Here is a 1,153,433-nt window from a genome sequence, read left to right as displayed (position 1 = left end):
CTAATCCTTCACCACTTTGCAATGGATATTGGTGAACAAGCTATAATTATTCCCATGATGGTCTGTTGTCTTATGTTCAGTATATATATATACTACACATGTCAGAACCAGGCATCCCATAAAGTAATATTTTTTGCTGCCTTTAGTTTCAGGATGAAATCAATTCCATAAAAGTCCAATTTTGATATGTCATTGTATCATGGAGGGGACTCTACATTAACAATGATTATATGTATTTTCCCTGTGGACCAGCCTAGTAAAGTAAGAGTTTCATTTTCAGAAGATCAATACCAGAAAGATGAAATTGGGGAACATAAAAATCCCATAAAATGCAGAGAAGTTCAATGTGGCCTTCAGTTATGTATATCCTTTCTCCATGATCATAGCAAGGATGGAAGTTCAGCAAAGACAACTGAGAATGCTAAGTCAAACAATTCTTAGACTATATACAATTTTTTGTCTCAATTTGTTGATTTTCTTTGGCTTACTTCAGGAACTTAACCATATCCATGCTAACATCCTCACCCTAAATAAAACTAGAAGAAATCAAAGAAAAGCTAAAAGAAAAGATAGCTTATGTGTCATTTTTGTAGACAAATAAAATAGATGATAATTGGATCATGCAAATTTATTTAAAAACTACAATGGTATAGCATTGCTAAGCAGAACAATTGGTTTGGGGAGGGAAAGAAAAGGATAGAGAGGGAACAATTTATTATTCATTCTAGAATTAAATTTAAATGATTTTAGAATTGTATTGGCTTTGAATTATTTATATTGTGGTTTTCTTCTGATTGTATACATAAGTTGGAATCCTAATGCCTAATACCATGGAATGTCAATAAATCAATTGATGAATAAGTGATTATTAAACTTTTAATATGGACTAGGTACTATGCCAAAAGAAGGAAACGGAAACATAAGAAAAAAAAAATCACCCATTCCCTGAAAAAGCTTAATTCTGATAGAAAAAAATATATATATATCATGTCATATTATACTATACTATTATATTATATTATACACACACATATATGTGTATGTGTATAGATATAGATATAGATATATTGATATATTCATTTTATTCATTTGTTTCAATTGTGCCTTTCTTTTTGTGATCTCTTTGAGGATTTTCTTGACAAAGATGGTATGCCACTTCCTTTTCCAGTTCATTTTAAATATGAATAAACTGAGACAAACAGGATTAAATTATTTTCCCAGGGTCACACAACTAATAAGTTTTTGAGGTCAAATTTGAATTCCTGAAGATGAGTCCATCTTCCTAACTCCAGGCCTGGCATTCTAACCACTGTGCCATGTAGCTTTTACATACTCACACATCAGTATCTACAAGATATTGACATAGACATAGATATACACATATCTATATGTGTGTATATGTGTTAAATACTACTATATTTACAAAATAGGCAGAGAAGATAAAAGATATCCTTACTGGAAATAGCACAAGCAGTTAGTGAGGGAATATAGTGATATAGGAGGACAACTGGATGAGATGGCCTTAAAATAAATCAAGGATTCTAAAAGTTGGAGATTGGGAAGGGACCTTAGAGATTATCTAACTCTAGCTCTCTCATTTACAAAACAAGGAAGCTGAGATCTAGAGAAGGGAAATCATTTTTCTTTTAAATATATGAAATCTACAGTGCAAATCATCCAAAGGTTAAGATGACTGTTAGGAATAATATAGAAATTGACTTCTGGGGGCAGAGTCAAGAAGACGACCGAGAAGAAAAACACTAAGTTTTTCCCTCAACATTCCCTTCCAAAACACTTTAAAATAATGTCTCAAATAAAATTCTGAAATAGCAATAAAAAAAACAAATGTTTCAGAGTGAAACATTCTTGTAGCCCAAGAAAACATAGGTCAGAAAGACATATCTTTGACTATGAGGAAGGAGGCTAAACTAGAGGCCACATGAATGAAATATCAGTGATAAGATTAAATGGTCATTACAGAAGCAGCAGCAGCTTCAGGAGCTCTCAATCTGAAGATAATGAAAGGACCTGGAAACTAGTTAGAAAGAGATTACAGGGTGCCTCTGTGCTAACACTGGATACAGAGCCAAATGCTTCTTGATAACTACATTGTCTATACCTAGTTATTAGTAATAGTTCAAGGGCAAAGAAGAGCACTTTCAGTCAAGATGCAGTGGAAGTCCTGAGGAATCATTAACACTGGTGGGGATTAGGGAGAGTAATCACTCACTTTTGTCCTAATCAATTCCTTAAAAATTAGAATTGTGGGGGGGGCAACTAAGTGGTGCAGTGGATAGAGCACCAGTTCTGAAATCAGGAGTACCTAAGTTGAAATCTGATCTCAGACATTTAACACTTCCTAGCTGTGTGACCCTGAACAAGTCACTTAATCTCATTGCCTCACCAAAAACAAAAACAAAACAAAATTAGAATTGGGAAGTGGAAGCTAATGAGTCCATGAAACATTTTTTTAAAATGAAAAAAGTGAAATATATTATTGGAAAAACAACTGACTGAAAAAAAATAGATTGAAGAGAGATAATTTAAGAACTGTTGTGTTATCATGTTCAAAGAAAGAGCATAGATAACATATTTCAAGAAATTATCAAGGAAAATGGCATTGATATCCTAACGCAAGAAGGTAAAGTAGAAATTGTAAGAATTCACCAATCACCATCTGAAAGAAATCCCAAAATGAAAATCTCCAAGAATACTAGAGACAAAGTCTTAAAAAACCAGGTCAAAGAGGAAGTGGTTCAGATAGCAAAAAAAAAAAAAAAAAAAAAAAAAAAAAAATCAAATACCATGAAGCCACAGTCAGCATCACACAAGATTTAAGAGCTACTTTTACATAGTAGCTCAGAATATAATATTTGGGGAAGCAAAAAAAAAAAAGAAAAAAAACTGAGATTACAATCAAGAGCAGTCATCAGAACCCAGTATAATCCTTCAAGAAGAAAAGTGGTTATTTAATGAAATGGAGAACTTTCATGCATTCTTGACAAAAAGATCATTGTTGAATAGAAAATTTGACTTTCAAGTACAAGATTCAATAGAATCATAAAAAGATAACCATGCAGAGAAATCACTGGGGATTCAATAAGTTTAAACTGGGTACTTTTTAATATGGGAAGATAGTACCTGTATCTTCTAAGAACTTAATTATGCTTAGGGCAATTAGAAGGATTTTATGTAGAAAGAGTAAAGGGTGAGTCAATTAAGTTAAGATGATGCCAAAAAAGAGGGATATTCTGGAAAAAGAGGAAAGGAAAGGAAGAATAGGGATAGAAATATCTCTTATAAAATAAGCATGGGAAAAGAGCTTTTAACTGGAGAAGAAAGTGGGGGGTACAAACAATATTTGAACCTCTCACTTCCAAATTAGTTAAAAAAGAGGGAGGGAAAGGGAAGAGAACTAAGGGAATGAGAGTTAATAAAAGGGCAGGCAGATAAAAAAGGCAGTGGTCAGAAGGAAAAGGATTTCAGAAGAAGTACAGAACAAAAAAGAGAAATAAGGATAAACTGAAAGAAATTGGATGGATGGGAATATAAAATTAGCAGTCATAAATATAAATAGGAACGGGGTGAACTCACCCATAAAATGAAAGCAGATACCAGGATAGATTAGAAATAAAAATCTAATAATTTGTTGTTTACAAGAAGCATACTTGAAACAGAAAAATTAAATTAACAGCAAAATTAAAATAAGGTTCTGGAGCAGAATCTGTTATGCTTCAGCTGAAATAAAAAAGGCAGGACTAGCATCATGATCTGAAACACACAAAAGCAAAATTATTGTTAAAAAAATTTATAGGTAATTGAAATATACTTAACAATCATTAATAAAATTAAACAATTAAAATGATTTTTAAGGGAAAAGGACCTGTATGTGCAAAAATGTTTATAGTGGCTCTTTTTGTGGTGGCAGCACTGGAAATTGATACTATCAGTTAGGGAATGCATGAGAAGTTATGATTTTTAATGTATTGGAATTTTATTGATAGAGGGCTGATTTAAGAACAACCTGAGATGTACTACATGAATTGATGCTGAGTGAAGTGAGCAGAACCAGGAGAACATTGAACATAATAGCAAGATTATGTGATGATCAACTAACTGTGAAGGATTTAGTTCTTTTCAACAATGTGATAATTCAAGGTAATTTCAATTGACTTGTGATGAAAAAAATGCCAATAACATCCACAGGAAAAAATGTGAAGACTGAATATGGATCAAAGCATTATATTTCACCTTTTTGTTTGTTTGTTTCTTTCTTGTGGTTCTTTTTTCCTTCTAGTCTGATTTTTCTTGCACACATAACAAATATGGAAATATGTTTAAAAGAATTACACATATTTAAATTATAACAGATTACTGCTGTATTAGGGAGAAGGGGAGGTAACAGAAGGAGGGAGAAAATTTAGACCACAGTTTTGCAAAATTGAATGTTGAAAACTATTATTACATGTATTTGAACAAATAAAATAGTATTAAAAGAAAAGAAATTTTAAAAGATAACATTGAATTCACAAGTAAAAAAAGTATATAATTCCTCAAAGGTTTTTTCTGGACTCCATTAAAATAATATTATGACAGAGATCACTCATTTAAAGAAGGGAGAGTAGAAGATAAATCCCTTTTAAAAAATGAACTCCCTTTTCAAAAAATAAAAGGACTGTATATGTTGCACTCTAGTAGAGTTATTCTACACAGGATGTTTTGATAAATGAAAAATTTCAGAAAATGAACACTGGGTTTCAGTTATCTAGGGGAAAGAACATGAATCCACACTACCCAGCTGCTGTCACTGAAAGGGAGATCCCACTGGTTGGAATGGAACCAGGGCAAGTCAAAGAATAAAGTGTTTGGGGAAGCAGTGTCACAGAAGGACAGAAGCAGCACATCACACATCAGGCAGGTCCAAACATAAATGATATAAACAAAAGATATGCCAGCAGTTTGGTGCATTCATAATCATACCCAGAATGTATGGAGCTTTTTATGGGCTTTTGGGAAGGGCTTTTACATCATTTTTTTCATCTCCTTTATAAACTAGTAAAGAATCAGGTGTCTCCTTCATTGTATAAATGAGAATATAAAAGCTTAAGAGTACTGTGCCCTGAGAGTTAGGGGCCAGATTCACAGGATTATTGGAAGAGACTTTAGAGATCATTTATTCTACAAGTTCTTAACCTAAACTCTGTGAACTCGTTTAAAGACATATATGTGTGTGGTTATACACAGATGTGTGTGTGTGTTTGTGTGTGTGTGTGTCCAGTTATCCACTCCACAATGCAATTTTCCCCTTTATAGTTTTGACATCAGGGTCAACATAAGAAATTGAATGGGAATTTTTGGAGAGTTTTTTGGAAACCACAAATGCTACACAAAGGCCAGAATACAAGACACAAAAAGTTTAGAAACTCAGAAATATAAGATTGTCATTAAAAAGTCATTCCAGTAGTCTCAGTATCATAGGAGAAAAGGCTGAGTCCTTATATTATTTCCTTAAGGAAAATGAAGGTGAAGGTTCTAATCCTATAGATTTTACACAGATTTTCCAGATCATCAAAGGTCTCACACCCTTAACCTCCTCCCCCTTAACTAAGTGAAAGGAATAAGTATAGATGAGTGTGTGTGTGTGTGTGTACAGCTAGATGGCACAATGCATAGGACTTTGGGCCTGTAGTCTAGAAGACCTAGATTTAAGTATGGCCTCATGATTCTGGTCAAGTCACTTAATCCTGATTTTCATAGTTTTCTCATTTGTAAAATGAACTAGAGAAGGAAATAACAAACCATTCTAGGATTTTTGACAAGAAAGCCTTAAATGCGGGTCATAAATAGACATGATTAAATAACAAAATATATGTGTGTATATATATGTATGTATATATAATATTGTGATTTTTATTGTATGCAATTAAGTAAAACATTCTTTGGAGGAGTCCAGAAGCTTATTCATATTTCTGTGATCCATACAAAATAATAATGAACTCTTGTTCTAATCCAACTCCCCTTTTTTTAACATTGAAGCTCAGAAAGATTGCGACTTACCCAAGATCATACATGTCAGTAGCATAATAAGAATTACTTTCATGTTTTCGGTTTTCATATGAGTGTCCTTTCTACCATATCTCATAGTTTCTTAATGTCATAAAATTGCTCTATTTCCCAGAGTCAGGTAGACAGTGCCGTAAGCAACCTTTCAATCCATTCTTATTTGACAAATGAGAAACTGAACCCCACATAGGAAATAAAAAACTTCCCTAAAGTAACTCGAGATATAAGCAGGAAACCCATATTTATAATCCAAGTCTTTTAATTTCAATAATGTAGAGCCTGTTTCATCACTTATCACAGTAACTTGAGGAGAGGGTCAGGAAAACTACAAGAACAATGTATTTTCTGGTTGAATCTTTCCTAAACATGTTTTGGTAGGATTGGGATAGATATCAAGACATGACATCTACCAAGACAAGCTTCTTCACTTTTCAGACAAGCATCAGAGCATGATTCCCTCCAAGGACTATCTAGAAGTAGGCAAAAGCCTAATTCTCTCTTGTTATTTTTTTAAGCCAAGAGAAGAAAGTTGTGCTTTATTGAGAAGTTACATCAGAATCCAAGTTTTTAATCCATCCGAACAAGAGCAACTCAGATTGACTATCCTGCATACATATGTAGTTTAAGAGATCTGTTGGTGAAGAAACACAGTTGCCTATTCTCTATAGTCATGAAAAATAACAAAAATATCAACAGCAATTAATATTTATATTGTCCTTTAATATTCACAAAATGCTGTATCACAATCATCATTCTGTACTCTCAACAATATTGGGAAGTAATATTATTATCCACAATTTACATATGAGGAAACTGAGGCATTTATTAACTGTATTAATCAATTGCAGATCTGAGAAGGACATTTGGGGCAGTCAAATTCTCTATCATCTTATGACCTGGCTAATTATATATCATACCACAAACTTTATTATGGTACATAACTTGTCCATGAGTGGGAGATTAGGGGGTTGCTTGATAGTGAGGTAATGACACATTCAGTATGTAATCTTCTCTTCAAAGACCCATTTGCTCTCTGTTATGGAGTTGAACAGAAGAGACTATAACAGCTCTTTTGTAGGTGACAAAGGATTGGAAATTGAGAGGACGGCCATCAATTTGGGAATAATTGAACAAACTTTGTTATGAAATTGGGATGGGCAATCCCAGGATTTCCAGAAAAAAATCCCAAAAGACTTACAGGGACTGATACAAAGTGAAGTGTATAGAACTAGGAGAGCACTGTACATAGCAACAGCAATACTGAAAAATGATCAACTGTGAATTACATAACGATTCTCAGCAACACAATGATCAAAAACAATTCTGAAGACCTCATGATGAAAAGTGCCATTCATCTCCAGAGAAATAATTCAGAGAAAGAATTAATGGAGTCTAAATGCAGACTGAATTAATTTTTTTCACTTTATTTATATATATGTTTTTAATAGTATGATTCATATGGAAATATGGGACTTGCATGATTGTGCATATATACATATATAGATATATAACATATTCAATTTCTTACCATCTCAAGGAGAGGGATTGAGGAAGAAAATGTGGAACTCAATTTAAAAAATTAATATTAAGCATTGTTTTCCCATGTACTTGGGGAAAGTGAAATTATATTATATTTTATTTTTAATTAAAGCTTTTTATTTTTCAAAACATATGTATGGACAATTCTTCAACATTAGCCCTCGCAAAACCCTGTGTTCCAATTTTCCATTCCTTCCTCTATGCCCTGCCCTAGATGGCAAGTAGTCCGATATATGTCAAACATGGTAGAAACATACATTAAATCCAATATATGTATACATATTTATACAAGTATCATGCTGCAGAAGAAAAAAAAAGAGAAGCAAAATAAAATGCAAGCAAATAACAACAAAAAGAGTGAAAATGCTATGTTGTGAACCACACTCAGTTGCAATAGTCCTCTCTCTGGGTGTAGATGGCTCTTTTCATCATTGAACAATTGAAACTGGTTTGAATCATCTCATTGTTGAAGAGAGCCATGTCCATCAGAATTGAACATCATATAAATGTGTTGCTGCAATTTATAAAGATCTCCCACCTCTGCTCATCTCATTCACCATCAGTTCATGTAAGTCTCCCAAGGCCTCTCTGAAATCATCCTGTTGGTCATTTCTTACAGAACAATAATATTCAACAACATTCATATACAATAATGTATTCAGCCATTCTCCAATTAATGGGCATCCATATAGTTTCCAGTTTCTTGCTACCACAAAAAGGGCTGCAACAAACATTTTTGTACATGAAGTTTCCTTTCCTTCCTTTCAGATCTTGTGGGATATAAGCCCAATAGAAACACTGCTGGATCAAAGGGTATGCAGAGTTTGATAACTTTTTGAGCATGGTTCCAAATTCTCTCCATAATAGTTGGATCCATTCACAGTTCCACCAACAATGTATCAATGTCCCAGTTTTCCCACATCCCCTCCAACATTCGTCATTATCTTTTACTGTCATTTTAGCCATACACTTCTGAAAGGGGTGTAGAGGTATCTCAGAGTTGACTTAATTTGCTTTATCTGATCAATAGTGGTTTAGAATACCTTTTCATATGACTAGAAAGAGTTTTAATTTCTTCATCTGAAAATCATCTGTTCATATCTTTTGACAATTTATCAATTTGAGAATAGCTTGAATTCTTATAAATTTGAGTCAATTCTCTATATATTTTAGAAATGAGGCCTTTATCAGAACCTTTGAATGTAAAAGTATTTTCCCAGTTTATTGCTTCCCATCTAATCTTGTCTGCATTAATTTTGTTTGTACAAAAACTTTTTAACTTAATATAATCAAAATTATCTATTTTGTAATCAATATTGGTTTCCAGTTCTTCTTTGATCACAAATTCCTTCCTCCTTCACAGATCTGAGAGGTAAACTATCCTATATTCTTCTAATTTGTTTATAACATCATTCTTTATGTCTAAATTATGAACACATTTTAATCTTATCTTGGTGTATAGTGTTAGGTGTGGGTCAGTGCCTAGCTTTTGCCACACTAGTTTCCCATTTTCCCAGCAGTTTTTGTCAAATAGTGAATTCTTATCCCCAAATCTGGGGTATTTGGGTTTGTTATAATTATTGACTATTTTGTCCTGTGAACCTAACCTATTCCACTGATTGACTATTGTATTTCTTAGTCAGTACCAAATGCTTTTGATGACTGCTGCTTCATAGCATAATTTTAAAAATGGTACAGGTAAAACACCTTCATTTGTATTTTTTTCATAAATTCCATTGAGATTATTGACCTTTTGTTCTTCCATATGAATTTTATTATTTTTTCTAGGTCAGTAAAATAGTTTACTGGGAGTTTGATATTGTATTAAATAAATAGATTAGTTTAAGTAGTATTGTCATCTTTATTATATTCACTTTACCTATCCAAGAGCACTTGATATTTTTCCAATTTTTTATATATGACTTTATTTGTGTGGAAAGTGTTTTGTAGTTTTGATTATATAGTTCCTGACTTTCCCTTGGAGATAGATTCCCAAATATTTTATACTATCAAGAGTTATGTTAAATGGAATTTCTCTTTGTATCTCTTGATGTTAGGTTTTGTTAGTGTATAAAAATGCTGATGATTTATGTGTATTTTTTGTATCCTGCAACTTTGCTAAAGTTATGGATTGTTTCTAATAGTGTTTTAGTAGATTCTCTGGGGTTCTCTAAGTATACTATCATATCATCTGCAAAGAGTGATAATGTGTATTCCTCATTACCTACTCTAATTCCTTTAATCTCTTTTTCATCTCTTATTGCCAAAACTAGCATTTCTAATACAATATTGAATAGTAATGGTGATAGTGGGCAACCTTGTTTCACTCCTGATCTTATTGGGAATGATTCCAGTTTATCCCCATCACATATGATGCTTACTGATGGTGTTATATAGATGCTACTGACAATTTTAAGGAAAATTCCATTTATTCCTATATTCTGTAGTGTTTTTAATAAAAATTGGTGTTGGATTTTATCAAATGCTTTTTCTTCATCTATTGACATGATCATATAATTTTTGTTAATTTGGATATTGATATAGTGAAATATGCTAATAGCTTTCCTAATATTGAAACAGCACTACATTCCTGGTATATATCGTACTTGTTCATGGTGTATTATTCTGGGGATGATTTTCTGTTATCTCTTTTATTTTATTTAGATTTTTTAATCAATATTCATTAGGGAGAATGGACTATAATTTTGCTTCTCTGTTTTCATCCTACCTGGTTTAGGTATCAGTACCATGTCTGTGTCATAAAAGGAATTTGGTAGGAGTCCTTCATTCCCTATTTTTTTCAGATAGTTTACATAGTATTGAAGTTAATTTTTCTACATGTTTGATACAAATCACATGTAAATTCATCTGGTCCTGGGGATTTTTTTCTTGGGGGTTGATTAATAGCTGGTTGTTTCTTTTTCTAAAATGGGACTATTTAAATAATTTAATCTAGGCAAGCTATATTTTGTAGGTATTCTTCCATTTCCCTTAGCTTATCAAATTTATTGTTATAAAGTTGGACAAAGTAACACCTATTTATTGCTCTAATTTCCTCTTCACTGGTGAAAAGTTCTCCCTTTTCATTTTTAAGATTAACCATTTGATTTTCCTCTTTCCTTTTTCTAATTAAATTAACTAAAGTTTTATCTTTTTTGTTGTTTTTTCATAAAACTAACTCAGTTTTAATTATTAATTCAATAGATTTTTACTTTCAATTTTATTATTTTCTTTTATTTTTAGAATTTCAAGTTTGGTATTTGATTGGGGGTTTTTAATTTGTTCTTTTTCTAGCTTTTTTAGTTGTAAGTCCAATTCACTGATCTTCTTTTTCTCTACTTTGTGCAAATAAGTATCTAGAGATATAAAATTTCCCCTTATTACTGCTTTGGCTGCATTCCACAAATTTTGGTATGTTGTCTCATTATTGTCATTCTCTTGGATGAAATTATTAATTGTTCTTATGATTTGCTGTTTTACCCATTCATTCTTTAGAATGAGATTATTTAATTTCAAATTACTTTTTGTTCTATTTTCCTTGGCTTTTTATTGAATGTAATTTTGTTGCATTGTAATCTGAAAAAAATGCCTAATTCTAATTCTGCCTTTCTGCATTTGATTTTGAGAACTTTATGTCCTAATACATGGTCAATTTTTATATAGGTTTCATGATATGTTGAGAAGAAAGTGTACTCCTTTCTATCTCCATTCAATTTTCTCCAAGATCTATCATACCTAACTTTTCTAGTTTCTATTTACATCTTTAACTTCTTTCTTACTTATTTTCTGGTTCAATTTATCTAGTTCTGAGAGAGCAAGTTTGAGAACTTCCATTATTATAGCTTTGCTGTCTATTTCTTCTTGCAGCTCTCTTAACTTCTCCTTTAGGAATTTGCATGTTATACCACTTGGTGCATATATATTTAGTATTGATATCACTTCATTATTTATGGTTCCCAGAAATATAGTTTCCTTCCTTATCTCTTTTAATTAGATCAATTTTGGATTTTGCTTGATCTGAGATCAGGATGGCTACCCCTGTTTTTTTGTTTTTTTTTTTTTTTTTTTTTTTTTTTTTTAACTTCACCTGATGTGGTGCTGTACAATCTGAAGCATAATAGATTCTGCTCCAGTCTTTTACTTTTACTCTATATGTATCACTCTGCTTTAAATGTGCTTCTTGTAAATAACATATTGTAGGATTTTGGCTTTTAACCCAGTCTGCTATAAAGCTTCAGCTGTATAGGAGAGTTCACCCCATTCACATTTACAATTAAAACTACTAATACTGTATTTCCTGCCATATTATTATCCCTAAATTATACTTTTCTCTTTCCTTTTCCCCTTTCCCCCCTCCCCAATAGTAAACTTATGAGCACCATAAGTGCCTCAAGCAGCCCTTTCCCTTTAGAGTCCCTCCCCCTTTCTTATGCCTTTCCCCTACTAATTCTGTTTTGCCTTCTATTTAGCCTACCTGTTCCCTTTTTGCCTTTCTCTTCCCACTTTTCAAAAATGTGAGAGAAGTTTCTGTGTAAACCAAATATGCCTAATATTTCCTCTTGAGCCAAATATGATGAGATTAAGATTCACATGATATCATCCCCCTCCCTTCTTTTCCTTAAATATAATGTTTCCTTTGCCTCTTAATGAGATATATTTTCCCTCACTTTACCTCCACTTTTCCCTTTTTCTGGTACAATCCCCTTTCTACCTCTAGTGATTTTTTTTTATATTGTAACAGTAAAATTAAATTATACATGCACTCTCTATGTATACCCATAATAGAAATACAGTTCTCAAGAGTTCCTTTTATCTTTTTTGCTTCTCCTGAGTCCTATAATTGGAGGTCAAATTTTTTTGTTTAGCTCTGTTTTTTTTTTTCATCAGAAATAAATGGAATTCACCTGTTTCATTGAATGCCCACCTTCTTCCCTGGGAGAAAATGCCCACTTTAGTGGGGGGAGAGGGGGTAGTTTATTATTGGCTGCATTCCAAGTTCCTTTGCCTTTCAAAATATCAGATTCCAGGTCCTTTGATCCTTTAAGGTGGAAGCTGCTAGATCCTGAGTGATCCTTATTGCGGTTCCTCAGTATTTCAATTGTTTTTTTTTTTTTTTTTTTTCTGACTGTGTGTAATATTTTTTTCCCTTGATCCAATAGTTCTGAAATTTAGCCACAACATTCCTTGGAGTTTTGATTTTGGGGTCTCTTCCAGGAGGTGTTCAGTGAATTTTTTCAATGACTATTTTATTTTCTGATTCTATAACAATAGAGCAATTCTCTTTGATGATTTCCTGAAAAATAGTGTCTAGGATCTTTTTTTCATCAAGATTTTCAGGAAGTCAAATAATCCTTTCATTGTCTGTCCTGGATCTATTTTCCAGGCCAGTTGTTTTCCCAAGTAGGTATTTTACATTTTTCTATTTTTTTTTTTTTGGTTTTGCTTGATTGATTCTTAATGTCTCATTGAGTTATTCATTTCCATTTGTTCAGTTCTGATTTTTAGTGAACTATTTTCTTCATTTACTTTTTTTACTTCTTTTTGTATTTTTCCAATTGAGTTTTTAAATGAGCTGTTTTGTTTTATAGGATTTTTTCCATTTCACAAATTATGTTTTTTAAGGAGTTATTTTCTATTTCCATTTCACAAATTCTGTTCCACAAATTCTATTTTTTTCTGGGAGTTCCTCAAGGTTTTAAATGTGTTCTTTTCTTTCACCAAAAAAGCTATGTGTGGTCAGAGTTCTCTTTGCCTTTTTATTCATTAAAAAAAAAAAAAAAAATTGGGATCTGTTTTTAGGATAAGGAAGATCTTCCAACATTCCTCAACAAATGGCAGCGGCTGTGCTGAGTTCATGTTGACTCACTGCCGGTGCTGAGTGGGCGTGGCCAGGTCCTGTGGGTCTCTAGCACTTTGAAGTTCACTATTTATCTTTTGGGTTTGTGTCTGCTGATCTACTGGCTTGCAACCAGGGCAGAGTAGCCAATACTGCTGTAGAATCCTCCCCTTTTATTGTCACATGAAGTCTGCACCTCCCTGTAGAGTCCACACCCCGCCCCGGGTCTGCACAACAAGTGCTAGCATGTGTGCTTGGTTGGCTTGCACCTGACTGCCTTCCTCTGTGCCTGATGGAAACAGACTTTTTCTGGCAACTTTTGAAATTTTCTTCTGCTGGTAATTTGTTGTACTCCCAATATTCATGGATTTTGCCAGTCCATAACTAATTCAGAGGCTGGATTTGCTAATTAGCTGAGGTTCCTGGGAGAAGATCAGAAAGAAACATGTGTTTTCTCTGTCATCTTGGCTCTGTCCCCCAATTTTTCCTAATATTGAACCAGCTCTGCATTCCTGGTATAAATCCTACTTGGTCATGGTGTATTATTCTGGAGATGACTTTCTGTAATTTCTGCTAATATTTTATTTAAGTTTTTGCATCAATATTCATTAGGGAAATTGTTCTATAATTTTCTTTCTCTGTTTTCATCCTACCTGGTTTAAGTATCAATAGAATGTTTGTGTCATAAAAGGAATTTGGTAGAAGACCTTCTTTTTCTATTTTTTTCAAATAGTCTATATAGTATTGGAATTAATAAGCCTAATTCTATTGATCAGTTGGCATTGCTTTTATAGCAGGCTAAGAGAGTTGTGAGCTTATCTAGGGATATCATAACTACCTCTTTAATATGGCTAGATTATACAATAGAGAGAATACAGTTAGGAATACCTGGCTTAGAATCCTACCTCATTCACTGAAATGCTCTATATGATCTTGGGAAAATCACTTTATTTTAGTTTCTTTATCTATATTAGAAGGTAGTTATATTCAGTATTTTCTAAGATCCCAGTCAGCTCTAAATTTACAACTTTGCTTTCAAGAAATGTAAGTATTATTTTCAAATAAATACAGTAATACAAGCCAGTGAAAAAAGATCAGTCTTTTTTTGGCTGAGGTTTTTGCATCATTCCTAGAAGGACTGCAATACTGGGTCAATGTATGGAGTGGACAGAGCAAGTACCTATTCCATCTCACAGGGTCAAAAATCCATTTAATATGTTATCCTCAGATAGAGGAAATTATCATATATTAAACTGATAAAAACAGAAACTACACTTGATCTTAGTGAGAAGGCTGAGAAGCAATAAGCAAAAAGCAATAATATATTCTTCACTTCAGTTCCCTATAATGAGGGCACAGGTCATTTCGGTCATTTCTAGACATAAGACGAGATCCAACATGTGAAAGATGCTCAGGGACGTGCTTTCAGAAGAATGGAAAACTGGATGATAGGTGGACATGTGACCTAACACATGGCTGGGAGTAACCTTTGTCCACTGAATGTGGAAACAGAACTGTGGGATTCTTTCAAATGAACAGGCTCAGAGACAGTGGTTCTTACATTCCCACCTAAGCAAATGAAAGATTGATTCACTTAGTTCACATGGTAAGGAAGAAAGAATCTATGAGATGCCTCCTTCTCCACTACTTCCCTCTTCCCTACTCTTCTAGATGTCTATGTTCCATCATAAGTATTGAAGGCTTTCCAGCAGTAAAGTCCTAAGCATAAAAGTTTCCAGTAGCTCAATAGGACTCCCCTCAGGGTAGTTCGAACTAATGTTTTGTAGTAGCTGAGTTGAGTTATGAGCCTAAACCCTCTTTCCTTGGAAGGAAAGAAGGAAATAAAAATTTTATGTACTTATGATGTGCCAGGTAACTGCTAAGTGCTTTTTTAAATAACTTTTGTCTTATTTGCTTTTTACCCTAGGTGATAGATGCTATATTATTTCCATTTCATGGGTGAGGAAACTGAGGCACACGAAGGTGAATTGTCCAGTCCCAAATCTAGTAAATTCCTAAGGCCACATTCTAACTCATCTTTCTTGTCAAACCTGACACGCTACTCCCTGTGCCACCTCACTCCCCCATTCAGAGACTAGATATTAGGGGTAATTTGGGAGGGACTGATTGTGCCCTCAAGGTATTAGGGGCAATGTTTGTGTATTTGTTCTTACTCTCCTGAAATATTCTTAACTAAAAGTCAATCCAATGTTAAATAATTAACTGGAACTGGAGCTAATCACAGGATCTCTAACATGGGAAAAACACAATAAGACAAGGTCTTCATCTGATGGAAGAGAAAGAAAAATTCTCCCTCCTTTATTTAAGATATGATAGAAATCTCAAGGGAAGGAATGCAGCAGAGCTAGCCCTAAGAACTAAAGCCAGAGTGATGTTAAATATATTACACTAGGATAACCCCATATCCCTACCAACATCATTTACCCCCTATTTTGTCCTCCTTGCCTATTCACCACACAGACAGAATACTTGCCTTCTCACCAGTTCATGCACTAATAAGCAGCAACCAACCCTGGGCACTTAAACCAGATTAAACTGACTGCAAGGAGCTAGAAGCTAAGCTCGCCTTCAGCAGCAACCAATTCTATTTCACTCAATCTAATTCTAAAATTAAATAAGATTGATATTGAAAAGTAAAGAGAACAGATCAATATTGGTCTGGTTTGTTTGCTACATTCCTGGGCATGCTGGGACTGCTGAACACCATTGGGAAAAGGCCCCACAGTCATACATATAACAAGTACAGTAAAACCTCATGAATTTAGACAAACTCAGGGGAAGCCTTGTCTGACTTAGTGAAAAGTCTGGGTTATTAATATTATTTGAAACATGCAGCCTTGATAATTCCATATTGTCCATATGATAGCACAAGCCAAAGAACCTGTAGCCAAAGTAGGAATATTGGCTTGCTTATTGGATTACTAGATGTAATAGTTGTATTCCCAAAGCCACTCCGGTCCAGCTTTGTTCTGCCCAACCCATAGTGTTCCCTAGATGTTCCAGGTAGAATTTTGGGCCAAAGCTTCAGTGGCAGTCATACTTGCCATGATGTCATTTTAGGAAAAGTAGTCAACTATACCCCAACCAGACAATGAGTATTTATTAAGTATTACTTGTATGTCAGACATTATACTAAGCTCCAGACATAAAAAGATGGACAATAAAATCTGCTCTCATGGCATTTACAGTATAATGAGGGGAACAATATGCAAATTACAGATAAAATAAAATGGAAAGAAGGGAAAGAAGGCACTAGAATAAAGAGGAAAGGGAAAGGTTTCCTGTGAAAAGTATGATTTTACCTGGGACATGAAGTAAGGCAGGAAGCAGAGATGAGGTGGGAGAATATTCCAGGTATAGAGGAATAGCCAGTGAAAATACCCAGAGTAAGAAGATGATACCTTTGTCTAAGGAACAGCAAAGAGGCCAGTGTCATTGAATTGCAATGTGTATGGGGCTAGAATGGAGAAGATTAAGTGCAAGAAGACAGAAAAGTAGGGGCAACAAGTTATAATGGATTTTGAATAACAAATAAAGGATTTTGTATTTGATCCTGAAAAGAACAGGGAACCACTGTAATTTACTGAGTATTGGAGGAAAAGGAATTTACATGATCAGACAATCACTTTGTCATCTGAGTGGAAATTTGACTGGAGTAGGGAGAAATTTGTAGCAAGGAGATCAACCCAAAGGCTATTAAATAGTTGGGTATGAGGTGATGAGGGTATCAAGGTGGCAAAAAGGAGAAGGGCATTTGTAAGATATATAATGAGGATAAAATTGACAGGACTTAGAAAGAGATTGCTTGTGGGGGGAGGGAGTCAGAGAGTGAGAAACTGAAGATGACACCTAGATTGTGAACTCAGAAGACTGGGAGGATATTGATGTTCTCAACAGTAATAGAGAAGTTAGAAAAGGGATAAGATTGGGGCTCATTGTACTTAGTAAGATGCTGTTCTCTGTAGACTGAAAGACCTGGAGTCAGGAAGATTTGGGATCAAATTACAACTCTAATGCTATCTAAGCAATACTCTAAGCCTCATCCAATTTAGGTTCATAGCTGGAAGAAAGCTTAGTTGTCATCTAGTCTAATTCCCTCATCTTAAAGATGAGGATACTGAAGCCTAAAGATGTTGACAACTTAACCAGTGCCATAAAGATAGAATATTAAGAAAACTAGGATTTCAATCCAGCTCCCCTAATTGCCAGATGAGTTAATCTTTCCAGTGTAGCATCATTCCCTTATTTGGAAAATAGAAATAATATCCATCCCAACCAATCCCAGAGTTGAGTGTGAGTATCAGAGAGTATATAGAGAGTGTTTTGTAAAAGTTAAAGTGCTAAACAAATGTCATTTATCATTTACATTGGGAAATTTTGTGTCTATTTCTAATTTGTTTTAAGAATAGTTTTAGGCTATTTTCAGATGAAGAAATCAAAGCTGTCTACAATTATATGAAAAAAATGTTCTAAATCACTATATCAATTAGAGAAATGCAAATTAAAACAGATTGACTAATAAGACAGAAAAACAAAATTATAAATGCTGTAAATTATATGAAAAAAATTGAGATCCTGATCCATTTTTGATGGAGTTGTGACCCGAAGAACCATTTTAGAGAGCTATTTGGAAATATGTCCCAAAGAACCATAAAACCACATATCCTTTGATCCTACATCCATTTCTCAAAGAGACAAAAAGGGGTAAAGAGAAGAAGGAGGTTTTTGTAGAAAAAAGATATTTATAGCAGCTCTTTTTGTGGTGGAAAACAATTGGGAATTTAGGGGTTGACTATTCATTGGGGAATGGCTGAATAAGTTGTGCTATGTGATTATAATGGAATATCACTGTGCTATAAGAAATGATAAGCAGGCAGATTTCAGAAAAACCTGGAAAGACTTATATGAAAAATGAAGTAAGTAGAGCAGGAGAACACAGTAATAATAATATTGTATGATGATCAACTGTGAATGAATGAGCTTTTCTCAGCAATAAAATGATGCAAGATAATTCCAAAGGACTTATTATTAAAAATGCTATGGAGTGCCAGAAAAAGAAATGATGGAGTACATATATAGACCAAAGCATATTATTTTCATTTTTCTTATTTTTTTCATAGTTTCTGCCCTTTGGGCCTGTGTCTTCTTTCACAACATGGCTAACATGTTTATATATTTTGCATACTTGAACATAGTTAAACTGTAACAAAATGCTTACTATCACAAGTAGAGGAAAGGTGAGAAAAAGAGACACAGAGAGACAGAATTTGAAATTCAAACATTTTCAAAGTGAATGTTAAAATTTGTCTTTACATATAACTGCAGAAAAATAAAATATTTTTAAAAGAACAGTTTTGTTGTTTTTTTCTAGTAAACATAGACTGTCACTCCAAAATATGTTCTACTCTTTTAGTTTCCTTGGTAAATTGTTTCTTCCTAAGTAATCAATAGATAGATAGATAGATACTTTTGCTTACTTTATTTACAAATTTTACTATACTCTAAATAGTCATTGTGAGTATCTCTGTATGTGTGAGTATATATATGCCTATGTTAAGCGTTAGTTTATTGGCTATCTCAAATGACACTAGAGATGCTATAGTGGAAATAGTTACTAACTCAAATCCTACTTTCCTCTATCTTACAGAAAAGCAGTCACACCACTAATTTATCAATTATCCAGCAAGGGTATATAATATGTAATCTGTACATTAGGTGGTGATCTACTCCAACCACTGAGCAATCCCACCTCACTTACCTTCAAAATCTTTCCAAGACTTCTCAAATTCTAAACAACCTTGGTACAACTTAATGACATTACTCTCTAACCCCAAAGCACCAGAAGGGCTCCTTCAAACTCTTATTCAGCTGACTAGCACTAATAAAATTGGAGTATGTCACTATGATTAGCACAGGTCCACTGCCCCAAGCCATGGGAGACAGTAGACCTTGTAAGTCTCAGTAAGAATTTTAATAAAGGAAGAAAATAAATCCCCCAGTCCTGCTTCTGTCCTCCCTCAGGCAGCCATATCAGAGATGATTTGAAACTCCCACATGACTTTGTGGGGGTTTGCAGATTCACAGTCTCTTGTCGATTCATCCAACCTTGCATGTTTATTATATGTTCAAGCCACAGCTCAAGTGTGGCTTCCTATTGTGTAAGCTTCTGGGCCCCAATTCATCTTCCTTTGGATAGTTTGAGATGGCTCTACCCAGTTTCTAATGAACTGGCAAAGCCAATTAAACATTGCATAGACTATCCATAGTTGGCTGAAAATCTCTTCTATCAGTGTAACCCAGAGATGCATTAATATTGTCTGCTGTGTAGGAAGATGATGTTAGTGACTCATAGATTGAAAGATTATATATTTAGGGCTAGAACAGACCCTAGAAATCATTTAAACCAAGAAATCTTAACCTGGGGTTTGTGAACTTTTTAATTCTAATAATCATTTGAATATAATTGGTTTTCTTTGTAATCTTATTTATTTTATTTTATACATTCAAAAAGTTTATTCAGAGAAAGAGTTCGTAAGCTTCATCAGACTACCAAAAAGGTCTGGGATACACAAAAAAATTTAAAAGTTCCCCAGATCTAATTCAACCCTTTCATTTTATGAATGGGAAAACTAAAACTCAGAAAGAGGTAAAATGATTTTTCTAAAGGTTACATAGCAACACTGGCATTCAAACCAAGACCTGACTCTAAATTCTTGATTTTTTTCTACTCTTCTATGCAGGATCACAGATAATACAGCAAATATATTTGGAGTCAATGAGTCTGGGTCCCAGATTGGATTTCCATTTATCTGGCTTGTTAAAATGGGCAAAGTAACCAAGTAGCATCCATGGGACTTAACTTCCTTTCTATTCAGGTAGAACAGTTTCAGGGTGGATACCTTTAAGTGATCTCCAACAAGGACTGTACTCAGAGGCAGAAGAGAGAGAAAATCTATCTCAAATAATGAGTATTAGATCCTTAAATCCATCACATAGAACCTCATTCTTAGAATAGTAAAATCATTTATTGTGTTAAGAGGGGCTTCGTGTTATTTTCCAGTGTTGAGATGGGCTTTACACAAAACAATCTCTTTTCTGGGTTCTCAGAATCAATGGCTTTGAACAATGATTGGCTGAATGTGGAATATGTTCTGGTTCCATTGATTGGTTTCTCTCTCTGCTGGGCTATAAGACAACTCTTCCTTTAATCTCATTACCTTGACGCTATAACTTCATGAGTTAATAGAGCTAAATTTATGCTGCTTGCAATGTACTTCCTAATCCTAAAAGGTTGAGGAGATTGTTATAGATGAAGATGACAATTTCCTTTATGTGTAAAAGGGAAAAGATTTTTATATAATAAAATTAAGCAAAAGCTTTACAGATTTTGCTATTAGAACCTTTTTTAAATTGGGAGAAGCTCTCAGGGCAAAGCCTAAAGAGAAAAAATTAGCAAAATTTCTATTTATACAGACCAAGTAGAGAGATAAGTTCTCATTCAAGTCAAAAGAGAGTTAAATGGCTTTTTCTCTTCCATGAAATATCTAAACTTTTTTTTTCATTTTGCACTCAACTGATATAGATCTCTAAGAATTGTTCAGGAGGTTTTTTTTTTCTTACAATAGGAATACATCTGGGATGTGAGAGATTAAGGAAATCCCCTCCAAGTAGTTAATCTCTCTTGGGGATCCCAGAAGATCTTTCATGGCATGTCTGACCATAAAAAATACTAAGCTTGCTAGTCTATTTTTGTTAACATAGGATAAATTAGAACTTCTTTTACTGAGTTCTCCATTTTTATCATCCCATGTACTTTAGAAGCCCAATGAGAAATTTTTCTCTAGGAATTTCCTTTTGAATTGATTTTGGTACTATAGAAATCCACTAAAAAAAAAAATATGATCCAAGATGATTTTATTTCCTTAACTCATATATTAAAGTCCCAAATACCTATAGGAATAGTAATTCAGGCATCTGCCTCAAAGAAGGGGACATTTTTTTAACAGCATAATTTTCTGAAACAGAAGAGATCAACAAGGAAAGATTGCTCTGCAGCTAAAAGAGTAAAGGCAGGCCATGAGATGAAGGTGATAAAGCAAGAATCTGGACTTTGTCAATCCCACTATTTTCATGACTTATTCAAACTATACAGGCATATGGGAATGGCAGTAATTGTCTCCAGCAGCCAAGCAAAATGTGTCTGCCTTCTAGGGAGTTTCTAATACATTATTTGGGTGTTTTATGTACCCAAATGTCTATGGACTCTTGTGAATCCTTTATATCTCATACATTTTCAATGTGAGTGAAACAAAGGTTATCCTACGCCTAATGTGCATATTGTATATTGTGTATCTGTATAAGAATTAGAGAACTTGTTACCTCATATTTAGAGATACCTAGACATGTCCCATACTATAAGCATATTCAAAAATTTCCCTTGAATCCTTTAGGTGAAGACAACAAAACAAAGAAAGAAACTAGTGTCCTTGGGGTGAGAGCCCCCCAGGATTGAATACAGTCAATATAAACCCAGAGATTTTGGAAGATGGGAGGAGTGTGTAATCTTGGTCTTGAGTTTTACCGACCCAGCTTTTATTTTCAATTAAATTGCACAAATATTTACTGAGAAATTACTATGAATGCTTGCCCAAGGAGCTGTGGGAAATGCCTGCAAGGTATGCCTCCACAAGGGCAAGGACTAGTTATTTTCACTCAGTTGATATGAGATAATTTATTTGTGGTGTTATTCAGAACTACCCATACCTAGACGATTACAATTGTCTCTTTAAAGAAAATGTTCATAATATATATGTGCGAGTCTTCTAAGTAGATTGCATGCCTTTAGGTTTTTGTCATTTCTTATTCCTGAACCATAATTTTCAACATGCCTTTTGCTGATCTTTGTCCTGAACATTTTGCATTGAAGACAAGAATTGTATCTATGTAGATGCATGTGTTGTGGAAAGGATATACACATATGTACATATACATATGAGGTATAAAAAGTCTTCAGGGAGAACTAGCCCTGTATGCTAGTTCTTTTCAGGGCTGCTCACCCATTTTTGGTATCCACTTTACATCAAATTTTCACAGATGGTTCCTAAAAGGTGTAGCATGTGTTGCAGCCACACCCTGGAAACACCCTAGGCAGATGGGTTAAATGACTTTGTAGGTAACCAACAGGCCTTAAACTAATCAGTGAGTTAGGTGGATATTTAGCCCACATATATGAAGACTTTCTATGGTAGAATGAGTAAATGAGAAGTATATATTTCAATGGCCTTGAAGGCAGCTGAAAGAGGTGCTATGGAAAACTTGGAGTTGGCCAGACATGGAAGATGCCAAGGTCATCCCTTGCATCCTGGGCCATTGCTATCCAAAGTCACTTTTGTCTTTGAAAACTCTGGAAGAAAAAGTGAGGCCGATAACTTTGTGTAACTCTGCTTCCCCTAAGTCCAGTTCATAGACAAATCAAGACATAGCCTCATGAGGTCACTGGTCCTCCTCAAAGCAAAGGACAAACAATAGCATGTACATACATATTATATACGTATACATGTACACATGTATACATATTAAGTTTTACATAGCTATAGATAGATGTGTTTCTAAGAATATTGTACTACTTTATAGAATTCTACTTTTTCTATACAAAACATTTGTACTTAATTAAAATTATAGTAATAATAGTATTTTATTTATATCTTATCATAGGCACTGCAAGATAATGATCAGTTGTCCAATGATAAGAAGTTTTCTGTTGCTTTGAGGAACATGATAAAAACCAATTTTGTTAAGTCCTTTATTTGTTTCACCAAGGAGATCCTATAAGTATCCTTCTCTTAAGCCTCAACCTCTAATATGGTCCAATTTCATTTGTAGTGAGAATATTAATACTGATAGATATTTTGTGCATAATTTTTCTCATATATAAATGAGAAATATAGATTTAATGACCTCTAACTTATTTTCTAATGGTAAATATTTACACACATTTTATGTATGGGTATATTATGTCTGTATATGTATGTATGTATATATCCCTGGAATCTTATGGTATTAATTACTTACTCCAGTATATCCTTCTGTAATTCAAATCCCCCAAATTTATTGGTATTGGACTCTTTTTATTGGTAAAGATTAATGCCTTTTATGAGTTGTGGGAAGGAGTTGGCAAGACCAGAAAAATGGAGAACAGTAGGGTATTTGGGAATCTTGAATCTCTTTGTATCTTTGGAAGATTCTGACTTACAGTTTTGAAAGAGAAGATAGAAGTTGCCAATCCCACTTTGGGTTGCTAAAGAAAAATGTTTTTTTGTGAAAAAACCAGCATGAGAGTTTATAGTCTCCATCATATCCATATCCCCAGTTTGTTAAAAACTTGCAAATACTACCCCTTGGATGAGATCTAGGGCTCTTAATTATGCTGAATTACCTCTCTCAAACTGAGAGAGCTCCTTCACTAAATACTATATGATATACATTCTCTTAAGTATATTTCATTTGATTTCTGCTGTGCTATAGATTTAGATAATTGGTTTCTTTGCCACTTACTATGAATATTCATTGTGGAAGTGGTATTTGCAAAGAAGGGAATTAAGTTTTGTGTATAAAGTTTGGGGACTTGTTTCTCCCAATAATAAACAGTAACCAGAAGTTTAGCTTGAAACTGAACATCACATTCTCTAGACTAACTATATTTAAAGGAGCAGCCAGATATGTTTCTAACTTGGTATCCTCCATCACAATCTGAAGAGAGGAGACTGGCCAAGGTTCTGGCTCCATTTTTCTGCTTCTCTTCCTGGCAGAAATTAAAGTTTTCCTAGGAAAATTGGGAGAAGGAGAGAAGAGAAGGAGAAGGAGAAAAGAAAAGATCTGCCTTCCTTTAAGCCATGCAATGAGAAGTCCATCACACAAATGCAGAGATAGCCTTTGCTATACTTCAGTGTATCAACTCGTTGGTTATTGTATTATTTATAGTTTTATAGAAATGCTTCAGGAATTGAAAGCATAAGTAACATTTTTGAAGTCACACAGGTAGCAGGTATCAGAGGAAGAACATGAACTCAAATTCCAACAGTGGTCTAACCATTATACCCCATAATTTATTAGTTGGTTGTTCATTCTCTGAGAGGGCCATGGCATGAGAAAGGTGATGTCATGATTTGCAAATTAATTGGATTTAATTGAAGAAGGGCTGTACAAGTTCACAAGTCTCACCTTATTCTCACCTTATATCTCTAGAGCCATTTGAGTCCAGTGGCAAGCTATAGATCAGGACAATGGAGATGGCCTTGCTGCAGTGGGAAACCTTTTTAAGACCAATAGTCTCCAATGCCCAGTCAATGATTAAGACTGGGTAAGAAATGAGGCAAAGTACAGTCTCTTTTACCTAGTAAAAAATCAATCTGAGAGGATACCTTCAGAGTTTATGACCATAACAGAAACAACTGCTATTTACACTCATTCTGAATCAAACTGGGGTTTGGCTGCATCTACAGTGGCCAATCAATGAGATCCAGAGAGATTTGGGTTTAAGAAATGAATGAATAGCCAGGAGATGTGGGTTCCACTCTCAAAGCACTTAAATAGTGGCATCAAACTGAAATAAAAACAGAACCCTATGAGATGCATATTAATGAAACTATGGACTCACTGCCTAATATCTATATATTATTATTTTCCCCTACGTCTGCTCCTCTTTCTGACTTCACTTTTTCTTCCAGTGACAAAACCATTCACCTTGTCCTCCCAGTCAGTCTCCCAGTTATCTTTGACACACCTTTCTCCATAATCTCTATATCTAGTTACCTAACAAGTTTTGTCATTTCTATAACCAAAACATCTAATGCACCCTTCTCTGTATCTTGTTTGTGTCTACTGCCTCAGTCCTAGTAGACCAAATCACCATCTACCTAAACTACTATATGTCTTTCCATATCTAATTTATACCCTATCCCCATACATATGATAAAAATAATCTCATACATACATCTTCTATTCAAAACTCACTCTTTTCAAATGTTTCCAGAAGTTCCTAATTGCCTACTAAGTCTAGCTCAAATGCAACTGCTTTGGTTATTTTATATAAACTTGTATAATACATCACTAAATTATTGAATCACTTAATTTTGAAATTGAAAAGAACCTTGGATCATGTAGCACAGTCCTAACCTAGACACTTATACATTATAGACCATACTCAACTGGTCTTTTTAAAGATGTTTTTGGTGATGGAATGCCAAGTACTTCAGGAAGCAATAGGGGCAAGTGGAAAGTGCCACAACTAGATTCAGACATTTGTTCTAGACCAGATTCTGATGTGATCTGCAAAAAATCATTTAATATTCCTAAGAATCATCTGTACAATGAGAGGTTTGAAAGACTTATCCTTTTATATCACTTTCAGTCTCAGATCTATGGCCTCAAGGTGGGCCATTCTACTTTAGGATAAGGCTACTTGTTATGAAATTTTTCTAACTCTCAAGCCTAAGATTCCTTTTCTGTTTTTTTTTTTTTGCTTCAATTTCCTCCTATTTTCCTTAGTAATACCCTCTAAGATTGAGCACAAAAATATGAAAGATCTTAAAACATAAAGAAAGTTTAAAAAATGGAGTCCCTATCTTCAACATTTTCCCATTCTAATGAAATAGCCAAGTGAAACTGCTAAAAAAAAAAAAAAAAAAAAAAAAAAAAAACTTTCCTGATCCCTCTTTATCCCAGCAAAGGTTGATAGTACCTTTTTCTCTGAGTATATTTCCTATTTATATTTCATATATCTTGTTTGTACTAAATTGTATGTTGTTTCCCTCACTAGAATGTAATCTTTTTGAGAGCAGGAACTGAATTTTTGTCTTTCTTTTATGCTCAGTGCTTAGCACATTGCTTAACACATAGTAAGCACATAATTAATGGTTTTTCTAACTGCTTAATGGATTCAAGACAAGTTATTTGGCAGTAGATAAGGTAATACAAGTTTAGATGTTTTCACATAAGCAATCGAGTGACCATGAGTAAAAACAAGAAGACCAGATAGAAGTCATATTTGTAGCATCATACAATAAGTATCAGATAGATGGTATTCAGACAAGTAAGAACCAAGAGGACAAAAACACCAGAGGAGAGAACATGAATGTTACAAAGCATAGACAGAAAGCAGAAGATCCACAGTAACTGAAAATTTAGGGGAAAACATTATTGTTATTGAAAAGATGCAAAGAAGAGCTTAGATAATAGGAATAGAAAGTCATCTGTAATACCCATTAAGGATGTAGCCAATGCTAATTAAAGACCTACAAATAAGTAAAAATCAAATGGAAATACTGGGCTATGAGGGGTAAACGAAGCAAAAAGAAGGGTAATAACCGACAGGCATTTCCTGATACAATCCTTTTTAACAAATTTAAATACTATTTTATTTCCCCAATGTCAAGCTATATACAAATTCTTCACTATGTCACTGCTTTAGTAAAAATAAAAGAGAATATCTTTTCTCTGATTTTTTTTTCACAGTCAAGTGACTTGGGGTCATCTTTTTGACTTGGGAGGTGACTGATTTTTTGTGCTCAGGACAAGGATTCATAAGAAGAATCTCACAAACTTACATAAGGAAAAATGCAATCCTGAGACTCCCAGTTCTCCTATTCTCTACTTTAGAGGGAGCAAATTCCTTGATGAATATTCTCCTGTCTAGTGAAATAAAAGAAGCTAGGATCTTTCTTCAGCCTAGACCATAAAACATAATTGGACAAATCTCCACAGACAGCATAAAATATTGTATCCTGTCCTACACAGATGGGAATATTTAGCCTTCACACAACCTTCAAATAACACATTGTACTACTTTTAATCAATCCATATATCAAATAGGATGTGCTTTAGTCTCCTGAGGCTTTCATTATGACAATAGATGTTAGCAGGCAATGGGGAGATATGTTTTATTACAAAAGTCAAAGTTGGTTTGGGCCATAATTTTACAAATCTCATTAATAATTATAGTTTCTTATTTCCAGGTAGGATAAAATAGCATTCTAACTTTGTACACCTATATCTGCAAGGAGGAGGAATCTCAGGCTGTTTCTACTTATTGTAGGTGACAAAGGAATGCCTCCTGGGAAGAGTCTGTGTCAGTGATGATAAGGCTACCCACTTAGAATCACTGACCCCTGGACACAAATAGCAGCTTAACAGCAGGTGAGAGGGCAAAAGGAGCCTTGCTTCTTAGTTCCTATTGATATATAAATAGGATTTACAGGAATGCCAGAAGCAAGCTCTTTCACATTTTATTCTTGTTCATAAAATTCCTTGGCTTAACTGAATTCCTTATGCAAAGAGAAAGTATACTGTATACTAGGTAAAGAGCCAGTCTCAGAATCAAGAAAATGTAGGTTCAGGTTTTACCTCTAATATATTCAGGTAGAATAAGTCTGAGAAAATCACATTTGGTATCAGTGATTCCTGGTAATTATCTATAATCAAAGGTTCTTTAGCCCTTTTTTCTGCCCTGGATTCCTTATCAGAATGAACTTTTAAAAATATATAAAGTAAAATATATAGGATTACAAAAGAAGCCAATCATATTGAAATATGATTATCAAAAAATTTTTAAGTTTCATGAATTCTCTGAAATCTATCAAAAGACCACTTGGAAGGTAGAGAGAAGAGGATATCAGGTTAAACATCCCTATTTTAAGGGACCAGACCCTCTTTTGGGGTTTTGGTTTTGCCATTTTCTTCTCCTTCTCATTACATATGAGGAGCTGAGACAAAGGATTAAGTGACTTGTCCAAGGTCACACAGCTAGTCAGTGTCTGAGATCATATTTGAACCCAGATCCTACTGACTCCAGGGTCAGTGCTCTAACCATTGTACATCCTAGCTGCCTGACATCTGTATTATTCCTATTCTGGGTTGACTCCGGGAAATGCTAAATAGTGTTCTTAAATCACTGGACCTTGACTGAAGATGATTGACCACTAAGCCAGAATAGATGAACACTTATTGAAGCAAACTAATTCTTCTGTGATCTATAAGGGTAATTTATAGAAATAATTCAGTTATGTTTGGAATGTTTTCAGAACCTTGTATCCTTTGAACTTCCATCAAGAAGAGAGGAAGATGGGATTTCTCTGCCCTCCCCACCAAAAAAAAAAGCAATGAAGCTATATAGCATAAATATATGACATTAGAATTAAGAGATATACTTGATCAAATGAGTCTGAGATTGTAGTTTCTTTGTCCAGCTATTTCTAGATGCTTTTTTTTCTGTTTTTATTTTCTTATCTAACTATACGGCAATGACTGTTAATCCTGAAAAATAGATGTCTTCAGCTTTGGGGATTGTATCATATAAGATCCTGAGTGTGAGTTCTTGAGTAGAGAGTCAGAGAAGGAGAGTATTTCATAAGCATTGTTTTTCAAAGGAGGAGAGGATTACTACAGCTGTCAGACTAAAATTACATGATAAAGGAGCAGAAGATCCAGACCTTGGCAAACCTCCATGGTTACTGCTGTGAGTTTTTCAGACAGTACAGGTCTGAAGAAGAGAGGAAATATCAGTTTTGCAACTCCACAAAGAGTTTTGATATTGTAAGAATAGAATGGAGAGAGTTGAGTATGTTCTGTTTTTTACATTTGTTCATGCTCACCTGAATCTTTTCCATGATGATGTTCTGTCCCCTATCTCTGTTCCTTGAACTGACTGTTTTCTATTCCTGGATTCTACATGATTCATCCTTGGATAACGCCTTTTTTTCTTCAAAACTGTATTCAAGACAAATTCCTCATTAAATTTTCCTAATCCCTCATCTGCTAGTACTTTCCTCTTCAATAGTTATTTTGTGTATATGTGTGTATATATGTTTACATAGATGTATGTATATATAAATATATACATTTATACACATATATAGAATATAAATGAATAGAATGGTTAGTGATGAACTGACCTCCATTTTTTTTCATTTAAGAAAATGTTTTATTCAAAAGCTTCATAGCACTATTTAGTCATCTTAAAGAATGCACCCCATCCCCCTACTCACTAACCCTTCCAGATGGAGAAGTTTCAAATGACACCATTTGGTTAGAGATTTCCCCTATTTTTTTTTAATTCAAGTCATACAATTTTGGTCACTGTCTCATCTCAACTTCCTGAGCCCAAACTTGGATAGGATTCATTCCATCCATCAAGGATTTGAGTTCAAGATCTACCTCTTGGCCTGCATATATTAGCTATGTAAATGATAACTTCTCAATGACCCAAGCAACTCAGCAGGACTACAAATCACAGAGAACATGATATTCCACACTGGTAAAAAGAATCTCTCACTGGGGGCTTTTTATATAAAAGAATTCAAAAGAAAGGAAAGGAAAGGAAAGGAAAAGAAAGAGTAGGAAGAAAGAAAAAAGGGAAAGGAGGAGTGGAAAGTAGGAAGGAAGGAAAAGAGAAGGAAAGGGGGGAGAAGAGGAGGGAGAGAAGAAGAGAGAAAAGAAGGTAGAAAGGGAGGGAATGGGAAGAAAGAGAGGAGGAAGAGGAGGAGAAGGAGGAAGAAGAGGAGGAAAGGGAGGAGGAGGAGGAGAAGGAGAAGAAAGGGAGTGAGGAAAAGAAGAAGGGAGGAGAAAAAAATCACAGAATTACTTTAAAAAGCTGTGTGAATGATGGGTTAAAGAAGGAAGAAACAAGTCAGGGAGACCAATGGAGAAACTCTTACAATACTTCTGAGAAGAGGTGATTAGAGCCTAAATTAGGGTGATATCTATGTGAGGGTAGCTAGGTGACACACTGGGGTAGTATGCCAGGCCTGGAATCAGGAAGACTCATCTCTCCAAGTTCAAATCCAACCTCAGACATTTATTAGCTGTGTGACCCTGAGCAAGTCATTTAAACTTGTTTGCTTTGGTTTCCTGATCTATAAAATGAGTGGGAGAAGAAAATGGTAAAAACACTCCAGAATCTTTGCCAAGAAAACCCCAAATGGGATTGTAGAGAGTTGGACACAACTATACAACATTTATGTGAGGAAAGGTGAAGATGTAAGAAAGGTGAGAGAAGCAGAAATGATAAAGTTCAGCAATTGATGAGCTTTTTGGTTAGAGAGGGAGACAAAAATAACGCCAAGATTGTGAACATAGGTCCTCAAAAGAATACAACTTTCCTAATTTACTATATCACTTTGAATAATGTTGCTACCCATGATTTTAATTTGTTTAAGAAGTGTGTGGTAGGAGGGAAGTGAAACTTCTATTATTAACTAACATGTTCCAGGAATGGAATGGTCCTATTTTCAACACCTCAGCAACCAAGAAAAGTAGCTTTTGTCCCTAACCTCAGAAAAATTATCATTCACCTAGACTGAAAATATATGATATGTAATAGATAATTATACTTACAAATCCAATGTCCCTTTTGAAGATGGGAGAAACAAGACATTATCACTTAGCAAAAGCCATGCTCCTATTCACCACAAAGATGGATCTCTAGTCTTTTTTAGACGCATCGTTGTTGTTTAATTGTTTTTCAATCATGCCCAACTCTTCATAACCCTACCTGGATTTTTCTTGGCAACTATAATGGAGTGGTTTGCATTTTCTTGCATTTGTAAAATGAGGAAACTGAAGCAGACAGGGTTAGGTCATTTGCCCAGGGTCACAGAGCTAACAATTATCTAAGGTTATATTTGAGCTCATGAACATGAATCTTCCTGATCCCAAGCCTCATGCTGTATCCACTGTACCACCTAGCAGCCTATAAGTGTATCTCCTGGTTCTGTGCTATATACACATTTTCTTAGGAGAGAATACAATTGACAGAGTAAATCCAGAGATAACTGAAGTATAAAAATACAAAACATTAAAAATTAACTAAATGACAAAAATTAATTAAACAAAATTTAATTTAAAAAAATTCTATCTTTTAAAAAATCAGTAGAGAGGGAATATGAGGACATCAAAATTAGCCTTAGTTAGCAGGCTGCTTATTAGTATAAAATGCTTAATTCTCATTCATTTGCCTAAAATGCCTATCTCTATACTTTGTAAATCATTTGGTATGACCAAATTTTCTCCACACTCTCAAAACTAGTTCGATATGTATTAACTGCTTTCAAATAGCACCAATATTTGGGGATGGAATTTTAAGTTTACACCCCAAGACCAGATTTAGTATTTGTTTTCTTTGCATTTAAACTAAGTAGGATCATGTGCCAGTCTGTCTAAATTACAAAGCAAGGGAGCATGAAAAAAGGCAAAAAAAAAAAAAAAAAACCAAACAAACAAACTACTCCCTTTTGTGGGTTTCAATCTCTAAGTGTACAGTGGAGGAATAGGTATGTTGATTATGCATTCCCAAATGCTGTGCAATTAACTATACCTAGGGATTCCTTACTTGGAAAATTGGCTATAATTAACATAGAGCAAAGCTCTTCTAGAAAATTAAGACTGCATTATTACCTAGAAAAACAATGCATGTACATGTGTGACAGAAATGTTCGTTTAAATACAGTGTATTATCATAGTCATTTGGAAATGTAGGCAATATACAGTGTGTTGCAAAATGTTTCATGCTATTTGAAGCCAGAAAAGCTTTAAAAAACAAAAACAAAAAACACTACAAAGACTTTTAGGACATCCTGCACAAGATACTTTTCAAATGTCTTCCAAGGTCTAGTGTGTACTCTCCCTTAAGAGAGCCTCAGTTCTGCATTAAAGCATAGTGAGTTTAGTCATAGAGGAACCTGACTTCTGAAAGTGGGATAAAGTTTCATGCTTTCTAGTTTGTTGGCCCCCATTCTCCAAAAATTCTGGGGAAAACATATTGACTAAAGTTTTATAATAGTTCAGTCATTTTTAAGTCATGTCCAACTATTTGTGACCCTATTTTGATTTTTCTTGGTAAAGGTACTGGAGTGGCTTGCAATTTCCTTCTCCAGTTCATTTTACAGATGAGAAAATGGAGGTAAACAGGGTTAAGTGATTATTCTACGATCACATAAGTAATACATGTGTCTAAGGCCAGATTTGAACTCAGGAAAGTGTTTCTTCCTGACCCTAGGTTTGGAACACTATTCACTGAGCCATCTTAGATGTGACTAATGTCATTCCTGGTTCTGCTCATTTCACTTAGCATCAGTTCATGTAAGTCTCTCCAACCCTCTCTGTATTCATGCTCTAGTCATTTCTTAGAGAACAGTAATATTGCATAATATTCATTTAGCATTCATTAGATATTTGTTAATCTATACTTCTGAGACTTTTGTCTTTCAGGCATTTTTTTTTCTGGTAGAATAAAAAAACAGCCTCCCTAAGCCAAATACTGATATCAATTTGAGACCTTAGACATTAGTCGCATTAGTATTATTGTTGAAATGTATATGAGGATCAATTCTGATAGAAGTGGCTATCTTCAGCAATGAGAGGCTCCAATTCAGTTCCAATTGATCAGTGATGAATAAAACACAAGTGAAAGAATACTGGGAAATGAGTGTGAACCACAAGATAGCATGTGCACTCTTTCTGTTATCTGTTTGCATTTTTGTTTCTCTTCCCAGGTTATTTTTACCTTTCTAAATCCAATTTTTCTTGTGCAACAAGAGAATTGTATAAATATGTACACATATATTGTATTTAACATATACTTTAACATGTTTAAAATGTATGGGACTGCCTGCTCTCTAGGGGATAGGGTGGAGGGAAGGAGGGGAAAAGTTGGAACAGGAGTGTTTGCAAGGATCATTGTTGAAAAATTACCCATGAATATGTTTTGTCATTAAAAAGCTATAATAAAAAAAATTAAAAACAAATACCTAAAACAGAGCATAAATACCCTTCACTCCCATTTTATTCACTTTACAAGTAAAAATAATTTTGCATGAAGTATCAATAGATATTTCACATTCTCCTTGGATCTGCATTTTCTGAATAACTCACATGAACTAGATCTGCTAGCAAATGAAGACATGCATAACTATGGCCTTCTTTGTCCTTTCAACTTCAGCATCCACCTAGCTGTCGGTATCTTCTCTGCCCAAAAATTGTTGCAGAAGTCACCCCATCACCTACTCTCTTGGGCAACAATTATTTTATTCAAAGATCACCTGGCCATCTCATACTTCTAGCTATAAGGGATAGAAACATCCATCTCAGAATTGTTATCTAATTATCTGTGCTCAGGGAAAGAAACATAAGAGGAAATGCAAGTAGAAATTTTAGACTATGTTTGTACAGGCGAGCATGTGTTCTCCCTACCAAGTACATGCAATCATTATTGCATAGAAGGAAAGTAGGAAAAGAATAAGGAAAAAGGAAAGAGTGGTGAGAGAAAAATTCTTATCCCCCTCATTGTACATCCAAGAAGAGATATCTTTGGATCTTTTCCAAAGAAAAGGACACTTTGAAAGAGATTAAATATTATCTCTCCTCATGCCTACAGAGTAGGTAGTTCTTCCTGGCTCAGTTACCAATCTTGTCTGGCACAGGTACCAATTACAGTCACATGGGAGCATCAACCTGAAACTTCTGGTCAGGCATATCATTTAGCAAAGGGCAAAAATGTGAAACATCCCCATAAGGTCAAAGCACTCATACCCAGCTCTATGGGAAGTATCTCACTCCAGCTCATTAGAAGACTCCCTGAAACACCACTATTATACAACCACAGTGGAATTACATGCTCTCTGATTGCTTTAGGGATGGGGATAGAGTGTCTTGGAATATATAGGTCTCTCAAATTATACCCTAAATACCAAGTTCTCTGCTGCTTCTTCAGGTAGAACCAGCCCAACTGAGTGGTTCTGGGAATTTTTTTTTCACTCTGGCTATTCCTATACATAGTACTTCCCTGACTCCACAAAACTACTTAGTTGAGATAGAGCATATAGTGACAAGGAACATTGTCTAAATTCTTATAAACAAAGTAGCTCTTTCATATCAATTACAAAAACAAAAGTAAATCTTTTGAAGGGCAGATATATCAATAAGTCTTCTGCTAACAAACACATGCCCAAACACACTCACACACACACACACACACACACACACACACACACACATACACATACACACACATAAGAACTTCTTGAAAGCATTAAAAAGATAAACCAAAATATAGATTTGACTTCTGAAAGCACTTACTGTACTGCATAACCTTTCTCCTCTCTCCTAACTACCTGAGTTTCTGCTCAATCATAAGATCATAAATGAAAAGAACCTCTAGTCTAGTTCTAGCCCTTCATTTTACAGATAAAAAAAAATGAGGTCCAGTAAGTTTGAATGACTTATCCAAGATAATGTAGGCATCTGTGTGAGATTTGAACCCAGATCTTTCCAGTCCTATGCCAAAGAAGATTAAACTCCAGAGAGAGGGCTTATACCACTTGGCCATGTTATCCTGCTCAATCTGTCTTTGCAGGATCCAACTGTAGATGTTATTCAGGCACTTTGGCAAACCAGGAAGTGTTGTATATGTAATAAATAAACTCTGGATTTAGAGCTAGAAGATGTGAATTTGAATCTTGCTTCTGTTATTTATTATATTAATTTGGACAAGATACTTTACCTCTTAGGTCTCAGTTTTCTGAATAGTAAAAGAGAAAATGATGTTTGATGATCTTCCCTTTCACATTTAAATTCTTTGATTCTCAATCATCTTGTCCAAAAGGAAGAGGGAGAAGAGACATGAGAAAAGGAGAAAAAAGGGAAAGACTTTTGGGAATGATTGAATATATGATGTTGTTATCATTCAATTGTTTTTAGTCATACCTGATTCTTCATGGCCTTGTTTTGGGAAGACAGGGTTAAATGACTTACCCAGAGTCAGATAGTTACAGGCCAGATATGAACATAGGAAGATGAGTCTTCCTGACTTCAAGCTCACACTCTAACCTTATAGTCACATGCAAAATTAGACTTTTCTCAAGTATATTCAACTCATTCAAATCTCAATCACTAGATAATGCAATGAGGTAATACTGGTAAGTTGTGGTTGTTTTTTAAATGCATTTTATCAATGCTAGGAGAAGGAATTTCATTAAACTGCATGTTGATGGTGAGAACAATTTAACAGTACTTTTGCCACTTTTTGCAATGGGCTGTGTTAATTTGTATGAGTTTCAGTAATAACCCTAAGAGTTAGAAGCCAGAGGACATTGAAGAAGAAAAAAAAAAGAGATGCATAATTCATGGTCATCTTTAGTATGTCTATATGTGTATCTGTCTAAATGTGTGTGAAAAAGAAAGCAGGAGAGAAAAATCTTGAGAGGATATCTAATTTTTCTCTCTTATTTTCCTGGTTTGGAATTTTCAGTGATAGGTATAACCTTGAGTGAACATCTATTATCCCCAAAGTCCCATTCTAGCCCCGTGGTTCAAAACATAAATTTTTGAGTGGCCTATATATCTTCCATTCAGAGGAGCAAGATTATATTCTCCTAAAACTTTGAAAAGAACAGGCCCAAGATCTACCAAAAAAAAATTGCCTCACAAGGCTGACTCACATCTTTGCAACTGTAACTCTTCTGTTTAGTGTCAAGAATATTGTAAAACTCAGGATCTGTATCTAGATCTTCATTCTTTGCAAGTCAAAAATGGTGGATTGAGTAGGCTATTGCTCCAGTAATTAGAAAGAGCTATTAAAAGGGAACAAATCAATCCTTATTCAAAAAAATTCCAGCAGCAATATTTCCCAGGTTCCAGATTTAAAATATCACTCAACATGCTTGCCTTGAGACTCAGCCTGAACTTTTTCCTTATCTCCAGATCCAGGCATAGCACAAAACAAAATCTGAACCTTAGGGGAAAAATTAATACTCTAAATAAAGAGCAAAAGAATATTGGTAATGATGGATATAAATAGTATATAAAGAGAACAACAAAAAGCAGAATAAAGCAACGTATGAAGGATGTTGTCTATGAGATAGGTGTCCTTAGGTTCTAGTCCAAGATCTGTGGCTAAACAAAAAACAAATAAATAAACAGCAATTTTTTTTTAGTACTTACCAGGGACAATGCTAAGCACTTTATAATTATTATCTCATTTGATCCTCATAACAATCATGTGAGCTAGATGCTATTATTATCTCCTTTTTACATAGAAGGAAATGGAGGCAAAAAGAGATGAAATGACAGTGAGGAACTGTCTGAGGTATTCCATAAACCAGACCTGATGCTCTACTCACTGCATCACCTGGCTGCCCCATTTTTATGGGCTTGGGCAAGTCACTGAACTACTCTTTACTCCTTTTCTTCATTTGATTCCTTTTGTGTAAAATGCAAGAGCTAGACTAGCCAACCCAGGAATTCCTAATCAGCACTTGGGAATTCATTTAAAAAAATATTTAGATTACCTTATCATAATATAACTTAGTTTTCCTTGGTAATCGTATGTAGTTTATTTTCTGTATTTACAAAGTTTATTCTGAGAAGACATCCAAAAGTTTCACTACACGGCCAAAGAGGATCATGATACAGAAACGATTTAAAGCTAAGAATGGTATTTTTGACTCTTCCAGCTTTAATAATTTATGATTGCAGATGATTCAAAAAAAGAGGTGTTAGCTTTAAAATTTGGGGACCTGAGTTCAGAATCTCAACAATGATTTGAATATAATAATGTAAAGGCAGCTCAGGGACAACAGCAAATTAAATGTTGGACCTGGAGTCAAAAAGACTTGGTTAAACTAGGTGACCTCTTCCAGACTTAGATTTATGGTCTTAAGATTCCTGAAGAAGGCTCTAAACCTTGAAAGGGCCTCTCTTTTCTAGTCAATGAAATAAGCAGGCTTAAAAAAAAATTGGTCTCTAAGGAAACTTTCTATTCCTTATGAGACTAGAACACAATTACCAAGAATATACCAAATATGGACTAAAATCTCCAAGCATGGATAGAGGTAAACAGAAATCAATCTAGTGACTCTTGTTTTAAAAAAAATTGCAGGAAATTGCCTTCTCTACCTTCATAATGATTTGTTTGGGGGAGGAGGGAATATTAATATCACGTTATTTAGTCCATTTTTAAAGAACCAAAAAGTGATGCCTTAAAAAAATCTCCAAATACAAACTACAGAGTGATTTTCCCCCTAGCCTTTTAAATTTTGAGTGAGCTGTTAAATTTAGTTTTACATTTTGATTATTTTTAGCAGGATTAATTTAATACGGCAACATTTTATCTATAAGATGTCAGGGCTTTTTTTTTAAACTCTCAAGTGCTTTGTATATTATATCTTTTGCCCTAAACACTACTCAGTGTGTAATAATTCCTTTTCTATAAAATATAGGATCTCAGGGAGGGAGGGAGTGGCAAGAGGAAGAAGAAATTGGAAATTCAAATCTCATACGGTGTGAGCAACAGGGGAATCAGGCCCTCTATGTTTTAGGCCTGAGTCTTTTCATCTTTTCTGATGCCTCTCTGGTTCTTAGCAAAGGTCTGTACTCAGGGTATTTTATTTATCATCAATCATTTTCATCTCCCTACAGGATGAGAATTTTGTTAGAATGGCTCCAATGACTTTTTATTGAACTTATTTGCATACATTTTCTTTTTTGGAGGGGGGGATGGGTTATTTTTGTTTATTTTATTTTTATTATTTTAGAGACTGAATCTCTCAATCTAACCCAGGTTAGAAGTTTAGTAGCCTATTATAGATCAGATTCCATGCTTGGGAGTTTTGACCTGTATTTTGTTTCTTTCTGATTTTGTCTGGTTTTCACTTAATTAGGCAACCTGGTATCCTCTTCCCCTCGTCCCTTCCCCTTCCACTTACCATATTAATACTGGACTTAGTGATCAGCTTTGGGCTATTATAGGTCAGGATTCTTCAACTCAAGGAACTCATCACCCTCAGCTTCTACTAGGAAAAGTGAAAACTATCAAGTGATCCCATTCCCAGTTGTTTTAATTTCATAGCTATCAAGCAAAGTTAATTAAATCATACTAATTACTTTCTTCTTTCAGGGAAAAATAGATTCGTTCTTGTCCATATCCCTGTTTTTCACAGGACAAAGATCAAAATTTTTATAGCAATGGTTCTCACTGGATGGTTTTAAATTTCCTAAAATAAAAGTGAAGATTCCAAGCTCCTACAGATAGAGGTGTTTAAATTCTATGACACTTTCATTCTCTTCCTTTTCCTCCCTCTCATTCTCATTTATTTTTTCACCCTCTTTTCCTATTCTAGCTTCCTTCATCCCTTTCACCATTTCTCTCATCAATAGCAATCCAATTATATTTCCTAAAATCAAAGATTTGGAACTCGAAGGAGATTTGAAAGTAATTTAGTCCAAGTTCCTCATTTTTTCTTTTTTTTTTAAATTTTTTTTCTTTCTACTTAATAGTTGTTCGATTTTGGTTGGTTGTTTGTGTTTGTTTTACAATTATATATAAAGATAGTTTTCAACATTCACTTTTATGAGACTTTGGGTTCCACATTTTTTCTCACCCTTCTTCCCTCTTTCCCCACTCCTTTCCCAAGAAGGCAAGCAATCGAATATAGGATACACATGCACAATCATATTAAACATATTTCTACATAAGAATAGAAGAGGAGCAGACTCCATAGTCTTTCTCAGATGAGATACATTTTCCACCTTAATATCTTTGGAATTGTCCTAGATCATTGTATTACTGAAAAGAGCAAAGTCTATCAAAGCTGATCATTATACAATGCTGCTGTTACACCTTTCAACATTCTCCTGGTTCTGCTCATTTCATTCAGCATCAGTTCATGTAAGTGTTGCTAGGTTTTTCTGAAATCTGCTTGACTATCATTTTATTTTTTCACTCTCATATTTTTATTTATTTTTCATAATAGCTTTTTATTTTCAAAATACATGCAAGGATAATTTTCAACCTTGTGTTCCAGATTTTTCTCCCTCCCTTCCCCACACCCTCTTCACCTAGACAGCAAATAATCCAATATAGGTAACACGTGCAATTTTTCTAAACATATTTCTACATTTGTCATGCTGCACAAGGAAAATGAAATCAAAAAGGGAAAAATAAGAAAAAAGCAAGCAAATAAAAACAAAAAAATGAAAATATGATGTTGTGATCATAATATTCATTCAGTTCCTTTAGAGAGCCACAGATAGTGGGGGAACTCTCAATGAGGTATAAGACCCTTCAGCCCAGAGGGAACCTGCTGACAATGAGTGGTTTGCCTCTTATCTCCCATTTGGGCATCTCAGCCTTCCTGAGAAGTTGGGGGGTGGAGAGAGTGTGGCAATCTGTATTCTACTGGAGATACTTACAGTAAAAGATGCATTTGCATAATAAGGTGCTTAAGTTAACATGTGCAGTGTGCTGCAGTGATGTAAACATACTACAGATAGCACATGCCCAGTACGCTGAAGTAATAGTTGGCACATACTTAGTGTGTTGCAGTGATATAACTGTACTAAGGTATTTAGGACTAAGAGAGCTTTAAATAAACAAACTTCATGTTTGACTATCCACATGGATCCCTGCCTCATCACCCCTCCTCTAAGACAAAGGACTCAGGCTGTCCCAGGATCCTCTAGAGAGCTAGTCTGGAAAGTATATTTTGGCATCCCTGTGTGGGGGCTCTAGAAAGCACTCTACAAGTTCCTATAGTCCTCTTTCTGGATACAGATATCTCTTTCCATCACAAGTTTATTGGAATTGGCCTGAATCACCTCATTGTTGAAAAGAGTCGAATCCATCTGTAGAGGGCTGAAACTCTTGAGTCGATGCATTGAGGTCAGGACAGCCCAGCACTTGAGGCTAACTACTGATTGGACAATATTCTATGGGCATATGCTTGGGAAATGGCCTTTCCCACTATCCTGTGCTGGCTCAATGATTAGTGTATGCAGAGGATTGTAGGAGGGACTAGAGATGGAGTAAGATGAGCCAGAGTCACTTTTTGCAGTGGATGAGGAAGAAGGAGGTTGTGGAAGATCCCCTTCACTTCTAACCCTAAAGACCAAGAATAAAAACTAAAGACTTTTGCTTATCCTGACTCCGGCTGATTCTAAGGTATCCTGGATGATAGTGCGGTCATCACATCTATCAGCATTGATCATGACATAATCTTGTTGTTGCTGTGTATAATGTTCTCTTTATTCTAGTCACTTCACTTAGTATTGGTTCATGTGTCTTCAGCTCTCAGAAATCACCCTGCCAACTTTTTCTTCTACAACAAAAATATTATATTACTTTCCTATGCCATAACTTATTCAGTCATTCCCCAATTGATAGGCATTAACTCAGTTTCTAGTGCCTTGTCACTACAAAAAGGGCTGCTATGAACATTTTTGAACATGATCCTTATTTTTTATAGAACAATAGTATTCCATCACATTCATATACCATAATTTGTATAGCCATTCCCCAATTGATGGGCATCTCCTCAATTTTCAATTCTTTGCCAGCACACACAAAAAAAGCTGCTATCAACCATTTTTGGGGTGTGACTCCTCTTCCATTTTAAAAAAAATGGGGGGGGCATACACACCTAGTATTGGTATTGCTGGATCAAAAAGTATGCACAATTTTAAGACCCTTTAGGCATGGTTCCAAATTGCCCTTCAGAATTGTTAGATCAGTTCACAACTCCAACAATGCATTAGTATTTCAATTTCCTCACATTTCCTCTAACATTTATCATTTTTCTTTTCTTTCATATTATCCAAACTGATAGGTGTGAAGTTGTACCTCAGTTGTTTTAATTTGTGCTTTTCTAAATAATAATGCTTTAGAACATTTTTTCATATGAGTATAGATAGTTTTAATATCTTCATCTGAAAATTTCCTGTTCATATCTTTTGACCACTTAACAACTGAAGAGTGACTTATATTCTTATAAATTTGACTCAGTTCTCTATATATATGAGAAATGAAGCCATTATCAGAAACACTGGCTAAAAACAAAATGTTTCTTACCTTTTTGTTTCCCCTTTAATCTTTGCTGAATTGGCTTTGTTTATACAAAACCTTTTTAATTTAACATAATCAAAGTAATACATTTTGTATTTCAAAATGTTCTCTATCTCCTGTTAGTAATAACTTCTTCTCTTCTCCATAGATATGACAGATAAATTGTTCCTTGCTTTCCTAATTTGCTTATGGTATTACCTTTTATGTCTAAATCATATACCCATTTTTACCTTATCTTGATATACATTGTGAGTTGTTGGATTGTGCCTAGTTTCTGCCATACTATTTTCCATTTTCAATTTCCTCATTTATCAAGGAGGAAATGGAGGGCTACAGAAATTAAGTGACTTGTCCAAGATTAAGCAGAAATTAAATGACAAGGTAAAGATTTGATTCTCTCTTTCAACTCTAAATTCAATAATCTTCCTCTCAAAACTTAGTTCTAAGTCTGTGTGTCTGGATATGGGAAATCATTCCCATGAACCTGTTCTGGTGACTTGGAAGCAACTTCTCACTAGTCATCAAATCACTATTTTAAAAAAAAAAAAAAATTTAAGTAGATTAATTCCTTTTTACTGATTGTTTATTATTATGTTAGGGCTTTCTTCTTAGTCTACTTGAGATAGAGTACCTAAAGTAGGGAGAACAGAAACACCCTCATCTGATATTTATCTTTTTTGCTTTCTTCCTGATTAAATATGACATTTTTGTTCACATTTTGAGTTAAGAGCCACTTGATCATCTTCTACCTCAGGAATCATGGGATCAATGAGAAAAAGTGATTCAACTATGACATGTATAATGGAATTTTAAAAATATGTATTTAACCATTTGCTATGATTCCACTTTGGCTAACTTAACTTCCACACTTTGGGCAGCTGGTTAAGCTAGGAAGTGGGCATCTCACTTTGGATTCATAAAATATGATAAGAAACTGATTCATTTCAAGTTGTGAAGGATCTTGGTTTTTATCACACATCTATTCTCCTCAACTGGAATGCTAAATCTTTTTAATTGCAGTTTAAAAACCTGAAGCAAAGATTTAAATGTCATTCTTATTTAAATTCTCCCCCCCAAAAAAAAGCCAAAACAACAATAACAACAAAATTTTGTTCTCTGTTTTGATAATTATGCAAATCAATGAGAATGGGAATGAAGTTTCTTTTTTTTTTCATCCCAAGCTTCCAACTGATATTTATGTCCCTACTGAGGGCACTTGGTAGACAGAACATTCTAAGGAGTATTTTGTTGATAGAAAATGTGATCTCTACTTAGACCCTTGTGTACAAGTCACTTAAACTGTCCAAGTCTGAATTTCCAATTTGGTTAAAACTTAAATGAGGGATTATGCAAAGAGCTATATTTTAGGGAAAATATTAGAGTTGGAAGAAGATAACCAGGATGAAGAAAGATCTTGAGTTCATGTCATATAAGGATCAATTGAAGGAACTGGAAATTGTTGCTTGAAGACAAGACTCAGAGGTCCCCATAACTTTGTTCAATTATTTGAAAGATTGCCACATGGAAAGGTAATATATTTATTAAGTTTGATTTTAGAGTGCATATACAAAAGAACAATGGGTAGAAAGTGACCAGGATCCTGTTAATGCCCCTAGGTACTCACTTCTCTGTTGATGAATTTACTCACAAATTGTACCCTTCTCTAGCAGATGAATCTGTCATATTATTTTTCTTCAACTTTTATTCACTCCAAAGTCTGGCAGTTCTGACTTTGACTTGACAGTCAAGTAATATTAATTAATATAATTATACTTAAAAATCTATGATTTCTTCAGCATGGTCCCTCCTCTCACTAGTATAGACTGCAATCCCTCTATTATATAGTAGGCTGATTGTGTCAAACTTATAAGGAAACTGGAGTTACTAATCCAAACATAAGGCTGCAACCAGATATTATCTTAGAAATCCACACATTAACATTATCCGAGTTTTATTGTATTTATATTTAATAATAATCTTCAACTACATTTTAATCTACTTTGAATCACACTTAGGCATATTGTGCATTACAAGTTGCCTATGCACCATGTATTTGATACCTTAGTAAACTATCCTTAAAATACACCATCTTGTGGCCAATAAAAGAATGAGTCTTTTCAAATAAAGTGGTTTTCATAAAACAAATATATCACTACAACTGGACCTTCAGGGAAACAAGCTAATTTTTTTGTTCTTCCCTAATTAATTTTCCCTCTCACTGCCCAAAAAAGCTTTTCCCAACCTCCTCTTCACTCCTCAAGGTTGTCACACCTGCACTAAATTAAGACAGACTAAACTTATTTTACTGAAAAAAATTGAGACTATTTAAAGTGCACACACACTTCTTCCCTTCTCTTCAGCCTAAAATCTTTTCATAGCATCCCCTATTTAATCCTTCTTCCTCCTTTTCTATGACAAATAAAAGGTCTTTCTCATTATCAAGTTCAGCCTTCCTTTAAAAATATACTTCTTCAGCAGACTAAAACCTAAATCATCACCCCTGTCTTTTGAATCTTCAACTTCTCAATCTACAAGTTCTTTTTCTCACTGCCTTCAAACATGTTTTCCTTTTTCCCTATTATTGAATAATGTTCCCTAGACATTATAAACCACCCCCCCATTATTGCCCTTATATCTATCTCCTTCCTTTCTCAGCCAAACTCCTTGGTATAGCAACATATACTCACTACTTCTACTTCCTCTCCTCTCATTCATTTCTTTTTTTTATTAAAACATTTTATTTACAAAACATATGGAGGGGTAATTTTTCAACGTTGAGCCTTGTAAAACTTTCTGTTCCAAATTTTTCCCTCCTTCCCCTCTCACCTCCTCCCCTAGATGGCAGGTAATCCAATACATGTTAATGCAAGCAAACATCAACATAAAGAATGAAAATGCGTTCTTGTGGTACACACTCAGTTTTCGTAGGCCTCTCTCTGGTTATATATGGCTTTCTTCATCACATTTCTTTCATCATCATCATCTTCATCACTAGTTTGAATCATCTCGTTGTTGGAGAGAGCCATGTCCATCAGAATTGATCATCATATAGTATTGTTTTTTCCTTGTATAATGATCTCCTGGTTCTGCTCTTTTCACTTAGCATAAGTTCATGTAAGTCTCTCCAGGCCTTTCTGAAATCATCCTGTTGGTTGTTTCTTATAGAACAATAATATTCCACAACATTCATATGCCATAATTTATTGAGCCATTCTCCAATTGATGGGCATTCATTCGGTTTCCAGTTTCTACCCACTACAAAAAGGGCTGCCACAAACATTTTTGTACATGTGGGTCCCTTTCTCTTCTTTAAGATCTCTTTGGGGTATAAGCCAAGTAGAAATACTGCTGGGTCAAAAGGTAAGCACAGTTTGATAACTTTTTGAGCATAGTTCCAAATTGCTCTCCAGAATGGCTGGATCCATTCACAGTTCCACCAACAATGTATCACTGTCCTAGTTTTCCCACATCCCCTCCAACATTTGTCATCTTTTCCTGTCATCTTAGCCAATCTGACAGGTGTGTAGTGGTATCTCAGAGTTGTCTTAATTTGCATTTCTCTGATTTGGAGCACCATTGCACATGACCACTTCATCTGAAAATCCTCTGTTCATATCCTTTGACCATTTATCAATTGGTGAATGGCTTGAGTTGTTATAAATTTGAGTTAATTTTCTATATATTTTAGAAATGAGATCTTTATCAGAAGCTTTGAATATAAAAGTGTTTTCCCAGTTTATTGCTTCCCTCCTAATCTTGTCTGCATTAGTTTTGTTTGTACAAAAACTTTTTCAACTTAATATAATCAAAATTATCTATTTTGTGACCAATAATGACCTCTAATTCTTCTTGGGTCACAAATTACTTCCTCCTCCACAGATCTAAGAGGTAAACTATACTATCTTCTTCTAATATATCTATAACATCATTCTTTATATCTAGATCATGAACCCATTTCTACCTTATCTTGGTATATGGTGTTAGGTGGGGGTCAATATTTAGTTTCTGCCATACTAGTTTCCAATTTTCCCAGCAGTTTTTGTCAAATAGTAAGTTCTTATCCCAAAACTTAGGGTCTTTGGGTTTGTCAAGCACTAGATTACTATAGTCATTGATTATTTTGTCCCATGAACCTAACCTACTGATCAATTACTCTGTTTCTCAGCCAGTACCAAATGGTTTTGATGACCACTGCTTTATGATATAGTTTTAGTTCTGGTATGGCTAGGCCATCTTCATTTGCTTTGTTTTTCACTTGAAATTCCTGACTTTTGTTCTTTCAGATGAATATTATTATTTTTTCTAGGTCAATAAAATAGTTTCTTGGGAGTTGGATGGGTGTAGCACTAAATAAATAGATTAGTTTAGGTAGTATTGCCATCTTTATTATAGTTGTTCAATCTGTCCAAGAGCACTTAATATTTTTCCTATTGTTTAGATCTGACTTTGTGTGGAAAGTGTTTTGTAGTTTTGCTCATATAGTTCTTGCTTCCCTTGACAGATTCCCAAATATTTTATACTATCAACAGTTATTTTAAATGGAATTTCTCTTTGTATCTCTTGCTACTGGATTTTGTTAGTGAAGTATAAAAATGCTGATTATTTATGTGGATTTATTTTGTATCCTGCAACTTTGCTAAAGTTGTAGATTGTTTCTAATAGTTTTTTATTTGATTCTCTAGGATTCTCTAAGCATACCATCATATCATCTGCAAAGAGTTATAATTTGGTTTCCTCATTACTCACTCTAATTCCTAATCTATTTTTTCTTTTATTGCCAAAGCTAACATTTATCATACAATATTGAATATTCATGGTGATAGTGGGCAACCTTGTTTCACCCATGATCTTATTTTGGGAATGGTTCCAATTTATCACCATTACATATGATGCTTGCTGATTCTTTTAAATAGATGCTACTAACTGTTTCAAGGAAAAGTCCATTTATTCCCATACTCTAGTATTTTTAATAGGAATGGATGATGGATTTTATCAACTGCTTTTTCTGCATCTATTGAGATGATCATAAGATTTTTTTTTAATTTGATTGTTATCTTCAATTATGCTAATAGCTGTCTTAATATTGAGCCAGCCCTACATTCCTGGTATAAATTCTACTTGATCATTTGTATTATCCTGGGGATAATTTTCTGTAATCTCTTTGCTAATATTTTATTTAAGATGGTTGCGTTGGTCTATGATTTTTTTTCTTTATTTTTGTCCTATCTAGTTTAGGTATCAGTCCATTGTCTGTGTCATAAAAGGAATTCGGTAGGAGTCCTTCATTCCCTATTTTTTCAAATAGTTTATATAATATTGGAATTAATTGTTCTTTTCAGGTTTGCTAGAATTCACACGTAAATCTATCTGGTCCTGAGGATTTTTTCTTAGGACTTGATTAATAGCTTGTTGTATTTCTTTTTTTTTTTTTAAATAGGACTATTTAAATAATTTATTTCCTTTTCTGTTCATCTGGGCAATCTATATTTTTGCAGGTATTCCTCCATTTCACTTAGGTTATCAAATTTATTGGCATAAAATTGGGCAAAGTAACTCCTAACGATTGCTCGAATTTCCTCTTCATTGATGGAAAGTTCTCTCTTTTCATTTTCGAGATTAACAATTTGATTTTCCTCTTTCCTTTTTCTAATCACATTAACTAAAAGTTTATCTATTTTATGGATTTTTATAATACCAAATTAATTATTAATTTAATATTTTTTGGCTTTCAATTTTATTAATCTCTCCTTTTATTTTTAGAATTTCAAGTTTGGTATTTGATTGGGGGGGTTTAATTTGTTCTTTTCTAGCTTTTTTTTTTGTTGCAAGCCCAATTCATTGATCTTCTCTTTCTCTGTTGTATGCAAGTAAGCATCCAGAGATATAAAATTTCCTCTTAATACCATTTTGGCTGTATCACACAAATGTTATGTTGTCTCCTTATGGTAATTCTCTTGGATGAAAATATTAATTGTGTCTATAATTTGCTGTTCCATTCATTCTTTAAAATGAGATTATTTAGTTTCCAACTACTTTTTGTACTATTTTTTCCCAGCCTTATATTGCATGTGATTTTTATGGCATCATGATCTGAAAAAAATGCACTTACTATTTTTGCCTTTAAGCATTTGATTTTGAGGTCTCTATGACTTAATATATGATCAATTTTGTATAGATTCCATGAATTGTTGAGAAAAAAGTGTACCCTTTTCTACATTCAATTTTCTCCAAAGATCTGTCATATCTAACTTTCTAGTATTCTACTTACTTCCTTAACTTCTTTCTTATTTATTTTGTAGTTTGATTTATCTAGTTCTGAGAAAGCAAAGTTGAGATCCCCCAATATTATAGTTTTGCTATTTATTTCATCTTGCAGCTCTTTTAACTTCTGCTTTAGGAATTTAGATGCTATACCAGTTGGTGCATATATGTTTAGTATTGATAATTCATCATTATCTATGGTAGCCTTTAGCAAGATAGAGTTTCCTTCCTTATATCTTTTAATAAGATCTATTATTTTCTTTTGCTTGATCTGAGATCATGATGGCTATCCCTGCTTTTTTATCTACTTCACCTGAAGCATAATAGATTATCCTCCAGTCTTTTGCCTTTACTCTGTATGTATCTGCTTTAAATGTTTTTCTTGTAAAGCACATATTGTAAAGTTCCGGCTTTTAATCCAGTCTGCTATCTGGGGGATAACATTTTATGGGGGAGTCCATCACATTCACATTCACAGTTAAAATAACTAACTGTATATTTCCTGCCACCTTATTTACCCTAAGTTATGCTGTTCCCTTCCCCCCTCCCCAGTATTTTGCTTTTGATGACCATCTCCCTCAAACAGTCCTCCCACTTTAGAGTCTCTCCCCCTTTTTACACCTTTCCCCTAATTCTTCTCTTTTCCCTTCTATATGTCTTTCCTTTTCTTTTCCCCCCTTTTCCTCCTACTTTCCTATAAGGTGAGACAAGTTTCTTTATGTTACCAAATATGTCTGATATTCTTTTGTAGATCCAAATATGATGACAGTAAAATTCACACAATGCTCATCCCCCTCCCTTCTTTCCCTCAATTATAATATGTTTTCTTTGCCTCTTTGTGGGATGTAATTTTCATTATTTCACTTCCTGTTTCCTCTCTTTTCAGTATGAACCCCTTTCCACCTCTAGTTTCTTTGCCATATTATTATAATAAAATCAAATTATACCTTCATTCTCTAAGTATACCCATAACAGAAAAATAGTTCTCAAGAGTACTTTCTTTTTTACCTTTTTATGCTTCTCTTGAGTGTTGTGTTTGGAGATCAAATTTTTTGTTCAGTTCTGGTCTTTTCATTAGAAATAGGTGAAATTCACCTATCTCATTGAATGTTCATCTTCTTTCCTAAAAGATAATAATTAAATAATTAAAGATGAATTAAAGTTGATAATACTTAATTATTTTAATTCTTGGCTGTAATCCAAGTTCCTTTGCTTTTCAGAGTATCAGATTCCAGGCCCTTCAATTCTTTAAGGTGGAAGCTGATAGGTCCTGGGTAAACCTCATTGTGGCTCCTTGGTATTTAAATTGTTTCTTTCTGGATGCTTGTCTGAGGGATGTAGAAGACCCTTCCCCAAAATGACTACTCAGAGATCATTCAGTAAAAAACAGAAAAAGTTGTTTATTGGATAACCTCTGGAGGATGAGTCGGCCTATCATGAGATAAGAAAGAGAAAGCTCATGGTAGGAGGGCTAAAGAAGTAATAAAGACACATAGCTTTTATACAAGAGTTTACATCACAAGTAAGAGAGCATTGAGAAGGGGAAGAGGAGGCATCTAATTGGTTGTTGCTATTTGGAGAGATTGGAATGGAAGGTTTCTGTTACAAAGGATTACATCATAAGTTGGGGAGCATTGAGAAATAGGTGCCCTCTCCCTAATTGAATGTTAAACATTGGTACCGAAGGCAGATTAGAACAGAATGCTTTGTTTCCCTGATTCTGAGAGGAATCATCAATCAGACCTTCAAACTTCAGATTACTGAGTTGACATCATTTAAACTAATAGTCTAAATATTGATAACAGTGAACAAGGATAAATGTCATCATTTCTGGTCAAGTAAATATATCTAAAATTTTAAGTAAATATTGGCTTGCACACACTGTACTTATGTAAGTCACAGAGACATAGAAATAATAAAATAAAATACAGAAAAAGAAGTTAAACATTCCTGTAACTTCTTCATCTTATCTCTCAATTCCCCACACTTGTAATATGTTTTCCTTTGTACCATAGTTCTGAAGTTTAGCCACAATATTCCTTGGGGATTTAATTTTGGGGTCTCTTTCAGAAGATCTATTCTTCTCTCTCTCCAAGAAAGCTATCTACAATGAGAGTTCTTTTTTGTTTTTGATTCATTTTTTTAAGCTTGAGGTTTGCTCAATGCAAAGGAGAGACAGCAGCTTTAACTTGCCCTGGGCAGTTCTGCTGATTGATTTCCAGTGCTGGATAATGGTGTCTAGGTGCATTGTTCTTCTGAGGCTCATTGCTTTTCAAGTTGTCTTTTACAAAAGGCAAATCTTTAAACCACCTGTTTGCAACCAGGACAGAGTGTCCTAAGAGGCTCACAGAAGGAGTTGTGAACGAATCCAACCATTTTGGAGAGTAGTTTGGAACTATGCTCAAAAAGTTATCAAACTGTGCATACCCTTTGATCCAGCAGTGTTACTACTGGGATTATATCCCAAAGAGATTATAAAGAAGGGAAAGGGACCTGTATGTGCACGAATGTTTGTGGCAGCCCTTTTTGTAGTGGCTAAAAACTGGAAACTGAATGGATGTCCATCAGTTGGAGAATGGCTGAATAAATTGTGGTATATGAATATTATGGAATATTACTGTTCTGTAAGAAATGACCAACAGGATAATTTCAGAAAGGCCTGGAGAGACTTACACGAACTGATGCTGAGTGAAATGAGCAGGACCAGGAGATCATTATATACTTCAACAACAATACTATATGATGACCAGTTCTGATGGACCAGGCCATCTTCAGCAACGAGATCAACCAAATCATTTAATGGAGCAGTAATGAACTGAACTAGCTTATGCCCAGAAAAAGAACTCTGGGAGATGACTAAAAACCATTACATTGAATTCCCAATCCCTATATTTATGCACACCTGCATTTTTGATTTCCTTCACAAGCTAATTGTACAATATTTCAGAGTCTGATTCTTTTTGTACAGCAAAATAACGTTTTGGTCATGTATACTTATTGTGTATCTAATTTATATTTTAATATATTTAACATCTACTGGTCATCCTGCCATCTAGGGGAGGGGGTAGGGGGGTAAGAGGTGAAAAATTGGAACAAGAGGTTTGGCAATTGTTAATGCTGTAAAGTTACCCATGCATATATCCTGTAAATAAAAGTCTATTAAATAAAAAAAAGAGGCTCACAGAAGATTCCCAGGGGTGGGGGAGCTGCAATGCTCTGGCTTTCTGTTCCACCTTCTTGCCCTGGTCTCCCTATGCTGTGGTCTGGGTTAGACAGGCTGTCCCCCTGCCGGATTGAAACAGACCTATTCTGAAGTTCTTCCAAGGTATCTTCTTCTAGAAATGTGTTGTACTCCAAATATTTTTGGATTCTTTGACTTTAAAATCAGTTTAGAAGCTTAATCTGTTGTTCGTTTGAGAGAAGGTTAGACGAGATTACAGAGAGTTGTGTCTGCTCTCTACCATCTTGGTTCTGCCCCCATCTCTCATTCATTTTTTAATCTTTCACAAATGGATTTCTGATTTTATCTCTTGACTAAAATGTTGCTTGTTATTCAATACTTTCAGTAGTGTCCAACTCTTCATGATTCCATTTGGAGTTTTTCTTAGTAAAGATACTGGGGAGGTTTGGCTTTTCCCTTTCCTGCTCATTTTACACATGAAAACACAAGCATATAGAATTGAAATGACTTGCCCAGGGTCATGCAGTAGTAAGTATCTGAGGCTAGATTTAAATTCAAGTCTTTCTGACTCTGTATTAGTACTGTATTCTCTGTGTAACCTACCTGCCCTTCTTAAATGAAATTTTTTTCTCTAAAGATACCAACTTTTAAGGATCTTTTTTTCAGTTCTCATCCTTTTTCAATATATTGACTGTTTGACACTGTTGAACAGCTTCTCTTTGGTATTCTTTCCTCTCTGAGTTTTTATGATAGAACTCTCTCCTGGCTTTATTCCTACCTTTCTCACAATGCATTTTCAGTTTCCTTTACTGACACAACAACCAGATCATGCCCTTTAAGAGAATATACTTGGAGGGTGGAGCCAAGATGGCAGAGAAGGCACACATGACTTTCTAAGCTCCTCTCATACCCTCATTACTAATTATTAAAGTCAGCCTCAAAAATAGTGCGTGACTGGTAAAATTCATGAAGATTGGAAGTACAAAAACTTACCACCTCATTAAAAAGTGGGAGAGGAAAAGGGAAAAGTAAAAGCGTAATAAGGAAAAGGTAGAAGAAAGGGGAAGCAATTCAAAGGGGGTGGGAGGGATTCTAAAGCGGGAGAGCTGTGTGACACAAGGGGTGCCCATAAGTTTAATACTGGGAAAGGGAGTAAGGGAGGACAAGAAAAAGAAAAGCATAATCTGTGGATAATAAGATGGCACAAAGATGGCACAAGATCTGGAAGATCACCAGAAAAGGTTTGTCCTGAGTGGTGGGAGCAGACCAGTTCAATGAGAGAGATAGGAGAGGCTAGCAAACGGAGCATAGAAGGGCAGGGGCGGTCTCTAAGGCTGGACAATTTACAGGAAGGATTCTACCACAAGTTGGCTGCTCTGCTTTCATTGCAAAGCAGTAGATCAGCGGAGAAATTAAAGCCAAAGGTAAAGGGTACTCTAAAAAATGTCATAACCTAATAAGATCTGGCTAGAAGTGAGTGACTCAGCACAGACTACAACACAGCTGTGTAAATGCCTTTTGCAGCATGGGACTTTTGCTGGGGCAGTCACAAATCTGCACAGCAAGGGGGCACAGCCCAGGGCAGCCTCTAATCTGCACATTGGAGGGGCTCAGCCTGGGGCAATAGAACTTCCACACCACAACTGTACTCCCCAGGGCAGAGACACTTCCAGTGCTGTGCAGAGCAGAGTAACTTCTAATACCCAAAGCAGGCTTTTGCTTGGGGCAGGGACACTTTTGCTACTCAGCTTCTAGCCCCTGGGCAGTTTCTAATCTGCATAGCAGAGCTCTTTGCAGGGCACTTCCTCAGCTCAGTCTGTCCTACCCAGGCCTGAGTCACTTTCAATTTGGAGCTTTTCCCAGGGCACTTCCGCAGCTTGGTCACTCTTTGCAGCCCATTGGCAGGATAGCTACCGTCCATATATCTATCCCTGCTCTGCAGAGGAAGCTAGTAACGTCCTTTCCCTTAAGGCAGACCCTAAAAGCTTTTTTAAAAATGAGTAAAAAAGCTAAAAGGATAATCGATAGCTTCTATACATAAAGAGATCAGGTTTTCAACCCCAAAGAGACTAATAGCAGACAGTCTCCAGACAAAACTGCAAAGGGGGGTGTAATCTGATCCCCATAACACAAGGCTCTCCTAGAAGAAACTATAAAAAAATCTTAAAAGAGAGCTAGAAAAAAATTGGGGAAAGGAAAGCGAAGCTATGCAAGAGAGTAACAACTTCCTGAAATGTGAATTGTAAAAGGTAAACAACTCCCAGAAAGTGCAGGGAAACAGAATTTGTGAATTGAAAAGGGTAAAGAACTCCCAGGAAAGTAGGATTTGTGAATTAGAAAAGATAAAGAACTCCCAAGAAACTAGGATTTGTGAATTGGAAAAAAAAAATAACTCAGTAAAATATATATATATATATATAGTGAAATGGAAAAAAATTCCAAGAAGCAAAACAACTCATTTAAAAACTCAGTTGGACATATAAAAAAATAATTGAATTATGTGAATTCACAATGAATTATAATATTAATTTTCATTAAAAAAGTAAAAAAATCTAATGAAGAAAATAATTCATTAAAAATCAGAACTGAACAGATAAAAAGAATCATTCATTGAGACATCAGGAATCAGTCAAGCAAAACCAAAAAAAGAAGAAGAAGAAGAAGAAGAAGAAGAAGAAGAAGAAGAAGAAGAAGAAGAAGAAGAAGAAGAAGAAGGAGAAGGAGAAGGAGAAGAAGGAGAAGAAGAAGAAGAAGAAGAAGAAGAAGAAGAAGAAGAAGAAGAAGAAGAAGAAGAAGAAGAAGAAGAAGAAGAAGAAGAAGAAGAAGAAGAAAAAGAAGAAGAAAGAAAGAGAGAAAGAAAGAAAGAAAAGAAAAAAATAGGAAAAAATGTTAAATATCGACTTGGAAAAACAGCAGTTCTGGAAAATAGATCTCAGAGAGATAATATGAGGGTTATTGAACTTCCTGAAAATTATGATGAAAAAAGAGCCTAGACACTATTTTACAGGAAATCATCAAAGAGACTGCCCAGATGTAATAGAATCAGAAGGTAAAATAAGCATTGAAAGAATTCATCGAACATCTTCTGAAAAAGGCCCTAAAATAAAAACTCCAAGGAATAGTGTGGCTAAATTTCAGAACTATCAGACTAAGGAAAAAATATTACAGACATCCAGAAAAAAACAAACCAAATGCTGAGGAGCCACAATAAGGATCACTCAAGATCTAACTCTTCCACATTAAAAGATTGAAGGGCCTGGAATCTGATATTCTGAAAGGTAAAAAAACTTGAAATGCAGCCAAGAATAAACTGCCCAGCTAAGCTGAGCATTTGTGTCCACGGAAGAAGATGGACATTCAATGAAACAAATGAATTCCATTTGTTTCTAAGGAAAAAACCAGAACCAAACAAAAAATTTGATCTCTAACCATAGGACTCAAGAGAAGCAGAAAAAAATAAAAAGAACTCTTGAGAACTGTATTTCTGTTATGGGTATACAAAAAGAGCACATATATAATTTGATTTTATTGATATAACATAAAAAGGGAAAGTAGAAATGGAAAGCAAATAGTATCAGAAAAAGGGCAAAGGGGAGATAAAAAGAGGGAAACTACATGCCACAAAGAGGCAAAGGAAACCTATCATATCTGAGGGAATTTAGAGAGGGGGAGGAACATTGTGTGAATCTTACTTTCATCAGAGTTGGCTCAAAATTAAAATAATTCTCTCACCTCATTAAAAAGTGGGAGAGGAAAAGGGAAAAGTAAAAGAGTAATAAGGAAAAGGTAGAAGAAAGGGGAAGTGATTCAAAGGGGGTGGGAGGGATTCTAAAGCAAGAGAGCTGTGTGACGCAAGGGGTGCCCATAAGTTTAATAATGGGAAAGGGAGTAAGGGAGGACAAGAAAAAGAAAAGCATAATCTGTGGATAATAAGATGGCACAAAATACGGAATTAGTAATTTTAACCATAAATGTGAATGGCATGAACTCTCCCATAAAATAGAGGCAGATAGCAGACTGGATCAAAAGTCAGAACCCTACAATATGTTGTTTACAGGAAACACATTTAAAGCAGGGAGACACATACAGAGTAAAAGTAAAAGGCTGGAGCAGAATATATTATCCTTCAGGTGAAGTCAAAAAAGCAGGGGTAGTCATCTTTATCTCAGATCAAGCAAAAGAAAAAATTGATCTAATTAAAACAGATGAGGAAAGAAATTATACCTTGCCAAAGGGTAGCATAGACAATGAAGCAATATCAATACTAAGCATATATACACCAAGTGGTATAGCATCTAACTTCCTAAAGGAGAAATTAAGAGAACTGCCACAAGAAATAGAAAAACTATAATAGTGGGATCTCACTCTCAGAATTAGATAAATCAAACCACAAAACAAATAAGAAAGAAATTAAAGAGATAAATAGAATATTAGAAGAATTAGGTATGGTAGATCTTCGGAGAAAACTGTCACCATTTAGGTGACAGAAAGGAGTATACTTTCTTCTCAGAAGTTCATTAAACCTATATAAAAACTGACCATATATTAGGACTTCAAGACCTCAAAATTAAATGCAGGAAGGCAGAATAGTAAATACTTTCTTTTCAGATCCCAATGCAATAAAAACTGCATTCAACAAAAAGGGGTAAATAGACCAAAAAGTAATTGGAAACTAATCTCATCTTAAAGAATGACTGGGAGAAACAACAAATTATAGACACAATTAATAATTTCACTCAAGATAATACAATGATGAGATATCATACCAAAATTTGTGGGATGCATCCAAAGCGGTAATAAGGGGAAATTATATATCTTTAGAGGCTTACTTGAATAAAATAGAGAAATAGAAGATCAATGAATTGGGCTTGCAACTTAAAAGGCTGGAAAGAAACCAAATTTAAAAACCCCAATCAAATACTAAATTTGGAATTCTAAAATTAAAAGGAGAAATTAATAATATTGAAAGTAAAAAAATATTGAATTAATACATAAAACTAAGAGTTGGTTTTATGAAAAAAAAAAACAATAAAATAAATAAACCTTTGGTAAATCTGATAAGAAAAAGGAAAGGAGAAAATCAACTTGTTAGTCTTAAAAATGAAAAGGGAGGACGTTCCACCAATGAAGAGGAAATTAGAGCAATAATAAGGAGCTCCTTTGCCCAAATTTATGCCAATAAATTTGATAACCTAAGTGATATGGATGACTACCTCCAAAAATATAGGCTTCCCAGATTAACAGAGGAGAAAGTAAATTGCTTAAATAGTCCCATTTCAGAAAAAGAAATAGAAGAAGCTATTAATCAACTCCCTAAGAAAAAATGCTCAGGACCAAATGGATTTACTTATGAATTCTATCAATCATTTAAAGAACATTTAGCCGCAATGCTATATAAACTATTTGAAAAAATAGGGAAGGAAGGAGTCATACCAAATTCCTTTTATGACACAGACATGGTACTGATACCTAAACCAGGTAGGTTGAAAACAGAGAAAGAAAATTATAGACCAATCTCCCTAATAAATATTGATGTTAAAATTTTAAATAAGATATTAGCAAAAAGACTACAGAAAATCATCCCTAGGATAATACACCATGATCAAGTAGGATTTATATCAGGAATGCAGGGCTGGTTCAATATTAGGAAAACTTTTAGTATAATAGACCATATCAATAATCAAATTAACAAAAACTACATAATCATCTCAATAGATGCAGAAAAAAATTTGATAAAATCCAACATCCATTCCTATTAAAAATACTTAAGAGTATAGAAATAAATGGACTTTTCCTTAAAATAATCCATAGCATCTATTTAAAACCATCAGTAAGCATCATATGTAATGGGGATAAACTGGAACTATTTCCAATAAAATCAGGAGTGAAACAAGGTTGCCCACTATCATCATTACTATTCAATATTGTATTAGAAATTCTCGCTTTGGCAATAAGAGTTGAGAAAGAGATTAAAGGAATTAGAGTAGGTAATGAGGAAACTAAACTATCACCCTTTGCTGATGACATAATGGTATACTTAGAGAACCACAGAGATTCTACTAAAAGGTTATTAGAAATAATCCACACCTTTAGCAAAGGTGCAAGATACAAAATAAACCCACACAGGTCATAGCATTCTTGTATATCACTAACAAAATCCAACAGAGTTACAAAGAGAAATTCCATTTAAAGTAACTACCAAAGGTATAAAATATTTGGAAATCTATCTGCCAAGGGAAAATCAGAAACTATATGAGCAAAACTACAAAACACTTTCCACACAAATAAAATCAGATCTAACCAATTGGAAAAATGTTAAATGCTCTTGGATAGGGCAAGCAAATATAATAAAAATGACAATGCTACCTAAACTAATCTATTTATTTAGCGCTATACTAATCAGACTCCCCAAAAGCTATTTTAATGACCTAGAAATAATAACAACAAATTCATATAGAAAAACAAACGGTCAAGAATTTCAAGGGAACTAATGAAAAAAAAAAATCAAATGAAGGTGGCCTAGCTGTACCAGATCTAAAATTATATTATAAAGCAGCAGTTACCAAAACCTTTTGATACTGACTAAGAAATAGACTAGTTGATCAGTGGAATAGGTTAGTTGCAAAGGACAAAATAGTCAATAACTTTAATAATCTAGTATTTGACAAACCCAAAGACCCCAGCTTTTGGGATAAGAAGTCATTGTTTGACAAAAATTTCTGGGAAAATTGGAAATTAGTATGGCAGAAACTAGGCATTGACCCACACTTAACACTGTACACCAAGATAAGGTTAAAATGGGTTCATGACCTAGGCATAAAGAATGAGATTATAAAGAGAATAGGATAGTTTACCTCTCAGACATGTGGAAGAGGAAGGAATTTATGATGAAAGAAGAACTAGAGATCATTATTGATCACAAAATAGACAATTTTGATTATATCAAATTGAAAAGATTTTGTACAAACAAAACTAATGCAGACAAGATTAGAAGGGATGCAATAAACTGGGAAAACATTTTCACAGTCAAAGGTTCTGATAAAGGCCTCATTTCCAAACTATATAGAGAATTGATTCTAATTTATGAGATATCAAGCCATTCTCCAATTGACAAATGATCAAAGGAAATGAACAGACAATTCTTAAATGAAGAAATTGAAACTATTTCTAGCCATATGAAAAGATGCTCCAAGTTATTATTAATCAGAGAAATGCAAATTAAGACAACTCTGAGATACCACTACACATCTGTCAGATTGCCTAGAATGACAGGGAAAGATAATGCAGAATGTTGGAGAGGATGTGGGAAATCCAGGACACTGATACATTGTTGGTGGAATTGTGAATACATCCAACCATTCTGGAGAGCGATTTGGAACTATGCTCAAAAAGTTATCAAACTGTATATACCCTTTTATCCAGCAGTGTTACTACTGGGCTTATATCCCAAAGAGATTTTAAAGAAGGGGAAGGGACCTGTATGTGCAAGAATGTTTGTGGCAGTCCTCTTTTTACTGGCCAGAAAATTGAAACTGAGTGGATGCCCATCAATTGGAGACTGGCTGAATAAATTGTGGCATATGAATATTATGGAATATTATTGTTCTATAAGAAATAACAAGCAGAATGATTTCAGAAAGGCATGGAGAGACTTACATGAACTGATGCTGAGTGAAATGAGCAGGACCAGGAGATCATTATATACTTCAACAACAATACTATATGATGATCAATTCTTATGGATGTAGCCCTCTTCAACAATGAGATGAACCAAATCAGTTCCAATAGAGCAGTAATGAACTGAACCAGCTAACCCAGCGAATGGACTCTGGGAAATAAGTAAGAACCACTACATGGAATTCCCAATCACTCTATTTTTGTCCACCTGGATTTTTGATTTCCTTCACAGGTTAATTGTACACTATTTCAAAGTCCGATTCTTTTTGTACAGCAAAATAACTGCATGGGCATGTATACATATATAGTATTTAACTTATACTTTACATATTTAACATGTATTGGTCAACCTGCCATCTGGGAGAGGGAGTGAGGAGAAGGAGGGGAAAAATTTGAATAAAAGGTTTTGGAATTGTCAATGCTGAAAAATTACCCATGCATATATCTTGTAAATAAAAAGCTATAATAAAAAAAGAGAGAATATACTCCAAGATGCTCTCCTAGGGCTCCCATTCTCTTCCCTTCACACTCTTATTAGCTTCCAAGGGCCTTAATTATTATCTCTATGTCAACTCTCAAATCTTTGTATTCAGCCCCAGTCTCTGCTCTAAATTTCAATCCTGCATCACCAGTTGCATGTTAGATATTTCAAATATTTTTTTCTATTCTATTTTGTATTTTTATTATCCTATTCTATTATTTTATTTTAAAATAAAGTGAATAAATTAGTTTTTTACAAAACACCCTCGTCAAAACATCTCCTTTCTGATGAAAGCTCCATTCTCCTAGGAATCTCATATTCTTAAGTTCAGCATTATACTGTACTCCTTACTCTCCCTATGCCACACATCTATTCACTCTCCATTTCTTGATATTTTACCTCCACAAGATCTCTTGTATTTGAACCTTTTTCTCTATTCCTACAGCTCCAACCTTTTAGACCTTCATTATTTCTCATCTAGATTATTGCAATGCCCTCCTTATTGGTCTCTGCCTCACACCTCTTTCAACATCTGTCCATTCCCACAATGCTTCCAAAGTGACATTTCTCTAGTGAAGATCAAATCATATCAATTCCCTGATCATTAAGTACCAGTAATTTCCTAATGCCTCATAGATAAAATGTTAAAAAGAAAACTTCTTTTCAGTTTTGAAAGTCCATTACAACTTGACTTCAACCTTTCTTTCCATCCTTAAGGTATATTATTTTTGTCTCTCTCAGTATTATGACCAGGTTAGACTTCTCTCTGCTCCTCACAAGTAACACTTCATCCCCTATTTACATACTTTTACATTTTCTGTCCCTTGTATCTAGAATGCACTTGCTCCTCATCTCCTTCTCATACAATCCTGCTCTTTCTTCAAGTTGCCCCTCAAGTACTACTCTCTACACAAAGCCTTTACTGATCCGTCCAACTGAATTATGAAGCTGAGGAAAGCATGAAGCCTCAGTAACTATCTAAAAATTGCTAGCAACCTTCTCTTTAAATCACCTTGAATTTAAATAAATAATTTAACACTGTTATTCCATGTTCTGGGGGGCTTTTTTTTTTTTTTTTGCAAGTCACCTTCCCTTAAGAACTTGATCTCAGTCAGTATTTATCAGTTCAGTCTAATAATCTGAGCATAACTTGGAGTCATCCCCTCAATCTGTCAATCATAATCCTAAATTCTATGTGATCCCAACATGGTAAATTTGCAGGAAAGAACTGAGATCCTTTCCCTGTCATATTATTTCAGAGAAAAGCTTGTAAAATAATTTTTAATAAAACTATCCCAAATAATGTTATAAAGATTAGTATGTTTGTCTTTAACAGCTCATTTTGATTACAGATCACTGTGGCCAAATAAAATAAAGCTGGAATTAGTCAAATATACATGGTGTTCCAGCATATAAACTATATGGAATCTTAGGCAGTAACCCGTGTTATAGAAATCTCTTCTCTTCTCTCAATAAAAATTTACCTGTCCTGTGTTTGTTCCCACAATATTAATTGGCTAATCTAAAAAATTAAGTGATGTTAAGATATTGGCTAACAACTCATATTCTCCCCTTTCCTCAGAGGTAGAATGCAGGAGTTCAGAAGTTCATGGGTGATGAGAATGGGGGTAGGGCTCATGATTAGGGACTAGGCAGTATTTTTAGTGATCTTCAAAATATAATAATAAATGACTTCTTACTCTGCCATTAGGCAGGAATACCCTTACTTCTGATGCCAAAGACATGTAAAGCCATGATGTTAAGTTAAAAGGAATACAGATAGCCTTGGAGTCAAGACAGCTGGATTTGAAACTGGGTTCTGGTACTTACTAGCTGTATAGGTCACTTCAGTTAATTGGGACTCTGGTCCCCTTCCCTGTAAAGTATAAATAATACCTTACATAATACCTTCCTTACATGGTGATTGTTAAAATTGTAAGTATAAATTTGAATTATTATTATCGGAAGATAGTGTATTGAATTGAGAAAGTTGGTATGTCTTAAGAGTTGAACAGCCTGTTCACTGAAAAGGCCTAAGGATAATTTGGTTTGAAGCATTAAATAAGGAAACTCCCCATCTCACTAAGAAACCAGGGGGTTTTGTCACTGTAATTCCTTTCTGCACAGTTGGATTTTTCCCCTATCCAATATAACCATTTATACAAGCATCAGAACAATCTTAAAATAGTGTCTTGCCAAATTAGGAGGTCATTAAAGACGTAGATGGTATTGCACCTGATCAATAGCTCTACTTTAGGCTCAGATAGTCAGAAAGAACAGCTTAGTTTCCAGGTGATGGAAGCACTCAGAACTCCATCTATATCTGCTCAATTGATTGCAAGCTTTTCTGAACAATTACAGCATGCCTAGGGCAGAGGCTTCAGCATTATAGTGGGGGTGGCTGAGTGCATTTTCCAAGTGGCATGCTGGGACTAAGCTGGGAGACTTCTGGTGGCATTAACAAATGTGAGTCTCTTTGACCTATAAGTTTTCTAGTTCTCCATCAAGCACAAATTTTACTTTAATCAGAGTCATTTCAGAATGATATGTATGTATGTATGTATATAAAGGGTGGCATTTTAGTTTTCTGGGTAGTCTTCCTTCAAGAGCCTGTAGATCTCATAGATAAATACTATGACCCAAAGAAAAAAAAAGACAGGCTAATGCACTTACAGTAGTTGGATGAACTACTATATTTTGCTTCCTAATTGACTTTGGAGGGATGAACTACTACATTTTGCTTCTTAATTGACTTTGGAGAAGGGAAGCCAATTACTCCAAAAATGTATTTGGAGTAAGAGACTATGTTATTTCTCTAGCTTAATTCTTTTGTAGAACAATAAAAAAATTAAACCAATATGTAAGTGATCCTATAGTATTGATATGTATTATCTGGATTGGGCTGTTCTAAGTCACTACTAAAGAAATAGTTTTTATGACAATCATAAGGAAACTGAAAGAGGGAGGCATGGTAATTTGTGGATATCCAGTAAGTCATATGTCCTCTTTTCCAAAAGACATTAGTTCAAGTCTTTAAGTTAGATCTACATAAAAGATAAGCTACTTTGGGAATATTATGTTATATATTAGGAACTTTGGTGGAGGAGCACAATAAATCCTCATGTTGGTATTGATAATCTAACCCCACCTTAACAAAATGGAACCTCTCTTGCTTTGCATTATACTATTCACTCTCATACATTTTATGTTACATCTCTTCCCTTTTCAAAATTTACATATGTAACATTCCCAATATTTTGTATAATACTTTACCTGAATTTGTCCTTTGTATATTCTCTCCCTGTGTTGAATTGTACTTATCAGTATATGTTAGTCAGTCAATCAACAAGTATTTCTTAAGTGCTTACTATATGTTAGGCATTGTGCTAAACACTAAAGATACAAATAAAGGCAAAATTAAAATAAAACAAAAAATCCTTGCTCTTAAAGAGACCCTGGTTGAATGGGGAAACAATATTCATATATGGTTTGAAGAAATCTTCATGTTTTCCAGAACTGTGAGATGCTTAATCCTATGTGATAAGTGCACACATTAATCCATGATGTTATTATTCTTCTGCCTAGAACAATAAGAGATTAAATGATATATCAAGAATCAGACATCCAGTGTATGCTAAAGGTGGTACTTGAATACAGATCTTCTTGACTCAAGGGTCAACTCTATTCATTATGTCTCAATTAATTTAGCCATTTGATAACTGTTTGAATTAACTTATATTATTACCTGTCCTATTCATATCTGGAATTCACTCATTATGGCTTAGTCTGCCCATTTAACCTCTGACCTTCTTTTAAGGCTCAGCTCATGTAATACCTTCTCCTAGAAGTCCTTTTAATCACTTTAGTTAGGAATCATTTATTCCTCCTTGAATAGCACAGTGCTTTCTCTAGATGATCCCTGTGCTCTTAACTGAAGTAAAAATTAAATTGTAATGTTTGTGTGCAATGTCTTATCTCTCCAATTAGTTTAAAAACTACTCAGAGATAAGTAATATTGTCTGATTTTGTCACACTATCCAATGTTCTAGGTCACAATGTTCAAGTTTTCACCTCCACTATATGTAGCACTCTTTATTCAAAAGAAAACTAGTAGGAAGCTCATATAGAAATAAGAGCTGGATCTATGATTTCACTGGTGTAGAGAACTCACAAATGAGGAAACTCCCTGTAGAAGCTCTCTGAAACTGATAACTTTAGAGATTCAAAGCATTGATAATTGAAGCGGATGACTTAGCTGGTAGGAATTGGATCCATGACTTGCAATTGAGCTTTCCTCGCTATCTATATTATATGCTGCTTCATTCAGAAGCCCATGATTTAAAAAAAAGAGGTGTTCCAAATCATTATTGATTAGATAAATGCAAATTAAGACAACTCTGAGATACCACTGTACACCTGTCAGATTGGATAAGATGACAGTAAAAGATAATAATGAATATTGGAGGGGATGGGGGAAAACTGGGACATTGATGCATTGTTGGTGGAGTTGTGAATGAACCCAACCATTCTGGAGAGCAATTTGGGAGTATGTTCAAAAAGTTATCAACCTGTGCATACCCTTTGATCCAGCAGTGTTACTACTGGGTTTATATCCCAAATTGATATTAAAGAAGGGAAAGGGACCTATATGTGCAAACATGTTTGTGGCAGCCCTTTTTGTAGTGGCTAGAAACTGGAAATTGAGTGGATGCCCATCAATTGGAGAATGGCTGAGTAAATTATGTTTTATGAATTTTGTGGAATAGTATTGTTCTGTAAGAAATGACCAACAGGCTGAATACAGAGGGACTTGGAGAGACTTACATGAACTGATGCTAAGTGAAATGAACAGAATCAGGAGATCATTATACACTTCAACAATACTATATGAGGATCAATTCTGGTGGAAGTGGCTATCTTCGGCAATGAGAGGATCCAGTTTGGTTCCAGTTGATCAGTAATGAACAGAACCAGCTACACAAGCCAAAGACCACTGAGAAATGAGTGTGGGCTGCTTGGATTTTTTGTTTTTCTTCCAAGGTTACTTTTATCTTTCTAAACTTGATTTTTCTTGTGTAACAAGAGAATTGTATAAATATGTACACATATATTGTAAAAAATAATAACAATAATAATTAATAAATAAGTAAATAAATGGAATTCACCGGTTTCATTGAATGTCCATCTTTTTCCCTGGAAGAAAATGCTCAGCTTACCTGGGTAGTTTATTTTTTGCTGCATTCCAAGTTCCTTTCCCTCTTGGAATATCAGATTCCAAGTCCTTTGATCCTTTAATGTGGAAGTTGCTAGATCCTGAGTGATCGTTATTGTGGCTCCTCGGTATTTGAATTATTTTTTTCTGTCTGCTTGTAATATTTTTCCTTACTCTGCTAGTTCTAAAATTTAGCCACAATATTGTTTGGAGTTTTAATTTTGGGGGTCTCTTTCAGGAGGTATTAAATTAATTCTTTCAATGGCTATTTTACCTACTGATTCTTTGTCATCTGGGCAGTTCTCTTTGATGATTTCCTGAAAAATGTTGCCTAGGCTCTTTTTTTTCATCATGATTTTCAGGAATTCCAATAATCCTTAGATTATCTCTCCTAAATCTATTTTTCAGGTCTGTTGTTTTTCCAAGTAGATATTTACCTTTTTTTTTTTTTTTGGTTTTGCTTGACTGATTTTTGATGTCTCATCCAATAATTCATTTCCATTTCTTCAGTTCTAATTTTTAATGAGTTATTTTCTTTATTTATTTTTTTTATTTCTTTTTGTAAATTAGAATATATTGAGTTTTTGAGTCCAATTGAGTTTTTAAATGAGTTGTTTTGTTCTATGGATTTTATTCCATTTTGCAAATTTTTAAGGAGTTATTTTCTTTTTCTAATTCACAAATTCTGCTTTCCTGGGAGTTCTTTGCCTTTTCCATTTTACATTTCAGGGAGTTGTCTTCTTTTTCAAATCTTTCTTTTTAATGAGTTATATGCCTTTTCCATACTCTCTTGCAGAACTTTCCTTTCCTCATTTTTCTTCTAGCTCTCTTTTAAGATCCTTTTTAATTTCTCCTAGGAGAGCCTTGTGTGGTGGGGACCAAGTTATATCCCCCTTTGAGGCTTCATCTAGAGACTGTGTGCTATTAATCTCCTCAGGGTTGGAAATATGTTCTCTTTCAGTACAGAAGCTATCTATAGTTAGAGCCGGCTTTGCTTTTTTACTCATTTTTTAAAAGTTGGGTTCTGTCTTTAGGGCAAGAACGTTCCAAGCTTCCTCTACAGAATGGGTTTGGACAATAGCTGTGCTGAGAAGAGCAGCTGCACTGAGAAGAGTGACTGTGCTGTGAACAGGCTGCAAAGAGCAGCTGCACTGTGAATAGGCCTCTAAGAGCAGCTGTGCTGCAAAGAGTGGCTGCCCTGCAATTGTGCTGAGTCCTTCCTGATGCTGGGTGGGTATGGCCAGGTCCCATGAAACTCTGGTATTTGGGGGTACATTCTACCTTTTGCATTTGTATAACTTCTCTGCTGATCTACTGCTTTGCAGCCAAAGCAGAGCAGCCAACACTGTGGTAGAGCCTGCCCACCAATTCTCCACTCCACGGAGACTGCACCCTATCCAGAATCCACTCAGCACGTGCTGGCCTCCATGTTCTGCCTCCCTGCCTGCACTGGCTTCCTCCTATGCTCGATCAAGACAAACTTTTTCTGGTGATCTGCTGGTAATTTGTTGTACTCCCAATATTAATGGATTTTACCAGTCAAGCACTATTTTAGAGGCTGAATTTTGTAATCAGTAGTGAGGTTAGTAGGGAAGCTTAGAATGAAGCATGTGTCCTCTCTGCCATCTTGGTTCTCTACCCCCCTCCCTGCAATTTCTTTCAATTTCTATTTTACTCTCTGGTTCTAGAATATCTGAGCAATTTTTCTGTATAATTTCTTGGAAAACGTTGTCTAGGCTATTTTTAAATTGTGACTTTCAGATAGTACAATAATTTTTTAATTGTCTCTTCTGGATCTATTTTCCAGGTCAGTTATTTTTTTTCATGAGATATTTCACATTGAAACAAGGTTGCCCACTATCACCGTTACTATTTAATATTGTATTAAAAATGCCAGATTTAGCAATAAGAGCTGAGAAAGAAATTAAAGGAATAAGAATAGGCAATGAGGAAACCAAATTATCACTCTTTGCTGATGACATGATGGTATACTTAGAGAACCCCAGAGATTCTACTAAAAAGTTATTAGAAATAATCCACAACTTTAGCAAAGTTGCTGGTTATAAAATAAACACACATAAGTCATCAAATTTTAATATTCTAAAAAAATCCAACAGTCAGAGTTACAAAGAGAAATTCCATTTAAAGTAACTACTGATAATATAAAATATTTAGGAATCTATCTGCCAAGGGAAAATCAGAAACTTTATGAGCAAAATTACAGGCCACTTTTCACACAAATTAAGTCTGATCTAACCAATTGGAAAAATATTAAATGCTCTTGGATAGGGCGAGTAAATATAATAAAGATGAAATATTACCTAAACTAATCTATTTATTTGCCTATACCAATCAGACTCCCAAAAAATATTTTAATGACCTAGAAAAAATAACAACAAAGTTCATATGGAAAAACAAAAGGTCAAGAATTTCAAGGGAATTAATGAAAAAATATTAAAATGAAGGTGACTTAGCTGTACCAGATCTAAAATTATATTATAGAGCAGCAGTTACCAAAACTATTTGGAATTGGCTAAGGAATAGATTAGTTGATCAGTGGAATAGATTGGGTTCAAGTGATAAAACAGTCAACAAATATAGCAACCTAGTCTTTGACAAACCCAAAGATCCCAGCTTTTGGGATAAGAACTTACTGTTTGATAAAATTGTGGGAAAATTGGAAACTATAGGAAAACTAGGCATTGATCCATACTAACACCGACACCAAGATAAGGTCAAATGGGATCATGACCTAGGCATAAAGAATGAAATTATTAAAAATTAGAGGAACACAGGATAGTTTACCTCTCAGACCTATGGAAGGGAAGGTCTTATGACCAAAGAAGAACTAGACATCATTACTGAATCACAAAATAGAAAATTTCGATTATACCAACTGAAAAGTTTTGTACAAACAAAACTAATGCAGACAAGATTAGAAGGGAAGCAAAACTGGGAAAATATTTTACAGTCAAAGGTTCTGATAAAGGCCTCATCTCAAAATATATAGAAAATTAACTCTAATTTATAAAAATCAAGCCATTCTCCAATTGAAAAATGGTCAAAGGATATGAACAGACAACTCAGATGGAAATTGAAACTATTTCTAGTCATATGAAAGATGCCCAAATCATTATTAATCAGAGAAATAAAATTAAGACAACTCTAAGATACCATATCACCTGCGATTGGCTAAGATGACAGGAAATAATGATGATTGTTGGAGGGGATGGGAAAACTGGGACATTGATGCATTGTTGGTGGAGTTGTGAACGAATCCAACCATTTTGAGAGTAGTTTGGAACTATGCTCAAAAGTTATCAAACTGTGATACCCTTTGATCCACAGTGTTACTTACTGGATTATATCCCAAGAGATTATAAAGAAGGGAAAGGGACCTTGTATGTGCAAGAATGTTTTGTGGCAGCCCTTTTGTAGTGGCTAAAAACTGGAAACTGAATGGATGTCCATCAGTTGGAGAATGGATGAATAAATTGTCGTATATGAATATTATGGAATATTACTGTTCTGTAAGAAATGACCAACAGGATGATTTCAGAAAGACCTGGAGAGACTTACACGAACTGATGCTGAGTGAAATGAGCAGGAGCAGGAGATCATTATATACTTCAGCAACAATACTATATGATGACCAGTTCTGATGGACCAGGCCATCCTCAGCAACGAGATCAACCAAATCATTTCCAATGGAGCAGTAATGAACTGAACCAGCTATGCCCAGAAAAAGAACTCTGGGAGATGACTAAAAACCATTACATTGAATTCTAATCCCTATATTTATGCACACCTGCATTTTGATTTCCTTCAAGCTTAATTGTAAATATTTCAGAGTCTGATTCTTTTTCTACAGCAAAATAACGTTTTGGTCATGTATACTTATTGTGTATCTAATTTATATTTTAATATATTTAACATCTACTGGTCATCCTGCCATCTAGAGGAGAGGGGGGGGGTAAGAGGTGAAAAATTGGAACAAGAGGTTTGGCAATTGTTAATGCTGTAAAGTTACCCATGCATATATCCTGTAAATAATAGGCTATTAAAAAAAAAGAGAGAGATTTCACATTGTCAGCTATTTTTTTTTCATTCTTTTGGTTTTGTTTTATTGTTTCTTGATCTCTCATAAAGTCATTAGCTTCCATTTGTTCAATTCTAATTTTTAAGGAATTATTTTCTTCAATGACTTTTGTATTACCTTTTCTATTTGTTCAATTATTCTTTTAAAGGAGTTTTTTTTTTTTCCTCAGTGAATTTTTATGCTTTTTTTTTCATTTGGCCTGTTCTCATTTTTTAAGGCATTCTTTTTCTCACTGATTTTTTTGCACTTCATTTACCATATGGCCTAATATTGTTTTTAAGGTGTGATTTTTTTCAGCATTGTGTGTGGGGGGAGGGGGAGGTTGTGTGTGTGTGTGTGTGTGTGTGTGTGTGTGTGTGTGTGTTATCAAGCTGTTTAGTTGTTTTTCATAATTTTCTTTCATCACTCTCATTTTTCCCCAATTTTTCCTCTACCCCTTTTAATTGATTTTTAAAATCTTTTTTGAACTCTTCAATGACCTGAAATCAATGCTTATTTTTCTTGGAGACATTTGATATAGGAGCTTTGATTTTTTGTTATCTTCTGAGTGTGTGTTTTGATCTTCTTTGTCACATTGTAACTTTCTATGGCCATAATCTTTTGCTGTTGTTTGCTTATTTTCTTAGCCTATTACTTGACTTTTAGATCTTTGTTAAAGTAAGACCCTGCTTCCAGAATGGAGAGTGTATTGTCCCAAGTTTCATAGATGTCATGCAGCTGTTTTCAGAGATACTTTTAGGGATCTGTAACTTTTCAATTCTTCCAGAGTGATATGATTTAGGAGAGATGTTTACTACTAAGGAGACATGTCTAAGTTCTGTCTGGTGAGTGATCAGAAGCACTCTTTTTTGCCCTGGAACTGTGAAGAGGATCCCTGCTTTACTGTGGTTACAAGCTCTGGTGTGCTAATGCTTCTTCTCACCCTGGGACTCTTGCCAAGAACTGCAATCCAGATTCAAGTATGGACACAGCAATAGAGTTCTGCCCTGGCCTAGCAAATAGACCACTGTAATCTCCTTTTGATCAACTGTTCCACCCTCTTCCTGTCTGTGATCTGAGAGCTTTGGAAGTCACTGCTTCTGCTGGTGCACTGAATTCACTGGTTCCTAAATCCTGTTATTGGTTTATTGGGGCCAGGTTTATACTAGCTTGGTCTATGAAAGACTATAGTCCCCTCTCACCCTGGTGCAACAGACCTTTTCTGCTGCTCTGGAAAGTTGCCCTGGGCTGGAAAATTAACTGTCTTTTTGTGAGTTCTCTTGCTCTAGATTTTCTTTATAGTCATTTTTAAAGGATTTGGAGGGTTTGGGGACAGAGCTCAGGCAAGTCACTGCCTTTACTGCACTAACTTGACTCACTTTCTGATCTACATATTCTTTAGAATTAATTTAGTCTCTAGCACTTTTTTTCTGTTGTTCTATTATCTCTTGTATCATGAAATTAATGACTTCTATTTGCTCCATTCTAATTTTCTAGAGTCTCTGAGACGGGTAAAGTTTGCCATCATCTCTTATAAATTAATTATTATACTTCTTCTTTCCTTCAGAGCTGTATTTGAATCCTTTCTTTCTGAATGTTAACAATATTTTCTCCTCAACCTGAGAGCTCTGTAATTTTGCTATAATATTCCTAGGAGTTTTCCTTTGGGGATTTCTGTCAGGAGATTATTGGTGATTTCTTTACATTTATAGTTTACCCTCTAGTTTTACAATATCAGAACAGTTTTCCTTGATAATTTCTTAAAAGAGGATGTCTAGGTTCTTTTTGATCATGGTTTTCAGGTAGACTAATAATTTTAAAATTATTTTTCCTGGCTCTATTTTCCAAGCCAGTTGTTTTTCCATTAAGATATTTCATATTGTTTTTTATTGTTTCATTCTTTTGGTTTTGCTTTATTACATTTAAATAAAAATCTTTAGCTTCCATTTGCTCAATTGTAATTTCCAAGGAATTATTTTCCTCAATGAGTTTTTGCACATCCTTTCCCATTTGGCCAATTTTGCTTTGTAAGGCATTCGTCTTATTATTAGCATTTTGTATTTCCTTTTGCACTCTTCTCAATTCTCTTCCCAATTTGCCTCCTATCTTTCTTACTTGAGGTTCAAAATATCTTTTGAGCTCTTTCTTGCCTAGAATCAATTCTTGATTTTGGAAGTTTTGTGGGAGCTTTGACTTTTTTTCTTTTTCTGACTGTGTGTTTTGATCTTCCTTCTCACCATAGTAACTTTCTATGTTCAGAATTGTTTTCTGTTGTTTGCTCATTTTCCTAGCCTATTATTCAGCTTTTAATTCTTTGTTAAAGTGGAGCACCATTTTTATGTTAGAGAGTGGACTCTCCCAAGCTGTATACAGAGATATATCTAGGGACCTGATCAGAAGCATGCTTTTCTGTCCAAGAACTGTGCGGAGTATGCTAAAGCAATAGATTCCTTTTTCAGTACTAGGAAAGTGACTTCCTGGGAGTTGAGTCCTCCAGGTGCTATTACTGCCAGCACCACCCATGCCCATTTCTGGTTTGCTGATTTCCCAAGCCACTCACACCCTCCTGACAGACCTTTCCTGCTGAATTTCCAAGTTGTCTTTGATATAATCTGGTATGAGAGGTCTGGAAACCACCAATAATGCAACTTATTAAGAGGCTTGTTCCCACTTTGCTGGTGCTGGGGCCAAGGTTAGAATGGGGCCAGGGCAGCCTAAACCCAAACTGTGTGCTGGACTACCATCCTGGTGCCATAGATGTTTTCTGCTGACTAAGTTTCCTTCAACTGTTAAATGTTCCACTTTGTCTTTTTGTGTGTCCTGATGTTCTAAAATTTGTTTTGAGTCATTATTTAAAGAATTTAGAATCACCCGAGGGAAAGTACAGTGAGTTCTGGGCTTTACTCCATCATCTTGACTCCCCCTTCAGAAAACTTAATTAAAAAAAAAAAAAACACCAACTCATGATTTCACTTTTTAACCTTTATTTTATGTGTTCTAGGCACTCTTTGTATCTTTGTGACTATATCATTCTTTTATATTTTAGGCTCTGTTTATAATTATTATAAATCTATTATCTACATGTAGTTTGCTTTCTGAGTTTGACTTATAGTATTTTTTTGATATTCTTATATCTGCAACCTTAGTACTTGGTGAGAACTTTACATCAGAGCTTTACTATATCTATCTTGAATGGTGCTGTCTGGCTTTATTTGATTCTGTTATAAACTTCCTGGGATCCTGATTCTGACTTCCATCTTTCCTCATGTATCTGAAAACCTGTTTCAGATCCCGTATCATCTCCTGCAAGAACAATGTGAACCTCTGACTACTTCCTATATCACCCCCCCCAAATTTGTATGAGTGCACAGATGACTTCCCAACAACTAACTAGCATTTATAAAACATCTATTATGTGCCTGACACCACAATAAGTGCTTTACAAATATTATCTCATCTAATCCTCTCAGCAACCCTGCTTGTTGTAAGTAGATGAAATTATTAATCTTATTTTACAATTCAAAAAACTGAGACAAACAGAGAGAAGGTGACTTGCTCAGGATAACATATTTAGGAAGTGTTTAAGCCCATATTTGAACTCAAGTCTTCTTGACTCCACATTCAGAACTCAATCTGAAGTTCTTCCCACCCATACAATGTTTCAAATAACTCTTTGAGGGCCTCCAGGAAGGTTTCTACTGGATTCTGACACTCCTAGAGTTGCCCAGCATATCTCATAAGAATGTGTTCCCTAGATCCTAGAAGGAACTTTATTCCTATTTGCATGGATTTCTGACTATCGTTTTTTGATAATCTGGGCAAGATAAAGGCACTTAGTTATGTCTCCACTTGGATTTCTTGATCTTTCTTAGATCTAGTGGCATTTTTAAATCTTTACTGGACCATATCTGAGGAAAACAGGATTTTTCTTTGACCTTTCTTATCACTACCTGAACTGAAAATCCTCTAGAAATGGATTTTTACTGTAGCCTTTTGGAAATGATGGAAATTAAAAAAAAAAAAAAAAAAAAAAACACTCACCAAGAAGTCATTAGTTTGCCTGGAGAAGAGGAAAGAGACTAAGTTTTAATCCTGCTCTCTCTCCACAGAAAACTTGACAACACTATCATTAAGGGACAGTTCTAGAGATAAAATTATCAGCAGACCTGAAAATAAGGAAGATGTGGAATGTCGAAGGGAAACAATGGTTGTAGAATCAGCTAGCATTCATTTTTGCTATTCACTGTGTTAACTATGCAGCCAACAATTAGGAAAAATAAGAGCTATAGGCTACAGGGATGGAGGGGAAGAAAGTGGAATATATAAACAAAATATAGTGACTTCTATGTATATGTATTTTTTCACATGATGTTGAGAACAGACAGCTATAATAGTTCATAGTGGTTTTTCAGTCTTGTCTCAGATTTATAGCAGGAATTAATTCACACATCATGGTACAGGGCATTATATAGTCTATCCCTATCATTTTAAATAATAAATTAATTTCAATGACATTTAGCTCTGACTTGAAAAGCAAAGGTATAAAGTGGTTGATGTACTCAATTCCTTGATATCTTTCCATGAGATTAAAATTATAAAATGGAACAAGTAGCCCCACCTTCAAACTAAAACTAGTAGTTGCAGCCAACTACTAGGACTGCAAAGTAGTTCTAGAAAATTATTAACCATGCATGGCTCTTTTTATTCTATTAAAAACTACCTATTTTCCAAACTCACTTAACAAAGAAGGAAAAGGAGATAAGGTAGAATGATGCAGAGTAAAGAACTGTGGATCTGGTATCAAAGGACTTATGTTCACACACTGATTCTGCTACTTACTTGCTTTTAGCCCTATCCAAATCCCCTTACCTCATTAACCCTAAGCTTTCTCATCTATAAAGCAAGTAGTTGTACTACATGGCATCTAAAATGCCATCAAGCTCTAAATCTTTGATTCTGTAATCTATAATACTATGTTTTCTGGAAGAACTTTACAGGAGATGTAATAAGTCAAGGGATATTTTTTAATCCTAGGAAAAAGAGTAAAACAAAATGGAAGGAAGGAAAGAAGAAAGGGAGGGAAGGAGGGAGGAAAAAGGAAGAAAGGAGAGAATAAGAAAGAAAGAAGGAAGGAACTAAGGAAGAAAGGCAGGAAGGAAGACAGGCAGGCAGGCAGGAAGGAAGGAAGGAAAGAAGAAAGGAAGGAAGGAAGGAAGGAAGGAAGGGAGGGAGGAAGAAATAAGCATTGATTAAGCATCTACTATGTGCCAGACACTTTACTAAGCAATTTATAAGCATTATCTTATTTAATTATCATAATAACCCTGAGATATAGTTGTTATCATTATCCCATTTTACAGTTAAGGAAACTGCAGTAATGTGAATGTATAGCGTACCCAGGTGAGCTTAGTTATATCACTATTTTAATTTGTAAGTAGGAGAAAAATGAGGTAACAGGTGGTGGAGTTGGGAGGGGGTAGGAAATGGAAAGAGATAGGATTAAGGGTACACATTGAAGGATTTGCATTGGGAAGGAAAAGAGCTGGCTTTTTATCAAGGCATGAGTTAAAAATGAGATAGTTAGTTGGAGATTAAATCAAAGATGTGAAATGAGAAGGGTCTCAATTCTGTTGTCATTATTGTTATTGTTAGGTATGAGGCAAATTTATTTCCATCCAGATCCACTCTTTTACATTGGATTCCATAGTGCCTCCAAAAAGTATCATTATTAGGAAATTAATCACCCCTGGGAAAATGCATCTGTCTTTTATTTAGAGCTCATCAGTACCTCAGTATCCTCTTCCCAGATCATTGAAGGTCTGAAGCACAGAGCAAAAACACTTCCCAATATCTACATTTAAAAGGAGCTCCCAGGGCAGCTCTCTTTTTATTTCCCACTAGCTACATTCATTTGGACTAAACTTCCCTAGAATGCATGTGTATGTGATTATATGTATGTATGTGTATGTGAATATATATACACACATATCAGTGTGTGTGTGTGTGTGTGCATGAATATATTTTCCCAGCTATCTTCCATATCCTCTCCCTTAACATCTTCCTTTTCTGTGTTAACTTCACTGAATTGAGCTTTAAACCCCATGAGGTTAGTACTATCTTTCTTTCTCATATTTATATCCCTGGAGTTTAGCATAGAACTTGACACATAGTAGGTGAATAAAAAATGTTTATTGACTGATTGCTGTAAAAATCCTGAAGATAGAAGACCTGGAAAAGCTGTTATAGTGAAAGTGATGGAGAATTGATTAGGAAAGAATAACAGCATTGCTTTAATGCAGTGAGGGCTCAGTTGAGATCAGAAAATATAAATTGATAATGAGTTTTCAGCATGGTTTTATGATTTCCACAAGCTCCATTCAGTAAATATTTTTTTTAAAAATTGTGGATGGTTAATGTTGGAATAGCTATGGGAAGACAGGTACACTGGGAGCTAATATTTCCAATATTTCTGGATATCAAATTAAAAATATGCAAGAAAAAAATTGATGTCCTTTCCATATTCTTTGGCCCAGAAATCCTACCACTGAAGATATAATCCAAAGAAGTCAAAGAAAGAAAAATGTGAAACCATCCAAGAGTGGCAAATTTTATTGGCCACAGCTCCAAATTTTATACACAAGTCCACATTAAAGATAACCCAGCTTTTGGCAATGGATTTTTGAAGAAAAGATTTCTAAGATTCCTCTTAAAAGACCAACTATCTTTACAGATGCATCCAAATATGACATTTGTTCTGTATATTCTCATGCAAAGATCCTTAAACTTTTTAAATAAGGGGGTCAGTTCACTGTCCCTCAGACTGTTGGAGGGCCGGACTATAGTAAAAACAAAAACTTTGTTTTGTGGGCCTTTAAATAAAGAAACTTCACAGCCCTGGGTGAGGGAGATAAACGTCATCAGTTGCCGCATCTGGCCTGCAGGCCATAGTTTGAGGACCCCTGTTACGTGGCTTAACTACAAAAAGAGTAGTCAGAACTCCTTTTCAGTCCACTTAGCAGAATTAATTGTATGCAATCATTGTAGCTCTTCCTTATTATCCAGGAGATGTAAATATAATTTCTGATTTGGCCTATTGAGTAGGTGTGGTACAAAGAATTATCACAGTCCAAATAAAATTTGTAGCTTCTAATATATATCAGCTCTTTCAGGAACTTCAAGAGCAATTGAGAAAGCATCAAGGTAAGATTTATATCTTGTATGTCCACTCTCATAGTGGACTTCCAGGTCCTATTTTTCATGGAAATTCAAAGGTCTACCGCCTTTTAACCATGTTAACCAATACTCCTTTATTTCAGGAAGCCCAAGAATCTCAATCTAAATATCATCAGGCTACTTGAGCTTTACATTTACAATTTGGAGTAACAAAAGAGGAAGCAAGGAGCATAGTAAAAGGCTGTACAGCTTGCCTTCCTTTTCACGTTTTTACGCTCTCTCCAGGGAAGAACCCTCATGATTTGAGACCCAATGAAATTTGGAAAATTGATGTGACCCATTATAAGTCCTTTGGTCATCTGTCTTTTATCCATGTTGTAGTAGACACCTTTTCAGGATTTACTTTTGCAATACCAGCAGCAAAAGAGACAGCCTGAAGGGTCACTGAATTCCTTATACAAGGTTTTGCAATTATGGGTATGCCACAAGCAATAAAAACATATAATTGACCTGCATATACTGCTAAACATGTTTGCACACTTTTGTGCACAGTATCAGATTTTACACACCACTGGCTTACCTTTTAATCCTCAAGGACAGGCAATACTAGAGAGAAGAAACAGAGACATCAAGACACTCCTCCAAAAACAAAAGAATGGGGGAGCCACAGGTAACCCTAGAGAACTTCTAAATTTAGTTCTCTATACCATTATTTTTTTTAATTTTTCGATAAAGATTCATTGGCTCCAGCAGATAGGTCTTTATAACCCACTGGAAGGGAAGTGTCCAGTGCAAGCAGCTCCACTATCTTTAGATAATCTCCAGGTGATGTGGAGAGATCCAGAAAGTGGTGAATGGAAGGAACCAGATAGGTTAACTGCTTGTTTGTAACTCTACAGATAAAGAAGGAATCAAATGAGTGCCAACAAGCCGTATTTGCTTTGTCCATTAGAGAGAGACAGAAAAGGAGAAAAACCTCGAAACAAAGGAGAAAACTCAAGAAAACATCAGGTAGTTCCATCTCTGTGTGTGCCACTGAAAAAGCATGACTATTAACCCAATGTGTATGGCAATTAACTCATGAACATCAAAATTTGTTGATAAAACTGTTACAGAACTTCAAAACCCTCAGTAATCATTGGATTTCTTGAGATGAAAAATTATTGCTAAGACTGTTGCAGAACTTCAAAACCAGTAGGAATCATTGGATTCCCTAACACATGATGTGACTACTGTAGAACTTCAAAACTTGCAGGAATCATTGGATTCCCTGACACATGAAGCAATGGACAATAGATTGGTTTTGGACTATCTCTAGGACTTGTGGACATGTATAATTCCTCATGTTGATTCATGGTTTTGTTACATCCCTACTAGCTCGTGTTAGATTACTATGTGCTTGTGTAACACCTCCCATGCTAATGGATTTATGTATACCTGTTTCAAGTGAGACTCTTCAGAACCTCGCTAACAAAATCTGGGTTGACTCAACATTTCCTTTTGGTGTTTTCATTTCCCTTCCTGAGATGTCAGCTAGGGCATGATCACCTACTTTTTGGTGTTTTCACCCCTCTTTCTGAGAAGTCAGGGAGAGTGTGATAACCTCATTTTGAGGGTTCTCACCTCCCTGAGAAGTCAGAGAGAGCATGACCATCTATATTCTAAAACAAAAGAAAATGGGAGATGGAATGGGCTAGAACCCTAGAGAAATGTATTTGAAACAAGGATTCTTACAACAAGGTGTTAACTCAGTGTTATTGATAATACAATGGTATTCTAGTTTAACATGTGAGTTCTCTAGTTCAGTATGATTGATTTAATCCTACAACAAGGTGTTAACTTAGTGGAATTGATAAGACAATGATTATCTAGTTTACGTATACTTAGTACTTAGCATAGTGATTTTAATAGTTCTACAATTGATGTAATTGTAACAGAGTATTTAAACTGAGGACAAAGTCAGCCACAAGGATTTCATCTTTGATCAGCCTCATGATGGCTCTCCTGCCTCCTGCACTTTGGGAAATACTGGTTCAGACTGGGAGACTGAAGGAGACAATAAAAACTTTAGACTTTATCCCTGTCTATTCTCATGGTGATTATTCTGCTGAAATCAAGGCTAGTCTGAAGGCCCCCCAGAAAGCCCACCAGAACATTACAAAGTCCAATAAATGTGTCAAATCATTCATGACAGTACTCATTATGGTCAAAAATAACTGAAAATAAATGGTAGTTCATTAACTGGGAGGATTTTATGGACCAGAACTCTGAACTTGAAACAAAGGATTCTTACAAGGTACTAATCAGTGGAATTGATACAGAAAATAGTTATCTAATTTAGCATGGTTCAGTATGATTGATTTAATCCTACAAGAAGATGTTATGGGCCAGAACTTGAAATAAGGTACTAAATGGAATTGAGGAAACAATGGTTAAATCTAGTTTAGCATTGATTTAATCCTACAACAAATAATGGTTTCCTAGTGGTATAATGATTGGTTTGTGCTCAGTGTCTAGCATATAAGCTAGAAGCCTCAGCCAGGGAAATTCAGAGATTCAGAAACAAGTGGACAGAAGGTTAGAGGCTGAAAGCTGGAACACAAGCACAAGCCCTTGGACTCAGACAGTTTCATCCCATCTCACACCACTTTGGTGACAGGCTCTCCTGCTTTGCTTCTCTGCTGAAACCAAGACTCTGGAAGGCCTCCAGAAAACTAACCTAGCCCCAAGTGAAGGAGATAGGACTTTGAAAGAGACAATAAAGGATTTGGACTTTAACACCTGGCTATGCTTGTGGTGATTAATGAACTGAAATGAAGGCTGCTCCCAGATACCCCAAGAAAACCCAAGAAGAGAACATTACATTTTAGAAAGAACATTACATTTTTGGCGTCTGAACGTGGGATTAAGAACCTTCATCCGTGACCCAGAAATTAGGGTAAGCACAAGAAGGAAACTTTGTAATGGACTAAACTAGTGCTTCAAATGAAATGGAATAGATGTTTGGAAAACAGCCTTTTTTTTCCGATTCAAGGAAAATATGTAGAGAGCATTGTCAGACTTGTGAAAAGCCAAGGTTTGATTGTAACTTGAGAGCAAATCATTGAACTTTTAGAAACAGTACAGTACACATCTCCTTGGTTCTCTAAGGAAAAAGAATTGAATCCTGATGAGTGGAAATTAGTAGGAGAGCAACTATGTCAGTATTACAATGATAATGGCCCTGACTCAATTTCCAAAAACACTTTATACATATAATTTAATACAACTGGCTTTAGGAAATTATATAAGTTATAGAATAAAGAAAAAGAAGAAAGAGAGGAGGGAGTAGATCTAGATATAAGTGAAAAGGATGAAGAATTAGACAAGAATGGAATTAGGTATAATTCTGAGTGTAGTACTTCACAGCAGGAGCATTTCCCATCTCCTGACCTACCTCCCTCAAGATACCCATGAAGGGGTAGAGGGAGAATCAGGAGGGGGAGAGGCAGTAACACAATCAACACCACCTATGAAGCAGTCTATGACAAGATTACAAAAGGCACTGGTTAAGACTAAACAAGAAGGACAAGATATATCTGATATAATAAATGCATACCTTGTGATTGAAGAGCTTGACTCTTCAGGTCAACAAAGGACAAGATACACTCCTTTTGATCTGGAAAAAAATTAAGGATTTGAAAAAGGATTATATTCTTTATAGGGCTACATCATCTTATGGTAAGATATTCCTAGAGAATTTGGCTTATGAAATCCTAACCCCTAGTGATTGGAAATTCATAGCAAGGACATGTTTAGAACCTGGACAAAACCTTTTGTGGATTTTGGATTATAGTGAATTATGTAGGATTCAAGCCCAATGCAATAAGCAAACTGGAGATAACATACAAATCACCTTTGACCAACCAGCAGGTGAAGGTCAGTATACAGACAATTCAGCACAAATTAATTACCCCATATTAGCATATGAGCAAATTGCTTCCGCTGCTATAAAAGTAAAGGGTTCCCTCCCAAGAAAAGATTGAGGGGAAGCCTTCACAAAAATAGAGCAAAGTCCCAATGAACCCTTTGCTTATTTTGTGGACATCTGCAGATATGATAAGAACCATTGAAGAAAATGCAGCTATAAGAATAATGATAAGACAAGTGGCTAAGGAAAATGCTAATGAGGTTTGCAGAAGAATTATATGGGGACTACACAAAGATACTCCTTTAGAGGAGATCATAAGACACTGTGCCACAGTGGGCACAAATTCTTATTATACCCAGACTATGATGAACATAGAAAGACAGGGTCCCTCTTGCCAAGGAACTTCTAGAGAGGCTCGTCGATGTTTTCAGTGTGAAAAAATTGAACATCTGAGACCACAATGTAGGCAAAGAGATATAGTGAGAGAACAGGGAGAAAGAAGACCTAAAACCCCATGTCCAAAATACAACCGAGGCTTCCACTGGACCTCAGAATGTAGACTGATGCAGGGAAATGAGAGGTGGGGCTCAGTTCCAAGATATCAAACAAAAGCCAGGTGGGGCATGATGGCAGCCAAGATTACACCTTTAGAAGTTCAGGACTCTGATATGATCAATCAGCAAAAAAAGCAATTAGATGGGAGAAAAGGATTACAATTGGGCAAAATACAGGCTTTTTTTAACCCAACAAAAGGGCAGTGTCCAGTGTAAGCAGTTTCAATATAATTGCCAGATGAGGAGGAGAGATTTAGAAAGTGGTAAATAGAAGGGACTAGATAGGTTAATTGCTTGGGAGAAAGGGTTTCCTTGTAACTCTACAGATGGAGAAAGAATCAGACAGGTGCCAACGAGCACCTGGTTCAGAGAGACAGAAAAAGAAAAAACTTCAAAACAAAGAAGAACTAAAAAAACATCTGACACTGAAAGAGCATGGCTGATAATGAGACTGTTAAATAACTTTAAAACCAGCAGCAATCATTGGATTCCCTGAGATGAATAATTGTTGATGAGACTATTGCAGGACTTCAAAACTTGGAATCATTTTTGGACTATTTCTGGGACTTATGGACATGTGTAATTCCTCATGTTGATTTATGTAATTTGTTACATCACTACTAGCCTGTGTTACTATGTGCTTATGTAATTATGTGTAATACCTCCTATGTTGATAGTTTTATGTATATCTGTTTTAAGAGTGAGACCCTTCAGAAACCCTCTAATCTGATTTGATTTCCCATTTCCTTTGGTGTTTTCATCGCTCCTTCCTGAGACATCAGAGAGGATGTGATCACCTCATTTTATGGTGTTTTCACCCCTCTTTTGAGCAGTCAAGGAAGACATGATCACCTCCTTTTTGGGGGTTCTCACCTCCTTGAGATGTCAGGGAGGTAATGACCACCTATGTTCTAAAACAAAAGAAAGTAAGAGATGTTATGGGCCAGAACTCTGAACTTGAAACAAAGGATTCTTACAAGGTACTAAGTCAGTGGTATTGATACAGAAAATAGTTATCTAATTTAGCATGGTTCAGTGTAATTGATTTAATCCTACAAGATGATGTTATGGGCCAGAATTTGAAATAAGATACTAAGTGGAATTGAGGAAACAATGGTTAAATCTAGTTTAGCATTGATTTAATCCTACAACAAATAATGGTTTCCTAGTGATATAATGATTATTTTGTATTCAGTGTCTAGCATATAAGCTAGAAGCCTCAGCCAGGGAGATTCAGAGATTCAGAGACAAGTGGACAGAAAGTTAGAGGCTGAAGGCTGGAGCACAAGTCCAAGCCTTTGAACTCAGACAGATTCATCCCATCTCACACCACCTTGGTGGCAGGCTCTCCTCCTTTGTTTCTCTGCTGAAACCACAACCCTGGAAGGCCTCCAGAAAACTAGCCTAGCCCCACGTGAAGGAGATAGGACTTTGAAAGAGACAGTAAAGGATTTGGACTTTAACACCTGGCTGTACTTGTGGTGATTAATGAACTGAAATGAAGGCTGCTCCCAGAGACCCCAAAAAAACCCAGCAAGAGAACATTACATTTTAGAAAGAACATTATAGGAGGACACTGATTGAAGACACTGCTAATGAAATTAATGGTATATTATTGTGCTATAAGAAAAGACAAAAATATAAGACAGTTATGTGGTGTAGTGAATAAAGCAGAGTCCTGAAGTCAGGAGAATATAGTTCAAATATGGCCTCAGATACTTAATACTTTCTGGATGTATGACCCTGGGCAAGTCACTTAACCCCAATTGCTTCAGAAAAAAAAAGACAAATATAAGAATTCGGAAAAATATGGGAAGATTTTAATGAATTAATAATGGATAAAATAAACAGAACCAAAAGAACAATATGTATAATGACTATAACAATGCAATTTATTTTCAAATCACTGAACAGAGGTTCAAATCAACCTCTAAAAAGTTAGCAATGTCCCAAGTAACAAATAATGACATAAACACCCTCCTCATGGAAAACAAGTAAGACATAAGATTTTATTAATCATCAAATGTGGTCACTATTTGTTTTATAAAGGGTTCAATCAGGAAGGGGGAGAGGATTCCCCTTTCCCAAATGACTATGATATAAATATAAAATGAATTATTGAAATGTTAAAGAATAAAATAAATCCATAGCAAACATCAGGCAAATATAGTGAGTAGTAGCTATTTAATCCTGTATACATATATATGTTTTCCTATTTTTTAACTTCATACTCTGGATGCTAAGTGTGGGGGTGGGTAATCTAATAGTCCATTTAAGTAATCAAATATAGAACAGAAAATAGCCAGAAAGCCATGATTTTTAAAACAAGTTTATTGTATTTGAATGTCCAAACTATAGTACAGCATTTACATAACAGTAATCAGATCTATTTAAAGAAATGTTTTGGGTAGCTAAATGATATACTGAATAGAGTATCAGCCCTAGAGTCAGAAGGACCTGAATTTAAAACTGGCTTCAGATATTTAACCCTTCCTAGCTGTGTATCTCTGGGCTAGTCACTTAATTCTAATTGCCTCACAAAAAGAAAAACAACAAAAACAAATATTTGGGGGGGGGGGGGGGGAGAGTTAAGATAGGAGAGAATAGACCAGACTTTGCCTGAGTTCTTCCTGGTTTCCCTCAGAATCAATACTAAATCAAGCCTCTAAACCAATTTTGGAGTGATAGAACCCATGAATATTTGGAATGTAACAATTTTCCAGCAAAAGATTTCTTGGAAGGATTTGAGGATAGGTCTGTATCAATTGGGCAGGGGAGAATGTAGTTCAGCACAGACATAGCATGGAGAAGCCCAGGGTGGAGAAACCTTATGGTAAATCTAATAGGAGGCATTTAAGTTAAAATACTTACACATAAAATCGGCTACTCTATCCTGGTTGAAAAGGATCAAAATAATAGATGTGATACCTCCAGTGCAATTAGGGAAGATAAATAATGAGCTCCTGTATCTTATAGGATAACAAGCAGGACATGGTCAGGTCTAACCAACAAAGTAGAAAGCCTGCAGCACCTCTGGCCTAAGGGTAGTCAGTGAAAAGGCCCTGTTGCCCTGCAGAGGAAACTCAGGACAATTTCCTTTGTGTCATAGGAGCAGACCTCAGCCTTTAGAAATGAGGGGTAAAAAACAAATGCTGACTATAGATAACTATTATGGATACAGGTAAGAATAAAACACAAACCCAGAAGAGGGCACAAAAGGCAAAACACCACCAGATAAAGTAAAGGGAGTAATTGAATTGTTCCCCAATTCAAAAGGCTCTCTTGAAATAGTTCTAAAAGGATCTTAAAAGAGAGTTAGAAGAAAAATGGGGAAATTTTTTTTTAAGCTTTGCAGGAGTTTGGAAAAGGAAACACAAAAAAATGACTAAAGAATATAACTCCTAAAAATACTTTTGGCGAAATGGAAAAAATATACTGGAGAAAACAATTTCTTAAAAAATTGGAATTGGTGAAATGGAAAAAAAAAAAAGAACAACTCCTTAACAAAAGAATTGGTGAAATAGAAAGAAAAAAAAAATGAACAAAACAACTCCTTTAAAAGTACATTTGGCCATATGCAAAAAAAAAAAAAAAAAAAAAAAAAAAAAAAAAAAAAAAAAAGAAAAAAAAAAATAAAAAAAAAAAAAAACTGATCTGGAAATAGATCTGGGAGAGATAATTTAACAATTATTTGACTACCTGAAAACTACAATAGAAAAAATAAAACAGATCCTGGACAACATCTTTCAAGAAATGAAAATTGCCCAAGTATAATAGAACTAAGGGATAAAAGAGTCCTTGAAAGAATCTGCCAATCATATCCTGAAGGAAATCCCAAAATGTAAACTCCAAGGAATATGTTGGCTAAATTCCAGAATTATCAGATCAAGGAGAAAGAAGGAGCTAGAAAGAAATAATTCAATCATCTTGGAGTAACAATCAGTATTACCCAGGAGGTAGAAGATTCTACTTTAAAGGATTAAAGGATCTGGAATATAATATTCTGAAAGGCAAAGAAGTTTGATCCATAACTAAGAATCTACAACTACCCATCAAAAGTAAGTGCTATCTTTTAGAGGGAAAGATGAGTTCGAGGGGTTTGTTTTGTTATTATTTTTTATTATAACTTTTTATTTACAAGATATATGCATAGGTAATATTTAAGCATTGATAGTTGCAAATTCTTTTGTTCCAACTTTTTCCCTTCTCCTCCTTCCCCCAGAGGGCAGGCTGACCAATATATGTTAAATATGTTAAAGTATAAGTTAAATACAATATATTTATACATGTCCAAACAGCTATTTTGCTGTTCAAAAAAAGTCGGGCTTTGAAATAGTGTACAATTAGCCTGTGAAGGAAATCAAAAATGCAGGTGGACAAAAATAGAGGGATTGGGAATTATATATAGTGGTTCATAGTCATCTCCCAGAGTTATTTCCCTGGGTGTGTCTGGTTCAGTTCATTACTGCTCTATTGGAACTGATTTGGTTCATCTCATTGTTGAAGAGGGCCATATCCATCAGAATTGATCATCATATAGTATTATTGTTGAAGTATATAATGATCTTCTAGTCCTGCTCATTTCACTCAGCATCAGTTCATGTAAGTCTCTCCAGACCTTTCTGAAATCATCCTGTTGGTCATTTCTTACAGAACAATAATATTCCATAATATTCATATACCACAATTTATTCAACTATTCTCCAATTGATGAGCATCCACTCAGTTTCCAGTTTCTGGCCACTACAAAGAGGGCTGCCGCAAACATTCTTGCACATACAAGTCCCTTCCCCTTCTTTAAAATCTCTTTGGGATATAAGCCCAGTAGTAACACTGCTGGGTCAAAGGATCTGCACAGTTTGATAGCTTTTTGAGCATAGTTCCAAATTGCTCTCCAGAATGGCTGGATGTATTTACAATTTCACCAACAACGTATCAGTGTCCCAGTTTTCCCACATCCCCTCCAACATTCCACACTATCTTTCCCTGTCATTCCAGCCAATCTGTCAGGTGTGTAGTGGTATCTCAGAGTTGTCTTAATTTGCATTTCCCTGATTAATAATGACTTGGAGCATCTTTTCATATGGCTAGAAATAGTTTCAATTTCTTCATCTGAGAATTGTCTGTTCATATCCTTTGACCATTTTTCAATTGGAGAATGGCTTGATTTCTTATAAATTAGAGTCAATTCTCTATATATTTTGGAAATGAGACCTTTATCAGAACTTTTGACTGTAAAAATGTTTTCCCAGTTTATTGCTTCCCTTCTAATCTTGTCTGCATTAGTTTTGCTTGCACAAAAACTTTTCAATTTGATATAATCAAATTTTTTCTATTTTGTGGTCAATAATGATCTCTAGTTCTTCTTTGGTCATAAATTCCTTCCTCTTCCACAAGTATGAGAGGTAAACTATCTTATGCTCTTCCAATTTATTTATAATCTCGGTCATAAACCCATTTTGACCTTATCTTGGTGTACAGTGTTAAGTGTGGGTCAATGCCTAGTTTCTGCCGTACTAATTTCCAATTTTCCCAGAAATTTTTGTCAAACAATGACTTCTTATCCCAAAAGCTGGGGTCTTTGGGTTTGTCAAACACTAGATTATTAAAGTTATTGGCTGTTTTGTCCTTTGAACCTAACCTATTCCACTGATCAACTAGTCTATTTCTTAAGCCAATACCAAATGGTTTTGGTAACCACTACTTTATAATATATTTTAGATCTGGTACAGCTAGGCCACCTTCATTTGATTTTTTTTTTCATTAATTCCATTGAGATTCTTGACCTTTTGTTTTTCCATATGAACTTTGCTTTTTCTAGGTCATTAAAATAGTTTTTTGGGAATCTGATTGGTATGAATTTATGAAATTCATAAATGAAAAAATGAATTGCAGAAAGAAATAGACAGCAAAACTATACTAGTGAGGGAGCTTAACCTCCCTCTATCAGAACTAGATAAGTCTAATCACAAAAAAGGAAGAAATTAAGGAGATAAATAGAATTTTAGAAAAGTTTGATATAATAAACCAAAGAAGTAGAAAACATTATGAAATACACAATGGATAATCTTGATTATATCAAATTAAAAAGGTTTTGTACAAACAAAGCCAATGCAACCTAGATTAGAAGGGAAGCTGGCAACTAGGGGAAACATTTTACGTCCAATGTTTTTGATAGCTACATCATTTCTAAAATATATGAGGAATTGACTCAAATTTATAGGAATATAAGCCATTTTTCAATTGATAAGTGGTCAAAGGATATGAATAATTTTGAAAGGAAGAAATTAAAACCATTTCTAGTCATATGAAAAAATGTACTAAATCACTGTGGATTAGATAAATGCATATTAAGACAACTCTGAGGTACCATTTCACATCTTTCAGATTGACTAAAATCTCAGGAAAAATTAATAATGAATGTTGGAAGGGATGTGGGAAAACTAGGACACTAATAACTTGTTGGTGGAGTTGTGAACTGATTCAAACATTCTGGAGAACAATTTGAAACTATGTCCAAAGGGCTATCAAATTATGCATACTCTTTGATTCAGCAATGTCTCTACTGGACCTATATACCAAAGAGATCATAAAAAAAGGAAAAGGACCCACAAGTGCAAAAATATTTGTAGCAACCAATTTTTTTTTTAGTGGCAAGAAACTGAAAACTAATTGAATGCCCATCATTTGGAGAATGACTGAATAAGTTATGACATGTGAATGTAATGAAATATTTTTATTCTATACAAAATATTTGGCAGATTTCAAGTTTCTTCAAATTCCAAGTCTTTTTAAACTATATGGCGGAAATATCATGACATGCAAGTAAATTGGATTTAAACATGGGAGGGCTATGCAAAGTCATCAGCCTCACTTTCTTCTCAGGAGTCAGGTCCACTGGCAAGACATAGATCAGATAAATTGGAGATGGTCCTGGATACAGTAAGAGACTAAGGTCTCCCATTTTAAGATGAGGTCTTTTACAGGACTCAGCTTAACTGAGGAAATGACCAATTCAGCTTTGAAATGGAATATGAAAGATGGCAATCCCACTTCAAGGACAAGATGCTGGAAAGAAATGAGAGATTTCAGTCTCTTTAATGTCCTTATCTCAACTTTTTACATTACAGATTATGAGGAATTTCACCTTGAGTGCGATCTAAAACTCTCTTATTGCTATCTCTGTCTCTGTCTCTGTCTCCCTTCCTCTCTTCTTTTTCCCTCCCTCCCTCTCTTCTTTCTTTCTCTCCTCTCCCTCTCTGTGTGTGTCTCTCTCACCCTCTCTTTTTCCTTGCTTAAGCTTAATTCTCATGTTACCAAAGGGAGAATTACTTCACTATGTGTTGTTTGATATATTTTTTCTATGTATATCTTCTCTTATTTCTGTTATACTACCAATTTGGATAAATGAATTTTTTTTATTTGCTAAGTGTGTTCATTATGGAATTGAGATTTGGTAGTAATGGGCTCAAAGCTTTGGATATAAAATTTAAAGATTGTCCTTTCTCCTCAAAATGACAAAGTGATCAGAAATTAGATTGAAACTAATAGCATTCTTAGACAGGAAAGATTTAAGGAAAAAGATAGATATAATTCAAACTCAGTACCCCTTTCTCTAAAGAGAGCAGACCAGTCTCTGGCTCCAACTTCTTCCTTCTTTCCTAGAAGACAGTAAAGTCTACTTGGAGAATATGCTAGAGACATTAAGTATGACTCCCTTTTAACTACACAGTGAAATCCCATATTTTAGATGGTAAGAATGTCCCTTGCACACATGGGGCCCTCCCTTACATGTCAGTTATCCCCATATAATGTAAATCATCTTAATAAGATAACACTCTAAAAGTTAGCTCAAATTTCCTAAAAGAAGCAATGGGAAATTATAATAGTATGAGGAAGGAGGGTCAACTTGACTGTTAAAGAGGAAGAAGGATTTTAGAAGATAGAGCATTGCAGGTTGGGGCAGCATTAAACTGAGTGCCTCAGAGGGTCCTCTTGAGGGATGTGTGAAAACACAAAATATCTGAATAGAAGAATCAGTAATATTTATTAATCACCCTCTCTTGATAGGGGAATACAAGAAGAGATAGATGAAGAAAAGAAGTGGAAGGAAGGCAAACTTCTTTTGGAAGGAAGGCAAACTTCTTTTTTTCAAAATTGTCTAGGATTTTGGGAATTGAAGTTACCAGATAAAAATAGCTACCATTGATTTGGACATATGATGTTCATCCTGAGTTATCATTTGTGTCTTAATCAAAAGCTTAACTCATAGAATGTATGGAATGGTGCTATAAGAATTCACTGAATCACTTGTGAGAACCAGGATAGCTAGACCAGTTATTAATAAGACTAGATTAAGCTATCGAGACAAAGCATTATTGAACCATTGCAAGGAAATCACTGCTAAGTAGGAGAGATGAGAATAAATATATTTTTCCTCCTCATAGGATATGAAAAACCTCCAGAAAAGAGTTGTACTAGCATTCCTTTTTTTTCATTCTCTCTTGCCTGCTTAAGTCCTGTTTCTTTTCCTACATGTGTATATTTGTTTAGACATTCTTTGTCAGATTTTGGGTGGAGTACTTACTACTGACCATCACTAATCAATCATTGTTTAAAAGCCAAAAAATCATTTTTCCCCTTCTCCCATCTTCTCTCTCTCCTTTTTTTCTCTCTCTCTTTCCCCCTCTTAGATTTTTTTCTCCCTTATCCCTCTTCTCTTTTAACCCCTTTATTTTTCCCCTTTTTTGCAGGAAAGAGGAAAGTACATGGAAAGGGGGATGAATAGGAGTTAGAATTGGAAAAATATCCATCCTATGCCCCATAGTACAAACTGTAACCATGCTTACTCATGCCAGTCGAGTTTGTAAAGCTATAATGAAGATTCAGGATTCAAATTAAAACTTGGGGAGAAACAATTTCAGAAAGAGACCAGGCTTCAAGCAGCCTTCAGGCTAAAATGAATCCTGAATGTACCACTCATAAATACACAAGCCATCCAACCTCCTTACTGATTCAACCCAAATTAAATACACTTATTTTTAAAAGGCTAGTGATTCTAGCTTTTGCTGAATTGCTCATTCCCCTGCACTTTGTTTTAATATTATCCTGACAAATGACCCCCACTTGGATGATTTATTTCCCCTTAGATATAACTTACCATATAATAATAGCTAAGAAGTCATAATACTTCATGGGGAGATTACTGGTAACGGGAAGAGTGTGCAGTTGATTCTGTCCACAGGTTGGAGAGGAGGCAATCAGCCCCTAGGGCAGGCCTGAGCCCAAATGCAGTCCAGCATTTCTGGTCCTGATGGCACTCCTGCTAATCAGCCTTCTGCCTCACAGCACAATGAGGTTATGTATATGCTACATGACAGGGTAATCACATAGCTGGGTGCTGCCCACGCAGAGCGTGTTCGGCAGCTACCCATTGAGACCTCCAATTCAATAAAAGCAAAAGCTGGAAAGGAAGAATATGCCTTTCCATTCAACCCTTTGCTTTCCCAAATCTTGTCAAGACAAACACTAGGAAAGTAACTAAAGAAAAGACAAAGCTTCCTCATTGGCATACAGGCTTCCTGGCTTCCTGGGAAGAATAATCTGCTTTATTTTAGTGTCCACTTCTGGACTCTTCCGACAGTGATATTTCCATGGGGTTTTCCTGGCAGCAATTGGCACTGTTTGATTTAATTAAGGAGCGTCCCAATACTTGAGCCATATGCATGTGGAAGATACAATGGGGGAAAAACAAGGTATGAAAATCCTGTGTAAAAGCAGACAGGAGTTATAACTTATCATCCCAGGCAAACTGAGTGAGACTAAGACAGCTGAACAATATCCATCCACCCATTTAGGCAAGATATGTTGATAGGCTACTATGCATAAACTATCATTTAGGCTCTTAGGGAATACAAAAATGTATCAAACATATCCTTTAACCTCAAAAAATGTAAGCTAGTAAAGTAAACCTATGACATATACAATTTTTAAGCTGGATCTCCTCAGAGTACCCAAATAACTATGATAAAAAGCAGTCTATATGCAAAGTGTTAAATTAACATTGAGACTAGCATTTAGTGTGTATTTAGAGTTGAAAAATAAAATACATGCCATTTTAGAAAAATACTATGTAACTATAATGACAACCTTTTTTTTTTTTTTTTTTTTTCTTCCTGAGAGGGGCTTTCCACACACAGTAGCAGCCTGGTTGAGCAAGCAGATTACCAGCAAACTGTTAAGTCTTCCATTACTAGAAGAACAGTACTTAGGTCCCTTTGTATGATAGAACAATCCATCATTGGCTCAGTTAAATGATACTAAACATTGATAACTGACTTCATACTATAAGAATAACTGGAAAACTAAGAAACCATATCAGTACAATGGAAAGGTTGGGATGGAGACAGAAAGGAGGACACAAGTAATTTCCCTTAGTGCAATAATATATTTCTTTTGCTTTCAGTTTGATTTCTAACTTTATTTGACCTTCAACCTTGTAGACTTACCAGTGGCTGGTAAATTCTCCAACATTATCAAGGATTCTTAACATGGGTCTGGAAACTGAAGGTAACAATTTCAATATCATTAGTTACTTTTACAATCCTATATATGTTGTTTTATTAATTTTAGAATATCATTCTGTGAAAGGGTCCATAGACTTAGCCAAACTGTCAAAGAGGTCCAAAACATACACACACACACACACACACACATACACACACACACACATACACACATGAATAATCCCTAAACTGCAGTGGAAAAAATTCTGAATCTAAGCTCTTTCTTTGCTTCACCATACTAGGAGAGCTCAAGAACTAGGGAAGTGGATGGAGTCTATGATCTTGTGATTTTGGAAGGTCCAAAGTTTTCTTAGAATTGTATCATTCAGAAGTCTGGGTGTACAGAATAGATGTCCCAAGAATAAAGAGCATGGAGCCTTCCTCCACATCCAAATGTTCAAAAAATGTCTCACAGTCAATGTACCATTAATGACTTGAGGAGCAAGGGGTAATGTGTGAGGGTGAACTTCAGGAACCAAATCTAATGGTAGCTGAGACATAGAACTGACCATCCAACAATTTTGTTGCACCTGGAGATGAACTAGGTAATACATGTTATGTAGAAACTGAGATAAATTTTAAGCTTAATTACCTCTCCACCAGGTATTTGTAAGTTTGTTTTTGCTATATCTTGGAAATGATATTGTAATGGCAGAGAAACTGAGGCAAGATAGAGATTAGAAAGTTTTAATATTTTATTTATTGGAGAGCTTAATTGATTGACTGGACAGGATTCTCATCTCAAAGTATCCAGCGGTGAATATCCCTCCCATTTTTTTTTTTGGGGGGGAGTTGTTTTTTTTTTTTTTTTTAATAGGACTCTAGTAAGAAGAGAAACAGAGACAGAAGGCAAAAAGCAGGAATTTTCAGGGATGGACCATAAATTTGCTTCTAGCAGGATAGGGGTGAAAACTATAACTTCTTACTACCTGCAAAGCCAGAATCAGGGTGTCTGAACAAACAGAAGTTCTTATGCCACAGTTCTCTTTTACTGTCCTGACTCAGTTTCCCTAATTATCCTGACCCAGTCCTGACTCAGTTTCTCTAATTGCTCTGCTTCAGTTTATAATTATCAGCTCAAAGCTCAGTCCTGCAAAATCTTCCCTCCCTCTTTCTCAGAATATTTGATAAGGATAAAAGATCTTATGTTTTAGAATATCAGAATGCCTCTCCCCATCCCAAGCTATCAGAATGTCAGATACCATCTTATCAAGATGCCTCTCCCCATGTCTGGGGTGCCTCCCCCTATTATGTCATCCCTCTCCAGAGGCTCACCCCACCCTGTCAGAGTTCTGTTCCCACTCTCAGTACCTTGATTCCACCCAGTCTCAGTCTACTCCCTGAGTCTGAGTCATGTATATATAAGTCAGTGAGAACTCACATTGTTTCCTGGGATTTTTGGAGACAATAGTCTCATTCAGCCCTGGGACCAAACCATGAACCCATTGATCCTGGGAAATCTCTCCCTTTAAATAAATTATTAAATACTCTCTAATCTCTATCTTGCCTCAGTTTCCCCAGCATTACAAAGTAAAAATGTCAATTAGGTATCTGAGATAGTCTTATCTTTTGAAATATTTAGAGTAGGTTATACAGCCCTAATGGACAGGAAAAAAGGTAAGGGTTGTATACTAACTCAGGGCAATGGAGATATAATTCAGGGAAACTAATGCAGGGAAACTGAGGTAGAACAGTTCAAGGAGACTGTGGCATACAATATCATTTTGTAAAAGCCATACAGTCTTTAAATTCACATATTTAAATGAAATGAATACCCAATGGAAGACCTTGGCCCTTTCAAACTAAGGTCTTCAACAAGTCTCAGTTTGACTGAGGGTGCACCCATTCAGTGATTAAGACTAGTAATTAAGGCAAATAATTGCTTTCACCTACTCCAAAAAAATCTAAATAAATGAATGAATGAATCTGAGAGAGGAAGACCCTTAGGGTTTCTGTTCAAAGCAGAAATGATTGCCATTTACAGTCAATATGAGTCAATGGGGACCCAAACAATGAGGAAAGACCTATTGTTGGCCAATGAGAATCAGATGGGTTTTGGTTACTATCTAGTCTTGCTACAGTAAGAGAAAGAAATACATATAGGTAAATAATTTATATAGCATATTTTTATGTGTTCTAAGGGCTAGGCAAACAAATTTAAACAAGAAAGATAGACTATCATCAAGTAGCCTATATTGTAATGAGAGAAAAAATGCAATGGAGGAGAATTATAAATAGAGGAGGGTCATGGCATGGTTCATAGCCAGTAGACAGAAACTGAGGTGGAAATTTGATTGTGGAAAATGTTAGGTGAAAGCTTATGCAAGGTGGTTACAAGAGTTGAGTCCAAGTTTCCTGTAAGGGGGAGGTAGATATGATAACTAGGGTAGAACTGGAGTAGATAAAAACTCATCAGTGTGAGTAAAGAGATAGGAGAAATTTCTTGAATAGAGTATGGTGTGAGCAGGAAACTGGTTATATTAAAAAAAGAAAGAATAGTCCAATTTGGCTAGTTTATAATATGGCAAATGAATGTGGAATGCCTTGAAGAAAAAGAAGAAACTGTAATTTAATTGGGTTAAACAATTTGGGGGTACTGAGATTTGTTGTTGTTGTTAGCAAAAAAAAAAAAAAATGACTAAGTCTATGCATAAGAAAAGTTACCTAGCAAGTGATTATGTGATAGATTGAAAGAGAAAGAAAATATAGAACAAAAAAGAGCCTGAGCATGTTATTCATAGAATCACAAAATGTAAAACTGCAAAGGACCTTGGAGATCCAACTCTTACCCTTTTAATTTTGACTGCATTGGTTTTGTTTATGCAAAACCTTTTTAATTCAATGTGATTAGAATTATCTATTTTGCATTTCATTCATTCTCCAGAGACTTGACAGGCAAACTATCCCTTGCTCTCCTAAATTGCTTGTAGTATCACCTTTTATGTCTAAATCATGAACCCATTGAGATGTTGGCCTACATTAGGTTTCTGCCATACTATTTTCCAGTGTTCCCATCAATTTTTGTCAAATAGTGACTTCTTATCCCAGAAGCAGGAATCTTTGGGTTTATTAAAGGGAAAATTACTATAATCATTGACTTATATACCTAACCTATTCCACTGATCCACCAATCTATTTCTTAGCCAGTGCCAAATAGTTTTCATGGTTTCTACTTTATAATATAATTTTAAGTCTGGTATAACTGGCCACCTTTCTTTGCATTTTTTCATAAGATTCCTTAATATTCTTGTGTGAAGATCGCATATTTTAAAATCAGCCGCAGTCAGGAATTCAGGTTAGGGGAAAATCGTCAGTCTTTATTCTCAGTGAAGAAAGATCAGAGGTGGAAGGGAATTGGCGATAGCAATGTGTGCAGCTGAGTCAAGAAGCTAGCTAGACCAGCAGCCACAAGACCAGAAGCTAGGAGTATGGAACCCAAGCCCAATCTCTCCCAGCTTCTCTTCCTGTCTCTCTCTGCCTCCACCCACCAAAATCGTCATTTCCTATACAACACATCAGGACTTGCATCCAATCATGTATATTAATAAGAGTATAGCCCAATTACTATTTAGCCTCAAGTACTTGGGACCTCAGTGCATCAACTCAAACCTCAGCCCATTACATTCTTGATTTTTTATGCCTCCAGATAAATTTTTTTTTATTATTTTTCTAGCTTTGCAAAATGTTTTGGCAGTTTGGCATGACACCGAATAACTAGATTTAGGAGGAATTTTCATTCTTATTATATAAGAATATATATCAACCTACTCATGAGCAATTGATATTTTTCCAGTTGTTTAAATTTAACTTCATTTTTTATTAAAAGTATTTTGTAATTGTGTTCCTATGGTTACTGGCAGGTAGACTCTCATATATCTTACATTATTTACAATTATTTTAAATGGAATTTCTCTTTTTACCTCTTGCTGCCGGACTTTGTTGATAATACATAAAAATGTCAATGATTTATGTAGGTTTATTTTATGTCTTGCAACTTTGCTAAAATTTCTAATTTTTTCAAGTAGTTTTTTAGTTGAGTCTTCAGGATTATCTAAATATACTATCATATCACATGCAAGGAGTGATAGTGTTATTTCCTTATTGCCTACTCTAATTCCTTGAATTTTTTTCTTCTTTTATTACTAAAGCTAACATTTCTAATACAATATTGAATAATTCTAACTTATCCTCAATACATAAAATGTTTGCTGATAGTTTTAGATGGATGCTATTTATCATTTTCAGGAAAACTCCATTTATTCCTGTGTTTTCTAGTGCTATTGATATGGATGAATGTTATATTTTGTCAAATTTTTTTTCTGTCTTTATTGAAATAATGATATGATTTCTGTTAGTTTTGTTACTGATATGGACAATTAAGCTGAGAGTTTTCTTGACATTGAACCAATCCTGCATTCCTACTATAAATTCTATTTGATCATAGTGTATTATCCTAATGATAAGTTGCTTATAATCTTTTTACTAATATTTTAAGATTTTTTTCATCAATGTTATTAGGTTTATGATTTTCTTTCTGTATTTTGGCTCTTCCAGGTTTAGGTATCACTACCATATTTGTATTGTAAAAGGAATTTGATAGAACACCTATTTTTTTCAAATACTTTCTAGAGTATTGAAATAAATTTTTCTTTAAATATTGGTTAGAATTCACTTGTAAATCCATCTGACCCTGGATATTGTTTTCTTAGGGAATTCATTGATGACTTGTTCAATTTGTTTTTCTAAATGGAGCTATTTAAGTATTTTATTTCCTGTTCTATTTATCTGGACAATTCATATTTATGAAAAAATCCATGCATTTCAATTAAACTGTCAGATTTGTTGTCATATAGCTGGAAAACATAATTCCCAATTATTGCTCTAATATTCTCTTCATTGAAAATAAATTCACCATTTTCCTTTTTATACATCATCTTTCCTTTTTCTAATCAAAGTAATCAAATATTTCTCTGTTGTGTTAGAGGGAGGTTTTGTTTTTCACAAAACAAATTCTTAGTTTTATTTATTAGTTTAATAGTTTTCTTGCTTTTGATTTTATTAATCTCTCCTTTGATTTTCCAAATTTCTAATTTGGTATTTAATTGGGGGTAATTTGTTATATTTCTAGATTTTTAGTTGCATGTCTAATTAATTTATTGATTTCCTTTTTCTTTAGTTTATTCATGTAAGCATTTAGAAATATAAAATGTCCCCTAAGAACTGCTATGGTTCTATCCCATAGTTTTGGTATATTGTATCACTATTGTCTTGCTTCTGGATGAAATTATTGACTATTTATATCATTTGTTGTTTGACCCACACATTCTTAATGATTAGATTATTTAGTTTCCAATTAAAATTTGGTCTAATTTTCCATAGCCCTTTATTACATATAATTTTAATATTGTCCTGATTTGAATAGGATTCATTTAGTATTTCTGCCTGTCTGCATTTGCTTATGATGTTTTTGTTTCTTACTATATGGTCATTTTTTGCATAGGTTTCATATATCACTAAGAAAAAAGTATATTTCTTTTTATCCCCAATCATTTTTTTCTATAGTCAATCATACTTATGATAAGCATTAGATTTAGGGAACCAAAATGAGATTAGAGTTTCTTTTGGTCAGGGAGTTTAATGGTAAGGTCTAGTGGCAGGCTCGGGGTTCAGAGAGGTTTGGCTCCCCTGCAACCCCTTGGGATTGGGTGCAAGGGTAGGGAGTTTGGGGGACTCCCTTCTGGCAGTGCAGAGGTTCTCTGTAAAAGAATTTACAGACCTGAAAACCTAGATTGATAAAAGGGTTTATTATGGGGATTGGAAGTAAGGTTAGAAATCCTGACAGAGAGGCATCAAGTCTGGTTAGGGAAATAGGTGAGGATAAAGAGAGGATAACACTGGAAAAGAATATTATTCAGTGGAGAGGGGTTTCCTTGGCATAGCATGGCATAGCATGGCATGTTTGGAACCTCTGCAAAGAGAGAGGTTTAGTTTGGCTCTTTTATAATAGGAGTCTTAACTGAAGGCTAGAGTCCCAAGTTGGCTCATGGCTGGGTTTCAGCTTAAGCTGGAATTTGAATTGAATTCAATGAGTTTCAGGACCAAGGCAACCCCATCTAGATAACAAGGATGAAACTGTTTGTCCCTTGGGATGGGGTCCTTCACTGAGGAAGAATTGAAGGAGATTTTCTCCTTTAAGGATTTTTTAGAGTTTTGGGGTCCCTTCTTCACCTAACTTTTCTAAAATTCTATATACCTCCTTAACTTATTGTTTATTTTATAGTTAGATTTATCTACTTCTAAGAGAGGGAGGTTCGGATTCCTGACTAGTATAGTTTTGCCATCTATTTCTTCCTGCTATTCATTTAATTTCTCCTCTAAGAATTTGGATGCAGAGGTGGAGGCAAGATGGTGAAGAAACGGCAAGAACTTTCCCAATCTTTTCCCAAAACTGCTCCAAATTCTTTTAAATAATGATACTAAATTAATTTTAGAACATCAGAACACCCCAAAAGATGGAATAGAACTATTTTGATCCAAAGGCTACTTAAAAGCTTAACAGAAAAAGTAGAAGTCCAGCATGAAGCCCCATACCCAGCCCTATCCTTGGCCTGGTCTGACCTCTAAATCAGCATCAGTATTAGTGGTTTCTAAAACTCTCAGCTCAGAGACACCAAACAGGAGCTGGAGGGTCAACAGAAAAGATCTGTAGAAACAGAGTGGGAATCGAGCATGCAATCACAGTACAGGCCTTGATACTAGCCCTAGTTCGGGCACACACCCCAGCGTCACTGAGGCAAGACCTCTGAATCAGCAGCAGTGATAGAGGTTTCTGAACCTCTCAGACTGGAGACACCAGGGAGGACTCAGAAGGTCAGTGGAGAGGATCTGTGGCTGTAACATATTGGGAGTCTGGCTGCAGTCCCAATGCAACCCTAGTCAGCTGTTATTGAAGATCCAGCCCTGCCCAACACATTAGATCTTACAGCTACAGTGAGGCAGGCACACACCTGATAGCTCCAGAGTAGAAAACAGTACTTGTGGGCAGATTTCTAGAATTTCTGAAAACAGCTGCATAAAACCCCTGAAGCTTAGAACAATGAACCCTTCACCATGGAAACAGAGACCTACTTTAACAGTTTAAAACCAAGTAATAGAGTGGGAAAATGAACAGAAAGCAACAAAAAATGTTTCTGACCATAAAAAGTTATTGTGATGACAAGGAAGATCAAAATACACACTCAGAAGATGATAACAAAGTCAAAGTTCCTACATCCAAAGCTTCTAAGAAAAATAAGAATTTGGTTGAAGCCATTGAAAAGCTCAATAGAGACTGAAAATTAAGTGCGAGAGAGAGGGGAAAAATTAGGGAAAGAACTGAGAGAGGTGCAAAAGAAAATACAAGAAATTAATAAGGAGAAAAATGCCTTAACAAGCAAAATTGGCCAATTGAGAAAGGAGGTACAAAAGCTCACTGAAACAAATAATTCCTTAAAAATAGAATTGAGCAAATGGAAGCTAATGACTTTATGACAAATCAAGATATATTAAAGCAAAATCAAAAAAATGAAAAGAGAAAAAAAAAGTGAAACATCTCATTAGAATAACAACTAACCTGGAAAATAGATCCAAGAAAGATAATTTTAAAATTATTGATCTACTTGAAAGTCATGATAAAAAAAAAGTGCCTGGACATCATCTTTCTTTTATTTTAATTAAAGCTTTTTTTTTTATTTTGAAAACATATGCACAGATAATTTTCAGAATTTACCTTTGCAAAACCTTGTGTTCCAATTTTTTTTCTGTTTTTCCCCCACCAACTCCCCTAGTAGTCAAATAATTCAATATATGTTAAGCATGTGCAATTTTTCTACATATATTTCCACCATTATCATGCTGCTTAAGAAAAATCAGATCAACAAGGGGAAAAAATGAGAAAAAAAAATGCAAGCAAACAACAAAAAAAGTGGAAACACTATGTTGTGATCCACATTCAGTTCCCACAATGCTCTTTCTGGGTGCATGTGACTCTCTTCGTCACAAGATCATTGGAATTGGCCTGGATAATCTCATCTGTTGAGAAGTCACATCCAAGAGAATTGATCATCATATAATTTTGTTGTTGCCATGTACAATGATCTTCTGGTTTTTTTACTTGGCATCACTTCATGTAAGTCTCTCCAAGCCTCTCTGAAGTCATCCTACTGATCATTTTTTGTAGAACAATAATATTTCATAACATTCATGTACTATAACTTATTCAACCATTCTCCAACTGATGGGCATCCACTCAGTTTCCAGTTTCTTGACAGTACAAAAAGGGCTGCCACAAACATTTTTACACATGTGGGTCCCTTTCCCTCCTTTCAGATCCCTTTCACATATAAACCCAGTAGAAATACTGCTGGATTACAGGGTATGCACATTTTGATAATCCTTTGGGCATAGATGATCATCATCTTTCAAGAAATTATCAAGGAAAATTGTCCTGATATTCTAGAAACAGAGGGGAAAATAAAAATGGGAAGAATCTACCCATTAATTCTTGAAAGAGATCTCCAAATAAAAACTTCCAGGAATAGTATAACCAAATTCCATAATTCCTAGGTCAAGGAGAAAATATTATAAGCCACAATCAGAATAACACAAAATCTAGTAGTTTCTACATTAAAGCACCAGAGTGCTTGAAATATGATATTCCAGAGAGTAATGGAGTTAGGATTGCAACCAAGAATCACGTCCCCAGCAAAACCGAGCAATCTTTAAGAGGAAAAAGTGGTCATTTAAAGAAATAAAGGCTTTTCAAGCATTGATGTTGTAAAGACCAGAACTATTGATCAATCAGTGTGTCCACTGGGCTTATTTCCCAAGGAGATCTTAAAGGAGGGAAAGGGATCCACATATGCAAAAATGTTTGTGGAACCCCTTTTTGCACTGGCAAGAAACTGGAAACTAAGTAGAGATCCCATCAATTGGAGAATATCTTAATAAGTTGCGGTATATGAATATAATTATGGAATAATATTGTTCTATAAAAAATGATCAGCAGGATGATTTCAAAGAGACCTGGAAGACTTACAAGAACTGATGCTAAGTGAAATGAGCAGAACCAGGAGATCATTCTACATGGCAACATCAAGATTATATGATGATCAGTTCTGATGGACATGGTTCTTCTCAACAATGCAATAATTCAGGCTAATTCCAATGATCTTGTGATGATGAAAGTCATCTACACCCAGATAGAGGAATGTGGGAACTGAGTATGAATCAAAACATAGCATTTTCACTTCTTTTATTGTTGTTTGCTTGAATTTTATTTTCTTTCTCATTTTTTCCCTTTTTGATCTGATTTTTCTTGTGCAATAAAAGTGTAAATATGTATGCCTATGTTGGATTAATATATGTTTTACCATGTTTAAAATATATTGGATTACTTGTCATCTAAGGAAAGGTGTGGGAAGAAGGGGGGAATTGCAGCACAGGGTTTTGCAAGGGTCAATATTGAAAATTTATTTTGCATATGTTTTGAAAATAAAAAGCTTCAATTAAAAAAGATAAAAGAAAAGACCAGAATGGAATGGAAATTTTGATTTTCAAAACAGGACTCTGGAGAAGCACAAGGAGATAATCAGAAAAATTATATCATGAGGAACTTAATAAGGTTTATCTGTGTACATTCCTACATAGGAGGATGACACCTGTAACTCATTAGAACATTCTCATTATTATGACAGTTAGAAGGAGTATATCTGGACAGAGGGCATGGGTATGAGTTGAGTATGAAGGGATAATATCTGTTTTTACAAATGATGAAATTAAGAGGTGAGAGAAGAATGTACCTTGAGAAAGGGAAAGGGAGAAGTAGAATGGTGCAAATTATGTGCCATTAAAAAAAAAGAGGCAAAAAAAAATTTATAGTAGAGAGGAAGAGGAGGAGAAGAGAGTGAGTGAGTAAACCTTACTCTCATCAGAATTGGCTCAAATTAAGTAATAACATACACTCTCAATAGAGATAAAAATCTATCTTACCCTGCAGGAAAATTGGAGGGAAATGGAATATGGGAAGGGGGTAGGTAATAAAAGAGAGGGCATATTGTGAGAGGGAGTGGTCAGTAGCAAAATACTTTTAAGGAGAGACAAGATGAAAGGAAAGAGACTAACTGGAGGGAAATACAATCAGCAATAGTAATATAAAAAAAATTGAAGCAACTTTCTCTGACAGAATATAATTAATTGTTTTCTGGGAAATGATAAGCAGGAGGCTCTCAGAAAAAAAAAAAAAAAAAAAAAAACCTGGAAAGTCCTCTATGAACAGAGTGAAATATGCTTTATACAAAGTAATAGCAATGTTTTGGCATGACCATAATAAATTACTTTGTTGTTCTCGATAGGATAATCATCCACAGCTACTCTGAAGTATTTATGATGAAAAATCCTATTCATACTCAGAGAAGGACCTGATGTAGTCTAAATATACATTGAAGCATTCAGTAGAAAAGAAAAAAGACAAGAATTTGGATGCTATATCACTTGGTGCATTTATGTTTAGCTTTGAGATTACTTCATTATATATGGTGTTCTTTAGTAAAATGTAATTTCCTTTCATAAAAAATTCTTTTCATTAGTTCTCATTTTACTTTTATTTTGTTTGAGATCAGGATCACTATCCCTGTGTTTTTTTTTTTTACTTCAGCTGAAACAATATATTTTGCTCCAGCCTTTTATTTTAATTCTCTGTGTATTTCTGTATTTCAAACCTGTGTCTTATGAACAATATATTGTAGGATTCCAACTTTTAATTCACTCTGCTATCTGTTCTGTTTTATGGTGGAGTTCATCCCATTCCCATACATATTTAACATTAGTTTTATTTTCTGCCATTGTATTATTTGCTTTTTATAAATTTCTCTCTCCTTTTTCTCCACACCATTGTTTTGCTTCAGATTCTCTCTTCACTCAATCTATTCTCCCTTCTATCAGTTGCCCCCCTTTTCTTATCCTTTTGACCTTCTACTTCTGTTTTCCCTTCTATTAGGCTTCTCTATTTCCATTTCTTTCTCTTTTCTCTTCCCATTTCCTGATAGAGTAATATAAATTTTATACCCAACTTGATGTGGATATTATTCCCTCTTTGAGACAAATCTGATGATATTATATTTCAAACAATCCTCATCCTCTTCCCTTCTTTTCCTGTCCTGTAATATATCTTTTGTTATTCTTCATATGGTACATTTTACCTCATTTTACCTCCTTTTTCCTCTTTTCCTAATACATTCTTTTTTCTAATACTAGACTTGTTTTTATATCAATACATCAAAGTTAACTTATACCTACTTCCTCTGTCTTTAAAACAAAGATAGTTTTCAACAATTACGAGAATCATCTTCTCATGTAGGAATGTAAAAAAGTTTCACCCTTAAATAACATCGTTTTCCTTCCTATTTACCTTTTTATGCTTCTCTGGAGTCTTGCATTTGAAGATCAAATTTTCTGTTCAGCTCTAGTCTTTTCATAAAAAAATGATTGAAAATCCTCTTTCTTTGAATGTCCATCTTCTCTCTGAAAAATAATGTTGGCAATTTACTTAATCTCCTTTACTTAACTAATTATACCAATCACTTTCCTTATCTTTAGAATGAAAAGAAGGGACAAGATGATCTCTAAAATTTATTCTAGATCTACTATCCCATGCTTTTTTCCATTCTACATATGATATGTATATATATATATATATATATATATATATATATTTTTTTTTTTTTCTAGGCCCTCCAATTCTTTAATATAGAAGTTACTATGTCTTGGATAATCCTGATTGTGACTCCCCTATATTTGAATTGTTTCTTTCTGACTGCTGACAGTATTTTTTTCTTATTTGACCTGATAATTCTGGAATTAAACTACAATATTCCTTAGAGTTTTCATTTTTGTGTCTCTTTCAGGAAGTGATCTGTGGATTCTTTCAATGACTGGCTAAAAAAATTAAATTTAGCAGAATATTTGATATTTCAGGACACAGAACATTCAGAAACCTTTTCCTGTTGCCAGATTTTTCACTACCCCCTACATTCAGTTATGCAACTTTACATGGGGTCACAAACCATAGTTTAAGAAACTTTCAACTATACTATGGTTTTCTCTCATTGTTGCTAGCACACCTACTCATCGGGCTTTCTGAAAACAAAATGGAGGGAAATGTGAATTTCTACAATGAATTTGGGAGTCTGAAGAAACTTACTGCTTAGCTCCAGAAATGACCATATGCTCAACAGCTATTTTTAGATCAGGATTAAATGGTCAAAAGATTCCATAGACAGCTCAGTATTATAATTTTCTACATTTCATAGCAAAGAGTAGGTATTTGGCTTAGATCCTCCCATTAAATAAACAAGCAGTGTGTCAGCATATTGCTAAAAATCTCTTCTGGTTTCTTTTAAACCCAAATAATGTAATTTTGCATAGTTCCTCTACTCACTGAAATGGCTTCTATTATATTAGGGGCAAAGTAAAAAAAAAAAAAAAAAAAAAACTGCTGATTCAGAGGTAAGGAATAAATACCCATGAAAAAATTAAGTTTGTTTTCTGATTTCATTCTGTCTAGTAAAGTTGTATTATACTTCAAATTTTCTGGGAATTAAAATGTGTTAGTATGAACAAAGATTGTATTTTGGAATGGCAAGTTATTTACATATGCACAAACCAGTTAAAAATGATGAGATGTTTTCTGCACCAAGGAAAAATAGAATATATTCTTAACGTCTCAATACAATTATAAAAATTCATTGATTAGAAGACTCAGAGTTCAAATCCCAGCTTTTCTTTTTATTAGTTGTGTGAAACCTTAAGAGAACCAAATAGGCTCTTTGGCTCTCAATTTCCTCAGTTGTCACCTAAGGAGATAGGATTTGAGGATCTTTAAGGTTACATTCAATTCTTAATACATAATATTCTCTAGGAATTCCATGTGAAATTCAAATGGAATCATTAATCAAAGACTAAAGAAGTCTTTAGGGAATTTCTGCCATCAGGAGATGCCAGGATCATTTCATGCGTCACCTTCACACTATCCATGTCAAGAATGAATTTATTTTTTAAATTGGCTTTAATGGAAAAAATATTAACTTCCTTATAATTAGAGTTATCTAAAAGAGGAATGGGCTTTCTAGATATGTAACTGGCAGTGGGCTTCCTTTAAGCCCCAGCTCAATATCCAGTGATACAAGGCAAAGGGAACTCTTAGACGAAATGGCCTGTAATGCCCATTTCAACTTTGAGTGTCTGTGATTCCTCTGAGGGTAAGTAACACATAGTCAATTGTATCTTACATCCCTCCTATGTGTAAAACTTTTTATTAAGATTCTGAAGACATATGATCTATAATTCAAAAATCCCATTGTGAGTATATGGCACCTGGCACCTATACAAAAAGAGATATAGTCTTTTTTTTTGTGACAAAGAATAGTAACCACTGAAGAAGAATTAATTGATAACAGGACTAGTGATGGAGGGACTCACAGAGGAAAACTGTAATTAAGATGAGCTTTCAATGATGGGAAGTCTTCAGACCAAGACAATCTTGATTAGATAAATATGATGAGCAAAGGTATGGGGGTAGGAGAGTATAAAGAGCACAGAAAGAAGACACATTGAGGCCCTGAGTAAATCATCTCTCTTTGAAACTCAGTTTCTTCCTCTATAAATTAAGGAGATTAGACTTAACCACTGTGTTCCCTTCCCCTTATAAAATGCTATGAAACTAAGTATTGATTCATACAAACATAATATTTAAAACTTTAAAAAAAAAAAACTTCAGAGTTCATCTAGCCCAGTAATGTCCAACTTGTATAGGAACTGGAGCCACCAACCAACAACTAAATATCCTTAGAGACTGTATGTTGACTTAGAAAACCATATATTATCTATATTCTATTACATTTTTATTTATTTTGTCAAATATTTAAGTTACATTTTAATCTAATTCAGGCTCCAAAAGCTATAATGAGCCATGTATTGGTCACCTCTAATCTAACACAAACTCTTCATTATACAGAGGGGGAAACTAAAGAAAAGAAGGAAGGAACAAGCATTTACTAATCACGTATTTGGTGCCAGCAACCATGAAATCCCAGTACAAATATAAACAAAAAGAAAGGTAGGGCCTTAGTTCAAGGAGCTTACATTCTACAATACACAAAAGGAGTCAAAAGCAAGGGAAGGGAATTGGGACTAATGAAAGTCAGGAATAGCATTTGAAGGGGATTGAAGACAGGTCATTTAGACTTTTTCACAAAATGGAAATTACAGGAGGAATTCACCAAAATCATGAATGGAAGTGACTTCTCTAAGCTCAAAGCAAGTAATGAATAAAAGAAACAATGTGAATTGTTTTATTTATAATCCAGTGTCACTGTTCTTCTGTTCTATTCTTAACGACATATTTATAGAGCATTCTCTTAGTCAATTGGAAGGATGCAAAACTGGGATGAGACATGATTCCTGCCTGACCTCAAGGAGCATATAACCCTATTGTTGAATCAAGTTTTATGCATATAAACATCATAGAACATACATGACACAAGAGAACAAGGTTCTGAAATTAAAATTTTCTATTATCAACTAACTAGATTTATATACACAGCATTGGAAATTTAGAATTTGAAGGGATCTTAATGGTTTTTGAGCCTCATCTACCTTTTTTCATAGATGAGGAATCAGATCAAGATATATTAAATGACTTATTCAAAATAACAAAGTGACAGGATCAGGATTGAGACCCATGTCTTCTACTGCCAAAACCATCATTCATTCTACTATAATCACACTGTCACTCACCTAATGATTATTAGAATCAGGGCAGCATTTCTTTACCAATAAATTCTTCTTTTCCAAAGCAAGATATATGTTCTAGTATTTCCTGGTGAAATGGGAAGTTCTTTTCCTCAATGTCTCAGTTCAGGCTTTCATTCCCATAATGTGACAATGTGTTCACATGTTACCAGATTAGAAAAGAGGTGGTTAATCAAAGATTCCCATGCTTATCTGAGTGGGGATTGGAGACAGGAAAGTATTTAAATTACATTTTAATCTAATTCAGGCTCCAAAAGCTATAATGAGCCATGTATTGGTCACCTCTAATCTAACAGAAACTCTTCATTATACAGAGGGGGAAACTAAAGAAAAGAAGGAAGGAACATTATTATATTAATGAAGGGAAACTTGCCCTCCTATGCTATTATTTCTCCTTAATTAAACAAAGTAAAGTAACTTTCATTTCAACTGCTTTGGATGTCTGAAGTCTCTGTCCACCTATATAATCATTGATTCCCTGATGACTTTTAAAGAATGAAAAATGTTACCCTTTGTAGTGCTTTTGAGGGCTCCAGCCCTCTTTGCACAACAGAAGCCCATATTTTAATGACAACTTCCTTTGGGTAACAAGGTAGTGTCTTTAGACACTGAATAACTAAAAATAGCTAAAGAACTACAGTGGCAGCTGGGTGGCATAGTGGACAGAGTTTGGGTCTTAGAGTCAGAAAGACTTCAAGTTCAAATTTCACCTGAAACATATACTAGATGTGATTTAAGTAATAGGATTGACTCATTGTTAAGATCGTGTATTTTAAGATCAGCACGAGACAGGAATTCAGGTTAGGGGAAAATCGTCAGTCTTTATTCTCAGTGAAGAAGGATCGGAGGTGGAAGAGAATCGGTGATAGCAATGTGTGCAGCTGAGTCAAGAAGCTAGCTCGACCAGCAGCCACACAACCAGCAGCTCAGAGTCTCGAACCCAGCCCAATCTCCCCCCACTTGTCTTCCTCGCTCTCTCTCTGCCTCCACCCACCAAAATAGTCATTTCCTATACAACACATCAGGACTTGCATGGAGAGTGGGCAGGGACCATTCTTTATCCAATCATGTATATTAATAGAGTATAACCCAATTACTATCTAGCCTCATGTACTTGGGACCTCAGTGCATCAGCTCAAACCTCAGCCCATTACATTTCCCGCTTTCTTTTATTTTAGAACACCGGTGGTCATGCCATCCCTGACTCCTCAGGGAGGTCAGAGCTCAAGGGAGGTGATCACAGCCTCCTAACTCAGGGAAGGAGGTGAAAGCACCGAAAGAGGTGATCACAGCCTCCCTGACTTCTCAGAAGGCGGTGAAAGCACTAAAAAGGAGATGATCACGCCCTACCTGACATCTCAGGAAGGAGATGAAAAGCACCAAAGGGAAATGGGGTTGCTAGCGGTTTCTGGGCTGAAGGGTCATATGCACAAACCCATCAGCATGGGAGGTATTACACAAGCACATACAATAACGCAGAGGCTGTTAGGGATGACCCTCCCTCAGTCAGTGCAGGCTCGATGTGGTGTAACAAACATGAATTGTACACACAGTAGCGGAATAGCAAACAATATAAATCAACATGGTGTTGGAAAAGATCACCAGAAGTCCTAGAAGGTGGGTATGTAAACAACACTCACACATACACCTTCTTCAGCAGCCAAGAGATAGTCCAAAACCAATCTATTGTCCATTGTTTCACATGTCAGGGAATCAATGATCCCCTGAGTTTTTGAAGTCCTGAAAAAGTCTTTTTATGTGTTAGGGAATCCAATGATTCCAGCGATTTTGAAGTGTTGAACAGTCTTATTATTCTCAGAGAATCCAATGATTCCTGAGAGTTTTCAAGATCCTATGTCTCAGAGAATCCAATGATTCCTGAGGGTTTTCAAATCCTATGTCTCAGAGAATCCAATGATTCTGAGAGTTTTCAAATCCTATGGCTCAGAGAATCCAATGATTCCTGAGGGTTTTCGGTCCCTATGGCTCAGAGAATCCAATGATTCCTGAGGGTTTTGAAGTCCGACAATCTTTGATGTCCATGAGTCAAACGCTCATACTGCCACGCTCTTTCAATGGTGAGCACAATCAGCAACAGCACCACCCGATATTTCTTGAGTCTTCTCCTTTGTTTCAAAGGTCTGCTCCGTCTCTCTGCGATGGACAAGGCAAATATGGCTCGTTGGCAACCATCTGATTCCTTCTCCACCTGTAGAGATACAAGCAAACCCTCTCCCCAAAGCAGTTAGCCTATCTGGTCCTTTCCATTTCACCACTTTCTGGGTCTCTCACATCACCTGGCGTTATCTAAAGATAGTGGAGCTGCTCGCACTGGACACTGACCTTCCGTGGGTTATAAAACCTGTCAGCTGGAGCCAGTGCATCTTTGTCAAAATCAAGAAGTTAATAGTATAAAGAGCTAGATTTAGAAGTTCTCTAGGGTTACCTGTGCTCCCCTTTCTTTTGTTTTGGAATAGTGTCTTAATATCTCTGTTTCTCCTCTCACTATTGCCTGTCCTTGAGGATTAAAAGGTATGCCCGTGGTGTGTAAATCTTATACTGTGCACAAAAGTGTGCAAAATGTTTCGAAGTATAAGCAGGACCATTGTCTGTTTTATTGTTGTGGCACACCATAATGGCAAATGCTTGTATGAGGAATTCAGTGACCACTTGGGCTGTCTCTTTTGCTGCTGGCATTGCAAAAGTGAATCCTGAAAAGGTGTCTACCACAACATGGATGAAAGACAGACGACCAAAAGATTTATAATGGGTCACATCCATTTGCCAGATTTCATTGGGTCTCAAACCACGAGGGTTCTTCCCTGGAGGCAGTGTGGGAGCGTGGAAAGGAAGGCAAGCCGTACAGGCTTTTACTATGCTCCTAGCTTCCTCTCTTGTTATTCCAAATTGTAAATGTAAAGCTCGAGCAGCCTGATGATATTTAGAATGAGATGCCTGAGCTTCTTGGAACAAAGGGGTATTGACCAACATAGTTAGAAGGCTATCTGCCTTTGAATTGCCATCAAATATGGGACCTGGAAGTCCACTATGAAAATGGACATGTAATATATAGATCTTACCTGGATGCTTTCTCACTTGCTCTTGAAGTTTCTTAAAGAGCTGATATATATTAGAGGCTGCAAATTTTATTTGGGCTGTGGCAATTCTTTGTACCACACCTACTGAATAGGCCGAATTAGATATTATATTTATGTCTCCTGGATAATAAATAAGAGCTAGAATGATCGCGTACAATTCATTCTGCTGAGTGGACTGAAAAGAAGTTCTGACTACTCTCTTTATAGTTAGATCATGAGAGTACACAGCACAAATATTATGTTTGGATGCATCCATGAAGATTGTTGGTCCTGAAGAGGAACTTTAGAAACTTTTCTTCAAGAGTCCATCGCCAATTATGTAATAGTCTAGTTATCTTTAATGGAGACCCATCTAAAAATTTGGAGCCATGGCTAATAAAATTTGCCACTCTGGGATGGTCTCACAATACATTAATTTGTGTATTGTATAAAAGGTGTATATCTTATCAGGTCTTGTCCCAGATAATTGTACTGTTCGCTTAGTGGCCTTTAATAAAATTCTAGCCACAAGCACTGGTAGGGTGTAAGGCTTTGTTCTAGTTGTGCCGGGAGGTTCACCCACTCTATCACACTGTCTCCTTGATGAAGGACTGCTGTGGGTGCCTCTTGTGTGGCAAAACTGAGTATCTCCAAGGGTTTTAGTGACTCTTTCAACCACATTGGATAAAGCCAGTTCAACTTCTCTCAAAGTCTCTTGAGCTTCTTTTGTAAGCTGGCGTGGTGAATTTAAAGCACTGTCTCCCTTAAAATGTCATATAACGGTTGTAACTGATAGGTAGTCAAGCCTAACACTGGTGCATCCATTGGATATCTCCTATCAATTTCTGAAAATCATTCAATGTGTTTAGCTTTTCTGTTCTTAAGGAGAGTTTTGAACTGTAAGCACCTTAGGGTATACTTCATATCCTAAATATTGAAAAGGAGCATGTCTTTGAATTTTTCTGGTGCTATGTATAATTTGTAATTCCTTAGTGTTTCTATGGTCTTTTGTAGACATGCCTCTAACATTTGTTCCTCAGGTGCACATCCCAAAATGTCATCCATGTAATGTAATAGCATAACTTTTGGGAATGCTTTCTTACTGGAGCAAGAGCAGCAGCAACATACATTTGACACATAGTAGGGCTGTTTTTCATTCCCTGTGGCAAAACTGTCCATTCATATCTTTTATAAGGCTCAGCTAAGTTAACGCTGGGCACTGAAAAGGCAAATCTTTTCATATCCTCTTTATCCAGAGGGATAGAATAGAAACAATCCTTAATATCTATGACCCAAAGAGGCCATTCTCTAGGCAACTGAGTAGGAGAGGGAAGTCCATGCTGAAGAGTTCCCATAGTTTCCATCTGTTCATTCACTTTTCTTAAATCCGTTAACATCCTCCATTTTCCAGATTTCTTTTCACAACAAACACTGGGAATTCAAGGACTTAGAGAAGGTTTTAAGTGTCCTTGGTCAGCTGTTCCTGTACTATATCTAATAAGGCCTGAATTTTATCTTTACTTAAGGGCCACTGCTCTATCCACACTGGTGTATCAGTTTTCCATTGGATAGGAACAGGTGAAAGTGTTGGCAGGCCTTCAACAGCAGCCCTGCTTAAAAAATCGAAGTACTCATTTTTAACCCTAATTGCTGTAAAACGTCTCTTCCCTACAGATTGATGGGGATTTTTTCAACTATAAAAGGAGTAAAAACTCCTGTTTTGCCTTCAAAAGTCCATCTCATAGGGGCAGCACTAACTTCAGCTGCTATTGATCCTCCTACGCCAGACATGTAAGTGTCTGCTCCACCCAGCCTGGAACGGGCATTGAAGACGTGCTGTCAGTCCTTATTTCTGGAGGAGCCACAGGTAACCCTAGAGAACTTCTAAATCTAGCTCTTTATACTATTAACTTCTTGATTTTTGACAAAGATGCACTGGCTCCGGCTGACAGGTTTTATAACCCACCGGAAGGTCAGTGTCCAGTGCGAGCAGCTCCACTATCTTTAGATAATCGCTGAGACCCAATGGAAGCCTCTGTTGCATTTTGGACATGGGATACTGGGTCTTGTTCTCCCACCCTGCTTTCTCACTCTGCCTCTATACCAACATTGAGCTTTCAGATGCCCTACTTTACCACACTGAAAGCATTGACGTGTCTCTCTAGAAGTCCCTTGCTGGAAGGGACCCTGTCTACCCATGTTGGGATCTTGGGAAGTCTGCATCATAGTCTGGCTACAAAAGGCATTTGTGCCCACTGTGGCACAGCGTCTTATGAACTCCTCTAAAGGAGCATCCTTGGGCAGTCCTAGTATAATCCTTCTGCACACCTCATTAGCATTTTCCTTAGCAAGTTGCCTTATTAAAACATCTGTTGTTGGATTTTCCCCATTAGTTCTTGTGATAGCAGTCTGCAAACGTCCCACAAAGTCAGCAAAGGGCTCATCTGGCCCTTGCATTATTTTTGTGAAGGCCTCACCTTTATCATTTTTATTGTGAATCGAATCCCACGCTTTGATAGCATTAGCAGCAATTTGCTCATATGCTGCTACTGAATAATTAACCTGTGCTGTGACATCTGCATATGGACCTATACCTTGTAGTAGGTCATAGGTGATCGAAGCATGAACAGCATTTTGACTATTTTGTTGGGCTTGTATCCTACAGAGCTCACTATATTCAGAAAGCCACATGTAATTTTGTCCAGGTTCTAGGCATACCCTTGCTATAGATTTCCAGTCATCAGGAGTCAAGACTTCGAAAGCCAAATTCTGTAACAGCATCTTAACATAAGCTGATGTAGCCCCATAATTAGTGCAGGCCTTTTTAAGATCTTTAATGATTTCTACGTTAAAAGGAGCATATCTTCGACTTTGTTGACCTGAGGCATTAGACTGGGAAATTACAGGAAACATAAGTGGTTGAAGCTCCTGATGTCCACAACCTTTTCTTTGGCCTTCATTAAGCCCTCTTGAAGCCTGCTCAAGGTTGGTCCCCTCACTGCCCCCCCCACTGCCCCTCCTCCCTCCATCCCCGAGGGTGGAGTTGGTGGAGGAGAGTCAATCACTTGCTCCTGGGGTGGGGCTGAAGCCGCCTCCCTGAGGGAAAGGTCACCACACCCTTGCTCACTTAAGTCTCCATGCCCTGTGGGGATATGGTCATTAATCTCTTCATTGTCTTCCTCCTTAATATCATGGCTAATTTGAGGAGGAGTGGAAGGAGCCAAGGGTTTTTTCTTTCTTCTAGGGATTCTTAGTGCTAACTGAAATACATTGTATAAATAAAATGCCTCCATGGAAATTGAATGAGGACCATATTCTCTGAAATGTATGAACATCTCTTGTCCAACCCGGGACCAGTTATCTCGAGAGATCTGCTCCTCCTCTACGATCCAAGGGGAGATGCAGTTTAATATACCCACAAATCTCGCTATCTGTTCCCAAGTTATAAGTAACCCATGTATTTCTATCAGCTTAATCATGCTTTCCATAGCACCACTCTTGGGTGGGGTTGGGGGCGGGGATGAAGAGTCTTTAGCTAGCATTTGTCCCATTTTAGCCAAAAAAAAAAAGATTACTGGTTTAGTTTTTAAGAAAATAAGTTCCTTATTTGTCTATTAACAATACTCACCCAAGTTCCTGGTCACCGGAGACTTCTTCAGTCCTTGGTTCCCACCATTGGGCGCCAAATGTTAAGATCGTGTATTTTAAGATCAGCACGAGACAGGAATTCAGGTTAGGGGAAAATCGTCAGTCTTTATTCTCAGTGAAGAAGGATCGGAGGTGGAAGAGAATTGGCAATAGCAATGTGTGCAGCTGAGTCAAGAAGCTAGCTCGACCAGCAGCCACACAACCAGCAGCTCAGAGTTTCGAACCCAGCCCAATCTCCCCCCACTTGTCTTCCTCGCTCTCTCTCTGCCTCCACCCACCAAAATCGTCATTTCCTATACAACACATCAGGACTTGCATGGAGAGTGGGCAGGGACCATTCTTTATCCAATCATGTATATTAATAGAGTATAACCCAATTACTATCTAGCCTCATGTACTTGGGACCTCAGTGCATCAGCTCAAACCTCAGCCCATTACAACTCATCTCTTCACTTTACAATTTTCTATAAAGATTAATTGCTATCTAGGTCATGAAATCTAGGGACTTTTGGAAAGACAACACTGTCCTTTGCTGATAGAATGACAGAAATGCCATGGAGGTTTAAAAATGCATTTTTAAAGGGCTCTCATTATGATAGATTTCTCCTCGTGTGGCAACTGAGGATTAGTGTTTAAGTACCTACCTTTTTGGTAGAAATTTTTTCCAAAAAAGAAGAATGCAACATTAGTCCATATTCCTGGAAAGTATCTAATGGTTTGGCAACGTAGCAGTTTTAGAGAATACAGGATAGTTCCACTATGGATATAGACAGTTCCATAATTTACTTATGTTACCCAATGATATAAAGCAACTAGATGACACTATGAAAAGGATACTACATTTGAAATCAAGAAAACCTGAACAAATTCAATCTTAGATATTTACTAACCATGTGATTTGGGGCAAGTCATTTAACGTTCATTTTTAACTAGAAAGAAACCTTACTAGAATCCTTTAACTAGAACTTAGTCCAATGCACTCCTTTTATGACTAAAGAAACTACGTTTTAGAGAAATTAAATGACTTGTTCAATGTGACACAAAGTAGTTGAGTGATGACTATGATTTTATCCCAGGTTTTCTGAATCTAAATTCAGCCTAAATACTACTCTGCATACAACAAAAATGAATTAGGAAAAATCCATTCATTCATTGAGCTAACAAGCAAGCAAATAGTGAGCACCATCATGGGGAAAATATTAAGGACCTAGCCCAGTACACAGGTAGGATTACTAAAATGGACATAAAGGGAATGTAGTATCTTGATTTTTATAAACTTAATATTTTCACTCATAAGGAAAAAATAAAATAAGTTGAAAAACATAAACAAATCAGTTCTTTCTCAGTAAGAAGGGTAAGAGGAAGAATTCCTGTTCTCACAGGAATTATTTGGTTCTAAATAATCCTATAACTATGCCTCCTTGTTCCTTTGTAAAGCTCAACATCTTTTAGAGAAAGTAATAAACTACCTCCTCAGTAAAGGAGTAATTGACCAGAAAACTGAGGTCACTGGTTATAGGTAATTTTATAATCAGTAAAATTTTTTTTTAATCTAGTAAGATTTATTTATATGTTTTAGCTATTATCACTAAAGGTGAATTATTAAATTAATGAAGGGAAACTTGTCCTCCTATACTATTATTTCACCTTAACTAAACAAAGTAAAGCAACTTTCATTTCAACTGCTTTGGATGTCTGAAGTCTCTGTCTGCCTATATAATCATTGATTCCCTGATGACTTTTAAAGAATTAAAAATGTTACACTTTGTAGTGCTTTGGGGGGCTCTAACCCTCTTTGCACAACAGAAGCCCATATTTTAATGACAACCTCCTTTGGGTAACGAGGTAGTATCTTTAGACACTGAATAACTAAAAATAGCTAAAGAACTACAGTGGCAGCTGTGTGGCATAGTGGACAGAGTTTGGGGCTTAGAGTCAGAAAGACTTCAAGTTCAAATTTCACCTGAAACATATACTAGATGTGTAAACCTGTGCATGTCACCTAACTTCTGTTAGCTTTAAATGAGGATAATAAGTTATCTCTCAGGATTGTTGTGAGGATAAAGAGATAATATTTGCAAAAGAGCTTAGCATAGTGCTTTGCTATACTAAATGCTCCACCACCACCTCCTCATAGTTCACAGTCACCCATGGGATATCAGTAAGGCCTAAGGTGAACATAAACAAACTATAACACATTACCAGAAACAACTTGATCAAGAGAAATGAACCAATCTCACACTGAGAGTTTGGAACATGCAATGAACAGCTCCCTCGAAAGCTCCATTCATATCTGTGCAAGTTTGGATAGATAGACTACGGAGATTTTAGTAGAGAACACTGACAACAGTCACAAAAGAATAAATCGCAAGAAGAGGTTCTGATCTACAAGATATCTGATTCAACTTAGGAAACTTGCTTAGCTTCCTGAACTTCATTTTTCTAATCAATAAAATTGGATATGATGGCCCCAGAGGATGCTTCTAGCCCTAAATTTATGCTCCTTTCAGTATCAATGTATTCCATTAATAAATCGTCTAAAAAGATAACATCATTCAAGTGGAAAGTATACTGACTCTGAAATTAGAGGTCTTAAGTTCAAATTCAGGCCCCGAAACTATGACCTGTGACTTTGAGCAAGTCATACTCCTTATATCTCATTTTCTTCACTTTCAAATGAAGGGATTAGACTAAATCAGGAATTCATCATGTGTGATTTTATAAACTTGTTTTTTTTAATGTTTTCATAACTATCTTTCAATAAAATTTATTCCTCTTGCAACATGTTGTATTTTATTTTACTCATTTATAAACATTTGGACAATGGGTCTATAGGCTTTGCCAGTCTGCCAGAAATACCCATCACACATAAAAAATGTTAAGAGTACCTTGGACTAAATGATCTCTGAAATTCCTTCTACCATTAAATCTGTGATTATAGAATCAATATAGTATGACAAATAAATAATTATTTATATAGCAAAAATATTTACAAAGCACTTTTCACACATGACACATAAAATAGGTGCTGTCAAAATATTTTTAAGTTATGTCTGTTTCTTCATGATTCCTTCTGAGGTTTTCTTGGCAAAGATGCCTAGAATGGTTTGACATTTTCTTCTCTAGTCTATTTTACAAACAAGGAAACTGAGACAAAGAGAGTTAAATAACTTGCCCAGGTTCACAAAATTAATAAGTATCTGAGGCAAAATTTGAATTGATAAAAGATGAGTCTAATTCCAAGCCTAGTCCCCTCTACACTGTGCCACCTAGCTGTCAATATAATTATTCCTCTTTTATGGGTAGAGAAAATGAGAGCTTTCTACAGAAACCTGAAAAAGTTTTAAATGACTTATCTATAGTCTTATAATTAGTAAATAAAGTTATACATCCAAGTCCAGAACATATTTTGCTCAACTATTCTTGTTCAATGTTTTCAGTCATGTCTGATTCTTCATAACTCCATTAGAGGTTTTCATGACAAAGACACTGGAATGCTTTGCCATTTCTTTCTCCAGTTCATTTTACAGTTGAGGAAACTGAGGCAAAGAGGATTCAGTAATTTTCCTGAAGTCACACAGCTAGTAAGTGTCTAAAGGACTTTGAATTCAAGTCTTCCTGACTCTTAAGTCTAATGCTTTATCTAATAAACCACCTATCTGCCAATGGGCAGATCTGCCCTCCCATTACCTCACCCCCATCAAAAATAACATTTGATGAAGATTTTCAAGTAGCTTTTTATAATTTTGGTAGCTTATGCCTTCAGATAAATTTTGGACAGAATGATCTCTGAGATTCCTTATATAATTCCACAAAATTTCTACGAAAACTGAACCTAAGTAAAGTTTTACATGTCATATTTGCAGCTTCTGGAAATCCCTGTAAATCCATACAATGCATATTTAAGCTGGAGATTTCACTCATGACTATCTCCTATACTTTTAATACAATTTAGAAGATGTACTTCTGGGGGGCGGAGCCAAGATGGCAGAGAAGACTCATGCGACTTTCTAAGCTCTTCTCTTACCCTCTTTATCAATATTATATCGAGCCTCAAAAATAGTCTTGACTGCTACAATTCGTAAAGATAAGAAGTAGAACAACTCACCTGCCGAAGAAAATCTGCAGTCTCGCCAAAAAAGGTTGGTTCCAGGGCCAGGGGGGAGATCCGCACAGACTGGGAAAGAAATTAGGTTCCGAGGAGAGTCTCAAACCGAGGGTGAAGGCACAGATCTCAGCACAAGCCCGCAGCTCCAACCCGCAGTACGGCTTTTCCTTGGGGCAGTTGTGATCCTGCACAGCAGGAGGACGCAGCCCGGGTTAGCCTCCAATCTGTGCAGGGGGGATCTGGGCTTGGGGCCATAGAGCTTTTCCAGGGCCGATTTGCATGAGGCAGAGACACTGGGCAGAGTTTGTGGCGGTCTGCAGTCTGCAGTCAGCTGCTAATACTCACAGTCCCACAAGAGGCTCTGGCCTGGGGCGGTGACACTTTCACCACTTAGTCTCTAGCCCAGGGCAATCGATAATCCACTCAGCCCTACTAAGCAGTTTGATAGCTCGGCCAGTGCTGAATCCACTCCCTGTTGGGGGAAGGGAAAACTCTCACCCAGAGCACTCCCATACCTCGGAGCCGGAAATCCGTTTCCATCTCTCCCTGCTCTGCAGAGGAAGCTGGTAACCCCCTTGCCTAGGAGACCTACCCTAAAGGCTTTAAAATATGAATAAAAAGATGAAAAGAACAATCGACAGCTTCTATGCAGAAAAAGAGCAGGTCAGCAAACCTGAAGAGACCTCAAACAGCAAAATGCATCAGATTGTCCTCTACATAATGCTCCATAGAAGAGACCATTAAAAGTCTCAAAAGAGAGTTAGAAGATAAATGGGGAAAGGAAAGAGAAGCCTTACAAGAGAGCAACAACTTCCTGAAATACGAATTGGAAAAAATAAAGAATTCACTACAAAGTAGGATTTGTGAATTGGAAAAGACAAAGAACTCGCAAGAAAGTAGTATCCGTGAATTGGAAAAGACAAAGAACACGCAAGAAAGTAGGATCTGTGAATTGGAAAAAGAAAATAATTCACTAAAAAAAAAAATTAGTGAAATGGAAAAAAATTCCACAGACCAAAACAATACGTTCAAAAACTCAATTGGACATATTCAGAAAGAAGTAAAAAAAGCTATTGAAGAAAATAATTCTTTAAAAATTAGAACTGAACAAATTGAAACTAATGATTCATTGAGACAGCAAAATCCAAAAAAAAAAAAAAATGACAAACTGGAAAAAACACGAATTATCTCTTGCAAAAACGACAATTGGAAAATAGATCTGGAGAAATAATTGGGATTTTGGACTTTTGAAAACTATGATGAAAAAAAGAGCCTGATCTTTTTACAAAAATCATCAAAAGAGAACTCCCAGATGTAATTTGGAAAGAAGGTAAAATAGGCATTGAAAAGAATTCATCGAACACCTTTCGAAAGAAACCAAAATAAAACCCCAAAGGAATTTGGGCCAAATTTGAACTATGATTAAAAGGAAAAAAATTTTCAACGCCAAAAAAAAAAACCATTTAAATACCGAGGTACAATAAGGATCCAAGATCTGGCTGCCCTACATTAAAGGAAAGAAGGGCCGGGTTGATATTCCGAAGGCACAAGAACTTGAGATGCAGCCAAGAATAAACTACCCATAAGCGACACTTCCAGGGAAGAAATGGACATTTAATGGGAAAAAATGAATTCCATTTGTTTCTGAAAAAACCAGAATTAAACAAAAAAATTTGATCTCCAAGAATAGAACTCAAGAGATGCAGAAAAGGTAAAAATAATCGGTTGTTTTCTGTTGTGGATATACAAAAAGAATACGTTATAATTTGTTGTACTGATATAAATAAAAAGGAAGAGATATGGAAAGGGATGATGGCAGAATAAGGTGGGAAGGATAAAAAAGAGGGAAACCACATCCCACAAAAAGAGGCTAAGGAAACGATCATTCTGGGGAATTTAGAGGGGGGGAAACATTGTGGAATCTTCCCATCAGAGTTGGCAAAAAAATAAGCATTTGTTTTAGAGAAAATTCCTCCCTATTTAAAAAGGGGGAAAAGGGGAAAAAAAAAAGGGGAAGGGGAAAACCAAAGGGGGAGGGAGGGATTAAAGGGATAAGTATCGGATAAAAGATACAAAGTTAAAAGGGAAAGGGGGTTGGGGAGGCAAGAATGTAAAGCACAATCTGGGGTTATTAGGATGGGGAAATACAGATTTATAATTCTAACCGTAAATGAAATGGGATGAACTCCCCAAAAGAGGAGGCAGATAGCAGACTGGATCAAAGTCAGAACCCTACAATATGTTGTTTACAAAACACATTTAAAGCAGGGGGATGCTAAGAAAGTAAAAGGCTGGAGCAAAACTATTATGCTTCAGGTGAAGTCAAAAAGGGGGTAGCCATCCTTATCTCAGATCAAGCAAAAAGTAAAATTGTCAATTAAAAGAAAGGAAGGTAATTAATCCTGCTAAAGGGTACATAAAAACAACAAACCCAATATTAAACATATATGCCAAGTGGTATGGCACTCAACTTCCTAAAGGAAAGTTAAGAGGTTGCAAGAAGAAATGACAACAAAACTGTAAAGTAGGAGTCCCAACCTTGCATAAATTGCAAATCAAACCACAAAACAAATAAGAAAGAAATTAAAGGTAAATAGAATATTAGAAAAATTAGGTATGTTGGACCTTTGGAAAATTGAATGGAGATAGAAGGGAATATACTTTCTTTCAGCAGTTCATGGAAACCTATTCAAAAATTAATATTTAACATGACCCTCAAATTAAATAAAAGCGAAATAGTAAATGTTTCTTTTAATCATGATGCAATAAAAACCATTCAACAAAAATTGGGAAATAGACCAAAAGTAATTGGAAACTAAACAATCTCATCTTAAAAAATGATTGGGTGAAGCAGCAAATTATAGATACAATTAATAATTTCACTCAAGATAATGACAATGATGAGACATCATACCAAAATTTGTGGATCGAAAAGCGGTAATAAGAAATTTATATCCTTAAGACTTACGAATAAAACAGAAAAAGAAAAAGATTAAGAACTTCAATAAAAAACTAAAAGACCAAATTAAAACCCAATAAATACTAAATTAAATTTAAAATTAAAAGGAGAAATTAAAAATATTGAAAGTAAAAACATTGAACTAATTAATAAAACTAAGGTTGGTTCTATGAAAAACCAATAAAATAGATAAGCCTTTGGTAAAATCGTTAGAAAAAGGAGGGAGGAAAATGAAATTAGTAGTCTTAAAAGAAAAAAGGGAGAACTTTCCACCAATGAAGAGGATAGAAAATAATGAGTTATTTTTGCTCAACTTTTGCCAAAAATTTGATAACCTAAGTGAAATGGATGACTACCTCCAAAATACAGACTTCCCAGACTAACAGAGGAAAAGTGTTGTTGAATAGTCCCATTTCAAAAAAAGAACAGGCAAAAACAACTCCCTAAGAAAAATCCCCAGGACCAGTGGATTTACATGGAATTTTCCAAACATTTAAAGAACAATTGGCCCTTTCTATATAAATTATTTGATAAAATAGGGAATGAAGGAGTCCTACCAAATTCCTTCTATGACACAGACATGGTACTGATACCTAAACCGGTGGCTGAAAAAGAAAGAAAATTATGACCAATCTCCCCTTAATATTGATGCTAAAATTTAAAAAGGATATTACAAAAGACCGAAAATCATCTCCAAGATAATACACTATGAACAAGTAGGATTTATACCAGAATCAGGGCTGGTTCAATATTAGGAAAATATAATATAATTGGCCAAATAAAAATTAACAAAACCATAAATATCTCAATAGATGCGAAAAAGCATTTGATAAAATCCAACATCCATTCCATTAAAAACACTTGAGGTATAGGAATAAATGGACTTTTCCCTTAAATCTATTTAAAACCATCAGTAAGCATCATATGTAATGGAGACAAACGCAAATTCCCAATAAGATCTGGAGTGAAACAAGGTTCCCCACTATACCGTTACATTTAATATTTTATTAGAAACGCTAGCTATGAATAAATGAGAAAAAAGGAATGAATAGGCAATAGGAAGAAATTATCACCTTTGCCGATGACATGTGGTATCTTAGAGAACCCCAGAATTCTGCTAAAAAGTTATTAGAAATAATCCACAACTTTGAAAGTTGCTGGTTATAAAATAAACCCACATAAGTCATCCATTCTTATATCCTAACAAAATAACGTCAGAGTTCAAAAAAATTCCATTTAAAAGTAACTACTGATAATATAAAAAATTTTAGGAATTATCTGCAAGGGAAAATCAAAACTTTATGAGCAAAATTACAGACCATTTTCACACTTAAGTCTGATCTAACCAATTGGAAAAATATTAAATGTTTTGGATAGGGCGAGCAAATATAATAAAGATGACAAATTACCTAAACTAATCTATTTATTTAGCACTATACCAATAGACCCCAAAAACTATTTTAATGACCTAGAAAAAATAACAACAAAGTTCATATGGAAAAACAAAAGGTCAAAATTTCAAAGGGAATTAATGAAAAAAAAAATCAAATGATGGTGGCTTGCTTTAAGATCTAAAAATTTTTATGAGCAGCAGCCAAAACTATTTGGATTGGCAAGGAATAGATTAGTTGATCAGTGGAAAGTTAGGTTCAAGGGATAAAATAGTCAACAAATATAAACCTAGTCTTTGAAAACCCAAAGATCCCACTTTTGGGATAAGAACTTACTGTTTCATAAAATTGCTGGGAAAATTGGAAACTAAATGGGAAACTAGGCATTGATCCAACTTAACGCCGACACCAAAGATAATAAAATGGGTTCATGACCTAGGCATAAAGAATGAAATTATTAATAAATTAGAGGAACATAGGAAAGTTTACCTCCTCAGACCTGTGGAAGGGGAAGGTCTTTATGACCAAAGCAGAACTAGAGATCTTCTTCACAAAATAGAAAATTTCGATTATACCAAACTGAAAAGTTTTGACAAACAAAACTAATGCAGACAAGATTGGGAAGCAATAAACTGGGAAAATATTTTTTAAGTCAAAGGTTCTGATAAAGGCCTCATTTCCAAAATATATAAGAATTCTCTAATTTATAAAAATCAAGCCATTTAAAAAATGGTCAAAGGATATGAACAGACAATTCTCAGATGAAGAAATTGAAACTTTTCTATCATATGAAAAGATGCCCAAGTATTAATCAGAGAAATGCAAATTAAGACAACCTGAATTACTACACACCTGTCAGATTGGCTAAGATGACAGGAAAAATAATGATGATTGTTGGAGGGGATTGGGAAAACGGGGACATTGATTCATTGTTGGTGGAGTTGGAACGAATCCAACCATTTTGGAATGTTTGGAACTATGCTCAAAAAAAAGTTATCAAACTGTGCATCCCTTTGATCCACAGGTTACCGGGGATTAATCCCAAAGAGATTATAAAAAGGGAAAAGGGACCTGTATGTGCCGAATGTTTGTGGCAGCCCTTTTTGTGGCTAGAAACTGGAAACGAATGGATGTCCATCAGTTGGAGAATGGCTAATAAATTGTGGAAATGAAAATTTGGAATATTATGTTCTGTAAGAAATGACCAACAGGATGATTTCAGAAAGGCCTGGAGGACTTACACGAACTGATGCTGATGAAATGAGCAGGACCAGGAGATCTTATGTTCAACAACAATACTATATGATGAGCAGCTCTGATGGAAGGATCCTCCAACGAGATCAACCAAATCATTTCTAATGGACATAATGAACTGAACTACTATACCCAGAAAAGAACTCTGGGAGATGACAAAAACCATTACATTGTCCAATCCCATATTTTGCCACCGCATTTTGATTTCCTTCCAAAGCAATTGTACAATAATTCAAGTTGATTCTTTTTGTACAGCAAAATAATTTTTTGATAATGTTGCTTATTTGTATCTAAGTTATATTTTAATATATTTAACATCTACTGGTCTCCCCATTTAGGGGAGGGTGGGGGAAAAGGTGAAAAAAATTGGAACAAGAGGTTTGGCAATTGTTAATGCTGTAAAGTTACCCATGTATATATCCTGTAAATAAAAGGCTATTAAATAAAAAAAAAAAAAAAAAAGAAGATGTACTTCTTTTGCTGTAAACCTGAAAATATTCATGAAAAGTCATTCTCTATTATGCAATCTCCCACTGAGTCACACTTATTTGTCTATCCCTAAACATGAATGGGTTTCAAGGTAGAGTAATCTGTCAGAAAAACAATGACATAATTGTCTCATCACTCTTAAGTAGTGATTGACTCTAATGTTGAAAATTTCTGGTATATATCAGCCAAGTACAAGCGAGGTGGTATAATTCTCAATACCCTGAAGATTATAGCATATAAACAGGTTTTCATTTCACTTCTATTTAAATTTGGTTCTATTTTCCATTTTCATGTCTGTGTTTCAGTTCTGAATGTACCACAGAAATGTGGAGAAATCATCTGTGAAATGATGGAGGTTGGACTCTATGTTTTCTAAAGTTCCTTTCTGAAACTTGACAACTCTGTGATTATCATACCTCCTTGTTGCCTAAAATACTAACTGACATAATTGGTTCATGACCATAGCACCAACTGTTTCTTTTAGAAGATTTGCTTTGAAGAATAAGGATTTTTACTAAAGTGGATTCTACAATAAGTTCTGAGACCTTTCATTGGGATTATGGATCTGGAATTTCCAAAACTGAACAAGAAGGATGCCATAACAACTGGTTAGTTTTGCTTGTCCCATCTTTTAATTATTCTCCAAGCTTATATTTACTGTAGTTGCTTATTTATAAAGGGACTTGCTCCTGTGATTAAGGACTTAAAGCAGATAATTATCCTGTGATTTGCAAGCAGTGCAGGGTCTGGTATTTCTAGGAACAATATTGCCATATAAATATTACCTGTGTGCTGTGTCAGCTTATTGAGCACCTGAGAGCAATCTCACTGTTAGTTTTATGGCACATTAAGTCTCTTTTTTAGAATAAATTGGGTTTGCACTAGTGGGATTGGTTACATCAGAATAAAAGAGTAAACAACTGTGATCACTGAAAAGATGAAAAGCAGAAGCACAAGGGAAAGAGACAAGTAGATAGGAGGAGACAGGGAGATAAGGGGAATATTTAAAACCTTAACTTAATCCAAGAGAAGTAGAAGGCTGTGAGATTCTGTATGTACTGTGAACAGTGTGACTGCAACAAAAACAGTCAAGTGAGAAAGGAAGATAATACTTAGCATGAAAAGAAAGGAATTATCTGGGAAGGCAGAATGTGGGAAGGGAGTTAAAAATGTAACTTCAGTCAACTGGTTTTGATGCATCAAGAATTGATGATGAGATGACAGATCTTAAACTAGAATGTACCTTGGTGGGAATGGGGAGCATTATGGATAAGGAAATTGAGATTCATAATGTTCATATGATTTGCTGAAGGTTATACATTAACCCAGCATTTTAACTTGATCTTATGATTTCAAGGAGCAGATAGATGGCACAATATAATATTGGGTCTGAAGTCCAGAAGACTCATCTTTCTGATTTCAAATTCATCCTTGGATGGGTGAGTGGCTCTGAAAAAATCACTTAACCTCCCCTGCCTCAATTTCTTCATCTGTAAAATTAACTGGAATAGGAAATGATGAACCACTCCAGCATATTTGCCAAGAAAACCTCAAATAGTGCTACAAAGAATCTGAAACAAATGAACAATAGGAATACATGACTCCAAATTCAGCACTTTTTTCACAATTTTGACTACTAACCTGCTGTGACAGCCAACAGATATCAGTATAATGTAGAAGTGACCAAAATGCTATATTTTAAATGGTATTGAACTTAGAGACAAAAGATCTGTGTGGGAATCCTTTCTCTTATGTATTAAACCTGTAGGGCCAGGGACAAAAACATTTCTAGACTAGTTCATGAGATTCAATTACTACATCTGAGGAACAAAAATGGCAGAGGAGAAAATGAGCCAGATAACTTCAAAAGTTCTTTCTAGTTGATATGTCAAAATTCCAGAAATGGCTAGATTACTGACAGTGAGACATGAGTTCTGTCCTTTGCAAAAGAAAAAGATGGGTCCTAGATGCTATAGTAGAATTAACAAAGGAGAAGTGAAACTATAAGGTAAAGGGGAAGTTCAAAGTAAAGCATAGTGAATGGTTGTAACTATGCCAAAGGGCAGAAAAGGAGAAGCTGGAAATCTAGTACAGATTGTAGCACTGGATCCTACAACCTTGACACTTCACTTGTCTGAAACAAAAATCTGCTTCTGAGAAGAGCATCAATTCCCTTAAACCTGTTTTCATAGTTCACTTTTCTGGAACATGGTCTGCCCTGAGCTCTAAGAGAAGAGATTACTGTTGTCTGAAATAGTTCCAAAATAGCACTTGATCATTTGAATGTGACAAGATGTAGAATACTGAAGTATCCAGTTAAGGGAGAAGTGACTGAATGATTTGTACATGAAGAATTTCTTTTAAATGGAGAATTTTTAACTTAATGATTGGAGAAATATGGATATCTAAACTATTCTATGACTATAGAACAAATTAATAGATAGATGGTATTTTTGTGACTAGCTATAAACTAAGATGATATTATGCCAAAAAGAAGCAGAAGAAAAGAGCTAGATCCAAAACCCAGAAAAATAAGAGAAATGAAAGCACAAGTCAAGAAGTAGCAATGAAGAAGCAGGGACCAAGGAATATTCTGATTCCTGTATCATTATCTATGAATACATTCTCAAAATGTCTCTTTAAAATTTTAGAATTGATAGTATAACATAGGAGACACTGGCACAGGATCACTCAGCATGTGTGCCCTTATCAAAGAAGGTGTTGTACTCTATGAGCAAAACAAAATTGAATTAGATCAGAAAAAATGTGAGATGTTTAAAGTTAGAGAAACCACCCCAAATGTTCATAGGGACTATTTGTATCCAAACTGTACCAGAGCATTCTGAACTTGTATTAATCTGGTCAGCCACAGTCAGACACACTGTAATTCAACTTTAGCATAGTGGTGTCTTTTTGGTTCTCTTCAAGAACAGACAACAATCCAACAGAACTCATTCCAGGGCCCCTGACATCTTCTCATAATGTTATTAAATGCCTCTTCACTGAACACAGCATCTCAGGGGGCTTGGCATGTGACTTGCTTTTTTATAACTGTACTTTCTACATCCTTAGTATATAGACAAGATATAGTCCTTTGCTAGGAAACTCCCAGGCTCATAAGAACCAGATGCTACTCCCCTGCAGTTTCACCAGCATTGCAGCTCCAGGTATCAAGCTCTTCTTCCAACTACCCAATATAGGCAGTTCTTCCTCTCCTCCTCCATTTTAAATTCTCAAAAGATTAAAGGCAAATATGTTGTCTTCATCATTCCTCAATCAGCTTCCTAATCTTTACATAGACAAATGAGCCACTCAAAGTTTCAAGCCCTTATTCAAATGAAATAGTTAAAATACTAAGCCAACAATAAAATCAATTTGTTCTTGGGCCAAATTCTGATTTTAGTTTTGTCTCTCTAAACTCAGAATTTATATTTTTGATATCTTGCCTGGCACATTAGGCAGACTGGAAATAATTTGACCTAGGTGATATTTGGCCAATAATTCAGAAGACAGACATTCTAGAATTAAAGATTCTTGGGATGAGAATAGACTTAACAATCATCTAATCCAACTTTCAACCAATACAGGAATCCTTTCTACAACATCCCTAGGAGATGGTCATCCATCATCTACATGAATATCTTAAATAAGAGGGAGCTTACAATGCCAAAACACAGCCTGTCCTAACAACAGAAGGCTCTGTTAGAAAGTTCATGTTGATGGTGCAGCTGTGAACATTTTGACGGAGAAAAATTGTGAACCTTATGCTATAACACACAAGAGAGTTAGCTGTCAAAACAAGCCTCCATGAGCACAGGGAAAGCCCTGCCTCTCATGCAAGATGCATAGCAGTTGGTTGTCAAATGCCAAGTCAGGAGGAAAGCCTAAGTGTGCATGCACAGCTGGAGGGAATAGAAGCAGCAGGGACCAAATGGCTGAAAAAGAATCCTAAACACATGGTGACTCCCTCTGCCATGAGCCAGTAGCCTACACAAGAGACACAACATGGTAGAGTAAATAGAATACAAGATTTAAGTCAGAAAGACTTTGGTCTAACACGTGCCTCAAAAGCTTTTTAATTGTATTGTTATGGATAAGTCATTTAGGTTTTCTGGGCCTAAATTTCTTATTTATAAAATGGGTACAAAAATGACAGATCTGTCCCATTTCTGACATTCTCTTTCTCCTCTCACTCTCCCACTTGTAGCCTCTAGCTCCTTTAAAGGCTCAGTTTAAGCGAAATTGCCAATCCAAATATCTTTCTTGATTATCCCAGTTGTTAGGATCTCTTCCACATTGCTATGTATTTAGTATATATACATTGCCTTGTATGTATATACATATGAACATATGGGGCAGCTAGGTGATATAGTAGATAAAACACTCTAAGAATCTCTAATTCTAGGATGTTTGGCTTCTGAATTATTAGCCAAGTATCAAGTGAGTCTGGAGTCAGAAAGACTTCGCTTCAAATTCAACCTCAGATACTTACTAGGCTGTGATCCTGAGCAAGCCATTAATCCTATTTGCTTCAGTTTCCTCATCTATAAAATGAGTTGGACAAGGAAATAGCAAACCTTTCCAATATCTTTGCCAAGAAAACTCCAAATGGATCCCAGAAAGTCAGATGGGACTGAAATGACTCAACAAGAAGAAGTATGTGTGTGTGTGTGTGTGTGTGTGTGTGTGTGTAAAATTCACACACACACACACATATATGTGTGTGTGTATATATATATATATATATATATATATATACAAACAAAAACACACATATGTGTACATGTATTTGCATGTATATACTGATCCTGTGGTTTCTTTGCCATATAGAACTCCCTTGTCAATTCAGCTTAGCACATGTTTGGAAACTTAAAGTCTTAGAAAGTTGACGTTGATGCAGAGAGAATAAATGACTTGCCTAGAATTATACTGATAGTAAATGTCAGTCTCAAAGCCCAGTTTTCCTGACTCTGAGAACAGTTCTACATCAATTACATTGGGTTTGATATAATTTTGCACATATTCTATATTATTTTCTAATTTTGTGCCGTATCTTTCTTTTTTTTAATTATAATAACTTTTTATTGACAGAACCCATGCCAGGATAATTTTTTACAACATTATCCCTTGCACCCACTTCTATTGCGATTTTTTTCCCTCTCTCCCTCCACCCTCTCCCCTAGATGGCAAGCAGTCCTATATATGTTGAATAGGTCCCAGTATATCCTAGATACAATATATGTGTGCAGAAGCAAACAGTTCTCTTGTTGCCCAGGAAGAATTGGATTCAGAAGGTAAAAATAACCTGGGAAGAAAAACAAAAATGCAAACAGTTTACATTTATTTCCCAGGGTTCTTTCTTTGGGTGTAGCTGCTTCTGTCCATCATTGATCAGTTGAAACTGAATTAGGTCTCTTTGTCAAAGAAATCCACTTCCATCAGAATATATCTTCATACAGTATCGTTGTTGAAGTATATAATGATCTCCTGGTTCTGCTCATTTCACTTAGCATCAGTTCATGTAAGTCTCTCCAAGTCTTTCTGTATTCATCCTGCTGGTCATTTTTTATAGAACAATAATATTCCATAACATTCATATACCACAATTTACCCAACCATTCTCCAATTGAAGGGCATCCATTCATTTTCCAGTTTCAAGCCACTACCAACAGGACTGCCACAAACATTTTGGCACATACAGGTCCCTTTCCCTTCTTTAATATCTCCTTGGGGCATAAGCCCAGTAGTAGCACTGCTGGGTCAAAGGGTATGCACAGTTTGATAATTTTTTGGGCATAATTCCAGATTGCTCTCCAGAATGGTTGGATTCATTCACAACTCTACCAACAATGCATCAGTGTCCCAGTTTTCCCGCATCCCCTCCAACATTCGTTGTTATTTTTTCCTGTCATCTTAGCCAATCTGACAGGTGTGTAGTGGTATCTCAGAGTTGTCTTAATTTGCATTTCTCTGATTAATAGTGATTTGGAACACTCTTTCATATGAGTGGTAATAGTTTCAATTTCATCATCTGAAAATTGTCTGTTCATATCCTTTGACCATTTATCAATTGGAGAATGGCTTGGTTTCTTATAAATTAGAGTCAATTCTCTATATATTTTGGAAATGAGGCCTTTATCAGAACCTTTAACTGTGAAGATGTTTTCCCAGTTTGTTGCTTCCCTTCTAATCTTGTTTGCATTAGTTTTGTTTGTACAAAAGCTTTTTAATTTGATGTAATCAAAATTTTCTATTTTGTGATCAATAATGGTCTCTAGTTCATCTTTGGTCACAAATTTCTTCCTCCTCCACAGGTCTGAGAGATAAACTATCCTATGTTCCTCTAATTTATTTATAATCTCATTCTTTATGCCTAAATTATGGACCCATTTTGATCTTATCTTGGTATACAGTGTTAAGTGTGGGTCCATGCCTAATTTCTGCCATACTAGTTTCCAGTTATCCCAGCAGTTTTTGTCAAATAATGAATTCTTATCCCAAAAGTTAGGATCTTTGGGTTTGTCAAACACTAGATTGCTATAGTTGACTATTCTGTCTTGTGAACCTAACCTGTTCCACTGATCAACTAATCTATTTCTTAGCCAATACCAAATGGTTTTGGTGACTGCTGCTTTATAATATAGTTTTAGATCAGGTACAGCTAGGCCACCTTCATTTGATTTTTTTTTTCATTAATTCCCTTGAGATTCTCGACCTTTTATTATTCCATATGAATTTTGTTGTTATTTTTTCTAGATCACTAAAATATTTTCTTGGAAGTCTGATTGGTATTGCACTAAATAAATAGATTAGTTTAGGGAGTATTGTCATCTTTATTATATTTGCTTGGCCTATCTAAGAGCACTTAATATTTTTCCAATTATTTAAGTCTGACTTTATTTGTGTGTAAAGTTTTTTGTAATTTTGCTCATATAATTCCTGACTTTCCTTTGGTAGATAGATTCCCAAATATTTTATGCAGTTGACAGTTATTTTGAATGGAATTTCTCTTTCTATCTCTTGCTGTTGGATTTTCTTAGTGATGCTGAGGAATTATGTGGATTTATTTTGTATCCTGAAACTTTGCTAAAGTTGTGGATTTTTTCTAATAGCTTTTTAGTAGAATCTCTGGGGTTCTCTAAGTATACCATCTATTCTGCAAAAGTGATGTTTAGTTTCTCATTGCCTACTTTAATTCCTTTTCCTTTCTTGACTCTTATTGCTGGTAGTGTTTCCTAATACAATATTGAATAATTGTGATAGTGAACAATTGCTTCCTCAGATCTTACTGGGAAGGTTCCAATTTTCCCCTTCATATGATGCTTTGACGGTTTTAAATATATGTTCCTGTTTTTTAAAAAAGTTCATTTATTCCTATACTCTCAAGTGTTTTTATTAGGAATGGATGTTGGATTTTTTATCAAATGCTTTTTTCTCATCTATTGAGATGATCACATGGTTTTGTTGTTTGCTTTTGTTAGTCAATTTGCTAATAGTTTTTCTAATATTGAACCAGCCCTGCACTCCTGGTATAAATCCTCGGTTAGTGTATTTGGGATGATTTTCTGTAATCTTTTGCTAATATTTTATTTAAGATTTTAGCATCAATATTCATTAGGGAGATTGGTCAAATTTTTTCTTTTCTGTTTTGCTCTGTTTAGGTATCATACCATGTCTGTGTCATAAGAGGGTTTGGTAGGACTCCTTCAATCTCTATTTTTCAAATAGTTTATATAGTTGGGTTTTTTCTTTAAATGTTTGGTAAATTCCATATAAATCCATTGGTCCTGATTTTTTCTTAGGGGTTGGTTAATATTTCTTTTTTTTCAGATGGGACTTTTGGAAAATTTACTTCTTCCTCTTTTTAAATATTTTTTTGAGTATTTTCCTTTATTTTGGGTTTCAAATTATTGCTAAAGTTGGGAAAGTTTCTAATTTTGTCTAAATTTTCTTCGTTATGGCAGGTTCCCCTTTTTCATTTTAAGCTAAAATTTGATTTTTTCTCTTTCTTTTTAATCAGTTTACTAAAGGGTTTGCTTTTTTTGGTTTTTCATGAACCAACTCTTAGTTTTAATTAATTCAATAGTTTTTTTTTTTTACTTTCAAGTTTATTGATCTCTCCTTTTATTTTTAGAATTTCAAGCTTAGTGTTTGACTGGGGATTTTTAATTTGTTCTTTTTCTAGCATTTTTAATTGCAAGCCCAATTCGTTGACCTTCTCTTTCTCTATTTTATGCAAGTAGGCCTCTAGAGATATGAAATTTCCCCTTATTACCCTTTGGCTGCATCCACAATTTGGTATGATGTCTCATTATTGTCGTTTTCTTTGGGTGAAGTTATTAATTATGTCTGTGATTTGCTGTTTACCCAATCATTCTTTGTATATAAATTATTTAGTTTCAAATTATTTTTTTGGTCTACTTTCCCTGGCTTTTTGTTGAATGTAATTTTTTTCATTGTGGTCTGAAAAGGAAGCATTTACTATTTCTGCCTTACTGCATTTGAGTTTTTTTATGTCCCTAATATGGTCTATTTTTGTATAGGTTCCATGAACTGCTGAAAAGGTTCTCCTTTTCTGTCTCCATTTCATTTTCTCCAGAGATCTATCATATCTAACTTTTCTAGTATTCTTTTACCTCTTTGACTTCTTTCTTTTTATTTTTGGGTTTGGTTTCTAATTCGAAATCAAGGTTGAAATCTCCCACTATTAAAGTTTACTGTCTATTTCTTCTTGCAGCTCTCTTAATTTCTCTTTTAAGAATTTAGATGCTGCACCACTTGGGATATATATTAATATTGATTGCTTTTATCTATGCTCCTTTAAAAGGCTTAGTGCCTTTCCTTATCTCTTTTAATTAGATCAATTTTGTTTTTTCATCTGTATCAGGATGGCTCCCTGCTTTTTACTTCCCTAGCAAGTAGATTTTGCTCCAACCTTTCCTTTACTCTGCATGTTCCCTGCTTCAGGTGTGTTTCCTTAAACAAATATTGTAGGATTCTGGCTTTTTAATCCATTCTTACCTTCCTCTTTATGGGAGTTTACCCCTTCACATTTATGGTTAAAATTACCAATTCTGTATTACTTGCCCCTTTTTGTTAATTTTTTTTTCCTCCTTTCTTTCCCTCTTCCCCCTTCCCAGTTTAAACTTGTGGCACCACTTGCTTCTCACAGCCTTCCCTTTTTGTTCCCTCCCTGCATCCGGAGTTCCTCCCTATCTTATCCTTTCCCTCCGGTTTCCATATTCCCTTCTGCTTGGTTATTCCCCTTTTCCTTTTCCTTCTCCTTTTCAATAGATGGGAGGTTTCACCAATATTAAAATGTCCTTTTTCTCCTATGGCAGTAAGTTTTCTTCTTATGGCAGTAAAATACCCACTATATTCATCCCTCTCCATTCTTTCTCTCAGATATTAGGTTCCGCCTCTTTGTGGAATTAGTACCCCCCTTTCCTTTTCTTAAATGTTCTTTTCCACCTCGTTTCTAGAACAAGGTATAACATATTCTTTATAATCTTTACAGCAGAAATATAGTTCCCAAATTTTTTTCCTTTTTTGGTTTCTCTTGAGTTCTATATTTGTAGATCAACTTTTATTTAAGTTCTGTTTTTTTTCATCAAAAAATAGGTGAAATTTTTTTATTGAATGCCATCTTCTTCCCTAAAAAAACGATGCTCATTCTGGCTGGGTAAGTTTTTTTTGGTTGATACCGAGTTCCTTGCCTTTCAGAATATTATTCAGGCCCTTTGATCTCTTAATTGGATGTTGGGTCCTTGGGTCCCTTTTTGGTTCCTCTATATTTAATTGGGTTTTCATGTTTTGGGTATTTTTTTCCTTCATTTGAGGGTTCTGGCATTTGGCCACTATTTTCTTGGTGTTTTATTTTAGGATCCCTTTCAGTAGGTGATCGTGAATCCTTTCAATGTCTTTTTCCCCTCTGTTTCATGACCTGGGGTTCTCTTTGAAATTTCCGGAAAATAATTCAGGCTCTTTTTTTATTTTTTCGAATTTAATAAATTCTCAGATTGTCTCTCCTGGCCTTTTTAGGTCTGTTGTTTAAGAAGGCATTTCATTTTTTTCTCCATTGTTTATTCTTTTGTTTTGTGACTATTCTTCTTTCTCGGTCATTCAATTCCATTTGTTCTATTCTGATTTTTAATGCAGTGTTTTCTTCACTCACTTTTTTTTTATATCTTTTTCTAATTATCCAATTGTGTTGTTTTGTTCTATGGAATTTTTTTCCATTTCACCAATCTTATTTTTTAGAGAGCTATTTTCTGTTTCCAGTTCACCAATCCTATTTTTCAAGGATTTGATTTCTTTATCCATTCTGTCTTTAAGTAGTGGGATGACTTCTCCAGACTCTCTTGCCAAGCCTCCCTCTCCTTTTCTCATTTTTCTTCTACCTCTCTTGTGAGAGCCTTTTTAATTTCTTCTATGAGATTCATCTGTGCTGAGGCACAGATGATCTCCTCCTGTGGGGATTCACCTGGAGACAGTCTGTTTTTAGTCCCCTCAGGGTTTAGAGTCTGTTCTCTGTCTGTATAAAAGCTATCAATCATTAAGGTCCTTTTCATTTTTTTGCTCATTTTGTCAGAGAAGAATCAGAGACAAACTAGCAAAGAAAAAAAGAAAAAAAAAAATGGAATCTGCTTTTTTGGGGGAGGGGCTGAGTGGTGTTACCGAGCTTCCTCTACAGACTGCAGGGATAGCAGTGAGGCACTAGCAGGACTGTGCTGTGCCTGCGCTCTGAGACTCTTAGAGTGTGCTGAGATGCTGTGGGGGAGGGGTGGCCAGAAGAAACTCCAGCTGTTTGGGGTTGTATTCTTCACCCCCGGTGTTTTTAGCTTCTCTGCTGGACTACTGACTTGCTGCCAGGGCAAAGTATCCAAGTCTGTGGCAAAGCTCTCCCCACAGAGACAGCTGAGATCACACCCCAACCCCCTCCAGTCTGCTGGGCTGTGAGCTGCCTGCCAAGCTCCTGCTGCCGCTGCCCTCAGCCTGTGCCCGATCTAAAACCATCCCTGCCCTTGAGCAAAAACAGACCTTTCCTGTTGAATCTCAAGGATGTCTTCTCTTGGTAATAATTTGTGGGGGTTTTTTTCAGTCAAGCATTAATTCAGAGGCTTGTAATGAGATGGATTCTGAGAGTAATCACAGAGCTTACACAGCTGTTTGCCTCCTTGCCACCATCTTGGCCAGAAGTCCCATATCTTTCTAGTAGAATGTAACTTTACAGTAGGGACTGCCTTTATTTTTATATTTTTAACTCCAAGTGATTACCCAACAATGAACTAGAATTTTTGAATTGCCTGTTATATGCAAGACCCTGTACCAGAAGATGGGTATACAAAAAACAAAGTAAAACAGACCCTACTATTGAAATGTCTTCAATCTTGTAAACAAAGAAAATATGGAATTACTGGTATATAAAAATTGATAAGATGATCACTTGATAAAAATTGATAAGATATCATTGTTATGGGCCAGAACTCTGAACTTGAAACAAAGGATACTTACAAGGTACTTCATCAGTGGAATTGATAGAGACAATAATTATCTAAACATGGTTCAGTATGATTGATTTAATCCTACAACAAATAATGGTTTCCTAGTGAAATAATGATTGGTTTGTACTCAGTGTGGGGCACATAATCGAGAAACTCTCAGGGCCAGAAGAGACAAGCACACTAGAAGCTCTTGGAGACTGAGACAGATTCATTCCATCTTCCATCCTTGCTGTGGCTGGAGGCTGAAGCATAAAACGCTTAGATTTGGAGAGAAACTGGCAGAGGCAGAGGACTGCCGGCAGGAGTTCAAGCTTAAGGAACTAAGGAAAGAGGTAGGCCTATAAGAAAACTAGCCCAGCCCCAGGTGAAGGAGATAAGACTTTGAAAGAGACAATAAAGGATTTGGACTTTAATCCCTGGCTACTCTTGTGGTAATTACTGAACTGAAATGAAATGAAGGCTGCTCCCAGAGATCACAAGAAAACCTAAACAGAGAACATTACATTTTAAAAAGAATATTACATACCATTATGTGGAATGATCAAGAAATATTTTGTGTGGAAAATAATGCTCATATTGTGCTTTAGATGAATGTAGAGACTCTAAAAGGTGGAAATGAGAAGAGCATATTAGACAAACAATAGGGGACAAACAATGTAAAGACACTGATATAAGAAGTGGAATGTTGTGAGAGAGGAACAATAAGAAACCTTTTTGGTTTAATGATAGTATGTATAAGGGCAACAGATGGTACACTGGAAAGAGTGCTGGGCCTGGAGTCAGGAAGATCTGAGTTCAAATCCTCAGACTCTTGCTAGCTGTGTGACCATGGGCAAGTCACTTAATTCCTATTTGCTTCAGTTCTTCATCTGTAAAATGGAAAGACACTACTCCAGTACCTTTGTCAAGAAATCCCCCAAAACAAGGGGCAGCTAGGTGGTGCAGTGGACAGGGCTGGTGCCCTATGAAAGTAGTCCATGGGATCACAAAGAGTTGGACACAACAGAATGAGTGAATAACAGAATAGTATTATGAAGGGGAGTAAACTTTTTCTTAAGGATGGAAAGCCAGAATGACTCCAGATTGTGAAGTGCTTTAAATACCACACAGGAAGGGTACAGCCAAGATGGTGGAGTAAAGTTAGAATTCTAAACAAAATTCTCCTACATTCCCCTCTAAGCAATTTTAATCAGGTCAAATTGAACTCTAAAGCAGCATAGCCAGCAAATGGTCAAAGTGAGACATTTTTCTATCCCAAAACAACTTAGGAAAACAGAGCAATCAATCTTTAGAACTGGGGTAGATTTGGTTAGTAACACAATTGGATGGCAGCATCAGCTGTGTTCATTGGAAGTGGCAGCAGCAGCAGTGGGAGTAGTACTAGGATTTCTCACTATGTAAAGATAGTAAAGTGATTGAGTACCTGGTCAGATATTCTTAGAATAGAAGTTCCAGGTCACAATTCCAGGGTAGAGAGGGGCACTTGTCATCAAAAGGCAGCAGAAATACTACCTGGTATTAGTTTACAGTTTCAGGAAAGAAAGAAGGCATGAGTGCAAGAGAGAAGTGATCTTATTTGGGTAAGGATTAGAGTGCAGATCAAGAGAACAGTGACCACAATTCTCCCTAGATCACACAATCTTGGAAGCACCAAAAATACACAGGCTTCCAGAGCTAACAACAAAAACAAACAAAAAAACCCTTAAAACCCCCATCATCATAGCAGAAGTGATCATCATATTCTACTATAAATACTAATATCAAAAAATATAATGAAAAAGAGAAAAACAACAAAAAAGTAGAACCTGACCATAAAAATCTGTTATGGTAATAGGAAAATTCAAGACATAAATTCAAAAGAAGACAACATGAAAAGATCTATAAGCATAGCCCCAAAAGAAAATGTACTGATCCAACAAGAATTCCTAGGAGAGCTTTTATTTATTTATTTATTTGTTTGTTTAATATTTTTCCCAGTTACATTCAAAACATTTTTTACATTTGTTTCTAAAATTTTTGAGTTCTAAGTTCTTTCCCTTTCCCCTACCCATAATTTAAAAACCACATTTGAAGTTCTGCAAAACATTTCGATAGAAGTCAAGTTGTAAAAGAAAACATAGATTTCCCACACTAACAAAAACAAAAACCCTCTAGAAAAATTAAGTTAAAAAAGAAAAAGAGAGATAAAGAGAGAAATAAAAAATGCTTCAATCTGTATTCAGACACAATTAGTTCTTTCTCTGGGTATGGATAGGATTTTTCATGGACACTTTAGAGTAGTCATGGATAATTGTATTATTGAGAATAGCAAAATCATTTACATTTGAGGATCCTGGAACATTGCTATTACTTTTTTTTTTCCTTAAACCTTTTTATTTTCAAATCATATACATAGATAATTTTTCCACATTAACCTTTGCAAAACCTTGTATTCCAATTTCTGCCCTTTCCATCACCCTCTCCCCTGAATGGCAAGTAATACAATATATGTTAAATGTTAAATCCAATATGTTCATACGTATTTATACAATGATCTTACTGCACAAGAAAAATCAAATCAAAAAGGAAAAAAATAAAATTCAAGCAAATAACAACAAAAAGAGTGAAAATGCTATACTGAGATCCACAGTCCTCTCTCTGGGTATAGAAAACTCTCTTCATCACAAGATCATTGAAACCACCTGGATCATCTCATTGTTGAAAAGTCATATCCATCAAAATTGATCATCATATAATTTTGTTGTTGCCATGTACAATGATCTCCTGGTTCTGCTCATTTCATTTTGCATCAGTTCATTTAAGTCTCTCCAGGCCTCTTTGAAATCATCCTACTGATAATTTTTTATAAAACAATTATATTCCATAATATTCATATACCATAACTTGTTAAGCCATTCTCCAACAGATGAATATTAACACATTTTCAAGTTTCTTGCCACAACAAAAAGGGCTACCACAAATATTCTTGCACATGTGGGTCCCTTTCCCTCTTTCAGAACTCTTTGGGATATAGGTCCAATAAAAACATTGCTGGATCAAAGGGTATGCACATTTTGACAGCCTTTTAAGTATAGTCCCAAATTGCTCTCCAGAATGGTTGAATCAGTTCACAACTCCACCAACAATGTATTAGTATTCCAGGTTTCCCATATCCCTTCCAACATTTTTCATTATCTTTTCCTGTCATCTTCTCCAATCTAAGAGATATGAAGTGGTATCTCAGACTTATCTGAATTTATATTTCTCTGATTTTTGACTTAGAACACCTTTTCACATGACAATTATCTTGCTGCACAAGAAAAATAAGATTGAGAAGGAAACACCTGAGAAGGAAAACAAAATGGAAGCAAACATCAACAGAAAGCATGAAAATGCTATGTTGTGATCCACACTCAGTTCCCACAGGCCTCTCTCTGGATGTATATGGATTTCTTCATCACTGAACAATTGGAAGTGGTTTAAATCATCTCATTGTTGAAGAAAGCCATATTCATCAGAATTGATCATTGTATAGTCTTGTTGCTATGTATAATGATCTCCTTGTTATGCTCATTTCATTTAACATCATGTTCATGTAAGTCTCTCCGGGCCTCTCTGAAATCATCCTGTTGGTCATTTGTTATAGAACAATAATATTCTATAATATTCATATTCCATAATTTATACAGCCATTCTCCAATTGATGGTTATCCATTCAGTTTCCAGTTTCTAGCCATCACAAAAAGGGCTGCCACAAACATTTTTGCACATGTGGGTCCCGTTCTTTCCTTTAAGAGCTCTTTGTGATATAAGCCCAATAGAAACACTGCTGGATCAAAGGGTATGCACAGTTTTATAACTTTTTGAGCACAGTTCCAAATTGGTCTCCAGAATGGTTAGATCCATTCATAGTTCTACCAACAATCTATCAGTGTCCCAGTTTTCCTATATCCCCTGAAACATTCATCATTATATTTTCCTGTCATCTTAGCCAATCTGACAGGTGTGTAATGGTATCTCAGAATTGTCTTAATTTGCATTTCTCTAATCAATAGTGATTTGGAGCATCTTCATATATGACTACAGATAGTTTCTTTGATGATTTTTCAATTGAAGAATAGCTTGAATTCTCATAAATTTCAGTCAATTCTCTATATATTTTAGAAATAAGTCTTTCATCACAACCTTTGAATATAAAACTGTTTTCCCCATTTATTGTTTCCCTTCTAATCTTGTCTGAATTAGTTTTCTTTGTACCAAACCTTTTTAATTTAATGTAATCAAAACTATCTCTTTTTTGTTCAATAATTAACTCCAGTTCTTTGGCCACAAATTCCTTTCTTCTTCACAAATCTGAAAGTTAAACTATTCTTTGTTCTTCTAATTTGCTTATAATATCATTCTTTATGTCTAAATTATGAACCCATTTCAACCTAATCTCAGTATATGGTGTTTAGGTGTGGGTCAATTTCCAATTTTCTCAGCAGTTTTTGTCAAATGGTGAGTTTTTATCCCAAAAGCTGGGGTCTTTGGGTTTGTCAAACACTAGATTACTATAATCATTGGCTATTTTAACCTATTCTACTGATCAGCTACTCTATTTCTTAGCTAGTACCAAATGGTTTTGATTACCACTGCTTTGTAATGTAGTTTTAGGTCTGGCACAGCTAAGCCACTTTCATTGGCATTTTTTTCACTGATTCTCTTGAAATTCTTGACCTTTTCTTCTTCCAGAGGAACTTTGTTATTATTATTTCTAAATATGTAAAATATTTTCTTGTGAGTTTGACTGTTATGGCACTAAATAAGTAGATTGATGTTGGAATCTTTACAAAGTGTTAAGCCATTAGAGTTGATAGAGACAATAATTATCTAATTTAGCATGGTTCAATATGATTGATTTGATCTTAGAAGGAGATATTTTGGGCCAGAACTTGAAACAAGGTACTAAGTACAACTGATGGAAACTATACTTGTGTTCACACCTTTAGAGAGCTCATAGAAGCAAGAAGTATTTAAGTACTCAATGGAGTTCACACGTTTGGGAGATTTCAGGCTTAATATAAGATATCTGAATTCACACCTCCCTTAGGGCCAGAGAGCACTCTGGGAGATGATAATCCAGAATCCCTCTCTCTCCAGAAGGAGGAGTTAACCTTTGGGAGATCATATTTATACAGGAAGTTCTTAGAGCTGGAGGGAGTTTACTTGGGAACATTCCCAGGGGTCGGAGAGTCAGAGAAAAGCACTCTGGAAGAAAGCCTACAAGCCCTATCTTCGAGGCAAGAAAGATTCATTGTATCTTCTACCTTGGTGCTGGCTGGAGTCGGAAGGACAAACCTTTAGATTTGGAACCAAGCAGAGAGATAGGCCTCTGAGCTAACTGGGCTATATTGAAGGACACAATAAAAGATCTGAACTCTTTTATCACCTGGCTGTGTTTTGGAAAAAGAACATCACAGATTGATTTAGGTAGTATTGTCACTTTTATTATATTCGCTTGTCCTACCAATGAGCACTTTATTTTTTTTCCAATTGATTAGATCTGACTTTATTTTTGTGTAAAATGTTTTGTGTTCATATATGTCCTGACTTTGCTTTGGCAGGTAGACTTCCAAATATTTTATATTTTTCACTGATATTTTAAATGATATTTCTCTTTTTATCTCTTGGTAATATATAAAAATGCTGATGATTTATGTGGATTTATTTTGCATCCTGAAATTTTATTAAAGTTGTGAACCATTTCTAATAGTTTTTAGGTTATTCTCTAGGGTTCTCTGAGTATATCATCATATCATCTGTAAAGAGTGATAATTTGGTTTCCTCGTTACCTACTCTAATTCCTTTCATCTCCTTTCCTTCTTTTGTTGTCAAAGCTAACATTTCTGATACAATATTGAATAGTAATGGTATTAGTGGGCAATCTGATTTCACTCCTAATTTTATTGGGAACAGTTATAGTTTATTCCCACTACATATGGTGCTTGCTTATGGTTTTAAATAGATACTACTGATCATTTTAAGGAAAATTCCATTTATTTCTGTACTCAAATGTTTTTAATAGGAATGTATGTTGGATTTTATAAAAAATTTTTTTCGGCCTCTATTGAGATAATCCTATGGTTTTTGTTAGTCTGATTATTGATAGAGTCAATTATGCTAATAGTTTTCCTAATATTGAACCATCCCTGCATTCCTAGTATAAATCCTATTAGAAATAATGTTGATCCTGGGCATGACTTTTTGTAATCTCTTTGCTAATATTTTATTTAAGATTTTTGCACCAATGTTCATTAGGGCAATTGGCCTATAATTTTCTTTCTCTATTTTCACCCTGCCTGGTTTAGGTATCAGAACCATAGTTGTATCATAAAAGGAATACTTCTTCCCTAATTATTAAAATATTTTGCATAGTTTTGGAATTTATTTTTCTAATGTATTTAACATCTACTGGTCATCCTGCCATCTGGGGGAGGGGGGGGGTAAGAGGTGAAAAATTGGAACAAGAGGTTTGGCAATTGTTAATGCTGTAAAGTTACCCATGCATATAACCTGTAAATAAAAGGCTATTAAATAAAATAAATAAATAAATAAATGTTTTGTAGAATTCACATGTAAATCCATCTGGCCCTGGAGATTTTTTCTTAGGGAGTTGATTAATAGCTTGTCTATTGCTTTTTCTAAAATGGGACTATTTAATTTATTTCCTCTTCTGTTGAGCAATCTACATTTTTGTAGTCACTCCTCCAATTCACTTAGATTATCAAATTTTTTGACATATAGTTGAACAAAATTACTCCTAATTATTGCTCTAATTTCCTCTTCATTGATGAAAAGTTCTCCCTTTTCATTTTTGAGACTAACAATTTGAGTTTCTTATTTCCTTTTTCTAATGAAATTGACTAAAGATTTATCTATTTTGTTGATTTTTTATTAAACCAGCTGTTAGTTTTAATTCAATAGTTTTCTTACTTTTAATTTTATTAATCTCCCCTTTTAGTTTAAGAATTTAAAATTTGTTATTTAATTGGGGTTTTAATTTTTTTCTTTTTCTGGCTTTTTTAGTTGCAAGCCCAATTCATTGATCTTCTCTTTCTCTACTTCTTTATTTCTCTAGATGCAAGTAAGCATCTAGATATAAATTTTCCCCTAATAACCTATTTGTGGAATACCATTCCACAAAATTTGGTATGTTGTCTCATTATTGTCATTCTCTTGGGTGAAATTATTGATTGTGTCTATGATTTGTTCTTTTAGCCACTCATTCTTTAGAATTAGATTATTTAGTTTCCAATTATTTTTGTCTCTTTTCCCTTGGCCTTTTATTGCAAGTAATTTTTGTTGTGTCATGATCTGAGAAAAATGCATTTTCTGTTTCTGCCTTTCTGCATTTGATTTTGAGGTTTTTATGCCCTAAAACATGATCAATTTTTGTATAGGTTCCATGTACTCCTGAAGGAAAAAAAAAGGATATTCCTTTCTGTCTCCATTCGATGTTCTCCAAAGGTCTATCATCCCTAACTTTTCTAGGATGCTGTTTACCTCCTTAACTTCTTTCTTATTTATTTTGTAATTCAATTTATCTAGTTCTAAGACAACAAAGTTGAAATTCCCCCACCAATATAGTTTAGTTGTCTAATTCTTCTTGCAGCTCTCTTAACTTCTCCTCTGGGAATTTGGATGGTATACCATTTGGTCTATATATGTTTAGCATTGATATTACTCATTATCTATGGTACCTTTAAGTAGAATGTAGTTTCCTCCCTTATCTCTTTTAATTAGATCTATTTTTGCTTTTGTTTGATATGAGATCAGGATTGCTATACCTGCCTTTTTTCCCCCCTCAGCTGAATCATACTATATTCTGCTCCAGTCTTTTACCTTTACTCTAAATGCATCACTCTGCTTCAAACGAGTTTCTTGTAAACAACAAATTGGAGGATTCTGGCTTTGAATCCATTCTGCTATTTACTTCTATTTTATGGGAGAGTTCATCCCATTCACATTTGCGGATAAAATTACTAACTCTGTATTTCCTGCCATCTTGTTTTTTTCTTTCCTTTCCCCCTTTCCCTTCCTCCCCAGAATTTTGACACTGGTCATCCCTTCCGTCAAACAGTCCTTCCCTTTTGCTGTCCCTACCCCTTTCTTATACCTTTCCTTTTATACTTTTGTTCTCCCTTCTATTAGCCTTCCTCTTTCCTTTCCCCCTTTCCCTCCTACTTCCCTATAAGGTGAAACAGGCTTTTCTGTGAAGCTAAACATGTCTGATATTTTCTCTTTTAACCAAATCTGATGAGAGTAAGATTTGAAAAATTCTCTTTCCTTTCCCCTCTTTCCCTCAGTTACAATAAGTTTTTTTTTGCCTCCTCATGAGATATCATTTATCCCATTTTAACTCCATTTTCCTCTTCTTCTAGTATAATCACTTTTCCTCCTCTATAATCACCACAATAAAATCAAATTATATCTGCACCTTTTAAGTATACCCATAATAGAGATACAGATCTCAAGAATTAAACATATCATCTTTCCATATAGGTATATAAACTTTTGACCTTTTAAAAGAAAGTTATTTTTTCTTTCATTTTTACATTTTTATGCTTCTCTTGAGTTCTGTATTTGAAGATCAAACTTTCTATTCAGCTCTAGCCTTTTCATCAAAAATAGATGAAATAATACCTCTTTCATTGAATTTCCATCTTTTTTCTCTGAAAGATGATCCTCAGTTTTTCTGAATACTGGATTCTTGGCTGCAATCCAAGTTCCTTTGAATTTCATAGTATCAGATTTCATCTCCTTTGATCTTCCAAAGTGAAGCTGCTAGGTCCTGGGTAATGCTGATTGTGGTTCCTCAATATATGAATTGTTTCCTTCTGGTTGCTTGCAACATTTTTCTCCTTAATTTGATAATTCTAACATTTAGCAACAATGTTCCTTAGAGTTTATATTTGTGGTTCTCTTTCAGAAGGTGATCAGTGAATTCTTTCAATGGCTATTTTATCTTCTAGTTCTAGGACATCTGGGTAGTTTTCCTTATTGATTTCCTGAAAGGTGGTGTTTAGGCTCTTTTTTTCCATCATGCTTTTCAGGAAGTTCAATAATTCTTAGGTTTTCTCCCCCAGATCTATTTTCCAGGTCAATTGTTTTTCCAATGAGGTATTTTACATTCTCTTCTATTTTTTTCATTTTTTTGTTTTGTTTGTTTCTTTAAGTCTCATTGAGTCATTCATTTCAATTTTTTCAATTCTAACTTTTAATGAATTATTTTCTTCAATTACCTTTTTATCTTTTTTTGCATTTGGCCAATTGTAGTGTTTTGTTCATTGCATTTTTTCCCATTTCACAAGTTCTTTTTTTTTTAGTGAGTTGGTTTCTTTTTCATATTTATTTTGTAAGGAGTTATATGCTTTTTTCATTTCATCAAATCTATTTTTAAGTTTTCTTCAGCTAATTTCTGTTTTTTTTTCCTTTTCCATACCCTTTTGAAAGGATCTTATTTTTCCCCCATCTTTTAAGATTATTTTTGAATTCTTCCAAGAGAGCCTTGTGAAATAGGGACCAACTCATGTCACCCATCAGGGCTTCTTCTGGAGTTGATTTAGCTTTATAATCCTCAGGGTGTGAGGTCTATTCTTCTCTTTCTTCATAAAAGCTATTTATGATCAGAGTTTTTTTTTAAGTTTTTGCTCATTTTTTTAAAGGTTGAGGTCTGAACAGCACTTAAATCAAAGAGATGACAGCTGCTTTAGTTTGCCCTGGAACTGGTGTTGTTGACTGACTTCCAGTGCTGAGTAGGCATAGCCAGATCCCATGTTCTGGGGTGCAGGGGCTCACAATTTGCCTTTTGGATTTTCTTTGTGGGTATTACAACTAATTTGCTGATCCACTGGCTTGTAACCATGACAACGTAGTCTAAGAGCCTCTCACTAGATTTTCCAATGCTTATAAGCAGCAAAACCCTGGCTCCCCACCCCAGCTTCTTGCCCCAGACTCCCTGCACTGCCATCTGGCCTTATCAGACTCTCCCCCTGTCCAATTGAAACAGACCCTTTCTGAAGTTATTCCAAAGTATCAACTTCTGGAAATTTGTTGTACTCCAAGTATTTGTGGGTTCTGTCACTCTAAAACCAGTTCAGAGGCTTAATCTGTTGAGAGAAGCTCAAAGAACATCAGATAGATATATGTCTATTTCTACCATCTTGGCTCCATCTCCCCTCCCCCATTACTATTACTTTGTATTACAGTATATTTCACTTTATTCATGGAGGACTTTCAGAGTTTGGCTTTTTTTCCCTTGAGGGCATTCTGCACACCATTTCTGAGAGAATGATAATAATCCATTACACACACATATGACAGTTTATTGAGCCATTTCCCAATTGATGGGCAAAACCTCAATTTCTATTTTTTTTTTTTTTTGGTCCTTAGAAGAAAGTTGATATGGGTATTTTTGTACTTATGGTTCATTTTCCTTTTTTGCTTCTTTTTAATGAATCTCTTATGGTATTCATGAATAGAAGAAGTAGTGCTGTTAGGTCAAAGGATATGCATGAATTTGCAGTCCTTTGGGCACAGATCATCTCTTCTGATCATTTATGACTTGAGGAATGGCTCTTTTTTTTTTTAATAATTTGACATTCCCTCTATGTTTGAGACATGAAGTCTTATCAGAGAAACTTGCTTCATTTTTTTTACAATTACTATTGCTAATTGTATTTTTCCCCATTTATTTTCTCTCCTTTCATCCTGTCCCTAGGATAGCTTTTAAAAAGAGAGAAGAAAAAGGAGTAAAAAATTATTTCAAAAATCAAATAAGAGCAACAGACAAAAAGGTTAAAAAAAATAAATGAGAAGGATGACAGAAAGTTATGGAAAGAAAATCAACATCTTGGAAAAATAAAAAATAACTTCTTTGTGGACAGCTAAATGGTGTAGATAGATAGAACATCAGCCCTACAGTCAGGAGCCTGAGTTTAAATCTAGCTTCAAATACTTAATACTTATTTGCTGTATGATTATGGGCAAGTCACCATCCTAATTGCCTTGTGATGATGATGATGATGATGATGATGATGATGATGATGAAATACTTCATTAAAATAAAAATTTGACCAATTGAAAAAAATTCAGAAGTTTACTGAAGAAAGCAATGTCATAATACTTAAAATTGAGCAAGTGGAAGCTATTTACTCCATGAAACATCAAGAAACAATAAAACAAAATCAAAAGGATGAAAAAAAAAAAGAAAATGTGATATGGTTCATAAGAAAAGTGACTAAGCTGGAAAAATAGAAGAGATTTATTGTACTATCCGAAAGACATTCATGATTTTTAAAAAGAACCTAGACATAATGATTCATAAATCATAAAAGAAAATTACCTTGGTAACAGAACCAGAAGGCAAAATAGAAATTGAGAAATTACTTAAATCACCTACTAAAAGATATTCTAAAAAGAAAAGTCCCAGGAATATTACATACAGATTCGACAGCTCCAAGTAAAGGAAAAATATTGAAAGTAGATAGAAAGAAATAATGCAAATAGCATACATTCACAGTACAGGCTACAACTGTAAAGAAACAGATGGCTTAGATATATGACAGACTATGTCAGTGTTTGTAATGGATTATTATCATTCTCTCAGAATGATAATGTGTGCAGGATGCCCTCAAAGTCCTCCATGAACAAAGTGAAATAGACTGTAATACAAAGTAATAGTAATGAGGGGTGGAGCCAAGATGATAGAAAGTAGACATATCTATCTGATGTTCTCTGAGCTTCTCTTAAGCCTCTAAACTGGTTTTAGAGTGACAGAACCCACAAATACTTGGAGTACAACAAATTTCCAGAAGCTAATACTTCAGAATAACTTCAGAAAAGGTCTGTTTCAATTAAACAGGGGGAGAGGCTGACAAGGCCAGATGGCAGTGCAGGGAGTCTGGGGCAAGTTTTCACAGCAGGAAAACTCTCATAGACCAAACTCATGCACAGACAAACCACTTAACTTTGCAAGCAGTTACCCTAAATAACTGAATTGAAAGCAGTATAATAAATAAGAACCCTTAATTGTACAATATTTGACATATAAACACAAAACACAAAACCTAATTCTTGACATTCAAAAACAATATTCAAGAGAGGTATTAAAAGCTAAAAATGATCATAAGAAACTTAATAAAGTTAAACTGTTTACATTTATATTCACATTCCCAAATGTATTATGGGCATATGTGGATGGACTGGCCTTTAAAATATGAAGGGCCTACCTCTTCATCAGTGCCTGGAATAAAAGAGAAAATGGTTAATAATAGGAAGAATATTGTGAGATAAAGAAAAAGGAGAAGAGGGAGATCATTGTATTGTGACTTAGTAGTACAATGAATAAAATGTTGGCCTTGTAGTCAGAAAGTGATGAAATCTAAATCCTGCTTCACTTACTAGCTAAATGACTAAATAATAAGGCAAGTCACCTAAACTCACTCAATCTCAACTTCCTCATTTGCAAAATGGGGATAATAATACCACTTCTCTCATAGGGTTATTATGAAGATCAAAGAAAATAATTTGTATAAAACACTTTGTAAGCATTGTCATTCTTGTTATCATAACACCTAAATTATTAAATGTGTTTTGTTTTCTCAGTAGAGAAAGTGAGATCCTCACCTATTAAGATTGGGAGGGGGAAGTTGAATAGAAGACTTGAAGAAAAAGGAGAGTGTGAGAGAAACTCAGTTAGGGATGAATCTGAAGTTAAGTAACTGGTCATCTGGTCCAGCAACTTATGCCCATTCCTATAAATCAAGTTATTGATAAGAGACATGGTAGGTTCCTCAAGGCAAATAATTGCAGAACACACACAGTATTGAAAATGCTTGCATCTTTGCATGAATCAGTTTTTCCCCCTCAGTTCTCGGTCACAGGAACATTAAGTCACTGTTTAACCAGGGAATTACACTTCTTATATAAAAACTGTGAAAACTGAATTTTTCCCCGTTCTATATCTACATTTATATAGAGACTTATGTCAATAACTCTACCTCAAAAGCAATACCTTATTCTATTTTACCATAGGATTAGATACTATGGATTAAGACTATGTTTTCTGTATGTATCTGATGAGGGGGATAGAATTTGTCAGCCTAAAAAAAGTCCCTAAATTAATCTAGTTTACACTTTTTCTCAAAAAAATAGCTATAGAATGTTATCTCCACTACTAAATATTCTCACAGATTTAGCTTCCTGAAATTTCTACATATCAGCATTAGTTTTGTCATATTTTATATATCCATTAAAATATACAAGAATAAAGAGTGATTTTAAAGTGTTGTCATGAATTAGATTTGCATTATCATTTCTCTTTCCAAAATTTTTGTTGACATTTATACCTAATGCCTTGCTCAGAGGTATTGCTATAGGAAACTATTGCTTGAAACTGAAATGAAATGTAAAATACTGTTTGATTGAAATATAATTGAGTTATAGAATGCAAATGACAATTAGTAAATGAAATCTTATTTTAATCATGCTAGTCATTTTTTCACAGCAGGAAAACTCTCTTAGGCCAAACTCTTATGCACAGACAAACTGCTTAACTTTGCAAGCAGTTACCCTAAATAACTGAATTGCAAGCAGTATAATTAACAAGAATCTTTAATGTTCTTTCCTAATTCTGTCACTGACCCATACAAATACAAATACTAAAATGCTTACACAGATACATATACCTAGACACAAATACACAAGCATACACTTTTTAGTCATAATTTACAGATAATAGTATATTATATTTGTGAATTTCTAAGAGCAGAAAAAAGAGCCATAACTCCCAATTTGTCATAATATAGCAGATAAAGTGATGAAAGTTACTTGCCAAAAAAAAAAAAAAATGATAAAATGGTATATGTGTTTCCACTAGTCTTAAGATATGGTCTGATTCTAGTTTTATGAAATTAAGCTGAATAGATATAACTACAATCCAAGAAACCAAATCTTTCTGGGATTATAGATCAATTCAAAGTAGACCAAAGGAGAGTAGAATCAGTTTAGTTTTATCTAGAGGGAAACAAAGAAAACAAACTGCCAGCAACTTTTAATACAACAATCATAAATAGATTAAAAAAGGACAAGCATTGGAATTGGTAGAACCTTTTTGGTGTCAAAGGTTATAACCATATCCCTTTCTTCTGAGAGGAGGTCTCTGGTCTAGTTAGCAGCAAAATTGAAAAATTCTAGTTGACTAGCCCTCATCACTCACCTAACTTCTCTCTAACCTTAGTGGTATGTACTTAAAAAAGAAAGAAAGAAAGCAAATGCTCTAAAGGTAACATTGCATATCTACCTATATATATAAAAGGATGAAATATAGAAATGATAAAGACAGAGATAGAAATAGAGATATTGCTATAAAGAATAGAGATGCAAATGTAGACAGCTGTTATAGTGGCAGTTGGTTATAGTGGATAGAATGTTAGATACAGAGTCAGTAAGGCATACCACAGACATTTACTAGCTGTGTAGCCCTCAGCAAATCACTAAATTTTAGTTAATTTTAGTTTCCTAGAGTTGGGTCAGCTAAATGCTACAGTGTTCAAATAACTGACCTGGAATCAGGAAAAATCATGTTCCTAAGTTCACATCTAGCCTCTATCATTTAATAACTGTGTGACTCTGGACAAGTCACTTAAATCTGTTTGATTCAGTTTCCTCATATGTAAAATGAGTTGGGCAAGGAAGTAGAAAATCTCTTTGTCAAGAAAACCTCAAAAAGGGATCACAAAGAATCAAACAAAATGAAAAAACAACTAAACAACAACAAAACAAATCTAGGTTATTGCGAGGAAGAAAAGGGATAATATTTATAAATCTCTTTGTAAATCTCCAATTACTATTCAAATGCTAAATATTATTTTCATAATTGAAAATCACCTAGTTTAAAAACTCATTATATGTGTATCTATGTATATGCATATATATAAGTAGTTAGGACAGTTTTAAGCCATTAAAGCTTCAAGGTAATAAAATTAATATTGTACTAAAAATTTTGGAATAATCTGCATACTGATATAAACATGTATTTGCATACATACTTGTACATAAATTAACATATATTTTATATATTACATATATGTTTGTATATAAAATAACATTGAACTTTATAGAATTAGATTAATGATGTTCCTATATACTTCCTCCTTGAATGGATGGCTAATGTTCTACTTACAGTAGGAAATCTATGCCTATTTTTAGATACCCCTGGAAAATCTTTTGTAGAGTTATAACTTTGTTATTAGGAGTTATTACTCCTTTCAAGGACTCCCCAGAAAAGTTCATTCCATTTGTGTTATCCTCCAGAACAGAAAGTATTAATTCCAAGATAAAAGGAAGAGACTGATGTAGATTCTTCTTACCTTTTCTAGGATTTTGATATTCAAGTAAGTATCTACTGTTATTACTCTACAAGGATCCCTTAAAGTTAGGGGCATAAAGATACTTCTTTGATACCTCAAAAGTTTTATAATTTCTTCAGTGTGAATATTCCAACCAATAGCACACATTTCATCCAGTCCATACCTTATTTTGAAATATACTAAAATAGTCATCTTAATTCATTTTTTTCAGTCATGTCTGACTCTTTGTGACCTTATTTAGGGTTTTCTTGGCAGCAATAATGGAATGGTTTGCTATTTGCTTTTCTAGTTCATTTTACATATGAGGAAACTGAGGCAAACACGCATATGTGACTTGCCTGGGATCACATAACTAGTAAGAGTCTGAGACCAGATTTGAATTCAGAAAGATGAGTCTGACACGAGACCTGGAACTCTGTCCACTTCACTATTAATATGCCTATTTTCATAAATATATATCATTTCATATATGTATGTGCATGATTTTTTTTCTTATAACATAGAGTTGTATAAGGAGTTGGCTAGAGGACTAGGAAGTTAAATGACTTGCCCAAGACCATACATCTCTCTTTCACAGCTAAGGAATTATCCACAGATTTTTAAGGACAGAAATATGTTCATCATAAACTCATCAACCCCATGAATAAATGTTCTTTACAACTTGGCATCAAGATAAGGAAAGGTAAAGTTACAGTAGCATATGTTACTACACTTGACTGAAAATATAACAGTAACTCATGGTTATACAGTATTTTATAATTTTTGAAGTGCTTTAGAAAGATTATCTTACTTGTTTCTCTCAACTGCCCTATAAATTTTATAGCTGAGAAAACTGAGCAATTTGTCCAAAGCCAATAGCAAAACATGGAATAAGATCAGATCTTCTGATAGGGTCATCAAAAATGCACAGGATATTGGACAGAATTTCAAACAATTGAATTCAACTTCAACTCAACTGCTTGCTACCTTTGTGATTTTTCAATAAGTTATTTCCTTTCTCTGGGTTGGTTTCTTCATCTATAAAATATGGGCAGCAGACTAAATGATTTTTAGGACTCCCTCTAACCTAAGTCTATGATGATCAGAATCCAAATGCAATATTTTGATTAGTATTGCTAACTAGAAAGAAGGAAAATAATCTTTCAAGTCAATTCTCATTTATTTGGACATTTTTAATGTCATTTCTGTGCTACATGATTTGTTCATTTATCATTAGCAAGAAAAGTTAAATAATGTATAATGGAAATTTATAATAATCCTTGAAATTTATTTTTCTTTATTCATGTTTAAAGCATCTTGCTGTTTAGTTATTTTCAGTCATTTCTGACTTTTCATGAACCCAACATCTGAACCAAAGTTAGATGCTGGAGTAGTTTGCCATTTCCTTCTGCAGTTCATTTTACAAGATAAGGAAAGCAAGGCAAACATTGTTAAAAACTTAGATAGGGTAGCCCAGTAAATACCTGAGGTCACATTTGAACTCAGATCTTCCTAACAATAATAAGCCCATCACTGTATCCTCTGTATTAACTACTTGCTCTGCTCAAATACTCATGGAATTTCAAAGTTGAAAGGCAACTTAGTAGCCATTTAATCCAAGCCCTACTCCCAAAAGATTCCAACTATTACATACTTGCTTTGTTTGTAGAATTCCACTAAAAAGACATACACCACTTACCATTCAATTTTTGAAAAAATGATAATTCCTAAGTTTTTCCTTATGTAAAAGTTAAATTTGCGTCTTTTTCACTTCTATTACTAGTTCTCAACTTTTTTTTTTCAAACAGAGGTGAATAGACCAATTCTGGTTCCAATTCCAAATGAAAATACTTATGTTTCACTTGGACTTTGTCTGTTTTCAACATCCTAAGTCCTTCCCACCCAATTTCATTTGACCTGATTTGAATGCCTTTCACCAAACTACTTCCCTCCCTGAGAGTTTGTAACTAATCGATGCCTTTCCTAAATTGTGGTACCCAAAATTGAATACAATATTTCAAAAATTGATTGATCAGAAAATCTTCCTTTACAAAAATTAGTAAAATTAAATTTGCTTTTTATTCTTTTTTTTTCTTTGGATAAGTCTAATTAATGGGTGCCTATTTCTATTCATTCCCCAATATCTATTGATGCTATACTTCTCTTTTTTTCTGCTTTTTTCTCTGTTTACATTCATGAGTTCTATTTCCTAGGTTCTTTACATAAACAAACCAGGACATTGTTTCAGATTCTTGGCAAGAAGAAAACATATTTGAAATGTTAACAATGTTTCAATATACTCTCATTACACAAGCAAGGTTTTTTGAATTTTTTTAACACAAGTTTTAGTTTACTAACCCAAATATTTCAGCTCTTCTGCTGTCAATCAATGAAGCTGTAATATGGGATTCAATCACCATGCTTTCTTTTTCCCACTGAACAAACATTTACTGACTTTTTAGATTAATCTTTTGACCTGAGAGGCTTGTAACAGTGTCAAACACAGTTCTGTGTAATCACCAGTGCCAACTACTTTCTAACACTGGAGGAAGTGGTGCTTCAGACTCTTTCTTTTCTACTACATCTACTTTGCCAGTTGAGCCTGACAAAAAGAGAACATTTGTGAGCCTGAAAACAGCATTTTAATTTGTTGACTATGTTGATGATATATGACTATGAAATGTATGCTGAAAAAAAGTCTTTTTTGTTATAGATCCCTAAATAGTGTGCTAAGTTGGAACTTTTTTTTAGGATTAGGTCCACAGCCTTTTATTTCGGCTGATTAAAAACTTCAGTCAAGCATAGCCACTGTTGGTGGTATAATAAAGATTCTCACAGTTATGAGAACTAGACTATCAGAGCCCAAATTTTCTATTACAGTACAATATTTCCTTACTTATCTGCTCCTCTGAGGTCCAGAGATGATTTATATGATTTTTCTGAAGTATTGCACACCAGCTCTGAGCATAGTGCTTAGCCCATACTCAGCATTTAATAATTTTATATTGATAAATCTTTGACAATTCTATCAATAAATGGAAGTGGAGCTGCCTTTGGGAATTGGGTTGTTAATTTTTTTTGTCATTTATGTCTGACTCTTTGTGATTCCTCTTGGGATTGTCTTGACAAAGCTACTGGAGTGATTTGTCATTTCCTTTTCCAGCTCTTTTTACAGATAAGGAAACAGAGGCAAACAGTGTTAAGTGATTGCCCAGGGTCACACAGCTAATAAGCAACTGAAGCCATATTTTAGCTCAGGCCTTCTTGCCTTCAGGCATAGCACTCTTTACTTTGTACCACCTAGCTGTCCCCTAACCTTGAGATTCAATGTTTAAATCATATAGTTCTTGAGAACTCATGAAAATCTCACTACCATGGGTTGATGTTGATATATGGGAACCACCTGCCAGGGGCTGCTGGAAGTCTAACTCAGACCTATAGAATGAATCTCTTTATGTGAAAGGATGATAATGATACAAGGAGACTGAGAGATAGCTGTGTTGTCTAAACTCTCTCCTCTTCCCTCTTCCCTCCAATTTATTTCATTTCCAATCCACAAGGAACATCTGCTTTAGTAAAGGCTGCTTTGCAACTCCTTCAAGTGTTATGATTCACAGCTGTGGAGACTCTCAGAGAATTGACCTGCCCCTTCCTTTAGGGATGGTCCTTAACAGTTGGAGAGGGATGAGATTAATAAGAGAATGGGGTGGTTAATCCTTCCTTTTTTTAAAGCAAATTTTAATCAGAATCAATCTTTCCTCTAATGAATCCACAGGAACTACAGCACTATTTGCTTTTCTGTTATTAGACATGTTACTAGATGCAAGATGTTCTCCCCAAAGGCAGAGACCTGTTTTCATTACCGATATTCTATGCCAGAAAATATTTTTTCTAAAAGCTTATAGAAACATACAGATAGTTTGGTTAGTAATAGGATGTAAATCAAATGGGGATTCATGAGTAAATACAAACTACAATTTCTTAGGATTTCCCTTAAGAGCTGAGGAGAAGAATAATCATTTGCTTCTCTGGGGACATAAATTGAAATTATGATTCCTGAGAAGGATCCTAGAGAGGATACTTAGATCTAAGCTTCATATCTTTCTCAAGCCCAAAGAGAACAGAGTAGGCATTTGCAAGTATGTGTTTAATGAATTAATGAATGAGAGAAGAATTTCTATAGGAACTTTTTTTTTGTTTATTTGTTTTAATAGCTTTTTCTTTTCTTTTCTTTTAAGTTAAAGCTTTTTATTCACAAAGCATATGCATGGGTAATTTTTCCAGCATTGCCCCTGCAAAACCTCTTGCTACAAGTTTTCCCCTTCTTTCCCCCATTCCTTCCCCAACCCAGCAGTCAGTCCAATACATGCCAAATATGCCAAAATACATCCCAAATCCAATATGTGTATACATATTCACACAGACATCTGGGTGAGCAAGAAAAATCAGATCAAGAAGGAAGAAAAAGAAAAACTAAGAAAAAAGAAACAAAATACAAGCAAATAATAACAGATAGAGTGAGAATGCTATGCTATGTTCCACCCTCTGTTCCTATGGTTCTTTCTCAGAATGTAAATGGTTCTCTTCATCAGTGCAAAACTGGAACTGGTCCAAATCATTTCAATGTTGAAGAGAGTCACGTCCATCAGAATTGATCATCATATAGTCTTGTTGTTGTGTATAATGATCTCCTGGTTCTGCTCATTTCATTTTGCATCAGTTCATGTAGGTCTCTCCAAGCCTCTCTGAAATCATCCTGCTGGTGAAAACCAGAACAATAGTGTTGCATAGCATTCATATATCATAACTTATTCAGCCATTCTCAAATTGTTGGGAATCCAGTTTCTTGTCACTATGAAAAGGGCTGCCACAAACATTTTTGCACATGTGGGTCTCTTTCCCTCTTTTAAGATCTCTTTGGGATATAATACCAATAGAAACATTGCTAGATCAAAGGGTATGCACAGTTTGATAATTTTTTGAGCAGTTCCAAACTGATTTTTACAATGGTTGGATACATTCACAGTTCCATCAACAATGTATCAGTGTCCCAGTTTTCCCATACCCATCCAATATTCGTCACTATCTTTTCCTGTCATCTTAGCCAACCTGACAGGTATGTAGTGATATCTCACAGTTGTCTTGATTTGCATTTCTCTAATCAATAGTGATTTGGAGCACCTTTTCATGTGACTACAAATAGTTTCAATTTCATCTGAAAATTGTTTGTTCATATCATTTAACCATTTCTCAATTGGAGAATGGCTTGAATTATTACAAATTTGAATCAATTCTCTATATATTTTAGAAATGAGACTTTATCATATCCTTTGGATGTAAAAATGTTTTCCTAGTTTATTGCTTCCCTTCTAATCTTGTCTGCATTAGTTTTGTTTGTACAAAAAATTTTAACTTAATAAAATCAAAATTATCTATTTTATGATAAATAATGATCTCTAGTTCTTCTTTGGTCACAAATTCCTTCCTTCTTCGCAAATCGGAGAGGTAAACTATCCTATGTTCTTCTAATTTGCTTATAGTATCATTCTTTATATCTAGATCATGAATCCATTTCAACCTTATCTTGGTATACAGTGTTAGATGTGGGTCTATCCTACTTTCTTCCATACTAGTTTCCAATTTTCCCAGCAGTTTTTGTCAAATAGTGAATTCTAATCCCAAAGGTGGGACTTTTTGGTTTGTCAAATATTAGATTATTATAGTCATTGGCTATTTTGTTTTGTTGTTTTAATTTTATTTATTAATTCAATAGTTTTTATTTTAATTTTATTGATCTCTCCTTTTATTTTTAAAATTTCAAGTTTGGTATTTGGAGTTTTTTTAATTTGTTCTTTTTTTTAACCTTTTTTTAGTTGCAAACCCAATTTATTGATCTTTTCTTTCTCTATTTTATGCAAATAAGCTTCTAGAGATATAAAATTTCCCCTCATTACCACTTTGGCTGCATTCCACAAATATTGGTATGTTGTCTCATTATTGTCATTCTCTTGGATGAAATTATCGATGGTGTCTATGATTTGCTGTTTCACCCATTCATTCTTTGGGATGAGATTATTTAGTTTCCAATTTATTTTTGGTCTATTTTTCCCTGACCCTTCATTGAATGTAATTTTTATTGCATTGTGATTTGAAAAAATGCATTACTATTTCTGTCTTTCTGAATTTGATTTTGAGGTCTTTATGTCCTAATAAATATTCAATTTTTGTATATGTTCCATGAACTCCTGAGAAGAAAGTGTACTCTTTTCTGGCTCCATTCAATTTTTTCCAAAGATCTATCATATCTAGTTTTTCTAGTATTCTACTTACCTTTTTAACTTCTTTCTTATTTATTTTGTGGTTTGATTTATCTAGTTCTGAAAGAGCAAGGTTGAAATCTCCCACTATTATAGTTTTGCTGTCTAATTCTTCTTGTAACTCTCTTAACTTCTCCTTTAGGAATTTAGATGCTACCCCACTTGATGCATATATATTTAATATTGATATTGCTTCATTATCTATGTTACCCTTTAGCAAGATATAGTGCCCTTCCTTATCTCTTTTAATAAGATCAATTTTGGCTTTTGTTTGATCAAAGATGAGAATGGCTCATCATAGCTTTTTTTACTCACCTGAAGCAGAATAGATTCTACTCAAGCCTTTTACCTTTAGTCTGTATGTATCACTCTACTTTAAATGTTTTCTTGTAAACAACATATTGTAGGATTCTGGCTTTTAATCTAGTCTGCTGTCTGCTTACATTTTATGAAGAGTTCACCCCATTCACATTTACAACTAAAACTACTATTTCTGTATTTCCTGCCATCTTATTAACCCCAAATTATACTTTTCTTTTTCCTTTTCCCTCCTCCCCATTATTTTACTTATGAGCACTACTTGCCTCAAACAGTCCTCCCCCTTTAGAGACCTACCCCTTTCTTATACCTTTCTCCTACTATTTCTCTTTTCCCTTCTATTTAACCTACCTCTTCTCTTTTCCCCTTTCCCCTCCCACTTTTCTGTAAGATGAGAGATGTTTCTTGGCTAAACCAAATATATCTAATATTCTTTCTTTGGGCGAAATCTGATGAGAGTAAGATTCAAACAATATTCATCATTCCCCTTTCTTTCCCTCATTTATAATATGTTTTCTTTGCCTCTCCCTGAGATGTAATTTCCCTCATTTTACTTCCACTTTCCCCCTTTTTTTTTTTCTGTTACTATCCCCTTTCCATCTCTAGTTTCTTTTTATATCATAACAGTAAAATGAGATTATAGATGTAGTCTCATACCCATAACAGAAATACAGTTCTAAAGAGTATTTTTTTACCTTTTTGTGCTTCTCTTGAGTTATATATTTGGAGGACAAATTTTTTGTTTAGCTTTTGTTAAAGCTTTTTATTTTCAAAACACATATAAAGATAGCTTTCAACATTCACTTTTGCAAAACCTTGTGGTTCCAAATTTTTCTCCCTCCATTCCCCCTACCTCTGTCCCCTAAGGAACAAATAATCCAATATACATTAAGCATGTGCAATTATTTCATATACACATATATATATATATATGTATATTTCCACATTTATCATTACACACAAAAAATGTATAGCATTTCCTCGAATAAACAATATAAGTTTCTGACTGCTACCACCATCATTCCTTCTCCTTCTAGCATCTTCAACAGTTGAAGCCGGTGCTGGAACTGGATGAACAGTCTACCCTCCTCTAGCAGGCAACCAGGCCCACGCAGGGGCATCCGTGGATCTAGCTATTTTTCTCACTCCACCTGGCAGGAATTTCATCCATCTTAGGTGCTATTAATTTTATCACAGCAATCATCAACATAAAAACCCCCTGCTATGTCTCAATATCAAACACCACTGTTTGTTTGATCTGTGATAATCACAGCAGTTCTGCTCCTACTATCACTACCAGTACTGGCGGCAGGTATCACAATACTATTAACAGACCGTAACCTTAACACAACATTCTTAGACCCTGCTGGAGGAGGAGACCCTATTTTGTACCAACACCTATTCTGATTCTTTGGCCACCCTGAAATATATATTCTAATTTTACCAGGGTTTGGAATAATTTCCCATATCGTCACATACTACGCAGGTAAAAAAGAACCTTTTGGCTACATAGGGATAGTCTGAGCAATAATATCCATTGGCTTCCTAGGCTTCATTGTATGAGCTCACCACATATTTACTGTTGGGCTAGATGTTGACACACGAGCATACTTCACATCAGCTACAATAATTATCACGATTCCTACAGGCGTAAAAGTATTTAGCTGACTGGCTACATTATATGGGGTAACATTAAATGATCTCCAGCAATATTGTGAGCCCTAGGTTTCATCTTCCTTTTTACAATTGGAGGCTTAACAGGTATCGTATTAGCCAATTCATCCTTAGATATTGTTCTTCATGACACATGCTATGTAGTAGCCCACTTCCATTACGTCCTATTCATGGGCGCCGTTTTTGCAATTATAGGAGGCTTCGTCCACTGATTCCCGCTATTCACAGGCTACATACTAAATGATATATGAGCAAAAATTCATTTTTCTATTATATTCGTAGGCGTCAATATAACCTTTTTCCCACAGCACTTCCTAGGGCTTTCAGATATACCTCAATGATACTCAGATTATCCAGATGCTTATACAGCATGAAATGTATTATCTTCAATTGGCTCCTTCATTTCTCTTACAGCTGTTATCCTAATAGTGTTCATTATCTGAGAGGCATTCGCATCTAAACGAGAAGTCTCTTCCGTAGAACTAACTACTACTAATATCGAATGACTCTACGGTTGCCCTCCACTATACCATACATTTGAACAACCAGTTTTCATCAAAGCTTAAACAGACAAGAAAGGAAGGAATCGAACCCCCAAAAAGTTGATTTCAAGTCAACCCCATAACCATTATGACTTTCTCCAAAAGATATTAGTAATAACAATTACATAACTTTGCCATAGTTAAATTATAGGTTTAACCCCTGTATATCTTATCATGCCATATCCTATACAGTTGGGCTTTCAAGATGCTACCTCTCCCATCATAAAAGAACTCATATATTTCCATGACCACACGCTCATAATGTGTATGTGTGTGTGCGTGTATATGTGTGTGTGTATGTGTGTGTGCATGTGTGTGTATGTGTGTATGCGTGTGTCTTTAAAACAATAATAAAGACAAACAATATCTATAACAGTTTCTTACCACTAAACCCCCCTACCCCCCTTACTAAATTTTATCTCTTCTGTCAAACCCCAAAACCAGATGATAGGCCTTTAGTATGGTAATTAAATACCTCGGAGAAATAGCTTCTAAAACACATGTAAGCAGCAACTAGGCCTAACTAAGACCCATACACCACTACTCACTATTAAACTTCTACTGCCACAGAACATTACAACAAACACCCTAATATTCTACAATTCAAGCATACAACCACTTTCCAACCCAATCTTAAAATTTTTATGGAAAAAAACCAAAAAAATTAAAATTAATCTAATACTGACATAGTATACAAACTTAAATTTATCAAAATTTTTGATAAATTTTGAAATTTCTAATAGATTGTGTAGCTTAACGCAAAGCAAAGCACTGAAAATGCTTAGATGGACTTTAATCAGTTCCACAAGCACAAAGGTTTGGTCCTGGCCTTACTGTTAATTTTTATTAGACCTACACACGCAAGTTTCCGCAACCCAGTGAGTATGCCCTTTTAACTTCCCTAGAGTATAAAGGAGCTGGTATCAGGCACACTTACACAAGCAGCCCATGACACCTTGTTTAACCACACCCCCACGAGTTATAGCAGTGAGTAACATTGAGCTATAAACGAAAGTTTGACTAAATCATAATAAATAAGGGTTGGTAAATCTTGTACCAGCCACCGCGGTCATATGATTAACCCAAATTAACAGAAAAACGGCATAAAGGGTGTTTAAGCATAAAACCTAACAAATAAAGTTAAAACTCAACTATGCTGTGTATCAAAAGGGGAAAAAATGAGAAACAAAAAAAAAAAATAAGAAAATAGCAACAAAAAGGCAAAAATACTTTGTTGTGATCCACATTCAATCCCTATAGTTCTCTTTATGGATGCAGATGGCTTTCTCCATCACAAATTTATTGGGATTGACCTCAATCACCTCACTGTTGAAAAGAGCCATGAGAATCAGAGTTGATCACCATATAACCTTGTCATTTCTGTCTACAATATTCTCTTGGTTCTACTCACTTCAATAAGCATCACTTCATGTGAGTCTCTCCAGGTCTTTCTGAAATCATCCTGATCATCATTTTTTATAGAACAATAATATTCCATAACATACATATACCATAACTAATTCAGCCATTCTCCAACTGATGGGCAATCACTCAGTTTCCAGTTCCTTGATGCTACAAAAAAGGCTGCTACAAATATTTCTGCATACGTAGGTCCTTTTCCTTTTTTATAATCACTTTGGAATACAGATCCAGGAAAGATAATGGAGAATCAAAGTGTATACACAGTTTGATAGCCCTTTGGATATAGATATAGGAATTTTTAAAAGTGATCTTTTTCTTTCATGCTTTCCATATTTCCTGTCCAGCATCTTTTTTATCACTCATTTTCTCACCTGTAATAACAGGTATCTAATACTTATAGGTTATGCCCTTGTGACTTAGGATCCCTAGCATCTCATAACACTGGATCCTGACTTTTTTGGTTCTTCTCACTGAAAAACAGCATAGTATGATGAAAAAAGCTTTGGATTTAGAATTTTAAAATCTGGGTTCTAGTTTGTGTCCCTTGCTTTGTGTCCCATATCACTTCATTTCCAAGAACTTTTAACTTTCTAATCTGCAAAATGGGAAGGAGCTAATAGCAATATAATAATACAGTAATAATACTTGTTATCACCTACCTCACAGGAGTACTATAAGAATACAAAGAGAAGACAAATATGAATACATAATAAATAGATGTGATTGTCACATATTCTACATCTCATACTCTCAAAATCATTCACTGTCATCTAAATAATCCTGTTAACAAACCCAGTCATCATCATCTTGATGCCTTAAAGTAGACAGCATCCATGGTTCTGTACTTTGCCTTCAGATTTTCTTTCTTCTCTCTGTATCATTCCTTAACAATCCATTTCACTGCCATGCCTTTAACCACTATCTATATTTGTATCATTCCCAAATAAATACATAGGACTTTCTCCTTAACCCTCTTTTTCAAGCATCAGAACCATTTCTTGAATTGCATAAAATATATATTCACATAGATATCTCATCAGCATTCAGTCTCAATATGTATAAAACAAAATCTAGAATTCAAGATTTTGCATAAGCCATTGTCATGCTCTCTTTCAATGCTAAATCATATAGATATTTTATGAATTATACTCTCCAACAAAGATAGATGGTTCAATGTCCCTTACACCAATCCTGCACTTTTCCTTTACATGAAATGCCTTTTTTCTTCACTTAATTGTAATCTCAAAAAGTCATCATGATATAATAAATAGAGATGGTCCCCAATTCAGGAAAATCTAAGTCTAAGTCTTACCTCAACACACTCCAATAAAGTGACTCTGAACAAGCCAGATAACTTTTCAGTTTTCTATGCAGCACTAAAATTATAAGTTGCAGAGTTGTCAACCTGCATATTTTATTGTGTTTATTTACTAAATAAATGAATATAAATAAAATAACAAATTTAAATAAGTAATGTTTACTATAATTAATAATATAATAGTACATGAAAATAATAACTATCATTTATATAGCACTTTAAGGTATGCAAGTGCTTTATATATGTTAACCCATTTTAATCTCAAAACAATCCTGTGTAATAGGTACTATTATTACTTTCATTTTATAGATAAAGAAACTGATGCCCAAAGAAGTTATTATTTGTGCCCAGGGTCACACAGCAGAAAAAAATGTTCCACTTAAATAATTCATGCTCTATCACTGTGCCACCTTGCTACCTATTAGTAGTTTCTTCTTCCAAGCATTCCTTCTCTTAATGGAGTATCAGGTCCTGGTTCTTTTTCTTTCCCATTTAAAAATCTGACTCAGATATGCATATTTTATATGGTGTTTTATAGCATTTATGTTCATATTACCAATGAATTAAAAGGCCATGAGTGCAGAGACTATCTTATCTACCATAATAGATATGCATATTGTTATCCATATTTTCCAGATAAGTGAATAAAGATTTAAAGTGGGAAAGTGTCTTGTTGCCTGCATGACTGCAATCCCAGTGTTCATCCTCTAATGCCATATAGTAATTCCAAGGTAACATGGAATTATGACTAAAAATTCATGTGATTGATTATTTTAACTAGCTATCAAAACTTCTTAATTTAATTGAGTGCTTCATCATTTAATGTAGTTCCCTTCAGAGTCTATATACTTAAGAAAAATAGGTTTATGATTCCTCCCCAGAATTGTTTTTAATGTCTACGACACTTTCTGTTCTCAACCTGCCAAATCTTCCACCATTAAAATTGAGTTGTGATTTGAGGAAACAGTCAAATGTCATTTGGAAGCAGATCTAGTATAAAAAAGTGGGTGGCATTAAAGTTAAGTTGTAACTGAGAAATTTGTGTATTCTTAATGGGTTCCAAAAGTTGTTTTGGTTGTTCTTATTGTTATTTTTTTTTTCTTTAACAATAGTGGGCATGATTGGAATAAGCATTCAACGTCCTAGGGATCTTTCAATCCTTAAACAGATTTAGAGCTAGAAAGGAGCTTAGAAATTATCCATTTCAAGAATGCACTATTTGACAAAAACTGCTGGAAAAATTGGAAACTAGTTTAGCAGAAACTAGGTATTGATCTACATCTTTACACCAAGATTAGGTCAAAATAGGTTCATGATCTAGGCATAAAGAATGAGATTATAAATAAATTAGAAGAACATAATATAGTTTACCTTTCAGACCTGTGGAAGAGGAAGAAATTTGTGACCAAAGAAGAATGAGATCATTACTGATCACCAAATAGAAAATTTTGATTATGCTAAGTTAAAAAGTTTTTGTACAAACAAAACTAATGCAGACAAGATTAAAAGAGAAGCAATAAATTGGGAAAACATTTTTACAGTCAAAGATTCTGAAAAAACCTTCATTTGTAAAACATAGAGAATTGACTCAATTTTATAAGAATTAAAGCCTTTCTCCAATTGATAAATGGTCAAAGTATATGAACAGACGATTTTCAGATGAAGAAATTGAAACTATTTTTAGTCATATGAAAAGGTGTTCAAAATCATTATTGTTCAGAGAAATGCAAATTAAGACAACTCTGAGATACCACTACATACTTCTCAGATTGACTAAGATGACAGGAAAAAATAATGACGAATGTTGGAGGGAATGTGGGAAAACTGGGACATTGATACACGGTTAATGGAAATGTGAACAGATCCAACCATCCTGGAGAGCAATTTGGAACTACACTCAAAAAGTTATCAAACTGTACATACCCTTTGATCCAGCAGTGTTACTACTGGGATTATATCCCAAAGAGATCTTAAAGAAGGGAAAGAAATCCATATGTGCAGAAATGTTTGTGGCAGCCCTTTTTGTAGTGGCTAGAAACTGGAAATTGAATGGATGCCCATCAGTTGGAGAATGGCTGAATAAATTTTGGCATATGAATGTTATGGAATATTATTGTTCTGTAAGAAATGACCAGCAGGATGATTTCAGAGAGGCCTGGAGAGACTTACATGAACTGATGCTAATTGAAATGAGCAGAATCAGGAGATCATTATACACTTTAACAACAATACAAAATGGACGTGACTCTCTTCAACAATGAGATGATTCAAACCAGTTCCAGTTGTTCAACAAGGAAGAGAATCAGCTACACCCAGAGAGAGAGAGAGAAAAAAAACTATGGGAAATGAATGTGGACGATAATAGCATTTCCACTCTGTTATTGTTTGCTTGCATTTTTTTTTCCTTCATTGGGTTTTCTACCTTCTTTCTAGATTTGATTTTCTTGTGCAAGATAACTGTATAAATATGTATACATATATTTTATTTAGCATATATTTTAACATATTTAACATGTATTGGACTACCTGCCATCTAGGGGAGGGGGTGGGGAAAGGAGGGGGAAAATTGAAACAGAAGGTTTTGCAAGGGTCATTATTGAAAAATTATCCCTGCATGTTTTCTAAATAAAAAGCTATAATAATAATAAAAAAAGGAAGAAAAGAAATTATCCATTTCAAGGTCTTTATTTAATAGATAACAAAATTAAGGCCAAAGAAGGCTAAAGGATTGCCCAAGGTAATGTAAGTAATAACTGGTAGAGCTTGAATTTGAACTCTCATCCTTTGAACTCCAAATACAACACTTTCCAAATGACCTCAAAAGAATGCTTCTGTAAAGGAAGAGGTCATTTGGAAATGAAGATTATCAGTAGCAAAGTGAATATTCACTTGTCATTAGCATTATTTACCTTTAAGAAATATACATATATATGCATATGTATATGTATGCATATTATATACTTGCACACATATATAATATACATTCATATTCACATATTGACACATATGTGTATGTACCCAAGTATTACTTCATATTCTAATTATTGGTCTGAATACATAGAGCTGAAAGTTTCTAAAAGAAATGAGTGTCAATATTTTGATCATGTTTCTGTGGGGGAAAATATATTTTGAGGTGGATTTAAAATCACTTTTATTTTTTGACTCTCCCTGAAATAATATTTGAATTTTAATTTAGTTGGTGGTGTGTTATTTTTAATCAGTCACATAAGTTGATGGCCATTCTGCCATTTGACTATGTAACAAATGACTTAGACTATACCTTATGCACCCTAAAATGGTGGAATCTCAGTGATTTTGGTAGCATATGAGATTTTGATAGAATATAAGGCTTTTAAGGCCAAGGATTTTTTTTTTTGCCTTTGACTTTCCATCTCCAAGAACAAATACAATGTATTAAGTGTAGCAGTCATTCAATAGAAGTTAGAGGAAGGGAATGAAATTGAGTTTTATCCTCTTCAAAAAAACCCATGGAGGTAGCCACTCACTTTGCCAATGTACAAGACTGGTCTTATTTGGCACTTGCTATAAATGTTGCATAATATTTTTGCTTCCTTTATTCAAAATTTTTCTTATGGGCTCTGGAAAGTGATGATGGATTTTTCATATATTTATAAATTGTCACACATGCATTACTTTGTTTTCTGTAATCTATTCATATTCTACGGTTTGATGTTAAGCTTGGGCTGCTAACACATTTTTATTCTTGACTTAATTGAATTTTTATTACTCATGATAAAGTTAGTGTTTTGCATTTTGCACAATATTTCCTAGTCCTGTGTTTTCATAAAGTACAACCACACTGGGGACAAAGCCTAAGGGCAATTAATTATTAATGACAAGAATAAAGAGATGGGTTTATCTGTAATAAATGAGTCTACATTTGCTTTTTACCATAGGTACAATGAGCTATTCTTTTCCTGACTTGATTAGTAGATTCTCATTTCAAGGCCACAACAGAAATGTCTTCTTTTAAAAGCAGACCTACAAAGATAGGGTCTTGATTTGGTTCTTCCTCTTTGATAAGATAAGGATGCATAGACTATTCCAGTTATACCAATTCTGATAAGTTAAAACAATAAAACCACATCTATATATAAATCAGTTGAGGTTTAGAGGAAACATATAAAATGTGCAAACCTTAAAACACTACATAAATGTTGATAAATATTTATAGGAAAGGCAATTGAACTCGATTATATTAACTTTAGCCTTAGACAAGTCACAATTAAATTGGGAGGTCATCTGGTCCAATCTTCTCATTTTATAGATGAGGTAACTAGGGTCAAGAAAGACTAAACAGCTATCTGAAAATGAAACAGATAATAAGTAGTAGACTCAGAATTTGAATGTCCTCTCATTCAAAATCCAAAACCCAGAGGTTTTGCTACATTAATACAGTGCTTAAAGGGTCAAATGATATAATGCATGTTAAAAAAAAAAACAGTATAACTTAAAGTTGTATGTAAATTATAGTCATTTTTATTATGAGAAATATTTCTTATATTTTGAATGACATTCTCCTAGAGTGGCTGGCTACATCATTTCTTGAAGTTCTAGGGTTACTTCCAGGAAGTGTGTGAGTGACTTTTTCTAATTTTTTTTTGTTCTTGCTCCAAAATCCAAATTGTAAATACATCAACTATTCACATTGTGCAGTTTTATAAGAGCTAAGGATGAACAGTACCCATTACATATTGTTTATTGGAATTCAAATAGAAAGGATTTGGAAGAAATCACTATTCTGCTGTTTTTTTTATATTTAATGTTCTACAAATTACTTCACTAGTTAAGAATAGAACATATTCTTTTGTAGTTAATTAAAAGTATCTTCAGAATCCAATTCTCCAGAATTTTAGAGTTTATGGGACTGATTTCTTCTATTAAGTCTCTAAACTTTAAAAATTTTTGCTCTATCATATTCCAAAGATATTTTAAAGAAGGGAAAGGGATCTGTATGTGCAAGAATGTTTGTGACAGCCCTCTTTGTAGTGGCCAGAAACTGGAAACTGATGGATGCCTATGAATTGGAGAATGGCTGAATAAATTATGGTATATGAATATTATGGAATATTATTGTTCTATAAGAAATTACCATCAGGATGATTTCAGAAAGGTCTGGAGAGACTTACATGAACTGATGCTGAGTGAAATGAGCAGGACCAAGAGATCATTATATACTTCAACAACCCTATATGATGATCAATTCTGATGGACATGACCTTCTTCAACAATGAGATGAACCAAATCAATTCCAACTGGATTTGACGAAAGAAGAACTAGAGATCATTATTGATCACAAAATAGAAAATTTTGATTATATCAAGTTAAAAAGCTTTTGTAGAAGCAAAACTAACACAGGATACCAGTGGTACCACCACCCTACTACCCACCCTTGTCATCAGGCCATGTATTCAAAACTCAAACTATATAGAGCAAAAAAAAATTTATTATAACTTTTTATTATGCCTAGTTTCAGCTGTACTAATTTCCAATTTCCCCAGCAGTTTTTGTCAAATGGTGCATTCTATCCCACAAGTTGGGGACTTTGGGTTTGTCAAACACTAGATTGCTATAGTTATTGACTATTTTGTTCTGTGAACCTAATCTATTCCACTCATCAACTAGTCTATTTCTTAGCCAATATCAAATGGTTTTGGTGACCACTGCTTTATAATATATTTTTAGATCAGGTACAGCTAGGCCACATTAATTTGATTTATTTTTCATTAGTTCCCGCAAAATTCTTAACCTTTTATTCTTCCAGATGAATTTTGTTGTTTTTTTTTTTCTAGGTCATTAAAATAGTTTCTTGGGAGTCTGATTGGCATAGCACTTAATAAATGGATAAGTTTTGGGAGTACTGTCATCTTTATTATATTTGCTTGACCAATCCAAGAGCACTTAATATTTTTCCAATTGTTTAGATCTAACTTTATTTATGTGGTAAGTGTTTTGTAGTTTTGCTCATATAGTTCCTGAATTTTCCTTGGCAGATAGAATCCCAAATATTTTATACTATCGACAATTATTTTAAATGGAATTTCACTTTGTATCTCCTGCTGTTGGATTTTGTTAGTGATATATAAGAATGCTAATGATTTATGTGGATTTATTTTATATCCTGCAACTTTGCTAAAGTTATGGATTATTTCTAATAGCTTTTTAGTAGAATCTCTAGGTTTTTTTTTAAATATACCATCATATCATCTGCAAAGAGTGATAATTTGGTTTCCTCATTACCTATTCTAATTCTTTTAATTTCTTATTCATCTCTTATTATCAAAGCTAGCATTTCTAATACAATATTGAATAGTAATGGTAATAGTGAACAACCTTGTTTCACTCCTGATTTTATTGGGAATGGTTCCAGTTTGTTCCCATTACAGGTAATGTTTACTGATGATTTTAAATAGATGCTACTGACTATTTTAAGGAAAAGTCCATTTATTCCTATGTTCTCTAGTGTTTTTAATAGGAATGGGTGTTGGATTTTATCAAATGCTTTTTCTGCATCTATTGAGATGATCATATGGTTTTTGTTACTTTGGTTATTGATATAGTCAATTATGTTAATAGTTTTCCTAATATTGAATCAGCCCTGCATTCCTGCAAGTATAAATCCTATTGGTCATGGTGTATTATCCTGGGGATAATTTTCTGTAATCTTTTTGCTAATATTTTATTTAATATATTTGCATCTATGTTCATTAGGGAGATTGGTCTATAATTTTCTTTTTCTGTTTTCGTCCTATCTAGTTTAGATATCAGTACCATGTCTGTGTCATAAAAGGAATTTGGTAGGACTCCTTCAATCCCTATTTTTTCAAATAGTTTATATAGCATTGGAGTTAATTGTTCTTTAAATGTTTGGTAAAATTAACATGTAAATCCATCTGGTCCTGGGGATTTCTTCTTAGGCAGTTGATTAATAGTTTGTTCTAAGAGGTTTGGCAATTGTCAATGCTGTAAAGTTATCCATACATATAACCTGTAAATAAAAGGCTATTAAATAAAATTTTAAAAATAGTTTGTTTTATTTCTTTTTCTAAAATGGGACTTTTTAGCCAATTTACTTCTTCCTTTGTTAATCTGGGCAAGCTATATGTTTGAAGGCATTCATCCATTTCATATACCAAATTTATTGGCATAAAGTTGGGCAAAGTAACTGCTAATTATTGCTCTAATTTCCTCTTCATTAGTAGAAAGTTCTTCCTTTTCATTTTTTAAGATTAACAATTTGATTTTCCTCTTTTCTTTTTCTAATCAAATTAACCAAGGATTTATCTATTTTCTTAGTTTTTTCATAGAACTAACTCTTAGTTTTATTTATTAATTCGATATTTTTTTGCTTTCAATTTTATTAATTTCTTTTTTTATTTTTAGAATTTCAAGTTTAGTTTTTGACTGGGGGTTTTAATTTGCTCTTTCTTTAGTTTTTTGTTTGTTTGTTTGTTATTGTTGCAAGCCTAATTCATTGATTTTCTCTTTCTCAACTTTATGCAAGTAGGCCTCTAAAGATATTAAAATTTTCCCTTTTTACTGCTCTAGCTTACCATTAGTATTCTGAAATTATTCAATTAGGAGTTTAGTCAGAAATTATCTTGGTCTAAGTTTTTATCCTATTATTATTAATTCCTCCATACTGAATTTTCTGCATTTTATCACAACTGTCCTTTACATTATTGCGTTGGTTATGTGTTTAATATTGGAAAAAAGTATTCCATATGGACAATAGATGAACAATAGATACTCTATGTTCTCACTATATTTGGGTATGTTTGTAATATATGCAATATATGAATAAATTCTAAATGTGGAAATCAAAGAGAATCAAAAGCTTGTGATAATTAAGAAAAGTAGTGCAAATATTTCTGTACTTTCTGGTAACTTTTTCAATAATTCACAAATCAATTAGGTGCCATACCATAGGACTTTTCCAACACTACTTTTGCCCCTCAACCAGGATATTTTATGTTTATAAATTGAGTAGTATATAAGAAACACAACTGTTCCATATCTGAAAGGGTTACTCATACTGTTTTTCAGTTGTTTAAGCTGTTTCCAATTATTTGTAACCTTCTTTGAAATTTTCCTGGCAGAGATACTGGTTGGCCATTTTCTCATCCAACTCATTTTACAAATGAGGAAATTGAAACAAACAATGTTAAATGATTTACACAGGGTCAAATGACTTACATAGGGTCAAATGGCTATCAGTGTTTGAGGTATAAACTCAAGAAAATGAATATTCCTGACTTCAGGTCTAGCACTCTAACCACCTAGCTCATCCATAAATAAGTGATACCTCCATATTAAGAAAGATGGAATCAGAATTTATTACAAGAAAAACAATGCATTTTGTGAATATCTAGCCAAACCTAGAGCATGTTGCAAAACACCTGTAGAAAAAGTGCTGACACAATGTGCCATTGCTTCATGAGTGGAGGGATTGGTAGGGAGAAGTTGCTGCAAGAACTTTGGCTTAGACACTTTGATCAAGCAGTCCCACTACTGAATCTGTATCCCAAAGAAATCATACAAGAGGGAAAAGGACCCACATGTGCAAAAATGTTTGTAGGACCTCTTTTTGTAATGACAAAGAACTGGAAAATGAATAGATGCCCATCCATTAAAGAATGGCTAAACTGGATTGCTTACCTCTCAGGGAGGAAGGGTGAGAGAAAGAAATTTTGGAAGAAAAAATAAAAATTCAGTCATTTTTATTTTTTAATTTTTAAAAGCTTTTTATTTTCAGAATATATGCATACATAATTTTCAACATTCACTTTGTGCAAAATTTAAAAATAAAAATGGCTGAATAAGTTATGGTATATGAAAGTAGTAGAAATTTATTTTTCTATAAAAATGATCAAGAATTTTGATAAAGGCCTCATTTCTAAAATATAGAGAGAATTGACTCAAATTTGTAAGAATTCAAGCCATTCTCCAATTAATAAATGATCAATGAATATGAACAGACACTTTTCAGGTGAATAAATAGAAAAAATATTAATTATATTAAAAGATGCTCTAAATCACTATTGGTCAGCAAATTAAGACAATTCTGAGCTACCACTACACACCTCTCCTGGCTAAGATGACAGGAAAAGACAATGACAAATGTTAGAGGGGACGTGGGAAAACTAGGACATTAATGGTGGAATTGTGAACTGATCCAACCATTCTGGAGAGCAATTTGGAACTATGCCCAAAGGTCTATCAAACTGTGCACACCCTTTGATCCAACGGTGTTTCTACTGAGCCTGTATTCCAAAGAAACCATAAAAGAGGGGAAAGGGACCCACATGTGCAAAAATGTTTGTGGAATTCCTTTTTATACTGGCAAGAAACCAGAAACTGAATGGATGCCCATCAACTTGAGAATGGCTGAATAAGTTATGGTATATGAATGTTCTGGAAGATTATTTTTCTATAAAAATAAAAAAAAAACAATCAGCAGGATGATTTCAAAGAAGCCTAGAGAAACTTACATGAACTGATGCTAAGTGAATTGAGGAGAACCAGGCAATAGCAAGACTTATATGATCAATTCTGATGGACATGTCTCTTTTCAACAATGAGATGATTCAGGCCAGTTCCAATGGTCTGATGATGAAGTGAACCATCTGCACCCAGAGAAAAGACTGTGGGGACTAAGGGTGGATCACAACATAGTATTTTCACTCTTTTTGTTGTTGTTTTCTTGAATTTTGTTTTCTTTCTCATTTTTTTTTCCTTTTTGATCTGATTTTTCCTGTGCAGCAAGATAATTGTGGAAATATTTTGTATATTGCACATGTTTAACATATATTGGATTACTAGACGTTTTGGGGAGGGGATGGGGGGAAAGGAGGAGAAAAATTTGGAACACAAGGTTTTTCAAGGGTGAATGTTGAAAACTATCTGTGTATATGCTTTGAAAGCAAAAAGCTTTAATAATAAAAAAAAGATGAACAAACTGATTTTAGAATGACTTGGAAAGATTTACATGAACTAATGCTAGGTAAAACAAATAGAACAAGAACAATATTGCATACAGCAATAAGGTTATGTGATGACCAACTATGACAGACTTGGATCAGTTTAGTGATCCAAGCCAATCCCAATAAAATTTGGATGGAAAACAACATCATCATGAGAGAGAAAAATATGAAGACTGAATGTCAATCAACACATGCTATGTTCACTTTTTTTTTTCCTCTGTTTTTTTTCCTTGTGGTTTTTCACTGATTTTTTTTCTCCCATCATGATTCAGAAAGACATATTTTTTAAGTACATGTATAACTCCCCCCAAGAATGTTGGGTTTACATGTAAATGGGAAAAATTAAAAAAAATTAAAACAGCTTTGGGTAGGAGACATTCTTCTAATTGTTTGAAGTTGGTCTTGGAGAGTTTCTGGAATTATACATGCTCTCTCTCTCAACTCAAAATAAGATCCTGTTCAACATTCTTAAACCAATCCTCCACCTCAGGCTCTATATCCCTTGTATTAGAGTCCCTCCACCAATTAGAAGAATATCATACAAAATGCTTCAGACATGGCTAAAATTCAGATCACCTTTGCCACTATGAAGTATTTAAAAAGAAAAGCATAGATCATTATATAATATTATTATATACATTATATTAATATTGTACAAGCTTTCTGTTTCTCTTTAAATCCACTTTGAATTTTCATTGTGCAACATATATGTAACATTATAGATGACCCAATAATTTTCATTTCCTCCTTCTTCAGGGTTATTTATATTCTCTAACTTCTTTGTTTCTTCAACTTCTTTTATGATCTGTTTTATTGGTGTTGCATTGTTCATTTTGTTCTCTGTGTAACTCAGACTTTGTATTGCATTAAAAATTTGATTTTAGCTTTTAAAAATCAGTGATCCAAACAGAAGTATTGCTGGTATTTAAGTTAACCTGTATAGTCAGTCAACTAGAATTTATTAAGTATTTACTATGTGCAAGGTACTGAGTCAAACTCTATAATACAGAAGAAATCAAAAGACAATTCTTGCTCTCAAGGAGCTCAAATTCTAATGAGAAAAACAGAATGAAAATAAGATATATTTTAATACAGAAATAATATATAGCCAAATTAAATACAGAAGCAAGATATATACAAGAAATAAGATCTATGCAGCAATACAAGAGAGATAATCAACAAAGGGAAGGCACTAACATTAAAGAGGAACAGGAAGTTCACCTCCACAACTATCTTTTGTTTTCAAATCCCTTCTTCTTTACTATCGGTCTCTTCACCAATTATACTTTTTCCAAATCCCTACTCTAGGTTATAACCACTATCCATTTTTTTCAATCCTACTTATAACAATTTGTAAGCAGTGTTTCTACTGAGTTTATATCCCAAAGAGGCCTTAAAGGAGGGAAAAGGACCTACATGGACAAAAATGTTTGTGGCAACCTTTTTTGCAGTGGTAAGAAACTGGAAACTGGGTGGATGCCTATAAATTGGAGAATGGCTGAATAAGTTATGATACATGAGTGCTATGAAATAGTATTGTTTTATAGGAAATGATCAGCAGGATGATTTCAGACAGAACCACATAGACTAACATGGGCTGTTGCTAAGTGAAATGAGCAGAAACAAGAAATCATTGTACACATCAATGCAAAATTATACAATGATCAATTCTGATGGACATGGCTCTTCTCAGCAATGAGATGATTCAGACCAGCTCCCATGATCTTGTGATGAAGAGAGCCATCTACACCCAGAGAGGACTGTGAGAACTGAGTCTGGATCACAACATAGCATTTTCACTTCTTTTGTTGTTGTTTGCTTAAATTTTTTTTCTTTCTCCATTTCTTTTTTCCCTTTTTTATCTGAATTTTCTTGTGCAGTAATATAATTGTATAAATATGTATGTCTACATTGTATTTACATATTTTTTTATCATTTTAACATATGTTGGGTTATTTGCTATATAGGGAAGAGGAAGGGAGGAAATTGGGACACAAGGTTTTGCAAGGGTCAACGTTGAAAAATTATCCTTGCATATGTTTTGAAAATAAAAAGCTTCAATTAAAAAAAAAAATAACATACTGTGAAATGAAGCTCCAAGGTCATACACTGTATTGGTGGAATCACTACAAATTTTCTTGCTAAATAACTGATTTAGTAATTGATAGAGATGATCACAACAATTCACTAGAGTTCCTTTTGCTCTCATTGTCTTTATTTCATAACCTTCTGACATTATCTTCCATTCTCCCCTTCTTTTTCATGAGTTTTTAATGAGGAGTTGTACTATTATCTTAAAAGACTGACCCTTTTCACCTATACTTGATCCCATTGCTTCCCATCTCCATTAGCAGATCATTTCCTTAAAAAGAACAGCTTCCTTTGATCTTTAATATTTCTCTTTTCTATTTTTAAATTTAATATCTTATTTTCTTCATTTTAGTACAATTTTAATACAATTTAATACAATTTTACATTTGTTTTTAAAAACTTTGAATCCCACATTCTCTCCTTTATCCCCACCCTCATCTCCAATTAAGAAAGCAATATAAAGTGATGTAAAAACATTTCCATCACAAAATCATGTCATATAAAAATAGATCTCCCCCAAAATAATCTCTCAAGAAAAGTAAAGGGGGGAGAGAGAGAGAGAGAGAGAGAGAGAGAGAGAGAGAGAGAGGTTTCAATCTATATGCAGACACTGGTTCCACACTCCTTTTCTGCTGACCTTCCAAGTCCTTTTGGTGTCTCTGGGTTGAGCATTCTGGAAGTCTCCAGCACAACCACTGATACAGAGATTGGGCTGGGCGCTGGGACTGGGGCTGGGGCTGGGGCTGGTTACTTCATTGGTGCAGCCTGCATCAAGACTGTATGCTGGACTCCTTCTCTGGTGTCACAGACCTTTTATGCTGACCCTCTAACTTGCCTTTAGTTGGACAACATTACTGCATCTTTTTGGGCTCTCTGATGCTCTAAAATGTGTTTGTAGTCATTATTTAAAGGAATTTGGAGTAGTTTGGAGGAGAACACTGTGATTTCCTGCCTTTACTTTGTCATCTTCCCCTCCTTCACTCTTTAAAGCAAAAGTCATACCTCTATTTCTATGTAATTTCTGGGAGAAGTTATTTTTATTCGTTGCCACTACTTTCTCCCCTGTTATTTATTCTGAAAGTCTTTGTGATTTGGTTTCTGTTCTCATCACTCAATTGAGACTCATCTTTCTCAAAAGTTACTAATGATTTCTTGATTATCAAAACTGATGACTTGTTACACTAGAGACTGAAATCTCTTTGTAGCATTTAAAATTACAGAACAATATCTCTTCCTACATAGTGGATTTTGATGACGCAAATTATCTCCTGTATGTATGATTTCCTTTACTGGTTTGACATCCATATAGTATATCCTAATTCTGAATTCCAACCAAGGGTCTATTTTAAGTTTTCTGTCCTATCTTAACATTCCCTCTTGATAGCCTCATCGATTCAGATGGATTTACTTGTCTTCTCTACACTGCAGACTCCAAAATCAATATATTGAGCACTAGTATCTCTCTTGAGCTTCATAGTCACATCATAAAATACTTATTTGACATTTCTGACTGTATATTCCACAGGCATCTAAATTTACCATATTTTAAAAATGTTCCCCTTCAAACTGAAAAATGATGTCATACTTCATACCAAAATAAGATCAATATGGGCAAGAGATTTGAGCATAAAGTATGATACCAAACAGATGAGAAGAATAAGGGTTAATTTACCTATCAGATTTTGGAGAGGGGAGAAATTTATGACCAGAGAAGAACTAGAAAATATTATGAAAAGCAAAATGGACAACTTTGATTACATTAAATTAAAGAGTTTTACACAAGCAAAACCAACAAAAACAAGTTTAAAAAGAAAGAACAAAACTGGAAAAAAATTATAGCCAGTGTTTCTGATAAAATTCTCTTTTCAAAATATATAAAGAACTGTATCAAATTTATAAGAATACAAGCCATTCCCCAATGGATAAATGATCAAAGGATATGAACAAACAATTTTCAGATGATGAAATTAAAGCCATCTATAATCATATGGAAAAATGCTCTAAATCACTCTTTATTAGAGAAATGCAAATTAAGACATGTCTGAGGTAGCACCTCACACTTTTCAGATTGCTAAGGTGACAGGAAAAAATAATGATAAATGTTGGAGGGGATGTGGGAAAACTAGGACTCTAAATGCATTGTTGGTGGAGTTGTGAAATAATCCAACCATTCTGGAGAACAATCTGGAACTATGGCCAAAGGACTAGCAAACTGTTCATAGGGCACAACAGTGTCTTTGACCCTTTGACCCAGAAGTGCCACTACTGGGTCTGCATCTCAAGGAAATCATAAAGGAGGGGAAAGTATCTACATGTCCTAAAATAATTGTAGCAGCTCTTTTTGTGTTGACAAATAATTGGAAAATGAGTAGATGCCCATCAATTGGGGAATAGCTGAATAAATTGTGTTATATGAAGATAATAGGATATTATTGTTCTATAAAAATGATGAACAAGCTGATTTTAGAAAGGCTTGGAAAGATTTGCACACACTGATGCTGAACAAAACAAACAGAACCAGGTATAAATTATACATAATTACAGCAAGAATGCACAATGATCAACTATGAAAGACTTGGTTCTTCTCAATGGTTCAATGATCCAAAGCAATCCCAATAGATTTTGGACAGAAACTGTCATCTGCATCCAGAAAGAGAACTAAGGACACTGAATGTAAATCAACACATGCTATGTTCACTTCTTTTTTCTGTTTTTTTCCTCTCCCATGGTTTTTCACTTTTGCTCTGATTTTTTTCAGATGATAAAATCATGATTCAAAAAGAAATGTATATTAAAACTAAACAAATTTTTAATATGTTTCCCTTCAAAATCTTTTTTTTCTTCCAAACTTCTCAATCTCTTTTGAGAGCACAATAATTCTTCTGGACATAAAGTTTGAAACCTCAGTATAGTGCTTGATATCTTGCTCTTCTTCACCCCACATTTTCAATCAGTTGCTAGTTCTTCATTTTCTTTTCCTCTATAATGTCTCCTACATAGATCCAGATGGTTGCTGGCAACAGTTTTGTCTTTGAGAATATTTTGGTTCCAATATATTGAATTCTCATATATGTTTTGAAGCTTTGTAATATGAAGATTTCTAATGTATTACATTTTGAAAGATAGTGATTTGTGTTGTATAATTCTCACCATCAAGTCTTAATCTTGCTAGATAGTAAGTATTGTATAGTGCACAGAGATTTCTTTTACAATTTTTAATGTTTCCATGAATAATTTGCCTTGATTATTGAATACAGGATCCTTAAAAATGTTGTCTTTCTAATATCTCATGGCAATTAGTTGATCCTGCTTTGCCATCATAAATATTTCCATTTCCATAAACAAATCATTGTGATGCAGCCCTCCACCATATCATTGCTGATATATTATTAGTTGAATTTATGTCATGAATTGTTGTCCATCAAGGACATTTAAATTTCATTCCTGTACCTTAACATTTGTCTAGGTTTCATCTATAATTGAACAATTTTCATTTGCAGTCAGTATAACCAATGGTATATTTCTGTTGTCAGTCATTACTACTGTTTGATGAGCTTTTGTCTGCTTGGTTCAAAAGTAATTTTGTAGGTATCTGATATCATTTGCTATAAAATGAACTACCAATATTCTTCCTTCTTTTTGGTGAGGAAGTCTTCATTTTTTAGCTTGTATGGCTAAAAGTTATAAGCCTCATGTGTTGTTTGTATAGCAGCACCTTTAGTTTGAGGGCTTGCTGAACTCTTTTCTGGGCTATTCATCCACCTTTGGTGCCCAGTCACCCATCTATCACCTGGGGTTCCAAGAAAGGCCAACATGCACAGCCATACCCTGGTAAAATTGTCTTGTCAGCCATGCTTCAGCTTGATGGTAGTTGAAAGATCTCACATTCATTGTTAAATTGTTTATCCCAACTTTGTGAAGACTTCTCTTGGTGGAACGGATAGATTTGTTCTAATGGCTATGAAAGCTGCTGAAACAAGTGCTATAGAGCACTAGAGCTTGCTCAAATATTGAAAATGCCAAGATCATCCATTGCAGCCCTGGTTATCATCAGTTATTCTGACTTTTGTCCTATTACAGGACTTCAACAAGGCAGACAACTTTGCACAACTCTGCCTTATGTAAGTTGAATTCACCCACAAGTCATTGTAGTGTCATTGATTCTACTGGAAAGTAAAGTATGAACAAAAGGAATCTGATCTTTCTGATCTGTTTTCATTAATTTAACAGTCTTCATAGCTTAGATGGTTGCATGTATATATGTATGTATGTATATATGTATATATATATATAATATATGTTCATTATTTTAAATAAGTTCCTTCTAAAGGTAAAACCTTTGACATCAGCATGTCAATAAATTTCTTTACATATTCAACCAGGTTTTTCTTGATATCTTTATGCTTCATGTTTCCCCCCCCCAAGGAAGCAAAGGTATTTGCAGACATTACCTTTATCCACTGATTTAATTTGCCCTTTAGGTTCAGGCTCAAATATTTTATCTATTACTTCTATTGACATATAAATTTCATTCTCATTGACTCCAAATGAGATTTTGATATCACTTGAGAAAGATTACATGAGATGAAGAAATTGTTTAATTTGTTGGAGTTCTTGGCAGATTCGTGAAGTTTGATGTCAATTGTGCACATCAAGCCATTTTTAAGATCTTTTTGTTTGACTCTTTAGTTTGGAAGCTATTCTTAATTCTATTTAAGAGAAATGATGATAGCTTTAAGGATTAATAAAACTATAATGAGCTCAAATTGTCCTCTGAATAATGCTATATTTTATATCAATCATTCTTATGCTGCTGGAATGTTTTCAGTAGAGAACAATTTTCCACATAGATATAAAATACTCTAGTATTATTTTGATGCTTTGATTCTAATTTTATATTTTTAGCACATGAACAAGTGATGAGTATGAAAATAAGTCAAAGACTTTATAATTGGTAAAAATGGAAGTTTCTGGTAGCTTGCTGAAATATTAGAGTGATGTTTCATTGTATTTTATATTCCTGATACTTTTTCAATTATTTTTTATTCCTTTATCAGCATGTTATTTTCTTGTGGTCATAATATATTTTTAGTGCAACAAGCTATGACTGCTTTATATAAAGTGTATAAACATTCAACTTATCTATAGTTGGAGGGTCAGTGACCTCCTCTTTTTTAATAAAGTCACTGTTTTTATTGATGATGATAATTATAGTAATAAGATGCAATGTGTCATGGTAGAAAGTCAGCTTATGGAGTAGGAAAGACCTGGATTCAAATTTCTTATCTCCAAATACTGGTTATATAATCATGGACAAATCATTTGATCTCCTAACAACTGTCTAAGATAATAAGTAGCAGAATAATAATTGAAGATATGTTTTAGTAGAAAACATTTATTCACTGGGAAATTCTCTACATTGATGAAATCAGATATATATATATATATATGTGTGTGTGTGTGTGTGTGTGTGTGTGTGTATGTGTGTATATATATATATATGTGTGTGTGTATATATATATGCATACATATATACATACAAAATTATTGTTTTTATAAATGAAAATATGCATATGTGCACAATTATATACATAAAGATATATATGTATAGATACACATATACATGGATGTAGTATGTATCTATATATATATATCTATATATATATATATATACACACAATCTCACTTGATCAAAAAAAAAATGCTGTGAGGTATACAAGGATTAAGATTATTAGCTACACATTACAGATGGAGAAACTCATAGTCAAAGACAACAAGTCACAAAACCACAACTGAGTGAGTGAGACTGGAACCACATGGTCTTCATATTACAAATTCAATATTCCTTTTCACTGTACCAGTAAAGAGGTTAGTCTAGTTGCTCTCTAAAATCCCTTATAACTATAAATTCTATGATTATACATAAAGATCTGCTTAAAATAAAAGGTAATGATAAATTTTAATTTTCTTTCATTATTCTTGCCCATATTCAGCTCTTTTCCCTCCAATAAAACACAATGCTTTGGTAATCACCTAGGAAGACCGACAGCATAATTTGGCAGCATGCTACATAACCCTTTATATAGTGGCAAGGAACAGGAAATTGAATGGATGCCTCTCAGTTGCGGAATGACTAAATAATGAGCAGGCTGATTTCAGAAAAGCCTGGAAAGACTTACATGAACTGATGCTGGGTAAAGTGAGCAGAACAAAGAGTAACAACAAGATTATATGATGATCAACTCTGATGAATTTAGCTCTTTTCAACAATGCAGTGATTCAAAGCAATTCCAATAGCCTTGGGATAGTAAATGCTATCCATATTCAGAAAGAGCACTACTATGGACACTGGATGTGGATCACAGCATAATTTTATCTTTTTTATGTTGTCATTATCTGCTTGTTTTTTTTTCTTTCTCATAACTTTTTTTTCCTTTTTGAACTGATTTTTTCCTTGTACAACATGACAAATAAGGAAATATGCTTAAAAGAACTACACATATTTAACCTATATCATATTGCTTACTGTCTTAGGGAGGAAGGAGATAAGGGATGGAGAGAAAAAAACTTGGAATACAAAGTTTTACAAAAATGAAAGTTGAAAAGTATTTTTACATACATTTAGAAAAATGAAAACCTATTTTAAAATAAAGTGACCACAAAATAGCATTCTCACTCTTTCTGCTGTTGTTTGCCTAAATTTTGTTTTCTTTCTCAGTTTTTTCTTCCTTCTTGATCCAGTTTTTCTTGTGCAGCAAGATAACTGTATAAATATGTATACATATATTGGATTTAACATATATTTTAACATATTTAATATGTATTGGATTACCTGCCATCTAGAGGAGGGGGTGGAGCAAAGGAGGGGATAATTTGGAACAGAAGGCTTTGCAAAGGTCAATGTCGAAAAATTACCCATGCATATGTTTTGTAAATAAAAAGCTTTTATATATATAAGAAAGTGCATGCTACAATGAAAAGAATACTGTACTCAAATTTATGATATAATTTTGGGTTCTAAATTGTCTACCCCCTACCTAGCTATAAGATCATAGACAAAATGCTTGATCTTATTTCTCTAGGTTTCAGGATCTTCATCTGTAAAACCAAGGGGCTCACATTACTATTTTCTAAGCTTTTTTTCTAACTTTAACTAATTGTTAATGACTTTGATCCAGAGCAAGGCATCTTTCATAGGTAAACTATAGAAGGTTGAATTTGATGATATCAGAGGCCACTTATAATTCTAACTCTAGTCTGGCACAGAACTGAATAATAACAAGCTTAATCTCTACCTATTGATGCCATCCTACAACTGCCAAAATAATTTTCCTAAAGCAGAGATCTTATTATATCACATTAATGACTTCATATTACTTCTAGGGTCAAATATAAAATCTTCTCTCAGATAAAGCACTTCAAATCTGATCCCTTCTTATCTTTCCAATCTTTTCAGGTTTTATTCTCCACTACATATTCCATGATCTGAAAACAAAGCTTAGATGTTATTAAGGGACGGACACCAATTAGGTGGTTATTATAAAATAGTCCGAATGAGATATGGTGAGGGAAAGGCCAAGCCTGATATCAGTCTGGCTAAATATTGTAACCAGACTAATTCTAGAAGTGTTCTGGAAACATTTATTTGAAACAATAATTTCTAAGTTTGGGGGATTTGCAATAACTTGACAAACTGCCTAATATAGTACCCTGTATAAAATATATATCAATAGCTTTTTGTAGAATTAGTTTGAATTAAATATAGCTTTCAAAAATACTGTAATCTGTTAATATCTATTGGAAAGATTGCTTAAAGTACTACTAATAATAGAAATACAAAATAAAACAACTCTAAGGTTCACCTAACAATAAGAGTATTGGCAAAATGTGAAAATAGGCAGTGTTGTAGGAGATATAAGAAAATAGGAACATAGATACATTGTTGATGGAGATGAAAACTGGCCTTAACATTTTAGAAAGCAATATAAAATTACATTTTTTAAAAAGTGAATTTAGGGAAATAAGTACCATTCTTCAGTTGATAAAAGGTCAAACGATAAGGACAGGAAATTTTAAGAAAAAGTAATCAAAGCTATCTATAGTCATATAAAATATGCTCTAAAGTACTATTGATCAGGAAAATGTGAATTAAAATAACTCTGAGCTGCCATCACACACATATCAGATTAGATAATATGACAGAAAATGAAAATGACAAATGGAGGTATTGTGGGAAAATAAAATACTAATGCACTGTTGGTAGAGTTGAATTACTATTTGACCATTCTAGAGAGAAATTTGAAATTTTGCCCAAATGGCTATAATACCATGCGACTACTAGATAAAGAACAAAAGGAAAAGAACCTTTATAAACAAAAAATATTTATATCTATGAATTGGGAAATGACTGAACAAGTTGTTGTATTTAATTGTAGAATGCATTTGATTGTGCCATAAGAAGTGACAAACTAGATGCTCTCAGAAATGTCTGGAAGGACTTAACATGGATTGCTGCATAGTAAACTGAGCAGAAAAACAATAAAAGCAATATTGTATGATGATTTATATAAAAATCAAAGCTATCCTCAATAATACATGAAACTTCTAAATGACTTATGATGAAAGATGCTGTCCATATCCAGAAAGAGGGCTGGTGCACCCTGAATGTGGATTGAAGACACTTCTTCTTTTCTTTCTTTCTTTTTCTCGATATTAGTTGTCCATATTTTCTTTCACAACATGGCTTACATGGAAATGTGTTTTGCATGACTACCCATGTATCTCTAGGTTGAATTGCTTGCCTTCTCAATAGAAGGAGGGGAAGGAGAAAGAGAATGTTGGGCAAAAAGTTTGAAAAAAGAATGTTCAAATTGTTATAAAATTATAATTACAAAAAATAAAATGTTAAATTAAAAGAAAATAGAAAATATTACTTAACAAATTGATAAGCTTGGGAACTTGAAAAAACAAGTTAAAATTTAAAAGTGACAGTAATCATAAATGTGAAAAAATTTGCGACAAATTTCTCTGATAAAGGCCTCATGTCTCAAATATATAGCAAACTGAGTCAAATTTATAAGAATGCAAATCATTCCCCAATTGATAAATGGTCCTTGAATATGAACAGACAGCTTTCTGATGAAAAAAAATCAGTTATCTATAGCCATGAAAAAACGCTCTAAATCACTATTAATTAAAGAAATGCAAATCAAAACAACAACTCTGACATACCACATCATGCCTATCAGATTAGCTTATAGGACAGAAAAGGAAAATAATAAATGTGGGAAAATTGGGGCACTACTTTTTTTTTGGTGTATCCAATCATTCTGGAGAGCAATTTGCAACTATGTCCAAAGGGCCAAAAAACTGTGACTATCCTCTGATCCAGCAATACCACTATTAGATTTATATCACAAAGAGATCAAAGAAAAAGGAAAAGGATCTACCTACATGTACAAAACTATTTTTAGGAGTTCTTTTTGTGGTGGCAAAGAATTGGAATGGAGAGAATTCCATCAATTGGGAAATGTCTGAATAAGTCATGGTATATGATTTCATGGAATACTATTATGCTAAAAGAAATGATGAGTAGGATGCTTTCTGAAAAACTGGGAAAAACTTAGATGAATTATTACAAATGAATTAAGCAGAACCAGGACAACACTATACATAGTAACATCAATATTATACTGGGTTCAACTATGATTGATTTAGCTATTCTCAAAAATACAATTATACAAGAAAATTTCAAAGAATTTATGATGAAAAATGCTATCCAACTCCAAAGAAAGAATGGATGAAGTTTGAATGCAAATCAAAGCATACTTTTTGCTTTATATTATTTTTTCTCTTTTTTTGTTTTCTCTCTTTTACAACACGAATAATATGGAAATATATTTTGTATGACTACATATATGTAATATGTGTCAGGTTACTTGCTTTCTCAAAGAGGGGAAGAGTAAAGAAGGAAGTAAGAAAATTTGAATTTCAATTTTTTTTAAATTAATGACTGTTAAAAATTTTTAAATGACTAAATTATCAATATCCTTTAATCTAGACATCCCACAGCTGGGCATATAGCCCATCAAATTATTTTTTTAGAAGAAAAGAAAAAAAAGAAAATATTAAAAAATCCCTTTTGTGATGACAAAGACTAAGGGAAAAGTGGATTCCCATCAATGCAAATGACTGAATAAACCATGGCAAAGAAATATTAAAAACTATTATTGTGCCATAAGAAGTAATGAATAAATAGACTATCTGGAAACTTGGGAAAAGAAATGAATTGCTATAGAATGATATCAGCAGAACCAGGAAAACCTTGTTCACAATAGCTGCAACAGTGCAAATTGATAACAAAATAATAATTGGAGTGTTTGACAATTATAATGGCCAATTTGATCTCAGAGAAGAGATGGTAAAATGCATTTTGCTCCTTTCCTTTATAAAGTAGAAGACTAAAGATAGGAAGTGTTGCATAGGCTGTTAGCTACTATCAATATGATAGATCATTCTACCGATCTATTTTTTTAAATCTCTATTATAAGAGAATACTAACTTGATAGAAGAGAGGAAAGAGACATTCAGAAATTAATGTGATATAAAATCTATTAAACTTTTTAAAAATATATAATTCTGTACCTTTTGAGGTTATGATGGTGAAAAAGCTTTACAAACCATAAACATTATATACATAAAGATTATTATCACTTAACTTAATAATAATAAAATAATTCAATTGGATTATGAGATTTTCTCATGTTTTCATCTTTCTTTTCCCTCAAATATCGATGTAGGATGCTGTTGTTTTGCTTTAATTAATTTAAATATCACTTGAGATAAATCTCTACATGCTAAGAAATTATAAAATAATCTGAGTCTAAACCATAGCCACTCCTTTTAGCCACTTAGGAACCACTACAACACTAACTAAAGCAGCAGTTGGGAAAATTCTATCCGGGTTCCCAAAGTATTAATGTAGCTTCTGCAAAGATCCCATTTATTCCTGAGATTCACTTAACAAAAGAAAAGAGTCTCCCTCACTCAGAAGAGTTTCTGTGAATCGAAAACCTAAGGAAAAGAAGAGAAGGATTTTAGTCCTATAGACAACAAGAGCGAAGATTCTGGCAAGAGGAAATTCAATTTTCTTTCACAAACATGAAGGAAGATGACAAAGTTTCTATCATTGTTGAAATCTAGTAATTAAAAAAATGTATAAGTCATTTTGGAACTCTATAAAATGCTGATTAAGCATTTTGCCAGGTCAGAGGAGAGGTTTGTTTGTTTGTGTGTATGTGTTTAAGGAGGAATAGATAAATTATAGAAAGAAAGAAAAACTAGTACATATCTATATATGTAGGCAGGTAGGTATGCCTATATGTTTATACGTATACATAGTTATATACATGTATGTATAAATATACATACACATCTATGCATGTACACATATACCCTTCAATAGACTGACAAAAAGCAAATGTAAGTGCACTTGTGCATGCACACACACACACACACACACACACACACATATACACCTCCCATCCCCCCACAGAAATTTTAATTTTTATTAATCTCATCTGCTAAGAGACATAAAACATTCATTAAAAAAATGTATTTAGAACTTAGACTAAGTGCCACTCATCTTCAGTTATAGATTCAAATGACATTTAATGCTAAATATTTTGTGTCACTTGACAATGATGTGTTTATGTTTTCCTTAGGAAAACTGCAGTTAAAACCTCCTGGTCTTGCTTCTCATCAACCCTATATTACAGAATTAGGTCTTTTCATATTACTCTTTTTCCAAATAGCAAGAGAACTAAAAATTTATAGGATCATAAATTTAGAAATTGAAGGGTCTTAGAGACCATCAAGTTCAACGCTTTGATTTTACATATGAGAAAACTAATGTACAGAGAGATGCTAAAAAATTTGTCCAGAATCATCTAGATAGTAAATGGGTGAGGAAATATTTGAACTCTTGCCTTTCTCATTTTGAATCCACAGACCTATAATATCACACTATTGCTCAATTTAGTTCAATCTGATACAGCAGACTTATATTAAGTACCTACAGTATGTAAGACACAGTGCTAAGTGCCAGACATATAAAGAAAAAATATTGAGAATACTTTTTACCCTCAAGGTTTATATGCTATCCTTGGGGAAAAAAATAAAAAAAAAAAAACAGAAATTATCTCCCCAACAAAAAGTATATAGGAAGCACAAAATAATTTAGTGGGGAGGAAGGAAGATCAGGAAAGGTCTCTTGTGAGGAAATGGCCTGGGAGTTCTTCACTGGATGTGGCAGTAGATAAAACACTAGACTTAGAGTCTGGAATTCCCTGACTCAAATTCTTTCTAAGAAACTTATTTACTGTGCAATCCTAGGGAAGTCACTTAAATTCTGTATTGCAATTTTCTCATTTGTAAAAACAGTGATAATAATAGCACCTATCTTTGGTATTGTTTATAAGGATCAAATTGTTTATTTAACACATGCCTTGGGCTTTTCACTTCTGAAAGTACTATATAAATGATGATGGCTAGCATTTATTATTATTATTGAAGGGGTAGTAGTAGTAGTAGTAGTAGCAGTAGTAATAGTAGTAGTAGTAGCAGCAGCAGCAGAAGTAGCAGGAAATTCCAAGTGACAGAGATAAGGAGAAAAAGCATTCTAGGCATGGGGGGTGGGGCATCCTCTGCTAAGGTGAGTGATAATTATGTCTCTGAAAGTACAAGTAAGACAATTTGGCTAGAATATAGTTTGCATGATAATATAAAATAATGTAGAATCTAGAAAGCTAGATTCTTGCACTAAAGCTAGGTGGTTGACATATTTTAAAAGGTTGTAGATGGCAAAGAACTTAGTTCTTTATTGTAGAGGCAATATGGGATGTATTTAACTATCACCAGAGTGCAGGTCAAGGTCTCCAGGATTACAGTTCCTATAAATCTAAGATCTTACTTTAATTATCACGGTGGTTGCACAATGGTGATGTAATGATGTAGCTCTATCCACTGGGAAGAGCATTAGATTTCAAGTCAGCCACTATGGATTTTATTCCTGACTTTGCCATTTTCTTATGTGTAATTCTGGATAGACTATTTCCTTTACAGGAAATCACCTTCATCCTCCATATAAGGATAAAGTAAGATTACAAGGATAAAGCATCCTCCTTTAAAAAGCTTGGGAAAACATAGTTCTATTTAGGCATCTCTGGTTGCCTAATTTTTCACTTTTTGAATTTTTAAATGATTGTAGTTTACTTCACTTTTCAATGCTTTGAATGAAAGGAATGCTATTTCACACTGTCATTTGATGTCTTAATACTATTTATTGGGCTCTCTGTCATGAAAGAATAAATTGAACTGATGAATTAAGCCTTTATAATAATTTTCAGACTAGCTAACAGAGTAAAATAGCTATACTGAATGACAACTCAAAAGTAAGCTGATAAATTTCCTACGTTTTTCATTATTTGAAATAATAGTGTTCAAACTTGTGAATGAATCACATTATAGTGATGTTTGCCAAAACATGCCAAGTTTTCTACAATCCTTACACAGATACCCTACAAATGTCTTGGAAGAATCATTTTATCTCCAAAGATGCTTTGCTAAAAACTCCAATCACTTGTCTCAGTGAAGGTACATGTCACTTGTATTTAAGACATTCTTTGAAAACTTAACATTAATAGTAACATAAATATGAGAAAGTAGGGCACTGGGAATTAAATATGCAGATAAAGAAATAATAGATAGAAATGCTACTACAAATTTCTTTGAAGGAGAATAAAGGTGACTAGCAATATATTTATGACGGAAAGAAATTGGTAGGGGTGGTTTATGCCTCTTTTATCAATTTTTTTTTAACTCTCATAACTCTCATTGCTTTTCCAATCTTTCCCTCAATCACTCTTATTTGATTTTTAAAATTTGTTCTTTTTTAATTTCTTTAACTTTTCTAGACATTCTTGTTGATCTTATATCCAATCTATATTTTTCTTTGAGACTTCCTTATAGATGTTTTCAAATCACTATTTTGTTCCACGTTTGTTTCTTGAGCTTTCCTGTCATCATAATAGCTCATTATGAATAAGTTTTTCTTTTATTTATTCATTTTCTAATCTACCCCTTTACTTTGAACTTTATCTTAGTGCTAGACTCTACTCATTTCTGAGTTAGGGATGGAAAATGTCTATCCTAAGTTCTTTTGTCTTTATGCTGCTTTCATACTTCAGACTGTAAGCCTGAAAATTTTTAATACTTTCAAAGTTTCAATCCAATGCTGTTGGACTCACTCACAGAAAACCCACTGGGAGGCTCTGTAGGGTCAAAGCAACTATTCTTTTTTTTTGTCTTTGTCTCTTGTCCTGATTAATCTACTGTAATCTTATATGCAGTGTCAAAGGTTAGAATTTAGTTCGTATACTGCACCTGGGCTCAGAAATGCACAGTAAAGTTTCTGAAACTCATTCTTTGCTCTATACAGTTAAGGAAATGTTCATTCTCTTCATCACTTCTCACTCTACTCTTTATTAGAACTATGATGTGGAACAGAGTAATAGACACAGAGCTGCTAGATGGCACCAATATGCTCCCAGAGCTAGTTGGAGGATAACTTTCTATCTATGCTTCCTGCTCTGATGGTCTGTTTAGTTCTCTTTCAGTCCCTGAGTTCTCAAATGCTCCTATGCTCACTATCCTGCCCTGTGTTCCTGGCCAGCCCCTCTCTTGGTGTCTGCAAATCTGTCTATCTTTCAAAGTTTCTTTGGACTAGAAAAATGTGTAGTTTTCCCTTTCTTTCTCAATGAGAATTCAGGCTGATGCTTTTTCTAGGTTGTTGTAGAAGTATGCTTGGTTACTTAGGGGAAAATGCTTCTTCTTACTCTATTACTGCTTAGATGAATATTAGTAAATATACTAGCATGGCCATGTGCAGCTAAGGAAACAAAATCAATCAATAACATTTTACTATAATATGATTCAGTAGTGTTTGACATCTCATTTTTGAAAACCTCTTGAAAAATTAATTTATATCATGAATTACTTAAATAATCCATGTATTAACTAGGGTCGCTATTCTCTTTGCTCCACAGACCCGAGTTCATCCTGTGGGGGCCTTTCTCCAGACTTATTTGACCTACCCTTCCCTTCTTACCCCAGGGGCATCAAGCTTTGACACATCTTTTGAAAAAAGAGCCTTCAGCTCTTCTGTAAATACTGAGGTTAACAAGACATTACATATTAGGTGAACCTCCTTTTATTACTTGTTAAATGATTTAATGATGTTTTATTTCATTCTAATCTCTAACCTGAACTTCCATATCAGCTTGAATCATGATGATACTTCTCTGTCCTTGTGATGGGTTCAATCTCTCATAATTAGATTATAAAATTTTTTTACTTATAGTGTCATCCTAGAATTGAGCTACTCACTCCCCTAACAGAATAAAGAACTTTGGGTTACTAGAGATTCAAAAACCCTTCATCTCTGCTGATCCTCACATTTCTAAAGAATCAAAGCAACTGCACTAAACTAAAATGTATTCTGAAGCTGAGTTATTCTTCAATCATTCAGTCATGTCCAACTTTTTTGCCAGTTCATTATGGAGTTTTCTTAGCAAATGTACTGGAGTGGTTTGCTATTTCCTTTTGCAGCTCATTTTAGAGATGAGGAAATTGAAGTGAATAAAGTTAAGTGACTTCTCCAGGCTAGTAAGTGTTTGTGGCCAAATGTGAATTCAGGGAAATATGTCTTCATGACTCCAAACCCAGCACTATATCCACTTTACCACATAGCTGCCCTTCTTGTTTAATTCATGGAAAAAAAAATTTGTATTTCTAAGATGGTAAAAAAAAATTCTTTCTGTTAATGATTCCTACCTTCCTTTAAAATTCATTTAATCCAAATAGTTTATTTGTTGTTATTGAGTCATTTCAGTTACATCCAACTCTTTATGATCTCATCTGAGGTTTTCTTGCAAAGATATTGAAGAGGTTTGTACTTTCCTTCTCTAGTTCATTTTACAAATGAAACTGAACAGTGTTATGTGCTTATTCAGCGTCACATAGCTATTAAGTATCTGAGACCAAACAAATTCAGGTCCTCTTGATTCCAGGTCCAGCATACAGTTCCCTGTGCCCCCACTCTATCATATGACTCATAGCACCAGGTAAAAGATACATACTATCTATTCCACATCAACATGACTCTGTTGCCAATGAAACATTGTGCAGTAGAAAGAACAGCTAAATTCAAAGTAAGAGGACTTGGGTTAAAACTTTTGTTCTGCTACTAACTACCTTTACAAACTTCATTATCACTTAACATCTCCAGGTACAAATCTCCTCTTTTAAAAATAATGAAATGAAAATAGATGATCTTAAAGATGGAAGGTAGGTGGAACAAAAAATAGAGTGTTGGACTTGGAGTTAGAAAAAACTTGGGTTCATATTCCCAAAGAGTTCTCAAACTGTGCATACCCAGTGTTTCTACTGGGCTTATATCCCAAAAAGATCTTAAAAGAGGAAAAGAGACCCACATGTGCAAAAATGTTTGTGGTACCCCTTTTTATTGTGGCAAGAAACTGGATACTGAATGGATGCCCATCAGTTGGAGAATGGCTGAATAAGTTATGGTATATGAGTGTTATAGAATATTATTGTTCTATAAAAAATAATAAGCAGGATAATTTCAGAGAGGCCTGGAGAGACTTACATGAACTGATGCTAGATGAAATAAGCAGAACCAGATCATTGTACATACAACAATATTATATGATGATCAATTCTGACAAAGATGGCTCTCTTCAACAATGAGATGATTCAGACCAGTTCCAATGGTCTTGTGATGAAGAGTATTATCTACACCCAGAGAGAGGACCATGGGAACTAAATGTGGTTCACAACATAGCATTTTTACTTTTTTCTTGTTGTTTGCTTATATTTTATTTTCTTTTTCATTGTTTCTGGTTTTATTTTGATTTTTCTTGTGCAGCAAGATAATTGTATAAATATGTATGCATACATTGGATTTAACATATATTTCTACCGTGTTTAACATATATTGGACTTTTTGCCATTCAGGGGAGGTGATAGGTGAAGGGGGAAAATTGGAACACAAGGTTTTGCAAGGTTGAATGTTGAATATATAATATATATTGGATTGCTTACCATGTGGGGGATGGGGGGAAGGAGAGGAAAATTTGGAACACAAGGCTATGCAAGGATCAATGTTGAAACATTATCTGTGCATATATTTTGAAAATAAAAACCTTTAATAAAAAAGAAAGTGTCTTAACCATAAATAATAATAATAATTAATCTAATGATAAAAAGCATTTAGGTTTAAAATCAGTTTCAGATACTTCCCATGATCTTAGATTCATTCATTTAACTTTTCACATGCTCAGTTTTTTCTCTGAAAAATAAGACTACTAATAATGGTGATGATAATTGTGATGATGATGATTTTGTGAAGATCAAATCAGTTATCATATTAAATGCTTTGCAAACTTTAAAGTACATTGCTGCTGCTGCTGTATCCAAACATCTAGCAGAGATATGAAGTTCTTAAGAAGCAGTAGGAGCTAAAATCAAGACATCAGGAGGATTCTACCTCCCATGTTGATAAATTTCTAAGGCAAAACAAAATTTGTGATGTCTGACAAATAGTACCAGTCATAAACTTGAAAGCAATTTTGTGCTAAGGTGATAAGGAGTCAGAATTTTGTCAAAAAGGTGCATCTCTTTTGCTAGCAGGCACACTGAGATAATGGTGCTGGTCAATTCCACTATTAATAAAAGGCTTTACATAGTGAGACTCATAGGATATAACTGTAGTCCAGCAAGGAAATCCTGAATGGAGGAGAATTGGATGGTGCCTCAAGTGCTAAATGAAAAGCTCAACTTCATTCCTGTGGTTGTAATGCTACTCCATTGCGGGAAAAAAAGTAGAAATGCTGGTAAATGATGTGAAAACCGTCTGTGCTAGCCTCTAATTCCTAAATTATACAAGCTGAGGTGGGAGCAGACTGTTGTCCTAATTAGAGCCCTGTTCTAAAATGGAGAAACATTGTAAAACTGAAATCCTTGCTGATAATATATAACTGCTACCTTAGGGTATTCCAGGTGGCTGAAGTAACAGCAGGAGAGGGTTCCTGTTGGAATACAACCATATTGGAAAATAGTCTCAATTTTAAAATAACCATTCTGCTCTTTCCTATGGTAAATCCCCACCCCCAAGCAAGCTGGGAAAAACCCCATAATTTCAGGGAGGCAGAATTTTTCTTATACTTTCTTGTTAAAGGAAGATGAGGAAGAGGGTTTATTGGCCAACTAGATGAATTTATAGTGTAGTAAGCCTTCTGAGGAACTTGTGTCTTTAGCTCATTAATTGAGAATGAATTGTTTGGTTTGAACTGTTGTGCATCAAAATCATCACTTTGTGATGGCCTATAAAAGTGAGATATGTAACAGAAAAATCCATTTGTGGCCCTTCTCTGGGGAGACATGAAGAATTACAGAATAAGACTGAGTCTCAGAACTGAGGTTCTACAGTGCTCAAGGAACTGCTAATGAATGGCTTGGAAACAGAGGTCCCTGAGAGTTTTCTGAACATTTATCTAGGAAAATAAAAATTCTTGAACCCCAAATTTCAGCATATTTTCTCTCTCTCAGGAAGATAGGGAGGAAGAGAGGAAGGGAGGGAAAAAGGGAGGGAGGAAGGGAAGAAGGAAAGGAGGGAGGGAGGGAGGGAGGGAACACACTTTAGTCACTCACCCTCTGGATACTAATCAAAGTAAGTGACATATTAAACACTGTAGACTTCATGATTCCTTACCACCACCCCTCCTGAGATCACTGATCCTAGAATTGCAAAAGATCTTAGAAGTCAATGAGTCCCATTTCTAAAATATAGATAGAATTGACTCAAATTTATAAGAATACAAGCCATTCTCCAATTGATAAATGGTCAAAGGATATGAACAGACAATTTTCAGGTGCCATTTTTAGTCATATGAAAAAAAAAGGTCTAAATCACTATTGATCAGAGAAATGCAAATTAAGACAATTCTTACACACCTCTCAAATTGGCTAAGCAGAAAAAGACAATGATAAATGTTGGAGAGGATGTTGTAAAACTGGGACACTAATACTTTGTTGGTGGAGTTGTGAATTGATTCAACCATGTTGAAGAGCAATATGTAACTCTGTTCAAAGGGATATCACACTGTGCATATCCTTTGATCCAACAGTTTCTCCAATGGACCTGTATCCTAAAGAGATAATAAAAAAGGGGAAAGAACCCACATATGCAAAAATGTTTGTAGCAGCCTCTTATTTTGTAATGGCTAAAAACTGGAAATTGAGTGCATGCTCATCAGGTGGAGAATAGCTGAATAAGTAATGATTCTGCATGTTATGGAATATTAATTTTCCATAAGAAATGATCAGCAGAATGATTTCATAAAGCACTAAGGAGCCTTACATGAACTGATGCTAAGTGAAGTGAATAAAACCAAGAAAACGTTGTACACAGCAAAAACAAGATTAGATGATCGATTCCAATGGACATGGCTCTTTTTATCAGTGAGGTGATTGAAGCCAGTTCCAATGGTCTGAGATGAAGAGAGCCATCTGCACATAGAGAGGGGACTATGGGAACTGAGGGTGGATCATAGCATAGTATTTTCTTTTTTGTTGTTGTTTGCTTGCATTTTGTTTTCTTAATTTTTCTCCCTATTGACCTGATTTTTCTTTTGTGGCATAATTGTGGAAATATGTAGAAGAATTGCACACGTTTAACATATATTGGATTACTTGCCATCTAGGGGAGGAAGTTGGGAGGAGGGAGGGAGAAAAAAAGTTAGAACACAAGGTTTTTTAAGAGTGATGTTGAAAACTATGTATGCATGTGTTTTAAAAATAAAAATTTTTATAAAAAAGAAGTCAATGAATACAATCCTCTCATTTTACTGTTGAAGAAACTCTGGTTTAGAAGGATTAAGAGATTTGCCTGGGATTCTATAGCTAGTAAGTAGCATCCGAGGGATCTAAGACCAGGTCTGCTAATTACAAATCCATTTTTCCCCATTGTAACCGTCTTAACTCTTATAACATCTTTACCTCCACTACAATCCTATCTTACAAAAACCATAAAATAGATTCCAATATCTCAAGGCATTGCTCCATGTTCCAGATCTCTAGCTTAATTCTCCTTTCTAAGACATTCAGTTCAACAGAAATGTATGAAACTCCTAGGCAATGAGCTAAGTCATAATGAAACAGACACAAATAACTTACTGCTTTTTAAATTGTTTGTATTTTACTGTCATATATTTTACAAAGATATGTAAATACAAGTTAGCTTGAGGAGGAAGAGAGCACAAAAAGTATATGCTGATGAATAAAGGCTTCTATTGGAGGGGTCATTCCAGTTGAGACTTGAAAGAAGTTATGGATTATAAAAAATGAAGTTGAGGAAGAATAGACTCCAAGTAAAGGAAAAAGCCTATATAAAAACAAGAAAATGGAAGCTAAAGAAGCTAGTAGGGGAGTTTGTCTGGAACATAGATAGAATGAATAAAGAGAAGTTATCAAAGATCTAAGTTTGAATCCCAGGGCCTGCTGTGTACACCAAGTCAAATTATGTAATTTCTTTCAGGTTCCATTTCCTTGTTTGTAAAAAAAAAAAAAAATGAGAATTTTCATTAGTTAACATGTGAAATGCTTAATAACAGTAATAACATTAATTAACAAATGCTCATTGAATTAAAATACTTTGCAAACCCTAAAGCATTGCATAAATACTATTGTTATTATTATATTAAATAAATCTGGAAATAGGCTGGCTATTGTGAAAAGCTTTAAATGAAATTGGAAGAATTTATATTGTCACAAGGAAATGGGGAACTACGGAAGATCCTTGAACAGGAGAGTGACATGGTCTAATTTAAGCTTTAGGGAAAAAATTATTTGGGGAGCTATATGGAGGATGATTTAGAAAACAAAGAGACTGGAAGCAGAGACCACTTGGGAAGTGATTTAAATAATAAGGGTAGAGGTAATCAGAGGTTGACCATGGTGGTAAACAACAGAGTGCTGAGAAGATACATGTTATGGAGACAAATAAATATAACTTGGCGAATTGTTTGATATAGAAGATGATAAAAAGTAAAAAGTATATAATGGGTCTAGAGCTGAGCGACTAGAAGGATTCCAGTATCTTCACAGAAAATACAGAAGTTGGATATATTGTATTTGATGTGATTATAGGACCTGTGGCACTAGGGCTTGATGAGGTATCTGTAAATACAAATAGCAAATATATCCACATTAAGCTTCCTTTATGAAGCTCTTTCTGGCAAAGATATAAATTTAAAATGAAAATGAGCCTAAGAGGTCTAGTACAATGCTCTCATTTTAGAGAAAAGGAATCTGTTGCTCACCAAAATGAAGTTGTAACTAATTAGTATCTAGTTTGTGCCCAGGAATATGTTAAGCTAAACATTGTACACAGCAAAAACAAGATTAGATGATCTTTTCCAATGGACATGACTCTTTTCAGCAGTGAGGTGATTGAGGCCAGTTCCAGTGGTCTGGGATGAAGAGAGCCATCTGCTATGTTAAGCACTGGGAAATCAAAAAAAGACAAAAACATGGTCCCTACTTTTAAGGAGCTTACATTCTAATGAGGTAGACAATGTATAAATAGCTATGTATATAGAGATGGGATAAATGAGATGTTATGTCAAGGAGGTATGACTTATCCAGACCAGGAATTCAACCCTATAGTCCAAATCCTTGATTCATTTCATTGACCTATGGAATGATATCTCAGACTACTATACCTCATTACAAAAGTCCTTATTTCCTGGGACATCAAATCTGCCATTCTGATAGTATACTTTACATCACTATGTAATTTTTTTATTTGTCTTATATTCTTCTTATTTCTCCAACTCTAATAATTGTATGCTTATACTCATACATGAGTTTATTTGACTATCACTATATGAACTAGGTAGTTTTAAAATATTGTTACCATTTTGCAGAGGAAGAAACTGATTTAGAAATGTTTAATTAATTTGCCCAAAGTCATAGAACAGAAATGGTTTTGTTCAGTTATTTTGCTGTTAAGTCCATCCCTTTGTGATCCCATTAGGGGTTTTCTTGGCAAAAATTTGGAGTGATTTACCATTTACTTCTCCAGTTCTTTTTATAGGTGAGGAAACTGAGACAATTTGCCCAAGGTCACAAAGCTAATAAGTGTCAGAGATGGGATTTGAACTCAGGAAGATCAGTTTTTTGACTCCTGGTCCAGCACACTATCAACTGTGCCACCTAGTTGCCAAAGTCTTTTGACTCTAAGGGCAATTCTTTTCCCTTTAATATGCCTACTTGTCTGTGAAACTAAATAAGATGATGTTTGTAAAACACCTTGCAAAATATTTCAAAGCACTCTGTAAATTGTCTTTTTTGTAGCAGTTTTAAGATTAAAGACCTTTGGTTGTAAAGGTTTTGTTGATTGCAACATATTAGTACTTGGCTGATGATAGGGTAATATAATTTAAAGAAGAAAGGAACATTAATGATCATCTAATTCAGTACCTTCAGTTTATATGTGGGGGAAAAAAATTAGGCTCAGACAATTGAATTTGCCCAAAGTTATACAAATAGTGGCAGGGACATCAGAGTGGAGCTGTGATTTCACTGACACAGGGAAGTCCCTGGTGAGGAAATTCTCCTTAGCATTGCAGATTAGTATTCTATTTGCCCCTTATAGTCAAATCCTAAAATGATGACCCAGGGTAGCATGGCCAGTAGGTGTCAAAGGTGAGACTAAAACTCAGATACATCTTGACATTGAGGCTGGCTCTCTATCCATCATCCACAAGAGCCAGAACAAACATAAGCATAGTTTAAATAAACCAGTATAGTGCCTGAAAATAGCAAGCACTTAATAAATGCTTATGAATTGATTCTGGTGTAAAAGTGATGAACTTTGCAAATATCATCTCATATGATCTTCACAACAATTCTGTTCAGTAAAGGCTTCAAGCCTTTGTTATTCCCATTTTACAGATGAGAAATTTGAGATTTGGTGAATTGAGGCAAAGAGAAATCAAGTGACTTGATACTAATCACATACCAATTCCAAAGATATATGTAATTCAAAGACAGGCCTTCCTTGATCTCCCAGGCCAGAGCTTTTTCTATCACATCATACTGTCTCTCAGAATTAGCTGAGTTATATTGGGAAATAAGCTCTCCTTCCTGCATTACAAATGAAACCATATTCCTATTCTTTCTATAGTCTAGCTTTACCTCATGCACAAGAAATGCCTAAATAAATACCTTAAAATGTTTAGACTACAAACATTTAGGGGACAGTCATACTCATTCAGTGTGTACAGTCAATAAATGTTTTCCAGAAAGATAGTTTCTGGTCCTTACTGGACATTTTAGAATGACCCATATAATGTTTAATTATCTGAAATGGGCAAGAAAGGAGTGATAATGAAAAAATGAAGCAGTCTGTCTTATAAGGAGATACTTAAGCCCACAGATGAGCATATATCTCTGAGAGGTTAAATTTTATTGTTATCTGCTTGCAGTTCCTTTGCTTGACTGTTCAGAAATATTGTCTTCAGTTTGCTTCCATGGTACACAAAAAGAGAAAGAACCACATCCTATGGTTTATTTTGAAAACCCTACTCCTCTGTCTCAGTTATCTCCTCAGTGTACTTCTGTCTCATCTTTTTCTCAGAGACTGCTGAGGAACTCTACATAAAGACCCTGAATTTATTTTATACATTCCAAGAACCCCACCCACTTCTAATAGCTTCTGAAACCCGAGGATTGTCAACCTAATTATACTACCATTTACAAGCACCAGACTGGGACTGGAGCGGGGAGGAGGATGAGGGATACGGGAAGGATGATGAGAGGGGAAGGAGTGGGAACTGAACCAGAGGTTCTTTGCTACTCCCCTGGAGACAACAGCTGAATTAGCAAAACTCCAGAGTTTCCACATTTTTCTCCAGCAATCCCCTCTTCCCTACCCCTTTCTTCCCCCCCACCATCAGTTCCGGGGTTTACTGTTCTGCCCTTCTCAGTTCAAGTACAGTACTACCCAGCACTCTTTCCGACTCCTCCAACCCCAAACTATACAAACTAAGAAATTGGGGATATCTAGGAAAAGCACGTTAATGTCTCCCTGAGCACCTAAACGGAAACTCCCTCCATCAGCATATATTCTGAAATTATGTGGACGGTATCGTTCAAAAGTCCCTTGAATATCAGAATTGGGAAAGTGCAAAAAAAAATTTTTTTTAAATCCATATGAGGTGTGCGTGAGAGCGCTTGTGAGTGTGTGTGTGTGTGTATTTGTCCACGCTCGTGCGAAATAGTCTAACGTCACGTTCTGCAACGCGGACAAGCAAGCTGAGAATTTGGGGACCGTGCAAAACCTTGCTCCCACCCAATCCCTTTTTTCCTTCATCATCCCTCCCCCAAAGGAAGTAGGTCTCGGTCTCTGTCACGCAGCCACCACGGTCACAACGGCAGCTGCAGCTAGAGAGATATCTGCAGGAATCCTCTACTGGGATTCTTCACTCCCCACCTTCCTACTATTTAAGCCTGTTCGCCCTACTCCCCTCCCCTGCAACATTTTTTTTCCCTCCACACTGTCACCCCCCTCTCATTCAAACTGTTCCCCGATTGCCCATTGTGGGGATTTCTTCCAAGTGTTCCCCGGCCAACTCTCTGACTTAGGGCGAATTACCCTTCCTGCCTCCCCATTTACAGACCCTCTTAACATTCTCTCTCTCTGTCTCTCTCTCTCTCTCTCTCTCTCTCTCTCTCTCTCACACACACACACACACACACACACACACACACACACACACAGAGCCCCTTTTCGCAATGATGAAAGGCTCCCTGGAACCTCTTTCCTTGCCCCGGTGCAAGCTCCCGTTTCCACCTTCCCCAAGGGACCCGGGAGAATCGCTCTCTAGTTGTGTTCGTGTGTGTGTGTGTGTGTGTGTGTGTTTGTGTGTGCGCGTGTGTATGTGTGTGCGCGCACGCGCGCGCGCGTATTTAGTGTGGAAATCTCCTTCAGTGGAAGCTGCACTGCCAGCGGGGAGTATATCCTGAAGCCCGGCAAAGGAATAGAAAGCGCTAGAGCTAAAAGAAAGAAAAAGCGGAAAAAAAAAAAAAAAAAAAAAAAAGCCAGGCAAGGCGAGACGAGGCTAGGAGCGGAGGGCAGCCGCAGCTCCCCGACGCCCCTCCCTCTGGCCCGAGACTCCAGTCCCGGGCAGCCCCGGCGCGTAGCAGGTCTCGGTATCTGCTGGCTGCCTCTGTCCGCCGCGGTCACTCAGCCCTGGAAAAGCTTTGGTCAATTATTTTCCCCCTCGGGGGGAGGAGGAGAAGCAGAGGGAGGGGAGGGCGAGGGAGGAGATTGCAGAAGGGAGTTACACCTGGTTTACGAGCCGGAAAAAGGAGAACTTTGGGGGTAAGTCGCGCTCTATTGCTGAACTGCAAAGGGGGAGGGGGAAAGGGGGAGAGCTGGGAGAGAAGTAGGAGGGGGAGAGAGGACCGGGAATGAATTATGCAAAAATGACCAAAAAAAAGAAAGGAAGAGGAGAGAGAGATCCCAATATTTCTGGGGAACCATAGCCGAGGGAGAGAACCGCAATGCAACTCCTCGGCTAAGTCCCGTCCCGGGCTCTGGCGCCACACAGACCCGCGCGAAGTTATTTTTAATGAGACTGGAAACTAAAATGACAAAGCTTGCATCGGAACCCCTGGAGAGAGGGGGAACGGGGCAGGTAGCCGTGCCCAGAGCCCTCTGGTGAGATGCTATGCCCCTGGCGGGGGAGGAGACGAGAGCCCTAGGAAACTTCTCATTTTCATTCCAATTGTGATGATCCCTGATTCTAACCTTAAAGCATCCTTTTCTAACCCCTGTCTAACTCCATCCGGGTGTCCAGCTGCCTGGGACTCGGGCCTGGGGAGACAGACAGTAGAGGTCGGGGCAGGCGAGAGAGCTTACCTGGCCTAGTCCCCCCCTGCTTTTGCAGACCCTCCCCCCTTTCCTTCCATCTTCCCCCTCCCCCTACTCCCTGAAAGCAGCAAGCTATAGGCGAGGAAAGAACGACCCCTGCAGTTTCATTGCGGGAAAATCTCAGAGACTACTAGTGATGAAGGAGACAGGAAAGTGTAGGAGCAGGGGAACCGTGCAGAAATAAATGTATAAACGAATGAAAGCAAGGGAAACAATAGATAAATAAGGAGTACGTGGCTCGGACGCCACGGCCCATCTGCCCAAGTAAGGAGTTTAAGCCAAGGCCGTGCTCACTTTGCTCTCCCTAAGGATTCTTCGCCCAAGGTGCCGGGGGCTCCTTCTTTCCGGGTGGGCACCCTGGATCCTGGGGACAAGAGGCATAAAGAAGGAGAAAGAGAGCAAGAGAGGAAGAGGAAAAGAAAAAGCTTCTTCTGAAATAATCCTAAAGCGAGGCTGAGGTTGCAAACTGCCAGAGATTTATGACAAGTCACATTCAAATCTCTCTCTCTCTCTCTCTCTCTCTCTCTCTCTCTCCCCCCCCCCCAACTCCCTTTCTCCCTTTTCCTCCTTCTTTTCCTGTATGGTGTACCCACCCTCCACACTCGGGGCAGCAGGAGAGGAGCCCCGAAGAAAAGCTAACCATGCCCTGGTAAGGTGGGCGGACTTCGAGGGCAACTTGTAGCTGACCGCCTGGCACCCAGAGAGCTAGTGCAGGAGAAGAGAGTCGACCACGCGGCCCAGCGGGGGGCTGTCGTCTATGTCTTGTTGGGAGGCCTGGTGGATTGGGGTCTCGCATTCTAGAAAAAGAGTCCGGCGCCGGTGGCCTCAGGTGGCGGCCACTGCTGCTGCTGCTGCTGCTGCTGCTGCTGCTTCTGCCGCTGCTTTCAAGAGCCCGGGAAGGAGAGGAGAAAGACCGTCGGGGCAGCGAAACATTGGACATGTGTCAGCACATCTGGGGAATAGATCCTACGAGCTCGAGGGGAGATTTGCTGGAACTATTCAAACTGAGATATTGATCTTAGGGGTGGTAGTCACTGGCCGGCTTTGGGGTGGGAGTGCGTGTGCGCGCGCGTAAGCGAGTGTGTGTATGTGTGTGTGTGTGTGCGTGTGTGTGTGCGTGTGTGGTGGCGGGCTCCCCCTTTCCCCTTCCCCCCTTTTTTTTTCCGTCGAGTGATGCACTTGGAATGAGAATCGGAGAATGGAAATAGTCTGGGAGGTGCTTTTTCTCCTTCAAGCCAATTTCATCGTCTGCATATCAGGTATGGAACAAATCGGATTTGAAAGATTTTCTTATGTAGTGTAAAAATATATGGATTTTGTCTTAGGTAAATACCCGTGAAAGGGGAAGGGGAGGGCACCCGGCCGCTCGGGGGTAGGGAGCTATGCGGGCTTCCCCACCTGCAAAACTATGAGCGCCTCTTCCTTTCTGTTCCCAAGAGCGCTGGATGAGAGTACTAGGGGGGATTCAGTTATGTCGGAAGAATTGAGATCTAGGGAGGAGATTAGAACAGTTACGGAGAAAGGTGACTCATGATTCTCCGCTGATTATCGGCTAGAAAAATCTAGTGCCTAAATACTGCCTTCAGCACCCCCAACCCCGACCCTTACCCAATCCCAGTCTCCCGGGCTTCAAAGTTCCCAAACTCAGCGCCTTAAAGCTGGCAAAATGGACGCAGTGCCCTGCCCCTCTATGTAGTCACTTTGGAGAGACTGCGGAGAATGCGGGAATTAGATCATGCCGGCAGAAAACTGTTGGGAGGGGAATAAGGGTGCATGTGCGGGATGTGTGTGTGTGTGTGTGTGTGTGTGTGTTTCGGATAGCAGGCAGGAACTAGCATGTTCTTGTCTGAGGATCTTACCTAAACCTCCACCACCACCCCTTACCCACAAAGCAACCACTGTGGCATTCCAGGATTCCCAATAGCTATTGCCCTATAGTTCCACCTTCCTAGCCTTATCTCTTAAATCTCAAGCAAGTGGAGTTGTCCTGAACTGTGGTAACAGAAAGGAATAGGTAGTCAAAAAAAAAAAAAAAAAAAAAAAGTATGGGTATTCTGTGTGGAGAGATGGGAAGGCAGAGGATCATCCACCAGTGAACATTAATGAAATGTTGCTCAGGTGGCTAAGGGAGGAAGTGGCCTGTCCCTGAAATATTGTAGAACTTGATGGTACCCTTACCCAACCACTGCTTCTTCTCTCTACAAAATGCCCACTTAGTTGTGTGTTGGTAGATTTCATTTATAATCATGTCGTTGGTCCCTGTTTCCCCAAAATGGGAATACAGCCAACTTCCCCAATGACCTGAGGAGAAATAACCCATGGCTTCTTTAACCAGGCAGATCTGGAACAGAGGAAAGGGGTAGCTTGAATGATATTGCTCCTCCCATCTAATCTTATACTACTAGGGATCTTGAGCTCATATTAACCCTGGTGAAATAAAACACTAACTCTCAAACCGTGCTCTTCAGTCTCCACTTCCAGCTAATATGAAACAGGAAGGGGTTAGAAGCCCCCCATCCTCACCCTATAGTCTAACTCCTATTTTCCACTGACAATCTGACCAAAGAATTTGCTTTTGTTGTCGTAATGTATATGTGTAATGTCTTTTTTTAACCCATATTCATTTACTCTTGCTGCATCTGGTTGGATAGTAAGGGAATAAGAGCTTTACCTATAAGCCAGTCTCTCAGGAATGGTTATGTGTGTGTGTGTGTGTGTGTGTGTGTGTGTGTGTGTGTGTAAATGCTTATATATGTATATGTGTGTATATATAATTATTTAGGCAGTCTTTTTATATCTGTCCCCAAATTTTCCTTTTCAACTCTCTCCTTCCAGAAATATTTCACTAAAGTTGCCAAAAAAGTCTAAGACCACTACCAACATTCTTCCTTGCCTCCCCTCCAACTTCTTCTTCATAAGTATTTCTTTTAGTTTCTGATAAGTGGAAAGTCCAGTTCTTGCTAAGGCTTTTGATTAGTTAATATTCATTTAGCCCTTCCTTACTTCATCTTGTTAGCAACTCACCCCTTTGTATTTCTCCATACATATACTAACATAGTAACATTTATTTCTTAATGGCAATCATGCATAATGACCTGCTGGAAAAAAAGAATCTCTTTCTGTATATGTTCATATACATCATGTAAAAGAGTTTGGAAACAGTATATTGTATTAATCATGCAAGGTTAAAGCTATATTTTACTAGTTATACCAGCAGCTAAAGCACAGACATAGAAGGATAGGGAATGTTTTCAAGTAAGAAATGGAAGTATTGAGCACATGGCCTTTCACACACATTCACTAAATAATCATCATTGATGTATTATGAGGAAATAAAAGTGTAAGCAAAATTGCTAGCTATTAGCTTAATATGGAAAACTAGGTTATGGTTCCAAATGCCTAGTTAGGTCCTGAATTAATTTGCCCTTTATGAAGCTGTTTAGACAGAGATATAGCATTATGCCTTGCACATTTATGTATTATACACACCTACTTTAAAGACCCATTATTTTTAAATGGCTAAGGTTTTTGCCTCTCCTGCCTCTTTGCCTCAGCCTAGCTGCTTATCCAATTACATCCTTTTATGTCAGCATTCAGGAGGGCACTATAATTGTAATTCACAATTGCCACACTTTGGGGTGTTCTGTCTCCTCCCTTTCCTTCCCATGTGACAGGTTTGGGATATTGCTGGGGAGGTTGGGAAATGAGGGGGAGGGCAGAACTAGTACATGGGGACTAAGTCTGAAGAAATGTGACTCAGGGAGAGACTGGTGGGTCTTTCCCATCTCGGGTTTTCCATGATTTGCAGTTTTAATTTACTTAGCATAGATAGGGATTCACTGAAAGGAACACAGTATCACTGGGGGAGCCAAATAAATCTTTCTGATTTTTCCCTCTTCTTTCTCTCCTTTCCTTCTTTCCCTCAGTGTAGTGAGTCTCCAGGCAAGTGGTGAACCTAATGTGCTGTGCTGGTTTATTGGGTCACTGTGCATCAATAATTGATGCATTGGCATGGTTTGCTGTATTATCAAGAAATACCAGACCAGGGAGAGGAAACACAATTCTGCAGTGTAAACATGCTAAAAAATAAAATCTTAGTTGGAAAATTAGGCCAGGGTTGAAGGATCCTTGATTTAGTTACAGGGGAGTAATTTTCACTTTTGGTTAAGTCAACAAGCTTTTATTAAACACTTATTGTGTACCAAACACTGTGCTAAGTGAGGAGGATACAAAAAAAGGTAAAAACCTTTCCTTTGGCTATTTAGTTTGGGTTTTTGTTTTCTTGATCACAGGAAATAAGGTGTAGAATGATTTTTTTTCTATGTTACTACTCAAAACAGAGATCTTGGGCTTGTGTATTCCAGGGATGTGCAATAATCTGCTTGTGATTAAAAACAAAAAAAAAAGAAAACATCAGCTAAGGAGACCAAAAGCCCTGGATGGCTTTAGCTAGTAGCTTAGTAAGTAGGATTTGGGACTGTGATCCAGATGTCATCAGTTGCAGTCACTTAATGACTCCCCAGCAGAGCATGAAAAGGGAGGGCTATGGAGTGGAAGTGCTTCTGAATCCACAATGAAATAAAAGCATATTTGGCTGAAAACGTAGAATCTGTGAGGGGAAAGAAAGGAGCAGAGATTGTTTTCTTCTGTGCTGTTTGGAGTTTCAGTCTTTCTCCTAAAACAGCTGCTCAGATGGGTTCTCCAGCTGTGGGAAAAGATCTTCTAGCTGTAGAATAGTTACCACATTTGACTCAGACAAAACAACTTGTCCATTATATACCATACTCTCGCTATATAACATGAAAATTTAACCTTAATTGGAAGAGATTCCTTCAGTTTTTTTTATTTAATTTGTTTTATTTTTTCCAGTTACATGTAAAATAATTTTTATATTTGTTTTTAAAACTTTGAGTTCCAGATTCTCCCCTTCCTCCCCACCCCACTCCATTAAGAAGACATATGTGAAGTTATGCAAAACATTTTCATAAAAGTCATCAGAATTTTTTATTAGTAGTATTATGATTAGTGGGAAATAACACCAGCATTGTAGTCAGAATACCTCATTTCAAATTTCATTTCTGACCCTTACAACTTCTGTGACTTTAGGCAAATCATTTAGTCTCTCTGGGTCTTAGTGTCTGTTATTCTTTTTATTCAATCCTTTCCTACTCTTGATGACCCTAATTGGGATTATTATAAGTGACTTGCCCAGGATTACACAACTTTTAAGTGTCTGAGATCACATTTGAACCCAGGTCTTCCTGTGACATTATATCTACCATGCCAGCTAGTTGCCCTGGCATTAGTATTTTCATCCATAAAGTGGAGAATTACACTAGAAAGCTTTTGAAGACCCTTTAGCTCTACATTTATAATTCTATGATAATTATCATTAGTTTATACATACACAATTGTACAATGTTTCCAGTTTTACAAAGTGAGAATTTTTTTGCTATTATGAATTTGTGACCAGTAAATATGAATATTTACAGAAAGAGGAGGAAATGATGAAGTATATATAATACTCTGAATTTCTAGTAAAACAATTTTCTAAGGATACAATAAATTCAACAAAGTTCTAAAGTTGTTCTTCATGTCTCTGATCTTGAATACTTTTTAAAACCTTACATTGATACTTTTTTCTTTCATTTTTGGGTCTTATCACTATAATTAGCACCTCTTTAATTCATATTCCTCTAATAAAAAAAATACCCCAGTCTTCTTTGTAAATGATAAGAATAGTCAAACAAAACAAAATCATGAATTGACCATTTCTGGAAACTCTTGTTCTTCTGAGCCTTTAGTTCATGCCTTCTCAGTTAGTAGGTGAGTATCATGCCTTATTATCTGTCATTTGGAGTGATGATTGTTCATTAAACTGTTCAGAATCATTAAAACTTTCCAAATTCCTTTTCTTTAGAATGTTGTAGTCCTTGTATAAATTGTTCTCCTTCCTGTTTCTACTATCTTCTCTTCATCATTTCATACAAAACTTCCTAGTTTTCCTTTAAACTATGTCTGTCATATTTTTCAATTATACTTATATATCATACTTTAGAGAGTTATTTTCCTAATTAATGGGTACAACTTTTGTTTCCAGTTCTTTGCTACAATAAAAAGTACTACAATGAATATTTTTGTAATATGAATCCTTTTACTATTCTATTTCTCTGAGACATAGTAGTAGTAGTAGTAGTATTGAGCAGATCAAAAAAATAAGCATAGTTTAATGGCTTGTTTTGTATAATTCCAAATCCCTTCTTGGTATGGCCTAACCAATCTGTAGCTTAAACATTCATGTGTCTATCCTCCCACATCACCTACAAGAGTTCAACAGTTGTCTTTTTTCTGACATGTTTGACAATTTGATGGGCATCAGGTAAAATCAGAGAGTTGTTTTATATTAATAATTTGGATCATTTATTTTCATATGGTTATCAATGGCTGGATTTTCTTCTTATCACAACTATTTGTGTTCTTATAATTTATCTATAGGGATATAGCTCTTAGTCTTATATATTTGAATTAGTTCCCTTTATATCTTATATATCAGACAAGTAGCAGAAATTTATTCTTCCTGTCAGTCATTTCTAAATCTAACTGCATCTGTTTTGTTTATACCAAAAACTTTTCAAGTTCATATGATCACTTATCCATTTTATTTTCTGTGATAATCTCTACCCCTTATTTGATTGATTTTCTATTAATTGTGATATCCTTACTTATTTCTCTATTTATTTTATCTGAGCTGAGCTTTCCTATCTGTCATATGTCCATGTGGAGCTTATTTTAGTAAGCAGTATAAGATATTAATATGTCAGAAGAACCCTGATTTATGACCAACTGCTAGTTTTTCCAGTATTTTATTAATCAAATAGTAAATCATTACCATAGTATTAGGATCTTTGGATTTATTAAGCACTGTATTTTTTTATTTCTTGAACTTGTGTATAATACCTATTCTAGTAGTCAATTTTTCTATTTCATGAGGAATACCAAATGGCTTTGATGATTACCGATTTATGATATTATTTAATATCCAGTATTGCTAGGCTGTCCTCCAACTTTTTAAAATATTTCCCTTAAAATTTTGATTTGTTCCTTCGGAGGAATTTTTGTTGTACACTTTTTAAGCCCTACAAAATTGACCCTTTTGTAGTTTGAACTGTACTCATTGCAAAGTAAATTTTTAAATAATATTGATGTGATTATATTAGAATAGCCCAATCATGAGCATTCAATATATCTCCAATTATTTGTGTTTATTTCATAAAGAGTATCTTTAGTTATAGTCATATAAGTACTATATGCCTGTTTTAATAGATGAATTTGCAAATATTTTAGTTATTCTATAGCTAATTTGATTGCAATTTTGCTTTGTTTTCCTACCGAATTTTCTTGATAGCATACAGAAAAGCTGATGATTACTATAGATCTATTTTAAATCCTTCTATTTTGCTAAAGTCATTGAATAAATTGATTTCTTATTTATCATTTACAAAACTAATCATTTTGTTTTCTTGTTGTGTATGCTTTTGCCCCTCAATTTACTTTTCTTGTTGCTAGAGCTAACATTTTAAAAAGTATAATCAAATAATAGTGGTGATAATGTACATACTTGCTTTACCCTTGATTTTTTTGAAAAGATTTCTAGCATTTAACTATCACAGATCATGCCAGCTCTCTTTACCATATTAAAAGTTCATATATATATATATATATATATATATGTATATATGTATATATAAATTATATTTTGTTAGAAACTTTTTCTGCATGTATTGTTGTAGTCATATGATTTTTGTTATTTTTATTATTAATTTGTCATTCTGTATCGATAATATCCCTAATAATGAAAAAATCCTGCACGCTCAGCATAAATTCAACAGTTTTAAATTTTTAAAGATTGAACTTTTAAAAAAAATCCTGATTATACCCATGTATGCTAAAGAATATGTCTGATATTTCAGGGTGGTTGTTGTTGTTTTATATTTCTTTGAGGCTTTTACATTCTAATTTAGTTTTTATTGTTGGTTTTATGAACAACTCAGAAATCTGTATATTCATTTCTATTCTTATCACCAGACAGCTAATATATCTATTTTTTAATATTCTATTCAGGTTTTTACCTTTAAAAAAAAAAACTTTTTTGTTTGAGCATCATACAAAACCCATTTATTATCATTTTGCTAGTTATCACTCATAATTGAGTAAAATTTTTTAAAGTACTCAGATACTATGCTAATGGTGCAAATATATTAAGTGTTGATAGGGTGACTTTAAGTATAATGTACTTTCCTGGGTTATCTCTTTTAGTTCTCATTCTCTCTCTCTCTCTCTCTCTCTCTCTCTCTCTTTCTCTCTCTTTCTGTATATTATGTATGTGTTAACCATCATTATTCCTGAATTTGGAAGTGCAATAAATTATGCTTTGGTCAACCCCACCCCATGTGAATCTTTGTTTTAAGTATGTTCCTTTGTAAGCAACATATTCTTAGATGATTCTTTCTACTCCATTCTGCTACCCTCATCCATTTAATTGGTGAGGTCATCTAATTAACATTTATGGCTATGATTTATAGCTATAAATTTTATGTTTTTCTTTATCATATTTTTCCCTCTTCACTGGATTTTTACAAAAAGAAGATAGTCATAAAAGAGAGTCATGATCCATAGAAGTGATCTGTAGTTGAAGTAATCTTCCACTTTAATATACATGCTCTCTTCTCCTACACTCTGATTACTGCTTGTTACTTTTCCTTTGCCTTAGATTCTCACATTTATGAGCCACAAGCTGAAGCTGAAGTTTTTTTGGCTTGTTTCTTCTCTCATTCTATCTTCTTCCTTAAGCCTCTCTCCTCTCTCTGTTTTCCTTTCACCTTGTTGGGTTTAAAATATTTCTACAAATCCTTTGTTTATGTGTATGTGAGCATGTGTGTCTGTGTGTGTATTTGTCTGTATTCAATTCTCGGTGATCCTTTTCATAGAAGAATGAGCTTGTAATACCTGTTTTCCATTGTTTTTCTTCATTGTTCATCAACTCTTCTAGTTACTTAACTCACTTAGTAGAATTAGTAAGTTTTCACTCCCTTTTCCTTATAGTTTGCTATATACCATAAAAATAGAACAACAGAAATCTCTTCATTTGACATATTTAACTCCATCTGTGATTCTTAAAGATTCTAGGGTTTTGAAGGGAGAGATTGTTATTCCGTTATTAGAATGTAAATACTTTTTTAAAAAATCACTTAGCTCCTTTCCAACTGCTCAATTATATTTTCCTTTTTGTTTCTCTTGACTGTATCTGCATTTCAAAGTTTCTGCTTAACACTAATATTTTCATCAGGAATGCTTGGAAGTCCTTTATTCTAGTAAAAGCCCAAATGCTATCTCTGACACATACTGGTCATATGTCTGGGAAAATCACTTATGGTTTCAGTGATAGGTAACTTCCTATGAGAAGTTGCAGAAGATATGGTGACCTGCCTTGGTGCAGGAAATTTCCACACCATTAGCTTCCAACATATATTGTGGGAGTCATAGTCTTCAGGAAATTCAATAACATTGAATTATCTCTCCTGGACCTGTTTTCTAGGTCAGCATATAGATATAGATATAGATATAGATACAGATATACACACATGCATACACACAAAAAGATAATTTTTAACATTTATTTAAAATTTTTTTGAGTTAAAAATTTTCTCTGCCCTTATTTTCCCCTCCCTGAGACAGTAAGCTATTGATATAGGTTACCCATGTTCAATCATGTAAAATATTACCATATCAGTCATATTGTGAAAGAAGACAAACTCAAAGTGGAGGAAACATGAAAAAAATACAGAAAGTGAAAAATAGTATGTTTCAATTTGTATTCAGACTCCATTAATTCTTTCTTTAAAGATAGATAGCATTTTTCATTATGAGTCTTTTGGAATTGCCTTTGATTATTGTATTGTTGAGAATAGCTAAATTTTTCAATTGATTATTATTCAGTATTTTGTATATAACATTAGTATATTGCTATTGCTGTTTACAATGTTTTCCTGGTTCTGTTCACTTCACTTTGCACCAGTTCATAAATGTCTTGCTAAATTTTTCTAAAATCTGTCTGCTTATCATTTTTATAGCACAGTAATATCCCATTATAATCATATACCACAACTAGTTCAGCCATTCCCCAATTGATAGATGTTCCCTCAATTTCCAATTCTTTATCATTACAAAAAGAGCTGCCATAAATATTTTTGTACAAATAAGTCCTCTTCTCACCCATTTTGGAAAAATTTATTTGGGATACAGATTCAGAAATCAAAGAGTATACATAGTTTTATAGCCCTTTGGATATACTTCTAAATTGCTCTCTGTAATGTTGAAGCGGTTCACAAATCTAACAACAGTGCATTAATGTCCCAATTTTTCTATGTCCATATCCAGGATTTATTATTTTCTTTTTCTGTTTTATTAGCCAGTCTAATAGATTGTGAAATGATAGCTCAGAAGTGTTCATTTGCATTTCTTGATCAGTAGGGATTTAGAGGAGAGCTTTTTAAACTGTAGTTACAAACTTATATGAGGTCAGATAACTTAAAATGGGAGTTGTGAAAAATTAGACAACAGTAAAAGGTTTCTGAATTTAATGACAAAAATTAATTCAGCACCAAATGTGTAATAAATCTGAGGTGTTTATTGCATTGCTTACCTGTGTTGTATATTGTGACTTCAATGTTTTGCACATATAACATGTGCACTTTTACACTAAGCATACATGAATGCTTCCAGAATCACCTTGACTCATATTCAAAATGAGGCAACATAAAAATTTCTCCAGTGAAAAGGAGTCATGAGTAAAAATTTAATAATCCCCATTTTAAATGCATAGCTTTGATTTCTTCATCTGAAAACTGCCTCATGTTCCTCTTTTTTTTATTTTGTTCTAATTTCTTTTCATCTCCTACAGTCATTGAGTTCTATTCAGTTATTCTTGCGATAAAAATTTCTACTTTGTTTTCCAAATAATTTTTTCTCCTTCTATTCTTTCCCTCAGAACTCTTATTTCCCTTATCTAATTAAAAAAATCTACTTTGTATCTTTAAGGTATTGTTGTAGTCCTACAGTAAAATCTTGTTTTTTATCTCAAATCCTTTATTTTCAGTTTGGGTTCACCTCTTGGGCTTCTCTTGATCATTAATATTTTTTTGGAATGTTCTGTATTCTTTAGTGTATATTCTTTAGTGTACTTTTATCTTTGACCTTAGTTCAAAATCTGAAACTTTGGCTCCAGACAAGAGTTTGTCACTTTTCACATTCTTAGATTGGGTAGTAAACCCTGTTTGGTTTTGACCATAATTTCCTGGATTTTTGTCTCTAACTTTCACCTTCCCAAGTCTGTTTGTATTCACAATATTGGCACATTTATAACCATTAGGATTACTTTCAGTCAGATTATTCAATTCCTTCTGGAGTGTCTCAGATCAGAGCACTGTAATTTATAGCTCACCTGGATTGTCTCTGTTCTCAATGTTGCCATATTCAGAGACCTATGGAGATTTTCTGATCCTCTCTCTTCCCCTCCCCAAAGCATCTTGGACATAATTCTACTGGTTGCCAATGTTGAATTTGGCATCAAAGTGCTGTACCTAGTCTTTGGTCTCTGTGTATCTTGCCCTCTAAGGACAAAGTGAAGGAAGCCTCATATCACAGAAGCAAGGCTGCTTAAGGCATTTAAAGTATACCACTTTACTTCACTTTGCATCAGAATTCCTAGGATAGCCACTTTCTCAAATGACATCCATTGCAGATGTCTTTTCCTATAGTTCTGGGGTAGTTGAAGGAGTATGATAATGTTCTTTGGATTTCTTGATCATTATACTGTTTGGTGGCCTTTAGTAATCTTTGCTGGATAATATGATGGTGAACTGAAATCCTCTGTAACCCTTCAAGTTTCTCTATTTAGTTAGACATCCCCCAAAGTGATTTTGTAGAAGTGACCCTATGAGGGTGGCAGTGCAAATATTTTTATCTTTATTTTATAGACGAGGAAATTGGCATTTAGAGATGTTAAGGAAAATATCCAAGTTCATACAGCTAGTAAGTGTCAGAACTGAGATAGAGCCACTCTAGCAAGTTTTTTCCATTGAATACAAATAAAGTATGTTTATTTACATATCTTTGCTGTGTGGGAATGTGGATTAGAAGGTAGGAGGTATTTGTGGTTTTTATTCAGATGTAAGTTTTACTCAGCATTCAGAGCTTAATTAAATTGCAGTTTATACTAATAAAGTGCTTTCCTCACAACAATCTTACTACTATGATATTTCTGTTATTACTATTATCCCTTCCACATTACAATTTTTCCCAGTTAAGGTTTTGATATATTGCAAGTCAGCATAAGAAATTAAACAGAAATTCAGGAGGAGTTTTGTGCAAGCCTCAGATAACAAACCCAGACAGCAGCAAATGAGACACGAAAAATTTAGAAACTCAGAAATGTATAAAATATGTGTATAATATTATGTGATATAGCCTATGACCAAATACTTAATCCAGATTTTACAATAAGGTACGATTAACATTCCATTAAAAAAGGAAAAAAATCAAATTTCTTCTCTGGTATAAAGGAAGGTTCAAATAACTTTATATGGATTTTCCAGATTGCAGGGACACTGCACCTCTAATCCCTGTGAGGTAGAAGAGATAATTGTACTACTACTATTATTACTATTACTATTACTATTATTATTACTATTACTACTGCTGCTAATACTTTACATTTCAGAGTAACTTACAGACAATCACACAGCTAGGGAGTAGCAGAGCCAATATTAACTGCCGTATTTTATTATACTGAAATTAGTATTCCTTTGTATTATACTGCGTTGAATAATAAAGTCTCTCTTCATTTAGAAGTTATGCTGAAATAAAGTGGATATCATTGTTAGATTGTCTACAACTTTGCATCTGAAGTTTCTTGTGTTCCATAGAGGGAACTGAGTTTTTATCATACAAGGTGGTAGGAGTGGTGATTGTCATTGTTGTTCAGTCATTTCACTTATATCTAACTCTTCGTGACCCCCATTTGTGTTTTTTTTCTTGGCAAAGATACTGGAGTGCTTTGTCATTCCTTCTCTGGTTCATTTTACAGATGAGGAAATCAAGACAAACAAGGATAAGTGACTTGCCTCAAGGTCATGCTGCTAGTATATGTTTGAGGCCAAATTTGAACTTAGGAAAATGAGTCTTCCCAACTTCAGATCAGGCACTCTATCCATTGTACCATACAACCATGCCACAGAAGGAGGTTCTATTAAAAAGAGAAGGTTGGGAGACAGTATGGTGCAGTAGAGAGAGTGTTTAATTTAGGTTTAAAGGATGGAGTTAAAAACCTTGGGTCCTTTACCTATAATATATATGACTTTGGATAAGCCATATTATTTCCCCGAGCCTCACTTTGTTTACTTGTAAGTGAGGAGATTGGACTAGATGGCTTCTGAGGTCTCTTTCAACTCTAAATCTAAGATACTTTCATGATACCATAAGTTAATAAGCAGTAGTGGAATATTTTGCACTATTGAGCACAAATACTAATTAGCCCCCTCCAAGGCCTGAGTTAATCCACTTAGTCAAGCAATTCAGTTTTTCTCTTAATAGAACATATGGGTCTAGTAAGTGTTTGTGAGCATTACTAGTCAGTAGCCTTATTATTATGTCTGGGTGATTGATGCCAAACATCTGGATAGGAAATAGGAAATTCAGTCAATCATCTGAATATCATGGAGGAAAAAAATTAAGGTGATAAAATATATCTATCACTCATTTTATATATTATATTATTAGTACTCTAATAAAGTGCCCTAAATATGACAAAACTTAAGTAGAAACATATATGTGTCTCCAAAAGGGAACTCATGGGTCATCTGATTCAAGTGCACATTTTACAGGTAAGAAACTGAGGCAGGGAGATTCATTGATTTGCCCAAGGTAACACAGGGAGTGGCAGGAAAAAATTTGAACTTAGATCCTTAATTCCATTCAGTGATACTTCCCTTGTGTATATATATATATATATATAAAGTGAAGCTTAAAATTAGTGCTTTTGGGAACATTAATAAGAGATAGGCTTTCCCTTCAAGAATATCCATATGATTATCTTATAGTTATTAATTCTTATTATATGGGATAGGTGGCATAGTGAGTAGTCAATAAGCATTTATTAAGTCCATGCTGTGTATGACTAAGTTCTGGGAGAATAAAGAAAGGCAAAAACAAACAAACAAGCAAACAGTACTTACTCTGAAGGAGTTCAGAGTCAAATAGACTGATAATATGTAAACAATGGTCTATGGGCAAAATATGTAAAGATAAATTTGGGAGGAGGTGTGGATATTCCCAGAAATAAAGCACTAGTATTAAGAAGGATTAAGATAGAGCACTGGACTTGGAGTGAGAAAGATGTGAGTTTGAATCCTGCCTGAGACATTAACTGTCTGAGTGACCCTGAACAAGTCAAATGAACTTTCTCATCTTTAGTTTCTTCATTTGTAAAATGGTGATTTTTTTTTTAGAGTTCTTGGGAAAATCAAATGAGATAAAATGTAAAGCACTTGCAAATCTTAGAATGATATATAAATGCTAGCTGTTGGTGGTGGTGGTGGTGGTGTTATATATTGCAAGGTCTTTAACCGTTGAGTTGAGTTTTACCATTGTGGGTCTAATTTGACTTCAATGAAGCAATTGTTCTTTATTGATGCAAAATGTCAATGGAAAAAAAGAAGCAAAATCTTGATGTTAAGAAAAATTCCTAGGTTTGCATTGGTGCCACTATTTTGTGTAATTAATTTATCAAACAAGAATATATTCAATGCCTAATACTATATGGAGAATATAAAAGAAATGGGGGGAGGGACTCTGTTCTTGGAGACTTGTAGGGACTTGTTGGAGATGGAAATGGGATTCAAGGGACAAAATATATATGCATAAAATATTGAAGATCTAGACAGGACAGAATACATCATTTTATTGGACAGAGAGTTTTAACTGATTTATATCATGAACTCCTTTAGTAGTTTGGTGAAGCCTATGAATTTCTTTTTAGAATAATATTTTTTAAATTATCCATGCACATACTAAATTTTATTTAAGGTTAATGAAAATGAAAATGTGGTGGGGTTTTTGATTTTTGTTTTTGTTTTTCCAATCCAAGTCCACAGATCTTTTGTAATCTATCCATGGACCTTCTTAGTGATCCATTGATCCCAAGTTAAGAACACCTGAAATAGTTGAGAGAAAGGAGTGAAATAGAGCTGTCATTAGCTTACTAAAGAAAGTAGAATTTAATCTAATAATATTAGATATTTACATACTTTGTGTATATGTCCTAAGTGAATCTCTAAACACATTAAGTTTTAGAGAAAGAGTCTACCTGCATTAGTAAAGGGAATTTCCTACCCTGAGAATTTCTGATTCTAAAAATAACCACTGGTCTAGTTTCTCTCATATCATATTGTCAGAAGTGAGGAGAGAGAGAGAAGTGGAAGAAAGATAACCCAGAGCAATCTCTTCAGAGGCATAGAGGTGTGCATATGAAAATAGATAGATAGCTGTTGTGAATAGAGAAGAAAAGGAGAAAAGGTGCATGCAAAATGTGGAAACTGCCCTGTTGGTAATATAGTTCAAATCCAGAAATACTGAGATAGGTCAGCTTAGGGCAGAATAACATGGAAAGACATAGGGTGTATAATCTTTAAACATTTTTTAAATTGCATCTTTAAATGTATCTGGAGAAATTATAAATTCTGGCCAAAGATTTTAAAGCACCATTGATGGAATTTTAAGTTCATGTTGAGTATCCTTAGGGTTACATATATGTAGAAATTTAAGGGAGACACACAGGAAGAAATGCCTGATTTATTGCACTCTGTGTATGTGTGTGTGTGAGAGAGACAGACAGACAGACAGACGAGACAGAGAAGAGAGAGACACGGAGACACAGAGAAAGACACAAAGAAAAAGATAGAGGAGAGAGACATGAAAGGAAAAAAAAGGAAATTGTGATCCATATTTATAAACAAATTGATGATCACTTAATGGAGGATTTCTCTGAATTCTTTTTTATTATTAAAACAGTGAAGGTTCATCTGTCTTGCCCTCTCATTTTGGAAAGTTTGTTCTTGTTAATAGGAAGCATAGAGTAATAGAAGGAACACTTGCAGTCAAAAATAAGAGTTGATGTCTAAGCATTGTGTAAGCTAGCTGTAATCATGATTACTCTGATCAATCAACAAAAATGTACTATGTGTCTTCTTATGTGCCAAATGTCTGGAAAATAAAGGCAAAATTGAAAATAACTCCTGCCTTCAAGAGGCTTACTTTGCTTACCTGTAAAATGGCAAAAATAAAGTTTCACTCAAAAGACCATTCTGAGGAAAGTATTTTTTAATAGTAAATTGAAAATTATTTTAGGAATATGAGCTCTTAGACCATTGAAAGAAAAAAAATGATTAGATCCTTACAAATATTCTGAGCCCTAGTTTAAATAATGGTTTGGGTCATGTCAAGAATGGTTATCATTTACCATAATCTTTAAGATAGTCTTTTCATATGAAAGAAATACAAGTTCCTTCAGTTTTACATTTGAGATAATAATCTCCTGAACATTGCTTGAAGGCTGGGAGAAGTGAGTCATCCATATATGCTTTTATGACACAAAGATTAATTGTGTACCAAAGAAGAGATGCACTCTATGATATGAAACAGATGCTTGGAATATTACAAAATATTCTAAAGCATTGTTAATCACAGTGCAGTCTATGTGGTTTCCCTTTGCATTGGCTTAAATTTAAATTTAGGTAGGAAAAGCAAGAATGTGGTTAACTAATCTATGGGTTTATTTGGTCTCTTCTTTTAGTGTACCAGATTCTTAACTCAATCTTAGCAGATATTAAGATTAGAAATACATATGTAATTCATTTGTGGAAAAAATTACAACTTCAATTTTACTTTATTTTTCAATAATACATTTGATTCAGTAATGCATCATTTTTGCATGGCATTTCCTACATTTTTAGTAGAAGAGATCTCAAAGATTATCTGAGAGTCCAATCTATAACTGACCAAAAATCTCCTCTATAATATTCCTGACAAATGGTCATCTATCCTTGGCATGAAGATCTTCAGTGAAGAGCAACTTTCATCGGGCATTTTTGGGACTTTGGGACTGCTCTACTTATTAGAGGTTTTTTTTTTTCTTACATCAGTTTTTTAAATTTGACTCTTTTTTATTTTTTTTTTAAATTTGACTCTTTATAATACCCCCTGATCTATTACTCCTGCTTCTGCCTTTGAGAACAAGAAGAACAGCTATTGAACCTCCTATATGTGACAGTATTTCAAATACTTGTAGACAGATATTCAGCATTTATAATTGCTTACTATGTGCCAAGCACTTTGCTAAGTGCTTGAGGTACAATAATAAAAATGAAATAGCTCAAACTTCCATTAACTTACATTCTAATGGGGGAGAGCACACAGATAAACAGACACACACACAATACAAGGCAGTTTTGGATGGAAGAACATTAGCAATTGTGGGGAATCAGGAAAAGTTTCATGTGAATCATATGGATTTGCATATTGCAAGAAAACAGGAATTGTAAAGCAGAAGTGAGGAGGGTGTAAATGCTAAGTATAGGGAACAATGAGTAAAAAGATGTAGAAATGGAAGATGGAATGCTAGATGTGAGGAAGAGCAAGTTAGTATGAATGGATTACAGAGTCCATAAAAGTTAATTATGCAAGAATGTGTAAGAAAATAGAATGATAGTTAGAAATGGAAGTTTTAACTGACAAGTTAAGTTTTCTCTTTGTTCCTAGAAGTTATTGGTAGCTATTTAAGTTTGTTGTTGTTCATCCTTTGTTCTAAAAGAGGACCAAATGGGGTTACTTGATTTGAGTTTATTGAGTGATGGAGTCAAATGATCAAAACTGCACCATAGGAAAATCTCTGATGGATCTATGGAGGATGAATTGGAGTAAAGGGAGATTTGAGATCCAAAGAACAACAACAACAACAAAAAAAAAGCTATTGTATAGTCCAAGTGAAATGTAATAAGGATTTGAACTAGGGTGGTAATTGTATGAGTAGAGAATACATATCAAGAGAAAGTGCAGAGATAGAAGTGACAAGATAGAAAAGAAAACGGATAGGTTATGTGGAGTGAGCAGTCAAGGAAAGCACTAGGTTTAAGAAGCTGGTTAATTGGAAGAGTTGTATCACCCCCAACAATAACAGAAAACTTTGAAATAGGGAAGGGTTTGGGAGAAGGAAAATCATAGTTCTGTTTTGGACGTTATATTTGAAATGTCCATTGAATAGCCAGTTGCAAATTTCCAATAGGCAGTTTATAAATAAAGAAGTAGAACTCATGAGACCAGGGCTGGATAAATAGATTAGAGAAGTTTTAGTTTAGAGATAGCAATTGAATCCATGGGAACTTATTAAATTACTGAATGGGATAAGCGAAAGAGAAAAGTGCAGGAAACTCAAGGCAGAGTAGAGGAGTAAGGTATATTCACAGTTTGTAATAATAACAACAATAAAAACAACTAATATTTGCATAGCTCTTTAATTTTACAAAGCACTTTGTGTATATTAATACATTTGTTTAGATACCATAATTATGCATATCTCATAGATGAGGAAATTGAAGTTGAGAGAATTCCATTGAGTTTCTCAAAATCACATAGCTAGTAAGACTCTCACACAGATCCATTTATTCTCTCTATATATTACCTAATGACCAGACTTCAGCAAATATGTTTCTACTGATAATGACCCCCATTCCCTTTATCCTTTCCCCATTAGAACATTTCAAGTTATTCTTTCCTCTAGACCTCCCACTGATGTCAGTGACACTATGCAACACTAGGGTGGTTGCCAAGGCATCTGACTCCTGCCACTGTGCCTGTTGCTGCCTAGCTTTGGGGTGGCCAGAACAGGGTGCTCCTTTCTTATCTGTTCTACAGCCTGCCTTTGTGCCAGAAACATTCTCAGCTGGTAAATGTGCCACAATATCTATCCCCCTACATGGCAGAACTGGATCTTAGCCACAACAGCTTGACCAACCTTCAGGTACAATGGACTTCCGTGTTTGATTTATCCTCATTCCTTGTTCCTCAGCCATAAAAATTTACACTTCATCTCCTTGGACGTCTTTCCCAAACTGCACACTAGACTTTTCCTCCAGTCATTTGCAGATCCTAGATGTGTTTCTTCTTAGTAAACTTCAAGAGCTGGAATCATTGTTTTTATACAACAACCCAATTACGGAGATGAACCAAAGCACCTTTGATGACAAAATTCTACAGAAACTGTCTGAGGCAGAAGCAGATTGCTTGCTTTCCTAAAGAACTGTTAAAGGATAAGTCCAAACTAACCCAACTGACCCTCCTGAGTCTGTTTTCTAAAAAACTGAAGCTGTTACTCTTGTATAATCTAAAAGACCTTCCAGTCTATATGAAAAAATGAACTGTCCCTGCATAACAACTTCCTCACCTGTGACTACAAGATATGCAAGCTCTTCATATGCTGACAATATCATCAGCTGAGCTCAGTGATGATCTCTCTTTCAGGAAAATTTGTATTGCATACATTCCAAGAAGATATTCATTGTATTAAACATGAGCAGTATACTGAATTATAGTAAGTTCAAGAAGTTTATATTTGAAGCCCACCTGAATGAAACTTTGACCATTAGCTGTAACACCAAGCAGCAAGGAATGGTGAAGGAATGGATGACACCAAATAATTAAATCTATATGAGGTGAGCAATGGCACAGTGATGATTTTGAGAGATAGTAGCCTGCAATTCTGGCACATTCAGATTGACACCAGGGATTGTACATATATTATGTGATAGTGCAGCTGTTCAATGAAACATTGTCTGTGGAGGTGAAGATATATAACTTTGGCCAGCATAGAGCTCAAGACACTCTCAGTACAGCATATCCCACACTGATGGGCTATATTCTCAGTGTGGTCCTGATCTGTCTGTACCTCATCCCATACATTGCTGGTGCTATGCTGGGGAGAGCCTCCCAAGACATCAGGGATATAGCCTCATCTCTTCCATGACTGGCACTATATCAAACCTTAATCCAATGGCTGCTGGACTATTGGTTGGCCTTCCTGGAACCTACAGGAATTGAATAGGACCACAATGGTAAACTACAGCCTGGCAACACCTCCCTGTACCTGAGGAGACAAAGGCCAGAGGAAAATATCTGATTCAGAATTAAGGAGGATTTTAATTCAGATTTTCCTGATTCCAAGCCCAGTGCTCTGCTCACTGTACCACCTAGCTTTCTCTAGGCAGTTAGTTAGTGAGCTAGACTTAGATGATGAATCAGCAAACAAGACAGAGAAGCATTGGTCAAATCATGTACCCACTTCAGAATACATACCCCTAGTTCCTTCAATTGATTTTCTATTGGCTTCATCTCAAATCCTTCTACTATCTTGGTGTGTATCCATTCTTGACTCTGATTTACCAGTGTTTGTCCTAAATTGTATTGCCCAGAACTGAATTCACAGTTCTCCAGAGGCAATTTAACCTATACTGAGATGACATTTCAGCTAAAAGTTCAGGATGTCATGTCTCTCTTAATGAACTAAAGATTGATTTTTTTAACTGCTATATCACAATATTGACCTTCTAGGCCACTAAAACCCTTGGATTTTTTTTCAAATGAAATTTTATCCAGCTATGCTTACCATATTTTACTTCTAAGTTGATCCTTTGACTCCCAAGTAAATCTCTTCATCCTTATTAAATTTCATCTTGGCTTAGTGCTTCATATTTTCAATGTATTTTTGCATCCTGACTGTCATCAAATGTATTTATTATCCCTCACAAGTTAATGTATTTGGCACAAACCTTTCTTATATAATTTGATTTTAGCAAAAACACTGTAAGGAAGTATAATTAAATAATGATAATGTTATATATTTAGAGGATACTTTAAGCTTTACAAAGTAATTTCCTTTCAATGCCCTACAAAGTTATGTTTCCCCCATTTTTACAAATGAGAAAACTAAAATTTAAACAAGAACTTAAGGGACTTGCTCATCATCATACAGTGTGTTGGTAAAAGAGTTAGAACTAGATCTCAGAGCTCTTAAAGACTACTACCTTGTTAATTCCTTCTTCCAGTATGTATAGGACTCAATGATGTTCATTGGGGGATGATATATCACATGTCAACAAACACTAGATCATGAATGTGATTCAAGCTACTATCTTCAGGATAAATAGACTGAGTCTTCATTCTGTTTCTTTTATTGTTGTTGTTGTTTTTAATTATTAAATTTTGCTTTTAATTTATGGAATAAAATAAGTATTTCCATAACATAAGAAAAATGACGATTGCACATGAAACTGCTATTTATAACGATATACTATATGTTCCTTTTAAATATACAACAAAATTATCATGTAAATTTCTTTTTTCCCTTCCCTACCCTTCTGTCCTAGAGATTGCTACCTAATTAGCAATATGTATGTATACTATGTATATATATGTATATATAATATGTATATATATTCATTTATTCTATGCTGACTTCTATTTATCAGTTCTTTCTCTAGATGCAGATAGCATATTTCTTCATATATCCTTTAGAGTTAATTTGAGTATGAGTCAAAATAATATTTGCTCAAAGTCATCTTTAAAATAATACTGTTATTACTGTATACAATGTTCTCTTGTTTCTGCTCATTTTGTTCTTCATTATTTTGCACATCTTTCCATGTTTTTCTAAAATCATTGTGGTTTTCATTTCTTATAACACCGTAATATTCCATCATAATTATATATCAAAACTTGTTCAGCCATTCCTCAAATGATGGATAACTCTACAATTTCTGATTCTTTGACATCCTAAAGAGAGCTGCTATAAATATTTTAGTACATATAAGGTTTTTTTTCTTTTCCCCTACTTATCTTCAGAAATAGATCAAGTCATGATTTCTGGGTTAAATGGCATAGATAGTTTAATAACACTTTGGTTATAATTGCAGATTATATTCCAAAATGAATAGATCAGTTCACAATTTCACCAACAAAGAATTTAGTATCCCAGTTTTTCCACTTTACCTCCAATACTTGTCATTTTTTCTTTTCTATTATTTTAGTCTATCTTTTTCTAGATACAGTTTGAGCTGTGTCCAATTCAACTCACCTCATATCTTGTAATACCAAAGTTTCATCCAGGGGCTTTTGAGTTGACAGGAATAAATTTTTGTATACTTAGTTTTCCTTTATAATTCACTATAACTCCAGACTGAAACTGTAGTTTCCAAGTGGATAAAGTTAGATTTTTCTGATGGATCAATTATTTTCTCACTTTCCTGACCTGGGACCCCTATTTTAGCAAAAAACACTGAAGTTTTCATCTTTCCTACGTAATAACCTGTTACAAAAGTCTCTTTTTGGGGGCTTGAGTTACTCATTACCTTTGTTAAAGTAGAGAAATGTAGAGCATAACAATTTTAAATGTTGTTCTATTAGACACTCTGTTATGTCTGTTTTTGGAGAGACTAAAAAGAGTTAATGGAGACAGAAAAAGTAGAGAAGTAAGAAAGATGATAGAGAGACTTTTCTTGGTGGAACTAATTTAATCTTTCTCTCATGAAGAGTATGAAGAGAATTCTTCAGTATAGACTAGTCATTTTGAGGGTAGTGAATGGTAGAAGTTACTTCAGAAATAAGAAACCATTTGCTGTTGTAGTGATTGTTATATGTGATTGCAATCAAACAGCTCAAATGTTGCAAATAATTATTTACGTCTGTGTTACTATAGATTACTTTGTTAATAAATAGTATTAACCAGTTACTTTAACATTAATTCAGTACTATGAAATCAAAAGTTTTGATAAATGGAGAGATAAAAAGAACTTCTGAGAAAGAGACTTCCTCAATTTATTAATAACATTTGTGTAGCAGTTTAAATTGTGCAAAGTATTTTAGATGTCATCTCATTTGATAATAAATGAAAAAAAAAAACTGGAGTAGAGTCTCTAGCTTAATTGACTAATTGAAAAAGATGTTGATATTTAATAAATTTTGAGAAAAATTCTGAAAATGCCCCTTGTTCATTTTGGTATTCAGGATGAATATGGTAAAGTACCAAGCAGCATGCTAAGAGGAAGACCATCAAATGGGAGAGGTTAGTTCTTTGACACCTCTCCAACCCTCAATCCTGTAATATCAATAATTCTCTGGGTTTTTACAATGTAACCTTTAAGAGAGTACTTTAGGGACTTCTATCCGCTTATATAGCAACTAATGAAGGTTCTGTGTAAAGCCATTCAGGACTGATTTTGTAATAATAGCTAACATCTCTAGAATGCTTATTATGTGTTAACTGTCTTGGAATTATTATCTCATTTGATCCCATTATACAGATGGAAAGCTGGGTGATACAGTGCATGGAGCACCAGCCTTGGAGTTAGAACCACCTGAATTCAAACTTGGCCTCAGACACTTATTAGCTGTGTAATCTTGGACAAGTTGCTAAACCCTATTTGCCTTAGTTTCCTTACCTGTAAAATGAGCTGGAGAAAGACATGGTAAATGCTCCAGTATATGTGTCAAAAACAAACAAACAAAAAAATACAAAATCGATTCAAAAAGAATCAGACACAAATGAAAATGACTGAATAACAATTTTACAAATGAGGAAATTGAGGCAATAAATGATTTTCCAAGAGTGACATAGCTAATGTGAGAAGCCAGATTTGAACACAGGTGTTCTTTACTCTGATCATTTATCCAACTTGTTAATAGGATTATGTATTATGGGGTTTATACCTAGTTGTCATGATTCTGCAAGCAGAATTATGGGTTGGTAATGGAACATTCTGACCCAATGTTTATAATTTGTGGGTAATTGTATTTCCTTTATCTGACCATCCAGCTACATGGAAGCCACTGTCAAGACACAACTCCCAAATGCTATCTCCCTCTGACTTTGGAAAGTAATTCTCTTTGTCATGTTAAATGTAGGATTTATCTTTAGCTTTACCAAATATTTCTTGCCTGTGACTGAAAGGGTTGTTGGTATCAAAGGAAGTCAGTGACTTTCAGGTGAATGATTTAGAGCCAATTCTGGCTGTCTCCACAGCAGAATTGGCAGGGATGCCAGAGTTGGAGCAGATCCATTTGCTGAAGGATAAAAGTCAACATTCCTTTTCCCCCCCTCAACCCAAACTTGCATGCCAAACATTCTCTATTCCCAAGAAAACAGCTTTGTCAGATCCCTCACTGACAATGCAGAAACTTACATTAAATAATACAAGTAATACAGAGTGCCTTTCCTTTTTTCTTGAATGGGTGCCATAGTAAATAGACTCCAGAATGACTCTGGAGTCAGGAGAACCCGAGTTCAAATTCAGACTCAAATACTTAATTAGTTCATTGTGTGACCCTGGGCAAGTCATTTAACCCTATTTGCCTCAGTTTTCTCATCTATAAAATGAGCTAGAGAAGGAAATGGCAAATCACTCCAATATATTTGTCAAGGAAATTCCAAATGGGATCATGGAGAGTCAGATATGACTAAAAAACAGCTGAACAAAAATAACCACAAAAAAAGTAAATCTACCAGAAGGAGAATGGAGTTTTAATGACAAAAACAGAGCCATTGGTTCTGTGCTTAAGCTTTTTATTTGTTCTGATTGTTATAGGCATTGCACTATTATCCCTAGTATCTGGTACATAGTACATAATTTATAATACTTATAAATGGAGTATGTATTATGGTGTTTATGTTATAGTTCAGAGCCTGTATTAAAAGGAAGAAGGAACACTAGATCATAAGATTTAAATCTTTTTTACAGTGGTTTTCTCTTTTTATTGAAGCTTTATATTTTCAAAACATATGCAAGGATAATATTTCACCATTGACCCTTGCAAAACTTTGTGTTTTAATTTCCCTTCCCTTTCCCCTACCCCTTCCCTTAGATGAAAAGTAATTCAATATATATTAAACATGATAAAAAAATATGTAAATCCAATATAGGCATACATATTTATACAATTATTATGCTGCACAAAAAGAGAACAAAAAGGGAAAAAATGAGGGAAAAAAAAACAAAATTCAAGAAAAGAACAAAAAAAGAAGTGAAAATGCTATGTTGTGATCCACACTCAGTTCCCACAGTCCTTTCTCTGGATGTAGATTGTTCTCATCATCCCAAGATTATTGAAACTGGCCTGAATCATCTCATTGTTGAAAAGAGCCACATCCATCAGAATTGATCATCGTATAATGCTGTTGCCATGTACAGTATAATATCTTGGTTCTGCTCATTTCATTTAGCATCACTTCATGTAACTCTATAAAATTTAAATCTTATGGGGCCTTTGAGACAACACAGTCCATTCTCTTAATTTTTGAAATGAGGAAGTAGAAACCAAGACAAGAAAAAATGACTTTTTCATACAGTTAACAAGTCTAGGAACCAAGGGGAAGGTGCGAGAAAATCATGATCTTTCCCCAAAATGGGACTTTCTAGGATACATTTTGAATTCCCTTTTCAGACTCAAAGTTTTGTCTTGATTAGAAAAGATACTGATTTAAGCCTCTTTTTTTTTCTATGTCAAAAAGCCACATGTGCAGAGCTAAAGGCACAAGAGCTGAATTAAAGGTTTGGGGTTAAGGGGGAAAAAGCATTCAAACTTCTTTTATAATGCCTTCTGATTTCCTCTTAGGAGTGACATTTTCTTGTTATTCAGTTACTATTCAATTACATATGACTTTTTGTGACCCCTTTTGAGATTTTCTTGGAAAAGATCCTGGACTGGTTTGCCATTTCCTTTTCCAGCTCATTTTACAGATGAGGAAGCTGAGACAAACAGGATTAAGTAACGAGTCCAGGATCACACAGATAATAAGTGTTAAGGCCAGATTTGAACTCAGGAAGATGGTTCTTCCTAACTCCAGATATGGCACTTTATACTTTGTGTCACCTAATTTCCCTAGGAAAGAAATGTTCTTCTAACTGGTTAGGAATTTTCTTTAAGGGAGAGCATCCCTTCACAAAGTTAATTGCACTTCAGATCCAATTCAACTGAAATCCTAAGGGATAGGATTGACTGACATAGACAGACTCAGTATTGTCTTCATGATGAATAGTACATAAATTAATTTTGTTCTTTAACATTTCTTTTTCAACTGTATGTCAGAAAACACAATAGTCCCTCCTTCTTATTGTCCCAGGACTGGTTCCTAGTATCTTCTGGGGCTTAGTGGAAGGATAGAGGAGGGAGGAAAAGCTTTCCAAGGAATTTAAAGAACAGATTTAGAAAAAACATAAAGTCACAGAGTGACCCCTAGATTCAGAATCAAGAACACTTGACTTTAAACTCTGCATCTGTTGTTTGCTGTTTATTTGTATTAGTCACATCATCATCATCATCATAGCTAGCACTTATATCCTTTGAGATCTGCAAAGCACATTCCAAATATTATCTCATTTTATCCTTATAACAATCCTTGGAGGAAGGAGTTATTGTGATCTGGATTTTATGGGTAGAATAATTTAGGCAGGCAATTTAGGTGACTTGTCCAAGTTACACAGCTACTAAGTACTTGGGTCTAGATTTGAATTCTGGTCTTCCTGAGTTCAATGTTCTGTCCATTAGGAAACACAACTAAAAATGTGAAAGATGAGTTTTAAATTCAAATCCTCTGACTACAAATATAAGACTCTCAACACAGAGAATATCTAATTCCAAATTGCTTATCCTTTTTATATTCTAGATCCTTCTGGCAATCTAGTGAAACATGGGATTCCTTCTTAGAATAATGGTGTGTTGGTACATTCATAATTGAAGGAAATATAAAATTTCAGTTAGTTGAACATGTACATTTTTCCCTAATCCAAGTTTGCTGGAAGCTGAAATATATCCCAAAACTCCTTAAAGTGTTTAAGAACTCCCAATCTAATGGACAGAGCATTGAACTCAGGAAGACCAGAATTTATTGTTCGATTGTTTCTAACTCTTTGTGATGCCATTTGAGGTTTTTTGGACAAAGATACTGGAATAGTTTGCCATTTTATTTTCTCCAGCTCAATTTATAGAAGAGGAAATTGAGGCAGGGTAGAGTGACTTGCATAAAGTCACACAGCTAGTAAGTGTGTAAGGCTATGTTTAAACTCATAAAGATGAGTCTTTCTGAATGTAGTCCTAATACTCTATCCACTGGGTCATCTAACTGCCCCAGATATTAGTCACTGGGGCATAATTCAGCCAGAGGACATAGTTTGTTCAAAACAGAGGTATTTAATGAAAGAACATATTTAGAAAAGTAGCAACCAAGTATTTCTTTTATGAAACTATTGAAAATTCTCCCTCAAATATCCATAATCCCAATAGGAATAAGAGACATCTATCAAGAACCTATAAAAAATATATATGGGCCATGAGGAGTTAAGTGGACAAAGATAGGAATCATGAATAGTGAGAGCACAGACATAGAAAAGTACATATGTGAAGAGAGTAATTCAGACTTCTAACACTGCAGAACCACTGATATCCTTTTGTGATCTTGTCATGCTAGTCCCAGTAGGCCTGCTTTTGGGTTTTAGGGGGACCCCAGAATATTGGTATTCTAGATGGATGATGCAAGTATCTCAAAAGAATATGGAGGCTTAGATAGTCTCTAAGAGACAGAGTTTTATTATAATTGTAATGATAGGTAAATTTAGAGAGATCTAGGGGGAACAGCCCAAAGAATAGAGTAGGGTAAGCAATATCATGGGATTGGGGTTCACATGATTGGTGGGAAGTTTGGTGATGGGGGCTAAAAATGACCCCTCTCCTTTTCTTCTTTCAGGAGAATCAGAAATGCTCATTGTTTGAGTCTAGGTGTGAAATAGAAGCCCAGACTTTTGGATGACAAACTAGAAATCCTTGAAGGATAGTTTAGTGAAATAAATATATCAAGCCCACTCCCATTTCTTTCACACACTTTTTCCAAGGTTGTGCCACATCAGTCTCAATAGCTTCAGAAATTATATCATTCCCAAATCTAGATGGCCCGGGATTTCTTAAAAAGTATTGGGCTCTATACTGTTATTGAGGTTTCTATTACATCAAACTCACTTATACATCAAGACAAGTATGTTTGTTACAAGACATATAAAAACATGACCCAATCTAATAGTAAGGAATGAGCCCATAATAACAATAAGGAACTCTCAATACTCAGAGTGAACTGGGACCTGTAGTGCCATGGCTAATTAAAGTAGGCTGAACATCTCTCTCTTTTAGATGCTCTCTAGTCTGCCTCTCTAGCCTCTTTATTTGTCTCATTGATCTGCAGTGTCTTATTGCTGTTGATCTTTTTACCTTGGGTTCTATACTCCCAAGTCAGCAAAATAACATGGACATTTTTCTCCTTTTTTTTTCTATCTTTAATTTATATTTTCCTTCATCATTCTTCATTCCACTGAGTGGTCTTTTATATATATATATATTTACCTAGTCAGCCTAGTCCAGTGTTGATTTTGTCTTGAGGAAAGGTTAATTTGTTAGTTTTTGACTCTGTACTTTTGGTCCCCTGAATGCTATAAAAGTGTTTTGTCTTGTTTTGTTTTTTCCTACCAGTACTTTGAGGAAGTGTCACCTTCCTCTTCTTCCCATCACCTTCTGATTCCCCTAAAAAGTAAGAAGTGTATCTTGTAAAAAGGGGTGTATGTATGTGTGTGTGTGTTAAGGAGAAGGTAACAACTGTTCTCAGGATTGTATGATGTGTTCCCCACAACACTTTGTTCAATGACTGACACATGATAGGAGACCAACAAATATTTCTTGTTTATGAGCTTTACAAATCCAATATTACAAACATTTGTGAAATACTCATTCTGTGGGAGGCACTGTTCTGGACAATGGAAGAGACATAATAATATACCTTATTTCCTGTTCTTATCAGCCTTACAATCTAGTGGAGTGGGAAAGAGGCCAGTGAATTAAGATATAATTAAAATACAGATAAACATAGTTAAATAACAATAATAAAAACAATTCAACAATAATATAGTTAAATCCACTTAATAAAAATACAGTTAAAATTCAGATAAATAAAAATATAATTAAAATAGATCAGTAGAGAAAGATGGGAAGGACAACCAGAATGCTCTACAAAGGTCAAAGGAAGAAAGATTCAAGCTGCTATCAACTATATCGTAGCCATTCATAGCAATTGTTCCCTCACCAAAATAGCTCAGGGGCTCACAAGCAACATTGAAGGTTTACCAATCTTCTGATGTGTCTGGCTTCTGGAAACAGAGGTACATTCATTTAAAGAATCTGGAAATACATGGGATGGACTTTGTATTCTTCATATGCCTGTATTTTGTTTTCCCCCATTAGATTATAGATTCCTTGAGTTTATTTTGTTTTTGTCTTCATAATTCTAGTATCTAACATGGAATCTTGAATTTGACAGGAGTGTAACACACGTTTGTTGAGTTGGATTGAATTTTTAAAAATTTGTTCTGAATTTAAGAAAACCCCTAAAAGAGAGAAGTTTCTTATTTTCTTTAGCAGGATTCATATTGCTTAAAGACAAATAGGAGCCCTTATTTTGTGGCAGATTGGATTTATTAAGGAAAAAAAAATTGCCCCATTTCCTTTTTCTCATCAGAGGAACTCAAAACTCATAAGGCAGAAGTTGATCTGACACTTCCTGGGAATTAATTCCAGAAGGAAATTGCTTTTTATTTAGGGATGGTAGTATACTGGAGAAAGGACAGATTTTCTAGGAGCATTGTTACACTTAGAAAATAGACTCTTCTTCCTTATAGAAAAAAAAGTTTCATTATGGTCAGAAATATTTATTTCCCCAAGAGGATTAAGTAATTTCAAGAGAGACAGTGAGACAAATCAAACTTTTCTCTCTGATGCTAGAGATTCACCATACCCTGAGTCTGATCCAAAGTAAATTCTCTGTCCTTGGGTAAAGCACGTTCCTCTACAGTAAAATAACAAGAAAATCCTCAGGATCCCTGCAAGTTGATGATGTCAGATTATTTCCCTCTTTGGATAGATGGGGAAATTGAGGTGAAGAAGCAGCTTGCTCCCTGGCCATAGGAGTCAGTGTGAGAGGTTTTGTGAGAATGGAAGTGATTTTTATTCCCAAACCTTTGTTTCAATTCTGACACTGCCTTTTCACTTAGAACATTCAAGAAGCAAATTTCAATATGTCACCTTGACCTAGAGTTTCCTGGGACTCTAGGTATGGGGTAATTATAAGTAAAAGTTTCAACTTTTAAATGTTTCTTCCAGGGTGGTGGCTTGAAAGAGGAGAATACATAATAAAAAGAGCTCAAATGAGTTAGCTCTGAATATATATGCAAAATAAGGAATTATAAAAGGAATTTGTAGGTAATCACAATAAATTTTGCAGTTATAGCAAGTAAAAGTAGAAATAATAAGGATCTAAACAAAAAGGTCTTAAAATAAAGTTCTACTCATGAGAATTTGAATGTGATTATAAGGATTTTTTAAAAGCTTTATTTTCTTCAGTATTTTTTAAATGTTGTGTGTGAATCCATGGAAATGGTTACTTCCTCTACCATTGCATAACACAACTCTTCCAAGTCTTATGATCTTCTCTTTGTTTCCAATCTCCTCCCTCCCCCCCCCAAAAAAAAATCACCAATTATTAGCCAACCATTTTGGTGATGAACCTCTTTTAAATTAGATAAACTTACATTTTGTTATTACTGGCTTGGGCACAAGGGTTTCATTATCTAATGAAGAGAATGCTGGATTTGGAGTCAGGAATACCTGTGTTCAAACACTGTATCTGATACTTGTTAGCCATGTGACTTTGGCAAGGCACTTTCTGTCCTTCATTTTCCTCATATGTAAAACAGGGTAATAATATCTATAGTGTTTATATCTGGGATTGTTGTGAAGAAAAAAAAATTATGTGTGTAAAATTCCTTGTAAATTTTAATGTACTATATAAATTCCAGTTATTTTTTATTGTCTTTGATTCAGACCTACCATGACTTGAGTTCTGATACCATTCCAAGACCTCTTACTTAAATGAAGATGTAGTTATGAAATGCTTTGTCAAATAGTAGGCATGCTAAATTAGTTAATTGTCATTAATAATCATAGCAAACTTCACACAATTTAATCGTTATTATTGAAATGATTATTTCTCTTATGTTAATAACCATTTATTATTGTGGAGATCCAGGATGTTTTCCCTTTCTATTTCCTCCTTCTCTACATGATCAAAGCAGATCCTATAAAAATAGGACTGATAATGAGATTGGATTTAACATTCTTCTCAATCTTGTTCAGACCTCACCTAAGATATTTTAATCTTTGAAATCAGGCCCATTGTGTTCCAATTAGACAGATCTAAGTGAAGGTGTACCCCTTTTGTCCAGACTTCCGTAGGTGGGGATGGTCTGACTGATTCAAATCAAGGCTTCCAGCTCCTCATTAGAATGTGTCCACTTATCACTATAATTATGATATTCATTTCCCATTGATTATTAACTAATCATAATTGATTGCCATCCATCAGGAATAGCCACTTTTCCAAGGGTATATAAGTTTTAATAGGCCACCAAGAACCATTTTTTGGCTTATGAGAGGTCAAGTGACAGGACCTTATATTAATTATTCACTAGTCATAATTAATAAAATGATCAATTACCCAGAAACTATGGATCTTGAACTTTTCATACAACACATTAATATTATTGTATCTTATTATCATCACTATGACAACTCCCTAAGTTAATTGGTCTGTTTGGTTGGATAAAGTGATGATAAATGTTCATCTAATAGAAACCCAAAGCTGATCACTATCCCTATCACAACTGTTGCTAATTGATAGATGCTGGCTGTTTAGTTTTTGCCTTTCTCAAGATCATGTTGCTTAAGAACTCCAAAGTCCTATATGCAGTTCTCATGCAATCTTGCCATGATTTGCAAGGTTTGGTCTGTTTGTTGAAAATAATCAGACACAATTGAAATTTAGACAATATATAAGATATAGTTATGTATAGATTTCAGTTTACTATTTCAGTTTTGATATATTAATCTTTCCTGATTTTTCTTCTATCTCAATAACTGAACCCTTTAAAAGAATAGCAAAATAGTGTATACTTAAAACCTTCATAATCTGTTGCCAAGGCTTTAACTGGGTGATTAAGAACTCACACTGAATCATAACCCTATAATCGTTCATCTCCATCAAACATTTATTGACTACATACTATGTAGAAAGGCATTTAGGTAATAGAGTAGGTTAAATGCTGGGTCTGGAGTCAGAAGTACTCATCTTCCTGAATTCAAATATAGCCTCAAACACTTACTAGCTGTGTGATTCCAGGCAAGTCACCTAACCCTACTGGCCTCAGTTTCCTTGTCTGTAAAATGAGTTGAAGAAGAAAATGGCAACCTACTCCAATATCTATGCCAAAAAAGCCCCAAAGAGATCTTGTTTGCTTGCTCTTATGGATGAAATTTCTTTATGGTTCCAAGCATAATAGAAAAATGAAGTTTTCTTTGATTTTAGGAAGATATCAGGCCCTCTGTGCTATCCCACATCCACAATACATTCAGTATACCACTGCTTCTTCCATTTCTAGAATCACTGTTTTCTCTGTGGCCTCTCAGAAGCCTTCCTGACAGATGGTCTGTGCTATTCATTAAGCCAGAATCGACACCCCTCCAAGGACTAGAGACATAGGAGAGAGATCTGGTGTCTGTTTCTAATGCTGAATGGGCTGGGGCTCATGAACATAAAGATAAATATTCCATTTCATTGTGCATCTAGAAATTCAAGTTTTATTGTGCTGGGCATGTTCGTTCCCAGGGCTGTGACAAAATACATTTAAAAATGTCAAGTGGAGAATTCTTAGGCATAGTAAGCCCTCCATCCATTACTTTCTCTGGTATTACACAAACATGTTCTTTTTTCTTTTTTAAACTGCCTTTACAGAGTTATTTTATAGTAGCTTTTCTTAGTGTCCTAAATGAAAATAGCCTGGGGCCTTCACAAGTCTCCTGGGATAATCAGGTAGTACGCTTTGGTTTATAAAATCAAAGAATCTCAGACTTAATAAGATCTCAGAGGTCACGTAGGTCACCTGTAGGTCTTTTCCACCTGAATCTATATAAAAATCCTATCTACAGAAGCTCCAATAAATCATCATCTAATATCCACTCAAATATCCTCAGTTAGGACTCCCAAGGAAATCCATTTTATTTTAGAACTGATCTTTTAGGAAACTTATTTTGAGCTGAAATCTGCCTTTCTGCAAATTCCACCCATAGCATCTAGCTCTGATCTCAGGTACTAGACAAAACAAGCTGAATATTCTTTTAAAGAACAATCTTTAGGAATGTTTGATTGTTTCTCTTTAATTTAAACAGTGCATATTTCCCTGCCTTATCCATATTAAGATGGTTGAATTAGTTACAGTTCTCTCTCCTGCTCCAGAAGCAATGTGTCCATATAAATCCTATTCTTCTGTGTGTCTTCTGCTTCCCTTGTACCCCATGCCCTGTAACTGTGACCCAGGGACTTCTTAAGGAGGATAACTTCCTCATCCATACACATGACTATCAACCTAGTAACCCCTAAAGAATGGTTCCATGGGAAAACAGCCACTGGGGAATTTTTTTTTTAATAATAAAATGTTATTGCCCTTTGTATGAGTGCCTGGATGGAGAAGTAAGGAAGCCTTCCAACTTGTTCTAGTGTCTGATTCATTATTCACCTTAAGCCTTTAAAATCCACTGGCTACTTAGGTCCCTTCCAAATCTTATTCTTAGTCATTTAATAAATATGTATTGAATGAATATGTGATTCAAGATTAAATGGGTTGCCCAAGGTAGTTGGGTTTATTCTCTAAAAGGAAGGGATTTGCTAGAGTGATTAAGATTTTAATCAATTTCTTTATGGGTTAAGACATAAAAATGAATGGGAAAAAGATAATTTAGTGACATATGAGCATATAGCTAAGATTCAAGGCCCATTTCCACCTCTTCTCTACAAATAGTCTATCAGCTTCTCTTTCTCTGTCTAATTTGTGTCTGTGTATGTTTGTATGTATGGTGGCCAAGGTACTGATAAATAAAAAAGGAAAAGATAGTTTCCCTCTTTCAGTTACTCAGTCATTTATTTAACAAATATTGATTAAGTTTTTGCTATCTTGTAGAGTACATAGCTGAGCGGCTCAGGGGATAGAGCATTGGGCCTGCAGTCAAGAAGACTGGACTTCAAATTTGGTCGCAGATACTTACTAGTTGTGTGACCCTAGCCAAGTCCATTGATCTCTGTTTGTCTTAATTGGAGAAGAAATTGGCAAATTTCCAATGCCTTTGCCAAAAAAACCCTGTGGACAATCTGGTCCACAGGGTCACAACTGAACAATTAAGCAAAAAATGTGAGGACATACTGTGCCTGCCTCTAGGGAAGAAGATACAGAGTAAGAAATAGACTCTTGCCTCTTGGAACTTCCAGTCTGGTAGAAACATGAAATTCAAATACAGATAACTGCTATACAAATTTATAATATGGCAAATAACTCAATAAATTGCAACACAGAATGTCATGTAAGATCCAAGAGAGCAAGATATTTCTTATCTTCAATCAACTTATATTCTAATGGAGGAAGGCAACCTGTATTTGAATGATGGTAAGCAGGGGAGAGGGAATGATATCCACATGGTACCAGCATAATGATGGCCAGTAAAGAACTTGGGAACCCAGAAATATAAGCAAAAGCTGCCTATCACAACTGGGAGACACAGAGATGCAGTCTAAATTTCCAGTGGGAAGGAGAAGAAAATGTTAGAATTCAAGAAAAATATTCTAGCTACAGGGAAAAGCATGTTTTCCAGGGCCAAAGAGTACTCTGGGCTGACCAGAGTATAAAATGTGTACAGGAGAGAATAGTGAAAAGTCAGGACAGCACTGGACTCTAGAAGGCCTTGAATTCTGGACAAAAATATTTGAGCTTTATTCAGAAGAAAATGTGAAAATGCTAAAAGTATTTTGAGCAGGAGAATAAGGTGACAATGGGAAATTATTCTGGTAGTAATTGAAAGAATAATAGGAATGGGGATACCAAATAGAGGAAAGCCTGTTATATGCCTATGATCCTATATTAGAGTGGTAGCAATGGGAATAGAGTTGAGGTTAGATATAATAATTAGGGAAGTGAAATCTTTCTTGGATGTGGGACTTGGTGGCTGATTAATACCGACTATTCCAGTGAATAACACAAGGATCTGTGCTTGTCCTCTTGCTGTTTAACATTCTTTTTAAATCAATGACTTTAATAATGGTAAAAGAGGGCATGCTTAGCAAATAGGATGATGACATAAAGCCAAGAAGAATAGCTCATACACTGGATGACAGTGCCAGGATACAAAATGTTTTTGATAGCCTAGAACAGCAGTTATGGACTCAAATAGAAGAAACAGAGGCAACTAGTCTATGCATAAATATCCCTGAAGGCTGCATGTAGACTTAGTGTTACCTACATGTTATCTATTTTTTATTTTGATTCCTTACTTATTTTGTTAAATATTTTTCAATTACATTTTAGTCAGGTACAAGTCAGATACTTCCTGTGACCTGGGGTTTACACATTTCACAATTCTGGGCTTTTTCCTGACAATGTTTATTTTATCTCTACTTTATCTTTTACATTTTTTTTTCTGAAATGACCTATGCCTTATGAGCATGAGTTGAAAGAATGTGAGGTGTTTATCCTAGAGAAGTAAAGGATTAGAGAGGACTTTGATAGTTTTCAAGTTCTCACATGATTGTCAAGAGGGATTAGTTTTGCTATATTTGGCCTCAGAGGGTATAACTAGGATCAATAGCTAGATAGAAATATATTAGGCTTGGTATAAGGTAAAACTTGTGTACTATTAGAAGTGTCTGAAGGTGGAATAGGTTACTTTCCAAGGTTATGGATTTTTCATTATCAAAGGTCTTTAAAAACTTGAGTTAGATGATCCTTGTTGAGGATAACATAGAGAAGATTCTTGGTCAAGTATAGGAGTAAATGACCTCAAAAATACTTTCCATTTCAGGTTCCATGATTTCATGTTATCATGTATTTTTTTTTCTCTTTCTTCTTATCTTCTAGTCTTTCTCTTCTCTTCTCTTTTCTTTTCATTGTTTTTCAATTGTTCTCTTTATTTCACAGTTTATTAAATAGGGAAGAAAAATGCAAAATGATTCTTTGCCCCTTTTTTCTTGTCTAATATCTTTTATTTGTTGATGTTGTTCACTTCATTCAGTCATGCTCTTCATGACCCCATTTGGGATTTTCTTGGCAAAGATATTGGAATGATTTGCTATTTCCTTCTTCAACAGATGAGGAAACCGAGGTAAACATGGTTAAATGACTTGCCCTATGTCACACAACTCATAAGTGTCTAAACATTTTTTGAACTCAGGTCTTCTTGATTCCAAGGCTAACACTCTATTCAGTGCATCACCTAGCTACCTGCCTTTTATTTACTCATTTATTATATTGCTTAAAGCTTTCTTATGTATTTTCTTTGGCATTTTCTTCCTCTTCCTACCCACTAACACCCACGTGGCCCCCTCCTCCCACTGCTAACCATTTTAAAAAACAGACATTTCAAAGCCTTCTGCTGTGCAACTCCTGCTAAGTTATGGCTCTCATGCTGAGTGAATCGACACTTTCATTCCAAAGGAAGGAGGTCCCACTGTTGAAGCACAGGGAGCCCTGATCACGTTGGAGAAGATTGTACCTTGGGGCTTGTGGAGACTGATAATATTGCTTTCATTTAGAAAACTTCAACTTCAGTAGTTAATCAGCTGCCAAGTGACTTTCAGCAATGAGTATGGAAATGTAGATAGCTGTAGCCAGAATGGTTCCTATTCTAATAATATGTAGTTTTTGTTATTGTTGTTGTTCAGGGGTTTTCCCTTGTGTCTGATTCTTCATGATCCAATTTGACATTTTCTTGACAAAGATACTAGAGCAGCTTTCTATTTTCTTCTCCAGATCATTTTACATATAAGGAAACTGAGGCAAGCAAAGTTAAGTTACCTGCCCAGGGCACACAGCTAGTAAGTAAATAAGTAAAAAAACAGATTTAAACTTAGGAACACAAGTCTTCTCGACTCCAGAACTGACTCTTTATATACGATGGTGCCACCTAATATAGATAGGATAGAGGCAGTATACTGAAATAAGCACTACAAGTGAAAACTGAGACAGTTAGGTTGATTGGATCATATCTTCATTCCTGGAAAGGACTCAAAGGCTATGTGGTCCAATTCTTTTATTTTGTAAATAGGGAAATTGAGAACCAAAGAGGGTAAATTTCTTGACTGAATTTGGGTAAAAAGTAAAGACAGAATTTGAACTTGGGTTTTATGACTATCCATTCACTGCTCTTTCTACTCTATTGTGTTATTCAAGGTCACCTCTACTATTAACTCAGTGTGTGATCTTGGACAACTTACTGTCCCTTTGCAGATAAGTTATATTATTTCTTAAAGGTTCATTCCAGCTCCAACATGGTATAAATTCTACTAATTTTTAGAGTTTAGAAAGAAAAAAATATGTATGAAATTAGTATTTATCCAATTTTTTCCTTATCCTAAAGCCTTTACATTTCTAGCCTTTACACCTTTAGCAAGGTGATAAAGTAAAATCATTATAAATCTGAAATAAAATGGATTGACAGCATTCCCCGCCCCCAGGAATTTCCTGTGGCTGAAGGTCATCAGTAGCCTGAGAGAAATCATATCACATATATTCCTTCTTTCCTCCCCCAACTTTTCTATTCTAATGAAATCTAGTTAATTTAATAATGAAAGATACCTTTGCATGGGAAAAGAAGAGGCAACATCAGAAAAGGGTAACTTTATATAGTTTAGGGGATAGTGTAGTATAGAGAAAGTAGAGTACTGTGGCAGCTCAGTACTGATCATGGTCCCTCCCAAAACCTCTTCTCCCCTCCTGATAACTCACTCATGAGATTTATATGTTTAATTTAATTATTTGGACTTTAGAGTATTTTTAAATTATTTTAATTGATATATTTTGTTTTGACCCAACAATCTCTTTTCCAATAAAATCATGTCCAATAGCAATTTTCAATAACAGCAAAAACACTAGTAATTATTCTTTTAACAATTAAAAACAATAGCAAATCATTGTTTGCAAAATGTTTAGTAAAGAAATTGTAAGTGATGGTACTATAACTTTCTGTTTTTATAGATTGCATTTTTTATAAAAAGGAAGTATATTTTGACCTCAGGAATTCAGAATTAATATTGACCAATATATTTTTTCGAATTCTATTGACTTTTAGTATTGTTTTAATTAATATTCATGCAGTAATGTATATTTTTGGTTCTGTTTTCTTCATGCTGCATCTGTTTCTATAAGCCTTCTCATATTTCTTAAACTTCTTAATATCTGTCCTTTATCTCAGAATATCTTTTAGCACTATGTGATAGAAGTACTGCTTTCTCTCCAACCTACCAGTATCCTATCTAACCCAAAGGAATATAAATTTTGATTACTAAAACATCACAAGTTATGTATGGTTCATGGGCTAGATTTCTTTCATAAGGATTATGCCTTAAACACAAATCATTCTGGTCAACAATAGGTTCCACTCAAAGTCTATATATGTCATTGTTTGAACCCTAATGACTTAGAGACAGTTTCTTTTTAGGCCAGAAATCCCAAGGATCTCACTTCCCAGATAATTTTTTTTTTTTTTTTTTTTTTTTTTTTTTGCCTTTTCAGGCCATTCTTTGCCTCCTTATAACATAGCTTTGAATACCAAATGAGATTTATTTCAGTCAGACTGAGACCTGGTAAAGACCTAACTTAAAACAATCAACAACTTCCACTTTATTTAGGGTCATTTTCAGTCATTCTGATCTATAATTTGTTACTGGATTCAGATGGCTCCAGAGGAGAAGGTGAGGCTGACAACTTTATACAGTCCTTCCTCACTTCAATCCAATTCATTTGCAAGTCATGGCATCACCTCCCTGTTCCTCTTTGAAAAAAAAAAAAAAGAAAAACAACAACAATCTAAGTCTAAATCTATGGTCATATGAAGAAAAAGGATAAGTAATTAAATATTAAGCCTAAGGGTTTGGGGAGGGAGAGTGGGCAAATCCTTTCATTTTCAAAAGACTAGAGGGCTAGAGAAACAAAGGAGACAAGAACGCTGAGCTTATAGAAAAGTTGAACTAAAAGTTTTTTTTTTTTTTTCTGTTCTTTTTCATTTGTGTTCCAGAAGCAGCTTGGCAGAACAATTTATTAAGGATCATAGGATTTAGGTCCAGGAGGGAGAATAGAGACCATTTAGTGCAAACTCCTCATTTTACAAAGGGAAATAAATACCAAGGCTGGAAAAGATGAGATGTCCTTGCTTAAGAAGAGTTGGGATATTAAACCCAAGTCTTGTCTATTTGTGTGTATGTGTGTGTGTATGTATGTGTGTATATGTGTCTGTGTGAATAAGACAGCTACTTACAAAAGTGCCTCCTTTTTCAGCAGATTATTCATATGAAGTGTCAAAGTATCTGGTATTAACAAACCAAGTAAAAGATAAAACAAAGCAAGAAAAGATGAGTAACCTAGAATGAGCTTTGGTTGATATTTTTGCCCTGTCTAAAAGACCTTGTAATAGCAAATTAAGACTTTAAGATGAGTTTTGGTAACATTTTATTAATACTATAGGGGAGAGATATTGATGGAGGCAGTGTGTGAGTTATATATATATGCCCAGAAGGTCTGTAAAATATCAAGCACAAATAAGAGCTAAGAGATGGATAATCCTGTGTAGTTTTTCCTAATTAGTATGTAAATACTCAGTTTTGAATTTATATTTAGACTCAAAAAGTATCTTTTGGCTTTTAAAAATTGAACCAAGAATAAAGCACAGAGCTAAGTTCTTAACTTTTACTTTTTATATTCAGCCAATTATTTAAGGTACAAATATAGAGAGGACTATCATTCAGATATTGACCAATGTCATGAAGTTAATTCTCATTAGGTGGACAAAACAACAATACATAAACTAAGGTTCTATTACTATTAATAGCCTAGGGGTAGTATTTTATATCTTGTTTTCTAAGTGCTTTTGTATCAATTATTACCTTTGATGTTTACAATATCTTTGTGAAATATTTTTGAAGGGGGTCAAGGTAATTAAGGTTACATGACTTGCCCAGTGTTACACATCTAGTAAATGTAAAGTTTCTGAGGCTGGATTTGAACTTCATCCACTCCATCTCCTAGTTGCCCCAATATCTATTGGGCATTATAGAATTTTAAAACTAGGAGGGATCTCCATGAGTTTATAACCCAAAACTTAACTGAAAAAGAATCAAATAATCTGAGATAATTAGTGCCAAGAACTTTGCAAAACTTAAATATCTGCTTAAATGACAGTTGATGGGGGCGGTAGTGCTGGTACTAATAGTGTAGCAGTAGTAGTAGTAGTAGTAGTAGTAGTAAAAGTAAGTAGCAGTAGTAGTAGTCATGGTCTCCTGACTTTATTCCTGAGCCTTCTACTGCACCCCTGCTGAGTTTATGCAATGTTTATAGAGCAATATAAGGCTGACTAGTAAAGGTAAAATAGTCAGGCTCTCAAGAAAAAAAATTCATATAAAACCTCTCATTCTGTCTCTGTCTTTTTGTCTCTCTGTCTCTCTATATATGTATGTATTTTGTACATATATTTTATTAAATATTTCCTTATTGAATTTTATTTTATTTTATTTTGACCTTAACATATAAAACAAGCATTTCCATAACGTGGGAGAATAGGGAGGAAAGGATGATTGTACATGAAACTACAAATATATTGTGTACACCTTGTTATTCCTTTTAAATATATAGAAAAGTTATCATGTAACTTTTTTCTCTTTTTACTTCCCTTCCTTGTTCCCATCCTAGAGAAGATACTATTAAATACCAATATGTGTATATAGTATATGTATGTATATATACATGTGTGTACATTTATAGATATACATATATATCATTATATAAATATTTCTATTTATCAGTTCTTTCTCTGGATACAGATAGAATGTTACTTCATATTTCTTTGTATTTAATTTGGGTATTAATAATTGTCAAAATGACTTAGTCACTCAATGTTGTTCTTCAAACTATTATTAAATTCCTAAGACTTACAATTTTTAAAGAGTTTAAAATTCTTTTTTAAACATTTTGATTTCCAAATGATCTTTCCCTCCTACCTCTCTTCTACCCCTTGAGAAAGCAAAGAATATGATATCAATTATACATATCAAGTCATTCAAAGGATATTTCCACATTAACCATGTTCCCCCCCAAAAAAAAACCAGACACACACAAAACAAAGAAAATAAAGAAAGTGAAAAAAAAATATGTTTCAACTACACTAAGAGTTCCACAATTCTCTTTTTGGTGATAGATAGCATTCTTCATCATATTATACACACACACACACACACACATATATGTATATATATATATATATATACATATTATATAGACAATTTATAATTGTCTATAGCCATTGTATTTATCAGAGTAGCTGTGTTTCATAACTGATAATCATTATGATATTCTTGTTACCGTCATGTACACACATAATTTAAGTTTATCTAAACATTTTGGTGTTGTTCAATTGTTTCATTCATGTCTGACTTTTTGTGCTCTCATTTGGGGTTTTCTTGGCAATACTTAAGTGATTTACTATTTTCTTCTCCAGCTCATTTTACAAATGAAGAAAATGAGGTAAACGGAGTTAAATGACTTGCTTAGCACCACATAGCTAGTAAGTGTCTGAAGTCACATTTGAACTCAGATCTTCCTGATTCTAGCCTGATCCTCTATCTACTTATATTCCTGAAAAATTCCATTATATATCTAATAAATAGTCATCCAGTCTTTGCTTGAAAAATTCCGTTGTGGAAGAACTTCCTACCAAGGTAGCCCATTCCACTTTTGGATAGTTCTACTTGTCAGAAAGGTTCTCCCCAGCCAAATATCAAGCCTACATTTTACTCTTTGTACCGTCTACTTATTGCTCCTAGTTTTCATCTCTCAGGCTAAGCAAAAGAAATCTCATTTCTCTTCCATGAAGATGATGAAAAACTATGATCCAAGTCATACAGACTTCAAAAATTCATCCAAGATCATGTAAGTAATAGAAAGGGCCTAGATAGAACCTATATTCTCAACTCTATTTGTTACTCTTCCTACCCTTCTATTGTTGTGCCAAAACCATGGTAGACAAGAGACAGACTTGCAAGTAGCTGGAAACTAAGAGTAGATAACATTTATATTGCTTTAATATTTACAAAGTGTTTCACAAATGGAACTTCATTTTATCTTCACCACCTTGAGAGTTGCTGTTATTATCCCCATTTTACAAATGAAGAAACTGAGGGAGAAAGAAATTAAGTGATTTGTCCAGGGTCACTCAATTAATATGTGTCTGGGACCAGAATGAATTTAGGTCATCCTTGACTAAAAATTCAGTGCTTTATCAACTGTGACACTAGCTACCTCTTCTACCTCTACTTACCTAATATGAAATCAGTTCTGACGTGGAATGTTCTGAAACCGGCCATCAAGTCAACTAAGTCAACTAAGCCAATAAGTATGGAAACATTAAATGACATCTGGGATCAGGCAATAAACAGGTTTCAGAGATCATAGGAAGGCGGCCAAAATCTGGGAGCTAAGATTCAAGAACTACATAACTATTAGTAGTAAAAGTGAGATAGTGAATCAGAAACTTGAAGTCAGGACAAAAGAAATGAGACACCAAAGGACAAGGAGATTCTGAAATGAAGGTCATTTCTGCCGCAACAAAAGCCTCTTTTGCACTTCCTCTTATGGCAAGAATTAGTGTTCAGCTAAGTGTTCCTGTCAAGCAACATACTAAATGACTAAACTCTATTAGATTGGATCATATGAAGATAAAACTAAGTAAAAATAGAGGTGATGTTGAACCATATCAATGTTGTGAGTTTGGAAATGAACAATTTTTAAATTGTCATAATTCTATTGACCTGTTTGAGACAAGTTATATGTATTTGTGGTGAGAGTGATAGAGCCAAAATCTCTTATTTTTAAAGGACATATCCAGGAACCAGTAAAATAAAACCTTTTGTGATAAGAGAAGTTTTTGTCTTCTCAAGACATCAGAAATCAGAAACAGGAATGAGATGGCACTTTTGTATATCTATCTCCCTTTTTGGAGTGAGTCATGGACCTGGTGACCATGTTTTCCAACTAGCCTTTGGCCTGTGTGGTGTGGCCCAGTGCATCAGGGATAGTGCCATTTCCTTAGTGAAATATGCTTGACATCTTTACTCAATGCCCTATTACCCTTTGATCTGTCTATTAAGCAATGCATTTCTAAATGTTTGCCCAGAGATTCATTGTCCCCTAAATCCTGCCCCCCTCCATGTTCCCTTAGAAAGTCATTAGCTGTGGAAGAAAATCTATCATGTGGCTGAGACTGAAGCATTAACACCTGGAGACTTTCCAGTCATACTCTCTCCAGATGAAAACGTCATGGCATTGGAGCATAAGATTAATTTTTTATGTGCTAAAGAATGTCTTGGGAAAAACTGGCCTCTGTTCCAGGGTACTTTGTCTGGAAAACATCATATGTTCAGAAAAGTAGTTATTGGAGTTTCAGGAGGCTATGTCAGAAGCTAGCCTTCTCATTTGCTCCACTAAGATGAGTAAGTTGAGTAACTCAGCATATTTTTAAGCACCTGGCATAAACTTGACACTGCAGATCATTTCTTTGGCATTTGAATTGGAGGGTTCCCTTCCAGTTCCTCTTCAAACTGCTTTAATGCCATTTGGATAGTTCTGATCAGGCAATTATGTGCTTTGGTTGAGTCCGGGCTATAAAAAGAAAGTCTAAAGGAAATGTGTCTGCAGAGAAGTATTGTTGCTTGTTCTCTCCCCATCAGTGATGACATAATAAGGATGATTATATTTTATAAGATGTACAATCAAATGAGGGATGGAGAGAGGTTGGGGTCAGTAGCTTATAATGATAAGCTTCTTGCTTAAAAATTACTTTAGGCTGTTAGATGGAAAGACTGCTTAAAAAGTCCAGAGTAGCACAAGTATTGTTGCTTAGCATAACTGGTTTTCCTTTTGGAATACAAGTCATGCTGTGTGTTCTTGGTGGTGGGTTATTTTGATAGGTCTAATACCTTTTTAACAGTAATTGCAAGTTAATGTCCAGCATTTTGCCTTGACACTGGTTTTGTTGAGAGTGCTACCCATGGCCCCAGTTCTTTTGCTTTTATGTGATTGCTGAATAATTTCTTTTTCAAGCCTGCTCTGTTATAATAGCAACTCTTTTTTCCTTACTTCAATTGTCTTTTGGAATTGATTCACAAACCCCTTGGTCTTACACTTTGTAGAGTGCTTTGGTTGGATTTAGCTCTTTCATGCTGCCAAGATGCATATTTACTATGTACAATTTCATTCTTAAGACAGTCATTGCATTTAAAAGAAAGCAGACTGCCTAGGATTCTGGGTGATGATGGAAAAGCAGAAAAAAAAATCTCTAAAACTGGAATAAGGAGAATTAGAATTGAATACTGATCCTTCCATTTTCTTAATTTTTTAAAATAAAATTTCATTTGTATTTTTTGTTTTAATATCACCTTCATCACCTTCATTTCCCAATATATTCCTCCTAGAGGTATAAAAAAGAAGGGGAAAATGCATAACAAAATTGTCTTCCATATAGTGACAGAGTCTTGACATTAAATTATGCAGTGTGGAACACTTTTTTGTGGTTCACATTTGAAAAACAGGAATGTGACTTTGGATATAACTTTTGGTATAAGCTTGACCATTAAAGTATTATATCATTCAATTTTGATAGATTTGTTATTATTCTTTACATTTACATTTTTGTTATTTTGCAGATTGTTTTCTGTTATTCTTACTTCTTTTCATATTAGTTCACATTGTCTCATTTCTCTATGTTCATTACATTCATTATTTCCTACAATATAGGAAAGTTCTATTGTATTGGTATTACATAATTTGCTCAACCATTCTCTAAACAGTGTCTCTTTGCTTTTAGTTCATTTCTACCACTAAAAGAGCTGCAATAAATATTTTGATGTTGATGCTTCTTTTACCATTGGAGTGATTAGAGCTGAATAGTAGCATTTTGGGGGTGCAAAATTTAATCATGTTTTTGTCATAATTCCACATAGCTTTCAAGAATTATTAAACAATTCATAATTCTACCAGCTATTTACCACTGCTCCAAAATTAACTATTCCTAACTTCTATAATTTTTACCAATTTGATGACTTTGAAGTGAAAACTCAGAGCTATTTTGATTTGCATTTCTCTTATTATTGGGATTTAGAGCAATATTTCATGTGGTTATTAGTTAGAGTACTATTTTTTTCATATCCTTGACTCCAAATTTATTGGAGAATAGCTTTTATTCCTATGTGTTATTGGATATTAGAATCTTATTGATATCTGATGAGTAAGATTATTTTCTTAGTCAATTGCCTACTTACATTAATTTTGCTCATGTCAAGCTTCTCAGTTTTATGTAATCAAAATATTCTGTCTTCTCTTTTGTAACCTCCTCTATCCCTTGTTTGCTTAAGGATTCACTCCAAGTCTTAATTCTGAAAGGTTTCCATTCAAAAGATGCCAAGATCTTTTAGTTCTAATTTTTCCAGCTATTTATTTGTTCAGTTCCACATTTTCCTTTTTGTTTATCTTTCTCTTAGCTCAATTTATTTTTGAGAGAGGAATGCAGTTTCCTAATATTCTTTTACTATCTATATGTATTTGTAATATAATTAACTTTTCCATGATGAATTTAGATTTTATGTTCTTTGGTGCATTTATATTTAATACTGTGTGGTTTGTTTCTATGATTCCTTTTAACATAATGTAATTTCATTTTCACTTTTTGCATGATTGCAACTATTTTTTATGCATACTAAGTTTTGTTCCATTCATTTTTTTATGTCTTTACTTTTTAGATATATTTCTTGTATTTAGGCAATTGCTGGATTTTGCTTTCTTATGTAAATGTGCCACTCTTTCATTGTATTGCTTTCTTTAGCCCATTCACATTTATAATGGTGAGTGCTAGGACTTCTATTTTCTTTTCTTTTATCTTTATTTTTGTTCTGTTGAATAGTTCTTTATCCCTTTCTACTTTGAAGTCAGAATTTTGCCCTTGTGAGTAATTTTGTTTAAGCTGTTTTAACATGGAGTAGTTTATAGAGGTCTGGATTTAGAGTCAGAAAGAGTGTGTATGTGTGTGTGTGTGTGTGTGTGTGTGTGTGTGTGTGTGTGTGTGTTTCTTTTTGTCTTTCTGTCCCTCTGTCTCTCTTTGTCTCTGCCTCTATGCCTCTGTGTGTATCTATCTTCCTCTCATCACTGAAATGGAGAATCCTTGATTCTGCAGAATCCTTAGTCCATATTACATCTGAACAAGTAATCTTCCAGAGCATATTTGAAAAATGTTCACTTAGACTTTAATTAAAAGAGGAAGCCCACCATCTATTGTGACAGTCAATTCTACTGTGGGGCAGCCCTGATTGTTAGGAATTTTCTCCATATATTGACCTGAAATCTGCTTCTCTGAAACTGCCCCCATGGTCTCCTGGGCTTCTGCCTCCTGGAACCAAATAAAACAAATCTAACCTTTCTTTCACATGTCAGTCCTATAAATACTTGAAAAGAGAGATTATTTAGCCCTATAGTCTATTCCATCTTTCTGTATTATCAATGCTTATTCTTTCTACAAGGTATGCTGATATTTCCTCCTAACTTCCAGAAATTAAAGTGGCTGAACCATTTTTTGTAAGAAGATTTTCAGTGTACCTAATCTGAATCTGAAACACTAATAAAGTCTCTCAGGAGATCATTTTGATGTTTTAAACTGTAATTCTTTCAGTTTACAGTAACTCCAGGTATCCTAATTAATGTTTTTCCATGAGAAAATACTATTACTAGGAAAAGCAAAACAATTATTTTATCAGGGTTTTGTCAGATGTTTAGAAGCCTTGTTTTCATCTGTTCATAGACTATTTTGGGACCAAACAGAAGGTCTGGAATCCACAGACAGGCTTTTGATAGGCACATTCTTCTTTAAGGAAAAAGAGAAAAAGAGAAGCAGTGGCATTATTGGTACTGTGAACTCAGAAAGACATTTATTATCATTCACCACAGATTATGTCTGACAAGTTTCAACTGGAGGCATAGGAAAGACAGAGAGTTGAATGTAGTAGGAACATGACTATATAATGACACTCTTCTGGTGATAAAGAAGAGTCATTTGGGGATGGGATTTGGTCTTGGCCTGTGATTTCATTACTACATGGCACTCTTACTATGGAAACGTCCTTTGCCAATATTGATCAACACCTCATCTAATATTCACTAAGGCTATCTGATTGCAAGTTTAAGGCAAGAATAAATTATCAGAGAATGTGGAGAGTAAGGGTAAAGTTTTTCATGTAACTATTTAACTAATCCCTCTTTTTTTCTTTAAGGATACTGCCATGCCATTTTTGGGGGGAACATGAGAGGTGAACAAGCAATCACTGTCAGTTGTTTATAGTTTACTAGTGGCTGCTTGCTATGCCTCCCTCTGTGACTTCAGATGAACTGGAATAGATCCTGAGGTACTATGGTAGCTGAGGCAGAGATAAGAAGTGGAGATGGAAAACAAGGTAGTAGGCATGTAAGACTGACTAGCTAGCAAATACAGCAATGAAGTGAGGGTGAACTGAACTTGCACCTTAGGAAAATCTCAAAAGAGGTGACATAGAGTGTAGGATTATTTCCTCTTGGTACTTTTAATCCTTTAAAATTCTGTTATTCTATAGGACCCCAAGGTACAATCTTTTTCTTCAGTCCTTCTCTGAATTTCAGGTACTGAAGAGATCTGGAAATTTCATTAATCCCTAATTTATTTTCCTCATCCAGAAGAAGTTAGGATAGTTGGGAGAATTTGAAGGAGGGAGTTGGAGTAGCACCTAATAAACATCTCATTTATTTTTGATTGCCTTTACAATATATGCCTCCTCTTCCACATCCCAGAGATACATAACTATAACAGAATAAAAAATAGGGGAAAAACTAGTCCATGCATTCTAGCTAGAGCATTGAAAAAGTCAGATATACATAATATTCTATTTCATACTCTCCTACATCTTCAAAAACTAGGGGGAAGGGAATATATCTTTTCATATCTCTTTGGTATCAAGTTCATCCTTTATAATTTCATGGTATTTGGTTTCAATTTTTTTTCCTACTTTCATTGTTTTAATCAGTTTGTGTATTGTTTTTCTCATTTTGCTTACTTCACTTTGTATCAGTTCATTTTTCTTACCATACTTCTTCCTGTACATTGTTATTTATAGATCAGTAATATCTTATTATATTGATGTGTCACAATTTGTTTATTCTCTAACTGCTAAACTTCTTTCTTGAGCCCCCCACTTTTACTCTTTATCAACCTCAGCTAGGGTAAGAGTGCCTGTTTCAGTTCCTCCATAGTGTACTCTGCCCTGATTCCTCTTTAAACTCTTTGGCTTTCTTTCTTGTGGCTTGACAGAATTGACATCTGCTGATGTCTGAACTGACATCAGCTCTGGAGAACTGAAGTGGCTGGGTTTCAAAAGTGTTAGAATAGTAGACATGGAGTTAGGAAGACTTATTTTCCTGAGTTCAATTTATATTTCAGACATTTACTAGCTGTGTGATCCTAAGCAAGTCATTTTATTCTGTTTCCCTCAATTCCCTCCTTTGTCTAATTATCTGGAGAAAGAAATGGCAAACAATGCCACTACTTTTGCCAAGAAAACCTAAATAGAATTGTAAAGTGTTAAACACAATTGAAAATGAATGAACAACAACAAAAAAAAAAAAAAACAATTAGAGGATTGAAAAGTTCAAGTAGTTTGGAGAAAATTATTCATCTTTCATCTTGCTGATCACATGGTCCAGAAGTCAAATACATTATTAAGTAAAATGTGTGGCTACCATCTGGATTTCTTATGCAGTGATGGATTGTGAAGGTGATGAGTTATAAGGGGACATCCTAAAGTCTTGCTTGTGGGTAAAGATATTCTGTTTTAGTAATACTGAAACATAATTTCTCACCTTTTCAGCTTATGAGAGGCAATTCTTAAATTTTCAGTGTGAGCATTTACATATCAGAAACTGGCAAACATTATAAATTCAGGCTTGATTCATTGTTTTGTGGATATTTACTCTTAAAAAGTGATAGAGAAAATATTAATATTATAGGTTAAATTTAAAAGTGTGTTGTATACATTTTAAACACTTTGTTGATTTTTACTCCTGGCCAACATATTTTTCTTGTTTGTTTTTTTTTTAAACATGTCTCCCCTCATTAGCTCAGCTGATGTTAATTCAGTTTTGTACTCATTCTGTTATTCATTCAGATCAGGTGTAACCTGTTCTTTGTGACCAAAGTTAGGTTTTTTCTAGTAAAGATACTGGAGTGGTTTGCTATTTCTTTCTCCAGCTCATTTTATTGATAGGAAAAGTGCAGCAAACAGTGTTAAATGATTTGTCCAAGATCACATAGCTGGTAAGTGTCTTGTTAGATTTAAATTTGATTCCAGACCTGGTTCTCTATCTACTGGTACATCCAAGTTGTCCTTTTTTATTAGCCTTAGTCAATTATGAATTGAATGATTTTTTTTTCCTTTACTGGATTTTCGAATTCATTGATGTAAGAAATTCCCTAAAAGAAAATTCCCTGTATTGAATCTTAGAGAGTAAACTGGTATCATTGAGACTTTAAGTGACATGTCAGGGATCTCATAGTCAGTATAGATTCAATAGGACTTGAGCCTAACATCTTCCTAATTCAAAGGCTGACTTCCAATCCAATGGCAGATGCCACTCTGCTTATTTAGTGGAAAAAAATATGCTGAGAAAAGAAGAAATAACATGGAAATGTAAAGCTGACCAAAAATATCTGCTTTTAGAAATAATCTATACATTTCCATTCTTTGACATGGATAATTAAGAGTTGACTGCATTTCTCCTTTATTTTTTTTCTGCAATTTTATGATGCTAGATATGAATGAATAAGTTGTTTCTTCTCCTCTCAGCTTAATTGGCTGAGGTGTTTATCTTTTGGTAAAATAATACATGAGCTTTGCAATTTATCTACTTTGAGAGAAAAGAGAATAACAATCTTTCTGATTGAATTTCCTTTCTAATGGCTATACCAAGATGAGAATTCTCTGCACAAGAAGATGCAGATTTAATTTTCATACTATTTCTTGGCCCATAAAATATTGATAGAAGAACTGAGATGGTGCACCTAGCTAATCTGGTTCCTGGACATCTCTGCCAACTTTAGCAAGACAGTTGATAGTGTAGTAGATAGAATGCTAGGCCTGAGGATCTGAAAAAAAATGTCACACTTAGCTGTGTGATCCTGGGCAGTCACAACCTTTGTCTACCTCAGTTTTCTAAACTATAAAATGAAGATAATAAAAGCACCTGCGTTGCAGAATTGCTTGGAGAATCCAATGTAATAATATTGTAAAAAAGCACTAAGTACACTGTACCATAGTGGGCACTAATATAATTAGACATATGTAATATGTAAATGCTTATTCCTTTCTTTCCCCATCAAATGATTTCTGAGTTCTCATTTGTTTCCCTTGCTTGTAAGGGCTATTTGTTAGTCTCTGGCACATCACCAGTGTGAGAATGTCAATTTCTTTGTTGGTTTTTATTTTTAAAGTTTCCCTGGATCTAATGAGAACATCTCTGCCTGATTCTGATTTACCTAACTCAAAGAGGAAAAATAAGGAGGAAAGAAAGCTTTCTACTTAAGAGCATTCTCATTCTTAATTTTCAGTTCCCAGGTGGGAGCTTGAATCTGGAAGGTCTACTGCAGTTTAGAGGAGGATTATTTTCAGGTAATGATGGGATTGGAGTGGGGAAAGCTAGTTTGTGTATGGAGAAGGAAGGAAATTCTTTTAATATAATCTTGCTAATGAAAAATTCAAACTACTTCCCTCCTTTGGTGCCAACAGATTTGTCCTAATGGTGTTTCAGAGCATAGTGCTACTTGATATAATCTAATCTGAGTAGGTACTGAAACCTTCACATATTATTTATTCATGAAATGACTGGAGATGATAATCCAAGCATGACATCAGTATATTTGGAAGGCAAGGCTCCTGAACCTTCTATCTCTTTTAATCTGGGCCCCTGTGTTTAAAGTAAAAGAGGAAGCACCTTGGTTAAATGTGTATTTGTCATTTATATGCTTGAAAACATGTCACAGTGACTGGTGAAACATTAGTAATTCTTTTGCCTTTGAAGAATAATTAATTCATGCACTTACAAGTATAATCTGCATCACAATGAAATATTTGGATGTAAGTGTAGGTGTAATTAACACCAGAAAATCTCTGAAACAACAGAAGCATGGAAACTGGATGTTATATCTAGAGTTTGACACAGCCTTTGTATCAAGGTATTAAGCAATACAATGAAACACCATGTGGCCTTGAGAATTTTGAGGACCAATAGAATGAAGAAAGGAGAGTTTGTTTTACTAGTTATTGAACCTATGGATAAAGATTTGAGATCTTAGGATGGTTTTGCAAATCTTCCATATAGATCTACAAAACAGTTGGCTACATTTGCAAAGTTAGTTGAATTCTGAGAATTCTTTTGTGGGGAGAGGTATTGGCAGTTGGAAAGGATACATTTTCTCTACTTAGGTCAATTTATCTCTCTGCGTGTTGTGTAAACATTCTTTAAAGTCTAGATAAAATGCTACCTCCTGCAAGGAGATTTCCCTAGATTTCTAAGTAATGACCTTAATATTTAAAACCTCATAGGGGATCTTGTTATGCACTTCCCTGAAGCATCATATTATATTTATCTACATATGTATAAAATATGTAGAATGTTCCCTTTCTAGAATATAAGCTCCATTAGGACAGTGATCATATCTTATTTAAACTTTCTATTGTCTCTAGAGACTAGCACAGTGCTATGCAAAGAGCATATGATTAAGAATGGGTGGAGGTTTTTGTTTTTAGTGTTGTTAAAAAATTCAATAGGAAACATGAGATTAACCGTCTTAAGGGATACTATACACATCTGCAATAGACAAGTAATTATTTATGAAGTAATTAAAATTGTTAATAATATAAATATGGCCTCTACTGTTGACCATAAAGCCTTTGACTCATTTCTGCACTCATTACTTATTCACATATCACAAATATATAAAAATTATATCCAAGTGAGAGTGCTAGAGTATTTGATTTTCATTTGGAAAATTGTTTTCTATTGAAAATACACCACTAATAATTTTAATGATTTTAAGAACAATTCATGTAAAACATGGCATTTTTCAGGGCCAGTTTCAGTTTTATTATGTTCTCACAAGGCATTACATTAATTACCATATCTTTTAAATAATTTAAATGACTTCCAAATTTAAAAATATATGATTTTTATATGCCAATATAATATCATAACAAAATTGGAAACAGATACTTTTATAGTCAAGGGTGTCATGTTACTTTTTCTCATTGATATTTACAGCAACAACATATAAACAAAAGATTGCATGCTAATTCAATTCAACATTATAAGAAAGAACTTTGTCTTTAAGCTTAAATTAAATGAAATGAGGACATAACTGAAAAACTACTAAAATCTAGTGAAGAAAATGTTAAATAACCTAAAATCAATAAAAGTCTTTATTTACCTAGAACTCCAGAAATTTAACATAAATATAAAAACAGAAAGAAAATTGATTTTTCAGATTATTTTAAAGAGAAAAGGAGCTTATTTAAACAGGAATTAAAAAAAAAACTTTTTGAAGTTTAATAGCATGAACTTAATGATGAACCCAACTCTCCCAAAACAGAGCAATTCACCAAAATTGTGTTTAATTAAAAATATTAAGAATGAATACTTTCTCTCACAATATTTGACTTTAAAATCTCTTTGGGATATAAGCACAGTAGAAACACGGCTGGATCAGAGTATGCATAGTTTGATAACTTTTTGAGCATAGTTCCAAATTGTTTTCCAAAATGGTTAGATTCATTCACAATTACATCAACAATTATTAGAATCCCAGTTTTCCCACATTCCCCTCCAACATTCGTCATTATCTTTTCCTGTCATTTTGGCCAATCTCAGAGATGTGTAGTGGTATCTCAGAGATGACATAATTTGCATTTCTTTGATCAATAGTTATTTAGAACACCTCATATGATTAGAAATGGTTTTAATTTCTTCATCTAAAAATTATCTGTTTAGATCCTTAGACCATTTAGCAATTGGAGAATGGCTTGAATTTTTATAAATTTGAGTCAATTCTCTATATACTTTAGAAATGAGGCCTTTATCAGAACTCTTAAATGTAAAAATATTTTCCTAATTTGTGCTTCCCTTCTAATTTTGTTTGCATTAGTTTTGTTTGTACAAAAACATTTTAACTTGATATAATTAAAATTATCTACTTGGTGTTCAATTATGTATTCCAGTTCTCTTTTGGACACAAATTCCTTCCTTCTTCACAGATCTCAGAGATAAACTATCCTATGTTCTTCTAATTTGCTTATAATATCACTCTTTATGTCTAAATCTTGAACCCATTTTGACTTTCTCTTGGTATGTGGTGTTATGTGTGGGTCACTGCCTAGTTTCTGCCATACTAATTTCAAGTTTTTGTCAAATAGAAAGTTCTTATCCCAAAAGCAGGGGTTTTGGGGTTTATCAAACACGAGATTGCTATAGTTATTGACTATTTTGTCCTGTGAGACTAATCTATTCCACTGATCAACTAGTTTATTTCTTAACCAATACCAAATGGTTTTGATGACTGTTGCTTTATAATATCGTTTTAGGTCTGGCACAGCTAGGCCACATTTATTGGCTTTTTTTTTTTTCATTAATTACCTTGAAATTCTTGATCTTTTGTCTTTCAGATGAACTTTGTTATTATTTTTTCTAGGTTTGTAAAATAATTTCTTGGGAGTTTGATTGTCATGGCACTAAATAAGTAGATTAATTTAGGTAGTATTGTCATTTTTATTCTATTCACTTGGACTATCCATGAGCACTTGATATTTTTCCAACTGAATTAGATCTGGCATTATTTGTGTGGAAAGTGTTTTGTAGTTGTGTTCATACAGTTCCTGACTTTCCCCTGGCAGATAGACTCTCAAATATTTTATACTATCAACAATTATTTTGAATGGAATTTATTTTTGTATATGTTGCTGCTGGACTTTGTTGGCAATATATAAAAATGCTAATGATTTAATGTGGGTTTATTTTGTATCCTGCAACTTTGCTAAAGTTGTGAATTGTTTCTAGCAGTTTTTTAGTTCATTCTCTAGGGTTCTCTAAGTATACTATCATATCATCTGCAAAGAATGATAATTTGGTTTCCTCATGACCTACTCTAATTCATTTCATGTCTTTTTCTTCTCTTATTGCCAAAGATAACATTTGTAATACAATATTAAATAGTAATGGTGATAGTGGGCAATCTTGTTTCACTTTTGATCTTATGGGGAATGGTTATAGTATGTCTCCATTACATATGATGCTTGCTGATGGTCTTAAATAGCTGCTAGTGATCATTTTAAGGAAAAGTGCACATATTCCTTTACTCTCTAGTGTTTTTTAATAGGAATGGGTGTTGGGTTTTATCAAATGCTTTTTCTGCATCTATTGAGATAATCATATGATTTTTGTTAGTTTGGTTATTGATAATAGTTAATTATACTGTTTTCCTAATATTGAACCAGCCTGCATTCCTGATATAAATTTTACTTCGTCATAGTGTATTATTCTGGGGATGACTTTCTGTCATCTCTTTGCTAATTTTTTTTTTTTTTTTGCACCGATATTCATTAGGGAAATTGGTTTATAATTTTCTTTCTGTGTTTTCACCCTACCCGGTTTAGCTATCAGCACCATATCTGTGTCATAAAAGGAATTTGGTAAGATTCCTTCTTTCCCTATTTTTTCAAATAGTTTATATAGTATTGGAATCAATTTTTCTTTAAATGTTTGGTAGAATTAACATGTAAATCCATCTGGCCCTGGAGATTTTTTCTTAGAGAGTTGATTAATAGGTTGTTCTATTTCTATTTATAAATGGGACTATTTTAATTTATTTTCTCTTGTTAACCTGAACAATCTATATTAGATTGAGATTACCAAAATTTTTGGCATATAGTTTAACAAAATAACTCCTAATGATTGCTCTAGTTTCCTCTTCATTGGTGAAAAGTTCTCCCTTTTCATTTTTGAGACTAATAATTTGATTTTCTTCTTTCCTTTTTCTAATCAAATTGACTAAAGGTTTATCCATTTTTGTTGTTTTTTTCATAAAATTGACTCAGTTTTGTTTATTAATTCAATAATTTTTTATTTTCAATTTTATTAATCTCCCCTTTTATTTTCAGAATTTCAAATTTGGTATTTGAGTTTTTCATTTGTTCTTTTTCTAGCTTTTTTAGTTGTAAGCCCAATTCATTGGTCTTCTCTTTATTTTATGCAAATAAGCATCTAGAGATATAAAATTTCCCCCAATATCTGCCAACATTTTAATATGTTTTCTCATTGTTGTTATTCTTTTGGATGAAATTATTGATTGTGTCTATGATTTGTTGTTTTCAAACATTTTATTCTTTAGAATTAGATTAATTGCCAATTAACTTTTGATCTATTTTCTCCTGGCCTTATGTGATTTTTACTGCATCATGATCTGAAAAAAAATGCATTTACTATTTCTGCCTTTCTGCATTTGATTTTGAGATATTTATGCCCTAACAAATGGTCGATTTTTGTATAAGTTCTATGAACCACTGAGAAGAAAGTCAACTCCTTTCTGTCTCCATTCAATTTTCTTCAAAAATCCATCATACTTACCTTTTATAAAATTCTGTTTCCCTCCTTAACATCTTTCTTATTTATTTTGTGGTTTGATTTTTTAGTTCTGAGGGAGCAAGGTTGAGATCCCTCACTAGCAGAGTTTTGTTGTCTATTTCTTCTTTCATCTCTCCTAACTTGTCCTCTAGGGATTTCTATGTTATACCACTTGGTGCATATATGTTTAGTATTGATATTGCCTAATTATCTATGATACCTTAGTAAAAATGTAGTTTCCTTCCTTAATGCTTTAACTCTTTTAATTAGATCTGTCTTTGCTTTTAACTTGATCTGAGATCAGGATTGCTACCTCTGTTTTTTTGTTTGTTTGTTTGTTTGTTTGTTTTTTTGGCTTCACCTGAACCATAATAGATTATGCTTCAGCTTTTTACTTTTACTCTGTATGTATCAATCTACTTTAAATGAGTTTCTTGTAAATAATATATTGTAGGATTCTGGCTTTTAATCCAGTCTGCTATCCACCTCCATTTTATGGGAGAGTTCATCCCATTCACATTCACAGGTAAAATAACCAGTTCTGTATTTCCTGCCATTTTATTTACCCTGAGTTATGTTTTTCTCTTTCCTTTCCTCTTCCCTTCTCTTCAGTGTTTTGCTTTTGATGACCACTTCCCTCAAACAGCTCTCCGCATTTAGAACCCCTCTTCACTTTTTACACTTTTCCCCTAATACTTCTGTTTTCCCTTCTATTAATCTTTCCCTTTCTTTTCTCTTTTCCCCTCCCATTTCTCTATAAGGTGAGATAAGTTTCCCTGTGAAACCAAATATGTCTGGTATTCTCTCTTTGAACCAAATCTGATGAAGGTAAGACTCATACAATGTTCATTCCCCTCCCTTCTTTCCCTCAAATATAGTAGGTTTTCTTTGCCTTTCCATGAGATGTAATTTCTCTTATTTTACCTTAATTTTCCCCTTTTTCAACAATGATCCTTTTTCCACCTCTAGCTTCTTTTTCATATTATCATAATAAAATCAAATTATACCTGCACTAAGTATACCCATAACAGAAATATAGTTCTTTAGTTCTTTCCTTTTTACATTTTTTGTTTCTCTTGATTTCTGTGTTTGAGATCATTTTTTTGTTCAGTTCTGGTCTTTTCATTAGAATTAGGAGAAATTCACCTACATCATTGAATGTCCATATTCTGTCCTGAAAGATAATGCTCATTTTAATTAAATAGCTTATTCTTGGCTGTAATCCAAGTTCTTTTCCTTTTTGTAATATCAGGTTCTTCAATCTTTTAATGTTGAAGGTGCTAGGTCCTGGGTAATCCTAATTGTGGCTTCTCAGTATTTAAATTTTTTATTTCTGGCTGTTTGCAATATATTTTCTTTGGTGCAATAGTACTGAAATTTAGCCATGATATTCCTTGGGGTTTTAATTTTGGGATCTCTTTCAGAAGATTGATAGTTGAATTCCTTCAATGGCTATTTTACCTTCTGATTCTAAGACATCAGGGCAGTTTTCCTTTATGATTTCCTGTAAGATTATATCCAGGTTGTTTTTTTTTCAATCATAGCTTTCAGGAAGTCCAATAGTCCTTAAATTGTCTCTCCTAGATCTATTTTCCAGGTCAATTGTTTTTCCTAGGAGGTAGTTCATATTTTCTTCTTCTTTTTCTTTTTGACTAATTCTTGAAATCTTATTGAGTCATTTACTTCCATTTGTTCAATTCTAATTTTTAGTGTATTGTTTTCTTAAATTACCTTTTTTAGCTCCTTTTGTATTTGGCCAATTTAATTATTTTGTTCATTGCATTTTTTTTTCCATTTCACAAATTTTGTTTCTTAACAAATTCTTTTTCATATCTATTTTGTAGGAGTTATATGCTTTTTTCCATCTCTTCTCGCAAAGATCTCATTTCCTTTCTCAATTTTTCTTCTAACTCTCTTTTAAGATCCTTTATGCAATTTTCCAAGAAAGCCTTGTAAAATGGGAACCAGCTCATATCTCCCTTTGGGGGCTTCATCTGGAGTTGATTTGCCTTTAGGAACCTCAGGATTTGAGATCTGTTCTTCTCTCTCTCCATAAAAGCTCTCTATGGTGAGAGTTCTTTTTTTGGTTTTTTGCTCATTTTTTAAGGCTTGAGGAGTGCTCTTAACAAAAAGGAGCAACAGCTGCTTTTGTTTTTTCCTGGAACAGTCCTATTTATTGACTTCCAGCGCTGTGTAATTGAAGCTAAGGCCCCGTCCCCTCTTCCCTTTCCCCTCCTGCCCCCTACTCTTTCAGGGCTCAGTGGTTTACAATTTGCCTTTTGTAGCAAATCTGCCAAACCACCTGCTTGCAACCAGGACAGGAAGAAGCTCACAGAAGATTCCCAGATATATGGAAGCTGCAGTGCTCTGATTCTCCATCTCAACTTTTGCACAGGTCTCCCTGTGCTGTGGTGCAGATTGTTGCCCTGCCCATTTGAAACAGATCTATTCTGAAGTTCTTCCAACGTATCATCTTCTGGAAATGTGTTGTATTCTGAATATTTGTAGATTCTTTGACTCCAAAACCAAATTAGAGTCTGAATCTACTGTTGGTTTGAAAGATGGTCAGAAGAGGTCACAGAAGTTGTGTCTACTCTCTACCATCTTGGCTCTGTCCCCACAATTTCTTTTTCTTCTTTTTTATAATAGCTTTTTTAATTTTAAAAATACATGCAAAGATAGTTTTAAATATTCATCCTTGCAAAACCTTGTGTTCCCAGCTTTTCTCCCTCCCTCCCCACTTCCCTCCTCCCCTAGACAGAAAGCAATCCAATATAGGTTAAAATGTGCAATTTTTCTAAACATATTCCCACATTTATTATGCTGCACAAGAAAAATTATATCAAAAGGAGAAAAATTGAGAAAGAAAAAGAAAAAACAAATGAGCAAATAACAACAAAGTTGAAAATATATGTTGTGTTCTACATTCAGTCCTCATAGTCCTCTCTCTGGATGCAAATGGGTCTTTCCATCACAAATGTATGAAAATTGCTTTGAATCACCTTATTATTTAAAAGAACCAAATTAATCACAGTTGATCATCACATAATCTTGTTGTTGCTGTGCACAATGTTCTCTTGATTCTATTCATTTCACTTAGCATCAGTTCATGTAAGTCTCTCCAGGCTTTTCTGGAATCAGCCTGCTGATCATTTCTTACACAATAATAATATTCCATTATATTCATATACCATAACTTTTTAGTCATTTGCCAATTGATGGGTATCCACTCAGTTTCCAATTCCTTGCCACTACTAAAAGGGCTACCGCAAACATTTTTGCACATGTGGGTCCTTTTCCCTTTTTATGATCTTTTTGGGATACAGAACCAGTAGAGACACTACTGGATTAAAGGGTATGGATAGTTTGATCATCCTTTGGGCATTGTTCCAAATTGCTCTCCAGAATGGTTGGATCAGTTCACCACTCAACCAACAATATATGAACATCCCAGTTTTCCACATCACCTCCAATGTTTGTCATTCTCCTTTTGTGTCATCTTAACCAATCTGAGAGATGTAAAGTGATACTTCAGAGTTGTCTTAATTTGCATTTCTCTAGTCAATAGTGATTTAGAATATTTTTCATATTACTAGAAATGGCTTTATTTTCTTCATCTGCATATTGTTTATCCATATCCCTTGACCAATTATCAATTGGAAAATGGCATGGATTCATATAAATTTGAGTCAATTTTCTATATAATTTAAAAATAAGACCTCTATCAGAAACCTTGGATGTACAAATTTTCCCAGTTTTCTGCTTTCTTTCTAATTTTGACTTTGACTTTGAATTCTTTCTAATTTTGTTTGTACAAAATCTTTTCAATTTAATATAATCAAAATTATCTATTTTTGGATAATTTATGGTCAGGAACTATATAACAGAGCTGTAAGTTCACACCTCTTTCTATATGCTAGGAAGATTATCCTTAATTTTCCTGGATCTGGAATCTCCTTGTTATCCTAGTGCATAATGGTAAAGTCTCTTGGGACCTGGCCACACTTACTGGTGTGCAGGCACTGCTCTGCACCACACAAGGCTCTCATAGAAGAAATTAAAAATGCTCTTACAAGAGAGCTAGAAGAAAATGGGGAAAGGAAAGAGAAGCTTGGCAAGAGGGTCTGGATAAGTCATCCTACTCATTTAAATATAGAGTGAATAAAGAAATCAAGTCCCTGAAAAACAGAATTAGTGAATTGGAAAAACAAAATAGCTCTCTAAAAAATAAAATTGGCAAAATGGGAAAAAATTCCATAGAACAAAACAACTTATTTAAAAATTCAATTGGACCTTATATAAAAAGAAATAAAAAAGTAAATGAAGAAAATAATTCATTAAAAATCATAATTGAACAAATGGAAATGAATGACTCGAGGAGACACCAAGAATCAGTCCAGCAAAACCAAAAAAATGAAAAAATAGAAAAAAGTTTCATGCCCATTTGGGAAAACAACAGATTTGGAAAATAGATCTAGGAGAGATAATCTAAGGATCATTGGATTTCTTGAAAATTATGATGAAAAAAAGATCCTAGACACTATTTTTCAGGAAATTATCAAAGAGAACTGCCCAGATGTTGTAGAAACAGAGGGTAAAATAGACATTGAAAGAATCCATCGATCATCTACGGAAAAAGAGTCTAAAATCAAATTTCCAAGAAATATTGTGGCTAAATTCCAGAACTATCAGATCAAGATAAAAATACTACAAGCAGCTAGAAAAAAACAATTCAAATATGAAGAAGCCACAATAAGGATTACTCAGGATCTAGCAGCATCCACATTAAAGGATCAAAGGGCCTGGAATCTGATATTCCAAAAAGCTAAAGAACTTGGTATGCAGCCAAGAATAACTTACCCAGACAAAATGAGCATTTTCTTCCAGAGAAGAAGATGGAAATTCAATGAAATAGGTGAATTCCATCTATTTCTGATGAAAAAAATGAAACTAAACAAAAAGTTTGACCTCCAAATATAGGACTCAAGAGAAACATAAAAAGGTAAAAAGAAATCTTAGGAACTACATTTCTGTTATGAGAATACATAAAGAATATATGTATAATTGGTTTTACCATTATAATATAAAAAAGAAGCTAGAGGTGGAAAGGAAATAGTATCAGAAAAAGGGGAAAGTGGAGGTACTACATCTCACAAAGAGGCAAAGGAAATATTTATTATATCTGAGGAAAAGAAGGGAAGGGGATGAACGTAGTGTGTATCTTACTCTCATCAGAACTGGATTAAAGAGAAAAATATTAGACACATTCTATCTACAGAATATCTATCTCTATCTACAGAGAAACTTCTCCCACCTCATTGAAAAGTGGAAGGGGAAAAGTAAAAAGAGAAGGAGTAAGCTAAACAGAAGGCAATACAGAAATTGTAAGGAAAGGGTTTAAGAAAAAGGGAGTGAATTTAAGGTGGGGGAGGAATTCTAAAAAGGGAGAGCTGCATGAGGCAAATGGTACTCACAAGTTTAATACTTGTGAAAAGTATAATCTGCAGTTAACAAGATGGCAAGAAATACAGAATTAATAATTTTAACCATAAATGTGAATGGGGTAAATTCCCCCAAAAGCAGAGGCAGATAACAGACTAGATTAAAAGTCAGAATACTACAATATGTTGTTTACAGGAAGCACAGGAAGCACATTTGAAGAAGGGTGATACATACAGAGTAAATGTAAAAGGCTGGATCCAAATCTACTATGCTTCAGGTGAAGTTAAAAAAGCAGGGGTAGCCATCCTGATCTCAGATCAAGCAAAAAGCAAAAATTGATCTAACTAAAAGAAATAAGGAAGGACACTATATCTTGCTAAAGGCCAGCATGGATAATGAAGCAATATCAGTATTAAACATATATGCACCAAGTGGTGTAGCATCTAAATTCTTAAAGGAGAAGTTGAGAGCTACAAGAAGAAATGGATAGCAAAACTATAATAGTGGTAGATCTCAAACTTGCACTCTCAGAACTAAATAAATCAAACCAATAAATAAGAAAGAAGTTAAAGAGGTAAATAGAATACTAGAAAAGTTAGGTATGATAGAACTTTGGAAAAAATTAAATGGAGACAGAAGGGAGTACACTTTCTTTTCAGCAGTTCATGGAACCTTTGCAAAAACTGACCATATATTAGGACATAAAGACCTCAAATTCAAATGCAGAAAGGCAAAAATAGTAAATGCATCCCTTTCAGATCATGATGCAATAAAAATTACATTCAATAAAAAGCTAGAGGAAAATAGAACAAAAAATAATTGGAAACTAAATAATCTCATCCTAAAGAATGATTGGGTGAAACAGCAAATCATAGACACAATTAATATTTTCATCCAAGAGAATTACAATAATGAGACGTCATATCAAATGTGTGGGATGCAGCCAAAGTGGTAATAAGGGGAAATTTTATATCTCTAGAGGCCTACTTGCATAAAATAGAGAAAGAGAAGATCATTGAATTAGTCTTACAATCTAATAAGCTAGAAAAAGAGCAAATTAAAAACTCCCAGTCAAACACTAAACTTGAAATTTTAAAAATAAAAGGAGAGATTAATAAAATTGAAAGTAAAAAAATCTATTGAATTAATAAATAAAACTAAGAGTTGGTTCTATGAAAAAAACCAACAAAATAGATAAACCCTTGGTAAATTTGATTAGAAAAAGAAAAGAGGATAATCAAATTGTTAATCTTAAAAATGAAAAGGGAGAACTTGCCACTAATGAATAGGAAATTAGAGCAATAACTAGAAATTACTTTGCCAAACTTTATGCCAATAAATTCCACAACTTAAATGAAATGGAAGAATACCTTCAAAAATATAGCTTGCCCAGATTAACAGAGGAAGAAGTAAATTGGTAAAACAGTCCCATTTTAGAAAAAGAAATAGAACAAGCTACTAACCAACTCCCTAATAAAACATCCCCAGGACCAGATGGATTTACATGTGAATTCTACCAAACATTTAAAGAACAATTAACTCCAATGAAATATAAACTATTTGAAAAAATAGGGATTGAAGGTGTCCTACCAAATTCCTTTAATGACACAGACATGGTACTGATACCTAAACAAGGTAGGTTGAAAACAGAGAAAGAAAATTATAGACCAAATCCCCAATGAATATTGATGCAAAAATCTTAAACAAAATATTATCAAAAAGATTACAGAAAATCATCTCCAGGGTAATACACCATGACCAAGTAGGATTTATACTAGGAATGCAGGGCTGGTTCAATGTTAGGAAAACTATTAGCATAATTGACCATATCAATAACCAAATTAACAAAAATCATATGATCATCTCAATAGATGCAGAAAAAGCATTTGATGAAATCCAACATCCATTCCTATTAAAAACACTAGAGAATATAGGAATAAATGGATTTTTCCTTAAAATAGTCAGTAGCATCTATTTAAAACCATCAGTAAGCATCATATGTAATAGAGATAAACTGAAATCATTTCCAGTAAGATCAGGAGTGAAACAAGGTTGCCCACTATCACTATAATTATTCAATATTGTTTTAGAACTGCTAGCTTTGTAAATAATAGTTGAGAAAGAGATTAAAGGAATTAGAGTAGGTAATGAGGAAACCAAATTATCACTCTTTGAAGATGCTATGATGGTATACTTAGAGAACCCCAGAGATTCTACCAAAAAGCTATTAGAAATAATCTACAACTTTAGCAAACTTATGGGATACAAAATAAATCCACATAAATCCTCAGAATTTTTATACATCACCAACAAAATCCAACAATAAGAGATACAAAGAGAAATTCCATTTAAAATAACTGTTGATAGTATAAAATTTTTGGAAATCTATCTGCCAAAAGAAAGTCAGGAACTATATGAGCAAAACTACAAAACACTCTCCACACAAATAAAGTCAAATCTAAACAATTGGAAAAATATTAAATACTCTTGGATAGGCCAAGCAAATATAATAAAGATGACAATACTACCTAAACTAATCTATTTGTTTAGTGCTAAATCAGACTCCCAAGAAACTATTTTAATGACCTAGAAAAAAATAACAACGAAATTCATATGGAAGAACAAAAGGTCAAGAATTTCAAGGGAACTAATGAAAAACAGTCAAATGAAGGTGACCTAGCTGTACCTGACCTAAAACTGTATTATAAAGCAGCAGTCACCAAAACCATTTGGTACTGGCTAAGAAAGAGACTAGTTGATCAGTGGAATAGGTTAGGTTCACAGGACAAAATAGTCAATAACTGTAGTAATCTAGTATTTGACAAGCCCAAAGATCCCAACTTTTGGGTTAAGAATCATTATTTGACAAAAACTGCTGGAAAAATTAGAAATTGGTATGGCAGAAAACTACGCATAGACCCACACTTAACACCATACAACAAGATAAGATCAAAATGGGTTCATAATTTAGGCATAAAGAATAAGATTATAAATAAATTAGAACATAGGATAGTTTACCTCTCAGACTTGTGGGAGAGGAAGGAATTTGTGACCAAAGAACTAAAGATCATTATTGATCACAAAATAGAAAATTTTGATTATATCAAGTTAAAAAGCTTTTGTGCGAACAAAACTAATACAGACAAGAATAGAAGGGAAGCAATAAATTGGGAAAACATTTTTACAGTTAAACGGTCTGAAAAAGGCCTCATTTCCAAAATATATAGAGAAATGATTCTAATTTAAAGAAATCAAGCCATTCTCCAATTGATAAATGGTCAAAAGATATGAACAGACAATTTTCAGATGATGAAATTGAAACTATTTCTCCTCATATGAAAGTGTGTTCCAAATCACTGTTGATTAGAGAAATAAAAATTAAGACAACTCTGAGATACCACTACACACCTGTCAGATTGGCTAAGATGACAGGAAAAAATAATGATGAATGTTGGAGGGGATGTGGGAAAACTGGGACACTGATGCATTGTTGGTGAAGTTGTGAATGGATTCAACCATTCTGGAGAGCAATTTGGAACTATGCTCAAAAAGTTATCAAACTGTGCATACCCTTTGATCTAGGAGTGTTACTACTGGGCTTATATCCCAAAAAAGATATTAAAGAAGGGAAAGGGACCTGTATGTGCAAAAAATGTTTGTGGCATCCCTGTTCGTAGTGGCTAGAACCTGGAAATTGAATGGATGCCTATCAATTGGAGAATGGCTGAATAAATTGTGGTATATGAATGTTATGAAATATTATTTTCTATAAGAAATGACCAGCAGGATGAATGCAGAGAGGCTGGGAGAGATTTACAGGAACTGATGCTAAGTGAAGTGAGCAGAACCAAGAGATCATTATATACTTCAGCAACAATGCTCTATGAGGATCAATTCTGATGGAAGTGGATATCTTCGGCAATAAGAAGATCCAATTCAGTTCCAATTGATCAGTGATGAACAGAACTTGCTACACCCAGAAAAAGAACACTGAGAAATGAATGTAGACTGCTTGCATTTTTGTTTTCCTTCCCAATTTATTTTTTACCGTTCTAAATCCGATTTTTCTTGTGCAGCAAGAGAACTGTATACATATGTACACATATATTATTTAAGATATACTTTAATATGTTTAACATGTATGACACTGCCTGCCATCTAGGGGAGGGGATGGAAGGAAGGAAGGAAAAAGTTGGAACAGAAGTAATTGCAAGGGACAATGTTGAAAAATTACCCCATATGTTCTGTCAGGTATAATAAAAAAAATTGGTTGAGGTTCATGTCTATTTTTTCTTCCTTGTTATATTGTTTTCTTTTCCCCTTGATTATGCAGGTTTTTATGCATGAATCCATATTGTCCCCTGAAATTTTAAGGATAGGGAAGCAGATTAGATTTGTGTTTTCATTGGAATAGGAAATTCCTCTAGCAATGCAAGTTGGGGCTTTTTATATAATATATTTGTGTATAAGCATATTACTTAGCATTTTATTTTTACCCAGTTGCATGCCAAGAACATTTTAGCATTCATTTGTATGAGTTTGAGTCCCAGTTTTTTCTCTCACTATAACTCTCCCCTTCCAAAGAGGATAAGCAGTTTAATATAGTTTATACATGTGCTAGCATGTAAAACATATTTCCATATATGTCACAGTTGAGAAAGAAAAAAAATCAAAAGCAAAAAAACATGAAAAATAAAGTAAGTGAAAAAAAATGTGCTTCAATCTATATTAAGAGTCCTTCAGTTCTTTATGTGGTTATGAATAGCATTTTCCTTCATGAATCTTTTCTACTTTTCTTGGATCATTGTGTTTCTGATAAGAGCTGAGTCATTCATAACTGATCATCACACAATATTGCTGATCCTATGTACAATGTTTTCCTGGTTTTCCTCATTCACTTAGCTTCAGTGTATAGTCTTTCCAGATTTTTCTGAAATCTGCCTGTTTATCATTTTTATTGCACAATAATATTCCATTAAATTTTGTTATGGGCCAGAACTCTGTACTTGAAACAAGGATTTTTACAAGGTGCTAACTCAGTGGAATTGATAAGACAATGGTTATCTAGTTTAGCATGGTGATTAATAGTTCTCTAGATCATTACATATACTTAGTACTTAATATAGTTCTACAAGATTCACACCTATGATAATGTAATTATAATAGAGAATATAAGCTGAGACAAACTTAGCCAGATTCATTCATTCCATCTCACATCACTGTGGTGGCGGGCCTGTCCTCCTTCATTTCTCCACTGAGACCAAGGCCTGTCTGAACCAGAGACAGACTAGAAAAAGGCTCAGAGACAGACTCAGAGAAGACAGAAAACTGGAGATTGGAGCACAAGCTCTCAGACTGAGACAGACTTCAAGACAGAGACTGAGGTGGTAGTTTTCTTGCCTCCCCGACAGAAACCAAGACACATTCTGGAGGACCTCATGAAAGCTGGCCTGAGCCCCAGGCAAGGAAATTAGACTTTGAAGGAGATAATAAAGAATTTGGATTTTATCACCTGGCTATTCTCATGGTGATTACTCAGCTGAAATGAAGGCTGCTCCAGAGACCTCCAGAAAACCAACCAGAACACTACAACATTTGTTTACCACAGCTTGTTTACTCATTGCCTAATTGACAGGTATTCCATCAATTTATAATTCTTTCCCACCCCAAAAAGAGCTGTTGTGAAGATTTTTACACATGGAGGTCTTTTTTCCCTTTCTTATAATCTCATGGAGATAAAAGATATACCCTTTGGGCAAAGCTTGAAATTCCTATTCAGAATGATTGGATCTACTCACCATTTCACCAGCAATACGTTAGTATCCCAATTTTTCTACATGCTCTCCAATATTTATTACTTTCCTTTTATGTCATATTAGCCAAACTGATAGGCATGAGTTGGCATCTCAAACTTGCTTTAATTTGTATTTCTCTAATCAAAAGTGATTTAGAGCACTTCTTTATATGTTTATAGAAATAACTTTAATATGTTCATTTAATATGTTCATTCGAAAATTGTCCATATTCTTTGACTATCAGTTGGGGAATGGCTTGTGTTTTTTACCTTTTCTACAATTTATAATCTTAAAAAACTACTGAAGAAGTTACAGGTTTAATGATTGGTCCATACTTACCCAGCCAGACTCTATGAGAGATGGGACCAGAACTCTGGTCTTTCTAGTTTTACAGGCCAATTCTCTTATATCATACAGCAAAATGGCACAGTGGATAGCACACTGGATCTGGAGTCACAAAGCCCTGACTTAGGCCTCAGACATTTCCATGTGACCCTGAGCAAATCCCTTCACCTCTATGTGATACAGCTTCCTCATCTGTAAAATGAGAATAATAATAGTGTTTATCTTCCAAGCTTGTTGGGAAGGATCAAATGAAATATATTTATAAAGCATCTGGCACATAGTAGGCATTTAACAAATGCCTCACCGCCTTCCCCTTCCTTTTCTGTGTTACTTCATTGTGTTTAAGTTGAGTATAAATAAAAGCAGGCAATAGAGGTAGCATGACATGTTGGGAAGATCGCTTGTCTGAGAGTCAGGAAAAACTGAGGTACAATCTGTGATATACAGGTCCAACTAAGTCTCTAAAATCAGGAGGGACAGAGCATCTGTCAGGCTGCATTGATGGTGTGTGTTTGTTTGTTAGAGAGTTCCCTTACAGCAATGAATAAATTAAAAAAATATAAAAGAAACCAAGCAACACTGGGTGTCTTTAATATGGACCAGCAAAGTCAGGACCCTTGGAGTGACTTTCAACTGTGATTCTGATGTGCTGGGATGCATTTGAAAGTGATGAGCCATTCTACTGGCATATTTTGGCTCCAGGCTGATTGACAGGGTTTGTTTTTTGCTTTTCCTCATGGAAGAAGAGTATGGAGCATTCTCAGCTGAGATTGGATTCCTCTGGCTTCCTCAAAGCACCTCAGCTCTTTTCAAGCATCATATCCTGCTAATGCCTAGCTGAGCAGCTGTTGACTATTGAGTTAATGTCTCCTTTGAACTATGACTGTTCAACTGCCATGTACCAAGTCCTACAAAAACTGATGAAGGAAAAGAATTTCTGCTCAGGTCGGGGGTCTACTTTTCAGAGCAAAATAGCTCAGCTTTTTATCCCCTTCCCCTTCTTAAATACTCAGTATCAGCTGCTTACTCTCTGTTTGGATAGACCATAAAATTTTATTTTTTAAGTAATAAGACCTCATGGCAACTTTGATACTAGACACTGTTGACTTTTTTGATCCTCTTCCTCACCTTTTCCCCATCCCAATTTACATGATCAAATTTAAACTGCTCATGCTGAAATCTTTGATAACATCATTTCAGCTACAAAGTCATTTGGTTATTTCAGTGGTTGACAAAATAGTGCTCAGAAGTGAAGTTAGGGCTGGGAAGAACATTGCTTAGAAAAGATAGAACTGGAAACTAGTCATAGAAGTTAAATGAAATCGAATTCTCAAACTCACATGCCCCAACAGAAATTACCTAATCCAGCCCTCTCCTTGCAAATTTTTCTATTCCATGCATGACCATCTTCAAAGTCACCTAGGTTCACAACCTTAGTATTATTGTTGACTCTTCAGTCTTACTCACCTTACATCCAATCACTTGCTAAATTGTCATTTGTTCCTTTTTCTTCATTTACATTGCTGTTGTAAGCTCTCATCACTTTGCTTCTAGACTGTTACTTATTGTTGGTTTTCCTCCTTCAAGACTGTCTCCACTCTACCTACCCCAGCTTGGATCTAACCATGTCATCCTTCTATTTGATAATCTCTAGTATCTTCCTGTCACTTCCAGGATCAAATAAAAATTCTGGGTTTGGCATATAAAATTCTTCACAACCCAATCCTCCTTATCTTTCTGATTCTTTTTTTTTCTATATTTTACTCCCATCTATACAATCTGTGATCTGGCCACCCAAACCTTCTTGCCATTCCCCAAATATGTCTCTTTATCATCTGCTTGTGCACTTTTACATTCCCATACATGAGAAGCTCTTTCTCATCCTTGCCATCTCTGGCTCCTCTGTCTTCCTTCAGTGTTCAATTTCGTTCTTACCTTATGCAGGAAGCTTTTTCTGGTTTCTCCCACTACTTTAAGATGAAGATTATATCCTTTAAGTGCTTAGATGTTTGCATGCTATATTCCCCATTAGGATGTGAGCTACTTGTGTCACTTCTGGGTCTATATTCCAAAGAGATCATAAAAGAAAGAAAAGGACCTACGGATGCAAAAATCGTTTTGTGATGGCAAGGAACTGGAAATTGAGCGAATGATTGCATTTGGGGAATTTCTGGATAAGTTATGGTATATGAATATAATGAAATATTATTGTTCTATAAGAAATGATGAGAAGGCTGATTTCAGAAAAGCCTAAAAAGACTTACATGAACTGATGCTGAATGAAGTGAGTATAACAAAGAGAACATTGTACACAGTAACAAGATTATATAATGATCAATTATGATGGACTTTGCTCTTTTCAAAAATGTAGTGATTCAAGGTAATTCTAATAAATTTGGGATGGAAAATTCCCTTCACATCCACAGAGAAAACTATGAAGACTGAATGTGGATCAAAGTGTAGTATTTTCACCTTTTGTTGTTATTGTTTGTTTGCTTGCTTGCTTGTATTTTTTTTCCTTTTTCATGTTTTTTTCCTTTTGATCTGATTTTTTTTAGCTCAGCATGATAAATATGGATATATGTTTATAAGAATTGCACACATTTAAACTATATCAGATTCCTTGATATCTTAGGGAAAAGAGAAGGAGAAAAATCTGGAATACAATGGTTTGTGAAAATTAATGTTAAAAACTATCTTTGCATGTATTTAGAAAAATAAAATACCATTAAATATTTTTAAAACATATTAAAATTTTAAAAAATTAAAAGCCAAACCTAAAAAATAACAAAAGAATATGAGCTTCTTGAGGACAGGGACCATGCTTGACTGTCTTTGAATCTCTAATCCTCAGCAAGTGACTAGCACATTTTTGTTGTTACAATTCTTCATGACCCCATTCGGGGTTTTCTTGCCAGCGATATTAGAGTGGTTTGCTTTTTCCTTCTCCAACTCATTTTACAGATGAGGAAACTGAGGCAAAAATAAGTAATTTGCCCAGTTAGTGAATATCTGTGACCTGATTTGAATTCAGGAAGATCAATCTTCCTGACTGAAAACCATGCACTGCAACACCTATCTGCCCCAACTAACATAGTAAGTGCTTCATAAATCTGTGTTGATTGGCAGTTTAAACATGACTGGACATAGAAACAAAAGGCTAAAGTTTTTAAGAGTCTTTCTTTGAAAATCCTTTGGATTTTTGTTGTTGTTGTTGTTTGTTTGTTTGCTTAAGTTTGGAGTGATGAAGCATGATTAATGAGAAGAATTATAGGTTCAGATCTGGAAGGGACCTAAGAGGTCATCTAGTTGAACTCTCTTCTTTTATAGATGAGGAAACTGTTAAGCTACGTATCTAAAGTTCTCCATGAAATTAGTGACCAGCAGGATTTGAACCTTGGTTTCCTACCTTTACCACAGGCTGGCTTCCCTGTGATTATGAATTGTATTTTATTTTATAAATGCAAAGTGTTTTCATAAACATTTCACTGGGCCCTCTCATTATGTATTTATGATCTGAATTTCCTTCTCTCTTTAAGCCCATGTTGGCTAGAAAGCTCCCGAGGGTTTGCCGAAATGTGTTGTGGTCTTAGTAGAACCCGGTCAAAGACAAGTGTGCAGTCTCATCTCTCTCCAGGAGAGGGAGTAGATGTTAATGTAATGTCTTTCATGGCACCTGCTGCTTCTCTCCCAGTGCATGATTATGAATAAATAAATAAAACAAAGGATTGAGTTTGTTAAAATGCTGTAAAACAAATCCCCCAATCAATATCTCCTAAGCAGAGATAAAGAAAGCCATTTGTTTCACATGTAAAGTTATTTATAAGAGAGTAGCCAAAAATTTTAAAAAAATTTTAAAACAATTATTCATTACTTAAACCACAGAAATACAGGCAGGATTACCTCTGTGAAGAGTGATGGTGGAGATGAGGGAGCAATGTGGAAGAGAAGGAGAGACAATCACTATGTGAAGAAGGTTGGCTCTGTTTTGTTTATACCATTTGTGGAATTTTCATTTCTTTAAAAAAAAAAAACTCTTATAGTGAAATGGTATCATATAAAGTCAGATAAGAATGTGGTTTTTAATTCACTCTTCAGCTCTCCTTCTCCCTCCCTATTCAATTTGTAAAGGCTGTGAAATAAACAAATGTCTGGCAGAGGATTTCATCTCCCCTGTTTCTTCCTCAGGCATCATAAATCAGTTTGGCTTCCTCCTTTAACTAAATCATACCATATAACAACAATACAAATAATAGCAACATGAGAAATATCAATGGACTACATTTCAGTACTGATTTCCTCACAAAGGCCCATAAGAGGTAGGTAGAGAAAGAATCAACCCCATTTTATAGATGAAAAAATTGAGGATCAGAGAAATTGTGGCTCCACCAGGGTCATTTAGCCACAAAGTATCATTACTGAGATTCAGTTCTCACTCCAGGTACTCTGAATTTTTAATATGAAAGCACACAAACAGAGTTGAATATCGGCCTAAACATGACCAGAGTAAAATCCAGTATTTCAAACATTTATGATGCTACTGTTCTAGAACTCCCTGAGCTGGGTGTTAAGGACATTTCTATAGTTCAGGGACACCATGATTTTTGTCAGTGTGGAGGTGCTACACCATGTGGTGGCCCCTAAGCAGCAGGAAAAAAACTTGGTTTTTAAGGGAAGGAAAGACTTTAGGAAATTGTATCAAAACTCTCCTCGTGCTCCAGTAACACTGTTGAGAGAAACAATCATCTTGGTCTATGAGACTCTCTAGCATATTCTTGTAAACTCAAGAAAATTGTCTTTGTATTTATGACTGAGTTCTGCTTCCCAGAACGTAAGCTTCCTAAGGGAAGGGACTCTAACTTTTGGAGTTGCCCTTATAATGCCTGGAACAATTGTAGGTGGTTAATAAATGCTCATTAATTTATAGAATGACAGATTTTGCCCAATATTCATATGTATACGGTTAGTCCTTTGAAAACAGAGATGCTTATTTATCAAATATTCAAATTTCTTGTGTCTCTGGGGCGTGGTATAATGACTTTCAATTTCATTGTTCTTTGTCCTGGGCATCTGTCTGGCTTTTAAAATCACTGGAGGTACTAGAAAAAAGTTTGCTGTGCTCCCTGAGTACATAACTGGGACTGACTTCCTATTTTAGCATGGTCAAACCAAGTTGTTATTGGTGTTAATCTGGTCAAAACAAATTATTGTAGTTCACTTGTTTAGTCATGTCATTTTTTGTGACTCTATGGACAATTTCTTACCAATACTGTCTGTGGTGTTTTCTGGGCAAAGATATTGGAGTGGTTTGCTATTTCATTCTCTATTTCATCTTACAGATGAGGAAATTGAGGTAAATAGGGTTAAATTTATTTTCTTATGCAATGAAGAACTGTTTTTTGTTGCATTTCATTTTGGGAAACAAAAACCCTTCCTATTCCCTTGTATAGAAGGGAATTTAATATTTCTTATATAAGATATTCCATCTTCTACCTTAAGTGCTTCACATAGGAAGTATTCCCTGCCTGAAATGCCTTCTTTTACCTACAATTATTGGATCCTAGCTCTTTTCAAGAGTCAGCTATAGTGTAACCTCCTACAAGAAGTCTTTCCTGATTCCCCCATTTTTAATATTTCCTCCATATCCCATAGTTCTGCACCAAAACTACTTGGATTTATTTTATATATTTTTTGCATTTATTTGTCAATATATATATATATATATATATATATATATATAGACATTTACTAGATGTATGACCTCAGACAAGTCACTTAATCCTGTTTGCCTCAGTTTCCTCATCTGTACAATGAGATGAAGAAGGACATGGCAAACCACTTCGATATCTTTGCCAAGAAAACCACAAATGGAGTCATGAGGATTCAGACACAACTCAAATGACCAACAAGGATATGCTGTCCTTCCAGTAAAGTGTAATTTGAAGACAGGGATAGTTTTATATCATAGATAGATAGATAGATAGATAGCAAATAACACAATGGTTGGCATACAGCACTCAATGCTTGTTGAATCTAATTGAACTGAACCAAATACAATAGTAATTGTAGAAAGTGTAGACAAAATACTATAAACTGGAAAAATATAAACTCCCCAGTCACTCTCTTTCTACCAATGGAGATAAATAGTTCCTAGAATCTGGGAAAGAAGGATTTCTCAGTCGTTCTCTCTGATAGGTTTCTCAGTGCCATTTGGGAGTTTGTGCCCTGTTTCAGGAGAAAGAAGTCTAAAAAAAGGCTAGACCACAACCCATCTGCCACAGCTGATTTTCACTCTAGTGCTTCTTGTCATATGCATCCCATTTAGAGTCTTGGTTATTCTGAGACATCACTAACTCATTAGCCGTGTCTATAGATGAATTTGTTATAGTGTGTGTATCATTGTGTGGCAGATATCCCATTAGAAAGAAGCACATTTCATAGGAATGCTCTTTTGGTTCAGTAACATATTATTAGATTTCCTGTTACACTGAATTCTAGAGCAGTAAATGATAAGCTCTGCAGAGCTGTCCATCATTTATGATAGGAAAGTCTAATTGATTCCCAGGTGTTTCTCTAATTCTAAATTTAATATGAGATTCTTGAATCCCTTCCTTCATATTCTCTTACCTGTTCTCTCATACATGTCTTGTCTTATACATGAATGATCAATGAAAGTTTGTTGGGAAGAGGGAGAAGAAGAAATAGGGGTCTGATTAACCAACCCTATAATAATGAACACATAGAATTTAAAGTGATTTTCAGGAAGGAGAGATATCCATTGTATTTTATTCAATGTCCATTCTACAGTTGAATATTAATTATTAATATTAATGTCATATAAGCTTGCAGAGAAAGAGATTTTGAGATTTGTCACTAATCCCTGAATGCTTAGCATATGGGGTACAATTATTCATTGAAAATTCCTTTTTTCAGGAGCTAAACAAAATAAATATCTGAATTATTGAAAATGAGTTGCTACTCAAAAGATAGGTGGTTACTCATCAGTCCTCTTTTCCCCCTGGGTATGAAGTATATTAAATGCTTCATGATAAATGTTAAGTACAATTCATGTGACTTATTGTATTGGCCTAATTGTCAGCATGCACTACAGGAACAATTTGGTTTTGTTAGTCTTTGCAAGGCTCTATATATTAACTGAAAATTCACTAGCATATTCATTACTCTTTGTTCCACCTTATCTTCTTTGTCCCAGTTAGTCTCTAGTAAGATTCATTCATACCTATAAGGATAATCTTGGGATCAAATTCCAATGAAAAAGTAGAATTTTCACACAATTACTGTGTGATGTTTATGAATGTGATATATTTAGATGTCATGTTTAGGTCCACTTTAAATTTCCTTACAAACATGTATTTCTCATCCAACTGAGGCAATAGTATCAGGTGGAAAGAATACTATATTTGGAGTCAAAGAATCTGGCTCCAAATGAATTCTGCCAGTTACTAGATGAGTCATATCACTTCTCTTGGCCTCATTTCCCTCATCTCCAAAATATTGGAGCTGAACTCATGAATTTTAATGTCCTTTGCAACTTTAAGTCTGTGATCCTAATATGCATCTAGTACTAAGTACTTATCTATTGGATTTATTAATTATACTTCCCACTGAAAATTCCTTTGTACCCAGTGGGGCCCATGTCTTAGTTCCATCTCCAACATCCTCTTCCCTATTTCTTAGACAGGAAAGTGAACTTTCATCAAGAAAAATAGGCTAATTCTTCTGACTTCTGAGAGCAGAATTATCAAAAATACTATGTCATGTGTTTTTTTTTTCCTTACTGAACAAACCAGAGGTGATACTTTCAGTATTACCTCTATTTGCTACATTCCTCCATATGAAAAAAAGTTACTTTATGCCAGGAAAATTTGGTCTATGATTGAGGATAATGAAATAGTTCATCTTAACCCATTGAAATGAATGTTTTGTACAAATGACAGGATAACTCCCTTACGTAATAGGGTTTCTTGAGTCACCAAGCTAACATACTTATAGTTTACTACTCAGACTGTTACTTGACTCATTGCTTCTATTTAATCTAAACAGTTTAAGGGTTTAAACTGAGTTTAAGGGTACTCTAGCAGTGTTTTTGGATATTTGCTTATTATTAAAATTTGAATATCTCTCAATAAGCTAATCTCAGGGTCATCATCCCTTTTCATCAAATGAGTATTTAATAGATTGAAAAAATCTCCTTATTCATATCTTATTCATATTAAAACCTCTAATCTTTAAGGATAAAAAGTAACTGAATATACAATGTATTAACAATATAATCAGTAATGGAGACATTAATAATTATTTACAGTGGCTTAGCTGTAAAAAGATATTATAGTCAGAGTCACTTTAAACTATCATTATAATTATAGATGATCACTTCTGAAAGCACCGACTCATAGAATTTATTTTGTTTAAGGTAACAAACAAATAAAGTCTCTCACCAGAAATCCTCCTCATCCTTTTCAAAACAGAATGGTTATAATAGTTTTATGAAGAAAAAATATTTCTCTTTTTCTCTGCTTTTTTTAGTCAGTCTCATTTCAGGCCAGGAAAATAATCTCTTCTGTATTATTCAAGCCTTTATTTTTAAAAGTCTCCAAATTCTCATGTCAAAAATTCACTTCATAAAATATTTTTCTAAAATAGCATTTATATGTTTTCCCATTAAAAAAAAAATTTTCTCATTCTCTTTCTCTGTCTCCTCCACAAACTCCTCATACATCCTCAGAGATCAGACTTAAACTCATACTTTTCCTGACTCCACAGGGAATTCCCTAATGAATTATGGAATTCTAAAAATACTAACATTCTCCAAACTTCCCTAATTGTTAAAGTGATGATAGTAGTTTTCATATCCTCTATTGGAGAGGCCTTTGAAAATAAAAGAAGTAATACATATAATAAAAAAAAAATGTGTGTCCAAGTGCATCCATTAATTCATCTGTTCATTCATTTCTTTATTGAAGAGAAGTGGTCTATTCCCTGAAGAACATTCCTAATATTCTTTGGTACTCAAAATTTTCTTATTTAATAATTAGCCGAGGATGCAATAAATAATGATAGATTCCATTCCATCACTTCTTCTGCCTCAGGTAGAAAGAATGAAATATTTAGAATCTTCTATTTGAGCCCTCTTATGACTCAGGCTGCCGAACTGTCAGAATTCACCACCACACTGACCCTGAATGTACAGCATGAACAGGATTTCTGGAACTACAGGGTATTAACATAATAATGAAAGAGCATTTGCTTGTTTCCAATTCTAAATATGGTCCAGGAAAATCTGCCCAGGATGATGAAAGCATTTTATTGACTGAGCTCTTTATAATCCTTTAGGGTGTTTTCCTTTTCTCTAGCTTGGTGATTTGCTCAGGAAAAAAAAAAAAATAACAGAGTCCATGTTGTAGCTACCAAGAGTGGTATAACTTTGTCTGGGTTATAAAATCTATTTGCTTGTAAGGGATTATTTCTGTTTCTCTGTATTGTGTCTGTATATTTATATATGAAATTTTATAGTAAGAATGGAGTGTTCTCACTTTCTAACTCTTCTGCAAATTAGGAGATAATTTGAAACTTACAGGCATTCTTTTTTCTTTGCACCTTCTCCATATGATCCCATGAATTAACTTTTACATAAGGTTTTATGGTAAGTTAGAAATTTTCTTCTTAACATATCTTTCTTCTCTTTTCGTATTTATCTGTCTGTGACTTAACAATTAAGATAGACATAGAATCATAGATTCAGAATTGGAAAGAACCTTAAAGGTCATTGAGTCCAATGCTTTTATTTCAGAATCATTGAAGAACCCAAGAACAGGAGTTATTTGATGAGGTAATATAGCTAATAAATATCTGAGGCAGAATTCAAATTCAGATTTTTCTGGCACTATATCTGAGACTATATCATGCTATAAAACTGTAGATCTCTCTTACAGAGATTATAAATATAAAAAGGGTTACTGTCTCTTTGACAAGCAGGAAATATTGGAATATAACAATGCCCCCCTTCATATTGTGCTTTAGGAGACAATAGTTTTATTTTTTATTTGAAAAAAATTACATGTTATTAATATATTTCAATTTTTAAATTACCTTCATTCCCCCTTCTATTTTTCCTTCTTCTCTTAGTCATCTGTTATATATATGAAAAGAGAAAAATTCAGCAAAGTCAATCAACACCGTAAAAAGAAAATCCAATGTTATATAAAAAGAAACTTTAACTTCCTTTCCTGTCCAGTCTTCATTCTTTTTTCCTTAATGGTATCTGCTGAATATTTTTTCATCTATAATTGGCTTAAAAATCCTTATTTGATGATAGGAAACTGAATTTATTAAATGAAAATATATAGATTAATGGAGACTATTAGTGCTAGAGGGACTTTAAAAAGTGATCTCATATAAATTCTTTAATTTATTGAGAATGAAAATGAAACACACAATGTCTAAATGACTTAACCATGATTAGCAGTATAACTCAAAATTCTAGAGCCTGGGACAAATTCAAATGAGTGGGGAAGAAAAAGTTTAGAAGTATCTCAATTTGTTTCTATACATAGTCAAAGTAATTTGGAGATAGATGTAATAATAGTTAAGAAGTAGGTGAGACCTGTCAGATTGGCTAAGATGACAGGAAAAATTAATGATGATTGTTGGAGGGGATGCGGGAAAACTGGGACATTGATGCATTGTTTGGTGGAGTTGTGAACGAATCCAACCATTTTGGAGAGTAGTTTGGAACTATGCTCAAAAAGTTATCAAAGTGTGCATACCCTTTGATCTAGCAGTGTTACTACTGGGATTATATCCCAAAGAGATTATAAAGAAGGGAAAGGCACCTGTATGTGCACGAATGTTTGTGGCAGCCCTTTTTGTAGTGGCTAAAAACTGAAAACTGAATGGATGTCCATCAGTTGGAGAATGGCTGAATAAATTGTGGTATATGAATATTATGGAATATTACTGTTCTGTAAGAAATGACCAACAGGATGATTTCAGAAAGGCCTGGAGAGACTTACACGAACTGATGCTGAGTGAAATGAGCAGGACCAGGAGATCATTATATACTTCAACAACAATACTAGATGATGACCAGTTCTGATGGATCAGGCCATCCTCAGCAACGAGATCAACCAAATCATTTCTAATGGAGCAGTAATGAACTGAACTAGCTATGCCCAGAAAAAGAACTCTGGGAGATGACTAAAAACCATTACATTGAATTCCCAATCCCTATATTTATGCACACCTGCATTTTTGATTTCCTTCACAAGCTAATTGTACAATATTTCAGAGTCTGATTCTTTTTGTACAGCAAAATAACGTTTTGGTCATGTATACTTATTGTGTATCTAATTTATATTTTAATATATTTAACATCTACTGGTCATCCTGCCATCTAGGGGAGGGGGTGGGGGGGTAAGAGGTAAAAAATTGGAACAAGAGGTTTGGCAATTGTTAATGCTGTAAAGTTACCCATTCATATATCCTGTAAATAAAAGGCTATTAAATAAAAAAATTTAAAAAAAAAGAAGTAGGTGAGAAGCAAGGGGGCACACACACACAGATACATACATACATGCATGTGTTATGTATACATTTTATAGTGATAGAATACTGAGACCAAAGGGCTAAACTTGTTCAGAAGAAGTAAAAGTGACAAACATAAATAACAGTCACAAACATTTGAACAGTATGGGAAGAACTTTAAGTGAGGAGAGGTAATTGGTAGAGAAAGGATCTAGAAATGGCAGTGGGAGATAAGGGATGCCTAAACTCCTCCTCTTATCCCTGTTTGTCACGGGATATAAAGAAGTAGCAGTTAGTCTTGGAGAAGATTCTCAGAGATCTTCAAGAAAAGATTATTATATGTAGTGAGCACTGGAAAATAGAAGAGACATTGGAAGAAAAGCTTTGGAATAAACAATAGTCTGCTGACAATAAGGGAAGGTTTCAGAGGACAAAATGAAAAGAAAGACTAAAGAACAGGAACTGAGAACTTCTAGCATTTTGTAAATAAATGTGATTTTGAAAAGAGGGAGAATGGAAAAGGGATTTCTCACCTCGTCAAAATACTAGGAGTCACATAGATAAAAGGAGAAGGAGATAGGAATTTGTTTGCCATAGTGTGTAAGAGAGTCCAAGTATAAATAAATAAACTAGTTATAGGATTCTAGTTAATATATTTACAAGCTAATCTAGTATTTGATAATACAAAGATCCAATTTTTGGAACAAGAACTCACTATGACCAAAATTACTGAGAAAACCAGAAAGCAGTTTGGCAGAAACTAGATATAGACCAACATCTCATTCTATTCCAAGATAAGGTCAAAATGGGAAAATTATTTAGGCATAAAAGGTGATATAATAAGCAAATTAGGGGGAATATGGAATAGTTTACCTCTTACATCTATGGATAAAGTTACAATTTATGACCAAACAATGTAGCATTGTGGGATGTAAAATGGATAGTTTTTATTATACTCAATTTTAAAAAGTTTTGCACAAACAAAACCAATTCAACCAAAGGTAGAACGAGCAATAAAGTGAGTGAAATTTGGTCTTATTTTTTAAATATTTAGAGAACTGAGCTAAATTTGTAAGCATGTGAATTATTCCCCAAATGATAAATGGTCAAAGAGTATGAACAGGCAGTCTTTAGTTGAAGAAATTAAATCTACCTATAGTCATATGAAATAATTCTCTAAATCACTATTGATTAGAAAAATGGAAATTAAAACAACTCTGAGATATCACCTCAAACTATCACATTGACTAATATAAACAGAAAAGGAAAATGACATATTGGAGGAGATGTGGAAAAACTGAGACACTGACACTAATACATTGTTAGTGGGTTATGAGCTGCTTCAACATTTCTGGAGAGCAATTTGAAACTATGTCCAAAAGACTATAAAACTGCACACCCTTTTATCCAGCAATACTGGGCGTATTACAGCACAGTTGAGCTTTAACTTTATTTAGTGAATTGAATGCTTAAACACACTTTACGCTGTTCTTCTGTTAATTTGGGTTAATCGTATGACCGCAGTAGCTGGCACAAGATTTACCACTACTAGGTCTATGACACAAAGAAATCAAAGGAAAAGCATCTATGTACAAAAATATTTATAGCAGTTCTTTTTTTTTTTTGTAGTGAAAAAATAGAAATGGAGGAGACGATCATCAGTTAGGGAATGGCTGAAGAAGCTGTAGTTTATGATTGTGCTGTAATAAATGATAGGTTCAGAAAAAGCCTGATATATGAATTGATGCAAAGTGAAGTGATTGGAACTAGAGAAACATTGTACGTTGTAACAGCAATATTGCACGATGATCAACTGTGAATGACAGCTATTTTCAGCAATACAATGATCCAATATAATTCCAAAGGATTCATGATGAAAAATACTATCTACTTAGAGAACTGATGGAGTCCGAATGCAGACTGAAGCATGCATTTTTTGATTTATTATTTTTGGAGGGTTCTATGTTCTCTTTTGTAACATGGCTAATATGGAAATATGTTTTTCATGGATGCACATTTATACAGATCAAATTGCTTGTCTTTTCAAACATAAGGGTAGAGGAAGGAGCAAAGAAAAAAATTTGGAGCTCAGAATTTTTTTAAATTTTAAAAAACTTTTTATATTTAAATGATAATGAAAAATCATGGTCAAGTACCTCAGTGGATCTTTACTCCAAGCTGGAGCCTCTTTGTATAATTACAATTATAGATGAAAATAAGGGACATATTTATTTGTCAGGAAACCTACCAACTCTTATAATTCTTGACAAACATTTACTGGGCAATTGATTACTTATAGGGTACCAGGATAAGAACTAAAAAGGTCATGGGACAAAGACCTTGCTTTCAAATAGTTTACAGATGGGGTGGGCTTTGTGAATGTCATTGTATACTGACTTTGTCATTGTTCCCTGAATGAATTCTGTGTTGATACGGGAGATAACATGTGGTGAGGAATATCAATTCAGGTGGCATGATGGTAGATTCTCCTTTGTAAAAAGGCAGCCCCTAGAATGATTTCAGAACCTTATAAGGTGGCATGCAGTGAAACCATTTCAGGTGAGCCAATGCTCTGTTAGGAAATGGAAATATATTTCCCTCCTAAAAACAAATTGGGGACAAAGCTCTAGCTATTTTATGTTGGTTTTAGTAACTCAAGTGAGTTAGTGGCAGAGCTTGGACTTGAATCGCAGTTTCTTGATTTTCCAATATTTTAAAGGCTGATTCATAATGATATTTTATGGAAATTAGATGTCCTGGATAATTGGAAATTAACCTTTATTGTACCAACTTTTGTTATTGAAAATGTTTCTAACATTTATGTAACATGGTAAAATGGAAAGACTGCAGGAGGTAGATTTCAGTTTCTAGTGCTGGCTTTGCCACTAGCTTTTTATGTGATCTTAGACAAGTTATTACTATTTTCATTCCATTCTCTCTGTCTTTGTTTTTCTAGACCTTTCAATGATAAACGCATCTCCTAAGCTAGTAAGCTCTTATGATGCAAAAATCTGCCAGGAACAGGGGATTCTACATTGTCCAATTCGCTCTAAGCCTTTTCTGACAGCAAAGCATGACACATAGCAAAATATATATGATACCTATCTTTCCCCTATTTTTTTTCTCAAACCAGAAAGGGCAGTAGAGAATAACACAGACATCACTGAGAGGTTTCATTTCTCCTTTCTTAGGATGCATTTGTCACGATAGAGTAATATGAATCAGGGGTAAAAGAAAACATTAGCATTTCCCAATACTTAAAGATATCAAAAGTGGAATAAAATAGGGTGTAGCATATCCTTGGTGTAAAATAGGGTCCCTAACACTTAAGATGTTCAAATGAAAGTTAGGTGATGCCTTGTTGGGAATGTTGTAAAGAAAATTATTTTTCAGATACTGGTTGGACTTAATAATCTCTAATGAACTTTTCAAACCTTGGATTCTGTGGTGATTCTCTGAGAAATACCAATGCTAAAAGTACAAGTAGTTGAAATAGAGATCATTCACACAGGTCCTGCAATTAGCCAACCAGATCAAAGTAAATAAATACCTAATAAGGGATTCTGCCCAATTCAACAAGTATGTTTTGAAGATTTACAGAGGCGCATACTGAATGTTCTAAAAAAGCAGAGTGAATGTTCTGAAGGAATGTACTGGAGGAATGGAAGGATGGCTGTAGGGAAAGTCTAGGAAACTGGAGATGAGAAAAATCTGATGAATATTAAAAAAAAGAATAAAGTTCTACCTATTGTGGAATAACTTTAATTCATGCTTTAAAGTGGACTCTAAGCTAAATATAAGCTGATGGTTCCATGAAAGCCAGAAAAGCTAAAGTGCAGGCTTAATTGAGAAACATGGGAATTTTTAGTTCTGCTATATACTCATAGTAAGCATCTGGAATACTGTGTTCATTTCTGGTTACAATATTTTAGGAAGGGTATTGACAAGCTAGAACACATTCAGAAGAAATCAACATAGATGGTGAGACATTTGAGCTCATTGTTTATAAGGATCAATATGTCAGGGAACTACAAATTTTTAAATTAGAAATGATAATTCTCTTCCTCTATATATTATATTTTTGAATTGAGATTAATATTCATCTATAATTTTTCTTCCTTGTTTTAACCTTCCTTAATTTAGGTATTAGAACTATATTTGTTTCCTAATAGGCTTCTGGCTAGAATTATTTCTAAATTTTTGAAAATACTTCATGGAACATGTAACCTGTTGTGAAGGTTTTTTGGAGGCAGCCTTAGTCTCAATTGAAATAAATAATTACTCCAAAATCGCAACCAGCTGGTAAAAATGCAAACGTTTATTTTTCCTTCAAAATTAGCCCAATTAGTTGAGGCCTATCTCTCTGCCTGGCTCCAAGAGATCTTGCAGCTTTGTCCTTGGCTTCTGCCTCTGCTTTCTTCAGCCTCCAGCCAGCACCAAGTTAGAAGATACTATGAATCTCTCTTGCCTTGAAGATAGGGCTTGTAGGCTTTCTTCCAGAGTCTCTCTCTCCTAAGTCCCACAAGAAGAACTAAGCCCAAGCTTCAAAAGCTCTCTATATATGTGATCTCCCAAAGGTTAACTCCGCCTTCTGGAGGGAGAGGGATTCTGGGTTATTTCCCAGAGTGCTCTCTGGTCATAAGGGAGGTATGAATTCGGACTAAGCCCTACACATGTGAACTCCATTGAGTACTTAGATACTTATGAGCTCTCTCAAGGTGTGAACACAAGCATTGTTCAATCAGTTCCACTTAGTACCTTGTTTCAAGTTCTGGCCCAAAATAACTCTTTCTAAGATTAAATTAACTCCAATGGCTTAACAGTTTGTAAAAAATTCCAACAACCTGTCAGATTGACTAAGATGACAGGAAAAAATAATAATGAATATTGGAGGAGATGTGGTAAAACTGGGACATTGATTCATTGTTGGTGGAGTTGTGAATGAATTCAACCATTCTGGAGAGCAATATGGAATTATGCCCAAAAAATTATGCCCAAACTGTGCATATCCTTTGATCCAGCAGTGTTACTACTGGGCTTATATCCCAAAGAAATACTAAAGGAGGGAAAGAAATCCATATATGCAGAAATGTTTGTGGCAGCCCTTTTTGTAGTGGCTAGAAACTGGAAATTGAATGGAAGCTCATCAATTGGAGAATGGCTGAATAAATTGTAGTATATGAATGTTATGGAATATTACTGTTCTGTAAGAAATGACCAGCAGGATGAATATAGAGAGGCTTGGAGAGACTTACATGAACTGATGCTAAGTGAAATGAGCAGAATCAGGAGATCATTATATACTTCAACAACGATACTGTATGAGGATCAATTCTGATGGAAGTTGATATCTTCAACAAAGAAAAGATCTAATTCAGTTCCACTTGATCAATGGTGGACAGAAGCAGCTACACCCAAAGAAAGAACACTGGGAAATGAGTGTAAATTGTTTGCATTTTTGTTTTTCTTCCCAGGTTATTTTTACCTTCTGAATCCAATTCTTCCTGTGCAACAAGAGAACTGTTCAGTTCTGCACACACATATTTTATCTAGGATATGCTATAACATATTTAACATGTATAAGACTGCTTGCCATCTAGGGGAGGGGGTGGAGGGAGGGAAGGGAAAAGTTGGAACAGAAGTGAGTGCAAAGGATAATGTTATTAAAAAAATTTACCTAGGCATATGTTCTGTCAATAAAAAGTTACAATTAAAAAAAAAAAGAAAATACTTCGTGTAGTGTGGGTACTAATAATTTTTTTAAAATTCAATAGTATTTCCACAAATGCAGCAAGACTAGGAATCTACTTCCTCTTCCTCCACTATGATAACTATTTTAAAGCTAGTTCTATGTGATTTTCTAAGATTGGGTTATTTAATATCTGTATTTGGTCTTCTGTCAGTTTGAGTAATTTATCTTTTTGAAGGCATTTCTTTTTTATGTTCTTTTTCTTGGCTGTATAATGATTCTGATTATTCTTTTTATTTCTTCTGGCTTTGTTATGACTTCTCCTTGCTCATTTGCTATCTTGTTGATTTAATTTTCTGTTATATTCTTTTTAATCAGAGTAACTAAAGATTTGTCAACTGTATTAATCTCTGTCAAAGATCCTAATTTAGCTTTATTTTTCTATTTTGTAGAGTTTCAAATTTCCAATTTATCCATTTCTCTTCTATACTTTTAAGACTCCTGTGCTTATTTTAGGTTTGGTTATTTGTTGACTTTCTAACTTTTAAAATATATGATCAGATTTAATTTTTTTATATTTTTTAATGTACATTTATAGGAAAATTATTTTTCTCTTAATGACTGCTCTAACTGTATTCCAAAAATTATAACATATTGTTTCATTATTACAATTTTCACAAATTTATTTCTTGCTTCTAAGATTTGTACTCTAATGTATCATTATTTAGCATTTCATTGTTAAGTTTTCATTTGGGTTTTTTTGTTATTGTTTCAGAACTGATTACTGTTTTTGTTATGATTTATACAGGATGTACTTAAAGAATGTCATTTTTATATTTGTTTACAATATATATCTGCTCTACTACATGGTAATTTTTGTAAGAGTTTCATGTAGAGCTAAAAAACATGTATTTTCATTAGTCCCATTTAGAAAATATCTTTTATTTATTGTTTCTCCAGAATTTTTTTTCATTTCTATATTTTCCTTTTCTTTATATTTCTGTTATACTTCTCCAAAATTAAGAAAGGAAAGTTGAAATCTCCTGCCACTATTGCCTATGTCTTTTTGTGGCTGAGTTGAATTTCTTTTTTATTATTATTATTATCATAGCTTTTTATTTACAAGATACATGCATGGGTAATTTTTCAGCATTGACAATTGCAAGACCTTTTGTTCCAACTTTTCCCCTCTTTCCTCCCCACTCCCTCCCCCAGATAGCAGGTTGACTAATACATGTTAAATATGTTGAAGTATAAGTTAAATACAATATATGTATACATGTCCAACAATTATTTTGCTACACAAAAAGAATCAGACTTTGAAATAGTATACAATTAGCCTGTGAAGGAAATCAAAAGTGCAGGTGGACAAAAAAGGAGAGATTGGGAATTCTATGTAGTGGTTCATAGTCATCTCCCAGAGTTCTTTCGCTGTGTGTAGTTGGTTCAGTTCATTACTGTTCTATTGGAACTGGTTTGGTTTATCTGAGTTGAATTTCTTTAGTGAATTGAAACTGGTTTTGGATTATGGTTCTTTTCAATGTATTGTTGTTTGCTTTTTATATTTTGGATGTTTTTGTTTCATCCAATAACATGACTGAAATTTCAATTTATTTCTTTTTATGTTCACTTAATGCAGTCAATTTTTTTCTGGATCCTCATTTTTATTCTATATGTCTTTGTTTTTAAAATGTGTTTCATGTAAGTGACAGCATGTGGGGGGTGGTTTTCTTATTCAGTCTAGCACTTTTCATTTTATTCAGTTGTTTAATCCATTCTCATTTAAAGTTTTGAGAGTGAGGTTTATATATTCTTCTATCTGTCTCTAATTTTTTAAATTAAGATTTCCCACTCTTTTGTGATAATACCGTATAATGTATTTTCTATGATTTTAGCTGGCTATTTTAAGGTAATCCTATTTCTACCTTCAGTCCCTTTCCCTCCCTTATGTTATTTCTTTATAGAATTTTAACATTTTGCTTTCTCTTTTTCTTTTTTGCTTATATTTAGTTATTTAATCCCCCCTCTCTTTTTTGGTTTCAAGCAGTCAAGTATAATTCTCTTTCCTTTCCTCTCCTATATTTGTTTTGTTAATTCTTCTTTTTATTCTCTTATTAAAAGGATTTTTTCCATTGTTCTCTTCATTATTTATCTTCTCTTTCTGTCCTAGTTTATTTTTCTTTAATTCATGACCCTCATACTTATTAGTCATTTCTACTACTTTGTATTTTTCATGAACTTAAAATATTTAAGCTACCTAGTTTGAGTTCCCTCTTATAAAAAGTTTCTATCTGGCCCCACCCCCTTTTCTTTTTCTTCACTCTTAGAAATAGAAATTCCTGTGAAAGAGAAGTTATTTTCATATATTTCTGAATGAAAATTTCATTATAGACTTTTTGTTTTCTCTTAGTCATAATTTTTTCATTTGCCTATAAAATCTCTTCTCTTATTGCATATGTTTCATTCTTTTAGGTATCAGTTGCCCATTGGTCACTTACAGTTATTCCTGAATCTTTGAGTCCTCTTTTCCTGAGGAAAGATGAATGATTTCTCTAAGCACCAAACCTTTGCAAATAAGATCTCTTGTCTTCCATGAGAGTGTTCATTGATCACCACTAAAACCAAGTCTTCCCCTTTGTTTCTTTCCTTTTCCATCTCTACATTTGCTTCCTTACCCCTTTTCTTCTCTTTTTGCTTTTTTTCCCCCCGAGAACATCCTGCACATAATTTCTTAGAGAACAATAATATTCCATCAAAGAAGCTTTTCTTCTCTTCCTTCCCTCTTACCTCTTCCTCTCTTCCTAACTTCTCTTCATTGTTAGTTTCTGATTAGACTAGGGCATATCACATCTTTCCCTCTAGCTTCTTCTCCATCTTGTCCATATTATGTGCCCTCATATTTTGCAATTTACTAAGCACACATATACACACATTCACATACTCATTTATCTCTGGATGATGTGTTGTGAGGCTTAGACCATTATATTTTAGTTCTATTTCTCCTATTTCTGCTTTGACTTTTGTCTCCACATATATATCTAGAAAGAAATCTTTTAGGGCAGCTAGGTGGTGCAGTTGATAGAGCAACAACGCCTCAAGTCAAGAGGGCCTGAGTTCAAATTTGATCTCAGACACTTAACACTTCCTAGTTACGTGACCCTGGGCAAGTCACTTAACCTCAATTGCCTCAGCAAAAACAAAACAACAACAACAAAAAAGAAATCTCTTAATGCTCTACTTCTTGTGTTGGTGGTGGTATTGTCATTGCTGTAGTCTTTGGTTGCCATATTTCTTTACCCTTTTTGTATTTCTATTGTCTGCAATGTTAGAGAAACAAATAATTTCCGCTGCTCTGGTTTTCTTTCTTTCTTTTTCACACAATAGTATTTTATTTTCTCAAATTACATGTAAAGAAGGTCTTCAAAATTTATTTTATAAGATTTTAAGTTCCAAAGTTTTCTCCTTCTCTCCTTTACCTCTCCCCCTTCCCAAGATCACAAACTATTTAATAAAAGTTATATATGTGCAATCATTTTATTTCTTCAAAACAATTTTATTTGTTTTTAAGATTTTTGAGTTCTAGGTTCTCTTCTTTATCCCCATTCACAATGAGAAACCACATGTGAAGTCATATAGAATATTTCCATAAAAATCAAGTTGTGAGAGAAAAGATAGATCTTCCCCCTTTGTGAAAATAAAACTCTCAAGAAAAATTAAATTAAAAATAAAAAGAGAAATAGAGAATGCTTCAATCTGTATTTAGACTAAATCAGTTCCTTTTCTGAATATAGTTAAGAATTTTTTTATCATAAGTTTTTCAGAGTAGTTGTCGATGATTGTACTACTGAGAAAAATAGTCATTTACAGCTGCTCATTCTAGAACATTGCTACTACTTTGTATACAGCATATTTCACTTTATTCATGGAGGACTTTCTGGGTTGCTTTTTTCCCCCTGATAACATCCTACTCATAATTTCCTAGAGAACAATAATATTCCATCAGAGAAACTTGCTTCCAATTTTTTTTTTTACAATTACTATTGTTAACTGTATTTTCCCATTTGTTTTCTCTCTTCTTTTACCCTGTCCCTCTTCAAAAGTGTTTTGCTACTGATCACTCCCTCTCCCAATATGCTCTCTCTTTTATCATCTACCCCCTTCCCATATCTTATAACCCTCTTATTTTTCTGCAGGGTAAAATATATTTCTATACCTCTATTGAATATGTATGTTATTTCCCATTTGAGCCAATTCTGATTAGAGTAAGATTCACTTCCTCACTCTGTCTTCCCCCTTTTCTCCTCCACTTTAAAAGCTTTTTCTTGACTCTTTTTTTAAGGCAAATAATTTGAACCATTCCACTTCTCCATTTTCCCTTCTCCCAATACATTCCTGTCTCATCCCTTAATTTCATCATTTTTTTAAAAAAAATCTACTATCCATTCACATTCAATTCATACCTGTTATGGACCAGAACTCTGTACTTGAAACAAGAATTTTTACAAAGTGCTTAACTCAGTGTAATTGATAAGACAATGGTTATGTGGTTTAGCATGGTGATTAATATTTCTCTAGTTCAGTATGATTGATTTAATCTTACAACAAATAATGGTTCCCTAGTGATATAATGATTGGTTTTTACTCAGTATGCTGTAAATGATCTAATTATAATAGAGCATATAAACTGGGACAAACTCCGCCAGGGTCAAACTGGAGAAGACAGGACTGGAGGCAGGAGCTCAAACTCTTGGAGCCAAGGAGAGAGATTCATTCCATTTCACATCACCATGGTGGCTGGCCTATTCTCCTGCATTTCCTCCACTGAAACCAAGCTAGCCTGGGCCCCAGGCAAGGAGACAATAAAGAATTTGGACTTTAACATCTGGCTATTCTTGTGATGATTACTCTACTGAAATTAAGGCTGGTCTACAGACTTCCAGAAAACCAACCAGAACACTATAATACCCATTCCCTCTGTCTAGATATACTTCTTCTAACTGCCATAATAATGAGAACATTCAAATATGTTACAAGTATCATCTTCCCATTTAGGAATGTAAACAGGTAAACCCTATGATATCACTTTCTTGATTACCTCCTTATGCTTCTCCAGAGTCTTTTGAAAATCAAATTTTCAAATCAGTTCTGGTATTTTTATCATGAGTGCTTGAAAATCCTGTTTCATTGAATGAACACCTTTTCCTCTGCAGGATTGATTATACTCAGTTTTTCTGATTCTTGATTGCTCCTAGCTCCATTGCTCTCCAGAATATCATATTTCAAATTCCACCCAGTCCTTTAATGTAGAAGCTGCCAGATCATGTTTTATCCTGGCTGTGGTTCCAGTATACTTGAATTTTTCCTTTCTAGATGTTTATGATATTTTCTCCTTGACCTGGGAGTTCCAGAATTTGGCTACAATATTCCTGGAAGTTTTCATTTTGAAATCTCTTTCAGGAGGTGATTAGTGGATTCTTTAAATTTTTATTTTAAGGTTCTAGAATATTTAGGCAGTTAATCTTGACAATTTCTTGAAAGATAATATCCAGGCTCTTTTTTTTTTTTTTTTTGATTATGACTTTCAGACCAACAGTTTTTAAATTATCTCTCCTGAATCTATTTTCCAGGTCAGTTGTTTTTCCATTGGGATATTTCACATTTTTTTCTATTTTTTCATTTTTTGCTTGTTTTATTTCTCATAAAGTCATTAGCTTCCATTTGCTCAATTCTATTTTTAAAGGAATTATTTTCCTTAGTAAGCTTTTGTACCTCCTTTCCCAATTGGTCAATTTTGATTTTAAAGAAATTCTTCTCCTCATTAATTTTTTGTATTTTCTTTTAGATTTCTTTCAATTCTTTCCCTAATTTTTCCTTTATGTTTCTTATTTGATTTTCAAAGTCCCTTTTGAGCTCTTCCTTGGCCTAAGCTTAATTCTTATTTTTCTTGGAGGCTTTGGATGCAGGAGTATTGACTTTGTTATCATCTTCTGAGTGGGTAGTTTGATTCTCCTTATCACCATAATAACTTTCAATAGTAAGAAGCTTTTTTGTTGTTGTTGTTGTTTTCTGCTCATTTTCCAAGCCTATTATTCTGCTTTTAATGATTCCTTAAAATAAGTCTCTGTTTCCATGGTAAAGGTGCACTGTGCCCAACCTTCAGGGGTTTTATGCAGCTGTTTTCAGAAATCTTTCTAGGAATCTGACCGCAAGCACTCTTTTCTTCCCTGCAGCTGCTATGTGTGTCCCTGCCCCATTGTAGTTGTAAGATCTAGTGTGCTGGCATAGGCTGGGGCTCAGTTGGTCAGGGCTGGACTGAGACTGCACACCAGACTAAATCCAGTTGTCATAGTCTCCAATGACTTTCCAAATCCTCCTAATATCTCCAGTCTGAGAGATCTAGAAGCTTCCAGCCCTGCTGCTGATTCAGAAGTAACACCTTACTGATGCTGGGGTCCAAGCCAGAACTTGGGTCAGGGCTGGGTCTGTGGTGGGATTGGGCTGACTTCCCACTCTGGTTCCACAGATCTTTTCTGATGACTTTCCAGCTCCTGTTTGGTGTCTCTGGACTTAGAGGTCTGGAAGCCACCAGTAATTCACTCTAATGTCACTGATTTAAATAGAGGTCAGATGTGGGCCAGGTGTGGGGTTGGGGCTGAGGCTACACATTGGACTCCTAAGTTTTCTGCTGAGCTTCTAAGTTGTCTTGGCTGGAAAATGTTCTACTCCATCTTTTTGGGTATTCTGATGCTATAAAATATGTTTAGAGTTTGGGGCAATTTTGGGGGAGATGTTGGACAAGTTCTTGTCTTATCTCCATCTTGGCTCTGCCTGGCATTTAAACATAATTCCATATTAATCATGTTGTGAAAGAAAAATCAGAACAAAAGAGAAAAACCACAAAAGAAAACAAACAAAAAGTAAAAAATAGTATGCTTTGATCTTCATTCAGTCTCCATATTTCTTTCTCTGGATGTGGATGGCATTTGCCATTCCAAGTCTACAGAATTGTCTTGAATCGTTTTATTGCTAAGAAGAGCTAAGTGTATCATAGTTTATCATCACACAATCTTGCTGTTACAGTGTACAATGTTTTCTTGGTTCTGCTCACTTCAGTTAGCATTAGCTTATGTAAATCAGGTTTTTCTAAAATCTGTCTGCTCATCATTTCTTTTATCCATTACATTCATGTACCATAATGTATTTGGTCATCCCTCAGTTGATAGGCATCCATTCAATTTCCAGTTCCTAGCCAATACAGAAAGAGCCAAACTGTTTTGCACATATAGATTCTTTTTCCTCATAATCTCTTTGGGGAAACAGACTCAGAAGTGGCACTACTGGATCGAAGTATATGCACAATTTTATAGCTTTTTGGGAATAGTTCCAAAGTGCTCTCCAAAATGGCTGGATAAGTTCACAACTCCACCAACAATGCATTAATGTCCCAATTTTCTCACATCCTCGCTGACATTTATCAATATATTTTCCTGTCATCTTAGCCAATTCAAGCAGTGTGGGGTAGTATCTCAGAGTTGTTTTAATTTTTATTTCTATAATCAATAATGATTGAGATCATTTTTGATATGACAATATTTTTAATTTCTTCTGAAATTATCTGTTGATATTCTTTGACCCTTTATCAATTAGATTTATTTTTGGTTTTGCTTTGTTTGAGATTAGAATCGCTACTCCTTTTTTTTTTACTTTATCTAAAGCATAATATATTCAACTCCAGAATACATTACCTTTTATTTTTAAACTTTCTTCTGTTTGTATCTCTCTGCTTCATATGTATTTCTTGTAAACAACATATTGTAGGATTCTGGCTTCTAATCCACTTTGCTCTCTGCCTCTGTTTTATGGGAGAGTTAATTCCATTCATAGTAATGATTACTAACTGTGCATTTGCCTCCATCTTATATTTTCTTTTTTATACTTTGCTCTCTATTTCTCCCTTTTCCTCTTCACCAGTGTTTTGCTTTTGAGCTCCACCTCCACCTACCTCAATTTGCCCTTGGTTCTATCCACATTCCCTTTCCCTTTTTTTCCCCCGCTTTCCCTTCCTACTTTCCTATAGGACAAGAAAAATTTCTATATCCAACCAAATGTGTATGATATTCCCTCTTTGAGTCAAATCTGATGAGATTAATGTTCAAGCAAAGCTGATCCTCCTCCCTTCTTTCCCTCTACTGTAATAGGTCTTTTGTGCCTCTTCATGTGAAGTAATTTATCCCATTTTCTCTCTTCTCTCAGCAAATTCTTTTTTCTACCTGTTGGAATCTTTACAAACTGTTAGGCCATTAGAGTTGATAGAGACAATAATTATATGATTGATTTGATTTAGAAGGAGATATTTCGGGCCAGAACTTGAAACAAGTTACTAAGTACAACTGATAGAAATGATGCTTGTGTCCACCTTTAGAAAGCTCATAGAAGCAAAAAATATTTAAGTACTCATTGGAATTCACATGTTTGGGACATTTCAGGGTTTAGAAAAAGATATCTGAATTCACACCTCCCTTAATCCCTGCCTCCAGAAGATGGAGTCAGCCTTTTACACTCAGCATAAATACAGCTCCAGTGAGCCACTCAAGAGAGTTACTTGGGAACATTTACTGGGGTCAGAGAGGAGCACTCTGGGAGGAAGCCCACAAGCCCTCTCTCTGAGACAAGAGAGATTTATTTGCATCTTCCACCTTGATGCTGGCTGATGGCTGAAGAAAGCAGAGGCAAAGGACAAAGCTGCAAGAGCTCTTGGAACCAAGCAGAAAGATAGGCCTCTAAGAAAAACTAACGGGGCTATTTTGAAAGACACAATAAAAGATCTGAACTTTTATTACCTGACTGCAATTTTGGGTGATTATTTACTTGTAACTGAAACTAAAGCTGCCTCCAGAAAACCCCCTGGAGATCTGCTTTCTCCCAGAGAGAATCATCATATTATTATTATTTTAAAGAAGAAGATCACCACATCTACCCCTTAATTTCTTTTTTTTTTTTTTACATCATAACATCAAAGTTAGTTTAAATCCACACCCTGTTTCTGTATGACACTTTTAACTGCCCTAACAAAAATACAGTTCTCAAGAGTTACAAGTATCAACTTCAGGTGTAGAGATTTAAACAGTTTAACTTTGAAATGATATTTTTTTCTTTTTTGTTTATCTTTTTATGCTTCTCTTGAGTCTTGTATTTCAAGACCAAATTTTCTGTTTATTACTGATCTTTTCATCCAGACTGATTAATTGAAGATCCATCTCTTCTCCCTAAAGATTGTGGTCAATATTTCTGGGTAGATGATTCTTGATTGTAGTCCATATTGCTTTTGAGAATATCAGATTCCTGATCCTCTGATCCCTTTAATATGGAAACTACTGAGTCCTGGATAGTCGTGACTTATTACTCCTTGATATTTATATTCTTTCTTTCTAGCTGTTTGTAGTATTTTTTCCCTTAACCTCAAAATTTTGGAATTTAGCTACAATATTCCTTGGAGTTTTTATTTTGGTGTCTTTTTCAGGAGGTGATTGGAGGATTCTTCCAGTGACTATTTTACTTTCTGGTTCTAGTTCAGATATCAGGATTTCCTTGATGATTTCTTGAGACATGTTGTCCAGACTCTTTTTTATCATGGCTTAAAGATAGTCCAATAATTCTTAAATTCTCTCTCTTGGATCTTTTTTCTATGTTAGTTATTTTTCTAAGAGATATTTTATATTTTCCTCTGTTTTTTCATTTTTAAAATTTTGTTTGACTGATTCTTGATCTCTCATTGAATCATTTCCTTCCACTTATTCTATTATAATTTTTAATGAATTATTTTCTTCAGTTAGCTTTTGATCTCCTTTTCCATTTGCCCAATTTTACTTTTAAGAATCATTTTCTTCAGTGGAATTTTTTTTTCCATTTCAGCAATTCTATTTTTAAGGAGTTGTTTTTTTCCATCATTTTTTGTGTATCTTTTTCCAAAATGTTGACTTCTTTTTCTAGTGCTCCTGAGCATAACCTTATTCCCTTCCAATTTTTTGCTACTTCTCTTGATTTTTAAAAATCCTTTTTGACTCTTCCATGAGAACATATTGAGCTTGAGACCAATTCATATTCCCTTTTGAAGTTTCACTTACAGGCATTTTGTCATTGAGGTTCTCTTCTGGGTTGTGTTCTGATTTTCCCTATTGCTTTCTATGGTCAGGACTTTTTTTTGATCTTTTATTCATTTTTTAAAGTTGAGCTCTATGACAAAGGCACAGGGGACATTGTCACAAGCTTCCTTTTCAGGGGAATAGGGACTTCATCACTGTTTTGTTTGTTTGTTTGTTTGCTCTGGGGCTGGAATTGTTAACAGCTTTCCCATTGTGGTGGATTGGCCTGGTCTAATTAAGCCTATTGTGCCAGGCATAGGGGCACTTAATTTGTCTTCTGTACTAGGATTGGAGCTCTTACAACTGCCCTGATGAGCACTGGTCTGCTAAGTGAGGATCAAAGGGCATCTGCTGCTGATCCATGCTGTGATTAGAACTTCTGGCTAGATTTCCCATACCATGTCTCTGTTCTCCTTTTACCCAAATGAGTCAATCTTTTCATGAAGTCTTTCTAAATTATCTTAAGCTGGAAAACTCAGTGTTTTTACGTCTCTGATACTTCAGCATCTGGTTAGAGGGTTGACAGCATTGTTTTCAAGAAAAACTGGGGAAAGCTCAGACAACTTCCCATTTCTCTCTACCATCTTGATTCCACCCTGGTTTTTTTTTTTCCCTAGGAATGTTTTGGATACTCCTTTTTTATTAAATGTCCAATTTCTTTTTTCATTTATGGTTAGGCCCAGATTTGCACAGTATGTCACCTTGGCTTGCATGCTGAGTTTTTTTGCTTTGTGGAACATATACTACTCCCTCTTGTTCTTTATGGTAGGAACAGAATAATGTTGTATTATTTGAATTTCCTTCTATATGTATTTGAATCCTTTCTCTTGGTTGAGAAACTTGTAAAATTTGTTGCATATTAATAATTTATTAGATCTAACCAATATTTCTTTTAAAGTTTGGAGCATTGATTTCTGACTTTTTCCTTTTTTTTTTTTCTTTCTCAAGGTGGATCTGTGAATGCTTTTGATCAGCACTTTGTCTTCTCAGTTCTCTGTCTTCTCAGACAGTTTTTTTTTGGTATTATTTCTTGTATAGTGTTCAGGTTATGTGATGTGTCAAGTTCTTTAGTAGTCCTATAATCCTCCTATTGTCTCTATATTCTGTTTTCAAAATTATTATGATTTGATTGTATGGAGATCATGCTTTAAAAAAAAAAACATGCTATTGCATTATGCCTTTCTTCTTCCATATCATCCTTCATTTCCATGCATTTGCATTTCCAATCAAGTATCCTTTGTGTTGTTTCTTTGGTGATCCTTGCCATTGTGAATTCAAATATTTCTTTTATATCAATTATTTCTGTTAGGGAGGTCATAAATCCTGCTTCCACAATGTATATTTCTCTTTAGAGCCATTCAGCAACATCCTGCTGTGATTCCATGCTTTGTCTTGAAATACTTATTCATAGTTTCCTGAATCCTTTTCATTGATGTGGAGGCCATTTTCCTTTATGTTCATGATGTCTTCAGTGATGATTCATCTGCTTAACCTAAAAATCTTTCATTGAATTTTCTTCCTGCTGAGGTCTTTGATAATTTCAATCTGTTATTTTTTCTTGATTTTCTCCTGTTGTTCTCTTTCTGACTCCCTTTCTTTTGATGGCAATTTTGTTTGGGGGTTACATCTCATAGCCATCTTAGCCTCTTTCCATGCTGGGCAATTCATAGGTCATCAGCCTCTGTCTCTTCTTCTTGGGAAACAGAACTGGCCCCAAGTGAATACAGGCTTAGTGGAATGCCACACACCCACAGATATGAATGAGCTCCATATCCTTCCTTTTCTCAGATCTCTGGCCAACCGTCGTTGTAGCTCAGAGCTCTCTTGCTCCTTGCTTCTGAGTTCTCTCTCACTGTTCTCACAGCCTGAGAAAATTTGTGCTATTTGGATTACTACAGCAATGGAAGGGGTGAGAAAATAGAGTATAGCATTAAGTTAGGTTGTATAAGTACTTAGGTCAACCTAAGCAACCCTAACGTATGATAGGGAAGGAGGTGTGTAGAGTGAGTGAGTTAGGGGTTAGGCATGATCTTTCCATCCCATTAGTTTATTAAGTTTTTACTTTCTTTCCCCTTAGGGGAAATGTTTGGAATTGCATTATCTTTAGTATATAATTCATATTTTGGAAAGGTGAGAGAAATCATGAGGATCAGAGAAAATATGTAATAGTCCTTCATCTTGTTGGCCTGGTGATCTAGAAGTCTTTTTTTCCCAAGTATTCAAAGAACTTTCTGTGAAAGGAAAATTGTGATTGCTCTGTTTGGACTCCTTATGTGGAATAAGCAACAATGCAGGAAAGTTTCAGAAACATTTGGCCTTAATGTGAATTTAAAAAGCCTTTCTAACAAACAAACAAAAAAATGTAAAATTGACCAAATGATTAGAAATGTCCCAAATTGGAATGTGCTGTTATAGTACTGGCACATACCAACGAATTCCCCTTCACTGGACATTTTCAAGTAGAGTTGAATATGCTTGTATTATATTGCAGAAGAGATTTCTGTCCAAATATCAGTTGTCTAGGTTATCTCTAAATCCTATTCACACCCCCTCAACTCAGACATTCTGTGGTTCTGTTGTTACTTGGTACCTCAATTATTTTGTAAATGAATGAATGGCTTCTACATCTTTCTGTAAAGTATTCATTCAGGTGTAATGAGTTATATCTTTGTCTGATCATATCCATCCACAGTCCTATTACCTGTGTAATTGAAGTTTTTAAAATCATATTCTGGTTTTAATTATCCAAATCTCTGAGAAAAATGCTCTCTTCATGTTTGAATTATTTGTTTGGTACATTTAAACAACTCAAATTTTCTGCTTACTTCCTAGCTATCCCCATTTGTTTTGTGAAAAGAAAACAAGCAAAGACACATAGTAGGAAATCTCAATGGGCTTCTGGCATAAGAGAAAATTCATAAGTATGTATCTTCTGCCCTAGCCTTTTCATGAGAGACTGTGATGCTTTAGATATTTCTATCTTAACATTGCCTTATTTAACACGAATGGGTCTGTTTCACTGGAAATTTCTTTGAAACTCTGTTGGATGCTGGGACATTGAGCAGTCTGATTTTTTACAGGAAAGAGTAAATAGGTTTTCCCATATGTGGTCTGGTGAATCATAGGCTTCCTTCTACTGCTCTGTGTCTTTTTCAAGACACACTCAGTATGTATACTCTTCAGCCAGTCCACTTTGTAGTCAGCAAATGTCATGAATTATCCACTGGGGCTCCTTTTTCTTAACCTGTGCCAGGTAGGGTTGACCTTTTTTCTACTGAGGGCTGACTTAGCAGGGAGAGTTGAAGGAGCAAACATGTTTGAATCTTTCACCAAACACATCTTTAAAATCCCCATCAGATCCACGTGAAATTATGCCATGTCCCTAGTTATATTTCCAAGGAAATAGGGTCATAGTATTTATAATTGGAAGAAGACTTTAGATTGTAATTAGAAAAAGACTCATTTTATTGAGTTAGAAACTGAGATCAAGAGATATTAAGCTACTTATTAACTGTAAACTTGGCATTTCATATGCTAATGGATAACTGCCTATTCTCACTGACTATTTTACTGGTGCCTAATGGTGCCAGTGTCCATGATACTTCTCACACTGCTCTGCTGTCATTGTACACTGCTAGTGCCCATTGTTCTGAAGTCATCATTGCTTATCACTGTGTTATATTAGGCATCCTCATCATGACTTCCAATCCTTCTATCCCTTTGTACTTTCTGGGGCAATTATTCCTGCTTTGACTTAATTTCCCATCCTTTCCTATCTAGGATCTTTAGTTTATTCAATTCTTCTGTGCTGGAATCATCAACAAGTGATTGTTCCTGCTATCTCCTTTCCCATTCCTATTGACATGATGTTGGAAGAAGTCACATATGCTGCTGGATATGCTACACTTTTATATTTTTCAATTTTACCAAGGCCTATACTTCAGTAATATAATTCTTGTATTCCTTTTTAGCTGATTCCTTATCTCATTTCTCATAAATGTTCTTCCAAACCTTCTATTCTTTTCCCAAGCTCTCCAAAATTCATTACACTATCATTTCAGCTGAGAACTTTCCCTCCTTACTTTACTAAAAATATCAAGTTCATTTGCTCTGAGATCCCACTTAATCTCTTTTCTTTTCATCAAAACCTCCTTGACATTGTTTTTTTATTATTATTTTCTACTCCAGTCAAGGCCAGTTGCTTTACAGGTAAACTTAATCCCATCCCTGCCATCTTCTCAAGAAGACTTCCCACTCAGGCCATCCCTCTTTCTGCAATATTCAGCCTTGTCATATCTGCTTATTCCTTTCCTATTACTTTAAGACATGCCTTTGAAAGTGTAGATTTATTATGTATAACATTGTGAATGAACATCTTCTGTCCCTTCCTTGTTATGTCCCCAACATAGAGTATCCTGGTCATCAAAGTCCTTGATTGTATTGTTCTGGCTAGCTTTCTGGAGGTCCTCTGAATTGGCCTTGCTTTCAGCAGAATAATCACCACAAGAATAATAAGGAATAAAGTCTAAAGTCTTTATTATCTCCTTCATAGTCTGTCTCCTTTGCCTGGGGCCAAGCTAGCTTTCTGGGGGACCGTCAATGGGCCTTGGTCTCAGTGGAGAAATGAAGAAGGCAGGAGAGCCTCAGAATAGTGGGAGATGGAATGTCTGTCTTCTAGTCCTTGTTGACTCTTATATACCTTATTGTAATTACATATTACAGTATACTGATTATGTGTGAACTAAGAGAACCATTACATCACCATGCTAAGTACTAACTAGAAAACCATTGTTTCATCAATTCCTTTGAGTTAATACCTTGTTTCAAGTATACTTCTCCAAAGTTCTGGCTCTTTACATCTGCTTTCTTTTCTTTTTGAACATAGGTAGTCATGCCATCCCTGATTTCTCAGGGAAGTGAGAACCCCAAAAAGGAGTTCTCTCTAACTTCTCAGAAAGGGAGGTGAAAAACACCAAAAAGGAGATGATTACACCCTCCCTGATGTCTCAGGAAGGGAGATGAAAACATCAAAGGGAAATGGGGAGTCAAACCAGATTTTGTTAGCAGGTTTCTGAAGGGTCTCACTTGAAACAGGTATACCCAAATCCATCAGCTTGGGAGGTATTACACAAGCACATAGTAATATAACAAAGGTAGTAGTGATGTAACCAAAAACATGAAGAATTATACATGTCCGTAAGTCCTAGAAGGAAGGTATATAGATAACAATCACACATACACCTCCTTCAGCAGCCAAGAGATAGTCCAAAACCAATCTATTGTCCACCACTTCACATGTCAGGGAATCCAATGATTCCTGAAAGTTTTGAGGTCCTACAATAGTCTCATCATGTGTTAGGGAATCCAATGATTCCTGCACTTTTTCAAGTCCTGCAACAATTGTATCATGTCTCACAGAAACCAATGATTCTTGCGGGTTTGGATTCTGCTACAGTTTTATCAACAATTTTTGATGTTCATGAGTCAATTGCCATATACATTGGGTTAACAGTCATGCTTTTTCAGTGGCACATATAGTCAGAGATGGAACCACCTGATGTTTCTTGAGTTTTCTCCTTAATTTCAAGATTTTTCTCTTTTTCTCTCTCTCTCTGATGGACAAAGGAAATACAGCTTGTTGGCACCCATCTGATTTCTTCTCCATCTGTAGAGATGGAAGCAAACCCTCTCCCCCAAGCAGTTAACCTATCTGTTTCCTTCCATTCACCACTTTCTGGATTTCTCCTCATCACCTGGTGATTATGTTGGAGCTGTTCACACTGGACACAGCCCTTCCATCAGGTTATAAAACCTGTATTCTCCCCAATTGTAATCCCTTTCTCCCATCAGATTGCTTCTCTGCTGATTAATCATATCAGAGTCCTGAACTTCTAAAGACTCTCTGGGTGCAACATTGGCTGCCATAATGCCCCACCTGTTTTTTGCCTGGGGCCCTGGAGCTGGGCCCTGATCCCGTTTTCCTGAGTCAATCTACATTCTGATATCCACTGGGGCCCTAGAGCTGGACCTCACTTTCTGTTTCCCTTAGTCCATCTACATTCTGATGCCCAATGGAAGCCTGTGTTGCATTTTGGACACAGGGTTTTGGATCTTGTTCTCTCACCCTGTCTTCTTACTCTGTCTCTATGCTAATATTGAGCTTTCAGATGCTCTACTTTACCACATTGAAAGCATCAACAAGTCTCTCTGGAAGTCCCTTGCCAAGAGGGACCCTGTTTTCCCATGTTCTGTATCATAGCCTGGGTATAAAAGGCATTTGTACCCACTGTGGCACAGTGTCTTATGATCTCCTCTAAAGGAACATCCTTGTGTAGTCCTAGTATAATTCTTCTACAAACCTCATGAGCATTTTCTCTAGCAAGTTGCTTTATCATTATTCCTGTAGCTGCATTTTCACCAATAGTTCATATGACAGCTGTCTGCAGATGTCCCACAAAATCAGCAAAGGGTTCATTTGGACCTTGCTGTATTTTAATGAAGGCTTCCCCTCTATCTTGTTTTCGTGGGAGGGTGCCTCATGCTTTGATAGTAGCAGCAGCAATTTGTTCATATGCAATCAAAGAGTAATTAATCAGTACTAATGTGTCTACATAATGACATATACCTGATAGTTGATCAAAGGAGATTGTATATTAACTCCAGTTTGCCTATTTCATTAGTCTTGTATTCTACATAGTTCACTATATTCCGAAAACCACAACAAGTTTTGTCCAGGTTCTAAACATGTCTTTGCTATTGATCTGCAATCACTAGGGGTTAAAATTTCAAAAGCCAAATTCTCTAATACCATCTTAACCATACAGTGTAGCCGCATAGCGAGAGTAACCCTTTTTCATATCTTTGATAATTTCCAGATCAAAAGGTGTGTATCTTCTCCTAGCTTGACCTGAAGAATCAAAAACCTTTGATCACAGGGTATGCTCTTTATTCTTAAATCAGATATATCCTGTCTTTCTTTTTTAGCTTTAACTAGTGCCTTTTTTAATCTTGTCATGGCGGGGGGGAGGGGACAAAGCTGCTACATGGGTAGTGCTGATTGTGTCACTGCCCTTTCCCCTCTTTCTCCTCCCTCCACCCTCGAAGGAGAAATTGAGGAGGGAGAGTGATGAGATGGGGAATACCCTAATGGCTCCTTCTGTGAAGCACCACATTCCTTAATTTCATCAGCACTATACTTAACTCCTCTCTTGTCCAATTCTTCATGCTTTTCAGTTATTTTGTCAGTACCATCCTCCTGCTCTTTCTCCTTTTTCCTTATTCTAATACTTATGTAATTCCTTAAAGCCAATTGTATTATGTTGTATATATAGGATGTTTCTTCAGGAATTGAATCAGAACCAGTATCATTGTAATATTCCATTAGTTACTCTCCCTCTAGTTTCCACAAGGAGATGTGCATTGAACTCAGTTATCTGCTTCCAAGTTACAATCAAACCTTGGTTTTTTATTAGCTTAATTATGAACTCTACTCACTTTCCTTGGGGTGGGGAAGGTTGTTTTGTAAGCATTTGTCCCATTTCAGCTGAAACACTAATTTAGCCTTTACCAAAGTTTCCTGTTTGTCTATTTTTGTACTCACCCAATTTCTGGATCACAGGGACTTCTCCACTGAACTCATAATCATTTCACTTGAACTGCTGAGTGTAAATCCTTACACCCCACATTGAGTGCCAAAATGTAATGTTCTATCCAGTTTTCTGGAGGTCTCAGTTCCAGCCTTGGTTTCAGCAGAATAATTACCACAAAAATAGTCAGGAATAAAGTCCAAAGTCTTTATTATCTCCTTCACAGTCTATCTCCTTCGCTTGGGGTCAGGCTAGCTTTCTAGAGGACCTTCAGATGGGCCTTGGTCTCAGTGGAGAAATGCAGGAGGCAGGAGAGCCACCAGGATGGTGGGAGATGGAATGTCTCTCTTCCAGTCCTTCTTGGTTCTTATATACCTTATTGTAATTACATCATTACAGCATACTGATTATATGTGAATGTAGAGAACCATTACATCACTATGCTAAGTACTAAGTATATATGTAAACTAGATAACCATTATCACATCAATTCCTCTGAGTTAACACCTTGTTTCAAGTATATCTTCAGAGTTCTGCCTCTCTACACCTGATACTTCACAGTGTTCCAGAAACAATGGAAAAGTAATTCCATTCTCCTTCCATTTAAAAGCTTCCTTTCCTCTGAAAAAATTGGACATTTCCTAGCCATAAAAAAGATCAAGGGGTGGTATTGTTGGGAGATGCCTTGCCTAATGAGGGGAGGCCAAAAAAAAACCATTCTTAGTAACTATGGTGAATGTCTATTTTTTGGAATAAAGTGGGTCATCGTGGTAAAATACAAATCTCAGGTTGAAGGTGAGGAAAAGTCCTTACTTGGCCCTTGTAGAAAAAGAGGAAAAACACTTCTGCAGAGACATCTAAAGAATCAGAGCACTTTTGTTTGTTTTACCTCTTATGGGAGGGGAAGATTCTGGCAGAGGAACCAGTGAATTTTAAATGAATGACAGTACCAGAATAGTTTCAGCATTAACTCAGGGCCTTTAACAGGTTGCACTCAAGAGAATTATGACCTCTTAGCTATGTTATTACAGATCACTCTGACTTATGGTGAAGAACTGGTAACTGTAATATAAGTATTGTCATTTCTGCTGTGGCCTTTTTTTTATTGTCATTTATTGTCATTTGTCCACATATTAGGTCTTCTTAAACTTTTTTCCAATCATAACCTTTTTTTTGCTCCAGAAATTTTTATGCAACCATGGGTATATAGGTATATAAAATAGATATACAAATCAAACATTTACTGATAATAAAATATAATTTTCTGACCTTCCCCATACTTAGTTATGTTACCCACAGTTTAAAAAGTTTTGTCTTATATCACTGATAATGTGAGTCAAAGCCAGAGGGCAACCAGCATGTTTAGAGGATTGAGAATATTCCAGAGAATGATGAACTGATGAAATTGGAAATGTTTAACATGGAGAAGAAAAGATATTGTTCCTTCTGCAAGCTGCAATGATTTGATAGCATGTTCTACTTAGACAACATTATAGAAATCAAAGCATCATTTCTTCTAAAATGAGCAAGGGAAAACTACAATTTATGCCCTTTCTTCTCATCACCATCACTATCATCACCAACATCCTGCTCCTTATTATCATCATCATAGATTATTGCTGTAGTAGTATCTTAGAGATATGGTAATTCCAGTATCATAAAGAGCTAAAAGAGATCTTAAAGTCCATGTAGCCCAGCTCTGTCATCTTACAGGTGAGGCTTAAAAAGATTAAGTGATTCATCCAAGATCTCACAAATAGAGAAAGAGGTAGAAGTGTGTGTGTGTGTGTGTGTGTGTGTGTGTGTATGTATGTATGTTTGTGTGTGTGCATATTGAAAATAAAGGTTCTTTGATCCCAAAAGATTGCATCAAATTTAAAGTAGGTGATGAATTTCAATACTAACTAATGTATAAACTCTAGCATTTTGGTTCAAAGAATCGACTGCTGCACAATTGCAGGATTGAATATATGTTATTAGACAATAGTTCATACTGAAAAAAATATAGGATTTTTCGTGGACTAACAGTTCATAGAAATCAACCATGTGACATGGTGGTACAAAAAACAAATAATCAACTATTCTAATCTTAGATTGCATTGATAGAATTATGTTTTCCACAGTAACAGTTTCATGATAGTTTACCACAGATAAACCATACAACCTGAAATATTGTGTTTAGTTGGGGACACTACAACTTAGAAATGTCATCAATAAACTCAGTCAGATCCAGAGGACAATTAGCATGATTAGAAGATTGAAAGATATTCTAGAGAATAATATGCTGATAGAATTGGAAATATGTATCCTGGAGAATAGATGTTGCTATTCTTAATTATTTTAAGGGCTCTTGTGAGAAAGAATTATTGGGCCTTTTCTGCTTAGCAAAAATGCAAAAGTAGAAGAGAAAAGTAAAAGTTGAAGAGAGGCAGATTCAAGCTCAACTTGAAGAAAATGTTCATTATTAATTAGAGTTGTATATAGGGTAAGGGAGTTGCTTTGGTAAATAAGAAGTTGTCCATCATTGGTGGTTTACAAGCAGAGATCTTTGAGATATTATAGATGAGATTCCTGTTCAAGCACAGAAATATCAGGAAGGAGTTGTGCTAAGTACCTTTTTGAGTTCCCTTCCAACTCTTAAGATCCGGCAAAATCCAGTGCTCTTGCCATTATGCCACACTGCTTCATTCTTTCTTAATCTTTTCCCAGTACCCTTTCCTGTTCTATACAGTCCAAAGCAACCTACTCTATCCTTTTTCTTTTTCTTTTAAACTCATTTCTTCATTTTACACACACAAACACACACACACACACACACACACACACACTCACACACCAGGATTAAGTGACTTATCCAGAGTCACAAAGCTAATAAGTAACTATAGAGTTATCCCTTTCTTCATTTGAAATTAGCAAGAGGTGCTATGGTAAGTGGTGGAATGGATAGAGCACTGGTCCTGAAGTCAGGACCAGTGAAGTCAGGAGCACCTGAGTATAAATTTGGCCTCAGATACTTATTAGCATTTTGACTCTGGGTCAGTCACTTAACCCTGATTACCTCAAAAATAAATAAAATTAATAAGGGTGTTATGATATATTAATCTGATTAAAAGCTTTTTGTTGTGGTTATGAGTTTCCTATATAAAACTAAGAATCATTGATTATTTATACTACTGATCTCAAGGTTTTTTCATATCTTCTTATGGTTAAAACACAAGCTTTTTTTTGATATACCAACCATTCTGTCCCATACATTCATGTTTATTGTTATTACTTATAGGTCATTGCATATCCTGGAGCAAGTTGCTTAACTCTTCTTGGTCTGTATTTTTTGAGTGTTTAAGAAATAAATTTATTAGATTTTAAATCATATAACATTTAAAAGCTGGGGTATATAGTGGGGGGAGTATGATATTGAATATTATCCAAACTGATAAATAATAGCATACATTTAAAACATCTATTTCTTTGCTTTGGCATTAATTGCTTTCCCTTTGATGTGAAAAAATAGGTATATCCATCAACCCTTAAGGATACTATAGACCAGTCACAGATGCAGTGTTTTATTGGTTGGTTGCCTGTTCATGAGAAATTAAAACTATTTTCAATTGAATTAAAGATTTTTTTTCTTTCTTCATCCTGCAAGAGCTTTACTCAAGCATTTTCCTTTAAAGAAAAAAAAATGATAAGGGTAAAGAGCATTATTCTTGTTCCTTTTCCTATCTGACACCAGGAATAGGGGAGATCCTAAAAACATAAGCATTAGTATATGTCAACATTTTTGACAAGGATCTAGTCTTTTTTGAAATTCTCCTGTAAAAAGGAGCTTACTGTCTTTTGAGATCTTTCTACCTCTGAATATGTCAAAATGCATATGTTTATGTATATATATAAGCCTGTTATTATGATAAACATATGAAGCACATATTAATATACATATTATAAAATGTGTTTTATATAAATATATAAAATATAAATATTCATAATAAATATACATATGTAAATATAAGGAAACATATAATAAATAAAAATATAATGTAGTTAAAAAGAAGGCACATGTGATTGGGAGATGCAGAAAGGTATTGTGTTAAAGATGGGACTTGTAGCTATGCTAGGGAAAAAATAAAGGATTCTAAGAGAAATGAGAAAGGAGTGCATTACAGTCATAGAGATGGTAAGTACAAGGACAAAGAAATTAGAGCTGGATCTCTATGTATCAGAAACAAAGAGAACCAGATTGCCTGGTCCATAGAGTGCAAGAAGAAAAGTAATATACAATGAAGCTGGAACGATAAGTTAGGGCTAAATTGTGAAGGATATTAAAAGTCAAATCAAGGAGTTTATGTTTTTATCCTGTAAGCAATGGAGAACCAGCAAAATTTATTGATTAGGGAATGCCATAGTCAGCACTGTGCTGAAGAGAAAAAACACTTTGACAAATAAGTGAAAAATTCATTGCAATGGGGAGAGACTTTAGACAGGCAGATCAATTTAAAGCCCATGGTAAAAATCTATACTGTAGACCTGAACTAAAATGGCAGCCTCTTAAATAGGGGAAAGGGAATGGAAATGAAAGATATTATGGAGGTAGAAATAGCAAGATTTGGCAACCAATTTAGATAAATGAAGTGAGGGAGAGTGGGTAGTTCAGAATAATACTGATGTTAATAACCTGGGAAACTAGATCAATAGTGATGTCATTCATAGAAATAGGGAGAATTGTGTTGGGGGAAATAAGATAATAAGTTCTATTTTCGATATGTTGCAATTGAGATGTAACTAGTACATGCAATTTGAAATATCGAATATGCAGTTAGTGATGCAATGCAGAATATATAATCTGTGAGTCATCTGCTTAGAAATGCTAATTGAACCCTTATGAGCTAATAAAATTACCAAAACAGAGAAAATAGAGAGAAGGAAGAGAAGAGGACTCAGGACTGAGGCCAGGAAAGTATTCATGGTTAGGATCTATAGTATGGAGAATGAGTCAGCAAAAGAGACTGAAAAGGAATTCTCAGAGAAATAGATGGGGAACTGAGAGGGCATGGTGTCACAAAAATCTTTGGGTTTTTGAGAGGGAAAAGTATATAAAAATGAATAGGAGCCAGCAGTGTTAAATATATGAGAAAAGACCAGTCAGTGTATCTATTTATTTGATATATAATCAACTCTACAAACAAAATTACAATTTAGCATAGAAACAACATTGGCAGATGATCAGTAACTTCTTGTAGAACCTATTCTGATTTTTATGATTATACTTGCATATATGTTAATGAGTTAAATCTGCTAAGTAGCTCAGTGAATAGAGCACTAGGCCAAGAGCTGGGAAGACCTGCATTAAAATCTGGCTTCAAATCAGCCTGGACCTGTCACTTAACCCCTGTTAGCTTCAGTTTCCTCAATGTATACAAAAGGTATACATACATGTGTATTGACCTCTCAGGGATATTGTGGGGTTCAGTAATATAATATTTGTAAAGTGCTTAGTAGACTGGCAAATACTATATAAATGTTAACTATTATTATTATTATTAGGGCAGCTAGGTAGCACAGTAGATAGAGTGCCAGACTTGGAGTCAGGAAGACTCATCTTCCTGAGTTTAAATCTGGCCTCAGGCATTTACTGGCTGTGACCTCAGACAAGTCACATAACTATACTGGCTTCAGTTTCCTCATCTGTAAAATGAGCTGAAGAAGAAAATTTAAAAAAAAAAAAAAAAACCCTCCAGTATCTTTGTCAAGAAAACCCCAGATGAGATCACAAAGATTTGGACATGACCAAAAAAGACCAAGCAACAACAATTCAATTATTATTATTAAGAAAAGATTTCAAAGGTCATTTAGTCCATATCATATTTGAACTACAATCCACTGAACATCCCCAATAAGTAGTCATCTTCCCCACAACAATGGAGATGTCTCATCTCCTGAGATAGCCCATTCTAATTCTGTAGTTCTGACAGGAAGTTCTCCTTTTACATCTACTTCTCTGCAACTTTCCCTCATTGCTCCCAAAAGTAGCAGGACAAATTTCATTCATATTTCCTCTTCCAATCCTTCAAATACTTGAAAATATTTATCATGCAACTTCTTTCCAGTACACTAAATATCACATAGTGATAATGTATGCATATATATTTTTAACATCGATTTTAGTCATGTGTTCAAAATCTTGTTAATTTTTTATTTACTTTGAATTAATTTATTCAGACTTTTCAATATTTCTGTTTATTATTTGTATTTGTCATTTCTTAAGGGCATCTTGTGTTTAACTCTTCCTCAATAAGTATTTTGGTTGCTTTTGTTTTCCTCATCACTTATTACACAGTTTATTGATAGTTATTTATAGTGTTTCCAATTATTTCCTTTTGTAACCTTCGCTGATGGTAGGAATATATTAAAATACTAAATTATTTCCTTAAGATATATTCCTTGTCCTGGAATACTAGTTTAGAACCTGGATCAGGTTATGACTCCCATTGTATAAGGCTAGATTGTCTTACAAAAGACTCTATGAATTAGTCATCACTTGGATCAACTGCCTTTAAGTCTGAGCACATTGGATTTTACTTCTTTAAAATATATTTTTAATCAGATGGATTTGAGATAGTTTTAAATTTAGTGTGATTGAATGTTTTTCAAATATTACCTCCATTCAATAAACATTTGAATGTCTAATATTTGTAGGTTATTAGTCCAGGAGTATAACAGATATAACAATATGATGTCCCCACTGATAATTTTATCTTCTCCAACTTAAACATCCTCAGATCCTCAGTTTCTTCAACCAATCCTTATATAACATAGACTCAAAGTCATTCATAATCCTGGTTTTCCTGCTTCCAGATATCATCTGAATCTAGAATTGAACATTATATTCCAAATTAGGTCTGTCAAGGGAAAAAAAAAAAAAAAGAAATGGTTATATCACTTGAGTATTCCTGAAAGTTATATCTCTTTATACAGTCCTAGATTGCATGAACTTTGTTGATTGCCACTTACTGCTGATTCAGGAAAGTTCTTGGTACTTTTCATTGATGGTTTCCATGTCTCAAATACAAGTCTCACATATCTACATGATATCTGCTGTTGTTTTGGGCCAATAAAAATAATTTCAGGCTAGATTAGGATTTTCTCTTGACCTGTATATCCAAGGTTCATGATCTGGTAGACTACTATTCAAAACCTTCATAGCCTTAGAATTTGGTATCTCTAGCTGCTAGCTAGTACTATATGTGAAATCAGCAATAGATATAGTACTGCATTACACAGCTCCATTTCTAATTTTTTTCAAAAGTAAAAGCTCTTCTATGATCACGAAAGGTAATGTTGTGTGCTAAAGCTGATGCATGTGTGGTTGACAAAATGAGCCAAGTCTTTAAAAATGCAATCTTGTTAATACCATGATCTCCACATAATTTTAGTCTGGCCTTTCTTGTCTTTTTGTTTCTGGTCCTCTTCATTCATATATCTATGAGTTTGATCATTCAGTGATTTTACAGTAGTAGAATCATTTGTAAATGTATATTCACAGTAACCAGATTTTAGAAAAGTCCTTAACTCTTAGGGATTCATTAGGCATAGTCACCGATACCTAACAGAAGCCCTGCAGAACTAACACTTATCAGATGACAGCTTCATACTAGCATTCAACATTTAAATCAATCTTTTCTCATCCTCCTCCCTGGATTTTGTAAAAAAAAAAAAAATAATAATAATAATAATAATAATAATAATAACAAAACAACTACAACAACAACAAAAAAAGAACATCTACATACACCGATACTTACAACTAATTCATGTCTACCTATTTTTTCTATACACTATTGAAGAATAGCAAATGACCAAAAGAAGTCTTGGATTATATATTAAAACTTGTAAGAATCATTCTTGACAGTAGAAAACTGTCTTCTCATTTTCTTCTTCTATCATAATAATTTTTAAAATATTTTGTTATGAATTTAATAATCATAAACAAATATACTTATCAATATAGAAAGAATAGAAAGAAAATTAATTATGAAATTGTTGGTTTTAAATGTAAATATAAATTTATTATGGTCATGATAAAAATTACATTCTGCAGTCTCCTAAATTTGGTTTTACTTTTTTTCTGTTTGTTTTTTATATTTCCTAGATTTTCATTTCTTTATTTTTTAATGTTTCTTTTCTTTCTTTCCATCACTTCCCACGAACTCCACCCTTCTCTGAAATTACTTTACAACATGTTCAGAATTTTGTCCATTTTATTCAAATCTTAGTTAAAATTATGTTCAACAAATGTTATGAAAAAGCAGCCATTAATATACATTGATATATAATAATTAGGCTGTAAACTAATATGTAAATGTAATGAACATATAGTCTTCATATGATCATACAATTAAGGACATTGACTAACAATTAGCATATAAAAAGGCAATCAATATCTATAGAGTCAATGATACATGAAAATGAGCATCAAGTTTTTCAATGATCTATGATAATTTAATAAATTAATTGCAATAGCAAGGAGGAGGAGGAAAAAGAGGAGGAGAAGAAACAGGAAGAGGAGGAGGAGGAGAAACAATTCCAGTGAGGAAACAAGAAAGTATTTTAAAGTAAAAATTTTTAAAAATAGAATAAAAGAAATTGGTGTGCTAAAAATAAAATTTGGCTCAAAACTAAAAAAACATAAAAAGCCTAGTTCCAAGGTTATCATTGTTATTATGACTCCTGTGAGGAACTTAAGTAGACTTACTCAAAGAAAAGAAAAACAGTCCAAAAATGAAAACATCTCACATGAGAAACCCTACCTGCTACAAAGTAAAAGCAATATTTAATACTTCGAAGCAAAATAGTACAAGAAGCTCATAGCAGTACATGTACTACTCTCTCTAAGACTACAGAAAGACGGTATGTCACTATGTTAATTATCTAAAGAGGGACTGCAAAAGTTATATTATTTACCAAATATACTCAAGCCACAAAGTTGTCCTCACAACTGTGTAGAATATCCTTCCTTTTTAGGAATATAAAAGTACAGTATTTTCACTAATCATCAGAAGGTGTTCAGCTTCTCAATGTTCTGACTATTCTTTCCTCAGAAGTCTGAGTACCACTGCTGCCCTTCTCCTTTTCTCCAGCAGACAGATTCTTGCAACAGCAAATAAAAAAAACAAAAAACAAAAAACAAAAAAAATAGAATATTCTGTATTCTTCTAGGTTCTACCTGAATCTTCTGTGATTATGTGCAGGTCTCACTACTTCCCAGTCTCCCATTTGTTACTTTTGTTAGACTTTCTGGGAACTTCCTCATGACTGTATGTGTAAAAAAGATTAAATTACTCTGCTTAGTCTCAAAGAGTAGACCTAAGACAAAAATTGAAAGTTATAGGAAGATTGATCATGTTTTCACTTAACAAAAGAATAAATTTTCTAACAATTAGAAAAAGGAACTAAAAATGAAGAAGCTTTGCCTTACCTATCACTGGAAGTCTTTGAATAAATATCACTTATCAAGAATGCTATAAAGAGATTCTTGTTTTAGAAAGTGACATCTCTAGATGAATGTAAAATTCTCTACTGGAATGACTTCCTTATTCTTAGTCCATTTTTTTTTTCATTAGAACATGTTGTCTGCTTGTTTTTAAAATTGAGTTCTGTGTACATCTATATTTATTTTTGATAATTTTATTGATCTTTATTTTTTATATCATCAGAGTTTTCTCCAATATTCCTTTCTCTACCCCTCCAAGAAAACCATTCCATATACTAAGCAGTATTTTTAAAAACAAAAGAGAAAAAATGAAAAAATCAGTGCAATTAATCAATGTTTTTGAAAAAGTCTAAAACCATTTCCAATGTGTAACATATGTGGATATATGTCACTTCATAAAGGGGTAAATTGTGGGTTTTATTTCATATCTGTTCATTCAAGTCATGGTTGAACTTTATAATTTTGTTACATTCACTTTTTTTATTTATCTTGTTAGTGTGGTTCTTTCCATTTACTTTGTTTTAATCATTTGTTTAGATATGCTTATTTCACTCTACATCAGTTCATGCAGATTTTTCCATGCTTCTCTGTATTTCTCATATCTGTCATATCTTACAGCACAGCAGTACTCCAGTATATTCATGTATACTACAGTTGTTTAGCTATTTCCCAATCAATAGACATCTGCTTTGTATCTAGTTCTTTGCTATTCCCAAAAGTACTGCTGTAAATATGTTGATATATAAAGGGATTTTCTTATTATCAATGACTTCTTTGGGGTATAAGTCCAGTAATGGAGTCTCTGGTTCAGAGAATTTGGACATTTTAGTCATTTTATTTGCATAATTCCAAATTGCTTTCCAAAATAGTAAGATCATTTCATAATTCTACTAATAATATATTACTGTGAGTATTATTCCAAACCCTTACAACATTGATTATTGCCACTTTTTGGAAATCAGTGCCAATTTACAGAACATTTATTTTCCTGACTTCAAAAACCTAGGGTCACATTCATGACACAGCAAGTGAGCAGAATAGATTTTCAATGGAGTCTCATTGTATCATTTTACAAAATGTGGTCCAAAACATAGTTGTTTTACATACCAGAGAGCATTTTCCCTCTACACAGGAGTACTTTTTTTTAATTTTTAAATTTTAAAGCAGAATAGTGCAAGCAGTAAAACAAAGAATAGTAGATAGCTACATCAGATGTCTTGGGTTCAAATTGTAAATCTACTCAACTTTATGACTTCACCAATTTAGTTCATCCCTATAAGTCTCATTTTCTTTATCTGTTAAAAAAAAAAAAAAAGGGTAAATAACCTTGCAAACTCAGGAGGCTCAGTAGAGATAAGGCACATATCAAATGGCTTTGAAAGGGACCTTAATAAAGAGAGATTATGATGGTGGAATCAATAAGCTAAAGAAAACAGTATGATGGAAATCAAAAGTACATCTAGAAGATTTGGACATGATCATGGGAAAAAAAATCTTTATCACAAGCAAAAGAAAAAAGGAGGAGGGAGAGGAAATGGATGTTGTATAGGACTTTTGATATGTAAAAGAGGAGAGAGAGATAAGCTTGGACTTTGATTTTTTCATAAAAGTATGAGATCAGGTCCTATCTAAGAGAGTATAGGATGGATGGTTTGAGAAGATAAGGCTTGGAATAGCTAAACCCAAATCTCTTAGCACAAAGTATATCTTTTCTATATCTTTTCTTCCTCACAATTTATTGTAAAGCCAGGTAAGATAAACTAACCATTTTGGGTTCTGTAATAAGCTGTGTGATATAAAATGGTGAACAATCACTGGACTGGGAGCCATAGGAAACTTGAATTCTAGTTTACCACCACCTGTGTGTCTATTTTAACTCTCTGGGTTTTCTCTGCTTCAAGTTTTCTCACTTGTAAAATAAGAGTGTTGGACTAAGTAATCTCCAAAGTCTCTCCCAGCCCTAACATTTCTTGTACTTGTTTTGATACTCACATGGCTACAGTAATATAAGAAACATAAAACTGAAATATGTTTTCTTTACTGTCCAAAGAAGGGCTCTTGCTGTGTAAGCCCTTTAATCTGCCACTGATGACCACTTTCGTTGTCAGTACAACATATCCCCCATGTTCTGGTGCATCTTTTAAAAAGATTCTAACCCAGGGGCCAAGTAGAAACAGAGCACAATATTCTTTCTTATTTTCTCCTAGCTTTGAGAAATTCCCTGTTAGATCATCAGTGATTCTAAATCAAATGTAAATAACACAAAGACAATAAATAGTTGATGACCTGGAAGAGAGTTATTTAAATCATAAAGAGACCTTCTGGAAACCAGAGATTTCTCTATGACTTCTTTTAAATGAGCTATTTTTAAAAATTGTTTTCTTCATCACCAGCCCTGAAGTCAAAAGGACCTGAGTTCAAATCTAGCCTCAGACACTTAACACTTCCTAGCTGTGTGATCCTGGGCAAGTCACTTAACCCCAACTGCCTCAGGGGAGAAAAAATGTTTTCTTTTAATTTTCTTTCATTAATTCAATTCTTCTTAGAAGCTTTTAAAATGCCTGTTTTTTTTTTTAATTTGTCTAATTTTTTATACATTTGACCTTGTTATTGACCTTTGGTTTCGTTAATATAGAGAATCCCCTCTCAATGCAGATTGCTTACTACTCTATAACTTCTAGTCTTAAATCAATCCATTAGCAAGCATTTATTTATCACCTGCTATGTGCCATATACTATACTAAGTTGTGGGGATTCAAAAACAAAATAAAAAAGTCTCTGTACTCAAAGAGCTTATACTTTCTCAGGGAAAACAGAATGTATACATGTAAGTAGATACAAAATATGTGTGAAGTAAATAGAAGGTAATTTTTAGGGGGGAGGTATAAAATTAGCCTGTTTAAAAAAAAAGTATAACTTTAAGCAATAGAGAAGGCATGGAATAGGGGATAGCAAGTTATCCTTAAATTCAAAAAAAACCTGGGTTTAATACCTGGTTTTGACACATTTAGGGTTTTTTTGGAGATAGAGTTAAATGACTTGTCTAGAGTAGCATAGCTAGTAAGTATCTAATATTGGATTTGAACTTGGATCCTTCTGATTTCAGTTCCTGCACTCTATCCACTGTGTCACTTACTTGCCCTTCTGACACATTTTTTGACTGACCCTGAAGAAACCACTTAGCTTCTGAGTGACTGAAGCCAAATAGAAACAAATCAAGTGTACATAAGTGTCCTTTGGCAACATATTTGCTTTGTTTTAAAATGTACTCTTATCCACGTTTTATTGTATCTTAACTTATTTTGCTAGATACTCCCCAATTACATTTTAATCTGCTTCAGGCACATGCAGGAATATTCTGGGCCATATGTGGCCCCCTCTGCCTTAGAAAATTATCTAAGTTCCTAGGTTGCAGAGAAGTTGCTGATCTGTATTCATGGAGAAGCATTCCCCATCCCAATCAATTTATAGAAGCAGAACAAAAAAGCTTTAAGTATAGTACAGTATCAATAGGCTAGTTCTCTTTTGGATTTTTTTGAAGGGAAAAGGATCCTTGTACTAAAATAAAGCATCCTAAACCATACTCAATAAAATGCATTCATTTTCTTCAATCTCATCTGTAACTATAATACTTTGTAATTGGTTGGACGTTTTGTTTAAGTTGATTGATTCTAGGGCTGGATCTGGTTCTCCACAAAGCATGTTAAGGAAACTTTACTAAAATTCCTCAGTTCTTATCACTTATATTTATTATAAATACATCTATTTAGATGGTGTTCTGATCTGATTTCCTTACACACAGCCATTTGCAATCATCTTTCATAATTCCACTTTAGAATACATGCAATTTCTCAAAAAGCAATTGAAGAATACTGAAGAGAGATTAAAGTGTTTTGCCACTTTAAAAGGAGTATAGAGGCAGTTTTGGTTAGCTATGTTGATTAGAATCGTCTACATATCTCTTCTTTCATTTACTATGATAGGTTGCCTTTGGAATCTAGAGACCTAGTTTTTAATTCCATCCCTGCCAGAGAGAAGGGATTTTAGAGGTCATCTAGTCCACCAGAGGAGTGAAGTGATTTGCATACTAGGCAAATCACTTCATTCCTCTGGTGGACTAGATGACCTCTAAAATCCCTTCTCTCTCCAAATCTATGATCTAGCCATACAAACCTGCTAGATGATCTCAGTAGGTAATAGTCTATCTCTTGTCTTTAAGCCTTTGCATATACTAATTTTCACAAGTCTGGGATGTATTTCCTCCTCCCCTGTACCACAAGACATCAATCCTTAGTTCCCTTGACAGCACAGTTCTAGAGTCAACTTCTTCCCAAAGGCTTTCTCTGTTTCTATCTCTCTCTCTCTCCCTGTCTCTGCCTATCCCTCTCTCTCTGTCTCACTGTCTCCCTGTCTTTCTCCTTTTATGTTTATATGTATATTTATGATAAAATATAATCTTTTAGAGACAAAGACTTTCATTTTTGTCTACAAATTGTCTGCAGCTAGTAAAAAACATTATAGTATATAGCTCGTTTCCTAAATATTTGTTGTGTTGTGTTGTATGGTATGAAGTCGCATTGCAATTTCAGACAGACAAAACTAGATAATAACTGTTTCTATTATTATTATTAACAGTAATAATTATTACTTTTATAATGGTAACAATGACCATTATGATTAATAATTATTGTTTCTATATGATAACAGTAATTGTTTTAATTAACATTGATAATTATTGTTATAATAGTAATAATATAACGCAAATTATTATAAGTATTGTTAATAATATTGACATTCTTATAATAGTATCTATTATTACAGATGATATTATTGTCATAATAATAGCAATAATAATTGAAGAAGAAATAGCAAGTATATAACATACCTCAATAATTATACTTAATATTATTGTAACATATTATTCTTATAATAATAGTAATAATATTGTTATTAACTATAATAATATTTTATAGTTTTACAAATTTGATGAAGTTACTTTACACATAATGTTTTGTAACAGGGCTTCTTATATCTTTCCTACTTGCTAACTATTTTTTGCCTGAGAAATTTTTACATGTCCCTGGTAATATAGGTATATGATAGGTATACAAATCAAATATTTACTAATAATAAATTATAATTTCCCAACCCCCAAATTCAGTTATAAGACCCTACATGAGGTTGTGAAGCACAGTTTAAGAGGCTGGGTTCTAGAAGATCCTGGAGATACCTTCTATTTCTTACAATCTACATAAAATGTTCCATCTAGATGTTTTTTTTTTTGTGTGTGTGTGTGTGTGTGTGTGTGTGTGTGCACGTACACATACACATACATAGTAGAGTCCTAAAACATTTAATATACTATTTGCTTAGGCTGGGTTAGAGTTAATTTCTTTTATTCATTGCTGAGTCATGAATTTTCTTTTCATTCTCTCCTTTGCTATTCATTTCTGATGTTTCAGGGGCAATTTCTGCTTTGGATATTTACTAAGGGAAATGGACATGATAAAGAAAATGGGATAAATATAAGTTGAACACTTTTAACACACACTTACACACCCTGATATCTCTACTATCTAAAAGGGGACTATTTGGGAGAAAAGATTTTAGCTGCTAATTTTTGCAGTTTGCCAATTGGATATAAAACAATTAACTGATATATATTCTTATTTCATGTTCTAAGAGCTAAGACATTATACTTATTTAACAAAATTTTACCCTATTTTGTTTTTTAGCTCAACAGAATTCACCAAAAATCCATGAAGGCTGGTGGGCATATAAGGAAGTGGTCCAGGGGAGTTTTGTTCCAGGTAAGCATATATGAAATATGTGTTTCTCTATAAAAAGTGGGGTGAAGGGAACTTTGGATGGAGGTTCTTACTCAGAATTTCTGACACACTGAAGATTTAACTAATATGTACTGCAAAATAGTATCTTGTGAATCACTAGACATCCCCACAAAGGAAAAGTGCATAGATAATGGCATCACAACCATCCTATACTTTTCAGTTTGGAACTTCCTATCATCTTAACCAGAATGTACCTTTAAATGCAAACCTTCGATTTACAAGGTCATTACTACTACTAGGCAGCAGTTGCAGGCATGAAGCTTATAAATCTGATTGTCTGCTATTTGACTCAGATATACAGAACAACCTCTTAATGTTAATGAAAGACGAAATGTGTGAAGGCTGAATGTAGAGGAGAATCTTGCTGGGCTGTGTGCTGTCAATGATGTCACTTCAATCAAAAGAAAGGTCTGGACATGTAACAGAATTAGGGAATCCTGCCAAACACCTGATAAAAAATAACAGGTGAGATGAATAGAAGCAGCATGGGGAGAGAGGAAAGAAAATCATAGACAGGCTAAATCTTGGTACTGCCAAACTACAATTTACCTTGCATGTGAAAATGAGAAAGAACAGGGGAAAATAAGCAGAATTTAAAAAAGATAAAAATGAAAACTATTTTTCCTCACCTCATTCCTAACTCTGTTCCTAGTTGTTCATGTCAGTTTCAAAGATTTTTTTCAGAGTGGAGGTCTAAAGGTCAGGAGGAATATAGGGGAAAGCACAAAAATAAATGAAAGAAGGAAAAATAAAATAAAGTTAAGAAGAAAAGAGAGGAGAAATCCTTCTATCCTTTTAGAAATGGATGAATGAGAATCAGTGTTGATAAAAGTAGAAGCAGGGAACTGCTCAGAAAGTCAGGGCTATATGCCAGAGGTCTAAATCAAAATATGCTTGATTCTTCCCAGGGAGAAGATAAATACTAATTCAATCACAGCATATTCTTCTAGACCACCCTTTTCCCCTTTTCAAAGAATAAAGGAAAAATGGAAGGAAGGAAATAAGCATTTATTAAGTGCCTACTATATACCAAACATTGTGCTAAGTTCTTTTTCTTTTTTACAAATATTGTGTCAGTTGATCCTTATAACAACCCTAGATGATAAAATGCTATTATGTCCTTTACATTTATAGTTGAGGTAACTGAGCAAACAGCAGTTAAGTGACTTTGTTTTGTTGTTGTTCAGTTGTTTCTGATTCTTTGTGATTCATTTTGGGTTCTTTTTGGTAAAGATAATGAATTGGTTTCCCATCTTCTCTAGCACATTTTACAGGTGAGGAAACTGAGGGTTAAGTGATTTGACCAGGATCATACAACAACCAACTATCTGAGGTAAAATTTGAATTCAGATATTCCTGACTCCAGGACCAGCACTGTTGAGCTACCTATCACATCTGGTACTGGCATCTTTCAGAAACTTCTAATACATTGGGAAGTCAGCAGAATACAAAAATGAAATGATGAAAAAAACCCAATAGAAAGTTGTCGCGTGAAATTTAGTAGCCAGGTTTTCTTCTAATGGTGGTGTTGGTGGTTTGTAGCAAATGAAGCTCCTGGCCATTGTTTTTAACTTGAGTGAAGTTAAGAATATCTTTAAGAACTCTATACAGTTGAGATTTCATATTTTCAATGAAATTGAGATAACAAAGCATGTGTACCTTTCTAAGAGAAAGATTCTTCATAGTCTTGGAATCACTGAAATTCATTTAATTAACCCAAAGTACCCTTCTACTGTTTCCCTATATGTGTTGTCTCCCTTTTTTAGAATGTGAACACTTTGGAGGCAGACATCATTTGATTGATTTTGCATTCTCAGCACTTATCACAATGCCTAGTACATAGTAAATGCTTTTTAATAAAAAGTCTAACTGTTTATGTCTTTTCATTCATCTATCTATCCATCCATCCAGAACTCTATCTATTCCCTAAAGCTAAATATGGTTACTTGTCATCTATGAGTCATCCCTTCTAAAGAAAGCTTGTGTTCCGGGAAGAGAAAGAGAGCATGAGTATCTCACTTTTGAGGGGGGAACCCAGTACCCATATTATAACACAAAAAAATTAGGGCATTATTTACATTATAGAATGATTTACCCCTGGGTTCCTTTATTTGGACAATTTAAGTAAATTTTGATTTATAGAGATTCATTTTACCCATAACTTCTTAGAAGGGTACCTGTATGTACAAGGTATCTTGTTCTTTGTCCTCTAGATTGTAAACTCCTATGTATATAAAATGATCAGAAAATGGAAATTCTCATTAAACATTCTGATAAATTTATTAAGTCCCCCTGTAAGTCAACTAGCTTCTATGCTTTATTTCCTACTAATCATAGACAGAATATCCTGATATCTAATTCTCAGAAGGTAATTTTTTTCTTGCTTTGATGATTCAAGCAATAAAGCAACCACTTACTAAATTCTTACTATGTGCCAAGCACTTTGCTACAAATAAAAAGACAAAAAATAAAATAGAACTTGCTCTTAAGGGTCATGGTAGACAACATGTACATATATAAGTATAGGAAGAATTTAAGAAAAGAAAGGTATAGTAATTGGGGGAATCATCACTTTAAAATGAGAGAGGATCTTAGAGATCATCAAATGCAATCTTCTCATTACACAGATGAGGAAACTGAAGCACTTACCTGAGCTTGTAAGTATGCAAGGTGGAATTTGAACTCAGATCTCCTTGACTCTCAAGTTCAGCATTGTATTTCATTATACTTTGTTGCCTTTCCAATTAGGCAAAGATCTATGTGAAATGTTGCATTTAAGTAATATATTGAAGGAAGACGGGAATTCTGAGGCTGAGATGAAGAGTGAATGCCTTCTGGTCCAGGGAATGTCTTGTGCAAAGACACAGAGAATCATATGTAAGGAATAAATAGATGCTTGGTGTGTCTAGATCATAGAAAGTAAGAAGGAGAGTAATGTATGTTGTTGTGTTTAGTCATTTTTAGTCATGTCTGGTTCCTCATGACCCCATTTGGGGTTTTCTTGGCAAAGAAACTGGAGTGGTTTACTATTTCCTTCTCTATCTCATTTTATAGATAAAGAAACTGAGGCAAACAGGATTATCCACTGTCACACTGTTAGTAAATGTTTGAGGTTGTATTTGAACTCACTGAGATAAGCCTTTTTGCCTTGGAGCCTTGCACTCTATAAATTGTACTTCTAGTTGACCCAATGTATGATGAGTTTAGAAAAATAGATTGAAATAAAACTATAAGTCACTTCAAGGATTTATGTTTCCTTCCAGAGTAATTAGAGAGATGCTCAAGTTGATTGAGGAGGAAAGTGAAATGGTGACAGGTATACTTAAGGAAAAGCATTTTAGTAGCAATATGGAGAATTGACTGGAGTCCAGTGAAGAAGGGAGACCAATTAAGAGTCTGTTGCAATAATGTAAGCAAGAGGTGATGAAGGCCTGAACTATGTTGGTATATGTATGAAATTGATATTCCGAATCTTAAAGCATCAGAATCAGGTGTTTCAGGGTTGGATTTAGGGACTTTCTAGTAAAATGTGGAAAAGAAGTTGAGAATGCGTTTGGGAATGGGTGTAAGGAAAGGGAGGAATTCTTCAGCATTCAATCTCAATTAACTGCCAAGTAAATTGTTTGCTTTGTTTAAGAAAGATTCTCTTGAAACCTTGGAATAAGTTAAGAGAAATGAAAATGGGAAACAGGAAAGAGAACAAGCAACTAGAGTCTCCTTTGTCCCTATTAACATCCTGGTATAAAGAGTCTTGACAGGCAATTACTATGATGTGGAGCATTTCTCTCTAAGCTCTAGAGGTACCTGTCCAGTGTGTTTATGGAAATGGGGAATTGAGTTGTGTTAATGGAAAGCAGGGCCTTACAGAAAGCCTTTGGCCAGGAGGTATGCCCCCACTTTGCACTTCTATGAGATACAGGGGAATGAATCTGTTGACCCTTTTTATAGATGCTAAATGACAAGTTCTTCTGTCTGCAAATCTTTCTCCTTGGAGTAAGTAGGTAGCAAGAAGTAATTTTTTTCTTTTTTTTTTTAATTATAGCTTTTTTATTTTCAAAATATATGCATGGATAATTTTCAACATTCACCTCTACAAAATCCTGTGTTCTAATTTTTCCCTCCCTTCTCCCAGTCCCCTCCGCCAGTCAGCAAGTGATCCAATATATATTAAACATGTGCAATTCTTCTATACATATTTCTACAAATATCATGCTGCACAAGAAAAATAAGATCAAAAAGGAAAAAATGAGAAAAAACAAAATGCAAGTAAACAACAACAAAAAGAGTGAAAATACAATGTTATGATCCACATTCGGTTCCTACTATCCTCTCTGGGTGCAGATGACTTTTTTCATCACAAAATCATTGGAACTGTCTGAATCATCTCATTGTTGATGAGAGCCATCTCCATCAGAATTGATCATTGTATAGTCTTGTTGTTGCTGTGTACAGTGATCTCCTGGTTCTGCTCATTTCACTTAGCATCAATTCATGTAAATCTCTCCAGACCTCTCTGAAATCATCCTGCTGATTGTTTGTTATAGAATAATAATATTCTGTAGCATTCATGTACTGTAACTTATTCAATCATTTGCCAATTGATGGGTATCCATTCAGTTTCCAGTTTATTGCCACTACAAAAAGGACTGCCACAAACATTTCTGCCCATGTGGGTCCCTTTCCCCTCTTTAAGATCTCTTTAGGATACAAGCCCAGTAGAAACATTGCTGGATCAAAGGATATGCACAGTTGGATAGCCTTTTGGGCATAGTTGCAGATTGCTGTCCAAAGTAGTTATCCACTTCACAACTCCACCAACAATGCATTATTGTCCCAGTTCCCACATCCTCTTCAACATTCATCATTTTCTTTTCCTGTCATTTTAGCCAATCTGAGAGATGTGTAGTGGTACCACAAGAAGTAATTTGAATCGATTCCCTGACTTTGTTGTTATGTGGTCAGTCTGAATCAACTCCACTATCTTGGATTCTTGGGAATATGGAAGGAGCCAAGTGTGCTCACATCTCTAGTCGGTCCACGCTTGTGCCAAGACAGAGCTTAAAAAATATGTCCTTCCATCATTTTCAGAATTTTCCCAATCAATAAGCAAGATCTTTTTAAGGACTTACTGTATGCTTAAGATGACAGAGATGAAATAAAACTTGTCCCTGCCTTCATGGAACATTTTTAATATCCCATCAGGAAAAACCATATATGCATATATTCATTAAAATTATATAAAAATTAATAGAAGTTCATGAGAAGATAACTAGCAACTTTGGGAGTTAGGACTGGTTTATGCAAGAAGATGGTGCTTGATCAGAATTTTGAAGGAGACTAAGGATTCTAAAAAACAGAGCATGCTGAGTTTGAACTCTTTCCCAGACATCCTTTTGAAATGACTAATATCCAGTTGGTGATGTAGGACTGAAGGCCAGGGGTGAGATTGTAAATGGATTATTGCTATGGGAATCATCTTGCAGATGATTATAATTACAGATTATAATTAAACCTTTATCAAATGGAAAAATGTTTTCACTTACAATATGTTTGCCATCTAGAATGCCTTCTTTCTAAATTTGAAGAACCTTATCTCCAAGTTGATTCAGAGTGGTTAAATTTTTTAACCCTGACAACTTCTAAGCATAATCAACTAAGATACTGGAGTAAGGGGTGAGTTTAGGTTCATGATGTATCTTTGAAAACTTAGTACAACTCATATAATTTTTAAAAAATGATAGAAGAAAACCCCATCATGAACTTTGTAAGGTTCCTATTATAGATAAGGCAAAGATTATTATTATATCCATTTTATACATGAGATAATGATGGTTCATCGTTATTAAGTGACTTAATAAGGATCTCAAAGTTTTTTAATGGATGGTCTAGAAATCAAACTCATGACTCCAAGTCCCTGCTACTTTTGCTTTATCTTATCACACTCTTATCACACTAAGCTACTCTCTGATGTGATAAAAGACTGAAATTCCAACATCTATGAAGAGAAAAACTTTTCCTGCATGAATTTATTCAAACTGAATGGTAATCCACTTTCCTCTTTATGTTCTTGAAGAGAGATGTTTAGAAAAAAAAATAAGTTTTGATAATTCATTACATAAATATATTTTAGGAAAGGACTGATCATGGTAGAATAGTTTCAATTAGCTAAATGAATTTTGTCTTTGAACCATCAAAATGAATGATTATTCAGGAAAGTTTTAACTTGTACTTCAGATCTGACTGGCTAGTTGCACCAACGCTTATGGACAGCCCCAAAAATTAGATAAAATTTATTGTTGGGGTGAGTTTTTTACACAATGTGCCATTTACAAAACTTGGTCACCATAGTTGGAAAAAAACAAAAGAATGATGTCTCTTCCTTTAAGTCCCTACCAAGGACTTGCTAAAATATTTTGATTATTATGATTAACAGGTGTCAGAGGACTTAGTTTCAAATTCTACCTCCATCTCTAATGCTTTGTGTGATTTGGAGCAAGTGATTTAACCTCCCTGGGCCTCAGTTGCATCATTTGTAAAGTGATGAAGTTGGACTAAATGACTTCTGATATTTCTTCAAATTCTAGATCTATAGTCCTAGTATGTGCCCTTCAAGCTTGAATCCCAGTGATAAAGTAACTATATATCCATAACAAAGCTTTTCAAAATATGCAAAATAGACCTAATAAGCTATAATTGAGATGTTTTCCCCTACATGGCTCTCCTTATTATTACAACACACATGCTACATCAAAATTATTTTTCCTAAGATGTTGAAATCTTTTGGATAATTCTTTATTTTGTGTATCTCTATGTAAATACTGGTAAGTCTTCTCTTTTACATTTTTTTTTAGTTTTTTTGATCTGTATTGTTTTATACATCATTAAATATATTTAGAATCTTGATACCTATGGAGAAGTCAATATAATTAGTTGCTAAGGTATTAGTCACAGCCAAATATTGCCATCAGGAAAAGTAGTTGACCTAGAAGGCCACTTGTATACTCATTCATTATTTAACTGTAGTCATTATTATTTTATATTGAAGAATCCCATAAATAGTTCAGTCTGATGAAGGCTGCCATGATTTCTAGTATATGCTGATCAAAAAGAGAGTTGTAAGGCGAACCTGATGATCACTCTAAAGTAGTGGCTGGATAAAACTGTATCATATTCCATATACTTCAAGCTGTGCTCCAGTGAATCATAGAGGTACAGGTGATGACCTCTCTCAATATTCAGTTTCTGATTTAAAAGATTTCTTTGATCTAGGTTCTCACAGTTAGATTATATTTCTGGTGTTTGGGGAAATATCTCATTCTTTTCAGTCATGCCTCATGTCCCAGGAGTTTTAAAGACATTAATGGAATTCAGTGGCTCAAAAAAGTAAGAAACAGGTAGCTCCATGGCATAGTTGATAGAAGCACTAGGTTTTGAAGTAAGAAGACCTGAATTCAAATTTAGACTGCGACACTAGCTATGTGACTCTGGGCAAGTCACTTAATTCAGTTTGCCTCAGTTTCTTCATTTGTAAAACAAACTAGAGAAATAAATGGTATGGAACAATTACAGTATATTCGCCAAGAAAACATGAAAAGGGGTCATGAAGAGTAAGACATGACTGAAAGTGACCTCAGTGTTAGATATTAGACACTAAACAATAACAATATTAGTGCTAGACAATACTTTAGGGATCATATAATCTAATCTCCTTATTTTACAGAGGAAGTAATTGAAGGTTAAAAGAGAGTTAAGTGATTTGTCCAAGGTCATATAGCAAATTAGTGTTGAAATCAAAATAGAAACTCAGTTCTTCTGACTCCAAACCTCTTATTCTTCCCAGCATCCACAGTGTAATTGCCACTGTTGTATCTTTAGAGAGAAAGGAGCTAAGTTCCAAATGAGAAAATGAGTTGTTGTTGATGTTCAAAGCATGATGGAATTGAAGTGCTATCCCAGAGAGCAGATGAGAAAAAGTACATTGAGCTATCTGTTTATTAGGACCAGCCTGGCTTAGTTAGTAAAACTCATCACCAAGCTGACTGCGGGTGAGGAAATTTTTAACCACAGCAATTTTGAAAGGGATTTTATTAAGTTACTGAGGAATTGTGATCTGTTCTGGTGGAAGGAATCCCCACGTAGATATTATTAGGCATCCTTGAAGGAGTGAAAAAGTTCATTTACATATGACTTGATGCTTTTTTAAAACTGTTTCCCAAAGGTGATCTCATTATACTATTCCTATGAGTTAGAATGAAGATTATTTTATCTCTTAAGAAATTTATGTTCATAGACACCAAATTATTTCTTAAGATGAATAGTGCATTACTGGAAGAATTAAGGCCAATCACTAACTCCATAAAAAAGAGACACCCAAGTTGTGCTGTGAATCTAGCATTGGACCTACACTTGGCACGATCGGATTTCAGATCAAGCTTCAGGCAATTATTAGCTATGTGGCTGGACAAATCACTTAACTACTACCTCAATTTCTTTGCCTATAAAAATGGGAATGATAGTAAGAATTTCCTGGGTTGTTGTGAGGATAAAAATAAAATGGTATTTAGAAAACACTATAAACCTTAAGATAATAGAAATATTAGCTCTTGTTATTTTTGTGACAATGATGATGGAGTGGAGGAGGAGGAAGAGGAAAAAGAGGAGATGTCTAGGCCATGAATTTCAGTGAATTTTATTTATTGGATTATATTGCCACTTTTGAAACTTCATTTTATTCTATAAAGTTAAATCTGATGATATATAACATCCAAATCAAACATGTAAATAATATATTTAATGCAGTATGGTAACCATATTCTAGGGAGAATTCTCTGTCTAAATCTTATAAAATGAAAAATCTTATTGTACTGCATCTATTTTCTTGTTTTAATCAGGTGTTCTTAAAGTGAGGCACACTTTTACCCTGACTCTTCCACAGTAATTCCAACAAATATGTTATTCAATTCATTCATTCATTTGAGGAACTACTATCAATCATGTACTGTGCTGAGTCCCATAGGTGTTATAAAGATAATTAAGTCATAGGCCTTATCCTCTTAATCTTGCTGGGATCATTAAAACTCAGCTCATATTGATTTTGAAGTTTATTAGTATAAAGAAATTTTTTTAATTATGCCTGATTATATAATTTAGTTAAATTCATGTATGTGTGTATGTATATATATATATATATATATAATGTGTTTACATATTAAATATACATATATAATAGTATGTTTGTATTATGGTATCAATCAGAAGATAGAACAAGGTTGCATCTAAATAGGAGAATTGTTCTGTAAGAAATGATCAGTAGGATGACTTCAGAAAGGCTCTGAGAGACTTACGTGAACTGATGCTAAGTTCAGTGAATAGAATCAAGAGAACATTGTACACAATAACAACAAGATTATATGATGATCAACTCTGATGAACATAGCTCTTTTCAACAGTGAAGTGATTCCAGCCAATTCCAATAAATTTGTGATGGAGAGAGCCATCTATCTCCAGAAAGAGGATTGAATCACAACATACTGTTTTCACCTTTTTTGTTATTTTTTTCTTACTTTTTGTTTTTTTTTTCTTTTTGATTTGATTTTTCTTGTGAGGAATGATAAATATGGAATATGTATAGAAGAACTGCACATATTTAACATATATTGGATTACTTGATGCCTGGGGGAGGGAGTGGGAGAAAGGAAGGGAGAAAACTGTGGAACATACAATTTTGCAAGGTGAGTGTTGAAAACTATTTTATAAAGAAGAAAAAAATAAATAAATAGGAGAATTCACAAGTATTTCTTAGAGAGGCAAGAAAGGAGTGGGCCTAGAAATAATAAGAAACATTATTTCATAGAATATTTTATTATCATACTTTACAGGACCAATAAATACTTGCAAAAATATCACCATGAAAATGATTGTAATTTATGTAACAATGATGATATGATGAGGGTGAAAAAGTAAATAAATTCTGTGAAGAAATTAATAAAATTTTCCAAATTGAATCAATATAGATTTTGATGCTTGGTGACATCAGTGCAGAGAAGGGGAAAAGTCATAATGGGGAGAAATACATAGGAAAGCAGAGTTCAAGAATGAGAGAAACCCCAAACTTGTCGATAATACAGAAGCCATGCCTTTACTCTTTTTTTTTTTTTTTTTTTTTTTTTTTTGCTGAGGCAATTGAGGTTAAGTGACTTTCCCAGGGTCACACAGCTAGAAAGTGTTAAGTATCTGAGGTCAGATTTGAACTCGGGTCCTTCTGACTTCAGAGCTGGTGCTCTACACACTGCACCACCTAGCTACCCCCTCATGCCTTTACTCTTAAATACATTTTAAAAATACATATATTTTATATCACCTACATCTCTCATTGTATCCCTCTAAGTAACCCATCACAGAAAATCATATATTATAATAAAAAATAAAAAAGAGAGGAAATATCATTTCCTTTGCTGAACTGCCTGGTCAATCACCGTGATTGCTCCAAAGAAGCAATCTACATTCTACAATAGGGCTATTCTTCCCTATTTCGTTCTTAGATTAGCTGGGATACTTCCATCACACTTTCTGGGATGCCAGCCCAATTTGTGTTCTTATCACAGGATAATAGTCTAGAGTTTCAGAGTTTTTGACAGACCATCACAGCTGGTCTGGAGTACTCTCAAGACACATAAAGTCCCATAATGCATCATTTTGATTGGCATTTCCTTTGCCAACTAATCCCCCACTACACACCACAAAATAGGTCAGTCTTTGAAGGGGCTGTTGTCCTAGTATTGTCATTGTCATCATCATCATCAGTAGTGATAGTAGTAGTTGTAGTCATAGTTGCAGCTGTATTTAAAAGAATCATTCTTATCTTGCAGTTCAGGTAGAAATGACCATATAAGTCTCTTTTGATATTTTTTAAAATTTCATGTTCTGCATACTGTTGCATAGGTTGATAAAATAACTGCTTTTTATAGTGAATAAAAGTGTTGGAATGTAAACTCATACTCCATACCCTAACTAAAAGCATTCTTAGTAAAACTCTAATAGCTGATAGGATGATAGAATGATAATGTATCTCATTGTGTTTCCAAATGATTTTGAATTTTTCCTCCATACTTTGAAAGCTTTTCATTTCATGTGGCTTGGAGATTACGACTATCTGGTATAGTGACATCTTTTAAAAAAGCATTGTTCTTAAGCTTTTATGGTATTAATGTTTCATCTAGGCAATTGTGAACCACATTTTTGTCTGTGTTCACATTCTACTTAAGGAACAGTTAAGTTGTCCAGAGTATTTTGAAGGTTTTTTTTTTTTTTAATGGGGAATAGAAAAGGGTGGGATTTTGAGGGGTTAACTTTTTATTGGCTACAGTGATATATTCCTTAGTTTTCTTGAATAATTTGCATCAAATCCTAAATCCAAACACCTTAAAGATATTTTTATAATTCCTTATGGCAAAAACCTGGTTCTGATTTGATATCATAAGCTCCTCTATTTCAACAAACAAATCTGCATGACTTATCCAATTGCTTAATGCTTCTTTGCCAACATGATGTCGCTACTTTCATTTTTTATTTCATTATTTATATTATTAATTTCATTAGCTCCATCTGTAGGTTAACCATTGTCAGTTCCATTCGGTAAGTCCACTACCATGTATTTATTTTCCTTTACTATTGCTTGTAATAGGCCCTAAATTACTTCAGTTACTTAAGCTAGATTTTTTCCCCTTATTTTTTTCTCTCTTTGCCTACAACACCCTATCCCACTTTCATCCTATTTGTCAAATCCTGTTACATCTCCAAAGTTATATCTCCACTGCTGCCATGTTGGTGGAAGTCCTGATTGTCTCTCATCTATAATATTGCAATAGCCTCTTGCCTGGCCTCTGTCCTTTTTCTCTTTCACTTTTCAATCCATTGTATAAAGTTTCCACATTAAAGTTTCTAAAGTACATTTTGATCTTGTTAATTACCCTATCCCCCAAAAAAACTTTCATCATTTGCCTATGAAGTCACCTCTTAAGCCTTGAAATCCAAACCTTTGATAATCAGGTAATAACTTAACCAGTTAAATTGTATTTCTCACTTTTTGATTATATATACCCCTATGTTCTTGACACAACAAACTATTTACTGTTCCTTAAATGAGGAACTGTTTTCCTGGGACTATGCTTTTTGTCATGTTTTCCTTTAACTTGGAATTCTCTTCTCCCATCTCTACCTAGTGAAATCCTACCTTCTTGACCTAGCTGTACTGTTATTGTTTTAATAAAATTTTAACTGCCATAGGCAGAAATAATCTTTTCTACTACCAAGTGTTGTTTCACCAGAAATCCTAATGTTTTTTTCCTTCCAGATCTCTCTCTCTCTCTCTCTCTTTTCCTCTCCTCTCTCTCTCTCAATCTTTCTCTCTCTCTCTCTCCCTTCTCTTTTCTTCCCTCCTTTCCTCCTTCTCCCTCCCTTCCTCTCTCTTCCTTCCTCTTCTTTTCTTCCTCTTCTTCTCTTCTTCTCCCTTCCTCTCTCTTCCTTCCTCTCCTTTTCTTCCTCTTCTCTTCTTCTCCCTTCCTCTCTCTCTCTCCATTTCTGCCCTTCCAGCCTTAATCACTGAACTGACACCCATTAAAGACCTTAGCTTTAAAAGGCCAAGGTCTCCCACTGCATCAGGGACATCTCCAGTCATCCTGATTTATGTCTAGTCAATAGACTCCTACTCTAGAGGAGAAATGACACTGGTAACTTTGCACAGCCCTCCCTCACTTAAATCCAGTTCACTTGCATATCATGTTATCACCAATTTGCTGGATTGATTGTCTTCAAGAAGGAAAGACAAATATCAATTAGTTAATTCTCTTTTTAGTTTTGTCCTGTGAATTGTAGGCATTCATATGCCTATCTTAACTTCCCCGGTCAGACTACATAAGAACCTGGAGAATAGAGATTATGTTTTATTCTTTGTCTTCCCACAGCAGTTGATGCATGATGGGATCCTACTTTGTAAATGTTTGATTGAATGAATGGACAGTCTTCCTTCTCAAGTCACTTTCTTGTGTTCTGATTAATCATTGCCAACTGAAAATTCTACCACCTCTTTGTTTTCTAGCAGATAAAATCTGCTCCCCAAACCTACTTACATCCTGTTGCTATTGTACTACAATTGTTCTAAAAGCAGACAGTACTAATAAAGTGAGTTCTGCAGAATGAATCCTTTATTGAAGGTTTTCAGTCATTGGAATTGGGGTGGACTTGTGAGTGCATGGGTTATGTTTTGTTGATTTTTTTTTTTTTTTTTTTTTTTGTATTTTCATTGTTACTATTTTCAGCAAACTTCCTTCAGGATATGTTGTAAAGACAGGGGTGGGTTAAGTTGAGAAAATTTTATCTGGATGGAAATTCAGAGTTGAGAAGAGGATTTAAAGCATAGATTCCATGCAACTTAGGCAAAGATAAGCCTTTTTTTCTCCCTCTGATGTTTTCTTTAGCTGATTTATTTGTTTGCTTCAAACTATGCCAGAGTTCATTTTCCCCCAGAAAAAGAATCTTTCAACTTCTTTTGGCTAAAAGATAACAATTTTGTCTTTTAAATGTAGAAAATTATTCTAAAAGTTGTATTTTTATTGTTGGTAAGCAACAAGCACATATAAAACTGGCCACAAACTGGCCTCCTGGATGTTCCATGAATAAGACTACATTCCATATCTCAGCTCTGAACAATTTCTCTGGCTGTCTTTCATACCTGGAACACTTTCCACCCTCCCCTCTAACTACTCAAAGACTTCTTGGCTTCTCTTAAATTCCAAAAAAAAAAAAATCTCATTTTCTATAGGAAACCTTCTCTAATCTCTCTTAATTCCAGTGCTTTCCTTCTTTTAATTATTTCCTATTTATTCTGAATATAGTTTGCCTATAGTGTATATTTGCTTGTTATCTCCCCCGTTAGATTGTAAGCTTCTTGAGGGAAGGGGATTCTTTTTTGTCTCTTTTTTAATTATTCCCAGCACTGAGCACAATGCCTGCCACATAGTAAGTACGTAATAAATGTTTATTGAATACTTTTTGAGATATACTGTATTAAAAAGTGGGGATACAAATACAAGCAAAAAAAAAAAAAAAAAGAGATAACCCCTTCCTCAAGGAATTTACATTCTAATGGGGAAAGACAACTCATCTACATACACACAAATTGAAAAGGGCGTGAGCTAAGGATTAAAGTACTTATATATGATCTTGGTATTAAAATAGAAGTACAACTGGGAAGGGAATGCAGTTTGATTTGTCTGGGCATATCCCCAAAATGACGGTCCCAGGAAAAACTCATTCATTGGAAGGTAGAGAAGTATCTTATGGGTTTTCTTCATACTAAATAGTTTTTCAGTCTTATTATTATTTGTTTATTGTTTGTAACAAAAAGAATAGATTTGGCTTCAAATTTTGTCACTTCCTAAGTTCAAATGCTGGTTCTTTGTTCAGTCTTTTTTTTTTTTTTTTTTCATTTTTTAAGGCATGTTTGATTCTTGGTGACCCCATTTGGCATTTTCTTGGCAAAGATATTGGAGTAGTTTGCCATTTCCTTCTCCAGATCATTTTACAGATGAGGAAACTGAGACAAACAGGACTAAATGGCTTCCAGAGTCATAGAGCTCATAAGAGTCTGAGGCCAGATTTGAATTCAGAAAAATGAATCTTCCAGACTTCAGGCTTGGTACTCCATTTAGCTTGGCTGTTCTAATACTAACAGTACCATAGTTTATTGTTTCTTTGTATACTGACAGAAGGAGATACTAGTATTGATGCAGGTGTGGTCCCTTTAAGAATTGATTGTGCCTTTCTTTCTGATTCCCAACACCTCCTAGTTGATGCATTATCAATCCAGGACCTTTTGATTCACAAATCCTGGTCCCTTTGAATTCCAATAGAGAATCTGGGCCTGTTCCAGCCTCACCCGGATCTGAGCCAACTTGAGACTCCACCCACAGGCCCCTCTAGCTAAATCTCTCATTATAAAAGAGTTAAGCTGGAATCCTCTCTTTGCTAAGGTTCCAAACATGCCAGCCTTACACTTGGCATGTCAGGAACCTCTGTTCACTGGAATCCTGTTTCCGGTGCTCCTCTTATCTCTTTATCCATCACTTATTTCTTTAACTATGCTTTAACCTTACTTCCAAACCTCATAATAAACCTCTTTTATCAATCTAGCTTTTCAGCCCAATAAATTCCTTTATTGGGAACTCTCTTGCAGCTACTAGACTTCATTTAACTCTGTATCCTTGCGCCAAATCCAAAGGGATTGCAGGGGAGCTCCATTTGACTCCCTGTACCCCAAACCTGCCACTAGACCTCAATTACACCCTAATTTCAGTTATGTACCCCATATCCAGATGTGGTGAGTATTATGGTAATTGACATTATAACTAACATGGAGATAGGAAGTAAGAAATATTTATGGGAACTTGGTACATTTTTGCTGCTAATTCACTGTATGACTTTGGGCAAGTTCCTACTACCAGCCCCCTTTCTTGATATCTTCTCTTTTGTATAAAGAAAACTGGACTGGATATATATTAAATTTCTTTCCAGCTTTGACTTGTGACTTGTGACTCTGTGACATGGACTCAATCAAGTTCACTCTCTAATCCTTTGGGTCTGGAGCCACTTGTCACAATTTGACAACTCCTTTTTTTGCTGTCAAAAGACTTTTCAAAACTCAGAACTGTATCACATATGCAAAGGATTCTCATCATTATTCCAGAGGCTAGAATCACTAATCTGAAAATATGCCCATAAGCAACTTAACTAGATTTCCTATAATCATGAATGAAATTCCTAAAAAGGCACTCATATTGTATAGACATAGTTATTGGGGCTGAGTTGAATGAAACCAAAGTCCTGTTATGATTTTTATGTGGCATGGAGATGACTGGTCAGATCCTTTTTTTGTTTTGTTTTTTGATTCTTTTTTTTCCCCTTTATTAAAGCCTTTTGTTTTTCAAAACATATGCATGGACAATACTTCAACATTAATCCTTGCAAAACCTTGTGTTCCAGTTTCCCCCCCATTCTCTCAACCCATCCCCTAGATGGCAAGTAGTCCAATATTTGTTAAACATGGTAGAAATATATGTTAAATCCAATATATGTGTGCAAAAATTAAACAATTATGTTGCTGCATAAGAAAAATCAAACCAAACCAGAAAAAAAAAAAGAGAAAAAAATAAAATTCAAGCAAACAACACAAAAAATGTGAAAATTCTATGTTGTGAATCACACTCAGTTCTCACAGTATTCGCTTTGGGTGTAGATGGCTCTGACTGGTCAGATTCTTAAAGGCTCTCTATGTTAGGTGGTTCAGTGCATAAAGCACTGATTCTAGAATTAAGAAGAACTGAATTCAAATCTCTATAAGAAGCTACATGGTTCAATGGGTAGAGTGCTGAATTAAGAGGCAAAATGGCATAAATTTAAATCCCATTTACAAGATGTAAGTCTAGGCAAATCATTTTAACTTCCTCTGAAAACTGGAAAGATATGGTAAACTTGATATCTTTTAAAGTCTCTTCCAGATCTAATCTATCATTTCTTAGGGGTTGATGCTAGGCCTCATTGTATATTCAATCTCACCAGTGACATTAAGAAAACTAGATTTATCCAGATTGTAAATTCTGATTTATTTCTTACTTGCTATATGTATCATGCATCCAGAGAACTTCAAAAAACACTAAAGTACCTTCACCCAAAGCCCAGGAATTTACATGGAAACATTCTCTATAAAGATACATTAATTCATGAGCTTTCAGATTCCCAACTGTGGGAGAACAAGCTAATTATTTTCTTATTCATAACACTAATCACTGAATTAACAATTTATCCATACTTAATTCTCTTCCCTCTACTATTTCCTCCTCTGTTTCCCCAGTTTCCTCTAGTCATACCTATTATACCTATTCCACCAATTACTAGCATCAATAAGTCATCTGGATCATTCTTTTATAACCTTGGGAAGGTAATAAAAATTAAAAATTATAATCATCTGCTGGACTTCTTGAACAGGGGGCATATAGTCTAATGGGGTGAATGTAGGCAGAGAGATATCACCCTCAGGAAGGCAGGATAGTGAGCAGGGAGAGATACTAGGGAGTATGCAGTGGGAGGAGGAGGCAGTGCAGCAAATGCAAAGCTGAGAAGTCTAGTTTCTTCCCTCTATAAAGGAAGGTATAGGAGAAGTTTTGTGCTCAGCCCTCCCATCAGAGGGGAGCGAAGGCTGAGAGAGGTCATCTCAATTAAGGTGTGAGTTAGCAGCATGACAATGAGATTAGAAATGATGAGCCTAGTCTGGGAGAAATGTATTGTTCTGTGGAGTTGAAATCATACAGAGAAACAAATGCAAATTAGATATCTGGATTCAGATCTCTCTGATTCTTATTAACTGTAATACCTAGGCAAGTCACTTTAAACTTTCTCAGTCTTCACTTCCTCATCTAAAAAAATGAGAGGATTCACCTCAGTGATCTCTGAATTCCAGTCTAGCTGTAAATTAATGATTTTATAATCCTTCTGTATCTATCTTTGATATTGCTCTATGTTCCCCTATTTCCTTAAGTACTAGTTAAGGAAATAGTACTATCTAAAATGTACCTCTCCTCCATTGGCCTGTTCTGTTCCTTGACTTTTCCATGTTTCTAAATGACAGACCACTTGAACTTTTGATTTCCTACAACTCTTCCTGAATGTCTTCAGTTTCTTCTCTCTCTTAACTGTCATTTAATACTTCTTTGTATTCTCTGCTATATATTTGTGCTGGGTACTTCTCATCTCCCACCCTCTGCTATTCATCTTTTTTTAAGTGTTATCTCTCCCCACACACCTCAGATTCATTTGAGAGTATGGATTGTTTCTTTCCATATTTTTATGTATATCCCCAGTGTTTAGTACCCTGCTGCACAAAAAGTGCTTAATTAATGTTTATTAGCTATTGATTATTGATTGTCTCATTGTAATTCAGGTGAGTGGCCCTGAAATTGCCTGATCTTTAATCAGAACTCTCAACTAATTGGTGTTCAATATCTCTTATTTAAAAGAATGAACAAGGAGCTGGCCTCTCCTTCAGTGACAACTGGTATCTCAGTGGATGGAGTGCTAGGCTTGGAGTCTGGAAAAATTGAGTTTAACTTTGGTTTCATACACTAACTAGCTGTGTAGTCCTGGGCAAGTCTCTTAAACTTTCTTTGCCTCAGTTTCCTCAGCTGTAAAATGGGAATAATAAAAGCAGTTATCTCCAGGTTTGTAGTAAAGATCAGTTGAGATAATTGTAAAGTACCTAGAACAGTTCCTGGCATTAAGTAGGCAATAAATAAATGTTTATTCTCTTCTCTTTGATGACAGCCTATAAAAAAAAATCAGGTGAATGGGGCTACCCCTATGTAACTTACCTTAAAAGTCTGCAGATGTTCCTGGATAACTGATGCCAGCAAGTTGGTATGGAATCTTTGCCCTGTTCTGACTCTCCCCTACCTAATTTGATTTTTCTGATTTCTGGATTTATTGACATTTCTCAAACAGTTAGTTCTGGTCTTGTCTCCATCCTTGCCACCTAGGGGCACTCTGATAAAACGTACCTAGCCTCAGTTCCAATGTAAAGTGAGAATCTCACTTCAAATCTCACTTCTTGTCTTTATCACCCATTATTGTCTTAGGCAAATCATTTCCTGTTTTCAGTCATCTATTTCCTCATCTGTGAAAAGAGGTTGGAATAAATAGCATAAGGCCTTTTAGCTCTAAACCTTGTGATTCTCTTGCTTCTTTGCCAATCAGACATTTTACTTTGCTTCAGACCTGCCCCAATTCCCTATTTTCTTTTTGTTGTTGTTGCCTCTAGCTCTTTTCTCATTGATCTGGGGTTCACAGCTTGACTGTTAAATGGATCTGTACTTTATGTCTGACCCTTTCATACTCTATTTTGATTGATGAGTTACTGACATCTTTGCTATAGAGAAGCCACAGTTCTTTCTCTTCCCCTTGACTTGTTATTGACAGACTTGGACTTTACCCTGCAATGCTTCAATGGGCGTTCTGAAGGACTCATGGTCATTCAACACAATGATCCTTGTTCTTTACCTCAATGTTGTGGAGGGGTTCAAAGTAGAAAGCACAGCTGGTCTAGAATCAACATAATATATTGATCCATACTACATATTATTTCTTAGCCTACGTAATAGGAAGTTGAGAACCTACTTAGCATCTTGGGATTTGTAGTTCAAATGAACAAATACTTTTCCATTGTCTCCTGTGTCTAACAAATGATTCCAAAGTTCTTTAGAGAGACATTAAAGAATACTCTTATATTGCTATTTTTGAAATTTATTTGCTATGTCTCTCTGGGCAAATCACTTAATCTCTGTCTGCCTCAATTTCTTCAACTGAAAAATAGGGATAATAATAGCACCTACTTCCCAGTGGTGTGATAGAGATCAAATAAAATAATATTTGTAAAAAGTATTTAGAACAGATCCTGGCACATAGTAGATGATGCTTAACAAATGCTTATTTCTTCCCTACTTTCCACCTCCTCAAAGATTGAAGAAGTTCCAAGAATAAACCCGCTGTTTCCCATTCCAGTACCTGTTCATTAACAAAACATATTCTGCTTGCTTTAACCAAATATTTCCAGTAACATGAATTTTGCTTTAGTCATACAAGCCAAGTATAAGAGAGAAATAAACATACATTTAAGTTAAAGCAAACACAAATTTCTGCCTAAATGTTAGGAATATTTCTCTTTCCTAACTGGTGGCTTTGAGTTGGAAAGATTCTAGATTTAACTGTCTGCTTAATAAACTCCATAAAACAGCAGAGAAGGAGACCACTCAGATCCTAAGGGCCATTTTACAAACTCTAGGCTAAAGATGAAGATAATTGTAATATGATATAGCTGATAACAGAAACTAAAGATAGGGAGAAGAAGTGAAAAATAAATTTAGGCCAACCCTAGCCTCCAAAACTCTACCCTCATGATGCTCAAAACCACCTATGTTGCTATATACTAAAGCATAGTTTATGGCTATATTCTATATTCTGTTGTATAATTTATAAATAATTCAGAGCTTATTTTGTGTGATCATTTGTCATTTGTTATTCTTCCTTTGAAAATTATTTGATATCCTTTGTATCTTACTTGTCTAATGGGGAATGGTTCTTGTTACACATTTGTGTTAATCCTTTATACATTTTTGATGTCAGGCTTTTATAGGTTATATATTATTCAAATATCCTACTCACTATTTCTTTTCCTTTTTTTTTTTTTTTTTTTTTTTTTTTTTTTTTTTTTTTTTTTTTTTTTTTTTTTTTTTTTTTTTTGTAATCTTTATCCCTTGTTTGGTTAAAATTCTGTTCCACCAGATATAGTTGTGAAGAATCCTTGATATCATTTCTTTCTAATTTTTTTTTTTGTAGTGACCTATTCTATTTGACTGTGCATACATATTAAAGAAGTAGCTAGGTAGCTTAGTAGATAGAGCCCTGAGTTTAGAATCAAGAAGACTCATCTTTGTGAGTTTAAATCCAGCCTCAGATACTTACTAGCTATGTGACCATGGGCAAATCAACCCTAGTTGCCTCAGTTTACTCATCAGTAAAATGATCTAGAGAAGGAAATGAGAAACCACTCTAGAATCATTGCCAAGAAAACTGCAAAAAAAGGTTATGAAGAAGCACTGTTATGAAGAGGTCATGACAAAGGAACAATTCCACTGAGTTTGAACCACTATTCTCCATGGTGGGGCTCATCATAGCTTTATCTAAGGGGAGCTCTGGGGAAGCCTCTTTGCTATCATGCCACATGTTTCAAATCTCTCTCCACTGCACTGCTCTGCTTACGGCTGCTGGGTGCTGTGGAGCCATTCTCCATTTCCTCCTAAACAGTTGTCCCAAACAGAACTCCCTTAAACAGCATTTTACAACTCCTCAAGAACAGTCACTCCAAACAGCCTCTTTCAGTTCAGTACCTTCTTACTCTTTCCTTAGCCCCTTCCCTCCAATATTACAATTAGAACCTTAAACCTACACTTTGCAAATTCCAGAGCTAGTGGCTGTTATCTCCCCTCATTCATGAAAATCAGTAGGATAAAAAGCAATCAGAACTATCCTGCTGGCCCCTCTCTGCAAGTTGTCCCTGCATGTGGTGACTGCCTTCAGTGGCTTCAAGCAGACATCACTGCTCTCCTTCTTCTTTCCTTCCTGTCTTTAACTTCTGAGCTATTAAGCATCAGCTCTCTTTGCTATACAACTTCCATTCTTCTTGACTTGACAATGATCTCAGTTTCTTCTTTAATAAATTGGAGGAGATATTGGAAATAGTGAAATTATTGACATTGTTGTAATATAGGGTATAAGATACTTGTCCAAATCTAATTTCTGCTAAACTACATTCTTGTTTAAAAGGAAGTCCTTCAAGTAATCATTAATTCAAGTGATCAATCAACAAGCATTTTATTAAGTTCCTGGTGCTCAGCCACTTCCTCCTCCTTAATGAAAATTAGTCCCAAGATATATGATTCCGTCTTATTAGAAATCAGTTTATTAAGATATTGCCCTTCTCCTTTATCCTCCATCCCAGATTATTTTAAGTCCCTATGTCTTTGAAATCACTTAATAATTCTGCCTAATGGTTAACTTTCTGCCAGTTATACCTATGTCTCATTGCTTACTGTATGATCTGCTTCCCAGTATTTTTTTCCTTAGTGTCTTCTAATATACAAAAGGCAGAAAGAGACATTCAGAGCTTCTCATCTACTTCTCCTCTAAAACTCTGACCACTCATTTTCTGTTCCCAACTAAGACTGAGATGCATTCCTCTTAGATTATTTTTCCCAAGGAAATTTGGCAAGTACATTTTTACTAAAAATAGTAAAATTAAGAAAAAAAATGTCAACATCAGCCTTAGAGCAGTCATCACAGCCAAATTTGTATTAAAGGATAAAGAGAAGTAGAGATTAAAACAAACACTATTTCTGGTTTTCAAAGACTGATTAATCAAAACACTTCAGGTGCTCTGACTCACAGAAGTATAGACAGTTCCAATTATAAACACTGGAGGTGGCCAGCCTCTGTTGAAGCACAGTGGTGGCCAACTGTACCTGTGGCTTCTGTCTTGTGATGCACTAACTTAGAAATCCCTATAAGCAAAGTCTTTCCATGTATGACTGATGCAAATGGCCACCTAGGATAGCTGAAGCAAATCCTGAAGTGGATTCTAAATCCTGATACTTTGAACTATGCTCTGATTATAACTAAGTGCCAGGGTCCAAAAAACTACCAAACATGCCCAGCAGGAATGGGAATAACTTTAAAAGGTACTCTGAAATATGAAGCTTTTTTTTTTTAATCACAAGGAAGAATATTCTCATAAACCAGCCCTCCACTGATGGACTATTATGCTTAAATCCTGATATAACTCAATGCCCTGGTCATAGATACAGATAATATTTCTAGGAGCCATGCAAAAAGGACATGCCTTCTGCTAGGAGGATACACTGACAAACAGAAAGGAGTACCTGCAGGGTTCCTTGACCACTACACCTATCAGTCAACAAATAAGAATTTATTAAATGTTGGGCCAGCTAGATGGTACAATGGATAAAGCACCAGCCCTGAAGTTAGGAGGACCTGAGTTCAAATCTGATCTCAGACACTTAACACTTCCTAACTTTGTGACCCTGGGCAAGTCACTTACCCCAATTGCCTCAGCAAGAAAAAAAAAATTATTAAATGTCTATTATAAACAAGTTGTGGTAGATGATGGTGATGGGATTCTGTTATTCTATGTGAAATGAAGAGCTTGATGATCTTAGAAAAACATGATAACCTGCATAAAATAATGAAGAGTGAAATGAGCAGAACCAAGAGAATATTGTGTATAGTTACAGCGATAACGTTGAGTAACTAAGTCATTCTGACTATTCTAAATACCCAAATTAACCACAAAGAACATATGAAGAAAAATGTTATCTGCATTCAGAGAAAGAACTGATAAATAGAAATATGTATAGAATATTTTTATACATACACACATTCATACATATGTTTGTTTCTGATGGTAGCCATGTCTCGGGGGTAGGGAGAGGAAAAAAAGAAGAAAAAGAAATTTTCATGATAGCTTTATTATATTTTTTAAGGAATTGTGAAAACTGAGTTAGCACCCTAGATACCTTAGAATCAGCCAGAGTCAGGATAAGCAAAAGTCCTTGGTCTTTATTCTTGGTCTTTAGGGGTAGAAGTGAATTGGACAGACGCAGGATCTCTATGCTCCCTTCTCCTCCTCTACCACCAAAGTGACTCTGGCTTGTCTTACTCCACCTCCTAATCCCTCCTACAATTCTCTGTATACACCAAAAGATTGAGCCAGAACAGAATAGTGGGAAGGGCCATTTTCCAAGCAAATGCTAATGGAGTGTTGTCCAGTTAATAATTAGCCTTAAATGCTCGGTTGTCTGATTCCATTGCATCAACTCAGAATTTCAGCCCTTTACAAGGAATAGCAAGTTGTATATAAATAATTTTGCAGTTTCAAGTATTCTTTTTTTATTATGCAATGTTATAGAAATGTTTGTTCTATTTCATAATGTGAAAAAATTTTTAAGTAAAAATGCTTTACTTGTAGCAGGTACTGAGTTGAATCAAGGACAAGAAAGAAAGGGAGAGAGGGAGGTATGGAAAGAAGAAGAAAGGAAGGAAGGAAGGAAGGAAGGAAAGAAGGAAGGAGGGAGGGAGGGAAAGAGGGAAGGAGAGAGGAAGGAAAGGAAAGAAGGGAAGGAAGGGAGGGAGAAAGGGAAGGAAGGAAGGGAAGGAAGGGAGGGAGGAAGGAAGGGAAGGAAGGAAGGAAGGGAGAGACCAAAAGCTTAATTAGTTTGTATTCTAGTAAGGAAAACAACACATACAAGCAGAATAGAAGAGAAAAATCTCTTTGCTCCAATCTCAGACAGATGAGGTTCTCCAGGAGTTCACATTCTAATTGAAAAGACAACAATTAAAAGAAGACACATGCTCATTTACAAATCATAGCTGATAGAAAGTCCAGGTAGGGAAGTATTAGGACAAGTAGCAAGGATCTAATGTATAAAGATATGTGTGTATGTGTATATATACATACATGTATATAAATATATTTTTTATTTATTTGTATTTACTATTTATGTCATTTATAATAAAATATAAAAATAAAAATAAGTATATAAATACACATATATATGTATATCTATATAGGTAGATATATGTATACACATGCAGATAAATATATGGTACAAATTATGAAGAATAGCTTCAAGATAAAGCAGAGAAGACACTGGCAGTCAGAGGAATAAAGAAAGGTTCATATAGAAGATGCTTCTTGTGCTTCATCCAGAAGGAAAAGAGGAATCCTGTGAAGTACAGATAAGAGAGTACATTCCAGGAATGGAAATTGGTTAATGTAGAGACATAGAGAAAAGAAATGGAGGAATGTGTGTGGAATAGAGAGAAGCCCAGTTTTGTTGGACCATAGATAGTACAAAGGGAATAATGTATGATGATAATAAGGATAGATCAGGACCTGGTTATGAAGGACATTGAAATTCAAAGATGAGTTTATATTTGATCCTGCAAAATATAAAATCAAAATTTTATCGAATAAGAGCACATGGTCAAAACTGAATTTAAAGCAATCACTTTGGAAACTGTGGGGAGGCTGAATTGGAATGAGAAAAGATGAGGCAAGGAGATCAATTAGGAGACCTCAGGAATAATCTAATGGTGATGATATTTTACTGGAGAAGGAAATAGCAATCCACTCCAGTATATTTCTCAAGAAAAGCCCAAATATGGTCACAAAGAGTTCAGATGTGACTGAAAATCTAGAAATTTGACTGAATACATAAACCCTGAATAGAGAAAAATGAAAGAGAGAGAGAGAGAGAGAGAGAAACAGAGACAGAGAGACAGAGAGAGACAGAGAGACAGAGAGAGACAGAGAGATGGAGAGAATGTGGAAAGAGAAGAGAAGGAAGGCTGGGACAGAGCCTTGTGTTAGCTCCAAGAGTTCTAATATCTTCCTTTTAACTCTAAACTCTATGATCTCTTCAACAATGTTATTGCTTGGTTCCAATCTTCCCATTCCGATCTCTCTGCTTCTCCATAATTATGAGGACTAGCCTAATAACAGCAGTGTTATATCATTACTGAATTTTGCTTAAATCTGCTGCTTACTTCCAACCCCTCAGCTGGCCAGAAATGCTATTGCATTCTCTCATTACTGTGGTCACATGAACTTTCTTTCTTCTCTAGCAGTTCAGCTCTATTGCCTTTCTTTTTGTGCTAACACCCAGGCAAGTGCAATCTTTCATAATATTTCTTCATGACAGCTCCAGTAAATCCCCACATTCCCTTACACACATAATCACCATTTGGGCATTCATTCATGCATTCATGCTAACTCCTTTGTAATTTAAATCCTTCTTAATGCATACATTCGGTTTATATTAAATAGAACTAGTTTTCACATTTGCATTTCACAATCCCAGTCTTATTCATGAGAAAAATCACCTCTTAACTTGACATTTCCATTATGTTCATAATTACTACCACAATGGTAGGTGAATTCTTTGCATTTCTAATCCATAAGTCCTACACTTATGTAAATAATACTCTGTTTTGGGGATAGCTTCACATTTGAAATATATCAAATTGAACATTTGTGTTTGCCTATATAGAAAGAGGTAAAAATATATGAATGGAAGGTTTGTAGTATAATGATATGGCTTCCAATTTTGACTCTACCTCTTCCAAACTATGCAATCCTGGGCAAGTCATTTAATATCTGTGTACCTCAAGCACTTTTATCTGATTTGTTGAGTCATAGAATAGTCACAATTTTAGTCTACAGAGGGAATTTCCATATTGAGTTCTCTACAATGACAAAATTATAGCTTCTTTGCATATTTAACAATTAATACATAACTATGAGCAATAGTCACAATGGCAACAGTGGAGTTGTACTCCACCAACTAAAAGGAAATCTGAAAATCTGGACTTCAGCAAGTTGATTATGTAGCCTAGGTTTAAGAATGGCATTCTTTACAAGTCATTCCCCAACTGATAAATGGTCAAAGAATATGAACAACATTCAAATAACAAAATTAAAGCCATCTATAGTCATATGGAAAAATGCTTGAAATCACTATTGATTAGAGAAATGCAAATTAAAACAACTCTGAATATCACCTCAGATTGGCTAAGATTGGCTAAGATGACAGGAAAAGATAATGATAAATGATAGAGAAGATGTGAAAAAAAAACTGGAATACTGATGCATTATTGGTGGAGTTGTGAAATGATCCAACCATTCTAGCAAGCAATCTGGAACTATGCCCAAAGGGATATAAAACTCTGCCGTACCCTTTGACAAAGCAGTGCCACTACCAGGTCTGTATCCCAAAAAAATCATAAAGGAGGGAGAAGGACCCACATGTGCAAAAATATTTGTAGCAACTCTTTTTGTGATAGCAAATAATTAGAAAATGAGTAGATGCCTATCAATTGGGGAATGGCTGAATAAGTTATGGTATACGACAATAATGGATATTACTGTTCTATAAAAATGATGAACAAGTTGATCTTAGAAAGGCCTGGAAAGATTTACATGAACTGATGCTGAGTGTTGTTTCACTGAACCAGAAATACATTGTACACAGTAACAGCAAGATTGTGGGATGATCAACTATGACAGACTTGGTTCTTCTCAGTAAGTTAATGATCTAAGGCAATCCTAGTAAACTATGGATGGAAAAACCCATCTGCATGCAAAGGGAGAACTATAGAGTTTGAATATAAAAGCAACTGAATATAAATATAAAGCAACTTCATTTTTCTGGGTTTTTTCTCTTCCATTTTTATTTCCTTTTGCTCTGATTTTTCTCTCCCAACATGATTCATAAACCAATGTGTATTAAAAGTAAATTTAAAAAATAAAATAAAAAAATGTAAAAGAATGACATTCCTAGAAGACAAAGATATCTCATATTCTAAGACACGCATTTATTAAGATTTAATAGAGTAATACCAAAGTCCTATTCAGATACCTCAATGTAGTATGGAGATGACTGGTTTGATTCTTATGTACTATGTCAGTGCTACATAAGCTTCATCTAGTCTATTCTTCAAAACTGGAAAGCCTGAGAATAGACCATGTAAGAGGTGGACAATACGAAGACAGAGTTAAGGAAGTGAAACTCAATCAATAAACAAAATACACACTAAGCCAAGACATATCCAGAAAGTAAGGTATACCTGATCAAATGCAGGTTAAGAACAAGAAAATGTTCAGACTGAAATAAAGATATGTATATAATGGACTGATTTCTGGGGGAAATAACCATAAAAGCATTTTGAACCCATGGCAAGAGCACTGAATTTAGTCATGGAATCTGTTCTGCCATATTTTATGTGTGGCTTTGAGCAAATAATTTTACCTGTCTGGACCTCAGTTTCATCTGTAAAATGAAAGGGTTGGACTGGATAGTTCTTCCTAAGTCTAAAACAATAATCTATATTTTTATTCTATCTCTGCTAGTGTGTGTGTGTGTGTGTGTGTGTGTGTGTGTGTGTGTGTATGAGAGAGAGAAAGAGAGACAGAGAGACAGAGACAGAGACAGAGAGACACACACACAGAGAGTGTGTATGTGTGAGAGGGAGACAAAAACAGACAGAAACTGACAGAGATAGAGAGAGGGAGAGACACTTTAGGTGAGTTCATAGTCTTTCTTTGGTCCTCAGTTTCTTCATATATAAAAATGAAAGGTTTATATTATATGACCTCAAAGCTATCATACAGCTCTAAATCTATGATTTTATAAATCTATGAAGTCCTTTATTTTTCTTTAGCCTCCTAAGGTTACTATAAGTTTTGAAAAGGAATTTGTCCATTCTCTTCCTTTTGAATTTCTCTGCAGAGATCTCATAGAAGGTTCTGACTTTTGGTCCTAAGAATGGTTATAGGAAAAAGAAAGAGTTCTTGTACCATTTTCGCTGACTTCTTAACTACTCCCATTATAGTACCAAAGTTGAGGATGAAAAGCTTTCCCCTCTAGCTGTCAGATGAATTCTGTTTCTACCACTGACAGAGATAAAAAACACATTTCCATTTTATTAAAGTTTCCAGCTGACAAATGACAGGAAATGTTCAGGAGAGAAGTGGTGATCTTCAGTAGCAGAAGACTGTTTTAATTCAAGTAATCAAAGTTAAACCGATTTTTTTTTTAAAAGAGACATATTTTCACCCAAAGCCCAGACAAATGGGCCAACCAACAGGTTTCCTGTGATTACCTCTGATATTATCAGTAAGGGAGGAAATAAATGTGTCATAAATGGGAAAACAGATTTCAAATATAATGAAGAACTTTCCATTTCTCCTATTTTTGAGTGTACTGCCCCTCATTTTTTAAGACATGGATACCCTGTTGTAAAACACAAAAATGCCATAGGTAACCTATCATGGTTTCAGCAAAACATTTGAGAAACTTTCTTCTGATTTCCATGTGTACAATGTTAAAGTGATAGATGACCAGACTGTTTTATGGTTAGGGGGAATGCTCAGTTGATTAAATACTATGCTATACCCAGATGACATTCATGAATGGATTAGTATCAGCTATGAAATGCCACAGCATTTTGTCCTTCGTACTGTCCTGTGCTGAAAAAAAATTAGTAATAACAGTAATAGATTTTTATTTATAGCTTTTGATTTTATATCACTTATATTTTTTCCCTCCTTCTAATTCCTCTCAGAGAGCCAAGTCTTTTAACAAAGATTTGAAGGAAGAAAAGAAATAGCAAAACTAACCAATATTTAAACTATTTGTTGTTGAATACCCTGTTACATATTCATAGACTCTCATCTCTTCACAGAAATGGGGTGATGGGGATTCTTTTCATATTTATTCTTTGGGGCCAAACATGGTCATTTTGATTTATAGCAGTACCAATTTGTTTTGATGTTTTTTCTTTCCATTTATATTCTGTTGTTATTGTGTATATTATATATCTCAGTTCTACTTATTTCATTTTGTATCAATTCATGTAAGTCCTTCCATGCTTCTCCATATTATCATATTCATTGTTTCCTATAGAGTGATAATCTGCAGTGTTCATGTATCACAGTTGTTTAATAAAAAAATGTTTAAAAGGGATTTGATAGCATTGTAGGTTTGATAAAATTTTCAAGTAATACTCAGAAGGAAAAGGTAATTAATTTATTGCCCATCCTGGAATGGGTCAGAGACCCATCATGAATTGTAAATTAGTGGGTTCTATCATATTGATTGATGCCCTCCTTGTTTAAAAAAGTGGGAGGCACTAAATAAATGGCACACTTTCTACTTTTCCCTTGATGGGCCTAAGCAATGAACACAAAGGTTATAATAATGACTAGTTCATAATAGGTATGGCCAAGAAGTATTCTAAATGAATGAAAAGCAAAATTTTGCTGAGAGGAAACCACCCATCAAGGAGAATATAGTCTAAGGGAACATTGCTGTGTTCAGCACAGAAATTCCAAGGTCAAAAATCAAAGAAACATCTCAACTCAATAATATACCAGGAATATATGGGACAGGGATAAAAACTTCTCAGAAGTGCCCACTAAGTTGCTGAATTGGTTTACCCATACCCCTCCCACCTCATCTCCCTACTCTGTATTATTCATCTCAAAGGTATCTATATTTCTTTAATCCTGGTAGCTACTCTGCAGGCATGGTATTATGTTCTTAATTATTTTGTGGTACAAATCTTAAAGATTTTTTTGTATATGTATTCTAGACCTATAAGTTCAGAAAGCTGCTGATGGATAATACTCCACATGGCTTCCAAATTCTCTGGAACTTAGCTCAAATAAATTGTGATTGTATTATTCCCATTCAGATCTGTCTTTTTGTGGAGATAGCATTGGAATACATACTAGACCATGCTAAGCAAATTCCCTGGAATTGATTGATTCTCTCCTAATTTAGGAAAGTGGGTAGTATTACTCTAATTGGTAAGGCCCTATGCAGAATGGAAACATAGTTACTGTAGTTTGATTAAGTCAAGTCCAATAATTAAGATATATTTCTTAATGCCAAAGAGTTAAAGGTGGTAAATGGCATTTGTGCTAGTCTGTTGCATTTGTTCCAGAGAAACTTTCTACAGAAGAAGAAAACCAATGGATTTCTTTTTTAAACCACTAGGTTTTGATTCAATGAATTTTAACTTACATGAGAGAAGGCTCTTTTATATATATATAAAATCTTCCTCTTTTAGAATGTAAGATCCTTGAGAAGAGGGTTAATTTTTTTTTGGCTTACATTTATATTCCTAGCTCTTAGCTCAATGCCTGGTATATAATAATGCTTTCTCTGTCTATCTTTCTAGAATGACATAATACAGCCATAATTTAGCCAGACATATTGTCCAGGCCTTGGGTGAGGCAATCTTTAGGTTTTGGAAGGATGAAAATGGGGATGTATGACTCATTAAGAGCTCTATTTGGATCAGGCACCCCAATTATTCTGGACTCGTACCATTCCTCTCAATTTAGTGGAGGCCGTTTTTGGTTCTATTGCATGCAATGAGATAAAAAGGATCAGGTATTTTATAGAGAGGAGAAGGACCTCATTCAGGTGCATTTGAATGGTTTCACACTTCTAAAGTCATAAGCAGAAAATCACCCATAAGCTAGGAATCTGGAAGATTTCTGTAAGGAAGTTTCCAGATTGGGAGTGAGGAATTTCCAAAGATGGGGTAGGGCTAGAGTACCAGTCAGAATGAAAATAGACAATTCATCACAAAAGAGACTAGAAACAGAATATTAAAAGTGTATGTGTGTGTACGTGTGTGTGTGTGTGTGTGTGTGTGTGTGTGTGTGTTTTGTTTTCCCTTGGAACATAACATATGAAGTAGAAATCAGGGCAAGGCAAAGTGGTTAGCAATAGCTAAGGTCTTTATTTTGTTGTTCCATCATTTCCAATTCTTTATGATCCCATTTGGGATTTTCTTTGCAAAAGTACTAGAATGGTTTGTCATTTCCTTCTCCAGATGAGAAAACTGAGGTATATAGGGTTGAGAAATTTGCCAGGGTCACACAGCTAATAAAAGTGTAAGGCTGAATTTGAACTCAGGCCTTCCTGCCTCCATGCCAGGCTCTCTATCCACTAAGCCCCCATTCTGTTCTTACTCTTTAGTTAGTATAAACAGTGAGGTATTGAGATTCATAAAGGGTCTTATCAGTTTTCTATTCTCAGTTAATCTATTGGTGTGGGTATATTATATAAGATGACATTTAAATGTAAAATCCTACATTTAAATTCAGGTAACTAATTACATTAGGAGCCAGTAGAGAAGATCGACATTATAAGCAGTTCTTAGAAGAAACACGAATTTGAGTTCTTTGTAAACTTAGTGTGAGCCAGAGATATAATGATATAACTATTATTAAAATATACATGATGTTCTAAGTTTTATTGATATTCATGCACAAGAATTTATTAAATACCTACTATGTTCCAGGCACTGCTATATGCTAAAGACACAAAGAAAAAAAAAAAAACAGAAAACACACACACACACACACACACACACACACACACACACACACATATATATATATATATTGATAGATAAATGTATATAAAATCAACTGCAAAAAATGTGGGGTATGGGTTGAGGCTTCATGTATGACAAACCTTGAATGAAGTTAACAACCTGTAAAGCAAAAATGAGGAGGAAGGACATTTTGATTGTGGGAGTAAAGCCTTTGCAAAGACTAAGAAATGGTAGGTACCATATTATATAGAGAAAACTTCAAGTAGATTTACCTAAAATATGGTGTATATGAAGGTGAGTAATATATAATGAATTTCAAATGGTAGCCTGGAGCTAGATTATGAAGACTTTACATGTTGAATAATAGGCTTTATTTGATTCTTGAGACAATAAAGATACATAGAACTTTTTTTTTTTTTTTGAGGAGGGTGACATGAACAAAATTGTGAGCAACCATGTGATTAATGGATAGGAAGAGAAAAAAATTTAAGAAAAAAAAAAAAAAAAACAATTAGGAGAGGAATAAGTCCGGACTAAGTTGATCACAATGTGAATGGAGAAAAGTGGAAAGAGAAATGCTGTGCGGAGGGTGTCAGCAAAACTTAAAACTTAGCCCTTAGCCCATAATTGGACATGGGATATGGAGAAATGAGATTCAAGAATGAGTCCAAAGAACTATACCAGGTTGACTGGAGGGATGGTGGTGCCCTCAATAGAAATAGAAAAATTAGGAAGAATGGAGTTTGGGGAAAGAAAGGAAAAAGATGAGTTCTGACATTATTTTGCTATTACTGGGTACAATGTTTTCCAGTTTCTGCTTGTTTCACTAAGCATCAGTTCATGTAAATCCCTCCAGACATTTCTAAAATCAGCCTGATGATCATTTTTTTATATACAACAATAATATTCTATTAATTTCATATACCATCACTTATTCAGGCATTCTCCAAATGATGGGAATTACTCACTTTCCCACTCTTTGCTACCACAAAAAGAGCTGCTCCAAAATTTATGGGTCCTTTTCATTCTTGTCTGACTCTTCAAGACCTCATTTAGGGTTTTCTTGAAAAGGATATTATTTACCATTTCTTTCTCCAGTTCATTTTACAGAGGAGGCAAACATAGTTAAGTGACTCATCCAGGGTTTCATAGCTAATAAGTGTTTGAGGCCAGGTTTGAACTCAAGAAGATGAGTGTACCTAACTCCAGTCCTGAATGGAAATATGCAAAAAATATTTGATGGTATGGGCATGGGATTCCAAAGCAAGACTCAAACTTATTTTATGGCAGGCTTACATAGAGATAATAATAGATGAATGCATGAGAACAGAATGAGAACATGTCTAATAACCTGTATATTCAATCTCTTGCCAAATTCTGTCAATTTTGCCTTCTGAACATCACTTATATATGCCTCCATCTCTTACCTCAAAGCTCCACCAACCCCTGTTAGTAAAACACCATCTGGTCTTAAACAGAGAAGGTGTAGAGAGAGCAGAAAAGAGGGACTAAAGACTGTCTTAATGGGTGGAACATGGTTGATGATCCAACAAAAGAGATTGAGAAGGTGTGACCAAAGTGGCAGAAGGAAGAGAACCAGGAGAGGACATGTCACAAAATCCCATTAGAGAAGAGAGCTGAATGGGAGGATGGTTTAGCTCCAGGAGATTACTGTTTCTATTTAACTCTACTTCTGGTTTTGATAATAATGAAAATTTAGGATCTTTGTTATCTAAGCATATAAATAGTCCATAATTGCAGTTTAAATTTCTATTTGGAGGGGCTTACATGCTAAATGGATAAGAATTTTTCACTTTGTTACTGATTCTCTAACAATGGGCTTCAATTTCTTGAAATTTCAGAACTGTCCCTCCCTTCTCCATCCTACATAAACACATGCACATTTATAGTGCAGAATTAGTGGACACAACCAAATACATATATTTAAGTCAACCACTTTTTATAAAGGGAGAAAGCCAGCAGTGTCAAGAAGCAAGCTAGTACATAAACAGAGAACCCTCTATCAAGGAATGTTAGAGGACAGGCAAGTGATGGGAGGAAAAATGTTAAATATATTTTTATTATTCCACATGTGTTGCAAAGTGTCTATATGGGACCAGAGCTCATACCGCAGGGGAGCCACATAGTTCATCTGAGCGGTCACCATCTCTTGAGTTCTTTTCTCCAATTCCTTCTTTTCTCCAATTTCTCCAATTCCTTCTTTTCTCCAGTTCTCTTCCTTTCTCCCCATGTCTCCTCTCAACTCTTAGCCTCAGCACGAGCTCTTCTAAGCACCAGCTCTTATTTTCTGTTCCATTTCCTGTTTTATTACTTAGCCACTCAAGTCCTACTGCTTGCTATTTATCTTGTGCGGGAGTTATTGGTTGGGATAATGAGTCAAAACCAAAACCAAACCAAACCCCCAAACCCCTTACAAAATTCTTATTGCTTAGCAAAGTTTTAAACTGCTTTGTCCCGAGAGCTCTCTGCTTGAAGGGGACCCTCTAAACAGCTGTTAAAATGTATTTCTACTTCTTCCAACTCCATTCCTTGGCTCACTGTTTATGAATCACCCCTATTTCTCCCATGATGGTCTTTGCTCCCATTGCAGGAATTCAGTGAAAGGATGCTGTAGCTATCAGTTGTAGTACTGGTTGTGTCTATGTATGAACTATTATATTTAACCTGCCTCCTTCTTCATGTTATTTATTTTAACTTTTCCTTCTAGTGCAAGGTATATTTTAAAATATGCCCCGAGAGAAATAGGTTGTAGTAAATTGCAGACGAAATTATAGTCCAATACCTTTCTGGAGAATGAAGTCATGAAACCAAGGCAATCTGTCATTTTCCCTGTTGATTACTCTTTTTCTGTGTATGTGTGTGGTGGGTATTTGAGTTTTGTCCTAGTGTTGGTTCCCTCACTTGAAAGGAGGCCTGAAATTATAGTTACCTTCCCAAAGCATTCATCTCAAACCCCAATCACAACCTAGGATCTGCAGAGAATGGGGCAATAACTGGACCTGGACCCTTTATGCTTGTAATCTAATTTACTTAGAGGGAAGGAAAAAAAAACACAGACAAAAAAATGAGACTTAAAATTAGAGAAAGAATAGGTGAAAGGCTTGCAAAATGTTCTTCTTTGTCAAATCCCTTGCAAGTGACTTTCAATTACCAATTTATGTTTTCCCTGAGAAATAAATATTGAGCTGGTATTTTAAAAGGTTTAAAGCATTTCTCCTTTCCCCTTTTCTTTTGAGATATTTTATTTTTATGTCTTCTGAATTTTCCAAAATATATTGCTAGTTTCCCTTTTTTGAAGATCATAAGATTATGGATTCAGATCTAGAAGGAATATTAGAGATCATCTAGTCCACGTCTTTTATTTTGTAGATGAGGAAACTGAGGACTGTGGCAAATAAATAACTTTATATCCTATAGATACTATCAAAAATAGGATTTGAAACCAGACTCTCTGACTCCAGAGATAACAGTCTCCCCATTGCATCACATTCCTTCCAACAATCCTTTATAATAATTAAAAAGAGAAAAATAAAAATAATTTAGGAAAATGAAATGATTCATAAAAATTCTGACATTTTTAGGATTCTACAGCCATGATACTCCATCTACTTTCTCATAGCTGTCTTAGTAATAATTTTGAAGGATTGTATTTTGATAGTTTTATTGATGTTCTTTTTATTTATATTGTTGTCACTGTGTAAATTGTTTTCCTATTTCTACTTAACTTCATTTTGAATCATTTCATATGAACCTTCTTATGCTTTTTTATATTCATTTTATTCTTAATTTACATATATATCAATATATCAATATGAATATCATATATTCATATAATCAATATATATATATCAATAATGAGTGGATGGAAATATTTACTAAGAGCTTACTAAATGCAAAACACTACTATATCGGAAAACTCCCTTTTTAAGGTGTTCATATTCTAATAGAGTAAAACCACACAGGTTTCAATTATACTCCATATGGAAGTGCCCACTGGTCCCTATGATGTATGGTAATATAGTTGTTTAGTATCATTTTCATTGATAAAACCATATCTGTAACTTACATACAGCACCTGACAGTGCCAGGAACTGTGGCAGTGAGATTTTTTAGTAGCACGTTTGCTCAATGAAGCAAGGGCTCTAATATCTATAGAAGAAGTGTAAAGATGAAATTTCCACAAATGCTGCTTCCCAAGATGATAGCTACAACATCTTGTCTGGAAGTAGGAATCATGGTCCATGGAAAGCTGGTATTTCTGGAGCTAACAGCATACATGTCTATCACTGGCAATTGTTCAGTGGTTGGTCTTGGTGTTGGCCATAATGTTCCATTACCTTCATGTAACACAGCTAATTTTGTTTTTACCCAATCTGCTGGCATCTACTTTTGTTTCTAATTATTTGGTAATATAAATAATGAAGCCTTTTATCATTGACTTTAAGTGATACCACTGTATTGCAGTGAAACATCTGTATCAGAAAAGATATATACATTTTAGTCACTTCTTAAAATAATTACAAATTCCTTCCCAGAATGATTGGAGTAATCACAACTCCAAATGGCATATTGATGCACCATAAATCCTCCAGCACTAATAGTTCCAATTCTTTTTCATCTTTCTCAAATTTCTGAGTGTGAAGTGAAACCTTGGAATTGTTTTGATATACATTTCTCTTATAATAATTATTTGGGTTAATTTTGCTATTAAAAGTTTGTAATTATGTGGGGGGGGGGGGCTATCTGTTATCCTTTGATTTTATCCATTTGATATTATCCATTTGAGATAGCATTTGGTTTTGTATATTTCTGTTAATTTCATATTTATCTCAGATGACAGACCCTTATCAGATAGCTGAGTTTTGTTTTTTTTTTTTTTCCCACAATAGAGCACTCATAGTATTATCCGGATAGTGTTAATTTTGGTTTTGCAAAACTTCTGGATTTTATGTAATCAGAATTACGGATTTAGTCTGTTATGATTCTTACAAGGTACTAAGACAGTGGAATTGATAGAGATAATAATTATCTAATTTAGCATGGTTCAGTATGATTGATCTGATCCTACAAGGAGATGTTATGGGCCAGAACTTGAAACAAGGTACTAAATGGAATTGAGGAGACAATGGTTAAATTTAATTTAGCATTGATTTAATTCTACAACAAATAATGGTTTCCTAGTGATGTAATGATTGGACTCAGTGCACAGCATATAAGCAAGAAGCCAGACACACAAGTCCACAAGCCCACTCTCAGAGGTGGAGTCAGATTGATTCCATATTCCACCATTGTGCTGGAGATTCAGAGGGAGCTAGAAGCTGAAGCTGGAAGAGACAAAGGACTAGCAGCAAGAGCTCTTGGAACCAAGGGGAGAGATAGGCCTTTAAGAAAGCTAACCAGGCTATTTTGAAGGAGACAATAAAGGATCTGAACTTTTAGCTCCTGGCTGCATTTGGGGTGATTATTGCTTTGAACTGAAACAAAAGCTGCCTCCAGAAGCTCCCCAAGAAACCTGCTCCCCGAGAACATTATATTTTAGAGAAGAGAATATTACATTAGTCTTGTGAGATTTATTTTTAATTCTTTCTTTGGTTAATAACAACTCCCTAGGCATGGTTGTGAAAGTTCTCTGATTTTGTTTTCTTCTAATTGTGTGTGTGTGTGTGTGTGTGTGTGTGTGTGTGTTATTGTGGTATGTAAGTTTTTCAATTTCTTTTTATTCTTCTTTGGTCTTTTTCAATGATCTACTTTTGCTATTTAACTAAATACTTTTGGTTATTACTGTTTTGTAATATGATTTGATATTTGAAAGTTATCTTTCCTTCGTTGCTACTTTCCTTCCTCTGTTATTTTCCTTGCTGTGTTAAATAATCTGTTCTTCCTTATAAATTTGGTTATTGTTTTGACTAATTCTATAAAGTAAACTAGTGTTGCCATTGTTGTCATGACCCAGGTGTTAGCTCTGAATGTCCATCCAGTTAATTAATTCATTCATCATTTTTAAGGAATGTCTTGTATTTTTTTTTCTATTCATATCTTAATGTCTCCGTAGATTGGTTCTCAGATATTTTATTTATTTAAATATTATTTTTAACTCTGTCACAGAAATTTTGATATGTTGTTTAGTATTAGCATGGTCTTTCACATAGTCATTATGTGCTTTTCTGACTTTTTTTTTTCCTTTTAACTCATTCATTGTTTAGGATGTCATTGCATTATGATTTGTAAATGTTGCATTTAATATTTTTATTATTTGAGTTAATGTATAATTTCTCTTTGTCACATAGCCTTTTTGTAAAGGTAATATTTATGCTAATATGTGTGTGTATTTTTTAATGTTCTCTTTGCAAAGATGCCATGTCTTTGAGCTCTAAATTTTGTAACAATTCAGAATTGTATCTTGTTTAATCCTGTTAATTTGTTCATTCAGTAGCTTTGTAATTTAATGTGATCAAAACTGTCTATATTAATTTTTATGACCTCTCTTCTTTGTTCAGAATTCTCCCACTAACTATAATCATGCAAAACCCATCTTTCTATTCTTCTCCTTTTGTCTCTATTTCTTTCTCTCTTCTCCCTCTTTCTTTTAGAAATTTATGTAAGTTTTTATATTTAGGTCATATATATATGGACTGTATAGTGATATATTCTATAACATAATGGTCTAAAACTATTTCCTGTCAAACTTCTTTCTAATTCTCCCAGCATTTTGGGGGGAATAATGAATAATTATTATTTCTGAAGGTATTAAACTTAAGTTTATTGAACACTGGGCTACCTGTTATCCTATTTCTCTCCCCCACCCATTTCTTTTATTTAATCAGCTAAGATTTATTTTATTAGTCTTAGGGAAAGTTTCTAGTATTGTTAAACATCTCAATAGTTCATTTTCAATTTTATCTCTTACTTAATTTCAGAATTTAAATTTTGTGCATATTTGGAATTTTTAATATTAGTGGATTGGGGGGATTAGATATATGCTCAATTAACCAATCTCTTCTTTCTCACTTTATTGAGAAAAAATATTTTTCTTATATTTCTTAAATAATTTCATTATGTTATCTATAAAATATGCTTAATACTTTTTGTATTTCTATATAATCGATATATAATGAGCCCTATCATATGTTCATTTTTTGTAAATTTCCAGTGTGTGGCAAAGTGCTATGAAACTCTTCTCTCTAACAGTCAGCAAGCATTTACTAAATGCTTCTATTTATTAAATACTTCTAAAAGTGGGTATACAAATCCAAGTAAAAAGAAAGTCTCTGCTCATAACGAGGTTACATTCTATTTGAGAAGCCAACTCAAAAAAAAAAAAAAAAAAGAAAAAGAAAACAAGCTGAAAGGTGGAGAAGGTGCCTTGCATGAAGACAGAGGAAATCCCAAGAATTACAGCCTATAACCGATCAGGGTACTCTCTTTAAATGAAGATTTGGGGTATAACGCTATGTCCTCCAGTTAAAAAGAGGGTGATTTGGAAGTATGAGTTCCAAGACAGAAATTATCCTCCAGAATAAAAAAAGTTCCTGGGTAGCCTTCCTATGAATATCCCATATAATTAGCAAGGTATCACAACTTCAATAGCTCAAGTTGAGGAAGGAAGTTTCTTTTAGGGTTCTGTAAGTTCTATTTAAGAGTTAGGTCCCTTGAGCTAGTTAGAGCAAACCATTGTTGTCCCAGAATGTCAAAAGGGAAAAAAGATTTTTTTTTTTTTTAAAGTTAACGTTCGGTTGGGAACTGTCAAGGAAACTGCCATATAAAATACTTTGCTAATAAATGATGGCTGTCTTGGGGGACCAAAAAAAAAGTGATTTTGATAGACTTCAGTTGCCATGGTAATATTTTTCAGCCTAAAAATGTCATTTCCATCCCCTGCTGTTCTTAGACATTCCAGGTAATGTTGTTGGATTAGCTTTAACTCATTCTCAATACCCAAGCTATTTTTTGTCTGTCTGATCCAATCAAATCCAATCAAACAAACTTTTAAATACCAATTATATGTAAGGCACCATACAAGGTGCCAGTGATAATAAGATAAAATAGAAAACAAACAAACAAACAAACAATAGTTTTGCTCCCTACGATCAACTTTGTTATTTAAAGATTGGGACTTTACATCATGAGCTTCCCTTCTAGTATGGGTATGGTATCTGTTATAGGCCTTCAAAACTTAGAAGAGAAATGCATGTAACTTATTCCATTTCTATTTGTGTATGGATATGTGTGGAGGGAGTATGTCTGTTGCTCTATTAGGTTGTTTTCAAAGAAATTAGCCATAAACTAAGTTTCTGATTTTATTTTTATCTGTATCTTATGTTGAATCCTTTAGAAATGTATTTTCTTTTAAATAAGTAGAAATTATAGGATACAGTTAATATTGCTGGACTTAATTTTAATGGATTTAATTTTTTAATAGTTATTTCTTTGGTCACTCATTCATTCATTCAAAGAATGTTTATTAAGCTTCTATTAGTAAAATACACTATGCTTAGGCACTGGAGAAAATACAAAAGAGAACAGGGAGATGAAACACACAGAGATAATACAACTGATAATATTATCTAATTCATCAAGCTTTTATTAGCCAACTACTGGAGTGGCACTGTACATAACATATTAGATCTGATGAAGAAAAATCACTGCAAGCTGTGTGGGATAAGGTAAAGCTTCAAGGAAAAGATGACATTTCAGTAAAATATTGACAGATGAACAGGATGTCAGTAGATGAGGTGATGGGTTGTGTGAGCAGAACAGGAAATAGTAAAAAATATGGAAACAGGAAAATTTAGGAAATGCTTAAGAGACAGGTATTTTGGTGAAATAGAGAAAGCTTTTTTTTTTTTTACTCTACAAAATTCAAGAATATATATAAATGAAAGAATTTTTATTTAAATTTGGATGAGTAAAGAGCTACTGGTGTTATAATAAAGCCAATTTGCAGGTGGTAAGATGCTCAGCACAGAACTATAAGAATTATACCTGAGCCACCATATATACATTGTTACAGCATTGTTTTCTAAATCATGGACTTCAAAAAAAAAATCAGTTGGTTCCTATCCAGAAAAAGTTCATTTATTAAAGTACCAAACTTCCATCCTTCTAGAATTATCTTACCCATCATTATATAGTAGCTGAATATGCATTCATTCCTTTACTCAAGAAGTATTTATTAAAGTGCCCACTATTTGACAGGTATTTTGCTAAGAGTTTGTGATACATAGGACAAAATGAAACCATACTTGAGCCTGCATTCTATTGGAAGGGAAAACAACATGAAGACATATGAATAAGAATAAAATATATATGAAGTAATTTCTAGATGGTGTACAACACTCTCATTTTACAAGTGAGGAAACTGAGGTACAGAGAGATAAAATAATTTGCCCAAGAGTACACAGCTAGAAAATTTAAACCTAAGTCTTCCTGATTCCAAATCGAGTGCCCAGCCACTACATCATTGTGTCTCTTCTATTTTTATAAATCCCTGAGAAAGAGTTTTTTTAAAAAAAACAACTAGGGAATGCCACAGGGCAGGTATACAGTCCTTCAATCTTGCCTGATGACTAAAATGGAAATTATTGGTGCCATAGAACTGAGATGATTATAGAGGAGTGAGTCATGTTTGAGGTACTCACCCTTAAGCCAGGCAAATGTATCCTTAGGACTTATTCTCTACCTCTCTACCTCAATCCCATCATGGTGGACACAAAAGAGCCTTTGTTCTTACCCTTGTGTAATAATGAAGCTCACAGATATATAGATCTAGTTTTGTCCCCAGTTGCTTATAATTGAAGATGGAGTCATTGAATATGGACAGGTGTTCAGGCTACCTGGAGAACAAAATTTCCTTAAGACTTAAAAGGATGGTAAGACTTTTACATTCAAAAAACCTAGGCAGAAATTTATTTTTTGGATCAGAAAGGAACCAACTGTTCATGAGATATAGGAAGTTGGTGGAGAGGGCACAAGCATTTATCAGATACCTGTTGTGTGCCAAATGCTTTAATGATATTTCATTTGATTCTTACAACAACCCTGAGAGATGAGTGCTATTATGATTTCCATTTTATAGTTGAGGACACTAAGGCAAACAGAAGTAATATGACATGGTGAGGGTCACAGAGCTAGTATGTATCCGAATTTGGATTTGAATTCAGATTCTTCCTGACTCCAGAGCCAGTGCTCTATAGAATGTACCACCTAGGGGAAACAAAGACATCACAGACTATGTTCAAAATGTCAGCTATTCAAATGGACATGAAGGTAGGAAACTAATCAACTTTTTGTTTCACACATTCAGCCATACTTTTGCCTTGTTTGAATACTTTCATATATAAAGTATTGGGATGGCCTTTGTCTCCACAATAGAGGCAGGATGGGGAATGCAGAGAGGCACATGATTTGGGGACAATTAATATTCTCAATTCTAATTATGGCTCTGATATTTACCATAAGACCACAGACAAGTCATTTTCTCTCTCTTCCACATATTTCTTCATCTGTTAAATGAAATTAGATCGAATGATTGCTCTAAGTCTCCCTTCCAGCTCTAAATCCTATGATAACATAAATGTGCCTGTAACTCCCATAGGAATAATCTCCATTTTATGAATATAGAACACTAAAGAGAAAGATTAAGGTTCGTACTGTTAGAGATTCAGTGACAGAAGGAACCTTAGAAAATTGATAGCCTTATTAAAGACCCTATATTTTACGGATGTGGAATTTGAATCCCACTGATTTGCCCAAGGTAACACAGAGTAAGCATCCAAACCCAGGGCTTCCAAATTCAAAACCTGTCTTCCTTCCCCGTATTAAGCACCCACTGTGTACAAAGCACCCTGTTATCTCCAAAGATATAACAAAGTAAGTTAGTCACATTAGACTAAAACAGCATATGTATCCTCTTCTTTTTTCCACCCATTTCCACCCATTCTTCTAGCTAGTATTACAAAGCATTTTAAAGTTTGCAAAACAATTTACAAATGTCCTCTCATTTTATGCTCTAGACACCCTCTGTTTTACAGATGAGGGAATTGTTTTACAGACAATGCAGACAAGAGGTTAAGTGACTTAACTAAGCATCACACACCTGAAGTTGGATTTGAATCCAGGTCTTGCAGAACCCAAGTCCAGTATTCTCTCTACTATATCTTCTAGCTGTGGAAATAAGATTTGCTGGCTCTGGAATCGAAGGACTTGGGTTTGAATCCAAGTCTGACACTACCTGTGTGACTGTGGAAACATAGTACCCACTTTTTCAATTCTTAATTTTGTTAATTATAAAATTAAGGGATTGAATTAGATGGTTTCTTGGGTCCCTCCCAGCTTCAGAATAACAATCCAATGATCATACCATCTGTGTCTTTACTCTCAGGTAGGATTCCACTCCATGTGCCTGGTAAATAGAAATGTATGTGAGTATCTCTCTCAGAACCAAGAGCTTTCAAACTGAGAAACTGTTTCAGCTAATATGATCCGAAGAATCCTGGACAGGAAGTCTGAGAGCTATGGGTTCCAGTCTTCTGTTCCTAAACAGTTGAATAATCTACTAATTCATGTCACCTCTATGAATCTCAGTTTCTTACTTTGTCAAATGAGGAAGTTGGATTAAATGTTCTTTAAGGTCCTTCTGGATTTTAGAATTTAAATATACAGAGCCATATGCAGAGAACCTGCCCCATCTCAATAACTTCTTCATGAATGAATTTAGGAGAGTTGTCTCTTGACATATGTCACTCAAGAGGAGCCACGAAAGAGAAATTTGACCTCTATTGCAGTGTTGGGAGGAAAGAGGCTGAGATGTGAATGGAAAACAACATTCCTATTCTCCAAGCCACTGAAAGCCTTTCAGCACAGGAATTCTTTGGTGATATTTAAATATGCTTTGACACAGTGCCACAAGACCCAGCAGTTCCCTTTGTCATCTGAGCATTCATTTTTTATCACCCCTTCCTGTCCAGAGGGGATACTCTGAATCCAGACTTTTTCTCACTTCATTTCTTTAATGTTATCCAACTGTGTTGCAACTCATCGTTAAGACAGAAAGGTCAACAGGCCCTAGTGCATGATCTTTAAAAAGGCTGATAATGTCAAGATAAATGCATCCTCTTAAATCTGTTTTTAAAGGCCAGAATCATTCATGCATTGCTGGGAGAGGATAATGACATCAAAATTATTACCACAAGTCAGTCATGGAGCTCATGTAATGCAGCAGAGTTCCTTCATATAGTTGGACAGAAATCTATTATCAAAGCCCTATTTCCCTGTTCTCTTTGGATTTGATTTTAGGTTATGAAGATCAAATTGTCACTCTCCATACATGTGTGTGGATTAGAAATGATCACAAGAAATACTGCTCAATTAAAAAATCTCTTTGATTTTTTTCATTCAAGAGGAAAGAAGAAATTATCAAAACTTTTTTTAATGCTCTTCTCCTTCAAATCATTAATTAGGAAGAGTCCTAGGATTTAACATCAATAGTTGCCTTCATTTTTTAGAAAATTTCAACTAATATTTATTAAACCCATACCAGGAGCTCAACATTCTGCTACCTACTGAGGGATATACAAAGATAAATAGTGATAATATCAGACAAATAGAGAATTCTTTATGATTTACAAAGAACTTCTGTCTCTTTCTCTCTGACTCTGATTCTGACTCTGTCTTTCTAACTCCATCTCTATTTCTGTCTGTCTCTTTGCCTGACTGACTGACTCTAATTCTGTCTCTATCTCTATGTCTTTCTTTCATCCCCCTCCCTTTCTTCTGTCTGCTTGTCCCTCTGTCTCTCTGTCTTTTTTTTTCCTCTCTCTTGATACAGATAGAGATAGAGATAGGTAAGTAGATAGTCATATACATGTTGATATGTATCTGTATGATTTATAGTATCTTAAAAGCCTTAGCACATTATTAAGCTATTAAAGTTTAATACTGCATTAAAACTTTGGGGTTTTCTTTTATTTTACACACATATGTTAGTGTGTATAAAATATGCAATGTATTCATATGTGTATCTGTATAAAATATATGTGTATGTATAAAACTTCATTTGAAATCATTCATGACATTCTGCTGATCCAGATGAGTAAAGTGAGGGTTTAGAGATGTTAAGAGATCTGCTCCTTTTAACAAAAATAAATGTTGCAGATGGGATTTGAAGACAGGCTTTTGAAAACTCTCTCCATTACCTCTTGGAGACTTTGCCCTTAAGGAGCTCATAGACAAAATGATTATAATTATTTTTGAAACAAAGAGGTCAGTCTGGTGCAGTTAAAGGCAATTTCCCTACATTGATTGTAAAATGTCCTCTTTACAACTTTCATCCACTACAGTTCTATTCTTGAGTACCAAATAGAAAAAGCCTAGAACTCTTCCAGATGGCAGTTTTTCAGATTCTTGAAGCTACTTCTCATGTACCTCGTTAAGTCTTCTCCTCTATAACTAAACATCTCTGATTCCTTCAATCTTCACACAGATAAGAACTTGTCTGTATAGATCTCAAGCTTTACAGAAGAATGTAAGCTTCTTGAAGGAAAAGTACTTTTTCATGTTTTGCTTTTGTGTCCTTAGCACCTAGCACATTCCTTTACACATAATAGGCACATAGTGCTGAATTGAGTCATTGAACTTTAATATTCCCTCACATTGTGATTACTTGTAAATATATCTTACTTTAAGTATTTATGTACCTGCCTTAATATATAACCTAGATGGGTATATTATGATTTACAATGATGATTTGTACATAAGGCATAGCATCAAAATTGACATCAAGGATACGTGTGACCATAAAATTCTGCTGGCCAGAGAGAGGCTGAACTTGAAAAGCAAAATAAGAAAAATACTTTTAGACACAGCCAATGTGGGCACTCATTTGGCTTAAATAGTCCTATTTGTTACAAGCGGTTTGGTTTTCTTTTTTTTTTTTCACTGAGGGTGGGGTAGGTGAGAGGGAGAGGGAAACTAGGGATAAAGTAGTCAAAAACAAACTGAAAAGAAAAAAAAAAAAGAAGAGAGGGTAAAAGCAGAAAAAAAGGAGGGGGAGAAGGGAGCCATTAAAAGCATTTTCAAATGCATAGAAGAGAACAGAAGAAAAACCAGAAAGATTTACAGACACACAAATTGAAAAATTGCATATTGAATGCATTATATTTATAATATTTAAATAATAAATAATATATATATTTATGATATTTTAGAGAAAAGCAAATGGTACATAATAAATACTCATAATTCAATGTACAACTATTTTTACCCTTCTTTTCTACAAGGTGTATGGAAAAGCTCATCTGATCTTTGTTAAGTTCAAAAGAAAAATATTTTTAAAAATTTATTAGCCAGCTATGCAGTAAGAGTGGTGGTTAACAGGAAGACAGTAAGATCCAACATGTTTGTGGTTTCCACAAATATTGAAAGATTCAGAGGAAAACCTCCAATGCATTGGGGGAAATGTCTATGAAAGATTGAGGTGGGGTGGGGAAGGGGGTGACATGCATTACCATTAACTGCATCAGTTGAAAAGGAATTGATGAATAGTAATTTGTGTGGAGGAAATATATATGTATATGTATATACATACACAGATATGCCTATATGAACATATGCATAATACATATTTGTATATATCTTTCATGGTTTATACAAATGTTGAAAAAAATTTCAGTATTCATATGTACCAGTGGTTCACAAATCATTTTAAGTACTGAAATATGAATGTCTTACCAGCACTTATCATAGTGTCTGGGACATAGCAAATTTTTAGAAATGCTTATTGATTGATTAATACACACACATGTGCATCCATGTGTGTACACACACAGATACATACATATACATGTGTACATATATATGCACATATACCTACCACCTACCAACTGTTAACTTTGAGAGGAAAGGGACCATGCTTTATGTATTCTTGTGCTCTCTAAAGTATCTAAACTATGACTTCCACATAAAAGAACCTCAATACATATTTTTGAATAAATATAAATAGTTGTCTGCAAGCCTTAAAGTTCTGAGCAGCTGTTTGGGAGTGGTTGGAATGGATAACCCGAGGGAACAATAAAGTACCTTGCAAAATATATTTAAAACAGGTTATGCTCTGTCCATGATGGGCTAATCCTTTTCGAAAGCAGGGTAATGACCTAAATAACCTCTCCAGATCTCTTATGTTCTTTTGCTTCTATTGATGCCAGATGTCCTTTGAGAATATATGAGAAGAAACGCAAGCAATTTAGTAAGCTAAATAAAAGTCCTTGGTTGAGTTATTTACTTTACTGACTGACCTCCACTTTGAAACAGAAAGTGTACAGTCCACCAGTGAAAAAGCTTCGAGGTAAACATGTGCCTGGATTGATTAGATCACTGGGGTGTCCTCTCAGAGAATTCACAATTGCAGAGTACTGAATGGGAGGAGAGACTGAGAAAGAAATATATCCAGGTCATTGTTGTTCTACCTTTTTAATCAAATCCAACTCTTTATGACTCAATTTGGGATTTTCATGGCAGAGATACTGGAGTGGTTTGCCGTTAGCTTCTCCAATTTATTTTACAGGGGAGAAAACTGAGGCAAATGGGGTTAAGTGACTTTCCCAGAGTCACACAGCTCGTTAAGTATTTGAGGTCAAATTTGAACTCAGGTCTTCTTGAATCTAGCACAGTACCAGGCACTGTACCACCTAACTATCCCTAACCAGGGCATTATTTTCCCTCTGCTTTTTGAGTGGGGAAAGAAAGTCTTCTACAAGTGGAGATATGATCATACCAACAATAAGAATGAGAAAATAGGCCTGACTCTCTTAATGACCCTTCAACCACAGACTCCTGCCCAGCTTCTCAGCCAAATGAGCCATGGGCTATGTTCTGAAAGCCCACAAGGGAAGCTCTAAATAATTTTATCTCCATGCCATCTTATCAAGTTCTAACTCTAACATCCCTTCCAAATCTAAATTTGTGATTGATATTATTATGATTTAGCCTCAGACTTCTGTCATCTCTAATGCTGTTGCTCCAAGCACCCAAGTAAGCTCACCACTCCATTTACTCAATGCATAGATTTTTGTGAGGATCAAATGCAATATTTGTAACATTTAGCACAACACCTAGCAAATAATAGGCACTTAATAAATGCTTATTTCTTTCTTTCCTCTCTCCTTCTGTCCCTTCTTTCCCCCCTTCCTTTCTCCCTTCCTCATTTCCTCCTTCCTTCCTTCCTTCCTTTCTTCCTTCCTTCTTTTCTTTCTTCCTTCCCTCCTTCCTTTTCTTCCTTCCTTCCTTCCTTTCTTCCTTCCTTCTTCCGTTTCTACATTCCACCCTACTTTCCTCTCTTACCTCTTTGCCTGCTTCCTTCCTTCCTCCCTCTCTTCCTTTCCTTCTTACTAAATTGCCCAAGGCAACATACAACATAAGCATCAGAGGAAGTACTTGAATCCAAGACTTTTCACTCAAAGTGACTCTTCCCACTCTTTTAAAATCTTTTCCAGTGTGTGAAATAAAACTTTATAAATCCATCAAATTTATAATATATAAATCCACTATTTCATTAAAACAGAATAAAAGAAAAATCCTTTTTTTAAAATCTTAGAATCATTTTGTAGGTAATTATTTCCTACATTTGTCATTCAAAAAATTAATTACATTTTTATATATTGGAGTTGCTTTAAATTGAACAACACCTATAATTAATATTACTTTGGCTTAATTTATATTATACTATCTGTCATACATTCTAGTGTGATATTGAAGCAATTACTAGCTTTATGCTCCAGGGCAAAGAAAGTCAGTTAATCTCTTTGTGCCTTAGCATTATCATCTTCAAAATTGGCCTGAGAACAGCATCTACCTCAGGAAATTGTGAAGACTAAAGGATCCCCTCACCTGTAAAAGAGTACTGTATCTGTGGGCAGTTTGATTTAAAATAAATGGATGCTTGCTTTGGAAGCTTGATTTGAATCTTGGCTCTGACATGGACTAGCTGGGAGTCTGAGAACATATCTAAATGTCAATTTCCTCATCAGTAGAACAGGAATACTAATACATGCCTGTTGTGAGAAGAACAGTTTTTAAACCCTAAAGCCTATAATAAATTTGAACTATCATTATATTGTTTCCTGCTCTCCTGGATTTCCTTTGTCTTCCTATGATGTCTACCATTCTTTTCTTTTTCTGTTTCATTCTGCAGCATTAGCTTTTAGGACAAATTACAGGTGTCTCCTAATAGGTCAGTAGGCTTTTAATGTAGAAGTTTTAGGTAATTATTTTTTCAGTGAACATTTACTTGTATTTTTCCCTTTTCAAATGGATGTCATTTTGCAGTTCAACCCATATTCTTGAGGGTGCCACCTATATTGAAAGCTGTAAGGTTTATAGCTTTCTTAGGGAATGCAGGTGGAGGGGAGGGGGCTCAGGAAGCTGCTGAATATAGCTCTGCTGTCTCTGCAAGTTTCAGTTGGGGCTTTTCTCTAAAGAGTTCAATGGACCTTCACCTTTTATTACCTCATTTATCTTTGCAACATCCCTGGGAGGCAGCTGGAGGTAGAGATGATTACTAGTATTTTATAGATGGGGAATACTGAAACTATGAGAATGAAAGTGACTAGCATAAAGTCACAGAGCCAGTAGCAGGCCCTTGTCACAACTAGACAATATCTCAGACAAGTCACTGTCTCCCTATTTCTAGGCAAGCTGAGAATTGTTTCATGAGTGAAGAGGGACAATAAACATTAAAATAATAATTGCTAGCATTTTTATATATTTTATCTTCTGGTTCTTCAAACAATCCTGGCAAGTAGACACTTCCTATTTTTTTTTTTCAAATGAAGAAATTAATGTTGAATGGTTAAATGACTTGTCTAATAACTGATGATATTTAAGACAATGAACTCTTCAAAGTGCTCTGTGGATAATACATCATTTAAGATTCAAGTGAACTCTGTGAGGTTTTATTAGTCCAGTTTTACTGATATGGAAAGTGAGTCCCAGAGAAATTATTTTAATCTTACAAAGTCATACAATGAATAAGTCTTAGATGCAGATTTGAACCTAGGTTTTCCAGCTTCACTCACTAAACAATGTCACTTCTCCCATTATTCTCTTTCTGGGGGTACATTCTTAAGAGACAAGATCAATGCTTAAGTATCATCTCATTGAAGTTTTACAAGAACCAGATTAGTTCAGAGATTTTTGGAGCTCCTATAAATTCTTGAGATGCAGCATGACGTAGTTAGAAAAATATCACTAATTCTAGAGTTAGGGGATGTAATTTTGAATTTTGTTATGGGAACATCAGCAAATCAGTTAATCTCATAAGTATCTGCTTTTTAAAAAAATGGGCATGAGGCAGCTAGTTGGTATATTGGAAAGAGCACCAGCCCTGAAGTCAAGAGGATCTGAGTTCAAATTTGGCCTCAGACACTTAATATTTCCTAGTTGTGTGATCCTGGGCAAGTAACTTAACCCCAATTGCCTCAGGGAAAAAAATGGGCATAAGAATGATTGCATTTAGGGCAGCTAAGTGGCACAGAACATTGCCCCTGGAGTAGGAAGGAAGGAAAGAAGGAAGGAAACTGTTATATTAACAATAAATTATTAAATTGTGATCAAAGCTTTTTCTCTTTTGTTTCCTCATTTAGGGCCCAGTGGTTGAAGAAGTTTAGTTAGTTCTAAAGAATATGGGTCATTAATTTGATGTCTCTAATCCTCTGGGAACATGCTTTCTATCTTGGACTGGAGTCCACCCAAGTAGGAGACCTTACTTCTGTTTAAAATGTAGATATATAATCCAATCTAGGCAAATTCTTGCCTTTCCACCCCTCCCCCAAGAAATGAGCTCATGACCTTATTAAAAAAAAATGACCTCCATTAGAATTTGAGTGACACAACTCATAAAGAAGAAGACCAACCAAAATGATCTGGATGGAGATGAATTCTCCTATCCTAATTGCTGGAGGTGACTGATTCTCAAGATTGAGCCACATTCTTAGCAGGAGGAGCTGTAGGTTTCTAGCCCACCTTCTCATTACACATCCCCCAATCAGGATTGATTTCCATTTATTAGGAGCATTCCCTTTCAAAAAAAAAATATTTAAGGCATTCAGTGTCTCCATTGTCCAGTGTCTTTGGTTATCAAGAAAAACCACTGACCATTTATTTATTGATTATTATCTATCCTAATTAATGAATTAAAACTCTGTCTCTGAGGTTTTTCATCTGTCACAGTCTGACTGTTATGCACAGAGGGAGGCAGTTTAATGAAGTGGAAAGCATGTTGGAGTTAAGAGTCAGAAAAAAACAGGTTCTCCTCCCATCTCTGCTTGTTGCTATTTGTGTAACCTAAGCCAGTCACTTCTCAACTTGGTCTCCTCATTTCTGATAACCACTTAGATGAGCAGTAAGTTTCCTGTCAACTCTAAATCTATCATCCTGTGAATCTCTTCTGCAGTATTTTGTGTCTGCAATTGTTAGCTTTTTTTTTTTTTCAAAATATATTGGACGCATTTTCAAAGTATATTGGTGAAGTAGAGGCTGAGCTACGGAGGACTGGGGTATGGGTTTGAGCCCCAACCTCTAAATTCCCCTCCCCCTTCTCATGTCTTTTCAGAGAGGCAGAATAATAAGAAATCCTTGGACTGAAAGGATTTTTTCTAATAAATACTTATTTGTGTGACCTCCAAAAAAAAAGTATATTGGTGGTCCAGTGTAAAGAAAGTTAAATCTGAAGTCCCCAGGCTAGAGTTCAAATCTTGACACTCTGATTTTCTATCTATCAGAGGCATCTTACTGGGTTCTCATAAAAATGAGGCATTTCTCCTCCCTTCCTAAATGTTTCTTTATTTCACTTAAAATAGTAGCAGTCCCAAACTTTCTTTTCTCTTATACTTCCTAAAGTACCCTTCCCTTTACCATTTCAGCTGAGCACTTATCTCTTATTTTATTGAAAAAATGGGTACACAAATTCCCTCTTATCTCCCTCTCCCTAGTATATCCTCTTAAAACAATTCCTTACTATATCTTACTTAACTCCCATATATTATGAACTGACCCATCTCTGCCAAGATCATGCCATCTACATGTATCCTTGCTCCTAGCCCTCCATGTGTTTCCCAGCAGATTTTCCCCATGATCAACCCCTTTCTCTATGATACAATTTCAGCTTCTTCTCGGTTCCTTCCCTTCTACCTAAAAACATATCTAACACTTCCCAAAATAATAATAAAAAAAAATCCTTACCAAATTCTACTATTCTCCTTTACTATGAGACTTTATCTCTCCCCCCCTTTCTCAACTAAATTTGAAAAAAAAATGTTTATTCCTGTGCCCCTTTCCCCCTTCTTTTTACCATTTTCTAAATCCTGTGTATTCTAACTTTATGATTTAATTGAAACTTCTCTTTCCAAAGTAGGCTATATTCTTTTAACTGTTCAATCTGATAACCTAGTCATACTCAATGAGAAGTGCACTCATCCCACCCTCACTCCATATAAAGGGGGGGGAGGGTTGGACTAGCTTCTCAGTTACTTACTTTCTAAATTTAAATCTGTAATCTCATGAGCTTTGTCATCACAACTAGACCACAAACTGCTGGAGGGTGGGGACCATTTTTTCTCCTTGTCTATTATCTCCCATGATGTCTAATACAATTCTAAACATATAGTAGGACCATAGTACATATCTTCAAATTAATTGTCAGATAAGACTGGAAAGAGACTAGAAGCAGGAGTACCTGATCCCATATTTTGACATTCCTTATGTCTCATCACAGATTCTTTTAGTTACTGGGGTGAAGGCTCTCTCTTATATAGCTCTATTTCAATTTCTGAAACTACTTCTTCATTGGATTTTTTTCAGAGACAGTGCTCATGTTACTTTAAGCATATATAGCTCTAAAACAAAAGCAAAAAAAGCCACTTTAAGATTTATCTTTGTTTTTGTTTAAAGAATGAGGACTAGACAAAGAGTATAGTTTAATGGACAGGGAAACAGATTAGGAGTTAGGAAGATTTTGATTCTGTTCTTACCTCAAACACTAACTAGTTGTGCAAATAGCAAGTAATTTAACCTCTTTGTGCCTCAGTTTACTCATCTATAAAGTGAGGGTCTTGGACTTGATCTCTTCTATGGTCTTTTTAGAAATGGAAAAGGAAGAGGAAGGAAAAAGGGAAAAGAAGGTAGAAGGAGGAAGAAAGCAGAAGAAATAATTCAGTTATAGTTTGTGATTTTTCATATTGTTTCCTTGGCCTATAATTCTCCCTGTCCTCATTTTAAAGTTTGAAAAGCAATCACTGAATCCATTTGTCTCAACACAGTTCCTGATACCATTCTGAATAGTTCCACATTTTATCCATGCTTTTCTTCACCACAATCAATCCTACATTAAGATACATGAATACAGGGAAAGAATCATAAATGGAAACAGCAGTGCCCTGATTTTACCCACTCCCATGTAGGTGCCTTGTCCTTTTGCATTTAGTAGTAGCTGGATTGTTTTTAAATAATCACTGCTTTAAAATTCAATTTATGAAAATGAGTGAAATCTTAATGATTCTTAGGAAATTTGGGATTTTAATTATCAATATTTTTAGCAAACGTTACTAAGAGGAATATGTCTAAAATTGAATTGCCTTTTTCTCTTTTGAGACTTTGTCACTTACATTTTGTGAAATCCCTCCCTGAGTCCCAAACCTCTGAGCAGGAATATATTGAACACTTATGCAGAATGTGGCCAAATTACACTGAAGTTCTGATTGATGCCTTTTTGCAGATTTTTCCTCCAGGAGCAAGCAGAGAGGGTCCTTGGACTTTTGATTTAATTGAGGGAGATCTGCTATAAGAGATCCCTCTAACCTGGTAGATTATCAATTTCTCTCAATCTTATAAAGTTGCTAGAAACCCCCAAAGAATGAGTCAAATCCCCTAAATAGTAATCTCTCATGAAGGATGATGTGGTTTAGAGATAAATATATTGGATTTAGAATGAAGAAAGGCTTGAGTTTGCATCCCATTTCTGACACCTTGGATACCATGAACAAATTACTTAGTTTTCGGAGTCTCAGTTTCTTCAGCTGGAAAATAAGAATATTCATATCTGTATGACTTCCTAGGATCATTGTGAGGATCAAATAAAATGTTTGCAAAACACCTTGCAAATCTTAATCACTATATAAATTCTTAATCGTGATTGCTTTGACTCTTTCTGATTCTTAGCCCATCACTTGGATGAGATAGACATATGTCATATCTGACAACAATGTGGTTTTGTTCCCAGTTAATGTTTATGCAAAATATACAACTGTACCACACTGTTATGTGTCATGGGCAATATGAAGCATATTTGAGCTACCAGATCTTAATGACTAAGGGTAGATATTATATGGTCCCAAGTTATTTGTTTTTTAAAAGTTTTTGTCTCCTTGAACAGGCTTTCTTTTAACATATTTTGCATCAACATTATATCCAAATTTTGCATAAGGGAATGTATATTAATAAAAGCCTAAAAATAGATTGTAGATTGGTTCCTGAGTGTGAGTATTAAAAAAACTCAACCAAAATTTTATTAATAACCACTTTTTTTAAGAAAAGAATTTATTTGAATAATTGGCTAAAACAAGGTTATGCCTTTTTCTAACCTACATACCTGCTTTTTCCTTTGTCATCTCAAAGTCTTACTTTCATTAAAATGGGCAGTCATTGAAACAAAAAATAGATTATGAGTCACCTTCTGTACTAGATCATCCATAATTTCCTGAACCTGAAAAAAAAAGGCATCAACCTCCTGTTTATGAGCCTATCTGTACTTATCTCATGTGGTTTTTGCATAGCAAATATTCAGTTGTCAACAGGATTTTATCCAGAGTCTCTTCCCATTTAGTAGGACCAATGAGAGCATGTGTTATCCTGGATTGGCCTTCAGGAGACCAAGGTTATAGCATTATTTCATAATGAATCATCTGAGTAAAAATTTTACCACTAGGAACTGGACTTATGATTTTATTAGTACTGGAAATTCTCAGAAAGCTATCTATAGAAGCGATGTCATGTTTTTGTTGATCTGAGTCCTTTATTTTCAAAGAGAATCAATGACATTACAGGGTGATGTTTTAACTCCTGTGTAAATTAGATTTAAAAGAGGCAGAGTTGCATAAAGATGTCCGCATTATTCTCTCTTCCTGAGTTATCAAAGTCCACTGCACTGGCAAGACAAAAAGTGATGGATGATAGCTTGAGTTGCAGTGAGGGACCTTTGAATCTTCAACATCTGATCAAGCTCTAAGCACTCCACAGCACCTGCTTCAGTCAGTTTCATGGAGCAGATTCTTCTTATCCACCTATTCCATGAGGAGGAATTCCTGCTATAGGAGATCCCTCTAATTTGGTAAATTAACAACTTGTCTCAGTCTTATAAAATTCACTTTATAAAGAGGTTAAATTTAGAACTTGCTGTGTTTAAAAATATCTGTGTGACCTGAAGCAAGTCACTAAACTAGCTTCAGTTTCTCATTTGTAAAATGAACAGATTGGACTAGATCACTCTCAGAGATGCTTCCAGCTTTGGAGTTAGGATTCTATATTCTGATGAACAGAATTCTTACAGTCTAGAGGGCAGGAGATTATAAGATTTAGGGTCATGATTAAGCAGGAAGTAGGCTTAGAGATAAATTTAGTAACATTCTTTTGTTTCCTATATAAGGAAAGGGAGACCCAGACTTTAAGGTATTTACAGAAAGGCAACAAAAATTTAGAAAAGTCCACACAACTACAGCTATCTACTTATCTTTAAAATAGGTCCTCTTTCCATAAAGCTTCCACCTTAACTATTGGGCCTTAGTAATTTAAGACAGGCACAACCAAGTGGAGCAATTGATAGATTACCTGGCCTGGTATCTACCTGAGTTCAAACCTGACTTCAGAGACTTACTACGGTGTCTCTAGGCAAGTCACTTGATCCTGTTTGCATTGGTTTCCTTATATGTAAAATGAGCTGCAGAAAGAAATGATAAGCCAATCAAATATTACTTTTTTAAGAAAACATTAATAATAGCTTTTTATTTTCAAAATAGATACAAAGATAGTTTTCGACTTTCACCCTTGCAAAACCTTGTGTTCCAAATTTTTCTTCCTCACTTCTCCCACCTTCTCCCCTAGACAGCAAGTAATCCAATATATGTTAAACATGTACAATTTTTCTATACATATTTCCACATTTATCATGCTGCACAAGAAAAATCAGATCAAAAAGAAAAAAGAGAGAAAGAAAACAAAAAGGTGAACATATTATGTTATGATCCACACTCAGTCCCCATAGTCTTCTCTGAATTCAGATGGTTATCTCCACACATGTATATTAGAACTGGCCTGAATCATCTCATTGTCAAAAAGAGCCAAATCCATCACAGTTGAACATCACATAATCTTCTTGTTCTCTTGGTTCTACTCACTGCACTTAGCATCACTTCATGTAAGTCTCTTTAGACATTTCTGACATCAGCCTGTTGATTGTTTCTTATAGAACAAGAATATTCCATAACATTCACATACAATAACTTATTCAGCCATTCCTCAATTGATGGGCATTTATTCAGTTTCCAGTTCCTTGACACTACAAAAAGGGCTGCCACAAGCATTTTTGCACATGTGGCTCCTTTTCCCTTTTTTATGATCTCTTTGGGATACAGACTCAGTAGTTTGATGGATCAAAAGGCATACACAGTTTGGTAGTTCTTTGGTCATAGTTCCAAATTACTCTCCAGAATGGTTGCAGTCCAGAATTTCTGCCAAGATAACTGTAGGTAGGGTTATGATGAGACAGACATAACTGAAACAATTGAACAACAACAAATTTAAGATAACTTCTAAGGATTTTCAACTGTTTCCCAGAAATAATTCAGAGGCGTTTTCTTTTTAATTATTTTTTTCTGGATTTCTAAAACTCCCATGATGACTGAATCTCAAAGATAAGGTAGTTCTGGCTCATAATGACTCATTGTCTCTTTAAAATCTCTGAATCGGGATCTAAGAAGCTACAAAAGCAAGGTGACTTTGACCTTTATCCTCATCCTCTTAAATTGGGTTGTAGCCTCACTAGAATCTATGAGTTGGGAAGAATGAGATTATTATGGGTTTTTAAGATTTCAGGCCTGTTGTTCAATATGTTAACTATCTCTGCCAGCATTTTACCATCAATAAAATGACCAAAATGCCATTTATGCTTCCTCAAAATTGTTTGACCTGTACCCTGAGGAAGAATCTATTTCACAGGTTACCCATCCAATGATAATGAGGCCCTATTGAAGACTTCCATTAAAGGGGGAGAGGGGAGAGAGGAGAGCTGCTAACTCTCTGTAGACCAATGGGCCAAATACTAAATCTCTCTGGAGCTCAGTTTCCTTTTCTGTCAAATAACTGACTGATGATCATGTAAAATCTTTTTCAGCTTGAAATTATTTGATCTATGGAAGCAAATAGTATTAGCCCTTCAATGTCTTAATATAAAATCCTGGGTCTCACTTGAATCCAAGATCAAATCTGCCTGTCTTGAATAGAAGACTTACTCAGTTTCAGGGAGAGATCTTGATTCATTAAAACTGGGATTATTAAAATTTCTCTGCTTTAGGGATCAGTCTAAACCTGTGAGGTGATTGGCCTAGGAAACCATTCTCTAATAATGAACCTTTTCTAAAATTTATGGTTAAAAGAACTGTCTAGGGCAATGAAAATTCATTTGACTTACCCCAGGTTATACAACCTATTTTCCAGGAAATTTTCTGGTTTCTAAGCCAATTCTTTATCCACTATTTCACACTTCCTCATTACCACTGACGAAATTGAAAAAAAGAATCTTTAGGGAATAATTGGTTACAGTATATGCATATTTTTCCTCCAGAAGAACACTAGTATTCATATTGTTGTTGCTCTTATAAGTCAAAAACCCTAAACTTAAACCACATATCTTTATTTCACTTTGCTATGGAATTATATTTTTTTGTTTTATGATTACTATAAAATGCAAATTTTGTAGTGCTCAGGGGATTGAGGATATTCCGAGTAGCAGAGGAAACTTTCAACCTCTGAACAGAAATTATTGTATATTGACTAAAAATCAGAATGGAAAGATTTTCTTCAGTAGATCCTATTAATATCACTTTCCTTATTCTGGATTCTAAGCTTTAATTTATGCAAACTGAACTGAAATAACTACTTTGGTTATGCCAAATATTTATTCATATTTCACATATAATATTGTAATATACTATTTTCTATAATATAATATTCTCTGGGAGCAGGTTTCTTGGGGGGCTCTAGAAGCAGCCTTTCTTTCAGTTCTGTGTAATAATCACCTCAAATGCAGCCAGGTGTTAAAGTCCAAATCCTTTAGTTTTTCTTTCCAAGTCTTGTCTCCTTCCTTGAGCCTGGTTAGCTTTCTTAGAGGCCTATCTCTCTCCTTGGTTTCAAGAGCTCTTGCTGCTAGTCCTTTGCCTCTCCAGCTTCAGCCTTCAGATATCACAGGTAGAAAAATGGAATGAATCTGACTTTGCCTCCAAGAGTGGGCTTGTGTCTTAGACTTGTGAATCTCCTGGACTCCATCCTGGCGGGCTCCTAGCTTATATATGCTCTCTTAAAGGTGTGAACTCTAATAAGTACTAAGTTCATTAATGAACTAGAGAACTGTTAAATACCATGCTAAATTAGATAATTATTGTCTCTATCAATTCCAGTGACCTAGCACCTTATAAGAATTCTAATATAACGTCACATATTTACTCATGTCATCACTCATATTTACTTGGTAGCCTACAAAAAGCACCAGATCTATTTCTTCATTAAACATTGCTTAGCAATCCTGAAGTCATTATTATTGATTTGCTGAACTTGATTGTGAGGTTTTTATATGTATCCTCATTAAACTTTATCTTTGTAGATTCATCCATTGTATTAGCTTAATTATATGTTGTTGGATTTCAGTTTTGTTGCTCAGTCTGTTGACTATTCCTGCCAGCATTGCATTTATCATAAATTTGATCAAAATGCAACTTATTCTTCATCCAAGTGAATGACAAAAATGCTGAAGCAGTGTAAGGCCAAGGACTGATCCTATGGCAGCGTTTCACTAGAGATCCTTCCTCATTTTGACATCAATCCAATAGTCATTAGTTTTCACATCTAGAAATTCAACAATTTCCAAATATAACTAATTAGAATATCATCTACTCCATATTTCTCCATCCTATTCATATGCACCTAGGATCACAGAGTTTTAGAAAGGAGCTCAAAGGCCATCTAATCCAAACTTTATTAAACTCTCATAGAGGAATTCACAGAATTATAATTTATTATCAGAAAGTTTTGATTTGTATACCTATTTTATATACCTATATACCCAGGTGTGTGAAAGTTTCTTGGGTGAAAAGAAGTTTCAGGTGGAAAAAGTATAAGAAATCCTGAACTAATCCACCCTCCTCATTTTATAGATGAGGAAACTCAGCATTAAATAATTTGCCTGAGGTCACACAAGAAGTAAGCATCAGAGGTAAGAATGGAACTTTGACTATAGACATAATGATACAATTCCTTTTCCTAATACCATCATGAGAATCTTTTCAAATGCCTTTCTGAATGCAATCCAGGAAGAAATTAAACCCAGCTGCTCTAGTCCTTTCACTTTTCCTTCTGCTGGGGAGACCAACCTACGTTTTGTAACTTGTGTAAATATTACTTGATCATGGTGAAAATACAAGCATTGTACATCTCTGCATGTTTCTGAAATAATTCCATACCCTTCAGACTTGCTTATGCTGAGATCCTCCATTCTCCTTTGCATTTGTTGTTAAATCTCATGGGTAATTGCTTCCTTAAATTACCTATATGATTGACAAGCAATATCTTTTTTGTATGTGATTGACTGACAATCTGTATATACCTAGTTCATAATATTATAAAGCAAGTTCTATTAACAGGGAAAGAAAAAAAGCAATCAAGATGTTCTGTGGAGTAACCATTTGTTAATCAATTAAACAATCCAGTATCATGTTAAGCCCCTATTGACTTGAAGGAGGCCAGGGAAACCAGCTTCCAATGAACATGTCTACAATGTATGCAGAAAGAAGTATCTTCATATCCATTTCCTCTAGGAGAGAGTTCTGATTTAGGGAATTCTCTAATCAATGCTCCTACACTGATATAGGGGACAACCAGTGCACCAGAGATGGTAAATAAAATTCTATGTACAGAAAATGTTACTCTGCAAGTTTGAATGGAAGGTGGAGGATATGAGAGAAAGTAATTGCCATGATACTTTTGAGCTGTATTGTGAAGGGCTTTGTATGACAAAAGAGTTTGTCTTTTGTCTTAGAGGAAACAGGGAGCTGAGCTAGGTACCTTTAAGGTGATAAGAAAAGGAAATGAATACAAGAGATGTGGTAGGTTAAACCAACAAGGTTGGACAAATGATCATATTGTGTGAGAATGAGGAGTCAAGAATGGTTCTTAGGATACAAATATGGATCACTGGAAGGATTGCATTATTCTACACTAAAAGAATGGTTATAGTTAACTTCATACCAATAGGGAATTTGGAAGAATCTGTTCCTTTGTGGAAAATATAATGAATTATATTTTGTGATGTTTAAGATATCTATGGGCTATCTATTTCCTTTAAAATGGAGTTGTTCCATCACCTTGTTATTTAGAGGAGATAACTTTAATTTTCCATTTCCAAATAAATTGGCAAATCATTATCTTATACTATTCTGTACTATCTTGTTTTGCTCCAGACCTGATGTTCAAAACCAATTTTCTCTCCAATCAGTTTAAGCATTTAATATGTTCTAGGCTCTGTATTATACAATGGTGATTCATAGATGAAATGAAATAGTGTTTTGTCTTAAAGATTTTCCATTTTCTTTCAGGGGGTGGAAGAATGTGTGTGTATGTGAGAGAGACACAGAAAGAGAGACAGAGATAAACATTTATTTCTTCATGTATATATATTCATATGTGCATACATATATGTATTTACATTAATAAATGTAAATTAAATTTACATAATTCTGGTCGCTGAAGAAGGCATTAGCAGGTGTAAGTGAGGAAGGAAAGTCAAGAAATGCTTCATACAGGAGGTAATATTTAATATGAGATTGGAAAGAAGCTAGAAAGCATGGGGGGTGGGGAGCCTGTTGAACTTTGAAAAGGGATATGAAAAAGATTGTATATAAGGGACAGCTGGCTTGGTCAGATTGTGTGAAGGGGAAAATGTATTATGTCTAGAAAAGTAGACTGTTGTTAGACTGTGAAAGGCTTTCAATGAGAAACAGAAAAGTTTGTATTTGACTTTAGAGACAATGGGAAATCACTAGAACTTCTTGAGCAGGGGAATAACACATTAGACCTATGCTTTGGGAATGTCATTTTGGCAGTATGAATTGGAGAGTGGAAAGACTAGAAATAGGGAGACCAATTTGGAGACTGTGGTAATAGTATAGAAGAGACATCATGAGACCTTGAGCTGGGGTACCTTTAAGGTGAATAAAGAAAGGAGATGAATACAAGAGATGTGTTTGAAGTAAAACTAATAAGATTGAACAAATGACCATATTGTGTGAGAAAGAATGAGGAGTCAAGAATGGTTCTTAGGATACAAATATGGATTACTGTAATGGGCTGAGGTTTGAGCTGATGCACTGAGGTCCCAAGTACATGAGGCTAGATAGTAATTGGGCTATACTCTATTAATATACATGATTGGATTAAGAATGGTCCCTGCCCACTCTCCTTGCAAGTCCTGATGTGTTGTATAGGAAATGACGATTTTGGTGGGTGGAGGCAGAGAGGGAAGAAGACAAGCTGGGAGAGATTGGGCTGAGTTCGAGACTCCGAGCTGCTGGTTGTGTGGCTGCTGGTCGAGCTAGCTTCTTGACTCAGCTGCACACATTGCTATTGCCGATTCTCTTCCACCTCCGATCCTTCTTCACTGAGAATAAAGACTGACGATTTTCCCCTAACCTGAATTCCTGTCTCGTGCTGATCTTAAAATACACAATCTTAACATTTGGCGCATTGGATTCTCTGAGAAATGATAAGACTGTTACAACACTTCAAAATCTGCTGGAATCATTGGATTCCCTAACACATAAAAAGACTTTCAGGACTTCAAAAACTCAGGGGGATCATTGGATTCCCTGACATGTGAAACAATGGACAATAGATTGGTTTTGGACTATCTCTTGGCTGCTGAAGAAGGTGTATGTGTGACTGTTGTTTACATACCCACCTTCTAGGACTTCTGGTGATCTTTTCCAACACCATGTTGATTTATATTGTTTGCTATTCCGCTACTTGTGTGTACAATTCATGTTTGTTACACCACATCGAGCCTGCACTGACTGAGGGGAGGGTCATCCCTAATAGCCTCTGCGTTATTGCTATGTGCTTGTGTAATACCTCCCATGCTGATGGGTTTGTGCATAATAAGACCCTTCAGCCCAGAAACCCGCTAGCAACCTCCATTTCCCTTTGGTGCTTTTCATCTCCCTTCCTGAGATGTCAGGTAGGGCGTGATCATCTCCTTTTTAGTGCTTTCACCGCCTTTTCTGAGAAGTCAGGGAGGCTGTGATCACCTCCTTTTCGGTGCTTTCACCTCCTTTTTGAGAAGTTAGGAGGCTGTGATCACCTCCTTGGGGCTCTGACCTCCCTGAGGAGTCAGGGATGGCATGACCACCGGTGTTCTAAAATAAAAGAAAGCGGGAAATGTAATGGGCTGAGGTTTGAGCTGATGCACTGAGGTCCCAAGTACATGAGGCTAGATAGTAATTGGGCTATACTCTATTAATATACATGATTGGATTAAGAATGGTCCCTGCCCACTCTCCTTGCAAGTCCTGATGTGTTGTATAGGAAATGACGATTTTGGTGGGTGGAGGCAGAGAGGGAAGAAGACAAGCTGGGAGAGATTGGGCTGAGTTCGAGACTCCAAGCTGCTGGTTGTGTGGCTGCTGGTCGAGCTAGCTTCTTGACTCAGCTGCACACATTGCTATCGCCGATTCTCTTCCACCTCCGATCCTTCTTCACTGAGAATAAAGACTGACGATTTTCCCCTAACCTGAATTCCTGTCTCGTGCTGATCTTAAAATACACAATCTTAACAGATTACTGGAAAGATTACATTACCCTTAACAGAATCCAGTGACATGTCAATCATAACTGACAAGCCTCAAGTCCATTGGTGAATTATCAAGCTGTCTACCCCAAGCATATGAAGATCTCTCCTGGAAGAATAAACAAATGAGAAAAATTGGTTTCAATTTGTTCCTTCCATGAAGGTGGCTGAAGTAGATACTGTAGAAGACTTAGTTTTTGGTCAGTCATCCTGGCCCTCACCAATCATCCTGATTTGTCCTGAAACTAAATTTTGGTGACTGGAAGAGAGAGTAAGGGTACAACTTTTAGTGCAACTCTGCTTAACTTAAATGCAGTTCACACATAATTGAAGACATCACCCCATAATGTCACTGGTCATCTTCAGAAACAAAGGACAATAACCACAATAGGATCCATGAATTTGCAAACACAATTTGTTCTTCTGGTAAACTTAGTTACATATGATAAAGACTGTCCTGTATGTATGCAACATTGTTGCCTTTATATATATCTTTGAAGTCTTCAATGTATTTAAACACCTACTGTTATGGGCCAGAACTTGAAACAAGGTTCTAAGTCAGTGGAATTGATAGAGACAATGGTTGTTTAGCAGGGTGCTTAACAGTTCTCTAGTTCAGTACTGATCAGTAATAATCATTACGTGCCAACTATGTGCCACTACTGTGCTAAGTACTGGGAATAAAGGTAAAAGACAGTCCAAGCTTTCAAGAGATTCACATTTAATAGCAAAAACAACATTCAAACATCTGTGTACAAATAAACTACATGCATAATAAATAGGAGATAATCAACAAAGGAGAAGAACTAGAATTAAAGGGATTCAGAAAGCCTTGTTGTCAGTGGGATTTTTTGAAGGAAGCTGGGAAGCCAGGAGGTGTAGAGATGAGGCACTGAAAAGCTTTGTTAACCACTGGTTGAATGGAATATTTTTTCTCATTTTCTTTAATAAAATATCTCATGTTTTATATATTGTTTAATATAATGGCATAAAATTATTTAGCATAATCTTCCTTTTATGATGGAATGTTCGGATTTATCCTGATAAGTTGTAAAAGATTAATGCCCAAGCCATCAAAAATGTAATAAAAAAAAATCACCTAAAGTTATCAGCATCTGAAAGCCCTTTTTATGTTCCTTTCCTTGTCAAGAAACCCTATGGCACTTCACAGACAAGGAAAGGGGAAAAGAAGGGAATATGTATTTATGTAGTACCTACTATGTACTGAGCACAGTACTAAACATTTTACAAATATTATCTTATCATCATCTTATCACAACAACCCTTAAATATAGGGATCTTTACCATTCTCTTATGGTTGAAGAAACTGAATCAAACAGAGGTGGTAAAGTGGAAACTCAGGTCCAGATTCTCCAGTTCAGTGCTCATGTCTCAGCGCTTGGAATCAGCAACTAGTTAGCTGACCAGCATTTAGGGAAGGAGTTCACTTCCAGATAATGACTATTTTCTTCTATACTTCCTTTGTTGAGGAACTCCGATGACAGCTAAATTCCTTTCCTTACCATAGCACTTATTCTGTAATTTTGTGCATGATATTGGAAGGAATTTGGAACTCATAAAAAATTACTAACCTTGTATCTGCTTTAAGTTCTATATGAAATAATTCACTCTAATATATTTTTATCAAATAGAAGTGTGCATAAATACATGTTGTACAAAGTATAAAAATTGCAGAGGTATTTCAGAGGTTTGACTTAAAATTTAAGTGAGGAATTCTATTCTTTTCTTACCTCCAGGAAAGTGTAGGGTCATTAATCCATAAATTTGGAGCAAAGATATTTAAATGTCTGTTTTTCCACCACAGGAGACTGATTAAATCACTGGTTTGGGCCACTATCCTCCCTTTCCTTCCTAACCCTCAAGATTCTACAAATAAAAAACAAACAAAAAACAAAAACCGCCACCTTATGAATTTCAATAGATCCTTATTCCAAAAACTCAAAAGGATCTAAAGATTTAAGAAGCCTGAACTCAATCCTTAGTAGAGATAATCCCTGCTTTGAGGAAAAAAGTAGAATATAAAGGAGAGACAGGCCTCTTTACTTTCTATGGTTAACAGGATTGTTTTGGGAAGTCACAAGTCATTTCCTGATTCTGCAATACACTAACTTTAAGTAATTCACTTTGCCTTTTTGGACTTCAGTTGTTGTTGTTTTTACTTTTGTAAAACAGAATGGACTTAATGTTCTCTAAAGTCCTTCTGACTCTTAGATAATCTGAATGGTCTATGTTACATACTTTATATTACAGGGGTCCTCAAACTATGGCCCTCGGGCCAGATGCAGCAGCTGAGGATGATTATCCCCTTCACCCAGGGCTATGAAGTTTCTTTATTTAAAGGACCACAAAACAAAGTTTTTGTTTTTGCTATAGTCCGGCCTTCCAACAGTCTGAGGGACAGTGAACTGGCCCCCTATTTAAAAAGTTTGAGGACCCCATATCATCAGTTAATGATATAGCATCCTGATCCCTTTTCTTCTCCTTCTCTCCCATTTTTTCTCTTTCTCTTTCTTTCTCCTTTTTCTCCTCTTTTTCCTTCTCCTCCTCCTCCTTTTCCTTCTCCCTTTCTTTCTTCTCTTCCTCCTTATTTTTCCTTCTCCTTTTCCTTCTTCTCTTTCCTTCTACTTCTATTGCTTCTCAATTTTTTTCTCTCTCTTTTCTCTTCTTCTTACTAGATCTCTTCCTTCTCTTACTACTTCTTCATCAAATCTTCTTATTCATTATCAATAAAACTAAAATTCTAAAAAGAATCTCCTGAAACAACTTTACAATGTTCTTAAAAGGATAAAATGAGATAATTTATTAATATATTTTGTAAACTATAAAGCAGTTTTAAAATTTTATCTAATTATTATGTACTTCAAAAAGTTTTTGTGAAGTGCTAATTGCAAAGTCTTATATAAAGGTGATTTAACAATATCACAGCAATCCAAGATGGGGGACTTGGAGCTGGGTTAGGTTTAAAGCTGATACATTTAGTAACTATTTGACCAGAATAGTCAACTGTAAGACCATAAATCACAGGCTTGAATCTAGTTGGTGACTTTAGTTTGTACAGTTGGAATTGCCACTCTAACAAAATTATATAACGTTGATTTAACTAAAGAGAAAAAAAGATGATGAGCTTATTTTGGAGACATGGAAATCTCCCCCCTTCAGAATGCTATTGCTTTATTTTGATATCTTAGAAAATTTAGTGACTGCAGTAGAAATCTCTAAAATAAAACGTCCAGAAAACAAATACCCAGGTATGATCTGTTTTGCCTCACTTAAGTTGGATATGAATCTCAACCTTGACAGGATCAAGGAGATGTGGTTTTCATCCTAATAGGATTCAGTGAGTTTTCTTGGTTTCTGGTACTCTCTAGAGACAAGTCTGATATTTACCTGTCTATAAAACAATTTCTATTTTTTTTTAATGTGGCTTGTGGTGTGGTATTTAAGAAAGTATGATGGGCTTTGTTTCATTAACTATTAAAATGCACATTTTTATATAAAAATTCATTGTTTGTGATTTATTGCTAAGGGATAATATAGGGAAATCATATACCTATCATTGGAATTTATTCTGTAGAAAAAAGCAAGAGATTAAATTATACCATAAGAAGAAGCATAATTCAATGAATTTTTATGATGTGTGGAGATGGGTAAATTGCATCATGAAAGATAAATGACATTCTAGCATCAAGACCAACAAATAAATCATCATAAGTATATCTTTTGATTTATCAACATAACAAGAATGAGGACCCTTGAGATGCATATTTTACATTCAGTAGTTGTCATGGCAAGAGATTGCTAACTTGTTTATATGTTGTTTTATGGGAGTTTTTTTGTGAAAAACTACTATGAATATTTTTAGGTAAAGATTTAGTCCTTTAGAAATGTGTTTTTTTAGAAATAAGCCACAGGAAAGTGAGAAAATATGCTAATTTAATGAGAGTGTACAACAATGTGGGTATAAGTTGAGGAACACATCCATAGGAGGGCTGGCAGCTTCTTTTCTGGTACTTTCCACTTGGAGAAAGTCCTTGCATCTCAATGTGCCCATCTACCTATTGGAACAAAGACTGCCTTTTGAATTTATTCATTCTCATGTTAAAACTTTGATTCAATAATCTTCAACTTTTCCTGTGTTAATTATTATCCCTTTTCATTTGTGAATGGGCCTATAATTTCTTATGTCATTTACAACTTTTCCAACAGTATTACCCTTTTTTGATCACCACAACAGTCCTAGTTTTTTTTTTTTAGCTCTTCCCCTAATTTTCTTTTTCCTCCCATAGTACTCAGGTGGCCCTGAGCTCTCCAAAGTCTGTGCCAGAGAGAGAAGAGATTCTGAAAGATCCTACCAAATTAAGAAAGTTTCTAAAGGAGGCCAGAAAATCTATCTCTTGTCTTAGGATTATTCTTGTTATTCAACTGTGTCCCCAATTGGGGTTTTCTTGGCAAAGCTATTGGAGTAGTTTGCCATCTCCTTCTCCAAAGCTCATGTTACAGATGAAGAAACTGAGGCAAACAGGGTTAAGTGACTTACCCAGGATCACATAGCTAGGAAGTGTCTGAGGCCAGATTCAAATCTCAGAAAGTTTTCCTAATTCCAGATCTGGTGATCTATCCATTGTGCCAACTTGCTGCCCCAATAAGGATCAATCTAGCCAAATTTATAGATGTTCACCACTAAAAAAGTTAATCTTAAAGGGTTATATTATTTCAGCCATAGCAACTCAAAATGACTTGTGTGCTATGATAGAACAAAGTGCTCAATTTGGAGCAGAGGACTTATACTTGTGTGACATTGGCCAAGTTATTTAACTTCTCCAGATCTCAGCTTCTATAACTACAAAATAAAAATATTTAGAGGGCCTTTCCACACTTATACTTAAGATGTTACAATCTTCTATGCTATTAATAGGGTGTAGGGATCACATGGAAAAATCATGGCTCATTTAAAGTATACAAATATGGAGTAGAATCAGAAAGAGCTGAATCTAAATCCAAACTCAGACATTTACTAAGTGTGTGTTTCTGGCCAAGCTTCTTAACCTTTCTGTGCCTCAGTTTCCTTATCTGTAAAATGGCAATAACTCCCACAGAATAACTATGAGAATTAAATGAGATAATGTGTAAAAGCACTTTGCAAAGCTTTTTTTTTTTTAAAGCACAATATAAATGCTAGCTATTAGGCGACTATATAATTTAGTTATTAAAATGTTAGACCTGCAGTCAGGAAGACCCAAGTTCAAAAATGGCTTCAGATATTTACTGTGTGGGAAAATTAACTGGGAAAAGTCAGTTTACCTCTTGCTGTCTCAGTTTCTTCACCTATAAAATGGGAATGCTCGCATCTATATTTCTAAGGTTTTAAGAAAATACAAAAATATTTATAAAGCACCTTGTAAATTCTTAAAGTAATATAAATGCCAACAAATTAACATTAATACTAAGGTATTTTATTGGAGGATGGAGAAGGAAATAAACATTTATATATTACCTAATTTGTCTGAGATACTGTACTAAGACATTTACAAATATCTCAGGAGATCTTTGCAACAACCCTGTAAACAGATGATGTTATTATTTTTATTTTACAACTGAAGAATCTGAGACAGACTGAGGGTAAACAATTTCTCAGTTCCACACAGCTACTACAAGTGTTTGAGGTCGGATTTGAATTCAGATCTTTTTTACTTCAGATCCACCACTCTATTTGCCACCTAGCTGCCTCTAGCTCTTCTCTTATAGGAAAGAGAAGTTGAGGACATGTTAATCTATTTCCCAAATACGAGAAATCCAATGCCTTTTAAATCATAGTCCAATGTTCTTACTTCTCTACCTTGTTTGCTGTTTGAGTATATTCAGTATTACAGTCGATGGATCTGAGATCTCCTCAGTGTGGATATTCTCTTCTGTGCAACTCTTACTAAAGATCTCCAGTAGATCCTCTGCAACTCCCATTGGGCACAATATCTTCTTTTGGGACTCTTGGAATTTCCTGATTACCAATGGAAGATTTCTTCCCTTCTCCTTCTTCCTTAAATAATCTTTACCTCTTGACATCTCCCTTTCTGATCATTTGTCTCACTGGTGACATTTAATCTGCTTAGCTGGCTGTATTTCTCCATTAGTCATGTGAATTACTTACACTAACAGTGAACCTCTCAACTATCCCTCAACTAAATTAAAGTCAGCTGCTAGATCTAAACAGAATGCACAGAAGAATTACATGAGCCAGTCTATACTAGAAACAAAAAGCCTTTTTATTTGATATGTTTAAGTTTCAAAAGGCAATGCTGAATGGCCTTACCATTTACAAACACCACCCTGCCCAGAAATTCAGAGATAAGGTGCCCACTCAGTTCCTCCTACATCTTTTCTCTGGGGTCCAGCATTGACAGCTCCAAATTTGGGCAACCCAGACTCCCACCTCCCATCCCAGCACCTTCAAACTAGGAGTTAGACTAACACCTCCAAGGAAAAAAACTGGGAAGGAGTGGGGGAAAGGATCATCGATAAAAATGGAATCCCCCTTCATATTATTTCTAAATCTAAAAAACTAAGACTTAATAAATCTCTTCTTAGTGTCACAAAGGAAAAGGGATAACATGCAGGAGCCTCTGGTATGATCTTTTTTAGGTCTTGGCAAGAAGAGGGAATTCCTAATGGTTTATTTCCTATATCATGCTTCAGGGCCTTGGCTTCACAAGGGGAACTTTCTGGGTTATGAAAATTCCTGAGCTCCCACAATGCAAAGGCTTCTCCAGTCATCCTGATCTGTATCTTGCCATTGGACCCAGATGGCTTCTGAGGAGGAACTGAGGCTGGTGACTACACAATCTTTTCTCACTTAAATCCAATTCACTTTCATGTCATGGTATATCACCATTAGTGTCATGGTCCTTTTTGAGGACAAAGGACAGACAACAGAAACTCCAGAGCTGGGATGATGGGATTTTTTTTTAATAGAGAAGACAAAGATCACTTCATCAGATTGATTTCTCCATCACTTTAGGGACTGGCACTCATTAAGGAAATTGGAAGTTTCTGAAGGTTTCATATAGGAGGGAATTTCAATGAAAAGGCAAAAGAAAAAATCTACTAGTCAGGGAGAGGAGATATGACTAAGGCATAGAAATCTCATGGGACATTCAAAGATTCTCCCAAATTTAACTCCTTTATGCTTTGAGGATAAACTGTGTGTGCTTGTGTATTTGTATGGAGTTCTTCACTTTTTATTTCATCAATCCTTATCTTTGACTACAGGCTATTGGTTGCTGATTGTCTCTGAAAATGAATGTTTATCAATTCAGTTTCTATTAAAACTGGTTAGGATGCCAATTGAACAACAATGTGTGCAACTTTATGGAGAAATGAGAGAGGAACAGGGTGGGATAGGGAATGTTCACTCTTGTTTTGCTATTCCTGATACTGAATCCCAGTGAAGAAGCTATCCCCAAGATTCTGTTTAGTCTGTATTCCTGAGACTTTTAGTTCCTGTACATCAGAAAACTTTATTTATTTATTTATTCCTTTCTGAATTAATGCTTGTTCAAATTGGAAAAATCTATTCCATTTTCTCCCTAGGACAACGGTAAATAAATACACTAATTCTGTCTCTTCTTTTTGTAAACATTTCCCCAAACTAGGAGCTTCTCTATTGCCAGTTTCTGGCTTTTAGTGCTGTGGACTCCTCTTCCCTTATAACCATATAAAACCTGCTCTCAAGAGAGAATCAAAATTCATTGTATAAATTTGAGGCAAATTTATGTCTGAAAGTTTCCAGTAATGGCATTTCCATTTCAAGCCCTTGACTAACTGTAGAATAAAAAAAATGTTCATCATTCTGCCTGACATTAAAAAAAAATTTTTAATACCTTGAATCATTCATCAATCCCTTAAAATCCTGATAAAATCGAAGTATGGTGATAGGTGTTAGAAATAATAAAACCAAAAAAGGGAAACTAGTTTCTGCCCTCAGGGACCTTACATTCTACCAGGAGAAAGCAAATGTACAAAAATAGTCAACAAAAAGTATATGCAAAATAATCTGAATTGGGGGAAAGAATCTACTTTTGTCATCTGTTAAATAATGGGGTTGGATGAAATCAAGATGAAATTTTTGTGTCATGGTCCTCTTTGGTAGTTTGGTGAAACCTAATGTATTTATTCTCAGAAAAATGTTTTAAATGCATAAAATAAAATACTTGGGATTGCAAAGGAAATTGAATATATCAAAATGAAAATATCATTTATTTTAATTCACAAACCATAAGTTAAAAACCCTTGAAATATATGAGATGATTCCCTTCCAGCTACAGTTCTGTGATTCTTCTTTTACTTGCTGTATAATAATTGAAATAATAATTTTGTTGTTTGGTTGTTTTCAGTCATGTCCAACTCTTGGACATCCCATTTGAGGATTTTTAGACAAAGATACTGGAGTGGTTGGAAATTTCCTTCTCTAATTCATGGTACAGATGGGAAACTGAGGCAAATAGGGTTACGTGACTTGCTACACACAAGTAGTCAGTCTGATCATTTATATAGAATTTACTATGTGCCAGGCATTGTTCTGAATGATTTATATCTATTATCCCATTTGACCCTCACAAAAACAATTAAGGGAACTGAGGCAAACAGAGATTAATTAATTGATGCTAGAGTCAAGCAGCTAATAAGTGTGTGGGATTTGAATTCTGGTCTTCCTGACAGCAAGTGCACTACTCTATCCACTGCATTATCTAACTGTTGCCCCATCCTCAACACTGCTTTGCTAGAGCACTTCTTGACTGACTATGACTACCAGTGACTTAAACATGTTTTCCTACTTAGAATCACAAACTCACAGTTGTAGGTGACGCTAAGGATCATGCAGTTCTGATCCCCTTATTTGACAAAAGTAGAAATTGAGGTCCAGAGAAGTAATGAAGGTAATAAGGGAAGATACTTGTCACACCCATTGCCTCTGATTCCATTGCCAGGGCCTTTTGCATTATACAAACTTTCTGTTGTGATTTGGAAGACTCTCCCCACCCTACCCTCATCTTCCATCTCAAAGCCTTCCCTGCTTCATCTCTCCAGAGTGTCTCAAATTCACAATTTGCAAATCTGTAAACTCTGCCTTTTAGATTCATGTTTTTAATTAAAGATGCATGCCAGCCTTGTAGCTTGTATTTGTTTTAATATGCTGGCTCTCCCCTGAGATGAAGCTATAAGGAAGGCATCTTCTTGCCCCCTACTATCTGCATTCCTACAACAGCCACTCAGGAAGCTGCCTCAGGGGACTAGTGAGTTCAGGTTTTCCATCTGAAACTGTTCATTGAACTTTCTGTTTCTCCCTTTTCTGGAAGCCAAGCAGGTGTCCTAGAGCCCCAGAGTAGCTGTACCAATGAGGTCTAGCAAATTATAACATAACCAAGCAATGTTAGGGGAGCGAAGGTTGCAGTACCCTCCTCAATGGATGTTTGCATGCTGAAATTAAATACTATTCCCTAATCAAATTCGTTCAGCAGAGAAAGACAAAAGGAATAATAATTCACATTGATATGGCTCTTAAGACTCTTTCCAGAAAACAATACTCTGGTGTAAGTTGTGCAAATGTAATCATCATTTTAGAGATAGAAAAATTGAATTTCAGAATAGTGAATTAAATTGCTTCCAGTCACACAAAATAAGAAGAAGCAGTATTAGAACTCAAATCTCCTGATTCCAAGTTCAGCATTCTGTTGCAATATCTGTATATAGACAGTTAAATATATAAGCATGTATGCATGCACCTATTTATACACATGTGTGTATTTGTATACATATATAGAGAGAGATAACTACATCTACATATCCATATCTATCTGTCTATATGTAGATATGCAGATATCTAGATGTTGTTATTGTTGTTGAGTAATTTCAATCACATCCAACTCTTCATGGATCAGTTTGGGGGTTTTCTTGGCAAAGATACTAGTTTGCCATTTTCTTCTCCAGCTCATTTTATAGATGAGAAAACTGAAGTAAACATGATGAAGTGACTTGCCCAGGGTCATACAGCTAAGAAATATTTGAGGCTAGATTTGAACTGATAAAAATGAGTGTTCCTGATTCCAAGCCCAGTGCTGTCTATATTGCCTATTTAATAAGAACCTACTATATTACAAGTACTATGTTGGGTATTATATATGTATATATGTAAAATAAAAATGCATACACAAGTGTATAACATACATGTATACATGCATATAGGTATACACTCACATATATGAGTCTATATGAATTTGTGTACATATTTGTATGTGTGTTATGTGCATATACACAAATACAGACACATGTACCCCAAACCAGACTTCCTATGTCTCTTTTGGTGGAAGAAACTCCCTCTACCAATACAGACTACAACTTCTAATCTTAAAGGGAAAAAATGTGAAATAAGATATTAAATGATTAGAGGCTGGACTTGGACCTAGGTCTTCACACTAAAACTGGTTATCTCCTTTCATTACTGTCTCTTTCCTTTGAAAGATACAGGGTAAAAAGAAGAGTGGACTATTAATCAGTAAACCTATATACTCTGAAAGTGGTGTCAATTTGAAACTTGCAGTCATAATGAAAATAGGCCAGAGGAAAAGTAATAATGAAACAACACCGTCAGTTGAAGAAGCTGAGCACTTGGGGCAAGACAGTCTTTGTCTACTTATAACTTTGCTGATAATCAGTTTTGTGCTAATAGAAAAAATCACTTAGCTTTCTAGTGCCTCAGTTTACCCACCTATCAAATGGATATAATGATATTGCCCCCATCTGCTTCACTAGATTTCTGGAATATAAAAAAATAGATCAGAGATGGGAAAAGACTTTGAGAGACTAAAATTTTAAAAGTAGGAGGTTGCTGATAAATCTCTATAGTGATGGATCACAGAAAAGGTTGGACCTTTATCTTTCCCTCCTTTATCCCTCCTCAGAGTTCCACCCAATGCTCCTCCCTGTCCCTTACATATATTATAGTTAGAGCTATGGAAAGGCATTTGTGTATCCTAGATGAAGATGGAAAATTACCTCCCTGCATGTTATTATCCTTTGGAGGCCTTAAGACTCAATTGCAATTGTAAGACTTGGTTTCTCACAGAATAGTTGCCAGAATCCCATGGAGAGGCAACCTGGTACATTGGATAAAATAGCCTTGAGCGCCTAGTTCTTTCTAATTCTTTTCCATTACAAGATAAATTGATTGACTTTGCATATACATATAAGGATTTTTTTTCTAAGAGCAGTTATATAGTACAATGAATAGAGTGCATCTGGAGTCAGGAAGATATGAGTTCAAATTCAGCTTCAGACTAGTTGTATGACCCTGGGCAAGTCACAAAACCTCTCTTTGTCTCACTTTCCTCATCTATAAAATGGAGATAATAAGAGAATCTATCCTCTACAGTTTTTGTGAGGATCAATTGTGATAATAATTGAAAAGCATTTAACATAATGCTTGGCACATAGTAGGTTCTATTTAAATGTTAGCTATTGTTACTGTTTTTCCTTGAAAGAAGGAAGGAAGGAAGGAAGGAAAGAAAGAAGGAAGGAAGGAAGGGAGAGAAGTAGGGAGGGAGGGAGGAAAGAAGGGAGGAAGGGAGGGAGGAATGTTGGAAGGAAGGAAGGAACGAACGAAGGAAGGAAGGAAAGAAGGAAGGAAGGAAGGAAGGAAGACAGACAACCTTGGAATCAGTTAAGAGATGTCAAATGCAAATAGAAAGAGATCTTTCCAGGGCTACATAGTGACTTAGAAAAATCAGGAATTATCATTATTTAAATTTTACTGTATTTTTATTATTTTGTTAAACCTTTTTCCAATTATATTTTCATCTGATTCAGGTTGAAGGCAGTTTGACACCTCTGGTTTGAATAACACTTAGCTATGTAAATCATTTAACCTCTTGCAACCTCAGTTACTATGTCTGTCCAATGACAATTGTATTTTTAGTAAAGAAGAAGCCTGGCTGAATTGGACAAGAGGTCTGATCTGTGAGTCAGAGAGACCTGCATTCAGCTTCCAGTTCTACCAAGTGACTTTGGTAAGTCACTAAACCTCTCAATGCTGTGGTCATCTCCCTATGACTTTGAATTGTTCAAGCCCAACAAATGAAAATAGCCTGACTTGCAAGAGTTCTTGCAGAATCACATTACTGAAACAGACATGTGCTTTTTTTTTTACAAAGCCAGCAAAGGTAGTTCATTGACAATATCCTGAACTGAGAAAGAGATAGAGACAGAGACAGAGAAAGAGAGACACAGAAAGACAGACGGACAGACACAAAAAGAGACAGAGAATTGAAAAGGTCACATAATGTCACTGTACCTAAAGCCAGAGGACCTGGATTCAAATTTTGTCTCTTTGCTTTACTATTTATGTAACCTTGGCAAGTGGCTCAATTTCCTTAGGTCCAAATTGTTCACCAGATACCTCTAAATTCCCTTTTAATGCTATATCTAGGCCCAGAAATTTCAGGGCCATCTAGCACTAAAATTAACATCTATGGAATAGGTTCCCTTATCAAGAATTCCCTATACCAATAAAGTCACAAGTTAGAAGCAAAAACAAAAAAAGTCTATAGTACCTTCCCCTCAAGCTTGTTGTGAGGTTTAAATGAAATAATGATTATACATGCAAAATGCTTTATAATCCTTAAAGCCATATATAAATTTTAGTTAATTTGAAAAGTGACCTTTTCTAGGGCAAAGGAGTGTTGACGAACTAGCAACCTCCCCATCAATTTATACATGTTTCTCTACTTATAGAGTATAGGCATAAACACTGGTTCCCTATAAAGAGGACAACTTAAATTTTCTGAACAATTTCCAGTGACTGAAACTGTACCAAAATGATTGATTGGCATTAATCAGGAAACCAACTTATTGTACAAGCCACTCCTTTATATGGCCACTAAATGAGAAGCAAAAGTCTACTTTAAGCCCTTTTGGCTTTTTTATCTGTTATATTTTCAGAGTACAGACCATAGCCAAGCATTAAAATATTACAATACTACCAGCAGGGCAGATCTGTGCTCAGGGATGCTCCTTCCAGCAACTGGTAATAGCTATCTTGATGGACAATCATGCAAAAATTTCATGTGCTTACTCTGGCAGCCTGTGAGGAGGAATCCAGAGAGAGCATCTCAAAGGAAAAATCCAAAGCAAGCATACAAATGAGAGAAAACAATAGAGAGAACAAAAGCAAGAGCGAGAGCAAGAGGTTGATCAGTTGTATCAGAATTTGTAACTCTCATTAGGAGTTTTCTGGGCAAAGATACTGAAATGTTTCACCATTTCCTTCTCCAATTCACTGTTGCAGATGAGGAAACTAAGGTAAACTGAGGTAAAGTGATTTGCCTCAGATCTGAGACCAGATTTGAACTCGGGAAAATAAAGCTTTCTGATTTCAGACCTAGCACTAGATAGAGCTAGATAGATATTACTAGATAGATAGAGCAGCTACCTAGCTGCTCCAAAGACAGAAATAGAAAGATGAAAAGACAGATAGAGACAGAGAGAAGATAGAAAACATTTTTCAAACACTTGTTTTGTTCACTGCTAAGCACTGGAGATACAAATATATAAGCCAGCAGGGTGACAAACAAAAGAGATCTGTAAAGCTGAAATATGCTGGTGATGGAATGGGTCAGAAAGTAGCATGAAAGCCTGGCACAAATATAGGGAGATGGGGCTATCTAGGCAACTATCTAGCCTTTTAGTCAGAGATGGAGATTTCTTGATTATCAACAACCTTGGGGATTGCTAGCCTTCTGGTCAGAGATAGAGATTTCTTGGTCATCAACAACGTTGGGGATTGCCAGCCTTCTGGCCAAAGATGGAGATTTCTTGGTCATCAACAAGCTTGGGGATTGCCAGCCTTCTGGCCAGAGATGGGAGATTTCTTGGTCATCAACAACCTTGGGGATTGCCAACCTACTGGTCAGAGATTGATATTTCTTGGTCATCAACAACTTTGGGGACTGCTAGCTTTCTGGTCAGAGATAGAGATTTGTTGGTCATCAATAACCTTGGGGATTGCTTTAAGAATAGTTCTACATTCAAGATGACCAAAATTCAAGACTTTGGGGGATCAGATAATGCACTCCCCAATCACAATAATTGTTTGTTTGTTTTGACTCTAAGGTTTCATTGGGAATAATGTGCCTCTTCCAGCCTCAAATGCATATTGCTTTCTGGGTATAATCTAAATTACAGAGTCACTCTGTAAGTTTAGGATAAACTCTATAGGCATCTGAATTGTCAAAGGGCCACCCCAATAGCAGTCCTAAGTTTGATACTTTCAAGGAGAACTATAGAGAATTTTTATATATTTCTTGGTATATTTATGAATTCTTTTAAGTCCTTTGGGTACCCTTTGTATTTCTGTAGCTGTTTATGGGCTCCCATGAGAGCTTTGTACTATTGAGTAAAAAACAGTCTCTTCTCTACCTGTATTGTTACACTGTGTGCTTGTATGAGAGAATAGAGATTGGATCTTCAAGGGACAAGGGGATTTCTTGAGCAGTATTATCTCTTAGGAAAAGATTACCTATGCAATTTCCCTTGACTGAAGAAACAGTGATAAGGACTCTTAATTTGGGGAAGCAAGGCATCTGGAACATAATACCTCTTGTTTTTGAATGGTTCCAATATTATAGGTCTGCTGGGATAAGGATGTTTCTTCAATATCCCCAATATATTATTGCCTTCTAGGACAAATCTAGGGCTATTTGAATCCTTTTCATCTTATTTACTTTCTATGGGATGAGACAGGACTGACCCATACCAAAATATTCACATTGTTTCTTAGAATACTTATATGAGAACTAGAGTCCCACTCTTATCCATAGTAGAGGAAACTCAAATTTGAGCTTTATTGGCTCAAAGTCAACTCAAAACAAGCACACTATGAGTCAGAGATAGACAATGAATCTTAAATCAACCCCCAGAGTTGGATCTACTCCAATGATCCTAGGATTTTGGGGGACTCCTGGTCATATCTCAGTTTTCTCATTTATAAAATGAGAATAATAATAGCACTTATCTTCCAGTATTGTAGTGAGGACCAAATGAGTTAATATACATAATGCACTTTATATATATACAATTTGCAAACTCTGTAAACATTTAAGGGCTACATAAATCTTAGTAATTATTATAATTATCTTTTTTAATTAATGTGGCATTTAAAAACATACATGATAAGCTTCCCTCTATTCCTTAGTATACTCTTGGCCTACCCCCTCATTCCACTTGTACATGCAGTGAAAATTCAGGAAATTTGGGTATTTTTTATTATCACTCTTTAAAAATTGTGACTAAGAAATTAAATTAGAGATTCATAGAACTTAGAAGTTGATGGATCTTAGTTATTCCCCCTTATTGTCAAATGAATAAAATGAGATCCAGAAAAGGTGCATAATTTAGAATGATAGAATCTCAGGGTGGGAAGCAACCTCACAAGATGTCAAATTTAACCCATAATAGAATAGTACTCCTTCTTATCACATAGTCACAAATCTTTTATAACACTGAAAATGGAAATCATTTAAAAAAACATTCCACCTTGACTCCTGGGAGGCTGGGGTGGAAGTAAGGAGACTCACATTTCCAAGCCAAATATAACTTACTTTTGGCTCTCTGATATTTGGAATTCCCTGTTCTCTTACTCCTCTTTCTTGGTGTGGATAATTGAGAGTCAACTGAAATTTTATCTGATAACACTCAAATTCTGGCTTCAGTTCTAGATTATATGGAGTGGAAGAAATTGGCTACTCCATATGGGAGAGGGAGGGAAGGGGAGGAGAGATTCATTTGATTACTCTCAGCTTCTGGCCTACCTGACATATCTTGATGATCACTAAAAATTATTCTGGAATTGAAATAAGTTGATTAAAAAGAGAGCTCTGCCGCTGAATTGAAATTAAGCCACACAGGGTGATTTTAATGCCAGACCCTGTCCCCACAGTATGTTGTATAATGGATACCAAATGTGTTTGCATCTATGTATACATATGGAAAAGAATAAATACAAATAAATTAATATACTATGTGGATACTGGTCTCAGACAAGTATACAGTGAAAGGAGGCTCGCACGATAGTCTAAGTTTTTATCTTTTAATTGATAAAAGGGAAGCAGGGAATAGAAATGCATCAGAGGGGGAGCTAAGCTGGTACTGTAATTTTATGAGGCTGGTGCTTTATGAGGAGAGAAATTCCTAGGGACAAGCATTAAAAGAAAGTAAAGTTAAATTTATCCTTGGCTGACTCACTTGAGGAAAGATTGCAGGACAGTGAATGTGATATAAGAATATCTCATAGTTATAAGTGTGTTTTGGACTTCCTGCTCTGAATTCTTCTTGTACTTAGAGCCTGTGCCGTAGAAGTAAGCACTTGATTATATGTTATCATTACTTTACTCTTAACCTTTTTTTATTATGTACCTCTTGACTTCTCAATGAAATTATAAGCCTTTTGAGGTCAAGTATTATGTGCTATTACCTGGTTTCATGATGCAGCCTCTTGGTATCTGCTTTCCACATTTTTCCTGACTTGCTAGTCCTATTACCCTACTCTCCTTCCTTCCACCTGTTCTGTTACTTAAGAGATGAACATTAGACAAAATTGGGCTATATAAAAAATTTTAATAATAGTAGCTTTTTATTTTTCAAAATACATGCAAAGATAGTTTTCAGCATTCATACTGTAAAACCCTGTATTCCAAATTTTTCTCATTCCCTTCCCCTTCCCCTCCTCCCTAGCCATCAAGCAATCCAATAAGTTAAGCAGGTATAATTATTCAACATATATTTCCACATTTGTCATGTCACACTAGAAAAATCAGATCAAAAGGGGAAAAATGAGAAAGAATAAAAAACAAAGAAACAAACAACAACAACAAAGGTGAAAATATTATGCCTTGATCCACACTCAGTTCCCACAGTTCTCTTTCTGGATGCAGATGACTCTCCATCATGAGTCTATTGGAATTGCCTTGAATCATCTCACTGTTGAAAAGAACCAAGTCCATCATAGTTAGTCATCACATAATCTTCTTGTTGCTGTATATAATGTTCTCTTGGTTCTAGTCACTTCACTTAGTATCAGTTCATGTAAGTCTCGCCAGACTTTTCTTAAATCAGTCTGTTCATCATTTCTTACAGAACAGTAATATTCTATTACATCCATATATCATAATTTATTCAGTCATTCAGCAACTGATGGGCCTCCATTCAGTTTCCAGTTCTTTGCCTACATCCCACAGATTTTGGTATGTTGTCTCATTGCCATTCTCTTGGATGAAATTATTGATTGTGTCTATGATTTGTTGTTTCACTCATTCATTCTTTAGGATCAGATTATTTAGTTTCCAATTAATTTTTAGTCTATTTTTTCTGGTTTTTATTGCGTGTAATTTTTATTGCATCATGATCTGAAATTTTTTTTTACTATTTCTGCCTTTCTACATTTGATTTTGAAGTCTTTATGCCCTAATTTATGGTTGATATTTGTATAGGTTCAAGTTTCCAGTTCTTTGCAACTACAAAAAAGGCTGCTACAAACATTTTTCCACATGTGGACCATTTTCCCTTTTTTATGATCTCTTTGGAATATGGAGCCAAAGGACATGCATTTTGATAGCCTGTTGGTCATAGTTTCAAATTGCTTCCCAGAATGGTTAGATCAGTTCACAACTCCACCAACAATGTTTTCCACATCTCTTTCAACATTTATCATTATTTTTCCTATCACCTTAGCCAATTTGAGAACTGTGAAGTAGTACCTCAGAGTTGTCTTAATTTACATTTCTCTAATCAATAGTTATTTAGAGCATTATTTCATATGACTAGAAATGGCTTTAGTTTTTTCATCTAAAAATTGTCTATTCATATCCTTTGACTAGTTATCAATTGGGGAATAAGTTATAAAGAATTACACTTTTTTAAAGATTTCTTCCTTATAGTGAAATCTGACCTCGGACATTGGCTAGCTACTTCATCCTGGGTAAGTCACCTTGAATCAGTTTCCCCATCTGTAAAATGAAATGGATAAGGAAATGGCAAGCCACTCTAGCATCTTTGCCAAGAAAACCCTAAATAGGGTCTTGAAGGATCAGTCACACATAAAATGATTGAACAACAACAATAAGAGGACAAATAGAATATTTATATAGCTCTGAAAGATTTGCAGAAGTTTGCAAATATGTTTGATTTCATAATAACCCTATGAAATAAGTGCTCTGATCATTTCCATTTCGTAGATAAAGAAACTGAGGTAGTGATTAAGTGACTTGCTTAGGGTCACACAGCTTTTCGAAGTTAGATTTGAACTCAGGTTTCAGATTTTAGGTTCTTATTCTACTTTTATCCAATGCTATAACTAGCTGCTTCTCATCAGGACTCAAAACCAGTTCTTATCAACTCCAGAGCTCACTCGATCTTCTATATCATGATGTCTTGTGGCTTGATCAAAGCGAAAGCTTAATAAATGTATATTGAATAGATTCTATTAAATTCTTCTTTTGTCAATTAGTTTGCATTGAAGTTACTAGTGTCAATAAAAATTCACATGACCATTGTTGTTATGAAACTCATATTGAAGTTATTGCTTGTCTCAAATAATTCACACACCATTACATAGCTAATGTCCTTTATACCATAATAGAAATTTGATGATTAACATGTTTTCTGAATCTTGACACTAGTATCATATATAAAAAGGGTAGTATGGTAGGATTCAGAAGGCCTGGGCCTACTTAACTGTAAAGCTGAATGACCTTGAACAAATCAGTACCTCTCAGAGCTTTCAGTTTTCCAACCTTTAAAATGCTTTGGTTGAAATAAATGGTCTCTATGGTAACTTCTCATTCTAAATTTCTAGCTATTGACTTATCCCTTTTGACCATTATATAATATTTCTTTTATAACAAGTTTGCAGGAATGGCATCATGAATAAGAAATTAAAATAAATTTGGTTGAAAAATTCATTAGATCTGCAGAGATATAAGCATGTTTATGTGGTTTTTCCTTTTTTAAGTAATTGGCCAAAATTTTCTGCATAGTGACCAAGTTTTAATTATTTGATTAAGCCATACTTAACTCATATATATTTTCAGAAATTTTCCAGCAAAGCATATATACAAAATAGATTTTTTTCTTGCATATGGGTGAAAATATCAATGTTTGGTCTGCTAGAAACATTGTTCCCTAAACATATGAACTTATTTACACTAAGTGAAGCATAGCATAAAAGTAATTAATAACTTTAATTAAGATGTGTTTTTTTCTTTTCTTTCTTTTTTTTAATCCAAATGCTAGGTATTGGATACCTTGTTCTTGATGTTTAGACCTCTCTGACTGGAGATTTAGTAGGTTAGAATATTTGTATGTGTTATTGCCATATAATACCTTACTACCTTGTATATTGGGCATCTTTTTGCTTTTCTTATGTATATGATGTTAATTTTAGTTTTCCTTTTGTATCTCTTTTATCTGTGTCCAACAGTTGTGAATATAATTGAGTATTTGTCCTTTGGTCTGGTCTTGTCTTTTGTTCTATTTTTTGAGACTTAAGAATTATGCACAGAAAAAGTAAATCAATCAATTGTTGTTCATCCTTCATTCCTGAAGAGGACTAATGACATCAGAAAGATGATTTCTTGACTTGCAAATTAATTGGATTTAAGTGAGACAGAGCTGTGCAAAGTCATCATTCTGACTCTCTCCTCCAAAGTCATTGAGTCGTAATAAGACATAGATCAAGACAACTTAACTAGTCAAAAATGCTAAAAATAGTAGGCATTTTACCTCACTTATGGGAAGTCACACATGTGACTTAAGGTATTCAGAGATATAATAAGAGAAGAGATCAGATAATATAGCCAAGATCCCAGTCATCCAGAAAAGCAAAGATTCCAACGGACCATCAAAGTGGGTAGGGTTCATGGATTCCAGCCTTGTGTACAAAGAGAGGGAGGCAGTATTATATGAAAGGGGTAACTATCTTGGCCTCCAGGTTGCTTCAGATTCTCCATCATACTTTGATTTTATCAGTACTAACACATCACAGTAGTTCTACCAGACAAAATTGAACCTCTAGAACAGATAAATGCAAGGTGTTTTATGTGCAAAATGTTAGAGGAATTGTGTGGGGTCAGGACATATCTATCATAATCCATTTCTTGTATTATTCAGTGTTTTTGACACACTCTCTTGTATTGATCATCTCATCCAGATCCTATTCTCCATGAAATGCAACATTTTGACTTGTTCTATCGAATTCTTGTTATAAACAAACACTAATTAAAAATGGACAATGATCATATTTTAAAGAATGAAAAAGGAAGAAAATAAAACTAGGCCAGCTCCCCTTTTCTACCTCCTACATGAAGGGAGAAAAAGATTGGGCTCATTATTCTCATTTACATATATTTCTCCCTTCTATTTTTTATGGATAACAATTTCTAGGAAGGCACTCTATGTCTCCCTGTAGATGTGATTAGACGTGGTACAATGGAATGAGCTCTGTAGCTTGAATCACAAGACTGTGCTCTTCAGTTTAATACTTTTTTTTCATATTGGGCAACTTAACTTAATTTTTCTCAGCTTCAGTTTCCCAATCTATCAAATTTAACTCTACACTGGATAAACTATGGAGTGGGAGTGGAGTATGCCAATAGTTTCCATGCTCAAGATGTGATCTGTTAGGCTGCAAGCTCTTTGAAGGAAAGGGCTGTGTCCTATTTCATCTATGTATCCCTAGAACCTCCTGAATAATGACAGGATTAGGCTTGCTGAATAATGACATCTACACTAATTCATCCTTGTGATAATTAAATGGATATGAAAATCCAAGGCAATCCCTATAAACTTTGGACAGAAAATGCCATCTGCATCCAGAAAAAGAAATATAGAGATTGAATGTAAATCAACACATGCTATATTCACTTTTTTTTCCCTCTCCCATGGTTTTTTTCCTTTTGTTCTGATTTTTCTCTCCCAATATGATTCATAAAGCAAACTATATTAAAAATAAATGAATAAATTTTTTAAAATGGACATTAAAATGCTTTGTAATTCTACAATCCTAACTACATCTAAGTTGCCATCATCATCTGCTGTCATCAGTGCTCAATGCATTACTTAAAGCCTTTGCCATAAAGCCATTTAGTAATGTCTCATCCTGGCTTAGAGTTGACCATAAGTTTTCCAAAGCTATGTTAACCAAGTCCCAATAAGTCCTTTCATGCTGGAAGGTTTCAAGTAGCATCCCCAACCGCCCACTCCAGTAAATGTCTGTTGTTCATCACACTGATGTAGTTTACAGGTATTTTAATTCTCTGTACCAAATAAATTTAATTTTTGGTCAGAATAATCATCTGAGAATATCTACTAGTCATAGTAGTCAAACATCTATGTAGTCTATGATCTTCCTTGTGGGAAGAAATGCCCACTGACCAAATCACAGTTACTTGAAATACTGTACTAGAATATTTTTATGTGATTATGGCAACATAGGATCATAGTTTTGGAGCAAGAAGAGCCTTTTGGAAGCCATTAAAGTCAACCCCCTCATTTTACATGTGAAGAAGCTGAGGCACAGAGAAGCTAAATAAACATCTGAGGTAGTATTTGAATCCAGGAAATCCTGACTACAAATCTGGTACTCAAGTCATGTGCTGTGTCCTCATGTTTTGTGTATAGTGCTCTATAGAATAACATGAAGGATTTATAGTTGAAAGGTCACATGCATGGAAGCAGAAAATTGAGATAGAACTACACATGAGAAAGGCTTTGTAAATAAAAACAAAACTTGAAATGTTTTTGGGGTTGATATTTGCTTCTCCAGCAGAATGGCAGTCCTCAGCAATTTTTAAAGAATTATTAGCTGCTTCCCAAATTCACCAGTCTGTCTCCTGCTGCTGTATTATCCTTTTATGATTGGAATGTTCTCCCTTCCTGCTGCTTAAAATACTTACTTTCCTTTGAGATTTAGCACAGGTGACATCTCTTCTGTGATGCCTTTCCACCTGCTAATATTCTCTCTTTCCTCAAATTATCTTGTTACTTACTTTTCTGTGAATATACATATAAATATCCACCACACACAAGAATGCCAACATGTCAAGGTTATGGCTTATATTTTTATAATAATTTTTGCATCCCTTGCACCTACTATAGTGTCTCACAGAACTTAACACGTTTATTGAATTAAACCCAAACCTTCCCATGAGATTGATTCTTTCTGAGGGTCCCCTAATTCAGAGAGGATTCACCTTTCAGGAGACTGGAGCCTCTCTGTAATGTCACCAGAATCATTATTGTCAATCCTGACATCTGATTTTTATAAGCCCCATTGGTTGGGTCCAAAATTGACTTGACTTAAACTAAATTTTGATTTTTAATAAATAGGATTAGAATATAGTTGTATCATACCACATAAAGTGATTTCTTGTTTAGATAACAATTGGACTAGCTAACCTCTGAGATCCCCTTTCATTTTGAGATTCTGTTGTTTTATACTTCCCATTGATCTCTCAGGGTTTGAGGAAGAAAATATTTTGCACATATTAAAGAACGGTTTTTATGTGAAATAAGAAGAAAGGACAACCTTGGAAAATAAAAGAAAAGCTGTGTTCTTATTGCTGTTCCCCACAAAATGGACTTGTTCTATTTAGTTATGTTTTTCTTTTCTGCTATACTAAACAGAATAAGGCCATGAATTATTAGAAATTTCCTTCAAGTTTTATGATGAATTTTTTTTAAAAAATAGAACTTCTAGAATGTTTCAGATCTGAGGGAGTGTTTTGCCTGTGGTTACACAGCTGTTAATAAATCGTATAGTAATTCCCCTGAAATGACCACAATCAAGACCAGAAGGTGGGCAGTTCTAGGGGTACCTCAGTTGTCTCAGTAGTAAAACAGATGGGTCGGAAGCAAAGGGCATTGGTAGGAAGAAGTCCCTGTGACATTCAATGTTAAAGACAACAGTGGATGTTAATAAAGCAGAGCTAATTCAAGAGTGGGGAGTAAAATATTATTTAATCAGCAGTACTTCATACATAATTCAATTAACTGCCTTCACTCATCAGTATTAACGAGAGCAGGAGCTTGGATTAATGTGCTAGAGCCTCATAAAGGAGCTCCCAGCCTACCTAAAAGCTGCCAAAACTTAATAAAGGGCTGCCAATCAAGTTAGAGAATCTGGACCCAATGCATCAACACACTGATATTACAAATCATCTTCTGCGCTGCTCATTGTTTCCTAATTCTTTAATTATGCTGATCTCTGCACTAAAATGTTTAATTAGTCTTCTAAGTAAGCTTTCCTACAGCTTCTTGACTATCAGTATTTAGCATCGGGTAAACAAAATTGAATTTTATTGCAAATAATTTTAAATGGCAAATCAAACTCTTTTTTTAAACATTTGTAAATCTAGATAATTTAATTGCAGGCACTGAGTTGAATTATGAGAGCCTAAAAGGCTTCTTTTATTCCAGGCAGGAAATTGAGAACGTCAGCCTCACCTCACTTATGTCAAATACTTGCTTGCTTTTGAGCCTCAGTTTCAGAAATTCAGGGGCCATAACCTCCTTGGTGTTGACATCAGAACAGGCTGGATCCAGGAACCAATTAGAGAAGGTAAATGAGATCACTGCTAATTTACAGTTCTCAAGACAGTTGTAAGGATGGAATTGCATTTTCTGGTCCATTTCAAGGAAAGGCAAAGATTTTAGCTGTTTAGTTCTATGCATAGAACCAGGCCATAAGAAACTACTGGTTCTTGTGTCAAGGGAAAAAAATATTGGCATAAAGCTATTTTTAAACAGCTAAATGAAAGGGATTATCTATATGTAATTCTTGATTGTGGGGTCAAAGTTGAATATTAAATATTAGATACCTAAGAGCAGTAAATACTTGCATGCCTAAAATATTAACATGAAACATATATAATATGGGAAATGAAGCAAATTTTATTTTATTCATTTAATGAAAATCACACTCTCCAATATGATTTCTCCCTCATTTAGGGAAAAAATCCTTATGGAAAGCAACTATTAAAAACAGGAAAAATAAGAATTATTCTTAATAAATATGCATAGCCAAACAAAATAGATTCCCATGTTGACCATGTCCAAAAAATATGTCTCATTCCTATCTGTTAGGAAGTAGGCTGCATGCTTCATCACAGGTCTCCTGAAATTGTGGTTGGTCATTGTATTAATCATAGTTGCTTGTTTTTTCCAAGTTGTCTTTATAGTGTTAGTTATTATTATGGAATTATTATTATGGAATAATTTTTTTTCCCTCCCAGTTCTGTTCACTCCAATAAAAGTCTTCCCAGGTTTCAATGAAAATTTTCCTTTATCATTTCATACAGCATAATAATATTCCAATCAGAAAAGAATTTTGACTTGAAGGACATGAGGAGAAAATAGCTTTCATATATGAGAGATGGCCTAGTTAAAAAAAAAATATCCAGAGAAGACATGGGACCAGCTACTACTATGATTTGGCTGGATACAAGTGAGGTAGAATAATGTGAAATTACTTGACCCTAATTTCAATAATGATTTTTGGTTTTTACTGTTAGTGGTTCCCTGGGTCTTATAAGGAAATTAATGATGGTTGTTTTTATGTTAATTTATGTTTATTTCAGCAAGTTTTGACTATTCTTCTTGAGTTGTGATTTATGAGAAGCTTCTTAAGTAAATTTGCAATTCAGTTTGGAGTAGCTAACATTTAGATTCTAGCACACACCACACACATACATATAAATGGATTCAAGAACCTGAGGGTCTACTCCAACTTCCTTTACACAAAGTGACCTGTCTACTCTAGGCTCATATATGAATTCTGGACCACCTACAGCCCTGGGGGAATTGAACCACCAATGGGAAGGGCGAGATTCTTTTTTCTAATATACTTTGATTTACTATACTCCCTCCTCAGCATCCTGAGGTTAATTTACTGAAAACTTGTTTAGGATCATGGCTATAAGCTCTCCAAATGAGAGAGGTAGACGAGTCCTCAATGTATAATATGAATTGGGTATAAGTATATATGCTTTCAATAGAAATACTGATTACAAAATACTCACAAACATGCATTTTCCAAATACACATTTAAATGAATGGCAGTACTATTTGAAGATGCCATGAATTTTAGTGGTAATTTTTTTTTTCTTGGTCTATAGTAGCTATGGCTGCTAAAGAGGTAGGGGCAATAATATCTACAGAGGCAGTTGTCATAAGGGTTGTTCCCCAGAAAAATGAGGAACATTTGTTATTTTTTCCTAAAATGTTTATACTTAAACCTCATCTAAAAGATTGTATTTTGTTTTGCTTTTATTTTATAGATATTCACATTTATTAACTTTACATTTGTGCTATATATATATATATATATATATATATATATATATAAAACTTAAATACGAAATAGAAAAAAAACAGAAAAAAATTGTCACGTACACAGTAGAACATAAGAGAGGATTCAAAATATGAGACAATAAATTGAAATTTCAAAAAGCCTATATAATAAATACATTGTGTTCAGAGCTCTCCATTTTTGCTTCCTTGTAGGGTTGTTGTTGTTGTTTTTGTTGTTGTTCTCTGCTGTGCACTTTTTAAATTCATTCTTTTTTCCCTTATCTTTCCCCTTACTTCCCCCAAGAGGACTACAATTAATCCAGATATATTTATATCTACATATGTGTGTGCATATGCATATAAACAGATACAATTATATGCATAATATACAATATAATAAACAGATATCAAATCATATGCACACATATGTATGCGCATACACACACATGCACACATATATATTCATATATGTCTATATAAGGCCATGCTATATAAGGCTTATTTGTCCTCTATTTCTCTGAAGTTAGATAACATCATTTGTCACAAGTCTAAATCTTTCCATATTTTTCTAAATCCATCAACTCATCATTTCCCACACTACAGCAATATTCCAACTTTATACTATCTAGTTATTTTAAATAGCCTAAAACAATATTGATTAATATGGCTGACATATGATATAGTTCCCCTATTTTCCCTTTTGATTTAATCTATTTTAATTTTAACTTTTTCTAAGATCAATGATTACTAACTCTACCCCTTAAACATTTTTTGAAGGACTATTGAAAAGACATTTCACATTTCACCTTGACCCTGAACTGTCCCCCTCAAAAGACATATATTCTGCCATGGGCTCAGGCTCATTCTATTATTGGTGGTCATGTATTTCAAGATTACTATAGGAATTTCTGGGACCTCCTTCCCTTTTCACCAGTCTCTGCTTATAGTGCCCAGAGTCATGGAACCTTTTGAATCTACAAGTGGCCTAAGATATAATAAGTCCATTTGGAGACTGATAATCAGTCTAAAGTGAAGAAAGAACAATACAGAATAGGAAGGACAAGATACAAGACCATACTTACCTTATAAAGGTAAAGCCTTATAAGATAAGGCCTTAGAAAGGCCTTAGTTGCCATTTGCTTCACATTTTCATCATTTCTACCAGAACAAGCTACATAGCTCTTCTCCTTATTCCTTGAGGGAGAACTAATTGGCACATGGAGAATCCAAGGAAGAGAGTGACAAGGCTAGGGTCACTCTCTTTTTAAAGATTCAGTGAGTCATTCATGAGCTCTTTCTACTTACTGATCATCTTAAAGCACTCCAAAACTGAGTCATGTGCATGGTTGCCCAGATGTAGCAAGAGAGTTCATCTTCCTCAACTCATCTAATTCAGAGTTAGAACTCAGAAGAATATCCTCTTAGATACTTTTGCTCTCAGAGAAGGTGAGGAATGACTACAGACATTCCTCAGAAATGGTTACTTCAATTCCAGACTACCGAAATAAAGCAAGTCAAATTATTTGGATTTTCCCCTACCTACCTATAAAATGTATATTTATATCAACCATAGTCTATTATGTGTGAAGTAGTATTATGACTTAAAAAACAATGTACATGCTTTTATTTAAAAATACTTTATTGCTAAAAATATCTAACCATAATCTGAGCCTTTAGTAAGTCATAATTTTTTTGGCTGGTGGAAGGTCTTGCCTCAGTGTTGACAACTTCTGAATGATCAGGAAAATGGTTTCTGAATGCTGAAATGACTCTTCATTTCCCTTGAACACTTAGAGAACATTGGGGGATTATTAACTGGCTTAATTTCAATATTGTTGTGACTCAGGGAACAGAGAAGCCCAAGAAGAGGGAGAAGGCTAGAAAAGTCAGTCCATGGAGCAGTCAGAACACCCAACAACATTTTCCCCTTACATTTGTTGTCTTATATAGGTGCAAAATGATTACAATAGTAATATCAAAGATCACAGATCACTATAACAAATATAGTAATAATGAAACAGTTTGAAATGCTGTTGGAAAAATGGTTCTGGTAGACTTGCTCAATGCAAGGTTGCTGTAAACCCTCAATTTGTTAAAAAAAAAAAATGCAATATTTGAGAAAAGCTCCAATCCCCTGCCTTAGCTAAGAGCAAAAACAAAAAGTTTCTATTCTTATGAAAAGGAGAATAGAGAGTAAGGTAAAGAGAAGAGTCTAGAAAGCTACAGAAAGATCTGGCAGTTCTGTCTCCTACGAGTAGACTATTTAGGCCACTCCTAGCCATAGTCCTCTGAGCTTAAAATAAAAAGCTACTTATTAGCTGTTCCAGGGAAGATTTCCTTCTTTCTAGATAGACAGATACACAGATAGATAGTGCTCTTATTGTCATACAGGAGAGACAGAACAAGGTTGAGTAAAGGCAGAAGCATCAAAAGTTGCATTCAATTCTCTGCCAACAAAGGAAATTAATAGAATATCCCCCCATAGACTAACAGAAAAAATCTCCATATGACTCAATGGAGAATGTCATTTCGAATCATAAGGGTCCTTCATGAGCAGAAATCTGCTCAATCTTGATATATAATCCATAGGAGGATAATTCTTGTACAGTGTGGAGTCAAGTAAGGGAGAAATAAGATTTTTTTCTATTTAGAGCAGTTATCAATTACATAGGGTGACTAAGCTGAGGAAGCTTCATAATGGTTTATCGAGAGGATGAGTGGAAGTATAGAAAAGATGACAGAGAAGTTCCAGTTATATTTAAAGAACTAGGTAAATCATAGGCTTTCATAACACTGTCAGTAGTTCTTCACAATTTACTAAATAAAACACAAACTCCTTTATTTGGCACCTGAGGCCCACTGCAATTCCATTCGGTGGAAGAATGGCACTTTCTATTGCCTCTGCAGCTGTCATTCCAGGTATACTTCATCCTCACTGACGTAGCAGTCTTGATTAGAGCATCCTCCTCCTCTCCCTCTTGTTGCCATCCCCTTGCTGCTCCCTTCTACTTTCTTCTTGATGGTATACTCTGTATACCCCCAGCAGTAGTTATGCTGGAATAAAGGCTACGCTACTTCTTTAAGGAGATAGCAAAGCTATTTGGTTTTCTTACCACCAGAAACATAAAAAGTATAACTCAGAGGGCATTAGGGTTGCTAGATGGTATAGAAGATAAAATATCTGTCCTGGAATCCGGACCTGAGTTCAAATGTGATCTCAGATACTTAGCTGTATAATCCTGGACAAGCCACTTAACTCTATTTGACTCAATTTCTTCATCTATAAAATGGGCTAAGGAAGGAAATGACAAACCACTTCAGTCTCTTTGCTAAGAAAATTTCAAATGGAATAATGGATTGTTGAGCATGATGGAAACAACTTAACCTCAACAATAAAAGAAGGGATTAGTATTAGAGATTTTACTGGAAGTCCTATGTCTTTCCTGAGAATACCTTCTTGACCTAATGTAGTTGGTTACCATGGTGACTGTGAAGCCAGAGTAAAGTTTTACCTGAGTTAATATCCTTTATAACTTCTAGAAATTGTATTTTTAAAATCTCTTCTGAATAGTTTTTTTTTTAATTTAATGATTTACAGGTGACTTGTTGCCTTTTAAATCCATAATTCTTCTTTGCATTTCTCTCTAATACTCTCTCCACCTCACTTGAGGTCTTTATTACAAGACTGAACTAGGTTAGATCTGGCCTAGAACACATGACACCTTATCTTTCTATTATACTGCTCTTATTCAATTATATTTCCATCAAATTGTACTCAACACTGTTTTCAAATTCAAGTTATAGCAAAAGTTAAAAGAATTTGAAAAAGAATATAATGACAGTCTCTTATTATGTAGGCAAAGGAATCGTGGTTATTTCATATCTGAGTTTTACTTCATTACCTTGACATCTGAGTCCACACTTAGTGTTGATAGCCTTATTATCCAAGTTTGAGATGATCCACATCTATTGTTTCTACACCAGATAGTTTTTGCCTAGATTCTGTCCCCTAGAACTGTTAAGTCAAACAAATGTTATATACAGAAGAGACTTCATAAATTGTCTAGAATAACCTATATCTGACCAAGAATCTTCTCTGTAACATCTCTAGCAAGTGAAAAACCACACTGGATGGATGACTTACTACTTATCAATAACATTATAGTTTTTGCCTTAGAGAGGTAAAATTGGGTAGCTTTAATATATGTTGCTTTATCATTGTATAGCCTTTTGTATATTCATATATTATACTTATGTTATATTGTAAATATATACACAATATACATACACGCATGTTATATTTGTGTGTGTATTATACTTTGTTAAATGTGTGTATATATATATATGTGTGTGTGTGTGCTCATACTTAGTATGTGTTTATGATATTTTTTCTTTTTTTAAAAAAATTCCTTTTTATGAAATAGTATTTTGTTTATTTCCCTGGCTACATGTCAAAAAAATTTAACATTTATTTTTATAAGATTTTGAGTTCCAAATATTCTCTCTGTTTCCTTTTATTATAGATGGTAGGCAGTTTGATATAGTTCATACATGTGCTATCATGCAAACCATATTTCCATATTAGTCATGTTGTAAAAGAATACACAGGTCAAGAAAAAAAAGAAAGAATAAGATAAGTGAAAAAATATGCTTCAATATGCATTCAGAGTCCATCAATTCTCTTTCTAGATATGAATAGCATTTTCTCTCATGAGTCCTTTACACTTGTCTTAGATTATTGTGCGGGTGAGAAGAGATGATTCATTAGTAATTGGTCATCACAGTCTTGCTAATGCTGTGTAAGATGCTTTCTTATTTCACTTTGCATCATACAAGTCTTTTGAGGTTTTTCTGAAATCTACCTATTTAGCATTTCTTATTGCATAATAGTATTCAATCACATTCGTATACCACAGCTCATACAACCATTCCCAATTAATGGACATTTCCTCAATTTCCAATTTCCAAAAAGATTGTTGTAAATATTTTTGCACATGTAATTCTTTTCCTTTTTTTATGATTTCTTGGGATACAGACCTAGTAGTGGTATTTCTGGATCAAAGAGTATGCAGTTTTTTTGTTTGTTTGTTTGTTTGTTTTTTTCTATATGGCCTTTTTTTCAAAAAACACCCCATTGGGTCTAAATTAGGGATCAATAGTCACTTCATTCTCATCTTCTTTCCAAAAATGTGTTTTGTCTTATTTAACTAGGAGTTTTGTGCATTTTTGTCTTATGTATCTAGGAGTTTTTTGTCTTATATGTTTTATCATATATGTGTTTTGTCTTATCTAACTAAGAGTTCAAAATTAACTGAGAATTAAGGCACTGACAGTTTTTCCACTTGATTATAGCCAGTGCTAGATATGTAATAGGTACTTAATGAATGCTTATTGACTAAATGGCCCCTGAATTCTGACTCTGCACATGGATATTTGAGAGATAATGAGTTCTGTGGCTTCTTCTGGGCAACCATGCAAATAATTCAGTGTTTTGGTACTTTGAAATGATCATAACAATTCAATAATTTTCCCAAAAATCTCACAAATTTTTTTGGTCAAGTTCCCCCAAGGACAGGCTTTTCCCTACATCTCCATGAAGCATTTGGCTTTCTGTTTGGGCAAAGAGAAGTGGTAGAGTGGGAGGACGGAATATATGCTAATGACTGAAATGCTTCTATTTGCTATTAATGGTGTCTTCTTTGGTGATTTTTTCCATCTCCATTTCTGTGGCTTTATTTTGTCTCTCTAAAGGAGGAGGAATGGCTTGCCAAAGGGAAAATTTTACTGGAAATAGAGGTTAAGTTCAAATTTTGCATTTGCCAAAGTTTTCTTTGATCCCAGATCATGGTCAAGGATCTGCCAGCTAGGCAATTATTCAGTGGTTCAGATGCCATGGAACAGGTTGCCCAAGTAATGTCCTTAGCTATTGATTACCTTTGTTTTGGTCCCTAACATTAAGTGCCCTGGAGAGTGTTCAACCAGAAGGGATTCACTACTGATGTAAGTATGAATTATGATTTACAAATGCTGGAACCACCATCCTTTTCTTTTTGTTCTTATTTACATTCTTTTGAATAATATTGCTTCAAGGCAACCACATTATTGACAAAGAACTCATGGATAAATCTTAAGCATCCAGGGTATTAAGAAAAAAAGATTTGAAGTGTTAAGAAATAATTGCCAAGAAATCATCTCACTGACATCAGACCTTGGCATGAGGAATAGGCATATAAGGTATTAAGAAGAAAGGATCTGGAGTACTAATTAATATTATATAGTCTTTGATATAGACTTCCCCAAGTGATTTTCCACCCGAACTGCTAGAGGACTGAGACTATATACTCTGATGCCTTATTTCCAAGTACCGGTAGGGATACTGGCATTTGAATCAGAGGCATGTGACCCTTTGCTCTCTCACTATAATGTGTCCTGATTAAAGTCTGTTTTGAAAAATCAATTTTGCATTCTTAGTACCCTTCAACATGAATGAATATTTGTTGTTGTTGCTATTATTGTAATTGCAGAGCTATGATTTCTTTGGTGGAGGGCAGAGGTGTCTCAATTGTCATCCATTGCAATTGTGGAATGATTAATAAAATAAATAAAAATGCAGTACAGAATAATTAATGTTAGAATATGACTTTCTAAGTTAATATTGAACCAGTAGCCATCTATTTCTATTTAAATTTGATACTACTGGCATTGGGAACTCTCTTATTCCCCTTGTATCAATGTAGAGTGACAAATTGCAGAAACTTGAAGTCTTAGAGTTGTCTGGGTCTCAGAGGGATTAAATGACTTTCCCAGAGTCACTTAGCCAATATGTGTCAAAGATGAAACTTGGATCCAGATTTTTCTGCCTCTGAAGCCATTATTCTATAAGCGTTCACATTCGACAGACAGTGTTCTTGAAAGGGATTGTTCTCACATGCTAATATTGCAGCAGATTAGCAAATTACATTTCCAATCAAAGAAGGATATTTTGAAGTTGGAAGGAGTAAGAAAAACACATTGAGGGGGGCGGAGCCAAGATGGCGGAGAAGACACACGCGTCTTTCTAAGCTCTTCTCTTACCCTCTTTATCAATATTATATCGAGCCTCAAAAATAGTCTTGACTGCTACAATTCGTAAAGATAAGAAGTAGAACAACTCCACCGCCGAAGAAAATCTGCAGTCTCTGCCAAAAGGTTGGTTCCGGGCCCAGGGGGGAGATCGGCGCAGACTGGGAGAGAAATTAGGTTCCGAGGAGCGTCTCAAACCCAGGGTGAAGGCACAGATCTCAGCACAAGCGCGCAGCCCCAACCCGCAGTAGGGGCCTTTCCTTGGGGCAGTTGTGATCCTGCACGGCAGGAGGACGCAGCCCCGGTTAGCCTCCAATCTGCGCAGTGGGGAGCTCGGCTTGGGGCCATAGAGCTTTTCCAGGGCCGATTTGCATCAGGCAGAGACACTGGCAGAGTTTGTGGCTGTCTGCGTTCTGCAGTCTGACGATCAGCTGCTAATACTCAAGTCCCACAAGAGGCTTCCGGCCTGGGCGGTGACACTTTCACCACTTAGTCTCTAGCCGAGGGCAATCGATAATCCACTCAGCCCTACTAACAGTTTGAGAGCTCGGCCAGTGCTGAATCCACTTCCTGTTGGGGAAGGGAAAACCTCACCCAGAGCACTCCCATATCTCGGAACGGAAATCGGTTTACATCTTTCCCTGCTCTGCAGAGGAAGCTGGTAACCCCCTTGCCTAGGAGACCTACCCTAAAGGCTTTAAAACATGAATAAAAAGATGAAAAGAACAATCGACAGCTTCTATGCAGAAAAGAGCAGGTCAGCAAACCTGAAGAGACCTCAAACAGCAAAATGCATCAGACTGTCCTCCTTTACATAATGCTCTCATAGAAGAGACCATTAAAAGTCTCAAAAGAGAGTTAGAAGATAAATGGGGAAAGGAAGAGAAGCCTTACAAGAGAGCAACAACTTCCTGAAATACGAATTGGAAAAGTTAAAAAATTCCCAGGAAGTGCAGGGAAACAAAATTGGTGAATTGGAAAAAATAAAAAAATCTCAGGAAAGTAAGAATTGTGAATTGGAAAAAATAAAGAATTCACTAGAAAGTAGGATTTGTGAATTGAAAAGACAAAGAATTCGCAAGAAAGTAGGATCCTGAATTGAAAAGACAAAGAACACGCAAGAAAGTAGGATCTGTGAATTGAAAAAGAAAATAATTCACTAAAAAAAAAATTAGTGAAATGGAAAAATTCCACAGACCAAAACAATACATTCAAAACTCAATTGACATATACAGAAAGAAGTAAAAAAGCTAATGAAGAAAATAATCTTTAAAATTAGAACTGAACAAATTGAAACTAATGATGCATTGAGACAGCAAGAATCGTCAAGCAAAACCAAAAAATGACAAACTGAAAACCATGAATTATCTACTCTAAAATGACAGACTTGAAAATAGATCTAGGAGAGATAATCTGAGGATTATTGGACTTCTCCGAAAACTATGATGAAAAAAGAGCCTAGATACTATTTTACAAGAAATCATCAAAGAGAACTGCCCAGATGTAATAGAATCGAAGGTAAAATAGGCATTGAAAGAATTCATCGAACACCTTCTGAAAGAAACCCTAAAATAAAAACCCCAAGGAATATTGTGGCAAAATTTCAGAACTATCAGATTAAGGAAAAAATTTTACAAGCCGCCAAAAAAAAACCATTTAAATACCGAGGTGCCACAATAAGGATCACCCAAGATCTGGCTGCCTCTACATTAAAGGAAAGAAGGGCCTGAATATGATATTCCGAAAGGCACAAGAACTTGGATGCAGCCAAGAATAAACTACCCAGCTAAGCTGAGCATTTTCTTCCAGGGAAGAAGATGGACGTTTAATGAAACAAATGAATTCCATTTGTTTCTGAAGAAAAAACCAGAACTAAACAAAAAATTTGATCTCCAAGAATAGAACTCAAAAGATGCAGAAAAAGGTAAAATAATCTTGAGAATTGTATTTCTGTTGTGGATATACAAAAAAATACATGTAAAATTTGATAGTACTGATATAACATAAAAAAGGGAAGTAGATATGGAAAAGGGATGATGGCAGAATAAGGTGGAAGGAGGGATAAAAAGAGGAAACCACATCCCACAAAGAGGCTAAGGAAACTTATCATATCTGAGGGAATTTAGAGAGGGGAGGAACATAGTGTGAATCTTACCTCATCAGAGTTGGCTCAAAGGAAAAATAATTGACATTTGTTTTAGAGAAAATTCTCTCGCCTCATTAAAAACGGGGAGAGGAAAAGGGAAAAGAAAAAAGAGTAATAAGGAAGGAAGGGGAAAGACTCAAAGGGGGAGGGAGGGATTATAAAGAGGATAAGCTATCGTGATACAAGAGGGATACATAAGTTTAAAAGGGGAAAGAGGGTTGGGGAGGCAAGAATAAGTAAAGCACAATCTGGGGTTATTAGGATGGCAGGAAATACAGACTTAGTAATTCTAACGTAAATGTGAATGGGATGAACTCCCCATAAAGAGGAGGCAGATAGCAGACTGGATCAAAAGTCAGAACCCTACAATATGTTGTTTACAAGAAACACATTTAAAGCAGGGGATACATATAGAGTAAAGGTAAAAGGCTGGAGCAAAATCTATTATGCTTCAGGTGAAGTCAAAAAGAGGGGTAGCCATCCTTATCTCAGCTCAAGCAAAAGTAAAATTGATCAATTAAAAGAGATAAGGAAGGAAACTACATCCTGCTAAAGGGTAGCATAAACAACGAAGCAATATCAATATTAAACATATATGCACCAAGTGGTATGGCACTCAGCTTCCTAAAGGAGAAGTTAAGAGAGTTGCAAGAAATAGACAAACAAAACTGTAATAGTAGGAGATCTCAACCTTGCACTCTCAGAATTAGACAAATCAAACCACAAAACAAATAAGAAAGAAATTAAAGAAGTAAATATAATATTAGAAAAATTAGGTATGTTGGATCTTTGGAGAAAATTGAATGGAGATAGAAGAGAATATACTTTCTTCTCAGCAGTTCATGGAACCTATTCAAAATTGACCATATATTAGACATAAGGACCTCAAAATTAAATGCAAGAAAGCAGAAATAGTAAATGCTTTCTTTCAGATCATGATGCAATAAAACTACATTCAACAAAAAGTTAGGGGAAATAGACCAAAAAGTAATTGGAAACTAAATAATCTCATCTTAAAGAATGATTGGTGAAGCAGCAAATTATAGATACAATTAATAATTTCACTCAAGATAATGACAATGATGAGACATCATACCAAAATTTGTGGGATGCAGCCAAAGCGGTAATAAGAGGGAATTTTATATCCTTAGAGGCTTACTTGAATAAAACAGAGAAAGAAAAGATTAATGAATGGGCTTGCAACTAAAAAAAAAAAAAGACCAAATTAAAACCCCAATCAAATACTAAATTGGAAATTCTAAAATTAAAAGGAGAAATTAAAAATATTGAAAGTAAAAAACTATTGAACTAATTAATAAAACTAAGAGTTGGTTCTATGAAAAGCCAATAAGATAGATAAGCCTTTAGTAAATCTGATTAGAAAAAGGAGGAGGAAAATGAAATTAGTAGTCTTAAAAATGAAAAGGAGAACTTTCCACCAATGAAGAGGAAATTAGAGAAATAATAAGGAGTTATTTTGCTCAACTTTATGCCAATAAATTTGATAACCTAAGTGAAATGGATGACTACCCCAAAAATACAGACTTCCCAGACTAAAGAGGAAGAAGTAATGTCTTGAATAGTCCCATTTCAGAAAAAGAAATAGAACAGGCAATTAAACAACTCCCTAAGAAAAAATCCCCAGGACCAGATGGATTTAATAGTGAATTTTACCAAACATTTAAAGAACAATTGGCCCAATGCTTATATAAATTATTTGATAAAATAGGGAATGAAGGAGTCCACCAAATTCCTTCTATGACACAGACATGGTACTGATACCTAAACCAGGTAGGCTGAAAACAGAGAAAGAAAATTATAGACCAATCTCCTAATGAATATTGATGCTAAAAATCTTAAATAAGATATTAGCAAAAAGACTACAGAAAATCATCTCCAAGATAATACACTATGATCAAGTAGGATTTATACCAGGAATGCAGGGCTGGTTCAATATTAGGAAAACTATCAATATAATTGGCCATGTCAATTACCAAATTAACAAAACCATATGATCATCTCAATAGATGCAGAAAAAGCATTTGATAAAATCCAACATCCATTCCTATTAAAACACTTGAGAGTATAGGAATAAATGGACTTTTCCTTAAAATAATCAGCAGCATCTATTTAAACCATCAGTAAGCATCATATGTAATGAGAGACAAACTGCAACCATTCCCAATAAGATCTGGAGGAAACAAGGTTGCCCACTATCACGTTACTATTTAATATTGTATTAGAAACGCTAGCTATAGCAATAAGAGCTGAGAAAGAGATTAAAGGAATAAGAATAGGCAATGAGGAAGCCAAATTATCACTTTGCCGATGACATGATGGTATACTTAGAGAACCCCAGAGATTCTGCTAAAAGTTATTAGAAATAATCCACAACTTTAGCAAAGTTGCTGGTTATAAATAAACCCACATAAGTCATCAGCATTCTTATATATCACTAACAAAATCCAACAGTCAGAGTTACAAAGAGAAATTCCATTTAAAGTAACTACTGATAATATAAAATATTTAGGAATCTATCTGCCAAGGGAAAATCAGAAACTTTATGAGCAAAATTACAGACCACTTTTCACACAAATTAAGTCTGATCTAACCAATTGAAAAATATTAAATGCTCTTGGATAGGGCGAGCAAATATAATAAAGATGACAATATTACCTAAACTAATCTATTTATTTAGCGCTATACCAATCAGACTCCCAAAAACTATTTTAATGACCTAGAAAAATAACAACAAAGTTCATATGGAAAAACAAAAGGTCAAGAATTTCAAGGAATTAATAAAAAAAATCAAATGATGGTGGCTTAGCTGTACCAGATCTAAAACTATACTATAGAGCAGCAGTTACCAAAACTATTTGGATTGGCTAAGGAATAGATTAGTTGATCAGTGGAATAGATTAGGTCTCATGGATAAAACAGTCAACAATATAGCAACCTAGTCTTGGATTAAACCCAAAGATCCCAGCTTTGGGATAAGAACTTACTGTTTGATAAAAATTGCTGCGGAAAATTGGAAACTAATATGGCAGAAACTAGGCATTGATCCATACTTAACGCCGTACACCAAGATAAGGTCAAAATGGGTTCATGACCTAGGCATAAAGAATGAAATTATTAATAAATTAGAGGAACATAGGATAGTTTACCTCTCAGACCTGTGGAAGGGAAGGTTTTTATGACCAAAGCAGAACTAGAGATCATTACTGATCACAAAATAGAAAATTTCGATTATACTAAACTGAAAAGTTTTTGTACAAAACAAAACTAATGCAGACAAGATTAGAAGGGAAGCAATAAACTGGGAAAATATTTTTACAGTCAAAGGTTCTGATAAAGGCCTCATTTCCAAAATATATAGAGAATTAACTCTAATATATAAAAATCAAGCTCATTCTCCAATTGAAAATGGTCAAAGGATATGAACAGACAATTCTCAGATGAAGAAATTGAAACTATTTCTAGTCATATGAAAAGATGCTCCAAGTCATTATTAATCAGAGAAATGCAAATTAAGACAACTCTAAGATACCTACTACACACCTGTCAGATTGGCTAAGATGACAGGAAAAATAATGTTGATTGTTGAGAGGGATGTGGGAAAACTGGGACATTGATTCATTGTTGGTGGAGTTGTGAACGAATCCAACCATTTTGAGAGTAGTTTGGAACTATGCTCAAAAAGTTATCAAACTGTGCATACCCTTTGATCCAGCAGTGTTACTACTGGGATTATATCCCAAAGAGATTATAAAGAAGGGAAAGGGACCTGTATGTGCACGAATGTTTGTGGCAGCCCTTTTGTAGTGGCTAGAAACTGGAAACTGAATGGATGTCCATCAGTTGGAGAATGGCTGAATAAATTGTGGTATATGAAAATTATGGAATATTACTGTTCTGTAAGAAATGACCAACAGGATGATTTCAGAAAGGCCTGGAGAGACTTACAGAACTGATGCTAAGTGAAATGAGCAGGACCAGGAGATCATTATATACTCAACAACAATACTAGATGATGACCAGTCCTGATGGATCAGGCCATCCTCAGCAACGAGATCAACCAAATCATTTCTAATGGAGCAGTAATGAACTGAACTAGCTATACCAGAAAAAGAACTCTGGGAGATGACTAAAACCATTACATTGAATTCCAGTCCCTATATTTATGCACACCTGCATCTTTGATTTCCTTACAGTTAATTGTACAATAATTCAGAGTCTGATTCTTTTGTACAGCAAAATAATGTTTTGGTCATGTATACTTATTGTGTATCTAAGTTATATTTTAATATATTTAATCATCTACTGTCATCCTGCCATTTAGGGAGGGGTGGGGGGGTAAGAGGTGAAAAATTGAACAAGAGGTTTGGCAATTGTTAATGCTGTAAAGTTACCCATGTATATATATCCTGTAAATTAAAGGCTATTAAATAAAAAAAAAAAAAAAACACATTGAGTAATTTCTTTGATAGTTTTGCATGTATAGACTCATTTCATGATTTGGAGTATAGTTTTTATAACTTTTATCTAATCATATTCTCCATTCTGTACTTGATACATAGCTTCAGGGGTATCATGTTTGTTTTTTGGTTTTTTTCCTAAATTTTAAATCAATATTTAAAGAATACAAATAAAATATGAAAAATGCATGCAATCAAATGGCAAATAACTTGGATATCTCAACTTCATGAAAGGTGACCTGTCAACCAGACTTGGAATAATTTGGGGTCAGTTGGATTATTGAATTCAAGAAACAAAGAAGAAACACTAGAGGCAAAGAAAACTTATTAGGATTTCCATAAAACTTCTGATATTTCACAGGAAGGAATTGATTCACTAAAATGGAAATCTTGGTGTGAGAAAATTTGTTGCATTTCTCACCAATTTGTTTGCCAAGGACCAGAAAGCTGGCAGACTGCATTAAAATATATGCAAGCTGGACAGATTTGGTATGTGGTGAATAACAAACATATGCTACTCAGACTAACCAAATATAAAACACAGAGAAGTTTGAAACCAAGAGAAGAGCAAGAAATTTTGACTTCAAAATTGCATTGTAGGAAAAAAAAATGAATGTGACTTCTGATTAGGTTAGAAAGAAAAACCAATACTAGATTTGAATAGTCAAAAAAAGGGAGGGATCTTTCCCTCCATTCTCGTCTGGCATCCCTAGCATCCTGAGGACATTGAGAGCAAACAACTTATTGGAGAAGATTATAACCAGATTCATTCTCAGAGACCAATCCCCAAGATCCAAAAAAATGCATTTCTCGTTTTCCAGAACTATGAACTCGTCACAGGATTGTTTTAATTCAACAATGCCCCAAATTTTGAAATGCTGTAAAACCAAAGAAATACGGATTAGGGCAAATTAACAGATGCAGAATTTTGATTTTTCAAAAGTTATTAATCATTAGGGACCTATGTGTGAATATCTAGATAGCACAGTATACATAAAGTACTGGACATGAAATTCAAGAAGACCTGAGCTCAAATCCAGCCTCAGAAACTTATTTGCAGTGTAACCCAATGCAAATAAATTACTTAATCCTATTTGCCTCAATTTCCTCATCTATAAAATGAGCTGGAGAAGGAAATAGAAAATCACTTCAATATCTTTGCCAAGAAAGCCCCAATCAAAGAGAAAGACATGATTGAAATAACCAAACAATGATAAAAAGCCCTATCTACAATTACGCTTCAACAATCCTAATACATCCTAATACGTTTTTGTAAACACATTTTGTATGATTTAGAAGCAGCATGGTACAGTGGATAGTGCTGAACTTGTATGGGGAAAATCAGATCAAATTTTACCTTCAATTATTTTTAGCTATATGACCAATGGAAATTCATTTAACCTCTCTGATCTTCAAGTGACTCTCCAATTAGCTGAACTAGGTTGGTAAAAGTTACATAATTCATAGCTATTGGTGAGGATATGATAAAAAATAAAAGTAGGAAGGATAAATTCTTGTGATATCATGGCAAAGAGAATTGTACATAGAGTATTTCAAGAATACCTACTGTTGTATATGTAAAAGAAACTCCCACCTTAGAATCCCATTTCACTGATCCTTTTGTGCACAATATCCTATCTAGTATTTCTAGTTCAAAAGGCCCTTTCCTATATTACATAACCACATCAAAAAAAAAATCCTAAATAGAACTAGTGCAGACTTCCTAAACAATTATTATTATTATTATTATTTATAGCTTATTTTGTACTATTTTTGGTTTATGTACTATTTTAATTACTAATACATTAATTCATGAATGCTTGCTCCTTTCAACATCTTTATTTAGTCTCTGTGTACACTTGGTTCTGAGTACACAAATAGTCTCCCAGACTCAGTTGTCATGATGTCAGAGAAATAATAATTAGACTAAATTCATACTGTTCTAGAAAAAAAATTAACAGACATTTGCATAATAATTCAAACAGTGAGAATTTTGATTTGACATGGAGCTAATGAAAGCACAATCAATAAACAGCAATTCAATTAAAATTTACACTTCTATGACATCAAACTACAGGCTTTTTTGTTTGTTTTTAAATTCTTCCTATCAGTTGAGAGAAAACAATTTATTATTAGTCTTTAGACTGAAGTCTATTGGAAATCACCAAATTGGACTTATTCCAATCACCAAATCCTGCTGATTTTTCTTCTGTATGTCACTTGCTTTCTTTTTTTCCACTCCATTCATTCAGGACTAGATAGATCTTCTTTGTCTCATTCTAAATTACTATGATAGCTTCTTAGCTGGCTTTCCTGAAATGATTCTCATACAATATCAGTCCATCTTGTGTGCCCCTGTCAGACTCATTTTCCTTAAGAAAATTTCATCATGTCAGTATGTTGCTCAAAAATCATCACTTTTGCATGGTTAAAAGTATTTTTCCTTATGCATAAAGATGATCATTTGTCTTACTTTCAAGGTTTTCTATAATTGTCAAACCTAAGGCCAAATCTGAAATCTTTCTATCCTTACAATCATTTGAAAAATATTTATTAAGCAACTTCTATATGCCAGTCACTCTGTTTGGAGTTGTGAATGCACGTATGAAGAATTCATCAGTCCTTGCTTACAAGTAGATTACATTTTAATCAGGGAATCAACAATTGCATAACTCTAAGAAAGAATTAACATTTAGAATATATCTGTAAGTTTGGCAAAATACTCTCACTAATATATTATTGGATCCTCAAATCATACATGTGTGGTAGGCACTATAAATATCTATCTGAACTGAAACTTGGATTAAATGACTTATTCAGTCATATATCCAGTAAATATCAGGCTGGATTTGAAATCAGTTCTCTCTTAATGTCTACCACTCTTTCCACTGGCCAATGCTATCTATCTATCTATTATGATAGAACTTGGGTGTCAATAGGTTTTAGTATCATGAGATTTAAAATTGGTGATAAATGGTCAAAGGATATGAACAATTTTCAGATGAAGAAATTGAAACCATTTTTAGTCATATGAAAAGGTGCTCTAAATCACCATTGAGCAGAGAAATGCAAATTAAAATAGCTCTGAGATACCACTACACACCTGTCAGATTGGCTAAGATGATAGGAAAAGATAATGATGAATGTTGGAGGGAATATGGGAAAACTGAGACACTGATACATTGTTGATAGAGTTGTGAACGAATCCAACAATTCTGGAGAGCAATTTGGAACTATGCTCAAAAAGTTATCAAACTGTGCACACCCTTTGATCCAGCAGTGTTTCTACTGGGCTTATATCCCAAAGAGATACTAAAGAAGAGAAAAAGACCTGTATGCGCCAAAATGTTTGTGGCAGCCTTCTTTGTAGTGGCCAGAAACTGGAAAATGAGTGGCTGCCCATCAGTTGGAGAATGGCTGAATAAGTTATGTTATATGAATGCTATGGTATGTTATTGTTCTATAAGAAATGACTAACAGGATGATTTCAGAAAGGTCTGGAGAGACTTACATGAACTGATGCTAAGTGAAATGAGCAGAACCAGAAAATCACTATACATGACAACAACATGACTATATATATGATGATCAATTCTGATGAACATGGCTCTTTCCAACAATGAGATGATTGAGGCCAGTTTCAATGAACTTATGATGAAGAGAGACATCTCCATGCAGAAAGAGAACTGTGGAAACTGAGGGTGGATCACAACATAGCATTCTCACTCTTTTTGTTGTGGTTTGCTTGAATTTTATTTTCTTTCTCATCTTTTTCTTTTTTTGATCTGATTTTTCTTGTGCAGCAAGATAATTGTATAAATATGTACACCTCTATTGGATTTAACACATATTTTTACCATGTTTAACATGTATTTGATTACTTGCCATCTAGGGAAAGGAGTGGGATGAAGAGAAGAAAATTGGAAAACAAGGTTTTTCAAGGGTCAATGTTGAAAAATTATCCTTGCATATGTTTTTAAAATAAAAAAATCAATAAAAAAGAAGAAAAAAGAAAAAATATTTTAAAAGAATAAAAAATGATTTAAATTGGAAAGAACTTTAAATATCACTTAGTCATTAACTTTTGAGTTCTCCACTAGAACCTTAATTCCTTGATAGGAAAAAAAAACTATTTTCCCCCTTTCTTTGTATTTTGAGCACTTAGGACACTGTCTGACATACATTGGGTACTTAATAAATGTTTGGTGATTTGAATGGTTCATTGTTTCCATTTCACAGAAAATTGTTCCAAAGAAGGTAAATGATTTTCCTAAAATGACATGATTAGTAAATATTCAAATAGATTCAAATTGCAATCTGGATTCATAGAATTAGTTGAATCTTGAAGGAAGCTAGTGATATTTAGAGAAAGAGGTGAAAAGGCAGAACATTCTAGGCATGAGGGATAAACTATTCAAAACTATGGATGGCATGTCATATGTGGGAAACAGCTAATGGATTACTTTATCTGAAATGTAGAGTGAAGAAGACTGTATAATTATTTACGAGAATAACCTGGAGTGAGAATACTAACGACTGGGAATGCCAAAAGAAGGGGTTCAGTTTTATCCTAAAGTTAGTAAAGAAGGGATAGCATATTGAGTGCAAATCCCACCTCAGATAATGTTACATCTCTCCAAACTCTCAGTGCTTGATAACTTTCTAAGACTAATAAGTTACAGATAAGTTCTGATTTATATTGATAAAAGGAATTTACTTATCTAGGTTTTCCCTATACCAGTGAAATATAGATTTAGTCTCTGACACTGCATGGCCATATCAGAATAATGATCTTTAATGGGATAGTGTTAGCCTAGATTGCGATCTCAAATGCAATCAGGATTTTTCATTGTCTTTCTGTTATTGACTATGTTGACTATTGTCTTAGATTATAGGATCATAAATATAGAGCTGAAAGGTACCTTAGAGTTCAAAGACATAGATTGTATTTATAGAAAGCATGAAACTAGGAGAAAAAGCTAACATATCAGATGACAATCCAAAAACAAATCATTACTTTAGAATGATGGGCTGAATATAAAATGAAAGTCAATAGATATACAGTCAATGTAAAAATCTTACTGCTGGATAAAAATAAAAAAGAACTTGAAGTATAAAATAAGGGAGAAATAGAGAGATAATAGTTAATCTGAAAAGAGGTATAGTGTTTTGGTAGACTGCAAAATTATTAATAAATAATTCTTTCTTATGATTTAATTCTAGATCAAGTTTGGTTTCCTTTCTATTAAATTATGGATCTAGGTCAATTGAGAAAACTTTATTCAGTTATGTGGAAAAAATTACTTCATTGGTTGAATTTAACTCTATATGACTGGAAAACCTGACCATTTCAACCTGCTTAGAAACCTCCTTTATCTAAGGATATAAGTTGTGCCAGTTAGAAATCCAGTCAGATTCAAAGATTGATATAAGAAATTTTCTTAGAATTATACATCTCAAGTGATTCATAGATCTTATCTGAAAACTTCCCCTGTACTGGTCAACCACTTAGTGTTTTCATTTTGATTTGATTGAAAACAGACACTTGGTAGGAGTGGGTCACTTATTTTTCTGATTTCAGAGAATTGCACCTCTTTGCTCTCCTCCTCCCAAATTGGAAAGCCCCTAATCTTTCTTCCACTTAGAATTCAGATTACCTAATTTTGTGTCTTGGTTAATTGCTTTCTTTTAATTCAGTGGCAAAATTTGATTTTCTTAATGTACAAAATCTGTTTCCCTCTGTAATCTGGGTCCAGTACCAAAGGTGAGGAGATTTGGGCCCCATTTCATAAACTGATATGATTGGGAACTTGAACTTTTGTTTCCTCAATGATTTCATCTTTCATCCTCCCCACTAGCTACCATATTTTAGGAAGAACATTATTGACAGTTCAAGGAGCATCCAGAAGATGGTGAATAGAAAGATGGGGAGTTTTATATCTTTTCTAAATGAGGATTAATAAAAGGAATTAGGCTGGTTTAGTCTACCAAAAGGAAGATGGGGGAGGGGATGTCAATTGCTTTCAAATATTTTAAGAACTGTCATGGGGGGTGTATAATGAGTCATATGACCAAAAAATGTCATATTAGTCACTTTCTTCAGATTTTTTTAACTTTCAAGCTTAAATATGAAAAAAGAAAAAACAAAATATATTCCAGACATACGGTGATATATCAACTACTTGGGACAAAATATGAAAAATTAAGTTAATTGCCATACAATAAAATTTACTACTTTTCAAATTTTATTTTTTAGCTTTTTATTTTCAAAGTACATACATAGTTTTTCTGCTTTTGCTTTATTTTTCTTATATTTTAATCTGTTTTCTTTTTTTAATTAAAACTTTTTTTATTTTCAAAACATATGCATAAATAATTTTCAACATTCACCATTGCAAAACCTTGTGTTTCAAAATTTTCTTCCTCTATTCTTTTATTACCCTAGCCCTTCCTTTAGACAACAAGCAATCCAATATTTGTTAAACATGCAATTTCTCTCTCTCTTTATATATATACACACACAATAATAATGCTACACAAGAAAAATCAGATCAGAAAAGGAAAAAAATGAGAAAGAAAGCAAAAAGCAAGCAAACAACAAAAAAGGTGAAAATACTATGGTGTGATCTATACTCAGTCCCCAAAGTCCTCTCTCTGGATGCATCTGACACTCTCTATTACAAGTCCATTAGAACTGTTCTGAATCTTCTCACTGTTGAAAAGAGCCAAGTCCATCACATAATCTTATTGTTGTTGTGTACAATGTTCTCTTGATTCTACTCACTTCATTTAGCATCAGTTCATGTAAGTCTCTCCAGGTCTTTCTGAAATCATTCTGCTGATCATTTTTTTAATAGTACAATAGTATTTCATTACATTCATATACCATAACTTATTCAGCCATTCTCCAACTAATGAGCATCTACTCCATTTTTAGTTTCTTGTCACTACAACTATTTTTGCCCTTATGGTCATGTCTTTTCCCCTTTTTTATGATCTCTGTGGAATATAAGCCTAGTAGAAAGACACTGCTGGATAAAAGGGTATGCACAGTCTGAGAATCCTTTGGGCATAGTTCCAAATTGCTCTCCAGAATGGTTGCATCAATTCACAACTCCACCAATGATGTATTAGTGTCCAAGTTTTCCCATATTCCCTCAACATTCATCATTGTTTTTCCTGGCATTACCAATCTGAGAGGTGGATAGTGATTGTCTTAATTTGCATTTCTCTGATCAATATTGATTTAGAGTATTTTTCATATGAATACAAGTGGTTTTAATTTCTTTATCTGAAAACTGCCTGTTTATATCTTTTGACCATTTATCAACTAGGGAATGGATTGTATTTTTATAAATTTGAGCCAATTCTCTATATATTTTAGAACTGAGGCCTTCATCAGAACACTTAGGATGTAAAATTTTCCCCTGTTTTCTGCTTTCCTTCTAATCTTGTCTGCATTGGTTTTGTTTGTACAAAGATTTTTTTTAATTTAATATAATCAAAATTATCTGTTTTTCATTTTTAATGTATTCTGATTCTTCTTTGGCCACAAATTCCTTCCTTCTCCACAGATCTGAGATATGGATTATCCTTTCTCTTTCTAATTTGCTTATATTATCATTTTTTATGTCTAAACCAGGAATCCATTTTGACCTCATCTTGATATATGGTGTTAGGTTTGAATTAATGCCTAGTTTCTGCCATACTATTTTCCAATTTTCCCCACAATTGTTGTCAAATAGTGAATTCTTATCCTAGAAGCTGGAGTTTGGGGATTTATCAAACATTAGATTGCTATAGTTATTGACTATTGTGTCGTGTGAACCTAGCCTATTCCACTGGTCACTTATTCTATTTCATAGCCGTTATCAAATGCTTTTAATGATGGCTGCTTTATAATATAGTGTTATGTCTGGTACATTTAGGTCACCTTCATTTGCCTTTTTTCACTAATTCCCTTGAAATTCTTGAACTTTGGTACTTCCAGATGAACTTTGTTATTTTTTCTGACTCTGTAAAGTAAATTTGATTGGTATGACACTGAAAAAGTAGATTAATTTAGGTAGAATTGTCATTTTTATTATATTAGCTTGGCTTACCCATGAGTACTTGATATTCTTCTAGTTGATTAGATCTGACTTTATTTATGCGGAAAGTGTTTTGAAATTGTGTTCATATAGTTCCTGACTTTGTCTTGGCAGGTAGATTCCCAAATAGTTTATAGTACCTACAGTTATTTTAAATGGAATTTCTCTTGATATCTCTTGCTGCTAGACTTTGTTGGTAACATATAGAAATGCTGATGATTTATGTGGATTTATTTTGTATCCTGCATCTTTGCTAAAGTTGTGAATTGTTTCTAGTAGTTTTTTTTTTTGTTGATGCTCTAGGATTCTCTAAGTATACCATCATATCATCAGCAAAGAGTGATATTTAAGTTTCCTCATTATCTGCACTAATTCCTTTAATTTCTTTTTCTTCTCTAATTGCTAAAGCTAACATTTCTTATAAAATTATGAATAGTAAAGGTGATAGGGGCTATCTTGTTTAACCCCTAATCTTACTGGGAATGGTTCTAGCTTATCCCTATTACATATGGTGCTTGCTGATGGTTTTTAAATAGAAGCTACTGATAATTTTAAGAAAAACTCTATATATTCCTATACTTTCTAGTGTTTTTAATAGGAATGGGTGTTGGGTTTTGTCAAATGTTTTTTCTGCATCTATTGAGATAATCATATGATTTCTGTTAGTTTGATTTAGTCAATTATGCTAATAGTTTTTCTAATATTGAACCAGCCCTGCATTCCTGGTATAAATTCTACTACCTGGTAGTATTTATATTCCTGGTATAAATACTAAATCAGGTGTATTATCCTGATGATAACTTGCTGTAATCTCTTTGCTAATATTTTATTTAATTTTTTGCATCAATATTTGTTAGGAAAATTGGTCTATAATTTTCTTTCTCTGTTTTGACCCTATCTGGTTAGGTATCAGCACCATATCTGTCTCATAAAAGGAATTTGGTAGGACTACTTCTTTCCTGATTTTTCCAAATATTTTGCATAGCATTGGAATTAATTGTTCTTTAAATGTTTGATAGAAGTCACATATAAATCCATCAGGCCCTGGAAATTTTTTCTTAGGTAATTGATTAATAGCTTGTTCAATTTCTTTTTTTTTAAATGTGATTATTGAAATAATTTGTTTCCTCCTTTGTTAATCTGGGCTTTCTATGTTTTTATGAGTATTCATTCATAACACTTAGATTATCAGATTGATTGGCATATACAGTTAGGCAAAATAGCTCCTAATTATTGCTCTAATTTCCTCTTCACTGGTGGAAAATCCACTCTTTCCATTTTTAATACTAACAATTTTATTTTCTTCTTTCCTTTTTCTAATCAGATTAACTAAAGGTTTATCTATTTTTGTTAGTTTTTTCATAAAACCAACTTTTAGTTTTGTTTATTAGTTCATTTTTTTTTCATTTTATTAATCTCCAGTTTTATTTTCAGAATTTCAAATTTGTTATATAATTAGAAGTTTTTAATTTATTCCTTTTTTCTACTTTTTTAGTTGTATGTGTTATTCACTGATCTCCCCTTTTTCTATTTTATGCAAATTAGCATCTGGAGCTATAAAATTTCTGTTAACTGATCTGGCTGCATCCCATAAATTTTGGTATGTTGTCCCATTATTGTCATGCTCTTGAATGAAGTTATCAATCTTATTTATGATTTGTTGTTTCACTCACTCATTCTTTAGAAATTAGATTATTTGTTTTCCAATTAATTTTTGGTCCATTTTCCCCTGGCCCTTTATTACATGTAATTTTTATTGCATCATGTTCTGAAAAAAATGCACTTACTCTTTCTGTGTTTCTGCATTTGATTTTGAGGTTTTGAATGCCATAATACATGGTCAATTTTTGTGTAGATTCCATGTACCACTGAGAAAAAATTATATACCTTTCTGTTCCCATTTAATTTTCTCCAAAGGTCTAGCATACCTAACTTTTCTGAAATTCTATTTACCTCTTTAACTTTTTTCTTATTTATTTTGTGGTTTGATTTATCTAGTTCTGATATAGCAAGGTTACAATCCCCCACTATTATATATTTTTAAATCTATTTCTTCTTGCATCTCTCTTAACTTTGCTGCTAGGAATTTGGTTGATATACCACTTGGTACATATATGTTTAGTATTGATATTACTTCATTATCTATGATACCATTTAGCAAAATGAACTTTCCTTCCTTATCTCTTAATTAAATCTACTTTTGCTTTTGCTTGATCTGAGATCAGGATCATTATTCCTGCTTTTTTTTTTTTTTTTTTTTTTTACTTTAGCTGAAGCCCAATGGATTCTGCTCCAGCCTTTTACCTTTGCTCTGTATGTATCACTCTGCTTTAAATGTTTTTCTTGTGCACAACATATTGTAAGATTCTGGCTTTTAATCCAATCTGCTATCCATTTCTGTTTTATGAGAGCACTTTTCAAATTGTAAAAAGAAAGATTTTTATATTAATTTTTCCTTATGAAATTTTAGATGGGGAGGAGTATATAAAGAGTGATAGATTAGGAGAGAAGGGATTGGATGATAAAAGTTTGTAGATGAACAGAGAAAGAATGATAATGTCTATAGTTTTTCAGTATGTGGGAGTGAACTGCTACAGGAAAATGGTGATATGAATAGTTAGACCTTGGAGACTAAAAGGAGTGGTTCTAACTCAAAAGGAAGAAATAGCAACACTGAAAAACATTACCGTGAAAGAAAAATTTTGTGTCTGCTTTGGGAGACAGGGACTTTGTGATGGGTTTAATCTGGGATTTGTTTGGGCATAAGATCACTTTCTTTGCCTCCAGAGATATACTTCTGGCCCAAATGAGGTAATGTCTAAGATTTATTAGCATTACCTTTTGTGGGAAGTTATGTAGTAAACTGGATAGAATGCCAGGCCTAGAGTCAGCAAGACCTGAGTTCAAATCTGGTATCAGATACTTAATAGCTATGGGGCCATGGTCAAATCACTTAACCCTATTTGCCTTCAGTTCTCTCATCCATGAAAATTACCTATGAAAGGAAATAGCAAAATACTCCAGTATCTTTGCCAAGAAAACCCCAAGTGGGGGTCATGAAGAGTTGGACAAGGTTGAAAATGACTAAATAAACTATGTTAAGGAATAAGAATGTGGATAGTTTCTGAAAGCAGATGGCATCCAGGAGCGTGAATGATCTGAAAAAAAAAATACTGAGGCTTTCTTGTGAAATGAACTATTATTGCTGTTACTGTCAGACTCACCTTCTGGGATTAGTTCATTGTTTCTCTCTGGAAAAGGAAATGGTAAGCCAGTCCAATTTTTCTGCCAAGAAAATCCCAAATGGGGTTATGAGGAGACACATACTGCTGAAATGGCTAAACAAAAACAACAGAGAACCAAGAGGAGTAGGAGGAACACCGGCCAGAGCTAAGACATCATGGTCATTGGGAAAGAGGATATCCTTTCATGGACAAAGTATAGACTAAAATGGCCCATGTGATTTGTGATGAAAAGTAATTCCTACAACTTCTAAAAGAAAAGTAGGTAAATGGAAAAGGGTGAATAAAAATGTGAATGAATAAAAATGTAGCAAAGACATTTAAGGAAACCCAATTATGGGTCAATGTATTGACTCTGAATAGGAAAACAATCTTAAAATATATTAGAGAAAGGAATGGAAGAAAACTAAAGGATAACAGAACTTTAAATGCTATTATACAATATATAATACAATAAAAGGATAAAATATATAATACAATAAATAAATACAATAAAATATATAATACAATAAAAGGATAAAAAAAAAAACAGAACCCCACAAAAAATAGTTTGCATGAAACACTTCTGAAAAGCAAAGATAAACAGAATTAAAATGAGATACTGGAACAAAACTGAATATGCATTAGATAAATCCAGAAAAGTGGGAATTTTGATCATGTTGTCAAAAATAACAAAAATAAAAATCTACAATTTCAAGAGACAATCAAGAACATTATAGCATGTGTAAAGGAATCATAGATAATGAAACAATAGCAATATATAATATGTCTGCAACATAAGGATTTGGTTATAAATCCATAAAGGAAAATTAAACAAATTGCAACATACTATGTACAATAAAAAATAAAAGTAGAAATTTTCATATTCCTATTTCAGAGCTGGACTAATCTTACAGGAAGATAAACAAAAAGGAAGTACATTATTCTATTAACTATTAAAAATAAAATTTAAAGTTCTATGATATCCTATGAATGGGAACATTAGAGAATATACAAAAGTATTCTCAGGAATCTTTACAAAAATAATCTATATGCTAGGGCAAAAATAAAAAAATTAAATTGTTTAAAGAGCAGAAATACTAAATAAATTCTTTATAGACCACATGGATTATCTTGAGGAGAGTCAACAGCTTTTTCCTTCTTCTATTTATCATTTTAGAAGTTTAGTTCCTCTTCAGAAGGACATTACTGATAATGTGATTGCATTGACTTTTTTTATTTTGATCAGACCTCACCCAACTTTGCAAAGAATTTAATTTAAGGTGGGGAAACCTTGTATGGAGACTCTTCCTTGGATGGAGATAGATCCTTTTGCCTAGATGATGCAAGGCTCTGAGTGATCTGGCCTGGTATAGAGAGTGGTCAGAGGTGACATGATGAGAGGGTGACATCAGCCCCTATATAAAGGTATATAAACTATAAGTCTATTGCCATGATTGTTTTTTTATCTAAAAGAGATAGACAAATAACCATCATTTTATTAATAACCTGCTGGTATTAGTAATAAAATGATTCAATTATTCATAGGAAAAAAAGGAGGCCAGAAAACAGGGCTGGGACAGAGGGAAGATGGGATACCAAGAGGTACCTGGTGCAGGGGCATCATTTTTTGTAGAGTTTTGTGAAGTGGGAAAACAAATTAAAAATAGAATAGGGAACTGAGAGCTTATTTTCTGCCCTCTATAAAAGAGGGCATTAGGAAGAATTTGATATTCCACTCTCTAGCCCTCCAATCATAGGGCAGCCTGAAGGAGGTGGTGTCATTAAGTTATCAGTGTGATGATAAGAATAAAAGTGATAAGCTTCTAAATATAAAGTAATACAAAAGAAAAAATTAAAGTCATGAAGAAAATAAAAAAAACCAATATTACTCCTATTTGTTTACTTAATAAATCTATTTGGTTTACTTAGAAAATTATATGGATTAGCAAAGAACCTAATTTTTACAACCCATTTAGTAAGATAACAGATTATAATACTAAAAAAATCTATATAATTTCTATATTCCAATAATCAAATCCAGAAATGAAAAAAAACTCCCATTCAAAATAACTATTCAATGCATGAGCAGTATATTGAGTCAATCCACTAAATCATAGTCAAAACTTATATAGATAAAATTACTAAATACTCCACACAAAGAAATAAAGAACAATTTAACAGAGAGATTCAAATTTCATAGCTAGGATAATAAAATGACAATACTGTTAAGGTTAATTTATATATTTTGTGCCATACATATTGCCCTAACTATCAAGGTAATATCCTAGAGAGTTAGATGAAATATTTACAAAGTTTATTTGGAGGATCAAAAGAACTAGAATGTTAATGGAAACAATGACAAAAAGTTGAAGGAAGTAAGGTTAGTTAATCCAGACTTCAATTTGTATTATATAGCAATAATCATCAAAACTTTTAAATATTAATTAAAAATAAAAAATAGATTCAAAATACAGAATAAACAAGGAAGAATTAGAAATAGAATGTCTTCAATGACCATATCTCTAATAATCCTGAAAATATAAATTGCCTAGAAAAGAACTCTCTATTTGATAAGAATTACTGGGAAAACTAGAAAGCAATCTAGAAGAAATTAGATTTAGCTCACTATCTTATATCATATACTACAATATGCTTAAAATTTATACATGTCCTGAATATTAAAGATCATAGTATTAAAAGGGGAAAAACTAGACCAGTTTCCATTCCTATATTGAGGAAGTAGTTTTTGTTGTTGTTGTTGTTGAGACAATTGGGGTTAAGTGACTTGTCTAGGGTCACACAGCTAGGAAGTGTTAAGTGTCTGAGAGCAGATTTGAACTCAGATCTTCCTGACTTCAGGGATGGTGCCCTATCCACTGTACCACCCAGCTGCCCCTCTATTTTTTTATTGAAGCTTTTTTATTTTCAAAACATATGCAAAGATAATGTTTCACCATTGACCCTTGCAAAACCTTGTGTTCCAATTTGTCCCCATTCTCCCCCCACCTCTTCTAGATGGCAAGTAATCCAATATATGTTAAACATACTAAAATATATGTAAATCCAATATAGGTATACATATTTATACAATTATCTCGTTGCACAGGAAGAATCAGATGAAAAAGAGAAAAAATGAAAAAGAAAATAAAATTCAAGCAAATTACAACAAAAGAAGTGAAAATGCTACATTGTGATCTACATTCAGTTCTCACAGTCCTCTCTCTGGATGCAGATGGTTCTCATCATCACAAGATTATTGAAACTAGTCTGAATCCTTTCATTATTGAGAAGAGCCACATTCATCACAACTGATCATTGTATAATCTTGCCATTGCCATGTACAGTGAAATCCTACTTCTGCTCATTTCACTTATCATCACTTCATGTAACTCTCTCCAGTTGTCTTTAAAATCATCCTGGTGATCATTTCTTATAGGACAAAAATATTCTATAACATTCATATACCATAACTTAGTCAGCCATTCTCCCACTGATGGGCATCCATTCAGTTTCCAGTTTCTTGCCACTACAAAAAAGGGGCTGCCACAAACATTTCTGCACGTGTGGGTCTCTTTCCCAAGGAAGTAAATTCTTCAACCAAATATAGAAGTGATTTGGAAAGTCAGATTATAGTTCATAAAATTGTTACATGAAACTGAAGAAAAATAATGAATAACAATGCACTTGGGGGGGAGGTTAAATATTTAACTGGGGGAAATAGCTTTAAGAAACATATGATATCTAAGATATATACTGAAATAATAGAAATAAGACCAAAATCTAATTTCTCATAAGCAATCCAAGAATATTGAAAGAGTTCTCAAAGGAGGAATTAAAAACTATTAAAAGATCATTTGTAAAGATGCTACAAATCACTCTGAATAATTGAAATACAAATCTGAACCACTCTGAGGGGAAACCCAATAAAGTGGCAAAGATAACAAAAGAAAGAAATATTCAACCCTAAGGGCTTGTGGAAAGATGAATACACTAACACAGTGTTCATAGAACTGTGATTTGGTCTAACCATTCTGAAAAGCATTTTGGAATAGAAGGAAAGTGACTAAAATCACTATCCTCTCTGACCTAGAGATTCCTTTCTTGGGCATATGTCTCAAGGAGATCAATGGACAAATGAAAAACCCTATATACCTCAAGAGAGAAAGCTGTATGAGCAACTGATAAAGATTTATAGAAGATATTTATAGTCAAGGGCTGGTCGGAACAAACTGAATAATCTCTAAGGTCCCTTCCAATTTTTAATTTGTGCTAAGCAAATCAGAGTCAGTGATTTGTGCTAAGAAAATCAGAGTCAGTGTTTTCAAAGAAATCCAAAAAATAAACAATGGGTTCAAATATAGGCAGATAAAAAACTAGGAAATAGTCAGAGCAAGGCAGGAGTTCCAAAGTCTGGACAAGCAGTCAGGATCCAGATGATTAACAGGAATTGGAAAAGTAAAACAAGGCAGATGGTCAGATGTCCACAGAAATTGGGGGGAGCTGGGAAACCTGTGGGTACTGAAGAAATAATCCCAAGTAGCAGAAGAGAATCAAGGACAAACGATAAGGAGATAATTTGTGCATATCTGATTCCTGGGAAGACAGGTCAATCTCCAAGCCAAATTGGTTGGAAGATTATTAATAGAGATCATGAAAATTTAAGCTATGTCTGGAAGACCAAAATCTCTAGGACTTCAGAAGTGACAGTTGTGGTGCATTGTACTCCTGTCAGACCACTGTCATTCAGAACACAATCTTTACCTCTGAACACCATATTTTAAGGAAATTGACTAGCTGAAGAGTGCTCAGTGGAAGGAAACGATGTTGATGAATATCTCAAGGTCATACATAGTATATGAAAATCACTTGAAGGAATTTAGGAAATTTTGTCTGGAGAAAAGAAAACATGGAAGATGAAGAGAAATATAATTGGATTTTTAAATATTTGAAAAATTATTAGAGATAATTAGAAGAGATTAGATTTCTTTTTCATTTAGATGGGAGAGAGAGACACAATGAGTAGTGAGAATATGACCATAAGCAAGCAAGACAAGGAGCCTATATTTTGATTTATGAAGACAATACCAAAAGGGAATCTGGATAACTAGATAGGAAGGAGGGAGTAAACATGTGGCAAAATGGCTTGGAGATGGCCAAGAAGTGAAATGATGACCTGGCTCTCAATAAAATATAGCAAAAGTTCACCAATAAGAGTCTAAGCTGGTTCTAAAATTAGAGTTCAAGTTTCTGGTAGTCAGTATGTAGCATGGTTTAAGAGTCTATATTATAGGAACAGGGTATGAGAATTGAGGAGATTGAGGAACTTGAATGCTAGCTTTTTTGGGGGGGCGGAAGTTGCTGTCGTTTTGCTTTTGTTTTGTTTTGTTTGTTTGTTTGTTTGTTTTTGCTGAGGCAATTGGGGTTAGGTGACTTGCCTAGGGTCACACAGCTAGGAAGTGTTAAGTGTCTAAGATCATATTTGAACTCAGATCCTCTTGACTTCAGGGATGGTGCTTTATCCACTGCACCACCTAGCTGCCCTGAATGTTAGGGTTTTTAAAGAAACATCAGCATGAATGTAGAAGTTTCCTAGACCAGGCATAGGACTCTTTGAGAATGGAGGAAGAATTTCTTAGGAGGCAGTAGACAAGTTACCATGGCCTATAAGGGTAAAATAATTTCAATAGCATGAACCTCAAAGATGTAAAGTCTGAAAGAAGTAGAGCAAAAAGTATTCTGATTCCCCTTTTAGAACAATGGGGGAAGTTACAGGTGGCCAAAGCAGCAGTGTGTAAATATAGGTAGATGGAAGGAATATGAAAGGAAGATATCTAGAATGAGAAAAATTTCTTCACAATGGGACAGAAATTGGAAAGGACATAGAGTGGATTATGAAAGGGGCAAGATGAGAGCACCAGATGTGGAGTCTAGGAAAGTTATTCCTTATAATCTGACAATTAAGTAACACAAGGATAGACAAAGTAAAATGTTTTAGAATTTGATGTCCATAATAAAGATATTAGTGGGTTGTAGAAAAATTGTAATGCTGGCAGACTCCTTAAATCTTGGCAACTCTTCCCACTGGGAAAGTTTACGGTATCATGGGGGAAAGTGGGGTTCTAGACCTTGTTGCCCATTCCAAGCTTCCTAACAATTAAAGCTGTCCTAAAATGGAATAGGGCAGCTACGTGGTTCATTGGATAGAATTCTAAGCTTAGAGTTAGGAAGGTCTGAGTTCAAATGTGGCCCCAGACACTTATTAGCTGTGTGACTTTGGACAAGACACTTTACCTCTATTTACCTTAATCCACTGGAGAAGGAAATCTTTGCCAGTAAAACTACATGGACAGCATGGCCTACAGGATCATGAAGAATTGACCATGATTAAACAATAACAACAGAAATGAATGAGCTGCCTCTTGAAGTGCTTGTCACTTGAGGTCTTAAAGCAATATCTAGATGGCTATTAGAAATGGTAAACAGCAATCATTACAAAAATATTTCATTTTATAAAAAATCAAGATGAAGGCTTGTGAAATAACTTCTCAGTTCATTTTTTAAACTAAGTATACAGATATGTTTAACAAATAGTTAACAATAACAATTATATTTATTTGTCCTCTTTTTCATTTTTGAGGGTATTTTGTATATTAAACATGTATTGATACTAATTTTTTAAATCTAATATTATTCAGCAACTGAGCTACACCCTCATACCACCTCCCTTCCCCTCCATGAAACTCTTCCTTGTAACAATGTGTTTTCTAGCAAAACAAAGCTGTACACTCTGGATGTGTCTAATTTTATTTCATTTTGCAGTTTAAATCTATTTACCCTCTGTCAAGAGGTAGGAAGTATGTTTCATTATTAGTGTTTTGTAGTCATTTATTTCCTGCTTTCATCAATATTCTGAGGTCTTTCAAAAAGATTGGGGGTTTTTTATATTATTTTTTTCAATTGTCACCTTTACCTAAATAGTCCTTTTGTTTCTGCTCATTTCACTCTGAAGCAGTTTGTGCAAGTCTTATACTTCTCAGAATAATTCATAACTGTCATTTCTTCTGAAGCAATAATATTCCATTATTATTCCAATATTCTAATATATTCCATATATAACACAATTTGTTCAGTCATTCCCTAAATGATGGGCATTTACTTTGTGTCTCATTCATTACTACAAAAAAGGGCAGTTCTACTTAAATATTTTTGTACACACGAGTCCTCTCTCTTTATCCTTAATATCCTGAGGTAATCCCTATGTTGCAAATATTGTTGAAAGATACGTGTTAAGTTTCATGTTGGAATTCCTTCTGTCTAAGGTCCTCACTACCTCTAATTTTTTAAATTGTATTATCATTAAGAATAGCTGACTAGAATGGGGGAATGAGAAGTATTTCACATCTAATATTTCTACTTTCCACTTGAATTCAAGAACCACCTATGACACCTCTTGTGTCTATTGCCCAAAGCGAGTCACTTCACCTCTTAGTGCTAGAGGCAACTTTGTAAGAATAAAAATTGCAAAGAAGGGACAGACCTAGGTTGGCACAGAGGACTTTCCCATCTAAGAGTTCCCCATGGTCAATGAAATTTCACATCCTATCTCAATCCCTTTCTGGGTTTAGCCCCTGGCACACTGGTAAACACACAGTAGATTGCCAAGAAATACATGTTTGACTGACTGAACTATTAAAAGAATGACTTCTCTTAAAGAACTAATCATTAAGCTTTGAAATAACTTCCATTTCAATTACTTGGATTATACCTGTACTTAGAATTTGAAATAATTTGTTGAAGTGGTATGGTACAGTGAGATGAGCATTCAGTGATTTTGATCTCAAAGATCCTGAGTTCTAGTTTTATCCTTGCTATCAATACTTTTGTGATTTTGGGCAAGTCACTCTTTTTTCTCTTTAGAGGAAGAGGTGGTCCTCCTACTTGTAAAGGATAACTTGGAGTCCATGCCCTCTTTTTTATTCTAGAACCTTGTTTTACCTCTTATGCATCTTTAGCTTTCCTCTGCTGTCTCCTTCCCTTAAGGTTTTTCTATCTAAATATATCATTTCCTTAACTCTGCTTCTCCTTCAATCTATCATAATATTCCTTTTCATCCAAACTTTCAGAAAGTTTCTTACAAGAATGAATATTGAAAATAATCTTTACATGTAATTAGAAAAATAAAATTGTATTGAATTCAAAAATAGTTTATATTTGATAAGTTAATTATACATTATTATCTATTTATTAATAATAGCTAATATATACCTTTAAGATTTGCTGAGCTCTTTCCTAAACTATCTCATTTATTCCTGGGAACATATTATTAAGCTACTTTGAAAGCATACTTATAGCAAAACTACTTTTTAATAAAGATATTGCATGATTCAGATTTTCCCTTAATTCATGTTGTCATTGCCTAAGCAGATTGAATCAGTGAATCTGAAAACTTCCAGAAGTGAGAGCACATAGTAGCAGGGGTCCTCAAACTACGGCCCACGGGCCAGATGCAGCAGTTGAGGACGTTTGTTTATTCCCCTCACCCAGGGCTATGAAGTTTCTTTATTTAAAGGCCCACAAAACAAAGTTTTTGTTTTTACTATAGTCTGGCCCTCCAACAGTCTGAGGGACAGTGAACTGGCTCCCTATTTAAAAAGTTTGGGGACCCCTAGAATGACTTTCTTTGAGATGAGCATCATTTTTCCCTTCCTGACCATAATTCATTGCATTATTTACATCATTGAATATACATTCAATTTTAATCATAGTAAGATTTTCCAATAAGTTGATTAGAGCATCACAGATGTAAGGGGTCAAAGTGGGGAAGAATCTAAGAGATTCTTGTTATTGTGATATAATGAAATATTTGCACAAATTCATTCTTTTCTGGTATTTAAATAATCATGGTGTGTAGTGAATGAAATGCTGAATTCAAATTTAGAAAAATTTGAATTCAAATCCTGTCTCATTTGTATGTGATCTGGGTGAACATGAGGAAATCACTTAAGCCTTCTGAGTTTCTGTTTCCTCATCTGTAAAATGAAGATAATAGTAGCTATAAGAACTACTGCACAGGGATGAAGTTAGATTCAAATGAGATGTATAAAAAGAACTTTACTACCTTAAAGACCTATGTGTCAGTTTTTATAACCTTTATATTCTCCATAAACTAAAAATCACTCTATTCCCAGTAGAGTTTTGATATTAATTCAACTATACTGTTTGGCAATGTGCTATAAAAGAAAAGGAAGATGAAAGTTGATCTGAGATCATTTTTGAGCATATAAATGCTCATATTCCTTTGTCTAATATACACCTTCCCTCAAAGTGACTTCAAAGTTGGAAAGTTTGCTGTTTTAAATATGTGTTCTTATACCACTCAGTCTTGGGCAAAATAATATATTTGACCACATAAAAGGAAAAAAGAGTAAAGTTGATATTTTGTACTGAATACCTGAGGCATTAAAATGAAGATGAAAACCTATTGACAATTTTTCTTAATGTCTTTCCCTTGTATTTATTTTAACTAATATTTTGATGATTATTTGATATGGACAAAGTCCCTTGTCTCATTGATGTTCTTCTGCTAGATCTTTTTCACAAAGTTGAGAAAGGAAGTCCCCCATCTTTTCTCTACTTTTAATATCATTCTTTTGCCCATTATATAAGGCAGCTAGATGGTTCAGTGGATAGAGCACTGGCCCTGAAGCTAGGAAGACTCATCTTCCTGAATTCAAATCTGGCCTCAAGCACTTGCTACCTATGTGATTCTTGCCCATAAAATGAACTGGAGAAGGAAATAACAAATCACTCCAGTATCTCTGTTGAGAAAATCCCAAATAGAATCAGAAACCTTTCAGTCAAACATGACTGAAAAACTACTGAACAATAACAAGACCATTTTATGTTACCTAATACTTGGTGGAGGAGCCAAGACATCTGCCCACATAGAGAATCTCATCTTGGAATCAGAAAGAAATGAGTACCAGTCCTGACTCTTACACATATTGGTGGTAAGACCCTAAATAAGTCATTAATTTCATTTTCATGATTCTCTAAGACTATAAATTGCCAAGAAGGTGCTGAAAAGTATTGATAAAGGGAGTTTCCTCACTAGAAGTTCCAAAGACCAATGAAATAACAGATTTGGACCAAACACACACACACACATACATGCACCTGCATCTTCAAACTAACAAACTTTCAATTTTCTGCACTAGAAAATATTGAACTTATATTATATTTATGCACATATGTGTGTAACTCTGTGTGCATATATATATACACATATAATATATTGTATATGAATATACAATCAGTATATTATATATGCACAGATACACACATTTGCATATATGAACACATATATATACCCTACCCATATGCATGTATGTGTACATATCTAAATATACATATATTTACATATATATCTACCTATATATGTGTATGTGTGTGTGTACCTGCACACACATATCTATCTTATCTAACTTGTCATTTTTTACTGCCTTTCTCCCTCACTGATTTCTACCAAAGTCAGAACCAAAAATGCAACCACTTTCAGATGTCCCATACAGCAATCCAGATTTCACTATAGTGATTTGCTTCAAAGTAGACTCTCCTGAATGCATTGTACTTAGACAGAGGGACTGTTTATTCTCATAAAACAATTTGGGTTTTAGAACACCTGATCAAGTACTTCTAAGAATCAGTACCAGTACAGAATGTAAAGGTGAAAGATGAGAAATGGAGGAACGGAAGTCTGGAATGGCTTTCTGAAGAATAAATGTTTCACTTTCTGCTCCCCCTATCTGGATCACCAAGTCTGTTTACAGATTGGACCACAAAACATTGTGAGGCTTGAATTATATTGATGGATTCTACAAATCCTGATCTAAAGTGTTTGAAATTATGAAATACCCTTGGTGAGAGAAAGAGAGAGAGAGAGAGAAATAGAAACAGAGAGAGAGGGAGGGATGGAGGGAGGCAAATCAGAGAAATATGAGTTAAAGAGAAGAAACTAAACCTAATTTTCATACCTAAAAGTCGCCCTGTAAAATGCATTTACATTCTAATTCATTTACTTCCAGTATGATCATATCCAGTAATTTAGAGGAGAAAATACTGTTAGCATTGAAAATTTTATAGCACACCTATGCATATTGCATAAAATCCCAGAGTTCTATGGTATGATAATATAGGAAAAGTTGTATTAGCATTCATGAAAATTACATTAGAACAAGTGGGTCACTAAAACAGTGTTTGCTCTTGGTGGTCCCAAAGGCAGTTCATTTTCTGATGGACCTGAAGGGCCTGGATAAGAAATTTGTCTCAAACTAGGAATTTAAAGAAGAAAAGGAAAAAATAGACACTATTTTGACTTCTCTAGGTCAGCTCTACTGAGAGAAAAGCCACTCTTAATTAATTTAAAGTTTGAATCCTAGATTTTTAAATATTATAAATAAATTCAGCTTTATTTTCCAATCTCTATAGTAATTTAACCTAAGCTAATAATGTAGCCTAGTAGACATTCCCAGAAGACATTTTTAACAAGGAGATAAGAATAATATTCCTATAGCATAAAAAATGTTTTAGTTACATACTCTGTGCTATTTATGTGGTGTTTTGAGGCTTCTGAAATATTTTTCATGTATTTTCTCATTTTAAGAGTCCAATCATAATAGATAAGTAACTAGATTTGGAAAAATGAAGGCCTAGGTGCAAATCCTAACTCATGTACTTACTGTATGACTTCTATCAATTACCTGCTCTGTGCCTTAGTTTGAGAGTTGGATTTAATGACTTGTAAGGTCCCTTTTAGCTCTAAATTATGATCCTCTGATCTTCATTTCAATCCTTTGAAGTAGGTATAAAAGGAATTAATAACCACATTTTTATAAATAAATAGACTGAATATCAAAAGTTGTTACTTGTCCAAGGTCACAAAGATAGTATCAGAGAAAAGATTTAAACTCATATCTTCCTGTTTTCAAATAAGTGTGCTTATGTGTGCCTTCTGTACTGCTTGTTAACATGATGAATGTGAATTAGAAGTGGGAAAGAATAAATGTTAGTGACTCCTATTAAATAGAATTTTTAAAAGTCTTTTGACTCATTTGCCAAAACCATTTATTACAAATTATACTGAAACAAACTTTAATTCAGCCCCTGTCTAGATGATCGTAGGCCTTTTTTTTGCTATAGTACTTTTCCTAATTACATGTAAAAATGGTTTTCAACATTTATATAAAATAAGATTTTGAGTTCCAAACTTTCCTCCCTCCTTTTTTCTGCCCCTTCCCCAAGACAGCAAACAATCTGATGTTATACATATATAAACATTTCCTTATTGGTCATGTTATAAAAAAAGAAATGGAACAAAAGGGAAAAACCATGATAAACAAAAAAACAACAATAACAAAAGTGAAAGTAGTATGCTTTAATCTACATTCAGGATCCTTCTTTGAGGTGGATAGCATTTTCCATTATGAGTTTTTTGAATTGTCTTGTATCATTGCACTGCTGAGAAGAGCTGTCTATCATAACCAATCATCACACAATGTTGTTATCATGTACAATATTTTCTGATTCTTCTCACTTCACTCAGATTCAATTCATGCAAATCCAAGTTTTTCTGAAATTCACCTGCTCATTTCTTGTAGCATAATAGTATCTCACTACATTCTTATACCAAAATGTGTTCACCCATTCCTCAATTGATGTATATCCCCTCAATTTCCAATTCTTTGTCATCATAAAAAGAACTACTAAAAATATTTTTGTCCATGTGGGTCCTTTCTCCTTTTTTAGAGATCCCTTTCTCCTTTAGAGATCCCAGAGGATTTCTATGGGATACAGACATAGTAGTAGTATTGCTAAATCATGCACAGTGACTATTGCAGATTGTGAGAATGTAGTATTTGAATACCAATGAAAGATGTTCTAATGTGTGCTTTCCTAAGTGCTGAATCCCTGATTTGTCCCATTATCAGAGGTTACTATCCAAAAGCATTGCTTAGATTCCATAGGACCAAAGGATTTGGAATTGGAAGCAGTCTTCGAGATCATCTAGTTCCACCCTCTCATTTTATATACACGAAATGACTTACCTAAGATCAAATGAGTATTGCATAGCACAATTGGAATTCAAAAATCATTTCCTCTGACTATGAATTTAGTGGTTCTTCTACCTGCAAAGGAGAGAATGAGAAGCTTTCAGCCCTGCCAATTTTCATTATCTTGTATGTAAAGATTTTTTTTTGAATGGTTCTTTTCTAGGGACAATCTCAAGGCAACCTCACTTACTACCAATATTTTGTTATTGTTGGAAAAAGGAATAGTTCTATAGCATTAAACCATCGTCTATAATTTCTTTAATCTGTATAAACTGATAATGTGCATTACTGCCTTTTTATATGAATGAGATTCTGGGATATTAAAAGATTATGACATTCTTCCTAAGTATGCCAGAATGACTATGAAATTATGGTCTTGACAACTAAGGAAATTTATTGATTCGATCTGTTTCTTGCATATAGAACAGAACACATATACATACTCTATTGGAAAGATTGCTAAAACTGGAATTAAATTTGCTTTTCTGAATCTTGTATAACCAAATTATTTTTGGAATTTCTCCTGAAAAATAAGAATTACAACTCCACATTTGTATTATAATTATGCTATAATTATTCTATAGAAATATGCCCATGTGTAAAGCAATGCTAATCAGACAGTCTTGCTTAAATGTATAGTATTATTTCAGACAGCAAAACTTAAGGAGATGTCAATATATTTTAAATGTTGTTAGTAACAATGAAAAAATCCTGTTACCATTAACTTTTTTTTCAAATTGAACTTCGTAGATATAGGGGAATGATACAAAAGCAGGGAGTCATTAAACTGTGCTTAAGGATGTCTGGGATTGCATACTGACTTAGAAAACCACATATTAACATTATCTGTATTACATTGTATTTTTATTTATTTTATTAAATATGACACAATCTTACTTTAATCTAGTTCAATTGTACTAAGGAATTTTACAGGTCATGAGCGTATTTGACATCTCTGGTATATACAAGCACATTGTCCCCCCCCAGTGAGGAAATTCCTTCCAAATTAAATCTCTAATAGTTCAACACCCTCTGATTTGATGAATTCAGACATGGAGTCAGGAAAATCTGAGTTCAAATTTAGCCCCTGACACTTAATTGCTGACCCCAGCATGTCACTTAACCCCATTTGTCTCACTTTTCTCATCTGTCAAATGAATTGGAAAAGGAAATAGCAAACCACTTCAGTATTTCTGTCAAGGAAATCTAAGATGGCATCATTAAAAGTTGTACATAATTGAAATGACTGAACAATGGAACAAATTATAGAAATGTGAACAATTAAAGGCAATGTATAGTGTATTGTCAAAACACTTTTTTGAGAATCAGAATAAGTGTAACCCACATTTCTATAATTTTTTTGAGGTTTGCATAGGGAATTTTAAAAAAATTCAATAGCTTTTTATTTATAAGTTATATGCATGGATAAATTTACAGTATTAACAATTGCCAAATCTTTTGTTCCAAATTTTCCCCTCCTTCCCCCACCCCCTCCCCTAGATGGCAGGGTGACCAATATATGTTAAATATGTTAAAGTATAAATTAAATACAAAATAAATATACATGTCCAAACCATTATTTTGCTGTACAAAAGGAATCGGACTCTGAAATACTGTATAATTAGCCTGTGAAGGAAATAAAAAATGCAGATGGACAAAAATATAGGGATTGGGAATTCAATGTAATGGTTCTTAGTCATCACCCAGAGTTCTTTCCCTGGGTGTAGCTGGTTCCGTTCATTACTGCTTCATTGGAACTGATTTGGTTCATCTCATTGCTGAAGATGGCCAGGTCCATCAGAATTGAGCATCATATAGTATTGTTGTTGAAGTATATAATGATCTCCTGGTCCTGCTCATTTCACACAGCATCAGTTCGTGTAAGTCTCTCCAGGCCTTTCTGAAATCAATCTGTTGGTCATTTCTTACCAAACAATAATATTCCATAATATTCATATACCACAATTTATTCAGCCATTCTCCAACTGATGGGCATCTACTCATTTTCCAGTTTCTAGCCTCTACAAAGAGGGCTGCCACATTCTTGCACACTACAGGTCCCTTTCCCTTCGTTGTGATCTCTTTGGGATATAAGCCCAGTAGTAACACTGCTGGATCAAAGGGTATGACAGTTTGATAACTTTTTGAGCATAGTTCCAAATTGCTCTCCAGAATGGTTGAATGTATTCACAATTCCACCAACAATGTATTAGTGTCCCTGTTTTCCCACATCCCCTCCAACATTCCGCATTGTATTTGCCTGTCATTCTAGCCAGGTGTGTAGTGGTATCTCAGAGTTGTCTTAATTTGCATTTCTCTGATCAATAATGACTTGAAGCATCTTTTCATATGGCTAGAAATAGTTTCAATTTCTTCGTCTGAGATTTCTCTGTTCATATCCTTTGACCATTTATCAATTGGAGAATGGCTTGATTTCTTATAAATTAGAATCAATTCTCTATATATTTGGGAAATGAGGCCTTTATCATAACCTTTGACTGTAAAAATATTTTCCCAGTTTATTGTTCCCTTCTAATCTTGTCTGCATTAGTTTTGTTTGTACAAAAACTTTTCAATTTGATATAATCAAAATTTTCTATTTTGTGATCAGTAATGACCTCTACTTCTTCTTTGGTCATAAATTCCTTCCTCTTCCACAGGTCTGAGAGGTAAACTATCCTATGCTCTTCCAATTTATTTATAATCTCATTCTTTATGCCTAGGTCATGAACCCATTTTGACCTTATCTTGGTATATGGTGTTAAGTGTGAGTCACTGTCTAATTTCTGCCAGACTAGTTTCCAATTTTCCCAGCAATTTTTGTCAAACAGTGAGTTCTTATCCCCAAAGCTGGGGTCCTTGGATTTGTCAAACACTAGAGTATTAAAATTATTGACCGTTTTGTCCTTTGAACCTAACCTATTCCACTGATCAATTAATTATTTCTCAGCCAATACCAAATGTTTTTGGTAACTGCTGCTTTATAATTTTAAATCTGGTAGAGCTAGGCTACCTTCATTTGATTTTTTTTTCATTAATTCCCTTGAAATTCTTGACCTTTTGTTTTTCCATATGAATTTTGTTGTTATTTTTTCCTAGGTCATTAAAATAGTTTTTTTGGGAGTCTGAAGGTAAAGCATTAAATAAATAGATTAGGTAGTATTGTCATCTGTATTATATTTGCTTGCCCTATCCAAGAGCATTTAATATTTTTCCAATTAGTTAGATCAGACTTAATTTGTGTGGAAAGTGTTTTGTAGTTTTGCTCATAAAGTTTCTGATTTTCCCTTGGCAGATAGATTCCTAAGTATTTTATACTATCAGTAGTTACTTTAAATGGAATTTCTCTTTGTAATTTTGACTGTTGGATTTTGTTAGTAATATATAAAAATGCTGATGACTTATGTGGGTTTATTTTGTATTCTGCAACTTTGCTAAAGGTGTGAATTATTTCTAATAACTTTTTAGTAGAATCTCTGGGGTTCTCTAAGTATACCATCATATCATCAGCAAAGAGTGATAATTTGATTTTCTCATTGCTTACTCTAATTCCTTTAATCTCTTTCTCAACTCTTATTGCCACAGCTTGCATTTTTAATACAATATTGAATAGTAATGGTGATAGTGGGCAACCTTGTTTCACTCCTGATCTTATTGGGAATGGTTGCAGTTTGTCCCCATTACATATGCTGCATAGGGAATTTGGTAAAAGTTCCAGCTCCATCACTTAATATCTGTGTGAACATGGGCAAAATCATTGAACCTCTCATGCATCAATTTCTCTATCTATAAATCAGAGTTTATAATTTATTACTTATTTCACACTGTCATAAGAAAATTGCTTTGAAATCTTAACTGGGTTTTTTAATTGTGAGATGTGATCATTATCACATAACCCCATCTGGGCATACAACACTACAGGGAAGGCCTGAGAGTGAAGTTGACTAGGTTTAAACACTGCCTTTTACACTAACTTGTGTAAGTTAAGGTCTTGTAACTTGGTAACTATTCTCTCTGAGCTTCAGTTACATTCATTTATCAAATGGAGATAATAACAGCATTTATTTCAAAGGATGTTGTGAGGATCAAATGAAATAAAGATAATTGTTTCACGTCTTAAAGATTCATAAAATACTAGCTAATATTATTTCATGATCAGAGTTGGTAATTCTGATGATCTCAAATGACCCTGACATAGAAGAAATAGTTTGAAAATCAGAGACAGAGAACATTAGCTTACATTTCAGCTTTACTCAAATTATCTTGGACAAATCTCTTCTGATCCATAGGCCTCAGTTTTTACCTCTTTGAAATAAAAGGTTAGGCCAGATGACCTTGTAAATTCTTTTTAACACTAAATTCTGTGCTTTTATAATGAAAAATCCATATATCAATTGCTTCCAGTATGCCATAACTCCATAATAACATAAATATTTGCCTTCCAGTTAGAAAAATAATTTTTAATCTGAACAGAAACTGGACAGAAACTTCAGCTTGTATCCTGCATCTTGTTAAATAATAGATATCCCATAATGATCTAGTTTGAGTTTGCCTTTTTGCATGGCTCATTTTTTTCATTCTTTATCTTTTTTTTTTTTTTTTTTTTTTTTTTTTTTTTTTTTTTTTTTTTTTTTTTTTTTTTTTTTTTTTTTTTTACAATCTATCTTTTAAAAGTCCCTCTATTTCAACTTTAGAAGTACAAAATAAAATAATTCTTTTTGGAGGGAGAGTGACACTTTCTACTTTTTCACATTTGAATTTAATCCACCCTTAAGAAATAGTAAAAGAATAAAACTCTCCAGACATCATGGAGAGGCATTTGAGATGACTGTGATTTTAATAGGATTTAAATGAAGCAACGACTTAGTCAAGCTAGCTTGGTATTAGGCAAGATTTAGCCCAACCTTGCAAAACATTGTTGAGATTCATAGGGCTACAAGAGTTCTATTTGGTTCAGAAAATATTTACATTGCTTCACCTCTATCAACACCATGTTGCTGTAACCAACAATGTTATGAATTGGGAATCTAAATTCAAATACCATTTCTATCATTTTGTGACCTTCAACAATTCATTTTATTTCAGTTTCTCCATTTGTAAAATAAAGGGGTTAAACTATATGTCTTCTAAGCCCCCTTCAAGTTACAAATCTATGATGCTGTGATCTTATTATGCTTCATCCTCTCTATTTACTGTCCAATCCCATGACCTCTGTTAACCATCTTGATACCCTTTTCTGTTCCTAGATCCTCCCTATATCAATAAAAATCCTCTTTTGTTTGGCTAGTAGTAGGCAAGTATTAACTTTCTTATCCATCTCCTCTTGAATTTTCACTATTCCATATTATGTATTATGCCCATATTTATTAAGAGTTAGGAAACCTGATTTTTCATTCTTGACTCAGACACTAACCACATTGTAATGCTGAATTGTGTATCCATTAATGTTGTTTATATAAAGTGGAAATTTTCTCCTCTGGGATACTACTTGGACAGGGAAGGAAAGGGGAGAAGTGAAGGGAAAAAGCATTTATATGGAACCTACTATGTGCCAGCTGCTGTGTTAAGTATTTTATAAATAACTCAATTGATCTACTTCAGAGAGAGAAAATAATACGTATTCCCTCTCTTTTGGCCCCTAACTTGGAATATGTGGATCAATAGTATTCTCACTTATCTTCTCCCACCAAGCTGCTATTCTTATTTGTGTACCCATAGACGAGTTCTTCTAAGCATGAATGGAGGGGGACACAATGGATAAGGCAATATTACAAAGTGGCAACTTTTACCTGCCCTCCATCTCCAACAGTAAACAACAATGTTAGTTGGCTTTTTCACCTAAGGATGACAGATATTCTCACCTTTGATTTGGAATGTCCACATAAATTTTTTTTTAATAAATTGATAAGATTCTCTCCAGAATCCCAAGCAGAGAAGATTCCCCCTTTTCCCAACATACCAATAGAGCATCTGTTCTGTGTTTGTTCCCAATACATTCGTAATTTTTTTAATTTTTTTAATAATTATAACTTTTTATTGACAGAACCCATGCCTGGGTAATTTTTTACAACATTATCACTTGCACTCACTTCTGTTCCGACTTTTCCTCTCCCTCCCTCCACCCCTTCCCCCAGATGGCAAGCAGTCCTATACATGTTAAATATGTCACAGTATATTCTAGATACAATATATGTGTGCAGAACCAAACAGTTCTCTTGTTGCACAGGAAGAATCAGATTCAGAAGGTAAAAATAACCTGGGAAGAAAAACAAAAATGCAAACAGTTTACATTCATTTCCCAGTGTTCTTTCTTTGGGTGTAGCTGCTTCTGTCCATCGTTGATCAATTGAAACTGAGTTAGATCTTCTCTTTGTTGAAGAAATCCACTTCCATCAGAATACATCCTCATACAGTATTGTTGTTGAAGTATATAATGATCTCCTGGTTCTGCTCATTTCACTTAGCATCAGCTCATGTAAGTCTCTCGAAGCCTCTCTGTATTTATCCTGCTGGTCATTTCTTTCAGAACAATAATATTCCATAACATTCATATACCACAATTTACCCAATCCATTCTCCAATTGATGGGCATCCAATCATTTTCCAGTTTCTAGCCACTATAAAGAGGGCTGCCACAAACATTTTGGCATATACAGGTCCCTTTCCCTTCTTTAATATCTCTTTCGGATATAAGCCCAGTAATAGCACTGCTGGATCAAAGGGTATGCACAGTTTGATAACATCTTGGGCATAATTCCAGATTGCTCTCCAGAATGGTTGGACTCGTTCACAACTCCACCAACAATGCATCAGTGTCCCAGTTTTCCCACATCCCCTCCAACATTCATCATTATTTTTTCCTGTCATCTTAGCCATTCTGACAGGTATGTAGTGGTATCTCAAAGTTGTCTTAATTTGCATTTGTCTGATCAATAGTGATTTGGAACACTCTTTCATATGAGTGGAAATAGTTTCAATTTCATCATCTGAAAATTGTCTGTTCATATCCTTTGACCATTTATCAATTGGAGAATGGCTTGATTTCTTATAAATTAGACTCAATTCTCTATACATTTTGGAAATGAGGCCTTTATCAGAACCTAACTGTGAAAATGTTTTCCCAGTTTGTTGCTTCCCTTATAATCTTGTTTGCATTAGTTTTGTTTGTGCAAAGGCTTTTTAATTTGATATAATCAAAATTTTTTTGTAATCCATAATGATCTCTAGTTCATCTTTGGTCACAAATTTCTTCCTCTTCCACAAGTCTGGGAGGTAAACTATCCTCTGTTCCTCTAATTTATTTATAATCTCCTTCTTTATGCATAAATCATGGACCCATTTTGATCTTATCTTGGTGTATGGTATTAAGTGTGGGTTCATGCCTAATTTCTACCATACTAATTTCCAGTTTTCCCAGCAGTTTTTGTCAAATAATGAATTCTTATCCCCAAAGTTGGGATCTTTGGGTTTGTCAAACACTAGATTGTTATAGTTATTGACTATTTTGTCTTGTGAACCTAACCTATTCCACTGATTAACTAATCTATTTCATAGCCAATACCAAATGCTTTTGGTGACCCCTGCTTTATAATATAGTTTTAGATCAGGTACAGCTAGGCCACCCTCATTTGATTTTGTTTTTCATTAATTCCCTTGACATTCTTGACCTTTTGTTCTTCTATATGAATTTTGTTGTCATTTTTTCCTAGATCATTAAGATATTAGAAAAAAATCACAACAAAATTCATGGGAGTCTGATTGGTATAGCACTAAATAGATTAGTTTAGGGAGTATTGTCATCTTTATTATATTCGCTTGGCCTATCCAAGAGCACTTAATATTTTTCCAATTATTTAAATCTGACTTTATTTGTGTGGAAAGTGTTTTGTAATTTTGCTCATATAATTCCTGACTTTCCGTTGGTAGATAGATTCCCAAATATTTTATGCTATCAATGGTTATTTTGAATGGAATTTCTCTTTGTATCTCTTGCTGTTGGATTTTGTTGGTAATGCATAAAAATGCTGAGGATTTATGTGGATTTATTTTGTATCCTGCAACTTTGCTAAAGTTGTGAATTATTTCTAATAGCTTTTTAGTAGAATCTCTGGGATATAATTTTCTTTAATGGGTGTGTCTCTTATTCACAAATAATAAAGCATCTAGATGTGAAGCAATTAAGATCCTTCACTCTATATAGCCAGCAAATTTACAACTAATTAGGTAGACATTATGAATGAATTGTTTAAAACAGGAAAACTTTGGATTTAATATACATTTTTCTCCCAGTGGGAGAAAATAAATGAAGGACATGCAAAACTTATCCCCTCCCACCCATAGCCCCCTCATTCCATCTGGACTATAAAGTGGAAAATTCAAAACAACCTAATTTGCCTCTTTCATAACACCAAAGGAGGCCTTTCTCAGGTAAAATTAGCTCTGTTAAGTGTTCTTTTTCCACATGGTTCAGAACTATTTTCTATAACTCACTCTCTTGACTGGACATTTCTCCAATTTTGGATCATCCAATCATCCTTTCTCTCTACCTGCCAAACCAAAAGTCAACAGTGGCTTCCAGTTTGCCACAAAGGCAATCACTTCGAAGCATCAAAGGATTGTTTTCCCTTCAGGGTTAGATTCAATTTCTGCCAAGTCCTGAGTCCTGCCTAACCAAATAGTTTTGTTCTAACCAATAGAACTTTATCATCAGTGTGCAATTTTTCAATGTGAGAGAAGTACCAAGATTACAATGGACAAACTGTTAACTTCTCACAGCAGTCAGTTTCCTCATCTATAAAGTAAGAAGAGAATCTCTAAGTTCCCTTCTATAATTTAATTTATGTAACCTTGTGAATATCATTCTTTAGAAAGTAAGCTCTATAGTCAGGGATTTTTATTATTCTTTTGTCTTTGTAAGATATCTAGCCAAGTGCCTTGCTTGAATAATAGATTCTTTTTATAAATGATTATCAAATTGAATGGTAAGATGTTTAATCAAATGAACTGCCATGTATGCAAATCTATCTGTTGTTCTTTGTTAAATTCAGTCAAAAGAATGATGTTTTGATCATTTTAGATCGACTACATCTGTACACACCAACCTTGTAGGGTAAAAAGTTTGAATTACATGTAAATAAAAAATAAACAATCCATAGTTAGCTTCATTCAAGAAAGAAAAGATCAGAGAAAGGAGAGCAAATTTAACTTATTGAACTTTTTAATAGTCAGCATTTTGGACTAAATGTAAAAAGTTTCTTAAGCTGGTTTGTGTGTATTCTTAGTCCAAATTTCAGTGTAGCTTTGGATCTGCGTTTGGATTTTTTGGAAGAAAAGGAAAAAACAAAAATAAAAAGCAAAGTGGAGCAGCTGGTTAACAGGAAATGCATCTTGGTGGTTAGAATTTTAACTAGATTATAATTCACTTTTCTTTTCAATAGAAGATCTCTTTTCCTTCTTTGTGGATTGGCCCATCATACATGCTGCATAGCCTTGGCCCTCTTCAGCTTGCATGTTATTTGAGTCAGAAGATAATTTCTCTCAGCTTGTCTTACTAATGCATTTCTCTCTTCATTCATATCCAGATATTCTTAGCACTCTGGTGTTGTACTCTGAATTATTTCAGAAAATAGAAATGCAAATCTATCCATTACCTAGAGAAATGTGGATGGGGATTCTTTTAAGGAACATAATGAACCATGGAGTTGAGAGGACAACATTACCCTTTTGCTCTATTTCCAATTTGTCTTTCTCCCTTCTTAATTCTCTTACCTCATCATATTTTCAAGCTATTTTGAGCATTTAACCAAAGAAAAACCAGACAGAGAAAGGGGAGAAATCCCCAAGTAAATGCAATAAATGTCTTGATAAAAAATCTTTGTTAGGATTCATAGAGAACTTGGAAGTAACTTCTATCAATGCAATGGGAAATTGAGAGGCCAAGTCTCTATTCACTGAAGTAAATTTAATTCTTTGATTCAATCCTTCTACCTATTATATTATATGCCCCAACTTCTCCAACAGACCTCTCATTCTTTCCATTTTAGATTGTGTCAAGAGAGATACAGTGTCAAGAATGAGGGATATGATAGACCCACTAGACTCAACCCAGTTCTTGAGATATTATATTCAGGTTTGCACACCATTTTTTCAGAAGGACATTGACAGACTGGAGCAAGGGATGATTTACAACTATTACTCATTTTACCTCACTATAACTTTGAGTTAGGTACCATTATTATTATCCCAGTTTACAGTTGAGGAAATTGAGGCAGACGAAGTTTAAGTTATTTTCCCAAGGTCACATAGCTAGGAATTATCAGAATCTAGATTTGAATTCAGGTCTTGCTGATACTGGTGACAGCATGCCTCTACTTAGCTGCCTCTGAAAATGCAAAAGATAATAGTGGAGATAGTTAGAAAATAGGAAGTTAGCTCATCTGAAGAACTGGAAAATTTTAATTTGAAGAACAAAAGACAACACAGAAGGGAAAAGAAGATATGATAGTTGTCTTCAAGTATCTGAAAGTCTGTTACATGCCACAAAGATTAGCTTTGGTAAACTTGACCCCAAAGGGTAAAGCTAAGAGTAATGAGGATAAATTTTGGGGAGACAGATTTTGATTACACATAAGGAGCTCACAATCAGAGCTATCTGACAATGGAATTGGCTTCTTTGGGAAGTAAAACTTTCTCTGTTACTGGAAAAGCTTCAAGCCGAGAATAACTGGAAGACTGCCACTTGTTAAGAAATGGTGCAGAAGGGTTTCTCATTTAGGTATAATGACAATAGCCTTCTTACTCTGAGAGTCTATGTTTTTATCCAAATCATTTTTTGGGGAGCCAAATTTTGCTTGCTTGTTTGTTTTCTCTTAGTTTTTCACAACCAAGTCAATATCAGCTTTAAGTAAACAAAACAACTAGTTCTGGAAGATCAAGTAGGGCTTAGACAAAGATTCAGTGTCTGAAAATAGGGACAAAAGTTAGGAATCTCTGAATCCTTAGGCACTTTGGAATATGAATCCAAAGAAGGTTTTTAACCAAGAAATTGTTCATCTGTTAAAAAATAAAAGATGCAAAGACAGTTAACAAAAGTTCTAAACTGAGTCCAAGATTCAGTCTCTTTTCCAGTTTGGTTAGTGTAAGAGATAAATCAAGATTCAAGCAGCAGATAGTTGACAGAGGTTCAGATGTGGAAAGGGAAACTATAGCTAACGTTTATGTGACACTTCAAGATTTACAAAGTGCTTTTCACAAAAACCTGTGTGTGAAGTACTATACCTCTAATATAACCTGAGCATTGCAGGTTATATAATAAGTAATACTATACTGTATATTATAATTTATACTTGAAACGTATTCCCAATTTACAGATGAGAAAACTGAGCTTCAGAGACATTAAGAAATTTGTGCATGTCACAGAACTGTTAACTATGAGAGGAAGAATTCAAATTCAGATTTGTCCTGATGCCAGCACTTTTTCTGATATATGCTAGTATTGATAAAATTTTTCTATATCTTGCCAATCATATCACTGACTTTTCATGTGTCTTTACACTGACATGACATTTATAGAGTTTGACCTCACCTTTCATTAGCTTAGGTTGAGAATGATTTCATCTCTGCACCTTGAAATCCCAGATATGAGGGACATGGGCCCTATTTCAGCTCCAATATTTTGTGGTCTGTCAGTTCTTCTAAATTTCCCTGAGGTCAGACAGTAAGACAGTTGTGGGTGGAGTCATCATATTTAATATTTTTAGGCCAATCTGCTGAATACAAAGCTTTTAGTGTTTGCAAAGGTCAGAGGATACTTGCTCTCACTTTGGACTTACCTATTAATTTTAATTTTAAAATTTTATAATAATAAATAATAATTTTAATAAAAAAATTAATAATTTTAAAAGGCTAGAATAATTTCTCAGTTCTTCTGAGCTTACATTTCAAAGATGAGTTTGAATAATAATAATTTCTAAAAGGACTAAATAATTTCATAATTTAATTTAATAAATTTGCATTTCTTGTAACCATTATCTAGCTTTTTCCATAATTGATTATCAGGAGTAGTACAAAGAGAAAAAAAGTTATCCATGATGACAAGGGATGCTGAAAGTTGGAGCATCTTCAAAATGAGAAAGAAAAACTATTTTCCAGGGCAGATAGGAGATATAGCAGATAATGAACTGGATTTAAGAGTCAGAAAGAGTTCATATCCTTCCTTTGATCCTTATGGCCACTTCCTTATGACTTAGTGTCTTTATTTGTAAAATGGGGGCTTGGAATCAAAGATCTCTCAGATTCTTTCCAGCTCTAAATCAATGATACTATTTGAGGTGAGGCTCCATTGAAGGAAATGAGGATGTTTTTCCAGGAAAAGAAAAGCTTAAATTTGTTTGGAACGAAATTCCTCCAAAATTGAGGAGAAACATTGCTATTTTCCAGAAAAAAAAAAAAAAAAAAAAACACTCATTCTTCTTGGCCCCAAGGGAATCTATATGGCACAATGGGCCTGGAGTCAGGAAGACTCATTTTTCTAAGTTCCCATACGGCCTCAGACACTCATTGGCTGTGACACTGAGCAAGCAAGTCAATTGCCTTTTCTTGCCTCAGTGTCTTCATCTGTAAAATGAGCTGAAGAAAAAAATCACTAGTTATATGACCCTTGCCAAGTCACTTAATCCTGTTTGCATCAGTTTCCTCCTCTGTAAAGAATTAGCTGGAAAAGGAAATGGCAAACCACTCCAGTATCTCTACCAAGAAAGCTCCAAATTGTCATGACAGTAAATGACTGAACAAGAAGTTTGGCCCCAGAACTAAGACCAATGGGTAGAATAAATAGAAAAGTAGATTTTTAGCTAAGTATAAGGTAGCAGTTTCTAACTGACATTTTCTGCAAATAGAATAGAATCCTTCAGCAGTGTTCATACAGCTTTTGTCCAAAATTTTGTAATGGGTGTTCATCTATCAGGCAGAGGTTGAATGAAATGACCTCAGAGATTACTTTCCACTCCAAAATTATTAAAGCAAGAGGAAAGCCTAGTCTATTTTGCATTAAATTGTGGGTGCTAACCAATCCATTCAGATCTTCATAGATAGGAGAGACACATTTTAATAACACTGACAGGTAATTTCCAATCCTTCTCAAGGATTGCGAGAGCATCACACTATGTTTTGACTTTCCACTTGACAACCTTAAAACCACGTGAGACCTCTCTGACTCATGCCCCTAAATTTAGCACTGGATGAGCACAGCACTTAAAAATGGAAGCAAGTGCCCATGGAAGTTATCATGTTCACAGAGGGTTTCCTTCTGCCTGCAAAACTCAGCATTTTTCCTTCTCTTATTCTCCTGCTCCCGAAGCAACCTCAGCAGCTTCCACAAAGTTGTCTTTAAGCTCAGGTCTTTGTTTGGTGCAGTAGCTGCTCTCAAAACACAATAGAATTTGTTGATGAGTATGGGGGCAGGGGATGGAATTTCACTTAAGCTGGAAGAAAATACCTTATTTTATCAGTCCATTTTTATTGAACTTAAAAAAGCCTAAGTCTCCCATTGCATCTATGACCATCTCCAGTCATCTTGATCTATGTCTTGCCATTGGACCCAAATGGCTCCAGAGGGGAAAGTGAGGCATATGACCTCGTCTACCTCTCCCTCACTTAATCCAATTGCTTGTCACGGCATCCCCTCCCTGATGTCTGGTTCTCTTTGAGGACAAAGGACAAATAAGAGACAAGATAATGCAGAGTAGAGGAACTCAATAAATTGAGGTGTGATACTAGGGACCTGTCATTCAATAGATATTGAAGCCCTTGGATACGAATTTCCTTCTTATAGATGAATAGTTCCTCTGTAACTGTCTTGGTCAAGAGAACTCTCTTATGACAATGAGAAATCAAATAATAGTAATTTTTATCTCATCTGTAAAATGGGAATAATAGCACTACTAATTAATTAATATGTACTAAATAATATAATAATGTATTATAATTTAGTAATACTATCAATTAATTGATAGTGCTATTATCCCCATTTTACAGTTGAGGGAATTGAGGGTTCTTATGAGAATCAAATGAGGTAATATTTGTAAAGTGCTTGGTGAATAGTGGATACAATATAAATGCTATTAGAATTATTGTTATTGATGTTAAACCTACTGTTACTGCCACTACTACTACTTGCTAAGGGTCACACAATCTGACCCTTTGCTGATTCTATCATCAATCTCCTTTCAACTACTCTAAGTTGGCTTCCTACATGCAGGTGATTTGTGACACGTTGCCAGTTCAGTCAATCAATACTTAAAGCCAAGCAAATCTATCACTCAAGCTGATGAAAGCCTGTGATTTAATCATTTTATGTTATTCAATTTGCTGTTCTATTGTTAGGAATTGCATTTCCTTTCAAATTTCTTAGCTGTAACCTAACTAACAGATTTCACCAGGGCCTAAGGGCAATCTGGCTGTGAGGCTGTTTGAGTGTTAAACTAAAATAGAATCTTAGAAATTATAGCTGAAAATGATAATTAAAGATCACCTATTCAAACCTTATTATTTTATAAGATCCTGCATTCCAGACACATTAAATGACTTCTCCAGGGTCTCCCACTAAATTAATGGGGGAGCAATGTCTGGAGTCAGGGGCAAGTAAGGTGGCACAATAGATAGACTGGGTCTGGAGTCAGGAAAACTCATCTTCCTGAGTCTTAGACACTTCCTACTTGTGTGACCCTTACCTCTGTTTGCCTCAGTTTCCTTATCTATAAAATAAGCTGGAGAAGGAAATGTCCAATCACTTCAGTATCTCTGCCAAGAAAACCTCAGATAGGATCGTGAAGAGTCATATGTGACTGAAAAAAAGATGCCTAACGCCTCTGCTCCCTAGGACTTGCCTATTGACAATGCTGTTTTCCAAAACAAGCCAAAAGAAGGGAGAGGATGCAAAGGAGAAGGTTTGGAGTGATTTTTGCCCCTTATGTTGAAAGATAGGAACAAAGGAAGAAGGAAGAAAACACTGTTTCTATTATTAAGGGGGGAATATAAGAAAGAAAAGATGGTGAATAAGGATTGTGAAGGGAAAGGCACATGTCTTTTCACAGTAATTCAAAAGGAATATTAGTAAGGTAAACTCTTATGGTTACATCAGAAATATTCAGTAAGAATTCTCGTTAAAGAATAGCAACGCCAAAGCTTGGAGACTTAATTTTAATAACAAAAATGGTGTTTGAAATCAAGAGTTCAGGGCAAGTTTTTCAAGGTTAATATTATAACTAGGCTTGTGAGTTCAATTCCATAATATCTATATGCATATATATGCATATTTATATGCATTATTTATTATATTACATTACACATATATGCATATATACATACAGACCTGAAACTGAAATAACAATAGGGAAAAGAGAAAGATATCTATGATTTATTTGCTTTGAAAAGTTCCTTAAAGGAGTTATTTACTTTGGTGTTTATTCAATATTTGCCTAAGTTTTTATATTAAAGGGATTTTTTAAGATGAAAAAAAAGTTCTTGGCTACAAATCTGTGTGTGTTTAAGTATTCATTTATGTATTCATTCAGCAAACATTTAGTAAGTGCTTTTCGTGTGCAGAGTGAAAAGAATTTTACTTTATTTTTTCTTTTATATTTAGATAAACACTGAAGAAACTCAAGCTACTAAACTTTATTTTAGGACAAATCCAGAACTGGTTTATTTGGTGATGTGTAAACTCTTCTTTCAATACACTATAGTAATCAATTGTTTTGTGTACTTGTATTCAGTTTTGATTTCAACAAACAAGCACTTTTATTTGAATACAATTTCTGAACTAAAAAAAAATCTTGTCCTCAGGAAGTTTATTATCTAGTAGGATACTGAGGTACAAATGACATTGACTGCAACACTAATTACTTTGTAAGTTAATTGGAGACCCAATTGATAAATGGTCAAAGGATATGAACAAATAATTTTCATTTGACAAAATTAAAACCATTTATAGCTATATGAAAAAGTGCTCTAAATTACTATTGATTAGAGAAATGAAAATTAAGACAACTCTGCAGTACCACTACACATCTCTCAGATTGGCTAAAATGACAGGAAAAAATAATGATAAATGTTAGAGGGTGTGTGGGAAAACTGGGACATTAATGCATTGTTGGTAGAGTTATGAAGTGATCCAACCATTCTGGAGAGCAATTTGGAACTATGCCCAAAGTATAAAATTGTGTATCCCCTTTGACCCAGTATGCCATTACTGGGTCTGTATCCTAAGGAAATCATAAACAAAAGAAAAGGACCCACATGTGCAAAAATGTAGCAACTTTTTTTTTTTTTTTGTAGTAGCAAAGAATTGGAAAATGAGTGGATGCCCATGAATTAAGGAATGGTTGAACAAGGGTGGTACATGAAGATATTGGGCTATTATTATTCTGTTAAAAAAAAAATGAAGAACATGCTGATTATAGAAAGGCTTGCAAAGATTTACAAGAACTGATTCTAAGTGCAATAAGCAGACCCAGGAGTACATTGTATACAATAACAGCAAGAATGTGCAATGATCAGCTATGAAAGGCTTGGTTCTTGTCAGTGGTTCAGTGATGCAACACAATCCCATTGAACAAAAAATGCCATCTGAATCCAGAAAAAAAAACTAAGGAGATTGAATGTAAGTCAACACATGCTATGATCACTTTTTTTTAATTCACCCTAACTCAGTTCTCACTTGGACAAAAGTGAATGCCTTCTAGATTTCTATGATTTCTAAAGAATCTAAGACTTATTCCTCAGCTCTATCTCTCAAAAAGAAATAGAATCACTCTTTGCATCGCATGGGGATTTAATCAGAATTTAGCTCCCAGACCAAGTGACTGTCTAATCCACATATTTTGAAGATTGAATGAATATCACAATATTGTGGTAATGTAATGGAGTTGTGTTCTCATTGAAACAAAAACTAGAGTGCTAAGAATATCATTGTACATAGAAAGTGGAATCTTAAGATTATCTTGTTTTTTTATTATAGCTTTTTATTTACAAGACATATGCATGGGTAATTTTTCAGCATTGACAACTGCAAAACCTTTTGTTCCATTTTTTCCCCTCCTTCCCTTCCTCCCAACCCCCAGATGGCAGGTTGACCAATACATGTTAAATGTGTTAAAGTATAAGTTAAATACAATATATGTATACATGTCCATACAATTATTTTGCTGTACAAAAAGAACTGGACTTAGAAATAGTGTACAATTAACCCGTGAAGGAAATCAAAAATGTGGGTGGATAAAAATAGAGGGATTGGGAATTCTATGAAGTGGTTCATACTCATTTCCCAGAGTTCTTTTGCTGGGTGTAGCTGGTTCAATTCATTATTGCTCTATTGGAACTGATTTGGTTTATTTCATTGGGCCACGTCCATTAGAATTGATCATCATATAGTATTGTTGTTGAAGTATATAATGATATGATCACTTATTTTTTCTGCTTTTTAAAAAATCTCTCATTTTTTTCCCATATGCTCTGATTTTTCTCTTCCAACATGATTCATAAAGCAATGTGTATTATAAATAAAAAAAACTTACTATAATAAAAAATATAAGTGAATTGGAGAGTTGTGGGGAGAAAAGAAGTTACTGGAGATTAAAAAGGAGAAGTTATTATTAACTGGAGATTACAAATAAAAAGGGCTTCATGGAGGTGGCACAGTGGATAGAGCACTGGCTCTAGAGTCAGGAGGATTTGAGTTCAAATACAGTCTCAGTATTTGACACTTACTAGATATGTGACCTTGGGCAAGTCAGTTAATTCCAATTGCCTCAGCCACCACTCCCACCCCCCAAAAATAAGACTTCATGGGAGAATTCAATAGGCAGAGAGGGAAGTAGTTGTGAGCAAAGAAAGCACAAAATCTGGGAACCATAGTTGTACAGTATATTTGCACAGAGTATAGCACTTTGGCTAGGTTATAGAATATATGAAGGATTGATGATATGGAGGGAATAAAAAAAAGTCATATCAGATTGGACAGAGCTTTTAAAGCCAGATTGTTATAGATTCGGAGTCTAAGAACTTGGTTTTAAATCCCTTTTCTACCACTTGCTACCTTGGACAAGCAATGATACCTCTCAATATTTTGTTTCCTCATTTGGAAAAATAAGGTTTTGAACTTATCTTCTAATCATCCAGAATTGACTGTCATCTAATGATCATTCCTTTTTCAGTACTTTATAACCTGGCTTCTAATCTTATCACTCAATTCAAATTGCTTTCTCTAAAATAATGACTCTTGGTCCTCTCAAATCTGATAATGGTTTCTTAATCCTCATCTTTCTTGCCCTCTTTTTTACATCAGTTACTTTTGACCACCGTCTCCTCTTGGTTACTTTCTCCTCTCTATTTTCATGAGAGTATTCTCTTCTAGTTCACCCCACACTTGTCTTACTGTTTCTATTCAGTCATTTCTGCTGGCTCAGCATACATGCCATGTCTTTTAGCTGTGGTTGTTACCCAAGACTGTAATGAACTCTCTTCTGTTTTCTTCCTTCATATTCTCTTGGTAACCTCATTAAGTTTAAGATGTTGAATTAGTACCCCTATATACAGCTGAATCCCAGATATTTACATACACACACACATACATATATATCCATACATACAGATACATGTATATTTATTTATTTATATCTAGATCTAGACAGATAGCTAGATCTTGTCTCTCCTCTTGTCTGTCCCAAAGCATTAGCTGTCCATTTGAATTTTTTTTCACCAGTAGTAATTTATTTTTCCAAATGTACATATAGTTTCCAATACTCAATTTTGTAAAATTTTGTGTTCCAAATTTTTCTCCCTCTCCCTTACCTCTCTACCAAAGAGAGTAAGTAACCTAATACAGGTTAAACACATACAATCCTTTTAAACATAGTTCCATATTTGTCATGTTGTACAGCAAAATCAGACCAAAAGGGGGAAAAAATCTAGAAAGCTTGTTCATTATTTTTATAGAACAATATTATATGCCATTTCTGTCATATACCACAACTTGTTCAGCCCATTGATGGGCATCTACTTATTTTCCAATTCTCTGCTACCATAAAAAAGAGCTACTATCATTTTTTTCACATATGGGTCCTTTTCCCTCCTTTATGATTTCTTTGGCATACAGATCCAGTAATGGCACTGATGTATTAAAGGTTATGCACAGTTTTGTAGCACTATAGGCATCGCTCCAAATTACTCTCCAGAATGGTTAGATCATTTCACAACCCCACCAACAATGCATTCATGTTCCAGTTTCCCACATCCCCTCCAACATTCATCATTATTTTTTCCTGTCATCTGAGCCAGTCTGAGAGGTATGAAATGGTATCTCAGAGTTGTTTCAACTTGTATTTCTCTAATCAACAGTGATTTAGAGAATTTTTTCATATGACTATAAATGACTTTAATTTTTAAATCTAAAAATTCATTAAAAGTTCATACCTTTTCAACATTTAGCAATTGGGGAATGATTTGTATTCTTAGAAATTTGACACAGTTCTTTATATATTTTAGAAATGAGGCCTTCTTCAGAAACACTGTAAAAAATTTTCCCCCAGCTTTCTGCTTTCCTTTTAATCTTGTCTATATTGGTTTTGTTTGTGCAAAATCTTTTTAATTTAATGTAATCAAACTTGTCCATTTTGCATTTTATAATGTTCTCTAGTTCTTTATATATGTGTGTGTGTGTGTGTGTGTGTGTGTGTGTGTGTGTATACATATAATAATGTTCAAATAATGTGTGTAATTTATACTGTCGGGACAGCTGTATGGAGCAGATAGGGCATTAGATAGGCAGTGATGGGTAGAAAAATGGTCTTGGAGTCAGAAAGATCTGAGTTCAAATTAAGCCTTAGACATTTGCTAACTGTAGTCCTGGGCAAGTCACACCATCTACTTCCTCATCTGTAAAGTGAAAGAATACTAGGAAAAGAAATGGCAAACTAATTCATTATCTTTCCCATGAAAAACCAATGGATTTGTTGAACATAACTGAATAACAACAATCTACATTGTGTTCGGTAAAGATAGAAAAATAACCTTTATTACTACTTTTGGTCAGGACCTCTGATTAAATTGGCCCAAGAAGCTCACAGAGAAGAAATGCTAGTAATGCTGTTAAAGTAAGCATTCTACAACTTAGGGGGATAGGTGTCAGGGCACTAAAAGGTTAAATGATTTGCCACTGTATATCAGAGACAGAACTCCAATCCAATCTTGACTCCTACTTTAGCTTTCTATTTGCAATTGCACAATAACAAAGTAGTAAGCTATCCTCTACAGCTTATTGGAGATACTGTAGATACTTTTGTATCTTTCCTTTGCTTTTTGAATTGGAATTGGAATTTTGCTTCCCCAGAAGTCATAGTAGTGTATGAGTTAACTAGAATTTTCTTTAGAAATTATTATTTGTGCTATAGTAGTAATATAAGTTGTATTAATATTTTAATATTGGTGTTGATGGTAGTGGTAAGTGGTGCTGATAGCAGTAGCGGTAGTAGTAATTGTGGTAGTAGTAGTGGTAATAAATGTAATGGTAGTGATGGTAGTACTAGTAAGTAGTGGTAGTGGTAGTAGTGGTAGTTATAGTAATGATAGCGATAGTAGTAATAAGTAGTAGTAGTAGTAGTAATTGTGATAGTAATAGTAATGGTGGTAGTAGTAGCTATAGTAATAATAGTACTGAAAGTGGTAGTAATAGCAGTAATAAGAGTAATGGGAGAGAAATAATAGATTTCATAGCTCAAATTTATACTCTCTGCACCCATAAAACAATACTTGTAAACATCTGAAGACTGACAAAACTTACATAAGCCAAGGTTATATTAGTTCCTTTATTTTTGGATCATTTTCAATAAAACCTCAGAATATAGTCTTTCTAGAAAAAAAAAAAAACTCGTAAGACATCTAATATCTCTGTTTAAAAGGCATCTTGAAATATTAGACAGATAATTCACTCTACTTAGTCCTGAACTAAAATACTGCCTCAGACATTTGCTCATTATGTGACCCTTGGCAAGCCAGTTACCATTTCAGTCTCAGTTTCTTTATGTATAAAATAGAGATAATAATAGTACCTACCTCACAAGATTGTTGGAAGGATCAAATAGGTGTTCCAAAAGTCTTAGTGCAGTTTTAAGCTCTCCTGAATTAAAACTACATGAAGAACTTGGGAATACCCTACATAGAAACCTTAATAGACTAGAAAAATGTTAACTCTTCTCATCATAGCTCCTTCACCAACATGATCATTCTTTGTTGAATTTATGGGATAGTCCATATAAGATGTAATTTAACAAAGATCTTAGGGTTTTTTGTTGTTGTTAGCCATTTTTCTTCTTAATTCTCCCTTTATTTTTTTTCTTAAAAATTGCCTAAGCCTTAGTGACAGAGCCTAATGATCTAAGAAATATCACTTTTTGTGATTGTAGAGAAATTTGCAAGCAGAAATAGTGAAAAGTATTCAGAGAAGACTATAAATGCCACTGAAGCAATCTCTTGTGTTGGCTGATAGCAAGGGGTGCTAAAGTGCCTTGTAGTCTCTGTAAGACAATATATACTAAGGCATTTTATAGAAGGGATAAGAACTTTGTTTATTTTTTTTTTCTTTAAGAAGCCAGAATGATTTGATTGAAACTGAAAAATCATTGCATTTTGAATATGAGAATGATCATATTTTGCATGTACAGTGTTAAAGCAACCCCCCCCAAAAAAAAAAAATCTCTATTTCACATTAAGAATTCAGACTAAGGCATCATATTAAGTGAAGTTAAACATCTGTCTGTTTGCTAGAAGAATAATTTTACTCTGAGTATAATGTGCTTTTACTATAAAGTAGGAATATTTGCACAACACTAATGTAGTCTGCAAAGAAAACTACAAGGTCATGTCTATGATGGCTGGAATGAGGACAGGGTTACTCATCTTGAGCAGTTGTATTATCACTTTAGGGGATTCTCTTAGGTTGATTATTTTGCAGGGCCTTTGTATGTCAAATTGGGCATTCCAATTTAAAGTGGATAATAGTGGATTCAAAAGATGAGGAAGGTATACTGTTTTCTGAGCAATGAATAAGAGTTATCATAGAGAATTTAACTGCTGCAAGCTAAGTCAATAGATCCAATTGGAGCCAACTAGTAAAATCTTGCTTGTAGAGGAAAATAGGACAATAGCATTTATTTTAAATCAATGGTAAAGGCAGGTAACATGATTACAGTGGAATGAGCAAAAGCTCTGCATTTAGAGAACTTGGACTCAAATCCTATCTCTCACCTTTACTACCTTCGTAATTTGAGGCAATTCACTTAATCTTCTAAAACTCAGTTCTCTCATCTATAAAATGAAGCAGCTGAATTAGATGACCCTAATGTCCTTCGGACTCAAGATTCATGATCTTCTAATTTTTATTTTTCCTACCAGTATATGTAGGTGAGTTTTATAGATTCTCTTGAAATACAGACCCAGTAATGGCACTGCTGGGTTAAAACATATGCACAGATTTATAGTCCTCTGGGCATAGTTCCAAATTGCTCTCCAGAATGGTTGGATCATTTCACAACTTCGCCAACAATGCATTAGTGTCCTAGTTTTCCCGCATCCCCTCCAACATTCATCATTATTTTTTCCTGTCATCTGAGCCAATCTGAGAGGTGTGTAGTGGGTACCACAGATTTATCTTAAATTGCATTTCTCTGATCAATAGTTTTTTAGAGCATCTTTTCATTTGACTAGAAATAGTTTTAATTTCTTCATCTGAAAATTGCTCATATGGCATAGTTATTCCTTAGACCTTCAGTTCTGATGACATTCAGAAGGAGAAAAGAGATTTTTGATCCACATAGTAAATAATAGGAATAATTATATAGGAAGAGATGGAAAAACCCATATTTGATAGCCTTCAATTTCTTTCGCTGAGTGCATTAGTGCTAGTCAATAAGCAAGATCCTTTGCTCCCTATGTATCCAACAATGAATTGCTCAGTGTTTTTCTGATTCAGAGATAAATTATTATGTTTATATTGTAGTCAGTCAAGAAATATTTATTAAGGGCTTACTATATGCCAGGCAGAGTACTACATGCTGGGGATAGAAATAAAAGAAAAAAAAAAATAGTCCCTGATTTCTTAACTACATCCATTTTGCCTTTTCTATATGGGAACCAGATATTCCAGGGAAGCAAATATTTTGAGCCCCCTAACCTCAGTTTAGCTAAAAAGTAATCTCTAGCTTCTAAAAGTTTGATCATTCACAAGATCAGGAATCATCATATTATGGAGTCTGGTCTGTCCTGAAATGTGCAAAAATTCTTTTCAGACAATTCTAATTTATCCAATTAAGGTAAAATCAACCAATTAATAAATTCCCATTAATTTCCTGGGGGCAGAGAAAGGAAGCAGTTGCCATTAATTGTGGGAGAGAAAAAAAATAGTGTTATACCTGGGAGGACTTAAGGTTTAGTGAGTCTCCTGCTTGGAAATTGTTACTAGTCTTTTCACTCAATTCTTGCATTGGAGGGTTTTGGAATGCCATTTGAGGAAAGTACTTATCCAGATAAATCCAGTATGTCCACAATAGAGGGAGTTCCCTTCCTTCTTTTATCCCCTGCTTCACCAGGGAACTAATGAAACAAACAGAATAATCCTCAATTTAGAAAGGAATTCAGAGGATTAAAATCTGGCCCAAATAGGCAATCGATCTTCAATTGTTAAAACAATAAAGACTTTTATTCTGTTAATCATTCCTCTTTGGTTTTTCATTCCTCTTCCCCTAATTCCATTCTTTTCTTTGTTCATTCATTCATCCATTCAGCAAGTACCTACAGTTCTCACTGTAAATGAACTGGTCTGCAGACCTCTATTTGGAGTGATTTTTATGTAATTCAGATTTGTTTAGAGGATGGAAGCGAAGGGAGAGAAGGAAGGGAGGCAGGAAGTGGTGGTGGGGGGAGGGACTGCATATGATTCAAGGATACATAAGATCTGGAAACAGAAAAGTGAGAGCAGAAAGAGAAATACACAGGGGTCAGGACTGGCTAGAAACATGGTACTGGACAGCACATGCAAATGGAAGACTAACTCCCAGGGAAGCAGACATATTAATGGGTGAGCAAAACTGGCAAAGGTCTTTAAAGGGTTTCTATTTTTGGTAAGGACTCCATGGGGTGCTGAGTAGAGAGGGAGAAGTGAAAGAGGCACAACAAAGTTAACTGGTTTTTTGGATTGTAGATTTTTTTATTCAGAATTCTTTACCTAAAGTTGAATTTGTGCAATACAAATTTATATAAAGTGAAAACACCACCATTCTCACAGGTACCCAGTTGGCAACTTTTATCATCACTCTCACTCATACCACATATACACTTCATTTTCAAAACTTTTCTGTCACTGCATCCTTCATAGATATGCCATTCTCTTCACTCATTCATTTAGCCACAACCCTTTTGTAGCCTTCATCATCTCTCCCTGGACTACTGAAATAACTTTCTAACTTTTTGTTGCCTCAAGTCACTCTCAACTCCAATCCACCCTTGACTCAGCTGCCACAGTGATTTTTTCTAAAATTTGTGTCTGATCATGTCATTCTTTTCCCTTCCTTCTCTGAGCTCCAGTTGCCTGACCATTACCTCTAGAATCAAATATGAATTCCTATACCATGACTCCTTTCTACCCTTCTAATCTTCCTACAATTTACTCCCTTTAGCTCATTCTGGAATTTAGCTATAATGACCTATTTGTAGTTTCTCACACATGAATTTGAAACAAGGTCCTTTGATCCCAAAACCAATGATCTGTCCATTATACCACCCTGTCTTCCCCATGATTATTAAAATATCTATTGCATAAGTAGAGGAAGTACAGTTAGTGATTGAGAAACTTAAATAACATTTCACTGCTAATCAGAACATTTGAGTATTGTTCCTTTGAATTAGCCACCAACTAGGTGAAATGGGAGTTCTTTACTCTCAAGGGGAAATATTATCCTCATATATCAAATAGGGAGTTTGGACTAGCTGGCCTCTAGGGTCTCTTTAAGGATAGCCATATGGCACAATGGATGGAGTGCTAGAGCAGAAGTATGAGCAAATCTGGTTGTAGATACTTACTAACTGTTGACCCTAAGCAAGTCACTTAACCTTATTTACCTCAGTTTCCTCATTTGTAAAATGAGCTGGAGAAGGAAATGACAAACCACTCAATATCTTTTTTTTAAAGTAAACTCTAAATGGTGTCGACAGCTGAAAAGTGACTGAAGGACAAAGAATCATATTCTATGATTCTGTAATTCTTTCTAGATGTACACTAAAAGAGAAAAATATAAAGTATGGAAATCCACAACTTTTCAAAGAATTGCTTCTCAAAGTTCTATTTATACATTGTTCAACTGAAGGTCAGAATGAATTTTCCATTTTCCCCCTAGAAAATGATTAGTGTCTCGATCCAATTCCAAGAAAGTCTATATAACTCTTAATAAAACTGAACTATGGTGCCACCCAAATAGTGCTAGAAGTAGAGATGCAAACCACTACCACTTCTATCAATATATGCATCAATTGATCAAGGTACATATAATTAGCACATACTATGTGCTTAATAACACCAGAAGTCTGATTTAGAATTCCAGAAACATTTTCTTTTACTGCAGCCTAGACAAAAAGATTAAGAATTCTGACTCTCTAGACCTCTTTATTCACTCATGGTACCTTTTATTGTCAGGAAAAGGAATTGATAGGGTAGATGTAGGACAGGCTCTCTTACCAGCTAAATTCCACAAGGACATTTCTAAGTCCAGGGCTAGTTCCCTGGAAATGCCCTTCTTTTTCTTTCTTAGACCCCACAGATTAGCCTTGTTACTCATCTTTCTGTTCTCACTCACTATGACTTCTGACCAGGTTCTTTTTCCTCCCTGGCCCTAAACATTAGAGAACAAAATACTATTCCCTGGCTTTTCTTTTTCCCTTCTGTCTCTGAAGCAAGTTTCACAGTGTTTTTGAGTTTTCTTATGACAGTATAGAAAGCACACTAAATTTAAAGCTAAGAAAAACTGGGTTTAAATCTCAGCTCTGAAAGCTCCTGTTTTATCATCATCATCATCTTCTTCCCCCTCATTATCCTTGCTTTGCAAACTTTATCAATGCAATTCACTTACATATATATTTATCAAATTCCTACTATGTATAGCACACCTTGCTAGGTACTGGTGATACAAAAGCAATTGTGGAAAAACTTTAAAAGAGCTTAAATTCTATGGAGAAGAGGGACAAAATATACACATAAAATAAAATTTAAGGAATAAAGAGCAGTATTAATTAAAAGATAATTTAGGTAGGTTTCATGGAAGAGTTTATATCTGTACTGAGCTTTGGAGAAGGATTAAAATTTTGGTATAAAAGTGTAAATACCAGCGAGCGTCCTCCACAGTAGAAGATGAAATATGGGGTATGGGGAATGTCTAGAACTCCAGAATAGAAGGAAAGGAAGAAATATACAGTAATATACGTGAGAGGTTAGGATGGATGGTATGAGCTTTAAGTCCCAGATTGTGAAGTATGTTTTGTTTAAATCCATGGATTAGAGAAAGTAGAAACTAAGGACAAGGAGAACTATTTAGGAAGTTACTCATTTAAATTGTAGAAAATGTTAAGTACCTCTTATAGATAACTAGGTTGTAGAGTAAATAAATTACTGGGCCTGGAGTCAGGAAGACCTGACTTCAAATCTGATTATGTCAATTACTATCTGTGTGAGTCTAGTCAAATCATTTAACCTCCATCTGCCTCAGTTTCCTCAACTGTAAAATGAGGCTAATAAAAGCATTTACCTCACAAGATTGTTTTGACGATCAAAAAAAGCAATATTTGTAAAAATACTTAGCAAAGTAACTAGACATAGTAGGTGCTAGGCCATATGCAAGGCACTGAGGGGTCAGAGGGAAAGAACCCCTGATCTTGAAAACCTTACCAACAGGTTACCCCATGTACAATGGTAAATGGATACATAGACAATCATGCCAAAAAAATTTCAAGATAAAGAGAACATTGAAAACTGGAAAGATTAACAAATGCATCTTTTAAGGAGCAGCCAGATGAGCACCAGCCCTGGAGTCAGGAGGACCTGAATTCAAATTTGACCTCAGTAACTTAACAATTACTAACTATGTGACCCTGAGCAAGTCACTTAACTCCAACTGCCTCACAAAAATAAGTAAATAAATAAACAAATAAAATGCCTCTTCTAGAGAATAGCACTTGAGCTAAACTTATAAGGAAGCTGGGAATGCCCATCTAGATAGGTCATGAAGAAGATTCTAAATATGTGGGAAGAGGTGTCACCTATACAAAAAAACAGGGATGGGTGGTAGACTATCATACATGGAGAAAAGCAGTAACTTGTAAAAGGTTTTAAATGCCAGGTGGAGGATTTTATATATTATCCTTGCAACAACAGGAAGCCAATAAATATTCTGAGTAGGGCAATGACTGAATTGATTTTGTACATGTTGAGTTTGAGTTAACAGGATTGTCCAACCAGAGCTATCCAGTAGAAAGTTAAAATAATGAATAGGGTGTTTATTTGACATTGTTGTTCACCCTTCATTATTGAAGAAGATTAATGACTTCAGGAAGATGATATCTTGACTTGCAAGTGAATCGGATTTAAGTGATGCAGATCTGTGTAAAGTCTTCGACCTCACTCTCTTCTATAAAGTCATCTGAGTCTAGTGGCAAGACATAGATGACTGTAGATGGCCCCCATTTGCTGTTAGGAGAAATCTGTAGTTAAAATTTTCTTCTCTTTCCCTTCATCCCAGGTTTCAGGTCCATAGGCAATAATAGTCAAGGGGAAACTAAACTAAGAAATCAAGAAACTTATCTTCCAAAAAAGTACTCCTAGGTTCTTCAAATACCATGCTAACAATACTAATCTAAGGGAATGATAGCTTCAGGCTTTAAATCTCTTATCTTTGCTTTAATTTTTCCTACTTATTACCTTGGGCTATCTTACAAAATTGTCACAAGCAGCATCTCTAGGTTTGTATGTTCCTGGAGAGAACCAGTTGTTCAGCTGTTTCCTTGCTTGGTATCTACCTGCAAAGTGGGAATTGAATGAGTCTGCCACATTAGCTAGACTATATTTTTCCTCCCACCTCTATCGAGCAAATAAGGCACAATGATTAATATGCAATCATTTGAAAAATTTAAGAATCTTAGTGAACTGCAAGTGCAATGCAAGTTAATGATGTAATTTGGAAACCAAGAAGACTAATGCTATATGAGGCAGCATAAAGTCATGTATATTGTTTATGACTAAGGAGACATTAGTCCTAATATACTTTGCCCCTATAAGATTATGTCTAGAGTATTTGTTTAGTTTTGGGAGTCACATTTTTAGAAGGACATTGATACGTTGGAAAGTATCCAATGAGAGGCAATCAAGATAATGAAGTACTTAAAGTACATGCCATATTAAATGGGGGTGTATATTCTAGAGAAGACAAGGCTTACAGGGTGGAGATGGGGAACAATATTGCTATGTTGAAGTATTTGAAGGGACTATTATATAAATTCTTGGGTCTGATCAGTTTTAGGGAATTTCTAAGTATACATTTAAAATCGGAATTTCTGAACAATAATTTCAAGTTTAAGTCAGCATCTGCATTAAGTATCAATATTCTTTTAATCTTTGATATTTATGAACTAGAGTTGTTGGGGCACTTTCTATTATTTTCAGTAAAAATCTAAGTCACTTAAGAACTTTAGAGGGCTGCTAGTTTAAAACAATGTCTTGAACTTCCAATATTCACTAAATAATAACCAGTAAATTGAGGAAATACAAAGTACAACTTAACTGATCAGATTATTATCATCATTATTTTTAGACAAAGTAAGTCTTTATACTATCTACTAAATATGAAGTGTTATACAATTGTGGCTCCTTACAATCACAAAATAAATATGGCTATTTATATGTGTCATATTCCCCTGCTAGACTGAAGAGTCCAAGAAGTACCATGTCTCATCTATAGTTTATTTTCCCCATTGTCTAAGACAGTCCCTGTCCTCAAGATATTTGCAGTCCACTTAGGGAGGTGAAAAATAATTCATATAAAAATATCAAAGAGTGCAATAGACTATAGATTTTTATTAGCCAAGGCATAGTTTCATGGGGGAAGTAGGATTTGAATAGGATCTTAAAATATGAATAAGATTTTCTTAGTTAGAGAGAAGAAAAGGGATCCAGGGGGAAAGAATAATATAAGCGAAGATAGGAAAATGGAAATGAATGAGCACGGAGTGTTTGTAGATAGTGAGGAGACCTATCTCCATCTAGAATAGAAGGCAGATGATATGAATAATGGGAAATATAATTCAATAGATAAGTTCAGATCAAATATGGAGGCTTTGAAGGCCACAGGACTTTAGTTCTGATATAATAGAAAATAAGAAGCTAGTCCCTCCACTCCCCAAATGAGAAGGGAACAGAAGGAATTAATAGGCCATTTGAAAATTACATGATTAAATATTAAATATATATATATATGTACATATACAAGTGTAGATATGTGTATATGTGAATGTAAGTTCTACATAATGGAATTTTATGTGCAACCAGCAATCCCCTCCTCCTATGTTCTAACTTTTATTAAAAATTTTATTAAGAATTTTAAAAAATAAACAAATAAAACAGGAAGACATGGAAGGTTTTTGAGTAAGAGAATGATATAATAAATGTGTATTTAAGAACAATAAGTTTAGCAGTTAATGTTGAAGATAATAGATGTGAAGATGGGATTTAGAACTGTTAGAACTTCCCAGATAATTAAGACTTCTCTTAGTGTTTCTCATTTAGATTTAGCCCAATCATTGTTCTTAGTCACTTTAAACTGGGCAAATTACTAAATTTCTCTAGTTTTCCATTTTCTCAGCTGTTAAAAAAAAAAGGTGGGGTGTGGGGGAGTGGGATGAAAGGGTTTGACTAGATGAACTCTAAGGTTTTGTTGAAAGCAAAAATAGGAAGGACTTTCAGAAGGAAAGATCAGTACAACTTCATGACTAATTAGTCAGGAGAGGTGCAAAAGAGGAATAAAACACAGAATCTAGCTTATTAGCCTGGGTGACTGGAAGAATTATGGTACAGACAACAAAAACAAAAAAGTTGAAAGGGGCATCTGCTTTGTGAGATAAGATGAGTTGTCAAAATAATAATATCACAGACTGATTGATTGGTGTGTACTTCCATATAATGAAAGTGAGATAAAGCAAACAATTTTTTTTTTCCTGCTTGTTAAAACAACAGAATTGGAAGATGTATTCTGCTTGAAGCATGCTCAGTTGTGGTATCTTCCTCTTCCTTTTTTCCCCTCTTCTTCCTCATCAGAATTTACTCTTGGTATCAAGGTATCAAGGATTTTATCCAGGTGACTAAGCCTATTATTTTTACCAATGTAAAGGAGAAATTTCTAAATGCATGCCAAATTTAAGGCAAATTTGAACAGCTGGAGCTTTATGTGGGATTATGTAAACAAGTTCATGTAATGAAGTACACACAAGACACAGCTGGAATATACTGCAAGGCTACAGGCTAAAGACCAACTATGCTCCACAAACATCTGGATAGTAGTACTTGACATTACTCTTGGACCTTATAGTATTAGCCTGCCACTGACATTGCTGGAAGGAAGACATTTATTCACCCAGAAATCCTCAATACATTATGCCAACCATCTGGAGAACAGGTAATTCACTCGAATAGTATTAAATATCCCTCTGAACAATTATGTATAAATTGAATTTTAGCAAATTAAGTCCCATCTCACATTCACCTGAGAATCTTTTTAAAAATATATATATATTTTTAAAGAAGCCTATAATAAATTATTTTGTAAAAGAGAGAATTGCCCTAAAATTTTTCTGTTTTATTCCTTGAAACTTTTACAAATTAGGGTTTTTTAAAGTGAAGCTGGATTAGGAAATTCCATATTCACCAAAACTTTAAAAAAAAAAACAAGCAAATAAACATTTTTTACTCATATGATAGATAACTGTCATATCTCAGCTTAGAAGTGTCCTTGAATTTTCTGGATTCTCAGATATAAATAAGTTTCAATTTGCTCTCAATGTTGCCAGAGTTTACCTCTGGTAATCAACTCAACTCTGTTTACCTTTTTATAAAAGCTAAATGTGTCCTGTGGATATGCAGAAGTATTAACATGGTAATTTTCTCTACTGAGTAGGTGGAAATAATTAATGGACTGCTTTGTTGATATACATAGCTAGATCTTCTCTTTGTGGCTTCAATTCCCAGCTTCAATAAACTAGTTGGATATTTTATCAGAGGCACCAGTAATTATCAAGGGTATGAATAATTGATGTCCAAATTCAACCTGATAGGGATTCATGCTATTGTTAGGTGGGATTTTAAATCCCAACCATAGACACAAGGATATACTGCTCACTTAAACTTGGCTGTTTCATTTTTTCCAGTGAGCCAGAAATAAGTCATTGAGATTCTCTGGCTCTGAATTCTGAAGGAGGTAGAGAAGGGGAGAAGGAGGAAGGAAAAGTTTTAAAGAAAAAATTTCTGGCTGTGGCTTCCGAGTTAGGAATTTCACTACTATATAATAGATGTCCTTTTAAAATCAGAAATTGGGGAATGTTTCACGGGTGAGGTAGGGCTTGAAGTAAGAATTGAAAAACAGGCAGAATTTTGAAAGGATGAGAGGAAAGGAAAGAATTCAGGCAGAGGAAGAATTAGATTGTCCTAAGACATAGAAGTAGATCTTTTTATGCACTAAAAGACAGGGTGGAAAGATTGCTCCAACTGGAGCAGAGGATTCTTGGGTAGATAAGAATGGAATATATGACAGAGAATGTGAGTTTGGAATTTATCTTCTATCCAATGAAATATCAATCAAATATTTCTTAAATGTTTACTCTATTCCGGATGCTGTACTAAGCAATGGAGATACAAAGACAAAAATAAATAATAGTGCGAGCCCTTGGTGAGCTTATATTCTCTGAGAGACACAATCAACAGTTTCCAAACAAGGGAGTGAGAGGATCAGAACTATGCTTTAGAAAACTGACCCGCAGAGGTATATATTATAAATGGGTTGGGAGAATGGTAAGGGAAGACAAGAGACAGAGAAACTGCTTAACAGACTGTTGGAATATTCTCTTCATGATCAAGTTCTGGTCTAGGATAGATATGATGGACAGTTAACAAGCAGTTATTAAACACTTGCTGTGTACTGGGTACTTCAAAGAAAGAAAATATGTGAGATATGTTTCTGTATTATAAATTATCTATCATGGGTAACATCTATCATTCAATAGACAATGGCAATAGAAAGGCCTTACGGGCCTTTAGATGAGAATATTAAAGCTCTTGCTAGTAGAACTAAAGCACAAAGTACGCATGCACAAAGAAGAATTCAGCCACAACAGGGTTAATTTAAGCACTATCATGCTTGACCTGAATCAAACTTGAAATCAAAAAGGGGACAGAAGCTTCTAGCAAGGAGCATTTTAAACATCTTCATTAATAATAGCTCAGAACCAGGATTTATTGTAAGTTGGAATAGGAGAAGGGATTGTAAATCAGAATCTGTGAGAGGAAGAGCAAGGGAAAGATATGACTTCTCATTTAAAATATATTCATATGATTTATGGTTCCAAAGTATGGCAGTGTTGAAATGGAAGGTTTTCTTTTTCATTGCATTTTCAAATCTCATACCAAAGCATTCCATGCCAGTAGCCCCACATCCCACCCTCTCTCCTTTGAGAAGATGGAGATTTCTTGATCTACCTACTCATCATACAAATTGTCTCCTCTTCAAGTTATTACTTGGAAAATATCAATCAGATCCTGAGAAATGATGTTTAATTGGCTCATCTACTAAGGAAAAGATTGTCAAGGCATTCATTGATCTTTTTTTTTTTCGTTTTGCCTTTGAAATAATATTCAAACATACCAGAAGAATCAGCTTAAAATTTGTTTTCAAGCCAAATGTCCTTCTGGCTTCCCTCTTGGTACATTTGTGCCTGAATTGTTTTTACTCCTTTATAATACGTCTTAGAATTCCTAGTACTCTTTTCAAGGATCAGTTCACATACTACTTTCTCAACTAGATTCTTCCTAATTCTGTTCAGTAATGCTCGATTACTGTGTACTTCATTTTTGTATACTTTGTATGTAATTATCTTTGTACTTAGTATATCTCTCCCAGTCCCTATCCTGTAAATTTTATGTGGGCAAGACTTTCTTCCTCCCTCTCTCCCTTCCTTCCTTCTTTCCTTCCTTCCTTCCTTCCTGTTTCAAAAGCATGTAACAGACCAAGTACATTGCATAATACTAGGTGCTCAATAAATGCTCATCAAATTTAATTAGATTGAGCATCCTCAAATGGCATTTGGGAACCACTTTTTCTTCCTATTTGGACACCCAGAATAGATACTTTTAAAGTACAGTCTTGATTAGATTCTATCTAGGGCAAATGTAGTGCTGACAGACAGAATTCGAAGATCCTCATGCAAATGGCATTTGAGAAATTGAAATAATCTACATTAATGGATAAAGTGCTTGACTCTTCAGCTCAGTATCAGAAGTTTCTCTAGAACCACAATAAAAATAATGGAGCACACACCCTATCCCAGTGTGTCTAGAAATGTAGTCTAGAAACCCCTGAGAATCCATAAAAACTTTTGAGAGTGTAGGGTACATGAGATCAAAATAATTTTGAAAATAATACTAAGATATTTTAATTTCCACTAGAAATAAATATCAATAAGTATAACCCACATAAATAAAAACTCTTTAGTAGTTATCCTTAGTTTTTTTAAGAGTGTAAAAGGGGTTGGGAGACCAAAAAGTTTGATAACCACTACTCTAGGATAGGGGTTGACAAAATTAGTGGACCCAATTCTACCATCTGTTTCTGTAAGTTTTGGAGCTAAGAATGATTTTCTCATTTGCTTTGGGGTTTTTTTTAAATCATTTTTGGTTTTGTTTTTTTTATATATTTTGAAATGTTTTATTGTATTTAAAAATATAAAAACAAACCCTTTCTTAGCCTTTCCCATCCCAAGCTTATAAAAACAGAAAGAAATCTGCCCTCAGACCTAGTTTGTCAACATGTGCTTCTGCTATATTCCCTCAATAATCACAGAAGGATCATAGATTTAGAATTGGAAGGGACCTTAGAGTTTATCTAGTCTAACCTTCTCATTATATAAATAAAACTCAGGTCACAGAGCTTAAGTAACTCGTTTACCTCACAGAGTAAGTAGCCTGGCAGAGCTGGCATTTTAAATCAAATCTAGCAGTATTTTCATTGCACCAAATGAAATTAAAATGCCAACAGAGGCTATAGATTATCCAAGGATTTTTCTTAACTTATCCATTTGCCCTATTTTCATGATCTGAACAGACTTGGGTCTTCTCCTGGGAACCAAAGATGCATAGCCTTAGCCTCTCAATTTTTGCCTTGGCAAAAGTTTTGTTGGTTGGAACAGCAGGATGCCTAAAAGTATGTTGACAAATTGAACTTGAACTTCATGGGTGCTTTTGCACTGAGGAGCTAATATACTTTGCGTTTGCCAAATCCTGTATTTTAAGCAGCCAGAATCACATTAGTATCTTTCACAGGGAACAGACTCTGGAGCCAAGAGAATGTCTGAGATTTGTGGTTTATGGCAGGGATAACATGATTGCTGTAGAGAAAAATTTTGGCAAGATGACCTGTAACTGCAAAGCAGTGGTTAAATTAGATTGTGTAGGCTGCATGCAAATTAATTTGTAAGAATATTCAGGTCTGTTGCATACTCCAGTTTCTATGTAAATTAGACTATTGTGTGATATAAAATACCCAGGAGTATAAAATTCAAACATTTTTCAATAGTTGCCCAAGAATTCTTGGGGTTGAATGAAATTCACTCATTTTTTGTCTTTGTCTTATTCTTTTTTATTATTATTTAAGAAAAAGCCTTGTCTATCAAATTAAAAAAAAAAGTCAAAGTATCCAACTTGAAAGAAAGACTCACTTAAATTTTAAGAAAGTTTTAAAACAAAAATGTATATAAGAAGGTACAGAAAGTAGACTAGATCACCAAAAAAAACCCAGGTGTGATCAGAGGCTAAAAGGACTTGGGTAGCCATGATTATTGAGTTTAGGTTCTTTTTTGGGAAATGGACATATTCCCCAAAACTTCTTCTATGCTGAAGTTGGCTTTATTCAGCCTCAGTTTCTATTTCCATAAAATGTGAATAATAATAACACTTATCTCACCAGAGTTGTTCTGAAGATCAAATGAAACGATATATGTAAAATGCTTTGCAAATCTTTAAGTTAATACAAGTTATTATTATAGCCATTTATTCACAACATGAGAAATAAGTAGCTAAGGCCTAGAAAGAAAGACCCAAATCCTGACAAAATTCAGATTTAGTAACTTCCTTTTGTCTCTAGGATGCAATGTGAGTTCCTCTATTTAGCCTTTAAAGCCCTACAGAACCTGGTCCCAGTCTGTCTTCCATCCTCTCCATCCTAACTTTAAGATCCAGACAAACTATTTCTCTGCTCCCACTTCATTAAGTCCCATCTTCCATTCTATTTCTGTGCCTTTGTGCTGGGCATCTCTCATCATTAGAATGTCCCCCTTCCTTACCTGTACTTCATAGAACCCCTCTGATTCTTAAAAATCCAGGTCATTCACTATCTTCTGCATAAGGACACTGCATGAAATGTTATAATCTACTTGTCCTTTTAACCCAAACTAGGTAATATTTAGATAATTAGCTTGATTATTTTTGTAATTAATAATTGTAAATACAGTATATGATTTTATATGATCATGTTACTTCCTCAATTACATTAGAGGCTTGTTGGAAATAGTTTTTTATCCTTTGAACTTCCATCCTCAGTGCCTTAAACACTGTTTAACATGAAGTAGGCACTTCATAAATGCTTGACAGCTGATTGATTGACTGTGCATGATTTACACTTAAAGTCCAGGCTAACATGGACCATGGGTCATATGAAAGACTACTACTCTTCAGTGTCTGGATTTAGGAAGACCTGAATTCAGACAGGACTTCAGATATTTACTAGCTCTATGATTCTGAGCAAATCACTTAAACCTAATTTCCCTATTTCCTTATCTCTAAAAAAGGAGATAATAATAACTTCCCAGAGTTGGTGTGAACATCAAATTAAGTAATAATTGTAAATCACTTAACATAGTGCCTGGAAATAGTAAACACTATATAAATGTTAGCTATTATTATTATTATGGTACCCCCTGCATCTAGAATAACTCTAACATACCTGAAAATAAATGCTGAATTAAATTGAATTTTCTCCCTTCTCTCTTTTCCCTCTTCCTCTTTTCCTCCTTTTTCCATCACCCCCTCTTCTTTCTTTTACTTTCTTCTCCCCGAAAGCAGTGTCAATTCTTAGTGACATTTTATTTATATAGAAATTGAAGGAAAATCCCCAAAAGGACTCTGGCATCAGTCAACTAAAAGCAAGCTTCAAAAGTTGTGGTCACCATCAACAGACCCCAGATTGTACCCTGTCTACCAGAGCAGAGAGAGTCTAAGGGACAATTTCCCAGACTCTCTTGAGTTATCTGAGCAGGTGGCATATAGGCAGCCATATAGATCTTGATGGTGAAGTGGAGATATAAAGATTCCAAACTGTTTACCATAAAGTATTTCTTGCCTAATAAAGGCAGGGGCAGCTGTTCTCATAAAGTTGAGTGGGGACAGGGGAAGCATTGATGTTTGGTGTGAAGTTTATTAGAGAAGTGCTTTGTATCTTTGTAGCAGCATCTGTCCAATTACTTTATCACAAAATGTCTGGTTTACATTCTATTAATGGGGCTGAAATTATTATTTTGTGAATATAGTCTATGGTCATGTGAGAACAGCAACCGGCTCCTTTTGTTATGTTGCTGCATGAAATGCTGCATGGATGTTTGTTCATCAGAGAATTAGTAGGATTAATTACCCTTCAGAGACCTTTGATTCACCACCTAACCAATCTCTTTTTAAAGAGAAATAAACTTTGGGCATGAGAGGTAAAGAGATTTGCCCTAACACACACAATTAGCGATAGAATTAAACTCCATTTTCCTGACTCCATGGGTTTTTTTTCTGTGACACCTACTTTCATTATTTTAACTCTCACCCCATTTCTTCACTGTGTTTCAGGAAGTTCTATAACACTCACTGTGACTAAGAGAACAAATTTTTTTTCTGGCATGAGATCTCCAAAACAAAAATAATAATAGGCTTCAGAGGTCAAATAGCATGTGGATTTCTTATTATTTTTATGTTGCTTTTGAAACTTGAAAGGATTTGATAACAGGTCTGAGGATAATGCAATCATAGAAAAGAGCTCAAGAAGGAAAAGATTATTTTAAAAAAACTATTTCCATTTTAGTGCAAATGAGAAATTTGCCAAACATTATGTTTGTGCCAAAAGATAGTGTTCTCCAAAGATATTATTAAGTGACTTTCTATGAGGATCAGAACAAGAGATGTTAAAAAGTAGGATACAAATAGGAGTCTAAAGAAATGAATATAAAGTTGGAGTATAACAAAACAGGTTGTAGATTATGATTCAATTATAAATATGGGCCTCAAATTCCTTCTGGCTAGAAGAGCTGTTTTGGCAGTGTAGGTTTTGAAAACAGTCCATAATCCTTTTGAAATTGAAGGAGATAAAAGATTTTACTGTACTGATTTATTCAGATTAAGCATTTCCAGTGAAAGGCTGTACCATTGCTGAAGTTCTAGACTTACATAGGTTGGGCATAATTCTTTGGCACTTGCCCCACTCAGTGTTTTCACAAGATCTTTACAAGTTGGCTCATCCTATCCAATCCCCTGGGTTTTCCTTAGAGATAAATAAATCTATCTCATTTCCAGGTCTTCCTCCAATGTGGGGAGAGACCCCCAGCTTTCTTGCAAGAAGAAAAATTAACAAGATATTAAATACTGTACAGACTTTACTTGAACTCAACAAAAATGCAAAGGACTCCTACTTAAGATCTACTTAAGACTTCATAGTGAACACTCTGGTGAACCTACTCCTTCATTAGTGCGTCCTTCAGACTTGCAATATTATTTGGGTTCCCTACCAAAAGAAAAAAAAGTGAAGGGAAAAGTTTAGTGATTTGGGATACCTGGATTCTACTCTCTCATCCTACACTTCCCAAGGTAATAATGACATGCTGATGAATTCCTTTTGCTAAAATGTTCCCCTTTTGTATTGGAGACTAGCAATGTCTGCTGTGATACAGAAGGAAAATCAGTTGAAGCTTCATTTTGAGTTCCTTAGATTAAAAGTACATCTCAGGAAGTTGTAGCTTGCTCAATTGATATTTAGCCTCAAAAGTAGGAATCAAGTAACTCTGGGTATGCCTCCTCAGGGAAGAAATGATGAGAGAAATTTCTCTTCAGTATAATCAATTTTTTATTAAAGCTTTTCTCTTCAAAACATATGCATGGATAATTTTTCAACATTAACCCTTGCAAAATCTTGTGCTCCAATATTTCTCTCATTCCGCACTCTCTTCCCTAGATGACAAGTAATCCAATATATGTTAAACACGGTAGAAATATATGTTAAATCGAATACATGCCTACACATTTAGTATAATCAATTCTTATAAAAGGATGTATCTGTTAGAGTTGATGTAGCAGCTACAGGTATGTGATACATTGCACTAAGGTACAAAGACAAATAAGAACTGATCTCTATCTTCAAGGGATTTAGCATTAAAGGAATGGTAGAATGTGCATAAATTAATAAAATTAAATTATGAGAAATACAGAGGAAAAGTTCAAAAAGAATATAAAAGAAAGAGCTGAAAAGTTGAGGGAAGGCTTCATGCAAAAAGTGAGATTTCATAACGATATTGATAGAGGGAGGAGATTTCAATAAGAGATGTTAGGGGTTAAGTATGTGTTAAGTATGGCCCAAAGTTTGAAAACACAATGGAAAAAAAAAAGTTATTGTTCATCAGGTCTGGAGAATAAATGTATGAAATGTGAATTAAGATAGAAGTGAATTGGACCTAGATTGTAAAATTAGTTTGGATCCTATAGTGTTTAGGGTCAAAATAGGGAATAAGTATTTATTATAATGCTTATGTAACAAGCACTTTGAGTCTCTTAACAACTATTATTATCTCCATTAACTTGTCTAATACACATCTAGTAACTGTCTGAGGCCATATTTGAATTCTGATCTTCCTGACTCCAAGCCTAATATTCTAGCCATTGCACCACCATTCCCTCTAAAGAAGGATTTGAAGTTTACCTCTAAATTGGGCTGTCAATGAAAAGAAATCTTTAGACTGCTCTCAGTCCATCTCAACCCAGTTATTTCTCTAAATAGAAAAAAAAATCTGAATGATATTTTACATAGAAATCCATTTAATTAAAACTTTAAATATAACATAGAAATTTAATGTACCATTTACATACATACCCTGAAAATTTAATATTTTTTTCTTTCCATTAAATAAATGTTTTTATCTCCATCTGTCTAGATAAGAGCACAATCAAATTATAATGGTAGGATTTCAAATTTCTGTCCATAATTGATGAGTGAGAATGACTGTTAATTTGTGTTTTTTTCATACCATTTTGTTTCTAACAACTTACCTAAAATATTTTGTAGGTTCAGGCAAGGCACATGATGTAAGAAAAATAGTCAAGAAAATCAGGTTTACTTTTCTTTGGACAAGGTATATATGCCACATCTGGGCTTCATTTTTCTCACTTGTAAAACAAAGGAGTTAGTGATAGACATTTGGTCAAAGCTTTGACCAGACAGTTCTTAAAACAAAGATTGAAAATTATTGTAAATCATAGCAAAGGTTGATCCAAATTACTAAAAGTAAAAGAAATACAAATCAAAACAAATCTGAGGTTACACCTCATACTCATTAAATTGGCAAACATGACACATACAGGAATCATATTAAAGAAGCTGTGAGAAAATAGACATTGTTAATAATATGCAAAATAAAAAAAATACTTTGTTTCTTTTTAGCTCAGAGAATGCTTTTCCAGTTCCATTTCTTAAAGGGGTAAAAAATAGGAACAAAGATCCATATTTACCAAAATACTCATAACAGCATTTTTCTGGCCCAGATAATGAGAAACAGAATAGGTGCATTTCAGGTGGGTAGTGACTAAATAAATCATGGAATAAATCACTGTAATAGGAAATCACTGTCTTGTAAGAATTAATAAATGTGAGAAATTCACTGAAGCTTGAGAAGACTTATTTAAACTGATGCAGAGTAACTTGATCAGATTCAAGATCATAGTCCTAGAAATAAAAGCAGGAGCTTACTGGAGTCAGCTCCAAAGAGCTTGTAAGAATTGATTGTTCAATTTTCAGGATAGGTTTTTACAGCCTGGAAATCAGCAAATACTATTTTATTTATTATTTTGTACATTGTTTAGCAGAGGACCATCAAGGCCATCCAAACTAACTTCCCCATTTTATAGATGAAAGCAGTATATACAATCACTACAATACAAAGAATCTGAATTTCTTACAATTATGGTGAATAAATTTGAAGCTAAAGAAGAGAGGAGAAAATACATCTCCTTCCTTTGGAAAAAGTGGAGACCTATGGATCTAGAGTATTACATATACTGTCATGTACAGGATGATTTTGTTAAAAAATATTCTAGATATTTGTGAGAAATATAACATATATAAAAGAGACAGATCAATATAATATAAAAGTGAAAGCTGACAGGAGAGAAGAGGGAAAAGGAGTTATATGTTTTCAAAATACAATATAAAAACAAAAGACATCAAAACTTTTTAGATAAAATTAATTTTACAGATGAGGAAACTGAGGCAAACAGGATTATGTGACTTGTCCAGCTAGTGAGCATCTGAGGCCAGGTTGGAATTTAGAAAGATAAGTCTTCCTGACTCCAGGTCCAGCATTTTGTACACAATGGCTACATAGATGAGAAAATTGAAACTCAAAGGCAGCAGTGACCTGCACTGGATCCCATAGCTAGTATCTGTCATAGGAATTATACCCAGGTCTTTATATTTTAATTCTAGTACTCTGTCTACAATGCCAAGGTGCCTCTCCAAATTAATACTGAATTTATGTAATGGTTCACCACAATTAAAATGATTCAGCAGAAAGAGAATATAAGGATGTCATATTGAAGACTCCTCCTAGCCTTGAAATTCTACAAGTCTATAAATGGCTATCTCTAAAAAATTTCAAACTTTCCAACTATAGAGAGTTTTCAATGTATTCTCAACTCATCCCTACATAATAGGATCAGTTTGTCCTTTCTTACTCTGAAATGTGATTTAATAATGAGAACTAACATTTATATATACTTTAAAGTTTGCAAGGCACTTTGCAAATGTTGCATTTTATTCTTATATCAATCATGGATGTACAATTGTTGTTGCTTAGTTGATTTTTAATTATGTCCAGTAAGTGTCTGAGGCTAGATTGGAAGTCAGGACTTTGCGACTTCACTGCACCATTTAACTGCCTCTATATTATTTGACTAAAATCACAGAGCAGAAATAATGACTGAAATCCAGGTTTAGTAGTATAATTCAAAGACTACTTTGTAGTTAAATGATCTAAATTCAAATCTGTTCCTTTACTATCTGTATCACATTTGGCATATGATTTAATCCTTCTAGACTTTGGTGTCCATATGTAATGTCATTCTGTAATATGAATAAATTATGATCTGTAAAATGAAAGGGTTGTAAGAGGTGGACTCCCAAGTTCCCTTCTAGCACTAAATATATGAACCTATATGTTCACTTTTGTGCTCTCTGTACTAGACAGTGATACATTGTGAGCTTCATTTATTTTTAAAAGCTGGTTCTGCAGCTTGTGCTCCAAATATGTTCTTTCCTCCCTTCTCAGATTTCACTCCCTCTCTAACTCTACAATGCTCCCCTTTATCTTTACAGTTCCTTCCTTCTGGGGATTGGTCAACTCGGCTTGGAATCTTTGCTCTGTTGGGAAAAGACAGTCACCAGTCAACATAGAAACCAGTCATATGATCTTTGACCCATTCCTAACACCACTACGCATCAACACTGGTGGCAGAAAGGTAAAGTGCATTGTCATCTTGATGTATTAAAATAGGGATGAGGTAATGTTGGTTATTTCATGTTCTTTAGTCTGCTGTTATTCTCTTAAAAGAATAGTCTAGCTTTCCTCTTTGGAATTCCATAGACTTCAGACAGGATGTCAACAAATTTATATTATGTGTAAATTGCAGATTATTGCTTTTCTCACCAGATATTGCAGTCCTCATCCTTCTAATTACCTTATACTTCTTGGAAATTGCCCAAGGTCTTGTCCCTTGCTACATTCCAAAGGTCAGAAAATAATAAGCTGCATTATTTGCAGAGTACATTGGGAGAACAGATTGTTCTCTGAAACATGTTTTCCTGGGTCCTCAATGACTTTTTTCTCCCTTGACCAAAGATCAACTTAAACACACACACACACACACACACACACACACACACACACACACACATATATATATATATATATATATATATATATATATATATATTAACAGAAGCTAAAGGAAGGAAAGATAATAGTAAATTCAGACCTTACCCATCATGGAATAAAAGCAAACAAAAATGACCTAGATGATTTATTTTTAAAAATCAATAATTAATCTTCCTAGAGGAATCTTACTGACTATGAGTGTTGCCTCTTTCACAGAAATGCTTAGCTCTGCTTTGTGGTACCTACACCAAAATTGGCCTCAGAGATGATGATCTGATTCTTAATTTGTACATCAACATAGCCTCAGTTGTTATGGTTCCCCACACTATTCCCGTCTTCCTACACTAGCATTTTTCTTCACCATTATATTTCTATTTAGCTTCCTTCTGATGATGAGTCGATAATAAAAGGGGAAAAAACTACACTTGGAAAGTGATATTTGAAGGTTATTTAACTGTGTGAATTTAAGAATGTTTTAAAGGATTTCTCTTGCAAGGAAATGAAGTTTGAAATGACAGGCAATTTTTGGTTCCTTTTTCTGTGTTGTTGTTTGGGCAGTTGCTAATTATTCAGGATTCTGGATCATTTGAGTTTTCTGCTTCTCTTCTCTTCTTTTGCCTATTGGACACATCAATGCTCACTAATCTTTCTGCCAGATCTGCTTCCCAATTTGATTGAGGTCCTAATGTAATTAGAAAGAGATTCTTTCCCCTAAGATGCTCTGGATTTTTGTCATGTCATTGTCAGAAAGTCTAATGAGTCCTTAAGGATCTGTCAATATGTTACTCAAATTATATGCCAGGAATTGAAGAACTGTGTGCAGTTGGATGTTAAAATATGCCTTCTCCCATGATCATGATTTGTTCATAAGAGGTTGTATGTTGTTCTAAGTATTCCCAGATTCCTTAATGAACTATGCTAGGAAAGGGCTTTGCAAACGTCACAGAGCTCATACCCATAACCTCAAGAAAGGATCAGTTAAACCGAGAGAGCTTTATTTGTGCATACTTTTTTTTTTAATTCCCAAAGACTCTTTAGAAATATACACATGTATAGACAAACTTTTTTTGAAACTAGTTCTCCCTAGTCTCTTAACCCAGGTTATAAGTCCAGTGACAACACATAACCTGACAGCATTGCTAATTGACCTGGGAATTTTGACTCGATTACCATTGTAGGCTGGTTCACCTTTCTTTAAGGAACCAGGCTTCTTCTATTCTACTTTCAGTGATTCACTATATTGATGTTGCAGTTAGTGGGGACATCTGATGAGCTTTAACTCTACTGAAGCTCTGAATTCCTTAACTCAAGCAACCCCCCACTCAGCCTCCCCAGTAACACAGTACAGGCATGTCATACCCACACTTTGAAGACGGTTTAAACTTTGTGTTCATGTGAGTTGATTCATTGGCATTCGAGAGGGGAAAATTCACCAAATTAAAAAATGTTGTGATTTGGACTAAATATCCCATCTAGATGGGGATATTTATAATTCCTGGAATTGTATGTTTTATTTTCTCTTGAGATAAGTGATTTGTAAATTAGCTACACTTTCTAGCTCTCTCCAAAGATGATTATATGGTTCTCAAATCCTGTAAGGCACTTTTCCTTTTATCCAAATCCATTTTCAAATATTTGGGCTATTGGAAACATGAAATGCTTGCAACATAAATATTTGTATCTGAAACCATGTGTGCTGTCAGCCATCAGCAGAGTTGTCGGATTGTCTGATGCTTCTGTTTACATTTCCAAAAGGTGGGAAATGAAATCCAGGTGGTGTGAGGGTAAACGGACTGGCAATGACAAATTTAAAAACTGGAGCCAATAACTAAACTGTGTGGCAACTTTTTTCAATTCTTTTAGAAAACTTGATGCATTGAAAAAAATCATTACAAGACACTCTGAGGAAGTATAGATTTTAATAGCTATTCTTAATGAGATTTTGCCTCTCTGGATCCATTGTGATATTTTCCCAGAATGGCCTTTCAGGATATCTTTGGGGCAGGCAAGCACTTTCCTAAGAAAGGAAAATAAGTAATCAATCAATATTAAGCATCTACTACATGCCAAGTCTCAGGGATATGAAACAAAAAAGGAAACAATCCCTCCTCAGGAGGAGCTGAGAGACAACATGACTACTTTATCTTTAGAGAGGAAGGTAGAGGAGGAGAAGCCCAGGAGAGATAGTGGGGGCTTATTGCTATGGTAATTTTAGAGACAGTCAGACTGTTGTCCTCCATACCCTCTAAGAAATGTATATTTAACAACAACAACAAAAGGTTTAGAAATGACTATACAAACATAATTAAATGGGGGGGGGGGAGCTTTAAGGGGAGATTCTATATTTTGCAATTCTAAAATCTGCTTTCTATCTGTGTGTTGTTGACAATAATCACAGTAAATTTGTGTTTTATATTGTTTTTTTAATGTATTAGCAAAATTCTTGGAGATGCTTTAAATATACCTGGTTCATGAAACCACTCAAGCATTGGGCCTGCCTTGTTACTGCTTTTTTGTTTCAAATTCTTTAACATGGCACAGTGCTCTGATGATGAATTAAGAGCTTTTCTCAGCATGAGCTTAGATTGAAATTCAACCTCAAATCAGAAGCATAACAAGGTTTAGTCACTGGGTTTCAATAATTAGATGGTAATCAAGACCAACTATGTCACTGGTATTATAAATGACTTTTTTTTTTTAAAGATGTCCTGCCTTTTTCTAGTAAATCATATCCCTTAACCAGTTTTCTCTTCCACTTTATATTAGGGAGTCTATGTGCCTGACATTCCATGGCTGATTCATAGTAGCCTCCTGGACCAAGTGTAAAAGCATAAACTCTCAAGAGTTTAGAGATGTTATAAATCGCCAACTCAAATCTGGGCCCCAGGCACAAATCCCTTTTACATCATTCCCAATTGAGGGTCACCCAATCCCTCTTTCAACTTTTTAGCATAGAGCAGCAGACAAACTACTGTAAGTGGAGACAAAATACCAAGGTTCAGAATGCAGCTGTATCACTTACTAGTTATATCATCCTGGACAAGTTAGTTAACTTCTTTGAACCACAATTTCTTCATCAATAAAATGGGGAGCATAGCACATGTACTATCCACTGCATGGTGTTATAAAGAAGTGTATGTAGATTATGCTTTGTAAATTGCTACATAAATTATTATTACTCAGAAAGTAGCTCATTATATTTCTAAATAGTTCCACCTTTTTAGGAAGTTTTTCCCCTTAAATTAATAAAATCTGCTTCTCTACAATTCCCACGTATTGGTTCTCTTCTGATCCTCCCTGAAACCATCTTCCACATGAAAGTCCAAAACACTGAAAATTGACTGATGACATAAACCATGAGCCTTCTTTTCTATGGACTAATTCACTATGACTTTATTAAGATGATGCCAAAAAGCTACAATAAAAAAGGAGTAATAAATTCTGAACGACTGGGAGCCACAATTTGTGAGCCATCTCTTTCATTTTTGTTTGCAAATAGAACAAGGAACCCATTATTAATAAGTATGGAGAAAAAAATCTAAACTGATTCCTTCTGGCAGTGGAAAAATGGAAAAGGCGTTAGCTAACAACTTATAACTCAAACTATCCATCCAATCTAAAAAATGCCATAATCTTTCCTTCTCTATATCTGTGGTTCTATTGCTTATATCATTAGACTAAGCCTCCATTTCCACCTGTGAACAATTAGATTAGGCAATTTACACTGTTCTGAATTCATTCAAAATCTGATAAAACTTTGTGAAGACTATAGTATTTTTCATAGAATCACTGGATAAAAATAACTATATCCTTTTAGCTTACAAAGCATACACATATACCTATAACACATACATGCATACTTTGAAATTCTATGAGGTAGATATTATTAACCCTATTTTAGAATCAAAATTGAAACTCAAAGATGGGCAAATACTTTTTCTATGGTCCAATTTCTTATAAATGTCAAATACTATAATTTGTTTTATTTATTTCAAGGCTGTCACTCTTATTCACATTGAGGTCTAAATTAGCTAGTTCAATTTCCTCCTTTTATAGATGGCACTGTGAAAAATGAGATAACTTGACCAAGATCACATAACTAATAAAATAGCAAAGCCAGGATTTGTATCCAAGTCTTCTGACTCCAAATTTCTAGCACTACTATTACCCTTAGTTCTTAACAAACATTGGGCTGTTTTTATTGTTTTTGTTAAATTTGCATCTATAATATTATTTATTTAAATTCAACAAATCTTGATGTTTTTGTGTTCTAATCATTGTACAAAGAAAATATGATAGAAAGGCAAAAAGGAAGCTACCCATGCCCTGCCTCCTAAAGTTTATGTTCTATTTGGGGAATATAATATGAACACAGATTAATATAAAACAAGGCAGGGAGTAGATCACTGAGAGAGTTCTAGGAATTTTTTTTTTTATTTTAAGGAGGGAGCACCAATGGGGCAAGGTAGTAGGAGAAAACATCATCAGAGAATGCTTCAAGGAGGGAGTGGCACCTGAAATAAGCCTCCAGGATTAAAATATTTTGGAAAGTGGAAATAAGGAAAGAGTATAAAGAGAACCTATGAAAAGGACTATTTGGATGCATGGAGATGGGATATAAAATATCTAGTTCATAGAACGATAAATGGTCTTGTGTGGCTTGCAGATAGAGTGGAAACAAATGTCAAATTCTTTTTTATAGAAATTGGAGCCAGATTGTGCACTGCCTTAAATTTTAGGACAAGATGTTTATACTTTATCTGACAATATTAAGGTCCAAGTAAAAGTTTCGTAACAGGAGGTGATAGATAGATGTGACAGATAAATATATTTAATCATATAATTATGTTATATAATTATATATTCATAGAGAGGTAGTATGTTATCATGGATCAAGTATGTCGGAGATATGCTGGCAAATGTTTAACATTTAGCTCTCCAAAAACTTATAACTTTTTAGAATTAAATTTTAATTATTAATATTTTTCTATTACTTTCTTAAGTCTAGACAATTGACATAATAAAATCAATCCTGAGTTTTAGCATTTGCCAGTTTCCAAGGTGTTAAAGCTGAAAATGAAAATCTGACAGAAGCTGGCTTCAGAGTTCTTCTAGTGCTAGGCTTAGGCATCAGTTGGATTCAAATTTTCATCCCTGAAATTTCTATCTGTAAGATCCTGGGCAAATTACTTAACAATGTTTTCAGTTCTCAGGCAGTTGACTAGGACTTATCTACAAAGTCCTTTATGGTTTAAAACCTTGGTGGGAGGAGGAGGAAGATAGAGTTCCTGAAGATAACAAAATCACAGATCCTTCACATGTTATTATGATAAGATGTGAGACAGTGTTGTGTGGCAGATTGAAAGTTGGTTTTTTGCTGGATTCAAGTCTTCCCTGTGTCTGAGTTACCCTGGGTTGGAAGACCATTTAGCCAGATGCACAGAAAGTACTGACCTATATTAGTGGAAGGAATTTCCTTATCTGGGAGGTCTCTATCATCAATGAAACCATGAATCCAGCTCCTAGGCTGTATAACAAGAATTCAGATTGATACAGAACTTTACAAGTTACTTTTCTCTTAGTGATCTTGTGGTTTAGGTAAGAAATGTTCTATTATAATGCTTTTACATATGAGGAAACAGACTTAAGTTGTGACTTGTCACATATCTAAGAAATCATGGAACTGGAATTAAAACTCAGTTTTTTTGATTTTGAGTCCAATGCACTTTCTACTACTTTAGGTGTTAATAAAATAAACTTCTTTTCTAATTTCTTATAAGAATGGAAAAGAGAATAATAACTTTCAACAAATATCCAATCTAAGACATATCTCAAGTACTATACTTGAAGTAAAAGAAAATAATAAGTTCTTTTAAAGACATAATTTTTATTTGATCTTTCTTTTTCCTTTATCTTTTTGGTTCAACATCTTATTGATTAGTTAGTTGGTTTGTTGTTTTAGAGTTGGTAAATGGGTTGGTTGTTTTAGAGTTGGTAAATTGAAAGGTTATAAATTATAAGAAAAATTATGCTGCTTTATGACTGATGCTTTTCTGCTTTGTTAATCCTCTGTGTTTCTTGACTTTTAAATGGAGTTTTAATTTTACATTTAAGATTGCATTGGCTATCTGTATGTATATATAGTTCTTTATATAGTAGCTAGCATTTATAGTGCTTTATAAGGTTTTCAGAAACAAAAAAAAAACAAATATTATTTGAGTTTATCTTCATAACCTTGGGAAGTAGGTTCTGTAATTATCCCTATTTTGCAGGTGAGAACACTGAGCCAGAAAAGTTTGTTTATATATACATATATAAATATATATATTCACACAGCTATTAAATGTCAGAAGCTGAATCTTTCTCACTCCAGGGCCAGCATTTTATCCACTGGATCACCTAGCATCTATCTTTAGTAAAGGATAAACTCAGTGCTTCCTAAGATAGCCCTTTTCAGTATTGAATAACTCTAATAGATGTGGTTTTCCTTACATCAAGCCTAAATTTGGTTCCCACTTTTTTCCTTTGAAACAGAGGTATGTGCCTATGTGTGTGTATGTATATGTATATATGTGTAAATTATACATATTATTTATATATAGTGTTTATTTACATATGTATATATATATGTGTATAAATTATATACATAGTATATATGTATATGCATGTATATATTATGTATATTATTTATACATAATATTTATGTATATATGTTTAAATAATACATTTTACATACAAATAATACATAATACACATTTATGTAAATATTATAGATATATAGTCTATATATCTATAATATTTACATAAATGTGTATTTATGTGTATATCTATGTATATATTAATAATAAATGTACATGTGTATCTATATATTTTCAAGCATGAGATATATTTACATATAAATGTACACAATACACACACATTTATGAGTAAAAATATACATGTGTATGTATATAGAGAACAAAACATTATATATACATACACACATATAAAACCTATATGTGTATCATGTTTGTGTATATGTGTGTGTGCATGTGTACATAAAACCAATGGAACTCCTATTTGACTGGCAGTTGCTGGATTGACTTGGAACTAATTCAACATTTCTAGAATCTGGGATGTCTTGCTACTATAGGCAAAATTAGAGGTACTGCTGTGACTATTGCCAGAATCTATCACTAGATAAATTTCCAGATGTTGCACATTTCCCAAGTTTCTTGAATTGTGATAAACTAGGGAAATAAGGGAAGCAGATTTTCTCAGAGAAGAGCAATACCTTGGTTCTAGGGAAAAAAAGCCATTTGTAAACTCTAATGCATTATATATATATATATATATATATATATATATATATATATATGTGATTCATTATCATTATCTCCCATTTTCAACTATGATCATAGAATATGATAAAAGGATGTAGTAGTTCCTGGTAGTCTGCCCTAGTTAGATCATATCAGGAGTTTTGTGCTCAGTTCTAGGCTCCTCAGTTGAGAGGGACTTTAGTTATCTAGAGATCCTATAGAAGAAGGAGAGCAAGAATTTGAAGAACCTCAAATTTATGTTACATGAGGATCAGTTCAAGGTATATTGTATTTTCATTTATTTATTTATTTGCAGAGGCAATTGGGGTTAAAATGGGGTTCAGGGTCACATAGGTAGAAAGTGTTAAAAGTCTGAAATCAGATTTGAACTCAGGTCCTAATGACTTCAGGACTGGTGCTGTATCCACTATGCCACCTAGCTGCCCCTGGTATTTATCTGGAGAAAGAAGGAAGGGAAGAGGGGAGGGAGGAAGGGAGGAAGAGAAGAAGGAAGGATTAATGTTTGGGACTTATTATATTCTGATCACTAGAGATATAACTAAAAAAGCAAGATAGTTCCCGTCTTCAAGGGATTCATATTCTAATAGGATGAGAAAATATGTATAGACTATTTTAGCAGGATGTCAGATGAATGGACCCAGCGGTTTTTAGGGTACAAGGACAAAGATGATGATGATATATTTTCTTTAATGTCATATTTGAACCCTGTGATAAGACCAAGGATTTTGATGATAAGAATTTTCTTTTCAGAGTCTTTGTTAACTATGGCTATGCTGTTAAGGCAAAAGGAAGGATGCTACTGAAATTGTAAATGTCATTGACAATATGTGTCCACGGGAATTATTTCTATAGATGATTGCTAGAGGAGCCAGGCCAGAAGCAGAAGTGGTCAGAGAGGAGTCACTATATGCAGGGTTCTTCCTGCTTCTATATGTGTCAATTAGTTTGTAATTGGTGTTATAGGTAAAAATATGGAGCTTGCTTCTTTGGAGGATACTTTAAAAGCTGGACCATTATCATAGCAAATGGTCTGGGGGGGAGGGGTCTAATTGTTGGGGCTCTTGGGCACAGTATCCTGGGCCATCCCCCATGAGATTTTAGGGGAAATGTTGTTTAAAATGTTGCTAGTGGTTTGATTCTCTTGGCATATACTATTTCTCATATCTCCCTCAGGATTAATTGCTGTTTCAGCTAGACTGGTTTGCCTGTCCTATCAGTAAAAGCTGGAATGGACAAGAGTGTACTTAGGGCAGAAATGATAGCTATCTCCAAGTATTTGAAGAATTCTTATCTCTCCAATCCCTCATTTTCCAATGGATTAGACTCATCCTAGATTAAAGAAGTGGGAACCAAATTTAGGTTCCCTGCAGGAAAAATTTCATTATCTACTGTAGATATTCAACACTAGACAGGGTTGTCTTGAGAAGTAGTGAGATGTCATTTACTAGAAATGGCAGCTACAGTGGTTAGTGTGGTAGAGTCCAGAAGACTTGAGTTTAATTTTAGCCTCTGATTTTTATCCTGGGAAAAGACATTTTACTTCTCTGACTCAATTTTCTCATCTGCAAAATGGGGATAAGCATAGCATCTATTTCCCAGAGTTTTTGTAAAGATAAACTCAAATAATATTTGGAAAGTCTGCAAACTGTAAAACACCATATAATTCTAGCTATTATTATTTATGGGGCAATTAGTTGGCAGTGGGTAGAGAGCCAAACCTGGAGTCAGGAAGATCTGAGTTCAAATTTGGCCTCAGATACTCACCATCTATGTGACCCTGTGCAAGTCATTTTACCCTGTTTCTCTCAGGGTTAATTTGTAAAATGAATTGGGGGGAAAATAGCAAATTGCTCTGACATCTTTGCCATAAAACAAAAAAACAAACAAATGGGCTTGCAGAGAGGCTGTCACAACTGAAATGACTGAACAACAAGAATTGTTTATGTAAAACTGAATGACTACTTATAAGTTATTATTATAGAAACAAATTCTATTTAGGTTTAGGTTCAACTAAATAATCACTGAGGTCCCTTATAACTCTGAGATTCTGTGATGGCTTGTTTTAGTTAATCTCATTAGAAAAGCATGCATCTTGTGGATGCTCTGGCTCTGTTACACTAATGTATTTCAAATCAAATCAATAAGCATAAAGCTAGGACTATGAAAAAAAAATTTTAATGCAGAAGGTTACTCTTTCAGTAATCATACTTTTATTGTGGATTTGCAGTTGATAGCTATGGAAATGGAGCTAAATTTTTACACTTGGAGACCATTTCCACAATTTAATTAGAGAGAGAAGACATAAACATGGGAAAAGTTAAATAACAATATAAGATTTAAATCATAGTTCATGACTTTAATAGGAGAGATGTCACAAGGCAATGTATAATGGACAGCTAGATGAATGATCCAGAAGATAATTGCTACAAGAGGTCAGAAAAGGGAGATATCGATTCATGTTAAGGTCATTGGTCACTACGTTATTTAAACAGTAAGATTTGAATAGGGTTTAAAATGAATAGGATTAAATGCAATTTATAGCATGTATTTCTAGTCAGTTTTTATGACTCCAGATGCTAAAAATGAAAGGAAATAAAGTAACAGGGCACTTGTTTTGATGAGTTATCATCATCTGTCACTAAAAATTGTGGGATATTTTCCCTTGAGGGTTTGGTATAAGTAAATCTTCCCAGGAAAGATAGACTTTGAGATGAAAGTAACTTAACAGGACATCAAGTCCAAACCTCTCCATTTTACAAATGAGAAAACTGAGTGTCAGAGAGGCTCAGGGTGATGGAGCAATTAACTAAGGTGGATTTTTATCAGGGGGCTCCTAGACTCCAGAGGAATATACTATCCACCATATCTTCCTACTGTTCTGAAGATGTGACTTTGGATGGATATGAGAGGCTGATAAAAAGCCAATGTGACATCCAGATATTGATAGGAGACCAGGAAGGCATTTCTGATCTACAGATTGGATGATAGACTAGCATCTTAAAGGGGACACTCTATGGGTTTACTTGAAGTAGAATAATTCTTCTACCTCCCTTTTCTCTTGAACCACTATACCTAAGAATTACAGATTATGGATTTTTTTCCAATTAGAATATGTTTTTGTTCTGATTGTGATATAGAGCCCAAATCAAATATCTTATCAGAAAGGGCATTGACTATAGGAGGAGATGAGACTAAAGTAAACCATGTTTATAAACAGAGGATAGTTCATTAGAAGGGGTTCATTGTTTAAATATGAGTGAGTCTTAAGAAGTTAAAATATAAGATGAAATAAAGATCAAGATGCAATATCCTAAATTAGGATAGCAAATAAACTCAGAACAAATATAAGCAATTTGCCGTGTTGGCAAATCTTGCAAAGCTCATGGTTTCAGATCTTTGGAGGTAATTACTGAATAATGTCCTGGTAGTTTCATTCTGGTGTTTATTTCTAACATTTCCAAGAAAATCAATGCATAGACATTAAGCAGGCATCCCATGGAAATACCTGGTTGTTGGATTTATTATTGATGTATTCAAGTGTCTCTAAATTGCTTCTTTTCTACCATAAGTTTGGAAGGAATATCTTTTCCTTTTTTTCCTCTTCTTACTTCGCAACATCTTTACTTCAACACCTCCATTACCCCTTTCTCAGCTCCTTTTAGGCTTCCTTTATCTCTTTTTATAACTGACAAACTTCACTTTCTATCCCTATTGCCTTTTGATCCCCACAGTTGAAACTGCTTGGTCCCACCTTGGGCTCTTAGACCAATTTCTCCTCTAGACATTAGAAATATAAGGACTCATGGATCTAGAGCTCAACACCAAGCTCTTTGCTATGGGTTCTGTGCTGCAATTATCAATTAGCTCCAATGGCTGACTTATTTTCTTGGCCTTGTGATCAATCCCTTCCCCAGTAACGGCCCCCTCTCTTTTTTATCTGTGCCTGATCCAACTCCAGTTATTTTAGGATCATGGTTATGGATCAGGCTTACCGAAATTCTTCTATATCAGTGTTCTCTCTCCCAAATCCAAGACAATTGGGCCACTGTCAAATACCTCTAGAATCAATTACTTATATATCTACTAGAAAGAGCAATGAATTTGGAATAAAGGAAGAAGCTGATCCAAATCCCAACTCTACTATATGTTAGCTATGATATCTTACCAAGATCCCTTGGAATCTCTGAATCCAAATTTTAGCATATGTAAAGTGAGAATAATGAGGATGATATTTGTGATAAGTGATGATCATGATCATGATATATTAATACACAGTGGATGTGTTAGATACAGGGTCATTGATGAAGAAAGTATTTTTTTTTAATAATAGCTTTTAATTTTCAAAATAGATGCAAAGATAGTTTTCAATATTCACCTTTGAAAAACTTTGGGTTCCAAATTTTTCTCCCTCCCTGCCCCCCCACCTGCTCCCTAAGCAATCCAATATAGGTTAAACATGTACAATTCTTCTAAACATATGTCCATATTTAATATGGTGCACCAAAAAAAAAATCAGATCAAAAAGGGAAAAATGAGAAAGAAAAAAAAAAAGCAAGCTAACAGCAAAAAAAAGGGTGAAAATACTATGCTGTGATCCATATTCAATCTTCATAATCTTCTTTCTGGATACAGATAGCTCTCTCCATGACAAGTCTATTGGAATTGGGCTGAATCACTTCATTGTTGAAAAAAGCCAAGTTCATCAGAATTGATCATCATATAATCTTGTTGCTGTGTACAATTTTCTCTTGGTTCTACTTACTTCACTTAGTATCAATTCTTGTAAGTCTCTGCAGGCCTTTCTGAAATTATCATCCTGGTGATCATCTCTAATATCCATTACATTTATATACCATAACTTATTCAGCTATTCTCCAATTGATGGGTATCCACTCAGTTACCAGTTTCTTGCCACTACAAAAAGGGTTGCTGCAAATATTTTCACACATGTAGGTCCTTTTTCCCTTTTTTATGATCTTTTTTTGGGAAACAGGCCTAGTAGAGATACTGTTTGATCAAAGAGTATGCAAGTTTCATAGCCCTTTGGGTAGAATTCAAAATTGCTCTGCATAATGGTTGGATCACTTCACAACTCCACCAACAATGTATTCTCCCACATTCCTTCCAATATCTATCGTTATCTTTTTCTGTCATCTTAGCCAAATTGTTAAGTATGTAATGGTACATCAGAGTTGTCTTAATTTTCATTTCTCTAATCAATAATGATTTAGAGCATTTTTCATGTGACTACAAATTGTTTCATCTGAAAATTGTCTGTTCATATCTTTTGACCATTTATCAATTGGAGAATGGTTTGTATTCTTATAAATTTGAGTCAATTCTCTATATATTTTAGAAATGAGGCCTTTATCAGAATCCTTAAATGTAAAACTTTTCCTCCAGTTTTTTGTTTCCTTTCTAATTTTGGCTGCATTGGTTTTGTTTGTACAAAACCTTTCTGATTTAATGTAATTAAAATTACTCATTTTGCATTTCATAATATTCTGTAGTTCTTTTTTGGCCATAAATTCCTTCTTTCTCCACAAATCTGAGTGATAGATTATCCCTTGTTCTCCTAATTTGCTTATAGTATCTTTTATGTCTTAATCATGAACCCATTTCGACCTTATCTTGAATGATCAATGCCTAGTTTCTGCCATACTTTTTTCCAATTTTCTCAGCAATTTTTGTCAAATAATTAGTTCTTATCCCAGAAGTGCAGTCTTTGGGTCTATTAAACATTAGATTACTACAGTCATTGATTATTGTGTTTTGTGAACCTAATTTGTTCCACTGCTCCATTATGGTTTTGATGACTGCTACTTCATAGTATAATTTTAAATCTGGAACAGCTAGGGCGCTTCCTTTTGCAATTTTTTTTTCATTAATTCCTTTGAAAATTCTTGACCTTTTGTTCTTCCAGATGAATTTTGTTATTATTTTTTCCTAACTCTATAAAGTAATTTCTTGGTGGTTTGATTGATATGGCATTGAATAAATAAATTAATTTAGGTAGAATTGTCATTTTTATTATATTAGCTCAACTTACCTATGAGCAATTGATATTTTTCCAATATTTAGATCTGACTTTATTTGTGTGAGAAGTGTTTTATAATTGTGTTCATATAGTTCCTGGCTTTGTCTTGGCAGATAGACTCCAAAATATTTTATGTTATCTACAGTTATTTTAGATGGAATTTCTCGAAGAAAATACTTTTAAAAGCTTAGTGTTATAAAAGTATGTTTTACAGATGATGTTGATTACTCTTTATAGAAAGACCAAAAAAAACTTTAGTTTCCAAAATACTTTCCATGATCATGATGTCTAACCTCTCTCACCCCATATTCCCCCCTTTTTATTATGCATATAAGGACATGGTTTTGTTTGTTTTAGAATTTAATAACTGCAAGTGCTGATCTTCTTACTCTAATGAATGTAAATGATTAAAGATTGACTTTTGTGAAATGTATATATGTCTATGCTCAGTTATACATTTATATATACCTCCATTGTATTGATAAATAAAGTCTTGATCCCCTGTTTTAGAAGCACTTTCTGGTTTGTTTTGAAATTTTATTCACCTCCTCTATAGAACCTGAATTAGCATTTCACAGATAAAGCCCAGAAAAGGGAGAAAATGGTACTGAAACCTTTGATCCTTCACTTGGGAGAATAACCCAAGGTCATATTCCTGGCAAACGCAAAAAAAAAGTCTCTCTTCTTTCTTTCTTTTTTCTTTTTTCCTTCCTTTCTTCCTTCCTTCCTTTCTTCCTTTCTTTCTCTTTTTTCTTTCTCGTTCTTTTTTCCTTCCTTTCTTCTCTCCCTCCCTATTTCTTTCCTTTCTTCCTTCTTCCTTCCTTCTTTCCTTCCTTTCTTCCTCTCTTCCTCCTTTTCTCTCTTCCTCTCTTCTTTTTCTTTTTCCTTCCTTCCTTCTCTCTCTCTTTCTTTCTTCCTTCCTTTCCTTCTTTATTTCCTTCTTTTTTTCTTAAAAAATTAGTCTCTTTCTCTCTTCCACAGATGACGTCCCACTTGGAGACATATGGCTCTATTGCTCCTACAGGTAAAACCCTGCCATAGTCTCCCTCATTAGGAGACCTTTTATAAATCAGAGGAATATCATGTCCATATTCTCATACCTCTCAATGAATTACTGAGTTCAAAGATTCCAGATCATAGATATTGAAGTAGGGGGAAACAAATAACATTAATCATTAATCAGCTTCTGGAACTCCTGAAAGGAGTAAGCATCTTTAATACACATCAGAGATGCAACTTTTCTATGCAAAAAAGAAAAGCTAAGAATTCATCATTGTAGTTGCTACATGAGCTAAAATTAGGGAATTGTGATGCCCTCATACTGATCCAGATATAGATTAAATGCTTGCATTACCCTACTCTTATCTCGAGCTGGATGTAAAAAATATTATGTCATAAATCGTTTTTTTTGACATATAAATCACATGTGAGTTTGCTTTTCTTCTCCTGAATGAGACTTGTTTGGTTAACCACAAGATTTTGGAGAAATACTTAGTGCCAAATAAAGGAGTTGAAATGAGGAGAAAATGCTATCTCCTGATTTTTTTTAAATTCCTGAATTCAATAATCCTTAATTTATTCCCAGACATCTATCTTCTGCCTCCAGACTGGAGACAATAGGGAATATGGGTAAAGGCATTAATCTGAAAATCAGTAGACTTGGTTTTATATTCCAGTTGTGTAATTTACTAACTATGTGACTTTAGGCAAATTATTTAACCTCTCTGAACCATTTCCTTATCTATAAAATAAAAATAACATTACTTCATTATCTACCTCCCATGATTGTTGTCATGATTAAATGATATGATATGTATAAAGGGCTTTATAAATAATAAATAATCACTGCATTAACTCACATAATTCTTCATTGAACAGACATTAAGGATCTATTGTGTTCAGAGCATTGTGTTAAACTAAAATAGATACTTTATATACCTTATAGTCCTTGTCCTCATGGAACTAGCCTAGATTTAGATTATAAATTATAAATAATATATAATATCACACATCAAAAAAGCCCATATAAAATACAATGGGAGGTCTAATATAGACAGTTGTTAACAATTGGAGGGGGTAGTCTGAAAAGATTTCCTGAAGGAGTTGGTATTCAAATAGGCTTTAAAAGATGGGTAAGGAAGAGAAGAATGAATATTGAAGATGTAGGGAACAGTTTAACCAAAAGTTAAAGGCCTGAAGAGCTCAGAATGTTGGATAAGGAGTAGCTAAGAAAGGTCACAAATAATAAACCAATATAATTAGTATACAGCATATCAGAAGGCAATATAAGCAAAATCTAGTGAGATAAGTTGATATTTGACAACTCATTGCCCATTTCTGAATCTTCTTTGTGCCAAGCACTTGCTCATCTAGAGTCTGTTTTATATTTTGGCCAAAACCATTACTATTCCTTTTACCTATTCACATTTTATGCTACTATCCATGAGAGAAATAGGAAGAGAAAGGGAAAAAGGTAAGGAGAAAGAGGAGGAGAAAGAAGAGAACTGATATTTATTAGCATTTTAAAAGTTTTAAGTATTACAGAGAGATGAAATGATTTGCCCAATGTCATAAAGCAAAAAATAATGCATCAAGAACTTGCACAAAGGTTTTTTGACTCATTCTTATACTATACTACTTATCTTAAAAAGAAACAAAAAATGTGGGTACAGAAGTTCCTTGAGGGTATACACTTTTCATTTTTCATCCTAGTATTAAGGATATAGCATGTGCTTAATAAATATTGGATGAATTGTGTGATCATTACCATTTTATAGATAAGGAAATTGAGGCTCATAGAGATGAATGTTATTCCTATTGCTATATAACTAGTAAGTTTCAAATGTGACATTTGAACCTAAGTCTTCCGATTTCAAGTTGAAAACACCATCTATTAGGCTATATGGGACTTCTCTCCTTTCACAGCCATACTTTCTCTGTCTCCATGGATTCATGTAGTCATCCACTTGTCCTGGATATCTCTAGTTTGATCTATCCAAACACTTCCATTTTCTCTCTTACATCTCTTCTTTTCTGTCCCTTCTCTCTCTTAGCCATTTCCCATTTCTTTATCCCTCCTTTGCTCTGACTTTTACTACTTCTCTGTCTCTCCCATTTCCTACTGTCTCACTTTTTCTTTCTTCCCCTATCTTTTTCTTTCTTTTTTGACGTCTCTTGGCTTCACTTGCTCTTTCTGCCTCTCTTCTCCCTTGCTCCACAGCATGATTGGTACTTGGAAACAGAAGTAATTTGGGGAGGATTGTCTTTTTTGACACAAAAAGTTGTTTCTTTTCTACTGAATTTATTTACTGTTCCACTGTTGTTGGAAGGCGTTATGGCTAAACATAGAAAAGTTTGTTGACATTGGCCAATTTGGCAGAAATCCTAGAATGATTATAGGTCACAGAACCATCAAATCACAGATTCAGAGTTGAAGGGAATCCTTAGTAGCTATCTAATCCAATTGGTCCTTGAACAAGGATCTTCTCTATAACATACTCTATGTAATATAATAAATGTACTTCTCTATAATATACTCCTTTACTTGAAGACTTCTTATGAGGGAGCAGTCATGATTTCCCACGGCAACCTATTTCATTTTGACATGATTCTAAATAGTTAGGAAGTTGTTTTTTTTAATTAAACCTAAATCTGATTCTTACAACTTCAACCTAATTCTCTTAGTTATGCCCTCTGGAACCAAGAAAAGCAAATTTACTTGAAGACAAATTAATTCTCCAGAAGGAAGAATGCCATCTAGGAAACCCATGTCACATTTCTGCTTCATCTTTTGTTTATCTGCTTATTAAAATAAATCCAAAACTATAGCTGATTGGCAATTCTTTTGTTAATCTTTTTTAATAGATAGTGAGAATCCTTTAGTACACCACACATAGCTCTACCCTACTTCTACCCCAGAGGAAAAGTAGAAAAAAATGCAATTTAATTTTACCAGATTCCTCTCTATTTTAGGTTAAATACTTCAGCAATAGCCACAACAATCAATCTAACAGGAAGGTTTTCTACCAGGAGCAAAATGAAACCCAAGTGAATGTGCACTCTGAGGACCTGAGACTAAAAGACTGGCAAAGAAAACCAATAAAACAAAAAAACAAAAACACCCCCCAAAATGAAAAAGTAAAAGGCACAGGGCAAAATAATAAATAGCAACATGTCTGAATGAAATTGTTTTCAAATGTAAAAAGTGATTGATCTTTTAAACTGTAACAAGGGATATTTTATTTTATTTTTATTTTATTTTTCTACAGCAAGGCAAATTCTTACAAAGTTGTCCAAACTAACCAATAAGCCTTAACATTTTGACTACTATTCCAGGATACTCTTCTTAGGTCAAGGTTATATATCTTCATACAGAAGTAAAAGTTTGATGATTTTAGAAAACTTGAAGCTACCAAAAAAAAATCTAAATATTTATAAATGATTGGATAACTGCCTTACTTTTTAACTTACCTTACCTACTAATCATCTGAATATTTGTTTTCATATAGTAATCGCTACTTTAAACATCGAATTTGGAAAGAACTAGATTAGTTGATGAGCATCTAAGTGGCATGTAGATAAAGTGCTGGGCCTTGAAGATAGGAAAACTCATCCTTGTGAATTCAAATCTAGTCTGAGACACTTACTAGCTGTGTGAACCTGGGTAAGTCACTTAACCCTATTTGCCTCAGTTCCTCATATATAAAATGAGATACAAATGAAAATGGCAAATCACTTTAGTATCTTTGCCAAGAAAACCACAAATGGGGTAGTTAAGCATTAGATAAAACTGAACAAACAGCAACAAAAGATTAATTGATCTCTGTTGTTTTGCATATCTTTAGAGAACTTACAACTACAGTTTTAACCCTCTAAGCACTTTTTACCATTGTCTTCTAAACACATATATTTTGTGGCCCAAATCTAAAATGTTGCCAATGTCATTATTTAAAAGACCTCAATATAATTACTGTCTCAGATACCAACTAGCTATGTGAAGTTGGACCTGTTAACCAATTAGCCTCATTTCCTTCATCTCTAAAATACTGATAATAATAGCACTTACTTCACAGGATTGTTGTAAGGATCAAATTATAGAATATTTGTAAAGTATTTTTAATACTTAATATATAAACATATAATATATAAATGTTGATTCTTACTAGTACTAAACAGTATTAGTATTAGCATTATTCCAGGAGGTATCAAAATATGACTTTAATGGAGAATCCTTGTTATATTCCAAAATACTAATACTTAAAGCAATTATGTAGGTGTAGAGACAGGTAAGTTGCACAACTGACAGAATACTGACCCTGGATCCTGGAAGACCCAGATTCAAACCTAGCTTCAGACATGTACTAACTGTATGGATATGAACAAGTCCTTTATTCTCTGCCTCAAATTTTTCATCCATAAAATGGATATAATGATACCTTTCCTATAATATTCTTATGACTATTAAATTAGATGATATTTGCAAAGCACTTTGAAAACTTTAAAGTACTATAGGAATGCTATTTATTGGTTGTTACTTAAGTGGAAAGAACATAGAATTTGATTTCAGGGGAATTACATTTAAATCTCAGCTCTTCTCTGTACTACCTATATGAGTTTGGGCCAGTCATTTCCCTTCTATGGGCTTTCCTTCCCTTTTCCCATTTGTAGAATCAAGTTGGTAAAACTAAATGAATTCCGAGAGCCTTTCTAGTTTTAAATCTGTGATCCTAAAATAATTGATGTAGGTATTCCCCTCTAACAATGCAGATTACAACTCATCCATGCCTACCCATCCTGTGGGACTATCATCCTTATTCATATTCAAATGTGAGTTTTAAAAAAATCTGAATAGAAGACCTCTGCCAACCCCTTTTGATTCAATGCTGTTCAACCAATTCGAAGTATTACTAGCACTTTCCTCAAGAGTATAATATACGGTAGCTGCCAAGTGTTCCTTTTGCGATTACAGAAAGGATAGATACTAGGGTGAACCATATTTCAGCACTGAAGGAATATAAAAAATGAGCTGCTACAAATGACCCAGGAGAAATGAGTAGCAATAAGACATCAATGTCATCTGTATACTGATTTGTGATGAATTTCCAAAAGGCTTAATGGTACGATGTAGTGATAGATTGTGTATTCCTGAAAGTTAATAAGTACAAGGTGCCAGCATGGAAAGGTTTAATGGGAAAAGTAAGTGATCACTGATAATATAAATAAGTAACTTCACTAATATATTCAGACTTTGCTGCATGTACTTTGTTGTGGAATTCTCTGATAAAAAAATTAAATGAAAAGAGTTGCTGAGAGATTAAAAGCAAAATAGAATACACATGTGAAAAACTGAGTGGCTTTTAAGTATACTGATTTATCATTTAGTAAAATGGCACTGATTTCACAAAACAGAAGAAATAGAATGATGCTCATCTTTCAGAGGGCATTTAGATTGGTTTGAGATCTCTGAAGTAAATGTTCAGACTATCCCAAAGAGATAATCTGAATGAAGGCAAATAAACTTGCTGACTGTTCTTATCTGGATCATATGCTTGATACACAGAAATAAATGACTTTAAAGATCTAGGAAAAGTGAAAAAGCACAAATGGTTTATTTAGTCAGTCAATAAACATTTAATGTGCTCACTATGTGTCAGACACTGTGGTAAGTGCTAAGCAAATGGCCAGGAAGCAATATAAATAATGACTATAGCAATGTAAGCAGAAAGAACAAAAAGTAAAGGAGGAAAAATAAAACAAAATTGGAAATTGTAATTATGATGACCAAATTAACATGGAAAAAAGAAAGGAGAAAATGTATAGAAATACCCTCTTTCAAGAATTGAGGGATGGGGGTATATCACACAACTAGGTGACTGGATAAAATGCCAGGTCTAGAGTCAGACTCATCTTCATGAGTTCAAATCTGGTCTCAGACAGTTATTAATCAAACAAGTCATTCAACCCCATTTGCCTCAGTTTCTTCATCTGTAAAATGAGCTGGAGAAGGTAAACCACCACAGTATTATTGCTTCAAATGGGGTCACAGGAACTGAAATAACCAAACAACAACAACAATACATGATAAAATATGAGTCAACAATTGGTGAAATACTACCTAAAAACAGAGTTCTGTAACTGTAAGGGGCCTTAAAAGATGCCTAACCCAGAACCTTCATTTTATATGCAATGACAGTGTGGTCCAGAGAAAAGTTAAGGGACTCCTCCAAAGTTAATCAATCAACAAGCATTTATTAAGTACCTGGACCAGGAATCAGGAGTATCTAAATTCAAATCTGAACTCAGACACTTGACTCTTAGTAATTGTGTAACCCTGGGAAAGTCATTGCCTTGCAAAAACCAGACAGACAAAATAAACAAAAATAAGCTTTTCTTAGATTTCCCCCTCAATTCCTATTCTGTAATACGTTGCCAGGTCCCTATCCCAATTTTCAACCCTGGCATTCGACCTATGCTACTTAATAAGGAGATCAAAGCCATTTGGTTTGAGGAAAAAAATATAAGACTTGAAGTGAGAAAACTCAGTTCTAATCCTGATTTTAATATGTATCAACTACTTGTTCTTTAAAAAGTTATTTAACCTCCTAAGGGCTTAATGTCCTTATTTTTAAAATGACATGTTTTGGCTTTATCTTTAAGTTTCTTTTCAATTGCCTTAGGTAGTGAGTTTCCCAACAGTGGAGGCCAATAACTCTTTGTAAAAAATGATTATTTATTTATAGAAGGGTTTTATATTCAGATATTTGTTAATGTTCAGTTGATAAATAGGAAAACTGAGGCAAATGGGGTTCAGTGAATTGCCCAGGTCACACAAAGGAGATGAATCTTCCTGACTTCAGATCTGGTTTTCTATTTAGTGTAGCCCTTAGCTGCCCCAGCATTCAATATATTGAACTAAATGCTTTGTTTCTAATGATGGGAATTTAAGGAGTATGAAAAAAATCTAATCAATGATATTTTTTCTCTGTCTTGTAGCTGTGGAATGTTCATTCTTCAGTAAAGGGGAGAATGTTGCTGAGCCTTGTCCAAAATGAAAAATAAAATAAAATATCTCCTAATTTTTTTCCAGAATTATTTCAACGCACTTTGAATTCCAAATGAATATTTTTTTCTTTTCCTACTGAGTTTTGTCAAAGGACAAAATATACCTTATGTTGTATAGAGTATATAAAAGTTCAGTAAGACATGATAATGTTTCTTTCTGTGATATTCTCTAGGGTATGATACCAAGGACATGTTTTTCCTTGACAGTTTCCTGTTATGGATGAAAATATTCCTCCTTATTGTATACCTGACAGTATTTGAAGCATATTCTTTGAGTCAGATAATACTCCTCTAAAAAATAGGCATTTGAAAATGCAGTTTAAGATTTAGGACATTTTTGTATTGTGATCATTGACTGCTGATGCTACCAAAGTCTTTTGACATCTGTGGAGAAAAGAGATAGCCACCTACTTTGTTAGCTGCTTTTTCAATCACTGAAATATATACATTTTAGGAAATAAACGAGCAAGTGAAAACAGTTGACTTTGTGAGTGGTGTCAATAGAGAGGCTACAAGTGCAGTCCTATTGTATAAGGTTCATTTACTAGGAGTATTAATGTGATGGTCTCCCTTCCTTAACCACTCTTATTTGAATGAATAAAATCTAGTAAGAACAGAAAATATGGTACTTTTGCTATATTTAAAAAAGTCTTGTTATAAGAGTAGAATGCTAGATGTAGAGTTGGAGAGACTTGGATTCCAATCTTGCCTCTGTCACTCACAACCTGTGTGATCATGAACAAATCACTTCATCTCTTTGAGGGTCAGGCAACTTTCTAAGATTGATGATGATGATGATGATGATGATGATAAAACTAACATTTAGTGCTAGGATTTCAAAGTGCATAATAAACATCTCATTTTATTCTCACAACAACCCTGGAAGATAGATGGTATTTTAATTCCCGGTTTAGAAACAAGGAAACTGAGGAAAAGAGAAGCTATGACTTGCCATGATCATGTAGCTCTTAAGTGCCTAAGGTTGGATTTGAATTCATCTTCCTAACTCTAGAACCAGCACTCTAGTCATTCATCCACATATAAATTAGATGTGGGATGACATAGTGATCTTAAATTATGGAAACAATTCCCACCTGGATGAACATGTAGATTCTTGAAGTATTGGCATAAATGTAGTCCAGGAGCATCAGACTAAGTCCAAAGATTCCCAGAACTTTTGATAGTGGTAAACTGGAAATAGTAATGGCTATAGAATCAGAGGACATGAGTTTAAATTCCTCTTCAACCAAATCTATGTGACTTCCGAGCCAGACTTCTTTAGCCCTCTATTTTATCTGTAAAATGGGAAAGTTGGATAAGATTTTTTTAAAATTATTTTTTAATTAACAAAATCTATTTTACCTCCCTTCCCTCTCTGATTTTAAAAAGAAAGAAAAATAAAACCCTTGTAACAAATACACAGTCAATGAAAGCCATAATTATGACCATGAGACCTGAGTTTAAAGCCCTTCTCTGTCTCCTGAGCAAGTTGATTCAACCCATTAGGCCTCAGTTTCCAGATCTGTAAAACGAGGGAGTTGGACTAGAATAGTTGTCATGACAACTTTTGCAGTTTTACTATGGAGAGTAGAAAATAGGATGAATTCAAATTTTCAAATAGAATAATAATAGCACATTTATGTAATGTGATTTTGTTTTAAACAATGTTTTGCATACATTATCATATTTCATCTTTACAACAAACTTTTGAGAGAAAAAATGGAATTATTATAATTTTCATTTTATATGTAATAAGGTTGATTGTATGAGAGGTTAAGAGATATACCAAAGGTTATATACAGCAAGGGATGAATCCAGGAGATAAACCAAGGACTTAGGGTTCTAAGTTCAATACTTGCTCTATGATAGTTTGTCACTTATAGAGTTAATAAAGACTTCTTCCTAGTTAAAACACTAATTGGACCCAGGTCTGCCAGTCTTCCACTGATTTTTAATTCACTGTAACAAGAAGAGGAGTTTTTACTGATTCGTAGGGCTTGAACAAATAAAAAAGAATCTATTAAGCACTTACTGTGTGTTTATTAGAAAATAAGCACTGTATTTTTCTCTGAGATATCTGAACATGGGCTTAATGGCACATAACATAATAGCATATGCTAAAATGTTCCATAGGTTTAAGAAAAACAGTCAATCACTTGATCAGTCCACAATTATACATTTACCTTGTGTCAAATACTGTGCTGGACCCTATGATATGAATATAAAAGTAAGGCCATTTTTGCCCTCATATCTGAAATTAAAAGACACAAGGCACATTAACTGAAGCTGCAGATTAAGTACTGGGCCCGGGGTCCGGAAGATTCATCTTTCTGAATTCAAATCTGGCCTCAGATACTTATTAGCTATGTGACTCTGGGCAAGTCCCTTACTCCTGTTAGCTTTAGTTTCCTCATCTATAAAATGAACTGAAGAAGGGAAAAGGAAATCAGTCCAGTATCTCTGCCAAGAAAACCATAATGAGGTCACATAGACTTACACATGACTGAAATGACCAAACAATTAAGAGACATAATTTGTTCACAAATAAATAGATTCAAGATATATTAAAAACGAATACAGTGAATGTTATTTCTTTGTTTGTTTGTTTTTGGAGAGGATGGGGACAGGAATGAACAATTGGGAGAATCATGAAAGCTCCCTGGAAAAAGGTAACATCTGGCCTGAGCAGATGTTCCAAGAGGCAGAGGTGAGCAGAGAGGTTTTCCTCAAGGATGCCAGCCCATTCACAGCAATCACAGAAGCAAGAGATGGAAGGTTTGTAGAAGGAATGGCTAGTAGGCCAAGTTGGCTAAAATATAGAGTATGTTGTAAGAAGAACAATGTATAATAAAACTGGGAAGATAAACTAGAATGAGACTGTGATGTATTTTAAATGTCACTGAATCTTCTTGAGTAGATTTATGGTGTGGTCACATTGAACTTTACAAATAATACAGTAGCTTTCTAGGAATATGGTTTGGAGAGGTGATGTATTGAATTCAGGAAGACCAAGATTGTATTATTCCAGGGAAGAAGTGATAAGAGTGTATATAGTAGGGTGGTGATGGTAAAAGTAGGGAAAAAGGGACAGATGGTCTTAGCAACTAGATGAATTATTGGAGAGGGTGGTGAGAGCATATACTATACAAATAAGTAAAATCTACAAAAAGATCCATCACAGAGTTCCTTTAAATAGAGTATCCTCCTAATGTATTTGAAATATAGCATGATTCTTTTTAAAATATGCAAGTTTTTGGCATATAATTATTGAATAAAAAGGCACACCTATATTTTTAAGACCTTGAGAGATTATTCTCCTTCTGTCTTCTTCCATTAATCACTGATGTTAGAGAGAGATATTTATAACCAGAATTAAGCTATGTATTTGGGGATTAGTTTTAACAAAGAACTTAAGACAAGAAGAATATATAAATCATAGAGGGAGAACAAAACAAAATTTTACCAATGGCCATAGTTGCCAAGATGAAAAGGAACAAAGATCTTCCTTTGTCTGTTCTTAAGTTTGTGTGTGGTCACTAGACAACTCTAACAGAAGTAGAACAAAGAAGAAGGGAGGAGGGAAAGAATTATAGAGTGGCCATCAAACTTGATAAATTCTCATAGTTCAATGTGATGGTCTTTCTTTATACTCTTATCAAGATCTACAAACACCTGAGTCCCTCTTTTGCCACACTGATTGCCTTCTTGAGGAAATAGTTTGTGAACAATCATGCAGTTTCACCTTTGAGCCTCTTAAGAAAAGTGGGTGGTGTTCTTTCTTGGGGAACCCAAATTACAGAAGGTCATACCTCCAGTTGAATACAATGGAAAGCTATCAAAGTACATGTGTAGAAATTCCTCCAAAAAGCTTCTTTGTATTTTGAATGTCAAACTGGAAATGGACAGACTCAATCTCATCTCACCACTATAATTTTGCTCTTGTAAAAGGTGTGCTTTTCTTTTTCTTATCGTTAACATCTGACATTTTTCTTCAATATCTTCTTGACTCTTAAGATAAGTGAGTGAAAAGAGCAAGAAAAACCATGGTTCCTCTTTATTCTACCTGCCAGTAGTTATATGGTAGAGTGGAAAAAATGTTGGATCCAGAGTCAAATGCAGACTGAGTTATTAACTACCTAAATAAACTTCTTCAAAGGTCACTTCTTTGGGCCTCTATTTCCTCCTCTGTAAAATGAGTGGGTTGGACAAGGTGATTGCTAAGGCCCCTTTTTGCTCTACATCAAATAAAAAGATGATCTTTCTTAGTGGTAAATTTGGATTTTAGTAAGTCAGTGTTCTTAAAATTGTGCTAACACTGGGATTTTCCCATTATTTTGTGTAGAAGTTATCGTCATATTTAAAAAGCTCTTAGTAGAATAGCCCAGTACTTATTTCCTCATTCACTTCCACTTCTAGGATTCCATGATTTTTGTACTTTGAATTACTAAGGCTCAGACATTTTCAATTCCTCTACTGCATCACATACGGTCAGACAGTTGTTGAAACCCAATCCCCAGATACAAGATTTATAGCTGAGAAGAAAGTTGTCCTAATTTTATTTTTTTTTTTAAGTTTCATTAATAGGAAATAGGGAATTAGACCAGGGAAGGTAGGTGGTGCAGTAGATAGAGTGCCAGACCTAAAGTCATATAGACCTGAGTCAAATCTGGTCTCAAACACTAGCTGTATGACCCTGAGTAAATCACTTAATCCTGTTTGCCTCAGTTTCCTCATCTGTAAAATGAGTTGGAGAAAGAAATGGCAAACAATTCAGTATCTTTGCCAAGAAAACCCCAAATAGTTTGATGAATAGAAGTCATAGATAAAACTTAAACAGCTAGACTTTTTATTACTTTGGTGAAGGGAACAATTTAAATGTTTAGAGGATTATCTAAAGCATTGAAACTTTGAGTGATTTCCCCAAGGTCATAAAGCCATTATGTGGCAAAAGTAAAACTTAAATTCAGCCATTCCAAATCTCAAGGTTGGCTTTTTCACAATAGTCACTTCTGAAATATCATCTGTACCCTCAAATCAAATCCTCCTTATAATAAAGGAAAACACTTAACAAAAATAGCTGAGACAGTAATCATATCAGACAATGTAAACCTCATTCTGCCCTTACTTCTCTAAAGGGGGTAAGGACTTAAATATCATCCTATATTTTCTATGACTGAAACTGGTTTTTAGTTTCTAAGCATTTGGCTTTCACTTACATTATTGTAGCAGATCGATCTCTCTCTCTCTCTCTCTCTGTATATATATATATATATATATATATATATATATATATATAGGCTCTTGATCTTAAAAAAGATTTTTTAAAAATCTCACTTTGTATCATACAACTCATGTAAAGTCCCCAAGACTCTCAACTCTCCTATTTATCATTCCTTTCTGTATAGTAACATTACACTTAAATAGCACATGTTTTCAGCCATTTCACAACTGATGGACACTCAGTATGTTTCCAGTTTGTTGCCATCATAAAATGGCTACTATGAATATTCTAATATATATTAGGCAGTTTTTTTTTTCATAAAGGCAATGCATTCAATGCTTATAATTCATAGCTTTCCTAATTGGGTATTCACATGCCTAATTCTCACATTGCTTGATCCCACATCATCTGTTCTCATTTTTGTCATCTTTGTCATTTTGGAAAAAATGAGGTCCCAAAAGGAAGCAGTTTCCTCAACATCATATGAGTACTTAATTGGAGATCTGTAATTTGAACCCAGTTCTTGTCATTCCAAACCCAACTCTCCTTCCACTATTCTTGAGCTATTTTTCAAAATGCATATTTACAGAAATAGAAAATATCCTGATTCCTAATCAGTTGGTTTTATCTAGAAAATATATTTGTATCTTAACATGAGCCAGATGACAAAGAATAAAATGAGATGATATATGCAAAGTGCTTTGAAAACTTTAAAGAACTATAAAAATGCCAGCTACTATTATTAATATCAAAATGCTATCTAAGCTTTCATTTTTTCTGGTATATAAGAAAATGATTAGACATTCATAATGAATATTGAAAAGACTTCATTGCAGGCCAAAAATGCTATATCTTTGTGATGCTTCTGTTTGTGTGTACATGTATATGTCCAAAGTAATCAGAATAATCATCATCTCTAAAAAACAGAAGCATCTGAATGGCAGACACTTCCTGAAAACAAGAAGAGGCAAAGTCTAGAAATTGGTTTTGAACACTAAGAATGTTTTTATTTGGTATGAGTGTCCTATTATGTGTTCCTTTATACATTTGTATCAGATTAGCATAACCATTTATCTGATTCTCTCCACAGCTGGAAAGGTGTCATATCCCATAGCATACCTAGTAATTTAATCAAGGAAAATTCTAATCATATCAATAGAAAATAAACTTTGAGACTTTGCTTTTAGTCCCAAAGTACCTGTGACCAGTGTGAAATGAAGCAGAGTATTGGCTTTGGATTCAGAATACCTGAACTTAAATCCTTCTCCTAAATATCTCTGACAAATAAGTTAACTTCTCCCTATGCTATTTGTTGATGAGCCTTTTTTTAAACTTTAGATTTATGATTTGTTGTTGGTTTTTGGTCTTTTTACAGTCATATCTGATTTTTGTGACCACCATTTAGGGTTTTCTTGGCAAAGATACTGGAATGGTTTGCCATTTGCTTCTCTAGCTCATTTTATAGATGAGAAAACTGAGGCAAATAGGGTTAATTGACTTGCCCAAAATCACACAGATAGTGTGAGTCTAAGGATGAATTTGAACACAGGAAGATGAGTCTTCCTGAATTCAGGTCCAGTGCTCTGTGTATTATGGTGCTACCTAGATCTATGACACTAAAGTCATTTGGAAAATGCAGTATCATTTTTTAATTAAACTGGGTTTTACTCCAACAGTCCTGATTGGCTTCCTTCAGTTCAATTCTGGTGAAGGATATGGATAATATTGAAAAGTATCTGGTGCAGAAGTCAAAAGTAAGGAGATATGAAGCCTACTGCTCTCTGAGGAGAACTCAAACTTCACAACACAATCTAATATAGCAAGCAGGAGCTGTCAAAATGATAAATATGCTCATCTTTAATAATAGTTTACATAGCACAGCAGCAGGAAAAAAGGGGGAAAGAGAGAGAGATAGAGACAAAGAGAGAGAAACTGAGAGAGACACAGAGACAGAAGGAAAGAGACAGAGAGGGGAGAGGGGAGGAGAGGAGACAGGAGGGAAAGAGAAGAGAGGAAAGAGGGTGAGAGGAAAGGAGAGGAGAAGAGGGAAAGGGAAAAGAGAAGAAAGGAGGAAAGGGATGTGGAAGAAGAAGAGAGAGGGGGATGTTCAACAACAAAATATTTTTTTAAAATGATGTTGTTTGTCTTAGGCTGACAGAAAACCAAGGAAATTTAAACTCACTATCGAAACTCCGTGCTGGATAGGACTACTCACTCCCTAGGGGCTCTCAGATGTGGCATTGCCACCAAAGTAATTACGCGGCTATGCATGGGCTCTCACAAAATGTGCTGTTTATGGGGATGAGTTATTTCAATTAATCTCCATGTCTTTCACTAACCACATGGTGTCTCCTGGTATGTCCATGCACGGGCAAAAGGAAGGTCAGAACTTTAAAATGGACTTTATCTCAAAATTATTAATATGGGAAATATCCCAAATTACCTAAGTAAAATCAGTGGCTATGTTGATCTCCCCATAGCAACATGAAAATTAGGTAGAACCTCAATGGGGAAAGGGACTGTCCTTTGTTCATTAATTTAACAAATATTTAAGATGTATTGTTATGTATACAATGCAGTGTCTATGAGGGGATGTTTCTATAAGGTGGAAAAGTTCATTTGCTCATCTACTGTGGGAGAGAAGAATAGGAATCATATTTGCTATCCTCTACCTGTCCCCACATATTGGGAATGTGGAAATCCCTGATCTTTTTTAAACTTTCCCTTGGATGAGAACTACCCTCTAGAAACTGCTCTCAGCTCCACTTCACAGAAGGCTTTCTCTGAGCATCCAATGTGCAGAAAAATGTGGGAGGCCCTGTGACTTGATGGTGACAGCCCAACCCTTACCAGACATCTAGTGATATTTTGAGCTCATGTTGTGCCTAAGGGAAAAGAAGTAGATCCATGTGACTGTCCCTCTTTGGCATGTTATGCTTTATAAAATATGAATTCAACATGATTTTCTCTCATATAGTTCCAAAGCCCCCAGCTTGATCTAGGCAGTTCAGAAAGTAAATCTGTTCGCTGATACTTTTTTACTCTACCATAATAAGAGAAAAAAATCAGAATGACCAATAGACTCTGGTTTTCTTTTCATAATATGCCAGCCACTGTCCTTCTCTCTTTTGAAACTCCTATTTGGCACACAAACCAGAAGCAGATAGGGTCGATCACTTTATCTAAGCAGGCATTCAATACTAATTAAACAGAAATGTAAACAGACTTCAAAGAACAGATAAGCTTTGGACTTAATATAAACCCTCTAGGACAGGGCAAAGGAGGAAATAAAGAACAGGCAAAAACAAAAACAAAAAACCCAAACATCTGTACCAGTTTTCTCAAAGACAAAATTTCAGTAATGAGCAGATATACAATTCCTCCATTTCAAGTTCTTTTACTGGATATCTTTGAGACAAGGGTTGAGCAATGACTTGCCTACCCCCCTTTAAATACTGTAACACCCCATATTCAAGGTGAGTGCTAGAACCAACTTATACTAGCATCCAATTGTTAAATTTCATTTCAAGCATCTTTAATAACTAGCAAATGCTACAAATTGGAATTCAATTTCTTGTTTATTTATTTAAAGTGATGGGAAAAGACTAAACTTAAGTGTCTTGTGCATGTGCATATACATAAGTATACATATATGCATATACATATGTATATATCTACCATGAGGTGCTCTGTCCAGCATATCACCTAACCAGAATACTTCTGTGCTTTGCTCCTTTACCCACAAGATTTGCATTCACCAAGCAAGAAGGAAGTCAGTCTTTCTCTTTAAAAACATAGTTTTTTATATTGGAGATAATGGCAAGCAGAAGGATTTCCATCCAGACTTGTAGAAGTTCATCCTCAACAAATTTTTTCTCCTGGACAGAAAGAAGTATTCAGATGACATTTAGTTTTTTTTTTTTAAGTTACTGTTTATATGAATTACCTCATTGTTTTTAGCAGGAAACCTTCTCTGATGCTTTCACTTTACTTATCCTCCCTCAGCTATTTGTGCCTTCTCATCTCAGATAGTCAACTTATGTCTGTTTTGAGTACATATTGTCTCCCCCAGAAATTGTTTACCTTTGTTTTATATTACCATGTATGGAGTATAGTTTCTTTAAGTTTTTTCTGAATTTTTCATATTCAACAACTTTTAGTACAATAATATTCCATTACATTTATATACTACAATTTGGGGAGCCAGTTCTTTGCTACCATAAAAAGCTGCAATAGGATATAAATGTGTATATATGCACACATACATATATGTTTACATACAAATTTAAATCACATATATGTGTGCGTCCTTTTTGTCTTTGATCTCATATGTGTATATATAATAGGTATGTATATATGTGTGTGTGTATGTATATATGTGTGTATGCGTCCTTTCCCTCTGTCTTTGATTTCTTTGGGATATTCACTTAGTAACTGTATCTCTGACTGATAGAGTATATACAGATTAATGACTTTTGGCTTTGGGAACTAATTAATTTCCAGAATCGTTCAACCATTTCAAAGATCCACCAACAAAACACTAATGATCCTGTCCTGTAGCCCCTCCTAATATTTTCCACTTGAAACTTATATAGTATAAGATGTCAATTCTGCTTCTTTTATATATGTAGAAACTATGGTCTAGAGACCAAACAAAGCCACGGAGTTGTTGTTATTTGAGTTTTTATGGAAGCAGAAATGGATAGTGCTGAACCATTACACAGAATCATAATTAGGGCAGGGCAACTGGGGCGTTGCTCGAGGGTGTCATCAGCAGGTGGAAACAACTAAGCTCAGCATCAGTTTAGCAAGAATAATTAGCATAAGGGCAAAATGGAAAAGAAACATAGCTCTAAGTCAGAGGCCCTTGTTTTTTGTTTTTGATTTTTTTCTTGGTTTTGTACCTTTTTTGGCTTTTTCCCGGTCAGACCTTGATGGTCTGTTTGCAGCTTTTTAAAGGAATGAACCTTTGAACATCACATTTGCAAAAACATGCTTTTCATTCATACATGTGAAATGCTCTAAGGAAATGAGTCTGAGCTTTTCCAAGAGGATAAATGTACCTTTTCTCCATTTACCGATGAGGGAATAGGAGAGATGAAGAATTTAAAAGCAGAAGAACCTACACTGATGAGCTGTCTAACTGTGGAGTCAAGCTGAAAGAAGGATTAAAAAATTTAGTCCCTAAAGATCCTATTCAGAATTTCATCTAGGACTGAAGCTGGAATTGCTGGAGCCTATGGCCAGTCATCAGAGCCAGATGCCCTGCACAAGAACAGGGCCAGGAATTCTTGGCAGGAATGCCTTGCCCAAGAAGTTTGAGGACATCAATATTGGAATCCTAGAAGTGATGAAGTTAAAAGCTGTCTTAGCTACTGGAGTTCCCTTTTTATCTGCCTATTCACTTGTGAACTCTGACTTTTCACTTGTCCTAAAGACATGTGTGTTTTCGGTAAAGTGCATCTCGGGTTTACTGTGGGAGATATTTTATTGCTATTTTTCTTATTATGCCATTTCAATAAATTCTGTTGCTTTGAGCTAAATTTTTAAGTCCCATAGCTGGCTAATGAGGAGTAAAGACATCAATAGGAGCCCATCAGCTATATTTTTAGGAATTCCAACCTGCAGAGTGTCTTGAATATGGAGTAATCATTCTCCGACAGATCCAATAGAGGAGCATGGGGAGAGGGGAAGAGGCAATAGTCTCAAAGAGACACTTAATTAAAAGAGAAGGCCGCCAGATGGTGCTCCCTCTCCCTTGAAGTTGCACCTAGGCTAAACTCTTCTACAATTGAGTCCTAATCTTCTCCTCCCCTAGAGGATGGCCTCCTCAGCAGAGTCTTCCCAATGCCTAAAGGTAGGACTTCATGTATTTGAATTAGTTGTGGGTGGTAGAAATGTCCTAGGGCCTCCCCAAAGAGAAAAGGTTAGAGGTTTCCCTTTTATAATTTCCCTTTCATCCAAATGAATTTATCTGAAAAGTTTATTTCAGGATGTCCATGTATTCCAGGAATAGATTGTGTCAGAATTATTAGGATCAGATGTGTAAACACACAATTTCTCATGTAATATGTACTTTTTTAAGATAACTGGATTGAGGTTCAGAATAAACTCTACTTTCTTAGAAGAGTGAGCATCAAGCCTGTGATTTTGGCATCAGGAATGCTATCTCAGAAATGGAAAGTGTAGACCAGAACTCATGTGGGAATGGAGCACTTTGCCATGGTGCTATAACAAAGCTTTGGCATATACCTCATTGTTCTTTGAACATCCTTTCTTCCCTAGAAATTAGGAATAGCTACAATCCCTCCTCAATTTCTACAGACAGAGATGAAATAAATATACCTGAAATGAGCTCTTCTGAAATTGGGCAGAGAACAGATTAGGGGTTAATGAACATCCAAGAAAGCCCAAGTGAAGCTGGCTTAATTCTGATCTGGGGAAGAACTTTCATCTCTCTAGACTTCATTTTTTAAAATTTCTTATTCGAAATTTTCTTCCTCCACCTTCCACTCATCTATTCCCTACCCCATCCACTGAGAAAACAAGAAAAATAATATCCATTATGTATATGAAGTCATGCAAAACCTATTTCTGCATTAGTATATTGTACTACCTTTTCTTCTTTTGTAAAATGGAGGTGACATTGTGAAGCATATAGTCTCCTACAGAGCCTTCCAACATTTGGTTGTTCTAGGCAAAGCCACACAGATGTTTATAGATATAATAAGTTCATTAATGTCAATCAATAAATATTTATTAAATGCCTGCTATGTATTAGAAACCATGCTAAGTGCTGAAGATGCATCTTAAAATCTAATGGGAAAGAAACCATGCAAAGAACTATTATTATTAACTATATACAAGATTATAGGAAATAATCAATGTAAAGGAGATATTCAAATTAAGTTCTTATTATCTCTCCTATGGTATTTGGAGAAATAGAAAAAAGCATCTGAGATGCATAGTATCTCATATAGCTATACTATATATACTATATGTACTATACTATGCATCTATAGCTATATAGTATAGTATAGTTTCTCTGAAATAGGCTGCCTATACTTCAGAAGAGCCTTCTCTACTTTTCTGATTGTCCCACCCAACCTTCTAATAAAGGCAGCATAATTCCCCATATAAGCATGTGGTTTAAGCCACACCAACCAGATTCTATATACAGCTGTGCTATTTCCTTTTCCTATAACCCTGAGAAAGTCATTTAAACTCTATGAAACTCAGCTTCCTCATCTGTAAAATATAATATCTTAACTATGTCTGATGTGTGTGTGTGTGTGTGTGTGTGTATGTGTGATATCTGCCAAATAGGGGCATAGTAAGGAAGGCACATAAAGAATTATAAGGCATTATAGAAATATAAAGTAGGATGATGTTTGCTTAGGAGCCAGTGATTGTTGTCTAAGATTATAGATATTGATTTAAAAGACAGAAGATTTTGGGCTGAATTTGAGTCAACTCTGTGACTGAAATTTGAAGCTAGATGATTTTTGGATGAAATCTCTGATATCAGCTTGTTTATTATCATTTATTCCTTTCTTGTACAAAAGGAAATGAGGGGGGAAGTATTTTAGTCAATTAAGAGCTCCTGGCAATTAGATTCCAGTTAATAGAAGTTTTTATTATCAACAGTGTGAATTTTCCTGGATGTTCACACAGCTGATTTTATAATCTAAAGGGAACACCTTGCAGAAAGTACATTGTAAAGCAGTGGGTTAACTCAAGTTGGCAGTCACCAGAGGAATGGAATTTCTAAAGATACAGAAGACAGTATTCAGAATAAAGTTAAAATGGCCAAGTTCTATAAGAAAACTTTCATTTGTAAATGACATGGTGCACAACCTGAAACATCAATAAGCTCCATGTTGATTTTAATCTATCTCAAAGTTTGAGTAGTGCAGCAGAGGACCACAATTTCTCTTCTTGATTAAGATATCTCAGCTATCCTGTAAAATGTGTTGATAAAGTTGATGTCAATCGAAAGGAGAGCTGGACCATACTCTCTGAGGACACTGGCAGGGTGTCCCATCTCACATCTACACCCAAGTTTTCATGAGACGTTGGCTCCAAATCTCCCATCCTTACTAATGCCTTGGTGATTACATGTTTGAACTCCTCTTCAGGTCAGAACTGATAGAATCCCAGCAATCAGATCATTCTCTGATGCGATAGAAGTCCTAGGAGTTCTGATCCCTGCTAGCAGGGCTGCCCTGTCTCTTCTCCCCACCACCATCCTACTTCCTACCAAACATAGAGTAAAAGTTACATGTTTCTTACCAGGCTTACTGGTTATTGCATAGCAGGTTACTAGGTACCAGGTTACTAGGTGAATGTCCTCTTTTAGCTCTTAAGTGGTATTTTGATGAGGAAAAAATTAAAGTAGCCTAATCTTCTAAAGAAGATACTTGATGGAAAAACACTGAAATGGTGGTTTCCTTTTCAATATTTTATTTTGTGTCCTTCAATCACGTCTGACTCTTGGTGATGCCATATGGAGTTTTCCTTGGCAAAGAGTAGCTTGATTTTTCCTTTTCCAGCTCATTTTATAAATGAGAAAACTGAGAAAGGCAGAGTTGAGTAGCTTACCCAGGGTCACTAGTGGTTTGCCATTTCCTTCTCCAGCTCATTTTATAGCTAGTGTCTGAGGCCAGATTTGAGCTCATAAAGATGAGTCTTCCTGATTCTAGGCCCACTGTCCCATCTGCAATGTATATACTGATCTTTTTTTCAGTCTCTCAAATATGCAGAAGTCTATCATTAATACAATAGTACATTTTTGTCTCCATTTGATGGGTCTACCTGATAAAGACATGTGATGTAAAGATGATGGTAAGAGAATTGCCAGGGATGGAAGATTGAAACTAGGGGTGACAATAATATAGGGACACCAACACTGAAAATAAAAAAGAAGTTATAGAAGGACTGCACCAGCCCAGGGATGATATATATATAGCATAGTCATATAGCATAGAGCATCCAGCCCTCCCTTTTTGAATCTCCCACTGAACTGCAAGGGTTACTTTTGTTACAAAACTTTTGAGAAGTTGCATAGCTTTTGCCGTGTTTGTTATTTTTACCCTATTTCCTATTTCTAAGAGGAAATCAGTGAATAGAGAGATGACCTTAGTCATGAAGTTTTGAGTTCAAATTCTGCCTCTTACATATACTGGCAGTGAAGCTCAGAACAAGTCACTTTGCTTTTCCATGTTCTAGGCAATTTTCTAAAATAATGTGCTGACTAGAATAAGATACACATGTTTAAGCATGAACAGTGAAGAAATCTGCCCTGTTTGACTATGCATGTTTGTTTTGAGGTGATCATTTTTTTTATTTCTTTTGTTGTTATTTATATTTAATAAGGCTGAGTGACGTAAAAGGGAGAGGAAAATGTTTCATAATTGAAAAAATAATAAAATTAGTTTTTAAAAAGTTGAATCATGACAATACAGCAATTACAAATCTTTGTCTTGCCCCTATTAACCAAGGACAGACGGAGGCCTTTTTCTGGGGGAAAATAGCTTATTTCAGTGTGTGTATGTGTTTTTTAAAGAATCCTATTCAACATGAACAGTGCATGAGATCTTTTCTCTTCTCTCCAAAATATGGCTTGCAGAAATAGTGTGGACATGGTCCAATTGCTCACAAATTAAATTCTGACACATCCCCATACCCTACAAGGTAGTTACACATGGTTCGTTTGGGGGTGGAAGGGGGAAAATCATAAGCATGAGGCATAATCAGGTTTGTGTTTCTTCTAACATGTGATTTCCAGTGCCATCTGTTATCCTTGGTGGAAGATGCTTTTGGTTTGGAATTAATGTTTTATTATGAGTAATGTGGAGGTTATTGCAGACTTCTCTCCAGAAATCTTTGAACTTCATGCCCAGCCTGCATTATCAGAGACACATAGACAGTCTTAATTCAGTTCTTGATAAGTAAATTGGGAGCAGTAGGATGACATCTGCACTATGCATTGTGATAAGGTGTGAAACAGCTGTGTGTGATGAAATATTGAGGTGTCAAATTATAAAAAAAAAAGTTTTGTAAATATTCTTAGGTAACCTGCTTCCAATCAGCATCTGTAAATCTCTATCATCTGTACTTCTCAGGATTCAGAAGGCATGCTAAATGTTTGTCAATTTCTGTCAGGGAGTTAGCACCCAGAAAATACAGGAGAAAGTCTCTTTTTCTTTCAAAAGTTCAGTTTGGGGAAATATCTAGTTGGCAGGATGTTGTCAATCTGTGAAATTGGCAAAAAATCGCATCAAGATAATTGAAACAAGAAGTTCCTGTAGGACTGCAAAGATGACTTTTGCCAATGCCACTCTTCCTAATCCCATTCCTCTTTCCAGGTCTTGCTCTTGGAACAAGTTCTTCCTGATGGATATGGCCAGAAGTGAGCAAAGGGCTGTTAACATCCAGGGCTGACTGCCCAATCTTCATGGAAGGGGCAAGAATCAATAAAAGCCTGCTGGCCTTGAAGGAATGTAATTAAACAAGCATTTATTAACCAACTACTACATGTCAGGCACTGTGCTCAGTACTAAGGAAACACACACACACACACATATACTCACTCACAAGAACAACAGTATGTGCCTGTAAGGAACTTAAATTTGTAGCATCCACTTTGATCTCCCTGCTGCAATTCATACTGGCTTTGGCAAATAAGGTCCTAGAGAATGGCTGACTACTGCCATCTCGGGGTTCTAGAGGTAACTTTGAGGGATTAGGTTTCTAGTACTATTGGTTATGAGTTCCTTTTGATGTGTTCCCCATTAACAGTTAGCCAATAGATATTGATTAGCCTTTAGGAAAAAATAGAAATATAAAAAATAGAAATATAGACACTTGGTATGAAACAAAACTTCCCCTCTTCAACTTCCTCCACCCATCCCTCTGCCAGTCTAAGGCTGTAAACTTCCTTGCACACAAAAGATTCATAGAGAGACAAGGCTGAAACTTAAAGTACAATGATAATGAAAATACATATGATAAAGGAATTACCTCCAGACTCCTGACCCTGGAAGTCCATTTTATTTTGTTTTGTTTTTCTTATTGTAGAGCACTCAAGAAGTTTGGTATAGGACATGGAGACAGTGATGGATGAGTTGCTCCAACACTCATCTAGGCTGTCTCTTTGAAGGATGCATCATCTCTGTTATACAAGTCAACAGTTCACTGTTATGTTGGGTTGTACTTCTGCTTTTTGATTCCTAAACCTGGAAGTTTGGGGTTTTTCCCTTTCCCTTTTGTGTGATCCTCATGAAGTTCATTGCTTCGTGTGAAGTACTCAAAAGAGCCAATCCTCTATTGGGTCAGAGCGCTCCTCCCCTGTTAGGTTCTTTCCCTGTCAATTACTACTACTTTAGTAGTCACTGCTAACAACACCATGCATCTCATTGAGCTTCTAATGGGACCCACAGATTTCCTGAATTTACAGGTTACCTGAATAATTCCATCTCAACATATTCATTTGCCTGATTTTGGGAAAGAAGAAATACAGAGAGATAGATAGCCATATGTTCTCAACAGCCACAGGTTGGGTGAGAGCCAGGACTGATGCCCCTACCTGACCCAGCTCTTGGAACCATCTCAAACTAGTTCTTTCTTACTCATAGCCCTAAGGAGAGGAAAACATTCTATTAAGTGGTAGTAGGTCTCTTTTTTATATATACATACATATACACATACATACTCAATTCTGACCTATCTACCTGAGCTCTGTAAGCAATTAAATGTCCCATCATCCATATAGTATTAAAATAATTAGTCAACTTGTCTGTAATTGATTCTCAAGTTTCCAAATAATCACTTAGACTTAAATGAAGTAGGGAATTTCTATGAACATTTTAAAGACTGGTCCTCATAGACTAAGTTACAAACATTACATATTCTACAGAGGCAAATAATAAGAGATTTAGAATTAGAAAATATCTTAGAAGCCAATTCATCCAAACCTCCTCATTTTTCAGATTAGGAAACTGAAAACCAGCCAGTGTCAGATGTTGTATAATGAGGATGGAGGACAAAATTATGGGTCATTTATGGGTCAAGAGTACTAGGTCCTACCTCCAAAATTGCCATTAACTCACACTGTGAGTGTCTCACAAAGGTCTTACAACTCAATATTCTGTCATCTGAAAGGATTTGAATTTTAGTATATGCAACAAAAAGTGCCTACTATGTGCTGGGTGTTTTGCTGAGCTCTAGGGATAGAAAGATGTCCAAGGGACTTACATACTATATAGGGAATGGATGGTGTGTGTATGGGGGGGAGGGAGTGTAGGAGGGAGGGAAAGAGAGAAACATGCAAGTAGTGTATAATACGTATAAATAAATACAAAACATTTTAGTAACAAACACAGAGAAATTTCATGGTACAGGGCAACAATAACTCTTGGGGAAATCTGGAAAGACCTTTTGTAGGATATTTCACTTGAGCTGAGCCTTGACATAAATTGGAGATGCAGGCAAGAATGGAGAGTATTGAACAGAACAGATTGTACAAAGGTACAGAGGTGAGAGATGGAATGGGACCATCTATGAGAGTGATTTAGATGGATCATTATGGGAAATAATGTAAAATCAGTCTTAAAAATAGATTGGATCTTTTTGTGATTGTTGTTTGACCTTTGTTCTCAAAGATGTTCAATGACATCATGACGATTATATCTTGACTTGCATGTGAATTGGATTTAAGTGAGACAGAACTGCACAAAGTTGTTGGCCTTACTCTTTCCAGCTAGATTGTGAAGGGTTTGAAATGTCAAGCAGAAGATTTTGTTTTGGATCCCAGAATCAGCAGGGAGCTGCTGAAATTTGTTGGAGAATGACATGTCATATCTGTGCTTTAAAAATATCAACTTGGTAGTTTGATGAAAGATGAAGTGAAGGGGGAAAACTAGAGGCAAGTAAACAAATACATTCTTTTGTACATCAGATTTTTCACATTTTTCTTTTCTTAAAGCACCATGGAACAATCCACCAAACCTCATACTATGCCAGGTGTGATATTGAATTAGCATGGTTCCATAGTATCTTAAGCTTACATTCTAAGATAGACCCACCAAAGTAAGCATATGTAGAAGACTCTTGGATAGCAAGATGTGAAAGATTCAAATAAAATGTGAACAATAAGTAAAATATTTATTTTAGAAATCTTAGGGATTATTTTGTTTTAGGCTATGGATAAAGGCTGTTATTTCTTTGATGTTTCTTTGAAAGAGCTATCATGGCACTAGGAAATCTCATCATTTACTCACTAGCTAGAAGTTTCAGGGTTTGAGATTTATAGCTGGAAGGAACCTTGGTGGCCATCTAATTGATATTCCTTAAATACAAATGTGACCATGCCAAAACGTCCTCCACCCAATCAAGAGTTAGTTTCCCATTTACTTGAGGTAAATTCATTAGCACAGCATTTAAAGCACTCCCCAGAATGACTCCTGTTTTTATTACCAGTTTATTCTATATTAATTACTTCCCTTTAAACATTCTATATTTCAATTAAGCTGACTTCTTGTTTTTGTTATTGTTGTTCATTTGTTCAGTAATGTTCAACTTTGCTATTTTCTTGGCAAAAATAACCAAGTGATTTGCCATTTCTTTCTCCACAATGTTCCCATTTTACTGATGAGGAACAGAGGCAAATATGGATTACAAGACTTGCCCAGTACTACATAGCTAATAAGTATCTGAGGCTGCATTTGAACTCAGATATAAATGATTCTAAGCTCAGTGCTCTAACCCTTGTACCACCCAGCTGCCCCACATGTCCTGTTAGCTATACCCTACACAAGGCATTCCATTTTCTGTATCATTTGTGCCTTGTCTATAAGTAATCCCTTCCATCTGGAACACATTTCCCATTCCTGCCGTAGGGAATGCTTAATTTCATTCCCAATAAGCTCATGTGTAATATCCTCCATGATGAATTTTTCCATTCCCTCCAGTTATTGTAATCCTTCCCTCTTGAAATGTCTTTGTGATTATATACAAACACACACACCCACACACCCACACACGCATATATATAATATACACATACACACACACATATATACACACAAACATACATACATATATAAATATATACATATATAAGTATGCTTTTTTGAGAATCTGCCAGTGGATTCTTCCAGTGGAATGCATACTCCTTTAGCATAGGAGTTAATTTATTTTGTCTTTATATCCTCAGCATCTAGCAGTGGGTTGTGCATAGAGTAGGCACTTAATTGAAGTTTCTTAATTAAACCAAATCTTGGTCAATCTCTTTTATTTAATAAGTGAGACCTAGAAAGATAAAGTATCAGGTAGTTTTAAGTATATCAAGATAGCCTTTCTACACTTGACCACACTGGATTGAGGGACTTTGTCAAATAAGTATATGGGATCAGGATTATTTGGATATACTGAAAATGATGAATATCACTGAAGTCACAAATCCCCCCTTTATTCTTTTTTTTTAATTAAAGAGACAATTACAAAAAATCCTAAGTCTCTCTGCTAGCTTCAGAGAGAAGAAAGGAGAGACATTGGGAATTCTGTTCTAAAGTGGACCTAGGAGAAGAAAAGCCTTGTTTAAAACTACAGACACCAAATGTGTCATTCTTTCTGGATATGGGACAAAATTCCCCTTTTGAATTGGCTATCATAGAGAGTCATCAAGCACCTGCAAGTTTACTTGCCCTTTCCCCAGAGAAGGAGACAATTTGGGGAGTTCGACTTCAGTGATCTCAATTTCCATTAGAGTCATGTTGGGGAATAGCATTGAAAGTTCACTTTACATTCAACTACTTTGAGACATTTTCCATACCTTTTAGTGGGTCCAAGATGGATTAGATTCAAAATGAGTGAGGAAAGCAAGTGGGCAAAGTCCCTATTACATTCAAATTGATTCCATTTCTCTGGAGAAAGCATGGCCTGGGGCTAGATTTCCATTCAATAAATTGCCAAGTTAATTGTACCAGTGTGAATGTAACCTAAATGACTGAATTGGGTCTCAGGTTAGTGATGAGGTGGCCTAGAGCAAACATGCCAATTTGCTTTCTGGCAAGAGAAACAACAAGGTGAACATTTGGAATTCAGGTCCCATGTTCCCACTTGTGTTATTTTTTTTAAATATAAGTTGAAATGGAAATGAAAATGTTATGAATTCTGATTGACTTTGTGACTTCTGTGACCTTTCCTGAAGACTCACCTCCATTTTCATTGTTTAGAATACCCTTCAATGACAACAATTCCAATTACTTTTTCAATAATTCCTTTCTGTATTTCATTAATGTGAATATACTCTTCACTATCACAGATTATAACTCATCTATTACTTTAGTAGTCAGCTCTTAGAGTTTCCAGGAAGGTCATAATTTAATTCAACAAAAACTTATTAAAAACTGCTATAAAAAAAAAAACTATGATAGGTATTGGGGCTATAGAGATAAAAATGAAAGAGTCCCTGCCCTCAAAAGTTTTTAATCTTACTGGATTCTATTGGTGAGACCCATTGAATTTAATTGGTCTGATCTTTGGATAGCAAACATTGAGATCATCTATGGAACTATATTTGAAGATATTTCAGCTGGATAGGTCCTGCTGGAATTTATTCTCTAATGATTTAACCTAGCAATATTAATCCACTATGTTTCCAAGACCCCTGAGGACAGAGACCTTTCATTTTTATTTTTATATCTTCAATATCCAACACAGTGCCTAACACAGAATAAATGCTTAACAAATACTTCTTTATCAATTGATCATGACATTAGAGGAGAATTTTGGGGGACTCTCATTTCAAAAATATTGTCTTCTATACACAACCACTCCAGGCCATCTTATCACTAGTTAAGAATACAGTCTCTCAGTGTGTAATGACAGTAGATGCCTCATGTCACATTCTAGTAAAGATGAGTCTCAGTAAGTACTAAATGGGGATGAAGATGACAATGTTAGAATCTTACAAATTGATTCAGTAAGGTAGGAAACGTCTTAGTGGTTGTGCATCATTGTGTCTTTGTGGTATTATTTTCATTCCAATCAATAAGCTCTGTCATTGTCATCCTTATATAGAAACTGGAAAATAATTCTACTATAAACCATGTCTTGATATGTGGTTGGAGTGATGAACAATGTACTCAAGTGCCTAGGGTGTAACAGTGTATGAAAATGGGACTTCTTGATATGTGGGATAATTGTCCGCCATTTATCCAACATTTATTATTGAATTAGTATTGAAAAGGTAATTTCATGCTTGGTTAAGTGGTAAATTTGATTCATATGCCAGGAAGACAAAGTAACAAATGTGACATTGACTGTAATAATTACATTCTGCTGAAAAAAAAATAATGAAGGGTGAAACTCTGTACTACTTTGAAGTAAAGATATAAAGTGAATCTCCATCCTTCCTCTCCCTCACCTAGTGTTTAACATGTCCTAAAGGCTAAGATATTGCAGAGTTTTAACTAGAATGGAATGATTACAACTTTACCTTAAGCTGTCAGTTGTAGACAGCACCTGTATGATTTTAAGTCCTTAAGCAATACTAAAAACCAAAATTTAGCATCAACTCAGCAAGAAAAAATTAGTTAAGACAGGAAGTTGCCAGGTAACATACTTGTGCTTGCTTCTTTTCTCACCTTCATAGTAGTCTCCCCAGCAGTGTCCTGGAACAATGTTTAGATCATTCCCTCACCCTCCAAATGAAGATACATTTTATACCATTTACTCTGGGTGTGGTTAATGGTGTTTGTTTCAGGTAAAAGATTTTAAAAGATTTTTGCTATGAGACACAGTAATAATCACAAAATATCCTTGGGGTAGGAAATGTTAATGCAATCATTTAAATACATTTTATTCACATTAAAAATTCCTGGCTTTTTATTGTCTGTATTTATAATAGAGATAACAAACACAAACATATATGCTTTAAGGGTGGCAAAGTATCTTATATACATTATCTCATTTAGTTGTTACTGTGACCCTATGATGCAGGTATTAAGATATCAGCATTCAGTGTTATACAAAAAAAAAAAAAAAAAAAAAAAAAAAAAAAAACTTGAGGCACAAACAATTATTCAGTAAGAATTTGGCAGGTGTATACTTTGGCAAGTCTCTATATGCAGATTTATCAAATTATTCATATGCACATTGTTATTGTTCAGTCATTTGGGTCATGTCTGACTTTTTGTGGCCCCATTTGAGACTTTCTTGACAGAGTATTAGAGTGGTAGGTCATTTCCTTCCCCAATTTATTTTATAATTGAAGAAACTGAGGCAAACAAACATTGTTTGACTTGCCTAGAATCACACAGCTAGTAAGTGTTTGAAAACTGATTTGAACTCAGGAAGATGAGACTTCCTGACTCCACTGCGTCACCTAGCTGACCTCCACATTTACATAGTCGTTAGTAAATGTGAGACAGGATATAAATGCACATCCTTCTGATTTCATCTTCAGCATTCTATATAGTATGTCATGTTACCTTGCCTTTAAAAGTAGTAAAACTATATATTATCCATTGGTATATGGAAGTAATACTAATATAAAAGAGCTCTAAAATAGACTGGAATGATATTCATATATCAACACATATTTTAAGACACTCCAAGGCTTCTTCTTCTACAGGATTTTAGGAAGAATTGTCATGTCCTTGAGAAAATAAATTATGGAAGCGAGTGACATCACTAAGAGGCTCCTCTTCAATGACTTGGAACAACACTGTGTTCATTTGATGAAGTACATTGTTGATTTCACTGCTCCTGCTGCTATTTTTGAGGATACTTATATTTGAGTAAGGTATTACCTATCTCATGCTAGGTTATATTTTGTGTTTCAAATAAGAAATAAATTGGAAGCAAGGTGGTACATTGAATAGAATGCTAGGATTGAAATCAGGAAGAACTAAATTGAAATCCAACCTCATTCACTTAGTAAGAATGACCTTGAGTAAGACCCTTAACCTTTGTTTGCTTCAGGTTCCTAATCTGTAAAATGGGGATAATAATAGCATTTACCTCCTAGGAATGTTGTAAGGATCAAATGAGACAGCAATTATAAAACACCTAACAGAATCAGTGCTTGACACATAATAAGCCCTATAGAAATGTTGGTTATCATCATCATCATCATTGTTATTTTATAAACCTGTGGTATTAAAATGAAAGAGAAATGAGTGACAGTCATCAAACTGTTTATAAGAATTCCTATGACTCGCATATTAATTTAGAAAACCACATTCGTTCAGTTAATAAGAAACATTAGTATAGAGAGAATCAAAATATAAACCCAAAGAGAGGATTACAGCAAATGTAGCAGTGGTCAGAATGTAGAAAACTATTCATATCATCTATGTTTTATTGTACTTTTACTTGTCTTATTGAAGATATCCCACTTAGATTTCTATCTGGTTAGGGGTATACTAAGGAATGTTGTGGAATGCATTTGACCCTGATAATTCAGTTGTAGGCCTCCCTGTTGCCAAATGTAATTAATGAAAATGTAATGTTTTGCCATCAGCATCACTTTGGGGTTTAACATTCTCAGTTTCATTTTTTTCCCAGATTAGCCCTATGATATTTTTCTGTATAATGACTTGACCAGCATCTGCTTTCTGTACCAATGACCTAATACTTCATGTCCATATATGGCTTGGGAAGTATTATATCCTTTTATAAGTATTTATTTCTCAACATTGATTTCTTAGAATAATTAATTGATCAGCCATTTGGATGTTCACAAGGTGAATAGAGCACCCAGAAAGTAATTCATTGCCACAGACATGTGACAATGTCCTTTATGTCTATATATGGCTCAGGATGTATTATATCCTTTTATAAGTATTTCTTTCTCATCATTGATTTCTTAGAGAAATTAATCAGCCATTTGTCACATGCACCAGGTGAATAGAGTACCCAGAAAATAATTCATTGCTGCAGATCTTGGCACTCACAAATTCTAAATTCTTTGCTAGAGACCACAGATTTTTTTTGTCAGTTCAGTTTCCCACTATACTTAGGAGTGTTGGGTTTAGGTCAGTGCCAGAGAAAACCTTATTCAGAGACAGAGCACTTATCTACCTCTGAAGTCATCATTCAGAATTCTCACTTAACAATGCTTCTCATGGACATTGTTCTCTACATTCTTACCAGTGCTACATTTGCTGTAATCCTTTCTTTGGGTTTATATTTTGATTCTCTCTACTTTCTACACTGATGTTTCCTACTCACTGAAAAACAATCATTTATTTTCTACACATTCTCAAAGATTTTTCCTACCTCTTCCCTTCATGATAATATTGCATACCTGGCTCAATGATTAAGCTTCATTTTACACATCTAGTATTTACATAAAAGTGTATGGCAGGTGAAGGTGCTTGTGTTCTGATGAGGAAAAGGGTGAAATACTCCTTTCAACCTTCCACCTTTGTATAGACCGCTTCACTCTCTCAGGCATAACTTCCTTTCTAGTTAATTCCCATGATTTTACCCTTGGAACATGGTTTGATTTTCTTTTTAAGCCTGTAATGACAAAGGGAGTTTAGAAAGAGAAATGGGTGAGAACATCACCTCCCATACCATTCATAACCTCCTCCAACTAAAGCTATTAAAAATCATTTGTCTAGAAAATTATTCAGAAATACTTTTTCTCCCTTTGCTATCAGACATTGTAAAATATGAATCAATAAGGTTTTTGTTCAGCTGTAAGCCTCCATTTTGTTTAAAAAAGTTTCAATCATAATATAATCTCTCTTCTTTCTTTTAGTATGTAATTTTCTCCTATTGTCTCTTTCTCTCATCATTTGTGCAAGAACACATATAGGTCTACAATGCAATAGTTTACCATTTGATCTTAGAAAAAATCAGTTTATTTTGGAGGAAAAAAAAACTTGTAAGGAACAAGGAATAGGAATACAATCTCAGTACTCACTCAAGCAATGTGAATAATTCCAATCTAACACAGAACACACAGAAACACAGAAAGATAATGTTTCCATGATCTTCTAGTTAACCACTTCCTCAGTGGTATGAAATATCTAACTAGTGTCTCATTTGTTTTTGAAGTGTTAGGAGGCAGGATGAAAGCAAACTAGCTTCTAATGGTTTTCCCATCTTGATGCTTGTTCATATGTTTCTGAAAAGAGATAATGCTTGTGAAAGCAGATTGTAAATGTGTTTTGCAAATTATTTCATGGGTGAGGCATCTTAAATATGACCCAATATATTAAAAATTACAAGAAAAATATAAACCTCATTCAATGATCAGTTATATAAGTTGTATTATTATTTCTCTAGGTTAAAATACAAAGTTTTCAAAGCATTTTACTATGGTATTTGGAAATAATCCTTATAATTTTTCTTCCTCTTTGCTTTCTTTTCTTTCACATCCCTTTTATTTCTTCTCTTTTTTCTCCTCACTGCTCTAATAATTGACTTCCTCCTTTACTTCTAACTTCTTTTTCTTGGTTGTTTTCTCTTTTCTTTCTTCTATGCACTTCACCTAAGATTTCCATCTACAGGTTCAGGGGTAACTACTAAAATAAAGCTACCACTAGTGATGATAAGAGAACAAAGTATTTAGAATCATAGTGTCAGAGGAAAAAGAGATACCTTAGTGTCTTAGAGAAATCTAGTTAGATGAAGAACCAGATACCCAATGAAATTAAGCCTTCTTGGGTAGTCTTTGTCTTTTGTGTCCAAAGAGTGATGCTTATTTTTATTGGTTGAATGCAAGGACTTGGAAGGCATTTCAAGATATTTGAAAGGGACCATTACCCTCTTTGTGCCTTTGCACAAATCTGGCCAGTGCAGAGGGAAAGATTAAATTAAGCAGAATGTTCACCATGCCAGCTACTGGGTCACTCAATCCATTCTGAAGAGTGTCTCGCTGCTATTATATAACAAATGATGGGATTAACTCATCATATTTCATAGAGAATTAAAAGAGCTTATCATTGGGCTATGCAGGATTTCTCTTTGAACTGTAACACTGGTAATTTTTTATGGGTCATTGGTGAGGCAGAATCCTCTGTCAAAGTCAAATCCATGAGGAAACATTATGTGTGACTCAATGAAGCCAAGTAGGAAATTTCAAACCTCTTCTAGCCACATTCATCATTTGAGATTATAGCAGTACCAGTCATTTGGTTTTAGACACAAAACTTTGAATGATTTCAATGGTACTTGACCTATTTACTTCTTTTCATTACCAACTCTGAAGGTGGTTTCTTTCTTTTTTTATTGTCCTTCTGAATTCAAGTTATTTGTCAGGGAAGGTTATTGTCCAGCAAAGTACATGTGTTTCTAAACACATGGACTCCATCTCATGTTTCTGTGTCCCCTACCCCATCCCTATATCTGAAATTTTCTCCTTCCTGATCTATGCATTTTGGCTTCTTTTGGACTACTTTCAGTACTCAACTCATTCTACCTTCTGTAGGAGATCTTCCCAGTATTCCCAGCCTTTGAGCATTTCATTCAAAGTAAGGTTAGCATTTTTTCAACTCCATATCTTCCTTATCCAAACTCAAGAACTTTATATTTGTCACAGCGATCCTGACTTTCCATTCTGCCCTTATTTCTCTCCCCTTTTTTAAAGTTAAGTTTCTCTACCTCCATTGGCAGTTTCCTGAGATGTCTTCTCTCTTTCTTCTTATCATCTTAATTGCTACCCATCCTTTAAAGACCAGTTCTCTTGGAGAATCTTTAATGCAATCCTCCATAGAGTGTGAATAAAAGAAAAAACACTAGATCTGTAATCAAAAGACCTGAGTTCAAATTTTGGTTGATGCTTTATGACTATATGCAAAATCTCTTTTTAAAGACTCAGTTTTCTCATTTTAAAAGGGTCATTTTTTTTACTTCCTATGTAACCTAGTTTGTATGTGGAAAATTATTAGTAAATTTTAAGGCACCATTTATGTATTAGCTATTTATCATTATTGTTTGATGTACTTGCACCCCAATGCCCTCCAGGCAACTCTTTGACTATAACTCACTCTAACATACCCCAGACAACTCTTTGGCTTGAACTTATTAAACAGCTGACATCTACTTTGATAAAGGGGTTTTCATTAACAATAGTTCCTTACATCAATGAAATAACAGGTTCAATCAAAATATGCATAATATGTATGCATATACATTATATGACATGCATGCATATATTTATGCATACAAACATACACAAATGTCCATGTAAGCTGGATTATTTGTTTTTCCTCTACTAGACAGTAATCTCAACAACTGCATGTCATATCACATGTAAAGTTTAAATGTTCATAGTGCCTAGATAATACTTTTCTTAAAAGTGCTTGTTGAACGTTGAATGAATCACTGTCACATTATTAAATATTGTCTTTCTCTGTCAATACCATGGCCAGCAAATTTCCCAAATTTAAAAGTTTCTAGTTAGTTCAGTTCTAAAGCAGTAGAAAATGCCAAACTCCTCTCAGATGAGGGGTCTTCCCTGGTAGGTTATCTTGGTTTTTATAATTTGTATCTTTCTTTTAGCCTTAGCTTTCTCATGTTCTAACTTTTTGGTTTTGGGGGACTTTGTTTTTTTGGAGGATGGGAATTGGGGGGTAGTTTTTTTTAATTCTTTTTTTTTTTCACTGCTTACCTCAGGTTTATTTTTTTTAATGACAGTAAACCTTAAAGCCCTATATGTGCACTAATTACTTATTACTATTGTATGCTATAGTTGCACCCAATGTTCCCAGACAGCTCTTTGACTTAAATTGCAGAGCAATTGACAATTTAAGCAAAGCAGATAAGAGATAAGAGTGGGGAGTATCACCAGCATTTGAAATAAATAATAAGGGAAGACTGCTATGTAACAATAAACTTAATTAGGCTGATCATTATCCTTTTTTAGCTAAAGAAAGTATTCTTAGAGTCAGAGTAAGAACAAGGTAAGCTTCTGAGATGTAGGATAGTTGACCTTGCTTTAGCTAATAGCCCAAAGAAAAAGATTTCTTGACATGGCTATGTGATTGACTCTCTTCCATTGCCTTAAGAAAGAGAAGCAACTCGGAGATCTTAGACATCATTAAATGCAAAGAAGCTTAGGAGTCTAATTGATATTTTATTGACAAAGAAATTGAGGCCCAAGACTGATTTGTTTGAGGTCAACCAGTTACGAAGCATAACAGTCAGAATTTGAACTAAGTTCCTCTAATTTCAAAGTCAGTGCTCTTTTCACTCTACGCACAATAGAATCATGTATGTCTTTTTGTTCTTCTCCATGTGGAGGAAATTCTGAGACTTTTGAGGACCTAAATGTTACAGTTTTTACAGAAATTTTTGTCAAAACTGACAATTTAGTCCAAAAAACAAACAAACAAATAATAGCATGCCATTTCCTCCTTTGTGGAAGGATTCAATAGTTATTTGCTTGACTAAACTTCTAAATTCAGTCCCACTCTAATTTCTCATTGTGGCAAGTAACCTTAGTTTTCTAAGTTTCTGTCAGTGGACCAAAAGCTCTGGAATGTCCCTCCAAGTTATAAAGTCCTTTAATATGGTACTATTGTACTGTTTTTATCCAAATCTTTTGCTAAATTCAGAGAAACTATCCAACATCTACTTCATTCTTAATCTGCAGTAGATACTATATATGTGTATCTCACTATTCCTTTGTAATCTCATATTTTTTGTCTTATGCATTTTAAAATATTAAAATAAAGGTCCATAAGCTTAAGCAGACTGTGAAAAGAATCCAAAACACACACACACACACACACACACACACACACACACACACACACCTTCTTCTGGATTCACAGTTTGAAATTTTTGAAATTCTGAAATATGCCATCAGTGAAGAGAGGACCTAAATCAATGAAATCACAGATCTAAAGGCTTATTGGTTGACTGTGTGTGTGTGTGTGTGTGTGTGTGTGCGTGTGTGTGCATGTGCATGTGTCTGTGTGTGTATTTATGCCATTCCAATAAGTTTGAGTGGGTTAGGTAGGCATCAAGTAGACAAAGCCTAAATCATCACAGTAGCCAATCATTCTCTGCTGAGATAGGAATTTTGACTGCCTGATACATTTGGTTGTCATGGTAATTTGCACAAGGACTTTTACTTTTATCAGTGGAAATGGTGCTTCAACAGACACAGATGGTAACCTCTCCATGACTTTAGGAATGGTCAGTGAGATGTTGTTGCTAAAAACCACTCATCACTTAGCAGAACTTTTTGCAGATGACCAATTCCAGACTTAACGAGATTGGTCCTCAAATGACAAACACTGTCAGTAACTGAGTTGAAAATTGAAGTTTTTCCAATATGTCAGAATTTATTAGTACCTATAAATTTGTCATAACCTTTGGATCTAAGATGACCACCCCACCTTGATGACACATTGAAGGAGGTCAAATTAGGTCTCTTATATGAGACCTTTTCTGATTCTCCTCTTCCCTATTCATTAAATTCAAATTATTTGTATAATTTGCATATACTTTATATTGCTTCTATTCCTATTCCCATGGGGCTATTTCTCCCTTGTCCTTGTGTCCCTGGTACCTAACACAGTACCTGGTTCATAATAGAGAATTATTTTTTTCTTTTTCTTTTTTTTTTTAATTTAATAGCCTTTTATTTACGGGATATATACATGGGTAACTTTACAGCATTAACAATTGCCAAACCTCTTGTTCCAATTTTTCACCTCTTACCCCCCCCACCCCCTCCCCTAGATGGCAGGATGACCAGTAGATGTTAAATATATTAAAATATAACTTAGATACACAATAAGTATACATGACCAAAACGTTATTTTGCTGTACAAAAAGAATCAGACTCTGAAATATTGTACAATTAGCTTGTGAAGGAAATCAAAACATAATAGAGAATTAATAAAAGTGTGTTGAATTTAAGTGTCCTAGTAACTCTGCTGAATAAATAAATCCATTTGATTGATGCCTTGGGTGTGCAGATTCTCCATCCCTTAAAACTGCTGCCTTTTGGTGAAAGGATCATTTGAAGTGTTTTCCTCAACTTTAGAAATGCCTCCTTTTTGATCTATGTTTAACTTTTAAAAGCATGAGGAAAGTGAGAGAAAGCTTCCTGGTGTTGAGTTGATAAGGTTCAAATGGTCTTCTGGGTGCAGGGTGGAAGCCTGGCTTCACTTTTGTCCCTGATAGACAGATTGATCAATTCCGCTAACATGATTTCTGACCTGTCAGACCTTTTGCTTATTTGGGGAACTCTGTAGATAACTTGAAAGCTATGTTTTGTGAACAGAGTGCAGTGATAGGTTTGCCTTTGCTTTGAAATTCCATTCATTCATCTGTGAGTGAGAAGCAACAAAAGAATCAGAGAAACACATCTTAACCTCTCTGGAAAGGAAGAGTCTTAAGACATTATGAGGTCACTGGGACATTCCCAACTCAGCCTTTATTCTGCTATTTGAAATTACAAGTTAATAGTCAAACTTGTAAAGGAAGGAGGAGGAATTATGAAGCAGTGGAAAGAATGCAGAAACTACCAAGGACCTGCATTCAAAACTCATCTCTGGGGCTTTGCTAGTTGTAGGTCCTTGGATATTACTTCACTCCTGTGGGTATCTGTTTCTTTATCTGTATCATAGTGTTGTGCTAAGGGCAGCTAGGTGGTGCAGTGGATAGAGCACTAGCCCTGAAGTCAGGAGAACCTGAGTTCAAATCTAGCCTCAGACACTTAACACTTCCTAGCTATGAGACCCCTGGGCAAGTCACTTAATCCTAATTACTTCAACAAAAGAAGAAAAAGAAAATTAAGTATTGTACTAAGTGACTTCTCAAGTTGTTTTCTACTTCAAATTCATTATCCTATCAATGTAAAATTGTTATGCATCAAATTTAAGTATTATACTTTCATATGTTTGTATCATTACCAGAAGTTTCTATTTCAACAACAGACTACTATAAAGCACTGACTTATCATGGTCTTAATATGTGATGAGAAATTGTATTCTTAGTAAGTCAAAGATAAGGACAGGATTTTTGATATCATTGAAATAAAAACTCACAAAAGAGTTTGGAAAAACTTTGAAACTCTACCAATTTCAGGTTGGTACCTTCTCTTCAACTCACAGCTATGTTTTTTAAAATAAATTTGTTATTTTTAACATTTTTTTCTTTTTAAACTTTAAGTTCCAAATTCTATTCCTTCCTTTCAATCTTTCTCACCCACCAAGAAGACAAGCAAAATGATATCAATTATATATAGTAAGTCATGCAAAATATTTTTCATGTTAGCCATATCATAAAAAAATAGAAAATTATACTTTAATTTGTATTCAAAATTCATCAGTTTTATCTCTGGAGGTGGATAGTATTTTTTCATCATTAGTCCTTTGGAATTGTCTTAGATCATTATATTGATCAGAATAGTTAAATATTTCACAGTTGATCATCATTACTACATTGTTGTTACTGTGTATAATGATCTTTTGTTATTTCTCACTTCACTTCGTATCAATTCGTATAGGTCATGCCATACTTTTTTTTTTTCTGCAGCTACCCCTTTTTCATTTCTTATGGCACTATAGTTTTCCACCACAATCATATGCCACAATTTGTTCAGCAATTTTCCAATTGATGGGAATCCTCTCAATTTTCAATTCTTTGCTATCACATAAATATTTTTGTACATACAGATCATTTTCCCCTTTCTTTGATTTTGTTGGGAGTACAAGCTGAGTAGTGGTACTCGATGGGCTAAAGAATATGCAGAGTTTTATTGCCCTTTAGGCATGGTTCCAAATTGTTCTCTAGAATGATCAGACCGATTCACAACTCCACTAATAGTTTATTAGTACACTTATTTTCCTTCATTCCCTTCAGCATTCATCATTTCTAATAAGTATATGAACTGGTACCTCAGACTTGTTTTAATTTGGATTTCTCTAATCAGTAGTGATTTAGAACACTTTTTAAATAATTGTAGATAGCTTTGATTTCTTCTTTTGAAAACTGCCTGTTCCATATCCTTTGATCATTTGTCAATTGGGAAATGGTTCTTATTTTTATAAATTTGACTCAGTTCCCTATATAGTTGATAAATGAACCCTATATCAGAGAAACTTGCTGTAAAATATTCTGATATAGCTCACTTGTCTGTGGTACTTTTTTAGCAAAATGTAGTTCCTTTGATTATCTCATTTAATTAGGTGATTTTTGCTTTTGCTTTATTAGAGATCATGATTGCTATTTCTATTTTTTTCCTTCTGCTAAAGCATATTAAACTCTGTTTCAGCCTTTTAGTTTAGCATTATATATATCTTTCTATTTCAAGTGGATCTCTTATAAGCAACATATTAGATTCTGGTTTCTAATCCATTTTGTTATTTGCTTCTGTTTTATGGGTATTACATTTACAGTTATGACTAGCAATTGTATATTTCTCTCCATCCTATTTTAAACAAGCTTATCCTTCTCTCTTTTTTATCCTGTCCCTCCTCAAAAGTGTGCTTTACTTCTGACCACTACCTTCTTTAATCTATCTCTGTTCCATGTTCAGCTTAATTTTGCTTCCTATAGGTTATTTTTATTTCCCTTGTTGCTTCCCCTCTCAAAATTGACCATATATTCTAGTGTAAGCCATATTTTTATTTAGGTGTGCATCTCTTTTTTTCTTCTTAGAATATAAGTTCTTTGAGAACATATATTACTATTATTATTCCTTTATAGCTTCAGTATTTAGCAGCATCTGGCACATAATAGGTGTTTTAATAAATAATACTACTGTCATAAGAAATAATGAGCTCTTTGATTATAGAAAAACATAAATAGATTTGCATGGAAAAATGAAGAGTAGAACAAGCAGAACCAAGAGATCTTTGTATACAGTAATAGCAATGTTGTGAGTGAATAGAAAACTGACCCTATATTCAGAAGAAGCTGAGTTCAACTCTGGCTTTACATACTTGACACTTACCAGCTCTGTGATCCTGGGCAAGACACTTAACTCTGATTGCCTCACACACCAAAAAGAAAAGAAAGAAAAATAATAACTTTCAGCAACTATATCATTATGACTATTTTAAATGGTCAAAGTAATTACAAAGGACCTATGAAGGAAGATAAATCCAAAGATGTTTGCACACAGAGAAGAATTCATAAAAAGAAGTATGTATACAATTATTTTGTTTTTTCTTTCTTCTTTCTTTCTTTCTCTCTCTGTCTCTCTTGATATTCAAACATGTAAACATATATTCATATATACATACATATTTATATATACATCTATATTTGCATATTTGTGTCAAATGATAGCCATCTCTAGGGTGGGGTGAGGGGAAGTAAGGAAAACAAGAAAGAAAAAAGAAAGTTTCATGGTAACTATTATATATTTAAAAGGAATAGCAAGTTGTATTTAATAGATTTGCAATTTTATGTGCAATTATCTTTTTTATCCTACTATGTTATGGAAATTCTTGTGTTATTTCATAAATAAAAAATATAAAATAAATAAATACTTGTTGATCTATTTAATGTTGAATATTGACTTGAAGTGGTTGGAAAAGCAATTTCCATGAAGACCAAGGAAGCAAATAAACTTTAAAATTAAATCAAGGATAATTAGGGATAAAGAAAAGTAAGACTTGGTATCATTATTGACATATTTGATAATTCCTTAAAACTTCTTTTTTTGATTATCTGATTCTCCTATGGCAAAGGATGGCATGTGCCATCTAGGACAATATCTCTATAGTCTTATTGAAACTTCATTGCTTGCATGTACCACATGAAGGCAATTAGTGAAAAGGCCACTATTTAACAAGTACAAAATAATCATCTACATGTAAAATTAGAACGGGAATGGATGTTAGTGCTATTCATCTAATAGATCACTAATTTTGATGAAGAAGTAAATGAGGCTAAGAAAAGTTACTGTGTGATTTCAGAAATAAATGATAAAAAATGATCCATTTATTCTAACTTCTAAGTACGATTTAGAACTCATGTGACACCTATATTAGTTTCTGCTCAGTAGGAGTGGAGGTTTGGGAAGTAGGAGTAATGTTTATGAAAGGAGGTAGAGAATAGTACAAAAGTTCCCTCCAGGTTATTTTCTATCTAGGTATTTTTTCCCCAAATCATTAGCAATAATGCTTTACAAAATCAAAAACTAAAAGTTGGAACGGATTTTAGAGATCTCTTTGCTCAACCTGACCAAAATTTCCTCTACAACATTTCCAATGAGTGGTCATTTACCTTCTGCTTGAAGTGAGAAATGTACTTTAAGAACCTATAAAGACAACCTATTCCCCTTTGGGACAGCACTCATTTTTAGAAGTCTTTTCATTATACCAAACTTATCTCTATAATTTCCATCTTTCATGGTGATTTTTTTCCTGATGGGAACCAAGCTAAACAAGACTAACTATTGCTATCTCTCACAGTTCTTCAGATACTTAAAGAATAATATGATCCCAACCCCAACAAGTATTCTATTCTTATTCCCATTTCCTATTATTTCATTGTCTTCAATTATTTTATTATCCTTGGTCTCCCTTCAAGGTCACCATCTTAATTTCCATCTAATATGCAGGCTAAATCAGTTTGAGGGTAACCAATGAATCTCAAATCCTACAGAGAGTTAGAGGGGTGTCTACTGCAAGCATGTAAAGACTTCCCTTGGTGGAGTGGGTAGTTGACTTTATTATTATTCCAATGTCCATGAAGTCAGATAAAGCAAATGTTGTGGAGTGCTTAGAGCTTGATTAGACATTGAAGACATCAAGGTCATCCACTGCTTCTTGAGTCATGACCAGTCATCTTGACTCTGTCCTGACACCGGTTAGTGATGGTTCTAGAAGAGAGAGTAAGACTGATGACTTTGTGCAACTCTGCCTCAATGCAATCCAATTTACATATAAATCATTAAAAAAATACTAAAAATGGAATCAATGCTCCAAATGTTGTCTGACCAGAGTCAAGTAAAGCAAAATGATCATCTGACTCATTTTGGATAGTATGATTATTAAAATGCAACCCAATATAATCTAATATATCTTCCAGTAAGTTTATAAGCATTTATTAAATGATGTTAATTTCTTGGATACAAATTAAGGCAAAAACATGTTCCCTGCCTCAAAAAGTTTCCATTCTAATGAGACAACAACATGTAATGTTTACATCTAAATTTAGATGTACAAGTAGATATAGATATCTATATATACATTGATATATGGAGAAAAAACTCACTAGCTATGTGTCTATATGCACACATATCTATATATTTATGTCTTAAATGAGAAAGAAAGAGAAAGGCACTATCTGTGAGGGGGAACAGGGAAACAAAGAAAACCTTCCTGACATTCTGACATTCTTAAACTAACAACTCTTAGCTTTATCATCCAATAGCCAATAAACTAATAGGTCAATAAGCATTTATTAAGCCCAAACACTGTTAAATGCTGAAGATATAAAGCAAATAAAAGAAATCAATTTCCACAAGTATTTGTATGGAATCATCATTTGGTTATATGTGATTAGAGTGATTTTGTGGCTCTTGTTTTGGTCTGTAAGACATTTTGAGGGTGGGAAGAGAAAATATTGGGGTAGTTTAATTACAAGATAGGTAGGCTGGGCAGAGATTTTTCTTCTCCCTTAGGCAACATAAAAGTAGAAGCAGAAATACAATCATCTCTACTAAAATGCAAAGAGCTAGTCAAATTATAATTTGTTAAACTCATTTTCCCCCTGTATTACAGTGTTTCTAGCCAAGTTATTATTTTTTTTTCTTTTTTACTGGAGACACCAGGGATAGCCGGATCTTGAAAGAGGAATGCAATTTAGGCATATCTACTGAGACAGGTATTTTGACATTTGAAGAGAGAAAAAACAATTTTGGTTTCTTTAAGAGCTTTCTAATGTTTACTTTCATGTCATTTTTCTCTGAGTGCTTGAAAACAATTCTTATTCAGCTGACTAGTTACTGGTTGCCTCCTACCCAGATGTAAATGTGCATTTTCAAAATTATGACTGAAACGTGAAATAAGATATTTTTCTATAAATACCATATTAGGTTTTCTACATTTAATTTGTCTAACACAATGGGCCAAACTACTCCTCCCACCTATTGTATCCTCTCCCCAAAATTAGATCATCCATGGTAATAGGTTATAGAATGAATAACTGAAAATCCTCATTTTGACTCTTCAACCTAATAAATAGTGAAATTGTTTAAGGAAACAAACTTCTAACCCTCACATTTTTCCCTTGACTGATTTCTATTGAGAGTGCCAAGACACTGTCAATAATGGGTTCAAACTTTTTATCCCCTCTCTCAAGATTTCAAACAGATCTCTTTACCTGTCTCTTACTGAGATCAGTCCTTTCCCTGACTTGAAGCTTTTGACTCATCAGAACTTTCAATGCCCCCTCTGGTGCTCTTACTATTCCTAATGTCCTAAGCATTTCACTCAGACAACTTTATTTTCTCTCAGTGGCAATTTAGACTTGCACATTAAGTGTTGAACTTCAAATCAAGACCTGAGATCCAATCCTACCTTACTCCCTTACAAGCTATATAACAATGAACTCATACCCTCAGTTTCCACATAAGCAAAATAGAGAAGATGAAAACAGTACCTATCTTACAATGTTGTTGTGAGTAGTAAATAGGAAAAATGAATATAAAGGGCTGTAAAATAGTGAATTGTTATCATTGACCTTTGGGGGACATTTAGTTCCAGGTTGATAACTCAATTCAAAGCTTCTTAAACTGTGGGTCACAGTCCCATATAGGGTCACATAACTGAATGTGGGTTTTGTAAAAACATTGGCAAATTCCACTAAGATTTAATCCTTTATGTTAAAAAAAAAAGTACAACCATTTTACTTGTATGCAAATTTGCTGACATCTTTAATAAATAGTCAAATTAAATGTATAGAAAAGAATTTTTTTTTATAAAGTTTCTCTCTGCAAGCATCTAGATGGAAAAATGAATAAAGCCCTGGAATCAGGAGGACCTGAGTTCAAATCCAGCCTCAAATACTTAATATTTCCTAGCTTATGTGACCCTGGGCAAGTCACTAAACATAATTACCTGCAAAAAATTTTATGATTTATTATCAGCAATTTTGATTTATACATCTATTTTATATACCTATGGGAGCATTAAAATTTCTTAGGTGAAAAGGGCTCTTAAGTAGAAAATGTTTAAGAAGCCCTGCCTTAACTGATCTTATTGGATTTATTCTAGGCCTGATTTTGTTTCTCCCCTCCTTAAAAATCTTCACTGGCACCCTATTTCCTCTATGATAATATGTGAATTCTTCATTCTTGTACTGAAGGCCTGCCACAACTGAACTTTCATTTACATTTCTAGTCTTATTTTGCTTTCCTTTTAATGTACTCCATGCTGATATTCCCATAAAACATAAACTTCTAATACAGTGACTTACACATAAAAGTGACTTGAATATTTGTTGACTTGAATTAATGTATTCCTTTGCTAAACTTTACTGTATCTCCTTGTCTCAACTGACACCCTTAGAAATAGTGATAAAATAACCTTATTTAAGATCTCTCTGAGTTCCCTTCCTATCTTACTGAACTCTCAGTTCTCCATCTTGACCAAGCTGATCTGACCTGGTCTATCCTCTCTAAGACAGTATGGCATAATGGAAAGAGATCTGCCAGAAGTATAAGGAGACCTGGGTTATTGTCCTTGCTCTGTCACTAAGAAACAGAGTGATTTTGGACAAATCATTTTACCTCTAGGCACCAGTTTTGTGGATTTTAAAATGAAAGAGCTATATTTAATAATGACTAAAGCCTTGAAAAAGTCATGTAAATCCCTAGATGGGGAAATGATATCTGTAACTCTTAGAACTGTATTTGTCACTGGGCAGACAGATGGGGCATTACATGGACTAAGGATGAAGTTGTGAATGGACTCTAATGTGATTACATCAAAGAAAAAGACATTAAAAGGTAGAAAAAGGTCTATACTGGAAAAAGAGAAAAGGGAAGGTATGATGGGAAAATTATATCACATGAAGAGGTCCAAAAGACTTATTACAATTGAGAGGAAGAAAGGAAGAGACTGAGCATTGTCTGAAGCTTAATTTCATCCATTTTAGAGATGGAAAGAAGGAATAACTTAATCATTCAACTGGGTATAGAAATTTATCTAACCCTATAAAGAAGTAGGAAGAAGAAGGGGAAAGAAAAGGGGCAAGATAAAAAGGGAAGGCAGAAATACTAGGGGAAAAGGTAAGAGAAAGGGGAAAGGGATGAGAGAGATAAGGTAGTGGGTGGGGTGGGTAAAAAAACACTATTAAGGACAGGATGGGAAAAGAGAATAAAAGTATATACAGGAGAGAAAATAGGATGGAGGGAAATACAGAGGTGCTAATTATAACTGTGAATGTCAGTGGGTTGAACTTTCCCATAAAACAGAAATGAATAGCAGAACAATATATTATTGACAAGAAACACATCTGACACAGAAATACATACAGAGTAAAGATAAAAGGTTGAAACAGAATTTATTATGCTTCAGCTGAAGTAAAAAAAAAAAATAAAAGCAGAGGTAGCAATTCTGAACTCAGATAAAACCAAAGTAAAAATTGATCTTATTAAAAGAGACAAGAAAGGAAATAACATCTTGATCAAGGATACCATAAACAATGAAATAGTAATGATACAAAATGAGTGTGCACCAAATTGTAGAGCACCCAAATTCCTAGAGATTTTAAGCCACTTATAGTAAGAAATAGACAGCAAAACTATACCAGTAGGGAACTCAACTTTCCCCTCTCAGAATCAGACAAATCCAACCAAAAAATAAACAAGAAAGTAATTAGGGAGATTAATAGAATCATAGAAAATCTATATATGATAGTTATCTGGAGAAAACTGAATAGAGACAGAAAGTAATACACCATTTGCTCAGTAGTACATGGTGCCTACACAAAAACTGACAATGTATTAAGGCATAAAAACCTTACAATCAAATGCAGAAAGGCTGAAATAGTAAATGCTTCCTTTTCAAGGAACAATGCAATAAAATTTTTATTTAGCAAAGGACCAGGAAAATATAGGCCAAAAATCATTTGGAAATTAAATAATCTAATTCTAAAAAATGAGTGGGTCAAATAACAAATCAAAGAAACAATCCATAGTTTCATGCAAGAGAGTGACAATAATGACACAACATACCAGAACCTATGGGATGCAGCCAGAGCAGTTCTTAGATGAAATTTTATATCTCTAAATAACTACATGAATAAAATAGAGGAAAAGATAAATTATTTGGGCATGCAACTAAAAAAGATAGAAAAATAACTAATTAAAAATTCTCAATTAAATACCAAATTAGAAATTCTGAAACTCAAAAAAGAGATTAATAAAAGTTAAACTAAGAAAACTGTTGAATTGATAGATCAATGGAATAGATTAGATACACAAGATGCAATAATCAAGGCCTACAATAATCTGGTATTTGATAAAATCCCAAACTCCAGCTTCTGGAATGAGAACTCACTATTTGACAAAGATTGCTGTGAAAATTGGAAAATAATATGTCCAAAACTCAACATAGATCTATATCTCATCCCCCATGCCAAAATAAGGTCAAAATTGGTTTATGATTTGGGCATAAAGGATGATACCAAAAACAAATTAGGAGAGCAAGGATAAATTTATCTATCAGATATTTGGAGAAGGGAAGATTTATAATCAAAGAAGATCTAGAGAACATTATGAAAGGCAATGTGGACAATTTTGATTGCATTAAATTAAAAAGAGTTTGCACAGATAAAACCAACAAAAACAAGATTAAAAGGGAAATACAAAGCTGGAAAAAATATATAAAGGTCTTATTTCTAAAATATATAAAGAACTATATCAAATTTATAAGAGTACAAGTCATTCCCTAATTGATAAATAATGATTAAAGGATATGAACAGACATGTTCATATGATAAACTTTCAGATGATGAAATTAAAGTCATCTATAGTCATATGGAAAAGATGCTCTAAATCACGATTGATTAAGAAATGCAAATTAAAACAACTCTGAGGTACCACATCATACCTCTCAGATTGGCTAAGATGACAGGAAAAGATAATGATAAATATGGGAGGGAATGTGGGAAAACTGGAACACTGATGCCTTGTTGGTGGAGTTGTGAAATGGTCTAACTATTCTAGGGAGCAATGTGGAACTATGCCTATAGGGGTATAAAACTGTGCATACTCTTTAACCCTGCAGTACCATTACTGGATTTGTATCCCAAGGAAATCATAAAGGAGAAAAAGGACCCACATTTTCAAAAATGTTTGTAGCAGCTCTTTTTGTGGTAGCAAAAAATTGGAAAATGAGTAATGTCCATTAATTGGGGAATGGCTGAACAGGTTGTGGGACATGAAGGTAATGAAATATTATTGTTCTAAAAAAATTATAAACAAGCCGATTTTAGAAAGGCCTAGAAAGATTTACCCAAACTGATATTGAGCTCAACAAGCAGAACCAGGAATATGTTGTACACAAATAACAGAAAGAATGTGTGATGACCAACTGTGAAAGACTTGGTTCTTAGTAATTCTGTGATCCCCAAAGACTTTAGACAGAAAATGCCATCTACATCCAGAAAAAGAACCATGGAGACTAAATGGAGATACATGCTATGTTCATTTCTTCTTTCTGTTTTTTTCCCTCTTTCATGGCTTTTCCCTTTTGTTCTGATTTTTTTCTCACAACATGATTCATAAAGCAATGTGTACTAAAAATAAATAGATTTTTAGAAATTGAGAAAAATAAAAGACTTACAGAAGCAGCAAAAAACTCAAATAAAATGTCTGAATTAGTTTATTTACTTCCAAATGTGACCAGATGTGCCTAAAAGACATCTTTCAAGGCTGAATTATCAATATTGACTGTCTATAATGACCAGTCCCGTTCTATTACTATTATTTTAACTGATATAAAGAGCCATGACACAGTAGAGAAAGAAATGCTTCTAATAACAATTTACTTTGTTTTGGTTTTACATATCATGTTCATCATAATAATCCATTTATATAAGTGTTAGGAGTGTTATTATTCCCATTTTACATAGAAGATAATGCTGAGTTTCAGAAAGGGTTTTGTTTTGTTTTATTATTGTCTTCAGTAGCAGCAGCAGCCACAGCAGTAGCATTTTTGCTGTTGACAGATTATGTTCCTACATCTCCCCCTTCAAAATATAACCTAGATCTTTGACTTCAAGTTTGCTATTCTTCCCATTCTTTTAGATTGACAGTTCATAATACTTTAGAATGCCCTAGAAGTGAAGTCAAGTCAACAGTTATTTTTCAAGCATTTAGTATGTGCAAGGCACTGACTAAGTGCTGAGAAGATAGTCCAATCCACAGTGTGGAAATGTAGTACATTATCTTATTCCACTTTTTGTTGTCAAGTATAAAGTTGATGACACTAAATCAATTATGAGAAATTTAGGAATGTACTCTTCTGAGATACAACAAAAACACTTGTATTATGCAATTAATGTAAGGAAACAGATATTCTTCCTATAAATGATAGTACATTGACCAAGGCAAACTTAACATTTGCTTTGACTCTTCTATATATCTTGCCCAGCTGAGTCTATATACAATAGAATGATTCTAAAGGAGTTGATTTTTTTTTGCCTTAAAAAATTCTGGATATTTTTAAATGCCAAATTATATTTTCTTTATTTGACAATTTGGGGAAGAAAAAGTCATTGCTTTTAATGTTTCTGTTGTACATCTTATTCCAAGTCTTCTCCATATAAATTCATGCATACTCTGCTGATGATTCAATTCTTACCCACAGAAGGGTGGTTTGTAGGGACATTCTGTCTTCATATTTATACTTCATTCTCAACATTTATTGTCAGGTAGTTCTTTGACCACAATGACAGAGTATTTTTACAGTTATGTATAATTTTAATTGAACTCATATGATATATTATTGACTATTGAATAACCATTCATTCATCCTTCTTTTCATTCATTTATTCATCCATATATCCATTTGATCAATTATTTACTTATCTATTCATTCACTCATCATACTTATATCAAGTAAAAATGCCATATTCTCAGAACTGATGGACTTGCCAAAAAGCCTATACAAAACCTACCCTCAATGGAGTATAAAATTATTTGGCACATGAAAGGCAAATATGTGAAGATCGCGTATTTTAAATCAGCAGGAGTCAGGAGTTCAGGCTAGGGGAAAATCGTCTATCTTTATTCTTAGTGAAGAAGGATCATCGGAGGTGGAAGAGAATCGGTGATAGCAATGTGTGCAGCTGAGTCAAGAAGCTAGCTAGACCAGCAGCCACACAACCAGCAGCTAGGAGTATGAAACCCAGGCCCAATCTCTCCCAGCTTCTCTTCCTGTCTCTCTCTGCCTCCACCCACCAAAATCGTCATTTCCTATACAACACATCAGGACTTGCATGGAGAGTGGGCAGGGACCATTCTTTATCCAATCATGTATATTAATAGAGTATAGCCCAATTACTATTTAGCCTCACGTACTGGGGACCTCAGTGCATCAACTCAAACTTCAGCCCATTACATCTCCCGCTTTCTTTTATTTTAGAACACAGGTGGTCATGCCATCCCTGACTCCTCAGGAAGGTCAGGGCCCCCAAGGGGAGGTGATCACAGCCTCCCTAACTTCTCAGGGAAGGAGGTGAAAGCACCAAAAAGGAGGTGATCACAGCCTTTCTGACTTCTCAGGAAGGGAGATGAAAAGCACCAAAGGGAAGTGGGGGTTGCTAGCGGGTATCTGGGCTGAAGGGTCTTATTATGCACAAACCCATCATCATGGGAGGTATTACACAAGCACATAGCAATAACACAGAGGCTATTAGGGATGACTCTCCCCACAGTCAGTGCAGGCTCGATGTGGTGTAACAAACATGAATTGTACACACAAGTAGTGGAATAGCAAACAATATAAATCAACATGGTGTTGGAAAAGATCACCAGAAGTCCTAGAAGGAGGGTATGTAGACAACAGTCACACATACACCTTCTTCAGCAGCCAAGAGATAGTCAAAAACCAATCTATTGTCCATTGCTTCACATGTCAGGGAATCCAATGATCCCCCTGAGTTTTTGAAGTCCTACAAAAGTCTTTTTATGTGTTAAGGAATCCAATGATTCCAGCAGATTTTGAAGTCCTGTAACAGTCTTATCATTTCTCAGAGAATCCAATGATTCCTGAGAGTTTTCAAGTCCTATGTCTCAGAGAATCCAATGATTCCTGAGGGTTTTGAAGTCCTATAACAATCTTATGTCTCAGAGAATCCAATGATTCCTGAGGGTTTTGAAGTCCAACAATCTTTGATGTCCATGAGTCAAACGCCATAACTGCCACGCTCTTTCAATGGTGAGCACAATCAGCAACAGAACCACCTGATATTTCTTGGGTCTTCTCCTTTGTTTCAAGGGTCTGCTCCGTCTCTCTGCAATGGACAAGGCAAATATGGCTCGTTGGCACCCATCTGATTCCTTCTCCACCTGTAGAGATACAAGCAAACCCTCTCCCCCAAGCAGTTAGCCTATCTGGTCCTTTCCATTCACCACTTTCTGGGTCTCTCCACATCACCTGGCGATTATCTAAAGATAGTGGAGCTGCTCACACTGGACACTGACCTTCCGGTGGGTTATAAAACCTGTCTGCCGGAGCCAGTGCATCTTTGTCAAAAATCAAGAAGTTAATAGTATAAAGAGCTAGATTTAGAAGTTCTCTAGGGTTACCTGTGGCTCCCCCTTTCTTTTGTTTTTGGAGGAGCATCTTAATATCTCTGTTTCTCCTCTCCACTATTGCCTATCCTTGAGGATTAAAGGTATGCCCGTGGTGTGTAAAATCTTATACTGTGCACAAAAGTGTGCAAAATGTTTTGAAGTATAAGCAGGACCATTATCTGTTTTTATTGCTTGTGGCACACCCCTGCTTAAAAAACCGAAGTACTCATTTTTAACCCTAATTGCTGTAAAACGTCTCTTCCCCACAGATTGATGGGGATTTTTTCAACTATAAAAGGAGTAAAAACTCCTGTTTTGCCTTCAAAAGTCCATCTCATAGGGGCAGCACTAACTTCAGCTGCTATTGATCCTCCTACACCAGACATGTAGGTGTCTGCTTTAATCTTTGGCCAGTGACTGGGCCAATTGGCACCTCTAATGACCGTCTGATCTGCACCAGTGTCTACCAATCCTTCCAATGGAAGGCCATTTATATAGATCGTGAGCATAGGTCGGTCAGTTGTTACAGCTGCTGTCCAGTATATTGCTGGATTTTGTGATCTGGAATCAGAATCTGGGTGACTATCACCAAGCTGCTTATTAGGATTCTGTATGAGTAAACCTGATGCTACTATTTCTCCTGGGTGATAAGTCACACATTGTCTGCCTGTATTGGTGACTGGGATATTATCTACACATTCCCCAGTTTCCCACATCAGTGTGTGGATGGACACTGTTTTGTACGTACTCTCAGGAGGTAAAATGGTCAAGCCTACTGTGCCTGGAGGCAAGGGATCCATAGGCTGGAGAGGAACAGATTTCACCTCTCCAGGGGGTATCTCAGTTGTCTCAGCTGCATACAACTCTATTCTCCCTAATTGTAATCCCTTTCTCCCATCAGGTTGCTTCCTGGCTGATTGATTGTGTAATCCCTTTCTCCCATCATATGGCTTCCTGGCTGATTGGTCATATTGGGGTATTGGCCGTCTAGGCACTCTCTGGGTGCACCATTGGCTGCCATCATGCCCCAAGTGTTTTTTGCCTGGGGCCCTGGGGCTGGGCCCCTCATCCCGTTTCCCTGAACCTGTCTACATTCTGAGGCCCAATGGAAGCCTCTGTTGCATTTTGGACATGGGGTACTGGGTCTTGTTCTCCCACCCTGTTTTCTCACTCTGCCTCTATACCAACATTGAGCTTTCAGATGCCCTACTTTACCACACTGAAAGCATTGACGTGTCTCTCTAGAAGTCCCTTGCCAGAAGGGACCCTGTCTACCCATGTTGGGATCTTGGGAAGTCTGCATCATAGTCTGGCTATAAAAGGCATTTGTGCCCACTGTGGCACAGCGTCTTATGAACTCCTCTAAAGGAGCATCCTTGCGCAGTCCTAGTATAATCCTTCTGCACACCTCATTAGCATTTTCCTTAGCAAGTTGCCTTATTAAAACATCTGTTGATGAATTTTCCCCATTAGTTCTTGTGATAGCAGTCTGCAAACGTCCCACAAAGTCAGCAAAGGGTTCATCTGGCCCTTGTGTTATTTTTGTGAAGGCCTCACCTTTGTCATTTTTATTGTGAATCGAAGTCCACGCTTTGATAGCATTAGCAGCAATTTGCTCATATGCTGCTACTGAATAATTAATCTGTGCTGTGACATCTGCATAGGGACCTATACCTGTTAGTAGGTCATAGGTGATCACAGCATGAACAGCATTTTGACTATTTTGTTGGGCTTGTATCCTACAGAGCTCACTATATTCAGAAAGCCACATGTAATTTTGTCCAGGTTCTAGGCATACCCTTGCTATAGATTTCCAGTCATTAGGAGTCTAGGTTTCAAAAGCCAAATTCTGTAATAGCATCTTAACATAAGCTGATGTAGCCCCATAAAGAGTGCAAACCTTTTTCAGGTCTTTGATGATTTCTAAGTTAAAAGGGGTGTATCTTCTACTTTCTTGACCAGAGGCATTAAACTGGGAAATTACAGGAAAGATTTGTGGCTGGAGCTCCCTGATGTCCACGCCCTTTTCTTTGGCCTTCATTAAGCCCTCTTGTAATCTACTCATAATTGGATACTGGGGGTAGGTGCTGGTGCTGTCACTGCCCCCCCCTACTGCCCCTCCTCCCTCCATCCTAGAGGGTGGAGTTGATGGAGGAGAGTCAATCACTTGCTCCTGAGGTGGGGCTGAAGCTGCCTCTTGAGGTGGAAAGTCACCACACTCTTGCTCACTTAAGTCTCCATGCCCTGTGGGGATATGGTCATTAATCTCTTCATTGTCTTCCTCCTTAATATCATGGCTACTCCGAGAAGGAGCAGGAACAGTGGGCTTTTTCTTTCTTCTAGGGATAGGGTTTCTTAGTGCTAACTGAATTATATTGTATAAATAGAATGCCACGATGGAAATTGAATGAGGACTGTTTTCACTGTAATACGTGGACATCTATTATCCAACCAGGGACCAGTTATCTCGAGAGATCTGCTCCTCCTCTACGAACCAAGGGGAGATGTGGTTTAATGTACCCACAAGTCTAGCTACCTGTTCCCAAGTTATAAGTAGCCCTTGTCCTATCAGCTTAAGCATGCTTTCTATAGCACCACTCTTGGGTAGGGTTGAAGGGGTTGAAGGGGTTAGGGTTAGGGGTTAGGGGGTGGGGATGGAGAGTCTTTAGCTAGCATGTATCCCATTTTAGCTAAAAAAAGATTACTGGTTTAGTTTTTAAGAAAATAAGTTCCCTGTTTGTCTATTAACAATACTCACCCAAGTTCCTGATCACCGGAGACTTCTTCAGTCCTTGGTTCCCACCGTTGGGTGCCAAATGTGAAGATCACGTATTTTAAATCAGCAGGAGTCAGGAGTTCAGGCTAGGGGAAAATTGTCTATCTTTATTCTTAGTGAAGAAGGATCATCGGAGGTGGAAGAGAATCGGTGATAGCAATGTGTGCAGCTGAGTCAAGAAGCTAGCTAGACCAGCAGCCACACAACCAGCAGCTAGGAGTATGGAACCCAGGCCCAATCTCTCCCAGCTTCTCTTCCTGTCTCTCTCTGCCTCCACCCACCAAAATCATCATTTCCTATACAACACATCAGGACTTGCATGGAGAGTGGGCAGGGACCATTCTTTATCCAATCATGTATATTAATAGAGTATAGCCCAAATACTATTTAGCCTCACGTACTTGGGACCTCAGTGCATCAACTCAAACTTCAGCCCATTACACAAATATACTTATTTGAGAAAAAATACAAGCTTCAAACAGACAGCATCATAAAAAAGTGTCATCAGACTCTTTTGAGTTTGAGTATCAAATGACGGGCATATAGGAAATCAGATCTATTAATTAGCTCATAGAGAGAGAATTGGATAGAGTTCTGAACCTAAAGTCAAAAAGAATTTACTTCAGATACCACCACTGACCATTACTAGCTATAAGGAAAAAGTTGCTTTACATTTTTTAAGGCTGAGCTTCTTGATCTGTAAAATGAGGATGATATAGTACAATTGAAACCAACCTCAAAGAATTTTCTGAAGTTCAATCAGTTAATCAATAATCTTTATTAAATATCTACTATGGATCAGTCACTATGCTGAGTGACAGATATAAATGAGCATGATAAATGAAACAATCCCTATTTATAAGAAAGTTTATAATCTAATAACAGGGTCAAATATCATTATATAGAGAATAAAAACAAATAAATACAAGGCTCTTAAATATGTTAGAGAAGCAAGGCAGGCATTGGAGAAGGTATGGAAAGGCATATGGTACAGGGTGATGTTTGAGTTGCATCAAGCAGAAAGAATGGGATTCTAATAGAAATAGCATACATTCTAGGCGAGGAGTATAATTGGTGCAAAGAGATAAAGGAAATAGAGTTTCATGTATGAGGACAAGAAAGAGAAAATTGGTTTCCTGGAGCATAGAACAATTAGAGAGGTAATAATGTCCAAGGAGACTAGAGAAAAATAATTTGAAAAAAAATTGTTGTTGATTGTTTATTTGTTGTTATTGACATTATCATCACTGTTTGTGAAGAACTTTTTTTCTTTTCAATAGAATTTTATTTTTTTCCAAATGTATGTAGAGATAGTTACCAACATTCATTTTTGTAAAACTTTGTGTTCTAAATTTTTCTCCCTCTCTCCCTCTCTTTCCTTTCCCTTCCCCAAAACAGCAAGCAATATGAAATAGGCTAAATATGTGTAATTCTTTCAAACATATTTCCATATTTGTCATCCTGTACAAGAAAAATCAGACCAAAAGGGAAAAAACCACAAGAAAGAAAAAAAAAAAAAGCAAAAATACTATAGTATTCAATCCACAACCAGTCTCCCTAGTTTTCTCTCTGGATGTGAATGGCATTTTCCATCCCAAGTCTATTGGAATTGCCTTGGCTCACCACATTGTTAAGAACAGCCAAATCCATCCCAGTAGATCATCACATAATCTTGTTGTTACTATGTTCAATGTTCTCCTGGTTCTGTTCACTTATGAAGAACTTTTAAAGCTTAACAAAGAACTCTGTATTTGATCTAGAGGCAATAGGAAGCCACTAGAATTTACTAAGTAGGGAAATGTCATGGTCAAGCTGTGATTATGGAAAATCACTATGGCAGCTGTGTGGAAGCAAAATGATACCCTCTTTTTATAGCACTATGTAAATATCTGTTGTTGCTTTTATTGTTTGTTGTTGTTGGTAATATCACTGTTAAGGAAGTGGTCCTAGAGCAAAAACAGCAACAGATTTATATTTGAAAGAGTAGATTCATGTCTGTTTTCTATTGTTCACCAGCTGTGTGATATGATAAATGATTTTACTTCTCTGAGCTTTAATTTCTTCATCCAAATCCTTCCCCACTTCAGTCTATCCTCGAAAATATCTGCCAAAATGATTTTCATTGATTGAAGACCTGATGTCACTCTCCTACTCAATAAATTCCAGGGCATCACTCTCTCTCAGTAGCATATATGTAGCACTTTATGTTTTGCCAAGTATTTTAAATATGTTAATTTAAATGATATATACAACAACCCTGGTAGGTATTATTATTATCTCCATTTGACAGATGAGAAAACTGAGGCAGGCAAAGGTTAAATGACTGCCCAAGATCACATAGCTAGTGTCTGAGGCAGGATTCAAATTTTAATCTTCCTGACTCCAAATTTCACGCTCTGTTGTGCTGCATAATTGCAACTCTTGATTCTAGGATCTAGCATAAATACCTCCATTTAACTTTTAATTTAAAGTTAGTGCCAGTCTCTCTTTCCAGCCTCATTATCCATTACTCCCTTGTCTTTACTCAGAAATCCAGACAAACTGACCTTTTTTTATTGTTTCTCAAAAAAGGCAACTTCAGGGCAGAAAGATAATGCAATGGATAAATCATTGACCCTAGAATCAGAAGGAGCTGAGTTCAAATCTGACCTCAGACACTTAACACTTATTATTTATGTGACTTTGGGCAAGTCATTTATCCCCAATAGCCTTGGAAAGGAAGGAAGGAAGGAAGGAAGGACCATCATTCATCTTACATCTTTACACTGGCTATCCTTCATGCTTAGCTTATATTTCCTCCTGACCTCTTTCTTCTTGAATCCCTTCCCCAAGACACAGCTCCAACACCTCCTCTTACATGAAGCTTTTCCTAATCCTCTCTGAGAATCTGCTGCCCCTAACTACCTCATCTATGTATGCCTTTAAAAAAATCTATATGCTTAACCTTTAATATGAATTGATGAATAGTAACAAACTATATTTATTAAATTTAAGGATTACAGTGCAGTTATCCAGTAAGAATTATTCAATACCCCATAAAGTGTTGTCTCTAACTTGTGGCTTTTCCAGATACAATCTATTTAAAGGATTTCTCAAAAGTAGGAATTTGCTTATACTTCTCAAAAGTAGGAAGGGGCTATTATGCCTTTTAAAAACCTACACTAAGACTTTTGAAACACCTCGTATTTGTAAACATGGTTAGGAAAAGCAATGAGAGGTGGTGCTAGGGCACAAAGAGTATTAGTTAGGTCTAGAGCAATAAGTTCACATAGTGTTGCTTACTAGCTTTGTGATCTTGGATGTCCAGTGATTCTTTTCACACCTAAAGTCAACATGTACTTTTCTCTTCACATTTTTAATCCTTTTTTGGTTAGTTTTTAGTTCATGTTCCTTTAGCTTTTCAAAGAATATCAGCTTTTTATGAGGATCAAATGAGATTACAGATATGGGCTTTGTCAATCCAAAAGTGCATAAATAAGATGTGCTATTATTAATTTATGGAGTGAGAGTTAAGTTGAGTATTACAAAATGGGTAGGATGCACAAAACTAAAATATTTCCAGAATCTATCTCCTTGTCACAGAAAGGAGAATGTTTTCTCCTGGTTCGCCTCAGCCTTTTGTACTCAGTCTGTCCATCTCTAAGGTTCAGTGATTTTCAGTTATTCCATTGAATTATCACAGCAAGAAGGGCAGGACAGTAATAATGATGCCAATAAGAACAGCAACAAAAATAACAGCCACAAAGCCCTCTGTTTCAAATCTAACTAGTGCTCTTTCTGCTCCAGCACTTCCTCTCATGACCTTTCTTGACCATTTCTATAAAATATTGGGTGTCCCAAAAGTATAGTTCACATTTAAAAGATATAAGTACAAGAGTAGGTTGGTGAGCTTTGGGGGCAAGAAAGTCTCAACAGTAGCCAGAAGCACTGAGAAAGGTACCAGCCACTCTGCATCTAGAGCTGCTAACTTGCAGATAAAATCAGAAAGAGAAATGACTTCTCCACTGGTTGGCATTTGTACTAATAGCCTATCTCAGTGCTGTTTATGGTTGTATTTGAGAGAGAAATAAAGGGAGCTAGGGTGAAACCTCTTTACAGCAAAAAAGCTGCAGAGGTCTGAAATTGTTGGGTAGATTTTCCTGTGTTTATGTTTGTGATTCCCTATGGAGCATATATCTTTAGGCACTGGGTATTTCTTGGGTACAGAGTTTTGAAGTCATTGAGGCTCTGAGTTGAGTCTCACTTAAGAGTGTGGCGGTCATCAATCTTTAAACCAAGAGGTCAGTGGCAATGACATCCTTCACAGAACCTTCTGTGTCCCTGAGACATGTCTGTGCCAGAGGTTGTGAGACCCTGATGCATGGTTAGAAGTATTACCTTGCAAAGAAAACTGAGATCTACAAATAATGATCCCCATGAGTAAAACCTGCCACATGTTAGCAAGGCTAGAGTTGGAGCTTCAAGATTTGACAGCGCCTAATAAAGTAGGCATTTTGTAGGGAAAATGGAAGTACATGTTGAGGGTTTTGTTACAATTTTGTTCCCCTGATTATTACATTTCATTGTCCCAAGTCTTCATTTTTTATTACTCTTGCAATTTTTATTTCTAATAGCGAGCATTTGGCTGGAGAACTAGACATGCCAGAGGCAAATTCAGAGAAGAGCTGAGTAGGAATGTGTATTCAGCACTTTTCACATTTGGGATGATATTAAAATAATAAACTGTTAATAATAGGGTCATCCCCAGGATTTCAGCTCTCTCAAATATAGTTTTGTTGGTAGATATGATTATTAAGTCATCCTAATCTGATGTACCTACTTCCTAACATTTTAATCACTGAAACAATTATCATTGCTTAGGAAACAGCTTGAAAAGGATTCAGATAAAAGAATAGGAAGAAGAGAACCAAAATTGTAATAATTGTGCCAAGTGTGGATACTTAGATGACCTAAGGAAAGGGATTAAAGTGATTATATCGGCAGCTGGTGATGGTCTGCACAAAGAATGGAAATAAATGGGCTTTAAATTGAATCCCAAATAGCAAGGGGAATAATGCCTCAGTGTGCCATTTACAGTATAATCCTCTGTTGGAAGAATGGCCATTTTTTTACAAGTTGAATTAATAACAGTTTACTCTTCCTAGAATCTATGATCCTTCAAAAACAATAATTTGGTCATTCTTTGAGAAACTACATACATGTACATCGTAGTTGTTCACTCATTTCAATCATGTCTTACTCTTTGTGACCCCATTTGGGGTTTTCTCAGCAAAGATAATGGATTGGTTTGCCATTTCCTTCTCCAGCTCAGGCAACAGGATTAAGTAATTTGTCCAGGTTAATATAGCTAGTGAGTATCTGAAGATAAATTTGAACTCAAGATTTCTTGATTTCAAAAATAATGCTTTCTCCACCACACCACCTAGCTGCCCTAGCTATATTTACAAGATATCCCAAAAATCTCAGTGCAGTTTGAAACTATTTGGGGGTACCCTGTAAAGACAGAAAGTGTATTCCTGGTTTGCTAGAGAGAGGAAAGTATTCTTTGGGATTTCTAGACAAAGTAATCATTTACTGAATAAGCATTGACTGCTATTAATGATGATCAATAAATCTACTAATAAGCATTTCTTAAGCATCTAGCACCCTTTTAGATAGTGGGCAAAACATTTAAAATGTTTTTCTCGTCTTCAAGAGAATATACAAAGTGCTAGGTCTACAGCATGTATTAGGAAATGGGAGCCAAGAAAGAGAGCTTCGGTCAAAGCAATTATAGGAATTGTGGATGAAACTGTGTTAGAGTAGCTTCTCGCAAAGTGTTCACGGTAATATTAATTTGATCCCAGAGCAAGGAGTGGAGGGGAACATGAGAGCTTTAAGAAAGTTGGTTGGTTTGTTCCATCAGGGCAAATAGTAAAATGTTTTCAAAGGCAACTATCCCAGGAAATGGATGGAGAATTGTTTGGGGAAGTTAGATACAGAAGGCTGGGGTAAGGCTTAATTTGTTCGCCTTCTATTCCAATTTAGACAGCTCCACTTACAGAGGAGTCTTGGTGCTAAATAGGAGTAATTCCTTCATAAGGGAGAATAGGCAGTGCCTTTAAGAGCACCATGTAAAAGCAATCAACATTTTTAGTAGAAAAGCAAACAATGATAGGGGAGATGGCAAGACACCAATTCTACCAAAGCAAAGTAAAATAAAGGAGAGGGTAAATTGAACAGGTTTGTTTTGGTACTAAACTTTTCGGTACTTACAAGAAGTGGAGTCTACTTGGAAGCAACATGGTACAACTGAATGAGCATCAGATTGGAACTCCAGACAGATTTTGCTGCCTACTGTCCATGTGATCTTGTCCTAGTTAGTGACTTAACTACTCTGAATCCCAAATTCCTCATCTATAAAGTCAAGTTAGACTAATCATTAATTCTAGCTCTAGATCTAAGTTCTATACACAATAGTACAGGATCATTGTCACAAAAGTATAGGATGTTTGTATATCAAACAATAGAAGTGTAAAGCTGGGTAAAGCCATGGATATATTGTTTTGGTCTTGGAAGTCAGGAAACATCTGAGTTTGAATCTTCCCTTAGACATTTACTAATGATGTGATCCTGAAGTCATTTAACTTCTCTCTGCCTCAGTTTCCTCATCTATAAAATAAGAATAGTATTAGCACCTATTTCTCAGGGTTTCTCTGAGAATCAAACAAGGTAATGCAAATAAAATGCTTCACAGATATTTAAGTGCTATGTAAATGCTATTATTATGATGATTATTGAAGCTGACATCATGACAAAGAATTGGAAAATAAATAGATGCCCATCAGTTGGGGGAATGGCTGAATAAGTTATGATATACAAAAGTAATAGAATATTATTGTTCTATAAAAAAATTATGAACAAGCAAATGTTAGAAAGGCCTGGAAAGATTTACACAAACTGACATTGAGTGAAACAAGCAGATCCAGGAATATGCTGTACACAATAACAGCAAGATTGTGTGATGATCAACCATGAAAGCCTTGGTTCTTCTCAGAGGTTCGGTGATCCAAGGCAATCCCAAAAAACTTTGGATAGAAAATGCTGTTTTTATATCCAGAGAGAAAACTATGGAAACTGAATGTAAATGAATATATGCTAGGTTCACTTTTTTATTTCTTTCTCTTCTGTTTTTCTTTTCTCTCATGGTTTTTCTCTTTTGCTCTGATTTTTCTGTCCCATCATGATTCATAAAGAAATATGTATTCTAAAATAATGTACATGTATAACTAGGAAAAAGCCATATTTTAAAAAACAGAAATTGATGAAATGATATTGCCAGATATATCAACATTTCCTTAATTCCCAGAATTCATCATTAAGACATGTCCTCCTACTCCCTGGAACTAAATACTCTCTCCAATACTTGAATCTTCTGTCAATCTTTTCTCCCAAAGTTTTTGCATATTCAGGAAATGTAAGCTAATCAAATATCATCCCAAATAAAGCAATGCTAAATTCATGGAAGAAATCATCCCTAAATAAAAATAATTGGATTATCTGTGCCTTTCTAGCTATAGCGCAACTAATTGAGTCAGATGAATAAGACTCACATATGGAGTCTGTTGGAAGTTTGCATTATATATGTATAGTAAAGCCATACATATCTTGGCATTCGTACATATCAGAAAGGTACATATTTTATTAAACAAATTCTTGTGCAAATACCTAATAGCTGTTGAGCAAGGTTGCCACATACAAATGAATTGCTTGAATGTAGATTTCCAGAACTGAACCAAGAATGAGCTAAACTTTGATACAAAGAGAAAGCAGTCATTGGAATTCAGAGAATGAGAGTATGATATTCACAGAAGATGGCATAGCAGCTAATGCAAAGAACTTGGGCTGAATCTGATTGCAACTAAAATTTTAGAAATATTTTAGGTAGATTTCATCTCCAATTATATTTACATAATATTTACAAATATTATTTCATTAGACCCTGATAATAACCTTTTAATGGAATTATTACTAATGTTAACGTTATTTTACTGAACAAGAAACTGAAGTTCAAAGACATTAAGTTACTTGTGCATGATGGGACAATAAAAAGAATCGGAGGGAGGATTTGAACTCAGATCTTCCTCTTTGAGGTAAAATTAACAGTGGCACTTAATAAATTCTGTTTGATTGATTGATCCATTCCTGGGTCTAAGTGCAATATTTTATCCCCCACACAGTGATTCTTGGTAAATGTGTTATTGCAATATGTCCCCTAGGGACACATTTATGACTCCCATTAATCCCATTAATCTTTTTTTCAAGATATACACAGACATCACAAGGAGAATGGTGCTCCAGAATGATTGTCCTTGGCAAAGTAATTTGTCAAAGATTACAGCATTATTTCCATTAAATTTGCTGATACTCTTAATAATGGCAAAGGTCTCCCTCATGCAAACACCTTTATCACTTATGCCATGTAATATCAGTAAGAGTCTGTGTATATAGTCCAGAGTATTTTGTATTCCATGCCTGAAAGAATGGGTGATTTATGTCATAGCTTTTATGGGTTATTTTATTATTCCCAACAACATCACATCCGTTCCCTTTGCATGCATATTTTATAGTCCCTTGACTGACTCATTTGATTTGACCCAACATTTTGATGACAGCGCTGCTGTAGGAGGCACACATTAACTTACACAAATCATTTGCTGGAGTCATTTTGGAGCAGTGATCCTGCCCTCAGGTTATTTGTGGATCTTAGACTATTTCATTATGGTCAGAATTGCCAAACATGCTATGTTGAGAAATAATCCCAGACAAGTGACTAGTGATACCAAGATTAACAGGGCAGTCTCCTAGCAAGAGTCCCTGGAGGCTGAAGTGCAGTAACTCAATATCAGAATGAACTTACATGTTTCTATTCAGCATCATGCTCATCCTCAGGTTTTTCTTTCCAATGTCCATATAAGGAGAGCCAAAGAGAAGTGCTCTAATCTTAAGAGCTTGGTTGGAGGTAGTAAACAAGCTCTTCTGCTTATTCTGCTCCTTTAAATCTACTTGGACACACCCATTCTTCCTCTTTATTGCCCATTATATCCTTATTGCCTCCTCCTTTTGGCCAGAATCTAGGATAGAGGACCTCTGCCTTAGGTTCTAAAACCTATCATTTTGGTAGTTACTCTTTAATATTAACCCCAAAGTAATAAGCAAAAACAAGAATTGGAACAAAATTAGGCTCTTTAAGACCTGTTAGACTCACCTCTGTTCATTTCCCCCTCCCTTCATTGCTCTTTGAATGGTTTAAATAGTTTTCAAAAGTCTACATTGGTTAAAATTGATGAGTCTATACATTTGAAAAAAATGTTCTTGTCCACCTTTCTATAAAGCTGATCTTGTTTTTGGATTTTTCCCCCATATTTTTTACCTTTACTAATAAGTAGTGTTCTTCCATCTTGTTGTAAAGTTCTTGGTTTTTTTTTTTTTTTTCTTCAATAAGCTTGGTAGTTTTCCTCGCTTACATTTCAAATGAATATTTTGACGTTTTGTGACTTTTTTTTAATCATAAGCATCAAAATCATCTAGCTTGAAACCTGGATAAATGTCTCTCATGGTATATGGTATAGTAATCCCTTTTTTTGCCCCCCCAAAAGGTGCTTATTAAGAAATAGATTAGAATTCAAATTATATTAGACATGAATTAACTTTTTATGAAGTGTGATTAGCAATTGATTACTGATTCATTTTCCTATCATCAGGAATTTTGACTATTTTTACTTTCTTCCCTTCTGTAAGATTTCTGTGGGAAAGATATTAAGTCAAATTTCCTAGAAGTAATACTGCAGTCATGCATTTATTACAAATGATGGTAAAAGTAATTTGAGGATCATAGGGAATAATATAAGAGATTCTAGTACTTTCTGTAAAAACCTCCAAATTCCCATTTCATTAAAAATTCTTCTTTGCAGCTGGTAGCAGAGATTACCATGTTTTACCATCTGTGCAGATTAATGTTTACTAAAATAGAGAGAGAGAGGAACAGATGAGATGGCTGGTTTTCCAGGGCAGAAAATCTTTCTTTGACTTTTTGCATCTTACACCTGCTTCATTTTAATCATGTGACTGGATTGTTTAAGGCTAACTCTGGGTAGGGGGATGGAAGTAAGGATATGAAGCTGATGACTGTAAAGATTATGTATAATCAAACTGTTTGGATTTGTAATTGCATAAAATTAGTCAAAGGAGCATGTATATATTTTCTTCCTTTTTTTTTTTTTGAAGAATTCATTAAAATTAAATACACATTGTGTAAGAGTAAGTACAAAGATGATATCAAAGCAAGGAAGACCTGAGTTCAGGTCCCACTTCTGACATGTAACAGCTGTATGATCCTGAACAAGTTATTTTGCATTGCTCTAGGCAATATATTTCAAACAAGGTGATAATATGCACTCATGAAGAAAATTTCCTCACCCCAGAGTTCCCAATGCTAATTAAATCCCAGTCCATCCCTAACCCTTTTACTTATCTTCCCCTGTACGCTTTCCCCAAGAATACAATGTGGTTTGGTGTGAAGAATATTGTTTTGGGAAGCATTGGACCTAACTCTGCCATATATGGCTTGTACCACTTTAGATAAATCATTTTACTTCTCTCAGCCTCAATTTCCTCATCTGTAAAAATGAGCAGGTTAGTCCGTTGTGATCTCTAAGCTCTTTTCAGCATCAAAATCCATGATTCTCTAATTCAGTGATATCAAACTCAAATAGAAACAGGAGCCAATAAATTGTACATGAGAATCACTGAGGATTAAACATTGATTTAGTTTTAAAAGCAATGTTATCTAAATTTTAATTGTATAATTATTTGTTTTGGTAAATATTTTCTAATTACATTTGAGTCTGAATTAGGTCATACTCCGCAGTGTGATCTGCTGGCATTGTGTGTGGTGCCTCCATTCTTATCCATATGTTGAGTTCTCAAGACAGAATTTGAAATGTTTTGTGTGCCAGACTAACATAGATTAGAATTTATAGATTCAATAGATTTGACTCACCATAGGATCTAAAAGCTACTTTCAAAGGACTAAACATAAGTAAATTTTTTTCAGAAAGATATTGAAACCCAAGAACTAATCTGATTAAATCATTGTCATTCCTGCTTATAGAGAGAGACCCCATTTGCATGTGGGAGCTTATTTTCTTGAGGAGAGTAGTGTACATTTTTCATCTGGATTTGCTACTATTTCTTTTTCTCTTTGTAAGACACCATCTTACTTTTTGGAAACTACCTTTGCTACTCAATTCTGCATCTTTCCCCTCTTATAAATGTCCACTTACCTATTGTCAGTAGAATTACTGACATGTGGCCTAATTTCTTACCAAAATTGGCACTAGTCTCAATTTAAAGGCACTTTTTCCAATAGCCAGAGAAGAACAGGAAACATGTCGATCTTATTGCCAACCAAACAGTGAAACAAATTGCTAGAGTCATCTATTGTCTTGGGATTCATTGGCAGGGTACAGAGCCAGGTATTGCTAGGATGCAGGTTGCCAGGAATTGAGGCTGCTGAAGAGAAGCTATTCTTCCAACAATTACTTTTAAATTGTGCTATTGCCAATTAACACGTGTCTAACCTGCACTAAAACTTTTGCTGTACTCCTTTGTGGGTAATAGTTTTCAAGGCTATTAAACAGGGGCACATTTCTCCTGGATTTTGAGGAGAAAGTAACAGATGCATTTGCAACATCTGCCCTTCATTCCCCTAGCATTTGTTTTTGTTTCTAGCCAGCTCTTTTCCTTTGCTTCTGGCTGTTACTGATCCATCTTGAGGGATAACCAGCAGTGACATTTGCCATTCTGGCCTTGATGAAAACTAATAGCTCTTTTAATGCAGTGTTCTCCTGTCCCACCCTTACCAGCATTTGGTTTCACTAGTAGCAAAGGATATTGTAACCCTTCTCATATATATATATATATGCCTACAGAGGTTCCTACAGATACTTTGGCTATTCAGAGTTCTTTGGTTAAGAAACCAATATGAGGAAATTGTTTAGTTCAGTCATTTTCAGTCATATCTAATTTTTTATTACCCCATTTGAAGTTTTCTTGGCAAAAAAAATTGGAGTGGTTTGCCATTTCCTTCTCCATCTCATTTTACAGATGAGAAAACTGAGACAGAGTTAATTGGTTTGCCTAGGGTCACACAACTAGTAAATATCTGAGGCTAGATTTGAACTCAGCTCTTCCTGATTTCAGCTCCTACACTCTATCCACTGCTCTACCTAGCTTGCCTGATGAAAAAATTGAGGCTCAAGCAAAAGCCTAGACCAAGTTCACACAGGTAGTAAGTGACATACTAGAAAGAGCACTGTACTTACAGTCAAGAAGACCTGAGATCAAATCTGGCCTCTGTAGTTCTGTGTGTATCTTAACTTCCTTCTGTGTGAGTTTTCTCATCTGTAAAACAAGAGCTAGAACTGAAATTTGAAGCCAGAACCACTGACTCCAAACTCATTGCTCTTTTCATAGTGGTAATCAGCCTTTCTTTAATGTCTTCTCTATGCTTAGAAAGCTTTAAGAAAGAGTATGAGTGGTAGGTGTTCTAAATTATTCAATAAACAGATGAGCTTGTAAACAGTGTAAGGGAACAATATGATATTATGAACACTTAAGATTCCTTACAGCTCTAAATTTATGTGATTTTGTTTCAGCTTCTTTATTATTTGTTTATGCAGTCATTCATTTATCTATGCATTTATTTTTATTATCAATCTTTTTGCTAATGAAACAATGAAATGAATTGCTAGAATCATCCATCATCTTGGCATTCACTGAAAAAGTGAGTGAATTTAATTTTTTAAATTTATTTTATTTTTTTCATTTAACAAATATTAATTGACTCTTCCTCCAAGCTCTTACTCCTCCATGGAAAGAAAAAAGAAATAGTTTAAAGAAATGGTGATGACAGGATGGAGATGCTAAAAGTTGTTGTTTGTCCTTCATTCTTGAACAGGACCAGTGACATCATGATAGTGATATCTTAACTTACACATGAATTGGATTTAATCTGAGTGTGAAGAGAAGGTAATAGATATGTTATGTGGAGGAAAATTTAACCAGACTTGGCTAATGATTAGGTGGAGGAAGATGGAAGGATCAAAAATAACTAAAAATGTGTGAACCTGTGGGTGACCAGGAGGGTGATAGTATTTTCAATAGATATAGGGAAGCTTGGAAGAGGTATGAGTTTGACAGGAGAGATGATGATTTTCTTGGTAGATGTTGAGAGGTTTTATTTTATATTGTTTTGAGGGAGAGGAGGGAGCTATATTGGTTTAAGGTCGCCTACTTTAGGAAAGTCATGACTATCCTATCAGCAAATTTGCTTTTACCTTCTGGGCAATTTAATCTCCAGTGATCTCTCTGGACCCAAATTTCAAGCCAATTTAAGGAAAGCAAAGAATCTGAACTATGGAAATTTGATGGATCTCAACTGAGTAGAAACAAAAATGTTCATCAAAAATGTATCCTTACCATCACTTGACTGCATCCTCCAGTGTCTCCAGAGTGTTTTTGGCCCTGGAAAGTGGAATATCAGTTTGAGCTAGCAGTACTGAGAACTGCTGCGTGACAGCCAGGGAGCTCAATGCCTGCAGGTTGGTTATTGATTTGGCTAATAATATGTAATGGAGTGGTAGTAACTCTAATGACATTAATGTAATGTAATGTAATGCCAGGACTGAAATACTTTCATGTATTGGGCTTCCTTAGAGAGACAGAGACATACAGACTGACAGACAGGGACAGAGACAGACAGAGAAAGACACAGACAGACACACACAGAGGGAAAGAGGGAAGAACGGGGGGAATGAAAGAGAAAGACTTTACAATCCTTTTTTCCCTTACCACTAACTATAAAATTCCATTTGAAGATGACCTGAAAGGCAATGGCAGTGTTTTGGGGAGAGAGATATTGCCTGTGTCTTAATATGAAGGAAGAGAACCAAGGATAAAGGTGCAGTTGGATAGCATGGTGGATAGAGTCAGAGAGGCCTGAGTTTGAATCCTATCCAAGATACCTACTAGATTCAATTTCTTCTTATATAAAAGGCTGATCATAAATAGCAATTATACCACAGGTTGTTGTGAAGATTGTCATTATGTATATATCTATAAATACATAAACATGTACATATATAAAATACTCTGCAAAGCTTAAAGCACTATATACAATTATGGTTATTATAATTAATATAAAAATTTATCAAAATACATTTAAATCCTAGCTCTGACATGTTACTAGCCATGAAACCTTTCACAAGTTCTTGGAGTATCCGTTTTTTCATCTATAAAATTGGAATAATAGTACTTGTACTTTCTTCAAAAAGAAAAATATGAATCTATTAAATAGCTCTTTTAAATAAAGTATATTAAAAGCTTACTATGTGCTAGGTAATGTGGATACATATCAAGAGTTTGCATTCTAATGGGGAAAGATACATATGTTGAATGAGGCAAAGATGGACTTCCAGGAACATTCCTAGGAGACCACAAAAAGTGGCATGGTGGTCTGGTTCCCTGCTAAATAAAATAAAGTTTACTTATCAAAGCTGATGGAGATTGAGGGGAGGCAGCTGGACGGGGCAGGATAGGGTAGAAGGAAATCATGAAAAAGTAAGATGTGATGGGGAAGCTGCAGGAAGTGTTATAGTATTTTTCAAGTAGATAAGGCAAAAATGAGGCTCAAATAAGAAAGCAAATGCAAATAGATGAACATTAACTTATTATTTTGATATTTTTCTTAGGAATTATTTTTATCATGTCAACTTTTTCCTTTCAAAAAGAAATGGTATTTATCATATATATATTTTCTGATGATAGTCTATATGTATTCAAATGTATGTAAAATTAAAAGTTCAGTCATTTAATGTAAATATTTCCAAATAAAGCAGTGTTTGATTATGGTTGATTCTGTATGGGTCAATTGAAATGATATTTTAATCAGATGATTTGGGTTTGATTACATATCTTACTGTTCAATAATTGTTAACTTTGAACTATTTCACATTTTGGTGCCTCAGTTTTCCCATTGGGAATTGGGAATTCCTATTCCCAATTCCCAAAATTGAAATAAAATAATACTTGTAATACTTACCTCAAAGGTTAATGAGATACTGTTTTCATTCTACCCTTCCTGTTCTTTCAGTTCATTATACCTTATCTAGCCTCATTTTATCCCTTTTCAAAGTCTTGAGCCTATTTTATCCAGTTTATCTATAGTGCAGTATATGAACTAGCTGCACTCCTTGGAAGTGTTCATGTAAAGACTGGATAAACTTTTGTTGGGTATACTGTAGTGGGAATTCTTTTGGTGTATAAGTTGAACTTATCATTTCTGAGGTTCCTTCCAAGCTTCAAATTCTATGATTTTGAATACCAGGACCTTATAGATATTTGACACAGTTTTTTGTGTTTTTTTCTCTCAAACCGTTTCCCTGCTTATCCTAATTGTATTACTTTTGTTCGTGTAAAAGTTTTTCAATTTAATATAATTTAAATTATTTTCTTTTTGTTTGCTTCTTTTTTTTTTTTGTTTAACCACATACCTCGCCCATAGCTCTTAAAAACATCTCCATCTATGATTCTATTGGATAAATGATGACGAATGCTATGCACATAGAGAGACTATAGACTAAATATGCAAAATATGATACATTTTGGGATATACCTAATATGAGAATTAGTTTTACTTGACAATACATATTTGTTATGAGGGGTTTATTTTGTTTTGTTTTTCCTTTTTTTTTTCCTGAGAGGAAGAGACAATAAATGCTTGTCAATTGAAAAATATTTAAGAAGAAAAATATCTGATCTGCTTACTTTCTAATTTCTGTGGGTGTATGAAAGGATCTTTAATATTCAGGGCATGCATTTATTTTGAGGATTTTGGTTTGGTTTGGTTTGGTTTTTCATATGTGGAATAAAATGTTGGTCTAAATAAATTTTTGTCAGACTGATTCCACAAGCTTCTGGGCATTACCACTCTCAGATTCACTCAGGTTTGCAACTTTTTAAGTCTTCTTTAGCTCTTCATTCTACTTCATCAGCCATATCCAATGATGGTCAAAATGTCATTGATTCCATTCACACAACTACTTTACTAGTTCAATCCTTCTTTATTTCACATTTTGACACTATTGTAAAAATCTGGTCTCCCTGCCTCTAGTTATTCCTCTCTCTATTTTATTCTTCTCAGAAAATACTCTTTCAAAAGTATTAATTCAGAAGTTCCAAATTGTGGCATATAGAGAACTGGTCTTGGAGTCAGAAAGACTAAAGTTCTAGTTTTATCAATGACATGGTGGTCCTAAGCAAAAAGAATTCCTTATCACAGTTCATTCCCCCCCCAACAAAATCACAATTCTGCAACCAAACCTTTTGGTTCTATCCATATCACTTATATAGTTAAAGCCATGACTTTCAAGTACCTGTAGGATAAAGTACAAGATTTTCAAATTAAAATTTTAAGATGTAGTTTCAATTGATCAAGGATGGACAGAAGCAGCTACACCCAAAGAAAGAACACTAGGAAATGAATGTAAACTGCTTGCATTTTTGTTCTTCTTCCCAGGTTATTTACACCTTCTAAATCCAATTCTCCCTGAGCAACAAGAGAACTGTTCGGTTCTGCATACATATATTGTATCCAAGATCTACTGTAATCTATTTAACATGTATAGGACTGCTTGCCATCTGGGGGAGAGGGTAGAGGGAGGGAGGGGAAAAATCGGAACAGAAGTGAGTGCAAGGGATAATGTTGTAAAAAATTACCCTGGCATGGGTTCTGTCAATAAAAAGTTATTTAAAAATAAATAAATAAATAAATAAAATAAAATTTTAAGATGCACACAACCTAACTCCAGCTTACCTTTCCGGAATTATTTCTCATTACTTCCCTTCAAATAGCCTTCTTTCTAGAAAATAAGTGCTCCTAATTCAAAAGTATAATACCCATCTCCATTTTTTTTTAATTTTAATCTTTTTTAAAGTAACAAATAGTTATCTTTTCTCTCTTGTATCTCCCTCTCCTCAATGGGGGAGGAGGGAGAGAATAAAAAGACAAAAGAAAGAAAAAACATAAAACAAACATTCAGTTAGTCAAAATTAATCCCCATACTACCCATGTCCCCCAAAATGTCTTACTTTGCTGAGATCATCTCTCTCTCACAGAAGATGTTTAATGTGCTTCATCATCAGTCCTCTGAAAATATGGTTATCCACTGTATTCATTGGCGTTCTTAAGTACTTCAAAGTTGTTTTTCTTTATAATGCTATAGTTACTGTCTAAGTTGTTCTCTTTATTCTGCTTGTTTCATTTCATACAAATCATTCCTTACCACACACATGGAATTCTACTATATTTACATACCTTAATTTGTTCAATTATTTCCCAATTGATGGGCATCCCTTTAGTTTTCAGTTATTTGAAACTTCAAAATAAGCTGCTGAAAATATTTCTATACATATGTTTTTTTTTCCTTTTTTTCTAACCTCATTGATTGGCACAGGCAACATAAGGTCAATCTACTACTTTAGACTGAATGTTCTCCATCGACTATAAACTGATTTTACTTAAATCTTTTGGGATCCTTAATTTCCATCAAGACTCAACTCATATGCCACTTCCTCTGGAGGAAGCTCTCCTGATCTCTCAAGATTTTGGTATTTTTTTTTCCATTCTCCAAATTACCTTTAAAATATCATTGCTGCTCATATAGAACCCAACTTGAAAATAATTTCCTAGACTGCAGGGATCTATTTTTCACTTTTGTATTTGCACAGCACAGCTCTTTGTACTTTTAGGTATTAATAAATGGCTATTGAATTGAATTGAAAGTGCTTTTAAACCAAAAATGATTATTTGTATTAGCTATGATTTTTCTTATGTGAATTCAATTTTCATATCTCAAACAATCCCCTATAAAGCATCAAGCTGGGAAGTTAAAGTAGAAAAATTCCTGTTTGTATCTAAGCAGTAACCATGCTTTCCTACAGAGCTCTTGGCTTTGCTTGTCTAGGAAATTTCCTGAATATAACCTCTGGGAAAGGAGCACTGATTGAGAAACTCTTTGTCAAGACAAAGCAGAGCTATAACTAGCAATTTGGCACCTGGGGCAAGAAGCACAGTACATAATCTCAAATTGACTTTTTAATTTATGATCTGAAAATGATATAAGATGTAATTAATACAAATCCAGCTGAGCCAGAGGGTAAATGAGTTATTATATAGTAACTTGCAATCTACTGAAGGAGTGCATTTTTGTTCTTTCTGTCTCTTAGTGCCCAAGAAACAAAGACCCCTTTTTTAGTTATATCTCTTACATAAAACAGTGACTGTTCTCTTGGGTTTCTGAATGTGATCACTGGAGTGAGGAAAAAGACACCCCCAGCAAAATTCCATAGGTCTTGCAGCCCAAAAAAACTAATGCAGTATTAGCTGCATTAAAAAGAGAATGGGAAATGATGGTCCAATTATGTTCTACCTTTGTCAGTCCTCATCTAGACCACTGTGTTCAGTTTGGGTCACCAAGATTTAAGGGCATTGATAAGATGGATAGTAGACCAGAGACAACCAGGATAATAAGGAGCTTTGAATCCATGTTATATAAGATTCAGTTAAAAGAACTGGGCATTTGCATCCTGGAGAAAAGAAAATTTAGGAGTCATATCTTCAAACATTTGAAAGGCTATCATATAGAAAAAGAATTCAATTTGTTCTATTTGGCTATGAAGGCAGAACCAGAAGCAGCAAGTAAAAATTGAAAAGAAACCAATTTGTACTTGATGTCAGAAAAAAATAACTTTATAATAATTAAACTCACCTAAAATGAAATGAGCCTTAAGAGGTGTGGATCCTCCCTCAAGGAGAGTCTGAACTACTTCTAGATTATATCACATACATTCGGGATTCCTTTGGTATACAGATTGGAGAAGATGGCCATTAAAGCCCCCTCCAACTCCTTGTAGTACGACAACTTTGAGACAATTGGCTGATTGCTTTCACTGAACTGCATGAAGTCTTGCAACCTGGCTTCTAGTCTAACAGATGCTCTAGGAAGCCCATTTCAGCTCTTTTCAGGAAAGAAAAAGTCATGCTTTTGGATTCTGTGTAACTGTAGCCTTTAGTGATTCATCTTCCACTCTGCCTTTGAAGTGTCTCTCATATACATAAGTAATATTTTATTCAGTTCCTATTTTTATTGTATGTGTTCATTGTTCACATTAGATTTCTTTTATGGAAATCAAGTCCCTTGATAGGGACTAAACAAAGCAAAGCTAAATTAATTAGCTAATTTTCAAAGACTTATTCTATGTTGATTGCAGCTTTTGGCATGAATTTTTTATTCTTCTATTTGCTGCACCAATAGTCTCCTTTGGAACAACAGTATGGAACATTACTTTATAGAAAGTTGACCTGAATCATTTTGCTTTTAAAGACATACCTACAGTAATGACCTATTTCAAACTTCTCAGACTCAGCTTCTTTGATTTTAATAGCAAGTAGAAGGGAAAATTGCTTAACTGGCTTAGTTTGTTCTACTCTCTGTCTAGCATTATCCAAATTCCCTCTCCCAGATCTATCTGCATTTAACCCAAGAATTGGGTATGTTTTCCTGTTGCCTAGAGCTAAACATTGTCATGGTGACTAGCCTTGATAACTATATTTCTTAATCATTTACTTTCAATAGAGTTTATCAGATTCTCTTATAGCTATATGGGTTACTGGATGAGATACATTAATTTCGCAACACAAAATCCAGTTCTGATTTGGAATTATATATATATAGTTTGTACACCTCTGTCCTTTGTCTTGAAATGATTTCCATTTGCAAAGCTGCCATAAATGAAAGGAAGGAAGGAAGGGAGAGAGGGAGGGAGGGAGGGAGGGAGGAAAGGAAGAAGGGGGTGAAGGAGGAAGGGGAAAAAGGAGGGAGGAAAAGGAGGGAGGGAGGGGGAAGAAAGAGGAAAGAAAGGAAGGAAGAGGAAGGAAGGAAGGAAAGAAGGAAGGAAGGAACGAAGGAAGGAACGAAGGAACGAAGGAAGGAATGAAGGAAGGAACGAAGGAACGAAGGAAGAAAAAGGAAAAAGGAACGGAAGAAAAAGGAAAGAGGAAAGAAAGGAAGGAAGAGAAGAAAAAAGGAAAGTGAGAAAGACAAAAAAGAAAAGAGAGACAAAAGAAAGAAAAATAAAAGTGAGAAAGACAAAAGAAAGAAAAAGAAAAGAGAGAAAGACAAAAGAAAGAAAAAAGAAAATAGAGACAAAAGAAAGAGAAAAAGAAAAGAGAAAGACAAAAGAAAGAAAAAGAAGAGATAACAACAAAAGAAAGAAAAAGAAAAGAGAGAAAGATAAAAGAAAGAAAGAAAAAGACAAAAGAAAAAAGAAAAGAGACAAAGACAAAAGAAAGAAAAAGAAAAGAGAGAAAGATGAAAGAAAGGAAAAGAAAAAAGAAAGACAAAAGAAAGAAAAAGAAAAAAGAGAAGAGAGAAAAAAGAAAAAGAAAGAAAAGAAAGAAAGAAAAACAAGAGAGAAAGAAAAGAAAGAAAAAGAAAAAAGAAGGAAAGAGAAAAGAGAACAAAAGAAAGAGAAAAGAAAGAAAAGAGAAAGGAAGAAAAAAGAAAAGAGAGGAAGACAAAAGAAAGAAAGAAAAAGAAAAGAGAAAGGAAAGAAGGAAGAACGTTTACTAAGCACCTCTTAGGTAGAAAGTACTATGCTAAGCACTGAAGGTACAAGTAGAAAAGCAAAATAGTCCCTGTTTTCAAGGAGCTCATATTCTAATTGGGGAGACAACACAAAATAATTTAGCAACTAGTAAAATGGAAAATCCCAGTGGACCTTAAAGTACAGTGGCAAAGCAAGTTGTAACTCATCTTGTTTAGGGTAATTTTTAATGATAAAATCATGTTTCTTTCTAATGCTGACTATTCAGAAGCATTAAGGACATTGATAGTGGAAACATTTTTTTTCCCAATCCCCAAATAATATAAGGGCTGAAGAATGGGACATAACCTGAAAGCAATTGCTGGGTTGCATTTTCACAGTAATTGCTACACTAAGCAAAAGCTTTGGGGGCTGGACTAATGATCTTGGAGATGACACTGGTCCCCAGGTTATTTAGTAGATAATTGGTTAATGATTTTGGTGATGGCAGGATTGATAGGTCCCTTTTCCAGTACTTTTGATTGCCTTAACAATGAATTTGAGAGACTGGCTGAAATCAAAACTAGTGTTTTGATGACACTGAAGTTCCCAGGGCTCTTGAGGCCTTGGCTCTTATGATGTTTCCATTGGGATCCAAGGGGAAATGATGGTAAAGATTATCATAGTGCTTTGACTTGCCTGATCTGACTCTCCTGTCTCTCCTTCATAGTGATTTGCTTCTTCAACTAGGTTGGATTGCCTACCACATCTTTGGGGTTTAGTAATAATGATGAGAATAAATTGTTACTTGTTCACAAGGGTCGCTGTCATGGATAATGGCTTCAGAAAATAGTCTGAGGGAATGGCAGTGACTGAGAAGGAAGAGAGGTGTGCTCCACAGGTAGTAGGAAAGGTAAATCTCTTCTTAGTAAGGGTTGCTTCCCTTCAAGGTGGCTCAAGGGTGCCAGACCAGAAGCAATACAGGAAAGGGAGACAGTGCTATTTCCTAAATTCTTAGGCTCTGAGTACTGGGCTAGTTTCTGTTTTAGGGGAAGTGGAAGATGGGGTGAACTATTAATGTGTAATGTTAGAGTAGTTTGATCATCATGAAAATAGACGGAAAAGCATGGTTCTAACTCTTTTCAACTAAAGTTGTGATAAAATAGTTAAACACACATTATTTAAAATAATAACAATAACTAACATTTATATAGCACTTTGATATTTGCAAAGCACTTTACAGATATTATCTCATTTGATACAACAATCCTGAGAGGCAGTGATATCATTTGCCCATTTTACAGATGAAGAAACTGAAGCAGGTTATGAGACATGCCCAGGTCATAGTTAATAAGTATATGATGTCAAATTTGTAAATTTATTTATTTTTTAATGTACACTGCTTTATGAATCATGTTGGGAGAGAAAAATAAGAACAAAAGGATAAACCATAGGAGACATTAAAAAAAACAAACAGAAAAAAGGAGTGAAAATAGCACATGTTGGCTCATATTCAGTCTCCTTAGGTCATTTTCTGGATGCAGATGGCATTTTCTGTCCAAAGTTTATTGGGATCACTGAATTACTGAGAAGAATCAAGTCTTTCATAGTTGATCATCACACATTCGTGCTGTTGTGTACAATGCATTCCTCATTCTGCTAGTTTTGCTTAGTATCAGTTCGTTTCACTCAGCATCAGTTCGGTGTCAAATTTGAATTCATGTCTCTCCTGACTCAAGATTAGCACTATATCCACTGTACCACCTATCTGCCTCCAAGTTAAAAGTGTTTTGCAATAATAATTGCAGTAACTAAATAATGGGGTCTTGGTGTTATATATGTATGTGTTTATGTATATAATTGTATATGTGTATATAATTGCTTCGGGAAGATATTACTATCTTCATTTGATTAATTCTGAGAGAGAGAGAGAGAGAGAGAGAGAGAGAGAGAGAGAGAGAGAGAGAGAGAAGGTCCAGAACAGTAATATAAATAGATATCAAGCCCAAATAGTTTTTAAGTGCTTAGAGATCATTATAATTAGCATTCATATAACTCTTTAGAGTTTACAAAGTTTTGAAGTACTCTCATTTGATCCCAAAATAACCCTAGGTGGTAGGTGTCATTATTATCCCCATTTTGCAGACAAAAACTGAGATTGATAGAGTTTAAATGACTTAACTCAGAATAACATTGATATTAAGTTTCTGAGTTGTTGATTTCAATTCAGGCTGGATTATTAGAGCAAATTTTCAGTATGAGCATATTTATAACTTGGAAGTCAGCAAAGGCTATAATAAATCAGGACTTGATTTATTGTTTCATTGATTATTTAGGCTTAAAGTAATGTAGGAAATGGTAATAATAGGATTAAATTGAAAAATGTGTCATGCATCCTTTTTTTTTAACCCCTGGAGAGCTAATTATTAAACATTTACCAGCATACCTCTGAAGGCAGGTCTTCCTAATTACAAATACAATGTTCCATGCACTGTGCCAACTAGCTGTCTAAGGGGTAGGTACCCCACTGATCATTGGCAATGTATCCATGGTGTTATCTCTCATTCACCACTATATTTCACTGGCAGTTTATCAAAAAAAAAAAGGCAAACTATCTCAGCTCACAAACAAGGACCAAATAAAGACTTTTAAATGATTATTCTTCTCAGTAGACATTTCCTCTAGCTATATGTGGACTAGACTTGAATTATCTCAAAAGAATTCTAAAGCAGCCTACTCAGCTCTGAAGAATTTATAGTAGAATGCAACAAGGAAGAATAGCACTCCAGGTTAGTGATTTCATTTCAGTCCCCCATTTTTAAAAGGAATAAGTGAAAATTAATTTGGAATGTCCTCAAATTTTATTCCTCCCTTCTCTCTTCTTTCTCTTTCCTTTTCTTCCTTCATCTTTTTTCTGTCCTCTCTCATCCCCCCTTTCCCCTCTCCCCACCTGTTTCTTTCCTTTTTCTTTTCACCTTCCTTTTTTTTGCTGGGAAGAGTAAGGACTAGGATGAAGTTTACATAGATAAGGTTGGCATAATGAAAGTGATAGTCATCACAATTAGTTCTTGAAGATGAAGGAAAAAACCATTCTGACTCTATCACCATCACTATTATCACCACCACCATTACACACCTCAAATCCCAGTAGAAACTGCATTTCTTCGTAGGAACCTCAATCCAACTGCTAGGGTTACTAAATGGAGCAGCATGGTATAGAAATCTTGTAAGTCAAGAATTATCTGTTTTCCTATGGATTTGGAGACTTGACCTAGGATTGTTCAATAAATAGATGGATGTGCATGGATACAGGCTGATTAGTCTAAACTCCTCTGACAAGAGGAAGAAAGAGGCCATATAGACAGAAACAACCAGAATGATGGAGGAATTCATAGCTGGGGTAATGAATCTCTAACCTGACTCATGAACTGATTTTTACATTTTCATTGGGTGCATTTATACCTCAGAAATCACATTACAAGTCAGGCTTGATATTGCTGATTGATGATTATCTAAACTCAAAGTTATAGAGAAAATGATCATGATGCAGATTAAATTTTAAAATGTCTTTCTCTTTTTTTGGAGAGCCTATTGTTTGTTAGACATTTAGCAACACACTCCTAAATAAAGGTAACGCTAGCTGTATCTTTATGTAGTTTACTAGTGATTGGTATACTTGTAAAGAAAAGAATTAGAGCTCCCAATATAAAACATTGTAAGCCTGATATAAAACACCAGGTTAGTCTGTAGTTCTGTTAAATGTGACTTGCTTGTGGGTAAATAGACTTCACATGTGTTGTGTCACATCTGAAATCAGAACTAAGAGGACCCAGGTGTCTGGTACCAGCTGACCCATGTCCTTTCTATAGCATTTCTTTTTATATCAATGCATTCTAATTAGATAAGTATCTTGGGAATATGAACTGCATTTCTCTTCCTTAAATCCCTAAATGGAACATTACTATGTGTGTTTAAGGTAGTTAATTTTGATGTCTATCTTTTATAGAGCTTACGCGATAATATATTTTTCTGAATTCCTGTCTGTGGCAGCAGCTGTTACTGGATTATGTGTTCTTCATGCCACTGATTGGTATTGTAATGGGAGAAGGGAAAATCAATAGTTCGTTCTTCCATCGATGGTTCTTCCATCATAAGCAGTAAATATAAATATATCATTTTTAAAGATCCATGAAATATTTTTGTAGCACAGTTTTAAAATTAAAGAGGCCAAAGGAACCTACTTGTTGATTCTTCCCCTTCAAGGAGCAGAGCAAATTATAGAAGCTTTTAACCTTAACTACATGGATAGATTTCAATGGGCTTAAGATCTTGATGGCTTTTTTAAAATATATTTTGAAACTTGCATTTCTGTTTTTCTTTTTTAAATTATGGAATAAAACAAGTATTTTCTTTTTAAAATAGTATAAAAAGATGATTGCACAGGAAACTACAATTCTACTATGCACAGCTTGCTACTCCTTTCAAATATACAACAAACTTATTGTGTAAATTTCCGTATTCATCAAATTCCTTTGTAATCCTATGTATTTTGTTTTATGAATTTAAAAATATTATTTAAGAAGGGGTTCATAGTCTTCACCAAGCTATCATAGGGCCCTGACACACAAAAATGATTTAGAAGTCCTAGTCTAATAATCTTGTTCTGCAAAGTGGCTTTTATTTTCAATCAGAACTCTTGGAACAGTAAGTTGTAGACATTAGTTATAGTAAATCTTCTTGTTTCTTAGTTGCTTTTTTTTAAATAACAAACCTCTCAATGAGTATTAGTATAAGCCTATAATCCCTAATATTGGAAGGTTGAGGCTGAGGGATCTCTTGAACATGAAAGTTCTGAGCTGCAGTGGACTAAGCCAAATGGGTGTTCAAATCTATCCTCAATATGGTAACCCCTTTGGAAGAGAGAGGAGGTATCCGACTTCCTAGGAAAGGGCAAATCCACTCAGGTCAGAAAAGGTCAGAAATCTCATGCTAGTCAATAGTGAAAGCAGGCCAATAAGTAATCCATGTAATTCTATCATGGCAAAATAGGGAGACCTAGTTTCAAAATCCAAACAAAAATCCTCTCCTTTCATATTTGGAGAACCAAATAACAGATTTTAGAGATGCAATGTCTTTCCTTACCGTAAAACTGAAATACAGCTTGTGTGTTTAACTTGTTTTTCTTAACTACACTGCTTGAAATGAGACTTTTCAGCAACCCAATTTACTGAGTATTTCAGGAAGAAAAAAACAAAAGGATAGTACAAGCAAGGCCCACAGAGCTGGCAGGGAAATGGTAATCATAAATTTGACTATCCTTAGGAGTCTTTGTAATTGGTTGATTCAAAGCAAGCAGGACAAGAACTTTCACAAGGTCAGGACCCCAGCCCTTAAAAGCATCTGCCATTTAAAAATTAATACTCAGTGAGTACAAAGTCCACCTTTTTTGACATGGGTCAAAAGGTCCCTAGAGACCTAAGGAGAAAGGTTTTCCAGTAACAGATTTTTGAAAAGCTATAGGGGTAGGCTGGGAAATCTCGGAGAAGAAAGGGAAACAAGTAAAGAGCTGTTTTAAAATGATAAATAATACATAATAAATAAGTATGTTCATTTTATTGTATTTGAGGCTGTACTAGAAGAGGAAATTCCCAAATTCATGAGGTCACATATCTAATAAAGTAGCAATGCCCTTCTAATCTATCCTAATTTCTCATGTACATTCCTACCTTCTACTACATTTAGTCATGTTACCTATCACTATGAGTTTTCTCAGCCCTATCCCTTCTTATCCTGCTCTTTTTTTTGAATTTCCAATGGCAAGCAGTAATTTTTGCTTTGACCCAGTTCTCTTTTTTCTCAGACCACCAATATATCTGAAGAATGGGAAAGAAATAACATTGCTGGATTAGGAATTTTCTGAAACTAGCTTTCTAGGAATAAGGGAGTCTTTAAAAGATCAGTGAGACAAACAGTAAGACAATATATCCAGGGGTAGGTTGATCTTAGCCTCATACCTAACTAGGTTAAACTAAAAATTGTTCTTACAAATTAGGAAAGGTGTTTATAAGTCTTTTTGGCACAGGATGCTAAGGCTTAAATCACCTATCGATTGGGCTTCCAAGTGTCTTCTGGCCATATTGAGGAACCTTCTTGTTTTCTTAGAGTCATAAAAGTGCACTTTGGGCATGTTTCCTGCTGACCAGATTCATTCAGAAGCAAGGTATGTATGAAGAAAGGGAAGGTCTATATGAGCTGAATGTGATATTCTTATTAAATATCCTTCTATGTTATGGCTCTGCTTTTTTAATGATTTGATCATCTACAAGTGTCTAATTTCATACTAGATATAAATATCAGATATAAGCTATTATGAGAATTTTTGAGTCAAGCTTAACTTGGTAAATGAAAGTACTAGGAATTCTATACTGAGTGGTCTCAGAACCAAAGAAATCCAGCAAGAACAATAGGTAATTGTCCTGTTAGGCATTAGTCAATGGCAGGGGAGTCTGACAGTGAGCAAAAGATCCCAGAGGCAGGCACTTGTAGGCAGAAAATACTCCCAGGTAGGTGGAGTAATCAATGAGAACAAATAGGCAAGGTAGACTGGTCCAAGTAACTCAGTAATTGACTTCAGGGATGTTTAGCAGCGAAAATTTACAAGAATCTAGCCAAAGGGATGAGGATCTGGGGCATTTATCTAGTCCCAGAGGAAGTGATATGTCAAACAAAGCCCTGAGGAAAAAGCCAAGAGATATAGTTACTAAGTATGAGGTAGAGCAGATTCAAGCAAGGCAAGGAGATACTTAGACATGGAGGCACTGAGCCAAGGTTATTGTGTATTTTTTTTTTAGTTGAGCTTTATTTTTTCAGGTTTAATAAGCATTTTCTCTCCCTTCTAGCCAACTGCTCTTGAGAAAAAAAATAACAAAACAAAACTCTTGTAGCAAATACGCATAATCAAGCAAAACATACTCCCACATTGGTCATGTCCAAAAGTGTCTCATCCTGCATATTTAGTCCATTACCTCTTTGTTAGGATTGGCCAGCAGCATCACTCATCATTGTTCCACTGGAATCATGGTGGTTGTCGATATTGTGAACTATTGTTAATTTTTATGATATTGATAGAATACTTATAATTTATCTGTCTTGAGGAAAGACTGATCTCAGAACCCGAGTGTAGTTAAACATGTAGGTGTTGGCTGAATTGCCATAGAGCTAAAGAGACATAGGGATGTGGAGCTAATCATTATACTCACAAAGACTGATGATTGATGTATATCTGGCAAACCCATATGATTTCTCTATGGCTGTCTATACTATGGTCTTGATATGAACAGCTAACAAAATGTGAATGACTCATTTTGCTAAAAAGAAAAGGTGTTTAACATTCAAAGCATAGGATTTAGAGCTGGAAGTGACATTAAAGATCTTTCAATCCAACCCCATAACTTTACAGATGATGTAACTCAGACTCTATGAGTTAAATAATTTGCCACAGAAAATACTACAAAGCAGCAACAGGGTTGGAACTCAGGTTATCTGATGACTAACCTATCACTCCTTCTACTGAAAACAGTTTGCTGGGGATTTCAGTAAATGACACTCCTCCATGGTTAGTCACCACTTCCCTTAAAAGCATGAGGGTTCACAAGACTAAAAATGCAAGACATTTCTGTTTTCAGACTTAAAAACACAGAAAAAGCTTACATCTGAACTGACAGTCATGTTCCCTTCCCCCAGTGAGCAGTCTTCTGTCAATTACCTGTCTATAACTTGTTGATGACTTACAGAACTAGTTCTATATCAGTATTTTCTTCTCAAAATTCTTTTTCTACCCCACATTGTTCAACAGTGTTCCTCCGGGCATTCCCTTATCATCAACCACTGTCCAAATCATCAATGGACACCTAGCAATGTTGTTCTTCAGGTCTGTATTGATGCTTTCAATAGTTCATGTTTCCTCCAGCAAAAGATGCCCATTACCTCCTCTCCAAGCCCCTAGCTCTCTAACAATTATCCCCATGCACTATTGTAGCATGTCTTTCATGCCTCAGGGCAAGAATACCTTCACTCTTTGAATTCTTCTGGGTTATTGTTCTTAGTGGATCTCTTTATGAATGAATCTTTTTTTCCAAATCAGCATATGGTGGGTCAGTGTTTCCTTCTCCCTGATGCCCTCCTCACCAAAACCCAGACATCAGGGTGGTATGCTGCTTATCCAAGTCAGTATTTCCCACTACATCTTGGGATGGGAGGAAATTAGTGTTTTTATTTTAATGTTGTCTATATTCCCTCTGGAAGTTGAACTGGATTATCCAAATTACCCAGATAAATGTCTACAAAAGGAATTAAGTGTGGAGGGCAGAGCTGTGAGTTTCAGATATGTTCTCCTAGTATAAACATGTGACTCAAGAATCTGATTCACAGAGAGGACAGACTCTGCCCAGCAGATGATTTGTATCTTGCTCCATTTACTTTTTGATTTCATGATAATAAATGGCAACATTTCTGCCTTCATTTTTCATTTTCCATGTTTCATTTTTTTATCTTTGTATCTGCAGTGCCTAGCACATAATAAGCTTTTAATAAATGCTTGTTTCTTGCTTGCTTGATTCAAGAGCAAGGCCATGCAAAAGTTCTGTGAAGTGTAGATGTTTTGTGGACTAGGTGCCCTGGGCAGAGCTAGTTGAGATGGTGTGGAGGGTAAACACAAGAACATAGTTACAGATAGCAGTCCTATCACAAATTCAAAAACACCAGCCCTTATTCAAAATTTAAAAAGACCAACCATTTTAGACTTATCCTTAATTTATCTTTCCTAGTCCTGAAATTATTTTAATATAGTATTTTTCTCAGCAGATATGCACAAGTGCTTCAGCCATAACAATTTATAGCATCCCAGCAGAGGCAGGTACTAAGTAATGCTGTAGCCAAGTGCTTTAATAAGTTCCTGTGCAAGCAGTTGTAAAAATGTAATTGTTGCTGTAGGCACCAAGAATGAAAATATGGTGAGGAAGAAGTGGCTCTTAAAACCAGCATTCAGCAATGCAGCTTTGCCCTTGTAAACAACTTTTATATACACTTTTTGGAGTGTATATAATGAAATGACAAACATTTTCAGCTGTAACTGGAGCTATTACACAGCAGTGGAATGTTTTTAGCTCAAAATCTGTTCAGGAAATAACATTACAAACTGGTGGAATAGGTAAGGCTTTAGGGTCCCTTTCTTCATGTATCTACATGTTTCCTGCTGGTTCTAGTCAAGGTTCTTTTCTGGTACAAATGGAAACAAGGGAAATAACTCAAAGAAAACAGTGAAGCACACCTTTGCTTACTCAGGACAAAAGGAAGTCCTCTCTTGCCCATTGCACTTCAACATTTAAGAGTTTAATCTGATGCCGGTAATGCCCTTGAATCAGAAGATTGATATGTCATCTTCTGTGAAGACATCAATGGTTTCATAACAGAATGTGATCACAAAAACTCAGAGCCTTAAATCAGTGAGTCTCTGAGTCTGCTGTCAGGATTTAATTACCTCTGAATATGATTCAACCCAACAAAAAAATAATATGGCTCAAAAGATATCCCCTCATGCCTCTCAGAGGATTTTATTTTTCAGGGTGGAAGCATGCTGTGGTGAGGAAAGTACTGAATTTTGCCTTGTAATACTGCTTCTGCCACTTAGCATTTCTTCATCTATATAAAGTGAGAGAGTTGTACTGGATGACATTGAAGGGCACTTCCACCTTAAGATCTATGATCCTATGAATGACAAAATGTATTTATCATAATATTGAGAATTAACAAATATTTTTGTTATTGTCTTATTCCCCTAGTAAATTAATAAGGCCAGAAATCAAATGTAAAGTTTATATCTCTCTCAATATCTAACACAGTGTCCTAAGCAAGTAAGTGCTTAACAAATGTGTGTTGTATTACATTGTTTTATATTATATTAAATTATATCATATGATACCATATCATGTTTTATTGTATCCTCTCATATGGCATTTCATATTAGAGTACCATATATCTGATTCTCTAAAGTACATTATAATAAATAGAGTCGAGTTGGGTTGATAAACTGGTGATTTAAGCCAAGCCTCTGACTTTGATGGGAGGGAGAGAGGGAATGAAGGATGGGAGGGAGGGAGAGAGGGATGGGAGGGAAGGAGAGAAGGAAGGAAGGAAGGAAAGAAGGAAGGAAGGAAGGAAGGAAGGAAGGAAGGAAGGAAGGAAGGAAGGAAGGAAGGAAGGAAGGAAGGAAGGAAGGAAGGAGGAAGGAAGGAAGGAAAGGAGAAAGGAAGGGAGGAAGAAAGGAAGAGAGGGAGGGAGGAAGGAAGGAAGAGAGGGAGGGAGGGAGGGAGGAAGGAAGGAAGGAAGGAAGGAAGGGAAGAAGGAAGAAAGGGAGGGAGGGAGGGAGGAAAGAAGGAAGGAAGGAAGAGAGGAGGGAGGGAGGAAGGAAGGAAGGAAGGAAGGAAGGAAGGAAGGAAGGAAGGAAGGAAGGAAGGAAGAGAGGAAGGAAGGGAGGGAGGGAGGAAGAAAGGAAGGGAAGAAGGAAGGAAGAGAGGAAGGAAGGGAGGGAGGGAAGGAAGAAGAATCAATATACTATAAGAGGGATAAAGATACTACAAAATAACAAGCAAACAAATTATTCTCCCCACCTTTAGCCTCAAAACAACCATTTCTCTACTTCCCCTGCCCAATGGGACTCCAGTCTCACAGTCTTTCCTCTAACTCCTAGTTCCATATAGTCACTCACTTTCTCCAAGTCCTTCAAATGAAAGCCCCATTCCCCTAGTAGGCAGCAATGGCATATGCAAAGAGTCCTATGGTATAATCTGTGCTTTCTTAGGAGGTATGAAGGAAGAGGAGACAAGATTTGCAATGGCAGACACTGCCAGGTGACCCGTCCCTCTGGAAATTTGCCAAACCTACTCCGGGTAGACTTTCTGATCCAGCATTCCTGACCCAGGATTGTGACTGCCTCACCCCCACCCCATTTGAAACAAAGAACTCAGGAACTTGATCAGAGTTGATGATGGGGAAGAACCTCCCTTTCTCCAAAGGAAAGAACAGTCCAAGGAACCATTTCAGTAATTCTCAGGAAGTTACTTGACTAACTTTCTCTGCTTCAGACTCTCATGCTATTAGTCAGTAATTACTTAGCAGACCCTTTCATTTGTCTAAATTTTCCAAGTAAAATGGAAGTTGCCCACAGGGCCTTCCACTGGAAAATGCAAATGAAGACTCTAATGAATGGAAGGGGTTCTCCCATCCACTGCCCGACTTACTGTGACTTTCAAAATGCTAGGAATGCCCTTCTCTTTTCCCTCAAGTACAGTTTCTCTTCCATCCCTGTGGTGTTGCTGCGTAACTCATTGCTAGTGACAGGTGTAAGGGGTGAGAGGAGCCATCTGCCATCTCACTGTTGTCATAATAACTCCCATTTCCATAGCCCTTTAAGCTTAACAAAATGTTTTCTCCACAACACTGTAAGGCACCAAGGATGAATATTATTGTTTTCATTTTACAAATGAAGAAGCAGATTCAGAAAGTGACTTGTCCATAACTATACAATAATGGCCAAACTTGGAATTAAAACTGTCTTCATCTTTAAATTCAGTGCATTTGGAAAGGTAATGGTGAAGAGAGTGTTAGATATGGAGACTGGGACTTCCTGGGTTCAAATCTTGCTTTGGACACATATTAGCTGTATGATCCTATATAAATCATTTTGCTAATCTGGGCCTCAGTTTCTCCACCTGTAAAATAAGGAGATTGATAGCCTAAAAGGTCCTTTCCATTTCTAAATCTAAATTCTCACCAAGTCAAGTCAGCTAGTCTATTAACTATGATTTATTAAGTATCTCCTATGTTTCAGGCGCTGTTCTAAATGCTGAGGATTCATAGAAAAAAATAAATAAACCAAAACCAGTCCTTCTGCTTAAGAAACTAACATTTTAATGGAGAATCCAATATGCAAACAATTACAAAATACATATAAAAGGTATATGATGGGGGGAGTAGTCTCAGAGGAAGGTATTAAAAGGAAGGAGGACTGAGAAAGATTTCTCAAAGAAGCTAGAACTTTAGCTGAGATTTGAAGGAAGTCAGGGAAGCCAGGAGCTAGAGAGGAAGAGGAAGATCATTGCAGGTATAGGGGCAGGCAGAGAAAATGCCTGCAGCTAGGAGACAGAAATGTCTTTTCTAAGGAACAATAAGGAAGCCAGTGTGATCACAGTCTGTGGAAAGGAGTAAAGCTTAGAAAGACTGGAAAGGTAGAGAGAGGCCAGCTTATGAAGGCTTTAAAAATAATAGAGCTGTGTCTGAGTTGGTGGCCACCAGAGTTTAACTTGTACTTTTTGAACTATGATCCAAATTTCTCTCTCCATAAAAAATGACCATATCATCTCTACTAATATAGTTTTAAAATGAGGCAAAGCTCTTAATAGTTAATAAGTATTAGTCCCAGCAGCTCAGAAGCAGCATCTCTGAGCCTATGCCCATCTATTTATATGTGTCTATAGCTTGCATTCATCTTATATAAATTAAAAAAAAACAATCCAGAGAAATTGAAGAATCCTATAGCCATCTGGGTATTTGAACCATAGTTTCATATTTCTAGTTTAGCAGCAATTATAAGTATTCCCATACTTTGGTCTTCAAGGACCTGTGATTTCCTTAATATGGCTATTTCTTCCACTAAGAATAACAAAAATCATGGTAATAAAGTTTTTAAAATATAGGATGCAATATATATCATCTGTTATTGAAGCTTAATAAGTGCTTGCTGACTGATTGATGGTGAATTTACTGAGGATGATTTTTATTGTTCATTCATTTCAGTCATATCTAACTCTTCATGATCCCATTTGGGGTTTTCTTGGCAAAGATACTAGAGTGGATGAATCTTCCTGATGTCAAGCCTGGCACTCTATCCATTGCCCCATGTAGTTTATATCTCAATATTTTTTTATTTAATAACAAAAAGCAGTTACATTATTCACCTATTCAGTGGAGCACAGAACATTAACTTTAAGAGAATAATAACAGGATAATGACCGGACTATTCCTATTCGAACTCCATCAAAGGATTGAAATATATTATTATTTTAGTGTTAATGTTGTTCATTCATTTCAGTCACATTCAACTCTTCATGACCCTACTTGGGATTTTCTTGGCAAAGGTACTAGATTGTTTGTTGTTTCCTTCTCTCCCTCATTTTATAGGTGAAGAAACTGAGGCAAACAGGATAAACTGATTTGTCCAAAGTCACTCAGCTTGTATCTATGGCCAGATTTCAACTCATCAAGATGAGTCTTCCTGATTCCAAAACCTGTGTTCTATTCATCATGACATCTAGTTCCCTTTTGTGTCAATAATGACAATAGTGCTACTAATAATAATTTCCAGAAAATATGCTAAACAACAAATTAAATTAATGAAAAAGGGGTATAGTGACAAATAAATTGGTCTCCTCCAGGTAAGGTACATGAAGGATAAAGTTATCAAGGAGAAAGCTGTTATTCTTTATCAAAAGACTAACTAATATCCTGAAATAAAACCTTAATGGGAAGAACACAATTAAAGCAATTAACACCCATGCAATAGTAATCTTAATATATAATTCTGGAGCTGTAAAATGAGCCATAATAGATTTGGAAAGTATCCTAACAAAAACCTGCACAACTTTAAGGAATCACAGAATCCATCACTTGAAATACACATAGGAAGATTTACATATATACCCATGCTCAAACACAATTAATATGGAAATATGTTTGCATGACTTCACATATATAATTGTTATCATATTGATTATCTTCTCAAGGAGGAAAAGTAGGATGGGTAGCAGGAGGCCAAGAATTTGGAACTCAAAAATTTTTTAAATAAAATGTTAAAATTTTTAATGTAATTGGGAAATATTTAAAAATATGTGTATATATCATATATACATTATATATACATATATATGTATACATATTTATAAAACATACTCCTGCCCAAAAGAAACAAGAAGATTGATAGATATTTCAGTGCATATTACAGACAAATTTAAAACAGAAATATTTTTGGAATAAACACTATATCATAAAAGAATAATGAAGGCTGACAATATTTTGTGCCATTTGATATGTCAAATGTAACTATAAGTGGACATCTTTGAAATAACTAAGATCAAAGAGTAAAATTGAAAGGTCCTCCTAGAACAAAATACACGTACACCTAAATAGTGATATGTGTATGAAGAAATACTAGGCAAATGGCTCAGTCCTGTAGAATTATTTAATAGAAATTAAAAGGTTTATGATATCAATTCAGCATCATGTCTTCACTGCCTAAATCTAAGTACTAAAAATTGATATTTTGATGGGTTTTTTTTATCATTTCTCTCTCTCTCTCTCTCTCTCTCTCTCTCTCTCTCTCTCTCTCTCTGTCTCTCTCTCTGTCTCTCTCTCTCTGTATGTCTTTCTCTTTCTCTCTCCCCCCAACCCTTAAAACAGGAAGAAATAGGGGACAGGGAAGTAAAAAGGCCTGGAATCCAGTCCTACTTTTGATGTATACTGAATGTATTACCTGAACAAGTCACTTAATCTCTCAATGGAGTAGGCAAATCTCTAGGAGTCCTAGTAGACATGCCAATCTATATTTATGGAGAGTATTTCCTCATACAAAAGTTACCAGTATCAATGTAATCACAGTTCCATTGCCTGTCTCTACTGATATAGTTATTCATTTGTCTCTTGACTGACAGTGAGCTTTTGAAGATGAACTTATATCTCAACATTCTCATTTAATACCAAAAAAAGTAGTTATTATACCCATCTGTGCAATAAGCTACAGAACATGAACTTTAAAAGAATAATGGCAGGATAGTGACTTGGACTGCTTTTATATGAACTCCATGAAAAGAGTGAAATATGCTTTTATTTTCAGTTTTATTTCCAGAAATTCCAGCATTTCTAGAACCATTTAGAATAATAGGGGTGATAGTAGACACTTTATCTCCCAATTTTATTAGAAAGGACACATATTTCTCCATTAAAGATAATCTATTCCTTGGTTATAGGCAGATACAACTTAGCAAAAGGAAATGTCCATTTATGCTTTTTAATGGAAATGAATGTAGAATTTCATCAAAAACCTTTTCTGCATCTACTGATATAATCATGTGATTTTTATTTTTATTTTGAACTATTATGCTCACGGTTTTCCTAATATTAAAACAGCTTTTCATTTCTGGTGCAGCTCTAAACTGATTATAGTGTTTTATCTTTTCAATATGTTTTTATAATTTTTCTGCTACTCCTGGCTCCACTCTTCACTCTTTCTCCAATTCTCCATCCTTCTCCAGCTCTGGTCCTACATCTTTTGTTGTTGAATTGTTTCTCGGTCTTTGTGACCACATTTGGGATCTTCTTGAGAAAAATACTGGAGTAATTTGCTATTTCTTTCTCCAGCTCATTTTACAGATAAGGCAACTGAGGCAGACAGGATTCAGTGACTCCCCTGAGGGCATAGTTGGTTTGGCATTCTGTACAGTATGGTGTTACTTAGCATTCCATGACTCACCTATGGTCACACAGCTAGTAAGTATCTGAAGCCAAATTTGTGCTGAGGTCTTCTGGTCTCACACTTTATTCATTGCATCATATTGCTGCCTCCCTACATCTTTAACTGCCTACAATATAGATCTAATTGAGTATCCTGTCAGCATTTCAAACTTAATATGTATCTGATCAAACTTATTATGCTATTTTTTTGTTCCAGAGGTGTTATTTACTCATCTCTCATTTTTGAAACATTGATGATTCATATTTCTCTTCTCTTATCTTGAACATTCATTTACTAAGTTTTAGTCAATCCATCTCTACAATATTTCCTGTTTTCAAAGCTGTTGGTCTGTCACTTCCTCTTACCTATATTCTAACAGGTTTTCTTATTTCTACCATTTCTCTTCTGTAATGTTATCAAATTTATTTTTCTTCTGCATTAATCTGATTATGTTGTTCCTTTGCTTAGAATTTTTCACTGGCCTCCTACTGTCTACCAAATAAAGTACCAATTTCTTTGCCTGAAATTCAAGTCTCCCAAGATTTCCAAAATCTGATACCATGCTACCTTTATATTTTTATCACATGTTATTTTTCTTCATGTCTTCTATACTCTATTGATAATGAACCACTTGGTCCCACTCTCACTCCTGTACAATCCCTGCTCTTTTTTTCTTCCAAACCTTTGTTCAAAGATATTCTTCATGTGTGGAAAACCAATCTCTTCCTTTTTGCTATCAAATTACTACCCACCTCAATTGCTATCTTCTAAGAATTCTTCCTTCATACTTTAAAATCGATAATGACCTTTGTCCTCTCAGATCTCAATTTAATAAACATTTAATAAGCTCTTCCTTCATGTTATACTTTCCATACAGCTCCTTGAAGCATTTGTCATATATTACTTGGTACTATAGTTTTTATATGTCACACACATCCATTAGACTGCAAGTTGTATAAAAGCAGAGATTATGTCATTTAAATTCTACATTTCCCTCCCACCCCGTGCCTTTCACAGTAGACTCCTAGTCAATGTATATTGGCTTGAACTGAACTAAAGATCAAGGAAGCAATATTTGGGAACAGTAAAGGAGATAGTGCCAAGTGTGATAGAGCAGCACTGTGAATGAATTCTGGATACCATTTACTTATTCAGGCTTCTAACAATGAATCAAGGATGATGAGAAGTAAGTGGGCAAGTGAAGAAATAAGTTGACTAAATGAGTTCAGATCTTGCTTCAGTCACATACTAAATGACACATTCACTGATTAACAGTAGTCTTTTGGCTGCTCAAATTATCTGCTTTTTTTGGTTATGACTCCATGATCATCATGTTTCTCCCAGGAAAAGATCATGATCTTAGAGCCCATCGCCATGGAAATTGATTCAGCTTTGATACTCAACACTTGGTCAGCTGCTACCTCCTCTGATTAAATGACACTTCCAAAGCCTTCCTTTAGAGAAGACTTAGAGCTTTCCAACTAACTCCATTTTCCATCAGCTTCTGTTTAGTGATGACTCCCAAAGCATCATGACCCAGTGCCACCGACCTTCTGTTGGCCCCTTCCCCTGACTTTCCTTTTAGCTTCTTTTTATTTATTATTTTGCTCCATTAGATTATAATCTCCCTGAGAATAGGGATTTTTTTTCTTATTTCTTATTTGTATCTCTAGTGTATAATACAGTGCCTAGCACATAGTAGACACTTGACATGTGTTTATTATAGCATACCAGTAGCCTGATGCATCTTTTTAATGTGTACATAAACCCTGGCCTCTCATGGTTTTTGTAGGGGCAGCTGTTGGATTGCTGCCAACATTACACTAGGTGTGTTTTAGGGATAAGTCCAAGTTCCTCCTTTCCACTTAACCCAACTTCAGTTTAACAGTATTGAAATCAGAGAGAGAGAAATCAACCAGAGAGTCTTTCTTGCTCTTTTTCAAATTCATGGCTTGTAGTGCTGTTAGGAAGGGGGCACAAATAATTCCTATGATTTAGTTTTAGTGATTTACTTCTAGAGACCATGTGGAAAAATATCAAACTGAGATTCAAATATGTCTTAAATTGCATACTGAAGAGTATATCTCTGCTGCAAGCCAATTCAATTTAACAAACATCTATTAAGTACCTACTAGGTGCCAGGCTCCATACTAGGTTCTAATAATACAAAAACAGAAACAAAAAATAATTTTCAGCTCTCAAAAATAGGTTTTACTTGGGGTATCCAAACATATATGCCAGAAAGAAAATATATAAAGAGAGATTGATATGAACATATATGTATATGTGTGTGCATGTACATGTATACATCCACCCAAACATACATATGTATATGGATGGATGGATGGATATATATATATATATATATATATATATATATATATCATACAGCAATATAAAGCCATCAAAATATACTTACTAAATCTCTGTTCTGTGTTTATATTAAGGTCTAGATCTATGATTTCACTGAGATAAATAATGTATGTTGATACCTTTTCTACAATTTATTGTCTTTATGCCTAGAATATTGAGACTTAAGTGACTTGCCCAGGATCACACAAGTAGTGTCTGTCAGAGATTGGCTTTGAACCCGGGTCTTCCTAACTTTGAAGTCAGCTCACTCTTCATCATGACATGGCTGCCTTTCTGCATCTGGGAATTAAAAAAAAAAGAAATAGTTTTTATCCTTAAAGATAAAAATATTTATCTGGGGAAAGGACATGTACATAAAAATACTGAAATGCAAATGAATTTGGAAGGAGATGGAGGATACTGTCAAGCTGGGATCAAAAAATGCCTTGTGCATGTGGTAACATTTGTGCTGGACTTTGAATGAAATCTAAGAGGTACAAATGAGAAAGAAGCATATTCTAGGACTGCTAAATAGCCCATGAAAAGGAGCTGGGGTGTTGTGTGAGGCACAAGAAAAAATTATAAAATTATACAGTTAAAGAGGGAAGTTAGAAGCTCATTGTGATGGTATTTAAATGTGCCAATCAGAGCAGTTTGTATATTAACCTAGATCATCATACAAGGGAGCCATTGAATTTAGTGATCAGGAGAATGACATTGCTAAGATTGGTGCTTTAATGATATCTTTTTGTCATATGGAAAATATGGATTGGAAACAAAAGAAACTTGAGGCAGGGACATCAATCATGAAACTATTGCAATAATAAGAGGAGTAAGAGCAGATGAAGGTCTAAATTCCAGAAGGGAGAGAGCTAACAACTGGGCAAGCGAATAACCAAAAAAGAAATGTCTTAGAAGCCAAAAAAGGAGATAATATCTAGGAGGAATGAGTGGCCAATATTGGAAAAAACTGAAAAGCTAACAAATATAATTGGGACTAAGAAAAGACCATCTGATCAGAAAGAGTGGTAATGTTTGAGAGAAAAATTTTGGATAGTCCTAGAATGAGATCCAGTGCAGTTATATTACAGTAAATAAGGCATTTTATGAGAGGATCCACTCCATTCTTGGAATTCCAAGTTGGAACTCCACAACTGATATGTACTTTCCACTTTCAGTCCTACTCAAGGATATTTTAATATTTCTTGTTATGTCAAACGGTATTGACACCTGTGATCACTAGCTTCTAATTTGGAGGTAAATAATGGGGTCAGTTAATGATTAGAAGCTGGCTTCTCATAGACCCTAAGAAACAAGAATATAGTTAAATTAGAAGCAACCAAGTCTCATCTGGAGTTAGAAGTAGGAAATATTACCCCCAAAACCCAGGCAAATTCTAAGTCCCTTTGGAAAGCTTGGAAGCACAGCTTCATGTCCATGCATTGTCTATTTTGTGAATAGTTACTTTCTGAGAGCCCATTCAGCTTAACATCTATACTTTATAGGTGGAAGGATTTCCCTGGCCATAAGATCACATATTTAGCGATGAAATGGTCCCAAAAAATCAAGAAACTGACTTTCAAAGTTGAAGTTATTACTGAAGGTCACACAGGGAATAAGTAGCAGAACTGAATGTGAATCCAGATCCCCTCACTCCAAATCTGGTATTCTTTCTTCTGTGCTCTGTTATCTGTCAGTATGATTTCAGAGTACTAGGTTTCACTTGACTTCTCTCTGACTTATAAACATTTAAACAGTGAGCTATATTAGATCCTGGGCTAGACTTGATATTATTTTTGTGTAATTTTTTGAACTAAGCATCATCAGTAAAATAAAAAAAAAAACTGCTATCAGAGAAAAGCCAATTGCCTAAATATCAGAGGGTTCTAGCTAATCCAAAAAACCTATTTTGGTTCAATTTCACTCAAAAAATAAGATATTTTGAATAGAGAATATAGGGAGAGGAAGGAAGAAATTTTTGAAATCTGAAGTTTGGTGAATCTAAAAATATTTAATTGATACTTGCAATTTTGGCTCAATTTTCCTGTTTCTTGGAGAAGCAGGATATTTATTAGGAGAAATATTCATTGGGCCCAAGAGAACATCCCCAAAGACTGAAAGTATTTCTATCAGCATGAAATGGAGGTAGCTCCATCTCTAGCAGTTTGTCTGAAACATTTTCTGCCAGAGTTTCCATGACCTGTGCAGTCTTGACAGCTGGAGCTTTGAATGCCCTATGCACCCTTTCCTCTGCACACATCTGTTCCTGCCTCTTACAAAATCACAGAATCTTGCAATTGAAAAGGATCTACCTTAGAAACCATTAAATCCTTCCCATATTTAGCAACAACAATAATAGCTAGTGTTTACATAGCACTTTGAGCTTTGCCAGGCATTTTACATTTCATCCTCACTATGACACTGGGAAGTAGGTACTATTATTATCTTTTTTTTAATAGATGAGGAAACTTAGGCAGACAGAAGTTAAGTGACCCATCTAGGATAATGTTGCTAACAAGCCTCTAAGGCCTTATTTGAACTCAGCTCTTTTTTGTCTCTGACATTCTAAATTCCATGTTATCTAGTTGCTTAAGACAGAATCCCTTCTTGCCATGTTCCCCCACCCATGGGATGAAGGCTTCAAGAGGAAATAAATCTTTGCCACATAAGACAGTACTTTCCCCTTTTGAAAAGCTCTTGTGTTCTGGGTTTAAACTGGACCTAATCCAACCTTCTTAACTTTCACCTAAGGGTCATAATCTTTCTCTAGAGAAAAGCAGTACAAGAATAACCTTTCTACATGTGAAGGTCTCTCTTCTCCTAGATCAATGCCTTTCCATGTATGACAGCCCTTGGCTACCTCCTCTACCTAATTATGTCCTTTTGCCTGTATTAACTCCATTTAGAAAATGGAAATAAAGGTCTAGAAACTTGGGAGACCTGCAGCTCACTGCCAAGAAGAACAAAGATTCTTTTTTTCCCTAAAGTTTTATCATTCTCATCATGTAGTTTTCATCACAATCATTTCCCAATGTACCAATCTTCCTGCCCATTCCTATGAAAAGTCAAAACAAAATAATCAATATAGTAACCACATCTTTCTGTGTTTGCAACGCAGGTCCTCCATCCCATTTCTCTACCAAGTAGAAGGAGACATGTTTCAAGGTGCTAGCATTTATATAGCACCTTAACTTTTGCAAAGAGCTTTACAAATGCTGTTTCATTTGATCCTCATAACAATCTTGGGAGGTAGGTGCTATTATTATCCCCACTTTATAATTGGGGAACCTGAGACAGATAGAGGCTAAGTGATTTGCCCGGCATCATTAGTAAATGCCTGAGGTTGAATTTGGACTCAGGTATACCTGAATCCAGGTCCAGAGTTTTACTCACCAAGCTACTTAGCTGCCTCTGTCTTCTAGAATCAGCATTTCATTTAATCTGAGTTCAGCTGCCTTTCTGTCTTAAGGTTGCTTACATTAAGGTTGTAGTCACTGTATATATTGCTCTCCCAATTATTTTTATTTCTCTCCCCATCAGCTTATAAAAGTCTTACATGTTTTCCTGAAATTATCATAGTATCATTTCTTCCAAGTACAATAATATCTTATTATATTCATTTATCATTATTTAAGAACAAGGAATTCTGAGATTTCTAAGTGGATCATTTTAGCTTCCTCTTGCTTTTGGATCAACCATAGCAATTTTTTTTAATTCCCACATTGACTTCCTCCCCAGCATCTGCCATCTAGCAATTAGAATGAGATCAGGAAACACAAACTAAATTTAATATTAGCTCAAGTCAAGCATAATTAGGAAGGTAACTCTACCATCAGGAAATTATATATAATGGACGCAGATGCTAGATATAAATGATTTTTTGTATTATTCTCTATCTTGAAATAGACACACCACTACTCCCCACTCCTCTCCATTAGTCCAGATAATTGAGAATTGACTCTATTCATGAACTCTCTGTGGGATGATCCAAGCTTTAGACAAATGGCAACACAGTAGGCACCCAAGAAAGAGAAAAAGATCTTCCTTAACAGTTTTTGCTAGTAGAAAAAGGATTTTGTTGGTATTCATCTGATTATATTATTCCTGGGTAGGTTAAGAGTTTTATCTATTTATAAAATTACTTGGAGCCAAGGATTAAACAGGAAGATTTAATGCAGGAAAGCTGATTTAAGACTCAGAATCTTTTTTTTCTCCTTCCTTAGCAGTATCCACTTAAAGTTAATCTTTGATCGACTGAAAACAGATTACCTAACATATAAGGCCTTTGAGAGTTGCCCTAGGTTTATTATATAACTACAGAATATATTTCATAGTACTGTATAGCCAACTCATCAGCTTGTCATAGACAATTATAAGATTTCCTAATTAATGGCATTCAGAAATGTGGCATGAAAATTCATTTAGCCCTTTTTATTTAGAAAAAATGTAGTGGAACATTGCTTTAATTAAAATAATATTTTTTTTACCCATTCCATGGTATAAAGGCAAATCATCCCATCCTTCTCAATTTCGGCAGACCTTTACACTCTATATAAATTCTAGCTGTTTATTTTTTTAATTTCTTTATTTAACACATACAAAATATAGAAGTTTGCCCCTGTTATATATACTAGATTTCCTCTACAGCTAATTGATGCTCTAATATTCACTTGCCAGGCTTGGGGCTGAAAATGCTGCTTGCCATGATATTTTATCAAAATTGTGGAACAGAGAGAAAACAGGAAGTTTGCTGACATCTAGGAGTGTTTAAAGATTGGATGAAAGATCTGATCGTTGGCAGGCTATACATTTTACAGCTGTTCTGGTCCATTGCAGCTGCTTCAGGGATTTAGGAGGCTTTCTCAAAAGAATTGGTCTAGCCAGTGATGCTCAAAGCAAGATGACTTTATTTAGTATATTTTAACCCTCACAAGAGAGGGCTCAAGCATTAAGAGTACATCAAGGGAACAGAGAAAAGGCAGGGATAACAAAAAAAAGTACACACCTAAGGGGTACCAGCTCTCAAATACTACTATAGTTTGTGGGCCACAAGAAGAAGAGGAAGAGGGTTCAATGAATATTTCAGCCAAGGCTATTCCTTTATTCCTTGACTTCAGTGCCAAGCCAAACATTAGCTCCCCAGTTGCTCCTGTTTGGGCTGGGAAATAACCGGGCTCTTGTATCCCCTATATAACTCATCCTTTCCCTACACACACACACACACACACACACACACACACCCAGAGTAGAGAATAAACCCCCCAAACTAGGGCCAGGAGCCAATATTTCCAAAACTGAGACTTTGCGTGTCAAATAGGACAGCCCACCTGCTGGGGCAGAAATGAAAAAGGACCAGACTGTAGGTTTTATTGTTAAAGGAGGAATCTCACTGAAGCCATTCTGATTGATATCACATCTCTGACACAAGAGAGCTGTCAGGAATTAGTTAGCCAAGAAAGGAGTTCCTAGTCAGTCAGCCAGTCAATAAACATTTATTAAGTGCATATTATACACCAGGCACTATGCTAAGTTCAGAAAAGATTTCAGACATGAAATTGGAGGGAGGGAAGGGATAGTAGGAGGAGGTTATGAATATAGAGCAAAGACATTTAGGACAATAGACCTATAGATTTAGTGCTAGAGGGGACCTTGGAGGCTTTGTCGTCCAACCCTTTTAGATGAGGAAATAGGATCAGAAAGGTGAGATAGGAAGTGGCAGAGCAAAGATAGCAAGGATTCTGACCCAGATCTTTTGGATCAATCCATCACTGAGTACTAGATGTTTTTACTCTAACACAGTTGAATTAAACAGATACAAAGTATTACAATTACATGAAAGTGATCACAATATTATATTTTATTTTATATTATACAATATTTATATGTATTACATCATCATATTCTATCATATCATATATTATATTGCCCACCACATAACATATTATTTACATCATATTATATCTTTATAACATGAATGGTTTTGCTTATTCTATCACCTTCCTGTTTATTTCTATCTCCTTTTCACTTCATATTCCTCCTTCATTTCCCTTCTCCATATCTTTTTCTATTTTATCTTCATCCTCTTCCTTTTTAACCTTCCTTCTCCTTTTTCTCCCATTCATGTCTTTCTCTGACTCTCCAATTAATTGTTAGAAAAATCCTTTCTTCTCAGACATTCCTTCACCATATTCTTCTGCTTACCCATACTCAATGGCTTATGTTCTTCTTATGCAAAAAAGACAGAAGGCTACAGACTATTTTTTCTCTAAGATTATAAAGATAATTAATAAGTTCAGACATGAAGGAAGAGCAGTGGTTATTGTGTTCTATTTGTCATCCATCATGTTCGAAGATGAGAGAGGGAAAAAATTAAGGGAAATCCATGATTCCTGGAACAGCTGGGTGGTACAGTAGATAGAACACTGGGCCTGGAGTTGAATAGAACTGAGTTCAGAAGTTGAATAGAACTGAGTTCAGAAACAGTGACCTTGAGCTAGACATTTAACCTCTGCCTTTTTCAGGCTTTCTACTGTAAAATGGGAATAATAATTGGGGCCTACCTCCATGGGTTGTTATGAGGATCAAATGAAATACTTGTAAAACATTTAATACAGTCCCTAGACAAAGTAGACACTTAATAAATGTGATTGTCTTCTTTCTTTCCTTCTTTCCTTCCTTCCTTCCTTCCTTCTTTCCTTCATCCTTCTTTTCTTCCTTTTTTCTTTCCTTTCTTCTTTTCTTCCTGCCTTCCTAACAGATTTCTTCACTTTAACTCACCAAGCATTCAGTAGTGCTTACCACATGACAGACACTAGAAAATCAAAGAGAAAAATGAGAATCACACTTGCCTTTAAGGAATTAACACTAGGAAAGGGGTGGGTAGCAGAAGGGGAAACAAAAACTATATCTATCTATAGATATAAATATATGTATATATGTATATATACAATATGTGAGTTTATATACATCCATGTGTATAAATATACATATGTGTAAAAAGTTAAGAATACATATATATGTATGTATTGTATAGCTATAATGCAAATAATTTGGAAGGGATGTGCTAGTCTAACAAATGGAAAAAAAGATCATCAATAGTCTTTTAAGGTATAGCACTTAAGGGGAGCCTGGAAGGAAACTGTGGCCTCTCTGAAGCAAGAGTGAAGAGGTAGACCATTCTAGTCATGGCACCCAGCATGAGAGTCCTCCACTTGTACAAAGATACAGAGGTGGGAGACTGAATGTTGAATATGGGGAATAATAAGTAGGCCGGTTTGGCTAGAGTGTGAGTGTGTGCATGAAAGTAATAGAAAACCATTCTGGGAAAGCTATATTAGAGCCAGATTATAAAGGACTTTAAATGCCTACGTGAAGAATCTGTAATGATAATGTTATTATATCTTAGAGGCAATAGGGAGCCTATTAGAATCAGAATATGTGCAAAAAGGAGAAAGAAGAATTTTGAGACATTAACAGCTGTGAAGGAAGAAAACCTTTATTCTGATAAAAGGAGAGTTTGAATTGAGCTAGATCTTAGATTCAGAAATGCAGTAGATTGAGTACCAGTGGGGAAATCAGAGAACCTGAGTTCAAATTCTTTCTCTGATATACTATCTGAATGACCTTGCCTATGTCACTGAACTTATCTAGACCTCAGTTTCTTTCTCAGCAAAATGAGATATTTGAAGTAAATTCTAATAATTCTAGCTTTAGATCCATGATCCTATGACTTCACATGGATTAAGCATTAAAAGAACAAACAGATCTTTGTCATTGACTGATTGCAAGAGAATGGTGTTACCATCCCTATCATCCACACATCTCTAGGCACATTCTTGCCTTTTTCTTAGCTTGACAGTATGAATCAGTAAAGAAAAACAACTCAATGGAGCCTCCCAAAGAAGACTACAGTTTCCCCATCCTTTTTATCTTCTTTCATATATTCACTTCCAAACTCTTCACTGCCAGTATTTTGTTGTAACACAGTATTTGATGAAAGTCAATGTAGTTAATGAAGGGATAAGCCCATAGTTTGGTGATTGCCACCATGGCATTGTATGTTATCCTTCCCTTGTGTATTTATTGTGGTCAGTATTAATCATAGGTTTCCCCAACAGTCCATGTTAAGAAATAGTTTAAAATAAAGTTAAAGGCTGTTCAATCTTATCCATCCCAACATTATTTATTTGCCTTTGTACATATATGGCTTACTTTCATTCACTTGTCTGGAGAACGCCATAGGTAGTCACTACTAGGCAACTAGTCCCTTCAAGAAGTTTCCAGTTTAGTCAAAAAAAGAAATAGATATAGCAACTAGTTGTTGGATTTGAACTCATGCTTTCCAGACTCCAAGATCAATGATCTAATCATTGGGCTCTCCAGCTGCACAGCTAAAGTCATTGTCTCCTTCCAACTAATTATATTCTGAACAGTAGTAGCCAATTTTTAATTTCAGATGATCTGGAAATAGTTTGAACTCTGCCCTTGGAGATCTTAAAAGAGAGAAAACAAATATGCTTCTCTTGGATAGTTTGGGTATAGAACTGGCTGGAGACAGGGGACCAGACCAAATAAGCCTTATAGTATGTTCTTATTTCCATGATTCTAACAAAAGATCTGTTCTGCAAAATTCAGGAAATTTGCTGAGGCAAGGCCCTGAGGATATATAATTCTATGAACTGTCATGCCTCCCTAAGTCAAATGCTTACAATTTTATTATTTATTTTCCTATTGACATATAAATTTTCTTGAAGGCAAAAGCAATTTAACCTGAATGAATAAAATGTAGACACAATTATGTGTTTCTCTGTGTATCTATATGTGTTTCATCACTGTCATGAAATGCCAGATCTTTTCCAGGAAAAAATTTTTTTTGTATTAGCAACAAGTGAACACAGCAGATTTTGAAATTGTTACTTCCTTAAAATAAATAGATCTGGTTTGTGAGTGATTTTCTCTGTCAGGAAAGGTATTCAGTTATATTGGTGTTATGTTTAAATGTTTTATGCTTCTGTAACTCCTTCTCCTTGAACTGTAAAGTTATTTTCAACTTAGTTATTCTTTATAAAGGACCTCATCTATTAAGAGTCATTAATATAAAAACCAATGCAATGTCCCTAGCTCCTGAGTACAGAGTCATGCCTTTCCCAAAGCAAGATTCTAGAGGGAAAGGATGCTTTTTTATTAACCTCTATTTCTTCTTCTCCCTCCACCCCACCCACCATTGCTTAGTACATTAGCTAAATCATGTATATTGAATTAATTGATGAATGAGCACATTTCCTCATTGTATTTTATTGTCAAGAGTCATATTACCAGTCAAAAGATATAATAAACAGAGGGATATGTGCTACAGAATCAAAAAGAGAAGGAGAGGCATTGTGTAAAAATATAATTCCATATTAACAAAAACATCTAATATTGTGCTAATATTATGTATCCATATATGTGTACACACATTTTATACATATATATATATATAAAACATATGTATATGCATTTGTATGCAAGTTTATATGCATGCACATATATGTATGGCAAATATGCACACAAATGTATATAAACATGCATGTGTTTACATATATGTATTTATGGGATGGGAAATATCTGTGAAGATATGTATAATGTAGTATATATATCATACAATATGGTATATATGTTTATATAGCAGGGCAGCTAGATGGCATAATGAATGGAGTGCCAGGCCTGAAGTCAGGAACACTCATCTTCTGAATTCACAGGTGGCCTCAGATCTTTGCTAGCTGGATCACTCTGGGCAAGTGAGTTAACCCTCTTTCCTTCAGTTTCCTCATCTATAAAATGAGATGGAAAAGGAAATAGCAAACCACTCCAGTATCTTTGCCAAGAAAATTCCAAATGGGGTCACAGAGAGTTAGACCCAACTAAACAAGTTATCATATATACATTTTTGAATATATGCACCCCTAACTATATGTATCTACATCTCTATGTTCAGATAAAGTAGGATAGAAAATGTTGTTTCAAATCAGCAAAAGTTGGCCAGGATCAGTTTACCCACTAACATATTCATGAACAGAAGGTAAATGTAATTTGTTATTAAATAGAATGGGGAGGGGTAAAAGAGGAAGAAATACTGAAATTTAGAACCCAAAGAAGAAGGAAAAAATATGGTCATCAGAGTCTAGATCAATCATTAAATTGAGAATTAGAAAGAATACAATCAAGATTTTAAAAATGTTAGCAAAAATATAAGAACTATAAGTCAATACAAATGTCCAAAAACATGTAGAATGTGAATATAGAATATATTCAATATAATACATAGAGAATAGTAATATAGAATAAGTGAAAAATGTAATAAAAACTTAGTAGTGCAGGAGTAATTCAAGAAATCCAACATACAGATTAAATGATAGTTTGTTATGCTCAGCACACATACTTTGAGTATTGTTTTATAAATTGTGTTCATAGAGAGTCACCATAGAGAAGACTTGTGCTAAAGCATAATGGGCTTCATTTTATTAGTGGCAATGGGACAAAGATGTTTCCCCATATTCACTTGTCTGTCAAAATCCAACTCATCTTACAAAAAGGGGCACAAGATCTTCTAGGAGAAACTAAGTGTAATTTCCTTGCTAACTCATCTTTCTTCATACAGAAGAATGAGTCAACAAGGGAATGTTATTATCCAGAAGGAAATAAACCAGTTTTTTATGAAGGCTTTGTCTTCTATATTGTACAAATAGTTTTTAAGTTTCCTTATTTTTACAATTTTACTACCACCAAATTGTGACTGTATATTTTACATATTCCAAGTTTTGTATTGTATTTGTTTAGAATTTTTAAGGAAGAATCCGAATATTTAATTATAATGATACCTTTTAGAAGCATATATTATTGGAATTCCAGATGATTGTATAAGACTGATACCATTGTTGTTTTGTTTTCAGTTCTAAACACTTATTAGTATCTACCGTGTATAAAGGGCTGTGAGGATAGAAATAAAACATATAACATTGCTCTGATTTCAAAGAATTTAGGATTTAATAAAAAGAGTATGTACACAAATAGTTTTGAAACTAGGAACAGTGAAAAAAGCACAAAGTACAAAAAGTACAGAAAAGTACAATAAAAGTACAATTTTTATTAACATAAAAATATGATGTCAGTTAAACAATCCCAGAAGCATTTTTATGTATCTGTTATGTGTGAGACACTAACTAAAGAGCAAAAATGAAAGAGGGAAAATAACCCTATTCAGAATTTGCTTGTATTCTAACAAGTATAAGAATGTAGAATAAATAAAAAGAGAGTACATGAGTAAAAGAAATAAGGTTATTAAATACAGAGAAGTTAGGAAAGGAGGACATTAACAGTTAGGAGGAATCAAGAAAATATGTCCATAAAAGGTAGTATTTGAGTTGTGTCTTGATATAAGAGAAGGATCCTATGAGGCAAGAGTAAGACATCTGAAATGAGACGGATGAATTTTATTGGAGAGTAGAATAGGTAAAAGAAGCTTCTTAGACATCTGAGATGGATTCTGAGAAGGGAAGTGGGTATTTCAGCATGAAGTGGGAGGAAGGACTTTCCATTATAATTATGGGTCAGAACTGAACTACTATACTTCCAATGGTGTAGTAGGAATTTTTTTTGCAACGAACTTCACCTGCAGTCTCATTTGATTCTCACAAAAACCCGATAGGAAGTAAGTATTGATGAAATTGAGGCTTAGATGGGTTAATTGACTTACCTGGGAACATACCTTGTAAGAAAATTAAGGGAACACACATTTATTAAGCCTCTACTCATATCAGGCACTTTGCTGAACTCACAACAACCCCAGGAGGTAGATGCTATAATCATCTCCATTTTATAGATGAGAATATGGAGGCAGGGGTTAAGGGATTCAACCAAGATCACACAGCTAGTAAGTATCTGATGCTAGTTTTGAACTCGGGTCTTCCTGAATGTAGGACCAGCATTGTAGCGGTAGTGTTATCAACATGCCTTAAGTAAAATGAAATGACATTCAACCCATCCAGATCTTCCTGAATCCAAATCCAACACTTTTAACTGGAATGTGCTGAACAAATCATTCTTTATACTTCTGTTTTGAGGTGACATTATAAATAAGGCCAACATCATTGATTTCATTCCCTAGCTATGCCATTGAGTCTCCTTCTGTTTTCTAGCCATTCATCATTTATATCACACTGGCTTGAGAGTTCCAATATTACTTGTTGGGGATTCCTTTCAACTCCCAAAGTCTATAATTTTATGATTCTGAGACTTTGTGTAATAAAATAATCTACTAGACATCTTTATGTGAAAATAGTACAGATATCATGCCAACAGATTGGCAGCTGAAGTAATGAGTGGGCCAAGGTTACAAGGTGAAAAGAGCCAGAAATGAAATTCATGTCTCTTGATTTCCAGTTCAGGGTAGCTGTCTTAGTTGGAAATGCACTATACTTGGTAGAGAAGGTGGAGCAATTTTTATTTTTATCTACTGACAATTACAGTGAATATGTAGAAAATCTTCCTGTTTAAGTTCTTTTTTAAATCAACACTTTATTTCTGACTGTATCATTGAATTTCTGTGGGTATTTTGGTAATACATCAAGAAAATAATCATCAGTCCTTAGAAAATAAGAAACAAGGTTCTTTCACTTTGACTAATAACTGCTTTTGGGGCAATCCAAGGAATGTAATTCAGCTCCTCAAAGCAATTAAACAGTGTCATCCCCTATAATTGAGTTAGCACACCAACCTCCTCCTCATACATTTCTCAGGATTTCTGAGACTGTAATACAAATAACCAAATTCCTGCAACAGATTGAATGCAAATATAGGATTTATTTTGAAAGTGTGCTTCCCATCATGAGCTTCCCAGTAATGGAAGAAAATATCCATGTTATTATGGATCCTAAAAATGGATCACAGAAGTGAGATTAGAACAAAGTTCAGGTGGAGTGACAAAAAAAAAAAAAAAGAGGCAGAGGGGCAGCTTGGTGGCTCAGTGAATAGAGCACCAGCCCTGAAGTCAGAAAGACTTGAGTTCAAATCTGGTCTCAGACACTTAACACTTCCTAGCTGTGAAACCCTGGGTAAGTCACTTAACCCCAATTGCTTCAGTCAAAAAACAAAAGGCAGAGACAAAGTGGAAAAGGTCTGAATTCGACTCTGACAATTTCTAGATATGTGACTGTGGACAGGGCAGGTCATTTAACTTCTTCAAGGCGCTGTTTTCTCATCTATAAATTGGGATTAGTGGTCATTATATTACCTAGCTTATTGTGAGGATAATATTTTATTAGCTTCATAGCATTGTATACCTGTGATTTGGATTATTATTGCTATTTTTCTAGTTGAGAGGTATTGTTGCTCTCTTGCAATTTATTCATGTCTTAAAAAGTTGTTAGCCTACTGTACACAGAACACTGTGTTAGGTGACTAGGAAGATACAAAATTTATAAGAGATATATCATTTCACTTTTGGAGGCTGCATTCTAGTACTAATAAGAAACAAGCATAAATAATTAAAATATACAATATAACATGATAAGTGTATTAGAGATTTGCAAAATAAAGAACTGTAATGTGTGTGAGGGGGGAGAGATTCGAATTGTACTTGAAAGGTTAACTAGAAATTCACCAAGTAAAGAAGGAATCTTGCAGGAGGCATATAATACAGACAAGACATAAGAAAAACTTGGCATAAGCAGTTTGAATCTTACTAGAGAAGCAATTGGAAGCCACTGAAAATTCAGGACAAAAGATTGACATTAATTTTGCATAAGAAAGATTCTTCTGGTGATAGCAAGAAGAATATATTGGGGTCATAAGTGGTGGGCTAGGAGAACTAGAAATTACTATTATAATCTAGATCTAAGTGACACTCAACTATCTCTAGGTTAGCCAAAAACAGATTAAAATCTAATTGAGAAATACTTAACAAAATAAATAAAAATCCAATAAAACATAGACAATATTACTTTTTAAAACTAAGTCAATATGCAGCCCAGGGACCCTTATATATAGTTTAATGGTCCCTGTTTCAATTTGAATTTGACATTATTGATCTAGATGGTCAGTAATAAGGATCTATACTAAAATAATGAAAATGGGAATTGAAAAGAAGATACCAGAAATGTCAGGCAGTTTCCTTGATTCATAGGGTTATAGATTTAGAACTAGAAGAGACTTTAGAGGTTATCTAGTCCAATCCCTGTTCCCAATGCCACTGCAGTATCAGGGTAATTGAAATTTATACCATAATTTAAAATATGTACATCATATTAAATATATTACCTTATTTGAATTTTACAAAAGCTTCCTGAATTAGGAGTTACAGTTATTCTTATTTCTACTTTATAAATGAGCAAATAGGGGATCAGGGAATTAAGTGAGCTGCCTATTGTCATGCAGCTAGTAATGGATGGAGCTGGGATTTGAACCCAAGTTCTTTAAGTTTATTGTTCTTTCTACTACATAGCATGCCTTTCTAAAACCATGGAGAGCTCTTTTTTACCTGACACTTTTTTTTCGTAGTCAACTACCAAATTGATGCAAACCATTTTTCCATATGATGCTAAGTATAATCACAAATATTTAATATTTGATGTGTAAATATATGATTCTTATATATCATATTTACTTATCTATGTAAATAGTGTCCTCCCAATATAAACTCCTTGATCATTTGTATTATTTCAATTTTGTCCTTATATCCCTAGGGTCAACATAGTACTTGTAGAATTGAGTGGAATTAAATGGAATTTATACTGCACCTTTTTTCAGTGTTCTCTCTCCTGCTTTTCTCTCCTTGATCCTTTTCCCACATGCTATTCATGTAGTGGAGAGAATGAAACTAATTTGAATAGATTTACTACATACTAATAATTGTACATACCACCAAAGTACATGGTATTTTCTTATGATTGTATTATGTAGATAGAATTAAAGAGGATGCAACTGTATTATTGCACAGGTCTGGCAACCAGAAGAACGGATTTCTTTGTTTTTATGCTGACATTGGCAGGGTTTTTACCATCATGAGTTATCTCTAACTGACCATCTGTGTCTCTGAAAATAACAATGCTGGCTTTTTTACAATAATCATAATACTTTGCACTTATAGAATGCCTTGAAGTATGTTCAAATCATTGTCATATATCATCTCATTCAATTTATAAAGGGGTGTTAGGTCTTGGGAGAAATGTTTCTGAGATTAATGACATGATTCATTAGAATGTTGTCCCATGTTTGACCAATAGAGGAGTAGAAATAGCCTGCAGAATAGAACAATTAGTGAATCTCAGAGTTGGAAAGTTTATCTAATTCAAGTCAAAGGCCATCTAGTCTAAAGCATTCCTGAGGAAGAATGCCCCACTTAACCACTATGGATCTTTTTTCCTTCTGTAAAATGACCAGATTGGGCCAGGTTACTAAAATCCCTTTTAGCTCTACTATTAAGATTCTCTGACATGGCTTCCAATTATAAAATTCTGTGACCTGATCCAGGGTTTAGATTTTTTCTCATGATGTATGATGTTGAATTCTGTACACTTCAAGCTTTGCATGAATCGTATGGTTCTGTTTCTCTGGATCCCATCTATGTGACTAGAACCTTAGAGGTGAGTATTTGTCAGGTAGTGAATCTTTACGGAGCCCCAATAGTTTTGTTTTGTTTTGTTTTTTCCCTCAGCCATGGCTTATAGAAATAATCTAAAAGATAAACAGTTAATTCTTATCATTCAGGATCTCATTAGATTTGACTCCTGATTTGGCTACATACCTGATTGGAAACATTAGAAATGTGAGATTGATGTAAATGTGGAAGACACATTAGGCTATTATAAGATTGTAAGACTGTTTTACAAAGGATGGGCAAACTTATGGCACAGTGGATAGCACATAGACTCTGGAGTCAGGAAGACTTGAGTTCAAATTTCACACTTATTAGCTATGTGACCCTTGGCAAGCCATTTAACCCTGTTTGCCTCAGTTTCCTCATTAAGAAAATGAGCTGGAGAAGGAAATGAAAGACCACTCTATTATCTTTGCAAAAAATAGAATGATGGGGAGTCAGACATGACTGAAATGGCTCAACAACATTTAACAAATGAGTCCACTGAGACCTCACAAATTTAAGTACTTAGTCTCAACTGAGAAACTGTTCTCCTCATAGTGAGGATAGAATAGTAAGTATAAATAATGCACAATATCCTGCCCTTCTGAGAATAAACAATCTAATATATATCTATATATATATGTATTAATACTGGCAGACACATATTGCTTACAAAATAATATAGATACCATAATAAAAGCATCATGTAATATGTAGAAATAGAAACTATTATTCCCACCCTCATACTTTCTATTCTTCAGAGTTAACAATTCCAGAGATAAGTGACTTTATATAAGCAATTATTTTAAGAGTGTGGCAAGATGGGGAGAAACGAAATAGAAAAAATTAAAAGGGGAAGGCAAAGGGAGAGGAGAAGTAAGAGAGACCAGCCATTATTGAATATATGTAATATTGACAAAATATATTCTATTAATGTCATATTATATTAAGCGTTATATGATTTTATATTTATTATAACGTTGAGAGGCAGTTTGGCTTAATGAATAGTGAGTTAGCTGTGTAAGAGAAAAGATCTAAGTTTAACTTTGATCTTTGAGGTAGTTCTAGGAGACTGTGCCTCATGTTAGCTGCATGACCCTGCATCAATCACTTCATTTCTTAATACATTAGGAGATTTTCTAAGGCTATAAGTTATGAAGTATTTGTTGAGCTATATTGACTATAAAACATTTTTCATATCAGGAATTGTCTGTGCCAATGAAATCACAAGTCTATTCCAAAAATAAAAATAAATAAAATAAAAACAAGTCATGATTGGAAATAAAATGATTACATGATAAAAATGTCAGGGGCATATGTATTTTAAGAGTAAAAATGAGGGAGGTGAAGTAGAGATTAATTATATAACTAGGATAGCACCAATAATAATAATATCTAATGTGTAATACACATATACATATATGACTTTAAGATTTCCAAAGTGCTTTATATGCATTATCTCACTTTGAGAAAATGAATCCTTACATATTCAGATAGGTTCTATCTTCACCCATAGTAAATGAAGATGTTAACTAATGGGGAGCTCATATAATCATAAAATTGAACGCAGGAAAGGATCTAAGGGATTTTCCAGTTACAGAATTTTAGAAATGAGCATTAGAAACCTTCTAGGGTGACCCATATATCAACAGAAATCTTTTCTATGACATACTTATATGTGGTCATCCAGATTCTATTTGAATATCTTCTCTAATATTAGGAAATCCATTTTCTGTTGGTTCACCACTTTTGACTTTTAGGTACCTCTAACCAATTCATTCTTTTTATTGTTCTGTCATTCCAATTCTGTAACTCCATTTGGGGCTTTCTTGGCAAAGACACTGAAGTGGTTTGTCATTTCCTTTTCCAGATCATTTTACAGATGAGGAAACTGAGGTAAATAGGATTAACGACTTTTGGTCATTTAGCTAGTAAGCATATGAGTCTGGATTTTAATTCATGTCTTCTTGACTCTAGGCCCAGGACTCTCTATCCACTGCCCCACTTAGCTACTCATTCATTTTTTTTTACTTCAAGCCTACATCTAATTCCTTACCTCTTCTATATTATTTCTAATTTTGCCCACTGGGTCATAGCTGAACAACTCCAACTCTTTTTTTCTCTGACAGATTCTCAAACATTTAAAGAACATCTATCACATTCTCCTATGTTTTCTTTTCTCCAGGCTAAACACCCCCTTCCTAACTCTAGCAAACAAAAAATATGTAGAAAACTTTGGAGAGGGAAAAGGAGGAGCAAGACAACTGATAATGGCCTCACAATGCCATTAGATTCCTGTTCATCCTGAAAAATAGGGGAAGAGAGAAGAGGTAGAAAAGAGGGGGGAATTCATTTATTAGGCACACAATATACAATGGAAGATATGTTAAGCATTTTATAAATATCTCATTTGATCCTCAGTAACTTATTTTTCCTATTTTCTCCCATTAAGATTCCCCTAAGCATTGGGATATAGATATGGGTACTGCTCCTTTCTATAGGTAGGGTTCATGTATAATCTGAAATGGTACTAGTTGGGTATTTCTCTGCCCTCTCATCCCTGCAGAGAGATGATTATCCAAGGTAAATAGAAGGCAGTACAAGAGGAACACAGGGGAAGTGGATAAGCATTTATATAACACCTTCTATATGCTAGGCACTGTGCTAAAAGTTTTTTACAAGTATTATATCATTTAGTCCTTACAACAACTCTCTAAGATAGATGTTGCTTTTATCCCCAATTTACAACTGAGGAAGCCAAGACAAACAGAAATTAAAAGACTTAAGGAGGAAAAGGGTAAATCTAGTTAAGATTATCTCTTGTCCCTGCATTGATGATGAGACTTCAGAAAGGAGTCCATACAATTTCACTTTATGAAGTTAAAGTCTTGGATTATATATAAATCATTCTCATGGATCATATGCTCCTTTTTAAGGGAAAATATGCATTAAAATGATTTGCTCAATCTTAAACCTGCCTCCTAGCATCAGGGATCAATGTAGAGTCTGATTAAGTTGTGCTCTATAGATTTCTGCAGTCAAGTTCATCAAAGAACCCATTTCTCTTCCTCTAATGATGCTGAACCTAAAGTTCTTCTCCAAAGTACTTTAATTTTCACTTGGTCATTACAAGAAGACAGTGACTTAATGAACTGCAAATACAAGAAGAAAGTCACATAAATCATCTTTGCATCCTTTTGGCGGTATTAGTATAGCTGTTCCTTCATCATTACCATGCCTCCAGTGATTTCTCTGTGTATGACGGTGAAAATTAAATTATAAACCACATTTGGGGAGATTGTAGCACACCAATAAAAGCATAAAAATCATTAGGATAAATAACAAAGATAAATTAATGCCAGTGTCATACAATATTATTTTACCCTGTGCTAAAATAATATTTGTGCCACTGATTCTGGCTACAATGGCCCAGTAGATATTAATCCTTCAAAATAAAATAAAACAAATAAAATATCAGCATAAGATTCACCAAGTCTTCTTAATGGATGCTGATGTTAGTCATCTTTTTATGCTTTGGAAGATAGCTGCCTTTCAAAGTCATAAGATAATGAGTTCATGACTTGAACACAAGCATGTATCTTAAAGGCAGAATTGGAAATTAAAGTGAAATATTAATTAAAGATTAATCATAGGTGCCAACCTCTAGCAAGTTCATTGCTTTTCTTTGCTTAGTTTTGAGAACCCCATTTTGAAAAGCTGTTTCACTCTAACAGGAATTTTTTATCAACTGGATAGAAATTTAGAGAACAAAAGAGAGCTAGAAAGTGAGCAAGGAAGGGATCCTGAGGGTAAAACTTTAAAACACATCAAAGGATGATGTAAAGGGAACTCTTAATCTGTGTCATTTTAGAGGGAAAGAGAGCTGACAAGAGGAAGACAGGAGTGCATTGATTTTTCCCAGACTCAATGGAGTAGTATTATTGTGGTCTGTTAGTGATAACATACAGCTGACTCTCCTTTCAGGACCCATGTGTCAATCAACTAACTCTCAAGAGAAAAGACTAGAGGGTGGAGGTCCAATTGGCTTTGCAGGTACTCTAGCTGCTACATTTCTTTCAGGTGCTCTGGAGCTGATGCTACTAAAAGATGGCTATAGATGATCCTATTTGCTCTTGCTATGTCCCTCAAGATTGGTTCTTATCTATTCTAGCTGATACATATTCTTATGAGACCTGATCAAAAAGGTGAAAGGGACCTTAAAGGTTGTTTAGAACAATCCTCTCATTTGATGATAAGGAAATACCCCCAGAGGGATTCAGTGGATTATTCAAAGTCATATAAGTAATAAAAAACAGAACTGGGATTCAAGCATGGCTCCAGTGACTTTGAGATCAGTGTTCTTTATATTATGCTGCATCAAATAAATGTTTATGAAACACACTTGTAATAATCCCTACATTCAAGATGCTTACATTTTAATGGAAGAGACAACATCATTACATATGAATTCATAAAAATATAGCCAGAGTAAAAAGAAAGTAATTTTGGCATGGGGGACACTATAAAATTTAAAGATCATATAATCCATATTCCTCTTTTTTTTTTTTAGCTGAGGCAATTGGGGTTAAGTGACTTGTCCAGGGTCACACATCTAGAAAGTGTTAAGTGTTTGAGGCCATGTTCCTCATTTTACAGAAGAGAAAACTGAAGCCAAGAAAAGTTGATTTTCCCAAAGTTCCTGAGAATCATTCTCAGTATTTTTACTCTCATTCCTAACTCTCCAGAATTACAATATTCCCTTATTCCCTTCACTCTGTTTTCACCAAGGTAGAGTTGTATTATATAACAGGAATTGGCACTACCAGTTATCTCATTAGCTTCTTCAGTATCACTAAATCAGACTTTGCTATAAAAACATACAATTTGAGACTTTATATCCTAAAAGTAAATATGCACATTTTCAATTTAAACTAATCATCAATGTCATCAGTTATCATCACCAAAACTTTAATTAAATTTATGGCATATTTTAGGTATTCTGCTAAGCAATAGGTTTCTGTATTAAACTTAGGAGAAAAGTGAAGGATTCAAGAGTTTTGAAAATGCTCAAAAAAGATGAAAAAATGTATACAAACTTAAATGTGATTTAAAAGGTGAAAGGAAAACAGAAGTAAGTACCTCTGTCCAATCCAAGAATAGACAAGAAGAGAGCCTAGAGGTCTGTGAATACCAGGATGAGGGATATTACAAAGGAAGGGAGAAACCAGTCAATTGGAGGTGAGGTATAAATTTGATAACATTCTGAGTATGGATGTCCAGTTGAATCAGAAACCTATTGGTATTGTGAGTACATATTTAATAGGGAGCCAAAAGATCACCAGTAATTTGAACTGAGCCAGGCCAAGAGAAGCCAGTGGGAACAGAATGAATTCTAATCATCTGATCTGCAGTCAGTGAGATCTAGTTCTGACCTCCCTCAAAAGAAATGGGTAGCACAGCCAACATCGACAGATTACTGTACAGGAAGACAGGACTGAACTGTGCATTCTTTAGGATCAAAGAAAATCAAGGGAGAGGATAAATTAGGTGGTACTGAGGGACTTCACTAGAATCCAACTAGGTATCCAACATACAACTAAGGCTTGTCAGGAACATAGCAAGTCAGACATAATCTCCACACTTTGCTGTACAAGGAAGAGATAGAGAATAATCAATTCCTACATTGTGCTGGAGACTAAGATAGAAGATCAAGTTTGAGGCAGAAAGCTAGATGTCATGGTGGATAAAGTGCTAGAGTCAGGAAGATTCATCTTCCTGTTTTCAAATCTGGGCTCAGACCTTACTAGCTGTGTGACTCTGGGCAAGTCATTTAACCCTATTTGCCTCAATTTCTTCATCTGTAAAATGAACTAGAAGGAAATTACAACTGCTTCCAGTATCTTTGCCAAGAAAACCTCAAATAATGTCACAAAGGGCCAGAATGACTAAACAATAACAAAATAGAAGTACAAGTATGATAGCAATATCCAGACAACAAAAGTATCAGGACCAAATAGAATCTGACTCCCCTTTCCAAAAATACAGAAGGGAGGAGAGCCCAGCTCTTGTGTAAAGTCCTAATACAATAACAGAAGAGCCACAAGAAATGAAAAGAGAAATGTACTAAACACAAGGAAGTAATTCAGTGGGGTTAGAGAGGCATAAAAGGTAAGTCCAGAAGAAAAAAATAGCAAGAATTATAATGAAAGATGTCAGGGGGAGGGGGATGTTTTCACTGTGAAGACTTAAATGGCTCAAAGAAATAAGGCAAGAAATAAAAAAGGTGGAATTATAAGTAAAATATGGGGTCTTCTGGAAAAAAATTAGGAGAATAAATAGCTTAGAACAGAAGGTGGAAAGTTTTAACCAAGTACAAGATTCCTTAAAAAAAACAGAAAAGAAAGAAAGAAGGAAAGGAGAGGGGAAGAGAGAGAGGGGGGAAAGGGGAGGAGGGAGGGAAGGCAAGAAAAGAAGAAAATAAGGAAGGAGGGAGAAAGGGAAAGAGGAGGAGAGGAGGGAAGGAGGAAGAAAAAAGAAAGGAAGAAAAAGAAAAGAAAGGGAGGGAAAGAGAGGGGGAAGACAAAGGGAGAAAGGAAGGAAGAAGAAAGAAAGGAAGGAAAGAAGGAAAGAAATGAGGGAAGAAGAGAGGGAAGGAAGAAAAAAGGAAAGGAGGGAGAAATAAAAGATAGGGAGGAAAGGAGGGGGAAGGAAGGAAAAAAGAAAATATCATCAATGAAACATTTTTAGTATAAAAAGGGAGAAGGAAGAATATAAAGAGGTATGTGTTTTATAATATTTTAATACCTACTTTAATTTATGTATATATACACTATAAAAAATCACAATATCATGATTATACTCTTTGTATATGGAAATTTTCATCTTGCTCATCTGTGTTACTGATGTCAAACTCATAATCAAAAGGAAGGAAATAAAGCCTCTCCCCCACATCTTGTCCTTCCTACTCATAAGCAGCTACACAGAAATTAGTTAAAAGTAAAAGAAAATTATGCAAAGTGTTAGGTTTATGTTCCTGGAGCATGCCATTGTACTTACCCCTACTTATCTGTGTATGAATTGAATTTTTCTCCCCCTGTTAGGTAGTAATGCTATTGAGAACACTGATTACAACACTTCTTAATACATACTCCAAGAGACCTGATACAGTGTATTCAATAAATACTTTTTAAAAATTAATCTGCCAAATATTTGGTCCTTCTATATTTTTCATTTTCAGAAGAAGGCAGTGTTTAAAGTTCTTTTGTATTCTACCAATGACTCATTAAAATTCTTCAATCTAAACTTTTTAAAAAATAAATGGTTTTTCCTGAGTATGAGGGACTCTGAAATGTTCCCCTCTACTTTGTTTTCATATTAATGGTAATCTTGAATTTGCTTTCATTGCCAGATTCAGGAGACCATACTTCCAGAAACCCCATTCTCCATATGACCTCCTCTATTTGTAGTGTTGTATTCCACCTAGAGTTAGATAGTTCAATGTAAGAGCTATCCAAGGATATTTGATTGGCAGGCAGGTAAAGCCATGTTATCTATATTTATGCATAATGGTTGTTTACAGTCACCAAAGGTTATTAATTTGGTTTTTAAAATTTTTTTTACAAGGGGGAAATGGCCGCAGGCTGCAAAATGGGGCTTAGAGGATACAGAATGCATCAATGGCTGGCAACTTTTGAGTAATATCAATATCTCCAGTACATATTTCATTACTACAAAATAGCTTGGACTAATAAGTAAGACTTTTCAATGTGGCTGGGAGGAGATTTTGGAAAGCCTGAAAGCCAATTCTTGGCAATGGTATGATTAGGATTAGGTTTCCAGTCTCTTTTTTCACATCTAGCTATAGCCCTTTAAACTTTCCTGCTGTTTCTACAAAGGGAATTTTGGGAGCAGCAGGTGACCAATACTGACACAAGTTTTGTTGCAAGGCCTGAAAACTTAGCCTTAAAAATTAGAAGAGTAGTTTGCCTCTATGTTAAAGAGAGTGGTTCCACCACAAGACTATGAACATGTAAAGATAAGCCTGTTCTCTTTATGGGTAATTAGCTGTCAAACTTAATTAAAGAGAAAAACTCATCATCTGAAAGAGGTTTTTTTTCTTTTGAGAGAGGTTTTTTTAGGGTCTCCAAGTATAGCTATACATAGATTTTCTTTAATAAGCAAAATAATAAAGTCTAAACTGTTTCAAAAAGTTTGTGAATGGGATGTATTTTGCTTCAAATATTAAATATTGTAACAATTCTTTCAAATAAAGATTTTAGTGTTATTAACAAATTATCAGTGTAATTCAACAAACCTTTATTGATTGCCTTCCATATTCAAGGCACTAGATACATAAATCAAATCAACAAGCATTTACTAAGTAGCTATTATATGCCTGGCACTGTGCTATATAGATTGATAATATAAATCAGCATTTCCCTTAAGGAATTTGTCTTTTATCAAGAGAGACATTGTGTGTATATAAGTATGCAGAAAATAGACTAGGTTGATGGAAAGGGCCACTAGCAGTTATAAGGATCAGAAAAAGCTTCTGGTACAAGGTTTTGAATGAAATTAGGTCTTCTTAGAGTGAGATGTAAGGAGATAAAATGTTCCAAGTATGTAGCCAGTACAAAGACAGTGATGATGTCTTATTTGAGGAATTGTGGGAGGACCAATGTCAGAAAAATGAAAAATGTCTTCAAGAACCTTAAATTTTACTATCTATCTATATAGTGTTTTTATATAGTATATCTACAATCTTGGCAGGATGGGGAGTTCCCGATAGGGAAACCTTCCACCAATACTGTAGCTCATTATCCATCCATGACAATAAAAAGTTCTAGAGAATTGCCTGAGGAACATTAAGACTGTTTAATTTGCCCAGGATCTCAGAGATTTTAAGGGTGAGCAAAATCTAAACACAGGTCTTTTTGGTTCCAAGTACATTTCTATGTTGTGATGTCTCCTACAACAAAAACAATATATACATGTATATGTATGTGTGGATGTAAAAAGTACATTATATACCTATATGTACACAGAGGCACATATATGCATGTATATGGGCACATATAAGCAGGTGTGCATGCATACACATGTCTTGTATGTATATACACTGGCATATATATACATATCTATATGTGTATTATATATAACACATATATATAGTTTTGTATATATCCATCTGGGGCAGCTAGATCATGCAGTGGATAGAATGCCAAATCTGGAATAAGAAAGCCTCATCTTCCTGAGTTCAAATCTGATCTCAGACAGTTATGAACTGTGTGTCATTGGGCAAGTCACCAAACTTGCCTCAGTTTCCTCATCTGTAAAATGAGCTGGAAAAGGAAATGGAAATTACTCTAGTATCTTAGTCAAGAAACCCTAAATGGGGTTCACAAAGAATTGGATATAATTTTAAAACATTGAACAATAAACATATGTATCTATCTAACTATATATATACATGTGCACATGTGCATATATAAACATATGTTATATAATATTTAATTATCAATTACTATTATGTACATATGTAAATATACAGACATAAATGTGTATTGTATTTAAATATATGCATATTTTTATTTGTGCATTCACCTGAGACATGCATATGTATACATGCATGGTGTGTGTTATCTTTTTCTCTGTCCCTGTTGTGGACCTGTATGTATACATTTATAAATATACATAGATAATAGATAGCTAGATGGATGAATAGATATGTAGATATAATGGAGGGCTATATAAGTCTCTAGGGAAAGATTGAGACTTCCTATAAAGGAAAGACACTCAATCAGACAGAGAAATGATCCTTCATTCTCCAGAGTCTCACCCCTCTCCAAAGGAACTATATGGTTTTCCAAACATAGTACAGTAATAACTAGTAATCATAACTCATGTTTATATGATGCTTCAAAGTTTGCAGTTCGCCTTCCTCAGAGCACTCCTCCTTGAGAGACTTGTGCATTATATGCCCTTGTGTCTACTGCCTTCAACATATTAGGAATTCAATTAATTTTTAGAAGGAGAGGCTCAGATTATTTTATGATGTGCTTTTTAGATGCTTGCACAGCCTGAAGGTGGTTAAATGCCAGTAGATGAACTGCCCTCCTAACCCTCCGCCTTCCTTCTGCCTCTCCTAAAATTCTGTGTACCAGATCTTATTAGAGCAGCCAGAAGGCAGAAAGACCTGCCAACCCTTTTCTCTTTGCAGTCTCAGTCTCTCCCTGACCCTAGCCCTCTCCTATACCTTTTGTTACATCCTAATGGGAAAGACATGACTGTACACACTATTTTGATAAGCTGGACATCATCAACTATTATCCTTCCAGTAAGATAAAGATCCTTTAGATCTGACCATGTTCCCCAATGTTACCCTTTCAAATCTCCAGACAGTGCCATTTGACCTAATAATGTACCCTAAGGACCCTTAGACCCTTGTAAATGTAAGGCGGATGCATATTTCTTATATGTATTATCTCCCCTAATTCAAGTGTGAGCTAATTGAGAGAAGGGGTTTCTGTGCTTTTTTTTCTAATTGTATCCTGAGGATTTAGCAAATTGGTCAGTACTTAATGAATGCCTTTTCTTTCATTTAATTTTCCTTGAAGTACCATAAATATGTGCTTACTAATATTTTAATAGATTTTTACAGGCATTTAACTTAATTATATAGCAAAAGTCCTAGGCATATTAAAAGCTTCCACTAATATAGGTTCCACCAACATACCTTCTTATCCTTTGCACTTTGTCTATGACTTCTCAAAAACTCTCTAGTGAGGATTATTATTGGAGACCGGCCTCTAGGTTTTTGAACATTGTAGGGGTACTAGAACAGGTTTCAGATTATCTGTCATTCATCTGTATCTCAACCACCTAAATTTATAATTATATATTTCCTTATATCCTTCATGTTACTTCTCATATGTGTCATTATTTTGTAATATGCTACAGTTTACTTATGTGTTTCTCCATTTGCCTGACTTAGTATCTTGATTTTTCAATGATTAGAATGTTCCAGGACATGAATCTATCAGGTAGGTTATAGAAGGAATAATGAATTTGAAGTTAAAAGACCTGAGATCAAATTCTAGATATTCTAATTAGCTTTTACTTTGGGCAGGTTACATAACCTTCTCTGGTTATCAGTTTCACTCATCCATAACACATAAGTTGGACTAGATAACAGGTATCTTTCAGACAAAGGGAATGTGCTATGGTAGAAAGAATACTTGGATCCAGAAGAATCTTGTGCTCAAAACCCATGTAGTTTATGGCCATGTGACCATGTAGTTTAATGTCTATAAACTTCTATTTCTTCATATGTGAAAATGGTCATAATAATACCTGGAATACCTACATTATGATATTGTTTTGGCTCTGATGTTAGTCTGGAATAAAGATTTCATTCCAGGAAATGTTCAGAAGATCTCAATCTTCTGTCAATCTAGATTGATCTTCTATCAATATAGATTCATAAGTTCTGTAACTCATCTTGATGAACTGCGAAGTTGTTTTTTACCCAGGATATGGACTTTCTAACTCTAACAACCTCTGTCCATTAAGTCCCATTGTCTAGATATGTAAAATGTTTTGCAATCCTTAAAGTATTATATAAATGCTAGATTTTGTTATTATCATAGCCCTAAGTCTTTTCAGTGTCAGGATTAGAGAGAATGGAAAGGGATATAGAGAAAACAAGGTATTATACTAATAATGATGATGATAATGATAAAATCATCTAATATTAAGTTTCATTTACATAGAAATTACATGCCAGACCCTATGGTAGGTGCTTTACAATTATTATCTCCTTTGATCTTCACAACAGTCTTGGGAAATGAGCACTATTATCATCCCCATTTTACAGATGAGGACACTGACACAAAGGTTGTGACTGGCTAGTACCTAAGGTCACATGAGAAAGATATTTTTGACTCTCAGGCTTGAGCTCACTCCATGGCACTACTGAGGTTTTATAAAAGGGGCTTTTTCTAATGTATATTTAATTGGTTTTATTTTTTAAAGTGATGATAAAAATCATTAGATGCTATTTTACAGTAAATAAAACTTCTAATTCACTTCCAGGTTCTCAGATGCAGGCTATATAGTAACTAACATGCATTGTACTACACTCTTCATTTTTCAACTCCCCTAAATGTTGTCTTTTCTGACCAATGGTCAGTTCCTTGGCCTCAGAAACTGTCTTGTGTTTATATCTTCAGGATTTAGCATAGTTCCCAGCATGTAGTCCATACTTAATAAGTGCTTTATCTTCTTATCTATCTAAAATCAAAAGTTAATTCTTAAGTCTCTGTGTGATTAGTTCAGGGAAGGGAGAACAGTAACTCTGTTCCCCAAGGTAACAAAACCAAGGTTAGAGCTTTAAATGTATGTGGGATAGTCAATTCTGTTCCTTTCCAGATAGTCAGATTTAAAAACATGCCATTAAAGATTGGTTGGTCAATGAAATTCTTCTTATTATAGCTATGAATATAAACTTCTTGGGGACAAGAATTGTTCTTTTAAAAAATTGTTCATGTATTCATATTTCCTAACCTCACACAAGGTACATGTTTATAAATGCTAAGCAATATAAGATGTATTAGAGCCTAATTAGATAGTGTCCCTACTATCAAATGCTCCAAAGCACAGATCACAACCTGCAGATTGTGGGTACCTCTAATTTAATTTTCCCTCAAACCTATCACAAGATGGCCTTGTCAAACACTAGAACCTTCCTTCTACTAGATTTCTTGATTTTCATTGAACACCAATTGAGAATGCGGACTATTATTAGTTATCCTTAGCTACATGATTGACTGATCTTTCTTTTCTGGTCATATATTTCTTTTATGACATCTTCTGCATAGTTCCTGACTTGTAATGTGTTTTAACCAAATGTTTCCCCATTGCTCTTTGTGTGATCCTCACCTGAAGTTTGTGGTATTCCATAACTCACAGTCATACATTATCACTAGATAATATTTGATAAGAAAGATAAATGTGATTAATTGTCAAGTTGGAGGGATGAAGAATGGAGGTAGGATATACATCTAGAACTTCATGGAATCATAGAATTTTAGAATTTAAAGATACCTTGCAGTTCAACTCAGAGATTCACTGGAAGAGTTCATAGGAGAGTTGAATGGATGAATGTAGGAAAGTCTGTATAGACATTTAGTATGTAGGCAAAGATTTAAATAATTATATACGAGTTGTATCAGGAAAGAAAATGGAGTTATTTTCCTTTAAGTCATATATCCAATCAACTATCAAATCTGATTATTTCAATCTTCACAGTTTTGCATAAATCCCTTCTCTCCATACACAATCTCTACTTTACTTATATTTCATTAGACAATTACAATAGCCTTCTAATTGGTTTTTTTCTTCCTTCTCTTTTCCATGCAATTATTCTCCATTCAGCAAAAATAGTTTTCTTAAAGCTCAAATCTGCCCATACCATTCTCATACTCAATGAACTCAAGTAGCTTCATAAATTTGTTATTCAGTCATAGCCAAATCTTCATGATTTCATTTATGGTTTTCTTGACAAAGATACTGGAGTTGCTTATCTTTTCCTTCTTCAGCTCATTTTACAAATGAGAAAAAAGGCAAACCAGGGTTAATTGACTTGTTCAGAGTCACACAGCTACTGTCTGAGACCAGATCTGATTTCAGGAAGATGAGTTTTCCTATCTCCAGGCCTGATACCCTATCCATTGTATCATCTAAATCAAATATAAATTCCATTTGACATTTAAAGCTCTTCATACCATGGTGGTAATCTACTTTTACATTATTCCTATACATTACTCACATCCATACTGACCCATTTTCTGTTCCTCACACACGCAGTATTATCTCCCATATTAATACCTTTATACTTCAGCCATCTCTGGGATAAACTTTTTCTTTACCCATAGATGCTGTTTCTTTCCATACTTAGCTTAGGTACCACTTTCTACATGACTCCTTTCCTGATCTGTATGATTATTAAAGCCCTCACTTCCAAAATTCCCTTTCCTCCATTTTATATATGCAAGGGTATAGTCAACATCACCCTATTTGGCACTGGGATTTTTCTGGTACAAATACTTTTTGATCAATCATAACAAAGCCAGAACAGGATCTGTATACCTCAAATTAATCAAAGCCATTGGGTGAGAGATGGTCTCTTATATAAAATATCTGTTTCAGAATAAGATAGAAGGAACTCCTATTCTTTGACTAAAACTACTGATTTTTCCACTATATCATGAATACTTTCCTTATTCAGTAGGCTACTTTGTTCCTAAATGCTTCCAAGTGTGGAATGAAAACTATCACTTCATTTATCAAAAATTATCCAAACTAGAAAAATAACTGAACCTTCCATGGGGATGCTTTATGCAAGGTTTCTTAATCTGAGATCTATGAATCTTATTTTAGTTTTTTTTAAATAATAATAATTCAATATAATTGATTTCCTTTGTAATTCTGTGTATTTTACTTGATGCTTTTAAAAACAAGTCTAAGAAGGGTCTCTCCACAGGTTTCACAAGGCTTGCTTAGGGATTCCATGACACATGGTTAAGATTGATCACTTTAAAAGGCTTCTCATGAAAACAGGAAAGATGGGAGGAAAATCAAAATAACCAGATCAGCTCTGATAGTGAACTGAAGTCAATTCTATAGAAAAACTGGCATCTATTTCAATTGGGAATTATCAGTGAAACCAATGGCATTTTGATGAGCAAGGGGTGACATGTTTCTGTTTCAAGGGCTGCAGTGGATTCCATATAATACTGTGCCATTTTCTGCTAGTCAGATGCTGTAATTTAGGAACTAAGTAAATCTTCTGCTGGGGGTAACCCTTTACAAGTGATTTGAAGTTAATACATTGGCGTTTCCCCAGCCCATTTCATGGTGTTTTGTTTCCTGCAAAACAACTGCATGGAGCAAAAGAAGTAAAAGCCTGAGGTATTCTGCTCTTTGTAGATCTTTCTGTTCATGAAGAGAAAGAAAGGAAAATAATATGAAATAAACAATGTTAGAAACAGCTGAGCCTGAAAAAAAGGATTAAAAAAAACTTCAAAGTTTACTCTTAATAACAGGTTGTGACTATTTCCTAGAGCTATAACAGGATAATTAGTTTGCTGTCTAACTCAGGATAGAGTGGATCAAACATTCTCTATTGACAAGTCAGTGTGATCTGAGGAGTGAATCCTTCAAGATTCTGCTGATGGCATCACCATGTAAATGGCATAATAAGTATGTTTTCAATTCAAATCAGGCAAATTGGCAAATATTACAAAATATGGAAAGTCATCACTGGAGGAGTTGTGAGTGGACAAGTACATTAATATACTCTTTTGGAAAACAATTTAAAATTATGGCAGGAAAATCGACCTTTGACAAGATCCTACTTTTAAGAAGGTAGGCTACAAAGGTCAAATATAAAATACAGCTTTATATACAATAAAATATTTATAGTAACAACAAATTGGAAATAAAAAAGAGATTTTAGCATCTGATTGTAATGCAATATAGCAATAACTGCCTCCTAATTCACACTTTAAAGTTTGGTCTCCTAGGGAAATTATCTCTGGCTTAATGTGCAACTAAAGCTATAGTTTATAATCCTTATCATTACCAATCCAGAAAAAATAAGCAAAGTCACATATTAAAATCATATAGTAAGAGCTACAATTTATTCCTCCCAAAACTGAGGTCCCGTTTTCCTAAAATACACACTGCCTAAATGAGAAGAGTATATATACCTATAAGAATATGCTTCCTAAAGAGTCATGCACACATATACACAGAGTCACCAAGACTGTTCATAGCTCTAGTACTACAGGACTTTAGAATCTTTTCTCTTCTTATGAGATCTACATTCTGTTCCTCCTGGGATCTGCCAAGGATGTTGCTAGATTGCTCTTTGCCTTATTTCTCTCCATATCTTCAACCAACCCCACACTAAACTCTCTGGTCCTATTCTCTACTGAGTTTTGTTTTCTATTAGGAAAGCCATCCTACTATGACATCACTGTTAAATGAGGAGGGAGAAGAAGAAAGAAATCTTCTCTCCCCCCAATATACCTTGGAAATGGCCAAAGGGAAAAAAATACAGAGAGATTTCCTTGTCATTATCCCATAGCTGAATCTCTTCTCTACTAACAGGAATGATTATTTATCTGATTATCAAGAATGATTGTTCTTCATTCACTGCAAAGCTGGTTAATTCACTTTTTTTTTAATTTTTAAAGGCCACCAAGAATTTGAGCAAACTTTCATCTAGTTCATGGCTAGCTATCTTATAATTCCTTCACAATTAATTGATGAACATATTCATGCATCATAAGGAGCAAAGAAATTTAAATGCTTTTTTGTTTAAATATTATCCTTATAAGCAATAGGTACATCATTTCCATCTCCATGTCCTTTCAAATCTAAAAATAAACTATTGAGGGAATAAACTAATTCCTTCATGTTCTGTTACCATCTGGAAATTAAGCCACTCAAGCTTGGAAGGGGCAAAATCTAAATACCTCACTGTCTTTTATTGGGGAGGGGATAGAACTCTATCAATCAAGTATTCTCTGATCAACCTTCCTAGGGCTAAAATGTTATTTGGACTGTAAGAAATTATGAATACAAAGAATACAAAAAGGCACTGGAAGATACACATAAACTGATATAAAATGAAGTAAGCAGAACCAAGAAAGAAATATGCCCAATAACTACTAATTCTCATTAAGTCGAGCATTCTTCTGGGTTGTGTTAAATGTGATCTAGTTGGAGGAAGAAGGCTGGATTAAAAATCTGTTATAGATCTTTCCAACCCAAGGTCTCTATAATTCTAAAAGAAAAATCAAAATATAGATCGACCTGTCTTATTAAATTTATTTTATGAAGGGTTCAAAATTAGATCTCCTCTAGTGTCTTATAGTTGAGATAGCATGATGTAGTAGAAAGAACATTGGACCTGAAATAATCCTAGATTTAAGTCCTTCTCATCATTTCCCAAGGTTTGATTATCATATTTTTGTCCAATAACCTCAGTGATCACTTCAGATACCTTGATCTTGCCACATGTTCCACTTTCATAATCATAAGTTTGGATCATATAAACATAGATTTAGAGTTTTAAAGAACCTTACATTTTAACCCCTTCATTTTATAGATGATAAATCTAAGTCTCAGAGAATTTAAATGACTTTGTCCAGAGTAGGCCAACTAATTTCTGAAGCAAGATTCAAATTCAGACTTTTCTAAATCCAAGTCCAAAAATCAATCTGCTACACCCCAGTGATTTTCTGAAAGAATAATTTCCTGTCTAAACACAGCCTTCTATCCTTCCAACTCTTTCATGTTTCACTATTAAGCCCATCCTTCAACCTCAGTGAGACCTCCAATTTCCTCCATCTCTTCATATTCCCAAGCCATTTCTCCTATTATGACTTCAGTTTCTTCCTTTCCCAATATTAACCCTTTAATCACTTCAACACTACACTGTCCTCAACTCTATAAAGTCATTTTTTCCCTGTCCATCGCCACTGCCTTGCCAAACTCCAATCCAGAATTACTCCAACAATCTATGTTCTCCATCCCTGCTCACATATTGCTGAAGACAACAGAAAGGAGTTTAACACTGTGCCTACTACAAATTGATGTCCACTATAAATTGATGTTATCCAATCTCAACCAGGCTCTCACTGAAGCAAGGTAATCTTTTTTATTCATCCATAATTGATTCTCTTATCCTATTCCCCATAATCACTACTCCAAATTTCTTCCCCATTCAAGTCTTCCAAACCACTTTCTAGTGAGAACCTTACCTCATTCTTTAGTGAGAAAATATAAAAGCCATTCTCCCTCATCTATTCATTCATACATCTCATAGTCACTTAATATCATGCTCAATTTAGTGCTCCTGTATTCCAATCCCTGACAGTGAGTGACTCTTTGGTAAAGCTACTCTCTCTTCCTTTAACCTGAATACCATCCATTTCCCTCTTCTCAGGCAGATTTTTCTCATAATCATCTCTCTCCCTATTTTTCAACTTCAATCTACCTTCTGGTCCCTTCCCTGATGATTGAAAACGTACCCAAGTTTCTTCAGACTTAAAAAAAAAACCTTCACTAGATGCTACCACTGTCCCTTCAAGTTATAGTCTCATAGCTCTCTTCTTTTTCTCAGCCAAACATCCTAGAAAACTTTATATAGTCACTGCCTTTTTTATCTTGCTTTCTTCTTACAACTCTTTACAATCTGGCTTTTCTTTATGTACAAACTGCTCCCTTCAGACTTACTAATATTCTCATAATTGATATAATGATCTTTTCCCAGTCCTCATCTTTCTCAACCTTTCTGCAGCACTTGATAATATTTAACACCCTCTCTGTATAGATATTTTCTAATTTCTGGAGTTTTCCCCAAAATATCGCTTTCTCTTAGCTGGTCTTTACCTTCCTGTGTGACCGTGTTTCAGTAATTCTTGCTATTATTTTCATAGAAATCATGTCCTTGTTCTAATTACCTTATAGAGCTTTTTTTTTCAAGAAAAGCCTTTTATAATAACAAGATCATAAATAAATTAGAGGAACATAGCATAGTTTACCTCTCAGACTTGTGGAGGAGGAAGGAATTTGTGACCAAAGAAGAACTAGAGATCATTATTGATCACAAAATAGAAAATTTTGATTACATCAAATTAAAAAGCCTTTGTACAAACAAAACTGATGCCAACAAAATTAGAAGGGAAGCAACAAACTGGGAAAACATTTTTACAATTAAAGATTCTGATAAAGGCCTCATTTCCAAAATATATAGAGAAATGACTCTAATTTTTAAGAAATCAAGCTTTCTCCAATTGATAAATGGTCATAGGATATGAACAGACAATTTTCAGATGATGAAACTGAAACTATCTCCACCCATATGAAAGAGGGTTCCAAATCACTATTGATCCTTGAGAAATGCAAATTAAAACAACTCTGAGATATCACTACACACCTGTCAGATTGGCTAAGATGACAGGAAAAGATAATGATGAATGTTGGAGGGGATGCGGGAAAACTGGGACACTGCTGCATTGTTGGTGAAATTATGAATACATCCAGCCATTCTGGAGAGCAATGTAGAATTATGCCCAAAAAGTTATCAAACTGTGCATACCCTTTGATCCAGCAGTGTTACTACTGGGCTTATATCCCAAAGAGATACTAAAGAAGGGAAAGGAACCTGTATGTGCAAGAATGTCTGTGGCAGCCCTTTTTGTAGTGGCTAGAAACTGGAAAATGAATGGATGTCCATCAATTGGAGAATGGTTGGGTAAATTGTGGTATATGAATGTTATGGAATATTCTTGTTCTGTAAGAAATGACCAGCAGGATGAATACAGAGAAGCATGAAGAGATATACATGAACTAATACTAAGTGAAATGAGCAGAATCAGGAGATCATTATACATGGCAACAACAATACTATATGAGGATATATTCTGATGGAAGTGGATATCTTCGACAAAGAGAAGATCTAATTCAGTTCCAATTGATCAATGATGGACAGAATCAGCTACACCCAGAGAAGAAACACTGGGAAATTAGTGTAAACTGTTTGCATTTATGTTTTTCTTCCCAGGTTATTTTTACCTTTTGAATCCAATTCTCCCTGTGCAACAAGAGAACTGTTCAGTTCTGCACACACATATTATATCTAGAATATACATATTTAACATGTATAAGACTGCCTGCCACTTAGGGGAGGGAGTGGAGAGAGAGAAGGGAAAAATTAGAACAAGAATGAGTGCAAGGGATAATATAAAAAATTACCCATGCATATGTACTGTCGATAAAAAGTTATAATAAAAAAAGAAAAAAAGAAAAGAAAAGCCTTTTATAAAACTTAAAAAGATATAGAAATGTAATTATTATTAGATAAGAATTTTTCTACTATCTTGTAGAAATAATCATAATGGCATTATTTGAATAACAGAAAATATTCTCTTACATTCATATGTATATATATAAGCATATACATATATACTTGATTTGAAAATGTGTTAAATGACATAAATTTAGATCAATATCTAAACTATTCATGTTATTGATAGACATTCTAGGCCCCATGAAGAGCCTATAGGTTAAAAAAAAGCAGATAGGATCATAGAACCTAGAATTTAGAAGGGAAATGTGAGGCCTTCACAGAGAAATGATTTATCCCTGTTATTACATAGGTAATACCTAAGAAATTCATAATTTGAATGCAGGTCCCTTGATTCCAAATAGTTGCATGTTTTGACACTGGCACATGACCACCCTCCAGATGTAGAAGGCAATGTTACTTAGAACTATGCTAACTTCCAATGGTAAACTCTAGCTCAACTCAAGGAAAATGCTTTTAAACATTCAAAATCATTGTATCTGCCTACAGTCTTATTATAACCAAATTAAGAGGGCTATCTCCATAACTTGGAAGTTTTTTTTTAAGTAATAATTAGATCTCTCTCATGAGGCTTAAATTGTTTGTTGATGACTTCCTCTGTGAAGAGAGTTGCTGGAAAAGGAAAAAAATGTATATATTAAAACACCATTTAATGATGATCTCCTGGTAACAATAATTTTCCAGGATGCCATTTCTTTCTATCTTCAACCTGGGCAGATAGCCACCATTGTATAATAGAAGACATTTACTTCTTTGGTTGTTTGTTATTGAAATATTTTAATGGAGTTATATTAAAGTCAGTTCTTCACTTGAAGAAGGCCCTCCATTCCAGTTTGGTATTTGCATTTTAATATGCTTTGTGTTTCTATTATTTTTAATTACTATTGTCAATGGCTATGGTTTTGAGGATAGAGGAAACATTTCATTCCAGTTGTGATCACTTGCTCATCAATAGCAGGAAATGTTTGAATCACTTTCCTACCCTAGCTTACTCATCTACCTTATAATTTTGCGTATGTGTGTGTGTATGTGTGTGCGTGTGTGTGTGTGTGTGTATCTTGTAATTTCTTAGTCTTACAAAATTTTAGTTTTTCAGGCTTTCTACAATTTGTCTCCCACTTCCCTTTCCAGTTTTTATTAAATCAATCATTTGTTGAGCACTTACTATGTTCCAGTCATTGTGCTAAGTACTAAGGATAAAAAAGAAAGAGTAAATAAAAAAACAGTCCCTACTTTCAAGAAGCTTCAAATCTAATGGGGAGACAACTTGAAATTTTATACAAAGTGAGATATATACAGCATAAATAAGAAATAATTAACAGAGGGAAGGCAATGGAACTTTGAGGGATTAGGGAAGGTTTTCTATAGAAGATGAGATTTTCACTGGGATTAAAAGGAATCCATGGAGGCCAGTAGTCAGAGCAGAGGAGGGAGAGCATTCCAAGAATAGGGAACAACCAGAGAAAATGTTTGGAGCTAATGGAATGTATTGTTTGAAGAACAGCCAGGAGTCAAGTGACAGTGAATCTAATAGTACATGTCTGGGACTAAGATGTTAAAGAGTTTAGAAAAATAGGAAGGGGCCATGTTGTAAAGCAATTTGAATGAGAGTTCTAGGAAGGACAGATATATTTGAGCATTATCAACATAGAGGGGGTAATTAAATCCATATGAGATGATACGATGACCTAGTTAATAGTATAGAAGGAGAAGAGAAGCAGGACATAACCCTAACTTAGAGGATATAAACTCAGAAAGGTCCAACAAAGGAAAGGACTGGACAGATAGGTAGAAGTAGAACCAAAAGAGATTGGTGTCCCAAAAATCTAAAGAGAAGAAAATATCATGGAAGAAAGAGTTATCAATAGTGTCAAAGGCCAAAGAGAGGTTCTCCACATCCCAGCTGGGAGATTAACGAGTAGCAAGAGGGGGAAGTTTACTTGTTCTGACAAATATGGAAGTAATTGCTTAGGGGCAGGTGGAAGATGACTTGGGTTTGCCTAGAAGACCATTCATTCTAATTAATAGCAAAGTTATCTATATTCCTATATAATTTAGAAATTAGATATAGTGTTTAAAAGTATAATGTTTTAAGCCTGTGATCAGGAAAGTCTGCTTCTAATCCTATCTTCCATCCCTACCTATGTGATCATAGACACATAGACAAATGAAATAAAAGGACTTCCCAAATAGTGGGAAGTCAGTCTTTTTACCATCTAGAGTTGCTTTTTCTAAGCTGATTAGTAATGGAAGCAGCATTGGAGGGTGTGATGATACTTAAAATTATCAATTAATTGAGAAGCATCTGAGTAGCTAGTAAATTCAAGACACTGAGTAAGTAATATAATAAACTTTTCAAGTACCCTTGACTTTTAAAGAACCCATTTATTTACAAATAAATGATATGGTACAGTAATTACAAATGATTTTTAAACACTGAAATGGCTCCTTGACCAAAAATCCTCCTGCTAGGTATATAATTATTCCAGAGAAGTTGAAGACAGATAGAAAATCCTGTATATATCAGGATATTTATAGCAACATTTTTGCGGTCATAAAAAATTGGAAACAAAATACAAGTACATCTCTTGGTCAAAGATTTTGTGGTGCATGAGAATTAATATTTTGTAAGAAATATGGGATGTAAGTATGATATCTCTAGAGTACCAGGGGAAGGTATCATGGACCAAATAGTACTCACTCCTTTCTATTCCCTCCTTTTTTTCTGGAAAGATGCAGAGCTCAGTCCTCTCAGGCTTTACTTATTTCTGCTGATGCTTGTTCAGGGTGTAACCTTCTCATTGGACTGCCGTATCCTACTTCCTCTGTTCTATCAAAAGGGCAAAGGCTGGAAATTTAATAAGCCATACCCAGTTGTAGAGATTAGTTTATTTTTAGCATAAGAGTAATATAATGACTTTCAGATCCATGTGTTCCCTTTTTTCTACTATTTTATGGAATTAATATCAGAAAAAAACTAAAAAAAATCATAATATCTCAATTATGCACACAGTGTAGGAAAATTTCTTACATTTTGACAAAAGTTTATGCCTTAACTCTCATATAAAATTTGTGTACAAGCTAAGCATAAAGACATGCAATATAAGCTTTCATGGCCTTGGGTTTTTATATGAAGCAAAATCAGATTAAAGAATGTAGCTTAGATTTAAAAAGGGGGGGAAATTATATGTGTCTGTTTTTGGACAATCATGAAGAGAGGAAATTGAAAAATGAAAAGCCCCTTTAGAGCTTTAGGCTTTAGAATTTCTCTCACTCCTTTAAGAGGCTTTTATCACCAGTAAATTCAGTTTGTTGTTATTTGCTTGTTTGTTTTTGTTTTGTTTTTTTCCTAAAATGCTTTCAAAAACCTAATGGCCCACCATAATCTCTACGTTTTCTGGGGCAGTTCACCTCTCTTCTCTCTATTGCCCACCACTTCTGGTTTCTTCTTTTTCCAGCTTAGTTTACTAAGTCCTGAACAGGAATTAAGGATGCTGCCTCATCCACAGCAATTGTAATAGTTCACATAGTCCCAGACTTTTTCTTATACTCAACTTTCTAGAATACTGTGTGTCTTTCAAAACTCCTGAGCATGACTCAAATGGTTCAAATGTTAAAATAATCTGAATTTTTTTCTCAGGGAGATATTAGAAGCTAGGGGATTTCAAGGCAATCCAAATAGGCTTTGGATAGAAAATGCTATTTGCATCCAGAAAAATAACTATGAAGATTGATTGTAAATCAACACATCCTATGTTCACCTTTTTTTCCTGTTTTTTTTCTCTCCCCCTTGGTTTTTCCCTTTTGTTCCAATTTTTTCTCCTAACATCCTTCATAAAGCAATGTGTATTAAATTTTAATTAATTAATTAAATTTTTAAAAATTAAATTAAAAAAGAAGCTAAGGGATTCAGGAAAGACTTCATATAAAAATTGGTGCTTAAGACAAATTTAACCTTAATGATACAGAAAATTTCTTAATAATTAGGGAATATTGGAAAATGGGATGTATTGCATCAAGAAGTTGCGAGTTCTTCTCCCCGAAGAGGTCTCTTTTTCACTCAGATTCTGTGATTTAATGATTGTGTGACATCAGTTAATATAAGATATTTTAATATATTTTATTAAATATTTCCCAATCACATGTGAAAAATGTTTAATAATCATTTAAAACCTTTTTGAGTTCCAAATTCTTTCCTTCTCTTTTGTCTCTTCCCTTTCCTTGAGAAGGCAACAACTTAATATCAATTATACTTGCAAAGTCATGAGAAACATTTCCATATTATCCATGTTGCAAAAATAAACACAAACAAAAAACCCAAGGAAAATAAAAAAGTGAAAAAAGTATGCTTCAATATACATTTAGAGTTCATTTCTCTTTCCCTGGAAGTGGATAGCATTTTTCATTATGGGTCCTGTGGAATTGTCTTGAATCATTATCTTAATCAAAGTAAAAAGTCTTTCACAGTTGATCATCCTTATTGTACTGCTGTTACTGTGTACTATGTTGTCTTGGTTCTGTTCACTTAATTTTGTATCAGTTCATGTATGTCTTTACAGATTTTACTGAAACCATAGTGTTCATGATTTTTTTTATAGCATGATAGTGTTTCATTGTAATCATATACCACAACTTACTCAATTGATGAGCATCCTTTTGATTTCTACTTCTTACCACTGGGAAAACAACTGCTTTGAATATTTTTGTAAAAATTAGTCCTTTCCCCCCTTTTTTGATCTTTTTAGGATACAGATGTGCTTGATGAAAGATATTCTTTTAGTTGACTATGATCAATGTCGATAATTTCTCTCAAGAAGTAGATTACTACCTGCTTTTCCTATACAACTCAAGTCTATGTAATCCCCATGAGTTCACCGGGGCATCTTCCCAACAATTTGAGGGCCTTAATTATTCTCCTGACTATTGAGAAGATGTTTTTCATCTCATCATCAAGGCAAATTCCATGTGAACCTTTACTAAGGAATATTTTATTAGCCTACAGCCAGTGAAATTTCTTTTGGAAGGAATAATTTTTAGTATTCAACAAATATTTGTTTAAAATGTATTTATATTTTTAAAAATTCCTTCCATTACTATTTTTCATTTCCAAACCAGTTTTCTGTCATTTTATACCTTATTTATTAATGATAAGACATCAAGGGTGATTTCTAGGATGCTGAATGGATAATCTGTGAAAGATTAATGGGGCTACATAAAAACAGGATGAGAAGACATGGATGAATTGAGATCTAAACCATTGGAGAATATACCTACATGCATGAGATCACAGATCCCTTGAAGTACTGACCTATAAGAGCATCATATTTCTGAAGCCAATGATCCTCCATAACAAACCATAGAACTATCAAAGCTTTATAGAAAGATAGGGATTTGATGCATAAATAAGGGACACATCTATATAAAAATGGTTGATCACATTTTGAAGTAGATAAATTTGCCAAATAATTATAAGGAGAGTATAGAGGACCAAAGGCACACGTCCAAAGAAGCAATTGTGCTAATCTACATCATCCTTCTCTACTCATGAATTTCTAATGGTTCACTGGTTCTTCTAATATTATCTAAAAACTCCTTTATTGGATAATTAAAGCTCTTTACAATGTGGTTCCTTCCTCTTTTCTTACATGTTATTTTTCTTCACACTTTCTGTAATCCAGCCATTTTTTGATCTCTTTGCTGTTCTTTTCATAAAATGTTCTATCTCTTGTGTCTACTCTTTCGAAAAGCTGTTTTCCATGCTTGGAATGAACACTTAACCCTTCTTTACTTTCTCTGAATCTCTGACTTCCTTTAGGATGTAGTAGCATGTCATACATATTCTGTAGAAGTGCTTTCTTAGTTCTCTTCAGTTGCCAGTAACTTGCTCTTTAATGCTATCTTTTATTTTCTTTGAATGTATCTTTTATAAAATCTATCTGTATCTGTGTTGTTTTCTTTATTAGAATGTAAACATTTTGAAGATAGGACCTGATTTGCTTTTTCTTTATAGTCCAGCAATCAGCACAGTTTCTGACATATACATTTGAGAATCAATGACTGAGTAAGAAGAAAGAAAAGTTAGCAAATGAGATAGGAGATGTGGTTGAAAAATAAGAGGAGAGCCATAAAGTTGTTAGGTCATAATGCAAAAGAAGAGAGAAAACAGAAAAATAGGTTTGAACCTGGAGGTTGAGTATGGAATACTGAAAAGAAAAATATACAATTACCCAAAAAACTACTGGAACTGGTGACAAGATGACCATAAGCAACACTGCATGAGATGCATTCCAAAAACCAAGGAGTTAAAGGGTGTAAAGAAGTGAGGACAGTACATGTATATTGTTTTTAAGTGTTTTTAAATGTTTAACAGTTAAAAAGATAAAACTAAGATTTTGAAGGAGGTAATGGGACCCTCAAAATGTATTTTAAAGAGAGGAGAGTTTGAAAGAAATTTATAAGATTAGGGGAAAGATCAAGTGCATAGAGCATTTGAAGATGAAAAGAGATAAAGTGTAGGGATTTGTCAGTAAGGAGCTCTGTGATGAATAAATGAAGAAAATATTTAATTGCTTAACATTAAGCAAATGCAAATTAAGCAAGTGCAAAGCACTATGATAAGCATTGGGTCTAAGAACAGAAAATCAAGACAATCTTTGCCCTAAAGAAGCTCATATTCTGAGGAGACAATAGACATGGAGGGTTTCAGCTTCAATCAAGATGAAAAATCCTGTAGTTTTTAGGGTGAAGCAGCAAAGCAGAAGTCCATTCATCTTCTTTACTGTAATTATCACTGAATTATAAAAAGAGACTCAAGGATACAAGTAGAAAAAACACAAGGAAAAGCCTTGGCAAAGAGAAGTTGCATCTCTTTCCTCTAAGACTAAAATAAAGGAAGAAAGGAAACATGAGAATTTTTAAAATGTTTATAGTAGTGGAAAATTATAAATGATAGATTCATATTAGATGGCATTAACTCAGTAAGGAAGAAAATATAAAGTCATCTTCTGAGATGCAATCAGAAAATGTAGGTTCTCATATTAATTCTGATACTTAACTGCCTCTGGAAAAATGGGCAAGTCCCTTTCTCCTTTAAGTCTCCTTCCTCTCCTCTATAAAATGAAAGAATTGTCCTAGATGATTTTTAAGGCCCCTGTAAACTCTAATATCTCTGATCCTGAGAATAAGACAGATAAATTTAAAATAAATTCAGAATATTTAATAGAAAATAAGATCCTTGAGCATAGGATAGTTATCTCTTGACTTTTTCTTTTTATTCACTGCACCTAACATGGTACCTGGAACATAATAGGTACTTAATAAATTCTTCTCAAATTAAATTGTGAAATAAAAAAGCAGTCACAGCAGACTGCAATGAGGAAGTAAATCTGAGATGGACCTCTCCTGCCATCCACATGCAAATGCAAGCATTCCTTTTGTTGGTTCTCTGGCTGGTAGCCTACTAACAGTGGACATGTATCTAGATAATCACACTACAAAATATGTAAATGTATAAATTGGTAATTCAGATGGAGACATTCATATTTCCACCAGAGGTACAGTGGCAGGATCTCCCATTTGCAAAATCCCTCTGGATGTGTATATATGATGAAGTTTCTCATTTTGATATAATGGCATAATTATTTTTTAGCATTCGTGCAATGCTTTATTTTTTTTCAAATGTTGTACAACTATTAATTACCTGGGATATTAATGCATCTAGATAACATCACTGGAGGAAATAACTTTACTACAACAACAAAAAAAACCCTGTTATGCCTTTCCCACTCATAATTTTTAATCTGTTATATATGGCTGTCTTTTTAATCTTTCCTCTTTGCCTTTGTGTTTTCCTGTTATCTGATTTAATTTTGGTGAAATTTTAAAGCAGATTGGAAATTTTAAAAAAGAAAGCAAAACTTTGTGCATCTTTGTTTCTAAATAGTCCCTGAAGCAAAGGAAAAACAGTTACAATCACTCCATTATTGGTTCTGCATGATGAACTGTTTAGAAAAGCAAAATGAGACTTCCCTGATAAAGTGTTCAGAAGATTACTGAGTTGAATTCTTGAAGAGCTCCACTAATAGTCAGTGACTTTTCTATAAGATTGTTGAACTTCCTCATTATGCTTCATTGTCTAGTTTATAGGTGGCTGGGTGATATAATAGATAAAACACTGGACCAGAAGTCAAGAATACTTGAGCTCAAATCCAGCCTCAGATACTGTCTCTGCATAATCTTAAGCAAGACATTTAACACCTCTGTCTGCCTTAGTTTCCTCATCTCTAAAAGTAGAGATAATAATAATTGTACCTTTCCAAGGGTGTTGTAATGATAAAATAAGTTAATATTTATAAAATATTTCACAAACTTTAAGTTCTTACCTAAATGCTAGCTATTATAGCAAAAATAAGTCATCAATCTGGGCATCAAGTTGATGATTCTCTAATCTGTAATTTCCAAGTTTGAAAAAAATCATGGAATCATATGATTGGAAAATTAGAAGAGACTTGAGCAGACTTCTAATCCAACCTATACTTGAAAAAAATTCAAAACAGAGAATTGGATTCAAAAGAATTGGCTTCAATTTCCATTTCAAATATTTCCTAGCTGAGCAACCCTGGGAAAGTCACTTAATTCCCATAGGCCTCAATTTTCTTTTCTGTAAATTGAAAGAAGCAGAATCTCTAAGATATACTCATTCTAGTTCTACATCTATGATGCAATGATCCTTCTAGGAAATAGCTAGTAAAAGATTATCTAGTCTATTCTTTTGTATTCCCAAATAGGGAACGCTCATCATTTCCAATTCTATTATTGGATAGCTCTAATTGTATAGAAGTTTCTTTTCCTATGACATGTAACCTAAATTTCTGTCCAAGGTAAAACAGAACTAGTCGAATCTTTTTTTTTTTTTTACAAATTATCCCTTTAGATAATTAATATTCCCATCATGCCCAAATTAAGTTTTCTCTAGGCTAAGCATCATTTAAGGATTTCCTTAAGGAGGGCCATAATTCATAGATCATGGAATTTACAACTAGAGGGGACATTAAAGATCACTTAATTATAGACAACCAGAATCAGAGATTTAGAAAAAAAAATGAATTCTAAAACTTTTCAAGTACCTCATTTTACAGATTAAAACAAAACCCTAAATTCTAGAGGTTTAGAGGTTAACTTGACCTGTCCTGGGTTCCATGGGTACCCAATGGAAAAGCCTCTTATTTTATAAATGAGAAAAATGATGTTTGGAGATTAAAGTGACTTGCCCAATATCTTCCAAGTAGTAAATAGTAAAACAAAACAAAAAAAAGTGAATTCATGACTTCGTTTTCAAAGCCAACGTCTCTTTCATTATATTGTTTTGTGCTTCTTAAAATAAAGGAAACTAAACCCCACGAATGTACAGGTAGCAAGCAAACATAGAGGTAATTCTTTTTGATTCCTCCAGGACTTTTCATACAACCCTACAAGAGCCGTCTCCATAGACATTCCCCAAGAATTCCTATCCTAATTGCAATAGATTTGGGATAGAAAATGCCATCCATATCAAGAGGGAGACAGAATGAAGATCAAAGCATACTATTTTCATCTTTTAAGTTTTTTTGTTTCCTTTTTTCTTGTGATTTTTCCCTTTTGCTCTGATTTTTCTTTCACTATAAGACCAATATGGAAATGTTTTAAATGATTGTACATGTTTGGCCTATATTAGATTGCTGGGTGCCTTATGGATAATATTTGGAAGAGGGGGAGAAAAAAATTGGGACTCAAAATCTTTCATAGATGAATGTTGAAAATTATTTTTACATGTAATTTACAATGTAATTACAAAAATATTATTAAATTTTTTAAATTAAAAAGAGTCTCTGTTCTGCCGATGGGTACATCTAAGTGTGATATTTAGTCTGGATTTTAATTTATTAATCCTTTTTCCTTATATTTCCCCTAGAAATTTCCTTCACTGGTAGGTGGGAGAAGGACAAGAATCGCTCTAGAATAGTCCATTGGAATCCAGCCATTTCATTGCCATAATTTCAGTTATCAAGGGTTTTTTCCCTCTTTCAGTAGTGGCTGACAAACTTCATTTCCCCTTTCTCTGATTCACAATTCCTTCATCTGTAAAATGAAGTACATTAGATCTTAGATTTAGAGCTAAAAGTGACCTCAATGGTCATCTAACCCAACCTCCTCATTTTATGGATGAGAAAACTAAGACTCAGAAGAGTGAAGTGATTTGTGTAAGGTTAATCCAGGCCTGAAGTCTGAGATTCTATGATTATCAATGGAAAAATAAACTTATGTCAATTGCTCAGAAAGTTTACCATTTTTACCATTGAAATAGCCTGGTCCAACATCATTGATTTTTCTAAAGTACATTTTCTACAATTTCACAATCTTCCTCAAAACCTTACAATTCTTTATTATCATTCATTTAATTGAAAATAAATGTTGAGTGGCATCTATTACCTTCCTTTTTTTTTCATTCTACCCTAAGCAACTTTATCTCTGATCCATGGAATGTGAAAACCTCTAATCTAATCTCTTCTCTCTATTCCCATTCAAACACTGGCCCTTACTTCATATATTAATCATGCTTATTCCTATTTCTGCATCTTTCTTTCTAGCTAGAAATGTTTAATTCCCATCCCAACTTATCCAAATACTATTCACTATATGAAGCTTCATTCAAATTCTCTAACTCCTTCAATTGCTTATGAAACAATGAAAAAAAATTTAAGCACTTACAATAAACTGGAAACCATATTAAAATCTGGGAATACAAATAGAAGCTAGCAAGATCATACATGGCCTCAAAAAGCTACAATAACTGGGGAAACATCACATATCAAGAAGTGATAGGTATGGTTTAGACAAGGAAGTCTGAGGGATGATGAATGGAATTATAAGGCAATTTATTTAAATAGTCTTACTGAGCATAATAATAATTGATTGCTTTCTTCAAAGCTAACTCATATGGATTTCTCCTTTCTATTCAGCCACAATTTATTGAGCAAATGAGTAGAATAATAAGCCAAGAACAATGGGAAATAGAAGATTTGGCCTAAAAAGGAAGATATGCAATATGCACAAATGATAATACATGTTAAAGAAATAAAATAACTACAAATAATATATAAAATCTAATATATTTTAAAATAAAATAGGATGGATTAAGAGGAGAGCATTTGAAGGGACAGGAATGATTTTTAATCTTTTTTTTAAATCAAATAAGACTTCCTGAAGAAGGAAGTATTTGAAGTAAAAAGAAACAGGGAGAATTTTCTAAACTTTGAGCATACTATGAGTAAAAGTACAAATGCCAGAATTCATGCAGAATGTATGGGAAAAGAAATACAGTGTATTTCTGAGGTATAATCAATACATTCCAAATTGCCTAGAACATAGAAACAAAGAAAGATATAGTTGGAAAGATGGAAAGGAAAGATGTAGCTATGTAAATTTCTCAAGGACAGGGACTATTATTTCATTTTTGACTTTGCCTTTTTAGTGCCTAGCATAAGACTAACAGGTAGCATATACTTAGTAAATTTTTTTTATTAATGGAGCATATGTGCCACAAAAATGGAAATCTGACTATATACAATTTTGTTTTTTTTCATATATATTTGTTCCGCTACTATAATTTCCTGCATTTTATTTCTCTTTCATTCCCCTCAAGAATACTGTGTAACTATTGTTCTCACTATGTCAAATGTCTTTCCTATGAGCTGATCATATCCACTGGTTGGCTGTTAAGAAGAGATACACTAATGGGGACACATGAGTTGTAGTTATAAAAATGTAGCCTGATGAGATGCCCTTACAACCTGATGTCACTCTATGAGCTCCCAATCATCAAAAATGAGTGCCATGTTTGGAAATGGATTAGAAAAGTTCCAGAGAAGGTACTAGATTATAGATTCTTCAACTTGTCATTCTCATTTTCAGTATATTATTACATTATATAAATAATTAGAAATATGAAAGCAAAAGGTGACTGAAATCTATTGAACTGGCTATAAATCTGAGTTTTAAAATAAAAAAAAAATAATCCCAACAGTCCTTCCCACTCCTACTTCACCATCTCTTAGCTAAAAAGGTAAAAATGCAATCTTTATTTTTACCAAATCCCTATTAATTCCAGTGCCACTTTTGTTAAATTATTTTCTTTTAATCCTTGCTTTATATGTATTTGTATGCTGTCTTCCCTATTACATTGCAAGCACCTTGAGGGCAGGTTCTGTCATTTGCCTCTTTTTGTATCCCTATAGCTTAGCATAATACCCAGAACATAGTGGCACATAATAAGTGTTTATTGAATAAATGAATGAGTATGATGTACTATCTACTATTTAAATAGTTCTGGAGATCTAGGAAGTGAATGTAAGATAAATATACAGCATATCTGAAAAGAGAATATGGCATACATCTGGGAGAGGGGGTGGAGGAAGGAAGGGGAAAAATCGGAACAGAAGTGAGTGCAAGGGATAATGTTGTAAAAAATTACCCTGGCATGGGTTCTGTCAATAAAAAGTTATTTAAAAAAGATAATATGGCATATTTGGAAAGAGAACTGGATAAAAAGTTGGCCCTGAAATGGAAAATCGAAAGACCTGGATTGACATCTTGCCTGTGATAAATATTGTTCATGTGATTCTGAACCAGTTACTTTTTTGATTATAGCTTTTTATTGACAGTACATATGCATGGGTAATTTTTCAACATTGTCCCTTGCACTCACTTGTGTTCCAACTTTTTCCTTCCCTCCCTCTCCTCCCTTAGATGGCAGGGAGTCTCATACATGTTAAACATGTTAAAGTATATCTTAGATACAATATATGTGTGCAGATCCATACAGTTCTCTTCTTGAACAAGAAAAATCGGATTCAGAAGGTAAAAATAATCTGGGAAGAAAAACAAAAATGCAAATAGTACACATTCATTTCCCAGTGTTCTTTCTCTGGGTGTAGCTGATTCTATCATTGATCAATTGGAACTGAATTGGATCTTCTCTTTGTCGAAGATAATCACTTCCATCAGAATGTATTCTTATATAATATTGTTGTTGAAATGTATAATGATCTCCTGATTCTGCTCATTTCACTTAGCATCAGTTCATGTAACTCTATCCAAACCTCTCTGTATTCATCCTGCTGGTCATTTCTTACAGAACAAGAATATTCCATAACATTCGTATACCACAGTTTACCCAACCATTCTCCAATTGATGGGCATCCATTCAATTTCCAGTTTCTAGCCACTACAAAAAGGGCCGCCACAAACATTTTGGCACATACAGGTTCCTTTCCATTCTTTAATACATCTTTGGGATATAAGCCCAGTAGTAACACTGCTGGATCAAAGGGTATGAACAGTTTGATAAATTTTTTAGCATAATTCCAAATTGCTCTCCAGAAGGGTTGGATCCATTCACAACTCTACCAACAATGCATCAGTGTCCCAGTTTTCCTGCATCCCCTCCAACATTCATCATTATCTTTTCCTGTCATCTTAACCAATCTGACAAGTATGTAGTGGTATCCCGGAGTTGTCTTAATTTTCATTTCTCTGATCAATAGTGATTTGGAACACCCTTTCATATGAGTAGAGATAATTTCAATTTCATCATCTGAAAATTGTCTGTTTATATCATTTGACCATTTATCAATTGGAGAATGGCTTGATTTCTTATAAATTAGAGTAATTTCGCTATATATTTTGGAAATGAGGCCTTTATCAGAATCTTTAACTGTAAAAATGTTTTCCCAGTTTGTTGTTTCCCTTCTAATCTTGCTTGCATTAGTTTTGTTTGTACAAAAGCTTTTTAACTTGATATAATCAAAATTTTCTATTTTGTGATCAATAATGATTTCTAGTTCTTCTTTGGTGACAAATTCTTTCCTTCTCCACAAGTCTGAGAGGTAAAATATCCTATGTTCCTCTAATTTATTTATAATCTCATTCTTTATGCCTAAATTGTGAACTCATTTTGACCTTATCTTGTTGTACTGTGTTAAGTTAAGACCATGCCTAGTTTCTGTCATACTAATTTCAAGTTTTCCCAGCAGTTTTTGTCAAATAGTGAATTCTTATCCCAAAAGTTGGGATCTTTGGGTTTATCAAACCTAGATTGCTATAGTTATTGACTATTTTGTCCTGTGAACCTAACCTATTTCACTGATCAACTAGTCTATTTCTTAGCCAATACCAAATGGTTTTGGTGACCACTGCTTTATAATATAGTTTTAGATCAGGGACAGCTAGGCCACTTTTATTTGATTTTTTTTATTAGTTCCCTTGAAATTCTTGACCTTTTGTTCTTCCATATGAATTTTGTTGTTGTTTTTTCTAGGTCATTAGAATAGTTTTTTAGGAGTCTGATTGGTATAGCACTAAATAAATAGATTAGTTTAGGAAGTATTGTCATCTTTATTATATTTGCTCAGCCTATCCAAGAGCACTTAATATTTTTCCAATTGTTTAAATCTGACTTTATTTGTGTGGAAAGTGTTTTGTAGGTTTGCTCATAGAGTTCCTAACTTTCCTTTGGCAGATAGATTCACAAATATTTTATGCTATTGACAATTATTTTAAATGGAATTTTTCTTTGGATCTCTTGCTGTTGGATTTTGTTAGTGATGAACCAGTTACTTTTAACCTCTTAATGATCTAATTCCCTTTCCCAATGTAATCACAAGTCCAGTTCTTATCCTAAGACTATAAGACACAGACACTAAAACCTTGAGAGTTTACCCATCAACAGTGAGAGAAGACATGCATAACCATGTCAGTTCATAGAATTTGGAAAAAAACTAAACATCTTAGTAATCATACAAATTGGGTGCTAAAATGAATGCTATTTGGAAAAAAGTGTTGCAAAAATTCAGAAAAGAGGGAAAAGCAATGAAGACAAGAGAGAGAGAGAGAGAGAGAGAGAGAGAGAAGACTCATAGAGAATTCTGAGTTAGAGGCTATCTAAGCCACAGGTCTGTTCCCTGACCAGCACTTCCTATTGCATTATATTTATCTCTGTCAGCCCCACCCACCCTCTCTCTCTCTCTCTCTCTCTCTCTCTCTCTCTCTCTCTCTCTCTCTCTCTCTTCACTGCCCTTCCATTATACCCTTGGAAGTTCCTATTATTAGCAAACTTAGCTTCCTATTAATACTTGTGCCTTTCTCTCCCATGAAATCACTTCTCTTGTAATATTTTCTATTCATTTAAATGTGTACACAACGTTCCTCCAATAGATTGTAAACTCCTTAATGGCCGGAAGGCATATATGTCTTATAGTCTTAGGATAGGAACTGGTCTTGTGTTAAATCACTTTTGATTTAGTGTCCAGATTTGAAATAAGGAATACCTGAATTCTAATCCTCTTTTAGACACTAACCTAATATGTAACCTTAGAGAAGTGACATAATTTCTCTGAACTTGTTTTTCTCAATCTGTAAAATGGGATTTATCACAGTACCCAGCCATCCCATAGGATTATTGTGAGGCTTAAATGAGATAACATATGTAACAGTCTTTGCCAACTTTAAAGTGCTATAAAATTGTTAAGTGTAGGCTACTTATTTAACGTGGACATTAAGAAAGGAAAAAGAAGCAGGCACAAATAGAGGAGCATCAATTCATAAAAGAAAGGGGTTCAGGTCTTTGTTTTACAAGCCACTAGATTAACCAGTCAACACAATTTGGGCCAGGAACAGTGAGGCAATGTAAGAGAAAAAAATCTGAAGTCATATTCAGTTTTAGAAATTTGAAGACATAAGTATTATAGCACACAGAAACACACACACACACACACACACACACATAAACACACACACACATATACACACACCACACATGGAGGAAGAAGGAAAGGAGGTAGAGAGGTGTTTGGTTCCCCATCCCCAAACCCTACCAAAATGACTTTGTTTATTTGTGTTTTACATAGTACTTAGTGCCTACTGGTAGAATAACAAATTCTTATTCATCTATTGATCAACTGTTTTCCTGGGGTTTTTTTCTTTCATAAAATTCCAGAATTTTGATTAAGTTTTAAGAATAGATTAGGTTTTAAAAATCATGAACAAAACATTTAAGAGAAGGAATTATTCATCTTTTTCTCCCTGAGGACATTTTCTTAAAACCAGGAAATAGGAATCCGTGGCATTTTATAATTCCTAGCCATGCAAAATCAGCAGAAGAATATTGGTCTTAAAAAGACTGAATTTTATTTCAAAGAGGAGCTTCAAGTCATTAAAAGTCTTGTACTGTTTCCCAAAAGTGATCTACCTTGCCTTTCTCTTCTCTTCTGCTTCTGGTAATAGTTCATTAGTATTGTCTGTCTAAAAGGTATATAATAATGAACCTACTTATTATAGCAAAAAAGTAAAATAGCTAAATGTTGGGCTTGGACCATAGTGTAGGGGAAAGAGAAATGCATTTAGAGTCAGAAGACACAGCCTTGAATCCCACATTTATTGCTTACTGCCTAGATGACCTTGGGCAGGCTAACTGGCTTTTATGGATCTTTGCTTCCACATCTGTAAAAACAGGGCATTGGACTAGATCAAAGGTGTCAAACATGGGGCTGCTGGCTGTATATGGTCCATAATATTCCCTAATGTGGTCAAACCAAATTAAAATGTAATTGTGAAATATTTAACAAAATAAATAAAAATAACATTTTGACTAAGTCAAAAGGCAACCTACAACAATCCTTATGTATAGATCTGTTGTCCAGTCTATTTCAGTCATGACCCCATGTAGTATCCTCTTGGCAAAGATACTGAAGTGATTTGCCATTACTTCCTTCAGTTCATTTTATGGATGAGGAAACTGAGGCATTGAGTGACTTACCCAGGTCCACACAGCTAAGTGTCTAAGGCCAGATTTGAATTCAGGTCTTCCAGATTCAAGGCACTCTAATCATCTAGCTACATATATTGAGCATATATAAAGATAAAGCCCTCTCTCCCCCATTTGAGTTTTATACCACTGCACAAGATTGCCCTGAAGATTCTTCTGGATCTCAACTCCATGATCTTATGATCTGGGTATATACAAGCATCGATTCTAACAAGGAAGAACCTTAGAACTTATCTAGTTAAATTTTCTCATCTAAAGAAACTTGAGGTACAGAGAGGTTGTGATTTGCCCAAGATCACAATTCTAGTTATAATTTTAACTCAGCTTCTCTCACTCTAAATACAACATTCTTTCCCTTATATCACATGATCATATTCAGTTTCAATATTCCTGTATATCTGAGCAACTCACTCAATCTCTTAGTGCCTCCATCATCCCTCTAGGTCTGGACTCATCCACTAATTTATAGGTTGCCTCCTGCCTTAGGGGAGGGAGTGCCCCATTCCCCATCCCATATCCCACATTTCCACTATGATGAAATCACAGATATTTCTCTAAATACCCTTAAACTTTTGAGAACACTTTGTATTAGTGAAATAAGCAAATGACCTGTCCATTCAAGTTCAGGTCATAGCTTAAACAAAAAAACATTCTTAATCAACTTTCTTTTTTTCTTGCCTAAGAAGATAAATCTCCAAAGAATCAGAAATTAAGGTTATCCAAAGGAGACATATATAGTCAATGTAAACGTACTGTAGCCTATTACTAGTGACAAAATGCATACGAAAAGTAATAGAAAAGATATCAGTGACATATATGATGTAATTAGAAAAGAACATAGACTGGAGAGAGACAGAGACAAAGAGACAGAGAAACAGAGAGACAGAGAAAGAGATTATATAAAAACACTTAATATGGGCAACTGATGACTCAAGGAAGAGAGCACTGGCCTGAAGTCAGGAAGATCTGAATTCAAATCTAGCATTGGATACTTTCCTGCTGTGTGATCCTGGGAAAATCACTTAACTTCTGATTGCCTGACAAACAGATGCACTACATCAACTAAAGAAGGAAATGGCAAACCACTCCAGTACTTTTGTCAAGAAAACTCCAAATACAGGTTTGGACATGACTGAAACTGAACAACAACTTATATAGCAATTTAAAGTTTGCAAGGTATTCTACATGTATTATTTCACTATATCCTCATAACTCTGTAAATGCTATTATTAAACACATTTTACAAATGAGGAAACTTAAAGAGGTTAAAGAACTTGTCCAGCATCACACAGCTCTCTGACACAGAATTCGAACTTTTATCTAACTGCAAATTCAGGCTTTTATAAATTTGTGTGGTAAGTCGTACTAAGGAATAAGAAACGAACTTGTGATTTCAATAGTATAACGAAGTTTCTAATGGTATTTATTATTAAATGATATGTATTTATTAAATTATTAAAATATAAAAATATTGTTTAGTGATTCAGTTGTGTCCAACTCTTCATGACCCCATGGACCATAGCTCATCAATGCTGTCCATAGTGCTTTTTTTGGCAAAGATACTGAAATGGTTTGTCATTTTCTCCGCCAGCTCATCTTTCAGATGAGAAAACTAAGGGGAACAAGGGAAAATGAGTTTTCACCCCCACAGCTAGTAAGTGCCTGAAGTCAGATTTTCAACTCAGGCCTTCCAGACTTCAAGCCCAGCTCTATCCACTGAGTCATCTAATTGCCCATGATTATTGGTACAAGTAGTTATTATTAATCCAAGTTCCTATTTATTGATGAGAAAATCTCTCCTGAATGGTTGGAGAAAATTCTTTATGGACAGCAAGGAGGTGGGACCTGGCTAGAACTGAAAGTTGGAATAGACATTAATATGAGCATGTGCTACTGTTCCTATTCATTCAGCACCAGAATAAGTAATGACAACAACATAAGGCAGTTTCCATATTTTAGGTCAGAGCACAACTATGAGAAATCTCCAACACAACACACTGTTATCAAAAGATTTTGTTATCACCAGATAAGAGACTATTTGTAAAATATTGGTCCTCATGTTTCAAATGCTTGCTTTTTATCTTATTGTATATGTCTTAAAGTTATAATGTAAACCTTAAATCATCCAGTAAAAAACACCCTGATGAACTGCTATAATCTAAACATCCATGATGGTTCTTCAAGTACTATGTTTTAAATTTTATTTCTGAGAAATATGGCTTTCAATAACTTTTTTTCTTAATTGCATCTTCCCTCCAAGAGTGTTCTATATCTCATACAAAATTTATCTGTTCTAAAGGTAGGGCTGAAGGACCTGTTTGTTTTCCCCTAAAGCTAAAACTCAAATTCACATTTATTCCATTACAAGAATAGAGGAGCAATTGTCTAGGATGAATCAGACCTGATCTCCCTTCTCATAGAGAAGCTTGGTAAATTGTCAACCAGAGAGAATAAGTCATCTAAGACAGTCAATTTAGTGACATTGGAAAGATGGATGTATGGCACTTTTATTCATTTTGTTGTCAGTCAGTCAATATTTACTGGACCTCACTAGGACAGAAATGACCATGTATGTGTTTTCTCATCTGCTCTCAAAGGAGTCATCCATAAGAGGCCAGATATCTTTTGTTCACAACAAAGTATTTTCTATGTCCATCTAAGTCACAACACAGAAGTGAAAGGACTTGAAGGAGTTAGCAGAGAGTAGATGACTTTCATCCCTTGAGGAAAGGGCACTCTCCTAAAATTAGCATGCTGTCCACTCATACAGCAAACACACACACACACACACACACACACAGATGGTTAAGAAGGCAAGAAAACTCACCAGCACCAAGTTTCACAAAGAAATTTAGAAGATGAAGGTAGGAAGACTGAAGCTATGACTTGACCTTCTTATCTTTGTCTAACTATTAGGTATTAAAGTTCATAGATTTAGAGCTGGAAGCAATCACAAAGATCATATATTCATTTTAAAGATGAAGAAACAGGGTTAAATAAAATATAAACATTGAGAGTGTGGACTGTTTTGTTTTGTTTTTTCCTCTTGTGCTTTGTACATAAAAGGTTCTAATAAATTCTGATTGAATTAATCCAAGGTCATGAAGAGTCTAAATCACACAGTTGGAAATTTAACTCAAATGATCTTGACTCCTATCTAGTGCTCTTTCTGCTGCTCCATATAATATTTAGTTTATTCCATGCCCTTGCATGATTGTAACTATTAACCACTAAAGATGTCTTGATTTATGGTAGTAATTGCAGGAAAAGCCATGTTGTATAAAGGTTATAGCTAGGAATCTAGGTAAATCGGAAGGAGAGTTTTGATTCTAGGAAGTCCAAAAAATACCAGGACTGATTGTTCCATTCAAAGGTTAGAGGTGGAAAAAAAGCCAAGAACTCTAGATGCTCCTCACACAATGAAATTCTAGACCCATTAAAATGAAAACTCAAAATAAAACAACAAAATAATAACATGTATGGATAAAGTTGTCAAACAATCATCCATTCTCATCTTACATGTGTCTGTTTTGGAGCAAAGGAGGCTTCATTAGCCAGATAATGGAGAATAAGGTAGCTAGGTATGGCCTGGAGTCAGAAGGACTTGTCTCCCTGAATTCAAATCTGGCCTCAGACACTTACTAGGTGGGTGACTCTGGACAAGTCACTTCACACTGTTTGCCTAAAATGATCTAGAGAGGTAAATGACTAACCACTCCAGTATATTTGTCAAGAAAACCCTCAATGGGATCACAGAGACTTCAAGTTACAACTAAAGAGTAAGAAAAATAAAGAACAGTGAGATAGAGAAAGAAGCTCTTTCTTGTTGGAATCTTTACAAACTGTTAAGCCATTGGAGTTGATTTGATCTTAGAAAGAGATATTTTGGCCCAGAACTTGAAACAAGGTACTAAGTAGAACTGATAGAAACAATGCTTGTGTTCACACCTTTAGAGAGCTCATAAGTATCTAAGTACTCAATGGAGTTCACACATTTGAGAGAGTTCAGGGTTTAGAAAGAAACACCGAATTCACACTTCTCTTAGGGCCAGAAAGCACTCTCTAATGACAGTACGATCTGCACCCATGTCTACCAATCCTTTTAATGGGATTCCATTCACATAAATAGTGAGCATAGGTCGGTCATCTGTCACAGCTTCAGTCCACCTTCTAACTTTTCAGATTTTCTCTTCAGCACCTTCACTTTCTCATTTTTCTGGATTGCTAAAGAATTGGAGCTGAGGAGTTCTAAAACATTCTTATTCATTTAGGAATTTCTTTCATGACACTAACTTTTTAAGTGTTAGGAATGAGGTGTTAATCAGATGGAAGGAAGATGGATGAAAGGAATTATCCCTACCACTCCTCACTATTAACTCTTTGCTCCTAACTCTCTCTTGGATATGGCTTTCTCCTTCCCATTGTAAGAGCACTGAAACAAAGTTGGATTGTCACAGTCTTTGAATCAAAAGGTGGGCTTGAGTCACATGTTACTGCTAAGCATGCCTCAGGTCCTTCCTTTCAATCTTCTCTTTTGAAAAGACAATGTCTTTTTATTCAAACCTCCCAGATATGATGCAAGTCCACTTCCTGACTCAAAAATAATAATGGCCTAAATCTCTGTCAGAGCTGAGAGGGAAACCTGTTCCTCTAAACTATAATCTCAGAATTCCAATCTGTGACAAAAGTGAAGCATCACAAAAATGAGTTAAAATGAGGAGTCACAACTCTGAATTTGGATGACTGGAAAGATGATGGTACCTTTGATGCAAATAGAAAAGTTTGGAGGCAAAATATTAATCAGTGGAGTTTTTGATGCAGTTCTCAACCCATCCAGGTCTATTCTTCCTGTGTGACTCATTCTGTCCTTTCCTAAAGGAAAAATATTTGAGTTGAGACTCTTACGCATAAGTCACTGGCCCAAGTACAGAACTTGCCCTTCCCAGAAGCACTAGTGACAAGTGATTTGGGATATGGGGGACAAGAAGTAGATATGCATTCTGCAGGGGGAAGAGAAAGAAGAAAGAAAATTTTACCTTTTTGTAACAAAGTATAGTAAAGTGAAAGAAATTGATTGGTCACATCTTACAATGTATGCCTTATTTGCACCCATAATCAGCTACCACTCTTTTCATAAAGGAGTTAGATATTCTTTGCTGACAATTGTCTGAAGTCAGAATTTTTCTCTGCATTGAATAGGTGGTAGTTTCAATTTTGTTTTTCCTTACATTATTGAATCATGCAGTCATTGTCTTGCTTCTTCTTCCTTTGCTCTATATCAGTTCACATAAGTCTTCAATTCCTCTGAATTTTTCATAACCATCATACCTTATGGTTCATACTTTATGATTCAGTAGCATTTCATTTCTCTCATAAGCCACAAGTTGTTCAGCCATGCTCCAGCTGATGGAAACCTACTTTACTTCCAGTTTCTGGTAGTAAGCCATTTGACAGTGCTAAGGACTTCCATGTGAAGGACTCCCTTTCTTTGCCTTAAAAGCAATGAATGACTTCAGAGAAGGGCTATAGTACCTGCAGAAGCAGATTCCAAATTTCATCTCCACAAAGGAGATACTCCCCTGGATGACATTTTGTAAAAAAAGAACAAGGGGAGAATATTATTCTTGGAACTCATTCTTCCCTATAAATCCATGGTAATCACTTAACACTTGATGGTGAAGATGGCAGAGATGTGATGATAAATGATTAACAGCCTGCTTTTGTAGGGGGTGTAGTATAGGGAGGAGATGTATGCAAAACACACTTTTAAGTTTAAATTATTAACAATGTATATATTACTTTCTCAAATCTAGACAATTAGCAATAAATCAAATCTTGATTTATAGTATTCTAAATTCCCACATTAAAAATTTAACTTGCATTAAGACTGTAGCAGCACACCTCTAGTAGTAGAAATAGTGATCCCATTCTCAACAAGGGTTTGTCCCCTGAATGATGACTCTAGTGTCTAGACAGGATGCAATCTGGTGATCTTGGGTAAGGAAAATGGAAGAAGAGAATGTTACTGCCCTCAGGGCTCTTTAAGGACCATCAGTGCTAACTCAAAGCATTTGTTTAACAAACAAATAAACAAACAAAAAATTTGGCTGCTGGAACCATATGCTTTAGAGAGCTGGAAAGTATCTTACAGTATCCTCTCTTTTAAAAAATAATTCCCTCTTTTTACAGAATAAGAAACAAGAGTCTTAAATGACTTTCCCAAAGTCACAAAGGGAATAAATATTAGAAGATTTTAAAAATTATCTTCTGGCTCTACATCCAATATTCTTTCCAATGTATCCTACTGCTTACCTTCTTTAAGAGTTTGTACTTCTGAATATATCTGAAATATACATCTCAGACAAGTATACCCATGCAGATTCTATCCTTCACTTACCTAAATTTCAGGAATCCTCTGCTTGATTCAGGCTAAATTCCCTTTGGAATTTGTACTTTTATGTAGAGAATATCTGGAGATTTGGAGATCAATTAGGGTCCTTCCATTGGGAATAAAATGGCCAATTTGTTATAGAATAGTTTCTAGAAGTTTTTTGTTCACTCAGGTTTGAGAGACAGAAAGTAAAATGACATTTAATTGCCCTAATTTTCCTTCAAGACTTAGCTCATGTTACCTAGTATATATTTGCTTTATTTTTCCATTCCCCCAAAAGAATTCCATATTTATTTTGTATGTGTGTTGTATTTATCTGACTCTATATATTTTTCCTCTCCCCATCAACAAATAGACATCAGCTCCGTGAGAAATGAGACTATTTTGGGAGGGGGGGATCCCCAATGCTTGGCACAGTGCCTGACAAACAGTAGGCATTTAATAAAAGTTGGTTGAATGAATGGATGCATGAACAGATGGATGGATGAACTACTGCAATGGTAAAATTGTTCAGAGTAATTGTCCCAGGAAAAAATTAATTGGAATTTCACCAAAAGGCCTGGATTTGACTGGTGAGGCTTAGGCCAGAGAAAGGCAGAAAGTTTTGTAAAATCTATTGCCAATTCCAATGAGATGATCATACCTGATATGAAGGAATGCTCATTTATCTGGATGTAAGTATCAAGAACAGGAATAAGGAGAGCCACAGAAATAAGATATGATGTACTCTCTAATGAAAGCTATAGCCAATCTCTTCACATCCTTATCAGTGAGAGCACCAGTGTTACTAGATTCTTTCCCTTGACCAGAGAAACTCTGCTTCATCATCCTTGTTTATCTTAATCCAATGTTTTGGAGTCATGTGAAAGTGCTGACAATTGGGCTTTATTTCAGACCAAAAAAGCACCTTACCTATTTCTTGTGATACACAAGAATTTCTTGATGAATTTCTCCTGTCTCTGACAGGAACAATAAAAGCACTGGCACAAAGAGAAATGATTTAACTTGCCACACACTCAGTGATTTCTCTAGATAAACCTTTCCAAAGCTATCACCAAGCATCTGGTGACTTTGCAGAGGTGGGTCATTTGGCTACTGGTTTTATGCAAACTAAAATGACTCTGAAGAGCCCTTCCCCCATCAGGTTATACAGATGCCCAGGATCCAAGCAAGCTCAGGCATTTACAGGCAGATGGGAACACAGCAGGTAGATAAATGATAACCTTGCACTCATTGAGCAGTTGACAAAGAAAGGTCAAAAATGAGATACTAAAGAAAGAGAGCACAAATAATGCAGAACATCTGTCTAAAGGCACAAGGGAGAAAGAAATTTTCTTTACTCCACAAATACCATGTGGGACTGTATACTAATTTACCAATCAGCATCTGCTCAGTGTTTCTTTTGACCAATGTATGAGAGACAAGTTTATCGCCAGGTTCTAAAGTTTAAGAATCAGCCCCAATGTCTGTAATTCAATTCCCCAGTCACTTACACTCTTTGTCTTAGCTTTCTTGTCAGGTCAGTGATTGTAAGAGGACCAAAGTCTCCAAGTTAGCTTATGTGACATAGCCCTAAACGAGAGAATGTGGCAAATCTATCTAGAGTTCAAGATTGTCAAGAGTTATGGCTGCGGCCTTAACCCATAAATCAGCCTTGTTTCACACACGTAGAATTTTTTCTTCCTTTGCCCAGAAGTGACTTTTCAGCCTTAATATATCTGTGCAATGTGACCAGGTAATGGTTGTAGAGGGACTCATAACTTTGGAGTCCCCGGCTTCACAGTCGACCCGAAATCACAGCCATGATGTTTCATTAACGTGGTATCTTTCTTTTCATCTCTCCATTTTTTTAAACAGTGGACTATCACTCACCCAAAGGAAAGATGTATTTTTTGCAGAGATAAGGAAACACCCAAAATCCTTTCTATAGAATACCAACAATCCCACTTCCAATTCAAAAACCACCATTTCAGATGACTGAACAAGTGATGCACCTGATCAGACCTTTTCTTTACTTAAATTTCAGGAGAAAAATATGATAGCACTGAGCTTACCTCTTCAAACTCACTTGAGTAAAGTACAGCTTAATATCCAATCCCATAAGTATTTATTAAGTGTCCACCATTTTCAGGGCACTAGTGATAAAAAGACAAAACTAAAAAAAAGCCCTTACTGGCTGGCTAAGAGGTAATTGCCTAAGTAAGTATGGGATGGAGATGATTACAAAAAATATGATATATAATTTCCATTATATGAAATTGAAAAGCTTTTGCATGGACAAAATTAATGCTGATTCGGGGGGAATCTTCAAATTAAATATCTCTGATAAGAGTCCCAAAATCAAGATATACAGTCAACTAACAAAAATATATAAAACCAAAAGCCATTCTCTAATATATGTGGCCAAAAGCATATCATTATCATCATAAAAATGATTGATAATTACAATAATAATGATTTCTCAAAACTTATATAGTACTAGTTCTCAAAATATTAAAATTACCAAGAGAATTCTAAACTATTAATAGTCATGTGAAATAATGGACCAAATTATTACTATTAAGAGAAATACAAATCAAATCAACTCATAGCCAGCAAGTTGAAAAGGATTTTTTAAAAAGAGGATTTAAGCAATAGAATTATAGGGTACAATGATACACTTTTGATGGAATTCTGATTTGATCCAACAATCCTGGAAATTATTTCAGAATTCTATTCCTTCTGCCCATTGTTCTTGGTTTTGCTTTCTGAGGCTAAATGGAATACATCTAATTTCTCTTCCATATGACAGTCTCTCAAATATTTAAAGATAAGTTTTATGTTCTCTCCAAGTCTTCTCTTCTCCAGTCTGTACATCCTACTTCCTTCAACTGATTCCCATGTACCAAAATATCAAGGCCCTTTATTATCTTGATCAATTCTCCTTTAAATAATTTGTTACTTCTTAGTGAGTGTCCATGCCAAATTGTGGTATCCCAGAACTGAACATAGCACTACCAATGAGTTCTGAACAGGGAAGACTATATATATTGTCTTTTCCTCCTTGAAGCTAGCCCTCTCTTCAAGCAGATTGAGCATATTACCTTTTGAGATTACCATAGCACCTTCTTCATAAACTACTTCAAGACCTATAAGAATAATCTGGTCTTTGCACATTTTCTCAACATCAAAAAGCATGGGAAGGATAATGTCTCCTCTTCAAAGCTGTAATTTGTTTCAAAAACTATCCACCTAACTTTTAATTAAAGTTCAATTTCCACTGTCTCTTAACTTTGGTTCTGACTTACTTTTTGCCCTTTTGTTGATATTCTGTGTACATGAAATCATTGATTCATGATTTATAGAAACTCATCTGGCTTTCTTTGCCATCCCATCTCAGTACATATTTCAACTGTATTATAACCTCATCTGCATTTCTCAAAATAGTTTCTGGGGCAGCTAGGTGCCACAGTTATCTACTGTGCCAGCCCTGAAGTCAGGAGGACCTCAGTTCAAATTTGATCTCAGACACTTAACATTTCCCAGCTGTGTGATCCTGGGCAAGTCACTTACCCCCAATTGCCTCAGGGAAAAAAAATTTAAAACCTAGTTTCCCTCAAAGCTTAGCTCAATGTCACCTTATACATGAATCCTACCTCCAGGTGCAAATTCCTATTTACTGTAGAAATAACCACATATGAAAGTGGGAAACAAGCATTTACTAAATATTTACTATGTCAAAAACACTGTGTTAAGTTCTTTACAAATATTATCTCATTGAATTTTATATGTATTTTGTATAAAATTAAATATCACATGTTGCTTCTCCCAAAAAAGAATTTAAGTACCTGGAGGACAAGTTCTGTTTTGGTTTTGTCCTTGTATTTTCAGAAATAAGAACAGATCTTGCCACATATTAGATGTTAAATAAATCCATATTCATTAATCAATTGATCTGTGTAAAACATACTTTTCCTTTTGTTCTATCAATGCTACTGCATCTGTCTCAACTTCTTGTTCATATATGAACATACATAATTAATAACCATCAATCAATTTGCTTTTGATTTGACCATAATTAACAAGATTTGGTGACAGTATTATATATATCTACTAAATTTGCCCACTGTTTTATTTCATTAATTCAATTTAGCTTCCTGTATAAGTGAATTGAATTCCTGCAATGTAGTTATTCCTGTAAGCATATGTTGTCACTTATCTTCCACTGCTGCAACTCCATGGGGTGATTAGACACTATTTGATTGTGTTTGCACATTAACAAAGCATCCTCTCTTTCTTTGGGACTATCAGGTAAATTGATAAAATTAAGGAACTCATTGTTCTGGATAGGTGACAATTTCATAATACTCGACTGAAGATTTGGTCTGCCTCTTCTCAGTTCATTTGGTGATCTCTCTTAATGTTGTAGTAGCCATGAACTTCCATCCTTTTATGAGCCGATTAGTTTCTCTCATATGAAGATGGGTGAATCTCTAACCTAGAACAGTCATTTTCATTTTTAAATTATTTTTTCATATCTTTTGTTTTTATATCACCTAAAATGCCCATGTACTTCTTCCTCCACTATCCAAGAGATTTACCCCTTATAACAAAGAAATTGAAAGGAAGAGGAAAAAGAAAAGAAGAAGGAAGAAGGAGGAGGGAGAGGAGAAGAAGGAAGAGGAGGAGGAAGAAAAGAAAGTGAAGGGAGAGAGAGACAGACAGACAGACAGACAGACACGGGGGTGGGGGAGGAAGGTACAGAGGGAAGGAAAGAAAGGCTATCTTGGTTCTTTATAATTTCATAACATTTTCTTTGAGTAGTTTTGTGGTAGTTGCTCTTGTAATTTAGATTTTTGTAGTCATTGGGTATGTTGTTTTTCTGATTATTTATTTCACTTTGCATTAGTTCATGTAAGTCTTTCCAATGCTTTTTTGTATTCACTTTGCTCATGATTAGTGTATAATAGTATTCAGTTATATTCATGTACCACATCTTATTTAGTCATGTACCAATTAATAGGCACTTGCTTTTTTCCAGTTCTTTGCCACCAAAAAATACCACTATTTTGGGGGGTACATATAGAAACATTTTATTCAAATGACCTTCTTGAGGAAAAACCTTGTAGCGTAAAGTGTGGGTTCAAATATATGGACATTTTTAAATGACTTTCTCTTATTTGTTTTCTGGAATGGTTGTGACTATTCATAATTCTACTAATAATGCCTTAAAGTCTTTGTATCTCCACAACCTCTCTGACATTGATTTATCCCATATTTTATCATATTTTCGTTGGGTGTTCAGTATTCTCAGTCATGTTTGATTTTTCATGATTTTATTTAGGGTTTTCTTGGCAAAGATACTGTAATGGTTTCTTGCTTCCTTCTCCAATACAGTTCATTTTACAAGTGAGGGAATTAGGGCAAACCAAGGTAAATGACTTGCACAGAATCATACAACTATTAATTGTCTGAGGCCAGATCCTTTTGAATTCAAAAAGATGAGTCTTCCTAATTCCAGACCTGGTGCTCTATCCATTGTACCACCTAGCTGCCCTTTTGTCATTGTTGCCAATTGCCAGTTGTTCAAAGTGAAACCTCAAGGTTGTTTCTACTTACATGTTTCTTATTATTAATGATTTGGAACACTTTCATATGGTAGTTAATAGCTTGCAGTTTTTCTTTTTCAAGCTATTTGTTCATGTCATTTGATGACTTCTCTAGTGGGGAATTAGGTCAGTCATTTTCAAGTTCTTTGTCATGGTCACAGAGGGGATTTCACAATCTGTTGCAGCTGCTTTTTGGGGAGAACTTCCATTAAAGAAGCTGGCCAATTATACTAAAAGTAATAGACCTTTACTATGATTGCCATTTACCTTGCACAAAGGAAAGTGCTTAACTTTACACTATTGATGAAGAATAAACATGAGGATAAGAACACATAAGGACCAAAGGACAATGAAACAACTAGATCTCCACATGGGCCCTGGAAGGGATATGAACCCTAGGAGGTAAGATCTTGTAATTATGATTGAAGAAGGAGGAAGTTAATGCTCATGTGAGAGGTGCCCTCTGGATCTTCTTAGATTATGCGCAGTGTTCGCCCATCCTCCAAGTATGATATGAATATCCCTGCATTATTTCCTCTCAAAAGGCTCATTTGGTGTTGTGGGAGAAAGAAAAGCATTCTTTAGGAGGGGACAGGATCTATCTGGATTCCCACCTTTGATGTTATAGGCAGGAAGGAATGGATCTGCAAATATAGAGCTGATCTTTGCCTAGAAAAAGCAGGAGAAGAGGATGAGAGATAAGAGACAGGAATGTGATTAGGATAGAGACAGGCTATTGCAAAAAGATTAGTCCTTCCAAAATGTAGGGATTTAACCAGTGAGAATAGATGGGAATGTGAATGGAAAAATTATCCTGAGATAGAAAATGCCATTCACATTCAGAGAACAAACTATGGAGACTTTATTTAGGATGGAAGCATAGTATTTTCACCTTTGTGTTTGTTTGCTTGCTTTTTCTTGAGTTTTTCTGATTTTTCTGGCATAACATGACAAATATGGAAATATGTTTAATAGGATTGCACATATATAACCTATATCATATTGCTTGCTGTCTTGCAAAAAGAGAAGGTAAGGGAGGAGAGGAGAAAAAATTGAAATTCAGTTTTACAAAAATAAATGTTGAAAACTATCTTTAAATGTATTTGGAAAAATAAAATACCATTGGGGGGGGGGGCAGAGAATGAAATAACCCTTGGAAAAAAAGAAAAGAAAAATTACCTTGAGATAGTCAGAGGAACAACTAGACTAATTCAGGAGACTAGACTAATATCTAGGAAAATGAACGTGGAAAGGACAAACATAAATTTCAGTAAAAAGGATAAGATCATAGATTTGCCACAATCAGGAAGGCACCAATTGTTTCCAATAACCAGGGATGTATTGGTAATTTTTAAACAATTGGCTCTCTGTATGGCACTTTTAAAATTTGATCTGCATTCTTAACATTTTCTCCATGCTTTCTTAAGTCTCAACAATCAACAAAATTATAAATTCAGTTCTTTTCTGTAGCATCTATCCATTTCCAAAGCATAAATGCTTACACTGAAATATAACAAGCAGATAAGAACTGATTACTAACAACTGATGGAGACACCAGCCCTTTCCCTTACCCTTAGAGTTACGAGTATGCCTGCATTATTTAAGTTGTATAAGCAACTTATCAAAGCACAATTAATCCAGGGTTCTAAGATAGTGTTTTTAAACTAGCCTTCCATATTCTGGAACTGATGTCAAGAGGCAAAGCAAGATAAGGCAAGTGAGCTTCTGTGTGCTAAAGCAGAACATCTCTGGGAAAGCTGATACCTGGTTGGATCTCCCTCTTAGTCTACAAGTGTATTTTTCTGGGGCAAAGGGGTTTATTAGAAGTTGCTGAAGGTCATATTCACAACTGACACAAAAGGATTTGGACAGAGATAACACTGTGTCCCAAGGTCAGCAATGGCTGGATATTTGCCAGCATTTCTTGTGTTCAATTGACATCCAATTCATAGTAATGCATAAAATACTACTAGAAATGGAAGGGGCATTAGGAATCTTTTATTCCAATCCTCTTCATTTTATATATAAGGTGCATGAAGATTAATTAACTTGTTTGAGGTCTAAAATAGCAGATCATTATCAGAGGTAGGATTTGAACTCAGCAAAGTTGAACCAGTTGAAGTTGAACCAGCAAGTGGTTCCAGATTTAGTGTATATATAATTCAACTAGATCAGAGAATCATAGATTTAGAGGTAAAGGGGATCTTTGAGCTAAATCCAATCCTTAATTTTATAGTTGATGAAACCAAGACATAGAGTGTTCAAGTTATTGGTCCAGATTCATGTTGTCAATAAGTGGCTGAAGGATGATTTGGACCCATGTCTTTCTATCTCCAAGTCCAGTGTTCTGTCTACCATGCCAAGCTGCCTTTCACTGCTCAGTCACTGATAAAACACTTACAAACATAGATGGAAATGTAATAACATTATTATGGGCTAACACCACTATTTGTTAAATAATAATAAGCTAGTATTTTATGACATTTTAAGGCTTGCTAAAAGCTTTGCAAACTTTATTCCAGTTGAGCCTTATTATCTTAGAGAGTGTTACTGGGGTATCCTTTGATTGCACTGATTGATATGCATTTAGGGGTGGAAAAGACATTGAAAATGGCCAAATCATGTCTGTTTTTCACACCTTGGAAATAGATTTTGAGAAATTATGCTGGAAACTTGAAGCTATGATAGGGTAGATAGTAGGAGACAATGTCTTTGCACATAGTATGTGCTCCAGTAATTTATATTTAGCTCTTATAAAAATCAAGGCAAAAATGTTCAACAAACTAAATGTTGCTAACAGTGATCTATGCATCAGAATGTTAGTGAAGAATAAAGAACAGAAATTCACAATCACTCAGATTTCAATAGGAAGAATGATGCAAATCTTTTTCCAGTCTTTCCCATATGTTCACATGATAGTTAAGTAGCCTGTAAAAGTTTAGAATATTGAGTGTGTTGGAGTAAACTTATTAACAAATCAAATGATGAATGAGTCAGGTAGCAAGGATAGTAAATTTGGTACTCGCTAAGAAATAGAGTGGTTGATCATTGGAAAAAATTAAGGTGCACAACACAGAGAAGTAAATCAACATAATACATCTGATAAACTCAAAGAGAACATTTTGGAGAACAATTCTGAACTATGGCCAAATAGCTGTAAAATTGTGAGTGCCTTTGACCCCAGCATATTGCTACAAGGTTTCTACCCCAAGATAAAAACAGGATAGGATCCATATATAAACAATAATCATAGCAGTTCTTTTTATGATAGCAAAGAATTGGAAGCTAAGAGCATAATCCTCAATGGCTCAATAATTCATGGTATATGAACATGATGGAATACTGTGCTAAAAGAAATGGTGAAGGAAATGGTTTCAGAAAAATCTGGAAAAATTTATATGAAATGATGCAAAGTGAAGTGAACAGAAGTAGGAGCATAAAATGTATAGTAATGGCAATATTGTAAAGACAATCAGCCATGAAAGATTTAACTCTAATAAATACAATGATCCACCACAGCTACAAAGAATTCATGATGAAAAATTCTATCCACTAATGGACTCTGAGTGCATATTGAAGAATATTTTTTCAATGTGGAAATATGTTTTGCATGACTTCATATGTATAATGAAAATTGTATTTCTTGCTTCTTAATGAGTGTGAAGAGGATGGAAGGAGGGAGAGAATTTGGAATTGAAAGTGAAAATTAAATTTAAAAATTAAAAAACAAAAAACAAGAATGGTAGACAATAGATGGCCCATCCTATTTACAGACTATAGTCTATCAACAGAGATATAACTAGGATAGGGTGACTAGAACTTTGCTGCAGGATGCTGAATTTAGAGCTTTGAAAGCATTTGCAGCTTTTCAGCAGCATAAAAACACCAGAGTTGTTAATTAGCTAAAATAGGAGAGTTCCAGATGGATCTCATGAGTAAACTCGTTCCCTATCACACACATCCTCCTCGGCAGTGCCCTTGTGTGTATGTCTTATGGCCTCTGCTTCTCCCACACAGCCTGATGTCCCTTCTCACCCCATTCATTTTAAACACATTTTTTGCTACTTGCGTGTGATATCTTCCCCGGGTGCAATAATTCCCAGTTATAGCTTTGCATTGCAAAGCCACAAATATCCAGCCAGAAGATTAAAAGCTCAGTGGGGGTTAGCCAGATATCCAGCCATTTTTGGAGAAATGGAAATAGCAGTCATGACATTGACAGTTTAGATTTCTCAGTGTATCAAACAAAAAAGAAGCAAATGATTGAACACAAATTCAAAACCTAACCAGTAATGCAATATATCTATGTGTTCATGGGTATGTATAGTGTATAATTAGTATACCGGCATATATACACACACGTGTGTGTGTGTGTGCGTGTGTATATATATATATACATATACATATATGTGTAGATATATATACATATACATATATGTGTATATATATACATATACATATATTATAACCATTTCAGGCTAAGAAACTTTGAAATAGAAGTTGTTTGGTTAATAATTTATCTGAAAATAGACAGGCAAAAATGATATAGAGATTAGTACATTCATCGTTTGTCAATTCATAGTAATGCATAAAATTTATAGTCCATAGAATGAACCTTTGCTTTTATAAGTCAAATATTCTAATAATATACTAATCATTTTCCTTACAAAACTAAAACAATTGATTGCTAACATATGACTCACACATGCATTATTATTAAGGCATTCTGAATAGGAGAAAAATTCTGGCATAATGGATAGATTGCTGACTTGGATTCCATAAAATCTAAGTTCAAATCTAGTTCTCTTTCTTGCTTTGTGATCCTAGGCAAATCACTTAATCTCTCCAAGTCTCTGGCACCTTTTTAAACCTTTAAATTATCTTTAGTTATTCAATCAAAAGAATACTAGAACTGACAAATCACAATTCCTTGTAATGCTGACTAGTCTGGAAAATCAAGTGTAAAACTGACTGGTACAGATGATAGGCACTACAGGATTTTAGAAAAGAGGGCTATTGAAGGCCTGAGTAATCAAGGAAGATTTCAGAGATGAGATAGTTCTTAAACTGAGTTTGGGAGAAATGCTCAATTTTATATATAGAACAAGGTTGGTTTTTAATGCCTAAATTATTTTGAAATTAAATTCCTATTGTTTGCCATGATCACGCAGCTTCCAGCATTTTTCCTCTTCTGTCTATATGTCAATGTATCCATGATCCTATCAATGTGGGCACCTTCTCCCTTTTCCTTATTTGGGACTCTGTCCATATATCCATCAGAGGTGGTCCATCAACATTCTGTAAGCCAGCTATCCCCTAGGGCTCTTGATTGTACATAGATTGTATCAGATTATACAAGCAATTCATCAATTATCTCTTGCTCATTATATGATAGACCCACCTCCTTTCCAGAGTCATACATTTCTTTAATAATAAACAAATTATGAAAGCATTCACAGCCAAACTATGGTGCTTCTTCTAGGGAATGTATAGTTATATCATCAATTTTATAACTGCCATCAAATCTCTAAGGTATTATATATATATATATATATATATATATATATATAAAATCATCATCACTAACCACACAGAGATGTTAGTCATTAAACATTTATTAAGTGCCTACTATGTGCCAGACCTAAGAAGCTTACATTTTAATGGGAGAGATAACATGAAAATTACTAAGGACATAAAAACAAAGGTGACCTGTAGCTATCTCTTATTATATTGAAAGACAATTATTACATTTTTAGTGTGAACACTTAAGGCTCTGAAATCAGTAAGCATCCAAATCACATTTGATTGTTTTGTTTTTATTAAATTGTGAGCTCATACATTTAATTGGGAGCTCCTTTAGGACAGGGGCTGTATTTTGCCTCTTTCCCTGGCACCTTGTTTTTGTTGTTGAGTCATATCCAACTCTTCATGACCCTGGGCATTATAGCTTTCCAGTACTGTCCATGGGGTGGTCATTTCCTTCTCCCATTGGATTGAAGCAAATGGGTTAAGTAACTTGCCAGGGCCACACAGCTAGTAAATTTCTGAAGATTGATTTGAACTCAGTCCTTCCTGACTTCAGGTCCAAAGCTCTATCCACTGAGCCATCTAGCTGTTTGCCCAAGATCACAAAGATAGTAAGCATCAGGGGCAGAATTTAAACAGATTATATGACTCCAGAAGCATCTCTTTATGTAGATTTTTGTCTTGCCTAAAGGAATGGCCAAAAGGATGATGATTCCCTTCTCCACTTTTAAATGAGAAAGTAATCAATTTAATTGTTCAGTCTTGCTTTGGGTTTACTCAGCAAAGTCCATACCTCTCTAAGACAAATTTTTGTGAACTGCCATAATTAACCTGATCCTGTTTAGTACTTGAAACCAGTGCTGAGTTTAGAATTGGATTAATCCCTTCATTTTACAGATGAAGTCCAAGTGATTTACTGAGGTCATGTAAGCAAGTATCACAGAAGAGCCAGGCTTTAAACTAGAGGACCTCAAAAGTGCCTTCTGGCTCTAAATCTGTGATACTATCATTCCACTGCTACTACTCTAAGATAATCCTTCATTATCACCTGTCTTTACCACTGCACTGACCTCTAATAAGTTTTCCTGACTCTATTATCTTCTGTCACCAACTCATTTTTCAAATAGCTATTAGAATAGCCTTTCTTATCTACAACAATAAATGATGAATATGTTAATATAGTCATATCTCCCCATTTGATCAGAAACCTTTGATGGTTCTTTTATCATCATCATCATCATCATCATCATCATCATCACAGTTATATAACATTTAGATTTTGCCAGGCACTGTGCTAAGTGCTTTACAAATGTTATCTCATTTGATCCTCATAATCACCTTGGAGTAGGTGCTAACATTATTCCCATTTTACCATTAAGAAACCTTAGGTAAAATTAGGGTAAGTGTCTTGCTCAAAGTCACACAGCTGATAATACATGTCTGAGGCTGGATTTGAACTCAGGTCTTCCTAACTCCAGACCCCACTTTCTAACCATTGTGCCATCTAGCTGCCATCCATTTTTGCCTATTGATTCTTGAATGAGAGCAGGAAAAGTGGGAAGTGGCCAGGTCAAACTCTTCTGCCTACCAGTTGAGGATCCCCACGATCCCACAGTACTTTCCAGGAATCTTCCTGACTCTCCTAACTCATATATATGTGAAAAGGTAGGGTAGACTGATCTGCCCAATCAAATCATCCCACTCAATACTTATCTCAATCAACCAATGTCAATCACTGACTTTAGAATAAATTTCTAAAGTACTTGATAATGAAGTGATATTATACAGAAAGAAGATTGAGTTAGGCTAAGTAAACTTGTCATCCTAGGTTCCATCAGCTAGGTAACACCATAGTGCACAGTGTCCTGATTCATCTAGAGTTCCAATCTGGTCTGAAACACTTATGGGGTGGGTGATCCTGGTCAAGTCGCTTAACCTTTTTTGCCTCAGTTTCCTTATCTGTAAAATCAGTTGGAGAAAGAAATAGCCAACCACTCCAGTATCTCTGATAAGAAAATTTCAAATGAAATCAGAAAGAGTTGGGCACAACAAAAATGACTCAACTACAATAATAGGCACCATCTAGAAATTATCAACAAAATTGAGAAGGTAATTCAAGAGGTTGGAACAATTGTGTTGTTCCCATAAAATCCCAGAGAAGGAATCACCTGAAAGGAGGAGATGGTCTTAGCTTTGGCCTTAGGCTAGATTTTTCCCCCTCTCCCTTTGGCTTGCAAGGTTTAAATGGTCCAAAAAAGATTGGACTTCCCATCTTCTTTTCAGTGCATTAGTGGCATTCCTGGATAAACCAATGTCAGTGTCTTTACTAGAAACTAACTAGAGAGTGGACATAGAGTCACTGCTTACAGAAAAAACAAACAAACAAACTACACCAAGTCTAAGGGGAATGTCTTGAGTACCTCATAAAAGGGATAAAATCCAATAAGGATCTATGAATTACCTCCTTTTCCAGATATACTCTCTACTTGTATTCTAAACTTGGGTTCAGTTTCCCTTGAACTCCGTATGTGCTTGTGGGAAAAGGTATCTTTGGGGAAGATATTTTGTAATAATTGTTATTGTGCCATTTTGGTGAATACACATTTCAAAAAGCTCTTTAATTATCCCAATAAATAATCTCAAATTAATTATCCCAATTAATTATCCCAAATTTTGGAGCAAGCACAAACGTAGACTTGGGAGACTTGGGAGCTACAAAATTGGAAAAGATACTTTATCCTTTGTTTTTGGAGAGGACCAAGGACATAACAGATGATGTTTTGATTTACTTGTGAATTGAGATAGTTGTATTAAAGTCTTAAGTCCTACTCTCTCTTCTTGACTTGTTGAAATCTGGTATTGGACAAAAATCAAGATGCCTGGCAATGACTAGGGATGTAGTGTATGGTCTTGGCATTTTTGATGCTTGACTAAGCCTTAAGCACTCCATAGTGCCTGTTTCAGCTGCCTTCATCGCTGTTGGAGAAAATTGCTCTCACCTGCCCATTACATTGAGAAAGCTCTTCATATGGTTGGGGTATAGATCCTTCTAATTCACCTACAGGTTTGGGGCCATTCTGTTATCTTCAACCCAGTTGAGGAATGGCGGCTGCTGCTGCTTGGAGTCACAGGTGAGAATTGGGTGAGAGGTAGACACAACAGTGAGCATCCCTGAAAAGGCTCAGCAAGCCCTCATACCAGAGACGTTAGTACTCCCTGAATACCTTATATACCCCTCTTAGGACTCCATTCTTCAGTGGGATTAAGAATCCCAAGTTATTTCAAATGGAATTTCACTATCTTGTGCTGCTGGACTTTGTTCATAATATATATAGAAATAGTGATGATATATGTGGGCTTATTTTGTAACTTTCAACTTTGCTAAAGTTATTAATAATTAGGTTTTTTAGTTGATTTTCTAGGATTTTCTAAACATATAAGTCAATTCATTTTAAATAGTTGATAGTTTTGTTTCCTCATTGCCTAATCTAATTACATTAATTTGTTTCTTTTCTTATTGCTATAGCTAACATTTCCAGTATGATATTAAATAATAGAGATGATAATGAATATCCTAGCTCTACCCTTTATTGTATTGGGAAGGCTTTTAGCTTATCTCCATTACAGATAATGCTTATCAATGATTTTAGATGAATATTACTTATCATTTTAAGATAAGCTCCATTTATTCCTGTGTTCTCTAAAGTTTTTAATGGGAATAGGTGCCTCATTTTTCCAAAGGTTTTTTCCTGTATCTATTGAGAAAATGCTATGATTTCTGTTGGTTTTGTTATTGATATGGTCAATTATGCCGATAGTTTTTGTAATATGGAACTAGCCCTACATTCCTGTTATAATCCCATGTGGTCATAGTATGTGATTCTTGTGATATATTACTATAATCTCTTTGCTAGGATTTTATTCAAAATGTTTACATCAATTTTCACTGGAGAAATTGGTCTATAATTTTCTTTATGTTGTAAATGAAATTTAGTTGGACTCTTTCTTCATCCATTTTTCCAAAATGAAATTAAGTTTTCTTAAAATATTTAGTAGAATTGATTTGTGAATCTATATGGTCCTGAGGACATTTTTTTAGGAAAGTTCATTGATGACTTGTTCAATTTGTTTTTCTAAGATTGGGCTATTTAAGTATTTTATTTCTTCTGTTAATTTGGAGTATTAATTTCCTCCCCATTGATGATGAATGTTCACCCCTTTCATTTTTTGATACTAGTAATTAGGGTTTCTTTTCTTTTTTAATCAAATTAACCAATGACTTATCTATTTTATTGTCCTTGTTTTTTTTTCATGAAAATAGCTTCTAATTTTATTTATTACTTCAGTGTTTTTTCTTACTTTCAGTTTTATTAATCTTGCCTTTGATTTTCAGGATTTCCAATTTGGTATTTAATAGGGAATTTTAATGGGTTCTTTTTCTAGTTTTTTTTTAGTTAAGTGCCCAATTACTTGACCTTTTATTTTTCTCTTTTTTATTGATATAAGCAATTAGAAATAGAAATTTTCTCCTAAATACTGTATTGTCTGTATTCCATAAATTTTGATATGCTGTCTTATTGTTGTAACTTTCTTTAATTATCAGCTGTTTTTATAATTTTTTGATCCACAGGTTTTTTTAAGATTAGATTATTTAATTTCCAATTACCTTTTAATCTCTTTATGATGTCCATTATTGAATATATATTTTATTGCATTATTCTCTGAAAATGATGCATTTATAATTTCTGCTTTTCTGCATTTGGTTGCAAAGTTTTTAATGTCCTAATACATGATCAGGTTTTTGTATGTGTCATATACTGCTGAGAAAAAAGTATATTCATTTCTATTCCATTTCAATTTTCTCCAGAGATCTATCATATGTAATATTTCCAGAATTTTATTCACCTTCTTAATGTCTTTATTTTTTGTTAGATTTATCTAGTACTGAAATAATGAAGTTGAGGTCCCCACTAGTATAGTTTTATCTGTTTCCTACTGCATCTCATTCAGCTTCTTCAAAAATTTCAGTGCTATACCATTTGGTTCATTTGTGTTTAGTATTGATATGATTTCATTGTCTTTGGTATCTTTCAGCAAAATATAGTTTCCTTCTTTTTCTCTTTTAATTAGATCTATTTTTTTCTGTAAATTGTTACCCCTGCTTTCTTTGCTTCAGTTGAAGCATAGTAGATTCTACTCCAGTCCCTTCTAGTAAGCCTGTGTCTATCTCTTCAGATATGTTTCTTGAAAATAGCATATTCTATGATTCTGGTTTTTAATCCATTTTACTGTCCACTTTTGTTTTATTGGTGAGTTCATCCCATTCACATTTATAGTTATAATTAACTGTGCATTTCCCTCCATGCTAATATTTTTTTACTTGTTTATTCCCCCTTATACCTCACCCTTTTCTTCCTCACACATGTTTTGCTTCTGATCACTGTTTTTCCCAATATATCTTCCTTCTTATCAGTTCCTTCTTCCCTTCTATTATCCTTTTTTTCTCCCCTATTTGAGTTAATTTTTATGAGAGTACAATTTAAGCTTTGCCCATCACTCTTCCATCTTTTCCTCCATTATAATAGCTCTTTTATATCTCTTTTATAAGGGATAATTCACACCATTCAATTTTCCCCCTCCTTTTAGTGTAATTTTCTTTCTCACCCCTTTATTTTATTTATTTGGTCATCATCACATCAATCACCTTATGTCTACATCCTCTGTCTATCTATACTTCTTTTAATTATTCTTATGATAATGAAGTTGTCAAGAATTACAATTCTTATCTTGCCATATAGATATAAAAACAACTTAACTTTATTGAATTTCTTATTTTTTCTCTTATTTCTTTTTAAATTTTTTATGTTTCACTTGAGTCTTGTATTTGGAGGTCAATTTTTTTTAATTTTTTTATTCAACTATGGTCTTTTAATTAGAAATGCTTGAAAGGCTTCTATTTCACATTTTTCCCTGAAAGATTATATTCAATTTTGCTAGGTAGGTGATTCTATCATCCTAATTTTTTTTTATCTTCCAGTGTATCATATTTCAAGCCTTCTTGTTCTTTAATTTGGAATCCTATGTAATCCTAACTGAAGTTCTTTCTTTTTGACTACTTGCAATACTTTCTCTTTGATCTGTGAATTCTAATTTGGCTATGATGTTTCTAAGAGTTTTCATTTTGGGATCTCTTTCAGTTAGTAATCAATTGATTCTTTTGATCTCCAATTTATAATTTGGCAAACATATCAGGGTAATTTTCTTTGAAAATTCTTGAAATTTTTTTTTCTTTTTTTGATTATGGCTTTCAGGTAGTCCAGTATTTCTTATATTATCTCTCATGGATCTGTTTTCTATGTCAGTTGTTTTTCCAAAGATAAATTTTATATTTTCTTGTATTGTTGAGTTTTTAAATTTTGTTTTATTATATCTTGATATCTCATAAACTCATTAGTTTCCACTTAGTCACTTCTGATTTTTAAGGAATTATTTCAGTGAAACTTTGTATTTTTCCATTTGGCTAATTTCATTTTTTAGGGAGGAATTTTCCTCAGTAAATTTTTGTGTATTTTTCCCATGCTATTGATTTTTTTCATGATTCTATTGCATTATCTTATTTCTTTTCCCAATTTTTCTTCTGCTTCCCTAATTTGCTTTTTTAAAAAATCCTTTTAAAGCTCTTTGAGGAATTCTTTTTTGGGCCCAGGACTAAATTATATTTTTCTTTGAGGCATCGCATATAGCTATTATTGTTCCGATCCTCTAAGTTCATGCCTTGATTCTTCCTATTACCATAGTAACTTTCTAAAGTAGCTAATTTTTTTATGTTTTCTTGCTCATTTTTTTCTGCCTTTTTTTGTGACTTGGCCTTTTTATGTGAGAGTTGTGTTCTAATCCTGCACTGTCCCAAGCTTTTTGTCCTGGGTCTCTGGCTCTTACTGCTAGTTTTCAATGGGCTTCAGTGCTTAGATGCTTTCTTATGACTTTTACTGGGGAATGGAGCCTCCCTGTTGCCCTTCCCTGGGTGTGAGGTTTAGTTACTTCTTGTTCCAAGTATGGGACCTTGCTGCTGGGTTGCTACGGTACCAGAGTCTTTCTGGTGTCTGGTCCAGGAGGAGGCTTCTTATTGCTGGTCTGCCCCAGGGATAGGGCCCTGCTACTGGGTTGCTATGAAAACAGGATTTCTCTGCTAGTAGACCCCAGAGGTGGTGTTTCTGTTGCTCAGCCCTTGTTGACTACTGGTCAACACTGGGGTCAAGATCTTGCCTTGGCTTTTGCTGGAGATAGGCTTGCTGTGCTACACAGACTGTTCATTTGCTTAAGAGGCTGCTGGCTTGCAGGAGGGTGGGGCTTACTGATGAATGACCCCAGGTTTAAAGATCTGCTGCAGGCCCCCTGCTGCTGTTGTTCCTGCTGCTCCTGAATGTTGCTCCCCTTCCATCCCAGACCTTCCTTGATTCTAGATCAATTCTGAGGAAGTTTTCTAGTTGTTTGGAGAGGTATGTGAAAGGACTTCAGAGGGTTCTTTCCTCACTTTGCCATCTTATCACCAGAAGTATGTCATTTTTTAAAATGTGTTTCTATCTTATTTCTTTACTAAACTGAGAACTAGGCAGCTAGATGTCACACAGTGGATAGAGTATTGGATCTGGCATTAGAAAAACTTCAAATCTGACATCAGATACTATGTAATTAACTATGTAACTAGGCAGGTCACTTCACCTCTCTGATTCAATTTCCTCATCTGTAAAATGGGGATAATAATAGTACCATTTCCGAGTTGTTGTAAAGATGAAATGCCATAACATTTGTAAAATATTTTTCAAACCTTGGGTGCTATATAAATGCTACCATATAAATGTGATATGATTGCACATATTATTGTGGGCAAAAATTGACATGTGATTGATGATTCATTCTTTAACAACCATATATTAAGCTGTATGTAATATAGGGTTTGCTACTTAGAAAGTTGCAAAGATGAATAAGACATCTCTACATAAAGAGTTTGTGTAGTTCAACAGAAGAAATGAAATATATATTAATAACTGCTATAGCCTTAAAATACAGAAAATAATTATATGAGGGAGAGAAACATAATCAAGGAAAGAGAGCACAAGAAAAAAGACAAGGGAGAACATAGAGGAAAGGCTTCATGGTGCAGGTGTCACTAAAGTTGAGCCTTAAAGAATAGGTGGTATTTCAACAAGCAAAGATCATCACCACTTTTTCCATGCCCCATTTCCAGGAAGAATCCAAAGGTAACAGTCTGGTGATTTCTGCATCAGTAGTTTATACAATGAACCTAATGAAAGCATTATTCTCAACTTGGCTAAAAGGCTGATCCCAGGCCACTTGCAATGAATCAGGCACTGACCTCACTGACTTCCCCCATGATTCAAAGATAACATTCTCTATAAAATTTGTAAGCATCAGGATTACTCTACAGAGAATCAGCATTCACTTTGGAGCTAGTTTGATAAAAGAATCCAGCTGTTAGTATGATGAATGGTGGTGAGCCATTTCAGACAGCTGTTCCCAACACTGCTTAGTATGGTTTTCTGTTTTGTTTTGTTTTTAAGCAGTTCTGTCCTTCCCATATTTCAAAGATGAGTTCACCTACCTAAAGAGTTTATATGGAAGGGCTCTGTTGGAAACTCCATACTGACCGGGCAGGAGAAAAAACACCTCTCAGGTCAAGCCAATGAGTATATATTTAGTATCTCCTGAGTACACATCACTATGCAGAGTTCTACAAGGAAATTGGAAAAAGTAATTCTAAGATCTTGTCGATACCTTATATTCTTCCTACAGAGATAAGATGCTATATCATGGAACCACTGTTCGTAATTATAGTGTTAGGCTTGGAATTGGAGAGCATGCACAGGTGTGCATAGATCCCAAGTTATGTGCTGGACCACCTAATAGTAAGAATTATTATTGACCCGTCCCCTCAAAAGACAGGGAAGAGCCATTGGTAATGCCTGCCCCAGAATATATGTGCTGATACATCCAACTACACCTGACCCATACTTTCTGTGCACATATGAATACAGTAACCAGGCGTTTCAAAAGCAGTGGGAATCACTCAGCACCTCCTATGTGAATAATAACTTTCTCTTCAAAGATACTTTCTCCGCAAACAACAAATGATATTTCTTTGGGATTACTAAATGAAAAATAGGAATAAACTGTGGAAGAAAGGAACAACTGAATTAGCAATCTAGGAAATTGACATAGGAATTATTCATCTATAAAATGAGGAGAAAATGTAAGTATTTGGAAATGTAAAAGTATTCATGTAAACTAAGCATATTTCATTCATTAATTAATTCAGCAAATATTTGTTATGCACTGTTTCTATTCCAGATAACATGCTAGGCTCTACAGGTACAAATAAAAATATTGAAATAATGTCAGTCTGTTAAGGGCTTTACATTCTATTGTGTGAAACAACATGAAAATAGATGTAAATTTATGTATATATATAGAGAGAGACATATGTATAACCATATAGACATATATACATACACACAAATGTGTAATTATATATGTATATACACACATAATAAACACAAAGAAATTGGAAAGTAGGGCACTGTGAATAGGGCAGTTAGGGCAGACCTCATATTAGAAGTATCATTTCAGCTTAACATTGAAAGATGCTGGAAATTGTAATAGGCAAGAGTGAGAAAAGAGTGAAATCCAGTTATAAGAAAAAAATAGTTCAAAGGCATGAAGATAGATAATGAAAAATAATGTACAAGGATCAATTAGCATGCCAGCTTGATTGGAATGAAAAGTGTGTAACAGAGAATCATTGCTGTAAGTCTAGAAAAACAGGCCAAAGTTAGAGGAGGATGGGCTTTAATTGACAGAGGAATTTAGGTGCAACTGGTTGTCACCAGAAGTTCTTAAGCGGAATAACCCAGGAGTGACATTTTTTTTTCCTGAATTTTCTTCTCACATCTGGATCAGCCAATGAGAAACTATACAATTTCAAGTGGGCTAAATTGGATCACACTAAGTTAAGTAGTAAAAGGAAGTCAGTTAGCATGTTAAGGTAAAATGTCAATCAACATGAAACCTGATAACAAAGGGTAAAGAAGCATGATCCTTAGTCCAATGGACTAGGACACTGTCTGGGAAGTCCGTGGAACAACATCCTGGGTTTAGTTAAGAGAATTAGCATAGCAGTACTCCTAAAAACAATGGTGAAAACATCTCCCAAAAGGTCCATGGATGCAGTTGCTCTGACCCCTGCCAAGGAGCTCCTGTTGCTTTAAAATAGATGTCTCCCCATGAACTGACCAAATTCTTTGGATTTAAAAAATACTAGGCTCCTACACTGTTAATACACTTTGGAAAGAACTCTATGTAGGTGAAGGAGAACTCCACACATCAAAGAGGGTAAAGATTCAAGCCTCTGACCTCATCTTCATCACTGCTGTCTTGACATTTATTATCATTTGTCCTTCATTCTGAAGGCGTACCAATGATATCAGGAGGTTAATATCTTGACTTGCAAGTGAAATGGAGTTGTGAGACAGAGTTTACTCTCTCCTCCAGAACCATCAGAATCCAGTGGCAAAACGTAGGTCAGAATGAATGGTGATGGTCCCAACTATATTTGTATGTTAAGCAAAGAATACTGATGATGGGAGTCCTGATAATATGAGATCATATGTATATGATATATGATATGGTATATAAACTTGTATGATTTATTATCTGCAAAAATACTATGTTGGTTAATTGTGAGTTTTATCTATGTATCTCTGTTTCCTCATCTGTAAAATGGAGATAATATACTATCTACCTAATAGAGTAATGGTGAAGCAGTTGCTTCATAAACCTTAAACTTTATAGAAATGTAAACTATTAGAACTGGGTTGAAATCCTTCTGTAGGCACTTACTTGGTATGTGACCTTGGACAAGTTATTTAATCTCTCCCAACCTCAGTTTATTCATCTAGAAAGTGGGGATAATAGTAACGCCTACCTCATAGGGTCATTGTAAGACTCAAAAGAATAATATAGGTAAAACATTTTGCACAACTTAAAACTAGCTAATATTAGAAGCAAGAAAACATGCTGCTTTCTCTTTTAAATTATCCCAGTGAGACACCTGGCTGTTTGGATCATGAAAGCCAATACCAAGGGACCACCATCCATCTGGTGGCAGCATATTCTATTTGTAGCCAAAGTAACCTGAAGAAAAAAAGACAGCTTTAAAATACTAACCTTAGGAAGAAAAGCCTATAAAGCTATGGCAAAAACAGCAGCCATTTCCTTGGCTTGCATTTTCACAACCCCCAAAAACATCCTCACTTTTTAGAGCATGGTCATATAATTCCCCCTTCTCCATCCTTGCACACATTCTTTGCCAACACATTGCAAAGACTGATTGTGTGAGAGCTCTAGATGTTGGCTCAGAGAACTTCCTCTGGGGCTTAAGTATCCCCTAAAAGCCAAAGAAACCTGTTGTAACTATCTTTTGAAATAGAGAGTTAATCAGTCATCAAGAGAAGGATGGAAAGTTTGCTGGAGGGAAGGCATTTATTAAGTCCTGCTGCTCTAGCTTCAGGTAGGGTTCATTTGCACACCTGCCTATTTTTTCTCAATTTTCCAGCTTGCCCCTCTGTGAATAATTGTAATTTTGCTAATTGAATCTGAGAACACCTGTTTCTTAATCAATATTAATGCTTCTTATGGTCTCAGAATTCTTAATAATTAGCTCTGAATAAAAAAAAAGAAAAAAGAAAAGAAAAGAAAAACACTGTTTATAGCCTCCTGACTTCAGGGTCTGGGGATTCTTTCTCAGAACAGGAAGTACAGAAGGGCAGAAAAGACAGAAGCTTAAAAAGAAAAAGCCTCATTTTAAGCCCAGTATTCCAATCCTGAAAAGAGTGACCATCCTGTGAAAAGGATGAGGACACATCTTCTCTATCTAGCTCACTCCTCTCCCTTTAGAATAGGGCAAACCGGCATTTTCAAGTCCTGTCATCAAAGTCCTCTGGGAGAGTTCTGCCCTGGCCCTACTAGTTTCAAATAACCTTTCTCTTCTAATTCTTGTTGAAACACATTATTGAAGAGAGGACTTGTGGAGTGCCTTGGTGGAGAATTCTGAACTTAGAGTAAGTAGGAGCTGAGTTCAAATCTAGCCTCAGATACTTAGTAGATGATAACCATTCTCTACTTCCTCATTGCTTTGTGTCTATTATATATATGCATCCATGGGGGAGAGAGAAAGGAAGGATATATATGTGTTTATGTATACATATACAAACACCACATACACATATATATGTATATTTCATTGCATATCTATTTTTGTGTTATTTCACACTATAGAATGTAAAATCCTTGACAGACTGGGGTTAAAAATTAATATTTTCTCATTTATAAAATGGGATATGATAATAGTTAGTGCTATACATAAAGTATATACATAGTAATGCAAAGTAATTCCAAGGAGAGAATACTAATAACTTTGGGAATTAAAAAAAGGATCTCATGTTGGAGATGGCATTTAAAATGAAGAAATCTAGGCAAGTGCTAAGGAGAGCATGTTTCCAAAGTATGGTAGAGTATGTATACAAAGAAACAGAGGCCACTGATTGAACATTGCATGGTTGAGTCATTTTTTTCAGTTCTGTATGATTCTTTGTGATCCCATTTGGGATTTTCTTAGCAAAGGTACTGGAATGATTTGCCATTTCCTTCTCCAGCTCATTTTTCAGATGAGGAAACTGAGACAAATGGGGTCAAGTGATTTGTTCAGGTTCATATAGCTAGTAAGTGTCTGAGGCCAGATTTGAACTCAGGAAGATTAATCTTTCTGACTCCTGGTCTAGAATCTTGTACCTTATGGCACTACCTAAGCAGCTCAAATATTTTATGAGAACTAATTAAGTGGTCACTTTGATTGGAATAGTGTGGAAAGAAAAGTAATATGTAATGAAGTCAGAAAATTAGAAAGAAGCTGTGTTCTGGAAAGCTTTCCTCGTCAGTCTGAATTAGGCTTTGGAGTTTTGTTTTCATTCTAAAGACAACAAGATCTTGAATAAATCTAAGGAGGCCAGTGGCAAGTACAGATCTGTGTTTGAGGAATATTAATTCAGCCATGGTGTACAAAGGATGGAAGTAGGGTCACTCCTAATTAGTATCCAGGCCATTGAGGTAGGCTAGGCAAAAGTTGATGAGATTCTAAAGTGGTAAGTGTGAGTGCAAAGAAGAGCCAAATCCTAAAGATTATACAAAGGTAAAATCAGTAAAAGATAATTATGAGGAGAAAATAGAATGATATACAAAAGTAGTACACAAAGTAATGGAATTTGTTTGACTCTGCTACTGTATCCTGTCATTCCTTTCTTTCTCTTAAACACATTTTTATTTGCATATACTAAAAAGGAAGAACACCCAAGTAATGCCAGTGAGACATGGATATGACCTTGGATGCTATAAGTTCTCATTTATGTGCCTCCTTATGTGGTATAGAATAATAGATGTAAAAAAGGAAAGGATTCCTTCCGTTAAGGGTTGGGATAGATGACCTCTGCAATCCTTACCAACTCTGAAATTCTAAGATTTTAGTGACAGTGTAGTCAGTGAATGTACTTTAGCTAACAGATTGAATCTCAAAATAGGAAGAGGGGGGGAAAAGTCCAATTAAAAATGTGCTAAAGCCCTTTGAAAATTCATAAAGAGCAGCTAGAGATCTTATCTAGTTCTTCATTTCTGACAGTCTGATGGTTTCATTGGGTAAACTCTTTTGGAAAAGTAACTGAAACTTGTAACAATGGTCTCTTTTATGTTCTGCATCTCCCTGACAGAACAACATGAGATTATTCATGATTTCCCAGGTCCTCCTTGACAATTAGAATCATTAGTATGGAATCAAATTAAGGAGAAACTAACAAGTATCAAAGACAGAAGACAAGGGAAAGCACCCTATCTTCTTTCAGGATGGAGAAAAAATATGCTTTGAAATGTGCTGGGATCCAGGTGCCTTTTCTGAAAAGAATGACAAGTGTCCTGTGTCTGACAAGTGACACATCTTCCTCAGAATCCTGAAGGAGACAGAGGGAAGGACTTCTCTCTGTAGACATCCCTGAGATGACTTTGATTTCAACTGCAATGCAGGAAACTGGGACATCTAAGTTGAGAAGACAGACAAGGAGAAAACAGGGAGACTGAAAGGGGTACAAAGGAGCAGAATGAAGAAGAGAGATCTTAGGCTTACAAATGGACAAGAAAGTATAATTTTAAAAAAGGGAAGGAGACTACAATAAGATTGTAACTTGTATAATCAAAAAGACTCCTTCTTTTCCACTTATGATCTCTATAAACTTGGGCAAGACATTTCATTCTGACATGTTTTCTTTTTAGTAAAATGAGAGTAGATTTAATTGGAAATCATTAATCTGGGATCTGTAAACTTTAGTATTTTGATAACTATATTTAAATGTGATGTGTTTCTTTATTAATTATATGTATTTAAAAACATTCTGAAAAAGGGATCCACAGGCTTCATCAGACTGTTTAAATGGTCTAGGACACCAAAAAAGGCTAAGAACACATGGACTAGATCACCTCTAAAGTCTTATGTAGAAATAAATCCTAAGTACAAAATAAACTTAAGCTCTTTATTTAGATCTTATATTCCTCATGGGCAAGACTCATGTCTTCTACTTCTGAATCTCCTTAGCGACCTAGCATTTTGTCTACCATCCTAACAAGTGCTCAATATGTTTTTTTATTAATGACAGATGTTAGATTGAACTGTTAGTGTCAGGTCAAAATTGTTCAAAGTGAAATCACAAACCTGTCTGGGAAAAGTGTTTAGAAGCAAACCTTCATTGAGGGAGAGAACAGGAGAAGATGGAGGAAGAATTCAGCCTAGTTCCTTATATGATAGCAAGATTAATTTGTTAAAATAAAAAGCTAAGTAAATGCTAAACTATGGAAGGCCAAAGAGAGGCATATCAATTTATCCCCAAGTCAGAAGGGATCCTCAGGAAATTCTTGAGCAGGGGAGTGATGTTGTCACACTTTTGGTTTTGAAATATCACTTTGGCAACTGAATGAAGAACAGACTAGCGTGGGAAGAAATGTATAGAAGATCCTAATTAGGAGATGTTACTATAATTCAGATAAAGACTGATGAGAGTTGTAAACTAGAGTAGTAGTTAGATAGATGTAGAAAAGCAAACAAATTCAAGATATGTTCATAGGCTGGATTTGGATATGGATCTAGAAGAGGTCTTAGAAGGTATCAATTCCAATCATCCCATCTTCTTGATGAAGAAACTATAATCCAAAAATAAAATATTAAATGACTTCTCCAGAGTCACACAGCTAACAAGTATGAGACAAAAATCAAAGTCAAGTCTTCCTGGCTCCAATTGTAATGGACTGTCCCTGTCACTAAATCAAGGAGGTAGATTTGATAGGTTTTGTCCATGTATGAATTATGGGATAATAAAGAAAAGTCATGATGACTTTGAGGATGCAAAACTAAATGACCAGAAGGATAATGGTACCCTCCTCAGAAATAGGAAATTATAAAAAGGAGTTCCTTTGGGAAGTTAGGTTAGTTTAGATTCACTTATTCAGCAAGCATGTATTAAGCATTTGTTCTACAACCCAGTGGCATGGGAGATAAAATGCTCAAGTGTTCAAAACCTGAGTTCAAATCTTGCTTCAGATGCTGTGTAAGTGGCAAGCCACTTAGCCTCTCTATCCTTTTCAATTTTCTCATTGATAAAAGAGGAATAATAAAAGTACTCAGCTTGTAGAATCAGACAATATTTGTAAAGTACTTTGCAAATTTTAGAGCAATATGTAAATGTTAGTGATAATTTTGATGGTTGTAATGATAATGTTTCTGGTACTGTGGGAGACAGTAAGAACAGAAAGACAAAAATGAAGCATTGTTTCCTCTTAAGGAACCTATATTCTGTTGGAGAGAGGTAATCTGAGCAAATAAATGTAGTTATTCAACTGGCACAGTGATAATTTTAATAGCTCACTTTTAGAGTGTCTCCCAAACCTTTATTTGGAGCCTGTGTCATCCAGTATCAGGTATACATTTGTTTTGCCATTTGTGAATTTGATTAGCACATCATCCATGCTTTTTTATCTGAATCATTGTTAAGAAAAATTAAATAGCCCTTGGACACTCTACTGGAGATCTCATTCCAAGCGCACAAAGAACCATCAATTATTACAGACACCAAATAAACATCCTATCTCCTCTGTTTTCCCCTTTGTAATCTGTATTATATCTTTGAGTACTTGATTAAATGCTATCTTGTAATAGAAGTTAAATGTCATGTATGTATGTCTAGTCTTCCTTCTTAGCTCTTTGTTATCAGGATCTCTGCCTTCTGCTTCTCCTGTATCATACATCATTTATGGGGCTAAGCATGCTGAGTCATAGAAGCCTGGAATTTTAGAATTGAAAAAGTCCTTAGAAATCAATTAGTCCAACTCCCCTTTATTGGGGAGGAAACTGAGGCCCAGATCAAGAAAGTAATGTGACAAAGCTTATTTAGTGAAATAGAAGCTTACTCTTGGCTGGTACTCAAAAATAGAGGTCAACTTGTTTTGGATTTCTCAGAAAATATTAGTCTTGGAAATGTTCTTATTCTGTGATATAATCAAAACCGGAAGGATTGTCTGAAGCCAGATGCTTAATGCATGCTCTATAGTGTGGTATGGAGGTGGGAGGTGGGAATTTATTTAGAGAAATAACTGGATTCTCAAGACCTAGTTGTACTACTGCCTGTATGACCTTGGTCACATGAGTTAGAATAGTACAATGGTAAGAGTCCTGAAACTTGTAGTCAAGAGTATCTGGGTTAAGATCATTACTCTTCCATTTATTACTTTAAGCAAGTCATTTCACATCTCCAAGCCCCAGCTTCCTCCTTCACAAATGAGTAGTTTGCACTAGCTGACTTCTAATTTCCTTTTAAGTCAGACTCAATGATCTTATGACCTCTCAGGCTGTTAGGTGACACCATAGTACACAGAAATCCTTCAGGAAGACTCTTCTTCCTGAGTTCAAATCTGAACTCTATGGTCCTAGGCAAGTTACTTAATCATATTTGCCTCAATTTCCTCATCTATAAAATGAATTGAAAAAAGAGTACCAAACCATGCCAGTGTCTTTGCCAATAAAATCTCAGGGTCATAAAAAGTCAGGCATGACAGAACTGAACAAGAAATGACTTGGCCTCAGTTCCTTCATCTGTTAAAAAAAATGATTATCTGTAGTCAATTGTTATATTTATTATATGGTTCCTAGAATTTATTTGAGCTCACAAACATACATGGCAGTGCCCAGTTCCATTCTCCATTCCTTCTCATACCCTTGCCCCCTGTTTGAAAATTCTCTCTCTACATTTTAGTATCACTTCAAAGCTAAATGCAAATGAGTTCTCTAAGGCCATTCTTGATCCCTTCTCTCCCGCTATAGTCCTTAGCAAAAACAAAAACAAAACCCTTGTATTTACTTTTTATATATTGTATTTTTTAGAGTCATAGTTCTAAAGTTGAAAGGAATATTAGAGACTATCTAGTATAATACTCTTGATTTTACAGATGATGAAAATGAACCCATAGAAGTTAAATAGTGACTCAGCTAAGGTCATAAAACCAAAAATGGCAAAGCAGAATTCAGCCCAGTTTTGTAACTCCAGGTGTGGTGCCACTTTGACAGCATGATGCTAGCTGTACAAGTTGACTTCCCCAGTGCATTGTAACTTCCTTAAGAACAAGAATTTGTTTCTTTTCTCTTTTTTTTTCTTTTTAATCTTTGTAGCCACATAGCCTAGCATAGTTTTGGACACATAGTAGAAGCTTTGGTTGAATGCCCTGCTTCCAGCTGCACCATCCCAAGAGCAAGCCATGTTATCTCAAAGGAAGTCATTCATCCATGGAAGAAATTGAAGGATGGTCTAAATACTAATCATCCAAATACTGTTTTCTCATTGAATTGTGTTAACAAATGGCAAGAACAGATGGCATTCCAAGACATGTTGTCATTATAAAATGTGTGAAAATTTCTCCCCCCAACCAAAGAAAGCATCTCCATCAACAACAAACCATCTCAACCCAAAGACTATTTCTACATGTTTAATAAATATGTATTCATTGATTGCCTGATTGACCCGATGCCTACTTATAGATTACAGCTCTGGCCACATTTTGCTGGTTCTACAACAGAACAGACTGGATTGCTGGCATGGATGAGGAAGGGAGGGGAAATATTCTTCTTGCACTCCTACATTTTGAGACTTATTATATTTGACTACTGGTCTTTTTCCCTTTTTATGAATTAGATAAGCCCTAGAAATGAATTCAGAAATGAAATATGCTTTATCTTCAGCCAAATCAGACTCCCCAAATGACAAATTCATAGACTGTCAGAGCTGGAAGGGACTTTAGGTTATTTAATGCAATCTCCTTAGTTTACAGAGGAGGAAATTGAATCCTCAATTAGGGCAAGTGACTTGTCTAAGGCCACATAACTAGTTAAAGGTAAAGATGCTATGGGCCTCTGTTCAGTTTTTTTTCCCCTATTATGCCCTTAGTTATCTTATCAGATCTAATCCTCAGTGTAAGTTTGTTTTTTTTCTCTCACTCCTATAAATTTTGCAAAAGGTTTTTTTTTTTTAGTGTTTATTTTAAATTCTCTAGGATGACTTGGTTACAAATTAATGGGGGATCACTTATTTTCTTTTCATTATGATGAGTTCTGCTTTGGTCTGGCCCCAGGATACTTGTCAGGGACCAGGGTCACCTCATAAACGTATCTATACAAGTAATCATGCTGAGGCTTCCTTGCAGAAAGATGCTTCACTTATTAAAAGCCAAGTGCTAAGATCAATAAAGCAATATTTGGGGAAATTCAATTTATCAAAAGATTTGACATTTTAAAGATGATTGAATGTCTTATTTATTGGCAATCATGAGGGCTTCAGGAATCCTTGGCACGGTCAATGATAAAACATGAAGTTTATTTGAAATTTCCTGCCCTCAGAAGAAGATGACGATAGATGATTGTTTTTTGAAAATTAAATTCTAAACTTCTAAGGCTCTTTGTCCACTGTGCAAGTAAATCCAATTATAGAGAAGCAATGCCAGAATTTTTGAGTCAGATTTTTAAGAACAGATTCTTTAAAAGAAAAAATAAAATATATCTTTGTAACTAAAGCACCCTAAATCTTTAAGTCTGCAAACATACTCACTTTCTTGCTGATCTTTCTCCCAACCTCCCTGTCCCCTCCCTTCCTCATAGCAAATATACAAGAAAAACAAGTTGAAACTAGGTTTCATGGAAATAACAAACCTACAAAAATCTGTAAGTAGACACTGGGTCAATCCATCAGCAAATATCTAATAAGTATCTATTTGTATCAGGCACTAAGTGCTAAGTGCAAAGGATGTATAGACAAAAATGAAACAGTACCAGCCTTCAAAGAGTTTATATTCTATTGGGAATGATGCAATAGATACAGATAGATACAGAATAGATACATATAGAGCAATCAGCAAAGAGCACTAGCTGTTGACAGAGATCAGGAAAGGCTCTAAGTAGAAAGAAGCATTTGAACTGAATAGTAGTGAAGAAAACTGAGGGTTCTACACATCAGAAATGAGTATGCATTCAAGGCTGGGAGACAGCCAGGACAGAAATCTGAAGATAGTGAACAGTAAGAGGACCAATTTAACTGGACTATTTTTTATTAGTCTTGACCATGGACTTCAGGACATTCATAAAGCATTTGGCAGTGAATATGAAAGAATATGTGTAATAAGCCTGGAAAGATAGATTAGGGTCAGTTTGTAAACAACTTTAAATGCCTAATAGAAAGGGTTTATATATACCAGAAGCAATAGGGAACCATTGGAGTTTATTGAGCAGGGGAATGGCATGGTTAGTATTGTGCTTTGATAACCTTGTGAAGTACATCTATTCTCTCTACTCAAACTTTTGGGTGCACAGCCTGCATGTCCTTCTACTTTGTGGTAAGACACTCTAAGGAAGGAGACTGATTAAAAGAGTATGCAACAGACCAAGTGAATCATAATTAAGATGTAAAAACTTTGTAATAACCCAGTGCTTTAACAATTTGAATAATTTGATTAAAATCCATCTCCAAGCCTATCTAGCTGTTAAGACTCTAGAAAAGGTTTATGACTTGTATGGGTAGAGTTGTACCCATACTAACAATATGCCGTTCTAGAAAAGTGGCATGGAAAGGATTGCTTTTTATATTTATTTATCTTCAATATTCTTTGAGTTTTTTTTTAAATTTTCAGTTCCAAATTCTCTCCTCCCTTCCCCTCCCCCCCCAACCAAGAGGGCAAAAATATGATGTCCATTGTACATGTAAAGTCATGCAAAACATTTCCATATTAGTCATATTGACAAAAAATCAAGAAAAATAAAATGGAAAAAATTATTGCACTCAGAGTTTGTCAGTTCTCTGTGTATAGATGGCACTTTTTCATCATGAGTCCTTTGAACTGTCTTGAATCATTATAATTGTTTATTTAAAGGTTCCAAAGTTGAGTAGTGTAAAAGGGAAATTTCCTCCAGCTTTGGGGTTTTGTTTTTTGTGTATGTGTGTGTGCTGAGGCAATTGGGGGGGTTAAGTGACTTCTCCAGGGTCACATAGTCAGGAAGAATTAAGTGTCCAAGGTCAGTCTTGAACTTAGGTCCTCCTGACTTCAGGGCTAGTGCTCTATCCACTACACCAACTAGGGGCTCCACTTTGATTTTCAAAAAGCCTAGGTCCTATAGGTTAGAGCTACTATTTCTGATGCACTCATCACTGTCAGTATCTGTCCTATCCACACACAACAGTTATGTTCTCACCTCACTTCTTTTCTATGTAAGACAAAAACATTCAAAACTGCAAGTCTGCATTCAATAATCCCCTGAACCCTTGAGTGATTGTGTCACTCTATGTCTCCAAATAAAGGAATAATAGAAAAAATGGGAACTGAGGGATATCCAACTCTACCTCAAAAGAAAAGATAGTATAGGATGGTGAAAAGAATGAACTTGGAATCAGGAGAGCCATTAGTTTAGATCTTACTTCTAATACTCACTACATGTGCGTAGATGTCTGTCTGTCCCTTAGTTATTTTAAACTCAACACATGTCCTAAACAGAACTCATCTTCCCTCTATCCAAAACCACCTTTCATCATAACTTTCCTGTTTCTTTCAAGTGCATTACCATGCTTCGCACCATGGCTTACAGCCTTGGAGTCATCCTTGAATTTTTATTCTGCTTTACTGTTTCTCTTTTCCACCCTGTTCCTCTATTTGAAAGCTATGTGGGAGAAGGATTAAAAGGAAGAAAGACTTGAGGAAAAGAAACTGATTAGGAACTATTGCAATAATCTAGGCAAAAGATAACAAGAGCCTGAACTATGAAGGTGAATGTGAGAAAGGAATAAATGTAATTTACAATTACCTAATTGTAATGTAGTGCAATATAAGAGATGTTATGGATATAGAAACTATAAGATTTGTTAAAGGACTGCATATGTGAAAGGGGTGAGAATGAAATTTTTAGAAAGATTCTGAGATATCCAGCATGAATACATGACTATAAGACTAGAAGGATGGTAGTATCCCTGATAAAAGTTTAGAAGAATAGATTTAGTTGGGGAAGATAATGAGTTGAAATTAGTCATGTTCAATTTGAAATGCGTATGGAGCTTCTTTTTGGAATGTCCAATATGCAGTCAGCAATGCAGGGTTAGAGCTCAGGAGAAACACTAGGGTTGACGGCTTAGGGTTGGCCAAGGAGAATAGGAATCAAATATGAAAAACATAGCTGAGGCTGTCCAAGTAGTCAGCCAGAGAGAACAGCACTGGCCAAATGCCTGAAGTCACAAAATCAACAAAAACCTATGGTTCAAGATATTAGGAAGCAATGTGAAATCCACAAAACAGACATCCCTGCAGAACACACACACACACACACACACACACACACACACAAAACACTATTGTTGATCCAACAATGACCAGACAGCACCCTAGGCTCTAACAACCAAGCAACCAAGTCAACTGATCAAGATGGTGAGATTGAAAGATTAGGTAGAGAAGAAAAATTCTAACAAGATGGACCTTGAGAGGGGATATCTTAACCTATCAGTCTTCAATGCCAGCTTTTCCTCACCTCAGGCAGGCAGCAGCTGGTTAGCTTGTCATCATTTCAAGCTTTCTGACCATAAAAAATCATTCTTTTGGAAATTAATTTCCAAGTTACTTGAATTAACCCCAGTGTTATTTCTCAAAAATAATCCTGTTAGAGGTAATCATTTCTATGGACAGAAAGCTGCCTGTATTTATCAGGCATTTCCTCTAAGCTGATGCTTGAAAAGAAAATGGTATTGACTGCCAAGTTGGTATGGTATTGGACTTGAATATTAAAAATCCAGCCTCTTGTTTCTAGTGCCTTGCCCTAGCACTAAAACTGTCTCCCTTCTTCCAGGGCAAAAATTTCCCACCCTTGTGTTTTGGCATGCTAGATCGTATAAGTAGTAACTCTTATACCATACCCTTTCTTATATCTATTTATCTATATCCAAGAATGTACTCAGACAAGCTCCTAAGAACTGGTTGTTAAATTTTCAATATGAGCATTTATATCTTAAAAATCAGCAAGCTCAACAATCTGAGCTTAATTAATTATTGAGAATCTAAACTCAAGAAGGCAATAGGAAAAAATGATGATAATCCAGATTAAACATAAAGGTAAGGCAAGGATATATGATTTTTTTTTTTTTCAGAGAACTGGTTCCAAATTTATTGGAACATCCCTGCCAGGGTCTCTATTATCTTCCTCTAGTAAACTCCTTGGGGAAAGACTATTTTTCTTCTTTCTTCTTTGTATACAAAGGGATACAAACTGACTAGCACAGTGGCTAGCACATGGCAGTCACTTAATAAATAATAAATGCTTGCAGAATTGAATTGAAAATTGATTTGTTTCTTCCATTGGAAAACCACGTTTATGTCATTTAGTCCTTTTATTGCCTTGTGGACAGGGAACATCATGAGATCAAATAAGTAAATGGGAGTAACAACCCTAACAAGATTGTTAGTGAAGGTGGGCCAGAAGCTTTAGTGAAAAGAATGATGGATTTGGAGATAAAGGACCTGGATTCAGTGTTATTCTCACAGTGCTACTTACCTGTTTGTAATCTTTGGCAAATTGCTCTTTTGGGGGGAAGGAAGGTCCTTAGTTTTCTCATCTATAAAATTAGGAAGCTTGACTTATTTTTATAAGCATTTATTAAACACCTATTTTGTGTCAGGCACTGTGCTAAGAACTTTGTAAGTATTTTCTCATTTTATCTTCATAACAACTCTTGAAGAAATTGAGACATTTTACAGTTGAGGAAATTGAGGCAGTAAATTAAGTGACTTGCCCAGGATCACACAGCTATTAAGTGTCTCATTTCAGGTTTTAATTCAGATCTTCCTGCTTCCAAGTCCAGGGCTCTCTCTGCTGTGCCATTTTAAAGATGTTAATATCATCTCCAACTTCCAAGGCCAGATTTCTATCCACTACTTCATCCTACACGTCCCTCCATTATATGAGGGACTTGCAAAGGAAGAGTTTCAGATCACCTCTAAATTCTTTGGTCATAGCAAAATGCAGAGAACTATACTTGTGGGATAATAAAAATATAATGATAGGGTTTATTGTCCCTTAAAGCAAACAGTGTCTACTACACAAGTCCCATGGGCTATGGCTTGGTCATAAGTATAGCTTCTTACCTGTAATTCTCAAAACACATAATTATCTCAGGAATACTGTGATCCTGCAGTTCTCCCCATTAAAAAGGACATTCCCTTACAAAATGAACTGTGCTTTATCCAATGGAATTTTTTTTTCTTTTGATCACTGGAAATTGCTATTGGACTCATTAGCTGGGAAGCCAAATACTTAATTTATGAGCATTCCTCAGAGGTCCTCCCAAACTTGTCATTCAGGAGCTGAACAGTTCATCACCAGGAGGGGAAAGTGGTTTTAGTGTAGTGGCCTTATTTGCCTGGCTATAGAGATAATGACTGGCAAATCAGGCCCTTGAAATTTTTCCTTTTTTAAGGGACAAAATTATTTCCCCAAAAGAAGAAAGGGTTTTGATATATTACCCTGCAACCAGATGTTACTTGATAGGCAAACAGTTTTATTCTGCTCATTAGCACCATTTCCCCTACTTTTAAGACTTCCTAGCTACTGAGATGAAAAGAGGATTTGAATCCTTGCCTTTATCTTTAATATTTAAAAATTCCCTCCATAACCATTTTTGATCAAATATTGATGAGATATCTGTTGTTCTTCAAAGCCAAGCAATTAGATTGTCAATCCTTCGAAGACAAGAAGTCCTTTATTAGAAATGAGAGTGGACATAGGGGGCTGTGCCTGCCCAGCCCTCACCTAATTTCACAGCCTCTAGATTCCTGCTCAAAAAGAATTGATGGACGGGTCCTTCTGCCGGTATCCTTTCAAAGTGATCAGATAGGGTGGACCCCTGCAAGCCCAACACTGCAGGCTACCAATGGCAAAGGCAGCCCGGAGCTTATACATTCGTGTTAGGGAGACCGCCTACCAGAAGATACAGTGCCACTTGGACTCCTGACCTGTGGTGTGGCAGCCCCTGTGGGATTTAGTTTCCATCTGCTCTTTGGACAGAGAACCAACCCGAACCCGTTGTCCCTGGCTATCAAATGGTTCCACAGTGCCCTCTAGTGATGGTCATAGGAAGCTACAAGTACCATCCATTCCTTTAAAAGTCCCAAAATATGGGAATCTCAATTTGGCAGAGAACCTCAAAGGCTGCCCAGATCTTACTAAATAAATAAATAAATAAGAAAATATAAGCAAAAACCAACCTCTGTAGCATACTTTATTTAGAAGACAGGTTTTTAACTTATCGTGGATCCTTTTGGTAATTTAGTGAAAACTATGGACTCCTTTTCAGAATCACATCTTTAAACATATAATAGACACAGGAAACCAGTTATGTTGTTAGAGTTTTTAAAAAAATATTTTGGAAACCAAGTTTCTAAACCTGAGTTAAGGACCACTGATTAAGAACCAGAAAGGAACTTAAATATTGAGTCTAACATCATTGTTTTATAAAGGAATAACAATATTAATAATAATAATACAGACAATTGTATGATACTTAACCTCTATTTGCCTTAGTTTCCTTATCTGTAGAATGGGGATAATTATAGCTCCTCCCTTCTGGAGTTGTTGGGGAACCAGATGAAATAATTATTATAAAATGTTTAGTGCAGGGTTTGGCACATAAGAAGCACTACGTGCTTAGTTGTTATTTTTACTAAAATAACAAAAATATAGCATGTTGGAAGTTTCTAAAAACTTTATAAAGATTATTTGGTACTCATAACAACCCTGTGCGACAGATTCTGGTATTATAAAATCTTCCATTTTACATGAGACAACTGAGGCCCAGGGAGGTTTATTGATAAGTCCAGAGCCACAAAGTTAGTAAGTACTCAGAGTCACACGATTAGTAAGAATCTGGGTTAGAATTTGAATTCAGATTCCTGACTTTAGATCCAGTGCTTTATTCATTGTGTCACAGAGCTTCCTAGTCCAAGAAAAAAGATGTGCTTTGCCCATTATCTCAAAGATAATAATAATATTGACAATAAACAATAACACATTTATATATTTATGTTTTCAAAAATGGCTCACATATATTACCTCATTTTTAATAGGAATCAGAAGTTGAACAGGATCTTGGATTTCAAATCCAATGTTCTTTGCATTATACCACAATGATTAAAAGATTCAAGAAAAATGCCATTAGCTGGGAATTCATCAGGTCTTTGGATAACAAAAGGGAAGGGCTAGAATGTATGAGTGAGGGTAGTACCCACTGGAGATCTTTAAAACACTGAGTAGTTTTTCACTTGTCCAGAATAATGGAAGTGAGGGGTGGGAGGAGATTTGGATGATTTTTTTTTCTACCCTATGGGTCTATGATTGCTTTCTTCTTCTAGGAAACATGAGCACTATATTACATCTAATTTGCCCTAATTCATTTTGTGAATATGCTTTCCTGATATACGCTGGATCGATTGTACAAATAACTTCCCAGCAGCTCAATACTTTTGTCAAAAAGGAGATGGAAGAGCTCCATTTGTTTGCCCACATTATGCCCCAAGGTGGAATGCTTTAGGACACCAACAAAGCAACAAAAACACCCCCTCCCTCTTTAGAGACCAACAGGCACAGATGCTATACTAAGAACACAAATAGGCTGCTGTAATTGTTGCTCTGAAACCCTGAAATGTAATTTCAGTTACATAAAACTGAAAGACATATATTTGAGATATCAGTTATTACGGTGTTTATCTTTTCATCCCTGAAGTGAGATTCAGTTGGTTGATACCACCTAAATAATCACTGGACTACTTCTCTTCTAGTGCCAGCATACACATACCCCATTCCTGACTGTTATTTAGAACATAAGATGGGGGGATATTGAGTTGTTGTTGGGGAGGGATTTCTTTGGGGGGGGCATAAATTCTGCTACCTTTATGTCAATATGCCAGTGCCAAACAGACCATCCATGCTGCCATTAAGAAGTATTTGTCTGGAAAAGTGACTATACCTGTGTTATCATATCACTTGCCCTCCCCACCTCCATCTGCATCCAGCCTCCTATTCTCTGATTGATAAATTCTTCCAATAAACTCTCATTTGAAAAAGTACTTAGGCCAGCCATGCTCATTCCTTTCCACTCCAAGCTCTATTTTGCTTATTCATCTGACTTCTCCTGATCTCCTCCATGATTCATCCACTCCCTTTCCAGCTTCTTACATGTTAAATTTTTCTCCATTAGAATATAAACTCCTTGTCTTTCTGTTTGAATTTGTATTCCCAATTCTTAACACTGTACCTGACACAGAGTAAGTACTTAATAACAATTGTTCATGAGTAGACTGAGCAACTATGAAAAAAAAATGGCAATTATACTGGAATTAATTTACTTATTTACCAATCAGACTATCAAAATACTACTTTATAGAGCTAGAAAAAATAACAAAATTCACCTGGAAGAATAAATGATTATAGTAATCTAGTATTTGTAAAATGGGAATGATAATAGCACCTAACTCTTAGAGTTGTGAGGATCAAATGATATAATTATAAAGCATTTAACATAGCACCTAGCACATAATAAGCACTATCTAAATGTTAGCTATTATTGATATCACAGCTAAGTGTATGGTGATAAACATTCAATAAATATTTGCTGACTAAAAGCTGTTGTTATGATATAGGCTAAGTTTTTTGGGTAAATGATAACATATTTGTTTTTATTTAAAAAATTTTGGCTCATAACAGCAACAAATATCTTATATATCCTTTGACAATTTTACACACATACACACATATACACACACCCTTTTCCTTACTAAACTACTCCATGTGAAAAAAAGACTATATGGAAAAACAGATCATTATACTATTAATGAATTGAATGAAGTGTCATATTTTTGATGTGCCTCTTTTGATGTTTTAGCAATGTTCTCTGCCCAAAGCATTGTGGGACATGAAGTTCTAACCCTATGACCACCATGGCCTTTAAAAACAGACTAGAAGACAAGCCAGTATTCAAACAGTTAAGCTATGCAGGCAAAATTACCTAGAGTTATCAGGAGCCATCCTTAAGGTGAATGCTTTTGGTTCTAAGCTTTGAGGAGAGGGAAGAGGAGGAAGGAAGGTGACTATGTTGTCTGTCAGGAAATTGTGTAGTCAGCACCAGGACCAAAGGAGAAAATTTTTCCAATTGATGCTAGAAAAAAAATCTAAGGTTCACATACATGTAATAAACTCAAAAACCTACCTCCATCATCAAGGAAAACTAAATGAAATTTTTTTCTTATCCTTTTGCCTTCAGCTTGTATATTTTATGACTTAGTTACTTATTCATACTGTACATGCTATTTATTTTACCCTGATTTTACTAAAATAAAGCAAATCTAAATAAAGGAAGAAGTTATATATTTAGGGACTCAGGTTTGGAAAATCTTAGTTATATTTGCTCCAGCCTTGTGGTTCCAATCATGGATGGTACCAAAGCCTGCAATATTTCATCCTTTTCTTCCTTATTTATTTTGCTTTCTTTCCTTCTTTTTCTTTTTTTAAAAGGAGAAAGAATGAAAGAAGAGATTTATACACACACACATACACACATGCCTTATTATAGGGTAAATAAATATTTATTTACCTATTTGGGTAGATCTATTTTCTTTCTTAAAGGAATGACCTGTCATGGGATCAAAAATGGAGCATGGGAAATGTTGCAGAATCTCAGAATTGGTACTTTTGGTATTTTGGAAAAAGAAGTTGGACCTAAGAAAGGCAGGTTCAGTTTGCTGGATTGAACAATGTAAAATAAGCAAAAAAAAAAAAAAAATCCATATTACACTTAGGTTCAAAAAGTCAGCTTCATGAGCACAAGATGGTTAGACTTGGGGGAAAAAAAGACAGCAGTTTGTTTGAAAAAGGCCCTAAGGGGGTTAGGAATTGCATGCTCAATATGAGTTAATAGTATAATTTGGCAGGCAAGAAAACAAATGCTGTCAGATTGTGCTTAAAATAGAAGAGGTTGTAGAGAGGTGATAGATTTGGTCCTGGGCACTAGGTTCTAGAAAGGATTATGAAAATCTATAGAACACCTAAAGGAAAGTAACAGAATTTTTATTATTGTTGTTCAGTTTTCTCTGACTCTTTGTGACCCCATTTGAGGTTTTCCTGGCAAAGATACTGGAATAGGTTGCCATTTCCTTTTCAAGTTTTCATTTTACACATAAGGAAACTGAGGTAAACAGGATTAAAGGACTTGTCTAAGTGTCTGAGGCTGAATTTGAATTCTTGAAGATGAGTCTTTCTGACTCTAGGCCCAACCCTCTGTGCACTATGGCACCCACCAGCTGCCCTAAGTAACCAGGATGCCATATGATAAACTGTTTGGGGAACGGGAATGTTCAGCTTATAAAAAAAGACTTGTAAGGGATTTGAAGACCTCATCTTGTGAAAATGCAATCAATCTTATTCTGTTTAGCCTCTAAGGGCAGAACCAGATGTAGATTTTTGCCAAGAGGCAAATTACAAGGAAAATTGCATTAAGAATTATAACTATCTGAAAGTGGGTTCCCCTTTATTGGAAAGCAAAGGCTTGTTGACTATCAGGAATGTTTTAGAGAGAACTCTTGTTCAGGTATGAGTTGGACTAGATAACAGTACTGATAAAAACAGATCAGATTTCAGAGTTCTCTTCTGATTCTGAAATTCTAAGATTCCATAATGTCTTTTATGACACAGAGTAACATAAATAGAATTATCATAGTAAAATAAAATTCAAATTTATATTATGCCTAATTAACTTTAAAAACTATTAAATACATGATTGTGAAGTGTTTGTATAATAAATTGTCTTATGCAAAGGATAGTACAAACATGAAATGGTTCTCAGAGATCTCCTAATCCTATCCCTCACTTTACACAAAAGGTAAAGAGATCAGATTCTGGCCTAAGGCTGCCACACAGGTGGTAAGTGGCCAAGCCAGGATGCAATTCTACCTCTTCTTATTTTGAATCTAATGTTCTTTAAATTTTAGAGGGTGATTTTTTTTTTAATTACAAAATTTCCCATGCCAGTTTTAAAAGTCTTTTCAATTTTTAGTCATACTTTATATGTAAAAGGGGCATTTAGGCGGTATAGCAAATGGAACACTGGGCTTAAAATCAAGAAGACTTACCTTGCTATATTTAAAATCTGGCCTCAGGCATTTATTATCAGTGTAATCCTGAGCAAGTCACTTGACTCTGTTTGCCTCCCTTTCTTCATTTGGAAAAGGAAATGACAGACTACTCTAATCTTTGCCCAGAAAACTCCAATGTCTCAAAGAGTCAGACATGAAGGAAACAACTGGACAATAATAACAAACTACAAAAATCATCCCCTAATGCATTCTCAGACAGGAAATAAAAGGAGGGGGAAAACAATGATTACCAAATTCACTTAACTAGTTGAGCCAGTTAGACTTCAATTATGAGCAAAAAAACTAGATTAAGAACTGATGCTACACAGAAAATATTTGACTCGACCCACATCTAACTGTAAAACACAAGCTTGTCCTAGTGAAAATCAAATAGAGAAAAATGTCAAGCACAGTTACTAATAGACAATAAGTCCATTTGAAGAATTTGGTAACATAAAACTTCCTCTATCAAAAATGGTCCCTTCCTTTTAACTCTGGTAGCATCTTGTTTGTAGCTCTCTTATGGGCACTTAGTACATTCTCCTTAGATTCCTATTTATTTCTGTACACCATTTATCTTGCCTATTGTAAGCATGTAGAGTGGAGGAGAATTGGATTGGGGGAATTCTTCTGGAGCTAAGAACGTATACCGTGGCTTCATGAGGAGGGACACCTTTGCTCTGCTCCCTTGTTAAAAGTCATATGTATCTATAGGCTTCTGGTAGCCCTTGGTCCCCATGATAGAGGGATTATATCTAAGAGGACTGATAGCTAAACCAAGAAAGATCACTCATTCTGTGACTCACAAAGAATAAGGAGAGGGAATATCCAATCTCTTTGTTAAGACACCCCTACAATTAGCTTTCTCTTCAGGAATGTAGGGGAAAAAAGAGAGAGAGATGGGACTTCTCTTCTACTCTCTCTCTAGTAGCAACTATGGCAATCAAAAAAAAAAAAAAAAAAAGTACATTCCTATATAATCACTAGGAGAAAAAATGAGTGACTTTCTTCTTCTTTCTTGTTTCCCTTCAGTCTTTACCACAGTGCCCTATACATAATAGCTGCTTAATAAATGTTTGTTGAATTTGAGTATATCCTTTAAAGCAAACAAATTATTAACACTGACAGTAGAAACCTAAGAGGGACCTTACAAATTAATTTGTCAATCCTTTTCCCCCTATAGATCCTTACATTCAGATTGCTTACCTACTTAGAATGGAAGCCCACAGAAGGCATAAACACCTATTGTAGGCAAGTGCTGTAAAGAGTTTCATACATCTGAGGAGCTAAATACTAAATAATCAGGCATTGAAGCACTGAATGAACCTAAGGACCCATTATTGTATTATCCCATTAATATTAGATTTCTGACTTATTTCTATAACTGGCATATGAGATTCTGGCTTACAACCAATGGAACCCAGCTTCATATACAAGCAATAGAGTTTAAAACATAATATATATCCTGTTAGTATCCCTATTTCATTGTGTTCTATATGTTCTCCCTAAAAGGCATTTTCTTTGGAGATGTAATAACTAGAGATTGGAGTTATTTGCCTAAAGCTCTGTGAATCACGAATTGAATTAAATGACATTAAGCCAGAAATAACCTTTTTAAAGCATGTTTTAGTATTTTAATTAAGAAAGGGTAACCTTGAATTCTCACAGTTTAGGGTGAAGCTCCATCTTGAGGACAAATCATTGTATTTCCCAATATCTGTGTGTTCTTTAAAAAGCTAATTTTTAGCCAGGAATGTTGACATATGTCTTCCATTCCAGCAACTGGGGAGACTAAAGAAAATCTTGGGCTCTAGAGTTTTGAACTGTGGTAAACTATGCTGATATCTGCATTAAGTTTAGCATTAATATGGTGAACTCCCAGGAGGGGCAGGGTGCGGAAGAGGGAATCACCAGAGACAGACTAGCTTGGTTTAGAAATGAATCTGATCAGAGCTCCCATATTAACAGAATGGCATCAAACCTAGTGATTGCTATCCTTCCAGGCTATGTGAGACAAAGTGACCCAATCTTTTTTTTTTTTTAATCTCCTTTTTGTTACCAGGGTTTTTCCTAGGGACTTTCACTGGGATTATAGATTATCAATCCTAGGGACTGTCCTACTGTTTGATCTTTCTCAAACTTGCTAATAAGTAAATTTTAGTAACTTGCCCATGGTTGTATAGCAAATAACTGTCAACAGTGGCTTCTAAAACTAAATCATTGGGTTAAAGGTTTATAGCTAGAAGAAGAAAATTTAGAACTAATCTGGTCCAACCTCTTAATTTTCTAGGTGAGGAAACTAACATCAAAAGATGTTATGTGGTTTGCTGTAGGTCACAGAGATAATAAATGACAGATTCAATATTGGAACATAAATCCCTCAACCCCAAAACCGAAGTTTCTCATTTATCATATTATATTGTTATGTTATGCTATGCTGTGCTATATTGTATTATGGCCTTATTATATCATATTATAGTGTTATAATCTCATATAGGCAAAATTTTAAATGAAAATTTAGAGCAATCCTGAAGAAGAAATCACCAAAAGGAAAGGAGGAGGTAGGGATAGGTGGCAGAGAAATGTACAAGGAACAGACAATCTCATGTATTTTGTTATCATTAATTAAAGAATCAATCAGTCAACAAACTTTTAAAGTCAGTATTATATGTGGCAGACTCTGTGTTAAGCAGTTAGGAATCAAACCCCATGTCCTCAAGGAGCTCAGATTATGATGGGGAACACAACATACAGATAATTTAGTGATATTAGGTATCTACAGTGTAAATGGGAAATAATCTCATTAGGAAAACATTGGCAGTGAAGATATATGGAAAAGCCAGCAGCAAAAAGTGAGATTTGGGGATAGTCGCAAGAAGTCAGGAGGCAGAGGTGAGCCAGCAGAGATTAAGCCACCTTCTTCTGTTAGGAACTGCTTCCAGGTACAGCAGAAACTACCCAAAGCACAGTCCTGGGACAATTAAACTGATCTCCCTTACTACTTTCTTGGTCATAATCTGGTCATACTCCATCCTATATGAATTTTGTAGAGCTAGCTGATCCAATTAGATCAATTCATCTCAGGGAACCAGCTATTCCTTAGATAAAAAAAGGGGGGAAAAATGAGCTTGCCATCACTCATTTCCAATTCTATATAACCCCATAGATTTTGCCAAGAATATTTTTTAGACAAAGATTGGTTTGTCATTTCCTTCTTCAGTGTGTCCCATCTTACAAATGAGAAACTGAGGCAAATTGGGGTTAAGTCGCTTGCCCAGGATCACTTAGCTGGTAAGTATCTGAGATTGAATTTGAATTCAGATCTTCTTGAATCTAGGACCACTGCATCACCTAGCTGAGTTACATCTCAACAATAAGCACATTTCTGTCTTATATTAGAAATACATTCTTTAACATAATCTTCAGCCCAAAACTTTTTATTCAAAAACTTCTTTACAAAGAAATAGCAATGTTTGTTTATTTTCATAGCATTCTTTGATATGCTTTGATCCTTCCCATTCTTATTCCTTGACCCCTATACTATTTGTCTACCTTGTTGTTCCTATATCCTCAAAAATGGAGTACTGTCTCCAAAGACAGTTTCATTTCCTTTATTTATTCTTCATTTTTTTGAGTAGCTGACACCATCTCTGACTCTAGTATCAGCCAACATCAAATTCTACTTGCCTGAATGGGACTGGTACCGGCAGGAAGACAGACAGATGTTACAAAGATAATAAGAACAAACATATCCATTTGAAGGTAAACATAAAACCTTGGTCCAAAACCAGCTAATCTGTTGGGTCTCAATGCCTTTTTATCCCTTTCATTAGAAAAATTGATAGAATGTTGTAAGGTGTGGATATCAGATGTTTCTATAGACTAATTTTCCTTTAATTTCCTATTGTGTAAAGCTATAACTAGGGGCAGCTAGGTGGTACAGTGGCTAGAACACTGGGTCTAGAAGCAGGAAGATCTGAATTCAAATGTGACCTTAAGAACTTCCCTGGACAAGTCACTTAACTCCTATTTGCCCTTCATCTATAAAATGGGGACATAGTAGAGAAGGAAATGGCAAACTACTCCAGTTTCTTTGCACAAAAAAACTCCAAATGGGGTCACAAAGAGCCAGAAACAAGAAGACAACAAAAGCTATAACTAGACAACTCTTGTGTCTGGGACTTATGGCAAAGAATACATATTCATCCTCATTTCTTCATGTAGCATATAAGGTAATGAAGTAGTGGAGTCCAGCTGTGATAACTGCATTACCATCAATTGTGATAGATCACTTACTACAGATACAACATTAAATGTATTCTTTTTCACATCTTTTTGTTGTCATCCTTCCAGTTCCATCTATAAATGTTTTCAAAATGATCTGGCTTTCCTGGGTCTAATGCCAAACTTTATACAGGATCATTTTCCCCTTCAATGCTTTTTATTGTTTTTGGAGGTGGTGCTACTCATACCCTTCAGTCGTCCTCCTTTGTGATGTTTTCTAAATGAGCTTGTATTCACAAATAATGTTAACTTTGGCTTCTGTGCTCCTCTGTTTAGTAAGAAGATCAAGTGTTAACTGAGTGAGTTTCCGGGCTCTTTCAGCCTCAACTGTAATGACTATTCTTCAACACTAAAATCTTTCTGGAAAATAATATTAATCAGAATCAATGTCTATCTTTTATCCATTTCATATTCTTCACAATCAACAGCTTGTTTAAACAAGTCAATAAGAGCTATGGTCCTTCCATGCAATGTCTTCATCCTTTCTTCTAATTTAGTAATGATTTTTTTACCTCTGGTAAAAATCATTCAGGTATCTTACAGCAAATATACAAATTCTGAAATGACTCTCTGCTACTATACTATACTGTACTATACTATTAATATGAAGCCAATCTCATTTTTGATAATGTATATATAAAAATACAAAAATGCACAAGTATCATGTATATACACATATATATCTATTTAGGTACATTTATACATATTTGTGTGTATGTATATGTATATATATATATATATATATATATACAAACATTTATATACCCATATGTATCTGTATAGTGGGGTATACATGCATATAGGCATGTATATCTGTAAAGCATTTTGAGAGATAATGCCCATAGAAGCTAATAAGGTTACCAAAGAAGTATAGAGAAAGAAGAAAAGAAAATAACCTAGGAGAGAACCTTAAAGAACTCATCTACAATTCAGGGATATAATATATATACTGAACCAGCAAAGTAGACTAAAAGGAATGGTCAGACATGTAGGAACAGAATTAGGAAAGAGTAATGGCACAAAAGCCCAGGAAGGAGAAAGTATCCAGAAGAGGATGATCAACAGTGTCAAATGTCCTGACTGCCTTAAGCTTATTAATATCATTCTCAAATAAACCTGTTACAAAACTCAGAATTCTAAGATATAAAATAGAAAATCCAACTGGAAAGAAAGGACATGATTTATATACCAGAATATCTGACCAATCCCACAATTTTAATCTGCAATATGGAATATACCTCTCAAGACAACTAAATGCTATGTGGCTACAATAGTACCACCTGGAGTTTCTTCTAAACATCAGGAGCTGAGTCACAAGTCCAGTTGGCATGAAGATATTAGGGCATTTCTCTGACATTGATGAAGCTTTAGCGAAGTATAAGAGAAACTCATAAGATTATTTGTTTAAAGTGATTCTGAAAGCCCTTTTCCCTGTGAAAGCCCTTTTCTCTGTAACAACCCAGGTCAATTAATAAGTAAAAGACTTAATAGCAGTCAGATTCATTTATTCATGCATCCATCCACCAACCCATTTATTTTTTTCAACATGCATTTGTTAAGCACCTCTGACTTTGTGTGTGACAGTATGTTGAATACTCAAGTTGTAAAGGCAAAATAAAAGCATTCTCTGCTCTCGAGAAGCTTACCTTCCAGTGTGGAGATATAAAATATTTATGCAGATAAGTGAATAAAATATGATCTGAGGAGGCAAGGAGAACTAACAGCCAAGAGATCAGGAAAAGCTTCCCATAAGAGGTGATGCCTGATCTGAGGCCTGAAAGAAAACTAATGATTTTAAGATGTGTAAAAGAAACTACATTTCAAACATGTAGAATGGCCTGTGCAAAGCCATGGAGACATTAAATAGAGTGCCAGGGAAGAGCAGTTTGGCTGGAATATAGAATCCATGAAAAGAAGTTACATGAAATAAGTCTGGAAAGACAGTTTGGAATTAGTCTATAAAGGGCTTTATATTCCAAGTGGAGAAACTTGTATTTTATCTTGGAGGCAATAAGAAACCACTGATGGCCCTTCATTGTAACATGGTTAGAGCTTTGCTATTTTGTCAGCTTTGTGGAAGATGAATTGGAGAGGGGAAAGCTTGGAAGGAAAAAGAACAATTAAGAAGCTGTTACAACAATCTGGGTTTATGGAGGAGAGACTGAAAAGGGACAGTCACTTAGTAGATATTTAATCTGTCATTAAAAACTTATTAAGTATATGCTAAACCCTTGTTATTAATTATCATTATTTTCCCTCTATTAGAAGTTGGGAATACAAATGCAAAGAAGAGTAGGTGCTTACTGATTGACTGACTGAACTAAAGTGGTGACTTTTATGGATGAAAGGAGAGGATAGATTCTAGGAATATCACAGAAATAGAATTAACAGACTTGTCAAATGATTGAGTGTGGATATCGAGGGAGAGAAAAGACATGAAGATAATTTTGAGGATGTGAACCTAGATAACTGGGAAAATGGTGGTACCCTGAACCGAAATAGGAAATCTTAAGTGAAGAGAAGATACAGAGTTCCCCTTTGTATATGTTGAACTTGAGATGCCTACAGAATATCCCGGTGGGCAATTTGTGATATAGAATCAGAGTATAAGAGAATGACTGAGACTGGGAATATAGATGTGAAAATTATATGCATAGAAAAACAAAGCAGCTGTCTCTTCTTTTAAAACAGATGGAATCCTAGTTCTTTCTCAGCCTTTCCATATTTTCATTTTTCCCACTTCAACTGTAGGGAATTAATTATTTTTAAGTTATATTGGAATATATTTGAATTGCACTACCTTGAAAGAGAAAAATAGCAACCTAATAGATACTTTGCATCAAGTGAACCAAATAACTAGTTATTGAATATTTCAAATTTCTGAACCTAATGTTCATTCAAGCATACTCTGCAGAAATAAATGTTGAACAGATACTCGCTAACTCCATTAAGTCAAGTGATCTTCATTAGCTTCATTTTGTGAAATCCGTTTTTAAAGATTTGCCCCAATTTTTATTAGATTGAGATTTTTTTGATATACAATATAAACTCACAATTTCCAAGTGTATATAATTTAGGAATCCCCAGTAGTTAATTAATATGACACATTCCTACAAAACCTTTGAAATATTCTCTATCATTTAATTTTGGTACCACTCTCTGGACTAACTGCCCAACTTGCATTCATACTAGAGAATTGGATTCCTAAGAGACTAGGGGTGACCTCAGATTCCAGGGGTAACTCTGTGTGATTACATTCCTGATCATGTATCCCCTATTACTGTGCTTACTCTTAGCAGTCAAGTCAGCTGATTAAATTTACTTTTATTGAAAGCATTTAATAAGATGACATTATAAGAACAAGAACTATAAAACATTATCCCCACAAATTTTTCCCACAAATATATGGATCCATGAGAAGAATGGACACAAATTATAAATGTGGTGGTAGTGAGGTAGACACATGTAGAACATGTGAAGCTAAACCAAATTGCAACTCCCATAACATCAGGATTCAAAGTCATTTCTGTCTTGAGTCCTCTCAAAGTTTTTTGTTGGGAGTAGTATCTCTATTGGGTATATTACTTAGCTTAGCTCAAATCTATAATCAGAAGCATTCTCTGTTCCAAGATGTTCTAAGTCTAGAAGTTGCTTTTTCCCTTAAGTAACTGCCCCACTGTATCCATGTGTATTTGGAATATGTCTCTTCTCTCTGATGAATTCAGTGTCTCCTGATTGAATATGTTCACTTAACGCGACACTGTTGATAAGGAGTGAGATCAAAGAGAAATCTTCTCCTTACTTTGAAGAGTAATTTTCTCTTTAGTAGCTGGGTACCGCATCTTTAGGACTGATTAGTTTATCTAAACCTTAGCTATTTAAAGACCTACAAAGGCATGTCAATTTTTATTCATCCAGTGAAGTAGCTCATTTTAATTTATTTAAAAGACTCATTTGTACCTCATAAAGATAGCATCTGGTTGACAATGGTAAAAATTTTTAAATTAGTTTAATTCTTTATTAAAACCTTGTGATTATGGGTTTTCTAGGCTAGAGGACTAGTTAAGAATCAACTCCTCCATATAATTAATACATTGTTCAACAAATCAAGTTATCAGTAAATATTTATTAAGTGACTTCTATAAGTCCAGTACTATGTTGAAGTGTGTAGAGACTTATAGGGATCTCTCTTTTATACAAATTTGTTTTCTGGTTCTCTTCGAGAATATATATTAAATAAGAAACAACAACAAAAAATGCTAGATAATGAAGTCTTGGATATCATTCATTACAGGGAACTATACACAAAGAAACTAAAGAGATCTTACTACCCATGTGTCAATGAGAATCCCCTTTTCATCATCTCTAACAACTGGCTATCTAGCCTCTGCTTGATCAAGGATGCACATTTTTCCTGAAGTTTTGGAGAATCCTAAAACTTTTTTAAAAAATTAAGATGGTTACCTTCTCTTCCTCTCTCTCTTTAAATCCCAAATGAATATTGTTATTTAATGTTCACAGTGATACCATGATATAATAAAAAGTTGTTAAAGTCTATGTCAACTATGTCTGAAGACCATTTCCCTTCCCAAGGGGTGGAAGGACTTCTACCCTTTGCTCTCACTTTGACTCTCGGAGGCAAAGCAAAGAAAGTCAGATCCCTTTTCTATTTGACAGCCTTAAATTACATGAAGATAGCTCTCATTTTCCCCAAAGATTTGTTTCTTTAGACTAAGCATCCTCAGTTCTTTTAACTGCCATAGCCTCCAGTCTTCTTTTCATCATTCTGGTTTCCCTCCTCTATGGAGCAGTTTGTCAATGGTCTTGCTGAGAAGTAGTACCCAAATGCCACATAAGGAATGAATCATATGTGGTCTTCAACTTCATTTTAAATGTGACTACTTAGGCCTATAACATTTATGTGTTCTTAAGTGACATTAAGAGAATGTCTAATCAAAGATGGGGAGGGAGGGGACAGGAGTGGAAAAAATATAAAAGAATAAAAATTAAGGTAAATATATCATATAGTGATAGATCCCCCTCTCAATCTATTCACTAAATGCAAAAGATTGAAATTTATTGATCAAAGATTCTATAGTTAAACTATATATAAATTATTCCTTTTAAACTATTAAATTATCATAAGACATAATTCATATAGCAGATGTGTTCATTAAAGAGTTTGAGCTAATAAAATGCTATATAACACCAACTATGCTACATTTGAAAATTCAAAGTTTTAAAATAATTAAATTAACAAATAGGAAGGTTTGATATATCAAAGAATTTACCATAGATTTTTTTTTTTAAATCAGACCTCACGTGGGTATGAGGGACCCTTTGAGTAGGCTGGTAAAGCCTATGGATCCTTTCTGAAAATAAAATTTGTTAACTACACTCATAATTAGAGGAAATAGTTTCAGATAGAGGTTAGTGAAAATATAAATGATTTTTCTTTTTCATGTACTTGGAATCCCAAAAATCTACCCCCCCCCAAGGGATACATAAGTCACAGATTTAAAACCCCTGCTTTAAATAGTGATCTCCCCTAGTTCAGTTCAGTTTCTTTTAAAAATTTATGTACACATAACTCTTGGCAAACATTATTTTACAAAGTAAAGTCTGCAATATGTTTAATTAAACACTTATAGTTAAATTCTCTCCATTGTGTAATCAACCCTTTCCCAGGGTAAGTAATGATTAAAAGTGGGGAATCGAAGACACAAAGTATTTAAGTGACACCATTCTTTGTCCTCCTAATCCTCATATAGGCTTTCTTTTCCTAGGCAATCTATAGGACTCAAAGTATTGAAGCTAGGTCTTCCAATACCAGTATTCTGCTCCCCCCAAAGAGAAGCTTACCACTTGTTCATTTATTGGCCATGCCTCTGGATAGAAAGAAATTAAAATTCCTACCATGTCCTTAATCAGAAACAAACAGAGATCTTGTATTCTTGCATAGTGGGACAACTGATTGAACATGTCAGTTTGCTAAAGTATTTTTCCCCCCTCCTTATTTTAGTTTAAAACAAAGCAAGATGGCAATTTGTATCCATTGCAAAAATGGAAAATTGCACATCCTGCCCTCCTCCATTTTCTGAGCTTAAACAATGCCCCTTTTCCCAACATGCTGTGCACCAAAATAGTTCATTTGAAACACAGTAATTAGCATTACAGATAAAATGACACTGCCGCAATGTTAATTACTAGAGTGCAGATGTACGGCTAGATATCATACATAATGTTGTCAAGCCTCTACTTTTAAATTAAAGTGCAACAAAGCATACCCTGGCTACATGTCTTCTTCTGATTAATACAAATTAATGTTATTTCAGTTTCAAGGGAGGTTCAGGGAGGACCATCTTTAATTGTTAAGCAGCAAAAGTCAAATGGCACAAGTAATGCTGGCCTCCCCATTGCCTTCACACTCCACTCAGATTGTTTCAAGTTGGCACCAAGTTAAGAGATAGAGAACCACAGGGTCAGACTGACACATGGAAAAGCATAGAGCAATGGTATAGTGGAGTTTCCATCAGTTTCCTTTTTTCTGTTTCTCCATCTTCAAAATTTCAGGAGCTGCTTTCTGCATTTGAAGTGGTTTGGGATACAAATGTTAATAGTGTCTTCATAATACAAAATTGGTACCCATTGTCTGGCCACTATTCATTGATATTATTTTGGCAACAGAGTATTTCAATGAACTATTATTACAGAGGGCAATTGGGTTGAAATCCCAGCTCTAGCCATCACCTAATTCAAATCAACAACCTTCCACTAAACAAATGTTTACTATGTGCAAGCTATGTGATTTGGTATTGTACAACAGGGACATCAATCTCAATGTCTGCAAAAGTCCCCAGTGTTACCTGAAGAGATTAAAATATGATTGAAAAATGTTAAATAAAATGAATATAAATATATTACATGCTTTTCTAAGTCACTGCATCTCAAGACAAATGTAAGGGACAGCTAGGTAGCACAGTGGATAGAGCACTGAGCTTGGAATCAGGAAGATGCATCTTTCTGAGTTCAAATATGACCTAGACACTTACTAGCTTATCAATTGACCCTGGGCAAGTCACTTAATCCTGTTTGCCTCAATTTTCCTCATATATAAAATGAACTGGAGAAGGAAATGGCAAACCCCTCCAGTATCTTGGTTAAGAAAACTCCAAATGAGGTCATGAAGAGTGAAACACCATTAAGAGTTAGATACCATGACTGTAGAAGATAAAGGTAATTAAAATCAACCCCTTGACCTCAAAGAATTTATTGTGTCTTTGGAAAAAATAAGGTCACAATGTAGGATAATACATGCCCGACACTGTTTCCTCAGACTTTAAAAACTCAAGGGTAAGTAAGAATTGAAGTGGTTAGGCAAGGTTTCTTGGAATAGTTGGGACTATTGTTTAACATTGGAAATTGTCAAAATCAGATGGATAGAGAAAAGTAGAGATGGTATCCAAATCCAAGTTCTGCCTTTTAATATAACCTGTGTGATCTATGTAAGGCACTCAACCTTTCTGAACCTCAAATGAAAAATTAGAACTAGATGGCCTCTAAAGGGAAGGAAAAGGAACAAGTATTTACCAAGGATCTACTACATGTCAGGCAGTATGTTAAGCATTTTATAAGTTTGATCTCATTCGATTCTCTGTTACTTCTAGGGTCTCTTTATAATTCTAAAACCTTTGATCTTGTGTGGTGAAGAAAAAGCAGTGAATGGGGATTATACATGATGTATTCAGTGTACAGAGAATAGATCAGGTTTGGTACATGTTAAGGAGAGCTATGTTGACCTAGTCTTTTATTTTGTGAACTTATTCTCAAAGAGTAATTGAGTGATGATGACGATGATGATGGTAATAATAATAATATATATATATATATATATATATATATATATATCTACTACCATAATGGTAACAATAATTAGGATTTATATGTGATTTGCCAAGTGTTATTTTACAAATGTTACCTAATTTGATCCTCATAATAACCTTGTGAGATAGGTGTTGTTATTTTTCCCGTTTTACAGATGAGAAAACTGAGGCTGAGAACGATTAATTGACTTTTCCATGGTCTCACAACTACTAAGTATGTGAAAGTAGATTTGTACCTAGGTTTTTCTGGCTCTATACCCAACATGCTGTCCACTGTGACACCTAGCTTCTAGGTATAAGGAACATACAAACAACAGCTACAGAACATACAAACAAAAACAAAAAGCCACCCAACCATAACACAGAAAGATTAGCGAGGGGTATCCACCATTTACAAATGAAAAATAAATTCATTTTAGGGTTAGTGAATGAGGAATTGGATAGACTAGAGTTCATCAATCTCTGGCCCACAAGCCAAATTCAGTAGGCATTGGACCAAGATTTGGCCCTTGAGCTGTAGTTTGCCTAACTCTGATCTGCTTAAACCCCAGTCATATCAATCTGCCCCATGCTTACTTTTGTGTTGCCACCCTAAAAATGGAGACCATAATTCCTCTTCCCATCCTACTCCATTTATCATGGGCAGAATCAGGAGGGGAGGGTGAGATGTAGAGACATCTGGGACACAGACACAGTTTTCCTAAATAGGACTTTTTTTCTAAGTCCTGTACTATCCATAAAAATACAAGTTCCTAAATTTCAGAGAACTCCTTTTACCAAAAAGCTAGCTCTTTTGCTAGTCTCTGTAGTCTGATTCAAAGAGATTTCTCTCTTTTTTAAATTCTCATTGCTTCTAGATTTCCTATGTGTCAGTGTATGCAAATATATTTGATCATTCACCACAAGCCATAAAAACTCAATTGAGTGCCAGAAACAGAAGGCTTTAAAGAAACTAAGGTTATAAATCTTTTCCCTTATGACAGTGTTAACATGGAGCATATTAAAGAAGAGAAAGTCTGTCTCTTAAGACTTCTTCCAGCTCTAAAAGCTGATGATTCACAGTAACTTTGGGGTTTTTTCTATTATTTCCCAATTCTCTACTCTGCCTCCCTATCCTCCTAATCATGGTTGAACTTCTTAAAAGATATTGCCTTAGACTGTATGCAACTTGAGGACAAGTATATATAAGAGCTTTGATAAGTGCTCATGCAACTTATGTGGGAGATACTGGGGAAACTTCTGAAAAAAGACATTCTGTATTCCTCTACTGCATGGATGTCTCCATCTTTGATGATCTGAGCAGGCATCAAAGCCCCTTTGTTCTCCTAAGACTAAGACATCTATATGGGGCCCACAGAAACCTTCTAGGAGAAAACATTCTATTTCCCTACAATCTTCCCAAGAAATCTGGCAACATATCAAACTCCTGTTATACAAGGACTACATCTCTATAACATCTAGCATATAGGAGAAGATCAATAAATACACATTCATTAACTGATCCTTTGAGCATATGCAAACTCTATTGTGGGAATGGGTAAGTGGAAGTAGGAGAAGTAGGGAGACAATGAGAGAGGAGTACTAGATCATGGGGCATTTATTTCACATCAGAAATCACCTGGGATTTTCACATTTGGATTTTAAGATCATCATATGTCTCCTTCCATATTAAATATTTACTATGTTTCAGGCAGTGCACTAAGTGTTGGGGATACATATACAAGAAAAAAAATAAGACAAAAAGCATGAGGGATTGGGAAAAGAAGAAAGAATATATCCATATGGTATTCTGGTGTTAAAGTCCAGAAAGACAGGAGCACAGCTGGCAGAGGAATGGAGGTCAGCTAGTTCTAAATAGAAGAACACCCTTGGAATAAGGGAGCTGGAACAGTAGTGTTAACACCAAGGTGAAGCAGTGGATAAGAGTCCCTGGCCTGATGTCAGGAAAATATGGTTTTGTGAGCTCAGAACTGACATCAGATATTTAAGACTGTGTCATTTAACCCTGTTTGCTTTGGTTTCCTCATCTGCAAAATGAGCTACAGAGAGAAATTGGAAACCATTCTACTATCCCAGCCAAAAAAAAATCTTAAATGGAGTCACAAAGAGTCAGACATGACTGAAATGACTGAAAGCACAACAGAGGTATATTTGGGGTCATACTGACATGGGAACTGTTGGGTATTTCAAGGTGAGGTGGCCCCAGGCATGGAGGGATGTTTCAGGGCGAAACTGTAACAGAAACATTTTGTGGAAGTACAGAAATTAAGAAAAGGAGTGAATCTAGGGAAGAAAAGGAAGGAAAGAAGAGCTAAGTTTTGGATAAGATGAAATGCAACAAACTGTTAATACTTAAGTTGAAAGTTACCTTCACCTTCTGTTATGTAATTCAATGCTAGCATTATTCAGATCTCATAGAAAATATGTTTTTGTAATCCACATAAATATATCTTCTCTTGACATTATCCCCTAATCTGAACTTCTTTTCCCCAGTCTTGGATAATGAGATAGCTTTTCTTGACAAAAATAAGCCCTCTTATTATTTATTTGATCTCATGATCTCCTACCTTTTCCAGCAAATTCCCCCCCCCCCCGCTCTGAAATTTTAAACTATTTTCTTTTTGGGATGAAAAAGATAATGCTTTCTACTTTGGACACACTAAGTTGGAGATGTGCCCAGGATATCTACTTTAAAATTGCCAATATTCAGTGAATGTTATAGGACTGAGAATCAGGAAAGACCCTAGGACTAGATCTTTAAATTCTCGGTAGAAAGAGGATAATTAAACCTATAAACATGCAATTGGATTACTGTACAAGAATATAGAAAGAAAAGAGAAGGAAGGCCTGGGATAGAATCTTGGGGAAAATCCATAGTAATAAAGGAATGAGATTAGGAACCAGCAAAGCTGTTTGAGAAGGAACAATTAATTGTTCAGACAAGAGAACTAAGAGAGTATAATATCACAAAAATTCAGGGAAGAGAGTGACCATAGGACAGAATAATTATTAATACCAAATGAATCAAATAAGTGAAGAAGGATAAGAAAGTTTGGAATAGTTTTTGTGAAATAAAGAATCAATAATGGAGAAATAAAGATTGCCTATCTATAGTGAATGCCCAGTTAGGTAACTTGAATTTAAAAAATAACCAATTAGAATAATGCTGTGACTTTCTCTAGCTCCATTTAGCAGCCTATCAATAGTGCTGAAGTCTAGATTTAGGAAACCAAAATGAGATTAGGGTTTCTAGTGGTCAGGGAGTTAAATGATAAGTTCTAGTGGTAGGTTCAGGGTTCAGGGAACCAAATGGAGAGGTTTGGCTCCCCTGCACCTCCTTGGGATTCGGCACAAGGGTAGGGAGTTTGGGGGACTCCCTTCTGGCACGCAGAGATTCAAAAACCTATATTGATAAAAGAAGTTTAATTATAGGGATTGGGGAGTAAAGTTAGAAATCCTGACAGATAAAGTCTGGTTAGGAAAATAGGTGAGGGTAAAAAGTGTGACACTAGAAAAAAATATTCCGTGGACAGAGGCTCCTTGGCATACCAAGCATGGCATAACTGGCATGTTTGGAACCTCTGCAAAGAGAGGACTTTAGTTTGGCTCTTTTATAATGGGAGCCTTAGCTGAAGGGAATTCGTGGGTGGAGTCCAAGTTGGCTCATTGCTGGGTTTCAGCTTGAGCTGGAATTTGAACTGAATTCAATGAGTTTCAGGACTGAACTGACCCCACCTACATAACAAGGATGAAACTGTTTTTCCCTCAGAGCGGGGTCCCTCACTGAGGCAGAGTTGAAGGAGATTTTCTCCTTCAAGGATTTTTAGAGTTTTGGGGTCCACTCTTCAGTAGGAGCAAAAGAAGCAGATGATATAAGTAAACCAATAGCATAGCTTAAAATTCATCTGTGTCATCTAGTTTAACTCTTTTTTTTGTCCTTCTAAAAGTTTGACCCAGAAAAGCGGGTCCACCTAATGTGCTAAAGGTCATCTTTGTTTTTTCCTAACATCACGAGTATACCAATGGAGCACTCTAGCTAGCCACCTATCATCCTCCATTTTCACTATGTAATCAACCCATCTTCTCTTCTTATCATATAATTAACTGATGATGAACTTTATCCTTGTTCCATGTTGGCTGTAGCCAGCTCATATCCACCATTTTCCTTTCTATTGTTCTCTGTGAGATATTCATTTTCAGTGTTTTGGAGACAAGGTGTTCTATATCTTGCTATCATAGAAGCAATAGTTGTAAAATATTCCTATCACTATCTGCTGAAAATCCACCTTTTCTTTAAGCCCAACTCATGGACCACTATTTATATGAAGGTTTTCTCTATTTTACCAGTTGAAAATCTTTCCAAACAACAATAAATGAAACTGAATTCTGTGTAATTACAATTTATCAAGCTTGGCCCCAGCTAAGAGTTGACAAAATATACCTCTTTCAGATGGGGATTATGTGCATAAATAATCACCTATTCTGTTTGGGGTTGCTCTTTGTCTTGATTAGTTTTACAAAACTGCTTCCTTTCCACTTTTCCCCACTTTTTTAGTCTTTATTAAAAAGGATGGATTACATGGGGGGAAGGGATATATTTAGAATAGAAGACGATGTTTAAAAAAAATGTATCAATGATATTTTTTAAATCCTTCCTTTCCTTCAAAATCCAATTCAGAAGCTATTTCCCCCAAGAATATAACCTTCTTCTTCCTCCTGCCCAATATAAAAGTGATTTCTTCCTCTTAAAATTTCTCATAGTGCTTTGCCTGGACCTTTCATTTATATGTAAGTATTTGTATATTTTTTCTTTCTTCCCTCATTGGATTGCAAATTCTATGAATGCAAGGTCTCGTCTGAGCATTGTACATATAGATGCTTGATGAATGCTTGATGAATTAAATATTAATTAAATCTTGTTTAAAGGACTAAAGCATCAAATTCATTAAAGAAAGTGGTTCCCCACACACAAGTGTAGAATTCATATTCAATAAATAAAGAAGAAATTATTTAAAATTCAACCTCCAAGACCATGAATAAATTATTTCACACCTTTTTTTTTTGAGAATAATTGTTCCAAAACTGTTAAGAAGTTTTATGATGATTTTATGAAAAGAGGAATGAAAGGAAAAAGTCTTTACCTTTATTCTTTTATGGATTGTCTTTTAGGTCAGTGGGACTATGTACAACACAGGGAGGCATGTGTCCCTCCGACTCGACAAGGAACATTTGGTCAATATATCTGGAGGACCCATGACATACAGTCATCGTCTGGAAGAAATCCGGTTACATTTTGGAAGTGAGGATAGCCAGGGGTCAGAGCATCTACTCAATGGACAGGCTTTCTCTGGGGAGGTATGTGAACTAACTGGAATTGTTGATATAAATTGTTTCCCTTTCCAAGGAGAAAGGAACGCTAATCTATCTAATTGTCACTTACAAAGATTGGTATCTACCATATCCAGGGAGTATCCAGGGATACCAAATGGTGGAAATGGCAAATACATGCAAAAGGGAGGTCTGTGAGTGCTTCTAATGGGTTTTAGTGGCTCTAGTTCTTCTCTTATTTACTATGACTGAGGTTGCTCCTGATATTAAGTAAGAATTTTTTCTTTAAAAAAAAGAACTTAATTTTTGCTGTCTAGAAGTTGATGATTCCCATCCTCAAAAAATTTCTTAGGGAATTGTACTTGAATCACAACCTCCTTATGATACTCTCCTCAACAACTAGTGAATAAGTCATCATATATCATAATCTCCATTCAAAAACACGCCTGTCTGTTGTATGTATATCATGAGACCCAATTTTAATGATTGTCAAATAACTGTCAAGTGGCAAAATTGTGTGATTGATCTCCTATAGAACAGCTGTGTCATAATCTGTTCCTATAAATGATGGATAACCTTGTATGACCTCAGGGAAAGCTAACTAGACTTTGTTAAGCTAAGGTCATTTGTGGGGTGATCTTTGCTAAACAGGTCACTAATTAAGCCCAATTTCCTTCTGTTAAACTCAAAAATGATCATCATTCTTTTATAAATAGTACAGTTACTAGTTTCTGTTTTTGAGATTTTAGCAAATAGCTTTATCACTCCTTTGGTGCCACTGAAATAACATTTGTAAGAATATTTTATAATAGTAAAGCATTATAGCATATACTCTCTTGTGTCTCTTTTCTCTTCCTGTTAACAATATTCACATAATCCTCCTTTCTTCAAGTGTCTTTACCCAAAGCCAGTCCCTCTATAAGTGACTTTAATCCTATCCTAGTTGATCTTCTCCAGCAGATTGCTACCTTAATTGTTTTCCCTATCTCTATTTGTTGGTTTCTTCAAATATGCCTAATTCTCCCCCATCCTTAAAAACTTTCACTAGAATCTCTCCCTCTCCTTCTCCCTCTCCCTCTTTCCCTCTTCCTCTCCTTCTCTCTCCCTCTACCTCTCCCTCTCTCTCTCTTTCCTTCTCCCTCTCTCTCCCTCTCCCTCTCTCTCCCTTTTTCTCCTTCCCTCTCTCTTCCCCCTTCTTTTTTCTTCCCCCCTCTCTCCCCCTCTTCCTCTCCCTTTCCCTCTCTTCCCTCTTTCTCTCCCTCTCTCTTCATCTCTCTCTTCCTCTTCCTCTCTTTCTCTGTGTCACACACACACACACACAAACACACACATACACCATTATCTCTTCTTTTCTCAAACTCCTCCCAGAAAAAAAGCATTCTAGACTGGCTGTCTACTTTTTCTCCTTTTATTCATTCCTTAATGCTTTGCAATTTGATGCCCAACCTCCTTATTCAATTGAAAGTGCTCTGTGTAATGTTACCAGTGTTCTCTAAATTACCAAATTTGATGTTTTTTGGTTAGTCCTTATCCTTCCTTATTTCTCCGCTCCTTTTGACCTGTTGATCCCATACACACCCCCTTCTGAATATTCTCTCTATGACATTATTCTCTCCCAGACTTTTTTTCCTCCCTGGCATACCATCCCTACATAGACTCCTTTGCCAACTCATTATGCATATCATATTTTTAACTGTTAATGTACCCCAAGGCTTCACTCTGGCTTCTCTTCTGTTTCCACATTTCTCTCTCTAAATTATTTAAACTGATAACCTTCACTTTCACTGCATGGTTTGCCCTTCTCCTGTTCTAGTCACACATGGCTTTGGTAATCAAGTGGTGGGCATTGAGAAACAAACCTATTACATCCCAGTCTCTTTAATCTGATTCCACAGTGAAGATCAGTAGACTTAGTGTCCCAAAAATCTTAGTCCATTGAAAACTATCAAAGCTTCCATAGCTTCAAATACATGAAGATTTTAGAGACAAGTTATTTTTGGGTACTTGGGAAACAAAGTAAAATCTCAAATTAATTGCAAAAAAAATTTTTGTCTAATATAGTGAAATTTGCAAGCCTATTTGTGCTTTATTTATCTGCCTACTTTTCTATTTTTACACCCCCCCCATGTATCTGTCTAGTTATATACAGTGTCCCAAAAATCTTAGCAAAGGTTTTAAACTATTAAAGTTTAAGGATTACATTAAAGCTTTGAGATTTTTTCCATGTATGTGTGTCTGTATTAAGAAACATAGTTTTATTACTTTTGAGTACATATTGCTTTCAAGAAGACTAGCACACAGCTTCGTAGAAGTCCTTATAGATTGCTTGCTTTTTAATGAATAAATAAACATGATTTATAACTAGCTTGCCAGGAGTATGCAAATAGTTACTTCTAAGGTACTGGAGGGTACCTGAAAACAAGCTCTTCTACTGAGAATTAAAATTCTGGAATATTGAGTAGTCTGGTTTATATGATTAACTTAACTCCCAAATGGAGAATGAAATTTTTAAAGCAAACAAGTCCAGTCACTGTCTAAATTGTCTTAAAATTCAAATGAGTGAAGTATGAATTAATAAAGCTTTACTGGGCTAAAGTAGGGCACCTGAGTGGCCTGGAAAAGAAACTAAACTATAAGAATGTCTTAATCAAGGAGAAGTCTTGTCTGATTATCATACAGAACACTATGCAGGAGTCTAAAAGAACATTCTAATGCAGTGGAAAAAGCGGTGGAATCCAAATCAAGAGGAGCAGCATCTAATTCTGGTTCTGTCATTTACTTGCTATGTGATCTTGGGTACATCATTTTAATGTCCCCTACAATAGTTCCCCTATATGTAAAGGGAAATTTCAAGGCTCATTAATTTGGAAGTAGAGGGGACCTTGGAGAAAATCTTTCATTTTACAGATAAACTGAGACCTAAAGAGGATAAGTGAGGTAGTCAGTAGCAGAGAAAGAATTGGAACTCAGATTCATTGACTCAAAACTCAGTGGTTTTTCTGCCTCATCATGCTACTGAGTTAAATTCAATGATTTACAATATATTTTCCACTTAAAAAATATTTTCCAGAGGTACTGCTTAACCTATTTTGTGACATAGACCCTGTTTTTGCAAACTGATGAAACCTATGACTCCTATGTCTGTGAGTGCATAAAATGAAATGTATAGGATTGCAAAGGAAACTAATTATATTGAAATAAAGATGTAATTTATTTCCTATTCATGGTCCATCTGAAAGCACAGAGTCCATATTAAGAAATTCTATTTTATACATTTTATGGAGAGAATATGATGTATTTCTGGAGTTCCTTGGGCCTATCTGAACCTTTGTATTAACTAAAGATCCTATTATTTCTATGCTTAGACATATTCATGTTTTATTGGTGGGTGTTGGAGGATCCTTTGAGGGGAATCTGAAGAATGATTCTCAGCAAGTTTATTTACGTTGTTGAAGATGAATAATCGAATTACCATCTGCACCATCTATCATTGCCGATAGTGATGAGTCAATTAATGCCTGGCATTTTCTCTGGCAATATGCAACAACAGTTATCCGAAGAGCAGCAGATTAATTGCAGGCTTGTCAAATGATGTTATTGTAATTGATGGTAATCATTTACTTTGTTTTATAAAGCTGGGTGGATGTATCACACAGTCTGCACCCACGTTTTCACAAAATTATTCATGTCCCACACAGAGAACTCCTGGACACCTCCTTGGAGCTCTGATAAATGAACATATGTATGTATTCAAATGTCTATTCTTTTAAGAAAGGAAAATTAACAGTCATTAATAAGACTTTCAATCTGCTAATCAATTCTAAGAGCCTAGTAGTTGACATAAAGTAAAGAAAGTAGCATAGGAAAACAAATATTTTAGTAGGAGGGGATAATATTTGAAAAGAACTTCTATTATTTGCTGCCTTAGGTATAAATTGTATCAATAAGAACCAAGTCTAGACAAAAATAAACTCTCTTGACCACCAAAAAGATGGCTGTTACCCAGAACTCTGTCTTTCAGAGAAGCCTGGGAAAAAAATGGTAACTTAATGGAAGTTAGTATCTTAGAGGTTGCTTAGAAGTATCCAGGGATTGTAGAAACAGGCAGTCAGTGTGGTGCAGTAGAAAGAATATTAGATTGGGAAGCAGAGGAGGGGAATTCATAGCTTAACATTGCTACTTCATTTCTATATGTTATTGGATAAATCACATGATGTCCCTAATCTTTAGTTTTCATATCTATTTTTATTTATTTATTTATTTATTTTTGCAATGAAAGAAGAAAATGAGGTCAACTCTAAAATCCTTTCCAATTCCAAACCTACACTCCAGTGAATCAGGGAAGATTAGAGTGTTAGACTTAGAATTAGGAAGACCAAAGTTCTCATCCCACCTTTAACAGTAGATATTACCATGGGCAAGCCTCAAAGAGATTTCAAGAGCCAAAGATGGGGACAAAGAGGATTCCAGAAATGGGGGACAGTCTGTGAAAAATTATGGAAATGGGGGAAAAGATGAGCATTCTCACACATGCTTACACATACATACACATACACACACACACACACACATACACACAAAACACATACATGCAAAAATTGAGAAGAAAATGAAAGCAAAAGCATTTAAGAAAGGAACCTTGGGGAAAATAGATCAGAACAATCAAGATTTTTTTTTCTGAAAGGTTTTCCTCTCTGGATTTAGTTTTCCCCATCTATAAAATGTGAATAATAATATCTCCTCTTAGTTGCCAAGGTAATCTGACCATTTCACACACTGCCCTTTCCTCTACACAATAAATCCCAATACCTCCCTATTACCTTCAAGTTCAAATAAAAATATCTCTGGCATTTAAAGTCTTTTATAACATGGGTCCTTCTTAACGTTACAGTATTTTATGCTTTATTCTTAATATACTCCAGGAACATTGATCTTCCTGCTTTCCCTCATTCCTAAAATAGTCTTACCTCTATCCCATGGTTTTCTTCACTTTAATACTATTGCTACTACCACAATCCCACTACTACTATCACTACTACTACTAATAATAATAATAATAACAATAGTGAAGATTTAAATGGTACTTTAAATTTTGCAATATACTTTATAAATATTATCTCACTTTATCTTCATGATAACTCTGGAAGGTAGGTGGTATTATTATCTCCATTTTATGGATTCAAAAAGGTAAGGCCCAAAGGGGTTAACTTATCTGCACAAGGTCACAAAATTAATGTCTGAGGCAGGATTTGAACTCAAATATTCTAGCTTCAGGATTTTTTACTACGTTAACCCATTCTTAACTAGCATTTCAACCAGGTGCTTCTAACTTCCTTAAAGACTCCACATAGGTTCCACATTCTACAATACATCTTTCTTGCTTCCCTCTCCAAGGCACTTTTCTAGAGCCTTTCCTCTGAGATGAGCTTCCATCCATACTCTTTATACATGGTGGCCCAAGACTTACTGCAATTTTAAGCTATTACAACTGAAATCTCTACCAAGATTTTTTTGGAAAATTGTGTATACCCTTTATGCAGAGAATTGTTTGCATGTCATCTTCCATATTAGAATGTGAGACCTTTGAGACCAGATACCATAGTTTTGCTTTTCGTTGTATTCCCAGTACATATTAGCATAGCACCTAGCACATAATAAATGCTTAACAAATATTTCTCGATTAATGATTGATATGCCCACCAAATGCCCACCAATGATGCTGTGCCAACCAAAAGAGCCAAAGAAATCAAATCAATGGATACAAGAGAGGGTAGATTCCAGGATGTAGAGAATCAAAGTATATCAGTCTAGTACAGAGCAGGATGAAGGTGAATCTTAGAAAACTTATTTATGTGACTCAGATGATCAGCTATGACTTCTGCATTTATGGGTCAGTAGATATCATTCCCTTTAGTCAGGGTATAGGTGCATGGTTATGGAATCTTTCTGATTAAAAAATAAGAATATCATTACATCATTGACAAAACAATGAATTACAAAACAAAAGACAAGTCATGACTATGCCATTAATGAGATATATGACCTTGGACACATCATTTCCTTCTGTTTCATCACATCATTTGTTCCTAGGATATACATGTGGACCTGGAGGAGACCTTAGAGGCTATCCAATACACTTCCTCATTTTGCATATAGGGAAACTGAGACCAAGACAGATGCAGTGATTTGCCCAAGATTTCATTTCTAGTTAGTATCTAGTTCTTGACAGTGTCAAGATTCAGATCCAGGTCTTCTGACTCCAAATCTAGCACAATCCCTACTGTATCATGCTGTCTTTTATGTATGTTCTACAAATGATTGTACCAGATGGTTATTTCCAACTCTGACATTTTGTGAGTTTGTGAATTAATGGATTTTAGATTCTTAAAAACTTACTCAGTAAGTAGCTTAAGAAGTGACTTTCATTAAAAAGACAGACTATATTTAAATGAAAGGAGTAAAGCTATAGTTCAGTCTGAAGACAGAGAAGTATACTAGCTGACATCTCGTCAGTGCTTCAGCTCTAGGATTTTCTGTGTTCAAAACATCTGTTTTTTTAAATAATAGCTTTTTATTTAAAAAAAATACAAACAAAGATAGTTTTCAACATACATCTTTGCAAAATCTTGTGTTCCAAATTTTTCTCCCTCACTCCCTAACTCTCCTGTCTGTCTGTCTGTCTGTCTGTCTCTCCCCCTCCCACCATGGCAATTGGGGTTAAGTGACTTGCTCAGCGTCACATAGCTAGGAAGTTTTAAGTGTCTGAGACCAGATTTGAATTCAGATCTTCCTGACTTCAGGGCTGGTGTTCTATCCACTGTGCCACCTAGCTACCCCATCTCCCATCTCCTAGACAATGAGTAATCTAACATAGATTAAACATGTGCAGTTTTTAAAAACATATTTCCATATTTATCATGCTATACAAGAAAAATCAGATCAAAAGGAGAAAAGATGAGAGAGGAAAAAACAAGTAAACAATAGCAGCAGCAAAAAAAAAAAAAAGGTGAAAGTGCTATGTTGTGATCCATATTCTCTCTCTGGCTGTAGAAAAAAGCCTATATGTTCTAAAATATTTATAGCAGCACTCTTGGTGGTGGCAAAGAACTGTAAGATAGAGATGTCCATCGATTAGGGAATGGCTAAATATGTTGTGGTATAAGGTGTATGATATATCACTACTCTGCTATAAGAAATAATAAGCTTGATGGTCTTAGAAAAACATGGAGAGACTTACATAAAATAACAAAGAGAGAAATGAGCAGAACCATGAAAACACTGTATATAGTAACAATAATATTGTTTTAAGGATAATTTTGAGTGACTAAGTTATTTTGACTATCAAAAAACCCAAATTAATAAAGACATATGAAGGAAGATTCTATCTGCATCCAAAGAAAGAACTGATAAAAAAGAAGTATGTATAGAATGATTTTACTTAAATAGAAAAAGACAGATACATACACACACATTTATGTCCAATAGTGGCCATCTCTAGGGCAAAGATAGAAGGGGGATAAAAAAAGAAAAAAAGGGGGGGGGATAAAAGAAAGTTAATTTTTTATGTTTATTTTATATGGTAATTTTATATGTTTAAAAGAAGTAGAAAATTGTGCATAATAGATTTTCAGTTTCATGCTTTTAGCTATTTTAATTTATATGGTGTAAAGTAAAACCTGAGATTTGTTTTACTTTTCATTATCCTATTTCTGGCAATTTAGAACATGCTTTTAAATGGTTATTTATTGTTTATAATTCTTAATTTGGAAATTGCTTATGTCCTTTGACCAGTTATTTATTAGAATGATAGTTCTTGTTATATATTTGCATCAATTCCCTGAATAAATTTATACTCTTTGATTTTTCAAAGAAGAAAAGAACAAGAACAAAAACAAGAACAATAAGAACAAGGACAAGATACCCACATGATTGTAATGTAAGATTACCCACAGAATATAAGCTCAAATTTCCAGGGGCAGAGCCAAGATGGCAGAAGAAAAACTGCCACATTCACACAGCATTCCCCTTTAAGCAACTTTTAAAATAATACTTCAAATCAAAGTCAAATAGCAGAGCCAACAAAAAGTCCAGTGCAAAACAACTTAGCAGATTGGAAAGGGAGGTCTATGATACTAGGGTGATGGCTGGCCAGGAGGCAATATGATGGTATACTAACTCTGGGGTTTGTAGGCAATGACAGCAATAGCTTCAGAAGTTCTCAAGCCAGAAATGATAAAGGTACCATGCAACTGGTCAGAAAAAGAATACAAGAGACCCCTGTGTTAACACAAGACAGGGCAATGTTTGGCAGCTTAGTTGTCTGTACCTACTTCTAAGTAGCAGTTCCATGTCAGAGAGGAGCACTTATAGTCCCAAGGGAGCAGAATCCCTAATGAGAAGTATTGCTTGTGGCAAAAAGGGATCAAAATCCCTTCCTGGGTAAGAGCCAAATCATAGAACAAAAGGGAAATGACCATACTTCTCAAAACAGAACCCAACGTTAACATGAAATTTAAAGTTAAAAAAATAGACTGGAAAAATGATCAAACAACAAAAAAGAACCTGACCATAAAAGGTAGCTATAAATGACAGGGAAGATTAATACACAAACTTAAAAGAAGATAACATGTCAAAACAGCTACAATCATAGCCTCAAAGTGTGTGTGTCTCAGGAGGAGGAGGGAGGTGGTGTTATAAATTCCTAGAAGAGCAAGAGCTAAAAATTATTTTTAAAATCAAATAAAAGTTGTTGAGGAAAATGGGGGAAAGAAATGAGAGCAAAGCAAGAAACTTATGGAAAGATAACAGAATATAAGCATCTTGAGGACAAGGACTTTTCTTCTGATGCTTTCCCTTCCCTCCCCTCTTTTTTCCCCCCTTCCCTTCCATATCCTGTCTTTTCTCTTTCGTTCCCTTTTTTTCTTCCCTTCCTTTCCCTTCCTTTTTCCCTCTTTCTTCCTTTTCTATATTTGTATATAATCAATTACATTTAGCACAATGTTCAGTACATAGTAGTTGATGTATTTTTTTATTTGAACTAAAACTGATGCTTTCCAGTTGATGCAGAAAGGATGGGTCCAAAAGTGAGAAAAAAATGACAGATTAAAAAAGCATATGGGAAATATGTTGTTGTTTTTAAGGACTAGAAATCAGAAAAGAGAAAACAATTATCTCAGACTAGTCATAAAGTTTATTGAAGCTACAACTTAGGGTGAAAAAAATAAAGTATGAGCTTAGGCCTCTTAAAAGAATCAATTATTTGCCTCCTTGAGAGACTGATTCTACTGATTTCAGCTAAAGTAACACAAATTTGTCGAAATAAACAACTAACAGCAAATTGTTTTAAAGTGTGTTAGGGTATGAAAATTGCTGAGGGACATATAATTTATAGAGATGGCCCCATTAGGTGTTAAATGGCTGTGGGGAAAAACTCTACAGTAATCCAATTATCACTTTGCAGTGGGACTGGAGCTAGATAATTGAAAGTAGCTCTGTGCACAGGACTAGAGATCTGGGACTAAAGAGAATCAAAATGCCCTTCCATTCAAAAGGTACTTGATGAGCTTAAGGAGTGGGGGCATCATGCATGGGAGGACCTGAAGTTTTCTAAAGTGAATCAACCACCAACTTGACTATACTAGTAAGCAATCCCTACAAGGACTGGGACTCAGGTATTTTGTTCTCATTGATCTTTAAGAAAATGTGTAGCCTTCTCTTTGCTGGTGTGGAGTCTTCATGGAAAGTTCTAAAAGGCAGGAGCACCAGGTTTCTTTAAAAAGCCTAAAAAATAAAGATGACAGAGTATCCACTAATAGCTAAGAAATCTTTTCTTTAAACAATTAAAGTCAATTCATTAGTTATTGATCATATATCAGCTAACCCTGAGCACATTATCAGAGTTACTAAACTGTATGGTATGAAGAATCTTAAAATACAATTATTTCCAGTTTAGGGATAAGGATAAATACTCTGAGGCTCAGAGTAGTGCCTAATGTCACACAGCTAATAAGTTACAGCCATGTAATCTAGGTCTTTTGATTCTAAAGCTTTTTAAAGAGATCACACCCTCAAAAAAAAAAAAAGATACAGCATCCAACATATGTAAAATTTTCAGAAAGCAATTCAAAATAGAAACATGTGTCCAAATATGTAGTTCAGTATAGATTAGAATAAAAAGAGAAAACAATGTAAGTTAGATAGATAGAAAAATAAATACCAGTAATTACATCTATAGGAAGGTTAATTGGGGCAGTACATGAAATGTCAATTTTTTTTTCACATAGTCAAAAAAACTCATTTTCCTGAGTTCAAAAAAAACTGGCCCCTGATATTTACTAGCTGTGTGAACCTGAACAATCACTTTGCTCTGATTACCTCAGTTCCCTTTCTGTAAAAAAAAAAAAAAATATGGAGAAGTGGCAAACCACTCTAATATCTTCCCAAGAAAGCTACAATTGGAATCAAAAAGAGTCAGACACAATTAAAAAACAACTGAACAACAACAATTATACCTCTACAAGTATTATTTGGGGGAAGAAGAAAATTGAAAACAATGATTATAAATATATATATATATATATATATATATATATATATATATATACATGCCCCCAAATGAGTTTGTATTTAGGTACAATTCTAAAAGTATTTATTGAGCTCCTCCTATATGTTAGACACTCATCATAAAATAACCAAAAACAAAAACCCTAGTCTTTGCCTTCAAAGTACTTACATTCCATCTACTAGCATAATATTATTTCAACAACTGGAAAATCATTCAAAGCCCACTCTTTGGGGACTTATAGGTGAAACCGCAATACCGGGGATTGTTTATCTTGATTTGAGAGACAGGAGGAAAGTCCACAGGGAGGAATTTAGTGGAATGAAAGGAAAAGGGGCTTAGATAACAGTTCTAATCCTAGTTATAAAATGAGGATAAATTTTACATTAGCTATTTTATATCATTGTTACAATTATAGCAATTTGTAAACCTTAAAGAACACTATATATCTAATGTTTGGGTTAGGTACCACAGAGATGATAAATAATCAGTAATGAGAAATTGATTATAGTGCTTCTGACTTTATGAATAATTGTTTTTGATCTCACCACTTGATCCAATTTGTTTTATGGCCAAGTACAACTCTAGTAGTTGGATATATAGCCTGCCAAATATAATTCCTACTGTTCAAGATCTCAAATATTGAAAATAGTTTGGTATCCCACAGGAGGTGAAAAGTAAAACTTGATTTGCTATCTACACTAAGATATGACAATTAAATTTAAATTTTAACTCTAATTAATTGATATCAATTGCTTTTCAGCTTTGATGGGGGTGGATGAGGGAATTGTAAGCAATTCATTATTTGGGTTCAACTGTAACCTACTCTTTGTGACTCCATTTTAGCTTTTCTAGATAGAATTAAAACAAACAGGGTTAAGTGACTTGCCCAGTATCACATAGCTAGTAAATATCTGAGATCAGATTTGAACTCAGGTCTTCCTGACTCTATCCACTTACCACTTAGCTTCCCCTAATCTCCACCCCTCAGTGTTACTCCTCATATCTTGAGAGGAGAAGTAATGGCTGCCTTCACAGTACCTGATTTACCATTGCAAGGTGAGATTAAGATGGTAGCATCAGAGCTTGTGCTATAAATACACATTAGATAAATGTGTGAGAGAGAGACAGAGAAGAGAGAGAGAGAGAGAGAGAGAGAGAGAGAGAGAGAGAGTGCGTGTGTGTCCTAGTCTTAGAAAAGTCACCTGGATCACTCAGGAACACCCACCCAAAATCAGATCTGAAATGTGGACATATTGGGTTTGAGGTTGGTTCTCTATTCACTAGGCCACTCATACTCTAAAATGTATATAGCTCACATTGAAATCATATTTTATAATTTACAAAGCACTTTCCTTTTAACCTCCCAGGGAGATATATTAAATAGGGGATTATTATCCCTATTTTATAGATGTTCTGGGTAGACTTCCTGTCTCTTTAGCGGTCCCTAACCTAGGGACTACTCAAAGAAGAAGGGAAGTTCACCATTTCTTGTGGCTCCACTTCTTCAACAACTGGATTATCAGAGTTGAGATTCAGATTTATGGAATCAGGGGAACATGTACAAACAGGCACAGCAGCAGGTAGGAGCTCCTAAGTGAGTCCCAAAGCATAAGGGATCATTTTGTGTGTCCTGCAGGAGTTTAGAAGCTAGAGTAAAGAAGGATTAGCTCTTAGGAGACTTTCACTCCAAAACGGTTGATGATGTCACTGAAAAGGCAGCAATATTGAGATCTGAGTGCTTGAAATAAAGTACAAAGAAAGTCTAGGTCATTATCATCAACCTTCTCAACATGCCATTAAATTAATAGTTGCCACTTTGCTTGATAAAGAAAAATGAAAAGGAGGTGGTTGAGGGTTAGTGAACACTAGAGGAACTGTCTAGTCTTCCATCTTATTGGTCATATGCCTTTACACTTAACATGATGGGGTGCTAATAATATCAGTCCAAGAATCAGACAGCATCCGTGATGTTTTCTTTATTCAGCCCGTAACTCACAACATAATATAACTCCCTATAACATATAATAATTGTAGTTTCTATATTATTGCCAAATGAAATAAAAAAAAATCCTGCCATCATACTGAGGATATACCACAGCACCATTCAACATTAAGCAGTTTAAAATTCCCAGATTCATTTGCCCTGATATATCGATAAACTTTCTCTGAAACAAAGCTAATCGTCTCAATGGTACAGATTTAATTGCTAGTTGGTTGATAGATAATAAAAAACCTACAGATTAAAATATGAACTAATTACTATATTCAATTCCATTTACTTGATTTCATGTTCCATTAATTTTTTGCATCATTGGTAGTGGAAGCTCTAGATTTATATTCCCCTCTCCCCTAGTGAGTTATGCCATTGAGTTGCCTGTAGCATGCCCATGTTCCAAATGGGTTGGAAAGGGCAGAATTTCGGGCAGTAAATATTTAGCAGGAATAGCCTAGCATACGGTAAGTGAAGGTAATTATCCATTCTCAAATACCACACATAGCAAGTGTATATAAATCTATCCAGATATCAGCAATGGCAAGATCTCATAACTATTCATTGAATCTCCTTATTAGATCCAAGAGAAGTAGCTAGAGAAGGTAATGGCAGGGACCTAGCAAACAGCTTAGTTTAAAATCTACAAATTACCTTTTGTGGGCCATATCTGGCACCTATTTTTATATTGAATGGGAATTGAGAACCTTTTTACATTTTTAAATACAATGAAACTTTATTTTAAAATGAAAAAATTATTAACTCCTGCCATAACAACAGACAGCAGAGTAAATTTAGCTTATGGGCCATGGTTTGCCCATACCTAGTATAGTGTTGTGGGAGCCCTGACAATTAGGTTTATAGTTTCATAGAACTAGAAGGGTCCTCAAAGTTCATCAAAATAATACTCACATTTTACATTTGAGGAAACCAAGTTTAAGTGAATTAAAAATAGCCATGCTCATAGGTTCAAAGTAACAGAACAAGGATTCAAAACCAGGTCTTATTGTAAATCCATTACTCTTTTCACTTCTCAACTTACTTCTGCTCCTCTTTATGAGTGTGAATCTTATAAAGTCACCTATCTCTGAGATGGTTTCATTCTTTGTGAAATGAAAGATTTGGACCAGATAGCCTCATCACTTCCTCCCAATTCTAATTCTGTAGTCTCTCCCTTCAATAGAAGCCCATTTTGCCATCATCCCAATAATAAATTGAGACAGAGGCTTATTTTTCCAGATGCCATTACAGTAATACAATGCGGCTTTTCAAATGTTCTCACTCATCTGCTAAGGACTGTGTTTTATTCACTAACAGTTCTACATTCTTAGTTTATATCAACACATTGCCACACAGTTGGACAGCCCCCTTGAAGTCATACAGATGTGTGAAGTTTTATTTCTCTTATTTAAATAGATATATACATATATATTAACCTCCACAAAATTTGAGAAACCGTATCATCTTGTCTTGAAGGTTGGCTCTGGTTTTAAAGGAACCTTAGTGAATGCATTTTCTCTCCTTGAAACTATTTGCTGAACTTGAAATTTCTAGAATCAACCCTGCAAGTGAATCCTGCAGGAGCTCTTTGGCAAAATGAGCTTAGCCAGGAGGTTTTAAATTATAAACCAGGCTGGGAAGAGAGAGAAGGGGGGGAAGGAAGTTCAGCAATCACCAGTTATAGGATCAGCAGTAGGGAACTTGTGTGATGGTTTTTCAAAGAAAATAATTTTTCTGCTCCAGGAAATACTGGTTGTGTGAGGGTGCCAAATGAGCCTCCCAGGATAGCTGCCAATTTTTCACTGGGTCATAGATTGATAGAATGTCAGAGTTGGGAGCATTCTTAGATATCACAAAGTACAACCTACACCCTTCCATTTTGCAGATGGGAGAACTGGGGCCCAAAAATGAAAAACAGCTTGTCCAAAGTAATAACATGATAAAATGAGAACCCAGGTCTCCTATATGCCCATCTAATACTTCTGAGAGCTCTTCTATGGGGTTGAATATCTTCTACATTTATTTCATCTCCCTTTTTGGAGTGATTTTTTTTTCTGTCACTTGCATACAAGAGTTGTTCCCACCAATATTATGACTGAGTCTGAGAAAAGTCTTTCTGTTGTGCTCAGCAATCACCTTCCCAAACACACACACACACACACACACACACACACACACACACACTCATTCACTCACAAAATCATCTATTATGATACTCAGCAATCACCCTTTATGCTGATATTCCTTGGAAATGTTGGAACAATTGAGATGCACTCTGGTATAAAATTCAAGGATAAAAAAGAGCAAAAACATTTATTTACTGCAAGAAGTTCTCTTTTTTCCTAATCAGCAACCAAAGGAATAATAGCAACAACAGAAATACAGATGTCATATATGTGTATATGTATATATATGTAAATATATGAAATAAATACAGTTAGGCCTTATATGTGCATAGATATATGCATTTAGTTTGAGAGCTTGTATGTATATGTATACCTATACATACTCATAGACTTAGATGTACATGTTGTGTGTGAGTAATTGCATGCCTTAGGGTACGCTTATATCAAAGGTTAAGAACCATAAAACCCATAACTATGGTGCATATATATGAATACATATCTCTACCATTCTATAATAAATGCTATACCATTTTATATTATAAAAGTAATATATAGTATATGAGAGTAATATTTTTAGTTTTTGTATAGAGATTTTTCAGTTAAATCTGATTCTCCATGACTCCTTTTGTGATTTTCTTAGCAAAGATATTGGAGTGGTTTGCCATTCCTTTCTCCAGTTCATTTTACAGATGAGAAAACTAGGGTAAACAGGGTAAAGTGACTTGCCTGTCATACAGCTAGTAAGTATCCAAGGCTGTCTTTGAACTCATGTCCTTGACTCCAGGTCCCTTCTTGACTCCAGGTCTAGCACTCTATTCACTGTTCCACATAGCTGCCCCATTTTGTCATTAGTATCAATCAGATTTAACAACTTGTTGGACTGGGAGGGCATTATTTCCAGAGAAGGAATAAAGATAGCTTTGCTGTTGGGAATCTAGGTAACTAGAAGAATGTCAATATCCTTGAAATATATAGGAAAAATTGGTAAAGAAGACCTGTTCTATTTTGGACACGTTGAGATTAATGCCTATGGAACATTCAAGTAGAAATGTTCAGTGAGCAGTTAGTGATAAGGGATTGGAGTCTTTAGAGTTTCTTCCAGCTTTAAATTGGTTATCCTATGATCTCCATTGCCCTTCCAGTTTTAATGAAGGTAGAATCTTCCTATTTAATTGTATGACCCCATGTAAACATTGATTTATGAGGTCAGTTTTCTTTCCAGTCAAAAGTGTTGATCTGTTGTTTGATCTTTATCCTCCCTTGGAGATATTCCCAGTGAGGTCAGATAAGCTTAGAAATTGTCACGGTGGTGTTATGTTAATTAAAAGTCTTAGTTTCCCAAAGCAATTGATTTAACATCCAAGACATAGAGGAAATGGAGGTTTATTCATTTCTCCAAAAGAATTTGTATGAAATATTGGTCCTCATATCAGTTCATGGCCTTGAAACTATTGCCTCACACACAACTGCACACAATGGAATAAATATCAGACCTGTAAATAGGAACATATTTTCACCTGGAGATTAAAAATAATTGTGAAATAGAGAGCCATTGTGAGCACCAGGCTTCAAAAAGAAGCTAGGGAAAGTGGTTGTAGGTTGAAAGGATGTAGAGAACCAAGACATGAAATATGGTTATGATGGAGAGAGCTGGAACCATCTCCTACAGGATGATTGTTAAATTATCAGTATAGTATTTATGCCTCAGAAATCAATAAATGCTAAAAATTAGGAATTGATTTATTATTTTGTTGATTGTCATCACTTTTAAAAAGAAATGTAGTAGCAATAATGATTCAGATTAAACTTGAAAGTACATCATATATACATATTCTTTTGGTTCTTTGGCATTCAGCATTATGCCCCTGGACATATGGGTCATTTCGAGAGGAAGTAACCTCTCTTGAAGATGACTCATGCCCTACCAGGTATCATCAGTCTGGAGCAAAACTCTATTCACCCTACTGGTTAAGCTAAGAAAAACACTCAAACACATATTTACAAATAAATACTTGCATAAACACATAAACATAAATAATATCAACATATACACATCAATACATATTAGTTCCATTTGGGGACACACTTTTCATTTTGCTTTGTTTCAAATGCAAAGAAATTAAATACTTTTTTCCAGTGTGTGGTGAAACTTGGAATAAACTCAAGACATGATAATTGCCTACAACCAAGACTTCCATTTAGTATCCAGTGGCCTTTGGGACTAGAACAGTTAGAACATCCTGTCACTTATAGAATATAGAAATCCCCTTTGGAATCTGTATTTAAACTACTCTCCCATGGAACAAAGGGGAATAATTTCTGCTCAAAGGAGCAGTTGTAGGATTTGCTGTTTAAACCTGCAGGGTTTTAAAAACAATCCATAGCTAAATCTCTAGTGTCGTTTATGAAATATTTATATATTTCATAAACTTGAATTTACATTTGCTTGATTTACATTATTTTAATTTTCTTAGTGGTGTCTTTACTAGCGGGAGGGTGATTTTTCTTTAATTAAAGAGCAATTTACCTTCAAAGCACAAAAATAAAGCTTCTGATCACCCTAAATCCCTCGTCATTTTTTTTTGTTGTTGTTGTTTTTTGTTTGTTTTGTTTTTGTTTTTGCTGATGTGCTGACATTATTGCTGCTGCTACTGCTTCTACTTTGGGGAGTTTTCTCTTTTCTTACTTCACCTGGCTTCTAAGTATAGGAGAAGATAAGCCACAGTTGGACAGGATCTGTCCTCCAGTAGCAATGAATCAGTAGGAACAGCGGGTGTGGTTTCTCTTACAAATAGTCCAGAGTATCTGGGAGTCTTATTCTTTCCAGGAAGAGAAGAACGTGACGATTTCTCTATCCATTTTCTTGATGGGAAAGCAATTGAGAGGGAGTAATTCGAGCAGGAAAGGACCAATAAAGTCTTAGCAACCCCTGGATTCGATAGATGAACTCTAAAGCTTTTTCTATTTTGAAATCCTAATTTCCTTGGTCAGTCCCTCTCCCTTTCCTCCATTTAGGCAAAATATTAACAGAGAGAAAATTAAAACATGGGGAGAATCTTCAGAATTACAAACAACCCTTATTTTTATTCCAAGACTTTTTCATCATCTAAATTATAATTTCTAAATAATGGCACATATCACTAAATTTGCTTGTACATATCAATCTTTTCTTTCTCTCTTCTGATTTTTCTCTCTCTTTATTTTTCTCTGGCTTTTTTTTTTATCAATAAATAATCTGCTTCTTCCTCATACCATTCATCATCACTGTCAGAGTACTGGAAGGACCTCAGAGTCTACTTAGCAAAAACTATTCCTAGACAAAAATTTTTTCTACAAAATTTCCTACAAAATGGTCATCCATTCTTCACTCATAGTCAAGAAGGGGATTTCATCTCCTCCCAAAGCAGCTTATTTCTTATTTGGAAATGTCAAATTGCTAGAAACTTTTTTCTTGTACCAAGCCTAGATCTGTCTCTTTGCAATTTTGACCTCCTCTTCCTCGTTCTAATCTCTGGAAACAATATAAATCTATTCCCTTTTCCATGGAACAGCCTTCAAACCTTTGAGAAAAGCCATCATGTACCTTCTAATCATTATTATTGTTGTTGTATTATAATTGTAAATATCATTGTATACTATATATTATTGTATTGTAACAGAATTTATATAGCACTTCAGGGGTTGCAATGCACTTTACGAGTGTCATCTCATTTGATCTAAATCTTCTTTATGCCAACCATTCTCTGTTATTTTTGCCAATATTCAAGTCCCTTCACTCTTGTTTATTTTCTTCTGCATACTTTCCATTACCTTCAGTGCCCTTCCTAATATAGGACACAGAGAACTAAATCCAAGGTTCCAACTACAGTCTGAGAAGGACAGAAGATAGAGGATCTTTAGCTCTCTTGTTTTGTATACTTATTTGTTTGGTTTTTTGATGAAATCTTGATATTATCTTTTTTAGAGTTTTTTTTTAGCAATCTTACTCATTCATCCTAACCATTCCTACCACATTGAATGAATCTCTCTTTTACAAAGATATGTAATTTGCATTCCACAACTCCTTTCTCTATTTCTTGGAAGATTTTGGATCAATTTCAGGCATTGCTTCATCTCTTAAAGTGATTTAATTCCTCTGTATCATCCCCAGTATGGGACATTACAAAGCTTTTTGAAAATCTAAGTTAATTGTGTCCACTGAGACTGCTAATATTTTTAACTTCCCTCAAAGAAGACAAGCAGGTGAAAAAACAAAGATTTCTCCCACAGGGGCTAACTTTGAGCATTACAGGTGATATTCCCATCCTTGGCACCACTTATTCCATCTTTAATTAAAACAAGAGTTCAATTACAATATACCTTTAATATCTTAGAATTCTTTAGAAATAGAAATAGGTAACATTAGAATGAATCTCAGAAATCACCAAGTAATCTTTCTTAACTATGTTTTTAGGTCTTACTTGTATTCTCTCTTTGAAAATAAAAATAATGTTTACTTTAGTTAAAAGCTAAGAATAAGAGCTGAGTTTGCTACTCCACGAGGTCATTTGATTTTAGCTCCTTCGACCCACTAAGGTTCCAGATGATATGGGGAAAAAATGTTTATTATATACTCTCAACCTGTAAGAAAGAAATGATATATTGGGACTATGGAGTTCACTTCAAAGCCAACAAGACTTAATTGCTCGTCTTATATCTGACCCAAAAAAGTCATTTAACTTCTCAGCACTCTGCCTCTCTCCAACTATACATTACAAAGAAAGTTTCAACCTGCATTGGTAAAGAAATTTTTCTCACTGGGAAACTCCTTATGCCAATGAAATCACAAATCCAGTCCATATCATGTACTAGGCCTAAGGCATTCCATTAAAAACTCAGGATACAAAGATGAAAAATACAATAATTCCTGATCCCGAAGACCTTCCCTTCTATCAAAGGGGAAATAATTAGCAACAAAGCCAGTCCAACACCTGAAGCTCCTACTGTATATGGGTCAGAGTTCCATAACAGTAGTTATTGAACGAAAGGACATGGGTTCAAAACCCATTTCTTGGTATCTGCTTAGCCTTGGATGAGTGAGGTAATCTCCCTTTCATGTCTGAAAAATCTCTTCTAGCATTAGATCTATGATTGTCGGGCAAAGACTGAGCCCAAAAGAGTCTTTCTTGAAGAAGCTTTCATCCTACTTTGGAGATCCAACTACCAAAGATTTTTTAATTTCCTGACTTAGCCAAAACATTTATATTATTTTTGTAAAGCACTAGACCAAGGATATATAACAGTTCTCACAGCCATATATTCCTACCAAGTAGAATATGACTATCCAATCAATAATCTTGCAGCTTCCTTTAGGAGACAATAACTAAGGATACAGTAATATAGAGTTGAAACGTAAATGGAATAAGAGGGAAATATAAAAGTGATGAAGGGATGATTAGTGGGAACACAATGAGTAGGTTGTCATTGTGGAGGTTTTGGAAGTTGAGTAGGTATGTTTCACTGTCTTGCCTAGGGACAGCAGTCTTTCTCATGGGATCAAATTTTGACATAGTGTTTCATATCAATCTAGTGTAGTATTCTGTCTTTTAGGATTGTTTGCATAAAAGGGAAAGACTTATCTCGGAAGAGGAGGGGTCCTCATTCCCCTTCCCTCAACCCCATCAATGGCCATCACCTGCTTTATCCAGTTATTTCACCAATCTTCAACAACTTGACCTTTTCCCTAATTGTTGCCCTTAGTTCTTCTCCTAGGGAACGATTCCTCTGCATCGTTATAAAGAACAATGGAGTGAAGGGTCATAGGAACAGCACAGCAAAATCCTACTCATCTAGTCAGCCAATGGCTTTTTAAGTCCTTGACTTTTTGTTTTGTCATTTTTTAGCCTAGGGGATGAAAGGGACTGGATCTATATATTCTTTATCTTTGGAAAGTTTATAAAATAAATCAATCAATATGGTTCTCGCTCATATAGCTCAGAAGTCTCTATAGTTACTCTTCCTTCTTCTGACAATTCATATAGAGTTGACATTTTCTGCCCCTGTCACATCTATATATCTAACCTAATCATTTTCTCCTCCCTCCTCTGGCTTCCCTTTTACAAAAATGAAGTAAACTGAACCAAAGTACTTATGATTCATCAAAGTTTTTTAAGTAAAATTCATACTAATGAAATAGAAAAGTAAATAACTTTTAAAAATTAGATAAGTCTTGGATTTAACATAAAACTTCCAGGAGAAAATGAAAGAGCAAGGAGGAATAGGCAAACTTACCAACAATTAACAAGTCTCTCAAAGAGATAGTTCATCAGTGATCAGTTGCTCTAGGCTTACCTCTACTAGGTTTCAAACTACCCTCTTGCCATTGATGAGTGGGGGTGCTTAAAACTTCTGAAACCTCTTTTATTATCTTCATTCTCTCACATGATCTTCTGACTTCCTCCCAAAAATGAAAATAAAATCAGATATAAAGAAGATACTCATTCAAATTTCAATGGTTCTCACATTCTATGGGATTTTCAATCCCAAAGGCACAAGAAAACCAACCCATTTTTTAAGGCTCACAACTTTTCTTTGTCCATGAATTATAGGAAGCCAAAGAATTTCATTCTGGCAATAATTTTATCCATATCATCTATTTGTTCTTAAGAGGAAGAACTGCTAAACATTACCCACAAGTCTCTGTAGCCAGTCAATGAACAAGCACTTATTAAGCACTTATTGCTTATTGTGAATATAATTTGCATTTACTTTTCTGTATACATGTTGTATCCTCTTCAGTACTACCTTAGCTCTTTGAGAGCAAGGACTTCTTGATTTATGTCACTGTATTTCCTGAACCTAGTTATAGTTGTTCTTCAGTCATGTCCAATTCTTTGTGACACTTTTGTGGGGTTTTCTTTGCAAAGATACTGGAGTATTTTCTTCTCTAGTGGATTAAAGAAGCAGAGTTAAATGACTTGTCCACAGTCATACAACTAATAAGTGTCTGACACTATATTTGAACTTAGGTCTTCTTGATTCCAAACTCGGCATTCTATCATCTGAGCTAACTAGCTGCCAAATGTTTCCCTTGATTATCTCTTTTAATTGGGTCTTTGCTTCTTGCTTTGTCTGAGACTATGATTACTTTTGTTATTGTTACAATTCAGTCTTTTTTTTTTTTTTACAGTCATGTCTGACTCTTTGCCACCCTATTTGGGGTTTTCTTGGAAAAGATACTGGAGTGATTTGTCATTTCCTAATCGAGTTCATTTCATAGATGAGGAAATTGATTCAAATAGTGCTAAGTGACTTGTCTAGGGTCACAACTCATATGTGTCTAAGGCTAGATTTGAACTCAGAAAGATAAGTATTCCTAACTCTGTTCTAACCACAGTGCCACCTACCTAGCTAGTTAGTATGCAGTAGACTGTATTAAAGTTTGAAGTTTGTGAAATAAAATTGAAGACTCTAGACAGAGAGCAGCACAGAGCTTTGTACAAATCAGTCTTCTTTCCCAGTTGTCTATTTGCATTTCATTTCCTATTTTTGTTTTCCTTATTAGATTTTATTGATATCTTTTGTTTTTACATTGTTTGCCTCTCCCTCTTTTCCCTATTCCCACACAGAGAGCTAATCTTTAAACAATTTTTAAAAGGAAAATAAAATGGAGCAATACCAGGCAAATGTATGAAAATAGTCTGATATTTTATGCAATATTCCACACCTGTTAACTCCCATTTCTGCAAAGAAATGCGAGGAAGTGTCTTCTTTGTATTGTTTCTTTGGAACCAAACTTGTTCTTTATAGTTTCACAGCATTCAGTCTCAATTGTTTTGTGGTGGTTGTACTTTCCATTTATAATGTTGTAGGCATTGTGAATATTGTTTTCCTGACTTAACATGCTTCACTTTGCATTATTTCATCTTGCCACGAATCTCTATATTCATCATTTCTTACAGTGCTGTAATATTCCATTACATTCATGTACCACAATTTGTTTAGCTATTCCCAGGTTGATAGGCATCTATTTTTTCCAGTTCTTTGCGACCACAGAAAATGCTGCTATTAATCTTTTGGTGAATATGGAGTCTTCTTTTGTCCATGATTTCCCTGGTGGAAATATGTCTAGTAATAGAATCTCTGGGTCAAAGGGTACAGACATTTTAGTCAATGTATTTGCATAATTCCTCATTGTTTTTCAAAATAGTTGTACCAATTCAGAAGCCCACAGCATTTCATGAAAATGCCTGTTGTTCTTCAATCCTTACAATATTTCTGAATAAATACAGAAGAGCAAGGATACCCCCTTTCCATGCATTCTTTTCAGTTTGCTGATGTGAGACAAAATCTCAGGGTTGTTATGATTTGTTTCTCTTATTATTAGTAATTCAGATCATTGTTTCATACAGTAAAAGATTTTCTCTTATTTAAATTCTAAGTTTAATTAACACTAAGTTAAGTGAAAATTTCCAGACATATATAATAATATAGTAGAAAAAAGAGGTCTTATAGTTGTTAATAGTTTGTAGTTCTTCATTTGAGGACTAGTAGCACCTATCTTTTGACTTGACTATATATTGGAGAATGATTTTTGATAATATATTTCTATAAGTTGACTATATATAAGTTATTAAACCCTTATCAGAAATATTTGATATAAATATTTCCCCATTCTGCATCTTCACTTATCCTGCAAAATCTTTTCAATTTCATGTAATCAAAATTATCAGATTTATCTTTTGGCATTGTCTGTCCCTTCTTTAGTTATCTCCTCCCCTACTTATGAAAAGTATATAATCTGCTTCTATTTTTATACCATAATCTTTAATATTCAGGTCATGTATTTTAATGAATTTTGTTATTATTTTGTCCAGTTTTATTGGTATAAGACTAAAACTGTAAATGAATTTTAGTTGTATTATCATTGATTATATTGAGATGGCCCTGCCATAGACATTGACTTTCCTCCAGGTATTTTAAGTTGTTCTTTATTTTTAGGTAGGATTTTGTATTTGAATTTATACAGGTATTGAATATGCTTTGGTAAATTAATTTCTAAATATTTTATAAATTTTAATTTATTGAGTGTGTTTTGATAAACTAATTCTTACTCTATACATTTTTAGCTTTTTTGAATGAGACATCTTTTTCTATTGTTGCCCTTTGGATTCTGTTACTATTATATAGAAATGGTTTGTGAGTTAAAGTCATGTGCCACTTTATGCTAGAGATATTATCTCTGGGTTTTTTTTTCCCTGATTACTTTGGACTTTTAAAAGTAAACCTTTCATGTCAGTAATAAGCAAACATAGCCTTTTCTTTTTCTCCTCTGCTGTTCTTTCTCTATATTTGCTAGAATTTCTAGTTTTAAATAATAAATGGAATCACATAACATGGAAAGGGGGTATCCTTGCTTTACTTCTGTATTTATTCAGAAAGCTTCTAGCACTTCCTCTTTCACATAGAGCTTACTTTTGGTTTTAGATTGATTACTTTTTATTATATTAGAAAAACATCCACTAGGATTATATTTTGTAGGGTTTTTTAGCACAAATGGGTGTTGTACTTTTTCAAAGTGTTTAACATCTACTCAGATGCTCATGTGTTTGGAGCATTTTTATTTTTAATGTACTTTCTGCCATTATTAGAAATCAAACTTGGTCATAATGAATAAATTCCTAGATAAACTGGTATATTCTTTTTGACAGAAGTCTAATCTTTCTCTCTTTCTATCTCTGAGTAAACAAGTAAATAATACTTCAGACCCAGCATGCTTTCAAAGATTTCTATGAGTGGTTTTCATAAGATAGTTATTTTGGGACGGTTTCATTTATAAAAGGGTAGAGAGAAATATAAATTAGCAGGACTTTGTTCATTTAAGCCAATTTAAAATATGTGGAAACTTTTTTCTCCCTAGATAATCATTACTTTGAAAACTCTAACCAAAGATGAATGGAAAAATATTTCTTTCTGAAATATTAGAACTGAAAGAGAAGCAATCTGCTTCTAGCCCCTTACTGTCATCTGTTACTTGACTTCTTTAGAAAAAGATTTCTTTAACTATATTTGGCATGAACAAGTCAAGTGAGAAGGAATAAGCACCTAGAAAAATGGTCTCCCCTTTCCAAATATGTTATGTGATTCCCAAATATGTTAATGGTCAATGAATGAAATAGTAAAGAAGAGTAAGGTTCATGTTTAGTATGCATTGTGCAACCTTTTAAGCAAATAACTTAATCTTCTTGGGCTTCAGTAAGTACATCTATAAAACAAGCAGTTTGAACTAAATGACCTCTTATTGATATATCATAGAAGGAGAACTAAAAAGGATTTTGTAGGCTATTTGGTCCAATCCCTTCATTTTACACATGAGGAAACTGAGACCCAGAGAGATTAAGGTACTTATTTAAGGAAATTGGATTTGAATGAATCCTTAAAGAGGAGGTGAGAACATAGAGAAGATGGGGAAATAGCATGCCGGTAAAAGAAACAGCTTCAGCATTGGTGTTGGACCCTATACAAAGTAGTAATGCAATCAGTGTATAAAAAGTGGACACAGCAAAGTGTGTGCCTTCAAGGAACTTCTTTGTTCACCCAGCAGGACAACTGGAATAATAAATAGTATAAATCAATGAATTGGGCAGATGGGAGAGAGAAATAAAGAAGAAACCATTTGGAAGACATAAATGTGGAGAATAAGTAAATCAACAAGTGTCTTTTCAAGTGACTAGAATAGTTGTCACTCATTTCTACAGCACTTTAAAGTGTACAAAACAGCATGTTAATTGTGGAAATGTGTATAGAATTGCATATGTTTAACATATATTGGATTGTTTGCTGTCTAGGGAAGGAGATTAGAAGAGTGGAAGAAAAAATTTGGAACAGTAAAATACATTGCAGGGATGAATGTTGAAAACTATGCATATATTTTGAAAATAAAAAGCTTTTAAAAATAAATAAAATAAAGTTTACAAAATACTTTCTCAAGTAGGCAATATTGCTATCCCCATTTTTGTAGATGAGAAAACTGAAACCTAAAGGGATGAAATGACTTTTCAAAGTCACACATTTAGTGAAGTGTTGGAGCCTGAATTCAAATTCTGCTCCCTTAACTACAAGTTTAACATGTTCTCTGCTATACCGCTTGTATTCAGAACCATGCAAGGCACTACTGTTAGAGGGAAAATGAAAACAGTAAATACATGACTCCTGAACTCCAGAAACTTGCTAGGAGGAAGACTTCCCAAGGTGAGAACCTACCTATCATCTTTGTCCATTTGTTGGCATTTCCTTCACTAAAAAAATGGCACCTGCCCTGAAACATTAAATCATATTGAAAAAGAGGGGGTAACTGTTTGAAATTGAAACAGAAACAGCCAAACAAATAAAACAAAGTTGTCTTCCATTTTTTACAAAAATCCTCCGAAGTCACTTTATAAAGAAAAGTAGCATCATATACTGGACTTGGAATTGGGGAAATTTGTTGTTCAGTCATTTTAGTCATGTCTTTCTCTTTGTGATCCCATTTAGATTGTTTTTATTTTTTGTTTGTTTGTTTTGGCAAAGATACTGAAGTGGTTTGCCATTTCCTTCTGCAGCTCATTTTACAAATAAGGAAGCAAATGGAATTAAGTGACTTGTCCAGGGTCACATAACAAATAAGTGTCTGAGGCCAGATTTGAACTTAGGAAGATGAGTTTTCCTGACTTCAGGCTCAACACTGTGCCACCTAGCTGCCCTAGGGTTAGGAATATCTGAGTTCAAATCTCACTATAACACTCTATAGTTATGGGTAAGTCAATTAAGCTCTTGAAGCTTCAATCTCTAATTTGTAAAATGGAACTAATGATACATACTTTTTCATAGTGAAACTTAAAGCACAATAAAAACTAAGTATCTTAGAAATGACAACTATTATTGTGGTATGGAGACCATATTGGTCACTCAAAGGCTAAATCAACAAGTTTCTTCTTTCTTTTTTGAAGGCTTTAAATACTGGCCTCCTAAGATCTAAGGAGCTTATTATAAGAAATTATTGATAAAGTATCCATAAAGAATATCTCCTAAGATGAGGAAGATATACATGTTGGAGAAAGTACCCATATTGATGACATCATAGTTTTTTTTCCCCAATACATTTTATTGAAACTGTCTAGAACAGAGGTGTCAACCACTTGGCCCACAGCCTGCATGTAGTCCACAACACTCCTAAGTGTGGCTAGAACTAGGTTAAAATATAATTAAGGAAGTTTGACAAAATAAAAAAAATACATAATAAAACAGATAATATCATATTATAAAACTAAGTTAATAGTATTTTACATATGATCATAGCGGCCCCCATTTTTATTTGTCACTACGGTCTAGAGAATGCCACAGTAGAACAAATAAGAAGGACCAGAAATCTACCATTTTATCAGAAGAACTATAGATTATTAATTCCTGCTTATCCAAACAGGAATAGCCATGTCTTCCTTATAACAAGCAGTCTCCTTGCCACCCCACACACATGCATATCTGTAAAGACTATTCTGATTTAGAATTGCTTTTGACATTGTTTTTGATCTAATATTTTATTTTTTTCAAATTACATGTGAAAACTATTTTTAACATTTTTTTTAATTTTTATTTCTAAACTTCCTCCCTCCCTTCCTTGCCCCTTCCTGAGATGGCAAGCTATTTGATCAAGGCTGTATGCATACAGTCATGCAAAACATATTTCCATATTAGTCATGTTGTAAAAGAAAAAATACACAAACCCACACACACACACAAAAACAAAGAGTGAAAAATAATGTGCTTCACTTTGCTTTCAGTTTTCATCAATTCTTTCTCTGGAAGTAGAAAGCATTTTCCAATATGAGTCTTTTGTAAATGTCTGGGATTGTTGTGTTATTAAGAATAGCTAAATTGGGGCAGCCAGGTGGTGCAGTGGATAAAGCACCAGCCCTGAAATCAGGAGGACCTGGGTTCCAATGTGGTGGCAGTTAACACTTCCTATCTGTGTGACCCTGGGCCAGTCACTTAACCACAATTGCCTCAGGGGAAAAAAATAACTAAATCATTCATAATCATTCACAATTATACATTGCTTTTTATATATATATTACTTTCAACTCTACCCCTCAGGCCCTAGCCATTTACTCAAAGTTTCATCCCATCCTCCCACCCACCTTTCTTACTATGTACACACATGCACATACCCACACACATTCCTGATTATCCTAAGGAGCACTGCCTGTGACTTTTGTTTCTCAGGTACGCCCTACTACTAGAAGCCATGCTTTAGGGAAAAGTCATCAATTTCTGTCTCAGGTGCCTTGTAGGTGCCCAGGAAACATTGATGGGAAAAGTCAGGCTAAACAGTACAAAACATAGAAGATTTTTTGCCTTTATTCAAAAAAATATGAGGGGAGCAAGGGAGAAAACAACTTGAAATGGAGGACACATGACATGACACTGAATCACTAGATTAGTGCAACATAAAGAATTCTGATTTAGGAGCAGATAAAAGGGTCAGCCATTCCTCTCATGAATGCCAAGTGGGTTGAAAAAGATTGCAGTGTCTCTGCTCTTCTCACATCAAAGGAGAGCTGAGCAGACAGTGTTTCAAAAAAGTTCCCAAGGGCATTAAAATATATATAAATATATTTTCAAGAAACTCTAAAATAATAAGGCCAATTTTTTCCTTAAAATGTAACTCCTTCCTATGGATTATATAGCAGCAGGGGGCATCCCAGTAGCTCTTCACCTTATTTGACAACTCATCACTTTGTCTAGGAGGCCCTTCAAAAAGAAGTTGAGTCAAGATTGCTGAGCCAATTGTTTTCCAGATAATAAGCTAGGTAGGATTTTTCCAACTAGAAAAAGGCTTACTTCATGAGAGCCTTATATGTGTTTGTTTCTATTTCTTTGGAGGATGAAGGAAAGGTAGTAAAATAGATAAAATTAGATGCTATTCCACTTATTTCCAAAGCTTTCAGAACACTTACTGAAAGAACAATAGCTTATAGAATAGCTCTGCTATAAGGGAGTTAAGCTATCATAGGATTCATAGGGGATCATATATATGCAGTGAGAAGAGATCTTTGAAGTCACCCAGTCCAATCTTATCATTTTACAGAAGAGCCAACTGAGTCCAAGAAATGGCAGAACCAGGACAAGAATCCCAATTTCTGTCTCCTAGATCATTGCTCCTTCTTCAACATACTGCCTCTACAAAGGCAAATGTTTTTTCAAAAAAAATTTTCATTTTTCAAAATATGATCAATCATTCAATCAACAAGCATTTAATAATACATCAGGTATTATATTCTATATGCCAAGGATACCAAGGCAAAAGTAAAATTTCCCCTATCTTCTAAGACCTTACATTGTAATGGGGGAAACATATAATATAAACTAATATCTAAAAACTACAAGACATTAGGATATAGTCGGTAGGGGAATGATGAATGTTTTCATTAAGAGGTAGCACTTGAGATAAACTCTGATGTAAGCTAGGGAATCTAAATAATGGAGGTGAGGAGAAACAGATTTCTAGAAGTAAGTGTGCTTGAATGCAAAGAGATGGAACTGGGAGTTGGAAATCATGTATAAGGAACATCAAGGACACAAAATATGCTACATTTCTTTTTTCTTTCACTTCAAGAGCTAAATGGAACCTTTTGCTCCCTCATTTAACGATTTCATTTGTTTTTTTTTTCTTTAAAGTAATGATACGCAATAAGTACAATACAACTTAAAGTAGTTGAATTTTGATTAGGCAACCTAGTATAGTAGTTAGAAGACTCAGAGTAAGATAGACGTTTCAGGGACAGGAAAACTTGGTATCTGGTATCGAGTCCTGCTTTTGATATGTAAAAACTTTGTGATATGAATATGTAACTTAATTTCCCAGGACATAAGGTAGTTCCTAAAGATTCATCATACCTATAAGAAAAGTACTATTCCAAGAAGAATGACAAGACCCCCCCCCTGTAAATAAGAGTAATAATTTATATGTATGAAATTTCTTAAGGTTTACAAAGTATTTTATTTACATGATCGCTCATTCTAGCCTCATAAATCTAGGAAAAAGATAGTACAGGTATTAGGATCCCCATTTCATAGAGTCACAGGAACATTGAGTGACTTGTCCATGATCACAAAGCTGGTATTGGCAATAGGATTTGAACTCAGAGCTTCCTAATTGAACATTCAGCATCCTATCTATCACAAATGCTGCCACTCTAAAGAAACAGTTTACTCACCACATAAGATAAAGGAGCATAGTTCTCAAATGAATTGGTGCTGAGATCTCCCCAAAGTTTTTATTAATATCTCATTTGAAGTATTAACATGAAAAACCACCTGTTCTACTAAAAGCTCCCATACCATAATGCCAGGAAGACTGGCAAATATGGACAGAACCAGTGAGGCCCTGAGCTTTCTAACTTGGGCATATCTATAGTTATGCAAGAGATTCCTTAACATGTTTCTGCTTAATCAGTCACAATTCAGATCACAAAATAATTGCAATAATTGTTTATCCATTTGCTGCTATGGGCTTTCAGATTCTAAACAGTCCTAATTTCTAGCAGTCCCAGGACAGTTTTAGAGCATGGTCATCTTTATTTAATTGATATTTTATAGAAACTTTTTAGGGGAAAAAAAAAGCAAATAAGGAAAAAACAACCACAACAATAATTTCCAGATTGTGTCATGTTCTTTAGTTTGACATTCAATTCAAACCTCCTATTTCTTCTGAATCTACATCTACGACCTGGAACAACAAAGGATCTTAAATCTAAATCTGGTAGAAACTGTAGAGCTCATTTAATCCAGCCCCCTGATTATCCAAATGACACCCATATTTGTCACACAGAATAAGTGATCAAATTGGGGCCTGAACGTGAGTGCTCTGATTCCAAATTCAATTATTTTTCTGCTGCATCATCTGCCTTCAAGAATAGAAAGCACAGAGATGGGAGTGTATATATTCTTTCTTCTCGCTAATGACAATTTTGGCCTAGAATGTGTGTTGTAAAGTATAGGAAAATATGGTTGGTGAAGAAATATAAGGTCAGTTATGAAAGGCCTCGAAATTTAGGTCCATATTTATATATAACCGTTTAAACCTTTGTATCAGTTCAGTCAACGACTGAACAGTAAAATGCAGTTATAAACTTCAGGAACCAGAGTGACATCATTAGGTTAATATTATGCCTCCTTCTGGCTGGAAAAGGGTATTTCCTTTCAATGCTTACTAATGGCCAACTTTGAAATTTTCTTTTCAGCCCTATATATCCCTTATAATTCTGGGGTCCTCAAACTACGGCCCACGGGCCAGATGCAGCAGCTGAGGACGATTATCCCCCTCACCCAGGTCTATGAAGTGTCTTTATTTAAAGGCCCACAAAACAAAGTTTTTGTTTTTACTATAGTCTGGCCCTCCAACAGTCTGAGGGACAGTGAACTGGTCCCCTATTTAAAAAGTTTGAGGACCCCTGCAGATACGCTGATGCTAAACTCTAATATAACCTAAGTGCCCTACTAAGTTATATCACTCCCAGAGAAGTTTTCTGAGGACAAGTTAAAAAGCACAGAAAGGGAGTGACTTGGGAGTTTAAACTTTCATGCATTTCTACCTCAATTTGCAAGAAAGGTCATGCATCATTTATGTGGGGGTTTCTATGAAGTTTATTTTATTCAAAGCCCATTTATCCTGGACTTTTTCCAATATGGTATGAGATTTTATGATTCATCAAATCCCTTTTCTCCATAATGTAATTTTTCTTGTGCACTAGAATATGGTGTACTCTGATGAACTCACCAAGGGTGGGAGGGGTATGGAGTATAGGGAATCTAGGTCAGAGGAAAAAAGTATTCCCATCTTAGAGATAACAATTCTTTTCTGTTCCTAACACTTATGTTTAGAAGGGACAAGGAAAATCTCCTCACTGCAGTAAATTGCAGTAGTCTGCCACAAGAAAATATGCATTACTGGCTGTAAAATATGGTCATGAAATGGACTGTTTAAGGCTTTACTCATTTCTTTTAGCAAAGTTGCATGCAAAACTATTTCTTCCTGAATCTTTAAAACAGAGGAAGTAGTTTTTTGTTTTGTTTTGTTTTGTTTTTTGGGGGTAGAGAGGGAGAGTTGTTTGTTTTGCTTTGTTTTGTTTTGCTTAGCAAATGTTAGACCCTAGTGAATCTAAGGAATTTGGTCCTTTGGCATAGAGTAGATTATATTCCCTTGAGGTGTTCCCTGGCGGAATAAATTGAATCTGAGAGAGATTAAATGACTTGCTCAAGTCACATAGTTCATAATTATCTAAGGTAAGATTTGAACTCAAGTCTTCCTGATCCTAACTCTATCATTGTTTCATCTATATCATACTGAGGGGGCTCTCTAAGAATCATGGTTCATTGATTCCAACCAAATTCTTATATAGAATCAGTAGAAGAGAAGCAGGAACATTCATAGCTGGTCTGGATTGTACTCATATCATATGTTAAAATAGAATTGAAGGGGCAAGAATAAGGCTTTTAAAGAGAGAGCAGTACAATAAGAAACTGAAAAAAACTAAATAATAATAATAATAAAGTAGCTAATGGCGATCTCACTGATTTAGAAAACTCCTGGTAATGAAATCCACTTTGCCAATGCAGATCTGAAATTTTTCTGAACTTTTTTTCTTAAAGAGTTACCTCGAGGCATTAAGAAGTTAAATGACATGTCCAAGAGTCATAAACCAGTACTTGTATATCAAAAATAATACTGGAACCTATCTTTTGACTCAGTGGCCATGTCTCTCCAGTTCCATTCATAGACACACACAAATCCTTAAACCTCAGTTTAAAAATGCCTATACTCAGCGATAACTCTCTTAAGGATTCCCATAGATACAGAGATCACATTTTACAAATGGAAAAACAAGATGCATAGTTTGATTCAAAAGTAGTTATTGTTGTTGTCGTTGTCGTTGTTGTTGTTTGGGGTTATATTTTGGATTTGTGGAAAGAATAAAATATTTGAAATTATGAGAGTCCTGGACAATTTGAGACATGTAAACATAAAGTACCAAAAGGAGAAAAGTGAACAAACAAAAAGTAAATCAAGAAAACAGTGAAAGAAGTTGGAGCCTAAAAAGAGAGCAAAACTGTGGGTTTTGCAAGAATCCAGATGATGCAACAAAGAAAGAAATGCCACAAAAAAATCATAGAGAACCAAGATGATACTGATCCCAAGAGTATGGGATCATTGGGATGTTGTCTAAAGTCTAGAAGTTGTGGGCTCAGCTGCTCACTTCACTAGCAATATTAGCCCCTCTGAATGTTAGGCAATAAATAGCCTCAACAAATGGGAGACTTGTATAAGGTATCCTTTCCTAGGATTGTAGTTTCTTCACTCAATCTCTGGTTTCCCTAGATAGAGTTTGGGTCCAGGGTTCTAGATTCTTTATGTCCAACTGAACTCATCTTTCAGATGAGTTCCCAGACAGAGCAGAAGATTCCATTAAAATCAGTATTGAAGTCATAAAGTGGCAGATTAGCTCAGCAAACTTTTTTATGTTAAGCACTGTGCTGAATGCTGAGGAAACAACAACAAAAATGAAAGCAGTTTCTATCCAAGCTTATATTCTACAGGGGAGAAATGAAATGTAGATAGACAAAAAAAATTATATATATATACATATATATATAAAGATATATATACACACACACGTGTGTACATACCTACATATATGCATATTGCATGTTATATACACATGACTTACATATGTGTTACATCGAACATGTGTCTATAACATGTGTTGTATATGTATGCGTAGTTTGTTGCTGTGTATGTATATACAGCAAGTATGCTGTACATGTGTGTATGTGTATATATATATACTGCTTGTATCAGTTGCCTGTATAGTGCATATGTACATACATATATGTAAATTTATGTATACATATATAATTGAAAAATGGGAGTGTAGGAGTGGATAGGGGAGCGCTGACAAGTGAATGCATCAGAAAAGACTTCTTTACAGGAGATGGCATCTGAGAGATAAAAGGAAATTAGGTATTCTATGAGGCAGAAGTGAGGAGGGAGGGTACTGCATTGGGGTGAAACAGCCTGTGCAAAGGTGCAAAGTCAAGAAGATAGAATGAATAGGTCTGGGTAATATAAATTGAAGCCAAATTATGAAAGATTTTAAGTGACAGAAAGAAAAGTTTGTATTTCATCCCAAAGGCAATGGGGAGCCAACTAAAGGAGAATGGTCTCATGATTAGACTTCATGGTCTATATTTCTCCCAGATGCAAGTACAGCATTGGACAGAAAAAGATCCATATAGACAATCATGCACAGTGCTTATTATCATGCATGTTCATCTGTCTTTATAACGTTTCTGTTTGTACTTTGAAAGACTTTAGAACTCTGGTTAGTGCAATGTTAAACCTTGAGTCCAAAACACTGAAGGGAGTGAAGAAGAGAATGAGCATTTATATAGTGCATACTATGTGCCAGATATTATTGTAGGTGCTTTATAACTATGTCCTTTGATCCTTATAACAACTCTGAGAGGTAGTTGTTGTTATCCTCCTTTTATGTCTCATTTGAGAAAACTAAGACAAACAGAAATTAAGTGACTTGCCTAGGGTTACACGGATAGTAAATATCTGAGAATACATTTGAACTCATGGCTTCCTCTCCAGGTACAACATACTAAATACCATGTCACCCAGTTGTCTCAACAGAACATGAATTTTATCCCTCACACCCTCTTAGAGATGTGAGAGGCTTAAAATTCAAAATTATAAATAATCAATGTGTTCATTTATTTTGCTGGGTTCTGAGTATCTGTTCTGAGAGATTTCTTTGTTGTTATTTTGTTTTTAATTTTTCAATAAAAGTGGAACTTTTAAAAAAGTGTTTGTTTGCAGAATCCCTTGGACCTTTTCATTTTCTTGCAATAGTACAATTTAAGAAACTCTGAAGTAATCTAGCCACTATTTTACATGGAAAACACTGAAATCCAATGACTTACTCAAGAACAATAGCTAGTTACTACTAGAAACCTTCTCCTCCAAAATGTTGTAATTTAGGTAAGGCCTTGGCTAAGTGTCCCTACTTAACAGAGTCTTTCTTCATAGCAAATAGTTATTACTGTCAAGAAGCAGTTTCCATCATTCTGATTTCAAAAACTTAAGAAAAACCCATTAATAATCAAACAATTGATAGTCTTAATTATTAAAGCAAGTCTCCCAAGTTTGTAACATCACTAACTTAGACTCCCTACAGACTAGTAGTTTAATCTGGCTTACTATAGATATTTGAAAAAACATAAACTCTCCATTATTGAAAATTAGTCTATAATTCAGCTACCCCCAAAAAAATTTTCAAAATGGCATCTCTTTCCAATTGTTGATTGATCCAGTTGTGGATCAATCACCTTATTATTACAAGAACAACTGGAAAGAGATGCCATTTTGAAATTTTTGTTGCCATTTTGACAAAGTCTTACCGTGGCTTTTGGTTGGTTGGTTTTGTTGTTGATTTTGGGGGGAAGACGCCATTGATCTGAATCTACTCTCTTTTCAAACATGTTTTCTTGGGACTACTTAACCATAACTGGCAAATGTGTGCATCTTGCATGTTTTAGCTTCAGCGTAATAGTGCTAATGCAGGCATGAGCTATATTGAATGCAGTGAAACATTCATATCAGTTTACATTGAGCCATCTCCAAGGTTTGTGGTATGCTTACATAGTAATTATCTCTTCTGTAAAAAAAAAAAAACCCTCTAAACATTCTTTTAGATATTGCGATTTTTGTTTGAGAGTATAGCAAATTTACTGAACCATTTAATTAAGTTGAGTGTTTAAACTTCAGGAGGTGTTGATTGATTCTAATCAGTATTTTCTGCCACTATAATTGAAGACTTCTTCTCTTGGACAGCGAGGCAAAAAATAAAATGTTGCCTGGTCTTTGAATTAGCTGATCACAAATTTAACTCTTCCCTAATCATGCGGATTTCTGGAAAGGTGGATATGGTCAAATTTTCTTTTCTTTTTTTTAAGTTGGCCAGCCATTGGTAGCAGGGAGGAAATGAGCTTTGAAAGAAAATACCAGCCCATCAGGCAGTGGAGTAGGAAGTCCTTATCACTTCACTCCAAGACATGAACCCCAAGCCAAACCATTTTCAGCCTTTGTAGTTTATACTCTTCCCAGAAACCCAGTGGGAAGAATTTTTAGAAGGGAATTTCACCACCTGCAGAAAGTGACTTTTGCTTTTTATCATTTTTTTTTCTCTAAAAAGTTCCAACTTCTCACCTCCTGGGTCAGTTCTCCCATCTACTGCAGAACTATTACTGAATGGAGTGAAGTGAATCAAGCAACAGGCCTTTACACTGCTGGAGAGGGCCTGGGGTCTGGTCTGTATGGAGCCTGTAGTTCTGGCAATAGGGAAATCAGTTTAAGCAGTCCTTTATTGGTTCTGGTTTATGTCCAGGGTAGGCAAAGGAAAGAACTGGGAAATGAGAGACCACATGAGAACACTGCTGGGAAGCTTTCTTGGTCTGTATGGCAACTGAGAACTTGCCCCTAGGAATGACCCCCCAACCTCAGCTTTTTACCACCAGGTTCCCCATTAGTGAGTTTAAAATGATTTTCCTGGCAGGCTGCCCTGGGTTCCTCCTGAGACAAATCTGCTCTAGTTGACTTCAGTTTTGTGCAAAATAATATATTATGGGTACTGCATTTTTCTGCTAAGAAAATGTGGACTGCTAAACTAGCTTAAACCACCCTCTTATTCTCCAGTGCTGACTCATTTTAATTATTGAACATCTCTCCCTAGAAAATACTCTTTGTGCTGTTTGCTGAGAATCTGGCAGTTTTAACACAATTTGGAAACTTCATAGATTGATCACTCCAGGAAAACAGGCAGCTGAGCACTAGAGAAATTCTGGAGTTTTCAATTAGCTTGCAATTTGCTAGCAAAGAAGATATGAAATGGATCCATTTTTTTTTTCTTCAGCTGCCACCTCTTCAGTCATTCACAATATTGTTTAACTTGCTTTTATGTGATTCAGATTTACATTTTTGGATACCATATCATGGCTTATCTTGGGCAAGGTTAGTTCTTCAAACAACCGCATGAGGTCCACAGAACAAGTCACCATATTATACTCATGGTGTGAGGTTCTAATCTTCCCATTCCCTCTATCTTGAAAACCTTACTCCAGCTTTTGCCTGTGCTACATGTGTCTATAATTAAGTCTATAGTTAAGTCTATACATATATATATACATATAAGTCTATAGTTAAGGAAACTTGTACTTGAGATCAATCACCTTATTATTCTAGAGCCCTAAAAAATTGAATTTATCTCTATCCAGGTGTGCATCTTACTCTATACTCAACAGCAGGATTTGGTTCACTCTCTACTGTGATGAAAAACAAATAAAGGTTATGGGCCACTTCAAACAAGAGCTCATAAGGAATTCTGCTCTTTATTAATGTGGTCACATTAGGTCTAGCACCTGATCTCCAGCTTCACATTTGTATCAGTTCAGCTAGGTCTCTTAGGGATTGATTAATGATCATCTGACTGATATGAGACTCAAAAAAGTCAGAAATATTATTTTTTAACTGCATTGGTTTAATTGATCTAGAGAACATCTAGGAAGGAAATTCTCTCTACCCAGATAAGCTAAGCACCTTCTTTGCAATTTACAATCTTAGTTACCTGAGGCATTAAGAAGTTAAATGATCTACACAAGATCATAAAGGTAGTATATGTGAGAGACTAGATTTGAACATAAGACTAGCTCTCTCTGTCATGATGCCTCTCGTTCATATTCAAAGGCTAAATAATAGGAACAAGTCATCTGTACTGGGCACTGTCTATACTTATTTTCTATGTGATATGGGCAAGTCACTTAATCCTGTTTGCTTCACTTTCCCTATCTGTCATGTGAGCTGGAGAAGGAAACTGCAAATCACTCCACCATCTTTGCCAAGAAAATCCCAAATGGGGTAATGAAGACACTGAAATGACTAAACAACATAATGTCATAGGATCGTAAGATAAAAACTGTAAGGGATCTTAGAGGTCCCTCTGAGTGGTATCACATTCAAATAGAAAAGAATCCTACAGGCAACATATTGACTTAGAAAATTAGAAATTAACATTATCTTTGTTGAACTGAGTTTTTATTTTGTTAAAAATTTTCCAATTACCTTTAAATCTGGTCTTGCTTTGTCATCACTCTTACTCAGTAAACTCCAGTGGCTTCCTATCCCCTCCAGGACCAAATACAAATTTCTCTGTTTGACATTCAACACCTTCAAACTCTAGTCCCCTTCTAACTTTCAGCCTTCTTATGCCTTACTCCCTCTTATATACTTTTTGATCTGGTAACATTGGTCTCCTGGGAGTCCATAAATAAGATACTCTATCGACTTTGGGCATTTTCTCTGCTGTCTCTTATATCTGGGAAACATGCTTTTCATGTTCTCCCTCATTATCTCTCCCTACTAGCTTTTCTGGCTTCCTTTAAGTTCCAATTAAAATCTCATCTTCTATAGAAGCCTTTCCCAAACCCTCTTAAGTCTAGTGTCTTCCCTCTCTTGTTTATCTTTATTTATATAGCTTGTTTGTACATATTCATTTGCTTTTGGTCTCTCCCATTCAATTTTAAGCTCCTTGAAGGCAGACACTGGCTTTTGACTCTTTTTGTAACCCCAATATTCAGCCCAGTGCCTGGCACATATAAAGTGCTTAATTAATGTTTATTGACCATTAGTTCAACCTATACTAGGAGTTTTACAGACTATATGCAACCTAAGTTTGGCACCTAGACTCCCTATTTATAGGTGAGAAAGCTAAGATGGAGAGAGAGTTTAAGGGACTTGTCCAAGATTGCTGAAGCCAAGGTTAACCATGATTCCATATTAGCTCCCTAATTCCAGCTAGTTCCCATTCTGTTGTTCTGCACTACTGAGAAGACAAAATTAAAGCTCTAAAGTCCACTTCATAAGCACAGAATTAGGGCAGAGGGAGTTAACAATTCTTACATATATTTTTATCTGTGGTAATGTGAGGAGATGATCTTCTCCATGAGAGACATGTCTTTCTCAAGAACCAGGGCAGAATCAGAGCAGAGTACTCCTTCCCCTTGGACAGTACTAAAGAAATGCTAACAAAGTAATCCTGTGTCTCTATTGTTTTCCACTGCTTATCAGAACATCCTGTCATTATAAAAACACTGTTTATAACTTATGATATGCTTCTACTTCCAAAATTACAGCCTGTTTTATATGTGTTGATGGTTAGATTCATGATTTCCTGATGAGAATAGAGATGGGAGTGGGTTGAATGGGTTGGAGGTTTCCTAGTCTTAAATGTAATTTACTTGGAAAAGATCTCACAAGTCAAATTACTCCTTGAAAGATTCCTGCAAGTAGTTAATGTGTTGTTCCTTTGGGTTTTCTTGGCAAAGATACTGGAGTAGTTTACTATTTCCTTCTCCAGCTCATTTTGCAGATGAAGAAATTGAGGCAAACAGGATTAAGTGACTTGCCTAGGGTCACTCAGTTAGTGTCTGAGGCCAGATTTGAACTTGGGTTTTCCTGACTCCAGAACAGCTGTTCTTTCCTCTATGCCATATAGTTGCCCCTGTTACTCTGTTTCAGAGGGACACTTTCCACTGTGCCTCCCAGTTTCCCCTGTTACTCTGTTTCAGAGGGACACTTTCCCTGAGCCTATCCCCATTGAGAGCACATTGACACTATTTCTTAAACCAAAAATCAGGACATATGGTCTGGCAAAAGGTTTAACTTTTGCAAAACCTGATTAAAACTTTGTATTTTTTCTTCATAAAATCAGAAGTCTCCTGTAAAAGATAAGAGGTGTGTGGCTCACTCTAGTCCCTTGTATGTATGGACTACAGAATCACAAACTCACAAACCTATTAGAGACTTCAAAGATCATTTGATCTCTCTGGGTAGGAGACTTTTCTTGGCTTTTACAATGATGTTTTATGAATGGGAGGAGATGATTGCTTCTGTACAATTACAACTAATTCTTCTTATATGGTGATAGAAGGATTGCATTCTGTGACCTTTCCCTAGAGAGAAGCAGTGTGACATAATAGATAGTAACCCAGTCTTGGAAACAAGAAGACTTGGCTTTCAGTCCTGGCTCTAACACATAGTGGTTTTATGACTTTAGGCAAATCATTTAACCTCTCAATGTTTTGGAAAACTCTTTAAGGCTAGCTTGGGTCCTGCTCTGTGGTCCCCATTCCAAGTCACCCTGCTGCAGATATGTTTCACAGCCTCAGGTTAGATTCTGGAAGCAGCCCCAGCTGGCAGAGAGGTCAGTGTGGCAGTAGATGTGGAAATGACCATCTCTCCCTTGGTACTGCCACAGACATCCTAGTTCAAATTCCTGCCAGAGGAGTAGCTGCTGGAGAAATCTCTAGACAAGTCCCGTACCCTCCTGCACCAGTTCAGCTGCTAGTTCAGTTTTTAGAACAGTCTTCTAAACTTTCAACTAATGAACAGGATCAACCTCTAGCTAATAACAAGAGAAATAGAATTTTAAAATATATTGCTCTTAAATTTGCTGCATATTTGAAATGGAATTTAGACACACTAGAGAAAAGCTTGTCTATTCTGATTCTGAATATGCTACTAAATGAACTGCCGTGTATCAGTAAAGTTCCTCCAGGGACAAAACATGTACTTTGCCTACAACTACTACCATGGTTATCCTATTCCACCGAAGATGGGCAATTAGAATAATTGTTCAAAGTAGTTTTCCCAACAGACAGATGAAACCTGTACCCACATCCCTCCCTAAACTGAATGTTATGAATCAAATACATTAAGAGGCGTTAACAGAAAACATTTTTTTGCTTCTGAATGTTGTATATCTAATCTGTTTTACTCATTTGCTTTTCTGTTTATTTTTTTAAATAATATTTTCCCAATTGCATGCAAAAGCAATTTTAACATTTGTCTTTTGAAAAATTTGAGTTCCAAATTCTCTCTCAGTCTTCCTCCCCTTATTCCTCCTGGAAAGCAATTTTATGTAGGTTATACATGTGCAAAAAAACACAGACCCCCCCCAAAAAAAAAAACTCAAAAAATGAAGTGAAAAATAATATTCTTCAACTTGCTTTCTAACTCCACCAGTCCTTACTCTGGAGATGAATAACATTTTTTCATGAGTCCTTTGGAATTTCTTGGACCATTGTAGTGCTGAGAATAAGTCATTCACAGTTGATCATTGTACAATATTGCTATTACTGTGTACAGTGTTCTTCAGTTTCTGTTCACTTTACTTGTTATCAGCTCATGTAAGTCTTCCAGGGTTTTTCTCAAAGCATTCTGCTAGTCATTTCTTATAATACAATAGTATTCTATCACAATCATACATGACAACTTATTCAGCCATTCCCAAATAAATAGGACCCTCAATGTCCAAATATTTACCACTACTATAAACATTTTTCTACAAATAGGTCTTTTTCCTTTTTTTAAGCATATCTCTGGGATACAGACATAGTATAGTAGTATTACTATATCAAAGAGTATGCACAGATTGATAGGCATTTGGGCATAGTTCCAAATTGCTCTCTAGAATGATTGGACCACTTCACAGTTCTACCAACAGTCCATTAAGGTCTCAATTTTCCCCATACTCCTTCCAACATATATCATAGAAAACATTTTGAAAGTGCTAAAAGAACAGGCTGCTGATTCTGTTTTGATATTAGATGCAGCATTGAAATTAGACAAGAATCCTTATGTCTATACAATGAAAATGTTGGATTTATTGGCTGTAGAATTCAGTATGTATGATAAATAGAAAAACTTAAAAGTTAACAGCTCTATTAATAATAAACATTAAAGAAATGAAGTTCCAGGTGTGTTATGATTTGGGTACAATTTACTTGCAACAAGGTTCTACAAATTCAGCTGTCTGTGAAAATGCAAAGGAAAAAAATTTAGGACCAAAGAATTTATTTCAAAGATAGCCTTATTATCTCTCTATGACTCCATAGATGAGGAGCTGTTAACTGACTATTGTCAGGCTTGGGATGTCCTTGCACCCCCTGATAATACATCACAACAGTTAAATCCATATCTGTATGTAATCAGGCAACTATCAGTGCTTGTATAGTCTTTTATTCCTGTTGGCCCATGTCATTCCGCAAATATTTACAAAAGGCCTGCCAGAGACCAGGATAGTAATAAATATATTCCTTGAAGATAATCAAACACTGACTTTACCTGCTTAGTTCAGGCAATCAATGCTAAGAGAACTTTAAACAAAATGTTAATTATTAATTTACTATTTTATTTTTCCTCAATTACATGTAAAATGTTTAACATCTTTTTTTTTTTATTCTTAGTTTCAATTTCTCTCCTTCCTTCCTTCCTTTCCCTCCCCCAACAATGAGAAGGCAAGTTGACATGTTATACATGTGCTGTCATACAAAACATGACTCCATACTAGTTACACTGTGAAAGAAAATAGACTAATTGGAAAAAAAAGAAAAAAGAAGTTTTTAAAAAGTATACTTTCATCTGCATTCAGACTCTATCAGCTCTTTATCTGGAGATGAATGACATTTTTCATTATAAATCCTTCAGAATCGTCTTAGATCATTCTTTTGCCAAGAATAGCTGAGTCATTCACAGTTGATTATCATATAATATTGCTGTTATGGTGTATAATATTCTCCTGGTTCTGCTTATTTCACTTTATATCACTTTATGTTAAGTTTTTCCAGATTTTTCTGAGAACATTCTGCTAATCATTTCTTATAAATTCTAAGAGAACTTGGAAAATTCAACAGGGAATTAATTAGGGAATTAGAAACACTAGTCAGGGACCTTATGTTGGTAATTACTAGCAGCTTGCTTGGTTTGTTCAGAGATTCAATTAGTTATAAATCATAGCAGGAAGAGGATGGGACCCTGCCCCTTAGTACCACCATGGGCCACACTGTGTATGACCAGTGTGACACTGAGAAGCAGAGAAGCACAGCAGTTCTGGGAGTAGCATCTCCCCCCAGCACCAGTCTGGCTTCCAGTCCAATTCTTAGAGCTATTAGAGCCAAGTCCAGGCAAGCAAACCAACATAGCTACAGCAGCTCAGCACTATGAGAGAGAAAAATACAAGAAAAAGAAGCCTGAGAAGAAATGCCAGGAAAAATTAAACCACCACTACCACCTTGACCACCATCTGCCATCAGATCCTGATGGAGCAAACAAAAGACCCTGAACACAAGAGCCTTGGGAGTAGCATTGCTTCCAGCCCAATACCCTCAACCATCATCCTGGGAAGCAACACCTGCTCCTGGCAGGAGCTGTAGCCACAGCTACTGAAAAACCAGAATGGAAAATTTTTGCCACCAAAGTCCTTGGTACTTCACACCAATACAGTTCAGCATCAGAAATTAATAGGATTATATCAATGAACATAATATTAAAGAAGTTGCATCTGTTTTGTGGCTACATCCTAAAGGCTTTGGGACTTTTCCATCTTAATGGTATCTGAAACTTTCCATATGTGTAACCTCCTCCCCCTAAGATTGTAACCTCCTTGAGAGCACAAACTGTCTTGCTATTTTGTTTGTGCCTTTGGCACTTAGCACAGTGCTTTGCACAAAGTAAGCATTTAATAAAAACTTTGTTTATTTATTTAAAAAAAAACTCTTCAAAACTAACTGGCAGAAAACATGCTGATTTGCATTGGTTCGTTCTAGATTCAATTCCTTTCCCTAAAACTTTGCCCATGACAGTAGCAGCCACTGTGGCCACACTCTTAGGATAGTTCCCTATACTGTCTGGGACACTTCAACCAGTGCTAGTAACTTAAAAGAAAGTTTAACTTCCTGAGAACTTGTTGTTTGAGATGGCAAAACAGTGCCACGATTGGCTAGGTCATTTAGATAACTCCTTGCTCCTCCTGAAAATGAGCCAAGTTCTCTAACTGGCCAAATTGAATTTTTATAACTTTAATTAGGTCACCATAAAGATTTGTCTCTTTTAATGGCAGAAAGCCTGGTTTCTTAAGTGATTCCTCAGGAGTTGTTTCTATACCACCCAATAAGCCTGTTCATCCCAGGCCCCATTAAGAAAAAAAGTACCAAATAGAATGATGGAATGTTGATAAAATATTATCTCTAATAATAGTAATAATAAATCAAAAGTTTATTCAGTGGTTTAAGTTAATGACAATGATAATAACATTTATATCATGCATTAAGGTTTATATTGTATAACCCTCACAACAACCCTATGAGGTAAATATTACAAAGATCCCATTTTGCAAATGAGAAAAATGAGGCTCATACATACTAAATAGATTATCCTAAATAGATTAATAGAGTTCCTTCTAAGCTAAGTTAGACAAGGAGAAGAGAGGGAGAGGAGAGGAGAAAAGTAGAGGGGTGGGAAAAAGAGAGGAAAGGAAAGGAGAAGAGGGGAAGGGAAGGGAAAGGAGAAGAGAAGAGGGGAGGAGAGAATAGAAGAAGGGAGAAGAGTGGAGGGGAGGGAAGAGGAGAGGAAAGGAAAAGGAGGGGAGAAGGAAAAGGAAGGGAGGGGAGGAGAGAGGAAAGGAGGGGAGAAGAGGAGAAGGAAAAGGAGGGAAGGGGGAGGGGAGGGAACAGGAGAGGAAGGAAAAGGAGAGAGAAGGAAAAAAAGGGGAGAGGAAGGGAAAGGAAAGGAAGAGAGAAGAGGGGAGGGAAAGAAAGGGGAGGGGAAGAGAGAAGAGAATGCCACATTCAGTTGATCTAAGACCAGTTATAGCATTAGTTGATAGTATACAGACCAATTTTACTGCCGCCTATATCTCAGTTTTGGCTTAGATTACAAAAGAGGAAGCAACCCACAAGATAGTACCAAGCAACTGACCCTCAGCCAGAACTTTGCAGTCTAGTTCTAAATGGCCCAGCATGGTTAGGAACAGTAATGTTTTCTGCTGGGGAGAACAGAGAGAGTTAGAATCTTTGATAAATATGCACACTAACTCAAAGTAACTGCTAGTGCTAGCCCCTTTTTTTTAAGTGAGAAAACTGAGTCTTAAGAAAATTGAAGGATTTACACCATAGTCACACAGCTAGTCATTACTGGAGCCAGTCCTTGAATCAAAGCCTTCTGGTTGTCAATCAAGTGCTTGACATCTAATTGCACCCCCTCCAAAAAAGAGAAAGGTTTTCTGGATCATTATCTTTCCCTACAAATACTTTATTTTGTGAGATCATAGAAATGAGAAGATCAAGGTTATAAACCCAGTAATGCCATTAATTAATTGACTTTTAACCAATATACCTCCATTTCATTATTCAACATATTTTATTTAATGTATTGACTTGGATATACTTTGGTAATTCGTTTTAATACCAACATTCTTTCATTAGTGCCATGTAGCTACAATCTTAGAAGAATAAAATTCACACATTACCCATAAGATGATGAGAAGAACCCAATATGTACTTTATTTCCCTAAAATTTGATTGGGATAAAGCGTGAATCCAGCTGTAATCATACATCTCTTAAAACAAAAATTACAAAGATTAAGGATGATAAAATGAAGCATTTGAAAGAAAAGATACATGTTTTTTAAAAGAACATTTCTCATCTAAAACGTGTGTGTGTGTGTGTGTGTGTGTGTGTGCACCTGCATCAGATTTGGCACTTTTACTTTACAACATATACCTATATATATTTCTTTTTGGGAATTTCATTTCATGAATACAACACATATTTGGGCAATGCAATATCCAAAATAATAATAGTAATAATAATAACAATCTCTTCCCTTTGTTTGTTAGCCTCTAAATACCAAAACAATAATATCTTAATTATAGGGATTGATTCCTACTGAGATAGAAACTAATATACACATCTGCTATGCAGAAATGTTCATTTAATATAATTCTTTGTAACAAGATCAAAAAGCCTGTGCTACCATGAACCATCTGCCAGAATATGAAAATAAGCTATATTACCTTCAGTTTGATTCAATTCAACATTTATTAAGCACCAACTTTGTACAAGGCATTATGCTAGGTGTCAGAGATACAATCAAACAATGCAATTTCTGACATTCAACAATTTATATTCTACTGGAGAGCTATCCATACAGAGATAACTAAACATATATACATAGAGAAAGATGTATATACACAGAGAATGTACTACATGCAATATACCTGTACAGAGTGTTCATGAGTGTGTATACATCAGTCAAAGTAAGAGAACTGATCTAGGTAACATTTATGGAAGAGTACACCCTTAAGGAATATATATGGTCTAGACATAGATACAGAGACACAGCTGATACTTCTGATGCTGCAGGTCTTCCAGTGTCTTTTGGTGATGTCATCAAGTTATTTCCCCTTGAACTTGTACCCATTAGATAGCTGGCTACTAGTTTTAAAAGCAGAGACTTTCTTTTACCTTCCTTTGTATCCCTAGGATTTAGCTCTTAGTGCCTGGCACATAGTAAGCACTTAATCAGTGTTTACTGACTGACTGACTACAATAGCCAGAAATCATTCTAGAGTTATTAACTACTATAGTTAACTATATATTAATTAGCCAGACAACGGGCAAAGTACCTCCAGATTAAAATTAATTTTGATTTCTGAATTTTGTTCTTTCTACTAGAAGAACATATTGCCATATTTCAACTCTCTATCTGACTTAAGGTTAGAATTTCCACTAGGGGCTCCTATTCCCCTAATCAAATTGACAGGATCTCTGCCAAAAATAAAAAATAAAAAACTTATAGAGTATGAATGAGCTACCCACTCACAATATTCAAGTGTATTTGTAACCTCCTAAATGTGGGAGTTTCTTGTAATGATTAAGATTATAATCCACTCATGCCTACCCATTCTGTGTGAGCCTGGTCCATGTTCTTCCAAAATTTCACCATGAAAGTGTTCATCAATGTACTATATGGATCTTTCTCATTTTCTTTCAATAGCTATCCACCCATGGGTTATATAACAATTAATAAACAGAGATTTACATACCTGTAATAGAGGATATCCAAATAGGATAGCACTCAGGACATCTGAAGTTAATTCAATTAAGCACAGTTTCCTTGCTGAGTCACTCACTGTGATCCACCAACCAAATTCCAGTTCCCTGTGGTTGCTTTGAACTCAGGATATCAACAGTCCAGGACCAACAAAGTCTCAATACCTTTTAAGGAATGGAAGTTTAACTTGGATAGGGGTGGATGAAGAGTCAAACTATTGTTCTTTTCACAAAAATATTTTCATAAAGTTTGGTGTAGAAAACAAAGTAGTCATAAAATCTTAAAGTTGAATTACTGATGTTCTCCTGGCCTTTTTTTTAGTATTAATAAAATCCATGATAATTTTTTCACACTTTTCTTATTTTCCCCTCCTTTAGATAACTTGTATTTCAGTCCCTCAATGTTCTCACAAATATATCACTGCAAGAATGAATTTTCTCTGTATATAATTGGTCCAACCCATCAATTTTCTTTATCTTTTTTCTCTTTAGGATCATTTCTACTTTCTCTATAAGCACCTGAGGAACTGTAATATTAAGGTTCAAATGTAGTGGTTTAATAACCTCTATGGAGAAAACATTTTGTTGAAATAACTTTTGCTACTTCTTCCATTTTTCTTCTACCTCTACCCTTTCCATTTTCATCCTTTTATGTCCTTGGAATAACTTCCTGGTTGAATATCTTATCAAACTTGCTTTAAACTGGTCTTATCTTCCACAACTTCTCTTTATTTTATGAGATGATATTGCTCACAATTGCCTGTCTTTTTTATAAATTTTTGTTTATAGGATTTCATTAAAGAGTTTACATTCTAATTTAGTGCTGACTTGGGCAGCTAGGTAGTAAAGTAAATAAAATATGGAGGTCTGGAGTCAGAAAGACTCAACTTCCTGAGTTCAAATCTGGCCTCAGATACTTACTAGATGTATAACTCTGAGAAAGTTATTGCCTCAGTTTCCTCATGTGTAAAATGAGCTGGAAAAGGAAATGGTACACTACTCCAGTATCTTTGCTAGGAAAACTCCAGACGGGGGTCATGAAGAGTCAGAAATGACTGAAATGCCCTTGGTAGCCCTCTCTTTTTGGTGAGTCAGATTTTGCTGGTCTCCCTTTAATAATAAATGTACATTTCTTAAATGTCTGGATGAGATTATTATAGCCAACTTGATGTCAATCAGTTCAACCATTTCACTTCTTGATTTTTAGTTAGCTTAAATAATTTGGGGTTTAATAATTTTAACTGTACTTCATTTTTTTTTTGTTTTTCTCCCTCTACTTTTTCTTCCTTCTTATCTTCCTTGTCCTTCTCATCTTTCTTGTCCTTCTTCACATTCTGATTTTAGCTCTAACTGGTTGATGGTCTGTCTATAAACATACAGTTGACTCAGATATAACTCCTACATCAATAACAATTCTTTTCCTCCTTGTTAAAATGAAATCTATTTCATTTTTTATCTCTTTCATTTCTCTGAGCCATCATAGCTATTTTTTTCAGGCCCCACAAATCCTTTAACAAGTGTATCATAGGAATCACAAAAGCTAAGCTAAGAAGAGAAGACTATTGCTTTCCCCTACCTGGTCATATTTCCACCATTATATACAGAATGTCTCAAAAGTGTCAGTATGGTTTTAGAACAATTAACTTAAAATGGCATTGTTTTTTGGAACATCCTGTGTATATATGTATATGTATGTGTATACATATGTATATAATTAGATATCTACATACATATTTGAATTATTCTACATCAGCAACAATAAATACTTATTAAGCATCTACTCTATTACAAGCACTAGGAATACAAAAAAAAGTCTTTCCTTGACCTCAGTAATTACTGCCCTAAAGAAGTTTATGTTTCAATGAGGGAGACAATATTTATAGATAGGGAGGTGGGGGGGGGGGGTAAGAGAATTAAAGAGATAAAAAAGAGAGGAGAAAAGGAAAACTAGGGAAAGAGAAGGAGAAAGAGACAGAGAGAGAGACAGAGAAAGCGGAAGAGGGGGAGAGAAAAGAAGAAAAAGGGAGAAGAAGAAGGAGAGAAAATCTGAGTTCACAAGCATTCTAGGCATAGAAGCAGCCAATACAAAGTTAAAAAGATAGGAAATGGAGTGTCCTGTGTGAAGAATAGCAAGTAAGCACATAAGGGAATGATGTGAAGAAGACCATAAAGGTAGTAACTAGTCCTATTGTAAAGAGCTTTTAATGTCAAACAGAGGACTTTTATCTTTGTTCCTAGAAGTATTAGACAGCCCCAGGACTTTGAGTAGGATAGGAACATGGTTAATTTCTGTTTTAGGAAAAACAATTTGACAACCACATAAAGGATGGGTCAGAATAGGGAGAGACTTGCAACAACCCATAAAGGAGATGATAAGAATCTGAACCAGGCTATTGGCTATGTGAGTAAAGATAAAGAACATATGTGAGAGATAGAGGGATAGAAATTAAAAGATTTGGCAGCCAATTTGATATGTGGGTTCAGACTAAATTTTTGAGCCTTTGCTAAGAAGATCTGGCTAGTCTGTGTCTCTCCTTAGCTTGACTAGCCTAAGTAGAATGAATAGACTGTCTGAAAATATGATGACAAGGAGATTCTAAAATCATATATAGCATGGTGAAGCCACATGTGGAAGGCACATGGTCACCAACACTGACACTTACAGTGTTGGAAACAGAAAATGGACATCTCTCATCTCCAATTCACTGGAAGGTATATGCCCTCTGAGAGAAATGCAGATTGTCCACTCTGTTTAAATTGTCCTCTGTCAGTCATGTCTCTGTTTATCACTCTTACTATCTCTTTATCTCGATCATCTCTCCTTTCCTCCTTCTTCTCTAACTCTGTGTCTAAAATAATAATTTACTTATAATAGTATTTTCCATTTGCAAAGTGCTGTTCACTTAATCAGTCTTCCATGTGATCCACAAAACAAACCCTACAAGTGAGGGGGCACACATATGGTTATTCTCTTTTTACAAGTCACTGACCCTTAGGGAAGGAAAATGATCCACCCAGAGTCATCTAGTTAGCAAGTGTTAGAGCCTCTTCAGATCCTGGCCTCCTATCTTCAATTCTTTCCAACTACATCAAGTTCCATTCTAGCTTCTCTGAGCATCCTTTCCCTCTCTTCCCTTTCTTTTCCTGCCATGTAAGTCATCTTCAAACTGCCTTTCTTCACTTGAACTCATTTAGTTCAATGCCTTTGATTTTTCTGTTAGTTCCTCCTTTCTCATTCTACTTCTATTCCCTGGTCAGTCTAATACAGGACAATTCTTTGAGCAGCTGTTTGTTCATTTGGTTATTTGCTCCTAGATATAGCACATATTTTATTCCATGTGTGTCTGCAGCAAGCTACATTTTACAATTCATTTTCCCAGGTTTTTAAATGATTCAAATCTGGCTTCATTTGACAACAGGGCTCATTATGGGGTGAGCTTGGGAAAGCTGTCATTTGCAGATTTGGAAATTGTTCTTTCAAAGATGCAATTCGGGCAATTTACATAGATAACAAAAAATGTGGTGGCTTTTCTAAGACTAAAAGAGGCATAACTGGGGGACCCAATTAAGGCGGATCAGTTGATTTTCACTTTGTACAGTTCTAATAGTAGAAGGTTTTATTCATGTAAGTAGACCTTTTTTTTTTTTTCAGAGTTCTCTGAAGGGTAGCATTACTGTGAACTCCCATGTAAGTTGAGCCTCCTGAGATTCTTTAATATTACATAATTCATTCAGTCAATCAATAAACAAGTATTTAATAAGCACCTAGTACATGCCAATGTGCTAGACACTGTGGTTAAAAATAAAATAAATAAAACAATTCCTACTTATTTTTTCTCGGTTTTCCTTTGCCTCAAGGTCTTCTCTACATTAGATGTAGAAGTTATAAATTATAGCTTATGTATATAAGCCTTTCAAGGGAACCTTTCACAGCTTCAGAAAACTGATCTGGGGAATAAGGGACTCATATGTTGGGGAAAAGGAAACTTTGCAGCCACTGGTGTGGTACTTTCATAGCAGAATAGTTATGCTATACCTCCCATGAAAGGGCCAAGTCTGGCTCAGAAAAGGGGAGGTCAAGAGACTATATAGAAGATGGAGCACACAGAGTGGAGGAGTGTTGGAATAAAATGGGTATGGTTTGTTGGAGACAAGTCCCATGCTTGACTGTTGCTGGGACTTTGGGATGCAATCCATGTTACCAATCTCCAAATTATTGGTCACCTACCCCTTAGAGTCAAACTATAGCTTCCCATGCAGTCCCCCTACCACTCTGGACACTGCTGGTCTAGGGATATATTTATAATACATCTCTCTTGTTTGGTGAAAATATAAATAATATCCATGCCCTCTCCTCTATAAATACACACATCAATTTGTACTGAAGGATGTATATTTTTTGCCCCCTTAAATTTGAGGTTCTTAATTTTTGTGTATTACATACCACCCCTCTGGTACATTAGCAAAATCTACAGACCCCCTTCTTAGAATAATGTTTTAAAAGGCACAAAATAAAATGCTTAGGATTACCAAAAAAACCATTGTAGTCCAAAAGGAAAATTTTCCAAATATTTAGTTGTTTTTCTTTTAAATTCTGCCATATGTATCTGAGGTAAATAAAGCATCTATTAAAGGGTAAAACATTTATTATCTAAAAGTTTACCATCCCATCTTCATCATCATAGTCTCCAAATTAAAAAAAATAGCTACTCTGGAATCAGGAGTGATTATTTTCTACAAATCTGTATTTATTTTAAATTTCTCTCCTAATTTTAAGACATTTTAATAATGATAACATTAATATCTTAATTTCCCAGTGGATAATTCTCATGTTGGATGTTTTGTATAAGGCATGAACAAAAATTTCTTCAAGTAAGTTGTTGGGAAACCATTACACCAAGTCTGGAGTCCAGGAAAAAAGAAATGTAGTATAGTGGAAAGAGTCAAAAAAAATTCTCATTCTCAATTCAGCTATTTCTGATGGATGACTCTGGCCAAGTCACCGTCAACCAACATTTAGTAAGCACATACTGGTATTATGCTAAGTACTGAGAATACAAAGAAAAGAAAAGCAGTCCCTGCTCTCAAGGAGCTTATAATTTAACATGAAAATATTTATATACAAATAAGATCTATGCAGAATAAAATGGAAATAATTAACAAAAGGAAGGCACCAGCATTAGAGGATTGGTAAGGATAATTTGGCAGTCCCTGCTCTCAAGGAGCTTATAATTTAATATGAAAATATTTATATACAAATAAGATCTATGCAGAATAAAATGGAAATAATTAACAAAAGGAAGGCACCAGCATTAGAGGATTGGTAAGGATAATTTGGGAAAGCTTTCCTGATAAAGCTGGGATTTTTGTTGGGATCTGGGGGAAGTCAGAGAAGTCAGAGAAGGGAGAAAATTAAGATTCTTAAGTTTATTCAACCTCTATTTCATCATTTCATCATCTCTATTCAATCATCATACATCATCTAGATGTAATAATATAATACTTTATTATTTATTTTATGTCTTATATATGCAAAGTGAGTGGCAGAATGTGACTTATTAAACAAAAGGAAGGCCTGCCTTTGAATCCTTCCTCTGACATATGTAAGTTATATGACTATGTACAAATCACTTGATCTTCCAGTGATGAATTGCTGATCAGTACCAGTGGAGAGAATTTTCATACCGAGAGTTACCCACAATAATTAAATCTTGCCTTCTAGCACTAAAACAGACAAGATACTATAAAGCTTTGAGGATAGCAAAACAAAAAGGAAATGCCCTTTCTCCCAAGGAATTTATACTAATGATAAGATACAGTGGATACAGTAAGATAAATGAGAAGTCCCAGAGACATGGTTTCTGGGTAATTAATAATACATTTATTAATTAGAGCTAGCGAATAATCAAAAAATTGACTTCAGTGGCCCTCTCAGAAACCAAAGAAAGCCCATGGAGACTATCCAGTGTTTAATGTCTTGACAGGTAGAAATAAACTCTGATTGACTAACAATTAATGAGAGAATGAATATTATAATAAGAGGTGGGCTTAATCTAATGAGAGGTTAGGAGAAGGGGGGAAATATCATTCTGATCAAGTTACTCTTGGACCAAAAACCTCATCCTCACCTAGACTACAACCACTCCAGGCTATCTAGACAGTGGGATCTATCTCCACCAGACTATTTATGTAGTTGAACAATGGGCCAATTCACCTACATTAGATTGTCTTTACCCTTTAATCAGAAATAAGACTGCCCAGTTAATCGGAGTCCAGCCCAAGATTGAGGAGAATGCTAACCCAATCTGATCGTCAGTCCTTTCTTCAGAGGCTACCTTGACCTAAATGACCTAGTACCCATTCCAACAGAAAGGGAAAAAATGTAGATCCCTTGATATTACTCTTTGGTTATTAATTATCATTTCTCTCATAAGTAATTTAAGAGGAAAACCTAAGCAGAGATCACTAATGGCTCAGGGAAGTGTTCCCGAAAAGGTACAACTTAAACTGACCTTGTAGGAAAATAATGATTCTGAGAAGTGGGTAAAGAGGGTGTATATTCCAGACTTGGGGAAATGGGTGAATGCAAATGCACAGATATTAGAAAAAGAATGTTGAATGAAGAAAGTATTTTGAAAACTTGAAGTACTATGTAAATGTGAACTATTATAGTAATTCCAGAAAATTTAGAATAACCATAGAATTGATCTCTGAAACAACTGAATGGTCACTTGTTAGGACCATTATAAAAAGGTTTTATTCTTCATTTATGGGTTGAACTAGAGTAGAGTTTAAACTTTTTCCACTCATGACTCCTTTTCACATAAGAAATTTTTACATGATCCCAGATATATAGATATATAAAATAGGTACATAAATCAAACATTTACTAATAAACCATAATTTCATGACCCTCATATTCAGTTGCAAGATCCCATATAGGCCATGAATTACAGTTTTAAAAACTGGGAACTAGATAAGCACTAAGGTTCCTTTCAACTCTGAGATTCCCAGGAATTTTCACTCTTTATATACACTCCATTGAGAGTTTCCTTGAGCAAGGAAGACCAGCTGTAAGTAATCCACTAAGTGAACAATCTATATACCAATAATTCCAAAATGGTCTTTTTAGGATCAGTCTCAATTATCTAATTTAAAAGGGGAAAAAGAGATATGAAAGGTAAAGAAATTACTATTAACTCATTGTTTAATTTTTAATTTTAAACCTCCATGATTAATAATGAATGATATTTACCTACTGTTTTTATGTATATAAAGAAATTACAACTATTATCTCACTTGAGCCTCACAATCTCCCTGTGGGACAGATAATTACCATTGCTGTTTTACAGATAAAGAAACTGACAACCAGAGAGGTTAAATGAGTTCCCTCTGGTCACACAGATCCTGATTGGAACTCAATTATTCCTGATTCCTGATGAAGAACTCTTTCTAATAATCCCATTCTGTTTCTGTTGTCATCAGCAAACATCAAAATATTCTTCCTTTCCATGTTATTTATAATGCTAAGTGTTAGGGAGAAAAACCATTTATCTAGTGTGTACACACCAACTTTAATACATTTCTTGCTGAGCATGTCGACTTTTGCTTTTACATTGACCTTAGAGGGTTTCCATCTATGACAATAACTGATAGCGTAAGACCTCAGCAGCGGCTCTTATTGAATTCCCCTTATTTCCCTGCCCCAAGTCACTATATTTCTGCCTTGATGACCCCATTTCACCTTTATCTAGGGAGCAGGAATCTACAGACCCAGGCATTCATTTTAGTTATCTGTTGATTTATAAAACCTGCCCTTTGCCTTGAGCTCCAAGTACATTACACTTTTATAAACAATACCCTAAACATTATCACTCTTGTCAACTAAAGTATGCCCCCTGAGATAAACTGAACCTTTTCACTCCAGCAAGGAAAGCTTTCTTTTTGGCAGTGAGAAACAGCAATCAAGTCATATGTCTCCAACCAGGTAATAGGATAGAAACTAACACACATCTGCAAGAACCTTCCCTTTCAAAAGTTCATCAGGAGTGCACAGGTACTTCCCTAAGAAATATTGTCAGGTCCTAGCAAGAGAACATAAAACTGTTTTTAAGTCAGATTTTCAAAGATCCTACAACCAGGTTTAAAAGGTCTATAGAAAAGTGGCTCCACTCCAGCAGTAACAGAATATGAATTTCAAATGTTATAGTTAGAAATATTTTTTTAAATGGATAGGGTGAGGGTTGAGAATTTATTTCTGTGGATCAGTGATCTAATCAGCATGCATACTTCCCTCTGTAAGTACAAAATGTAACTCATTCATAACTTCTCACTTTGTGTGATTCTTTTTACATAATGAGACATTCAACATGATAGAGGCCTTCCTCTTGTTTTTGTGAAATTTTGTGAGTATTAGGACAAAACATGGAAAACAAAGTAACCAGATATACCCCCTTCATCACATTTTGCCTCATCTGGCAAAATTGTATCTCTCTCTAATTTTTACATATACCATTCAGCAGTGAATTTTGAAGCAGGAAGTCATTTTATGCCCGAAAAATTATAACAGAAGGATAAAATTTATTCAGAAGAAATTCTTTAAGTTTAAAAAAATAAGGTGTAATCATATTATATATCAATATGTCAACAATATACTAGGATGAACATATTTGTGAATCAAAGTAGGTGAGAATGTTAAAGAACATTTGGATGAAGATTAATGGAAGGATAAACTGAAGCAATATTGCTTTGATATTATTTATAGATGGAGGACATATATGTGATGGAGGAATATATGTGATGATTGCCCCCCAAAAAAAATATTAGCATGGAAGCATAATGCAGTAGTAATGGGGAATTTAAGTTATCAAAACATCTGCGCTCTCTCTCTCTCTCTCTCTCTCTCTCTCTCTCTCTCTCTCTCTTTCCCCCCCACCCATGACATGTTTACCAGATTTACAGATGATACAAAATTGGAAAGAATAGTAACAAACTAGAAATTAGAATCAAGATGCCAAAAGATTTCAATTTAGCAGAATAGACTGAATCTGAACTCAACTTATAGATAAAAATATATAGCCCTATACTTTGATAGGGAAAAAGGCAACCACACAAGTAAAAGATGGGGGAAAGGCGGATAGACTAGAAAACATGATTGAATTTTATTGTTTGGGGGTTTGGAGTTGTTGGGGGGGTTTTGTTGTTGTTTTCTGCAAAATAAATAAAGGACCTGTAAATTCAATCATAAATTGAAAATGTTTATAATTCTGCTGTACTGTCTTGGTGAAACCATATTTGGAATATTTATTTTCAGACTTAGGTGAAATTTTTTTAGGAAGGACATGGAGAAGCTAGAATGGAACCAAAGGAGGACAACTAGAATAGGTTGACCAAGATATTTTAGGAACTCAAAGAGTTTCCTCAGAAAATTTGTCAAAAGAACTCCAGAAAAGAAAATTGATGGGGTGAGGATAGTGGATGTAGGAATTATTTTCAAGCATTTTGAAGGGCTATTACATAGAAGAACATTTAGACTTGTTTTTCTTGACCCCAAAGCCTATAACAAGGAGCAATGCAGTAGAAAATATTTGACACAGTCAAATTTTGCATGAAGGGGAAACTCCCTAAAAGTTAGAACTGGACAAAGGTAGAATGTGATGACTGCATTAACACGCTGGATACCTTAGAATCAGCCGGAGGTAGGATAAGCAAAAGTCCTCGGTCTTTATTCTTGATCTTTAGAGGTAGGACTGAATTGGATGGACGCAGAATCTCCATGACCTCCTTCTTCTTTGTCTATAGCCAAAGTGACCCTGGCTAGTCTTACTCCACCCTCTAGTCCCTCCTACAATTCTCTGTATACTCCAATTATTGAGCTAGCACAGGATAGTGGGAAGGGCCATTTTCCAAGTATATGCTTATAGAGTATTGTCCAATCAGTAATTAGCCTTAAGTGCTCCATTGTCTGGACCTCAGTGCATAAACTCAAGAGTTTCAGCTCTCTACGGTAGAATAGGCTATCTTGGGGAATAATATTTTGGCCATCTCTAATGGTCCTTTAAGGAAGAATGGATGGTCATCTGGTTGGGGATATAAAGAATGGGTTACTAAAGAAGCACAGACTGGAATAGATTCTTTCCATCTTAGAGACTATAATTCTATAGTCATTTTCATTATCATGCTCATATTGAATTAGGACTGTTGTGGTTTTTCTTCCTCTATTATTGGTCCTTTCTTCTCAAATGCCATCCTTTTACATCACAAAATAGGCCCTCTGAAAGCAGAGATTTGAGTGTATGTGGGTGTGTGTTTATGTGGGTTAACCCTTACTCTTCTATTCTTAAAATATGAGCACAAAAATTAAAATTTTCTTCCTTCTTTGTTAATTCTTTTATGACTTTTAAATTTCTCTTCCTAGAACTGGATTGTTTAGATTATTTTTTTCATGTTCTAGTAAACTGGATATATAATATTCTTATGAATATCCATTTCCTTGGATCTGTTTCAGGTTTTTTGGCATAAAATTGGCCAAACATTTTTAATAAGTTATTTTCCCCCTAAATTTCTTATAAATTCCCCTGTTTAAAATTTTTATATTGGCAATATAGTTTTCCTCATTTTTTATCAGATTAGTTAATATTTTTTAAACAACTAGCTTATTTTATTTTTAAACTCAAGAATTTTTTACTGTTGTCAATTTCATCTATCCCTTAATTTACAAGTTTAACCCTTTGCATTTATTTGGGATTTCGATCTGTTATTTTTCTGATTTTTAGTTTATTTTTTGTTCTACACTCAATTCATTGATTTGTTTTTTTTCCTCTTTTTGATAAAAAAAGTTGCTTAGCAATATAAATTGTCCCATAAGAAATGCTTTGGCTACAATCCAAAAGTTCTAGTATGTTATCTCATTGCTGTTTTTTAATTTGACTGGTTAATTCTTTAGGATTAAGTTATTTAGTTTCAACTTAAATTGAAATTATTCCTTCAAAGGTCCTTTAATTGATTATACTTTTTTTATTGAGTTGTGGGCATTAGAGGACATGTTTAATATTTCTGTTCTTTTGCATATATTTGAGTTTTTTCCCCTAATCCATGGTCAGTTTTTCTAAATGTGCCATGTGTCATTGATAAATATTTTACTTTCTATTCAATAATTGACAGAAATCTAGCTTATCTAATTTTTTATTAATTGTTTATTTTCAAAACATATGCATAGATAATTTTCAACATTCATCTTTTCAAAACTTTATGTTCCAATTTTTTTCTTCCCTTCCTTCCATCCCCTCCCCTAGATGTCAAATAATCCAATATGTTAAACATGTGCAATTCTCATATATGTATATTATTTTTTCACATTTATCATGCTGCACAAGAAAAATCAGATCAAAAGGAGAAAAAAATGAGAAAGAAAACAAAATACAAGCAAACAATAATAAAAAGGTGAAAATAATATACTGTGATCCATACTTAGTCCACACATCCCTCTCTCTGGGTGCAGATGGCTCTCTATCATAAAACCATTGGAACTGGCCTGAATCACCTCATTTTTGAAAAGAGCCACATCCATCAGAATTGATTATTGTATAATCTCGCTGTTGTTGTGTACAATGTTCTCCTAGTTCTACTCACTTCACTTAACATCAGTTCATGTACGTCTCTCCAGGCTTCTCTGAAATCATCCTGCTGATCATTTCTTATAGAACAATAATATTCCATAACATTTATATACCATAACTTCTTCAGCCATCCTCAAACTGATAGGCAGTAACTCAGTTTCCAGTTTCTTAGCAGTACAAAAAGGACTGCTACAAATATTTTTGCATCCCTTTTTTTATGATCTCTTTGGGATAGGCCTAGTAGAGACACTGCTAGATCAAAGAATTTGCACAGTTTGTAGCCCTTTAGGCATAGTTCTAAATTACCCTCCAGAATGGCTGAATCAGTTCATAACTCTACCAACAATGTATTAGTATCCCATATCCCCTCCAATATTTGTCATTATCTTTTCCTGTCATCTTTGCCAATCTGAGAGGTGTGTAGTGGTACCTCAGAATTGTCTTAATTTGGATTTCTCTGACCAATAATGATTTAGAGCATTTTTTCATCTAACTATAAATGGTTTTAATTTCATCTGAAAATTGTCTGTTCATATCCTTTGACCATTTATCAATTGGAGAATAGCTTGAATTCTTATATATTTGGATCTCTATACATTTTAGAAATGATGACACTTTATCAGAAAGTTTGTATGTAATAATTTTTCCTAGTTTACTGCTTCCCTTCTAATCCTGTCTGCATTGGTTTTGTTTGTACAAAAACTTTTTAACTTAATATACTCAAAATTATGCATTTGCATTCCATAATGCACATAGCTCTTTGACCACAAATTCCTGCCTTCACCACAGATCTGAGAGGTCAACTATCCTTTATTTTTCTAATTTGCTTATAATATCACTCTTTATGGCTAAATCATGAATCCATTTCGACCTTATCTTGGTATAGGGTTTTAAGTGTGAGTCAATGCCTAGTTTCTGCCATACTAATTTCCAATTTTCCCAATAATTTTTGTCAAATAATGAGTTCTTCTCCGAGAAGGTGGGATCTTTGGGTTTATCAAACACTAAATTACATAGTCATTGACTATTGTGTCTTGTGAAACTAACCTATTCCACTGATCAGCTACTCTACTTCTTAGCAAGTATCAAATGGTTTTGATGACAGCTGCTTTATAATATAGTTTTAGGTCTGGTACAGCTAGGCCCACTTTCATTTGCATTTTTTCATTAATTCCTTTGAAATTATTGACCTTTAGTTCTTCCAAATGAACTTTGTTATTATTTTTTCTAATTCTGTAAAATAATTTCTTGGGAGTTTGGTATGGCACTGAAAAGTAGATTAATTTATGTAGTATTGTCATTTTTATTATATTAGTTCAGACTACCCATGAGCACTTGATATTTTTCCAACTGATTAGACCTGACTTTATTTATGTGTAAAGTGTTTTGTAAATGTGTTCGTATCATTCATGACTTTGCCTTGGCAGGTAGACTTTCAAATATTTTATATTATCTATAGTTATTTTAAATGGAATTTCTCTTTGTATCACTTTCTGATGGACTTAATTGGTAACATAAAAAATGGTAATGATTTATGTGGATTTAGTTTGTGTATTGCAACCTCACTAAACTTGAGAATTGTTTCTAGTAGTTTTTTAGTTGATTCTCTAGGATTCTCTAACTATAACATTATATCATCTGCAAAAAGTAATAATTTGGTTTCCTCATTACCCACTCTAATTCCTTTAATTTCTTTTTTTTCTTTTATTGCTAGAATTAACATTTCTAATACAATATTGAATAATAATGGTGAGATTGGGCAACCTTGTTTCACCCCGATCTTATTGGGAATGGTTCTACTTTATCCTCATTACATATGATGCTTGCTGATGATTTTAAATAGCTGCTACTGATCATTTTAAAGAAAATTTCATTTATTCCTATACTCTCTAGTGTTTAATAGGAAGGGGTGTTGATCTAGCTTATCTAATAACAATATAGGGATTGGATCTGTGTTTTCATTAGTATAGAAAAATTCAAATACAAAAAACTCTTTGCAATAATATAGATGTTGATATTTCTGCAAGTTATACCTTTACATAGTTTCCTAGAACATAGTTGCCTTGAAATTAAGGGACTAGCTGTGGATCACACAGTATGCTTCAAAGACAAGAGTCTAACCAAGGTCTTCCTCTCTCCAAGTGTGGCTCTCTCACTATGACCCAGATGCCTCTTCTAAAATTCTATTCCAATCCTTCTTGCCATAATTAACATGATCTGACTTACTATTAGAAGCACTATTCTGCTTAAAGAAAGAACCTGTATTTCATTATTAATAGTCCAGGACTGAAATTGTTTATCAGAATCTTCTTTTTGTGTTATTATCATTTATACCATGGTAGTCATTGTGTATATTGTATATTGTTCTTTCTTCACTTTTAAGCCATACAACTTTTCTCCTTTCTCTGTGAATTTTTGGCATTCCTATAACATAATTTGTTAAATCATCCCCAATTATCAGGTTTCTCTTTTTTGTCCCTAATTGATTGGGTGGGTGGGAGGGGGGGGGGATTGTGTGTTTTCTTTTTTGTTATCATGAGAAAAACTGATATGAATATTTTCTATTATATACAAAATATCCCCCTAAAAAACTACATGAAGACATTGTGCTTTAAGACTTTTCTGTTTTTGACTCCCTTATATAGATGTATATGTGAAATGACTGTGTCAAGAATTTGAACATTTCTTCTCTTGATTAGAACTTGTGACACCATGAAACCTTCATCCTCCTTCTAACATATGTTTTTTTTTGTCCATAATCATCTCCCTTTCCCTCTTCAGTCCTTCAGAAACTGTCACTACTACAGTATTCAGTCAAATAGCTAACATCCTGTTTTCTTGCTAATCCACTGGAGAAGGAGAGCATTTGTGTGCTAAAAGCTGTTTTTGCCAATTAAGATAAAAAGAACTTTGAGGATACCTAAGTTCAACCTTAATTGTTTAAGAGAGAAGAATTGCAAATTTGCTACATGTAAATTTCCCTCTCAGGAGAAACTATAGCATCCTTTTCTTCCCATTGTTTTCTTCTGATTGAGTTAGTTTCTCTGGCCCCATCTTCTACATTCACTTGCCTTAGGAGCAGGTAAAGTGAGAAATTTCCTAGCTGCTGATTTTATCCAAATTCCCCTGGACCAGTGATGCCCAAGTTTATGAGGATGAGTGCTCGAAGGAATCCTAGGCATTTTTCACACAGCTTTCCCAAGTGGAATGATAGTTCATTAACTGCAAATGGAATCAACAGAAGTTAACTATTTCTAAACAGTCCCACTTTGCCTAAGCCCTTGAGTGGTGTATGGATCTGCCCAAAGTAGATTTGCTCACAAGAACTGTCTTTCACATTATTCAGGAAATATAAACTGTTATCTGGGTCAGGACATAGTCACATAGTCCAATTCACATTGCCCAAGGCCCCACAGAAATAATAATCATAACCGTGATACTGTATTAATTGCCAGAGCAAAAGAAATATCAGATCTGGTCCTGAGTGGACAGCCTGGCATGGTCATTGACGATCCCCTTCTTAGCAGTCATTCTCATAAACAGGTCCCTCTTCAGAAGCTAATAAAAGATAAAGTTTCTCTTGCTCAATTACCTGGTCAGAGCCTCATCCCTTCCAAAGTAGATACAGCATCCTTGAGACTCTATTCCCTGTTTATTTTAGGTAATTGGTGGCATACGGTTGTGTATTTAAGATGAACAGGTGTCATGTTAATCTGATATTAATGATAGCAGAGAAACACTCCTACAGGAAAAAAAAACTAGTTGCCTTAATCATTTTTAAGTTCTTATTAGCCACAGTCTGAAAAAAATAGTATGGTTCCATTCAATTCTGGCACAAAAGAAATTAAGAGATGAATAAAATGATTTGAAATAGATTTCTGCCTCCTCCTTCTGGGTGGTATTAAATAGTATTAATCTTTTTCACCAACTTCAATCCTGAGACCACAGTTGTGTGATAAAATGAGAAGGGAGCTGCTGGAAATAGACACGTCTGCCTTCAATTTATGGCACCAATTTACCAACAGGCTAAGTGCGAATCACTGCTGTGAGCAGGGCCACAGAGAAGAGGGAATGGCAGGTAGATGTATGGATTAATTAATAAAATGCGGATAAAGGCATCTTTTCCAACATTAATACTTTTTAAAAGATTATGCTCTATATGTCTTTGTAAAATTTTTTTAAACACCACAGCATAGTATTTGTAGGTTATTGGTTTTTTCCCCCTGAAAATAACTATCATTGTTCAGGAAACAACTTTCTAAGCCAATACAACTTACTTAGGACCCTGATAGACAATAAAGAAGGAAGAGAAATAAGAAAAGGCAAGATGACAGTTTATTTAAAATCCTTAGTATTGCAAGGAATTTCAAGTGATTTTTCTTCTTTAAGTATATAGCCTTTCTAAGTAAAGGTAACTATGTTTGTTCCCTGCAGTGTTGTGGCTAGAGAGTTGGTCTCAAAGCCAGGAAGACCTCAGTTCATGTCCCAACACTACTGCACTGACTGTGTGACCCTACCAAGTCATTTAACTTCTCCATGGAATAGGCGCCCTCCAAGACAATAGGCTATATAAGAGATATCAAACTGTAGTGAAGAAAGTTTCCTCATCTGGGTATTTCCTAAACCAAAGAAATCATAAGTCTAATCCCTAGCCCTGTTAGTAGTCGAAAGGACCAAGAAGGACATATTCAGGAAAGGGTGAATCTATTCAGAAATAACCAAGAATTCAAAGGACACAACTCTCTGAAGGCATTTCAGAAGAGTTTGCCCTTCCCTATTCACGGTGATTCACCCCAGCAAGCTGAAGCTAACAACCATAGATAACCAGAATAACAATTAGGAATCCTGGTACTTGAAGCAAATTCAGTTGAAAGGGAATTGGTAAGACTCCAGAAACACCCAAGATTAAGGAATGATCCATTCCCTCCAACCTCAGCTAGCCCTCAATCCTACGCTTGTGCTATCTCCTAGCACCTACCTCTTCTCTCTCTCCATCATCTCTGATATAATATTTGTAAAGCACTTAGCATAGCGTTTGCACACATTAAGTGCTATATAAGTGTTTGTTCTCTCTCCCCAAGAACAAGAGATCAATAGAACATGAGGTACTGAGACTATTGCCATTGCAATCGATAGAACTGTTTGTGTGTGTATACAGTATGGCTGAGTAGAATAGTAAGTAGCAACTATGTGGCGCACCGGTTAGAGTGCTGGGTCTGGAGTCAGGAAGACTCATTTTCCTAAATTCCAAAATTATCTCAGACACTTGCTTAGTTATGAGATCATGGGCAAATCACTTAACCCCATTTGCCTCAGTTTCTTTATCTGTAAATGAGCTAGAGAAGGAAATCTAAGCCCCTATAGTATCTTTCCCAAGAAAAGCCCAAATGAGGTCAGGAAGAATAGGACAAGACTGAAAACAGATTGAAGAACAAAACAGTAGTTAACAGACTGATGGGTTTGAATTCAGGTCTTCCTGAATTCAAATCCTGTCATTAATACTAAATAGTTCTATGACTTCTGACACAAGTCCCTCAATGCCCTATTCTAAAACTAACCAACCCTTCTGTTGTGCTTTCTGAAATGCCTGTTTCATAGGGACCAAGCTAGCTCTCATTTCTTTTCTCTCTTCTTGAACACACTGAGACCTGAGTCCTTCCTGATGACATAGGTTCCCAGGCCACCCTTCCCAGCACTGGTTGTTAGAATCACTCCCTATAGTCATTTCCCTGCACTTTCATCACTGTATCACCTCTCCTTCTTTGAGATTCATTCAATCTATATTTTTCACCTAATTCACTTTTTTTTCCTGATAATTGTTACTTACTGACCTCCAAGATGCTCTTCTTTTATTGTCAATGAATTCAATATTTGGCTTATGATCTTTCCATCCTCTCCAACTTCTGATCTCATACTAGGGAAAATTAATAGTCCTTCAAGTACTCTACCCTCCTAATTTTCCTCAATTTGCTCATTTCTTATCACCTCCTCCACCTCACTTCAATTGCACAGATCATATCCTTGATTTTGCCCTCATCCATAAGTGTTCCATTATTTTGTTATAAGAACTCTGAAATCTCTTTATCTTACCATAATCTGTTGTAATTCTTTATCTCCATCTGCTTTACATCTGCTAATACTGTTTTTCATTCTCACTGTAACCACCAATTCCTATACCAGTCTTTCCCAAGTCATCATCCTACTCTCAGCATATTCAAAACTGAACTCATTATCTTTCTCCCAAAATGCTAATTCTTAATTTTTCTATTACTGTCAAAGATTTAATCACATAATAATTTGAGTCTGGGTAACTGGACTCAAAGAATATCAAAATGTAGATTTTAATCCTTACTTTCTCACCACCACCACCCATATCCAATGAGTTGTCATATCATATTGTTGCTACTTTTATAACATCTATTGCATGCTTCTCTCTTCTGTCACTGCCATCACCATGTTACAACTGTTGTCTCCATTCTTCCTCATCTTAACCCCTTGATGAACCAGTTCAAATTTACCCTCTCCCCTTTCTTTTGAGTAACTTATCCTATAGAAGATCTTGCCCTGTCAAGATTCAGCTTTGAATTAAATAATCACCAAATTTTGCTTTTCTTTCTTCTTTCATGCTACTAATCAAAGTTGGAGAAAATAACAAGACTATATAGACTGGATCCTATATTATATACTCTCCCTTATGTTATATACTTGGCTTTCATACCTTCTTAATCAATTCACTATTTCATCACCACAGTGGTTTTTCCAGACCTTTTTATCTCTTCTCAAACCTTCCATGGCTTCCCCTCCCACCCTTTCAACCCAGAACTTTGCCTTACAAATTCACTGGGGAAAATGAGGTCATTCTTAGAGAGCTCTTGCTTTTCCCCTTCTCTTCATTTCACATCACTCAGCTATCTTCCAGTACTATTTCCTTCTTCACTCTTGTCTCACGTGAAGAATTAGTCCTTCTCTCTGTCCAGGCAGACCTGTCAGTATACACAAGTAATCCCATTTCATCCCATATCCTCTAGCAAATTGTACACTCTGTCATTCCCATTCTCTCACTTATCTTTAATTTCTCCTTGTCTACTGGCTGGTTCCCTAAAGCCTACAAACATGCCCATATTTTCTCTATCCTCAAAACACCCTCAACTTATCTCTCCACATCTGCTAGCTGTCATCCCATATGTCTTCTCCCCTTCATAGCTAAACTATTGGAGAAAATCTTCAACAACTGGGCCTCTCCTTCCCTTCTGCTCACTTTTTTAACTTTATAGAGTCTGGCTTGTGATCTCATCATTCAACTAAAACTACTTTTTCCAAAATTAACAAATTACCAAATCTAATGTTTTTTCTGAATCCTCATCCTTCTTGATTTTTCTGTGACCTTCAACACTTTTGGTCACCCACCCTCTTCATGTTACTTTCTTCTCTCCAAGTTTTCACTGCACTCTGTCTCCTGCTTTCTCTCCTATATAACCACTTCTTTTGGGAAACTTTACTGAAAGGTCATCCTAACTAACTGTATCCCCCAAGAATCTCTCCTGAGCTTTCTTCTATTTTCTTGTCTGCTCCCATTGATTCAATTATATCTTTTATACGTATGTTTCTCAGATCTATTTGTTCATTCCTAATCTCTCTGTTGACTTCCAGTTTCCCATTTCCAACTTCCTATTAAACATTTCAAACTAGAAGTACCATAGACATTTTAAACTCAATCTATCTGAAACTGAATTCATTATCTTTCTCCCAAAACTCTTCTCTTTTCTTAATATCCCTATTACTGTCAAATATTTCATCACATAATATTTTGAGCCTGGGTAACTAGAATTATAGAATGTCCAAACTTAGATATAATCCTCAATTCCTCACTCTCACCACCACCATCCATATCCAGTCAGTTGCCATGTCCTATTGTTGCTATTTTCATAATATCTATTGTACATGTTCTCTTCTCTCTTCTGCCACTGCCATCACCATGTTGTAAGCTTTCATCACCTCATATCTGGAATCCTTCAATATTTTATGGTTAATCTCTCTCCCTCAAGACTCTCTCCCCTTCAGACCACCCTCTATTCACTTGTCAAATTGTTCTTTCCAAACAACAGATCTGATTGTGCCATATCATACTCAGTAAACTTCTATTGCCTCATATCACTTTCAGGATCAAATATAAAATCCACTGTTTGGCTTTTAAAGATCTTCCTATCTCTCTACTTTTCTTATACTTTCCTCTTTTCTATGTTGCCTTCAGGCCAGTAGTAAGGACCTTCTTGCTATGCTTTTACATGATATTCTATCTCTCAACTTGGACATTTTCACTGTCTCTCATGTCAGAAATTCTCTCCCTCCAAATTTATATATCCTGGCTTCCCAAATGGGGAAATTGTCCTTCAAACTTCATCTGAAGTCTTAACACTGAAAGAAATTTCTCTTTGTCTTCCTTAATTTTAGTTCCTTCTCCATGAGATTCCAGTTTATCCTATGTACATCTCATTTGATCATAATTATTTGCATCTCAGTCTGTGACCCTTGAGAAGAGAGGTTAATTTTTGCTTCTCTTTATTTACTCAGCCCTTAGCATGATACCTGGCACATACTAAATGCTCAATAAGTACTTAATTTGACTTAAACCTTTCATTCTCAGTTTTGTCATCTTTAAAGTATGGATAATAATGGCACACTTACTTTGCAATGTTGTTGTAAGGATCAAATGGAATAACTCTGGGTTTCACAAAAGTCTTAGTGTAGTGTTAAGCCATTAAAACATAAAATATCAGTTAACACTTTTAGAATACCTGTTATATGCAAGGCACTTTGCAACCCTTAAAGCACCATGTAACTAGCTACTATCATTACTGGTGGTTGTCATCGATAGTCCTCATACATTATCAACCCTGTGTAGTTTGAGGTAAATCATTTACCTTCTGTGGACCTCATTTTCTTCCTAAGCAAAATGAGAGAATGGATTACATGATGACTAAAGTTCCTTCCTGCTCTGGGTTCTGTGTCAGGCCTATGATGGAAAACATTGGTCCTGGCTTGTCGCTAGGCAAATTCACTCATCTTCCCCCCCATCTCCATGACAGTCACAATGATAATTCTTTATGCTATAGAACTTACCCTAAAATACATTCAACAGTTTATGCCTTTTTTCCTGATGAGGAAAGAGGAAGTGAGTGATTAAAGTGACTTGGGCTGGGAGAGAAAGACAGGAGACAGGACTAGGAAGATCCTAGTGGATGGTATCAAAGTGAAGGCAACATCATTTGGGTATAAGCCTGGAGCTAATTCTCATGAGCTCTGCTGGTATCAAAATCAGAGTATGTGGGTACAAATCTTTGCACTGTCACTGATGTTATTGTGTATCCTTGGATAAGAAGAGGACTCTTCTGGACCTATTTCCTCCTCAACTAGTCAGCAAAGCATTAATTAAGTGCTTATTATGGGCCAAGTACTGTTGTAAGTGATGTGCATACAACAAAAGAAGGAGAAAGAGACAGAGAAAGACAGAGGGAGAGCAAAGGAGCAAGACAAAGAGGAAGAGGTAGAGGAGGAGAAAAGAGGAGGGGAGAGGAGATGAGAGGAGACAAGAAGACAGGAGAGGAGAGAGGGGAAGAGAGAGGGGAAAGGGGGGAGGGGAGGAGAGACAAGGGGAAGACAGGAGGAGAGGAGAAGGGAAAAGAGGGGAAAAGGAAAGAAGAAAGGACAAAAAAGAGACAAAGTGAAGTGCGTAGAGGAGAGCAAGAGGGAGAGGAGAGAAAATTGGAGAAAGGAGAAAGAAAGAAAAGGAGAGGGAAAAACAAAAAAAAGGAAAGAGGGGAAAAAAGAGAGGAGAGGGAAGAGAGAGGGAGACGGACAAACAGAGGGTAAGGTTGAACTACATCAGTCACCAAGAATTTGCAAAGCATCAGTTATTTGCCAGGCACTGTGCTACATGCTAATGATATAAAGACAAACAAAATAATCTCTTCTCTCAAGGAACTGACATTTTATATGAAGGGCCCTTCCATGCAATCCTGTGATAGAATGCCCAGCTCCTTCCTTCCAATTTCCTTTTTCTTCAAACCCTAACTAAGATGTTTTGTATATGCTACACTACAAATCGTGCTCAGAGAAAATATCACAAAAGTTACTCTCCAGTGAGGGCAGAAAAAATGCCACCATGAAGTCATGATTGAGGAGGTCACAAGAAGGGGAGAGAACAACCATGAACATCAGGGATGAACTTACCTGAGATACAGCCACCAGGAGATAAAGCCTGCTACCTGATAACTTCCTCTTTTAACTAATCATTCTTATCTCCTGGAATGGTGAGCTCTATTGTTTCTAGAGCTTATAAGAGCATGCTGCATTTCAACTTCTTGATCATAGCCCCAACTGTGCCATTCCATTTACATTCTTCTGTAGAAGTCTACTCCATTGGCTCTACTGAATATGTTCTCTTTTAGTCAATCATTAACAAGCACAATCAGACTTTATATCATCTACAATTATCAGTCAGTTTTGCATCCACAAAGTTGTCCTAGTGTAGAAAATCACCTGCAAAAACTAGCCTATTTGCTTATACTTCTAATTGTTTTCATCAAGGATACCCTCAAAAGGAAGAAGCTATAGAGAGGATCAGGCTAATGAAACACTGGCCTTGATATGCAAAGCTAAGGGGCAAAGGAAAAAATAGATATAAAATATGCAAAATAACTTCAATGAAAGCGGAGGAAAGGGCATAATTTTATGTTATTGCCTCGGGCATAAAATTAGCTAGTTACAGCTCTGCTCTCAATGCATGCATTAGGACCATTCTCAATTAAGTTTTTATAGCAATGAGAAAGCAGACATATGGGTCAGTAGTTGCTAATGTCTCCTTGATTGCCTTTTTTTTAACACAATAAAAGCACCCTGTATGATCTCTTTCATTCTTTTGGATTCTTCTATTCTTTAAGTTATCCGGAGAATTGATCCCTTGGTGCTTTTAAAGACACTACACAGAATCTTAAAATCTCTGAGCTAAAAAGGAAATTTGGAGATTATCTAGCCCAAGGGCTCTTAATCTTTTTTTGTGTGTCATCTACCTTTAAGCAGTGCCTATGGATAGTTTCTCAGCATAATGTTTTTAAAAACATAAAATAAAATATCTAGAATTCCAAAGGAAACTAATTATATTGAAATTCAGTTACCAACATATTTTTATTTTGTTTTGAGGCAATTGGGATTAAGTGACTTGCCCAGGATCACACATCTAGTAAGTGTTAAGTGTCTGAAGCCACCTTTGAAATCAGGTCCTCCTAATTTCAGGTGCTCAATCCACTGGGTCATCTAACTGCCCCCCCCCATATGTTCTTAAAATAATTAAGAACCCCTAGTGTCTATTCCCTTGCTTTACAAATGATGAAACTGAATCCCAGAGAAATTTGATATTCCTAAAGTCACACAGGTAATGTGATTGAACTTGATATTTGAATTCAGATCCTCTGCCTAAAAATCAAGGTTTGCTCCCACTGTAACATGATGCTCCTGCTTTTATTGTTCAGTTGTTTAAGTGGTGCCTGACACTTTGTGACCTCCTTTGAAGTTTTCTTGGCAAAGATACAAGAGTGGTTGGTCATATAGTTCTGCAGCTGATTTTACAGATAAGGAAGCTAAGGCAAACAGGATGAAATGACTTGCCCAGGTTCACACAGCTAGTAAGTGTCTGAGGCCAGATTTGAACTCAGGAAGATGAATTTTCCTAACTCCAGATCCATTCTCTGCACTATGGCACCACCTAGCTGTCCATGATGACTCTGAATTGACACATAATTAGAGACAACATTGGAACTGAAACTGGGATGAGAACCCAGGTATCCTGGCCCCAGTTCAATGTTCTTTCCACTGTATCTTGACTGTCTCCTATAACAAATATCTTCCACCAACCACCCATCAATTTTCACTGCAAGTATATGGATTTCTGAGACTAGGAAGATATGTATGTATCTATATATATATATATATATATATATATATATATGTGTGTGTGTGTGTATGTATACATATACACATATGTATACATACACACATGTATGTATGCATATTCAATCAGGGCATCTGTCCTAGCCAACAATAATGGTGTTAGTATTTTTATAGAGGAGTCATGGGGTAAATAATTTCTGAAATTATTGTCTCTAGATTACAAGGAAAGAGAATGAGTAAAAATAAAGTTGGTGTCCCATAGAGATCAGGCCAAGTGTTCTCCAAATAAATCCCCTCTGTCTGTATATGTGTAAGCACATGAAATAGGAAAAGGGGACAGAGCAGACTGCCCATAGCAAATGTTGCTACTTATTGCCAGAAAAATGCCAGCTCTCTGCTCCTGTCCCAGAGCACATTTTGGGAGAAGGAAACAAGGGCACCATCTGTGTTCTCATGTAGTAAATTGAGGGTAATTCATCTTCATTTCCTGCCTCCCTCCCCATCCTGAAACTGTTCCCTCAGTAATAGGATTGACATGTTGCTTCTGGAAAACAGAATCCACTAGAAGCCAGTACCTAAGGCAGAGGAAGAAATTAATTTTATCCCAAGTAGGATTCATCAGCAAGCTTCATCCTGTATACAAGTTTAAAGGATTTAAAGCCAGAAGGTTCCTAGAGAATATCCAGGCATGGTATCAAACATGTAGAGCTTAGAAGCCTAGATTTCTCATTTCATAGACATGGAAACAGACTCAAGGAAATTAAGTGACTTGGTTACCACCTTCTTTGCCTTCAAAGTCAAGGCTCTTTCCTTGCACTACACTTGAATGTCTAGCGCACCATTTTATAGATCAAGAAAGTCAATTGTCCAGAGTTACATAGTAAATGTAAAGCAAATAGTGGAGCTGGGCTTTGAACCCAGGACTCCAGATTCTCAAAGTGTTTAATCTGTTTTTTATTCAACTATATCACACTTGTTCATAATGTCACTAGGATGCCCAATAGAATGGAATCTTCAGCCACCCATCCGAGGAGTTGAGAGGTTGACTAGTTCAGTCTTTTGCCTCTGATCATATGATAACCAACTACCTTTCCATTACTTTCCTAGAACCATAGAATATTAGTGCTGGAAAGGATTTTGGAGACCATGAAATCCAAAATCCCCATTTCACAGAGGAGGAAATGGAAGCCTAAAGAGGAAAAGTGAATTGCTCAAGCTTTCATTAAATGAGAGAAGAAATAGAAAAGAGGTCTTCTGATTCCCCAGTCACTATGTACCTTCAAGAAGGCTCAAGAAATAATCCTGATTTATTCAGGCTGGATGCCAACAATGCCCAATCTCTCTAACTTGTGATTAGCTGTCCACTAAGCAATGCTTACATTTTTAAATTTTTTTCAAAGCACTTTTGTATGTATGTGTGAATGTGTGTGTATGCCGTCATATATGTATATATACATATACATATATATATGTAAACATACATACAGTTTAAAACTCTATCTTCCATTGAATTAATTTATTCATATATACTTTTGTATGTGTTTGTACATTCATTCCATTGGGGAATGCTTTTATATGTGTTTATATATATATATATGTATCATAAATGAATATTCTACAGGGATATTGCTTTTATATGTGTTTATATATGTATATGATGTGTATATGTATATGTATCATGAATAAATATTCTATAGGGGTGGTGCTTTTAAGTATGTATACATATATTAGAGAAGGAAACAGTAAACCACTTTAGTATCTTTGCCATCATCTATGTATAAATATATATTCATATATATATTTGTTCAATGCATCAATTATTCCCATTTCACAGATGAGGCAACTGAAACATAATAAAGTAGTTTGCTTAAAATTATGTTTTATCTTTATGGTAGAGCTAGGAGCACAGCCTTGTATTATTGACTCAGTCCACACTTTTCCCATCAGACCCTGGAACTGCATACACTTGATTGGCAAACCCAATAAAAGTGCTTTGACCACATTTTTGAGTTATGTATCTTTGGCTCCTCCAGCCCTAAGTAACTTTGATGGGAAAAGGCATAGAAACTGATCCTTGTGGGAAGGTTCTTAAGAATCCCTAGATCATTAGATAACCTGATAACTTGAGCTGCTTGACAGAAGGGAATGGCAAGGTAGAAGCAATATAGTTTCAGGAACAAAGAACTACTTTGAGAGTCACAAGACCTGGGTTTAAACCCCAGCTTTGCTATTTACAATTGTGGAAGGGGTCAGCCAGTTCCCTTGCCCAAACCTGTTTCCTCAGCTGTAAAATGAAGTGTCTAGAGCAGATCATATCTGTTTCCTTTCAGTTCTAAAATCTGCAAAAAAAGCTGACCGCTGATAAATCATCTATACCTGACCTTTCTCAAAACAACACATCTTGGAAAAGTTATGAATAGAAGTGATCCTTTCTATATATGGGAATAAGGAGCCATTGTAAAGTCACTGATAAGATTTAGAACCAGAAGCAATCTCAAAAGTCTATCCCCACATTTAACAAATAATGAAACAGACCTACAGAAGTGAATGACTTGCTTAAGGTCACACATGAAGTAAGGAGTAAAGCTAATACCTAGAACCTTGTTTACCTGTGTTGTTGGTAGTTTGGTGTTCTTCCAGAAAGACAGCGTATCACAGTGATAGAGAGCAAGCCTTGGAATCAAAAACTACCTGAATTCAAGTCTTCCCTTTTACATATATTGACTATGTGTCCTTAAAATGAAAAAAAAAAAAAAAAAAAAAAAAAAAAAAAAAAAAAAACATCCTGAATTCAAGTCTTGCCTCTAACATATATTACTATATGTCCTTGGATAAGATACCTAACATCTCTAACTTCTAATACTCTAAGACTAGATGGAGTTTCTTCACCTCAAAGTTCCCTGTATAATGACATCCCAAGACATACATATCCTCATTGTTTTTCTAAGTCTTAATGACAATCCAAAACCATTGACAAAAATCTGAAAATCTTGGATTTTTATTCCCATGTATTTTTCATACTAGGAAGAAAACTCAAAGGCTTCTGGTCCCTATTGCCCCCAATTTAATATACTCAAGAGCTGTTGAGTCCACAGTAAATGGTATTTAAGACTAGTGCCTTAACATTTTTAATCTGCCCAATTATTAAGCACTACACTTTAGGCAATGAATTCAGTTTGTGAACTTTTTATCCAAATTGTTCATCAGCTTGACTTATAGAGAGGCAGGGTGGGAACACTCCTATGCTTATCTAATAAATGCTGAGTTGCTGTGTTCCATTAATATGACAATTAGAAGAGTCCTCGTCTAAATTGACTCTTCTTAATTAGCATGTAGTAAATAATGAGGTTGAGGCAAGTTATTTGCCAGGATTTAATCTTTACTACACCGATATTTATGGATTCTGAAAAGTTATGGGGAGCAATTGTGGTTGATTAACAGGTAGTAAAAGGTCCTGGAGTATTTATTTGTTTATAAAGCCCATATCTGAAGTAAATTAACACTCATTCCCTTTATCTACTGATGAGTTTATTCTAGGAACTAGAGAAGAGAATTGTAGACTTGCGGAAAGCAGAATTGCTTTCCCAATGGAAAGAAGGTGCCTATATAGTAATCAGAAGAACCAGATTAGAATCCAGATATATAAAGCTGATCTCTCTTGGTGATTTTCAGAGCCTAGTCAGAGGGTAATTTAGGATTGAGTGATGACTCCTTTCTACTGGGGAGACTGGTGCTGATGGATCTCTTGAATCCAGGAGTTCCAAATTGTCCTAGGGTTAAAATCATTGGGTGTCCATACTAAGTCTAACACCAACTTGAAGGACTTCCAATGACAAGAGTACACCAGGCTAGCTAAGAAAGGAACACCAACCCAAGTCATAAACAGAGCAAATGAAAGCTTCTGTCGAGATCAAGATGATAACAGGCTACTGCTTTCCTTGTTCTGGTGAGATGAGGAGCCTAGCTTCAAAAGAAGTGAAGTATTAAAAAAAAAAATGTAAAGTTTGTCAAAACTCAGGTTGAGCCACTTCTAATATCCTGTGGCCTCCTTCCTCCAAAAGGAAAAATAAATATGCTAATTAATGAGTCCTAATTTTTTAACATAAAGTAGAAAAGGCAATTACACCTTATCAATGGCAAGAGACTTTTGACTATGTTTAAATAGTTGTTGAAACTATCAGTCACACCAGAACCAATCATAGTAATGAGGAGAAGGGAGGGGAAGGATGTTGATGAGTCCAAAAAAAAAAAAAAAAAAAAAAAAAGTAGCTTCAATTCATTCCTTCAACAACCATTCATTTAGTCTCCTGTCTGATGAGCAATGGATAGATCGCTGAGAATACAGAGGGCTTTGTCCTTAAATTTTTGTCTGGGGTGGAGGAAAGGTATGTGTGTATATTTGTGTGGGGTGGATTGTAATATGTAAATATAATGAATTAATCAATTCAATTTAAATAATTAACTGTCACCCCTCTGCCAATACAGTTTAATATAATGAGATACAGTAGAAAGAGTGTTAGACTGAAATCAAGAGAACCCTGAGTTCTAATCTCATCTCTTACAACTACTGTCTTTGTGCTTCTGGGCAAATAATTTGTTTTCTCTGAATATCAGTATACTTTTCTAGGAAATGGGAACCACAAAGCTCAGAACCTACTTTACAAGGTCATGTAGACAGAATAAGATAATCTATATAATATTTTGCAGACCTAGTTTAAAAAGGAAGACAAAGATAGAGGGAAGGAAAGAGAAAAGGAAGGAGGGAAGGAAGGGAGGAGAAATGATGGAAGGGAAGATGGAAAGAGGAAAAAAGGATGGATCAAAAGAAGGAGGAGAAAGGATGGAAAAAAGGAAGAGAGGAAAGGCGGGAGGGAGGAAGGGAGGGATAGACAAAGGAGAAAAGATATAAGGAAGGAGGAAAAAGGATGGAAGGAAGTATTTATCAAGCACCTTTTATATGCCAAGCCTCCAAGCATTGTGCTAAGAATTTTGCACATATTGTCTCATTTTGTCCTTACTACAGCATTGGAGGCAGGTGCTATCATTATCCCCAAACAGAGGCAAAGAGAGGTTAAGTAATTTATTCAGTCACACAGCTGTAAAGTGTCTAAGACCAGATTTAAAATCAGATTTTCCTGACTCCTAGCCCTGTACTCTATCCACTGTACTACCTAGCTGCCTTCGAGAAACCTAGAGAAGATTAGAAGGGAAAGGATTATGATTGCTATGAATAAATATTAGAATGGGTATCAAGTAACTAAGGGATTAAACTTGCTTGTTTTAGCCTCACAGAGCAAACCCATGAACAAGATGGGAGAAGGAGGTCGTGAAAAAACAAAGTTGGGCTTGATGTGAGGAAAATCTTGCTAATGAATAGTTGTGTCCAACAGTGAAATGAACTATCTTGAGATGCTTTGGGTTCCCCCTATTTGAAAGGCTTCAAGCACAGACTGGAAGATCACTTGTCAGATATATTATAATGGTGATACTTCTTTCTATGTTTCAATTGGCCAAAATAGATGTCTACTGAGATCCCTTCTAACTACCAAACTACACTTTGTGAAGTGCTAGAAAATGTTTTCTCATTGTACTTGTGGACAGAAAAAAAAGTTAGATTTAAGTTGCATCAAGTCTTCTGAATGGATAGAAAGGACAGGATGGCAAGAATTTAGAATTCAAACAATTTTTAAACGAATGTTAATAAATATTTTTAAATTAGTTGCAACAAGAAAGATTTAGGTTAAATATAAAAAGGAACTTCCATATCTATAAGATCTAATGGTTACCAATAATTTTAACAAGAGACTATGAAGTTGTACAATATTGATTTAATAGCTTTTTTCTCTGGAGACAGAGAATTATGAGTATTTTCCAGCAGCTTGTTTTGCCTATCCTGGTATTTCCCTTTATCTTATTTTTTTTTATTTCAGTTTGTGACATTTCACGTGGAAAATAGTCCATAGACAATTCTTGAGGACTTGATACACAAGTTCCTAAAGAATTCTATTGTCTCTCCCAGACAAACAATGAATGATTTGGGGCCAGGTTGGCCCTCACTACACATAAATACAGATAATAGGTGCATTAAAAATGCTAAATAGAATGAATTGAATACTTCAAAAACTCTGTGAATGTAATTCTTTGGGGACAGGGACCATTTTTTTCCATTTTGTATATGCTTCCTTAATGCCTTGAAGCAAGCAAATACTTAATAAATGTTTGTTGAATTAGGTTGAATTAATTTGGATTGGCCCTTCTTAATGTGATGTAGTCCCTCCACAGATTCAAATTGCAGCCCCATCTATATCTTTGTGTTATAGTCTTTAAAAAAATGGAGTTTCAAGACCTCTAAGGGGCATCCAGCCTACAATGAAAATGGGGAAGATGGATTACATACTAATCTTTTCAGGATAGCTAATCATGAAATGTCTCCAATACAATTCTTTGCTTTTTCTGTCCCAACATCACTTCACTCTTCTTCTCTTACCTCTATGGAAGTTTCTAATCTCTCCTTTCTCAGTCTTCTGGGGCAGTGACTGCTAAGAAAACTCCCTGAACCTCTTTCATTTTCAGTGAAGACCAGACAAAGCTGATATGAATATATCATAGGTCTCATTATCTTCCCCTCCAAGCCCATCCCTGTTCTGAACTTCTTTTAGAGAATCCCATTCTTCCAGTTACCCAAGTTCAGAGCCCAACTGTCATCTCACAATCTTATTCTTCCCTACCCTCTAAATCCAAACAGTTGTCAAATCTTATTTTTATCTCTGTTAACATCCCTCAAGCCTATCTTCTTTCTACTACTACTATTACTACCATCACTACTACTGTGTATTATACAAATACCACCCTAATTTAGGCCCTCATTACTCTATGCCTGAATTTTTGTAATAGCTTTGTAATTGGTGTCCCTGCTTCAGGTTCTTCACCTCCCTAATCCATCTTCCATAGAGTTGCCAATGTGATTTTCCTAAAGCACCTACATGACTATATCACTCCCCTATTCAATAAATTCCTTTGGGTTCTCTATTACCTTCAAGATCTAATATAAGTTTGTTTGACTTTTAAACCCCTTCAAAACCTGGCTTCAGAGCTAATTTTTTTCCAGAGCTGTTATATATTATTTCCCTTCTTTAACTCTACTGTCAATCAAAAGTGAATTTCTTACTATTTTTCTTACATAAACACTTCAGTCTCTTGTCTCCATGCCTTGCAACTGCCTATCCTTTATGCCCAGAATGCCCTCCCTCTTCACCTGAGGTTGTTACGACCCCTTGTTTCTTGTCAGATTTAGTTCATGTACTGCTTTCTACATATAGCCTTTCCTGCTTCCCTCAACTATTAGTGGCCTTCCTTCCATAACTTTAAATATATTTTATTTTGTATATATTCTATATATCCTGATTGGTGTATATGTCTCCTCTAACAGACTATAAACTCTTTGAGAATGGGTATTCTAATTTTCTTCTTTGTTTCCTTTGCCTACTACAGTGTTTGGCACATAGTAAATTTTTATTAAAAATGTTGACTGATAGAAGGAAGTTCAAAATAATGAGCTCATAAATAGGTGTGAAGGGTTGTGTTGGTTTGGGGTTTTTTTTATTGATTAACCTACTTGGTTTCAACATTTATATGTCTAGATGAACCTTGAATTCATAAAATAAGAATAAGATATGTATCTGGGATATGAGGGAAGTAGGGAGACAGAGAAGATATGCATAATATACTACATAAAACATTTATAGAGACCCAGATTTACATATCAGAAAAAATATATTTTAGCAGGAAATATTTATTTGATAAGTACTAGAAGTAAGATTACATATATCAATATTTTCTACATGAGGTTCACTGGTTATCTCCTAGGAAAGTGCTTAGAAGAATTAGATTAATTTAACTCAGAGATATTACATATTACATATCATTCTTTTTTAAAAGTATCTCAAATTTATCAACTTTTTTGTTTTATTTTTAATTTTTAAAATGTATTTTGTTAAATATTTCCCAATGTTAAAATTTTTGACATTCATTTTTTTTATTTTGAGTTCCAAATTTTCTCCCTCTCCAGACCTCCTCTCTCACCCTATACCCCAAGCTATATGATATCATTTATATGTGTGAAGTCATGAAAAACATATTTTGATATTAGTCATGATGAAAAAGAAAACATGCAAACATTCATTCATACACACACACACACACACACACACACACACACACAAAGAAAAATAAAATTTTTAAAAGTATCTTTCAATCTGCACTCAAAGTTCATCAGTTCTCTCTTTGGAGGTAGATAGAATTTTTTATCATGGGTCTTTTGGAATTGTCTTGGATCACTGGCTTAATAAGAGTAGTTTAAGTCTTTTTCAATTGATCACTGTTACTATATTGCTGTTATTGTAAACAATGTTCTCCTAGTTCTGCTCCCTTCCCTTTGCATCAGTTCATATAAGATTTTCCAGTTTTTTCTGAAATTATCCTGCTTATAATTTTTATAGTTTCCATCACAATCATATGTCATAACGTGTTTAAGCATTATCTAATTGACCTACCAATCTTTTTTATAATGACAAATGGGCAACTAAGCAGCATTGTGGATAGAACAGTGATGTCAGGAAGATATGAGTTCTAATTTCTCAGATACTTGCTAGCTATGTGATCCCAGGAAAATCATTTAACTTCTCAGTTTCCTCAGCTGTAAAATGGAATGGAAATAATACCACCTACCTTCCAGAGTTGATGTAAGTCTCCAATAAAATAACAGTCATAATGTTTCTAGAATAGTATCTGGCATAGAATGTTTGATAAATTGTTTCTTTCTTTTCTATAGTATGCTTTCTAACAGAGATCTACAAAATATGACTATATCTTTTTCTTTATAGTAAAAAGTAAATATTGCATTTTTAAAATTTTGTTGATTTTTTTTTGCTTTTGTCATCTTTATTCCTTAAGGGATTGTTGTTCTCAGTATCTTCCCCTCATAACAAAGAATAAATGTCTTTCCATGTTTTGTTACTGTAGTCATCATATTCATATTTTATAGCATGGTAAAAATCCGTTTTATTCACATACAACAATGTGTTTGACCATTCTTCTGATCAATTAACATCTACTTTGTTTCAAGTTCCTTGCTACTATAAAAAGTACTACTATATGCACCAAAAGTTTTAATGCTATCTTATAAAGCTACTGCACTTAACTCTTTGGGATATATATGTCTAATATTGAGACCTTTGGCTCAAAAGCCTGTTTTTAATAACTCTCCTAACATAATTCTAATTTGCTTTCCAGAATTTGACCAATTCATAACTCCAACAACAGTGTATTAGTGTGCCTGTCTTCCCATATCCCTTTCAACTTTGATTATTCTTATATTTTATCACTTTTATCAATTTGATGAGATAAAAACCTCAGAGCTACTTTGGTTTACATGTTTCTTGTAACAAATGATTTGGAAGATTTTTTTCATGTGGGTTGTTAATACTTTGCATTTCTTTTGAGGATATTTGCTTATGTCTTTTGAGTAGTTATTCATTGAGTAATAGGTTTTGATACTATATATTTGAATTTGTTCCCTATTCATCTTGGATCTTAGACAAAAATGACATTTTAACAATGAATGAGAAAGTAACTGCTTTAGGAAGCAGATGGAACCCATAATATAGAGAAAGCATTTTGAAACCAGATACCTGAAAATGTTACCATCGATATATGATTTTTTTTTTGTTACTGGAAATGATATAAGCCACTTAAGAAAACTCTCTGATCTGCATTCTTTAAAACTTGGAAAGAGAATTTTCTAATCTGCTGAAAAATCTCAAATGAAGAGTTTCAGTGGGTTTTAAAGCTGTTTGTCAAAAATATAGACATGCCACACCTTCAGTTTAGTTTGTAAGACTAATTGATTGATGTGAGGGAAGATGGAAATTTACCTACTGAATTTCAGTAACAGATATATGGAATTAAGAAATAAGTCCCAACATTCAGGAAGCACAGCTAATGATGCACTTCTTCCGTTTGATTTGAATAACTTTGCAAGTTATCTTTTCCAGCTACAAAAGCCATAAAAATACCATGTATCAAAATAAACAATTTAGAGTCAGATACATGTGCATAATTTATAAGTACACATGTATATGTATGTGAAGGTAGCTGCTTGTAGACTACTGGGTTTTTTTTCCCCACATATGATGTTCATTAGGTACTATAAGCAAGAATATTCATTATTTGATGGTCAAGGTTCTGATAATAATGTCCTCTGTACTTAGTTGGTCTGATCCTTGTACAAGACTCACATATCACTGCTGAGAACAGGGTTCAAAGTCCTAGGCCTGGAGTCGGGAAGACTCATCTTTGTGAGTTCAAATCCAGACCCAAACACTTACTACTTGAGTGACCCTGGGTAAATCACTTAATCTTGTTTGCCCCAGTTTCCTTATTTGTAAAATGATCTGGAAAAGGAAATAGAAAACCAGTTCTATATCTTTACCAAGAAAGCTTCAAATGAGGTCATGAAACTGAAAAATGACTTGACCATGATTACTCATTACCAACCTTCTTAAAGTCATGATCTGGGGATAAGCCTTTAGGAGACATAACTTGTTCACTGTTTCTTCAGGTATTATAATATCCCCTCTTCTCAGAAGCTACAGATTAATGAAGTCCCAAAAAAGGAAATTCTCACCATAAAAGTCCTTGGCACTCTGACCAGTTTAATTCTGGAAATGGAGATAGGTTTCTTTGTAAAATTATTGTTGTTTGTCCTTTGTTCTCAAAAAGGACCAAAGGCATCATGAGGGTAATGTATTAGACATGAATTAAATTTAAATAAGGCAGAGCTGTGCAGACATCAGTCTCATTCTCTCCTCCCAACCCATAGAAGTCAGAGGTCAAGATGACTGGTAATGACCCTAGATGCAGTGGAAGACCTTGGTCTTTCTATATTAAGACATTGGTCTCAGCCCAACCAATTGTTATGTTTTGGTTTTTGGTTTTTTACATATATGTGGCCAGCAAGAAGATGACTTACACTTAGGTGTCCTTAGCCTCATATTTCTTGGTCCAAAAGTAAGTCATATGGACAAGTTGTATTATATTATTTCCATGGTATATTATTGGTTGTATATTTCTTTTGAGAATATATAAAAATGAGAAGAGTGGCTGTCTAAGAACAGGCTAGTCACTATTCTCCACAAAGTTAGGCTACTGACCAGAATATATATACAGGGCCCAAGGGCTTTCTCCTCTCTTCCCTTCCTCAAAGCCCTCCCAGTGTAATTCTCCCCCCAAACTCCACTGCCCAAGCACAACCATTATCCCTCTTCCTTCAAATTTATGGAATAACATTCAATGGTATTTAATGTGATGGGATAATATAATGCCATAAGAAATTATTAAAAGAATGGTTACACCATAAGTATGTGTATGTTTGTCTAATGGTAGCTATCTCTAGAATGGAATCAGGGGAGGGAAGAATAAAAAGAATAAAAAAGGGGGAAAAGTTGCATGATAACTTTATTATGTTTAAAAGAATAGCAAGTTGTACATAATAGATTTACAATTTTATATACAATCTTTTTTTCTGTTCCACTGTTATAGAAATGCTTGTTTTATTTCCTAAGTTCAGAATGAAATAAATAAAAATTTTAAAAAGGAAAAAAAAAAGAATGGTTACAGAGAAATCTAGGGAGATTTTGCTAATGCAAAGTAAAGAAAATTAAGGACAAAATAAACTATAACAGCAGCATGGCAAAGATAATTAATTCTGAAAGACTGAAGAACAGTTATGGAATCAATGACCAACCATGACTTTAGAGGGCCAATGAAGAAATTATGCTACCTACCTCCTGACAGAAAGGTGAGGGATTTGAGATGCAGAATGAGATATTTTTTGGACATGGGCAATGTGGGAATTTGTTTTCCTCGACTACACATAATAAAAGGACAGTTGGGTAATACGGCAGACAGAACCATGGGTTTAGAATCATCTTCAGGAGTTCAAATCCAGCCTCGGATATTTACTACCTTGTGACCCCAGGCAAGCCACTTAACCATTTGCCTCAATTTTCTCATCTGTAAAATTAGCTGGATTAGAAAAAGGCAAATCACTCCAGTACCTTTGCCAAGAAAATCCCAAAAATAGGGTCACAAAGAATCTGAAAAAAAATAAACAAAAAATAGCAACAAAAATCATAATAAAAGCAATTAATAAATTATTTTTTCATTTATTTATTCATTAGCAGGACTAATAAGAGTTTGTCTTCTTTTGGCATAACTTTTCAGAACCCAAGACCACTTCTATGATACAATGAGGTAGTGGAAGAGAATTTTGTTGAAAGAGGCCTTCATTAACTGGCACTAATCATAGAATCCATTTGCCTTTGGAATTATCTGAAGAAGAATTTGAACTCTCAGAGTAAAAGCATATACATTTCCATATGGAAAGCAATAAACACTTTGGGGTGATTTCACATGTCTATTTTGGTTTGAGCTCACAAATTACAAGTTCAGAAATTTAAAAAGCTAAGTGAATTCCATGAAAAAGAAAAATTTTGTCATTGTATGTTTGGCATCACACATTTCAAAGCTGTGTGACCCTGAACAAGTCATTTAACCCTGTTTGCCTCAGTTTCTTCATCTGTCAACTGAGGTCATGAAGAGTGGAATATGACTGAAAAACTGAACAAACCAAATAATAAAAACACACAAAAAAAATTTGGCCACTTAGTTCCAAAATCCAGATGCTATTATACTTTTTTAAAAAGTTTTTTTGCCTTTTTAGGAAGAAAAACATGTCCCATTGTAGGTTCTTAAGAGAGATAGATTTTGTTTAGCAAATCAGGTCAAAACAATCACTGGCAGATAACTTTGATTTGTAGCAATAATTGGCATTTCAATGTTTTGAAATTTAGGAGTTCATCAGCACCAAGGCAGAATAGTGATAATTGCCAAACCTAGGGGCAGAGGAGTAGCAGCTGGTAAACATCAAACTGTGCGCTTCTCTGCAGACTCTGTATGTGCTTTTACACATAGCTAAAAATGTGTTAATGACTTTCTATAAATAAAAGCAATGTGACTCTAGCACCAAACATTGAAATGGAGCTTCCTTTCACATTTCAAAAGTTGTTCCTAGTCCTTTCATTTCTAATGGGGAAAAATGCATATTACCTGTATGGCAGTAATCAGATCTTATGTCTACAAAAGCTTTGAAATAAGTATACAAAGTGATTAGGTGATACAATGGTTCTCTCAACAACTGTGGGCATGTTTTCACTCTGATGTTTCAAATAGTTCCATGATTTCTCAATGAGAATGTATTCTGCAAGGATCCAGGTAAGTATCCATCAAGACTTTCTCATTCTGTGTGACTGACATTTGTCTGGATCCTCCTATAAATTCTTCAAAAAATTCTAAAATAGGGGTTGATAGATTATAGCAGAAGGGCAAATCTTTCCTGAGCTAAGGATTGTTTTTACATTTTTAAACACAATAAAAACTTTATTTTAAACCATAATAACATGAGTCAGCTAGATGATACAGTGGCTAGAGCACCGGCCCTGGAATCAGGAGGACCTGAGTTCAAACCTGACCTCAGACAACGCTTACTAGCTGTGTGACCCTGGGCAAATCATTTAATCCCAATTGCTTCACGCAAAAAAAGTAACAAACATTCCTAGCTCATAGTCCATATAAAAAGAGGAGTTTTGTTTTTGTGTTTGTCTCTGCTTTGCATCTCTTGCCATGGCAATGATATCAAAGGATTATTTATTATTGTCGCTTTTCTGTCAGTCTGGACTCTTCATGATCCCATTTGGGGTTTTCTTGGTAAAGTGGTTTGCCATTTCCTTCTTCAGCTCAATTGACAGATGAGGAAACTGAAGCAAACAGAGTTAAGTGACTTGCCTACAATCACACAGCTAGTAAGTGTCTGAGGATAGTTTTGAATTTAAGAAGATGAGTTCTCTTTGACTATGAGTTCAGCACTTTGTACATTGCACTATCTTTATGTTCTATACTGTATACTCAATGGAATATATAGACTATCAATTACCCCTTAGTCTTGCTACATATCTAACACCCTCCTTTTCTAGCCAAACATTTCTTTGATAATGTATTCTATGTCACTTCTGCAAAATTTTTCCTTGGTAATATATAAAATGCTTGACCAGTCCTCCAGAGGACTAAGGATAAAGCATGTCTCCTACCTTTCAGTGGAGAAGTGGTTTACCATAGATTTCAAATGAAGTATGTTTTGTCAAACGTAGCCATTGTTTTGATTTGCTTTACTTAGGTATTATTTCTTTCAAGGGAGGATTATATTAGTGCTGAATTGTCACTGAGAAGTGACTTAAGGAAAAAAGAGAATTAACAAAACATTTTTTTAAAACAATGTCATTGCTTATTTGTTCAAATTCACCATGTGTCTTATATTCCCTTTTGGATAATCTGTACCTCAAATTCTTCAGAATATGTAGTTTTCTATACTTCATAGTTATAGAATATCATTGTAAGAACATGGACATTTAAAAATAGACTTCTGTTTAAGAAAAAGGATTAAGAATATTTTTTAAAACTACATAAAATTGCCCCAAAACAATAGCTCTCTTCCTGTATAGTTCTGTTCTCATTTTTTTCTATTGGCATTCTCTTCATGACTACACATACATATACATGTATACATCTATGTATGTGTGTAGATGTGTATTTTAGAGGTACATGTGTATGTATACATATATATATATATGCCAATTGACCACCTCAACATAATATAGAACTGTGTATTATGGTTTGCATATTAAATTGTCTTGTTTGGATGGATCATCTTTCAAATGATTATGGATTTTAACTGGAAAGCACTATAATATTCCAGAGTTTGATCAGCCCAATGTCCTTGGCAACCAAGAGAACCTTATCATCTATGTAAAATCTATCTTCTACTTAGAATCTATACTGTACTTCTATAATGGTGGCAAACTCATCAGCAAGTACAAATCATTGTTTAGTACCTCATTTGTATTTTTATACAGACACCTATCAATAAAGAAAATATAGGCCAGGATATTAGTATTCCTATATAATTGATAAATAGAGAGATTGTGATTCACCTAGTTAGTACAATACCTCATATATGGGAAACATTTAATAAAAGTTGTTGAACTGAATTGAATTAAAGGTGGAAGAGTTAAGACCAAAACCTAGAACTTTTCTTTGGAAAGAAAGCTTAAATAAGAATCAAGATTCTTCAATATTATCCCTAATACTTCCTCTAGAAGTGTAATTCTGAACAAGCCATTTAACAATGGTGTGCTCTAGTTGGCTTTTGACAGGTATTTATTAAGCATCACTGTTTCGAGTGCTACTAAGATAGAAGATAACATTTATTTTATATATTGACTAATATTGACTAAATTGACTAGTATGCAATCATCATCAATTAATAAATATGTATTAAGTGCCAATTAGTTCCATGATACCATGCTAGTCACTAGCTAAAAACACAAAAATAAAAAAAAATCCCCTGCCCCCAAGGAACTTTAATTCCATTGGAGGAAACAACCCTTACTTATAATTAAATACAAACCACATATAAAGAGACTTCATGAATGCTAGACCTCAGTGGATTAAAAATTGCCATGTATAAAAGATGGCAGATCAGTTGAACTTTGAAGAAAGTTAGGAATTCTATGAAGAACAAGTAAGGAAATTCCAGGTAAAAGTAAATCATCTATGTAAAGTCACAAAGATTCAGGAAATGGAATGTTATGTACAAGAAATAGCAAATAAGCCAGTATAGCTACAATGTAAAGTATGTGAAGGGCAGTCATTTTGAAACTGTAAATGCCAGAGAAACTGAGCAACTGAGCAGAGATTAGAGACTATTTAATACTTTATTAAATGGAGAGATATACTGGGACCAAGGGATCCATGTTTGGTCCCAGGGCTGAATGAGACTGTTGTCTCCAAGAATCCAGCAAACAATCAGAGTTCTCAATGACATATATACACATGGCTCAGACACAGAGGATAGACTGAGGCAGGGGCGGAGGCAGAGTACTGAGAGCAAGAACAGGATTCTGACAGGGTGGGGTGAGCCTCTGGAGAGGGGATGACATAATCAGGGGGAGGCACCCCAGACATGGGAAGAGGCATCTTGATAAAACAGTATCTGATATTCTAATAGGTTGGGATGGGGAGAGGCATTCTGATGTTCTATCAAGTATTCTGATAAAGAGGGAGGGGAGGTTTTGCAGAACTGAGAAACAGGGAAACTGAGGCAGGACTGGGTCAGGATAATTAGGGAAACTGAGTCAGGACAATAAGAGAACTGTGGCATAACAAAGCAAACCTCAAAAAGTAGTCTGGAACCAGACTGTGAAGAGCATGAAAAACCAAAAAGAAGAATATGAATTTTTAAACACAGAGGCAATTGGGAATTACCAGAGGTTTCTGATCAAGGGAATTTCATCATTAGTGAAATGCCTTAAGACTATCCCTTTGCCAAGTGTTTTGCAGTGGTTCTCAAACTTTTGTTTTCAGTATCTTTATCCTATTAAAAATTATTGAGGCTCTCTCCAAAGAGTTTTTGTTTATCTGGATTATATTTATAGACATTTACCATATTGGAAATAAAAACTATTTTTGAATTTTTTAGACCCTCTAAAAGGGTTTCAGATCCCCAGGATTCTCTAGACCATACTTTGAGAACCACTGGTTTAGAGGATAAGTTAGACGAGAAAGAGGCTTAAGACAGAGAAGTAAAATAAGAGACTATTGCAATATTAAGGTGAAAGATGATGAGGACTTGAACTAAGTTGTGGGAGTAAGGAGAATGAGATTGTGAAAATGGAATAGTTAAGATTTAACAACTTACTGGATATATGATCTTAATGTTGCTCAGTCATTTTTTTTATTCATGTCCAACTCTTCATGACCCCATTTGGGATTTTCTTGGCAAAGATATTGGAGTGGTTTGCCATTTCCTTCTTCAATGGAATGTACATGGGGAGGGAAGTTAGAGAAGCAAGAGTGAGTCCAAGTTGTGAACTTTAGGGACTGAAAAGATGAAGGTACCCTAGAAAGAAGATGAAAGGAAGGGTAGATGATATAGATTTTTAGGAAAAAATAATGAGTTTTGTTTCTGACATGTTGAGTTTGAGATGCCTGCAGGACATCCATCTGGAATGTGTAATAGGCAATCTGTGATACTGGACTACAGCATATGAAAGGGAGGGAGAAAGAGACAGAGGGGGGAGGGAGAGAACAGAGAGGGGGAAGAAGTAAGGAGGAAGGGACAGGGGAGATGGAGAGAAAGGAGAGGAGGAGAGAAGAAAAGGGACAGACGGACACAGAGGCAAGGAGGGAGGATGGGAAGAAAGAAGAGAGAAGGAGACAGAGAAACAGAGGGAGGAAGGGAGAAACAGTGGGAAGAAGGAGGGAAAGAGGGGGGAAAGAATGGATAAATTTAGAGGGAAGGAAAGTGACAAAAAGAAAGAGGGAGCTAAGGAAGGAGAGACAGAGGAAGAAAGGAAGGGAGGGAAAGAGAAAGCCCAATCTTGTAGAACTTGAATGAAACAACCTAACAAGCATTATGAGTGTGTCTTATTTAGGCATAAAATTAGATCATCAGCATAAAGACAAAATAAGCATGTTATTCATTCCTTTGTTTGTTTAGATATTTACTTATCAATATGTTGCCTCCCTCCTTAGAAAGTATGCTTATTGAGGATTAGGAATGTTTTTTGCCTTTCTATGTATTCCCATATCAATTAGCACAATGTCTGGCACAGATCAAGTACTTAATAAATGCTTCTTGATTTCCTTATTAACTGATTTCTGTAATTCTGAACATTTATTTTCTAGTTGTCATTGAAGAACTATTTCTAAAAGAAAGAATCATGGAAACAGTTCCTATCTTTGGTTTTTTAGTCACCACATAAGATATTCATTGGACTCAATCTGTCTCTCTCTCTTATGGGATATATATACATATATATATATATATATATATATATATATACATACATACACACACATACACATATGTATACAGATGTATAGATAGACATATAAATATAGATGTGTGTGTGTGTACACACAGAGATAACCCAGAAACTCTGAGGATACCTCTAAAAATGAAGACTATCACTGTGAGCAATCCACTTTAAACTGTTCAATGCCTCCAAGCAAGTCTCAAAAACTACAAGTTAAAGACTAGTTGCTAATCCACTTCAGAAGATGGGAATTGCCTTATACAAGTCCCCTACACCAGTGAAATTATAGGACCAAATAAAGATATAAAAATGGGAAGGGTGCATATGAAAGTTATTGAGAATACAACCTGAACCTCAAAGTCAAATCCCTTCTCTGAGGACTGAGATTTTTTAGCCTGTGGATCAAGAAGCTGGATAATAATACATTTTCATGCATTTTGCAATTAGTATTTTCAAAGTGCTTTTCCTACAACAGCTCAGAGATGTAGCAAGAAAAACAATAACTACCATTTTCACAGCCCTTTATATACACTTTCTAATCTGAACCTCACAACAACTATGTGATACAAATACTGCGAATAATGTTAACTTTATTTTTCAAGTAAAGAAGCTGAGGCTCTGTGGTTTATGACATGTGGAGTCCAGCATTTTATCTATTATATTAGTTTATTTCCATTTTTTACAAGTGAGAAAATTCAGGCTCAGGGATTTGCCTACTGTCTCCCAATTAGTAAGAATGAGAGAGCATTTTCCATCAAAGTCTTTGCAGAGAAACATACTACCTTTCTGGGTGATCTCTAAGATCTGTTCTTTGCTCAAAATTCTTATTTTCTATGATTTTCTTCAAAAATCTAAATCTATGCCAAGGAACATATAGTGTGTTAAAGTACTTTGCAAGGGGCACTTAGATGTCAGTAGGTATAGACTTAAAGTCAAGAAGAACTAAGTTCAAATCTGCCTGACATTGCCTAGCTATGTGACTGTGAACAAGTCACTTGTGGTTTGCCTCAGTTGCCTCATCTGTTACAAGTGATGATAATAATGACATCTGCCTTCCACGTTGTTGTGAGTATCAAACAAGACAATACTTGTAATGTATTTTACAAACCTTAAATCACTACAGTGATCCTTTCTCCATAATGGAGGGCAGGGGTACAGCACCCAACAATCTGGAAAATACAAGTAAAATTTTGACCCTTCCCTTCTTACCAAAAGTTTGAATTATTTCTTTTCCTTTTATGGGGTATTTAGAGTGACTTCCTGTAAAATTTGGGTTAAATATTTGTTCATAAGCTCTATGTCATCTGCAGCTCCCACAAAACTCCCCCAAATCTTATTTGATTTTTATGCTGAGCCACAATATATCAATATCAGAATGGGGAAAGTTGTTATGTAGAAGGGATAACTGTGTATAAATTGTAACACTTATTATTCAATAGTCTCCTTCTTACTCCCACTGACAACTGCCAAAACAAAACAAAAACAAAAAAAAACAACAACAACAAAAACTAGCCTTGAAAATTCTGAGTCTTTGCCTCATGGCTGACATGGGCAGGAACACCTTGAATCAATGTTCCTTATATCATATGGCATCTTCTACAATCTTGCTGCATGAGGATGTCCTCAGTAATAAGGCTAACCTGAGCAGTCACTTGCCTCCTTAATTCACTAATTTCTGCTATGAAAGTTAAATACTTGGAGTGGGGAGTGGATTAGGATTTGTACCATCAGATGGCAGCCCCATAGGGCTTTCCCAACCTATGAGACAATCAATCCCTATTCGTCAGGGGCTGGTGACTCACTTCTCCCAGATAAGTGAAAACTCATTCTTTATAATGTGAATTCTTTGAGAGAAAACACTATGTCATTTCATCTTTTGGTCCCTCATGCTTAGTAAATTGCCTGATGCATAGTAGGCACTTAATAACTGCTTGTTGATTGATTATAAAAGCTCTGAGAAATGGAATACAACTCATTACCCTGGCTCTCCTGTGTGTCTGAGTTATTTTGCAGTGGATTCACTGTCTCTTTGCAAGCTTTCCTTTCAACCTGACCTGTTGGTTTAATAGACAACTTCCTGATCAATCATCAAAGACTTCTTCTGATATGGAGAAATCAGATTACTGCTGTTTTCTCTTGTAGAAGGCTCATGGCCATTCCCCAGATAACAAGATCTGGGATTAAGCAAATAGAGTTGGTTCGTATGTTTATGTATTCAAGCTTCATAACAGTGTGCTTGATGGACAGAAAGAACAGAAATGGGGCCTTTATAACAAGTGAGAGCAGGGAAGAGAAGGGAGAGACACAGAATGCATGACTCAGAATAGACCAAAGACTTGGGGATTTGAATTACATCTGTTTGCCAACAATCCTGGAAGCATGTTTACTTGTATCTTGTTTATTGTTTACTTATTTAATGTTTTATTTTTCCTAGTTACATGTAAAGCAATTTTTTTACATTTGTTTTTAAAACTTTGAGTTCCAGATTCTCTCTTTCCCTCTTCAACCCAGCCCCCACCAAGAAGGTACATATGAAGTTATACAGAACATTTCCATAAAAGTCATGTTGCAAAAGAAAAAATAGATCTCTCCTCCAAAAAAAAAAAACCTCAAGAAAAATAAAGTTAAAAATGTGCTTCAATCTATATTCAGTTACAATCAGTTCTATCTCTGGGTATGGATCATATTTTTCATCACAAGCACTTTATAGTCTCAGATCATTGTACTGCTGAGAATGGCAAAGACATTCATAGCTAATCATCCCACAACATTGCTATTACTTTGTTGTACACAATATATTTCATTTTTCATGAGCTCATGGAGAACTTTCCACAACCTCCCTAGTTTAATATCTCTATCCTGGCCCTCGGATTTTCCATGTCTATCCAGTCCTATAGATTTCAGCATTCCTGAGAAATTCTAGACCATTATGTAACTCACCATCATTTTTTACATTCCTTTGGATCCAATTTGAACCTCATACCTCCTTCCTTTTGTTTGAGTTATTTAATAAACTGGCATTTGCCAATCCCCTTTAGGAGACCTTAATAATTGACTCATCACCAGAAGCCCATCTTTATTTGCCCTCCTTAGTCCCAACTCCAGATAAAATACTTAGAATGCCATGGATCAACAATCATTTATAAAATGTGTTAAGCATCAACTAGGTGCAAAGCAATTTTGTGTCTTAGCTGTTTGTTTCCTTGATTATGAGAAATACCAAACTATTCTTTCTCTTCTACTATCATCATCCTTGATCTAGAAGTCAAAATTAGGCATGGAGTATTCTGGTTCTTTCTCTAAAGTAAAAATAGATAGAGACGCATTGGCCAAACTTGGCAAAGCCTAATCACTTTGAGAGGAGGGATATCTAAATTAGAGAATAATCAGGTGATATATAATAAAATTAGAGAATATCACAGTTGCCCTAAATGATCCCAGAAGTTCCTTGCAATTCATGCCTGAACAGAAATTCTATCCACAATAATCCCTAAAAGTGGTCATCCTCTCTCTATTCAAAGATCTCCAGGAATCAGGAATTCATTCTGGGGGGTGGGAAGGGGTTGTTGGGTGATTTTATTGCTTTCAAATGCATGTGGCAGCTCAAGATAAGGTAACCAAATACAGTCAGTTTTCACACTTAACTTTCCTGACTTTCAAGCATTCATGTGATTTTAGTACTAAGTTCATCTTCACAGACTCATAAGAGAGGAAAGAAAAATGAGAGGCGGATACACAAATTTATGGAATGGCTAGTATCCTGCTAAGATATATCATTTCAAGCTTGGTGCATCCTTAATAGCCTCTAATGCCATCCATTAGCTATGAAGGACAGAGTGTCAGAGGTGATATCTAAACCTCACTAATTTCAGTGTCTTTTAATAGCAGCAACTAAAGTCCCAGCAACCTGGCCCTTGGTTTTCATAGAACAACCAAAATAGGTTTCCAGCAGTGTAGTTTAACAGAACAGTATCCTCACATCACCATGTGCCAACAGTGGAAGATAAGATTCATTTTTTTAAGTATTTAGTTTTAAGAATAGTATTTGCTATACAATATTTGTAGAATGATAAATTTCATGTATTATGAAAAGTAAATATTGTCTGAAATCAGTATTTTTTTTCTTTTATGGATTTTTTTTTTATTTTCCATTGAGATGTTAACACAAAAGACCAGAGAATTCTAGGGAATTACTAGTAAAAAAAAAAAATGTTTTGCATGTTACCAATTTTATTTTTTGTATTGTATTTTATAGATTATTTCATGGTCACTGTGGTAGAAAAAAAGTGCATATTGTCTGCAGAAAAATATATTTTCAGAAATCTCTAACAAAAGATTACAGGTTTTGGATGTTTGAGGGAATATATGCCCCTATTTCCCATAGGTTTAGTGTATCAATATTCATGTTTTGTTTGTTTTTAACATATATGCTATTTTGTTTAGGAACATTACTCTCTTGGAAATTGAGGACTGACTATTAATTAATTCATTTCAACAAACACTTTTAAAGTATCTGCTGTGTATATGACAAGCATGAAGACCTGCCTTCAGGAAGTTTACATTCCATTGAATGAATTATCACAAATTCTGAATGAAACAGGATTTTGAATTGCAGAATTTTCCTTATAAATTCTAGAGTAAATGTCAAGAAATGTAAGTTCATAGTAAATGTCTTTAGGGCACTTGCGGAGTGACACTCCTAATGAAAAGGACTTGCCATGACAAGAAGTATTTCCTCTGTGACCCAGCTTCCCAAACCTAGATACATAGATGATCTAAATAGAAACATCTGCAGCTTCCTTTTTCCCCCAGGTATGATGAATGAGAAAGTAAGCATGTTTTTTATGCAAGAGTAACAACTAGACTTGTACTTGACATTGCCAAGACAATGTTGATGGACCGATAAATATATTGAAGGGAAGGAAAATAAGCGCTGTGGCTTTTTTTTCCTGGAGTTATCCCACTATGCCATGTAAGACTTTCTATTGCTCCCTGGTGTATCCTTATCTCTTCCCTTCACTAGAGAAGTTATTCTTTGAGATTGCAGGAGCCCTGTGGCAAGCAGTCACAGTTGGGTTTGAGAGGCAGCTACATTGTTCCCCTTGTCCTGCAAGCAATCCTGACTCATGGGGTTCCTTTTGTGCTGCTCTTTTCCATTTTGGCCTCGGAGATTATCCTTGATACCCCCTTTCCCTGGTAATTTTATATTTGTAGCTATTGCATTTTTTTTCCTTATTAACTAGGAAAGTGGAAAACAATACTTTAAACTTTTGATTCATAGGCATCATAGAATGGTTATGACAAGACCAAATAAATTTTTTTATATCCTCTGTTGCCTTTTTCTGCCATTCTATTACCATCACTACAAAAATGGAAGAAAATCTTATAAGATTGAAGGTGATTTTGTAGTTTTCTTTGTTTCATGAGTTACCTCCAAAAAACTCATCCTTTAGTGGGCAATCTATTCATTAAAAGCCTGTGTTTCTCCCAGGGACAACTAGGTAGTAAAATGGATAGAGTGGCTAGAATGTCAGACCTAGAGTCAGGAACACTCATCTTCCTGAGTTCAAATCTGCCTCAAACACTTCCCAGTTGTATAACTCTGGCAAGTCATTTAACCCCTTTAACCTCAATATTCTCATCAATAAAATGAGCTGGAAAAGGAAATAATGAACCACTTAGTACCTCTGCCAAGAAAAACCCCAAAAAGATCAAGAAGGGTCAGACACAGTTAAAAACAGCAGCACAATTTATAACAGGCATCACTATCTCTTCATGTCTTTTCTTAAGCTATTCTCTTCCCCACCACCACCAATTTACAGAATATTCTCTGTCTTATACTCTAACTATTCAAATCCCAGGTTTTCTTTTACACTCAATTTAAATCCAGAATTTATGCAAGACCTTTTCCTGAGTCTTCCTGTTCCACTATGAAATTATATTTTATTTAATAGAAGTGTCTAAGCCTTGATTGAACCTTGGTTCAGACTTCTGATTGATTCCATGGAAAAGTTAGGTATGACAAATAGCCTATCAAGCAAAAACATATTTAAAAATCTAAAAGTGAGGATTGAAAGGTTTAAACATATATATATATATATATATATATATATATATATACAGATAGATAGATAGATATCTGTATATATGTAGAGGGTCATAGTCATTGGGGAAACTCTGGGTAAGGTATAAGACCCTTCAGCCCAGAAGGAACCTGCTAACAATGTCTGGTTTGGCTCAACATCTCCCTTAAAGGTTCTCAGCCTTCCTGAGAAGTCAGGGGGCATTGACAACCTGTGTTGTGATTGAAGCAGAGCGATACCAGGTGGCAAACTATGTACAATAGCAAGTTGTTTGTGGTCCCATGTGCACAGTGTTGTTTTTGTTACATAAAAATGGGAAAGCCCTTGAAATAAATGGACTCAATTTTTCCATCATCCTCAGGAGTCCCACCTCATCACTTCTCCTCTAGGAAGGTATATTTTAATCATTTAATAATAATCATATATATATATGTGTGTGTGTGTGTGTGTGTGTGCATTTAAAAATGCATGGGCTTCCTATTCATAACTGAAACAATAGTTTCTATTTTTATAGAGAAGCAGTATGGTATAATGGGTAAAGAGTTGGCCTTGCCAATTCCAATAGACTTTTGATGGAAAGAGCCATCTGTACCACAGAGTACTATGATGAGTGATGTGGGTTAAAGCATAGTGTTTTCACCATTTTTTTTGTTCTTTCTTGTGTTCTTTTCCCTTTTGTTTTGATTTTTCTTGTGTAGCATGATGAATATGGGAATATGTTTAGAAGAACTGCACATGTTTAACCTATATTGGATTGCTTACTGCCTTAGGGAGGGAGAAGGAAAGGAGAGAGGAAGAAATATTTGGAACACAAAAGTTTTGCATGGGTGAATATAGAAAACTATCTTTGTGTGTATTTGGAAGAATAAAATATTGTTTTTCAAAAAAAAAGTGTTGGCCTTGAAGTCAGGAGCATCTGGGTTTCAGACTTGCCTGATAGATACTATCTGTATGACTATAGGCAATTCACTTAATCTTTCAATATCTGAAGCAATATTCTAGGACTGTAATTCATAAACAAGTGTCTGGCATATATCAATAGAGAGAATTTCTACATCAGAAGTTCTCTACTAATAAATTTGTAGATCTGGACCTGTGTGTGCAATCACATGTTTTGTAGGGATTTCCAGTTACATCATTACATCATTACGCATAGTATCATTTGATATTCATGACAGCCTAATAAGGTAGAAAAAGGCAGACCACAATTTAATAATAGATGGTTTAAGTGACATTCAGAGAAATTAAAAATAGCTTGCCACTATCCTTCATCACCTCACACCTAGACTATAATAGCATGCTTGTAGGTTTCCCTATTTCAAGGTTCATTCCACTCTAAACTATTCTCCATTCAGCTATCAAAGTGATTTTCCTAAAGTGCAGGTCTGGCTATGTCACCCCTCTCAGCACCACCCCCCCCAGAGGATCCCTATCACTTCTAAGATCAAAACTAAAATCCTTTGCTTGACATTCAAAGTCCTTCCAACCTCCTCCTATGTGTTTCCAATTTTCTCACATATCACTTCTCTCACATACTCTTCAATCTAATAACTCTGTTCTCCTTGCTGTTTCATGAACAAGAAACTCCATCTTTTGACTCTGAGCATTTTCTCTAGCTATCCCCCAAGTCTGGGATGCTCTCCCTCCTTATCCCCTTCTTTGTCTTTCCTTCAGTCCCAGCTAAAAACCCATTTTCAATAGGAAGATTTATTCAATCTTTTACAATTATATTGCCTTTCCTCTCTTATTTACTTCCTATTTATTCTGTATGTAGCTTGTTTGTATATATTTGTTGGCTTGTTGATTCCCCCTCCCCATTAGATTGTGAATTCTTGAGGACAGAGAGACTATCTTTTGCCTCTTTTTGTATCCCCAACATTTATCTCAATCCCTTTAACACAATTGGTGCCTAAAAAATGTTTATCAACTAACTTGACCTTTGTCATAGATTTCTAATATGGTAGGTTGGGCATAAAACTCAAGTTTTCTAACTTTACATTTAATCCTCTTTCCATTATAACACACATTGCTCCAAGTTTTAAAATATTTTTACCAAAATAATAATATCAATAATGGTATCATTTATCACTTTTAGCTTCACAAAACATTTTGCTTACATGCTTTCATTTGATTTTCTAAATAACCCTGAATGTTAAGTATTATCAATCAATGAGCAACCATTTAGTAAGCTCCTATTGTTTGCCAGGTACTGTGCTAAGTGATAGGTATACAGAGAAAAGAATGATCCTTGTTTTCATGTAATTAATTAGATCCATGTAAGATACATGCAGAGTAGGTAAGTGAGTTCTCGGAGGAGAAGACACTGGCATTATCATATAAGGAAAAAATTGTGTGGCACAGTAAAAAGAATGATGTTTTTGAAGTGAGAGGACGTGAAGATGTGCCATATGCTCCCCGAGTGATGTTGAACAAGTCACTCCCCATCTCTGGGCCTCAATTTTCTCCTCTATAAAATGAGTAGGTTAAGATTTTGTTACTTCCTTTCATCTCTAAATCTATGATCCAGTTTTACAGCTAAAGAAACTGAGAATCAGAGAGATTAAATGATTCCCTTAAATTGAAAATCAGAAACTGGAGGGCTAGTTTATCTGACTCAACCTGAATACCCCAGGTCACTTTATCTGAATTTAAAGCACAGTTTTCAAATTTCAGCTCTTGTTGAATGTAATGTACATCTGTATACTTTAGAGGAAGTGGTCCCTGGCTCTATAGATTTTTCGTACTCTTACTCTGACTGGAATGTCAGAGAGAAGTGTTGCTTAAGAGCTATGCAATTTCTTGAACCAACTTCTCTTTACAATTCAATTCTCAAACTCTGTTGAAACTTCCAAGTTGCTCCTTAATATATTTCCACTTGTTCAAGTGTGCTGGAAGGGTTGTAACAGATCATCTGTGCACATCATTAGGTACACATTTTGCCTCTCATTTAGAAATAGTCTAGGCACTGAAGGGGAGAATCACAGCATCCCCCTCAGGCCCTCTAGACTCCTTTCACACTGCATAACTTATAAGGGGACTACTACTTTACCCATGAAAATAGAGGAAAACAGGTCCCAGGTTGTCTGTTGGAAGAGGATGGATATGATAAACCCCTGGAGAGTCACTGCTCCCACCAGAAAGCAGGCTTCATCCCCCAAGTGGGATTTCTCTTCCAATGACACAACAGTTGCTTTACTACCATCTGGCTCCATTGGCAAAACTCATGGAAAGTGCAAAAAGAAATAAGATTATTTCAAACACAGGGAAAACTCTTGGATCTCCCTCCCTTATTCATTGCTAAGAACTTCACTATACCAGGGTATTCCTTTGCTCAGGATGTTATCCTTGCAAATGATTAGTCAGATATCAAAAAAATCATCAAAAATCAAGTTGCATTATTACAAAAGAATTATTCAAAGAATATGTTGATCAATGTAGTTAAAAATATCAGAGCCAGAGTAATAAAAACATCATGTTATAGTAGATAGAAAGTTAGCCTCATAGTCGAAAAGACCTAATTCACATATTACTAGCTGTTTGAACCTGAGCAAGTCATTTAAGCTCTATCTGTAAAATAAAGATACTTAGATTTAGTGGCCTCTAAGGTCCCTTCCAGCTTTAATTATATGATCCTGCGAGATTCCTTAAAACTACAAATTGCAGAACAAGAGGTAATCTGAATTGATAAGAGAGATTTTTCTCTCTGGGAATTCCCCACACCACTGAAATCATCAATCTGATCCTCAAAAATAATTTATTTGGAGAACATTTATCCTGTTTCACTGTCTGGCTTTTAATTTTCAAATTTTTAATTGAATACTTTGGACAACGATCAATACAGTTTCTTTTTCCCTTGGCAATGAACATAGGGATTCAGTAATCGACAGTGATGGGTAAGACATGTTGGATGAGGCAAGCAAAAGCTCAGTGTGAAGCTGCTTTTAAAAAAATGAAGTTATCCCTTTTTGGCTGAAGCATCATAAGCTTGAGCTCCTTTTTTCTCATTTTTTCCCTCTATTGTCATTGTATTTTCTTCTTCTTCTTCTTCTTCTTCTTCTTCTTCTTCTTCTCTCTCTCTCTCTCTCTCTCTCTCTCTCTCTCTCTGTGTGTGTGTGTGTGTGTGTGTGTGTCTGTGTGTGTGTGTCTCTCTCTGTGTGTCTCCTCTCTCTCTCTCTCTCTCTCTCTCTCTCTCTCTCTCTCTCTCTCTCTCTCTTTGGTTCCCTTTCATTCCCTCATTCTCTTATTTTGTCTCATTCATTGTCTTTATCTGTCTTTGTCTCTCCCTCTCCCCTGCTTTCTTTCTCCCTCCCTCTCCCCCTTTCTCCTCCTTCTCCTTCTTCCTCTCTCTCCCTCCCCTCTCTTTCTACCTCTCACCCTCTCTCTCCCTTCTCCCTTTTCTCTCTCTCCCTCTCACTTTGTAGTTTCAGCAATTCACTAGGCTATCTGCCTCCCTAGCTCACTACTCATGGTTTGTCCCTATTACTGTGAAGAGCATTTTGTGATACCAGTGCCAGCTGCTGTTATAGCTCAGAGAATCTACCAGCCCGCAGGAAATTCACTTACCAACAGCTTAGAAGAGACAGCCTGGGTTTGGGCCAGGCAGAGCCAGATGGTCACTGGGGTTATTAAAATCATGCATGTTGCCAGAAAACCTTTGTAAAAAAAATTTTAAATGGAACCCTTAATTCCTATGAAATCCCCTCATTTGAAAAAGACTTTGTTTCTAATCATCCGCAACATGCATTGCTGTTGATCCTTATGAATGTGATGTATGATGCCCTTTTTAATGCCACTGTTGTTGTTGTTTTTTCATCTTTCCTGCCAGGTTCAACTAATCCACTATAATCATGAGTTATATACAAACGTCACAGAAGCTGCAAAAAGTCCAAATGGATTGGTGGTAGTTTCTATATTTATGAAAGTAAGTATCCTATATCTATTTACTTCATCATCTATCTTCTCCCCAAACCTAAAAGAATTGTGGATTCTCATAATATTCACTTGATATCAATTGGATTGTAGAAATATTCAAATGAGTCAAAACTAGTTAAATATGACAAAACTTTATTAAGCCCCTACCATGTGCCAGGTATTGTGTTAATCAATGGAGATATAAAGACAAAAATGAAGTAATCCCTGACCTCAAGGAACTGATGTTCTAGCAACAAAACTAAGTTATAGAAGACATCTAGATCCCTATTAGTACAAATGATGGATACCACGAAGTGGTTGTATTATTCCAGTTTTCATTGCATATTTTCACTGAGCTGGAACCAATGACCACATTTTACAAAATTACAACTGCAGATTTGCAAATTCAAATACAAATGACTACTTCAAGGAATTCATCATTTGCTAACTAATCAGGACCTGATTGTAGCTATTTTGTTTTTTATATCAGAATTGATGGAAAATGAAGTTTTTCCTAATGATATTTGGAGGCTCCATTTTAGAAAACCTTAAATCTCCAGGGCAGACTATGTTTAAACTCTCAAAATAAAAAGAAGAATTAGCATAGTACAATAGAAAAATTACAGACTCTGAAGCCAGAAGTCTATCATTTCTAAAATGTATTATTTTCCAGGCATTGTGCTAAATACAGAGTATACAAAGAAAAATAAAAAACAGTCCCTACCCTCAAGGAGCTTACATTCTAATGAGAATTACAATGTGCAAACAATTATATGTAAATAAACTATATACAGGATAAACCTGAGATAATTCATAGAGGGTCCTAGAATTAAGAAAGATCAAGAAAGACTTGTGAAATTTTTGCTGGGACTTGAAGGAACCCAGAAAACCTAAGAGACAGAGATAAGGAGAGTAAGCATTCCAGGGAGAGGGGAATAATGAGCGAAAATGCCTGGAGTCAGGAGATTCATCTTTGAGGAACAGCAAGGCTAGCATCACTGGAATAAAGGATCAGGAGTAGGGGAGGGGGACATGATAGGATGTAAGAATACAGGAAAAAGTACTGAGAAGGTTAAGAAAGGTTTTAAAACTTAAAAAGAGGATTTTTTATTTGATCTTGGAGAAAATAGGAAGCTATTGGAGTTTTTTTTGTTTTGTTTTGTTTTGTTGTTGTTTGTTGTTGTTTGCTTGTTTTTTTTTAATAGTAGGAACTTGACATGGTCAGAATTCTTCTTTAGGAAGACCATTTTGCCAGCTGTGTAGAATAGACTAGAATAGAAGATGAGAAATCAGTATCTCAAAAATCTAGGCATGAGGGCAATAGCAGAGTCAGAGGAGAGAAGGGAGCATATACAATAAGTATTGTGAAGATAGATACAAGGAGTCTTGGCAACTAATTGGATATGGGGGGAGGGAGGTGGGCAGAAAGGAGTAAGGAGTTAAAGATAATACATGTTTTAAAGAGTCTAAATGACTGGAAGGATGATGAAACTATCCATAATAATAGGGAAGTTAAGAAGATGGGAGAGTTTGCAAGGAAAGATAGTGAATTTAGTTTCAAACATGATGAGTTTAACATGGATTGGACATATCTAGTTTGAAATGTCCATTTCAATGAGGTCATGAAGGATGTAGGTTGAGAAAAAGCCATTGAATTTGGAAATTAATGCATCATTGGTAATTTTGGTAATTGGTAATTTTGAAAAGAACAATTTCAATTGAATAATTCAATTCAGTAGGTACTCACTAAATGCAAAGTGCTAGGGTTGAGGAGAGAGAAAGATAAGGAGGGAAGGGAAGAGGAAAAGAGGAAGGAAAAGAGAGGGTGGGTAGAGAAGACAGAGAGAGCAGGGAGGGAAGAAGAGGGAGGGAAAGAGAGAGGAGTAGTAGCAGGAGAAGGAAGAAGAAGAAGAAAAGGAGGAGGAAAGGAAGAGAGAAATGACCACATATTCATAATTACTGCCAAGTTATATATTTTTCTTATTCTCAAAGTATCAGATTTAGAACTGAAAGGAGCTAAGAGATTAGATAACTCTATCCTTTTATTTTTTTAATAAGGAAACTGAGGCCTAGAGAGCTAAAGATCACAGAAATAATAGCAGACCTGGAATTCAAATCTAAATCCTTTGATTTCAACTTACATGTTGTTTCTCAATATCATGGTAGTCCATGGTGCCTTTCAATACTAGCTCAAATAATAATTACCAGGAATACCAGATTACTGATGTTCCAGCCCCATCTCTTACTTGGTACTCTATACCAAGCAACTCTCCATCTCTTTAAGAACTCACTAGGATAATCCTCCTAATTCCTTTCATTCCCCATTCCCACAAATTTCAATTCATTTTTATTCTTAAAATAGACTTGTGCCACACATAGGAGTGTGGGATTTGAAGGGCAGAGTTTCAAACAATAAGCAAATGTGTCACTATCCCCCAAAGTTAGTAATCACTTCGAGACAGACCATAACCAGAGCAAGACAACTGAAGTCACTGACAACACATTCTCCTTCATTAGTATAGAAATAACTGAGCTTAGCTTTCAGGAGAAATTAGTTTAATTGGGAATCTGTCAGATGATATTTTCTCTCTCAGATCTACCCAAAGAAGAGTAAATTCATGCCTAGCCTGACTCTACCCTGAATCCTGCCCCATTCCTCCTTTTCTCTGGCAACAACTTCTCCAATAACAGCCTCAAAATGTCCCAAGGCCTTTATTTCTTCTCTGAAGACCAGTGTCCTGGGCTCTCTATCTCCTCCCTAAGGAGCATCTCAGAGTCTCTTCCTTAACATGGTCTCGTATTTAGGATTCTCTCCCCCTTTAGCATTAATTGCCATTAAAAGTTCATTTGAGAGTGAACTTAGCCCTGCTTGCCCTAGGGAACATTTTGCAAAGCTCATTCAGTGTGCCCATATCACTAGTTATTGCTCTGCTGGGAGATTGGGCTTTCTTGTTCCAAGTCATTAGAGGAAATGCACAGAGTGGAAATTTGAGTCCAGTTGAAAAGCTAATCAAAAGAGAAGCTACCATCCAATATTCTCATCTTTTTAAGTAGCCAAATTCCTAGAAACCAATATTAGATTTATTTACTATAAGACCATTATAAGCTGATAATTATTCATAAAACTAGAAGATAGTCAGCTAAAGTGACATTATTTCAGGACATCCTTTAAAAGATATATTTATGATGGATTCTCCAGGCCTGCTTTTATTTAACATCAGTTTCTGGCTTGTTCTCAGATGCTATAGTGCAGTTCTGAATTGATAAAAAGAGCCCTCTGAAAACTCTATGGTACCCTGTCACAACCCCCACCACCAACATTATTAGCATTACCTTTCCAAATCTACACTTTATCCAAAGAAGAAAAGGGACATTGAAGTCAGTGTGAGACAATGGAAAGAGTTGGATTTGTAGTGAAAGCACATGAATTCCAACCCCAACTCTCCTATGTTATCACAGGTGTCAATGACACCAGATAAGACACTTCAACTTCCCTGTGCCCCAGTTTCCCCATCTATAAAATTAGGGTGCTGAATTGTATAAACTTTAAGGTCACTTTCCAATTCTGAAATAATGACTATATGAACTCAACAGATATACTGCCATTTTTCAAAGTTAAATTCATTAGGAAATTCTATCTTCTTCCAGATAATCCAAATGGTGCTACTTTTGAAATTACCAGTATCATCTCCCATCCTAAATTGCTGCATAACATAGTGGGAAAAGCACTAGCTATATGGAGTGAGAGGACACTCATTCCTCAAATCCCACCTATGATACTACCTGTGTAGCCTCAAGTCACAACCTCCCCAGGACTCAGTTTCCCCCATCTGTAAAATGAGCAAGTTGGATTCTGTGGTCTCTGCTGTCATTGATTTGATCTCCCTAGTAATATTTTCTAGGCAGGATAGTATTGTGAGAATAGCACTAAAGCTGAAGTCAGAGGCCTTGGATTTTAATTCCAGCTACTTCCTCTGTGACTTTTCTTTCTCCAGAACCATAATCCTCAGGACCTTTGAAAAAAAAAGCAGATCAGAGAGAAAGAAAATCAGATTTAAATATTCCCAAATGCTAGCAAATACAGGCAAATTCTTATAATACCAGTTTAGCCCCTAACTAAGCCATGGAAAGCCATTTCATGAACTTAATCAGTGGATTCTTCCTTGTTCTGAGAACCTTCTTATCTGGTAACACTATCCTTTACAAAGGGGGCAGCTGTCTTTTGTTTCTTTTAACCTATTTTAGAAACCTCTCCCACAGCCAAAAATTTAGACATCCACTTGTGCTCCCTGTGCAATTGGAAAGACAAGGGATGGAGAGAATGGCCAACTCTTACATATTAACATGAGCTATCCCTGCTGGTTGCTTTATTTGAGGTTTCTTGGCACAGCTTATGGCTTCAACCTCCCTGGTTAGTAAAAGTCACGTCTGTAATCTGGACATTGACTATGGCTTATAGTGATTGATCAGCTTAGAATACAACATTTTTGCTTGCCAAATTACTGATGTATTTAACAAGCAAAGAGGAAATGTGTTTGCAGAAACATGCTTTTCCTCCCCTATAGGCCATTTTCTTCCACCACACCCCCAGGTTACTGTAATGGGCTTTCTAGCAGCTTATATGTTGATTGGTACAAAGAACTTGTTCCCTGGCGCAGATAGCTACTGGAGATCAATGGATCAAGTGTACTTGCTCTGTTTCTGATTGGTCAGAATGAATCTCACTGCCTCACTTGTTCTTCCAGGGTTACCTCTGAGTTTTCTGTATACATCAGGTCCAACCAGAGCACACTACTCTGACCCTTCTTGTCATCATCAAGCTTGTTCAGTTCCCACTTATTAGGGGCCACTTTTCTAGGCTGTAAATTATCCAAATAGAGAAAGAGTAATATTTACTAATTTAACGTAATTATAAGTAGCCTCCAGAAACATTGTGGTTAGAGGACTGGCTTCAATAATCAGAAGACTGAAGTTCAAATTCTGTCTCTGATATACACTGGGTGAACCTGACAAGGTTCACTTAACCCATCAATGCCCTTGCTGGTTCATTAAAATTTTAAAACGCCAGTCCCTCATTTGTTGGAGAAAGTTTTCACACTGAGATTTCCTATGCCAATGAAATCATAGTCCTGATTTTATAAAACAAAAGGGGGGGAGGAATAGAGAGTAAGTCATAAATATTTTTGTTATTGCTATTAACTATTGCCTTTTTAAGGGACAGCCAGATGGTGCAGTGGATAGAGCATGTGTCCCAGAGACAGGAGGACCGGAGTTCAAATACAACTTCAGCCACAACTCTTATTAGCTATGAGACCCTGGCCAAGTCACTTAGTCCCAGTTGCCTTGGGAAAAAATTTTTTTAAAAAGAAAAGCTATTGGATTATTAATAATACCTATGGGATATTAATCATTATATTCATCCTTGGAAGTATAAATGAGATGATAACAGATTTTAAAAGTCTTTTAACCAAACTATGTACAATATTAATGAAGCATAAGGTCCATTATTCTAAGGCAGCTCTAAGAGTAATAAGAAAGGAGAAAGAATGTTAATGGAATATTGGAAAATATTCCAGGAAAATAACCTGCTGATATTTTCTTAGAACAAGTAGATCTCATTTATCTAAGTAATAGTAAGAGTTGACAATAGGTTGTATTACTAAAGTGAGGTATCTTTCTAAGGGTGAAAAACATGTAAGTATGCATTGAAAAGCAGTCACCTTTATATAAGCCAGATAAATCAATGAAAAAATAATCTATTAAACATCTACAGTGTGCAAAGCATTGCACTAAATCTTAGGGACAAAAATCTAAGAGAGGCCCACATTCTAAAAGGGAAAACAATCACATATGGAAAGTTTCAGTTACACATTAGATTGAATGGTCCTGTGGTCTTTAAGGTAAAAGAATTAAAACAGATTCTAATGTTTCTCTGATGTTGAATAATTACACAATGTCATGCTCTTTGATGGCAAGAACTTTCTTTACTAATTTTACTGTAGCTATAGCCATACACCTGTGGGAGTAATTGTTAGGATGCATGTTCATAAGAAGTGCAAAATGATGTCTAAGAGCATTGGACTGGAGGTCTTATAAAATTGGAAGATTATGGAGAAAGTTAAGCCTATAAAGTTAACTGCTCATGACTTGGAACTCTAGACAAAACCTGAATGGTAGAAAGAGTTGGAAAGGTTGGAATAAAATGAGGGATGTGCTTATCTGTGATATGCATTTATGAATATCCCACTAACCCCTGCTTTACCCTCTCCATCTTCCCATATACCTCTCCTAATGACCAAAGGAAATTTAAATTTGACTCTAATCACACACCATTAAGTTGCCATTTAATCTCACACCAAATACATATTTTACTCTCTTGTCAATGCTTGGCATCAATATACTAAAATTCACAAGTTTTCTCTGGGCACTTTTGAAATTTATTCCATTGTTCTTAATCAGTTTATAAAGGTATCAATCCAAAAGTATAATGGTAACTAGATATTCAGCATACAGTGGCCCAAAGTGTCTTTGTGGAACCATAGCATATATATCATGAATCATAAATAATATTTTTATTTCTCCCTCTTTCTTAGGGTTGTACTGGGGTAGAACAGAAATTCTTAACTTTTTTAAACCATATATTCCTTTGGCTATCTGGGGAATCAAAATAATGTCCTTTTAAATATGTTACATTATATATACAAGTTTACAAGATATAAATTATATTGAAATATTTATGAAAATTTTTAAAGCAAATTTACAAACCATAGGTTAAGAACCTCAATTCAGAAAGTAATCTATGAAATGCCTTTCAAATAGCTGAAGGGCAACCTATAAGAGAAGTGACATTTGATTCTGTGCTCACATGTCTCTGAAAAGAACCCGAGTTGTTTACATGCATTTCTCAGGTGGGCAGAAATCTACTTCTGCCAAATGTCCTAAAATTGTTTTTTTGTCATAGGATCATGTATTAGAGATAGAAAGAAGCTTGAAGGCCATTGTATCTGGTGCCCTCATTTCATAAATAGGGAAATTGAGATAGGAAAGCTTAAATACACAGGGATACACAATTAATAAGAACATGACATAATCTCTTTAACACAGTTCTTCCTGACACCAAGTTCAGGACCCATACAACATACCATACTGCCAGTAAAAGAGAGAGAGAGAGAAAGAGAGAGAGAGAGAGAGAGAGAGAGAGAGAGAGAGAGAGAGAAAGAATATGCTGCAAAAAGAAACAGAAGGAACATAATCAATCAGTGAAATTTCTAAACTCAAAATTATCTAGTAGATTCATACTGTGACATCCCCAATCCTTAAGATAGATCTATTTTTAAGGTAGATAAGTCCCAATTACTAAACAGAAACATATAATGGAATAGAGAAGCCAGTGCAATGAAGAAGAGTTGCCTACATGTCAGGAGAGTCACATTCAAAAGTGTCTGTCCAGGCAAGTCCTCTGTTTGGCATTTAAAGCTCTTCATGATCTAGCCCCATCCTATTTTCCTGATTTTCTTGCACCTTACCTCTACCTCTTTGGCTTCCTTGTCTTCATTCAAGACTCAGTTCAAATCTAACTTTCTACAGGAGACCTTTACTAGTCCCTTAGTGACTCATGCTTCCCACTTCAGATTTCTCTCATCTACTTATCTAATAAGTATGTATCTAGTTATTTTCATATTGTATCCCCCATTAGAATGTGAGCTTCTTCAGAGGAAGGACTAGTTTGCTTGTTTTTTTTAAAAGAAAAACTCCCTCTGCATCGCCAACATGGTGCCTGACACATAGAAAGGGCTCGATAAATGTTTGATAACTGAGTTCCTGACATTCCATAAATGACAGTGTTCTTCTTTTAAGCATCTCAAACCTAGTAAAAGACACAGCAGCCTTGTTCTGTTCACCAAAGTAAAAAGAGAATATCACACAACCTGTGGACATGAAACAGAAGTAACAGGAACCTCAAAATATAACTTCCCTGTCTTCTCTAAAAATTAGAGCTGCCTATTTTGCTGTGAAACCCTTTGATGGCACTATTGTCAGGGAAAGTGACCCATGACTAGGTTAGAGGTAAATTGTATAATCCTTGAAGGCAGAAACAATGCCTAATGCCATCTTCATATCTCCCCATTATAGTATCTCCTTTCCAGTGACTTGCCTATAGTTCAGTGAATCTATAACTGCATGAAGCTTATGTCTTTCCATAAATATTTTCCACAAATAGAAGATAGGCCAAACACCCTAGCAGCTTCTTTTTGGCTCTTTTGATATTTTGTGGATACCAATACAACTCTCAGGTCATACATTTGTTATCCATTTTTATTCCACAACCATTCTACAGCCTTTTTTAGGTTCATTTATCTTGCAGGTGATTTTTACATCATTTTACATGTTTGTCATTATTAACAACTGGTTGGAATTTACTACTTAGATCTCTTTAAACAATTCACTGGACCTCAGGTTCATCATCTGTAGAATAAGGGGTTTGGATTAAATGACCTCTGAGCATTATAGCTCTGATTCTGTGTGCCGGGGATTGTAATAGGAATTTGGGACATAAAGACCAAAATTATAAAAATGAACATTACTTCAAACAGAGAATAAAACATATATATTCATAAGGCACAACTTGTACAAATTAGGAAATGAAGAGTACAAGCAACTGAGGGATCAGGAAAGATCAACTATAGAAAATAACTGCTGTTCTATGTTTTGAAGGGAGTTATGTTTCAGTGGTGGAAGGGAATTCCACACATGGGGAATAACAGGTGCAATAGGCACCTGGGAAGTGGGAAATGGAATGCTGACTACAGGAAAAACTAACAGGCCAGTTTGAAACAAAGAGCACACAGAAGAGCATTTAATATGTATTGACAGAAAAGCTAGGTGCATCATTCCCATTGCCTTTTAGGACAATTGCAATGGTGACTTTTCTGAGTCACAGATATTCTATGATCCATAGCCATATGCTCTCACCAGGAGAAAATGAATGCTAAAGAAAGGGGCTTTTGCATCAGTGAGCAGCTTGACATCCTTGAAAGCTTTGCATGTAATAGACGTTTAATAAATGGTTGAATTGAATTGTGCTGAATTGAGGGACATCTTGTTCTAGTGGACTGGATGTGATGGATACTTATTCCTGATAACAATGTGTCTGTTATGACAGGGTTCCATTACCTCTCTTACCTGTAACTTGGAAGAGATCTGCTTCCTTCATCTCCCAGTGAATTCCAGATGTATCAGGGTTCATCTCTAACCTAAAACCTCTTTCTTTACTTGTTCTTTCCCCCTAAATAAATGTTCTCATTGGAGATACTTATCTTGTAGATTAAGTCATTAATTGTGTTTTTCTTCCATCCCTAGGTTTCTGATTCATCAAATCCATTTCTTAATCGAATGCTAAACAGAGACACCATCACAAGAATAACGTATAAAAGTAAGTCCAGTTTCAGGTCCTTTAATGACAACTATTCTGAATGTCTTGAGTTCTCTTATCTGAAGGCAGAAAATTTCTGAAGGCTTCTTGCAGCTAACTGAGCTTTGAATTCCATTGGAAATCACTGTGATGAGCCAGTTTGCCAAAGGGGTATCTTATAAAGAACAGAAGTCACCAGGACATTGTTTTCACCCATGCCCCTCTGGCATGATAATTATGATAATGATGATGGTCATCATTATTTTGGGGTATGGTAATGAACTGGGGAATTGTGTGTTGCCTGATAAGTTCAATGACATTGCTTGGCCAGAATTCTGGGTCCCACAGATTAACGTACAAATACTACCAAGTACCACTTTGAAAAATAGTAAGCAAGTACCATGGACAGAACCCAGACATCTTCAAGTGGCTACAGTGGGACTGGGTCTCTTTCTCTAAGTATGAGAAATGCTTTCAGAGATTCTTGTGTATGTCCCTGAAACTTAGCTCAAGTGCATTACATATAGAGGAGGCTTCTTTTCCTGACTACATGACCCCTCTTAGCCACAGTAATCTACCCAAATGTTTTCCTCTCCAGTTACTCTGAAGACAAAGGATGGAAGCATCCTGTTGCTTCATCTCACAGTCCCAGAGGAAGGAAGAAAAGTGGTTTCTTTATGTACTTGATCTCACAATAACCTAGAAAGTTGAGAAAGCTTTGCAAATTTGCATAGACCTGAGTGGGGTGAGGTTTGAGGGACAAGTGTATCTAGCTTCTAGTAGAAGAAAAAACTCCCAAGTACTGACAGATCTGGGATATAACTGTTCTGACTCCAAATATGTATCTTGTTAATTCTCATGTGATTTTATCTGCCGTACTTATTCAGCAGGGTTATTATAATAATGAAATGAGATGAAACCTAAAAATGTGTTGAAAACCTGTAAGTGTTCTATAGATGTCAGGTTTTGTTATTGCCATTACTATTATTATTTTGTGAAAGCATTTTTAAGCTCACAGGAATTTGTGGCATAATGAAAAGAGCACTAAACATTAAAATGCCCTTACGTCCCTTCTAAAGGTAGCTAGGGGACACTGTGGATAAAATGCTGATCCTGAAGTAAAGAAGACCTGGGGTTCATATCCAATCTCAGACACTTACTAGTTGTGTGATCTTGGACAGAGCATTTACCTCTGTTTGCCTCAGTTTCCTTAACTGTAAAGTAGAGATAATAATAGCAACTACCTCCCAGTTTTGTTATGAGAATCAGTTAAGATAATATTTTTAAGAGTGCTTAGTATATAGTAGGCTTCTAATAAATGTTGATTTCATTCCTTCTCCTCTGACTCTAATATTGTAAATTTATAAATCAAACCATTGAGGCAATGGAAAGAGAACTGAATTTGTAATCAGAGAACCTGAATTTGAATCTTGGCTCTGCTGGTTGTGATAACTGAGGCAACTCACTTGAGCCTAATTTTTCTCATCTTTTGGTAGAGAGGAGTTGGACTAGATGACCTCTAAACATATAGAACTTGGTCTCTGATCTCATTTAAAGGGGACAAGAAGATGCTTTCTTCTTATGCAACTGGTTGGGTTCTGCTCCAGGTCATGACTTCCCACAAAATTTACCAAGCTAGCTCATCTCACAGAGAATGTGGCAAAGGTTACAGGTAGGAAGTCCTAAAGAAGAAAGGAACCAGAAGTATTTATGGATAATCTAGAGTCGATATCCAACATCAAGACTTCTGAACTATAAGGTAGAAGCATAGTATATTAAGAGAGTTTGGGGGATTTACTTAAGACACATCATCCAAGTCAGATTGTAGGTTTCAATAACAAGATCATAGAATAAATTTAGAGTCAAAAAAGGACCTTAGGAAGCCTTTAGTCTAATCTTCTCCTTTTTACAGAGGAGGGAACTAAAGCCCAGAAAGATTCATTGATTTGCCAATGGATTTGAACCCAGGTTATTTGACTCCAAATCAGATTTCCTTACAGGACTATGAATCTCACAATTTCCTAACTTTTCTGCCCTTCATTTTCATTGGTATATGTATTTTTATTTTTTATTATTATTATTATTGCTGAGGCAATTGGGGTTAAGTGACTTGCCCAGGGTCACACAGCTAGGAAGTGTTAAGTGTGTGAGGTCAGATTTGAACTCAGGTCTTCCTGACTTCCTGACTTCAGGTCTGGTACTTTATCTACTGTGCCACCTATACATATGTATGTATATGTTTTTTAAGACCATGAAAGGCTATCCTTATCTTATCTCCTATAGTATTTGCTGTCAGCACTTAGCACAGTCTAGCATACAGTAGGAGCTTAATAAAAGCTTATTGGCTTGACCTGGTACTTGTGCTATCCTTGCTCCTCTCTGTAGAAATTATTTTTACCTGTAAGCCTTGCTGGGTAGGAGAGGTGAATGTTTTCAGGGTCCATTTGTAGAATCTATGGAAGACTATCTCCTTTTCTTCTTTCCTCCCTTTCCTTCTTCAGTGCAGAAGACTGATCTATGAAGTACAGTGTAGATAGGCACCATTTAGGCAAAAAATCAGGTTGTTCAGATAATAATTCTATTCTTTCCTCATCAGTATTCCTATGCAATAGTCTCTAACTATACATAAAGCATAGTCAGCTGAGGGGGATTTTTCTGCCTCTTATGTAAATAGCATATTTTATAACCTCCCATAAAAGATTATTATATTTTAACTTTTTGATTAAAAAAGCATGAAAATTAAATAAAATGTCTTCAGATAATTGTGAATTTGTAGTTTAGAGATTGTGAAAAGCTGTGAAATTACATTAAAAAGCTCCAATACATAATCTAACAGATTGCCAACCACCAAGTCAATGTTATCTGGATAGTTCTTCCTTTTCCTAAGCACTGTTATAATTACTATTAAGTGGTGTGACTGTTAAAGATGAAAGACTCAGCAGGGCCTTTCATTAAGTTTTAACTCCATCTATTTTAGATATCCATGAGGAGCACTGCCTTCATGCACGTTGGGGAAGGAGAAATAGGAGAGTGTGGAGAAATGGAGAATGAAGAAATGGGAGGGGAGAGGATTTTATTAAGTTTTGTGCTATATAGTATAGCATGGTAATTCAAAAACTCAAATTTTTTCATTTTAATTTATTTAGTCATTCATTTGTCATGAACTAATTAAGTATCAACTGTTTGCTGAGTCTTATATTAAGACCCTGAGGGAAACACAAAGTATGACTGAATTAAAGTGAAGTATTTCTGATTATCCGCTTCCCAATGGGGTCCACTGATCTGCTATGTAGATCTGTCTCACTGCCTCTACTATAATTAATCATTAGTAAAAATATTGAGTTTGTTATTTTTTAAGAAAGGGTATTAGATAGAATGTTTCTAGTCTTAGCTTTGCTATTTACAATTTGGTGACACAGAAGATAGAGCATAGGACTTGGAGTCAGGGTCACCTGAATTCAAATCTTAACTTCAGACACTTACTAGCCCTGTGATCTTGAGCAACTTACTCAACCCCTCCCAACTTCAGTTCCCCCATCTGTAAAATGGGGATAATATTCACACTTATCTCTTAGGGAAGAGGTAACAATTATAAAAGCACTTTTTAAACTTTAAAGTATATATAAATGCTAGCTATTATTTGCCAACCCACAACTTTGAATAGATCATTTTAACTGTCAGATTCTCCATTTCTTCAAAATAATATTTAGTCCTTCCTGTTTGGTTCATGGGGAAATAGTTAGAATCAAATGACTGGTTGTATGTAAAAGGATTTTGCAAACTACAAGGTGTTACACTAAGAGATTTCTATGACTAATTATAATTCTAGAGTAAGTATAGCTAAAGGCTCAGGGAAGAGCAGAAAGAGAAGTAGCTAGAATCTAACTTAGCAATGAATGACACCATCTGGAATATGTTACAAAATAAGCTAACTCCATCCCAGTTCCTGCCCCTTGGGGTTAAAGGTAAGTGGGGACTCTTAGAACAACAACTACTTTGTGCTCCAATGTACAGACAATAGAGTGTAATCATTCTAGGTACAGCAACCTTTCTCATATTCCAGGAAAGAGGTGCAGCAGGGATAATGACAGTTTAAAACAAAAAAGCCAATAGCCAAAACACTTGTTATGTATAGGAAGCTACTGCGTTAGAAAATTATTTACTCATGAGAGGTTCAAACCCTCCCTCTTGCCTTATAGAAAATGCTCCTAAGGTTTCATATGTAATGAAGTCTGAAAGATATTTGTGAATTTCTCCGTGGTAAAAATAAGAGTTATCTTGAATATATTCAGGAGATGGAAGGTGTAGGTTTACTGGTCTATTCTGGGGACATACCATGTTGCCATTCATAAAATAAGTTATTTAATATGAAATTATTTGCTTTATTTGGACATCTGGCATGTAGGTAGTACAGTGGATAGAAAGCTAGATCTAGTATCTGAAAGAGCTGTGTTCAAATCCAGTCTCAAGCACTTAATAGTTATATGATCCTGGGCAAGTCATTTAACCTCTACCTTCCTTAGTTTCCTCAATCATAAAATGGGAATTAAAAATAGTACTTACCTACCAAGGTTATTGTGAGAATCAAATGAAATAATATTTATAAAGTACTATATAAATGCTAAATATCATTACTTATCAAATGCATCCACAGCATCACTCTTAAAGAGGGAAATTATGTCATTTGATTACATTCAGTTATTTATCAATTGGCACACATGAAGATTTCAATATAGGATGCCACTAAATGTACATGGGAGATCAGCAGCATTTTCCAGTACTAGCCAATTAATCAATAGACATTAATATTTTCCCCTTATATTTAATATTTTATTTTCCCAGTTACATATAACAATAATTTTTAACATTTGTTTTTAAAACTTTAAGTTCCAGATTTTCATCCTTTCTCCCTCCCCAGCCCCAATTGTGAAAGCATATATGAATGCAAATATTTTCTTAACAATTGTTACAAAAAATAAATAAATAAATCTTCTATTCCCCCCAAAAAAAACCTTTAAGAAAAATAAAGTTTAAAAAAAGTATACTTCAATCTGTATTAGACCCACTATGTTCTTTCTCTGGACATGAATAGCATTTTTTATCATAAGCCCTACAGAGGAGTCTTGGATCATTGTATTGCTGAGATTAGCAAAGTCGTTCACAGAAGATCATTCCACAACATTGCTATTACATTGCACACAATACATTTCACTTTGCTTGAGCTCATAGAGAACACTCCAGGTTTTTCTGAGAACATTTTGCTTATAATTTCCCATAGAACAATAATTTCTATCATATCCCAATTTACTCGGCCATTTCCCAATTGATGAGCATCTCCTCAATTCTTTGTCCTGAGAAAAGAGCTATTATAAGTATGCTTGTACATATAGGTCTTTTTCCTTTTTTTAATCTCTTTTGGGGTTACATGCCTAATAGTGATATTATTAGATCAAAGAGTATGCATAATTTTATAGTCTTTTGGGGACCGTTTCAAATTGTTTTACAGAATGGTTGAATCAGTTCACAATTCCAGCAATAATGAATTAATATCTCGTTTTTTCCAACATTTGCTTTTCTGGCCACTAGCTAATCTAATAGGTATAATTGTTTTAATTTGTATTTCTCCAATCACTAATGAGAATATTTTTTCACATGGCTATAAATAGCTGGATAAGTTCATCTATAAACTGCTCTTTTAATCATTTATTAGTTGGGAAATGACTTTTATTTCTTATAAATTTGACTCAGTTCCCTTTACATTTAAGAAATGAGGCCTTCATCAGAGAAATTTGCTTCAAAATTCTTTTCACAATTACTATAACTAACTGTATTTCCCCATTTATTCTATTCTCTCTCTCCTTTCATTCTGTCCTTTCTCAAAAGTGTTTTGCTTCTGAGGACCCTTTTCCTCAAGGGGAAAATTACCCATGCATATGTACTGTCAATAAAAAGTTATAATAAAAAATAAATTAAATAGAGCTCTGTTTCCAAAATAGAGGGTGCAAAGTCCCAAGCTTCAGGGATTTGGCACAGCTATTTTCAAAGATCCTTTTAGGGACCTGTAAGTTTTTAGTTGTTCCCCAAAGTGATATGATCCAAGAAGTTGTTTACTACTCCCCTGGCCTATAATATGGTTTATGAGAGATCACAAGCATTTCTTTTGTTCTGGAACTATGAGGTGGGTCTTGATTCACTTTGACTGTAAGTTCTAGTGTGATAGTGCTCCCTCCTCATCCTGACACTGTGATCCAGGACAACATCCTGGATCTAAATGTGGACAGAACATCAGATTCCTTCCTCAGTGTTAGTGAAACGACCTCCTCCTGACCAATTGCTGCTTGATCCCTCCACCTTCTGTAGGATGATACCTCTGGAAGCCACTACTGCTACTACTGTTGTTGCTGCCACTGCTGTTCTTATCACCACTGCTGATTTAGTGGCTCCAAATGCTTGCTCCTGGTTTCACAAGGCTTTCTCATTCTAGGAACTTTTCCTACTGACCTTTCAAATCATCTTTAGTGTCTGTGGGTTGAAAGGTGTGAAACCACCAATATTGCCACTAATTCAGAGTTCATAAGATTTGTTCCTGGTTTCCTGGGACCAACGCTGTGTTGCTTTTCCACCCTGATGCAACAGACCTTTCTTTTTGATCTTCTAAGTTGTCTTTGGCTGGAAAATTGTTTTATTCTGTCTTTTTGTGGCATTTGATGCTCTAAAATCTGTTCAGAGTGATTATTTATACATATTTGCAGAGACTTGGGGGAGAGCTCAGGAGATTCCCTGCCTTTACCCTACTATCTTGGCTCTACCTGTCAATAAATATATATTATATGCCCCACATTGCACTAATTGCTGGAGATACATACAAAGTAAAGGATAGTCCCTACCCTTCATTTAATTAATTCATTGATTAACTGAGACAGAACAAGTTATATACAGGAAAAATGGAAAATAATTAAGAGAAGAAAGGCACTGAAATTCAAAAGCTTAGGAAAGCCTTCCTATAAAAGGGGGAATTTTTGTTGAGACATAAAGTAACTCAGGGAGGTCAGTAGTTTGAGAAGAATAGGGAAAGTGTTCCAAGCATGAGAGATAGCCAGAGAGAAAATTCAGAAATTAGAGATGTAATGTCTTGTTCATGGAATAAGCCAGAAGACAAGTGTCACTAGATCCTGGATCAAAGAGTATATATTGAGGAGTAAGATATGATAAGACTAGAAAGGTAGAAAGGGACTAGGTTATAAAAGACTCTGAATCCCAAACAAAGCATTTTGACTTTTATCCTATAAGCAACAGAAATCAACTGGAGTTTAAATAATGTAGTGTTCCCTCAAGATATATCTCTCCAACTTGCATGCAGTCTAACAGTTTACGTCCCATAGAGGGCAACAGTTACTTCACGGTTCAAAGATACCTTTTGTATCTTCACTTGTTAAACTATAACTCATAAGTTGTCAATGGTCCACTTATCTTTAATAATCAACAACTAAACCCAATGAAGTCAAGCAAAAGCATTTAATAAAATGGTGCAGTAGCTTCTAAAATTTCTGCCATAAACCTGAAATATATTGTCCTATAAATATGTATGGTGTCAATGGAAAACATGAGCACAAAACCATATGCTATTTTACAGATGCCTCATAAATCATCCTTTCTCCATTCCTACTTGGCCTTTGCTAAGGATACTTCAGTGGAGATATATCCAAATCATCTATGATTCTACTGTCATTAAGGAAAAGCCCCTCACTTTATAAATAAGGAAAATGGAGAAGGCTAAAAAAGTTGTGATTTTACGGTTAGGATGTGGCAAAGCCAAGACTTGAAACAATATCCGCTGATGCCATGCCTACAATTCCTTCCAGTGCAAAGCAATGAGAATAATAGAATAAGAATAATATGAGGAAATACAAGGTAAGAGAAAGAGAGCTGGATTCAGTTTTAGAAAGATTCAAATTAAAGTCCCACTTCTACCACAATCTGTAATATTGGACAAATCATTTAACCTCTCAGTGTTATAGATAACTCAAAGATTCTTCATTGTAGATCAACCTATAGTTATAGAGGCAATTTCCTCATAAGGAGTTGCCTATTGAAGGGCTTCTTAAACTTTTTCCACTTATGATCCCTTTTCACCAGAAATTTTTACATGACCCCATGGTTATACATATCAAACACTTACTAAAAACAAATCCTTATTTGACAACTACCACATTCAGTCATGTAACCAACCCCCATATGGGGTTGTGACCTAGAGTTTAAAAAGCTTTGATCTATACCAATGACATAGTTCTGAACAAAAAATGCTGGAGGATACTTCTGAGAATTCACAATGGACAAATTTCCTTTCTAATTCTTTTATTCAATTACAAAAAGCAATTGTATTTCTCAACCTACATAATTATCCATAGAACATTAAATATAAAAGAATATGAAAAAATGGTGAATTGTTTCAGGATCATTTCTTTATGAGCTCTATTGAACAAGATATGAATAAGTTAATAATAGTAAAATGACATTATATAACATGTTAACATTTGTGAAAATCTTTACATACATGATGTCTCTTGAGCCTCAAAACCATTCTGAAAAATAACTAAATACTAGAGTTATGGTTAGCCCCATTTTTGCAGAGACTGAACTCCAGTTCAGAAAAGCTGTTATTGTTCAGTCATTTTGGTCACAACTAACTCTTTATGAGCCCATCAAAGGTTTTTTAGGCAAAGATATGAAAGTGGTTAGCCTTTTCTTTCTCCACCTCATTTTACAGGCAAACAGGGTCAAGTGACTTATCCAGTAAGTATCTGAAAGTAGATCTGAACTCATAAAGAAGTCTTCTTGACTTCAGACCTGGCACTCTATATGCTGCATCAATTATCTACCCTCAGAAAAGAAGTGAGCATAAAGCTAATAAGTATCAGAGGTAGGATGTAAATCCAGATTTTCCTAACTTCAAGCCTTGCATGTGATCTATGAAATGGAAAGAAATCAGGGAAGAAGTGAAATGGGTCTTTTTATGTAGTTTTCTGAGGTCGTTTTTGTTCTGTTTTCTTTTAAGAGACAAAGTCCCAAACAGGAGCTTTAGGCTTAGGTTTTTCTAAGCTTTAAAGAATCTTATTCATCATTGTAACTCAATTTCTGTTGTAAAACCTCCTCTTCCTGACTGAAGCTGTCCTAACATCAGACTATAGTTTAGCAAAGGATTGGATTAACAGAAGCCATTTTCAACAGGAAAATCAGAATTTGAAAACATATGTGCCTTTGCCATGAACTGTCCTCGATCTGGAATGATATTCCTTATTTTTTTACAATGGAGAAAACTAAGATCCAAAAAGGTCAAATAATTTTTCTGAGGTCATATAGTTCTTAAATGATGGAACTTGGATAATATGAGCTACAGTGGGAAGAGCTAAATGCATTTTTAATGCAAGAAGTGTGCTTCCTAAAAGGGAAGAAATTATGTAAATTGAATTTTTTTAGAAATCAAATCACAATTCAAATATAGTGATGGAACTACCTATTTAAGGAAATGCTATTATGAGTACTTTGTAAGACAAAGATTATTTTTTGTAAGGCAAATAATCATTCCTCTAATTACCATCTATGTCAATATGACTCTCCATTTAATTGGTTTACTTAGATTCAGGCACATGAACTATAACTGAATCCATGATGATCAAGCTATCACAGGCTGCAATTGTCCTTCAGAGATTACCAATTTAGGAGAGATGAACCAGTTGGATGACCTGTGAGGAAGACTGATCTAAATCAAAAGAATCAATTGTAGAGAAAAGGGGAGTCACTGAAAAGAAATGATGTGAAAAAGGAAGGAGGAGGGTGGTAGGTGAAGGATCATTAAGCTTTTGTTTCAAAGAACCATAGAATGCCAAAACTGCAAATTTCCTCTGTGAGCACTTTGTCCCTCCCCTTCCTTTTATATGGGATTAAATTAAGGCCCAAAGAGGGAAAGTAATTTGCTCTAGATTGAATAGCAAACGTCAGACCCAGACTGGAAACTAAAGTCTCCTGACATACATAGGCGTCTGTCTCTGTCTCTCTCTGTCTATCTCTCTCTCTCTCTCTCTCTCTCTCTCTCTTTCACACACACACACTGTATTTTCTGAAAGAATGTAAGAAATTGATTCTTTCTTCTAAAAATATTATTGAAAACAATATTATTCTATTTGAATATTTTCATTGTTCCTCTTTTTTCCCCATTTTATTCAAATTCATAATAGCCATTGCTAGTACTTTCCAGCCTTTTCAGGCTTATAAATGACATTTAAACTTTCTTTACCTTTTACTTTTTTCTCATGCAGCTCATATTTATTTTTAAACAGTGGGATTTGACTGAACTTTCAAAGCCATAAAGTAATAAAGATTAATAAAGAGCTGAGGAGAAAAGAACCCAAACAGGAGGTTTCCACTGGTCTTATCTCCAATTTTTTTCAAGTGAGGACACTGAGAACCAGAATAGTGGACAATTATAAGTGGTGTAATGGATAAAGACAGGAAGACCTGAGTTTAAATCTTGTCTCAGACACTAGCCACATGACTGGGCAAATCACTTTGCCTTTCTGTAACTCATTAGCAAAAGAAGGGACTTCAATTCAACAGCTTCCAAGTCCTTTCCTAGCCTAACCCACATCCTAAAAATGAAGTCATTTGTTAAATGTCTCACAAATTGTGACTGGCAGAGTCAAATCTAAAACCTGATTCTTGTGCCCAAGATCTTTCTCACTTGGTCAAGGGATCAGAGATACCATCTTGTCATTTCAAGTGGGGTCATTGGTTGACTCAGACAACTTCTATTATTTTATTACAAGACTTGGCTTCAAGTACTGCCTCTAACACTCTTGGGCAAATCATTTTATTCTCATTACTTTAGGCAGAACTGAATGACTCAGAGGTACAGTCGAGGTACAGTTTACCTTAGTGGAGATTCTAAACCTAGAAAATCCCTGTGCTTTTCTTGACTCAGACTTCAGCTTAGAGAGCTATATATAATATAGTGAGCTACCTATATTACTCTACTAGCACAGTTATCCCCATTTTGTTACTATTCTGCTTTGTATAAGAAAAGCACTTTGTAGAATATAAAACACCACCTAAATATAAGATATTATTTGCTATAAATTGTTCCTGAAAAATCTGTCATCAAACAGATCCAGTTTTCCTGTAGGAACAATATTGTAATTGGAGGTGACGCTTGTGACCAAGAACTCAGCCTCAAACAAATCATGGATGTGACTAAGGATGGGTCAGAAAAGCAAAACTACAATAAAAATCTAGACCTCTATTATCAGGGGAAATTATATACCAAGTTCTCTGAATTGGAAAAAAATGTACTCTATACACAGATAAGAAGCCACAATGTAATATAAAGAGTACACACATCTTTTTTTTTTTTTAAGGTGAGGTTGTATCACCAATTTATCTATAAATAAATATGCTAGTAATGATAAGCAATTAACAAGGGATTTGTCCTCTTAGAGTTTAGAAAGTCTGTTGAAATAGATGGGACATAGAATGTTAACACTTAAATGGAAAGGGCATTCAAATTCAAATTCCTTATCTTCCTCTACCAAGACTGGGCTACAGTGGAAAGATTATCATTGGTCTAGGTACCAGAGGATCTGGGTTCAACATCTACCTCTAAAATTTACTAGCTGTATAATTTTGTGTCATCATCTTAATCTCTCTGGGCCTCAACTATCTAATCTGTAAAAAGAGGAAATTATAATAGAGGACCTCTGAAGTTCTTCTAGATCTAGATATATAATTCTAATGAAACAGAACCCTAGCAACTAGGTCTTGCAATAGATAGAGTGCCAGGCCTGGATCAGGAAGACCTGAATTCAAATTCTGCCTCAGACATGTCCTAGTTGTGTGACCCTGGGCAAGTCATATAACCCTATTTGCCTCATATGTAAAATGAGCTGGTGAAGGAAATGACAAACCACTCTAGTATCTTTGCCAGGAAAACTCCCAAAAGGAGTCAAAAAGATTTAGACATGACTGAAAACATCTAAACAACAACAACAACAACAAAAATAGAAATGACTTATCTAAGATATTACAACCTTCTCTAATCCTCCAGCTATGTAAACTCATAAACTCTCAGGGCTTAAAGGTATCACAGAGTTCATCTGGTTACCCTGTACCTGATGCAGAATTTTTATATTTATCTTTGACAAATAATCATCTAGCACAATCAAATCCCTGTCAAGAAATCCCATTTCACTTTTTTAGAAAACTTTAAATATGATAATCAGTACAAATTTCCAGGTCTCTTAACTCAAAGTCTTCTGGTTTTCCCAAACTAAATATACTATAATGACCCTGATTTGGAAGTAACATTTGAGGGATGGTCCTTCCCCAAAACATAAGGTCTGACCAATGAAGTTTAAATTGATACATTCTTTACTTCTCGATAAATATCTCAGAGACATTCAAAATCATTTCAGAGTCTTTTACTGTAATACAGTTATAAAATTGTAGAATCATAGGCTCTCAGAGCTGTAGTAACATCCCCACCACTTTCATTTTGTAGGTAAAGAAATTATATGTTTACCGCAGTTCTACCAAAACTGTTATCTGCTAGAAGAAAACTAGGTCAACTCATAAATTAATCTTTACTTACTTCATCTAGTACTTCAGTATTCATACAAAAGGGAATGACAGAAAAATCATGAATTTGGACTCAGGAGGATGCATCAGAGTTTTAATCTTATTATTAGCTATGGGAAACTTTAAGGGTCTTCCCTCCAAGATTGATATTTTTGCAATGGTAAATTGGGCCATCTTATATCTCAATCCTTACCTAGTCTTTAGTCAATAAATGGGCTTTGTCTCAGACAAATTAAGACTTGGGAAAGACCTTAACTTAGAAATGCCAAAGTCACCTACCATCCTCAGCCATCTTGATTTTTGTTTTGCCACTGGATTTCTATGATTATGGAAAAGAGAATGAGGCTAATGATTTTGCACAGCTCTGCCTCATTCAAATCTAATTAACAAGTAAGTCAAGATATCACCCTCATGATATCATTGGACCTCTTTGAGAATAACAGGACTAACAACCACAATACTAGCTATGTGACTATAGGCAAGTCATTTAACCTAAATTTCAGTTTCACCATCACTTCAGTGGGCACTGTATTTCTTGTACCAGAACTTCACATGATTTAAAGGAAGTTTTATATATATGTGTGTGTGTGTACATATATATGTATATGTACATGTGTATAATATGTGTGTATGTACATATATATGTATGTGTGTAGATATGTGCATATGTGTATATATGCATACATATCTATCTACTTTATATATGTATTTATATGTGTGTATATATATACACATATACATTTTAATCTAATTGTTTTGGGCTTTGAGGAGATAGATATGGATCTATTATTTCATTAGTGTGAGAATTTCAAGTGTGGAAACTCCCTCTACAAAATGTAAGTGAGCATGTTATCTATGATTTGACTTTTCAGAGATGCTTAGGACATTGAGAGGTTAAGTAGCTTGTCCAGAGTCATCATCCAGCTAGTATGTATCAGAGGCAGGCTTAAATCAAGATTTTCCTGGTTCTGAACTTGGCCTTCCAGCCATTATGTGATGACATTCACAAATTACCATATAAATGTGAGTTATTACAGAGGCACCTTAGAGCCAGGTCAAACCTGCAACTGTTAAATTTTCAGGGTGAGAGCATTTTTGCCTCAGAAATCAGCAAACACTATAAGTCAGGGATTGATTTACTGTTTGGATAATTGTTGACATAAGAAAGTGATGAAGAAAAATGTTAATAATGAAGATTAAATTTCAAAATTAGTCAGGGGTATTTTTCCCTAAAGAGCTTATTGTTGTTGTTTTTTTTTAACATCATCATACCTCTGATTATGGTTCCTTCCAAAGATCTGTGACTTCATTGATATGAGTCTTTCCTATATTTGCTATACACTGAACACTTTAATAACATGATATCATAACTTACTTTGCTCAGCAATGACAGAGTGGCTGGTAGCCAGTCTTTCAATGAGGAAATAAGCTATGCCATTGAGGATAATGGACATAGAACCTGAAGAGACCTCAAAGGTCATCTAATCCAACTCATTTTTTTAGCTTAGTATGAGGAAATTGAGATCAAATGAGATTAGCTGGTTTGCCAAAAGTCATATACATAGGAAGAATCCAAGATAAAATTTGAATCCAAGTCCTCACAATTCATAGCTGTTATTGCTGTTGCTGCTGCTGTTATTTTTGTTGTGCCATGCTGTCTCTCATAATCACCTTTCTTCACTTAGCTAAGTTACTTCTCAGACAATGTCATCATCAAGACTATGCTCAAAACCTTTCTCATTTGTTAAGATCTGTTGGTGTTCAATTCTGTCTCTTTCTGACTCTGTGGACACCAATACTGTCCCTGGGGTTTTGTTAGCAAAGATACTGTAGTGGTTTGTCATTTTCTTCTCCAATGGATTAAGGCAAACAGAGGTAACCAACTTGCCTAGAAAGCTAGTAAGTATCTGAAGTTGGATTTGAATTTCAGGTCTTCTTAACTCTAAATTCAGTGTTCTCTTCACTAACTAACTAGCTGCTTCTTTTTGTTAAGATCTACAAGAATTTATTTGTTCCAATTAGTGCAATTGTGTACAATATAGTCATTGGCTGTAGCTCCCAATGGAAATGTGTGATGAAATTTCAAATAATGCAACTACTTCAGAGGATTCTTTATTTGTACTAATCAAAACCGGGCTAAAACCTATTTTCATTTTAACAAGACGTTGTCTAGGATGTATAATAAAATGCTGAAGTGTCTTTCATGCTGAGAATTTCAAGAACTAGACAAATTTCATATATTTATGGGATCTTGTAAGAAAGGCAGGCAGACCCCCTACTATCTTTATCAAATAGGTACCACTCAAAGCTGGAATTCTATGCTAATGGTGACTCAAAAATAGGACATACAGAAATAAATGAATGGGGATTACAAACTCTTCTTCTTAATCATAAATGATCAATTAGTCAATAAGCATTGATTAAGAGCTTACCACATTACAGTGTTAGGCACAGAGACAAAAGTTAACCTCAAGGAATTTATATTCTACTAAGAAGATCCAACTATCCAATGAAAATTTCATAAAAGATATACATAGAATAAAATACACAATGATAGAAAAGGCACCAACTCGGGGAACTAGGAAAGACCTCTAGAGGGAAATAGCACTTGAGCTGCAGCCTTGAAGGAGTTAGAAATTTCCAGGGGCAGAGTGTATTCTAAGCATGGGGAATAACCAAAAGACATGAGGGCAGGAAATATCAGAGGATCAATGGGATGATGACTTGACTTGAGCATGTACTGGACCTAAATGAGCAAAATTGCTCCTCAAAGTGATCAGTCCCACTCTCTCTTCCAGAGTTAGATAGAAGGTAAGGTCAGAGCATTTAAGGTCTCTTCCAGCTATAATCCAAGATTGTATGATAAGTCCAGGAAGACAGAGGGACTAAATACCAGGTTTCTAAATATCCCCAAGCTTCATCCTGAAACAGGGTTCCATTTTTGTAGCATCAGTATTCTTCCAGTCACATTGTATGACTAGAAGTCATAGAATTTCACAGCCTCCAAATAATTAAAATTGCAGATCACTCAAAATTGAAATGGTGAATTTCATCAGGTATGAGGCAGCTAACCAGCATAGTAAATAGAATGATGGGACTCATCTTCCTGAGTTTAGATGTGGCCTCAAACATTTACTAATTGTGTGATGTTGGATAAGTCACTTAACCATGTCTGCTTCAGTTTTCTCATATGTAAAAATAGCTAGAAAAAGAAATGGTCAACACACCATTCTTTTTGAAAAGAAAATCCCAAATGGGCTCACAAAGAGTCATACACTCTTTGTTGAAATAACACTCTGTTGAAATGACAACAAGAAAATGTGTCTCCAAAAAAAAGGCACTCCCTATTTGATCCTCAAGACAACTTTGGGAGGTAGGTACTATTGTTAGCACCATCTTACACTTGAGAAAATTGAGGCAAACAGCAGGTAAGTGACTTGCACTGGGTAATGCAATTAGTGCCTGAGGTCTGTCAAGAGTAAATGCAATAAAAGTAAACTGAGGCATATAATCCAAGCAAAATCAGTTTATTAATAGTGATTCATATAACTGCTAGAAAAGTGGGTCAGACTGACCACCTCAATAAGACCAGCAACCCAATGAGAAAGAACTCTCTATTGATAGTCAGGAAAGTAGAGGGTTTGGGTAGTTGGGGATCATTACTACTGGCTATATTGAGAAAAGTGAAATGGCATACAGATATGCTAATTATGTCCCTCTGACAATTAAGGAATGTTCATTGTTTTATGAGACTCCTCTACCTCTTGTCATCTTGGCTAGGAGACATGAACCACTAGGTTTGTTGTCCTCTTGAGGGAGATCAAACCTCTCCTAACTGCACAAGGACAGACAAAACAGATGACTTGTCTTTGGGGTATGGCACCAGATTAAGCTAGCTGAGGATTTCAGACAAGCAGATATCTCAGGAGCTAATAGCATGAAAAATAACAATTTTTCCTTTCAACTATACCCTTAAATTAATTCAAAGGGAAAACCTCATTAATGAGTTTAACTAAAGAAGAAAAAAGTACTTTGACAGAATATAGTAGTAATACAGAATAAGGTCAATTACAGAATAGAATCATTTACTAAATATTACAGATTAATTTTATTTTTCTCAGGTTAGATTTGAACTCAGATCTTCCAGATGCTGTCTGGTGTTCTATCCATTGGGCTATTTAGGTGCCTATAGGACACTCTAGCACCAGTCTAACAATCAATAGATAATGTCTAAGCACTGGGAATACAAAGAAACAATGCCTGTCCTCAGGATAATGGGGAATGAGATTTCTAAGGAGAACTAAAAGGGACCTTAGTGGTCACCTAGTCCAACCTTCTCATATTATACATGAGGAAACTGAGGTATAAAAGCATAAAACTAATTATCCAGGACACATATACCAAATGAAAGAAAAAGAACAAACCCTCCAGCTCCAAATCCATTATGTTTCCCATAGAGCTGTGATTGATAAGAAGATATCACCACTGATTGATTGACATAGACGAGGATACCACAGGAGGAGAGAGCATGCATTCATTCAGTTTGCACAGCTGGAGGGAGAATTCCCATTTATGAGACCAGAGATCCATGGAAATATAAAAGTAAATACCTCTCCCTAGATTGAACTCAAAGCAGACCTAATACATGGGGAATCCCAGCATGAAGATACCTTCAACAAACCAACCACTATTACTCCAAAGATAAAGGCGGTGTTCAAAAACAGATATTTTCCCCTACTTTTTCTAATAGCTTTCTCCACATATCCACCATCTACAAATCTTCAAAAATGATAGGTATTTTTTATCCAGGAAAAATGCAACTACTTTTTCTCTTTGCTCCAAGAAATCCATCTGCTCTATCCTTCATTCTTCCTCCTCCTGGCTAAATAAAATAAGATTAGCCCCACACTAGAGTAATCAATGTGCATCTAATGCAAGCTCAGTTAAACAAATCACTTTGACCTTTTAATAAAATTATGCAGAATGCTTCCCTTTCTTATTCAATGTGTTAAACTTCAGACCTAAAACAGCTTAAGTTCAAGCCTCATTAAATCCCCCAAATGACACAATGAAAACTTAGACAATTACAAGTGCCAAAATCAGCTTGGTTCATCCAGGCCTGACCTCACAGTAACAAGGCTGCAGAGTTAGAGTAACATGATGCTTACATCACGAGTATGGAAAAGGTTGGATCTGGACATATTTGATACAGGAACCTTTTCACTAGGGCAGCTTCTATATTTGTCCACCTGCCTGTCTCTCCCAAATTGCTTAATCACCAGATGGAACTAGCAGAGGAAGAGAGATAGAACTTCCTGTGCTTGGGAAGCCAACTCTCCTTTCACTTAGAGGCAAGACTTTCTCTGGTAAATCACTGCCCTTTTATGTACACAATATTCCAGAGCAAAGGGGAAAATGGTTGCCTTTTTTGATCACTTAACCACTTCCAGGGCTACCAGTTCAAACTTGTAAGATCATAAATTTAAAGCTTGGAGCAACTATAGAAGCCATCTAGTGCCTTTTTCTTTTCTATATGTGGAAACTGAATTCACTGGAAATTGAATACACATGGAGTAAAATAGAAGAGCTGAGATTTAAAATCAGGTCCCCTAATTCCAAAGATAGCACTCTTTCCACTGTTTCATACTGTTGGACAATTCTCCTCTTTTTCCTTCTCTCCCATCTTCCCGTCTCCCCTCTCCATTTTTCTCCTCTTTCCCTCTGTCTTTCCTTTTTCTCCTCCTCTCCCTTCTCCTGCTCTCTCTCTTCATTCATTTATTACTAATCTATACCAAACATTATGGTGGAGCTAGGGATACAAATACAAAGAATGAACTAATTAAATTTTAAAAGAGCTTACATGCTAATGGCAAAGACAATTGGGTACATTTATAGTGACATGCAGAATAAATATAAAGTAAATAAATGAAATCCAAAGTACTTAAATACCATGTAGTTTAGAAGAGAGTATTGAAGGGGATGGGGAGAGCTTTATTCAAAAGATGGGCCTTGAGTTTTATCTTGAAAAAAGAAAATGTGGTAGAAAGGAAGAAGAAATGAATTCCAGGAACAGATGGGGCAAAGCAGCAAGCATTTATTAAGAGCTTACTATGTGTCCAGGCATTGTGCTAAGTGCTAGATTTACAAATACTAGAAAAAGAAAAAAAAATTAGTCCTGACATGAGATGATGGGATTATTACATTCTAATAAGGGAATACCTACAAAAAGATGTATTCATATTGAGGAATGGCATGATATTGAAGTCTACAGTATCTAAAACATAAGAAGGAGGGGAATGAAGCTGGGCCAGCTGGAGCCCCCTTCCCCAAATGGAGATCCCAGGAGGAACTCACCAATAGGCAGTGCAGTGACAGGAGGTGGAGTATCTTATATGAGCAACAGAAATAAGGCCAGTTTGACCAAAACTCCATTAAATGTGTGGTTCCAACTGCTTTCCAACTCTTCCCCTCCCCAATGAGTTTGTTCTGACAAAATTCAAAATGATTTTTTTGTTGTTCTTTAGTCATATCCAACTCTTCATGACCCCATTTAGGATTTTCTTGGCAGTGGTTTTCATTTTCTTTTTCAGCTCATTTTACAGTTGAGGAAACTGAGGCAAACAGATTGAGTTGGTGGGTCCCCACAATTCCGTCTTCCCAAAAAAACAAAAAGGAGAGATGATGGCTCAGAGCTGAGGATCTATTCAAAACTGCATACCTAGCTAAGGAAGGAGGAGCATTAAAACCTCTTATCTGTTGCTCCTTATTTTGTCCTCTGCAAAAACCCTATCCTATCTGATACACAATACCTTGCTAAAAGACATCTTGTCTCTTTACCTGGATGAAAAGACATCTTAGCTCCTTCTTATCTCTCTTTTACAATTTACAACCTTGTAGGCTATTAGTCTGCTAGCTAAACCCCAGATTTTCAATATAAAAGCTTTCCCCAAAACTATTTCTAATTTACTAGACTTCCTTTAGAGATTATCCTTTCAGCTATGGTGTAAATAAATTCCCTTGTGACTTTTAGAGAATCCCTTTGAATTCTTTCAACCTATGAATCATGACTATTACACACTTTCAGACTTGAATTCAAGTCTTAACTGACTATCCGTTTCACCACCCACTGCCCTAAATTGAATTTACAAACCCTTAATAATTTACATCTTCCCTTCTAGTGAATCACTTTCATTTTCAGCCTTTTCACCAAGTTAAACTAAATCATTATCACAAATTTGTTAGTGATCTAGTTTTGATGAAATTTCAAATGCATAACAAGCAACCCAAAATCCTACCTAAAGGATAACAATTCTTGATAGTGACCACTCAGTACAGCTGAGAGGGACTTTCTCCCTTCACTCCTGTGCTTTGTTGGAATAGATTAAAAACAGGAAAGAGATCAAAGTCTTGAAAAGGTGTGGTTTTAACTCCAGAATTTCAAGGAAGCCCAAATTAGTCTCATCAAAATATCCTCATTATTTCATGCCTCATGGACTTTGGACTGTCCCTTCTCTACATCATGTGTCTCCAGCGTCTGGAGCTCCTTTGGCATGTCAAGGGTACAGTGGCTTTTGCACTGGCAGTCAGCCCACTCTGGAAAAGTTTAACCAAAGGATTATGTTCTGGAAGTCATTCTTTACCATCTTTCAGATCAGAGTCTCACCTCCAGCTAGGAAAGAACTCTCTCATGCCCCCAAGCCTGTAATAATCAGAAGACCCTCCCAAAGAAAACACCGACTCCCTCTCTGTCAAACCTCCAATTCATGTTGGCACTTGAAAAGACTAGGAGTAAGTCAGGGGTGGGAACTACATAGGTATCACGAAGCTTGGGATAATCTTCGAGGTGATCTAGCCCAACTCTCATTTTTAAAGATAAGAAAACTGAACCTCACTAAGTTTAACTAATTGGGCCAAGGTTATACAATAAACAAGTTACAGTCAGGATGAAAAACCAAATTCTCTCACTCTAAATTCAGCACTGATTCTATTGGATTCAACTCCCTAAGGACAATCTGACTTCTAGGCTGTGTATTTGCAAAGCCAAAGCAGACAGAGAAAATGGAAGGGAAATTCCTGCATCCTCATGGGAACTCTAGATTTGAAGGCTCAAATTCACAGAATACTAAGGTTGGAAAGGACCAAAGACCACCTACCTTAAAAAGTGCTCCCAAATGGAAGGGAATATTTTCCAAATCTTATCTTTTTTAATCCTCCCAATAATCCTAGAAGATAGGTAGTGTTATTTTCACCATTTTGCAATTCATAAAATTAAGACAAGCAAAGATTAAGTGACTTGCCCAATATCAGAAGCCCAACTTGAACTCAGATCTTCTTTATTCCAAGCTCAGTGTTCTATCCATTGTGCCACCTTTACTTGCCTCTCTCACCACCAACATGTGTAAGCCACCCTTGTGTCTCCCAAATTACTCTGTAACACAGTGAAGAAAATTCTGGACTTGAGAATCAGGAAAACCTGAATTCAAATCCCAATTCAAATAGTTAAAAGCTGTTTGATCCTGGACAAGTCATCTCCTTTTTTCCTTATCTGCAAAATATAATAATAGAACCTAACATCTAACTTATAGGGCTCTTGTGACAGTCAAATGAGATAACATATGTAAAGCATTTTATAAAACTTAAAGTGCTATAGAAATGTTGTTATTGTTGTTGTTGTTATATTCAGAGTTGTACAAGAGTAGAAGAGCTGCATTATATTCTGTATCTTATTACTATGCAGCAATACTAATTTAATACTGGCATTAAGTTGATGGACCTTTTTTTCCATGGAAAGCATAGGGATACTGAAGGAACTTTGCATTTTCTGTGAGGCAATTCAACCTGATTTTCTCCTCTTATTCAATTCTAGGCTGAACGTGTTGTTCATCTCTATTGTCTGTCCTAGATATAGAGACCAGTAAATTATCTCTATTGGTTGTACATTCAAATACATGTCATAATCTGAACTAGACATTCTTCAATCACTTGGCCTTTCCTGTGTGACTAGCAAAGCCAAACTCTTTTGAATGCTTGGAAATCTCTTTCAGTATTTCAAGTCTCTCTGTAAACAGTACAAATATTCAAAAGCTGCTTCAATTTGGACTCAGAGTTGGATCTCTTCCACTGCTTTTGGTGAAGATGATTCTGGCTGTTCTGTTCATATATATCCTGATGTTTATGATAAAAAGGTTATTCCTACTGTCATGTCTTTCTAGCAATCCTGAATAATTTTGATGTGTGGTTGGGAGATACCTTGTTAGAAAAGAACCTTTAAAAGGAGCATTTTTTTTACTGAATTTGTTTTTTATAATCAATAAACCAATCGATATTTATTGCATTTATAATTTATTGTAGATCAATAAATAAAGCCTAGATTCTCTACATATTCTAGTCAATTAAAAATGGTAAAGGATATGGTTGAATAATACTTGAAAAATCCTATCTGTATTCTCCTAATAATTTCATAGAGGTTGTACTGTCTACCTGTATAATGATGTCTACATAATGATTTTGTTTGGGGGGGAGTATATAGTTAAAATAGTTATTGCTATTTTCTTCGTCATTTTATTGTTGCTGTGTTTATTGGCAAAGTTTTAGTATTTTTCTATGCCTCTACTATCTTTCCCTTCACCAAATCAATCTCAAAACACTTTCATAATTTCTATCTTCACCAGCATTTATAGTCTTTATATAGATTTGGTCCAGTCTAGCTGCTTTCTATAGTTTTGTTCCCTTTATTGTCATTTTTAATTTCCTCTAAGTACATTTGGGACTGTGATGGTTCCACTGCTCTTGGTGGTACAAAAAAAAACCAGTTTATCATGGTATTCTTTTACGCATCTTTTCTACTTTTCTTGTTTGTTGTTCTCCCATTTTTATCCTTGAAGGCTCTTAAGTAAATGACTTTACTTAGTTGGATCTATTGCCAGGCATTCTTTAAACTGGTCTTATGATCTGGGACTTTTTTCTACTTTAAGAAGCATTCTTGCTCAAAATCTTCTATCCTTCTTGGTAAGATTTTTAAAATAAAATCATATATTCTAAAATAATGTTGTCTTTGTCCATCACCTTTCTTTAGTTGACAAATAAGTCAGAGAGAGACTAACATCTTAAATCTCCAAGTTTTATCTTTCATACTGCTATATCCGATCACATGAGCTTTACTGAGCTTGTAGACCACAAAAAGCTTTATCTCTTTCCAAAACAATCAGCTACCTACTGATACCTCATCAATTTTGAATTCACAAAAATTTTTTTAACTTTAACTTTACCTTTATCCCTATAAAGTATCATCTCAATAGATTTGGTCTAATGATTTATGTAGTTAAGATAATTTTGGATCCTGATTGTCATCCCATATATTAGCTATCTCTCTCAGTTTTGTGTCATCAACAAATTGCCATCCATATTTTTTTTATCCAAGTCACTTATAAACATACATATATGTGTGTAAATATCTTTATGTATATATATATATATATATATATATATATATATATATATATATATATTTATATACACACATAAATATATATGTATGTATAAAATAGCACAAAGACAAACACAGCATCCTGGGGCACTCCACAAGAGATTTCCTTCCAAGTTGACAATGAACCATTAATGACTATTCTTTGAGCTTACTTATTCAATGAACTCTGAATACACCTGATTAAACTATTACCTAGCCTACATTTTTCTTTCTTTTCCATAAGAATACTATGAAATACTTAATCAAGTGCTTTGCTAAAAACTAAATGAACTATAGCCAGTACCCATGTCAAAAAAAGAGAATAAGGTTAATATAACATAATCTGTTTTTGATGAAACCATACTTTTTCAATCATCTCTTTCTTTTATATGTATTCAGCAACTCTCTCTTTAATAATACATTTTAGAATTTTACCAGTCAATCAAGTTTTAGATTTGATTCTCTTTCCTTTTATGAAAATCAGGAAAACATTTGCCTTGTTTCACTCCCATAATACTTTCCCTATTCTTCAGTCTTTTAAATCTCATCGACAGTGGCTCAGCACTCACATATATCAATTCTTTCATTATCTAAGGATATCTTTCCTCTGAACCATGGGCCTGGATTCATCTCAAGCAGTCAGATGCTCTCTTGCTATTTCCTTACTTACCTTGGGCATCAATTCCCAATTAGCCATTTGAATTCTGACCTTTCCAAACCAAAGATCATTCTCCTTGGCAGAAAAAAGGAAAAGCAAATTAAGCATCAAGTAGCACTACCTTCTGTCTATTGTCAGTTTTCATCACCTCCATATAGCTCGACTAGGTCCTCTTGTCATCTTCAATATACCCAATTGTTTTAATTGTCCTTTTCTTTTCTTACCAGTCACAATGTGAACAAGACTCGAATTCTGGCTCAATTAATTATAACTTGTGTGACTTTAGGCAAGATAGTCCGATCTTTGGACCTCAACTTCCACCTCCATAAAATGAGATGATTATAATGTATAATTTCCAATCCTCTCAGCTCCTTTTCTTATGACATTATGCTTGGTCTATAGAAACTGACTTGTGTAACATTTTCTACTGAATTGAGTCTTGGGGAGCAGGTCATCAGCAAAGTATTAAAGGGGCTGAAGTTATTCCCTCTCTGAGGATTCAAGGAACTTGCTGAGTATGGACTAGAATATAATATTCAGATGAGAAGAAGAAAGTTAAATGAACCATTATTTTACTTATTCTGTTTAAAATAAGTAACTTTATTTCATTCTCCCTCCCAATAAAATTAACCAGATAACTGGAGTTTCATAAACATAGATCAATATGCTTCCTTAAGAATACTACTATGTTCCAGAGAGCAACTTATGCCTAGAAGAGAATTTGTCTTTCTACAGACATGACACTTTTAAAAAGTTAGAGTGAGAAGGAATCTGAGAGAGTATTAAATCCAACTTCTTCGTTTTTCAGTTGAGGAAATTGAAATTCAGAAAGAAGTGACTTATTCTAAGTAACAGAGCTAGGTCTTCTGACTTTGTAAAGTTTCTACTGAAACTCCTGAAAGTTTCTATAAATGCTATAGTAGTTGAATCCTGCCATCAAGCTACTCAACTAGAGGAAAACCTGAGTTCAAATCCTGCCTCAGCCATTTATTACCTATGTGATCTTGGTCATATGACGCTTTTTACAATTTTCTCATCTACAAAATGATCTGGAGAAGGAAATAGCAAACAACTCCAGTATCTTTACCAAGAAAACCCCAAGTTGTTCATGAAGAGTTGGACCCAATTGAAACAGCTGAAAAGGTCATCAAATAAGATCCATGATTCAATTGACTGTCAATGACCCTATACTTTCCTCCTTACTGTCACAGCCCAGACTAATTATTCTTGAGATGTGAGTCACTTATAATTGTTCCATTTGTCAGCTCCATTCCCACATGGTAGCCTCTCCCAGTCCTTTCAAATTCAGTTTTGTTTCACTTTAAGATCATGGTGAAACAATTTAATTTGATTAAATAAAAGTTTGTTAAGAATCAAGACTGTATTAGCCACTTGTATAATGAAAAATAATAATAAAAAGCTTTACTTCCCCCCCTACTTAAAAACCTACTTTCAGGTTGGAGTCCACTTCCTCCTTATTAATTCTGCCATGCAGCCCAGAAGTAGAGTATCTTGTAACAGATCTCTCAGTAAAATATACACAGGAAGCTTACTCACCAGAGGAGCAGACGTTGGGATCAAGAAGGTCTATGGAAGCTTTCTGGGATTCTGAACAAGACAACAGTCTAATCCATCTCCAAAGTCCCAATAACCCTACTCCATGATCTGACTCATGCATCTATGCCTCCCTATACCTCTAAGTTGAAAATAAGTGCTGCTCAAATATTCCAGAGTTTCACACCTATGGATGCCACGGACTGTTGCAACCACATTGGCAAGAGGAAGGGGCCAGGTATGGCTGGATGCTTGCCTCAGCTACCATTTCCTTTTTCACTCCTTTCTCTTTCCAACTTTCTATGTGGCTCCTGTGTTTGAATCATTTCCACAATCCAGGCAATCCAGATCATGCTGGCAATGAAGCCAATTAGACATTGTACTGGTCCTGACATCCCTGTGAAATCATCATCCCTACACAGCTCTGTACCCCACACATTAAGAGCTTGAACAGAGACTTAAAGCCTGAATAAAAGAAAAAATAAACATGTAATTATATAAAAACAGATGATCTCACGCATTCTTCACTACTAAATCCAGATCTATCTCTGGTCCCCTCTGCATTTCCCCAAGGCATTGCACAAGCAGTAGCATCCAGTCATGTCACATATCTATGGATGGGTTGGCAGTGGTGCAACCAATCACTTCACCAGCAATACTAAGTAAAGTGTGCCAAAGAAAGAATAATAAAGAAGGCAGCGCACCAGATAAAATGCTAGGATTGGAATCGGGAAAACTCTTCACGAGTTCAAATCCAGCCTCAGATGCTAGCTGTATTACCCTCTTTGCCTCAGTTTCCTCATCTGTAAAGTGAGCTGGAGAAGAAAACGGCAAACCGCACCAGTATTTTTGCCAAGAAAACCCCAAATGGGGTCATCAAGAGTCAGGCATTACCAAAAGTGACCCAACAAGTTATGTTTTCCTCCTTGATTAAATCATTAAAATTGGAGTTACTTCCCACTGTTACTCCCCCACCTAACACCCGTACCTTTATGAGTTAGGGTAGTGGTTGCTTTAAAGATATTGATACTTTCTTCTAGATGTGGTTCAGAGGTTCGCTCCCTAAACACCAGAGTATAATAACAATAATAGCTAATATTTATAGTATTTTAAATATCTTCACTGGAACCTAAGGGGACATGCTATTATTTTCCATTTTACAGTTAGGGAAACTGAGGCAAACAATGATTAAGTGACTTGCCAAGACTCACAAAGCTAGTCAGGTCTTCCTGACCCCAAACCCAGCATCCTATCCATTATATCACTGTAGCCATTTCAGAAGCTGATTCTCAATTAGTAGGACACAATGGATAACTCAGACAAGAGAGACTGAATCAGTTGAATTAACTTGGGATATCTCCATTACTTATATTTGTTCAATACCCTGTTACTATGGCTAAGAAACTATCACTAACTCTTTAATGATCTATGAGTGTCTTATTTTGTTCAAATTTTGTGTTAGGCTCAGGCCAGAGCAGAAAGAAATTTATTAAAAAGGAAGAGAAAAAAATAATTTTAGGCCTAATAAATATTCTGGATAGAGTCATTTTACAAGGAATTTCTTTCTTAACTAATCTAGCTCACAAGAATTTAGTCAGTCTAAGCAGACAGCCAGGGTGCACCCACTGATAATATAAGGTATTAGCATCTGTCAGGGTCTCCCCAATTGTCTTGCATAGGTAACATGTAGTAGAAAAATCACAAGGTATAGACTTAGGAGATCTTGCATTTGTTCGGTTTTAATGGTATATCATAGACAAGGGATTCACCTATAAAATGGAAATAATAGTGCTTATATTGCCAACTCCAAAGGTCGTTTGTTTTAGAGAAAGTAATTTTGGAGCTATATTAATATGAGTTCATTATACATTACTGAAATCAAGGATAAAGACGGTTTATTCTTGTGGAGACAGAGAGATTGTCTGAAACTGTATGAAAAGATGCTGACAGTGGAAGAGATTCTTAGAGCCTGTAGTTCTCTGGAACCTAATTTGAAATAGAACATAGACTCAGAGCCGGACAAGACCATAAACTCAACTTAAGTTCAGCTGCACAGAGGCAGCTAGGTGATACAGGGGTGTAACTAAGAAGAACTGAATTCAGATTTGACCTCAGATACTTCCTAGCTGTGTGACTGAGCAAATCCCTTAATCTATGTCACCTAAGTTTCTGCATCTATAAAATGGGAATAAGAAAAGAGGCACCAAGTACTGGGAAACCAAATTAAAATTTAATTGGGAAAAAATTAACAAAATAAATAAAAATATTTTAAACAAAATGTTTAAATTGGTTTAAAGGATTAAATCACAATATGGTTTAATGTCCCCCATTTCTATTTGAGTTTGATACCACTGAATAAAAGTTTCTATCTCCCAGGGTTGTTGTTGAGGATCAAATGAGATTTTTGTCAAATGCTATATGAATGCTGGCTATTATTATTCTAGTCCAATATTCTAAAATTTTACATATGGGGAATATGAGGAAATAAAAGTTAAATGAATTGTCCAAAACCATACAAGCAGTTACGTGGTATGTGAACCCAGGACTTAAACTCAATTCTTTTGACTCCAAAATCAGGTCTGTCTCCACTATCCCAAATTAGCATTATTTAGTTGGTAATGCTATTAGTCACACACTAAATTTTACAATGTGAAATTAATAGAGAGGAATTTGGGCACTGAATCCTGATTTACAAAATATACAAAAAGTTTCCTTCATACACACACACACACACACACACACACACACAACTTATATACATAGACATTTATTACTACTATACTTGGCGGAGGGGGAAGCACAGTGAGGATGGGGATGGGCAACCAGCCCTTGATGAAGGGAAGGTAGTAAGCAGACATCCAAGGCTTGTCTTAGCTTGGACTCCCTCGAGTAGTTTCTACAAGGGCATCCATTCTATGCTGTCATAGTTACCATGCAGACTCAGAAGCTGTACAAAATATCACTACATGACAAATGCTGGCTCACCACTTCTGGTCCAGGTGCACATCTTCCATCCTGACACTGTGATAGATGTTCTAGTGTTATTCTCAAAGTACAGTCTAGCATGACATTTTCTTCAGCCAACTTCTGTAACTTCACGCAGTCTCCACTCAAGCATTCAGATATATGCTCAATCTAACTCTCTGGCACCTTTGCAATTTCTTCCCTTCTGACTGTATATGTTTGGCTTATATTCTATAGTCCATCTTATTATTAATATTCTATGATATTACTTTGCAATTTAGAGGATTACATAAATGAGCGTATTCTTTCCCATAAAGATCACAATCACCACACCTTTAGAGATAGTTTTCATGAGTTTCTATGGCTTTAAAAAGAAAAAATTAACATCATTGACTAAGCCTTTGGACATGAACATGGTCTTGAGTTGACAAATATATAGTTCATTACTCATCTCTTTCTAGGTCAATACCCTATAGTCATAACCTTCATGAACTTAGGATCACACCATTGTGAAAAGTAAAATTAGGCCTTTATTAGCTGATATTGATATATACAGCTAATATTGTACATAAGAATAATCTTTATTTTATGTTTAGTCTACTTTGAAGCATTAATGAGAATCCAATGTTAAGGTTTTATTGGTCTGCAGTAATAGAGTAAGCTTTGGAACTTTGGACTCTTTCCCCCAGAACCAGCTAGGCTCTGATAGAAGAACCTAACTCACCTAGAACCAGGCCTCTAAGTTACTTTTCATCCATCATTTCCAAACTATGTTTACCCCTTACTCTTTTGGGTTCCCTTTTGTGTGCTATCTTCTCCCTGTTAGGATATAATTTCCATAATGGCAGAAACTTCCTTGGTTGCATGTATTGGTATTCCTAGTGCTATATAATAAGTTATCCACCTATCGATCTTATCTGTCTAACTACCTTTTTACCTATCTGTTTCTCTATCTACCTAGCTAACTAGCTGTCTAATTAAATACCTATCAAAATATTTATCTACCTATCAATGTCTTTTTACCTGTGTGCCTGAATATTTGTTTATCTATCATTATATTTATATACCCACCTGTTTGTCTATTTACTTAACTATCTATCAATATATCTATCTTTATCATCTATCCATCTATTTATTTCTCTGCTGCCTACTTATTTACTTACCTATCAATATATCTATCTACCCATCTATTTATTTGTTTTTCTACTCACCTATCTATTGACCTACTTACATATATGTGTGTGTGTGTGTGTGTGTGTGTGTGTGTGTGTGTGTGTCTTGTCTGTTAATGACAGTCAGATTTTGATCAGTCAGAGAAACTGGCCAAGGCAGGGCTTATTGGTTCTTTGGGAAGCACTCTCTTTCCATAGAGAAACTTTGAAGGCTTTTTGGATCCAAAAAAAATTTTCATAGTTATCTAATGGGAGCTGACAGTAGTCAATGAGGCATGTCCTTTCTGTTAGCTGATTACCAATGCAACATTCATTTCGACAAATGCAGACATTAAGTGCCTCCTATGTTGTACTGGGGTTGCAAAGGCAAAACAACAAAAACAAAACAAAATTGTTCTATGTTTAGAAATTCTCTTATTTAAGTGTGTATTTAATTTTTTTTAAATATTGTAATACATTAAAATACCACCACTCTTGCCTTCAAAGATTTATACTATCCTAAGGGTCAGAATAGCTACAGCTTGTTCTAGTGGATAGAGATCTGTCCTTGAAGCAAAAAAATAATAATAATAATGACAATAACTAACATTTACTGAGCACTTAAAAATTTAAAAAGCATTTTTCATTTCATTCCCAAAACAACCCTAAAAAGTAGATATTATTATTATCATTTTACAAATTAGGAAACTAAGTCTGGAACAGGGTAATTTACCCAGAATCACACAGGTGAGTGATAGAGATCAGATTTGAACCTGCATCCTCTGACTCCAAAGCCAGCATTCTTCCTACTGTATCATCTTGTCTGTTTTGACAGAGTTTGCTAGGGTCTGATCTGTGAGGAGAATCATGGTAACTAAAAACTAATCATATTCATGAGAGGTATGAACAACAAGAGATTTTTCTTCCTTCAATCATTTCCCATCATAACTTTCTGATCACCTCTACTGTACTTATCTAACCAGGAACTTCTGGAAGAACGCATCATCAAATGCTCCATCCTAGGGACATTCTAATTTGAATATGGGGACCAATTTATTATACAAGCTTTGCTTTACTTGGAACTCCCCCTGTCCTATATTGTAATGATTTCCTGCTAGATTTGGAGTCAGAATCTTGGCTCAAATCCTGTCTCTTCTACTTCCTTTATGACTTTGGGCAAAGTCATTTAAATCTCTAGGTTGGTTAAATGAAGACATTGAATTAGATAGATTAGGATTCCTTCAAAGTCAAAATCTATGATCCTTTGATCCTATGTATTTTTCAAATCCCTGTCATTTTGGTTCACAGTCTAAGAGAAAACCCCTTTCCTCTTTTCCTCTCTCCCTGGACCTTCATCCCTATCCATTGACATTCTAACCTCCCAATTCATCCTCTTCCTCAATTCTTATGGCTACTATCTCTGCTCCAGATCAAATACCCAGAAGGGTAGCATCCATGATAATTCAATATCACCAGTAACTATTCCACATCCTACTGAAATTCACTTCTTTGAACTCAGTCTTTTGCCCTTCCCTCCCATTTCTCCTTACCAAATGAAAAAGAAAATCCTTATGACAAATATGCACAGCAAATAAAAAATTCCCCCATTGCCATGTCTTAAATAAATATCTTATTCTGCATCTTAAGTCTATCAACTCTCTTTGAGGAAGAGGGGAGCATGATTTATCACTGATTTTCAGAATGATAGTTGGTCATTTCATTGACTAGAATATGTAGGTTTTTCAAAGCTATTTTCCTCTGATTCTGCTCACTATATTCTATATCAATTCAGGCAAAGTCTTCCCAAGATTCTCTGAAACTGTCCCTTTCATTATTTCATAACCTTTAGATCCCATAATTTGTTCAGCCCTTCCCTAATCAATAGACACAATCTTGATTTCCAGTGCTTTGCCACTTACAAAGAGAGCTACCGTAACAGTAGCAATCTGTATCTTTTCTTCATACTCTGCTGTCTTTGGGGAACCGCTGTGCTATTCCTTATGAACCTGCTCACATTATGTTCTCTAATCATAGGTTCATAGATTAAAAGCTCTTTCAGAGGTCAAATCTTTCCAAGTTATCTATATCCTTCTCTTCTTTCTAGGTTCATTCCTCAAGTCTTTGACCAACCATTTTAACAAAGCACCTTCCCAATATAAGCAGTCAGCTTGGCCAGGCTATTCCATCTGCCATTCTGTGTAGTGGTTCTTCTAGGATTCATGGGTACTCCTAATTGGAGCTAGTAGTGTTTTGGAACTCACCTATTTTAGAGCTATGGTTTATACCTAACAGGATAAAATAAAGCTGGGGTAGGCAGAACTTGGAGATTAGACAAAACCAGTGGAGTCAGTCAAGAAAGCACAATGTGGATGAGGAAGGAAACTATTAGAATTATAGAATCTGAGTTCAAAACTTGTTTTACCATTATCTGTATGACCTTGACACAAGTTTTTTATTTATTTTTCTCTCTGGTCCTCAGTTTCTTCATCCATAAATTTAAGTGGGTGAATTAGATGGTCCTTCCTGTCTCTCAATCTATGATCCTATCACTATATAGTCTCAGCAACAAAGAACATAAGAAAATTAAAGCACCTAAATGATTAACATTAGCTGGGTCAGGCAATGAGATACAAGGAGATGCCCCAGCTACTGTTAAGTCATTTTTCCATCATGTTTGACTCTCTGTGACCCCGTTTGGGGTTTTCTTGGCAGAAATAACTGGAATAAACTATACGTCATTTCCTTCTTCAACTCATTTTACAGATGAGGAAACTAAGGCAAATAGGATTAAGTGATTTGCTCAAGATCACGCAGCTAAGTGACTGAAGCCTGATTTGAATTCATGAAGTTCAGTCTTCTTGATTCCAGGCCCAGCACTCAGTCCACTGTGCCACCTAAATATCCAACAGGTAAACACTATCTGGAAGGAACAGAGTCTGGCAGGAGGCTATTGATAAAGGCCTTTATCAAGGCCTGCCAGTGGATGACCAACCTTTTTAAGTGTTTAATAGTCAGGATTTAGCCTTGGAAGTTGGAGGAGCAGTCCCTGGAAGAACCAGGGAAATAAAGGCAAAGCCTTCTACATTGGGAAAACTGAAGTATGAGTCTAGGAAGGAATTCAGACAAAGGGGAAAATAAAGACAGAAACCAATTATGGATTCATGAGATATGGAGCTGGAAGAGACCTTAGAAAATCATACTACGCCATTCCTTTCTAGATGAAGAAATGACTTGAGGGGCTCCATAAATTGTCCATGCTCATTTAAGTAGTACGAGCCACAATTTGAATCCGGTACTAACCCCAATATCATTTTCACTACATCTCTAGGATGGGGATACAAGGCATGTATTTGGATATCATCAGAGATATATTCTAGCCCAGAAGAAAGTTTCCCTGGAGCCCTCAACTTTCTCCACTTTTTAAACACAAATTTTGCTGTAAGCAATAGTTCACCATTAGATGTGTTTCTTTATGATTGTTATCCCTTAGAGGTTTTGGAGTAACAGAAAAAAACAAAATAGGGCCTAGTTACTAAAACCATGGTTCAAGGTCAGAGTTAAGCCAGGGCAAAGTATCAAATGGTACTACACTGCTAAGCTATAGTCCATTATATTTTCCTGCATAGTCACAGTATGTGGGACTAACCAGATTGCTTCTATATTTCCTGGTCCTGCTTGAAGAGCCCCCAAGATCAGTGAACATGTTTACTTTCCAACATTAATTCTAACAAGGTGGAGCAACTTTAATACTCCCCATCTTGACAAAGCTTTTGTGAACAAAAGATTTTGTGAAGAAAAACTATTTAACAGTCTAAACGATGACAAGTATCTGGAATTTTTAAAAATCTCCCTTTCCAGACCTGTATGTGCAAGAATGTTTGTGGCAGCCCTCTTTGTAGCGGCCAGAAACTGGAAACTGAATGGATGCCCATCAATTGGAGACTGGCTGAATAAATTGTGGTATATGAATGTTATGGAAAATTATTGTTCTGTAAGAAGCAGCCAGCAGAATGATTTCAGAAAGACCTGGAGAGACTTACATGAACTGATGCTGAGTGAAATGAGCAGGACCAATAGATCATTATATACTTCAACAACAATACTATATGTTGATCAATTCTGATGTACGTGGCCCTCTTCAACAATGAGATGAACCAAATCAGTTCCAATAGATCAGTAATGAATTGAACCAGCTACACCCAGTGAAAGAACTCTGGGAGATGACTATGAACCATTACATAGAATTCCCAATTGCTCTATTTTTGTCCGCCTGCATTTTTGATCTCCTTCACAGGCTAATTGTACAATATTTCAAAGTCCGATTCTTTTTATACAGCAAAACAACTGTTTGGACATGTATACATATATTGGATTTAATTTATACTTTAACATGTATTGGTCAACCTCCCATCTGGGGGAAGGGAGTGGGGGGAAGGAGAGGAAAAGTTGAAACAAAAGGTTTTGCAATTGTCAACGCTGAAAAATTACCCATGCATATATCTTGTAAGTAAAAAGCTATAATGAAAAAATTTTAAAAATAAAAAAAAGATCTCCCTTTCCCTGAGGAAAAAGAAACTCCTTGGAGTGAGTTTAAAAGACTACTTTCTACAAAGGAAGAAAGGGAGGAATAATAAATGAAAAACACCAAGTGCTTTACTGGCACCCATGAAATATAAAAAGATCTAGAGAAAGTTTCCCAATACCTTTGGTGGGGCTCCTCTTATAGAAGAAGAGCTTTGTAGGAGAATATAGACAACAATGACAGACTGATACTCTTATCAAGGGTTGAAGTATTAAAGTTATGAGTATGAAGATCTGGGTCATAAAAGAGTGAACTGTCATTCATCCCCAGCTCTTAGAAGCCCATTGCTGACAACTTTATCTCTCAGATTAAAGACTAATTCTTAAGCCTGGCATTTGAGACCTTACACAGCCTGGCTCTCTTCTATCTTTCCAGACTTATAACATATTAACTATCTCCTTCAATACCGTACATCTCAGCAAAATTGAACTTCTATTATTCCCTAAAATTGGTATGTCACAATATTACAATATGCCCCTATGAGAACATATGTACACTCTGTCTATACTACAAATGATTTCCAAACATCCATCCACTCTTTCTCACTTTTGACTCTCAAAAATCTCTATTCCTTCAGTTCAATTGTCACTTTCTCTGTGAAAGTGTTTATTCTGATATTTTCTCCATCCTCAGATATTTTTAGGGCATTTAATCAGAACTTCCTTTGTCCCTTTCACTTTCTATTCTATATTATGATATTTATCTCTGTTCATGTTACATCGCTTCTTTCAATTATAAGCTCCTTGAAGCTAGGATTGATTTACATTTACATCTCCAGAATTTGCCAAAGTGCCTTGCAAATAGTAAACAATTAACACCCATTGAAATAAATTGAATGAAAATTGCATTTGGATTTCAGATCATCCTATTTCTCACATAACTACATGATGAAAGTTTTTGGCCTTGTTTTTTTCCCCTAGATGATGCATACTTGCTACAGGGGCTTAATATAGAAGAACTGTATCCCGAGACTTCTAGCTTCATTACCTATGATGGGTCGATGACTATCCCACCCTGTTATGAGACAGCAAGTTGGATAATAATGAACAAACCAGTCTACATAACCAGGATGCAGGTGAGTAGCTTTGTGGTCTCTGGGAAGGAGATGATTTGGTAGGAATATTGGCCCAGCCATTTGAAGTGATGTGAATTTAAAATGTTTTCATCATTTTCCCCTAGAGAAGAACAGAATAGCATCATTTGAGTCTAAGAATATCTGCCTATGTGCTGGAAAGGGAGTATAAGTTTGGAGAAGAACCCTATGATTCTGTATTTCTAAATGTAATATGGACCCCATATCTGAGGGCATCTATACCCATTCCCCCAGGGTTCTCCATTCCCTCAGGAGCTTGGGGGGGGAGGTGTATTTCTCAGTCTTTCAACTCTACCATTGACTCTCTAGTCAATAGGCCTCCCTATTATTTTTATGTCAGTTCCTTTTGACTAATTACATCAGATTAATTTTTACAAAGGAAGATTTATTTCAAAACTATAGCTAAAAAAATGGGCATTATGCAAACTCTTCCTTAGTTTCTAGGAAAGAGAATGAAATTAAGTTCATGGCTTTAACTCAGTTCCTATATTACACAAGTCCCACCAGATTTAAGCCCCAAACCCCAGTGGATTAACATCTAGCATGGCTGCTCCTCAAAACTTGCCTGCTGAACTGACTACAATATCTGATCTGGAATCATAGGTATCAAGAGCTCCATGGTTTAGGTTTTTAGATTAGGTCTCACACTGCTCCTCAAAATGTAAAGGACAAACAGAACCGACTAAAGCCCTAAGACTAAAAGGAGGGGAAAATGCCCAACATGTATTATCAATGCTCCCCATGGCAAGATATCACCTGCTATGAATAAAGGAGTATTCCAACCTTAGATATGTCAGAAGAAAACAACTATAAATATGGTCAGGTGGGTTTGAAAATGCAGACAATTCTGGCCAACCAACCAATGGAAAAAATATTTAGCAGCATGATGGATAGTCCAACATGGACATATACTACCTAGCTGCCTCTGTGCAGCAGATATAATTGGACAGGTAGAATAATTGAATTCATTGCAAGGGAATTTTTGCCACCATCCTCACTTTTAAAATTTGCAGTGATGGGTATTTCATAGTGGATCATTCATAGGACGTTTTCCCTGACCCCACTAATGCCAGGTATCAGGATAGTTTATTTGTGACTGGCCACTTGCTTTCTCACAGATGCACTCCTTACGACTGCTCAGCCAGAATCAGCCCTCCCAGATTTTTCTGAGCATGAGTGACAACTTCCGGCCTGTTCAGCCACTCAACAACCGCTGCATCCGCACGAACATCAACTTTAGTTTACAGGGGAAGGACTGTCCAAATAACAGAGCCCAGAAGCTACAATATAGAGGTGAGCACAACTGCCCAGGAGATCCCAGGACTCAACCTGTTTTGTCTTGTCCTGTCTGTACTATCCTTTTATAACATGGCCCTGTATTATTGTTAACCATTAACCAGTTTGGAGGACAATCTTTGGAAAAATGGCTTAGGAGATACTCTAGTATCTGCAGAACAATATTAAGGCTATATAGTTATATAAAGGATAAAACTACTTCATCAATAATCTGGGATCAATAGACATTTCCTAGCAACTCAGCCTCCTTACTGTTCCTTCCCAAAGGCAAAAAAAAAAATTTTCCACCCCTCTCCAGCCTGAGTCACCAAATACCAAACTTCCCTCAGGGGATGCCCACCCAGAATTCACATAAAGGGAAATTTGAAGCCACAGAAATTTCCAAAGAGTATTTGCTAATTTGTAGAGAGTCAGCCATCCACAGCAGTGAGAGAATGCAGGAGTTAGATCCTTCAGGGATTCCTTGATCTCATGAAAATGGTGACTCATTCCACCATGGTGACAGATTGCAACTCATCCATTCCATCTCCTCTTATGGGATTTTTATCCATGATTTTTCATAAATCCTTTATAGAAACTTGACTGATGTGTTATACACCTTCCTCTGGATCTTTTAATGTATCGTGGACTTTTGTTTAAGAGGAAGTGGATAGAGAGTCAGCCTTGAAATTGAGAAAACCTGGATTCAAGTCTCTAACACATATTGGAGGTGTGACCTCAGGCAAGGCACTTACTCTTGCTAAGCCTTAGGCAGTTCTCCAGGACTATTAACTGCAATAGTAGGGGAAATTTCTTTACTGCAACTTCTCTGTGTAAATGAAATCTCAGATCTAGTTCATTTGAAAAATAATAATATCAAATACAATGTTGTTTAATCAATTAGTCGGATCTGATTCTTCTTGATCCCACCTGTGGTTTTCTTGTCAAAGACACTAAAGTAGTCCTGGGAAGATCTATATGAACTGATGCAAAGTGAAGCAAGACCAAGAGATCACTGTAATATTTTAATGATGATCAACTTGAAAAAAAAGTTGGCCAATCTAATCAATATAGCAATTCAAGACAATTCTGAAGGACTCAAGATGAATAATTCTATCCATCTCCAGAGAGAGAATTGATGAACTCTGAGTGCAAAAACTGAAGTATAATTTTGTTTTTATTTTTCTTTTTTTTCTTTGCTTTTTTCTTTTCCTTTCTTTCTATTTTTGCAACATGGCTAATAAAGAACTATGCTTTGAATGAGTTCACCTGTATAATTGATATCATATTGCTTGCCTTGCCAATGGGTGGAGAGGGACCAGCAGGAGAGAATTTAGAATTATTTTTTTAATGAATGCTAAAAATAACTAAATTTTGTGAAAATAAAAAAAAGTACTGTAATGGTTTGCCATTTCCTCCTCCAGCTCATTTTACAGATGAGGAAATTGAAGAAAACAGGGGGAAGTGATTTGCCTAGCTAATGTCTGAGGCCAGATTTGGCTTTGGATTCTCCTGATTCCAGGCCTGGAACTCTATCTACTACACCATCTAACTGGCCCTGTAACAACAACAAATTGGTCCATAAAAATCCTCTACTGATTACTCATTGTGACATGTAGATGAGCGTAGGTCCTCAGAAGTGAAGCAGAAAGAAAATCAGCTTTACTGGATATAGCTAACATGAAAAGACTTCACTATGAAAGATTATATTTCTGTCTTCTGAGGGCCCACCTATTAGTAGGACTCAATAGCAAGCCAGTTACAGGATAGGCAAGTTTTGGGCCACAGCAATTTCCAAAGGGTATTTGCTAATTTGTAAAGGGATCAGACATCCACAGTGTTGAGAGAAAACCCACAAAATCAATCAGTAAATATTTATTAAGTACTATTTACCAAGAACTGAGCTGAGGATACAAAAAAGGCAAAAAAAGAATTCATATTCTAAAGGGAGAGGCAATATGCTACCAACTCTGTATATACAAAATATACACGGGTTAAATTAAGAATAATCCCTTTTTTTCAAAATCTTTTACATTCACTTTTTACAATTTTGAGTTCTGAATTCTTACCCTCACTCCAGTCAACTGCCCTGCTCATTAAGAAGGCAAGCAATATATAAATTATACATGAGAAGTGATGCAAAACATATTTCCATGTTAGCCATGTTTTGAAAACCAATTAGAAAAAAAAAAGAAAATGAAAAAAGCAAACTTCAATCTTTAATCAGGGTTCATCAGTTCTCTCTCCAGAAAGCATTTTTTATTGAAAGTCCTTTGGGATTGCTGGATCATTGTATTTCTCAGAGTATTACTCAGAGTACTCAGAGTTAAGTGTTTTACAGTTGATCATAATCACAATATTGCTTTTATTGTGTACAATGTTCTCCTGGTTCTCTCACTACACTTTGTATGAGCTCACATAAGATTTCTTAGAGCTTCCTAAAATTACCCCCCTCATCATGTCTTAAAAGCACAACAGTATTCCATTATGATCATATAATACAATTAGTTCAGCCATTCCCCAAAATGAGGGGCATCCCCTCAATTTCCAATTCTTTCAATAGAAGGTAATTCCAAAGGGCTTATCTGGCTAGCAGTATGCAATGGGGAGGAAAAAAAAGAAAGGTCTCCTGCAGAAGGCCGGAGTTCAGATGAGTCTTGAAGGAAGTCAGGGAAGATAGAAACAGAGATACAGAGAGCATTCCAGACATGGGGAACAGCTAGTGCAAATACAAAGAATACAAAGACATAATGTCATGCAGGATACTCATCTAAGAACATTCATTAGTGGGATACCAAGAGACCATAGATCACCAGCTCAATAGATACAAGCATAAATCCTTAACTTATTTATATATCAATGCATTGTTTGGGCTGATTCATCCATTGCTCCTCACTTCTACCGCATGAATTAGATATAATGATAATAGCTATAGTACTTTTGTAGCATTTTGTGTGCATGTGCATGTATACATATATACATATAAATACATATGTGTTATATGTGTCTATGTTCTTATTAGCATTCCCATTTTACATTTGGGGAAACTGAGTCTCAGAGAAGTGAAATTAAAATAATTATTCTGTTCTTTCCCCTCCTTTAGTAAACGAATGGCTGCTCAAATGAAGAAACCAGGTCCAGATGAATTCCACCTCAGTGAAATGCTACAACTGTGAAATGACGTAACCTAGAATGCCCCCCTTTCCTTCCTTTTTCCCTTTTCCTTCCCTGCTCTAAGCTTCATTCATTCTCTGGACTGGTCCTTCCTACATGACAGTAGCTACAAATCTGTAGCCCAAGAAAGACTCAGACCCACATAGATACACACCCGCATACATAAATCAGACACACACAAAAGCTGCCATGATGGGAAGTCAAGTTATTTTTTAAAAAATAAAAAAGGTAATTCATAAGAGATCTGTCTTAGAAGATAATAACTTCAGTAAATGTGATTACAATTTTGATACCTTTTTCCTGAACTAATGAAACTACGCGGTGAGACTTTTCAGCCTTTGTACATATGAAATCTTCCCAAAAAAAGAGAAAAAGAAAGAGAAGAAACATATGGCTTCTCCAGCATCAGATGGACTTTGCTCTATGTATCAAGTAATCCCCGGAAAGCTGCCCTGGCACCCTCTCCCTTAGGGTGACTGGCAAGTCAGGACAAAGAAGGTGGTTGATGAAACCAATTTCTAGGTTATAATCCTTCTGTTTATTTACTTTAAAAAAAAAAGTTTTAACAGACAAATGTTGAGCGATACGCATTGTAAATATAACACTGCAGACTATAAAGAAATTGAATTATTTCCCTCTTTGTCACATATCTGTAGTAGGATTTGCCAAGATCAGAACTGATTCATTTTCTGTTCCTTGTTTTCCAAAGGTCATTCATTGTGTTTGGTTACTGTTAACAACTCAATAAATGTGTTTAACAAATTAATAAAGTTCCTTGGTTTGCTTTATTCTTTATCTTGGGAGGAGCCTGCAGTTCTAGCCAGACTTCTATTTTCGTTCTTTCATCTCTTTCTTGTTTTTCAAGTCAATTCAACATTTATACAGAAAGCTGTATTGAATTAACTGCAATCAGAAATGCATTGGCCAAGTGCAGTTAACTTCAGTTCAACTATATGATCCATCATTAATGAGAGTTAACCATCAAACTAAGAAGGCAAGTAAGTTTCTTTTGTTTTAAACTGCAATTCCACTATGTTTTGGAAAAGCCCACACTTGACTATATATAGTCAATGTATTCCTACAATTAGTTACTTAACTCCTTATTGAAAAGTCTTACCTGTTTAGTTATTGAAAGAAACAACATGGGAAACTCTATAGGCAAATCCAGTTATCTTACTTTCCCTTTATCTGTCTTGATTTTTCAAAATAAAGGTAAGCGCATAAACAATGTCTACGATTGGAGGTAATTGAAAAATCCAACCAAACACTTAGAAATGCCAAATATAATGGCAAATATTCAGTTCACAAAATGTAGTAACTTAAAAGAGAACTTAGAGATCTAATCTCATTAAATTGCAGATGGGAAAATTGAGGTCCAGTGGGAGAACAGATCAGGTCTTCTGCCAGAGTTCATTTCACTATATCCTGCTATGTCCACTCCAACTCGGTAATAATTTTTAAGCACCTACTCTGTCCAAAGCAGAAAATATAAACACAAAAATGAAACCCAGACACTGTGCTCCAGGAATTTATACCCAAGAGACCAAGCAGCCTAAAAGCAAAGAGAAACTCAGGTCTCCAATATGACACTATTAGATCAGCAACAGAATTTCATCTTATCCAAAGGTAAGTAACTAGATGGAACTAATTATATGATCAAAAGGAATAGAGGAGTCCAAATCACCTTTTGAGCAAAAATAACCCCAAGATGCCTCAGTTTGCTGACCTGTAAAATGGGACCACTACCTTATTGTTCTCAAGCTATAGTCTGGGTAGAGACTTGTAATGGAGATATGAAACAAAAGATTTGAGTTTTAAATGTTACTTGGCAAAATGCATAGGCTGCTGAACTCAGTCAAAAGGACCCAAGTTCAAATCCCAGAAAAAAACTTACTTACTTACAACCTGTGTGACCTTAGGCAAGTGACTGAAATCTCAGTTTCCCCATCAGTAAAATGAAATGGCTAAAGAAAATAATCTCTAAGGCCCCTTCCAGCTCTAGAGTTATGATTTTCTATGATCCTCATTTTGCCTCTGCCTAGCCATATGACCATAGAAATATTTGTTCCTTTCTGTGGCTTTCATATCCCCCTCTATAAAATAAGGAGATTGGGCAAGGGTTGTGAAGATTCTATCTAACATGAGAATCCTATGAGTAAAGAACTTCAATGAGACTTTTAAAAATACTTTTTAAAAATTCTCTTCATCTCTTGTTTGTATATTACTTTCATTTCCCTCCTCCCAGCCTCCCCCAAAATCCATCCTTTCTGGCAAAAAAATAAAGAGGAAAAAAAGCAATTCAACAAAATTAACCATAAAATATACCAACCAAATCTGACAGCAGATTCAATGTTTCATACCTCTGCCAAAAGAAGGAGAAATGTACATTCTCTCAATGCTTTTTGGGGGACATCTAATTATTTTAAGAGTTTAATCATCTTAATGACTAATTCAGAGATAGGTTTTTAGGGGGAGGAGCTGTTATTTTCATATATATTCTTATTGTCACTGTATATTTTCAAAATCTTGTATACTTCACTGTATACTGTTCTTGTCTTCCCATGTTTCTCTGAATTCTTCATAGTCATTATTTCTTATTCCTTTAAATTAATATACCATTTTGTTTTACCATTTCCTAAAAATTTCAGATGATTGAAGTGCCATTTTTCTTGTAATTGTTTGGTCATTTGGTCACATGACTCTTCATGACCCCATTTGTGATTTTCTTGGTAAAGACAAGAATGGGTTTGCCACTTTCTCCTCCAGCTCATTTTACAGGGGAGAAGACTGAGGCAAACAGGATTAAGGACTTGCCCAACTTCAAACAGCAGCAACACCTAGTTCTAAATAAACATATGACAAATTCACAATGGCCATTCTCTATGGTAAAACACAGGTTTATTTAGGGGAATAGGTTACAGACAAAATGAAGAAGTAAAATGGGAACCAGGAGTGGCAAATATGAAATAAAATTAGGAGAGCATATAATTACCAAGGAAAAAGGCAAATTCTTTAGGGTGATCATAATTAACCAAGACAAAGGAAATACTCCATGAGTGGAAATAAGTCATTAACTGTTAAACTGGCCAGAATTACCTAGAGTAAGGAGAAAGGCACCATTAAAGGGAGAGAAGGGAGAGAGAGAAATGGGAGTATAAAAAGAGAGAGTGAAATGGAAAGAGGAATGGAAGGAGGGAGGAAAAAGAAATGGAGGAGGGTGGGAAGGAGAGAGAGAAGGAGAGACAGAGACAGAAAGAGAAAACACCTCAGTGGGCTTAGTCCTGAAAAGAGCTTAGCAATGATTTTCATCATCAGTGGATATTTTATAAGGGAAATATAGTCTTGGGTTTCTCAGGGAGACCAGAGAAATAAAGATGGGAAATCAGAGGGAGGGGTCAGGAGCCAGGTGGCAGACCAGGTCCCAGTCCTACTTAAAGATAAGCTAATCAATATCTCAAAAGATTGTTTGAAGATACCCACAGGTTGGGGGAGAGTTTGCTTATAGAGTTCCTAACAATTAGGATAGTCTGGGAAAGCTAAATTTCCATCAAGGTTGTTTCAAAGATTCTTGTAAATGTCTTTAAAGATGATAACTAGATTAGAGAGAGGATGGATAAATTAACAAAAGACTCCGACTTCACATTCTATACAAACAAAATTTGGGCTTCTTCCTGACAAGGAAAAAGAATAAGTCACATCAAAGCTAGTGTCTAAGGCCATATTTGAACTCAGATCTTTCTCAAACTACAAGCTCTACCTACTGTACCACCTAGATTCCCCTTGGTATGGTACTTTTTTCCAAATTTCCACAAGACACTAAAGCAGTGTGTCTGTGACCTAGGTAATAGAAGCCCATCTGGATAAACAGTGACAGTCAGATACTTAGAGTAAAATGTGCCAGAGATCCCTGCCAGCCTTGGGATGGATGGACATGACTGTACTATATCTCTCCAAAAAAACACTAAAGAAGCACAGTGCTCCCTTTAGCTTTCCTCTTCCTCTCTCATCCTCAGAGCAAGACTGGTTCTTATTTAGTTCTCTCACTACAGTAGTCTGGTTACTATGGTGACATCAGACCAGACTCAGCAAGGACCACAAAGTCACTTAGACAAAGTAAGTCTATTTGGAAAGTGACAAGGAACCACAGGAAGCCAGAAAGGTGTTTGGGCAGGACAGGAGTGCTTAGCCACAGGGAACAGATGCCTAATTAATGAAGACATGTCAATTGTCTTGAATTAAAATTTACTGAGTACCTGTGGTCTACATCAGTATAATGCTAAGACTAGGGAGTATCACAAACAATTGTTGGGGTAGGGGACAGAGGCAACAAAGGAACATGTCTTTAATGTTATTCACTTTAGAGTAGTTTTCAACATAAGATGGGTCCTTATTGGACCACCTCCAAGTGGGGTTAATTATAGAAGTTCTGCAATGACTTAATTATAAAGTGACCTCACCTCCAGAGGAGATTTCCCAGGATAGACTCAGAGCACAACATTCTATGGATATATATACAATGCAGTATAAAATTCCCATCCCATCCTCTGCCATTTTGTCACTTCCACTAGCCAGCTCAGAGTATCTCAAACCACATATAAACACAGAGTTGTGAAGGACATAGACCCTTTCACTGCCCCCAAAGTTCAATGGATGGTATTTTAAGCAAGAGTCTAGAATTAACTCTCCTCACTCCTACCTCAGATCATCCACTCTAATTTTCAAATGTACAAAGTTGACAAAGTTTCAGACCCTGTCGCTCCTTCTTCCCTTCCTAATAGATACAGAAATGGAAGGAAGGCAAGGAAAGAAAGGGGGAAGAGAGGAAGGGAAAGAGGGAAGCAGGAAAAAAGGAAAACAGACTAAAAATTATGGTACTAATATTGGGGACAAAAGGACTGAGAGCTAAATGATCATATCTCTGTAATTAGGCGCATAAGAACAAGCCCTACATACCCATAAGGTTAAAAGTTAGGCCAGGATATTTTGGGTATCAGCTAAAGCTGGACTAAGCACATCCTTTCTGTGGACCACCCATCAGTCAGTCAACAAGCATTCACTCAGTATATATTCCCCAAGTATATATCAGGGAATACAAAGTTCTAAATTCTAGGGATACAAAGAAAGAAAGGGAAAAAACCTCAAAGAGTTTGCTTTCCAAAGGGGGATAACATATAAATATCTATGAACATGTAAGATATAGAGAGAGGTTAAGTGGGAAGTTATCTCCGAGGGATTTCAGTAACAGCACTAGGATTAACTTCTTACAGAAGGTGGATTTGATCTGTCTCTAAAAGCCAGGGAAGCTAAGAATGACTTTCTTCTTCAAAACAAATTTTATTCAAGATTTTTTTGAACCTGTCTTTCCTCTTCCTCCCTCACCCATAGCTTGTTTTGTCAGTCATTTGCTATGTGTCTTATTTCCATCCTTCACCCGCAAATAGACTGAGAGCTTAGTGGAGACAAAGATCAGGTTTAATTTATCTCTTATACCATCTGTGTACAAGGATATTGACAAGCCGGATGACAAGGTGAGAAGAGAAAGCATTGAAGGCACAGAGAAGAGACAGAAGACAGAGCGCCCTCTCACTCAGTCTTCATCTCCCTTTTCAGCTTCTTCTATTCTAAAACCTCTCTCTCAAGGTTGTTGTGAGGTTCAAATGAAATATTTGTAAAGGACCTTACACAACGCCTGGTACATAACAAACGCCCATTTCCTTCCTTCCTTTCCTTTTCTCCTTTTTTTCCCTCCCTGCTGTCCTTTCCTCCCTCCCTCCCATTTCTACTTTTCCTGTCTCCCGCCTTCGTTTCTTCTTTCCTTCTTCCTCTTCCTTTCTTTCTTCCTTTCTACTTCCTTTCCTTCCTCTCCTCCTTCACTTGCTCCCACCTTCCTTTCTTCCTTCCTTTCCTCTATTATTCCCTTCCTCATTCCTTCTCCTGGAAAAACTTATATCTTGCTAATATCACACTTTGCCTCAAACAGTATCCTCTTCCCAACTTTCCCATCACTGTTGATGACACGACCCCTCTAGTCACCCAAGCTTGCAACCTCATTGTCATCCTCAGCTCCTTGCATCCAGTCCACATATTGAATCAGGTCTTATGGTTTCTCCCTTTATGTTTTGAACAACTGCTGTTTCAAGACCACACAAAACACCTCATTTTTCCAAACTGCACACCTCTTACAATGTCATCTTGCCCATCTCCAACCATAATAGGGTCATGGGTCTGACTTCTACTTCTCTAGGGTGACCACTTGTCATAGCCATTCCTTCATCTCCATTTTTAATCGAGGTTTTTTGCTGCTAAATTCATTTCTTTCATTCCCCTTTAAAAATCACCAGTCTTTTTCTCCATTTAAGTTTATTACACTATAATTAATAATAGTAACTCATTGGGGAATAGCTTTATCAATCCTCAGGATTAGAGAGTGGAATTGACTCTAAAGAAGGACAGATTTCAGGATTCTGGCTCTAGAGTTGGAAGACACCTTAGAAGTCATCTGGCTTGACCCTCTCTTTATGAAGAAAATGTGTCCCAGGGAAACTAAGAACTGGGTAAATCCACACACAGAAAGTAAATATCAGAGGAGGAATATGAAACCAAGACCTCTGCCTCCAGAGATCTTTCCACTGTACTATGACAGTAAGAAATAATAAGAAAAGAGTTGCAGAGATATCCTAGAGGGAACTAGGAGAAATTACAATAAATCTAAAAGTCAGGCAGAGGATTTTGGGAAAAGGGAATAGAAAAAGGTTAAGTTTTCTTGAGCCAGGCAGTGGAAGGATGTGGATAAAAGGGAATTTTAAGGAGATTACTCTGATATTAAGTCCAGAACAAACTGGCACTGGAGGGAAAGACTATTGAATGGTAGAGAATTTTTGTTATTGTTGAGTCATTTCAGTCATGTTCAAATCTTGGTAACTCCATTTCAATTTTTCTTGGCAAAGATACTGGAGTAGTTTGTTATTTTCTTGTCTAGCTCATTTTACCGATAAGCAAACTGAGGCATAAAGGGTGCAGTGACTTGCCCAGGATCACACAGCCAGTAAACATCTGAGTTCCGATTTGAACTCAGGAAATTGACTCCAGGTCTTGCGCTCTGTGCTCTATGGCATCACCCAGCTTGTCTTCATGTCACTTGCAGGCAAATTCAGCCTCTGACACATCTAACTGAATTACTCTCATCCAGTCATTTAATCTATCTGCCTCAGTTTTCTTCTCTGGAAAATGGGGAAATAATAGCACTTACCCTTCCATATGAGTCAAACGAGATGTTTCTAAAGTGTTCTACAAACATCAAAGTGACATATCAATGTTGTTATTATTAGAATTGAGGTAAGACACTCTGCAAATACTAGCAGTTATTAGCACTTTACATGTACCTTATCATGTCATACTCCCAATAAACCTGGGAAGTAACTACACCTTATCTTACTTATACAAAGAAGGAAACTGGGAAGGAAAAAGTTTTATTTGGATTATGGTAATTAAGCATCTAAAAGGAGATCAGAATAAAGGTTTTCTTGATTTCCGAATCAGCACTCTGGCCAGTGACAACAGATTCCAAGAAACTGAGGGGAAGGCAGGAGGGATCTAAGATAGGATGCATCCTGAAATCAGTCCCTAAGAAAAGATTTCATAACCTTGGGTCTGTTGTGAGAGTGTGTGTATATATGGATATATGGATACATACACATACATAACTATGTGTATATGTATATTTATACTGTCATCCATATTATTAAATAGTAACTAGAATGATTAAAATAATGTGCTAGTGACAAAGGCACATATTTTCCAGAACACAAATATTAGATGTAACATCAATGCACATGCATATGCATGTTTCAATTCTATAAAAATGTGTATGCATGTGTACTGATGTTATATATTTTTATTTATTTATTTTTAATATTTATTTCTATAAATATATTTATAATTATTTTATTTATTTATAATTTTCATATAATAGCTAACAAATAGTATAGTTAATAATTTATGAGGACTAACATTTATACAGTGCTTTAAGGTTTGCCAAATATTTACAAATAGTGTCTCTTTTTTTATCCTCATAGATGGATACTGCGCAGTATCCTGCACAGTAAATGCTATTACTATCCTCATTTTACAGACGAGGAAACTGAATCATACAGAAGTTAAGTGGCTTGTGCAAGGTCACATGACTGACCAAGGTGAGCATCCAAAGTAAGATTTCAGTTCAGGTCTTCTGGATTCTCCACCTGCCCTTTATCCATTGATTTCTCCCAGCTGCCTGTCTCTATTATGCAAAAAAAAAAAAAAAAAAAAGTAAAAGTTGGTAAGGGGCTAAGACATCTAGGTGGTACACAGAGCACCAGACCTGGGGTCATCTTCCTGAGTTCAAATCTGGGGTCAGGCACTTATTAGCTGTGTGATCCTGGGCAAGTCACTTAACCCTGCCTGCTTCATCTATAAAATGAGCTAGGGAAGGAAATGGCAACTACTTCAGTGTTTTTTTTTTCAAGAAAACCTCAAATGGGCTAGGAAGAATTGGACTAGACTGAAAAATGACTGAACAACAATAAAAAGGTTAAGGGGGAGAACCTAGCTCTAGACTAGCTCAAGCTGACTGATCCCTACATTTGACATTCACATAGCCCTTGACATCTCTTTGTTCACAAAGAGAAACTTAAACATATCTTTCCAAAAGGGGCAGGAGCTGTCATAGCACTCCATTTGAGGTAGCTATTTGAACTTTTCAAAGAATCTGGCAGCTCCAAAAAACTGCTCCCAATTTGTTTTTCCTCCTAAAAGTAAGTGGTCTACAGATGCCTGAAGTTGTTTCTGTTTCTGCCAAATTAAAATCATTGTCAAACAATGGCAGGCTGGGCTGAGCTTCTTGACTGCAAAATCATTCGAGGGGGTGCTATGCATGATAAAGGCCCAAATCAATTTGCCACATGATGCCCAAGAAATCCATTTCTGGCTCCTGCACTGGCTGAAGCATGAAAATAGTTAAGGATTTATCAGACTTCCAAGTGGAGTTGAGAACAAGAGACTGGATAATAAATCTTTTTAAGAAAGAACTTGACATTTGCAGGAAGCAAACTCCTTGGAAATAGTTCCATAACAGAAACAAGAGAAGCTCTCACTTTAAGCAAGGAAAAAAGGAAGACAGATGATTAGAACTAAGTCTGAGAAGGAGGCAAAAATTAAAGTGAGGTAGCCCAGAAATCAGGAATTTGGGGCTCTAACCTCACCTTCATCTCTGACTGCCTTTCACTTTTGGGAAGTAATTTCTCTGCACATCTACTTCTTTCTCAGTAAATATAAGCGTTTTTTCTCAGCCATCCTCCATAGAGATGACAGTTCTTAAACCTTGGCCCAGGAAGCTTTGCTAGGTTTCTGCAAAGGGCATTGGGGGACTCACTAACCCTAGTAGTAGCAATGGTGCTGACACAGAAGCAAGAATGCTAACATAGTAGCAGAAACACAGGACTTATAAGAATTGATACTGATATGGACAATCACAAAGGCAAGCTCAATTTATGGATAATATAGAACTGATGGGGGAACGGAACCTCTATACTTGGCAGTATAGTACCTTATGGTCATTAAACAATTCCTCCAAGAGGGTTTAGTGAACCAAAGAGTGGTATTATTTGGGAGGTGGATTGCTTTCCGATAACAAAGAGAAGGTAAAACTGTCTACCCTCCCCCTTTGAAAGGAGAGAAATTCCTCAGATTCTCCTGAACGGATAAGAATCTTTTACCCTCATTCCTCTTCCTTGGGGTCCATGAGGCTGGAGAGGTGTAAGGGGATAGGAAAGAAGGAAGGAGTATTTCTGGTTGGCAAGCTAAGGAATGCTCAGTGAGTGTGGTAAACAGTGTCTTTCAGTATTCACTCTAGCACTGGAAAGACTTTGTCTTTTGTTTTTTATTGTGTCCAACTCTTGGTGACTCCATTTGGAATTTTTTTGGTAGAAATCCTGGAGTGATTTCCCACTTCTTTTACAGATAAGAAAACTGAGGCACAAAAAGTTATCAAACTGTGCATACCCTTTGATCCAGTAGTGTTACTACTGGGTTCATATCCCAAAGAGATCTTAAAGAAGGGAAAGGGATCTGTATGTACATGAATGTTTGTGGCAGCCCTCTTTGTAGTGGCCAGAAACTGGAAACTAAGTGGATGCCCATCAATTGGAGAATGGCTGAATAAATTGTGGTGTATGAATATTGTTGTTCGATAAGAAATGACCAGCAGGATGATTTCAGAAAGGCCTGGAGAGACTCACGTGAACTGATGCTGAGTGAAATGAGTAGGACCAGGAGATCATTATATATTTCAACAACAATACTATATGATGATCAATTCTGATAGACCTGGTTATCCTCAGCAATGAGATGAACTAAATCAGTTCCAATGGAGCAGTAATGAACTGAACCAGCTACAGCCAGTGAAAGAACTCTGGGAGATGACTAAGAACCATTACATTGAATTCCCAATCCCTATATTTTTGTCTGCCTGCATTTTTTATTTCCTTCACAGGCTAATTGTACAATATTTCAGAGTCCGATTCGTTTTGTACAGCAAAATAATGGTTTAGACATGTATACTTATTTTGTATTTAATTTATACTTTAACATATTTAACATGTATTCGTCATCCTGCCATCTAGGGGAGGAGATGGAGGGGAAGGAGGGGGAAAATTGGAACAAAAGGTTTGGCAATTGTCAATGCTGTAAAATTACCCATGCATGTAACTTGTAAATAAAAAGCTATTAAAAATTAAGAAGAAGAAGAAGAAGAAGAAGAAGAAGAAGAAGAAGAAGAAGAAGAAGAAGAAGAAGAAGAAGAAGAAGAAGAAGAAGAAGAAGAAGAAGAAGAAGAAGAAGAAGAAGAGGAGGAGGAGGGAGGAGGAGGAGGAGGAGGAGGAGGAGAAGGAGGAGGAGGAGGAGGAGGGAGGAAGGAGGAGGAGAAGGAGGGAGGAGGAGGAGGAGAAGGAGGAGGAGGAAAGAAGAAGAAGAAGAAGAAGAAGAAGAAGAAGAAGAAGAAGAAGAAGAAGAAGAAGAAGAAGAAGAAGAAGAAGAAGAAGAAGAAGAAGAAGAAGAAGAAGAAGAAGAAGAAGAAGAAGAAGAAGAAGAAGAAGACGACGACGACGACTGAGGCAAAAAGGCCAAGTGACTTGCCCAGAATCATACCTCTGAATCATTGTCTCTGAAGCCAGAATTTAATTGACAAAAATGAGTATTCCTGATTCCAGGCTTAGTATTTTATCTGCTACACCACTTAGCTGCTCTGGGAAAGGCTACATGCAAGTAAAAACCTTAGTTACTCTACAGTCAGTGGAAGGATAGGAAAGATCAATAATTACACATGAAGTATCATTCACCTTTTTCAATGTGGCCCAGAGGTTCCTAGACTAATTCATTACCAAGAGAAACCCACTGTGAGCTGTGGAGATTTGGCATTTTCCATCACAAAGACCATATCTCCCTTAGATCTGAGATAGTCTTTTCAAAGGAAGTTAGGAGATTTTTGCTCTTTGTTCTCCTATGTTTGGAAATTCTGTTAGGGACTGTTACATTGCTTTTTCTATTATTTTGTTTTTGTTCTTTTTCTTATTTAGTTTTTCTTTTCAGTGGCTTCTAATAGTCTAAAGTTTAGAGATGTCCTAGAGTAATCCTAAAATCACTAAAGCAATGGGAAGTCCTCTAGAAGATCCTCTATTAGGGTCTTGCCTTGAGTGAGTGGATCATGGTAGTAGAAATCATGACCAGTCTTCTACATGTCTATTTGATTTCCCTAAAAGCCAATGAAACTGTCTTTGAAATAAGGGATTCCAGAAACGAAGACTCAAACCTTTGATGTACCTTCTCGAATATCTGAGTACAAAAAAGCCATTTGGTGCTCCAGCTAAGTCCAGAGATATTAACCAGTAGCAATGAGCAAAAACAGATAACCAATCCTGGAAAAAATGTGCTCAACTAAATCAATTAGATTCTCACTTTGCTCCTTTCCCCAGGTATGGCTAAGAAAATTTCCCTTTGCTAACTTTTAGATGAACTGAGTTTCTCATTTTGTTATTATCTCAAACACTACCCACCAAAAGTTCTCACTCTTGGAATGTGAGCATTGTTTATCTTGTTCAGTCACCAGACTTGGTCTACTTTGTACTCATCAGTAATTTGCTACCACAAAAAAGTGATGTTATAAATATTTTGGTGTTATCTCTAAATATTTGGTATCATTTGCATACATTTTGATATTATTTGGTATATTTGGAACTTAAATTTTATTTTATAAAGTAACTTCTTACTTTATTTTAAAAACTATTTATTTATTTGCTATTTAAATGTTTCCCTTAGAAATATATGAGTCTGGTTCCCTGCACTCTTTTGAAGATAATTTAGACCTTGTTTAATTTCTTCTTAGGTTGTGTTATTTAAATTGTTTACTTCTTATTCTGTGGATATAGAATTTTTTGTTTATACATATTCATATATGTCTTTTAAGTTAGCTGGGTTATCAAAATAATTTCTAACCTTCTTATTTACTGTTTAATCACTGATTTGTCATTCTCAATTTTTCCTGTTGGTATTTTTTTCCTTTTTTTTTTCAAATCAAATTGAACATTTTTATTTATTATTGTTTCAAAAACAACTCTACTTCCTTTTTAAATCTTAAATCTTATTTGAACTTCAGGATTTCAATTTTTCTATTTTGGTGAAGTTTCTTTATTTATTGCTTTTCTATTTTTTTAACTACATGCTCAATTGATTGATTTAACACTTATGGCTTTTGTTAATGAACGTGTTTAGATAATTTTCCCTAAGAAATGCTTTTGGCTTCAATCCATAAATTTTGCAATATTGTTTCACTGATGTTTTCTTTCACAAAATTATTGATGGTTTCTATAATTTGTTTGACCCATACCTTCTTTATAAATTATATTTTAGATGATATTATTTAGCATCTATATAGGCCTGAATCTCTTCTCCAAATTACCTCTATTAATCATATTTTTCTTGTGTTTAGTCAGTAAAAGATGTATTTAATATTTCTACTTCTCTGCATTTGTTAATTAATTTTAAAGTCCTTAGTCTGTGGTTATTTTTAAGGGATTGATGCAAAACTGAAAAATCTATATATTATTTATAATTCCCATTTAGTAGTTGTCAGAGGTATGTCATATCTAACTTTTCTAAAATCTATTCACATCTTTAACATATTTCTTGTTTATTTTTTGATTAGTCTTAACTTGAAAATAGATATTAAGGTCTTCCAACAGTTACTATTTCTTACTGTGCAATTAGTTATTTTCCTTTGGATGTTTAGAAGCTATGCTATTCAATATAGAGAGATCAGAGATAGACAGATAAACAGAAAGATATACATAAAAATTATACAACAAGAGCCTCAGAGCCCATACATACAAGTCTCCTCATTGGTGAAGACTAATTATTCAGTTCTCTATGCTTGAACTAAATGAGAACTTGAGTTTGGGGACTGGGGAAGAGTTCCTGGTCTTCTGACTTTTAAGAGAAAAGACATATGATTCTAAATTCTCTCCAGAGAGGATCATGAGAAGAGAGAAAAACTCTGGGAAGAAACCAACATGTAAAGGAGTGAGCACCTCAGCAATATCCCTCTCCTCAAATTACTTCACTAGAGACTTGGGGAACTTCCCCTTAGGTGAGTCCTGATTCTCCACTTGGTTGAACTGACATATTTCAATAACAATGGGAAGTTCATTCATTCCATTTTATTAAACAAAAATCTCAAATAGTGAACGGGAAATAAACCTACTTATCTAAACAGAAATTAGATAAATTATACAGATAAAACAGAGTCAAATTCTTGGGTACTTCCTTACCATTAAGAGATTTTGACTACCAGCATGACCTTCCTTGGGATGAAAGGATCACACACAAAGAAATAGGAAGGATAAGGAAGAGTAAAATGATTTAAGAGACAGGGCGGAGGAAACCAAACCCTCACCTAAGGATTATGTGAAAAGATATCCAAGTGGATCCCCAATTTCAGCAAATCACTGGTCAAAATCCCTTTTTACAAAGTAGGGAAGGGAAACTAGATGAACAGACAAGGGTCCCTTAAGGAAGATTTGTGGAAAGAGTGCATAGAAAGACTGAGAAAGAAAGCCTTAATCTTGATGGTGGAAGAGGGAGACACAGAGACTTCTAATCATCATCTCTAGAATTATAGGATTTAGAAATAAAATGAATATTTCAGTTTATCATTTTTGAAATTAGAAAATGAAAACCTAAGAAAGTTAGTGACTCAAAGTCACAAAAGTAATAAGTAAAAGATCAAGGATTTGAAACCCAGAGCTTCTGACTCTCAAATAAATGGTTTTCTTCTATAGTCATATGAAAAAATGCTCTAAAAATCACTCGATTAAAGAAATGAACATTAAGACAACTTTGCAGTACCATTTCCTTATCAGATTGGCTAAGGGACAGGAAAAGATAGTGCTAAATGTTGGAGGGAATATGGAAAAACTGGGACACTAATTGTGAATGATCCAACCATTGTGGAGAACAATTTGGAATTATACCTAAAGAACTACAAAACTGTGAATATCCTTTGATCCAGCAGTGTCACTATTGGACTTGTATCCCAAAGAGATTATAATAAAGAGAATAGGACTTAAATGTGAAAAAAATTGTAGCATCCCTTTTTGTAATGGCAAGGAACTAGAAATCGAGTGGATGCCCAATAGTTGGGGAATGGATAAATAAGTTATAGTATGTGAATGTAATGAAATATTGTTGTATAAGAAATGGTGGGCAGATTGATTTCAGAAAAGTCTGAAAAGATTTACATGAACTGGTGCTAAGTAAAGTGAACAGAACCAAGAGAATAACAGCAAGATTATGTGATGATAAATTATGATAGACTTTGCTCTTTTCAGCAATGTGATGATGCAAGACAATTCCAATACACAGGATAGAAAATGCTATCTGTATCGAGAGATAGAATTATGGAGACTGAATATGGATTGAAGCATAGTATTTTGCTGTTGTTGTTGTTTGTTTTTTTCCTTCTTAGGTTTTTTTCCCTTTTGGTCTGATTTTTCTTATATAACATGACAAATATGGAAATAGGTTTTAAAGGATTAAATATGTATAACATATCAGATTGTTTGCTGTCTTGGGGAGGGGGAGATAAAGAAGAGAGGGGAAAGAATTTGGAACACAAAATCTTACAAAAATAAATGTTGAAAACTATCTTTACATGTATTTGGAAAAATAAAATATTTTTGAGGGAAAAAAATCAAATAAATGGCTTTTTCTAATATACTTTATTGTCTCTAAAATACAACCCAGCCTTCTATATAATGTTTTGACACTACATTTCTATTACATTATATGATTAAAGCCAAATAAAACAATTTGAAATGCCATCACATACATTTCTCTTTATTCTCTGAATTGCCATCATCTGGATATGATATTTGCTGAAAAGATTTTTCTGAGGAAATTCTAAATTAAGCACTGGCAATTCTGAATCTCAAAAACTCTTTACACCCAAAGTACTAAAACTTTATTTCTTTACAATTGTTCAGCAAATAACCAAACTGGACCTGTGTTATCCTAAGCCCTGTGTTTGACACCATGTAGTCTTTGCCTTCTAGGGGTTTACAGTCAAAATGGGGGGATAAGACAATAAAACTGCAAACCATGAAAAACTAAATTATTATGCCCAAAAAAGAATATAAACAGGACTAAATCAATGGTCCAGAGAACAAATGCTTTAGCATTTTGACCAAAAAGATATGGTTACTGAGAGTTTGATCAGAAAAAGCTTTATGGAGGGGACTAGGGTACTGAAGGACTTAAGCAGAGAAGGGGAGGAAAAACATGAGCACTTGTTGGTATTCTTCATAATTACTGCCTTAAGATGATAAAGAAGATTAGAGGAAACACTAGAGGGATAATGCATTTAAGTGACTTGGAAACAGAAGACCTGCTTCAGTCTCTACTTTGCCAGGTACTACTTACATAAGATTAGTCAAGTCATTTCTCTGAATCTCAGCTTCCTCATCTTAAAAATGGGTATGAGGGGCAGCATGGCATGATGGATAGAGGAACAGTTTTAAAGTAAGAAAGACTTCAATTCAAGTTTCATCTTCGACACATACCAGTTCCATAACCATGGTCAAGCCTCTTCTCAGTTTCCCTCAGCAACACTCTAAGACACTAAATTACTGTGAGTTAACTGATCTGCATCCATAAGAGGGATTTTCTGTGCCAGAAGCTCCCTATAACAATGAAATCACCATTTTAACACCCATCCACTTATCCAAGATTGGAATAATAATACCTATCCCTCTTGTTTATCTCAACAAGTCACAGAGAAGATTAAACAAGAAAATACTCATTAAAGTGCTTTATAAAATGATACATCATTTCCCAAATTGTTATAGTTCATTGCAGCTATGTTTGGAGACTTAGAGGTTTCCATGAAAAAGGCCAATTGACCTAAAAGCAAGGAACATTTTTTCTTAGTTTTAATTCACGCAAGGGAAGGCTTATGGTTGTCACCCAAGGGCATTGGAACACTCCTCCAAACAATTCACATTCCTACAGCTGCATCCCAGCTGGACCATCTCTCACAGTTCCATCTTCCACCAAGTGGCTAGGCCTCCTCTCCAACTTCTCTGTCACTTCCAGTCTATTTAATTCAATTTAATAATCATTTATGAAGAACCTACTAGAAGAAGCTAAGTTGCACAATGAATAGAGCACCAGACCTGAAATTAGGAGAACCTGAGATCAAATCTAGCATCAGACACTTAATAGCTATGTGATTCGATAGCTAAGAGACCCCAAAAGTTTGGGATTACAGAGCGGTGTCATGAGATGTCTCAAAAGAATTTGAAGGCTTGAACCCATTTCCTAGCTATATAATAGATATAATATAAGCTATATACTTATATGTATAAGTCTATATAAACCCTGTTTGCCTCAGGTTCCTCATCTGTAAAATGAGCTGGAGAAGGAAATGTCAAAACACTCCAGTATCTCTACCAAGAAAACCCCAAATGGGTTCACCGTCATAAACTAAAACAACTAACATTTGCAAAGCATTCTGCAAAGTTTTAAGAGATAAACAGATATAAACAAACAAGTCTTTTCCCTCAAAGAATTTACACTCTATTTAGTAACAGGTAAGAGGAAGGGGGAACTACAAAATATAAATAGGTAAAATACTAGGAATTGAGAAGGATTTTATGTAGTTGGTTCTTAATTCATGTTTTGAAGAAAGCTAGAGTTCCTAAGATATAAGGCAGAGATAAGAAGCAATAAAGTCACATTGGATTAATAGAGCACCTACCTCCAAAGTTGCTATTTCTAGTTTCTCCATCAAATTGCTACTATCATCTTCTACAGCCATCTATCCAGAGTTATTCTTCAAAGAGATGATTATTACTCTTTTATGAAACTGCATAGCTGTATGTTTAGGACTAATCAATATATACTTTCACCTCTTTTGTAAGTCAAGTCCACAGACACAGGTCCCTCAGACATCTGCCCAAAAGACCCACTTCAGTCAAAAGTTTTCTTTTCAGTCACTAAATATTTAAGTGCTTACTATTTATAGGCACTATGTCAAATGAGAGAGATACAAAAGGAGGTAAAGAACACTAATTGCCCTCAAATGGCTCACAATCTAATAAGGAAGAGAAAATGCAAACAAATATATACAAATAAACAACAGAATAAATAGGAAATAATTAACAAAGAGGTAAGGTATTAGAATTAAAAGAATTAGAGAAAGGCTTCCTGTAAAAGGCAGGATTTTAGTGGGAATTTAGAGGAAGCCAGGGAAATCAATAGGAGAAGTTGAGAAGCAAGAGCATTCCAGGCATTAGGCAAAACAAACTACACTAACTGTTCTCCATTCCCAATTTATATCTCAAAGGGAATTCCCACAGGCTCCCTTGATACTTAGATTGGGATAAATATTCTTTCTAGTCTTTTCACATCCTTGGAAGCTAGTAATATGGCCATGAAAACTACCTTAAAACATTAATAAATCTCAAGAAGACACTCATTACACTGGTAAAGGTGAAGAGAAACTAGGATCCTGTGTCCTATAATCTCATCACTCCATCCCAGATCTTTGTCCTTCTTTATTTTCCTCCAGAAAATATTTCCAGACCTTGTATATCGCATCCAGTGCACAGGTAGTGTGTCTATATATATATATCAAACATCCACTTATTTGCACATAGTAAGATTACATGCACACTACCCCCAAAAAGAGAGCTCCATGAAGACTCATGGTAAGAAGCATGACATCTAAGTGCCATAATTACCAAGATTAGGATTATATACAAGTCATTCCTCAGATTAGACCATTATTTCCATTCTGAGCTGTGAGGAATGTTCCTAGGTAAGAAAGAGTTTGTTTCCAAGAAATTATTCTAGCTTGGAGATCATCAAAGCCAGAAATCCTTAAAATCATAGAATTGGGGATTGGGAGGGATTTTAGAGATCATCAAAACCAACCATTTCATTTTACAGATAAGGAAAATGGAACTCTTAAGAGATTAGCTCAAGGTGACATCAGTAGTAAATAGCAGAGTTAAGACCAAATCTGGTTCTCTAATACCAAACTCATTGCTCTGTTAACTATACCCCAGCTGCCTCTGGCCAAAATCTTTTCCTAATGAGCAACAAACCAAATTGAAATCAGGCATTCCTAAGAGCATGCCTCATTTTAGGACTTGTCCTTGGGGAGTCCATCTGCTAAAGTGTTTCTTTAAATTAAAAAAAAAATTCACCCAAAGTATTAAGTCATTTTGATGCTAATTCCAACATAATTTAGAAGAAGAGACACCATGTTCCATTCATTAGAGACATAATAAATGCCCCGTGGCATCTGGAGTTTCCAATTCAATTACCTTCTTCCTCGAATGCACTGACCTTGGAGGTGCTTATACATCCTTCCAACTTATTTTGTGCCTCTGGGAAAAGTCACTGCAGCCCTGAAGCTTGTGATTTCAAATTTACACTCATGTTAAGTACCCAGAAGAAGTATCAACAGTGTCTTTGTAAAGAGAGCCTTAAATCATATCCTTACAAGCCAATTAAATTATTTAGGCAGTGTGACTTATCAGCTATGTCCTCCTAGATGAAATTTTTTGTTCTCAGAAGAAAACACATCAGGCATGCAATGGAAATGGTATGCCAAAGAAAAGATTGTGTAGACACCATTCTGCATCCCAGCTTCTGGTCTTTCCACAAACAAGCATTCTCTTTGAGGTACCAGAAGAAGTTTGTTCCTAAGCCTAGAATGTCAAAGCCATTATATTACCCTTCTTAAAGATAATCAGGAATATCTACTAGAATGGTCCAGAGATTTGGAAACTGTAAACTCTGCCCATTACAAGAAAAAATAAAAATCTGACCCATCCAACATGGATTTATCTCTTCATTACAGGCCTGCCCCTTTGTAAGCAATCTTTGACTCCATCACAAAATAGAATGAAAATCTAATTTAAAAGGATTCTGCACTAGACCAAGATTGAAGAGGACATGGAGATAAAAGGAAAAAATACCAAAACAGAATAACTTTATAGTCTCTTTGCTGGCTACAATGGCTGATATCCTATTCTATTGTTGAGATTGGGAAGAGACCCCAAAAGTTTGGGATTACAGACCAGTGTCATGAGATGTCTCAAAAGAATTTGAAGGCTTGAACCCATTTCCTAGTCAAGGGGTAAAGTTTATTGTAATTGTAATGTCATTACAAGCGGTCTAAATTCCAAGAGAATTTAGCAAAGAAACAGAAGCAAGGAGACACATTTATCTAGTTCTTCATGTTATGGATATGCTAATTTTATGGCCCAAAGGCAGGACCAAGGAGTGGTCTCTGGAATTTGGTTCTCATTGACCCACAGACTCTCTATCTGACAGTCAGCAATGAACTGAGGAATGATCTATTCACTATTGTCTTAGGAATTTGATTTTAGGACTATCCTGAGGCCAGAAGACTTTAAAATAGATTGGGAGTAGGAGTTCTTAGGGCCAGACTCCAAAGTCAGAGGACTTAGAATCACTGACTTATTGTTAGAACAGAAGGGGATCTCAAAATCATTGTTGTCTCCCCTAGAAGCTATATTACATCATTGTCAATGAAAACAGCAACTGATAGAAATAATCCATTTAAAGGCCAATAATCCAGAAAATCTTCAGTACAAAGTTCCATGAAGAACAAAGCAGGAGTGATGAATTCACTACCCATGCACCAGGAAATGCTCCCACACAATAGTTTTTGGATAGTTATAAGCATATTTTGATGCAGCTAGGTGGCATAGTAGATAGAATGCTGAGCTTGAAGTAAGAAAAACCTGATTTAGAATGTGATCTCACATACTAACTGCTTGACTCTGGGAAAATCCTTAATCCCTTTTGCCTCAGTTTTCTCATCTGTAAAATGAGCTAGAGAAAGAAATGATGAATCACTTTAGTATCTTTACCAAAAAAAAAAAAAAAAAAACATACACAAAGGGTCAGAAAGAGTCAAGCATGACTGAAAAATGATTAAACTCCAATAACAAAACATATTTCAAAATTTAGTCTCTACCCCATCCCCTCAATATCTCACACACACACTAAAATATCAGATATGACACTGAAATAAGAATAAAGACAATGTATATGTCAAGGGAGAAGAATATGGGCAAGACATGGGTTGGTCAATGCCTAAAGTTGAAATTCATCTAATGGTGATCCACAGAATTTTGTTACCTCTGTACTATCCAGTTTCAGAGAATGATGATGATAATGAAAGGAAGTGATATTCACTCCCTTTTCTGACCCCTGCCCTTGGAATATGGTTGTTATCAGCTTTCAAAACACTATTTCTCCTCTAAATAGGCAATTCCAACTCTCTGGTCATTACCTTTAGCTTCCCTGGCCTGAAGAGAACTTTCTCTCAAGATGTGTGCAAAAGGGAGAATAAAGAAGGAAGAAGCATGATCCTGCAGCCCAGTCCACTGACAGGCAGGAGTGGTGACTTCCTCCCTTCATCTAGAGAAGAAAAAAATTTTTGCTCTAGCTTTATTTTCATTGAGATAAAACTTTCTAAATTAAAATCATTTTCCCCATATAGATCTTGGGCCCACATCTAGATCTTCTGATAATTTACTTTAACTTGTATATCTGGCTCAGTTACTAGTCATTTCTTTTCCAGCATCTGATTTACAAGCAATGAAACATATGCCTTTGAAGAAGTTATGACTGATCATAATTTATAGCTATAATAAGTGAACTTTAAAATACTAATTAAATCAGGAATTATGAAAAATCTTTTAAGTGGAATGTCTGCTCTCTTGTCAGAGAAGTGGAGACTCAGCAGGGAGAGTTAAGGTACTATTTTTCTCAAATATCTTGTGGGAAATTTTTTGCTAAAGTATGTATTAACCACCACTCTTTGGGATCCCAATGAGTGGTAGAAGGAACAGAGGCCTCTCTGTAGGTAGGAAGAACTCAAATCCTAGTCACCCAACTAGTCTCTAATTCCCCAATTCTGGAATAATTGTTTCTCCTAGTGCTTTGCTATAATCTCTCTTGGATTTTATTTCCAGCCAAAAAATAGAATAAAAAGGGTCCACACTCCCAAAGCAAGCCTCTTGAGGTCTCAGTTCCAACTCACCTTTCATTCCCACTTCCAGTATGGAAGAACTTTTGTCCAATGCCTGCAATTTCAACTAATCCTGTTCTTACCCTAAGGTCCTAATATTCATCTTTACAATTACAGTCTAAAAGGTTCTCTTCCTCCCAGTGGACTTTCATTTTTCATCATACATGACCCTTTTTGTTCTATTTTTTGGCTGGAAATAAAAGCCAAGAGAGATTATAGCACAAAATGACACAAATACAAAATGATAACAATAAGAAGTAGTAAAGCATCAGAAGAATTGAGAAAGGTCTAGAGAGAAAAAGAGACAGATGGTATTAAAAGAGAATTGTGTAAGTTTTGTTAAGAGAGAGGAGGGAGAGGGAGGAAGGGAGGAAGGGAAAGAGAGACAGAGAGAAGGGGAGCAAGGGAGAGAGGGGGAAGAGAGGGGGGAAGATAAGAGAGGGGGAGAGAAAGGAGATACATAGAGACACAATGAAATTATATGAAAGAGGATGGGAAATGTGCCACTGATATAGTAGGGGATGGAAATGCTAATTAAGTTTCAACAATATTTGGAGAGAAAGGAAAGACAACATTTAAGGAAGACAAGACTGCAAGCAAAGTCACATTATTTTCTAAAGGTAGTTGACTCAAATGAAAAATGAATGATTCATAGATGCTACAAACTCTTTTTTGTCAAAAGGGCTTAATTCCAATACAAGTGTACCAGAAGCTTGAAAAGTATTTCATGAGGTCCATCCCACTGATAGCTTAGTAAAAGAGTATGCACTTAAAAGGGAAAAGCTAAAAGAGAATTATGTGACATATTCATAGTATAATTGAGAGAGGTAACTTAAAGATCACTAAGTCCACAACTGGGGTCCAGAAAGGTGAAGCAGCTAGTCCAACGTCACATGACTAAGTTAATAGAGAGTTGAGATTGGAACCTAAGTTCCTTGGCATCTTGTCCAGTACCTTTTCCACAGCATCTCTACCATCTCTATTATTCTTCACCTCAATTGTTTCAGTCTCATCCAACTTTTCATGACCCTATTTGGAATTTTATTGGATAAAGATACTAAAATCATTGCCATTTCCTTTTCCAGCTCATTTTATATATGAGAAACTGAAGCAAAGAGGGTCAAGTGACTTGTCTAAAGTCAAACATCTAGTAATTGTCTGAGGTCAGATTTGAACTCAGGAAGATGAGTCTTCCTGACTTCTGACTCCAAGAAGTTATAGCATGTACAGCACACACGCTCCTGTAAAATGTCTTGGCAGTCTAATTAAACAGGATGAGGGGAACCAACAGGGATCAGACCCATTGATGAGTGAGGAGAGTATCTACCCAACCATATGTTTTCCCCAGAAGAATGGGTAGACCAGAGCAATTTGCTCCAACCGACATGAAAGCAGCTGAAGCAAGCACTGTGGAGTGCTTAGAGTTTAGTCAGACATCAAAAATGCCAAGGATATCCACTGCATTCTAGGATATTGCAAGTCATTGACTCTTATCCTGCCATTGGAGTTCAATGACTCAGGGGGGAAAAAAGTGAAACTAATGACTTGGTGCATCTCTTAAATCCTTAATTCCAATAATTTAATTAAATCCAATTCATGCATTGGTTCTTTTTGAAAAGATTCTTTCAAGGTATTCTTACAAGGTATTAAGTCAGTGGAATTGATGAGATAATGATTCTCTAATTGACATGTACTTAGTACTTACTATAATTCCACAAGATTCACACCTTTAAGACAGCATATATAAGGAGGAGCTCTCAGGGCCAAAGAACACAAGCCCATTAGAAGATCTCAGAGGAGGAGACAGATTCATTCCATCTTCCACCTTTGTGCTGGCTGAAGACTGAAGCACAAACCTTTGGATTCAGAGGGAGCTAGAGACAGAAGCCCACTAGAAGCTCTGAGCCTCAGCCAGGATTCAGTCAAGGAGATTCACAAGCCAGAGAAGGTAGCTTAAACTCTCAGAACCAAGGAGAGAGATAGATAGGCCTCTAAGAAAGCTAACTAGGCCCCAGGAAAAGAGACAAGACTGAAGGAGAAAATAAAGGATTTGACTCCTGGCTGCATTGGGGGTGATTACTCTGAACTGAAACTAAGGCTGCCTCCAGAAGCGCCCCTAGAAACCTGCTCCCAGAGAACATTATATTTTAGAGAAGAATATTACAGAAAACAAAGGACAAACAACAATTCTACACATTGGAAAAGAACCCACATGTGCAAAAATATCTGCGAGGGCCCTTTTTGTAGTAGCAAGGACCTAGAAACTGAGTAGATGTCCATCAGTTGGGGAATGGCTGAATAAGTTACAGTATATGAATGTTATGGGATATTATTGTTCTAAGAAACAATCAGCAGGATGATTTCAGAGAGACCTGGAGTAACTTATGTGAAATGATGCTAAGTGAAGTGAGTAGAACCAAGAGATCATTATACAGAGCAACAAGATTATGTGATGATTATGTGATAGACTTAGTTCTTTTCAACAGTGAAGTGATTCAGGACAATTCCAAGAAACTTGTGATGGAGAGAGCCATCTGCATCCAAAAAGAGAACTAGGGGGACTGAATGTGTATCATAACATAGTATTTTCACCTTTTTGTTGTTGTTTGCTTGCTTTTTTTCTTTCTCATTTTTTTCCTTTTTGATCTTGTTTTTTCTTGTTGTAGCATGATATTTATGGAAACAATCTACAGAAGAATAGCATGTTTAATCTATTTTGGATTACTTACTATGGTGGGGAAGGGAAGAAGAAAGAAAAATTTGGAACAAAAGGTTTTGCAAGGGTGAATGTTAAAAACTATATTTGCATGTATTTTAAAAATAAAAAGCTATTATTTAAAAAAAATGCAATTCTATACCTTGTCTGACTTATTATACTGAGCATCTACGTTACAATTCAACATAATAAGTTACGTAGTACATTAAGTTTAAAGAATGCTTTACATATATAAGGAACCTGCATCTCCCAGAAATCTTGAGGCAGATCCATGTTTCTGCCTCTCGCCGGACAAACAGACTCTGGGGAATGACATGGTGAGGTTTCTGGTTAGAAGTTCTAGAAAAGAGTACTGGAGAGATAAATAGAGAGCTAAGTGGAACAGGGAAGTATATATCAAGCCTGGAATCAGCATCATCTTAGTTCAAATTTGGTCTCAGACATTTCCTAGCTATGTGACCCAGGGCAAGTCACTTAATCCCTATTTGTCCCACTTACTCATCTGTAAGATGTGGATACACTTAAGAAGGAAATGGTAACTCACGCCAGCATCTTTGCCAACAAAACCCCATGAACATATCCATGGGATCCTTAAGAATTACTTTTAATCCTCATTTTACGATTGAGGAAACTGAGGCAGACAGAAAGAAGTTAAGTGACTTTTCCAGCAGTTACATGCTAATGTCTGAGGTCAGATTTGAACTCCTGAATGAGTCTTCCTCATTCCAAGACTAGTTATCTATCTACTATGTCACTTACCTACCTAAGTATAAGAATAATAAGAAAGAAAGATATACCAGAATCTTATGATAACAAAGGTTTGAAATACCTTGGCCAAATATGTTCCTTACATGTGTGCTTTTCATGAGTGTATTCTGTGTGTTTACCTATTCTTTTCCACTGATAATATATATATACATTAGTGGGAGAATGCACAGTTAACAAAAGGAGTCAGAAATTTACGGAGGGTAGTGGTGACATATTTCATAGCTGTTATTCTGTTATTTATACTGTCATTTATTTACTGTCATTATTTACTGTCATACCACTAAAGGGCTAGCCTGAGTTCAAGTTCAGAAGAGTACTCCAAAGGGGATGCTATACAGCAATAGCACTTTTTGTGGGAGCAAGGTTGATATCCATCAACTGAGAAATGGTTGCCCAAACTGTGGTATATAAATAATATCATGTATATGGCACTTTAAAATTTGCAAAGTGCTTTACATATGTTAACTCATAAATATAATGGAATAAAATGACAATGTAAGAAATCATGGATTGAAAAAACCATGGGAAAACTTATGTGAACCCCATCCTCACCCCCCAGCTCTCAAACTGCCTGTCTAGAGAGCACTGCCATGGTAATATGAGATAGCTTAAGTATCTATGGCAATTAAGAATACTTCTAGCCTGAAATCACAAGAACTTAGGAAATTTTAACTGGCTGTTGGACAAAAACTTTAAGAAGTCATAAGTTCAAATTGTATCTTTGTAAATTTTAACTGGTTGTTGGATGAGAGCCTTAAGAACTCATGAGTTCAAATTCTATCTCAGATGCTTATAAGCTATGTGACAGTCTCTAGAGTCATAGTTTCCTGATATGTGAAATTCAATGGCTTCTGAGGTCTCTTCCAGTTCTGAAGTTCTATGATTTTCTGCATGATCCCATGAGAATTCATCTTGGTGGAGTCATATGAGGATGGGTCAGGGCAGTTAAAGCAGTACATCCTGTATCCCAGGCACCGTTTCCTTCTTATGTCCCAGGACAGGTTGTTCTTGTGGATGAAGTTGAAAGGAGTGGATGAGCCCAGAATTTGGGCCCATTAACTGGGCAGGGCAATAAGCAAAGAGAAGTTACTGAACAGGTAAATCACATACTCAAATAACCTCTGATACCTTGTGTAAATAAAGAGATGTGAGCATAGGTGTGAACAGGCTGACAATAGGAGTAATTACAATGAAGAGGTGTAAAAGGTGTCATAGGGCTACTCTGATAGTAAGAAAAATGATAGGAAGAGAAGAAGAATTGATAACATCACAAGTATGAGGAGTATCAGGTAGATAGCTTTAACGTTCCATGGTATCCTCCATCATGTCAAGAAAGAAAGACTCCAGCCTTTTGAGTGTCACTAGGAGAAGCAAGAATAAACAGTTTGCTATCCATATTATTGGAAGGAACTTCTAAATTGATGAGATTATAAATTCAACAATAATGAAAATAACAATTTGCAACTGTGTTGTTATTGTTCCTCCTTTGTTTTTGGAGAGGACCAGTGACATCACAAGCTGACCATCAGCCTCCTCTTTCTTCCAGAGTCAAAGTTCTAGGTGAGACTAGATCTAGTCAAGATGATTGATGATGGCCTGGGCTAGAGTAGATGACTTTGGTATCTTCTGACCAAGCTCTAAGCACAACTGCATAGAGACTGGGTAGAAGAAAAGGATTCGAGTCAGAAAAATTAGGAAGCTATTCTAATAGACCTATAAAGACAGGAAGAGATCTAAATGAGGATGAGTTGAGCATGGGATGATCTCAACACATGTTGTGAAGTCAGAATTTAAAAAAAAAACTTACAATTGGTTGAATGAAGTGAATATGCATGATACTGTGACACTGCATTACTGGAAGGCTGGTCTTTGGTAGAAATAACAAATAGAGGTGGGTTAGGGAAAAAGAAAATGACTTTTGTTTTGAACATGATAAATGTAGTATATTTCGGACTTGATAAGTTTAGCCGTAGATATCTAGAGACTATCTATTTGGATATATTATATAATTGGTAATATAGAATTAGAGCTCAAGAGAGAGATGAGGGTTGGATTTACAGACTAATGTGAATTCTATAAAAACTTCATCAGGCTAGTATAGTGCTCTGCACTTAAATATTTGTTGAATAAATGAATGAACAAGAGAATGAGATTATTACTGTATAAGTTCCCTAAAGCAGAGGTGTCGAAATCATAGCAAGCCACAGTAGAAATTCCTAAATATTTCCTGAATCAGATTAAAATATACTTGGGAGATTTTTAACAGAATACATTTATTCTGTTAAAAATCTCCCAAGTATATAGACATATATAACATAACATAAAATAATATAATATAGACAGTGTTAATGTGGTTTTCTAAGTCAATATGCTGTTCAAAGGGATTCTTTTCTATTTCTAGTCATTTCATTTCTATATTCTATTTGATCTTAACATCACAACTCTGAAGCCTATTTGTAAACTTTCCAATTTACAGATAGGTATGCTTGTCTTTAAGCATCATATAGGTCCTTCCAAATTCAGAAAATCTTTTGTGGTCATTCTGAAGGAACTTTGCTTTGGGAATGGGAAGAAAATGTCAAAAATCAAGCTTTTTCTTCCTCTGTTCCTCTTCTGTTCAGTAATAAACAGTAGCTTTATTAATAGATTCTTTCCAAACATGGAAATTTTAAGAGCATCACCATCCTCCAGGAAGCCACAGCATGTATATACATGAATCCACCACTTAAGTTTTCAAAGTTGTTTTCTAGCAAATAGAATATTCTTAAGAACAGAGACTTGTTACCAAAATTCATGCATATTTTTGGTAGACATCTAGTAATAGGTTTTTTCTTTGACTTTTTTTTTTTTTTTGCCAAAGTAGATTGAGTGGGGATGGGAGTAGAAAAGAGGAAATTAAGACTCAGAAAATCACACTAACAAGAAGTAGATTTGTCTGAGAAAATAACTACAGTTATTGTAAAGCATATTTCTCCACAAACAGTTCAAATACAAATGGGTATACATGGAAATAAAATATGAAAAGAGAAAGGTGGGGGGAGGAATGAAGAAAAAAAGATGTGTCAAAACAATCTACTCTAAAATCCCTTGAAGCAAACATTTAAAATTGAGATTACAACTGTAATCTCAGAGATTTAAATGCATTTTTATCTATCTCTAATGACTAACATCTTATATTTTTTTATTCAAATTTTCTTCTCAGTTAACTTGTGAAATCTTTTCCATGACTTAACATAGCAAGGGGACATGTGCTTAAATTGTGGATTTATTAAATTATTTCTCTGAATTTTACAATGTGTCATGAATTCCCTCCCCTACTCCTACAACCTTTCTTTTCTTGTCCTTTCCTTCCTACATCTATTCACCTTCCACTCCAAATATTCAATCTAATACAACTGAATAAGTAATTGTCAAATACCTCCTATATTCCAGTAGTTTGGTGATTATTAGAGATTTAAAAAAACTAAAAGGTCCTGCCTTCAATTTTCTTGCTTTCTATTAAAACTCAAAGTTCCAATTTTGTCTCTTTCTTCATCTCTAATTTGTTTGGTAGTATAACCATCGGTATAGCAGAAAGGATGTTAGACTGGAACTCAGGAAATTGTTTAAAATCTTGACTTTTACATTAATTTCTTGTATGGGCTTGGGCAGGTTATATTCTATACTTTAGTTTCTTCCCCTCTAAAATGGAAAGAAAGAATAGGGAAATTTCTAAAGTTCCTTCTGATCCCAAAACTCCATAATATAATCTTCACCTAGAATTGAATAGGAGAAAGAAATTGAGCTAAGGTACACTTGCCAAATTGCATAAGGTTTCAATCATTCGGTCAATCAATAAGCCATGATTAAGCATGTATTTTATGCCAGCTACTGTGAAAAGCAAAAATATTTATATTCTAATGGGGAGGCAGCATACATAAATATGTTTGTATGTGTGTGTAAATATATATTCATTTCCCACTGGTTGCACTTCTTGAATTCAACTCTCCCATCATTGTGACCCAACCCACTCCCAGGAAAAACTCATCACCAAGAAACTCTTCATTACAGAAAGTATACATCTTTGGTATTCCTCATCAGCAATGATATCAAATTCAAGTAGAAACTAATTCTTTTGGGCAGAATATTGACTTTGAGAACCATAGATTTAACATCGTCTGTGATGTATTCTAGTTTCATTTATTTTGTTTAAAAATTCCCAATTACATTTTAATCTGGTTTCTGGCTCAACTTTGAAGTTTTGCAGGCTATTGCAGCTGCTGTGGTGTTTGATACTTCTACAAGTTATCAGTACCTTTAATTGCTCACGCCTGATTAAAAGGTTGGAAGGATAGGCAAAAAACTTCTTGCAAAGATACCATTTAAAAGAACTCAGAAGCCTCTCCAAATCTTCATTTCCTAACAGCTACACTGCTTGGATTCACCATCATCATCATGCCCCAGGACTGGGTACCTTCTTCCTTCTCTCTCTCCATCACACCTCCTTCCCCATCACTTCACAGCTTCCTTTTGTAGTTATTTTCTCCCATTAAATTGTAAGCTCTTAAATAACAGGAACTATCTTCCTTTTTCTTAATTATATCCCCAATGCTTAGTACTGTGCTTGTCATATAGGAGGCATTTAAAATTATTTTGTTAAGTGCTTACTGTTCCTACTTAAATTCATTTAAATGATTATTTATTCATTTATATCCATTATATAAAGGTATATGTGTATGTGTATAAAAAACATTTATAAGGCAAATATAAGGAATACCAAAAGATAGGAGAAGGAACTCATGTTATTTTATCATTCAGGGTGATGTTTTAGGTTAACCTTGAAGGAAAACATGAATTAATAGAGGTAAGGATGAAGAAGGAGAGAGTGTCAGGCACAAAGAAAAACTATTGCTAGGTAATAAGAATTCAAAGACAAAAATAAAATAGTTTCTGAATTTAAGGAGTTTACATTCCATCAGGGAAATATAACACACACACACATACATTCATATATATGTATACACATATACATTTAGTTGTTGTTTAGTCACTTTTCAGTTATGAAAATGTGTGGATATATATAGGATAGGTTGAAAATCCCCAAGAGAGGGAAACTATTAAGTTAAGGAAAATAAGGAAGGATTTCTTGTAAATAGGTAGGATTTTAGCCAAGATATGATGGAGAGCTATTTCAAAGGCACTGAGACTAAAGATGGAAAATCATGTGCCAGGAATCAAAAGAAGATTAGTTTGATTAGTTTGCATGGAGAGAATAAAGTATATAACAAAATTATGAGGGTAGGTCAGAGGCAGGCTATAAAAGGCTTGAATTGGCAAACTGAGAAATGTGTTTTCTATACTAGAAGTAATAAGGAATTACTGGAGTTTAATGAGTAGGTGAGTTATATGGCCAAACCTCTGATTTAGAAAAATCATTTGGGTAGATAAGTGGAGGATGGATGGATTAGAGTAGGGAAACAGTTGAGTCAGGGAAACTAATTAAGAGACAATCATGATAATCCAGATGAGAGATGATGAGAGCCTGAAGGAGACTGAAAAATGTATAGAGAAAAAAGAGAATCCCAAACCCCTGTATAATGGCCACAGCACTTTTCAGATAAGCATGACAAGGACAAAGGTTCAGCAATGGAGAATAATAAGAAATCTGACTAGAAGAGGGAGATCCAAGAGAAAGGAGTTGAGGTACTTGACTTATCCAGATTGATATGTAACTTACTCTGATTAAAAATATCTGCATTAGCACCAAATTTCCACCACTAGTTGTGTGGGCTCAGTCAATGGTCCTGGATCATTAGTGGTCCCAATTCACATCGTCTCAGCTCATGTCCTTATTCTGCTCAACAAAGCCTGGAGCCAAATGCAGCATCACTAACAAAATGAACACTAACCACTGATGAGACAAATAATAATAACTGACATTTTAATGGACCTTCACATATATTATCTCATTTGAGCCTCATGACAACCCTGCAGGGTAGGAACCACGAGTATTATATTATTCATTTTTCAAATAAGAAAACTGAGGTTCATTCAAGGTTAAGTGTCTTTAAATTTCATCTCTGATAACTACTGCCTTTGATAAATAACTTGCCATGATGAGAGCCTGAGGTTATCTTCCATTTCTAAATCTATTATCCAGTGACTTGCTATGATGACACAACTACTTAGTGTAAGAACTAGGATCTGAACACAAGTCTTCCTAATTCCAAGGAGAGGACTTTATTGATCCTACCATTACATGGTAAAATTGACTGGGCACAAGCAGTATTAATTCATAGCCTTCAGTGTCCTTAACTTGTTTTCCTGTTATTTTTAAAAGTGGTGCCAAGTACTAGAAGGTTAATAAAGTCCTTTCTCATCTTTTCAAAGGTCATGTAGTGAAATCATTATGGAGAAATGCAAGCATTCTCTTCTAGAGAGTACCAGTTCTTTATCCCCCCATCTTCTCCTCCACTGAAAGAAAATGGGATGGGCTTAAGGTTTGTTTTTGTTTATTTGTTTTCCTTTACTTGAACACAAAGAAATTCCCAGAAGACAATTTGTCTCCAATAATTCTAAAGTAGATATAAACCTTTTTTATGGGAAATTGAAGCCTTCCCCGTGGTCATAGGAAAAGGTCAGCTTTGACATCCACTCAGGAGCTAATGGCTATCTCTCTGTAGGTTGATCAACATCTGTTGCTTAGAAAGGCAGTTTATTTTATTCACCCTGGCTCTTACTCAGAAGATGTGGGAAAAAAATCAATCATTTGTAACTTTTTTTAATGTGAGATTAGCAAGATCTAGAAAAAACTTCAACATCAATGAATGTTTATGAATGCCAGAGAAACATCAATATTTCAAACTCTTCAACATTTATAGACTCATTGATTGAGAGCTAAAAGGAACATTATAAATCAACTATTCCAAACACCCTCACCCTTCACCATTACTCTCCATCTCTACAGGAAGCATGTAAGCTAAAGAAAGACAAAAGAACTTGGCTAAGATCACACAGGTAGTAGTAAAACTGAGATCCAAGGCTCTGATCTCAAATTCATCATTCTTACCACTTTATAGTCCACTGTTTATGTCGATCAGAAGTCTCTTCTTATAATACTTACAGTCTAAAGCAACCTTTGCTTAATTGCAAGGTTTTTCTTGCTTCTAGTATATCATATCCATTTCTGCTGATCTAACTCTTTTCTTAACTCTGACTTTCTGCCCTACCTTTGACCGCTAGTTTCTGCATACTCCCTGGCTCTTCATTATTTATTCAGATTTGACCTTAAGTTTCATCTCTGACCCACCAGATTCTACATTCTCTCTGATTCCACATAGTCAGCTCAACAAGACCCTGCACTTAATTTTCAGCTTTAGCCTTGGCCCTGTTCCCCCATCAACCAGTGCTACAACCTTGATCAATCACAGCCCACTACTATCCACTATCATAGGGATAAAATACTCGTGGAGGGGCTGAACTCATTCACATCCCAAGAGAGCTATTTAACAAATTGTTCCTCCAGTGAAAAAACTTTTAAAAGAATGAATGGCCTCCCAAAGTGCCCACCTATCAATAGATATTGATATCTTCCAGTAATAATATCTCCCTTTTCACATATCAAATCCAAGCTGAAATTTCTACCAAAAATCCCTGCACAGCCACAGAAGATATGGAAGACAGGTGATTACCAGACCTTAGAGGTAGATTCCTATGATAGACATATAATCTATATGGATTTGCTATGCCTTCTGATCCTAAGGTGCCCATATTCCCTGATATGAAACTCTAATGCCCCATGTCTACCATGCTTCTTTCATGCTTCTGCTTATATTTCTGGCTATATATAGTCCACCTATTAATGGGACAAGGAAAGGAGTCCCCAGTGAGATTAGAAAGGAAATTATTTGGCAGCCTTAATCAATACCACAAATGTGAATTTGCTCTGGATCTTTCAAAATCATAAATATTGTAAAATATTATTTGTTTAATTTGTACAATTTCTTGTTAGGGGATGATTGTAATCTTCAAGCCTCCCAGCTGTGGTACCTAGGTTTTCCTTAAATATTGTAAGTACTTTGAAAGATGTCTGATGAGTATGCTGAATGGATTGTTTGGGAGTCTACAAAGTACTGAGGAGGATGTTAAGAACTGAGCCCAACAGAATTTGTTAAGAGTCTATAGTTAAAGGAAAGCACTTGAAAGAACAATTCTTGAACCTCTCCAAGACCCCAGAGAACTTTTTAAAACTAGGAATATGAACAAATGTAGAAAATGTACAAGTGATTGGATGAAGACAGCAAGCATTTAAAGGGAAAGAGTAAAGTGTGTGCAAATAGATTAAAATCTGTTACCACCACTCCATAATTTATGGGACCTTGGATCATATGTGAGCTTTAGTAGTGAAGAACCAAGAAAAAGTTGGCTGGTCCCTTGGCTTCCTTCTTTCCTCTAGTTAACATAGGGCTACATCAATTTAAAAATACACATACTTTCTGCTCTTGCTCCAGAATATGTGGTATATAATTCCTGTCTCTGTCTTTCTAGTCTACATAAATCACTTACTACCTCTTCTGGCTCTGGCTCTCCCTCCCCCTCTCCTTTTCCTTCTCCCTCTTTTGCTTGAGGCATTTCCCTGATCATTGGTGAGTAAATAGTGATCCTAAAATAGACTTTTAGCCTGATGGCAGCTTAGTGAGTCTGAAAGATTGTGAGCTCCTAGATCTCTCATTCAGAACTAAGAGCAAAAAGGGTTTCTGCATCCAAAAGAATGACCACCAAGAGGGGAATAAGGGAAAGAGTTACAATCAATGCACTCATAAACTGTAATATATCTCAAGAAATCACATTGATCATTCTCCTGCTTCCAGGCAGATGTCCAATTAAATTCTTGCTACATTCGACACTGTCCTCCTTTCAAAGACCTCTAGAGAAGAAGCTTTCAAGTGAATCTTTCATTCTGAGATCTATGCTATCCCCCTAAAAATGCACCTAAAGTCACAAAGTATAATCTAACCCAGTCATGTCTCCTACAAGAATAAGCAGGGAATTTGTTGAATTGTGAGCCATTTCAGTAATTCAGAAGATACTTAAAGGTAACCCAAGCTAACTGTTATAGTTGTCAGATTGCCTCTGGCATCTGGAGATTCTGCCTAATTTGCTAAATTGAGAGTGCTAATGACTTTTTGTCACTGAACATCACTGTTTTGTGGTTATTTACAAAATTTGAAGCATACCACATGAGCAGGATGTGCAGAATTACAGAAAATTCCACAGGCAAGTTAAAAGAATTGAATCAAGTGAAAACATCTCACTATATCAAAGTCATTCAGCTAGAATTGGAAGGAACCATTTATTCTAATTCTGCCATTTTACAGGTGAGAAAACTGCAGCTCCAGAAGATCAGGTGTCTTGCTCAAGCAGGTTGTATCAGAAGTGAAATTTGTAGTGAGGTCTTTTGATTCTAAAATTAGCTAGCATTTATATGGTATTTTAAGATTTCAAAGTGCTTTACATATATTAAGTCATTTGGACCTCACAACAATTTTGAGGGGAAGGTGCTATTATGATTATCCCATTTTACAAATGAGGAAACTAAGGTTAAGTTTAACTAAGGTTAAGTGACCTGCCCAGGGTCACATAATAAGTGATTGAGGTAGTATTTGAATCCAAGTCTTCCTGACTTTAAGGCCAGTATTCTGTCCACTGTATCTCCTGGTGTTCTTTCCACAGTGTCATTTGATAAATCGTGGCCATATCCTTTCCTTCCTGCCAGAAGTAATTTAAAGTATTACTTTTATCACCTTCATAGGCAAGACTACTGTCCAAGCAGTCACTACAACTTTTGGAAAAGTTGGAAGAAAAGAGATTTGAAGAGCGTATTTCTAGAGTATGACGGGAGGTGGAGGCAGAGAAGTTTTATCTGGATGTCCAAGATTAAATCATGCTACCATAGTTACCTCCCTCCCTCCTGTCAGCCATCAGCTCTCCATGGCATTTTACTAACACTTATGTAGACATCCAAGAACACAGATGTTTAATTCTACTTTGTTTTCTGATTTACACACCCATGTCTTGTCCAATAGCTGACAATTCCAGTTAGAGTGGCAGTTTGTCTACCTGCCTATACCTGTCTTTATTATAAGTGTCTGATTTCTATATTTCTAAAAAAAATCAGAGATTTTATGGAAAATCACAATTCATTTGATGTGAAATATCCCTGATGCCATTTTATCATAATTTCACACTCCCCTCTAACATGGGCTTAGAATGCAAGCACACATTACCCAATTCTGTATGGCTTAAATGAGGCTGAAAGACTTATCCCTATCTTGACCAGAACCCATAGTGGACAGACAGAAGGATACAGAGATAGGACCAGATATCAGAACTTGGAGAAATGGGATCAGGATTTGGTTCGTGGAAGAGGGCAGAGGTATGAGAATGGGATGGACCTGGGATAGGGCTCAAAATTCTGTTGGCCAATTCTGTGTCTCTGTGGCAGAGACAGAGATGTGGAACCAGGTGAACAGTTCAAAATATAGGCAATTATCAATGTAAAAGGTAAGAGTTATAGTAATGGGTCATGCCCAGCTAGGTGGAATTCAGGGTCTATATTAATAATGAGACTTTTTGCATATCCAGAGACAAGCTAGATACTTTTGCTTTGAAAGATCAAAAAAATAGGAAAGCTCAGAGAAAACAACAGGTCCAGAATCTAGGGAGACACTTTAGGCAACAGATATACAGAAAATGGGCAACAAGGGGTTAGGCGCAAATAGGAGGTCTGAAAAATAGATATAAGACATGTAAATTCAGCAAATATTTATGAAGTATTTTGTATGTGCAAGCTACTGTAGCAGATGCTATGTATACAAAGATGACAAAATTATGCAATTCCAGCCCTCTAAAACTTTACAAAATAGTAAAAGAAATAAGACATGCATATACAACCTGATTGTCATGGACAGAGCATTAGATTTAGAGTCCAGAAGAACTGGATTTGAATCCTATCTTTGATGATCATTAGTTTTGTGTCAACAGGGAAGATTTTCAATCTCTCTCAGTCTGTTTCATCCCATATTAATATAAATAATTATATACATATATGTGTATATGTATGTGTATATATACATGTAATATATAATTGAAATTATATCATTTATATTATATATAATTATAAATATAAATTTTATAATTTCTATTCATGTGTATAATAATATATACATTATATATATAAATGGATGAGATCTATGACTTGATCAGTATAAGCAGATGGCAGTAAGTAATGTCTTGCTTTGTCACTTATGGAACTACTATATGTATGAAACTACTCTAGAGAGTAGCCTGGAAAACCAAGAGGTTAAGAAGACTACACAGAATCATATAACTAATATAAATCAGAGGTAAGACTTGAATCCAGGACATCCTTTACTTGAAGATAATGCGGTGTCATGTTGATTCTGTTATCATTATTAATGTAATAAATTAACTATAGTACTAGTTAGGAAATCATCAAGTATATGTACAAGAGGTCAAATCAAGTGGTATGAGATATTCAAGGGAATAAGGGATGACCACTAGTTGAAAGACTCAGGAGATATAAAGCCTCATGATAAAATCCTACCAGTAAAGATAACACAAGTACAGGCAAACAAACCAAAAGCTTGTATCTATGGGCTGATTGTTAATAAGAAATAGACTGATAAGTGTTTGTGAGCTACAGTTTTAGGGAAAAGTACCCATAGGATATCCCTTTTGAAATCTAATTAAGTTATTTTCCAGCGATCTAAAAACTAGCCTAAAAACTCATGCACACAAGTTGAGAAGAATCACTACAGGGAGGCTATAGAGGAAATGCACAGAAATCATAGAAATTCAGTTTCGTATTAAAACTTCCTTAAGCTCAGGATTAAAAATAAAATGTTATGTATTGGTCAACCTGCCATCTGAGGGAGGGGCTGGGAGGAAGGAGGAGAAAATTGGAACAAAAGGTTTGGCACTTGTCAATGCTGTAAAATTACCGATGCATATAACTTGTAAATAAAAAGCTATAATTTAAAAAAAGAAAGAAAAAAAAGAAAATGTTAAAAATATGTGTAAGAAATGAGGTTTATGGTAATACACATTCCATGTTCACATATCACATGTTAACATGTGTTGTAATTATTTTTGTTAATGTCTAACTTTTTAGTAGATTATAAGTTCCTTGAAGGTAAAAATGTTTGTTTTTCCTGTTTATTTTCTGGCACCTGTGTCTGTGAAGTGAATTTTCTAAATTATAATTGTCATTATGAGGTCAAAGAAATGGAATGAATAATTCACGACTGCCTACTATTATACTCTTGGATGGAGAAATGTTGAAATTATACTGATACCCTTGAGTGGCCTGGCTAATGGGGCATATTATTTCTTTTAGATCTCCAGGTAAAGGGCTGTGGTTACAAAGCTAAAAGGTCAAGAGCTCACCTGATGTTGGAGGCGGGCTGACAGACTCACTTTGCCAGCATGGATGATTATAACAGTTAAGAGCACTGGTTCCCTCGGGCCTACTGCATGCTGGTCTGACATTTCTTTCCCAATTGCCAAATGAGTCTTGCTTTTTACATCTCTTTCAGGTCTCAACTAATCTTTTTCCAGTTACAGTTCTGACATTTTAGGTGAGGGGATCCCTAGATTCTTATTCAAATTGGGAGCTTCCTGTATGAGCTGACTCCAGGAAAGGGTCTAGGTGCCACATAAAGCCTTATCTTCCTAGGTTTACCTCCATTTGGAAGTTCCTAGTGACCTGCTATACAAGGGCTCTGTAATTCCTCTTGCTGTGTCTACCTCTCACCGTAGAATTGGACAAAATGTATAAGGTCATAGAGAGAAGAGATCTAATAACCTTAATTTACTCAATAGACTAGAAGCTAATATACTGATGGTTCTCTTAGTCATACATATATATATACACTTTTTATACTTTTAAGCTTAAATGTTAACTGTGAGTTCATTCATGTAGATACTTTTTATTGGCACCCTAATCAGGCCTTCTTAACCAGAGAAATTTTTATCCCTTTTAATGTCATACTGATTCAGCCCTCTAGACATTTTCATATTTTAGGGATGCCAGTATCATGCAGTAGAGCTGTCCCTCTTTGCTAAACTGACCCTCTATCTTCCTTTTCCTTTGCAAACCTTGATAATATGTCTATATACCACTTCTTGCATGTAGGTCATTGGTAAGAGTCTATTTATCCCCACCATATATCTTCCCATTATCCTTTGGGTCACCTGCAATTTGGATTTTTTTGAAATATTGATTTTCCTACATGACCAAGATAATATTCATGAGATTTTTTTAATTTTCTTTTTTATTACTATAAGTGTAATAAACATTAACAAACATAAGTATTTTCCTACAAAGAACAGAAAAGAGGACTGAAAGTAAACTCGGATTACTCACTACTTTAGTATTAGTAAATATATATATATATTTTTTTTTTAATTTAACATGATAGTTTCATAGTTGTTAAAGGCATCTCCTTCCCTTTTTTCCTAATTTGATCTTTAAAATCTAGGCCAAATATCCATTTGGAGTATTAGGTAGGTTCAAAATTACTCCATCCCATTTTAGCCTTCATACTGTAAGGAAAAAAAAAATGTACTTCTATCAATCAATCATCCACTTTGGACTAAGTGCTAAAAGGCCTTTGAACTGGATAAGAAAAGGGAATGGTCATGGCCCGAGTATCATCTACGAATTATCAAGAGAGTTAAGACAGAATTGAATTCCAGGAACTAGAGAGTCACTTTCCAGAACATTCTTGAGAAAGAACCACGCAGAGGGAAGGAGAGGCCCCAGTTTTTATCTTGGCCAGATCTTTCTTTCTCTATCCTCTGGGTCAGAGGAAAACTTGGCAAGCTTCAAATGGTACAAAGGATTTTGGACCTACCATCATCTATATTTCTGCCTCCTGGCTTCCCTGATTTCCATTAAGTATCAGCGAAAGCCCCACTCTCTGAAGAAGACTTTCCCATTTTCCTTTATCTTTGTCCCTTCCCTCTAAGACTATACCCAATGTAGTTTGTATATATTATGTTTGTACATAATAGCTTCAATATTGTCTTGGTCGTTAAATCTCTTGAGGGCAGTGTAATGTTTTTTGCCTTTCTTCTAAGTTAACATTTACACAGTTCCTATTATAAGCTTAATAAATACCAGTTAAATGACTTTCCAGGATGATGGATGCTTCTAGAACTTATATTTTACTAGTATTAGCTGTCAAGAACTCAGAATCATCTCCACACTATATAAAGACACTAGAGAAGGATTTCTGTGGACCACATCTTTACCATTTAACAGATGAAACAATACAGAAAATATATTATCCCATGATGCTTATTATTTATTAATATCAAAATAAAAAAATTTTGATTCAGTAGAACAAAGAAGCCTCCTCCCAGGCTCTTTTACAGGATTCCCTGGAATATATAACGACAGAAATAATCCTATCAAATGACCCTCTGATCAAAATAATAATCAAAGGAGAAATGTAACAGAGAGATGTATCATTTGAAAAGATATTTGCCACAGTGAATACTCATTTTGTTTATAATTTCATTTTGCTTCATTTCCTCTAACCATTCTTGTAGTTCTTTTGTTGAAATCATTGCTTTTTTCTTCTTGGACTCCACTATAGTTGTCATGGGGCTAATCTCTTCTTCTATGTTTTCCCTAGTTTTCTCTTAATCCCCAGATTTTCCTTTTTGTGTTTGGTGCCTTGTTCCGTCTCATCTTATTTGATACTTCCATCACTCAATTTGGACTTCATGCTAATGCCAGTCTCCTCCAGGGCCTGTGGTTGTTTTGTTTTGTATAAGTTCCCTCTGTATTGTGGATGCCTTTGCTGCTGCAGGTCTAGATGGAGCAGCTAGTGCTTTATTCTACCCTTTTCTTCTTTTTTTTTTGTTTCTGTCCTAATCCTACTTGGAATCAACTGAAAGTCTCAACAGATCTATCTCCTTCTTGTACAATCCCAAAGCAGAAGTTAGCTCTGTCTCCTATGTCCCTGTCAGCAGGTCACCATCAGGATGCTAGAGATGACACTGGAGTTGGGTCTCCTGCATCACTCTCTTGGCCCTGGTGCTGGCACTGAGTTGATCTTGTCTCCCACTTTGGTTCACAGAGATCCTCATAGTGCCTTTATTTGCACAGAAGCCTGTGAGTTCTAGATCTCTCCCTTGCTTCTGCTCTGAGAATCTTGTCTGGGATCTGACTTCAAGCCCCCGATTACTGGAGCTCATCCTGGCTTTCAGTCCCCCTGTTCAGATTCCTGGCTGGCTTTGGGAACATTTGTTGGCACTCATGCCAGTTTTTCCTCCAAAGTTTCAGCTCTCTGGATCATTATCAGAGTTTGTGTTGGCTTTCCTGAAGCAAGCCCTCTACCAGCCTTCACTGGTTTCTGGCCTTTTTTCTTTCTAATTTTGGATTGAATAAAAGGTCTAATTTCTTTTTCTCTTTAATTCTCTTTATTGTTGATCCATCTTGCATCTTTTTCAGATATTAGCTGGAGTATATGCAGAACAGCCAGGCTCTTATTATCTTTCATGTCATCTTCTTAACTGGCAATCCAGTAATATTCATTTTTTTTTTTTTGCTGAGGCAATTGGGGTGGCCTGACCAGGGTCACACAGCTAGGAAGTATTAAGTGTCTGAGGCTGATTTGAACTCAAGATCCTCCTGGCTTCAGAGCCAGCACTCTATCCACTGCATCATCCCAAAATTCATATTTTCAAATGGGTTTTTTATATTTTATTTTTATACCACCCACATGTCCCAATTCATTCTTCCTTACTTTCCCTCTTAGAGGGCCATCTTATAGTGAAGAATTTTTTAAAAAAGGAAGAAAGTTCAATGACATTGAGCAATATACCAAATAAAAATCTGACATTATCTGTAGTGTTCCACATCCATTATCCACTACTTCTATGAAAATGCCTTATCCTATCTCTTTTGGTAAGTCAAGTCTAGTCATTATACCGCTACAGTACTCAGTCTGTTGACTTTGTGGTTATCTTTCCATTTATGCTGTAATTATCATTGTATATAATGTTTTTGCTGGTTCTGCTTACTTCATTTGTCCTCAATTCATATAAGTTTTCCTATTTTTTTATCCACTAAATTCATTTCTTACAACATCAACATTCCTTTGCATTCATGTACCACAAATCTTTTGGCCATTCTCCAAATTATAGATGTCTACTTTGTTATTAACAAAATATTTTGATGTGTGTAGGAGCTTTCTTTTAGTCATCAAGATCTTTGCAGTAAGTTCCTAGAAATAGATTCTCTGAGTCGAATTGTGTAGACATTTTATTTATTATCTTTCCATGCTTGCTAGCTGCTTTCCAAAATGGCTAGACCAGTAGCATCAAAATCAAAAAGAAAGGGATCCATCTAAACTGCATATTGACTTAGAAAACCTCAAATTAGCATTATCTGTGTTGTATTGCATTTTTGTTTATTTTTACATTTACCAGTTATAATTTAATCAAGTTCAGGCTGCATTTTTATGGGCTGTAGCTACCAGCAAGCCTCTGGTTTGACAGAAACTAGGCTAAATCATAGTTCCACTTACTCAGTTCCTCCAATATTGACTATTCCTATATGTTGACATCTTCACCAATTTAAGGTAACATTAGAGTGGTTTTTATTTGTATGTTTTCTTATTTTTGCCGATTTGAAGCATTTTTTCATTAGGTTGCTAATATTTATAATCCTTTTGGGAATTATTTGTTCATATCATACTTTTTTGAGGATGGGCATTCTGTCACTATTATGTTAAATTTAATATATATTTTTAGAAAACAAAATGTAGACAACAGAAGCTCATAGTTTCATAGACCTTCTTGCTTGCTCTTAAAAATAGCATCATGCTTATTTGTTAATGATTTCTTTTCCTCTCTTCCCCCTTTCTTTTCCCTCTTCCCCCTCTCTCTTTCTTTCCCTCCCCTCTCTGTTTTTGTCATAGTAACTCACTTTGTATCTCTGTATGTCTCTCTCCTCCCCTGTATCTTTCTCTGTCTCTGTCTCCCTGCATCTCTATGTCTCTTCCCTCTTCCACATCTTTCTCCTCCTATTCACCTCCTTTATTTGATCAGGTCATCAAAGAGACTAAATTACCATAATGCTCACCAAGTTACAAGTCACCCAAGAAGAGGGGGAGCTTTATAGTCCCATAACATTTTAAACTTAAGGGCTGTGCCAGTTAAAAATTCTACAAAGGCACTGACCTTCAGCATACATCAGAAAGCAACACATAAGTAAAGTCTTCATAAAGATCATATGAAAGGAGAAAGGGACTTCTATTACCCGGAGTTGCAAGTTACCCTTTTGTCACAGGTTTTCACTACATCCATGTCTCACAACCCCTGCATTTTGAGTCTATGCCCACCATCCTGATGTTCCCTGAGTAGATCTATTGATGGACTTGAGGAAATCAGTGTGGCAATTCAGTCTCTTTGATGACCTAATCACTGAATGAAGTAAAAAGGAAGACAGAGACAGATTTAGGAGAGACAGAGAGAGGGAAAGAGAGAGACAGAAACTTGGGAATAGGGGAAGAAGAGGATAGGAAGTAGGTATTTTTGTAATCATTACTTTCATTACCCTCTCTAACAAATATCTTTGCTAAAATTTAGTTAATCCCAGCTAATTATGAATGGCAAGCATGCTGATAGGGGCTAGTAAGTGATGGTTCTAGAAACCTAGCCCCTCTACGTTGCCCCTGGAACTCTGAGAGAATGAAGTAGCCAAGCCTCCCCTTTGAACCTGTGCTGCCATAGAAAGTAGAAGTTGAAGATGTGATCTCAGAGGAGTTGTTACATTGTGGGATTTTTCCGTTGGCTCTGTAGTTAACCATACCCCATTAAAATTAGTTCAGTTTTAGTCTAGGAATAATATAATGGTCATCAGACCCCTTTCTATCCTTTTTTATGGAATTTATTTCAGACAAGATGTCATTAATACAGTCACAATAGCTCAAAGTCCCTAGTTAGGAAAATTCCTAATATTTGGAGAGAAGTTTGGCTCTCTGGCCTAATCTAAATTGTGTATTTTTCTATCTGGTGACTGGTTTCTTTATATTTGAAGCAAAATTAGGATAGAAATGCTTATGATGCTTGTTACTGGACAGTCACAAAGAAGGAAAATCAAGGAAAGCATAGATAGGCCTTTTGGAACCTTCAGTCTACCTGTGTGATATAGGAAACTGATATAGTATCATACACAGAGTACTGGACTTGGGATCAGTAATAGCAAGATTTAAATTCTACATCTGACAACTGGCCATTTGTGTGATTGGGCAAATCACTTAACATTCCTGAGTCTCAGTTTCCTCGTCTGTAAAATGAGGAGGTTGGACTAGATGGCTTCTGAGACTCCTTCCAACTTTATGTTTATGATCCTCTAATGTTATCTTCATAGTTGTTGATACAGTATTTTGGTATAGTTCTTTGTCAATAATGGCATACACTACTGTAGAAAGAATGCTGGGCTAAGAGTTCTGAGCCTTGTAGTTGAAACTTGGTTCCACTATCAATCAATTGTATAACCTCACATGAGCCCTTTCGTTTTTCTCTTCTTCAGTATTGCCGTCTTAAACAATCAAAGCATTAGTCCTAATCCTGCCTTCCTTATAGAACAGTTCCTGGCACATGTGTGTTCAGTCATTTTTCAATCCTGTCTAACTTTTTGTGACTCAATTTGGGGTTTTCTTGGCAAAGATACTGGAGTGGTTTGCTATTTCTTTCTCTGGCTCATTTTACAGAAGAGGAAACTGAGGCAAACAGGATTAAATGACTTGTTCAAGGTCACACCGTTAATAAGTATCTGAAATCAAATTTGAACTCAGGTCCTCTGGATCCCATACTAGTGTCCTATCCACTCATTTTACCACCTACTTCCTCGGTATGTGACTGACACATATAAATATCTTTTAGGTATTTGTTGACTTATTATAGTTGTAAAGAAGCAAAGGGTTTCTCCTTTGCCTTTTTCTTTCTTGCTGTTTCTCACATGTAATAATCAATCTTGCTTCTCCAAGTTTTTGCTGAGATAGTCTCTCATAGTTAGAATTCACTTGTGCCTCTTGAAATCTCTAGTTTCCTTTGAAGTTTAGCCCACATACAACCCTCTTTATGAAACCCCTCCTTATTCCGTAGTTCCTCCTTCAATAAATTACCTTTCCCAGTCACCTGCATTAAATAACTATTTAGTGTGTGTGTGGGTGTGTGTGTGTGTGTGTGTGTATACACTCATGCACACACATACAATGTAGTTAAGTGGGTCTGTGGATAGAGTGCCAACACTGAAGTCAGGAAGATGTGAGTAAAAATCTATTCTCAAATTCTTCCTAGTTGTATAACCCTGTATAAGTCACTTAAGTCTATTTGCCTCAATTTCCTTATCTGTAAAATAAGCTAAAAAAGGAAATGGGAAATCACTCCAGTATCTTTGAAAAGAAAATCTAAATGGGGTCATGAAGTCTGACATGACTGAAATAACTGAACAATAACAAGAAAGACATATGTATATATTTGATTCTTTCAAAATTTTTAAAGACCAAGATTGTTTCATTTCAATCTTTACATTCCTACTGCCTAATACAGTTTGATATACAGTAAGCATTTAATAAAAACTGGTGGTTGGTGGATTGACTTATTGATAATGAAAAGGTGCTAGTTGTTGAGTGAAGTAAAAGGAGTAAAGGCAAAATTCATAATTATTTTTTAAAATATGCCAAATATCACCATAACCACTCTTCCATTGAAATGAGAGACCTTTTTTAGTTACCTAAGCACTACCATTTTGGTCCTAACTCTGCCTAAATTTAATGTAAGAATTTGGCAAATCACTTGCTCTCTATCGATTTTATTTTCCTCATCTATAAAGTGAGAAAGTTGAACCTGATGATAGCTACAGTTGCTTTTAGGTCTATGTTTCTATAGATGGAATGATTGGTAAAGAGAAAGGAGCAGGTTCCAGATGATGAAAGTGATGAAGGATAAGAGAGGGCTGAGTGTATAAACCTATCTAGAAAATGGACCTAGTAACATTTTCCTTTTTTCTTGTTTGGCTTTGTTTGGGGATTTGGCTGAGTTGTCTTGGAAAAAAGGAAGTAGGAGGTGGGGTACAGACATTCAAATCAGATTGGCTGCCCCTGGAATTCACCTTGCTTTGTACTAATTAGATTCTAATTGAAACCATCCATCCCAGCTCCAAGTGCACACCAAGGGATCTTTAATATACAGAAGACACACCCCAAGAGATTTTGCAAGCACTTCTCCCATTGCATACTTTTAAGGGGTTTCTACCAAGTACACTATTTGTCTATTAAGCCCAAATATGCCATCAGAGACTCCAAAATCTACTCTGGTAAAGAGGGAGGAAGGGGTGAGAAGGAAGAGAAAGTGTACAAACCCTCTATTTAGGACTGACCTACAAATCTGAGTTTTGACCTGCTGAAACCTTACCAGTACATTTGGAGCAATTCCCATTCTGCAGTGCTAAAAAGTACTTGGGGGCTCTTAGAAGCTTTGGATTATTTAGTGAAGGCTCTCTTCTGAATACTCATGGAATTTTTGCTTAGCATAGAGTTGGAGGACAGAGTGGGGATGTGAAGTTTCTGTCCAACAAGGCAGATGCTACTTATCCATGTCTGCTCATTGGGTGTGGAGCCATTCCATGACTTCTGATTAGCCATTGAAATCTAACTTCCAACTTCATCATTCAACTGAAACTTTTTTCCCATATTACCAATGATTTCTTAATTTACAAATTGATGCTTCCTCTTCATTTTTCATCTTTCTGGATCTCTTAGCAGCTTTTAACTGACACTTCCTCCTCTTCATCAATAGCAGACAAATGTTAAGACAATGTTAAGTGACTTGGATACATAGCTTTTAAGTGCCAGAAGTAGGATTTGAATGCATGTCTCCCTAACTCCAGTTTCAACTCTCTATTTGATATCAATCATTAACAAGCATTTATTAAGTACCATTGACTTAATTTGTGCTAGGCACTATGGTAAATGCTGGGAACACAAAGAAAAAAAATTACATAATCCTTGCCTTTGAAAAGTTTATATTCTGTCAGAGAAAATGATAAGTGTATGTATGTGAGGGGGGAGGAAGGAGGGAAAGAGGGCGAGGGGGAGGGAGAGAGATACATATCTAAGGTACTAGTGTAGTTTAAGAAACAAAGAATTATCATAGAAGCTTGCTACTGCAAAGTCAGAGCATGTTCCTCTCTTTTTCCTATAGTCCTTTCCTACTCGATAAAGCAGGAGTAAAGAACTACAACTTCATTGTAGCTAAGTAACCAAACCCATGTGACTAAATGTCCAGATTTATGAAATTTCCCATATCTTTAGGTCCTGGAAACCTTTCACCAAGAAGAGAAGAGAAGAAGAAGGGAGAAGATGAAAAGGGAAGGGAAGGAAGCAAAGAGGGGATTGAAAAAAGAGGAAGAAGAAAGGAAAAGGGGAAGAAAGTCTCCCTGTTCTCCTTAATTTTGCCTAGTTATATGATCCTGGATAAATTGCTTAAACTTTCTGGTCCTTGGCTGACAACTTGGTGGAATGGAATGAGCCCTGATCCTGAAATCAAACATTCCATATCTGGCATCTTTGAGTTGTGAGACTCTAGGCAATTCCCCTCATCTCTCTGAAATTCAGCTTCCTCACCTGTAAATTTGTGTTACTAATTGTTTCTCTAACCTTCCTTATAGGATTGGTGTCAGGAAAAAGTGTTTTTGCAAATCTTAAAGCTGTATATAATCATGAGTCCTTAGGGATTTCCTTTACCAGTGGCTAGTGTGGCTTTCCCCTCCCCCCCACCCCTTCCCACCCACGATCCCCCCAGCCCTGGCTACAGCACAGAAAGAAACAACACAGATAAACATTCATTTGTACACAAATAACAATTCAAACCCACGTTCTCATCTGTCTTCTTGTGAAGTACATTCATAATTCAAAGATACAAAGAATTTCATCCACATCACAGCTTTCCATTCTCCCTAGCTCATTGCTTGAAGTCACACATTATAAATTGCCTTTTATATTATCTCTCTATTCCAGTAAAACTGTTCCCCTAATCCTTTTATCCTGTCCAGGGCTAATGCCCAGGTTCTGCCTGAAGCATTTTCCCTGCTACCTGAAGTGCTCCTCTTTCTAAAGCTATCGATCCCTATAAACTATTTTATTAGTGGTCATTATTATTCTGTTTCTAATCACCACTTTAATTAAAGTTTTATCACCCACATTAAAGGGGGTATATGACTTTTGAGAGGGTGGTGAGTTTTCTCTTAGGCTCAGAAGCATTCCTGTTGGCGGCTGTGGAAGGGGAATGGGAACAATCAAACAGCCTCTTTCTTCAAGGACTTTTCAAAGACTTCGAATGAATTGGCCTGCGTGTATCTATGGGATCACATTCACAAGTGTGGCCTGGCCAAGTGACCCCTGCACCCTTTTCCAATGTTAGGACTGCTACTTGCTTCCCCTCCTTCTCCAGGACAACTACACTATCTCAAACTCCAAGTTCCTTCTAACTGAATAGAAGATTGTTACAGAGTATTATCATGGACCTCCAAAGTTCCATAAAAGGCTAGACTTTCTAAAAAATATTCACTCAGACTAAACCTTTTCAATATGCAGGAAACTCGGTTGTTAGAACTTCAGGTGACTGAGGGTCAATGCCTCTCCATGGTTCTGATCTGAAAATGAAGGATCTACAAAGTAACAGGGAAAACAAGAATACCTGCCAGGAATTGTTCTGCCCATCTCTTTCTACGTCTGTTTCTATCTCTATATCTCTGAGTGTCATCATCATCATCTCGCTGTGTCTCTTGTCTTTCTGTGTCTCTTGTCTCTGTCTCCCTCCCTCTCTGTCTCTGTGTCTGTCTCCCCCCTTCTCCCTCTCTCCCCTTTTCCTTTCTTCTCTGTCTCTGCCTCTGCTTCCAAGTCTGTCTGTCTCTCTGTGTATTTCTCTGTGTCTCCCCCCTATCTTTCTCTCTCCTAATCCCTTCCCCTCATCTCTCTTTCTCCCTCTCTTTTTCTCTCTGTGTGTCTGTCTCTCTTTCCTCTCTATTTTTCTCTCCTTTTCCTTTCTTCTCTGTCTCTCTGCTTCTGTTTCTGACTTTTTCTGTCTCTCTGGCTCTCCATTTGTGTGTTTTTCTGTCTCTTCCCCTATCTTTCTCTATCCTTCCCCCTTCTCAGTTTCTCTCCCACTCTGTCTGTTTCCCCCTCTCTCTTCCTCTGTATCTCCCTTTCTCTCCCCCTCTCGCTTCCCCCCCCTTCCTCTCTCTATATCCCTCTTGTCTTTCCTTCTCTCTTTCTCCCTCTCTGTATCTCTCTGTCTCCCTCCCCCTCTCTCTTCTTCTCTGTCTCTCCTCTCTTCTCATTCTCTCCTTTTCCTTTCCTGTCTCCATTTCTGTCTCTCTCTGTCTCACTCTTTGTCTCTCTTCTATGTGTTCCTTGTCTCCCTCACTCACTCTCCCTCTCCCCTTCTTTTTATACACACTCCTTCCTTCTCTCCCCTCTCCTTCTCTCTTTCCTTCCCTCTCTCTTTCCCTCCTTCTTTCTCTCTTTCCCTCTCTCTCCCTCATTTTAGTCCCAATTGCCTCACTGCATGTAACTCTAGTCTAGTATCTTCTATAAGATTCCACATCTGTAAACAAGGATATAGCAGGTGTTTTGTGCAGAATTGTCTCATCTCTGAGAACTCCAGAGCCCCTGAAGATGGAAACAAATTTGTGAAATAGAAAGAAACAGTACTTCCCTGAAAGTACTTAAGGGCAGGAAGCTGTGAACTAAGATCAAGGCTATAGTAATAGTACCTAGCATTTATGTTGTATGCAAAATGGTGTGTGTGTGAGGGGGTTATAGTCCTTGGGTTCTAAAGAATATGACAACCCTGGAATGTGGGAGCGCTATCATCCCCATTTTTCAGATAAGGCAGAAAGAAGTTAAGTGATTTCACTAATAAATCACTAACCTATGATTTACATAGCAAATATCTGAGGCTGGATCTGAATTCAGGTATTTCTGACTCCAGGTACAGTATTCTATCCACCTCTAACTGGGTAGAATCTGGATTCTGGTGTATGAGATGGGATTTTCCCCTACAGGATTTTTATTTTCCTTCTGTTACACCCTTGTGATTTTCAGTTGCTGCTTCCTATTCAGGGAATCACAGTGATTGATCAATAGCTGCCACTGAAACTAGATTGTGTATTGCCAGATAGTTTAGCAACAGCCAACTTGAGAGCTGGACTTCACAGTTGCCATGTGAGAAACCAAGAACAGGGAGCTACTGCCATTTGATCAGAGATCAGCCTGTAGCAGAAGCACAGTACTGTCAAATGTCAACTATGTTCTCTGCATGTCATAATTGTAGAGACAGAAGAGTCCCTGTGTTCTTAGTATGTTGGGGTGGAGGGGGAGGAGAGGGAGAAGAAGACCTAAAGTACATGGTTTGGTTTTTTTGTTGTTGTTCTTTTCCAATTTCAGGTCCATCAATTTCCTACTTCAAAATACATCATGTATTCTCATTTTGTACTCTCTTCTCATTTTTTTCTCATTAGATAAAAAAAATTCCAAACAGAAAACTATATATAACTCCAGATCCTTCAAGAGGTTAAACACCTTTTCAATCAAAGGCAGTTCCCTTGCAACCTTTCCCTCACCTCCTCTCTATCAAGCACTTCATAGACTCTTGTCTCTAATTATCCTCTCTATTCAGCATCCCCTCATAAGCCTTCACCATGTTGTTCATCCCTCTCAGGTAATTTTCAGCTCTTCCAATCCCTTTTCCCCTCCAGCCTCTCCACACTACTATACCCCTCCCACATGGGTCCTCCTGCCTACACTTCACATTTCAGGATTCTATGTATTTAATTGGATCTTAATTTCTCTCTCACTTAACCCAGATTTCCTTTACAATTACTCATTTTAGAACTGTTGGAACGACAAATTGAAACCACAGGAACCTCGGAAAATCAAGGGGGGAAGTAGAAACAAGGAAGATCAAGGCTAAAAACTGTGACAGGAAAGCAATAGCTAAGGGCTGGTATCATAGGTCATCAACAAACATTTCTTTCTCCCTAAGTTTGCTTGGTGATTCATCAAATAGAGCCTTGGGCTTATAATCAAGAATACCCATGTTCAAATTCTGTTTCAAACATTCACTATGTGACAGGGCAAATAGCCTCTCCAAATCTCAGTTTCTTCATCTGTAAAATGGGAATAATAATAATAATAATACCTTCCTCACAGCGTTGGGTATATAGGTGATACAGTGAATAGAATGCCAAACTTGGAATTGGGACTAGATGTGTGACTGTAGGCAAGTCATTCAACCCTATTTACCTCAGTTTCCTTATCTATAAAATGAACTAGAGAAAAAAATGGCAAACTACTCCAGTATTTTTGCCAAGAAAGCCCCTCATGGGTTCACAAAAAGATAGATTAGACTGAAATGACTGAACACAGGGATACTGTGATGTTCAAATAACAAAATATATATATTTTGCAAACCTTAAAATGCTCTATTTTAAAAATGTTGTTATCATTAATATCATTCCCTTCTCTGAGCCTCAGCTTGTTCATCTATAAAATATAGAGGTTAGAATTTTATCTCTAAAGTCTCTTCCAGTTCTAAAACTATGATCTTATGTTCTCTAAAGTCCTTTCACACTCAGAATCACATTACCCATTTTACATTGTTTCTGTTCCAGCCTCAAACCTGGTATTCTATCTTCCCTCTTCATGTCTTTTTGCAGAGGCTGTTACTTATACTAATAATGTCCTTATACCTTGCTCTTGCCTTTCAAAATTCCTAAATTCCAAAATTCTTTAAAAATGTAACTCTTAGGAGAGATTCATGCTCTAAGTTAGTTCACAGGCACCCAAATCCATACTCTGGGGACAACTGCTCTCAAAAAGGGGAGAACAAGCTTTATTTGTCTGGTTCATTGCCCCCAAACCAGAGTATAACTCCAAAGAAAGTTCTAAAAACAAACCTTAAACATTTATCATGTCTAGAGTCTCCTCAAAATGAAGGGAAAAGGTCATCTTTTAGAAAATCTATTCCATGTGCAATATGGTTATTAAGTATAGGCTAGAGGTTTACTTCTTCCACTACAGTCACTGCCAACAACACAAAAGACTCACAAGCACACATTAGAAAAATACAGAAAAATAAAACAACAACCTATTGTGTTTATATTACCCCCATAAAGAAGGTAAAGATAACTTTGTGGGACTATGAGATAGATATTTCATGTTAATTTTAGACCTTCACTAATCAAATAACTCACAGTGTTGGCATTTCCAATCAACCAACATGACTCTCTTTAGTTCTTCAGTTGTAGAGTTCTTTTGGAGATTGTGTTCTCCTCAGAGCGAAAAGTGGTGCTCTTTCAGCAGGCATTTCTTATTAGATGGTCAGTACCCAACAGGGAGAATCCTGATCTCATAAGGTAGTTGTTAAAGCTAGAAAAGTTTATTTCTCAAGGTCAGTCATCTACAACCAGGGAAGGAAACAGAAAGAAGTCAGTCAGAGATCCAGTCTTACCTATATATGCATATATTCCTGTTAGAAGCCTTACAAAGTGTTAACTCACTGGAATTGATAGAAACAATGCTTAAGTTTACACCTTTGAAAGTTAACACATTAGCTCACACATTAGATTTCACAAGTCTGGGAGATTCACAAAGTTACACCTCCTACAATCCCACTCTCTCAGAGGAGTCAACTTTGGGGTTCACACCTTTAAGAGATCATATATAAGAAGTTATTAGAGCCAGTGGAGTAAGTCAGTGAAGGAGACTTCCAGAGATTTACAAGTCAGGAGTCAGTGGAGGAAATTGAGAGCCAGAATTCAGTTGGGAGATTCAGAGCCTCAGCCTGGAAGCACTGGGGGAGATTCAGAACCAAGATTCAGAGAGAGCTGGAGGCTGAAGCTGGCAGAGGCAAAGGACAAGCTGCAAGAGCTCTTGGAATCAAGCAAAGAGGCCTCTAAGAAAGCTAACCAGGCTATTTGGAAGGGACAATAAAGGACTGGATTTTAACTCCTGGCTGCATTTGAGAAAAGAAGAGAAAACCACATATTCCTACTGTCTCATGCTTGAATCTGTTGCCACTGTAGGGATAAGGGGGAAGAGGAAGGGGATATGTAGAGAACAGGAGGGAGAGGCAGGGGAAAAGAGAGGATTAGAGGTAGAGAGAAATCAAGCCCTTACCTAACTTTGCCAGAAATCCAAGAAAGGCACCAGGAAAGTACCAAAAAGAGAACCTCCTTCCCCCCCCCCATCAAAAAAGAATAAAGAATTTTTACAATCTTTTTTATAGAATGCAAAATAGTTTCCTTAACAAAATTCCATCTCTTGTGATGTTCATTCACCAATCATCTTTAATATGACTTCCCTCATCTCAAGCAATTGATCACAGATTTCTCTGTCATCCCAGCAAAGTGCATAACCCCTTATCATAAAATCAGAACATATGTTTATCTCTTTGTAAAGTATCTCTTTCTGATGATGGTCTTATAATTTCAACAAGCAGTTTGAAAGCCTCAATTAATCAGGTATCAGTTTGGTCAACCCAGTGCTGCACTTTCTTCAAGGCTCAGATCATGTGTCACCTCTATGAAAGGCATTTCCTGATCCTCTTAGTTACTGGTGTTCTCTCCCTCTCATGTTATCATTTTTAATCTGTTAATATGTTATATGTATCCTACTGCCTATTCCCTGATAGAATGCAAGCTCCTTGGGGTCAGGGATTATAGGCATACCTTAAAGATAATGTTGGTTCAGTTGTAGATCACTGCAATAAAGCCAATATCATGATAAAGTGAGTCACACAAATTTTGTGGGTTTCCAGTACAAATTAAAGTTATGCTTACGCTATAATCTATTAAGTGTACAATAGTATTGTATGATTACATGAGAGAATTTTTCCTTACCTTCCCATTACTTTCCCTCCTCTTCAATGTACTCTTCTTCCCTTCTCATTACATTCTTTTCTTAAGTTCATCAAGATTACAGAACAACTCTGTTAAACTGGCTAAATTGTTCTAATGCCAAATGTATTCTTGCCAAAAAGACTGTTTTATGGAGAACTCACTCAGAGTCAAGTGCTCACATGGTGGTCAGAAAAAGTTATTCAAAAATACTCTCAAGATCTCTTTTAAGAACTTTAGAACTGATCACATGATGTGAGAGACACTGGTACAGGACTATTCAACATGGTAGGCATAGAGAAGCAAAGCAGAATTGAAGTAGCTCAAAAGAAACATGAGATGTGTAAAGTTAAGAATCCACCCCAAGTGTTCAAATGGACTATTTGTTCCCAACCTATGGTAAAGCATTCCAAGCTCATATCAGTCTTATTAGCCACAGTCAGATATACTATAACTTGACTCTAACATAGAGATATCATTCAGGTCCTCTTTGAGAATGGACAAACAACCAGCCAATGTTTCTTTTTGATACACACACACACACACACACACACACACACACATATATATTTATACACACATACACACACACACAGAGAGACATGTGTGTGTGTGTGTATGTGTGTGGAGAGGTCTGTTCTGAAAGTAATATAGTTCTGAGGGTGTTGAGGAATTGATTTTCATGGCATCTGAAAGAGACAAGGAAAGCAAATGAAACAGTTATGTAATAAGTACCATGGACAGAGCACTGGACTTGGGGTTAGTAAGACAAAAGTTGAATCCTATCCCAGATGTGTGATCCTGACCAAGTCGTTTAATGTTTCTTAGCCTCAGTTTGTTCATCTGTAAAATGAGGAAATTAAGAATATTATTGATTTTACCAAGATTTCTGGAAATTTTTTTCTTCCATCAGTTCTCACTGTCATGTGGGAGTGGTATTGCTTATAATCATCTTTAATACCTCCTTTGCTAAGATTTTGAAAGTGAACTTATATAGCTCATATAGTTTCCTGCATAGCAAAGAGATTACATGCTTGCAGGCTGAAGCAATTTCTGGGATCTTTTCCAGAGATTATTGAATAGAGGTGAGGGTGGGCAGAGATTTGAGACGATAAAGATACTAGATACCTGAGAAGGACCAGAAGGGGGATTAACAAGAAAGGAAGGAAAAAATCTTAGAATCAGAATATACAATGTCAAAGCTGGAAGGGATCTAAGGGATTACCTAATTCAATCTCTAATTATAAATGAAAAACTTGATAACCAGAGAAGTTTTGCCTGAGTTAATCCATCAAGTAAGCAGATTTGACTCCCATCAGTAAATGGTAGAAGCAGACCAAGAGTCCAAATCTCCTAACTTTCAGCACTATAAGAGAAATTTCCTTTAACTTTTTGCCTTGTCTTTTGCATTGTATTTAACAGAAATATAGAAGTAAGATAAACCTCAGACACCATTTAATGTAACAGCCTCATATTATAGATGGAAAAAAAATTAAAGCTCAAAGAGTAGTTTGTCCAAGATTACACAGAAAGTGCCACAGTTGAGACTGAACCTAGATATTCTGGGTTATTTGTCTAGTCTTCTTTCTGCTATGCATAATGGATTTATTGTTCTAAATACTAAATTGCTACTGAAAGAAGGAGAGTGAGAAGAAAGGGGAATGAGAATTAATCATCTAGAAGAGGAAATAAAAAAAAATAGTTCCAGCCCCACTCAAGATCACAGTAATTATGCTTAAAATCCATAATTTTGCTTTTAAATGGGCATTTGATGTTTAAACAATTTACACTTGACATTTTCAGAATCATCCTACTTTTCTCGTGTTTTTGTTTTGTTTTGTTTTTCTTTACTACCTAATTTAATCTAACAAACATGAATCAAGAATCAAATACTGGAGACACAAAGATCAAAATGAAAAAGAAAAAGAAATAAAATATTCCTTGCCCTGAAGGTGATTATGTCACACCAGGAGGCTTCAACCAACATAGGATCAAATATATTAACTGGAGGTTCTATAATCCATTGCATTCCCAACTTCATTTTATAATCTCAGAGAGATTAAGTGAATTGTACAGTTACTTATTGTCAGCAGGTAGATGCAGATCTTTTGAATCCAGAGTTAATGCTATTTCTACTGTACCATATATTGAAAATATATAGGGCATTCTGAATAGTCTTAGTATAGTTCTAAACTATTAAAGCTTAAACTTGTATAAATAGGTTATATGATAATTTGAGACCAAGGTGAGTTATCATGTAAAGGGATTGACAAAAGCTTTTGGTAGGAGATAGCATCTAAGCTGAGCCTTAAAGGGACCCTTTAGGTGTTCTGAGAAGCAAAAGTGAAGGAGTATTCAAATTATGAATGTATTTCTCATATAACTGTAATAACAGAAAAGAAAAGGCTCTGTAAGCTGAAATTCCTTTTAAGGACAATATTAGAAATTGTTTTTACTCCACTGGAATGGACATAGCTAAGGTTGCCATCCACAAATCACCAGTAGAAAGTATAGAAATAAATTTATATTTGAGTTCATCAGGTCCAACCCCCATTCACAGAAGAGGAAACTGAGACTCTAAGGGCTGAAATTATTTACCCAAAGTCATTAGTTATAAAGAGCAGAAATGGAATTTGAAACTCCATATGCAACATGCTAGACTTCCTGTACCATAAATTGTTTCTTTTCCTTAATAGCTGTATCTCAGCAAAGGAGATGACTATCAGATCTCCAAAAAATAGTAATAATAATAATATAAGAATTCATTAAAGTACCATTCATGGTACCTTACAGATACAAAATATTTTCAATAATAATAATAATATCTAGCATTAAATTTACACTAAAGTTTGCAAAGCACTTCACAGATATTATTCTGTCTTCAGGACAACTCTGTGAGGTGGATAAAAATAATTACTAGTATTATTATTTTAACATAAATTAATGTTGACAATAGTGAATGCATGCTATAATTATTATACTAGCACTATAATAGCGAAAATTTTAAACCATAACAAATAGCAATTAATAATATTAATTTTAATACTATTGTTGTTACAGCTAACACTTCTATAACATTTAAGGTTTGTAATACTTTTTACAATTATCTTATTTGATCTTAAAACAGCTCTGAAGTAGGTGTTATAATTATCATTTCATAGTTGAGGAAACTAAAATAGAGATTCATGACCTATCCAGAGTCACATTGGCTAATAAGTCTAAGGTCATCTTTGAACTCAGATCTTCCAGACTCCTCTCTTAGCATTCTAACCACTGTTTAGTTCCTCTCACACACATTTCACTCTCCTTTGATCTCCAATAATCTAGGATGTCTTCTCCTACTTAATAAGAATAAAATGAGATTCTGAAAAGCATTTCTTGATGTTTTTCAGGAGACATGGAAAAGATGTCATTTCTTGCTGAATAGATCTTCCTGATGTTGCTTTTCACCAAAAATGAATAATTAACAATAAGAATTTGAAATAGTGGTATCCTATAAATAAAGAATGAGTTCAGAGTTTCTGAATCTGTCTTAGGTGTCAGTTCCTTGGATAAAGAGCACCATGTTCACAGGTCTGATTGGTTGACTGCTTTCTCAGAAATATAGTGTGTGCAGTATGTATACCAAGCAGCTCTCTAGAATATCATCCATCCTGCATCCATTGCCTTCAGCTCTTGACATTCGAGCTTGGGGGAAGACCCATGTTTAGAGGAGCAGTCATGAATTGACATGGAATAACTATTGCCCGATAACTGTCCTTCACATCTCTAAGGACCAAAGACAAGATTGACAACCTGGCTATGCCACATTGAGAAACTAATAGGGGTAGGGGGAGAGAAATTAGTCATTATTTTTAATTTATTGAGGGAGGGAGGAACAGAGATAGAGGTGGGGAAGGATGGGGAAGTCAAAAATATTCTACAACGTTTGAGAAGTTTGTAGAAGCAAAAAATGAGGTATATGAATATAATGGAATATTATTGAACAATAAGAAACATTAGACATGAGAAATTCAAATAAATATAAAGGATATGTATGAACTAATATAAAATTTCCATAAGCAGAATTTGGGTTATAAAAATAAATTTAGAGCTATAACGGATCTTAGAGTTCATTTATTCCTATTGTTTCCTTTTATAAAAGCAACTTACACTAAGTGTCACTAAGGAGCACAAGGCATTTGCCCAAACTCATTCCATTCTGCTAAGCAGGAAAGTGACATGAAAAGTCCCAACTGTTACTCCTCTTTTCATCTGTGGACTTGGTCTTCCTTCCCAGTCGTGTGTGTGTGTGTGTGTGTGTGTGTGTGTGTGAGACTCTCTCACTGTGTGTATGTCTATCTCTGCATGTGTGTCTCTCTCTGTCTCTGTGTGTCTCTGCATGTCTCTCTCTACCCCTACTTATGTTTCTTTCTGTCTTTGCCTGTGTCTCTGCGTGTGTCTCTCTCTACCCATTTGTGTCTCTCTCTGTCCCCGCGTATCTCTCTCTGTCCCCATGTGTGTCTCCCTCTGTCTCTCTGTGTGTGTCTCCTCCCTGTCTCCCCTTCTCTCTGTATCCCCCTCACCCTTCTCTTCCTCTTCCCCCCCCCTCTCCCTCTGTGTGTGTGTGTCTCTCTCTCTCCCTCCCTCTGTGTGTATGTGTGTCTCTCTCTCCATGTCTCTGTGTGTGTGTGTCTGTGTGTGTGTCTGTGTGTGTGTGTCTGTGTGTGTGTGTCTCTGTGTGTGTGTCTGTGTGTGTGTGTCTGTGTGTGTGTCTGTGTGTGTCTGTGTGTGTGTCTGTGTGTGGGTGTGTCTGTGTGTGTGTGTCTGTGTGTGTCTTGCCCATTCTGTTTGACCCCTGTCCATTTCCTCCCAAAAGTTTGCCATGAAAAGGAGAAAAAAAGAAATGAAAAATATGTATTTCTCAGGTTTAAGTTTTACAGTTATATGTTGCTATTGATGTAATTTCTCCTCAGGTATAAGCAGCTTTGATTCTTATTAATGTTCTTAGTCGCAAAGCAAAAGGGCACCATTGCAGGAAAATTGAGCGTGGATTTAGGAAGACATGGTCAAGTCTCACTCCCTGACATATTGTGGGTTGTGTTAGCCTGGACAAGTCACTCTCACTGTCCTAGGAAGCATTGAAAAACTATCAATGTCAGGGGGTTGCTGACGTTGATTGGTTAAAGAAGTTTTCTCATTGGGAGTTGAAACCCCTACTTAATTGCATTACATTGATGCACAACAAATTGTTCAATTATTCCCCTATTTCTTGAAAGTATATTGTTTCAAGTTGTTTGGGTTTTTTTGTTTTATTTTGTTTTACATTGCAGATAATACTGTAGCCAAGATTTTGGAATCTGAGGGAAACCATGCTCACAGCTCACCTTTCAGCCTGCTATTTGACTTTTTCCCCATATTTAAATTTGTCCTGAGGCTTGGGTGATCCAGAGAGAGGTATGTTTGGATATTCTCTCACTAATTATTAAAATTCCAACAACTCTCAATTGACACTGCACAAAGCCCCCATACCATTTCATTAAATATTTTATTAACTTGGAAAAATACTTTTCCAATAGTAGTTACACTTATCTCTCAATTTCAATCCCTTGATGTCCTAAGATTAAATAAATATTAAATTTTCTTAACTTGTTAACAATAAACTTTTTTTTTACTGAGAAAGAACATAAGTAAGTCACCTCAAATACTAACTGTAATGAAACATATCTTCTCTTGGGTCCCACACCAATTAGTACATTCAGGGAAACAAAGTCTTTTCACAAAAATACTTTCCATTTTCCATGTAAAATAAAGGTTACAATAGTTTCATGAAGAAAAAAGACGTCTCCATCTTGTTTCTCCAGCTTATTTCTAGTCTTGACAGAAGTCTCTTCAGACTCTCTCAGCTCCTTACTCTAAATAATTTCTCTCCCAATTCACTAGTCACAAAATTACCTTTATAATATTGTTTCATAAAATAAAAATTAATATATTTCTAATCAGAAAGATTTTTTAACCTTTTCTTAATCTATTTTTTTCTATGGTTTATCTCATAGATGTTCATAGAACAAAGTTAAATATCTCAAACACTTTCCCTGACTCTGACCAAAAAAAAGTATCACATAGAATGATAAGTTCAAGTGTGATTTCCTTTTCTTTTCAGAGAGACAGTAACTTTCTATAACCACCACAGGAGAGGCTTTTGAAACAATATTTACAATGCCACTATAAAAATTTCTATTAAACAAGTAGAAAAAACTTATTAAGGATGATGTAGAAGTGATTAATTATACTAAAAAAGCTAATTCTGTAAAACAAGAAATAAAAGTGCAAAAAGTAGATTGGAAAAATATTTATGACAAATAGGACCAATAAAAAACTGGATGTCATATAAGGAATTATTAAAAATTTACAAAGGCAAGTCCCAGTCCATAATGGAGAAATGGGCAAAGAAGAAAAACAAATTATTAATAATCCCTTTAAAAATGATGAACATCACTAATAATCAAGATGTGCAAATTAAAACAACTTTAAGGTACCACCTCAGACCCCATAAAACAGACACACACAAAAAAAGTAATTAAAAGAAATGAAACTCAATGCTAGTGGGGTTGTATAAGAGCCAGTACATAATTTATTGTCGGTAAAATCGAAAAATAAGTAGAATTTTTTAAGGCAATCTAGGCTGTTTTAATGAAAGTTACAAAAATAATCATACCCTTTGATCAAATAATACTATTGTTGAGAATAGACCATGAAAGTATTATCAAAAACAAACAAAAATTGAGCTTCAAAAAAATGTTTTTCAATGAAACATCTTTTAGAGCACTTTTCATTATAACTAGGTCTAAAATCTAGAGCCAGTTCCTAAAAAAACAATGCTTAACTAAGGGAGTTAGCCATGCCATGAAATGAATCCAAATGAAGTACCACTGTAGATATAGTAAGGTGTGGGAGCAACCAGAAGGATGAAAATATCAAAAATCTACCTGTGCTCTTTGCCAGAGCATGCTTTCACCTGAATTGAAAGGAATGTAATTTTCAGTGCAGTCATTCAAAATCAAAAAATGAGATTAATAACAATAACAACAACATTTATATGGTGCTATAAATTTTTTAAGACACTTTATAATATTCGCATTTGATCTTCACAACAACTTAGAAAGTAGGTTCTATTATTATCCTCATTTTACAGATATACAAACTAAATTAAGTGACCTCCCAGGTCACAGAGCTAATAAATGAAACAAAACTTGAACTCAGATCTTTCTAAGTCAAGGTCCACTCTTTCTACTGTGTCATCTAATTGACTAAGGTTGGGCCACTAGATTATTGGGTGCTCTGTACCAGTAACAGCTATACCATGAGAACAACATACTTCCAAATCTCTCTTAGTAGATCTGTTTTAACATTTCCTTATGATAACAATAGCATAAGTTTCAAAGTAAAATTAATCCTTATTTTTTTCAAGATTTTTCTCCTCTTTCACCTCTTACCTTCAGTTAAATATGCATTGTTCACATTGCAAAGCAGATAAATCTCTCAAAAAAAATAAGCATAATGCTATGCTTGGATATTTAATGGCCAGTTGGGTTTCCAAAGCAGAGTTTTTTTTGGCAGCATTACAGAAAATTAATAGACAAACTATTGAGCCCAGCTGTTATAGATGGAGCCTAGGGTGCCAAGTAGAATGGTCATCATCTTCTCCACAGCAATTATTCATTTTTTCCCTTATTTCCAATTCCAAATGACTGGCAGTCACACTGACACAAGCCAGTCAAGAGCTGTGGTGCATTGAATCACCTCTTCCAACCCTATGTGCTAGGATTCCCTGTCAGTCAGTCAATGAACTAATATTTATTAAGCACTGATTGTGAATTCAAATGAGTGATAGCCCTGGTGATGGAGGGTGGTGGAAAGATCACCAAAGTTAAGGGGAAAAAAAACTCTGTCTCTTCACTTACTGGCTCTGATCTTCGGCAACTCATTTTCACACTCTGAGTCCCAGTCTCCTCAACAGCAAAATGAATATGTCAGACTAAATGATACCTAAGGTCCTTCCTACTCTATGACCATCAACCACTAGCTCCTCCAGATCTACCAAGTTACGATATGAGACTTAGTTTATCTCTTTTCAAAAGAAAAAGTACACCGAGTTATTCCTCCAGATCTACTAAGTTACAATGATATGATAACATTGTGTTCTAACGGACATGAGACTTAGTTTATCTCTTTTCAAAAAAAAAAAAAAAAGGCACATTGAGTTACCAAGTTTGTTAATCATCATCAGAGAAGGGCCACAATAAATAAGGTGTAATAATAATAAATAAGAGGTATTTGGTGATCCGGTGGAAGGAACACTGGTTCTAGAGTCAGAGAATGAGAATTCAGATGCCATCTAGAGATTATTATTACTCCTACTGAAAATTTCACCTTTACCACATCACTCAACTTGTCTGGACCTCATTTTCCTAATATATAAATAGTGTTTAATTAGTTGACCTCTGAGATCCTAAAACTGGATTTATGATGCAATCACACATTGATGCCATGGAATAGATGCTACTTCAAAGGTCCATAACACAGTACATTTTAGAACTAGAAGGGACTTGAGGGGCATTAAGTTCAACACTCTCACTTTATAGATGGAGTAACTGAGGCATAGAGAGATTAGATGATTCATTGAAAAGCTAGTAGATATCAGAATCAGAATTTGAACATCTTTCTGACTTCCTATTACTCTTCCATGTTTCCTCTCTCTTAGATCTCAGACATGGAAGAGCCATAGCTGTTCCTGGAAAAAAAAATGACCTTTCTATAATCTAAAAAAATCAAGTCCACTTACCTGTCTCTTGACATTACTACACTTACATTCATGATCTCAAAGATTGTCAGAATTATAAGAAGCCTTAAAGATCACTTTATAAGTCCTATCTCTACAGAGAGATGACAGCTGCCATTAGAGAGCCATCAACTCCTTCCATACTAGAGAATGCATTAGGAAACATTATGGATTTCACTATTCTATAAATGGGAAAAGTTATGAAATGTCCTAACTCCCACCTTTCCTTGGTAACTACCTTAGTTACAGTAATTGATTACTGATAGTTGTGTCTTTATCTCTTCCACTTCTTGACATTGTCCTGGTTGACATCTGATACCTTCTAAATAGTTGCATGAGGAGGGGAATGGTGAACAAACCTGACATTCCTCTATCCTGCTCTTACCAGAACAGAAGGTTAAGGCATAACTTATTATGGTAAAGAACAGGCTCCTCTGCTCCCAAAATATAGATCTCAAGAAGAAAAATATTGTAAATATAATAGGGTAAAAGAGATTCCCTCCTGGATCACTGCTTTGTTGTGGCAGAGGAGATTATGTAGCTCAATGAAACCATGAGGTATGTCATAGGATTATCTAAGACAGACAGACCATAATGGAGAGTTCTGAGCAAATGGGATACATTGGATAAGAAATGGCAAACCACTCCAGTATCTTTGCCAAGAAAACCCAATGGACAGTGATAATGGGAGAGAGGAGGACAGGATTTGTTGTCCACTGATCACAAAGAGTCAGACATTAAATGAAAGCTAAACAACAACAAAAAGAAAAGGGAAGGAGAACCAGCTCAGTTAATACAGTCACAGAATTGAATTTCAGATAATGAAATATTAATATGGTAAAGTATTAATAACTAGTGATCCTTTTATAAAATGTGAAAAGTTATTTCTCTCTGATTGACTCCAATCAAGCATAGAGTCAGGTAGTTGGAGATGGGACTTGACATCATATATGAAAAATTCAGAGAGAGGTGGGAGAGGGAGAAAGTGAGGGAGGGAAGGATGACATGGTTACTAAAGTTTTTATAATGGCAAATTCAAAGCTACAATGATAAATCATCTTCACCTGATGGGGTCAGTCTGAACCTCCTTGTTCCAAGTGAACTTCTTTCTGGCAAAAATTTCAATAGCACAGCTTTCCTATTGAAGTAGATGTAGTATGATCAAAAGCTATAGGCAAAGTTTCTGAAGTTTTGCTCTTAGATAGAGCTATTTGTCTCTGTTTCTGGGAAGCCACCAAGGCTTCCCAATGTAAGGCTCTTCTTCTCTGCCCATATCCAGGGAATAGGAACCTGGGGGCTCAATTTCTACTGCTTCTCTTTCTTGCTGTGGACCACTAAAGGAGCAGGTGAGGCTTCCAGCCTCTTCCTCAACTGGGTATAGAAAAGCAAATGGGTCTTTTCCCTTCTTGGGAAATAGCAAAGCCTAAGCTAAGTAGTATCTCTCTCCATCATTTCCTTACTTTCTTTCACTCTCCCTTTCCACCTTTTCTCTTTCCACTTTTCTGTCTCCTCTCCTTCCCCCCCGAGTTGACTAATATCAGAAAAAGCACTTAATCATCTAATTAAAATAGAACCTCATGTATTTCCATTAAAGTTTTCTCAAAATTCATTGATGTTTTGTGAAGTGCTATCTTTAATTCTAAGCTGGATATTAATCATTCTCTTCAGATGAATAATTATGAATCTTATATTTCTAGGAATTATAGAGGAGAAGGAAGGAAATATTAGAGAGGGTTTTGAGGAGAATACTTTTGTGATTTTATTTATGTAAAGAATTTTTATCCAGGAAACTTCTTCTATCAATGAAGAATTACACTTTCTCTGCACCTTAATTTTAGCAAAATTTCCTAAGCTGCAGATTGAAACATATTTTGTTTGTTCTGGCCAACTTGTTTTTGATTATAAGTATTCCTTACAAGGGCTTTGCTTGGATTTTTTCAAGGGATGTTGAGGTGAAGAGAGAAAGTGGATTTTTATGTTCATTAAAAAAAAATTAATCTAACTTTTTTAAACAAAAAGCAAGTTGTCCAAGGCATAGAAAAATTGAATTATTTGCCCAGGGTCACATAGATAAGATGTGTCAGAGGCAAGGTTTGAATCCAGATAAAGCAGGTTGGACTCCCACTAAACCTTCGAGTTGTTTCTCAATTTGTTACATTAAGGTGTCTTTGTTTTGTTTTGTTTTTTAAGAATGCTTTTGAGAATTTTCCCAATTGTAAGATAAGGATTTTATTTCTATTACATAGAAGCCCTTATTGATAGATCTGTGTGTTATAGAGCTAATGATTCCCTGATGGTCTGTGTGCTTAGCTTAGCTTTTCGCATATGCTAAAGTGTTAGGTTGGCTCCTGAGCTAAGAATTCCCTTATAGTTTTGTGGGGATCAGTTTTGCTGGCATATTAAAACAAAAGCATTTAAAAAATGCTTGTTGGGTACAACTGAACTTCATTGGTATTGATTTGCATTGAAATGAACATAGTCCAATTCTTCCTCTGGGAAGATTGGGAGAGGAGAAGGGAGGAAATGAGGAGTTGGAGGCAGAGCTAGAAAACCAAAAGCAGAGATAAAGAAACAAAAACTGAGAGACACATAGTGAGAAGTGAGTGAAAGACAGAGACAGAAAAACAGAGAGGCAGAGACAAAGGCAAGCCAGGACAGAGAGGCAGGTTTCTAAAATACCCATAAACACCTGAGACAATGTGTCATATATGGTAAACAAAAAGCTGGTCCTGGAGTCAGAAAAGAATTGCATTTGAAATTCTCCTCCTTCTGGTACTTACATATGTTGAGACTATGAGTCATTTAACTTTTCTGCTCCTCAGTTTCCTTTTCTATAAAATGGGGATGCTAATATTTGTACTTCCTACCCCATAAGGATATTGTAAAGGTTCCATGAAATACTGTACTGGAAGGAATCTGCAAATCCCAGACTACTATGTAACTATCAGCTATAATGAGCTATAGCATCTTATATTTTCTTTTTTCTTTTGGTCCAGGGATGATTTCATCCATATAGACAACTCCTAGTGAGGAAATTCTCAAGCAAAGACAAATCAGCAACTATTCTGCAATTTAGCTTCATTAGCAGTTGCTTGGGAAGGGGGAGGTAAAGAAATAAGTACTTATGAAACATCTACTATGTGCCAGTCACTGATCTGGGGTTCACTAGACATCTGCTGGAGTTAGCTTTAATTGGCATTTGAGAACAAGTTAAATCTTCAGTGTAAGTATTTACACCTCAGACTCCAGCTATTATTATAAATCAGGACTTGATCTTTTGTTTTATTTCTAGACTTAAGAAAATGTACAGATTAAATGAAAAAGCACGTACATATTTTTCCCCCAGAGAGGCTAGTTAAATTTTTACCTGGACACTCCTGTATTGTGCCTGGGCCGGTGAGACATGATCTGCCTGGGTTCCATGATCAGAATATATCAGAGGTAATACTCAAACCCTTCTCCCTGACATTGAGAGTAGTTCTCAATCTGATATATCACACTGCATTTTTTTTTAAATAGTTACACTGACTTTCACAGTAAGAGAATTCTTCTTGAAGTAAAAGCAAAAATGTGAAGAGCTAAAACTGCCCACATTTAACCTCCAACAATGTCCTCCAATTTTTATGCATCTGAGATTCTACCTCATTTTTGGAAGCCACTTGACCCAGTTAGCTGAAGCCTGGTACTAATGAGGATAGGGTCATAGGTTCCATGTCCATAATGACCACACAGCTTTGCATGGAGAAATACCATAGAAAAGATCAATGCTCCTAAACTATGCTCTTCAGCCTTAATCCTGATGTGAATCACAGAATCATATCTTTGGAGCTGGGAAAGAAATTAAAGAAAAGAATCAGTTAGCTGCCCCAACATCCTTGATTAAGCATTTTGCCCCCCAACACTTGGCATGTGCTTGACATATAGTATGTACTTAAAGATAAGTACTTACTAATAAGACTTTACTTAAGTAGTGCTTAAAGTATCTTTGTAAGTACTTATTATGGGCCAACTGCTGGGTTGGCCACATAGATTCAAAAGCAAAAAAGATAAGACTTCTAAGGCTCATTTTAATCTTTAATTCATTAGCAATTTATGGAAAGCAGTATTTACTTAGAGTATGTATTTACTTGTTAAGTATTTGTTAATAAGTACTTAACTAATTAATAAGTACATGCTAAATATTCTATTCAATTAGGAGGACCCTAATCTCCCCCAGGGGGTTTTCTCAGCAAAGAGACTGGATTGGTTCACTATTTTTTTCTCCAATGGATTAAGGCAAACAAAAGGTTAAGTGACTTGACCAGGGATATACAGCTAGTGAGGGTCTGAAGTCGGCTTTGAACTCAGGTCTTCCTGACTCCAGCCCCAGTGCTCTAGCTCCTGAATCACCTAGCTTTTTAAGTATTTACTTAAGCATTACTTTAAGTATTTACTGAGTACTTACTTAAATAATTACTATAAGCTAAACACTACAAACTAAAATAAAAATTAGTGAGACTACTAAATGTAATTCTGATCTTCAATTGCTTAGCAATTTATGGAAAGCAATACTTTCTTAAATTAAGTACTTAATACTTTTTAAAAATCCATTCTCTCATTTTACAGAACAGAAGGATGAGGCCAAAAAAAAAAAAAAAAAAAAAATTTGCCTAATGTTACATAGATTGAAGGTAGCAGAGCCAAAATTTGAAACCTTGCTCCCTGTATCCAAATCCAATCCTCCTTGCTCTGCATGAGTCTGCCTCTTATAAATTGCTAGTCACAAAAGGTAATAGGCAGGAGAGTATGAGTGACTCAGCACACAGTCTATCATCATCATCATCCCCTCTCCCCCCAATTGGAAAACTAGCATAAAGTCCTTGTCTTATTGACAGGGGGTCAGCAGTATCACTGACATTCCCAAATGTACAGGACATCTTCATTTTAAGCACAAGCCTATATTCCCTGGCTTGCCATTCCAAGGAATTGAGAATTATTGGGTACAAAGAGCAAGCTGCCAACTGGAATGCAATGTGCCCTCAGTCAGCTGCTTTTGCACAACCTTCCATGCAGCTTGCTTCCTATACTTCTTTTCTCCTCCCAGAACGCCAGATGTACTCTGGTCACTAGAGTTCGTCCTCAGTAATATTTCACATCTGAAAAAGAATGACTGTTTCTGAAACAGAGCACAGGCATGCATCTGAAACCATGGTAACCTAAAACACTTTTACCTTTGTTTTCCAATTAAAAGTGCTTTGTTGGTTGCTAATTGGGGTGTTTGGTATACAAAGTGAATGCATCAAAGCAGTTGGAGCCACTTGAAATATCCTGCTTTCACAAATTGATATTTTCAGTACATGCAACTAACCCATACCTAGACCCTTCAGTCTGTTCACCAGATGAGCAAGGTAACAGAAAGCAACAGAATATGCAGACCAGCATGTCCCCACTTTGTTTTTATTCTTAAGATTCTTTCAAATCTAGCAGGTCTATGGAGCAGAAAGTATTTAACTGATGAGCAGAGCAAGTTACTCCCTTATAGATGGTCCTCATTTTTATCTAGGCAGCAACACTTTTTCCACTATTTCCCTTAGGCTTGACTTTCTCTTTAATCAGGGAGTTCAACTCTGCACCTTAGAGGAAAGGTTTTCCTTTCAAACATACAGGTGAAGAACAATGAGATTAGGAAGAACATGAAACAATTAAAGTTTAAAAAGCTGTTCCAGCTTGCTTGTAAGACTCTTCCCACTGGGACTGATGACTTGTATGCATTTAGGGATTGGTCTGGATTCAAATATTCATTGTCTGCTTTGGTGAAGTATTTTTAAAAATTATGAATAAGAAAAATTGGTTTTATTCATTCAAAACCCTTAATTTTTCCAGAAAAGGTCACAGAAGTAATAAAATCTATTACTCTTTCTCCCTATGTATGTCACTACCCATTGCCTCTCATCTGCATTCATTCAAAGAATATACATAAGTCAGCAATGAGATGAGTGACCACATTATCTTAGAAAATAAAATGGAAGGAAATCCAAGAATAGGAGAAATCACTTGCTTCTTTAAAAAAAAAAAAGGTGATAGAACAAAATGAAGGAGTTGGAATAATGATTTTAGAGAAGTGACAATAAAATTAGAGATGATAAAAGATAATCAAGGAACCTACATTTTGCTTAACAGCATCATAGATAATGAACCAATATCCATAAATTATCTAGTTACACCAAACTAGATATTATAGTTTCTATAATATCTAATATCTAAATACTTAAAGAAAAATTAAGTCAAATTTCAGAGAGAAATAACAAAATTTTAATAGTAGACTTCAGAATATCCCTTTCAAAACTAGACAAATCTAATAAAAATATAAAAAAAAGATAGCTGTTAAGGACCACAATAGAATTTTAGAAAAGTTAGAGATAATCATATATATATATATATATATATATATATATATATTATATATGTAATATAATATATTTTGTATAATAATATATTATAATAATCTCTATTAACTAGAGATAATAGTTCTCCCCCAAGAAAGTATTTGGAGAGTTCTCTCTTCCAAAATACCTAATGGGAATAGAAAGAATTTTACATATTTCTTGTCTGGGCAGGGCATTTTTACAAAAAATGGCCATATGCTGGGGCATAAATGTCAAAAAAAATAGATAAGTAGAAATAAAATATATTTTCTTTACTGATTATAATAAAAATTATATTCTATAAAGGGCATTAAAATTATTTGAAGATAAACTTAATCCTAAGGAATAGATAGATCAAAGAACAATTTATAGAATCAATAGAAGCTGTATGATCCTGAGCAAATCACTTAGTCCCAATTGTCTCACAAAAGGAAAAAAAAAGAAATAATAGAAAATGGGATCAAATAAAAATAGTACACAGCTAAAACAATAAATTATTGTAAACACTTTCAACAACAGTTTTGTATATGTTTTGTATAGGGGGAGAGGGAGCAAGGGGAAGAGGTGAGAAAGAGGAGAGAAGGGAGAGGAGAGAGGGAGGAGAAAGGGAGAAAGAGTGAGAAGAGGGTGGGAAGGAAGAGAAAGAGAAAGAATTTCTTTGATTGTTAAGTCTATAGGAGTTAATAGATTTATGGAGAATTTTTAAAGAGATGAGGGCCTACAACAGAACTTTGAGGAACACTCACAGTTTGGGGGGTATGATATAGATATTGAGCCAGCTAAAGATAATCAAAAGAACTGATCAAACCTATACAAGAATCAGGAGAGAGTAGTGTTGCAAAAGTCCAGAGAGATTATTCAAGATGAGAAAATATGCCACTGTACCAGACAGGGTAAAATGGTCAAGAATTGAGAAAAGAACAATCAGACAAGAAAATTGAAAAATGAAAATTTGAAAGTATTTTCAGCTAAAATGATGAGATCAAAAATCTTTTACAAAAGGCTGAAGACTTAATGAGTAGAAAGAAAGCAGAGGCAAGTATAGTCAGCTTTTCAAAGAATTTGTTCAAAAAGGAAAGGAAAAATATACAATGATAGGTTTAGGCATTATAAAGTCCAATGAGTGTGGGGTTTTTGTTTTGTTTTATTTTTTAGGATAAGGAGAATTTTAACATGTTTAAAGCATTAGGGGAAGAGCAATTAGAATAAATATTCAAGAAAGGAGGTGGGACATGATTAAGGTTGTCATCTGCTAAAGAAGGCAGGAATGAATATAGAGGATTTTGCTTTGGAAAGGTAAAGGTAAAATCTCTTTTACCAGCGATTGGGGTAAAAGAAGAGGAAGTAGGAAATGATGTCATTAGGTTTTGAGAGGAAGAGAATGGTTAAAAAATACAGGACCAAGGGGAGGAGAGAGGGTGGGGGGCGAGGGAGGAGGAAACCCACTCACTTTGAATGGCCCCACTTTTCTTAGAGGAAGAGTTTTCAACTAAGGTGGTAAAGGGAAGTATTTAGGGGATGTACAGAAGAATTGAAGAAGGAAGAGAAGATTTTAAAATTTCTATGGGAAATAAAACAAGGAATCAATTAGAGAAAAATATAAAGACTGCCATGCTACATTGAAAACTAGTTGAGTCTGCATAACATGAATTTGTAATGCACCCAATCATTTTTAAAGAATAAGTGAAGATGTTTCTTACAGTGTATGTTAAGCAGTTATAGGAGATAATGAGATACTTTCTTCTTCCCAGGTAAAGCTGCACACATTTCATATGATTAAAATCATAGTTTCTATAGCTTGAGGTACCTGTTACTCCCCCATGCATAGGGGAGTAACCTATTGTATTGTGCCTGTTTTCTTGCTATAGCTTAGGGGAGAAAAACACTAATTGTGAATTTGACCAATATCAATTTAAAAAAAAAGAAACTTTGCATAAAGAAGATAGACAGAAAATGAGGATTGTATATGATATTGTGGTTCTTTTTCATATATTTGAGAGCTTAAGCATCTGTTAAATATAGCAAGAGAATACCTTCTCTATTTCACTTGTCAAAGTCCCCATTTTGTGAATTTTTGGATTGGATTTTGAGATTTGCTTTTCTATCTTGTCTGGGCTAGAAGTAGAGCAATTACTAATAGGACTGATTGCAATGCTAAATGTTAGGTATGGGAACCTGATCTGTTTTAGGTCTACTTAAGCTCAGAGCTCCAGAACTCAAGTGATTTCCCAGCTTTAGCTTCCCCCAGCAGCTGGCATAAAAGGAATATGCTATTCCACCCAGCCTTTTTGCCAAGAGGTGGAAAGCATGATTCATCATCACTCTTCTGGAGTCACGAGTGGCTATTTCATTGGTCAGAGTTCTTAAACATTTGAAAGTTATTTTCCTTTAGTGTTGTAGCCATTGTACAAGTTGTTCTCATTCTGCTCACTCTACTCTGCAGTCATTCACAGCATCTCCCTAGGTGTCTCTGTATCTCTCCTTTTCAACTTTTCTTATGGCTAACTAATATTCCATTATATTGATGGAGCATAATTCAGCCATTCCCAGTTCATACAAACTCACTTTATTTCTTGTTCTTTAATATATAATAAAAGTGCCACCATAGATATTTTTTACATATAGATCTTCTGTTTAATCTGAGATATAGAGAGCTTCCTCATCAATCCTTCTCTTCTCACATCACTGACATCATCCTTCACTATCTCTTCCATTAGTCCATTCTCTGATAAAGAGTTAGTCCTTCTTGCAAAGGCCAACTTTCTATACCCTTCATCCTATCTTATATAGTCTCCAAACTAAATCCCCCAGTTATCAAATCCATCCTAATTTTGACCTTACTCTCTCTATTGGCAAGTTGTTTTCCTGCTGTCTACAAACACACCTATATCTCTTCCTTGTTTAAGAAATCCTCACTAGAGCTTCTTGACCCTGCCAGCTATTGTTCCTTTCTCAAAATTCTAAAAAAAAAAAAATCTGTTTACATAGCTTAGTGGAAGTATCCTTATTTACTTCCATTTCCCTTATTCTCAAATCCTCTGCATTCTGGCTTCCAATTCCATCATTCAATTTAAACTGTTCTGAGTCAAATCGACAAGCACTTTTATGTGCCAGGCACTGTACTAAACCCTGGGAATACAAAGAAAAAAGGAAAAAACCTCCCCATTCTCAAGGAGATTAGTTTAAAACTCTTTCCAAAGTTATCTCCTCAGGATACAGTAAATCCACAGCAACATCTGTGTATCAGGTCCATTGACCTGAGCTTAGGTTTACTTCTACCACCCTTATTTTTCAACCCCACCCCACACCCCAGAGGTATCTGGCTAAATTTTGACACAATCCTTAAGTGAATACAGAGGCTGATGATGTTTCTCCTCAATGTGCAGCCCTTTTTTACATGTTTCTGGAGTCAATCTGGGAAAGCTACACTACTTTATGACCTTTCATGTCAACATCCTAACCACAAGTCCTCATTTCTACAGCTTTTCCAACAGTGAAGGAGGGAGGACAATCTCAGTTTTAGATCATCTTTCCTAAAGAATGCCATATTTTATACCAGTTCTTCTTTCCTGTTTTATTAGCTACTTCTCATACATTAGATATGGCTAATTCCCCAGACTCTCTGCCAAACTTAATTCTCTTTTCTCTGATTTTCTGATGATGACATCATTACCTTCCGTGAGTTCAATGATCATTACCTGAAAGAATGAGTATATAAATCTGACTCATCTTCTATCTTCCTCATTAATTCCACTTTTGCACTAAAAATAATAATAATAATAGCAACTGATATTTATATAGTATATATTATATATCAACTACTTTACAGTTATCTCATTTGATTCTTATATGACATAGGGCATTAAAATGTTATCAATTTATAATATTTTATAGATGTTACAATGTTATAAATGAGTAAATTAAAGAAAATAGAGCTCAAGTGACTTTTTTAGAGTCATACAGCTAGTGTCCAAGTCAAATTTGAACTCAGGTCTTCTTGATTTTAAGCCCTATGGTTCTATTCACTTTCCCACCTAGCTGCCTTTAAACTTCATTATCAAATCACCTATGGAATATCTCTGCTTGTATTTGTCATCATCCCTATCCTTATTCAAACTTGATTTGTCCAAAACAGAAGTCATTATATCTTTCTTAAAACCTATCTATTCTAGGATATGGAGGGTGATAAAAGAGAAGGCATATTGGGGGAGGGAGTATTCAATAGCAAAAACCTGAGGAGGGACAGGATAAAAGGAGAGAGAGAATAAATGGAGGGGGGAATACAATTAGCAACAGTAATTGTAAAAAATTTTTGAAGCAAGTTTCTCTGATTGAATATTGTTGTTCTCTGGAAAATGATGAGCAGGATGCTCTCAGGGAAAAAAATCTAGAAAGTCCTCAAGGAACAAAGTAAAGTATACTGTATACAAAGTAATAGCAATGTTTTGGGATAACCAGCTATAAATGACTTAATTCTCAGCTTTATGATCATCCACAATTACTCTGAAGGACTCATGATGAAAAATCCTATCCATACTCAGAGAAGAAACTAATTGTGTCTAAATACACATAGAAGCTACGCGCACACTCACTCTCTCTCTCTCTCTCTCTCACACACACACACACACACACACACACACACACATTTAATTTTTCTTGAGAGTTTTTATTTTCATTAGGGTGGGAGATCTGTGTTTTCTTTAATCACTTGACTTTTACGGAAATGTTTTACATACCCTCACATGTGGTTTCTTAATTATGGGTGGGGATAAGGAAAAGAAACTAGAACTTAATCTTAAAAACAAAAATCTTTTTTTAAAAATTGTTTTCAATGTAACTGGGAGGGAAATTAACTAGTTAGATTACATATATATATTACATATATATATATATATATATATATTACATATATATACATTCTCCAAATGTGCCTCTCCCTCTTACCAAGGTGCCAGTCACATCAAAGCACAATATTGGAGTTATCTTGGGTTTTTTCCTCTCTTTCATTCCTTATATTTAATCACTTGCTAACTCTTATTGGTTCTTCCTTCAAAATATCTCTCACTTCCATCCCCTTATCTTCATCACATGGCCACTGGCCTGATTCAGCCCTGTATCACTATTCACCTGGAATATTGCAAAAGCATCATGATTGGTCACCTTGCTTCTTCCATTCTCCAAACAGCTGTCAAATTAATATTCCTAAAGCACAGATTAAGACTGTCATTCTTCTAAACAGATATCTTCAGTTATTCATTATGCCTTTAAAATAAAATGAAAATGTCACTCCAAAGTTTTTAAAATCTTCCATCATCTAACTCTCTCCAAATATTTAATCTTATTTTATAAAATCATAGATCTAGACCTAAAATGGATTTTTAATATTATATTTTTGAATTACAAGTAAAAACAATTTTTAACATGCATTTTTTAAATTTTGAGTTCCAAATTCTCTCCCTCCTTCCTTATCCTCCTTGAGAAGTCAAGCAACTTGATATAGATTTTATTGATTTGATATAAATTATATTGATGTGCACTCATGCACAACATATTTCTATTTTAGCCATGTTGGGAAAAAAAACAGAAAAAAGTATGCTTTGATCTGCATTTAGATGCCATCATTTCTTTCTCTGGAAGTGGGTAGCATTTTTCATCATAACCCCTTCACAATTGTCTTGGATCTTAGAATTGTTGAGAACAGCTAAGTAATTCATACTTGAGCATTTATAATATTGCCATTATTGTACAATGTTCTCCTGACTTTGCTTACTTTACTCTGCATCAGTTCATGTAAGTCTTTCCAGATTTTTCTGAAACTATCTGCTTGTCACTTTTAAAAATAATATATTTTTCCAAATTACCTGTAAAAACAATTTTTAATATTCATTTTCTTAAATTTTTTATTCAAAAGGACTTCAGAAATTATTAAAGACAACTCCTTCACTTTACAGTTGAGAAAACGTTGCATCAGAAAGATTCTTTTTCCCAGCTAGACAAGAATGTAAGGTGGGATTTGAATGCAAATTTTCCTGACTCCAAATTCTGCACATTATCCATCATACCCCAAAGCCATTTCTTTACATGTTCTACATTCCATTGAAATTAACTTACTAAGCGTTTCATCAACCCAACAAAACCTCTTTTCTCCATCCTTTGCACAATTACTATCCATGTTGGAAATATACTTTCTTCCTTACTTAGAATTCCTGCTTCATTCAAGATCAGCTCTAGTGCTACTTCTTATATGAACCTTTTCTCAGTTCCCTAGTTAAGTAAGGCTCCATCCTTCCTAACATAATTTTGTTTCTAATTATCTGTGAATATGGTGAAGGACAGTTTCCTGAAGGTAGGAATTATTTCCTTTTTTTACTTTGTATTCCTAATACCCTAGCTTAATATTTGTCAAATAATAGACTAGTAAACCTTTTGTTGAACTAAATTATTCAATTCTTAATATTTATTCGAATTTTCCTACCAACAGATCACAATTGATTGTTGATCTGGGAGCCTTACCTGATAATGTTTTTAAAAGCCTATAGAACACTTTCCATTGGAACACAAAGGCCAAAATGTTTTAGGCTGCCACTATTGTTGCCAACATCCATGTTTCTCTTCTACATAATACTACACTAAATTCCCAACAGGGAGGGGTGTGTACTAATTGTGGTTCTTTCACAGCTTTCCTTAAGTCACTTGGTGACTTAATTATTTCCTCATTCTTCTCCCTCTTGATTTTAAATTTTTAGATTAAAAAAAAAAAAGTAACTTCCCATGAAAAAGGACTCTTGGTCCAATCCAAAGACATTTCATAAGTCCCCCTCCTTCCTTCAGTCCTTCTGAGACATCCACATAACTGATGTCTTTAGTGATGATGAGAGACAAAACATAGCTGCCCCTGATCTGTTTATAAATTGGATCCCCTCAAAATGTAGCTATTATCTTAAGCCAATTCATAATTTTTTGAAAATTTAATATTAGTTCTGGGGGATGGGAGGGTAAAAAAATATCTAATGACTATAAGAAATAATCAGTTCACAGAGAAAGAATAGCAAAGAAGATTAAAAAATTACTCTTTTACCATGTAAATTAGATTAGATAATCACAAATGATCAACTTTTTGCAAGATCTCGGGGAACTCTAAAAGAAGAAAGATTATCCAAATCTTCAGAGGGCATTATAAATGAAGGAACACAAGTTTTAATCTGGGGGGTGGGGAAGGAAGAAATTATATTCTACCTAACTTTTCCAGGAAATTGACTTATTTATGGGAAAAAATACAAGTTTACAACTGTTTTCTTTGGAACCATCAGGCCATTGGTCTGTAACCCCCCCTCCCCACAAACACACCTTTTTATTTGTTCATTTAAATGACACATTTCTTGATTTGATAAGCAAAGACTCTAAAGAACTTAGTATTCTTTTAAGAATAAAACTTTTTAAAATATTTTTTAATCTTATTGGCTCTACATTACAAGTCCTTCCTTCATAGGAAGGTAGGGGATCTCAGCTAGTCTGGATTTTACAGAGTTGGATTTGATGCCCAGAGCTATTCCATATTGGTTGCCTATCCATCAAATTACCTGGACTGGTTTAATCAAGAACCAGCCACCCACAGGTTATAATTTCAAAGGCACCAAGAAGGCTCCTCATTGCCCAAGAACCACTCACCTCCCTAAACAGCAGGAGCAGCAATTGATTAATACCTGAATCCTCCATAGAGTTATTATTTGGGAGTAATATTTTTAACCAGTCAAAAGTGCTAATGTTCCTCAAAACAGATAATCCTTACATTCTATGAGTTCTAGTTTCTTCCTAAGTAAAATGGCAGATTAGGCCTAGAGGATCTGTAAGATTTCTTTCCTGCTTTGATGCTGCATGAGACTATTGCCAAATCAGTGTGAATAAATTTAGCAGGTCATTTTCTAAGAGGAATTTTTATTTAGCATGGGGAAAGGGAAATAAGATAAGTGTTGGGGAGCAGAGTGGACAAGACAATAGAAAAGAGCAAAAAAAAGAGAGGTTTGGGGATGCTGAAAACAAGAGTTTTCTATTAGACTATTTCCTGGGACCAGCTTGCAAACAGGGATGACCACTTCTTCTTTCTTCTCGTCTCACATAGGGAAGAGGAATTTAATTGACCCCATCATACCGACTGATTCTGAGGGGGAAAAGATTATCACCTTTTTTCTATACCATGATGAGCTAAAAATAAACAAACAAACAAAACAAGAAGAAGAAGAAGAAGCAGCCCCAGTTGGTTGACATAGAATCAAGGCTAATTCTGACTGGTCCCAGAAAACAAACTCAGAGCAATGGGTATGAAATGTAGATGCAGATTTCTCAACTCAATGTAAGGAAAAAAAGAGGTTAATATCATAAAGTAGAATGATGAAACAAATGAAAAGAAAGACTATTGGATGAGAAAATGGCTTACAATCAAAACACAACATAATTGGAACCTTCACAAATAGAAAAAGGTTATTGGGGAATTCCATTAATCACACTGGTTAATAGTGGAAACAGGATTTTCATCACATAAAAAGCTTAGGAAAGTATATTCACACACACACACACACACACACACACACACACACACACACACAAGTTCTACTCTTACAAAGAATAGTGTTTGAAGAGAGAGCAAATAATGAGGACATGTTTGAAAAGTCAGAAACCTGGAAGGAAAAAAAAAAGACATGAATTATAACAAGTCAAAATTCTATCATGAGAATGTTAGTTAGGATGCCCACCCACTTAAACATGAGACACTCTTCCTCCCAACCCCCAGGAATTTCTCCCAAGACAGAAAAGATAGGTGCTTTAAAAAAAAAAAAAAAAAACACTCCAGTGATTAATTATGAGCCTCTCTACACTTGACTAGGTTGATCTTCAGATGGCAGTTTTTCACTGGTGCAACCTTTCTTGGCTAAGATGACCTAGGATTTGTCCAGCTCCACAAACATAGCTAAGACCTAAGTTAGGGTCTCTGAATCAGATTGGGTATTTCCCAAATGACCTCTGAAAACTCTGAACCTGCCTGACTCTTAATCTTTGAAAAATCACTTCTTTTATAAACTCCTGTAACATTTTGTTCTTGTGCTGGATCATTTATCTCTCACCCTCTCATGATTTCTAATATTCTTCTAATATTAGCTATTTTTCTTGAAAAGCAATATAACTTGGTGAATAGACTCCTTGACTAGGACAAAGGAATATCTGAGTTCAAATCCAGTTCTGAGACTAGCTATATGACCATGGACTAGTCCCTTAAACTCCATCTTAGTTTCTTCATCTGTAAAATGGCAATATCAGTACTTCTAATATTTGTTTCACAGGGTTTTTATGAAGTTTCTATGGGAAACTATATGACTGCAAACTTTTGTTTTTAAAATCTTGTTATTATGTATTACTGTCATTATTAATCTATTCCTGAAACACAATTCTCTTCACAAAAATACTTTTTATTTTTCTTGCAAAATAAAAGTTACAACAGTTTCATAATGAAAAAAAGCTATCTCCATCTTATTTCTCCAATTTATGTCTTGGTATTAGACTTCAGCCTCAAGCTAAAGCATCATCTCCTCAAGGGTGACATACATATTTGTACTATTCTCCTAACTTCCAGTCTCCCATCTTCAACTCCCTTTCAGAAATTCCAAACTGAATAATCCCTATTTATCTTAAATTCAACATGGCTGAAACTAAAATCATTCTCTTTCCTCCAAATTCCTATTCCTCTGTTGCCATTGAGGGCACCAGTATCTTCCCAGTCACCTAGGCTCACAACCTAGGAGCCATCCTGGACTCTCTATTATTTCTCAACCTCCAAATTCAAGCTGTTGTCAGGACTGGTTAATTATACTTTTGCAAATTAATCTTTGCAAAAAGGAATATGCACTCCCTTTTTTCTTCCTAAACTGCCACCGCCATAGTGTAAGTTCTTATCCCCTCACTTCTTGATTATTACAACAGCTACCAGGAGGAAGGTGGGGGGGGGGGGGGGGGGAGTTGCTTCAAATCTCACCTCACTACATTCTATTGTACACTCATTTGTCAAAATGATCTTTCTGATATTCAGGTCTGATCCCCTCTTCACTCACTCAGCTCCCTATTACCTCTAGGATCAAATATAAACTCCTCTGTTTGATGTTCCAAGTCTTTCATAAAGAAATTGAAACTATTTCTAGTCATATGAAAAGATGCTTTAAATCACTATTGATCAGAGAAATGCAAATTAAGGCAGCTCTAAGGTACTACTACACACCTCTCAGATAGGCTGACAGGAAAAGATAAAGAAAAATATTGGAAGGGATTAGGGGAAAACTGAGACACTTATACATTATTGGTGAAGCTATGAATTTATTCAACCATTCTGGAGAGCAATTTGGAACTATGCTTAAAAGGCTGTCAAACTGTGCTATTCCTTGATCCAGCAGTGTTTCTACTGAGTTTGTATCCCAAAGAGATCATAAAAGAGGTAAAGGGACCCACATGTGCAAAAATGTTTGTGGCAGCCCTCTTTGTAATAGCAAGAAACTGGAAACTGAGTGGATGCCTATCAGTTGGAGAATGGGCTGAATAAGTTATGGTATATGAATGTTATGGAATATTATAAGAAACTATCAGCAGAATGATTTTAGAGTGGTCTGGAGAGACTTACATGAACCCATGCTAAGTAAAGTGAGCAGAACCAGGAGAACATTGTACACAACAACAGGAAGATTATACAATGATCAATTCTGATGGACGTGGCTCTTCTCAACAATGAAATGATTCAGGCCAGTTCCAATGATCTTATGATAAAGAGAGCCATCTACACCGAGATGTGGGAATCAAGTGTGGATTACAACATGGAATTTTCACTTTTTGTTGTTTTCTTGCATTTTGTTTCCTTTCTCATATTTTTCCCTTTTTTGAGCTGATATTTCTTTTGCAGCATGATAATTGTGGAAACATGTATAGAAGAATTGCACATATTTAACACATATTGGTAACTTGACATCTAGGGGCGAGGGTTAGGGGAAGAGAGGTAAAAAAATTTGGAACACAAGGTTTTGCAAGGGTGAATGTTGAAAATAATTCATGCATATGTTTTGAAAATAAAAGGCTTTAATTTTAAAAATTCAATAAAAAAGACATGGACTTTGTTTCTCCCAAATAAAAATGCAGTGCTTTGAACATAAAAACAAAAAATAAAGTTCTTCATAATCTGGATCCCTCCTACCACCTTTTCAATCCTCTTATATTTTAGTGCCCCCTTTCCCTTTGGCCTTTATTATCCACTGACATTGTTTCTCTCAAAAGACATTTCATCTCCAACTCTCCATTTTAATGGATATCCTCTCAAGCCTAGAATGTTCTTACTCCTCATCTCTGCCTCCTGGCTTCCTTCAGGTCTTAGCTAAAATTCAACTTTTAGCAATAACACTTTCCAATCATCTTTCTTAATTCTGTGCCTTCTCTCTGAGATTATCTCCCATTAATCAAATACATACACATACAAAAATATATATATATATATACATACAATATAACAAGTATGTATACATAAAATATAGATATATTTATGTATATTGATATATCTATATAATAAGATAATAGATATAGAGATATGTATTTTATTTGTCTATATTTGTTTTCATGGTTGTTTACCCCATTAGACTATTCAGGAACTCATAGTAGAGACATTTTTTTTCCTTTTTTCTTTGGCTTTTCTTTGTATTCCCTAGGACTTAACATAATGCCAGGCACTTGATAAATGCTTTGTCAACTTGACCTCATTATATAATTTGGGGCCCTAACATAATATGCTACACAGTGGACCTTCAATAAAGAGTAATAATGATGATGATATATTGGTCATTTAGGATTTCCCTTCAAGTAGGGGCTCAGGGTAGCAAAACTCACAATGGAAAAGTATAGAAAGTCATAGTGTTCCCAAAGCTTGGGACCCATTTCTTTACATAACAACAAAATCAAATTATTTTCTTATTTTGCCAGTAACAAAGCAATGGTGTAGGGTTTGCAAACTTGGCTTTGACCCCAGGAAGATCTTGGATGAAAGTCCTACCTTTGATACCGATTGACTTTATGACCTTTAAAATTATTAGGGTTCCAGTCATTTAACCTGTAAGCTTTCAGAACTCTGGATTACTTTCTAAGACAATTTACTTTGACAGAGGGAGGTTCTTCACCAAAGACTTAGCTATACTATAAATAAAAAGTCTATGTTACCAATGATGAGCTACATAAGAGTCATAAAACAAGAGTAAAGAATAACAAGTACTCTGCATGCTGTATTGGATCACTGACCCCAAAAAGCTTGGGAGCATCCACAGAAGTCATCTAACCCAATGCCTCATTTTACAAATGAGAAAACTGAAGTACAGAACCAACAGACTCCCCCTCTCCCCATGCTACGCTGTCTTACCACTTTAAGCTAAAACAACAAGATGAAGATGGGGTTGATCCCTTGTGAAATTTACAGGAGAGATATGGACAAAAATCAAATGGAATGAGTGGGCTTGAATGGGCTATCGTCTGCACCATGGGAGAAAAAACCCATATTGAGATTATTGCAATATTCTTGTACCCAAGAATATTATTTTCAGGGTAATGGAGGTTTTCCTTGTCATTTTTTTTCTTTCCAAAAGCAGATAAGAAGAAGAAATGCAAGCTCAGTAGTATCTTTAACAGATTTTCTTAAAGGCCTGAAATACAACTACCCCACAGATATTATTTTATCATTTTCTTCAAGGCCTTTCTGTATCTAAATGGCTCCACAGAAAGAGTTGGGACTTGAAGTCAAGAAAATCTGAATTTGAATCTTCCCATGATTCTTCTTAGCTGTGTGATCCTGGGCAAGTCACAAACTCTCAGCCTCAGCTTTCACACGTGTAAAAATTATAATACCATCTATCTCTTGGGTTGTTTGGAAGACCCAATGAGATAATCTATAAAAGTGCTTTATAAACCTTGAAGCTCTTTACCAATCCATGCTGTTATATTAACAGCAGATTATAATCTCTCTGAGCTTTAGTTTCATCATCTGTGATATGGGAATAAGAATAGCAATCACCTCCCAATGCTGTTGAGAAAATCAAATGAATAACAATGCAGCTAGGTAGTGCACAGAGCACTGGGCCTGGAATCATGAAGGTTCATCAGATCTCAAACATTTAGTAGCTGTATCTCCCTGAGCAAGTCACTTAACCCTGTTTGCCTACAGTTTCTCATCTGTAAAAGGAAGGAAATGGAAAGTTATTTCCATATGTCTGCCAAGAAAACCCCAAATGGAGTCACACAGAGTTGAAAATAACTGAACAAATTTAAATACCAGCTGTAATAATAGTAATTATTATTATTACTACTTAATAAGGCAAGAATAGCTGTGATGTATCAGTACCTCAATTGTCCATGATTTTATCTGTGTGAAAATTTCTTCCCCTGATAACAATTATAACCTCTCTTTGAGTGGTCTCTGAGAAGTCTATGGCTAGAAAGTTCTTCACCCTGAGACTGAAAATTCTGATAAAGAGCCTCTCTGAACTTATATACCTTCATGAAGCATTTCATGTATGTCCCCTTCTATCACCTAAATGTCCCTCACCCTAATTCAGATGAACCTGAAGATTCACTTATGCTATGACAAGCCTTCTGAATGGTTTTCCTGACCCAAACCTCTCCCTGGCTCTACTACATTTTCCACTCAGCTGCCAAGATAATTTTTTAAAGAGTTCCACATGTATTCAAAGTCCTGTATTTGACAATTCTGTTTTGGAAAAGTATATATCAATAGACACACACCCTCTGGTACCTCTCCTCTTTGCATAATAATGCTGAGCAATTACCCACCACTTTTAGGTTTGCAAATTTCTTTGCAGCCAATTACCTCATTTTATCCCCACAGCAACCCTGGAAAATTGATCCTATCATCATCCCCATTTTACAGAGAGCTTTTCCTGGATTACACAGCTAGAATTTGAGACTAGGGTTTGAACTCGGGTTTTCCCAAAATATAGCTCTAGCTTTCTATCCACTATTTCACTTACCTGCCTAAGTTTTGCATAAACACACTCAGTTTTTACTCAGATTCAAAAGCTACCTGAATGCTGGTTTTTCAGAAAGTTTGTTCTATAGATCTGAGAGTCCTTGACAATTGCTTCATTTTACAGTACTGCCTTGGGACCTCTGAAATGCTATGCTTCTACATGAATATAACTTCGAGAGGAGACAATAGTAGGGAGGTCCCCCTGACCTTGGGGTGCTTCTGTTCTAATTATCTGTCAGTGATTCTAAAGTCTTCTGGTTTTAGGATCTGTGATCCCGGGGTTCCTCCTCCAACTTTGGAATGCTATTGTTCTGATAATCTGTCAATGATTGCAAATCTTCTGGCCCAGGAACATCATAATATTTCTTCCCTTAAACTTTATGGAATATATATTAGTGATCCTGAGACTAACTTTAGGATGCTATTGTTGTAACAATTTGTCAATGATTCTAAAGTCCTGGCTTTAGGATAGTCAGTGATAACCAAATTCCTGAGAACACTTCTCATATCTACCTTTAGGCCATAAAATTAGCATATCAATGACATGAAGAACTAGATAAATAGGTCTTCATATTCCAGGTTCTTTACTAAATTCTTTTGGAACTTAGCCCATTTCAATTGGCATTACAATTACAATAAACATTGTCCCTTGACTTGAAAATGGAGTCAAGCCTGCAGATTCTTTTGAGATACTTCATGACACTGGTCTGTGACCCCCAATCTTTTGGGGTTCCTTCTCAACCTCAATATTTGGTGGCCCAGTATGGGGAGAATCTGGCCTCCACTGTCTTGAGTCCTTCCTTGTCAAGGTAAGCCCTTCCTTTTTTTTTTCTCCCTCAATCCTATAGCTGAGACACCCCAAGCAACTGGGAGGCTTGTCTGGGTCATCATGAGTACCATATTCAGCAAGTTTTCCTTGACTGGGGATGCCCAGACTTGGGAATTCTTGCAATTTTCAGCAAAGTTTCCAGGGAACCTTTGCCATCTTTTTACCTTCTCTGTGATATCAGAGGTGATGAAGTGCTATAGGATGACTTTGGGGCAAAGAAATTTTATGGCTTTTGGAAAACATGAACCAGTTCTCTTTCATGTCCATGTTGGCATCTCTGTGCAGAATATTTGTGTCATGTTTGTTCTGTGAACTAGATTTTGTTACCTAGAAAGATTTAAAACACAACCAGCAAGAAAAATCTTCTATGATATAGTTAGAATGCTAGGAAGATTTCTTAACATCCTTGACTGTTAAAAGCCTAATTTTTTCCTGTGGACTTCAGCTCTGGCCAAGCTGGGGACTACAGAAATAAAGTTAACTAATTAAATTTAAAATAACATCTTAGCAGATTCTCAAAGTTTTGAGAGCAATGATTAGGTAATTTGGCATAATTAGTCATTTTAAGATTGCAAGAAAAAAATCATGAAATATTGGGGATAATTGCAGGAATTTATCCCATTCTGAAAAAGAAAAGAAAAGAAAAGAAAAGAAAACCTAAGTAAATAGCAACTTTTTGCTAACTCTTCCTTAACTCTTATCAGTCCAGAGTCCCCTTCTGCTCCTTTGGGAAAGCATCCTAGAAGATATTAAGGAACCCTCTCCTCTCCACTCCACTCCCTGGAGTCTTGAGTGTATCTCAGTTGTGGGGATTGCTAACAAGAATCAATATAGACCAAATCCCTCTCAAATCAGATTAAGAAAAGAGAATGCTAAAGTACTATAGGGAAACTCAAATTCTGTCTCACCTGTGGAAATAGGGGAAGCAGCAATAGTGGTGGAGACTCCACACAACCTTGGCCAAAGACCTCCCTACCCCAATTTTGGGGGAGTGGGGTTAAAGTCCAATGGTCAGCATTACCTGAGCCCTGGCACTTGAAACTACCATCAAAGGGAGATCCTGACACCAGTCATCCCAGCCTTTAGCAGGTTCTGTCCAGCAACAGCCTGAAAAGAATCTGGGCACACCTGACAGCACCCAGCATGGCAGTGTGAGATAAAGTCAGTCTCTGCATTTGGTAAACCCACCATTCTCTGTTTCAGTTGCAGAAATGTATTAGCTATGTCATTTGTGGCAAAGTATTTTATCTTTGCCCAGTTTTCTGATTTATAAAGAGAAATAATAATTGTTGTTGTGAAGATCACATGATCACAAAAGTTTTTAACATAAAAACATGCTATATGGTATTAACTGCTTTACTGGATGTAATTGCTTCATATTTGATAACTTTATGGGTTTTTAGGGTGACAACATACAATGTCAATGTTGAGATAAATGATTTCTATGTGTGTGTAAAGAAATTTGGAAATTTGTTATTTAAGATATGATAGTAAAAGTAATTTTAAAGGAGCTCTAATTAAAACCCACTAAAAGATATGTAAATTATAATCTATTTGCATATTTATTTATATTTAACAGAAGATTTAAGAGTTGGGAACTTTTGGAAAACAGAAAAGCAGTTTTCTACTACTTTAAAAACTTTGGCAACAAAGCCTACTTTTGAGTTATCTAGAGTCAGATTTCTGAGGATCCTGTCAGTAAAAATTAACAGCTTAACCTTTTTCCTGGCTCACAGAAAAGAAATGACTTGTGTGAATTGGAAAATTACCAAATGGCTATCCAGTTTATCTGGAACATTTACTTAGAATTTAGGGCATCTCATTAACTAAAGTTAAGTCAATTTTAAAATCTGTTCTTTCTCAATTTTAAGAAATTTTTTTCCCTAAAACAAAAGGGAAACTTATTTAAGAAAATAGAAATTACAGCTAAGACTATTTGGCTATTACTTAGGAAAATTCCAGATTCATTAACTAAATTATTTGGAGTTATTGTCATCATGTTACACCTAAAATTACTGCATATGGAACAAGAAGCATGAGGTGAAAGCCTTATCAGTTCACTTCCAAGTATGAGGTATGCAATATCTTTTCCCCCCTTCACAAAGTAAGGAGAGATATCTAACAGCACAGCCCATGAAAACACTAAATAGTTGGGATGGGCAATTATAAGCTTAGCCTCTTCCCTAGGATCTTTGTCACCCCCCCCTTAATTTGTAGGCTTGCCAGTTTTCTTGAAACCATGAGGGTAAGCAAGGTCATCAGCCCTGAGAAATGAGCCTGTTTAAAATGTGTAGTTTCTAAATAAGGAATGTGTTTACTAAGAATCTATAAGCTTGTTTAGTGATTGATCCTTTGCACTAGGATAAATTTAAACATATGGTTCTCAAATTTTTGTTTTCTGTATCTTTATCCTATTAAAAATTATCGAGGATCTCTCCAAAGTGTTTTTTATCTGGGTTATATTTATAGACATTTACCATATTGGAAATAAAAGCTATTTTTGAATTTGTAGACCCTCTAAAAGGATTTCAGGGATCCCCAGGATTCTCTAGACCATACTTTGAGAACCACTGATATAAAACATGTTAAACATATCTATAAGTCCTGGTAAAATTTTAAAATAATATATCCAGTCCTAAGCTGCAATTAGTAGAATTTGCTATTAGAGATAAAATCTCTTGGGAATGTAACTGATACTCTTTTGAATTTTGAATTTGATTTGAATTAATTAAGTCAGTAACCCACCATTTGAGAGAAATTCCTTAAGTTGCTTACAGGAATGCCTTCCTGAATTGTCACAGGGGGATGTCTTATCTGGGAAAGAGCTGGGAGGACAACCTTAGCCTCTATTTAAGATGGGATCCTTCCGACTCAGTTCTATTTCTTTGTCTCCCACTTGATTATTTTTGAGTCTAGCCATGAGATGGATTTTTCAAACAGAGCTGGGAATGCTTTATCCTGTCATGTATGTGCTTTCAGGCTGAAGCCTCAAGGATCTGTTTTGATCCTATTATAATCATGTCCCTGCTTTTCCTCTTATAACAAATTTCTATAATCAGCAAATGGTCAGTAGAAGCCATGAGCCCAGTACAAGTATCCCAGGGAACACAATGGTTTTTCTACCTTACATCTTAAAGATGCTTTCTTTTGCACCCCATTGCATCAAAATTCACAATTTCTTTTTGCTCCTGAAGTGGCAAATCCAGGGAAACATCACCCCCACCAATTAACATGGGCAGTCATGTCCATAACATGGAGGTAGCTCAGGGCTTCCATAACAGCCCTACTTGTTTGGACAGGCCCTGGCTGTCCCGTATGTAGAGGATATCTTGCTCTGCAGCCCCACAGAGGCTTCTCTGACAGCATCCATAAAAACCCTTAATTGCCAGGCTCCCCCTCTCATCCAGGACTATGAAGTTTCTTTGTCTAAAGGCCCACCTTGCCTATCAGTCTAAGTATTTGGGCCGTAATTTAACTCCCAATTCCCTTTTGCTCACAGAACAGAGAAGAAGCAATCCTATCACCCCCTGGAACCTTCCTCAAAGAAACAGCGGTGTACTTACCTGGCCATGGCTGGATTTTTTACACCTAACTTTAGTTATTCCCAAGCCCCTCTACAACTCTATTCAAGGCCCTTTCACTATTCCTCTTAATTGGGGACCCTTATCAGGCCAAGACTTTTAAGACTCTGAAAGCTAAACTAATCTCTTTTACCCCGGCCTTAACCCTATCTGAAGCCTTTTACTTTGTACATTGATGAAAGAAAGAGCCAGGTCTTGATTAGGTCTCTGGAACTCAATCCCATCCTCTTCCTTACTTCTCAAAGAAACTTGATGCTTTTGAAATGACCCTTCTTCTGCCTTAGAGCTAGCTGATTGAAGAAGCCTCCAAGCTCACCCTAGGTCAACCTTTGGAGGCTCTAACCCCCCACCATGTTCAGAGCATTTTTGCCCTCATAGAGTTTCAGAATTGGGGAAAGGAACGACAGTGAACATCTATACTGACTCCAACATGTTTTGCATGCTCATGGAGCTATATGGAAAGAAAGGGGATTTTTGACAGTAAAACAATTACTGCAAGCTGTCCACGGACCTAGAGTGGTTTTTGTTATGTTTTATAAAGGACACCAGAAGGGGAATTCACTTCAAGACAAGGGAAACAGACTTGCAAATTCAGCTGCCCGAGTTGCTTCCAGTTTGCCCCTAACCATGGCACCTTTAATTCCCCAACTCCTATACTCTCTTATATATCTCCCAGGAATAAACCCTTGCTAAAGAAAGGGAGTACAACCCTTCTCCCCTCTGGGTGGTTTCAAACACCCTCAGGCCAGTTTCTAATACCAGAGGTCAGCCAGTGGGAACTTCTTTTGGACCTACACCAAGCTATTCACTTTGGAAAAAAATATATTCTCCAATTCCTTGTGAAACCTATTTTCCACTGTTTACAAGGTAGAAGAAACAATTAAACAGGCCTGTGAAGCCTGCCCAGTTTGTGCCCAAGTACATCCTGAAGAGGCTGTTAATCGCCTCCCTCTCTTGAAGCTCACCCAGAGAAGGGGTACACACACAGAGGGTAGGACTGGCAGATGGATTTTACACATATGCCCCCTTCTCAGGGGCTTCAAACTGCTTTTGGTTTCTATTGACACCTTTACTAATTAGGTAGAAGCCTCCCCTTGCAAGACTGAGAAGGCTCAGGAGGTATCAAAGTGTTTGCTAAAAGGAATCCTACCTCAGTTTGGCCTGTCCAGCTCTTTGCAGAACAACAATGGCTCAGCCTTGACTTCTCAAATAGCTCAAAAGGAGGCTGATGCACTTAAGAATAATTATCATCTCTACTCTGCCTCAGTCTGCTGGAAAGGTGGAGAAAATAAATCACACCTTCCAGCAAGTCCTTACTACACTGTGCCTGGAGACTCGAGAGGATTGGGTGAAGAATCTCACATTAGGACTTCTTAGAATCCGTGTTGCTCGTCAGGAAGATATTAAGCTGAGCCCCTTTGAACTTCTGTATGAAAGGCCCTTCTTAACCTCTGACATTCTTGTAGATCCAGAACAGTATCTGGTCACTCAGTTTGCCACACAACTTGGTGCAGTCCAGTTTTCAGCCGTTTCTGAATATGCAAACATCTCCCTAAATCTACAGATGCTCAAACTCAGACTGCCATTCCTACAAACCCAAGGGACATGGTATACTTACTCAGAACGTTCAAGATGCTGACCCTCTGGGTATAAAGTAGAAAGGACCATATAAAGCCATTCTGATTACTCCAACTTGAAGGTTTCCCCAGTTGGACTCCTATTTCTAAAATTAAAAGTGCTACTCCTGTTACTTCTTCTCCCTCAGACATTCCTGAATGTTCCTATGAACCTTGAAACTACTCTTCTACAAGACTCCTGGAAATACTGAAAACATACTGGATAGAGAAGGGTGAAATTGCCTGAATCCTCCTCTCCCTCACTCTAGTTTTCTTTCTTTCTTTTATTTTCCACTTTTCCAGGTGTACCTTTAACAACACTCTAAGGATGAGAGCTTTGCTCTTAGTATTTTCTCTCCAGCTCTCTGTGTCACTCTGTGGCCCCTGCCAGGGTTGGGAATAACTCCTTATTCAGGCTAGGGAACTCTGTGGGCAGTAGAGGCATTCAGAGTTATTGGATGTACCATCAGCCTTCTCAAGGAAGCCCACATATGCAACCAGATGTATTATTTGCAAAGATCCCATTCCCAAATGTCACCATCTCCACCCTGGATGCTTCTCCATTTATATTAACTACTCCGCAAGGGAATAACTTTAACCTATCACTGTGACTCCTAACCATTTGGGGTCCCTTCCCAACCTCAACACTTCCATCACTTCCATCTGATCCATCAGATTATCTGGTATCTGATTAGATACCAGACCTCGCACTAGTTCAGGATTCTAAGGACTAGTTTGGGTTGCAGTTTATTACCCCTCAAATCAAAATCATTAGCACACTGAAGCATTAGGAGAAGAGAATTACATTCATTCATTTATACATTCATTCACTTATTATTGTTTGTTCAAAAGGTATCCACTGAGACCCTGCTAAATCTCCATAGGAACAGAATTTCTGCCAGTATAGGGGCCAGATTCTTGCTATGATGCAGCAAGCCATTCAAGTAAAGAGCAGGTTCAGTTAGGTCTTGGAATGAAGGTCCTCTAAGTCCTAGAATCCCATGGGAATGGCATTATATATTAGAAGCCACAGACAGCTGAGAAGAGGTGAATTAGATGTCTCATTGGAAATTAAGGATCGCTACCTCTCAGCTGCGATGGAGGCAATTCTCAAGGGAAAACCAAGAACCAGCAAAACTGAGTTCCAAGAAAACCTAAGGTCTCATTAGATCTGGCAGGCATAGCTGCTGACTCTGACCATTGGACTGACTGAGCATCAATTTATACTGAACACTTATGACTACCCCCAAATCCCATTAGTTCCTACCTGATGCTCCATGACTAACCTTTATTTATATCTGGAATGTATAGGCTAATTGAGGAAATAGACCATATACACATGGAAAATTAAGTACTACAAGAAAATATAAGAAATATCCAAGGCAGCATGTGTTCAATATCAAATGGGCTTTAAAGAGAAGTTCAAGAAGATATGGATTCAAATCCTACCTCAGATGCTTACTAGACATACAACACAGGCAAATCACTCCTCGGTTCTTTACTTTTCCGTCTACAAAATGAGGATAATAATACATGCTAAAATATCTAGGGAAAGGATAGAGGAAAGGAAAGGAGCATTTCTTATATTTATGTCATTATATAAATATATGTACACATAATTATATTTATTATAGAATTATCATTATATAATTATAGTTATTATAAGCTACTTTTGTCCTAGATACTCTGCTAAGCACTTTACAAATATCTTGTTTAATCCTCACAACAACCCTGTGAATAGCTTTTATTATCATGACCATTAGAGGAAATTCAAGCATACCAAGCTTGAGAGACTTGCTCAAAGTGACACAAAGTAAGTTTCTGAGTCAATTTGAATTCAGGTCTTCCTGGCTTCACACCCAGCCCTCTATCCACTATGCCGTGGGGAGACTGAAATGACAACACAAATCCCATTGAAAACTTTATAGGGCTATATAATAAAAATTATAGGGCTAAATAGTATTACCAGCCAGTGTAATCTAGACCCTAGATCCTGGGACAAGAAACTTTCATTCTCAGAATGTCAGTTTCCCCATCTGTAAAATAGGTGAGGAATAATAGACTGCAAAAAATAGTTATGGGAAATTTACTTTATGAACTTTAAAGTGTTATATAAATATGAACAGCTATTATTAGATGGAATTGGATCTAAGAGTATATTGATGTGAAATGTATATAAGTATACACGGCCAGATACATTTTCTTCTATTTATACCTGGCTTTTGTTGGTAGCTGATATAATGAGTTTGGTGCTTTTAGATTTACAAAACCGTTCACAAACATTTTCTTGCCTGATCCTTACAACAATCCTCAGGAGGTACGTAGTGCTAATATTATCCTTATTATCCCTTTCTTAAAGGTGAGGAAACAGAGACTGGGAAAGGATAATTTAGAATCATACATTATTAGAGTAAAAAAGGAGCCTTAGAGCTCTTAGGATCAAAGACTGAGCTATAAGGAACATGAGAGTTCATCTAGTACAACCTTGACAGTAAAAAGCAAGTTCAGAAGCAAGGAAGACATAGGGAGAAAGATAATGAATTCTGTTTTGTACATATTGAGTTTAATGTCTACAGAACATCCATTTCAAGATATCCAATAGCTAATTGAAGAGACAAGTCTGGACCTCAGAAGAGAGGTTAGTAACTAGATAAGTAGATCTGAGAATCATCAGCAAACATATGATCATTGAATCCATTGGGTCTGATGAGGTCAGGAAGAGAAATGTGTTTAGAAGGAGGAAAGAAATACCAGAAAACTTGGGGTGGGGGGAAGATAGTCAGAGGACCATTAACATCATCAGGTGCAACTTGAATGAAGATCCAGCAAAGAACTCTTAAAAAAGATATATAGATTTAGAGTAGGATAATGGAAAGGATAAGGTTGGAGTGAGTTTGAAGGGAATAAGGCAGTAGTCAGTGTGAAAGGGAGATTGGGTGTCCAAAAATCTGTGGAAAAAGGAAGGTATAATCAGGTGGCAATCATGGAGAATGAGGTGAAGGAATTAACATCTCAAGGGGTTGGTCTCTCAGGGTACAGAATTCTTAAGGTATAGGACAGCTAAGGGGAGGGAAAGCTGGTGAAATAGCATTTCTTGCTTTGTTCTAGAGACAAGCCAAGTCAGGACAGACCAGGAGACAGGCAGAGAAAGTTCAATAGAATGGTGTTTCTACCCCCCAAAGAGAAGGAAGAGGACAAGGGAGGAGAACAGCATGAAATGGAATGACTTTTCTCCTCTTACCATGAAGGCAGGAGGAGGCCTGGTAAAGAGACCTGAACCTGATAATTTATGTTAGGTTATGTATTGAAATCACTATTTTCCCTTTGGTGGTTTCTATGTGGATGCTGCTTCCAATCACCTCAAGTCATAAAATGTTCCTCCCACCTGGGGCTGGGATCCCTCTGATGTGATGGATATCTGAGAACCACATGAGTCATCACATCTTGTCCTGTTATTGAGACAAGGAGGAGGCTGTATCTATAGAAACAGTGTCACTGTATCCTTGTTAGGTCCATATAAACCTTGTTCTTAGGGCAATATAAGCCTCCTTTTGTTAACTATTTAGTAACTTACAAGTGCCTTACTCATCCCAACACTGAACCTGAACAAGGAGAATACTTCCCCTAATAGGTAAATTAAAAAACCAAATCAGAACTCCAGAGGGAATTTAGAAGAGAGAAGAAAAAATTTTTTTTCTTTCCCTCATTTTACTTGTTTTACCTATGACTTTTAGGCAAAGAACTGGTTGAACAAAAACTCTCTTCTGTTGACCCAGCCTGTAAAATATCCACTTCACTAAAAGAGCTCCCAGCTAAAAGAACACTGATGGATTTTGAATATCAATCCCTATCTGTCTTAACTGATGGGAGAACGAAATGAACAAATCCAGCCACCATCTATTTAGTCTTACCCCTTTTCTAAGAATTCTTGAAAAATGACAAGTGTGAGTTCAAAATCAATAGGATAAGGAAGGTATAACCAAACAGGAGTGTGTTGATCGTTGAGGAATGAGTTGAGATAAACGATTAACATCATCTCTAGAAGTTTAGTCTCAAAGTACAGAATTCTTAGGGTGTTTGGGCTGCTCAGAGGAAGGGGAGCAGGTAGAATGGCTAGGACTCATATCTCAGGTTCTAGCAAGAAGGAGGAATTGAATATCTTCCCTACTTCAATAGGTATACTTCACCCACCATTCCCTTTTGCCTTTTTCTCAGAAACTGATATTAAGTCAAGATTATCTTTGCCACTAACAAGTTCGGGACAATTTGCCACTCCATTGCTCTATTTGGAAGCCCTGTGATTCCAAAGCATAGGCTTCCTAGTCCCAAGTTCCCTTTCTTAACTACCACTGCCTTCTCCCTACTCCAACCATATCAATGTCTGTCTGCTACTACCCCAAACCTACCCTTTGTTACTCTTCTTTTATGTCCTCTAAAATCTCTTTTCTATTGTTAACAAACTGCCCTGAATATTAACCCTGTGCCCACTTATACCAAATCAGAGACAAAGACAAATAGAGACAGAGGGGAAGGGGGAGAGATGGATAGATCTTATATTTATTTTTCTGGATATATAATATTCCTCCTCCCAAGGAGAATATATACTCCTGGGGGCAAAAATGTTTTATTTTTCATTATATCACAAGAACCTAGCACAATACCTGGCTTATGGTAAACAATAAATGAGTGTTGAACTGAACTAAAATGAATTTAATTGAAATGGCAGCCAGCGAAAATTGGAAACTAATATGGCAGAAACTAGGCATTGATCCATACTTAACGCCGTACACCAAGATAAGGTCAAAATGGGTTCATGACCTAGGCATAAAGAATGAAATTATTAATAAATTAGAGGAACATAGGATAGTTTACCTCTCAGACCTGTGGAAGGGGAAGGTCTTTATGACCAAAGCAGAACTAGAGATCATTACTGATCACAAAATAGAAAATTTCGATTATACCAAACTGAAAAGTTTTTGTACAAACAAAACTAATGCAGACAAGATTAGAAGGGAAGCAATAAACTGGGAAAATATTTTTACAGTCAAAGGTTCTGATAAAGGCCTCATTTCCAAAATATATAGAGAATTAACTCTAATTTATAAAAAATCATGCCATTCTCCAATTGAAAAATGGTCAAAGGATATGAACAGACAATTCTCAGATGAAGAAATTGAAACTATTTCTAGTCATATGAAAAGATGCTCCAAGTCATTATTAATCAGAGAAATGCAAATTAAGACAACTCTAAGATACCACTACACACCTGTCAGATTGGCTAAGATGACAGGAAAAATAATGATGATTGTTGGAGGGATGCGGGAAAACTGGGACATTGATGCATTGTTGGTGGAGTTGTGAACGAATCCAACCATTTTGGAGAGTAGTTTGGAACTATGCTCAAAAAGTTATCAAACTGTGCATACCCTTTGATCCAGCAGTGTTACTACTGGGATTATATCCCAAAGAGATTATAAAGAAGGAAAGGGACCTGTATGTGCACGAATGTTTGTGGCAGCCCTTTTTGTAGTGGCTAGAAACTGGAAACTGAATGGATGTCCATCAGTTGGAGAATGGCTGAATAAACTGTGGTATATGAAAATTATGGGATATTACTGTTCTGTAAGAAATGACCAACAGGATGATTTCAGAAAGGCCTGGAGAGACTTACACGAACTGATGCTGAGTGAAATGAGCAGGACCAGGAGATCATTATATACTTCAACAACAATACTAGATGATGACCAGTTCTGATGGATCAGGCCATCCTCAGCAACGAGATCAACCAAATCATTTCTAATGGAGCAGTAATGAACTGAACTAGCTATGCCCAGAAAAATAACTCTGGGAGATGACTAAAAACCATTACATTAAATTCCCAATCCCTATATTTATGCACACATGCATTTTTGATTTCCTTCACAAGCTAATTGTACAATAATTCAGAGTCTGATTCTTTTTGTACAGCAAAATAATGTTTTGGTCATGTATACTTATTGTGTATCTAAGTTATATTTTAATATATTTAACATCTACTGGTCATCCTGCCATCTAGGGAGGGGGGGGGGTAAGAGGTGAAAAATTGGAACAAGAGGTTTGGCAATTGTTAATGCTGTAAAGTTACCCATGTATATATCCTGTAAATAAAAGGCTATTAAATAAAAATAAAAAAAAAAAAAAGAAATGGCAGCCAGCATTGCTGGATCTAACCCTAGGGATTATGTTAAGGATGGACCTGGCCCAACCTATTAATATGGATTTAATTAATTAATTAGAATTAATTAAGCACTCCTAAATCATTCAAGAGTTGACAAAAGGAAGCTTACTTAGTCATAATATAGAATGCATATGCAAAAAGGATATTGTGGTTCAATCATATCCAATTCTTCTTGATGCCATTTGGGATTTTTTTGGCAAAGATACTGGAATGGTTTGCCCTTTCCTTCTCCAACTCATTTTACAGATGAGGAAACTGAGGCAAACAGAATTAAATGACTTGCCCAGGAACACACAAGTAGTATCTGAGGTTAAATTTGAATTCATGAAGATAAGTCTTCACGACTCCAAGCTCAGCATTCTATCAGACCAGATCACTAAGATCAGAAACTTGGTCCTTCCAGAAGAGGAGAAAAAGCCTAGAATTTGTGCAGTTTTTTTCTAAATAAGGTACTAATAAATTCTGACTTAATTTTTGGGAGCACTCATCATTTCTATCTCCATGTCCCCTCCCAATCTTAGCTTTAGTTGGGGTCCCCAGGATACTGGGGCTATAAGTTTGAGACAAATAAAAGGCGTAGGTAATTACTAATCAATTAGGCTAGTTGATAATCAATAAATTGATTGTCAGTAGTCCCTCAGTAACCAATGATAAAACCATAGAGATTCCTGAATGCTTAAATACCTTTGGGAAAAGGGTTGCTCTTGACAGGTAAAAATCTATCCTGATTGGTGAACAAAAACTCTCAGTCTTTCCCACTGAGAACATGGCTTGATCATATATCATAGCAATCTCCAGCAATCTGTACAAAGGAATCCATCACTACTCAAACCACTTTGGTTGGTTTTCTCCTTCATGAACTAGGTTACCCTAAACTCCAGTAGAGGAATTCAAGGGCATTGATGCTTTGGGCCTGGAATTTACCTAGATTAAATTTCATTTGTACTCTAAATAGAAAGTCTCCTAGATAGATGGGATCCTGCCCAATTTGAATAATTTCATGTATCAGCAATGTCCTTCAGAGACTGACTTACAGGGGCTAGTCTATGAATGAGGAAATAGAGAGGGAAAAGCCATTATCTCAATTTAATAATTGGTTGTTATTTACAAAAAGAAAAAAAATTTTTTTTTCTCAGGCATAAGGAAAAGGAAGATATTTGGCTCTGATTTTCCCAGACCCTGGTAAAGGGGAACTAGTGCCCTCCCACAGTACTTGACCCAAGAGTATTTGGAGTCATATCTATCCCTATCTACTTTCTTGCATGATCCTGGGCAGAAGAGGGGAAGGGACAGCCTTTTTCCAGTAGTCCTCTAAATTTTCCACACACACACATACACATGCACACATACACACACACCATCATTTTTTCTAGAATCATTATGGCTCTGGTGATAGTGGCATTCATTTTCATGTTTTCTGAACAGATCCAAGTCCTTCCCCAACCTAATTCTAAACATTCTGAGCTAATCTAAGCAGACATTAGTGACCAAAGAACAGTGCCAGATCCCTGATATATTAGCTGTTCTCAGCAAGATGCTTCAGGGCACTCCCTGTTGGATGTTCTTAGAAACTGTATCCCATTTATTTCCCATTTTGTTGATATACCTGCTGATCTATAAAGAGATAAAATACCTTTAGCAGTTAATATTTCTAAATATTGATGAATGACAGCATGAAATGAAGGGTTTAACCAGGGAGACTAGGAAACACATCACTTTGCCTCCATCCTAGCTGGAATCTTAATCAGACTTGGCAGCCACAGACTGGGTGTCTAATAGATGATCCTGGCCAATACTTAGAAAATAACATACAGAAGATACATCTCCCCTTCCATGAACCCTACTGCTAACTCCTTGCATACAAGAAGCAAGAAAATTAATTCCATTATGTTCTTCACATCCGACTATGGAAAAAAAAAATACACAACTAAAAAACAACCTCCTAGTACCATGGACAGTAATTTCCCCCAGCCCCTAATGCGTGGGGTTTCATTCTGAACTATTCCATGCATCTTTAATTACATGTAATATCCAGAAACCTGAATGAAATTAGAATGGACACTTCTCTCCAGTGAGGAATTCTGTTCTCTTTAACATTCCAAGCAGCTCCTAGCTCAGTAGATAAGAATAAAATGTGGCCAGAGGCTTGGACCATAGTACCTGAGTAGAATTCATATAGGCAGTTAGCTCTGTGTCCATTTCCCTGAATTGGGCATAAGAGCAAGTTTTGCCATAGCTGAAAATATCTGACAGATAAGGAAGCATACATATTTAATAATAATACCTTTTCATTTACAATATTTCAGTTGTAAGGAGGATCCTCATAACAGTCCTATGAGTTTGAAACAATAATTCTCCTCAATTTACAAAGGGAAGCTGAGACTTAAGTTAAGTGACTTGCCCAGGCACATGCAATTAAGTGTCTCAGGCAGAAATTCAACTTAGGTCTTCTTGATTCCAAGTGCCTTAAGCACTCTGATACCTTGCTCTTTAGAAAATTGTTCTGGGGCAGGGTTTCTTTCTTTTTTTTTTTTCTTTTAAACTTAATAGTATTTTTTTCCCTAATTCCTAATTGTAAAGAGTTTTCAACATTCATTTTGTAAGGTTTTGAGTTCCAAATTTTTCTTCTTCCATCAATTTCTTTTCCCTTCCCCAAGACAGCAAAGCAATCATGTTAAATACATTTCCACTTTAGCCATATTGTAAAAGATGACTCCAAACAAAAGAAAAAAAATAACAAAATTAAAATAGTCTGTTTTGATCTGCTTTCAGATTCCATAGTTCTTGTGGTCATTACCCTCCATTCCTTGAAATTGTCTTGGTGCATTATATTGCCAGAAAGATCTAAGTCACACACAGTTGATCATCACACAATGTTGTTATTATTGTACTGCTATTACTGTTATTACTGGTTCTGCTCACTTCACTCCACATCTGTTTATGCAAGTCTTTTGAGGTTTTTCTAAAATCTATGGGGAAGGATTTCTTAACTTTTGCTGTCATAGAAATACTTGGCAATCTGGTGAAGCATATGGATCTCTTCTCAAAATAACATTTTAAAATGCATAAAATAAAACACATGTGATTACAAAGGAAAAATTATATTGGAATATAGTCATCAAAATATTTTTAAAGTCACCTTAAGAACTTATTGTTCTAGGTCTGTAAAATGATTACTGTAAAATGGTTTTTGAAACAATTACTTTCATCATCATCAAATACTTTGTCAAAAATTTATGGAGAATATGTAAATGTCACAGAACTTTTTTTTTTACCATAAGAAATGTTGAATGTGAGTGAGTCAGAGAAATATAAGAATAATTATGTAAGTAATATGAATGGATTACATGTAACTAATAGGAATGAGTTTAGAGTAAAATAAGTAGAACCAGAAAAAACAGTATACAAAATGACTGTGTAGCTCATTTTCTAAGGTGTTCATCCCACTCCCACTTACCCTAAAGGGTTAAGCTCCAGAGCTCAACTACTTTATTCTCTCATGCCTCTAGAGGTAACCCTGAAGAATTGAAGAGTAAATTCTTTTCTAATATTATAACTCATGAGTCACCAAGGATGCATTTCCTCCAAAAATTATCATTTGAGAATCAATCTATTCAGCCTAGTTTAAGCAGGTTTTCAAAGAAATATTACTAAGGTGGTACAATAAAAACAGTTGGTACAAAAATAAGCCCCCAAAATTGTGTGACACTTTCCCTCAAGTACACATAGAGTTTAGGGAAAAGTGGACTCCAGCTTAGAGAACACAGGTGGCAAAGGATTAACTCACAGTCGTGGTTCCTGGGAGTCTGAATCCTAGCTTTCTTTGGCTGCTGATAATGATATGGTCATTAGCTGTTCCAGAGATACTGTTAGCACATTTATGGAAATTCTCCCAGGCCTCCAAGCTTTATGAAGTCTTCCTCTGGCCAATAGTTTGGGAGAGACAACTCTTTCTCTAAGTATTTAACGGGAGCACTTTTTCCTTGTTTTTCACTTGTAGAAATCTTTATACCCACAAAATGTCAGATAATGGATTCTGAGTTAGTTTTACTTGATAAATGGCCCAAAATCTATAGCTAAGTTTCTTTAGCAAGTCTGAACCTTCTTCTTGACAGAATCATTCCAGTTCACTAAAAAAATTTACATTTAAATTTTAATTGCTTAAGATTTGTTCTCACTTTGTTGAGTTATCTGAGCATCTTATTGAACACTTTGAGTGCATCAGGTGGTTCTGCTTAACTAGTATTTTTGCATTTCAAGTAAATTTAGGCTTGATGTTAAGAAAATCTTTTGAACAACTGAAAAGGGGTTGAAAAGGGGTTGAAAAGGGGTAAGCTTGCCTAGAGCTGCTTCCAGAGGTGGTAGGTTCCTCTTTCTTAGTACTCTTTAAGCAGAGAGTGGATGATCCCTTTTTAAGTATGTTATGATGAAGATGCCTTGCTATATGGGATAAACTTTGATGAGGTATCTTTAAAATCTGAAAGTCTGTGATTCATTATTATAAGCTAAAGCTCAATGGGAGGGAAAGAATAGCTAGAATGAGTGTGAATCACACTCATTAAAGAGACCTCAGAGATGGTTTAGTTCAGTTCACATCTGAACAGGAAATCCATCTACAATAGTGATGTCAAACAGAAATAGAAATAGTGTGCCCTGTACTAGATTAAAATGTGATTAGCACATGTTTTAACAAAAGACATTTTTAATGTTAATTTGTGATTTTCTAATTCAATAAGCTCAATGATATCTTTCAAATGTACTCATCCCATTATTCCTTTGAAGATATCCATTAAAGCTCCGATTATTAATTTTGGAGATAGCCCAATTCTGTTTTTGCATAACTCCAATGGCTATGCTTTCCCCATTAAGTGGAGGCAGCTGGTGACTCAACTATACAACTATACAGTCTTCAACTGTAGAAACTTCAACTTTAGTCTTCACCTGAAGAAACTATAGTTTCTTCGGTTGTAAAATGGAATAAATCTACTTTGCAAAGTTGTTGAGAGGTTCAAATGAGATATTTTTATTGTACTTATTCATGAAAAAAAAAAGATAAGTACTTATCATTGTACTTATCACTACATAAATGCTAATTCCATTCCCTTTCTCTAAATTTGTCTTTCTGTAATTGCCCCCAGTTGGTTCTAGTTCTCTAAGACCAAACAGAACAAATTAGAACCTTCCTCCTCATTTGTAAAAGGGGCTCTACCAATAGCCCCAAAGCTTACAGATATAATGAAACAGGGAGACAAGGTGGTTACTGCTGCACAAGGTTATTTTAAGGACCAAATGAGATTATATGTACACATTTTAAAACACACTAAAAATGTCAATTTTATTATTACTATTGTGATTCTACATTATATTACTTCAAATATTTGGAGGAAGCTATTTATATAAAAATCATTTTAAAAAAATTAAAAATTCACTTTAATTGAGTTGAGTTGATTCAAGTTAAATTGAATTTAGTTGAGATGAGATGAATTAAATTGAGCTGAATTGAACTGAATTGAATTAAGTGGAATGAAATTGAAGAATCTCCTACAAAATCTAAATCTATCCTACCAAATCTGATTCTAGATTCAGCACCCTATACAACTAGTCCTGTTCTACCCCTTATCAGTCATTATTTTTGGAATGTCCCGTTTTCCTGAGCTTCCCATCAAAAATCCCCCTTCCCACCCATGACCTCTTTTTGCCTTCAGGCTCATTGCTCAAATTTTATTGGGGATTGAAATTGTAGACAAAACAATGTAAGTTTTTGTTAGGGATGAATGTTTATTAACCAGGATAAGATCTCTCTCTCTTTTACTTTTCCCACTTCCCAGTAGAATGAGACTATCATGTATGGAAATAAAAATCTTCTATTGACCTTACTAATATAGTAAGAGTTGGAGAGAGGATCAGGCTCCAATTACCTTTATGAGTTTTTACAAGTTGACTGAATCTATTGTGGCCACTGTTGCTCTTTGTGATATATGTATAGGAGTGTATAAATGACCTCTGAGTCTTCTTCCCATGAGTAGCATTGTACATAGAGTGCTGAGATTCATATCAGTAAGATCTAAGTTCAGTTGTACCTCCAATGCTTATTAGCTGAGCATGGACAGGTCCCACAACTTCTCTTCATTCATTTCCTCATCTGAAAAATAAAGAGATTGGATTAGAAGACCATAAAGACTCCTTTAAACTCTAAATTTAAAACCTTAGGATCCTAAATATATGATCCAGAACTCCTACATTGTAAGAATCCTGGTAACAAATCAGCCATAAGAATGAGGAAGAAGGAAGGTCCCATGGTCACTTTTTCAATTAACCTACTCTGTTTAATGGATACAAGTTAAAACCAGGAATCTCAGCAAGATCAGTGAGGTTCAGGACTGAGGTTTCAAAGTTTAACACCAGATATGAAATCAAGTCAACTAATGTTAATTACTTAGTATGTACCAAGCATTACACTAAGCACAAAAGGAGGAGAAAGAAGTGCTCCAAAGAGCAAATATTCTAATGGGAGGAACAACACATTAATAGCTATGTATATAACAAGATGTGTACATTGTAAAAATGGCAAGTAATCTCAGAAAGAAGTCACTGGGAGTGAGGGAAAGTCCATTTGTAAGATGGGATTTGAGCTGAGTTTTGAAGGAAAACAGGGAAACCAGGAGGTATAAATAAGGAAGAGCATTCTAGGCTTGGGAGAGGGAAGCAAAAAAAAGTATAAAGTTGGGAGATGGACTGCTATGTTCAAGGCATAGAAAGGAGACCAGTGTCACTGATCATGTTAGGGGCCTTGTTGAGGAAATGAGAAAATACCAAGCTGGGTTAGTGCAGGGTTGACTTATCAGATTGATGGATAATAGCATTGAATAAAAATGGGTACAAGCAAGACTGCTGTTGGTACTTTCAGACCTCATTGTGCATGTACTCAGAGTCTGTTTTCCATTAAACTGAGACTATGATTGTTGACCATTGCTGAGGACTTCAGGGCATTTGCTGTCACGCATGAGAATACCTTGACCAGTGAGGAATGCACTGGTGTAAGCACAAAGATCTGAGGAGACCCTTTCCAGCTTTAAATTAGCTATAGGTTCGTTAGGTCTATACTTGGCACTGAGAGCTATAGGGTATAAAAAAGAGGCAGGCAGAGAGGCAGAGAGAGGAGTTCCTGAGCATGTACAATTAAACAATGTACAATGAGCATTGACAATAAAGCTGTCTTCTCTTTTCCATTCCTCTGTCTCCTGACTCTTCTTCTCAAGAGCACAACTGGCTGTGTTCAGTAGTACTCTAAAGACTGGGAATGATAAGACCCCTGACTGTCCCCCGTGGTAGGATCTGGACAGATGATAGAATACATGGAAGGGAGTAAGTTTTAAGAACACTGGAGTAGAAGGAAAGGGCAAGGTTATGAAGCTCTTTAAATGTCAAAGGGAGAACTTTATATTTGAACCTGCAGATAATAGAGTTTGATGTTTGAAACATCCAAATGGCTCTTCAACCTCCCATCATGACAGAGTTTGTGTTTGCAAATATTGATACCCCCCCCCCAAGATACAAAAGGAGTAGAACTTCCTTTAGCAACACAACATTCTGATGTGCAAATTTGCAGCTAGTGAAGCATCATGTCTTGAGGAAAAGGTCTATATTCCAGCTCAGTGTGTTGCCTCCGACCTGAACTTGGTATGACCAATACTACGTATGAACAAAGCTTAATTGAACCAATTCTTCCATTGATAGAAATGCCAATAAGGAAGAACAGACCCCTAAAGACCTATTAAAGGAAAGAGGATGTTTTTACTTTTTTATGTACCTTCAAAGTATATTATTCAGTGATTAAATGGAACCCCACATATCCAATCTGTTGACAAGTCTTGCCATTTCTATGGTAACATAGTATCTCTGGCCTTCCTTCCCAAAGAGACTTGCTACATTGCTACTTTCAGGATCTAAGTGAAGCTGAAGACTTAGAAATTTTTTATCTTTACTATCATTCTCTCTGAGCTCTGCATCTGGGAGAGATTGTGATTAGTGATGTGAAAGAAATTGCAACCAGTCCTGGAGAGGACTAGTTAATAATGTTCGTTAGGAGGAGACAGATCTTAGTAAGAGCCAGAAGAGGATAAGATATAAAATAATGGGAAGTTTGTTGTAGGATGGAAGCACCAGAGGGCACTGAAGAGGGGACAGGCTGATAAGGAGTAAGACATTGGTGTGGGAGCGGTGCATTATGTCAGAGGTAAGACTGCACCCTAGGTCTTCCTGACTGCAATACTATTACTATCTAAACTTTGCACATGGTGAAGGTTTAATAAGGATTTGGAGAAAGGATGGTGGGTAGGGCAGGGAGAGATAGGAGAAAAGAAGACATGGCTGATGTTGTTATTCATAAAGAAAGACACTCAAATTATCATTCTGCATTTATTTTCTGAAAGCCATATCTGGGACCAATTTGGGGGAAATTACAATGAGGTTTTTAATAGATAATAAACAGACATATTTTATATTACTAAGGACCAAGAAAGGACAAGATAATAAGGAGTTGGTGAAATTTTATTTCCTTTCTCTCTTCTCTTTCACTTTCCCTCTCTCCCCCACTCCCTTCTGTTTCTTTCTATATATCTCTACTTTCTCTGCATATATCCCTTCCTCTCTGATTCTCCTTTCCCCTCCCTCCACTGTCCTTTCTTTCCCCCTTTTTTCTCCATTTCTGTTTCTCTTCTTTCTTTCTTTCTCTCTTTTTTCTTTCCTCCCCACTCTCTTCTCTGTGTCTATCTTTTTCTACCTTGGTCTCTCTTTGCTCTCCTTCTTTCCCTTCCTCCACTTTTTTCCCTCCCCCATTCATCCTCTGCCTCTGTCTCTCTTTTCCTCTTTTTTCTCACTCTCTTCTTTTTGTCATTCTCCCTGCCTCTCTCTCCTTTTTCCCTCTTTCCTTCTCTCTCATATATTTTTGCCATTCCTCTTTTTCTCTCTACCCCATATTCTTTTTGTCTCTTGTTTCTGCCTATTTTTCCTCTTTATATCTCTTTTTCTCAACTTCTTTGTCTCTCTCCTGTCCCCCCTCTTCTCTGTCATTATCTGCTCCTTCCTCTCCAATATTTCTGTCTCTGCTTCCATCTCTGTGTGTCCTTTTCTCTGCCTCTGTCTCTGTCTCTCTTCTCTCTCTCTCTCTTCTGTTTTTCTGTTTCTCTCTTTCTCCCCTCTTTTCCTCCCTCCTACCCTCTTTTCTCTCTCCCTCTGTCCTGTCCTCTCCCTTCTCCTTTCCTCTTATATCCTTCCCCCTCCCTCAACCCCTTTATCCTTTCTTGATCCCTATTTCTTCCATATCTCTTCTTTTCATTTCCTCTTCTACTCCTGTATCTGCATCTCTCTGATTCTATAGCTCTTTGTCTCCATCTGTATCTTTTTCTTTTCCATCTCCCATAGAATGTTCTAATGTAGAAGTAAATCTCCCTCTCTGCCTCCATTTCATGAGTCTAATAAACTCAGATTTTTAAAATACAGCTCCAACACCAGATCAAGGCCTGGGGTAAAATGTGCTTTATTCCCCAGAGAATATTAAGAGACATCTGGGAAAAAGAAACCACAATTGACTACTCCTGTTCTAGTCAATCTCTGCACCCAATTCAATCAGAAAAAGGGGGGGTGGGAGGGAATCCAGCAAGCTTTTCTAATAGCAAAACCTCTTCAGTCTTTAGCAGCTCAGAAATAGCCTGGGGGAGGCACCTACAACTGTAGCTCTAGCCCTTCCTTAGAAGAGTTTATTTCATTGAAATAGAGGCTGATAGTTCAGTCACATCCTTGGCTACACATATTACACAGATACTGTCTCCTCTCTCTCTCCCTCTTCCTTTCCTTTTCTCTTTTGTTCTCCTTCTTCTTTCTCTCCATCTCCATCTCCTTTCCCGCTTATTCTCCCTCTTACTCTCTCTCTCCATCTCTCCCTCTCTCCCCCTCTTATTCACACCACAAACAAATACACACAGAGAGAGAGAGAGAGAGAGAGAGAGAGAGAGAGAGAGCAGGGGTTAATAATTTACATAGTGCTTATTATGTGCCAGACATTGTACTGACTTTTTAAAATTAAACAAATACCATCTTATTTGATCCTCACAATAATAGCCCTTTTATTTTACCCCCATTTTACAATTGATAAAACTGAAGCAAACAAATCTTAAGTGAAGATTCTCTCTTCTTTCTTCTCTATGCTTTCTCACTTGGTATTTTCATATGGTTCAAAAATCTTCTTTAAGTTGATGACTCTTTAATCTACATGTCCATTCATAGTCTCTCTCCTAATCTCAAGCCTTAATTACAAACTGCTTATTAGACATTTCAAACTAAGGATTATCAAACAACATGTTCAAAAACTAATTTTTTCCCTGCCCAAACAACCCCCTTTTCTGAATATACCTTTTTACTATTAAGGGCACTATCATCAACCTATTCACCTAGGTTATAGCTTTGCTGTAATGTTCAACTCTTCAATCACTGCTCCAAAAAGCCCTCCTATGAGGTAGACTTCATCATCTCTTATCTGGTCTATTGTAATAGCTTTCTAAATGATCTTTTATTCTTCATACTTTCCAACTATTTTGTCCTCCTTGCCTATTCCCACTTTTGTGTTGAAGACAACCACTAAAACTAATTTTTTATTTGGTTGAGAGGTTCTGACTTCATAGAATTTATCACCTCTTTATCCTTTGCAACAAATTATAGCATTCACTGTAATTACTTTCATGGAGATCTCATGAACACTGAAATTTGAGATGAACAACTGTATCATGAAATGATATTCCTTGTTGCTTTTGGTCACAATCATTTCTGCCTAGTTCTTTTTTATTGCCTCTCCAAAGAGAGTTGTCAATCCATTTAGTTACAACTTCCTTCTTGTGTTTTCATTTATGTCAAAAACATTAAAACTGATACAATTCAATTCCTCCAGTAGCATGTCAGCCAATCATTAGAATATGATCACACACTTAGAATATCAATAGCTAAGTTAAAGTTGACAACTTAAAAACTGTGTGGTTTCTAGTACTCTTCATCTCCTTTAGTACTATTCTGCCATCATAATACCCAGTCAGAAGGCCACCTCATAGGAGGGCTTTTTGGTTGACTTGTTTCATAGGACTTTTCCTTTTATTTCTTATATGACCAGCACCTAAAATAGATATTTTCTTTTATTTATCCTATAAGCAAAAGCCAGCAAGAACAAGGTCTTTTGTCCTTGCTATTCCCTCATCAAGATTTGGGATCTATAGTAAGGGAAACAAAACCAGTGAAAACCTGATTGAATAGCTTATGTTTTTCTAGTCAAAGATAGCTGGCAGGAGCTATGTTTCATAAAACACCTAACATTCAATTCTTTGAATGCCAGAGAGGAGTGGGTCACACATTTAAAAGCCATTTTTCCTTAGTTGTAGACTGATCCCCCTAAGTCTTCTCTCCCTCAATAACCATGTAAGTGGAAGGAACCAAGGATTCTCAGCCCATCTCCTCATTAAAATATTCACCTATTAGGGTGAAGGAAGGTTCCAATTAGGCACTATCAGGTCCATCAGAAGGAAGACACACCTAAGTATAAAAGACCTCATCGGCCCTTGCTCTGGGTCTTTTGATACTAAATGGAGGCAAGCCAATAAGATGCTTCTTGTTATCCCTGCTAATAAAGAATATCTCATTCAGATAATTAAATCTGCTTGCCCTTTGTTAAATTCCAGGCCACAGGTGAGCTATTAATAAATTCTTGTTGGTTGACTGATTGATGTATGGCTAAAGAATTGTCATGGCTAAGAAGTCCAGCATCATTTAAATGCAAGCCCACTAATGATGAGCCTCTCCAGCTCATAACCAGTTGGGCTAAGCCCCCAAAAGTAGGGTTATTCAGGATCATATTTGAAATCTTTACAGCATGATTGAACCTAACAAAGCTTGTAGAGAAAATAAAAGCAAAGTTAATATTGATCAGCTTTTCCATCTCTATGTTATCCCTTTTTGTTATTCTAGCCATCATAGACAATGGTCCTCTTTTTTGTTTCTCTTTTCCTCAATTTAACTAAAACAAAATGAAAAAAAATTACCAAAAAAGTTAACTTTCCTTACCAGACTTAGCTCATTCTGAGTTTAAGCACTCCTGACACTATTCTTACAGGATAACCATATCATTTCCCTACTCACTAAACTCCAGTGGCTTCCTGTTACCTGGAGAAGCAAATATAAATTCCTTTGTTTTGATGTAAAGTCCTTCACAACCTAATCCCAAGCTACCTTTCCTTTCTTATTATATACTACCTCTCATCACATACACTATCTGGCCTCCTTATTCTGTCTCATAAATAGCAGTCTTTTTCCCCATCTTCAAGCCCTTGTACTGGTTATCCTTTTTGCCTGAAATGTACTCTCCTCTCCCACCACCCTCATACAATCCCATCTCTCAACTCTATCTCTTAGAATACTTATTTTCTACAATGGAAATGATTTACATATTGCACATATAACAACCTCTATCAGATTGCTTACCCATCTCAGTGAGGAGAGAGAAAAATAAAAAAGGAATAGAATTTGGAAGTCAAAACATTTTATGCTAATAATTGTTTTTACATATAATTGGAGGGAAATTATTTTTTTAAAATAATCCTTAGTTTCCTCCAAGTCGCATTTCAAACATCCTCTTCTTCATGAAGACGCAGATGCTTATTATACCCTCTCCTCCACTAAAAACTTTATATCTATTTTGTATATAGACATAGAGACATAGGTCTTATCTCCCTCAATAGCATGTAAGCTCCTTAAGGGCAGGAACTATTTCATATTTGCTCTTTGTATCCCTAGGGCCTCCACAGGACCTCTGCCCAACACATAGTAAACTATTAATGAATGCTTGTTGCTTGTCTGATAATACCAAACTTTTGCATTAATCTACTTTAATAGACCTATAATCTCATATTAATGCTTAAAAGACAGAAATGTTATTTCACAGAGCAAGTTTGCATTATTAAAAACCCCATACAATTTTCCAAAGGTGATTTAGCCTTTCCTCTTCCTTTTCTTCAGTTATAGACTCAAGTCATCATCCATATGCAGTGTTGGTCCAATATATATATACTACTGAACTAACTGAAAGGAGGTACATTCTGTTATGTGTTAGTCTTTAGAGAAGGTATTCTTTTAAAATGTTTCTTTGATGCCCTTTGTCATCATATTAAATTTTCAACAACTCCCCATTCCTTCCAAATTCAATTCTCTCTTGTTACAGTGAAAAATTACTAAGCAATAACTTCTGACATGGGAGGCCCCTGGTTTTCTTCTGCTGTGAGGGACAGTTATATTTCATTGTCCAGTCTCTGAGATTTCCACTGGTGTTTTAATTGCTGAGGTGTTAATATCCAGTACATTTTCTTCTACTACTCACTTTCTCCCTATGTGAATTTTTTTGGAATTCTTTTAAAAAAACTAGTTTCCCTATAATGCAAAAACTATAAAAGAGTCTTTGATTAATAAAATGATTCCTAGGGAAGCTTTCTTTAAATAAAGGAGCCCCAAATATTTTATATAAAATAATATTAATGACTACTATTTATATAGCAGTATAAAGCTTGAAAAATGTGTTTTGGATAGGATCTCATTTTATCCCTCTAACAACCTTGGAAGTAGGTGATTTTATTATTCCTATTTTATAGATGAGGAAACTGAGGCAGACAGTTTAAGTGGCTTGTCCATGGTTACAAAGATAGTAACTAACAGAAGCCAGGTTTGAATTCAGATCTCCAAATGCACTATCCACTGTACCACCTAGCTACTTCCTGATGGTTTATTAACTATCAATCACTTTGTAATGGAACATTTTTTTTAAAAAGGGGGGGATAAATTAGCCTAAAGTGAAAAAATAAGAGAATGGAAAGAGAAGATACAACTTGTCATGCCCTCTTTGAAGCTATTCCCTACCCCATCCATTTTTACCCACAGACTCCCAAGGAAGCAATTACCCCCAGTTTCAAAATATTCTGTGGGTCTGCACTCAAAATACTAGAGCTCATAAATGCTATTAGTATTCTTCCCCCTCTAATAGTGAACTGATAAATACAGTTAAAGTGTTTAAAAGGTCTTTAATTAATCAATAAACATTTATTAAATATTGATAATGACTTAGGCAATGTATAAGAAAGGGGGGAGGGGAATAATCCCTGCCCTCAAAAAGTTTACATTCTAATGGGAGAGATATATAAACAACTTGGTAACTGTAAGTTATTTACTGAATAATCAGAAAGAACTCTGTCAGTGGAAGGCAATTAGTAGCTGGATGATAGGAAGGGCATATTAAGATACCATTGTAAAAATATTAAATACAAAATATCTTCCTTCTCCCCCCAAAAAAAAAAAAATCTGGAATACACTTTCCAACAAAACACATGATGTCAGTGGGCACACATACACTGTTTATTGTTTAGTCATTTCTTATTCTTCATGATCACATTTGGGATTATCTTGTCAAAAGATATTGGAGAGGTTTGCATTTTCTTCTCCAGTGGATCCATCCATTTTCCTAAAGAAGGATGATTTGAGTGGCTTGTCTAGTCACAACTAGGATGTGGATATGTCCAAAGGTGGATTTGAACTCAGGTCTTCCTAACTCAGGTCCAGGGCTCTGTCAATATTAGGCTGTTCCACCCTAATATTGGGGTACACATAGAGACTGCACAGGAGAAAGGCAACTCATACTTTGTCCTGATGCTGTTTGAGTGGTCTAGATTCCTGGTGGTCTAGAGGTTAGTGGCAATAAGAGAGTTATTAAGAATCCCCATTAAATCAGCCGCAGGTTTTAGGAGCGAAAGAATTCACTCATTCCCAAAATATTAATTGCAAAATGAAAGTTTATTGTTAGATAGAAATCAGTTTACCCAGAGACTGACTTCTATAGTGGCAGATCTATGGAAAATGGAGTTTTGCACTGAGAATGCAGTTAGTTCTCAGTGGACAGAAAGTCCTGGCAGCTGAGTGAGCTACCGAGGTCCATCTGCAAAAGACCTTCATTGATGGAAGCTATTATATTGGGTGTCTTGGTGGGGGCTGGGACAGCCCAAGCAGGTCAGACCCAATGGGCTCTGGGACAGCCCTGATCTCCTATTGGAATTAACAACACTTCAAAGGTATGCTTTTTGACCAGGATTTCTAATTGAATCAATGGCTCCCATCCTGGAAAGATAACTTATTAGGGAGGATATGCCTTCCCCAGGAGGGGCTGAGAATCTGAAAGAGATCACAGATCAATAGGAAATAGTTTCTTAAAGGGACACAATCTGCTTCAATTCCCTTCAGAGTTTTATCCTTTCTCTTGTGTGGTATGATGTGTGAGTGCTGCTTTTGTCTGACAAAGCACCTCTTCTGAGCAGGTTTCTCAGCTAGGCTTCTTGGATCTATTTCTTTTCTCAGTTCAACTCCCAACACCCAGGACTGACTCTTTTCTTGATTCATAGAAATCACATTCCTCAGATCTGTCTCCCACTTTGAGAAGTGTCCCTGCCCCCTGCTGGATGCAGCATTTCGTAATGGGCGAGTAGTTTTATGTCAAGATGCTAAAGCTAATAGGAAGGAGGCAGAGAGAAACCCTGTCCCCCACACCCACAAAGAGATGGGGAAATTGTCCCTCTCAAGGGCTAAGTTTCTTCTTCCAAAATTCCTCTCTTTGGCTACAAAGAACCATGCTCCGCAGAACTGTCTTCCACCTCAACTGTCTCCTTAGAGAATATGTCCTGCTTTTTAAAGAATCGCCCTGCCTGACTTGTAACCCATCTATTGTATTTATTTCTTTTAATTCCATATATTGTGAATGGAAAAATCCACAGTTCATAAAAGAGTAACAAAGTGTAAACCCTTCTTTGTACTTTAAGAATTCATTATCTCTATTACCTGTCCTTTTCTGTAATTAAATCAACTGACTGTAGTAAATAAATTGAATAGGGATGTCTTGATTAACTTAACCCACTTCCATTATAACAATTTCTTCAGAATCAAATCCATTGTATAAATAGATTCAATTGTAATAAAGTTCTATTTCTTCAGAACCAAATCCATTGTATAGATCATGATTACTCTCACACTCTAAACAAAAGGAACATAATAATTTTTACCCTGAGTGCTTTTCAATCACTCATTCTTGCTTTCATTCAGATAGAGACCAGATCCTTTGTGACTTAATCTACTCAATTTGGAAAGAAAATCTGGGCTCTTGTGCTATCTTGATTGATAAATTAATCAATACAAAAACAAAAATGCCCAAACTAATCTAGACTAGCCCAAGCTCCTGATCCAAGACCATGCTTTCCCTCACCTTTGACCCCATATGTCTCTTTGCCATCTGCCCTACTCCTTCTATTTTAAGTCTATTTCAAGAATCCATGTTCTCATGTATGGTGAGGCATTAGATAAGGATAAAGTAAATAATCAATATTTTTAATTAAATTTGAATTTGAGGGACATCTAGGTGGTGCAGTGGATAGAGCACCAGCTCTGAAGTCAGGAGGACCTGAGTTCAAATCTTGTCTCAGACACTTAACTTCCTAGCTGTGTGCCCTGGGCAAGTCATTTAACCCCAATCGCCTCAGGGGAAAAAATGAATTTGAATATGATTAAGATATCCAACACTTCAAAGATAACTTTTGAAAACAAAGTTACCAGTCTTTTCAGTTTCTTTCACAAATCTAATTAGACCTTGTAATAAATTCACTGCCTGTCAAATTCACATAGTCTTTGTGGATCTATTACCCCTCCTCTTAAAATGTTAAACCTATAAACTTCAGAGATTGATGTTGTTTAGGTTCCTGTTTGTGTCTAGATGCAAGTGGGAGAAAAAGATTTAGAGATTTTAACAGCAGGGTGTGGTGGAAAGAGATTTAAAGTCAGAATATTTGGAGTTTTATTCTAGACAACTTGACTCTAAATCTCTACCTATGTGACTTTGAACAAGTTATTTCTCATCCTTAAGAATCAGTTTCCTAATTACTTAAAGTGAGATTCCTTAAAATTAGATCATCTCCAAGGTTCCTAACATCTCTAAATCCTACATGCATATGTGTATATGCAATTGACTATAAGCTTACCATGAGTCAATTCAAAGACATGACTGTCCTTCCTCCCCTCCCAAAAAAGGTCCATTTATATATCTTACTATATTGTTTAGTAAGTTAAGTAAGTTTCCATTGGATCCAACTCTTCGTGATCTCATTTGATATTTTCTTGTCAAAAGTCCTGGAATGGTTCATCATTTCCTGCAGCAGCTTATTTTCCAGATGATGAAACTGAGGCAAATAGGTTCAAATGACTTGCCCAGAAAAACACAGTTTGGAAGTGTCTGAAGCTAAATTTGAACTCAGGAAGATGAGTGCTCTTGACTTCAGGTCTAGCACTTTATTCATCATATTTCCTGGCTACTCAATTTCAGTCTTAGAGTGTAACTATAGATTAATGGTATCCAGAATAAGGGAGACAATAATCATGTTGACTTAAAACACAGCTAGAATATTAAGTTCTATTAACACACATTGATAAGTTATAGCACATCCATGGGACAGTGAGCAAAATGAAAGCTCTGAAAATCATGTTATATATGAATGGTAATTTACAGAATTGATGATACTTGGCCTGGAAAAGGGAAATTTTAAATAAAACTCTATAAGTCTCTTCAAAAATTAGGAAGACTATAACATGGAAGTAGAAGTAGGTTTATTCTCACCAGATTATCATGATGAAAACACTGCACAAAAGTTAAAGGGCTAGATAATTATGAATTGTTGTTACTATTATTCAATGAAGTCTCCTGCCTGACTGAATCCCTTAGCTTAAAAGGGCCAAAGTATCCTACTGCATCCAGAGCCATCTCCAGTCTTCCTGGATCTACACTTGGCTACTGGACCCAAATGGCTCTGAAGGGGAAAGTGAGGCAGGTAACCTTGCACAGCCCTCCCTCACTTAAACATTTGCATGTCATAGCATCACTTCCCTGATGTCATAATGCTCTTCAAGAATGAAGAACAAACAACCAGGATCAGTGGGTAAGTAGATGTTCAAAGGCGGCAGATTTGGGCACAATATAAAAACAATTTTTTTTATGAATTATATCCATTCAAATAATAGAATGGTCCATTAGTGATCTCCACTTCATTGTTGTCATTTCTTACCTTTGTTAGGAAAACCAGGTATCCTAGGATCTTCCAGAACTGGAAGAAACATTAAAGAGTATGTAGTCTAAAAACTTTCATAGATATGGAAGGTGAATAATCAAGATGTCAAATGATTTTCCCTAAGTTACAGATAGAAAAAGGGAAAGGTAGGTTTTGAAGCTAGATCTTGTTACTCATTGCTAAGTCAGCTACATTCTTTCTTGACCATTCTCTCACCCCGACCTCCATCTGTATCACAACCCCCAACCTATTCCCATCCCCATTCCTGCCCCTTGCCCACCCTCCACTCCCATTTCTATCCCCACATTTATCCTTATCACAACAACAACACAGCAACAAAAGGTATTCAAGCAAAAGCTGGGAACATATTTGATGGAGATTTTTCATAGGAAATTTGTATAGTCAGGCACTGGGGTACATCTTTAAAGCCCCTTCCAACTCTAGAATCCTGTGATATTATTAAGCTCTACGAAGTAGTTCTCTACTTTTTATTTTTTGAAAATCTGCTTTTAAAAGCAATAAAACAGTAATAACCATAATTCTTCCAGTATGGAAATATATGCACATGATAAGTAACTGCCTTAGGCAAACTTTTCTCCCTTTTCTCAAAATGGCATAATTATAAACCTGTGAGAAGCACAGTCCATGATGAAGGCTCTGGCATAACCTTATCGGCAACAGTGTTAAAAGGTGTATACCTCACTGCACAAATTAGTATTACAAAGTGATATGCCCAGGAAATGGTAAAGGGACTGCATGAAACAAAGAAGAAGAAAAAATGACCTTGAGAAGCAGGTATAAGCAGATTGATTATGACTTTAACAAATCTTTCTCTGGCATTAATTAGAATCTCCAAGGAATTACTGTATTCCAGGCTAGAACTGGACATCTCATAGGTGGCACATGCTTATTATAAATGGCATCTTTGTCATCAGATATCTATTAGATCAGAAACTTTCACACATATTCACAAGGAAACCAATTGCTATTTAACTCATGGAGTTGGGTAAAACCAGAACATTGAAGATGAGACAGGCTCTTTCTAAATCACTTGACTAAAGAGGAATCCCAGAATCTCAGAATTAGAGAAGCCTGGAGAAAGCATCTTGTACCTCAGTTAAGATCCCCTTTACATTAGATTGGACAATGGGTCCTCAAATCTGTACTTAAAAACCTCCAGTGAAAAGATATCTACTACCTCTCAAAGCAGACCTTTCCAGTTTAGGATAAGTGGTCTAAAAAGAAAGCATTAATAATCTTGACTTCAGTGAAAAAAACTATGGCTGTTTAATGAATGAGAATCAGTGAAGCATATTAGAAAAGAGCTACCCTTGGGGTCAAAAAAAAAAAAAACTGGGTTTAAGTCCTGCTTCTGATGGGCAAGTTGCTTGACTTCTTAGAGTCCCCAAGCAAGGCTCTATGATTATAAATTGCAGTGAAAGTGTCAACCTACATTAGTGGGTAGAATTTCCTCATCTAGGATTTCCAATGAATCACAGGTCCAGTTATTATCCCTTTTTTTAAATTAAAAAAATGATCATTTAAACATTTATTAAATATATTGTTTATCATCATTATTATTTAATTTATTAAATGATCCTTTCATCTTAGAATTTTTGACAATTTAGAATTTTAGAGAAAATCAGGCAATCTTATCTTAGATTTTAATAGCATAGATTTTAGAAGAGTTAGAAAAAGGAAAGGTAGGAGAGAAGGAGGGAAAAATGAAGGGAAGGAAGAAGAGGGGGGAAGGGAGAAGAAGAGGGAGAAGAAGTGGGAGGAGAGGGAGAGGGAGGGATGGAGGGAGAGAAGGAAGAAGAGAGGGAGGAACAAGGAGGGAGGGAGAGAGAGAAAAAGACAGACAGGCAGACAGAGACAGAGAGGGGGGAAGGAAGGAGGGAGAGAAGGGAGGGAGGGAGAGAAGAAAGAGAAAGAGAGAGAGAGAGAAAGAGGGAGGCATAGAGGGAGGAAAGGAGGGATAAAAGGATGTAGGGAAGGAGGGAGAGCAAAAGCATTGCTTGCTATTGGATATCTATCTGTAGATAATTTTCTACTTTTCAAACATCAAAGGAATTTACAGAGACCCTGATTTGTATTACAGGTTATATTGTGTAGTAAAGCCAGACCACTTCCTTTTAGCCTTCCCCAAATAATGGAGAGAAATGATAGGTGGTTTTTCTGTGGCAGCAAAGGAAGCATCATATTATTCATAAGCACCTCTGTTCAAAGTAAATGGAAATAAATGGCATTGTATGAGGGAAAATTCTAAAGAAACAGAAGCCTCAAAATAAACTTCAGGTAGTAGATTCACTCTTTCATTTATTCAAACAATATATTTTGAGCATCTTCTACTTACTAAATACTGTAGGATGGAAAGTCTTTGCCTTCAAGGAATTAACCATCTGGAAAGAGAAAAAACATATAGAAATGGATGTGATAAGTACCAGGAGGAAGTTATAATCAAAGTACTATGGGAACTCAGGATAAAAAAAGAGAACTTCTGGTGCCTTGGATTGATCAAGAAAGACTTCATAGATTACAGAGCCTCAGAGTTGTATTAATAGAGACAGAGAATCAAGAACACTGAAGCTCAGAATGAGTTGTAACCAACAAGGAAAGATAGACAAAAGAATGATATTTTTAAAAGACATATTGGAAGAGAGAAAAACATCAGGGAGATTGTTAAAGAAATATTGAGAACAGCAGTGCTACCACTGGGTCTGTATCCCAAGGAAATCATAAAAGAGGAAAAAGGACCCTCATGTGCAAAAATGTTCATAGTACCTCTTTTTATGGTAGCAAAGAATTGGAAAATGAGTACATGCTCATCCATTGGGGAATAGCTGAATAAGTTGTGGAAGATGAAGATAATGGAATATTATTGTCCTATTAAAAAATGATGAGCAAGCTGATTTTAGAAAGGCCTGGAAAGATTTTCATGAAGTGATACTGAGCAAAACAAGAAGAACCAGGAATATATTGTACACAATAACTGCAAGAAGGTGACATGATCAACTATGAAAGATATGGTTTTTCTCAGTGATCCAGTGATCCAAAGCAATCCCAATAGACTTTGGACAAAAAATGCCATCTGCATCCAGAAAAAGAACTGGATGTAAATCAACACATGCTATGTTCACTTCTTTTTTGGGGGTTTTTTATCTCTCCCATGATTTTTCCTTTTGCTCTGTCTTTTCTCTCCCACCATAATTCCTAAAAGCACTGTATATTAAAAATAAATAATTACAGAAAAGAAATATTGAGAAAAAGAAAAAGGATAGGAGCATTGTTGGCATGTTGTTATAGCTAATGGAGAAAAGGAAGCAACTGTTCCACTGAATCCATCCCTGTGTCCTACAGAGTGGGTGGTAACAGTCCCAATATACTCTGTCATGGACAAACCATATCTACAATTCTTCATTCAGTTCTGGTAACCATATATTGGAAAGGACATTGGTAATCTAGAGAGCATTCAAAGAAAGGCAACCAAGAATGTAAATGTTATCAAAATAAGAGAACCAGCTATAGGAACTGGAAATGTTAAGAGGAAGGAGGAAGATGAAAGGCATCATAGTTGTATTCAAATATAAGAAAGGGAATATCAGATGAAAGAGAAATTAGATTTGTTCTACTTGATTCCAGAATCAGAAGCACAGAATCATACCATTGTAGCATACTAAAGATTTTCAGTGTCGCAGGGGCAGCTAGATGGTGCAGTAGGTAGAATACTGACCCTGAAGTCAGGATGACCTGAGTTCAAATTCAGCTATTCCTTAACATTATTAGCTGTGTGATCCTGGGTAAATCACTTAACCTCAATTGCCTAAGCAAAAAATAAAAAGAACTGCCATTGTAATATGCTCAATGATTAATCGTTCATACTTTGTCTGAAAGCCTCCAATGGAGGGGAATCCATTGATTTCCAGGGTAGTGAATACTGTTTTATATAGTTCTCAATGTTATGGTCCTCCTTATCTTTATGAGAAACCAAGTTGGGGAATGGAGGCCAGGGGGGACAGAAGTTCTAGTTGGGGAAAACAAATTAATAAGACACTTGAAAGTAGTGAGATATGTCAGTAAACAAGTTTCTAGAGTTATTCTATTCCTTCTCCTTAAGATTATGAGTTACTTCCTGATAACCAAGTAGAGGGCAAATATTGGACAATTGCAAGTGGACAAATGTTCTTTGCCTGCTGGCCAAACAATGAAAATTGACTTCCTGACTTTCCATGCCAGAGAAACTAGAGTCTTTTTGTTAACTATTAGGATGAAGGGAAAGGGGGGATTAGGAGCTCTCTATGTGTACACTAAAGAAATTGAATCAGACATCTGGTTGCTAGCTACTGAGTCCCAGCCTCTATATCCTGTGGCCAGGACCAGGCTGAGATCAGACTTTATGGGGCAGACAAGATTCAAGGTTTCACCTGCAACAATCTGGACCAGTGTTGGGGAAGCAATGAGAGCTGAAGTAAAAGCAAGAAACTGGATCAAGAAAAGGGTTCAGAATACCCAAAATGGCCAGATATCATAAACCCCAAAGAACTAGTAATTCAGGGACAGAAAACCAATCTCCTCCCAGTGCAGCCCTTGTCTAGCATAATATATACTCTAGGGCTTGGTGATGATACCTCTTCTCTTTAGTCTTTCTTTTTCTTATTTGATGACTTCATCAGCTCCAATGGCTTCTATTATCGTCTCTATGTAAATGATTCCCATATCAATTCATCGTATACTAATCAGTTCCCTGAGCTTCATTCCTGTATTATGCACTACCTGTTTCAAACAAGATGGCCTGATGACATCTCAAAGTCAACAGGTGAAGAACAGAACCTCTTATCTTTTCCATATTTAAAGACCAATGCCAAGATCTGAAATCCAGGACACATACATCTTCATCCCCAAAACTATGTCTAAAAATATAGTGGCCAAAGAATACTAATTTCCAATTTCTCATCAATGTCCATAGATCATTTTGAGAAGAAAAGCCCAGGTATGGAATGGGAATGGATTGTCAAATTTTTTTAAATTTCTCTGACATTTGAAGAAGAAGAAGGCATTTTATATTATCTCCTAGTTAAATTCTGAGACCAGACCAAATGTTTTGTTCTGTTTTCTTAGCTTTCCCCACATGTTAGAAACCAGCTAGTGGTAAAAGGATAAGTTTGAACATTTGTAGACCAGAATGGAAACTGCGGGATTTTTTTTTTTATTTTATTTTGTTTGTTTTCAGATTGCTATTCCTTGAAAACTCCAAAGGTCTGGTAGCTCCATGGATTAATGGTTTAAGCATAGCACAACCCACTGGACAACTCAGAATTTGTGCTCTCTTTTTAGATAATTAATAATTCCTATCTTCCTTCAGGTTTAAGAAAAATAGTTTATGAACTAATACAACAATGCAGTACCCCAGATATCACAATGACACAAAATATATAGTTTTGGAAGCCAGAACTAGAAACAGTAGATGGAAGTAGCAGAGAAGCAAGTTTTTGCTCAATACCAGTGAATTTTTGCTAACAATTAGAGCAATACAAAAATAAACTGCCTTTTTTAGTAGTAGTCACTTTTTTTAGGTAGTCACTTTCCCACCATGGGATTCTTCAAGCAAAGGTTGAATGATCATTTCTGGAATGTTGTAGAGAGAATTCTTGCTTAAGAATAGATTGAATTAACTGACCTCTTAGGTCCCTTCCAAGTCAAAGCCTGTGATTCTAGAAGGGATTTTAAAAACAAGTTCATTGCCTGATTCTACAGATGAAGAAACTAAGGCTCAGACAAAGGAAAGTCACAGTTGAAAAAGTGTCATTGTCAGTTATACATACACACATATACAAATATGTGTGTATACATATGTATACATATGTAGTATATGTGTATAGGGGGAGGTATTCTATTCCAACAAACGAAACAGAGAAGTTGGCATCTGAGCTGGGTCTAAAGTCACTGGCAGAATTTTGATAAGCAAAACTGGAATGGAAGGCATTCCAAGCAAAGGGAGCAGTATTAGCCAAGATATCAAGAAGGGAAAAACTGCTCAGCAAACAGTCCAATTTGGCTGACATTTTAAAAAGTATAGAAGAGAGTAGTGAAAATGAAATTACTGAAGTAAATTGTGCCAAATTATAGAGAGCCTTGAATGCCACATTGAAGAATTTGCAGTTTGTCTAGGAAATAATTGGAAGCCATTGAAAAATTTTGATTAAGGAACATGACAAGCAATGCTTTATAAAGACTAATCTGACAGGGGTATATATGGATTAGAGAGGCTAGAGATTGGAGGCAAGGAAACCAGCTAAGAGGCTATTCTTGTAGTCCAGATGTGAGCTGATAAGGACCTGAACTAAATTGGTAACAGTGAAAATGGAACAAATGGGTCACAAGTGAGACATATAATAAAGGTACCTACTTTTGAGCCCCACCTTCCCACTAATTAGCTATGTAAGTTTGAACAAATTACTTAAGCTCTATAATTCTCAACTTCTCCATCTATCTATGTGTGTATGGAATGTCCATTCCCTGCATGGTTACTCCTGTAAATGGAAAATTTTGGCCTTTGTGTGTAATTTGCCTTCATGGATAGATATATTTGGGTACAAGTCAATCCATCACAGTTCTAACACAGCTTTATAGCCTTTATGACTCTACATTAGGGGTCTCAGATATTTTCCTCTCCCTAAGGAGAATTCATGTAAATCAATGGCTTCATTTCGCTTCATAGACCCTTCACAGGTAAAATTAATTCACCAAGAAAAACACATCCCTTGGCTAGTTTGACGGCTGTATTAAAATGTGGGTTCTCAGGTTACATCTGTCATTCACAAAATCATAGAATGTCATTAACAATAATGATGATGGTAATGCTAATAATGATGATATATGATATTTATATGACATTTTGCAATTTACAAGGTGCTTTCTTCTCAACAGCCTCATGAGGTGGCTAATACATGCATCATTTTTCCTCTTACACCTAGACTGCCAGAAAATTCTCTGAACTCTGGCTCTGGAGTCTGGTGCTGCTTTTCCCCAAATTCATGAAGGAAGCAAATACACCAATTAAGCCCACCCACAATACACCACACTTTATTAATAGACCATCCAGAAGTCACTCTCACAATAGCAAGATCATTTTGTTAAAATATTAGATAATGTAAATGACAATGGGGAATTAAATAGTAAAACCTCCTTCCAGGTTTAGGTTTGTTTCATACCTGGAATAAAGAAATATATTCTGTTAAACCTCCCAAGTTGTTAGGTGAGAAAGGGACCTACTGAGGGAAAACTAAGAGGGGATGGAAGAACCACCTCCTCCTGTACATGAGGTGGACAGGGTGAGATCATCAATCATTCCACGTTTGTGCTTTTTGAATTTTCAGAGCACATAGATTTATTTCAGTCTCTTGGGCATGGATTCTACTTGGCTCTGCTAGTTCTCTCCTTGTGGATTTAATTTCCTGAGTTTCCACCCTCCAAGTGCATCTGTATGCCAGCATTTCCTGCATGATAGACCATGGTCCAAAGCCTTTGATTGCTCAGCTTTGGCCCTCTTCTCACATCTACTAAACAACACAATGAAACTTCTCTTTCTATATAGCTGCATCTCTTACTTCTGTCTGCTTAACCCTCTCTCCTTTTCATTTTTCTAGTTCACATCACTGGACATAATCAAGAATGTAAGCACAAGGCAATTTAGGATTCTGGTGTCCTGGAGCTTTCTTCAATGAATAGTAGCTACTTTGCCTTTGCATTCTGGATTTCAACCTCATCATTCAAATGAAATTGCTTGCTTCAATGTTACCCATGATTTCTTAATTGCAAGTTGTAACAGAAACACATTGCAAGTGGCAAATGTTTGCCTAGGTGGTCTTAAAGAGGAGTTCTTGAGCCTCAAATCTGAATAACTTCTTCTTATTTGTTTCTTTTTCTGGGTACAGGTGGATACAAGTCAGAGAACCAAAAATGTGCTCTCCTATCTTGGGCACTGAGAGGACCCAGGGCAACATAATGTTTTGAACCCAAACCTCCTGTGTGAAAGAGGGTGAATTTTTATAACCTAAGAAGTACAATCTGAAATTTTAACCTTCCAGAAGAATAAGGAAACTTCTTGAGCTAAGCCAGTTTTATATATTGCCTGGAAAGTCACCCCAAGAAGAAGAATTCAAGGATTAGATTTTATAGAATATGGAATGCCCTAAGAAGTTTTCTTTTTAAAGAAAGAAGAGGATCATCCTTATGTCACCTACAGTCAGAGAAGCAATTAACTACAACATGAAGAAATTAGACATCTCTACCTCACCACCACTCACTAGTATATTGAGCTATTCAGTTGGTATGGCTTTATTGGGAAAGGGCTTGTTTTATAGCACCCCCAAAGTATTATTACTTTCTAGTGGAGTACAGTCTCTCAAAGTAGTACCATAAAACCAAAAGTCTGTATGAGCACCTCAGAGGGCAAAGAGGGACTCACTGTGATTTAATGGTATGTTTTATCTACCAGCCTGTGAGGATATTTGTCTAATTAAAGGTACCATGAGTCTGAGAAGTATTGTGAATCTGGGTTTTTTTGCTATTTTGATAATTACATGTCAACATAATTGGCTTCCTTTATTATCCTGTGTTTTATGCATTTAAGAAAATGCATGAAAAAGGATCTATAGGCTTCATCAGACTAGAGGGTCCGCAATATACACACAAAAAAGGTTAACCATCCTTGATATAAAGAAACTTTGGAGACTGGAGGAAGAAATCTATACTCATTAACTTCTATATTCCAAGGATTTAGTATAAGCCAGTTTAATCTAGTAATTGGGCTTACCATTTTTTGGCTTTATAGGAAGCCAATTTTTTTTGTTTTTAATATTTGTTTTTTTCCTCCTCCATGCTTCTTCCTCCCCCCACTACCTTCCTCACCCCCTTTCCAGCAAATAAGTGGATAGACAAGACTGGTAGTGAGAAATGACATTTTTTTCCTATTAAAATAGTAAAAGTGACCCAAATCTAGTGAATGTTGTGATGGGTCCTTATACTGCTGTGTTCACACATCTGCAAATGTGCTGCTTTATTCCTTCAGGCCAAAACTTCTTGTCATTTCTAATACACTTTCATTTTTATTAGTACCATTTTAAAAATAGTTTTTAAATAAAGTTTCCCTTTGAGTTTTAAGTAGGAGAGTTCTCAACAAAATTTACCATATTCAAAATCAGGAAGTTGGCAAAGTTGATCCCCTCTTCAATTCCAGGGACCTTCTCATTCCTCAGTCAACATTCTAGATGCAAAATGCCTTCAAACTACCTCCTAATGTCCAGATTTCTCCACTTTGATTCCATACCTACTTACTGGGCAAACCTTATCTAGACTCTTTCTTTTCTTCTTGTAGCTATCAGAATTTAACTTAAACCTTCTCAAGGGACTTGGAGTCAACTGGTGCAGTAGGAAATTAATAGGACTTCACCTCCCACAGTAATAACTAGCTTAATCATCTATGATTCTAAGATTCCTGACAGTATTAGCTATTTTAATCATTTAGAGGTCAATCCTATATACTGAAAACCAAACCAAAATTGTCTTTCTTTACCTTAGTAAGGTACCCAAAAAAACCAGTCATATTTTACAGGAGCAAATACATGATTATCAAATGTTTGGACTGATCCAAGGAGATCTCCCTGATCAATCCCCTTATACTAGAATTTGAAGAATTGCATGTGAAAAAGAAATTAAACTTGTTCTGTTTGATCTCTGAAGGCTGAACTCTGAGTAATGTGTGAAAATTGTGAAGGGACAGATTTAGGCATAAAATACAGAAAAACTTTCTAACAAATTGGGTTAGCTGTTGTCATTATTATTGAAAAACTTTCTAACAGTTGCCTCAAAGTGGAATAGGCAGCATTGGGAGCTAGTGAGTGCTACTCTAGATGTCTTCAAAGGCTGGATAAGCATTTATGGGGGAGGGGAGATGTTGCAAAGGGCATTCCTGTACAAGTATGGGTTGGACTCAAATCACTCCCAGGTCAGGGATTGTATGATTTGTTAATGATAATTAACACAGGATTATAACACAAGTGCCAGTATTATCCCATATAGTTAGAAGTCCCCAAGGAATATCAGACTTCCTTGACTTAACACAAACCCAATACCAATCTGTAGTCACAAGTTGTCTTGAACTGCAGCCCCACTGTCAAGTTCTTTCTCTCTTCTCTTTTCCCATTTTTCCTTCCCCACCAAACCTGTCTATCACACTGCCTTTGCTCAGTGAATACTAAAAAGAATGAAAACAACTCTTCCAAATATATTCCCAAAAGACAAAGTGTAAAGAACAGAGAAACAACTCTGCTTTTCAGGGGGCCAGCCTCCAGCAGCTCAAGTCTCTCAAATAACCCTAGCTCCTTTCACATTTAAATGGCTGCTGGAAAAACCATGGCAGCTTCCAGGACTAGGGTCTTTTGAATGAATATTGATCTCTCCCTGTGGAGGTGTAATAACCCATGCCAGGATTGTATTTCTCTGGCTTCCATACTTCATCCCATATGGACCATTCTTAATAATTAAAAAACCCTCCATAGGAGAGCTCCCTCCTGACTGGCAGATCAACAAACCAGCCCCTGGGTATTCAGTTCTCAAAAAGATAGAAGTTCTTATGCCTTATTTAATGCCTTCTTTACTGGGTTGTTTTGAAGATCAAGTGAGATAATGAGTGTAAAGGCATTCTATGAACTTTAAGGCAGGGGTGGGTTGATGAATGTTTAACAACCAGATCTTTGGGAGAAAGGGTGAATGCACCCATAATACCGACATTTTCTCCATCATTCTTTAGCCTAGGCAATCAACCAAACAACTAATCAACTATTTGGTAATTTGCCAATTTCTAAGATGTAAATTGGGTAGCTAGATGGCAAAGTGAATAGATTATTGGCTCTGGAGTCAGGAATACCTGGATTCAAATCCAACCTTAGATACTGGCTGTGTGAACCTGGGTAAATGATATCTCTTCTGTTTGTTTTAGTTTTATCCCCTATAAAATGGGCAAAATAAAAGCATCTACTTCTCAGTGTAATTGTGAGATAATATTTAGGATAATTTTCTCACAATAATGCTAGAAAATAGATGCTTTTATTATTTCTAGATTATAGGGGATAAAACTAAGGCAAACAGAGCCCTGGAAAATAGTAGGCATTATAGAAATGTTATCTGTTGTCATTATTATTGAATGATCGTGCTAAAATTTTAACAATCAACTCTCCTCAGTCAGTCCAAAATGGCTTCAGCACACTGCTGCTTAAAGGCACATAGACTTGTAAGAGATGATAGTGGTGGTGGTGGATAGACACTAGAGGGCACAGAGGAAGATAAGCACAAGTAAGAAAAATAGGAGAGAGCCTGGATTAGTGAATAAAGATATATCTATGAGCTCAAAAAGACCTAGATTCAAGTCTTGCTTCTTATAAATACTAGCCATATGACTATTTGTAAATCACATAATTTCTTAGTCCCAAGAAACTCTTCACAGCCATAAATGATGAGCAAGTTTCCAATCAACATCAAGTAAAGAAATTGCCATACTGAGAGTTGCACACAATGGCAAAATGATAAAAACAAGTATAACCACCACTACACCCCACCAAAAAATGTTAATTCTAAGGACATTAATATGACAACAATTGATCTGTTTGGCAGACAAGGGACTAAATTGGGATTCAAAAGTTCTGTCTCCCTTTCTGGGGCTATTTTTAAGCTGAATAGCATGAAACACATGATTTGGGATTAAGGGATCACTGCATTTGTAATAGAAGTGACCGTGGAGATAGAGTACAACTCCTTGTTGTATAGATAAATAAACTGAGTTACAATGAAGAAATATGGATTAAAGAAAGACCTATAGAATGCACCTATAAAGCATTTATCATTGATTCAAGCACTGTACTAAGTGCTAGAGACATAAATACAATCAAACAAGGCAGCCTCTAACATCTCAAGGAATGTGAGTTCCTTGATTATAATATAGAAAAGTAAGATATGGGGGAGATGGAAGGGAGGGTAGAATGGCGGGGCAAGATAGTAAACAAAGAGATAAAGGAAGAAAAGTCTGAGAATGAGTACTGGCCTGAGTGAGTTGAAACATGGATGGGTCCCTTCTACAAATGGTGATTAAGTGGAAGGAGTAACCAGTCAGAAGCACAAGGCCCAAATGAGAGAGTTAAGTGATTTGTCCAGTCACACAACTATTAAATATCTGAGCAAGATTTGAACTCTAAGTTCAGTGTCCTGTTGATTATACCACACTTTTTTCACGACTCTGGCTATCAGTTTTTTCCTCTGAAAAATAAAGAAATTGAACTAGATGTTTTTAAAGTCCTTCTCATCTGTGAGATCCTAGTTGCTTAACTTAAGCCTAAAAACAGCTTCCATTCAGTAACTAAACAATGTTAGTAATAAGAATCACTCCTTTTGGAGCAAAAGGATACTATTCATTATACTATACTTTTGCATCAATATAACCTGAAAAAAAGTTATGTTCTTGTATCAGAGTTGGGGAGGTCACTCTAAATCGCTAATGGTATCCCCACTGTATGTGTGCTATAACTAAAATGAAACATAAGGGTTTGGATCCAGGGGAATGGAAATGTAGCAGGTGTTGACAATGCAGTTCTTCAGCAGTATAGAAATAACCCAGCTTAGAATCTAATAAGGGTAAGAATAATTATTTTTAAAAGGAAGCTACAGCCTGGCCTATGGGCAGCCAATTTCCCAAGGAAACAAAATGATGGCCTTTCTAGCAAAGTTTGAAGGTCTATTTTGTACAACCAACCCCACAATGGTTTGGAGCTGTTTGGCTTGGGCTCAAGTTTTCAGTTTGGATTCTTGGGGCCAATACTTCATTGTATTTATATACTGGATGAGGTAGGGTAGTAGGGTAACAGATCCAAAAGACAAATAAAAGAGAATATAAAGTTGCTACCCTTTGGAGACTTATAGTAACTTAAGGAAAAGAGTATACATTTTATAATAGCAGATAAAGCAAATTGTCAGAAGGATCTAATGTCAAATTGGTCAAATCCAACAACAATAGCATCAAACATGTATTTAGTGCCTACTGAATACAAAGAAGTGTGTTAAATGCTAGAAAAATACAAAGTTTAGATAAACTACTGAAGTTTATAGTTTAGTAGGATGCTTAAAAAAAAGGAAAGAAAACCCAATATAAATAACACTAATATACAATATAAAATATGAAATTAATCAGACAGGTGTAAAACCAAGAGGTATGTGAAAGTCTAAGCAACAGCTGTTACTTACTGGAGTTTATAAGATCAAATGAAGCAGTTATATGGCACAATGGACAGAATACTTAGCCCTGGAATCAGTAAGACTCATCTTCCAGAGTTCAAATCTGGTCTCAGGTACTTAGCACCAGTGTTACCCTGGGTAAATCACTTAACCCTGCCTGCCTCAGTTTCTTCATCTATAAAATGAGCTGGAGAAGGAAATGGGAAATCAATCTGGTATCTTAGCCAAGAAATACTTAAATGGGGTCACAAAGAGGTGTGTACAATTGAAAACAACAAATAATAAGATGATGAATCAAATTTTAAAACAAATGAATACTTAGAAATAATAAAGTCTATTTCTCACTAATTCTAAGTAATTATTAGTCCTTCCTGTACCTGGCATATGACACTCCTAAGCTTCATAGTCCTACACAAAAGTTTATCCTTAACCTATCCCTGATTGGTATCAACATTCCCTTGAAACTTTTCATAGCTACTATCTCTGAGGATTTTAACCTTGGAAATATCTTTTATGCTCCATCAGTGTTTGCTCTCTTAGAGGCTTTAAAAGCATAGGATTTAAAGCTGAAAGAGATATTAAAGATAGTACAATCCAATTACTATATTTTATAATGAACATACAAAAAAGAAAAAAAAATAGTTTTTTTCAGTTGGAAAGAGATAATTATCCATTCAACTCAACTCTTAAATAGAAAAGAGCATCCTTTTCTCCCATCAGAAAATATTTTTGTTCTAATTCATCATGGCAATGTTCGAAACCTAGGGGAAATTATACAAACTAGCCTGTGGTTGAACCTCCTTCCTCCTTTGCCATGAGCTGAAGATCTATGCTTTCCTTGGTTGTCCCTACTCCCAGTGTTTCCTTAAGTCTTGAGTCTTTCCATGTATGAAGTTATGACTGAAACAGAGAGATTTTTGCATAGCAGAATTGTGGCAGATCAAGTGATATAATGGGGAGAAAAGGGTAATGAAGAAAGCATTGGCTTAAAAATCAGAAGACCTAGAGGAAAACCTAATGGTTTCCCTGGTAACTTCCAGCTGTAAATGTTGCCCCACACACACACCCTACTTATTAACTCTGAGATTTTATTCAAGTAATTTTATCTCTCCAGGTCTTATTTTCTTCCACCATAAAATTAGGTCATTGGACTAGATGAGTGTTGGGTTCTCCCCAACTCTAAATTCTAGGAACTTATGGTGCCCATTTTAAAATATGGGCTATTTCTCCTCTTTGATTTAAACACTTTAAAGTCTTTAGGGCCATCTGCAAAAACTGGACTCCTTTTAGGATTCATCTAGACATACATAAATTTCAGAAAGTTTCAGATGGACAAACTTTCAGCCAATCAGGTACTTCCCAAATAATCCTTTGGGTTAGACTCTCTGCAGAAGTTCTGCCTAACTGCTTTTACAGCTGGAAGCCATTGGGAAAACACCAAGGGGTTCCAACATTAGCATCTCAATGTAGCTGTTGTGGGATTCAGGAAAGGAACAAATTTGCAGAGAGAGTGGTACACTAATTAAACGAATTCTGTGTGGACTTTTCACATGTGGATTAATTAAATGCAATTAGCATAGAAGGCAGAATGGGTGCTGGGTGGGACGGGCTGATCTGTGCACATTCTGAGCCAGAATGAGAGTATTGGGTTTTTGATCCAGAGCTAGGGACACCTGATTCTGCAGTCTCTGCATGCACTTCCATCAAGGTTGGGTGAACGCCACGCAGCAGGTCAGGAAAACTCCCAAGATGCCAGGACACTCAGCATAGTCAAAGCTGGGAGGCACATTAGAAACCATCTAATCTAATCCTCTCATCCAAGCAAAGTGAGCCACTGGTTTTGGAGTCAGAAGAGCTGGATATAATTCCCAGGTTTGTCACTTACTATATGGTCTGCTTGGGCTTTAGTTTCCTCTTCTGTACATGAACGAGTTGGAGTGATTGTCCTCTAAGATCCCTTGGAGTTCTAAATCTATGTTCCTAAAATGCAATATAATCCCATGCTCCTGTGACTTTGTGAGGAACTCACCAGTGGGTAGAAGGCCCACCTGGCAGAAGAATGTTCCAAGGTGAGAATATCAGAGAGGTGGGTTGACATTCCAAGGTGAGGAACAATGGGACCGACATCTAAATAGTCACTGACTTCCTCCCCTTTTCCTACAGATGAACATAAATGAGCAGGCTCTCCCCTACAGGAGCTACCATTTTGATTATATGTACATAGTCTGGAAAGTCTATCCTGGAAATAAGCAGCACCAGAATCCAAAGAGGCTGTCACATGGAAATAATTGAAGGAATTCCTGAATAAAATGTAGAGAAAATCTTTCAGTTCCCTGGTTCAGAGTCCATGCAATGTTTTTTATATGCACTTAGTTCAGTGCCTGGCACATAGTTGATATTTAATAAATGTTTATTAACTGACTGACTACATAGCTTGGATCAGTACAATACTCATTCTGCCATGCTGAAGACAGAAAGCCAAAATCAATAACAGATAACTAGGTGGCAAAAAGAATTAGAATGTTGAGCCTGACATCAGAAATACTCATCTTCATGAGTTCAAATCTAGCCTCAGACACTTACTACTTATGTGACCCTGTTTTTCTCCGTTTTTTCATCTATAAAATAAGCTGAAGAAGAAAGTTGCAAACCACTCCAGGATCTTTGTGAAGAAAATTCCAAATGAGGGCATGAAAAATCAAACACTACTGAAAAATTATTGAACAATAACAGAGTTTATTTTCCTGCCATCTTTTATATTCTACCTTATAGTATATTCCAGAGAAGAGGATTAAGTTAAAGCAGTTAAAGTTTCCTGGCTGAAAGAGAGTGTAGCTAGTCCATCTCTCTCCTGTTCCTTGCTGTTTGGTTAGATAGGAAATTCATCTTCCTTATCTACTATTTTATCTTCTCCTTGCTTCTTGGTCACAGAAAATCCTGAGCTTGATTCTAGGAATTCATTTCCTCAAAATTGACTGTGTGGGATAGGGTTCTATTCAGGCAGCGTTCCTAATATATACTATATAATAATTTCTTTTGAACTTTAGATGGCCGTAATTTCTTCAGTGTAGATGATCCCTCCACCAATGAAAATGAAACCTTCAGAAATGTGATTCATGTCCAACCATCTCACAATAAGGCCCTCTGAACCTAGCTAGACTAATTTTCATTTGATGGATACATTCTGGTACAGTGGGGAAAAAATATTGGCTCTTGAGTCAAAGGACCTCAATTCAAATAATAAAAGTCACTTAACTTCCATGGACCCCAAGTAGCATTTATAGTAAATGCTATCATAGATGGCTTATAAGGACCCTTCCAGCTCTATATCTCCATTACTATGATCCATATTCAGAGTCTTCTTAGCTCCTTTTCAGGATATGCTTTTGACTCTCAGGATTTTCTCCACTGTTACAGAACTTCTTCACTAATATGCTCCCTTCCTCTGAATGGCCCGTCTTCCCCAAAACATCCATTTTAAAAAAGACATTCAGGTCAGCCATGTCTTCTCTCTTCTCTAAGTTGCATATTCAATTATCCAGACTTTCTCTACCATGCCCCTACAATGGGTACCCCTACTCCTTTTAGCTTTTTTGTGTTGTTTTCCTCCATTTAAAAGTAAGCTCCTTGAGGCCAGGATGTTTCTGGTTGTACTTGTATTCCCAATGTGTAACACAGTGCCTGGCAAAGATTAATGGCTTAATAAATGTTCGTTGACTTCACTTGACTTGACTAAACTCAGGGGAATCTCCTAAAGATTGAACTACATTGATAGAATCTTTGAAATCCAAGGCTCATCATGGAATATATTATGCTGTTAGGAAGGAAAGGAATCTGAGAAGACCTATATGATCTGATACAAAGTGAAGTAAGTAGAACCAAGAGAACTACCTACAGAATAATAACAATATTATAAGATAATAAACTGTGGAAGACCTAGTAACTTTAATCAATAGAATGAACCACCACAATTCTAGATATTATATATATATAATATAATATAATAAACTATAATTAAATGAGTCACCATCCATGATATAAAATGCTATTCCACAAATACACATCTAGAAAAAGAAATGATAGATTCACAATGAAAACTGAAACATATTTTTTTTCTTTTCTTTTTTCTTAGATTTTTTTGGAACATGACCAATACAAAAATACATTTTGCATGACTGTATATGTATAATGCATATTATATTTCTTTCCTCCTCAATGGAAGAGTTAGGAAGGAAGGAGAGAGGGCAGATGTAGAACTGAAAATATTTTTTTTAATTTTTAAAAATTAAGAGGATAAACTGTGGCATTTTAGCACCTAGGAAAAAACTGTAAGCTAAGAATTTCCTGACTGTCATGAAGCCATCAGAGTAGAATTTCAGCCAAGGTGGGTTTTTGGAAGAAGTTTAAAATGATAATCTGGACATTACACCTAGCAGAGCACACACTATAAATGCAGATTAGTTTAAGTCAAACCTCTGTAAATCAGGTGCTGTTTCATATCCAGCTATGGATTTACTCACCAATCATTTCTTAAATTCATACAGAATTTTGCCTTCAAAATGCTCAAATGCTAACTCTTTTTCCTTTCTTTCCTCTGTTTTTCTTTCTATTTTAAAATAAAGATATCTGACCAGGTTTTCCTGACCTTCAGCTTGTTCGGAATGCCAAGGTATTTTAAAGGTTCCTCAAAAATCTACACTGAAGCCTCAGAGGTAGGGCAGAATGTAGAGTATATGTGATCTTAAAGATATGCTCATCAGTGAATGCAAAGCCAAGTCAACAAATTAACAAGCATTTATTAAGTACTTACTATATACTACAAACTATGCTAATATCTGGAGACACAACTACAAACCAAAAGAAAGACAGTTCCTGCTCTCAAAGAGAATACATTCTAATGAGGGAAGGCAACACATAAAAGAAAACTGAAAAGAGAGGTGTAGTAGGGGAGATGGAGTGGAAGACTATTAAATAATGGTGGAGAAAGAAGTCCAGATGAAGAGTGGAATTGAGAGAGAAATAGAGTGAACATGGATGTCCTGAGCATCTTATTATAAAATCAAAGTCCTGGGAAGAACTGACCATTCAAAGAAAAGGGCCACAAGGAAGGAAAAAATCTTCTAAGGTAAGAAAGCTGCTCATTAAAGCCGGAAAAGAAGTTTATCAAGTCAAGAACAGAACCCCAAAGCCCAAAATAAAGAAGTGATCATGGCTGGCTGGAACACTTTCCAAAAAGTAGAGATTCTACTGAGTCAAGTTTATAAAGAAATAAGTCATTCTCTAATTTAAATATTGTCAAAGCATACGAACAGACAGCTTTCAAATTTTAAAAAGTCAAGATATTTATAGTCATATAAAAATGCTCTAAATCACTATTGATTAGAGAAATGCAAATTAGGACCACTTCACAGCAGATTGTCTAATATAACAGAAAAGGAAAATAACTAATGTTGGAGAGGATGTGGAAAAACTGGGACACTAATGTACTGTTGGTGGAATTATAAACTGATCCACCCTTTCTGGAGAACAATTTGGAACTATGACTGAAGGGCTATAAAACTGTGCATACCTCTGACCCAACAATACCAATATTAGGTCTGTATCCCAAAGTTTAAAAAAAAAACAGGGGAAAGGAAAGAAAAACCAATCTATTTGTTATATATATATATATATATATATATATATATATATATATATATATTTAGCAGCTTTTCTTGTTGGGGCCAAAGAAGTAGAATTGAGGGGATATACATCAGTTGGGGAATAGCTGAACAAGTTGTGGTATATGATTGTAATGGAATATTAATGTACTATAAGAAATGATGAGTAAGATACTTTCAGAAAAACCTGGAAAGATTTACATGAACTGATGCTACATAAAGTGAGTAAAACCAGAAGAACATTTTACACAGTTTACAGAGTAACTTCCATATTGTTAATAACAGCAATGAGCAATTGTGAATGGCTTAAGTATTCTCAGCAGTACAGTAATTTAAGACAATTCTAAAGGACTAATAATGAAAAATGCCATACACTTTCAGAGAAAGAATTGATGGAGGCTGAATACAAATCAAAATATATCATTTTTTAATTTTCTTTATTTTTTTCCATGGATTTTTTTGTCTTTTGTTTTCTTTCACAAGATGACTAATTTGGAAATATGTTTTGCATGATGATACATCTATAACCTGTAAAGTCTGCACTAGCTTCCTGGAGGCCTCAGGATCAGCCAGAGTCAGGATAAGCAAAAAGTCCTTGGTCTTCAGGGGGAAAAGTGAAGGAGACAGACAAACTGCCACAAGCTCACCACCAACCTCCCTTCTCCTGGTCCTACTGCAAAGTGAAGTCCTCTCACCTCTCTCACCCCACCCCTTAATCCTTACCTACAATTATCTGTATATACCAAACATGGAGTCAGCAGGAAACAGTGAGAATGGCCATTTTTCCCAAAATATGCTAATATAATCATTGTCCAATAGGTAATTAGCCATAAGTACTCAATTGTCTAATTCAAGCACACCTTTTAAGAGTTTCAGCCCTTTACAATAACCTATGTCAAATTGCATACTGTCTCAGGGAAGGAGTAAGAGGAAGAAAAAAGGAGAATTTGGAATTTAAAATATAAAAAAGGATGTCTAAAATTATTTTTACATGCAATTGAGAAAAAATAAAATATTATTTTTAAAATAAATAAAATAAAATAGAAAAATAGAGGTTCTAAGCACAAGGCAAGAGGGATCTTCCAAGATGAGAAGGTTGTTGGAGTATGATGGAGAAAGTTGGGAGTGAAGCACATAGAAGAATGAAAGAGTAAGCAGAAGTGTAATATTAATGTTCCCAGAACTATAGGGAGTTGTAAGACAATAGGCAAATCTAACTAGAATACCACTGAGACCATATTTATATTGAACTATAGGTTAACATCTCTTTTGTCTTTTAAGTTTAATTTTTTAAGTATGTGAGAAGTCATTAAAGTTACTATAACAGTCTCTGATTTCTGTTATAAATCATTATGCCTGAGAAATGGTCTTTAGCTTAGCTATTCAGAAGTTTCTAATGTTCTGACATGTGCAGTCAAGAATGACTATTATGCTTCCAGCTAATATTCACTTTCAGCTACCCATTTCCAAATATTCAAATGTGTCCTTCCCCACTCCAGGTACAAGTACTCATTAACTTATAAAACACCTTTCTAAACAATAGAAGGTCAAACTTTGTACAAAAATGGTTCTGTTAGAGAATGAAACTGGCCAGTGCAAGTGAAATTATTCAAATTCCAGAAAGACCACAGAATTCATTATGAGGAGAATCTAGACCTTCTCTATCAATCAAATTTTTTATCCTTTTTAAAAACATATTTGTGAACATAAACAATTCAAAACACCAAAGGTAAATCTCTCTAAAAATGAGACTGAAACTAACAGAAATATTTAAGATCAAAAAGGTCAAGGGATATGAACAGAATTATCAAAAACAATTTCAAGTTATTAATAGCCATATGAAATAACAATCCAATCACTGATATTCAGAGAAATGTATATCCAGAGAACTCTGAGGTTTTCCTCTCATCCAGAAAATTGGCAAAGATGACAAAAAATGGGAATCATCAATAATGTAGAGAATGTGGAAAAGCAGGCACACTAATGCATTGTTGAGGAAGCTGTAAATTAGTATAACTATTATAGAAAATAAATAAAGTGATTAACATATTCATATATTTAATCCAGATACTCCTCGTTTCAGAATATATCACAGAAAAATTAAAGACAATAAGAAAGATTCTATATTCACTAAAATATTTGTAGCATCTTTATTTTTTGTTTTAGCAAATAACTAGAAACAAAATGGATACCCATCAAGTAGAGAATGATTAAACTGAGATATTTTAATAGAATAGAATGCTTTTGTGCTATAAAAAATCATGAGCAAGATGAATACAAAAAAACATGAAAAAATTTATATGACTGATGAAAATGATATATACAGTAATTGTGATGTGCATTGGAAGAACAAACTCCACAAAAACAATTAAAAGTGAATGTTGTGAAATAATGAAATAATGGAGCCCCAGATAAGAAATATAACAAGACACCTCCTCTAGTTCGCTGGCAGAAGTTCAGGTTTATAGATGTGGGATACTGCATATAACATTATTTTTTTATGTATGGATCAGAGTTTTTTTTCCTTCTTTAAAATTTTATAAGGGATGGCTCTCTGGAAGAGGGAAATCCTAGTGATATAAAATATTAATAAATACAAGTCAATAAATCTATTTCTTAAAAAAACAAAATGTATCAAAAGAAGGAAGTAAGGAAGGGAGGGAGGAAGGAAGGGAGAAAGGGAGGGAGGGAAGGAGAGAAAAAGGAAGGAAGGGAGGGAGGAAGAGAGGAAGGAAAGAAGGAAGGAAGGGAGAGAGGAAAGGAAAAAGGAAGGGAGGGAGGGAAAGAGAAAGGAAGGAAGGGAGGAAAGGAGAGAGGGAGGGAAGGATGGAACAGGGAGAGAGGTTGGGAGGGAAAGAGAAGAAGAAGAAGAAGAAGAAGAAGAACAAGAACAAGAAGAAGAACAAGAACAAGAACAAGAACAAGAACAAGAAGAACAAGAAGAAGAACAAGAACAAGAAGAACAAGAACAAGAACAAGAACAAGAACAAGAACAAGAACAAGAAGAACAAGAAGAAGAAGAACAAGAAGAAGAAGAACAAGAAAGGAAAGATTGAAGGAAGAAAGGAGGGAAAGACTATTCTTTATCTATGCATAATCCAATCCTGAAGACACAAAATTGGTCACAGATTCCCCCTAAAACCACACCTTTGGTGTATCTGCTTTGCACTATTGATGACAGATTTCTTTTCCCTTTCCCAAAACTGCTCTCCTACCAAGGATTAGATTTGGCTCCTCAGAACCATGAGATTCAGGCAGCAGTGAAGTCCAGCCCTAGTCCAATCCTCATTACTAGCATTAGAGTCTTGTTAATCATAAGTTTGACAACAGGCTCACATACCCTAACTTCACACAAATATAGGAGATATTTACTATACATCAGGATTGCAAGTCAGAAGAATGTGACACATAAAAACAACATATATGGGAGAATTTTTTCCATATAAAGAGAATGCAAATAAGGAAGATAAGGAGCATAAGAAATTTAAACTAGCATTTAATTGAAACCATTTTTTAGTATCACTAAACAACATATTTTGTTTTTTTTTCAATATTCTAAACTTAGTAACAATAAAGCCAAACATTTAAATACACAAACAAGAATGAAAAATCATCGTACATGAAATGGTAATCTCTGTTATTTAGTTTGCTTAAGAAAAGTTAGGCAGTCTTTTATATTAAAACATATTTTACTTGTTTTTTAATTAGAAGCTATATTTATGTGTCATGTAATTTTTTTTTTTACCAGAAACTCATTTTTTTATAATGGCTGCTGTGGCAATTGTTGTAGTCTTTTACTTTCACCTAAATTCCAGAAGATTCTAATGGATGCTAATGATACTCTGGTATGGGTCAGGAATATTTAAAAAAAAAAAAAAAAAAAAAAAAGCTTAATCTGGAGCAGAGGTCTTAACCCCTTCTGTATTATGGATCTCTTTGGAACTCTGGTGAAGCCTATGGATCCCTTCTCAGAATTTTTTTTTAATTTCTAATTTAAGAAAATGCCAGATTTTAGTTAGAGATTGGTGAAAATAAAGATGTAAGTTTTTCACATCCAAGTTTATGAATCCCCTGAAATCTCTCCATAGACTAATGGATTTCAGGTTAACAACATCTGCTTCAGTGTATCTCCATCAAGAAAAGAAAAGGGAGATGGCATAAGCATTTATATAGTATTTCCTATGTGCTAAATAATTTTGCAATTATCTAGTTTGAGCCCCTGTTTGAGATTCCATGGCCCAGAGATCTCTAATATGGAACCTCAATTCATTCAGGTGAAACTGCCCAGTTCAGAATCTTTTATTTCTCTTTGTTCAGAAGAAAGTGCAATCTGATTAATAGTTTTTTGTAAAGAAAAACAGAGATTTAAGCAGTATAAATTGATAAAGAATAAAAAAGAGTTTTTTTAATGTGCAATTTAAGATTAAAGTCTAGACAAAGGAAACATGATAAGACATCTTTGAAAAGAGTGAATAAACTGCAGTATTGGGAACTAGTTGTATTTCATCCAGTTAATGAAAGCTTAAGACTTAAGGCAAACGTGTTTTAAGCATTCAAAGATAAAGACTACATGGCAAATAGAAAAAAAAAAAATAAGATGGTTGCTAGCTCTATGAATGTGAGTGGATTTGCATGACCCTTATAAAAATATAAGTGGAGAAAACATTCTTGTTTACTTCTTCAATAAGTTGACAATACACTGGGGAAACAATATGTTTGGATATAGATGTTTTCATCTAAATCCTCATTTTCAAAGAGACCCATTGATATCATGGGATTATGTCATGACTTTCACAAGAACTGGATGTGAGGGAAAACTGTCCACCTCACTCTCTCTTCCAGAGTCATCGAATTTCAATGACAAAACACAAGTCAGGATGAGTGATGATGGCCCAGTATGCACTGGATGCCATTGGCAACTTCAGTATCTGACCAAGCTTTACGTATTCCACAGCATCTGCATCAGTGATCTTCGTGGCCATTGTAACAAATTGTACCAGTTCACTCATTCCACCAGGGAAGTCTTTATATGCTTGGGGTAAGCATCCTCAAGATGCTTAATAAATGTTTATCAACGGATCCTTTTTAGGGAAAACCAGTGATTCTAGCTTTTTGCTCTATTCCAGCTTATTTTAAGCAGATTGATGTAGTCTTTCCAAATATAAATCAATGTATATCAAGGAATACTTATCCATACAGGCCAATAATGTCCTGCTGGGGAATGCAAGTCTATAAAGGAAATACTAAATGATGCAAATCCCTCCTGCACCAGTATACAGAACCCTGACTAGGAACAGCACATACACATTCAAGATCTTAGCAAGGGAAGAAGGGGCCATTAAGCATTGTGGGAATAAGACTCCAAATGAATACTGCACAGGAACACACTTTAGTGTCTCTTTAGGAGATAGAAGGGAAAAAATAGATGACTTCCGTGGTCCCTTCTAACCCTAAATATATGAAGAAAACAAATTACTTTCCCTCTTGTACTCTACTTACCTCTTCTGTTAAAACAGAGGAGCTCATCAGTTGGAGAATGGCTGAATAAATTGTGGTATATGAATATTATAGAATATTACTGTTCTGTAAGAAATGACCAACAGGATGATTTCAGAAAGGCCTGGAGAGGTATTGTTGTTGTTCAATTGTGCTTGACTTTTCACAGCCCCTTGGGTTTTTGGGGGGGAAAGAAACTGGAATGGTTTGCCATTTCTTTCTCCAACTCACTTTACAGATGAGAAAACTAATGCAAAGAGGGCAAGAGTCTGAGGATGGAACTGAATTCAGGGCTTCCTGACTCCAGACTCAGCATTCTATCTATCCACTGTGCCATGTAGCTGCCCTACAGATAGGTGATTAATACAGTTTTATTAGAGGTACCAAAAAATATATAAGGTTCTAGGGGTAAAGTTTCTACCCTCTTTAGGAATCAAGGTTTCTTGAAGTAAGTACCACAGGAGTTGTATTTTAAAAGGAGTAAATAAACCTGGCCTCAGGGCAGCTAGGTGGTGCAGTGGATAGAGCACCAGCCCTGAAGTCAGGAGGACCTGAGTTGAGTTCTGATGTAGATACTTAACACTTCCTAGCTGTGTGACCCTGGGCAAGTCACTTGACCCAATTGCCTCAGCAAAAAGCAATAATAACAATAATCAAATAATAATAATCCTAGCCTCAAAAAAAGATGAAGAAACACCTCCCTAGTTTTGATAGAAAAGCAAATAACTGTAGACATGAGGTATGATATATAGGGGTCCTCAAACTTTTTAAATAGGGGACCAGTTCATTGTCCCTCAGACTATTGGAGGGCTGGACTATAGTAAAAACAAAAACGTTGTTTTGTGGGCCTTTAAATAAAGAAACTTCATAGCCCTGGGTGAGGGGGATAAATGTCCTCAACTGCTGCATCTGACCCGCAGGCCATAGTTTGAGGACCCCTGAATTACCTTCAGATATGGTCAGTTACTTTTGCTTAAATTTTTCTTTTTTATGCGAGATTACAGATATGAGATTCCAGAAGCAGTGAGAAACCAATAATTAACCACACTTACCATGTCACTATTCAGTTACTTTTGCTTAATTTTTTCTTTATGATAAGAGAGGGTTCTTATATATAGGATGGAGGGAGTAACAGATGAATGACTCATACAAATACAAAAATATCAAAAATAAAAAAATCTTCTAACAAAGAAAATTCAACAAGCAAAAAAAGGAAAAGAGAACATTCTTGGCATAGAAAGTAGAATGAACAAAGAGTCCCTCAGCTCTCTAAATTGGCTAGATTGTCAAGTGTGTAAAGGGAATAATAAAGGACTGAAAAAAATGAGATGACACCAGATTTGGGGAAGGGTAGTGTTATTTGGTAGAAGAGTTTAGACTGTATTTAATAGGGAGCTATTAAAGATTTTGGAGTAGAATATAACCACTCCTATGCAATTATTTATGGTTTATTATTAGTTTTTCATTATTCCTAGCATCTCAAAGCTGTAAGCAGCAAATTCATAAGTCATTAATCTAGGTCACTGCTATCTTCTTCTGACTCAAGAAAACCCTTTGGACCCACAGCAACACTTTTGAGCCAATTTTAACTTTGTGTGTATCACTTTCCAGTGTGGGGTCATAAGAAAAAAATCTGTCACTTAGAACAATAATACACTTTCCTCCAAGGAAAAAACCCACACCTATGGGGATACCATGCATATATATATATATGGAAATATATATATATCTGTATATCTATATGGATATATATAGATATAGATATATAGATATATCATGGGCTACCATACAGTCCAGATTAAAATAGCTATGAACTGAGAAACTTTTTTTAAAAATTGTTACACCAAGTATTGGTATATTTTCACATATCAAAGTTATCCACCCCACAGACTGTGTTTCAGTAGCAATTCTTATGGTGTATTCCTAGATATTGTTGGAGTCTTCTCTCTCAGTATAGGTTATTGTAAAATATCTAGCAAAAAATGTCCTTATATTATGATAATAGTAATTACCAAATCATTTTAAGGTTTACAAATATTTTATAAATATTATCTCATATCCTTACAACATCTCTCAGAGGTTAGTGTTATTTTTGTCCATTTCACAGATAAGGAAACTGAGGCAGATAGAGATTTTAGTGATTTGCCCATGTTCATAACTTGTATAAGTGGCTCAGGCTGGATTTGGATTTGGATTCCAAATTCAACTGACCATTAAAAACCATATCTAAATCTCATTTTTAAGCACTATTATCAAGCCTTAATAACACATTCTTATCCTTTCCAGGGAAAATTTATAATTAATAATCAAAACTTAAAATGATGGTATGGGGGCAAAAAACAGAGTAGCCCATCCTGGAACAACATTTTTGTTTATTTAAAACATCAGTTAAAAAAAACATAATAGAGTCAATGTTGCTAGATAGAGTGCTTTGAACAAGATTGGAGATTAAGAGGGGAGAAGGGACACAAATAATTAAATATGTATTATCTGAAAATTATAAATCACCATGATTGAATTATTAAAAGTTATTTGAATTGATTAAAATAAAGTAATTAATCTGCAAGTTAACAGGATTATTGAGATGAAGATATTTATTTCCTTTCAAAACCCAGGATAATAACATCCCAGATGATTTTTCTGTAAGCATCCATACTCCCAAGGAATTCATATACTCTTCTTTAGTAGTTCATATAAAGGTCTCCTTAAGGTAATTCAGCAAATCAGAGCCCTAGATTAAGAAAGGGACTAAGCACTAATCAGTTTTTCTCAACCAATATATACCAAGTGCCTTTCATGTACTAAGTATCAAGAGTTGAGTCTCTTCTTGCTTAATCTACATGTACAAAGGGATATTTTATAGGGAACTTTAGCCAATGGTGTCAAACATAAACAGATCCCCATAAGCTGCATGTTGATTTAGAAAAACACAAATTAACATCGTCTATATTGCATTGCATTTTCACTTTGTCGATCATTTCCCAATTACATCTTAATCTAGTTTTGCACTTGGGAATTTTGTGCTACTTGTGGCCAGCTGACTGAAAGTTTAACTAGCACCTTTGCTTTAGATGAGAAGGAGGAAGAAGTGAGAAGGAATTCAAAATCAACATTGTTTTCAAAGAGAAATTAAGATTCATCATAGGAAAGAGAACAACTGTGGGAGGACTAATATCTTTTAGGCTTGGGCTAGTTAAAAGCACATGGATGTCCGTTAACAGAAAACAGAGGTGCTGATATTACACACATCCTTAGCAGCAGATTCCTTGGACTTTAATTAGTTGCCACAGTAGTCTATATCCATCTCCAGCAAGGTGAGCTGAAGTGTCTAGAGTTCTACATGGAGTCATCTTCATAAATGCTAGTTCACTGAAACAAGCAGCATAATGATGCAATGAATTGTCAGAGACAGGTGTATCTCATCTTTGCTACTATTTTCTGCTTCTCTTTTCCCAGACCTCAATATAGTATTTTAATGGGAAAAAAGCTGAAAAAAACAACAACCAAGAAACCACAGTTGCCTGTCTACTTGTAATAAATACAATGAAATCATACTTCAATAACTGATTGAGTAACAGAAGGACTACTGGGAATCATGCCTAACAATTGAAGAAGCCTCCATTCCTGAATGCAGGTGAATATATGCATTCTAAATCTAATAAGAAGGACACTGAAAATTCATAACCTTATGCTGAGTGTGTACAGTACAAGTTTACCTGCTTAGTCTATTTTTTGTGATACAGAATAGGTCAGAATAAATGAAGTACTTATGAGTTCCTGCTCATTATTAGGACAAGGAAGTCATCTTTTAAGATCACTAAAGAAACTGATATCTACAGAACTAATGCATTTAACTCATCCATCTTCCCATATTAGCAAACAACTGACAAAATTAGTCAACAAATTAATTTCCTGCCATTCTCTACATCCTTGAAGACCTGTGTTAGTAGACATAGGAAGTGTCCCTAGTCTCCATTTTGGTGGAAGTGAGAATTCTGAGCTCCCCATGTATTAATTACCTTGCGTTCCAGTCAATTAACTTTACTTTAAACAGTATACCTGTCTGTATTAGAAAAGTCATCATTGAAAATATGCCTTAGTTTTTAAAAAGTTGTTTCAACATGTAATCAGGAAGACAAAGGAACTGTAGATGTGTAAATAGATAAATATACATATATATGTATGTGTGTATATATGTATACATGTGTATGTGTGTGTGTGTGTATATATATATATATATATATATATATATATATATATATATATAAGGCCTTTGCTTCAGGGATAAGCTTGGGATCATTAAAAGTGTTGTGGGATCTCTCAAATGCAATACATCCTTCTGTCTCAGTCCCCTATTCAATTTTGGATCCAATCTCTATCCAAGATATATGTAAGAGTTAACTCATTGAGCTAGCCATTGAATTGTATATCATAGTTTAGACAACTGGCATTCTCAGCACTTACTATTTATGTTCCAGACACTGTGCTAAGTGCTAGGGATACAAATACAAGATGTTTACTAATATCAAAAGAGCTTACAGTTTAATAAAAGAAGGCAATAAGAGTAGCTGGAAATTAGTCAGAGAGAGAGAGAGAGATTAGTCATATGGGACCAAGGTTGCTGATGAGGAGGCAGAATTGTAGAGAAGAAGTTGAATTGGTAGTGAAGAACCCCAGATGAAAATTGGGGTTCATTACCTGACTTGATTGTTAAGCTTTTTTGGGTAGTGATGGATCTCATTCAAAATTGCACTATGATATTCCAGACTTGATAAATCAGCACATCATTCAAAAATAGGAATATCTGGAAAACCTCATCCTTTATGGATGATTCCACTTCCATTTGAACTCTGTACCAGATAGCCTTCATGATCATGGCAAACCTTTTCAGCAAGCATGCACTTCTCTATATTATAACTCCTTGATTTGGATCATCAAATGATCAATCAGCAAAGTATCTCTATGGCTAAATCTATCAAATAATTTTAACATAAGGCATGGAAGACAGCTTGTGGGGAGAAAAGAAAACTTTGAAATTGCATTTTACTTTACCCAATCAAATGATTTTTAAGTAATCAACAAAAACCCCCACAAAAATAAATAATTATATTAGATTCTCTTGTATTTAATTGTATGACTGTTAAGATGTGGCCTTCTATATTCTATGGGATACATTTGTATAAGCCTGCCAGTTTTCATATTTTTAATAGTAGATAATCCTCATAAACATATAATACTCATTTATGTAGATAATTCTCCTAAAATTTTTTATGAAGATGAGAAAGTAGATATGTGAGTAAGTAGTAATTGATGACTGAGATTACTTTTGTGTAGTAGTCTTGTTCATGATTTTTTTTTTCAATTCTTTCCTTCTTCCAGAAATAATGAGAATCAATCCCTTAGTATTCTCAAAATCGGTTTTCCTCTAGTTTAGACTTTTTTCTGCATATCCTTGACCTGGTCTAGTTTTATTTCCCATCTTCACTTTTTTGATAAAACTATTCAGGTCAGAGATAGTTTCCAGGTGTGTTGTTAACAATTTTATCAATGAAGAAAATATCCTGTTATAAAAACCTGATAAAACTTTTTTTTTTCTTTTTTGCCTGTTTGTTGTCCATTTTCATTTCTAAATGCTCTTGGGATGATCTCAATTTAATTTCACACCAACCTTTCTACAAATTCATTTTTCTTTTGCTATTCTCACTGTTTTTATGAGGTGATACTACTCATAATTTCCTCCTCTGCAAGATTTTGCAAGTGAATTTTAAATTATTGCTACCAGTTTTCTCCATTTGCTATGGACCATCTCCATGCACATGTCAAAATTTCTCTAAGCCAATAATAAAAACTACTACTAATCTCAAGCAAAATGGAAAAGTAAATGTGAGTGATCTTCCAAATAACGAAGAAGTTGATGAATATCTCTTGGAAAATAAGGCCATATTTTTCATTGTTCTCAGAAACTTGAAACTGTATGAGTCTTTCAATTCTACTCTAGCTAAAGGATCAGTCAGAATCACTAAACATTCCAAAAAAAAAAAAAAAAACCAATTACATACTTCCACCATTCTTAAAGGTTCAGGACCTATTCCTTGAACACATACAAATACCTTTTTCTTTCTTTCTTTCTTTCTTTTTGGACTGAACTTGTGATTTTATTGGCATAGGACTGAAGAAAGTCCCTCTATCATACTCTACCAATGGATATCAGGATGACTTGACAATTTGTGTCTGGACTACTGCTCCTGCCTGAACCACTGGAGAAATTAACTCACCCAGGATCGCATGGCCAGTATATATCAGTCATGGGACTTAAACTCAATCACTCTTTCAGACAAAGAATAGCAGAGAAAATAGCCAGGCAATTCTCTATCCACTCCACAATGATAGTTCTCCACCCCTAACCCACATCTCAAACTAAATCTATACAAATTACCATAGGCTTTATATTTTGTGGGATTTTTCTGATTCTATAGGAATCAAAGGACTAGTGCCCTCCAGAGGCCATTAGAAGAAGAGGAGATGGCTCTGTCAGCCAGGATCAAATACACACACACACACACACACACACACACACACAGACACATACATACATACATACATACATATATATCTACACATACATATATGCACATATTTATATTCACATATATCCAATGCTATGCTTAAAGTATGTATAAATAAATAAATACTGAGGCTAGCTGTTTAGCAAAAGTTCTTTCTTCTTTGATTTTCTGTATATAACTCTCAGGTTGCCCTTTATATTTAATTACATGTCTTTGTCTTTTTTCCCCCTTCTGGACTGCATAGCTATTCATTTGTATCTATATTTACCTGTTTAAAATTTAGAGGCAGGGAAATGGTGGGGTTGGGAGTTAGGACAAGTTGGGCACACATCCATTTGTCCAAGAATTCATCACCAACACCATCACCCACAAGGATGATTCTTCCCACTCCTATAAAAAAGTGTTTTCTGTCCTTTTATAAATTAGGTTGTGGTTTGATTGGTTGTTTTTCTCCTTTGAATTCTGTGTCTCTGATTTGTATGTTAAATCAGTAGAGCAGAGCTCAGAAATCAGATATCCTAGGCTTAGCCTACTAGCTGGGGAGAACTGTGGTTGCTACAGCTACTCATGGAAGGAAGGTTTTTTAAATAATCATCTTAGAACATTGTACCCTGATCTGGAAGAGTGATTTAAATAAGATGATAGCAGGCTTCTGCTAAGAAGTTGGAAGTGGGATGGGGCAAGGAATAAATTTATTGCTTGGGGAAGAAAGTTACAGAACCCTAAATAAAAAAAATTGTCAGATATATGCAGCATGGGTTCGGAACAGAACTAAGTTAATACTATACCTTGGTGTAACACAGAGGGTCTGGGTATAAGAGTAAGTCTAGCTAAATCTGTTTTCTTATACAGAAGGTGAGGAATTATTTGTGAGAATTACCCAGGGACCCAACAGTCAATGAGTTTTGGGAAAGAACAGTAAACAAGGGGGCAGTATCCAGGGTAAACAAGGAAACAACAGGGGAAAAACCTAGTAGAAGAGGTCAATTGCCAACACCCCCTCTGCCTGCCAGATTTCTCGATCTTATGAAAAATTGAAAGCAAATAAACATTTGAACTAGGCCAGCTTAGGCAGTAAGCTCCCAGACAAAAACAAACAGCCCCTCTGGTTTTTAATAAAAGAAAAGTTTAAAATTTTAAAGCAGCAGTAAAACTGGAACCACAGGGTCATGCAAACACAAGAGATGAAGCAATGTCCCTCCCAGGAATGGAAATTAATCCAACTGAGCAAACAGCCATTTACAAAACGCAGATTGCCCCTTACTAGACTCCAAAGACTCCAAAGACCAATGCCAATCTTATTGCTTTGTTTCATAGGTAGACTAGGAATGTGCTACCCATAAATTTACCTCAATGCTCAAAACCTGCCCTCTAACACCTTCACCAAATCTTTTTTAAAATAGTATTTTATTTTTTCCCAATTACATGTCAAGACAATTTTAGCATTCATTTTTGTAATATTTTCATTTCCAAATTTTTTTCTCACTCTCATTCTCTTTCCCTGTTTCAATAATGTTAGGCAATTTGATAAAGGTTATACATGTACTATCATGTAAAACATATTTCCATATTAGTCACAGTTGTGAAAGAAGAAATAGATCAAAAGGGAAAATATCAAGAAAAAGAATAAAGGAAGCAGAAAAAAATATGATTCCATCTGTATTCAGAGTCTATCAGTTCTTTATCTAGTTATGGATAGCATTTTCCTTCATGAGTTCTTATAGATCATTGTGTCCCTGAGAAGAGATAAGTCTATCATAGTTAATCATCACACAATGCTGCCAATACTGGATACAATATTTTCCAGTTTCTTCTTACTTTGTTTTGGTTCCTACAAGTATTTCTGGGTTTTTCTAAAATCTGCCTTTCCATTATTTCTTATTGTATTTCTTAATGTATTCTACTGTATTCATATTTCACAACTTGTTCAGCCATTCCCCAATTGATGAGTATCCCTTCAATTTCCAATATAGTGCCATCATAAAAAGAACTGCTTAAAATATTTTTGCACATATAGGTCCTTTTCCCTTTTTTATGATGTCTTTAGGATACAGACCCAGTAGTAGTGATATTGCAGAATCAAAGGGTATACACAGTTTGGTTGCCTTTTGGGAATAGTCTTAAAGTGGTCTCTAGAATAGTTGAATCAATTCACAACTCCACCAACAGTGCATTAGTGTCCCAATTTTCTCACATCCTCTCCAATATTTAACATTGTCATTTTTTGTCATACTAGTTAATCTAATAGGTGTTAAGTGGCACCTTAGAATTGTTTAATTTTCCTTTTTTCTAATCAAAAGTAATTTAAGCATTTCTTCATATATCTATAGATAACTTTGATATCTGAAAACTAACTTTTCATATCCTTTGACTATCAATTGGGGAATGGCTTGTATTTTTATAAATTTGACTTAGTTACCTATATACATGAAATAAGACCTTTATCAGAGATACCTGCTTTAAAGATTGTTTTGGAGCTTTCTGCTTTCCTTCTAATCTTGGTTGCATTTGTTTTGTTTGTGCAAAAGCTTTCTATTTTAGTATAATGAAAATTATCTGTGTTGCATTTTGTAATGCTCTCTACCACTTGCTTTATCATGAATTTTTCCCCTTCCCATAGATCTGACAATTTCTTGCTCTTTGCTTATAGTGTCCCTCTTTATGTCTAAATCATGCACCCATTTTGACCTTATTTTGGTATATAATGTGAGTTGTTGGTCTATATGTAGTTTGTGTCCTGTTGTTTTCCTAGCATTTTTTTTTTGTCAAATTATGGGTTCTTATTTCAAACACTGGTGTCTTTTGGTTTATCAAACACAAAGGAATTCTGGTCATTGATTACTGTGTCTTGTACACCTATTCCACATTCTATTTTTTAGCTAGTACCACCATATTTTTGATGATTACCGCTTTAAAATATAAGTTGAGATCTGATTTTGATAGGCCACCTTTTGTTCTTTCAGATGAATTTTGTTGTAATTTTTTCTACTTTTATCAAATGATTTTTTTTTGGTAATTTGATTAGTATGGCACTGAAAAGAATAAATTAGTTTAGACGGAATTATCATTTTTATTATTTTGGCTTGACCTACTCATAAGCAAATAACATTTTTTCTAATTGTTTAGCTCTGAATTTATTTGTGTAAAAAGTGTTTTGTAATTGTGTTTATATAGTTCCCTGGTTTGTCTTGGCAGGTAAAGTCCCAAGCATTTTATAGTGTTTACAACTATCATAAATAGAATTTCTCTTTTTATGTCTTGTTCCTGGGTTTTGTTGGTCATTTAAAGAAATAATGATGATTTATGTGGGTTTAATCTTATATCCTGCAACTTTGCTGATGTTGTTAGCAATTTTAAGTAGCTCTTTAGTTAATTCTCTAGAATTCTCTAAGGATAGCATCGTATCATCTGCAAAGAGTTGTAATTTTGTTTCCTAATTGCTTATTCTAATTCCTTCTATTCTTTTTCTTCTCTTATTGCTACAGATAACATTTCTAGTACAGTACTGAATAATAGTGGTGATAATGGGCATCCTTGCTTCACTCCTGATTTTATTGGGAAAGCTTATCCTCATTACAGATAAAAGTTGCTGATAATATTAAATATTGCTTATCATTTTAAGGAAAGTTCCTTTTATTCCTATGTTTTCTAGTATTTTTAATAGGAATGGATATTGTGTTTTGTCAAAAGTTTTTTCAGCTTCTATTCAGAAAATCTTATGATTTCTGTTGTTTCTTTATGGATATGGTCAATTATGTTAATAATTTTCCTAATATTGAATCAGCCCGCACTCCTGGCATAAATCCCACTTGATCATAGTATATATTATGTGATACATTGCTGTGATTGCCTTGAGAGTATTTTGTCAACATTTTTGCATCAATATTCGCTTATAAAATTGGTCTATACTTTTCTTTCTCTGTTTTAGTTCTTCCTGATTAAATTTCAGCACCACATTTGTGCCATAAATGGAACTTGGTAGGATTCCTTCTTCATCTATTTTTCTAAATAGTTTATCTAACATCGAAATTAATTTCTATTTAAATGTTTAGTAGAATTCACTTGTGAACCTATTTGATCTGGAAGAATTTTTTTCTAGGGAATCCATTAATGACTTGTTCAATTACTTTTCTAATTTGGCCTTATTTAGGCATTCTATTTCCTGATCTGTTAATCTGAGTATTTTATATTTTCATAAATATTTCATTTATTTTGTTTAGATTGTCATATTTATTGGCATATGTTTAGGCAAAATGTTTCTTAATGATTAATTTCTTCTTCATTGGTGGTGATTTCACCCTTTTCATTTTTGATACTGGATATTTGGTTTTCTTCTTTTTTAAAAAAATCAAATTAACTAATTTGCCTTCTGGAATATCATGTTCCATGACCTTTGATCTTTTAATGTTGCAGCAGCAGGTCTTATGCAATTCTGATTGTGGCTCCCTGATATTTAAATTGTTTCTTTTGGTATGCTGTTTCATTGGTATCATTCCTTTTGATGAAATTATTGATAGGTTCTATGATTTGTTCTTTGACCCACTTATTTTTGGAATTAGATTATTTAGTTTTCAATTTACTTTAATCTATCTTCTCACTGTAACTGAATGTAATTTTTATTGCATTATGATCTCAAAAAAATACATTTAATATTTCTGCCTTTCTGCATTTGATTTTAAGGTCTTTATATCCTAAAATATGGTCAATTTTTGTGTAGGTGCCATGGGCTGCTGAGAAAAGGTATATTCCATTCTGTTTCCATTCAGTTTTTTCCAAAGGTCTATTATATCATTTACCTTAGTTTCTTTCTTGTTTATTTTTAGTCAGATTTATTGAATTCTGAGAGGGAATAGTTGAATTGCAAACAGTAGTATGATTTTGCTATCTGTTTCTTCCTATAACTCATATTAACTACTCCTTTAAGAATCTGGGTGCTGTACGACTTGGTGAGTATATGTTCAGTATTGATGTTGCTTGATTGTCTATGATATCTTTTAGCAAGATTACTTATCAATTTTAATTAGATCTATTGTTTTCCTTTTACTTTGAATGAAATCATGATTGCTATCATACATTCTTTACTTCAGCTGAAGCATAATAGATTTTGATCTAGACCCTTATCTTTACTCTGCGTGTGTCTCTCTGCTTCAACTGTGTTTCTTGTAAATAACATTGTAGAATTCTAATTTTTCATCCATTCTGCTATTTACTTCTTTTTTATAGGAGAGTTCATTCCATTAAAATTTATAGTTATCATTATTAATTTGTATTTTTCTGTATTCTATTTTTCCTCCTGCTCATCCTCTCTCTCTCTCTCATCTTTTCCCTTTTCACCAGTGTTTTGTTTCTATCTGCAGAAACCTACCCTGATCTGGCCTCCCTTCTGTCAGTCTCCCTCCTCTCTTTATTTAATCTTTTTCCCTCCTACTTCTTTGTTGGGCAAAATAGATTTCTATATTTAAGTGATTGTGTATATTATTCCCTCTTTGAGCCAATACTGTTGAGAATAAGTTTTAAGCAATGGCCATTACCCATACCACATTTTTCATTCTTTTGAATTTATTTGATTCTTGATGCCTTGTAGAATCATTAGCTTCCACTTGTCCAATTCTAATTTTTAAGTAATTTTAAGTAGTTAGCTTTAGTATTTTCTTTTCCATTTGGTCAATTCTATTTTTTAAGTAGTTGTTTTCATTTTCCAAGCTGTTGACTCTTTTCCCATAATTCTCTTGTATCTTTCTCATTTATTTTCCCAATTTTTCTTCAATCTCTCTTACATGATTTTTTAAACTCCTTTTTGAATTCTTCCATGAGTTCTTTCTGGGCTTGAAACGAGGTTTTTGTTTTCTTTGGAGTTTTGTTCATAGGTGTTTTGACATTATTGTCATCTTCTGAGTTTGTATCTTGATCTTCCCTGTCATAATAATGACTTATTATGTCCAGATTCCTTTTGTTGTTTGCTCATCTTTTTAGCCTTTTTCCTTTCTTTTAAATTTGGCCTCTGTTCTTGGGGTGGAAAGGGTATTTTCTCAGGCTTTTTGTATCAGGGACTGTGTCCCTGGAAGTTTACCTGGTGCTGCACTGATGTTGCCTAGAGAGTCTTGGGAGGAGAGGATAAAGAACAGAAGAAACTTGGGTCTAGTGCTGTCCGAGGGAGTAGGGATGGAGTGACTGGCACTACTGAAAGCCTTAGGGGAGGACAGCTTATGGGTGCTAATTTGGAGTCCTAGAAGTCATGTCTTCTTGTGGTTGAGTATTTCCTCAGGGATATACTGAAGCATATGAAGGTCTAGCTGCTGGTGACTGTCTGTTTGCCTGGTGGTGGTTCTCAGAGGTAATTTTCCCATTCCCTTGGCTAAGCTGAAGCACATGGAGGATCCTGTTGTTTATATATTTGCCTAGTCCACCACATTGGAACAAAAGACATACCATTGGTTTGTTGAAGTGAGCTTGATGCTGGCTTTCTGGGATGAGACTGCACTCCCCTTTTATCTGAGTGAAATAGACCATTCTTGCTGATCTTCCAAGTTTCTTGGGTTCAAAGAGCCCAACTTTATTTCACTCCAAATTTATTTCAATATATTTATTTTATTTTCTTTTTAATCCCATATGGGCAGCTGCATGGCACAATGGATAGAGTAACAAGCCCGGATTCAGGAAGATTCATCATTCTTAGTTCAAATCCAGGCTCAGACACTTAGTAGCTGTGTGACCCTGGGCAAGTCACTTAACTCTGTTTGCCTCAGTTTCCTCCTCTCAAATGAATTGAAGAAGGAAATGGCCAGTATCTTTGCCAAGAAAATTCCAACTGGTGTCACAAAGAAACAGATACAATAAAAACTACTGAACAATATAAAAATATTTTATTTTATGCATTTAAAATATCATTCTGAAAAATGTTTAATAGGCATCAGCAGCTTGCCAAAGGGGCCCATGAGAAAAAAAAACTAAGAACCCCTGGTCTAGACAGTCTCCAAGTTTCCTTCCTATAATTTTTGGATTCCTTCCTTCCAATTCAGAACTCCAGGCTCTTGTTCTTGTCATTATTATCATTCATTCAAGAACTATTTTGTAGCACCTGCTATAGGAATAATTCATATTAAGAGAACATTCTGTGACGTTTAGCCCAGACTCACAATGACATATAGCATGGTCTGCACAATGGAGTGAGGATAACTTGAATTCAAGTATCATCTCTGAAACATCTTAGCTATTGAACCATAGGCAGATCATTTAATCCCTAGATGTCCTGACAGCTCTTTAAGATTTGAAACAGCTGAGTTATAGGTAATTTGCATTGGGAAAGGAAGCTCCTTTAGGGATTTACCAATGCCAGTGAAATTACAAGGTTTGAGAGGAATGGAAAGAAAGGGGGGGGTGGTTAGGGAGAGATAGGCATACAAACAGAAAGAGAGAATGGGAGATAGAGATAAGGATAACAGGAGAAAAGGGGGAGAGATGGAGAGGGAAGAGAGAGGAAGAGAGAGAAAGAAAGAGGGAGAAAGGGAAAGGGAGAAGGAGAGGGAGAAAAATGAAGTGTATATAGGTACAATTAATAGTTGCATCCCAACAAATGTAACTAGACTAATCAATGTTTTACAAAATATATCATGCTGGTTAGAAGTAGCTCTGGATTTTGAATTAGAAGATGTGAGTTTGTACCTTCCCATCTATTCTTTATTTACTTGATTGATGTTGAGTAAGTAACTTATTTCATTGTGTAAAATGAATGGGTTGAGCAGAATATTTAAGTTTCTCTTCCATCTTTAAATGCTGGTATTCTCTCTTCCCCCTCTACCTTCCTCTCTGTAGATCCTTTTTTGTTTACTTCCTACACACACAGAGAGAGAGAGAGAGAGAGAGAGAGAGAGAGAGAGAGAGAGAGAGAGAGAGAGAGAGAGAGAAGAGACAGAGAGAAGAGAGAAGAGAGAAGAGAGACAGACTGATAGAAAAGTAGGAAAAAAATAACCTAATAGCCTTCCAACCACACCCCTATGGGTATGTAAACTTGCCGTACTTTTGTTTTGTTTTAAATGAGCCTTGTTATATTGCTTGATACCTGGCTTGTACAAAGAGGCCAGCTCCCTCCTTTAGGCAGCAGAGGATCACAAGCTGTATAATTTCATTGATTCAATATTAGTTCATCCAAAGCAACACACAACTCAAAGCAACTGCTGCTATGTTCCCTCATTTGTTTGTGGTTTCCTCAATCAGCCTTTCGATGTGGCAGCTTATTTAGGAATCTCATTAGCATTCAGATAAAGAAATGAGTCTGAGGCTGACTCTGACATATGGTATATCTTCAGGTAAAATGATAATGCTGAACATTTTTGCCCAATTAAAATGTCTCATACAGGAACAATTTGCTTTGAATAACTGATGTCGATGGTTAGCATTTCCTGGTAAAAGACCCCAGCTAACAAGGCGTCAGAGCAGTTAGCAGCACTTTGCTAAGGAATCAAATTCCTGTCTTTTCCAAAGGAAATAATAGGAAATCCCCTAGATGCAATAACAATATCCCTGCCATTTAGACAAGGAAACACTCAAAGAACTCAGAGATCATCTAATGATCATCCCACTCCCAAATAGGAATCTCCCTGATCTTTTCTTCCTCTACCACTATAATAACACTGGTAGTAAATCTGGAGGCTAAGAATAGCTAGAAGTGTTGAGATACAGAAAAGCAACAGGCCATCACCACCATTTCCAAATCCTAAACTACAAGGGAAGAGTTCTCTTCTGAATGCTCTAGATCAGCTCCATAATATGACTTGACCAAATATAAAAATAACTGCATTCAATAAGACAGTTCTGAAATCCAAGGTGAAAAATGCTTCCCCCTTCCAGAGGAAAAAAAAAATGATAGTATCTGAATACAGATCAAAGCATATTTTTTTAAACTTTATTTTTCTCATTTTTGATTTGGTGGAGTAGAAGAGTTAGTTTTTGCTGATCTGTGTTTCGCAACATGGTTAATATAGAAATACATTTTGCATAACTGCACATGTATAATCTATATCAAAGTACTTGCCTTCTCAAGCAGGAAAAAAGGAAAAACATTTGGAATAAAAAAATTATTTTAAAATGAATGTTACAATTTGTTTTTATGTATTTTGTGTTGTTCCTCAATTAAGGAAAAAATAAAACAAAAACATTCTTACAAAAAAAAAGATAACTGCAGTCATCTTCCATATTCCAATCAGAAATATCCCCTTCATTACTTTCATAATACTTGAAATTTTACCTGTAAAGATTCATATCTTTAATTAAGAAAGTCTTCTTAATTTTCTATCTCTGAATAAAACCACAACTATCCCTGATAGGAAAAGTAGCCTAAGACTTCAGTCAAACCTTCAAAGGAAATTTAGAAGGGACCTTCCAAATGAGAGAGAAGTGGGGCAGGAACAGAAGATATGGGACAGTACTAACGACAAAATCTGACAAATTCACAATTTTATATTGAGCCATCTATTCTGTGAGCTCTTATTTTTTGAGCTCAAGCATCTGGGAAATGTAGCTCTTTCTTCATCAGACAATATACATTATTGAAAGAATCTCTTTTTTTATTACTCTAAACTTCAACGTCATAATTTCTTTAGGGACTACAATGATGTATACAATCATAGATTAGGGAAAAAAATATTACATTAAGATAGAGACCTTGTCATTTTTATCTTTGCATCCTCATAGTATAGTGCATTGTTCAGAATAGGTACTTTATTTTCACTGAATGAAATGAATGAATGAGTATAGAAAAGTCCTCCTGGTACTTCCAATAATAAATACTTTTGGAAATGATCCAATAACAACCTGTCTCACACCAAATTCTATGCAAACGTAGGTCATATTACAGAAAAGTTTCTGAGTATGACAGTTTGGCACTTACTCTTTTTTCTCTAAAGATTTTTAACATTTTTCAACCTCATCTGTAAGTAATGACTTGTTGACATAGTGTGTGTATATCATAGTCCTCTCTCTTGCTTTAAAGTGTCAAGGTAACCAATTATCATTAACATTTAAAAGGCATTCTACTAATCAGCTCCCTAATGGAGCCTCCTCCTTTAGTAACCATTGAGATTCTCTACTGGGACAGCTTCTCCACTTAGCTCGTTTCCAAAGGACTTTCCTTTGGAAATTCTGGAGATATCACTGTTAATATAAATTATAGTGCTATATATTTTTAAATATTATATCATGTCTATTACTCAGAATGATGCTTGTATATAAGAATATGTATCTACATATTTTTAAAAATCATTTTTCTTCAACATTGTGATTTTTTTACCCTATATCAAGTTCAAAGGATACGATTTTCCTGAGGAAAGAAAAAAAAGGAAAAACTGAAGATAAGAAAGAGCCTGGTAAAAATATGTTCCATTATCCAACATTTAATAAGCACTACTATTTGTAAGACACCACTTTAAGCACAGAGAGATATATGAAGACAAATTCTCCAGCATAATAGAGTTCAGCATAGTAGGAAAATGAAATTGGGGGCTAGTAAAAATATCCATGGGCAAGCAACTTTCTAGAAAGATCTCTCTGAGCTGTGTTGATGCCTTCCATCAAAATCTACAGAGGTCCAGGATTCAGAGGGTTGCTAGGCAACACCTCTCAGACCATACTCCAAACCAAACTAATTAACTGGTTTCACCTGAGCTTCCAACTGTTGCTAGGCAACTCTCAGACTAGTGTTTCTCTCTCCTTCTCTCTCCCTCTCTCTCCCACTCTATCCTCTCTCTCCTCTCTCTCCTCTTTTCTCTTTCCTCTCCCCTTCCCTTCTCTCTCCCTCCTTCTCTCTCCCTCTATCACGCTCTCCTCTCTCCTCTCTTCTCTCTCCTTCCCCCCTTCTTCCTCCCCAAAAGAAAGGTAGGGTGTTTATTAAAAATAATAATAAATGTAAATCTTTCTCTCTGGTTTCATAAGAGGTCTAGTAAATATTATTTTATGCCTCTGGCAGTTCTGACAAGAGCCCTTCTGAGCCAGAGAATTGAGGTCTGCTTTGATGGAAAATAGCTAACAATAATAATAATAGCTTAATAATTATCATTTATATATTGCTTACAACGTGCCCAGCACTTTACAGTTATTTCATTTGATCTTCACAGCAATCTTGGAAGGTAGTCATGAATACCATCTCCATTTTACAGATGTAGAAACTGGGGCAAAGGTTAATGATCTGGCCAGAGTCCCACAGCTAGTAAGTGTCTAAGGCTGGATTTGAACTCAAATCAAGTCAGTTTTTCTTATTCTAGGTTCAGTGTGCTATCCACTGTACCACCTAAGTACCCCTAAAATAATCTCAGAAAGAAGAAAGCCAAATGAAAAGCAGTATGAGACTATGGCAAAAGATTGATAAAGAGAGGGAATTCCAAAAAAATTGATCACTAAAGTGCATTGGCTCCACCCACATATTCCCATTGGCCTTCAGTGGAGAGCAGTTCAGAATTATTTTTCTGATTCTTTAAAAAGGACCTCATGCAGGATTTTGTTTACACAAATTTCATACTGCCTAGCATGGGGTTTGAAACATGAGTATTAGATATTTGATCCCTAAGAACTTTAAAGGCTTTTCCAAATTCAGGAATATCCTATTAAAATACAAATAGTCCTAGGAAAATTAGTATTTTGTCATTACAAGCTAACACTTTGGCCAAGACTTTCAAGCCTGAAATTTGCTAGCCATGAATTATAGATAGGAAAATCCTTTTTTAAAATTCTCTTTAGTTTTATTATATTTAGAATATTTTGTCCTAAACCACTGGCTATGTCCTAGCAAAATGCTATTTATCCCCCAGTTCCTCTCCAGCAAAGAAAGATGCTTCCCTAAATAGTTCCCAAAGCTCTTTTCTATTTATTTTTATTAGCTTCTATTTTCTCTTCTAAGGCAAATGGCATTTATACTAGAAGGGACAAAACAAATATGAACTAATGAGGAGTTTATACCTGTGATGGTAAGAGGATGTCTAGCTGGTCAGCAATGAATTCCCATATGAACTACATCCACAGCTAATAAAAATATCATGAATATGATTTCTGAATTAGGATCACAAATTGGGAGTAGTTCTTCAGGACTAAAGAAGGGCAAATCAACCAACAAGAATTTATTCAAATTCTACTATGTGCCAGGACCACTGTGATTCTTTTAATGGTAGAGAAAAGGATCTACAATTGCAGACCAATTAATTTGATTGATTCCCAGCAAAATTCTAGAAAATGTTATTTAAAAAATGCTGGTTAACATCTAGAAAATAAAATGGCAAATTCAAAGAGGTAGCATGGTATCATTAAATTATAATAAATTAATCTTAGAGGGAACAAGGCAGACGGCAAGACGGCTAGTTTGGTCTGTTATTTGGGATGTGACCCATGCTTCTTTTCCACAAGACTAGCATGAGAAATCTTTTTCATAAATCCTGTTAAAATCTCCTTAAAACATATCCATAGCATTCTCCTGATCTAGGTCTTTAATAATTCTATTGAAAAAGAAATTAAGATTAATTTATCAGCTTCCTGAGTTCAAATTTGATCTCAGAGGTTTATCAGCTGTGTATCTCTGGACAAGTCACTTAATCCTGTTGTCTCAGTTTCTTTATAGGTAAAATGAACTGAACAAAGACAGGCAACCCACTTCAATGTCTTTGCCAGGAAAATCCTAGATGAGGTCATGAAGAGTCATATGTGACTAAAAAGAATGAAAAATAATATAATAGTAATAATAATAAGCAATAATCATTATGATAAACATTAGCAATTGAATTTGATATGCAACTCTATTTCCTATATTAGAGAATAAGGGCTAGAACTATGATGTCATTAATATACAGAACTCGTATAAGTTCTTCTTCCTTCCCTCTCTTCTCGAAACTTCCCACCTTCATCCTTTACTAAAATAACAATTATCTAGAGGAGCAGCATGGTATTGTGGATAAAGAACCACTTAAGAAAAGAAAACTTAAGAAAACTCCATCTACACCTACAGGTTCAATGTATTACTCAGGGTCACATAATCAGAATGTGTCAGAGGCAGAATGTAAGTCTAGGTCTGACTATAGTTGATTCTCTATCCACTATCCCATGCTACCTTTGAGTAAAGAGCCAAATTCTCTAAAAATAAATCATTATTGAAAAGAGACAAGATGCCCAGAAGTGAACGGAAATCAAGATATCCTTTAATTTCATCAATGGCCCCCACTCAGCACTCAAGGTTAGCCCAGTTAGTTTAAACTCAACAGTACTCAAAAACTTTAATTTGCAAAAATTCAGATTTATACTTTTCCTAATGAATTCCCAACAGGGGAATAATATCAAAATGATTTTTAGAAAAATATGTATTATCAGTCCTACAGTGACTCATAGGGCTTTGTGCGATTTAATGGGGTCAGAGGCCCTCATCATTTTGCTTGCTCTTTGGGCTATTTGAGGAAAAGAACAATAGTACCCTCAGGTACCAATAGTATATAACCTGGCAGGTAACCAGTACTAATTATACTTTTTAAGAAGGGAAACCAGGAAAAAAAACATTTCTTCATTGAACCCTTACATACTTTGCCTAGTGGCATGGCAAAAGTAGAGCATGCTTAGCTGACTTTGGAGAGAACCAGATACAGTGATGTGAAGTTAAATATATATATATATATATATATATATATGTATATATATGTATACACACATATAGGTTAATTCACAGGTTTATAATATAGGATTCTTTTCTAAACAAGAAGCTAATTATTTTGTACCGGGAGTAAATTACTTCATTTATATTTTAGTGTATGTTTCATTATAAATCTTTGTATTTTAATTGATCTTATACTTCAGTATTCTCCACAGTGCTGAGCAAATAATAGGTACTCTGTAAATAATAGCTTATTGCTTACTGTTCTTCAGTGTCTGAAATATTGACTCATTTAAGTCTGTTTACCCCAAAAGCCTTTCTCTGACTTTCAACTGTCAGTGTGACTGAAAATCATTAATATTTAGTGAATATAATTTCATAGAAATGACTACTTTCTTTGGGTGGGGCAGATAGGCTCAGACCTGCAGTTTGATGGTGGCAGTATGGGAATTCTTCGTCCATTATAGATCAGTGATTCATATAATAACATATGGTTTTAAAGAATTGCCTGAAGCACTGAGAAGACAAGCAATTTGCCCATGATCACATATTTTGCATCAAAAGGGAGACCAGGACTGAAGTCTTCCTAAGTGATTCTTTATCCACTACACCATACTGCTTCTCTAGATAATTGTTATTTTTATAAAGGATGAGGGTAGGAAGTTTCGAGGGCAGGGGGAAGGGAGAGGAAGCATCATCATGCATAATGAGTGCAATTGTATGCTCTCAGGTATCCACAAGTTTAGGACATCTCATCACTTAGGACACACAATCCACAAACTAGACAATACACTTCCCCTAGTGTCAGCAAGCAGAACTGTAAGCATAAGTGCTTAAAGGAAAAGGAAAAGAGTTAGTTTAGAAACCAAAGCCTATAAAAAAAAGTATTCTTTGCAACCATTTAATTTACTATTTCATGGCACCAACTGAAATTTATTATCTCTTTTGACCTAAGCATTATTCTTTATCAAATGAAACAATGTAACTAAAACATTTTGCAAACCTGAAAACTATTTGATTGTTAACTATAATTACTGTTATTCATATTCTTATTTTTCTCTACTCTTCATTTTTTATTTTTTTCCTCAAATCTTTTTTATTATTTCTATAATTATTAGTATTTTGGTATATTGTATTTTGTATATTATTGTTTTGTATAGTTTTATATGGTTATTATTTTGTATTGTTATTTTGAATATACTGTATTTTATATCATTTTGTATGTTATATATATTTGTATATTATTATTTTGTGTGATTATAATTTTGTATGTTGTTGTATTTACGTTATATTTCTGCATATTTTGTATAATTAGTATTTTATATATTATATTTTGTTTACTGTTATATTGTATAATTTTTTACATTATTTCCTCCATTTTGCTCTCTATTGTATCTCACTTCTTCTCAAAGTTCTCACACTGCCTCCATGAAATTGCAAATCTGGGTCTATCAGCTCCAACACAAAGAAAGTAGTCATTTCTGAGAAATTATATTCATTAAATGTTAATAATTTTTAGTCACATTGATACTTGAAAGTCAGAGATAGGTTTTTTAGACAGATTTAAATGAGTCAATATTCTTTATTTATTTCAAAAACATCCTGCACTCTGAATTAGGAGAGATGAAAAGATAAATGGAGTGTGGTAAATGTCCTCAAGGAATTTACAATCACCTCCCATTTTTTTCTCCATTGTTGGGATTATATGTGGAGGAGAGAAGGAAGAGAGAGACAGAGACAGAGACAGAAACGGAAACAGAAAGACAGACAAAGACATAGAGACACAGGGCAGCTAGACAAAGAGACAGAGACAGGGAGAGATGGAGAGAGAGGGAGAAACAGATAGACAGAAAGTCAAACAACTCAAGTCAAGTGAACGAGCATTATGCAAGGATATCCTTGTAATGGATTAGGTTCTGTGTTAAATCCTGGGCATACTTAGAAAAGCAATTACCATCCTTCCTACCCTCAAGGAGTTCATATTAAAAAGGAAGAAAATATGGAGATAATTATGTATATACATTATTTGTACATAATAAATCAAAAGAAAGATACTAGCCGTAGAATTTTAAAGGAATTAAGAAAAGCCCAAAGGACTGAGGCAAACAGAGCTAAGTGACTTGCCCAGGGTGACACATCTAGCAAGTGTAAGAAGCCAGATTTGAAATAAAAAAGATGAATCTTCCTGATTACAGATCAGGTACTCTATCTACTGCACCACCTAGTTGTCCAAGAGAAGCAATGAAGTGGAGGTAATAAAGGAAAGTATCTAAGGCATAGAGGACAGTAAAAAGCCAAAGAATCAAAAGATGAAATGTCAAATACAAGAAACTTTTTAAAAATTCACTGCATCATAGAATATGTAGAGGGAAGTAAGGTATTAGAAGACTGGAAAATTAGAGAGAATTCAACTTGTAAAGCACCAAACCAAAGAGAGGATTTTATATTTGGTCCAATAAATAACAGGTCATATATAAGTGACAAGCTTAACATAGGCTTGCTAGCTCCTAGAATTTATTGAATTGTGTATAAGAGTTACATGAAACCCATTCTGTATTGTCCAATTAATTTTTAAATATTTTACAAATATTTCAATATTATAAACATTTTATTGTTGTTTTGAGTTAGGAATTTTTTCTCTCTCTCTCTCCTAACCCAGCACTAGAGAAAGTCAACATTTGACACAGAAATGAATGTGAAACCACATAGTACATACTTCCATATATCAATTCTTGCTCTGGGGGTGGATAGTATCTTCCTTTTTAAGTTCTTTGTATTGATTTGAATTTTCATATAACTGAGAATAGCTCAGTCATTCAAAGTTCCTCTTTAAATAATATTGCTGTTACTGTATACAATGTTCTCTTGGTTCTGCTCATTTCACACTTAATGATTTCATGTAATTATTTCCATATTTTTGTAAAATCAACCAATTTGCTATTTCTTATGACATAATGATATTATATCATAAATAAAATTTATTTAATACTGGAATAAGTTGACCTTTAAATGTTTGGCAGAATTTACTTGTAAAACCATCTGGTCCTGATGCTTTTTACTTAGGAAACTCATTTATGGCCTGTTCCGTTTCTTTTCCTAAAACAAGTTTATTTAGATATTCTATTTTCATTTCTGTTAATCTGGGCAGTTTATTTTTATAAGTATATTTCTATATATTTATTTATAAGTAAATTTCTAAAATTTCTAAATTTTAAATTATTAAATTTATCAACATAATTAGTCAAAATAGTTCCTAATAATTGCTTTAATTTTATCCTCATTAGTCGGGTATTCATTCTTTTCCTTGTTGATACTAGTGATTTGGTTTTCTCTTTTTAAAAATCATATTAACCAATGATTTATTTATTTTGTTGGTTTTTTCATAAATCAAACTCAGTTTTATTTATTAATTCAATAATTTTCTTACATTCAATTTTATTAATATCACCTTTAACTTTCAGGATTTCCAATCTGATATTTTCTATGAATTTTAAATTTATTCTTTTTGTAGTTTATTTATTTATATACTTAATTCACTTTTCTGCTCTTTCTCTATTTTATTGATGTAAGTATTTAGAGATATAAAATTTCCTCTGATTACTACTTTTGTTGTATCATAAGGTTTTATATGCTGTTTCTATGACTTGTTCTTTAACACGCTCATTTTAAAGATTAGATTAGTCTCCAATTAATTTTTAGTCTGTGTATTCAAAGTCCTTTATTAAATGTAGATTTTATTGCATTAAATCTGAAAAGAATACATTTAACTTTTCTACTTTAAGAATTTAACTGCTATGTTAACATATGATCGATTTTTATAAAGGTGCCAAGTATCCCAGAGAAAAAGATATAGTCCTTTCTATTGCCATTCAATTCTCTTCGGATGTTTATCATATCTAGCTTATTTAAGATTGTATTCATCTCCTTGACTTTTCTTATTTTTATGGCTAGATTTATCTAGTTCTTAGAAGGAGAAGTTCAAATCCTCTTATTATTATACTATTGCTATCAATTTCCACCTGTAATTCATTTTCCTTTTCTTTTAAAAATGTGAATACTATTGGATTTGGTACATGTGTGTTTAAATATTTTGATATCTATGATACCTCTTAACATAATGCACTTTTCTAATCTCTTTTCTATTTTAGCTTTAATTTTGCCTGAGATTAGGACTATTACCCATGCTTTTTTTTTTAATATCCACTGAAGCATAATAAATTCTACCCTAAACATTTATTTTTACTGTTTTTGTGTCTTTCATTGTTTCTTGTAAACAACATATTGTCACATTCTGGGGTTTTTTTATCCATTCTGTTATTCATTTATATTTTAGGGATAATAACTTGCTTCATTTCAGTTTTCCCTACCCAAGTTTATTTTTTAAGATTATCCCATAATAATCAATTCAACCCCTAGTCTTCTTTCTATGTATACTCTTTTCAACTACCATAGTGATAACAACATTCTTAAGAATTACAGATACCATTTTATTATTTTAGGAAGTAAACTGTTTAACCTTATTAAATCCCTTGTAGTCTTTTATGTTTACCTTCTTATATTTCTCCTGATTCTTATAAGTCAAAATTTCTATTCACTTCTGGTCTTTTCCTCAAGAATAACTGAAAGTCCTTTTAGTTTACTAAATATCCATTTTCCCTTTGGAGGATTACACTCAGCTTTGCTGGGTAAATTATTCTTGGCTGCAAACACAGCTCTTTTGCTCTTCAGAATATTATTTCACACTCTTCCATCTTTTAACATAAAAGCTGCTAAATTTTGTATTGTTCCGACTATAGTTCTGCAATATTTAAATTGTTTCTTTCTGGTTGGTTGTAGAATTTTCTCCTTGATCTGAGTTTCTGAAACTCAGTTATAATATTCCTGTGAGTTTTTATTTAAGGATCTCTTTCAGGCAGTGGTCAAAGGATTATTTCTATTTTGCCATTTAGTTTTTAAGCTTCAGTGAAATTTTCCTTAATAGACTCCTGAAGTATAGTGCTTAGATTTTAGTTATCATAACTTTCTGGTGGTCTAACAATTCTTATCTCTCTTAGTTTTCTGAGTCAGTGGTTTTTCAAATGAGATGTTTTATTCTCTTCTATTTTTTCACATTCTTTTGATTTTGTTTTACTATTTCTTGATTCCTAGAAAGTCATTAGTTTTCTTTTGCTCAATTCTAATTTTTAAGGAGTTATTTTCTTCAGTAAGTTTTTGGATCTTTTTTTTCCAGTTGGTTGATTTTCTTTTATAATTTTCTTGATTTTGTCTTTCATTACTCTTGTTTCTTTTCCCAATGTTTTCTCAACCTCTCTTTTTTTATTTTTAAATATCTTTTTAAGCTCTTGAAGAATGGGGGGGGGGGCTTGTGACCATTTTATATTTTTCTTTGAAGCTGTAGAATAGCTGTTTGAACTTCATTCTCATCTTCTAAGTTTGAATTCTGTTCTTCTCTATTACCATAGTAACTGTGGTTGGATTTTTTTTATCTCATGTTTGATCTTTTTTTAGCAGTCTATTTCTTGGCTTTTATTTTACAGTAGGGTCAGACTCTGCTCACAGAGTGAGATAATCTCTCAGGTGTCTGGGCTTTTGTGTTGTTTCCTGAACTCTATCTGGGGTTCTTTGACTTTTTGTTTCTGCCAGTGTACTATACATAATCACTGCTCCCCCATCTCATCGCTTGAACTATGAGTGCCCTAAAATACTTCTTTCTTCCCCTGAATCAGGACTAAGGCCCCCAGCATTGCTGCCATTATAGATGTTTTTACTTCCGGTGGCCCCTCCAAACACCTACAATTATCAGCTTGCCCCCCTCTGGCCTAGAACTGAAATCAAGCACTCTGCTTTCTCATAAGTAACCAACGCCAACAGCAGGGCCCCATTCTTGCACAATTGATCTCACTGATATGTGCACTCCTCCCCACTTGCAGTCACAGCCACCCATCATTTAAGTAGCATTCCAGGCACACTAGTCCAGCACTAACAGAGGGCCTCCACCATCTTCCCTACATCAACCACCCAACCTCCACATCCTCCATTTTTATGACAAAAGTTCCAAAAACTAAGGGTGCTACCTACACTGCCACCCCAAGGCTTGTGTATTTGTTGATTTGATCATATCTGTCCAATAGTATCTGTATTTTCACTCTGGCTAAAATGACTCCAGAACATATTCCCAAGTTGTCTTACCTCAACTTTTAATCCTTTCTGCCACTCCAAAATTCATGTTGAGACATTAAGGGGGGTTTTGGGAGGTAGGAGAAGATTTGGGAGAGCCAGTTAATTCCCTGCCTTATTCCACCATTTCCCATAATTCCCACTGTGTAAAATTGACTTTAGAAAGAATCTAGAATGTTACTTTTCATCACCAACAACATTTATAAAATACTTTAAAGTTTCTGAAAACCTTTATAAGCATCATTTTCTTTTATCTTCACAACAATTGTGGGAAAGAAGTATTATCATTATTCCTATTTTATCTTTGGGGAAAATGAGACAAACACACAGCTAGTAATTATTTGAGGCTGCTGGATTTGAACTTAGGTCTTTCTGACTATCATCCAATGTTCCAGCTTTTCTTCTGAGTCTTATGTCATTTGCATTTATGACAATAAGGATATATCTACTCTTACTAAGCTATTAATAAAAATGTTAAAGAGTAACAAACCAAGGACAGATCTCTGATGCACTCCAGTAGGGAATTCTCCTACTTGGAATTCAATCCTCCAATGACTATTTTTGTGTTCAGTTATTCAACCTGTTTTGAATCCACCAAACTGTAGCATCATCGAGCTCTTACCTGCATCTCATCTATAAGGATACTATAAAAGATACTGGCAAGTGCTTTGCTGAAGTCTAGGCATATTGTGTCTGTGATGTTCCTTTTATCTGGCAGTAACCCTGTCCAATAACCTTGGCAAAAAGAAAAATAAGGTTAATCTGACATGACTTTTCTTGATGAAGCCATGCTAACTCTTAATGAATAATGTTCCCTTGATAAGTTCTCATAATCCATCCCTTTAATAAAACATTTTTTGAATTTTTCTAAGAATAGAAATTGAACTGATTAGCTTATGCTTTGCAAAAAATATCTTCTCCCCTTCTTTGAAATAAAGACAATATTTTCCCATCTCATCCTGTTGCAATTCTCCCATTCTCGTATTTTTCAAAATTACTGACAGCAGCTTAACAATTTTATTATAATGTAATAGATCCAGGGCTATATTCACTACACCACTGAGCAATTACATGTACCATTTCAAGTACCCTAAAATGTAGTTGTTCTGAGTTTGATGACTTGAGGTCACTGGGCAGATAGGTTCTTTGTTGCCATTTCTTCATTTGAGGTTCCTCTAATTACAATTTTGTTCTATTTATCTTAGTCTAAATATCATCCTCCTTGGTAGAGAAAATAAAAGCAAAATCAGAATGAAGCAGTTCTGTTTTATTACTGTTGACTACTGATATCATCCCATCCACCACTGGTAACAATCTCATTCTTTCAATGAATTTACTCTTGATTCAAATTTAGCTCTTTGTTAGATTTTTTTTGTTATCCATTTTCAGGCTTTAGTTTATTGTGAACTATAACAATCTTGATATTAAAAGACCATGCCATTTTATATTCATTCGCTATTATCTGACCTTTCTTTCTTCCATCTTTTGCACACCTTTTAAAAAGCTATATAGATTTAATGAGTTCCTATATACTATACTTATTTTTTTTTCAAGAAATGGTCCTTTTTAAACCCACATGTGCAATAATATTTGTGGCAGCCTTTTTGTAGTGGCAAGAAACTGGAAACTGGAAACTGAGTGGATGCCCATCAGGTGGGGGATGGCTGAGTAAGTTATGGTATATAAATGCAATGGAATATTGTTGTTCTGTAAGAAATGATGAACAACACTATTTGACAAAAACTTCTGGGAAAATTGGAAATTAGTATGGCAGAAACTAGGCATTGACCTAACACCATATACCAAGATAAGTTTAAAATGAGTTCATGATTTAGACATAAAGAATGATATTATAAGCAAATTAAAAAAACAAAGGATGTTTACCTCTTTGATTTATGAAGTAGAAAGGAATTTGTGGCCAAAAAATAACTGGAGTTCATTATTGAACACAAAATAGATAAATTTGATTATATTAAATTAAAAAGGTTTTACACAAATAAAACCAATGCAGACAAGATTAGAAGGGAAGCAATAAACGGGGAGGGGGGAGAATTTGCATTCAAGGGTTCTGATAAAGATCTCATTTCTAAAATATATAAAGAATTGACTCAAATTTATAAGAATTCAAGCCATTTACCAATTGGTAAATGGTCAAAGAATATGAACAGACATTTTTCAGATGAAGAAATTGAAACCATGTCTAGTCATATGAAAAGGTGCTCTAAATCACTATTGATTAGAGAAATGCAAAGTAAGGCAATTCTGAGGTACCATTACACCCCTCTCAGATTGGCTAAGATGACAAGAAAAGATAATGATGAATATTGGAGAGGATGTAGGAAAACTGGGACAATGATACATTGTTGGTGGAGTTGTGAATTTATTCAACCATTCTGGAGAATAATTTGGAACTATGCTCAAAAAGTTATCAAACTGTGCATACCCTTTGATCCAACAGTATTTCTATTGGGTTTATATTCTAAAAAGATCATAAAGGAAGGAAAAGGACCAACATGTGCGAAAATGTTTGTGACAGTCCTTTTTGTAGTGGCAAGAAACTGGAAACTGAGTGGCTACCCATCGGTTGGAGAATGGTTGGGTAAATTGTGGTATAGGAATGTAATGGAACATTATTTTCTATAAGAAATGATCAGCAGGATAATTTCAGAGAGGCCTGAGGAGACTTAATGAACTGATGCTAAGTGAAATGAGAAGAACTAGGAGATCATTGTACATGGCAACAACAAGATTATACAATGATCAATTCTTTTCAACAATAATATGATCCAGGCCAGTTACAATGGTCTTCTATTGAAAAGAACCATCTACACCCCAAGAGAGGACTGTGGGAACTGAGTGTGGATCACAACATAGCATTTTTACTCTTTTTGTTTTTGTTTGCTTGCATTTTGTTTTCTTTCTCATTTTTTTCCTTTTTGATCTGATTTTTCTTATGCAGCAAGATAATTGTACAAAATGAATACATATATTAGATTTAGCATATATTTTAACATGTTAAACATATATTGGATTACTTGCCATCTACAGACGGGAGTAGATAGGGAAGGGGGGGAAATTTGGAATACAAGGTTTTACAACATTGTAATCAATGTTGAAAAATTATCTATGCATATGTTTTGAAAATAAAAAGCTTTAATAAAAAATATTTTAAAAAAAAATAAATGATGAACAAGCTGATTTCAGAAAAGCCTGGAAAGATTTACATAAACTAGGGCTAAGTGAAGTAAGCAGAACCAAGAGAACATTGTATAACAATAACAACAAGATTATGTAATGATTGACTGTGAAAGATTTGGAATGTGGCAATTCAATCACCAGAGAGAGAACTATGGAAACCAAATGTGGATCAAAGCATGATATTTTCATTTTTTTGGTGGTGTTGTTTACTTGCTTTTTAAAATTTCTTATGTTTTTTCCCCTTTTCATCTGATTTTTCTTGTGCAGCCTGATGAATATGGAAATATGTTTAGAAGAATTGCACATGTTTAACCTATATAAGATTGCTTGTTATCTCTGGTAGGGGAAAGGGGAGAAGAGAAGAAGAAATCTTTTGATCTCAAAATTTTGCAAAGGTGAATGTTGAAAACTATCTTTGCAAGAAAGAAAAATAAAATACTATTAAATTTTTTTAAAGAAATGGTCCTTTTTTTTCATCAGAATCGTTAGTTTTGAATATAAAATTTTATTTTCAAGGGTTTTCCAACTCTAAAATCAATTTCCTCTAAAAAAAATTTAGACCATAGGTTCCTTCTTAAAATGTAGGGTGCTTGTCTTCTCCTTCTTTATCTATCACATCCTTAAGATGGTCACTTCCTATCAGGGTTCTTATCATTTCTTTTTCAGCAGTCAGCTCCTCTATATTGATCCCGATTGAGTCTGGAATAGTTATTGCCTCTTGAGGAATGAAATTATCCTGAAGTCAACTCAAAAATCAGCCAGCTGTACTGCAGAGAGATCTACTAGATACCTACATAGTTGAAATCACCCATTACACCTATACCTTACAACCATGAAAAGTTTGTAATCTATTTCCTCAGGAATCTGTAGTAAGCTTTTCCCATAATATCAATTCTGCTTCTTTCTCCACTGGCCCTCACTCAAATATTTTTTTCATGATTTACAATATAAAATAAACTGCCAATTAATAGGTGATCATATCAAAAAATCATGGAGGAAGAGTAAAAGAAAAAACAACCCTACAAAGAAAGCTTCATATCATTAATAAAAGAATGACAAGTTAAAAACAACTCAAGACAAGCAAGAATGACATAAGATAAATGAGCAATGTTCAAGAGATTAGAGGAAAGCAGGAACAATCATGAACTATTATTATTATTTGTGCTGGAGATAGATCTGTTCATCTGTTCTAGAAAATAATTTGAAATTCTAGTAGAAGTCACCAAAGAGTACATTCCCTTGACCAGATGTGTCAAACATGCAGCCTGTGAGTAATATGCAGCCTACAACACTCCCAAGGACCAAACAAAATTAAAATATAATTGGAAAATATTTAACAGAATAAATAAAAATGAAAGACATATAAACATAGATAATATTACATTCTAAAATGAAGTCCATATGCAATTTACAGGGATCTTTTTGTATAGTTCAGTGACCCCTATTTCTATTTAAATCTAATAACACTTTCCTTGACCCCAGTGATTATACATATAAACTGGCATATACCCAAAGGAGGTCAAAATCAAGAAGAAAAGACCCATAAGCACAAAAAACATTTATAACATTTTATTTTTAATATTTATGTTTTTAAAAACTAGAAATAAAGTGGATATTCAAAAACTGGAGAATGACTGAATAAATTATGTATATGAATGTAACAGGATGTTATTATGCCATAAGAAATAACAAATGTCAAGAACTCTGAGATACTTGGAAAAGTTTAAATGAAGAAAAAAATGCAAAGTAAAGTAAATATATCCAAAAGGACAATTTATACAATGACCATGATAATTTCAAGGAAGAGAAGGCTGAAAGACAAAAATTAATCACTTTATTAACCAATTAAGAATAAAGATGACTAATGATGAAATGTGTTTCACTTCTCTAGGCAGAGAGATGGCGGACCACAAGATGAATAAGACATACATTGTCAGATGTTCAGTGTATTGCTCTGCTTTGCTTAATTATATAGCTTTAAAAGGAAGAATTCTATTGAAGAGAATAATTTTGAAAGAGATGATGTTTTCTACTGGTCATCCTGCCATTTAGGGGAGGGGGTGGGGGGGGGTAAGAGGTGAAAAATTGGAACAAGAGGTTTGGCAATTGTTAATGCTGTAAAGTTACCCATGTATATATCCTGTAAATAAAAGGCTATTAAATAAAAAAAATAAAGAGATGATGTTTTTAAGCACCAGTGGCATGTTTATTACCAAAATTAATAAATAAATATGAGATCGTAGATATCTATTAGCTCTAAAGTCTTGATTCTGCAATCTTCACAAAAGTCAATTTTAGTTGCTTAATATGTTTCTATTTGTCTCCTCTTCTTCCACTTTCCCACCACCCAACTCTTCTTGTTTCAAATGTGACATATACCTCAAAATAAATTCCATTTCTGAATCTTATCTCTCCAAGTCTTGATGATTCTTGAATTTGAATATGTCTCCTTCCATTTAAAAAGTCCTGTTTTTACTCATAATTTTTATAAAAGGATATGATGGGGACCTACATGTACTAAAGAATTTGAATTCTCTAATATTTATCTTCTTGAGCCCCAGGAGAATTAGGAAATTGTTGTTGAAATGTTAGTGTCTATCTAATCCAAGAATGCAAAAGAAAGTGAGTTGAGATCTGGAAGGATGGAACAGAAGCAAACATGACAGATGGGATAACTACAAAAAAGGGAATGGGGTCAAGAGACAAGTGAGTGGGCTAGAGTCCCAAGCTCTACTGCTACCCTCACCTTTGCATGAGAAAACTGGCAAGAGAACAAAAAGCTAAAACGCTAAGACAAGAACAGTAACTAAATATATAGAAGTTGCATGGGACAGACACAGAGTGATTGGAGTTGTTCATGCTGCTGAGAACTGGTGAATCCAACTTTCCTATATTTTGTTTTATTCCAAATCTTGTTCCCTGTCTTTGGAGATAAATGAACTGGTTTCCTGATCCCTGTTTCATTTTCTATTTATTTTTTTAACTTATTTATTTATTTTTTAAGTCATTAACCATTACAGTGCTGATCTCTGTTTGCCCTCATTCAAATATTGGCAAAAAGAGGTAATGGGGTAAAACACCCAGGAGAAAGAGATAGATATTGATCATTATTACTAGGACTTTTGGAGGGAACTTGGAGCCACATAAAAAGGACACATTATTGATGAATATTTATATAGCCTCTCAAAAACAAAAAAATAAAATGTGGATATGGACAAGTTCTAGGCAAAATGAGCTTAGCAGATTTCTTGAGGAAAAGTTTGTAAATGACCTGAGAATTAACCTTTCTGAAGTAATCACAACTGGAATTTCTTCTTTCCAATGGGTTCTTCCATTCCCCAATGTCAAAAATATGATTAGAGAAAAGGTTCTGCTCAAGGGGAAGGCCAAAAAATGAAAAAAAAATTAGTGCTTTCCACATAAGAGCTGATGCCAAAAAGAGGGAATACTTATTTCCTCATCACTAGCCAAGTATCCTTTACCACACACACCTGCTAGACTTTGCCCATTTTAATCAATTAATAAACATATATTAAGCACCTACTACACCAGGTTAAACACTGGACATACAAAAAAAAGACAAAAGACAGTCCTTACCCTCAAGAAGCTTACAATCTAATGAGACAGTTTAATGAGGTGTACAAATACCTTAAGTCATGGATTTCTTTCTTGCTATCTCATCCTTTCTTCTATTATTCTTTTAAGCTATATTTTCTCTTCTCTTTACTACCTGGCTGAGCTGATGCATGTGGGTAGTTTTTTTTCCCTTTCCCAACAATTTTTAGTTTAAAACTTTCTTGATCAAATTCATAAGACTAACAAGCAAATATAGTTCATTGTATGCTATATATGGTTGCCTATTCTTTTCTAGACTTTGAACTATACTAAACCTGCTTTCCAATACTTTTTAAAATGAATGTATTCACAGAGACTGTCTCTCTAAAACTACGCAGAAAGTAACTCTAAACAGCTGTTTTGCAGTGTTTTCTAATATCGTTGTTCCAATTAAACAAACCCTATAAAATTCCTCCATTAGCATGTGTGTGTAGAAACAAGTGACGCCTTAGTGACCTTAATTCCATGGTTCGCTTAGACCTTCCTATTATTTCTGCAAATGCCTTATCTCCTTGACTGGCATTGTTACAAGTAAACCCCACTGGATGCCTGCATGAAGGAACACAGTAATGACTTCAGTTTCTTTAAAATGTTGAAATTATAAACATGTTTTTCCAAACCACAAAATATCAAAAAGTTTTTTTCTCTTTCCCTCATGGACTATTTCTTTAATAAGCACCTTTGTTCTGGGAGCAGAATCTTAGAGTAATGAAAGGTTTATGATAAGATGCTAAATCATGCAACAAATTTGGCAAATATAAGATTGACACAATAACTTGAGCATGCCCAGTACACCTGCCTTTAAAATAATAGCTTGCCTTTATATATGCTTTCAAGTACATAAAGCATTTCATATACATTATCTCATTTGAGCTTCACAACCACCCGGTGAGGTAGGGATTATAGGTTCCTATAGTTACTATAATTAGACTGAGGATAATCAACAGGTCTCAAACCCATCAGTGAGTTAGGAGGGTATCTACCCCAAGCATGTGAAGACTTCCTCCCTACCCCACCCCCAGTAGAATGGGCAGATGAGAACAATCTGTACCAATAGCCATGAAAGTAGCTAAAGCTGGTATTGATCAAACATTCAAAATGCCAAAGTCATCCCTTGCATCCCAGACCATCACAAGTTATTTTGATTTTGGACTTCAGTGACACAGGAAGAAAGAGTGAGACTGACAGCTTTATGCAACTCATACTCATTTAAATCCAAATTATGTGAGAGTCAAGACATCACTCATCACATTATAATGTCATCATTCTTCTTTGAAAATAAAGAATTAACAACAAAAACAACTATGTCCCCTTTTGCACAAATCATAAATACCCCTAAAGTGGTTGCATGTATTTAGATTTATATTATTAGAAGTTATTGTGGAAAATATGGTAATTGGTTCAAATCTAATGGAAATATTAATTCCAAATTTAATTAATCAATTAATTAATTCCTCAGAAAAGCTGAATTCAAAGAGCTGTTATGCAAACAGCATCTCTTCATGCCCCACAGCCTGTTTTAGTTATGAGAAATCACAAAAATTTCATACGTTTTAGTGGGATGAAATCAAAGTACTTATGTTTGAGTCTCAGTTCTGTTACTGTTTATATGACCCCAGGCAAGTTACTAAACCTTGTCCAGTTTTCCTCCCTTATAAAATGAGGGAGCATAAATTTAGAGCTAGAAGAAACTTTAAAGATCATCTAGTCCAATCCACTCATTTGACAGCAAAGAAAATTGACCCCAGAAAAACTATGTGATTTTTCTGAAGTCACACAGATAACAAATGGCTGTCATGATTTGAACCCAGATCTCCTGACTTCAAAGCCTGTATTCTTTCCACTATATCTTGATTTTCACTGTATTAAGAGAATCTCTTGCTGAATTGTTTTATGAGTATTGATTAGTCATGCCTCTAATTAGAATGGTAACCCCTTAAGGATAGAGAGCTAAGTCTTCTTTTATTTCTCATACTTGTAGCTTGTAGGTAGAGATGGTTTTTGTTCAGTTTTTTTTTTTCACTCAAATCTGACTCTTCATGACCCCTGGAAAAGATACTTAAGTGATTTGCCATTTCCTTCTTCAGCTCATTTGACAGATAGGAAAACTGAGACAAATAAGGTTAAGTGACTTACCCAGGGTCAACCAGCTAGTAAGTGTCTAAGGCCAGTGAACTCAGGACTTCCTGATTCCAGACTTGAAGATCCAATAAGTGTGCTACCTAGCTGCCTACACACACACACACACACACACACACACACAACCACATATATATATATATATATATATATATATATATATATATACCAAGTTCAATATAGACTTGATGGATTAATCAATGATGAAAGTAATATTCTATGAACTTTCCAGGTTTTTCTGATAAGTGTTTTCTTTTTAAAATTTTGTTCAAAACATAAATAATGCTAACCCCACAGCTAGTCTTATTTGACTTGTGAAGAAGATGAATACCCCCACAAATGGCATCTCTTCTCCATTCACAAATGCCAATGTCTTGATGATCCACTAACTCTCCACTCCATTAAAAATAAAAGCAGTTCTCTAGAGAAATTCTAATTGTTTCTTTCATGTTAAGGAGAGACTAAAAAATATTACTTACATTTTAAGACTAAGTATTTTAAGAAGAATTTGGGACATTAATGAGCAGTTAATAGTGCCTTTCCAAAGTCCCTTAAACCACACCATACAGTAAGTCATATCTACTTTGCCTGACCCTGATTAATACCATTATAATAACGATTATTCCCATTTCTGAGAAAGAGGGAGGCAAATATATAACAAATCAGTCTTAAAGGCAAGAAAACCTCAGTTCAAGTTTCAGTGTCTGAGTAGAAACCCCTTAAGGATGGACCTAAGTATGAGGCTTCTTTGTTATCTCACACATTGAGTATGTAAAGGCAGCCTTTTCAGGTATATACATTTTATTATTCAGTCATTTCAGTCATGTACAACTCTTCATGACCATATTTGGGGTTTTTCTTGGCAAAAATAGTAAAGCAACTTGCCATTTCCTTCTCTAATTCATTTTACAGATAAGAAACTGAGTTAAGTGACTTGCTCAGAGTCACACAGCTAGTAAGGGAAAATTTGAACCCAGGACTCTAGTGCCGGTGTTCTAACCATTGTACAAGTAGATGTCATGTCAACCTCTTTGTGATCCAGTCAATTCTCTTAAGAATGTAAGTTAGAAAGCAAGTTTTTGATAGACTTTAATGAAAGATGTTTCCACACTCACAGTGAGCAAAGTCACAGGTCCTCTTTGACTCCAAGCCTAGCACTTTATTAAGTACACCACCTGACTGTCTCAAGGAAACTAACATTTCTACAATACTTTAAATTTTACAAAATATTTTCCCCAATAATTTTGTGAGATAAACAGTACAGTATTATTATCTTTACAGATTAAGAAATAGGAGTTTGAAGGTTAAGTGTGTTGCCTAAGATCAATGACCTGGTTAATGTATAAAGGAGGATTTGACCTGAGGTTTCCTATTACTATTGTTTTTTTACAGACACCAAAACTAAAGTTTACAAAGGCTATTTTTTTTCCATGCTCAAAGATAACTTTAGTCCTGTTGCCTGAACACTGAAGCTTTTTTTCATCTTAATTAAAGATGTGTGTGTGTATGGGTTTGTTAACTTCATAAATATATGCACATATATAGATATATCCTTGTAGAAATAAACGTGGAGATGTGGGCAATTTACTACATGGTTCTCTACCTTTAAGGGAGATGCTTACTCTTAAGAGATTTTATTGCTTGACACAGTGCAAACGCAGACAGGACAAGGATGAAAACTGGAAAAAATTATCACTAGAAGCCTTCATGAACAACATGTCAAAATTTGTGGAATGCAGCCAAAGCAGTACTTAGAAGGAAAATTTATATCTCTAAACTCATATCATTAAAAGAGAAAAATTGAATTGGACATGCAACTAAAAAATTAGAAAACAACAAATCAAAACCACCCAATTAACACCAAAATAGAATCCTGAAAGTCAGAGATCTTAATAAAATCAAAAGAAAAAAATGAAAAAATAAAACTAGAAGCTTTTTTTTTAAGTTAAAATAGACCATTGGCTAATTTAATTTTTTTAAAAAGAAGCCTTCATAGTCAAAGTGAAATCTTTCCAAGCTAAAGGAAGACTTAGTTTCATTGCTGTGATCATAGACTTAAGCTCAGAGTTGGTAGGAATCTTAGAGATCAAAAAGTCCAAATTGTACTGAATGGGGATCTTTTCTACAATAGCCCTGAGAAGTTACCATTCAACATCTACTTGAAGAGTTCCAGTAATGGAGAATGCACTATTGGCCACCTACCAAACCTATTCCATTTTAGGACAGTTCTGATTATCAGGATGTTTTCTTTATACACAGATTAAGTTTGTCGTGCTATAATTTCTACCTATTACCCCTACTTGTGTTCTCTGTACCAAAGCAAGACTAGGTTAATATTTAAACCATATATTAATAATAATTATTATAAATAATAACCATATATTAATAATAACCATAAGACAATAATTCAAATACTTGAAGAGATCATATCATATCACATTCTTTGTTTTTCTTAACCATGCTAAGTGAACAATTAATCAATTGAAGAATGCTTCATTCTAATAAATTTGAATCAATTCCATATATGTCTTAGACACTGAGACCTTCATCAGAAGCTTTCTGCAAAGATTTTTCCCCAGTTAATTTAAGATGCATTGTTGTTTTTTAGCAGAATGTTCGTTTTGTTAATATTACAGTTAATTAAGTTTATAGTTTTCCTAATATGAAAACAATCAAGCCTGTTTAAATACAACCCAGTTATATGGTGAAAAAAAAAAATCTTTTGTGATATGTTCCTTTGATCTCTTTGCTAATGTTTTAATTTAAATGGTTGTGTTAATGTTCTTTAGGGATATTTGTCTGTAGTTTTCTTTTTCTATTTTAACTCTCCCAGGTTTATATATCAAAAGTATATCTAAACATGGAATGAATTTGGCAGAATCCCTTCTTTTGCTATTTTTGCACAAATGGTATAATATTAAACTTAATTGTGCTTTGAAAGTTTGATACAACTCACTTTTGAATGTATCTGGTCCTAAAGTGTTTTTTTCCTCCCTTGGTAGTTGATTTAGGAACTTTTGAAATTGGATTGCTTAAATTTTGAATGTAAATTCTAAATTTCCTTTCTGAAATTAGGTTGGATAATTTCTCTATATCTTGTTATGTCAGTCTGATTATTTTGTATTTCTATAAATAATCATTTATTTTCACCTAACTTGTTGACTTTATTTGAAGTTGAGCAAGTTTCTAATAATATGCTTTATTTCCATAGATTGATCATAAATTCTTTTTCATTTTTGATACTAATAATTTAGTTTTCTTCTTTTTCTTTTTTAAACAATGTAGTGAGTGCTTTGTCTAATTTAGTTTTCTTCTTTTTCTTTTTTAAACAATGTAGTGAGTGCTTTGTCTGTTTTATTATGGTTGCTTTCCAAAGGACATATTCTAGTTTTATTTATTAATTTAATCTTTTTGTAATTTTCAATTGTTAGTCTCTTACTTGATTTATAAGAGTTCTAATTTTGTATTTAATTGGACTTTTTTAATTTGTTGGTTTTCTAATATTTTAGTTGCATTCCCGATCCATTTATCTGTTCTTTCTCTTTTTAATATCTCTAAACATTAAATATATTAATTTTCCCTTAAAGGCTGTTTTGGCTGACTCCCAAAAAGTTTTGTATGTTGTCTCATTGCTATCATTATAATAAAATTATCTATTGTTTCTCTGCTTTGTTCTATCAATTTTTAAAGATTAAGTTATTTAGTCTCCAATAGTATTTTTTTCAGCAGCCTTTAATTTAATATAATTTTTATTGCGTTGTGATCAGTAAAGGAAGTTATTTATGGGAGAGGGTATCACAGACTTTTAGGCACATGTTTTGTACTAATTTTAGTAAATGTCTTTCCTAAAAGCTACTTAAGGCTGACTGGTTGAAATGATTTTCAACTGATAGAGGAAAGCACAAATCACAGAATGATCCCAGATATTTCAGGGGACCTCCTCCCAGAAATCCATGGAGAAGATAAACTCTTGCTCTGTAACCCAGTTGCAAACCAAATGTAAAGTCCAACTGTCTTTAGGGTATAGTAGCAAAATTTGTGTAAAACATCTTCTTTTGTATCATTTTCTTTCATGTTTTTGACAAGGCAGTTGTAGTTAAGTGACTTGCCCAGAGTCACACAACTAGTTAGCATTAAGTGTCTGAAGTCAGATTTGAATTCAGCTCCTCCTGACTCTAAAACTGATATTCTATCCACTGCACCATTTAGCTGGTCTATCATTTTCATTTATAAAGTCATGTTCATTTCTAATATTGACTCATTTGACAGTGCCAAACATTTTTGATGATGAGACCTTTCTTTTCTGGGTCTTTAGTAATTGTGATTGATGAAGAGAGGAAGACCATGATATCTACAAAGAAAATTACAAAGCTGCAGCTCAATCAGGGTTTTTCACTAGGATGACTGTAGGAGCTGGAGAATAAGCAAGGAAGGTAGTTGTGGGAGGGACCCTATTCCTAGGGGTGAGGGACTTTCTTGTCCCTCAGTGACAAAATACATTTCTTTTCTCCACAGACTCTCCTCTTTCCAATTTTTTTTTTATTACTGTCAATAACACTACCATAGTATCAGTCACCCAGGCTCAAATCCTTAGTGTCATCCCCCATCCTCACATATTCAATTTGTTGTGAAATCTAGTCATTTCTACCTTCATAAGATATATCTATCCACCTTCTTTCCTTTAAGAGCTGATTTCCTACTTCTTAGCTCAAATCCCATTCTTCAAAAGGCCTTCCCAATCTCCTTGTTGCTTGAGCTTTCCCTTCTGATATTATTCCATCTATGAGAGAGGAGAAAAATAAAGAGAGGGAGAGAGACAGAGACAGAGAGAGAGTTTATGCATGAACATAACTATACCTTGTCACCCTCATTAAAAGGAGTTCCTTGAGATCAGTGATTGTTTTTGCCTTGCTTTGTGTCTCTAGCACCTGGCACAATGCCTGGAACACAATAAAAACTTAATAAATACTTGTTTGTTGACTGGCAGCTAGCATTAGCAATATTGGGGATGGTCCCCAGAAGTAGCTCCCTTGGATGATGTTTACTGGGAACTGTGCTAACACCGGCAATAGTAGCCTGAGGAACTCTTCAGATCCCAGAAATTGAAGGACAGTTCTAGACTGTCTTCACCAGGATCTAAGGGTTGAAGTAACGATGGCTGTTTAAACTGCTTTGAATAAGCCTTGAGTCTCTCCCTCAAGATGCTTTACTAATTTCCCATTTCTCTTGAGTTATTTTTATTGACCTAAAGGAAATGGCCTTTTTCATATAGGTGGTATAATTTTAATCAATTCATGCCTCATTGTTTCCAACAGCTCATATCTCCTCATTTATTCAGATCATTGTGGCCCTAGGTACAGAGCATATTGGAAGTCCTACACAGCTATTGTGTCATAACAAAATTTTATGCTTTACCAGGCATCTAACACAATTTTCTGTGTACAGTACATACATTAAAAATGTCTGTTGATTGAATGAATTGAATAATTTATTTTTCCCCACCCCCCATAGTTACAGCAACACACTAGAGAAGAGGTCACAGCTAGTTAGTCTAATAACAGAGTCCTTAAAGTTGGTGATTAGGGTAGATGATGCTCAGCCCATGCTACTCTAAATCAAGAGGACAAATTTGTCAGCTAAAATCCTAAATGTCTAATTCGCATTCTACCTTAGCCAGAGGTGACTATCCCATGTCAAAACTCTAGATAATATAATCTTGGTTCCACCAAAAAAAGAAAATTTTAAACTTTTAATATGTGAATAAGTTATTCAGAAATGATTGTGACTCCATCAGTATAATAACCAGAAAGCCTGTTTCCCTGGCTTATAGCATTCAGGATGCTGCAGGGGAAAAAAATTTTTGTTTGGACCATCTGGCCATCTCAGTACAGAAAGCATCATGCTGGGTAAGGCCACATTCATCATGGAACCTTTCTTCAGGATCCCACTCCCAGTGATATTTAAACTCTACTAAAAACACCCCCCTCTTAGAAAATTATTTTTTTTACTCTCATGGCAAAGGCAGGGATTAAAACCTATCTCCCTACTCACTGGCAATGTGGTTCTGGAGGTCCATGCTGAGTGATTTCATGAATTGTAATCATTGTCCAGAAGGATTTGTATTAATCAACCACTGACACAGCTTTGTTCCATGTCATCAGCTCCAATGTGCCTGTATATACCACTATTAGAGGGAAACTCAAAAGGTTACCATCGCCCAGTAGTACACTATCAATAATACAGAGACCAGAGCATGTGAACAAGCCTTCAGGCACATGGATTTCATTCAAAAGTCAGACACTTTCCTCAGGGCCATCTCTGTAAATGGGAGGCGTTTATATGAATCCAGTTAAGTTTTCCATTGATTCCTACCAGGGTTCTCAGGTCTCTAATAGCTCACTTTTATAGAAAGCTTCAAAGTTTACAAAGTGCTTTATTCAAAACATTCCTGGAAGGTAAACTAGATAAGGAAGATAAAGTTCAAAAAAGGGAACTAATATGTCCAAAATGATGCCCAAGTAGTGCATACTAGAGCCTACTGCAGATACAGGAGCTGCTAGCAAGCTTTCTCTGATTGAAAGTCTTCAGCAGAACATGGGGGAATGACGTCACTACTCATATTTACAGAGTTCTGTTAGGATGATTAAATCTCACAAATGTCAGAGTCTACAAAGAATGTTCTCCTAGATAATGGTTCTCCCAGTAGAAAGTCACGCTCTTGAAGTTTGGGATTCTTCCATTTTTGTCTTTGTATCTATCCCCAGTGGTGATACAGTAGCGAGGCTAGGCTAGGTTACTTATATTTTTCTTACCTAACCTCAGTCACTGAATGGGTGTTGCCTTAGTCAAACTGAGACCTGTTAAAGACTTAGCTTAAAAAGACTAAGGTCTCCCACTGCACCCAGGGCCATCTCCAGTCATCCCGATCTTTATCTGGCCCCTGGACCCAGATGGCTCTGGAGGGGAAGATGAGTTAGGTGACCTTGCACAGCCCTCCCTCAATTAAATCTAATGCACTTGCATGTCACTTTATCAACACCCTGATGTCATGGTCCTCTTCAAGAACAAAGGACAAATAACAATAGCACCTGGTCCATAGTAAGTAATTATTAAATGTTTGTTGAAGATTGTCCCCAAAGAAGAGATATGAAAAGCTACCTTCTCCTATTCCTTTGAAGAGGTGGAGATGGAGGGAGCCAAGGAGAGGTGGCCTCCGGGTATGAAACACCAAATATAATGTCAAAACCCAAGTAGTTGAGATGAAACAATGCAAATATATCCTAGATGTGAACTTGACTTAAAAGCTGGCAGCATCTGCCCACCACCACAGGAATCAGAAGTGAGAGGTCTGTACTTGGCACATGCCATATTATACTATAGTTCAAGAACAGAATAATAATCACTAACATTCAAAGCTTACAGAATGCTTTGTTGGTGTTGCTCAGTCATTTCAGTCATGTCCAACTCTACATGACCTCATTTGGGGCTTCCTTTACAAAGTCATTAGAGTTTAAATAATCTCCAGATTATTTTATAGATTAGGAAACTGAGGAAAATAGAGTCAAGTCACTTGCTCAAGGTCACACAGCTAGTAAGTGTTTGAGGCTGGATTTGAACTCAAGAAGGTGAGTATTTTTTATTCCAAGCCCAATGCTCTCTATCTATTGTACCCCCAGCCATCCTAAAAAATAAAAAATAATATGATTTATATAGATATATATAATTTCATTAGACTCTTCCCTGATTTATTATCCCCATTTTATAGCTGGGAGGTTTACATATGTAGGTGGTAGATATCAAAAGAGTTTCACATGAAGAAGTCAGCAAACTGGAAGGCACAGGATAGGGCTCACCTCTGGTATGCTGCTTGACCTTGAGCAGCTAACTCTTCTCTAAGCCTCAGTTTCTTAATCTGTAGAATGCAGCTGTTAGAACAGCTGGTTTCTAACACATTCAATGGATTTTTTATTGCAAATGTTGTACAAATGGCAAAATGTTCTCTCAGGCATTTTCAGGTAGCTATGGGAAGCCAGCAATTTGTTTACCTTCTAAGGGCAACCCATGAGATAATTAACAAGTATTTTATAGATTTTTATGGAAATTTTATTTTTATATCACCTGGATTTCCTCCTATGTGTTTCCTTCTCCCTCCCAGAAAACCATTCCTGAAAGAAAAAAAAATTAAATAAATAGAAAAAGAAAAAATCAGCAATATCAATCAAATACATTAAAAAACAGAACAGTATACACAACATTCTACAGCTTTGGACCCCCTCACTTCACCCCTCTTTCTGCTGCAGAGGAGAGGGAGGAGACAAATTCTTATATCTCTTCTTTGGGACCAAAATTCAACAAGCATTTCTTAATTGACTACTCTCTATCAGAGCATACAAAAACAAAAGTAAACCAGTACCTGCCCTCAAGAAGGTTACAGTAGGATCAACTAATACAACCAGTCATAAGTAAATGCTACATGTGCTGAACATCAGCTAGATGTCCAGTACTGGGCTTAGCGTGTTATGAGTGATGTATAGCAAGTGTATACATCTAGTTCTATAATAAATGTCCAATAAATGCCTGTTTACTGATTGATTGATAAGCCATTGTTTTCTCCCTCAATGAATTTACAATATTGTGGTGGGGTACAAGGTCCACACATACAAATGTTAGATTGTGTGGCCCAGATGATAAATATAAAAAGAAACTAATTGTGAAAGTTGTATAGTTACTTAGATCATCTGGCCCAGTCCCTTTTTCTTGCTGTCCAGTTGTGTCCTATGCTTTGTGATCCTGCTTAGTATTTTATTGGCAAAGATACCAGAGTGATTTGCCATTTTCATCTCTGGCTTATTCTACACATGAGGAAACAGAAAAACAGGGTTAAGTGACTTGGCCAGGGTCATACAGGAAGTGTCTGAGACCAGATTTGAACATGAGTTCAAAGACTATGCATCTTCCTTCCAAATTCTTTACTCATTTTAAAGATAAAGAACAGTGAGATTCCAGACAGATAACATGATTCTGATCAGTCACAGTGCTATTTAGCAACAATAGTAATAATAGCTAGCATTTATATAGTGCTTTAGGGTTTATAAAGCACTTTAGATATTATTTCATTTTATCTAACAACCATGGAAAGTAAGTGCTATTATTATGCCCATTTTATAGATGAGGAAATTGATGTAAAAGGAGGTTAAGTCAGTTATCCACGGACAAAGCTAGTAAATGACTGAGGCTGGAACTGAATGCAGGTCTTCTTGAGTCCAAGTCTATCCACTGTGCCACCTAAATTCCAGGAGCAGAACTAGAGTAAGAATCTAGAATCCTTGACCCTTAATTCCATTCTCTTTCTGCTACCTGTTCTACATCCTAAGGAGAGATCCATGTTCCCATCACTTTTTAGATTTATAGCATAGGGATCAGTGAAGTCTTCTTGTCCAATTCCTTCATTGCATACACAACTAAACTGAAGTCCCAGAAAGAATGCGATCAAGGTTACATAAGTAATAATAATAATAATTCCAAATTAGCACTCCCTCTATCATATCTCACTACCCTTGACTGCCATTTATCATGAATTTGGATAGATAGGAAGAGGGAGGGGAATATTCTGTTCATTCATTCATTCAATGAACATTTTTCAAGTACTTACTATGTGCAGAAAACTATGCTATGGAAGAGGGGAGAAATGGAATTTCAGTAAGAGAAAATTCTTATATAACTTATAGTCTCAGCATAAAAGATATAGATACAAACATAACTAATTATATGCCTGAATCTAGGTTGGGAAGAGCAGGAGCAAAAGTGCAAAAGTGAGAGTCAGCAAGGTGATGTTCAGATAGCATAAAGGAGACAAACATGGATGAGGTTGATTAGGTAAACTAGAGATACCTCAAGGAAAGCTAGGTGGTGCGGCGGACAGAGTACCCACCTAGAGTCAGGAGGATCTGAGTTCCAATTTAATCTCAGATTTACTAGCTATGTAATCCTGGGCAAGTCAATTAATTCTATTTGCATAAAAAAAAGTTTTAAAAAAAACAACAACTTCAAAGAAGGATCAGACAGCAATGTGAATTATCTGATAAGCATCTCCTTTTCACAATGTCATATCATCCTCCAGAGATGCTCCGAGTTAGCTGCACCGTAGCTGCTGGAAATAACCCAGCCCCCATCAGGAGTTGCCCAATAATCCCACTGCAATATGAGGCCAGATAGGACTTTCTGTCCCTCAACCCCGTGACTCAGCTCCTCACTGTTAGCCTGATGTTCCCAGATTTCTACAGAACATAAAGTTCTCAGATCTTGAAGTGATCGAAAGAGATGAGCTTCAGATAGTAAATGAAAGTCACGCTGCCGGACAGATATTTCTAAAGGACCATCTAGGAGCTTGGCTTCTAGCCAGACAGTCAACTCATATTTCCTCATAATCTCTGCAAATGGTTTCACATCCTCCACAGAGGTAAGAAATGAAAGGGGACAGATTGATAGATTTTCTAATCTTTAGTGACTGGCAATTTAGGGCTATTTTCAGGTCTAGGCAGTCTTTCTTCTTTCTCCTTCCTCCTTTCCCTGAGAGGAAACTATGGTGTTATTTTTTTTAAGTAACTTTTCTTCAATGTTTTTCTTAAAAGTATTGTTTTCACCCACGCTGTAATTTCCATCAAATAGTTATATTTCTCTCATCCAAGAATAGAATGATGCTATTGTCAACTCCTGACAGCTGAGATTTAAGAGGACACAGTGGATAAAGTCCTGGACCTGGATTAAGGAAGGCCGGAATTCAAACTCTTGCGTTGGACACTTCCTAGCTGTGTGATTGTGGACAAGACACTTGACATGTCTGCCTTAGTTTCTCCATCTGTAAAATGAGACTTAATTATAGTCCCTACCTCTTAGAGTTATTGTAAGATAAAATGAGATAGTTATTTATAAAGAGTTTTACAAATTTTAAAGTAGTATATAAATGTTAGTCATTACTATTATTTAGTGCAACAGCTATAGATTGAGTTAAAAGACCTGAATCCTAAACCCAGCTTCACCATTTACTAGTGATATGATTTTGGAGAAATCAATTTTGTTCTCAGTCTCACTTTCTCATTTGCAAAGTGGGGTTAATAACATCTCTCTCATTTACCTTATATGGTTATTGGAAACCTAAAATGAGAAGATTTATGTGAGGATTTGGTAAACTATAAAACACTATTCAGTTGTAAGACCATGTCATTACTCTAGAAGGAATAGGTTAACATATAATATAATGGAACAACCTAAGGTTTAGAATTCGAGTAGATGGATTCAACTCCTGATTTCAAACATTTATTAGCCCTATGACTAGTCATGGAAGCAAAGTCTCTGAGCCAAAGTTTCCTCCTCTGTAAAATGAAAATAACACTGACATCCCTATATCAGTTAATTCACAAGTCCAGGAAAAAACAAAATAATTTCACTACTTATTTCATAGTATTTTTATTAGAAACAGATTTTGTAAACCTTAAAAGAAAATAGAAGTGTAAATTGCTGTTAGTTAGGAATTCAGACAGGAAAGTGGGATTGCAACTGAAACAAGATATAATTTAAGAGTTTTGATGTGGAAAGAAGTCATTTTGAATGTGATTGGTGGCTGGGGATAGAGGTTAGGGAAGAGGATGCTGTGTTGGGGAGGAGAGGACCAAAAATTCACAGGAGTTGTTGCATCAGTTGCTTTATTCTAAGCAATCCCAAAACATATATCTTAGAGAAAAGAGAAATGTTACTGAGTAAACAGAGATTACAGAGAACAACCACATTCAGCCCTTTCTGGTCAGAGCGTCCAAGCCAAAATCTATACTGATTTTCACTTATATTCATTTGGAATGTTCTATGTAATATTTATATCCTATTTCACTGAGAGAATATAAATTTCCTTGAGGAAAGAGATTATTTCACTTGTGGTTTTGAATCCCCAGTAACCAGCATACTGCCCGACATTTAGTAGAAGTCCATCATTACTCCCCCCACATACAAATCCCCTCAGTATCACTGATTAAGAGAGTATTGTTCCTCTGTATCCTGATGTCTGGAGCAGAGGGCAAATCTCTGAGCAGAGATGGCAGTGTCCAGACAGTCCTTCAGTCCTTCATAAGCATTAGTCAACATAGTCTTCCCTTTCTCTGCTGTACAGTGATACTAAGAGACCCTGAAAAACCCCAGTTTGCTCAGGCCTATAACGATCCCATTATCACAGCTCTAAAACACCTAGGGCACCTTCGGCATGCTGGCTGATATATTGGCAGCATCAGCTAATCGGACCCAAAGAATAAATAAATCAGCCCAAGACATGAAGCTCTGAGGCTAATAACTCCTTAAAAGTTTGTGGCGTTCCCTTGAAGCTTTGGCAGTGACTTACCACCACATTACTCCAGGCTTTCCTAGGCTGCTTGTTATACACAAAAATAAGCCAGATCTCCCTGATCTCCTTTACCAATAACTAACTAAATAATGAATAGTGGAGATGGTGGTAACCACAGTGGGAGGAGAATATGGCTAGAATGAATGTGAGGTGGGAGGTAGGTCAGATGGAGTCTGTGTGTGTGTGTGTGTGTGTGTGTGTGTGTGAGAGAGAGAGAGAGAGAGAGAGAGAGAGAGAGAGAGAGACAGAGAGAGACAGAAACAGAGAGAGACAGAGAGAGAGACAGAAACAGAGACAGAGAAAGAGAGACAGAGACAGAGAAAGAGATAGAGACAGAGAGACAGAGACAGAGAGAGACACAGAGAGAGAGAGAAAAAGACAGAGACAGAGAGACACAGAGAGAGAAATAGAGAGACAGAAACAGAAGCAGAAAGACATAGAAAAAGAAAGAGACAAAGAGGGCGAATGAGACAGACAGAGACAGAGAAAGAAAGAGGCAGAAACAAAAACAGACAGGGAGAGATAGAAAGAGACTGAAACAGAGAGACACACAGAAAAAGAAAGAAACAAAGAGGGAGAAATAGACAGAGATAGAGAGAGACAGAGGCAGAAACAAAGAGAGGCAGAGAGAGACAGAGAGAGAAAGGGGAGACAGAGAGACAGAAAGAGATAGAAGAGATACAGACAGAAAAAGAAAGACAAAGAGGGAAAAACAGACAGAGATAGAGAGAGCAGAGGCAGAAACAAAAAGAGACAGAGACAGAGAGACAGAAAGAGGCAGAAGCAGAGAGACAGACAGAAAAAGAGACAAAGAGGGAGAAACAGACAGAGGCAGAAACAAAGAGACAGACAGAGGCAGAGAGAGACAGATAGAGAAAGAGAAACAGAGACAGAGAAGCAAAAAGAAAGAGAGTAGGGAGGCAACATGATATAGGAGGAAGGATACAGATGGGTAGCAGACAACCTGAATTCCAAGATGCTGTCAATGAAGCTTGCCTATGTGATTCTGGGCTCATTATTTAACTTTCTTGGGTCTCAATGTCCTTGTCTGTATAAAGAGCAGGTAGAAACTATGACTTCCCTTCTCTAACTTTAGGTCCTTGATTTCATGTATTCTGTAATGACAGGAGGTGGCAGGGCCTGTAGGGGGTGAACTATCCTAATTAAAGCTAAAATAAAGGTTCGGGACTTGTTTTGTTTTGTTTTGTTACTTTGCTTGGTATGCCCACAGTTTAGCATACTGCCTGGACTGTAGCAGGAACTTAATAACTGCTGGTTGACTGGCTGCCTAGTGAATGTTCTGACAAAGTCTGGCCCCAGGGGATCCCTGAAGGCCTATAACTTTGTCCTGGCCTGATGGCCAACAAGCACTGAGTTCCACAACAGTTATCAGTCGTGGTTTATCTCCACAAACAGCTACAATTCTCATTTATAAAGCACTTGGACTTCTCTCTTCCTCACTCACAATGTCCTGTTTCTTCCTCCATGCCTTTGCATTATCCAGATACCTTTGTCTGAAATGTATTCCCTCCTTTCCCCTGCCTCAGAGTCCAAGCCTTTCTTTAAAATGAAGCTCAGGAACCATATTCTGCATGAAGCTTTTCTGATTACACTCCCCTTCCCCCTCCCCTTTCCCCCACTCCCAACCACTACTCCAATGTCCTCTTGCCCAAAGTACCTAGTATTTAAGTACATATAAATAATATTTTCCCCTGGGGCAATTGGGGTTAAGTGACTTGCCCAGGGTCACACAGCTAGGAAGTGTTAAGTGTCTGAGGTCAAATTTGAACTCAGGTCCTCCTGACTTCAGGGCTGGTGCTCTATCTACTGCACCACCCAGCTGCCCTTTGTATATATTTCCACTCATGGACTTTACATTTATATTGTATATATTTTATGTGTATTTCTCTCCCCCCTCCTCCCCTTTTTAGAATGCAAGCTTCATAAGGGTAAAAATTGTTTCACCCTTTGTACTTGTTTCTCCAGTGCCCAGTACAATGCCAGGTGCATAAAAGGCATTCAACAAATACTGATTAATTGATTGATGATATATGCATTGTGTACATGTCATACTTTGCTCTCTTCCTGACCAATTATACAGCAAGTTTGTTTGCTTTAAACCAAGTTCACTTCTTCACCTACGCTGAAAGCTCTGTACAGACTATGGCCTGCCACTCAGTACCCCTCATGGAAGTTGATGTATTTTCTCAGGATGTCTTCCCTTATAATGAGCACAGTTGGATTTAGTAGCAAAAACAAGCCCCATTTTTGTGTTTTGAGAGCAAACATCCAAATATTTCCAAAGTATATGGATCACTACAGGATGGCGACAGCAGCCTGCCAATGCTGAGACTCTGCTCCAAGCAGGGAGCTCAGGTTCTGAGGGGCCTATCTGCATTTCTCCTGCACTTCACCTAGAATAGGAGCAGGCATCTTGTGTCCTTAGGACCATGGAATGTTAGCACTAAAAGAGAACATTAATAGAAGGGAAAACTGAGGTTCAAAGAAAACATGTGACTGTTCCACGGTCACCCAGTCAGTGAAAGCAGATCATTAGAACCCATTTATGTTAGCTTCCAATATAGTCCAGGTCCTAGTACCCTAAACTTCTGGTTGAAATATATTACAAAGTTGAAAAGGAGTAATAGTGGAATGCCCATCTTCTTACAGCAGTCTTTTCTTATCTAAGTTCTTACCTAAGAACTGATAAACAAAACTGAGACTTGACTCTTCGAAAATACTAACAAAATTGATTAACCTTTATCCAATACATTTAAAAGAATAATGTGAAAAATCAAATAAACAAAATGAAAAAAAGGAACAGAAAATGAAATAAACTCCAAAGCAATAAAAAGAATTATATGCCACAAAAACTGAAAACTCAAAATAATAATAAAAAAAAAGACTGGGAGGGAGGGAAGGAGGAAGTGAGGGAAGGAGGGAGTGAGTAAAGGAGGGAGGGAGGGAAGGGAGGGAAGGAGGGAGGGAGGGAAGGAAAGAAGGGAGAAAGGGAGGGAGAAAAGAAGGGAGGGAGGGAGGGAGGGAAGGAATAAAAGTATTAGGATGTAAGCTCACTGAAAGTTTCTCAAGAACAATTCTACCAGCAGAGAGCTCAACAATAAAGACACCTACCCTATTAATCTCAACAAGTTTTGGATCTGTTATTAAACTTTAAATCTTGAAGCCTTTTCATTCCATGTAGTTTGGAAATTATAAATACTTTGTATGACTTCCTCTATTGAAAATATTGGTCAGTATTACATCTGAGCAATTGTGGGCAACAGTTCTGTCTGTGACAATGACCCAATTTATTGAGTGAGCTATGCAGGATATTTTGAAGCCTGCATTGTAGTGTGGAGATATTCCATCTCTCTATTCATAAAAGAAAGTACATTTTCAATATATAATTCTAGGAACCAGGTCATAGATGTTTGATAGATGCTGAATTTTCGTAATCTGTATGATATGTTGCACAATTTCTGTCATTTTTTGCATAATCTATATTGATCACTGAGTCTGGATTGCTTAAGGATAAGCTTTCTGTACTTTCTGGTGACAAAGACCAATTGATTGTCGATTGTCATCCTAAACACCTAGGACAAATTCTGATTGCAGACAGAGCAACAGGAACGTTATGCACCTCTTCATGTTCCCACATAATTTTGTTCTCTTTTGCTAGGTTTTGTTCTATTGTTATCATCATCATTATTATCATTATCATTATTTCTTAGACACAGTGACTGAGTCTTTCTTCACCAAGAACATCACCCCCACCCTCTAAACTCATTACTGCAAACTAACACGCCTTGAGGAAAGGAGTCTTGGGTGCTTTTACTAATAATGGAGTGATGTTTATAACATCTGGTTGGGATCTAAGGCCTCCCCCTGCCATGGATAAATGGAGGTGGGACTCCTCTGGAGGGACAACACAGTTTCACTGAATCCAGCTTCATAGAGGGAGAGGGAGTAGGACTCCTGCTTCTTATTTCTCTTCGTCAGTTCCCAATTTTGTGTCTGAAATCAAACAGCCAGGGATCAGCATGCTTTGAATTTTAATAGGCCCCTTTAGGGCAGTCACAGGTTATGAATGCAGACGATGAGTTCTGAGCCCCTTCTTCAGTACTGTACATACATTAATCCTTCATTCTTTCCTTTCCCACTAAGTGCCTCAGCACAGTCTCCCTTTAGTGAAAGTCCTCATGCCAGAAAAAGAAAGAAACATGAGGTTTTTTTTTTAACTTCCTCACAATGAAGCCCATCTGACTGTGCTCTGGAAGGGCAAAGTGGTTGATGAAATATGATTTACCTTCTTGAATAATAATATACCCTGACATCTCAGTCTCCAGGTGATCATGCTAAGGATAGACTCCATTTATTATTTCAGTTTTCCCACAACTGATTGATGCTTTTGTAAAACTCATCAGCCAGCTCTGAGATCCCAAAATGGACATAGAAGAGAAAATAAGCTAAAAAAATTAAAAGGTTCTGAATGCATACTGTCCTTCCCCCTTTTTTCCCTCTGGTTCTAAAACCACGAATTAGGATCATATCAACTGGAAATGTTCCTAGATGGGGTATGTCGGATTATTCCCATATGGCCTTTCTTACTATCCTAGTAACTTTCTAGTCCAAAGTACTCCTTTATGGAGTGTTCGAGCTTTAAGAATATAAGCTTCTTAGATCAGAGATTGTCTTCATTTTTGTATTTATACCCTCAGACCTTACTTACCACAATAATTGGCATATTTAAGATTAATAACTGATCATTCTTTCATTTCACTTCATGTTTTGGAAATTTGGCGTTTCTGTACTCTGTAGCAGGGGTCATCCCACGTAGCATGCATGGGAATGGGCCTGAGCCCTGGTTCCTTATGTCAGAATCACTTGTTCTGACCTTTTGCTACAGAATGTGCATAAGCAGAGACTTCTGGGTGGTTCCTGTATGTTCCCTTGACTAAGGGCTATATCAAAGATGAATGGCTATTGGTCAATGAAGAGCTGCCAACTCAGTGAACAGAGTTTCATAGATGGCCTCTAATCTTTTTTGAAGTAAAATATATTAGCTTATCTTTCAGCTAACGAAAAAAAATACTGATTATGAGTTTCTATGTGTTATCCACCTTCTAAGACTCCAAAATACAAAGGTGTTCTTTCCCAAATATCAACATTTATGGTATAAAAGTTGAAAGTATTGTATGCATGCCCCCCAAAATGAGAGGCAGGCAGCTAGTACAGAAGACTGAGTGCTGGACTTAGAATCTAGAAGTTCTGAGATCAAATTCTGCCTCAGAATTATGTAAGCCTATGCAAATTACTTAACCTCTGTCTACCTCAGTTTCCTCATCAGTAAAATAAGCATAATAATAGCATCAACCTTACAATATTGTCATAAAAATCAAATGAGATAATGTGTATAAAATAAAAAGTAGGGGGAAAGCAGAAAATGTATGTAAAAGATAATGTATGTAAATAAAAACTTAACAAACCATAAAACATTATACAAATGTAGCGATTATTATCATACCACTGAGCCTTTACCTTGGGTTTCAATGTTCCCAGTGGTTCTTTAGTGATTGAGCTTTCCAGTTCTTCTGATAGTGGTCATCTCTGAGAAGAGTGTACTTGCAGGAAGTACGTTCCATTGAGTGACTCTTTTCCAAGCTACCGAACTCCAAGATTATCCATACAACTGGAAACGTCTATTTCCCGGAACCACTGTTCAGTAATCACCTCAGCATCAGAGAAAGAAGCACAACAAGATTGTATCATCCAGACATCATCCACCTAGGCTAATATATGTTCTTGCTGACAAATGTGCATACCAGTACCTACAGAGAGGGAAGGAAATCTCTTCTTTCAATTCCAAGTCTAAGAGAGAAAGAGATGACTCCTAAAAAGGATCAGAATCCATTTCTTCTCATTCCTTATAGCCCACAGAGTATAGAGATCTTCCAGGCTCATTAGTCAAATATCTTTGGTACAAGCCATTGTATATGAGAACTTTATTAGGAACTTTAAAGCAAGTGATCCACCAGAAGGGACCAGAAGGGACAAAGCAAGTGACCACCAGAATGTGTTAAGTATTGTGCGAAGGACTTTACAAATATTACCTCATTTAATCCTGGCATATAGATAAATGCTGTAAGACATTGGTTAAGTGATTTACCCAAAGTCACACAGCTAGTAAATGTGTAGGTTGAATTTGAACTAAAGTGTTCCTGACTGCAGGTCCAAAACTCTGTCTACCAAACTGCCTACTTGCTTGCCGAGAAGGGACAGCACTCCTGTTATCCCCACACAAGCTCTATAAGATGCTCTCCTCCCCTCAAGATTTTCCACTTTTTTTTTTTTATTTTTATCTTTGACCATAATCTGAAAATCCAGAGTTGCAGGTTGTTTGAAAAACTGATGCATTATTGAATAATATTGAGTTGTCTTTTTTAACATTTTTTTTTTCTGGAGAGAAAAATATAATGCTAGGGAAACAACTTCAGAACTTTTATAAGAACTCAACACTTAGCCAAAGTCTATCAGATAACTAAGACAGGTGTCAATGACACAAGATATTGACATTTACTAAGCCCTAAATCTAAACATTTGGTGGATATTTAATGATTAGTTGAGTTATGTTTTACAGAATTTAACTTGGAACAGGGAGGAGTGAAATAAAGAGAGGGGAGGGAAATGGAGATAAAAAAGGGGGGAAATAGAGAGAGGCAGTAGGGAGGAAGCAGAAGGAGATGGAAGAAACGGAGAGAGAGAGAAGAACAAGATGAGAGAAAGAGAAGAATGAAAAAGAAGAAAGAGTAGGAATGAAGAAAGAGAGACAAAGGAAAAGATGAAAAGAACAAAAAAATATGAAGGCAGAGGAAATACAGATGAAAGGCAAAAGAAAAAGTGGCAGGGAATAAGGAATAGAAAGGAAAGAGGGAAAGAGAGGGAAGGAAAAGGAGAAGAGATAAGGAGAAAAATGATGTAGAGAAGAGAGCTCACATGTAAGAGGAAGATAAAGAGAAGAAAAGCAGAAAAAGAAGGAAGTGAGAAGAAATAGATTGAGGAAGAGTCTGGAGTAAGGGCAGAAAGGAACCTTTTCAAGGCAAATTAGTTTTGTTTTTGAAAAATCAGAGGATACTGTTTCTTTTCTCTTTTCAGATTTGATAAGACATTCATTCAAACTTAATCAAGGGTCTTTTCACTTGAACATCTGTTTCTGAAATTATTAGTTATAGCCAACCACAAAGCCCAAGGAATCTGAAATGCATTTGAGGTGTTTTGTTTTGTTTTATATAAACATATCAGAATTTGTAAATGTGTTTAAGGGTTAAGTATGTCTACAAAACTTCATCTCAATTATGCCTCCAGACCCTGGAACAGCCAGGGAGCCTTCTTCCAAAGGCATTGGGTAAACACAAATGTAGATAAGAACCTCATTTGCCCACTGACTTTGGCCTCCTACTTTTCCAACTTTAAATCAGTCTGGATGTTAAAATTGACTTTTTACCATGTATTTTATCACTTATTTCTTCTTAGGTTTTAAAGTGCAAGGTTTTCTAAACATAGTATTTTCAAATTCCAGAAAGGTAATTTAGTTTGGGGCAGGAGGAGGGAAGAAGAGACAGGATTGCCTCAGAGAGTAATGAAATTATTGACTAGGGTTCTAGGCATAATCTATTTAAGAAAGGAGATGCAGTGGGATGCATTTTCAGAATCTCTCTCCAGTAGTTCAACATCATAGAGATTTGCTTAACCAGTGATAAGGTAGAAAAGGCATTAAATTTGTATTCAGAAGACCTAGCTGCAAGACTTGGGTAAAGTATTTGACTTATATAATAACCCTTACAGAGAAAAATTTTGAAAAATAATTTGCAGGGGGGGGGGCGGGGTGAGAGCTAAGTAGCATAGTGGATAGAACACTGGCCCTGAAGTCAGGAAAACCTGAGTTCAAATGCTGCCTCAGACATTTGCTAACTGAGTGTGACCCTGGGCAAGTCAGAAGGAAGGAAGGAAGGAAGGGAAGGAAGGAAGGAAGGGAAGGAGGAGGAAGGAAGGAGGGAAGGAAGGAAGGAAGGAAGGAGGGAAGGAAGGAAGGAGGAAGGAAGGAAGGAAGGAAGGAAGGAAGGAAGGAAGGAAGGAAGGAAGGAAAGGAAGGAAGGAAAGGAAGGAAGGAAGGAAGGAAGGAAGGGGAAGGAAGGAAGGAAGGAAGGAAGGAAGGAAGGAAAGGGAAGGGAGGAAGGAAAGGAAGGAAGGAAAGGAAGGAAGGAAAGGAAGGAAGGAAGGAAGGAAGGAAAGGAAGGGAAGGAAGGAAGGGAAGGAAGGAAGGAAAGGAAAATGATGGGATTGGACCAAATGATCTCTAAAGATCCTTCCAGTCCTAAATCCTATGATTCTATGCTCATAGGAGATCTATATACTTTTGAGCAGAAGGAACAGTATACAGGAGGAACAGTATACAGGAATGCTCTTTAGAGACAATGCAATATGAGGACAGCAGCAAAAATAGATATCCTTTTCCCTTTCCTTCCCTCGCTTTCCCTCTCTCCTTTCTCTTCTTTTTGAGCTTCCCCTTTCTCTTTCCTCTTTTATCTTTATTTCCTCTGCCTTCATCTAGATTTGAAATTTCCTTGTTGTGAATTTCAATTTTGGAAACTCCCTCTAGAGATGCACCTCAGCAACTCCTGAGCTGCAAGTCTGAGAATTACTCGTGAGGTTAACTGATTTGTCCAGAATCACACAGCTTATATAGAGACAGACCTTGACCCCAGGTCCTCTTAATTTCAAGGCCAGTCCCTTATCATCCAATCCAAGGCCATCTATTGTCAAACTGGCCTCATCCAAAATTATATGAGTGTTTAAGTATTCTTATTAATATTTCTTCAGCACCAAGTTATATGTCTAGTGCTCAAAACTTTCCAAAGATCACCTAGTAGTCAAAGCTATCAAGCATTTTATTTAACTGTAAAAAGCCAATGAAGAGACCTAAAAATCAGCTAAGCAACACAAATTACTTCCTTAAAGACCTGGATATCCAAAGATTATTGGACCTGACCTAGAAGATCCATGAAATAAAATAAAATGAGCAGTTGTCCTTGGAAAAGGCCATAGGGAAGTAGCTTTAGGGTCTCCCAACTAAGGTTCCAGAACTTCTCTACAAGGTCATCCTCCGAAGTTTTCAGAAACTTAAGAATCTGGTGCTATCTCACCTTTCTATTCAATTCAACACACATTTATTAAGCACTTACTGTGTGCAGAACACTGTATTGAACACTTAGAAAAACTTAAAGCTTAGATATGATATTGTTGGGATTTGGGATTTGCTGCTTAGTAGGAGGTTTTGGTGCTTACACAACTGAATATAATATTTTTTATTTCAATGCCCAAAGAAAAAGAGATGAGAAAAATGTGTGGAGATATAGCAAGATTTTGAACGATTGAACAAAAAAAAATCTACACCTATAACAAGTAATATTTAAAAAGGATTCTTGGGGACAATGAGATGGTACAGTAGATAGAGCACCTGTTCTGGATACAGGAGAATTTGAATTCAAATCTCACCTCAGACACCTGACACTTACTAACTGTATGACCCTGGGGCAAGTCACTTAAGCCCAATTGCCTCAACAAAAAAAAGTTATGGACACATTAAAATTTTATTGAGTAAATAAGTTGAATGAAGATGAAAAGATTCCTATTAATAACAACAGAGGCTCTGTAACTCACCAAATAATACTAAAACATTTAGTTGACTTTTCCCTCTAATTTTCATGGGGGAAGTTCCCTATTCTTCAGGACAAATCCCTATCACTATTAAGACTGAAACAACTTTCTTCAGGATAGGAACTGACACTTCTCAAGTCTCTGAGGTTTTTATAGGAATTATTGAGTCTTAAAACATCACCTTAATTATTATTGGCCCCATTTTACAGATGAAAAAACTGAAGTTTATTAGAGAGGTTGTAATTAGTCTATGGTCTTGTAACTGGAATTTGAATTCTAGTCTTCCTGACTTCTAGACCAGATATATATCCTGCAGTGGAGTAATATATCACTATACTACACTGCCTCTTGACATAAAGATATAGAACTATGGCATAGGTATAAGAAGCTACTCCTACACTTCAGTGTTGACGGAATGCAAAAATCCAGTTATCCTATGGGAGGTGGACACTGGATCCACATAATGAAGATGTGAGAGAAAAAGCTTAGTCAGTTGGTTGAAACATTTATAAAGCACCTGCTATATGCTGGGCATTGTGCTAATACTTTACAAATATCTCAATTGCACATGTTTAACCTATCTCGGATTACATGTTATCTAGGGAAGAAGGGAGGGAGGGAGAGAAAAAAATTTGGAACACAAGGTTTTGAAAGGGTAAATGTTGAAAATTATTTTTGCATGTATTTTGAAAAATAAAAAGCTATTATTATAAAAAAAAATTTAAACAAATAGTATCTTATTTTATTCTCACCATAACCATGGCAGGTATTTTCATTTTGCAGTTGAGGAAACTGAGGCAGAAGTAGGGTTACTTGCCCAGTCACACAACTAGAAAATCCTAGGGCCAGATTTCAGCTAAGATCTTCTTGACTCTATTCAGCAGTTTATTCACTAAGAGTAGAACACAGCACAGAATTGAAAAAAGGGCAAATGTCATAGTTTTTCATAAGGGAAAAGAGTACAGTGCTTGAGCTCTCAAGCAACTCAGTGAGAATGTCTCATATGGTCCACTGAGTTTTAATTACTGGAAAAATACCAGATCATAGGGGATTAAGGGGCCCAAGGAAAGGGGAGGAAATAAGCATTTATTAAGTATCTACTGTATGCCTGCACTGTACTAAGCACTTTACAAACATTATCTTATTTAATCCTAATAGCAAGCCAGGAAGGCAAATGCTATTATCATCCCCATTTTATAGATGACAAAAGTGAGACAGACAGAAATTATATGACTTGTCCAGGATCAGAAATCTAGTATGTTGTTGTTGTTGTTGTATGTTCAGTAATTTCAGTAACATCTGATTCTTCATGATCCTATTTTCAGTTTTCATAACAAAAATATTATAGTGGTTTTCCAATTCCTCTTCCAGCTCACTTTACAGCTGAGTTAACTGAGTCAAACAAGGTTAAGTGACTTTCCCAGGTCACACAGCTAGTAAGTGTCTGAGTCCAGATTTGAACTCAGGAAGATGAGTCTTCCTGACTTCAAATCTGGCTGTCTATACACTATGGTGCTATATGGATGCCCCAGGTAGTAAGTATCTAAGGTCAAATTTGAACACAGGATTTCCTGATTTTGGGCAGAGCATCTAATTTACTAAGACAGTCATTTGCCTCTGAGGCAGGGGTTGAGAGATCATAGAAACATGAATAAGAGAAATGGAAGAGAGCCAAGATGACAGAGTAAACTCAGAAAGCTGCTCCAGCTCTCCCAGTTTCCCTCAAAAACCACATGAAACCAAGCCTTTAAACACAATTTGATGGAATGAAATCATTCTCCGCCCAAGACAGACTAAAAAAACTTCAACTATGGTCAGTCTCACTGGGGTGAAAAGAGTATTCACTTAATCCTAGGTCAGACAGACTGTGGAAAAGCCAGTGAGAGGGTTTTAATCACAGCAAATCAGCAGCTAAGACCCTTCTGGCTCAGTAGAGGAGCAAATCAATGCGGCAGTCCCCGAAACCAGCTCAGAAGTCAAACTCTGGGAAACCAAGCTGTTTCCTGGAAAGAACAGCCAAGTCAAGCTACAAACACAAGGACCTCCATGTTCAAAGCTAAGTCTCAGAGCTGCACAGAAAGCTTGGGACAGTATCACATTTACCCCAAGAACAGGGTTCCTCCTGTTCCAAGAAAGAAGGAAAGAAAGAAAGAAAGAAAGAAAGAAAGAAAGAAAGAAAGGAAGCAAGGAAGGAAGGAAGGAAGGAAGGAAGGAAGGAAGGAAGGAAGGAGGGAAGGAGGGAAGGAGGGAAGGAGGGAAGGAGAGAAGGAGGGAAGGAAAGAAATGAAAAAAAGAAAAGAAAAGAAAAGAAAATACCAAAAGAAAAAGAAAGAAAATGAGCAAGAAACAGAAAAGAACCTTGACCATCAAAAGCTATTACAGTGACAGGGCAGATCAAAACACCAACGCAGACAAGGACAGAATATCCATGGAAGAAATCTCAAAGAATGAGATAAATTAGTCTCAAGCCAAAATAGGCATCTTGGAAATGCTCATAAAAAACTTCGAAAGGCAAATAAAAGAGAAAAAAGAAAAATTAAGAAAAGAAATAAGAGATGCAGGGAAGAGGCAACAATTTGGAAAAAGGAAGAAAAAAATTGTCTGAAGAAAACAACTCCTTAAACAGTAGAATAAACCAAATGGAAAAAGAGATACAAAAGGTAACAGAAGAAAATCGCACATTAAAAACTAGAACAGGGCAAATGGAAACTAATGACTTTGTGAGACATCAAAATCAGTCAAACAAACTAAAAAGAATGGAAAAAAATGAAGAAAATGTGAAATATTTCATTGACAAAATAGCCGACCTGGAAAATATATTCAGAAAAGACAATTTTAAAATTATTGACTTACTTGAAGTCCATGACCAAAAAAAGAGCCTGGAGAACATTCTATTAGAGGTCATTAAGGAAAACTGCCCCAGTATTCTAGAAAAGAGGGAGAAAAACTCATTGAAAGAATCTATCAATCACCTCTGGAAAGAGATCCCACAAGGGCAACCCCAAGGAACTTTGTTGCAAAACTCCAAAACCATAATCTCAAGGAAAAAATACTGCATGCTGGCAGACAAAAACAATTCAAATATCAAGGAGCAACAGTCAGGATACCCAGGATCTGGCAGCTTCGACATTAAAGGATCTGAGAGCCTAGAATGCTATATTCAGAAAGGCAAAGGACCTGGGGTTACAATCAAGAATTAAGTATCTAACTAGATTCAACATCATCTTTCAGGGGAGCAGATGAAGCTTCAATGCAGTACGTGACTTTCAATCATTTCTATTGAAAAAAAAAAACAGAACTAAACAGAAAATTTAATCTACAAATACAGGACACAAAAGAACTATAAAAAACTAAATGGGGGAGGGGAGGGCAATATATATATATATATATATATATATATATATATATATATATATAAAGGTTAAACTATTTACAACCCTAGATAGGAATACAACATCGTAACTCTTGAGAACTGTATATGTCACTGGGGCAGACAGAGGGGTCATCACATGGACTGAAGGTACAGGTGTGAATGGTCGTTGATGTAATGACATCAAAGAAAAAGTCATTAAGGGGTGGGGAAACATCTGTACTGGAAAAAGAGGAAAGGGGAGGTATAATGAGACAATTAGTTCACAAGAATTGCAAAAGACCTATTACAATGGAGGAAAAGAAAGGAGAGAGATGAGCATTGTCTGAAGCTTGATCTTAGTTTTGGCTTTAGCAGGGAATAATTTAATCATTCAGTTGGATATAGAAATTTATCTAGTCCTGTAAAGAAGTAGGAGAAAGGAAAAGAAAAGGGAGGGACAGGATAGAAAGAAGGCAGAAACACTATGGGAAAAAGGATAAGAGAAGAGGGGAAGGTTTTATAGAAGATAAGATAGTGGGTGGAGTGGGTAAAAAAAAATACAGGACTCTGCATTTTCCATAAAATGGAAACAAATAGTAGAATGGATTTAAAAAAAAAAATCCTACAATATGTTGTTTGCAAGAAACACATTTGACACAGAGAGACATACAGAGTAAAGATAAAAGGCTGGAACAGAATTTTTTATGTTTCAGCTGAAGTTAAAAAAACAAAAGCAGGAATAGAAATTCTGATCTCAGATAAAGCAAAAGTAAAAATAGATTTTATTAAAAAAAGATAAGGAGGCAAAGTACATCTTGACAAGCGTACCGTAAAAAATGAAGCAGTAATCATACTAAATGTGTATGCAACAAGTAGTAGAATAGGCAAATTTTTAAAGATTTTAAGCCAGGAAAAGACTGCAAATCAATTCTAGTGGGGAACTTCAATCTTCCCCTCTTAGAATCAGACAATTGAACATTTGGAGGTCTACCTACCAAGACAAACCCAACAACTCTATGAACACAATTACAAAACACTTCTCACACAAATAAAATCATATCTAAACAATTGGGAAAATATCAATTGTTCATGGCTAGGCAGAGCTAATATAAGAAAAATGACAATTCTGCCTAAATTGGTCTACTTGTTCAGTGCCATGCCAGTCAAACTGCCAAAACATTATTTCATAGAACTAGAAAAAATAACAAAATTCATCTGGAAAAACAAAAGGTCAAGAATATCAAGGGAATTAATGAAAGAAAAATACAAAGGATTATGGCTGAACAGAACCAAACCTAAAATTATATTATAAAGCAGAAGTAATCAAAACCATTTAATACTGGCTAAGAAACAGAGTGATAGAATAGTGGAATAAATTAAATACACACAACACAATAATCTAGGCATATAGCAATCTAATATTTGATAAGCCCCCAAACACTAGTTTCTGGAATCAGAACTCACTATTTGACAAAAATTACTAGGAAAACTGGAAAATAATATGTCAGAAAATCAGCATAGACCTCATCTCACACCCCATACCAAAATAAGGTCAAAACGGATACATTATTTGGGCATAAAGTCAAAGACCATAAACAAATTAGGATAACAAGGGATAATTTTATCTATCAGAACTTTGGAGAAAGGAGGAATTTATGACCAAAGAACTAGAGAATATTATGAAAGGCAAAATGGACAACTTTGATTACATTAAATTAAAAAGTTTTTGCACAAACAAAGCCAACAGAAACAAGATTAAAAAAAGAAGTACAAAGCTGGTAAAAGATATTTACAGCCAATATTTCTGATAAAGGTCTCATTTCTAAAATATATAAAGAACTGTGTCAAATTTATAAGAATACAAATCATTCTCCAATTGATAAATGGTCAAAGGATATGGACAAACAATTTTCAGATGACAAAATTAAAGTCATTTTAGTTATATTTTTAAAATGCTCTAAATCAATATTAGAACAATGCAAATCAAAATAATTCTGAGGTACCACCTCACATCTCTCACATTGACTAAGATGACAGGAAAAGATAATGATAAATGTCGGAGGGGATGTGGGAAAACTGGGACACTAATGCATTGTTGGTGAAGTTGTAAAGTAATCCAACCATTCTGTAGAGCAATCTGTAACTATTCCCAAAGAGATATAAAACTGTACATACCCTTGACCCAGCAGTGACATTACTGGGTCTATATCCCAAGGAAATAATAAAGGAGGGAAAAGGACTCACATGTACAAAAATGTTTGAGCAGCTCTTTATGTGGTAGCAAAGAATTGGAAAAGGAGTAGATGCCCATCAATTGGGGAATGACTAAACAAGTTATGGTACATGAAGGTAATGGAATATTATTGTTCTATTAAAAATTATGAACAAGCTGATTATAGAAAGTCCTGGAAAGATTTACATGAACTGATGCTGAGCAAAACAAGCAGAACCAGGAATACATTGTACACAATAAATAATACAAAGGATTGTGACTGAGTAGAACCAAACCTAAAATTATATTATAAAGCAGAAGTAATCAAAATCATTTAGTACTTGCTAAGAAACAGAATGGTAGAACAGTGGAATAAATTAAATACACACAACACAATAATCAAGGCATATGTGATGATCAGCTATGAAAGGCTTGGTTCTCCTCAGCAGTTCAGTGATCCAAAGCAATTCCGATAGACTTTGGGCAGAAAATGCTACTTGTATCTAGAAAAAGAATAAAGGAAACTGAATATAAATCAACACATACTATGTTCACTTTTTTTTTGTTGTTTTTTATCTCTCCCATGATCTTTCCCTTTTGCTCTGATTTTTTTCTCCCAACATGATTCATAAAGCAATGTGTATGAACTGATGCTGAGTGAAATGAGCAGAACCAGGAGATCATTATATACCTCAACAACGATACTGTATGAGGATGTATTTTGATGAAAGTGGATTCCTTCAACAAAGAGAAGATCTAGCTCAGTTTCAATTGATCAAGGATGAACAGAAGCAGCTACACCCAAAGAAAGAACACTAGGAAATGAATGTAAACTGCTTGCATTTTTGTTCTCCTTCCCGGGTTATTTATACCTTCTAAATCCAATTCTCCCTGAGCAACAAGAGAACTGTTCGGTTCTGCACACATATATTGTATCTAAGATCTACTGTAACCTATTTAACATGTATAGGAATGCTTGCCATCTGGGGGAGGGGCGGAGAGAGGTAGGGGAAAAATCGGAACAGAAGTGAGTGCAAGGGATAATGTTGTAAAAAATTACCCTGGCATGGGTTCTGTCAATAAAAAGTTATTAAAAAAAAAAAAGAAAGAAAGAAAGCAATGAGAGGACAACAAAAAAAATAATAATAATAAAGCAATGTGTATTAAAAATAAATAAACTTTACAAAATTTTAAAAAGAGAATTGGAAAGTACTTTAGAGGAAATCTATTCGAACATCTTCATTTATATATAAGGAAACTGAGACAAAAGAGATTAGATTATTTGCTTAAGGTAGTGAAGGTATTAAGTAAAGAATCAAGACTTGAAATTGGACCATCTGATTCCAAACTCAAAAGTGTTTTCACTATACAACTCTACTTTTGGAGTTGGAAGGGAAAGTAGGAGAAAAGGGGAAATCGAATACTGTGATTTTTAAAATTGTCTAAATTAAACATGATTTTTTAAAAATCTATGTTTTTGAACTGCAGAGAATTTTTTAAATGTACATGATTAAGTCATTTCTTGAATAAAAGAAATAAATGGATTGGAGATGCATGTGAAAAATAATTTCAGATAAATGTGTGTTAGAACAAGGTCCTAATAGATGTGATAACATTTCTGCTGGTATAAGGGGGTGTTCCTAGATGCCACAGCAATATTCATTGCCTCTTCTTGAGCTTTAAATCATGTACCTGAGCTACAGAGTCCATCAGTTCAGAATGTGATGTACAGCTGTTGGGAAGAATAATTGACACTTACTGCTTCAACCTTGACTCTTTAAATAAGACAATAATTCTTTCAACAATCCACAGATTATTCCTTCAGCTGGTCAAAAATGAATGAAGTCATCCTCCAAGCAGTGGAATTATTTAAGTACATTTGTTTAAAAGATAGGAGAAGGCAGGGAAGGGAGGTGGTGATAGAGAATTAGGCAGTTAGTTCTTTAACCTGGGAAAATCCTAGATTTACTATTTGACTCCAGGCTAAAGTCATATTAATTATATTTCAAATGAATGCATCCAAGCCTGCAGAGGTTGTCACAAAAGGTTTCAATCTTAAATCAAATGCTTCTTCCAATAAGGTCATTAGTGACATGTTGAAATGTTACAGGGGATGTATTACATGATAGATGTTTGTCATTGAACTGAAGAAAAATTCTAAAGCAGGCCTGAAGGGTCATTTCCCAAAACACTAAATGCTATCATGAAGCCAAATACCATACCAAGTTTTTGAAGTCCAAGTGGTTCCCCCCAATCTTTCCCCCTGCCATTTTAATGATTCCAGGATTTTAGAATTCAGGAAGATTCACCTTCCTGAATTCAAAATCTAGAGAGGGTAAGCAATGAGAATATACCTTTAAGTATCCATTTCACCATAGGATCAATAGACTCTAGATCACATCCCATAATGGCCTGCCTCCAAGTCCATTATTGATATATCTATATTGAGTAATTGACATGACCCCCATGTTGGTTCCCTGAGTCAAAATGTTGGAGGCATTCTCATAGGTATTCAGGTAGATATGAAAATCAAGCAAGCACCCAACTGTCCTTGAAAGCTTAAGTAATATTGCCTCTTGGAGAAGGAACAAAGAAATAATAGCCATTCAAAAAGGGTTATTGTTCTTCAAGCAATGATGACATGAGATGAAAAATGGGCTGATTTTGGAATGGGGCCGTGTGTGTGCATTGATTCATGGGCCATGGGAAATGGAATAACTAAATAAGGGTCATTGAGAGCACAAGGATGGGAGGTTAGAGATAAATGGGCCAGGATTCTTTGGAAAAGTTTCAGTGAACAGGGTTGCCATTTAGTCATTTCTTTGTCCATCAAAACACCTCACCATCAAACAGTCAATAAACTAAAACAACAGCTACGGTCAAAAGCTGTTTGGACTCCCCTGCCTTTGCATGATGGGTCCATAAACAGAAAGGACATGGATGAAGAGATGGAAAAGATACACAAAGCAGAGATTATAGGAAGACATGAACCAAACCACCTTACCACAATAGAGAGCTGTTGCTTTAGCTGCCAGAAAATACAACTAGATTTGGAAATCTTTAAGATGCAGTTGCAGAACATTGTTAATATGACAATGCAGGGGTGAGAATGAATATTCATATAAAAGGAGAAGGATAAAAATGCTGTCTTATGCCATATGAAAATATAATAATATAATAACCTCCACAGGTCTTTTGGAGAACAGAAAAGATGTCCTATATCTGACAATAATTGGAGAAATCTATTCTTGGTGTTAACATTGTGTATTATTGTAGGTATAATTATCATGTATTGAAAAAGGTGGGAAAGGAAGAAAAAAAAAGCTAACAAGTTCTGTTTTCATTATCCAGGATGTCCATGTATAACAACAGAAAAGAATGGGGAGATTGTAAAGAATAGCCATACTGATGATGGTAATTAAGAGCTTTTAGAATATTAAGTTTATGTTGTGTGTATTATCTGATTGATTGGTATTGTTGCATTTCTAACATGATATCTGATTATTTTGTTTTAGAATGTTCTTGCTCTCTTACTAATGTGTATTTTAGCAATTGAGTGGAATGCATTGGGTAAATATACTTGTTTATGACTCTCAGTGCTCATCACATACATTGCTGTGGCTATACTTATAACATTCAAATATTCATTTTGAGCAGTGAAAATCCTGCCTTGACATTTTCTCTCTTCACTTGTGGGGACCATAACACTTAAAAGTTCGTTCAAATAACTGGCTAGGTTTACCCTAATAAGAATCTTCTGTGAGTATGGCCTGAATTATGTCAACCAGTTAATCAATCAGCAAACATTTAAGCACTTACTATGCACCAAGTACTGAGAATATAAAAACAAAAATGAAATAGTCTGTATTCTCAAAGATCTTTCATTCAAGAAGAAAAACAACATGCAAAAATATAAGGGAAATGTTTTAAATGTACAAAGTAAATACAGAATAAATTTAATGGAAGTTCTTTGGGGAGATCAGAAAACACTTCACCAAAAAGTGCTGTTTGAGCTGAGCTCTGAAAGAAGCTAAGGATTCCCAGAGGCATGGAAGAGGAAAAGGGGCATTTCAAACATAAGGAAAAGCCTGGGCAAAGAAACGCAAACAGGTCAAGGAATGATGTGTGAAGAACAGCAAGAAAGCCAGTTTGATTGGGGTTTATGAGAGGGAGTAGCATATGATAAAACTGGAAAAGATAACTTGGGGTTCAGTTGTGAAGGATTTTAACTATCCAATATTTAAATATCCAATATTTGATTATAGTGACAAATGGTAAAGTACCTAATACTTAGAAACTGGTAAAATTTCAGAGGAGCAATTGGATGTTGCCATGGCTTCCAAGAAGACTATAAGATGAGTTATCTGTCAAATAATGTCTGATACTGTCAACCTTCATGAAATTCTGTCTTTTTCAATCAATCCACAAGCATTATTAAGTACCTCCTCTGTTTCAGGCATTATGTGTATAGTGGTTATTTCAAAGTTAGATGTATGAAATAAGACTTATCCTTATCCATAATGAGTTGAAAAAGCCATTAAAATAGACACTCATAAAGCTGGTCATAAACCACAAAAATCTCTATGATGACATACCATCAGTTCTCTTAACTCTCTCCATACTATTCAAGAAATCTTAGATTATATGCATGTTTTCCCCATAGAACTGCCACAACTAATACTGTTTTTCAAAAACATCATTATTGTATGATAACCAAACCCCACTACAAAGACAAAACACCACTCATGTATAATCATTCACATGGAAATAACAGAATACTATAGCCTTGTTTTCCCTACTGCCATGTTTCCCAGAACAAATTAAGAAGGGTATTAAGTTGTTTATCTATGGAAAGTAAAAATAGATCAAAATGTGCTTTAAAAATTATATTTTTATTTTAAAAAATAAATTGTTTTTCTCAATTATCCATATCTAAAGAATGACTATGCATCTGATTGTAACTACCTTAAATGCTTATAGGTAACTTATGCAATGGAAAGAACATTGTCCTAGAAGACAGGAGTCAGGATTTCTAATCTGGAGATTGATACTAGCCAGTTATGTAAATTACTTCCATTCTTCCACAACACATGTTTTTATTTATAAAATGAGAAAGATTGACTAGACAATCTCTGACGTCCCACACAGTTCTAATGAACTATAAAGTATGTAAAGTATTACACAGAACTCTGTGTATAGTAAGCAACTAGTAATTATGTGTTAAATGAATTTAGCTATTCACTTATATTTAATTGTCCAGAGATTAAGTAAAGGAAGAACTCACTCACCTCTTAAAACTAACTTTCTATGATCAAACCTCTTTTAGTAACACAAACATAACAAGAAGAGTCACTAATATTAGAAATTTCAGAACAAGCATGCCTTCTTTACAAAATAAACCCACAGAAATCAATAACATTTTTATAGCAAAAGAAAAACCCCAAAGGGAATAACAGAGAGGGGAATCTGATTCAAAAAACTATAGAATACATAAAATATCTGAATAAATTTCCAAAGTATACTCAATATATACATAGACAGAAGTACAAAATGCCCTTTAATGAAATAAAGAGTAACTTTAAAATAATTGGAAGGATATTCAATATTTATATTTGGGCTGAGGTGATATAATAAAAATAATGCCATCCATCTACTCAGGGTATAGTTTAGTTGCTATAATCATAAATGTATAAGGTAATCTTGGTAATATTGTCATATATGTTATTCATGTCATACATGTCAAACATTTGTAGAGTATATTATAACAAAATACATGTAGTAAAAGAAAAAAATCTGTAATGTCAAAGTAATAATGAAAAATTAGGAATGAAGGAAGAATAGTATTTTCAGACCTCAAGCTACATTATTATAAAGTAGTAATTATAAAAATTATTTCAATCTAATTAAAAAGTTATAAGTATATCCGTGTAACAGACTAGAAAAGGAAGAATCAGAAAGCATTGAATTCAATAAACCTATGCTCTATAAACCTGAAAACATAAGGTACCTAGGAAACAACTACCTGTTTTACAATAATTGCTAGGAAGATTGGAAAACAATCTAGGAGAAATTAGGTTTAGACCAACAATTTACACCATATAAAACAATACTCTCGAAATAAATGCATGACTTTGATATTAAAGACAAGTAGATAAGCTCTCTAAGATTTGTAACAAAATCTAGTAATCCAGTCCAGAGAACAAGGAGGAGTTAAGGAGAGAGGGACTAGGAGACTTCCAGAGATCTAGTTTATCCTCTGTGGACCAGGGAATTAGGCACTGATCCAAAACCCTAACAGGGTGAATGACATGTTTGTTAAGAGTAGTTTTGGCCAGAGCCTCTAATATTTTACCATCTAGTTAGTTAGCTGGATGTTCTACCTATAAGTAGGACCTCCCCTGTGTGTATCAATTATATAGTACTATTTTTTAATGTTGAAAAAGGAAGGTTAAAAGTCATTATCACCTAAATTAGGTAGCTAAAAGCTTCTCTGAAAACATGGGATGCAAGAAATGATATGTTTTAATGAGGCAGAAATTATAATCAGCATCAAAGCCAGAGAAAGCATCATGGAATATTTGTTACTGTAAGTCATAGATCAGGGATTCTAATTGTATTCTTGGTTGCAATAATACTCCAAAAAATAATGTGATACTGTGGTGAAGGTGAAGATCAAAACCCAACCTTGCCTTTTCTTTCTTTGTAATTTTTGTCCATGTTCTCCCAAGGATCCTGGAGTGACTTACTAGAGGCCTTCCTTTAGGTCTTTTTGTATTATTTAAATCTTTTCTTTTTTTTTTTTCCTGAGGTAATTGGGGTTAAGTGGCTTGCCCAGGGTCACACAGCTAGGATGTGTTAAGTGTCTGAGACCAGATTTGAACTCAGGTCTTCCTGATTTCAGGGCTGGTGCTCTATCCACTGCACCACCTAGCTGCCCCTATTGTTTAAATATTAATATAACAACTGAATTGACCATCAGTTATCCCACCATCTGACTAAAATGTTATCCTACCTTCCATAAATTTCCTTCATCATTTCTTTGGTGCTACTTCTTATTTACAGCCAGTTATCAAAACCCCAATAACCTAGTTGCATCCATTGCACATGTTTCCACCATTCTTTGAGTTGCTAACAATTTGGATTCTTTGGAAATTATGCCCTTCTAAAATTTAAAGCAATGTGGTGTGGTAGATGGAGTAATCACTTGGAATCAAGAATATCTAAATTCAAACCATGCCCCCAGTTACTTACTAGCTGTGTAACCATTTAACAACTTCTTTCAATCTTAATTTTCCTCATCTGTAAAATGGGGATAAAAGCACCTACACCTGACAATGTTGTTGTGATGGTCAAATGAGATAACAAACTATAAAGCACTAAATATTTTTTATTATTTTTATTATTATTAACTAAAAAGTATTACCAGGAAGACATTTGAGGCCTTAGAGAAGTCATGATAGACCAGGAAATCATGGTAGACTAGGAAACTAGATTTAGACTTATAGGTCTTTAGTAGCTGTATCATCTTCCAAAAGTCATTTAACCTCTTTAGTCCTCAGTTTCCTCATTTGTAAAAGGTGGGGATTAAAATAGATGACTTCTAAGGTTTCTTTTCAATGGTTTCAATTTCTTTTCAAACTTCAAAGGTTTCTTTAAATTTATGATCCTACGTTCTTATGGAAAATTGAAGACTGAAAGAAGTTGTTAAGTGGTTATACAGCTAGTAAGTAACTGAGGGCATGGTTTGAATTTAGATCCTCTTGATTCCAAGTGACTACTCCATCTACCACACCACATTGCTGTAAAAGATGAAATTTTATGCAATTTGGGTTGCATTGCACAATGACTCTAATACAATCCATCCCATTCTCTTCTTCTGGTTCAATTCTTGGTCCAATTTTTCTGTGCATCTACATCAGTATTATATGTACCGATGTACTACCCTAGTGGACTAGCTTTTTAATTTTAATTTTATGTTAATAGTCTGAATAACATGGAGTTTTCATTTATTTAGTTTTCCCTACATGAATTGTTATGGTGATCCTTTTTGAAGAATCATGGATCTCACCAAGATGGCACTAGATTGTTCTGAGTTTTATCTGATAAGTACAAGATAAAGTAATATCTAGAGGACCTCCTCAGCTAGAGGCAATCCAACTTTGATTTGGACTCTGACTTGTATGTCCTTCAGAGAAAAAAGTACTTTTGGAAAGCAAGTTTCTCCCCTTATCATGCTGCACTTGATCTTGATTCTACAAAACTTGTTCCACAAAATTTTACAAAAAATGTTCTTAGCATCTACTCTTTCTTGAGAATTGTGCTAGACTTTCTGGGGAAGATACAAAATTAGAACAATTCAGTGTCTGCTTTTAAGAAATTTATAGTCACAGAATCTCATGGTTAGAAACGATTTCAAAAGATCATCTATTCCACCTATACTTAACTAAGAATATAAGATTTCTACAACATTATTGACAGGTTTTCATCTGCTTTCTACTTGAAACCTTCTAATAAAAGGGAAACTCATTACTTCATGAGCCAGCCCATTTCACTTTGGAAGACTTGAATCACAAGATAAAATTTTCCTCTCGATGACTTCCACTCTTTTGCCTTTGTTTTGCCCTCTAGATCCAAGCTGAACACGTTTAGGCTATCTTGTAATGGTAGCACTTCAAATACTTGAAGAAAACTATCCCTTCTCCATACTGATATTCCCTGTTCCTCTTATCAGTCTTTATCTGGTATAATCTCCAGCTTTTCCATCATTGTCACCCTCTTTTGAACATGCTCCAGTTTATCAATAGTCCTTCTAAAATGTACCCAGAACTGAACCCAGTAGTACACGTGCCATCCAATCAAAACAGAGAATAGTGTTACTCTTTCATTTTGGACAATAAGTTTCTCTTAAGCATTTCTGGCTGTCGTGTCATACTATTTGTTATTTTTGAAATTATACTCTACTAAACTTCCCTAATCTCCTTCATAACAAAGTGTTGCACACAGTACAAAGCATGCTATATTTGGATCCAGGGAATCTGGAATAAAATTGGGTGGCTTTAAGAAAATGATTTTGCAAGGGTCAATGTTGAAAAATTATCCTTGCATATGTTTTGAAAATAAAAAGTTTCAATAAAGAAATAAGCAAGTGACGTGGTTCTCTGCATCTGTTTCTTCATCTATAAAATTGGGGTATTAGATTAGATGATTTCTCTAAGGTCTTTTCCAGCTCTAAATCTATGATCTTATTACGGAGACATGTTGTCCCCATCCTATATTTGTGAAGCTGCTAATGTGAATGTTAAGTACAGAACTGACAGATTCATTTCTTTTTCGTTTCTTTTTTTCAGCCAATGGTTCTAGCATATAAAGATTGCAGTTCCTGGTTCTATAATCCAGTATAAGCTATTTGTCCCAGTTTCTTTTTACCTGAACCTTTGATAAGCATTCCCTCTTTGCTTTATCTATCTATAAAAGCATTGAAAAATATAGTAAGGTAATATCTTTGTGGTATTCCACTAAAGACCACCTTTCAGGGATCTACAGATTCCCAAGTTTGTGAATATATTTCAGGAAGTTTATGAACTTGGGTGAGGGAGGGGAAAAATTACATCTTTATTTAATTATAATTGATTCTTTTGAAATCCTGGGTATTTTATTGTATGCCTTTAAAAAAAATTATTCTGGAGACAGGATCTATATGCCTCACTAAATTTCCAAAGGGGTTTATGACACAAAAAGGTTTAAGAACTCTTGTTTTAGATCAATATTAATCAGACAGATTATAATGATTCTTTGGGTCTAGCCATTCAAGAAGTACTGAAACTACTGATGGAAGAATTAACCCAATTTTTCCCTTCTTTCCGTGACAGCATGAGAAACTTTGTAAAATGATCTGCTAAAACCTAAGTATTCTATTACTTACAGAATTCTACTTTTTTTGTCAGTCTCATTGAGCTATCAAAAAAGGAAATTAGGTTAGTTTCAGATGATTCTGTCCTTGATAAAGTTGTTTTTTAATAAACACTACTTCCCTTTGTGAATGTTTGTGCAATATCCCTTTAATAAAACCTTTTAGTAAGATAAATTCTAAAATTTTGCCAGGAGTCAAAGCCAAACTCATCCTATAACATCACTCTACCCCCACAACTTGCTCAGCCTGGAAGATCACTCCACCATCCTGGTCCCTTCTTCTGGCCTCCAAGAATCTCCATTTTGAGGGAAATGCCCAAATTAATCATGTTCACTCCTTCGTTCATCCCTAGACTACACTCACAACTCTTCAGAGTTCCTTCTCCCTTTACCCCATCTTCCTTCTATGTGTTGTCTTCTATTAGAATATGAGTATCCTATGGACAGGGAATGTCTTTCTTTTTAATTTTGTGAATATTCTCTGCACTTATCACAATTTTTGGCCCTTCAGAAGTGCTTAATAAATGCTTCTTGTCTCAATTCGACCAGCCTATAGTTTGCAAAATCTATCCTTTTTTCCTTTTTTGAAATTTGAGATATTTATCTTTCTCCAATCCTATAGCATGTCTCCTATTCCCTATAATCTTTCAAAGATCACCAACAAGAGCTCAGCAATCACATCTAAAGATGTTATTTCACTATTTGAAAATGTAGTTTGACTGACCCAGTGACTTGAACCCAATGAAGGGCAGCTAAGTGCTCTTATCATCTCCTCACTTATCTTTGGTTTCAACTCTCAGTTACTCACATTTTTTTCCTATCCTTTCTAGTCAAAAACTCTCCTTTGTAAAGAAAACAGAACCTGAATAAGTATTGAGTAGTTCAGCCTTTCACCCTTGTCTATTATCATCACTGTTTCTACCCTGGGCAGGAGTCATCCCCTTTCTCTGATCAATCTCTTGTTCACAACACAACTTTTTAAAAGGCTCTTTTGGTTATCCTGAGCATTTGTTGCCTCTGACAATTCTGGGATAGAATGATCTTGATTTTTTTAATCATACAACTTTTCTGATTTTATCTCATTATCTTTTTTAAAAAATGTGAGTTTACTGAATTCCCTATGGAATCCCATCAGTCTGTTTAGATAGTATCCTCTTTTTCTCCTTATTGGAATCTTTTGTGCTTATTTGCTCAGAATTTCATTCCTGATCATTTCTCATTTCCCTGTAACATTTTAGATTCTTGAGTCTTACACATGCATTTTTTAACCATCTGTACTCCACCTAGGAATGTAGGATGCATTATAGAAGATGTACATCTTCTCCTTTTCTATCACTTGTGAGACTCATCTGTAGCTTGTATGTAACACTCTGTGTCTCACATGATGCTTAGAACACTGTGTGTGGATTTTGCAGTGTACAGGGTACAAATCCACTAGTTTATTGACATCCTTTATGCTACAGAATAACAAAGTGCCACATTTGTTCAGGGAGAAGAGTCATATCTGAGTTATCTACCAGTTGGTGCTCTAACTAAAACCAAAAACCAAGTGATCTCACAGGGGTCTCTTTGGCTTATGCACAAGAGCTTCCCACACCACTATTTCATATGGATCTGAAAGATGTTACTGAACTGTTTAAGACCCATGCTGGTCAGCTTCTGAATGTAGCTAATGGATTATATGAAACATTGTTCAAAAATGCTAAAAATGAGCTATCCAACCTATATCCTATAACCTATACCCCTTTCTCAGTTAGCATCTTCTTATATATTTACCACATCCAATCTACTATAGCTACATGGTTTATTAAAAATAATAAAAAAATCAAATAATAAGACTTTATCAAGCACTTACTATATGAAAGCAGAATGCTAAATCCTAGAAATATAAAGAAAAAATTAGTTCCTGGACTTAAGAAGCTTGCCTTCTAGAGGAGGAAACATGTACCTAAATAAGCATAAGATACATAGGGAGAAAATATAAGATAATCTTAGAAAGGAAGCCCTAGCATTTGGGGGAGAATCAGAAAAAGTATTCTGCAGAAAGTGGTATTTAAACTGAGTCTTGAAGGAAGTCTGGGATTCCAAGAGGCAAAAATGAAGAGGGATAGTATTCTAGGTGTGGAGAACAGATGAAAAGGTAAAGAGAAAGGAAATAAAGATTCGAGTAACTTCTGTAAACTAAAGGCTCAATAACAACATTAGGTACACAGGAATGAGTCAATCTGGCATATTCTTTGTATCTATACACACACACACACACACAGAGTATGAGAAGAACACAGATAAGTTAACTCATAAGCAAATAAATATTGTAGTAGGAAGTCTGCTCTGCTCTGATTCCCCTTCTCTCTCATTCCAGGAGGGTAAAGAACACTGGTTACTTTTTTTCCTAATAAATCCACAACTCTACCAAGGGTCAGCTCCTCTCTGCCCTATGTAGCCCTGCAGGCCTGTTGAGGTTGGAGCTTCCTGGCAAAACACTGCGAAGGACGATTTTCTCCATTGCCTCTTTTTGTCTGGTTCCAGTTTTTCAAAAACTTTCTTAATCAAGTGTCTCTGATCCTAAAACTTTGGGACAAACCTTCAGAGTAGCCCTTTCACAAGAAATATCAGTGGACAGATTACGAATAAAGATCAGAGGGTACAGACAATGGGAGATGGGGTTAAACTTGTGATTTCCTTGGTATTGGGAAATTGTGAGTAAAATAATATTTTCTCAGGTGATACCCTATAGCTATTAGGAAGTTCAGTAAGGAAGCTTTAGATCCAGCCCCCTGCACCAATCAAGTCTTCTGAAACAACTTACTTGGCTTTTAGGGAAAGAAGTGATGCCTAATATACAAGGGAGGGATTGAGAACTCAGGTAGATATTGATACTATATATACATGTATATTATATATATAACATAGATATAGATATGATACATTTAGCATAGCTATATGTAATAGGTTTTTTTACCTTACTGCCTTGACAAACAAAATTCACCCTCTTTCTTTAAGACCCCTAACCTAATGCTTCTTGTGTGGTTTCAATCAATCAATAAACATTTATTAAATACCTATTATCAGACACTGTGCTAAGCTATTTTTTAAAAAGTGGCAAAAGACAGTGTCTGCCCTTAAAGAGTTTACAATATACTTTGGACTGGGGAATTGAGGACCTATCCAGCCCCCTCCCCCCCAAAAAAAGTGTAGAACAACAATCAAATAATAAGCATTTAGAAAGCATTTACTAAGTGTCATTTCTATCTAGAAAGTGTTCTAGATACATAAGCAAAAAAGGAACAGTCCTGGCTCTCAAGGAGGTTATATTCTACCAAGAGAGATAACAGGTACATAAATAAATAGAGGATGTCCCAAAAGTCTTAGGTCAATTTTAAACTTGTGTAGTACTTTGATAACTTAAAACTAAAGTAAGACTTTTGGAACACAGTATAAATAGAATAAATTCACTAGAGTACTGTGTACTCTAAGGAAGGAGATACTAATATTATAGTGGAGGGGATGAGGAAGGGTTTTATGTAGAAGTTAGAGTGTGAGTTAAATCTCAAAGTGTGTGAGGGAGAGCATTCCAGGAATAGGGACACAAAGTACAGAGACAGAGAAAGAGCTTCGATGATACCAATTCGGGCTAAGCTATAGAAAGTGTAAAAGGGATTAACTTAAAGAAAGTCTAGAAAGATAGTTTGGGCCAAGATTGCCAAGGACTTTAAAAGCCAAACAACTTATATTTTATTCAAGAGACAGTAGGCAGCCACTAGAGTTTATTGTGTAGGGAAATTGCATAATCAGATCAGCCTTTATAAAATTATTTTGACAGCTGAACTTTTTCCACTTACAATCCCTTTTCACCTGCAACTCAGGTATATAGATATTCAAAATAGGCACACAAATCAAACACTTATTAATAATAAATCATAATTTTACAAGCCCCAAATTCAGTTAGAAATCTAATACGGGGTCACAACTCAGTTTAAGAAACTTTGATATAGAGCATGGATTGAAGTGGGGAAAGGCTGGAAATAATGGTTCAGGAAAGAGACTAAGGTAGTAGCTGTATGAGTGGTAAGAAGGGGAAAATTGATATAAGAGATGTATGGAATTAGAAATGGAAATGTTAGGCAATTTATTTAATATGTGGATTGAGGGATGAAGGATAATGCCGAAGTGAAATTGAATGACAAGAAGGATGTTGATGTTGATGCTCTTGGCAGAAAGGAGATGTTCTAAATTGGATCTGAGTCAAGCTTTGTTTGGGCATATTGAGTTTGAGAGGTCTATGAGACATTCAGTTTGAAATGTCCAACTGGCAATTGGGTATAAGCCACTGGAACTCATGAAAGAGCCAAGGGATGGACATGTAATCTAGAAGTCATCTTCATAGAATTGATCATTAAATGCATCAGAGCAAATAAGTTTTAAAAGTGAGACAATATGGAAAGAAAAGAAAAGAGTCCAGAATAAAGCTTTGGAGTATACCCAGAGTTAGTGGGCATGATATAGATCAGAGATGTCAAACTCAAGGCAAGCAATTTGCAACCAGATTAAAATGTAATTGGGAAATGTTTCTAAAAATATAATACAATCTAGATAAAGTGGTTTTCTAAGTCAATATGAAGCCCTCTATCTGAATTTGATACAACTGATAGAGACAATAAATTAGACTTCCTACCTTAGTGAAGTAAAAGAAAAGCCAGGAGAAATGAAAACCAAAAAAAAGGTAAGTATCCTGGAGGTCAGTAATGTCAACTGCAACAAAAAGATCTAGAAGGAAGAAGATTATGAAAAAAGTCATCAAATATACCAATTAATGAATGTCATTGGTAACTCTAGAGAGAGCAGTTTCAATTGAAGTAGGAAGTTGAAAGCCAGATTACAAATGATGAAAGAATGAGAGGAAAGGAAGTAGAAGTTATAAGTGTGGACAGCTTTTTGTTAGAATCTGACTGAGAAAGGCAGGGAACCTAGAAAACGATAGATAGGTCCAAAGAAAGTATTTTTAAGGATAGGGGGCATGAATAAGGATATTGAAGAGAGTGAAGATTAGAGATGAAAGAAATGTTTAAAGGGGCAATGGATACAGATTTACATAGCGTACCAACCCAAATACCGTTCTGATTGTCACCCACGTTCTGGTTACGTTGGTTATATTTGCCATCTTTGTGCATGTTGAGGTTCACTGCCAAGGGAAGCCATGAGCTCAGTATTTTGTGACCCAGAGGTAATTGGCCCAGTCCCCACACTGGAAAGAGAGGGAAGGAGTCCAAGCTTAGAGAAGTCAGGGCAGCCTCATGGAACTTTCGCACCTGGAAAACAAAGCTAAAAAGGTGTGTGCAGCCAAGTCAATTATCTAAATCAGTGATTCCCAGCCTTCAGGGAGTTGCAAAATCCCATTGCTATTTATTTGATTTTGCAACACCCTCTCCCCTTTGAAAATTGATGCATTACATATGCATATTAGGCACATTGCTTTATAGCTACAAGGGATCCCTGGAGAGCTTATAGTTCTTTCAACTCCTCCTTTGACAAAAGAGAAAGTAAACCCACAGAGTTTATGTAAAGGGCCCAAGGTCACAGTGGTAGTAGAAAGCAGTAGCTCCAGGATTTAAACCCAGATCATCCCACTGTCACATCTTTTTTTCCACAAAATCAATCTGAACAAAATTAAATACATGAAAACTGATTTTCTCTTGAGAATTTCATAACCTCTTTCAAAATAACCAGACCCTAGGTCCATTCTTAGAGGAAGGAAAAGTAGAGAAGATTACATTAGATGTGCTTCATTAGCTTTGTGCTGCTATAGGAGTTTTACAATCACTTGGGATGGTGGCAGTGAGAGGAAGAAGAAGGTGGTACCCATAGCAGCCACAAAAAAACAAAAAAAACAAAATATATATATATATATATATACACACACACACACACACACACACACACACGCATATCCCTATCATATTATATATATATTCCTATATCCCTATTCTTTAATTGAAATAGGAGTCTACAACATATGAATAGTGCCTGGAATAACAAATAATGATGGTGTATAAAAAGTGCTTTGGAGAGACTGTGGAACATGTGTAGGTATTCAATAATCATTTCTAGGTGGTAAAATACAAAGAGGAGTCCCTTTGAAGTTAGCAACATTAGCATTAGCCTTTCCTTTTTCCTCAGTTGCTCTGAGGGGATCTAAGTCACTGTTCTGCTCACAACTAGGTAGTGAGAAAGCATGTAATAAGGAAAAAGGCATTGGAGCCTTCTCTGCAACTGAGGTCATATGCCCAGTGAAAGAAAGATATACAGTCTTGTATTTGGATACAAAACAACAGCAATAACAAATATAAGTTGTTTTTTCAGTCACGCCCAATTCTTTGTAACCCTACTTGGGGGTTTCTTGGCAAAGAAATAATTTGTCATTTCCTTCTCCAACTCATTTGACAGATGAGGAAACTGAGGCAAACAGGGTTAAGTGACTTGTCCAGGGTCACACAGTAAACTTCTAAGGCTGAATTTGAACCCAGTCTTCTTGACTCCAAGCCTGGCTCTTTACCCATTGTGCCACTTAATTAGCCTAAATTTAAGGTGAGGGAGGCATAAATAGACAATAGTTGCTCCCAAAAGGCTCTGAGGAGTTTAGGAGACTGATATGAGTCCTCAGTGTGATGTGCAATCAGCAAAGATAAAGTCTTGGGCTACAACATCAGGAAGGAGATGACTCCAGGAATAGAGAAGTGAGAATCTTGTTCTTTGGTTCAGTTTTCAACATCATGATTGAAGACACTAATGAGCTAGAAATACACAAATAGGGACAACCAGGAGACAAAGAGTTTTAAATTCTTGACACAGGATGATCAGTTGAATGAGGCTGGCAGGTTTATACTGGGGAAGAGAGGATTCAGAAAGAATGTAATTGCCTCTAGAGTATTTAAAGAGCTGTAATATGACACCAAAAGCAGGACTGGGAGCAAACAGTAAAAGTTACAAAAAAGCAAATTTAGCCTAAAGTCAGGGAATCATCTAAATCAGTGGTCAAACTCATTTAACAGAATGTACAAACTTTAATGAATAGAGAAATTTTGGGTTTAATATCTGTCCTCTATACACGTACATACAGAGAGAAAGAGACAGAGAAAAAGAAAAACAGAGAAAGAAAGAGAGGTACATCACTATCTTTCTCCATATTTCTTTGAGGGGGAAATTGGCAAAAATCAATCCACCCCAGACATGGACTCAATTTGTCTCATCAGGTTGGAGGTGGAGGAAGAGTGTGGAGAAGCCCTATCCTAGAATCAAAAATCAAGTTTGTCTCCCTTTTCTCCTGGATAGAATTACTCACTCCAACTTGAACGATAATTGTTTGCCCAGCCTCTTTTCTATATTCTTTATCCTTCTATATTTTTTCTATATTCCTTTTCCTTCTATATTTTTTCTACATCCTCCTAATTCTTCCCCTCTATAAAGAATCAAAGAAAAATAAAATAATTATATATAAATATGTGTATGTATACATACACACATACATACATGTATATGTGTGTGTGTTTAAATTTTCTTCAGTCATTCTTTAGTCCATGGATCATGACAAGTCAAAGACTTCCATTCTAGTTAACAGAACTTTATTCCTCAGTGACCATTACTCTATATCAGAGAAAGACACCAGGTTACATGGATAGAATGAAAGAATTACCAAGTAACATTGAAGATTCAGTTGAGATTAAGGAGCATCAATCAGAAGTGAAAGCAATTGGCATAGTCATGTGGTTTTTTCCAGCAGCATTTAGCATTATTTGAGTAGGTACAAGAAAGACAGATGGGGCGAGGTAGGGGGGAGCAGAGAGGTAGGGGGAGTGTGTAATCCAAATGTATTGCCACCAATGGCAACACACCAGTAGAAATAAGACAAAAGGGGAAAAGATTCAAGTTTAGAGAACAGGTCAAAACTTTACAAGGGAAAGAGCAAAAATGATGGACTAAGAGAACAAGAAAAAATTAAGGAACTGGAAGTCATGATAAGGAACAAAAATAAGATCAGATTCAGAGAAAGGGAGAAAAGAGAGAGAAAGAGAGAGGGGAAGGGAAGAGAGAAGGAAAGGGGGAAGAGAGAAAGACACAGAGAGAGAGGAGAGGGGGAAAAAAGAAAGATGGGGATAGGGAGATGGGGAGAGACAAGGGGAAAGAGGGAGGGAAAAAGAGAGGGAGAAAGGGAAGGATGGAGAGAGAGAGAGAGAGAGAGAGAGAGAGAGATTATGATAAAAAAAAAAAGTTAACTTTGCAGAGGTGTTTTGTCCTCTCTCTCTCCTTCCCCTCATATCCTTTCTCCTCAGCTACTCACATTAAACCCTCCCCATGGAAGTCTACATAAAGATAGCCTAGCATCTAATTCTCCTTAATCTCAACCTCCTCATTTTCCATTTAGCCAAGAGGTTCAGCAAGGAGTACACTCAGAATAAATGATATATTTTATTTCCCTTTAATAACTAAAAACAGAAAGGCAATCAGATCCAAGTTATGAAGAAAGGCTTCCATGAGAATTAGTGTCAGAGCCCAACAGATCAGGGAGTTTGGCCAAAGCAAGTGCTTGGCCCAGAGAGGCCACAATCTAATGATGTGCCCACCACCTCCTGGAAATAGCTAAGGACAGATGGTGGTGAAACCAGTTTCCAAAAGAACAAGTGGGTCTTGATGGCTGGGATAAGACCCAGGATGGCTGTAGCCAACCCAGAGAAGTAGGGGCCAAGTGAAAGGGGGCACTGTCAAACTATGATAGATTGACCTCACCCAAACTGGCCAGGCATGTAGATATACCCAATAATTCCCTGGCACGCCTCAGAATTAGACAGAATAATGTCTTTTAGGGGTGAGGGAAGGACTTTTTTCCTTAAAAAAATAAATATCTTTGGATTTACAAATGTCTTACATGCATAGATCAAAGATCATTAAAAATCAGACAGAGCATCTGAAATGTGACTATCCAAGTTATTCTGTCATAGGGAAAGCAATGGATTTAGAAACAGGACCTAGATTCTAATCCTAATTCTACTAGATTAATTTAGGTAAATGACTTTACTTCTGAAATCTCCATTTCCTCATCTGTAAAATAGACGTAGAACTGAAGGTGCTCTAAATTCTCTTCTAGGATTAGATCCTATCATCCTTGAATCAGAGATAAGGAACCTCAGAGTTCATAATTCAATTTCTTCATTTTACCAATGAGGAAAATGAAGTCCGGTGAGTTTAAGTGACAACTAGTAAACATCAAAAAGCAAGATTCAAACTCAGGTCCTCTGATTGTAGAACCAGTGCTCATATCACCCCAGCAGCACATTAAGCTAATTTCACACCAGTGTTGGCTATGAAATTCTTTCCTAACCAAGTTTAACAGAAGAGGATAAATGAGGGTATGATGGGGTACAAGGGTCCTGAAAGAAGGAAGATGGAAAAGGGAACTAAATAAAGGAAAGAGAAGCTATTAAAAAAAAGAGAGAGACTGAATGGTTTTAAAGATCAACTTTTCAATCTTCATTATTCTATCTAGAGTTGGCTCTGAATTCTTAATGTCAGATCAAAGCTGTACTCTCTCCACTTTGCAGAAGTACAGGAGGGAGACACCATGGTGGAGTCAAAGGACCTGACTCATGTAGTTAACTTTCAGTCTGATCTCAAGCACATCATTTAACTTTTCTGAGCCTCAATTTACTCATCAGCAAAATGATGGGATTAGATTAGATAAAGTCTCTTCCAATTCTAAATCTACAGATTTACAGCAATTCTATATCACATAGACATACAGGACCTAAAATTGGAAAGGGACTTAGAACTAGAAGATCATCTATCATGTATTATTGATCTGGAGCTCTTGATCTCATTTTGTTAATTTTTTGAAGTTGCATTTCAATATAATCCTTTCAAATTCTATGTATTTTATTCTGTGCTTTTAAAAATATTATTTGGATAATGGCTCCATAGGCTTCATGGTATTGTGACAAAAAAAGATTAAAAATCTCTTCACTTTACAGAAGAGGAAACAGAGGCATATAATTCTTTTCCTTCTGTGAAATCCATCTCTCTCTCTCTCTCTCTCTCTCTCATACACACACACACACACACACACACACACACACAGAGTCCAGGTTCCAATTCTGGTAATTTAGAAAGGATTATTCCCTAGTAATCTGAGCTTAAATTTTGTCATCATTTTTTAAAATGAGGACAAAAACTGGGGGGAAGTTGGAGAGTGAGAGAATTGAATGTCTTTGAAAGAGATGGAGAGCATCCTCATGTAGAGCTCCTCCCAGGAGGCTCCAGGGCCTGGGCAAGGGCTTGCCACACCTAGGAAAGTAAATCCCCTTCTGCAGTATGAAAGGAGTACACAGAAGGAGCAGGATAAATAACCTGGAGGATTATAAATAACCAGTTCTCCAGATTCAGACACATATTCTGTGCACGTAAACTGCTCTGGCATTAGCTGAGTTCCCCTTTTCACTGGGGAGTCAGACTGACAAGGATTCACTGTTAGGGAGAGAGAAGCGCTTTCATGTGAGTTGAAGCAGCTGGGGGAATAGCCAGGAGCCAGGGGTCAGCAAGTGGTCACAATTTGGCTTTTCCCTTTTGAGGATTTCCCTTCCTTCCTTCCTGGCTCCCATCCTTCCTCCCTCCCTTTCCTCCTACTCCACATTTTGGAAGCATCTTTGTGGTCCCAAGACATATTTATCCCGGCTCTGCATCCTGCCTGGGAGAAAGGACACCTCATCACTGCTCTCTGATTGCCATCTTGTGGCCAAAGGAAACCAAACCAGACTGTTAGGATGTCTTGGGAACAGTCCCTGAGTGGAAGTTGGGAAAACTTAGAACCTCAAAGGGTTCTAGTTCTAGCTCTAACAAATGTCATTTCCCTTTCCTGGGTCTCAGCTTCCTCACCTGTAAAATTGGGGAAGGTGATGATTTCCAAAACTTTTGCCAGTCCTAATGCTTTATGAACAGATATTTCCCTGGAGGTTATTGAATGGCTAAAAGTAATGATGATCTCCTGAAACTAGAACATTAAAATGATGAGAAACAGGGGACTCTGTTGAAACCTGAGAAACACCTGACCGAGCTGTTGCTCAACTCATTTTGTCTTACATTGGCAAGAGTTCTTTTAAATCTACAGTCAACCCTCAATTAACTCCTTGCTATGCTGAGCATGTTTTTTTTTTTTTTTTGCTTGTTTCAGTTTTCAACCCAACAAATCAATTCAATTCAACAAGCATTTATTAAGCACCTACTATGTGCAAGGCATTGTGTTTAATTCCAAGATAGTTCATCTTGCCATCTAGGATGTCCTTACTAGGGTAATCCTCAAGCAGGTTGGCCAATTTGAAAAGTGGAATAGAAAGGAATGGTAGAAATAACTGCTATGCCCAAATGGAAGTAATCATTTTTTAACTGATCACATATCATTTTTATTCTGATTTTTATTATAGCTACATCAGCGAATATACATGTACAAATTAATATACGAATTAGAATATGCACACACACATGTATATGTGTGTCATGTCTCTCCTATTAGATTGTAAACCTCTTGAAAGCATGAACTGTCTTATATACCTTTGTGTCTCTTCTGGTACCTAATACAATGCACCTAGAAGGTGCTTATAGATGTTGCATGAAAGTATAAATGGATAAAACAACAAACTATAACAAACAAAACAACAAACTATAAAGGTAAACCTGTCTTTGTTCCCATTCTTTCCAAAGAAGACAATTTAATTCATTTCTAAAAACAAAAATTGTTTGGGGATTTTCCATTGTTTAGTATTTTCTGTGCCAATGCTTTCCATACACTGGCACAAATCATCAAGAGTGGATTGTAGTGATGTGAACTGAATTGTGACAATTTCTTCCCTTTGTGCCCATTGAACACTGGAAAAGATAAAGGCAAGGAATTATGAGTTCCCTAAGGAAAGGAACAAGATTGTTGAAGTGGTTTTTTTTTCTCTTTATATCCCAAGAACCAAACATCATGCCTTGTACTTTTTTTTCTTTTCTTTTCTTTTTTAGTTCAAACCTGTTATTTCTTCAGCTAAAGAACTCTCGGGATGGAAAGTGCCTTTAGAAATGGGTGCCAATCAACAAAGGACTGGCTGAATAAATAGTGATATATGAATTAAATTGGAATGGTAATTGAGGCAATCAAGTTAACACATGAACAATTTGATCAATTTAATGAGATAAAGCCCAAATTTTGTAAGGAAGGAGCTACCTCTCATGGGCTAGACATGTTTCCTAAAGGGCCCTCGCTAAAATAAATAAATAAATAAACACAGAACTGTAGTGAATGCAAAATATTTGTTCAGAAATCTACAAAGGGTCTTTCTCCTCTAAGGGAGTCCAGTGAGTCTAATGAATTATTTGAGTGTTTTGTTTTCTCCATTTGTTCATGCATGCCTGGGAGTCCTTTGTGTTTTATATATTTTCTATGGTAAGTGAAATAAAAGTTTTCCCACTTCTGACATCTATGTTGTACATTGGGTAGCTTGCTGGAAGAAACCTTGTTACCCAAATTTCTGGTTATAGGGGAAGGGAGGAAGGGGGAAAGGAAGAAGGGGAAAAGGGAGAAGGGAGAGAGGGGGGAAGGGGAGAAGGGAGAGAGTGGGGAAGGGAAGGAAGAAGGGAGGGTGTAGGGAAGGAGGAAGCGAAGGAGAAAGGGAGGAAGAGAATGAGGGAGGGAGGGAGAAAGGGAGGTTGGTTGGTCTGACATCTCTTAGGCAAGCACTTTGCCCAGACACCTGCAACTACTGTATCAAGTCTCATAAGAGGATGATCTCCATCTCTTCCTCAAAGGCACTTGGTTCTACAACTGAGGACACAAATACAAGCAAAAAGACAATCCCTGCCCTCAAGGAGTTTACATTCTAAAGGGATAAAACAACATAGCAAAAGAAAGCTGAATCTGAGAGGATGAGAGTACACAATGCATGCATGGTCATGGTTTTGAAGTCTAGAAACTAAGAACAGGGTTAGGGGGATGAAATAAAACTTGTCCTGGAGCCCTCCACAAAATGGAGATTTCTGGAGAAACTCACCAGCAGTACAAGTCAGGAGGAAAAGAAAAGGAGGAAGCCTTAGAGAGATTCCACAATGAGAGGGCCACAAAGATGGTTGGATGTTCCACAATGAGAGGTTCGAGGATGAGACACAAACAGTCCAGGAGTCAGTAACACTTTTATATAACAGGCATTTAATAGATGTATATTTGTTGAACTGAATAAAGTTTGAGATTTAAAAAGATAAGTTTTTTTAATCAATTTTCCTTGAAAAAATATGCTATCCCTGAAACATCAAAATCTAGGGAAGAAATTCTATAAACCAGTACTTTGATCTCAGGACACTAGACACTAGTGAATTCTGCTATAGAGCTTTCAACTTTTTGTCACCATCCATCTCACTGCTATCTTAGGTTCAACAATTCAATTCAACAAAAATTCATATTCAGACATCAATTTTACACTAAGCACAATGAAAAAAATAAAAAAGTAAAATGACAGATTTACCCTCAAGATAAGAGAAATAAACAATGTAAAAAGCAACAATGGAATGCAAACAGTACTCCAAAGTGCAATGAGAAATTAGAAATAGTAAAAATTACTTGCATCTGAGTTGGTTAAGAACCAAGAGTCTAACCCAACTCTACTTGGGGGCAGAACCGACATCCTGTACCTTTGAGCTAGAGAATGTTATCGGAAGAGAGACCAAGAGAGAAAGTATTAGAAGGTGTTTCTATGTAAAAGTTAACTAACAATCCTAGTTCAGGTAAAAGCTTTAGCATGTGAGTAGGCAGCAAAAACAACCTATTCAAAGGAACCATACCAAAAGCAAGAAACCGAGCAAGGTGTTATTTAATGAAGTTCATAAAATCATTGCTTTCAGAGATTTTAGAGGTCATGCATTCCAATTCCCTCATTGAGAAATGAAGTGACTCACCAGAAGCAAAGTTCTTTAATAGGTCTTAGTTTGATTGAAACAACCACCCATTCAGTGATTAAAGATGGGTTAGAATTAAGACAATTAATAGTCTCCTTTAGCTTTAAAAGACTAGCATCTCCCACTGCATCCAAAGCCATCTCCAGTGGTCCTAATCTCTATCAGGTCCGTGGACCCAGAAGGCTCTGGAGGGGAAGGTGAGGCTGGTGACCTTGTCCAACCCTCCTTCATTTCAGTCCAATTCAGTTGCATGTCTTAGCAGGACCTCCCCAATGTAATGGATCTCTTCAACAACAAAGGACAAACAACCCCTGTGAAGCAGAATGGTAACTAGCATGAGGTCAAGGGCCAGGGGATCAATATTGGGGGATATGAGCCCGCTTGCTCTCTTCAGACACTACATTTTGTGACTCCTTTTTCAACCTCCCAGTCCTTCACCCACCTGGGCCACTGCAGCAATGCAACCAATTCCTATAATAGGACACTAGACTTCCACATCACCTCCCAGTCATCTCCTTACCATGACTACAGCAGAGGAAACTTAGACCTCATCTCCGAGATCCCTGGCTCAGATAGGTAAACCTTTACTTTATTTTGCTGACTCCAGACCTCCATGACACTTTCTACCATGACCACCTCTCCTCTCCCTCTTCTTCCTTCAGTACCCTTTTACAATGTGGATTCCTTGAGGGCAGGAACTTTGTAGGTTTATTTTGTGCCTGGTACATAGTAAGCACTTAATAAATGCTTTATCAAGTCATGTTTTCTGAACCAGTCCATTACATATTTAATTGTAATCTTGGTTGCCAGCCTGGAGTATTTCCATAAGTTTTTTCTTATGGAAAAGCGGAGAGAATGATAACTCAACACCTGCGGGAAAAGAGGAATTGGCACAAGAGCTTTTGCCAAGAAGAGAAATTCTTCTTCATGCTTCAAAGGATTCAGGAAGTTCCAGGCCCTTTTCAGAAAGAGAACACCAAGAGAAAGAATAGACTTTAGAAAGCTGATATGTAGGGAAAAGTCAGGTCCTCAACATGCCCTTAATCTCCATGCTACTTTGCCTCCTTAGAGACTTCAGGGAATGTCTCTTTGGATGAAATCAGAGTCTCTTTCCCTCTCCCGCTCTCTCCTTTTCCTTCTCTTTCTCCCCCTTTTCTGCCTCTCCCTCCCCCTCTCTCTCCCCTCCCTTTTTTTCTCCCTCCTCTCTCTCTCTCTCCTTTCTCTCCTTGTCCTCCTTTCTATCTCTGTGTCTCTATCTCTCTGTCTCTATCTATCTCTATCTCCCCTCCATCTCTTTCTCCTCTGTTTCTCTGGCTCTCTTCCCCATCCTTTTTCTCAAAGCTCATTCATTCCCTGCATTTTCTAGTAAATTTTAATCTGTAGAACTACTCTGAGTTCCATTTGCTATCTTCCTAAATAAGTGAGTTTATTCATTATTCACTCTGTGATGATCTTTTGTGTAACTGTCATTTGATAGGAAGAAGTTATGGTTGGGATACACTTTTCCTTTAAAGGTAGTGACCAGAGAAGCTTAGTTTGAAACTAAAACTCGTCATTCTCCTGGATTAGCATTATTTAGGGATACAGCTAGATATAAATCTGGTTCAGGAACCCTTCTCAGAGGACAATGCAGTCAGCCTCAAATCCCCTTCTCTCATTCTCTTCCAAACAGGAATCATAGTCTCATTGGAGAAGGGCGAGCAAGATTCCAAAAATATCCATTCCTATCTCCCTAGTAAATCTCATCTAGACAGCTCATGTGTACATACACATAACCTACATGGACAATATACACTGTGCAAAATCAGTCACTGGTATAGAGTCAGTCAGAATAGCCTCATGTTTTAACCTTGTTTGACCTCTGGGTATGTGAGTAGCCAGCCTGCAGGACAGAATGCTCTATGGGTACACTAATCCTTAGCAATAATCCCATCTCTTTATTGCTAAGCCCATCTCCATATGATGCTATTGTGATTGTTGACCAAAATGACATTATGATATTGGGGTCAAGGTACAGTGTGTCCCACTGTGACTGATCAGAACAATAGTAGCTAAAAAGGCTCTACCACAGTCTGGGGTACCAATAGTCCATTTGAACATTTGGGTGGAGAAGTCTTTAGTTTTGTCTCATATTTCTTTTGAGCTCCTGCATTTTTGTTTTGCTCAGAGTACAGCACCTTTTTTACTGCAGGCATGCCATTCTGGACAGTCCTATGACAGCATCTTCCATGTCTTACAACTGATGTCAAAGTTTTTCAGAGAGACCTTAAGAGCATCATTGTATCCCTTCTTCCCATGTGAGCACTTGCCTTGTTGAGTTCTCCACAAAATAGTCTTTTAGGCAAATGTATATTTAAACATTTAAACATTAAACAATGGATGGGTAATCCAGGAGCAGCTCTTTGCAGTAGGGTTTGAATGCTTGACAATTTAGCTCTATCTAGAAAGAATCTCAGCGTCCACTACCTTATCTGGCCAGGAGATCTTCCCAAGGAAATTAAAACAGAAGTGGTTCAGTTTCCCAGCATGGTGCTAGCATACTGCTCAGGTTTCATAGGTATACAACAATGTAGCCAGCACAACAGTTCTATAGACTTTCAGTTTGGTAGGCAGCTTGATGGCTCTAATCTCCCATACTTTCTTTTGAATCCTCTCAGTGATTTAGCTCTGGTAATGTGTATGTCAACCCCATCATCTATGTGGACTTCCCTGGAAATTATGCCATGATCAGTGAACTTATCCACAGCATTCAAAATGTTTTCATTTTGTAACCAATTGTTCCATTTATGGGGAAGAACCTCTATTTTCTTGGTGTTAATTGTCAGGTCAAAATAAGCACAAGCAGCAAAGAGTCAATCCATATTCTGTTGTATCTCGGCCTCAGAGGCTACATTGAGTGCACAATCATCTGAGAACAAAAAGCTATTAAAAAACAACTCTCTTTCCATGTTAATTTTGACTTGTAGCCTTTTCAAATTAAATAGCCAAACCATTGGGGTTGACTTTGATGCCATTTTTATCTTAACCGAAGATGTCTAACAACACTGCAGAAAAAATCATGCTAAAAAAGAATAGGAGCAAGCTAAAGCCCTGCTTCCTTCCATTGGTGACTGAAAAAGTGTGAAAACATTATCCTTTCAGAACATATGCAAGCGTGCCATCATGAAATTTGCACACAATGCTGATGAACTTTTCCAAGAAACCAAATTTTCTCCATGATCTTCCATAAGTCTTCCTGACTGTAATATCAAAGACCATGATCAGGTTGACAAATGTTGTATACAGAGCTCTTCTCCTAGCATTTCTTCTGAAGTTATTGGGCAGCAAATACCATGTCTACCACCATGATTTTTATGAAGTCACACTGGCTCTCAGATTGATGACCATCTTTCAGGTGAAGGATCATCTGATTAAGGAAAGAACCTTGTCAGCAATAACTAAGAGAGAGACCTCCCTGTGATTTTCTTTACCTTTTTAGAGAGGACAATAAAGGCATCCTTGATTTCCTGGGGGTGCTGCACATGCTATAACTTCTTGGAGCAATAGGTGAAAGTTGGGTGACAGGTGGATACCAGAGGTAGAAAAACAATCCTGAAAAGGTCTTGGTAAGCCCTCAAACCAAAGGTGCTGCTCCTCCCTGAACACCCTATACACCCCACAAAGCTCTAATAGGAGAGGAGTTTAGATGGCATTAATCTTACCTCCTCACTGAAAATGGGCATCAATCTTATATGGAATTTTTTTTATTCCTGTCTATAAAAACAGTGCAATTTGGGGGTCAGCCACACTCCAAGAGATTGATGCCTTCATCTGCTAATAAAATCCTTTCATCTTATTTCCTGAGTTTGCTTAATTGACTAGAGTAATAATCAAACCAAGATTTCTTTAACAATCCTGCCTGCTGTTTCATGTGTATTAGCCTACTCACCCCAATTTCAATACTTTCCCTTACTTGAAAGGTGTCAGTTGCTACCCCATTTTGGACAGTAGATGTTAACCTGCCTCTCTTCCACTGTTTTCTGGTGTATTTCCTTAAAGGGGCAAAATCAATTAACCTATCGTTTTCAAAAGCAAATCCCCTTTAATCTTAACAGAAACCAACATCTCCACACTAAAAATAAATTTCATGGGTACAAGGGTTGTATCTTTTTTCATCTTTGTAATTAGGATCCTGCCCAATCACTATCTTTGATACCTTTGTCATTGTGGGTTAACAATAGTATAATAGAACAGAAAGAAACCTGGATCTGGTATCTGAAGGCTTGTGTTTGAATCCCACCTTTGCTTTTCATTCCCTATGTTACCTTGAATGAGTCATTTACTTTCCTGGGCCTCAATTTCCTCATCTGTAAAATTAAAATAAAGTAGTTGGACTATATAATTACTAAAGCCCCTTTTAACAACAAATCCTGGGACCCTGTGACTTCATTATATATATGCTCATCTCCCTTCAGCTTTCATTAACATAAACTTCAGAGAAGAGAACACGAGTGACTTATGGAACTAAATTGAAGAGGTAGCTTCCTTCAGTTAACATAGTAGGACCTCCTTAATCAAAACTCTACTATCCCCTAAAGAGGGAAAAAAGAGCACCCTCAAAATTTTTGTTAAATGTGGTGCAGATTATAAAACAAAAAAGGTGGAATTTTGTTTCCAGTAGGAAGAGTAACAGGTTTTAGAAATTCTAGCAAGAAGGAACCGGTTTTAGAAATTTTAGCAAGAAAGAAGGCAAATGCAGGTAACTTGACTAGACTACAAGACAAGAAGTGAAATAATGAAACAAGGTGGGAATAAATGGGCAATAACACTTCCAGACTTCAAACTATTTTATAAAGCAACAATCATCAAAAACTATTTGATACTGGATTTAAGGGGGGAAAAAAAACAGAAAAGCAGATCAATAAAAACTAAATAGAAAAAGAATCAAAAATAATTGAACTCAATAACCAGCCCAGTGTTCAATACACCTGAAAATATAAATTACGTAGAAAAGAACTACCTATTTGACAAGAATTGAAAGGAAAACAAAAAAAAAAATACTGGCAGAAATTCATTTTAGATCAACATTTCATACCATATGTCACAATAAAATTAAAATTGACATATGACCTGAATATTAACTTTATAAAGTTAAGACAGAATTAATAAAAAATTAAGACAGAATTAGATTGGTACCTTTCATAGTTACAACTAAGGAGATAAATTCTTAGTCAAACAAGGCATGCAGGTGATTACAAAAGTTTTAAAAAACATAATTTTGATTACAGAAAATTTGAAAAAGCTTTTAGTTGAACAAAACTGATACAACTGGGATAATAAGGGAAACAATTGACTGAGGTGGAAATATTTTTATCAAATATCTGGTAATTAACAAAAACATATAAGACTAAAAGTCTTCCCCCAATAGACAAACTGCCAAAAGATAGGAACAAAGAATACTCCAAAGAATTGCCCACTGTTAACAACTATAGGAATGAAAATTCCAAATCACTAATAATAAGAAACAAGCAAAATGACTTTGATGTTTCACCTTATACTCAGAAAATTGGTCAAGATGGTAAAAAACAGGGATATCCAATGTTAGAAAGATTTCCAAAAAAAATTCCTATCCTTAATATGCTGTTGGTGGAAATATGAATTGTTTCAACCATTCGAGAAAGCAACTTAGAATTATAAAAAGTGACTAAAATATCCATACCCTTTGACCTAGAGATACCACTACTTGATATGTACCTCAAGGATGTCAGTGACAAAAGAAAGGTGTCACATACAAAAAATATTTATATCAGCGGGCAGCAAAGAACTGGAAACATTTCCTACATCTACAAATCAGTGGCCCATTGATTGGGGAATAGTTAAAATACTCATGGTACATGCATGTAATTAAATATTATTTTATTATAAAGAATAGCAACTACAAATAATTATGAGAAGACATATGAATTAATGCAAATTGGAGTAAGCAGAAACAGTAAAACGATATATGTAATGCCTACAGCAATCTAGATGAAAAGAACAACAAAACAACCAAGACTGAATGTTGAAAAATCATAATAAGTAAGCATGCCCCCAAATATGAGCATTTCTGTTTATTTGCAAGGTAACATAGGGAATGAAAAGCAAAAGTGGGATTCAATTTTGCAAATTCTAAAATTTTGCAAAATTCTAATTACATTAGAGATCTGTAATATTGCATTCTTTGTCTATATATTGGTTAGTTTAGTTCAATTTTTTTTCTTCTTTTTAACCCTTTATTATAAGTGATGGTTCTCTGGATAAAAGAAGAGGAAATAATACCCTGAAAAATCTAGGCAATGTAAAACAACAATGTATCAATAAAATTTTCTTTAGGAAAAAAAATTAAGGGAAGGGGATAGAAGAGATATATATAAGATTTTCACTCTAATCTTTATCTCTTGTCCCTCCTCTAGAAAATAGAGCAACATTCAAACATAGCTCTTCCCCATCTCACCTTATGCTACACTTGGTCTCTTTTTTTTAAGAATACTAATTTTATTTTTAATGGGCAGACTAGAAGAGCTCATCTAATTCCATTCCACTTGTTAGAAAATTTTAAATATTTATATATATGTATGTATATGTATATGTAGACATACATACAAGGATACATATAATTTTTAATTATTAAGAAGTACATTAAAGTCATTCATAATAGAAATGTATATATAAGAGGGGAGACATTTTACATAATCATCCCACCCCATTAAAATAAGTGTCAAGATGCTATGTCCTGATAACAGATAAGAACATTCTTCTATTAAATCAATTGATTATAATCTTTAGACAAAAAGGAAGTCTTTGAAAGCCTTTGGATGGATTAGAGTAATTTTGCAAAGGAAGTATATTTGAATAAATTGAGAAAATGTGGTCACAACTTGTGAGGTATATACAAAATAATGAGCCAATTGAGAACTAAATATTTGAATATTTATCAGTTCAATGTTCAAAGTTTAGAGGACAGCTGGTGGTACAGTAGATAGAGTGCCAGGCTTGCAGTCAAGAAGACTTATCTTCTTGATTCAAATCCTGCCTCAAACACTTATTAGTTGTTTGACCCTGGAGAAATCACTTAATCCTTTTTTCCTTAATCCCTCATCTGTAAAAATGAGCTGGAGAAGGAAATGGCAAACTACTCCAGCATCTCTGCCAAGAAAATCCCAAATGGGGTCACAAAGAATAGGACATGACTGAAAAATGACTAAACAACTATTGGAAGCCTCCAAACAAGCTCCAGAGGAGAAATCTCTTGGTTAGGGAGGAACGGGAGGAAGAATGCCCCAATTTCAGTATCTTCCTTTCCCCTTGACTCTTGGAGAACTTCAGATTGATGTCCTCGGATGAATTTCAGAGGACCAACAGATTTCAACTTTTTAATCAGCATGCTAGCAGCATTCCTAGAATAGCAGTAACAAACATCAAGGACCAAGGACAGATAGACACAATGAGGAAAAGCAGATTCAGAGTTCTACAAGGAGTTAAGCAGAAAAACTCTATGATACACGCAGGAAGCACTCAAGGATTCTAATGAAAGAACTTCCAGGAGCTGTAAATAATCCTTTTGCCACACATATGCTTCCTAATTTGAGCCCACTTTTTTCTCAACTCTGAATATACTTATAGGAAATCATGTCACAAACCTGGTACTAGAAGGCAGAAGGAGGATATTTTATATTAGCTTACCACTGTAGTAAATACCCATTTCTAATTTAATTAAATTGGGGAGGGAGAAACTCAAGACAGACCATAGGATATTTGTAAACTTTAATACTCAAAAGACAACTCCTCCAAACCCGCTAGATTAATCCCAGAACCCTGGGGGAAAGGGAGAGAGAAGGGTCAGACAGCTGTTCTCTGGGGACATGAAAGAGTAACCCCAGACCCAATAATATTCTAATATTCTGTAGTAACCTATATCCTGCTAGAAACTTCTGTAGAAGTCCATGTGCATGCAAGTTTTCATTAAATATGCCTTCTTTCTCTTTATTCTGTTTTATTAAGTGAGATTCACTCAATAAAATTACAACTTTCTATTAGCCATTTATTAAAGGATCTTATGAGTTGCTGGTTGGGAAGAGGACTCCTAAAATTTCTTCCAGAGCAGTGTAATTAATAATTTGTAGAGAATACTGGCATAGCTTTTTTAAAGATTGGATTATTTCTAATGGTATATCCCAATAGTACTTAACACAGTACTTCATATCCATTAGGCATTAAATAAATGTTTGTTAAGTATATGAATGAATGAATAACTAACTCAGATTTTGTCTCACTAGAAGAAAAAAATTCTCTTAAATGATTAAATCTGAATTATAAAATAATTTCAAGGAAATTTAGCTTATGATATATTTATAATCACTGGACTTAGACAACTAAAGCTGCCTAGTAAAAGGTTAGGCTTTAACAAATTATTTCCAATTAGAAATATCAAAACCCAAGTTTAAGAAATGTTGTTCTTTAGTCAGCTAGAAAGTACAATGGAAAGAGCATGGGACTTAGAATCAGTAAAAACTGATTTCAAATCCAGTCTTAGACACTTGTTAGTTGTGTGTCCCTGGAAAAGTCAATTCACTTCTATTTGCCTCAATTTCCCAACTATAAAATGGGAGTCATAATAGCACCTGACTTCTCAGAATTGTTATGAGAATCAAATGAGATAATAATTAGAAACACAACACAGAGTGCCTAGCACATAATAAGTACTTTAAAAATGCTCATTCTCTTCATCTCTTCCATCTATTTATTTTGTAGTTATATATAAATATATATTGTATTTTTGTAGTTCTGTTGAATCCTTGTAAATGGTCACTTCTAAAGTGTCTTAAAATATTTTATTCTCTTAATTAAGTAACTATTTTCCCCTTCAGTTATATTTATGGGAAGGAACTATGCATTTACTGAGCAAATATTATATATCAGGGATTTTCCAAATATCTTATTTGATCCTCACAATCCTGGAAGATTAAGTGCTAATATTACCCCCATTTTACAGATGAGAAAACTGAGGTAGAAAAAATCTAATTGACTTGTCCAAGGACCCACAGCTAGTATTTGAGGTCAAATTTGAGTTCAGGGCTTCCTAATTCAAATCCCAGGTCTCTATTCATGATATTATGGATCTGCCTGTTTTACCACATTCAACTTCCTCTTTTTATTGTTAATGCTAAAAATAAATTGTATTCATTCGACTGAATTATCACAATATTCAAGTTACTTGGTTCTTATAAGCTTTATTATTATAATAATTCCTTATTTTTATTCTATTACTTTCCAGTTTTTAAATTATATGCCCAGTCATGTTCTCATCTGGTTTTTACAACCATCCTAAAAAATAGGTGGGAGCAGATATTAATATCCTTACTTTACAAATAAGGAGAGTGAGCAGATATTAATATCCTTAAAATAAGGAGATGAGAATAAATACCTTATAAGTGATTCCAGCACTTAGCACAGTGCCTGGCATACAGTTGGTACTTAATAAAAATTTATTAATTGGTTTATGCAGTTGATCTCAAATTCATGTCTTCTAATCTTAAATACAGTAAACCAATTTTAAAGCCACATGTGAATAAGAAATAACCTAGTACCCCCCTGAGTTTATCAGTGCAAAAAGAAAGTAAACTTATGTATAAGAATTTCAAGGTGGGGCAGGCAGGGGGTGCCAGAGGTTTATACTGATTCATCAAAGTTAAATGTTAAATTTTCAATGTGATCATTTACATCTTAGAAATTGGTAAAGGCTATGAATCAAGGTTTGATTTATTATTTTATTGACTGTCTAGACTTGAAAAGATTATGGAGAAAATGTTAATAAATGTACTTAATAAATGCTTTTTAATTCATTCTTGGTACAGATCAAACAAAACTTAAAAGTGCAGTCTGTGTCCTTTTTTTTTTTCCTCAGAGAACCAGTTATTGAACATTTACCAATACCCCAATGAGCAAGGGAATTTAAGATTAATCAGAGAAAATTTAAGCAGAGATAAGTGTTGACCTATTCCATAGAGGAAGTAACAGAAAAGGATCAGCAGACTCTGAGTTGCTATTGTCAATTAAGTGCCTAATAGCAGCTTTCTGATGAAGAGGATGGGATGAGACATTATAAATTAGAAACAAGGCAAGTCCCCTTTGGCAGGTTTGGAATTAGCCATACAAAATACAATATCCCTGTGCTACCTCCCAGTACTTCTAACTCCTATTCCTGAATCCTCTAAGCATCTCAGCCTTGCTTCAGCATGAAATATGAACATGCCATAGTTCTGACAACCTCCAAACCCAGAGGCCATAACTTGGACAGAATCCCAGTTTGAACTGTGAACAAGATGGCCAACTTATCCAGAGCTAATGAACAGGGTTAGAGTGATTTAGAGGTCTTCTGTCAAAATAACAGAGAGGAGCAAAAAGAGTACAGATGAGAGAGAAGTAAGTGCTATATAGAAGAGGTGGTGAGTCAAGGGTAGAGCATGAATGCCAATCCTAGCTTTGTCACTAACTAATTCTATAACTAGACAAGTTACTTTTCTACATTCTCATTTCCTCATCTATAAATGAGAGAGTTGGAATAGATTTCCTCTAATGTCCTATTGAGTTTTTTTTTTAATTCCATAAGACAAAAATGCTCCTGCAGAGACCTTTTCTCTTTCTAGAACAGAGATTCTTCCATGGTTAGATTTCAGATAAGATGTAATTTTGGAAGAAGAAAAAAATACATCTTTATTTTAATTTACCTTTGCTTATCTTTGTAAAAAAAAAAAAAAAAAAAAAACATGTATTTTATGTTACGTACTTAAAAATCTTCTGAGAAAAATGTCCATCCATAGACTTCTCAAAATTGTCAAAGAGACAGATGAAATGCAAAAAAAAAAAAATTAAGAACTCCATCTCTAGGGTCTATCTAATTTTTGATATAAAACACATAGTGTATACTATCATATAATATATAAGCTCCAAAGAGCTCATCCTGCAGCTATTTAAAAAATAAAGTTTCCACCCTCTTCAAAGCCAGCTGCACACATCTAACCATTGGTTGGATATTTTAGAAGATGAAGCCATACCTATTTCTTCCCTTAGTCTGTGATTCTATCACAGCACCCACAGCCATCATCGAGGAAAATCTACTCTTATGGAGATTTGACCTGGCAACTGGGTCGGCAAAAACTTCTCAGCAAGCCACAACTAATAAAAACCCAGAAAAGAAACTATTTTATCAATTCTTACTTGATATGATCAAATAGTTTAACATCAGAAACAGACATGGTTTAATTAATGGAAGTGATACTAAAGACCATGCATTATCACCATCTGCTTTGCCGCTATGCCCTGAAGATTATTGGGTTTTTTTCATTTCATTTGTAGTACCTCATTAGAATGTGAGCTCCTTGAGACCAGAGGTTTGCTTTTCTATTTGTGTCCCCACACTAGAGAACTCTTACTAATGTTGGATTCATACAAATAGAATAGTTGCAGAAGACCAATATTAATATGAAGAATCTGGTTAATTAACTAGAAATCATTTACATAACTTAAGTAGAGAGCATTGTCAAGTCAAAAGGTACTTAGCTCTAATTTGTTTTGTATTACTACAAATAGTAGGAGGATCTATTTCTAATGAATTGGAGTGAAAGATTATTGTGAGGAAAACCAAATACAGAAATAAAATAAAGTGATTCGGCAACATTGTTCTCAGGCCCTCAAGTTCTATTACAGTTGGATTGATGAAAATAAATATCTAGAATGCTATATAGAAATTTCCTTTATAACTTAGGCAGAACGCATCATCAAAAATTCCTAAACACTTACTTCAGTGTTTTGTATAGATCAAATAGGAAAAAAGCATCTATTTCTATCTCATGGCATGAAATACTTTTATTCCAAACAAGAAACGAATAGGATGCAACTGACACTGCACTCAAGTTATACTAGATAACTCTTAATGATGATGCATTGATGCAAATACCAAAAAAAAAAAAAAAATGTACCTGGATTGTTAACACTGGAAAAGCTAGATAATTGGAGAGAAATCATATAATTTAAATAGAATACAATAAATTCCAGTTTATTTCCTCCAACATAATTTGAATTGCCCTTAGAAAGGATCTATTTCTGGCAAAAAGGATAAAATATTATAAGAAATCAAGATGAGCAAGTAGATTATATGTATACACTGACATTACACTAAATCCAAATAGAAAGTTATATTGATGTTTTCACTCAAAAAAGCTAGAATACCAGAGATCTAAATAAGTATCCCAATAGGATGTGATCTGGCTACCTAAAAGCTAGGTGTATAACTAAATCTAATACATCAAATTCCTTATTTCAGTGTGTCTGTATAAACTGCATTCAGCAATAGATTGAAAGTTCTATTTCTACCTAAAAGAGTGAAATATGGTTACTTGGATTCAAGGTACTTAGATTACTGTTACACACTGACATTGTAGCAAGTCTCACTAGAAAGTTCCTTCTAGTATTGGAGTGATAAAAATGGTTAGAATACCAGGAACCTACCTGAAAAGAACAAAATTGGTAGTATGGAACTAGCGTACTAAAAATTTTATATATTATCTAGATAATGCATGTCAAAATCAAAACTAGATTGTTTTTATTCATTTTGTATTGCTTTAAATAACAAAATGTATTTATTTCTAGGGAAAAGAGTAAAACATCATTGCTAGGAATGAACATACTTAAAATAGAATAGAGTAATAAGCTAACATTTTTCCAAGTCCTGCTATAGAACTGCTAGTGATAGTGCTTTGCCACCAATTTATAGAATACTTGAAACCAAAATGTGGGAAAAATTCAATTTTTCTAAAAGATCGAGATAGAAGGATGGATAGGGACTAGATGATATAAGAAACTGAGAGGATGAGAAAATTTCTATCAGTATAAGCCAAGTCCTTCCCCGCAACTTATAATTGTAGATACAATCTAAGAATTATAGCAGATTATGTGATTTACTCCATAATACCCCAAATAGCTAATAAATGTCAGAGGTGGAATTTGAATCTAGATCTTCCTGGCTCTAAGAATGGCTAAATAGTCACTATGCTACACCAATTCTCAGAAAACCAGTTAGATAGAAATCAAAAGAGAGAAAACTTTACCCAAGTAATAAAATCTTTGAAAAACAGAATGGAGCAATCAGAACATAATGGCTCCAAGAAATAACTATTCTAAGAAAGTCAAGATGAAATGAAGGAAATGATTAGAAACTATTTTACCTAATTATATGCCAAGAAATAAAAAGTGTGAGTATTCGCAAAAATGCAATATGCTTAGATTGGCAAAACAAGAAACAGAGAATTTGAATAATCCAATCTCAGAAAAAGGAATTTGAACAAGTCTTAAAAGAAATTCCAAGGGAAAAAAAGTTCTAAAGATTAGATGGAATTAAATGTGAATTCTATCAAACCTTCAAAGAAAAATTCCTCTAATATCAAATGAATATCCAAGATCCCACCTGCCAAGATATAAATGAATACAAGTATATATTACTCTTTACATGAATAAATCAGGCAAATAATGGGAAAGATAACAATTATTCATGGCTTGGCCATGCCAGTAAAATAAAAATAAATAACAATGCTATTGATAAAATGACCAAAGAATTATTTCATAGAACTAGAAACAATAGCAAAATGAATCTGAAAATACAAAAGATAAAATCTTACAACAGAAATAATTTCTTAAAAAGTTGGAAAAATGGGGCAGCTAGGTGGCACAGTGGATAAAGAACCAGCCCTGAATTCAGGAAGACTGAACTCGTCTTCTGATCTCAGAACTTTACACTTCCTAGCTGTGTGACCCTGGGCAAGTCACTTAACCCCAATTAACTCAGCAAAATAAATAAACAGATAGATAGATGAATAAATAAATGCATAAGTGAATCGATGAATGAATGAATAAATAAGCTGAAAGGAAGATGTCAAATCAGCACCAGATCTTAACCTTTACAATAAAATAATAATAGAACAACTTACACAAGAACCAAAAGCAATCATATCCAATTGGAAAATGTTCAATAAGTCCCAAAATTCTGAATATTGAGGTTTTTGGAGGCCAAGTCTCACTTTTTGACAAATATTACCAGGGAAATTGCAGTATAATCTGGCAGATATTAGATTCAGTCATATCTCACACCATATATTAAATTAACTCCAAATGGGCATAGGACGTGGATATAGAGGAAGAAAGGAAATTTTTGATTGAAAAGGAAAACTTTTTTTAAACCAAAGGAGATAAAGAGAATCATAGAAGGCAAAATGGACAAATTTAATTATTTAAATTGAAAAGTGTTCACACAAAGTTAACATAATGAAAGGCAAAAGGGGAAATTACCTGGGAAAAAAGTCTTTGCAACAAATTTTTCTGATAAAGGTCTGATATCAGAAAGAGAGAAAGAAAGAGAGAGAGAGAGAGAGAGAGCAGATTATGCACATGCAGTTATATGAAATTGATTTAAATATAGAATAAAGATCAAGAGAAGTTTCCCCAAAAGATAAACTGTCAAAGATATGAAGAGACAGTTCTCAAAAGAAGAAATACAAGTTATCAACACTCATATTAAACATGCTCCAAATCATTGCTAATAAGAGAAATACAAATTAAAACAATTTTGAAGTTCTTCACTTCATACCAATAAAATTGGTAAAAATGACAAAAAATGAACATTATCATTTTTAAAAGTATGGCCAGACAAGCAGACTAATGAATGCCTTGTTTGGGGAGCTATTTGTGGTTTAACTATTCTGGAAAGTACTTTGGAATGACATCCTCAAAATGAGGAAACTGTTCACACTGTTTGACCCAGTGATATCACTACTAGGTTCGGAAATGCAAACAGAAAAGGAAAGAAAAGAAGGAAGGGAGTGAGGAAGAAAAGAAAGGAGAGAAGGTGAAAGGAAAGAGGGAGGAAAGAACATGAATAACAAAGAAATGGAGACAAAGTGAGCACCCACCAATAGGAGAATGACTAAACAAATTATCTTCTATAAATGTAATGGAATATTATTGTGTCATAAAATATGATTAAAAACTGTATTCAGATAAACCTAGAAACACTTGTATAAACTGACATGGAATAAAGTAAGCAGAAGTAGTAAAACAATTTATATAATTACTACAGCATTGTAAAAGAAAACAACTACCAAAAAATTTAAAACTATGATCAACATATTGATCAATGACTATTTTGGCTGCCTGATAATGATTAGCATTCCTCATCTCTTGGGAAATGTCAGCTCACAGAAGGGATGGACTAAAGACACAGAATGAGACAAATTTTCAGGTATGAGTGATGTTTTGCTTCACTATATTATTTGTTACAAAGAAGAACTTTCATTTATTGAGGGGGGGAGAATTATAAGGATAATAATATAAAAAAGAAGAAAAGAAAAAAAAAAAAGGTCAATGAAACTCAACCAAATATACAAAAGAGAGCAGAAGGGGATTCTAAAGAGATCAATAGAATAATGTTGTAAATGCTATGTTGCATCTAACATACTTTTTAAAAAATCTTTATATAATAGAAATTTAAGGTTATATATGTGATCTTGTTTTTCTATTTTTCCTTGCATGTAGAAATGCCCATATCTATTTATATTTACCAAATATATAATAAATATTTTGATGCCATTAAATATTATTATTAGTGAATAAGGTATTTAACAACAAAATGGCATTGCATCTCACCAGAGAGTTCCAATTGATTGGTTGAATTGCTACAAACAGCTGGAATACTGAAAATCTATTTGAGTAAACCCAATAATGCAATTAGCAAGCTCAATAACTACCTAGAAAACATGTACCTAACATAAGTATATTACATTGTCAAAAATCCTACTTGCTAGCTCTAATTTGTTTTCTATTGCTCTAGGTAACTGAAAAGCTTTATTTCTAGTGAATATTACAAAATAGGATTATTAGGAAACAACTTAACTTTCACAGAACTTTTATTGTCAAGTCATTTTAGTCATGTCCTATCTATCTATTTGGAGTTTTCTTGGCAAAGATACTGAAGTGGTTTGCCATTTCCTTCAGATTTTGTAGATCAGAACTTAGACAGAGTTAAGTGGCTTGCCCAGGAAACACAGCTAGTAAGTGTCTGAGAAAAAATTTAATTCTTGAAGTTGAGTCTTTCTGATTCCAAGCCCAGTGCTCTATCTACAATGCCACCTAGCTGCCCATTTCAGCAGAATACATTTTTTGTTCAAAAGTATTTTATTTTTCCAATTACACGTAAAGATAGCCCTCAACATTCATCTTCATAAGATTTTAAATTCCAAATTTTCTTTTTTTCCCCTCCATCCTCTACTTCCCCCTTCTCCAAGACAGTAAGAAATCCAATTCAAGTTATATATATGCAATCATTTTAAAATTTTCCCATATTAATCATGTTATGAAAGAGCACTAGAAGACATTAAACAATGACACATAAAAACCAGTTGGCAGTAAATTCCAAATGATATTAGATTTCTATAATACCTGGAATATTGGAAAGTTAGCTAGAGAAAACTAATATTACTACTAGGAATCAAGTAGCTAACTAGCTATTATTTGTATAACGTGAGTATAATATATTGTCAAAAGTCCAATTAGACAATTTTTTTTTTATTTCTCTAAAAATAGTATGTGGAAAGCTTTAATTCTAGCAAAATAGAATGAAATATTATTAGGAAACAAGATTCTTAAGTAGAATGCAATTATACAGTAGCATTTCATCAAATCCCACTCAGAGGGTTCCAACTGATTGTGGATTGTTGAAAAAAGATAGAATGCTGAAGAAAAAACTAGAGAAATACAATATTACCATTAGAAATCTAAATATCTAACTAGAAATAATTTATATAATTTAAGCATTCTCTGTCAATAGCCTAACTAATTTCAATTCATCTATATTTGTTCTAAATAGCAAGAAGTTCCAATTTCTAGCAAATGGAATGAATATATTAGGAACCAAATCAATAGGGGAGATACTTAAACAGATTATTACTCTCCAGTCATTTACCCTATAATCTCAATAATTATTTTGTGCTATCCACACCAGAGGGCTCGTCTTGGAGATTTTGATCTTTTCACCCCTGGAACTTCTGTCTTCTGTCCTTCCTCTCCTAATTGATGACTGACTCTCCTAGAACAGTACTTTGGGAAAGCTTTAACCGTGTCTTACTTCATTCTCCAACTATTTCTTCTTCAGGCTCATCAATCACCTTACTGCATTTATGCTTCCTTTCCTGTCTCCTTTCTTCAGTTCTAGAATCATGATTCATGGTTCCTTGATGGGATGTACCAAATGTTTCCCAGTGGCTGCGTTTACCATCCTTGTATACTCCTGAACCAAAATGTCCCTACACGGACACCACTCCCCTTTATGTTATTTCCCTCTTTAGAATGTAAACCTTTTGAGGGCAAAAACTATATTTCTTTTTGTATTTTTATCTCCAGGACTTAGAATAGTGCATAGTATTTAGTATATAGTATTTATTATATGTAGTATATAATATATATAATGTATAATATACTGTATATAAAATATATAATTATAATATATAATATATAGTACACATATAATATGATGTATGTAGTATTTAATAAATGTTTTCTCTTTCATTCATTCATTAATTCATGCTGTAAACAGACATAATACAGAAAATCTAGCTGAAAAAAACCCATATTAGCACTGGGGGAATGGGTAGTTAACTAGAAATCATTTATACAATTTAAGCACAATATTTTATGGTTTCTATTATTGTCTAGGAAGGTAGTTAGATACTGCAGTGGATAAAGTCACTAAAGGCATAGAGTCAGAAAGACTATCCCAATAATAATGGTATCTAACATTTACATGGTGCTTATTATGAGACAGGTATTGTGCCAAGCACTCTACAATGATTATCTCTTATCTCATTTGAACCTCATGATGCCCTTAGAAGATAGATGCTATTATTATTCCCAATTTACAGAGGAGGAAACTGAGGCAAACAGAGGTTTAAGTGATTTGCCAAGGTCACGCAGCTGGTAAGAGTATGACACCAGATTTAAACTCAGGAAGACGAGTTCTCCTGACTTTAGGTCCAGCATTCTGTGCACTGTACCACCTAGCTGCCATATAAGGAGAGAAAACTTACATCCTATCTAGACTTTGCCACCAAAAGACCATAAAAATGACACTCGTCAAAAACATGAAAATCAGACTTATCTATTAGTCAATATTATACATTTGATATTTTATGCTGCAAAGGACTTGTATCACCTCTCTGCTAAATGTACTTGAATGCTTGCAGAAATCAGATTTCTGAAAAACTCCAGATTTTCTGAAAGCACAGAGAATTTTGATATCAAGTCCTTGGTTGTTCAGTTGTGTCACAGAGGTACAGGTAGATAAGAGTACTAGGCTTAGAGTCAGGAAGATTCATTTTCCTGAATTCAAATCTGGTTTCACTTCCTAGGCAAGTCATTTCAACATGTTTCCCTCAGTTTCCTCATCTTTAAAATGAGCTAGGGAAGGAAATGGCAAACCACTCCAGTATCTTTTCCAAGAATACCTCATTGAAAAGTGAAAAACAACTAAAAAAATATTGAATAACAACCATTAGTAGGTATAGTATCATACCTGATGAAGAAGCCCTGATTTGAGATATTTTAGGCCAGGTAAAAATGAGAAAATGCTGCATGAGAATCCAACAGAGAAGGGAGAAGCAGAATGAAGAGAGAAGCTGAAAACTGAGACAGAGAAGAACAAGTAAGCACCCCCATACTTGAAAGAAGCATAGTGCAGAAGAATCAAAGATGGAAGCAGTTTTTTGGGACTGGGAATCAAGGGGTCTTTGGTTCTCATTGAGAGAACAACTGAAGTCAGACATGTTCTGTAGTTACCACTGGGAACTAACCAGAATCAGAGCTCTGTAGCTGCTGGGAGCTGATTGGGAGAAAATAGAAGTTTCCACTATATGAATAGCTGTTCATGTTATATGTACATGTTATATAAATTATATTAATATATATTATAAATAATTGTAATATAAAATGTAATATGAATATTTTTGATATTATGTGTAATATATATTATATGCATAATATAATATATTTTGTTGAATTATATGCATGTCTATATATATTAGTATTAATAATAAATTATTGTTAATTTCCCTTTTGTCTTAGTATGTCTAATACCTAGCATAGTGCCAATTGACACATAGTAGGGGTAGTAATAATCAATGCTTATTAATTGATTTGTATATTGACTTGCTTTTCTAAGAAGACTATCTGTTCATCTTTTTCTTGAAAAAGAAATGAGTCATTTCTAACTTTGCTGAAAAGATTTTTCTCTGGGACTTGGGAAAGGGAAACATAATTTAGCCAGAAGGTAGATAAAAATCTGAATCCCTTCTTTTTGGGATCAGGTTCCCCAGGAACTGAATCCATTTCATCTGAGTCAAGAATCAAGGATCTTTATGGGGAAAAAAAAAGCCCAGAGTTGAAGATAACAAATACATTTGCTAAAAAGCAATGTCTCTCCAATTGATAAATGGTCAAAGGATATGAACAGACAATTCTCAGATGAAGAAATTAAAACTATTTCTAGCCATATGAAAATATGCTCCAAATCATTATTAATCAGAAAAATGCAAATAAGACAACTCTGAGATACCACTACACACCTGTCAGATTGGCTAGAATGACAGGGAAAGATAATGCAGAATGTTGGAGGGGATGTGGGAAAACAGGGACACTGATACATTGTTGGTGGAATTGTGAATGTATCCCAGCCATTCTGGAGAGCAATTTGGAACTATGCTCAAAAAGTTATCAACCTGTGCATACCCTTTGATCCAGCAGTGTTACTTACTGGGCTTATACCCCAAAGAGATACTAAAGGGAAAGGGACCTGTATGTGCCAAGATGTTTGTGGCAGCTGTTTGTAGTGTCTAGAAGCTGGAAAATGAATGGATGCCCATCAATTGGAGAATGGCTGAATAAATTGTGGTATGTAAATGTTATGGAATATTATTGTTCTGTAAGAAATGACCAGCAGGATGAATACAGAGAGGATTGGTGAGACTTACATGAACTGATGCTGAGTGAAATGAGCAGAACCAGAAGATCATTATATACCTCAACAACGATACTGTATGAAGATGTATTCTGATGGAAGTGGATTTCTTCGACAAAGAGAAGATCTAACTCAGTTTCTATTGATCAAGGATGGACAGAAGCAGCTACACCCAAAGAAAGAACACTAGGAAATGAATGTAAACTGTTTGCATTTTTGTTTTTCCTCCCGGGTTATTTATACCTTCTGAATCCAATTCTCCCTGAGCAACAAGAGAACTGTTCGGTTCTGCACACATATATTGTATCCAAGATCTACTGTAACCTATTTAACATGTATAGGACTGCTTGCCATCTGGGGGAGGGGGTGGAGGGAAGGAGGGGGAAAATCGGAACAGAAATGAGTGCAAGGGATAATGTTGTAAAAAATTACCCTGGCATGGGTTCTGGCAATAAAAAGTTATTTAAAAATAAAAAAATAAAAATAAAAACAATGTCAATTCATTTACATTCAGAGAGGGAGAATGATAGTTTCCAGTTATAAACATCCAAAATAGCAAACATATTGTAAAAAATTATAAAAAAGAGAACCAAACCAGACATTATGGAAATTCATTTCAGCAATCATAATTTAGTTGTCACTAATCTAACTCCAGTCAACCACACCCAGTCAAGTAGCAAGAGAAGCTACATCTTAACTCTCCTCTTTTCCACATTTCTGATGCTGTGAACTTGTCATGAGGATGACTGGATGAAAATGGATAAAAAAGAAGTGGTAACCTTTGCCCTACTTTCCCAACCAAATTACAGAATTTCTAAAAAAAAAAAATTTTAAAAAAAGGAAGCCCTTTGACACAAAAAGTCTGAAGAAATCCAAGTGTTGATAAAAAGGAACTGATGCTAAAAAATGAAATAGTTGAAGGAACCACAGCTGTGGATATCGTATAAAAGTGAGTAAGGAGTCACACGGGACAGGTTTTCATTTTTCCCTAAATCAAGTCTTCATGGGAAGCATTCAGCCTTTGCTTGAAGTGAATTCCTGCGGGAATACGTATCCCCATGTGTGACTGGTGTAATATCTGTTCCCCCATGTCAAGCAGGAGCTGGGGAAAGAGAGAACCAAGAAGATAAGAAAAAGAATTTATTTTTCCTTCAAAAATATACCATTTATGGTTGTCCCATCTTGGACACTGTGTGACAAAGGCTGAAAAGGTGTTCTTCAATTCGTCAAGTAAACAGAGTGCCTATGCTTTGGTAACAAGTCATTGATTATTATTATTCTGCTTAAATGAATCTTATAAATCATCTAATTTAATCACCTCGATTTTTACAGTGTAGGTAACTGAGGGCCTTAGAAATTAAGTGACATATAAGATCATGCATTTGGAAGCTATGTTTCAATCCAGTCCTCTGAATCTAAATTCAATCCACTTTTCCAAAATGATTCATCCCTACCATCCAAATCCTCACACACCCCTTTTACAGAGTAAGAAACTGAGGACCAAGAAGAGACAATGATTGCCTATGGGTAACCAATGAGATAATATCAAAGCCTAAATCAGATCATAGGCCACCTGACTCTCAATTCAGTATTCTTTATACCAACACACTCTTAAGGAGATCATTATCTCACTGAAAATTTAAGGCTTACACATAGGAACAGTCAAATAACAATATTTAGAAGCGTCATTCTGATTTAGGGCTGGAAATTCTTTTTGGTTCCCGATTTAAACTGTACCCAATTTTCACATTGTTTTCAGTCAGCATCTATTTTAGAGGAAGCTCTGCTAACACAGCATCAAGGGCTCTTGTGGTTGCCCTTTTCTTTGAAGTACCAAAATTATTGAATCTGTCATGAAAATTAGTTGGAGGAAGGAAGAAAGAAAGGTCTGGAGAAGGCACAGAAACAAGTGCTAAACCCAAAGAGCCAGGTTATTGTCTTCCTCCAAACTAAGCATTAGTGCCTCTATTGTGTAACAGCAAACCTGCTTTACTTAAGCACATGTGACGGGAAACAAATGTGTTCTTGTTCTTTTTCAGTCAAGTCTGACTCTTCATGACGTCATTTGGTGCTAGAAATAAGTCCCTTCTTCTAAGGGAACCCAATTTGGGTTTTTTTATTTTTTTGCCCTAATAGTAAGCTAATATGTCTATATTACTATGTACCAGGTACCATGCTAAGCATTTTACAGTTATCTCATTTGATCCTAATAACACCTGAAGATAGGTGTTTTTATTGTCACCATTTTATTTTTTCCACAAATGAGAAAACTGAAGTTAAATGAGTTGCTTAGGGTCAACACAGCTAATAACTGTCTAATGATGGATTTGAACTTAGGTTATTTTGACTCCAGAGTCAGTACTCTACCTATTGTATTACCTATCTGTCTTAGAGGGTATTTTTGTTTCTGGTGTCTCCTAGATTGAGCTGGTCTGTTTATCCTTAAATATCAAGTGAATTTTATCTGTCTAGCAATATATGGTGGGAGAAAGGCAGGTAGGGGCAGCTAGGTAGCACAGTTCATAGAGCACCATCCCTGAAGTCAGGATGATCTGAGTTCAAATCTCATCTCAAACACTTAACACTTCCTAGCTGTGTGACCCTGGGCAACTCACTTAACCCCAGTTGCCTCAGGGAAAAATATAGTTTGAGAAAGGCAGGTAGATTGCCCTACAATAGGAAGGCTAACCCAGCCCTTATGTGAAAAGCACTATTCTTTCACAGAAGTCTTTTCCCAACTCCTTCCTGAGGATTTGACTTTTTCTCTCATTCCCTCAACTCTGTTCCTTAGGAAATGATTTAATTCTGTTAAGCACTTTATAATTCTTATTTCACTTGATCTCCACAATAGTCCTACAAGATAAGCACTATTATTATCCCCATTTTATAGATGAAGAAACTCGAGCAAACAGAAATTAAGTAACTTGCCTAAATTCACACAGCTACTAAGGATCAAAAGCTGGATTTGAACTCAGGACTTACTAACTTACTAACTCCCAGTGCAACAATCTAGACCCTAACTTTCCTTTTTAAAGGAAAGTTTTTCTGAAATGAAATAACTCTATATACTTCCAAGGAAAAAATGGGAATGTGAAAACCTTTCTTAGTGTACTGATAAAACTGAAATGAATAAACATTGCTTAAGCACTTATCAAGGACTCAGCAAAATGCTAGGAACTGCAAAAAATTGAAGAGCCTGCAGGACAGAGATAGTCTCCCTCCTCAAGGAACTCATGATCTAGCAGGCAATCCATGACTGCCAGATATGAAAATATTTTAGGTCAATAGTGCAGACTATGTTATTGAGGGATAGCTAGATGGCACAGTGGATAAAGTATGAGGACTTAAGTCAGGAAGATTCTTCAGACACTTGCCAGCTATGTGAGCCTGGTCAGGTCACAACCCTATTTGCCTCAATTCCCTTATCTGTAAATGAGCTAAAAAAGAAAATGACAAATCACTCTAGTATCTTTGCCAAGAAAACCCCAAATAGGGTCACAGAAAGTCAGATACAACTGAACAACAATGGAATATACATGAACAGTCTTATTGAACAGATTCTGTCTTCTTGAGTTCAAAAGAAGGAGAATTCAGCAAGGGCTGCCAGAAATCTCCTTACAGGGAACCCACAAAGGAATGATGTCTCTTGTAGGAATGCTGCTGCTAGATTCAAGAGGAAGAAGTGCTCCCAGTACATGACACAGGCAGGTAGCCTAATGAACCCCCAGCTGGACTTGGAGTCAAGAAGAACTGAATTCAAATCTCATCTTTGTTAATTGTCAGACCAACATTCACACAAGTGGTAGAAATTCAATCCATACACTGTTGCATCTGAGCCTCAGAAGCTGCACTGAGTGCCCAACTATCTGGGAACAAAAAGTCATACATCCACTCTCCCTCCACTTTGTCTTGGCTTGTAGCCTTTTCAAGTTAAAGAAGTTGCCATCAGTGTAGTAGCTAACCTTGGTGCTATTATACTCATTGAAGGCATCTGATAAAATTGCTGAAAACATGCTTTTTTAAAAAAGCATAGGAGCAGGCATACAGTCCTGCTTTACTCCACGGGTGACTGGAAAAGGGTAAGAGCATCATTTGTTATCTAGAATCCATATAAACATAGAATTTGGCACATAGTAGGTGCTATATAAATGCTTATTTTCTTCTTTTTCCTCCTCCTCCAAACACAACCTATTTTTAGTCTTTTTTCTAATTTTTTCCCCTCATACTTCTTCTTGGTAACTTTCATTCCCAGTGAACTTTCAAATTTGTAAATGCTTAACACAGAGCCTAGCACATAGTAAGCACTAGATAAATGCTTATTCCCTCTCCCTTCCTGAGAACTTTAAACAGCTATGTAGATTCTTACCATTAGACAGCTACATAAAAACAGGAAACGTGACACACACAAAAAAAAAAAACCAGAAACGTAAGTCAGAGGCTTTAAGGAGCTGATTTCTAGGGCACACCATAAAGATTGGAGAAGTGAACTGAAGAGAATGTATTCTGAGCACCCAGTGGAGAAATGAGCAAGCAAGAGAGACTCCCACTGCTGCTGCTATTGCCACTATCTTCAATTCTACTATTTCTTTGCCCAAAAGGTGAGTGAAGGAGATCATTAGAAAGTCCCTCTGGCAGGGGTAAGAGGAGAGGAGTCAGCAGCAGATTCTAGGATGAAACTAGGAATCAAGCTCTATACAGAACCTAGAATGGACCAGAAACAGATCCACACCAAAGAAAACAAGATACACTCAAAGAAATCTCTATGTATCTAGACTCGGGAAACTAACTTGGCTTTGTGGAAACATGAAAAGTTTTTGGAGAGGAATATCGAGTGACCAATATTCTTGGTCCCTTTGGAATATGCTCTAGTTTGTCAGTCTCTTTCCTAAATGTCAGTCAGGCAATAAACCTTTATTTAGTAATTTAGTACCTATTATGTTTCAGGCTCTGCAGTAAGGTTTGGGAATATAAAGAAAGGCAATTTGCAATGTATCTTAAAATATTGTTGAGAACTGAATTCACAGTTGCTGACCACACATTTCAAATTCAACCTCTAAAAAAAATTTCATCAGGAGTATCTTCCTGTTCTTTCAATATCTACCCCAGGCTGTTATTCATTAGAATCCTGAGAAGCAAAATTAAAATGAAGTCACTTTCTTTTCTCATTTTCTTCCATTCTCATTTTTTTCCATCCATTTGCAAACAGTACTATTCTTTGATATTTCTCCTGCCCTGTCATGAATTTAAAAAAAAATTTAAACAACTTTTTCTATTGTCATTAGAACTTATTATCAGGCACAAATAATTCCAGACTTTAGTGCTTCTGACATTATTCTTTCAAGATTGTGGCACAGTTTTGTATTTAGGTTTCATTACCTGTTCTTGCTTTTAGCTTCTGTGCTTTTAAAAACTGATCTGGTTTATGACTTCCTTGTGAAGCCATGTTAAGTCTGTTAAGACAGCTCCATCTTTTATTCCTCATCAGAATCATTTCTATTTTAGTCTTCAAAAAAAATTTTTTCTACATTGAATATGCTACTCTCTAAATAACTAGCTCCGTAGCTATATTGGGGATTTTTCCCCTTCCTTTTTCATTTTCAGTTTAATAACCTCTTGATCAGACTCCAGGCAAATATCTATTCCTGGTATTCTATCATCAAGAGCCCCATCATTCCTGTAATTTAATCCACATTATAGAAGTCTATCTTCTACTCTCAAATAACTATCTTAGTCAGCTTTTCTTTTCTCAAACTTACTTTATATTCTGAAGTCCTACTAGTATTCATGGAAATAACACTTGTCTACCCAAAATGTTTAGTTTCTTACCCAGGGGTTCTTAAACTTTATGTAACATATGATCCACCCCTTACCTATCCTCTTACCCCCAAGACATTGGGCTCATATGAAACAGGTTCAATCCTGGGGGACTGACCCAAAGATGTTCATTTTCTTTCTTTGACTCACTATAAACTCTGCCTTCAGTTTTACTCTGGGGAAATTTCCAGAATAAAGAATCCTAAATATACACAGCAGGATCTTTACCTCCTAAAATATACTCTATGTATATTGGGTGTGGGACAGCTTTTATTTTGTCCCCCACAGAAAATGCTTCATGAGAGCCCAGAAACAAATCCAGAAATACATAAAACACTCAAGGAACCTATTAGAATACCCCTGAAAGAGAAACGTGTTTTGGATAAAATGCTAGAAAAGCTATCTTTTCCCATGGACCTATACTATTTGAATAAATCACAGCAACACCAGGGTTGGTAAAATTAAAATCTCTTCCTTCCCTTTTCCCACCCACTCCTACTTCCACTTCTACCACCACCATTACCACACACACAAAGAGAAAGACAGAGAGACATAGAGAAAGAGAGAGAGACAGACAGATAGAGAGACTGAGAGACAGAGAAAGACAAACAGAGGACATTACTTTAGTCCTTCAATTATAGGGCAGTCATCTATCAGCAACATTCTTCCTTTTTCAAGATGCTTGGTGTAGAGGCAGTCTTCCTCTAGGAAACTGATACATCAGTGTTCAAACTCGGAAACTTTAAATCTTGACATTATCCATTTGGTAGCTCCCAAATCTGGTACCACCTAGGAAATCTCCCTTTTCTTGTTCAAAGTTTAGATTGAGGATCACATTGCCAAGGGAGCTCAAACTTTTTCATTATTAACAGTAAAGGTTAGGTGTTCAAAAATAATATCCATGAACTTCTTTCTTAAATATAAACAGAATTATCTCTACCATTTATTAGTCAGCTAGAGAACATAATTTGTTGAAAGCATCTGAAACATCATAGTAAGAAAAGTTCTATGTGTCTTGGCTGCAAGTCAACGTTAGCTGCTCTTGAGAGAAGAGAAGAAACAGAAAGAATGGAAGAAAGAAAACAAGCATGTTATTTTTGATTTCCTTCACAAGCTAATTGTACAATATTTCAGAGTCTGATTCTTTTTGTACAGCAAAATAACGTTTTGGTCATGTATACTTATCGTGTATCTAATTTATATTTTAATATATTTAACATCTACTGGTCATCCTGCCATCTAGGGGAGGGGGTGGGGGGGGTAAGAGGTGAAAAATTGGAACAAGAGGTTTGGCAATTGTTAATGCTGTAAAGTTACCCATGCATATATCCTGTAAATAAAAGGCTATTTAAAAAAAAAGAAAGAAAGAAAACAAGCATGTTAAATATAGTTATATTTTATTTTAACATTTATTTTTGTAAAATTTCAAGTTCCAAATTCTCTTGCTCCATCCAGTCCCCACTTTCCCTTTGAGAATACATATAATATAATAATAATTATACATGTGAAGTGATGCAAAATTTATTTTCATATTAGCCTTATTGTAAAAAAGAAGAAAAATAAAATAAGTGAAAAAATATGCTTCAATGCACACTCAGAATTCATAAGTTCTATCATGTTGTTTACCTTCTCAATAAATAGATGGAGAAGGGAAAGAATTTGAAACTCAAAAAAAAGTTATAAATAAATAAATAATAGTTTTAAAATTTGATCGAACAATAATTCATTAGTGCTCTCTCTCTGATTGTAAATAATATTTTTTGTCTGAGTCATTTGGAATTGTCTTGGAATTGTTACATATATCTAGTATATAATGATATAATCACTCAAATTTGACATAATGATATAATCACTCTGATTGGCAAATACTCAGTATAATGAAATGATGTAATTGTAATAGGATATATAAGAACTGGGGACAGGCAGTCAGGAGGAAGTCAGATTCAGATTGTGGGGAGAGACTGGTTTAGACTGCTGAGGGAGACTGGTTTAAGACTGAGATTGAGTCAGACTATGACAGAAAGCTAGCCTGAACATTACAAGCAGCTTTACCAACAATGCATAAGTGTAACCATTTTTACACATCCCCTCCAGCATTTGTCGTTTTCCTTTTCTGTTATGTTAACCAATCTGATAAATGTGAGATGCTACTTCAGAATTGTTTTAATTTGCATATGTAAAATAGCAATTTAGAGCATTTTATTTAACTATTGATAGCTTATATTTCTTCTGAAAACTGACTGTTGATATCCTTTGATCATTTATAAATCAGGGAATATTCTCAGTTCTCTCCATATTTGAGGAAATGAGGCTTTTTTCAAAGAATCATTTCAATTTCCCCCCATTTTCTTTTTTTTTCTTATTTTGTCTGCATTGCTTTGGTTGCAAAACCTTTTAAATTCATGTAGTCAAGATTATTCATTACACTTCCTGTAATTTTTTCTATTTGTTCATAAATGCATCCTTTAGCCATAGATTTTACAGACAAATTTTTCCACATTTCCATAATTTGCTTATAATATTACTATCTAAGTCTAAATCATGTACTAATTTTTACCTTATTTTGATATACAATTTGAGATGCTGGTCTTTGACAAGTTTCTGCCAAACTTCTTTCCAGGAAAACGAACACTGATTAAGTATCTGCTATGTGCCAGACACTATGCTAAGCAATATCTCTTTAGATCTTCATGACAATCTTGAGGAGTAGGTGCTATCATGATCTCCATTTACAGCTGAGGAAAATGAGGCAATCAGAGACCAAGAGATTTGGCCAGGATTGCACAGCAAATAACTAAGGTCAGATTTGAATTCAGATCTTCCTGACTCCAGGTCCATTATTCTATCCATTGCATCACATAACTGTCTCAATAGAGGAACAGATCAGTTGAATTACACCACAATGATTACTGTGCCCAGAAGTCACCATGAAACCATAATCAACTGAGGTTAGCTGCCAAGCAGTCACTTAGAGCCAACATCAGTAATCACTATGAGATAATGGAAATTGGGAGCATGGAGATAACCCAACCAATGGGGATCAAGTCAACAAAAGTAGTTAAATGACATCACTTTGCATCTTTGGTCTTACAGGGTTGAGGGTTTGAATTGCCACTCCGTGTGGGTATCCTTATATTGGTTCTAAGTATGCAACCTTCATATTTGATCCCTAGTTGTGACCATTCTCTATAATGATGGTGTGTGTTTATGGGACAATGTGTTCTAGGTACATGATGGAAAGGAGAACAAATGGAGATATTTTATTATAACTTTTCTTACTATGTTAGTTCATTAAGAGACTTTGCTTTGAACAGATTACCCTCTAGTTAATTAGAGACAAAAATGGTTTTGAGTAGTGTGCAGAATGACCTTTATCAAAAATATTTTTGAACATTCCATGTGGGAAAGAGGGGTGCCCCAGGTACTACAGATATTGGGGCCAAAAGTACTCTATTGAAAACATTTTCTTTTATAGATAAGGAAACTAAGTCAGGGGGAGTAAATAGTGACTCTACAAAGTCAAAGTGGCACAATTAAGACTAGAACCCAGATTTCTTTTTTTTTTAGTCTTATGTTCCATCCAATTCATCATCTTGTCTTCTGGCCCCCTAAAGACAGCTTCCTATATTAGGTCACAAAGTATAGTCACTGCATTGTAGTGTCTAACACTTCTCCTGGAAGGAGTTATGAAGGAACTTCTGCTTTCTCTTGGGAAAGAAAAAAGAAACAAGAACAGAAACTCTAACCTTCAGCTCCCAGACCTTGACAAGATTATCTGGTCCTGTCTCTGAATCTGATAACAATGTCCAGTGTATCCCTGACTTCTACTTCATACTGATATCTTAGGTTGATGATTTCTGATGAAGCTTTTAAGGGGAAACAAGCTTATGAAATGCCACCCACTTTGTTTTAAACCTTATACATGAGATGACAATATGGGTTTGTGTTTTCCAGATTGTTTATCTCTGTCTGGCCCCAGTGAGGTGACTGGAATTGTAGGAAAATCCTTGATTGTGCAGTGTTCCTATGAAGAACAATACAAGACTAAACATAAATACTGGTGCAAAAGCTCATATTATATCTTCTGTGAGAATTATCCAGACTCAAGAGTTTCCATCAGAGACAATCAAGAAAACCTAACATTCACAATCACCATTAAAAACATCACTGAAGCTGATACAGGAAAGTATTTTTGTGGGATTGATGGACTGTTATTGGATTCCAAGTTCCCAGTTACTATAATTATTTCTCCAGGTAAGAGAAATACTTCTCCCAGTACCCAGGGCTTATGGAAGCAAGAGTTATCCCCCAATTATAGTAGTAAAATCAGTCCATAACTAATTGATGACAAATCCAGATAATGAATGTGAGTGCTTGGGTACAGATTTGTGCCTGTTTAATGTAAGTTGGGCATGAGTCCCAAAATTCCCAAGGTCATTATCAATGAGATCCATATCTCCAGTGTATTAGCTACATTGGAATGACTAAGTCCTCTAGTTTCATTCTCTATTCCCTCATAGGCATGAATTGAGCTAGAAAATTTTCCCACAAGTGGCCTGTGGGTCCCCTGGAACTGAACTAGAACCCACATCCATCCCAAAAGGCTGATGATCCCCTTGGCCAAGGAGAAGGGGGAAGGGAATGTGATCTCTACTGTGGCCTGTAGCCTAGTTATAATTAAGAATTAAGGGCTGTTCCCTAACTCCAGCTCTTGTCCTGGTTTTTCATCTCCAAGAAATCCCAAACCAAGCCCTAACTTCTCTGCAAACCCCAACATCTAGCCACCTAGTACAAGGGATTAAATCTTCTATTCTTGTAACTGTACACAATTCTTACATCTCCTTAGAGCTTTACCATTTTCAAGGTCTCCCCAAGTGTTATTTAATGCAGTACTTAGTTGTATAAGTATCATTATCCCCATCTACAGGTGAGGAAACTGAGTTTTAAAGTGGTTAAGTTTCTTGCTCTAGGTCATCACCACAGCTAATAAGCACCAGAAGCAAGATTCAAACCCAGGATTCCTACTGCTCTTTCCAGTGGTCACATTGGATCATATTGTCATGAAGTAACAAAGGGAGAGATTATTGAGGCTTCTTTAAGGGCCCATGCCATTGGTCATTGCACCATGAGTGATATCTGCTATTGCCAGACAGAGAGATCATTCCAACCACTTGCAAGGCTTCTCTGAAAACACTATATTGACTTCTTCCCAACCATGACTTCCAGCTTCTCCCCATTAAGTAACACATCAATCAAGTGAGGGCTCTCTGTATAAGCCCTCTAATCTTCAACCCATCAGGCAAAGATTTAAAAATACAAGGGTATAGAACATTAAGATTTATCTAAGTGGTCTTTTACCTGTATCTAGGCCAGCAGTTCTTACTTTTTTGTGTGTCCTGGAGTTCTTTGGCTGTCTGAAGAAGACTATGGGTCCCTTCTTAGTAATGTTTTTTAAATGCATAAAATAAAATTCACAGGATTATATAATTTTAAATATAGCTATCAAAATAATTCTTTAGAATGAAGTCATAGAACCCTGATTAAGAACCATGATCTAGACATATTTTGTGGGGTAAATGAGTGTCCCTTCTGCTCCAGCAGGTCTCATCCCCCACAGTCATTTGTCTGGTTGCTTTCATGAATCACAAACTCTATATAAAATGGAAATATAAAAGTATTTGCATAAGAAAAGACAAAAGGACAAAGTCTTGGATTTTATTTGAATTTTCCTTTTTCTAGCATCTACAGTGGTCCCAAATAGATATATTTATATATCTATAACCACATCACCAACAAACAAAATAACGAGCAAAAATGAAATAGGTGGAGAGAAGACTTCAAAAGAAATTAATGACCTTATGCAACTCCCAAGGTAAGGATAAGTTCATTATCTCTCCTCCAAATCATCCACTCTTCTGAATTCCCCTATTATTATTAAAGACACTCTCTCCTCAGTCCCCTAGGTTTGCAAACTTGACATCTATCTTACTTGACTCTATTCTCTTACACCACACATATAAGCAGTTGTCAAATCTTGTTATTTCTGCCTCCACAAAATTTCTTGCATACTTTCCCGTCTCTCCATTCACACAGCCTTGTTGGACGTTAGCACCTCTCACCTGGATTACTACAATAGTCTTCTAGTTGCTCTTTTTCTAATTAGATTCCTGGATTCCCTCTCCAATTCATCCTCCCAAAAATGGCAAGGTATTTTTTCCTATAATGTAGTTTTGACCATGTCATTTCCTTGCTCAGTTAGCTAGCATGGCTCCATATTATCTTGAGAATCAAGTATTAGGTGCTCAGTTTGGCAGTAAGGTTCTTTCCAGTCTCTTCATATTTTACTACCCTCCACACTCAATGATGCAGAGATGCAAGTCCACTTTCAATTACTTGAACATAATACTCTATATCCCTTCTTTGGACCTAAGCAGTGGCTTCCCCCATTTTTGAAGTATTCTACCTTCTAACCTCTGACTTTGGACATCCCTTGGATTTTTCCAAGATTTAGTTCAAATAGTTCCTTCTACAAGAGCTCTCTTATGGTTCCCTCTGCTCCCATTACTCTAAGACTACCTTCCTTTTATTCTGTATCTCATTTATCCAATTATTTACATGCTGTGTCCTGCATTCAAGTGTAAACTCCTGAAGAACAATGACTACTTTTTAAAATATTTTTGTCTTTCTTTGTATTTTTAGCCCTTAGCACAATGTCTGGTGTAGGTACTTAAAAATTCTTATTAATTGATTGATTGATTGAGGCACAAAACCATAAAATGTCAGAGGTAGAAGAGATCTTAAAGACCTTTTACTTGGACTTTAATTTAAATTTACTCAATTTAAAGAAAAAATAAACCAAGCCTTAGATTCTTAGATCACATAGCTATACAGTGGCAAAGCTTGGGTGAAAGCCGGTTCTCTTAGGCCTCAGTCCAACAATCTCTCCACTACATGTCCCAATGTGAAGTGCACATTTATGTTCAGAACTAGACATATATGTTTATTCTCATGAATGATTATCATGGTGCATGGTTGTATCTTCCCATTTCTGACATGTAATTGGTCTTATCAGCCTATCTATATTTTTCTCTTTGTTGATATTCAAGCTGGGAACCCCATTAACCTTGAATCACTTTGCTGCTGTAGCCAATAAATGACCATATCATGGCTCTATATTTGGTTATTAACAAGAAAACCTTTTTAGCTCCTAATAAGTTTTTTTTGCATCATTCTCCAAGTGTTGATCATCAGTCCATCTTTGGCAGGTCAATTTTCCAACTGCAGATAGGACATGGGATGTGTACCTCAACATAAAAGTAGGAAGGATAAAGAAAGGGATGAGATCATCAACTATTTTGGATTTTCTTTCTTTCTGCAGATCTGGCGTTCTTGACAAGTCTGTACTACTGCTCTTGATCCTGGGTCTTTTAATTATTTTATTGGTGGGAGCTTTGTGTTTGGCTTGGAAAATGAGACAGAAGAAAGGTTTGTGTATCACCCTAAAACATGTATTTTTTTCCTAGTTTTGTTAATTTTTTTCATTTAACTAGTATTTTTGTTTCTTAGTTCCTCCCCCTTCTCCATTAGAAAAAAAATATTTTAATAAATATGTATAGTCAAACATAAAAAACTGTTTCTATTGGTTATGTCCAGAAATGTGTGTCAATTAGTTCTATTACCTTGCTGTCATGAGGAAGCTTTCTTTATCACCAGTATTCTGAAATCATAATTGAATAAAGTCTTAAACCTAAAGGTTTCTCTTACTTCACATCAATTAATACAAATCTACCTAGTTCATACAAAATATCCCCTCTATCATTTCTCATTGATCAATAGTATTCCATTACATCCATATACCATAATTAGTTAGTTCATTCAATACTCAATTATTTGACTTAGATTCTGGTTTCTAGTTCTTTGTCTCCACAAAACAAGGTGATATAAATATTTTTCTATGCATATGATCTTTTCCTCCTTCTTTGGTATCTTTGCTTTACAGAACAAATAATGCTATCATTAGGTCAAATATCCTGCCATTTTGTAACTTTTTTCAAATTGCTTTCTAGATCCATCTTATCTTTCCCTTTCTGTTCCAACAGGACTTTCTCTCCTTCCTCCTTCTTTCCCTAGGATGTATATCCTAGTAAACTACCTAAGCTCATCTTGGGCTTCTCTGTATATTAATGGCTCAGGGTAAGGTGGAAGCTTTAACCATAGCCCCTCTCCACTTCTAAGGCTCTCCAAAAAGAAAAACTCAAAACAAAAGCCATAGGGAGTTGGAACGGAAGTACTTATATTCAGAGAAGTATAGAAATAGATCTTCACTACTCTTCACATGGGGAATTTCCTGTCTGCTCTTACTTTCAAATACAGCATCGTTCACATGCTCCAGTTACCCATTGTGTATTTTTGGCCTTTGGGGAAGATAGTAGTCCGTTTTCAGTAATCTGGTTCTCAGATTAAAGAAAAATTATTTCCTTATTTGACAGTTAGATTTGTATCATTTTTCTACTATTAATAGTAGAATTCACTATTAATATATTACATAGAAATATTTCTACTTTATTTTAGGGCACTGAATAGCCTGGGCACTTTTCTCCAAAGGCCCAATGGTCTCATTTCTCCTTGTTTTGAAAAATTAGACCTCAGTAAAGCTGCTCATGTAAAAATTAAATTAGGAATCCACCTCTTCCAGGAAGCCTGACTAGATACCTTATCCAGCTCTAGTCAGTCCAAACAGTTCAGTAAATTCCACCCTCAACCCAATACCAGCTCATTCTGCTCAGTGGTAGGAGTGGAGAGTGGGTTATAGGGCATAATCTTGAATAGAAGTATGAGGAATCAAGTAGGATCCTCTATGATCTTTAATCAGATCTTTGTTTTTAACATGAACAGTGGCAGAGTCAGGTTTTCAAAGAAGGAAAAGAATATAATATGCATTGCTCAGGCCCTGAAGTTAAGACCCAGGAGACACCCCCAAGTGAGACATTGCAAAATTTTGACTGGAAAACAAAACAAGAAATGGTCGTGTTTCTTCAAGGGTAAATTCCCCCTGTTTTTTCTTCACTCAGTCCTGCTTCCCCTTTTAGATAATGTCTCTGCTTCTGAACTCATCCTTATTCTGTAGGCCAAGCCAATTGACTCTGCACAAAATTGTGCTCTCTTGAGCTTTAAAATCTTTAATATTGGTCCTGAGGAGAATAGAATTGTTACATAAAAAAGACACTGAATGTTCTCTCTTTCTCCTCCAACACCCATCATCCTAACTCAGCTTATGCATCTTCCACGCTGACTATTCTCTGTGGTCTATGGAAATGACTCTATGACTCCTAATCATTCTTTTTCCTTTTTTAGCTCGTGAGAAATCCAAAGTGTTCCTGGACTCTGGTCAGGTAAGAGAAGCTATAGTCTGAGGGAAACTGAGATTCTCCCTCCCTCCTGATCCATTCCAATGGATTAAACATAGAAGTAAAGAATACAGTTATTTAATGTTCCATGGCATAATGAAATCTTCCTTTATTTTAATCCATTCTTGTAGAGAGGTGATATGGTATGGGAGTTAGAAGGCTGGCCTCCGTCAAGAATACTTGATTTATACTGGCTGTGTGATCTTAGGCAAGCTAGCCTTTCAGGGCCCTGAGCATCTCTAAGATACTGTTTTTACACAGTAAAGAAAGGTTATTATATTAAAGCAATCATAGCCCTACTCTCTATCCCAGTGTGTAACAAAGGTGTGGCAATAATTTACAATTCAAAACTGAAGGCTTTGTGCTCAGGGGCTCAAGTTATCACCTTTCACTTACTCTAAGAGTATTGCAAATAAAGTATAACTAAGTAGGCTTTTTCCTGGTCAGAAAACTGGGATGAATTTAGAGGCTGGATATAAAGGCTTTGGGAAGATGTATAGGACACTCAGAGGAAGAGTCAGCAGGCAGAGAGAACTGGATCAACCAGGAGGAGAGATAGATAATCCTCAGTGAGAATCCTGGATATGGTTGGCTATTGACATGGTTCTGATCAATGTGCTGACATGTCCCTGGGCATTGTTCCCATGCAGCCCATTAATGAACTTTGTTACAAGAATCTGAAGCTGCAGGAGAGACCCTCAAATCAGGATCCACTTATCCAAAGCAACCCAGAATACAACACTGTGGTAAGTACTGAAGTCTTCCTCAGTCCTCAGTAAGTACATCCTCAGTCCTCCTTACAATGTCTCCCATTCCCATACTAAGGAATTTAAAGGCATATTGGGAAAGGTAATATACACAAAACCTGAGTATGTTTGATGTCATGGAATGGAGTCAGCAGCTTTTGGTATGGCCAACACAGGATGGGGACAAAACATAAAATATATGGATTTTTGCCACACACATAGTCCCTTAATGGGTTTGATATCCGTGTTTTGAGAACACAGACTGGGATTTTGGATTGTTATAGTATCAGTGAGAAAAAATGGGAGTAGCTCAGAAAAACAGTCCTGTCTGTGGGTTAAAAATGTCAATACCTAGTCCTGGTCAGGGATTGTCAATGTTCCTGTGTTTTGGATTTTTTTTTTTTGTTATTGTTAAGTTTTTGTCTTTTTTTTTTTTAATCTTGATTCACTTTGATTTCTGAATTTTATTCAAGTTCAACGTAAGGTCTATCAAGAACAGTGTAAATTCTAGAGAGAAATAAAGACATTTTTAAAATACCCTGATTCATGGGTAAAATTTTTAGGAAGATGAAACCTCTGGGAGTTCATGATATCATTTATCATGTCATCAAGGGGCAAAGTTTAGTGAATAATACTGCACATTGGTCTTCCCTGTGCTAGAAAAATACGAACAGCAGCACTCCTAGAATGACTTACATCCAGAACAGAATTCCCCAGTAGCATTATTTCTGCATCAGGAAGAAGATAAAATTATTCCAATGTCAAGAATTCTTGCACTAGAGAGATGGTCTTCTATCACTTCTGTATTCCTAGTTTGGCAAGAACAATAGCATTCCCGGTCCCCAGATGGGGACATTCTTCCAGGTAGTATAAAGGTAGTCTTGGAAGTGATCTTTCACCTCCAAATTGGCTCTACCCAGTGCCATTGACACTGATTGGCAGTCTAGCTATACTTCTGCATGTAACTCAGTCAATCAATAAAAATTTAATTAAGGATCTTTCATGTGCCAAGCATTGTGCTAAATGCTTGAAATACAAAAAAGAGGTAAAAGACAATCTCTGCCTTCAAAGGGCTCACAATAAAATAAGGAAAACATTAACAGAATTATAACTAATTAGCAAAAGGAAGGTGCTAGAATTAACAGAAGGAAGGTACTAGAATTAAGATGGTTTTAGGAAAGGCTTCTGATAGAATTTGAGATTTTAAATGAGACCTAAAGGGATCCAGGGAAGCTAGTAGATAGGATAAGGAAGGATGACATAGCAGGTATGAAGGACAATCCAGAGTGAGAAATGGAGTGTTGTGTTTGTGGAACAGCAAGAATGCCAGTGTTTCTGGATCAGAGGCCCTGGCAGGGAGCAAAGTGCAAGAAGACTAGAAAGGTAGGGAGGGACTAGGTTATGAAGAGCTTTGATAACCATACAGAGAATTTTATATTTTATTCTGGAGGTGATAGGGAGGTAATATGGAGTAGGGAAATGAAATGGTCAAACCTATACTTTAGGAAAAAATTATTTTGGTGGCCAAATGTAGCATGGATTGGAGTGAGAGAGTGGGGAAGCGGGGTTGGGGGATTGGCCATCAGACCCACCAGCAAGCTTATGTAATAGGCCGAGCATGAAGTGATGAAGTCCTTGATTGGCTATATCAGAGGAGAAAAGGGACCATATTTAAGAGGTATTGCACATTAAAAGGTATTGTAAAAGTGAAATTGATAGGTCTTGGCCACAGATAGTGAGCAGCTAAGGATGATAACTGGGTCACAAGCCTAGGTGACTGGGATGATCATGGTGGTATACCCACAATAATGTGTAAGCTTGGAAGGATATGTTGAGTTTAATATGATTTCTACTAGACATTCAGTTCAAAAGGAAGTTGAAGAGTTTGAGACTGGAGATCAACAGAGAGATTAGGGAAGAATAAATAGATTTGAGAAAAATCAGCATAGAGATGGCAATTAAATTACATGGTTTCTGATAAGATCACCCAGTGAAATAGTATAGAAAGAGAGAAAAGAGGCCCTGTGGAAAACCTACAGTTAGTGGTTTTGACCTGAATGAGCATCCAGTTATGGAGAAAATGCTCCCAAATCCACTAGACTAATCTGACCTTATTGCTTCTCTACATGATATTTCTTCCAGAGGGAAGTGTAGGGTATAGGGTATTATCCCCATGATACATCTGAGGAAACAGACATAGAGAGGTTATATGATTTGCCTCAACACCACAGTTAATCAGAGATCAAGCTTAAAACTAACCTAGGATGCCTTACTCTGAGCCCAAACCTCTGCAGGAACTGCCCTCCAAACTGCCTCCCTGATAACCCAAGACAGAAACACCAAGTTAGGCTCTAGTTAATATTATTTTAGAATTGTAGCTTGAAGTCAAATGAAAGTTGAGTCATCAAAAAAACCCTCAATGGTTTCTAAGTGAGGGATTTTAGAATTTTTCATTTTGAGTATATTTCTAACTCTTCTAGGGCATGTAGGTTGGGGAAAGAATATGGTGAAAATTGAAAGTAATAGGTTCCTGTGCTGAAAAAGGAAAGATATGGGAGACAGCTTTCAAAAAATATCATGGCAGGGATAATGATGAAGGATGAGAAAAGAAGAGCAGAAAACCCAGCTATAGGAACAGTGAAATTTTGATTGCCAGGCTCAAGTTAGGAGCGTTGCAGAATTGCTATGCCTGAAACACGTATTGATTCAAATAGGGATTCCTAAATTTACTTTTACTTTAATCCCTCACTAGCTATGTGTTATTGGTAAAAAGTCTTTAACCTCTCTATTATGTGGGTTTCCTCTCCTGTCTCATCTGTACTATCTGACTCTTTTTCTGCCCCCAACTCATTATGTCCATCCAGCAGTTGTCTTAGCCAAGGGTCTAATGACAACCAGTTAAGTTGGATCTGTACATATTTTATGATCTCCCATTTACAAGTCAAGAATAGAATAGATGGGCTAAAGAAGGGGTTATGTGATATATAAGAAGGAACAGCCATATCAGCAACCTATCTCAAAAAAAAAAAAAAAAAGCCATCACTACTGGGGAAAAACTCTGGTAACAAATCAATGAAGTCTTATAGATGGAAGTCTTGGATCAATCATCCCTGTTCCATAAGTACTTGAGAAACACTGCTCTAATTTTGTTCTCTTGTTCTCTCCTTCCACAAGTAATCTAAACACATTCCCTTTCTCTCTACAGATTGATGATCAAGACCAGTCTGTTACATATTCCATCTTAAATTTTCCTCCAGACAATCAAAATATAGCTCTGGAGACTCAGAAGGACCTAGAGGAGAAAACAGTATATGATACAATAAAGTTGACATAGGCTGCAACCAATTGGCCTTCTACACTGAAACCAAGCCCTTTGGAGAAAAACATAAATAAATTTATATCTCTTTTCCACAGAGCCTTATATAAAAATTTTATATTGTAATGGTGTCTCAGAAGTAGGTATGTACCACATACTAATATAATTAACTAAAAGAATGGCTGGTAGGAGGGTGGGAAGAGGATAATTTTCATCTGAAACCCATATAGAAAGATATATGAGAAAGAAGATCTATCTTGGCTGGGATCGAAGATCTGGGTTCAAATTCTGTTTCTTTCTGAGTCTGAGAGAACTAATTGAATGTGGATCAAAACACCATTTTTACCTTTTTGTTGTTGTTGCTTGCTTGTTTGGGTTTTTTCTTTCTTTCTCATGTTTTTTCCCTTTTCATCTGATTTTTTTTTGTGTGTAGCATGGTGAATATGGAAGCATATTTAAAAGCGCTGTACATGTTTAATCGATGTCAGATTGTTTACTCTCAAAGAGGAAAGAAAGAAGTTTGGAATATGTTTTGCAGGTGTGGATGTTGAGGTCCATTTTTTGTACATATTAGGAAAAATAAAATACTATAATCAAAAAAATTTTAAAGATATTTTGCATTTGAAGTAGCATTAATTCAGTTACTCATCACAATTTGAGATTTAAAGTCATAAACAATCCCCCCTTAGCATACCCACTAACAGTTCAAGTTTGGCAATACCCATTACTCTTCCTATGCTTTGCTTATTTCATTTTGCTGTTAGACACCCTGAAGTCAGAAAAGTTGTAATGGAGTACCACCTTCACTTTTGACTAACTGTGCCTTCCTAGGCTTGTCACTGGATCACTCTGAGGGTCAGGCTCCTCATCTGTAAAATGAGAATCATGAGATTCAGAGCTATAAAGACATTCAGACACCATTTTCAGTCTTAGAGACTTTTGAAAAAATAATTCTGTATAAGTTTGCTTATTAACTGTAACCTGGAACTCAGTGTCAGCATTTGCATAAGAGTCTCCTTATTACAGGAGAAACCCATTATTCATACCTCTGTTCCAAGATAAGGGGGTAGAGTTGGCAAAAAGTTAGGAGAGGAGAGATGCTTGATTTTTTGGCTTCAGTCTTTGAGAAGCTACACAAGGTGGTAAAAATGAAGCACACAGTAATGATTCTCTCCACAAATGAGAAGAGACTTAATGCAAATGCCAACCTTGAGCTAGAAGAGTTACCTATCTAGGGAGACTCACCATAGATTCCAAGTCAAGCCTGAACAGTATGAAACTATTTATTGGCTTAAAGAAAGCAAAATATTTATATAACCTTGGTGAAATATAATCAATGATGAGTGGCAAGTACGGGGGGACAAGGCATAGAAAGTTTGGAGATTAATGATTCTATACAACTATACACAAAATTAATGGATTCATTAAGAACCAAACCACTGAGGATTAGCAGCTTTGTGGGGGTCTTTGCAATACTCAGGGAATAAAAAGTAAAATATTAATGAGAAATTGACTATAGCACGCTACACAAGCAAGTTACATAAGTCTTCCATTATTTCCCCTAGAGGCAATGAACTTTCACAGAATCTATCAGGGATGCAATGCCTAAAATACCCAGAATACTTTGTAGTTAAGGTTCTAGAAACATTACAAAAAATAACAAGTCTAAGGTCTAGTAGGGGCAGCTAGGTGTCACTGTGGATAGAATACCAGGCCTGGAATCAGGGAAACTCATCTTCCTAAATTCAAATCTGACCTAAGATATTTGCTAGATATGTGACCCTGGGCAAGTCACTTAACCCTGTCTGTTTCAAACATGAACCACAAGAGAAAGCAAGTCAAAGTATTTCTGGGCTTAATAAATGGAATTTATTATTATATTAATATATTATATATATAACATATATTAATAAATGAAAAAGGAAAATGAAAATAGAAAAGAAAGAAGGAAGAAGTGATTAATCAATATACATTTACTAAGTATCTGCTATGTGCAAGACATTGTAACTAGATTAAGAAAATATGAAAGAATTCCTATCCTCCCCACAAAAGAGTAAATTCTACTGGGGAAGCAGACTTTACTTATTCATATGTAGCAGCTCCATGCATAAATCTTCAAAAAATAGGTGATGCAGGGTGTGAGAAATACTTGTTTGGTGCTCTCAGAATATATACACTATTTCCCCACCCTCCAGTTTGTTATTGTATTGTTACCTTATAAATTATTTTTTCTTTACTGAATTCAAAAGACAATGTAGCTGGGATCAACTAATTTAAAACTACCCCCAAATTACTTAATATGAAAAAATTTCATTAATTAGCTTTGTCTCCACTCCAGTAAAAAATGAGGAAATTTCTTTTCCCATAAGCTATTTCTTCTCTTTCAGACTCAAACTTGGAACTCAAACTTGGCTTAGGCAAACACTATTGCTATTGCCCACATAATTTATTGACAAAAATAAATCATACAAAGATGTAGATAAATATTTGAACAATGTATCAACTCTAAGAAACATCATAGCCAGAGTCAGCTGTGCTCTGGAAAAGAAGAGGAAGAAAGTTGTTGATGTGAGTTCTCACATCAATGACCACGTCTGCTGCTTCCTCCAAAATTCCTCACAATCCAACAAGTCATTTCTCTTTAGAATATAGCTAACTCTGAAACAAGTACTCTAGGAATGATCTTTTACAAAGTTCTCAGAAATCACATAAGTAAGTAGAACACTGAACACAGCAACAGCAAGATTATACAATGACCAGTCCTGATGGATGTGACTCTTTTCAACAGTGAGATGATTCCAGCTAGTTGCAATGATCTTTTGATGAAAAGAGCCATCTGCACCCAGAGAGAGAACTGTGGGAACTGAGTGTTTTCACTTTTTGTTGTTGTTTGCTTGCATTTTGTTTTCTTTCTTATTTTTCCCCTTTTTGATCTGATTTCTCTTGTGCAGCATGATAATTGTGGAAATATGTATAGAAGAATTGCACGTTTAACATATTTTGGATTACTTGTCATCTAGGAGAGGGAGTAGGGGCAAGGAAAGGAGAAAAAACTTGTAATACAAGGTTTTGCAAGGGTTAGTGTTGAAAACTATGCATATGTTTTGAAAATAAAAAGTTTCTTTAAAAATCACATTCCATCTCTCCTCAGAAGTCAAATCCAAACATTTATTAAGCACTTACTATATGCTAGTCACTTTATTAAGTGCTAGGGATATAAAGAAAGAGGGAAAACCCAGTCCTGCCTTCACAGAGCTCATATTCTAATAGGGGAGATAACAGGTAAACACTTATGTACAAATAAGGGTAAATTGGAAGTGTTGTCATAAGCTGAGATTTGAAGGAAACCAGAGAAGCCAGCTTATGGAGATGAGAAGGGAGACCACTCCATTTGTGGAAGATAATGAATGAAAATATATGAGATTGGAAGTAGAGTGTCTTGTGTAAGGAACAGCAAAGAAACTGTATAACTGAAGGAAGTAGAATGTAAGAAGAGTGGAAAGATAAAAAGGGACCAGGTTGCACAGAGTTATAAAATGCAAAAAGGATTTTATATTTTAGACATAATAGAGAGCTAGTCACGTTTGTTAATTTTGGAAGTGACATATTCAGACCTGAGTTTAGGAAGTTTAGTTTAGCTAGATTGATGTGGGGAAAGACTCATGGAAGGTACACCAACCCACAATCTATTTCAGTAGTTCATGTGTGAGATGATGAAAGCTAGTATCAAGGTAGTTGCAGTGTCAGAAGAAAGGAAGGCAAATTTGAGAGAGGTTACAAAGATATAAATGACAAAATTTGGCTTAGTTCAATTCAGAATAACAGTTAAAGACTCTCCATTCTGTTCAGGAATTCTCAGAATGTCTTCACCACAGTATGAGTTAGCTTTGTCTCGTTTTCATCAGGCATGAAGGACAGTTAAACTCATGGAGTTCCCCTCTGAATGACAATTAAACTCAATTCTCCCAAGTGTCTCTTCAGATTCTTTCCAAGATGACAGTTAACTCTCCAAGTCCCTCTCAGTGTCATTCTCCAAAAGCAGTTTCTTGTACAAATTTCTTCAGGAAAAAGTTCTTAGTCATCTTTCAGTGAATCACAATGCTCCTTTAAGGATGAAAGTTAACTGTCAGTCCCCAAGATTCTGTGTTTTCTTGTAGGTACAAAAACATCATCCAAAGTCTCTGTAAGAGGGATTATTTTAACTGGAGTTACATAAATATTTACAAAAGCCATACAAGATAAATTCAAAGTGAAAAAACTTTAGGGGAAGGAATCAGGAAAGGCTTCATGTAGAAAGCAGTGCTTCAGCAAACTTTGGAAGAAAATAAGGAATTTTAAAAGAGAGATTAGGAGGAAATGTATTCCATCCATGGGAGAGAGCTTTTGAAAAAACAAAGAGATGAGACAAAATGTTCTGTATGAAGATTAGTAAAACAATGTGATATATATGACCACTCTAAAAATACGTTAGAGCAAGATTGTAAAGGGCTTTAAATTCTATACAGATAAAGAAGCAATATGGAGCCATTGAAGATGCTAGGTGGGGCAGAGCTAATGTTGGAGGTAGGGACATCTGCGCCATTCACTCTCTCCCTCTCCTATTAAAGGGTTCCTCTTAGTTCTGGTCCCACATAAGTGTCTGGATTCAGTTCTGGGAGGAGCTGAACGCTAAAGAAAAGAATCAGATTTCTTTTTCTTGTAGTCTTCAGATCTATGAACCTCCATTCCATTGCCCCATGGAGAATCTCTCGACATTGAAATTGGGTGTCTAGGGTCTCTCCAAATGGGGAGAGTAAAAAGGTACTCGTATAACGTAAATTAGGTGTTAACAAAGTTTTTTTATTTCCTCCACATAAAATAAATTCTTAACACAAAAGACTCACAAGAGTACACTGACATAGTCTTAAACAAGAGGCAATAACTTTTAAATACTGCTATAATCTTCTAGGAGTTTGATATTTAAAACATTCAAACATAGAGCACTTTGTAGAACTGATGAATAGACATTTCAACTTGGTGAGCTTGACATTACTTCCTTTTTGGCTGTGTGTGTGTGTGTGTGTGTGTGTGTGAGAGAGAGAGAGACAGACAGAGACCGAGAGTGAGAGACAGACAGAGAGACAGAGAGAAAGAGACAAAGAGAGGGAGACAGAGACAGATTCGCAGAGAGAGAGACACACACACACACAGAGATAGAGAAAGAGCACAAAGGACACCACAAGGAAATTTCAAAAGTAAAACAAAGATAAACAAAGAGAGAAAATTAGTTCCACATATTCCAAAGAAAAGAGAGATGATCTGGCTTCTTTTATAGAGTCCTACCCCACTAAGTCTGAGAGTATTGAAACAATGGAACTTCCCCGAGTTTGATATATTACCCCAAAACAGTGAGTCATTCAAAGCTGAACACATGTTTCATTGGATGCGTCCAAAACACAGATTTAGCACTTCATGGTGTAAGCTTGCATTAATTACTACAACAAAAAATGAAATAGCTCAACTATACCCAAGAAGCTTATATTCTACCTGGAAAGACAACATATACATCTGTAAAAATAGAATTTGTGTTTTTATCATTTTTTCAGTCATGTGCGACTTCCCATGACCCCATTTGGGATTTTTTTGGACAGAGGCATTGGTGTGGTTTGCCATTTTTTTCTCCAGCTAATTTTATAGATGAGAAACTAAGATAAACAAGGTTAAGTGACTTGCCCAGGATCATATAGCTAGTTAGTATCTGTTTGAATTTGAGCTCTTCCCAATCCCAAGCCCAGCGCTCTATCCACTGCAACATTTAACAGCCCCAAAGTTTAAGGACAAAATAAATAATGCAGTAGTTTAGAAAGGAAAGAGGGCACTAGCTATTAAAAGGAATTAAGAAAAGTTTCCTGTAGAAGAGCAAGAGGCCAGGTTGAACTGGGATTCCCTGTGGAGAGTGAGGTCTTCCAAATGCTCATTTGTGGATTACATTATACTGATTTCAAGCCCCAGAACCGGCAGAGCCACTTGGAAAAAATCTGGAATTACTTTAAATAAATCTAGTCTGTTTTCTACAAAGAAAGATGATAAGGGAAGAATGACTTTTCAGTAGGCATTTGGATGGACAGAGTTTTCCATTAGATTTATCTCCCAGACAGATAATACAGGTCATGGTCAAAAGTTAGGCATGTTTATATGATAACTTTATCACATATTTAAAAGGAATAGCAAGTTGCACATAAAAGATTTGCAGTTTCATGTAGAATCTTCTTTTTTATTACACTATGTTAGAGAAATGCTTCTTTTATAACATAAATTTAAAATAAAATAAATGTGGGTAGAAAAAGAAAAGTGAGATATAATGTTAAATAAGAGAACAAGAATGAGCTGGATTACCTTCAAAAAAATTGCAAAGCCCCTCTACTGACCCTAAGCTTCCCATAAAAGCAAAGGTATCTCCTTTTAATAACAACATTCTACTGGAGTTGCTATACACCTAGTGAGACATGGAACATCTCTTCCTTGGAAGAACTAAAGATGAGCCTCATTCAGAGGAGAATAAAGAGCCACATGGTGGATGTAAGGGGGCTGCAATATATAATCAATGAAAAACTCCTAGGAAGACTAGGAGTAAAAGATATTCTCAGTTAATTGAATGGCAGAAAAAGATGAGCTAATTAAGTAGTAAGCTTGAGGAAAAACAGGCAGACAACCAGGTAGAGAGTGGTCCAGTGGTACCCTTATAATGTCAAGAAAAAGAGAAAAAGATCTCTAGTAATTTCTATGAAATCTCTGGACAAATTTTGAAAGGAAATAGATAAGATTCTCACTGAAAAGCCAGTCAAAGAAGGGTTCCTATTTTTATCATTGGTAGTTACTATCAATAAAATCACAATTGATAATATCACAAATAGAGAAAGAGGCAGCGTAGTATAATGGAAAATGCACAGAACTTGGAGTCAACACACACAGGAGCTCAAATTTTATTAGTCTATTTAATTTCTTGCTAGTTGCTTGATAAACATGCATGGCATAGTAGATAGATAAGATGGTGTAGTCAGGAAATACTGAATTTAAATCAGATACTTACTGTGTGACCCTGATCATGTCACTCCACCTCTATTTAAGTCACTCAACTCCCTCAGCTTCTGTTTTCTCATCTGTAAAATCGGAATTATAATAGTAACTACCCCCACAGGGCTGTTAAGGATAAAAACAGATATTTGAAAAGTATTTTACAAACTTTAAAGTTGTAGATAAATACTAGGATAATTACTATTATTCTTCTTGTTATTATCATCATATATGATGATGTATATCATATATATATATGTGTGTGATATATATAAAATGATGTATTTAAAATTAGAATTTTGCTTTAGAATTCCTTCAAGTGTCATGTAAGTGCTATTATTACTAGCTGTGTGACTTTAGGACAAGTCACTTTACCTTGCCTGAGCCTTTATTTTTATCTGTAAAATCTGTAAAATGAGAACAATAATATTTATATCTGCTTCTTAAGCCTGTGCTTTGCAAAATTTAAAATGCCACATAAATGCTCATTTTTATTACTGTCATTTCAATAAATGCAACTGGCAGAGTCGCAGTCTCTCTTTTATGATAACATAGCCTAGCTTTTTTCCTATTTCATACAGCACTATAGAAAACAAAACTATTCTCAAGCTCTGTGTTTGCCAAAAAGAACTGGGCCAACCCCGCACACATTACTTCCCCCCTGCCTCAAAAAAAAAAAAAAAGCCCACACTACAGTTGATGAGAAAATAATAACAGAAGGGTCTCAGATGCTGTCACTCTTCAAAATTTTCTCTGAGTTTCAGACTGGGATTTGTGACTGCAAGTCAGATATGGATAGTAACTGTCCCCTGATTATAATGCAGCCCAGATAAAGCATATATACTCCACACAGTGGGAACTCACCAGTCCTTAATATCTATAAATAGGAAAGAAGCAGAAAATGGGAGCTCATTAAGTTCTTATTGAATGCTGAAAAACAAATTAGAGAAAATAAACAGAGCTGAACATTTGTGTAAACCCCAATGTTTTTGATGTTTTCAATTAGCAGAATTATTTTTTGCTGTGGAAATTAATTGCTGTCATTTTTTTTCCACCTGGCTATCAAACCCTGAGGCAAAGACAGTTTCCTTATAATGACAGGGTCAAAGCTAATTCCTGTCCATCTTTTATCCCATATCCCACATGCCTGGCCTAAGCCAGAGGGAGCCAGAATAGCATTAACAGCATTTGCAAATGATACACATTGCCTACTTAACAGCTTTTTTGATAGTTTTGGCTTTGGGGAAAATCTGTCCTCTGACCCAACAAATGGGACTCACTCCCAGAGCGTGATGGAGATAATGGGAATTTTTTTTTTCCCAGTTGGACAATCCCCAAGGTGTTTACAAGGGTTTAAAAAAAAAAAACTCACCATACATAAATATGTAATTAATTCATGTACTAAAAGAAACATGGCAACCAGAACAATGTAGATTATAATCCCATGGTCCTATGTCCTGCTGAGAGCACAAGTGGAATGTTCTATTCGGATCGTGGGCCAAAATTTAGGAAGGATATTGATGAACTGGAAAGAGTTCCAAAAAGTGGGACCAATAGGAAGAAGGAAATTGAGATCATATCATAACAAGATCAGTTAGATGACCTGGTGATATTTAACCTGGAGAAGAAAAGATTAAGAGAGACATGTGTCATCAGGCTTTTAAAAGTCTGTCATGTGAAAGAAAGATTAAATTTGCTCTATTTAGCCACAAAGGACAGAATGGAAGCAATGAAAATAGTTGAAGAGAAAATGATTTTGGCTTATTGCAAAGAAAAATTCTCCAGTGGCCAGAGTGGTCCAAAAGTAGAATGGGCTGCCTGTCTTGGCAGGTAATCTGTTTTTACCCTTTGAGATCTTCTAACAAAAAGCTTTGGGTGTGGAGTCAAGAGATCTGTATTCAAATCTTTTCTCAGACACTTATTGAGGTGAGACTCTGGGTAAGACACTTACCCACTCTCAGTTTCCTCACTTGTAAAATAAAAGAGGAAGGATGAATGATTTCTAAGGTCCCTTCCAGCTTTAGATTTATGATCCCATAAGAATAGTTCCATATGAGTAGGACTAAATAGTTTCTAAGGGACCTTCCCAATCCTTAAAAGTAGGGATTGTTTTATTCTTTGTATTTGTATCTGAGAGTCCTAGGACAGTTTCTGGCACACACTAGGTGCTTAACGAAGACTTGTTACTTGCTTGACTGATTCTCTTAATATGGAATTCATATTTCCCCTAGACTCCAGATTCTTACATTTGGAACTATAACTTCAGACAACTTCATTCAAATTTAGCATCAAACATTTACTAGCCTGTGACACGGAAAAAACATTTAATTTCACTTAGCTTCAATTTTCTCAATTATAAAATGGGAATAAAAATAGTACCTACCTCACAGGATTATTGTGAGGATAAAATGATTTAACATTTGTAAAACACTTTGCAAACCATAAGAGCAGGATAAATTCTAGCTATTACTATTATTATGTATTCCCATATAGTATAATAGATTTTGAATTAGAAGGGATGTTAATAATGATCATTGAGTTCAAATCTTTTTTTTTTTTTTTTACAGTTGAGGATATTGAGACAGAGAGGTTAAGTGATTTGACTAAAAACATGTAAATATTAAGACCCTAAGTCAGGATTTGAATCCATTTCCTTTGAATCCAAATTTTTGGTGTTTTTCACTATGTCTCATTACTTTCCCAGGGTTCACTTCAGAGATGGTTTATAAATAGCTCTACCTGTTGGCAGTATTAGTTTAGAAGAACTTTCGGAAGTTTCTGGGAAGCAGTATGGTTTTGTAGAAAGAGACCTAGATATGAATCACAGGTCCTAGATTTGAATTTTGGCTCTGACTAGTACTAACTGTATGACCTTTAGCGAGCTGCATCAGTCATTCAGTCTAGGTTTCAGTTTTTTTTCATCTTTAAAATAAGGTTATTGACCTTTAAGGTCACTTTCATTTCAAATTCTATTAATTTTCTCACCTTAAAAGATATTCCAGATTTTGCTAACTGATTTGGTCTAGAAATTATGCCTGGAAAGAGACACAATTCATGCTGTCTTTCAAGTGCTTCCTTTCCCTCCTTTTCTCCTTTTATTTTTTCTTCATTTACAACAGGATTTATAACTACATTTTTATAGCTAGACTATTATTATGTTCTTGCATCTGCTTTAACGATTTTGATATTTTAGAGAAGAAATTTCAGGAGCTAATTCAAGCAGCTCAACATTGGCTGCCTTGAAGAGGGATGTTGTTTGCTTCATTTTAGTCTTTGCCAACTTCCTAGATTAAAAGAAACAATATAGCTTGGGGGTGGGAGGGGAGGGTTGTCCCATGTTAGAAGAAACAAAGAGGTAAAAGAATTGGACTTACAGTGGAACACAAGTGAATAACCTACTGTTATGGAAAATCTAAACAAGCAGTCCCTGGATAGCTCCAATTCTCAGTTGATCCCAAATTTCTTCTTAATTCAAAGTCTATCAAATCTTGTCTTCTAGGAAGCTTTATACTGACCACTTAGAATCAGATCTCCATTTATTTCCCGCCTCATTCTTAGTGATAAGGGTCAGAGGGGAAAGAGAGATCAAAGACTCGATCATGAATACAGATGAATTTTTTGATTTTTTTTCTGGTTTTATTTTTTATTTGACATGGCTGTACAACACCATGATACTTGATTAAGCTGCCTGCTTTAGCATAGTGGTATTGTTATAGTACAAAGCTTGCCATATCCTTGAGAAAGAAAACTTGTAATTCACACAATTTCCTAAAGTGTAATATGATCATAGGATTTAATTTTTTAAAATTTTGATATGTTTGAATTTATTAGCCTATACTTGTAAATCTTCTGGATCCATCAGCATGATTTTTTAAATTTATTTTTTAACACACATTGCTTTATAAATCATGTTGGGAGAGAAAAATGAAAGCAAAAGGGAGAGCTTAAAAAACAGGAAAAAAAAGTGAACATAGCATGTGTTGATTTACTTTCAATCTCTTTAGTTCTTTTTCTCAATTCAAATTGTATTTTCTGTCCAAATTCTATTGGGATTGCTTTGAAACACTGAACCACTAAGAACTAAGTCTTTCACAGTTGATCATCACACATTCTTGCTGTTACTGTGTACAATGTATTCCTGGTTCTATTTGTTTTGCTCAGCATCAGTTCATGTAAATCTTTCCAGGACTTTCAAAAATCAGCTTGTTCATTTTTTATGAATAATAATATTCCATTACCTTCATACACCACAACTTTTTCAGCCATTCCCTATTTGATGGAATCTACCTATTTTCTAATTCCTTGCTACCACAAAAAAAGCTCCTATAAACATTTTTGCACATGTGAGTCCTTTCCCTCCTCTATGATTTTCTTGGGATACGGGTCCAGTAATGGGACTGCTGAGTCAAAGGGTATGCACAGTATTATATCTCTTTGGGCATAGTTCCAGATTGCTCTCCAAAATGGTTGGATCATTTCACAACTCCACCAACAATGTATTAGTGTTCCAGTTTTCCCACATCTCCTTCAATATTTATCATTATCTTTTTCTGTCATCTTAGCCAGTCTGAGAAGTATAAGGGATCGTAGAATTTAGGTATAGAAGGGTCTTACAGATGATCTAGCCTTAATTCCTTATAATATATATTTATATAAAATAAGGAAGCTAAAGCATAGGAAAGCAAAATCCTCATTCAGACAGATGGTAACACTCAGGATCTGAGTGTAGAGCTTGCTGTTTTAAGTCTATTGTTTTTTCTACCACTTCCCCAGTCCACTTTATAATAGGAATGGGAATAAAACCAGCCATACTCTGAGCATACGAAACCCCATAGTACAGACTGAAGCTCCTGGAGTTTATGAATAAGCAGGCAGTCTTTTAAGAAGATTCCAAAATCAGCTCTAAAGTATCCAGATTCATTTATGAGAAATAGACATGCTAAGCAGAGGGGCCAGAAGTAAAAGATGGTCAACATCAGAAGTTTGAAGTGATATCTAAGAATCATAAAATTTGAAAAGTTTGTGGAGCAGTCAAAGAAATGTTGCCTCAAGTCAAACAAAAGATTCTGACATGGAAAAAACAAGGAGGGTTCAAGTACAGGATATCCCAGAAGTCCAAGTGAAGTTATAGGATTCTTCAGACTTTCTGTTTAAAAGAATCCAAGACAATATGCCACATTTGACATATTATAAGATATGCATATTTTTAAATCTGACCTTTGAGGCTAACCTTGATTTTCAGTTCCCCCATAAGAATTTCAGCTAAATAGGTCCCCACTAGCCACATTGCTCTCCAGAAAAATGACCATCTCTAAGTGACCATAAACAAAAAAGAAAATATTACTTTTATTTGTCTAAACAAGTACCTCTGTTGCTCTGTGGATTGAGCACTGAGCCTGAAATCAGGAAGACCTAAATTCAAGTCCTGCCTCAGATACTTACTTAATTGTTTGTGACCGTGGATAGTCATTTAATTTCTTTCAGCCTCAATTTCCTCATCTATAAAATGGCAATATTAAAGTACCTACTTGACTGTTATTGTTGACCATAAATCTCTTCTATCGAGGCAACAGAGGAAAATTTAGGGACAGAATATGTAGTGATAAAAAGAAAAAAAAAAATGAGCCAGTGCCAGTGCTACTGTTTAACATAGTTCTAGATGTGGGTGCTGACTAGCAATAACACAAAAAAAAAGAAATTGAGGGAATAGCATAGGCAAAGATAAAACAAAAGATTGCTTTTTGCATCTATGATTGTATACTTTAAAATTCTAGAGAATCAATTAAAAATTTATTGTAATAGCTTCAACAGCATTATCAACATTCCTATGTAAAACCAAAAAAAAAAACCCCCAAAAAATCCAATAGGTAGAGCTAGAAAGAGAAATTTTATTCAAAATAAATAGAGTCATAAACTATTTGAGAGTCTATCTGCCAAAATTCACCCAAAAATTATTATGAATACAGCTGCAGAAATAGTTTGGAGAAATAATGTCCTAAATGATTGGAGAAACATCCATTGTTCACGGATAGTATGAGCTAACATAATAAAAATGACAACACTACCTAAATTAATCTATTCAACATTATACTATCAAACTACCAAAGGAACTTTTTATACAACTAGAAAAAGTAATTTAAAAATTCATATGGAGGAATGAAAGGTCAAGAATCTCAAGAATAATAATGAAAATATATAGTAGAAAGGAAGAGAGTCTTTCAGTGCCAAATTTAAAACTGTATTGCAAAGTAATAATAAAAAAAATTTTTAGTCCTAGCTTAAAAGAGAAAAGCCAATAAGTGAAACAAATTGGGTATTCAGAAAAGCAAACACAGGAATATAGTGTTCAATAAAACTACATTTTTATTGGAGGAAAGCTATTAGAAAAATTGGATCACATTTGGTAGAAATTAGGTATAAACTAATGAAAAAGAGGGGGAAAAGAGGATAAAAGAGTTGGGGGAGGGTGTCAAAGGCCAAAGACTGGTCTGAACCCTTTCTTTTTTTTTCCTCTGAGGCAATTAGGGTTAAGTGACTTGCCCAAGGTCACACAGCAAGGAAGTGTCAAAGTGTCTGAGATCAGATTTGAACTCAGGTCCTACTGAATCCAGGGCTGGTGCTCTATCCACTACACCATCTAGCTACCCCTGAACCCTTTCTTAAAATGGAGGTTCTAGGATGAACACATTTATAGGACAAAGGGCCCACAAGGGCAAAGGGGAAAAGGCTGGAGAGTAAAGCATGGCAGGTATGGGCTTCAAATGGATAGAGAACCCAGATATAAAAGGTCTCATCCTTAAAAAATAATAATAATAATAAAATAAAATAGAAGAACAAGGAAGAAATTATTTTTTCTTTTATATGTGAAGGGGAAGTCATAACTAAATAAATAAAAGAGAGGATCATACAAAACAAAATGGACAGTTCTTATATAAAATTTTTAAATAAATCTAATGAAGAAAAGAAATGGATAATTCAGAAAAAACTATCTTTGCAGCAGGTTTCTCTAATAAAATTTTCTTATCCAAGATAAATAAGATTCAAATTTATAAGACTGAGAGTCATTCTCCAGTAGGGGTAAAAGGATATAACCAGACAGTTTTTGATAGAAAAGAATTATGAATAGCAATATGAAAAATGCTTTAAATAACTAATAATTAGAGAAATGCAAATTAAAGTAAATTTGTGATTCTATACCATATCTATCACACTGGTAAACATGACAAAAGAGAAAAATGACAAGAGTTGGAGGGATTGCAGGAAAATATGTATGTTAATGTACTCTTGATAGAATTGGGAATTGGTCTAGCCATTCTAAAAAGCAATTTGGAATAGAAAGTCACTAACTTCAACATATATACAAGGTCATATACAATATGACCTATTGTATGTATATATATATATATATGTATGCAAGTAACATATATAATATAACAAAAAATGCACAATCATGTGAGAAAGGAGAACAAATATCTCCATTTCACAATATAGTTAACTGAGGCTTAGAAAACTTGCCCTGAAAAAAACAGACAAAAAATAATCATAATACCCACCACACCCTTCGAGCTTACATTCTTCTGAAAGTAGAGGTATTTTATATAAAAAGGTAAGTACAAATATGAAGAAGGATAAAATACTAATAGCCACAGGAATTGTAAAAGTGTACCCATCAATAATGATAGATGTAATATGTTATAGCATAGAAATACCTAAAAGGAAAAGCTGTCATTACCTCCACAGTAGAAGCAAGGATAAAACCAGGAATCCGTGACTCTGAGCAGTGAGAATCAATGGGAATGGGATTGAGCCAGAACTATTTTCTACTTTTTAGCAATGCCTTTTTTTTTTCTCTTCTCAAAAAAGCAATTGGACAGCAGTGAATAACAATTGATATATCAATGGCTCACCCACCTATGTTTGAGAGGCACTAAATGCTCCCTAGTCTTGTTTCTTTGATGCTCTTAGGCAACTGGGAAACCAAGTCAAAAGTTGAAGCCTTAGTTGCCTAAACTAATCAAATTTGGGGAACAACTTCCTTGCCTTTTAGGGGGGAGTAGCTTAGCTTCCACAGGTAGACAACCCAAATAGGCTTTCTATCACTCGTCCCTTTCTCAAGTTCAGTAGCAGCTCAGCCAGGATTGCTCACAGGTGTCCCCTGCTTTACTTTTCCTCAGGGGATGGATATAAAGCCCACTAATGTCTGAGACTGCACAGAATTTATGATTCTGACCCTGAAGTTTGGGATGCTTGGAGGATGGGAGGAAAGGAAAGAAACTTGTTGCCAAAAAGTGTGCTTTTATAAAAGAGTCAGAATTGGAGTGCAAACAAATCAAGATCAAGAACCAAGAAGACAAGTTGTGAGACTAAAAACCAGAGGATGAAGAAGTGTCTGAAGTGGGATTAAAGTCAAAATTCAGTATTGATATAAGGTCCAAAAAAGGGATAATGAGAAATGAAATCCAGACTTCATTTTGCAGTAACTTTAAATTATGTGAGTAACAGACTGCCATTAAATAATGAGTAAATACATCAATATAGGTGTCCTTGCTCTCCACTTTCTTTTGAAGTACTTTCATCCTTTCATCATTCTTCTCCCACCCCATCTGACTTCCATCTGACACTTTCTATATATGTTGTTTCCTCTATTAGAGTGTCAGTTCCTTAACAGGACAATCTTGCTTCTCTTTTTGCTTTGCACATAGCAAGCATTTAATAAATGCTTTTTCATTCATTCATTCAACTAGTGAACTCTGACCACCTCCACTACCCTCAATATTGGTGATGGCCATGGCCACATAGTGTCAAATACACACATAAAAAAATTCGTATAGAATTTGCTTTCACTTGTCTATGAGCGGATGATCAAATTTGTAGCTTAATTTGCAACAAACTGCTTTCAAGTCTAAGGTACTTTTAGCCTACAATATTCCCACATGTGGCCAAAATCTGATTAAAAAGTAATTGATAAATAACAAAATAAATAAAAATACAATAAAATACAGATAATATAATTTTGAAGTTTTCTAAGTCAATATGCGGTCTATGGGGATTCTGATATATGGCTTAGTAGCCATCTCTATTTGACTTTGACAACACTATTTTAATCTATCGATTACACCAGTTTTTGCTATTTGATTTATTGAATTCTGGACACTTCTACTCACCACTTTTGGAGGTATCTTTAATTCTATAAGCTATAAATGTAGTTGATGGGAAGGCTCCCTGCAACTCAAATACTTAACCAATTTTCCTGTTTCAAATGAAATTTGACAAAGGACAACTTCCCTTTGGTTAGTGCTACTTACCAAGCTCTAATATGAAGCAAATGAAAGAAGAATAAGGAAACCAGACCAATTCCCATCTCCTCAGAATCAACCTTTCCCAGATCAACTCTGTTAACTGAGTTAAAGCAAATTCTCAAAATATCAGATACAACTAGATTCAAAAACAGATACAAAATCACATTATAAAGTCTTGTGTGATGATATTTGCAACATTAAAAAAAACCCAAAATATTGTCCACAAGTGAGAGCTCTGTCAACTACTGCTAGAAACTCAAAGGTGGCCAGAGAACAATTATACTTGTGTCGGTTCTATCTACCCACAAGAGAGTAAACTCCTTGAAGAAAGAAGAAATATCATTAAAATTCAACTTTGAACAATTAACTAGCATAGTATAAACCATGTTCCTATGGCTCCAACCCCATCAAAGTCTAGAAATGTTGTTGAATTGAGACCTTTTCAAGAAAAAGATATGATCCCAGATTTGGATAGAGTTGTTGTCCAGCCCAGATGTGATATTTGTCCTAATTGAAGGATATAGGAGTCCAGAGTCATTAACTAGAAATTCTTTTGTCTAAGATAAAATCAGCTGGGGGATGAGAGCAGTACAGGGGACAACCCAACTCACATTGGGGGACAGTACAGCCCATAAATCAGAGAGACCAACCCGTGACCACACAGGAATTGGGGCAATAAGGTCAGTCCTAGGAGAAGGCCATAGGTCCTTCTAAAGGTTTGGCAAAGGAGTAGTAACAAAGTGCACTATGGCCAGCAGAGGATTCTGAGGGACAAGGAGAACATACATGGTGAATATACATATTTCCCATGAAAAAGAAATTAAATCCCCATGTTTGTTCTCAGGCAACATCCCAACTAACCTATATAGTTACAACTTGGTAGGAAGCCTGAAATCAATAGGTTGTAGGATCTTACTTGCCTCCCTTCACATTACTTTGGTGAGATCTTTAAATAGGACATTTCATAACAGATCATAAAATATCACCAAAAAAAATTGGCTCACCTGGAGCAAGGTCCATGGATCATAGAAACAATGAGAGCTGTAATAGTGAGGGGAAAAAAACTTTCTGAACTTTCCTCCTTCTTAGTCATCCTTTTCTCTTCTCTCTCTTTCTCTCTCTCTCTCTCTCTCTCTCTCTCTCTCTCTCTCTCTCTCTCTCTGTCTCTGCCTCTCTGTCTGTCTCTCTCTCTGTCTGTCACTCTGTCTGTCTCTCTCTCTGTCTTTCTCTCTCTCTGTCTGTCTCTCTCTATCTCTCTGTCTGTCTGTCTCTCTCTCTCTTACACACACACACACACACACACACACACACACTATCAATTTCTCTCTCTCTCTTTGACTTTGTGGATGTCTGTCAGCATCTGTCTTTTTCTTTCATTGTCTTTCTGCCTTTCATTGTCTCTTGATGTCTGTCTCTTTCTCTCTGTCTCTCCCTTTTCTGTCTCTCTAATTTCTGTGTTTCTCTCTCTCTTTCTTACCTCCCCCAATGCCTCAGTCTTATCCATTTTGACAGCTTATAAATTAATTTCGTCTCTCACACATTGAGAGATGGAAGAGGATTTAGAAAATTATTAATTCCAATTTGCCTGTGGTGATATGGGTATGAAGAATTGGAGGTTAGATTTGAACCAAGATTCTCTCATTCCTCCAAAAATAGATAATTTGTCGACCAGAGATCTGTCTAAAGGCCAGCATCTTTTAACTTTATCAGTTTGTTATTTTGAATTTCTTAAAAACACTGTATCCCACACTTATACTCCATATCCCTCCCCTGCTCCTGAAATTAAAGAGCCCAGCCTCATGACCATGGGGGTGTACAATGAAGCAAACACTCACCATTTTATCTCTGGGAAAAAGAAGGCATGACTCTGGCAAGTATAACATAGATCTATTTTCACGACATCCTTTGGAATGGATATTCTGCATGATTGAACAGGGCTCTGTTCAATTCTCAAAGCAATTTGCCAGGAGTGAGAAAGGAGAGCTTTAGTAAGGCAAGGTGGTCAGTCCTGGATGATTACTTCTTATTCCAAAACAGTTACTATAAAAGTAAAATGGGTTATATTGCTGTAAAAAATATGAATCTCTCTAAACAGTAGCACAGTAATACATGAATTTCTTATTGGAACTGCCAAGACCACTACTGGGAACAGACGAGGACAAGGAGCTATGAAGATGTTTCCACTGTGCTTTTCCTGGTGCCCCTTCCTTCACCACTAGCTGGTAGTGACTTCCCCTTTCCATCCCCCAGATGACCTTGTATTTTATTGTGTATATACTTGAATACATTTATACATGCACATGTTGTTTCACCTGATAGAATACAAGCTTCTTGAGGACAGGGACTGCTTCATTTTTGTCTTTGTATCCCCAGCATCCAGAACAATAATTGACACATAGTAGATGCTTATTAAATGCTTGCTGGGGGATTGATACCAAAAGAACTGATTTCAAATGTAAGATAAAAATTTCCAAAGGATTGTCTGACTGTATATGTGGAGGACAAGAAGAGAGGAGTTATCCTAGAGATAATCTCTCACTTGCCCTAATTTCCTTACTGGTGGTAGTAGTTAAATATTGCAACAAGGGGATCCCCAGACATATGGCAAATTGCCTGTGTTGTCCTTCTCACCCTATCTATCTCTCATCCTTGTTCCAAAGGCAAAGAACTGAAGGAACCCTGGAGATGCCATAAAAGCTCTGATCCTATTGTTTCAATGTTTCTCAAAGGATGGGTCGTGGTCAAGGAGGCATATGGCCAGGGACTTAAATCATGAGCACTTTTTAAAATGTAAATCACTTTGAAAACCTTAAAGCACTGTTTAATCTTGATGATGATCATGATGATCATGATGATGATGATGTTGATGATGATATCATTCATTGAACTTTCTAGGGAAAATGGTCACCATTGCCCAGAATATAAAAGGCTTGACTTGGATAAAGAACAATCCCTCGAACTCTATGCATTAATTTGCTTATCATCAGTGTATTTGCCAGTAGTGATCCTGGAAATGTCTATCTTCTATTTCTGAATCTGATGACACTGCCAGCATTCAGGAAAGAAAGGGTAGGAAGAACCTCAGTATCTGCAAGCTGAGACCAAAAATCATAGCCAGCAGCCTAAGACCACTAGCTGCTTTAGCTCATCTCTACTTTAAACCTTTACTTTTCAACTCAATCTTGCCTCCACACATCCAGGGATCCTAATTTAGCACCGGTCCTTTTCCAGTCAACACCAACAATCAGGATTAATATCACATCAGTCTAGCTGAGCAGGATCCAACCTTTAATGGGCTACTGGGGAAATAGCCCAAAGCTCCCAGAACCACATGCAATCTAGCATGCTCAATCCATACAGTTGAAAAAACCTAAAGTTTAAGATTGTGACATATCCATTGCCAAATAGTCAATAAAGATTTGGATTTAATATGCTTTCTTGTATTCTTAAAGGATATTGAACACAATTCAACCTTTTCATAATCATCTAAATCCTAAAAGATTAAGATAGTATTTTGTATTGCAAAATTGTGTTGTATTTTTGTTTCTTTGGTTTGTATGTGTCTACCTCCTCTAAATCTAGCTTTTTTCAATTATAGCTAAGAAGTTGGTATAAAAAGTCAGTTCAGTAGCTCATAAGTCTGCTTGACTCCATCTAGCAACAGATTCATCAACCAAAGTAAAACACCATGCCTTGTGAGGATCCAACCCAAGCTGGCAGTAGAGTGACTGACTGGTCAACTTCCTGTCACATTAACTTCTTGAGGAACCCTCTAGAAAAAGTAAGGACATTGTGGTTTAGAATTTCCAGATTTTTGTGTTGCTTTAACCATGTGTGCTCCCTAACATAATTTAAGTTCACACCCACTTTTCTCCTGGTGAACACTGTATGTATTTGTGGGACAGGTTTGCAGAAAAAATGCTTTATAACTTTTGCTAAGCTATTCAAGTGAAGGCTTTGGTAATGAAGCAAATTAATCTACTAGCTAATTATCAGGAGAAGTGTGTCAATGGGAGCTTTTGAATAGTAGTATTTAAAAAGATGGAACAGCTAGGCGGCAGAGTGAATAGAACACCGGGACTATAGACAGGAAGAGTCATCTTCCTTACTTCAAATCTGGCCTCAGACACTTATTAGCTGTGTGATCCTGGGCAAGTCATTTATCAGTTGCTCATCTGTTAAAAAACAAAAAAGAAAAAAAGAGCTGCAGAAAGAGATGTCAAAACACTCCACTATTTTTGCCAAGAAAACCACCAAAAGGGTCACAAAGAGTCAAATATGACTAAAAACAATGACTGATCAGAAAAACAATTCAAAATTTAGCTACTCACAGGATGCTTCTGAAGCCCTAAAAGGAGAAGCAGCCTTACTTCTGGGCACTCAATCAATGTAAATTGAAGGAATAAGCCCAGAAGGGGTGCTACAAAACTTAAAGTACCAAATAATAAAGCATTTTGTGGGACTACTAAATATTTGTTCCACCTTCCTCTCAACTCTGTACTGTCAGAATAAATTCTTCAAGATTCATCTCTTCTAGCAAGTAGGATCTAGGCTCAGAATTTCATCTTCTAATAAAAGAACATTGTAGTTCCTGCAGAGAATACTTCCTTTATTGCAACCACCACCAAATGAGAAACCCTCGGCTTAAATTCCTAAGATAATCATCAAGGTTATAAATCTCCATTTCAGCATTAGGTCCCTCTGTGCTCAAGAAGAAAAAAATCCACAAAGTCAAAGAGGCAGCCAGAGACTTGAGAACAAGTTGCATTTTCATCTCCAGGTTGGCAGCCTCTATAGTTAGGAAGGGAGGAAAGTCTCTAAGGAAAAGGTTTGCAAGAGACTCAAACCACATATTAAGTGAGGAAAAAGGAAAAAGATTGTAAGCATGTCAGTGGAGCAAAAAACTCCCCTCAAAATGCAGAGGAGTCCAAGCTGAGTTGAAAGCAGAAAAATTTTATTAGCAAGAAAATCAGACACTAGTGCCCTAGTACAAAGTACAAGAGAGCCCACAGTCCAGAAGAGTCAGGGGAGATTTTATGCCTGAAAACCACAAAAGGAAAGTTCAAAGAAGGGTTGGGGAAAAAAATGGACAGTCTTTCCCAGGAGCATGTGGACATAGAAACAGGACAGTTTGCAGAGATAGTTGACCACAAGGCTGATTTGGGGCAATTTAAGAGGTCAGCCAGAGAACACCAACAAAGGTATCCGGGAGTAAGCAAGATGGGCTCACTTCAGACTCCTAATTATCTCCTAATAAGCAAACAGACTTATTCCATGTCCAGTGTACCTGCCTGCTAAGGTAACTCATAGAAATCAGAGATGTTAATCTCAGAAGTTCCTCAACATGTGGAAGTTGTCTTTTCCTTGAATATCTACTGACTGGACAGCTCTTCCTGAATAGTGGCCAATCTTCTTTAATGAAACTACCACTCACCCAGCCACTAAGATAAGAAATGGTAGGAAGGGAACACAAAAAATAAGATCTCTAACTCACCTTCCATGGAGCCAAAACCATGTTTCAATGGCATCCCTTCCATTCCAAGGATAGTTGCTAACACGTAGCCATAGGATGGCTTTGTACTCCATTAAAAATTGTTTTTTCATACACTGCTTATTTTCTGCTTAGGCAAACTGGTTAAGAGTGACAACTATTAATAGAGCTATGGAATAGTGTCTTTGATGCTGAATTTTAAAGACATCTTAAAACTCATGTCATGAGAGACAAAAAAAACTTTGCTTTCTAAAAGTGGTTTTTTGTCCTTTTAAAAATTTCTCTAGATCTTTATTCTTTTGGGGTTTTTTTCTCCACTCATTTAACTTCTATTATTGCCCGGATAGGACTCTTATTTTTCCCTTCATTGTCAAATTACCCTTTATTTGCACAGTCAGTTTCATTCTATGTCATACTAAGTACCTGAGTAACCTGTTCCTTTTCCTTTTCCCTTTTCCTCAACAATCATTCAATAAGCATCTCTTCTGGACTAAGTAGTACATTAGTTTAGAAGTACTACTTTCTTTTCTCTACTCTCAAGGAGTTTATATCTATTTGCAGAGATCCAGTCCTTGAAACAAGCCCCTCTATAATTCTAACAGAGTGTGGTAGACTTGGAGCGAGTGAAGAATGAATGAGTGCAAATTCTCTCTGAGACACTTATTAGCTGTGTGACATTGGGCAAGTCACTTATCTTCTCTTAGTCTCATTTTCTTTGTCTTTAAAGTTTAAAAATAATAATAATAATCTACTATAATTGGTTGTTATCATTCATTCTCAAAGAGAACCAAAATGATATCACTGTGTTAGAATCAAATTATAGTGTGTCTGACTGTGGCTGATCAGACCAATATAAGCTTGGAATGCTCTGCAAAAGTTCATTTGAACTTTTGGGGTAGCTTCTCTAATTTTGTTGATCTTGCATTTCTTTTGGGCTAATTCAGTTCTGCCTTGCTCATAGAATACAGCACCTTCTCTGATGAGAGCACGCCATGCTGGGTGGTCCTGTGCCAATGTCTCCCTGCCATATAATCAATTCTAAAGTTCCTAAGAGATATTTTGAAATTGTCCTTGCATCCCTTTTTCTGACCCCATTATGAGTGCTTGCCCTATGTGAGTTCTCCATTTTTTTTTTTTTTTTGGCAAGCATATGTTTGGCATTCAAACAACGTGGCCAGTCCAAGGGATTTGTGCTCTCTGTAATAAAGTTGGAATGCTTGGCAATTTAGTTTGAAAAAAGACTTCACTGTGTCGTATCTTATCCTGCCAGATGATCTTCAGAACCTTCCTACAACAATTCAAATGGAAGTGATTCCGTTTCCTGGCATGGTACTGGTATACTGTCCAGGTTTCACAGACATAAAGCACTGAGGTGAGCACAATGGCTCTGTAGACCTTTGGTTTGGTAATCAGTCTAATACCTCTCTTCTCCTGCACTTTTGTTCAGCCTCCCAAACACTGAGTTAGCTCTAGAAAAGTGTGTGTGTTAATTTTATCATCAATATGGACATCCCTGGAAAGTATACTGCCAAGGAAAAAGAACTTATCCACAGCATTCAAAACTTCACCATTTACTGTAACTGATGGCTCCACATATGGATAATGTGGCTGATGGAGGACCTGTGTTTCTTTGGTGTTAATTGTTTGGCCAAAATTAGCACAAGCAACAGAACTGATCCATATTTTGCTGCACTCAGCTTCGAAGATTGCATTGAGTGCACAAACATCTGCAAAAAATCATGCAGCAACACTCCCTCCACTTTAATTTTTTTGCTTGTAGCCTTTTCAAATTAAAATTTTACTCACAGTGCGGCAGTTGACTTTGGAGAATCAAATTAGATAATATTTATAAATCACGTTAAAAAACCTTAAAACACTATAGAAATGTTAATTTTTGTTGTTGTTAAATATTTGTGTGCAAATTTGCCTGGTATAGATCATACCTAGGTACATGAGCTATAAGACAAATTTCCTTATTTCCCCTGCAAAATGATAGACAAGAAGTTGCAGATACCTACTCAGATAAGAAACATTTACTTCTGAGTGTGTTCCTGTTGTATGTGCTATCCTAAGTCTCCCAAATGCAGTTCTCCCCTCCAAAGCAGAAGTCCTGAAAGAACTGACTAGAAAAAACTGGAGAGACACCATCCTCGTTTCCTACAGCCTGGAAGACTCATTACAATCCCTATGCTTTTGCTGTTTACAAGATTATTGCTTTGTCTTTCTCAGAAACCCTATTTTCCTTCTAAAATCAGCTTAAATTCTGTCTCCTACATGAAGCCTTCCTTTATCTCCCCAGTCATTAGTGTCTTCCCTACAAACTTTCCTTGCATCTATTTTATTCATATCTCTGCATGTACTTGCTGTCTCCTCCAGTTATACTCTCAGTCCCACGTGGTTTCAATACTTTTGTTGTTGTTCAATCACTTCAGTTTTCTGACTCTTCATGTCTCTATTTGGGATTTTTCTTTGGCAAAGATACTGAAATGGTTTGCCATTTTCTTTTCTATCTCATTTTATACATGAGGAAACTGAGGCAAACTGGGTTAAGTGACTTTCCCAGAGTCACACAACTACTAAGTGATTGAGATCAGATTTAAACTCAAGAAACTGACTCCAGGACCAGCTCTCTATCCACTGTGCCACTTAGCTACTATCTACCTACTTAGACACTGGCTGCCATTCCCAAGGCTACTTTATTTGTTTCTGTTCCTAGCATTAAATTAACAGTAAATTTACATAAAATAAATCAATACATATTTAATACTTGCTTATTGATTGAATGATAAGGAAATCATATTTGGAAGGAATTCAAGGAATCTCTTTCCCACTCTTTCAAAGTAAGGAAGTAGGGAAGTAAAGAGGGAGTTAGGCATTGATTAACTTGTTTTTGTCTGAAATCTAGCTTTAAGAGATTCTAGTCTTTAAGAAAAAACTTTTTTTAGTTACTAAGCATTTATTTGTTCTCCTTTTCACTTTTTTATCCTCAGTGAAAAAAAGAAAAAAGAAAACCCTTTTTTCAGATATTCATAATCATATGAAAACAAATTCTCACATTGGCTATGTCAAAAAAAAAAATATGTTTCATTCTCCATATTCAGTTCATCACCTCTCCATCGGGAGGTGGGTAACATTCTTCATCATTGTCCCTGGAATCATGGTTGATCATGGCATTCAGAGTCAAGATTCTGGTCTTAAAAGAACCAAAGAGTGAGGGTATCTCTACCCCACACTAGGTATGCTGGTCTGTTTCCTCCATCTCCTAGAGCAAGATAGAAAACATGTCAGACACAGGTCATTTTTATTCTATCCAAGCTATGGATGTAGAAAGACAAGGTTAAATGAGAAGGCAGAGCTTTGGTTTATTTGGTTTATTTTCTTCTAATGGGGGAGGAAAGGAAGAAAAGGAACCAAATCTCTTCTAATAAAAGAAAGTGTGTTTTATAATAAACAAACAGCAGTTCCCTGCCCCTATCCATCTTGCCTTGATCCACAGTTCCTCTATGTAGACAACCTAGGAAAGCAGACATCTTCATTAATATTCTGCAGGAGGCACCAGAACTTGGACTTCATGAACTATGATCTTTCATCCAAGAAAACTAAACCATCCCAGGTGGGAAAAACCTCAGAATTATTTCTACAAACACTTAATAAGGCACTAGCCACCTGGTGCTTCTCCACCCTCATCTATCCCACCAAATCAGATTGTTGTTGTTTTTCCCCAGTGTAGCTATGTGGAATATTCTGGCACAAAGCAGAAATGAAAGGAAGCACTGGAAGTCAGAACTTCTTGGGTTAAATCTTCACTTTGGCCATTAACCCTCATTTAGGTTGGATTTGGAGCAGAAGGTTTGAATTCAGTCTCAGTCAGTATCTTGTTTGCAGTTGTGTTGTTCAGTCATTTTGACTCTCCCTGACCCCATTTGAGTTTTTCTTGGCAAAGATACTGGAATGATTTGCCATTTCCTTCTCCAGTTCATTTTACAAATGAGGAAACTAAAGCAAACAGGGCTAAGTGACTTGCTTAAGGTCACTCAACTAGTAGGTGTCTGAGACTGGAATTTTAATGTCTTCCTGACTCCAGGACTGGTGCTCTATTGCACCATGTAGCTGCCCCATTGCAGCTGTTTGGATAGCAAGAAATAAGGTTTTCATTTGCAATGTGATCCCAAAAGATAGCTACTTATAGTAAAGTGACGCAGCAAATTTAGCAAACTCTGTTTCAACTTTCTCAGCTTTTTACAGGAGGATCATAATAGCAAACACCTCCTAGATTGTTGTGAAAATCAAACAAGCTGAAATACTCATCAATGGGAGAATGGCTGAATAAGTTAATGGTATATGAAAGTAATAGAATATCATTGTTCCAAGAAAAAATGATGAACAGGCTGATTTTAGAAAGGCCTAGAAAGATTTACATCAACTGGTGCTTGAGTGAAACAAGAAGAACCAGAAAAGCACTGTACACAGCAACAGCAAGATAGTGCTATGATCAACTATGATAAACTTGATTCTTCTCAGTGGTTCAGTGATCCAAGGAAATCCCAACAAACTTTGGATGGAAATCGCCATCTCCATCCCCGAAACTCATTTGTTGGTTCACTCTCATTTTTTACCTCTTCTTTTTTTAATTTTATCAGCTCCATGAATGATATATATTTAAATACTGTGTTATTTATTTTTATTTGAATAGGAATCATCATTTTTATTCAGTGCACTTGAAATGCAAGATCGCTAGTTTTAATTGACTGTATCTGTTTAGAGATGAATAATTAAGAGTCCAAATCTGAATTATTTACTTTCCTCATTGTTATAAGACTTTCCTCATTAATGTAGATGACTCTATGCTGTACGCCTACAGGAGGGATAGAGATGGGATAACTTGAAAGAAAAGAGACATTCTTTTTAATTCCTTCTTCAAGAAAGGCTACATGTTGGTCCAGATCCTCTTCTGGAAAAAGCTAAAGAACATGAGAAAAGATTTTGGGAAATGGTAGACATGTATAGGCGTCATCTACCATTCCCAAAGTCTCTCTCCAGATTCACTCCAAAGAGGTTCTACAACCATGTGTGTGTCCACTCTCCAGCAGTAAACAAAAAGAATGTTTCTCTTCTTCCAAGTTCTGCTGCCAACTTTGTCCCTCATGATCAGAGCTAATTAGGTTACCAACCTCTTGGCCAACGAAGAAAGTCTTATGCAAATGATCCAGTCTTGAACCCTGGGTTATAAATTAAATCAGTGAAGGGAAAATAAGGAAAAAAAACTGCAGAGTGGGAAAAACATTTGCATCAAATATCTCAAATAGAAGTGTGATTGCAAAGATATATAAAAAACTTATGCAAATATATAAGACCAAGAATTATTCACCAATAGTTAAGTAGTTACATTAAAAGTTATCAACAGTTTTCAAATGAAGAATTTGGAATTCTGAATGATAATTTGAAAATATTCTCCAAGTTGCTAGTAATAAAAGAAATGAAAATTAAAACAGCTCTGAGTGTTTTACCTCATCCTAAAAAATGGAAAATATAACAAACAAGTGAAAATAGTCATTATTCTAAAGTGTATGAGAAGACAGACACACAAATATACTATTGGTGGATCTGTGAACTGGTTCTACTTTTCTGAATATTAATTTGAAATTATGCAAGAAAAGTAACTGTATATCCTTTTATTCAATGATCTCACTCTGAATCATATACTAAGGAGTTTGAGCAAAGACCAAAATATGCCAAAATATTCATAGTGGTACCCTGGGATAACAAAAATTGGAAATGATGGATATCAACAAGAGAGGCAAGGCTAAAAAAAAAAAACCTGACATATGAATGTAATGAAATATTATTGTAAAATAAGAATTAAGAGGAACAAGGGGAGATTTGTGTAAACAGAACCAGAATGAATTTAGCAGAACTAAAAGAACACATATAATAATTACAATAATGTAAGTAAAAATATCACAGGAAAAAAAAGCTGAACTATTGGAAGAATAATGGCCCAAGAGAAGAAAAAATATAAACTACATTTCTTCCTCATTGTAGAGAGCAGAATTTTGTGTACATTTTCAAATGCAATTACTATATTAAATGTTTTTATTTTTTCTTTGTTAAAAAGGAGGGTTCAAGGGAGGAGCAATGGAGGGAGATGATATGTTTTCTAATTACTAAAATGTTTTTTAAAAAGTACTAATAAAACCTCTTTTATTGGCAAAAGATATTAAAGACAGAATAGAAAGCTAAAAGCTAAGCTTTGGGATTCGCCCGTAATTAAGAAAGGAGAAGAGGAAAAGGAGGAAAGAATAATCAAAGAAGTTAAAGGAGAAGAAAAATAATGAAGTGTCATCAAGAACATGAGAAGAGCACTTAAAGGAGTATGTAGTCAGCAGTACTACAAAGAGGTCAAAGAGAAAAAAACTCTGAGAGAAGAGTGCTGGATCATTAACTCACTATTTTACTATGGGAATGTTTCTGAACTTGTCTAGGCCTTAGTCCCCTCACCTGTAAAATGAGCAGGTTGGACCAAATGATTTTATTATTTGGCAGTTGTATTCTTTTATGTTGTTTGAATGTACAATTTTAATAGACTGTAAGGATGAAAACCAAATTGCAAGTAGTAAGTAATGAAGAAAAGGAGGTAATAGGTTTGGACCACATCCTTGGTTTAATTATTATAATTATATATTATTATATTCAAATTAGTTTCTTCCTCTGGGCACATAGCAACAAACAATGGGAAGAAAATGACTGATTGAAAAGGGGGACCCAAACTGCCACTAAAAATCTACTGCACATTAGTTCATACAATTGATAATATATCCGTGAATAATTGAGTTGACTGCTTGGTGTCTGTCTTTTGTGTGATCTAGAAGAGGTAGGAAAAATAGCATTTGATCTACATGTATGATACTAGGGGCAGTTGAATGGCGCTTAAAGATAAAATTTCCTATTTTTTGTGAAATACAAGTTAGATAAAAAATTCTTGCTGTCCTTTCTTTAATGGATTTACTTCTTTAAAAATTGTTGCTTCTTGAGACAGCTAGGTGGTGCAGGGGATAAAGCACCAGCCCTGAAGTCAGGAGGACCCGAGTTTAAATCTGATCTCAGACACTTAACACTTTCTAGCTGTGTGACCTTTGGCAAATCTCTTAACCCCAACTGGCTCAGCACAAAAAAAAAAAAAAAAGAAAAGAAAAGAAAAAAAAAAAAAGGTTTCTTCTAGAGTTAGATTCAACCAGGGAGCTCAGCACCTCTTCCAGGAAAATACCCCTTGGTTGTCCGATACCAATACCAATCAATAATTAATAAACATTTATTAAGCTCCTATTAGGAGCCAGGCATAGCTATGCTCTGGAGATAAAACAACCAACAACCAGCTCCTACTCTCACGTAAACAAATACATAAAAGCAAGCTGTTTACGGGACAAATAGGGAATAAAAAAGGGAAGACGCTAGAATTATAAAGGTTTAGAAAAGGTTCTTTTCCCAGAAGATGGGATTTTAGCTGAGATTTGAAGGAAATCAGGGAAGCATGGGGGACAACCAAAGAAAATTTCTGAAGCTGAGTAGTGGAGTATCTTATTTGTGAAATAGTAAGGGATAAGGAAGAAGAAGAAAATACTTTTCCTGTGTGGAAGAACTTTCGATCTAACAGAATTTTCTACCTTCATGAACTTTTTTTTTTTTTCTGGGAGAGAATAGAGGAGATTGGTAGGTGCTAGAAATTGAACTATCTCTCCTGTGAAATCCTCACCTCTCTGAACTTCCCTGTTACTATTGAGGGCACTACCATCTTCCCAATTACTAAGACTCATATTCTAGGTATCATTTTTAACTCCTCCTTTCTCAGCCCTCTATATTCAGTCTGTAGCCAGAGCCTCTTCTCTCCACTCACTTACACAGCCTGATGTAAATTCTCATCATCTCACACCTGGACTTTTGCACTAGCCTTTTGGCCAACCCTCCAAAACTCCATACCCCTCTCTCACCTTCTACCTCCTTATTCTCAGAATTCTCCATGCACCAATTCCAAATATCCACATACACAGACTCCCGAGTTTATCTCCAATACAGCTGCTGCTGTGAATTCATTCATTTGTTTAATAAGGATATATTAAGCATCTAGTATTTGCTAGTCTAAGCAATGGGATTATGAATATGTTAAACTTCCCAAAGCAATAAATGATAGACAGATGAGATATATATTATATGAATGTGTATATCATGTATATGTGCATATACATATATGTGTGTGTGTACATATGTACATTGTGGGGGTATATAGGACATACAATTGAAAAGAAGAGATGGGATTGGATTGCTTTCAGGAAATTGACAACAAACATCCTATAAATGCAAAGATCCATATTTTTAATAAGTGGAATGGCAGACAGAATGTTGAACTTAGAAGACCTGAGTTTAAATCCTCTCTTAGATACTTACTAATTGTGTGATCCTGGGCATATCATTTAATGTCTCAGTTTTCCTCATCCATAAAATGGAGAGAATCATAGCATCCACCTCCCAGAGAAGATAATATTTTCCTTTTTTTTTCTTCTTCTTTTTTTTTTTTTTTTTTTTTTTTTTTTTTTGCTGAAGCATTTGGAGTTAAGTGCCCCAGGATCATACAGCCAGGGAGTGTTAAGTGCCTGAGACCAAATTTGAACTCAGGTCCTCCTGATTTCAGGGCTTGCGGAGGGTATAAATGGGCTACAATGTAAAACCAATAAAAGAGTAACTCTAAAGAAAAAACAGAAAGGAAGAAATTGTATGATCCAGAGATAAAGTGGACTGGCAGGTAGCTCCATGTAACAAGAATAGAAGATAACAGACAGATAACCAGAATGCTCCACGGATATCCTCAAGATACACCCAAGATGGAAAGGCCTTCAGCAGGTGCTGTAGATTCTCTGTAATGAATATTTGGGAGAACAGGGACAGAGTAGCACAGGATGGGCAGGTATGGAGGGGTTGCACGCTGCTTACTTAAAGGGAGCTTTTGAATTAATAATGTCACAGATATATTTAAACAGTTGAGAGTTCCTAACCCTAGGATGTGACTTCTTAATCTGTAGCTGAAGTACATGGTTTTTTAAAAGACCATTTTGATATCTATATTTTAATATAATTCTTTTTTTGTAATCCTATGAATTTTATTCATAAGATTTTATTAATCTTAATTAATGAGTTTTATTAATATTTTAAGAAGAGGTCCACAGATTTCACCAGAATGCCAAAGGGTTACATGGTCAATCAATCAATCAACATTTATTAAGCTCCTACTATGTGCCAGGGGCTAAGTGCTGGAGAGACAAAAAGAGGTAAAAGACATTCCCTTCCCTCAAGAAGCTTATAATTTACTGGGGTAGATAACATGCAAACAAGCATTTACAAATTAAGCTATATGCAGGATAATTAGAAATAAGGCACTAGAATTAAGAGGAGGTAGGGAAAGTGTCCAGTAGAAGACAGCATTTTAGTTAGAACTTCAAGAAAGCCAGGGAGGTCAGCAGGAGAAGTGGAGGAGAATGTTCCCAGCATGAGAGACAGCCAGAAAAAATTCCCAGAGCTGAGAAATATTGTTTGTGAAAAAGGCAGAAGGCCAATGTCATTGAATTAAAGAGTGTGTGTTAGAGAGTGAGGTATAATAGGCTATAAAGGACTTTGAATGCCAAATAAAACTTTTTCTATTGATCTTGGAGGCAATAAGAAGTCAGTGGAGTTAACTGAGAAGGGAAAGGTGACATAATGAGCCCTGCACTTTAGGAAAATCATTTTAGAAGCTGCATGGGGAATGTCTTAGAATGGGAAGAGATCTGAGGCAGGAAAACCCACCAACAGAATATGACGTGATAAGGACCTGCATTAGAGTGATGACAGTGTCAGAAGAGAGAAAGGGACATTTTCAAGAGATGATAACAAAGATGAAATCTGTAAGTCTTGGCAACAGCTTGGTTTTGGGGGATAGGGAGGTAAGACTCTAATGTTTACTATGTGACTATGGACATCAAGTCTCCAAATCTCAGTTTCCTTATCAGTAAAATGGACATAAAAATTGTTGAATTGTTGTTAGGAAAGAGCTGTATAAATCTCAAAGAATTATATAAAATATATAATGTTGACCATTTTCAATGGACACGTTTCCAAAACATATTACATTTCCCTATCTTCTTTTTAGTTAGCCTCTTGGTCATGCCTTTAAAAAAAATTATTGATGTCTTTTGTTTTTTACATAATCATAGTTTTCCCCAG

General features: G+C 35.2%; 2 protein-coding genes, 1 non-coding gene and 1 pseudogene across 5 annotated transcripts; 3 read left to right on the top strand and 1 right to left on the bottom strand.

The window, feature by feature from the left end:
• Positions 1–14,551: 14,551 nt before the first annotated feature.
• LOC111720491 lies at positions 14,552–14,743 on the bottom strand. Its single transcript, XR_002770160.1, has one exon. It is a non-coding gene; the product is annotated as a U2 spliceosomal RNA (small nuclear RNA).
• A 183,137-nt stretch (positions 14,744–197,880) lies between these two features.
• Positions 197,881–858,646, top strand: CA10 (carbonic anhydrase 10). Of its 3 annotated transcripts, none has more exons than XM_031966432.1 (10): positions 197,881–198,296; positions 199,463–200,107; positions 316,677–316,751; positions 485,085–485,227; positions 709,513–709,698; positions 808,840–808,935; positions 818,286–818,358; positions 853,259–853,413; positions 854,550–854,724; positions 857,810–858,646. In XM_031966432.1, the coding sequence occupies exons 2-10, from the start codon at positions 200,047–200,049 to the stop codon at positions 857,830–857,832; spliced, it is 987 nt and encodes a 328-aa protein (XP_031822292.1). In that variant the 5' UTR covers positions 197,881–198,296; positions 199,463–200,046; the 3' UTR covers positions 857,833–858,646. The 3 variants fall into 3 exon arrangements, with proteins under 3 accessions (XP_031822292.1, XP_031822293.1, XP_003768026.1); XM_031966433.1 differs by having other exon boundaries at positions 197,888–198,296; positions 199,460–200,107; XM_003767978.4 differs by lacking the exon at positions 197,881–198,296 and having other exon boundaries at positions 198,939–200,107.
• Positions 217,763–220,206, top strand: LOC111720489 (annotated as a pseudogene).
• A 247,852-nt stretch (positions 858,647–1,106,498) lies between the features above and the next one.
• LOC105750364 (CMRF35-like molecule 8) lies at positions 1,106,499–1,123,448 on the top strand. Its single transcript, XM_012548087.2, has 7 exons — positions 1,106,499–1,106,657; positions 1,111,828–1,112,127; positions 1,113,613–1,113,745; positions 1,115,252–1,115,358; positions 1,117,228–1,117,265; positions 1,117,931–1,118,026; positions 1,121,232–1,123,448. Exons 1-7 carry the CDS (start codon positions 1,106,582–1,106,584, stop codon positions 1,121,358–1,121,360), a joined length of 879 nt encoding a protein of 292 aa, XP_012403541.1. The 5' UTR covers positions 1,106,499–1,106,581; the 3' UTR covers positions 1,121,361–1,123,448.
• The last annotated feature ends 29,985 nt before the right edge of the window (positions 1,123,449–1,153,433 follow it).

This window comes from Sarcophilus harrisii, chromosome 4 (genome assembly GCF_902635505.1).
Source record: "Sarcophilus harrisii chromosome 4, mSarHar1.11, whole genome shotgun sequence".
Taxonomy (NCBI): domain Eukaryota; kingdom Metazoa; phylum Chordata; class Mammalia; order Dasyuromorphia; family Dasyuridae; genus Sarcophilus; species Sarcophilus harrisii.
Note: the sequence above shows the minus strand (reverse complement) of the source record. Positions and strands in the feature narration are given on the sequence as shown.

Excerpts from the sequence above, each read along its gene's own strand:
- CA10 (XM_031966432.1), top strand. The coding sequence starts at position 200,047 with ATGGAAATAGTCTGGGAGGTGCTTTTTCTCCTTCAAGCCAATTTCATC. Across the intron at positions 808,936-818,285 it reads TAGTTTCTATATTTATGAAA|GTTTCTGATTCATCAAATCC; the intron begins GTAAGTATCCTA and ends TTCCATCCCTAG. Across the intron at positions 854,725-857,809 it reads CCAGAAGCTACAATATAGAG|TAAACGAATGGCTGCTCAAA; the intron begins GTGAGCACAACT and ends CCCCTCCTTTAG.
- LOC105750364 (XM_012548087.2), top strand. The coding sequence starts at position 1,106,582 with ATGAGCAAGCAAGAGAGACTCCCACTGCTGCTGCTATTGCCACTATCT. Across the intron at positions 1,106,658-1,111,827 it reads ACTATTTCTTTGCCCAAAAG|ATTGTTTATCTCTGTCTGGC; the intron begins GTGAGTGAAGGA and ends TGTGTTTTCCAG. Across the intron at positions 1,113,746-1,115,251 it reads GACCTTATGCAACTCCCAAG|ATCTGGCGTTCTTGACAAGT; the intron begins GTAAGGATAAGT and ends TTCTTTCTGCAG.